The sequence below is a fragment of the Geotrypetes seraphini genome, chromosome 8, assembly GCF_902459505.1.
Source record: "Geotrypetes seraphini chromosome 8, aGeoSer1.1, whole genome shotgun sequence".
NCBI lineage: Eukaryota > Metazoa > Chordata > Amphibia > Gymnophiona > Dermophiidae > Geotrypetes > Geotrypetes seraphini.
In genome coordinates this window covers 99,502,627-100,656,059 of record NC_047091.1, presented here as the reverse complement: position 1 = coordinate 100,656,059, position 1,153,433 = coordinate 99,502,627, and the positions used below count along the sequence as shown (strand labels likewise).

At 43.0% G+C, this 1,153,433-nt stretch overlaps 7 protein-coding genes, 1 long non-coding RNA gene and 1 pseudogene across 16 annotated transcripts; 5 read left to right on the top strand and 4 right to left on the bottom strand.

Annotated features, from left to right (window-relative positions):
* The first annotated feature begins 73,653 nt into the window (after positions 1 to 73,653).
* On the top strand, positions 73,654 to 76,230 carry JUND (JunD proto-oncogene, AP-1 transcription factor subunit). Its single transcript, XM_033956893.1, has one exon. It carries the CDS (start codon positions 74,247 to 74,249, stop codon positions 75,177 to 75,179), a length of 933 nt encoding a protein of 310 aa, XP_033812784.1. The 5' UTR covers positions 73,654 to 74,246; the 3' UTR covers positions 75,180 to 76,230.
* A 19,320-nt stretch (positions 76,231 to 95,550) lies between these two features.
* LOC117365787 (putative protein TPRXL) lies at positions 95,551 to 168,505 on the top strand. 2 transcript variants are annotated; one of them, XM_033956613.1, is made up of 5 exons: positions 95,551 to 95,668; positions 128,701 to 129,255; positions 153,907 to 153,951; positions 159,477 to 159,631; positions 167,867 to 168,505. In XM_033956613.1, the coding sequence occupies exons 1-5, from the start codon at positions 95,602 to 95,604 to the stop codon at positions 167,912 to 167,914; spliced, it is 870 nt and encodes a 289-aa protein (XP_033812504.1). In that variant the 5' UTR covers positions 95,551 to 95,601; the 3' UTR covers positions 167,915 to 168,505. The 2 variants fall into 2 exon arrangements, with proteins under 2 accessions (XP_033812504.1, XP_033812505.1); XM_033956614.1 differs by lacking the exon at positions 153,907 to 153,951.
* A 65,215-nt stretch (positions 168,506 to 233,720) lies between these two features.
* PDE4C (phosphodiesterase 4C) lies at positions 233,721 to 941,612 on the top strand. Of its 3 annotated transcripts, XM_033954582.1 has the most exons (17): positions 233,721 to 233,835; positions 296,748 to 296,825; positions 455,784 to 456,010; positions 795,305 to 795,496; positions 803,447 to 803,483; positions 815,610 to 815,683; positions 816,419 to 816,468; positions 823,572 to 823,684; positions 853,079 to 853,172; positions 866,373 to 866,545; positions 887,700 to 887,798; positions 908,244 to 908,408; positions 911,863 to 911,962; positions 916,608 to 916,762; positions 937,678 to 937,800; positions 938,107 to 938,289; positions 938,600 to 941,612. In XM_033954582.1, the coding sequence occupies exons 2-17, from the start codon at positions 296,787 to 296,789 to the stop codon at positions 939,164 to 939,166; spliced, it is 2,391 nt and encodes a 796-aa protein (XP_033810473.1). In that variant the 5' UTR covers positions 233,721 to 233,835; positions 296,748 to 296,786; the 3' UTR covers positions 939,167 to 941,612. The 3 variants fall into 3 exon arrangements, with proteins under 3 accessions (XP_033810473.1, XP_033810475.1, XP_033810476.1); XM_033954584.1 differs by lacking the exons at positions 233,721 to 233,835; positions 296,748 to 296,825; positions 455,784 to 456,010 and adding an exon at positions 594,940 to 595,234 and having other exon boundaries at positions 938,600 to 941,610; XM_033954585.1 differs by lacking the exons at positions 233,721 to 233,835; positions 296,748 to 296,825; positions 455,784 to 456,010 and adding an exon at positions 727,627 to 728,340 and having other exon boundaries at positions 938,600 to 941,611.
* On the bottom strand, positions 489,178 to 490,322 carry LOC117364868 (eukaryotic translation initiation factor 4E type 2). The gene has a single exon (XM_033954586.1). It carries the CDS (start codon positions 490,298 to 490,300, stop codon positions 489,599 to 489,601), a length of 702 nt encoding a protein of 233 aa, XP_033810477.1. The 5' UTR covers positions 490,301 to 490,322; the 3' UTR covers positions 489,178 to 489,598.
* Positions 549,148 to 595,028, bottom strand: LOC117364869. 2 transcript variants are annotated; one of them, XR_004540327.1, is made up of 3 exons: positions 594,892 to 595,028; positions 583,487 to 583,614; positions 549,148 to 550,578 (listed from the first exon to the last, which is right to left on the bottom strand). It is a non-coding gene; the product is annotated as an uncharacterized LOC117364869 (long non-coding RNA). The 2 variants fall into 2 exon arrangements; XR_004540326.1 differs by lacking the exon at positions 549,148 to 550,578 and having other exon boundaries at positions 583,188 to 583,614.
* Positions 918,575 to 918,729, top strand: LOC117366261 (annotated as a pseudogene).
* Positions 941,613 to 970,014: 28,402 nt separating the features above from the next.
* Positions 970,015 to 1,038,831, top strand: RAB3A (RAB3A, member RAS oncogene family). Its single transcript, XM_033956941.1, has 5 exons — positions 970,015 to 970,364; positions 994,043 to 994,270; positions 1,012,904 to 1,013,022; positions 1,023,335 to 1,023,459; positions 1,036,868 to 1,038,831. Exons 2-5 carry the CDS (start codon positions 994,043 to 994,045, stop codon positions 1,037,056 to 1,037,058), a joined length of 663 nt encoding a protein of 220 aa, XP_033812832.1. The 5' UTR covers positions 970,015 to 970,364; the 3' UTR covers positions 1,037,059 to 1,038,831.
* A 23,405-nt stretch (positions 1,038,832 to 1,062,236) lies between these two features.
* On the bottom strand, positions 1,062,237 to 1,076,237 carry MPV17L2 (MPV17 mitochondrial inner membrane protein like 2). Of its 5 annotated transcripts, none has more exons than XM_033953784.1 (6): positions 1,075,879 to 1,076,237; positions 1,074,831 to 1,075,091; positions 1,071,895 to 1,072,056; positions 1,068,670 to 1,068,746; positions 1,064,923 to 1,065,066; positions 1,062,237 to 1,062,681 (listed from the first exon to the last, which is right to left on the bottom strand). In XM_033953784.1, exons 2-6 carry the CDS (start codon positions 1,075,015 to 1,075,017, stop codon positions 1,062,571 to 1,062,573), a joined length of 681 nt encoding a protein of 226 aa, XP_033809675.1. In that variant the 5' UTR covers positions 1,075,018 to 1,075,091; positions 1,075,879 to 1,076,237; the 3' UTR covers positions 1,062,237 to 1,062,570. The 5 variants fall into 5 exon arrangements, with proteins under 5 accessions (XP_033809675.1, XP_033809676.1, XP_033809677.1 ...); XM_033953785.1 differs by having other exon boundaries at positions 1,075,801 to 1,075,879; XM_033953786.1 differs by lacking the exon at positions 1,075,879 to 1,076,237 and adding an exon at positions 1,075,806 to 1,075,873.
* A 13,366-nt stretch (positions 1,076,238 to 1,089,603) lies between these two features.
* IFI30 (IFI30 lysosomal thiol reductase) lies at positions 1,089,604 to 1,139,557 on the bottom strand. The gene is made up of 7 exons (XM_033956926.1): positions 1,139,323 to 1,139,557; positions 1,116,185 to 1,116,364; positions 1,114,638 to 1,114,712; positions 1,111,566 to 1,111,661; positions 1,107,814 to 1,107,966; positions 1,102,398 to 1,102,466; positions 1,089,604 to 1,090,914 (listed from the first exon to the last, which is right to left on the bottom strand). The coding sequence occupies exons 1-7, from the start codon at positions 1,139,440 to 1,139,442 to the stop codon at positions 1,090,831 to 1,090,833; spliced, it is 777 nt and encodes a 258-aa protein (XP_033812817.1). The 5' UTR covers positions 1,139,443 to 1,139,557; the 3' UTR covers positions 1,089,604 to 1,090,830.
* Between the last annotated feature and the right edge of the window lie 13,876 nt (positions 1,139,558 to 1,153,433).

Here is a 1,153,433-nt window from a genome sequence, read left to right as displayed (position 1 = left end):
AGGGCTCCGTGGCTCAGCTGATCCTGGCACGGGGAATCCCAATTAGCTGTGCCACAGGAGTCCCCAAAACTGGCTCAGTTGATGGGGATTCCTTCTGCCGCAATCAGCTGATGGGAAGGTTATGAGTTTAGGGGGGATTTTTTGCTCCTTGGGTAGTGGGAGGGGGCCATGACCAATGGGGGAGTAAGGACGGATCATGCTTTAAATCCTCCAGTGGTCTTCTTGTCAGTTTGGGCATCTTTGTGGAACTTAGATGCAACTCAAACAGGTCTAACCACTTATAGCTATGCTGATGACATCACCATCCTCATACCTTTCGACCAACCAAAGCTCACAATGACAGACACACTACACCGAACACTAGTTACAGTTACGACTTGGATGGAAGATCACAAACTGAAACTCAACCCAGACAAAACTAAATTCATCCTCCTAGAAAATAACAAAGTCCCAACCACAACCAACTTAGAAATCAACTCTATCAACTGCCCTATGCAAACCACCCTAAAACTACTAGGTATGACTATTGACAGAGGCTGCACCATGCAACCACAAATAAACAAAACAATACAGAAATCTTTCGCAGTTATGAGAAACCTTAGACAAGTCCGAAAATTATTCGAAAGACCACAATTTCAGCTCCTAGTACAATCACTAATCCTTAGTATACTGGACTACTGCAACATCCTCTACCTCCTCTGCCCGGCAATAATGATTAAACAACTACAAACAATTCAAAATACAGCTCTGAGACTCGTCTACTCATTGAAGAAATATGACCATATCACTGAGGCATACATCGATTCACACTGGCTTCCAATCCAGGAAAGAATATAATTTAAATTCTACTGTATACTATTTAAAACTATAAACGGAGACAGCCCAATTTACCTAAACAACCGCCTTATCCAAACTACCTCTACCAGGCTTAGAAAAACACACACCCCATTCACATACCCCCCCAATCAAGGAAGTAAAACAGAAAAACTATACGACGGCCTACTAACCACTCAAGCAGCAAAACTAGATAACCAAATCTCCAACCTATTGATATCAACCCCAGACTACAAGATGTTCAGAAAGGAAATAAAAACTATACTCTTCTACCTAACCCCTGATCCCACCTAACCCTCTCTTGGAAACGACCTCTGATCTAACTTTGTAATGCTCCCTCCACAACTCTTTTTGTAATCTGCTTTGAACCGAAAGATAATGGCGGTATAGAAATCTGTAATATAATGTAATGTCTAACTGCTGGCATCTAAGTTCCCTCTAGGAAAGCATTGCTTATGGCTGGGGTACATCCAGGTTGAAGCCCGCCCGATTCCTGCCCATAACACACCTCCCAACACGTCCCTTTGCTCTCTGGTTTTCACAACAGCTTAGAAGTGCTGCTGCACATCCAGAAAGTTAGTGCCAACTTAGGCTGATTTTTGGACATTTTAAAGTTTTGATTATGAGCCCCCTAAGTTCTGTTTAGGATGTCTTGCAAAATGTTTATCGCTGCAAGACATCCATGTCTAACCCACTCTCAAGACTGCCCAATACCCACCCATTACATGCCTCTTCCACGTCCATCTTGTGCTCTAAACATATAGAGGTTGGAACACCTTGCTTTTTAATACAGAAAGACGGTTTTAATTATCGGCACTTGGACATCCTGGTGATTTAGGATGCTTTTTGGACGTCTATGTTTCTTGATTAAAGGCCCCTTGATGCATCCCATCGGCAGACAGAGCGTTAACAGTAAATTTGAGAAACTGGGATCATACTCCACATACCCTGGCTTAGGAATGAGGTTCATTAGTGTCATGATATATACAAAACTAACCCATTTGGTGACAATACCTCTCAATAATTCCTGTGCGTGAACTCTATAATGCACAGCTGAAACTGTTCCAGTTAACAAGGGAGACAAGGCACAGAAGCATTGAAAACTTGACCATCTCAGTCAATTGTTCTCATCCCACTGTTGCTGACCAACAGTAGTCACAGTTAATAAGCACATGCGGGGTGCATCTACAGCACATAATAGCTTAAATCAAATGTTGCATTGCACTGCACTTTTAAAATTATACAAAATCAGCTCATGTTTTTTTGATTTTGCAAGACATGCTCACGGTTAACCACTGTCTGACTATGCTAACTGATTACGTCTGTATTATAGTTTTGTTTTTTTTTCTTAAAAGACCCAGAGTAAGTAATGTAGAGGGTAGAAAATAGGGGAAAATCTCTGGATAGTTCCAAGTGAAGGTTCATGGCCTCATAGTCCAAAATAGGCCAGTTTCAATTGAGGTAGAAACCCAATGGAGTGGAAGAATGCTGCCGAACTACAAAAAAAGGTTTTATTTGCACACATTTGTATCATCCTTCAGACTACATTGACCTTCAAGGCAGTTTATAATCCAAAATTTAAAAAAGAAGACGAAGAGAAGTAATCAGAGAAAAGAAAATGAGAAGGGTGGGAGAGATTGCGAGCTAAAAAGAAGCTAGGGAGGGAAGGAAGCATTAAGAAGTGGCAGCATTCATCACCTCACTGTCCTATCAAAACATAAGTTTCTTCTGAGTTATACTCGAAGGACCCCATCTTACCACTTGTCACCAAACAGCGTGGTCTAGTGGTTAGAGCAATGGACTGAACATCAAGGAAATCAGGATTTACATTCAACTTCACTACTGACACTCTGTGTGACCTTAGTCAAGTCACTTTGACAGTCTTCTAGGAGTAATACTGAAATTCATGCAGCCCTTTTATTAAGCTGCGGCAAAACGTGGCCTTAGAACACTATTCCATGAGTTTTCACTATGCACCAATGTTCTATTTTTTGTACTAATGGCCATGTGCCAATGTTGTCAATAGTAAAATCATTCAAGATAAGTTTGCCTTTTGAATAACTTTCGAACAACTTCTGATTAATTATTGTATGTGGGTACACAGCTGCACAAAGATTTTTCAATATCAACTAAATATATTGAATATGCGATGATTGGGTGGTGAGGTGATAGTTTTGGGGTTCGCCCCTTATTTTCACCTCCATGTCTCTGAGCACTAGCTTCTCTATAAGTTGATATGATTTTCAAAAAATACTATTGAATATATGGGAGTGATTTTGCATCAGATTTGCTATAGTCTCTTTAATCACTCACAATATATCAAGTACTGAACTTGTGGTACCCCTGATCTACTTATTTGACTGAATGTTGTCAATAGTGCATGGTCATTAAATAAAATGTCTGAGTACTTACCGCCACCCATTGATCCTGCTGCCCGATCATGGGGGGGGGGGAATTTGAGGGGTGTCAGCAGGAGGGATTAGGGATCCCTCCCACCGAGGAACATTGTGGAAGGGTTCGGGGGATCGCAGCAGGAGGGATTGGGCATCTCTCCTGCCGTGATCATTGCGGAGGGTTCCACGATTCTCTAACCAGTGCTTATGACAGTTATCGAATCGTTACGACGGCTAGAGAATTGTGCTTTTAGGTGAAGGACTGGTCCCTCCCACGCCTAAAAGGTCTTGTTTTGGGCATTTGGGACTTGGGTGATTTTTTATTTATTTATTTTTTTTGAGAATAGGGCTTAAAGGTAGACCTATTGGCAGTCTGGGCGATTAAATTCCTGAACATACAGGTAGGCCATTCTCGAAACCCCCTCCCCCCCCCCCCCCCCCCCCACATTTTGGACATTTTTTTTTGAAAATGGACATTTCCCTGCTGCCTACTTTGGGTGCCTAGGGCCTTAGGCCAAAAAGGGACTTAGACGGTTTTTTTATTATGCCCCTCCACGTGTCCAAGGTGAATTACAACATTAAAACCAATCACATAGCAACAGATAAAACATATTTCAAGAGCATGGGGATGGGAGGGAGAGATGGAAAGATGCTGCACAGGAGGATGGGTTGGCAGGGTCATCGAGATTCTGCATGCTCAGGGCTCCCACTGATTCTGCATTATGGTAAGTTGTACAATTTCTATTATGATATAACTTAATAATAATAGAAATGTAATGTAATGAACCCCCCCCCCCCTTTACCGGTCCCTGGAAAAATTTACTTCTATAAAAGCAGTCCTTGGTGTCAAAAAGGTTGGGGACCACTGTACTATGTTACTATAGTATGTCACACTATGAAAGGTTATGACCTAAGACTATTTATTTCTTAGATACCTGACAATGTGATGTTATTTATATGATAGAGTGGAATTAATAGTATTTCTTGAAGGGTGTTAATCTTTTCTAAATCCTTTTCAGAGACCACAGTCTTTCAAAGACACTCTGGATACCTTGATTTATGTTTCTGGTTCTGCCCATGCAATCATGAGGAAGTTTTGTTGTGTCAGAATTTTCCTTAGCCCATCAGCTTCATTTGCTTGCTTGCTTTTCTGAGCTGCCATTAATCATTATCTGGACTTTTGCTACATTTTATCCCTTTGGTTTTGCCCAAACTCAGAAACTGAAATTGTCAAGACATGAGGAAGCCATCAGAAACTAGGTGCTGAATAGTCTGCTATCTAAACAGGTTTTCCAAAATTTCAAGTCCCTGTCCCCAGTTCTCCCTTGTTTGACAACCATCTGTCCCTGATTTTAGTTATGGGCAGAGGTGCTATAGTTTAATTTTGTCTTGCCCTGCCTACCTCCCTTCATGCGATCTTGCATTTCACTCTTGCCACCATTGTCAGCCCCTCTCCTCAAACCTCCCCTTGCACTGCTAGTTCCTTCCTTTCAATGTCAGTATCAGGAAATACAGTGCTGCGATGCAGCAGCTCTTCTCAACCACACTGTGGTTTCTGCTTGGTCAAGTTTCAAGTTTTATTAGGATTTTATATACCGCCTATCAAGGTTATCTAAGCGGTTTTTACAATCAGGTACTCAAGCATTTTCCCTAGCTGTCCCGGTGGGCTCACAATCTATCTAACGTACCTGGTCCCAGTGCAACAGGAGGTGTATGCCAATGGGGTGGAACCCAGCAGAGATGCACAGTGTGGTTGAGGAGAGCCATTGCATCACAGCACTGCACTTCTTAATGCTGCACTAGAGGGAAAGAGCCAAGAGCTGCTTAGGGAGATTTAAGGGATGGAGGTAAATAGAGGAAGAGAATTGGATGCATGTCCAGAAAGGGGAAGAGTGCAGTGCAAGTGTTGGACTGGGACCAGACGTGAAGATGTTTGGAGGCAAGAGAGAAAGAGATACAGATAGCTGGACTGGAAGGGGGGGGAGACAGAAAGGTAGAGATTGCTGAACTAGAAATGCAGAGGAGAGAGAAGTGAAAATTTTAATTTTTATGATGGAAATTGCAATGGGAAGGCTCCACCCTACCGCACCAAACCCTGATCAGATTTAGAAGCCAAAAATATGGTAACCTTATCATAGGAGAACAAAGGTGACATATTACTTCATGAAAGACAAGCAGGGGAGAAGCAGGCACACTTGTTGGTGAAGTCCTCAGACTGATCCTGTATGTCATAGCTCTCCCCTATTTATAGAAAACCTTTTGGATTACTGGTTGCCTACTGGAGTTCCCGTGTTCAGGTTTTCTGCTCCTCTTCCTTCACTTTTTTCTTCAACCACTTCTGGGCAGCGATTCACTCCTTCTCAGTGATTCACAAAAAAGAAAAAAAAAGCCAGTGCACCAAAGAGAAAAAAAAATATATAAACAAGAATAATAATAATAATAATAACTTTATTCTTCTATACCGCCACAATCTTGCGACTTCTAGGTGGTTTACAATCAAGAGTGCTGGACATTCAGCGAAATACAATAAGTAGATATTCAGAGGAAATACAGAGATCAGAGACCTCAGGAGGCAATCGTATAGAAATACAATTTGCTGAGTGAAAATGTAATATGTACATTTTAGTAGGTAATGTCCGACAGGACCTGTTGGGGATAAATAGCAACGTAAAGTTACGATAAGATGAAAGGATATAACAATAAGAAGAGAAAAAAAGGAATCAGACTGCCTTGCTCCATGACTTTCCTGGGACACACGGTGACACATGGTGACACATTCCATGCTCGCACCATTAATGGCTAGTCCCTCCTGGGGGAAGTGACCTAGAGAACCAGTGCTTCATCTGACCCTTCTGCACACACAAATGCATCTCCCTTCTGGTACTTGGTTTATCAAGTATGGGGGGCATGGCTTAAGGATTCTTAAGGAATATGGAAACTCCTTATTCCATTACAGCCATTCCATCCAAGCTGGAATACAAGTATAGCACAGTGCCTTGCAAAGGCTTCGAGATATCTCAATTGTCCCACTAGTCTTTGATTTTGGAATCTTCTTTAAAGAAAGCTCATCCATCTAAGCTTTACGCTGCAGTCCCTCCAGGCAGGGAGGCCGTACCATGGACAAGTTTGGCCGTAGATTATACCAGAATTCCATGATGGCTAACAGAATTCTCAATTATAACTACATTTTCATGGCTTATTTTAATCATTTCCTCAAATTGATGCCTAAATTCTACCCGGCTCTTGAGGAACAACGTCTCCCTGAATTTAAACAGATCATCAGAACTCTGTCTCAACTTCGACTCTTCATGCTGCAAGCCACATACGATGCTTTTGAGCTCTCTTCTAGAGTTTCTGCCTTTGCAGTAGCCATGCGCCGTCTCGCCTGGCTCCGCATTGTTGATATGGATCCCAATTTGCAGGACTGTCTAGCGAACTTGCCTTGCGAGAGGAATGAACTCTTTGATGATTTTATTGAAGCTGCTACAAAGCGCCTCTCTGAACATGAGCGCTCTTTTGCTTCCTTGATTCGGCCGAAGCCTAAGACTCCTCCTGCTCGCCCATACAAGCAACCACCACATCGTTATCCTCAAAAAACGACACCAGCTTTCTCCAGGCCTCCGCAGCAGAAGGCTCAGATTCCTGCTGCGACTAAACCTGCTCAGTCTTTTTGACATTCCCAGTCTGAGCATGCCAACCTCCCTGCGTCAGAATTCTCTTCTGCCCATAAGAGATCGTCTTCACCACTTTTATCACCAGTGGGAGATGATCACCTCAGATCTCTGGGTTCTCACCATCCTTCTGGAGGGATACTCACTTCACTTTCTTCAGGTGCCTTCAGATCGCCCTTCAAGAGAGTATACTTCCAATTCGTCGCAACTTCCCCTTCAGGAAGCTCAGGCTCATCTTCACCTTTGAGCTGTCGAGGAGGTTCCTCTGAACCAACGGGACATGGGTTTTTATTCCCGTTATTTTCTAGTTCCAAAGAAGACGGGGGATTTGTGACCCATTCTGGACCTCAGAGTCCTCAACAAATTTCTACTCAAAGAGAAGTTTCGGATGCTTTCTTTACCAACTCTGTATTCCCTGATGAATCAGGGAGATTGGCTGTGCTCTCTGGATCTCAAAGAGGCTTACACTCATATCCCGATTCATCCAGCCTCTCGCAAGTATTTAAGATTTTGGGTGGGGAATCTTCATCTACAATACAGAGTTCTTCCTTTGGGACTCACCTCATCCCCCAGAGTCTTCACCAAGTGTCTGGTGGTGGTTGTGGCTGCAGCCCTCCGTACCCAAGGTCTTCAAGTTTTTCCGTACCTGGATGACTGGCTCATCAAAGCCCCCTCTCAACAAGGGGTTATTGCAGCGACCCAACAGACTATTATGTTCCTCCAAAGTCTGGGGTTCGAAGTCAACTTTCCAAAATCCTAGTTGACCCTATCTCAGTCTCTCCAGTTCATTGGGGCCACTCTAGACACTGTCCAGCTCAGAGCATTTCTACCTCCACCAAGTCGAGATACCCTCATTCGCCTTTGCCATCAAGTGTCTCATCTCACTTCAATTTCAGCAAGACATATGATGGTTCTGCTCGGTCACATGGCTTCTACAGTTCACGTGACACCTTTTGCCAGACTTCACCTTCGCATACCTCAGTGGACCCTGGCATCTCAGTGGCAACAAGCTACCGACCTGCTTTCTCAACAAATTACAGTAACTCCTTTGATGAAGCAGTATCTCCACTGGTGGATGCTCTCTTCCAATCTTTCCAGAGGTTTGCTGTTCCACAATCTCCCTCATCAGAAGGTTCTCACAACAAACTCTTCAACCTAGGAGCCCAACTAAACGGTCTCTGTACCCAAGGTCATTGGTCTCCTGCGGACCGTCTATGTCACATCAATCTGTTGGAACTCAGAGCGATTTTCAATGCTATCAAAGCTTTTCAACACCTTCTTCACAACAACGTAGTCCTTGTCCGAACGGACAACCAAGTCGCTATATACTATGTCAACAAACTGGAAGGGACGGGATCTCACTCCCTTTGTCAAGAAGCTCTGAAGCTGAGGGATTGGGCAATCCATCACAACATCTTTCTCAGAGCTGTCTACATTCAAGGTCAGCACAACTGTCTGGCGGACAAGTTGAGTTGTCTTTTGCAACCACACGAATTGGCACTCAATTCCTCGCCTCTATGTCACGTGTTTGCTCGATGGGGGACTCCTCAAATAGACCTCTTTGCCTCTCCTCTCAACAACAAGCTGGGATCTCAAAGTTGTCCTGACTCAATTGATGAAGCCTCCATTTGAACCAATTGATAAGGCTCATCTCAAGTACCTGCTCGAAGAGTCAGTGAGTTACAAGCTTTGATTGCGGATCTACCTTTTATAGTTTTCCACCATGACAAGGTGGTCCTCCGTACTCATCCCAAATTCTTACCTAAAGTTGTTTCAGAATTTCACATCAATCAATCTATTGTTCTTCCAGTATTTTTTCCAAAGCCTCATTCTCACCCTGGAGAAGTGGCACTCCATACTTTGGACTGTAAGCGTGCCTTGGCTTTCTACTTGCAACGCACTCAACCTCACAGAAGAGCCCCACAACTTTTCATCTCCTTCGATCCAAATAAGTTTGGGCATCCTGTCTCGAAGCGAACCATATCCAATTGGATGGCTGCTTGCATCTCTTTCTGCTATGCTCAGGCTGGTCTCCCTCTGCAGGATCCGGTCACAGGCCAGAGAGTTCGAGCAATGGCGGCGTCTGTAGCTTTCCTCAGATCAACTCCTATTGAGGAAATCTGCAAGGCTGCCACTTTGTCCTCGGTTCATACTTTCACCTCTTATTACTATGTGGATACTTTTCCAGAAGGGATGGCCATTTTGGCCAGTCTGTTATACAAAATCTTTTCTCATAACTTGCCAACTCTCCCTCCATCCCACTATACTTAGCTTGGAGATCACCCACTGTTGAGAATATGCTGCCTGCTTGTCCTGGGATAAAGCACAGTTTCTTACCGTTACAGTTGTTATCTAGGGACAGCAGGCAGATATTCTCACAACCCACCCTCCTCCCCTGATTGGCTTCTTAGCTAGCTATCTGAACTGAGGTACCTCACAGGAGACGCGCGCCCTCACTCGGGTGGGAAGGCTCTTGCGCATGCGCAGTGCAGCACTCGTAAGCTCTTACAAAGATCTTCAAGCAAGTCTGCTTGCGAGGCTGTCTGCTATGGGGCTCCGTCGGTGACGTCACCCATTGTTGAGAATATCTGCCTGCTGTCCATGGATAACAACTGTTACGGTAAGTAACTGTGCTTTCCATTATGTTAAAGCTTACAATCCTGAAATAATGGAAAAGAATCAGTAAAAAGCACATTTTTACATATAGCTAAATACATTGTAGGGACATCCACCTGGCATCTACAAGTGAAAAAAATATATTATTGGAGATGCGCATCTGACGCCTATCTCATGTCTAAGTAATGTGGAGCGCGACGTGCTTCACGGATGTCTAAACCACGCCTAAAGTTAGGCGCAGTTTGCAGAATCGGGCCTCAGAATATAGCTGTAAAAGGGGAAGTATTACTAATAGGTAATTAATATGCCAGATGTTGATTAGGGTATCCCTACTGCAGAGTCTCACAGAAGTAGGGAGATCCTGGATTCTCTACAGTTGTTAATTGAACCCATGCAGGATGGGGCCATACTGAACTTAGTGCTTATGAATGGGGAAAGTATTTCTGATGTTATAGTGGATGATCATCTGGCATCTAGTGATCACTTGAATGGTGTGGTTTAATATTAAGACAGGTATGTTCATTCAAAAGTGAAGGTTCTAGACTTCAAAAAAATCTAATTTCAGATGGGGGATTATGTCAAGAAATTGTCTGAATTGGAATATCTGGAAGACGTAGGAAAGCAGTGGACAAAACTGAAAGGAGCTTTAAGGGCAACAAACCATTTTATAAGGAAAGTAAACAAAAGTAAGAGGAAAAGAAGGCCACTTTGGCTCTCAAAACATGTAGCTGAAAAGGTAAGGAAAAAGAGGTTAGCTTTCATAAATTACAAAAGATCGCAGAAAGAACAAGACAGGCAAAAATATCTGAAAAAGTTAAAAGAAGCTGGTCAGGAAAACAAAGATTGAACTGGAAGAAAAAATAGCTGACACAGCAAAACAGGGGTTAAAGACATTTTGTAGGTGTATTAGTGATAGGAGGAAGTACAAAAGTATAAATCTGAGACTCAAAGGTGAAGGGGAGGACTATGCAGAAGTTGATAAAGATAAGGCTGAATTGCTTAACAAATATTTCTGTTCTGTGTTCACAGCTGAAGGGCCGAGAGTGGGACTGCAGAAGACAAATTCAAATAGGAATGGAGGTGTGATAGATCCTAAATGATTTTCAGAGAACTGTGTTCATGAGGAGCTAGCTAAACATAAGGGGCTTGATAATCAGAGCGATTTAAGCAGGCCATAGATTAGCAGATAAATACTGATATTCAGTGGCACTAAGCTGGGCAAAACCACTGAATATTGGCTCTGACTGGTCCCCCCCAAAAAAGTGGGCCAGTCAGGGGCGGGCTATGGGGTAGTGCTGGGGAGAAGCCGGGGCTTATGTGGGCTCCAGCAATATTAATAAGATGAGTGGGTCAATTTAGGACAGTTCAAAAACTATCCAAACTTCACCTGCTCATTTTATGGGAACCTAGCTGAATGCCAGCCTGGGGACGCATACATAATTTTTCTTTCCATAAAAACCCACCCTATGCCCCCTCCCACACCCAACAATGCTTCCACTATCCCCATCCTCTGCCTACTTCAAAGTCCCCCCCCCACCACACTGCTTGCCCACTCTTTCTGGGGGACAGCAGGTGTCTTCAGGGGCAGGACCACAGCTCCCTTTCTCCTGCCTCATCACAGCAGCCTTTCAAAATGGCCACCATGACCTCTCACAGCAACTTGCAGTACTTCCTGTAAAAGGGGAGGGAGGGGGGTTGGAAAGACATTACTTCTGTGGGCTCTGCTGAATATTGGGGCCGGGCCCGCATAAGCTGCTGGTGGCCTGGCTTCCTACATTTATCCAGGGATATTCAGGGCATGGGCATGGCCTGGCATTGAAAATCACTGCATAATTTAGCTGACATCGACAACATGTAAAAACATGATGATTGCTGCTGACTGAATATTGGGGGGTGGAAGGTGGCAAAGCAATGGGGCCAAATGGTATACATCCAAGGGTATTGAAGGAACTTAGGGAAGTTCTGGCAGCTCTGCTGGCTGCCCTTTTCAATGCTTCTCTAGTGTTGGGAGTGGTACCAGAGGACTGGAGAAAGGCAAATGTGATCCCTCTTCACTAAAGGTCGGTAAGTCTGACTTCTGTGGTAAATAAATTAATGGAAACGCTTTTAAAACAAAGAATAGTGAAATTTCTGGAATCCAGTGGATTACAGGACTTAAAGCAACATGGATTCACTAGAGGTAGGTCTAGTCAAATCTGATCAATTTCATTGACTAGGTTACCAGAGGGTTGGATAGAGAGCAAGTGCCAGATGTGGTGTATTTAGGTTTTAGCAAAGCCTTTGAATGTTCCATGCAGGCGTCATGGGCCCCAAAATGACAGACTGGGTTAGGAACTAGTAGAAAGGGTAGTGGTAAACAAGGCTCGCTCTGAGGAAAGAGATCTTACTTGTAGTATGCTGAAGGATTCGATTCTTGGGCCTGTTGTTTTTAACATTTTTGTAAATGATATTGCTGAAGGGCTGTCAGGTAAGATTTGCCTCTTTGAAGATGATACCGAAATCTGCAATAGAGTTGAACCCCCTGATGGTGTAGATAACTTGAGGAATGTCCTGGCAAAACTTGAAGAATGGTCTGGAATTTGACAGCTAAAATTTAATGCTAAGAAATGCTGGGTAATGTATTTGTGCTGCAAAACCCCAAGGGAACAGTACAGCTTAGGGGGTGAAGAACTTTTGTGCACAAAAAAGAAGTGGGACATGGGTGTGATAGTAAGTAATGATCTTAAGGTGGCCAAACAGGTAGAAAAGGTGAAGGTGAAAGCTAGAAGGATGCTTGGGTGCATAGAGAGAGAGGAATAGCCAGTAGGAAATAAAGAGGTAATAATGCCCCTGTATAAGACTCTCATGAGACCTCATTTAGAATATTGTGAACAATTTTGGAGACCACAACTTCAAAAAGATGAAAACAGGGTGGAGTCGGTTCAGAGGAAGGCTACTTAAACGGTTGGTAGTTTTCATCATAAAGTGTATGAGGAGAGACTTAAAGATCTCAATATGTATACTTTGGAGGTAAGACGGGATAGGGGCGATATGATAGAGAAGTTTAAATACCTACATGGCATAACTGTGCATGAGGAGAGTCTCTGTCATTTGAAAGAAAGCCCTGGAATGAGAGGGCATAGGATGAAGGTGAAAGGAAATAGACTAAGAAGTAACCTAGAAAATACATTTTCACAGAGGTGGTGGAGATGAAAAATGTATCTGAATTCAAGGAAACTTGGGATAAATACATTGGATCTCTAAGGGAGAGGAATGGATAATAGATAGCATGGATAGGCAGACCAGATAGGTCATGTAGTCTTTATCTGTCTTCTTTTTTCTCTGTTTCTAGCCTGGGGAGATACATACAATGCGTAGCACCCTCCATCTCTATTCTCAGGATATATATCAGTAGTTAACTCCACACTTTACACTCTCTTCTTTGTTTTCTTAAGCTACCCAGGCTTCACTGCTCAATTCTGTTTCATTGCAATAAGCTATACAAACCCACCTCGTCATCAGCGTTTTAAAGATTTTCTACTTAAACTTTAAATATTCTCCACCACCTTTTATAGTGAAAAGCAGTGTTTAAATCAAACTTATTTTTAGGGTTTTTTGTCTGTCAGGCTGGGGGAATTTGTCCAACATGTTTCGCCCAAACAGAAGCGGCTTTATTACATACACAGCACTTCTTCCCCGTACACAGAGACAGCAGGGGTACAGACTTCCTGCAATAATAGCAAAAGGCTGACCCAGCCATCAGGCAACATGACAAAGGAAAGGCCCCACAAAGAGTAAGGATAAGGCCTAATCACACATGGAACACTCTTGCCTTATATCTCCACAGGGAGAAAACACTCTTGCTGTTGCCCCAGAATATAACATAGAAACATGATGGCAGATAAAGGCCAAATGGCCCATCTACCGTAGTCTGCCCATAAAAGCATCAATGCCCGTGCCTCTCCTTTTATAGTTTATTATTTATATTCTGCCTTTAAACAAGGTGGATTATAACCATGCATAATTAAAATTAATAACAATATAACAAACAGAGAAACATAGAAACATGATGGCAGATAAAGGCCAAATGACCCATCTAGTCTGCCCATCCGCAGTAACCATTATCTCTTTCTCTCTCCGAGAGATCCCACGTGCCTATTCCAGGCCCTTTTGAATTCAGGCACAGTCTCTGTCTCCACCATCTCTTCTGAGAGACCATTCCATGCATCTGCAAATCCTTTCTGTAAAAAAGTATTTCCTTAGATTACGCCTGAGCCTATCACCTCTTAACTTCATCATATGCCCTCTCATTGCAGAGTTCCCTTTCAAAGGAAAGAGACCTGACTCATGCGCATTTTAAACGTCTCTATCATATGTCCCCTCTCCCGCCTTTCCATACATACACAATTAAAATTAATAACAACAAAACAAGACAAAAAAGACATATCAGAAAACATCAAAGTTTCAGTCCATATAAAATATCAGCCTTGATACTTCATTTTAAAAAACAAATAAGGTTTTAACAATGTTTTAAACTTACATAGATCTTTCTGTTGCCTTATATACTGTATACTGGAAGCCTATTTCACTCCACAAGTCCCACATTTGCGAAAGTACTAGCTCTTATAGTCTCTAAATGTAATTTTTTTATGAGTAGGAATAACCAAATCACAATATGCAGCAGAACGCAATGGTCGAGAGGGCACAAAGGGTGTCACACAGTCCTGTAAGTATTTTGGTGATAAATGGTGTATACTTAAGTACAAGTCTTTGCGCCATAGTGGCATATCTACAAATAAAGTGATTTTTTGAACCATACACCCTTGGCTTAATACTTGACATCTTAACCTCATGACTCTTTTGTTGTGTGTTCTGCTCCCGTCGTTGAGGCCTGTTCTTGGCTTCCAAGTCAGTGAGTATACTTAAGAAAACCAACAGTAACAACTTGTACTTCACTCTATATTTCATAGTCAACCAATAGAATGATATAAAATATGAAGTGACATGTTCATACTTCCCAATTCCAAACAAAATTTGAATAACAGAATTTTGAACAACTTGTTACACACGCATCTCAGAAGATGTCATTCCCAGATACCCAATATTATAGTAGTCCAAACCAGCTAATATAACAGATTGGAGAATGTGTTTAAAATCATTGCCAGATTCTTTTCTACCTCAGACTGTGCCTGCAGTGAATATCTTTTTGCTTCTGCTGCACAAGTTCATGCAGAAAAATGTTTCCCTCTTGCAAGGCATGTAAACACCAGCATGCTTTGAGCTCACCCTCCATCCATTCCTCCACAGCTTGCAGAATCTTCACTGCCTTCCACCTTGTGAGGAGCACAGTGCCCCAGTCCCACCACTCCACAAACCCTTCTTGGGCCTGAATATGCCCCTTGTTCATTTGCTTTACTTATTTTTCTGGCCACCCTTCGCCCACCTTTTGCTGTCACTCTATTCAGGATCCCCAGAAGCTTGGTTTGATCCAGAAGAGGACACATGCCCAAGGACAGTCAATCAACAATAGCAGAGAACTTTCTGGGATAACTTCCTTAAAGAGGAGTCCATAAGCCATTACTGTATTAAGATGGATTTGAGGGAATCCACTGCTTATTCCTAGGATAAGCAGCATAAAATCTGTTTTACTGCTTGGAATCTTGCCAGGTACTTGTGACCTGTGTTGGCCACTGTTGGAAACAGGATACTGGGCTTGATGGGCCTTTGGTCAGTCCCAGTATGGCAACTCTTACGTTCTTAATGCTTTCATAATTTTACCCATGACGGCTCTTTTTGCTCTACATTAGAGCTAACTCTCAGGGTTAACCCCTCCAGATATATCCACAAATGCAAAGACCTGGAGAGAACCCTCAAGCTCAACCTTAGTTTTTGACAAACTGCAAGTGAGAGGAAGGCTCAACTACATGCTTCATACTAGCATTGAAATCTATCACCTCCAAGCGGTGGGTCCTGGATATCATCTCAGTGGGGTACCAACTGCAATTCACTCAATTCCACCAATCTCATCCTCCATGCCTTTTGAAAAACACCACACCTCCACAAACCCATTCTAACAGTGGAACTCAGCTTCCTAGTATGCAACGATGTTGTAGAGGCAGTCCCTGCTGCACCATCGCTCTTGAGGTTTTATTCCACTTTCTTCATCCTCCAAAAGACAAGAGGTCTCTGACCCATCCTTAATCTACGGATGCTCAACACCCATCTCAAACGGGGAAAACTTAGGATGATTTCCCTATCATTCTATCTCCCCTTGAATTCAGCAACTGGCTAGCCTGCCTCGACCTAGAGGTCTTCATTTGGCTCATGTATCCTTACTGAAAGTGTCTCAATTAAAATTAGCAACTTTGGAATGTACCTGTAAGAGGGCATTCTTTTTTTGTTGGACCAACCAAAAGGAATTCTTTACAATTAGATCTAAGGAAAGAATTCTTTGTTTCCCAGATTTAGGAAACTATTAAAAGCATGTTTTGTTAAACAAGCCAATAGAGTTTTACTGTCAGTTAGTTAGTTGTCTTTAGGCGATTTTGATTTTTTTTCTTGTTATTTTGCTGGTAATTTCGTGCCAAATCTCAGAATTTTTGATTTTTTCTTGGGGGGGGGGGGGGAAGAGGGGAGTTCCTTGCAATGAATTGTTTTTAAATTGATAGTTTTAATTATGGCTATTTTTCCTTTGGGTGGCTTTGGGTCCTATTTTATTTTTTAATTATTATTTTAAACATTGTAAACTGCTTATATTCCTTTTTAATTGAGAAAGTGGTAAAGAAAGTCAATAAACTTATATATGCACATACCCAGCCACCCAATCACTTGAATTTCCTTCATTTCAAGCATTTCAATAAACATTAACAGTTGAAGGTGCTGCCATTTGGCCTCTCGTAAACGCCAAAGATATTCACCAAGGGTCAGGTTCTATGTATGTCACCTAAAAAAATTGGCACCGACTAATGCAGCGTTAAGCTGATTCTGTAAAAGTTATACACACTGTATAGAATCGCGCTTAGCATCACCTAAGCGCCACTATGCATCTTAACAGTTAGATGCACCCTATTTATGCCGGGGTCTTCATGACCATAAATACTTGTGCCTAATTTGTGAGCACAATGGTGTCTACGTCATAAACAAGCACCTAACTTGAAAACATGCCCATCCCTAACCATGCCCACTTTTAACTACACGCTTTGCACAAGGTGCATGCCAAGTTGTGCTATGCATCTACCAAGTTGTGCGCCTAACTCTCAATTAACTCCAATTAACAGGTGTTAACTGCCCATCATCGGCACCGATTAAGTCTGTTATTTAATTAAGTTATGCACATACATCAGTTAAGTGTGCTAATGTGTGTGCATAACTTTAGATGCCATATATAGAATTTGGGGGCAAGCGTATAGGTGTAACATATCTTCGACAATAGGGCCACTTTGGTTTTCTCTACCTTAATAACTGGCTCTTATCAGTGCATTCCAAGCTTGGAACGGACTATCCAAGTTACCTTGCAAACTCTCCAGGGACTGGGATTCATCAACAATTACAGTAAATCCAACTTTACCCTAATGCAGTTGCTCACATTCATAGAAGCACACCTGGATGCAATCATAGCAAGAGCTTACCTGCCAACCACATTATCCTTGTCCCCTATGCACAATTGTACATAGAGTGGCACCTCAAACTGAATTGGAACTATTGGACTTAATCACTTAACAAGTTAATACCTATTCCTCCCCCTTCCCCCCCCCCTCCGATAAAGCAATCCCTTCTTTGATGACATCACTTATTCTCCGTTAGGGAATGATGTCCCTTCAAACCTGCACCTCTTCAACTCACCATCATTAGCAATGTCTCTATCATAGGCTGGGAAGTGCATCTCAAATTGATCCAGGGGCAGTGGTCTTGTCAAGAGAGCCATCTGCATATCAATCACCTCAAACTCAGAGCAGTTTTATGTACACTGCATGCCTTTCATCCATGGGTTTTCCAGAAACAGGTTTTCATTCAAACTGACAAACAAGTCACAATATTCTACATATAATAGGCTGGCTAGGGCTCAGTCTGCCTCTGCAGGGAGGCCTCATGCCTTTGGCACTTCACTCTGGCCGCACAGACAACCTTGCAGGCGATTTACCTGCTGAGCCAGTCCAACCAGATTACAGATTCTCTCATTTGCAACTTTAACCTCTATGAATGATCTTTAAATACCACACTGGTCTTCCAACTGTTCAACAGATGGGGAACCTCCCATAGAGATCTCATTTCAACTATGGGAAAAAACAAAATGAGCTCAGTTCTGCTCACTCTGCCCAAGGTGGGAGGAGCACCAGCATTGCCTTTGACACCTTCGCTATTTCTATGCATTTCTGCCAATTCCCTTCAACTCCAGAGTTCAACAGAAGAGCGGGCCACATGCAGCATTGAAGGAGGAATGTGAAGTGGTAAGAAAGACAAAGCCATCAAGAATTCTGGGAAACCTACTAGAATCATTCTTACACACCAGATCTTGTCACAGTTGTTTGCTGTAATCACCTATAACCTTACTGTGAGTGCACTAGCAGGTAATACTGCAGCAACACTGTATTTTATGAGGAGATGCTTGAAGCCTAACTGGATGTGGATCCTCAAGACAAGTTTGGAAAATCCTGCCCTACTCATCCTTCTGTGGCTTGTACTACCAGTCTGTCTCTAAGTATGTTTAAATTTGGTTTTCCATCCCCCCCACCCTATCCACCATGTGACAGTCGGCACATATGCTGTACTCTTCAGCCTGGTTTGGAGGTATGTCCTCACTAGTTCTAGGCCACTTGCCAAGCCACGGAGGTTAGAGGACACTTGGGAAGTTGGAATATGATTACTCTTCATGTAATCATTGTCTTACTGTTGCAGGCTGAGTAATGATCTGGTGTGGCCATTGGCCAGGATTTTTTTTTTTTTTTTTTTTAACTTTACAAATTACTTTTGTTTCTGATAAGATCTTTGGCATTAGAGAAGCTACATGATGAGGAAAAGGGTTGCATTAAACCGCAAGACAACGAGCTCTACATATGCAAAAAATTGCATGAGGCTGTTGTGGACAGTACAGAGGAAAGAATATATACAGAAACAGAATGCAGAATCAAAGGCTATTTCATAGCTCCCTGAAGCCATATCGTTCCTTGAGAGTCTGAGAGCATGTGTGTGCAGCCTCTTTCTCTTTCTGAAATATGTTAACATACAGGGGAATCCTTTTCAAGCAGTGTTTCTCAGCCCAGTCCTCAGAACACACTGACCCATTCAGATTATCAGGATACCCACAATGAATATGCGCGAGACAGATGTGTATACAGTGGAGATAGTGCATGCAAATTTATCTCATGCATATTCATTGTGGATAGCCTGAAAATCTGACTGGCTGGATGTCTCAAGGACTGGGTTGAGAACCTCTTGCTTAGTGTAAATTCTGGGCTTGCTCTATCCAGATTTTCTTTGGCCTCTGGAAGCTGAATAATGGAGGATATTAGGTTTTGACAAAGCCATGTCTAGTGTTCTTCTCCCATTATGGACATTATTCAGATGACAATTGCATAGATGTGTAAGATGATATATTTTTGCAAAGGGCAAGGATAATAGAATCTCAAAATGGTATCTGCTGTACTACTAAAGTATTGCGAGACTATCTATAGAGATTGTGACAGCCATTTTGAAACCAGAGCCTTGATGGGCAGCAGTGAGTAGACATTACTCCTACCCTTTGTCTATTGAGCCAGCAGGGATTGTATAGGTAGACCTGGAGGGGGGGGTGCAGGGGGAAAGGACCAGGAGGGATTAGGATCTTGTGGAGGGTCATACTTTTAGGGCTGGAGGGGCCAGAAGGATGGGAGGGTTCAATGGAGGATGGGAGGGGATCAGATTGTGTTGAAGGGGTTGGGAGCAGAGATCAATGCTCTTCCAGGGGGTGGGAGAGGGACAGCAATGCTCTTAGGAGGGTGGGAATTGAAATCAGGAGGACAGACCTGTCCAAATACTCTTATTTGGGTTCCTGAATGAACATTGGCTAGGAGCTGCATAAATCCCAGTGGCTTCCACCTATTCTGGTCAGCCGCAAATATTGAATGCTGGTGACTTGATATCATCCAGCATTGAATATTGGGATCTAAACTGACTGCCAACTAAGAATTAATTTTAATTTAGAAGCTTAATAGTTATGCTTATAAATATAGCCCTTTCTCTGTAGGGCAAACAAGGAGAAAAAGACCCTCCTGGGCACTGGCATAGTAAGGGGAGGGCAAGGGGGGGGCAGTCCGCCTCAGGTGCGGTCCTTGTAAAGGTCACTTGCAACCATCCTCCTCTCTACCCCTGCCGTGCGCATGTGCCCCTTCCCTTCCCTCATACCTCTTTAATTTTCCCTGCATGAGCAGCATTATGAACTTGCTGCCTGTGTCAGTGTCGCCTCTCTCTGATGTCACTTTCGGGGAGGAACGGGGAGTGGAGAAGAGGGCAGGGAAGGGGCACCACCACCCCGGTCGCCACTTACCCTCACTATGCCACTGCTCCCAGGTATAATGCAATCAACAACAAAAGTGAGGTAAAAACATCAATCCCAGGTATCCAGTTCAATGAAACATATATTGATGAAACAATTCTCACTTTTTTTGTTGCTTGCTACAAATATAGCAAGCCATTTTTTTGCCTAGATTTATGAATCTAGTGCTGAAAATCTGTGAAGCTCCTAACTTCTTTCCCCTGTCTTTAAACCACTCCTGTTGACATCTTTCTATGCCCCCTAAATGTAGGAGATCCAGGTTAATATTCAAAGGGCTCCTTTTGCAATGCCATGGTAGAGGCCAGTGAGGTAAATGCTTCGATGCTCATGGGAATTCTATGCGCATTGGAGCATTTACCTCGCTGGCCTGCAATAGAAACCTCTACCGCGGCTTTGTAAAAAACTGAAAATGATTTAACCAGGCAGAAACAGCTCCTGACTGGTTAAATTGCCTGTTCAGGGCTAGCCACTGATTTTTCACAGTACTTATCCGGTTATTGTGGCTGAAAATAACCGGTGAGCCCCAAACTGCAAACCAGCTATTTTGGGCATTTAAAACCAGTAGTGGTCAGCAAAATGATGAGTGCCTCTGGTTGAATATTAACCCCTTAGAGAAATTTTGGGACCAATATTAAGAAAATGCTGTGCTCCTAAATTTAAATTTATGCTCCTAAGTTAGCCTTCTAAATTTGTGCCAAACTTTTTGGTTGAAAATTCATCTTAATTTAGAAGCATAAAAGTTATGGGGCTCATAATCGAACAGAAATACATCTAAAACCCACCCAAGTTGGTACTTAGACGATCTAAAAGATAGATCGTCTAAGTGCCGATAATCAAAACAGGTTTTTAGATGTATCCAGAGACTGGTTTTTAGACATATCCAGAGACTTTTTAGTCCTCTGAATCCTGCTGTGCACCGAGCAGAAAGGGGCGTTCTTGGAGGAGTGGTTAGGGCGGGATATGGGCTGACCTAGACTTAGTCGTACTGCAGGGATACCCTAGGATGGTAGCATGGAATGTTGCTACTCCTTAGGTTTTGGCCAGGTACTAGGGATCTGGATTGGACACCATGAGAACGGGCTACTGGGATTGATGGACCATTGGTCTGACTCAGTAAGGCGATTCTTATGTTCTTATAATCAAAGGTTTGCTGAGATTACTTAGACCAGGGGTGTCCAACCTTTTGGCTTCCCTGGGCCGCATTAGATGAAAAAAATTTTTCTGGGGCTGCACAAACACTAACACTAGCTGATGAGCAAAAAAAGGGTTGAGCAGGTCCCAAATTTGCAATCATTAATATAGAAGATGTACATATATAATAATAAACCTTCATTAAATGTACACTGTGGAGAGGAACCCAAGAAAGCAGTAATACTTACCCTGACTGAGTGATCCTCCATGTGCACCGTTGACAGTGGGAGCAGCCACAGGCTTCCGCATCCCCACTCTGATAAGTAGGGATGCGCACTCCTGATTCTCTCATTCACTTCTATTACAGTTACGGTGAGCCTCTTCAGAGGTGAGCCTCATCAGAGCGGGAATGCTGAATCAGCTTTCAACAGCACACATGGAGGATAGTTCAGTCAGGGTAAATATTACTGCTTTTTTGGGCCTCCCATTTTGAGCTTAGGCTCCCTCAAAATGAACATCTCCCCTGCTGTAGCTAGTAGGGATCCCCAAGCCTCACCAACTGATGGCCACCTCCTACCCCTCCAACTTCCCAAGTTCTTCAGCTGGCAGCAATATTGCAAAGCTTCTTCCTTCCTGCCCCCTCCCCCCTTGGCTTTCATGCATTCATGAAAGCAGTGGCAGCTTGAGGATATTGCCATTGGCTGCAAAGCTTGGAGATTATGAGTTGCCAGACTGGAGGAAGATGTCTTCAGTTGGCAGGGCTTGGGAAATCCCCACTAGCTCAAGTATTTATAAATTGCACTCAGGCAGAGAGAAACTTTGGTGCCCATCCAGTCCCTCCCCCAAATCAGCTGTATATGACTATGCCACTGAATACAAAAATAATTGTGATGCACATATCCCAAAGCTAACATATTCCAGTTAATAAATTCAAAATAAAACAATTTTTTTCTACCTTGTCTGGATATTTTGTGTTTCCATCATCTTGGTCCCAGTTTCTCTTTCTGCTTTTTGTCTATCTTCAATTAATTCTGTCCAGTGTCTGCAGTCCATTTTTTCTCCTCTTCTCTTGTTCCATTTCCTTCTTATGCCTGTCTCCAACATATTGATTTTTCCCTTTCAGCTTTCTTAACTTTTTCTTTTCTTTTTTGCCTCTGTCCACTCAAATCTTGCCTTCTTTCTCACACTTCTTTTTAAATGTTCAGCTACCCCTCAATTCTCCATCTTCGCTCAGTCCCTAGCTCTCCCATTTCCCATCTCACTCCTTTCCCAGCCTCCTATTTCCTGCTTTCTACTCCCCATTACCACATTTCTACCACTGTACTTACTGCTCATCTTGTCATCCTCCTTTTGACCTCATCCACATGGCTCACCACTTTCAGAATCCCCTACCCTCTCTCCTCTGGTCAGGCTATAACTCCCTGGCCCTTTCTTTCCATCTCCTAGCATCTTCTTATCCCAGCTTTCTTTCCTCCTGCCCTTCCATCTCTGCTCCTCTATCCCCATGGTCCAACATTTTGCTCCTTTTCAGTTTTTCTTCTTCCCTCCCCCCTTGATGCTGAACAATGAAATTGAGGGGAAAAAAGAGAGATGCTGCATCTCTCTGCCTTCCATCCACAGGCCTAATATTTCTCCCTCCCTCCCTCCCTTCCATCCCCAGATCCTACTTCTCTCCCTTTCTCTTTCCAACTGCCCCCATCCCATCTCTCCCCCTGCCTGCCTGCCTCCCTTCCCCAGGACCACCATTTCTCCCTTTCTCTTCCCAACAGTTCTCCCTTCAAGTATCTCTTTCCCTCTTCCTCCACACCACCCCAGGTCCAACTTCTCTCCCTTCAGACCATTGTCCATCATCTCTCTCTGTCTCTGTTTCTGTCGTCCCCCCACGCCTAATCTAGCATTTCTTTTAATACCCTTCCCCTCTGTACTTAAAAAAAAAAAAAAAAAAAAAAAGGCCAGGAGGCTTCCTCGGTTCAGTATGTTCACCCCCTTCTCTCCACGCCTATGCTTCTCTACCTCACTCCTCTCCCACCATCATGTCCAATAATTCTCTCTCTCTTCCTCCCTCCTCTGTCTGCCCAACAGTTCTCCTCTTTCTTCATCTCCCCAAGTGCACCATCTCTTTCCCTCACTCCCTCCATTCTTCCATCTTATGGCTCATGCTCCCCTCCCTCTTTCCCTTCATTCTGTGTCCTAAGTTCATGCCCCCCCTTCTTTCCTTCATTTGTCCTGTTTGTGCTCCCTCCCTCTCAAGTCCCAACTCATCCTTCTCCCTCTCTCCATTCTGTGCCGCTGGTGTTTACCTTCTTGTCGACTCCCTCCTCCGTCTTGCTGCAGTGTTCGCTGAAAGCCATGGGCAGCGGCTCCTACGTGCCTTCCGCGGCTGACCTGAAAGCATTCCCTCTGATGTTGCAACGTCAGAGAGAAGGCTTCCAGATCAGCCGCGGGAGGCACATAGTAGCCGCTGCCTGCGGCTTTGATTGAACACTGCAGCAAGATGGAGGAGGGAGCTGGCAAGAATGTAAAAACCCGGAGGCGGCAGAGGAAAACGCCACATTGCCCTCGAGCGGAGCCACACAAAATACCTCACAGGGCCACATGCGGCCCATGGGCCGCGGGTTGGACACCCCTTGTTCACTGATCCCCCTCACACTGCCACAAAAATCAGAAGAAAAACATACATACCTGGCATAGGAAAGCCTAATAGAGCTGAACAGAGGTGGCTTAAGTAGTCTAGGGGGTTGGCTAGTGAATCATAGAGGAGGACCCAGGCCCATAAGCCACTCTAACCACTACATTCATGGTGAAAAATGTGAGCCCACCAAAATCTCCCAGAATCCCACTCTACTGCCATATAGATACCACTTGTAGCCATAAGGGCTATTGAGGTTGTAGATAGGTGGATATAGTGGTTTTTGGGGGACTCACCATGACCTATAAGGGAGTTCTGGCGAGAAGTTTATGTGGCACCCTTTTTGTGAAGTTCACTGCAGTGCCCCACTACTCTGTTGCCATGTCTGGGTGGCCAGTCCATCACTTTGCTGTCCCCTCCCACGTCCAAAAGGTCTTGTTCTGGACATTTCAGACTTGGACAAATTTTTGGTCGAGAGTGTGGTATAAAGATAGACATAGTGGTGGTCTGGGCGATCAAACGCCTGGAAATACAGATGGACAATTTTCAATAAAAGGTATACTTTAGACAAATTTTTTGAGAATGAACATTTTACCGCTGCCAACTTTGGGTGACTAGTGCCCTATGTCCAAATCGGACTTAGACGTATTTTTTGATTATGACCCTCCACACTTATAAGTTTAGGCCTGCCATCCATTTGCCTAGATATATTGAGCCTAGTTCTGGAAATCAGTGCTAAACTCATAACTTCATTTCTCTGCCCTAAATCCACCCACTGTTTATACTCCTAATTTAGCAGCATTTTAAGTAAAACTTTATGCACTCAGCCCTGGTAAATTTTCAGAGACCAATTTAGGAGCATAACTTTCCCCCCCCCCATATCCTTTAACAAAACCACTGTAGTAGCTGCTACACGGCAAACGCTCTGACGTCCATTAAATCCCTATGTGCGTCGGAGTGATTACCGCAGCAGCAGCCACTATTGCGGCTTTGTAAAGGGAGCTGAAAGTTAGAACAAGTGATTATATATAGGGTCAGCCTTGAGGAGGGGCAACAGAGGTGACTGCACAGTCCCCATGCTTCTAGGGGTCCTGCGCTTAGCTGAGTCAGTTTTGCAACAAGCATCTGACAAAAAGTTAAAGCTTCTTTTTCCCCTTCCATCTCCACTTTCCTCTCAATCTTCTCTCCCTCCTTTTCCCCCTTGGCGATACTCCCACTGCACCTCAGACCATATTTCTTCCAGAACATAATGTGAATATATTTAACTTAGTTATACATTTTGTTTAAAAAGTATAAGCTATTGCTTGCTTTCTTTTTTTTTTTTTTTAATTATTTATTGATTTCCAATTTGAATACAAAGTGCAATAAATTTTACATACAATTAATATCATTCGATCAAAGAATAATACAAGATTTATTCCCCCCCCCTCCCTCCCTCCAACCCTATTTGGATGTGTGTGCAAATCAAATGGGAAATAAAGGCATTATACAACTAATCAGAGTTAACAAAATTTGTTAATGGACCCCATGTTGTTTTAAATAGTTTATTATGACCCAATATTTCTGAATTCATTTTTTCATATCTATAAGATAGACATAAAGTTTCCCACCAAAAGGAAAAATTTAGCCTATCCCAGTTTTTCCAATTCTTAGTAATCATTTGCATGGCAATCCTGTCATAATTATAAGGAATCTGCTTTTATACCTGTCTAATGGATTTTTTTTTAGCATTCAACAATGGTCCCACGAATGACCACATCATAGGACAACAGAATCGATGTTTCCAATATCCTATTAATTTGTCCCCATATCGATTTCCAAAAATTGAGTATCAAGGGACAATAAAACAACAAATGATCCAGTGTCCCTACTTCAAGATGACAATGCCAGCATCTATTAGACTTTGAATTGTCCAACTTTTGCAAACGAACTGGGAACCAAAAATTCTATGTAACAAAAAGAATCAGGCTTGTCTCATAGATGCTGATGCTGTACATCTCATCCTCCAAGTCCAAATCCGTGGCTTTATTTCTAATACAATATAATTAGTAGGCGATACAATGTAAACTAGATGACAAATGTCTGTTCAGTGATTCTCTGATTTTGCTATTGTACTGCCTTTGGGGTACAAGGTATCCCCAGCTTGTAAATCATTAAGATTACAATAGTAATCAGCGATTAAAGAACTGAGATTAAATAAATAAATAAATAAATCCCAGAACACCTCATTTGAAGTCTGAAGTTCCGGGCAGGGGAGCTCCATCAAATTGGCCCACATAGGGCCCCTGAATTGCTAAGGCCAATTCTGCTAACATCACTGATACCCTTCAGAAACTGGGTCAGCTTGCATCTCTTTCAAGCAACTCCTGTTGCTGTTAAAGCAGGAGGGACTTGGCAGTGGAGTACCTATCCTGAGTCTTTCTAAAGCCTCTTTGATCCCAGAGTAACAGACATGCCATCCACGACTGGGAAATGATGGGAACTGCCTGGGCTCTGCAAGCAGCACTTGCTGAGGGAGCTGGGTTTGGAGCTGCTTCCACTGGAAAGATAAGACCATAATAGTTGCAATACCGGGACAGACCACAGGTCCATCAAGTCCAGTATCCTGTTTCCAACACTAGTTTACCCAAGTCACAAGTACCTGGCATGATCCCAAAGAGTAAAACATACTTTATGCTGCTTATCCTAGGAATAAGCAGCGGATTTCCCCCAAATCCACCTTAATAATGGCTTATGGGTTTCTTTCTTAGGAAGTTATCCTGGCAAGTTCTCTGCTAACTATGATTGACTGATGGAGTGAAGCAGAAAGGAAAGCCAGTAGGAGATTCCTATAGACTAGAGCAGTGATTCCCAACCCTGTCCTGGAGGACTACTAGGCCAATCAGGTTTTCAGAATAGCCCTAATGAATATGCATGGAGCAGATTTGCATGCCTCTCACTTCCATTATATGCAAATCTCTCTCATGCATATTCATTATGGCTAGCCTGAAAACCCGATTGGCCTGGTGGTCCTCCAGGACAAGGTTGGGAACCAGTGGACTAGAGTATCTATAGTTTCTGTATGCACCCAAGAAAGATATCTGGGTGTTATTTAGACAATACGATGAAACCTTTTTGTCCAATGTGCGGCAGTGGCCAAAAAAGCAAACAAGATGCTAGGAATTATTAAAAAGATGGTTAACAAGACTAAGAATGTTATAATGCCTCTGTATTACTCAATGGTGCGACCCTCCCCTGGAGTATTGCATTCATTTCTGGTCGCCTTATCTCAAGAAAGATACAGCGGAACTCAAAAAAGTTCAAAGAAGAGCAACCAAGTTGATAAAGGGAATGAAACTCCTCTTGTATGAGAAAAGACTAAAAAGGTTAATACTCTTCAACTTGGAAAAGAGACAGCTGCGAAGGAGATATGATTGAAGTCTACAAAATCCTGAGTGGTGTAGAATGGGTACAATTGGATTTTTTTTACTCTGTCAGAAATTACAAAGACTAGGAGACACTCGATGAAGTTACAGGGAAATACTTTTAAAACCAATAGGAGGAAATATTTTTTCACTCAGAGAATAGTTAAGCTCTGGAACACATTGCCAGAGGTTGTGGTAAGAGCGCTTAATACAGTTGGTTTTAAGAAAGGTTTGGACAATTTCTTGGAGGAAAAATCAGACACGGGGACATTTAGACAGACATGGGGGAAGCCACTGCTTGCTCTGGATCAATAGCATGAATGTTGCTTCTATTTGAGTTTTTGCCTAGTGACCTGGATTGGCCACCGTGAAGATGGGCTATTGGGCTAGATGGACCATTGGTTTGACACAGTAAGGCTAGTCTTATGTTCTTAACTGAGGCTATGTAGATGGGAAAATGAAGACAACACCTATACGCACACATGTAACAGAAACCAAAGCAGGACTGGATCAGTCTGTGTAGCAGACCTGGGGAAAGAGTTGCTCTTCATGCATTTACATAAATACATACTCGTATCTCTTATTTACCTTTTGATAGATACTTAATTCTCCATTGCTCCAGGTACATTAGACAGATTGTGAGCCCACCAGAGCAGATAGGGAAAATGCTTGAAGTACCTTTATGTAAATCGCTTTGAATGTGGTTGTAAAACTACGAAAAGGCAGTATACTACATCAACCACAACTCCAATTGCCCTGAGAAAAACTGGACTATATTTCTGATAAAGCTAGGACTAGCTTGGTCCATCCTAAGTGAAGCATCCCTGCCAATCATATCACTCATGTACAAATAAAAAATAATAAAAAACCCACAGGGTGGGTTTCTCTTACAGTATTTATTTATTTTTTAATTTATATACCGCATAAAACTATGCAATTAACACATTGGTTACACACATAATATACTGATCGCCCTTTAGTCGCATGGATATGTCCAAACAATATCAATAAAACATTCAACAATAAATCTGTAACACGTTAAAACCTAGATATTCGGCACTATATCTTACAGTAAGAATAAAAATGGCAGCATTTCATAGAAAAGCATTAACAAAGAGCTGCACAATAATAACCTCTCAAAAGCCTTCCAATCATGCATATGTAAAAAGGGATATTTTTATTTTTACAACAGTAAGGTCTTTAGAAGTTCATATACATGTATATTTGGGGATAGATATACTATCTAAAATGTGTCTGTGCATGTTTAATTAGTACACTGTCAGATGAAAGTCTTCAAATCTGGCTTTTTAAATAGGAACATTCTGATGTGGTTCCTTAATGAGAATCTGTTTCAACAGGCTTCCAAACAATTTGATTTTTATTCTTTACAAGATTTGCAAAGAAAAAAAACACTACAGGCAAAAATGTAGAAAAGGGAGACCGCAGCTGGTTAATGTTTTCTAAAAATTGTCACTTCTGGTTAAGTCGTTGGAAAATATGAGGTCTTGTAGTTGCACAGGCTTTGCAGTGTTAAATCTGGAGTCCAAACGGGGATCTCAATGCAAGCAGCTGAACAGACTGGTCCAGTTTTAAAAGAAATATATTCTGTGCTCTAGATCTGTTGCTGGAGATGTGATCTATTAATTGGGTGTTCTTCAATGCAAAAGAAATTGGGTGATGTGATACCCACCAGCGAACCTTCTCAGGAGTAGCCCCTGCTCTCTGAAATTTACTCCCAGAGGGGCTACATCTGTCTTGAGGCTACTTCTACTTCAGGAAGCAGGTGAAAGCCTAGATTTTCTCCCAAGCTTTTAATACATAGGGTGACTAACTGCATGCATTCTGCACCTGGACTAGCTTAGAACAGTTCCTTCTGTCTTGTTTAATTGTACAAACAACTTGCCTTGAGTTTAGTCTCTCATCTGTTTATCCCAACAGACTCTGTACCACCCATCTTGTCCCCATTTACATATCTGCACTCGGCCTCTCAGCTACATGATAAGCTGTATTGTAGAAAATCCCATATCTATGTTATTTGTGTGCTTATTAGGTGTTTCATAAGTATTATGCTAACATTGTATTATATCTCTGTTATTTGAGTTTCAGTGCTGACAAGAATGTATATTTTTGAAACTGTTTCATAGTAGTCCTAGTATTAAGTTTCAATTTGCTTTTTTCAAATTGACCTCATTTATTGTATTTATGTTTACATTTGGTAATTTTACTATTGTTATGCTGTTAACAAAATTTAAGTTTTATGTTGAATTGTACTTGCTGTATACCACCTTGGGGGGGAGGGGAATCTCTTCTTAAAGGCAGTTAATAAATCTCAATACATAAATAAATAAAGGTGTGGCCCCTGGAGACCTCATCGTCATTCTGGTTTTTATTTTTTCTGCTATGCTCTGCCTCTCTACCTAAGCTCACAACAGAAATGGGGAAATGGGTGGGAAGAAGAGCCACATGCTTGAAACACAAAGCATTTCTCTACAGACAATGTGGCCCTCTTTTACTGAGGTTTTTACCGCGGCCCTGGGTGCTAAACACTCCAATGCTCAGTGACGTAGTAAGAGTAGGAGGTGTCCGGGGCAGTGGCATCCCCCTCCACGCCCCTCGCGTCCTCCTCTCTGCGCCCCCATTCCTTCCATGCCCCCCCCCCTGCTCCTTCCCACCCTCCATTCCACACCCCGGTACCTCTTAATCTTGGCCAGTGTTAGTGGCTTCTGCAACATGCTCCTCGCACCAGCTTTTGATTTCCCTCTGATGTCCCTTCCTGGCCCTGTGACCCGGAAGTGATTCAGAGGGGAATAAGGCTGGCGTGAGCAAAAGGCAGAAGTTGCTCGTACTAGTGAAGATAATATAGAGGTTGGGGGGGCTGAGGGATGGCGTGAGTGTGGCATGGTATGGCAGAGTGGGATGGAGAGGTGCCAGCGCCCCCCCACCAACTTGGTGCCTGGGGTGATCCACACACCCCTGCACCCTCTTACTGCACCACTGCCAAGCAGCGTCATAGTATTTAGCACTTTGGGCCATGGTAGACACCTCTATCGTGGCTTAGTAAAAGGAGGGGGGAAGTGTATTTGTAAATGCCATCCTCTTTGAGGATACACCTGGTGAAAAGTTTGAAGACAGGCTGATGAGGTAGATGTCACTGACACACTAATCAGCAGTCAAAACCTCACATGAGAGCATATTTGGTAGCTCTCCTTCAGCTCATTTGGATTCAGAGTTGCCCCCACTTAAAAATTAGTCTGCACAAGTGAAATATTGGGTAATAAGTTCAAATCCCACCCTTCCACCAACGTTAGAAAATCCCTTTGTCTCCCTTCTTATATCTGGGTAGTAACAGCATTTGTTCTCTTCATTTTTATGCAGTTTAATTGCCAAAGATATGCTGCCAAGGCATCCAGAGGTGACCGCATGTGTGTTCAATAAATTCAGTAAGACAGAATTGTTGTGAATGAACAAGGACCAAAGCACAATGAGCATAAACCTTAGAAAATTTAGTTATGCAGCTTGGGAAGCAGGTACACAGCCATATTTCCTGAATTGTAAGCAGGGCCGGATTTATGTACTGTATAATGTGGCCCCAACACTGTAACATTTAAGAGACCTTCCTTGAGTACGTAGGACATACATTTTAGCTTTAGTAGTTTTCCATGCTAGTGAAGCATTAGGCCCCTTGTAATGTGAGGCTCTAATCTGTAGTTTGTCTAGTTTATATGTAAATCCAGCTCTGACTGTAAGAAAACCTACTTACAGCTGTGCTAAACATAAGGTACATAGCATATAAACTTGTCTAACTTTGTCTTGAATCCCTGGATGGTATTTTCCCCGTCATAGGGGAAAACACCCTCCAGGGATTCAAGACAAAGTTAGACAAGTTTATGCTGAATCAGAACGTATGCAGGTAGGGCTAGTCTCAGTTAGGGCGCTGGTCTTTGATCAGAGGGCTGCCGCGTGAATGGACTGCTGGGCATGATGGACCACCGGTCTGACCCAGCAGCAGCAATTCTTATGTTCTTATGTTCATATCTGAATGATTCCTAGTAATAACTTGAAAATATTTGCCATGAAGTGATTCCTCAGAAAGCTGGTGCATGGAGTTAAATGTTCCAAGGGGTGAGGGGGGGGGGTCCATCTTGTTCACACATATGGGTGGCTGAGGTTTGAAATACTTCATACCAGTTTTCTGTTTCCCTCTGGTACTGACAACATATTGAGCAAGATGCATAAAGTTCCGACAACATAGTAATAAATACCGTGTTGGGAGCGATTTTAATTTACCGGGTGATGCTCAGCACAATAGCTTGCAAATTATATGAATGCAATTTGTGCAGAGCAGCCCTAGTAAAAGGGGGAGGAACTGTGCCTGGCACCTGCTCAGAAGAGCAAATTGGTAAGCATAGCTCTTCCTCCTGTCAAGCGTGCTACAAAAATAACCCTCTGCTCATCTCCCCTTAGATCAGCTGAGTGGCACAAGAGCTGCAATCAGCTGAGCAGGCAGGGGAGAAGAGAAGAGTGGCGATATTACGTAGAGCTTGCCAAGACTCATCAAGCCTAATGGCTATTATTTGATGCTACTCATTCATGCTGGCACTAATGATACTGCGAAGTATCCCTCCAAATGTATCAAAAGTGACTTTGTGGCTCTGGGAGAGAAGGTGAAACACTCAGGTGTGCAGGTGGAGTTTAGGAGGTGAAGAACTTTTGTGCATGAAAGAAGAGTGGGACTTGGATATAATACTATGTGATGAGCTTAAGGTGGCCAAACAGGTTTAAAAGGTGATGGCGAAAGCTAGAAGGATGTTTGGGTGCATAGGGAGAAGAATGGCCAGTAGGAAAAAGGAGGTATTGATGCCCTTATATAAGACTCTGGTGAGAACTCATTTAGAATATTGTGTACAATTCTGGAGACCACACTTTCAAAAAGATATGCAGTGTTGCCCCGCAATTTCGCAATTCGTGGACTCAGTTATTCGTGGTATTTTCTGACTGCCTCTTCCGGTCAGAAAATACAGGGAATGAGTCTGTGAATCAGCCTTCTGCACAGCTGATTCCTCCACTTCTACCCCCCCTCGGAGCATACCGGGTATGATTTACTGCACCTGCTGGCGCTCCAGCTGCCCTCTCCTGGCATTTTTCAGACTCAAAAATGTATTTGCGGTTTTTCAAAATTTGCGGGTGTTCTGGGAACGGAACCCCTGCAAATTTCAGGGGAGTACTGTACCGTAAACAGGATGGTATCTGTCCAGAGGAAGGCTACTAATATGGTTGGTGGTCTACGTCATAAGGCTTATGGGGACAGACTTAAAGATCTCAATCTGTATACTTTGGAGGAAAGGCGGGAGAGGGGAGATATGATAGAGACATTGAAATACCTACGTGATGTAAATATGCATGAGTCGAGTCTCTTTCATGAGATCTATTAGCATACAATGAAAGCAGTGCATGCAAATAGACCTCATGTATATTCATTGGGGAAATCCTGAAAATCCGACTGGACTGCGGCCCTCGAGGACCGACATTGGACACCCCTGCCATAGCCCATCTTTTTTTGTTTGTTTTTCTTATGTTTTAGGGTAGCCACAATGAAGTTGCAGGTGATAAATTTGCACATATTGAGTCTCTATGCCAATTGATCTCATGCACATTCAATGGAGATATCTAGAAAACAGGTCACCAGGAAAAATTTGGGAAGTCCTGACCTCAGGTTCCACTTCACTTTAGATCAGCTGAATAGTCAGATCCAGTCCTGGTTTTGTTCCATGAGTTTTGAAGATCTTGAGAAAATCAGAATTACAATTATATGCACATCTTGGGAAAAACCAGGACTAAATTGTTCAGTTGAACTGGAGTGAAGTGGAAACTCTAGTTCAAGATTTCTAAAATTAACAAAATATCAGAAGTGATATCTTTAATAACAACGTATTCTTTACACACAGTTTCTCAACATAAGACTAACCCCACTGGACACTCTTCTGCTGGTACTTAAACCAGACCTCGTCTATTGCTTGTGAAGAATTTCAGTCACTCCACAAGCAAAGACAGATCCAATAAGCAGCAAGTAAAACTCAAACCAAAGCAAAACCATTAAAAATAGGATTTTTAAAATAGAAAATGAAACTAATACTTGGTGGATTTCCCCTTTGTGCTTACTATAAGCCTGTACCACACCTCAATTTACAATGGAAATCACTAACCTGCAGTATTTCTGTAACACAAATTGCTGACTCCTGTAGTAATGGACTAACGCTGCTTGAGAACCACCTTGCAATCAATGTAGTCAGTTAGCCCTGGAGCATCAGCCCACCAAGCCACAACCCAATGCATCCAGGCTATCTCTTAAAGGGGCATCACCTATTTTACAAGTCTGTGCAGGTGCCCCTATGAAGGCTCCCCCAATAGTGCCCCAATACCTCTTCTACAATGTGTGCCTCCTACCCTATAAGTTACCCTCCCAGGTTCATAACCACTTCCCTATGATTCACCCTCACCTGTACCTTAACACGTTGATAGTGGCCCAGGGAACAGGCAGAAGCAATTCTCCAGTGGTTCCTGCTCAATTGATGCTGGGATCCAAAATGGCCCTGGCAATCCCCAGTGGTAGTCTCATTGTTCTAAGGGTCATCTTTCCATATCCAAGTTTCCAAGTTTATTTGAAACTTGTTATACCACTAATCAGCTGAGCCATCTGATCAGTGTATACTCTGTATAAGATAATTTGAGGTGAAATATGGAAATAGAAGAAGAGAGCGAGGAAGGGAAAGAAGTGAGGGAAGGGGAATGATTTACTGAACTACAATAGTAGATAGGAGAGGTGGACAGTGAGACAGAAGGGAAAATTTTTTTAGTGTCCAACAGGTTTCTATAGGGGAAGTACTAACATATGGTTAGGTGAAAGCATCCGCAAAAAGATATGTTTTTAATTGTCAATGGAAGCCCTTGTATGGAAAGATGAGCCCTAACAAGAGTACCACAAGACTACTGTATGGAATGCTGGCACTATGTTGAATCCTGGTGCCAGCAGAGCAGAAGTGATTGGGGATTGCTCCTTTCCACTCCACAAACCACCATCAATTTGTTAAGGTTCTGGAAGGGGAAAGTCATGGGGGAAGCAGAAGTCTTTATGGACCTGGGGTTTGGTGGCACTGTTGAGGGGCAATAAGGGAGGGGGCTGCATATGGGACATACATAAGGTGATGCCCCTTTAAGAGATGACCTAGAAGTGTTGGGCCAGGCTTCGCAGCCTAATGCTTCCAAGTGGTAAAATAATCCCAGCTAAAAGCTGGGATTATTTTACTGTAATTTAAGGGCTCTAATGTGACTTGCGGTGAGCACCTGGGATTTACTGCAAGTTGCAATATGGAATTTACATATTAATGACCTGATTTACATGCATTTCATGTTTTGTTTCTCATTACTATGTAATCCATGGTGACAACGCGACTTAAAGCCCTGACACAACTTGATAACTTACTTCCATCCTCAGAAGCAAAGGAGTTAAAAAATTCAGAGCCACCAATCCAGGCCTTGATAACACCATCACAAGGGTCAAACATAGTTAATGGCATTAACCCAGGACAGAGGGAGTGAGACACCCAAACCCTTTATAATGAGAGCCGACGGAGGAGGGCTGCAGTCCGGCCATCGGACCAACGGTTGGCTCGGGGGCCCGTTCAAGCTGGACTTCAGTTTTGACTGTTTTGATTTTATTTTCACTTCTTTTTAGTTTATGATATATTTTTTTAATCTCACTTATTATTTTATCACTTGTTTTGTTTTATTTTATCATTCAAATTTCATTTAAATTTCCCCAGAATTCTATTGCTTCAACGGTTCTCCCTCTGCATCTATTCTTATCTCCCCTCTTTTTAACCTTTCAAATTCCTTTAGATCATTGTAATCTTATTAGTATGTTTATTTTCTTATTTTTCTCCTCTATCTCTATTTTCTTTCTTTATTACTCTTCTAATTGTCATTTTTCCTGGTACTTTAGTTAGATTGTGAGCCTTCGGGACAGTAAGGTAATTTCTAAGTACCTATCTTACTTATAATTTTAATGCACCAATATATTCTTTGTAACCCGTTCTGGGCTCTTTTGGGAGGATGGGCTAAAAAAATCGAATAAATAAATAAATAAATAAATAATAAATAAATAAATATAATTCATTAAAGAAAACCTAAAACTCTTCCCAAACTTCTCACCCTTAGGAAAAAAAAAAAAGCCACTGCCTTGCCATTATATTTTCCTTTAATAAACCAGGAAAGATTATTAATTACTGCTGTTTAAGTCCCCTTTTGGTAATGACGCACTTTCACTCCAGACTCACCGCTGCTTGGATTCATACTGGAAGGAGAGCCCCATTACTCACTCCTACAGCAACTAATAAATGAGGGCAGATGAAGACCTGTATGGTCCATCCAGTCTGCCCAGCAATTTGGCTGCAGCATAGCTTAATCATATGTTATGTGGAGTCAACTTACAAAACAGTGTGCCATTATAGCCATCCTTATACTATGTTTAATTACAGGGTGGGCTAGCCTCAGAGTCACATAGTTACAATATCTGCAAGCTACTGAACTCACTATATAATATAATATAATATAATTTTATTTTTTTTGTTCCTGGGTAATAAGTGTTCTTTCTTAATTGCCTATACCACAAAAGTACTGTATAGAAAATGGCTACCATTATCTTCAAACTTCGCTTTTGTGACCAGGAACTTGATATTTTGAAATTTTTTTTTTTTTTTGCAGAACATTCCAGATGATTCCAAGCTCAGTAAACTTAGGGGCTCTTTTGATGTCTAGTCTCAAGCAGTAGAACTTGTTGGATGAAAGCGCGAAAATCACAGATCAGAGGAAGCATCACCAAGCTTTTTCCACCTTCTTCACCCATCAAGATGGGCTCTGCTTCTGCCACAATGTGACCAGTTTGTCTGAGGCAATTGGAATCACTTGTAACCAGAAAGAGTGGCTTCTCTTCACTGAAAGCTCATCCAGGAGCATCAAAGCTGTGCTGCTCTATAATGGGAAGAAGTATCTATCTCTTCCACTGGCTCACTCAGTGCACTTCAAGAGCATTACAACAGTATCAGGACCTTACTAGGCACCTTGAAGTATGATGAGTACAGCTGGGAGGTCATTGGAAACTTCAAAATGGTGGCATTCTTAATGGTGGCATTCTCCAAGACAATTTTGCCAAGTTCCCCTGCTATCTCTGCCTTTGGGACAGCAGGGACACAATTGCACGCTACCAAAGGCATGACTGGACACAACGGACCAAATTCTTTGTGGGTAGAAATTACATCAAATGGGCCTAATGAAATAATTTGTCAGAGCTCAAGATAAGGAGTTGGCAGCCTTCAAGTACCTTCAAGACATCTTCCCTAATCTGTCTGAGGCAAAGATCAAAGATGGTGTCTTTGTTAGACCACAGATAAAAAAGATCCTAGAGTGCAAGGAACTTCCCCAAAAACTAACTAGGAAGGAGAAAGCAGCTTGGAACAGCTTTGTCGCAGTGGTTCAGAGCTTCCTGGGCAATTACAAGGCTGAAAACTACATTGAGTTGGTTGAGAATATCCTGCAGAATTACAGTAAAATGGGCTGTAAGATGTCTCTCAATATCTATGTCCTTGATGATCATCTTGAGACATTCAAAGAGAACCTAGGAGCATACTCAGAGGAGCAAGGTGAGTGCTTTCACCAGGATATACTGGACTTCGAACACTGCTACGAAGCATAATATAACGAGAACATTATGGGAGACTATATCTGGGGGCTGATTTGTGAAAGTGTCTTAAAATACAATCAGAAATCTCAAAAACCGACTTAAACTTCTAAATCTTGTTTGGTCATCTTTGTATAGCTTCAATATAAATACATGTTAATTGTGATTCATATGTTGCATTTTCACATTTTAAATAGGTAAATTGCAAAATGTAACTATTCTTGTCACAAAAGCAAAGTTTTATGGAAATATCAAAAGAGGTGCTGAGCGAGGATCTGCTAAGGGGAAGAAAAACTCGATTTTGGAATATCTTACCTGTTGGCATTTAATCTTGGAAAAAGGTAAACCTTGGGCTTCAGTAGGTTATTTCATTGTCCTTCTCTTTTAATTTTTCATTTCAGTATTCTGCTTTTTCAGCAAAGTCAGTTTAGGCAATAATGTAACCTTTAGAGTCTGTTAGGGTTTTATATAAAAAGTGTTTTAGCCTAGATTAGTATTTTAGGTTGCATTTCAGAGCATAAAATAAGATCAGATTAGGGCACAGATAGCAGTTGAGGAAAGCATCTGTTTAATTTCCTCCCATCCATCCCAAGGCTGATCTTTTGATTTATAGGCTCATCAGCAAATGTTTTTAATTCAGGTGCAAGTACTTCTGCAACCACAGTATGGATGGGAAACATTGTGTCACCAAAGTTGTTGCTCAGGTTACAGCTTCTGTGTATAATAGTCTGACAAGGGTTCTGAGTTCTTTTCCTCTTTGTTACACTATTTAACACAGAGGTGGTGCCTATTTAGACATAGACTTTGAGTCTTAGAGTCATTAGCAGTGGTTCATTACTTTGCACATAAATTATTGAGAATATTTATCAAGTAGTGGCGTTTTGTATTTGTTGTAATTGCATTTCTACTTTCTTGAGTGTACAAATGCTAGGGTTAAGTGACTTCCTCAGGGTCACAAGGAGCAGTGTGAGATTTCAACCCACAACCTCAGGATGTTAAGGCTGTATCTCTGACCACTACACCACACACTATCCCATGATGTGCAGCATGAGCATCCTCTAGGTTTTATTTCCAAACTGATAGTCCTTCTCTTTATACATAGGAAGGCTCCACATATTCTGGGGCAAACATGCTGGTCCTGATCTCCAGTTGGGGGAGTTAATGAAGACAAGGAAAAATCTTTACAACTAAAATGCCCCCTTTGAGTAAGATTTTTTCCCTTCTAACAGAATATACACAGTTCACAATAACAGCTTGTTTGATTTATTTAGCTCCTTGTTCCCTCTGCAAAATAATCATGCCTGGGTGAGAGAGGAACCTCTTGTTAGCCCCAGAGTTCCAGGGCCATCTCCTGTGAGGCACATCGTCACCATTGCAGGTGGGCAAGCCAGAACCAACATGTTTGTTTCCTTTCTAGACCTGAGCATGCCATCTCTTCACTGCACGTAGCTCTATCCAGCACAGTCAGATTGTTTCTTTTGTCTTTTTCTTTTTAATCTGTTAAATCAACAAGTTGCTTTGAAAACTGATCTTGACCCATGATTGCATCAGGGCGATATCACTTAAGAATTATCAGGTCCACCCTACTGAATATCTGGTTACAAAGTTCCAGCCTCTTATGTAAGAATCGGGTGTGAACAATTCCACTGCCAGACCTGCCTCTGTAAAGGCAGCACCTCTCCTATCACTACTATCCTCTCCCCCCCACACACATGCATGCATGACACACTGGGCTAGATTCACGAACCTGCCCAATCGGGCCCGATCCAGGCAGGTCCGATGAATTCAGGAAACTTCAATATGCAGATGCCGGCACGAATCGCAGGTCTGTGATCCAAACGCATGCGCAGACCATCTGTAGAAGGTCTGCGCATGCATCTAGACCCGTCCAGCCGCAACTTTTTTTTTTTTTTAACTTTACTGCACGCACCCTCCTGCTCTCCCTTTCCAAGCCCTGCTCTTGCTGCCCAGACTCTTCTGCTCTCTGCCGCCTTCCCATCAGTGCGAGCCTGCAGGTTTAAAGCGGGGCTGCACTGCGGCGTGCAGCCCCACTTTAAACCCGCGGTTTGCACTGCAGGGAAGGTAGCAGAGAGTCCCAATTTCTCTTCCTGCCTTCTCTTTCTTTCCTGCACCCTGAAACTTTTCAGTTATTGGAGCTCGCAGCAGAAAGCAGGGCTGGAAGATCAGGGCAGAGAGCACAGCAGGAACAGGAGCCGCACGTTTTTATTCCCCCGGTGCTGCAAACCTCTTCCTACAGATCGGGGCAGAGAGCAGGGCTGGAAGATCAGGGCGAGCAGGCAGGAGACAGATCGGGGCACAGCAGGACTTCTATGGAGCTGGAGAGCTGGAAAGACGTTTCCGACTGGTCTCTAGCAGTCGCTTCTTGGGTTGATCGGCCAGCCCAGTCGGTTTTAAATTTTTGGTTGATGAATCGCGTCGCTGTCCAATTTACATGCGTAATGCGTTTCTCCTCATTTGCATGCACGGATTCGAAGTGGATCACAGGAGATGTTAGTGAATAGTGCAGGAGGGAAATCTGGTTGCAAAGGGGTCGCAAACCGATCGGTACACGATCAGTTTGCTTTGTGAATCTAGCCCACAGTCCCCCTAATTTTATATATAGAACTCAAGTGCAAATTTGGGTGTGAACTCAAATGGTGCACACAATGTAATTGCTTAATGAGCCAATTAGCATTGATAATTGCTAACATCTAATTATTGATTGTTATCAATTATTAGCACTAATTGGTAATAATTGGAATTTACACATGCATCTTTATAGTCGCTATTCTATAAAGATGGGTGCATGGATAAGAAAAAGGGGCATGGCCATGGGAGGAGCATGGGCAGGCCAGGGTTCAGCTGGTGTAAATCCTCACCCAAATTTGGGCATGAATCTCAATGCTAAGTGCTGTTTTATAAACACCCAACTTTGAACACAGAATAGCACTTAGCATGCTTTATTGGGGGAGGAGGGTGGTACCCAAATTTAAGCACCATTTATATAACTGAGAACAAAATGCATAAAGCTCCAGCACCCTGCAAAAAAAATGCTGGGTTGGGAGTGATTTTAATTTATCAGAAGATACTCAGCTAGGGTTACCAGATTTTCTCTTAAAAAAAAAAAAAGAGGACATGTGATCCAGCCCCACCTCGTTCCACCCCTGGCCCTGCCCCATTCTTCCCTAGGCACGTCCTGTTCTGCCCCCAGCCTCATCCCCACACGGGGATTCTCCGAGCTCTGGGACGCATCTAGAGGGCCTCTGCACATGCATGTGATGTCCTCACTTCAACATCTGCGCATGCGCAGAGGCCCTCCAGACATGGCCCCGAGCTCGAAGCCTTCCAAAACCCAGATAAACTACTGGCAAATATTTTCCTACTTAAGACCATGAAACCAATAATGCTTCATGACATTCATTCCTACCAGAACACCTGGCTTTGGTCACACATGCAGAACAGAGATAAAACTTATGCAAACACAGGACCACAAACTAAAAGACCTAATATAGACAAACAAGACCCTAAGATGCCAGACTCTGCATGCAGTACAACACCAGAGAAATAGAAAGAAATACATTTCTTCCTGCAAAATATAGGCAGCAGATGTACATTCTGAAAACTGACACATTTCAATCACTAAACTGAAATAAAATCACTTTTCCTACCTTTGTTGTCTGGTGATTTTATTTTTCTACTCATCTTTTCCCAGTTTCTGGTTGCACTTCCTTCTGTCTGTGCTCATAACTCTGTTTCCAGGGCCTTCTTATCTGTTTGCTGTTTTTCTCTCCTTCATTTTCTGCCCTATGTCCATCTTTGACATTAAAATTAGCATTCAACTTTCTTCCATTTTTCTGCTTTCTTCCTCAAATGTATCCACTTTTCCAGGACTGCCCTTCCCCACCATCCATGTGTGCCATCTCTTCCCTCTTTCTTCTCCCCTATTCCCATCTATCCATAAACAGCATTTCTTCCATCTCTCTTCCCTTCCCCACCCCTCCCTGTGCACCATGTCCTGCCTCTTTCTCCCTTTCCCCTCTAACCCTGTATACTATCCCACTCCTTCTCCTATGGACTGACACCTGTCTTCCCCCTTTCCCCCTCCTATGGTCTGGGATCTTTATCCTCTCCTTCCCACGGTCTGGCAACTCTCTTTCCCTTCACCTCCCCCTGCCTTAGTCTGGAATCTCTCCTTTCTCCTTCCTTTCCCTGTCTGGCATTTTTCTATTCTTCACCCCCTTCACCATCCAGTGGTTTGATTTCTCTCTCTCCCCCTCATGGTATGCCATTTCTATCTGCTCCTTCCCTTCCCTTTTTCTCCTTAGAGGTCTGGTGGGAACAGGAAGCAGTAGCAGAGAGAAAGCTTCCGAGTCACCAGGTCGTGTTTACTTCATTCACGCTGCCAACGGCCTAGAGAGTTACAGTGGCGCCAGGTGAGCAAGCACCGGATCCTGTGAGGGGAGGGGAGGGAGGATTAAGAATTCCGGATAGGTGTGCAAGCTTCTACAGGGTTATTAGATGTCCGGATTCCCTGGACAAAAGTTGTAAAATTAAAAATCAGACTCCTGACACAGTCCTCAAAACGAGGACATGTCTGAGGAAACCCGGACATCTGGTATCCATATGCTTAGCACAATAGCATGCATATTATATTAATGCTATTTGTGCAGAGCAACCCTGGTAAAAGGGGGAGGAATTGTATCTTACATCCAGTGGTGTAGTAAGGGGGGGTGAAGGGGCAGTCTGCTCCGAGCGCCATCTTCCTCGGAGCGCCGGCACCCCTCCTCCTCTCCACCACCCCCCTTCCCACTCCTCTCCGTGCCATGTGCGCATCCCTTCCCTTCCCCTATACCTTTTTAACTTTGGCGCAGTCAAGCTGCCACCAACTTGCAGCCTGATTCAGCTTCGGCGCTTTCTCTGGTGTCACTTCCAGGACCCACGCCTAGGAAGTGAAGTCAGAGAGAGCACCGAAGCTGATGCAAGCAGTAAATTGGTGGCTGCTCATGCTAAAGTTAAAAAGGTACAGGGAAGGGGCACATAGGAGAGGGGGAGTGGCAGAGGGTGGAGGAGACGCACCACTGCCCCAGGCGCTGCTCGCCCTCGCTACGCCACTTCTTGCATCTGCTCAGAAGAGCAAATCAGTAGGCAAGGCTCCTCTCCCTGTCCCTTGCCTGCAAGCTCTTCTCTTCTCCCCTGCTTGCAATCATTTGAGTTGTTACCGAAACTATGATCAGCTGAGCTGGCAGGGGAGAAGAGAAAAGCTGTGATCAGCTGATCGCAGCTTGGTGCTAGCTCAGCTGATCATAGGCAGGGGAGAATCGGTTTTGAGGGGTTTTTTTTTAAACCTAAGAAATAGGTGCAGTTGTTGTGCGGGTGTTGTGTGCATGTGTGTCCCACACATAAACATGAGACATACTCTCACACAACACACACACAACAGCTAGAAAATTTTGCCCTGTAAAAAGGGGACATTCCTTTTTGAGCATCCACAAGGAGAGCTCATTCAAATACTAATGAGCTCCTTGTAATGCATTTGCATAGTGTTCTCAATGACTGGTAGAAGCCCTCAAGAACGGGCTACTGGGCTTGATGGACTATTGGTCTGACCCAGTAAGGCCATTCTTATGTTCTTAACATCGAAGGCTGTTTCCGTGCCACATAAGGCTGGTTTAAGGAGTCTTACCAGTACAGAAAACTTATGAGCATTTGGGGTCTGATTCTTTTATGATGAAAAAGAGCACATCATGCATTTTCTTGACAGTGATACTAGCCATACACTGCAGGTATGCATCTATATGAAACATATATCAGGGTGACTGATAGCCAACCCTGCTGAAAGTATTCTCTGGATTTTAAATTTGACAAACATGGCTATTTCGTGGAGTACTTATACTAATTACAGACCATGGAGGACTTACAGCTGCCTACGTGCTGCATTTTAAATTGCTTCAGTGGTTGAACTCGTTTTGGCTTGTAACTCATGCGGTGGCAGAATCTGTTAGACCCAGGACAAGCCATGCTTTACCTTTTTTGATGATGCAATGAAAAATACAGTCTGAGCACCACAGATCACATTTCTGGTGCAGGATCCAAACAAAGAAAAAAAATAAAGATGCAATTTATAGTTAGTGTTTTGGCCATAAGCAACAGGACAGTCACTGGAAGGCACCCCAAGCTCTCACTGACACAAGGACGCAAAAAGCTCTTTCCTCTTTGGATAACCCTACAACTTAATGTTTTCTGAAAAAAAAATGCAGTCTCAACTCTGTCCTGCAGACACACCTACTGAAGATGGCTATGCATGAAATCAATTTACTGTGCATACATCAATGAGTCAGTATATGTAAATCTATGTCATGCATAGTCATTATACACTATCTATTGGGATTTACATATACATATCATTAGCTTCAATATATATATATAAATATCTCCAAATACAAAAATCTAATATCACACTATCCTATTTCATTTATTATTATACATCAAAAAATTTATTATATAGCTTATCATTTACATCATATTCCACCCATACATTCATTAAACAGACAGAGCCCTTCAATTCATTCAGCCTAATTAAAATCTGTTGTTAAAGTGCATAGAAATGTTCACCCATATGTCCATAAATTAGCAGCAACTAAATTTGCAATTGATGTTTCTTACTGTAGATATTCTTTAATCGATTCAATTTTTCATTCCATAATGTCATAAATACTTGGATACCATGAACAATAATCATGCTCGACATGTTTCTGTGTTTCGCCACAAAGGCGTCTTCACTGGTTGCGGCTCCACTCCTTTTAAAACAAACATAAAATCCTCATTATATCCTTACTACTAATACACAATCATATAACAACAATAAATATTTTTTAATATTAGTAAATACCTGTTTGTTCATTATACCAGCTTATCTACAGGCAGCTAAAGCGGTTGAGATCTCCAAATCATGATCCCACAGCAGCAACCCCTGGTATACAGTAGGTGTGCATCAGGGGTTTCTGTTTTAAGGTTTTGTTTGGTTTAGTTACCAAATATATAATTGAGCTTTTCACTCTTGCAACCAATAGACATAAAAGAAACTCACATCTGAATTTTGTTTTTCCACCTTTTAGAGGATGTAAACTTAAAAAACATCATCAACATCTTTTTTTCATATCAGGCAGCGTTATGGGGTAAGGATTTAGAACAATTGCTTTTGCTTACTGATAATTATAGGGAATTTAGGAGAAATCTAAAAACATATTTATTTTTGAAGTATTTAGGCAGCTGATTCGTAAAAAGTTTATCATGCAATATTTAGATCATTTTAGTGTTTCTAATTATTGGCTTTTAATTTTTTTAGTACTACTCAACTTCTTCTTTTGTTGTATTTTTAACTATTGTAAACTGCATAGAACTTTACGGCCTTGCGGTATATAAATTGATGATTATTATTATTTATGTATGTTTTAAGAAGTGGAGCCACAACCAGTGAAGCTCCTGAAGACGCCTTTGTGGTGAAACATGGAAATGTGTCGAGCGTGATTATTGTTCATGGCATCCAAGTATTTATCATCATAATAAATAGCTTCAATATATTCAGTTTTATGAGTAAAAGCAATAATCAATCAATAATCAACTTAGCTCATGCCACACTCTGTTTATATTTAAATATTTTCAATATCACTTGTTACTTACAGGACTTTAAATAGATATTTATTCATCTTGTAACAGATCATTGTACAAATTCCTCAGGAAACTTCATATGGCCTCAGCGGCTACACTTAGGCGTCCTTTTTCATGTGACACTCGAGCCTATCAGTAGCCAGCCTCCTCACTGGCCTATAGAATAATTTTCTTGGCTTTGAATATAATTTAAATAAATATATAATTTAAAATAAATGGTGAGTCTTTGTTCCTTTTGAATTATAATTGTGTTTGAATCACATAGTATATGATCTTACAAACATAGAATTCTTTTGATATACTGAACACTGTGTTATAACATTGCAGGGGATCTCTCCTTGAAACAGCTCATGATGCGAAATGCTGAATTCACGTCGGAGCCCCATTCAGTGTATCTACATAAGATGAGATAAGTTTTTCATTAACTTTAAATTATATATTTATTTAAATTATATTCAAAGCTAAGAAAATTATTCTATAGACCAATGAGGAGGCTGGCTACTGATAGGCTCGAGTGTCACATGAAATAGGACGCCCGAGTGTAGCCTATGAAGTCTCCTGAGGAATTTTTACAATGATCTGTTATGAGATGAATAAATATCTATGAAAGTCCTGTAAGTAACAAGTGATATTGAAAATATTTAAATATAAACAGAGTGTGGCATGAGCTAAGTTGATTATCCAAGTATCTATGACATTATGGAATGAAAAATTGAATCGATTGAAGAATATCTACAATAAGAAACATCAATTGTAAATTTAGTTTCTGCTAATTTATGAACATATGGGTGAACATTTCTATGCACTTTAACAAGAGTTTTTAATTGGGCTGAATGAACTGGAGGGCTCCGTCTGTTTAATGAATGTATGGGTGGAATCTGATATAAATGATAAGCTATATAATAAATTTTTTGATGTATAATAATAAATGAAATAGGATATGCATATTCATTAGAGATAGCCTGAAAACCAGATTAAATATAGTAGGTGTGCTTCCAAGACAGGGTTCAGAACTAGTGAGTAGACTGACACAAAGCCCCGTGGCAACAGCCCCGAAGCCCTTTAAATCTCTATGGGCATTGGGGCCGTTACCGCACAGCAGCTGCTAGCACCACTTTGTAAAACAGGCCCTGAGTTTTGCTCCTTGTAATGAGGATTTTACTCCCAGGAAGGTATTCCTCATGCAATGTTAAAAACAGCTTCCATGAGTAGAAAGCATCTTACCTACATGAATTGCTTGTCTGGAACTTTCAGATATTCATATGTACTTATCTAGCAGAAATCTACCTGAGAATAAGCAGGTGCCAGCAATAGAGTTGACTTTTCATAATGATTGTTAGTGTAAACCCTAACAGAAATTACCCTTTCTGGGTCAATGAGTTTTCATAATATTGAGCACAAACAGATCTGGCACCTTTGGGTGCAAATGATTTCATGTACTTTGATCTCATAGGATATCTTTTTGGAAATCCATGTAAAACCTGCAGCTATAAAGCAGTAAGACCTTTGTTCCAATGCTGATAGTTTGAAAATTGCCACCTGCAGCAGCTGTCTAATTACTTTAAGATTGGCCGAGACTGAAAAGTGACATTTTGCTTCCAGAATTTCCTCTCCTTTTCTTCTGCCACTACTACACTCTTCTGGTCTTCACTTCTCTGATCAGTCATCCTGTGCTAATACATGCATAATCACACAATCTCCCAGATGTACTTATTAGTACTGAGCTTTGGTTAAAAAAATAAAAACCTTGATAGAGGGTCCTTCTAAATCAGTAGCATAGCCAGACCTTTGGGTGGGTCTTTCCAAACTAACCCTCACCACACACTTTATCCTGCATCTTGCCTTTTCTCCTTCTGCTCCTGGATCTGGTATTTGCTGCTACTGCTTCTACCACCTGCCCATGGCCCAATAGCAACCCCACAGTGCCCCTCAGCTTCTGGGCGGCGTACATCCACTACTTGTGCCAGCCCCGCAGGCTTCCCTCTGCCACTTCCAAAGAAACAACAGGAAGTGACATCAGTGAAGGTGAGGTGCAACAGAGGGAAGCCTGTGGGGCTAGTGCAAGCAGCAGAGGTATGCCCTTGCCCCCTCCTACAAAGGTGATAGGGTATACCAGGAAGGGGTACATTTAGAGAGAGTGAGGAGCTTCCATGCTGTGGGCCGGTAAGCAGGGCAAATGCTGGCTCCAAATATGGGAGAGAGGGAAGAAAGGCAGCCATTGTTGACTTGTCCTACATGAGCCTGTGTCCATCCAGGTCCACCCGTAGCTACATCTGAATCAAGATGTTGTAACAGATGATTGACTTCTACGATGGTCTGATATAAGTTGTCTACAGATGGAATGAAGACAAGTGCAGGTTCAATGTAGATATCAACGGAGGAAAAAGCCTCAGACAAGGGCCCTCCCACCTCCACAATGGTGGAGTAGCGGTGGTAAGGCGTTCACCTCATTGGCTCAAAAAACCTCCTAATATAACAAGAACTCTGCACTATTAAAAAATTCTTAAATGGAAATACTGAATGATAGATAAAAAAATATCTTATCACTACTTAGCTTTAAATGATCGGTACACCGACGGTGGCCAGCGTTTCACTTTACAGCTACCTCAGGGTATAACGTCTCCGATCAAAACTTAGAAACGGACGCAAAAGCGCCTCAGGCATCCAAAAAAAAAATGGATGACTGAGGCGTTTTTGCGTCCGTTTCTAAGTTTTGATCGGAGACGTTACATCCTGAGGTAGCTGTAAAGTGAAATGCTGGCCACCGTCGGTGTACCGATCATTTAAAGCTAAGTAGTGATAAGATATTTTTTTATCTATCATTCAGTATTTCCATTTAAGAATTTTTAATAGTGCAGAGTTCTTGTTATATTAGGAGGTTTTTTGAGCCAATGAGGTGAACCCCTTACCACCGCTACTCTACCATTGTGGAGGTGGGAGGGCCCTTGTCTGAGGCTTTTTCCTCCGTTGATATCTATATTGAACCTGCACTTGTCTTCATTCCATCAGTAGACAACTTATATCCGACCATTGTAGAAGTGTTTCTCCATTACAATTGTGTTTCTACTATATCTGTATTTTGTGGCTATGTAACAGATGATTGAATCATCCTGGAAAGAGGAAACCCAGAAAGCAGAGGGCATGAACTCTTGTTTTTTTCTCGCCGGTAATACCTCATAGTCTGTTAATCCCTTAAGCACTAGTCTTTGGTGGGAAGGTCATTTACATGCTGCTGATGCCAGTCTTTGTGGGCTGAGAATGCCTATGCTACAGTTAGGGTTGACCTTGTAACCTCAGATCATAAGGAAGAGTGAAGTTAGTTCTGGTTTTACAGTTCCCAATTTCAAAACTGGACCTACTGGAAAAATTTCTAGGATTGTCTGAAGCAGACTTTGAAACAACAAGCAAGTACTAAGGGTCACTTTCTATTCAAATTTTAGGTACCTTCCTTAATTAGTAAATTGGCTTCAATTATGAGCTTTAACATGAATTAATTGGGTGATAGATGCCTATCTTCTTAGGCACAATTCTATAAAAGATAGGCGTGTTTAGGGGTGGAGAGTGACTTAGGCATCGCTAGGCATGATTCTCTAAAAGACTTACAGTAGGTGCCTATAATGTAGGCCCTTATATAACACTGGCCTACATTACAGGTGCCTAAATTTTAAGTTAAGCGCTGCTAAGTACGATTCTCTAATGAATGCCTAAGAGTGACTGATATCTGATAGGTGCTATATTTATAGGCATCTACCTTTTTAGGCATCAATTACAGAATCTGGCCATGCCTGACCAGTTTCCTGGGCAAGTCCAGTAGTACTGAACACACACTGTAGATTCACCCAAGATTAAATATGAGGACCAAGATGGTGTCGAATACAGACATGCTGCACTGACCTCCCGCCCCCACAGAAGTTTGAATACTCACTGAAGTTTACCTTTGAGTTTTTCTTTTTTCTTGGTTGGTGTTTCACTATGGGGAAGCGGAAAGGAAGTTCCCAGCCAGGCCCTCTAGCTGCCGGGAACTCAAGGCATCTGATTCAGACAACCATTATTGGAGCAGTTGCACGCCACGTGATGGATGCATCGTTGGCTTTGGGAGGAACGCCAGACCAAACAGCAGACCTCAGTATCGATTGGGTTTCGCTGAGGCTGGATCAGGGGCAGGTTTCCCTCCAACCCGGAAGCAAGAGCATAGCAGGTAAGTAAACAAGTCAGTCCTCCCAAGAAAAAAGGACTTCTACTTTAGCAGGGGAAAAGTTGTTGGTGGAGGTTTGCCCTGCTGGAGCCCGGATATCGGCACCCTGCAAAGGAAGCTGAAGAAACTACCTCTTTTTTTTTGGGGGGGGGGGAGTAAGACCATCTATTTTGGAGAGATGATCGAGTCTGCCATAATCAACATGGACGCGCTGTGGAAAGCTATTGAAGTCTTGGATTCCAACCTGAAGAAATCAGTGACAATTTTGCAAAATGACTGTGGAGCTATTAATTCCTTGGTGAAGACTCAAGGTGAAACACTACGAGAACAGGGTGAGAGTATTAAAAAGCATAAAGAACAGCTTAATCAAATTAAGATTTTATAAGTGGAAATTATTAAAGAGAGGTCATATGTCCAGAAAAAGTTAGAATTTATTGAAAATAAGCAAAGGAGAAATAATTTGAGAATGTTAAATTTTCCAAAATCTCCGGTTGTATCAGCTGTTGAAATGGTGCGGAGATATATGAGAAAGATATTCATGATTCCAACAGAGAATTTACCACCTATTTTAAGAGCTGGAGGGGTTGGTGGTGAAACGAATCTAACAAATTTTCTGAAGAATTCCTTGGAAGCAATTACTGAAAGAACTACTCTTATAGTAACATTTGCCTTGGAATATGGTGGGGATTTAATACTTTGTAATTATTTCAGACATATTAATGAGCAATTTCTTGGTTCATCAATTCATTTGTTTCCTGATATATCTCAAGTGGCACAGAGAAGAAGGAAGGACTTTTTGGCTTATAGACCTAGGGACCAAGCTTTGGGAGCATCTGTTTTTTTGAGCCAAAACAATTGCTGGACTTTATTGTGGCTAAGGAAGGGGGTGGAATAATGATAAAAATAACTTCTCCCATTGCTTGATATGTACCGGCTGTTGACTTTGCTTATACAATGCTGTCTTCATAGTAATATGTAAAATTTATTTTTATGATTTTTCCTTTTCTTGGTCTCTATAAAATTGTGGACTCAATAATCAAAATTCTTGTTTGGTGACTTTGTTCACCATAAAAGATTATTGTGGTTTTCAAAGGAATCTGTATTCAAGTACTATATGCTTGTTTTTCAAGTTATTAAATTAATAAATAAAATAATTAAAAAGAGGTTAAATATGACACTTTGTCATAGCTGAATTCTGATTAGATTTCATTTTAACTTAATCGGAATGGCTCAGATTTTCTAACCTCAGAGTTTACAACAGACCTGCCAAGTGAGCCAGTGCCTACCTTATGGTCTTTCCTGGTTTCTGGAACTTGTCTTCCAGTGCAATATGTACTGCGGACTATTTTCACTTGAAACCAGCATTACAGCTAGCAAAATGCACCAAGTGGGAGTGTCAAAAAGCCACAATGGTCTACAGTGTCTTGCAGGAAGGGGATCAGTCTGACTATATATGTAACCTTGTAACTAGGCAGACAGGATGAGAGGGCAGGTCCTTTTTCTGCTGTTATCTGTTAATGTATTGATTCCACAGCCAGTCAGCTTTTCAGATTATCCACAGTGCATATACAAACTGGACAGCCAACATGTGCATAATGTTCTCATGTGCATTGATTATGGTTGTGGGGTCGAGATCAGGTTTGGGAATTTCAGACCTACTGGGTTTAACAATGAACAATATAATCTCATTTTCCCCCCATTTTCCCTTTATAAATCTGATGCCAGTACAGCTCAAAACCATGACTGGTTTACCTCAGTTCATTTTCAAATCAGAATAATGATGATTGCAGCAGCAGGAGTTAACACCCCAGAGTAAAAATTAGAATTTGGAGATATGAGGATAAATGATTTCCACCACTTGCTAGAAGGCAAAATGAAAAATATCTGAGAGTTAAAGACAGTCCCTGTGTGGGCAGGTATGGAAGGAATGCTTCTCCTAAGGAACACAACCGCAGACATTTGAATGTTATTTCAGGAAACATTTATGACAGGGCATTAAAATATAGAGGACATTACGAATCCAACCACTGTCTGCTGATCTGTTTTTCAGAAATTGTGTCCTCTCTTCTCTCCAGAATTAATCTTTTATGTGCAGCAAAGAAGACCAAAGAGAAGATGCTAAGTTTTTCTACCAATGAGATGAGATTAGTTAGTAGATTCTCCCTCTGTTCTTGAATATCCAAGCACCATCTTATGCCTCCAAGCCAGTTGTGCTTTCAGGATATCCACAGTGAATATGCACGAGGAAAATTTGAATTTATCTCATACGAGAGGGTCCAATCAACCAATTTCCTAAATTCTAAGTGTTATTTTGCCACTGTAGCTGAAAAGAGTGTAATCTTATTTTGTTAAGTGCCAATTTGCAGAAATTAAATTCTATGTTTTGACATTGTTTCAGATCATTGATTGAACCATATCCACGACATTCTCTTCTTGATTGGGCTGAGAACTCTTCAGCACCCCCTCGTATATATTCATTATGGTCAGTGGCGTACCAAGGGGAGGCCTGCCCTGGGTGCATGCCCCAAGGGGGTGCACAGCTGGCCACCCACCGAGGAAAGGCTTCCACTGCCGTTATCGGGAACAAGCCGGCCGAGTTCTCCCTTCTTTTCTTCCCTGCAGGGCTGACCAACTCTCGCCGTCTGACATCAATTCTGACATCGGAGAGGACGTTCTGGGCCAGCCAATTTGCTGCCTGGCTGGCCCGGAACATCCTCTCCAACTTTAGAATTGATGTCGGGCAGCAAAGAGTTGGTGGGCTCCGCGGGGAAGAGAAGCAGGGCGAACTCGGAGCTGGCCTGTTCCCAATGGCGGCAGTGGCAGCCTATTCCCCAGCGGCGGTGGCAGCATTTTCCCAATGGTGGTGGCATAGGGGAGGGGAGGGAGAAAGAAAGAATTGGGGGGGGGGGATCGGGATCCAGAAAGAAAGGGGGCAGGGTGAAACAAAAAAAAAAGAAAAAATGGGGCACGGAGAGAGAGAAAGACAAACAGAGAGAAAGAAAGAGGGCAAGGAGAGAGAAAGAAAGAAGGGTGCAGGGTGAAACAAAAAAAAGAAATGGGGCATGAAGAGAGAGAGAGAAAGACAGACATACAGAAAGAAAGGGGGCATGGAGAGAGAAAGAAAAAAGGGGCAGGATGAAAGAAAGAAAAAGTTGGGGGAGGGAATGAGGTCTGGAGGAGAGGAAGCATACAGGAGGCTGAAAAAGGGAAGAAATATTGGATGCACAGTCAGAAGAATAAAGTGCAACCAGAGATTGATGAAATTACCAAACAAAGGTAGGAAAAATGATTTTATTTTCAATTTAGTGATCAAAATGTGTCCGTTTTGAGAATTTATATATGCTGTCTATATTTTGCATTATGGCCCCCTTTTACTAAATTGCAATAGCGTTTTTTAGTGCAGGGAGCCTATGAGTGTTGAGAGCTATTGCGGTTTAGTAAAAAGGGAGGGGGTATATTTGTCTATTTTTGTATACTTGTTATTGAGGTGACATTGCATAAAGTCATCTGCATTGACCTCTTTGAAAACCCGCGGAATATAAATGATAATTAACATTTTCTCTGAATATAGTGTGCTTTGTGTTTTTAAAATTTTATTGTTGGTAAATCATTTTGACTTGGCCACGAAGGTAAGGGGGAGGGAGGCAGGGGAGCTGCTGAAAGACATCTAGTAATCCTTGCTGGCTTGACTATGTAAGGAATTATTTTTGTAAAATCATGTTTTGTTATGTGACTGGCATTATTTAGACTTTAATTTCTATGAATGAATAGAATGAAAATGATATAAAATTGCTTGCTTGTTTTTATGTGCGTGCGCTGAAGGAAAGTGGAGAGAGAGTGGGCTGAGGACGCTGAAGGGAAATGGGAAAGAGAGGGGGGGAGAAGACGCTGATTTATAAATTGAGAATTGTACAGAATATTGTTTATTTTTATACTTTAATATAATAAGTTCAATATAAAACAATTCAAGGCTTGTGTGGATGGAATCAGGTGGTTTGCGGGGATGGGGACCGAGCTTACGGGGATTAGTCCAATAAAATGGTATTTTCTTATTTCTCGTTATTTGTTTTATTTTTATTTGTTAATTTGTAAAGTGGTGATTGTTATGTATCAGTTTTTTCAAATTTACATCTACTGCACAGTATTAGAGGACATGTATTACTGTTTTTGTGATGTTGTAGTGTTGCATTGTATGCAGAGTCTGGTTTCTTGGCGGTTCAGTTTAACTTTTGTCTACATATTTCTATTTTTAGTTTGTGATTATTCCATATTGGGCAAGGGTGTATCTGTTTGTGTGTATGAAAGGGACATGGCTTTCTGATAGCATTGACTGTACAGGATCAATTAACTGTACAGGATCTGGCTTGTTTAGTTTTACAATGTATGTGTTGGTGTTCTAGTGCTCACTGCAGTGTTTAAGATGCTGCCTTTTCGTAGGTACACACTTGTGCGATATGTGGATTGTTACTAAAAATCATATTTTTCATATAGATGGGGGGTGTCAAAAAATGATAGGCCCTAGCCACTGATTATGGTTATTCCAAAAACCTAACTGGCTGGATGAATCCTATCTTCCAAACTGTAGCCACCATGCTCATTTAATTCAATTTCATTTACCACTTTCCATTCCAAGATTATTCAAAGTGGTTCACAATAAAAAGATCTAAAAACATCATAACAAAACAAACAAAATAAAATAAGTAATACATAAAAAGATGAATAAACAGCATTTAAAATCCAGAATAATACAAGAATAACCAACAGTATTATAAGAAACAGCAAAGAAGAAAAATAGTCAGTACAAACAGCTTATGAAATCTAAAATGTACAAGTTAATCACACCCAGCCTGAGCGGGGGCAAAAGAAGGTAAAGATGACTGCAGAAGAAAAATTAAACAAAAAAGATCTCAATCTACTTATAATGAAGGAAAAAAAGCCTCAGAGGTCCAGAGGTGAACAACATAAATAACACCACCCCATATATAGATTCAGTATCTTTCATAGGCACAAAAAATCCCCTCCATATACTACTACTGCCCATAGACCTGGCAACATTCCATGCTACTGATCCAGGGCAAGCAGTGGCTTCGCCTGTGTTGGTCTCAATAGCAGACTATGGACTTTTCATCCAGGAATTTCTCCAAACCTTTCTTAAACCTAGCTACACTAACTACTGTTACCATATCCACCAGAGCTTAACTATTCTTTGAATGAAAAAATATTTCCTCTTGTTTCAAAAGTATTTCCATGTAATTTCATTGAGTGTTCCCTGGTTTTAGTACTTTTTGAAAGGTGAAAAATTGATTCATTCTTACCTGTTCTACACCACTCAGGAATTTGTAGGCCTCAGTCATATCCCCCCTCAGCTGTCTCTTTTCCAAGCTTAAGAGCCCTAACCTCTTTAGCCTTCCCTCATATAAGAGGAGTGCCATTCCCTTTATTATTTTGGCCATTCTTCTTTGAACTTTTTCTAATTCTGTTATATCTTTTTGAGATATGGCAATCAGAACTGTGCTCAATATTCAAGGTGAGGTTGCACCATGAAGTGATAGAGGCATTATAATATTCTTGGTCTTATTTACTAATAATTCCTAGCATCCTGTTTGGGGTTTTTGGGTTGTTTTTTTTTTTTTTTTACTGCACCCGCACACTGGGCAGAAGATTTCACCATAGTGTCTACAATGACACCCAGATCTTTTTCTTGGGTGTTGACTCCTAGGTGGACCCTAGCATAAATCGACTATGATTTGGGTTATTCTTTCTAATGTGCATCATTTTTAATTTGTCCAGTCTTCCAATTTCTAAGGTCTTCCTGAAATTTTCACAGTCCTCATGTGTTTCACAACTTTGAATAGTTTTGTGTGATCTGCAAATTTACCCCCCCCCTCCCTTTTATTTACAAAACTGCGAAAGTGGTTTTTAGCGCAGGCCAGCACGCTGAATGCTCTGTGCTGCTCCCGATGCTCATAGAGTTCCTATGAGCGTCAGGATCAGTGCAGAGCATTCAGTGCGCCAGCCTATGCTATAAACCGTTTTTGCGGTTTTGTAAAAAAAGGGGGGGGATTAATTACCTCACTTGTTCCAATTTCCAGATCATTTATAAATATGTTAAATAGCACTGGCCCCAGTACAAATCTGTGTGGCACTCCATGCCATGTTTTCTAATGTGCGAAAGCAATAACACTGTTCCATGTGAACTAACAAGTTACATCTACACTAACACTTTGAGAATCCACCTAAAACTTAGGGCTCCTTTTACAAAGGCATGGTAGCGGTTTAACGCATGTAATACCATGCGCTAAACCACCGGTTACCGCTAGCCGCTACCACCTCCTCTTGAGCAGCCGGTAGTTTTTAGGCTAGTGCGGGGGTTAGCGCGTGATGAAAAGTCACACGTGCTGAAGCCGCTAACGCGGCTTCGTAAAAGGAGCCCTTAATCAGCAATTTTTTGAAAAAAGATGAACTTTGAAATGCAGCTCTCTAAGGCTTGGATCATGGTCTGGCGGTCCATGGGTTGATTTTAAAAAATAGATCTGTGTGGAAATGAGCAGCCCACAGAACATAAATAAATATACAGTATATATAAAATATTGTAACGAAGTGTAGTTTAAATCTCCGATTTACAAATTGCTGGTTTTATCCTGGCTGTCGTTACTGGAGAATGGCTGTCAGCTTGGGCTATAATCATGTGGGCTGTGGAAGACAACAGCTATTTAACTATAGTCAGATTCAATTGATTTTTCTCTTGATTGTATTCAGCACTTTCATATACAGCCCAGCTAGCAAGGAAAGAGACATTGTGTTGACTAGTGATATGATGAAGCTATGTAATTCACTTGAAGGACTGCCTCAGACCAAGTAGGTCCTGTTTCCAATAATGGCTAGTCCAGGTCAGAAGAACCTGGCAGAATCCCATTAGGGGTGTGCAGGCAAAAAGTTTCATTTAATTTCATTCATTAGTTTCTTGTCTTGTTTGCAGCCTTTTCCTTTTAGTTCTATTTTTAAAAGTTTTAATTTCAGTATACTTTTGTTTTGATTGCTGGCTGCCCAAACTATTGGGGGGGGGGGAGGGGGGATGCTTAGAGCAAACCACCCCAACCACCCTGATCACACTTTTGGCTCTTGCTAAATGCATTTATCACCTAAACCCTTCCAGTTTTCACTAGACCCCCTTTCTGACCCTCTTCAATCACTTCAAGTATCCAACATCACTCTCTTCCCCATTCCCAGCTGACAGGATCACTTCCCCTCCCCCAGAAAAGACATCTGCTCCTCCCCCCCCTCCTGATTTCAGCCCTAACTGTCAATGGAATCTTCTAGTGGGAACAGAAATGATAACCAGTAGTTCCTGATCATCAAAATACCGGGTTCAATATGGGACCCTTGACCCCCTAGGGATAATCTGGAAGTAATATCATTAGGAATCCAGCTGCCAAGTAAGGGGATATAAAATCCTCTTCCCACACACAAATGTCACTCAGCTGGTTTTATGACTAATTATTGCCTGAGCTGGGCATGCAAATAACTGGTATTACCCTCATTCTCTGCCCAACCAATGTGTTTAATCACTCTTATTACAGCTGGATAAACTGAGGTAAAGGCCCACACAAGATTCACCTCATAGACTTTTTAATCATGGTCACAGGATATGGGATTGAGGAGAGTGGATTTGTCACACAGAGGCATAGTTAAAGGTGTGTGTGTGTGGGGGGGGGGGGGCACAAGGGGAGAAGTCACTCCCCTAAATGGATTTTGAATAAAAAGAGCACCTGTGTAGATTTTAGAACTGTTACAGTTAATAAAACCTGGCAGCTATTTTACAAAAGTCTGCTCCTCCTGACATCAAAACCTGGCTACACCAATGGTGTCACACCCCTTGAGGAAAAAGTGCCTCCTCCTTCTTCTCACTGGCCTATAAGTTCCCACTTCCCACACCTTTACTGGAATGGGTTCAGTAAATAGTCTGACCAGTTCACCAAGGGATGCCTGAAGTCCAATAGCTCAATGCAAACCTGAATACATTTGGTCTACAAAGAGACAGAGGCAGAGAAAGGATTCAAACTTGCTGGCCTGCAAAGGTCTCTTGACACAAATACAGAGTTTCTGTATTTGTAAGTGCTTGGTCACACTTTAGCCACTGTTCTTCCAGTCTGCGGCCAGGACAACACCCATCTGCTGGCTCTCTGCCATTGCATCTGCTGGTTTTCAGTTCTGCTTTCACACAGCTTAACACTAAATGCCAGCCTGATCTCAGATGCTTGAAACATTTCACAGGTTGATGGGTCCTCGCTGAGATGTGCCTGGACTTGCCTCTCCTACCTAGAATTGCTACCTCACCCCATATCAGCCGAACAGTCATACTGAGTCCTGCATTTGCCACACTTCATAGATAGGTTTATAATTCTGATTCTGGCAAGAAATCGAATGGGAAAAATATCAAAACTACAAATCCATGTATGCAATGAGGCAAAACCAAAGCTGGATCAGCTTAAGAACATAAGAATAGCCTTACTGGGTCATACCAATGGTCCATCTAGCCCAGTAGCCCATCTTCATGGTGGCCAATCCAAGTCACTAGTACCTAGCAAAACCCAAGCAATAGCAACATTCCATACTACCGATCCAGGGCAAGCAGTGGCTTCTCCCATTTCTGTCTCAATAACAGTCTATGGACTTTTCCTCCAGGAAATTGTCTAAACCTTTCTTAAAACCACTCATCACAATCTCTAGCAACGCGTTCCAGAGCTTAACTATTCTCTGAAAAATATTTCTTCCTATTGGTTTTAAAAGTATTTCCCTGTAACTTTATCATGTCTTTGTAATTTCTGATGGAGTGAAAAATCGATCCACTTGTACCCATTCTACAACACTCAGGATTTTGTAGACTTCAATCATATCTCCCCTCAGCCATCTGTTTTTCAAGCTGAAGAGCTAACCCTTTTAGCCTTTCCTCATATGAGAGGAATTCCATCTCCTTTATCATCTTGATCACTCTTCTTTGAACCTTTTCTAGTTCTGCTATATCTTTCTTGAGATAAGGCAGCCAGAATTGAACACAATACCGAAGGTGAGATTGCACAATGGAGTAATTACAGTCAATATAACATTCTTAGTCTTGTTAGCCATCTCTTTTTTAATAATTCCTAGCATCTTGAATGCATTTTTGGCCACTACCACACATTGGGCGGAAGATTTCATCGTATTGTCTACAATAACACTCAGATCTTTTTCTTGGACCCAAACATCTGGTAACTATGATTTGGGATATTCTTTCCTATGTGCTTATTCAGATCTCTTAGGGTGTCATGGCCCCAGTTCATACTTTGAGCCATTAATCGGCAAAATGTTTTCAGTGACAAGATAAATAGCCAAACACCTGAAAATTCTGCTTGCCAAATTTTTTCTGCTGCTAAATATTTGAGACGGTTCAGGCAATCGAAGATATTTGAACTGAGCTTAAGTCAAACACTCCTATGTGCAAGGTCATGCGTGATCACACTGAAGATCATTCAGAGGTCTCTTTGAACTCTGCTCCCTCAGAATCTGTTCAGCTTTTAGTCTAATTTGTTTTGTATCCCTGAGGGGGAAAAAGCCCTTAATACAATCAGCAATTCAAAATCCTTGGCAGACCCTTTTCCCATTAATCTTATCTAGAATCCTGCTCTTAACCTCTCATCCTATATCAACACAATGGTGAACAGTATCAGGTCAAAAATCTTCCTAAATGGTCCAAGGCAAGGCAGACAGCAAAAGTTATCTGGATAACTGTTGAGCCCACTTAAACATGTGAAAGGAAATTGTATATTGGTTGTAGTGGCGTAGTAAGGGTGGGGGACGGTCCTCCCCGGGTACCGTCTTGGTGAGGGCACAGGCACCCGTCCTCCTCTCCGTCCCTCTGCTCCTTCCCCATCCCACCCCCAATGCCATACATGCGCGCCACTTCCCTTCCCCCGTACCTCTGTAACTTTCCTGGTGCAAGCAGCAACCCCAAGCTGCTGTTGCTGCAGTGTCAGCTCTTCCTCTGATGTCACTTCCTGGACCTGGACCTAGGAAGTGACATCAGATGAAGAGTCGAAGCTAGCGCAACAGCAGCTTGGGAGTTGCTGCTTGTGCCATGAATGTTACAGAGGTATGGGGAAGGGAAGTGGCATGAGGGGGCAGAAAAGGAGCGTGTGGAGGTGTGTGTGTGGGGGAAGCCCACCACTCCAGTCACCTCTCACCCTCACTGATTGGGTGCTCACATTTCTGCATTCAATGCACCTATAAATGCACAGAATACTAGCATGCATAAATGTGCATTTACCTGTACAAGTGTGGCATGGACATGCTATTCTGCAATGGTGTGTGTAAGTGGCATACCTCCAGAGTCTAGATATGGCACCCAAATTTGGGCACAATGCCAAGATGTGTGCACAAATTAATTGGTTAGCAAACTCTTAGCCATCAATAATTGGATGCCAACAACCGATTATTGTTGTTACTTGGCCGTATGTTGTTTATTTATTTTACAACTGCAACTCTTTGTGACTTTTGGCAAGACACTTAACTCTCCGTTACCCAGAGTCAAAAGGAGTTGCAGTGAGAAACATAAATGTTTAATGTTTAATAAGTTTTTATATACCGCTTCTCATAAAAACATCAAAGCAGTTAACAATAATTCATTTATTAGGAAAGGAACTACAAATCCTTGAGGAAAAAAAAAAGAGGGAGAGTTGGGGAACAGAAGGGAAGAAGGGAAAGGGAAGACCAAGCATAATCAGAGCGCCTGACCCACAAACTCAGCTCGCCAAGCTGAATGCTAAAGCAAAAAGATGAGTTTTTAGAAGCGTGCAAAATTTTGGATACAAATGATACCATAATATATAGCTTGGAAGAACATTCAAACATAGATATGATTTGAGTCAGCCTAATATCAATGAAGTTTGGACATGGGGATGGATTTGAAATCAGTCCCCTTAGAGCTGGGGTTATCCCTGAGTGCAAGTTTCAAAAACATTTCTGTGCACAGAACTGATACAATGGGGCTCATTTTCAAAGTCAGCATAAATTGGCACCAAAATGTATAAGTGCCAATTTTCGAAACTAATTTTTTTTTATGTATTGCAGGGCATTCACCCTCCAGAACATCTAAATATTAAGGGGGCATGTGAGAAGTGTGGTTTGGGCGGGATTTGGGTGGGCTTAACACTTGGATGTCTTGCAGGGATAATCCAAGCTTTTTCAAGACATCCAGGACATCATTTAGACTTTTGGAGTTAGACCTGTTTCAAAAGTGAATAAGGGTCAAAAAGGTACCCAAACTGTCCAGATGACCACTGGAGAGATGAACATACGGCTCCCCACACTCCCCCAGTGGTCACTGACTCCCTCTCACCCCACAAAGATGTAAATGAAACATACCTGTCTCTAGAACAGCAGTACCTAGTACAGAAAAGCCTAGGAGAGCATCACACAGGTGTCTTAAGTAGCCTGGTGGGTGGGCCAATGACCCGTAGACAGAAGGATCCAGGTCCATAAGCCACTCTAACCACACTACAATTATGGTGGAAAGGGTGAGCCCACCAAAACTCATCCAAAACCTACTGTACTGCCATGTAAGTGACATCTGCAGCCATAAGGGCTATTGGGGTCGTAGACAGGTGGGTATGGTAGGTTTTGGGGGAGTTTTGGAGGGCTCATCATACACTAAATGGGGGTTCTGGTGAAATATGTACCTGGCAATCTTTATGTGAAGTTCACAGCAGTGCCCCCTCAGGTGCCTCACTGTCATGTTGGGATGTCTGCATAGTCAGTCCATTAAGATGCTGGCTACCCACCTTGATTTCGATGTTTTGAACATGGATGTTTTTGTATTTGAAAATGGCTACAAAAGTTAGACATCCTAAGGACCAAGATGTCCAAATAGGTCATTTTCAAAATTAAATTTGGACAGTAAATATACATATTAATTGAAATGCAAGTGTTTAGATTCATATGGTCACCAGTACCACTAAATATTGGGCCTACTGTATTTGCAACCCCAATGGAGATAGCAGGAAGAAGTAGATAAATAGGATCTAGGATCACACAAGAAAATGTACACAGAATACAAAATTCATGCCTGAAAAGGAACCTGTGTGGTCTCAAATAACACCTGTACAACATTAGTCTTAATAAGAAGTTTCATGGCCTGCAAAAGACTATAATGTTTCCTTAGGAATTCTTTGTGCATCCTGTAATGTGTATATATATAATGTTACACCACCAATGTACTGCTGTCCAGACTATTCCAGGGAACATATTACATATAGGCTGTGCCATTGGTACATCTGTCAACATATCTCCCTCACATTTTAACATTTGTGAATATGTGTTTAATCAAAATAATTGTAAGCATACAGGACAAATGTGCCATGCTATGATGTCAGTACTGGAAAGAATCAAGATTTTGGTGTAGCCCTCTAGGCTTTTTTTTGTAGAGGGGAGAATCAATATGGGATTTGGTTTTTTGGCATCATTGGAAACAAGATTGCATTCTCTGTTCCTTGCCACAGGCCTATAGGCCATTGTTACAAATCTTCTGGATTGAAGAAGATGGGTGGGGAAGAACAGAAAAGCTAAAAGTATAGATCAGACTTACAAAACCAAAGGTTAATGAAAACAGCAACTGTTATCTTCTCAAAGGCAAAGTCTGGATTAATGACTGCCAGTGCACAGCAGTTCAACCATGATGTGGAGAGAGACTCATGTTAGCCTGGGAAAAATACTATCTTATTTAAAGAAAATCAGGAAAATAGTAGGGTAGAAATGGTACCTTTGGTGCACTAAGAAATGTTTGCTGCCTATGGAAGATTATAGGTTGTAATACACTAATGTCAGGTAATTTCAGCAAAGAACTCCTGATCCATTCAGTCACACCCAGTTGCTTCTATTGTATCTGTTCTGAGCGTGCATGAGTTCTCTCACAGTTTTGCCTGTTGACAGACTCTTCTAGTAGGTGATTCCAAGTATCAATTAATAAATCATTGGAAGGATATACAATCTGATATTGAACTAAGGTGAAAAGCAGGTTTAGTCCATATATTTCAGAATTGTAAGTGATTAGCGTGATAGAAGGTGTAAGTTGTTCATTGCCCTTTGAGTAGGGATACTTAAGATATTCTTTCACGGGATATTGAGCCCCCTTCCACTGAATGGAGAAACATGATCATCCCCATGTAACAAATGCTATGGCACAACACAAGAGATGGCTATTAGCACTCCACGACCTTCCTTCTATCAATGAAATGCTGTACCTTGAGTCTGATTGCTCTCTTGGATACTTTGTGCAATGGGGTAATAGATTAGACATGCAGGTCCCTTCCTGTTAAATTCAGGCATTTGATGGATCACAAATGTCTTCTCAATTATCTATTCAAGCAGTTTTCATAAAGTACATTGTTTTCTTGGGTGCTCATGGGTTTTGTAAACAAATCCCTATTTTAATGATTATGGGAGAATATTCTTTTCATCATACATACATGAGAAGTAGGAACGTGTAGGCCAAAAATTATCATTTCACTTAGTTTCCTGTTTTTTTATGAGATTTTTTTGTTTTGATTTTTTTTTTTTTTTTTTTTATATTTTGGACACAATATTGTCAATACTTTCCATAGCAGCAGCAAAGCTAAGGAATATGAGGTCTGTTCAAAAAGTTCTAGGACTGATTTTATAAAATTGTATTAAACAATTTTACAAGTTATTCTATTGGGTCTCCTTCAAAGTACTCCCCTTCCCTCCATATACACTTTTCCCAACATCGTTTCCACTTCTGAAAACAGTCATTAAATGTACCTTCAGGAATCACCAAAAGTTGCTGTATCGAATTTTGGGTTGCCCTCAATGGTGTCAAATCGCTTTCTGTTCAGTGTGGATTTAAGTTTAGGAAACAAGAAGTCAGCAGGTGCCAAGTCAGAAGAACAAGGTGGCTGGGGAAGAACTGTAATCAGTGGTGTACCAAGGGGGGGGGGGGGGCGGTCCACCCCAGACGCAAGCCATGAGGGGGGTGTTCCCGGCCTTGGAGTCATGGTCCGGGAACTTCCTTTCTCACGGCCTGGTCCCAAGACTCTGGGTAGTCCCCGTGGCCCAGCATGTTCCTAGCCTTTTCTCCTGTCCAATGGCCCTTTACCTTTTGTGAAGCTGAAAAAACTGCCAGCTTCAGCAGTAATTCAGCGACATCGCCCACGGCTCCCCTTCCTGCTTTCCGCGTCTGCCAATGACACAACTTCCTGTTTCCGCCCGGGTGGATTGCGGCAGAGGCAGACACGGAAAGCAGGAAGGGGAGCCGTGGGTGACGTAGCTGAATCACTGCCGAGGCCGGGAGTTTTTTCAGTTTCACGGAAGGTAAAGGGCCATCGGACAAGAGAGAAGGCTGGGAACATGCTGGGCCAAGGGGACTATCCAGAGCCTTGGCACCAGGCCATGAGAAGGGAAGTTCCCGGACCATGACTTCCAGGCCGGGAACACCCCCCTCATGGCTTGCACCTGGGGGAACATTACTAAAAATATTTTTTTTACATCGGGGGGGTGTCAAAAATGGTGGCAGGGGTGTCAAAAAACAATGGGCCCCGAGTGTCACATACCTAGGTACGCCACTGACTGTCATCGTGATTTGTGCAAAATTTGCAAATTTTGATGCATTCAAAACACCTTCCATGACTCCTGACATGTTCCCCATAGGCCACTTTCAACATTTCATAAGTTTCTATAGTGGTCTTACCCAATTTAAAATATAATTTCATGCTGTAGTGCTGCTTATTGAGGTCACACATGATGAAAAAGGTCCAGGCTCTTGTTCTGTCTCACCTAGATCAGTGGTCTCAAACTCAAACCCTTTGCAGGGCCACATGTTGGATTTGTAGGTACATGGAGGGCTGCAGAAAAAATAGTTATATAGTTTATAAATTTTTCCTTAATTGCTTCTGATAATTTCTGCTATACACAGTTGAAAGCAATGCAACATGCAGAAAGTGAAGTTTAGATAGTTTTTCACTTTCTGCATGTTGCACTGCTTTTAGCTGTGTATAGCTAAAATTATCAGAAGCAATTAAGGAACGATTTATAAACTATAAAGAGTTTTACCTCATGCAAATTTGTGATTTAGATTCTAATCTAAAGTATCAACTGCAAGAGACAAGATTTTGGTGTAGCCCTCTAGGCTTTTTTTTGTAGAGGGGAGAATCAATATCGAACTTATGCCTTAAATGTCCGGTGGTCACATCCGCAATCGTCTTCAACTCTCATCTCCTCCAGCACAGGACACAATTGCCATCTTACATCAAGCAGTCACCGGCAGAGAGGTGCCGAATTTCATGAGATTTCACGAAATTAGTACACATGCACAAGCTGCACTGCCTCCAATGGTTCTGGAACGTTGCCCGCCTCACTGCTGTAACCTCACGCAAGCGCTTTCCTGCGTCTCTATGCGATTGTCCTCTCCACTCCACCTCACAATCGCGTACAGATGCAGGAAAGCGCTTGCGTGGGGTTATAGCAGTGAGGTGGGCAACGTTCCAGAACTATGGTAACATACCGAGGGCCTCAAAATAGTACCTGGTTGGCCGCGAGTTTGAGACCACTGACCTAGACTATTGTAATAGTCTTTGTTCTTCTTTATTGGTTAAACTTCATTCTAAACTTCAGTTACTTCAAAATACGGTAGCTAAATTGTTTATTCAAAAAATTTTAAAAAAAGATTTGACAGTTACAACTCTGATTTAGCTTTTGGGCACAAGTCAACTTTATACTGGTCTGTCTGGTATATAAAATTTTTAAAGGAATATGCCCTGAATATTTGATTAGTATCTTTTCTTTTCTGAACAATTCTAGACCATCTAGGATTAATGAATTTTGCTTACTTTATTATCCCTCATTTGCTGGTGTTTGCTTTATGAAATTACTGGAAAATTCCGTCTGTTATCAGGCTATTCAACTTTGGTGCCCTTTACCAATTGAACTGGCGACATTGACTCCTTATTACTCCTTTTGAAAGCAATTCTGAAACATTTTTCACTATAATTCCTTGTTTCATTTATTTCCTCTGTTGCTGATTTATTTTTCAATTTGATTGTTATCTACTTTGAACCTTTATTGGGAGTTGAAGATAAAGACAACCCTCCCCCCAAAAAAAAAAATGTAGGAGAGTGCTGGTTGTTTGAGACTAAGGCCCTTTTTTACTAAGGTGCGCTAACCATTAGCGCGCACTAATCGCTAAAGCGTGCATGTTAGTCTATGGACGCGTTAGCAATTAGCGTGTGCTAATCAGTTAGCACACCTTAGTAAAACAGGGGGTTAGTCATTCACATTTCCCATGCCATTTCAAATGAATGCATATTCCTATAGGAATTACTTTTTTATGCCTCTGTAATGGACAGGAAAAACCCCTGCCTTTTCACAGGCCTTCTCATATATTTACGTAAACTCTCCTGAATCTGAATTTTGTTTCCTGGACAGGGTCCAGGATCTATCGAAACAGTTGCTATGGAAGTTAGTTTAGGGCACAAACATTAGTGGATCAGGCAAGAACAAACCTGTCAGACCTTTTTTGACTTAACAGCTGTTGCTGAAAGTTCACTGAACACGCACTTTAAGGCTCAAGAAAAACATATAACATATTTCCCCCACCTTTTAAAAAAAAACATACCTATTCTGCCTACAGGTGAAAGAGTTAGACATGCTAAATAACTGTAAGAGAAAAGTAAATGGCTGGTTTGGGGAGGCAGATTCCAGCTTAATAGTTAGCATAGTTGCACAAGATTCAGGGGAAGACCTGGGCTGGGCTACCCTCATGGCACCATAATTTCCAGTCAATACAAGGGAGCAGAGTTTCAGGTTTTGGTCCTCCAGGCCCTTCTACCATCTGGTCCTGAGCAGGCGAAGATCAAGAGTCTGCCTTCATGCTCTCCCCTTTGATCAATTTCCATTCTGACCTCAAAGCAGGTCAATATGGAGGCAATTTTTCAAATGTCTGCAGGTAGTTGCAAAGCCTGTAGATACTATTCCTCACAGACAGTATCAGTTCTCAAAAGGGACAGTAGATGAATATTTTTCCTTTGAAATTGGCTTAGGGAAAACAGTACCCATAGAAATTTGCACCTGTTCTTTCAGTGGGTATTTTTCTTCTACCAAATAATGTATTTAGGTTTGAAAATGAGAAACCATGTCCCTACACCTGCCCCGGGGAACACTTCCACAATGATGTACACACAAGTATATACATTGAAAAACATTTAGCTTTTGAGAGGGTGGGTACACCTGTGATAGGTTTTTTTTATATCTCCTCAGAACAAGAAAGTCCATCAGTTCTTCTCCAGATTGTGGAGAGGATCTACTCTATATATCGCCTTCAAGTCTGCTCTTAGCAAAGACTTTTCTACAAACACAAGCAGGACTGGGAAGTTGACCAAGGCAAGTTTGCTTTCCACTCCTTCAAGAATTATCTGTAAGGAGTCCAGTTAAACAGAGGAATTCTTGAATGCTGATCATGCATAGTGCAAACTCTTGCATCCCAAGATCAGAATCCCTCTCCCTTATGTCCTGGATGTAAGTGAGGGGCTAATGTAATAAACCATGCATGAGAACTCTGCAATGAATGTTTCAATCAGTCACTGAACTGAAAATCACTTTTCGTACCTTTGTTGTCTGGTGATTTTATTTTTCTACTCATCTTTTTCCACTCTCTGGTTGCACTTCCTTCTGTCTGTTCTCTTAACTCTGTTTTCAAGGCCTTCTTATCCATTTGCTGTTTTCTTTCCTTCACTTTCTGCCCTACATCCATTTTTGGCATTAACTTTTAATATTCAACTTTCTTCCATTTTTCTGTTTCCTCCTCAGATCTATCTACTTTCCCATGTCTTCCCTTCCCATCTATCCATGTATACTATCTCCTCCCTCTTCTCCCCTATTCCCATATATCCATAAACATCATTTCTTCCATCTCTCTTCCCTTCCCCACCCCTCCCATCCCTGTGCACCATGTCCTCCCTCTCTCTCTTCTTCCATCCCTATGAACCATCTCCTTCTTCTCATTCCCTCTCCCATGGTCTGACATCTATTTTCTCCTTTCCCCCTCCTATGGTCTGGGATCTTTATTCTCTCCTTCCCACAGTCTGGCATCTCTCTCCCCTACTTCCTTTCCCTCCTCCCCCCTTTGTGGTCTGGCATCTGTCCATCTTTCCCTTTCCCTCCCTCTGCTTTAGTCTGGAATCCCTCCCACTTCCCTTTCCCCGGTCTGACATCTTTCTCTTCTCCTCCCCCCCCCATCCAGTCATCTGACATCTCTCTCCTTCCTTTCCCCTCCCCCCTTCCTGTGATCTGGAATCTTTATTTGCCCTTTCCCTTCCCTGGAGGTCTGGCATCTTTCCTTCCCTTTTCACCCCATCCCCGTGGTCCAGCATCTCTCTTACCCGCCCCATGATTCCCCCACCCCCATCCGAGATCTGGTGGCTACTCACCAGGCTGTAACTCTTCAGGCTGCCAGCTGCGTGACTGAAGTAAACACGCTACCTTTGGTGACCTGGAAGCTTTCTTTCTGCTTCTGCTTTCCGCCTATGCAGGGACAGGAAACAGTAGCAGAGGAGGAGCTTCTGGGTCACTGAAGGCAGCATGTTTTGTTCAGACACGCTGCTGATGGCCCAAAGAATTACAGCAGTGCCGGGTGAGCAAACACCAGGTCTCATTGTTTTGGATGGGGGGGGGGAAGGACTCCAGATAGGTACGCAAGTTGCTATAGGGTTATTAGAAGTCTAGTTTCCCCGGACAAAAATAAAATAAAAAAGCTGCCTGGACTCCTGACAGAGTATTCAAAAAGAGAGCATATCTGGGGAAACCTGGACATCTGGTAAACCTAACCTTAACTACATTGTGTGCTAATTACAGGCTGATCAAATTTCGGTTTCAGTTTTTGCCTTGGCACCAAAATAAGCCTGAAATGCACATTCAGCCAAAAATGCCAATGCATTTTCAGTTGAAACTAAAACTTTCTGTGCTATGAACCATGGGTGATCGCCCCCATCCCTAGGGTTACTATATGGCTCCAGAAAAAAGAGGATGGATTGAGACATCCGGGTTTTACTTTCATTGCTTTCAATGGAAGTAAAACCCAGATGTCTCAATCTGTCCCCCCGAACTGAAGGAGCTGATACGTCCTCTATATCTGTGGTACAAAAGGGGGATGGTGCAAAGGGCGAGGGAACATTCCCCTCTATTCCCTCCCCCAAATCAGGAAGGATGAAAAGATTCAGGAATATAGGCTAAGGATGGGTTTCTGACTAGCTCCAAGTCATAAAGGGCCAGGTAATCCTGATTTTACTCCCTGGCATACATGAATGCACTTGCACCCCTGCATGATTCCAGAAATTGTAGTAATCCCCAACCAGAGATGACAGATTTCAAGGAGTAACCTAATTGGAGTTCCTGTACCATATGGCTCCAGAAAAAGGAGGATGGATTGAGACATCCAGATTTTACTTCCATTGCTTTCAGTGGAAGTAAAACCCGGATGTCTCAATCCGTCTTCCTTTTTCTGGAGCTATATGGTAGCCTTATGTTCATTTGACCTTGGAACAAATTAGGCATCCTAGGTCAGGATTTCCCAAAACTGGCTTAATGACCCTCACAGCTAATAAAGTTACATAAGGATATCCACAATGAATGTTCACTTCTGGTTTACCCTCCTGAAATAAATATGCCCAGGAGGGGAATGCCTTTTTTATTTTAAAGCTTCTATTAATATGTTTGTTACAATGGAGTGGGAAAAAAGGGAATTAAAGAAGTGGGATAAACACAGGATCCTTAAATAGCAAGAACAATGAAGCCAATCATGGGGCTCTTTTCCCTGGAAAAGCGGAGACTTAGAGGGGACATGATAGAGACTTAAAAGATCATGAAGGGCATAGAGAAAGTGGAGAGGGACAGATTCTTCAAACTTTCAGAAACTACGAGATGGCATACGGAAAATTTAAGAGGGGACAGATTCAGAACTAATGCTAGGAAGTTCTTCTTCACCCAAAGGGTGGTGGATGCCTGGAATGTGCTTCCAGAGAGTGTGATAGGACAAGGTACGGTATCGGGGTTCAAGAAGGGATTGGATGAATTCCTGAAGATAAAAGGGATAAAAGGGTATAGATAGAGGATCACGATACAGGTCCTGGACCTGATGGGCCGCCGCATGAGCAGACTGCTGGGCAAGATGGACCTCTGGTCTGACCCAGCAGAGGCACTGCTTATGTTCTTATAGGGTGCCTCAAGTCAAAACACTTTCAGGAAAAATAATAGTAGTAGTAAATGGAGAGTAACTGTCAAAGGGATATAGCCTGCAGTAGAGGAAAAGCCTAATGGTTAAATCAACAGGTGGGAAACTAGGGTTTATGTCCCATTGACATTTCTTGTGGCCTTGGCCAAATCACTTCACCCTTTAATGCCTGAGGAACAAACTCCCCTACCTGAATATAAATTAGGGTTACCACATGGCTCCAGAAAAAGGAGGATGGATTGAGACAGCTGGGTTTTACTTCCATTGAAAGCAATGTTTCAATCAGTGGCATAGCGAGGGTGAGAGGCACCTCTCCTGCCCCTCCACATGCTTCTTCCCCACCCCTTCTGCTGCACGTGCGCCGCTTCCCTTCCCCCATACTTCTGAAACGTTCCTGGTGGAAGCAGCAACCCTTAAGTTGCTGTCTTGCCAGCGATGGCTCTTCCTCCAACATCACTTCCTAGGCGCGAGTCCAGAAAGTGACGTCAAAGGAAGAGCCAATGCTGGCGCAACAGCAACTTGGGAGTTGCTGCTCGCGCCAGGAACGTTACAGAGGTACGAGGGAAGGGAAACGATGTGCAGAAGTGGGGTTGTGGAGAGGAGGATAGGTGCCTGTGCCCTCACCAAGACAGCACCCGGGAGGACCCCCCCCCCCAATCTTGCTAGTTATAATACCGCTCTACAGAGCCATGGTCAAACCGCACCTGGAATACTGCGTCCAGCATTGGTCTCCATACCTAAAGGATATAAAACTGCTAGAGAGGGTGCAGAGACGAGCAACGAAGCTAGTGAAAGGTATGGAGAACCTGGACTACGAGGAACGACTTAGGAGACTGGGGTTGTTCTCCCTTGAGAAGAGGAGACTGCGAGGAGATCTGATCGAGACTTTCAAAATACTGAAAGGATTCGACAAAATAGAGCAGGGAAAGCAGTTATTTACAATGTCCGATGTGACACGGACAAGAGGACATAAACTGAAGCTGAGGAGGGACAGGCCCAGGACAAATATCAGAAAGTTCTGTTTCACGCAGCGAGTGGTAGACACCTGGAATGCTCTCCCAGAGGAAGTAATTGCAGAATCCACCGTTCTAGGATTTAAAGGTAAACTAGATGCACATCTCCTTAAGAGTAAATATTAAGTCACCTCCTTCACATTAGTCTAAATCCGAAGTTGTTCTATCTAACTGATCAATGTATATAGCATTTCTTTAGGGCTTCAGACATGCCAATCGTTGTTCGCTGATACTCTCGCGATACAACCAAAATTTTTTATATATTTGGCTATGGCTGTGGCTTCTTCATTTGCCCATTAATTCTATAGATATTTTTTGTATTTATTTATTTTAAATATTTTTTAACTTTTTGTTCTTTTAAATATATAAAGTGCTTCTCATAAATACTTATAAAAAAGTTAACTTAGCTTTATAAATTCTCCTTAATAGGATCGGGTCGGGGCTTGTCACATCGACATGTTTCGCCTTAACGGCTTTTTCAAGATATCAACCCCTATAAAAATGAAAGAAGACATTACCACACATCCTATATTTGATATTTAATCTCCCTTAAGGGGATCATACAGTAAAAACCTAAGAAGATATGGAACAACTTGCAGAAGTGCCCATACTTGCCTCTTTGGACATTACATCACTCTATACCATGATCCCGCAACAAGCAGCGTTAGATATTATAAAAGAAGTGCTGGAGAAACGTATAGGGGAACCTAGAATAAAATCAGAATTTTTGATGGAATTAGCAAAACTGGTTATAACAGCAAATTATTTTTGGTTCGATGGAAGATATTATCATCAAATACAGGGTGTGGCGATGGGGGCAACGCTGGCCCCCTCGGTAGCCACCCTGTATTTAGCAAGTATGGAGGAAAATACTATTTATTTTATGTGGAATTTTGAAAAGGTGGGGATGTGGAGACGTTTTTTGGACGACGTATTTATCGTCTGGAGAGATTCTGAAGAAGCGCTATTAGGCTTTATAAGAGAACTGAATGCCTTGAATCAATATATAAAATTTACAGCAGATTATAGTCAAGGTAAAGTCAACTTCCTGGATCTTACAATAAGATTTGAACAGGGAAGGTTCATCACAACATTGTTCCGAAAACCTGTGGCGAGAAACACACTATTGAAATTTCACAGTCACCACCCGTATAAATTGAAGTACAACTTGCCGGTAGGGCAATTTCTCAGATTGCGCCGTCTATGCTCAGAAGATCAGGATTTCATATCCCAGTCTAGACAACTAGAAAAGCGAATAAAAATGAGAGGATACCCAAATAGAGCTATTCGAAAAGCGTTTTTGAGGGCAAAATACGCTAATCGGGAGTTACTACTACAACCGTCATCTACTACTAAGGATGAGGGGAAGAATCCTGAAGAAATTCATACTAGAATGACATGTGTTTTGCCTTTCTATGTGGAGTCGAAATATATAGTAGATAGTATGAGAAAGTACTGGCACATTTTACAAACAATCCCCAATGTTTTTGAGGAATTTCCCACTATCACTTACCAACGGGGGAAGAATATAGGAGAACATTTAGCAAGATATCGCTACAGTACAGAAGAGAGTGAAGTACAACCTATACAGGGACATCAGAAATGTCAGAAGTGCCAATGGTGCAGTTGCACAATTGAAGGAATTGACTGGCAGCCTCCTTATAGAGAAATTAATATTACAGCTAATACGACAACTACATGCAAAACTCATAATGTAGTTTATGTCATAATATGCCCCTGTAAGTTGATGTACGTGGGTAGAACAAGTCGCCAGATAAACATCAGATTAAATGAGCATAAATCTAGGATCATTAATAAAATAATGGAAGCTCCTCTAGTCGAACATTGGGAATCCCTGGGACATGAGAGCACGGACATACAATGGCGCATCATATCTCATATAAAAGAAGGGTGAGAGGGTGGAAACTATAAGCGCAGGCTAAATTGGTTAGAACAAAAATGGATCTTCAAATTAAACACGGTGATGCCGGGAGGTTTAAACCAAGAAATAGAGTGGACTTCGTTAATATAATGAGGCGTCCCCTGATTCGCTAGTTGAGAGATGAGGTCACCAAATAGGGGTGGTACTTAAATGGAGAAAAAAGACGCCGCGGCCATCTTTGATAGATCAAAAAGTAGCAGATATCGGGATGGTCTGATGATAAAAAACAAAGGGTGTGCATATGGTTAGTAGGTTTTTACTGTATGATCCCCTTAAGGGAGATTAAATATCAAATATAGGATGTGTGGTAATGTCTTCTTTCATTTTTATAGGGGTTGATATCTTGAAAAAGCCGTTAAGGCAAAACATGTCGATGTGACAAGCCCCGACCCGATCCTATTAAGGAGAATTTATAAAGCTAAGTTAACTTTTTTATAAGTATTTATGAGAAGCACTTTATATATTTAAAAGAACAAAAAGTTAAAAAATATTTAAAATAAATAAATACAAAAAATATCTATAGAATTAATGGGCAAATGAAGAAGCCACAGCCATAGCCAAATATATAAAAAATTTTGGTTGTATCGTGAGAGTATCAGCGAGCAACGATTGGCATGTCTGAAGCCCTAAAGAAATGCTATATACATTGGTCAGTTAGATAGAACATCTCCGTAGTGGCATAGAGTTATACGGGTAAGAGTAAATTAGATGCACATCTCCCTTGAAAAGCATACGGTGATATAGGGACTAAAACTAGGCCAGAGTACACCTGGTGGGGCCTCCGCGTGTGCGGATCACCGGACTTGATGGACACAGGGTCTGATCGGAGATGGCAATTCTTATGTTCTTATGTATGTTCTTATGTCCTCCTTTTTCTGGAGTTATATGGTAACTCTAAATGCACAGACAAATCCAATCTTACAGTTTATAGTTCTGATTTCCAATGATCTCCAGTCTGATTTTCAGGATATCCGCAAGAAATACGCATTAGATAGATTTGTATACACTACTACAAATAAATTGCACTAGTTTGGTAGCGATTGTCTTAAGAGAAAGTCCACAGGAAAAGAATCAGAACTACACGTCCCAGTGTGCAATGGGACACAACCAGCACTGGATCAATTTGCCCTGTTCACCTGGGGATGAGTGTTCTGTCTCAGAAATGCTCTATACTTCTGCTTTGGTGGAGGAGAAGGGAGCCAGACAGAGGCTGCGCTTAAAAAAAAAAAAAAAAGAGAGAGAGAGAGAGAGAGAAAGAAAAATAAAAGAACTTCAGGCACTCCCTGCAGCGCTAAAAATAACTAGTGACGCGCCATGAGCCGATGGTCCCTCGCGCGTGTATCAAAACACCACGTGACAAGCCTCCACCCCCCCCCTCCTCCTCCTCCTCCTCCTCCTCCGGCGATGACATCAACCCACAGTGCCTCGCGCTGTTTGCTAGTTTACCGACCCGCCGTTGCCTTAGCTACTGCGGTGCTGCTGGTGCTTGAGGGGACCAAGGAAAGAAGGAAGAAGTGGGTGGGAACTACCTCCCTCTCCGCCCCTTTTCCTTATGTAAAACGCGGACCGAACGTCATCCTTGGCCAATCGAAGAGGCGCGAGGTGACGTTATGGGGGAGCGGGATGGTAGAAAAAGGCGGGTCCGGGCCGGGGCGGCAGCCAGAAGGGCTTTGTGAGCGCGCAAGGAAGGGAGGACGGGAAGTAGCGGCCATTTGCCCGCCAAGGTGGGGAAAACTAGTCAGAGAGGAAGCTTTCTCTCCCTGCTCCGGCGTTTACTGACATCCGCCCCATTACAACAACAACAAAGCTTCAACGAAAAAAAAAAGAAGAAAACCTTCTGAAATATCGTTCGTGGAAAATATTTTATTTAAGGACATCCTTGCGAGCCAGGTCGTTCGAGGAAGAAAACAAAAGGAATTGTATTTACGGATTTTGCTTTCCTTGAAATATTTTGTGAGTGTGAAACAATTATCCTTGGACTTTTTAAAAAAGACTTTCTAAACAAAGAGTGAGTTGGAGCTGAATCTTTTGATTGGGAAGAGCACTGAGCCCTTGTTTCTTCATCTCTGACTTTGTGGCCAGACTGTCCCACTGACATTTGCCCTGTGGCATTCTATCTCTTTGGCATTTGGGGATCTTTCTTCTGGCAGTAACTACCATCTGGCACATTGCCTGCCTGCTGCTGGAGGCCTGGAGGCAGCAGTGGGTTTTTTTTTGCATGGTGAGGCCCAGGATAGGATGGAAACACCCTTCTACCATGATGATGTGTTGAACCTCTATTTGGGTCCGACGTCTACCAGCTCTGCATTAGGAAACCACAGTGAATCCCACGCGCACCTATTCAACAGCACCATGATGAAGAAAGAGCTGACTCTGAACCTCAGTGATCAAGTGGTGGCCACACTCAAGTCTCGGGGAGCTGATGGAGATGGGCTGCTGACTTCCCCTGATCTGGGGCTGCTGAAACTTGCATCACCTGAGTTGGAGCGTCTCATTATCCAGTCAAATGGTATGGTCACCACCACACCAACCAGTAGTCAGTTCCTTTACCCTAAGGGGCCCAATGAGGAGCAGGAGTTTGCTGAAGGCTTTGTCAAAGCCTTGGAGGACCTGCATAAGCAGAACCAGTTGACTGGAGCTGTCTGTCCACAGGACCTGAGCACTATGCCCTCAGTCACTTTGCAAGTGCCACCACCTCAGGATGCCCCCATTTATGCTAATCTCAGCAACTACTCCAGCGGTGTGCTGGGGGGCACCACAGTGAATTACAGCACAGACACAGTGCCTTACCCTCCTCCTCCACCAACCAGCATAGGTGGGCAGCCACCGCACCGCCTGCAGTCCCTGAAGGATGAGCCACAGATTGTGCCTGAGGTACCCAGCTTTGGAGATAGTCCTCCACTGTCACCCATTGATATGGACACACAGGAGCGTATTAAAGCTGAGAGAAAGAGGCTGAGGAATAGGATAGCAGCCTCCAAGTGTCGGAAGAGAAAGTTGGAGCGCATCTCCAGACTGGAAGAGAAGGTTAAGAGCCTGAAGAGCCAGAACACTGAGCTGGCATCCACAGCCAACCTGCTGAGGGAGCAGGTGGCACAGCTCAAGCAGAAAGTCATGAGCCATGTCAACAGTGGCTGCCAGCTCTTGCCACACCAAGTTCAGGCATATTGAAGAAGACTTTGCAAACATGTACGTTTGGAAAAGAAATCTGTTATGGTGATGAGCTTGCCCCTTCTATATCCCGTTCCTCCTTGAATGCAGCCTTTCTTTTTGTTCTTTTTTATGTTTTTAATTTGCATTAAAGATACTGAGAACCAAAGTTGTTTTCTGGCAAGAGATAAAAGCTGCTGTAGGTGGTTGTGGTGATTTTCTTTATTCCATCTTGCAGATCATGAGGAAAAACCCTGCTTTTAAAGAGGAAGTTGGGGGAGATTGTCTTCCCCCCCTTCTAGAGGACTTGATGGAAGACATGGTTTCAGGTAAAACTTCTGCTGATTTTTCTCAAAGAGAATGTTTTAAGGCAGAAAAGCAAAATAAGGGGAACGAAAAGGGGCAAGATGTCTCTTTAGTAGGTGGCAAAGCTCAAAACAGAGAGGACAAGTATGGTGAAGACCTACACAATGATGGAAAGCATTGAAGATGAATCCAATGCCTTAAGTATTACTCTTTACAGACTTATAATTATATTAACGAAGGACTTTTCCTCTCACCCATCCCCCAACCTGATTTTTACTCTAAAGCATATTTGAAAAGAGCATTTCAAAGTGTTGATAATGTTTGTATGTTGGGGAGGGGGGACAAACATGTATCTGACCTGTTAAAGAACTCTTTAAGTCTGCCGCATGTTTGTGACAAACTTGGTTAGACTACTGGTGTCCTACCAAGTGCATGAAATTCCGATTGTATACTGCCTTAAATGTTTACAAAGCTCTTAACAGACAAAAAACATTTGGAATTAAGAAGTGTTTTAATTAATACAGGCTTCGACGGTCATGTACTTGTGTCATGTTTGCACAACATGCGTGCGTTTCTTTTTGTAAAATAATGTAAATGTGATATTTTACAGAACTTCAAACTAAAGTTTTTGTTCTGAAGTGTTCTATTTGCTATATTTATGTTATACTGGGAGCAAATGATTTGAACTGTTTGTTATACTACACATTCCAGTATACTGTATAATACTAAAATGATCTTCTGTACAATAAAGTATTGTTACATGAAATATATTTTTCTGGTGGTTTTTCCCACAGGACCTTGGGAGCTAAGGAAATTACATAGTGCTAACATGCAGTTATTTGTGAGCTAAAAGATATTTAATAGTGGAGTGCCACCTAGTGCTATCAGAAGAATTTGTATTATTGCAAGATGGCGATTACAAGAATTTAGCTAGCACTCATTCTTGGAAGCTAGATCCTTTGTCTATGGAAGTATTTTCTTGTACTTTTGGAAATTAAATATAAGCAAGATTAACTAAAGTCCTATATGTCTGTGCCATGTAATAAGTCACTCTTACACTTACTACATGGAGTATCTATCAATGTGATGCTTTCATTACTGTGCAGCTGAGATTTCCCTAAAGCTGTAAGAATGTCTACCATATGAGCTATTGCTGATTGTTGAAGTGAAATAAAAGCAACAGCTTTATAAATATATATGCTTTTTTTTTCCTCCAGAGGAGTGAAGATATTGCAGACTAAAATTCTATCAATGTTATTAGTAAGAAATTGCCAGTGAGGAGGGTCTGGCTTATTTCTCCCTTTTCATGCAGAAACCACTTATTTGATATCTAAAGAAAGAGTATTCTGAAATTCTCATAGTGCAAGACTTAAGAAAAACAAAGCTGCTTGTTTCCTCGTGCAATTCAGAGCAGAGTGTAGATAAAACAAGATTTTTTTATATGACAAGAAGAATTTTTAAAAATTATTTTTAATATTTTCTTGAAATTTTTTAAAACGAACCTATCTGAAAGATATCATCATGAGTTTTAATCATAGCTTCTAATCACATTTCAGTTGGTGGAGATCAGTCCTTATGATAGTATACATAGAGACAGAAGAAAAAGACCATGCATGCTATCCAATATGCCCATCCAAAGTTCTACAATCCATTCCTCTCTCTTGCACCTTTTCTGTTATTGTCCCATACTTTTTAAAATGCAGATACAGTCGCACGCCATCAAACCCTTTCTTCTTTTTCTAGAAATGCAAAGACAAAGAAGATTGAGGATTTGGGGTTATGGAGTATATCTGGGCAAAAAGGAGTTATTTGGATATAAATCCAAAGGTATGGGAGAGGAATAGAAAGTGAAACAAAAAGTGAACAGAATGTATTCTGGCAATCATGAGGAACATATATTTAATTCCATTGGCTTTTGAGGTCTAGTAAAGAACCTATGGCTGCAGAGACCTTATTTGGGAGTATGACATTCCTGTACAAGAATTACTTGTATCCAAAACCTGCAACAAGGAAGTACAAGGGCTGGCTACCCATCATGAACATTGTTCCCCAGAAGTGAGCATTTGTGAACATGCAAAATGTTCAGGTCTGTAAGTATTCTTATACTGTTTTTTTAAGGACTGCCCTGGCTCTAACTTTTGAGTGGGCTTCTGAAATTATAACTTAAACTCTCATATTAGAATACAAATATAGAAGTCAAAATTCAAAAGCTTTGTCAGATATTGTCTTTATGAAATTCAAAACTCTGCCTTGTACTGGCAGACTGGATGAGCCATCATGTTCCTATTTTATTTATTATTTTAGATGTATTAACTGCTTTTCATGAAGAAATTCACCCAAAGTGGTTTACAATTCACTGAACAGTAATTGGGTACTCATAAACATTTTCCTTACCTGTCCCTGCAGGCTTTTGATCTAACTGTGGTACCTGGGGCAGTGGAGTATTAAGTGACTTGCCCAGAGTCACAAGGAGTAGGCTGGGATTGAAAGCGCAACCTCAGGGTTCTGAGGCAGTAGCTCTAACCATAGGCCACCTCTTCCACTCCTGACTAGATAAGTCTCTTGAATTCCAGATAACTTTAACCAGGTGGATGATACCAGTTTCATAGTTGTTATGTTATGGTATTATCATGTGTAATGCAGATAAAATAAAACAACAGATTACTCCTTTTACAATTTCACTTGTTTGAGAGATACTTTTGGCATTTAACTGTATATCTGATGTTAATTACGGTAATCTTCCTGTTTGCATTCATTTTCAAAAGTATTCAGGACAGCAGGTATATATTGGTAAAATACCCGCCTTTGAAGAGTTAAAGGTCAAACATTCCTATTCTGGAACATTAACTAATAGGTTACATAGGCACTAGCAACCACAGGAGATATAATTGTTCATGCTGAAAGTCTTTTGAGCTGAAGCAATGCTAATTATCTGATAATTCTCACTATCAACTGCATTTTCATTATTAAACACACAAAAAAGTTGTTTTTATCTTGTTTTACAAACTTCTATACTGCATTTACAGACCAAAGTTTCCTCAATGTACATTAGTTTACATTACAAAAATATAATATTCCTCAATAATTGAAAGACCAATTGTAATAAAAACGAAATATAATCACTGAACAAATATAACATTACCAACATATCTGCATACCTTCATAACCTTGGCTGCAATGGTGCGCCCGCATCTGGAGTACTGTGTCCAGTACTGGTCGCCGTACCTGAGGAAGGACATGGCAGTGCTTGAGGGAGTCCAGAGAAGAGCAACTAAGCTGATAAAGGGTATGGAGAACCTCTCATATACTGACAGACTGAAAAAGCTAGGGCTGTTCTTCCTGGAGAAGCGTAGACTTAGAGGAGACATGATAGAAACCTTCAAGATCCTGAAGGGCATAGAAAAGGTAGACAGATTTTTCAAATTATGGGGAACCACAAGTACAAGGGGGCACTCGGAGAAATTGAAAGGGGACAGGTTTAGGACAAACACTAGGAAGTTCTTTTTTACCCAGAGGGTGGTGGATACATGGAACGCGCTTCTGGAGGCTGTGATAGGCAGGAGCACGTTACAGAGCTTCAAAGAAGGTTTGGATAGGTTCCTAGAGGACAAAGGGATTGATGGGTACAGATAGAAGTAGAGGTAGGTTATAGGGATAGGAGTCAGGGACCACTGCTCAGGCAATAGACCTGATGGGCCGCCACGGGAGCAGACCGCTGGGCGAGATGGACCTCTGGTCTGACTCAGCGGAGGCAACTTCTTATGTTCTTACACTAGTCTACCACTCCATAGAGATTAATCATGTGGGAAAAATCAGGTTTTCCTGTCATTACAATCGCATTCATTTTTATGAATCAATAATATGCCCCAAACAGGAGTTCAATGTGATTTAAAGTAATTAAAAGAAACTGGTAATAAATAGGAATTACAGAAAATTACACATATAACATAAAAATCATAAAACTACACATGAAATCCTTAAATCAATTAAGTTTCTATTACGGTACATATCTTTCAAATAGATACATTTTAAAAGCTTTTTTAAAAATCTTGTAAGAAGGAATATCTCTCATTTACATAGGCATTTTGCTGCCAAATATAAGAAACTCACAGAATGTAATGTTTATTTCTAACTCTTTGAGGACTTAGGAATCTCGGTCTCATAATTTACCCACCAATCTTTGTTTATTATAATATGGAACATGCTGTAACTGGTTTACACTTGAACTTCTTTTGGCATATTATTCCACTATGCTGGTCTGGATTTTCTAGTCCTTTCACCACTGGAACTTAAATTTAAAAAAATATTCATTAGATCTAAGGGGCCATTTTAGAAGATAATTATTTTATTTTTTCAGCCAGATAAACTGGTTTCCCTTTTCTTAAAGCCCTAGTTGTCTACACAGTTATTTTGAATTTAATATGGGCTGAGACTAGCAACCAATGCAATGCTTTAAATTTAAGGGTGATTTCTTTTTGTGTGTAACCAGCCTAGAATTATCTTTGCAGTAGTATTTCAGACTACCACTTTTGCAGCATTCCAGATGGCATGTCAGCAGGGTGAGAGTCACTACCTTCAAAGTTTTTTGATCTGAAGAAGGATGCGGTCCTCAGAATAATCTCAGTTTTTATACTTTATATACTGTATTAGCAGCAAGAAAAAGTAGGTTTTGCTCTTAGCCCATGCTTCTGACAAACTGTGACTGACTTATTAATATTCATGATCTACCGTAATCACAAATAGTGCCTTGGTAGGTAGCAAGTCAAGGGCCTATTACCCACCAGGAATTGACTGTGGCAGATGCTTGCTATTACCTTAAATTGGGTCTACAAAAAATATTACAATATTGTTTTGATTCCCTTTAGCACAATCCACAAGCACCGCTGAGAGGGTGTGCAACACCAGCAGTGAGCCCGAAGTCAGAGGCAAAAGACCAGGGTTCCTCAACAAAACAGGGGTGTCCAAAGTCACACAAAATGGAACCAAGATTTGGAGCCAGGGGATAAAATTGTTCAATGCTTTATTAATGGTAATGAAATACATACTGGAGCCTAGACCCTACACGGGCCGTGTTTCGGTAAAAAATTGCCTTCCTCAGGGGTCATATGTTCGTGTGAAGATAAGGTCCTGCAAGAAATAAAGATGATTGTCAACGCCAAGCCGAGGAAAAAGTCATAGGAATTCTATCTTGTTCCAGGATGCCTTTGGACAATAACTGTTCTCTTAAGGACAAAACTCTTAAATTTTATTACTTTTTACCCTAACTTGTATTTTCCTTTTTTGTTTCACTTTTCTTTTACGATTGTAGTTCTTCCCCTTCTCTCCTATTGTTTCAAGTTGGTCCATTTGTCTAATTACATGTTTTATTAAGACACTTAGGTTTTAGCTAGTATCCATGATTTTTAATCTGTTTTAATGTAAATTTGTATTGTACACCGCTTAGAAATCTGATTAAGTGGTTTAAATTAAAAAAAAATAAACTTGAAACTATTACTGCGTCGCATTCTTGCCCGAAATGCAATCAGGCTCACGCATCTTTGAGTCACATGTTTTGGGCCTGCCCCGCAATCCAACAGTTTTGGAGACATCTTGGCCTATATACCACATCGCTTTGGGGAAGGCGATGGCTTCTGCAACCGAGGGCGTTATTTGGATTTTATAATATAGCCTCGCCCAAACCCAGGGGAATGTCAGCATTTATCTCCAGAGCCCTTTTGATGGGAAAAAAAGCCATCCTCACCAACTGGCTCTCCCGTGATCCCCCGTCATATGCACAGTGGAGATCCCTAATGATAGTGCACGCAACACTGGAGAGACGCATGGTGGGAGACTTGACTCTTGGCCCGGGTCGCAAATTTTGTCAGGTGTGGGAGCACTTCTGGCAGGACCTCACACCGCGTGCTCGCAGTAGACTTTTGAATCTTTAAGATTTTATTCCCACTCTCAGCTGTTGGACTGGCCATGGATTCTTGGGGAGGGGAGGGGGGGAAGGGAGGGGAACTGATTATATTGTTGAGAATGGTACTACTGTTTGTATTTGCTTCTTACTGCTGGAATAATAAAAATCATTTAAACATAAATAAACTTGAAACTTGATATCCCCTGGCTCCAAGTCTTGGTTCCATTTTGTGTGACTTTGATTCACTTTAAACATTAGTAGAATTCTTGAGATGCCAGGAATCATTGACCAGCAGAGGCGGTAGTATTGTGAGCAGTGACAGAATTCACATTCCCCCTCCTTTACTAATGGGTAGCGTGGGTTTTAGCGTCGGCAGCGGCGGTAACTGCTCCGACGCTCATAGAATTCCTATGAGTGTCGGAGCAGTTACCGCTGCTGCCGTCGCTAAAACCAATGCTACGCATTAGTAAAGGAGGGGAATTATGTGGTGTAGATCAGCGGTTCTTAAACATGTCCTGGAGGACCCCCCCCCCCCAGACAGGTTTAAGAACCGCTTATGTAAATAATGGGGTGGGGCAGCAAGGACAGGTGAACAGAGGTTATGTGGGATCTGTTGTGGGCAAAATAGGTGGGACGTACACTCTTGATCTTTTGATAATTAGTATGTTGCTATAATGTGCCTTATTTTCAAGATCCTCATAAATGGGGCAGTAGATTTCTGAAATCAGCTGATAACAAGGCAGGCATGCCATTCCTGTGAAGTTATGGTTTCTAAGAAGGATAAAGGCCACAGGAGTGACAATTTGAGTGGATGATAAAATATACCAGAACCTTAAGATACCAGGCAATAATGTATTAATTGGGTGGGTGTGTGTTGCTAGTTACAGAATTTGCTGAGAGACCCCTAGAGGTGAAATGAAATACAGCGTTAAAAATATCTCAAGATGAGGTCATTGATCTAAGACAGCTGGGAAGGAAGGAATGGCTTAATTCCCAAAATGGGAGCAAGGCAGAGAGACCTCAGATGTGGGATGATGCATTTCTAGTGACAGAACAAATAAAAAAAATCATGTGTGTGGAGGGGGGGGGGGAGGAGGGAAGGGTGGTGGTGACACGACAAGAAGTCTAACTGTAGCATGAATACTAAAAGACTAAACTGCCAGAGCTAATCAGAAGCCCTTGCTGTATAGATCATCATTTGTAAATTAACAATCACATGCAATAAAATGGGCCAGTCACAATATTTGCACGTGCCTCTGTAAGCTCTCTTTTGGCTGGTGATGGGTGGGATTTAAGAAACAAAAAATAAAACATCCAGCCCTTCTCCCTCCCATAAGGCATTTACAGAAGATCACAATCCAGAATGAAGAAAGACCCTTAAGGTCAAGCTTTGTGATAACAAAAAGCTTCCTGAGTACAGTAAAACCTTGGATTGCAAGTAACTTGGTTTGCAAGTGTTTTCAAGACAAGCAAAACATTTTATTAAATTTTAACTTGATATACAAGCAAAGTTTTGCAATACAAGTACATATAATATTTTGTATTAAAGTTTTTGGGTTGTGGAATGAATCGTCTGAGTTTCCATTATTTCCTATGGGGAAATTTGCTTTGATATACGAGTGCTTTGGCTTTCAAGCATACTTCTGGAATGAATTATGCTCGCAAACCAAGGTTTTACTGACTTATTTTTGGGTTAAATGTTAGGGCCCTGGGGTCTTGATTGTTCCTTGATTCTTTGGACATCTATGAACGTTTTCAAAGCTTAGCATCTCCCTGCCCACAGCTGTTTGATTTGGTCTATTTTCTTGCTTTACCACTCAGAATCATCTCATTGTCCCCTTTTTTTTACTGACCACTGTATCATCCACCATCCCTTCTGATTCTAATAAGGACTAGTCCAGGCTCTCTAGGTGGTGCCCCAAGGAAAATCAAGGTAGCAGAATTATCTCTGTAGCTAATGACCACCCTCTTAATTGGGCACCTTTGGATATGGGTTTTCCTTTTTTTTTTCTGAGTCACCTGATCTCACCACTAATGATGTCAAAAGTGGTTTGTGAGGTCAGTGCCAAAAACCTATCCAGGTGGTAGACCTGAGGAAAGCATCCAAACCACCCTTTTCTCCCTTACATTTTTCCTTCATTGCCTAACAAAATGCAACACAAATGGGACTTAATGAGTATTCACATTAGATCTGACCTGCCACGTTCTCCAACACTATAAGCATCTGGAATGTCAGGTAAGGCTATTTGTTATTTTCATATCCAAATGTGATGCTGCAGAGACACTCAAAAAGACTGCTGATTGTTTGGTGTGATAAAGAAGGAAAAGTAAGTGGGGGGTGGAGAATTTATCAATGTGAGCTACCATTAAGACATGTTATTTTACCACTAACATGCTATTTTAGCAATTTTCAAGTTTTATTTAAATTTGATTCAATTGCTTATTAAATTCCTAAGCGATAAACAAATTAATCAATACATTGCATTACAATAATTTTGCTGTCACTGCCCCTACTCTCTGGAATTCGCTGCCTAACTATTTGCACAACGAACCCAAAATTAAACAATTCAAAGCAAAATTAAAAACATTCTTGTTTCGGGATGCCTTTGGACAAAAACTGTCCTCTTAAGGACAAAAAACTTAAAATTATTACTTTTTACCTTAACCCACTGTGTTTTCCTTTTTGTTTCACTTTTCTTTTACGATTGTAGTTCTTCCCTTCTTTTCCTATTGTTTGAAGTTGGTCTATATGTCTTATTAAGTGTTTTAGATTTTATCTAGTATCCTGATTTTTAATATGTTTTAATGTAAATTTTAGATTGTACACCGCTTAGAAATCTGATTAAGCAGTTAAAAAATTTTTTTTAATAAACTTGAAACTTGAAGTTAAAAAAGGGAACAAATAATTTAAAACGAACAGGCATAAAAAAATATAACAAAATCTCAATATAATGATGAAACAAAAGGGAAGGAGGGAGAAATACATTTCTGATAGGATAAAAGAACATTTAAGAACATAAGAATTAGCCACTGCTGGGTCAGACCAGTGGTCCATCGTGCCAAGCAGTCCGCTCCCGCGGTGGCCTCCAGGTCAAAGACCAGTGCCCTGAGATCAGCCCTACCTGCTTACGTTCCGGTTCAACAGGAACCCATCCAACTTTGTCTTAAATTCCTGGAGGGTGTTTTCCCCTATAACAGCTCCGGAAGAGCGTTCCAGTTTTCCACCACTCTGGGTGAAGAAGAACTTCCTTACGTTTGTACGGAATCTATCCCCTTTCAACTTTAGATAGGGCCCTCTTGTTCTCCCTACCTTGTTTTAAGGCAAAAACAAAAGGGCAAGGGATAAAAGATGGATAGTTGTGAATAAGAAATGGAACGCCTCCCTTTATATATTATAAATTAAAGGCATCCTTAAATAAAAAACATTTCAATTTGCCTTTAAACTGGTCTAGAGTTTTTTCTTCTCTTAAGTCGGTCGATAAGGCATTCCATAATTGGGGTGTGGTAACGGAAAGATAGCAGGGCACTTTATGTTAATTATCTTTAATGAAGGGATAGATATTAAATGTTGGTCAGTAAATCTATGTGAACATAAGGGCCTATATGGAATTAGAAGTTTGTCTATAAATAATAGCGCTTTTGATATTAAAGTTTTAAAAGACAGTAAGATAATTTTATAGGTGATCCTGTACGCAACTGGGAGCCAGTGTGCTTTTACCAGGAGAAGCGTTACATGATTGAATTTGTTAGCATTTGAAACAATTTTTATGGCCGTGTTCTGTATAATTTGGAAATTGCAGTAATCGAGTTTAGAAATCACTAAAGAATGGATCAGTGTTTATTGATTTTGGTTCAAGAAATTTTGATACTGAACGAATCATGCGGAGTCTGTAAAAACAGGACTTGACCACAAAACTAATTTTATGCAATGAGGCCTAGTTACTAATAAATACAGTATTTGAACTTTTTACTACTGCGTCTTCCTAACTAATCTCTTTGTATTGGTTACCAATAGAATTTCGAATGAGATTTAAATTATTATTGTTGGTTGACCTGAGTTTGCAGCAGCAGGCACCTGATTACTTGCGGACTTTGTTCAAAAGTTTATAAGCCTTCATGGACATTGCACTCTGCTAGCACATATTGGCTTGTTGCACCTTCTTGGCAACAATTGCACTTACAGTCTTTAAGGAATGGTTCCTTTTGTTGTGCAGGTCCCTTGGAATGGTTCAGGCTTCTTGTAACTATTCAACATCAAAATTTGCATGTATTTAAGAAACTTCTAAAGCAGGATCTATTTTGCTTAATGACAGCAGCCTTCTGAGCTTCAGCATTTGGACTTCTTTATATTTTGCTGGCTTGTATATTGTGATTTGTTTGTCTTTCTAATTATTTATGGACAAAGGAAAAATATAAGTCATTGATGTCAGGGCTTGAAGACATCAGCCCTTTTCATTGTAATGAAGTTTCTTTCCCACTGTAATCACAACATTTTTGGAAGGTGACATTTCTGAGCTTCCATTTTCCAGGGTCTTTTTAGTGGAAAATGAGTCCTACGTCATCTTGTCTCCCTCTCAAGTATTAAAAAAGATGCATTAACGATTAGTAGAGGAATATCTAAATCCTGCAGACCAAATACTATCAAATTATTTGTGCATAAGCTGGGCTCAGCTCCTGGTCCTCTCACTGGTAGAAGCCGGAGGTACACTGGAAGAGGGAGAGAGTGTCAGTATTGACAGTGAACCACGATCCAGGTCCCTTCAGCCAGGGGTGGCTTGGATAGAAAAAAAAAGAGGGATTTGAATGTGGGTGAAAACTCCTGATGACCATAAATAAAGTCTCTTGATACCTTAATCTCAGGTCTTTCCCCTGATTCATCCTTGAAAAGGATTAGGTCCCAATTACTGCCCCACACTCTCTCTCTGTCATTAGCAAGACAGATGCATCTGGGGACAATATCTTTGAGACAAGAAAAAATCTCCCAAACATGTCCAGTTTATTGAATGTTCTGTAGCTCTTTTTATATCATTTTAGATGAGTCAATGTCGTCAGCATGTGACATAAATACAAACCATATATGGACACAGGTCACATGAAACTTTAAAGAAATAACAAGCATCTTTCTATCTAAAGGCCAAAGTTTAAAGGTGCTTTGGTCAGCAGAGCCTTTTTCTTTATCTAAAGCTTCTTGCAAATACAGCTATGAAAACAATTGAATTCACTTCACAACAAGATAAGAACACACATCTTCTCAAACATAAAATGGCCTTGCAGTATTTCAGAGAAGGAAAAACAAACAGGGTCTAGTTTTCTTACAGCTTCAAACACAGTTGAAAGAAAACTACACGTGTCCCTTCAATCCTCAACGGCAGCGAGTAGGACTAAGACAAATTCCAAATGGCCTTGAAGCCAGAGGTATAAGAGGAAGACTGACAAACTTCACTGGGTAATAGAAGAATTAAATGGCATACTAGGAATTTGTGCATAGGTCTGAAAGTATGTGCAAGCAGAGTTGATTTTTACAAAAATGAGTCACTATAAGTTGACTCTGCTGCATCAGGGTCATTATCTAGCAACATGAATGGATTTTCTGTAAAAGTCAATAGAGCTGTTTTCCTTAACTGACAGCCACTTTGTTTCCACATTTGCAGGGTGCAATCACATTGAGGCCAGGCACTGGAAGCTAGTAACGGTAACTTGGATGTTCTGGTGCCAAGCGCTATGCAAAACGAGGAAAATCTACAGATGAATGACTTATTAATGCCAAGAAATGGAAAAGTCAGGAGCAATAGTGAAATTCTAATCATGGACAGGGCAGCCAGCACCATACAGGCTGCCTGGAAAAAGTACAAGGTCAAGAAACAAATTAGCTCCCAAAATGATGTTACCCAAGAAACAGTCAACTGGAAAATTTACAAGAACAAACAGATATATGAATTAGAAGGCAAGGAGAACGTACAGATGTACCTTCGAAATCACAGTTATGCAGCCACAGTTATTCAATCTCACTACAGAGGTTATAGGGTGAGGAAATCTTTCCTAGTTACAAAGAAGAAAGCTAACAACTTCCGGAAAGCATCCAAGGGAACACAAACACCCAAAGTCTCCACGTTCTGGGAATCAGTTCAAGATCCAGGCGAACCTTTGTTACTTTTCATACCGTCATACCCTGCTGCAAGCTCTTCTGATCCTCGAATCCGTGGGCTGCAAAAGAGAGAAGAAAATGAGACAAAAAAACACCACAGTCTTGATGGAAGGGGGATAAACCCTATTTCTCAGCAATACCCACCCTGCCTAGACAGATTTTTACAAGAGCCTGTGAAGGAAGCATATTTGCTTAAGCCATTCAATCATTCGGCAGGCAAACTCTTCAATATGTATCCCATTGTTCCCAAAACACAATCCTCTGTAGCAGAAACCAAGGGCCAAAAGCTGACACCTGAGAAGTCTGTAGACATCCCTACACCTCCAACTAATCAAAGTAGTCAAAGAAAACACTTTGCACATAGTGACCATCCAAACCAGGAACAAGACAGAGCTTGGGAGACAAAACAAACTGGAGATGCTGATGGGAATTGGGAATACTCTGTGCAGGCTAAACCTTCCTCTTCCAGTAATGACCTTGTACTGATAGAATCAGTAAGTCTAGAATCACATAGGAAGCATATAGATTTCCTAAGTATACGCTCTCAAGTAATCAAAGGAGAGGAGAACACTAGGTCATACTGCAGAGGTATTTCTAGCAACACTATAGAGTTGATTAATAATAGAAATAGTAGACATAGCTTCCCTAATATAGAGCCAGTGGTATCGAAAACATCAGCCATAAATCTGTGGCACAGCCCAAGCCAAACAATGGATGAATATTCTGTTCTAGAGACACCTCCAAACAAATACACTGTAAAATATACAAGAAAAATTCACTCTAAGCCAGCTTCATATCAGTGGCTGTATGACAACCCAGACGTCATTCTTGAGTGGCATACTAGTCCAATGCAGATAGGAAATGAGGTACATAGTCAGAAAGTTGTGAGATCCATCTCTGCTTCCCTGGTCATCAAACCATCTGAAAGTAGAATTTTCAAGACAAGAAATCATTACCAGCAAGAGAACAGAGCTGCTGCCACCATCCAAGCAGCTTGGAGAGGGCATAGGGTAAGATTGGACTTGAAAAAGCAGCAACAGGCAGTTACCAAAGTCCAAGCTCTGTTTCGTGGCTACAGAACAAGAAAAGAGCTTACGGAGATTGGGGTGCTGGACACTGATTAGTGCAAAGCAACAAGAATGTGATGTGAGATCAAGGAGGGAACTATATGAGTTGGGGAAGTCTAGAAAATGCCTGGAGGGCTATATCTTCAGAAAAAGGACTCGGGCAGTTGAATACTCCCTAACATTTGAAACCCATGGGAACAGTCAAACAAGTCATTGAAAAAGTCATACTTTCCTGGAGACAGTCTTCAGGATGCATTGCCTCAATAAACTTTTAAAATAGCAGATTTCAATGACCAGTAAAGCCATCTTATCTCAGATGCCAGTCTTTCTCTGAAGGTTATGCAGTGGGAAAATAAGAAGAGCTGGTGACAAATATCAGCTTTCACAGTCAAGGTGTTAATTTAATTTATTTTAATTTAAATCAGGGTTTATAAACCGCTATGTACCTATTTAGATCTGGACAGGTGACAAACAATAAAGCAATAAAATGCAAATTATTATGTAATAATTTTTTGTTGTTCCTGGGTAATAAGTGTTCTTTCTTAATTGCTTATGATACAAAAATATAGACAATGGCTGTCATGCCCTTCAAACTTTGCTTTTGTGACCAGGACACTGATATTTTGAAATTATCTTTTTTGCACTAATTTTGACCATAGGCCTTAGTAAAAGGGACCCTTAGAGTAACTTGAAGAACTTTCTAGACCTTTCCATCAATATAAATAGCAGTACAGTATAACTATAGAGATCTTAAGCCCACCAGCTCAGTTCAGTTCCAGCTGCCTAAGTGGTAACATATCTGCATTGTTTTAGATGGAATATAGAAGCTGCAAACATCCGACAGATGCATTTTGCTATATATGCGGCCAATTTATCAAGACAAGAGGGAAAAAGAACTCCATAGAAGCATCTGCTAAGATGTGCGATGCCTACAATGCATATTTCAGCATGCCCTTTGGGGATCAATACAAACCTTGGGCAAATCACTTCACTTGCAAGCACTGCCCAAAAATTCTGGAAGGTAAGACAATTATGTTTCTCACTAGGATGGTGGAATTTTCTGCTATAAAATTTCTTAAAATGTTTAATTTCTAAAAATGTTTAAATTTTAAAATTTGTACTGTTATTTGAAAATATATCATATATGAAATATGTTGTGAAAATCTCATATGCATTAGTCATAGGTGAAATACATTTATTGCTTTCATTACCATCATTTCATTTTGTTCTTCTACAGGATGGTACAGAGGGGAAAAGACAGCCCTGAAGTTTGCTATCCCAAGAATTTAGCGGGTACTCAAGCAACTGCTACTTCTACATGGTGGATCCTTCCAAATGTTGAACTGCCAAGCATGCATCTGCAATTACATATCCGAACATTCCTTCATTCATCGCCCTGGTGCCACATTGCCCTGAGTTCCCCATACCCACTGCCCCAGAGAGAGAGAGCAGCTGTCTTCAGAAGAGATTAGCAAATTAGAGAGTGAGGAAGATGTTGTAGATCCAGTTTACAATATCAGTGGTGAAGCTGATGAGAGAAACTCATACTATCCAAACCAAAAAGACCTCAACGACTTGATCAGAGATCTTGGTCTCACCAAGTCCAATGCTGAACTTTTAACATCTAGGCTCAAGCAGTGGAACTTGTTGGATGAAAGTATGTAAGTCACAGATAAGAGGACATGTCACTAAGCTTTTTCTACCTTCCTCACCTTTCAAGATTGGCTCTGCTTCTGGCACAATATGACCAGTCTGTTTGAGGCAATTGGAATTACCTGTAACCTGAAATAGTGATGTCTCTTCATTGACAGCTCAACTAGAAGCATCAAAGCCAGCATGCTGCTCCATAACAGAAACAAATACAGATCTCCTCCACTGGCTCACTCAGTGCACCTCAAAGAAGATTACAACAGCATCAAGATCTTACTAGACACCTTGAAGTAAGTATGATGAGTACAGCTGAGAGGTCATCGGAGATTTCAAAATGGTGGCATTCCTAATCAGTGGCGTAGTAAAGGGAGGGGGGCAGAGGGCAGTCTGCCTCGGGTGCCATGTTTGTGGGGGCACCGACACCTCTCATCCTCTCTGCCCCCTGCCTCTTCCCATTCCTCCTCTTCACGTGCACGCTCTCTTCCCTTCCCCAAACCTCTAATTGAAGAAGCTCGCATCGGTCAACAACGTGGTCTTCATAACCCTGTCAGCTCTCCCACTGATGTCACTTCTGGGTATTGTGCATAGGAAGTGACATCAGAGGGAGAGCTGACAGGGTCGCGAGGAGCACATTGTTTACAGCCACAAGCAACAACATCAATTAGAGGTATAGGGGAGGGGAAGGGAAGGGGGCATGCACAACTGGAGAGATCGAGGGAAGAGGGGCGCAGAGATATAGGCGGAGGAGGAGTACCTCTCACCCTCACTACCCCACTGTTTTTAATGAGTCTCCAAGGTGGTTGTACCAAGTTTCCCTGCTATCTCTGCCTTTGGTACAATAGGGTCACAAAGGCACACTACCAAAGACAGGATTGGCCACAGTGGACCGATTCTCTGTGAGAAGAAATAATGTCAAACGGAACCACTGCACATCAAATTGGGCCTAATGAAATAATTTGTCAGAGTCCTAGATAAGGAGTCAGCAACCTTCAAGTACCTTTAAGACATCTTCCATAATCTGAGGCAAAACTCAAAGCTGGTATCTTCATCAGACCATAGATAAAGAAGATCCTAAAATGCAAGCAATTTCCCAAGAAGCTAACTAGGAAGGAGAATGGCTTAGAACAGCTTTGTCATAGTGGTTAGGGGCTTCCTGGGCAATCACAAGGCCAAAAACTACATGGAGTTGGTTGAGAATCTGCTGAAAAACTACAGTAAAGTGGGCTATAGGATGTATCAAAGTCCATGTCCTTGGTGCTCATCTTGAGACATTCAAGAAGAACATGGGAGCATAGAGGAACAAGGTGAGCATTTCCACCAGGATATACTGGATTTTGAATGTCACTACCAAGGACAGTATAATGAAAACATGATGGGAGACTACATCTAGGGGCTATTTGTGAAAGTGACGTACAATATGATCACAAATCTAAAAAAACTACTTATTTCTAAATCTTCTTTGGTCATCTTTATATAATTTGTTAATTGTGATTCATATGTTACTTTTCATGTTTTAAATAGGCAAATTGTAAAATTTGACTATCCTGGTCACAAAAGCAAAATTTTATGGAAATAACAAACATTTTCTATATTTTTTAGGTATGACCAATTAGGAAATTACACTTACTGCTCAAGAACAAAAATCATGTTATATATAATCAACAAGTATAAATCAAAATAAATACAGCAGAATAAAATTCAATTGCACACATAGCATTAAAATATTTACCATCTTTCTTTATACAATCTCCTAAAGACATAAACCTAGTTCCTACCTTCATGAGTCATGATTATAATCATTCTAATGAAATGTTCAGCTATGTTTTAAATTTTTTTCTGAACTGAAGAGTGTGGGACCAAAGTTTTCTGCATCCCAACCTGGATGTTGTAGAAACCCTAACAATATTTACAAAGATTCCGGTTGGCTCATGTGCCTAAGGCCTCTCCTATGGGCGGGGCCTGGGCCCCTCCCCGGTACATACCACAATGCACTGGGAAGGGGCAGGCCTGCCATTCAGAGGAAGGCGAGCTAGCCGGTCGGAAGGAGGATCCATCCGTCCAGCCATCTACTAAGGTTAGAGGGAGTCAGGAAGGTCTGGGGAAGAGGGTTCGGGGGGGGGGGTTGTCCAACAGAAGGGATTGGGCACCGTCCTGCCAGTAATCACGCGGGTGTTGGGGAGGAGGGTTTGTGTCTGGCAGGAGGGATTGGTCACCCTCATGCCGGGGAGGTTTGGGAGGATCGTGGCAGGAGAGATTAGGCACCTTTCTTGTCAGAGAAAGTTCGGGGGGATCAAGGCAGGAGAGATTAGGCATCTACAATTCATCCCTTCATCTATAAGGCATCCCTTCTTCTACAATTGCCTTTACTACCACTGATGAACATGGTTCAAATATAGACCTTGTTATATTAATCCACAGGTCACAGATTTTATATCTGACTCCCCCACCAATTGCATTGAATATTAGCGCGTAGCTGGTCTAGTGCTGTGTAAAAAGCCAGGAGCCATTTCTGGCCGATAAAATAGTGCTAAATTTCAGACAGACAGTATTTAGGTTCACTTCTGAGAGCAGAAGCATTCCTAATACTAATCTGGCTAAATCAGGAAAAATGATAAGCCACCAGGATATACCAATTAAAGAGTCATAGTGAACCGACCAGATGCTCCACGACATCAGGGACATCAGCCCAAGCTTGATCACCCCCTTTTCCTCTGACACTGCATTTATGGACAGGAGTAGCCTAATGGTTAGTGCAGTGGACTGAGACACAGGGGAACTGGATTCAATTCCCACTGCAGCTCGTTGTGACTCTGAGCAAGTCACTTGGGTGGGAAGTCATCAAAGGCAGGTTATTTTAAGAGGGGCATTCAATCATTTATCTACCTGAGTATGAAAGAAAGTAGCAAGCATGTTGAAACAAGTCTGCGCATATTGTGATATGTCTCAAGGTTACTCATTCACAGTTGTAGCTCAGTGTGAGCATTGGGAGTTGCTGCTCACACGAGGAACATGAAAGAGATACAGGGGAAGGGAAGTGGCACATGCGCGGCAGAAGGGGGTGGGAAAGGATCGTATGGAAGTGGGAGGGCGTGGAGGGGCGCCACCGCCCTGGGCACCTCTAATCCTCGCTATGCCACTGAGTGTGAGTTTAACATTCCAAGAGACAGGATGTCAGGAGAATCCTCGTGTGAATCAAGTAAGAAACTGCTAGATTTGGAGCACTGTTTAATGATAAAATTTCTCACAAAAGAAGGGGAAAAGCCAGTTTATGGCGAGTCTGCCTCATCATCCTACAAAGTAAAATTTTGGAGCAAGCAGTTTAAGTGGGGTAGAGAGTCCATTGAAAACGACCCTTAAACAGGTCAGCCTGTGGAAGCAATTTCCACAGAAATGTGCAAGAAAGTTTAGGATTTAATTTTGCTAGGCAGATGAAATAAGGTTTTTTTGAATAGCTGAAGAAATGGGCATCTTGGCAGATACAGTTTGGAAAATAATTCATGAAAAGTTGGGCATGTCCAAGGTTAGTGCAAGATGGTTTCAAGAATGCTGATGCCATGCCAGAAAGCCATGAGGCTCAAGTGCTGTCAGGAGAACTTGGATATGCTCCATGAAAACCAAGTGAATTTTTTTCAACGTTTGATGACTGGAGATGAGACTTTGGTCTATCACAGAGATCCTTAGTCCAAAATGGAGTCATTGCAGTGGAAGCACAAGTCACTCCCCACCTCAAAAAGTTCAAGACAGAAAAATCTGCAGGCAAAGTCATGGCAGCTGTCTTCTGGGATGATAAAGGACTTTTTTGTCTGGAGTTCATGCCACAAAAGACAATCATAACTGAGAAGAGTTACACCAACACAATGATTGCTTTATGGGAGTTAAGGAGGAAAAGACAAGGAAAACTCACAGCAGGCATGCTGCTTCTTCGTGACAACGTGCCAGTGCACATGTCACGACAATCGCAGGCTGCCATCAGAGAATGTGGGTTTCAGCAGCTGCATCATCCATCCTACAGTCCTGACCTGGTTCCTTTGGATTATTTTCTATCTCTCTGTGGACAGTGGTTTTCAAGTGATTAAGACATCAAGGAAGCTGTGGCATCCTGGTCTGAAGGTCAAACAGAAAAATTATTTTCAAAGGGATTAAAGTCATTGCAGAAAGAGTGGATGAAGTGTATGGAGCTAACAGGGGGACTATATTGAAAGATAAAACAAAATTTTTTTGAAAACTTTTCTTTCCTACTGAGGTAGATAAGTTATTGAACACCCCTTGTACCATAAGTTGTGCTATTTTAGATAAAATTGGTACTCTGTGACAATTTGTGGTAATATAACCCATTTTAACATTAGCACGCATTGATGAGTTCCCCCCATTAATCTTTAATTGCCCCAGGTACAAAAAGTACCTGTATATAACGGGGCCAATTTTCATACTCCAAGGAGACAGCCCAGCTACTTCCCATGGTTAGCAGTAAACCCAGAAATTCAATGCCACAGCCGTTTCTGGTAACTGGCATTAGATTTTCAGTAGCATAGAATACTGCTCCGACACTCATAGGAATTCTATGAGCATTGGAGCAGTGTCAGAGTATTTAGTGCTCTGGGGCACAATAGAAACCTCTACCATGGCTTAGTAAAATGGGGGATAGTTTGCAGGGTTTTATGTTACTTCACAGTATTTTGCAGAAGAAGGATTTTGTGTTACTGTTACTGATGTGACCCCAGAATTTGTAAAAAAAAAAAAAAAAAAAAGCTAAATAGATTCAAGAATGAATTAAAGTTTCTTGACTTGACAGTTAGGTTATTATGAATTTGCCTACTCTACAATCCCACATTGATAAATTGCATGCAACTCATCAGACCCAGATTTCTCACTGATAAAATGGAGATCAAAATTTCTTTGAAAAACGTTAATAACTCTGTTTATAAAGTGTAACAATTAAAGTAAATTCTATTTAAGAATATTTCATATTTGCATGTGACTTTGATCTTTTTTAACAATTAAATATTTATGAAGGATGGGTTGGGTTTTTTGTGGTTGTTCAGCTGTGAAGTTTACTGTTCAGTGTGTCTCACACATGAACATTGTCTGTCAGGTGTGTCACAACAAAAGAAAGATTGCGAACCATTGCACTAGAGAGAACCAACACAAGGTCTGGCTGGTCATCAGTGATTGTGAGCATTTCTTGGAGGAGTGATTTCTCCACTATTGGCCAGTAGGTGGCACTGTCCATCAAAATAAGGAAGGCTTGCTTCCACCTATCTACACATCCTCCTTCCTACAAGGATATGAAGAACTTTTTTTTTTTTTTTTTTTTGCAATGTTTGCTTAAGACTGTATTTAACTCTCCCTGAAAACCAGCTGTACTCATTTTTCATCATGGCTGTACAAAGGATTCATATCTGTCTGTTCCTGTTAAGCTACTGCTTATTAGCAATTTGCACAGGTAAGCTGCCTAGAGGGCAGACAGTTCATCTTCATTTGTAGTTAGGGTGAGGGGAAGGGAATGGGAGGAGGTACAGTTTGTTAGTGAGTAATATGGGAAATCAACTGAAAAGATGAAACTGTGCAGCTGTGATGGTAGGCTCCTGAATCATATTGCAAATAAATAGAACTTAATTTCTGTAATATGAAAATTATTCATTAAACCGGTATAATGAAACAAGCATATAAGAACATAAGAATTGCCGCTGGTGGGTCAGACCAGTGGTCCATCGTGCCCAGCAGTCCGCTCACGCGGCAGCCCTTAGGTCAAAGACCAGTGCCCTAACTGAGACTAGCCTTACCTGCGTACGTTCCGGTTCAGCAGGAACTTGTCTACCTTTGTCTTGAATCCTGGAGGGTGTTTTCCCCTATAATAGCCTCCAGAAGAGCGTTCCAGTTTTCTACCACTCTCTGGGTGAAGAAGAGCTCCTCTCGTTCTCTCTACTTTGGAGCGGGTGAACAACCTATCTTTATCTACTAAGTCTATTCCCTTCATTTTCTTGAATGTTTCAATCATGTCCCCTCTCAGTCTCCTCTTTTCAAGGGAGAAGAGGCCCAGTTTCTCTAATCTCTCACTGTATGACAACTCCTTCAGCCCTTTAACCATTTTAGTCATTCTTCAATGGACTCTTTCGAGTACTTCTTCTACAGTGACCAGTGTTGGACACAGTATTCCAGGTGGGGGCGTACCCAGTGGCGTACCTAGGGGGGGCGTGGGGGGCGGTCCGCCCCAGGTGAACGGGCCCAAGGGGGTGCACAGCTGGCCTGCCATTGCCCTCATCAGAAAGAAGCCGGCGCCAGTTCTCCCTCCCTCCGAATTCGCCCTGCTTCGTTTCCTGCGGGCCGACTAACTATAGCCGTCTGACGTTGGAGAGGACGTTCTGGGCCTGCTCGATCTCGCTGCTGCTGCTTTCCCGACGCCATCTGTGCAGTGTGCTGCTGGAACATGCTGACGGGACGCCGCTGCCATACAGTACCTAAGCAGCTGGCGTTAGGTTGATTTGGAGGCGGAGGGCTTCTTAGTTCCCAAATTGTTGACTTAGCCGGGTAATTAGAACATATAAGAACATAAGCAGTGCCTCCGCCGGGTCAGACCACAGGTCCATCCCGCCCAGCAGTCCGCTCCCACGGCGGCCCAAAACAGGTCAAGACCTGTCTGAATCATCAGAAGGGGCTCCCTTGCCACTTTGGTTTCCCATTTAAGTCCTGCCTTCCTATCGAAGTCCTAGCCCTCCGGTCTTGCACATGTACGACCAGGTTAGTTTATACTCATTACCTGATTTACTTCCTATACTTGTGTTACATCCCAGCTCCTCCCTCAGTATCCCACGATCCCTTTATCCCTCAGGAATCCATCCAATCCCTGTTTGAATCCTTGTACCGTATTCTGCCTGATCACTTCCTCCGGTAGCGCATTCCAAGTGTCCACGACCCTTTGGGTGAAAAAAAACTTCCTTGCATTTGTTTTGAACCTGTCTCCCTTCAGTTTCTCAGAATGTCCCCTCGTATTTGCTGTCCCCTTCAGTCTAAAGAATCTGTCCCTATCCACCTTCTCTATGCCCCTCATGATCTTGAAGGTCTCTATCATATCTCCCCTGAGCCTCCTTTTCTCCAGAGAGAAGAGCCCCAGCCTATCCAGCCTCTCGGCGTATGAGCAGTGTTCCAGCCCTCTTACCAATTTCGTTGCTCTCCTTTGGATTCTCTCAAGTACCGCCATGTCCTTCTTGAGGTGCGGCGACCAATACTGAACGCAGTATTCCAGATGTGGACGCACCATCGCTCGATACAATGGCATGATGACTTCCCGTGTTCTGGTTGCTATGCCCTTCTTTATGATGCCCAGCATCCTGTTGGCTTTTTTCGAGGCTGCTGCGCACTGTGCAGATGGCTTCAGTGATGCATCCACCAGCACACCCAAGTCTCTCTCGAGTCTGCTGTCTCCCAACAATACCCCCCCTAATTTGTAGCTGAACAACGGGTTCTTTTTCCCTATATGCATGACCTTGCATTTGTCATGACATGCTGAGCCATGACATGCTGACGATTCTGGGCCTTTTGGTTAGGTTTGAAAATCTACACAGCTTGGGAACAAGGGGGGGGCAAGGAGGGGTTGTCCTGCCATTTGACCACATCGGGGGAAACAGTTTAAAGTAAAGGAAAAAATACCCCCAGTTTTTTTTTGGGACATCTCGTGAGTGGCACCATGAGTACCACAGTTCTCTGTTACTCTTGGAGGATGCATTTCTTCCTTTTTTCAGTCTCGTTTTTCGGGGGTCCGTCAGTACTGGTCATTGCAGACACATGCAGGCAGATTGGTCTACAGAATCGGTATATTTTTTAGGGATTTCATTGAGTTTCCTGGTAGGGTACGTATTTACAGCTTGAATCATACCTTTGATTATGTGTATTGTATGGGATAGAGATAATGTGGGGCGTTACAAAACGTTTACCTGTAGGTCCTTTCCTGCTAAGTCTTCCAGACTTTCCAGAAATGAAACAGGCCTGTTGTGTCCTTTTTCTTACCTAGGCTTGGTATTCAAAACAGGGCATGGTTTCTATTGCATGTATTTCTGAATTAACTACAATATTGTGATTTTTTTTTACATATTCTTCTGGGTGGGGAATTTTTCAAACACAAAAGTTCTAGCATCCATTTAATTGCCAGAATTTTATAAACATTCTTATTTTTGAAAATACTTGACCCTTTTACTAATGTGTGATGTGCCCAGTGGCGTACCTAGGGGGGGCGTGGGGGGCAATCCGCCCCGGGTGCACGGGCCCAAGGGGGTGCACAGCTGGCCTGCCATTGCCGTCATCAGAAAGAAGCCGGCGCCAGTTCTCCCTCCCTCCGAATTCGCCCTGCTTCGTTTCCTGCGGGCCGACCAACTATAGCCGTCCGACGTCAATTCTGACGTCGTAGAGGACGTTCTGGGCCAGCCAATCACTGCCTGGCTGGCCCGGAATGTCCTCTCTAACGTTAGAATTGACATCGGACAGCCAGAGTTGGTCAGCCCACGGGAAACGAAGCAGGGTGAATACGGCGCCGACCTGTTTCCGATGGCCAGTGGCAGCCTTTCCCCGGCGGTGGTGGCAGCATGGTGGTGGCATGGGTGAGGGCAGGGAGAAAGAAAGAAAGGGGGAGGAAGACAGGGAGACAGAAGGGAAACAGAAAAAAAGAAAGGGGGCATCAAGAGAGAAAAAAGAAAGAAAGGGCAGGGAGAGAGGAAGAAAAAGTTAGGGGAGGGAATGAGGTCTGGAGGAGAGGAAGCATACAGGCTGAAAGAAGGGAAGAAAGATTGGATGCACAGTCAGAAGATGAAAGTGCAACCAGAGACTCATGAAATCACCAGACAAGGTAGGAAAAATGATTTTATTTTCAATTTAGTGATCAAAATGTGTCTGAATTTATATATGCTGTCTATATTTTGCACTATGGCCCCCTTTTACTAAACCACAATAGTGTTTTTTAGCGCAGGGAGCCTATGAGCGCTGGGCATTTAGTGCAGTTCCCTGCGCTAAAAACTGCTATTGTGGTTTAATAAAAAGGAAGGGGGTTATATTTGTCTATTTTTGTATGGTTGTTACTGAGGTGACAATGCATAGAGTCATCTGCCTTGACCTCTTTGAAAAAACCCCAGAATAGGAATGATAATTAACATTTTCTCAGCATATAGTGTGCTTTGTGTTTTTTAATTTTATTGTTGGTAGATCATTTTGACTTGGTCATTTTAAAGTAGCTCGCAAGCCCAAAAAGTTTGGGCACCCCTGAGCTAGAGCGTTGAAGCTGTGTATTTCTATTTTATCCCCCCTTTTACAAAACTGTGGAGCGTTTTTTAGCGCCAGCCGTGGTGGTAGCAGCTCTGATGCTCAGAATTCTATGAGCGTCAGAGCTGTTACCACTGTGGCTAAAATCCACACTACAGTTTTGTAAAAGGGGGAGGGGTTAGTTTGTGATGACATATTCCATACTAGGCGAAGGTGTTTTCTGTGTTCTGTGTGTTCGAAAGACATGGTTTTCTGTTAGGATTGACGGTGTAGGATTGATCTGTGCTGGTCTGGCTTGTTTAGTTTTACAATGGGTGTATTGATGTTGTACTGCTCACTAAATATGTAAGAAGCTTCCTTTTCCTAGGTACTCATGTGTGACGTGTGGCTTGTTACTAAAAATCATGTTTTTCGTACAGATGAGGGGGGGATGCCAAAAATGATGGGCCCCGGGTGTTACATATGCTAGGTATGCCACTGGGCGTACCATGGCCCAGTACAGCGGCATGACAACCTTCTCTGATCTGTTCGTGATCCCCTTCTTAATCATTCCTAGCATTCTGTTCGCCCTTTTCGCTGCCACCACACATTGCGTGGACGGCATCATCGACATGTTGACTAGTACTCCCAAGTCTCTTTCCTGGGAGGATCTCTCCAAGTACTGCACCGGACATCCTGTATTCGTGTATAAGATTTTTGCTACCGACATGCATCACCTTACACTTATCCACATTAAACCATGTCACGGCCCATTTCTCGAGCGTGTTTATGTCCCATTGAAGGTCTTCGCAATCTTTCTGCATCTTCACTACTCTGAATAACTTCGTATCATCTGCAAATTTTATCTCCTCGCTCATCGTATCAATTCCCAGGTCATTTATAAATATGTTGAAGAACACGGGTCTGAGCACCGAACCCTGTGGCACTCCACTGGTGACGCTTTTCCAATCCGAGTATTGTCCATTTACTCCCCACTCTCTGTTTCCAATCCGCCAAACAGTTTTTAATCCACGTATTTCACCCTAGATTCCATGTCTCGCAATTTTTTGAAGTAGTCGTTCATGCGGGACCTTGTCGAACGCCTTCTGAAAATCCAGATATACAATGTCGACCGGGTCACCCTTCTCTATCTGCCTGTTTACTCCCTCGAAGAAGTGCAGCAAGTGTGTCAAACAAGATCTTCCCTAGCTGAAACCATGCTGGCTGGTCCTCATCAGATCATGTCCGTCAAGAAACATAGAAACATAGAAAGACGACGGCAGAAAAGGGCCACAGCCCATCAAGTCTGCCCACTCTGTTGACCCACCCCTTTGAGTGCTAGTGACCTAGTTCCTTAACTTGACTCTCGTAGGGATCCCACATGGAAGTCCCATTTATTCTTAAAATCGAGCATGCTGGTGGCCTTGATCACCTGCACCGGAAGTTTGTTCCAGTGATCTACCACCCTTTCCGTGAAGAAATACTTCCTCGTATCACCACTAAATTTCCCCCCTCTGAGTTTGAGGGGGTGCCCCCTTGTGACCGAGGGTCCCTTGGGAAAGAATATATCGTTTTCCATCTCGACGCGACCAGTGACGTACTTAAATGTCTCAATCATGTCACCCCGTTCTCTGCGCTCCTCCAGGGTATAGAGCTGCAGTTTGTCCAGTCTTTCTTCGTATGAGAGACCGATTCAGCTCGAAGCACATCTTTCCGGTAATGTGGCCTCCAGAATTGCACACAGTATTCCAGATGAGGTCTCACCATGGTTCTGTAGAGTGGCATTATGACTTCAGGTTTGCAGCTGACAAAGCTTCGATTGATACATCCCATCATTTGCCTTGCCTTAGATGAGGCCTTCTCCACTTGTTTAGCAGCTTTCATGTCTGCACTGATGATTACCCCCAAGTCCCGTTCCTCTGAAGTCCTAGCTAGCGTTTCTCCATTCAAGGAGTATGTTCTGCATGGATTTCCGCTGCCGAGATGCATGACCTTACATTTTTTAGCGTTGAAGCCCAGCTGCCATGTCGAGGACCAGTTTTCCAACGTGATCAGATCCTGCGTCATACTGTCCTTGAGGTTGCTTTCACTTACTATGTTACACAGTTTGGCGGCGTCGGCAAACAGTGATACTTTACCCTGAAGCCCCCGGGTCAGGTCTCTTATGAATATGTTAAAAAGGGATGGTCCCAGGACTGAACCCTGCGGCACTCCGCTAGTCACCTCCGAAGTCTCAGAGAGGGTGCCGTTGACCACCACCCTCTGAAGTCTTCCACTCAGCCAATCATTGACCCATGCAGTTAGTTTCTCACCCAACCCCATCGATTTCATCTTGTTTAATAGTCTACGGTGTGGGACACTGTCAAAAGCTTTACTGAAATCCAAGTATACTATGTCCAGAGCCTCTCCTGAGTCTAGTTTTCCTGTCACCCAATCAAAGAAGCTTATAAGATTAGATTGGCATGACCTGCCTCTTGTGAATCCATGTTGACAGGGATCCCTTAGATTCCCTTCATCCAATATCGAGTCTAATTTACCTTTGAGTAGAGTTTCCATGAGTTTACACACTATTGAAGTGAGACTCACTGGTCTGTAGTTCACTGCCTCTGCTCTGCAACCCTTTTTGTGCAGAGGAATGACGTTTGCTGTTTTCCAGTCCAGGGGTACTCTCCCTGTACTTAGGGAGAGATTGAAGAGCATGGCTAACGGTTTCGCCAGTACATCGCCTAGTTCCCTGAGCACTCTTGGATGCAACTCGTCCGGTCCCATGGCTTTGTTCACCTTGAGTCCTGACAGTTCTCTGTAAACATCAGCTGGTGTGAACTCAAAATTCTGAAATGGGTCTTCCTTGCTTTGCATTGCTTCCAGCTGTGGCCCGTGTCCTGGTGCCTCGCAGGTAAAGACCGAGCAGAAGTAATCATTCAGTAGTTTGGCTTTTTCAGAATCTGTTTCCACATAATTCCCGTCTGGCGTTCTAAGGCGTACTATCCCGTTTGCGTTCTTTTTCCTGTCACTAATGTACCTGAAGAATGATTTGTCCCCTTTCTTGATGTTCTTCGCTAGAGTTTCTTCCATTCGAAGTTTGGCCTCCCTAACTGCCGTTTTGACCGCTGCAGACTTTGTCCTGTATTCAATGTTTGCTTCTTCTTCCCCGGTGCGTTTGTACGAGAGAAATGCTCTTTTCTTCTCCTTGACGAGGCGCGAGACCTTATCAGTGAACCATTGGGGTTTCTTTCTTCTTTGTTGTTTAGTTACTGATTTTATGTAGCGGATAGTTGCCTCATGAAGGGTCGATTTCAAGGTTGACCACATAACCTCCACATCATCCGTTCCTTCTTGAACCTGAAGCGTCTGATGGACGAAGTCTGCCATTTGTGCGAAGTCAGCACCCCGGAAGTTGAGTACCCTTGTTTTTGTTTGTGATCTAGGAAAGCCTTTCCTAAGGTTAAACCATACCATGTTATGGTCACTGGTGGCTAGCGGTTCTCCCACCGAGATCTCCGAGACACTTTCCCCGTTCGTAAGTACCAGGTCCAGGATGGCCTGGGCTCTAGTGGGCTCTAGTACCAATTGTTTGAGCCGTACTCCCCTTATGGACGTCAATATCCTCCTGCTATCACAAGTTGTCGCTGAGAGTGTGTTCCAGTCTACATCAGGCATGTTGAAGTCCCCCAATAGAACAACGTCCTCCCGTAAGGTGATATTTTCAATGTCATCAATTAAATCAGCGTCCTTGAGCTCCAATTGTCTTGGAGGTCTGTACACTACACCAAGGTACAGGCATTTTTCTCCGCCTCTGGCCAGGTTTACCCAGATGGATTCCCCAGTATACTTGACATCCGTGATCCTGGTTGTTTTGATGTTTTCTTTGAGGTAAAGTGCTACCCCACCTCCTAACTTACCCTCTCTGTCTTGCCGAATCAGGTTGTATCCTGGTATAGTCATATCCCACCCGTGAGAGTCTGTGAACCATGTTTCGGAAATCGCTACTATGTCTAGGTCTGCATTAACTATTTCTGTTTCCAGTTCTAGAAATTTGTTCCCCAGGCTGCGTGCGTTAACATACATAGCTCTCCACTCTTTTTGTTTATTTAGCTCATGTAGAGAGCAACCCATTTGAGTTAAAGTGTCCCCTAGCGATTCTTTTGCAGTAAGGGTACTTACCTTAGACTTAGAATCGGAGTTTTGGTTTGCCACATCAGGATTGTTACTTACTGCTCCGGTGTAAAAGTGGGTACCCACCCCCGACTTACCTAGTTTAAAGCCCTTTGAAGTAGGTGGGCTAGTCGGTGTCCAAAAACGTTCTTGCCTCTGTTGGTCAGGTGGAGTCCGTCTGGTCCCTGTAGTCCCTGTAGTGCCTCTCCGTGATTCAGGAATCCGAAGTTCATTTCCCGGCACCATCGCTGTAGCCACTCATTCGTCTTCAGGATACGTTCTTCCCTGTCCCTTCCTCTGCCCCTAACAGGAAGAATTGAAGAGAATACTACCTGTGCTCCTGTCTGCTTCAGCCTCTTTCCCAGAGCTCCGAAGTCACTGGCTATGTCCTCCAGGGTGTTCTTTGCAGTGTCATTCGTTCCGACGTGGATGAGCAGCATGGGGAAGTGGTCCTGGGGCCTGAGAAGTCTATCAAGACAGGTGGTCACATCTCGTATTCTGGCTCCAGGAAGACAGCAGACCTCCCTCGACTGCATATCCGGTCTGCATATTGGTCCCTCGGTGCCCCTCAACATGGAGTCCCCAATGGCTATGACTCTACGCTTCTTTTGGGTGTGTCGATCCATTGTTCCCAGGGATGGAGATATGTGTTGGACCTGGTCTTGCTCCTCGTCGGTAGTCTCCTCCTGCAAGACCTGGAATCTGTTCTTCAGGTTCAGATGTGGAGTCTATATGGAGCTGCCCTGGTGAGAGAAAGAGTAAGAAGGTGAAGAGATTGTAAATGGGGGGGGGGGGGGGTGGTCTCCTACGCTTACCTGTGGAGGAGGTCACCAACTGCCAGGAGTCAGTGTCTCCATCCATCTCCTGAACTCCAACAGTTGGTTTCTGTGGCGACGGCCCTGGTGTCACCATGGGAGATCCGTTACGGGCCTGTTCTGTGATTTGGGACAGTTCCTGCACTATCCCATCGATATAGGCCTCATCCTCTCTAATGCCTCTCAGACGTTTCACCTCCTCCCTGAGGCTCCTCAGTTCCTGCATGATGTCGTCACCTGGCTGGCAAACCTCCTCTGTCTGTGTGGAGGCCGAAATGTACTGCTGTGGGATGGTCTCGGTCTGCACGGAGACGTCCTTTCCTGGTGCTGTGTTCTCCTCCGTCTGTATGTAGATTGAGGTCATCTCCCGGATTACCTCGGTACATGGGATGCCGACCTTGCTTGTAGGTTTCACACTCCTTGTCTGCCCTGCCATAACAAAAAAGGGGAGAGTAAATGTGAGAGTATAAGAGATAGTATGAGAGATAGTATGAAATTATATGAGGTTAGGGCCTCTGAGGGGTAAGTTGAAAAGTTAGGTGTTAGAGAGATCTGAGCAGTAGGGTGTTTAGAATGAAGGATTTGCCCTATGGTGTCTTGTTTGGCTCTTCTTGAAGATCAGCGTAACATTCGCCACTTTCCAGTCTTCCCGATTTGATCGACAGATTGGCTATTAGTCAAAGCAGTTCAGCTATAGCCCCTTTCATTTCCTTAATTACCCTTAGGTGGATACCATCTGGTCCGGGGGATTTATCATTTTTAAGCCTATCAATCTGCCTGCTTACCTCTTCCAGACTGACCATCAACCCCGTCAGTTTCCCGTCTTCATTTTCTGCGTATAGCCAGTCAGCATCCGGTATGTTGCGTATATCCTCTTCGGTAAAAACAGACACAAAAAATGTGTTCAGTTTGTCGGTGATGGCTTTGTCCTCCTTTAGCACTTCCTTTATTCCATGGTCATCCAACTGCTTTCTTCGTGGGTCGTTTCCCCTTAATATATCGAAAGAACGGCTTGAAGTTTTTTGCCTCCTTGGCTATTTTTTCCTCGTAGTCTCTTTTGGCCCCTCTTATCGCCTTATGGCACCTGCTTTGATGTTGTTTGTGCTTTTTCCAGTTTTCATCCATTTTTGACCTTTTCCATTCCTTAAACAAAGTCTTCATGTCTCTGATCGCTTCCTTCACTGCTACAATGAGCCAAGCCGGTTCTTTGTTCTTTTTCCTCTTGGATCCCTTGTTTGCGCCTCGGTGACCGTGTCCATAAAAAGAGACCATGCTTGCTCTAGTGTTTTTACAGTGCTTATCCTCTTCTTAATCTTCTTCCCCACCATGAGTCTCATCTCTTCGTAATTATCTTATCGGAAGTTCAGTGCCATGGCCGTCGTTCTGGATCGATATTTCGCTCCTGTGTCCAGGATGAAGCGGATCATATTGTGATCACTGCTTCCCAGTGTCCCTTCTACCTCTACACCTTGTGCCGGTCCTCGTAGTCCATTTAGAATTAAGTCCAGAATTGAATTTCCTTGACAAATTGCCCCAGGAAGCAATTGTCTACAGCATCCAGGAACTTGGTCTCCCTACCACAGCCGGAGGTGCCTAGGTTCCAGTCTATCCCCGGATAATTAAAGTCGTCCATGATAACTGCGTTGCCTCCCTTGCAGTTGTATTTAATCTCATCTGTCATTTCTTCATCAGTTTCTTCGGACTGCCCCGGGGGTTGGTAGTAGATGCCGTTCTTCGTTTCCGTTCCATTTGTTCCTGGAATTTTGGTCCATAGAGACTCTACCTTGTTTTTTGTTTCCGGCGTGTTCTCTCTAGTAGACTCAATTCCCTCTTTGACGTATAGGGCAATACCCCCACCTTTTTGTCCTAATCTGTCTCTGCGGTATAGCTTGTATCCCGGTAGCACAGTGTCCCAGATGTTTTCCTCGTTCCACCATGTTACTATGATGCCAATCACGTCAAGGTTATCTTTTTGTGCCATAGCTTCCAATTCTCTCATCTTATTCCTTAGGTTCCTTGTGTTCGTGTACATACACTTAAGTTTGTGGCTTGTTACTTTCTTGCATTTCCTTCCCTCTTGTGTCCCTTTCAATCCATCAGCATTTCTGTCTTGCCTATGATCCAGTGAGTCTTCCCTGCATTCTTCCTGCACGGTATCCTCTGGGTATACCGGTTCCTGAACCATCGACTCTCAGTCGACTGTCGGATTTCCCCTTCTTCCTAGTTTAAAAACTTCTCAATTTCTCTCTTGATGTTACTTACAAATAGCCTCATTCCGTCCGCTGAGGTGGAACCCATCCTGCCTGAATAGCTTGCTCTTCCCCCAGAACGTCATCCAGTTGCGCACAAACTGGAATTCTTCCTCACACCAGCGCCTCATCCATGTGTTGACTGCATGCAGCTCCGTCTGCCTCTTCTCGTTGGCCCTGGGTACTGGCAGGATATCTGAGAATGCTACCCTCGGCGTTCAGCTTCCCAAAATATATTTTTCTAGGCGTTTGTGACTTGGATGAATTTTTGGTCAAAAAATGGGGTATAAAGATAGATGACTTAGAGGTCTGGGCGATCAGACGGCTGGACGTACAGTTGGACGATTTTCGGGGAAAAAAATATGTTGGATGTATTTTTTGAAAATGGACCTCTTCCCGTGTCTGACTTTGGGGGACTTGCGACTTAGGCCCAAAATGGACTTAGACGTTTCTTTTGATTATGCTCCTCCACGTCCGAAATATATTCATCTTTATAGAGCAGCACATTGAATCATTAAAGGAAGATATCAATTTTTACTAGATTCATAACCCCATTCCAATCTAAAAGGGGTATCCAAAGCTGCAAATGTCAAGCCCAAGATATGTATGATTTTCTGCAGAGTACCAGTGACTGTCCTCAACACATATAGGACCAGAACATGTTACAGGAATACAGTGGAAAAATGCAGGCTTTGCAAACCTGTATTTTTGGAGCTCTGAAAAGAAAGACACTGGTTCTGCCATTCCAGGTGTTTGCCCAAATTTGTACAGTTCATCTCAGACCCAGGGATTTCAATTCCCACTGTTTCTGACCAGGAGTAAAGGAATCATAGAAAATATTATGCTCATTAAAAAAAATTATACTTAACAAAAGTGGCAAAATCCCTTTAGTGTTTTGCTGGGACAATTTTTGTCTCTCCTAGAAGATACAGGTATTTCTTTGGGGTGTTGAAAAGCATTCTATTTCAAAATTTCTTGCCTACTTTTTGGCCCAGATTCTCTAAATTGCGCCATTGTTGGCGGCCGCTGATTGTGTGCCAATCACGTGTTGGTGCCATGTAGAGAATCACAACTCTGGTAAAGTTTGGCGCTGGAATTGTAGGCCAGGGTTTTCAAGGCCTACATTTCTAGCACCTACCTTTGAGATGCTTACTGGCACCTAACGCCAATTCTGGTGTTAGCATATAGTAGCGTTAGGCATCGATAGGTGGCCTTGCAATTGCTCTTATGTTGGCTTTTAAACCTACTGGCGCATACATTAAGTTGCCATTTATAGAATATGGGTCTTTCTGCTTTTCATTGCCTTGAATCCTAAAACCTGACCCTAACAGTTTTCAGATTTCTACGGTATGCCTCTGATTTTCTGCAAACAGCCCCTTCTTGAGCTCTCACATCAAGACTTATTTTTCCTAGAATCTCCTCTCTACTGAAAGATGACCCCATGGGATAAGAATCTAGTGGCACATGAGTTTTCCATGGATAAGGGAGCGAGAAGGATGTCTATGCCTTATGAATTGATGGAAGTACAATGTTGCTTCTCTTATAAACTAGAAAAAACAAAGAAGGCAACCAAGTCACATCAAGGTCTGCGTGGGGGAAGCCCACAGTGCCAAACTTGTCTCACAACTTATAAGCCAAATACAGTGTAACAAGTCAAAAGAGCATGACACACTGTATAGTGTTGTAGGGCGCTCTCAGTGTGAACCCTCCAGCCCTCCAGCCGTCCTCTCTGCTCGTGTTCTGTTGGAGGCCAGGTTCCTGAAGAAGGGCTCCTCCCGAAACCAGCGCGGTTGAACCTTTCCTCCTGGCGCGGTTTTTCCGTCGGTGTGACAGTTTTGGATAAGTATTGTTTACTTTTGGATATGTTCTTCACTTTTTGGCATGGTTTTTGATTTCGTTGTGATTTTGTGCGTGCTTTTTGAGGGGGTTCGGCTGGCAGGGTTTGTGTGGGGGTCGCTCAGGTTGCTTGCTTGTGTTGTGTTGAGTTTTATTTACTCACCTTGATTGTTGATTGCTTTGATTCTTGCACACACAGGACGCTCGATGATGGTATGTGGGTGGAGGTTTATTGCCTTGACCCAGAAGTGAAGTGTCGGAGCTGTGCTCCTATCACTGAGGGTTCACACTGAGAGCGCCCTACAACACTATACAGTGTGTCATGCTCTTTTGACTTGTTACACTGTATTTGGCTTATAAGTTGTGAGACAAGTTTGGCACTGTGGGCTTCCCCCACGCAGACCTTGATGTGACTTGGTTGCCTTCTTTGTTTTTTCTAGTTTAGGATTTGTTTGGCAAATCAGGAGTGTCTTGTTGTTGTTGCTTCTCTTATAAAGGCAAAGGAGGGCTTTAAGATGGAGAGAGTCATTTTAAAAAACGTTCTCAAAGTTAACAGATGAGAAGTGGGATAAGAGATATGAAGTGTGACATCCAGATTGACAACCTTATATCCTAACCCAGTGGGTCTCAACCCAGTACTTGGGACACACTGATCCAGTGGTGTACCTAGTATATTTTACACCCGCAGCCAATCATTTTTTAACAACTCCCTCCTCTATATAAAAAAAATATTTTTAGTAATAATCCACAAGTCACACAACAAGGTTGCACCTAGGAAAAAGCAGCATCTTAAACACTACAGTGAGCACTAGAACATCAATACACCCATTGTAAAACAAGCCAGATTAATACAGGTTGATCCTGCACATTCAATGCTAACAGAAAACCATGTCCTTTTCATACACACATACCCTTGCCATAAATAAGACACCTGAGAAACACACTTAAGAGATTGTTTACAGGTACAATATCAAGTGGGCAAGATTGAAATTAATACATGTACAGGATTTGAACAGCATTTCTGTCAAATGTTTGAGTGCTGCAGTGGAGGACTTCGGTGGTCATGCTTTGAAGACCACTGGCTTAGGTTCACCAAAGAGTAGGGTTATCAGACATCTGGGAAAACCCAGGCATGTCCTCTTTTTATAGGACTGCCGGGCTCCCGGATGAGCTTTCCAAATCCTGGCATTTGTCCAGGTTTTAGAAAGACTCTACAAGTTCTATCCACATCTGGAGGGACTCTGAGCACGCGAGGATGATGTCATAAGCATCCGCACATGCTCCAGGCTCTCCATATGGCCGTAGCTCATAGCAAAGAGAGGAAGCTTTCTGGGGGTGTGGCTGGAGGGTGGAATGGGGCAGGGATGGAGACAGAACCGGGCGGGGCTGGAGGTAGAACTGGGCGGAGTCATGTGTCCGGGGTTTTCCTTTTTTTAATATGGTAACCCTACCTAAGAGCAGTTATAGAATTGGCACTAACCATACCCCATTGTGGGGCCTACATCTTGGCTTCGTATTATGGAATCACACCCTAGTTTCTTGGTTACTTTTAGAGCCTGGGGTTGGATGGTTATATGTCATATGAAGGCCATGTTTTAAATAGGAGGTTTTCAGTCATGTTTAAGGTATATACTGGTTCCTTTTTCTATAACTTGTCCCACATCTAGCATCCAAAACTTCATATTTCTCACTGTAAGGTTGAATAGACAGTAGCTGTAGAAGCAAGATGTAGAAATACTAAGAGCAGGACAGTTTTTGAAGAGAATGACATGTCACAAAAGCCCTACCCCAGAAGATTTTACAAAGATTTTAAAAAATGACATAACGGCTGATGGGCCAGTAACCCTTTCCCTATCCCCTTCTGGATTAAATGTTGTTCACTCCCTTTTTGATGCTCATTTCACATAATAATTTGATCAGTAGGCTGAAGTGCTTTTTCAAATAGGTGTCTTCTGTTTTGATTGCGAGATTGGGAACTAAATGTCATTGAGAAAGCTATAAGTATTAACATTCTTTGAAGGTCACAATAATAAAAGTTCAAATATAGCCAGGGGCAAGAGAGCAGACAGAGGAAGAGTTTCCACAGGAACAGGTCTGGTGAGTTTTGTATGGCTTTCTATATTCATTATAAAGTGTGCACAGACTTTAAGGCCCCAGCTCAGTAAAAAAAAAAAAAAAAAAAATCACCAACATCTTTTGTCGTATCAGGCGGCAAGGATTTGGAACATTTGATCATGTCTTTCAATTCCTATTTGGAATTTAGGGCATACTTGTTTTCTAAATATTTGGGTAACTAATTTTCAACCTAACTGTATATCCTACTTTTTGTAAACCACATAGAACTTCATGATCCTGCGGTATATAAGTTGATTGTTATTAGTATTATTGCTGTGCCTTGTTACCAGACAAGGAACTGGAGATGCTGGAACTCTGTGGAAGGAAAAAAAAAGATATTGACTTGGCTTGTATTGCAGGGCATGGAAAATCCAGATTTGTCCCAGAGAGCTTTGGACATGTCCCAATTGTACTGAATAGGCATGCATGAAAGGTACCTGGATTTTATTTGCTGTGGAGCACAGGGATTGTTTGACATTAATGGTTGGGTTTTGGAAACAGACTTGCTACACTGCTCACTAAAATCCAAATCTACTACATCTGTAGCAGCACTTGGAAAAGAGACTTCAACGGATGAGCACAGCTTCCCATCCCATAGCCTGTTTTTCTGGCATTGCTGCCTGGATGTCTAGGGTTGTCAGATTTTACGTTCATAAAATCCGGACCCCCCCCCAGATCCGCCCCCCCAGGCCCGCCCATCCCTGCCCTGTTATACCCCAATCCTGCCCCTAATCCTACCCTAGCCACGCCCCCGCTGCTTGCTTTGGATGGGCAGGATGCCCTCTTGCTTGACACAATTTTGGGAGAAGCTTTTCAAAACCCAAAGTGCTGGGTTTTGAAAAGCTGTCCAGACCCCCAGATATGCCCTCACAAGGAGGACATGATGGTGACATCCAGATGTCTGGTAACCCTATGGATGTCCCACTGCCACCTGAAACAAAACATGTCCAAGACTGAGCTGCTCCTCTTTCTTCCTAAACCCTCCACTCCGCTCCCTCCATTCTCAGACTCTGTAAATAATACTGTTATTCTTGCCTCCTCTGCTTGTAACTCTGGAGTCGTCTTTGACTCTGACCTCTCATTTTCTATGCACATCCAACAGACTGCTAAAGCCTGTCGCTTCTATCTCTACATCACCAAAAGTTGCCCTTTCCTCTCTGAGCACACTACCTGGACCCTTGTCCACACCCTTGCAATCTCATATTGGTATTCTGCCCCCTTAGCCAGGATGCATTGAATGTGTATATTGAATGTGTGAATAAGGTTTATGACTTTAAGACAAGCTCCCAGAGTGCAATGCTATATACCTGGTGGGCTGACACCCCCCCCCCCCTTTCTTGCTTGTTTTCTCTTGTGTAATCTGTTTGCAGATTTCATTTTAGCTAGCACAGGAACATAGGAAAAGCATTATTCCCACCTAGTTTATACCTTTGAATTTGCTAGCCGAACTACAGCTTAATGAGAGACGTTGGAGCACAGTATTGCCATGTCACAAAGTATGTGATATACATTCCCAGCTTGCTCTAACTTTAGGAGGTGCTAGTTGAGTGTAGATTCTGTAGATGAAATCCTTAAGAACACCTGAACTGTAAGTTTATTTATTTCTGGATGTCAAATGTGTAGACTTTAGTAAAATAGTTTAAATCATGCCAAATGAATCTGATTGAATTCTTTGAGTAGGTGATCAGAGAATTGGATTGAAGATGTGTGCTAAAATTAATTTACATAGATTTCAGGAAACCCTTTGACATAGTTCCTTATAAGAGGATCTTCAATAAATCTGATGGGCTGAAGTTAGGACCCAAATTGGTGAGTTTGATTAGAAATTGGTTGTCGGACAAATGCCAGAGTGTAGTGGTTAATGGAATTTGCTCGGAGGAAGGAAAGGTAGTAGTGGAGTTCCTTATGGATTGATGCTGGGGCCGATTCTGTTCAATATGTTTGTGAGAAAATTGCTGAAGGGTTAGAACAGTGGCGTAGTATGGGGAGGCGAGGGGGGCGGTCCGCTCTGGGCACTATGTTGGTAGGGGTGTTGGCACCCCTCTTCCTCTTCCCACTCCTCCCCTCGCTACATAAGCGCTCCCCTTCCCTTCCCCCTTAGCGCTAGTTATTCACCGCCACGAGCAACAACTTCAACATGTTCCTCGTGACCCCATCAGCTCTCCCGCTGACATCACTTCTAGGTGTCACGCATAGGATGTGACATCAGAGGGAGAGTCAACGCGAGTTGCAAGAAGCATGTTGAACTTGTTACTTGCGGCGGTGAACATGGGGGAAGGGAAAGGGGGAAGAGGCACGGGGGAAGGGAAAGGGGGGAGGGAGCGGGGTGGTGATGAGGGAGGGGGAGGGGTGCTTTTGCCCCTCACTATACCACTAAGTTAGAAGGTAAGGTTTGCCTTTTTGTGGTTGATACCAAGATTTATAACAAGGTGGACACCCCGGAGAGAGTGGAAAACATGAACAAGGATCTGCAAAAATTAGAAGCATGGCCTAACATCTGGCAACTAAAATTCAATGCAAAGAAGTGCAGAGTGATGCATTTGGATAGTAGGAATCCAAGGGCACTGGAAGGCGAGAGGCTAATATGCATGGAAGGGGAGAGGGACCTTGGGGTGATAATGTCTGAATACCTAAAGGAAACAAAACAGTGTGATACGGCGGTGGCTGTAGTCAGAAAGATGCTGGGCTATAGAGAGAGAGGCATAATTAGCAGAAGAAACGAGGAATTAAAGCCCCTGTATAGGTTGTTGGTTAGGCCACACTTGGAGTATTGTATTCAGTTAGGGAGGCCCTATCTGGCAAAGGAAATAATAATAATAATAACAACAGTTTATATACTGCAGAACCGTGAAGTTCTATGCGGTTTACAAAGATTAAAAGAAGGTACAAATAGATTGAACTTAACATGGTGGAAGCTAGAGATTAACACAGGGCTGCCCAAGTCCGGTCCTCGAGATCTACTGGCAGGCCAGGTTTTCAGGATATCCACAATGCATATGCATGAGAGAGAGATTTGCATACCAAGAAGGCAATGCAGGCAAATCTCTCTCATGCATATGCATTGTGGATATCCTGAAAACTAGGCCTGCCAGTAGATCTCGAGGACCGGACTTGGGCAGCCCTGGATTAACAACTTAAGGGATCAGTTATTGAGGAGAAAGAGTTGTACGGGTCAGCTACCTAGATATTTCAGGAACAGATATGTTTTTAGGCGTTTCCTGAATTCCCCATAGGTAGTAGGCGTAAGCGTAAGCAATTGTTCTAGATCTTTACCCCATAATGCTGCCTGATTTGAGAGAAGGTGTTGATGGTGTCTTTTGAGTTTACATCCTCTAACTGGAGGGGAAACAAAGATCGAATGTGAACTTCTCTTATGTCTGTTGGCTGAGAAGGAGAAAAGGACAGTTATGTATTTAGGGGCCAGTCCATATTGTACTTTAAAGCAGAAACAGGCGAACTTAAACTTCACGCGTGCCTCCATTGATAGCCAATGCAGCTGTCGGTAGTAAGGTGTCACATGATCAAACTTCTTCAGCCCGAAAATCAGTCTGACCGCCGCATTATGCATTAATTATAATCGTCGCATGTTCTTTTGGGAAATTGCTAAATAGGCTATGTTGCAGTAGTCAAGTTGACTCAGTGTCAGGGAGACTTGAAGTGGTCCTGACTTGAAGTGGTCCTGATGAATATTAGGAGTTTGCGCCAAAAGACATATGAGAAGAGATTGGAAGACCTGAATATGTATACTCATGAGGAGGGAAAAGGGAGATATAATACAAACATTTAAATACTTGAAAGGTATTAATATAGAATCAAATCTTTTCCAGAGAAGGGAAAATGGTAAAACTAGAGACCATAAATTGAAGTTGCAGGGTGGTAATCTAGGGAGTAATGTTAGGACATTCTTATTCATGGAGAGGGTTGTGGATGCCTTCAAATGCTTTCCTGAGGGAGGTGTGAAGAGGAAAATAGTGATGGAATTCAAAAAAGCATGGGATGAACATAGAGGATCTATAATTAGAACATGAATGGTATAAATTGATGAACTAAGGCCAGTCCTGGGTAAGCTTGCACAGTCTGTGTCCTGTATACGGCAATTAGGTTTACAATGGGCTGGGAAGGGCTTCGGCAGGAACTACAGTAATTTGGAACATAAGGCTGATGCTGGGCAGACTCTACAGTCTGTATTAGAGAATGACACAGGGTCAAATTTTTCCCCGGCCCCACAGGAACTCATTTTCCCATCCCGTCCTGGTGAGTTCTTTTCCTGTCCCTGCCCCATTCCTGCAAGCTCCGTTCTCATCTGCACAAGCCTCAAACACTAAAATCATAAGAGTTCGAGGCTCGTGCAGTTAAGGCAGAGCTTACAGGAATTGGAAAGGGACAGCAACAAAACTCACAGGGACAGGAGGGGGAAATTGAGTTCCTGCGGGGACGGTGGAAAATTTGGCCCCATGTCATTCTCTAGTCTGTAACCCGCAAACAAAGAGATGGTTTGGATAGGCTGGAGCGAGCTTTGGCAGCATCTCTAATAGCTGGAACCTAAGGACAGAATTGGGCGGACTTTACAGTTAATGGCCCAGAATAACTATGAAAAAAGACAATTTAATGTAATGAATTTATAATGTGTGTAAGTATTGGGCAGACTGGATGGACCATTCAGGGGGCATGTGATGAAGGTCCTAAGTAGTACATTTAAAACAAACTGGAGAAAATATTTCTTCACACAACGTGTAATTAAACCCTGGAATTCGTTGCCATAGAATGTGATGAAATCAGTTAGCTTAAAAAAGGCTTGGATAATTTCCTAAAAGAGACGTCCTTAGGCCATTAATGAGATGGCTTGGGGAAATCCACTGTTTCTTCTTCTTTTTTTTTAAATTCTTTATTGATTTTTAATCAAAAACAGTGTCATACAAATGAAAGAACAAAAGATATTCCACACTTTATGCTTAGGATAAGCAGCATAAAATCTGCTTTATTACTTAGGATCTGCCGGCCAAAACACATACATGTCGAGTCATTGAAGCTAATAAAGAGCACTTGTGTTTGGACCTCTCCACTGTTTCCTTGTGTCCTGCATAACTACCATCAACTTTGAGCTATAATTTTTGTATTGGAATTTCAGCCCTGTTTCTTTATTGTTTCTATTTGAAAACTACTCAGTCTCCTGTTTCTTTGAGATTGTGGCTGTCAGGACCTAGTGTTTGGCTTTGACTGCAGTTGCTCTTTGGCACCCCTCAGAGCTGCTGCTAGGTGACTGCCTAGTCTTGTCTTGGACTGGCCCTGATGAGTTGCCAGCCCAAATGAGCTGGCACGAGCTCCATAACTCCTGCAGATTTTATATCTGTTTTATTATACAAGGATGAAAAGTTCTCTGCATACATACTGTACATATTATGTATGTTAACCTGTAACATGTTCTGAGCTCTCTGGGGAGAACAGAGAATGAATGAATTAAATAAATAACACCAAGAAGAGAATGACGTGGATATGGTTCAATCATGATCTGAAACAATGTCAAAACATAGAATTTTGTTTTTGCAAATTGGCACTTAACGATATAAGGTAACACTCTTTTCAGCCACAGTAGCAAAATAACGCTCAGAATTTAGGAAGCTGGTTGGTTGGGCTGAGAACTTTTCAGCACCCCCTCGTACTAGGTACTATTTCTCATTTCCATTGTGCTGAAACGCATATGCAGCTCTGTACATTTAACATGTAATAGACGGTCCCCTGCTCAGAAGAGCTCACAAACTAATTTGGACAGACAGGACATAAAGGCCCGGATTCTGTATAGGATGCCTGGCGATCATGCGGGTGGGTAGCCTTCCAGCAGGAGGGGTTGGGCACCCTCCTGGCGGCGATCGGGAAGGGGGCGATAAGTAAAGTGGCCGTGTCTACTTACAATGTAGGCCAGCATTTTGGTGGCCTAAATTGTAAGCATCTCTTGCTCTACTAGGCAGATGCATAGTGCCGCCTAGGTTCATCTAAGGCTACCGCCTAGCCTTACGCGAGCTTAGGCGTTCTTGCAGGCCTCCCTAGGCTCCCAGAGGCGCCTTTAATATAGGCGTCCCGATTGGCTGAATAGGACGCCTTTAGCTGCCTAAAATCGGGATGCACTTTGCAGAATCCAGGCCAAAATGTTCTAACCCTTAACAATTGTCCCAGTGGGCTTAATGTCAAAAACTGGTATGTGAGGTAATTTATTTACATTTGATATCTACTTATGGCTAAGCCCTTAGTGGATTGCAAATGATGTGTGGATCTATAGACTGATAGCCAACAAATAACATACTGTACATATCCAGATATTTCTAAAAGTTCTCTGGATAATATCTGGCTGCTTAAGTTGCTAATACAGTCCACAAGAGACAGAAAAACTCAACTCCACGCAAAGCAGAACAGAACAAAAAGCAAGTGGGGAAGGGACTGTGCACATCAACCTGTAGGGCAGGGTGTCAAACTCAATCACATAAGAGTCCAAAATTTAAAACATAGGCTAACTCGCGGGGCCAAATTTTGTGTTATGATACTTAGGGATCCTTTTATTAAGGCACGCTAACTGATTTGGTGCACGCTAAATGTGCACCTTAATAAAAGGACCCCTTAGTCGTAGTAGAAGTATAGGGTTATAACCTCTCCAACCCCACTCCGGCTCTGTCATGTAAACAAAATAAATAAAAAAGACTTTTCCTATTTCCTAAGACTTTTTTTATTTATGCGTTTCAAACTTACCCCCTCTTCTACGAAACTGTGATAGCAGTTTCAAGCGCAGAGAGCCACGCTGAATGACCCGCGCTGCTCCCAACGCTCATAGGAACTCTAATTTCACAAGCATTTCACTCGTTCCAGCAACCCAATAATAATATTGCAGAAAAAAGAACATACAAACAGTTTCTCAAATCCAAAGATCAAATTAAGTTACCATATAATCACCCTAAAATAGCAACAATTTAACTCTTTCTTAGACCTCAAAAAAGAAGTTTGAGGGAAACAAAAGTAAGAGATAAGAAGATCTCATCTTATGAAGATAATTAAATTATTAATGAAAAGTTATGGAGGGGCATAATCAAAAGAAACGTCTAAGACCGTTTTGGACCTAAGTTGCAAGTCACCCAAAGTCGGACACGGGAAAAGGTCCATTTTCGAAAAATACGTCCAACTTTTTTTTTTATCGTCCAGCTGTACGTCCAGCCGTCTGATCGCCCAGACCATTAAGTTGTCCATCTTTGTACCCCATTTTCATCCAAAAATTCATCCAAGTCACAAACGCCTAGAAAAATACCTTTTGGGAATGGGAGGGGCCAGGAAAGTGATGGACTGGACACCCAGACATGGCACCAGAGTAGTGGGGTACCTTACAGGTCACTTCTGTAAATTTCATAAAAGGGACCCACATAAACATGCCCCCCAATACACACCCAGAATCTACCACCTCAATTGCCCTTATGGTTGTAGGAACCTCTTATATGGCAGTACAAAAGGGTTAGGGTCTTTTTGGGGGGGTGCATATTTTACACCATGAATGCAGTGATTAGAGTGGCTTATGGGCCTGGGTCCTCTTTTCCATGGTTCACTAACCCACCCCCAAGACCACTTAAGCCACCTCTGTGCAGCTCTACTAGGCTTTCCTATGCCAGGCTACTAGGTGCTGATGTTCTAGAGGCAGATATGTAAAGTTGTTATTACGATTTTTATGGGAGTGGGGTCAGTGATCACTGGGGCAGTGTGTGGGGGTCTGTACTTGGTGTCTGCAGTGCTTATCTGGTCACTTTGGATACCTTCTTGTGACTTAGACCTGGTTTTAGATGGCCTAAGTCACAATGTCCACGTTCCGTCTAAGCAGTGTTGTAAAGCTTTCAGTTATACATGCAGTGTAACTAAGTCTAGGACAGCCCACGTCCTACCCAAATTCTGCCCTCGACACTCCTCCTGACACGCCCCCTTTTAGCTCTGGTCGTTCAGCAGCACTGTGAAGGCCTAGGTCGCTTTTAAATACGTCTAATACCCGGTTCGATTATCGGCACTTGGACGACTTGTCTTTTAGATCGTCCAAGTGCCGATTTAGGCCGGTTTTTAGATGTATTTCTGTTTCAATTATGAGCCCCCTAGCATGTATCCATAACCATCAGTACTTTTATTTATTAAATGCTGTCCTCAGCTATGAATTAAGTTCTTAGCATCCAAAAAAAAACTACGGAGTTGCTCAGGCACAAAAAAAACCATATTTAGTCCCAGCATATACGAGGGTAACTTAAAAGAAAAGTAGCTCCCAGGTTTTTAACTTCCTGCCTCATGCTCAGAAATAATTTCCTGCCATCTTGTGTTGTTTTAAACCCATCTAGAAAAATCCATATGGAAGTGGCAGGCATGCAAATCTGCTCTATGCCTATTCATTAGGGCTATCCTGAAAACCCGATTGGCCTGGTGGTCCTCCAGGACAGGGTTGGGAACCACTGGTCTAGAGCAGTGGTTCCCAACCCTGTCCTGGAGGAACACCAGGCCAATTGGGTTTTCAGGCTAGCCCTAATGAATATGCATGAAGCAAATTTGCATGCCTATCACTTCCATCATATGCAAATCTCTCTCATGCATATTCATGAGGGCTATCCTGAAAACCCGATTGGCCTGGTGGTCCTCCAGGACAGGGTTGGGAACCATTGGTCTAGAGTGCTCAGAACCAAAGACTGTACAATCAGTCTGAAAGAAGAAAGTCAAACTAAGATTTTATACTGCAGAGCTTCCATAGTGTAAAAAAACCTTTTTTTAAACATCAAGTTGAGTATGGAATGACAAATTCCGATCTAGATAAACTCCTAGAACTTTAATAACTGGACTGTTAGAATAATTAATTCCATTCAGTATTAAAGTATAAAAGTATAAAGTATTAATTTTATTAGTTGGACTTGGCCAAAAATTTTCTGTTTTGTCAGAATTTAATTTTAGTCTAAATTCTTTAGCCCACAGGTGTCAAATTCAAGGCCAGCTGGCCAAATCTGGCCCACCTGGTCGTGGCCCGCAGTCCGATGCCCCCAGTTTTACCTTGTGGCCGGCTCCCTCTTCCTCACAACCATAATGTGCACGGAGCCGTGTGCAGCGGCTCCTCGTGCGTCCCACACCTCATCCAGAAGCATTCCCTCTGACTTTGCGACATCAGAGGGAAGGCTTCCGGTTCAGGTGCAGGACGCACGAGGAGCCGCTACACGTGGCTCTGTGCACACTACGGCTGTGAGGAAGAGGGAGCCGGCCACAAGATGATACCAGGGGGCATTGGACTGCGGGCTGCATAAAACGACCAGATTGGAGCCGGCCAGAAGGTTAGACACCTGCCGAAGGAAGGCACAGCATGGAGGTAGGGAGAATGATTTTATTTTCGTTATGAATGGTGTCAATTTTGAGCATTTTAATCTGCTGTCTATCTTTTGCACTGCTCAGGAAGAAATACATTTGTTTCTTTTTCTCTGGGGGGTTGTACTGCATGCAGAATCTTGAATCTTAGGGTGTTTTTTTAAATATAAGGGTTATCTGTGTTCTGGTAGGAATGAATGTTGAGAAGCATACAGTGTGTTTTGTGTAGTTTAATTTTGTGGATAACCATTACCATTATGTGTTAATAAGATGATATTGTGTGTGTATAAATGAGAAATGAATAGAAAAAATGGTGTTATAATTAGTATTATTATGGGGGCGGAGTCTGGGGTAGAGCTTGGGCGGGGTCTGGCCCACGACTTAGCCTGTGTTTTGGATTTCAGCCCCTTAATGTGATTGAGTTTGATACCCCTGCTTTAGCCCATTGCTCAACCAGCATAATTATACGTAGATGATATAAAAAGTTGAGTATAAGAGACAATAGGAATTGCAGTAGTTATGTCATCTGCATAACCATATAGTTTCAAACTTAATCTCGACAGTTTATTATTCAAAGATACCAGATAAACATTAAAGAGTGAAGGAGAAATTGGAGAACCCTATGGGACTCTACAAATGTTACTCCATACATGAGAATATTGTTCTTTTTTATAAACCAGAGAAGTTCGATTTTTTTAAAAAAATCCTTCAAACCATTGCAAAACACAACCCGAAATTCTAGTTGAATCTAGACAGTTTGAGCAGAAGTCCATGATCAACAAGATCAAATGAACTGTTCAGATCAAACTATAGAACTAGTGCACTCTTACCTAAACTGAATAACTTATGAAGATAATCCACTAAGGAAGCTAAAACTGTTTCCGTACTATGGAGGGGATGGAAACCAGATTGAGAGCCATGCAAAATAGAAAATCATTCCAAATAATTCATCAATTCAGTATTAACTAAACCTTCCATCAATTTTACAAAAAAAAAAAAAAAAAAATTGGAATGTTTGCAATTGGTCTGTAGTTAGTAATGAGAGATAAGGGTTCCTTCTGATTTTTTGTTATTATTGACTTAATAATTACATTACAATGTACTTGTTAACCACATTACCAAAAGTTCTATGTGGTTTACAAAAAATTATTAACTATTACATAGAAAGAATGGATTAATTAGTCAAATATTTAAGGAAAGAAATAGGTTTTCAACGTTCTCCTGAAATGTTTGTAAGAATCAGTGAAAAGCAGCAATGAATGAAATTCCTTTTCATGAGAAGCTACCTGGAATGCTAGAACATGATTGAGGAATTTCTTACTTTTACAACCTTTTACGGGTGGGAAATTAAACAAAGTCTGTGTTTTTCTACTATTTGTATGTATGGCTATAATGAGGCTATCAGTCAGATAGATTAGGGCTGAGCCATAAAGAACCTTATAACAAAAACAGCCCAGCTTGAACAAAATCCGAGCCTCCATAGGCAACCAATGAAGTTCATAATAAAACATGATTGTATTTTTTCAATCCGTAACGTAAATCAGTCTAACTGCTGTATTTTGAATTAATGATAGTCTTGATAGCTCTTTCTTAGTGACTGATAAGAAAATGATATTACAGTAATCAAGGAGACTCAGTAAAAGTGATTGAACCAGTAGCTTAAAAGCAGAAAATTCAAAGTAAGGTCTAATTGTTCACAATCTCCATAAAGTAAAATAACTTTTACGTACAACGGCTTCTATCTGACTTTTCATCGTGAGATGTTGGTCTAAAACGATTCCTAATATTTTAATCGTAGGGTGAATTTTGTAAGATGTTGAATGAATTTTAATAGAAGGTTCATGAGTGATTTTACTAGGGGATGCTACAAAAAATTTTTGTTTTGTCAGAATTAAGCTTTAATTTAAATCGCTGCATCCAAAGATTCATCCTTTCTATTACAGTTTCAATTGTGGTAGCTCTTTTGGAAATTCCCCTTTATGTAATAAAGTAGTAATCCATCCAAAAAACTTCCTTTTTCAAACTAATAGGAGCTGATTTTATAATTGCTGGAGGAAAAGTATCTAATGAACAATATGATTTAGCATATTTTGTATAAAGTTTAAGGAACTGATTCTAATCTGGAATTTTAAAAAAAATTCCAGTTTAAATCAGCAGCGCTGTACAGAGTCACAAAGAAGAAGAAGATAGTCCCTGCTCATAAGAGCTTACAATCTAAACAGACAAGACAGACAAACAGGATGTCATGGATACAGCTAAGGGGAACAGTTAATCAGCTGGCTGGGTTGCTGGCTATATCAAAAAGGTGGTTTCTCAGTCTGCTTTAAAACAAGGTAAGGGGCTTGGAGGACTAACTTTGGTAAGTTATTCCAGGGATAGGGGGCAGCAAGATGAAAGGAACGAAGTCTGGAATTAGCAGTGTCCATGCCCCTCCCATATTTCCACCCAGGCGAATGCCCCCTAGCTTTTATGTACCATGCCACTTACAAGCACCCTTACAGATTAGCACTTAGGGCTCCTTTTACAAAGGTGCGCTAGCGTTTTTAGTGCAAGCACTGGATTAGCGCACGCTAGCCGAAAAACTACCGCCTGCTCAAGAGGAGGCGGTAGCAGCTAGCGCGCGGGGCATTTTAGCTCGTGCTATTCCACGCAGGGCCGCCATCAGGGCAGTACTACCGGTCCTGCATTCAGGGGCCTGGAGCTGACAGGGGGCCCGGGCTCCCCCAGGGTCCTAGGCAGTGTTCTAAGGCAGGGGCGCCAATAGCTCGCCAAGGCAAACTGAGTCGATCACCAGGACTCACTTTGCCTTGGTGATCTATTGGGCCGATCAGTCTTCCTCTCCCCGACGTCAATTCTGCAGTCGGAGAGGAAGTTCGGGCCAGCCAATCGCTGCCTGGCTGGGCGGAACTTCCTCTCCGACGGCAGAATGGATGTCGGGGAAAGGAATGCTGGTCGGCCCGAAGCAGGGAGAGCATGTGTCAGCGTCGGCTTTGGGGCCTGTTATCCATTGGTAGGTCCTGTTCCCCGATGGCAGCGGCAGTGGCAGTGGCTTGGGGAATGGCAGGGAGAAAGAAAGAAAGGGGGCAGGCAGGGAGACAGAAGGAAAGAAGAGAAACAGAAAAAAAGAAAGGGGGCATGAAGAGAGGAAGAAAAAGTTGGGGGAGGGAATGAGGTGCGGAGGAGAGGAAGCATACAGGCTGAAAGAAGGGAAGAAAGATTGGATGCACAGTCAGAAGAAGAAAGTGCAACCAGAGACTCATGAAATCACCAAAGGTAGGAAAAATGATTTTATTTTAAATTTAGCAAAGTAAAGACAGTATTACCACAGTTTTCAAAGGAATTTGCCCAAATAACTTAATAGTTAACTGGGTAAATTCCCAGAGATGAAAACTTCCCTTCACTTACTATGCACAGTTCTGAATTTATATCTGCTGTCTATATTTTACAATATGGTCCCCTTTTACTAAACCGCAATAGTGGTTTTTAGCGCAGGGAGCCTATGAGCGTCAAGAGCAGCGCTGGGCATTCAGCGCAGCTCCCTGCGCTAAAAACTGCTATTGTGGTTTAATAAAAAGGATGGGGGGTATATTTGTCTATTTTTGTATGGTTGTTACTGAGGTGACAATGCATAGAGTCATCTCCCTTGACCTCTTTGAAAAAAAACCCAGAATAGGAATGATAATTAACATTTTCTCAGCGTATAGTGTGCTTTGTGTTTTTTAATTTTATTGTTGGTAGACCATTTTGACTTGGTCATTTTAAAGTAGCTCACAAGCTCAAAAAGTTTGGGCACCTCTGAGCTAGAGCGTTGAAACTGTGTATTTCTATTTTATCCCCCCTTTTACAAAACTGTGGAGCGTTTTTTAGCGCCAGCCGTGGTGGTAGCAGCTCTGATGCTCAGAATTCTATGAGCGTCAGGGCTGTTACCACTGTGGCTAAAATCCACACTACAGTTTTCTAAAAGGGTGAAGGGTTAGTTTGTGATGATATATTCCATACTAGGCGAAGGTGTTTTCTGTGTTCTGTGTGTTCGAAAGACATGGTTTTCTGTTAGGATTGACGGTGTAGGATTGATCTGTGCTGGTCTGGCTTGTTTAGTTTTACAATGGGTGTATTGATGTACTGCTTACTGCAATATGTAAGATGCTGCCTTTTCCTAGATACTCATGTGTGACGAGTGGTTTGTTACTAAAAATCATGTTTTTTTTACAGATGGGGGGGGTGCCAAAAAATGATGGGTCCCGGGTGTTACATATGCTACGTACGCCACTGTATGTAAAGATACCAGAAAGCTGGCGTAGCAAAAACTTTAAGTAAATTGTTATTCTTATAAGTTTTGAGTATTTAACCCTTCCACAATCTCACGTTTCAAGTTTCAAGTTTATTGAGATTTTGATTTAAACGCAATATCAAATATTTTCAATGCGTATAACAAAAATAAATTTGGGGAAATAAATAAAACCATTTGAACAATAAACATACAAACATATCCATAGATGATTAAAATTACATAAGGAGTACAAGGATAAACTACATTTGTTTAAAAATGCGTTCTCCGCGCCTGCTCATAAATTTGTTGACTGGAAGGATCCAGCAATGTGGCCAGATGTCATTCAGGACAAAGACAGAGAACGAATTGTGCAATTTGGATTAATGATGGAAGATGATTTAAAGCAAATGGCACAGTCTATGAGTAAAGATCACCCAATGGACGTGAGACGATTTTAAGGGACTGGCTTAGGTGGAGCATTAGCAGAAAAGCATGTGTGTATTCGGCCCATGGAAGAAGGGGGGGGGGGGGGGGGGTGGAAGGGGTGCGTGGGGGGCCCAATAGGATTGCTCAGTAAGGGGCCCAGAAATTTCTGATGGCGGCCCTGATTCCACGTATTAAGGCCCTAACACACCTTCGTAAAAGGAGCCCTTAGTCACACTCCCCCGGATTCTGTAAACTTGCGTGCCCAAACTCCTGCGGACAAGGACAAATCTATTGCTCTGAATAAGGTCAACAATTGCATTGTGAAGATTGAGGAATATAGTTCTTCTTACAGATTTAAACTCAATAAAGACAAGAATAAATTACTCTGGTTGGATCACTTCAATAAATCCATACCAATAGAATTGGCAAAAACAAAAGATTTATCCTTGAAGGTTGAGCACACTTCAAAAATGTTGAGTGTTATTCTAGAATCTATACTGGGGCCTCTCCAGCACTATACAGAATATTTACTGTCTACTTTTGTTTCCTTCTAATCGGAGACAATCTAGGGCTAGAGACCCCTATCCAGTGGCGTAGTAAGGGGGCTGGGGAGGGGGGGTGGACTTCCCTGGGAGCTATCTTGGTGGGGGCACTGGCACCTCTCTGCCCCCGCACGCCATGCTTGCGCCCTCCCTTCTCCACCCTCCATGTACCTCTTTAAAAATCTTCACCAATGCGAGCAACTATTCTAGCTTGCTGCACATGCCAGCTTGGCTCCCTCTGAAATTACTTCCGGGTTGCGGGGGCTAGAAGTGACATCAGAGGGAATGCCAGCACAAGCAGCAATGTGGAGAAGCTACTCACGCAGGTGAAGATTTAGAGGTATGGGGTGGGAAGGGAGGGCTCAAGTGTGGTTGGTGGGTGGGCAGGTGAGGGGATGTGGAAGGAGTGGGGGGGGGGGAGCGGAGAGGAGGGCACAGGTGGAGCCACTATGTCAGGCGCCTCTTACCCTCGCTACACCACTGCCCCTTGCTAGTTTTTTTTGTTTGTTTGTTCTTTTTTTTAAATAGTTAAAACATTTTATTGAATTCTTATAACAAAATACAACTAAGGAAAACTATATAAAACATAAAATACATCCCCTTTCTAGTTTTATTTACATCCTTCTCAGGGATACGCTTTAAAAACTTTAGGCAAATCTTTCAGCCATCAAGCTGTTCATTATTGTCTATTTCCACTTGTTGAGTTATGGGAATCATCATCTTCCCCTCCCCTCCCTTTTACTAAGCCATGGTAGAGATTTCTACTGTGGCCCAGAGCGTTAAGTACTCCAACGCTTATAGAATTTCTATGAGCGTTCTATGGGCGTTGCACTCTGGGCCACAGTAGAAACCTCTACCACGGCTTAGTAAGGGGGGGGGGGATATGTCCTCTTTTGCAAAAATATGAAGACCTATTTATTTAGGAAATATTTTGAATAATTTCTTGTTTTCTTTTTTCTTTCTTAACCACTTTGAACTTTCATTTGTTGGAATCTATCAGTACAGAAGAATCTTAATAATAATAATAATAATAATTTATGCCTAGAGTGCAAAATTGCATGTACAAGCTGTAGACTAGGGGCTGTTGTGCATGCAACCTAATTTGATAATTGGCTGATATTTGGTGCTCACAGCCAATTATTGGCTTAAATTGCTGTTTATTGGCTCTTAACAGTAACCATGCCTGTAATTGCTATTCTAGAAGTTGCACAGGCTGCTTCCATTGCATGCAACTTTTGAAGAGGTATGGATGTGGGAGGGGTATGCTTAATAGTTAGACAAAAAGGATCTGCAACCCAAAGAGACTAGAATAGCCAATACTGTCCAATACAAAAATGAATAAAAATTAGCTAAGCAGTCCTTTACCCCTGAAGGAAGTATATGAAAAACTGACAACTGGTCACCTAAATGAATTGTCAAAATAAATAATAAATAATAACTCAGGTCAATAAAGGACATCAATATGAGCCTTAAATAGGTAACGTACGGTGTATGGGCCCAGGCTATTTCTCATAGGTGACTAGCACCAGAACCTCAGTCCAAATGAGAATTGCCTCATACATCATTAAGTCCTTTTAAAGTGACCAGAAGTGCTAAAGTGAGAAGTGCTAAAATAGGAAAAAACTTATTTTCAGGGGAAGAATTTTAATAAATAATTGAAAATAGAAAAACTCCCAAAAACATCACAATGTGAAAAAATGTGCTTGAAAGTGCTGAGTGCAAAAAATAAAAAACATCAAAAAACATCAAAAATGCTAAGACTGTGAACACTCCTATCAAGTATAAAAGTATATAAATAACATCAGAAATTCCATAAAAGCTCAAAGTTCATAACATCATGTAAAGTTCATAACATTGTGTAATAAACATAGCACCAAACAATCAAAAGCACCACAGAGTCCTAGCACCATATAATTAAAACGTCCAATAAGTTATAGCACCATATCATTATAGCACTATATAATTGTAGCACCTAGAGAAATGAGCACCATAAACTCAAACCGGCGCTTAATCAGTACTTAGCTGAATTTGAAATCGAAGAACACATGTCGTCTTGCCAGATGGGGTCACCACTCGACAGAGCCCTGTTTCAGATCCTTTGAGCTGTTATGGAATTTCTAATGTTATTTATATACTTTTTTACTTGATAGGAGTGTTCACAGTCTTAGCATTTTTGATGTTTTTTGATGTTTTTTCTTTTTTGCACTCAGCACTTTCAAGCACATTTTTCACATTGTGATGTTTTTGGGAGTTTTTCTATTTTCAATTATTTATTAAGATTCTTCCCCTGAAAATAAGTTTTTTCCTATTTTAACATTTCTCACTTTAGCACTTCTGGTCACTTTAAAAGGACTTAATGATGTTTGAGGCGATTCTCATTTGGACTGAGGTTCTGGTGCTAGTCACCTATGAGAAATAGCCTGGGCCTATACACCGTACGTTACCTATTTAAGGCTCATACTGATGTCCTTTATTGACTTGTGTTATTATTTATTATTTATTTTGACAATTCATTTAGGTGACCAGTTGTCAGTTTTTCATATACTTCCATCAGGGGTAAAGGACCGCTTAGCTAATTTTTATTCATTTTTATAATAGTTAGACACACAGGTTATAGAATATTAGAAATTAGGTCCCTAACTACTTACAACTAGGCATGAGCACTTACACCAGCCTTTGACAGGGTATAAGTGCTCACACCTAAATTGCAAACTTATACTAGTATTCCAAAACAGCAGTTCTGCCCAGAACTGTTGATTCAGAATTCACACTTAGCCCACATCATCTCAATGTTCCCTCTAAGCTTTTGAGGGAGCCTAAGAAAGTGGGAGGCCCACAAAAGCAGTAATATTTAGCCTGACGTCAGAGGGAATGCCAGCATGAGCAGCAGGCCGGAAAAGCTGCTCACGCAGGCAAAGATTTAGAGGTATAGGGTGGGAAGGGAGGGCACGGGTGTGGCTGGCAGGCGGGCAGGGACAGCACAGAAGGAGCGGAGGGGGAGCAGAGGGGGAGTGGAGAGGAGGGAGCGGGGGGATACCCCCTCCCCAGGCACCTCTAACCCTCGCAATGCCACTGCTTCCATATCATGTTTTCAATTGCCAATGACAGACAGTGCTGGCCTCTCCCTTGCTATTGAAAATGTGATATTGAAACAACACCCATTCACTGGCAGGAATGAAGGTGGAGGACTCTCATACAGCTCAGAGGGAACATTGATTCCAGCGCCTAAACTGTAGCTCTTTTTCTTGAATTTACCACTTTGCCATTACTTACATGCATAAGTCTACTGTACACTTACCCACAAAAGTGCTGGTATTCTGTACATTGACATACATATGTGGTGCGTTTATGAAGCTACCCATTTATAGAATGGACCTTTAAATGATGATGTAATATTATGGAATTGAGTTGCTACCCGCTACCAGAGATTGAAGGAACTCAACGGATGCAGGTTTTTATTTCTTTTATGAACTGTGTGGTTCTGCTTTCAGGTCCCTCACTATCAGCTTCCAATGAATCCAGTGTGACGAATGGGACTTCAAGTACTGGGGCTCCCCCAGAAACAACCCATCTGACTCCAGAGAAAACAACTTCCATAGCTTCCACTGAAAGTAGCACGCTATTAAATTACAACACCACAGGGACAACGAGAGAACCCCAAAGCAATACAACAAGAAACCAGACTAATACCAGTCCACATGTCTCACCGAGTCACGATGGGACCAACCCACCAGCCAGTCCTTCAACATCCAACCCTGGTGGGACAAACACCACAGCCCCCAGTCCTTCAGCATCCAACCCTGATGGGACAAACACCACAGCCCCCAGTCCTTCAGCATCCAACCCTGATGGGACAAACACCACAGCCCCCAGTCCTTCAGCATCCAACCCTGATGGGACAAACACCACAGCCTCCAGTCCTTCAGCATCCAACCCTGATGGGACAAACACCACAGCCCCCAGTCCTTCAGCATCCAACCCTGATGGGATAAACACCACAGCAGCGTCAATCACTTCAAGCAATGCAAAACCAACCATCAGCTCAGGTGAGACTAGATTTATTTAATTGAATTCAAAGTGTATAACTCACCTTTTCAATATGTGGCTTATTTATACTATGGCATAGAGGGATATCAACTGTATAAACCTGCAAAATTTCAACCTGAGGTATAAACTATTTACATCTTTACAAAAATGGGAAATATTTATTTTAAAAAAAAATACATTTTTCAAAAAAGCAAACTTAAAACATCTGTATCTCTGTAATTCATAGGAAATTGCAGATAATATTTACCTAGACCTTTCTACTGGCCTATAGTACACAAAAATTAAAGTTGCCTCAAATTTATCCCTTCAAATTTTTATAGCCTTTATCTTTATTATTTTTTAGTCCCTATTTTTGTATGTTTTAGTTCAGTGGGTAATATAGTGAAAATTCTGTGTAGAGAGAAACAGAGCTGCGTTATTGTAATAAGAATAAATTTATTTATATACTGCAATATCTCACGGTTTAGTGCAGTTTATAATAAGAACTGTAAAAACACAGCGAATTTACACCACAAAGCAGACACACAGGGAGACAGAGACAGAAAGAAAGGGGGGCAGGGAGAGAGATAGAAAACATAAAGTAAGAAAGAAAGAAACGCCTCAGCTACCCATTGTGTTAAAAGTCTACACATCTATTCTAGCACCCGTTAATGTAACGGGCTTAAATACTAATTATATATAAAATATAACATTAAGAAATTATTAAGGGCTCCTTTTATGAAAAGGCGCGTTAACGGTTTAACGCACGTAATACCGCGCGCTAAACTGCCGGCCACGCTAGCTGCTACCGCCTCCTCTTGAGCAGGCGGTAGTTTTTCGGCTAGCGCGGGGGTTGGCGCGTGATTAAAAATCACGCGCGTTAAAGCCGCTACCGCGGATTCGTAAAAGGAGCCCTAACTTATCTAGTTTATACATATTTATTAAACAGATAAGTTTTTAACGATATTCTAAAGGCCTGGTAAGAACTTAAGATCAAACCACTAAAACTTTTGTACCAAAGTCCTGCCTGAAAGGGTAGGGTTCTATTAAGAAATCTTTTATTAAGGGGAAAAAAATAAGGTATCCGTCAGAAAATATACAACCTTTTATTGAAGGGGAAAAAACAAGGTTGTGTTTCATGAAGAAAGTCTGTTTTCTACTAGTTCAAAATGATCTGAAAGGTAACTGAAAGACTATATAATGTGAATCTGAAAGACTATATAATGTAAATCTGAAGACTATATAATGTTTTATAACAAATACAGGCAAATTTAAAAATTATTCTTGTTTCTACCGGAAGTCAGTGCAACTTTCGATAGTATGGTATTACATGTTCTGATTTATTTTAGATTGAAAACATTAGCTGTGCAAGAGTTCTCTGTAAGAGATATCCTTGCCCCAATGAGCTTATATCTTATTATATAAAGCACAAATAAAGGGAGACGAGCAGTTACGTATAAACATAAGAATAGCCATACTGGGTCAGGCTGATAATCCATCTCGCCCAGCTTCCTGTTTCCAGCAGTGGCCAATCCAGGTCACAAATGCCTGACAGAAAACCAGATAGTGGCAACATTCCATGCTACCAACCCCAGGGCAAGCAATGGCTTTGGGCTCCTTTTACGAAGGTGCGCCAGCGTTTTTAGCGCATGCACCGGATTAGCACACGCTATAGCATACGCTAGCCGAAAAACTACCACCTGCTCAAGAGGAAGTGGTAGGGGCTAGCGCGTGTGGCATTTTAGCATGCGCTATTCCATGCGTTAAGGCCCTAACGCACCTTCGTAAAAGGAGCCCCTTGTCTGTCTCAATATTTTTTAGTGTGGTGGGGGAAGCACCGATGGCAGGAGGGAGTGGGCATCCACCCTGACATTTTTTTGGGTTCGGGGAGAAGGGAGGGGGCGCTTTGTCAGGGAGAAGCTTTTTTTTTTCATTTTTTCATTTTTTTTATTGGTCAGATATTTTGCATGTGTAATACACGCAAAATGTCAGTGCCATTGCAAAAAATAAAAAAAATTTTAAAAAAATGAAACCCCACCCCCCACAGGCAGTCGGGTTTTAGGATAGTAAAACCCAATTCAAAATAGCCAAGCAAATGCTAGTGAATCAATCGCTTGGCTATTTTGCATGGGGTTTTACTAATTTGCATGGGTTGGATCGGATCACATCAGACAATGGGGAAAAACACGTAGTAGGCCATTTAGTGAATTGCGTGGGTAGCACTGATTGTTGCTAAACCTTTCAAAACAGATTTAGCGACGATTGCTGATTTAAGTGAATTGGGGCCTTAGCCCTCTCCAGAGTCACTGCTTTCCAGCTGTGACCGATAGAGGGGTGGATTCTTCTGTAATCAGCATTACAGAACTTAAGACACCTGTGGCCACCACCTTAGATAAACACCTGAGCTTGCAGCTTACAAGAAAACAATGTAGAATGCAAATGAATTCGAGCCACCACCCTGGCTAAGCAAAACATAGGGAACTGTGGCCCATAAGTCAGAGAGGTTCACTGCTTGAAGACTGTAGAATAGATTCTTAAATGTGGAACCTGGAATGGAAGAGTACATAAAAACATAAGAAGTGCCATCCCCGGAACAGACCCTAGGTCCATCAAGTCCGGCGATCCGCACACGTGGAGGCTCCGCCAGGTGTACCCTGGCATAGTTTTAGTCGCCATATCACTCTGAGCTTCTCATAAGGAGAAGTGCATCTAGATTACTCTTAACCATGTCACTTTATGCCTCTCATAAGGAGATGTACATCTAACTTATCCTTAAATCCTACAACGGTGGATTCCGCAATTACCTCTTCAGGGAGAGCATTCCAGGTGTCCACCACTCGTTGCGTGAAGCAGAACTTCCTAATATTTGTTCTGAACTTGTCCCCCCTTAGCTTCAGTCCATGTCCTCTTGTCCGTGTCATATTGGACATTGTAAATAATGTTTTTTCCTGCTCTATTTTGTCGATTCCTTTCAGTATTTTGAAAGTCTCGATCATATCCCCTCGCAGTCTCCTCTTCTCAAGGGAGAACAATCCCAGTCTCTTAAGTCGTTCCTCGTATTCCAAGTTCTCCATGCCCTTTATTAGTAATTTGGTTAGACTAGTGGGCTAAAAACCATGGATCAAATCCTCAGGTGCAAAAGCAGATTTCAAGAACTCTGAGGATAGGAAGATAACCCCTGAATAACATTAAGAAATTACATTTTTCAGAGCCTTTCTGCAGGTGAAAACCATTTTACTTGTGTAAATTGGTCATCTGAACATTACCCTCCCTAAATGTATAAAGTGCAAGTCCTGATATTTAAAAAAATAATAATAATAATCTGACTTCTTAGATTAAGGCTCACAAGTTTGATTCCTAAATTTCAGCCAGGCTTAGAAACTGAAGTTTTCAGCTGAAAGTTCACTTTATTTAGGAGCTTAAAAGTTAGGAGGACAGCCATTCATTTGACTAGATCAGTGGTTCTTAAACTTGTCCTGGGGGACCCCCAGCCAGTCAGATTGTCAAGATATCCCTAATTAAGAATACCAGACGTCTGGATTTCCCTGGACATTCCCTCCTTTTGAGGACAACTCTGGGGGTCCAGATGGCTTTTCAAAACCCGGCATTTTGTCCGGGTTTTGAAAAGCTGTCAGGCAGGGAGGAAGTCCACACATGCGTGGCCTTCATGCGATCACGTCACGCCCACGCATGCATGGGCTAGGGCAGGCTTGGGGCAGGATTAGGATGGGGTGGGTATAACTAGGTGGACTTGGGGGGGGCGGGGCTAGAGGGGTCCGGATTTTCCAAAAGAAAAATCTGGCAACCCTATCTCTAATGAATATAGATGAGAGAGATTTGTATAAAATGGAGGTAGGAGCTATGCAAATCTGGCTCATGCATATTCATTAGAGATATCATGAAAACCCGTCTGTTTGGGGGTCCCCTAGGACTAGGGTTACCATTTTTGGACTGCAAAAATCAGAACAAAAGGCCCTACCCTGTTCCGCCTCTGGCCATGCCCCGTTTTGCCTCAGCCCTGCCAAGTTCCACCTTCTGCTCTGCCCCTTCCAAGCTGACGTAAAATCTGGTACCCCTACAGATCTGCCCTCCATGTGACATTGCAGAAAGTGGGGGTGTACAAATCAAGGGGGGGGGATTAGGGGGTTTGGAGTGGTAAAAAAGCATGGTCTAGTATGTTGTGGCTTCCACAGAAGTCCTAAGATGGGACATGAGTTCAAGATTCCCTGTGCCACTGCCCTTCTCCATGATTTTGAGAAAGTCAGGTTTTGGTTTTTTTTGCTCTCAGTAGAAAGCAAGACATTTGTCTTCATGTTGTTTTCCCAATCAAGACTTTATATAAATTTCAGGGGGTGGGGAGAGAAGAGTCCAGTTATATCAGATCATGCTATGAAGCTGGAATAAGGAGAGACACTCAGGAGAAATACTTTTACTGAAAGATGGAAATGGTTGGTGTACCCAACCAGGACAAAATTCAAGCAGTTTAGGACAAATAAACAAACAACAGAAAAAAGACAGACCAGTCGAGTAGAGGCAGACGGTGTGGGACTAGAATTACTACTAGGAAAGCTGTTGCTTACTCTTCTGGCCATAAGCGGGCACTATACTACTTATTCATAATTACATGAATAAAGATTAATAAAAACCAAAAATAAAATGTAAAACCTTTGTATCAGACTAGATTATTGGCACAGTAGATTCTCAGTTAATCAGTACCCATGGGGATTGATAGGTGCCGGATAAATGTGCTTGAAAATGGAAAATAAGAGTGATGATTGGACTAAGCACCAGATTGAAATTTATTTTGCTCAATCTCCAATTTCTCAAACTTATTTGTATATTTTTAATTTTATTCTTTTTATTTCTTTTATTGTTATCTTTTTTTAAAAATTTACTTGAATTGTACCTTTCCCTCACAATTTTTGGAATTTTGTTATCTCTTTTCTATTTTAATAATTGTTTAATTAGGTTCTTTAGCTAGATTGTGAGCCGGGACAGATCGAGAAGTTCTAAGTACCTGTATTTTATTGTAAATTGCTTAGATCTGTAATATGCTTAAGCAGTATATCAAATGTTAATAAAACATAAACATAAGATGATATCTTTTATTGGACTAGCCTAACACATTTTTTGATTAACTTTCAGAGGCCAAAACCTTCTATTTCAGGTCAGGAGAGTATATTGCTGTTGTGTATCCTCTCCTGACCTGAGGAAGGAAGTGTTGGCTTCTGAACGCTAGTCAATAATGTATTAAAATTAGTTCAATTTAAAGGCATCACCTTATTTTACATTTTATTTTAATTTATTAACCTTTATTAACATAGCTACCACATTACCTTATCCTAAATTAAAAATAAAATTCCTTTTTCTATTTTTGTTGTCTGGCCATTTACTTTTTCTGATTATGTTGGGCCAAGTCTCTAGTTTTGCTTTCCTTCATCTTTGCTTAACTGTCATGCCAGGTTTCCTGTCCATTTGTCATTTTTCTCCTTCTTTTCAGTTTCATCAATTTATTTTTGTGCCTCTGTCCAAATTTAATCCATTTTTACTATCCAGTGTTTAATTTCCCTTTTTTTACTTTTCATCATTCCCTCACCCTGGTTGTCCCCTATGCCCTTTCTTCTTATTCTCCAGTCTTTCATTAACTCTATTCTCTTTCCCTTTCCACCGACTATCTCCCCTCTTTCACTCACCATTCTTCCATCCAGAATTCACTGTATCCCAATCCTTCTATCCAGTGTCTCCCTCTTTTCTCACATCCTTCTATTCAGTATCTTCTCTATCCTTTTCCATTCAGCGTGTCTCCTTTCTCCTCATCCTTCCATCTAGCATCTTTTCTCTTCCAATTTTTTCACCAAGCATCATCCCTCTTTCTCTCCATACCCTTCCAGCCAATATTTTCCCTTTTTCCCATCCTTCCAGAATCTGCCATCTTGCCAACCTCGCTTCCATATTGTGTCTCTTCTCTCTCCCCATCCTTCTATCAATTTTCTCCCCTTTTTCTCTCTTCATCCTTCTAGCCAGGGTTTCCCCTCTTTTTCTCCCCTTTTCCATCCAGTGTCCACTATCCTTCTACCTATCATCTTCTCGCTACCCCTTTTCTATCCAGCATGTCTCCTCTTTCTCTCTCCATTCTTCCACTCATCTTCTCCCTCTTTACCCATCTTCCATCCAGCATCTCCCCTTTTCTGTCCATCATTTATCCTCCTTCCATTCAACAACTCCTGTCTCTCTCCCTCCCTCTTCCATCCATTGTCTTTTCTTTACCTTCCTGGATCTACCTTCAGTATCATCTGTACCCTGTGGTAGCTGCTGCTTCTTCCAAAGATGAGCAGCAGCAGTGGCAAAACAATAAGAAGCAGGAAGCAGGTGTAGGGCTGCAGTCTTCAGGCAAGTGCTGTTGGTTCTGCTGATCCCTATACCACTGTTCTTCAACCACCGGTCCACGGACCGATGTCGGTCCGCAGAAAATTTCTTCCTGTCCACACAGGGCCGGCAAGATCGAGTCGGCAGTTACATTTCCTGCCAACTGCTATTCCTCCCAGCCTCGGGTGATGAAGACAGGCTACCGACATCGGGGCCTTCCCTTTGTGAGTCTTGCCTGTTCGGAAACAGGAAGTTGAAACAAAATAGGCGGGACTCAGAGAGTGAAGGTCCCGACGTCGGCAGCCTGTCTTGATCGTCACCCCTGCCGAGTTGCTGAAGAGGGCCGCGGGGAAGGTGCAAGTGGAAAGGAGAGAGCTGCAAGTACAAGGGAGATGGTCAGCGTGTGTGAGCAAGATCCTGGGGAGCCTTCGACAGTGGCTGTCTCCCCTCCCAGCAGCTCTCCTACTTGCCAGGGCAGTAGTTCACCGACAACTTCCTCTTTCCTCAGAGGCGGCAATGGACCCAAGGCTGCCTAAGTAAATCACTGCTGCAGACAAGTACTGAGAGCTGCTTGAAGGGAAGGAAGCCATTGTAGGAGGCTGGGAAGCTGCTGGATAAAGGGAGAGCTGCTACTGGACCTGGAGGGAGGTAGAAGGAAAGATGCTGCTGGGAAGGGAGGATGGAAAGGGATGGGAAGAGAGTTAATGTTGGATAGGGGGAGGAGGGAAGGGAAAAGGAAAAAAGGAAGGAAACAGCTGGCAGGGAGATTACAGGAGGGGAAGGGGGTCAGGGTGGAATGGAGAGATCAGATGAGGAAAGGGGAGAGAGAGGAATGAGAAAGTAGAGAGAGACTGATGCTGGAAAGGGGGTCAGCAGAGAAATGAGAGAGGGATAAAGATGCTAGATCTGGTGTAGAATGATGTAAAAATGAGAGAGGAGGCACAGACTGGATGGACAGGGGAGAGGGGCATAGAAAGAAGTCAGATACATATGGAAGGGGGAGAGGGCAGACAGTGGATGGAACGGGCAGATGCTGGATTGAAGAGACATGGCAGATGCTGGAAGGAAAAGAGTGAAAAGAAGATGAAAACAAAAACCAGAGTCAATAAAAGGTAGAAAAAAATAATTTTATTTCTATTTTGTCATTAGAATATATCAGATTTGAAATATATATCCTGCTAGAGACATAACTGGGGACAGCAATATTCTGTTAGCATGATATTTCTGTGTAGCATTCTATAATAACTTGGCTCGTTCAGTTTTCTTGATAGTAGAGGGTATATATGTGAAGGGGAGGGGATACAGGGGTTTTGTTAGTCCGTGCTCTGTATATTTGTAATTATAAAATCACAATTGTTCAGAATATTGTTTCTTTTTATACTTTAATAAAATACATTCAACATAAAATCATAACTGTGGCTTGTGCAGATGGGATCAGATGGTTTGTGGGGACCGAGCTCGCGGAGACAAGGCGGAAATGGTTTTTTAAAATTTCAGTCTTAATAGTATGCCAGTCCACAAAATAATTATTTTATTTCTGCCGGTCCACAGGTGTAAAAAGGTTGAAGAACACTGCCCTATACCCCCTCTGATGTCAACTTCCCTTTCCAGCACATGGGACCAGCCAAACTGAAAACATGTGCCTGAAGACGGTGGTTCCAAATCCCTTTCTTTTAAGAATTTTTTTTTAGATACGTAGTTTCAAGTTTATTTAGGCTTGATGTACCACTTATCCATCCTAAGCGCTTTACAGAGTACAACGCTAAAAGATCTGACATACACAATTAAAATATAATACAAACAGTGAGGGAAACTTCACAGGATACAAAAGGGAGACGGGTAGGATAACATTGCTTCCTAAAATAGAAAAAAAAATCATTTGTGGCGGGAAAACCAAAAGAGTATGTGGTATCTGAAATCAAGCTCCAGCTCTATACCTTATGTAAACTTCTCTTAAACTTGTTCTACTGGATGGTATATAAAGTCAACAAGTCTTCAATGCTAAAAAATGTAAAGTGATGCACCTAGGGAAAAAAAATCCACACAGAACTTATACACTAAATGGTGAAACCTTGACCAGGACCATGGTGGAACGTGATCTAGGAGTTATCATCAGTGATGATATGAAGGCTGCCAATCAAGTGGAGAAGGCTTCGTCCAAGGCAAGACAAATGTTGGGCTGCATCCGTAGGGGTTTTGTCAGCAGAAAACCTGAAGTCATAATGCCGCTGTACAGATCCATGGTAAGACCTCATCTGGAGTATTGTGTTCAATTCTGGAGACCACACTACCGGAAAGATGTGCTGAGAATTGAGTCGGTTCAGCGAACGGCTACCAAGATGGTCTTGGGGCTCAGGGATCTCACGTATGAAGAAAGGCTAAAAAAACTGCGGATGTACTCACTGGAGGAACGAAGAGAGAGGGGAGACATGATTGAGACCTTTAAGTATATTACGGGACGTATAGAGGTGAAGGATGATATCTTCTGTCTTACAGGGCCCTCGGTCACCAGAGGGCACTCGCTGAAAGTCAAGGGAGGGAAATTTCATGGTGATGCCAGGAAATACTTCTTCACCGAAAGGGTGGTCGATCATTGGAACGAGCTACCTCAGCAAGTAATTGAGGCCAACAACGTGTCAGATTTTAAGAGAAAATGGGATATCCACGTGGGATCTCTAGGGGAGTAAAAGTCAGGGAGTGGGTCATTGGTATGGGCAGACTTGATGGGCCGCGGCCCTTTTCTGCCGTCAATTTCTATGTTTCTATGTTTCTAACAAGCTGCTGCTTGTTAACTGATGGCAGTTGCAGCCAGAGAGAGGTGGGGAAGATTATTAGGCACCTATGCTCTCACCATGACCATGGCTCAGCGGGAGAATTTCCCTCTTTTGCAGGAGTGTAGATGACCTGCCAAAGCGTGAGTCTCCCGCTGAATACCGGGACACTTGGCAGGTCTGCTTCCGGATCGTAGCAGAAGTTTTGGCCTTAGCAGGCACGTGTTTGATCTTACTGCTGGAAAAGAGAATGGTAAAACTTTGGCTCCCTCTTCTGGTCATTCGCTGGCTCTGATTATTGGTTTTTCTTTCCTTGAATACGATTTAATTGCTTATATTCCGCCTAGCTAAAAATGGTTCAATGCAAATTACAATCAAACACTGCAATAAGTATAAAAGAAAAGTGCAATTCCACATGCATACCTTAAAAGTTTACAAAAAAAAAGCTAAAACAATTTTTATCTAAAATTCATATAATTTGTCTCCTTAACGAAATGCGTTACAGCACTTTACCAACAGCACGTTTGAAATAACCATTCTTTTACCTATTTTCTACATGGTAAATAATTGTCTAGGTCACAAATGCAGTCCTGTTTGGTATTTCATTTCAGTGCTGTGGGTCTTTGAAAATAACCTTCTCAAAAGCAGTGTTAGAGTGAAACATTGTTGGGGACGGGACGGAACTGTAAGTTCCTGGAAGACACTGATCTTATAGCATAAGTAGTGGAGTCAAACCAGGACCGTCCTGTAGGCTGTGTGAGCAGGGTGGTTGTAGAGGGCGCAAGGGCAACAGAGCAGCAAAAATCACTACCTATTCAATTTTTACCCTGTGGTGGGCACGGTGCAGTGGGAATTGTGAGATACTAGATGGCATTTTGCACAGGGCACAACTCTAGACTGAGACACTTCTGAGTCTATCAAAAACAAACGAGACATGCAAAGAGCTAAGCCAGGATAATATACAGACTAGACATTATCATCTCATTTTACAAAGAATATAGATGTCGGAATAGCAACATCCAGGTCAGAACATCTCAAGTTGCACTAATATTTTAGAACACAATCTGCTGACACAGAAGAAATGGATGTTTTTGTGCTGAACGCATATGGCATAAACATCCAGTTTGCCAAAAAGAAAAGAAAAACACTGAAAATTTCAAAAGGCTGAAACCCAGCGCATGAACATTTATATCTTAGGCATTTTAGAAGTATTGTTGATGCTGTCACAGGGACTGGTATCCGTTACCAGTTTGGCTTTTTTTTGGGGGGGAGGGGGGATTAACTGGGGAATTTTCCCGAATCCTTTCAGTTTGCCAAAACCTAAATGTATCCTGAGGTTGATCTGTTAGGACAATCATGTATGTTGTATGTGGATAAGATGTTTGCAAGTTATTCTATGAATGTTTACTGCTTGGAAACTGGTTAGAAAATAGGCAGTATACAAATTTTTTTAAATAAATAAATATTTCCCTTGTGAAATGGCAAATAAACTTGTAATTTCTACACATGCCCTAGTTCCACCCAAAACACGCCTAGACAATGCCCCTTGCCATCTGCATGCACTTGGGTTTTTGATGTGCCTATCCCAGCTTTGTAAAATGGGAACTTAGATGATTATGTAATGTAATGTAATGTAATTTATTTCTTATATACCGCTACATCCGTTAGGTTCTAAGCGGTTTACAGAAAATATACATTAAGATTAGAAATAAGAAAGGTACTTGAAAAATTCCCTTACTGTCCCGAAGGCTCACAATCTAACTAAAGTACCTGGAGGGTAATAGAGAAGTGAAAAGTAGAGTTAGAGGAAAAATAAAAATAAAATAAACATTTTAACAAGACAGCAATGATCTAAATACTTTGGAAGGTAGAAAAGAGGAGAGAAAGGAATAGAAGCAGAAGGGGGAGCCGTTGAACAGTAGAATTCTGGAGAAATTTAAATGATAGAAATAGAACAAAACAAAGACAAAAGGCAAAACAATAGATAAGATTAAAGATAAATCATAAGCTGGAAAGAAAAATAAAATAAAACTTTGTCTTCAATCCACGGTTTCAGCGTCAGTGATGAAATGGAGCAAGTAAGTTTAGGAGGAGCTATATGCAGAATAAAATATTTAAGCAGCGGTTTTTGCACATCTCAAATACGAATAGTCCTTCTAAAGTGATTGCCAGCACTTTAAAAATAATATGGACAGAGATAGCGAGCCAATGTAGATGATTATGAAAAGATGTCCCATGCTCCCATCTTTTGCCACTACAAATCATTTTCATACCAGTTTCGTAAAGAAACATGTGAAAGACCTGTGCAGCAACCTTTGTGTACACACGGATTTTTACTTTAACAATCAAATTTCAGGCGGCTATGTGTGTATCACAACAGCCGAGATTTCAGAAGCAACACAATTCCAAAACAAGACAATTATAAAGTATTTCCATGTATGTATGGTATATATTTCTTAATGCAGAATCCCCCTCCTTTACAAACCCGGCACAGTGATATCACACACATGTGCGCATTCGTGTGATGTCATCATGCCACATCCATACATGCGCAGATGTTTGTGTGGGGCCAGAGTTGGGTGGAACATGGCAGGGCTGTGGGCAGAACAGGGTAATAATAATAATTATTTTATTTTTTGTGTAACGCCATACCCAGGGAGTTCTAGGCGGTTCACATCAGATTAATCGAATTACAAACAGTGCAGTCATTGAAGTTAACATATTAAATGCATACGATATGAGGAAAGGAAAAGGAGGAACTAACAGGCCAAATGTGTGGGGGGGGGGTACAACAATCTTAAAGGATCGAATAATGAGGAAAATAGTAGTAAAAAGATAGTAATAAAATACATTAAGAATTCAGTCTGTGGAATAATTGAATTTTGATCAGCTTTCTGAAGTCAAGATAAGAGGAGGCATCAAGCACAATTTGGGCGAGCTATGAATTTAGTTTAGCCGCCTGAAAAGAAAAGGTTTTATCAAAGAACCTTTTAAAGTGACATAATTTTAATGAGGGAAAGGCAAACAGATGTATTCTGCGGGAGCTCTTGTTGTTATGACTCAAGTTGAAGTGGGGGTAAAGATATCTCGGTGACATACCAAATACTGATTTGTAACAGATGCATGAGAAATTAAACATAACTCTGGATTCAAATGGTAGCCAGTGCAGTTTATGGTAGAAAGGGGTAACGTGTTCCCATTTGTTCAAGCCAAAGATGAGATGGACGGCCGTATTTTGAACCAGCCTCAGCTTCCTTATGGTTTTCTTAAAGGTGCCCAGATATATGATGTTACAATAATCCAGAATGCTGGATTGTACCAACAAGCGGAAGGAGGTGTCGTCAAAGTATTTTTTTATGGTGTGAAGTTTCCAGAGCACCGAGATACTTCTCTTAAACACTAGGTCAGAATGTTTCTCCAGGGTAAGGTGTTTGTCTAAAGTAACTCCTAGTATTTTTAAGGATTGTTCAATACAATAATCGGACCCACATCCTTTTTTTTAACCAAAAATCTGGTAGCCCGCTATATCAAGTTTCAAGTTTCAAGTTTATTTCACTTTTGATGAATCGCCTATTTCAAATTACTAGGCGATGTACATAATATAGTAAAGAAACTTTAACAAAATAACAATAAAATCTAATAATAACTAACATGAGAGATAGGTAAGGGGGTAAAGTTACAATGAGGGTATAGGAAAAAAGGGAAGAACAAAAGGTAGGGTAAAAATTTGCAAGGCATACTTCATAAATATTAATTAAAACAGAATAGAAGATTTTAGAAGCTTTAAAGGTCAAAAGCATCCCTAAACAAATAAGTTTTTAAAAAATTTTTAAATGATGAAACATCATGTTCCATTCTAATGTACTGGGGAAGGGAATTCCACCATTGTGGACCTGCAATAGTGAACATATCTGCTCTTCTCGTTCCAATGATTTTTAAAGAAGGCACAATTAATAAGTTTTGATCGGATGAACGCAGAGATCGTTGGGGTTTGTATGGAATCAATGATTTAGATATGAATTGCGGCTCGCTAAATGCTAGAGTTTTAAAGATTAAGAACATCTGTTTATAAAGAATCCTATGATGAATTGGTAACCAATGCGCGTCTATTAACAATGGGGATACGTGATCAAATTTTTTAGCGTTATAAATTAGTTTTATGGCCGTATTCTGGATATGATGTTTCGTTTCATACAATAGTTGATATTTCTCAGCACTTATTGAGTTATAATGTCTTGTCAGTTAATCAATGGAAGAGCTGAGGGGCATCATTGTTGGGCTGTGTTTAGGGCATCAGTTGGCCTTAATCCTTAACAATATTATACAGGATGCCCACGGAAGAACATAAGAATAGCCTTACTGGGTCAGACCAATGGTCTATCAAGTCCAGTAGCCCGTTCTCACGGTGGCCAATCCAGGTCACTAGTACCTGGCCAAAACCCAAGGTGTAGCAATATTCCATGTTACCAATACAGGGCAAGCAGTGGCTTCCCCCTTGTCTTTCTCAATAACACACTATGGACTTTTCCTCCAGGAACTTGTCCAAACCTTTCTTAAAACCATCTACGCTATCCATTCTTACCACATTCTCTGGCAACATGTTCCAGAGCTTAACTATTCTCTGAGTGAAAAAAAAATTCTTCCTATTGGTTTTAAAAGTATTTCTGTGTAACTTCATCAAATGTCCCCTAGTCTTTGTAATTTTTGACAGAGCAAAAAATCGATCCACTCCACCCATTCTACTCCACTCAGGATTTTGTAGACTTCAATCATATCTCCCCCTCAGCCGTCTCTTTTCCAAACTGAAAAGCCCTAACCGTTTTAGTCTTTCCTCATACGAGAGGAGTTCCATCTCCTTTACCATCTTGAACGCTCTTCTTTGAACCTTTTCTAGTGCCGCTATATCTTTCTTGAGATAAGGAGACCAGAATTGAACGCAATACTCCAAATGAGGTCGCACCATGGAGCGATACAGGGGCATTATGACATTCTTAACCTTGTTAACCATCCCTTTTTTAAATAATTCCCAGCACCCTTTTGCTTTTTTGGCCGCCACTGCACATTGGGCGGAAGGTTTCATCGTATTGTCTACAATGATACCAAGATCCTTTCTTGGGCGCTAACCTCCAAGGTGGACACTAGCATCCGGTAACTGTGATTCAGGTTATTCTTCCCAATGTGCATCAATTTGCATTTGTCCACATTAAATTTCATCTGCCACTTGGACGCCCAGTCTTCCATTTTCTTAAGGTCCGCCTGCAATTTTTCCACAATCCACATGCGTTTTAACACTCCTTGATTTTAAATGATTACAAAATCAAAACTTATTGGAATATTTTTATAAATAAGATGACAGCAAATACAAGTCCCAAAAAGCACGGTTAGCAAAAACTTGCACAATTGCTTGCACTTTCACCCTTATAAGCTGCAGTTGGTGCAGAAGTTACAACCTTTAGACCAGTGTTTTTCAATCTTTGTACTACTAGGACTAAAATTTAAAAACCCCGTTTTCGCCCCATCTCCGTGAGCTCGGTCACCTCAGTAACTATAGAAAAATAGACAAATATAGTACAAAATATAGACAGCAGATATAAATTCTCAAAACTGACACATTTTGATCACTAAATTGAAAATAAAATCATTTTTCCTACCTTTGCTGTCTGGTGATTTCATGAGTCTCTGGTTGCGTTTCCTTCTGTCTGTGTATCCTTTCTTTCATTTCTTTCTTTCTGCACTCAGGCCCAAGAATTGTCCCTTTCTATTCCCTCCCTCTTTTCTTCCTATGTCCTTAGTGCCCCCGGTGCCTCCTTCCCATGTCTTTAGTACCCCCAGTGCCTCCTTCCCATGTCTTTAGTGCCCCCAGTGCCTCCTTCCCATGTCCTTAGTGCCCCTTCCTGTCTTTAATGCCCCCAGTGCCTCCTTCCCAAATCTTTAGTGCCCCCAGTGCCTCCTTCCCATGTCCTTAGTGCCCCTTCCTGTCTTCAGTGCCCCCAGTGCCTCTTCATATCTCTTTAGTGCACCCAGTGCCTCCTTCCTATGTCCCTCTCACTGCCTTCCACACTTTGTCCCACCCCCACTCTCGAAGCCAGCCTGCCTGCCTGTCTACCTCTCTCCATCCCTCCCTGGCCAAAGCCAGCCTACTTGCCTGCCTACCTCCTTCCCTCCCTGCCCTGCAAAAAAAAAAAAAGCCTCCCTCCTTTCTTTCCCCTGCTCTTACCGCCCTGCTGCTGCTGCTAAAGCCAACAGGAAGTCTTTTTTCCGATGTCAATTCTGACGTCGGAGAGGACGTTCTGGGCCAGCCAGGCAGCGATTGGCCTCTCCGATGTCCTCTCCGATGTCAGAATTGACATCGGAAAGAAGACTTCCTGTCGGCTTTAGCAGCAGCTGCAGGGCGGTAAGAGAAGGGAACCCGGGGAAAGGAAGGAGGGAGGGACAGGAAATGATCGCCTGTCCCGTTGTCCCCAAGTGTGTGGGGACAACGGGACAGAAGGTCTGAAAATGGACCTATGGTCACTTTAATCTTGCCGGCCCTGCGCGGACCGGCAGAAATTTCCTGCGGACCGGCAGTTGAAAAACAGTGCTTTAGACAATGCAACACGAAAAAATGAACAGGTGTTCCTCAAGTGGCCCCCGAGATCACCGGACATTACTGTTTATGACTTTTTCCTTTGGGAGTATCACTGAAGCTATAAATGCGATCACGCCGAATATGCTTCGGAGAGTCTGGTCCAAGCTCGATTAGCACATCGATGTTTACCGAGTAACAGGTGGGGCGCACATTGAGTGTATGTAATCAACAGATACCACATGAAACTTTATGAGTTGATGAAACTGTAGCCTCAAAGATGGAAGAATACTCCAATAAATTTTGTTTTTGTAACCATTTAAAATCAAGGAGTGTTTTTTGGGCACTCTGTAAAATACAATATGGTACTTATAATCATCAATTACAGAAATACTGTTCATTGCGGATAGGGTTACTAGGTTTGTTGAAGGAAAAAAAAGAGAAAGACTCACTGCTGTAGATGTTCCAAGATGGCGGTGATTGGGTAACAGTGCTCACGACTGAATGCTGAGAAACTGAAAGTTTTACCTGTAGCTGCTCTTATGCATCATTCAAAACATCCAGGCAGATCCCTCTATGGCTAGGACGTCTTCCCCAGCGTAACGCTCCATTCGGGAGTTTGCTGTTCTCCCTGGGTCCTACGCTGGAATTGGAGGGTAGTCTGCTATTTCTTCGGCAGGTGGAGTAGCCGAAGAACTGGACCTTGAAACATCATTATCTCCTCCGAAGGCTGTTCCGCCACCGTGCCCTGCTCTATTTGCGGCTCTGCAGAGGGATCCTGGCGAAGTTGTTGTCACAGGAGAAACCCCGTTTCGAGGGGCAGATGCCATGGGAAATTCAAATGAGCAGTCAGCTGGGAGCTGTGGCTGAAACATCTTCCCAGCCATTGAGATCTAATGCGGTGACTTTAGAGAGTATATGGCAAGCTTTCCAAATGCTAAATACCACAGTGCATAAATCCTCAACCAAAGTCTCTAGTCTGGTAACCACCGTAGATGCTTTGGCCAAAAAGATGGAAGGCATACAAGAAGAGTTTTCAAAAGAAATGAAACAAGTGAAGGACAATGTGGAAAACCTCCAAACTCTGACAACGGGACTGGTAAAAGACAAAATCACATTAAATAGGAGAATTGAACAGATTGAAAAAAAAAAAAGAGGACAAGTGCCTTGTTCTGCACCCAGCCCCATTCTGCCCAAGCCCTGCTCCTACACAAGCCTCATCTCTTCTCCTTCCCTGAGACCAGGCCATGTCTGGAGGGCCTTCAAGCATGCGCAGATGTATTGCAATGATGTCATACGCATGCATACATGGGTATGACATCATCGCATTGCATACATGCATGCTTGGGGGCCCTCCAGATGCGGCCCCGAGCTTGGGGCCTTCCAAAACCCAGACAAACTACCAGGCTTTGAAAATCCATCTGGACACCTGGACAGTCCTCCAAAAAGAGGACATGTCCAGGTTTCCCTGGATGTCTGGTAACCCTAATTGCGGATAACAAATAAGAGAACCAGTCATTACTGGGATGTAACTATAAACAGTGTAGCAAGGAATAGGCTTCTAAAACTTTTTCAAATAAATATGTTTTTAGCTTTCTATGAAAACTCATATATTTGAAGTCTACCCTTAAGTCAACCACTACAATTTCCCAAACTCTAGCTGCCTGATAAAAGAATATTGAATTAAGAACTCACCTGGATTTGTTCTTACTTGCTGAAGGTACAGAAATTGATATCAAATCTCTGTGAATAGGAAAACAATAAGCGAGAACCCAATAAGAAGCACCAAAATCAAGGATTATTTGAAAAATGAAAGCATTTAACTTGGGAATCCTTCTACTAAGCTGTGGTAAGAAAAAAGTGGTCTCAGCACCGCTGTTCTCTTTAGCTGAGCAGGAATCCTCCAACTGCATCACTGCCAACAGAGGATGGTACTTTCGATTGCTATGTACAGGCAGGTTCCTTGCAGTCAATCAGAGCTTGCCTACCTCTCAACATTGAATATGTGATAGTGAAACAGCTCCCCCTACTGATTTTGGAGGACTCCCGCTCAGCTTAGAAGGAACTATGTTTGGGATGCCCTTTTGGAGGTCTTCTTACCCACAGACCAAGCCTGTAAAATAGGCGTTTTCCCGTTTGCTGATTATCTGGGTTTGCACTAATGTTGCCATTAGTGCATGACCATTTTAAAAAATTTCCACTTATGCACTTACCATCATCCATTAAAAGTATTGTGCTATATTTCCACCTTGACAGCTGCGTTTTGTAGATTTTGCTGATCTACATGTCCCTACAGTTAACGTAAAAAAACGCCCTATAACATAGATTCTTATATACCGCAGCTACCTCACGGTTCTGTGCAGTTCGCATACCAAGAGATACTAACCAATCATAGTATGATCACAGCAAATTAATCAAAATATTTGCCAAACAAGTATGTTTTAAACATCTTCTGAAGGCCAAATAAGAATAACGGGGGGTACAGAGGGTAGTTGGGGTGCCACACACTTAGGAAGACAGCACCGGGGCAGACTGCACCCCTTTACTACGCTACTGAAGGCAGCCATTAAGGTCACAATGGAAACATGAACATTTCTTCAGTGTTAAATGAATAATTTTTCCTGGAATAGGTTAAAATTTTTCCCCCCCAATCCTATCCATCAGAATGAATGGCCTTCTATCCCTGTGAGGAAGTGAATGGTAGAGTGATGAACACTTCTTTACTGAGGCTGCAGTTTAGCTGCCTGACAGCAGATGGCGCTAAACTATCAGACACAAAAAGATTGGTAGAGCCCTGTATGGAACTCTCAGAGGAATTCACTAATGTATAAATAAAATACAAATAATAATAAGATAAATAATAACGAGAGAATAATAAATGAGACAGAACAGATCCTGAGTCACAGGGACAGGGCTCAGTCAGGGAGGAGTTTAAATAGTGCAGTAGTTGAGAAGTCTCAAAGCAAGAGGCTTCCAAGAGGTAGGTCCTGATGAAAATTGGAGCTCATTTAAAGCTGAACCATAGTAACTGAAAAAAAATCAATGAAACTGGCAGCTTTATGTGGGAAGAAGATCAAGGTAGGAAAGTATCTGGAACTGTATGAAGAAGGTACTTGTTTGGTGTATGTCCAGAGGAGACTCAAGAAGGTGACACTAGTCATTGTATTGGGCTACGCTGGGAGCCAGCCCTGGGAAGAGAATGTTAACTGAACAATAAATGCTCTATTTAATTTCCCTTCGGTAAAAGGTTGTAAAAGCAAGAAATTCCTAAATCATTCTTTAGCATCTCAGGCAGCTTCTCATGAAAAAGATTTTCGATCATTGTTGCTCTCAGCTGTTTCTTACAGACATTTTAGAAAACAGCTAAAAACTTATCTTTTCTCCAAATACCTGACTAGCTGACTCATTCAAATATACACTTTTCCCTCTGTATTCGCGGTTTCGATTATTCACGGTTTATAGCTTGCTGGCTCCTCCCCACAAATTACGTCAGCTTGCGTAGAGAAATCACTGATTCCAAGTGTTTCCAGAGAAAATCGCTGATCCCCAGCACTTTCTTCACCGTGTTTTGCCTCTCCTTCAGGAAAAGGCCAGGTCTCCCACCATGTTATTCCCGGTTTCACCATATTCACGATGGTTTTTAATAGAAAACATGAAAAAGTTATTCGCGGATTTTCTGTATTTGCGGTTCTGTTAATCCCCTATCACAGCAATATGGAGGGAGTAGTGTACGATTATGTTTAATGTTTATAATCTTTTGTAAACCGCATATAACTTTTTGGTAACGTAGTTTATAAGTATAATGTTTGGTGTTTTTTTAAATTCTTTATTCATTTTCAAAATTACATTAAGTGTTAAATATAATCATACACATTAACAATAAATACATCACTTAAAAACATTAATTGGTACATTCCATAAATTTTTATCCCTTCCCCTTTCCCATCCCTCCCAATCTTATATTCCATTATCATATAAAATATGCAATAATAAAATATCCCCCTCCCCACCCCTTAAACTGATAAATATAAGGGAAACAATTTCATTTAATCCTTACAATATTTTGTTCATGGTTTCCACACATCCTGAAATTTCTTAAAATATCCCCGTTGTAATGCAATAAATCTTTCCATTTTATAGATATGGCATAAAGAGTTCCACCAAAAGTTATAATTTAATCTCCTCCAATCCTTCCAATTATATGTAATTTGCTGAATGGCAACACCAGTCATTATAAGTAATAATTTATTGTTGTTCGCAGAAATCTGACTTTTTGCTCTCATTTCCATACCAAATTGCACAGTATCATAGGATAATGCCACTGGGTTATCTAACAAATTATTAATTTGGTCCCAAATTGATTTCCAAAAATTCATAATAAATGGGCAATGAAACAGTAAATGATCTAAAGTTCCTGCTTCTAGATGGCAGTGCCAACGTCTATAAGTATAATGTTTGTTATGTTAGAAACATAGAAGATGACGGCAGAAAAGGGCTACAGCCCATCAAGTCTGCCCACTCTGCTTACCCAACCCCTGTCTATGCCCTAATGACCCAATTTTCTTATCTTGACCCTCGTAGGGATCCCACATGGGTATCCCATTTATTCTTAAAGTCTGGCACGCTGTCTGCCTTGATCACCTGCACTGGAAGCTTGTTCCAATGATCAACCACTCTCTCTGTTTGAAAACCCTACATGTACGGCTGTGTTTTCTGAAAGATTCAAGCCACACCTCCAGTCACATTACCACAAACCATGTGACCAAAATATTAAAAAAAATTTTTTCAGCTACAGAAACACGATCTTCTCTGAATGGAACTACCAGTCCACAAGGTATCTCTGTAGCTAAAGCATGTTAGGATATGTATTTCTTTTAAAAAGGTTTAATAATCCTACTACTACTCAAAACCCGCCTCTTCCAAGACCAGGATCCCAACGCCCCTTCTATCTAACATCCACTCTCCCCTCTACATCCTTCCCTCACCCCCCCCCTGGCAACTTTGATCAATTTGTTATTGAACCGCTCATAACCCCGCTCAACTGCTGTAAACCACTTGTAACCTTGTTTAATTGATGTGAACCGCCTAGAACTCTTCCGGGTATGGCGGGATACAAAAATAAAGTTATTATTATTATTATTATTATTATTCTGTTTTCCCAATGTTTATTACATCTAGGGTAACCAGACGTCTAGATTTGTTACTAGACGTCTTGATTTCCCCAGATATGTCCTCCTTTTGAGGACATGTTCAGGGATCCGGACGGCTTTTCAAAACCCGGCACTTTGTCTGGATTTTGAAAAGCTTCTGGCAACGAGCGATGTCGGGATGGCATTTGCGCATGCACAGATGCAATATGATATCATCGCGTTATACCAGCGCATGCATGAATGCTGTCCGACGTCACTCGTTGCGCATGTGGGTAGATGGGGGCGGGGCTGGGGGCAGGCCAGAACGTGGCATGGTCGGCTGGAACAGGGCAGGCCTGGGGGCAGGGTCATGGATCTAGATTTTCCATTTGGAAAATCTGGTAACCCTAATTATATCATCATGCCCAGTGGCATAGTAAGGGGGGAGGGGGTGGACTGCCCCCGGGCACTGTGTTGGTGGGGGGCGACAGCACCTCTCCACTGTGCCACACCACGCCACTCTCACACCATCCCTCCACCCGACCCCGTATCTCTGTAGATCTTCACTAGTGTGAGCAACTTCTCCTGCCTGTTGCTTGTTTCAGCCTGGTTCCCCTATGAATCACTTCCGGGTCACGGGGCCAGGAATTGACGTCAGAGGAAAATCCAACGCTGGCGTGAAGAGCATGCTGGTGAAGTCACTCGCACTGATGAAGATTTAAAGGTACGGGGTGGGGGAAGGGAGAGCGTGAGTGTGGAGTAGGGGGAGTGAAAGAGCGGAGGGGGGGGGGGGCCCGGGCACCTCTTACCCTTACTATGCCATTGATCATGCCTCCAGTGGGGTTGGGTGACTAGATGTTAATCCTCCATATTCAGCAAGTGTGAAATCGCAGCCAAAGAGACCATGCTCAGTTCACGATTTACATAGCTGCCAAGCCACCCATTCTAGGATGAAGACATTTAGGCCAGTCTGATTTTAAACTTACATCCCACAGCAGTGGAAAATTTGTAGTTCATGATTCTTCTCATTGCATTCAGTGCTGCAGGTCTCATAGCTACAGAATGACACGGAAACAGATACCTGCAGTTAACGGCGAGGCACAGACGGGAACAGAGTCCATGGGGTGGGGACAGACACAGAACCTGTGGGGATGGGGTGAGGACAGGATCTGAGCCCGCAGGGATGGGGTGAGTACATGGACAGAGCCCATGGGGAGACGGACAAACTTTGTACCCATATCATTCTCTACTGGGGAGGATCCCAAGGTTATGTGAGTGTCAGCAATATTCCAGACCATGCCAGCACCTGCAAAACTTGTTATTTATTTTTTAAAGAGCCCCTGAACCCCCACCCTATCCCTCCCCCCAGCCTGAAGCAAGATCCCCCCCCCCCCCAAGCTCTCCTCAAACCCTCAGGTATTCAGTAGGCTCCCTGGGCCTACCTGTATTCCTGGTGGCTCAGCTGGGTTATTGGGCGCAGGAGTGCAGTCTCTTTGTTCTTTGCCTCTTGTGGTACCTGTCCAAAATACCTTGAGGTGGCATCTCACGGTATCAAAAGAAGTATTCATATCTGGACCCCGGCTGAATATTGGCCGGACCTGAATAAACTCCGGATGCTCAGCCCACCTGAAATTAGCCCCCAATATTATGTTCTGGTGCCTACAAATTGGCTGACACTGAATATTGGGAGCTAATTTAGCTGACTGGCGGGGGCTGAATATCATGGAACATATATGCCTAGCATGTGAAAATGTCAAAAATATTATAGAATGCTTTAGCGCATCCTACATTAGGCTATTTTTCCTGTGTTAAACACACATTAGTGCTTAACGCAGATTAGTAAAAAGGCCCTGATAAGATCTATACAAGAAACCTTTAGGCCAAGTAAGAACTGTTACAGATAAACCTGTGTTGTTTAATATATATGTGACACCCCGTCCCCGAAGAATGCTTCAGCTACAGAACAGGAGACATAGGATTCTTCGGGGAGTCATTGAATATGTGTGTGTAGATAGAAAAACTATATGGGAGGAGATGAAGGCCCCTCCCTAATCAGAGGAGAGGGAATAGCATACAAAGGAAGGTGAGGAGTTACCATATGTCTGGATTTACCTGGACATGTTCTCTTTTTAGAGGACTATCCGGGTGTCCAGATGGATTTGGAAAACCCAGCAGTTTGTCCGGGTTTTGGAAGTCCGTGGCTCTTCCAGATCTCGGGGCTGTGTCTGGAGTAGAAAGTTACGTGTGAACAGAAATTTCGCCCGTCCCCACCCATCCCCATCAGTATACCGCCCACCCCCACTTGTCCCTGCCAGAATCCCCTCCGGCCCTATGAGGAATCTCCTCTGTCCCTGCCTGTCCCCCCATAAAAGTTACCTGTCCCCATAAAAAGCAGGAATTACTTCTGACAGTTTTGATTGGGTTTTTTTTTTTTTTTTAAGTCTTAGTTTATTTAAACCACAAAGTACGATATAAACAAATGACAGTGAACAGAAATAGGAAATGCATACATCACCGGAAAGAATTAGAATAGACATTAGGTCATGTGACTGTAGGGTCAACCATTTCTTCTTAAAAGAAATAAAAGAGTTGGATATTTTGGCAATATAAATCTCATATCTGTAAAGCAAACACCATATGGCATAGGTAACTTGTGAGAGGTCTTTCCAAGATCCACAAATGTTTTTTTAATGCAGCAATGAGTAAAGAATCAAACAATACAGCATCAAAATCATTTAAAGCAAAATTGAGAGGGGCACTTTTCAGGACAATGGTTGCATGAGAAAAATGTGCCAAAACTGAACTGGAAACCCCAAAACAAACTCACAAGTATTTCATTTTATACTAAACACAATTGGTGGCTTAACCATGAGAGGGGGCTGGGCCACTTTGTTTTTCCATCATCTTGGTCCCAGTTTCTGCTTTTGTCTATCTTCTGCTAATTCTCTTTCCAGGCCTCAGGAACCAGGTTCCATCCCCACAGGATTCCCATGAGCCTGGGGAGGGATCCCTGTGGGAGTCCCGTAGACCTGGGGGCATCTCTGCAGGAGTCCCGCAGGACCCGCAGGATTCCCACAATCCCCATTACCGTGCAGACCTCTAGTCTGGAGACCCTCTGAGCATGTGTAGATTTATGTGGGGGTGGGGCTGGAGCAAAATGAGGCACAGCTGGGGAGTCGAATAGGGGAGGCTGGGGTGGGGCCATGTGTCCTCTTGTTTATTTAAACAAATATGGTAACCCTAGTTTTCTGATTCTCTCGCCAGAGCCCTAGAACTGAGGGATATTCCTGAAAGTGCAGATATTTTTTGGAGGGACAGTCTGTGTGGGCTTGCTAGAAGAACAGACAGCAGAGTGTTTCACCTTGGTAGGAAGATAGCGGTTCTGGACTGTGAAGCAAGGGTGAGACCCAGAGTGGCCCACTGAGGGAACAAACTGGGACAAACTACTGGGTTTTGGAAATTCCCCATGTACCCGGACAGTCCTCTAAAAAGAAGACATGTCCGGGGGTTTTTTTTCGGACATCTAGTAACCCTACTCCAGCATCTTTAGTGGGAAGATAGGAAAGAACCTGGAATTGTATGCAGAAGGAACTTGTTTGGTCACGATGTATGTCCAGAAGGTACTCAAGGAGGTGACACTAGTCATTGTATTGGGCTTCGCTGGGAGCCAGCTCTGGTAAGAGAATGTTAAGCGTGATACATGTCAACTCAGAACAACAAATGCTTTCCTTTTGTTTGAAAATCTTGCCTGTATGGCTGTGTTTTCTGACAGATTCAAGCCACACTCCAAATCACATTACCACAAACCATGTGATGAAAATGTTTAAAATTTTTTTTCAGCTACAGAAACACAAACTTCGCTGAATGGAACTGCCAGTCCACAAGGTATCTCTGTTGCTAAAGCATCTTAGAATATGTATTTCTTAAAAATCCTTAAAAATTTCTTTAATAATCCTTCTGTTTTCCCAATGTTTATTACATCATCATGTCCCCAGTGGGGCTGGGCGATTGGATATTAATCCTCCATATTCAGCATCTGTGAAATTTAGGCCAAAGAGAGCATGCTCAGTTCACGATTCACAGAGCTGCCACACCACCCATTCTAGGAGGAAGACATTTAGGCCAGCCTGATCCAGGCTGATTTAGGCCAAACTTACATCCCACAGCAGTGGAAAATTTGTAGTTCATGATTCTACTGATTTCACTCAGTATTGCAGGAAGAGGCGCCGGGAATCCAGGATTGGCTTAAAATCTCCCACCTGGAGCTGGGTAATTTGTTGGTAGCTCTGGGTTAAGCTCTGAAGGCCTGGCAGCAGATTTCTGGCTTCTTAGACACTGGGGAAAATTTCAACCAGGAAACCCCCCTCCCCCCAAATTCTTAAAATGTTTTACTTTCTTGAGCTTACCTGTGCAGCTTTGGACAAGTGACTTTGGAACCCTTTTACTAAGCCAAGTTAGGCGCTAACATGTGCCTAGTTCAGCAAAATTGACCTAACATGTTATGCATTAGTTTAGCAACTCTGAAGTTGTGGGTTCAAACCCTGCACTGCTCCCTGTGACCCTGGGCAAGTCACTTAATCCTCCACTGCCCCAGGTACATTAGATAGACTGTGAGCCCACTGGGGCAGATAGGAAAAATACTTGAAGTACCTGTATGTAAACCGCTTTGACCCCCCCTTTTTTACTAATCAAATTAGCGCACCCTAAACACTAACGCATCCATTGACTGACATGCACGAGGGCCAGAGTGTGGTTATAATACTACAAAAAAGCGGTATACAAGTCCCTTTCCCTTTCCTAAACATACAGACTCCGATATTCAAAGCTATTTAACCGTCTAGAAATGGCCACTAACTGGTTAAATAGCGTTTACCCCCGATATTCAGCAAGATAGCTAGTTATCTCCACTGAATATTTGCAGTTAGCAGCTAAAAGTTAACCAGCTATATCGTGTGATAACCAGCAATATTCAGGGCGGATCAGCTAAGTGTAATGGCCAAATTGGACCGTGTAAATAATAATCTTATCTTTGGTCGCCATTAACATAACTAGCCAGCGCTGAATATTAACTTATAGGACTCCTTTTATTAAAGTGCGCTAGCGTTTTTAGCCCACACAGGAAATTACCGCGTGCTACGCTTCTAGAACTAACGCCAACTCAATGCTGGCGGTAAGGTCTAGTACGCACGGCAATGCAGCACGTGCTATTCCGCGCATTAAAGCCCTAGCACACCTTCATAAAAGGATAACTAGCTATCTTGCTGAATATCGGGGGTAAACGCCATAGTTTATTTAAACTTGCTATACCACATAGGATTAGCGCATAGATCTCAGCAGTGTATGGGCTAAAAAACAAAATAGGAATTGAAAAAGAATTAGAATGATGATAGGAGAGAAAAACATCCATTCCAACATAACCAAGGTCAAGAGCACGATACTAAGGTCAAAAACGGTAAAAACATAAGGAGGGGAAAAACAAAGTCAGGGGACAGTGGGATATAGAACAACAGTAACAACCTAATGGCAAACCTAAGTTTAGTAAGGATTAATTTTGAAAGCAGAACAGAACAACTAGGTTTGAAGTACAATCTTTAAGTTTTTAAAGGAGAGTTCACCACGGACATGAAGAAGGGTTTGGACAATTTCCTGGAGGAGAAGTCCATAGTCTGTTACTGAGAAAGACCTGGGGGAAGTCGCTGCTTGCCCTGGATTGGTAGCATGGAATATTGTTACTCCTTGGGGTTTGGCCAGGTACTAGTAACTTGGATTTGCCACCATGAGAATGGGCTACTGGGCTTGATGGACCTTTGGTCTGACCTTGTAAGGCTATTCTCCTAGGACAAGCAGGATGAGTCAGTCACATATGGGTGTTGTCCCAACAGCTCCCAATTTGCGGATAAGCTCTCCAATAGCTCAGAGGGAATTTTTTTTTTTTTTTCTCTGAGCACTTGCAGTGCCCGGGCCCCACTGGGCATGCCCAAGCCCTACCCATTTCCCTCTGCTTCCCCCTAATCCCCAGTCTTTAGTTTCTGCCCGTTCCCATCGGTCGGATTTTTCCACAGCTCTCCATCACCATTTTGTCTACAATCAGACTTTTTCTACTTACCATCTTGAAGATGCCAGAAACATCTAAGAAATGTCCGGGCTGCAGGAAAAGGATGAATACACTGGATCCTCCAATAGAATGGAGAGGCAATATAGAAAGTGTGCTCTCTGGTAGTGTTGAGTTGTGTTAATTTGGGGCTTGGTAAGACAAGGCGATGATCATTTACTGAACAGCAGAAATGGACAGGGGTATAAGGAATAGTAAGATTTGCTAAATATTCTGTTAAGCCTAGTCTGTGGGCCTTGAAGATGAGAGATAATAGTTTAAATATCACACACTGTTTCACCGGCAACCAGTGATGGAGTTGTAATAGTGGAGAAACAGGGTCGTACTTGCGGGTGGGACATAACAATCTAACGCAAATATTCTGAATTGATTGCAATTTCTTGAGGTGTGAGTGAGGGCAGCTTAAGTGCACAATAATTACAGTAATCCAGTTTGATTATTAATAAGAAAAGAACATATTGTGATCAAAGGAATGTGATCAAAGGATCAAAGGAATGTGATCAAAGGAATTGTGATCAAAGAAACATATTGTGATCAATAGGAATGGAACATATTGTGATCAAAGAAGCACCTAATCGAATGTAGCTAACAGAGAACTGTAATAGAGGCATGAAAGTGAGTAGTAGAGTAACCCCAAGATAACGGAAAGAGCTTACCAATGAGATTAGGTGTCTGAACAGATTAAGCAAAATAATGTGGGTGGTAAGGCCCCTGTAAACCAACAAACCACTATTTTTTTCTTTGTTCAGCACCAACTTGTGACTTAGCTGGTTAAGTTAGCACTGGCCAACCCTCCTACCCCCCAGATATTCACAAGAAACAGCCCGGCATTGAATAACCGAGCTCACCACCAATCACGGAACTCAGTCGGGCTGCCTCCTGCAATCTGAATATCAACACCACACTCTATTTTTCTTGTATTGTATGTGTGTGGGGGGGGGGGGGGGGGGGGTGTCAGGGGTGGAGAATTGGTGTGGATTGTGCTAATTAGGTAGTGCACTGGCATTACTGCTGCACTAACCGGCTAGTGCATACATAACATGGGAACCCCCTAATGCAGTGTCTCAAACTTTCTTAGCTCCAGCACAGTAAACGGAGCAAATATTTTCCGTGGCACATTATAACTGAACTTATAAAATTAAAAAGACACTACAGAGGCACATACATAAGCACAGACCCCCCCTCCCCAATATTCAGCACTATTTAAGCAGTCAGGAAGAGCTCCTGGCCAGTTAAATAGTGTTTAGCTAGCTAACACTAATATATATTTACGTTTCTTATATACCGCTTTTGTTCAGAAGGCGTCTGACAAGGTTCCTGCCGAGACGCGAGCCCCCGAACCCCCCCCCCGAATTCCTCAAAAACGGGCAGGAGGGAGCCCAACCCCTCCTGCCGGAAGGCGACCCTCACCCCCTCTCAAATATGGGCAGGAGGGATCCCAGGCACTCCTACCCACGGCGCACCCCTCGTGACCGCCCCCTGAACCCCCAATCCCCCCGAACAGCCCCCTAACCTCATGACCCCCCCCGACACCCCCGTGAACTTACATTAAGGTGGACAGACAGACGGACGGGTCCCAAGCCTGTCCACCCGGCAGGCCCGCCATCCTCTGGGCCTGATTAGGCCCCATGTGCCTAATGCCCTGCCCACAGGAGGGGCCTAAGGCAATTGGGCCAATTCCGGTTGGCCCAGGCGCCTAAGGTCCCTCCTATGGGTGGGGCTGTAGGCACCTGGCCCAATCAGGCTCTAGGCCCGCCATTCGGAAGATGGCGGGCCTGCCGGGTGGACGAGCTTGGGAACCATCTGTCCGGCCAACTTAACGTAAGTTCAGGGGGGGTGTCGGGGGTGGGGGTGTCGGGGGTGGGGGTGTCGGGGAGTTAGGGGGGCCATTTGTGGGGGGGCGATCAGGGCGCCTAGGTTCCTTCCTGCCCTTATTTGAAGGGGGGTGGGGGTCACATTCCAGTATGAGGGGTTGGGGTCCCTCCTGCCTGTATTGTCTTGGGGGATCAGGGGGGTGCGCCATGGGCAGGAGGGCCTGGGATCCCTCCTGCCCATATTTGAGTGATTCGGGGGGGGGGGGTTTGGGGGCTCGCGCCTCGGCAGGATGTGTTGGTATTCTTCCTGCCGGTATTGTCGGGGTTTCGGGGGGGAGGTGAATCGCGATCTCGGCAGGAAAGATTGGACATCTCTCCTGGCACGATCACGATTCCTCCCCCCCCCCCCCCCCGAACTGCCGCGATCATTTTTTTGGGGGGAGGGGGATTCTGTAACCAGTGTTGTTTTTGACAGACACTGGTTACAGAATCCAGCTTTTAGGCGAAGGACTGGCCCCTCCTTCGCCTAAAAGGTCTTGTTTTGGATGTTTGGAACACGGGCAATTTTTTGGTTGATAATGTGTTCTAAGGTTAGATGTAGTAGTGGTCTGGGCAATTAAACTGCTGAGCATAGAGGTAGGGCATTCTCAAAAAAAACCCTCATTTTGGCCTTTTTTTTTTTTAGAATGGACATTTTCCCTGCTGATACTTTCAGTGTTTAGGGCCTTAGGCCAAAAGGGGACTTAGATGGGGGGTTTTATGTCATGCCCCTCCACGTCTCATGATTTAGTCAGCTAGCCACAAATATTCAAGCGTTAGTCAGTTAAGTTGAGCAACTAAATTGGGTCGCATAAATAGCAGATCTATCTTTGGCTGCTATTATGTCTAATGCTGAATATTGACATAGCTTCTGGTTAAGTTAGCTCTAGCCAAACATCCCCCCCCCCCCCCCCGATATTCAATGTCTGTCACCAGAAATGGCCCGGCATTGAATATCTTGATCACTGTCGACCGGAAGGACTTAACCAGGCTGCCTCCCACAGTCTGAATATCAGTCCCAGTGATCTTCCTAAGCTGGGGTTCCCAAACCAGTCAATAAAGGCTGAGCGTACCATTTCTCTTGTGCATATTCATTGTGGATATTGTGAAAAACTGCCTAGCAGGGAACCACTGTCCTGATGGAAAAACAATTTTTAAAACGGGAAAAGCAGACATGGAGTGTAGTCAGGATGAACAGGAGTTGGCAGCTGGCTCGGTTCCTCTTTCTGGGCACTGATCCACTCCATGCTTTCACTCCCATTGCATGCAGAACTTTAAATTCCTGCAGTTCCTCCATGTAGTGGGTGTAAAAAGAGCTGGGCCAACATGTATAGGAAAATAGAAATTAAATCAGTTGGAAGTCCAGTAACAAAACTGGACACATTTTTGGTGACTTCCCTGTGATTTTGAATTCAGATTTGTATGTTTTTTTTTTCCTTATCTAGATCTTTCAGTGCCAAAGGACATGACTCAGAACCCGGGGCTGGTGGCTGTGCTCTGTATCTTTATCTCCATGCTGGTCATCATCATGGTGGTTGTGGTCATCAAGTTCTACAAGAGACGAGAGCCAGGGTTCCAGAAACTGGATGAAGTGCCTATGGTGCGTACCCAGTCTAGAAACATAGAAACATGTTGGCAGATAAAGGCCAAATGGCCCATCCGCAGTAACCATTATCTCTTCCTCTCTCTAAGACATCCCATATGCCTATCCCAGGCTTTTCTGAATTCAGACACAGTCTCTGTCTCCACCACCTCATCCGAGAGACTGTTCAACATATCTAACACTCCTTTCTGTATAAAAGTATTTCCTTAGATTACTCCTGAGTCCATCACCTCTTAACTTCATCCTATGCCCTCTCATTCCAGAACATCCTTTCAAACTAAAGAGACTCGACTCATGCACATTTACATCACATGGGTATTTAAATGTCTCTATCATATCTCTCCTCTTCCACCTTTCCTCCAAAGTATACAAATTGAGATCTTTAAGTCTGTCCTCATATGCCTTATGACAAAGACCACGCACCATTTTAGTAGCCTTCCTCTGGACCGACTCCATCCTTTTTATATCTCTTTGAAGGTGCAGCCTCCAGAATTGTACACAATATTCTAAATGAGGTCTCACCGGAGTCTTATACAGAGGCATCAATACCTCCTTTTTCCTACTGGCCATACCTCTTCCTAAGCACCTAAGCATCCTTCTAGCTTTCGCCGTCATCTTTTCAACCTGTTTGGCCACCTTAAGATCATCACATACAATCACACCCAAGTCCCGCTCTTCTGTCGTGCACATAAGTTCTTCATCCCCTAAACTGTACCGTTCCCTCTAGTTTTTGCAGCCCAAATGCATGACCTTGTATTTCTTAGCATGACATTTTAGCTGCCAAATTTCAGACCATTCTTCAAGCTTCGCCAGGTCTTCATATTATTCACCCCCATCAGGAGTGTCTACTCTATTGCAGATTTTGGTATCATCCGCAAAGAGGCAAATCTTATCCGACAGCCGTTCAGCAATATCGTTTATAAAAATGTTAAAAAAGACAAAAAAAGTATCCACCACTGCAATTGTACTGCATGCAATTGTCAGGGCGCTTTTGTCGGAGCACAATTGTCCTGCACTCATTTGACGGGTCACCCTTTCAAGTTTTTATCGTTTCTTGATATCCCACAAATCACATAGTAACTAAGCAGCTTACCATAAAATTGATATCATTTAACAAAAATAGTAAAAATAATAAAAATAAATAAAAATAAAAGCAATATACACTACAAAAAGGGGCAAGTAAAGAACTCCAATTAGTGCCTGTGATGGGGGTTCTGGAGGGGGAGAGGTGCGGATAGCAGGAGAGGCACCCACACAAAGGACATGCTTCGCGCCACCTAGTGGCACCCCCTGCACCCTCCTCACCGCTCCTCCCTCCTTGCTTTTTCCACACCCCCACACCATACTCGCACCCTCCCTTCCCACCCCCATACCATTTTAAATTTTTGCCAGTGTGAGCAGCTTCTCTGGCCTGCTGCTTGCGCTGGCTTTCCCCTCTGATGTCACTTCCTATCCCTGTGGCCCAGAAGTGATTTCAGAAGGAGCCAGGCCAGTGCGAGCAGCAAACTATAGTAGTTGCTCATTCTGGTGAAGATTTTCAAAGAGGTATGTGGGGGCAGGCAACGTGAGGGCATGGGGGGCAGAGGGGTGCCGGTGCCCCCACCAAGAAGGCGCCTGGGGCGGTCCACCCTATGACCCTTCTTACTACGCCATTGTACACACCTACCATGAATGTACACACCTTCATGTCACTGCATGTCTGGTTTACCCAGGGCGGGTTACAAAATTACTTACAAAATCGACAATACATACACAAACAATACAAGACACTATTAACAGCACAATGCAAAAATACAAACAATAAAATACTTAGGTGACCAATACTGTCATCATCTCTTCCTTATTAACAACACAGTCTCATACCCTGTATTTCATCTGGCAAAAGAGGATGCCGTTTAAGCAATCTTTTTTTTTTTTTTTTTTTTAATTTCTTTATTCATTTTAAAACTTTCAACAAGTAATTCATTATACAATCATATACACTATAATAATACTTATTAATCATACATTCACTGAAATCAAACTATAACTTCGCCCTCCCATCCTTCTTCCTTATCTATAATAATAAAACCCTAGAGCGTGCATGCGCTATTGAAAGATCTTAGTCCTGGTGGCGTGAGGTGTGTTTTTGTGCCAGTCCTCATGGCGCCTGCGCTAGCTGGAGGCGCATGTGCCAGCGACTCCTCCCTCACGCTGCCGCTCCTCTTCAAAGCGGCCTGCTGAGGTTCGCCAGCCGCTGTAGTGAACCTTGTAGGCCGCTCTCCACCTTCCCGACGGCGAGCAGTACTGGGGCAGGACGCCAGGCCTGCTGCACGACGATCTGCGCTGAGAGGACCAGCTCCAGTTGGAGGCATGGAGGGAGGGTAAGAATGGGAGGGGGGGTGGAAACGGAATGGGGCCACAGAGTAGGCAGGCATTGCACAACAGGGGACCAGGGGGAGAGGGAAAGGGGGCTGCTTTGGGGGGAAGGGGGCCATAGAGCATGCAGGCATGGTAGAGCAGGGGACCAGGGGATAGGGAAAGGGGGCTGCTTTGGGGGGAAGGGGGCCACAGAGCACGCAGGCATGGTAGAACAGGGGACCAGGGGAAAGGGAAAGGGGGCTGCTTTGGGGGAGGGGTGTGCTGGGGGCAGACAGCAATCATCGGGGGGGGGAACCGAAGGGGGCCACGGAGCATGCAGGCATGGCACAACAAGGGGAGAGGGAAAGGGGGCTGCTGGGGGGGAGAGGTGTGCTGGGGGGCACAAAACAATCATGCTTTGCTCTGAGAAGAGGGGGACACAGAAGGGGGCCACGGAGATACAGGCAGGCATGGTGCAACAGAGAAATGCAGGTAGGCAGGGGGCTAGGGAGAGACACAGACAGAACGAATGACAGACAGACAACATCCAAGGAGAGAGAGACAAAGAAAAAACCCCAGACAGACAGACATCTCTAGCACCCGTTAATGTAACGGATTTAAAGACTAGTAATCATATAATTTTATACATATAAAATCATCCCCCCTCCCCCCTTATACTTCAATAATCAAAAGGAGATAAATAAATTATTAATTACTCAATTATAATTATTCCTTACAATAATTTGTTAATGGCTCCCAGACCTCCATAAACTTTTTATAACTTCCTCGTTGGACAGCTATTATTTTCGCCATTTTAAAAATATGGTACAATGAATTCCACCAAAAACTATAACTTAATCTATCATAATTTTTCCAATTCCTCGTAATTTGCTGAATAGCAACTCCTGTCATTATGAGTAAAAACTGATTGTTTTTATTAGATATTTGACTTTTTTTTCTCATTGAATTTCCCAAATAATATCGCATCATATCTTTTAAAATTCAGTATGTTCTGTTGCCGACAAATGAACTCCGGGAGACTGTTCCATTCCCTGGGCCCTATACAATGGAATATACTATCCCTAGACATTGTTAATCTCAGCTCTTTTACAGATGGAATCTGCAGCTCTAATTGCTCTGCAGATCGAAGTGGACGAGACAGAACAGGCACGAGGGGGCATTCGGAGAAACTGAAGGGAGATAGGTTCAGAACAAATGCAAGGAAGTTTTTTTTTCACACAAAGGGTCGTGGACACTTGGAATGTGCTACCGGAGGAAGTGATCAGGCAGAGTACGGTACAAGGATTCAAACAGGGATTGGACGGATTCCTGAGGGATAGGGGGATCGTGGGATACTGAGAGAGGTGCTGGGATGTAACACAGGTATAGAAAGCTAACCAGGTAATAAGTATAGAAATCCAACCAGGTTGTGCATGTGCAAGACCGGAGGGTTAGGACTTCGATGGGAAGATAGGACTCAATGGGAAACCAAGGTGGCAAGGGGGCCCCTTCTGGTGACTCAGACAGGCCGTGACCTGTTCGGGCCGCCGCGGGAGCGGACTGCTGGGTGGGATGGACCTATGGTCTGACCCGGCGGAGGCACTGCTTATGTTCTTATGTTCTTATGTAACACGTGGCAGAATGCTCTCAACAAGATGCTTAGGAGCCAAGTTGTGCAAGCACATAGAAACGGTTAGTCATAGCTTAAAGCGAATCCTATCCATCAACTTCAACCAATACAAAGTCAAGTCACATATTGTCACGTGTTCCCGTCTGCCCGGCCTAAACAGAGTTCTGATCACTGAATTTTGGGCTTCCTGAAGTGCGCACAATGCCAAACTACAGTAACCAAGAACCGAAAAAACAGTGGTCTGCAAGACTATGTTAAACAAATGGGCTGACAAATAGGGTCTAAGTCCATTTACCATACGAAGTTGAAAGAACACCTTCTGTACTACTGCCTGCACCTGAGAACACCAAGATATTTCCCCTCCTACACTATCGGCACAGTTTCACCCAGTAAATCAAGAGCAACTGGAATATCAAAGCCTAACGACCTCCACATACACATCACCTTCGTTTTCTGGATGCTTAGCTTCTGCCTGTTGCGATCCATCCACTTCTTAATTACTGCTACAGCCGACTGCATTCGCAATGATGCTGCATTGAAATCTCTCTTCACTGGAAGAAAAAGAACTGGATATCGTCGGCGTAAAGTTGATCTAAAACATCGAGGCTCAACAGCAATTTGCAAAGAGGTGCAAGATACAGATTAAACAGTGCCGCATACAAAGCGGACCCTTGGGGAGCCCCTGTCTTGACCTCTCTACAACAAGACAGACTTCCCCCTACCAAAACCTCTTGCTGCCTCCCACTCAGAAAAGAGTCAAACCAAGTCAATACTGTCCCACGAATCCCACAACTCCTCAATCTAGTTTGCAATATTGCATGGTCAACAGTATTAAATGCCGCTGAGATATCCAAAAAAGCCACAAAAAACACTTTACCACAATCTAATCCACTCCTCATCTCATCAAGCATTGACACCGATAATGTCTCCGTACTATGATGTTTCCTAAATGCATATTGATGGTCATCAAGAATGTAGTGGCCTTCAAGTGCCGATCAAATTGCGAATATACCACTTGTTCCATTATTTTCGCGATCACAGGTAATGATGCTACTGAACGAAAATTGCTAACTTCTTTTTCTCCTACTTTTTTTTTTAATCCTTAATCAATGGTTTAATCATTGATATTTTCAGTGAATCAGGGATCACACCCTCTCCCAGCATTAGATTAATTATTTTGTGATTATTGGTACCACCTTGCCCGCAAGACTCTTTAACACAACCACAGAGCAGATATCTCCTGTGGATTGTGTAGGCCTACAGGAACCTAACGCCGCAGCCACATCTGATTCATCCACTCCCTCAAACACAATCCCACTCATCAACCACTCCATCATCTGTAAGTTTCCCCAAACCAACCTGTGGTAAGGTCTGAACAATTAGCGCAATTTGTACAAGAAAGAAGTTGTTAAATTCTTCCACTGAAAAAGTACAGGGGGGATTACCAATCTAAATAACTCATGTGGCTTATTCAACGCCCCCTCCATCCTCTGTTGGTAAAATTGCTTCTTTGTTGATTATACTAGGGCTCCAAATAGAGAATGACACGGTGACAAAATTCATCACCGTTCCCGTCCCCATGGATAACCACGGGAAACCATCTTCATGTCATTCTTTAAGGAGAGAGGGAAGAATCGGAGTATAATTGGGCACAACCACTGACCCGCAAGCTTTGCTTTGAAGAATGCTGGTGTAGAAGGACTGAGGTTGAAATAGACACTAGACAATGACATGGGATTATTTCCCGCGGTTATCCGTGGGGACGGGGACGGTGATGAATTTTGTCACCGTGTCATTCTCTAGCTCCAAACTCACGAGCCAGCGACAGGTACCGGACTTTCACCTTATCTGTTCTCATTCTACGCCATTTACGCTCCCACTTCTGTAGCTTCCCATACGCTGCTCTCTTATATCAGCTGACAACCATTTCATAATCTCCCCCCCCCTCTTTAACCAACATCTAGGGCACTTAAAAGAGATGGTTGCCAACCCCGCACGCTTCAACCGCACTGTCAAACGTCAACACTCCTGGTTGCGTTTCCCACTCCTTCCATAGTTTCATGCCGTCATACAGAGGCCTCACCTGTTTCACTGTCCCTACCTTGTGCCGCTTGTCAAAATTTAATTTTAGCCGTAATCCAATTAACACAAACGCATGATCAGTCCAAGGCTTGAACTGAAGATGAACAATCACATCCAAATGGCCTGCAGGAACAGACACTTGATCCAATACATTCCCCGCCACATGCATCGGCTCAGTTATGCATTTCCTGAACCCCAACTCATTCATTGCATCAAAAAAAAAACCCAAATCAGCACACCTCCCTCCTGCGCCCTGATGAAATCACCCCACACAACTGTCCTGGCCAAGTTCAACTGCTGTTCTAGCAGCACACGCAAGAGCCCTGAGCTATCCTGCAGCAACAGTCCCGAGGGGCAATAAACCAGAAAAAATGCAATTTCCCTTTTTTATACTACTAACACATCCATTCCCTCCACTGTACCCTGGTAGACTGCCTCCATTTCTAGCCATTTCTTGTGAAAAAGTATCACCCCGCCTCCCTTTCTAAACTCTCTACATGCCCAGATCCATGCATATAAATGAGGACGACAGTCATTCGCCACAATCACATCTTGAATTTTCCAACCCCGACTCCGTCACCCCAAACCCATCAAAGCCATAATGCTCAATCAAATCATTGACCAACCCAGCTTTTCCCTTCAACGACCAAACATTCGCCATTCCAATCCGTATCTCCACAACCTCATTCATGCCACACAACAGCACCTCAATCAGCGTTCTCCCCTCCAAAAAAAAAAAACGTCCCCTCCCTTATTCCTTCTCCCCCCCCAGATCCCCATAACAGCCCTGACAAGTTTTCCCAGGAATAGTGCACATCATCAGTATACAAAGCGACAGCAAAATCAGACTCTCACCTATTACATCCATTCCAGTTGAATTTTATAGCACGTCATTTATACACAAATTCATAAGAGGCTTTATAAAATTACCCCCTTCAGCAGCAAAAGCTGTGCATTTTTAATAGCAGCTGCATGCTGTACTTTGAAAGCCCACTGTTCAGTTGTATTTCTACTTCAGATGGCTCAATGTGATCTCTGCACGGTAGGGGTTCTGATGATAAGCAGCACAGCAGCACCTCTAGCATGCTCAAGTTCGCAATTGGGAGCAACTAAAGCAGGAGAATGTTTCATAAGCTTCAAGCACTATTAATGTTGTTACTATTTGGGTTTCTGCCTGGTACTTGTGACCTAGACTGGCCACTGTTGAAAGCAGAATACCGGGTTAAAAGGACTGTTGACCTGACCCAGTAAGGCTATTCTCTTATGTTCATGAAAATCAGAAAGAAGTGAGATATTAAAGAGAGGTCATCTTCCTGTTCAGTCTTTTAACAGAGAAAGCAAAAGAGGTGTCGTGAATACGAGGGGCCGCTGAAAAGTTCTCAGCCCAACCAATAAAGTTGGGGGCAGTCTCCATCGAGGGCTATACACCTAGTCCAGTGATTTTCCATTTGTTTTCATTCTGTCGGAAAAATACGGAATGAAAAAAGTGGAAAATTGCTGGACTAAGTGTATAGTCCTAGTGGAAACTGCCCCAACTTTGCTGGTTGGGCTGAGAACTTTTCAGCGGTCTCTTGTACCTAGAAAGGATAACTTCTTTTTCATTTAGTTTCATATCTTACCACCTACTAGCCAAAAAGCTGTCAAAGTGGTGTGCATTCAGGTACGGGAGGTATTTTTCTGTTCCTGGAGGGTTCACAATCTTTCTTTGGACCTGAGGCAACAGATTGTCCCGTGATTTGCCCCAGGTCTCAATGAGCTGCAGTGGGATTTCAGCTAGGTTCCCCTGGTTCTTAGTCTGCTGCTCTAATCTATAGGCTACTCCTGACCTCCATTTAATGTAATCCAGTGGAAAATGATTATGAAAATGCCTAAGGGCTCAATTCTTCAGTGCATCCCAAGTCTCTGAAATTAAACCTTGCCTGAGGATAAGAATACCTTGATTTTAGAGAAAACAAGAGAAATGTTTGTCGGCTTACCTCAAATTGATCATCACTTGTACTTTTGAAATTCGCTTCTCGTCTATTTGGTGCTGGCGCTGAGAACAGCCCGTGCCAACCCTACAAAGCTAGCCACCCTGCCGTTGCTGGTTGAGACAGATTCAGTATCACTGCTCTGTGTTGTCCTAGCTCAGCACTTACTTACTTATCTTTGAACAAATATATATATTTTTTTTCTTACAGAACGGCATGCACGAAGAGACTCCTTTTGCTCACTATCCTCCCAAATAAACACAAATTTCAAGATGGACCGGGGAGTTTGTAAGGGAGTAACTGACACTGAAGATCTTTTCCTGGTGTTTGAGCTGATTGCCCTATTTTTCTTCTCATTGCCCCTGTCCTGCTGTACATTTTAGTCAGAAAGAGGGAATTCTAGAGGGCTGGAGCACTGAGCCATAAGTCAGCAGAAGACCTGTGAAAAGAGTTCAAATCATCCTCCGATGATGGCTGCCACTTTACCTTTCTGTTCCTCACAAACCGCCCGATATTTAAAACCATTTAACCAGACAGGAATGGCTCCTGGCTGGTTAAATGGCACTTAACTGACCCATACTCAATCAAGAGAATCCACTGTTCAAAAATAGTAATATCAATTGATTCAAGCAATAATTTAATAATGTCATGACCCATTCCAAACAATAGGAGTCCAATTCTAATGAATCCTATACTTTCACTCAAAGTCTCTATATTTGTTTTAGCTCTGAGACTCGTCTATTCATTGAAAAAACATGATCACGTTACTGAGGCATTCATCAATTCTCATTGGCTTCCAATCCAGGAAAGAATACAATTTAAATTCTACTGTATACTATTTAAAACTATAAATGAAGACAGCCCAACCTACCTAAATGACCGCCTCATCCAAACCACCTCTACCAGGCATAGAAAAACACACATCCCATTCACTTACCCCCCAATCAAAGAAGTAAAACGGAAAAAACTATACAACGGACTACTGGCCACTCAGGCAGCGAAGAAAGACAACCAAGTCTCCAACCTATTGACAACAACCCCAGACTACAAGATGTTCAGAAAGGAAATAAAAACTATACTCTTCAAGAAATCCCTTAATAAAGCTTAATACCATGATAAAGCTTAACCCCCCCTCTTACCATCCCCTCCCTAACCCCAGATCCTACTTTTCCCTCTCTTGGAAACCTTCTCTGATCTAACGTTGTAACCCTTCTTTCATAATTCTTTTTGTAATCCGCTTTGAACCGAAAGGTAATGGCGGAATAGAAATATGTAATGTAATGTAATAGTATAGGATATACTTCAATAAATATTATTTTATTTTAGATTTCAATACACAACCTCATGTTTTTAAACATTTGAAGTGTTCAGTGCCATTCCAACTTCATGCCAGCCGCTGTTAGTTGTTACTGGGAACCATCATAACACTTCCAAGTCCCCCTACACAAACAGTGAGCATGACATATGACAAGGGCAATGCACTTATCTGCTTAATTGCAGGCACTATAGTACCCCATCCAAGCTTCTTGGATCTTATGTACATTTTCAGCAGCTCTGCAGATGGGCAAATTCATGAGAAGTACCCTGTGTTTGAACCCCTCTACCCAGACCTGAGTTTCACTGAAAGCGTCATCAGCGAAACTCAGATCTGGGTAGAGGGGCTGCATTGAGGTGGAAGAAGACATCTTTTTCCTTACAGGACCTACGGCGACAAGAGGGCATCCGCTAAAAATCAGGGGCGGGAGATTTCATGGTGACACTAGGAAGTACTTCTACACCGAAAGGGTGGTTGACCGTTGGAATGATCTTCCACTTCAGGTAGTTGAGGCCAATAACGTGACTGACTTTAAGAACAAATGGGATCAACATGTGGGTTCACTTCAAAGAAGAACTTAGGGGGGAGGGTTATTTGAGTGGGCAGACTTGTTGGGCCGAAGGCCCTTTTCTGCCGTCATATTCTATGTTTCTAGGGGTTCAAAGCAGCATGTTTATCACATAAGTTACACAGGGTGCTTCACACAAATTTGTCCATTTGCAGAGCCGCTGAAAAATTACATAAGATCTAAGAAGTTTGGCTGGGGTACTGTATTGCCTTTCAACTAAGCAGATAGTGCAGTGCCCTTGTCATGCTCACTGTTTGTGTGGGGGTAAGTGGACTTGGAAGTGTTATGATGGTCCCCAGTAACATCTAGCAGCGGCTCGCATGCAGTTGGAATGGTACTGAATACTTCAAATGTTTAAAACATGAGGTTGTGTATTGAAATCTAAAATAAAATAAAGTTTCTTGAAGTATATCCTATACTCTATAAAACAAATATAGAGACTTAATTGACCCAACCGACATATCGGTCTTTCATTCCCTTAATAGTCCCCTACCACCTTTTAGCTCCCTCTGTGTTTCTGTCATAACTAGATTGTAAGCTCTTCTGAGTAGGGACCATCTTTTGCAAGTACAATGTATTGTGCTATGTGCGCCTGGTAGCGCTATAGAAATAATATATTATTGTTATCCAGCAGTATTCAGCAGGGGAGAGACAGTTATCTCCTGCTGAATAGTGCCAGTTAACAGCTTAACAGGTAGCAGTTAATTTGTACAATATAACCGGCTATCCAGTGATGTCCAGCACATCAGTGGCTAAGTATGGCAGACGGAGTAGGCTGCCGAACTAGCTGTAATATAAGCTCGTATATTTTGCCAGTTTAAATCTAACTTGCCAGTGCTGAATATCAGCTTGGCTGGTTAAGTTTAAACCTGCCAAAAAACCACTTGGATATTCAATGCCAATCACCAGAAATGGCCCAGCATTGAATACCCAGGCTGACTCCTATGGGCTGAATATCGGTCCTAAAGTGACTAAATCCATGTCTTAAGAGTGATCCAGTTCTAGTTTTATTTCCATTGCCTGCCAGAAGATGTCGTTCTTGCCTTTCTTAAGGCTATAGGAATTAGAAAAAGTATAGAGAAGGGCGACAAAAAATGATAAAAGGGATGGGATGACTTCCTTATGAGGAAAGGCTAAAAGAGGGCTCTTCAGCTTGGAGAAGAGATGATTCAGGGGTGATATGATAGAGGTCTATAAAATAATGAGTGGAGTGGAAAGGGTAGATGTGAATCACTTGTTCACTCTTTCCAAAAGTAATAGGACTAGGGCAGGGGTGTCCAATAGGTCGATCGCGATCGACCGGTAGATCGCCAAGGCAAAGTGAGTTGATCGCGGAGCCCATCCCGGGCTCCGTGATAGACTCACTTTGTCTTGGCGATCTACCGGGCCGATCAGCCTTCTTTCCCCCGACGTCAATTCTGCCGTCGGAGAGGAAGTTCAGGCCAGCCAATCGCTGCCTGGCTGGGCCAGAACTTCCTCTCCGACGGCAGAATTGATGTCGGGGAGAGGAAAGCTGGTCGGCCCGAAGCAGTAAGAGCTTGGGGCAGCGGCGGCTTTTTGGCCGTGGCTTGGGGGAGGGCATGAAGAAAGAAAGAAAGGGGGCAGGCAGGGAGACAGAAGGAAAGAAGGGAAACAGAAAAAAAGAAAGGGGGCATGAAGAGAGAAAAAAAAGAAAAGGAAACAGGGAGAAAGAAAGGGCAGGGAGAGAGGAAGAAAAAGTTGGGGGAGGGAATGAGGTCTGGAGGAGAGGAAGCATTCAGGCTGAAAGCAGAGAAGAAAGATTGGATGCACAGTCAGAAGAGAAAAGTGCAACCAGAGACTCATGAAATCACCAAACAAAGGTAGGAAAAATGATTTTATTTTCAATTAATGAGCAAAATGTGTCTGAATTTATATCTGCTGTCTATATTTTGCACTATGGCCCTCTTTTACTAAACCACAATATCGGTTTTTAGCGCAGGGAGCCTATGAGCGTCGAGAGCAGCGCTGGGCATTCAGCGCAGCTCCCTGCGCTAAAAACTGCTATTGTGGTTTAGTAAAAAGGGAGGGGGTATACTTGTTTATTTTTGTATGGTTGTTACTGAGGTGATAGTGCATAGAGTCATCTGCTTTAACCTCTTTGAAAAACCCTGGAATACGAATGATAATTAACATTTTCTCTGCGAACGGTGTGCTTTGTGGGTTTTAAAAAAATTTTATTGTTGGTAGATCATTTTGACTTGGTCATTTTAAAAGTAGCTCGCAAGCCCAAAAAGTGTGGGCACCCCTGGACTAGGGGATGTGTGCAATGAAGCTACTAAGTAGTAGATTTAAAACAAACTAGAGAAAATATTTCTTCACACAACGTGTACTGTAAATTAAACTTTGGAATTTGTTTCCAGAGAATGTGGTGAAATCAGTTAGCTTAGCAGGGTTTAAAAAAAAGGTTTGGATAATTATATAAAAGAGAAGTCCATAGGCCATTATTGAGATGGCTTGGGGAAATCCACTGCTTATTCCTAGGATAAGCAGCATAGAATCTGTTTTACTACTTGGGATCTAGATAGGTACTTGGGACCTGGGTTGGCTACCATTGGAAACAGGATACAGGGCTTGATGGACCTTCGGTCTGTCCCAGTATGGTAATTCTTAGCTTGGGGTGGACATGGGGGAGGAGCGGCCTTTCCCAAATGTGGCAGGTGCTAATAATGAATTGGTCCCCCTGTCTCCACTGATTTTTTTAAAATCCTTTCCTTCTCCAGACAAACAGAACCCAAGCAGCATATTAATGCAAAACCAAAAAGAAAAATTATTTCAATAAACAAGGACTGTGAACTTTTATAAGGGTTATTCTAAAGTAACTTAAGCATAAATCTTTGTAAAACAAATTTGTGAAAGAGAGTCCTTAGTTGTCACAACTCCTACAACACAAGTTTTGAAAAAAGGAGTTATGGTTGACAATCAACCCACTAGGGTATTTCTTTTGAAAACATCCCCGGACCTCTCAATTGGCGTGATAAACCAAAATAGTGTTTGAGTGTTAAGTGAAACTCAAAATCACCAAGTTCAATCAAAAAGTTCACAGTCCTAAATTTTATCAATGAACATCAAAAGAGTCAACAATTGTGTCCACTATCCACTATGCTATCCAATTCATAGCAATATCCAATCATGTCCATAGCAGAAAAAAGTCTCATGATGAATTCAATACGGAGTCGAAAAACCTCCGAGCATGCCGTTCACAAGATCACGTTTGATTGCTCGACAGAGCTCTATTTCGGAGTAGAAGTCTGCACCGGAACGGGGATCCTCCTATGTTTAAGGGACTCCCATGGGGATCTCCCCGATCAACAGGACTCCCTTAGGGACCCCCCTGGGCCACGGGACTCCCACGTGGAAAGAAACGGGGTTCCACTTCCTGAGGCCTACCTAAATTCCGATGATGCAGCTGAAATTTTAGAGACCAGTCCAGTGCCGCAGTGGGAACAGCCATGCTGAGCAGTGAGCTCAGCACGTACACAGCTGAGAGCCTTGCTTGCTGATTGGTCGGCAAGGCTAGAGCGGGAAGAGGGTGTATTTAGTGAACCGCCCAACAGCCAGAAGGCCCCAATACTGGCGAGACTCGAAGAGACAAGGAATCAAGCGATTTTTTTCAGACCCAAGCCGAGGACGGAGCAGCAGTGAGTACAGCGGGTAGGAGATGGTTCTTCAGAGAGGTAGGAGGATTCGGCAGCCAGTGGGCAGGAGGAGGTGCTTCAGAGAGAAAGGAGGATTCAGCAGCCAGTGTGAGTAGCAGTGAGCACAGCAGGCAGGAGGTGCTTCATAAACGCTCCAGCACCGGCACTCAAGTAATTAACTTAAACACAAAAGAAACTGTGGAATTGATGATCCTGATGAAATCTTTTTACTGTGTTTATAATTAAAACTGTATAAGTAATTGCTGCTTTTTATGAGGACAGGCAACTTTTATGGGGAGGACGGGGGGGGGGACGGAGGGGATTCCTTGTGGGGACATAGGGGATTCTGGCGGGGACGGGTGAGATTTCTGTCCTCGCATAACTCTCTATTTCGGAGGTCTCCCCCCTCCTTTGAGAGCAAAACGTACTGCTCGTGTATAGTTGATTTCTAAATGAAGAGGATTATAAAATGAAAATGGTGCTTTGCATATTAATGCAGGCAATGAGTGTAAAACCAGGACAGTCTCAGCCTTCCCAAGCTAACACGGAGTCATCTGATAACATCTAAGTAATCAGAGAATTGTTCTGCATTACCAGTCCTCTTTGAAAGTTTATCTAGCCATCCAGGCACCAGGAGTATGCTACCAACACATTCACCCTAGAGGTGGCTACAGTAAAACCTTAGTTTGCGAGCATAATTCGTTCCAGAAGCATGCTTGTAATCCAAAGCACTCGTATTTCAAAGCAAATTTCCTCATAGGAAATAATGGAAACTCAGACGATTCGTTCCACAACCCAAAAACTTTAATTCAAAATACAGTAAAACCTTGATTTACGAGCATAATTCGTTCCGAAAACATGCTTCTAATCCAAAACCCGCGTATATCGAAGCGAATTTCCCCATAAGAAATAACGGAAACTCAGACGATTTGTTTCACAACCCCAAAACTTTAATACAAAATACGATACGTCCTCATATTGCAAGACCTCGCTCGTTTAGAACTACACTCCCGCAGCGTCAGAGAGAGAAGAACCTTCGGCTCAGTTGTGATTTGTGTATGCTGTATGTACTTGTATTGCAAGACATTGCTTGTATACCAAGTTATAATTTAATAAAATGTTGTGCTTGTCTGGAAAAACACTTGCAAACCAAGTTACTTGCAATCCAAGGTTTTACTATATATATTTCTGAGTGAAATGGTGTGGTGACTGTTAGTCCACTCTTCAAGGTAATATGTAGAAAAAAAACTAAAACATAAAGGAAAAATAATAATACCTTTTTCTATTGGACTAACTTACCTTCTCCTTTATAAAGCCGAACTAGTGTTTTTAGCGCCAACCGCCGCAGTAACAGCACCAACGCTCATAGAATTCCTATGAGCGTCCGAGTTGTTAAAAACGCTAGTGGTGCTTTGTAAAGGAGGGGGTTAATTTTATTTATTTATTTCTTCCATTTGTGCGTCGCACATACCTTTACAAGCTCTTGGCGCATTACAGAGGAAGGGGGTTGGAAGAGGGTAGGGAGGACAATGGAGGGCAGGAAGATACAGGAGGAGAAGAGGATACAAGTGATTAGGTGCCAAATAGATGAGTTTTCAGTTTCTTCCGGAATTTGTTGTGGTTAGGTTTTTTCCTGGTCATTTCAGTAAGGTCATTCCAAGTTTTTACGCCTATAAAGGCGAGCATGGAGTGAAAAACACGTTTGTATTGCAGATTTTTTGTGGGAGATTTAACATAGAAACATAGAAGATGACTGCAGAAAAGGGCTACAACCCATCAAGTCTGCCCACTCTGCTTACCCAACCCCTGTCTATGCCCTAATGACCCAATTTCCTTATCTTGACCCTCATAGGGATCCCACATGGGTATCCCATTTATTCTTAAAGTCTGGCACGCTGTCTGCCTCGATCACCTGCACTGGAAGCTTGTTCCAATGATCAACCACTCTCTCTGTGAAGAAATACTTTCTGGTGTCGCCATGAAATTTTCCGCCCCTGAGTTTGAGCGGGTACTCTCTTGTGGCCGAGGGTCCCTTGAGAAAGAAAATATCATCTTCCACTTCGACACGTCCCGTGAGGTACTTAAATGTTTCGATCATGTCTCCCTTCTCCCTACGTTCCTCGAGAGTGTAGAGCTGCAATTTGTTCAGTCTCTCTTCGTACGAGAGACCCTTGAGCCCTGAGATCATCCTGGTGGCCGTCCGCTGAACCGATTCAATTCTGCGCACATCTTTACTGTAATGTGGCCTCCAGAATTGCACACAGTACTCCAGATGAGGTCTCACCATGGCCCTGTACAACGGCATTATGACTTCAGGCTTTCGGCTGACGAAACTTTTGTTGATACAACCCAATATCTGCCTTGCCTTAGATGAAGCCTTCTCCACTTGATTGGCAGTTTTCATGTCTGCACTGATGATTACTCCTAAATCTCGTTCTGCTGAAGTCCTAGTTAAAGTTTCTCCGGTCAAGAAGTACGTCCTGCATGGATTTCCGCTTCCGAGGTGCATGACCTTACATTTCTTAGCATTGAAGCCTAGCTGCCAGGTTGGGGACCAACTTTCCAATGTAAGCAGGTCCTGTGCCATATAATTCTGTAAACTGCATTCACTTACTATATTACATAGTTTGGCGTCATCGGCGAATAGTGTTATTTTACCTTGAAGCCCTTGAGTCAGATCCCCTATGAATATGTTGAAAAGGAGTGGACCCAGGACCGAGCCCTGCGGCACTCCACTGGTCACCTCCGATGTTTTAGAGAGGGTACCATTAACCACCACCCTCTGAAGTCTGCCACTCAACCAATCATTGACCCATGCAGTTAGTGTCTCTCCTAACCCCATCGATTCCATCTTGCTTAGCAGCCTGCGGAGTGGTTTATGATTAGCTTTCGAAGGCAACCCCTTCTTCTGATCTAAGGAAGAAGGGGTTAGCTTCAAAAGCTAAGTTGATCCAATAAAAAAAGTTATTTTTAATTTCCTTTATGTTTTTGTTTTATTTCTTCATATATATTTCTGAAATGGAAACTCGTCATTGTTATGTAACTGCTATATGGGAAGCCAGTGTACACTTTCCAAGATTCAATTTCAACAGATTGTAATTATGGAAAATATTAGGGAATCTCAGTAATGTCTGTAAATTCCTGCAGTGAGAAGCCTCCCAGTCTCTACTTCTCAGTACAGCCATCTGTCTGCTATCAGAAAGGAGTCCTGCTGTGCTCAGTTCTGAGCTCCTTTCAAACTTTTTTCTTCTCTTCTCATATGAGAAACATTCATTTTATTCTTTACTAAGAAGTTCCAAATGACACAAACACACTGGGTCAAAGTGGGGAGGGATAGGAATAATTGGAAAGGTTTTAATAACAATAATTTTTATTCTTATATACTGCCAAAGCCATGGAAGTTCGAGGCAGTTTACAGCAAAAAGCGTTGGACAATCAGCGAAGAGGTTACAATTAAAGTCAACAGTACAATCTTACATAATAAAAGAATTGGAAAGCTATATAGTTCTTAGCAGAGCTGTATAGATTCTCAGTTTACAAATCGATTGAACAAACTCATGTTTACCAATTTTCTGAAAATGAAGTAGGAAGAGGAGAGCGTGATCAAGTTACTAAGCCAATGGTTCCATTTGCCTGCCTGGAAGGCAAGAGTTCTGTCCAGAAATCTTTTGTATTGGCAGGCTTTAATTGTCGGATAGGTGAACAGATGTAAAGAATGTTAATATAAACTGATTGCTGTCACTTTTTTTTCTTTCATTTTCTGTAACTTTGTCATGGTATTTCCCTCTCTCTTTTTTACATTTTATGCTTCTGCAATCACAACCCACTATTAAGGACTACAAACTGGCTCCCTCCAGAAACCTGCTCAAAATGCACTCTGAACCTGGCCACTAGGTGTCACCATAGTGCAATGATTAAAACTCCACCTGCTTTTCCAGAATATAGTAATACAGTACAGTAAATGATGGCAGGTGAAGACCTGCATGATCTATCCAATTTGCCCATCAAAGCAGCCAGAACTGCACCTTCTACTATGTGCAGGTTACACTCCTTCATGAATAAACACTGGCATCACAAACAGGATAGTTAACAATTCTATACAATGTAGTGGGGGGAGGGGGGTAGACTGCCCTGGGTGCCGTCTTGGTAGAGGCGCCGGTACCTCTCCGCGCCCATTCCTTCCCAACCCTCCTTCGCCATGCATGCTCCCTCATTCCTCTAGCTCTTTGCCAGCGCGAGCAGCAGCTCCAACCTGCTGCTCCTGCCAGCCTCAGCTCTCTCTCTGATGTCACTTCCTTGTCTCACAACCATGAAGTGATGTCAGAGGGAGAGCTGAGGCTGGCATAGGCAGCAGGTTGGAGATGCTCACACTGGGGAAGTTAAAGAGGTACTTGGAAAGGGAAGAGACACGTGCATGCAGCAGGGGTGTGGAGAAGAGTGCAGGGGGCACAGTGGCATAACGAGGGTGACAGGCACCCAGGGCAGTGGTGTCCCTCTTCCACCCTCATCTCCTTCTCCCACTCCTTCCCTGATCCCCCCTGCCACATGTGTGCCCCTCTTCCCTTCCCTTCTCCCATATCTGTTGTTTGCCACCATGAGCAACAAGAACTTCAATGTGCTCCTCGCGATGCCGTCATCTCTCCCACTGACATCACGTCCTATGCATGGCACTCAGAAGTGATGTCAGTGGGAGAGACGATGCAGTCATGAGGAACACATTAAAATTGTTGCTCATGGCAGTGAACAACTAGAGGTACGGGGAAAGGGAAGGAGGGTGCGTATGTGGTGAGGGGAGGAGTGGGAAGAGGCGTGGCAGAGAGGAGGAGGTGTACTGGCATCCCCAGCAACATGGTGCTCAGGTTGCGCCCCCCCCCTCTTACTCTGCCACTAGGGGGGCACTACTACCCCAGGTACCTTCCACTCCGCCACTGTCTCAATGTCAATCACAGAAAGACAGTCATATATGTTGCAATCTTGGAACAGTGGTTTTGTATGTCTTTTATCCACAACATAGTTATGTTCATTGTCAATACATGATTAAATTAACAACCCAACAATGTTGCATAAACACAGACAACCCAGCACTTAAACATTTGAACCCACAGCCTTCTTTTTTAAAATTTATTTTTATTACATTTTTCAAAACAATATTTTTAAAAAAAAACCACAGATAAGAACAATTCAGTGAACACATATTAAACATTACAACTGTCATTCTTCAATATGAGGCTATATATTCACATAGAATTCCCTATACCCTTCTTATATACCTTGCTCAACTTATTCCCTTCCCTCTAACCCACAGCCTTCATAACACAAACCAGGGATACACACCACTTGGCTACCAAACATCCAAGGCTGATGATAGCCTATGGTTGGCATCTCTTAGGGCTGGATTCAAAATCCTGTAGGCAAGACAGGAGGTGAGGACAGAAGTTCTTCTATGGAGAACAGGGGTTGGGATTATTCTATAGAGACTGTAAAATTGGAAAGAGGGGATTGGGCAAAGTGCTATAGTAAAGCTTCTTTGAAGTGGCACCAATGTGTGGTTTTACAGTAAATGGGTAGCAGGCTTCTCTTCAGCTTCAGTATTTGGCATGTTCAAAATTTGACATCCTAAGTCTCCAATATGTTATTTATGTCTTAAGTCAAGGCCTGGCTTCCTAAGCATCCTAGCTGTTCTAAGCGTTAGGAATCAGGTGTGAGATATGAACCCAGATCTCTCCCCTGGTAGCTTTTACTTTTTTTTAGATTGTATCTATTCATGTTCAGCTGGAAAAACAAGACACACTTTTTTAATGGGTTTCAAACTTTCCCAGCTGGCTGTTTTCCACTGTCAAAATCTGCTGTATTGTATAGTACAGGGGTCGGCAACCTTTATACTGTAAAGAGCCATTTTATCCAAAATGTTTGATCCAAGATTTACAAAGAGCTGCAAGGTGTAGTTTCTCTCCCCTCTAACCCCTCGCAGGTTTTCATCCCTCCCTCCCCTGTCCCTCCCCCAAATAATAACAATGGGAGTGGCCTAAGGCAGTGGTCCTAAATCCTGGGTTTTGGGATAGCCCTAATGAATATACATGAAAGAGATTCCCATGTAATGAAAATGATAGGAATGCAGATCTGCTCCATGCATATTCATTAGGGCTATCCCGAAAACCCAACTGGCTAGTGGTCCTCCAGCACAGGGTTGAGGACCACTGACTAGTGCTGCCCGATTCAGGAAAAAAATTTCGATTCAGCCTATTGAATTGATTTTTTGATTCGATTTAATTTTCCTGCCCAATTAGGTGTTTTTTTCCAAACATTCCGGTGAGTTTATTTTATAGCCTCTTCACCCCCTTTGCCCTCTCCTACCCAAACTGGTCCTGTGGTGAAAACAAAATAAACAAACAAAAAATACTTTTCCTCTCTCTGTTAAATCCTAGCTTACGTTCGCGGTCTAACACCAGCTCTGGAAGGATACACATTTGAAATCTGATATATTGTAATCACAAAACAGAAATAAAATTATTTTTCCTACCTTTTGTTGTCTGGTCATTTTTCAAATCTTTTTGGTCCCAGGCTCCGGTTGTCTTCTGATCAGGCTCTCCTTCTTTCTTCTTTCTCTGTACTAACCATCCATCTTCCATCTCTGTCCTCCCCTTCTGTTTCCCTTTCCTCCCCCGGAGGTCTGGCATCTTTCCTTTTTTTCATCTCCATCCCCCCACAGCTGCAGTGATGGACCCCACCATCCACAGATCCACCATCTCTCCTTTCATCCAGCATCTCTCTTCTGTGTCCCTGTCCCTAGTCTCCTCTCCAGTAGTGTCCCCCTTGTGTCCCTGTTCCTATGCTCCCTCCATGCCCAGCATCTTATCTCTGTTTCATGTCTCTCCCCATATCCAGCTTCTTCTTTCTCTCTTCCTTACCGCCTGTATCCCCTTCCCCAGGAACAGGCTTTCTCATACTATCTCTCCTGCCATCCTGCACCCTGCCCACCTACTTTGGAGCAGTATCTGTCCGTCTTGTACCCTTCCCCTTCTTGTCTTGCATTTCTCTCTCCCTCTCTCCATTAGTCCAGCACCTCTCCTCTGTTTTCATCCCCCTCTTTTGGGTTTAGTCTCTCTCTTCCCTTCACTTCACCCCAGGTCTGGCATCTCCCCTCCCCTCTCTTCCTCCTTCCTCCTCCTCCCTCTGCACAGGCCTGCCTCCCCGCCACGAAGGCACTCTTCCTCCTCCCTCTGCATAGGCCTGCCTCCCCACCGTGAAGGCATGCCCTCCCCCCACCGCCACAAAGGTCTGCTCCCCCCGCAAGCCTGCATTTCCCCCAGCTTCCCCGCTTTTACCTTAAGCTAATACGGCAGCCTGCAGGATTGCTGGTGCTATAGCGATTCCTGCAGCTGCCATCGTCCTCAGTGGCACATTTCCTCTGCCACGATCCTGATCCTGACCCTGACGTCAGAGGAGGGGGCAGGACCATAGCAGAGAGAACATGCCATTGAGGACGACGGCAGCTGCAGGGATCGATATAGCACCAGCGATCCTGCAGGCTGCCGTATTAGCTTAACGTAAGAGAGGGGAAGCTGGGGGAACATGCATGCCTCTCCGACTGACCCTTCCCTCTCAAGCAGGAGCGGCAGCGGATGGCCAGCAAGAGGCAGTGCTGCCGCTCCTGCTTTAGGAAGGCACAGGGGGAAGGGTCGGTCATCGAATCGGGAGGCCGATTTTTAAAAAAAATTAAATTGATTCACCTGATTCGAATCGGTGAATCAATTCGAATCATGAATAGGGCAGCTCTACCACTGACCTAAGGGACCTGGCCAACTGGAGTCCTAGGCCACTCCCAGTAAATCCCAGAATGCACTGGGAGAGATGTATAAGATTACGGTTGGCCCAGGTGCCTAAGGCCTCTCCTATGGGAGGGACCTTAAACACCTGGGCCAATCAGGGCCTTAGGCCCTTCCCCAGGAAGGGGAAGGCCCACATTCAGTGGAGGCATGCCTGCTGGCCGGAGGGAATAAACACTTAGGCCGCTTCTGAGACCAGGCATCCTATACAGAATCCAACCACCAATGTCCAGAGAATACCCCTGTATCCAAAATTCAAGTGGTTGCATTCCTGTTCAAAAGATATAGTCTTAACTGCTTTGTAATCCTCTGATGTTGGGTTGATGACAAAAAAAGCATCTTCTCCTGTTAGTTCTAACTGTCTTCGCAAGACTCAAGAACATGGAAAGTTTCTCTTTCAAATTCTTTCTCAACATCAGTCTGTGTTTCGCTAAACAGCATCTTCAGGAGTAGAGAACCACAAAGGAGATTCTCAGGAACAAACATAACCTTCCTGTTTTTTATACATTATAATATTCATTAGGAACATCCTAAAAACCTAACTGGGTGTGTCCCAAGGACTATGTTGAGAGCCACTGCTGTAATAAATATACATGAGAGAGATTTGCAAACAATAGAGGTATTAGACATGCAAATCACTCAACTCCTCATTTGGACCTTCTAGCTTGTTAACTCTCCGACGACACACTCAAAGGCACCTTGAATTGCCTGCTATGCTATATCACGCCAGGAAAATGGAACGCCTCAAAACTTGAACTCGAAGAATTCATCTTCCAGAATTCTCTAACCTCCACACATAATTTGCTCCTTGGAGACATAAATCTCCACCTCAAGGACCACACTTCCAATCAAGTAGAGGGTATACTCACATACCTCGACGCCCTGTTCTACCAGATTCTCAACCCTGAACCCACGCACGAAAAAGGTTACCAACTTGATATTGCTGCATTCACGTCTCATAACCTCCACACGCCAAATATCCACATCGCCAATGGCACCTGGCATCCCTCTCTCTGGTCAGACCATTACAAATATACTTTCACCATCAACTGGCCTCAAAATAACATAAAATCCGAGCCCCAAAAAACATCCTTCAAATCTAGACAGAAAATTGAACCTGCTACATTCTGGGATAAAGTGGACCCTGCAATCGACTCCAATGACCCTACAGATTTTGTAAACCACTGGCGTACCCTAAGTGAAACAACCTTGAATGAGTTAGCCCCAGAAAAATACAAATACAGAACCTGCAGACCCTCCGACAAATGGTTCGACTCTGAACTAGAGAATGACACGGTGGCGGTTTACCCGCGGCCACCGCATTTTAGCCGCGGGTCACCGCCGAAAACGGGGAAGAAAACTAGCAGTCGCTGCGGCGACGGGGACAAGGCCATTCACCACCCGCGGGGCGGTGAATGGGTCTTGTCCCCGCAGTGAGGCATGAAGGATCGCGCGGTCCCCGCAGCTCACACCCGCCTGCCCAATCGATTCTAGTGTTTAGCCAGCTCTCTCCCTTCTCCTCACCTTAGTTTGTAGATTTTCTTTTTCGGCGACCCGCACGCTATCAGAGAGCCGCGCACCAGCTGCTGCTCAGTTTCGATCTTCTGCTCTGACGCAACCGGAAACAGGAAGTTGCAGCAGAGCAGAAGATTGAACACTGAGCAGCCGCGCGTGTGCGGCTCTTTGGGAAAGCGTGCAGGTCGCTGAAAAAGAAAGCCTGCAAATTAAGGTGAGGAGAAGGGAGAGAGCTGGCTAAACACTAGGATCGATTGGGCAGGCGGGTGGGGGCTGCGAGGACCGTGCGATCGCTAGTGTTCCCGGCTCAGACTGTAAGGAGGGAGTGAAAGGGAAAAGGATTCTGGGCCAAGGTGATGAAAACGGAAAGAAAAACCCACAGCAGGAAAGAAAGGGAAGGACAGGCAGGTGAGCCAGATGCTAGAAGCAGGGGGGGGGAAGAAAGAGGGAAAAAAGCTAGATGGGGTTGAAAAGAAGAGACACACTGGTATGGAAGAGGAAGATAGGGGAAATCTGGACACAGGAAGGTAACAGAAAGAGGGGAAATTATGTGCATTGGGGCATAGGGACAGAGACAAAAAGGGGACATGCCATGTGGATGGAATATGGACACAGGGGGGGGCAATGGCAGATACATAGGGGAGATATTAGAAAAGTATATAAAATCGTACCCGTTTGAGGCTTTTATGTATGCAGCAGTGACGGTGACGGGGCGGTGAATGGGATGGCAGTGGCGGTGACGGGGCGGTGAAGAGGATGGTGAGACGGGGACGGGGCGGTGACGGGGATGGTGAGACGGGGACGGGGCGGTGACGGGGATGGTGAGACGGGGACGGGGCGGTGACGGGGATGGTGAGACGGGGACGGGGCGGTGACGGGGACCAATTTTTTCACCGTGTCATTCTCTACTCTGAACTTCTCCTACTAGAAAGGCATTGCAGACAACTTGAAAGAGCCTGGAGAAAAAAGAAACAAGATCAAACCAAAACTGCTTGGAGAAACCAAATTAAACAATATAACATCAAACTTAAGGAAAAACGTAAAGCATACTACTCTAAACTAATTGGCACCAATACCCCTGACACAAAAATACTTTTCAATCTATTAAAAAAACTTACGGATACTAACCCATTCCTAGCCACTCAAGGTAACAAACCACCAACAGCTTCCCAACTAGCAGACCACTTCAAACACAAGATCACCACAATTAGAACTACCTTCAACAACTCATCCACCAACCTCGACGAGATATTAATAACCCCCACAATGGAAGAAGCCATAATTGCAAACAGAACCTGGACCACCGTCCCAACTCTACAATGGTCTGACCTGAACAGACTCTACAAAATATATAGCCATACCTCATGCGACCTGAATAACTGCCCATCGTATCTGCTTACAAATGCCTCCCCTAAATTCAAAACCAGCCTCATGCAATGGATACAAACCACACTCAAGGAAGGTCAATTCCCACAAGAATTAGGTGAGATTATAATCACTCCTCTACTGAAAGATCAAAAAGGTGCTATAGACACTCCCACCAACTATAGACCCATCGCCTTGATCCCATTGTACGTCAAACTGATAGAAGGACTTGTGGCACAATACCTCACCAACTACCTAGAAGACCATAACCTACTTCATTCCTCTCAATCAGGATTCAGAACAAACCACAGCACAGAGACACTACTAGCAACACTGCTGGACATAGTCCGACAGTACCTCAGTAAAGGATGCAGGATCCTAATTATCCAACTTGATCTTTCCGCCGCTTTCGATCTAGTAGATCACACCATTCTACTCCAGATACTAGACGCTATAGGGATCTCTGGCAGGGTTTACAACTGGTTCCAAGGATTCCTCAAAACAAGAACTTATAGAGTTAAGCTAAAAGATACTAAATCAGACCCATGGTCAAACCCCTGCGGAGTGCCACAGGGGTCTCCACTACCACCCATCCTATTTAATCTATTCATATCCTCCCTCGGTACCACCTTAGACAACCTAAATGTAACATCTTTCAGCTATGCAGACGACATAACCATTCTCCTCCCCTATGACACCCAAGACCTCACCTCATCAGGACACCTGGAAATAATATTGGAGGAAGTAGAAAAATGGATGACTAACCACAAACTGAAGCTGAACTCGGACAAAACCAAATTCCTAATGCTAGAAACTGACAAAAATCCATCCACAACAGATCTGGAAATTAAAGCAACCAAATACCCAATACAGACCTCACTCAAAATCCTAGGAGTGTTGATAGACAGATGCTGCACAATGCAGACTCAAATCAACAAAACCACCCAAAAAGCATTTTTCACAATGCACAACCTAAGAAAAATAAGAAAATTCTTTGACAAAAAACAATATAGGATCATAGTTCAATCCCTTGTACTAGGACTTGTAGACTACTGCAATATCCTCTACCTACCATGCCCCACAAACATGATCAAACAACTACAGACCGTTCAGAACACAGCTCTCAGACTAATCTATTCTCTCTGAAAATTTGACCACATCACTAATGCCTTCCTAGACTCACATTGGCTACCGATTCGAGCTAGAATTCAATTCAAACTATACTTCTACTCTTCAAAGTAATTCACGGTACTACACCTTCCTATCTAAACAATCGCCTAAATTGTAACCTTCCACCCAGAACAAGAAGAACTCTGACCCCATTCTCCTACTCACCACTCAAAGGCACTCATCGCAAAAAGCTATATGATAACCTCCTAACAACGCAAGCAGCAAAACTTGAACCCTCCATCTCCAAACTGTTAACCACAACATCTGACCTTAAAGCATTCCGAAAAGAAATCAAAACACTTCTATTCAAAAAGTATATTCAATCAACTTAATCTCCCCCTCTTCCTATTCCCTCTATATTTTTTCCCATGTATAGCCCACATCTTCAACGTCCCAAAAAGTACCGGAAACCCAAGTAATCTACCAGAATCCTAATATCTCCTACCTGAAACCAGCTATCTACCAATGTAAGGAAGCCGGATATTTGTCTATGTAACGTAACCTGAAATTTTTTTCCAATGTAATGTAATCTGAAATATCTATGTAACGTAATCTGAAATTTTTCCAATGTAATGTAATCTGAATCCTCAATTTGTAACCTGTACCAGCAATTTTCCAATGTAATGCAACCTCCTGGAAATGTCCAGCTCTCTTCCAATGTAATCCGCTTTGAACCGCAAGGTACAAGCGGAATAGAAATCACTAATGTAATGTAATGTAATGTAAATCACTCTCAGGCATATTCATTATGGATAGCCTGAAAATCTGATCTGTTCATGACCCTTGAGTACTGGGAGTGAAGACCAAAGATCTGTGGTTCTCAACCAATGGCATAGCGGAAGTGAGCTGCAGTCAGGGCGGTAGTGCTACTCTCCCGCCCTCTTCCCCACCCCCACCCCCTGCTGCATGCACGCCCACCCCTTCCCCATACTTTTTTATCTTTGGTGCGAGCAGCTACAAACTTGCTGCTTGTATCGGTGTCGGTGCTCTCTCTGACCCCACTTCCTAGGCACAGGTCCTGGAAGTGATGTCAGAGAGCGTGCCAAGGCCAACACGAACAGGGAAGGGGTGCACGCGATAGGGGAAGGAGTGGGAAGGGGGGGTGGAGAACAGGAGGGGTGCCAGTGCCCTGAGGCGCCTAGGGTGGACCACCCTCCCGCACCGTCTTACTACTCCACTGTTCTCAACCCAGTCTTCAGTGCAAACACCCAACCAGCTGAGTTTTCAGAATATCCACAATGAATATGCATTAAGGAGATCTGCATACCAAGGAGACACTGCATGCAAATCTCTTTCATGCATATTTATTGTGGATATTATCTTGAAAGCCTGACTGGTTAGGTGTGCCCCAAGGACCAAAATTTTGCCCAAAATACTAATGACTTAACCAAAACTGATTGGCAATAACCCTGGCATCTGAGTAAGAAATACTTATTAATATGACTTCAGTACGGGCAAAACCGACCCTTTAATGCTTGATTTATTTAGCCCCGGGCAGGAAACTCATAGGTGACAAGCACCAGACTAAAAGTCTAAATAAGCCCTGCCCTGTACATCATTAGGGGCTCCTTTTACGAAGGTGCGCTAGGACCTTAATGCGCGGAATAGCGCGTGCTAAATTGCCGTGCATGCTAGCTGCTACCGCCTCCTTTTGAGCAGGCGGTAGATTTTCAGCTAGCGCACACTAATGCGGTGCGTGCGCTAAAAATGCTAGCGCACCTTCGTGAAAGGCGCCCTAAGTCTTAAGGATTTATTTCCCAATATAATTAAATATGATAACTGAATAGCAAAAAAATGTTGAGCTAAACAGACGCTCAGAGTGAATCCAAGGCGCCTCGAAGTCACTCCGCGCATCTGTTTAGCTTCTTTGATCCATATAAATTTGACCGCGGCATTCTGAATAATTCGCATTCTAAGGATGTTATTTTTAATGCCGGTGAGATAAATAATATTGCAGTAGTCCAAATGACTAATGTTTAATCATATTTACTGATATATTTTCATCATATTACATCAACATAAACATAATTAAGATATGGATTCCAAAGCAATAATACACTGTCAAAATCAAATAAACCAATTAAGGTGAATATCCATCTAGCCCACAACTTGAAGGAAGACAACTCTATAGTTCACACAACAACAGGAAATCAAAAAATAGGAGTGGAAGAGGGAAAACCTTTCCCCCTTTCACAAACTATATACATACATATAGCGCTACTCATATATGAATCCCCATTGAGAATAGCAAATAAACAAGTCAGGTTTCTTTCCCTTTATGAAATAATTCTAATTGAAATGGGTCCCAAAAATCATAATCTTTATCTTGAATATGTAATAAACATTTGCAGGGAAATTTTAAGAAAAATGTAGCACCAATTTCAAGAACCTTAGATCGTAAAGCCAAAAAAGCTTTCAGTCCAAATAACTTAAAACCAGAGATTGAACCAAAGACCTGAAAGCTGAGGATAGTGAGATTTCCAGAATCGAATGCACTGCAGGACCTGAGGCAGCATGGTTTTACACTAGGCAGGTCTTGTCAGACAAATCTGATTGATTTTTGACCGGGTGACCAAACAGTTGGATATGAGAGGGGCGCTAGATGTAGTGTACTTTGGCTTTAGCAAAGCTTTGTGACATGGTGCTGCATAGGCGATTGATAAATAAACCAAATGCATACAGTATGAACCCTAAAGTGACAAACTGGATCAAAAGTTAGTTAAGTTGAAGGAGACAAAGGGTAGTGATAAATGGAGTTTGCTTGGAGGAAAAGGATGTTGGTAATGGAGTCCCGCAGGGATCTGTCCTTGGGCCGGCTCTATTTAACATCTTTATGAGTAATATTGCGGAAGGACTGTCTAGCAAAGTTTGCCTTTTTGCAGATGATACCAAGCTCTGTAATAGGGTAGACACCCTGGAGGGTGTGGATAACATGATGCGGGAGCTGGTGAAGCTTGAGGAATGGTCTCGTAATTAGCAACTGAGATTTAATGCTAAAAAATGCAGGGTCATGCACTTAGGCAGCAAAAATCCAGAAGAACAGTAGTTCTTTGCTTGGAAGAAGAGAGGGACTTAGCGGTGATTGTGTTTGATGATTTCAGGGTGGCAAAATAGGTGGAAAACGTGACGGCTAAAACTAGGAAGATACTTGGGTGCAGAAGGAGAGGAATGGCCAGTAGGAAAAAGAAGGTGATAATTCTGTTGTATAAGTCTCTGTTGAGGCCCCATTTGGAATATTGTGTGCAATTTTGGAGACCCCCACCTTCAAAAATATATAAATAGGATGGAGTCAGTCCAGAAGGCTGCTACAAAATTGGTTAGTGGCCTTTGTCATAAATCTTATGGGGACAGACTTAGAACGTAATATGTATACTCTGGAAGAAAGACAAGAGAAAGGGGATATAATAGAAACGTTTAAATATCTCCATGGTGTTAATGTACAGGAGGTGAATCTTTTTCAGATGAAGGAAAACTCCAAAATGAGAGGGCAAAGGATGAAATTAAGAGGTGATAGGCTCAGGTGTAATGTAAAAAATCCAAAAAACTTCTTTACAGAAAGGGTGGTAGATGCGTGGAGGTGGAGGTGGTGGAGATGAAGACTGTATCTGAATTCAAGATAGCGTGGAATAGGCATGTGGGATCTCTTAGGGAGAGGAGGAAATAGTGGATAGGCAGACTGGATGGGCCATTTGGCCTTTATCTGCCATCATGTCCCTATGTGTATGGGAAATAGTTGGCCTGGATTTTTCAGTCAGCCCTTTTGTGAAAGCAGTTTCCCACAGTTTGATGGTCACAGTGTACTGGGAGAATTACCTTCCCAGTCCCTTCAGGGAGTGATGACAGGATCAGACGTCCCTTTTGTCAGGAGTGAGAGCAAAATTAAAATTGGCTCTTACACTGACCTTTTGTGAACAGAGCAACCTCCACTTGAATATATTTTTAGGGAAATTCCCCAGATAAGATATTTATTTTCCGTTCTCCTCTTAGAAATACTAGAAAATTTGATATTTGGGCTTTGCTAGGTTTTCACGTGAACTCAAGCATTCTGCATTAAGGAATTTTTTTCCCTGTGTTTCTCTTTTTAAGTTATCTCCTTTTACGGCTTTCAACACTTTCTCTCTTGTTCTCAGTCCTCTCATTCCTCCTACAAATTGTCGAGTTCCTGCACACCCTCAGTTGCCACACCAGGAAGCAAGATAGCTCTTTTGTAGGAGGCTGGGATGGCAGGCGCTCTGTAGTACCTGCCGCTTAGTGGGGGGTTCTGCCATTGCCCCCTTTCTGATAAGATTCAGACCCCCATCTCATGCTCTTGTGCTAAAGAGAGCAAGGTGCAGCGCCAAAGATTTCCAGTATCTTGGGTATCATCCTGTGTCGGTTTTTCTGTGTCATTAGAAGCAATCATTATATTTTGTGCATCGCAAAGCAATGTTAGGGCTTCAATTGGTGGGCTGATTTTAATATTAATGACCTCATTTTAATACTACTGAGGTTGTTTGCATAGCAGAGTCAGAGGCTGCAATGGATGCACGGAAAAGCACACAGTGAGTCATTGTGTACATCCATTGGCATAGTAAGGGGGTGCGGTCTAACCCTGGGCATGATCTTCCTAAGGGCACTGCACCCCTCCTCTTCTCTGCCCCCGTTCCTCTCCTTTCTGCACACGAGCGCCCCTTGCTTTCCCCTGTACTTTTTTAACTTCCCCGGCGCGAGGTTGCTTCCCATGTTAGCATTGGTGCTCTCTCTGATGTCACTTCCTGGACCCTTGCCTAGGAAGTGATGTCAAAGGGCGAGCCAGCACCGATGTGGGCATGCTGCTCAGGCCAAAGAAGTACAGGGAAAGGGAAGGGGGGACGTGTGTACGGCGGGGGTGGGAAAGAGGGCGGGGGAGGGGTGCCACTACTCTGGACGCCGCTCACTCTTACTACGACATCGTGTACATTGGTTGGTTACATTAGTGCAACGGCACTAAACCGGTTCAACCAGTTTAGCAACGATCGTTAGACCCACCGTGACTTTAGTACATCTGGACCTAGGAGGACTCAGATACTAGAGAGTTATGGCTAATAGAATTCACTTGGAGGAAGGAAAGGTGAGTAGTGGAGTACCTCAAGGATCGGTGCTGGAGCTGATTCTGTTCAATATATTAATTACAATTTCATGAAAATACTCCACAAGTTATAGAACCAATATATATCTAAAAAATACAATATGCTGTGTAATAGTAATAAATATTCATGAATATAAGTGAAGTGCTCAGTCACCAACCGATCCGTGCATAACGTACCGTTAAAAGTACAAGCGCCGGTTGGACAGCAGGGACCATCATAGCACTCACAGTCCCTAAACTTTCCTTATACAGTAATAATTGTCAAGAAGAAATGAAAAAAAACCACTTATCTTCAAATAAGCAAAAAGAAGGTAGCAAATGCTTTGTTCAAATCCAGTGCTCGTAACAGATATCCATCTCAATAAAGACTCCCCGAATTTGAAACTCCCATAGCCTCCCTTCGACTCGAGTTTCGCAAAAAGCGTCATCAGGAAGGGAGCATCAGCTACAGGCTGGAGGCATTCTACTATCCAAACTGGAGATCAGAGTTAGCAACATTGCCTCTTTGTGGCTGATACCAAGATTTGTTACAGAGTGGACTCCCTAGATCAGGGGTGTCAAAGTCCTTCCTCGAGGGCCGCAATCCAGTCGGGTTTTCAGGATTGCATGAGATCTATTAACATACAATGAAAGCAGTGCGTGCAAATAGATCTCGTGCATATTCATTGGGAAAATCCTGAAAACCCGACTGGATTGCAGCCCTCGAGGAGGGACTTTGACACCCCTGCCCTAGAGGGAGTGAAAAAACATGAAAAAGAATATGCAAAAGTTAGAACGGTCTGATGTTTGGTAAGTAAAATTCAACACATAGGCATGCAGGGAAATCCAAGGGAACTCTATGTGTTAGGAGGTGAGAAGCTGATATGCACAGACAAGGAGAGGGTCCTTGGGTAATAGTGTCTCAAGATCTGAAGGCAACAAAACAGTGTGACAAGGCAGTAGCTTTAACCAGAAGTATGCTATGCTGTATAGTAGAGTGACCAGGTTATCCATTCCAGAAGGGAGACTTTCTGGACAGTCCTGGTTTTAAAATTACCTCCCAAAACATGGTTCTATCCATTGAAATCAGTGCTGTAGGTCCCAAAATGCACCAGGATGAGGTTGACAGAAATCTAGGACTGTCCAATAAGTCTCCCTTCTGGAATTGGTAACCTGGTCACCCTACTGTATAGAGAGAGGCATAATCAGCAGAAGAAAGGAGGTGTTGAAGCCCCTGTACAAGTCATTGGAACCACAGATCTCTGGAATAACCTCACATCCCCGCTCAGAGTTTCAAGTTCCCTCCAATCCTTCCGCAAACACCTGAAAACTTGGCTCTTTTCAAAAATCTAACAATTCCCGCTTTTTGGTTCCCTGTCCCTCTTTATCTTCCTAGCTCCTTTCCTATAACTCTTCATTGTAGCTCCTTTTCAACCTAACCCTGTAAACCGTGCCGAGCTCTACGCTTGTGGAGATGGCGCGGTATACAAACCTAAGGTTTAGTTTAGTTTAGTTCAGTTTAGGACCCACTGGGAGTATTGTGTTCAGTTTTGGAGGCCATATCTGGCGAAGAATGTAAAAGACTTGGAAGCGGTCCAGAGGAAGGTGACGAAAATGGTGCAGAGCTTGCACCAAAAGGCCTAAGAGAAGAGACTGGAAGACCCGAATATGTATACTGTAGAGGAGAGGAGGGACAAGAGAGATATGATTCAGATGTTTAAATACTTGAAAGGTATTACGATAGAAACAATTTTTTCTAGAGAAGAGAAATAGTAAACCTAGAGGACATAAGTTCAGGTTGTGGGATGGTAGACTTACGAGTGAGGGGGGTATAGACCAAAATGGTGACAGAATTCAATAAACACAGGGGACCTCAAATTAGAAAAATGAATGGTATAAAAACCAAAACTTAAATGGTTGCATGTTTATTTGATGTGTTGACTGGTGCTTAGATGGTGACTCCAGCTTTGAAGAACTAAGACTGGTACTGGGCCCACTTTTTTGGTCTGTGTCCTGTATGTGGAATTTCAGTTTAAGATGGGCTGGAGAGAAATTCAATGGAAACTCCAGGAATTTGGAACATGAGGACAATGTCGGGTAGACTTGTATGGTCTATCTCCCAGAAATGCCAAAGAAAGACAATAATGAGTGTGACTGTTGAGCAGACTGGATGGACTATTCAGGATTTTTTTTATCTGCTGTCATTTACTGTGTTTACTATGTTATGTTGCTATAACTGGATTAGCCTGTCCAAGGTGACCTGGAAACACTCCCGTCCTCTGCAGCAGTATGCCTCCCTTGCCAGTCACTTGTTTTATACAATGTTATCTCTTCTGACCTGTTCTTACCACATCACACACATTTCCAAAGCTGTGTATATTTCACTTGAAGCCTATGGACTAACAGATGATGGGGATAAGTCAATAAATCTACTGGATTTATTATTTTGAAACAGAAATGCTGGCAGGAGCTGTTACTAACAGTCTCTCATCTCTGGCTGTTTTGTTTCATCTGCTAGAACCCCCCCCCCACACACACACACACTTTTTGCAGAAAAAGAGTCTGTAAAAGCTAGAGAGAGAGATTTCCATGAAAATTTCTGTCATGCATAGTCACTGTGGATATTCTGAGGTCCTGACTAGCTGCGGTTCCCTAGAACCACTTTGGGAAATCACTGCTCTGCATGAAAATTACAATGGGCCATTAGGCTCATTGTCCTCTTGTCTTCTTCAATGAATGGACAGCATTAAGGATACATGATACTTCTTGTATCTTCCAGCAGGAGATGCTACAGGAAACCAACCTATTGCTTTCTTTCTTCCCTGATTTCATTGCATGGTCTAGCAGTGCTTTTCAACCCAGTCCTTGGGAGTAGGGTTTCCAGACATCTGGATTTGCCCAGATATGTCCTCTTTTTAGAGGACTGTCCTGGTGTCCAGACAGTTTCCTGGACAGGAGGAAGTCTCTCTCTCTAGTCCAACCCCCACCCTAGAGTCGGGTCTGGCTCTCGTGAGTCTCCCCTATCCCTAGTACCTTCTCTGGTGCTGCCAATTTAAAAACTTTGGGCAACAGGCAGCTTTAGCGATGAGATCCCTCTGATGCCAGCCTGCCCTGAAAGCCTTTACTCTGCAGCATTTCCTGTTCCTCCGTAGGCAAACACTGTAGAGTGAAGACTTCCTGGACAGGCCTACAGCAGAAGGATCATGTCAATATTGCTGCATGCTGCCCGAAGTTTTTAAATTGTAGCACTGGAGCAGGTACTAGGGACAGGGGAGACTTGCGAGAGCCAGACTCAACTCCAGGGTGGCCTGGGTGGGGGGGCTGGGGAGAGAGAGAAAGAGGCTATGCTGGTGAGTGGGGGTAGGGCAGTTTAGGGGGAGACTAGCAGGAGTCAGGGGTGGGGTGGGGCAGGGCACTGTGTGTGGGACAGGAGGCGGGGTGGGGGTGGGGTCAAGAGTCCACTCTTTTGACTTAGTAAATATGGTAACCCTACTTGGGAAGTAAGCAGAACAGTGGAGAAGTCCAAAAACCACAAGTGTGCTTGTTTATTTCAAAACTCTGCTTTATTCAACGACTGAACACACTCATGTTTCAGCTTAGATAGCCTGCTTCAGGAGTCTTATTGTTAAAATATCACACTTCGCAGAGTGAGATACATCAGTGATTGGAACAGCATCACAACAGATTTTGCAAATTAGAACATCAATCAAAACAGTTGCAAAGTTTGCAGGTCCTACATTACTCGAAATAGAGTTTATTTTGATTGATGTTCTGATTTGCATGGGTCCAGGAAGTGATGTCAGAGGAAGAGCCAACGCTGGTGCGAGCAGCAGGCTGGGGTTGCTGCTCATGCCGCAATCGTTGAAGAGGCACAAGGGAAGGGAAAGGGTGCGTGCACGAGATAGTGGGGGTGGGATGAGGAAGGAGCAAGAGGGTGGAGAGGAGGACAGGTGCCGGTGCCCCCAACAGGACGGTGGCCAGGGCAGACTGCCCCACCCCCACTTACTACACCACTGCTTCTACTGTTTGAAAATCTCATGCCTAGTCATTGTAGAGATCCTGAAAATTGACTGGCTGGGTGTACCCTGAGGAATGAATTGAGAACTCCTACTATTGTCTTGGTGCCCACTTAGATGTTTTGATCACTTAAGTGGTGATTTCAAATGGAAGAGGCAGAAACTACAAATACCATAATGCTTTGGGGGGAGGGAAGGAATGTTATATGTACTGAAAAATCAGGACTGGTCAGACATATTGTTGGTATTGTTGGATGCAGGTCCATATATTGCAGGTGTTTAAGGGGACTTTTTTCAGCTGCAAGTACTGTCAAGTAGAGAATGACATGGGGACAAATTTTTCCCCGTCTCCGCGGGAACTCATTTTCCCGTCCCATCCCCTTGAGTTCTTTTCCTGTCCCTGACCCATTCCTGTAAGCTCTTCCCTAATCTGTAGAAGCCTCAAACACTTTAAAATCATAAGTGTTCGAGGCTTGTGAAGTTAAGGCAGAGCTTACAACAGGGGTAGGGAACTCCGGTCCTCGAGAGCCATATTCCAGTCGGATTTTCAGGATTTCCCCAATGAATATGCATTGAAAGCAATGCATGCAAATAGAGCTCATGCATATTCATTGGGGAAATCCTGAAAACCTGACTGGAATACGGCTCTCGAGGACCGGAGTTCCCTACCCCTGGCTTACAGGAATGAGGCAGGGGCAGCAACAAAACTCGTGGGGACGGGATGGGGAAATTGAATTCCTGCAGGGACAGGGACAAATTTTTCCCTGTGTCATTCTCTACTGTCAAGATTAAAATCTATGAAGGCTGTGTCCAATTTTCAGACAGTGGTGCAGAGTCTGGTGATTACAGAACCTGGATCTATACAATGGCATAATGACTTCAGGCTTACGGCTGACGAAACTCCTGCGTATGCAACCTATGATTTGCCTTGCCTTGGACGAAGCTTGCTCCACTTGATTGGCAGTCTTCATGTTCTCACTGACGATCACCCCTAAGTCTCGTTCTGCTTCAGTTCTTGTTAGGATCTCGCCATTAAGGGTGTAAGTCTTGCATGGATTATGGCTGCCCAGGTGCATGACTTTGCATTTTTTGACATTGAAGCTGACTTGCCAGGACGTAGACCAGCGCTCCAATAGGAGTAGGTCGTGCATCATATTGTCGGACATTGAATTTATGTCTGTTGTGCTTTTGCCCATTACATTGCTTAGTTTGGCGTCATCGGCGAATAATGTTATTTTACCTCGCAGCCCTTCTGCCAACATCTTTATAAGAGACTTGGCAGAAGGGCTGCGAGGTAAAATAACATTATTCGCCGATGACGCCAAACTAAGCAATGTAGTGGGCAAAAGCACAACAGACATAAATTCAATGTCCGACAACATGATGCACGACCTACTCCTACTGGAGCGCTGGTCTAGGTCCTGGCAAGTCAGCTTCAATGCCAAAAAATGCAAAGTCATGCACCTGGGCAGCCATAATCCATGCAAGACTTACACCCTTAATGGCGAGATCCTAACAAGAACTGAAGCAGAACGAGACTTAGGGGTGATCGTCAGTGAGAACATGAAGACTGCCAATCAAGTGGAGCAAGCTTCGTCCAAGGCAAGGCAAATCATAGGTTGCATACGCAGGAGTTTCGTCAGCCGTAAGCCTGAAGTCATTATGCCATTGTATAGATCCATGGTGAGGCCCCACCTGGAATACTGTGTGCAATTCTGGAGGCCGCATTACCGTAAGGATGTGCTGAGACTGGAGTCGGTCCAGAGAATGGCCACCCGGATGGTCTCGGGACTCAAGGACAGGGCCACCATCAGGGCAGTACTACCAGTCCTGCATTCAGGGGCCCGGAGCTGACAGGGGGCCCAGGCTCCCCCAGGGTCACAAGCATAGTCTCCTTTCCTTCTCCTTACCTGCCCTGCCGCAGCCGACCGGAAGTCTTCCCGATGTCAGCGCTGACATCAGAGGGAGGGCTTAAGCAAAGCCCTCCCTTCCTCAGACGTCAGCGCTGACATCGGAAAGACTTCCGGTCGGCTGCTTGCGGCAGGGCAGGTAGGGAAAAGGCAGTCGTGTACTGAAGGGGGGGGGCGGTCCGCCCTGGTGCAGCGATGGGGGGGGGTGTGCACAGCCGGTCAAGTCCCCTTAGCCTTGTGGCGCTTTCCCGGACTGACTGACAACAGGCCCGGCTGACAAACCTCCCTGCCCTGTAGCAGCGAATCTAAATTACGTTCTTACAGCAGTTTCAATACTCCAGCTGCTGTAAGAAGGTAATTTAGATTCGCGGCTACAGGGCATGGAGGTTTGTCCGGCCGGGCCTGTTCTGTTGTCGGTCGGGTGGGGAAGCGCCACAAAGGAAGGGGCAGGAAGGGAGAAAGGGAGGAAAGGTGGAGTGGAGAAGAAAAGACGCTTAAGGAAATGGGTAAAACTGAGGGGGGAGAAGGCTGCTGAAAGCACTGGGGAAGACAAAGGGGTGGAGAAGGACGCTGAAAGGACATGGGGAAGACAGAGGGGGGGGATAAGGACCCTGAAAGGACATGGGGAAGACAAAGTGGTGGAGAAGGACGCTGAAAGGACATGGGAAGATGGGGGGAGAAGGACGCTGAAAGGGCATGGGGAAGACGGGGGGAGAAGGACGCTGAAAGCACATGGGGAAGACAGAGGGGGGAGAAGGACCCTGAAAGGATATGGGGAAGACAAAGGGGTGGAGAAGGACGCTGAAAGCACATGGGGAAGACAGAGGGGGGAGAAGGACGCTGAAAGGACATGGGGAAGACAGGGGGAGAAGGACACTGAAAGCAAATGTGGAAGACAGAGGGGGGAGAAGGATGCTGACAGGACATGGGGAAGATGGGGGGGATAAGGACGCTGAAAGGAAATGGGGAAGAGAGAGTGGGGAGAAGACACTGGCAGGGAAGAAGACAGAGATGCCAGACTATGGGGGGAGCGGAGGGAAGAAGATGGGTGCCAGACCAATTTGGGAGGGGGGAGAAAGGGAGAGGCACAGTAACAGAGCAAATGGAAGATGCAGAAAGAAGAGAGTGGATGGAAGGAATTAAATGAGAACATGAGGAAAGCAGAAACCAGGCAACAAAAGTAGGAAAAAAATTCTTTTTTTTTTTTTTTTTTGCTTCAGGATAAAGTAGTATATTAGTTGTGTTGATAAAAATTTATAAACATTAGAGGCTCTTGTAGAAACCCGTTTACAAAGTATGTATTCTTCCCAATTAATATTTCCAAATTAATAAAGTCTTTTTGCTTATTTTTAAATGGGTTTCTACCAGAGCCTTTAATTCAGTAGCATAATTAAATGAAATAACTATTTCTGTAGTTTATAGGGAAGGGCAGGGACGGAAGGAATTCCTCGCGGGGACGGGTGAGGACGGAAGGGATTCCTCGCGGGGACGGGTGGGGACGGAGGGATTCCTCGTGGGGATGGGTGGGGACGGGTGGGGACAGGTGGGAGTCCTCACGGGGACGGGTGGGACTTTGGGGGGATGGGTGGGATTTCTGTCCCTGCGCAATTTAAACATGCACCTTTCTTCCTCCATCCCATGCACCTTTCTTCCTCCATCCCATAACACACACAGCCTGGTGGTGATGATTATCAGATTGATTCATCCTATATAATAAAGAGCTAGCCACGCATGCGCACTCCTATTTGCGTGTTCTGTGCGGTGTAGGTCTGTGGCCGCAGGTGTGCGCATGCGCGAGTCCCCAGCCTTGGCCGCGGCTTGAGGCGTATGCGCCAGTTAGCTGCATCGAGCGACAGGAGCGGCTCTGGCAGCGGATGGCGGTTGGAGGGCTCATGGTCCTGCCGTCGCTGCCGCTCCTGTTCACAGTGGCCTGCACGTCGCCGACTCACCCCCTCCCGCAACAACCGATACCACTCCTGTTCTTCTCCTCCCTCCAGTCACCGCTGCCATTCCTATTTAAAACGGCCTGCTGAGGTTCGCGGCCGGCTGTAGCGAACCTCGCAGGCCGCTCTCCATGTGGTAGCACGTTCCCTCTGACGCGATCGCGTCAGAGGGAACATGCTACTGAGGTGAACAGCGGCCTGCGAGGTTCGCTACAGCCGGCCGCGAACCTCAGCAGGCCGTTTTAAATAGGAATGGCAGCGGTGACTGGAGGGAGGGGAAGAGGAAAAAGAAGGGCCATGGAGCAGGCAGGAAAGGGGGCTGTTCTGGTGGGAGGGTTGTGCTGGGTGCAGATAGCGGAGAGTTGGGCCAACCTCTCCTTCCTCACCGACGCCAAAGAAGCTGCAGGCCCCGCTCCCTGTCGCACTCTGAGCAGTTACGATTGGCTGAAGGGTGTCGTGCTAATGCTGCAGGTACAGGGGGATGCTTTTGTTGGAGAGTTGTGCTGGGGGGTAGACAGCTTTGCTCGGGGGGGGGAGGCGGAAGACACAAGGGGGTCAGGGAGAGGGAAAGGGGGCTGCATTGGGGGAAGGGGTATGCTGGAAGCAGACAGCTTAGCTCTGGGGGGGGCAGGGGAATAACACAAGGACACAGACACAAAGAATGACACACAGGGAGTCATTGAGACAGACAGAAAGGAAGACATTCAGGCAGCGTCCAAGGAGAGACAGCCAGTGTCTAAGGAGAGAAAAACAAATAGACAGACAGACAGCTGCCAAGGGGAGAGAGAGAAAGAAAGAAAGACAGACACACACATCTATTCTAGCACCCGTTAATGTAACGGGCTTAAAGACTAGTGAATATATAATGATGTTATGAGTGTGCACCTCTTCCTTCCCATCCTCCTTAGCATGTCACATACAGCATGTTACATTACACAAAGTCTGTGTAATGTAACATGCTGTATGTGACATGCTGAGGAGGATGGGAAGGAAGAGGTGCACACTCATAACATCATTATATATACATTCATAGCTGCATGTTAATGATGTGCTCATATGCACTTATTTATCATCATAACATATACATCATCATTAACATGCAGCTGTGGATGTGTAAGGACAGGCTGAGGAGGATGGATGGGAAGGAAGGAAGGTGCACATATCAACATATCGTACATTTTTAACATGCATGATGCAGCTATAGGCAAGCTGAGGAGGATGGGATCATACAGATGTGTATGTTCAGATATGCGCTCAGATGTGTATGTTCAGATATGCGCTCAGATGTGTATGTTCAGATATGCGCTCAGATGTGTAGTTTTTTCTGAGATATTTATTAAGCTTACAGTATTTATAAAAACACATTTAATACTTGTTACAAAAAATATTGTGCAATTGTGATCTACTTCTGGCCTACAAAGGTCGAAAGAAATCCTATATCTTCCTTGTTCAGCCACTATGATAAAACAACTCCAGACCATACAAAACACCGCCCTCAGATTGATCTACTCACTCAAAAAATATGATCACATAACAACTGCCTTCTTAGACTCTCACTGGCTACCCATACAAGCACGAATCCAATTCAAATTCTACTGCCTGATATTCAAAGCATTACACGGCTCTTCCCCCTCCTATCTAAATAACCGCTTAAACCAAATCTCCACCTCAAGACACAGAAGAACCTCGAACCCTTTCGCCTTCCCCCCACTCAAAGGCACACAACGCAAGAAAATGTTTGACAACCTTCTGGCAACACAAGCAGCAAAAATCAACCATTCCATCTCTAATCTTATGACAATATCAGACAACTTCAAAACATTCAGAAAAGAAATCAAAACCCTGCTTTTCAAAAAATTCATCCAAATATCTTAACCCCTCCTCTTTTACCTCCAGAAGATTCACCTACCTTCAGATAACCTTCCCCCAAATTACCCACCTTAACACCTTCCAATTAAACAAATACCATAAATAGATTGTAACCTACCCTCTCTAACTGCATTCCATATGTATTTTTCATACAGTTCTTCACTGTCAGTTTAATTTCCATCCTATAAGTTCACATAGAATTTTTCTTTTTTTCAACCATCTTTATTTTCTCTTCTTTATTAATTTCCAGGTACTTTAGTTAGATTGTGAGCCTTCGGGACAGTAAGGGAATTTTTTAAGTACCTTCTTACTTCTCATTTATAATCTTAATGTATATTTTCTTCAAACCGCTTAGAACCTAAAGGATATAGCGGTATATAAGAAATAAATTACATTACATTAACTGAGATTTTACATTCAAAAGTGAATTATAGCTACTAGCACTATTATTTATTAGTTATTTATTATGCAGATGTTTGTTAGTTTGTTATTAGTTCAGTATTAGACATATGTTAGTTTAGAATAGATAGGTATAGATTAGTTTAGTTTAGGTTAGGTTAGGGCCCTGCTGAAAGAGTCTACCTTGACGTGGTTGCAGGCTTACAAATCTTTTGGTCAAAGAGTGCGGCGACAGAGAAAAGTATGTGTGTATTTGGCCCATGGAAGAAGGGGGGCTTGGGGGGGTGCGTGGGGGGCCCAATAGGATTGCTCAGTAAGGGGCCCAGAAATTTCTGATGGCGGCCCTGCTCAAGGATCTCCCGTACGAGGAACGGCTGGATAAGTTGCAGCTGTACTCACTCGAGGAACGCAGAGAGAGGAGTGACATGATCGAGACATTCAAGTATCTCACAGGCCACATCGAGGTGGAAGAAGATATCTTCTTTTTCAAAGATCCCGCGGCAACAAGGGGGCATCCGTGGAAAATCAGGAGCGGGAAACTGCACGGGGACACCAGGAAATTCTTTTTCACTGAAAGGGTGGTTAATCGCTGGAATAGTCTTCCACTTCAGGTAATTGAGGCCAGCAGCGTGCCTGATTTTAAGGCCAAATGGGATAGACACGTGGGATCTATTCACAGAGAAAGGTAGGGGAGGGTCATTGGGGTGAGCAGACTAGATGGGCCGTGGCCCTTATCTGCCGTCGATTTCTATGTTTCTATGTTTCATTGCTTTTAGGAATCGTAAAATACAGAGTGAAAGCTCTGCAAGTTGTGCAAAATACTGCAGCGCAATTGATTTCTGGGGTACCTAGATATGAGCATAGTTCGCCAATGTTAAAACAACACTTCCAGAGGGAGTGATAGGACAGGGTACGGTATTGGAGTTCAAGAAGGGATTGGACAATTTTCTGAAGAAAAAGGGGATAGAAGGGTATAGATAGAGGGCTACTACACAGGTCCTGGACCTGATTGGCTGCCGCATGAGCAGACTGCTGGGCATGATGGACCTCAGGTCTGACCCAGCAGAGGCACGGCTTATATTCTTATGTTCTTAACACTGGTTACTGATGGAGTTTAGGACCGAATATAAAGTCTTCTTTTTTTTTTTTTTAAATAAATCTTTATTCATTTCATATCTTAAAATCAAGTACAATAAATGATGTTTAACAATTGAACATTTAAAAACACTTGAATTCTTACATTTGATCGTATCATTCTAAAATATTATACCCCCCTCATTTTATATATATATATAATGATCTATTTTTCTCATTCATGTAGGTACCAACGATACTGCCAGAAGCACATCAGACAGCATCCCTAAAGACTTCGAGGCCCTGGGAAGGAAGCTAAAGCAGACAGGAGCACAGGTGGTCTTCTCATCAATCCTCCCGGTAAGAGACAAAGGCAGAGACAGGGAAGAGCGCATCCATAGGACCAACGAGTGGCTTCGCGAATGGTGTTTAGAGACGAACTTTGGATTCCTAGACCACGGAGCAGCGCTACAAGGACTACAGGGACCTGATGGACTTCACCTAACAAAGAGAGGCAAGAAAGTTTTTGGACATCGACTAGCACATCTACTTCGAAAGGCTTTAAACTAGGTAAGTTGGGGGAGGGTTCACACATACATACCAGAGCAGTAAGGATCCATCCTGATGAAGCAAGTAAAACCCACACTTCCGAGCCTAAGGTAAGTACCCATAGTATACACACTTCTGAGCCTAAGGCAAGTACACTAACGGGGATAGGCATATCATCACAAATTTGGAGAGCAATGTATGTTAATGCACACAGCTTGGGCAACAAAATCCTGGAACTAGAAACAGAAATAAGGAATGCAGACCTTGATATAGTAGCGATATCCGAGACCTGGTTCACAGACTCGCATGGGTGGGATATGGTTATACCAGGCTACAATCTACTTCGTCGGGACAGAGAGGGCAAATTAGGAGGGGGGGTAGCACTATACACTAAAGATAATATCAAAACTACCAGGATCACAGAGGTTAGATACACAGGGGAATCACTTTGGGTAAACCTGACCAGAGGGAACGAAAAATGCCTTTACCTCGGTGTGGTATACAGGCCTCCGAGACAAAAGGAAGACGAAGACAAAGAATTGATTGAGGACATAGAGAACATCACTTTGCGTGGTGACACAGTACTGTTAGGCGACTTCAACATGCCAGATGCAGACTGGAACACCCTCTCAGCAACTACGAGCGGTAGCAAGAGAATAATAACCTCCATTAAGGGTGCACAACTAAAACAAATGGTATTAGAGCCCACCAGGGAAAAAGCAATACTGGACCTGGTACTCACAAATGGAGACAGTGTCTCGGAAGTATCAGTGGGAGACACGCTGGGCTCCAGCGACCACAACATGGTATGGCTCAACCTCAGGAAAGGCTTCTCTAAATCAAACACAGCAACGAGGGTCCTCAACTTTAGGGAGGCAGATTTCGACCACATGAGAGAATTTGTCCATCAAAAGCTGCAAAACCATGCAGAAACTGACAACCCGGAAAATATGTGGTCAAACCTAAAATCCATCCTGAACGAAGCATCTAGCCGCTACGTAAAAACAGTAAGCAAACGCCGGAGAAACAAAAAACCACAATGGTTCAACAAGGAAATTTCTGACCTCATTAAAATGAAAAAAGAAACATTTATTACCTACAAACATCTTGGGAAAAGGGAGGCAAAAGAAGACTATCAGGCCAGATCTAAGGCTGTCAAAAAGGCAGTCAGGGAAGCCAAACTTCAAACAGAGGAAGATCTAGCACGGAACATTAAAAAAGGGGACAAATCCTTCTTCAGGTACATTAGCGACAGGAAGAGAAACAAAAATGGAATAGAACGCCTTAGGAAATCAGATGGAAACTATGCAGAATCTGATACTACCAAAGCAGAACTGCTAAACGAATACTTCTGCTCAGTATTCACCTGTGAAGCACCGGGAGATGGTCCGCAACTACAAATAAGAAACAGCCAAAATGACCTGTTTCGTGATTACGAGTTTACACCTAGTAATGTCTACCACGAACTTTCAAGACTCAAAGTAGACAAAGCTATGGGGCCAGACAATCTACACCCCAGGGTACTCAGAGAGCTGAGTGAAGTTCTGGCTGAACCACTATCCGTACTCTTCAATCTTTCCATGCGCACGGGAATAGTACCCCTAGACTGGAAAACAGCTAACGTAATTCCACTCCACAAAAAGGGCTGCAGAACGGAGACAGGAAATTACAGACCGGTGAGTCTTACATCCATAGTGTGCAAACTCATGGAAACACTAATCAAACAGGAACTTGACAAAATTCTAGATGAAGAAAATCTACGTGATCCACAGCAACACGGATTCACCAGGGGAAGGTCCTGCCAATCTAATCTGATTGACTTCTTTGATTGGGTGACCAGTCATCTGGATGCCGGTGAGTCCCTTGACGTGATATACTTGGACTTCAGCAAAGCTTTTGATAGCGTTCCACACCGCAGGCTGTTGAACAAACTAAAATCGATGGGATTAGGGGATACATTCACAACATGGGTAAGGGATTGGCTAGATGGTAGGCTTCAAAGGGTGATGGTAAACGGTATCCCCTCCAAAACGTCAGCAGTGATGAGTGGAGTACCTCAGGGCTCCGTCTTAGGGCCGATTCTATTCAATTTATTCATAGGAGATTTGACCCAAGGACTTAGAGGAAAAGTATCACTGTTTGCCGACGATGCCAAACTATGCAACATAGTTGGCAAAAGCAGTGTGCCTGACTTTATGACGCAGGACCTAAGACAGCTTGAACAGTGGTCATCAACTTGGCAGCTGGGCTTCAATGCTAAAAAATGTAAGGTAATGCACCTAGGCAAAAAAAATCCACACAGAACTTACACACTAAATGGTGAAACCTTGTCCAGGACCACGGTGGAACGTGATTTAGGAGTGATCATTAGCGACGATATGAAAGCTGCCAATCAAGTAGAGAAGGCATCGTCCAAGGCAAGACAAATGATGGGCTGTATCCGTAGGGGTTTTGTCAGCAGAAAACCTGAAGTCATAATGAAACATAGAAACATAGAAACATAGAAAACATAGAAACATAGAAAAAAGCGGCAGAAAAGGGCTACAGCCCACCAAGTCTGCCCATTCCAAGTATCCCCCCCCTGAATTTACTTCCTTAAAGATCCCACAAGAGTATCCCATTTATTCTTAAAATCCGTCACGCTGCTGGCCTTTACCACCTGGAGTGGTAGTCTGTTCCAATGATCCACCACTCTTTCGGTGAAGAAGTACTTCCTGGAGTCGCCGTGAAACTTCCCTCCCCTGATTTTCAGCGGATGTCCTCTGGTGGTCGAGGGACCCATGGGCCAGGAGATATCATCTTCTGGCTCGATGCGTCCCGTGATGTATTTATACGTTTCGATCATATCTCCCCGTTCTCTTCTTTCCTTGAGTGAGTACAGTCGCAACTTCTGTAGTCTTTCTTCATATGGGAGATCCTTGAGCCCCACGACCATCCTGGTGGCCGTTCGCTGAACCGACTCGATCCTTTGCACGTCCTTTCGGTAGTGTGGTCTCCAAAACTGAACACAGTACTCCAAGTGCGGCCTCACCATGGCTCTGTACAACGGCATCATAACTTCAGGTCTCCTGCTGACGAAACCTCTGCGGATACACCCCAATATTTGTCTTGCCTTGGAGGAAGCCTTCTCCACTTGATTGGCAACTTTCATGTCTTCACTAATGATCACTCCTAGATCACGTTCCTCCGTGGTCGTAACCAAGGTCTCGCCATTTAGTACATAAGCTCTACGCGGGTTTCTCTTGCCCAAGTGCATTATCTTGCATTTTTTAGCATTGAAGCCTAGCTGCCAAGTATTTGACCATTTTTCCAGCAGCAGTAGGTCGTGTGACATAGTATCAGGTAATGAGCTTTTGCCTACTATGTTGCAAAGTTTGGCGTCGTCGGCGAATAGTGATATCCTTCCTCTAAGTCCTTGTGTCATATCTCTTATGAATAAGTTGAATAGAATTGGGCCCAGGACCGATCCCTGCGGCACTCCACTGATCACGTCCGACGCTTCAGATGGGGTACCATTCACCACCACCTTCTGACGTCTGCCGTTCAGCCAATCCCCAATCCATGTAGTTAGAATGTCTCCTAATCCTATCGATTTTAGTTTGTTTAGTAATCTTCGATGAGGGACGCTATCAAATGCTTTACTGAAGTCCAAATATACTAAGTCTAGTGACTCTCCGGCGTCCAGTTGTCTAGTAACCCAGTCAAAAAAGCTAATCAGGTTAGATTGGCATGATCTACCCCTGGTGAATCCATGTTGGTGTGGATCACGTAGGTTTTCTTCGTCTAGGATTGTGTCAATATGCTGTTTGATCAGCGTTTCCATGAGTTTACACACTATAGACGTGAGACTCACTGGTCTGTAGTTTGCTGTCTCTGTCCTGCAACCCTTTTTGTGGAGTGGGATTACATTGGCGGTTTTCCAGTCCAAGGGGACCACTCCTGTGCTTAGGGAAAGATTGAAAAGAACCGATAATGGTTCTGCCAGGACTTCTCTTAACTCCCTGAGCATTCTGGGGTGTAGGTTATCCGGTCCCATTGCTTTGTTTACTTTGAGTCTTGATAGTTCGTTGTAGACGCTACTGGGCGTAAATTCGAAATCTTGAAACGGGTCTTTCCGGTTATCTCCCGTCTGAAGCTGAGGACCAGCTCCCGGTGCTTCACGAGTGAATACTGAACAGAAGTATTTGTTTAGTATTTCTGCCTTCTCAGAGTCTGATTCTGCAAATTTACCGTCCGATTGCTTCAAGCGTATTATGCCATCTTTGTTTCTTTTCCTGTCACTGATATAGCTGTAGAAAGATTTATCCCCTTTCTTCATTTTTCGTGCTAGCTCTTCCTCCATTCGGAGTTTGGCCTCTCTGACTGCTGTTTTGACAGTTTTGGATCTGTCAAGATAGTCCTCTTTTGCCCCCTCCCTGCCTAAATGTTTGTAGGCGATAAATGCGTCTTTTTTCTGTTTAACTAATTCTGAGATTTCCTTACTGAACCATTGGGGTCTTTTGTTTCTTCTACCTTTACTTACTGTCCTTATGTATCGGTCTGTTGCTTCGTGTAGTATGGACTTCAGGGACAACCACATATCCTCCACGTTGTTAGTTAGTCCTTGTTTATGTAGTTCCTGATGGACGAACTCTCCCATTTGATTAAAGTCTGTGCCTCTAAAGTTGAGAATCCTTGTTGCTGTGCTTGTTTTTGGGAATCCTTTTCTGAGGTTGAGCCATATCATATTATGGTCGCTGGAGGCCAGTGTTTCCCCAACCGAGACCTCAGTGACACTATCTCCGTTGGTGAGGACCAGGTCCAGCAACGCCTGGTCCCTGGTGGGTTCCAACACCAATTGCTTGAGGCGTGCACCCTTTATGGAGTTTAATATTTTTTTGCTGCTACCCGTGGTTGCAGAGAGTGTGTTCCAGTCTGCATCTGGCATGTTGAAGTCTCCTAGTATTACTGAGTCCCCGCGCAGCGTGATATTCTCTATGTCCTCAATTAATTCCATGTCTTTGTCCTCCTGTTGCCTGGGAGGTCTATATATCACACCAAGGTATAGGCATTTTTCATTCCCTCTGGCCAGATTCACCCAGAGGGATTCCCCAGTGTATCTAACATCCGTGATTTTGGTAGTTTTGATGTTTTCCTTAGTGTATAATGCTACTCCTCCTCCCAATTTACCCACTCGGTCGCATCGAAGTATGTTGTACCCTGGTATAATCATATCCCATCCATGCGATTCCGTGAACCAGGTTTCAGATATCGCTATCACGTCAAGATCGGCGTTTGCTATTTCAGTCTCTAATTCTAGAATCTTATTGCCCAAGCTGTGTGCATTAACATACATGGCCCTCCATATCTGTGAAGAGTTTTCCTTATTTGACAGTGTACAGATCCATGGTGAGACCTCATCTCGAGTATTGTGTTCAATTCTGGAGACCACACTACCGAAAAGATGTGTTGAGAATTGAGTCGGTTCAGCGAATGGCTACCAGAATGGTTTTGGGGCTCAGGGAACTCACGTACGTAGAAAGGTTAAAAAAACTGCGGATGTACTCACTGGAGGAGCGAAGAGAGAGAGGGGACATGATTGAGACCTTTAAGTATATTACTGGGCGTATAGAGGTGAAAGATGATATCTTCAATCTTATAGGGCCCTCAGTAACCAGAGGTCACTCGCTGAAAATCAGGGGAGGGAAATTTCAGGGTGATGCGAGGAAGTACTTCTTCACTGAAAGGGTGGTAGATCATTGGAACGAGCTGCCTCAGAGGGTGATTGAGGCCAGCAGCGTGTTAGATTTCAAGAGAAAATGGGATATTCATGTGGGATCTCTGGGAGAGTAGGAGTCAGGGGGTGGGTCATTGGTATGGGCAGACTCGATGGGCTGTAGCCCTTTTCTGCCGTCAATTTCTATGTTTCTATGTTTCTATGTTTCTATTTCTTTAATAATCAAATTTTCCCTCCCTCCACCCTCCCTCATATGTCATATATTATAATCAGGGAAGAATATTTTTAATCTTTGCAATAATCTATCAATGGCCTCCACACATCCTGAAATTTGCTATAATTTCCTTTTTTGAATATAAAGTCTTGACAATTGTGCATCAAACAATCTACAGCACAGCACCTTGGTATTTAACACACGCTCTGAGGAAGTACCTGCCAACGCGTTCTTTACAACAGCGATGCGATTGTCAGTTGGGAAGACTCATTATATTACATTACATTACATTAGTGATTTCTATTCCGCTTGTGCCTTGCTGTTCTAAGCGGATTACAAGTTAGAAGACTGGACATTTCCAGTAGCATTGCAGTACATATAATCAAGAATGCGTTAAGTTACAATTGTTGTTCTGGACTTTTCCAGGATAAATTGGTAGTAGATAGTAGATAGTGATAGGTTGTTTAGACGAATAGAGATAATATTGTCCAGATTCTGTTGTTTAGACGAGTAGAGATAATACTGTCCGGATTCGGGTGTTGCTGGTGCTGGTGTTTGGGTAGTCATGAGAGCATTTTCTAATACTTTTGTGAGGTTATGATGATGGGAAGTGTTTTTTGAAGAGATGAGTTTTGATTTCTTTTCGGAATGCTTTAATGTCTATTGATTTGGTCAGTAGATTGGTGATGGTAGTATCGATCTTTGCTGCCTGTGTCGCTAAAAGGCTGTCATATAGTTTCTTTCGTCGTGTTCCTTTGAGAGGGGGGTGAGTGAATAGGCTCTGGGTTCTCCTTAATCTGTGTGAGAGGTTACGGTGTAGTCTGTTGTTTAGGTAGCTGGGTGCTGTTCCATGTATTACTTTGTATAGTAGACAGTAGAATTTGAACTGGGATCTTGCTTTTATTGGTAGCCAGTGTGAGTCTAAGTATGCTTTGGTGATGTGGTCATATTTGCCTAGTGAGTAGATGATTCTGAGGGCTGTGTTCTGGACTGTCTGTAATTGTTTTATCATGTAATTTGGGCATGATAGGTATAGGCTGTTACAGTAATCTGTAATACTCAGTACTAGGGATTGTACTAATATCTTGTATTGATCTTTGTTGAAGAATTTTCTTATTTTTCTTAGGTTACGTATTGTGAAGAATGCTCTTTGGATGATTTTGTGGATTTGAGACTGCATTGTGCAGTTTCTGTCTAGTAGGATTCCCAGGATCTTGAGTGTGCTTTGCATTGGGTACTTGATTGTATTTACTTCTAGTTCTGTGAGAGATGGTTTTTTTTCCCTTTCCAGTAGTAGGAATTTAGTTTTTTCCGAGTAAAAGGACACAGGCAGCAGCAATTTCAGTTGCAGGTCCACGATTGTGGAACCAGTTGCCAGGTCATTTGAGATGATGCAGGGAGTTAAAATCTTTTTAAAAGAAATTGAAAACTTACCCCCTCCCCCTTTTACAAAAGCGTAGTGTGGTTTTTAGCGCCAGCTGTGGCGGTAACAGCTCCGAAGATCTTAGAATTCCTATGAGCGTAGAAGCTGTTACCACCGCAGCCAGCGCTAAAAACCGTGCTATGCTTTTGGAAAAAGGGAGGGGCGTTACTTATTTGTACAAGCTTTTTTCTAGAGCAAAATGTTATGGAATATTCCATTTGGATTGAAATGTCTTTGTGAGATTTTATATTTGAAATTTTAGAAGAGGGAATGATGTAGTAGAGTTTCTTGTTGCAGTTTGTTTTGTTGTGAAGATTGTGTGAAATAGTCTTGGTTTGTTTTATTGTAATCCACCCAGGTTGTAAGCAGAAAAATTTTTTTTTAAATAAAAATATAACCTCTGGGAACTGGGCTCTTTACTACCAATAGGCAGTGGAAATATGTGTTTGAACTCAGAGCCAAGCTGGGAACAGAAATATTGGCCATCCGCCAGATGTTAAAATTGCTGGGCCGGTACTAGATATTGGACTGTGATTTCCTGGGCCCAGAAGCATCACCACTAGCTGTTAATGGACCAGCAATATCTGTTTCTAAGACATCGCCATAAACTCAGCTTCTCATAAGAGCTTCTACACCAGCATAAAACAGAAGCAGGAAGCTATTAATTAAATAGATTAGCATAGCTGAAACTATATTGACAACATATCTAAACTATTTATAGCAAGCATATACTATATACCGTAACTCAACATTACCTCAGCATATCCTGAAGAAACAGAAAGGGTCAGGCACTTGGATTACACAAGAAAGTTTTTGGGATCACAGTGGATGGATGTTAATTGACCTTTGGGCTTCTAGGGAGGGCCAAGCGTGTAAGGTTAGTAGTGTTTTAAAGTGGTGATCTCTTCTAATGTAACAAATGTTGAGATATAAATTAATGTCTTTGGTCTGGTTCCCAGTATCCCTAAGACGCACAGTTATGTTTGGTACTAATTGTCACTGAAGTTGGCTGCATGGTAGAGGGAACCCCTAGTTAAAGGAATATAGAAGGAAAACCCCCTACCCCAAATCACCCTCTTTTCCAAAATGTGGTCTCTCCAGAGAAGGGCAATGTGAAGTGTGGGAGTTTGAAGATGGCGGTAATCTTACACTACTGGAGCCCATGTGGTACATGTTTTGTGGTAGGCATGCCTGGATTTTGTAGTACACCCAAGTGCGCTCAAAATATGCTCAGCATTTGATTATCATGACTTCAGTGGCTCCCTCTTGCCCCGATCCAGTCGGTGAATATTGGGGAGCCGCAGGGCAAGAGGGCTTGAGCTCCCTCTTGCCCCAATCGTAGTCAGCGTGGCCAGGAAGGCTTGGGCTCTTTCCTGGCCCGATCAGATCGGGGGAAGGGGTGGATCGCTGCAGGAGAGATGGGTCATCTCTCCTGCCGCTTTAGCAATCCCAAGTGCTGCGTTTGGCGGCACTTGGTGGTATCGCTATTGTGGCAGGGGAGATGAGGCATCTCTCCTGCCCCGACGGTTGTGGTGGGGGACGGGTAGGTTGCCGGGCCACTGAGCTGATCACGCCAGCAGCCATCAGCTCAGCGGCCCCTTTTTTAGCACTTATACCTATTTTGACTTGGTCTAAGTCAAAACGTATATGTGCCGACTAGGCAACCTGTCAAAACGTTTGGTTATATCTGCTGTACGCCTAGGTCTAGGTCGGCCCAACTCCCGCCCTTTCCCCTCCTCTAAAAACGCCTTTTTTCGCTCTATGTGTCTAGAGGCAAGGGAAAGGCCTAAGCTGGTTTTAGACACGTCTAAAACCAGCTTTGATTATGGGTTCTTGGACGATCAGGCTTTTTGATCGTCCAAGTACCCATTTAGGCCACTTTTTAGACATTTGGTTTTTTTTTAATTATGAGCCCCATACTGTATATATTCATAAGATAGCTGGTATTAACAAGTGGATTTTGTAGTAGGCATGTTGTGGTGCAGTGGTGTATGGTCAGGGCCTTCAGGGGATTCACCCCATCCCCTAAAGGCCCGGAGGACACTGCTCTGAATTTGATTGGCTAGGCAGGTAACAGGCAGAAGCTGTTCAGCCAATCAAATTCATATCAGTATTGTCAGGGCCTTTAGGGGGTTTGGAGAATCCCCAGACCAAGAATCCTGTTGTTTTGTATTTTTTTTTTTGGGGGGGGGGTTAAACTTTTTGTTTGATGCATTTTGACTGGTTGAGCAGGCTGCTTACTCAACAAATCAAACTGCATCAAGCAAAAAGTAAAACAAAAAAGCAGGGCTTTAGAGCTTGGGATTCACTGAATCCCCTCACCACATGCCACTGTTTGGGTGTAGCTTATGCTTAGTTTTGTCTTATTTTTTAGTCACAGAATGTTCAGGGTAGGTTTGTTATTCTAGCAGTGATAGAATGTCTGATTGACCAAAGTCTGCCTTTCTTTCTCTGTGTCACACAAGGGACATTTAAATGAAAGTGCAGCATGGAATATTTGTATGGCTAATTAAGCCTTTCCTCCTGTTCTGGATAATTTGTTACCATTGTTACCATTTAACAGGTTGCCAAGCTACCCAGTTCCAGGAGAACATTTTGGCCTTCCCAGTTTTAAACTTACATCCTAAAGAAGTGGTATTGGTAGTCCTGGGCTTTACCTTTGAAATCAAAACTGAAGGTGTCACAATACATCAAGATGAGGTTTTCAGAAATCCAGGACTAGTCTATAATCTCCCTCCTGCAACTGGGTAGTATGGCATCTCTGCTACCTCTGATTTTAACCATTGCTGCTGTTCCCCCACCCCTAGAGTTACCATATGACTCCAGAAAAAGGAGGACGGATTGAGATATCTGGGTTTTACTTCCATTGATAGCAATGGAAGTAAAACCCGGATGTCTCAATAGGTCCTCCTTTCTCTGGAGCCATAATCGTAACCCTACCCACCCACCCCACCTGTGCCAGTCTGCTTTTTATCAATCTCAGGTGTACTGGAGCAGAACTGTGTTGTACTCTCTGCCCTTAGATTATGATGGGTATTAATTAAAAATAAATAAATCATAGAGCTGCCAACTTACCCATTCCAGAAGGGAGATGTTTGACCAGTCCTGGTTTTAAATTTACACCCCAAAGCAGTGTGGTATTTGTAGTCCACAATTCTATCCATTGAAATCAGTGCTACGGGTTCTATAATACAGCAGGATGAGATTGGCAGAAATCCAGAACTGGCCAAAACATCTCCCTGCTGGAATGGGTACTATAGCAGCTCTGAAATCAGCTAGATCTGAACTGTAAATTGAATCATTTGTTAATTGACCATCCCATGACTCCCAGAGCCATAGTCATGGGAATGCTTTCTTTAATTGCATCCTGCCCTCTGCCTACTAAAGCCTAAAAATCTGACTAGCCACAGCAAGTCCCTGCATTCTCCAGGGGTTTAAAGGCTCTTTAACTAGTGGTCTGTTTCAGATTCTGCTGGAAACTGCCACATTCACTACATTTCCAGATGCTGACAAAATCCAAGTCTGGGAGTTAAGGCCAACCAATGACCATCATGTCATCAGGACAGGCTATGCCAGTCCTGGATTTTGCATCCACCTACCTTGCTCCTCAATCTCATTTGTGAACATGTAGTTCTGTGTTGGGGTAAAAACCAGGACTTTCTCAACCTGACAAAGATGCAGAGCTGCTACGTCACCCAGTTCCAAGATGGAAATTGTAGCTAGTCCTGGATTTCATGTAATCCTATAGTGTTTCTTTATGGAACCCCCTCCCCTCCAGCATTGGTTTCTATATAGATAGAATCAGGGACTACAGAAATCACATTGTTTTTGGAATGGCAGTTCTAGACCAGGGCTGGCCTATTGGAACTGGATAATTTGGCAGATCTACAAATGCCCAAACTTGCAAGAACTTTGTTCCAATAGAAACATAGAAACATAGAAATTGACGGCAGAAAAGGGCCATAGCCCATCGAGTCTGCCCATACCAATGACCCACTCCCTGACTTTTACTCCCCTATAGATCCCACGTGAATATCCCATTTTCTCTTAAAATCTGACATGCTGTTGGCCCCAATCACCTGCTGAGGCAGCTCGTTCCAGTGATCGACCACCCTTTCGGTGAAGAAGTACTTCCTAGCATCACCTTGAAATTTCCCTCCCCTGATTTTCAGCGAGTGTCCTCTGGTTACCGAGGGCCCTGTAAGACTAAAGATATCATCTTTCACCTCTATACGCCCCGTGATATACTTAAAGGTCTCAATCATGTCCCCACTCTCTCTTCGCTCCTCCAGTGAGTACATCCGCAGTTTTTTTAGCCTTTCTTCATACGTGAGATCCCTGAGCCCCAAGACCATCCTGGTAGCCATTCGCTGAACTGACTCAATTCTCAACACATCTTTCCGATAGTGTGGTCTCCAGAATTGAACACAATACTCGAGATGAGGTCTCACCATGGTTCTGTATAGTGGCATTATGACTTCAGGTTTTCTGCTGACAAAACCCCTACGGATGCAGCCCATCATTTGTCTTGCCCTGGACGAAGCCTTCTCCACCTGATTGGCAGCCTTCATATCATTGCTAATGATCACTCCTAAATCACGTTCCACCGTGGTCCTGGACAAGGTTTCACCATTTAGTGTGTAAATTCTATGTGGATTTTTTTTTGCCTAGGTGCATTACTTTACATTTTTTAGCATTGAAGCCTAGCTGCCAAGTTGATGACCACTGTTCCAGGTGCCATAGGTCCTGCGTCATAAAGTCCGGAACACTGCTTTTGCCTACTATGTTGCATAGTTTGGCGTCGTCGGCAAACAGTGATACTTTTCCTCTAAGCCCTTGGATCAAATCTCCTATGAATAAATTGAATAGAATCGGCCCCAAGACGGAGCCCTGAGGTACTCCACTCGTCACTGCTGATGTTTTGGAGGGGGTACCGTTTACCATCACCCTTTGAAGCCTACCATCTAGCCAATCCTTTACCCATGTAGTGAATGTATCCCCTAATCCCATCGATTTTAGTTTGTTCAACAGCCTGCGGTGTGGGACGCTATCAAAAGCCTTGCTGAAGTCCAAATATATCACATCCAGGGACTCCCCGGCATCCAGATGACTGGTCACCCAGTCAAAGAAGTCAATCAGATTAGATTGGCAAGACCTTCCCCTGGTAAATTCGTGTTGGTGTGGATCACGTAAATTTTCTTCATCTAGAATTTTGTCGAGTTTCTGTTTGATCAGTGTTTCCATGAGTTTGCACACTATGGATGTAAGACTCACTGGTCTGTAATTTTCTGTCTCTGTTCTGCAGCCCTTTTTGTGAAGTGGAATTACGTTAGCTCTTTTCCAGTCTAGGGGTACTTTTCCCGTGCGCATGGAAAGATTGAAGAGCACGGATAGTGGTTCAGCCAGAACTTCACTCAGCTCTCTGAGTACCCTGGGGTGTAGAATGTCAGGTCCCATGGCTTTGTCTACTTTGAGTCTTGAAAGTTCGTGGTAGACGCTACTGGGTGTAAACTCGTAATCATGAAACAGGTCATTTTGGCTGTCTCTTATCTGTAGTTGTGGACCAGCTCCCGGTGCTTCACAGGTGAATACTGAGCAGAAGTATTCGTTTAGCAGTTCTGCCTTGGTATTATTAGATTCTGCGTAGTTTCCGTCTGATTGTCTAAGGCGTACTATCCCATCTTTGTTTCTCTTCCTGTCGCTAATGTACCTGAAGAAGGTTTTGTCCCCTTTTTTAATATTCCGTGCTAGATCTTCCTCTGTTCGAAGTTTGGCTTCCCTGACTGCCTTTTTGACAGCCTTAGATCTGGCCAGATAGTCTTCTTTTGCCTCCCTTTTCCCAAGATGTTTGTAGGTGATAAATGCTTCTTTTTTCTTTTTAATGAGGTCCAAAATTTCCTTGCTGAACCATTGTGGTTTTTTGTTTCTCCGGCGTTTCCTTACTGTATTTATATAGCGGCTAGATGCTTCGTTCAGGATGGATTTTAGATTTGACCACATAGTTTCCGGATTGTCAGTTTCTGCATGCTTTTGCAGCTCCTGATGGACAAAGTCTCTCATGTGGTCGAAATCTGCGCCCCTAAAGTTGAGGACCCTCGTTGCTGTGATTGATTTAGAGAAGCCTTTCCTGAGGTTGAGCCATACCATGTTGTGGTCACTGGAAGCCAGCGTGTCTCCCACTGATACTTCCGAGACACTGTCTCCATTTGTGAGTACCAGGTCCAGTATTGCCTTTTCCCTGGTGGGCTCTAATACCATTTGTTTGAGTTGTGTACCCTTAATGGAGGTTAATATTCTTCTGCTACCACTCGTAGTCGCGGAGAGGGTGTTCCAGTCTGCATCTGGCATGTTGAAGTCCTCTAACAGTACTGTGTCACCACGCAAAGTGATGTTCTCTATGTCCTCCATCAATTCCTTGTCTTTGTCCTCCTGTTGTCTCGGAGGCCTATATACCACACCGAGGTAAAGGCATTTTTCATTCCCTCTGGCCAGGTTTACCCAAAGTGATTCCCCTGTGTATCTAACCTCTATGATCCTGGTAGTTTTGATATTATCCTTAGTGTATAGTGCTACCCCCCCTCCTAATTTGCCCTCTCTGTCCCGACGAAGTAGATTGTAGCCTAGTATAACCACATCCCACCCATGCGAGTCCGTGAACCAGGTCTCGGATATCGCTACTATGTCAAGGTCAGCATTCCTTATCTCTGTTTCTAGTTCCAGGATTTTGTTGCCCAAGCTGTGTGCATTAACATACATTGCTCTCCAAATTTGTGATGAGATGCCTATCCCCGTTAGTGTGACTCTTGTTTTTTTGTGTATACTATGGGCACTTACCTTAGGCTCAGAAGTGTGGGTTTTACTTGCTTCCCCAGGGCGGATCTTTGCTGCTCTGGTATGTATGTATGAACCCTCCCCCAACTTACCTAGTTTAAAGCCTTCCGAAGTAGGCGTGCTAGTCGATGTCCAAAAACTTTCTTGCCTCTCTTTGTTAGGTGTAGTCCGTCAGGTCCCTGTAGTCCTTGTAGCGCCTCTCCGTGGTCTAGGAATCCAAAGTTCATCTCTAAACACCATTCGCGAAGCCACTCATTGGTCCGATGGATACGCTCTCCCCTGTCTCTGCCTTTGTCTCTTACCGGGAGAATTGATGAGAAGACCACCTGTGCTCCTGTCTGCTTCAGCTTTCTTCCCAGGGCCTCGAAGTCTTCAGGGATGCTATCTGATGTGCTTCTGGCAGTATCGTTGGTACCTACATGAATGAGAAACATAGGGAAATGGTCAGTAGGTTTCAGAAGTTTGTCTATACTGGTGGTGATGTCCCGGATCCTGGCTCCAGGGAGACAGCAGACCTCCCTCGACTGCAAATCTGGTCTGCAAATTGGTCCTTCGGTGCCTCTTAGCATGGAGTCTCCGATGACCACCACTCTACGTTCATTCCGAGGGGGGGGGGGGTTGAGCATTGAGAACTGTAGCCAATGTTCTGTGTTCGGAATCCTCCTTAGCCCCCTCTGTTTCGGTACCTCCTCGACAGTACCTTCTTGAAGGACATGAAATCTGTTCTTCAGGGAAAGTTGTGGGGTTGGAGTAGAACTGCCCTGTTTGAGAGAAAAAGAAGAAGAAAGTGAGAATGGGGGGGGGGGGTTTCTTTGCTTGCCAGTAGAAGAGGTTACCAGCTGCCAGGGACCGGCATCTCCAATCATTTCCTGTATTCCGATCGTTGAATTTAGAGCTGTAGGTTTGGGAGTGCCAAGGATGGTCTTGTCGAGGCTTCGTTCTGTGTTATGAGACAGTTCCTGGATGGCATCGTCGATGAAGGCCTCATCCTCCCTGATGCACCTCAGGCGTTTCACCTCCTCCCTGAGGCTCCGCAGTTCCTGCATAATGTCCTCGTCTGCTTCTACCTGTCTCATCTCCTCTGTCTGCGTAGAGACCGAAGCATACTGTGGGAGGGGGATGGCCTCGGTCAGCACTGAGACATCTGTTCCCTGCTCAGTGGCACTCTCTGCCTTCTGTGTAGAGTCCTTGGCCATCCCCCGGGTCTCTCCAGACGCTGGAGTGTTGAACTTGATAGTAGTCTTGGCGCTCCTAGTTCTCCCTGCTATTTCAAAAAAGAGAAAGAAAGAAAAAAAAATAAAATAAAAAGGAATGTGAATCAAGAAAAGAGTATGTTTGCCTGAGTGCTTGCTTGCGTGTGATAAAGGAGAGTATCTGCTTTCGTGTGTGGGAGGAGAGGAGTGTTTCTGGCTAGAAGTGGTAGGGCTCTGTTTAGAGTAGGGAACTCCGGTCCTCGAGAGCTGTATTCCAGTCGGGTTTTCAGGATTTCCCCAATGAATATGCATGAGATCTATTTGCATGCACTGCTTTCAATGCATATTAATTGGGGAAATCCTGAAAACCCGACTGGAATACGGCTCTCGTGGACCGGAGTTCCCTACCCCTCCAATACGGCAATGCAATTTGGCTAGTAGCAGAACCCCCCCCTGAAAAACATTCATGAAAATAGCAGCAAGCAACACTGCTGCATCCCAGAGCACTCCAGTGCTTTCAAACAATCAGTGAATGGTTGTGACAAGATATACGAGACCGAGTATGCATGAGCACAGGCTGGGGAATGAAAATGTGAAAGAATCTGCATCAGTTCCATTTTTCAGGATTTGCTAGTAAGTAGTCTAGAGGTGTGCCTAGGTTGACAGATATCTGGGAGTGTCTGACAGGCCAAACATTTTCTGCCTCCCAGGTATGCTGTCAGTCCTGCCCCTCTGATATGCTACCTCACCTTTCATATACTGAAGCTACCTGTGCTGAAATTCTTAGACTGGCTAATTGAATTGAACAGTTAAGCTCTGGAACACATTGCCAGAAGTTGTGGTAAGAGCGGATAGCGTAGCTGGTTTTAAGAAAGGTTTGGGACAATTTCCTGGAGGAAAAGTCCATAGTCTGTTATTGAGACAGACATGGGGGGAAGCCACTACTTGTCCTGGATCAGTAGTATGGAATGTTGCTATTCTTTGGGTTTTTGCCAGGTACTAGTGACCTGGATTGGCTACTGGGCTAGATGGACCATTGGTCTGACCCAGTAAGACTATTCTTATGTTCTTAATTGTTCTCCACATCTGCTGATCTTGGCCAGCAGGAGGAGGAGAAGGTGGCTGCATCTAATTCTTGAATCAATCTTGAGCTATCATAAGAAACTGTGGTCTGCGCTTTTAACCTTCTATTCCTGTTGCCTTTTGGGAGAGGCAGGTAAACAACAGTGCTGAGATATGGTAAAATCTTAAATCTGTCACTGCCTATGGTTAACCTTGACATTTTTTGATCCGTGCAAGTAACACCTCCATGGGGGATGGAGTGGGGTATGTGGGAGAATGCTGGATTCAGAGATCAATGACGCACTTGAACCAATCCATGAAGCTACATTTGTAGGCTGCTTCTTTGGTTTGCAAGTATTTTGCCCTCCAGGACAGTGGCATGATGCCAGAAGAATGGCAAGCTACTAAAATCAGGCTAGTATAAAATGGGTCAAGAGGTGAAACATGCCACAGCTAATGAGATGGAAATTAGCAAGCCTGGAGGCCTCCAAACAGCAACTAAAATGAGTTATGTGTTAAAGAGCTAAGCAGTTCCCTTACCCAAAGTTCAGATCATGAACAGAGTAGTCACATAATGACTGAAAAGAGAACGACTCCCAGCCTGTTAAGACTGCCAGTCAAGCTCCGACATGTGGTAGGACAAAACCAAGTCAATAAATGGTTGTCTGTTATATAATCTGGTGTCAGCTCAGCAGGCTACAACTCCCGAGACCAGCTCCATCAGTGCAACAAGCTGGAGGTGGTGAGATGTCACCCAGAAGAACACAGACACCTAGGAAACCATGTGTTTGGGCAGCAGTCATGCTTGCATTGATAATGATGTAGCTTACTCCAAAGCTTGGAAGGAAGAGGAGCAAAGCATGATGTAAATGGGATCCTGTAAGCTCATTTATCCAAAATGAAGTTGGAAGACAACAAAATTGTCTTGGGTACGGACCTGTGTCCTATAGGTGGTCATACTCTTTGGCTAACTACTAGTGATTTGGACAGGAATAACATGGCAGATTAGATAGATCAGCTGGTGTTTTTTTGTGTCGTCTACTTTGTTGTTATAATGAAGCCTTGACGATTGACACTACTGTTCACAAGTTGACCCCTTTTTGTATGTACCACATGTATTTAGTACCTGTACACATATTTATAAACCTAGCAGGTTTTGGAACTCCATTTCAAGCCTGGTTGACTGTTCCTGGTTTGATTTTGACTTTTAACTTTAAAAGTCTAACTTGATACCACATGTCATAAGAACCCAAAACTCTGAAGTGGATTACAATATGAAACAACAGACTACATAATACAAAGGATAAAAGCAACTGATTAATGAAACCTCAATCCCACTATCTATATATATAAAATCGGAGGTATGTATGTGTGTATGTATGTATGTGCCGCGATCACGCAAAAATGGCTTGACCGATTTGAACGAAACTTGGTATGCAGATCCCTCACTACCTGGGGCGATATGTTCTGGGGGTCTCGCGGCCCACCTGCACACGTGGGCGGAGCTACAAAGAGAACATCAGATTTCACCCATTCATGTCAATGGAAATAATGTAAAAAGCTGCCATTCTCCCAGTAATTCAAAAACGGCTTGACCGCTTTGAACGAAACTTGGTATGCCGATCCCTCACTACCTGGGGTGATATGTTCTGGGGGTCTAGCGGCCCACCTGCACATGTGGGCAGAGCTACAAACAGAAAATCAGATTTCACCCATTCATGTCAATGGAAAAAATGTAAAAAGCTGCCTTTCTCACAGTAATTCCAACTACCTGGGTTGATATGTTCTGGGGGTCTCGCGGCCCACCAGCACACGTGGGCGGAGCTACAAACATAACATCAGATTTCACCCATTCATGTTAATGGAAAAAATGTAAAAAGCTGCCATTCTCACAGTAATTCCAACTACCTGGGGTGATATGTTCTGGGGGTCTCGCGGCCCACCTGCACACGTGGGCGGAGCTACAAACATAACATCAGATTTCACCCATTCATGTCAATGGAAAAAATGTAAAAAGCTGCCATTCTCACAGTAATTCAAAAACGGCTTGACCGATTTGAACGAAACTTAGTATGCAGATCCCTCACTACCTGGGGTGATATGTTCTGGGGGTCTCGCGGCCCACCTGCATATGTGGGCGGAGCTACAAACAGAAAATCAGATTTCTCCCATTCATGTCAATGGAAAAAATGTAAAAAGCTGCCTTTCTTACAGTAATTCCAACTACCTGGGGTGATATGTTCTGGGGGTCTCGCAGCCCACCTGCATACGTGGGCGGAGCTACAAACATAACATCAGATTTCACCCATTCATGTCAATGGAAAAAATGTAAAAAGCTGCCATTCTCACAGTAATTCAAAAACGGCTTGACCGATTTGAACGCAACTTGGTATGCAGATCTCTCACTACCTGGGGTGATATGTTCTGGGGGTCTCGCGGCCCACCTGCACACGTGGGTGGAGCTACAAAGAGAACATCAGATTTCACCCATTCATGTCAATGGAAAAAATGTAAAAAGCTGCCATTCTCACAGTAATTCAAAAACGGCTTGACCGATTTGAACGAAACTTGGTATGCAGATCCCTCACTACCTGGGGTGATATGTTCTGGGGGTCTCGTGGCCCACCTGCACATGTGTGCGGAGCTACAAACAGAAAATCAGATTTCTCCCATTCATGTCAATGGAAAAAATGTAAAAAGCTGCCTTTCTCACAGTAATTCCAACTACCTGGGGTGATATGTTCTGGGGGTCTCGCAGCTCACCTGCATACGTGGGCGGAGCTACAAACATAACATCAGATTTCACCCATTCAAGTCAATGGAAAAAATGTAAAAAGCTGCCATTCTCACAGTAATTCAAAAACGGCTTGACCGATTTGAACGAAACTTGGTATGCAGATCCCTCACTACCTGGGTTGATATGTTCTGGGGGTCTCGCAGCCCACCTGCACACGTGGGCGGAGCTACAAAGAGAACATCAGATTTCACCCATTCATGTCAATGGAAAAAATGTAAAAAGCTGCCATTCTCACAGTAATTCAAAAACGGCTTGACCGATTTGAACGCAACTTGGTATGCAGATCTCTCACTACCTGGGGTGATATGTTCTGGGGGTCTCGCGGCCCACCTGCACATGTGGGCGGAGCTACAAACAGAAAATCAGATTTCTCCCATTCATGTCAATGGAAAAAATGTAAAAAGCTGCCATTCTCACAGTAATTCCAACTACCTGGGTTGTTATGTTCTGGGGGTCTCGCGGCCCACCTGCACACGTGGGCGGAGCTACAAACAGAACATCAGATTTCACCCATTCATGTCAATGGAAAAAATGTAAAAAGCTGCCATTCTCTCAGTAATTCAAAAACGGCTTGACCGATTTGAACGCAACTTGGTATGCAGATCCCTCACTACCTGGGGTGATATGTTCTGGGGGTCTCGCTGCCCCCCTGCACACGTGGGCGGAGCTACAAACATAAAATCAGATTTCATCCTTCATGTCAATGGAAAGGATGTAAAAAGCTGCCACTCACCTTAATTCCAACTATAAAACACTTTCTATGACACTATAACCACTAGGGACATCGTTTCTATTCTACCACGGACACCATACATATAGAGTTTGTATGTTCTAACTGTGTTTGTAACTGTTTCCTTCATGCACCCCAGTTCATAATGTTATTACATTACATGAGTACTCACATATGCTGAACTAGGAACACAGGTTCCATTCTGAACCGGGAAACAACTGCATGGAGTTTCTTTTCAACCTGAGTTTCCACATATTGAGTTGTTTAAATCAATACTGGAACTTTTGGATGCCACTTATTCCAACAGATCTTCCTTTTCAGTTTAAGAGATTGCAAATTCCACTGAGACTTGCATTCTCTATCACAATCAACAAATCACAGGGACAGACTATTACATACTGTGGAGTGGATTTAAGATCCCCCTGTTTTTCCCATGGACAACTCTATGTTGCTTGCTCAAGGGTGGGTTCACCCAAGAATTTATATGTTCTTGCTCCTGGAGGTGAAACTAAAAATGTTGTTTATAATCAAGTTTTGTGTTAGTTGTATTGTATTCATTTTGTCAAATATTTCACATTATAATTTGAATATTGTACTTTTTATAAAGCTGTAAAAAAATAATTTCATTCACCACTTTAAAGTATCTTTATTTGAATCCATTTACAGTGTTATTGCTATAATTAAAAAACCCGTGCAACGCCGGGGCATCAGCTAGTGCATAATAATATGATTTAATGACAGGATTTGTCAACCATATTTTCATTCTATGGAACGTCCAAGGTGATAGTTAACTTATTGAAAAAAATATATATAAATAATGCAAAATAATAAAGTGAATCAATTAAGGAACAAAAACATGTTTGAATAAATAGACTGATCATTCTGGGGAAACCTCTGTGTGCACAAAGCTTTCAAAATGAGAAATTAGTTCATGTCCATGAGATGTGTAACTTCCAAGCAAGACCATTAGTAGGGGTGGATGAGCTTAACATCTACCAAAGGGTTTTATTGTTGATTGCTAAATTCTATACCACTACTAATGAGTGGAATGTCAATTTAGAGCGGTTTGCATAAGCTTCTGTAAAGGTGTTACAATACATGAGCTTCTGTGGAGGTGTTATAATACAGAGTTGCAAAGAGCTTCTGCGAGGTGTTGCAATACATGGGCTCTATACAGAGTTGCAGGGGCTTCTGTAGCGCCATTACAATACAGCATTATTAATACCAGCATAATTATGGCATAATCAATCAATCATCCTACTTATGTTACCGGCACATCGATCGTCCTACTTATATGTATATGTTCATACCAAATCAATCTTCCTACCTATCTTCACATCTAATATTAGGTTTACTATTGCAGCTTACACAATATTTACACACCTCCTAAGGAGTTTGGCCTATTCAACTAAATATAGTATGAGGGGGGGGGGGTTTACACATTTCCCATGGGTCGGTACTAGATTGTATCTGCTCTAGTGGCAATAGTGTGGCCAGTCACATCATCAGAACAGGGTCCTCCTCAGCCAACCAGATCATCAGTATAGTCCTTTTTGCAAGGCCAGCCATGATGTGGAAGAGAGGAATTCGTCCATTACTTCTCGGGGCTCTTTTTTTTGTGTAACAATTTTTATTGAAAGAATCAAATAATCAGTACAATAGGATAATACAAAAATACATTCAATACAATAAGAATTGCAATAAATTTCATACAAATTTAAATTATTCTTTCAAATTTAATTTCCATATGAATTAATTCAATCTTATCTACACCCCCCTTAATTCCATCCCCTACCCACTATCTTCCCCTAAATGAAATCCCTCACTCTGGATGAAAGTTGACAAAAATAAAGAATTAAAATAAATAACTGGAATGTAATTAGTAAACCTAATTTTCATAATAAATCATTGATAACCAAACTTCATATTTTTGGTGAAAGATTCTGAATACGAGTTTTTTTAGGCGAACCTCGAACCTCCCAACTCTCAAATAAAAATAAGCGATGTAATTGATTCCTCCAATGCCAAAAACTTGGAGATTCTTTCTGCAAACAAAATTGCATAGTACATTTATGCCCAATCATACAGGCTTTCTGAAATAAAAGACATTTTAGTTGGCCAAAAATCCCACAGTCTTGATTCCAAGTTTTCAAAAGAGGGTGTGGTAGATGGCAGATCTCTTGTTTGGGGGTACCTGGATAAAGGTGGATTTCATTCAATGTAACATGAGGTACAGCCAATAGTCCAAACAGTGCTGTCCTTAGCCTAATTAGTTTGTTCTGGTTCAAGAGTGGAAGAATATCTTAGTTCACAGCTTCACAAACTGTGAGTCGTGGACCCAAATGAGGTTTTGTTTTGAGAACCCTTTTGGGGTCTTGAGCCTGCACTTTCTGTGGCCGCAAGAATGGGGTCGATGCCACAAAAACAATCTGATAAGTGCTGTCTTGTTAGTGCTTAGAGAAGCAACTTGTGAACCAGAGATTTCAGGGTTTATATCCCACAATCTCCCACTGATATTCTTTATGCCTTTGAACAAATCATTCAGCCTCCATTGCACCAGGTACATTTAGATTATGGGAATCACTCATGCACCTTGAGCCTGGATTTAGAAAAGCTGTGTAATAATTCTATAGCTTATATGGAAATGCAGAGCCAGTTCTGCCTATCTGATGTGTACATGAAATCTTTTTTTTTTCAAGATGCCACAACTTCAAGTTCATGGATGCAATGGAGCAAAATCAGGACATCTCATCCCTTCCTTAATGACCTATCAGCCATCTGATAAGCCCAGCAGGACAATATAACAACTTAAATAGAAAAATGCCTCTCAGTCGCATACGTGCTTAAACCAGCACAAAATCATTTTTTCCGTCCTCCTTCCCTCTCCATAATCATAACTTCTCTTTCATCTGATAAACATTCTGACACACGGGAAAAAAAGAACACAACACTGCGGAAGTTTGATGAACCAAATTTTCTCCTAATTCAAGGTCAGATTTTGATCACAAAACGCCCTATCTTTCTTTTCCATCTGCTGAGAATGCCTCTGAAGGAAAGCAGGCGTCTTGGGTTGGGTGGGGGTAAGAGTGGAAGGCCTCCCACTACCCCTGCTTAGTATAGTTTAATTATGTGACTGAGAGATCTGTGGGCATCATTAGTAGTCAGTGACATCCAGGACTCTGAGGTTTTGCCAGAGACTCTCTTTGTCTCTGAGGCTTGTTTATCTGGCTTCTGCTAGCTCTCCAGATAATCTTGGGAGCTGCAGCTGGTTTTAGACTTCAGACAAACTTTCCTTGATGTTTGATGGGAATAGCTATTCCAGCAGGATGCCCCTTGACTGCTATCAATCCTTCCTCATGAAGGCTGAGGCTGCAGCTCTTTCAGTTCCAGGGTTCCCGTGGGGACAAGGAATGGCGGGATCTTGTGGAGAGCTGGAGTTGCTCAGTTGAATTGGATCAAGGAAAAAATAATGGGAGGGGAAATAATTGATATCTATATAACTTTTTATGCCCACTGGATTCCTGCTTCACTTTCTTTAAAGAATTTATCAGCCATAGGTGACCACATGACTGTTCATTGCCATTGGTTGATATATGGTAAGTTCTTTCTCCAATCAAAAAGAAATCAATTCACTGCACCAAGTATATTCTTGAGAGTAACAAACTGATCTGGTTTTCAGGATATCTCTAATAAATAAGTTAAAGATATTTGCATACAACTAAGGCACTGCATGTATATTCATCATGGATAACCTCAAACATTGCTGTATGTGCTACTTGTTACTGCCCCCACCTGGTTCTTGCATGCAGCTCTAAATTATAGTATGTGTATTTGTTAGTGTGCATTGAGCGTATTAGTGCTCATTAAAAAATGTAATGCATGCCAAATTGATTTAATGTACTTTAAGTTCTAATAATCATTTTTTAAAAATTGTTATAATGAATGTGTGAAATAAATAGAAAATCAGGAGGGAAAACCAAATCAAACTGAAAAACAAACCAAAAATGATTGCCCTGTGCAGTGGCATAGTAAGGAGGTGAGGGCCAGGGCGCCATCTTGGTGGGGACGCCGGCACCTCTTCTCTTCTCCGACCCCTTGCTGCACACGCCTTTCCTTCCTTCCGACAAAGGGACCTAAACAAACTGGAGGAGTGGGCAAGCAAATGGCAAATGCGCTTTAATATAGAGAAATGCAAGGTCATGCATTTAGGAAAAAACCCCCGATATTCAGCTACAAAATGGGGGGGTCAGTGCTAGGGGATAGTAATCTTGAAAAAGACTTGGGTGTGCTGGTAGATACTACAATGAAACCAACGGCACAATGTGCAGAGGCCTCCAAGAAAGCAAACAGAATGTTGGGTATTATTAAGAAGGGCATTACAACCAGGAAGAAGGAAGTCATCATGCCGCTGTATCATGCGATGGTTCGTCCGCATCTGGAGTACTGTGTCCAGTATTGGTCACCGTACCTCAAGAAGGACATGGCGATACTTGAAAGGGTCCAGAGAAGAGCGACGAAAATGATAACAGGTATGGAAAACCTTTCATACACAGACAGGTTGGGAAGGCTGGGGCTCTTCTCCCTTGAAAAGAGGAGACTCAGAGGAGACATGATAGAGACTTTCAAGATCATGAAGGGCATAGAGAGGGTGGAAAGGGACAGATTCTTCAGATTATTGGGAACCACAAGCACCAGGGGGCACTCAGAGAAGCTGAAAGGGGACAATTTTAGAACCAATGCTAGGAAGTTCTTCTTTACACAGAGGGTGGTGGACACCTGGAATGCGCTTCCGGAGGTTGTGATAGGACAGAGTACACTACGGGGGTTCAAGGAAGGATTGGATAAATTCCTGAGTGATAGGGGGATTGAAGGATACAGATAGAGGTAGAGATAGATTTTAGACAGAGTTTGGATAGAAGGATAAAAGGGATTAGAGAAGGATCACATTACAGGTCATGGGCCTGAAGGGCCGCCGCGGGTGCGGACTGCTGGGCACGATGGACCTTGTGTCTGACCCAGCGGAGGCAACTTCTTATGTTCTTATGACACCCCTGACATCAAGCTTTCCAATCTCCCTGACCCCGCCCACAAAATCCTGGTGGTCTAGTGGGCTGGGGGGTTTAGATCAAATCCCCCCAGATCAAAAACCCTCCATCCCCCAACACCGGCCCCCGTACCTTTCGTTGAAAATCAGGCAGGAGGGATATTCACTCCCTCCTGCCTTGAAGGGCCACCTCTTCATAATGGTGGCCCTTCCCCCTTCCAGTGCATCCTGGATAGTTGTACGGGTGGTGTCGTATACTATTTGGCGCAAGGAGGGAATAGAAAGAACATATTGTTGGATGGATCTAGGCGCTCTTGCTATAGTATAAGGAATCAAGAGTCTATCAATGAACACTGGTGAGTGATGTGATTGTACCTTGAATGTAAGGACACATCACAACCTTATACCATAATCTGAAAACTTTTATTTCTGTTCATCAAAAAGACATCTTGAATGTATTACAGAAGCTGTCATAGCAAGGACACAGGCATGAAACGTGTGCATATGAGATCCAGGCTGAGCTGGCTCAGCAGAGCATCTACAGTTAAACATTAACATCAGCAGAGACGGGAAAATGTCACAAGACATGTGGCAATGACTGATGACGGTGGTTAGGGCTCTTTAAAGTAACAGTGCTAACTTCATAATATCAGTTTATCTGTTTCTTTGCTTCTCCTAATACCAGGTAGGCATCCTCTGATACATGTAACATGAATACAGCACAGACAACTGAGTGGGCCTTCTTCAGGCACACATGCAGGTGATAGTGATACAGTATATGCAAAGTAGAATATATCATAGATGGCTGAACAGAAGATCTTCCATAGACGTTCACACAGGCATCACACTGATAACTACTCTTTGATAAGATAACTAATATCTGCATGATATCCATACTTACCTTTTCTTTTGCTTAGTTTGATTACGCCCTTCTTCTCCTTTTCTCCTCCTTCCCCTTCTCTCCCTCTATGCCCCAAGACACCCTTTCCCACTGTAGGTCGCCTTGAGCCTGTTTAGGTTTGCGCGATGCACAAATAATAGATTAGATTAGATAATAGTTATAAAGGTATATTATATATGTGGCTGCCTCTTAGAGAAAACACCTTCTCAAAAATGTTTTCTATTGTGCAAAATTTAGTAGAGGGATATTGATCCAAGCCTTCAGTGCAGGTATTGGCCACTTACTTTGTGGAGACGAAGGCTGTTTTATGTTCTCAAAGTACTTTAGGGTCTCCCTGATGGGGCATAATCCAGAGGCCTCCTTAGCTGTACTTTTGAGTTTAGGGGGCATTTAGTTTACCAGGTTTTTCCATCTGATAAGAGGGTTCAAGAGAAATGGTGGTCCTGTAGACCCATTTCCTCAGGCTTAGTTGTGCTCGCTGGGGCTTGGGCTTTTACCACTTATGTATAGGATGGTCTGTTGGAGTTGGCATTGGTTTCAAGATACAAGTTTATTTTTTATTTAATATCCCACCTAAGGGAAGAGCCTTTTAAGCAGTTTGCATCACATCTAGATAGTATCAAGAAAATTAGAAAAAGAATCTTGACAATTCCAGAAGAGAAAATGAAAGTGAAAGTGCTGGCTCAAGTCCTTCTTTGAGGGTTGTACTTTTTTGTTGTGCAAGATGGGACTGCCTGTTCTTCCCAGCAGTACCTCCTATCCGGGATTCCTCTGGGATCTTCTTTATCCTCCTGTTGTTTAACATTTTTTTGGCTCCCCTGATTTTGTTGATACAAAAGTTTGATGTGGGTATCTGTTATCTGTGTCATGAACCTTTATGAAATAATGTAATTCCTAGAAATGGCCAGGCTACAGTTACCATATTTTGAAAAAGAAAACCCCGCCCTGTTCCACCTCCAGCTCCACCCCATTCCACCTCCAGTACCATCCCATTATGCCCCCAGTCCCACCCCGTTACACCCCCCAGCCCTGTCCCTGTCAAGCCTTCTTTCTTCTTCAAGCATGTGTGGATGTGTGTGACGTCATCCGTGTATGTTCAGAGGCCCTTTAGATGTGGTCGGAACTGGTAGGGACTTTCTAAATCTTGGACAAATGCCGGGTTTTGGAAAGTTCATCCAGGAGCCTGGACAGTCCTCTAAAAAGAAGACATTATCTCGAGACTACGACGAGAGCTCAAGGCAGCCATTTGCTTTGAGCGATCTGCACGGGGCGGGAGCGTAGGAAGATCGCTCCTGTCCCGAAAGTCCGCTAGATCACCAGGGAAGGGTTCTGGGGCTGTATGAGGGCTTAAGTGCTAATGCACCTAACCTGAGAAAAAGAGGCTCACTGCAAAACACAGGCTGTAGCATGTAATATGTGGGCAGTGTGGCCACACAGGGTGCAAGATTGGAGGGGGCTCTAAAAATGTGTGCATTACCTTCCCTGCTTGGCTGCAACGCACGGATGCTGGGAAGAAGTGTGTGTGTGTGTGTGGGGGGGGGGGGGGTGTGGATCAGAACCAGTCCAAATATTATTCACGCTTTTTTAATATTCGCGGGCCGGCTCTGCCCCTAACCCTCATGGATACAGAGGAAGAAGTGTACATGAATTTATTCAGGTACTTGAGCATTTTTCCCAGTCTGTCTTGGAAGCTTCACAATCTATCTAATGTCACTAGGGCATTGAGGGAATTGGGTGACTTGCCCAGGGTTACAGGGAGCAGCATGGGTTTGAACCCACAGCCTCAGGGTGTTGAGGCTGTAGCTTTAACCACTGCGCCTCACATTAGCAAGGGCAATTTCCATAGAGTGCAAGGGGCAAAAGCTTGATTGGAGTTGGTCAAGAATAGTTAGGGATGACAGAAAGTCAAAGCAATGGCGGAGGGAGGGAGATTAGATGATAGTTGGAAGGGCAGCTAGGGTCCAGTGAAGGTTTTTGAGGAGTGTTGTAATTATAGCACGTTTGAAGCTATTAGAGAGATAAGGGACCTTTTTGGCAACTTCCTTCATCATTTTTTTTTGTGATCACAGTAGGGGTGGCTCAAGAGACTTGGGAGTAGAGGATGACATGGGGACAAATTTTTCCCAGTCCAGGCAGGAACTCATTTTCCCGTCCTGTCCCAGCGAGTTCTTTTCCTGTCCCTGCAAGCTCTAGCCTCTTCTGCACAAGTCTCAAACACCTTAACCGCACAAGCCTCGAACACTTGTGATTTTAAGGCAGAGCTTACAGGAATAGGGCAAGGACAAGGACAGCAACAAAACTCATGTGAACGGAACGGGGAAATTGAGTTCCAACAGGGCCAAACTTGTCCGCATGTCATTCTCTACTTGGGAGTAGTAATAGCAGCACAAGAGAAGCTGTGGCCTATTTTGAGCAAATATGTCATAGCTGCCTGGCTGTCCCAACACCACTTAAAAGTAAACAAACAAGACTGAGCTACTTATCCTCCCACCTAATCTTACTTCTCTTCTCCCCCCCACTCTCTGCCTCAGTGGATAATACTCTCATCTGCCCAGTCTTGTCAGCTCACAACCTCAGGATTCTCTTTGACTTTCTCTGCACAAATCCAACAGACCACCAATATTTGTCGTTTCTTTCTCTATAATATCTCCAAAATCCAACCCTTCCTCTCTGATCACACTACTAAAACCCATATTCACACCCTTATCACCTCTTACCTAGACTACTGCAACTTACCTCTCACAGGTCTTCCACTAAAGACTAAACCATTGCTCTCCCCTTCAATCCAGTCAAAATTCTGCTGCATTCTGCCAGTCACTTTGCTTACATAACACCTCTCCTCAAGTCACTTCATTGGCTCCACATCCATTTCCAAATATTTATTTATTTATTTTAGTATTTATATACCACTTATAATCTAAGTGGTTTAGATTCAGGTACTCCAGCCTTTTTCCCTATCTGTCCCTATGGACTCGTACTCTATCTCAGTGGTTCCCAACCCTGTCCTGGAGGAACACCAGGCCAATCGGGTTTTCAGGCTAGCCCTAATGAATATGCATGAAGCAAATTTGCATGCCTATCACTTCCATCATATGCAAATCTCTCTCATGCATATTCATTAGGGCTAGCCTGAAAACCCGATTGGCCTGGTGTTCCTCCAGGACAGGGTTGGGAATCACTGCTCTATCTAATGTACCTGGGGCAATGGAGGATTAAGTTACTTGCCCAGTATCACAAAGAACAGTGTGGGATTTGAACTCAGAACCTCAGGGTGCTAAGACTGTAGTTCTAACCCAGGGGTAGGGAACTCCGGTCCTTGAGAGCTGTATTCCAATCGGGTTTTCAGGATTTCCCCAATGAATATGCATGAGATCTATTTGCATGCACTGCTTCCAATCCATATTCATTGGGGAAATCCTGAAAACCCGACTGGAATACGGCTCTCGAGGACCAGAGTTCCCTACCCCTGCTCTAGCCACTGTATCACACACTCCCCTACAGTTCAAACTCTTCTTACTGACTTACAAATGCATTCAGTCTGTAGTCCCCCCCCCCCACACACACACACACTATCTCTCCTCACTTATCTTCCCTTATGCTGCCCCCCATGAACTCTGTTCATCGGGTAAGTCCCTCTTATTTGCATCCTTAGAAACATAGAAACATGAAGGCAGATAAAGGCCAAATGGTCCATCCAATCTGCCCATCCACAGTAACCATTATCTCTTTCTCTGTCCGAGAAATCCCATGTGCCTATCTCAGGCCCTTTTGAATTCAGACACAGTCTCTGTCTCCACCACCTCTTTCAGGAGACTGTTCCATGCATCTACCACCCTTTTTGCAAAAAAGTATTTCCTTAGATTACTCCAGAGCCTATCACCTCTTAACTGCATCCTATGCCCTCTCATTGACGTTTCCTTTCAAATGGACCTCGACTCTCCTCCACTGCCAACTCCAGACTCTGTCCCGTCTTTCTTGCCACGCCATATGCCTGAAACAGGCTGCCTGAATCAATACGTCATGCTCCATCTCTAGCAGCATTCAAATCCAAGCTAAAAGCCCACTTTTTTGAAATTGCTTTCAATTCTTAACTCCCAGTCACTGCTATCAGATACCTATACCCATTGCATCATTTCCTCTACCAGAATCTCCCCAACCCTGAGATGTCCTGTGTCTGTCCAAATTAGATCGTAAGCTCTTCTGAGCAGGGACCATCTATTGAATGTTAAATGTACAGTGCTATGATAATTAGTAGCATTATTCCACCATCTCAGAAACATCAAGCCACAAAGCCATGACCCACTGCTGCAGGGCTGTATCTTAAAGGGACTGGCCACAGTTGAACAAAGCTGTCCCCTGAACCCCCTCCCTAGCACAAGCCCCCATCTGCAGCCATTCTTCTAGTAGCTGTCCTCCTGGAGCACAATCCAATGCAAGACCCCCCCCCCCCCACTCAGAAATTCCTCTCACTTGGTAGTGACCTTTCCCAAAAGTGTCCTCTGAAGTCAGGGTCCCCCCCCCCCCTTCTTACTGAAACTAATGGCCACAGTTTGAAGGTTCCCCCACCCATAGCCTTCCCGGCCTACTTTTCAGTTTCCCCAGGGTGTAGTGGGCTATAGGCAAGAACACAAAGCCATTACAGTAAAACCTTGGATTGCAAGTAACTTGTTTTGCAAGTGTTTTGCAAGACAAGCAAAACATTTTATTAAATTTTAACTTGCTATATAAGCAATGTCTTGCAATATAAATACACACAGTATACACACGTCACAACTGAACCGATGGTTCTTCTCTCTCCGACACTGCGACTGTTCTAAATGAGCAAGGTCTTGCAACAGAAGTACGTATAGTATTTTGTATTAAAGTTTGGGGATTGTGGAACAGATCGTCTGAGTTTCCATTATTTTCTATGGGGAAATTTGCTTTGATATACGAGTGCTTTGGATTCCAAGCATGCTTCTGGAACGATTTATTATTGTAAACCAAGGTTTGGTATATAGAAATCTGACCCACAAGCAGTTGTAGTATGAGACTCTCGTTAAGGGTTAACCAGAGTATGCTTGCGTCTAGGACCAGAGGCGCAAAAGAATGAAGTTCTCGTACATTTACCCAGAAACAGGTAGTGGCCTAGGACTATGTTCTTGACACAGCTGTCAGGGGTAGGATGCCAGGGAGCATGCTTCCTGCCACATAGGGTTAAATTGGTTCCTTTTTTTTTTTTTTTAGACCAGAGGAAATTGACACACTTCTGGTGTTGCCTCTCCCTGAACATAGATGGGTTTTTAATTCTGGTGTCTCATACATCTCAGGGCTGGACACCCTTTTTGTGGGACTTGGAGCCCTGATATTTTTCATAGATATTCCATTCATGTCAGGCATCTTTCTATCTAATAAGGGACAGCTGCAAATGAGCAAACTGACACAAACAGTTTTCTTGTGCTAGAAAAAAAAAAAAAAAAGAAGAGGGAGAGGGGAAAGAAACATGTATGAAAAGTCTCCCAGGACAACCATTACACAAGATAATCCTGGGCAGGGAGAACTGGAAATTGGTCAAATCTTGCCGCTGTCCCCCTGCCTGACTTCCGTGCTTCACTTTAATTGTAGGTTTGTTTGTTTTACATAGTTACAAAATAGATTATTGAGTGTATGGTAGAATAATACTGGGGAATACATTTGTAAAACTGCAGGAATGCCCCTTGCACAGCCATGCCTCTCTTGGCCTCACTTTGCCGTGGACTGGCACGGACAGGGTTAAGAAAGGCACTTAGCCTCGCAGAAAGTCTGCAGTTCTCCTGGGCAAGCAAGAGTTAAGGAAGGCCAGGACTGAGGAAGTGTAACTGAATGTTAATAATGCAGCTTCCAGTGGTGGAGTTAGTGCTGTGCGACCCATGCATTCATGAGAGTGGCCATGGCCGGGCACAGCTAGGCACGACTCTTGCCCCCCCCCGAGCCCTACTGTGCAGAAGGGACAGGTCTTCCGCTGCTCCCCCCTCCCTGAGGTCTGCCGGTAAGTACCCTGCAGAAGCTGGGATATCTCATCTGTTAAAAACTAGAAAAGGAGAAGGGGGGGGGGGGGTATAATGGTGTCCATAGTGCTGAAAGTTTGCCCAGATGCGAGAAAAGTGCAGACTTGCATTCACCTGCCTCAGACTTGGGCAAAGGTACCTGGCTCAGAACTGCTGCGGGGAACCTCATTTGGGATGGAAAGAAGGGACAGCCCGATTCCACCTGGGGTCTGTGTCTATACACCAGCAGAGAGTTTCAAGTTTCTTTATTTTTGATATACCATCTATCAAGCCAGTGTAGAATAAAATGAGGGGAAATCAAAAGAAGCAAATTAAAAGAAATATCTTATCAAATGTTAAAAATACTGGACAAGTTCACATTGACGTACATGGAACAAAAAGGGAACTGGGGGAGGGAAAGTTTTTAAATACATCGAAGTGAAGTGATAAGGGTGGGGGGAGGTAAATGGAGACTGGAGAGATTGGGGACAGCCTCGATGGGTCTCATCTGCAGTTCTATCGTATCTTTCTAAGTCACGGTTTGCCGCCTGGAGAGAGAGAGAGAGGGAAAGTCTGTAGCTCTGCTCAGATGGTCGGAGTCCCTCACCTAGAAAGGGCAAACAGGCGCAGAAGTGTCCATGGCACGGTCGTGAACGCTCACCAGGGCACAGAGGAAACTGTCTGGAGTTTCTTTACTAGTCAAAGACAGCTTTCGCTGAAAGGTCTGGGATGGGAACAGACTGGACAAGATTTACTGAAATCTGTGGACGGGGCCCCCTGAGCATTTTCTTTACCATGAGAAAAAAATGCTTTTTCTCTTTCTCTCTCTCTCTCATTTTGTGGGAGAGAAATTTATATTTCCCGTTTCATAATGTCTTTTGAAAGGTCATTAAACGAGCTGTAGGTGATCTTCTTTCATTGGGCTAACTTCCTACATCTGTGGCTGACCTTTCAGCTTTCTCATGTCTTCATCAGATCAGGATAAGTTTTGTAAGCTAGTCATAGAGGTAGGAAGTAAGTTCAGTAAAAAGAAGCCTTTATTTCGACATATGTATGTGGTCTAACCTGGTAAACACAATACAGTACTTTGCTGGCTGAAATAATGAAATCCTAGACAAAAAATGTTTTATTTTTCCCCTTAATTAAAAATTACAGGTAACCTGTGGGTACAGGTCACTGTGGCTGAAGACTAATTCAGTCTCACCACCATCACAAACATATATATATATATATATATATATATATATATACACACACACACACACCCTATTTCAATTTCAAGAGCAAAAGGCATGGACTGGAACATCCCTTGAAGGCTTCCAAACAGAGCCAACCCCTCTCTAAAAAAAGATCATTTATAATACTTAAGGTGACCTTGAGTGTGGCCTCCAATACTTCCATCTCATTTGCCGATGATGTCAGTGAGTGCTGATATCAGGTCCACATTGCTGTCAGCAGCAGGAACAGGGTGAGGGACAGCACTTACTAAGCCTGAAAAAAATTTAGAGGGAAACTCAGTGAGTCATGCTCACAGGTTCCCCAGGAAGTGAAGTGAATACAGATGCCAAGTTACTCAGTTCCAGGCTGGATATTTTGGGACAGTCCTGGATTTCTGCCCACCCCATCCTGGTGCATTATGGGACTTCTAGCACTGGACAGGATCAAGCACTACAAATCCCACACTATTGTCGGATGGAAATTCAAAACCAGAAATACCCTAAAATCTCCAGCCATGACTTCTCTGATTGAGATTATTTAGGACTAAGCTGACAGGGTACTTGTGGGCACCTGCTTCATAGTTTTTAGGACATACTGTTGACAAGTGGGCACCTGCTTCATAGATTTTAGGTTATACTGACAAGTAGTGTGGTGTGATGGCTTGAAGTTGTCCATATTGAAAGTTGTCACGACAGCTCAAAGAGAGTACACTTCCCCCTCCCCATTTGCGGTTTTCACATTCGCGGTTTCACAAATTTGCGATTTTTTTTTGGGGGGGGGAACCCATATTTTATCATGCTCCTGCCTCTCTCCCGCCTTCCCCCCGGCATCCCGGTCTTACCTGGTGGTCTAGCAGGTTTTCAGGGCAGGAGCGATCTTCCTACGCTCCTGCCCCATGTAGATCGCCAATAGGAAATGGCTGCCTTGAGCTCCCACCGTGGTCTCGAGAGACTACGGGAAAACTACGCTTTCCTGTGTCTGCACTCGATTGTCCACCTCACAATCGCATACAGATGCAGGAAAGTGCTTTGCGTGAGGTTACAGCAGTGAGGCGGACAACGTTCCAGAATGTAAGGTAACCAATGGAAGCAGTACAGCTTGTGCGTGTGTCCGGTGCTGGAGGAGGTGAGAGCTGAAGGCGATTGCGGATGTGACCACCGGACACTTAAGACACACGTTTTCCATAAAGAATCATTCTTTATAATACCGAGGGCCTCAAATAGTACTTGGTGGGCCACGAGTTTGAAACCACTGGTGTAGTCTGAATAATTCCACTAGCCGGGATGCCCTGAAGCTGATATATAAACATAGAAACATAGAAACATAGAAATTGACGGCAGAAAAGGGCCATAGCCCATCGAGTCTGCCCATACCAATGATTCACTCCCTGATTCTTACTCTCCTAGAGATCCCACATGAATATCCCATTTTCTCTTGAAATCTAACACGCTGCTGGCCTCAATCACCCGCTGAGGCAGCTCGTTCCAATGATCGACCACCCTTTCGGTGAAGAAGTACTTCCTAGCATCACCCCGAAATTTCCCTCCCCTGATTTTTAGCGAGTGTCCTCTGGTTACCGAGGGCCCTGTAAGACTGAAGATATCATCTTTCACCTCTATACGCCCAGTAATATACTGGCCCTAAGCACGGGAAGTTTAACACACACCATGGCTTCTGGGCATAATTTTCTGCACTATTCTGGCTGAAGGGGGGCTGATACTCAGAATGTGGGAGGCAGCCCACATAAGTCCTATGGTCGTTGTTGATCCCAATACAATACAGTGTCTTTATATACTGCAATTTTCTGCAAGGAATCTATGCAATTTACAATAAGATTTAGCAGTGGCATAGGAAGGGGGGTGCGGTCTGCCCTAGGCATGGTTTTCCTAAGGGTGCGGCAACACACCTCTTCCTCTCTGCCCCCCCCCCCCCGCCCACTCACTGCCCCTCTCCTTGCTGCACATGCCCCTTGCCTTCCCCCATACCTTTTTGGCCTAGGAAGTGATGTCAAAGGGGGATACGGGGAAAGGGAAGGGGGCACGTGCATGATGGGAGAGGGGCCCCTCACCTTTACTATGCCACTGAGATTTAGATAAAGTTCTTGAGTTACATTGTTAGAAGGAGAGTTGGTTTTAGAAGGAAGGAGTGAATGATACGAACAAGGCTATAGAGAGAAGAGATATGTCTTTAGTTTCTTCTGGAATTCAAGATAGGTGGTGGGTTGTCTTAGGTGTGTTGGCAGTTTGTTCCAAATGAGAAGTCCATATCTTCTTCCGTCGCACTTGTTGAGGTGATGGGAAGGATAGCTTTTTGCGTTGCGACGTGTGTGAATTGAAGGAGTGTGGGATTTTAATATCAGAAGTTAGCCCCTCTGAGTTTTCTCTACAGATCACTTTGTGAACCCTGCAGGCTGTCTTGAACTCTCTTTTTCATCGGCAGTCAGTGCAGTTGTTCTTACAGTGGACTCGCCCTCTTGTATCAATTCCTCTTGAGGCTGTTTCCAGCGACTGGCATTGAATATCCAGTTTTACTTCTGTCTGTGGCAATTTAGCAGGTTAAGCCAATATTCAGCACTAACTGGCTAAGTTCACAGCGGTCAGATAGGCCTGCTTTTTATGTGGCCTATCTTGACCAATAAACTTAGCCAGTTTAATCCTGAATATTTGCAATTAACTAGCTAGCTGCTAATAGAGAAAACTAGCTGACTTGTGCTAAATGTTAGTGGTTAGCCGGCTATTTAACCAGCCAGGAGCCATTCCTGGTCAGCTAAATATCTCTGAATATTGGGGGAAAGGAGTTTAGTGCACCAGATACATTGAGAAAAATGCAGAGACTGTGCACTGCTCATTTAAATGCAATAGTAATGAAGGCATGAGCTATTAAAACCTTACATAACATAACATAAAATCCATTTCTAGACCACATCACTTTTAAGTTCTATGCAGTTTACAAAAGATTAGATAGGAATACATAATCAAAAATAATTAGGAGCCTAGAAGCCCAAGAACTTAGAAAATAAGTAAGTCTTCAACTGTCTCCTAAAATGCAAATATGAGACAGACGTCAATAGTAAAGGTTTAAACTTCTTATCCCAGATTGCAACCTGGTATGAAAGCATCCGATATCTTTTTAGTTTGCAACTTTTCGCTGATGGAAAAATCAGAAGAGCTTTAGAGCTTCGAGGTGGCAATTCCATAATCTATACACCCAGGGCCAGCTTAACCTCTGGTCCAAGGCAGTGGCACTAAAGGGCACCAGAAGCCCAGGGCCGTGATGTCACCAGCCCATATGTTAACCTACCAACACTTTCCTCCTCCTCCCTATTCTGATACTGCTGCCTATTCCCAGCAGGGTGTGGCCTTATGGGCCACCTGCCCCAGAGGCTAGGGGGTGGGGCATGGACTGGTGGCTGAACATCAGAGCACTTTAATCTCTCGAGTCGACCCTGTATACACCCTCAGTTTTCTGCACTTTACACTCAGAAAGGATTAAAATAATGGCACATACACACACTTGTGCTCATATTCCAACAGAAATGCAAAAATTCTGTTCGGCAAATACCTGCTTAACCAGAGCTGCCAATTTTTCTGGTTCCAGGAGGGAGACTTTTTGGCCACTCCTGATTTTTAACTCACATTGTAAGTCAGTATGCTATTTGTGAAATGGTATCACGAGTGGAGTATCTGACTTATTTATACCAAAATATTGGATTGGATTTATTATTTGATTTACTACTATTGGCATAAGTATTTAGCAGTATGCAATAAAAAATCTTATTAAAATACAATACAGTCCCTTCAAAAAAATCTATTAAAAAAACAATAAAACAATAGTTCAAATTAACAGAACCAAGTCAATCATTGCTAAATCCTATAGTCACAGTTTGCTTCCATAATATTGCTGAAATAATTCTGTTTTCAACAGCTTACAAAATGACAAATATGACAAACCATCAAAGAATTTGTCAAAGAATTCCATAACGCAGGACCTAGATAATATTCTTGATTACTAGGTGTGTGTGTGTGTGGGGGGGAAATAATTGCTTATTAATATCTGTAAGTTTATTGTGCTTTTTTTGTAATATTATATGTGCATGAATTATTTGCATACATAATTGTAGTTTGAAAATTTAATAAAGATTTAAAAAAAAAAAAAAAAAGGAAAAAGCTCTGCTTCTTAAGAGAGACAACTTTATGATACTTAAGCCTGGCAATGAAAACAGCTCTTTGCTAGAAGAGCGCAAGGATCTCTGTTGACTATGGGCTCCTTTTACTAAGGTGCGCTAGCTTTTTTAGCACATGCAGTAGATTAGCGCGTGCTAACCCCGCGCTACGCGGTGAGAACTAATGCCAGCTCAATGCTGGCCTTAGCGTCTAGCGCACGTGGTATTGTAGCGTGCGCTATTCCACACGTTAATGCCCTAACACAGCTTAGTAAAAGGAGCCCTATACCTTACCAACTTAATTGTCAAATACAATGAAGATTTCAAATGCCAAGCCTTGCATCCTACCAAAGTAAATTGTTCTAAGTACAGGCCTTTTATTATAGCTCTTCAATTCTTCTGGTTGTTATATTGTCTTTCTATCTTCAATCAAAGACCTCAGAAACACCACTCCTCTGTCCCATATATTCAGTATTTTTACGGAGAGACTTATGTGTTAAATCCTCATAGGTCAAGGTTGCAAATTCTAAAGCTATATTCTTACTATTCCCAACTGAAAAAAGTTGTTTGTATTTTATTTATTCTACTAGTCTTTAAGCCCGTTACATTAACGGGTGCTAGAATAGATGTGTCTGTCTGTCTTTCTTTCTGTCTCTCTTTCCTTGGCCACTGTCTGTCTGTCTGTCTTTCTGTCTCTCTCTCCCTCTCCTTGGCCGCTCTCTGTGTGTCTGTCTATCTTTCTGTCTCTTTCTCTCCTTGGCCACTGTCTGTGTGTCTTTCTGTCTCTTTCTATCTCTCTCTCTCCTTGGCTGCTGTCTGTGTGTCTTTTTGTCTTTTTCTCTCTCTCACTCCTTGGCCGTTGTCTGTGTGTCTTTATGTCTTTCTGTCTCTCTCTCTCCTTGGCCGCTGTCTGTGTGTCTTTCTGTCTCTTTCTCTCTTGTTGGCCACTGTCTGTGTGTCTTTCTGTCTCTCTCCTTGGCCACTGTCTGTGTGTCTTTCTGTCTCTTTCTCTCTCTCTCGGCTGCTGTCTGTCTTTCTCTTTCTCCCCTTGGCCACTGTCTTTGTGTCTTTCTGTCTCTTTCTTTCTTTCTCTCTCTCTCTCTTTCCTTAGCCACTGTCTGTGTGGCTGTCTTTTTCTGTCTCTTTCTCTCTCTTCTTGGCAGCTGTCTGTGTGGCTGTCTGTCTTTCTGTCTCTTTCCCTCCCTCTCCTCCCCTGCGGCAGCGCCACCAGCCTCCAGCACAAATACACAAATGCTCATCCTCGACTCGCCCAACAAACAAATTCAGAGGTAAAGGGGTGTTGGTTCGCCACCGAGCGGGCAGAGAGCGCGGCTCCTGCAAGCTGCAACGGTGCTCTGACCCAGATGGGAGAGTGGAGGCAGAGGAGAAGGCCGTGCGACCAGGGAGCGGCAGTGGTTGTGGTTTTCCCTCCCCTAGCTCCGTAGCTCAGTCGCTGCCGCCTCCTTCTCTCCCTGATGTCAGCCCCGAATGTGTGCACGTGCTGCATCCTTTAACTTTCTGCTGGCCACGAAGCTACAGATGTACAGAGCCACGAAAATTGAAGTGCGCATGCATGCTAAGAGAATTATTATAGTGGATATTGTTTATTCCTTATTCATATTCCTTATCTTAATAGTAGTTAGTCTACCAATATGCAGTAGCCGATGATGGCCAACGTTTCATGATCCACTGATCATTTCTTCAAGGCTCTGTTTTACGTCCTCAGTGTGAGGTCACTGTCCGCGTCGGCATCAGCGTTCTCTCTGATGTCACTTCCGGGATCCGTGCCGGGATCCGACATCGGTTCACCCTTTTGATGTCACTTCCAAGGCACGGATCCCGGGAGTGACATCAGAGAGAGTGCTGATGCCGACGCGGACAGCAACCTCGCACCAAGGACGTAAAACAGAACTCTGAAGAAATAATCAGTGGATCATGAAACGTTGGCCATCGTCAGCTACATATTAATTCTGTGAGGCAGCTGAATTAAAGCTAGCATCACGTTATAAAGTTTCACTCCATTTTAAAGCAAAGATAAGTAATGCCTGCTTGTTTTTGATTATGAATTTTTCGCTTAGAATTATTTTTAAGTTACATTGAGGGGTTGTTTTGCCTATGATAGACTATTGGAGGAGAGCTAATGAGCTATTTAAGCTCCACTTCATAGCTCCAGAGCAACATTTGTCCTGCAGCTTCTGAGGCATTTTCCGCCATTGTATGTGTACTTATGTAGTTCATTTAAGAAAAAGTATATATTTAAAGACTAAAAGGGGTTAAGCTTTTGAGCATTTATGCTCCCAGCGCATATTTAATACTGGAAGTTTAGCTATTTATTTATTTGGATATTTTTCTCCAGCTACTCTTCATTTTCGTTTTGTCATACAATAAAATCAACATACATACACAATAGTACACAACCCTTAAAATGCATGTAACATATAACGAATTGCAATACAATCTTAAATCTTCTCCACCCTAATAACTTGATACAGCAATGTCACAATTTTGTCTATAACATTCAATTATTCTTCTGGATATTTCATATGATAAAATAAATTCCGCTTCAATAGTTTTTAAAACATAAAAATATTTTCTTGCTTTCTGATATAAGATGGAAGTTTATTCCATTCCTTGGGGCCAGAACAGGAAATAATCCCTGATCGCACTGACTGTAGTCCAAGAAAGAGAGTATTGCAGTAGTCTAACCTAATTGATATGAATGCATGTGTCAACTTTGTAAGGCTTTTCTGTTCAAGGATCGGTTTTAGTTGATGCAACGTTCACAATTGGCAAAAACTTGTCTTTACAATGTAATTCATATGAGGACTAAAGCTCAAACTAGAGTCGCAGTGAACACCCAATATTGTTAATTCTGAACAAAACTGAATCTTTGAACCCTGGATCTCAGGAAAGACTCACATCACTGTTTCAATAGTTAAGAACCAAATTGTGCTCTATTAACCAATTGTTCAATTGATTTAATTTTCTATTTATATCACTCATAGCTCGATCATGATCTTCTCCTAAAAAGAAGAGTAACTGAATATCATTAGCGAAAAAAATGGAAAGTATCCTCCCAAGCATTGAGTAGCCTTGCCTGAGATGCAAGGTACAAATTAAAGAGTACAGGGGATAACTGCATAATCAAGTTGTGAAAAAAAATTGTATAGTCCATTTCTAGTGGCCCTGTAATTAGGGTTACCATATGGCTCCAGAAAATGGAGGACGAATTGAGACATCCTGATTTTATTCCATTGCTTTCATGGGGCACAGCATTTTTTAAAACGCACATATTAGGAAACTGTATTCTGAACTTCAACACACAACTCTAAAGTATGGCTTAGTACATCAGTCTTTCAGTGGTGTGTCTATGAAGAAAATGGTCAAGTACACCAGTAACATACCAAGGGTGGGAGTGGTCTGCAGCCAATAAGAGGGTGTATCAATATTCTCTCTATGCTGCATGGCCATAAGGCCATACACCTTTTTTTAAAAGTGCCACATGGTAAGGTCATCAGGACTTAAATGCAATAGTACCTCCCTCCTGCTGTCACCCTGTTGCTGCTGTTTCTGCTTCTCTAAATTAACAGCAGCAGCTGCAAAACAGGTGAAGCCATCACAGGGCCACACTCTTCATATGTGTGACTGCTGGTCTTGACCTCTCTGACATCACTTCCTCTTCCAGGGCAGAAGTAAACTATAAAGTTAGGTCCAGAAAATAGTGTAGACCTGGACTGTGATGTGATGGTTCTTTCCTAACGAAGGTTTAACATTGTATTGATTAAAGAGAAATATATTCTTTATAGTGTTCTCTAAGAGGTCTATATGGTCCTTCAGCCAACTTGTATGGTACCTACTTTCTCTAATGCCTTCTTGATTATTCAGCCTGGTAAACCTCCTTGTAGTGGTAGCCATGTTAAAATGCTGCACCTTGTGCCATCTTGCGTAAATTATATTTCACTAAGAGTTCCTTCACCTGCAACTGTGGGCATGCAGAGACTTGTGCAGATTACAAGATACTTTGGAAGGGAATCTGAGCACCAGACCAGGTTCATTTGTCTGAAAGAGCTCTTTTCTGCATCATCTGTGTTCCAGGTTACGGGACACAAATCACGATCCATCTTGGAAAAGGGGGGAGGGGCAGGGAAACAGTGCAAGAGGTGATACCCTCTGTTCAGCTTGCTGCATACTTACCCAAAACCTGGTCCTTTCTTCCAATTGTGGAAGACCTACTCTAAGAGGATGCATTCCTCACAGCAGGGCCTTCTAAAGATACTTAGTAATATGGGCATGAGTGTCTATGGTGATGGGTCTAAGATTGTCTTTATTGAATGGGTTTTATCTTTCCTATTAGGAAATGGAGTTCTTTTTTGTTTATTTTGTTTACTGTTTTTATTATATTCTTATTGTAAACTGCCTAGATCCGATGAAGAGTGGCAGAATATCAAGTTCTTTTAATAAACATAAACATGAATACTGTATCTCACTTTTTATGAAGAGACTGAAAATATAGTTTTATGAGAAGACTTTTAATCCTAAAAGGATTTGAGTTGGGCTGTCAGTATTGAGGTCAGACTGGAACCCTGCCTTGTTGAGTTGTGTGTGTAAATGGGTTGTTATAGATAGGGCAGCTATTTTTAGTATTTTAATCAAGTTTCAAGTTTATTAAAAATTTGATAAAACGCTAATCATAAATTCCCATGCATTTTAGACATGCTTTGAGCTTTGGGTGAGGCATTATATCAAATTTGATAAAGTAAATAAAGTAAGGAACAAGACTTCAGGAAAAAAATCTATTGTAAAGTAAATTTGTACTTAGCAGTATATGATAAACCTTAGTAATACGAGGGGCTGCTGAAAAGTTCTCAGCCCAACCAAGAAGAGAATGAAGTGGAGCCATGAAACCTACAAGTTATTCCACACTTTTGGTTTCATTTATAAAAAAAGTATGGAATAACTTGTAAGTTTCATGGTTCCACATCATTCTTGTCTTGGTTGAGCTGAGAACTTTTCAGCAGCCCCTCGTATAAATAGACCATACAAGGATTAGTTTGGTGGGAGAAAGGGAAAAGGTTTCATAAAAGTATCATTGACATATATAGATTCACCAAACAAAGAATACATTTTCAAAGGACCATATTACCACACCTAATTATCAAATGATAAAAGGATATCTAAATGATTTGGAAAGTTGCTAAGGTACAACTTACATTAGTTCAGTACAGGATTTACAGTCTATACAGAACTGTGTGAAATGCAGAAATTAATTTTTGAGTACCAAGGCTTTGCTTTAGAAAAGATCTACCGGTATTTTCTCTGTCTTGTAAGAGATTTCACAAAACCCTGGTCACAGGCCAGCCTCTTGTTGATCTATGCACAGGGCCACTGAGAGAAAATCCGGGCCCTGGTACAAAGATTTTTGAGATGATGTGTTTAAGGGTGGTACCCGAAATGAAATATAGAACATAGAAATTTACCGTATTGCTATTAAGAATTTTGTTAGCGGTTCTAAAGTTAGGACAATTTTGCTATTGTCTTTCGACTCTCTCAAAAACGTAGACAAAAAGGCACATAGGGCTCCTTTTACTAAGGTTTTAGTGTGTGCACTACAATGCCGCGCTAAACGCTAATGCCTCCATAGAGCTTGCGTTAGTATTTTTCATTTAGTGCGGGGCTTGCGTGCGCTAATCTTCAGCGTGCGCAAAAAACGCTAGCGCACCTTGGTAAAAGGAGCCCATAATATCAGTGGGTCCTTTATGCTACAAATACAGCATTTACAGGGAAATTTACTTGTGGAATTATTTCTTCTTCGCTGTCCTGTAAAGTCTTCTTTGCAGTCCACGATGAATCAGGGTGGCTCACGTCCCATTTTCTTCTTTCTCTCGGGATTCGGTGGGAAAGCACGGAGGAGTAATCCAAGCAATAAGTTTGAATCTAGGAATGAACACGTGAGAACACTCGTTGATAGTCACTTTCACAAGATTTTGTTTGCTGAATCTTGAATGCACCGTATTATGTCACTCAAAGTATTTTATCATTGTCACGGTCTTCTATTGCTTCGCGCTCACTCAATGCTTCGCAATCTTATACGCAAAAGTTCTCGTGCCATTCTGTGTCTTAGTTTGTAAGGACGACTCCTCTTGAGACAATGACACGTTTCGGTTTTTGTGATGTTTCTTGGGCTTTCTTGGGCCCCCTTGAGCTTCATAGGCCCTGGAGCGATGTGCACCGGCTGCACCCCCTCTTCTCTGGCCAGTCTATGCATTGTATTCTTCCTTCATGATCTACAGCACTGATGGTGCGGTGCGTGCTGTGAAGCCCCACACCCACAGTGTCCTTTCAAGCTTGCCTGGGATTGATATTGTATCTTTCGTTGGAACACACAAGAGAGTCTCAGATTTCACAGCTGTGCTGAGTGACAGTTCGGCCTCTGGCTCCTCCTCCCTAAAATCATATGCACCACTAGAAGTCGCTATGAGGGCAAGATTATAGACCGGTTCATTTTCTCCATACAGTCTGATTCCGTCCTAGTTTTATTTTTGCTCATGTCTGAATTTACAGTTTCTTTATTTTAAAAGAATCAGTTCTGCTAGGGCCAGTTCAACCATTGAATGACTGTGTTTTTTTGCACATGATGACCCCACTTTTCAGCCCCTACTGACTTATGCAAATGAGTCCCCACAATGAGATCTCCCTTTGCACCCCTTCAGCCTGCCCCCTGAGTACTGACATGCCAAATTCAGAAATGCATTGAAAACTCATTTTAAAAAAATCGATTTAGGGAACTGACTTTGGGGATTACGGGATGACAGAAACTTCCTTTGTTAAAGTGTGAGTGGATGATAGTCCTGTTGTGATTGTCTCTTTCCTATTTTAAATGAATTTACATTTCCTCCAATATGGTTTTGATTTATTTTAATATTGTAAACTAGTCTTTAAGCCCGTTATATTAACGGGTGCTAGAATAGATTTGTGTGTCTGTCTTTCTTTCTGTCTCTCTCTCCTTGGCCGCTGTATGTCTGTCTGTCTTTTTTTGCTGTCTGTCTCATTGGCCGCTAAATGTTTGTCTGTCTTTGTTTTGGTGTCTGTCTCTTTTAATCTTTCTCTGTAGCCCCTGTCTTTTTTTTCTGTTTGTCTCTCTCTCCTTGTCTAAAGTTGTTGTTTTTTTTCTTTAAATCTGTCTCTTTAAACCCCTGCTCTTCTGTGTGGATTTTTGACTATCACCCACTGTCTATCTCTTTGGCTGCTGTCTGTATTTCTTACTTTTGGTCTCTCTGTCTGTGTTTGTTTTGGTGTTTGTCTCTTTGGCTGCTGTATGTGAGGGGGGGGGAGGGTTCTGTGGCTCTCTCTCTTTGTCCACTGTTTTTTATTTGTTTGTTTCTTTCAGTCTTTCTCTATTGCTCCTTGTCTTTAAGGGTTGTTTTTTTTCCTGTGTGTCTCTCTCTCAGTGTGTGTATGGAGGTATCATATCTGTCACCTACCTTTTTTTGTGTAATAACGGAAGTTTCACAGAGTAAGTTGTTTGAATTATTTCCCCTCCATTTCCCTCCCCCCACACTACTTCCCTGTGCAGCAGCAGCATTTCCCCTACCCCCCTTTCCCTTCCCGCGGTCTGTCGGGCTCCCTTAGTCCCATTCCGCCCTCCCCTTCCCTTTCCACGGTCCCGACAAACCTGCGACTCCAGCAGCCTCTGCAGCACTGTATACACGTTGCTTCGGGGCCTTCTACTGCCCTGATTTGCTCTGCCGCGTCTCTGATGATGTCATCATGGACGTGTGAGAGTAAATCAGGGCAGTAGAAGGCCCCAAAGCAGCATGTGTATGGTGCTGCAGGCTGCTGAAGTTGGGACCGTGGGAAGGGAAGGGGGGGCGGGAAGGGCCTAAGTGAGCCGGTCGGATCACGGGAAGGAAGGAGAAACTGATTAGTCTGTACTGCCGACTTTGCTGTGCTGGAGCTGAAAGAGCCTGAAGCCGCAAGTGTGGGGCCATTTCTGCAGCCGTGAAGTGGAGAGGTGGCGAGTAGGGAGGCTTGTCTGGCGCGCATGCGCACTCCTACCACCACAGCCCGACAGAACAGGGATCAGGGAAGCACGCGGTGAGAATGCGCATGCGCGCTTAGCATTTTATTATTATAGATGCTTTAACCTGCTGCTAAATTAAAGGTAGGAAAAGTGATGGGGCCAGATGGTGTACATCCAGGGTGCTGAAGGAACTTAGGGAAGTTCTGGTGGCTCCGCTGACTGACCTTTTCCAATGTTTCTCTAGAGTCAGGAGTAGTACCAGAGGACTGGAGAAGAGCGGATGTGGTCCCTCTCCACAAAAATGGAAGTAAGGAAGAAGTAGGGAATTATAGGTCGGTAAGTTTGACTTCTGTGGTAAGCAAATTACTGGAAACGCTAAGAAATGTAAGGTCATGCATTTGGGCTCCAGAAATATGAGAAACTGGTACAGTTTAGGGACTGAAGAACATATGTGTACGACAGAAGACTTGGACTTGGGTATGATTCTATGAGAGGATCTTAAGGTGGCCAACCAGGTTGAAAAGGTGACAGTGAAAGCTAGAAGGATGCTAGGGTGCACAGAAAGAGGCATGGCCTCATTTAGAATATTGTGTGTAATTCTGGAGGCTGCACCTTCAAAAAGATATAAAAACAGAGAATGGTGAAGTTTCTGGAATCTGGTGGATTACAGAACCGGAGGCAACATGGATTCACTAGAGGTAGGTCTTGTCAGACAAATCTGATCAATTTCTTTGACTGGGTGACCAGAGCATTAGAGGGAGTGCACTAGATCTAGATTTTAGCAAAAAGCTGGTATAAGCGCTGGTCGCTTATCTGTTTATGTTTTAAATGTGTATGATTTATATTGTGTATGTTTAAGTTATGAACCTCTATGTAAAAAGCGGGTTAAAAATAAATGAAAACAAAAACAAACGAACAAAGCCTTTGACAGAGTTCCACACAGACATCTAATAAATAAACTGAGTTGCCTTGGGATGGGCCCCAAAGTGATGGGCTGGGTCAGGAACTGGTTGAGTGAAAGGTGACAGAGGGTAGTGGTCAATGGAGATTGCTCGGAGGAAAGGGATATTACCAATGGTATCCTTCAAGGTTCTGTTTTTGGGCATGTTCTTTTTAATATTTTTATGTGATATTGCTGAAGGGCTATTGCAGAGGTAGGGAACTCCAGTCCTCGAGAGCCAGTCGGGTTTTCAGGATTTCCCCAATGAATATGCATTGAAAGCAGTGCATGCAAATAGAACTCATGCATATTCACTGGGGAAATCCTGAAAACTTGACTGGAATACGGCTCTCGAGGACCAGAGTTCCCTACCCCTGGGCTATCGGGTCAGATTAGCCTCTTTGCAGATGATACCAAAATCTGCAATAGAGTAGACAACCCGGATGGTGTGAATAACATGAAGAAAGACCTAGTAAAGCTTGAAGAATGGTCTGAAATTTGGCAGCTAAAATTTAATGCTAAGAAATGTAAGGTCATGCATTTAGGCTGCAGAAATATGAGGGAGTGGTACAGTTTAGGGACTGAAGAACATATGTGCACGACAGAAGAGTTGGACTTGGGTATGATTCTATGTGATGATCTTAAGGTGGCCAAACTGGTTGAAAAGGGGACAGCGAAAGCTAGAAGGATGCTAGGGTGCACAGAAAGATGCATGGCCTCATTTAGAATATTGTGTGCAATTCTGGAGACTTCACCTTCAAAAAGATATAAAAAGGATGGTCCAGAGGAAGGCTACTAAAATGCTGCGTGGTCTTCATCATAAGGCGTATGGAGACAGACTTAAAGGTCTCCAATACGTATACTTTGGAGGAAAGGCAGGAGAGGAGAGATATGATAGAGACATTTAAGTACCTACGTGGCCTAAATGTGCATGAGTCGAGTCTCTTTCATTAGAAAGGAAGCTGTGAAATGAGAGGGCATAGGATGAAGTTAAGAGGTGATAGGCTCAGGAGTAATTTTTTACAGAAAGGGTGGTAGATGTGTGGAACAGTCTCCTTGAAGAGGTGGTGGAGACAAAGACTATGTCAATTCAAGAAAGCGTGAAATAGGTACATGGGATCTCGTAGAGAGAGGAAAAGATAATGGTTATGTGGATAGGCAGACTGGATGGGCCATTTGGCCTTTATCTGCCATCACATATCTATGTTAGAAAACAGCAGTATATTAAATTGTAAATAAACAACAAACGATAACAGTTCTCAACCTAGTCCTCTAGAAACAATGAAAGTAGTGCATGGAACGCTCTCATGCATATCTTAAAAACCCAACTGAATGGGTGAGTCCTGAAGACTGGGTTGAGAACCCGTAAGTTGAGGGAAGGAGGCAGGGCCGAATCCAAGATTTCACCTGTCTGCACCTAATATAATGGAGTCATTTAGTACCCCTTGATTTGGTTAAAATAATGGTGCCCCTGTAACATTAAGATTGGCCTTCACCCAAGCCAGCAATACCTAGATCAGATGCAGATGTAGGCAAACTTCACTCCTCAGGGGCATCAATCCATTTGGGTTTTCAGGCTACCTTCAATGACTCCATATAAGGGAGATGTGTTTGCCCACTCCTTCAGTTGTATGCAAATCTTTCTCGTACATAGTCTGTAGTAGTCCAAATAGACTAGTGTCTACAATGTATAGAGGTTGGCTATATGTGCAGATAGGAGGATTATTAAAAAGTATGAACTACTGTAGACCATTTAAATGCTAATGTTGAATGCTTTTCTGTTCAAAGTAGGCTCTAGGCAGAGTTAACAATGGGGATCCCACAAAGTTCTTTGCTGTCACCCCTGTTCTTCAGCATCTATCTGCCACTTTGGGGAGAAATTATCAGAAGCTTTGGATTGGGAGAGTATATCTGTGTGGATGATGGCACATTATTATTCCTCTGGGTATGGGGAGCAAGGGGGGGATAGGTAGGAGGTGTCAAAAAGTTCTCATCCCAACCAAGAAGATGTATAATGAGACCTCTAAATACAACAGAACATTTATGAGGGACTGCTGAAAAGTTAGCCCAACCAAGAAGAGAATGATGTGGAGCCATGAAACCTACAAGTTATTCCACACTTTTCTTGTCATTTTTTTTGTTTCATTTCATATCATTGAAACAAAAAGTGTCAAGAAAACTGTGGAATAACTTGTAGATTTCATGGCTCCACATCATTCTCTTCTTGGTTGGGCTAACTTTTCAGCAGTCCCTCATAAATGTTCTGTTGTATTTAGAGGTCTCATTGTACAAAGGTTTAGGGAGAATGAGCTCAAGATGCACTTTACTAAAGCAGATATTTTGAGGCTGAGGGAGAAGAGTGGGTGACTGATATTCCTATGTTGGAAATGGATGGGGTACAAGGAATTAGGCAAGAAATTTGCAGATTATCATGTCAGAGCAATTTGATACGGAAGATCAGCTGCAGACAGTAGTAAAGGCTTTCTCTCCCCAGTGGAGTAATGGAAGGTGTGGACAATCTTTTCCCGATAGTGGTAGGTTTCATTTTAAAGATCATTTGGTTTTCTTTGCATTTAGAATCACACAGGGCCCCAATTATGAGACTTTTAGAATGCATTTATATTAGGATGGGGGAGTGGGGCATCACACTTGTTTGTCTAGTGCTAATCCCGCCTTTCGTATTACTCATTTGTATTGGGTACCTGAGCTGTTCTGTCTATGCTTCAATATAGCTATGACTTTAAGCATTAAGGGGAAAGTAAGCCTAGGTATTTAGCAGAGAAGACAAAACAGATATATCCCAAACAGATGTTTGAGAACCAGGCAGGATTTATTACTGTTGATACCAAAAGCCAAGATAAAAGGGCCTAGGGTAAACAAATGGGTTTCCAGTGATTGCCTCTGTAGGGTGGAATAAATTACCTAAGGAAACGAATTGAAAACAGATTAGAAACATAATTCCGAAAGACAGTGAAAACCTAACTATTCCCAGTGAAGTAAGAATGGGAGAAAAAGTACTAAAGGATATTTTCTTGTAGGACTAGACTTTTATCGTAGGATTTAGTTTTGCATGTTTTATGGATTTTTATTATTTTTTGTGTTGGTTATGAAGGCCCTCTTTTACTAAGCCATGGTAGAGGTTTCTACCGCAGCTCGGGGCGCTAAATGTTCCAACGCTGTTCCAGACACCAAAAAGGAAGCCCAATGAGGCCTCAACGAAGAGGCAATCAAGGCACAACAAAGGAGGCGTGAGGATGAGATGTCAATAATTCAGCCATGGGTGTAAAGTTCAAAGTTCACTTTATTGATATTAGCACTGTGAGGACTCGAAGACTCGACACTGACAGTGCTTCGGCATCTGTGCCTTTGTCAAGAGTCTCAGTGGCCGGTAGTTCTTTCACAAATACTCGTGACCCTCAGCTTCGCTTTGGACATCAGATATTTTCCTGTTCCTTCTAAATTTGACCTGCATTGAATGCTCTATTTGTGTGATAGAACTACCAGCCATTGAGACTCTTGACAAAGGCACACATGCTGAAACACTGTCAGTGTCGAGTCTTCGAATCCTCGCAGTGCTGCTATCAATAAAGTGAACTTTGAACTTTACACCCGACGCTGTTCTGACACTCATAGGAATTCTACAGTATGAGCATCGGAGCATTTAGTGCTCTGGGCCATGGTTGAAATGGCTTAGTGAAAGGGGGAAGGGAAAGTTTGCTGTGGGGCAATCAAAGATTTTTTTTTTTTTGCAAAACCATTCTGAATTGATGGGAATGCCAATAACTGTGGTATGAAATTATAACCTCCTCTTTTACAAAACCACAATAGCATTTTTTAGTGCAGGTCAGCATGCTGAATGCTCTACACTGCTCCCGACATTCAAAGTTCCTATGAGCGTTTGGAGCAGCGCTGAACATTCAGCATGCCAGCCTGCGCTAAAAAACACTATTGTGGTTTTGTAAAAAAAGGGGGGGGGGGTAAGTAAAGATACGAGGGTCATTTCATAAATAATATTCACACTATTTTTTTTTAATTTACATGTTCTATTTTTTTTTTCAAGTATTTCTTTACAATCCTTCAATATAGTCTCCCTGCTTTGCAATGACCAAGTCCCAATGTCCGGGAAGCTTCATTATTCCATCCAAGACACCATTTTTGTTAAGCTGCCACATGGCTCGGATAACGGTAGAAGAAAGCTCTTCCAGAGATGCAAAATGATGTCCACGCATAGGTTGTATCAACTTTGGAAAAAGGTCGAAGTCTGGTGGACTCAAGTCTGGACTGTAGGGAACATGAGGTAACTCCTCCCAGCCGTATATGCGGAGCTGAAATCACAATCCAACGAGTGGAGAGCTCCATCTTCCCCACAACCAAAAAAAGTCAAACAAATTATGATCTTTGCTTATGATCATGAAGGCATCATTATCACAGACAAAGTTCCATGTGGAAGAAGTGTCAACAGCAGTGTATTATTGTGATTTTTTGCAAAAAATGCACAAAACCCAACCTCGGTTGCTCATGGCAGGGCCACTCATTCTTCACAACAACGCTCGCCCGCACATAGGGAATGTCATCATTGAAAAACTACGTGAATACGGCTGGGAAGTGTTACCTCATACTCCCTACAATCCAGACATGAGTCTACCAGACTTCAAACTTTTTCCAAAGTTGAAACAACCTATGTGTGGACATCACTTTGTATCTCTGGAAGAACGTTCTTCTGCTGTTATCCAAGCCATTTGGCAATTGAACAAAAATGGTGTCTTGGATGGAATAATGAAGCTTCCCGGACATTGGGACTTGGTCATTGCAAAGCAGGGAGACTATATTGAAAGACTGTAAAGAAATATTGAAGAAAAAAAATAAAACATGTAAATTAAAAAAAATTAGTGTGCATTATTTATGAAATGACCCTCGTAATTTAGGAAATAAAACCAAATGTGTGCAGCTCAGCGTTTACCAAACATTGTATTTATTTGCTTGAGTGCCAGGGTGATATTATTGTCTTACATTATTGTTATTACTGTTCCTGTAAAGTGTTTTTGGAATGTTTTTAAAAGAACGGAGCATAAATGGATTAGATGGATCAAATGAGGAATGGCACAGACTGCCCAGTAGTGGCTGTGTTCTTAGCTTCTCAAGTGGACTTTCAGGTCTTTAATCTGCTATCAATTTATGTTTTCTTTGTCTCGAATGGCTTTGAAAATCATTCTATTAAGCTATAAGGCACTGAGAGAGAGACAAGAGAGAGGAATTTCAAAAACTCTCTTAGTGTATGCCCTGGGGAAAGTGATGTGTGCATCAGGCATTTTTCTCCCTATAAAATATTTGCTCCTTTGGGCATTCTGGTCAATGAGAACCAGGGCTGGGACTTGGTACCATAGGTTTTTATTTACAACAACCCTGTAGATTTTCTATCTCATGGGGGTGGGGGCCCACATCAGGGCTCCCTCTCTAACCCTGAAATCACAGGCTCTGAATCTAAATCCTAACCCTACCAACATATTTGTCTGTTATTCCTTAAATAGTCCTCTAAAGCCTCTTCAGCCCCCTCTAATTCCCAACATGAGCACTATGTTCTGACTATGTTTGTAAGCTTTTCTGAGCAGGGAACATCTAGTGCAGAGGTGCCCACCCATTTTGGGCTTGCGAGCTTCTTTTACAATGACCCAAGTCAAAATGATCTACCAACAATAAAATTTAAAAAAACACAAAGCACAGTGTACGCAGAGTAAATGTTCTAATCTAATCTAATTTCCATCTTATATACCGGATCATTCCAGCAAGGACTCGAGCCGGTTAACAAAGTTTAAAAGAATATAATAGAAAACAATAATGAAGGTAATAGAAAATTTTTCAATAAATTAAATCAGTCCTCATTTAAGAATCTCTGAAAGAGATAAGTTTGCAGATTTTTCCTAAAAACTGATAAGAGATAATGACGCTCTGATAATCGAGGGAAGATCATTCCAAACTTTTACCAAGGAATAGGATAAGGAATGTGAGAATTTACCTAGGGTTTTAATCTCTTTAACAGAAGGAAAGAACAGTTTAAATGTATGTTTATTCCTGGTAGTGTGAAACTGAAGAGAGTTAAATGATAGAGGTAATAAAGGCGAAAAAATTCCATGTAAAATTTTTAAAATTACATTGGCACACTTAAATTGAATTCGCCAGTAAACAGGAAGCCAAGAAAGTAACCTCAACAATTTATATTCCAGGGGTTTTCAGAGAGGTCATGGCAGATGACTTTATGTAATGTCACCTCAGTAACAACTATACAAAAATAGACAAATATACCCCCTCCCTTTTTACTAAACCGCGATAGCAGTTTTGAGTGCAGGAAGCTGTGCTGAATGCCTTGCGCTGCTCTCGACGCTCATAGGCTCCCTGCGCTAAAAACCACTATTGCGGTTTAGTAAAAGGGGGCCATAGTGCAAAGTATAAACAGCAGATATAGGGCTCCATTTACGAAGCCGTGGTAGCAACTTTAGCGCACGCAACTTTTAATCACATGCTACCCCCCGCACTAGCCAAAAAACTACCACTTGCTCAAGAGGAAGCGGTAGCGGCTAGCACATCCGGTGGCTTAGTGCACGCTATTACACGCATTAAATTGCTACCACGACTTCATAAAAGGAGCCCCTAGTTTCTCAAAATGGGCACATTTTGATCATTAAAATGAAAATAAAATAATTTTTCCTATCTTTGTTGTCTGGTGATTTCATGAGTCTCTGGTTGCACTTTATTCTTCTGACTGTGCATCCAATATTTTTTCCCTTCTTTCAGCCTCCTGTATGCTTCCTCTCCTCCAGACCTCATTCCCTCCCCCAACTTTTTCTTCCTCTCTCCCTGCCCCCTCCCCTTTCTTTCTTTCTCCCTGCCCCCTTCTTTCTTTCTGTCTGTCTTCCGTTCTGTTTCCCTGCCCCCTTTCTTTCTATATGTCTGTCTTTCTTTCTGTCTCCATACCCCCTTTCTTTCTTTCTGTCTTTCTCTCTCCATTCCTCCTTTCTGTCTGTCTCCTTGTCTTTCTCTCTCTCTACGCCCCCTTTCTTTCTGTTTCCCCCTCTTTCTTTCTTTCTACCCCCTTTCTTTCTTTCTCCCTGCCCTCCCCCAAGCCACCGCCGCCACAATCAAAGAACAGGCCACCGCTGCTGTCATCGGGGAGCAGGCCGCCGCAGCGTTCTGAGCTCTCCCTGCTTCCACGCCATACAGAGGACGCAGAAGCGCCGGGACCAGCCTTCCCCACCCGATGTCAATTCTAACATCAGAGAGGAAGTTCTGGGCCAGCCAGGCAGCGATTGGCTGGCCCGGAAGTTCCTCTCTGATGTCAGAATTGACGTTGAGTGAGGAAGGTTGGTCGGCCCGGCACTTCAGCATCCTTATTACGGCGTTGGGAAGCAGGTAGAATGCGAAGGCAACGTGAATCTATCACGGAGCCCGGGATAGGCTCTGCAATCGACTCATGTTGCCTTCGCGACCTTTTGCACACCCCTGATCTAGTGCATGTACAATGTGCAGTGCTGCATGCTTCTGGTAGCACTATAGATGTAATAAATTGGTGGTGGTGTGGCCATCGTGTAATAATGACTCTGTATCTTTTCCCCAAGGGCCTGAGTGCTGCTTCCCCGGCCTCAAAATATTTTTCAATGAGTTATTTAAATAGTCAAATGTAATGTTTTGATTAAATGCTTATGATTACAGGCTACCTAATACTACTGTCTCTCATCAGTATGTCAGGCACAGCCTGTATCTGCCATCAGCTTTTATCCCTGTATCAGGTTTGAATTATCTGTCATCATGAGCATCAGATTGTATTAGGAAGATGTACAATACATTCTCCATGAACAAGCAGTCTAAGTCAGCCACACTTTGATGACGTCAACTAACATTCCCAATTTGGAATTGTTCTCCTAGAGCTCAGGTGAGACTTTTGGAAGCCTCATCTGAGCATATGCAGGTAGCCCTATATATATATACCTGTGCTGGCCCTTTTCTACTTCAGTTTAGTCTATCCGCCCTTCCCAATGGCCGGATTTTAAAAAAAACAAAAAACCGCACTCCATTTTCAATTAAAAAAAAAAAAAAAGGAAGACAGAAGAAGAATGGCAGAAAAGAAAGCCAAGAAAACTGCAGCAAAACCGGGATTTAAAAAGTGTCCGGACTGCAACAGAAAGATGAGCTCCACTGACTACCATGAGCTGTGTGTCCATTGCTTCGGGGAGGCTTACCTCATGGCCGCCTGCCCACAGTGCCTCAAGATGTCCCCGAGGGCCCGCAAAATCCAGCTGCACACACTAAAGAACCTGGGGGAGGACCAGTGCAAGAGAGACAAGAACCCCCCAATAGGGGGACCAGAAAATGCAGGCCGCAAAACAACATCTGCATATCCGATACTGGTAAGGCTCTCCCCAGGACCCCAACCCGCAGCCGCGGCAACTTCCACTAACCTGCTGCCTCAAAATGCCCAGCAAACACAAAGCAGACTTCTCCTAAAACTGACCAGCATTGTGAATGCGTCCCCGGCGGCTGCTCAGAGGACCGGGCCAACCACGGGTGCTGTAACAGTTGTGGCAGCGGCCAAGGGTCTCCTATCCCCTCCACCCGCCAGCCTAGGAGCTCCGACCCAGAGTGGAGCCAATTCAACAAAATGCCATGCTACCTGCAGCACGAACACAATGTCTGCCTCAACCTCAACCCAGGATGATGTCAATGTGACGGGATCCGCCCCCCTTAAAGGCACAGACACAAGAAACAGCAAAGCAGCCTACAGACAGTGCTTGTTCAAGCATGGCCTCAAACTCTGCCCACTTAAAGGGCCAGAATGCCATGCCTTAGAAGGAGCAGCACAACCGGACCTGCAAGGAGGGAAGAAGAAAGCGTTAGAGAACAACTTCCTCCTCCTCTTCGGCCTCACCAAGACGGCGAAGACGCAGATGATAGACAGATCATGGGGACAGAAGCAGTGGCAGACCTCGTCAATCACATGCATCCGTCGCAGCTCCCAATATCCAGCTGCACTAACCAACTCCTCCCCCATCCCCATTTATGTTCTGAAATGTTTCAATGGGAGCTCTTCCATGCTGACCATTGAAAGCAATGACAAAGGCAGTAGGGTAGAAGGTGGGGCGTGGGGATGAGTGAAGCTGGACCAGTGATCCTCAAGAAAGAATATGCAGTCCGTATGAAAGCACAAACAGAGCTTGATTTATGATTATTGCCTAATCACCGGCGCTAGCCCAGGCATGCCTAGGAGCCCTTCATGGAAGATGTCTGGAAGGATGCCAAATCACAGCAGGAATGTTTCCAAAGCCACCAGCTATTTGCTAATCTTTTCTTTTTTTTTTTCTAATTCTATAGTTAACATAAACGACCTTTCCAGGGCTCAAATGAAATATGTAAACAATCTGGTCAAGCCAAAAGCCTGGAACTACTGTGTTTCCCTGAAAATAAGACAGTGTCTTATATTAATTTTGGGTCCAAAAACGCACTAGGGCTTATTTTCGGGGATGTCTAATTTTTTTCATGTACAACAATCATCTCTCCCTTCTTCTCCTCTACCCTAATTCTTCCTCTTTTCTTCCCCCTCCCACCCCCCACCCCCGCATGTGCAGCATCATTCCTCCCCTCTCACCCATCCCCTTGTGCAGCAGAACCCCATCGACCCACCGTGAGACTGAAGGCCTCCTAAAGCAGCAGGGGTGGGGGGTTGCTGAATCGACAAGTCCTATTTTTTCAGCAAATCAGGCAGCACTAGTGTCAAGGATGGAGTCAGGGAATGTCAGGGACATTCGGGAGGGGGGCTTGGGGGTCGTTCTTAACTAGGGCTTATTTTTGTGGTAGGGCTTATTTTAGGAGCTTCTTTAAAAATCATGCTAGGGCTTATTTTGGGGATAGGTCTTATTTTTGGGGAAACAGGGTAGTAGCATATGATCCGATGTTAGCTTTACTCACCCCTCCCCTCCCTAACCCCACCCCCACAATAAAAAAATCATCTCAGTCCCGGTTTTGACCCCATTCAATGCAAACTCTTTTTATTTCTGGCTCTTCCTAACAAAAGTAGGAACTACATTTCCCAGCAAACAGTTGGGAATAAAGCAGGACCAGACCAGCTTGACCTATACAACATGGACTAGGTAGTGCAGGTCTCCCAACTTCACAGATATTTTACTTTGTCCTCTGGCCCAGTCCTTTCTTTACTTTTAACATGTGCAAATGTCAGGAGTTAAAAGGAGCAAGGTTTTGCCAGAGGCAAAATGCTTGCATTTACATTTTAACTACTGTATTTTCACAGAGAAGTTTGGTGTCAAGCTCTGCTTTTTTGGAAGGTCAGCATGCCAGGCCAGGGAAATCATACTTTCTCACACGGATTTTAAATGTTAGAAGAATTTCCAAATATATTTAGGTTAGGGCTACCATATGGCTCCAGAACAAGGAGGCTGGATTGAGACATTTCTCAACTAAACTTTTTAAGTTTTTAACATCTAATGTCTCTAATGCCATCCAACTCTTTTTATATATAAGTTAAGGCTTATTGACATAAACTTATCTTTGAGACGTTTTGTCCGTCGGCCAGGGGGAGTGTGTCCAACATGTTTCGCCACAAACAGCTTTTTCAAGGACTTCCCCTCACTTGCTCTCAAATACCTTTTGTAGCCACTTAATACAAACATTCACACCTACCTTTCTCTACCGCACACCACCGTCTGCCCCAGCGTTTCCGGACATTCAGCGGTTCCGGCACATACATTCGTACTACCACTCACCCATCACAAACTTCCCTTAGAATGTTAAAAACTTCCATTAGATGTTAAAAACACAAAAGTTTAGCTGAGAAATATGAAAGGCTGATTATGAGGTGGGTGGGTGAATCTCGATGCAATAAAAATTTTCAGCAGTGCCACTCAGTGCCCTGTAAGATGCTGCACTACTCTGTTGCCATGTCTGGGTGGCCAGTCCATCACTTTGCTGGCCCCTCCCACATCCAAAAGGTCTTGCTCTAGGAGTTTGGGACTTGGACAATTTTTTGGACGAGGATGTAGTCTAAAGATAGACGTACTAGCAGTCTAGATGATCCATCGACTGGACGTAGAAGTAGATGATTTTCGGGGAAAAAAAATTTGAATGTATTTTTTGAGAATGGACTTTAGACACTGCCTACTTTGGGTGACTAGCACCCTAGGCCCAAAATGGACCTAGACACAAAATGGACATAGGAACAAAATGGACTTAGACGTTTGTTTTGATTATGCCCCTCCATTGCGCATTGAGTGGCACTGCTGAAGCTTGAAAATGCTAAAAAACAAAACCAGAAAGACAGAAAACAGAAAGATATATTTTTTATATCCTGAGAATTAACATTTGTGATGAGTTGGGAACTGGCATTTACGAAGGGCTGCTGAAAAGTTCTCAGCCCAACCAGCAAAGTTGGGGCAGTTTCCATCGAGGGCTATACACTTAGTCCAGTGATCTTCCGCTTTTTTCATTCTTTTGGAAAAATACAGAATCCATAAAGTGGGAGTGTGTGGTGCAGTGGTTAGAGCTACAGCCTCGGCACCCTGAGGTTGTGGATTCAAATCCCACACTGCTCCTTGTGACCCTGGGCAAGTCACTTAATCCCACCATTGCCCCTGGTACATTAGATAGAGTGGGAGCCCACTGGGACAGTTAGAGAATAATGCTTGAGTACCTGAATAATTTGTAATCCACATAGAATTGTAGGATATGCAGAATATAAATTATTATTTAAAAAAAAAAATAAGACTAAAGTGTATAGCCCTTGACAGAGGCTGCCCCAGCTTTGTTGGTCAGTCTGAGAATTTTACAGCGGCCCCTCGTACACTAGATTTCTGCTGGCTTAAATGCTAGTAGCCAAATTTTAGGATGGGAATTGGTGCTATGCACTGTTCTATAAAGAACACTTACCCTGGAATTCCCTTTGTGTAGGGCTTATTGCCAACTTTTGAGTGCCATTCACTGAATCTGGCCCTTTATCTCCTGTTGTAAGCTCTTTAGGGCAGGAACTTAATGTATTCTGAATTCTAATAAAAATGTAAACCACCTTGAGCATCATTCGGAAAGAAAGACCGCTTTATAGAGCAATGGTCAGACCCCACTTGGAATACTGCGTCCAACATTGGTCTCCCAACCTAAAGAAGGATATAAAACTGCTGGACAGGGTGCAGAGACGAGCAACAAAGCTAGTAAAAGGTATGGAGAAACTGGAATACGAGGATTGACTTAAGAAACTGTGATTGTTCTCCCTTGAGAAAAGGAGACTGCGAGGGGATATGATCGAGACCTTCAATATACTGAAAGGAATCGACAAAATAGAGCAGAAAAATTTATTTACATTGTCCAGTTTGACACGGAATGAAGCTAAGGGGGGACAAGTTCAGGACAAATATCAGGAAGTTCTGCTTCACGCAGAGAGTGGTTGACACCTGGAATGCTCTCTCAGAGGAGGTTATTGCTGAATCGACCGTCCTAGGATTTAAAAGCAAACTAGATTCACAACTCCTTACGAGAGGCATAGAGGGATATGGGTGACTAAAAATTACGCCAGGTGTACACCTGGCAGGGCCTTCGCGTGTGTGGATCGCCAGACATGATGGACCGAAGGCGCTTCTTATGTTCTTAAGACTTCAAAAATGAATTACGAACAGTCTGGTTTTACCCTCGGTACATATGTAAAGATGTCACTTCAGAGACCAGTCAAGTCCTGTTATTTTGTACCATTTATCACTGACAGTATAGCGGAGGTACCTCTGTAAATCAGGAATCTTCATTTATTTACAGCCCAGCTCTCACAAAAGCTCATGCATACAAAGAGTTTAAAAGCAGGATTAGAAGTCATCTGGGTTTTCAATTATATATTCTGTAAAAATTAGCTCTGGTTGAGAGGAATTGGATAATCAGCACAACGCTTCTGTGCAATGCTTTCTAGGGTAGCAAGTAGGAAACTTATATTCTGCTCTTGCTTCTTAGATGGGTCTGGCCTGGGGGCAGGGTAGCATTAAGGCTGCCAACTCAGTCAGCTTTCTCCCAATAAAAATGGATCATTTTTCAAAAATGCCTTCAGCAATTTGGAAAGCTGTTTTTATTCCCACAAAAGAAAGGATTAACCAAGGCTCACAGTCTGAAGGCTTGATGTACTAAAGTATGCTACCATGTTAGCATGTGCTAATTCTGTTAACAGTGTTGGGGCCCATGCTCAAAGCTGTGCGCATATGGACCCATAATGCAACAGTAACACAAAAAAAATAGCACTGTGACACTTGAAGTAAATCATATTTAAATTATATGGACTGTTAAACCAGGCTATTAAAAAGAAAACTTGCAACTATTCAGGGGAGGTGGGGAAGGAACTTGCCTAACACATGTACACAAAGTAGGGTTACCCAATGTCCAGATTTCCCCAGGAGGACATGTCTGGGAAAATCCGGACGTCGGGTAACCCTACTTTGTGTACATGTGTTAGGCAAGTTCCTCCCCCACCTCGCCTGTTGAGGACATGTCCGGGGGTCTGACTGGCTTTTCAAAACCCGGCACTTTGTCCGGGTTTTGAAAAGTTGTGTCGGGCAGGGAGGAAGTCCGTGCATGCGAGGCCATCATGCAATGACATCACGCGAATGCATGTGTGCACATGACATCATCACATAGCGTCCGCACATGCCCAAGAGCAGGCAGCGGGGAGCAGGGCTAGGATGGGCTTGGTGGCAGGATTAGGGCAATGATGGGCAGAACTAGGCAGGCCTGGGGGCGTGGCTAGGGGGGTCCAGATTTTCCAAAAGGAAAATCTGGCAACCCTAACGCAAAGGGCCTGATTCTCAAAACGTGTGTCCTGATTGCAGGCAGCAGTAGGCATCCTACCAGCATCTGGCAGCCAATCGGGACACACGTCTTTAAAAAAAAGTGTTCAAGGTAGGATGCCTACATTGTAAGCCTCTGTAGTGCATCTACAGAGATGCATACCCATGTTTAAGCACGCCCAAGGCAGGGTGTGGGTGTGGTTTTGCCCAGAAATAGCCTTGGGCGGGCTTAAGCATTATTACACGTCTCCATAGACGTGAGGCAGACACCTTAAATGTACACCTGCAAAATGTTGGCCTGCATTTAAGATGCCTGTCTGGAAGTATAGACCCGATTCTGAATAGGACGCTGATGCATGACTGACATGTGATCGGCGGCCGTTGATATCAGCGGATTATACAGAATCAGGCCCATAGGTTTTGCAGTAAGCGCAGCTTTTGTGCGCATACCCAGACAAAAAAAATGGAAGTGTCAGCACACATCAGTGCTTATTCTTCAGCACCTAAATATGAGCCTCACAAATATTGCTAGCACATGGAATTTTTGCAAGGCTCATATTTATTCACAGAAGAAAAGGCATGGATGTATGCTTTTATTATCATTTTTGCTCAGACACACACATTTGTTTCTTCCCACCTGTCTTTAAAACTTGCAGGACCCTCCTTACACTTATTTTTTAAAAAAAGGCAAAACTGAAATCACAATGAGAAAAATTGGCAAGAAATCCTCTCCTCAAAGCCTTCTACACTGCCTCTGTCGCGGTGAAAATTTTTCAGCGCTATGGGCCAATATTTCTTTCTGTGCATTGCAGCACTTCCCTCTCAGAATTGCAAAGGAATATTTACAGGCCTCATTAACATCCATTTTAATACATTTCAATATAATTTGTGGCCATCTGTACCAGGCGTGTTACTATCCACGCTCAAGGCATTTGGTGCACAATAACATGCATGCACACCCAGCGTTAACCGCATGCTTACGTTCAAGGTAGCTTTGAGCATTGTATGTTTTTATGTATGCATGAGTTAGGTTTTGTGTTGTTTATAAAGTTTGTGGAGCAATTTTCGATAAATTTCTTGCAAAAACCGCTCTGAATTCATGGAAATGTCGATAACTGTGGTATAAAATTATAAGTAAAGATTATTTAAGAAATAAAACCAAATGTATATAAAATTAATAAATATAGATCCAACTTGCATAAAATAATAGATCACAGTAATAACTTTTAGAAAATTTGGCCATTAAGTTTGTATCTGCAATAGATGGTGAAGTGTCTTGGCCAAGGTCTCACAGATCTGAACACTGGCTATTCTAACCACTGGACTGCTCCTCCTTATTCAGGAGAAGACATCAATTTCAGACTTGAACCTCATGTTTTGTGAAGTGCCCACCAAGTGGACTGAATAAAAGCTAAAAAAATTAAGCGAATCAATACTAAAATACTACTACTACTTATCATTTCTATAGTGCTATCAGACGCACACAGTGCTATACATAGCAAGAGACGGTCCCTGCTCAAAAGAACTTAACAGTTTAATTGTGACAGACAAACAGGACAAAAAGGATGAATCTATACATGCTACTTGGTTAGGGCATTATAGAAGGAATGATGAAGCAGATAGGGTAGAGAACTATAGAGAGAATGACAGATACGGGTGCTTTACAAGTGGGTTGGAGTTAGGTCTTAAAGCAGCTTCGAAAAAGTGGGCTTTTAGCATGGATTTGAAACTACCAGAGGCGTTTTAGCACTTTCTTAAGGTCATGAAGCAAATAATTTTGAACCAATTCATATAGGGAGATATTTAACATTCTGTGACACCCACTGGGTGAAATATGAAGTGAAAGCCACATCAGGGGCTTTGCATATGTTGTGGAGCATTTAGCTGCTATATCTCCTCAGCACTATGTTAAGTGCTGAACCGCGTTTTGCCTTCCAGTCCTAGGTCAAGTTCACATCCCCTGTTTAGGGACCTCCCAAGAGTCCCAGAGGCTTAATAATTCCTACAGAGGTGCCCAGCTGACTGGGTAGGAATGCAGAGAGGGCAGAGGGAAGCACTACGCCTATCTTCACAGATAATGCTGCCCCAGGATGCAGTTTCCAAGCTCATGCCAGTAGGAAGGATAAGAGCAGAGGAGAGAATGTGTTAGAATCTGAAGCGGGAAAGGCTCCTTTAACAGATAAAACACTAGTTTAGTTTAAAGTAGGAAAGGACGGAGGGCTTCTCTCACCTTACATTTACTACTGGGCTGAAATAACAGACTGTGTGAAATTTGTGTGGATACCAGGAGGTGGGAGGATAACCAAATAAAAACTGCTCTTAAAACACTAATGAACAGTTCATGGCTCTTCTGGCCATTCTTATCAATATGAGAGGCACAGAGCTGGAGGAGGAGGCTGCAAACATCCAGGCTGGCCAAATATGACACTTCTGCCTCTCTTTCTAATGCATAGCCATGGTATTTCTTAGGATGATAAATAAGATCCTTTTGCAACTGTGCAACCCTGATGTATTCAATTAGGGTGGCACCAGCCAAAGTAGCATTCTTTGGAAATATGAAACAGACAGCGTGACTTAGTAAAGTGTTTTCCATTTTCTTTCCTGAAACAGAACTGAAAAGTCCATTTCTGGAAGGTAAAAGAGAGATTATGGGTCTGATGTCTGAATGGATTTTCCCTATTGTGTCTATGGGAAATATATTTAGGGCAGCGGCTTCCCAAGCCTGTCCTGTGGACTGCACAGCTAGTCAGGTTTTCAGGATAACCACAATGAATATTTAAGTGATCAATCAGACTCATGCATGACCAAAGGCTGCTAAGATTCCACATTTTCAGGGCGGATGGATCCAACCCCAGTTTTACCCTGCTGCTTATACAGAGTTGTATTCTTGTTTTTCTTAGGGTGTGCAATCAGGAAATCAGAATATGCAATGGTGTGAAATCAGGACTGGATTCACCTGTCCTGAAAAAATTTGGAGGTAGCTGGCAAACCTAAGGGCCCAATGCTGAAAAGCTTACTGTGCCAGTAAGATTGGTTGTAGCCAGTTTAGCTTTCAGCATTGGGCCCTTAGGTTTGCCAGCTACCTCCAAATTTTTTCAGGACAGGTGAATCCAGTCCTGATTTCACACCATTGCATATTCTGATTTCCTGATTGCACACCCTAAGAAAAACAAGAATACAACTCTGTATAAGCAGCAGGGTAAAACTGGGGTTGGATCCATCCGCCCTGAAAATGTGGAATCTTAGCAGCCTTTGGTCATGCATGAGTCTGATTGATCACTTAAATATTCATTGTGGTTATCCTGAAAACCTGACTAGCTGTGCAGTCCACAGGACAGGCTTGGGAAGCCGCTGCCCTATTTCAGCCTCTGATGCACAAAAGGTTTCTTGGTGGCTTTTACTGATCATGGTAGCAGCCACCAAGAATACTTTGCGAATCATTCCAAGGAGCTCATTAGTATTAAAATGAGCACTCCGCGTAATGCACAGCAATGAAGAGTGAAAAATTTTTCCAGCAGGTCTGGAGCTGTTGATAGCAAGGTAGAGAGAACGAGAGGGCACTCTTTAAAGTTAAAAGGGGATAGATTCCGTACAAACTTAAGGAAGTTCTTCTTCACCCAGAGAGTGGTAGAAAACTGGAACGCTCTTCCGGAGTCTGTCATAAGGGAAAACACCGTCCAGGGATTCAAGACAAGGTTGGACAAGTTCCTGCTGAACCAGAACGAACACAGGTAGGGCTGGTCTTTGACCTGGGGGCCGCCGCGTGAGCAGACTGCTGGGCGCAATGGACCACTGGTCTGACCCAGCAGCAACAATTCTTATGTTTTTATGGCCTAGAAACAGGACAGCAAAGGCCAAATGGCTCACCCAATCTGCCCATCCGCAGCATTCACTATCTCCTATTCTCCCTAAGAGATCCCATGTGCCTGCCCCATGCTGCTTTGAATTCAGACACAATTTTTGTCTCCACCACCTCTACTGGGAGACTATTCCAAGCATCTACCACCCTTTCTGTAAAGAAGTATTTCCTTAGATTACTCCTGAGTCCATCATCTCTTAAATTCATCCTCTGCCCTCTCATTCCAGAGTTTTTCTTCATTTGAAAAAGACTCGACTCCTGTAGATTAATGCCACAGAGATATTTAAACATTTCTATCATATCCCCTCTCTCCTATCTTTCTTCCAGAATATACATATTACAGTCTCTAAGTCTATCCCCATACAAGTTATGGCAAAGACCACTAACCAATTTTGTAGTAACCCCCTGGACTGACTCCATCTTATTTATATATTTTTGAAGGTGGGGTCTTAAGAATTGCACACAGTATTCTAAACGGGGCCTCACCAGAGACTTAAACAATGGCATTATCACCTCCTTTTCCTACCGGCCATTTCTCTCCTTATGCACCCAAGCATCTTTCTGGCTTTGACGATTGCTTTTTCTATATTTATTTATTTATTCAATTATTTATATACCATTTATAGCCTAAGGGGCTCATAATCGAAAGAGAAAAACATCCAAAAACCAGCCTAAGTCGGCACTTGGACGAACATTTCTCAAAAATGTCCAAGCGCCGAGAATAAAACCGGGTTTTGGACATATTTAAAAATGACCTAGGCCTTCATAGTGCCGCTCAACGTCCAAAGCTAAACGGGGCATTTCGAGAGGCGTGTCGAGGGTGGGAGTTGGGCGGGACGTGGGCTGGCTTAGACTTAGTCGTACAGCATGTATAACCGAAAGATTAACAACAGAGCCTAGACGGAACTTGGACGTTGTGACTTAGACCATGTAAAACATGGTCTAAGTCACAAAAACCCACCTAAACTCACCAGATAAGCACTGAAAACACATAACACAGACCCCCACACACTACCCCAGTGATCACCAACCCCCCCACCCCCATAAAAATTTTATTTACAACTTTAAATTTCAGCCTCCATACCATCATCACCTGGCCACCTGTCATAGGAAAGCCTAGTTGTCCAGCCCAGAGGCAGCTGAAGTCGTCTTGGGGGTGGGTTAGGGACCCATAGAGAGGAGGACCCATGCCCATAAGCCCCTGTAATCACTGCATTGATACTGAAACATGTGCACTGCCCTATACACCCCCAAAACCCTTTTTTACTGGCATATAAATGGCTCCTGCAGCCATAAGGGCTATTGGGGTGGTAGATAAGTGGGTCTAGGGGATTTTGGAGGTGGTTTGGGGGGCTCACCATCACTTATAAGGAAGTTGTAGTGAAGAGAAGCCATGGCACCCTTTTTGTGAAATTCACAGCAGTGCCCTGTAAGGTACCCCACTATTTAGGTGCTATGTCTGGGTGTGCAGTCCATCACTTTGCAGACCCCTCCCACGTCCAACAGGGCTTGTTCTAGGCGTTTTGGACTTGGACGGAAAGTTGGACGGAAATGTGGTTTAAAGATAGACGATTTAGTGGCTTGGACGATCAGATCAGCAGGACGTATAATTAGACGATTTTCGAAAGTAAAAAAATGTTTGACGTATCTTTCGAAAATGTGTCTTAGGCTCTTTTTAACTTTGGACGACTTGCGATATGGACGTAAACTGACTTAGACATCCCTTTCGATTATGCCTCTCCACGTGGTTTACATTCAGGTACTCGAGCATTTCCCTATCTGTCCCGGTGGGCTCACACTCTATCTAATATACCTGGGTCAATAAGTGACTTGGGCCAGGGTTACAAGGAGCACCATGGGATTTGAAGCCATAACCTCTGGGTGCTGAGGTTGTAGCTTTAACCACTGCGCCACTCTAGAAATCAAAATACTGTATAGTGAAAGTTAGTCAACTATAGGACAATCAAGCCTAGAAAAGAGAAGATTAAGAGGGGATATGATAGAGACTTACAAGATCATGAAGGGCATAGAGAGAGTAGAGAGGGACAGATTCTTCAAACTTTCAGAAAATAAAAAAACAAGAGGGCATTCGGAAAAGTTGAAAGGAGGCAAATTCAAAACTAATGCTAGGAAGTTCTTCTTTACACAACGTGTGGTGGACACCTGGAATACAATTCCAGAGGAAGTTATAGGGCAGAGTACAGTACTGGGGTTTAAGAAAGGTTTGGACAAATTCCTGCTGGGAAAGGGGATAGAGGGGTATAGATAGAAATTTACTGCACAGGTCCTGGACCTGTTGGGCCGCCGCGTGAGCGGACTGCTGGGCGCGATGGACCTCGGGTCTGACCCAGCGGAGGCATTTCTTATGTTCTTATGTTCTTATAAGCCATTGTGACATCACAAACGAGGTTGGCTTAGGCATTGGTGGAATGAGATTTTATGATATCACTATACCAGCTCTGGTTATCAGAGGCTGAAACTTTTCACACTATTTATTTATTCGATTTTCTATACTGTTCTCCCAGGGGATGAGCGAAAAGTTTACATGAATTTATTCAGGTACTCAAGTATTTCCCCTGTCTGCCCCGGTGGGCTCACAATCTATCTAATGTAGATGGGGCAATGGTGGGGGGGGGGAGGATTAAGTGACTTGTCCAGGGTCACAAGGAGCAGTGTGGGTTTGAGCCCACAACCTCAGGGTGCTGAAGCTGTAGCTTTAACCACTGCACCACTAATATTTATCTCAGCTTAGTAAAAGGAGATCTTAATATACTGTGACTTCTGGTAGGAGCAACCTACTTGAATTTAAAATTTTTTGCAAGGTTGGCCATAAGCACGGGACACACACGCACACAAAATAAACACAACAACCGCGTCCAAAATCACCATGGAACTCCCTCCCCCCCCCCCCCCTACAAAAAAAGACTTCCAAACTTCTGCCATAGCAAAAGAGGCTTCAGCTGCAACTAGAAGGTTTTTGTATTTTGCCCTTGCTGCTGCTTGCCTCTTGTTTGGAGCTCTAGTGATCACAGCCCTGCACTCTACTGCTGGACCTAGATCTTCTATGCAGGTGTCAGAAACATTCTTCCCCCTTTTACTGCTGATACTCAACATGAACAGTGTTGCATATTCGCATGCTGTTTGTGTGGAGCATCACACAAGAAATTAAAATTGCTTTGTAATCCGTGTTTTCCAGACAGTATTTGGACTTCAGTGCATATGCCCCTAAGTGTTCTCTCTTGTCAACAGGGGAAAAGGGGGGAGGAACTATAATCACCACAGTAAATACACATCCTCTCTCTTCCTCTTCTCCTCTTTAGAAGCTAGGAATTCTGTTGTAGAGGGAGATTTGCCTGCACAGGCTACATGCATATGCATGAGGGGATTTCCTGAAAGCAGTGTGACATCTGTGGATTACTGTTTTAGTCATCACCAGGTATCCTAGAATCATCAAAAGAGCTGCAAAATTATTTTTGCACTTCCAATATATCATGGGGGAAAGCAATTTGCTCTGTGAAATAGATTTATTAAGGGCTTCCACAGTTGGAAGCGGATCCACATTAACAAAATCTGAAAGCCAATGCACACTCAGATGAGAACGAGGTGCTAGAACCCTACTTACAAAGGAGCTGTCAGCTTTCTCTCCTCTTGACTGTTTTGGGTCCAGAACAATTCTCAACACAGTCTACAGAACACATCAAGCCAGTCAGGGTTTCAGGATACTCATGAATATACATGAGATAGATTTGCATATAGAGGAAGTAATGAATGCATATTATCTCATGCATGCTCATTATGGATATCCTGAAAACCTAACTGGTTTGGTGTGCTCCAAGGACTGGATTGAGAACCCATGCTTCAGAGTAAATATTTCAGAGTCTAGAGATGACAAGTTACCCCGTTTCTAGGCTGGAGACTTTTTGGTCAGTTCTGGTTTTAAATTTACATCTCAAAGCAGTGTGGGATTTGTAGTGCCTGATCATGCACACTAAAATCAGTGCTGCAAGTCCCATAATGTACCAGAATGGGGTAGTCAGAAATCCTAAAATCTCCAGCCTGGAACTGGGTAACAAGGCATTTCTGATGGACCAATGCTCAGAACTCTGATGCTAAATGGAAAAGGGCCAGGAAATACTATGAGAACAGCACAGGAAAATAACTTCTTAATGCTCAACACTAATAGTATGCAAATTATATGCACACTGTTAAACACTGAGCATTGGGAAGTTGGAGGAAAGGTGGGAGAAGAGAGATATGATAGAGACTTATAGGGTTGCAATATGGCTGCAGAAAAAGGAGAACAGATAGAGACATCTGGGTTTTACTTCCATTGAAAACAATGGAAGTAAAACCTGGATGTCTCAATCCGCCCTCCTTTTTCTGGAGCCATATTATAACCCTATAAATCAGGGATAGGGAACTCCAGTCCTCGAGAGCCATATTCCAGTCGGGTTTTCAGGATTTCCCCAATGAATATGCATTGAAATCAGTGCATGCAAATAGATCTCATGCATATTCATTGGGGAAATCCTGAAAAACCGACTGGAATACAGCTCTCGAGGACCGGAGTTCCCTACCCCTGCTATAAATCAGTGATTCCCAACCCTGTCCTGGAGGACCACTAGGCCAGTTGGGTTTTCAGAATAGCCCTGAATATGCATGGAGCAGATTTGCATGCCTGACACCTCCATTATATGCAGATCTCTCTCATGCAAATTCATTAGGGCTATCCTGAAAACCCGACTGGCCTGGTGGTCTTCCAGGACAGGGTTGGGAACCACTGCTATAAATACCTATGTGGCATAAATGCGCATGAGGCAAAGATCTTTCATTTGAAAGAAAGCTCCAGAATGAGAGGGCATAGGATGAAGTTAAGAGGTGATAGACTTAGGAGTAATCTAAGGAAATACTTTTTTACAGAAAGGGTGGGAGATGCATGGAATAGTCTCCTAGTAGAGGTGGTGGAGACCAAAGACTGTGTCTGAATTCAAAAAAGTGTGGTAAAGGCACATGGGTTCTCTTAGGGAGAATAGGAGATAGTGGATGCTGCAGATGGACAGGTTGGATGGGCCATATATGCCTGGTGCATGCACACTCCAGGAGTTGTATGTGCTAGGGGATGAGAAAAGCTGATATGAAAGGACTGGGAGAGGGACCTTGGAGCGATAGTGTCTGAGGATCTCAGGACTGCAAAACAATATGGCAAAAGCCAGAAGTATGCTGGGCTGCATGGAGAGATGAATCGCCAGCAGAGAAAGGGAAGTGTTGCTGCCCCTGTACAAGTCATTGGTGAGGTCCCACTTGGAATACTGCGTATAGTTCTGAAAGCTGTAAGGATGTAAGACTTGAAGTGATCCATTGGAAGGTGACAAAAATGATATCAGGATTGTACAAAGAGATGTACGAGAAGAGGCTCGAATACTTGAATATGTATGCCCTAGACTAGAGGAAAGATGGGATAGAGGAGATATGATATAGATCATGGGTGCCCACACTTTTTGGGCTTGCGAGATACTTTTAAAATGACCAAGTAAAAATTATCTACCAACAATAAAATTTAAGAAAAACTCAAAGCACACTGTACGCAGAGAAAATGTTAATTGTCATTTATATTCCGGGTTTTTTTTTCAGAGGTCAAGGCAAATGACTCTATACAATGTCACCTCAGTAATAACTATACAAAAATAGACAAATATACCCCCTCCCTTTTTACTAAACCGCGATAGTGTTTTTTAGTGCAGGGAGCTGCGCCGAATGCCCCGCACTGCTTTCAACGCTCATAGGCTCCCTGCGCTAAAAACTGCTATTGCGTTTAGTAAAAGGGGGCCATAATGCAAAGTATAGACAGCAGATATAAATTCTCAAAATGGACATATTTTGATCACTAAATTGAAAATAAATCATTTTTACTACCTTTGTTGTGTGATGATTTCATGAGTCTCTGGTTGCACTTTCTTCTTCTGACTGTGCATCTAATATTTCTTCCCTTCTTTCAGCCTCCTGTATGCTTCCTCTCCTCCAGACCGCATTTCCTCCCCCAAATTTTTCTTCCTCTCTCTCTGCCCCCTCCCCTTTCTTTTTTTTCTCCCTGCCCCTTCTTTCTTTCTGTCTCCCTGCCCCCCTTTCTTTCTGTCTCCCTGCCTGCCCCCTTTCATTCTTTGTCTTTCTTTCTTCCTGCCCTCCTCAAAACCACCGCTGCCACCATCGGGGAACAGGCCCTCAAGCCACCGCCACCGAGTTCTGAGCTCTCCCTGTTTCCTGACGACATAAACAGGATGCAGAAGGGTCGGGCCGAGCAGCCTTCTCCCCCCCTCCCCCCCAAAGTCCATTCTGACATTGAAGAGGAAGTTCTGGGCCAGCCAGGCAGTGATTGGCTGGCCCAGAACTTCCTCTCCAATGTCAGAATGGAAATTGTGGGAGAGGGGGAGGGGAAAAGCAGGTTGGCCCGGCGTTTCTGCATCCTGTTTACACCATTGGGAAGCAGGTAGAATGTGAAAGCAATGCGAGTCTATCACGGAGCCTGGGATGGGCTCTGCAGTCGAATCACATTGCCTTCGCGATCTACTGGTCAATCGAGATTGACCTTTTTGTCACCCCCGATATAGATGTTTAAGTACTTGAATGGTATTAATCTACAAACAAATCTTTTCCAGCGATGGAGAAGTGGTAAAACTGGAGGACATAATATGAGGCTGTGGGGTGGTAGACTTAGGAGTAACACCAGGAAATACTTTTTCATGGAGAGGTGGTGTAGGCAAAAATGCATGGGATAGACACAAAAGAGCCTTAAAAAGAAAGAAGATAATATCAACACAAAACTTGACAGATCAACAGCTATAATTTTGTTTATAGTGGTGCTTGGATGGCAGCCCTGGAAGTGGGGAAAGTGGGACCGATGCCAGACAGCCTTCTATTGTCTTTATCCCATATATGGCAAGATAGATCGAGATGGGCTGGCATTTGCTTTGACAGCGACTCCAGCAGTGGGGCAGTGTAGCCGATGCCGGGTGGACAACTACATTCTGTTCTCTTATATAGCAGGATGGATCAGGAGCAGGTATGCATATTTTATACTACATTCACTTCATTCGAGTATAAATATTGCCTATCTTGGGAGGAGGGGAAGACATTTTATAGTGGAACTTAGTAAGTCAAATGGATAATTACTGGCTTGTGGGCTCAACATTGCCTTGAGAATGAGTGTGACTGTTGAGCAGACTGGATGGACCACCGCCGTCATTTGCTATAGCTACGTGATGCTGGGTTCTGTGTTAGGAGTCACCACGTAGGAAAAGGATCTAGGTGTCATTGTTGATGATACGTTGAAACCCTCAGCTCAATGTGCAGCATCGGCTAAGAAACCAAATAGAACGTTAGGAAATTATCAGGAAAGGAATGGAAACCAAAGATGAAAATGTTATAATGCCCTTCTATCGCTCCATGGTACAGCCACAACTTGAATACTGGGTGCAGTTCCGATCACTGTATCTCAAAAAAGATATACCGGAATTAGAAAAGGTACAAAGAAGGGTGACACAAATAATAAAAGGGGTGGGATTGCTTTCCTATGAGGAAAGGCTAAAGTGGCTAGGGCTCTTCAGGTTGAAGAAGAGATGGCTTAGTGGTGATATGATAGAGGTCTATAATATATTAAGTTGAGTGGAAAGGGTAGATGTGAATTGCTTGTTCCCTCTTTCCAAAAATACTAGGACTAGGAGGGGCATACGATGAAGCTACTAAGTAGTAGATTTAAAACAAACTGGAAAATATATTTCTTCACACAACATGTAATTAAACTCTGGAATTTGTTGCCTGAGAATGTGGTGAAATCAGTTAGGAGGAGGAGTGTGTGGCGCAGTGGTTGGAACTACAGCCTCAGCACCCTGGGGTTGTGGGTTCAAACCCGTGCTGCTCCTTGTGACCCTGGGCAAGTCACTCAGTCCTCCATAGCCTCAGGTACGTTAGATAGATTGTGAGCCCACCGGGACAGGTAGGGAAACATACTTGAGTACCTGATTGTAAAACCGCTTAGATAATCTTGATAGGCGGTATATAAAAACCTAATAAACTTAGCTTTGTGGGGTTTGAAAAAGACTTGGATAATTTCCTAAAAGAGAAGTCCATAGGCCATTATTGAGATGGCTTGGGGAAATCCACTATTCCTAGGGCAAGCAGCATAAAATCTGTTTTACTACTTGGGATCTAGCTAGGTACTTGGAACCTGGGTTGGCTACTGTTGGAAACAGGATACTGGGCTTGTTGGACTTTTGGTCTGTCCCAGTATAGCAATTCTTATGTTATACAAGAGTTATGTGGTAACTTCTGCTCTTGTGCGCATGTGCCAGGCAAACCTGAAGGTAAACCATAGGTTGGTGCCTGTTTTCTGCACCTTTAAATATAAACTTTCTAAATTTTTTTCTCTACTTGAAAGGCTTATATTTAAGCTGGAAATGGGCGCCAATATGTGCTTTCCGTTTGGAGTTTGCTATGATTCGCACATATTCATCTCACTGCCTTTGCTAGCATTTAAAGACTTGCTTCTTCTACATTAAATAAAAAACCAGGAGATTTTTGTGCTGGACATCAAAGGGGTGTTTTTCCTTCAATTCCCATGTAAATGTAGGGTTAAAATGAGCGAGAGAATGTATGTATTTTTGGACCCAGATCATTTAAAGAATTTCTTAAAGGCAAAGCAACCTCCAGTTCCTATAGCTGTATCCACCCCCTCTGATTGTGATATTAATCTCGCGATATAAAAATGTTACCTAAATGGTCCAAAAAAGGAAAATTTCTGTTTTGAAATTATGTTGTTTTTTATCCTCCAAGATTTCTGTAATTTTGTCTCTTCTCTACTTATTTCTTTTTTCCTTAAATTGAGGTTAATATAGAGTTACACTTTTGTCTTATTGCCTTAACTAATTGCTATTGGAGTTTTTCTAGTGTTATCTATTTTCTTTATCAAGTGTGGATAATCCTTCAAACACCCTAATATCTGCTTGCATTAGGACATTTCAGCTTGCATTTTCAACTTGGTAAAAGCGACTTTGTTTTGTGCGCCGTTCTCTAAGCATGGGAGCGAATAGGAAATGACTACATTTGCACTAACCTTTGGTACACACATTGGGCTGGATTCTCTAATGTCGCTGATAAAGTCTGACGGGATGCTGTCATGGCCGTAAATGTAACGATTTCAAAAAGATAAGTCATTCTCGAAGAACCACGCATGCCAATGAGGTTCATGGAGGGTTGCCAAATTTTCATGAGATGAGATGTTGGTGATAGCAATTGGCACATGCGTACAATAGTCCACAGAAAGAGGTGTAAATGTGCGCATGGGCCAGAAAAAGCGATGCCTTAAGGCACATATATTGTAGGCGTGCCTTATTGGGGTGCCATATATGCAGATGTCATAGGCGCGTGTCACATGTGGCTGTAGCTTTTAGGCTGCTACGTCATTGTGTCAATCATAGGTGTGCCAGTGCTATTGGATGGAGGGGAAGGGAGGGGAGGTACAAGCATCAGCTTTCAACAAGCAGGCATAAGACACGCCTTTAATACACATGCTTTTGAGATTGTTTTTCCCCAAAACTATTATACTACTATAATTTAAGTGCATGTTGTTTTTTAAAAATTTTTTTATCATGGACTACAGTGTGAAACACACATGAGACACACTTTTCCGGTAATTTTGGGTTGGCAAAAACCAGTGCTGCGCTTGGAGAGTCACCTGCCGATAATAGAGAATTGCTTAGAATGCTCATTTAAATATTAAAGGCTAAGTAAGTGTTGAGAATCCATCCCGTTGACTCTCGTGCTACAGCCCTCTGAGCTGTCTGCACTGACTAAAAATGGTGCTATCTGGCGCTAATCACCTCTAGTGCAGGCATCAGCTTTTGAGCTTCTTCCTTTGAGAGTCACGGAAGCTGTGAAGAAGATATGGGTGGGTGTTTTAACATATGGATCTGGAATGGCCGAGTTGCACCCCTATAACCCAACTCTCCCCACCCTTTTCTTACCTTTAAACTGTGGCACAGTGGTAAGAGCTACAGCCTTAGCACCCCTGAAGTTGTGGGTTCAAATCCCACGCTCCTCCTTGTGACCCTGGGCAAGTCACTCAGTTCAATACTCCAAACACCCAGGGGCTATATTCACTTGTTCCCTAATTTAAAGTAATTAACGTTCAATGTACAGTAGTGTTATGCTGTCATAATGTATTCAGCTCAAAGGTACCTTTGAGCTGAATACATTATGATAGCATAACAATATATTGAAAGTTAATCCTTTTTAATTAGGGAACAAGTGCATATAGCCCCTGGGTGTTTAGAGTATTGGATTGTTGGTTTCCGTGGGATCAGTGGCGTACCAAGGGTGGACGAGGGGAGGGGGGTGGTCTGCCCTGGGTGCCAGCACTAGGGAGGTGCATAGCCATCCGGGTCCGGATCCAGAACGTCCTGCCCTACTGTTGAAAAAGACCTGCACCTCAGCGCGGCTGCTGGTGCACCCCCTCCGATGTACTTGCTCTGTAGTAGAGTCGGCAACCGCGCTGAGGTGCAAGAAGGTCCTGCGATGAGTATGTCTGATGGCTCTACTCCAGAAGAAGTAAGTTACGTCGGAGGGGGTGGACCCGGCAGACACAGGGAGTTGCGGCAAGTTCCCACGATGACTGCGTCTGCCGGGACCACCCCCTCCGACGTAGGCTCCGATTGTGAGCTTGCCAGGACAGAGAGGGAAAAGTGATTGAGTACCTGAATGTAAAACCACTTAGGCTATAAGTGGTATATAAATATAGTACTAAAAATAAAAAATAATTGACAAAATTAGACTTAAAGAATCTTAGCAGTAGTAACTACAATAATTAGGCAATAGACACTTCATTGATGGGAAAACCAGGCCACACCTTTGTTTATTGGGAAAATGCAATTGATAAACAATTCACAAGCAACACCTCCAAGCTACAAACATAGTGCAACGTGACAAATACTTAATTGTAGCACCCTGGCCCTGCCATGTGAGCTAGAACCTCGGGGTAGGCATGCACCTCTATGTAGGGTTATCAGACGTCTGGGACATGTCCTCTTTTTGAGGACTGGATTTCCAAAACCCAGCAGTTGGCCCAGGCTTTTGAAGTTCTGAGCTTGGAGGCCGCATCTGGAAGCCTTTGCGCACATGTGGCTGTCACCGTGATGATGTCATATGCACATGTGTGTGACATTATTGGGTCGACGTCCGCGCAAGCGCGAAGGCTTCCAAATGTGGCCTTTGTGCACGGGGAAGTTCGTGTGGGGGCTAGGGTTATGAGATGTCCAGATTTCACCGGACACGTTCTCCTTTCGAGGACATGTCTAGGGGTCTAGATGGCTTTTCAAAACCTGGCACTTTGTCCGGGTTTTGGAAAGCCTCCTCAAATCGCGTTGAACAGGGAGGAAGTTCGCGCATGCTCGGATTTCATGCGATGATGTCCTCTCTGTCTGACAAGAACAGTCAGCGGGGGCGGGTCTAAGGGTCCGGATTTTCCGATTGGATAATCTGGCAACCCTATCTAGGCCCCCTTTCTGGGTCACCTGACCCAAAGAAATCCATTCATCCAAGCTCACTTCCAAATAACTGCTCATCACTCGATGAGACTGGGGGTAGGCATGGACCAGCATGCCCCCTTTCTACATCACCTGACCTCAAATGGATCCGCTCACCTGAGCTCACATCCAAATAACTGCTCATTACCTGATGAGCCAAAAATCTTGTAGCTTAGGATTACCACAGCTGCAACAATCCATAGATCCAGCACCACCCTCCACACTAAACCCCAACACAAAAGTGGAGGCAGTTAGGAGGGAAAGTCACCTCTGAGACATAAAGAAGGACCCTGTGCCTTGGAGGCAAGGGTCTTTATACTCCCCACCCATAATTCCTTGCCTCTGCCTTGCTGCCTAATCATTTAAAAACCTACAGGCGGGAAGCTGAGTTTGACTCGCACTTACTCGCTGCCTCTTTACTTGCAGATAGGACTCCATGGGTGACTAACTTAGGACATCCAGCCCACTGTTTAGGTCACCCATCGAGACCAGCTCTTGGGCTCTTTAAAAGGAATGAATACACCTGAGAAGTGTGTGTGTGCACTGCTTTCCTGGGCCCTTTGTTAGCAAAAGATCTAAATGTCATAATTGCTCAAAAATGCTACATGTCTTTCCTGGTTTCTTTCTTTCAAAGAGAGCTGTGCTGACCTGCAAGGTTTCCCCAGAAATGTTACCCAAAGTCAAAGAAATACAGCGTTATTATACTTTACGGGAAGCAAAAGGATGAGAGTCACTTTTTCATCTGAGAGAAAACCATTTGTGCTGTAGCCTTTTTAAATTCGCCTGGCGTCTGTTTTATTGAATCCAATCAATGTAAACAGAACACTGTATATGTGCTCTCTCTGGGAACGGGGTCTGCCACAGTAACAGTCAAAAAGTCAGGGAGAGAAGCAGCAGGGACAGCAACCAGCTGAACTTAATCAGAAAGGAAAAGAAAGCTGTAGAACCACAAACCGGATTTAAAAAAAAAAAAAAAAAAGATGAATCCTGGGATTTTTCAGAGCCGCAGGGTGGCAGAATGTGGTTCCCAATTCAGGGAAACAAATTTCGATTCGATTCGATTTAGCCGATTGAATTGATTTTTTTCAATTCAATTTGATTCACTTCTCCTGCCCAATAGGGTGTTTTTTTCAAACGTCTTGGTGGGTTTATTTTGTAGCCTCTTCACCCACCCCAGCCCCCTTTGCCCTCTCCAGCCCTATGCCAGTACTGTAGTGTAAACAAAATAAACAAAAAAGACTTTCCCTTTCTCCGTTAGGTCTTAGCTCACGCTCGCTGTCTAACACCAGCTCTGGCAGGATACACATTTCAAATCTGACATAGTGTAATCACAAAATAGAAAATAAAATTATTTTTTCTACCTTTTGTTGTCTGGTCATTTTATTATTCAGATCATGTTGGTCCCAGGCTCTGGTTTCTGTTTGTCTTTGGTTAACTCGCTCACCAGGGTCTCCTGCCCATTTGACATTTTCTTTTTTTTCCGTGCTCACCATCCATCACCCATCTCTGTACCTTCCCTTCCACTGCCATATCCAACATTTCTGTTTCTTTCCCACTGTCTACCATCTCTCTCTTTCTCTCTCCCTGCCTTGTGCCCTGGGTCAAACCTCTCTATTCCCCTCCATGCAGCATCTTTCCCTTCCTTCCCTCCAATTTCATGTGCACCATTTCTTTCTACCCTTGCATCATCTCTCCCTGCCCTCTACCCCTATTTCCAAAATGTCTCCTTCTCTCTTTTCCATACGTCTCCCTCCCCTCCACCATATGCAGGATCTCTCTCTCTCACCCCTTTTTACCTCTGTTACATCTCTCCCTTCCTCTCCTCCATCCTATCTCCACCAATTCTTTCTCTCTCCTCTCCTTTCTCCCCCATGTACAGCAGCTTTCTATCTCTCCTATCCCTCTGTGCAGCAGCTTTCCTTCTTCCTATCCCCCTTTGCAGAAGCTTTTCATCTCTCCTTCCCATATCCCTGTGCAGCAGCTTTTCATCCCTCCTATTCCCCTGTGCAGCACTTCCCGACTGACCCCCCATCTCTCTTCGGGCCTCCTAAAGTAGCAGCAGTGGTGGTGGTGACCAGCTTGGCAGAGGCAGCGTGGTGAACAGGCTTCTTGTGGCCTGCTCGTCAGGGCTTCCCTCTGCCATGTCATCAGTGATATCATCAGTGACATGGCAGAGGGAAGGCCCCGGCGGGGCAGACCAGGAGAAGCCTGTTCACCACACTGCCTCTGCCAAGTCGGTCACTGCTACCACTGCTGCTACTTTAGGAGGCCTGGAGGCATGCCAGGAGTCAGGACTCACTGAATCGATGAGTCTGATTTTTTTAGAAAGTGAATCAATTCAAATCGATTCACCAAGGTGACTTAGTGAATCAATTGGAATCGGCAAATCAGGTTCAAACATGAGCTTTACCAGACCTCTTCGTGGCATAAGCTTCCCCTCACCTTTCTTTGTAGGTCAGGAACATAACAGGCAGCTTTTTCCCCTGTTGGGAGATATATACTGTATTTTTATTTGACACTTGAAAAAGAGAACATTGGATTTGTTTATGGTATTTGTGCTGTAGAACAGAATAGCAGATTATTCTACTGTATATCCAGTAGCAAAAGTGTATTTTTCATGATGCCTGTGCTGTATAATAGAACCATGAATTACTGTATCATAGCACTTTCGGGGTGCTTCCTATTGTGTTGATAATGTAGAGCAGAATCAAGGCTTATTGCACTGCAGGCACTAGGTTGCATTTTCCACAGCATCTGTGCTCTTTAAAATACAGTAGAACAGCAGCTTTCCTGTCAGACAGGAGACACCCAGCAGTTTGGATGCCCCATACCTTGCTTGTGATTTGACCTCGTGTCCCTGCTTTTCATAGATGAGGCTGGGAAGCATATGAAGAGCCCTTTCCATATAAGCAGCAGAGAAACCCTTCCTGGGTAGCTTTTCTTTTTTTTTTTTGCCATGGTGCAACAATGAACCAGCCACTGTGTAGCCTTTCCTAATGGAGCTCATCCATCACATCGTCTCCTCCCTAGACACCTATATGAGGCATACTGCTGGCATTTTTATGAGTTCCAAGGAGCTCATCAGCTAATGTTTAACTGGAATGAGGGCTGGTAGGGTGCTTGGAGTTTTCACGCTGCCTAGCCATTAACAATCTGAGAAAGATGGGAGAGAAGATTTCTGACACCCTGTACTTCCTGTACAAATGTCCCTGTATACAGCATACCGGAAGATTCTATAATGTTGTGTGCACATTTTCACACTTAGGGGTAATTTTACTAAGCTGGGGGGTAAACAGTAACATGCGCTTACCTTAGGTTAAAATGCTTTACCGTGGGGCATGCTCAGATGTTCCACAGAAATTTTGGCATTGGCGTTCACTACCCAAGTGCTAAAAACTAGATGTTATTTTATTTTTTTACCACTGGGGGTGGAGAGTAGGCGTGTGCTGCATTAATAAATTGGTGAAATTACAATGCTGTGCACTGAGGCCCAGATTTTCTATATGACGCCGATATCGGCAGCCACCTAAAAATCAGCCGCCAATCAGGTGTAAATCATGGGACGATGCTGTATAGTAAATCGCGTCTCTGGGAAAAATAGGCACCGGAAATGCAGGCCGGGTTTTTCCAGGCCTACCTTTCCGGTGCCTATCTTTGTCATGAATTGCACCTATGAAGGTTCTTTACATCACCTAACGCCACTTCTGGTGTTAACCACTCCCATAGTGGCATTAAACGCCATCAAGCTGGTACGTATTATTATCTTTGCTGTTTTTTGCCATTTTAAACAGCATTTGTCAATTAACTTAGAAGCCAGTAGGGCACCTACCAATGCCTATTTTTAGTCGCTATTTCTAGAATTTCCCCTTGACTGATTAGCACATGAGCCCTTACCGCTTACAAAGTAGTTGGCAGTAGGGGCCCCAAGTACCTAGTAGTAGAATACTACTACTATTACTATTAATTATTTCTATAGCGCTACCAGACGCACGCAGCGCTGCCCAGAGTCACGAAGAGTAAGAAAACAGTCCCTGCTCAAAAGAGCTTACAATCTAAACAGGCAAGACAGACAAACAGGATGTCATGGATACAGTTAAGGGGAACGGTTAATCAGCTGGCTGGGTTGGAGGGCAGAGGGGAGTACAGAACAATAAAGCCATTGTGGCATCACTGATGAGGTTGGCTCTTATTGGTGGAATGAGGTATTATGACATCACAGTCTCTGCTCTGCTTCCCAAAGACTGAAACTCTTCACGCTGCTACTACTATTACTATTAATTATTTCTATAGCGCTACCAGACGCACGCAGCGCTGCCCAGAGTCACGAAGAGTAAGAAAACAGTCCCTGCTCGAAAGAGCTTACAATCTAAACAGACAAGACAGACAAACAGGATGTCATGGATACAATTAAGGGGAATGGTTAATCAGCGAGCTGGGTTGGAGGGCAGAGGAGTAGGGTTAAGGATTGAAAGCTACAGTATATCAAAAAGTGGTTATATATATATTTATCCCTGCCTGTCTTATAAAAAAATAAGATATTTTCTGAGTTGTGGTCCTGTCATTTCTATTGTATACTGGCGCTACATGTCTCAAAATGCAAACGGAGTAGGTGAGTCTAAAGCTGGGGGCAGAAAGGGAAGCACTGTGGGTACTGGTACAGAGATCTTAGGAGTGTGGTAAGTAGTGGAAGCTTCTGATTTGAACATCTTTCCTCATCAATTTGTGGAAAAAAATCAATTTCTGACTCATTTGCCCTATTCCAGGGCTAATTAATGTTTGGGGCAGGGGTTCTAAACCCAGTCCTTGAGAGACACCAAGCCAGCCAGGTTTTCAGGATATCCACATTGAACATGCATGAGATAAATTTGCATGCACTATCCCAATTGAATGCAAATCCTGAAAACCTGACTGCTCGGTGTGTCCTGAGGAATGGATTGAGAACCACTAAGGTGATTGGTCACCTTAGACCACCTGGCTTCACATTTTAAGTGGACAGGGGAGCCAGTCCTGATTTTAACCTGTTGCATGCTGGCAGATATAGTTCCTACTCTTTTCAGAGCATTCAACAGGGAAATCAAAATCCTGAAAACCTGACTGGCTGGGTGCTCTGAGAACTGGTTTAAGAACCCCTGATCTAACTCCAGCATTCTGTTTTATCTGTCTATATGTTCCACTTCCGCTTACACCTTATGCTATCTATTCAAAGATTTTAGGAGTAAATATTCAGCTGGCACCAGTCGGCAATATCCCCAGATATTCAATGCTGGGAGATATCCGGGTACCAGCACTGAATGTCTGGGTGAACTTGACCAGCTAACACCTGTGCAGTTAAGTGCATTATTCAGCATCTAACCACATATAAATTTGAATGTGTTTTATGAGGTCCTATTTATACAGTTACCTTCTGCATTTAAGTACTGGATATTGACACAACCGCACAAGTGCCAACTCTGCCCCTGAACCACCCTATATATTAGCTGGTTTCCGCTTAAGGGCTCTGTATATTCAGTGGATCTAATTTTCCTGGTTATTTAAGTCACTTTGAATATCAATCCCTTAATGTGGATTGTGTCAGCATTGTAAGTAGCATACTATTACCGTACTGTTATTTGAACAATTTACTGCTGCAATTGCCTATATCTGGCTTATTTTTGCAGTACACTGCCTTGGATGAATTTCTTCAAAAATCTCAGCCAGACAGGTTTTTAGAATTCTGATTTCACTATTGAATGGCCTACGAAGAGCAGGAACTACTTCTGCCTGCATGCAATGGGGCAAAAACCAGGATTGGCTCCTCTGACCATTTCAAATGCAAAGCCAAGTGGTCACCTTAGACTAGGGTTATCATATTTTCTTCTGTGAAACCCAAGACACATGACCCTGCCCTGTCCCGCCTCCAGCCCCGCCCTGTTCCATCACAGCCCCACCCAGTTCTGCTTGCAGCCCTGCCCAATTCTGCCCCCAGCCCTGCCCTGTTCCGCTCCCAGCCTCACCCCATATAGCCTCCTCTCTTCCCCAATGAGTTCCAGCCATATCTAGAACATGCGCGGGTGTGTGTGATGTCATCTGTGCAAGCTCAGAGGCCCTCCAGATGTTGCCAGAGCTCGTTGGGGCTTTCTAAAACCCGGACAAATGCTGGGTTTTGGAAAGTCTGTCCAGGAGCTCGGACAGACCTCTAAAAAGAGGGCAGGTCCAGGTTTTCCTAGATATCTGGTAACCCTACCTTAGACCAGTGGTGGAGGAGTAGCCTAATGGTTTAGTGCTGTGGCCTGAAATTCTGAGTTGCTGAATTTGTTTCCCTCTGTAGCTTCTTGTGACTCTGGGCATACTGGCATAGTAAAGGGAGGGGCAGACCGCCCCAGGCACTGCCTTGGCGGCAGCAATGGTACCTCTCCTCTTTCCCCCAATACTTCTTCAAATTCTTGTCAGCTGCGAGCAACATCTCTTATCCGCTGCTCATGCCAGCCTCATCTCTCCCTCTGACATCACGTCCTTCTTGCAGGGACCAGGAAGTGATGTCAGAGGGAAGGATGAGACCGGTGCAAGCAGCAGGTAAGAGATGCCACTTGCAGCCGGCGAAGACTTGAGGTATAGGGTGGAGAGGGTCATGGGGAAGAGTGTATTGGGGGAGCGCACAGTGCAGCAATGCCAGGTGACTCTTCCCTAGGCGCAAGCTACCCTCGCTGCGCCTCTTTCCTGAGCAAGTCACAGGCAGGTGATATATTAAATCTCATCCCTTTTCATTAAATTGCTTTGAGTGCTAGTGCATGTTTAGCACAAGAAAAAGGCCTGCTGCAAGATGTGTTAAAAGTATTTTATGGTAGTTTGCCTCTTAGTGCGAGCTAATCACATGCTATTTTTTTTTTTTTTTAATTTTTTGAGAGGGGGTGTGACATAAGTGTGGAAGCATTATCCAGCTATTGCATTCTGGTTAGTGCACACTAACTGGATAACACAGGCAGGCCAGATTAATTCGTCAAGGGCCCCTAGGCACACAAGTACACTGGGCCCCCTGCCCCGCCCCACCCCACCATGCGCCCAGGCGGAAACAGGAAGCTGCGTCAGAGGGAAGCTTTGGGCAAGCAGCAGCGCTTGCACAATTACAGTTCCTGTTGCCTTTCTTACCCGCGTTGCTTGCTTGTCTTACTTTCCATCGATGGGGGATTCCTTCGATGGGGGAGGGCTGCGTTGCCGATTGGGGTAGGGCCTGCATTGCCGATCGGGGGGGGAGGGGGGGTGCGTTACCGATCGATGCTGGAGGGGCCCATCGCCCATCCATTGAAACTCAGGAGTGGAAGATTTCATAGTGACACCAGGAAGTATTTCTTCACCAAAAGAGTGGTCGACAATTGAAATAGCCTTCCAATTCAGGTAATTGAGGCCAGCAGCGTGTTGGATTTTAAGAGAAAATGGGATAGGCATGTGGGATCGCTTCAAGGAAGAAATTAGGGGATGGGTTAGTAGAGTGGGCAGACTTGGGCCGTGGCCCATTGCTGCCGTCATCTTCTATGTTTCTATGTTTGGAAAAAGCAATGTTGATGCCCTCCTTCATCGGGCCCCCCTGACCATATCGGGCCCTGGGCACGTGCCTACTTGGCCTATTGGTTAATCCTGCCCTGAACACAGGAGAACTTAGCACCTTCTAAATAGGAGACAATAAGGCCCGGATTCTGTAAGGCACCTCCGGGAGCCAAGGGAGGCCCACAAACCCGCCTAAGGCTAAGCAGTAGCCTTAGGCGAACCTAGGCTGGCCTACATTGTAAGTAGACGTGGCCGCTATACTTAATCGCAGCAAGGGATCTCCCTGCCGTGATTAGTAAAGTGGCCGCGGCTGCGGCCGCCAGTCTCCCCCCTTCCCCTAAACAAACGAGGCAGGAGGGATGCCCAATCCCTCCTGCTGAAAGACCCCCCCCACCTGCCTCCGATGATTGCCGGCAGGAGTGTTCCCAACCCCTCCTGCCGGTAGGCTCCCCCCCTCCCGACAATCGCCTGTGTCCTTTTTTTGCATGAATAATGCACTAATGCAAACATTAGCACATGAGCTACAAAAGAGAAAAAGAAAAAGCTTTAAAAATAGGCTACGGTACATCTGGGCTTAGCACATGAGACAGTCCCGCATTAGCATGTACTAAATCCAGATTTTGCTGCGGTTTATTAAAAAGGCCTCTAAATATGTAAATAAATTCTGAATCTTCATGCATCCCTTTTCAGGGTGATTTTGATGAAGTACAAACTCTATTGCTTAACAGAAAATAGCATTGTGTAGACCAGTGTTTCCTAACCCTCTCCTAGAGGCATTTTCAACCAGTCAGTCAGGTTTTCAAGCTTCCTATAATGAATAAGCATAGGAATTTTATCCATTTCTTATGAGGGTGAATAAAAAATGAAAACCAATTGTTAAATTACGCGATAACTGAAACTTAGCTAGCAAAATGCAACATATGTACTTGTACATTGTCTGATGGATAATTCATCAACGCACAGTGCAGCCCTCGGCCTTTAGTCATGTGGCAGCCATGAGGTCAGAAACATGGACGCTCCATTGCAAGATTGCACCATCGAAAAACAACGTGCAGTAGTGTGCTTTCTTTGGGCAGAGAGAGTGAAACCTGCAGAAATTCAGTGTTGGATATTTACTCAGTATGAACATAGCACCAGGAATCAACAAAAGGTTTATGAATGGGTAAAAAGGTTGAAAGCGGGAAGAACAGGTGTAACCAACGAAGGTCGTTCTGGTCACCCATCAACATTGCGCACAAAAGAGCACATTGACTGGGCGGATGCCTTGATTCGAGAAGACCAATGGATAACAGTGTCTCAATTGGCTGCACATTTGGATATCAGCTATGGATCTGCATTTGCTGTAATGCATGATGCCTTGGAATACAGAAAAGTCTGCGTACGATGAGTTCCCACACAACTTACTGATCTGCACAAGCAACAGTGTATGGAGGAATAGACCCAGTTCCTGAGCCGGTATGAAGAAGATCCAAGTATTCTGGAGAGAACTGTTACCAGCGATGTGACTTGGGTTCATCACTGAGACCTGGAGAGCAAAAGACAAAGCATAATAAAGTAAAGGAAGCGTTGCTCTCCTGGCTTCGGGAGCAGCCGAAAAACTTCTCTGCAGGAATACAGAAGCTAGCTGAATGATACAACAAATGTATCATCTTTCATGGGGACTATGTGGAAAAGTGGCCCAATTATATTCTGAATAAATAATTATTTAGTACTAATATATTTACGAAACAAAACAATCTTAATTGCTGTACGAAAACCAGCATAGCTAAGTATATACAAGTAGTCGTAGGCAGTGAATGCCATAGTTTAACTGCACAATAGGAGAATAACATGGCAATTTTTTTTTTTTTTTAAGATTTTACACCCTTATAAGATGGAAGAATTAGTTTTAATTGATTATGTGTTCCATGTCTAGGATGAAAAAAAAAATTGATAAGATGGTACATCTAACCCATGAAGGATCTTAAATATGCAGCTTAAATTTAATCCTAGCATCAACTGACAGCCAGTGAAAATGTATATACCAAGGTGTAACTCTCAATTTTTTTCAGTGAACAAATCAATTGAATAGCAGCATTTTGGACTGTTCATAATTTCTTCATCAGGCATTTAGAGCAACCCTAAAAAATGTTGTTGCAATAGTCTAGTTTGCAAACCAAAAGAAAAGGCAAGTCTGATGTCTAAACCAATAGAACCAATTTTATTAGATAAATCTTTTCCCAATTAGGATTCGGCATATGACCCTTCCTCAGGAGACACTGAAATTTGGTTAAGTAAGCAAGTGATGGAAGAGCAAATAATCAGCCAACCTGTAACATAAATAATGCTCAAATTACAATGTCTCAGTGAAGGACAGGTGCAAATTGTGAGATAAGATAAAAACTAGATTTAAAAAAAATCCTTCAAGTTCATGCCTGAGGTTGCCCGCCACCATAGTCTAGTTTTGTCAGGATCAATCCTGTACTATCAACTTGAACTGATCTTGATGAAAGTATTTTTGAATTCTTCTATATATTGGAGATATGTTGCAGGCAAATCTATCTTGTGTATAATCCTGAACTTATAACTGACTAGGTGTGCCTCCAGGAGGACCTATAAATATATTTAAAAGGGCAGGGGTTTTGGGCAGCATTTTTAATTTTTGAACATATGGTAATTTCTGGAGAACCTGTTCCCTCTGATTCTAGCAATCAATTTAAAAACTTTTTTTTTTTTTTTTTTGCAGTTTTGTAAAAAAAAATAAATTAGATGAACTTTTGTGAGATTCTTAATTCCATTTCATGATAAAAATAATTTTTGTGTTGCTGCAACCAGGCTTTTCAGGGCCTTCCTGCTTACAGCTGAGGAGTATCAAAATTCAGAGCCAGGAGAAGCCCTGAAATCACAATTAGATTTAGCCTGCAGGTCATGTAAAAGTCACTCCTGAAGTACAGGGTGCCCCAAAAGTCACTACTGTACACACTTTTAATAAATTCTTAAAAATTACACAAGAAACTGAGTTTATTCATATTCTTAGCATCAACAAAAGAGTCATTGCAGTTTTACTTGCTAGGCTTGCCATCACTTTCCATTGCCTCAAAGACTCTAGTACCAGCTTCCACTTCTCAAACCTTTAACTCTTGTGAAGCCTTGAAACACCAAACGCATCTTCTGAAGCGATCCTCATCCTAATGTTCTACCACTCCCCATTTACCTTCCTTTTTTATTAATTTTACTTCAATGTATTTAAAAAAACCTTTTCCTCCCCAACTTCCTTTTTGTTCCACATATGTCAATGTGAATCCGTCTACGGTAGTATTTTTAATATTTGATAAAATATTGCTTTTATTTACCTATTTTAATTGTTTTCTTCAATCTTTTTATATTATACACCATTTAGACACTTGTTTTGATAGACGGTATATCAAAAATAAAGAAACTTGAAACTAGTTGTATATTTCCACATGATTGCCTCCATTTTCGATAACTTTTAGCCACCTTTGGATGCTTACAAAAACTGCAAAGCCTAACTATTCTTTTGCAGATGGCATCAAGTCTCTCCGAATGACACCTAGAATGAAATAGAAAAAAAAAAAAAAGTGTGTACTAAATTTTGGGACACCCTGTATTTTATTGTAAAGTGAGGGGTTCCTGCTCCCTGGGAAAAACAAAATGAAATGAAGCTAATGCCTGGCAAATAGACAAGAGAAGATGAAAATGCCAGAAGATCGCCCTGGAAGGAATTTCATTAAAAAAAACCCCCCAAAGATAACCATGCAAGCCTTGTGACAGTATCTTTGAACACAGCAAACACAATTGTTTTAACAGAGTAAATATTCATTTGGTTTTAGCTCACACATTTTCACTGAGACGGATTAATATTGGCTATACAGACCAGTAGTGGTTAAACTGGTTGTCAAAGCTCCCCCCCCAGGTCAGGTTTTTAGCGTATGTGTGAACAATGAGCACAATCTATTCTATACAGTATCTGTATACTCTGGAGGGCATGCATGTAAATCTTTTTCATGGATATTCATTAAGGATAGTGTGAAAACGCAAAAGACAGAGGATACGGAGGAAAACTGGAAGACTCATTTGAGCACATTGATGAAAAACTGGGGCTACCTCTTCATGCCTGCAGCAGTGGTACACCAAGGGGGGGAGGACCGCCCCGGGTGCACGGCCCAAGGGGGTGCACAGCCGGCCACCTTCCCTATTCTGCCGCTGCTGATTTCCTTAACCAGCAGCAGCGTCAGTAAAAAGGGGTTTCCACGGTGAAGGGGCACATATATTCCTTGTAAGTTTTGTTTTTCCTGTCACAAAAAAAAAAAACAACTTACAAGGAATATATGTGCCCCTTCACACGGGTGCTCACTCCGGCAGTTCTTCAGCTCCTGGACAGCTCCCCTGCTCAAAGCCACGGGCATCGGCTCCTTGCGTGATCCATGGCTGCGTCGGAAGCATTCCCTCTGACGTCACAACGTCAGAGAGAAGGCTTCCGACGCAGCCACGGATCGGGTGAGGTGTAGATGCCCGCGACTTTCAGCAGGGGAACCGGCCAGAAGAAAACTGTTGTTGCTGCACAGGGAAAGGGGGGGGGGTGTCGAAATGTTGCTGCTGAACAGGGAAGGGGGGTGCGTAGAAATGTTACACAGGCAATGGGGGGGGGGGGGGGGTTGAAATGCTGCACAGGCAAGGGGGGAGAAATGCTGCTGCACAGGGAAGGGGGGAGAAAAATGCTGCTGCTGCTGCAGCACCCAATTGGGGAGAGAGAAGGAAAGAGGGAGAAGGAAGACAAGGGAAAGGAACCAGAGATGCCAAGACCATGGGAGGGAGGGAAAGGAAAAAAGGAAAGGAGATACCAGACCATGGAGGAGAAGGAAGAAATGCCATGGCATGGGGGAGGGAAGGGAAGGAGATAGAGATACCAGATCATGGTGTGGAATGGGAAGGAAGGAAAGGAGAAGAGAAAGAGAGAGATGCCAAAGTATAGGGGAGGGGGTGAAGCTGAAATGAATCATGTGCAAAGGAGAGAATGGACACAAGATATACAGTTTATTGAAGGGACATAGAAAGAGGGAAGATACCATATGGAAGAGAGAGAGGGTGGACAGTAGATGGAAGGGGCAGAGAGAGTGTGGGCAGTAGATGAAAGGGGTAGAGAAAGAGGGCAGAAGCTGGGTGGAAGGGGCAAAGAGAGGGCAGATGTTGCATGGAAGGGAGACAGGACAAACGCTGTATAGAAAGAAGAGAGCAAAGAGAAGATGATTAAAGCAGAAATGACAAAAGGTAGAAAGATTTTTTTGTTGCTTTACTTAGAATCAAGTAGTATTGTAACTGTATTGATAAAAGTTTATAAATAGGAAATGGAAATAAGGCAATTTTTTGGACTAAACCTCTTTCCTCAGGTCAGGACAGGATACCATAACAGCAGTACACTGTACTGTTCTGAAAGCTAATTGAAAAATGGATTAGTCCAATAAAATGGTATTTTCTTATTTCTCATTATTTGTTTTATATTTATTTGTGAATTTGTAAAGTGATGATTGTTATGTAGCAGTTTTTTCAAATTTACATCTACTGTCTTTATATTTTGCACAGTATTAGGGGACATGTGTCACTGTTTTTGTGGTATTGCACTGTATGCAGAGTCTGGTTTCTTGGTGGTTCAGTTTAACTTTTGTCTACATATTTCTATTTTAGTTTGTGATTATTCCATATTGGGCGAGGGTGTATCTCTGTTCTGTGTGTATGAAAAGGACATAGTTTTCAGTTGGCATTGACTGCAGGATCAATTGACTGTGCGGGATTTGACTTGTTTAGTTTTACAATGTTTATTGTCACAAACCCGAGCCCAATGCCGGCCTTGTGCCAGTTAAACCCCGGAGAAAACATCCCCTGAAACTAGTCCGGGCTAATCACTGTGTCCCTGATAGGCAGGAACAAGACCAGGAAGCACAGGCTGTGTTCAGACCCGCTTTAGAACACAGCCTGGTGAAAACTGGCAAGGCCCCTTTAAATCCTCCATTTTGTGAGAAGCTGGCTAAACAGGGAAGAAGGCAGCCTCAGCTGAAGGAAGTCCAGCCCCTGAGTAGGACTGGGCCTGGTACAGCAGCCTTGCAGCATTTGGAGAGCTGGCTGTCCAGGAGAAGGGGAGATATTGGAGAAGCTCTCAGGTGGAAGGAGCCTCCAATTCCTCCAGAGCCAAAGGATATTGAAATGCTGGACTCTGAACCAGAAAGAACAACCCTGGTAAACCCAGATTATGAAGCAATGGATTGCAGTGCTTTACCAGAGGTGGGATTGATTGAAGAAATGGATATTAATTAGTTTGAGTTGCTTTCTGAGTTTATATTTTTTTGAATGTTTCCATTTCTGCTGTACAAAAAGTATTTTCCTTGAGCATGCTAGCTAAAGGGATGTATGCTAGGGAAGGGTTTTACTTTGATGAGAAGTTTTTTTTTTCTCTTTTTGCCAAGATGGCTGCTGTGAAAAGAACTTCAGCAATTTCTTTTCATACAGTGTGAATATCCTGAAAGCTGGGGCAGGATTTGCCCAGCACCTTAGTGAATTGTTTGCAGGTTATTTTGCTTTTGATAACAAGGAGCCAATTTGACAAATCCATCAGCCTTCTGCCACTGCTTTTGAAAGGGCAGCGCTGCACATGGCAGTGTGACATAGTTTGTTTGTCAATTTACCAGTAAGACTCTGGGAGAGTCAAGGACTGTCGGAGACTCTGTTATACCTGGGACATTGATAAAAGAACTTTGGGAAAGTTATCCAGACCAGGCTGGTAATTACAATATTTTGTTTCATGATTATGACCAAGACCTTTTGAGTACATTTTCTTTTTATGCATTTTTGCTTGGACCTGTTCAGTTGAACAATAAATTTGATTTCTTTATTTCATTACTTACCTGTATGAGGTCATTCTGTTTTATTCACATAGGATAAGTTTATTCACAACAGGGACTTCCTCCCTCTTGGGGAAGCACGCTGGGGAGAATATTTTAAGCATGGGCCGGTTACCGCAAGCCTCGAGGGCCGGCCACGCTATAATATGTTGGTGTTCTAGTGCTCACTGCAATGTTTAAGATGCTGCCTTTTCCTAGATACACTCTTGTGCGATATGTGGATTATTACTAAAAATCATATTTTTCATATAGATGGGGGGGAGGGGGTGTCAAAAAAATGATGGGCCCCGGGTGTCACATATGCTAGATACGCCACTGGCCTACAGTAGGGCAAAATAAGGACTGTTCTGCAATTATTTATCTATTTATTTAAAAAAATTTCTATCCCACTTATCTACTAAGCGGGTAACAATTATTACATACATAAAATAAAACAAACTCCATACATTCATCAATACATATTAAAATCTGTTCCCTTTAAACATGCTATCTTCTAGTAGTCAAACTATTGTGACATCTGCTGATTTAAACGATCAGTTCTGAAATGGCCTTACAAATAAACATGATCCCAAGCACTGAAAAAAAAATTGCTGTATCTAAAGCAGGCGTGTCAAAGTCCCTCCTTGAGGGCTGCAATCCAGTCGGGTTTTCAGGATTTCCCCAATGAATATGCATGAGATCTATTAGCATACAATGAAAGCAGTGCATGCAAATAGATCTCATGCATATTCATTGAGGAAATCCTGAAAACCCGACTGGATTGCGGTCCTCTAGGAGGGACTTTGACACCCCTGATCTAAAGAGTCCTCTGTTTCAGGAGTCTCATTTTTTTTTTTTTTTAACTTTTTTATGCTGGAAATGAACGAGTATCTGTGCTACATTATAAAGACATAAACAGAATGGAGTCGGTTTGTCGTAACACATATGGGGACAGACTTAATGATCTCAGTATGTATACTTTGGAGGAAAGGCAAGAGAAGGAGATGTGTTAGAGACATTTAAATACTTACAGGGCATAAATGTATAGGAGGTGAGTCTCTTTCATTTGAATGGAAGCAGAATGAGGGGGCGTAGGATGAAGGGGAAAGGGGATATGCTTGGAAGTAACCTGAGAAAATACTTTTTCACAGAAAGGATAGTGAATTCATGGAGGTGGAGGTGGTGGAGATAAAAACTGTATCAGAATTCAAGAAAGCTTGGGACAACTAAGGGAAAGAAAGGCGTAGTAGATGGCATAGATCAGTGTCTCTCAAACTGTGTGCCACGGCACAGTGGTGTGCCCCGAAGAGATTCCAGGTATGCCAAGAGAGATTCCAGAATTTTACTTTATTTAAAAAAAAATTTCTTCATAAGTATACACTAGATTAGAATAGATGACATGTAAGTCACATAAGCAGGAGTCTGTCAATGTTAAGAGCGTCTGTGTGCGTAAGGATGCAACCACCCAGATAAACATCATTCTTTGACGTGATTGGTCCTTGAAAACTAACGGCAAGTAATTATATTTTTATTTTTATGCAGTAGTTATCCTCCTAACTCGAGCAACAAAGGCTTCGTCACCGCTTAGGTCTTCTTATCTTTGCGAACTTGGATTTACAGCTCTGAGAACGACTGAGAGGGTAGATGATGAAATGTTTGTTTGCGTGTCGGCTATCGAGCCACATTTTGAGTTAATTTGCACAAAAAAGAAGAAGCACATCCATCGCTTTGATTAGCAATTCTCTTCCATTTACTTTTGAAAATTTATTTTCTGATCAAGCACAATAAAATTCATGGGATAAACTTCAATTCTCACAGTTTTTCCAACTTTGGGTTTTTCTGGACAACCCTGCTATACTTACCCCACCCCCTTTTACATAACCGCAAAAGCGGTTTTTAGTGCTAACCAGTGCGCTGAATGCTCTTGCTGCTCCTGATGCTCATAGGAACTCTGTGAGCGTTGGAGTAGCACAGAACATTCAACGCGCCGGCTAGCGCTGAAAAAACGCTTATGTGGTTTTGTAAAACGGAGGGTTACTCTTGCTATTATTTAAAGCAGGATCATGCAGAGCAAATGTGACAGGATATGGTCAGCAAGGTTTTGGTAGCTAGCAAGAGTTGGGGGCCTTGGTGGGCCATTGGCAGCACCTGCCTTAGCTAAATAGTCAAGTAAATGCACAGATGCAGGTTGAGGGATTGGCTTTCCTGATATTTGTATGGAAATGGCTTCATTCTGTTGCCTCAGGAAGTTGTGTGCAGGTTATGCATAAACTGCTCTTTCAGTCCTTCTAATTTAAGAAGCAGGATACACTGGGGAGACGCGAAAGCAAGGGAAGGTTATAAGGTTTGAAACCTGTTTACTTCAGCTAATAAAATCTAAATTCCAGTACTAATTGGAAGGCCAGGTCTGGATGCTAGTGCCTCTGGGAGGGAGAGAGCTGACAGGTGAGGGGGATTGTTTGCCTTTAGCAGAACTAACAAGCAAGAAGCAATTTTTAAAAGGGAGATTTTCAGCACACATAGGCATACTGAGGGCAGGATTCTCAAAACTCGCCAGTAAAATCTGGCGAGTCGATGTAGTGGCTGTAGTGGGAGAGATTTGTCTTTTACGGGTGATTCTCAGCATAATGGCATGCAAATTATATGCACACTATTTATGCAGAGAATTGCCAATAAAGTGGGTGGAGTAGTTGTGCCTGACGTTTACTTGGAAGATTAATTGCTAGGTACAACTCCTCCCTCCTGTCAAGGCTGCTCTCCCTGCCCCTATCAACTAAGCCGCAGGTCTCCCCGAGTACGAGTCCAGAGCTTGCAGGAATGGGGCAGGGATAGGAAAAGAACTCACTGGGACGGGACAGGAAAATGAGTTCCCACGGGGATGGGGAAAAATTTGTCCCCGTGTCATTCTCTACTCTTCAGCATGGAGAAGAGACAGCTCAGGGGTGATATGATAGAGGTCTATAATATACTAAGTGGAGTAGAAAGGGTAGATGTGAATTGTTTGTTCCCTCTTTCCAAAAATACTAGGACTAGGGGATATATGATTAAGCTACTAAGTAGTAGATTTAAAACAAACCAGAGAAAATATTTATTCACACAACATGTAATTAAACTCTGGAATTTGTTGCTGGTGAAATCAGTTAGCTTAGCGGGATTTTAAAAAAGCTTGGATAATTTCCTAAAAGAGAAGTCCATAGGCCATTATTGAGATGGTTTGGGGAAATCCACTGCTTATTTCTATAAGCAGCATAAAATCTGTTTTACTACTTGGGATTTAGGTACTTGAGAAATGTTGGATATGGTAGTAGAGGGGTGGGAGAGGTACACCCTGGATCCCCCTCACTCTCTTTCTTTCTCCACTCCCTTTACAGCTAGGGAGGGAGTGAGAGAAAGAGAGATTGTGGACGGTGTGAGAGAGAGGGAGACATGTTGCATATGGGGGTGGATGAAAGATGAAGAAATGCTGTGCAGGAGGGGGAGGGGAAAAAGTGGGAGAATGATCCAGGATAGAAGGGAGTGAGGATGCTGTAAAATGGGAGGGTGGGAAGAGAAAAATGCTAGACCATGGTAGGAGGAACCAATGGACAGCAACCACTTGAAGAAGAATTTGCAGAAGACAGGAAAATGGAAAACTTGATGGAAAAATAAATCTCCAGGCAACAAAGGTAATAAAAGGAATTTTTTGACTGAAATAAGGTAGCTTTAGGAAATATACCGTATACAGCCTAAGGCTGCATTTTGATTTTATTTCTCCAGTGTTGAAGTACTTGCTGACCCTTGCTGTAGCTGGTGGGGATCCCCAAGTACCGCCTGCTGAAGACCTCCTCCAAAGGTGGACAAAACTCCCCTCCAAGCAGAGCAGTCACTGGCAGCATCCCTGAGCCACTGACATGCCAACTTATGTGACTCAGAGACGCTGCATCTGCCTGCCAAGCTTGGCAAAGGGGACCCTTGGCCTTCTTTTCAGTGAGCTGATGTGCAGCAGCGCCTAGGTTTCTCCACATTTGATTAGCTATGGTTCATCTCTACTCATTGGACCCCTGAGGAAGGTGTTTTACTGAAACACAGCTCGTGTTAGGTCCGTTCAATACAAATGTGGATAGTGTTTTAAGTTTTCTTGAAAAAATAAAACAAAGGTCTTGAACATTGTTTGTGTCCATGTTTCGGTTTTGTTTGGGGATCCCCAAGTACCGCCTGCTGAGGATCTCTTCCAAAGGTGGACAGAACTCCCCTCCACCAAGCATAACAGTCACTGGCAGCTTCCCTAAGCCACTGATGTGCCAGCATATGTGACTCAGAGATGCTGCTTCTGCCTGCCAAGCTTGGCAAAAGGGACCCTTGGCCGCCTTCAGAGGAAGTTCTTAGCTGACATAGCTTGAGGGTCCTCTTGAACTGGAGTATTTATATTTTATATTTACATTAGAGGCTCTGGCAGAGACCCATTTACAAAGTATGTATTCTTCCCAATTAATATTTCCAAATTTATAAAGTGTCTTTGTTTATTTGTAAATGGGTCTCTACCAGAGCCTTTAATTCAGAAGCATAAATAAATGAAATAACTACTTTTGAAGTTTATGGGGTCGGGCGAGGACAGATTTGATTCCAGCAGGGACTGGCAGGGACGAGTTTGAGTTCTATCCCCGTGCAACTCTCTTGGTCAGAAGCAACTGAAATTGTCTCTTCCCCACAGCACTTCCTTTTCCTGAGTAGCAAGATGTGTTATGCTTTGACCAGGAGAGTTTTATCCAGTGCATTTTTTTCTAGCAAAAAAAAGGTGTCAGTACTCAAATACCAGGATATTCTTCAGGAGTGGGTTGAACAGTATAGAAAATTGAAAAAAAAAAAAAAAAAATACATAAAGCACCTATTAGAATCTATAGGTGAAATGAAACTGCCACTGTACCTGCGTACTAAGAAGTATTGTTTGTTAAATTGCAGGGAAAAGAAGGATACTGAAGGTAAAAAAAGAACTCCAAGATGAGGCGGAGTCGGACCATGTCGTTTTTGACCATGGAGGTACTATAAATCTCAGCAGAAACATGCTGTGGTTTTGTCATCTGACATTGTTTTCAACCATGTTCAAATTATGTTATGGAAATTTTACAAAGTATCATCCAGGAATGAGAAATACTATACAATTTTAAGTAAAATAGTGTTGTTGCCCTTTTGGTCCACTTTTAAAGGTAATACATATAAATAAAACAAAGGAAATAAGGGGACACCTTTTTTATTGGACTAACTAAATGCCTTCTTCTTAAGATCAGAAATAAGCAAGTTTTGACAAATATTAGTATATATAAATAAAACCTAAAAGCCCATAGAGATATGGATGAGTGACAAAGCAGTATCATTTTGTGGTTTGTAATGCTATAGAAAACCAAGGTCCATATGCTCAAAACTTAGTGCGTTTAACGATCAATGCTAAATCAGATTAACCTCAAATAATTTCAGTAATTGATGCCCAAAATGGCTAATTGCAGTCCTTTACATGGTTTGTAGCAGCCTTCGATAACCAGTTTTAACCAGTTTAACGTAGAAGTATTTTAGCTATTGATGCCCAAAATGGCTAATCGCAATCTTTTCCGTGCATTGTAGCAGCCTCCGATAATCGTATGTAAATGGATTACAATGGGCTCATCAGTATTAAAATAAGCACAATGATTGATGCCCAGATGATGCACAAAATGAAGCGCTGGTTTTTAACACTCCGCAATCTCTGACAGGTCTGGAGGTGCTGGTAGTGTTAAAAAAGCGCAACTTAAAAAAAATAGGCACAGATATTTTGCAAGCATTACACATGCACAATATCTGTCCCTGTTAAAAATTTTAAAAAAAGTTGTGCTGGGACCCCCCCCCCACGACAGTCCCCCCTCCCCTATCCCTGAACGTAAAAAAAAATTGATTGGGCAGGGCAGTTGCCCACTCCCTTCTGCCTCAGCCACCGGGACCCATGCCCTGCCCTATGAAGATCAGCAAAAGGAATGCCCACTCCCTCCTACCATGACCGCCCTCTACCACCTCCCTGCCCTTCCTCCTTGCCCCACCTCTAAATACCTTATTCAAATGATGAGCAGAAGGGATGCCCATTTCCTCCTGCCAGCAGGCCTGCCTCTTCAAAATGGCAGGCATTCCTCTTCCTGATGCATCCTGGAATGCACTGGGAAGGGCTAAGATTCCGATTGGTTCAGTCACCTAAGGCTCCACCCTTAGGAGGGGCCTTAGGGACCTGGGACAATTAGGGTGTTAGGCCTCTTTACAGTGCATCCTGGGATGCACTGGAAAGGGCCTAAGTCTCTTATTGGTTCAGATACCTAAGGAGGTGCCTTAGGTGACTGAACCAATCAGAACCTTAGGTCTCTCCCAGTGCATCCCAGGATGCACCAGGAAGAGGAAGGCTGCCATGTTGAAGAGGCAGGCCTGCTGGCAGGAGGAAATGGGCATCCCTTCTGCTCGTCATCTGAATAAGATATGAGGGATGGATTGGGAGTGTGAGGGGGCAGGGTCCAAGTTTCCAAGTTTATTATAAGATTTGATTAATCGCTTACTCCAGATTCTAAGCGATGTACAGCTAAAAATTACAAAGTTAGGGTAAACATACATAACTAATAAAAATTAATATTAAACATGTTAAAATATCATAAAAGTACATAACATAAAATAACATAACTAAACATAAGCAACAAGCCTATTAACATATCTAATCAATGAAAGGTGAAGTTGTAGGGAAGAAATACAGTTCAATATAAAAGAAACACTGAAGGTAAAATAACATTGGGAATAGGCGAAGAGATTTAATATAAAAATGAAAAAATTCCAGGTGGCTGAGGCAGGAGGGAGTGGGCACAATCTTCTTGGGGGAGGGGTTCATCATGAAGGGAGGTCCCTAGCATGACTTTTTTTTTTTAATGAGCATAGAAGATGTGCATGTGTAATACACGTACATCTGTGCCCATTAAACAAAAAAAAAAAAATCCTACTCTTCCTACTCCAAACAGCTGAGTGGAAGGAAGCTGTTTTGAGGCTTCTCCTGCCGCTCAACTGTTTGAGCTGCCCCTGCTGGCTTTGTGTAGCTGTCAGTTGCTTTCTCCAGTGATTGATCAAATAGAATTGCAATGGACCTCCGCAAAACTCATTTACATGTGAAATTGTTTCAACATCAATTGCCTTTTTCAAACTGGCCAATTTACCGGCACCACAGGAATCCACAGGATTTTAACGGCAGTTTTAGAGCATTCAGCCCCAAGATCTTTGTTAAGTCCTGTCTGGCTGGTATCAAAATACAGTATTTTATCATTTTGATTTTAAAGGTCTTCCTGGATAAGAACATAAGAATTGCTGCTGCTGGGTCAGACCAGTGGTCCATCGTGCCCAGCAGTCTGCTCAAGCGGTGGCCCTCTGTTCAAAGACCAGCACCCTAACTAAGACCAGCCCTACTTGTGTACGTTTTGGTTCAGCAGGAACTTGTCTAACTTTGTCTTGAATCCTTGGAGGGTGTTTTCCCCTAAAACAGCCTCCAGAAGAGCGTTCCAGATTTCTACCACTCTGGGTGAAGAAGAACTTCCTTACATTTGTACAGAATCTATCCCCTTTTAACTATAGAGAGTGCCCTCTCGTTCTCCCTACCTTGGAGAGGGTGAACAACCTGCCCTTATCTACTTGAAATTTCCTTTTAGTATTCTCACCATAAAATAATTGATGCAGTGTTCTGATTTTCTGAAGAGTTGTCTAACAGAGGTGATATCCTGGCTGGCATTGCAGTGTTTAATATGATAAAATATTTTGACACCCACCAGACTGAATTTAACAAAGATCTTGGTTTTCTATCACATTACAAACTCATAAAATTATATTGCTTTGTCATCTCCTTATCATCCATCCATATCTCTCTGTCTCTCACCCACCCACCCTTCCTCTGTTTCTCACCTTGCCCACCCCTTCCTCTTCCTGTGAGACTGTCACTGGGATGCTTTTATGTTTCATTTGTTTATTTCTTATTTGAAGAAGGGCCACCTTTGAAAGCTCATCAAAAAATGCATGAAGTTAGTCCAATAAAAAAGGTATCACCTTATTTGTTTTGTTTTATTTTTATATATTACCTACATAATCTTATAAATAAGCTACCTGATCCTTGAACAAACTGTTTTTATTTCACACTAGTTTGAAGACCTAGGTTTTATTTGTGGATCAAATGTTTTTGCCCAGAGCTGGTTGGGGATGCTAGGAAAGCAGCCTTTGTCATGACCCATTGCTTAAAAGCATCACCTAGTGGCCAGACTTAAAGTCCATGTTAACCAGGTTCTAGCATGAGCCACAGTTTGTGGTCTTTGGCTGAGGATTGTTGGATTAAATCTGAGGAAAATAACCTGGGGAATTTGGATAAGAACATAAGAAGTTGCCTCCGCTGGGTCAGACCAGAGGTCTATCGCGCCCAGCAGTCCGCTTCCGCGGCAGCCCATCAGGTCCATGACCTGTAAGGTGATCCTTTGTCTAAAACCCTTCAGTCCCCTTTATCCTTCTATCTATACCCTTTCATAATCCTATCTCTACCTCTATCTGTATCCCTCAATCCCTGTATCCTTCAGGAATTTATCCAATCCTTCTTTGAAACCCCGTAATGTACTCTGTCCTATCACAACCTCCGGAAGCGCATTCCAGGTGCCCACCACCCTCTGAGTGAAAAAGAATTTCCTAGCATTGGATCTAAACCTGTCCCCTTTCAATTTCTCAGAGTGCCCCCTTGTTCTTGTGGTTCCCAATAGGCTGAAGAATCTGTCCCTCTACACCTTCTCTATGCCTTTCATGATCTTGTAGTCTAGAAATACTGTAGCTGTTTTCAATTAGAGCTGGAAGCCTAAAGGAGCAGGAGGAAATGTGACCATCTCTGGGAAAAAGTGACTAAAATCTCCAGAAACAAAAAATGAGGTTTTAGTGGATTCTGTTAGAGCAATATTTGTCCTACTGTTCCTTCTCTGAGCCCCCTTCTGCTCATTCCAGCCCTAGCATCAGCCCCCAGCTTCAGACCAATTGTCACCCCTCTATAATCTGCCATTTGCTATCCTCAACCTTGTATCAGCCCCCAGCCACATTCTCCTACCTCCTAAATTAGGGCCTTCTTCAAGTCTTTGACCTACTATCCCACCCACCCACTTTTTCAACTCCATTTGCCATCACCCGCCCGGCTTCCTTCTCAGTCCCCCCTTTCCCACCTCTAGTATCAGATGTCAGTGCTATCCCCACAGTCTCCTGTCTGCCCCGCACTTTATAACTCTTTGCAGAGTGATAAGACTCTTTTCTCAGCCACCACTTTGCCTGTCTGCAATTGGGTCTGGCTGCCGGCACTGCATGGTCCTTCAAGTCTAAGACTAACGACTGTACTGGAAGTCAAACGTAATCAAGGATAGGCAGAGTGGTGGCAGTGAAAAGAGACACTCCTGTCACTTTGCAGATTATTTAAAGTGCAGAGTAGGTAGGGGTGAACAAAAGCCAATTGTGTTGTGATTCAGGATTGGCACAACAGATAAATAGTGGCACAACAGATAAATAGTGCAGTATTTACCACATTTACGGTTGTCGCGCTGGCCCTGGGTTAACTCCTGGGCAAAAACATTCTATGCATCTCTGCACTTGCAAAATTGTGCATTAAAGCCTTGTGCCTTTTATTGCGTCAAACCCTTCAGGAACAGGAATATACCTAGTATGCTTGAATATAAGTCACCATGAGGCATGAGTTAAATCCAAATGTATGTATAGATCAGTGGTCTCAAACTCAAACCCTTTGCAGGGCCACATTTTGGATTTGTAGGTACTTGGAGGGCCTCAGAAAAAAAAACTTAATGTCTTATTAAAGAAATGACAATTTTGCATGAGATAAAACTCTTTATAGTTTATAAATCTTTCTTTTTGGCTAAGTCTTAATAATATTGCAATTTATAGCTAAAGAGACATGTTCAAGAAACTGTTTTATTTTACTTTTGTGATTATGATAAACATACCGAGGGCCTCAAAATAGTACCTGACGGGCCGCATGTGGCCTCCGGGCCATGAGTTTGAGACCACTGGTATAGATGAATGCCAGAAATGAGTTTCAGAAATACATGCCCTAAGGGACAGAGCTGCTGTCCATGCACAGGTCTGGGAAGTCAGGAAGTCCTGAAGTGACCTTGAGTGAGTCACTTAACCTCCCCCGTGCTCAGAATTTGGGAATACTATGCGCAGGGAGGTGGGGATGCTGTGGAAATTGATATTTGCATATAGAATGTGCATTGAATTTAACCACAAGTCCAGGATTTCAGCTTTCCACGGGACATCTGGATTTATTTGCATGTAAAAATAGAGTTGCCCCTTAGCTCATTATCACTGCTGGCCTCTTTCTCTGCTACTTTCATGAAGTACCCTTAAGATATTGAGTGGGTTGTATGAGAGAAATGCTTTAGCCAAACAGAACTGATCTGATTATAGTAATTTTTCAAACCCTTTGGTCTCTGGAATGTCACCATAGGGGGAAGTGGATAGAGAATGTATGACTTAATTAAAAACCTGAATTTTACTTGCCACTCTTATGAAATGTTCACTAGCTCCAAGACGCTGTGTCCAGCTCACAGGGACTTCTGACATGGTGCTTATGATGGGGAAAGAGAACTGAATTTTAAAATCCAATTTGACTGATGTATTTGGGCTAAGGGGCATGTTGACAGATGGATTTTTTTTTCAGATTTCTTTCATATTGTTGGTTAAGGCTCAGAAAATGATTCTGGGTGTTGCATCTGTGGTGTGTAGTTTTCCCTGGCAGCAGCATTCTGCCAATGAGAATTTTATTTTCCCTTGTTAAGTGAACGTAATTGGAGAGGAGGGAGGGGACCAGTGTAAAATCCTGCCACCAACACTTATGGTAGGGTTATTGTCTCACCTCTGCCATTTGGACTTACCGATCCAATCCTATCTTGCCTAGGGTTACCAGATGTCTGGATTTACCCAGAGGACTGTCCGGACGTCTTTCTAACCTGTATGGAGTTTGTCCGGGTTTTCAATTTGGGGATGTGTCTAGAGGTCCTCTAAGCATGTGTGGATGTGACACGATGATGTTATATGGATGCATCTGACATCATTACATCACATCCGTGCATGCTTAGATGCCCTCCCAGACACAGCCCATGAGCTTAAGAGGAGGTTTGTGTGGGGGCAGGACAGAATGGGGCAGGGCAGGGGCAGAACGGGGCGTTGCTGGGGGTCAGGGCCACGTGTCCGGGTTTTTACTTCATGAAATCTGGCAACCCTAGTTACCTCACCTCTCTGTTTACATGCAGGAATTTGTAGTTATGATTTTTCTTAAAGAAATCAGTGGACCAATAAAAACTACAAAACCCTGAATGCAATGGGATAAATTGTGGACTGGATCAGTGTATTGGGTTTACATGCCAACACTAATGCTCATACACACAAAATCTTTTGTTTTTTCTTGTTTGCAAACCTTCACTAGAACTTATCAAGTTTTGCATTTCTAAAATCCCTTTTTATTGCAAAAATATTTCTATCCTAGTTAGAGAGGGAACTTCATCCTGTGTATACTACTGGAGGGTTGGTCATGCTGGGCAAGTCCTCTGAGGCAGCTGAGTGTTAGATTCAAAGGGTTGTCCTAGACATTGTCATTGGAATTGTGAGGGCTGTGAGCAGTAGCGTAGCGAGAGTAGGAGGTGCCAGGGGCGGTGGTGCCTCCAATGCCTTTCTCTCCACTCCACCGCTGCTTCCCGCCCCCCACATTACCTCTTTAATTCTTTGCCAGTGTAAACAGCTTCTCCAGCCTGCTGCTCGTGCTGGTGTTGGCTTTCCCTCTGATGTCACGTCTTGGCCCCATGACCTGGAAGTGATTTTAGAGGGGAGTCAGGCCAGCACGAGCAGCAGACTGTAAAAGTTGCTCGCGCTGATGGAGATTTAAAGAGGTGGAGGAGGGGGTGGGGTGGGGAAGGGAGAGTGTGAGCATGGCATGGGGGGGTGGAGAGGTGCCAGCACCCACACCAAGACAGCGTCCAGGGTGGTCTACCCCCCTGCCCTTCCTTAATACCCCACTGGTTGTGAGTACTAAAGTGGTCTCTGGGACATCCTTTGAATCCTCAGCAGATTAAGAACATAAGAATCAGAACATAAGAATAGCCTTACTGGGTCAGACCAATGATCCATCAAGCCAAGTAGCCCATTCTCACAGTGGTCAATCAAGGTCCCTAATACCTGGCCAAAATAAAAAGGAATATGTGCTAGCCATACTTGGTATTTTAATCCATGACTTTTGGAAGATGGAAGTAGTGCCTTTAACCACTGAGCCACAGGCACTATTCTACTGCTATTTATCATTTCTGTAGCGCTGAAAGGCATACACAGCGCTGTTTCTAACTGGCCAATCCAGGTCAAAAAGACCTGGCAGAAACCCAAATAGTAGCAACATTCCATGCTACTGATCCCAGCGCAAAAGTGGCTCCTCTCATATTTATCTCAATAACAGACTATGGACTTTTCTCCCAGGAACTTGTTCAAATCTTATTTAAAAAGACACACTTAACTGCTGTTACCACATCCTCTAGCAAAGATGAATTCCAAAACTTAACTATTCTTTGAGTGAAAAATATTTCCCCCTATTTATTCTAAAGCTGTTTCCATGTAACTTCATTGAGTGTCCCTTAGTCTTCTACACCAGTTAGGATTTTGTAGGCCTCAATCATATCCCCCCTCAACTGTCTCTTTTCCAATCTTAAAAGCCCTAACCTCTTTAGACTTTACTCATTTGAGAGGAGTTCCATCCCCTTTATCATTTTGGTCACTCTTTAAACCTTTTCTAATCCAGCTATATCTTTTTTTAAGATACAGCAACAAGAACTGAATACAATACTCAAGGTGAGGTCGTACCATAGAGCATAAGCATCGGAACGGGAAAGACCATAGGGGCCATGGCCTTCCCCCAAATTGCCAACTACAAATACCTCTTGTGAGGCTGCAGAAGTGTACCTAGGCACAGTGGCGTACCTAGGGTATGTGGCACCCGGGGCCCATAATTTTTTGACACCCCCCCCATGTAAAAAAATATTTTTGTAATAACCATAAAACTGAATAAATGGTCATAATAGAAACAGGCAGTGAAAATTTTCTTTTATTGAATCTCATATATGTAACCATTATTCCAAACATACCATGACATAACATAAATTATGTCTGAATTGTCATGACATCAGAAGTACATATGGAGTAGTTGCAGGTGATGCTTGGGACAGTTCTGATTGTGTTAGTTCGGTTTTATGTGTTTTTGAATAGAAGGGTTTTTATTTCTTTTTGAAGGTTTTGTAGTTTGTGGTCGAGGTCAATAGGTTGTAGAGTTGGGGGTCGAGTGTTGCAGCTCGAATGGCTAGGAGGTTGTCGAACTGTTTTTTTCTTTTGACGTTTTTGGTTGGAGGGTGTGTGAATGGTGCGTGAGTTCTCCTATGTCTGGTTGAGGTGGATTTAATTATTTAGCTGAAGAAATTAGTTACCCCCCATTCCACACACATTAATTCTCTTCCATTTTTGTTTCCATTATAAAAAACACTGATAAGTTCTCAGAAAAAAAATACATTAAAATAAGAAGTGAAAACAAAGGCCCCTACAGATGAGAACATAACATAAGAATAGCCTAACTGGGTCAGACCAATGGTCCATCATGCCCAGTAACCCATTCTCATGGAAGCCAATCCAGGTCACTAGTACCTGGTCAAAACCCAAAAAGTAGCAACATTCCATGCTACCGATCCAGGGCAAGCAGATGTTTCCCCCATGTCTTAATAACAGACTATGGACTTTTCCTCCAGGAATTTGTCCAAACCTTTCTTAAAACTAGCTACGCTATCTGCTTTTACCATAACTTCTGGCCACTTCATTTTTAAGCTGAGATCTTTCCTTCCAAACAGAGACTTTGCTAGATGTCAAATACAGCACAAGATAACTTCACATGGACTTAGCTGTACAGGAAATGTGAATCTCCTCATACACCCACCATATAGTGCAAAAATGTGCAAAGGTCTGGTTTTTTCTTTCGATCACTACATAGACTAATGCCACACAAGCAGCGCTGTTACAAACATATTCTGTAGGTCAGTGCTAAGGTTAACAAAGTTTCCTTCCTTGGACCAGAGGGAGATACTGACAAACCACTGAAAGAGATCCCAAAACAACTACCCAGGAACAACACCCAAAGACCCACTCAGTGTGTGAACCAGTTGAGTGGAGTGGACTAACTGGGGGGTGGAAATGGGCCCGGAGTTTGCTCAGCAGAATTTCCCAGATCACCTCTTCCTCGCAACACATTGGCACACTGCCACCACCACCACTACTAGGAACACCTCACCGGGTAGGTCAGCAATGTTATAAACTTTATAAAACACATTATTATATTTTCTTATAAAGCACATATTTTAACTGAACTCTCTGACATCCTCAGCCTTGCCATTCACAAAAATAGAAGGAAGAAAAGTTCCCATTTCCTGCTGTCTCATGTCCCCGGCCTATACAATATTTTTCTTCTGCAGAGTGCAGACCCTTCAAAAATCTGACCAAATCCTCATTTCACTTGCATTATAAAGTACTGAGGATGCCATCTCTCCCCAATCCCAGGTCCTAAAGTCTAAGACAATAGTGCAAACTAGTGCTGCCAGATTCAGGAAAAAAAATTTCGATTCGATTCAGCCTATTGAATTGGTTTATCGATTCAATTTTCCTGCCGAATTGGGTGTTTTTTTCAAACATCCTGGTGGGTTTATTTTATAGCTTTTTCACCCCCCTTTGGCTTCTCCTAACCACACTGGCGCTGTGGTGTAAATAGAATAAAGAAACAAAAAGGACTTTTCCTCTCTCTGTTAAATCCTAGCTCACGTTTGCGGTCTAACACCAGCTCTGGCAGGATACACATTTCAAATCTGACATATTGTAAACAGAAAATAAAATTAGTTTTTCTACCTTTTTGTTGTCTGGTTATTTTTCAAATCTTGTTGGCCAAGGCTTTGGTTGTCTTCTGATAACTTGCTTGCCAGGGTCTCCTTCTTTCTTCTTTCTCCGTGCTAACCATCCATCTGCCATCTCTGTCCTCCCCTTCCGTTTCCCTTCCCTCCCCCGGATGTCTGGCATCTTTCCTTTTTTTGTCTCCCTCCACAGATCCACCTTTTCTTAACTACCCTTTCATCCAGCAGCTCTCCCTCCTTCCCCACCATCCCCAGGGTCCACCATCTCTCCCTTTCTTTTCCCAACTACCCTCCCAATCAGTATCTCTATCTCCCCCTCCACACCATCCCTTGTGTCCAACTTCTCTCCCTTTCTGTTCCTTCCCTCCCTAAAACCCATGTCCATCACCTCTCTCTCTCTCCTCTATTTTCAGACCCATTATTTCTTCCCACCCAAAGTCCGGCATATGCATGTCTCTTTGAACACCTCCCCCTTCCCTCCATGTACTTCTACACCAGGGCCCCCGTCCCCTGAAGGCCTGTCCTCCCCCTTAAAGGTCTGCATTCCACCCCTGAAGGCCTGCACCCCCCCCCTGAAGGCCTGCACCCCCCCGAAGGCCTGTCCCCTCCCTTGAAGGCCTGCCTGCCCCCCTGAAGGCCTGCACCCCCCCCGAAGGCCTGTCCCCTCCCTTGAAGGCCTGCCTGCCCCCCTGAAGGCCTGCACCCCCCCCGAAGGCCTACACCCCCCTCGTAGGCCTGTCCCCCCTTGAAGGCCTTTCCTCCCTTGAAGGCCTGCACCCCCCCAAAGGCCTGCACCCCCCCAAAGGCCTACATCCCCCTCGAAGGCCTGCACCCCCCGAAGACCTACACCCCCCTCGAAGGCCTGTCCCCCCCTTGAAGGTCTGCCTGCCTCTCCCCCCCTTGAAGGCCTGCCCCCCCCCCGAAGGTCTGCACCCCCCCCCGACGGCCTGTCATCCCCCCCCCCGAAGGCCTACCTGTCCCCTTTGAAGGCCTGTCCCCCCCTCCACAAGGTCTGCCTGCCCACCCCACCCTGAAGGCCTGCTGCCCCCCCCCCCACTACCTCGAAGGACCGCTCGGCCCCACCACCACCACAAAGCCCCCGGCCTCCCTGCTTCATTTCCCTGGGGAAACAGCCTGCAGCAAGATTGCGCGATGCCAGCGATCTTTGCTTGCTTCGGCTGTTTCCTCTGCCGTGGTCCCGCCCCTCCTCTGACATCAGAGGAGGGGCGGGACCGTGGCGGAGGAAACAGCCGAAGCAGGCAAAGATCGCTGGCATCGCGGCCTTGCTGCAGGCTGTTTCCAGACGCGACACCCGGAGCAGGGTGGGGAGAACCGGACTGGACCGGGAGCACCCCCTCAGGGCTTGGCACCCGGGGCGGACCACCCCCCTCGCCCCCCCCCCTTGGTACGCCACTGCCTAGGCATGATGCGGTACTCTCATGGGAGTGGCATCTTGCTACCAGCCAGCGTACCTGCTAGTCGGCTCTCTGCCACGTCCCTTCCCTGACATTTACTCCATCATCTGTCCCTCCATCCCGTATCTACCTCAAATTTCTTGTAAAAACACAGCACCGCCCTGCCGTTGGCCCCAGCATCTTCTTTCCATTGTGGGCTGTTCCGGTGGAAACAGGAAGTTGTCAGAGAGGGAGAGCCACAGTGGAGAGAAGGTGCCAGGGCCAACGGCAGGGTGGCACTGTGTTTTTACAAGAAATATGAGGTGGTGGCAGCTGGGGGGGGCAGGAAGATGTAGATGTCGGGGAAGGGATGCAGAAGAAATAGTCAACCAGCAGGTATACTGGCTGGTAGCAAGATGCTGCTTCCACCGGAGTACCGCCTAAAAATAAGGCCCCTCCTGAGACATTTTAGATATGGATGAGGGGTAGAAGGCAGAGAGTGAGTGGTATAGGACTTGGGGAAGGAAGTGGGGGAAGGGAAAGATGTTGGACTCAAATGAAGGAAGGAGAGAAAGATGTGAGACTCGGGAATTGAGACAATGAGGGGGACAATGAGAGATGGATTTGGAGAAACAGAGAGGGAGCAAGAGAGGGAGGGATGGACATGGAGGAAGGCAGAGGGGGTCAGGAAGAGACGGTACAATGGGTGAAAGGGAGAGAGGGAGAGATAGCAGAGGGGGAGAAAGGGAGAGCTGGATGTGGAGGGGGTAAAATTGGGAGACGGAAAGATGGATTTGGTGGAGAAGGCAAAGTGGGGAAAGAGAAAGAGATTCAAGGGAGGAGCAGAAGGGGAGGGAGAGATAGATGACTTAAGGAAAGCAGAGGAGGGAGAGGAGATATGGACAGGGAAAGGCAGATAGGATATGGACAGGGGCCGGAAGGGGGAGGAAGAAGAGATGTCAGACTTGGGAGGAGGGAGTGGAAGGGCAGAAAGATGCTGGTCATGTGGAAGGGAGAGAGAAAGAAAGAAAGAGAGGAAGGAAATGCTGGGCTATAAGGGTGGAGTAAGTGACAAGGAGGTGAAATCTAGAAATGGATTCATGTGGGAGAGTTGTCAAGGAGATAAGTGAGCAGAATAATTAGTATTCGATGGTAGAAATGTAGTAATGTGAAGCAGATGAAAGGGAATAGGAGGATGAGAAAAGTGAAAAGCTAGGGGATGAGAGAAGGAGATAAAAAGTTGATTAGATAAAAAGTGAAAAGGAATAAAGAAATGTTCTCTCTAAGCTGCGTGGCTGCACACCTTTTGGCAGCAAGCTGCGCAGGCAGCACACCAGTACCTCTGGCCATATCCTGCTGTTGCTGCCTGAGGCTTTGTGAAGAAAGAAGAGTGGCTGGAAAGAAGGAAGAGGAGGTCTACTTGCATGTCTTAGAGCGGCCAGAACACAGGTACACACCCTTGGGAGGGGGCATGAACTTGGGACACAGAAAGGAGGGAGGGAGAGGGACATGTTGTGACATGGGCGGGAGGTTGAAGGGTGCATTGAGACACAAAAGGAAGGGAGTGTGAACTTGGGACAAAGGAAAGAAGGAGGGAGGGGGCATGAACTGACCTTGGGACACAGAAGGGAGGGAGGGGGCATAAACTTGGGGACATAGGATGGAAGGAGGGAGTGAAGAAGGGAAAAAGATGATGAGGTGGGGAGGCAATAGAAAGGGAAAATTGTGGGAGTGTGTGGTGCAATGTTTAGAGCTACAGCCTTGGTACCCTGAGGTTGTGGGTTCAAATCCCGCATTGCTCCCATTGCCCCAGGTACATTAGATAGAGTGGGAGCCTGCTGGGACTGTTAGGGAACAATGCTTGAGTACCTAAATAATTTGTAATCCGCATAGAATTGTAGGATATGCATAATATAAATTATTTTTTTAAAAAATTGTTGAGAATGGGTGTGAGTGAGAGGGAAAGAGATAGTGTGCATGGGGAAAGGAAGAAAGAGGAGAATTGATGGGCATAGGGAGGGAGAGACTTGTTGGACAAGGTGGTGGGAGAGGAGTGAGGTAGAGAGAGATGAGAGGGAGACGTAGGATATGGTGGTGGAGAGGGAAAAGTGGGACAGATGGAAAAGGATGCAAGAGGGAGGAATGTTGGACATGGTGGTGGAGGGAACAGAGGAAGAGATGTTGCATGGTTCTGGAGAGGAGTGATAGAAGGAGAAATATTGGGCAGGGGGCTGGTGGGTAGGGGTGAAAGATGCTGAACACAGTCTGGGGATAAGAGAGGGAGAAATATTGAATGTGGCAGAAGTGGAGAGAAGCACCCTGGATCTCTCTCTCTTTCTTACTTTCCTCACTACCTTTGCAGCAAGGGAGGGAATGAGAGAGAGAGAGATGGTGGACAGTGAAAGAGAGGGAGACGTTGCACATGCGGGTGGAGGAGAGAGGAAGAAATGCTGTGCAGGGGAGGGGAAAAAGAGTGTGCTGTGTGCAGTTTAATTTTATGGTTACCATTATGTATTGTTAATATTATATTGCGTGTATATGAAAAATGAATGGAAGAAATGGCCTTTACAATTGGTACTATTATTACTGTGGCGAGGTCTGGGGTGGGGTCTAGGGCGGAGCTTTTGCTGTCCCCCAAACAAAAAAGCGTTCTGCTGCCTTTGCCATATAGTGTTACAGAGGTATTATAATATTCTTGGTGTTATTTACCATCCCTTTCCTAATAATTTCTAGCATCTTGTATGCTTTATTGGCTGCTGCCACACACTGGACAGAGGATTTCAGCGTAATATCTAAAATGACACCCAGATTTTTTTCTTGGGTGCTGATTCCTAAGGTAGACCCTAGCATTAGGTAACTATGATTTAGATTATTCTATCCAATGTGCATTCTTTTGCATTTGCCACATTAAATTTCATCTGCTATTCGGATACTCATCTTCCAATTTCCTAAGGTCTTCATGCAACTTTGAATAATTTTGTGTCATCTGCATATTTAATTACTTCACTTCTGCTTTCCAGATCATTTACCTGCATCAGATCTCTTCCTACTACCATTTCAGGAAAATGTTAAAGACTTATCTCTTCTCTTTGAAATTTTCATGATCATCGTTCAATTGTAATCTAAGAATCTTACTGTAATTGTACCAGAAAATTTAGGAATATTATTGTAAGCTATAATGAATCCTTGTTGAAATTTGTGGAATATATGAAATTGGGTGATATGATATGGTATGGTTATGCATATGTTAAAAAGCACTGGTCCAAGTACAGAATCCTGAGCCACGCCACTCTTTACCCTCATCCATTGAGAAAAATGTCTATTTAACTATACCGTTTGTTTTCTGTCCAATAACCAGTTCCTAATCCATAACAGAACATTGTCTTATATCTCATGACTTTTTAATTTTCTCAGGAGCCTCTTGTGAGGAACTTTATCAAAAGCTTTCTGCAAATCTAAATACACTATGTCAACTGGCTCACCTGCATTCACATGTTTATTCACACCTTCAAATAAATGAAGCAAATTGGTGAGGCAAGACTTCCCTTGGCTGAACCCATGCTGTCGCATTAAATCATGTTTGTCTATGTGCTATGTAATTTTATTCTTTATATGCGCTCCTGACCCAACAACTCCCTCCCTCTCTCCAGTCCCCAAAGCAGCAGCAGCAGCTGGTCCCAACAACACCCCCTCCCGGTCCTGACATCCCCCTCCCTTCCAGCCCTCAAAACAGCAGAGATGGTCCTGACGACCCTCCCCCCTCACTTAGCCAAGGCAGTAACAGCAGCTGGTGAGCAGAGGAAGCACTGTAAACAGGCTGCTTCCAGTCAGCCCCAACAGGGCCTTTCCTCTGCCATGTCACTTCTGATGTGGCAGAGGAAAAGCCCTGCTGGTACTGGCTGGAAGCAGCCTATCTATGGTGTGTCTCTGTTTACTGGCTGCTACTACTGATTCTGGTAAGGGAGGGAGTGTTGTCAGGACCGGCTGCTATAAGGACTGGAGGGAGGAAGATTTGTGGCTGGTGCTGATGCTTCAGAAGAGCCGCAGATAAGTAAGGGGGGCCAAACCCATGCTGAGGAAGGGAAGCTAGATCCGGGGTGGGGAGGGGGGTGGACCCAAAGTGTATATGGGGGTGAGGAAGAGACATGGATGCAGGGTGAAGAGCATGGGAGGGAAGATGGATGGATGCTGGAACCATAAGCGTGTGTGGAGAGGGTGAAGAGTGTGACCAGTCAGACTCTATGCCTGACGTGTTTCCAGCTAGAAACCCCAGTAGAGGCAGAGACAGGACTAGGAAAGCTGTTCCCAAGCCCCACAGAGCCCAGCAGTCTAGGTTCCAGGAGTTCACTAGGGAGGACTCCTATCTGACTATTTAGAAGCTGAGGACATGGAAACTCAGCCCAGTTCTGCTAGGTTTGCTCCCAAACCTGTGAATATTAGGTTTAGGCAAAATGCCCCTGTGAGAAAACCCTGATTTTACCGACCATCCACAGGGGGAGCCCAAGAGAGCCTCAGAACAGCACAGGCACACTGAGTACTTTCCCTTCAGAATTAGAGAGGACAAGGAAGGGAAAAGGTCCTCAGCAGCCAGCCAGTCAGTCCAGAGCAACTAAATAGCCTGGAACCCATGGAGTGAAGATTGTAGCTTTTTGCCAGGAAGCTGAGGCCATGCCTCAGGAGGAAGAAATGGACATTGTTGAGCAAGTATTTCCAGACCAGGAAGCTATGGAAATAGGAGTTGCCTGTAAGGCCCACTGAGCTCTAAAACTGTGTTTGTTTTGTGAGAAGTTTTCATAGCTCACTATTGCTCAGAACTGATCTGTTTGAATGCTATTTTGGTGTTTTTTTTTGTATGAACAATTACTAGGGCTTGTGTTGCAGCCTGCAACTTAGTGAGAAAGCGTTTTTTGTTTTGTTTTTTCTTTTTGCTTGCAGCATTGCTGAGGCCCAATGCAAAAAGCCCCAGGCGGGGGCAGGGCTCTTTAGCTGCAATGTTATAAAGGATTATGGCTGGTGCTTTCACAGTTTGTTTTGCTTGAGAAATGCTTTGTTTTGTTTTTTGAACTGCAGGGACTGAGAACTGTTTTAAGAGGGAGAAGTTTGTCAAGATCTCGGTTTGAATATTATTGAAGACAAACTTGGCAGTTCTCCTGCCCCAGCTCAGGAGCAGAGCTGAGGGCCTCCTGAACATTTACTTTTTTGCTTTGCTGTTTTGTGGAAGTAATGCAGTGAAGGTTTTGTTTTTTCACTATGTTAAGTGAGACTAACTCGCTCTAGAGTTAGGCCTAGGCCCAGGTGAGGCCTACCTGCAGGAAGCAGTGCCAAACTTGCTAAGGCACCGGGATTTTGTATATCCTGATTTGCTTGCAAGGATTTTTGCTTTGAGTTTTTCCTTGTTGTTCCTTGTTTGCCATTCTGATTTTGGTTTGTGGAATAAAGAACCCTAGATACAATTTGACTAATTACCTGGTTTCCTTTTGACTGTTTATTTGATATTTTGCCTATGGGGACTGTCTCCAGTTTGAGCAGCACGCCAGCGCAATTTACCTGTGGTCCACCTGGGGTGCTATTCGCCTAGTCCAGGGCCCGGTGGCCACAAGAGATAAAGGGGGACAGAAAGTGACCCAGACCAGAAAGGAGGGTGGGAAGGAAGGAAAAGATGCTGGACCTACAAGTGGAGGTGAGGGGATGATAAAGAGAGGAAGAGAGAGTAACACAGATCAGAAAGAGGAGGTGGGAAGGCAGACAAAACTACAGTTGGAGTGAGAGAAAGAACGGAGGAGGCTAGAACCTGAGAAGGAAAAGGCAGAAATGAATTTCAGGCCATAGAAAAGGGGAATTCATTGCTTTTATTTACTGTGTTTCAATATTAATATCAAGTCAATACAGAGTTTATGGTATGGTATGGGGTATAGTTTGTTAGGCCTATTTTTAATGGTAACTCTCAAGCAACCAGAAACTACATTTATCCGGCATCTACCTATTCCCATGGTTGATGGATAACTGAGAATCTATTGTATATCAATCCCTGTCCAAACCCTTTATTTCCTCGTATTCTAAAAACCACACCCACAATTTTCAGCATAATGTTTCGCTTCTGTCTGTGCCAGCTGGACAAGCTTTATATCAAAATGTTAACAATGACACATTTGTAAGGGGGAATCGACTCTTTTAACCAACTTTGAAATATATTGAGGATTATATCTATATCTATATCTGGTTACCAATCAAGCAGAGGATTCATTTTAAAGAATTATCTCTAGTGCATCAAACTTTGCACCGTATGATGCCATATTGGTTCAAGTGTCTCGGGAGATATATAGGCCTAGACCCAGTAAAGCCCTACTATCAGTTAAAAGCATGAAGCTAGTATGTCAATTATCTATGACCATAAATTATGTCAATTATCTATGACCATAAATTATATGTCTACAGGAATGAAAATGTTTATGATCGCTGGAATGTCTTTATGGAATAAGTTATCCGGTCAAATACGATTATGTGTGGAATATCCCACTTTTAAAAAACTGCTTAAGACTAAGCTATTTTTTAACGCATATATGACGTGATTTTTTTTTTCTCTGAAACTATCTTGCTTTCTCTTACTTAAGGAAGATGAGTAATTGTTGAAAATACTGTAAACTGTTTTTTTATGCACTCTCTGACGATTTTGAACTTTTATGCTCTAGTGTGTGGAGGAGATTGCGAGGGGATATGATTGAGACTTTTAAAATACTGAAAGGATTCGACAAAATAGAGCAAAAATCATCGTTGTTCACATTGTCAAATGTGAAACGGACAAGAGGTCATGGACTAAAGCTGAGGGGCAGCAGGCTCAGGACAAATGTCAGGAAGTTCTGTTTCACACAGCGGGTGGTGGACGCTTGGAATGCTCTCCCGGAGGAGGTGGTGACGAACACTACCATTCTGGGTTTCAAGCGTAAGTTGGATGTATACCTCCTTGAAAAACACATCGATGGATACGGGTGACCAGGGTCTCCATCTGGGAGCACCTGGCTTGGCCTCCACGTGTGCGGGTCGCCGGAATAAATGGACCTAGGGTCTGATCCGGCGAAGGCGTTTCTTATGTTCTTATTATCCTAGAAACTGCTGAGATTTTTGGCGGTATAAAAGCTATAGTTCTTGTTACATTTATCTTTAGCACCAAAAAAATGAAGGAAAAATCATAGATAAAATGGGTCCATGGTGTTGTGTGAAGAATGAAATTAGGCGCAATGAACTTTTTCTTCTGTCATATTTGATGAGGATGGTCAAACGGGGTTGGTAAGATGCAGTACTGCAAACAGACAAACTCTTCATTCCCTCAAGATTAGAGGCACAGAGAAAGGGTAAAAAAAAAAAAAAAAAGTGGTGACTGGAAACATACCATGGTGCTATCCATACTATGGACTATGGGGTAGGCTTGGTGGTATCAGGAGACTATAATTTTCCAGAAACCAAGCGGGTCAGGGCTGGTATATTAGTGATGGTTGAGTATTGTCCAGAACGGTCATGGGGACTTAGGACACCAGATGTCATAGCAACAACCTAATTAACATTGGCAATCGTTAAATACTCAGAACTTTCACCTTCAATTTCTAGCCCTTGAGCTCTGTCATAACCTGGAATATGAGAAGCTTATTGTTTATTGAAATCTTCTATACTTTAGCTAATTACATTACATTAAAATACATTTCTAGACCGCAATATCTTCCAGATCGATGCAGTTTACATCATCAAGAGACAGTACATCACAGTGAAATACAAGAGAAATATCATCTTCCTTACTTTCCTAAGAATTTTACAAAAAGAGACGTCTTTAATAGTTTTCGGAAATGCATATATAAAATCGAAGAAGCAAACAAAATATGCAGCTCTGAATCCCAACTAGCAACATAATATGCAATTATTCAATGTATTTATTTATTTTATTCAATTTTCTATACCGTTCTCCCAGGGGAGTGCAGAATGGTTTACATGCATTAATTCAGGTACTCGAGTAAGTTTTCCCTGTCTGTCCCGGCGGGCTCACAATCTATCTAATGTACCTGGGGCAATGGGGGGGGGGGGGGTTAAATGACTTGCCCAGGGTCACAAGGAGCAGCGTGGGTTTGAACCCACAACCTCGGGGTGTGGAGGCTGTAGCTTTAACCACTGCGCCACACTCTCCCCTGGGGGAGTTGATTCAGAGCGGTTTATATGAGCTGATTAATGGTGTTACAATACAGGCTGTAAAGATGTTACAATACAGAGTTTACGTTTCCTGGGATGGTTTTAATACAGACATTATTAAACCATAATCAATATGTTATTAAACCTTAATCAATACTTGTGCTTTTGTAAAGGTGGTACAATACAGAGTTAGCATTTTCTGAGTTGGATCTCAATACAGCCCCCTTAAACCATAATCAATCCTCTTTTTTTTTTTTATTTCCGCCTATATATATAATCAATCTACCTGCTTATACATACCTATATAAAATATATCAAGTTGTATGCTTATATGCATAGGAAAGTAGAAAACCAATGAGAAAGTGATTTTAAACATGAAGTGGGTTTGTACAAGTGACCAAGCTTCTGTGGCAGGCAGCTGGAATAAATCTTTAGCAGGGTAGACAGGAATAGCTGGGGCAGATTGCATGGGCTAGTTGGTCTTTATTTGCCATTAACTGTGGTGCTGTGTTCTGCCTTCTGCCCACCGACATGATTTTTCAGTCTGCTTGAGCGGCGGGAGGCCTTTCAGAGAATATAGAATGACTTCATGTGCATTAATACTCAAAACCCCGAGCCTTAAATAGAACAGAAGCAGTTGGAGTCCAGATTTACAGCTAGAATATGACAAAACATTTTCTATAGTTTTATTGTGCTTAGACACAGCAATAGAACCAGTGGGTTCCAGTTTGGAATGAATGTTGGTTAAACTAGTTAGTCCAGAGGTGAAAGGGGGTATTCTGTTCCTCCTTCACCTCTGATATTTTGGTTTTCTTCTTCTATCTGTGCCAGCTTGCTTTGCCAAAGATACATTAACGCCTAAGGTTCTGCCTGATTTTAAAAGACTATCTCTTTCCTGCCACCTAGTGTGTTCTTGCCAGCCCTTTTTATCCGATTCTTTAACCCTTGCTGCTTTGTTTAATGCTGGCCCCTGATTTGGGCAGATCTCCTGGCTGTGTGCTCCAATTAGCACCTGCCTGTCTTCTTTTGTACTTGGGGCCGGATTCTTTAAAGTCACCGTGTATTTAACGATGGCGCTAAACCATCATTACCTGCAAGTATTTTACCACCTGATTGTCAAAACGGCTTGCTGTGGTCTTTTTCCATGCTTTGTAGCAGCTTCAGATTGAACTATGCAAATGTAGTACAATGAGGTCATTAATATTAAAATGAGCATTCCGGGCAGTTCTCAAAAAGGAGCGCTCTCCATTTACGTGGAATCGGGGGCCAATATTTAACAGCAGGGTTTGAGCTATCATAGCTTTACTTTCCTGTAAGTGTTTGAGCACTAATTGGCTCAGGCACTGACAGGAAAATAAAGCATCTCAGACCTGCCACCACGAATGGCCCTTGATTTCTCCTAAAAAGAGCCCCAAACCAAGTCTGGTCATCTAGTGGTTCCCCCCACTAATGCCCCCTGCTGATGCCCCCCAACCCATGTGGAAGACTGGCAAGCTTCCCTACCCCAACAACCCACACCACACCAAGCCTGGTGATCTAGTGCCCCCCCATCATTACCCCCCACTGATGCCATTCGGAAGATCAGCAGGCTGTCCCCTCATAACTTCCCATCACACCAAGCCTGGTGGTCTAGTGGGCCATCCCCCTCTGACCAGCTGTGGTACCTTTTATAGAAGACTGGCAAGAGAGATGCTCCCTCCCTTCTGCCGGCAGACCTGCCTCTTCAAAATGGTGGGCCTTCCCCTTCCCGGAGCATCCTGGGATGCACTGGAGAGGAGCCTAAGAACCTGATTGGCCCAGATGCCTAAGGCCCCTCCCCCTAGCAGCATTTGGGCCAATCAGGGCGATAGGCCCCTTCCTGGTGCATCACAGAGTGCACCAGGAAGGGAAAGGCCCGCTATTTTGAAATGGGCCGCCTATAGGAGTGAATGAGCATATCTCCTGCCAGTCTTTTAAAAAAAGGTATGGGGGAGGGGGTTGGAGGGAGGATGACCCACTAGACCACCAGATGGTGTGGTGTGGGCTGTTGGGGGGGTAGTTTGCTATCAGGGGGGTCCCCAACTCTATGGCAGGAGGGAGTGGGCATCCCTCCTTCCAATATTTCAGGAAAAAAGGTATTCTAATGTTGGGAATGTGTGAGGGGTTCCAGCATCGGGGGTGAGGTTTTTTTGTTGTTTTTTTTATAGACGCAGCTCGTGTGTGTGTGTGTGTGTGTTGTGAACACATAACAGTTGCACCCATTAAAAATAAGCAGCCCCTGCTGTGCCTGCTTGCCGGTTCAGGCAGGGAGAGCAGGGACTGCTTTTAATTTGCAGGCAGGAGGAGGAGTAGGAACTGTGCTGGTGATTGCTCTTCTGAGCAAGCACCAGGCACAGTTCCTCCCCCCCCCCCCATTTACCGATGATTTTCTGCATACATAGCATGCATATAATCATGCTGAGAATCGCCCATAAAACAAAAATTGCTCGGAGCTTAAAGAACTGCGTCAGTTTAAAGAATTGCATCAGAGCTTAAAGAACTCTTAGTCGAGTAGCTGGGACTTCTCTTGGGCCCCTTTTTACCTCTCTACATTGCCATGGAATACTCAATGGCCTCATAAGCATGCATTTTAATGCAGCGTGCAGCCATGTATTCTGCATGGGTTAACACATGCACTCCATCTTTCCCTTCACTGTGTTGTTTGTTAAACCTGCGTACAACCCTTGATAATCATACAGTTGGACCCGTGGTAGCATACTGCATCAGCATGCTCGTTCTCCTCCCTCGTACCTCTTTAACATTAGCGGTGCGAGGCAAAAACCTCAACCTGCACCTAGGAAGTGACCTCGGAGGAAGAGCCGACACTGGTGCAAACAGCAGGTTGGGGTTGCTGCTTGCGCTGCGAACATTAAAGAGTTACGAGGAAGGGAAGGAAAGGGGTGCGGGGAAGGAGAAGGGGGCGGGGGAGGGGCGCAATCTCCCCAGGTGCCTCTCACCCTCGCTACGCCACTGAGTGGAGTGCATTACAGTAATAATAATAATAATTTTATTTCTTATATACCGCTGTACCATGAGGTTCTAAGCGGTTTACAGTAGAAACAGAAGAAATGCAATAAGTAAGATTAATTAAGATGAAGAAAGAGTACTTAGAGTTCCCTGACTGTCCCAAAGGCTCACATTCTTGCTAAAGTACTTGAGAAAAATAAATTAGTTAGGTTATAAACATAGAGTAGAAGAAGGTAGGAAAACAGTTCATAGGAAAATTAATTTCGAATACATTATACATTATATATTGTTCAAGGCGGAATACAAATTATAGGAATTACCAAAAGAATTGCGTAATAAAGATTATCTAGATAAATTACATAACAGTGATTCGTGTACATTACATGGTGTGGTAGAGGATTCAATTATGAGAATTACATATCAAGGGAATCAAGTGATAACAGAATATTATGGAGATTATCAGTATATACGGTTTACAGATTGGAAGTTACCTAATAATGACGTAAGAAATTTATTGGATAGTGTGGAAAATGTTTATATAGGAATCAGAGTATGTATGATAGGAAAGGTTCTAAGAATTGAATTAATGTGTTATTCTATCGAGGGAGAGCTTGTGCATAAAGGGAGGATATTAGTTGGTAATGACGTGTTTTCTGAATAGAAATGTTTTGATTTCTTTTCGAAACACTTTGATGTCTGTTGTATTGATCATTAGTTTGTATAGATCACAGTACTCTTCCCCCCCCAAAAAAAAAATAAAATTTGCAGAGGTTCTGTTTCGGGAACCCCCACAAATTTCAAAAAACCACAAATGCGGTTTTTCGCTTGTCAAAGGCAGGGGGTGGCAGGAGAGGGCAGCTGGAGCGCCGGCAGGTGAAGAAAATCACTCACGGTCTGCTTCGACCGCCTCTTCCCTTAGTAAAGTTGGGCTACACCAATTAGGAGCTGCTTTGACACATAGGTTCTGATTGGTGTAGCCCGACTTTACTACAGGAAGAGGCGGTCGGAGCAGACCGCGAATGAGTGAGTCCACGATTTGCGAACTGCGAATTCGCGGGGGAAACGCTGTATATGAAAACCTGGACATCAGTCATATCTATAGTAGGACCACGGATGTGGAATATATTGCCAGGAGTTGTACAATTGTGTGGTGATGAGATGAATTTTAAGATGTTAGACACCTTTCTGTTCAGGCTTTTTCTTAATTGGGTTGAATTTTTTAGAAATCAGATGAAGTCTGTAGTAAATCTATATAATAAAACTGTAGGCGGCGCATGCGCATTCTTATCGGCGTGCTTCCATGATCCGTAGGTCCGTGGCCGCCAACAGTGCAGCATGCCCCGCGCTTACTACGGCCCCACGCGCAGCTGAGAAATTTTACAACGCATTGCTCTCCTGCAATACCATTTCCAGTGTCCAAGGAGAGAAAAACAAATAAACATAGACAGACAGACAACGGTCAAGGGGAGAGAGAGAAAGAAAGAAAAACAGACACCCACATCTATTCTAGCACCCGTTAATCTAACGGGCTTAAACACTAGTGTTTTATATTCTGCCCACATTCCAAAACAGGAGTCATAATCAAGAGAACCTCAACAACTGAGGGATATATAATTCTCCACCTCCATTATAATTAATTCTTTTCTGCAAACAAATATGTTTTAAAAACTTTTCTAAAACACAGACAAGATAATATTTGTCTTAATTCTTGTGGTAACATATTCCAAATCTTGGCACCCTGATAAGAAAATGAATGATCATTGAAACCTTTCAAGTGAATATTTTTCAGAGATGGATAACCTATTTGCAAAGTTTGTGAAAAAAAAAAGTGAATTATATCTATAATCCTTGCCTTCTGTCCCTTTCAGTGCATAGGACTGTTCACCATTAGGTATAGCTATCTCATTAATTGGACTGTAGATTTGGGAGGAGACCAACTATAAAAGCAAACCACAGAAACGGGAAAATGCATTTTATTATTTTAGCATTTCATTACTCGCGTCTTCTTACATTCTCTGCTGGGAAAGGCCAGGATGCTCCTTGCAAACCAGAAAAACTTGGTGTCTCTTCGCATTGGAACCCTTATACTAAACTGCGGTAAGCGCTTGTGCGCACGTAACACACAATAAAAGGGCTTGCCGCAGGACATGCGCTGCCATCCTACAATAGAAACATGATGGCAGATGAAGGCCAAATGGCCCATCTAATCTGCCCATCTGCAGTAACCATTATCTCTCTCTCAGAGATCCCACGTGCCTATCCCAGGCCCTTTTGAATTCAGACACAGTCTCCGTCTCCACCACCTCTTCTGGGAGACTGTTCCACCATTTCTGTAAAAAAGTATTTCCTTAGATTACTCCGGAGTAGAGTTGCGCGGGGACAGAAATCTCACCCATCCCCACCCGTCCCCGTCGGGATCCTCTCCGTCCCCACCCATCCCCGCAAGGAATTATCTCCATCCCCGCCCGTCCCCATAAAAAGCAGCAATTACTTCTGACAGGATCAATTCCAGTTTCTTTTATGTTTGCGCTGCTGTTTTCCTTGTGGAATCTCTTTGGTGGAACCCTTTTTTTGTTTTCTGTTCAGGTAATTAACTTATAAACCCCCTCTTTTACAAAGGCTGACATGTCCATTATATTATATGGATGAACCCTGCTTCCAAAGCCTTCCATCCCCGTGAGAGTCCCGTGGGCCAGAGGGGGGACCCCGTGGGAGTCCCATGGGTTAGGGGGGATTCCTGCGGGACCCATACAATCCCCGTTCCCGTGCAGACCTCTACTTCGGAGCCTATCACCTCTTAACTTCATCCTATGCCCTCTCATTGCAGAGTTTCCTTTGCACATATACACTGTGCACTAATATAATTTTGCTTAATTTTGTCTAAGGGGCATGTCTGGAGGTGGAGAGTGGGAGTGACAATGCTAATCAGCTAGCTCATGTGGCATTGCCGCACGCTAATAGATTAACGTGGGATTAGTGCATAGGCCCTTTCTGCCTACAAAATAGATGGCGGTAAGGGCTCATGCACTAACTCTTTTTAATGGCCCTGCAGCAATGGCAAAATTAGCACATGGCCATTAATTAGGAAAATGGTGAAAATTGGCTTTTTTCCGGCCAAGGCACAAGTGGCCTTAGCGCGTGGGAACAACATGCATAAGCAATATGCTAAGGCCACTTTTGCTGTGTCTTTAGTAAAAGTATCCCATAGTGAGGGCTTGTTAGATAAGTGCTTCTCCATGCATTTAAACAGCCTGCTTTTTCAGCTCTCCAGTTCGTGTAATGAATCAGAGATGCCCAATCACGCATGCATTACTCCAAAACACTATCAAACTTCCAGATGGGAGCGTGCACGGAAGAGAAGGGGCACAACTATGAGCTCCTCTAATTTTCAATGTTCGAGCTGCTTTCGTGCCAGGATGGACTGAGTTCCTAGGTGACGCCCCCCCCCCCCCCCCGGCTATGAGCTCTCTAAATGATTTGTTAAATTTTGACGCACAGGGAAGCTGAGTGGTTTTGTATTCAGGCTGGGTCCCTGGAAGCACTAGGCCATGCGGAGTCAGAGGCTGGAGTCTTGAACCGAGGTGGCAAGTCTGCCTCTGAATGGCAATCTGATGATCTACCCAATAAATCCAGTTCCTTCTCCCTTTTGGCTTTGTTTGCACAGGTTCCATCTGAGGAGACAGGAATAAAAGCATGATATGAGAGACCTCTGATCTTGGAGGGGAGGGCTGGAAGTGTGTAGGGGATGCAGTGAGTAGGATTACATACAATGCTAACATTGTCTTCCTTAAGAATTAAGGATATATCTGTATCCTACTTGAAGAAGGGATCTACCTGTTCCCAAAAGCTGATGACCATTTAAGTGGATTTGGAATTTGTGTGTTTTGGTGGGGGTAGGGGTTAAAACTTGAGTTGATCCAATAAATTCCACAACTTGTCAAGAAGCCAGTTTCCTACTGGACTGTGCAACCTCTATACTCTGTTATGCCGACAAAGTGCAGTGTGTCCAGAGTCTTGCTGTTGCTTGTGCCAGTGTTGTAACTCAGAAGACTTTGCAGAATGATTGAGCTTTGCTTCTATTATCAGTGGGTTAATTTAATTAGATGATTCTCCCTCCAACATTTTTTAAGGCTGAGCAATTTCTTTTCCTTTGGGCATCTGGCTCAGTCAGAGCCAGGGTTGGGGTCGGGTACTGTTGGCCTGATATTCAGCACTATTTAGATGACCGGGAATAGCACCCAGCAATTTAAATAACACATAGCTGGCTATCCAATGATATTCAGCGGAGGTTACATCACACCGAATATTCCAGTCTTCAGGATTGGAGAAGAGCAAATGTGGTCCCTATTCAGAAAAGTGGTCTCAGAGATGAAGCGGGAAACTACAGGCCGGTAAGCCTCACCTCGGTTATTGGAAAAATAATGGAAGCGTTGCTGAAAGAAAGGATAGTGAAATTCCTAGAATCAAATGGGTTACAGGATCCGAGGCAGCTTTACTAAAGGTAAATCGTGCCAAACAAATCTAATTCAGTGTTTTGATTGGGGGACCAGAGAATTGGATTTAGGGCATATGCTAGATGTAATTTACTTATATTTCAACAAAGCCTTTGACACGGTTGCTAATAAAAGGCTCTTAAACAAACTTGACAGGCTGAAGTTAGGACCCAAAGTGGTGAACTGGATTAGAAACAGGTTAACAGACAGATCCCAGAGGATGGTGGATAATGGAATTCACTCAGAGGAAGGAAAGGTGAGTAGTGGAGTCCCTCAGGAATCAGTGGGCCTATCCTGTTTGATATGTTTGTGAGCAACATTGCCGAAGGAAAATTTTGCCTTTTTGCGGATGATACCAAGATTTGTAACTGGGTAGATACCAAGGAGGGAGTGGAAAACTTGAAAAGGGATCTGCAAAAGTTAGAGGAATGGTCTTAATATCTGGCAACTAAAATTCAATGCAAAGAAGTGCAGAGTAATGCATTTGGGGATTAGAGATCAGAAGGAGTCGTATATGCTGGGAAGGAGAGACTGATATGCACGGATGGGGTGAGGGACCTTGGGGTGATAGCGTCTGAAGAACTAAAGGTGAAGAAACAGTGTGACAAGGCTGTTGCCAGAAGGATGCTAGGCAGTATAGAGAGAACCGTGACCAGCAGAAGAAAGAAGGTGTTGATGCCCCTGTACAGGTCGATGGTGAGGCCCCACTTGGAGTATTGTATTCAGTTTTGGAGACCATATCAGGCAAAGGACATAAGAAAATTTGAAGCAGTCCAGAGGAAGGTGACAACGATGTTAGGAGGTTTGCGCCAGAAGACGCATGAGAAGAGACTTGAAGCCCTGAATATGTATACCCTAGAGCATTGGTTCCCAAACCTGTCCTGGAGGACCCCCAGGCCAATCAGGTTTTCAGGATAGCCCTAATGAATATGCATGGAGCAGATTTGCATACCTGGCAACTCCATTATATGCAGATCGCTCTCATGCATATTCATTAGGGTTATCCTGAAACCCGACTGGCTTGGGGGTCCTCCAGGACAGGTTTGGGAACCACTGCCCTAAAGGAAAGGAGGGACAGGGGAGATATAATTCAGACATTCAAATACTTGAAAATTTATTTTCCACAGAAAGGTAAGTGGTAAAACCAGAGGGCATAATTTGAGGTTAAGGGGTGGTAATGTTAGGAAATTCTTCTTTACGGAGAGGGTGGTTGATGCCTAGAATGCACTCCCTAGGGAGGTGGTGGGGAGGAAAATGATGACAGAGTTCAAAAAAGCATGGGATGAATACAGAGGATCTCAAATCAGAAAATAATGGGTATATATTGAAGGAGCTAAGGCCAGTACTGGGCAGATGTGCACCAGCTGTGTCCCGTATATGGACATTCAGTTGAGGATGGGCTGTGGAGGGCTTCGATGGCTGGGATGGTTAAGATGGACTGGAGTGAGCTATGACGGAGACTCCAGTAGATAGAACCTAAGCACACTACCAGGCAGGGCTCTGGGTTTCTGGCCCAGAAATATCTAAGAAAAAGGACCATCTAAATTAAATGATTAATGTATAGAGCATGTATGGTTAGGCAGACTGGATGCACCATCCGGGTCTTTATCTACCATCATTTACTATGTTACTATATGTTACACTGGTTAAGTTTGGCAGCCAAAGAAAACCGCCAAAAAGGGTGGTATATCTTTGGCCATGGAGACCTAGCAGGCTAGCTGCTGAAAACTTGCATAGTTAGCTATGAGCCTGCTGGCCAAAAATAGACCGGAAATTCAATGCCAATGGCCGGATGCAGCACCGTCATTGAATTTCCACTATCGCTGTGGATCATGGGAGATCACCAGCAATCTCCCACAGTTTGTATATGAGCCTCTGTGAGTCTTTATTTGCAACTATTTTATGAGTTTTCCTCTATTTTCAATCTAATCTGGCCATTTCATGAACAGTCCTTGCCCCATAACTGCTTCTGGAACCCTGCAAGCAAGGATTCTAAACCTAACCACTAGGTGTCGCTTTGCATGACTGGGATAAAGAGCTGCATGGGAACAGGGCTGATAGGGATCCTGTGAGGTTCCCCCTGGGTTTGTAGGAATCTCACAGGGATCCCCAGGGTTGTGGGGATCCCGCAGGAATGGAGGCACCTCTTGAGGGGCCTCTGCATATGTGTTACTCGCTCAACCAAGAAACACCTCCTTTTTCCTGCCTTCCAATCACACTTGCTTCTTCACAAAGCCATGTACAGTGTTTCCTGCATGCTGCCCACAGCTGACCCAGAAGCCTGCCCTCTGACATCGGAGGGAAGGCTTCCAGGTCTAGTAAGAACTGCTATCCGAGGCTTTGTGAAGAAGCAAGTATGGCTGGAAGGCAGAAAAGATGCCTACTTGGATGGCTCTTGTACACACCTGCAGGAGGGGGGCACAAACTTGAGCCACAGAAGGGAGGGAGGTAGCGAGCGAGTGCTTGTGTTGGGAGAGAGGGGGCATAAACATGGGATAAAGGAGGGAGTGCTTTGGGACATGAGAGGGGTTCGAAATTGGGACAAAGACTGGAAGGAAGGAAGGGAGGGGGGCACGAACTTGGGACATAGGATGGAGGGAGGGAATAGAAAGGGAGAATTGTTGGGCATGGGTGTATGAGTGAGAAGGAAAGAGATGGTGCACTTGGGGAAAAGAAGAGGAAAATTGTTGGGCATAGGGAGGAAAGAATTGTTGGACATGGTGGGAGAGGAGTGAGGTAGAGATGTATGGGGAAGAGAAAGATGAGAGGGAGAAATGTTGGAGATGGTGGTGGAGAGGGAACAGCGAGTCAAATTGAAAGGGATGCAAGAGAGAGGAATGCTGGATATGGTGGTGTAGAAAATGGAGGGAGAGATGCAGCATGGTGCTGGAGAGGAGAAGGAGAAATGTTGGGCATGGGGCTAGTGGGCAGGGGCAAAAGATGCTGCGCATGGTCCACGAGATGAGAGAGGGAGACATTTTGGATGTGGCAGTAGAGGGGGTAGGAGAGAAGCACCTTGGATCCTTCTCTCTCTCTCTCTCTCTCTTTTTCCCACTCCCTTTGTAACAAGGGAAGGAATGAGAGAAAGAGAGATGGTGGACAATGAGAGAGGGAGAGTCATGTTGCACATGGGGGTGGAGGAGAGAGGAAGAAATGCTGTGCAGGAGTGGGGAGGAGAAAATGAGTGAGAATGATCCAGGATAGAAGGGAGTGAGGATGCTATACAATATGAGGGTAGGAAGAGAAAAATGATGGACCATGGTAGGAGGAACCAATGGATAGTAACCGCTTGAAGAAGAATTTGCAGAAGACAGGAAAGCAGAAAAAAGAGAAACTGGAACCAATTTGATGGAAAAATAAATCTTTAAACAACAATGGTAAAAAAATTGAATTTATTGACCGAAATATGGTAGCTTTGGGAAATGTATATAGCAGATGTGTTTGTACTGTGTTCAACAGAAAAGGAAATGCATTTCTGGTTTTATTTCTCCAGTGCTGAAGTACTTGCTGACCCTAGCTGGTGGGGAGCCCCAACCACCACCAGCTGAGGACCTCCTCTAAAGGTGGCTGGAACTCCCTACTACCAAGCGTAACAGTCGCTGGCAGCATCCTTGAACCACCGAGGTGCCAGCATCTATGGCTTAGGGATGTTGTTGCTGCCTGCTGTTGCTTGGTAAAAGATTTTTTTGCCACCTTCAGAGGAAGTCTTCAGTTGACATAGCTTGAAGGTCCTCATCAGATGGATTATTTATATTTTATATTTACATTCGAGACTTTGACAGACCCATTTACAAAGTATGTATTCTTCTCAATTAATATTCCCAAATTAATAAAATGTCTTTGCTTATTTGTAAATTGATTTCTCCTAGAGCCTTTAATTCAGTAGCATAATTAAATGAAATAGCTACTGAAGTTTATGGGGATGGAAGAAATTACTTGCGGGGGTGGATTCAATTTTCAGCAGGGACAGATTTGATTTCTGTCCCTGAACAACTCTCTAGACTGGGACTCCCTTGGGGGACAAAAGCCCTGATTTGGCTGTAAAGATGCACTTTTGTTTCATATGCTCGTTTAAATTTATCATGCAGTAATTTTTAAGCACATGTCAGCCTATGAAGTAACATATGTTAAGTTTATTAGCACATGTTAAAAATTAGTTTTAAACATGTGAAACATATTGAACAATCTGTAAGAAAAATCATGAAAAAAGCCCGAACCAAAAATGTTTGCCCTGTATATATGCTTGTGTGCAGCACTGCTTCTGGGTAAGCCCCCCTCCCCCCCAACACTGTATTGACACAAGAATAAATCTACAGCAATTCCCCCTTCTGAACTAACATTAAGCAAATTAAATACAGGAAGAGTGCTTAGTCTGGAACCATAAATCAAACAACCCAGCTCTTTTTCTTGCCGGCTCCATAAGGAATGCAAGATTCAGGTTTGGAGTAAATGCTTGAATTTATTTGAAATAGCTCTTTACAATTTACAGAGTAACCAAGTGAAGCAAAATCCTCCTGTTTGGTGTAATCCTTATTAAGCATTGTGGATTATGTTATGTTCAAAAGCGTGTTACTTTCCCCATCTTTCTCCTAGGGTGGTCGCTTTGTAGATTGCTATGGTTTTTTTTGTTGTTTTTTTAAAACTTTTTTATTAATTTTCCATTCAAAAACAGTGCATTAAAATATACATACAATTGACTTCAAGACAATCGATCAAAGAAATACTACAAAACATTCCCCCCCACCCTAATTCAAGAATAAAAACAAAGTGGATACATATAGTAAAAATCAAACAGCGCTTTCATTTGGACCACCAGAAGCGCTAACAAATCGATTTTGGTCATACTGTCAGAAAAGAGAGATCACTGGACAAGGACATCATGTCTGGGAAGATCGAAGGAACCAGGCGAAGAGGGCTGGACACGTTGAAAACAGCCATGGGGATGATGCTGGAGGATCTTACTGGATTAGCACAAAACCAATTTATTTTTAGATCTGTAATTCATCAAATCACTAGGACTCGAAAATGAGTCAAAGGTGCCTAATTAACTAACACCCCCCCCCCCTTATTAAAGCACAGAGGGAGGATTTTAGTACCGGCTGGTGCGCTGAATGGTCTGCACTGCTCCGATGGTCATAGAGTTCTTATGAACGTCGGAGCAGCGCAGAGTATTCAGTGCTCCGGCCGGTGCTATAAACTCTACTGCACCTTTATAAAACTAACTAATTTTAAAAAGCGTGTTGCTTTCCCCATTTTTCTTAAGGTAGTCGTATTGTATTGTTTATTGGAAGCTTCTATGCCACTACTAATGACTGCGGAGTTAATTCTGAGTGGTTCACATGAGCTTCAGTAAAGGTGTTACAATACAGGAGTTTCTGTAGTGGTGTTACAATACATGACATTCGGTAATGGTGTTACAATACGCTAAATACAATGAGCTAAATATATGTGAATCTTATCTATTTATACCATCTATATACATATACTATTGTAGACTGCAAGGTTAAAAAGCATCTTTCTCCTAGGGTGGATGCAGTTGAAACAACCTACTTGAGGCTCTAGAGCAGGGGTGGTTTAGCCCAGGTTCTTGAGGGCTGCAAGCAACATGAAGTTTTCAGTATATATCCATTTTGTAGATTTTCATTTGATATATTTTTAAGTATTTACATAAGTTTTGGTTTCTGTTCAGTAGGACCCATTTTCTACATGGCTTGATAACCCTAAAAACCACACGGGTTTTTTTTTTTGTTGTCGTTTTTGCCCTTGACAATCAAGAGGTTGGAAGGACTTTCTCCAAATAGTACAGGACCCCATATTCAAATAAAAAGTTGAGTGCCTGAATTTGTACTCAATCTTCAACCACACTTATGAGCCTAAGGCCCTCCTTTACAAAGCCGCACTAGCGTTTTTAAGGCCGGCCGCTGCGGTAAGAACCCAAACGCTTACAGGAATTCTATGAGCGTCAGAGTTCTTATCACCACAGCCGGCGCTAAAAACGCTAGTGCGGCTTTGTAAAGGAGAGGGTAAGTTTCGGGCTGAAAATTCATCTTAATTTACAAGCTTTAAAGTTATGCTTATAAATATAGACCTGCCATTCATTTGCCTAGATTTATGAGCCTACTACTGAAAATTAGTGCTATGCTCAGAACCCTTTTCCCTGCCCCAAAGCCACCTGTTACTGCTCACTTTTTATGCTCTGAAATTTAGGAGTTTATTGGAATTTCATACAAAGTTATGCATTCAGCCCTTGTAAATTTTCAGAAAGAGCAAACTAGAAGCACAAATCCTTTGGCTATCAGGCCCACAGTTGTTATATTAATTCTTATATGCAAAATGCATCTGTAGAAGATAGATGCTCTATAAACTGAAATGTGCTGGAATTAGTACCTGTTTATTTTACTGTTGACATCTGTAGGCCTAGGAATTAAGGAAACCTCCCCACCCACCTAGTAGTCCGGTTGCACAATATGTACATGGTAAGACCCGTATATTAAAAGGTAACCAGTATAGAATGTGTCCGAAATCCAAAATGCATCCTAAGGACTATTAATAATCTCTCAGTGCTGCTTCTGCTATTAGTCACGTGCCTGTAGGTCTGGCTTTGTTCAGTCCCTGGGCAGATGACAGCAGGTCCTTCGTTACGACATTGCTTCCAGCGAGTCCTCCTGAATGACTTGCTGGCAATCTATAATGGTGTTTGGGCCACGTTGGAAACAGAGTTAATAAAAAGAAGAGATGCATGTCCAAACCTGTTTTTTTTTTTTTAATTGATCCATCTCAAAATATCAGAGGCAATAATGATGCCCCCCTGGTTCCTGTACACAAGATGTAGAGAGTAGGCTCATCAAAGCTGGATTGCCAAAGCTAGCAAGCTTAACGGATAGATGTGGTCCACTTTTGTAAGCTGTGTTCATAGCACTGTAGAGTACTGTGCTCATCAATATCCCTTAACTATCAGGGAAATGGTTGGTTATTTATTTATTCAGTTTTCTATACCGTTCAGGTACTCAATCATTTTTTCCCTGTCTGTCCTGTCGGGCACACAATCTAACTAACGTACCTGAGGCAATGAGGGGATTAAGTGACTTGCCCAGGGTCACAAGGAGCAGCGTGGGTTTGAACCCACGACCTCAGGGTGCCGAGGCTGTAGCTTTAACCACTGCACCACACACTTACAGCCAGGGCAGGATTAAAGCATAGGCATGGGCCTAGGGCCCAAATATTTAGGAGGGGCCCTCTCAAATCATAGTGCAGAATTTTGCCCTGGTATGTTAGCTGCTGCCACAGAGAAGAGAATTGGAGGGCGCAGAGCCATTGTTCACCACAGAGGTCTATCTGGTCTTCCTCACTCCCTGTTTACTGTCTTATAGTCAGCAGGGGGAGCCAGCGAGCAAGGCCTCTTATCTGCTGTTTCCTCCTCTGGCAGTTTTCCCTCTGTAGTCAGAATCATGCAAGGCTCCATTTGTGGGTGCTTTCAAATATATTTAACTTACAATGAGGGGACCCAATATACCTGTTTGCCTATGGCCCAACAAAGAGTTAATCCTGCCCTGAGTGCAGCCTGCCTTGCTGAGGACTTGAATAACGATACTTATATTGTAATTACTTGGACAGAATCCAGGTGAAATGATTATTTTACCCATCATCTATGATCTCACCTCACCCTTCCCCCCCCCCCCTCTGATGGCATGTTTGAACGATTCTATGAACCCTCTAGGCTTCTCTTCACAGAAGACAAGTCTGCAGCAATCTTGCTGATGTGATCCAGCAATGTTTCTGATGGTGACCATCTCAACTTTTAATTAGGAGTGCATTTGAAATGAGCATGTTTTGCCCCTCATTTGATTACCTAGAATTGCACTTCCTAGTAACTAAGCCACAACCTTTTTACACCTAGGGACCGGCAGAAATAAAAGAATTATTCTGTGGACTGGCATCGGTTCCTGGACTGGCGGTTGAAGAACACTGGGCTGTCGTGGGCCAGACCCCGCCCATCTCTACCCAATGTCCACCCCAGACCCCGCCCCATAATAGTATTAATTGCACCTTGCACATCCCGTGCCTCATCTGGGAGCCTTCCCTCGGCTTCCAGTTCAGGCGCAGGATGCCCGTAGAAGCCACTGCCTGTGGCTTTGTGCACTGAATCAGTGAGGAAGAGGGAGCTGGCTCGAAGATAACGCTGCATCGATCGCACCGTGGACCGGCGGTTGAAGAACACTATTTTGTGCCTGATGCATGTGCTGGCCCTGTGGACCAGCAGGAAATTTCTATGGACTGGCACTGGTCCATGGACCGGTGGTTGAAGAACACTGATCTAGGCGTTGCTGACATTGTAAGCGAAAATTTGCTCAGTTTTCCGAGATTCTATGACTGAAGCCTAAAATAGGTAAAAATGCTGACCTTACATGGTGAGGTAGTTGTGGAAGGTTCGTGTTTAGTGGTTCTTGAGTTCTTGTTGTCTCTGTGATATCCTGTCTGTTTTTTTATTGCAACCAGGCTCCACAGTGCACAACGTGGGGCTGGAAGTGAAAGCCATAGAGCAGGAGGGTGTATTATTGATGAAATGTCTACAAAAAAATGGGTTGTGAAAGCACTGCAACAGAGCTGTGCATGATTTTGCCCTGTTTTACTCTGAAATCATTATGAAAAAGACACACAATAGCCAGATGACTCTGCAATGGGAGTCTGCAAGAGGGCTGTGTTGATTAGTAGCCAGGTACACGGGCTGTGGGAGTAGCCACAAGTACAACTCTGTAGAGCAGGGGTGTCCAACCTTTTGGCTTTCCTGGGCCACATTGGACGAAAAAAAAAAATTTTCTGAAGCCACACAAATACTAACACTAGCTGATGAGCAAAAAAAAGGTTGAGCAGGTCCCAAATTTGCAATCTCTAATATAGAAGATGTAATAATAAACCTTCATTAAAGGAACACTATGGAGAGGAGCCCAAAAAAGCAGTAATACTTAATCCTGACTGAGTGATCCTCCATGTGCACCGCCGACAGTGGGAGCAGCCACTGGCTTCCGCATCCCCACTCTGATGGTTCTCCCATTCACTTCTATTACAGCTATGGTGAGCCTCTTCAGAGGTGAGCCTCATCAGGGCGGAGATGCTGAATCAGCTGTCAGCGGCGCACTTGGAGGATCGTCAGGGTAAATATTACTGTTTTTTTGGGCCTCCCATTTGAGCTTAGGCTCCCTAAAAATGAGCATCTCCCCTGCTGTAGCTTGTAGGGATCCCCAAACCTCACCAACTGACGGCCACCTCCTCCCCCTCTAACTTCCCAAGCTCTGCAGCTGGCAGTAATATTGCAGAGCTGCTGCCTTCCCTCCTCCCTGCCCCCTTTGACTTTCATGCATTCATGAAAGCAGTGTCATCTTGAGGATATTGCCATTGGTTGCAAAGCTTGGAGATTTTGGGTTGCCAAACTGGAGGAAGATGTCTTCAGTTGGCAGGGCTTGGGAATCCCCACTAGCTCAAGTACAGTATTTATAAATTGCACTTAGGTGGGGAGAAACTTTGGTGCCCATCCACTAATTTTGGGCTCCAGTCCCTCCCCCAATCAGCTGTATATAACTACGCCACTGAATACAAACATAATTGTGATGCACATATCCCAAAGCTAACATATTCCAGTTAATAAATTCAAAATAAAACCATTTTTTCTACCTTGTTGTCTGGATATTTTGTTTTTCCATCATCTTGGTCCCAGTTTCTCTTTCTGCTTTTTATCTATCTTCAACTAATTCTTTTTCCAGTGTTGGCTGTTCATTTTTTTTTCTCTTCTTCTCATGTTCCCATCTCCAACATATTGATTTTTCCTTTTCAGCTTTCTTAACTTTTTTGCCTCTGTTCACTCAAATCTTGCCTTCTTTCTCACCCTTCTTTTTAAATGTTCAGCTACCTCTCAATTCTCCATCTTCTCTCAGTCCCTAGCTCTCCCATTTCTCACCTTTCCCAGCCTCCTATTTCCTTCCATCTACTCCCCATTACCACATTTCTATCACTGTACTCGCTGCTCTCTCACTCATCTTGTCATCTCCCTTTTGACCTCATCCACATGGCTCACCACTTTCAGAATCCCCTCCCTCTCTCCACTGGTCAGGCTATAACTCCCTGTCCCTTTCTTTCCATCCCCTAGCATCATTTTATCCCAGCTATCTTCCCTCCTGCCCTTCTATGAGTCCATCTCTCCTCCTCTATCCCCATGGTCCAACATTTTGCTCCCTCTCTTTTCTGTTTCTTCTTCTTCCCGCCCCCCCCCCCCCTTCACGCTGAACAATGAAATGGAGGGAAATGCTGCATCTCTCTGCTTTCCATCCACAGGCCTAACATTTCTCCCTCCCTCCTTTCCATCCCCAGGTCCAACATTTCTCCCTTTCTCTTCCCAACAGTTCTCCCTTCAAGTATCTCTTTCCCTCTTCCTCCACACTACCCCAAGAACCACTTCTCTCCCTTCAGACCACTGTCCACCATCTCTCTCTGTCCTTTTTCTGGCCCATAAGCTCTCCCCCCCCCCCCCACGCCCAATCTGGCACTTCTTTAAATACCCTCCCCCTCTGTACAGTGCATTTGCCGTGGGAGAATCGCTACTATGGCTTTGTATAAGGCCCATAATACCTTAGTGTACAGAGCCTGCAATGCTTCTAATGCTGCCACTGAGAATATATGGAACAATAAAAATGCTACGCTTGCTCCCTTTTTCTTTTTATCAAAGGAAATCTGACCATGATCTGGTAGTAATTACAACAAACAAAAGTTCTGAAAACTTTTTTTTGTGTACAGAACACTTTGGGCACTAAGCCATTCTAGATAACATTCTTCTATGTTTATGTACTATAAATATTATTGTAAACCGAGTCAAGCACTTTTTCGTTGAAGACCCTGTCTATAAAATTAAGTTTTAGTTTAGTTTGAGGATAACTAAAAAAAAAATGAAAACTAAATAATGTTTTTAACCAAGGGCCAAAATTAAAGCTTGAATGAAATATATTGACTTTATGTCAAATTGACTGTTCTATAAAAACAAAATATGAGAATTTGCATAATGAATTACCAAGCCAAATGAAATAAACTTGATAATGAGAAAAACTGGGACTAAGGTGACGCGTGAAAACAAAATAACCCCTTCTCCCCTTTTATAAAAACGTAGCATGGCTTTTAGTGCCGACCATGGTGGTAACAGCTCGGATGCTCATAGAAATTCTATGAGCGTCGGAGCTGTTACTGCCATGACTGGCGCTAAAAGCCATGCTATGTTTTTATAAAAGGGGGGGAGGGGGGTTAAATGTCTTTAATTTTAATGCAATAAAACCATAAATGGAATATTTTTATAAAAATCATGCTCAGGAATCCACAAAATGTTAAATCCTCTGTGTAGCTTCTGGGAATACAGAATGAGAAAACAATTTACCACAAGATGCTGGAGATAAGGTGCTGTTCCATGGAGATGCATAAACAAACCCTCCATGAAAGATATGAGGATATTAATATGATAAAAAACCTCTGTCACAGTAATAAAAATATCTACTAATAGTGCAGTCTTGGGCTTTTGTTTTGAAGTTAAATTATTTTATAAGTAGTAATTAGTTTTTGAATTGTATCATGTGAATAGGTTACTATTTAATCAATTAGGACTTTGAATTGTAAAGATGATTAAATTCAGCTTTTAATGCTGCACAGTACATTTCACATTTCTGTATCATATAACAAGTAAAATGTGTATGGTGAGGGAAAAAGGTAGGGACAGGAGAAAGGAGGAAGAGGATGAGGAAAAGAACAAAAGGGGAAGGAAGGGAAGAAGGAGGAGGAAAGATGGAGAAGGGGGAAGGAAGATGGGGCAAAAGGAAAGGGAGGTGGAAAGTGGGGGAAGGGAGAAGTGGGTGAAGGGAAGGGAGAGGGGGAAAATAAAAAAAGAGGGTTAGGGAGAAAAAATGGAAGGAAGGAAGAGAAAAGGAAGGGGAAAGGGTAAAAATAGGTGAAAGGCAAAAAGAAGAAGAAAAAGTGTGTGTGTGGGGGGGGGGAGAAATGATGTGGAGAGAAGGATGGATAGCAGAAAGAGGGGGAAAGAAAGTTTGGGTCTGTTATAATCTTATATTTTTTTGTTTTGTACATAATAACTTGTTCATATGAAAATTGATATTAGTTGAATGTAATATAATTGTTAGGCATGGCAATTCTTTATATAAAATAATTTGTTAAACTATATACCTTTTAAACATACACATTGTTATTTGCAGACTCTAGATAGCACACATCACCACATGCACAAAGTAGTTTGCTTAAAGTTAGGCACCCACATCAGCATGCCTAGCCAATGTAGGTACCTAACTTAATTGATAGGCTTAATTGGTGCTGATAAATGTCCACATAAAAACTCATAATTGGTTTTAATTGGACTTAATCGAAAGTTAAGAACCTAACTCGAAAAACACGATTCTATAAAAAGTAGGCACCTAGTCTAAAGCGCGTATCTAAAAGTGGTCATAGTTAAGGGCAGATCACAGGTATGTTTATGAGTTAGGCATCCCTATGGCCCGGATTCTCTAACCAGCGCTATTGATGGCTGATCGCATGTCAATCACATGACGGCACCGGTTACAGAATTGCATCTCTGGCCAGAGTTTTCTGGTGCCTACCTTTGATGTGAATCACGCCTCTTTAGGCGCTTTAGGCCACCTAATGCCACTTCCAATGTTAGCCACACCCACAGTGGCATTAATTGGCCTAAAGTGCCTATGATTCCAGCACCAATATTTTAAGTGCCAGTATGCGCCTTGAAACTCAATTTAAAACATCATTTAAATGGCTTTTTTTTTTCTTTTTATTACTGAGCTTGGACGCCTACCAGTGAATTAAAAAACCAGTGCCGTTTAGAGAATACAGGCCTATGTGAATTACGTACCGCAAGCCATGATTCTGTAAATACCTACGTGGCATAAATGTACATGAGTCGAGTCTCCTTTCATTTGAAAGGAAGCTCTGGAATGAGAGGGCATAGGATGATGTTAAGAGGTTGATAGGCTCAAGAGTAATCTAAGAAAACACTTTTTTACAGAAAGGGTGGTAGATGTGTGGAACAGTCTCCCGGAAGAGGTGATGAAGACAGAGACTGTTTCTGAATTCAAGAAAGGGTGGGATAGGCACGTGGGATCTCTTAGAGAGAGTAAGAGATAATGGTTACTGCAGATGGGCAGATTAGATGGGCCATTTGGCCTTTATCTGCCATCAATAGATTTATCTCTTCAATAGATTTATTTCCTAGTCAAAATACTCCCTCCTTCTAAAACTATTACTCTTCATGCTGATTCTACGCTCCCTCACTAATTGCATTCTGTACTCTCTGTCTGTTCAGTGTCTTCCTCTCCATTTGTATTCTGTAATTCGCTGGCCATCCAGCCCCTTCACTGTAACATGTTAATACTATATTGTAATTCGCTGATTGTACAGCTCTCTTTACTGTGAACTGCCTAGAATCGTAAGATTATGGCGGTTTAGAAAAATAAAGTTATTATTATTATTATCATGTTTCTATGTTTCTGTAACCATAAAGCTCTATGACCTCACAATGCAGGTGTAACGAGCCTTAGCCTATAGGGAGAGGAGGAGATAGTGGATGCTGCAGATGGGCAGACAGGATGGGCCATTTGGCCTTTATCTGCCATCATGTTTCTATGACTTAACAGTGTTGATATATATGAATACTTATCTGATATTTTCTCGTTTTCCTTTTCTTTGAAGCCATTATTGATAGGATAAAGAGATCCAAAATGAGAGTGTTTATTGTAAACATTGTGTTTTGTGCAAATATAAATATTTAAAGTTAAAAACATTGTGTTAAAACTTCTGGCAAGGATGTCTAGTCTTGATAGACTCTCACCAGTATCACCCAAATTTCTAATCTCAGTTTATATTCAAATCAACCTTTTTTTTGTCCTCCTTTTTTGGGGGATAAAGGTCCCCTGGGTTTATACTTGGATCGGTTTATGTTGGAGTATATTTTCTTTGTGGTTGTAAACTTTTTTTATGCATTGACAGAGGCTGCACCATGCAACCACAAATTAACAAAACAATACAGAAATCTTTCGCAGTTATGAGAAACCTTAGACAAGTCCGAAAATTCTTCGAAAAAACACAATTTCAGCTCCTAGTACAATCTCTAATCCTAAGTATCCTAGACTATTGCAACATCCTCTACCTCCCCTGCCCTGCAATAATGATTAAACAACTACAGACAATTCAGAATACAGCTCTGAAACTCATCTACTCATTGAAAAAACATGATCACATTACTGAGGCATTCATCAATTCTCATTGGCTTCCAATCCAGGAAAGAATACAATTTAAATTCTACTGTATACTATTTAAAACTATAAATGAAGACAGCCCAACCTACCTAAATGACCGCCTTATCCAAACCACCTCTACCAGGCATAGAAAAACACACATCCCATTCACTTACCCCCCAATCAAAGAAGTAAAACGGAAAAAAACTATAGAACGGACTACTGGCCACTCAGGCAGCGAAGATAGACAACCAAGTCTCCAACCTATTGACAACAACCCCAGACTACAAGATGTTCAGAAAGGAAATAAATACTATACTCTTCAAGAAATCCCTTAATAAAGCTTAATACCATGATAAAGCTTAACCCCCCTCTTATCATCCCCTCCCTAACCCCAGATCCTACTTTTCCCTCTCTTGGAAACCTCTGATCTAACGTTGTAACCCTTCTTCCATAACTCTTTTTGTAATCCGCTTTGAACCGAAAGGTAATGGCGGAATAGAAATCTGTAATGTAATGTAATGTAATGTAATTAATGTTTTTTAATTAGTATAGTTTATTTTTTAAGTAGCTCTGATAATGCTAATATTATTCCATGTGGCATCTTAGATGTTACTTATGCAGTAAAAATCTGTTTTGCAATTATCATTTATAAGTTTGTTATACTGCAATTCATTAAACATGTTTTTTGATATATTTTTTAAAAAAATGTAACCCCCCTTTTTTTTTTTTTTTACAAAACTGTGAAAGCGGTTTTTAGCGCATGCCAGTGTGCTGAATTCTGAGCACTGCACCCAGACGGCTTTTCAAAACCCAACACTTTGTCCAGGTTTTGAAAAGCTTCCAGCTTGGGACTGCATCAGGGGGGCATCCTCACATGTGCGGATACAATGCAATGATGTCATCGCATCACAGCTGCACCTGTGCAGATGCTCTCCCGACGTGGCTCCGAGCATGAGAACAGGTTGAGGGGGCGGGGCAGAACAGGGCATGACTTGGGCGGAACAGGGCGGGGCCGGGTAGAACTGGGCGGACCTGGCGGGCAGGGCCATGGGTTTGGATTTTACAGAGTAAAATCTGGTAACCTTATATCACTGCAATGATCAGGATAAGTAAGTTGGGGGAGAGAGATATTGGAGTAATTTTAATAGAAGGCTCATGGCACCAGATCCCATCCTAGATCTACTGTAGAAGTACAGAGGAGCAGAGCCCCAAACCCTCACATATAAGGGATTTTGGGGGGGGAGCAGCATTTTATGACAATTAATTTGGGGTTTCTACTCTTTGCTTCATAATCCTCTGAACTATGGGCTCCTTTTACAAAGCCACACTAGCGGTTTAACGCACGTAATAGCGCGCGCTAAGCCGCCAGCCGTGCTAGCCGCTACCGCCTCCTCTTGAGCAGGCGGTAGTTTTTGGCCAGTGCGGGGGTTAGCGCGTGATGAAAAGTCATGCGTGTTAACCCTGCTAGCGCGCCTTTGTAAAAGGAGACCCATGTGTAACGCTATTTAGGATCTGTTCAGTCTGTGCCCCTCTGAAAGATGTGCCCTGTGTGCTTTGCCCTCCATCCTGCTCTGAAGGCTTTCCACAAGCAACGAGTTGGGCATGCAGAAGTCAAAACGTGATGGATTTCCACCACCCCACCCCACTATCTTTTTGGATGATTGAGGTGGTGCTTTATCTGTTTGTGTCTGTGCCTCAAGACTAAACAAACAGCTCGTCCTCAAGAGAAGACAGACTACAATTAAACATATTTTTCTAGCATGCTGTCGCAGGTTTAAAGGAACGTGAGAGCAATATATATATATTTCCAGACTACTAGATCCCATTTTTCCCTTGATGTGAAAGAATAAAAACACCCAGTTAAATTAGATTATTATATATTTTTATGTCTTCTGTTTTTTGGTTTGGTTTTTTTTTTAACTGTACATGTTTTATTTGTAGCTCCTCTTTCTACTTCCCTTACCAGAAAGGGGGGTGGGGTGGGGTGTTGAATCCTGCAGTATTCCTGCACAAGTGGATTATTCATCTATAGTCACTAGACAGCTTGCAGGTAGCATCATTTTACATAATGTTTTCAGTCCTTCCTCCCCTACCCTAGGACTGCCCCCAGGACTCCAAGTTCTATTCCTACAAGCTAGACCGTAGGACAGGGGTGCCCAAAAAGTCGATCGTGATCGACCAGTAGATCGCGAAGGCAACGTGAGTCGATCGCATTGCCTTCGCATTCTACTTGCCTGGCTGGCCCGGAACTTCCTCTCAGACTTCAGAAAAATCGGGGAGAGAAAATCTGGTCGGCCTGACGCTTCTGTGTGGGGAAGCAGGGAGAGCTTGCGGCAGCGGTGGTTTGGAGGCCTATTTCCCGATGGCGGCGGCAGTGGCTTGGGAGCAGGCAGGGAGACAGAAAGAAAGAAGGTAAAAAGAAAGAAAGAAAGGGGGGACAGGAAGACAGAAAGAAAGAGGGATAGGATAGAGAAAGACCGACAGAAAGAAAGGGGGGCAGGGAGAGAGGAAGAAAAAGTTGGTGGAGGGAATGAGGTCTGGAAGCATACAGCAGGCTGAAAGAAGGGAAGAAATATTGGATGCACAGTCAGAAGAAGAAAGTGCAACCAGAGACTCATGAAATCACCAGACAACAAAGGTAGTAAAAATGATTTATTTTCAATTTAGTGATCAAAATGTGTCCGTTTTGAGAATTTATATCTTCTGTCTATATTTTGCACTATGGCCCCCTTTACTAAACTGCAATAGAGGTTTTTAGCGCAGGGAGCCTATGAGCAGGGCATTCAGCGCAGCTCCCTGCTCTAAAAACCGCTATCGCGGTTTAGTAAAAAGGGAGGGGGTATATTTGTCTATTTTTGTGTAGTTGCTCCTGAGGTGACATTGCATAAAGTCATCTGCCCTGACCTCTTTGAAAACCTGTGGATATAAATGATAATTTACATTTTCTCTGCCTACATACAGTGTGCTTTGGTTTTTTTGTTTGTTTGTTTGTTTTTCATTTTATTGTTGGTAGATCATTTTGACTTGGTCATTTTAAAAGTAGCTCGCAAGCCCAAAAAGTGTGGACAACCCTGCCATAGGAGCTTGTCCCTTCTGCTTGTGTTTATTTTTCTTTAAACTCGGTCTCTTTGTTCGTGCTTGGGGACAGCTCTGACTGCGGGAGATCGCAGACTTTGTGGAAAGTCTTCTGTTTCAGGGGGTTGGCTGCCTGGCAGTGCACTCTCTGGACAGCCTGCACTTTTGGATCATGCCTTGGGAACCGTCCCTTGGGAGCTTGCTCAGCCCAGGTTTGTCCGCTAGTGGCTCTGTGGAGGCATGTCTGGGATTGGGGCTGGCTGCGTTCCTCCGCCAGGTCGTATCCTCAGAGGTGTCTGTTGGTGGAGGAGGTCTCCGGCCGTTGGTGTTGGGTAGTCTTTTAGGAACCCTGGATAGTCAAAGTCTGAAGTACTCCGTTGTTCCACAGAACAGTTTGAAAACAGCACATAGAGGGGTATGTCTACTAAAGTTTGCTTGCAAATGGGCTTAGCACATACTAACGTAGGACTTTCCTGCCTGGTAAGCCCACTTCTAGCACATCTAGGAAATTGAGCAATTTCTAGTATTTATTTTTCAGGTCATGCGCATAACCTGAAGAAAAGTTGATGAGGGAGCAGTTACCACCTCCTATTTAGGAGGTGCTAAAGGCGCCCATGTTATGGACGTGCTAACCAGTTAGCACGCGGTGATCAGAACGTACTAGCTGGATAGGTGTCCATGCCCATTCTCTGCCCCTGACATGCCCCCTTCAGAAAATAAATCCCCAAAAATAACTACCACATACTTAGTGTGCACAAACAGGTTACTTACTGCAAAATGCTTTAATGCGTTTTGTGGTAAGAATTTTCACGCACACATTAGGGTTGAACACTCTTCGGTCGATGTACCCTTTAGTTTGACACAGGTGTGCATATTCCTTCCCTCAGAAACTCAGGCATATCAGTTTAGGATGCTCAGCAGGAAGAGACACAGCAAAGTGCACCCTGGCAGGGTAGCAGACAGTGTGGTAGTGAGGGGAAGAGGGACGGACCGGCCTAGGCGCCATCTTGGTGGGGGCGCCGGCACCTCTCTGAACTCCCATGCCACACTCATGTCCTCCTTTACCTCTTTAAATCTTCGCCAGGGACTTCTGGTGACGTGACCAGCCAAGATGGAGGGCTATAGTGGGTGCTCTGACCTCGGATGGAGATTTGCCTCCTTTCATCCATGTGTTTGTGGTCTGAATGCAGTTAATTATATTTGCGGTGGAGAGGTGTGGTGCACAATTATGCCATCTGAAAAGAAGTTTGAGGATGGGCAACAGCAGGAGAAGGGCTTAGAAAGAAGTGGCCTGCGCCACAGGCATGGAGCCTCCAGCTTGTCCGTGCTTGGGTCGGAAGACGTGGTACAGGATTTGAATGCAGCAGTTGGCGAGGCTCAGAGAGACTTGAGAGATTGCCCGACTCGAGTGGAAGACTTGGGGAATAGGTTGAGGCAGCACAATGTTTGCATCAGGAGAGTTCCGGACAGGGATGACTATAAAGACACCACGCAGGTGGTATGGGAAATCTACCATTTTCTCTTTGCTACCGATGCGGATGATCAAGCTACTAACTTCACTCTTACAGGTGGATAGGTCACATAGGACCTTGGGTCCTCAAAAAGCTGAATATCCCAGGTACATAATAGCTTGTTTACATAACTTTACAGAGAAAGATAAGCTTATGTGGAAAGCTCGTGAACTGGGAGTCTCATAAGATTGAAATATTTCAAGACCTCTCTGTCATAACATTGCAAAGACGATGAGAATTCCACACCATATTAACTGTGCTAAAATAAAAAAAACATCAGATATCGTTGGCTGTTTCCATTCGGTCTCCTCATAACTATCAACGGGACCCATACTCGAGTGACCACTGTGGCAATGGCGAGAAATTTCCTTCACAAGGAGAGGGTGTTGGATAAAGAGGAGCTTGCAGCTAAGCAGTTGGAGAAGTATAGATGGCAATTGGCGCTGTTACGCTCTAAGAAACCGAGGATCGCAGCGCAGGGAACGGCATCCTCTACAGAACACATGGTTCCTTCGTCTGCTGCCTGAGGATGGCTGTGGAAAGTGGATATACATTTGGCTATATCTTCCTTGGGATTGGGGAGGTTGCTGTATTTATGTTGCAGGACATTTGAGAGTCTGAATGTGTGGAGATTCAGTGGTTTGGGGGGTATGATGGGAGGATGTGGATGGTGTACTGGATGAAAGTGAGGGGGCAGTACGATGGGACAAGTGGGGGTCTGGTGGAGTCACTCGAAGTCATGAAGGGAGTCCGGAGTGTTGGGAAGAGGGTTTTGGGGGGAGAGGGGGATAACAGCAGAAAAATTGTGTGTATGCAGCTGTGGTATAGTGGGGAGGGATATGCATGGTGGATTCAAGGGGATAACAGGGGTCACTAAATTGCACTTTGGTAGTTTTAATGTGAAAGGCCTTAATATGCCCCATAAGCGCCAATTACTCCTAAAGGAGATTAAAAGTTTGCATATCGATATGAGCTTTGTGCAGGAGACCCATTTTCTGAAATCTGGTGAGAAATTGATAAATAATATAATGTGCCACACTTTCACAAAGTATGATAATGATGTCATAAATAAGTGTAGGCAGTGCTGCTTCAGTTTGAAGGGGTGTATATTTCAAAAAATGGAGGATAAAGCCTCAGACAAATGCCCTCCCACCGCCACAATGGTGGATAAAGGTGGTTGGGTGGTCACCTCATTGGCAGAAAACCTCCATTGCACTCCCTATTGAATAAACTTTAAGCAGGGCTGTCTATGTAGTTGATAGATGAAAAAACTTTCAACTTATCTCTATTGATCGGTACACCGACGATGGCCAGCGTTTCACCAACTTGCTGCCTCAGGGTGTAACAAAATCCAATCAAACTAGGGCCAGAAAAGAGAATTACATCAGAAAACTGGACTTATGCATAACTTCAAACAAATCTAGAGAAGCCACTCTGACATACCTTTTAACCGGGACGTGGAAAACGTCTCCTCTGATCAAAAAAGATGATATTGGTAAAAAAGAGAAATTGATAAATTACAGAGATTATCCAACCCAGGCTTGGGCCTCTAACCAAAAGGAAAAAAATAAAGCAGGAGTTGGACTATTATTTACTAAACATTTGAAAGTCCTGCCTGAGCAGGAATGGAGAGATGAGAGAGAGTGTTGGATCATTTGGATAGGTAGGGTGAATGGGGAGCTTGTAATGCTTGTGAATCTTTACGTGCCCAATGGAATGCAAAGAAAATTTTTTGATAAGCTTTTGGCTTGTGTATTGACAGTGAAGATGGGACATCTGGTAGTGGGAGGGGATTTCAATCTGGTAGTACACCCAAGGTGAGATTCCATGGGGAAGAGTGGGGACAGATTTAAATATGATAGGAAAAGGTTGAGAAACTTTCTAGAAGTCCTTAATGTAGTGGATGGATGGCGGTCACACCATTGGCAAGATAGGGATTATACTTTCTATTCCCATATACACAATGTTTATACTCGCATGGATTTGGATAAGGATTGGGGGGGATGGATACCAAAATTGAAGACATTATATAGTCTGACCATGTTCCTATTTGAATGGAGGTGAGCTGGGGAGTTCCGCCAGGTGGGAGATCATTATTGGAAACTTAATGATAGTATATTAAATGATCCACAATAGTCAGGAGGGTACAACAGGCCATTAGGGAGTTCTTGGATAACAATAATGTGAATCAATTCTCCCCTGTCACAGTTTGGCAAAGCTTAAAGGTGGTACATTTGGGGTGAGTTCATCTTGATTGTCTCACACAAGAGAAAGACCAGACGATGTGAAGAATAGAATCTGCGGGATACCTTGCAGAGGTTGGTGGACAGGCATAAATGGGGTCAAAGGGGAGATCAGATTAGGCTCCGCATTCAGAAAATAAGGTCCGCATTGGAGAAGCTGGAGGATGGGATATTAAATTTAAATTGGACTGTCTTCGATTTTAAATATTTTGAGTCTGGTAATAGAGCTGGCAAGCTACTGGCCCACCGTCAAACTCCAGCAAACCCAATCCAATATTATGTCCAATAAGACTGCACAAAGTTTCATTTTGACTGACCAGCATTTTAGGAAATTCTATCGGGAATTGTATAACCCTGAGCATCAAGATTCAGACGCTGATATTGCTAGTTATTTATCGGATTTGAAATTGGAATCTCTATCTGTCGGCGGCTCAGGGGACGGATAGTGATATTACAGTGGAAGAGGTTCACCAGGTGATTCGTACTCTCAAGCCCAGCAAGTTCCCAGGGTCGGATGGGTTTACTGGATTGTTTTATAAAAATTTTCCTCTCTGGTAGCACTCTGTTGGTGAGGCTCTTTTAATAACATGCGGGATGGTGAGTGGATTTCTTTGAGGCTTGCGGGCATCATGGTTCTCCCAAAGCCAGGCAAAGATGCTACTCAGTGTGGTAGCTATAGACTTACAGTATATCTCTTCTGGGAATTGATACCAAGATATTGTCTCGGATATTGGCAAATAGTCTGTTAATTCAGATGCCTGTTCTTATACATCCTGATCAGGTGGGATTCATTGGAAGGAGACAAGTGGCAGATGGGATCAGAAAGATACTAAATTTGGTATGGCAGGCGAGGAGAACTGGGTCCCAATGGGTGGCAGTGGCGATGGATGCAGAAAAGGCTTTCAATCGTGTGGATTGGAAGTTTATGACTGCAGTTCTCTGCCATATGGGGATGGGTAATCACTTCATATCGTGGATTTTGGCACTTTATAATACCCCGATGGCATGTGTCAAAATTAATGAGGCCTACTTGATGCCGTTTGACCTTAAATGGGGAATGAGACAGAGTGTCCATTCTCACCATTGCTTTTTGCCTTGGTGATTGAGTCTTTAATGCATAAGATTCGGAGGTCCTCTAGGGTACAGGGGCTACCAAGCGCGGACGGGGAAAATAAACTATATCTGTTTGCTGATATCTTAGCAACTGTAGAGGGTACGGAAACATTGCTCCTAGCCTTTCAAGTACTTATGTCCAAATATGGCCTGTTATCGGGTTTTAAAGCTAATCTGTCCAAGACAGAGGTATGAAATATTTCGGTGCCTGATGAAGCCCCTCCGTTGTTAAAACAGAAGGTCCCTTTTCGGTGGGTGAAAGGACCGAGTCAATATTTGGGTATACAGTTGGGGGTGGATTGGACCTCTCTGTTTCATCTTATCTTCCATTGGCTTCCTCTATTTCTAGGAACTTGGATCGCTGGGATAGGCTTTACGTTTCCTGGTTGTGGAGAATGATCCTTCCTAAATGTATTTATTTATTTCAAGTATTGTCCATTGAAATTCCTAAGATGTAATGTAATGTAATGTAATTTATTTCTTATATACCGCTACATCCGTTAGGTTCTAAGCGGTTTACAGAAAATATACATTAAGATTAGAAATAAGAAAGGTACTTGAAAAATTCCCTTACTGTCCCGAAGGCTCACAATCTAACTAAAGTACCTGGAGGGTAATAGAGAAGTGAAAAGTAGAGTTAGAGGAAAAATAAAAATAAAATAAACATTTTAACAAGACAGCATTGATCTAAATACTTTGGAAGGTAGAAGAGAGGAGAGAAAAGAATAGAAGCATGATGAAGTGATGAAGTGGAGCAAGTAAGTTTAGGAGGAGCGATTGACGTTTCCAGAAAGGGCTTCTTCAGGGAAGAGATCTATTTTCAGAGATGGCATAGGAGTATTTTCAAGTTTATTTGGGAGGTAAACACTCTAGAGTGGCCCGCAATGCTATGTTTAAGTTTAAGGCAGAGGGGGAGGGGTGCTTGGGTATTCCTAATTTGGAAATGTATTATGTGGCCCAAATTCGGGCGATTGTTGTTTGGCATGCCCTCCCCCTTAAATTATGGATGTTGGTAGAGCAGAGGTTCCTGGAAGGCCCTAGAGAGATTCGTACATTACAATACCTTTCATTCCCCTTGGGGTGCTTTGTTTGGTAAGGTGGGCAATATGCCGGGTTTTGAAAAGCCATCCGGATCCCTGGACATGTCTGGAGAAATCCGGACATCTGGTAATTCTACTATTGCAGCTAAATACACTATTTTCACACCTCCTAAGGAGGTTGGCCATTCCAACTAAATATAATCTATTTACACGCATCCCTGTTACTGTTACTATGATGAGCCATGGTATGAGCAAGTCAATAGAATATTGGAAAATCCAGTGGCATTGACGTATGATATAGTGCTATTTGGCACGTTAATGAGGGCTAAAAGCCCAATAACTTCCCATACAACTTATTTTGAAGAACTGGAAAAGTTGGGACCGATTAAATTATAATTTCTGGTGGGAATCTTTATGCCACACTTTTAGACTGGAACGTATGATTGCCATACAATGGGACATTATAGAAAATTTAATGATGTTTGGCAACCATTGACAAAGTTCTGCAAGGAGTGATTATTTATTTTAGGCTTAGCCCTTTGAGTATACACATCAAAGGGGAGGGGGGGGGGTGAGGATATATCATTAATTTAAATTGGGAAAGGTTATTGAAGGGAATTTATGTATTTGTGTATTATTATTGAGTCATTGTGTGGGTGGGAGTGGTAAAAATAATCATGTAAGTTTGCAAGATGAATGTACTTTTCTTGAATAATTATATGTATATCTACTTGTTTATTGCACTGTTGGTTGTTGGAAAATCAATAAAGAATTTTTAAAAAAAGGGCAAGCTGAACTGTTCATAGTGCTTTCAGCCAGGTGTCTGTGACAGCATGCAATGCCCTAGAGAAGGTAAGCAGAGGATGAGGAAGGACATCACAGTGCCATCAAAATAATGCAGAGCTCAGAGGGAGCAGATGGAAGGATTTACCTCCCAGCGCATCTGGCAACTGAGTTATTGGTAAAGAAATGCCAAGGCAATCATGCTTTCCCCCCCCCCCCCAATAAGATATTATGTGCACAGAGTAGAAATGGAAGCTCAAGTTATAAGCTTGAGTTGTGGCAATGTACCTAACCTTGTGTGTACCCAGTTTAAGCTAGAAAGTTCTCAGTTGGAAATGCTTTGACTTTGCAGACCAATATGAACGCTCTCTTTACTATACTTTCAATTAGAAAATAAATTCTAGTTATGTACTACCAGTTTCTGCTAAAGAGGCTCTTACTAGCTCAGCTCCACTTAAATTATCTCAGGATAAGAGCAGCAGATTAACAGCAGCTTCTCAAGAGTTCCCTCCGGTAAGTCACTGTGAAATGCCTATCCCTTCGGATCTACTATTTTCTTTTAGGCCTTTTCAGGCAGCTGCTCACCGACCTGCCTGAGATTAATGAAAGCTACTTCAACACTTAAAATATCAAACAGGCCAAATCATGGTTGAGAGGGTACTTGGAAACCCCTTCTTTTTGTTCTTGAAAGAAGGGATGCTACTAGGTAGTGTCAGAATTAGGGACAGATCAGATGGCATGGCCATAAGCTTTTTAGGGGATGCCAACCATGGCATGGAAAGAACTAGCCATCCCTTTGGGGTTATAGGTTTTCCTGGACAGTTCGTAGGAACCCCCATTGGCTCCAATGTTCAGTGTAACCAAAAACATGCAAAGTAGTTCTTTTACCAAACATAAGCATGCTTTGTACAAAGTGGTTTTTATACAAAACATAAGCAGCTGTATATCATGAATATTCGGTGCCTTTTTCCTAAGAGCCACAATTTTGTTTGGTGTTTTAAGGAATTAGCTTTGAAGAGAACAGCTTTGGGAAAGTAAAGGTTAACCTCTTCCTCTTTAATATCCTCTATATCTGCTAGGGCCAGCATTGAAAACTATGGGTCAGCTGGTGATAAAATGTCAAAACTGTGCCAAATGTAATGAATTAATATGAACTGAGAGAGGCTACTACAGTATAATGCTCATCCTGGCCTCTGGGCATTTTGTAAGTTTGTGACTAGTGCCTCATTGGCACATAGGCCCTGATTCTATAAAGTCCACCTAAAGTTAGGCGCCAATATCAGCACAGATTCTATAAAACTTAAGCGCCCAGTACACTTAAGTACCCATCACACTTTTCGTCGCCTAAGCATGCTTTAGCGGTGTTCAGCATCCTAACATTAAGGCATCCCCAATTTATGCCAGCATTTTCTTCACCTAAAGTTAGGCGCCAATATCGGAACCTAACGGCACCTAATTCACAAAGAGGCATCTAACTCTAAAACACACTCATAATCCGCCCCTAATTATGCCCACTTTTTGTGTAGGCACTTTGGCCTAGGAGCCTACGTTTTATAGAATCGAGGGTTTCAAGTTAGGTGCCTACTTTTCAATTGTCCAATTAAAGTCAACTGAGATGTTAAGTGCCATTATCAGCACCGATTAAGCCCTATTGATCAATTAAGTTGGGCGCCGATATTGGCACCTAACTTTCGGTGAACTTTATAGAATCAGGGCCATATTGTATAATGGAAGTAGATGCCTACTTTCCTCTATAGAATAATAATATAAGCAGGTAGATAATGTGTGCACATGTGCTTAGGAGCAAGCACTGGCATAAAGGTAGAGAGAACGAGATGGCACTCTCTAAAGTTAAAAGGGGATAGATTCTGTACAAACATAAGGAAGTTCTTCTTCGCCCAGAGAGTGGTAGAAATCTGGAACGCTCTTCCGGAGGCTGTTGTAAGGGAAAACACTCGCCAGGGATTCAAGACAAAGTTAGACAAGTTCCTGCTGAACCAGAGTGTAAGCAGGTAAGGCTAGTCTCAGTTAGGGCACTGGCCTTTGATCTAAGAGCCACCGCGTGAGTGGACTGCTGGGCACAATGGACCACTGGTCTGACCCAGCAGCAGCAATTCTTATGTTCTTATGTGTACACCTACATTCTGGAAAAGCATACATAACCTATACAGTAGCGTTCTAAAGTTACGTGAATAACTATGTACTCCAACTATGTGTGCACCCATCTGCCAATTCTACGTTAATGAAGATGTGCATGTAGTTATAGAGTAGGGTTGGCTTTCCAGATTTCCACACTGAATATGTATGAGATCTCTTAACATGCAATGGAAACAGTGCATGTGAGAGTCCAAAATAGAGGCCTCATAAATCCACAGAAAATGTAGATACAAGGAAGAGCAGACACAAAGATGAGTGGATCCCAAGCAAATGTCTTCCAATTTTCTTGTATGCCAATTTTCTTCAGACTGATGTTTTGTTAAGCTATGACTTCTGGTTTTTATTGTAAACACAACAATGGAGTCGTGAGGATAAGGCGTCAAGTAATCAGTCATGGGTATGCTGTTCTGGAGTCACTTTATTGATAAAGTGACTCCAGAACAGTATATCCATGGCTGATTACTTGATATCTTATCCTCACGACTCCATTGTTAGAAACATAGAGTATGACGGCAGAAAAGGGCCGTCGGCCCAACACGTCTGCCCACTCAAAAGAACATTCCCTCTAAGCAATTCCCCTAAGTAAACCCACATGTTTATCCCATCGTTTCTTGAAGTCGGGCACGTTGCTGGCCTCAACTACCTGTTGTGTGTGCTTCCCTTGTCGTTGAGGCCTCCCTTTGGCTTCCTCTTTAGTGCCTTGTATTGTAAACAGCCATGAAGCCCACTGGGCCAACTGAGCAGTATATCAAATGTAATAAAGACTACTTATTGTTACTATATATGTCATGTTGTAAGCTGCATAGAATTGTTGGATATGCGAGCTATAAATATTTAAATTAATAAATAAAATAAAGACTAAGAGGGAAATTCTGTAAATGGCGCCTATTACAGAATCGTGCCTAACTAAAACTTAGGCGCCTGTAATGCAGGTCAGGATTTTAAAGGCCCACGTTATAGACACATAGGTCCTTTAGAGAATCACACTTAGTGGCGCCTATTTACATTAATTTATTTAGGTACTCAAGCATTTTTCCCTATGTCCTTCTCTGCCCCCAAACACGCCACTTTGGAGTTAGACACTGCTAGGCGCCTAAGAAGATAGACTCCTATCGCCCAATTAATTTTTATTTTTTTCGCACCTAAGAAGATAGACTCCTATCGCCCAATTAATTTTTATTTTTTTCAATTATGAGCTTGTTAAAAGGCGGTAGTGGCTAGCGCGCATGGCATTTTAGCGCACGCTATTTTGCGCATTAAGGCCCTGACGCACCTTTTGTAAAAGGAGCCCTTATTTTATTTTAAAAAATTTCCTTCATAAGTATACACTAGAATAAATGACATGTATGTCAAGTACACGAGAGTCTGTCAATGTTATGAGTGTCTGCTTGCGTAAGGATGCAACTGCCCAGACAAGCGGACATTCTTTGATGTGATTGCCCTCTGAAAACTAACGGCAAGTAATTTTTTATTCAGTATTTATCCTAACTTGAGCAACAAACCAATCAAGGCTTTGCTACCATTTGGATCTTCTTATCTTTGCGAACTTGGATTTTCAGCTCTGACATAAATTTAAGAAAAGAGAATAACTGCAGATGGTGGATGATGAAATGTGTTTGCTTGTCAACTATCAAGCCGCATTTCAAGTTAATTTGCACTCAAAAACAAGCACATCCATCGTATAGATTAGCAATTCTATCTACTTTAGTTTCACTGTTTTTACAATTACTTAGCTTAAAGAACTTTAAATAAATAACTCAAATTTAATTTTTTGTTGCTTTTGCAATTTTATAATTTCAGTTATAATGTGCTGTGAAAAATATTTGCTCCATTTAGTGTGCCAGATCTAAAAAAGTTTGAGAGACACTGTCTTAGCCCATGTCTGCTGCTGATAAGGTGCCTTATAATTGTAGTGACTATACAGTCAATTGTATGTTCAACAGTGCACTGCCATATCTGACACAGCTTTTCTTTTTTATTCACCAAAGGGACCACCTTTTGGGATTAGACATAATGAGTCGACCTCAACCAAAATTGATTTTCTGTTAGTTCAGTTCAAACTGACATCGTATAAAATGCCAAATGAGTTTGGCAGATGTGACAATCCTTGAGCAGCAGTGTGTTCTTTCTTCTTTATTTTAATTTAGGGCCTCTTCTATCAAACTGCGCTAGCAGTTTTTAGTGCAGAGAGCCGTGCTGAATGGCCTGCGCTGCTCCCGACTCTATAAGCATTGGGAGCAGCGCGGGCCATTCAACGCAGCTCACCGCTCTACAAACTGTTAGTGCAGTTTGATAGAAGAGGCCCTTAGTTTTTATTGGCTTCTCACTGGGATAATGCTTAATGAATAGGCACTGAATTTTGTTCTGGGCTTCCATTTTTTTTTTTTTTGTTTGTTTTTAAGTCATACAGAAGTAGAATATCCAGGGAAATTGTCAGGGCCAGTGCAAGGATATCTTGTACTCAAGGTGAACTGTCAACCTTGTGTCTTTTAACCTACCAGCAAGAGCTTAAGCAGACTTTTTAAATTTACAGGAAGCTCAGATTCTGAAGCCAGATGAGGAAGTATACTTAAGAGTGCGTAGCTTGCCTCTCAAGTGCAGAATCAGTGCAGCTGGCTGAACTCCTAAGGCCAGAAAAGGAAGAACATTTAAGAGTACGTTGGTTTCCTCCGAGGCACATGGAAATACATAGTTGACATCTTTAAATCCAGCATCAATCTGTTGTAAACAGACATCACATCATTTGCAGTCTACTCAGCTGTTGGGTTGGTATGTTTAGCCCCTTCCGTTGTGTTCTGTTTGATATAGAGCCTCTAGAGGGATTTATTAACTGAGATGTAATTTTGAGATTAGCCCAAAATCTGGAAGGTAGGGAAGATGACGGGAGAGAGGGGGAGACGGTTAGTTGATGGGTGTTGTCAGGAAAAACAGCTTTTTGTCTTCCTAAACATGGCTGTGCGTGCTTCCTTGGTTATTGGCTGTGTTCTGACTCTGGATGGCAGCTCAGCAATTTAATATTCTGCACTATCAAGACCGCCAAATTCATTATTTAGCACTTGGGAGAAAGCAACAGAGTAATTTTAAACTCCAAGCCAGGGGACTCCTCAGCTTTAATGTATCAGGCAGCCTGAAGATGCTTTGCAAAAAAAGAAGCTACAAGTACAGCAAATAAAATGTCAGCATTTTATACATACATGTAATCTAAAGAAACACAGGATATGCAGTACCAGCTTAATCTTCCTGTCTTATTTTTCTTGTGGAAAGAAATTTGTAGAATGAGAGATCATGATATGAAGCTTCTAAAGGTTAGAGGTAAATGTAATAGAAGGAAATATTATTTCCCAGTAAGGGTGATGATTCCATGGAAGGGCCTTCAAGTGAATACTGGAAGCAGGAACGGCATCTTAGCAGGAGGAGACTGGGGTAAGAGGGTGCTTGGTTAAAACCGAGATGAATAGGACTGGTGGGACTACAATAGACATAACATAAAACTCACTTCTATACCACAAATGCCGCTAAGTTGTATGCAGTTCACAAAAGATAAAAATGTACAGATGAATACAGCAACAAGTATCTTCTAAAAGATTCTATAAAGAGATGCGTTTTTAAAGCACGTCAAAACTGTTGGTACAAATTAGAAGATGTAAATATGTGATTGAAGTCCTTAATTCGTGAAGCTACTTGAAAAGACAGCAGACACTCCTGGATTTAAAAAAAAAAAATTTAGCGGTACATCGCTTTGCAGATGGAAACGAGAAAAGCACATGAGACTTCCTGGAATGTTTGGAATATAGGAAAATTAAGACAGATAAAGACCATAAGGCCTATCCAGTCTGCCTAACCATGCCAACTTCTATCTCATCCTCTCTCTTAGAGATCTAGTGTACTTGACCCATGCTCTCTTGAATTCAGATACACTTTTTGTCCATCAGGGTAAGGAGACAGAGTGGACCAGCAATCCCTCCATACCCTTCTGGAACATCACAGATTGCATCCTGCGCCACCGGACTAAGCCCATCGATGCTTGATGCCCTTCCAACATCAGACACCCAGATCCACATACCTTAAAGGGCTGGCATTCAGACAACCCTCCCTCTTCAACCAGAAAGGTGATCTCTCACTGGGTCCATCAGGGCAAGGAGGCAGAGTGGATCAGCAATCCCTCTTTACCCCTCTGGAACATCACAGCCTGCATCCTGCAATCGGGACCGTGCCACCAGCAGACTCCACCCACCTGATGCCTTCCCAACATCAGATGCCCAGATCCACACACCTTAAAGGGCTGGCGCTGAGGTGGGCCTTTCCTGCCAAAGGACCCTTTGTGTGGCCCTTTGTATGGCCCTTCCAAGATCCCAAAGAACAAGGACCATCTCGGTAAGACCTCCTTTTTTGCTCTCTCTATACTTAAAAGTTGTAATATTCAATTATTACATCCAACTGACAATGGAATGCATCCCAACAGATGGACTTAATGTGAACTATCACTGGTCCCAAATGTCATTTTTTCTTTTGCCACTCTAGTAATCTTTAAATTAACTATTTTTAATTTGATTGGCTAATTTTAGTATGCCAAGGAATATAGCAACCTATGAGATATTACACCTGGAAAAGTATCCCCAGATAAGCTACTCAAAACCTTATAAAGCCTAAAATACTTAGCTTTTATTCAGGAACTAGGGCAACTCGTAACTGTATATAGTGATTAATTCAATAAACGCTCGGCTTTGCTTCGCTCAACAGAGCGTCTCCATTTCACTATAATGAAAGCTTCCTCGGGAGATGATGGAGTATTAATGATAGCTGCATATGATCATCAGGCCAGTACTATCAGAAAAGAAAGACCTACTATTACGGAAAACAAACTGGCATCAGCAAAATGGAATCACAATAAATTATCGTATTACTATCCACCATTAAACAATACAGCAGAGAGGCCCTGACTGACTAGTGGCTAGGTTTAAAAAAACCCCAAAATAATTACTAAACATTTTATTAGAAGTTTCAAGTTTATTAATTTTTAATATACTGACCATCAACGGGTATCTAGCCAGTTTACAATAAAATGTTAAAATAAGGATAAAAGGTTATGCTTATAAAGGTAAAGTTTTATTAGAGAGAAGGGAAGTGTACATTAAGGACATGGACGGGACAAACTTGAGAGTGATGATTAAGAGGAAGGAGAGGGGTAAAGTTACATTATTAGAAAAAGAGAAGAGAAAAAAAATAAAAAAAGGGGGGGTTGAAAGGAAATGGAGGGAAAGGAATAAAACATTAGGGATGGGATCGCTTCTTGAGAGCAGTTGAAAGCATCTTGAAATAGGAAAGTTTTTAAGCTAATCTTAAATTTATCAATTAGGTTTTCATGGCGGAGTTGAGATGGTAAGGCATTCCATAGAGTTGGGGCTACTACTGAAAAATTTGATTTCCTGGTATAGAAAAAATCCTTAATAGAAGGAATGGACAGTAAGTTCTGGTCTGCTGATCTAAGCGTCCGTGTAGGGTGCAATGGGATGAGGAGCTTATCGAGGAAGGAAGGTTGATGGGAGAGTTTGATTTTAAAGGTCAACATGATGGTTTTGTAAGTAATATGGTGTGTGATGGGAAGCCAGTGCGCTTCTTTCAGGAGAGGAGTGACATGATCGTATTTCCCTAACTTGTATATAAGTTTTATTGCCGTGTTTTGGATTAACTGTAAATGTCGGAATTCTTTTTGGAGAATTCCGTTGTAAAGGGAATTGCAATAGTCAAGATGGGAGATAACTAAAGAGTGAACCAAGGTTATGATTGCATCCGTGTCAAGAATGGAAGTGAGGGAACGAATGAGGCGAAGCTTGTAAAAACAGGTTTGTACCACTGAGCTGATTTGGTCGTGAAATGTAAGGTCTTTATCTATAATTACTCCCAGTAATTTTATTCTTGTTTCTATTTTTACAGGGGAGGATTTGATGAAAATCTTTCCTATTATTGTTTCATTAGTTTTGGTTGGGAAGAGTAGACCACATGATTTATCGAGGTTAAGAGAAAGTCTATTTGTGTGAAGCCATTCACTTATTTTGTCTAGTTTATTGTTGATTTCTTGTATTTCTGAGGTATTTGAAGTATCAACGGGATGAAGTAGTTGAATATTGTCCATGTAAGTGAAGATTGTGAAACCGATTGACTGGGCTAAAGTAAGGAGAGGTGACATAAAGATGTTGAATAGCAAGGGAGATAGAATAGAACCCTGTGGAACACCGTAAGTTTGTGCTACAGGTGGGGAGGTTTCCTCCTTTGAGTGAACTTTGAAACTTTGAGTCGGCCAATGAGGAGAGAGTGGTCAACGGTATAAAATGCTGCGGACAGATCTAGAGAGATAAGAAGAACGTATTTCTGGTGATCAAGAAAATAGTATATAGTTGAGGTAAGACCTAGCAATGATAATTCGGTGGAGTAGGAGGAGCGAAAACCAGTTTAATGTGGATGGAGAGCATGAGTTTTGTTAATAAATTCAGCAAGTTGGTTATGAATGATTTTCTCTGTCAATTTTGAAATAAGAGGAAGATTGGCAATGGGACAGAAATTCGCTGGCAAGGTAGTCTAAGTTATGATTTTTTAATTTAGGAAATACAAGAGCTGATTTCCAAGCTTTAGGGACGAGACTGTTGGAGAGACTTTTAGATACCATTTCCAAGAGAAATGGTCCAAAAAAAGAGATTAATTTTTTTAGAAGGGAAGGGGGAATGCTCTCTGTAGGATTATTAGGCACGTTTAAAGATTTTAAGATTTGAGAAGATTAGCTAAAGAAGGGGGTTTAAAGTTAGAAAAAGTACTGAATGGTAGGTGGATAATATTGTCGGGGACATCTGGAAGTAGGGCAGGAATGGGAGGTCCTAGGTGAGATCTGATATCCTTGATTTTCTTATTGAAAAAGAATGCAAGTTCAGTAGCAGATGGCTGTGTAGATAGAGGTGGAGGTTTCTTATTGGAATAGGGAGATAGAGATTGAACTATGCTGAAAAGAGCTGAGGAGTTACGGGTTGTAGTGATGTATTTAGAATAATATTCTTTTTTGGCCTGTTGGAAAGCAGTTTTGTAATGAGCGTCTTTTTCCTTAAATAGGAGAAGAAAATTATTTGAACGAGTTTTGCGCCATTTATGTTCGATGGAGCGGAGTTGTTGGTGAAGAAGGATAAGTTTGTCGTTGTACCAGGGTTTCTTTTTAGATTCTAATTTTGGTGATTTTTCCTGAGGAGGAGCAAGAAGGTCCATTAAGGATTTTGTTGAAGTGTCCCAGAGGGAGAATTGTTCTTCAATTGGGAGGGTAGTGAAATCTTATAATTTCGGTTTGAAGGAGTTCTGAATGGCTGAGAGTGTTATTTTATTAATATTTCTGGAGATATAGGTATTCTGTTGAGAAGAAAATGATTGGGAAGGAGAATTTAATTGACAATTAATGAGAACGTGATCAGACCAGGGAAGAGAATGAATTTGAAAGTTTTGGAAGAGGTGACTGATGGAAATCGGACTAAAGATCATGTCAATGGTATTTCCAGCAGAATGGGTAGGCATGGAGAAAAGAGTGGTTAGAGATAGGTCAGAAATTAGAGTCAAGAATTCTGCTGTATTATGGTGATTAAGGAGATTAAAGTGTATTTTGAAATCTCCAAGAATAATGGAATTGGGATAGGAGTTGTTGAAGTCAGAAATAGTAGAAATAAGGGCAGTTAGAGAGGTTTTTGTAACTGGTGGGGGGAGATAAGTCAGCAGGAAATTAAAAGGTGAGGAGTTTGGGTTTTTTTATAGAAAATTGAAGAGTTTCAACCGGAGAGTTGGAGTAGGAAGTGAGAAAATCTGAATGAAAAGGAATAGTGGTATGATATATCACTGCTAGACCGCCTCCTTTTTTGTTTGAGCGAAGATGAAATTTCACTTTATAATTATTGGAGCAGGCTTGGGTCAGATAGGCCTCTTCCCCCTGAGTTAGCTAGATCTCAGTAATCCATAAAATGTGTTGGAGAATTAAATCATGGATTAAATGGTGTTTATTTTTAATGGAGCACACATTAACAAGGCCTATATTGATATTGAAGGAATATTGTGGTGATGAGAGACGAGGGGTGAAAACTGAGGTAGTAGGGATGGTAATATAACATCTAGGTCGGGTTTCTGTGGAGATGAAGAGGGGAGGTTCGAGAGAGGAGTCGGCGGCCCCATATAACCGGGATAGAAGCCATAGGTTTGAAGTTGTAGTGTAAAAACGGAGAGGGTACAAGAGTAGTAGGATATAAAGAGAATGGAGTTAAAAGGCCGTGGATAAGGAATACAGTTAAGAGCAATAATGAGAATTTACCTATGAATTTAGTAGAAATGATATCGGAGAAGTGAAAAATAGAAGCATGAAGCAGCTGCATGAAGGAGCGCATAAGGCGTGCGCCGCAAAGCAGGTGAATTTAAAGGCAACGCTACCGGAGGAGAATTGTGGGCGGAGTCATCTGCGTCACCGCTTCGCGGCGGCAGTCCCCTAAGGAGCAAGAGGGCCTGTTAAAATCAAAATAAAAGCACATTAAAGAAGAAACAAAAGACAGTACAAGTTGAAAAGTAATACAGATAGATTATACAGTCTTGAGTTAATAACAAAGAAACAGTATAAGGACAACCATACAGAAATTTCAATATTGACATACACGAAGATAAATATTTGAACCAAAAAAAAAAGTAAAATAGAAAAACTAACAAGGCAGGACGAGGTAATCAAATAGATAAAAATTAAGTAAAACCACAGAGAAGGCAGAGTCAAGCTGTTGGTGGTATACGATACTGTTGCAGAGTGCGAGTTAACCTAGCGTGCGCCGCAAAGCAGGTGAATTTAAAGGCAATGCTACCGGAGGAGAATTGTTGGCGGAGTTGTCGGCGCTGCTGCTTTGCGGCGGCAGTCCCCTTAGGGAACAAGAGGGCCAGAGTAATTTTGAAATGTTTTTAGAATAGAAACATAGAACATAAAAACATAGAAACATAGAAATATTCTTCTTTACGGAGAGGGAGGTTGATGCCTGGAATGCGCTCCTGAGGGAAATGGTGGAGAGGAAAATAGTGACAGAGTTCAAAAAAGCGTGGGATGAACAGAGAGGATATATAATTAGAAAATAAAGGTATATATTGCAGGAACTAAGGCCAGTACTGGGCAGACTTGCATGGTCTGTGTCCACATATGGCCATTTGGTTGAGGATGGGCTGGAGTGAACTTTGACTTAGACTTCAATAGATGGAACCTAAGCACAGTATCAGACAGAGTTTTGAGTTTCTGGCCTAGAAATAGCTAGGAAAAAAGATAATTTAAATAAAATCAGTAATTTAAAGAGTGGGTATGGTTGGGCAGACTGGATGGACCATTCCATCTGCCGTCATTTACTTAAACCTAATCAGATCTATATATAGGTCACAACTTCTCCCTTTCACTTTTAGACCTAGCTTTATTTGTAAAACATTTTCAATTACCCTCCTGGTGTTGTTTTTCCTTAAATGTTCTTCTACTTTCTTTAACAATTGTAGTTCACTCCTCTTTCCCTATGTATCACTAATTAATTGTGTACATTGATTGTATGTTTACCTGTATAAATTGTTTTATTTTGTCTCCCCCCCAAAAAAAAAAAACTTTTATTGTTATACGCATTAAAAATATTTGATATTGCATTTATCAAAATTTTAATAAACTTGAAAACTTGATGTTACTATTTAACCTCCAAACACGCACCATGGTACACCGAGAATCTAAAGGCAGATAAACAAACTTGTCACCATCTAGAAAGACAATGGCAAAAGAGTCACTCCCATGACCTCAAACTATTATGGAAGCCTGCTTTAAAAATATACATGCAATATGAAAAAGCTTATTTTGCATCAGAAATTGACATCAAGAAACTATTCCAATTAAAGTGTAATATCACCATACCCTCTAAGTCAGTTGTGGAGGGGCATTTTTGATAGGACGTCTAAGTCCGACTTAGAACTTCCAGAAATGAACATCCAAAAATCGAGTCTATAATCAAAAAGGTATCCAGGAAGAACAGGACGTTTTGAAAATCAAGTAGCTAAAAATCTTTAATATCACCGTATAAAACCCGTTCTACTGGATGTCCAAAAGTCCTGATTTAAATGATCCCTAAATAGTCCATGTTAGACAGCCTAGAATTTCAATTCATTTCAGTAATTGTGCTAGAAAACATCCCCAATGACATCAAAACATCACTGTGGTGGTAACAGGACATTCCTGATGTCCTGCACTTCTATATATAGCCTTGCACATGGAATGACGATTCTTTGTGGATAGTGAGGAGTATATGGTTGGAGAGGAGAGAGGTGTTAGAGAGGAGAGAAAATAAAAAAAGAGACAGAGTTAGAGTGACAGAGTGTAACAGTGACAGCTAAAGTGTGAGAGAGATAGAGACAGAGAAAGAGTGTGAGAGAGTGTGTGAGTGAGAGAATCTGTATGTGAAAGAGTGTGTGATGGGGAAAGCAGCAGTGGCACAGTAAAGGGGAGCATGGACCACCCTGGGCACTGTCTTCGCGAAAGGGGCCGGTGCCTCTCCTCCCCTCTGCCCACCCCAACCCTCCTCAGCATACCACCAGTCAATGGTGTGAGCAGCATGTTCCACTTTTGATGCTCCCGCTGGCTTTGACTGCCTTCTGAGGTCACTTCCTGGTTATGGAATAGGACATTACATCAGAAGGGTGCCAAGGTCAGTGTGAGCAGCAGGTGGAGGGTGCTGTTCATGCCATGGAACATTTGAAGAAGTACAAGGGGTAGGCAGGGGGTGAACAGTGTGGTGGGGAAGACTGAGATAGCGCATGGCATGGTGGAGAAGAGCGGGGGAGGGGGGCACATGAAGCAGGTACCACCCTCCCATGCTATGCCACTGGGAAGAAGGGAATCTAATTACTCCCTGAGGGAGATGAGGCTCTTTTGGAGCTGTGTCTCCATTACAGGAGGCACCTCTTTGAGTTCCATGAATGGAGGCCCCCCAGCAGTGTCACCCTGAGGGCCTGGAGGCTCATCAGGAGCATCCTCCAGAGGTGTCAACCAGTGGTCTCTACTATCTAAGCCCTAGACACAGGCAGCCTGTGCTCCTTAGAGCCTCAGAAGCTGTCATCACCTGACCCCATTCTCTACCAACTTGTGTCTTGCAGGTGCTTCGGGATACACAGGGATCTTGAGTCCTTGAGGCACCGGTATAGGTTGGTGCGTAGGGAGAACCCAGGCCTCATCCAGCATCTGAGACAGCACCTCAGAGCTCAGCATAAGTACCACACACACAGTAACCCTACAACCTCCCTGGTTCACTATCATGTCCTAGATGCAATGGCTCTACCTCTTCTTTGCACCTGCAACCCCCAGGACCTCAACCAATGAGATGACATGGGAAAGATCAGGGAGGGGGAAGACATATATTCACCAGTATCAATCAGTTTCAAAGAATACATTCTCACACACACTCATATGTATAGTTCATGCTGCAGCTGGGGGAAAAATACACACAATTACCACAAACACTAACAGTGGATATGGAACCCCCAAACCGTAGCACTGCAATACCTCAGCCCAAACCACTACACCACATAATCTGCTGACAGAAGGGGAAGGGATAAAGGACAGTACACTAACAGAAGGCACTCACTATATTCCTGGCCCCTCAAGCCAATAAGCCCTCATACCTCCCCAAATCACACTCATTGTATACATCACAGTCAGTTCCACAGGTTGTGATGCTGCCTTGCATGACATACCTGAAAGACCAAAACCAGCAAGTCAATACATATTCTCAACACAGGGCCTCCCCTAAAATCTCTCTCTCTCCCCCCCTACCCCACAGAACCCCACCTATATCCATATGTGCTCCTTCCCCTCCCCATGTCAAAGATTCTTTCTCAGTAAGGGGCTACATTGCCAATCCTAACACTCACTCTTTTATTAACAAGTATATTCTAGCATGTCTATATTCATTTTTATTTTCCTAAAATGTGGAAGCATTATTATTATATACTTCACAACAAAAATAATAAATAAAAATTGCTATTAATAAAGAGGGACAGGGAGAAGCACATTTTTCTCTACTCATGTTTCACTGACCTGGACTTGAGACTACAGAGCAGTTCACTGAAACAGCATAATGGCCAAAGAGAAAGAGCAGTTGCCATCAGGGACCATAGCCATGCAGCCAGCAGTATCATGTATGGAGCCTTGGAAAATGGTACAATATGATGACATCGTACACATGTGCTCATGCACGTGATGTCACTGCGTTGCATCCGCACATGTGCAGATGCCCTTCTGATATCCCGAGGCGGAAGCTTTTCAAAACCCAGACAAAGTGTCGGGTTTTGAAAAGCCATCTGGATGCCCGGACATGTCTGGGTAAATCTGGATGTCTGGTAACCCTAGTCTACCCTTTTGCAGATTTTGAGATCATCGGCAAATAGGCAAATCATACCATAAGAACATAAAAATTGTCACTGCTGGGTCAGACCAGTGGTCCATCGTGCCCAAGAGTTCACTCACACGGCGGCCCTTAGGTCAAAGACCAGTACCCTAACTGAGACTAGCCTTACCTGCGTACGTTCCGGTTCAGCAGGAACTTGTCTAACTTTGTCTTGAATCCCTGGAGAGTGTTTTCCCCTATAACAGCCTCCGGAAGAGCGTTCCAGTTTTTTTACCACTCTCTGGGTGAAGAAGAATGTTTGTACGGAATCTATCCCCTTTTAACTTTAGAGAATGTCCTCTCATTTTCTCTACCTTGGAGAGGGTGAACAACCTGTCTTTATCTACTAAGTCCATTCCCTTCATTATCTTGAATGTTTCAATCATGTCCCCTCTCAGTCTCCTCTCTTCAAGGGAGAAGAGGCCCAGTTTTTCTAATCTCTCACTGTAAGGCAACTCCTCCAGCCCTTTAACCATTTTAGTAGCTCTTCTCTGGACCCTTTCGAGTAGTACTGTGTCCTTCTTCATGTACGGCGACCAGTGCTGGACGCAGTATTCCAGGTGAGGGCGTACCATGGCCCGGTACAACGGCATGATAACCTTCTCTGATCTGTTTATGATCCCCTTCTTAATCATTCCCAGCATTCTGTTTGCCCTTTCACCTCCGCCGCGCATTGTGCGGACAGCTTCATCAACTTGTCAACCAGTACTCCCAAGTCTCTGGGAGGGTCTCTCCAAGTATTGCACCGAACATCCTGTATTCATGTATAAGATTTTTGTTATCGACATGCATCACCTTACACTTATCTACGTTAAACCTCATTTGCCATGTCATGGCCCATTTCTCAAGTGTGTTTATGTCATGTTGCAGGTCTTCGCAATCCTCCTGCGTCTTCACTACTCTGAATAACTTCAGCAAAATCAGTTACAAAATTGTTAAAAAGAACAGGCCCAAGAACCGAACCTTGCGGCACACCACTGGTAACATCCCTTTCCTCAAAGCGATCTCCATTTACCACTACCCTTTCTCACCTTCCACTTAAGCGTCACTTTGGGGCCCAAACTGAAAATACTCAGCTTATTTATTAGATGCCTGTATGGAACAGTGTCAAAGGCTTTACAAAAATCTAAATACACCATACCTAGCGCTCTCCCTCTATCCAGCTCTCTGGTCACCCAGTCAAAGAAATTGATCAAATTTGTCTGACAGGATCTGTCTCTAGTGAATCCACATTGCCTTGGGTTCTGTAATCCATTGAATTCCAGAAACATCACTATCCTCCGTTTTTTAAAAGTGTTTCCATTAATTTACTTACCACAGAATAGGCTTGGGAAGGAAAGGGAAATGAGCGGATGTGGGTACAACTGGTAGTCTTTATCTGCCATCCTATCCAGTTTGTATTTTTATACAAACATGTACCAATGAGGTGTTATGGTGTTGCAAATGACTTGCAAACTGTATTGGCCATTTACAGCTGTTCAAACCCCATGTGTATGCACCTTCTAAACGTGTTCTCGACTGCAGGGTAACAGGTTAGAAATAAGAATAACAAACTTGAATTAAACATTATAATCTATTAGCATATATTATTTCTTGATGAATGCCCTTGTGGAATGCAGAATGCCTGTCTCTCTCTTTTTTCAAATAAAGTTGAGGTAAGCTTGGAAACTGATTGCAGCTCAGCTTTTGTCAGAAATTGAGATTTGATATCAAATCAATATTTGCTCTCTGTTCTGGCTGAGAATGCTATGGAGGTAGTGTTTACAGGCCCTAGCTAAGGAAGGAGTTCCCCTGACCACTGTGCAATTGGTAGGGATTGTATTTTTATTTTTTCTTAGTTAATAAAGAAATTGAGCTATACATATCTTTATATTCTCAAGATTAAACATGCACCTGAAGGAGTTAAGATATTCTTACATAATATTTTCTCCTAAAGTATGTAATGAACCCCCTTCTTTCCAATTAAATAAGATCTCAGATATCAGGCATTAACATTTTGGTTTCCCTTGAAATACAGTTTGGATATCATGTATGTTTAAAAATACATGACATCTATATTTAATGCTGATGGTTTATGCAGCACCAGTGAGTGGAAGATGACAGGAATTTTTGATTAATGTGGATAAATTTGGATGCATAAAAACTACACAGGCTTCCAGAACAAATGTATTAATGTGGATTCCTCCATTAGTGTATGAGGGCTAAAGAAGTGGCAGGTATTTTTTGTTAAATTCCTCTCCTCAAGGAGATTTAACTGCATCCGATGGCAAACTGTGGTAGAGCCTTACCATGCTGCCTCTTGTAAAAATTTTCTTCATCTTTTTTTTTTTTATCACGTACTTTTCTAAGTTCTTTGGGGAAGGAACCTGCAGTGCATATGACTGTTTAGAAACACATACAAGTAAAAAGAAAACCAAACCTTGTTGATTTTTGATCAGGAAAGCTGAAATAATGTGACCCAGGCTTTGTGGTGTGCATATGTCTGGAACACAAGGCCTAATTTTACTGAATCAGCTACCATGATCCTGATAGGTTCTCGGTGGCCCAGACAATCTTGGTTCTCCCTTCTACTTCAGCTGACTGTCAAGGATCCAATTCCACTGCAGATCTTTCCATCTCTACTCACACAGAGTCACAGATCCATGTTACATCCCAATCTACAGTCTCTACACTTAACAGCTTGGTACCTTTTGGTATAACTTCAACAGATTTTCATCTCTCTGATCCTGTTCAAACTATTATTGCTGCATCTACCTAGCAATGCTATCAACAGAAATGGACATGTTTTACCTCCTGGTGTTCTCTTCATCACCAAAAACCTTCATCTTCTTCATTTCCTTCAGTTCTGGATTACTTTCTCCATCTTTTCACTTTTGACCTCAAAACCACTTTGGTCAGTGTCCACCTCAGTGCTATTAGTGCTTTCTATATTCCTGTTGATGATAAACCTCTGGCCACTCATCCTCTGGTTTCTAGGTTTATGAAAGGACTTTTCAACTCCAAACCTCTGCTGAAACCGCCTCCAGGTCTCTGGGATCTTAATGTAGTCCTTGCCAAGTTGATGAAGCCACTATTTGAGCCACTAGCATCTACTCAACTCATGTTCCTCACTTCGGCTCGTTGAGTCAGAAAACTTCCAGCATTGGTTTCCAACCCACCATATAAAGTGTTTCACCATGACAAGGTGGTTCCCCACACTCATCCTAAATTCCTTCCAAAAGTTGTCACAGAATTTCATCTGAATCAATCTATTGTGCTTCCAGTCTTCTTTCCAAAGTTTCATTCTCATCCAGGAGAAATAGCTCTTCATACATTGGACTGCAAACATGCCTTGGCATACTACCTTCAAAGGACTAAACCACACAGGACTTCACCTCAACTGTTCATGTCCTTTGATATCAACAAACTAGGCTGACCTGTCACCAAGAGAACTATTTCCACATGGCTAGCGGGCTGCATTTCTTTCTGCTATGCTCGGGCTGGGTTGCAACTTCAGGGATGTGTTATGGTATACAAAGTTTAAGTGATGACAGCCTCAATGGCTTTCTAATGATCCACTCCCATTGATGAAATTTGCAAAGCAGCCACTTGGTCCTTAATCCACACTTTCATATCTCACTACTCTCTAGAATCCTATTCCAGATGAGATGGTCATTTCGGCCAAGCAGTATTACAGTATCTATTTCTTTTTAATGGCCAGCTCTCCTTCCATCTCATTACAGTAAGCTAGGGAGTCCCATATGTGAGAATATGCTGCCTGCTTGTCCTAGGATAAAGCACAGTTGCTTACATTAATAGGAGTTATTTAGAGATAGCAGGCAGATATTCTCACATCCCACCCACCTCCTCTGGTTGACTTCTTAGCTTGCTTATGGAACTGAGGTACCACAAGCCCCCGTTGGGCAGGAAGGCACTCACGCATGTGCGGCGTGGGCAGTCTAAAAGCTTATGAACTCCTAAAGTGCTGGTGTACTTTTCACTGTCCTTGCCTGCTCTATGGATGAGGTCACTCACATGTGAGAATATCTGCCTGGTGTTTCTGGATAACACCTGTTACGGTAAGTAACTGTGCTTTATTGCTTAAGAACACTGCACAACAATTTTTTGGTTAAGTCTTGATTCCTGAAAAGTTTTTGGTGATTATGACAGGTACCAACTTGGTATGCTCAAATATGGTTTTGGTTTTACTGCATCACGTAAGAACTATGAGAAATAGACATTTTTATGTTTACTGACAATAAAATATATAGTCAAGTTTACGTTTCGCACAAGCGACTAAATGAAACAGAATTAAAAGTGTTTTGCTCCCGAGTTTCTTTTATATTCAGTGTCTGGTGCATCACGTTGTAGCATCCAACAATAGTCGGCAAGCATTGACGGATTCCAATTGCCCTGGTATCGTTTCTCCATCGTAGCTATGTCTTGATGAAACCTTTCACCGTGCTCGTCACTCACAGCACCGAGATTTGCGGGGAAGAAGTCCAAGTGTGAATGGAGGAAATGAATCTTGAGTGACATATTGCACTTCATTCTCTTGTATGCTTTGAGAAGTTTGTCTACCAGCTGAATGTAGTTTGGGGCTCTGTAATTGCCCAGAAAATTGTCAACAACGTCTTTCAAGGCTTTCCAGCCAATTTTTTCCGGCCCAACTAACAGATCTTCAAATCGCTTGTCACTCATAACATGTCTGATCTGGGGGCCAACAAAAATACCCTCTTTGATCTTGGCATCAGTTATTCTTGGGAACATCTGTCTTAAATAACGAAAACCTTCCCCTTCCTTGTTCATTGCTTTCACAAAATTCTTCATGAGTCCCAGTTTAATGTGAAGAGGAGGCAAAAATATCTTTGTCGGGTCAACAAGCGATTCATGTGCTACATTTTTCTGTCCTGGAACTAACTTTTTACGGAGTGGCCAGTTCTTTCTAGAATAGTGCGACTCTCTGTCTCGGCTGTCCCATTCGCAGATGAAACAGCAGTACTTTGTATAGCCAAGCTGCAGTCCTAGTAACAGAGCAACGACTTTGAGGTCTCCACAGATATTCCAGTTATACCTGGTATACTGGACATACTTTAGTAACATTTCCATATTCTCATATGTTTCTTTCATATGTGCTGCATAGCCAACAGGTACTGAAGGATAAACGTTGCCATTGTGCAACAGAACAGCTTTCAGGCTTAACATTGACGAATCAATGAAAAGACGCCACTCTTCCGGGTTGTGATCACAACCAAAGACCGAGAACAATCCTTCAATGTCACAACAGAAACAGAGACTGTCGACTTGTGCAAAAAATTTGGTTATATCATGATGCCGGTCTCGAAACACAGAAATTTTCGTACCTGGTGATAGCAAACACCATTCCTGCAGTCTCGAACCTAGCAGCTCAGCTTTTGCTTTTGACAGACCCAAATCTCTGACCAAATCGTTCAATTCGGACTGTGTTATCAGATGTGGATCGCCTGATGAGGATGGTTCAAAATCCGGGTCAATGTCACTGTTAGAACCCTGCACTGCAGTTTCTTCATCTGGTTCGTCTAAGGTCCAATCCTCTGGTGGTTTCGGAACTGGAAGACTGTCATCATGTGGCATGGGTCTCATTGCTGAAGGCAGATTAGGATATTCAATTGACTTCTTGTTTTTGGCAGAGAAACCAGACACATTAGTCAAACAGAAATAACAGTCCGTCACATGGTCTTTCTGTTCTCGCCATATCATCGGAACAGCAAATGGCATCGTCTTTCGAGTACCTCTGAGCCAGGCTCTCAGACTAACAGCACATGTCGCACAGCAAATGTGAGGCGCCCATTGCTTGTCTTGATCACCTATTTTGCAGCCAAAATACAAGGGCAGTCATCGAACGTCTCTGAGGCGTAAGTGTATATTCCCCACAGATATAGCAGAATGTGTCGCGGCTGTTACGACACCGACGAGACATATTGCCCGACACCAAAACGTCTATAGCATCAAGCTTACTTACTGTTATATTGCTACAGCTACTATACTACTATACTTTACTATACTGATACTATATACACACACGGACTATCTATATTAACCAAATGAGCAGGATCGGTGTATGGAAGCCACCATTATAGCATGGTGAGACAGCGCAAGCTCGTTCAGACCTGCCCAGACATGCCCAGGATGTCATCTTCCATAAAACAGCTTCCAAACTGGCTAGATTTTATGCATGGACATACCCAGGCGGCACAAACCGTTGTTGATAAGACACTTATGGGAGAAAAAATTGTTTGCATCCAAATATAAGAAAAAATCACGACAAAATTGAAGATTTCTCTGAAATGGTACGTGATGGGTAATTTTTGATGTAATATTCATGATCAGCACCCAAAATTCTATAAGAAACACCCAGCAGTGTTCAGGAAGCAAAAACTTTGTTGTGCAGTGGAATTATTGATGCATTGGAGAGCTACTGAACCTCTGCCACACATGCTGTTGTAAATCAATATGCAACTCCTTAGCACAGCTGGTTCTCTTCCCTTATCCTAGATGCTGTCTGCTATCTATGATCTCTGCTGACTGCCTTGGTAACTGGTACCCCACAGATGCTTTCAGTTAGTCATAAACCAGGAGACTCTGGTTTATGCTCTAATGTGTATATTTGAGGACAAGATGGGAAGATGATTGAGAGAGTGGTTATGAATTTCTTCCCCCACCTCCCATTTAAAAATTAAAAACTTTCTCTTTGAAAAATCAAACCAGTTCTGAGAAATATGCTCACCCCCCCCCCCCTCAGCCATATGAGCTTTCAGGATATCTCCGACTCCATGCAAATATGTCATGCATGTTCATAGGGGTCATTTTGAAAGCCCACCTGGCTGGGGGAGATGACACCAAAGACTGATTTGAGCATCACTGGTGTAATGTAGGCAAAAAGAAGCCACAGAGAAGAGACCCTCAAAGACTCTCCTGGTTTATGAGTAACTGACTAGCTCTACTGTATTCTCCTGGCCTTGGGTGATCAAGGCTGGTAGTAAAAGGTAGCTCATGGAGAAATAGGACTGGAAGGAATTACTCTAGAGATCATTTATGCCCGTCACTTGCCCCCTACCCACCCCAGCCCAACTCAACTCGCATTCCTTGTCCAGTTTCCCTCTAGGACAGATTTGTCCAAGTTCAGTCCTGAAGTTCCACAAATTGACCAGATTTTCAGGATACTCCTATTAAATATGTATAAGAGAGATTTGCATGCCCACTGCCTTGCCTGTATGCAAATCCCTCTCATACATATTCATTAGGGATGGTCTGAAAATCTGGCAAGTTTGTGGCCCTTGAGGGCTGAAGTTGAATATGTGCTCTTAGGCTGTCTTTACTCTCAGTCCTCAAAGGGAAAGTGAATGGGGACTTGTAGGGTTACCATATGGCTCCAGAAGAAGGAAGACAGATTGACTTGCCCAGGGTCATAGGGAGCAGAACAACCTCTGGGTGCAGGGACAGCAGCCCAACCAGTGAGCCACAGTCCTTCCTCCACCAACAGGTCAGATTTTGAGGATATTTAATGAAAGAAGTAACTAACTTGTTAATCACTCACACAAGGAGTGACACCAGCTGCATATACAGTATCACAGTGTCTCTCAAACATGCTCCCCCAGCTTGTATTTACTTCAGCTCTGTTCTCCCTTTCACAGTCCATATCTCTTCCCATAGCCTCTTTTCCTCAATTAAGCTATCGGTGCCTGTGCTACTCTTTCCTAGGGTTACCAGATGTCCAGAAAAACCCAGACATGTCCACATTTTAGAGGATTGTCCAGGTGCCGGGTCGGACTTTTAAAACCTCGGCTGTTTGTCCAAGTTTTGGAAAGCCCCGACGAGCTCTGGCCACATCTGGAGGAACTCTGAGCATGCACAGATGAGGTCACACACATCCGTGCTTGTTCCAGGCCCTCCAGACATGGTTGGAGCTCAATGGGGAAGATGAACAGAAGCTTTGTGAGGGTGGGGTTGGAGGCAGAATGGAGCAGGGCTGGTGCAGAATGGGGCAGGGCTGGAGGCAGAATTTGCTGGCTAAGGACTGTCTGACAAATGGTGTCTCCTAAGCCTGCCTCCTTTACAGCTTATTGGCTGGCTAGAAATGTCTGACCAGTAGGCTGCGGGGGGAGGTGGGACTAGTAGCATAGGAAATGCAGCCTTCCTTCCTGCTTTCCCGTGCAGTTGTACACAGGAAGATTTCACCTCTGATGTCTGGGCAGTGCTGTAACAAATATTGGGTGGTGTTCTAGCACCCACATTACCTACACTAATACCTTTCAAGTATTTGAATGTATGAATCATATTTCCCCTGCCCTCCTTTCCTCTAGGATATACATATTCAGGGCTTCCAGTCTCTCCTCATACGTCTTTTGGCGCAAACCTCCTACCATATTCGTCGCCCTCCTCTGGACCGCTTAAAGTCTTCTTATGTCCTTTGCCAGATATGGTCTCCAAAACTGAACACAATACTCCCAAGTGGGGCCTCACCAACGACCTATACAGGGGCATCAACACCTTCTTTCTTCTATACAGCCTAGTATCCTTCTGGCAACAGCCACTGCCTTGTCACACTGTTTCTTCACCTTTAGATCTTCAGACAATATCACCCCAAGGTCCCTCTCCCCATCCGTGCATATCAGCTTCTCACCTCCCAGCATATACAGCTCCTTCCGATTAGTAATCCCAAAATGCATTACTATGCACTTCTTTGCATTGAATTTTAGTTGCCAGATATTAGACCATTCCTCTAACTTTTGCAAATCATTTTTCAAGTTTTCAACTCCCTCCTTGGTGTCTATTCTGTTACAAATCTTGGTATCATCCGCAAAAAGGCAAACTTTTCCTTCTAACCCTTTGGCAATGTCGCTCACAAACATATTGAACAGGATCGGTGCCAGCACTGATCCCTGAGGAACTCCACTACTCACCTTTCCCTCCTCCGAGCAAATTCATTAGCCAACCATCCTCTGGCGTCTTGTCTGTCAACCAGTTTCTAATCCAGTTTACCACTTTGGGTCCTAACTTCATCCTGTCAAGTTTGTTCAAGAGCCTTCTATGAGGAACCGTATCAAAGGCTTTGCTGAAATCTAAGTAAATTACATTATATTACATTGATTCATGTACTTAACATTGGTTCTTGTACTTTACATGGTGTGGTAGAGGATTATAAATTATAGGATATCTGGATTTTTCCGAAAGAATTTCAGAGTAGAGAATCAAGTAATAACAGAGTACAGTGGAGAATATCAGTATATACTGGTTACAGAAGAAAAGTTACCGAACAATGAAGGAGGAAGTTTGTTGGTTACTGAAGGTAGATGCTTATTTAGGAATCAGAATATTTTTGGAAGGTAAGGTTCTAGGTGTTGACTAATGTGTTAGAGGGTGAGCTTGTGCGAAGGGGGAGGAGATTAGTTAGTGGTGATGTGTTTTTTAAATAGAAATGTTTTGATTTCTTTTCGAAACACCTTGATATCTGTTGTTTTGATCATCAGTTTGGTGATGGTGGAGTCAATTTTCGCTGCCTGTGTCGCTAGAAGGCTGTCGTATAGTTTCTTACGTCGGGTACTATTGTGAGGGGGGAAGGTGAATAGATTTTGAGTTCTCCTTGATCTGGGTGAGTGGTAGCGGTATAGGCGGTTGTTTAGGTAATAGGGGGCAGTACCATGGGTTACTTGAATTGAATTCTTGCTTTTATCGGAAGCCAGTGAGAGTCTACATAGGCGGGGGTGATGTGGTCAAATTTGCTGAGACAGTAGATGAGTCTGATGGCTGTGTTCTGAACGGTCTGTAGTTGTTTTATCATGTTGTTTGGGCATGATAGGTAGAGGCTGTTGCAGTAATCTAAGGTGCTAAGTGTGAGGGATTGTACAATGATCTTGTAATGTTCTTTGGTAAAGAATTTTCTTATTTTTCTTAGGTTTCGCATGGTGAAGAATGCTTTTTGTATGATTTTGTGTATTTGTGTCTGCATTGTGCAGCGTCTGTCTAATTGTATTCCTAGAATTTTGAGAGTGCTCTGTATAGGATATTTGATTGTGTTTACTTCCAGTTCTGTTAGTGATGGTTTTTGTTCCTTCTCTAGTAGTAGGAATTTGGTTTTCTCAAGTTTCAAGTTTCAAGTTTATTTATTCTTAATGAATCGCCTATTTTAAATCACTAAGCGATGTACAAAGCCTTAATACATACAGATTGAAACCTTAACACATGCAAATTAACTGTTATTGATAATATAAAATAAAATTTTCTTAAATATTAAACATACTTAATTACATACGTATATTAAAATGTTAGTTAGGGTATCGAGACATACTTGAATTGTGAGGATAAATAGGGAAGAAATTACAATAATTTCAGCTTATGGTTCATCATCCATTTTTCCACAGTTTTCAGTGTTGTTTTTAGGCGTCCTTTGGATATGGGGTCTTGGATGTCAAAGGGGAGGATGATGGTTATGTCATCTGCGTAGCTGAAAGAAGTTATATTTAGGGCGTCTAGGGCAGTGCCTAATGAAGCTATGAAGAGGTTGAATAGTATGGGCAATAGAGGGGATCCTTGTGGTGCTCCGCAGGGGTTTGTCCAAGGGTAGGATAAAAGATCTTTTGACTTAACTCTGTATGATCTTGTTTGAAGGAATCCTTGGAACCAGTTGTGAACTTTACCTGAAATTCCTATGGCATCTAGTATCTGGAGAAGTATGGGATGGTCTACTAAGTCAAATGCTGCTGAAAGATCGAGTTGGATGATTAGTAATTTATTTCCTTTGCTGAGGTGCTGTCGGGCGATATCTAGTAAAGATACTAGTAGAGTTTCTGTGCTGTGATTAGCTCTGAAACCAGATTGAGTTGGATGCAGAATATGGTGGTCTTCTAGGTAGTTGGATAGATATTGTGCTACTAGACCCTCTGTGAGTTTGATGTATAATGGGATAGAAGCGATTGGTCTATAATTTGTTGGGTTGTCTATTGGGCCTTTGGGGTCTTTTAGTATGGGGGTGATTATGATTTTGCCAAGTTCCGGAGGGAACTGTCCTTCCCTGAGGGTGGTTTGCAACCATAGCGTGAAACAAGCTATGAATTTAGTGGATGCTGCGGTTAGTAAGTAAGGAGGACAGTTGTTCAAATCACATGAGGATTTGCTGTATTTTTTGTACAGCCAATCCAGGTCTGACCATTGTGTCGTTGGGAAGGTGGTCCAGGTCCTATCTGCTGAGATGGCTTCATCTATTGTGGGTTTTATTAGTATCTCTTCTATGATGTTTTGTGAATTGTTGAATGTGGTTCTGATTGTGATGATTTTATTTTTGAAGTGGTCCGATAGTTGTGAAGCTGTCGGAGTCTGGGTTCCTTGGGTGGCGAGGAAAGGTTTGGTATCTGTGAGGTTTTTTACAATGCTGAAAAGTTTTTTGGAGTCTGGATTTTCGGTGCCAATGAGTTTGGAGTAGTAGTCTTTTCGTTTTTCCTTCAGTTTGATTTTGTATTGTTTGATTTGGGATCTCCATTCTGTTTTATTGTGGTCTTGTTTCTGTTTTTTCCATGTCCTTTCTAGTTGTCTGCATTGCCTTTTTAGGTGTAGGAGTTCGGCGTCAAACCATTTGTCTGATGGTCTGCATATTTTGTTTTTTGTTTTTAGTGGTGCTAGTTTGTTCAAAGTGGATTCACTAATGGAACGCCATGTGTTTATGAATTCCTTGGGGTTGTTTAAATTTATTGCTGGGTCTACTGTGTCCCAGAAGGTGGTAGGTTCGATTTTCTGTCTGGACTTGAAACTAGTTATGCTTGGAATAGGTTTGATGTTATTGTGCACCCAGTTGATGGTGAAGGTGTACTTGTAGTGGTCGGACCATAAGGTAGGATGCCATGAGCCATTGGTGATGTGGATGTTTTGTGTGTTGAGGTTGGGAGATGTGTAAGCGGCAATATCAAGTTGATGGCCCTTTTCATGCGTGGGTCCAGGATTGAGTATCTGGTAGGATAGGTTGTTGAGGAATGAAAGTATGTCCGCTACTTGTTTGGAGGTGTGGACTTCTAGGTGGAGATTAATGTCTCCTAGGATCAGGTTATGTGTGGAGGATAGGGAATTCTGGAAGATGAATTCTTCGAGTTCTTGTTTAGAGGTGTTCCATTTTCCTGGTGTGACATAGCATAGAAGGCAGTTGAGAGTTCCTATGAGAGAGTTGTCAGAGAGTTGGCAGGCTAGAAGGTCTAGGTGAGGGGTGGAGTGCTTGGTTAGGACTTTAATGTTGAGGTTGTTTTTTACAATGATTGCTAGACCTCCACCTCTTCTGTTTTCTCTAGCATATATCTAGCATATATCCTTGATCCAATTCTCCAGTCACCCAATCAAAAACTCAATCAGATTCATCTGGCACAATTTACCTTTAGTAAAACCATGTTGCCTCAAGATTCTGTAACCCATTTGATTCTAGGAATTTCATTATCCTTTCTTTCAGCAACACTTTCATTATTTTTCCAATAACCGAAGTGAGGCTTACCAGCCTGTAGTTTCCTGCTTCATCTCTTGTCTCCAAAGATTTGTTGAACAAATCTTTAATAGGACCCACCAGAACCTCTATGAGCTCCCTCAATATGCTGGAATGAATCCCGTCCGGTCCCATCACTTTGTCCACCTTCAATTTTCAAGTTGTTCATAAACACTTTTTTCTGTGAACGGCACGGTATCTACTGCATTTTCGTGTGTAATTTTGCCAGACAATCTCGGTCCTTCTCAGTTCATTAGCTGATCCATGCTCATCAGGAATATTAAGAACATAAGAATAGCCTTACTGGATCAAACCAAGGGTCCATCTAGCCCAGTATACTACTATTTATTATTTCTGTAGCGCTGAAAGGCATACGCAGCGCTGTACATTTTAACATACAATAGACAATCCCTGCTCAGAAGAGCTTACAATCTGATTTAGACAGGACATTTCAGGGTTGGGGAGATTATAGTGGGAGGCCAATCCAAGTTACAAGTACCTGACAAAAACCCAAATAGTGATCAAATCCCCTATTTTGACAGTTATGGTCAATAAATCTTTAAGTTCAGGAATATTGCCATGTCAAACTAAATGTGCTACACTGAAATCATTGTTGAAAGGAGAAAAATTGGATCCAGATGTATTGAGTAATTATTGTCCAGTTTCAGTTTTACCTTTCCTTGGAAAAGTGATTGAAAAAGTGGTATTGGATCAATTAGTTGAACATGTAGAAAATGTACAAGGACTGGATCCATTTCAGTATGGATTTTGAAAAGCACATAGTGTGGAGTCTGTTCAAGTTTCAAGTTTTATTACCATTTGATGAATCGCTTATACAAATTTTCTAAGTGATGTACAATTTAAAAAGCCACTAGATAGTGGTCTCACATACAATTGGACAAACTAAACACCATACAAACTAAATAAATCAATTAACATTTTAGCAATCATATTAGAGACAGACATGATTGAAGAAGGAAAGGAGGGAAAAGTTACAACTTCATTCTCTATTGGAAATTACATAAAAGGAAAAAAACAATAGGGAGGGAAGGGGTTAATGAGTTTGATATTCATAGCAAAATGTAAGGGGTCCAAGATAGGCCGTATTACACATCAAAAGCGTCTTGAAACAAAAAAGTTTTTAATAATTTTTTAAAAGATGAAAGATCTTTTTCATTTGTAATATAATTTGGCAGAGAATTCCACAATTTAGGAGCCATAACAGAAAACATTTCATTTCTTCTTGTGCCAACGATTTTCAAAGAGGGAATTGTTAGTAAGTTTGAAGAAGATGATCGTAGAGAGCATGGGGCATTGTATGGAATAATCATTCTTGACATAAATTGTAGTTCGTTAAAGATTAGTGCTTTAAATACTAAAAATAGAATCTTAAAATTAATTCGGTGGGAAATAGGAAGCCAGTGTGATTTAATCATTAGTGGTGTGACATGATCATATTTTTTCGCTTTATGAATAAGTTTTATTGCCGTATTTTGAATTATCTGAAGCCGTCTTTTTTCTTTCTGTGTTATATTGATTAGAAGAGAGTTACAGTAATCGATTTTAGATATGATCAAAGAATGGATTAATATATTGACAGATTTAGGATCTAGAAATGTAGAGATTGAACGAATAAGACATAATTTATGGAAACAAGATTTAACTATTTGACTGATGTGATTATGAAATGATAAGTCAACATCAACCACTACTCCGAGAATTTTCAGCATAGGTACAGACTCTAGAGGGGTATTATCTAGGATGAACGGTGATATTGGCGTTAAGTTTCCTTTCCAGGTAAAAAACATGGTTTTGGATTTTTGAATGTTTAATGCCAATTTATTACAACTTAACCAATCTTTTATCAATTCCAGTTTTTTATTGATGGCTTTTATTTCTTCATCATTTTCCGGGTTGAAAGGATGTAGGAGTTGAATATCATCTGCATAAGAGAAAGATGTAAAACCCAGTGATTGCGAAATAGTGAGAAGAGGAGATAGAAAAATGCTAAATAAAAGAGGTGAAAGAATAGACCCTTGTGGTATCCCATAGGTAGAAGAATAATATGAAGAATAGTCATCATTGAATCTGACTCTGGAGGAATGGTCTGATAGAAAAGAGGTTAACCATTTCAGAACTTGACCACCTATTCCAACCGATTCAATAAAAGTTTGTGGTCAATGGTATCGAACGCTGCAGATAAATCTAATGAAAAAAGGGCAACGGATTTATGATGGTCTAAGTAGTAATGGATATTTGTTAATATCAACTATCAATCAGATGAGAAAAAGTTTGGATAGGAATTATACTTTTTGTGTCTTTAGATGTTTCAGGAGCATTTGATTCTATTGATTTAAACTTGTTACTAAAATTAAAGAGATTGGGTTGAAAGGGAAAGTTCTCAAGTAGTTTTAATCTTAATGGATCGTACAATGCAAATTCTAAGTAAAGGTGAAATGGTGAAATGGTGAAAGTAGGGTGGAGTGTCCCTCAAGGGTCTGCCTTATCTGCTCTTCTTTTCAATGTGTACATGGCATCTATAAGTGAAATTTTTAGAAGATTGAATGTTGAATATCGACTTTAGTGCCTATGATATACAATTCTTTTTCCCTGTTTGTGGATGGGATGTAGAATTTGTAAAAAAAGAATATATGAATGTGGTTGGTGAATGAGTAAGAATAAGTTACTTTCAAATGTGGCCAAAACACAAGTTTACACAGTATGTTCGTAGGGGAAAAAAACAGGTTTGGCCTAAGGAAATGAAGATAGGAGATTTTGTTGTGGCTATAAAAAAAGAAATGTCTTTATTAGGAATTATGTTAGACTCCAATCTAACTATGAGTGCTCAAATAATACAAATGAAGAAACTGAAACCAATCCTTATCCTCCTCGAGACCGACTCGAACCTCTCGAACCTCGCTGAGAACATATCCGCATGTATAATGAACCTCCAATCCTGGGCCCAATCTGTACAAATGAAACTAAATGAGTCCAAAACAAAATTACTTTGGCTTGGCCCAATATTAGATAATTTACCCACCTCCATCCCACTGTCTTCCAGCCCCACTCTTCAGCTTGAGTTTTCAAGCAAAGTCCTGGGCATCATCATAGACTCTTCTCTTTCCTTCAATGACCACATCAACTCCTTGGTAAAAAAAAATGCTTCTTTAGCCTCCACATGCTGAGGAAAGTGAGATCCTGCTTTCATCAATCTCACTTCGCCGTCCTTGTTCAATTCACCATCCTCTCTAGACTGGATTATTGCAACTCCATCTTTATAAGCCTAACTAAGAAAAACCTACATAGACTTCAGCTAATTCAGAATGCCACGGCTAAGCTTATTTTTGCAAAAGGCAAATTCGACCATGTCTCTCCACTCCTGTCCAAGCTTCACTGGCTTCCAGTACCCTCCAAAGTCCTCTTCAAATGTGCCTGCTTAGCCTTCAAGATCCTTCACGGCATCCTCCCTCCCGTTATTCCACTCTTTTGGAATTCCTCAAACCCTAATTCCGCCAGATCCTCCCAAAAATTGAAACTATCTTTCCCTTCTACAAAAGGTATATCCCGCACAGGAAAACTAGGAACATCCCTCCCCTTTAGAACGACAGAACTCTGGAATAACCTCACATCCCCGCTCAGAAATTCCAACTCCCTCCAACTTTTCCGCAAACACCTGAAAATTTGGCTCTTCTCAAAAATCTAATACCTCCCGCTCTCTCGTACCCTGGCCCCTAGTTCTTTTCCTTTAACCCTTCATTGGAGTTCCTTTCTATCCTAACTCTGTAAACCGTGCCGAGCTCTATGCTTGCAGAGATGGCGCGGTATACAAACCTAAGGTTTAGTTTAGTTTAGAGTCTTGTACAATGTAAAGTGGATTACTATAACGCCTTATCCCCCTTCTACTAGACCATGGTAGAGATTTCTATAGGGGCGCTAAATGCTCTGATACTGCTCCGATGCTCGAAAGAATTCTTAGTGGCTTAGTAAGGGGGGGGTATATCTAGGAATGACAAAATGTAAAGTTAAAGTATTACAGTTAATTCGAAATGCAGCTGCTCGCGTTTAGTAGGTGGCATCCCTTCATGCAACATCAATCTTGAAGCAATTACATTGGTTGTCAGTGAAATGTAGGGTTCATTATAAGGTTTTAATGATAATTCATCAGACTTTGTATGGTCAGATGACAAGAGTATCTGACGAAAGCATTAGCTGTGTATATGCCAAAAAGATCATTAAGGTCAGAAACAGCAATGAAATTGTTGGTGGACTCGGTACTTTATATGTCAACAAGCCAGGCATCTTTCTCAATAGGAGGGCTAGATTGTGAAATGTATTACCAGGTCAAGTAAATTTGTGGAAGAATGTGGAACACTTTGGGCAACTGCTCAAGACTCATTTGTTCATGAAGGAGTTTTATTGCCAAGCTGTCATTTTTGTTCATGTAAATAGGTGGAGCATTTTAGATGACTGCTCAAGACTTATGAAGTTGGGAGGGATGTTGTGTTGCTGAGCTCCTATAAAAGGAGACGTTATATGTCAATGTGCAATGTTGTAACTGTTGTCTTTTTTGTGAATGAGTTATTTATATTTACTTGTAACCTGCCTATGTTAGGCAGATAAGAAATTTTAAAATAAATAAAAGAATACTCACCAAAGTCTCAAAATATCACCAAGTATCACCAGAAGCACAAACACATTCTGGGAGTCCAAAAGTCAAGATTCACCTGCACCTAGAGGCTTTTTATAATATCGGAGCCACTGTGACATCAGACGCTGATATTGGTGCCAATTTCCCGATATACTGTATATACAGCACTGATTGCTGCATGCACTTTGCAACATGAGTCCTAAAAGGAAACAAAATTTTCTCCCTGGGGAGATCAGGATCCTTGTTGCCCAAGTGGGAGCCAACTATGACGCCCTCTATGAAAGAGAAACTGATAGGATTGGGGCAGATGATCAGCTTGCTATCTGGTACAGGATCTGCAATGAGATGAATGCCATTCACCAGCAACACTGTGAGAGGGAGGCAGCAAGTCCAGAAGAAGGCTGAACAAGTAGCCATCTGGATGCCCTGGAACACCAAAACACCAGCTAGTGTAGGAGGCACTGATACTTTCCAGAGACGAACAGGTAAGACAATGTAACGTATACCCACACAACCATTACCTAATATCCCACTAGACATGTGGAGGGACTCCTGCCTGGCATAATACTTTCTCCCTCCCCATCTCTGATTTAAGAGCCACTCTGCTGATAACCCAGGCCTCAGGTATGTTGACATGTACGGTTCTAGGATCTGTGATGCTAACATGAACCACCATAGGTCATCCTTGCAAAAATGTTACACTGATCTAAAAGTTTTCTTCTTTACAGATGCTTTTGATTAGACCTTCTTCCACCCCCTTTTGGGAGACCAGACAAGCTCTGTAGATAATCCACGCTTCTGTTGTTCTTTTCTTCTTTCCTCTTGATGATTGCATTTTCTTCTTTAAGCTATCTCCAACCCCCTTCCCTCCCCTCCTTCTAGATTTCATATTCTGTAAACTACGTAGATGCAATAACAATAGGTAGTATATCAGGATATTAATAAACATGAGACTTGAAACTAGAAACAGTGTAGCTATGTAAACCATGTTCATGCTGCCTGACATGTCTGCACATACTGATGTTTCATTTTCTCCCTTCATGCAAATCATCATTGTACATCAGAGCCTCCAGCTGCTACCAGGGAAGGGGGGGGAGAGCAGCATGAAACATTTGAAGCAACCCTCCTCCTCCTCCTCCCACATCAACTGCTGCAGTAGCACTTGCAACACCAAACCCTCCTCCCCTACCAGAACATCATAATATTGGTGCAGCAGTGGAAGGGGAAGTGGTGGAGAAGGAAGAGGAGGAGGTGGATGTCGAGCTGGAGTACCTGGGGGAGGAAGAGGCGGTGAAAGGTGATGGGGATGTGCTGGGGGAACATAAAGCCCCGCCTCAACATCTTAGCCCCACTGAGCTGGAAGTCCAGTGACTGATGGATGTTGGAAACACCATCCACCAGGACCAGGTCCAGCTCAGTGCAGAGGTCACAGGGTTATAGGAAGAGGCATCATCTATGAGGATGGTTATGTATGATCTCGTTGGGGAGGCAAGAGAACATCTCTGGTCACTGAGCAAGCCACCATCCAGCGTGCTCACAAGAATATGCAGGCATCCTTGCCAACCTTCTCGCCCAACTCATTGCCTAGGGTCACTCCCCTGGGGATCCAAGAGCTCATCCCACCCCACAGCCTCCTCTAGCCAAGTCTCCACCAGCCAGGGATCCACCCAGAGCACATCTGGCACTGAGTCCCGAGGCCTGGAGAGGGGGAAGAGACTCCATTAAGTCACTCTGTAGTCTCTACCTCCCTCCCCAGGATTGTTGTGCTGCCATGGACCCTGTGACTGCCAGATTTTCTCCACATCTAGCACCATAGACTCTACCTCATGGCAGTCTCATTGCAGATCCATGTTCCAGGTAGCAACTTGGCCAGAAGACCAGTCCTATTCAGCTGCATAGCCTATAGTGGGCATCATAGTTGGAGGGAGGGAGGGGGAGGGAGAAGGGGGCAGGGTACCTTCATGTGAAGGAAACATGGAGGGGGGAAGAGGAGGGGAGGGTACCTTCATATAAAGGAAACATGGAGGGGGAGGGGGAAGGGGATGGGAAGGAGGAGGGGAGTGTACAAACCACTTTGGGGAGGGGGAGGGGAATGGTTGCAGTTTGGAGAGAGAGAGAGTGATGCAAGAGTAAAGCTGGGGAAGGGGAGGGGTAGAGGGAAGGAGGTACAGGTCTTCCCTTAAGACCCAGATTCCATTGTCAGCTGACATGTGCCACCATTCCCTCCACCCCCCCCCCCCCCACACACACACATACACATAACATTTTTAGTTGTGTGGAATATAATCATACAATGGAATCTGTGTGTTTGGGGGGACAGGGGGAGGGACTGGTGATACATGTTGGCTGACAATGGAATCTGGATTTTGGAGGGCAGCCTGTACCACCCTTCAAGACCCAGATTCCATCATCACTCCCTCTCCCCACACAGATTCCATTGTCTGATTATATTCCACACACCTGACAATAGTGTTGGGGGGGGGGAGTGGTAACACATTTCAGCTGACAATGAAATCTGGCTTTTGGAGGGTACCTCCCTCCAAGACCCAGATTCCATCATCAGTTAACATACATTGCCACTGCCTTCCCTTGCCTCCCCCCCAACACACAGATTCCACTGTCTGATTATATTCCACACAACTGAAAATGTTATGTGTGTGTGTGTGTGTGTGTGGGGGGGGGGGGTTGGAGGGAATGGTAGCACATGTCAGCTGACAATGGAATCTGGGTCTTAAGGGAAGACCTGTACCTCCTTCCCTCTACCCCTCCCCTTCTCCAGACAGCTTTACTCTCGCATCACTCTCTCTCTCCAAACTGCAACCATTCCCCTCCCCCTCCCCAAAGTGCTGTTCGTATACTCCCCTCCTCCTTCCCATCCCCTTCCCCCCTCCCCCTCCATGTTTCCTTCATTCCTGACAATGGAATCTGTGTGTTTGGGGGAGGGAGCAAGGAGGTAGGATGGAGGGAGCAGGGAGGGATGCCTGAATGGACTGTGATCATGGAATCTGTGTATTGCAGGGGCCTGTATATACTCTGGCATCTATGTTTTGGAGTTGCCTAAATGGACTTTGGAATCTATGGACTTTGGAGGGATTTAAGTAGAAACCACACACCGCACCTATTATAATAGGTGCCTCTTTTCTCTTAGGGCGCCTACAGGTTTCTAGATGCCCTTTTACAGAATTGCCTTTTATTTATTGACGCCCATTTGACCATACTTTTTAGGTTTAAAATTCAATTAATTTAGGCGCCCATATACATATGCTACCTACATTAATGGTGCCATTTAGCATGGTAGGCACCATTTATAGAATTTGCCAGTTAATTTGGGGGGTAAACAAATTATGAACTAGACTTTCTTCTTAGACCTAATGCATACTAACAGCTCTTGGAAATGCAAGGCAGATGGTTTGTGGCCCTCGGGATCAGACTTAAATATTTGTATTCCTGGCTTTGTTTTTTGGTAACTCCTAACTCCTTGGCATTATGCTGCAAGATTTTTATGATGCTGCCTGCCAGTTATGGAAAAATCTGGGTCCTCTGGCAGGGGAATGAACAATTCAGAATGGAGCTGCCAGGCTTCAGGTGGGCGGTTAGTGAATTCCCTCCAGTGATGGCCTTCATGCCCCCTCCTCTCTGATTATTCGTAGAGAGGAATACTAAACACACTGTAATATGTTGCCAGGAGGATCCCGCATACATATTTCTTTATAGAAAGGCAGAAATTGAAATTAGATTTACATACTTAAGAATACCTGATTCTATTTAATGTATTGGAGGACTGGAGAAGGGCAGATGTGGTCCCTCTACACAAAAGTGGAAGTAAGGAAGAAGTAGGGAATTACAGGCCGGTAAGTCTCACTGCTGTGGCAAGCAAATTAATGGAAATGCTTTTAAAACAGAGAATGGTCAAGTTTCTGGAATCTGGTGGATTACAGGACCATAGCAACATGGATTCACAAGAGGTAGGTCTTGTCAGACAAATCTGATCAATTTTTTTGACTGAGTGACCAGAAAATTGGATAGAGAATGTGTGCTAGATGTGGTGTATTTAGATTTTAGCAAAGCCCTTTGACAGTGTTCCACACAGATGTCTAATAAATAAACTGAGTGCCCTCGGGATGGGTCACAAAGTGACGGGCTAGGTCAAGAACTGATTGAGTGGAAGGCGACAGAGGGTAGTGATCAATGGAGATTGCTCTGAGGAAAGGGATGTTACCAGTGGTGTGCCTCAAGGTTCTGTTCTTGGGCCTGTTCTTTTTAACATTTTTATTAAGTGATATTGCTGAAGAGCTGTCATAGAAACATGATACCAAAATCTGCAATCAAGTAGGCACCCCGGATGGTGTGAATAACATGATGAAAGACCTAGAGAAGCATGAAGAATGGTCTGAAATTTGGCAGTTAAAATTTAATGCTAAGAAATGCAAGGTCATGCATTTGGGTTGCAAAAACCCAAAAGAACGGTACGGTTTAGGGGGTGAAGAACTTATGTGCACAACAGAAGTTTTGGGCTTGGATGTGATTGTATGTGATGATCTTAAGGTGGTCAAACAGGTTGAAAAGGTGACAGCAAAAACTAGAAGGATGCTAGGGGGCATAGCAAGAGGCATAGGCAGCAGAACGCTTTTTTCTTTGGGGGGGCCCAAAAGATCTGTCCCAGACCTGCCCAAACTCTGCTCCTACCTCCACCCCCATAATTAATAATACTAATTATAATGCAATTTCTTCTATCCATTTTTCTTATACACACAATATAATCTTATTAATACATAATGGTAATCACAAAATTGAAAAAAAAACACAGAGCACACTGTATGCAGAGAAAATGTTAATTATCATTTATATTCAGGGGGTTTTCAAAGATGTCAAGGCAGATGACTTTAAAATATATAATGTCACCTTAGTAACAAGTATAGACAAATAGATAAATATAAATTCTCAAAACTGACACATTTTGATCATTAAATTGAAAATAAAATCATTTTTCTTACCTTTGTTGTCTGGTGATTTCATGAGTCTCTGGTGATTTCATGAGTCTCTGGTTGCACTTCCTTCTGACTGTGCATCCAATATTTTTTTCTTTCTTTCTTATCCAATATTTCTTTCACAATCCAGCCCCATCCCCTTTAGAGTCAAGTCTCTTTTTCTTTTCCCTCTGCTTACCCTCCCCAGATCTAGTGTCAGTTCTCCTTTGTACCCATCACCACCTTTGTTCCAGGTCTCCCTCTCTTTCCTCTGTTATGATCTTCCATCTCTCTGTTCTTTCTCAGGGTCTCTCCCCCTCTGTGTGCACCTCTCATAGTCCAGCATCTGCCTCCTATCTTTCCCCTTTGGTCCAGGCCTCTCTCTCTCTTTCTTCTGTTTACACTCCCTCCCTCCTCTGTAATGATCTTCTGCTTACAGTGCCCCCCCCAGTCTTTCTCTGCCTCTATCTCTCTCCTTCCTTCCTTCCTCCCTCCTTCCTATGTCCCCCTCATTGCCTTCCAGCCTTTTCCCACTTACCTCCCCCGAAGCCGGCCTGCCTATCTGCCTCCCTACCATGCCGAAGCCTGGCCTACCTGCCACCAATTCTTCCTTCCCCCCAGTCCACCACCAAAGCCAGTTTGCTTCTTTCTCTCCCTGCCGCGTCAAAGCTTGGCCTACCCGCTGCTGATTCTTCCTTCCCCCGGTCCACCGTCGAAGCCAGTCTGCCTCCCTTTCCTGCCGTGCCGAAGCCTGGCCTACCCGCTGTCAATTCTTCCTCCCCCCTCATGGTCTGCCGCCACTTGCTGCCTGCTGCTGCAACAAATCCAAAAAGGGAAGAGCCAGGTGTGTGCAGCGGCGCCGACCTACAAACCTTCACCTTACGTCAATTCTGATGATGGAGAGAAGGTACGGGCCAGCCATTGGCTGGCCCAGACCTTCTCTCCAACATCAGAATTGATGTCGGGGGGAGGCTTGTGGGTTGGTGGCAATCATTGGCTGCATGTGCCTGGCCTTTCCTTTCCTGCAGTTGGAGCGGCGGCAGGTGGCGGTCAGCCCGCATACCTCCTGACCAACAGGACGGGCAATTTTTGGGGGAGCCAATGGCCCCTGTGCCCCTCCCCCCCCCCATTCAGACGCCTATGGGAAGAGGTATGGCCAGTAGGAAAAAGGAGGTATTGATGCCCCTGTATAAGGTGATGGTGAAAGTTAGAAGGATGCTAGGTTGCATAGGGAGAGGTAAGGCCAGTAGGAAAAAGGAGGTATTGATGCCGCTGTATAAGACTCTGGTGAGACCTAATTTAGAATATTGTGTACAATTCTGGAGGCCGCACCTTCAAAAAGATATAAAAAGGATGGAGTCAGTCCAGAGGAAGGCTACTAAAATGGTGTGTGCTCTTCGTCATAAGGTATATGGGGACAGACTTAAAGATCTCAGTCTGTATACTTTGGAGGAAAGACGGGAGAGGGGAGATATGATAAAGATGTTTAAATACCTATGTAATATAAATGTGCATGAGTCGAGTCTCTCATTTGAAAGGAAACTCTGCAATGAGAAGGCATAAAATGAAGTTAAGAGGTGATACGTTCTGGAGTAATCTGAGGAAATACTTTTTTATAGAAAGGGTACTAGATGCGAGGAACAGTCTCCCAGAAGAGGTGGTGGAAACAGAGAATGTGTCTGAATTGATAAAAAAGGGCCTAAATAAATATATAATTCATCAAAGCTTGAAAAGCCATCACAGTCTTTTGACTGGTGGTGTCCTCCATGAATTCATGTCCTGCTCAAGGACCTAAGAATTGTAGAAAAGTGTTTCTCAACTCAGTCCTGGAGTACCCCCTTGCCAGTCAGGTTTTCAGGATATCCACAATGAATACGCATGAAAGGAATTTGCATATAATGGAGGTATTGTATGCAAATCAAGTTTATGCATATTCATTGTGGATATCCTGAAAACCTGACTGGCAAGGGGGGTACTCCAGGACCGAGATGAGAAACAATGTTGTAGAATATATGTAGTTCCACATAAGGCTAATTTTTGGAACTGGTAATTTGGTAGTCCTTCCAGATTAAACAATTCTAAATTCCCAAAACATGTGTTCATATCACCATTGATTTCTTTTTTTTTTTTTTCCATTTCTTCCAGTTTCGCTTCTCTCTCCTTATACACCTCCCAGAGAACTCCGTTCTTCAGATAAGCCGCTTTTAGCTATACCCTTCACACAGTAGGATGGACAGGGAAGGAGTATGTGGAGGTGGGGGTGAAGAAGAGGGGCAGGGAGGGATGCCACTGTCCTGGGCTCCTCTCACCCTCTCTACGCCACTGTGTGCAGATACTTTCTTTGTTTCGATTGTAAGCTCTTTCAAGCAGGGACTGTCTTCTTTGTGACTCTGCACAGTACTGTATACGTCTGGGAGTGCTATAAAATAATTAATAGTAAAAACCGATTTTTTAAAAAAAATTTGTAGTAGTAGTCCTGTTTCTATAACTTGGGCAATGGAGAGTTAAGTGACCCAGTTCCCCAGGTTCCCACTATTAGAGAGAAAAGAGGATTTTGCACTAGAGAGTTGCGTGGGGACAGAAATCCCACCCATCCCTGTCAAATTCTCACCCGTCCCCACCCATCCCCGTGAGGAATCTCTCCATCCCCACCCGTCCCCGCAAGGAATCCCCTCCGTCCACACCCGTCCCCGCGAGGAATCCCTTCCGTCCCCGCCCGTCCCTATAAACTTCAGAAATAGTTATTTCATTTAATTATGCTACTGAATTAAAGGCTCTAGTAGAAATTCATTTACAAATAAGCAAAGAGACTTTATTAATTTGGAAATATTAATTGGGAAGAATACATACTTTGTAAACGGGTTTCTACCAGAGCCACTAATGCTTATAAATTTTTATCAACACAACTAATATACTACTTTATCCTGAAGAAAAAAAAAAAAAAAAGAAATAGAATTTTTTTCCTACTTTTGTTGCCTGGTTTCTGCTTTCCTCATGTTCTCATTCAGTTCCTTCCATCCACTAGCTCTCTTCTCTGCATCTTCCATTTGCTCTGTTACTGTGCCTCTCCCTTTCTCCCCCCTTCCAAATTGGTCTGGCACCCATCTTCTTCCCTCCGTTCCCCCCATAGTCTGGCATCTATGTCTTCTTCCCTGCCAGCGTCTTCTCCCCACTCTCTCTGCCCCATTTCCCTTAAGCAATTTCTCCCCACTCTCTCCCATTTCCCTTCAGCGTCTTCTCCCCACTCTCTCTTCCCCATTTCCTTTCAGCGTCCTTCTCCCCCCATCTTCCCCATGTCCTGTCAGTGTCCTTCTCCTCCCTCTGTCTTCCCCATGTGCTTTCAGTGTCCTTCTCTCCCCTCTGTCTTCCCCGTGTCCTTTCAGTGTCCTTCTCCACCCCTTTGTCTTCCCCATGTGCTTTCAGCGTCCTTCTCCCCCCTCTGTCTTCCCCAGTGCTTTCAGCATCCTTCTCCACCCTCAGTTTTACCCATTTCCCTTAAGTGTCTTTTCCTCTCCACTCCACCTTTCCTCCCTTTCTCCCTCCCTGCCCCTTACCTTCGTGGCGCTTCCCCGCCCGACCGACAACAGAACAGGCCCGGTCCGACAAACCTCCCTGCCCTGAATCCAGCTTCTGTAAGAAGGTAATTTAGATTCACGGCTACAGGGCATGGAGGTTTGTCAGACCGGGCCTGTTGTCGGTCGGTCGGTCGGGGGAAAGCGCCACGAAGGTAAGGGGATCTGGCCAGCTCTGCACCCCCCCTAAGGCTGCCCCAGGGCGGACCACCTCCCTCTCCTTGGTACGCCACTGCCTTGTATTTTTCCTACCTGCCCTGCCGCAGCACACAGCCGACCGGAGGGATGTCAATGCTGACGTCAGAGGGAGGGAGGGCTTTGCTTAAGCCCTCCCTCCAACATCAGCACTGACATCGTGAAAGACTTCCGGTCAGCTGTGAGCTGCGGCAGGGTAGGTAGGGAAAAGAAGACGAGCCTCGCGGCTCGAGTGCATCCAACCAGGGCTGCCATCAGAAATTTCTGGGCCCCTTACTGAGCAATCCTATTGGGCCCCCCCCCCACGCACCCCTTCCCCTCCCTTTTGTCCGGGGGGTGCTATCAGGAAATCGGCAGGGGACAAAAAAAAGTATGACAGCAGTGTTTATTGTTTATTGTTGTGCACAGCAGAAGCATAATACAGGAATTTGTGCTATGGTGGCCTAGGACCAATGTTTCCTCTAAGGATTGATGAGGTGTATGCAAAAAAAAATATGCATGAGCGACAAGTTACATACTCCACAAATTTATGAGGAGGCACGGAGGACGCATTTTTAAACAAATTTAGTTTATCCTTGTACTCCTTATGTATTTTTAATCATCTATGGATATGTTTGTATGTTTATTGTTCAAATGGTTTTATTTATTTCCCCAAACTTATTTTTGTTATACGCATTGAAAATATTTGATATTGCGTTTAAATCAAAATCTCAATAAACTTGAAACTTGAAACGAGTGCCCGTGAGATTGTGGGAGGGTTAAATACTCAAAACTTAGAAGAATAACAATTTACTTAAAGTTTTTGCTACACCAGCTTTCTGGTATCTTTACATACAGTGGCATACCTAGCATATGTAACACCCAGGGCCCATCATTTTTTGGCACCCCCCCCCCAATCTGTAAGAAAAACATGATTTTTAGTAACAAACCACACGTCACACATGAGTACCTAGGAAAAGGCAGCATCTTACATATTGCAGTGAGCAGTACATCAATACACCCATTGTAAAACTAAACAAGCCAGACCAGCACAGATCAATCCTACATCGTCAATCCTAACAGAAAACCATGTCTTTCAAACACACAGAACACAGAAAACACCTTCGCCTAGTATGGAATATGTCATCACAAATGAACCCCCCCCCCCCCTTTTACAAAACTGTAGTGTGGATTTTAGCCACGGTGGTAACAGCCCTGACGCTCATAGAATTCTGAGCATCAGAGCTGCTACCACCATGGCTGGCGCTAAAAAACGCTCCACAGTTTTGTAAAAGGGGGGATAAAATAGAAATACACAGTTTCAACGCTCTAGCTCAGAGATGCCCAAACTTTTTGGGCTTGCGAGCTACTTTAAAATGACCAAGTCAAAATGATCTACCAAAAATAAAATTAAAAAACAAAGCATACTATACGCTGAGAAAATGTTAATTATCATTCCTATTCTGGGTTTTTTCAAAGAGGTCAAGGCCGATGACTCTATGCATTGTCACCTCAGTAACAACCATACAAAAATAGACAAATATACCCCCCATCTTTTTTATTAAACCACAATAGCAGTTTTTAGTGCAGGGAACTGCGCTAAATGCCCAGCGCTGCTCTCGACGCTCATAGGCTCCCTGCACTAAAAAACACTATTGTGGTTTAGTAAAAGGGGGCCATAGTGCAAAATATAGACAGCATATATAAATTCAGACACATTTTGATCACTAAATTGAAAATAAAATCATTTTCCTACCTTTGTTTGGTAATTTCATCTGGTTGCACTTTATTCTTCTGACTGTGCATCCAATATTTCTTCACTTCTTTCAGCCTCCTGTATGCTTCCTCTCCTCCAGACCTCATTCCCTCCCCCAACTTTTTCTTTCTTTCACTATGTCTGTCTTTCTCTGATTCTGTGCCCCATTTTTTTGCTTTGTTTCTGGCTCCCTGTCCCCCCCCCCACACACACCTTCCTTCTTTCTTTCTTCCTTCCTGCCTCCCCCATGCCACCACTGCCGCAAAATAGGCTGCTGCCGCTATTGGGAACAGGCCGAAATCTCCCTGCTTCTCTTCTGCACGGGGCCAATCAACTCTCGCCGCCCAACGTCAATTCTAACGTCGGAAAGGACGTTCCGGGCAGCCAGGCAGCGATTGGCTAGCCAGAACGTCCTCTCGACGTCAGAATTGACGTCGGGCCGCCACTAGAGTTGGTCGGCCCAGCAGGGAAGAGAAGCAGGGAGATCAAAGACACGGTGCCGGCCGGCCTGATGGCAGCAGTGAGAAGGGAAGGGAAGCAGGTTGGGCACCACTGCTCTAGACGAGAACAGTTGACCGCCCCCCCCTTGGTACGCCACTGGAGCAGCAGCGTGTCTGGCCGGCTCATTCGTTCAAAGCCGCGGGTGGCGGCTCCTTGCGAGATCCGCGCCTGCGTCTGAAGCCTCTCTGATGTTGTGACATCAGAGAGGCTTCCGATGCAGGAGTGGATAGCGCAAGGAGCCGCCAACCCGCGGCTTTGAACGAACGAGCCGGCTGCTGCTCCAAAAGGAAGAGAATGATCGCCTCCAGACCACGGGCCACAAATAAAACCTGGAGAGCCACACGCGGGCCACGTGTTTGAGACTGCTGCCTTAGAGGGAACACTGCCTAGGACCCTGGGGGAGCCCGGGCCCCCTGTCACCTCCGGGCCCCTGAATGCAGGACTGGTAGTACTGCCCTGATGGCGGCCCTGCATCCAACCCTGCAGGAACCCTGCAACCCTAGGGGGCGTCCCCACAGGATTCCCATGACCCTAGGGGGTGTCCCCACGGGATCCCCGTGACCCGAAGGGGGAACCCGCGGGATCCCCGTTGTCTCCATTCCCGTGCAGCTCTCTATTTTGCATCCCAGATTAGGACTAATAAGCATTTTTGGAGATTCTGCCATAGGTATGCCAAATCTGGCTACTTCATTCGGTGAAACAAGCTGGATCTGACCCAAAGTCCATCAAGCTCTGTGACAGTTTCATCCAACAGGGCTTGATCCTTCTAGCTCCTACTGGTGTCCATTTGACCTGCTCTCAGGTATCAGGCAAATGTTCATCGGGAATACCTGTCTATGACTTTCACATATAAGGTCTCTCAGTTTAAGCTGGGCTGGTTGAGTTATATCAGCACACTTGGAAACTGCACAAGGAAGTCCCTGGGTACTTTATCCCCTGCTTGTTTGTTCCCTATCTATCCTCTTTATTTTTTATTTTTTTTTTTCAAATTACAGTGTGTTCTCATGTGTCAAAGAGCACTAATTTGATGCCAGAATAGTCTACTGCTCTGATTGAACTGGCAGAATAGATTGATACTAATTTTTTCACACCTGCTGTGTTGTGGGAGGAAAAAAATGTGATGTGGTTCATTTACATGTTGTCAAAATCTAAGGCTCTATGCTTTCCCTTTCAATATAATTGATGGGGGGGGGGGGAGAGAGTTTGTCTTCAAAGGCTGCTGTGCTTGGAGTTAGAGCAGACTCTTAAGGTATGAAGAGCAGTTATTGTGAGATTAGGCCAGAGCAATCACAGGCTACCGTGTTTCCCCGACAATAAGACCTACCCCGGAAATAAGCCTTAGTTAAGATCCCATCCTCCCATCCCTTTGTGCGCTGGAGCACCACTGACCCTCCCCCCGTGTTATATCTATCCCTCCCCCCATCCCTTTGTGCACCAAAACCCCTACTCCTGCACTCCAGAGATACTGTGTTTCCCAGAAAATAAGACAGGGTCTTATATTAATTTGTATTCCAAAAAAGCACAAAGGTTTATTTTCAGGGAAACACAGTTTCTACCCTTGATACTTGCATGTTATACCTATCCCTCCCATCCCTTTTTGCACTGGAACCCTACCGACCGCCTTACATACCTCCAAAGTCTCAAAACTGCTCTGAACGGGCTGCTTCCTGGCTTTGCCTGCCAGGGCCTTCCCTCTGCCGCATCACTGATCATCAGTGACACGGCAGGGGGAAGGCCGCGAAGCACCCTATTCATAGCGCAGCTACTGGTTTTGAGGCTTCGGAGGGAGGGATAGATATAACATGGTGGGAAAGTCAGTGGTGCTCCAGCGCACAAAGATATGGGAGGGAGGGATCTTAACTAGGGCTTATTTCCGGGATAGGTCTTAATAAGCCTCGTGACTGATGTAGGGGCCTGAGAACCACAGAAACGGGGTTCAATTCCTACTGCAGCTTCTTGTGGCTCTGGGCATGTCACTTAAGCTTTCATTGCCCCAGACACACAAAGTAAATACTTTTATTTAATATGTAAGCCACTTTGATTGTAAGTTGTAACCACAAAAAGGTGGTCTATCAAATCCCAGCCCCTTTACCTTTCTCCACTCAAAAATACTCTACCTTCTAGGAGTTTGTTCCAAACCATGAATAAGTTTTAGAAATGGCAGAAAAACTAAGGTTGGGTTTTACTAAACCGCAGAAGAACTTCTTACCACGGGTTGACAAAGTAAATGTTCCGAAGCTCATAGGAATTGAATGAGCGCTGCAGCATTCAGTATTTACCTCACCAGGTACCTAAAAAACTCAATCCTATTGAAAAAAATAGGCCCCTATCTCAAAGTGCCTATCCTAAAAGTAGGCTTGGTTAGGAACAGATCATGATGTGTTTTTGAGTTAGGCACCTCTTTGTGAATTAGATGCCATTAGGCTCTGATATAGGCACCTAATTTTAGGCAAAGAAAACCCTGGCGGACACCTAGATGTTAGGATATTGCGCACCCCCCTAAGCATGCTTAGGTGATGCTTAGCGTGATTCTAAAATGGGTGTCTAATAATTAGGGTGTGCTAAATATTAGCAGGTGCTAAATCATTTAGCGCACCTTATTAAAAGCACCCATTTATTTTTTTATAACCACTTCAATTTTAATTAGATTTTACAGTATATCGAATAAAGATGAACCTAGAACCTAAATCCAAGGGAATCAGACTGTAGAAGGTAACTTGTGACTGTCGATAAGTATCCTGCTGAATTTGAGAGGGAGAAAGACATTGCTCAGTGGCTTTTCATTCCCAAGATCCCCTACAGCTCACTAGGAGTGCTAATTGTCCACAGCCTTGGTATGGAGTGAGGCAGCAGTACCACTTATTACATGTGTACCCCTACCTCCCACCTCTCAGAGTTCAGATATAGGGTGACCATAGAAAGAAGCCATGACCTATGACCACTGAACAAGGACTCTCCCTACAGGTTTTGACAATGAACATAAGAATTGCCGCTGCTGGGTCAGACCATTGATCCATCCTGCCCAGCAGTTCACTCACGCGGTGGCCCCTAGGTCAAGACCAGTGCTCCAAATGAGTCCAGTCTCACCAGTTTAGCATGAACTTGTTCAACTTTGTCTTGAAACCCTGGAAGGTATTTTCCTCTATAACAGACTCCGGAAGAGCGTTCCAGTTTTCTACCACTCTCTGGGTGAAGAAGAATTTCCTTACGTTTGTACAGAATCTATTCCCTTTCAACTTTAGAGTGTCCTCTCATTCTCCCTACCTTGGAGAGGGTGAACAGTCTGTCTTTCTCTACTAAGTCTATTCCCTTCAGTACTTTGAATGTTTCGATCATGTCCCCTCGCAGTCTCCTCTTTTCAAGGGAGAAGAGGCCCAGCTTCTCCAATCTCTCATTGTATGGCAACTCCTCCATCTCCTTAGCCATTGTTGTCGCTCTTCTCTGGACCCTTTCGAGTAGTACCGTGTCCTTCTTCATGCACATGCAGGACAAATGAAGCCCCACCTCATGTGCTTCTGTTAGGAGAGAAAGGGGCCATCAAGGTATGAATGTCTCTATTCATTGTCAGAGTGTTTGGTGAGTTTAACAAATATATAGCGATGAATGTTCAATTTTTAAAGCTCACATTATGTTTGTGTCCAACTCCGAATCTGTACTTATTGGTGGGGAGGGTAAAAGTGAGATGAGGACTACCAATCATTTTAAATTAATAAAAGGAAAATAATGAAAGAAATTGTCACATTTAAAATAAAATAAAAAAAAAGCAGGGACTGACTTTTTGTTAATGGAGGATATTAAAGCGTGGGGCTGAAATGAAAGCGATTCATGTTTCCTTTAATTGAATGACTAAAAGTGACTGTCTGATGCTCCCAGTGGGAGACTTTCATCAAAGTGATTAACAGGTTTTTAAAAAACCACTTCCTGCAAGAAGCAGTTTGAAATCATTTTCATTCATTTCCACAAAAGAATTATGTGTTGAAGTGTAATTGCAAAAATGGCCAATATAAATGTTTCCAATATTTCTCTAGCATCATCACGGCTAATGTTTGTGTGGTTTCCTGGCCAGTTTTAGAAATGATTATCACAGAGAAAACTGCATTACCACCCAACAGGAATATTTTGCTGTCTGTCTTCATTACTGCCTGCTTAGGTTAAAGATAGGGAAGGGAATTGTATATAACAAAACCTTTCTCAGTGGGAAACATGCTGGTCTTGACCGTAGAGTCCCAAGGAAGAAAGCATGTAGGTGTAATGGCTGCAGTGGCGTACCTAGGGTATGTGGCACCCGGGGCCCATCATTTTTTGACACCCCCCCCCCCTATGTAAAAAAATATTTTTTGTAATGACCATGAAACAGAATAAATGGTCAGAATAGAAACAGGCAGTGAAAATTTTCTTATATTCCAAACATAACATAACATAAATTATGTCTGAATTGTCATGACATCAGAAGTACATATGGAGTAGTTGCAGGTGATGCTTGGGACAGTTCTGATTGTGTTAGTTCGGATTTATGTGTTTTTTGAATAGAAGGGTTTTTATTTCTTTTTGAAGGTTTTGCAGTCTGTGGTCGATGTCAATTGGTTGTAGAGTTGGGGGTCGAGTGTTGCAGCTCGAATGGCTAGGAGGTTGTCGAACAGTTTTTTTCTTTGACGTTTTTGGTTGGAGGGTGTGTGAATGGTGCGTGAGTTCTCCTATGTCTGTTTGAAGTGGATTGAATTATTTAGCTGAAGAAATTAGTTACTCCCTCATCCCACACACATTAATTCTCTTCCATTTTTGTTCCCATTATAAAAAACACTGATAAGTTCCCAGAAAAAAATACATTAAAATAAGAAGTGAAAACAAAGGCCCCTACAGATGAGAACATAACATAAGAATAGCCTAACTGGGTCAGACCAATGGTCCATCATGCCCAGTAGCCCATTCTCATGGTAGCCAATCCAGGACACTAATACCTGGTCAAAACCCAAAGAGTAGCAACATTCCATGCTACCGATCCAGGGCAAGCAGACACTTCCCCCATGTCTTAATAACAGATTATGGACTTTTCCTCCAGGAATTTGTCCAAATCTTTCTTAAAACCAGCTACACTATCTGCTTTTACCATAACTTCGGGCCACTTCATTTTTAAGTTTAGATCTTTCCTTTCAAACAGAGACCTTGCTAGATGTCAAATACAGCACAAGGTAACTTCACATGGACTTAGCTGTGCAGGAAATGTGAATCTCCTCATACACCCACCATATAGTGTAAAAATGTGCAAAGGTCTGTTTTTTTCTTTCGATCACAACATAGCCTAATGCCACACAAACATATTCTGTAGGTCAATGCTAAGGATAACAAAGTTTCCTTCCTTGGACCAGAAGGAGATACTGATAAACCACTGGAAGAGATCCCAAAACAACACCCAAAGACCCACTCAGTGTGTGAACCAGTTGAGTGGAGTGGACTAACTGGGGGGTGGAAATGGGCCCGGAGTTTGCTCAGCAGAATTTCCCAGACCACCTCTTCCTCTCAACACATTGACACGCTGCCACCATCACCACTAGGAACACCTCACTGGGTAGGCCAGCTATGCTATAAACTTTATAATCAAAAAATAGTGCACCTGGGTTCAAAAGCTAATCAATAAAGTGAATTAGTCACCAAATAAAGGTATATAGAAAACTAATCACTGGTTCCTCAGTTTGCCACACAATGATTGAGTATGGTAGCTGTCCTCATAGGAACTTTATAGCGTGTATAGTTTTCATTAATTTTTATACTTTTATACTTTTCCTTTTCCTTTTCTTACTTTAATATATTCAATAATTTATAACTCTGAACTTTTGTGGGGATCGAGCTAGACCCAGAGCCAGACCAAAGCTAAGTGACTGTTATCTTCGCCACTTTTGCTAAAAATGATAACATACTAAGCATAAGTATCTCAGAGTTATAAATTATTGAATATATTAAAGTAAGAAAAGGAAAAGGAAAAGTATAAAAGTATAAAAATTAATGAAAACTATACACGCTATAAAGTTCCTATGAGGACAGCTACCATACTCAATCATTGTGTGGCAAACTGAGGAACCAGTGATTAGTTTTCTATATACCTTTATTTGGTGACTAATTCACTTTATAAACTTTATAAAACACATTATTATATTTTCTTATAAAGCACATATTTTAACTGAACTCTCTGACATCCTCAGCCTTTCCATTCACAAAAATAGAAGGAAGAAAAGTTCCCATTTCCTGCTGTCTCATGTCCCCGGCCTATACAATATTTTTTTTCTGCAGACCCTTCAAAAGTCTGACCAAATCCTCGTTTCACTTGCATTATAAAGTACTGAGGATGCCATCTCTCCCCAATCCCAGGTCCTAAAGTCTAAGACAGAAGTGCAAACTAATGCTGCCAGATACAGGAAAAAAATTTTTAATTCGATTCAGCCCTATTGAATTGGTTTTTCAATTCGATTTTCCTGCCCAGTTGGGTGATTTTTTTCAAAACTCCTGGTGGGTTTTATAGCTTTTTCACCCCTTTTGGCTTCTCCTAACCACACTGGCGCTGTGGTGTAAATAAAATAAAGAAACAAAAAGGACTTTTCCTCTCTCTGTTAAATCCTAGCTCACGTTTGCAGTCCAACACCAGCTCTGTCAGGATACACATTTCAAATCTGACATATTATAATCACAAAACAGAAAATAAAATTAATTTTTCTACCTTTTGTTGTCTGGTTATATTTCAAATCTTGTTGGTCCAAGGCTCTGGTTTTCTTCTGATAACTTGCTTGCCAGGGTCTCCTTCTTTCTGCATGCTAACCATCCATCTGCCAACTCTGTCCTCCCTTTCCATTTCCCTTCCCTTCCCAGGAAGTCTGGTATCTTTCCTTTTTTTCATCTCCCTCCACAGATCCACCTTTTCTTAAATACCCTTTCATCCGGCATCTCTCCCTCCTTCCCCACCACCCCAGAGTCCACCATCTCTCCCTTTCTTTTCCTAATTACCCTCCTATCCAGTATCTCTATCCCTCCTCCACACCATCCCTTGTGTCCAATTTCTCTCCCTTTCTGTTCCTTCCCTCCCTAAATCCCATGGTCCATCATCTCTCTCCCTCTCCTCTATTTTCAGACCCATTATTTCTTCCCCCCCCAAAGTTTGGCATATGCACGTCTCTTTGAACACCCCCTTCCCTCCGTGTACTTCTAAATCATGGTCCCCCCCCAAAGGCCTGTCCCCCCCTTAAAGGTCTGCCTGTACCCCCTTGAAGGCCTGCACCCCCCTTGAAGGCCTGTCCCATCCCCTTGTAGGCCTGTCCCCCCCTTGAAGGCCTGCCTGCCTGTCCCCCCTTTGAAGGTCTGCACCCCCGAAGGCCTGCACCCCCCCGAAGGCCTGTCCCCCACTTGAAGGCCTGTCCCACCCCCTTGTAGCTTCTCCCCCCCCCTTGTAGGCCTGTCCCCCCTTGAAGGCCTGCCTGCCTGCCTTTCCCCCCCCTTGAAGGCATGTCCCCCCTTGAAGGCCTGCACCCCCCCGAAGGCCTGCACTCCCTTGAAGGTCTGCACCCCCCCTAAGGCCTGTCCCCCCCTTGAAGGCCTGTCCCACCCCCTTGTAGGCCTGTCCCCCCCTTGTAGGCCTGTCCCCTCTTGAAGGCCTGCCTGCCTTTCCCCCCCTTGAAGGCCTGTCTCCCCCTTGAAGGCCTGCACCCCCCCTTGAAGGCCTGCACCCCCCCCTTGAAGGCCTCCACTCCCTTGAAGGTCTGCACCCCCCGAAGGCCTGTCCCCCCCTTGAAGGCCTGTCCCCCCCTTGAAGGCCTGCCTGCCTTTCCCCCCTTGAAGGCCTGTCCCCCCCCCCTTGAAGGCCTGCACCCCCTTGAAGGTCTGCATCCCCCCAAAGGCCTACACCCCCCTGAAGGCCTGCACCCCCCCTGAAGGCCTGCCTGCCCCCCCTTGAAAGCCTGCCTGCCTGCCTGCCCGCCCCACCCTGAAGGCCTGATGCCCCGACCCACCCCGAAGGACCGCTCGCCCCCCCTGGCCTCCCCGCACCACCTATGAAGCAGCCGCAGCAGGATCGCGAAGTCAGCGTCAGCGATCCCTGCGCTGCTTCCTGCGCCACGGTCCCGCCCCTCCTCTGACGTCAGAGGAGGGGCGGGATCGCAGCGCAGGAAGCAGCGCCTAAGCAGCGCAGGGATCGCTGACGCTGACTTCGCGATCCTGCTTCAGGCTGCTTCACAGGTGGTGCAGGAAGGTCAGTGGGGCGAGCGGTCCTTCGGGGGTGGGGGGGGGGACTGAACGGCAAGGCCGGTAGCACCCCCTTAGGGCTGGCACCCGGGGCGCACCGCCCCCCCCCTTGGTACGCCACTGAATGGCTGCAGTTGGCAGTCAATAATGATAGGCCTCTGACATCTTATGCTAGTCTGACCAAGCTTGCTTGCTAAGCTTCCACAAAAGAATGACCACCTTGCTAATTTATATATTTAAATATTTTTATTGAACAGTGACAATAGCAGGTACAACAATAGCAGAAAACAAGGTTTACAATAGCAACCAGCTACCGCGGAGGACTGGACTCTTATGTCCTCCACAATCATATGATCAATACCCCTACCCCCCCAGAAAGAACCCCACCCACCCCCCTTCCCTCCCTCCCCCTCCAAGAGAAATAATATAACACCCAAATGGGGGTGGGATAGACAGCAAACAGGTATACTCGATTACATTTGGAGTCTATTCAAGATATGGCTACGACTCTCAGGGGACAACTCAGTCTGTAGTATGATTTTTTTTGGGGGGGGAGGGGTAGGGGTAGAGAAAGAATAAACAGGATGCTCGTATTTGTGGACAAAGCTATAGGGCCAGATGAGATACATGCCAGAATACTGAGGGAGCTCAAATAAATCTTGGTGGGACCTCTTAATAGATCTTTAGAGATGGGAGAGGTTCCGTGATTAGAAATAAGCAGATATGGTCCCTTTTCACAAAAGTGAGGAAAGGCAAGAAGTAGGAAACTACAGGCCAGTAAGCCTCATGTTGGTGGTGGGAAAAATAATAGAGCCGTTGCTGATAACAAACTTTCTAGAATCCAAAGGGTTGCAGGATCCAAAGCAACACGGCTTCACCAAAGGAAAATCCTGCCAAACGAATCTGATTGACTTCTTTGACTTTATCCAAAGAACTGGATAAAGGACACACGCTAGATGAAATCTACTTAGATTTCAGCAAAGCCTTTGATACGGTTCCTCAGAGAAGACTCATAAATAAGCTGAAAGTGGTGAACCGACAGGCAATAGGGGATGGTGGTAAGTGGAATTCACTCGGAAGAAAGGAAGGTGGGTATTGGAGTGCTTCAGGTCAGGACTGGGTCTATTTTGGTTAATATATCTATGAGAGATATTGCTGAAGGGTTAGAAGGAAAGGTTTGCCATTGCAGATGACATGAAGATCACCAGCAGAGTGGATACCCTGAAGAAGTAGGAAACTGTGACCAGGTATAGGCCAAGTAACAGCCCAGCCTAGAGTATAGCCACAGGTCAATCAGACCAAGTGGTTAGTCATAGAGCCCTGAAGAGTGAAAACTAGTATGCACCAGTATTGAATATATGAGTATTCTATGCCGGCCGGTGCTACTTATTCGGTGATATTCAGACCAATACCCAGAGAGGTAACCAAATAACCACACCCCACACACACACTTTTACTAAACCGCACTAACAGTTTTTAGCGCAGGGAACCACGCTGAATGTTCTGCGCAGCTCCCAAAGTTCATTGGGTTCCTATGAGCGTCAGGAGCAGTGCGCAGCGTGGCTCCCTGCACTAAAAATCGCTAGCTTGATTTAGTAAAAGGGGGGGAAGTTATGACAGCCTTTTTTCTGTCTAACTTTATCCAAGCAGTTACCCAGTTAGTGGTCTGAACTGCCACTAAAAAAAACAAACAAAACTGCAGTAGAATGTACAAGGTGCAGGAATTTATTCAATAAAAGTCATAAAAACATATATAGCATACATAAAATAAATGTAATAAATATATCCAAAAACTGGTCCTAGTATTCGTATGGACCAGACCCTTCTTTTTCAGGGGTCCTAGATGATGGTATATAGAATAACAAAAAAACAGATTGGAAAAACCAAACAAAGTTGAATGGAACAGGTGTAAAAATTCACCTGTTTAGGCACTGCACTGAGAAACACAAAGTGCTGAATGTGTTTCTCAGTGCAGCACCTAAATAGGAGAATTTTTACGCCTGTTCTGTTCGCCTTTGTTTTTTCCAATCTGTTTTTTTGATATTCTACATATCATCATCCCTCTCTGTAGGGATGCATTTGAGATTTAGATAAAAGGGAAGTTCTGGTAGCTCCGCTGACTGACCTTTTCAATGAGTCTCTAGAGTCAGGAGTGGTACCGGAGGACTGGAGAAGGGCAGATGTGGTCTCTCTCCACAAAAGTGGAAGTAAGGAAGAAGTAGGGAATTACAGGCTGGTAAGTCTGACTTCTGTGGTAAGCAAATGAATGGAAACACTTATAAAACAGAGAATGGTTAAGTTTCTGGAATCCTGTGGATTACAGGACTGGAGGCAACATGGATTCACAAGAGGTAGGTCTTGTCAGACAAATCTGATCAATTTCTTTGACTGGGTAACCAGTGAATTGGATAGAGGATGTGTGCTAGATGTGGTGTATTTAGATTTTAGCAAAGCCTTTGATACGGTTCCTCAGAGAAGACTCATAAATAAGCTGAAAGTGGTGAACCGACAGGCAATAGGGGATGGTGGTAAGTGGAATTCACTCGGAAGAAAGGAAGGTGGGTATTGGAGTGCTTCAGGTCAGGACTGGGTCTATTTTGGTTAATATATCTATGAGAGATATTGCTGAAGGGTTAGAAGGAAAGGTTTGCCATTGCAGATGACATGAAGATCACCAGCAGAGTGGATACCCTGAAGAAGTAGGAAACTGTGACCAGGTATAGGCCAAGTAACAGCCCAGCCTAGAGTATAGCCACAGGTCAATCAGACCAAGTGGTTAGTCATAGAGCCCTGAAGAGTGAAAACTAGTATGCACCAGTATTGAATATATGAGTATTCTATGCCGGCCGGTGCTACTTATTCGGTGATATTCAGACCAATACCCAGAGAGGTAACCAAATAACCACACCCCACACACACACTTTTACTAAACCGCACTAACAGTTTTTAGCGCAGGGAACCACGCTGAATGTTCTGCGCAGCTCCCAAAGTTCATTGGGTTCCTATGAGCGTCAGGAGCAGTGCGCAGCGTGGCTCCCTGCACTAAAAATCGCTAGCTTGATTTAGTAAAAGGGGGGGAAGTTATGACAGCCTTTTTTCTGTCTAACTTTATCCAAGCAGTTACCCAGTTAGTGGTCTGAACTGCCACTAAAAAAAACAAACAAAACTGCAGTAGAATGTACAAGGTGCAGGAATTTATTCAATAAAAGTCATAAAAACATATATAGCATACATAAAATAAATGTAATAAATATATCCAAAAACTGGTCCTAGTATTCGTATGGACCAGACCCTTCTTTTTCAGGGGTCCTAGATGATGGTATATAGAATAACAAAAAAACAGATTGGAAAAACCAAACAAAGTTGAATGGAACAGGTGTAAAAATTCACCTGTTTAGGCACTGCACTGAGAAACACAAAGTGCTGAATGTGTTTCTCAGTGCAGCACCTAAATAGGAGAATTTTTACGCCTGTTCTGTTCGCCTTTGTTTTTTCCAATCTGTTTTTTTGATATTCTACATATCATCATCCCTCTCTGTAGGGATGCATTTGAGATTTAGATAAAAGGGAAGTTCTGGTAGCTCCGCTGACTGACCTTTTCAATGAGTCTCTAGAGTCAGGAGTGGTACCGGAGGACTGGAGAAGGGCAGATGTGGTCTCTCTCCACAAAAGTGGAAGTAAGGAAGAAGTAGGGAATTACAGGCTGGTAAGTCTGACTTCTGTGGTAAGCAAATGAATGGAAACACTTATAAAACAGAGAATGGTTAAGTTTCTGGAATCCTGTGGATTACAGGACTGGAGGCAACATGGATTCACAAGAGGTAGGTCTTGTCAGACAAATCTGATCAATTTCTTTGACTGGGTAACCAGTGAATTGGATAGAGGATGTGTGCTAGATGTGGTGTATTTAGATTTTAGCAAAGCCTTTGACGTCTAATAAATAAACTGAGTGCCCTCGGGATGCGTCACAAAGTGATGGGCTGGGTCAGGAACTGGTTGAGTGGAAGGCAACAGAGGGTAGTGATCAATGGAGATCGCTCTGAGGAAAGGGATGTTACCAGTGGTGTGCCTCAAGGTTCTATTCTTGGGCCTGTTCTTTTTAACATTTTTATTGCTGAAGGGTTGTCAGGTAAGATTTGCCTCTTTGCGGATGATACCAAAATCTGCAGTAGAGTAGAAACGCCTGATGGTGTAAATAACATGAAGAAAGACCTGGCGAAGCTTGAAGAATGGTCTGAAATTTGGCAGCTAAAATTTAATGCTAAGAAATGCAAGGTCATGCATTTGGGCTGCAAAAACCAGAGGGAACAGTACAGTTTAGGGGGTGAAGAACTTATGTGGACAATGGAAGAGCAGAACTTGGGTGTGATTGTATGTGATGATCTTAAGATGGCCAAATAGGTTGAAAAGGTGATGGTGAAAGCTAGAAGGATGCTAGGTTGCATAGGGAGAGGTATGGCCAATAGGAAAAAGGAGGTATTGATGCCGCTGTATAAGACTCTGGTGAGACCTAATTTAGAATATTGTGCACAATTCTGGAGGCCGCACCTTCAAAAAGATATAAAAAGGATGGAGTCGGTCCAGAGGAAGGCTACTAAAATGGTGTGTGGTCTTCGTCATAAGGCATATGGGGACAGACTTAAAGATCTCAGTCTGTATACTTTGGAGGAAAGGCGGGAGAGGGGAGATATGATAGAGACGTTTAAATACCTATGTAATATAAATGTACATGAGTCGAGTCTCTCATTTGAAAGGAAACTGCAATGAGAAGGCATAGGATGAAGTTAAGAGGTGATATGCTCAGGAGTAATCTGAGGAAATACTTTTTTACAGAAAGGGTGCTAGATGCGAGGAACAGTCTCCTGGAAGAGGTGGTGGAAACAGAGACTGTGTCTGAATTCAAGAGGGCCTGGGATAGGCACGTGGGATCTCTCAGAGAGAGAAAGAGATAATGGTTACTGCAGATGGGCAGACAAGATGGGCAATTTGGCCCTTATCTGCCATCATGTTTCTGTGTTTTATATTGTTCTGTCTATTACCTCCTCATTTTATTTTGAGAATTGTAACCCGTCCCATTTCCCCTGTGTTTCACGACTTATGAATTGAATTTTTGCATCTATATGTCCTTTCCCCTGGTTTTAACTATTTCTTTTTTTGTTTTTAAAATTTTGTATGATGTAAACCACTTTGGTATTTAAAGTGGTTTATCAAGCAGTCAAAAAATTGGTGCTAGAGTTGTCAGCTGGAAAAGAGGACACTGATTTCTTGGATGCTGAGGCAGCACTGGGATAATTCTGGGCAGCGGATTTCTTTGGCTGGCAGGGATTGGGCACCCCCACCAGCCATTCAACGGGTATTTTGGATTGTGGAGAGAGCCTGAGCCCAAATTGGAAGGGGCCCAGGCCTCCAAGGCCTCCCTGTGGCTATACCACTGACACCTGGATAAGACCTGCTGAATATTGGTCCTTATGTGTTTATAAAGCCTCATTATCAAAGCATATAGTTTGTTGAAATTTGCGCTCGGGGAATTTAATATACTCAAGATCACACTAAGGGCTCCTTTTACAAAGGTGCGTTAGGGCTTTAATGTGCGGAATAGTGCGCGCTAAATTGCCACTCGCGCTAGCCGCTACAGCCTCCTCTTGAGCAGGTGGTAGTTTTTCGGGTAGCGCATGCTATAGCACGTGCTCATTTGGTGCATGCGCTAAAAACGCTAATGCACCTTTGTAAAAGGAGCCCTAAGTGGTGAAGGTTTCACTAGAGGTGGCTTGTGCTTTGTCCTGGATGACTTAAACAGGGCAATAAACTTTGGGGCTGGATATAAGATGCTGGTACGCATGATGGGAGTGAAGAGCAGTGTGGAAGGGAGTTTTCTCCCTCGGATCAAAAAGAATCGGCTGAAATCAAGGCTGTGGTTTAGCCCACATATTTGGTGGTTTCAAAATTTGGTGCCCAGTATGTAAGCTGTACAAGTGTACATAGATTGAGGCCAGATAAGCTTAGATGGATGCTAAAGGGCTCATTTTCAAAGCACTTAGATACACAAAGTACCATAGGTTTCTAAGGTACTTTGTGTTTCTAAGTGTTTTGAAAATGAGCCTCCAAGGCAGTAGATTTGAGGTTCTCCATTGGGGAGCTGCTTATGATAGGCTGTACTGTTTCATACGTGCCCTCTTGTTAACCTCTTACCAGGGCAGGATTAACCAATAGGCCAAGTAGGCACGTGCCTAGGGCCCGAAATGGTGAGGGCCCGCAGTGTTCCCTCTAAGCTGCGCTGGCGTGCGCTGGCGCACAAAATATTGCATCGCAGCGCACAAGTTTCACGTCACAGCGCACGGCGTACGGAGATGGCAGGGCGGCGAGAGGAGAATCGGGCGAGTTGGCGCTGGCGCCCGATATTTGTAGCGCACAGCGAAAAAAATTTTGCCCACAACACCCGCCCGCTTAGAGGGAGCACTGGTGAGGGGGGTCCGATGAAGGAGGACATCAACATTGTTTTTTCCAAACGGCGATGGGCCCCTCCAGCATCGATCGGCAACGTGGGCCCCACCCCGATCGGCAATGCGGAGCCCCCCCCCCATCGAAGGAAAGTAAGACAAGCAAGCAACACGGGTAAGAAAGGCAACAGGAACTGTAATTGTGCAAGCGGTGCTGCTTGCCCAAAGCTTCCCTCTGACGCAGCTTCCTGTTTCCGCCTGGGCGCATGGTGGGGTGGGGCGGGGCAGGGGGGCCCAGTGTACTTGTGTGCCTAGGGACCCTCGACGAATTAATCCTGCCCTGCCTCTGACCCTGATTTGTACCAGGAAGAAACAAGCTGACAGAAAGCAGGGGAAAGAACACAGGGTGATTTTTCTTCTATGGAGCATACCCATTATGTTAGTTTTACTGTCCTATTTTCCTGCAAGACCAAACTAATGTGATACATTGGGTATTAAAGACACTGGTCCCACTGTAGCAGTGATTATTCTGCACCTGAGATTTTACTCAGAAATGACAAGAGGTGCTTAATGGGCAGCAAATTTTAAAATGTAATGGAAAATTCATTTCTGGTGAATATGGGCATTATTCCCGGAGCTCGTAAGGGGGTCACGCTCACACTGGTCTAGAAAAGCAATAATCAAAGGTTGTTATACTGCTTGGGATCCCTCGTAAACCACCACAGCTCGAGGCTTATAGAAAAGTCAATATTTTGTTGCATCCTACCAGCACAACTCAGGATGTCAGCTAATTGTCCAATATCCCACTTACAGGGAACTGGAAGCATGGGAGTAGTTCAAAGTCTGACTTGTAACGAGCAGTTTTTAACCAAGTTCAAGTAACAAAGTAAATGATAGCAGATAAAAACTGAACAAAAACTTGGGAACAGAAAATATAGTGCCACGTGGGTGATACGTGGAACACTTACAAAAATACAAAAAACCACCCACTATTGCAAATATAAAACCTAATAACAGGTGTTAGTAGTGCTCAGAACCAGTTCATTGGTATAAAGATCACAAACAGGGTTGAACCCTGAAAAAATGTGCCATAAATTGCTTCAAGGAACGTTAAGGAAGTTAGGAAGGGAAGAACATGAGATCACGTTCTGTTTTTTTCAGGGTTTAACCTAGAGGTCTGCACGGGAACGGGGATCGCGGGAATCTCACGGGTCCCACGGGGGTACCGCAGGAATCCCCCCTAACCCACGGGACTCCCACGGGGACCCCCCCTCTGGCCCACGGGACTCCCACGGGGATGGAAGGCTTTGAAAGCAGGGTTAGTCCATATAATATAATGGACACGTCAGCCTTAGTAAAAGAGGGGGTTTATAAGTTAATTACCTGAACAGAAAACAATAAAAGGGTTCCACCAAAGAGATTCCACAAGGAAAACAGCAGCGCAAACACAAAAGAAACTGTGGAATTGATGATCCTGTCAGAAGTAATTGTTGCTTTTTATTGGGACGGGCGGGGATGGAGGTAATTCCTTACGGGCGGGGATGGGTGGGGACAGAGGATCCTGACAAGGACGGGTGGTTACGGAGAGGATCCTGGCGGGGACGGGTGGGGATGGAGAGGATCCTGGCGGGGACGGGTGGGGACGGAGAGGATCCTCACAGGGACAGGCAGGGATGGGTGGGATTTCTGTCCCCGTGCAACTCTCTAGTTCAACCCTGTTTGTGATCTTTATACCATTGAACTGGTTCTGAGCATTACTGACACCTGTTATTAGGTTTTATATTTGCAATAGTGAGTGTTTTTTTTGTAAGATAAAGACTGAAGTCTGATGTAATCTTTTTTTTACTTTATTTTTATTGCTGTTTAAAGATATATTACAAGAAAATCTTGCTTCAAGAAAGCAGAAGAAAACGATTATAAAAATAAGACAACTGTCTGCATGTTTTCCTTAGACCACAATAAATAGGGGGGGAGGGGCCAGAGAGTGAAGAGAAATACATAAAGGAATTGGCTTAACAGCTTTTGAGTCCCATTTATCCAAACATCTGTTCTATACTAACTAAACATTTCCAGTTACCAACTTCAAATCCAGAAAGACTCGCAACTGTTCTGGTGAGAAAAAAAACATATTTCAGTCCAAGCCAAAAGGAAAGAAGCACCCAAAGCCACTGTTTCAGTTCTCATTGCCAGAAACAATGTCTGGTGATGTCGGGGAAAATCCAAACTTTTTTTTACCATAAAATAAAGTTTGAGAATTACAGAACTATGATCTTAATATTGCATTTTACATCCTGCTCAAAAACAAATGATACTATTATTTTTTTATTTTTTTTTTATTTATTCAATTTTCTATACCGTTCTCCCAGGGGAGCTCAGAACGGTTTTACATGCATTTATTCAGGTACTCAAGCAGTATTAAAGTAGATCTCTCAGTTGTATCGGATAATGTGGTTTCAAGCAAATCAGTAATGTAATGGTAACAATAACAATAAAAGGGCACTCGAGGAAATTGAAGGGAGACAGATTCAGAACAAACGCTAGGAAGTTCTTCTTCACTCAGAGGGTGGTGGACACCTGGAACATGCTTCCAGAGAAGGTGGTAGAGCAGAGTACGATTTTGGGGTTCAAAAAGGGATTGGACGAATTCCTGAAGGAAAGTGGAATTGAGGGGTATGGTTAGAGGGATACTAGGAACAAACAAACCAAAACTGCAGATATGTACAACGATGTAGGCAAAATTTATTGTGACAACTAAAATATATTTAAAAACCTTTTTACCAAACAAGGGACCCAACATGGTCCGTGTTTCGGACAACCTTCAGCGAGATTTTTACGATTTTTAGTGACTCTCGGCGTGACACATCATCTGTTTGTTTTTACTGTATTTTTCAACATTGTTTGTGACATATGTTTTTTCCCTTTTCTACCATGGACCCCTGATGAAGGTTGTCCGAAACACGGACCGTGTTGGGTCCCTTGTTTGGTAAAAAGGTTTTTAAATATATTTTGGTTGTCACAATAAATTTTGCCTACATCGTTGTACATATCTGCAGTTTTGGTTTGTTTGTTCCTGGTTGGTTTTTTTCACTGCAGACAAGGTTGGACCCCCCTTTTTCCTAGAGGGATACTATGCAAAGCAAAATGTTGTATGTAAAAGATCACTAACAGGTCTTTGACCTGGAGGGCCGCCGCGGGAGCAGGCTGCTGGGCACGATGGACCTATGGTCTGACTCAGCAGAGGCGATGCTTATGTTCTTATGTTCCTTTGCGCTTAAATTCATTTCTTCTGCTTCTGGGATGTCTCCTATTGGTTTCCTTACAAGTAAATAATATATTCGATTCACTGGCAGGATATTTTCAGGAAAAAACCTCAATCAAATACTTTTTAAGCATTTCTATAGGAAACACTCCCAGTAATTTTGGACAGTTCAGAAAGCACATATTCAATCTACGATTATAATTTTCTAATTGTTCAACTTTCCTATTAAGCAAAATTTTATCTTTAACTCCAGATGCTAACATTTGAAGATCTTCCACACTTTCCTTAGCTTGTATAAGTTCAGAGGCAAATTGTTCTTTTGTACCATCTAGTTTTTCCCCCAAACTATCCACAGTACTCACAAGAGCTGCAATCACCTGGGAAGACTTGGCAATGATAACGTTTAGTTTCAAGAGAGTTTCCCAAATGCTCTCTACAGTCACCACCACTGGTCTCTTCAATTGAGAGGAAGCCTCCAGGCTTCCCAAATCTCCCTGCTCTTTCCCACTTCTCGTGGCTTCAGCCCCTTGAAATGGGGTCTCCCCTGCGAGAGTAACTGTGCAGGGTTCCTCCAACTGAGGCCCGACTGGAACAGGAAGCGCTGGGGGAACAGCTGCCGTAGGGGATAGAAACGCCTCCAAGTCCAGGTCTTCAGCAACTCTGCCTGCCGGAGACAACACTCCAGCTGAATGGCGACTCGCAGTGGCAGTGGCGAAATCCAAAATTGGACGCTGTGCAGGGGAAGAGGTCCTCACCGCAAAGGAGTCATAGCGGACATTACCCTTGCATTTCAGGTGAGGCATATCGGCAAAACAAGTAAAGTTGAATCCCTCTATTGATCTCCATTAGAGACGCTGACACCATACTGCCACCATCTTGGCTGATGTAATATTATTAAAAAATTTCTTCCAGGTTCGGGTAAGATTTAAGTATGGATTTTTCAAAATTGTTAGATGCATTTTTAAAAATCTAATAAGAAATCAAAAACACTCCTTTTTTAAAAAAAAAATTCTTTATTGATTTTCCACATATTTACAGCACAAAATATATATATAACAACATATGATATATCAATAAAAGCACATTCGTCTTACAAATATACATGAACATCCATTTTTTCCCCTCTCACCCACCCATTCTCTCAATGATTCAAATATGTAGTAATTTAATCTCACCCTGGATGTATATTCTCAAAGGACCCAATTAAGACAGAAGTATCCCCCTCTCCCTGGATGTGTGTGGAAACAAACAAAAACCAAAGATAACTACAGTGAAGTAACAAAAGATGTCAACGGACCCCAAACCAATTTAAACAAATTACTATGCCCCAATATGTCAGCATTCATTTTTTCATATCTATAGCTGGAGCATAGATTGGCCCACCAAAAAGGAAAATTTAGGCGCTCATTATTTTTCCAGTTTCAAGTTATCATCTGCATAGCTATCCCAGTCATAATTAAGAAAAGCTTGCATTTATATCGGTCCATGGGGGGGGGGGTTAATATGTAATAATGTACCACATATACACTTCCCCCTCCCCATTCACAGTTTCTGCACTCGCGATTTCACATAATCGTGATTTTTTTCTGGGGAGGGGGAAAATAAAAAAATATATATATTTTACCTCCCTGCTGCCTTCCCGGCCTTGCCTAGTGGTCTAGCGGGTTTTCGGGGCAGGAGCGATCTTCCTACGCTCCTGCCCCATGCAGATCGCCATGAGGAAATGGCTCTAGGGAGTTCCCGTCGTAGTCTCGAGAGACTACGGGTACTCACAGCAGCCATTTCCTCATGGTGATCTGCACGGGGCAGGAACGTAGGAAGATCGCTCCTGCCCCGAAATCCCTCTAGACCACCAGGTAAGGGCGGGAAGGCGGCAGGGAGGTGGAGGTGGGTCAGAGCCGGATAATCGCGGTTTTTCACCATTCGCGGTCCGGCTCTGTCCGTATCCCCAGCGAATAACGAGGGGGAAGTGTAACTACCTCATATGTCAAAGGAATTGTTGATTCCAGTATGAGATTAATCTATCCCCCATATTGACTTCCAGAAGTTGAGTATCAAAGGACAATAGAACAGATGATCCAGTGTCCCTATGTCCAGATGACAGTGCCAGCATCTATTAGATTTAGAACTGTCTAACTTGTGTAATAAGAAAAACCGGGTTTGTCTCATAGATGCTGACGCTGTACATCTCAATCAAAAACACTTCTAAAATGACCCCCAAAAGGTTTATTGAGACATCACTATTTTTTTTCCCAAGTTTGACTAAACTGTTTTGAAGGCAGTCATGTATCTCTGCACAGGAAGATCTCATCCTGAGCTCTGCATTTCAGTTTCTCTTTGCAATAATTGATAGTTCATGCTTGCTCAGCCTCATAGCTCACATGTTGTTAACAGCAGGAATTATGAGCAGCATGAAACGCAAGTCATTCTACATGTATTTTTTACCTTTCTTCTGTGATTAATTGCTACTAGAGACTTGGAAAGGTTTTAAATGAAGGCAGGGGACCAAACATATCAAGCTGGCAACATAGATTAAGTGGGTGTTAAACCTTTATGATCTGTATTTGCAGGCAGAAATGGACTTTGGTCATTTTGTGCAATCCAATCCAACCTTTAGGTTTTTATATCAGATCATCCCTGTGATAGGACTCAAATCGGTTTACAATAATTAATTATTCACATAAAACAAGATCATTACATAAGAACATATGAAACGCCCTCACCGGATCAGACACTAGGTCCATCTAGTCCGGCGACCCGCACATTCGGAGGCCAAGCTAGGTGCTCCCTGTTGGAGACCCTGATTTCCCGTATCCCTCGATGTGATTTGCAAGAAGGTATGCATCCAACTTGCGCTTGAATTCCAGAACGGTAGTCTCCGTCACAACCTCCTCCGGGAGAGCATTCCAAGCGTCCACCACTCTCTGTGCGAAACAGAACTTCCTGACATTTGTCCTGGACCTGCTGCCCCTCAGTTTCAGTCTATGACCTCTTGTCCGTGTCACATCAGAAAAAGTGAATAATGCTGTTTCTTGGTCTATTTTGTCAAATCCTTTTAATATTTTAAAAGTCTCTATCATATCCCCTCGCAGTCTCCTCTTTTCAAGGGTGAACAGTCCTAGTTTTCCGAGGCATTCTTTGTAGCTCAAATTCTCCATACCCTTGACTAGTTTTGTGGCTCGCCTCTGCACCTTCTCCAGCAGGGTTATATCTTTCTTAAGGTATGGAGACCAATGTTTGACACGGTTCATAGACAAAATCGCGAGAGACAACGGCGCGCAGACAACTGAGCGCAAGGTTGACGGCGTGCCAAAGAAAAGCACTATTTTAAAGGGTTCTGACGGGGGGGGTGTTGGTGGGGAACCCCCCTATTTTACTTAACAGACATCGCGCTGGCGTTGTGGGGGGGTTTGGGGGGTTGTAACCCCCCTCATTATACTTGAAACCAAACTTTTTGCCTGTTTTTTAGGGAAAAAGTTCAGTTTTAAGTATAATGGGGGGGGGGTTACAACCCTCCAAACCCCCCCCAACGCCAGCGCAATGTCTGTTAAGTAAAGTGGGGGGGTTCCCCCCCACACCCCCCGTCGGAGCCCTTTAAAATAGTGCTTTTCTTCGGCGCGCCGTCAACCTTGCGCTCAGTTGTCTGCGCGCCGTTGTCTCGCGCGATTTTGTCTATGAACCGTGCGATTTAGTCCCGTCACCGTTTGACACAATATTCCAAGTGTGGTCTGACCATTGCTCTATATAGCGGCATTATGACGTCCGCCGATCTACTCGTGATGCCCTTCTTTATCATGCCAAACATCCTGTTTGCTTTTTTTGCCGCCGCCGCACATAGAGCCGACGGCTTCAGGGTCCTGTCTATCAGTACCCCTAAGTCCCTTTCTTGTTCGCATTTGCCTAATGTTACACCTAACATTTTATATTCATGTTCTTTGTTTTTCCTACCCAGATGCATCACCTTGCATTTGTCTATGTTAAAATTCATCTGCCACTTTTCCGCCCACTTCTCCAGCTGGTTCAGATCCTTCCTGAGATCCTCGCAGTCCCTTTGATAACCAACTGCCCGACATAGTTTTGTGTCGTCTGCAAACTTGATTATATTGCTTGTTGTTTCCTTTTACAGGTCATTTATAAAAATATTGAACAATTAATTTACGATATACCAAAAAGGGCAACATTATTAGAATCTTCAATGTAAATTGGGAGAATCTATCAATGATTTGTGAAACAGCAGCGTTTTTAAGGATTTACAGAAATTATGAAGAAAGGGTAAGATTTTGTAAGCTGCCAAACTTCACTGTGGTTTGTGGTCTCAACTGACTTTTGAGGAACTTGCAAATGCAAAAGCTTTGTAATTTGGTTGATGGTTACCAGAGCACAAAACTCTAGAACAGGGGTAGGGAACTCCGGTCCTTGAGAGCCGTATTCCAGTCAGGTTTTCAGGATTTCCCCAATGAACATGCATTGAAAGCATTACATTACATTACTGATTTCTATTCCGCCTCAACCTTGCAGTTCTGGGCGGATTACAAAAGAGACAACTGGACATTTCCAGGATAATTACAGAGAGAATTCTGGTCATTTCCAGGAGAAGTTACAAGAATAATGGAGCTGTATATTTCAAGAGCTACAAGATGCTGTACAAATAGGAAATAGTGCAGATCCAGTATATATACCGTTAGGGAAGCAGTTGACATGCTTGAGGCTAAAGAGAAGGGAACTGGTGAAGGGGGAAGGAGGGGGGAGTTGTGTTGTGGGGTGTCCGGTTGGGGTTAAGCCATCTGTATAAATTTTTTGAATAAGTGGGTTTTGATTTCTTTGCGAAAATATTTGTAATCGTTTGTTGTTATCAGCAGGTTGGAGATAGTGTGGTCCAGTTTCGCTGCATGCGTCGCCAGCAGACTGTCAAATATCTTCTCGCGCTGGGTGCCTTTGAGTGGGGGGTAGGTAAAAGGGGTCTTAGTTCTTCTGTGCCTAGTGGTGGCGTTTTGGTACAGGCGGTTGTTTAGGTAATTGGGGGCTGTGCCATTTAAAGCAGTGCATGCAAATAGATCTCATGCCTATTCATTGGGGAAATCCTGAAAACCCGACTGGAATACGGCTCTCGAGGACCGGAGTTCCCTACCCCTGCTCTAGAACAATGTCTCTCAAACTGTGTGCCAAGGCACAGTGCAGTGCCCTGAAGAGATTCCAGAATTTTACTATATTTTTAAAAATTCCCTTTATAAATATAACACTTGAATAGATGACATGTAAGTCGGGTACACAAGAGTCTGTCAGTGTTGTGCATAAGTTACAACCGCTCAGACAAGTATCATTCTTTGAAGTGATTGGTCCTTGAAAACTAACGGCAAGTAATTTTACTTTTATTTTTTTAATGCAGTAGTTATCCTAACTTGAGCAACAAACCAATCAAGGCTTTGTTACCATTTGGATATTCTTATCTATGCGAACTTGGATTTTCAGCTCTAACAGAAGTTGAATGCTTTTGATTATAGAATTGTTATTTCACTGCGTAGACGCAGTTCTCTGTCTTTCAAACCGCACTGAGCTGTGAGGCTGTAGCAGTATATAAGATTACTGTTATGTTATGGTGGATGATGAAATGTGTGTTTGCTTGTCGACTATTGAGACGCATTTTGAGTTAATTTGCACTCAGAAAGAAGCACATCCATCGCGTTGATTAACAATTCAATCATATCTACTTTAGATTCACCGTCATTACAATTACCCGTACATAGCTTAAAGAACTTTAAATAAATAAGTCTCTAATTTTTTTATCGGTTTTGCAACTTTATAATTTCAATTATAATGTGTCGTGAAGAACATTTGCTCCGTTTAGTTGCCAGAGCTATAAAAGTTTGAGAAACACTGCTCTAGAAAATAATTTTCCCTTTATTTCGGCTTCAGTTTATGTGTGTGTTTCTGGAACCTGCCTAAATGGTGAGATAGAGCGGCATACAAGTTTGTAAATAAATAAATGGCATTTCCTTTTTATTATGTGAACATTTTGGTCTTAGAAATTGAAGGGGCAAGGGTGTATGTGTAACGTTTAGGTATTAGAGGTTTTCAATTTGCAGATTTTCCTGTTCTTGTAATATGGACGCTTATCACTGTAATAATTCTTCTTAAGCCTACCCTTCCTCTGTTCTCTCCTCATCCTCTCTCCCACTATTCTCTGTTTTCAGTCACACACAATGAAGTTGATTAATTCAACATAGAATTCCTGTCAGGCACTTTGGCATAGTTAGAGAGGAACATTTTTTTTTTCTTTTGTACGCACCGGAACAAATTAACCAGAACAATTGATCAGATAAAAAAGACAGAAAAATGTGGTGAAACTAATTTCCTTGCTGATCTCTTGGGATTGATATATCACTTAGACAGATTGTGACAGCTGGTGGGTAAATAAGGCTTCTGTTCCAGGCTGTTTCAGAATACAATAATTTTTAGATTGCAGTAGCACCGGCCATCCAGGCAGGAGACTAATGCCCTCTACACCCATATTTTACAGAAACATCTGTGCAACTACAATAGGGATGTATAGGTTGGAAAGTTCATTAGTACTGCCCAGACTTTGTGAAAGCAGAAGAAAAGAAGTGTTGATGCCCCTGTACAGGTTGTCGTTAAGGCTCCACTTGGAGTATTGTGTTCAGTTTTAGAAGACTTGAAATGGTGCAGAGAAAGGCGATGAAAATGGTAGGGGGTAAGAAGAGACTGGAAGCTGAATATGTATATTCTAGAGGAGAAGAGGGAGAGGGAAGATATAATACAGAGTTTAAATACGTTTGAAAGGTATTACTATAGAATCAAATCTTTTCCAGAGAAGGGAAATGGTAAAACTAGAGGGCATAAACTTAGGAGACTTAGGAGCAATGTTAGGAAATTCTTTTTCATGGAGAGGGTGGTTGATGTTTGGAACGCCCTCCTGAAGGAGGTGGTGGAATTCGACAAAGCATGGGATGAACATAGAGAATCACTAATTAGAAAATAAATGGTATACACTGACGAACTAAGGCTGATACTGGGCAGACTTACACAGACTGTGTCCCATAAGAATATGACAACTCAGCTTAGGATGGACTGGGGAGGGCTTTGACGAGAACTCCAGTAATTTAGAATCTGAGGATGGTGCTGGGTAGACTTTACGGTCTGTATCCCACAAACAATGAGATGGTTTGGATAGATTGGAGCGAATTCGACGGCATCTCCAATAGTTGGAGCCTAAGGACAGTACTGGGCAGACTTTATGGTTTACGAAGGGGTGCTGAAAAGTTATCAGCCCAACCAGGAAGAGAATGCCGTGGATATGGTTCAATCAATGATCTGAAACAATGTCAAAACATAGAGTTTCATTTCTGCAAATTGACACTTAACGAAATGACACTCTTTTCAGCTCCAGTGGCAAAATAACATTCAGAATTTAGGAAGTTGGTTGGTTGGGCTGAGAACTTTTCAGCACTCCCTCATATGGCCCAGAAATATCAAAGCAAAAAGACAATTTAATAAGTATTCTCCTCCTCTGGCCTTATATGACCTATGGGCCCGTGACGCCTCTACAGCTGCAGATAGTTATGAGTGGGAAGAGGTTTGGCTAACGTCATTCAAAGCTCTGAGATCCTCTAATATGTTACACTTTGTCCTTTTCCTTTACCATCGTGCATACTGGACACCACTAAAAGTGTCTAAAGTAGGATCATCTTATTCTAATAAATGTTGGTCGTGTGCGACTGCTGTAGGGACCCTAGACCACATGTTATATCACTGTACTCAGTTGTTACCCTTTTGGTCAGAGGTTTGGGCCACTATTTGTCAGATATTACACATAAAAGAGGATCTCACATTTGCCATTGTCATATATGGATCTAGTGCCCTACAATGTCATCAGTTAGATAAATATGAAACCCGATTACTTAAATGCCTAACTCTTATAGCATCCAAAACTATTTTATCAAACTGGAAAGACTTCTCAGCCTTACATCACAATACATGGTGGAACACGGTATGTTTAATGTCTAAATATGAACTTATAGCTGCGGACAAGACTAACTCATATTACTCATATCACAAGGTGTGGTCCCCTGTTTCAGACTATTGTAAATCCTTGTAAGCAAGCATATCGCAGTATTGTAGTCTTTCCTCCTGCTTATCTAATAACTAATACCCACAACTGGCGTGATGTGTAACCAATGTGACGATTATTTATACTTAGCCTCTATCTAACGTGTCTTTCCTTTTATTGCACGTTTTTGGCCAATTGAATGTATTACTGCAATGCACAGTTTGATGTTTTTTCTGGTTTTGTGTTATGTACTTTTTATAAAATTCAATAAACACATTTGAACTTAAAAAAAAAAAATATCCTGATTTTGTAATGGGCGAGCGGAGTGAAGAGTGGTATATGGCACATGTTCTGTGTAAAAAAAAAACCTAGAGCTGATAGGAGAAAATTGGTGCCATTTTTTGGAATCCGCAGGCCAAATATACCCAGAAACAGATCTAACATTTGAGGCACCAAAATGAGTGTTGGCCAATGTTTTTTTTAGCAGTAAGTTCACTTGAGGTTCCATTGAAAAATTGCTATCAATTGTTATGCCCCTAAGAAGTGTAGGGAGTGTGTGGCCTACAGCCTCAGAACCCTGAGGTTGTGAGTTCAAATCCTGTGCTGCTCTTGTGACCCCCTTGCCTCTAGTACATTAGATAGAGTATCAGCCCACCAGGACAGAAAGGGGAAAATGCTTAAGTAACTGAATGTAAATCACTTGGGCTACATGTGGTATATAAATACTAAAAATAAATAAATTAAAAAATTATCATACTAGGTCAGATCATTGAGCCTAACACCCTATCTTAGAGTAGGCAGTCGGCAGTCCAAGCCATTTGCAAGCAGTACCCAATTAATTTTAATGGAGCCATTCATACCCTGTTGCAGCTCCCATCACTAAGTAGTAATCTTCCCCAAGCCTTCCTAATTGAATTGAATAGACTTATCCTCCAGAATTTTGTCAAATCTGATTTATAGTCCACTAAACTGACCACTAGGCTACACCTCAGACTTGAATTATGTCAAACCTCATTGAAGGTACTCCAAAAACCAGGACAATTCTTTAGCTCTTGGGGCTGAAGTCAGTCATCACTACCGCACAAAAAGCCATGGCATTGCTAAGTCTGGAGCACCTACTCTAAGTATTTATGCATGTTACATTAATTTACATCATATGCAAATAAGTTGTAGTGTCATGATTGTTCAGGTAGCTCTTAGCGAGAGGATGTGAGGAAACACAGCCTCTGTAAGGGTGAGCGGTTCTCAGTGTGAGTCTTTTAAAAGTGCTTGTGCACCTCCATTTGTTTTCTGGGAGTGGGGGTTGGGGGTTGGGGGATGTGGATGTCACAGAAAGGGGTGTGTGACCATTTTTCAATGAAAAAAATGGTCAATATGGATTTCCAGACAACCTGCTGAAGGTTCCCAGGAGACTAATTTGTCTTGCTAATGTGTGTGCTTTCTGCTCTGTTTCTTCCATCAACGCTACACTCCTCTGAAGTTAATTAGCCTCTAAGTTTTTCCTGTTATTTTTGTTGTTAAAGAGATATCCCCCCTGATAGCTGTTAGGCTGACAGCAAAGTACCACTTTACTCTTTTTATAGGGCTCTAGCACTGTCAGATGCCAGGATAAACATTAGCCTATAATGTACTGCATCAATATTATATAAATCTTAAGTAAAAAATAACTTTATTGGATGTGCTCTGCAGCTGGGAAACACATACTGCTGTATAATGATTGTTGACTGTCAGCCTAGATAATTAAGATTTTCTTTATTTTAATGATGGTCTGCAATCTAAGACTTCCTTTAAACTAACTGTGGGTAAAATCCTTTTGTATGGAAGGCATATTTAATTTGGAGGTGATATTTTAGCCCAGTCTAGGATTACCATATGGCTCCAGAAAAAGGAGGGTGGATTGAGACATCCGGGTTTTACTTCCATTGCTTTCTAAAGTATAGTATTGTTTTTAATTTTATGACTATAGCTCCCTCCCTCCCGAAACTGACCCTCACGGCTTCTCTCCAATGTCAGGGCATCCCTCCCCCTGCCGGGGAGGGGGGGTGTCGGGGGTTTGCATGATGCTTGCAGGGGGAGAGACTGGACATCCCTCCCACTGCCAAGGGAGTATGTGTGTCAGGAGGGTTGCTTGAAGGCAGTGGGGGGAAGGCATAGGCATCCCTCCTGCTGATCTTTGATTTGGGGGGAATTTTTTAAATTTGTGGGTGTATTCTGTGCATGTGCTGAATGCTGTCACCAGCAATGAGAACATGCAAATTTGGCGACCCTCCACGACTCTCCATGAACCTCATTTGCATGCACATTTTGTAAGAATGACTTGCGTTTTTGAAATCGTTACAATAGCGGCCGTGATAGCAGCCCATCAGATTTTACTGTGAACATTAGAGAATCTACTCCCAAGTGTGATAAAAAGCCATAATGAAACAATGGTTTCTCATGACATGCGGTTGACTAAACTTTGAGAGAAAAAGAACAGTAGAGAATAAAACAGAGTCTACTAGAAAATCAGCAGCTATTAGAAAGTGTCCCATAATACAAAGGGGGAACTGGAGGACTCATTCTTAAAGATACAGTTGCAGTATCCTGATACAGGCAGAGCATAGGAGTCAGAATGGGATGGGGCTACAAATTCTTACGAGGCCTCCCCCAAAATTGGCACTGCCCCAGCCCCCTTCCCTCCCAACCCCTATCGTGTTTCTTCTGCCGCTGAGTGTCGAAGAGTAAGAGCACGCATGGCGCTGAGCAGCTTCTTGACTGGCTCCCATGAATTCTAACTATCTCGTAAGAATTTGCGGGAGCCAGTCAAGAAGCCGCTCAGCGCAGCCCACGCTCCTTCTCTTTGCTGCTCAGCAGCAGAAGAACCACAAACCCACACTGCCACGAGCTTATCCCCATGGTGAGCTGACTGGGAAGAATGTTCTGATCGTGTGGTACTCTCTGGAGCTGACAGCTGCCAGGTTTGGGTTGGATATGAGCCACCTGAAAAGCATTCCGAGCAAGTGCAAAGCTGAACTTTATGAGGCCCGGGTCCAGCATCTGTGAGCTCACCTGGACACCGAAATGTTGGCCTCGTGGGATGGTCTCATGATTTTAGGGTTTGCTTAAAGTGGGGCCATCCTCAGCGGGAAGGAGCATGTGCAGCGTGGGCAGAGCGGGCCGCCACCTTCCTCAGGAACCACCTGTGGAAAACTCCTGAGGAGCTGCTATGGGGGAAAGGGACATAGCGTGAAACAGAATATTGCTCCCATTGCGGGATTTCTGGCAGACTTATGTCTTCATTATACATGCTTTCTTAGATCTGTACAAGGCTTTGCTGGGTCAAACTTGGTTGGTATGGGCCACACAGCTGCAGGAGAAACGGAATGAGCTTTTCTGGTCTCATGAAGGTTTCGCTAATTTCTCGAGCAAAGCCAGTGATACTTCTGTGATCCTGTGCTTGAAGGATGACCAAGATGGTGCTGAGTCCAGTGCAAACTCTGTGGCAGCCTTCAAACTTCTCAACTGGATTGAGAAATGTGGTCAGTCTCTGGCAGCCTTCTATGAAAAGCTCCAGAAGCTCCCAATTTCACTGATGAAATGGCTCGATCATTAATAGCTTATCACCAGACCCTCAAGCAGGTGACCCAAAAGAGGAGAACACTGGTAAGCTGCTCAGGACCGTGCAGAGCATCTATTCACCCCATAAGGTTGTGATATTGGCTGATGGCAGTCAGAGAGGATTCCTGTATAAGAACCTGTTGTTTCTCTCCTCTCTGAAAAGGCAAGAGAGAAAGACCACTGCCTATGTGTACAAGAGATTTGCCTGCTCCCATCCCATTGAATCTCTAAAGGACCTCCAGAAGCTGTTGTGTATTACCCAGCAGACCTTTCAATTCATCTGCCTATGGGACATGTGAACATTTGGACCCTAGTGCAAACCCAGCTATCCAAAGACCTGTCCATACTGATGAACCACACAATAAATAATACCAGATGCAGAAAAAAATAAATAAATAAAGATGGATGTATGGCAGAAAGTGAAGGAAAGAAAAACAGCAAATGGATAAGGTGGCCCTGGATACACAGTTAAGAGCACAGACAGAAGGAAGAAGACTAGGACTGATGGTTTGAAAATCAAAATCACCATACAACAAAGGTAAAGGAAATGATTTTATTTCCAATTTAGTGACTGAATTGTCTCAGTTTTGAGAAATTACATTGGCTGTCCATATTTTGCACTGTTAAGGAAGAAATGCATTTGTTTCTATTTTTCTGGGGTTGTACTGCATGCAGAGTCTTGAATCTTAGGGTTTTGTTTGCATATATTAGTATTTTTAGTTTATGGTCCTGAATTTGCATAGGGTTTATCTGTGTTCTGGTAGGAATGAATGTTGAGAAGCTTACATACAGTGTGCTTTGTGTAGTTTAATTTTGTGATTAACCATTATGTATTGTTAATAAGATTATATTGTGTGTATATATGAAAAATGAATGGAAAAAATGGTATTACAATTAGTACTATTATGGGGGCAGGGTCTGGGGTGGAGATTGGGCAGGGTCTGGGGCGGAGCTTGCAGGCCCCCCCAAACAAAAAAGCGTTCCACTGCCTATTAGACAGAGCATATACAAACAGCCTTATATGGGGGCAGAATAACAGGCTTACATTTCCGAGTATGATTGGCAGAGGACAAGATCATTGTTTTCTTCAATAATTAGTAAAGTAAAGGATTTGGATTTGGAGGATCAGATGTACAGCATCAGCATCTATGAGACAAACGTGGTTCTTTTTGTTACATATAATTTTTTGGACCCCAGTTCGTTTGCAAAAGTTGGATAGTTCAAAGTCTAATAGATGCTGGCATTGTCACCTTGAAGTAGGGACACTGGATCATTTGTTGTTTTATTGTCCCTTGATACTCAGTTTTTGGAAATCAATATGGGGACAAATTAATATGATACTGGAAACATCGATTCCATTGTCCTACGATGTGGTCATATGTGGGACATTGTTGAAAGCTAAAAATCCATTAGACAGGTATAAAAGCAGACTTCTTATAATTATGGCAGGGGTTGTCATGCAAATGGTCACTAGGAATTGGAAAAACTGGGACAGGCTAAACTTTTCATTTTGGTGGGAAACTTTGGGTCAATGTTATAGATATGAAAAAATGAATTTGGAAATATTGGGACATAATAAAATATTTAAAGCAACATGGGGTCCATTAACGGAATTTGTTAAATCAGATTAATTGTTTAAGCCCTTGATTCCTACTTGACTCTCACACACACCCATGGAGGGGGAAAATATATATATTTTGTATTATTTTTTGATTGGATGTAAGTGCTGTTCAATATATTACTTGTTTGTAAAATTTGTGCACTTTGTACTCAAATTGAAAATCAATAAAGAATTACAAAAAAAAAAAAAATAACTAGTAAAGTAAGATAACTTGCAGGTATAGGGTTACCAAATTTCCTCATTAAAAAAGAGGAGACGTAACCCTGCTCTGTTCCACCCCAGCCCCATTTCACCCCCAACCCCACATGAACCTTGTCTCTTCTTCCCCGAGCTTTGGGTTGTGTCTGCAGGGTGTCCGAGCATGCACAGATTGTCACACACATGCGCGCATGCTTGTGATGTCATCACGCCATATCCGCCCATGCTTGGAGGCTCTCCAGACGTGGCCCCAAGCTCAGGGCCTTCCAAAACCTGGACAAACAGACGAGTTTTGGAAATCCATATGGGCATCCAGACAGTCCTCTAAAAAGAGGACATGTCTTGGTTTTCTTGGACATCTGGTAACCCTATGCAGGCAGCTAGGAAAGCCAAGAAATAGTATTACCGTACTCTTCTTTAATCACTATCTGTGATAATCCTTCTGAGGTTCTTTTCCATATTACATCATCTTTAATTAAATCTTATGTTTATGACAAATCCAGACCTAACCCTGTTCTCATGTCTAACTTCTTTATTAATAAAATCCAGGCTCTTACAGCCCATATTTTCTACCACTAATTTTCCCCCTTCGCACATCCCTGCTTCTACTATTTTTACAGCTTCACAGTTGTCTTCTGTGGAAAATATTTCATAATCTGTCTCTCTGAGGTTCTTTTGGATATCATTTAATCTTATATCTTCTAGGAGAAAGCTCTGGGTTCCTTGATGTCTTCCACTTCTTGATAGAACATTAATCTATGTATCTGTTTATTTCTCCGATTCTGGCCAGCCTTTGGATCACTGTTCTTGTAATATGTGCTGGTTATGCTCACCCTTTAGATCACATGTGTCAAACACAAGGCCTGCGGGCCGAATCCGGTCCGCCTGGCCTTTTTATGTGGCCCGCAGCAATGCTCCCAAGCTTCCCTTTCTCATAGCCCAGCATGTCCTCCCTTTTGTGCCAGTCTGACATCACCGTCACGCCGGAAAATCTGCCGGCTTCAGCAGCGATTTGGCGGTGTTGTCTGTGGCTCCCCCTCCTACCTTCCGTCCGACATGATCCACCCAGGCTGAAACAGTATGTTGCACGTCTTTGGAGACAGACCGCGGCAGGCAAAAAGCCACGTACAACACTGCCAAATCGCTGAGGCCGGCAGACTCCTCGACTTGGCGGCGACATAGGACTGGCGCCAGAGGGAAAGACACATCGGGCTGTGAGGAGAGAGGGACCGGCGCTGGAGGGAAAGGCAAGCTGGGCTGTGAAGAGAGAGGGATCGGCGCTGGAAGGAAAGGCAAGCTGGGCTGTGAAGAGAGAGGGATTGGCACTGGAAGGAAAGGCATGCTGGGCTGTGAAGAGCGAGATGAAGGGAGAGAGGTTGGACCTGGGGTAGTGTTAAGAAAGAGGGAAAAAGATACTTGAAGGGAGAACCATTGGGAAGAGAAAGGGAGAAATAGTGGACCTGGGGGGAGGGAGGCAGGCAGACAGGGGGAGAAATGGGATGGGGGCAGTTGGGAAGAGAAAGGGAGAGAAGTTGGATCTGGAGATGGAAAATTGATAGGTAGCTGAAAATTTAAAAAGGAGAAGGATGAGAGAAAGGGTGAGATTTGAGTGGACAGAGGCTGAAAAGAAAAAAGGAGAAAAGTTGAAAGAGAAAAATCAGTATGTTGGAGACAGGGACTGGAGCAAGAGAGAAGAGGAGAAAATAAAATGGACATCAGACACTGGAAAGAGAATTAGAAGATAGAGAAACTGGGACTGAAAGCAAAATGAACAGACAACAAAAGGTAGAAAAAAAAATTTTATTTTCTATTTTGTGATTACAATATGTCAGATATGAAATGTGTATCCTGCCAGAGCTGGTGTTAGACAGCAAGCATGAACCAGGACCTAAAAGAGAGGAAAAGTCTTTTTTATATATTTTGTAGCCGGCGTGGGGTTCTACAAAGACTAACCCCCTCCTGTGCTGGCACGCAACGTGGGTTTTGGCGGCGGCGGCGATTGATCGGATGCTCACAGAAGTCATGTGAGCGTTGGAGCAGCCGCCAGCACTGGGACCCATGCTGTGTGTAACAAAGGAGGGAGTAAGTATCTTAATATAAAATCCGGCCCGCAACTTAGCCTGTGTTTTAGATTTCGGCCCCTTATATGATTTGAGTTTGACACCCCTGCTTTCAATAATTCTGTTAACTGCATTGCACTATCAGGTGTATATGGTATTTAAATAAAATTTTATGTTATGTTATGTAGAGTTGTTGAAAGGCCCTGTCCTTTAACTTTCAGCTGGAAGCAAGCATCAGTGTATCCATTGCTCAAGAAATCAAATTTTGATACAGATGATCCTGTTAACGTCTAATTTCAAATCTCCCCTTCATTTCAGAGTCACGGAAAAATAATTTTGGTTCTGCTACAAAGATTTCTAATTAAAACAAACTCTCCTCATCTACAGCAGTTTGGGTTTCACCCACACAGTACTTAGACTCGTTTGCTGTTTGTTATGAAACTCAGCAATATTTGAAAGCAGCAAAATTAAGTATAGCCTTTTCTTTTCTTCTGATTTGTCAGCAGCCTTGACCTTGTTCAATACTACATGCCTGTTATCCAGATTATCATCTCTTGGAATAGATGGCCAGCTACAACAATTTCGTAAAGCCCTGAAAACTCTGCTGTTTACACAAAACTTAAATGGCTTAACTATAGTATCAAAGAACTGACGATAATCCAGCTTTTTTTTTTTTTCCTCTTTGCTCTCTTTCTTATGTACTCTAGTCTTAATTACATGTGAACCGAGTCGAGCTCCGTTGGGAGATGACCCGGTATATAAATTGAAAATTAGATTAGATTTACATCTTTTCTAAGTGGTCATTCCTTCCAGGTCAGTGACAATAATTTTCTGCTCCAGCTGCTTTAACCCTAGGGGTGTTGCAGGATTCCAGTCCTGTTCAACATATACATGAGTCCCCTGGCAACCCTAATTCAGTTCCATGGTCTCAGTCCCTATTTCTTTACTGATGACATATGGATCCTCTACTGTACTGACAGCAAATAACTTGATCCCTAGGCCATAGATGATACTGTACCAAACTATGTTTTTACCTGTCTTCCCTCTATATTTTTCCTCTGTATTACTTTACTATATTGAATTGTATTTCACAATCCCTTCTTACCTTATGTTCTCAAAATGATGTTTTAGTTTTTAACCCAATGTTATTATTTAAAGTATGTATTGTATTGTTTTTGCTCTTTTTTTTTTTATATATATGATGGATGTATTTTAAATTGTTCATTGCTTTGAAATATGATTAAGCGATTAATCAAGAGAATTATTAAACTTGAAACTTGAAACATCTCACTTCAGTTAATGACTGTCTTACGAAGATGTCTGCTTGGTTACTCTAGCAAATATCAAATCCTATGGCTGACCTGATCCTCTACTGTTCCTCAAGTCTCACCAATTCTTATGAGACAGATGATATCTCTGATATTACACCTTTAAGACTCTAGTGAGATCCCATTTAGAATATTGTATATAATTTATTTATTTATTGGGATTTATTAACTGTCTTTATGAAGAGATTCACCCAAGGTGATATAAGGCATGTATTATGCAACATAAAACTTACAATTTTGTTAACAGCATAATGTTAGTAAAAAGACCAAATCTATACATACATACATTGACTGAGGTAAGTTAAAATCAGTAAATTGAAACTTAATAATAGGACTGCCATGAAACAGTTTCAAAAATATACTTATTAACAGCAATGACATTCAAATGAAAGAAATATAATAAGAGGGTCTGCTGAAAAGTTCTCAGCCCAGCCAACAAAGCTGGGGCAGTCTCCATCGAGGGCTATACATTTAGTTCAGTGATTTTTCCACTTTTTGTCATTCTGTCGGAAAAATACTTAACAAAAAAGTAGAAAATTGCTGGACTAAGGGCTCCTTTTACTAAGCTGCGCTAGCAATTTTAGCGCGTGCTAAATTACCCCGCACGCTAGACGGTAACGCCAGCATTGAGCTGGCATTAGTTCTAGCTACGTAGCGCGGGTTTTATCACGCTAAAATTCTGCACGCGTTAAAAACGCTATCGCAGCTTAGTAAAAGGAGCCCTAAGTGTATGGCCCTCGATGGAGACTGCCCCAACTTTCTTGGTTGGACTGAGAACTTTTCAGCAGCCCCTTGTCCATACTAAAAGAGAGACATACCGATAATACATATGCAGCATCTTCTGGAGACTGCACCTTCAAAAAGATAGAAACGGGATGGAGTCGGTCAAGAGGACAGCTACTAAAATGGTTGTTGGTCTTCGTCATAAAGCATATGGGGACAGACTTAAAGATCTCACCGGCAAAGTGTGAGCCATTATTTAATACCCTACTCATCAGTACGTACGCTTCGCTTTTTACAGCAAAACCTCTTGGTGATTCCATTGATTAAGCAAATAGTATATTCATCCACTAGAGATCGTTCTTCCGCAGTCATTGGTCCTCAACTTTGGAACGCCATTCCAAATTACATTCGAACAGAACACAATTTTGGACGTTTTAAAACAGGGGTGTCCGACCTTTTGGCTTCCCTGGGCCGCATTGGCCAAAAAAAATGTTTGTGGGGCCGCACAAATGCGCCAACACTGCAGCAAGACAGAGGAGGGAGCCGGCAAGACGGTAAACACCCAAGGGCATCAGAGGAAAACATTGCATCGCCCTTGACCGGGGCCACACAAAATACTTCACGGGGCCGCAGGTTGGACACCCCTGTTTTAAAACATTTTACATTCTGTTTACAGATGCATTTGACCAATGATTTGCAAAATGAAATGAGACCCATTGGAGACCAGTCTTAAACAAGACGTGCAAAATTAGTTCTAAACCTTTAATCTCTTTATTGTCTTGCTTTTTTTATTGATATTGTAGTTCTATTTTCTTTTTTTTATTAGTTTTTTATGTAAACCTGCATAGATGTTCTTCCATTGCGGTTTATCAAGTGTTAAATAAACTTGGGAGCTGGGAATCATCATTTCAAAGCGGGTACTTTTGCGCCAGTTGGTATTTTCTAAAGAGGTAATTTAGAATGTATGTGGCTGTACTGCATGACTAAGGGCTCCTTTTACGAAGGTGCGCTAGCGTTTTTATCGCATGCACCGGATTAGCGCGCACTATAGTGCGTGCTAGCAGAAAATCTACCACCTGCTCAAAAGGAGGCGGTAGCGGATAGCGCACGCAGCAATTTAGCACGCACTATCTGCACGTTAAGCCCCTAACGCACCTTCGTAAAAGGAGCCCTAAATGACTAACCCCCAAACTCAATATAAAGGACTAAATATGGCACATGCAATATAATTGAATAATGAGCCATTAGTGGTGCTAATTGGAATTAATTAACAGCTATGCATGGAAATTTAGGCACTGGAGCTAAGCGCTAAAATTTATGCATGGTTCCAAAAAGGAGGTGTGGCCATGAGAAGGTCAGGGATAGGTCAGGGGCTTTGCTGCAATTTACGTGCAAGGTTATAGAATAAGGTGGCTCCATACCTAATTTAGGTGCAATTATTTATACCACATTTCAGCTGGTGTAAATGGACATGCCTAATCTTAAATGAAGTTCCCAGCACTATGTGCTATTCTAGAAACAGCTATTTTTGTAGGCGCTATTTATAGAATCTAGTTCAATGTGACTAAAATACCTCATAATGGGAGCGTATATTTCACTGCATAAAGTTCACGAGGTTGTGGGTTCAAATCCCATGCTGCTCCTTGAGACCCTGGACAAGTCACTTAATCCCCCATTGCCTAGGTACATTAGATAGTGTGAGCCCACCAGGACAGATAGGGAAAAATGTTTGAGAACCTGCATGTAAACCACTTAGACTATTAGTGGTAAAGGCAGTCCCCGTTTCACAAACATCTGACTTACGTCGGATTCATACTTACGAACAGAGGGTCCTGTTCTCACTTTGGTGTCCCAACGCACCCTCTCCCTTCTTCCCAAATCCCAATGGGCCCCTCTTCCTCCCTTCCAAGTTCCAAGGCGACCCTCTCTCTCCCTCCCTCCCTCCATTCTGTGCCCAAAGTGCGTGCCTCCCTCTGGTGGGTGTTTACCTTCTGGTCAGCTACCTCCTCCTTCCAGCTGCAGTCATTTCTCTGCACAAAGCAGCGGGCAGCGGCTCCTACTTGTGACCCATGGCTGAGCCAGAAGCCTTCCCTCTGAAGTCAGAGGAGCTTCATCTGTGCATTGTGTGGTGGCAGCGAAAAGGGCAAACAGAATGCTAGGAATGATAAAGAAGGGGGATCATGAACAGATCGGAGAAGGTTATCATTCCGCTGTACCAGGCCATGGTGCACCCTCACCTGGAGTTCTGCACCCAGCACTGGTCGCCATACATGAAGAAGGACACGGTACTTCTCGAAAGGGTCCAGAGAAGAGCGACTAAAATGGTTAAGGGGCTGGAGGAGTTGCTGTACAGTGAGAGATTGGAGAAACTCGGCCTCTTCTCCCTTGAAAAGAGGAGACTAAGAGGGGACATGATCGAGACATTCAAGATAATGGAGGGAATAGACTTAGTAGATAAAGACAGGTTGTTCACTCTCTCCAAGGAAGGAAGAACGAGAGGGTGCTCTCTAAAATTAAAAGGGGATAGATTCCATATAAACGTAAGGAAGGTCTTCTTCACCCAGAGAGTGGTAGAAAACTGGAACACTCTTCCAGAGTCTGTTATAGGGAAAAACACCCTCCAGGGATTCAAGACAAAGGGCTTCTTTTACGAAGCCACGTTAGCAGTTTAACGCACGTAATAGAACGCGCTAAACCACAGGATGCGCTAGCCGCTACCGCCTCCTCTTGAGCAGGCGGTAGTTTTTTGGCTAGCGTGGGGGTAGCACGTGATTAAAAGTCGTGCGCTAAAGCCGCTAACGCGGCTTTGTAAAAGGAGCCCAAAGTTGGACAAGTTCCTGCTAAACTGGAACGTACGCAGGTGAGGCTGGACTCATTAAGAGCACTGGTCTTTGACCTGAGGGCCGCAGCATGAGCGGACTGCTGGGCACGATGGACCACTGGTCTGAACCAGCAGCCACAATTCTTATGTACTTATGGGAGAACAAAGGACAAAAGGAAGGAGGGAGGGGGCATGAGCTTAGGACACAGAATGGGGGGAGGGGAGTATGAGCCATAGGATGGAAGAATGGAGGGAGTGTAGGAAGAGATGCTGAGGTGGGGGAGGGAATAGAAAGGGAGAATTGGGTGTCTGAGTGAGGGGGAAAGACAGATGGTGCACAAGGGAAGATGAAGAAAGAGGAGAATTGTTGGGCATAGGGAGGGAGAGAGAATTATTGGACATGGTGGTGGGAGAGGAGTGAGGTAGAGATGCATGGGGAAGAGAGAGATGACAGGGAATAATGTTAGATGTGGTGGTAATAGAGGGAACAGTGGGATGGATGGAAAGGAATGTAAGAGGGCACTCAAGGAGTTGGAGAAGGCGGGGAGAATACTAGGATCCGAGTTACATACAAATTCAACTTAAGAACAGTTTAAAAAAATGGAACCTGTTCTTAACCCAGGGACTGCCTGTATATAAATACTAAAAATAAATAAAATACTTTATTACCTTCACTAGGGTTTATTTTAGAAAACATTTCTGTGTGTAAAGCCTCATAAAACTGTATGGCCAAATAAGCAGGCTAACAAGATTGCGCAGAGGGGTTTTTGGGGCAGGGAACTGTTCAAGGTAGGACAAAGTTGTAGAGAACATACACATCTTTCTACCCTCTTCACAGCAGGTGGTGGTGCTGCTTCTGAGAACTTATTTGAAAGGCATGCAGACATCAATGTTGTCTTATTTTTTAAATAGGTACATTTTTGGCCATTCTGCATATGCTGCTTTTTAAAAATTACCCATAAATGTTGCTAAGACCTTTCTTGAGGTGATGGGATGGAACTGTCCCATTTAAGTGCATGCTGAGATATTTCTGTGACCAATCTCTGTGACTTTAATAATGGCTGACTCTCAAACATGGGTGAGTGTGAATTTGCATCTTCTTAAATTATATAGGCATGGGTGGTAAGTTTCATATCGAGCATCTGTCTCTATTAGGTGTTAGCAAAGGCCAGGCAGTGATCATATGTTCACAATCCATGCAGCTGAATCAATCTATGGAGGTGCAAGAAAGGCACGGTGCCCGACTTGCCACCTCTCATAATCTTTCATTTCTGTTCACAGCACATATATTAATAACCAAATTTTCCTTACTGAATCTTAACATCTTAATTTGATCTGGTGTCCCTGTATATTAAATTCACTCAATCATACTTTACTTCAGGGGCTTTCGCTCTAGATACATGGATAGGTCTAAAACCAGTTTCTGTGTTTCAGTTGTTCCATTGGTGTGCTGAAGATTTTTATCAAACTCCAGTCATTCTAGTTACAGAATCTGGAAAAAGGAAAAAAGTCTCTTTCCTATTTCTCTTTCATCTGTCCCGCTGCCGAGGGGGGAGGGAGTCTCAGGTGGGGAGGGGTTGTTTTACGGCAGCAATGGGATGGAATGGGCATCTCTCCCGCTGCCAGGGGGTGGCAGGGGACGTTGCTTGGTGGCAGGAGGGAGTGGATATCTCTCCCGCTGCCGGGGGGGGGGAGGGGTGTTGCTTGACTTCGCCAACGGGAGGGAGTGGGCATCCTTCCTGCTGATCTGTGATTTGGGGGATTTTTGTGCGTTTATTTTGCGCATGTGCCGATCGCTATCACCAGCGATGCAAATTTAACGAACCTTTGCTACTCTCCGCCAACCTCATTTGCATGTGCATTTTTTGGAGAATGACTCGCTTTTTTGAAATCACTATAATAACGACTCTTCGTTTTTTACCATGGAGTTTTAAGAATACAGCCCTTAATCTGTATTCCACAATCAACATGTCTGCTCTCTCTCTGACATCACTTCCTCTCTGACATGACTCTCTCTGACATGTCGGCTTCAACATGTCAACTCTATCTCTCTGACATCACTTCCTGTGTGGGGCACCTGGAAGCGACGTCAGCGGGAGCTGATGTAGTCGCAAGGACCACTGTTGATGTTGTTGCTCACGGCAGTGAATAACTAGCAGTATGGGGGAAGGGAAGGGGGCGCGTGGGCGGCAGAGGGAGGTGTGGAAAGAGGCGGGTGGGGTGGAGAGGAGGAGGGGTGCTGCAACTCCAACATGTTCCTTGGACCACAGCGGCTCTCTCTCTCTGTCACTTCTGGGTGCCACACATAGGAAATGACATCAGCGGGAGTCAACGCAGTCCTGAGGAGCGCGTTGAAGTTGTTACTCATGAAGATATGGAGGAAGGGAAGGGGGGGACACACGTGTGGCGGGGTGAGGAGTAGGAAGAGGTGGGGGTGGAGGGGTGCCGGCGCCCTCATCATGATGGTGCCCGGGGCCAACCGCCTTCCCTCTTACTATGCCACTGACCACACCCACTGCAATCTAATGAGCCTTCCCTTCAGAAAGTACAGCAGAATTTTTTTTAAAAGGTGTTCATTCTCTGTTTCCTGGATCTCTTCAGCATTACAGTACTTGACTGGAGGGTGCATGTGACCGGCCTTCGTAAAGCCCACACACAATGTATCAAGTGACATACGTGGGCAGAAACCTTTCAATATTTGTGTTAATGCTATGGAGCTATCAGCCCTGCTTACTTATATTTCTGTAATGGGATCTGATCTGGCACCATTCATTGTTTAATGTGCCACTTGCCAAGAATGTCAGATTTTTGGCTCCATTTGAAAAATAGGCATGCATGATTTTTTTAACTTCTAATCAATTCTATAGGATGTTTATGGAGGTGGGTTTTTTTTTTTTTTTTTGCTAAAGGTGGTGTTGGCTAGAGCCCAGTGCAGTGGTTAAAAATAAATCTGCCCAGATATGCAGAGTTTGAAGCATTAGGTCCAAAGCCTATACAATATTTATTGGCTTGATATCAGATGTTCTTGTAGCATACTAAATGTATTTTTGGATCGCCAAAGGAAAGACTCTTGTTTTCATCCTGTTAGTGTCAACTATAGTACTTGAATCCAAATTTTCTATTCTTTTATCACCACCCTTCCTACATACACACTCACAGCTGCAGTTTGTCAGAGGGTTTAAGTTCTGGGGGAAGGGGATGTCCAAAACCATCAACTATTTTAGATTGTTCGGAAGCTTTTCTGATTTCTGTATGGTGGTGCAATATCTGCACATTTGTCCAGTTGGCTGCATAAATGATTCCAAAATAGATTGTCAGTAGACGGATGGACTATGCCACTGAGTTGGCTACATACACAGTGAGGAATCCACCCTGTGATGTGTTATGGCAGAGTACAATGTGTGATTCCACTATTTTGCTGCCGCCCAACATAGAGCCCCCTCAGCCTAAGGCATCTGGTATTTCCAGGTGGTTTCCCATCCACATATTAGCCTGACCCTGCTTAGCATCCAATAATAAGAGTGGGCTTACTCAGGGCAGCCAGGCCATAGATTATAATAGGTAGTACCAGCCTGTAACAGAAGGCATGCCCTGGCTTTCCCTCTTCTTCTGTGAAGATTACACCCCTCTTTCTACAGCATACTCTTCCATTGACCCACTGGCATTTACACCATGTCTAGTTGAATTACAATCAGGTATGGTAGATGCCCAGGAAGGTTTACAACTTGTGCTTTTCTTGAGTGTTTTCCCCTTTTAGTGTTTTTGGAAGGCAGTCATGCATTTGAACAATCCAACATTCTCTCCAGGAGAAAAGCAATTCTTAACATCATATTTTTCTTCTAAACTTCAGTTGCAATTTTAACTCTAAACAGAGTAAATGAGCTTGTGAAGCCAAGAGCTCTTTCATCCAATGCAAAGATGGAGCTGGGAAATCTGTGTTACCTCAGTAAATAGGGGACAATGGCTAGACTAGATGGGCCTTGCTTTGTTTCTATGTATCAGATCCCCTCCACCACTATGACTAACGTGACCATTTATTTGTTTCATCAAAACGGGACATTGTCAACCCTACCCCCAATCCTGCCTTAGCCCCACCCCCCAATCCCGCCCCTAATTTCTTCCATTCATTTTTCATGTACACATAATATCTTATTAATTCATAATGGTAACCATAAAATTAAAAAACAAACAAACCACAAAGCACACTATACGCAGAGAAAATGTTAATTATCATTTATATTGGGGGGGTTTCAAAGATGTCAAGGCAGATAACTTTAAAATATACAATGTCACCTCAGTAACTATAGAAAAATAGACAAATATAGTGCAAAATATAGACAGCAGATATAAATTCTCAAAACTGACACATTTTGATCATGAAATTGAAAATAAAATCATTTTTCCTACCTTTGCTGTCTGGTGATTTCATGAGTCTCTGGTTGCGTTTCCTTCTGACTGTGCATCCTTTCTTTCAGTTCTTTATTTCTTTCTGCACTCAGGCCCAACAATTGTCCCTTTCTATTCCCTCCCTCCTTCCTTCCTATATCCTTAGTGCCCTCAGTGCCTCCTTCCCATGTCCTTAGTGCCTCCTTCCTATGTCCTTAGTTCCCCTTCCTATGTCCTTAGTGCCCTCAGTGCCTCCTTCCTATGTTCTTAGTGCCCCTTCCTATGTCCTTAGTGAACCCAGTGCCTCTTTCCCATGTCCTTAATGCCCCCAGTGCTTCCTTCCCATGTCCTTAATGCCCCTCCCTATGTCCCAGTGCCTCCTTCCTATGTCCTTAGTGCCCCCTTCCCATGTCCTTAATGCCCCTTCCTATGTCCTTAGTGCCCCCAGTGCTTCCTTCCCATGTCCTTAATGCCACTTCCTATGTCCCTGTGCCTCCTTCCCATGTCCTTAGTGCCCCCAGTGCCTCCTTTCTATGTCCTTAGTGCCCCTTCCTATGTCCTTAGTGCCCTCAGTGCCTCCTTCCTATGTCCTTAGTGCCCCTAGTGCCTCCTTCCCATGTCCCCCTCACTGCCTTCCAGTCTTTGTCCCACCACCCTCCCCTGAAGCCTATCTCCCTCCCTCCCTGCTGCACTAAAGCCAGCCTCCCTCCCTCCCTCCAGCACTGAAACATGCCCTCCCCGGACTGGCCCCCGCTGCTGCTACCTAACCACCAAAGCCTGTCCTACCACCGCTTCAAACTCCTCCCCCTCGATCCACCACCGCTGCCGCATGCTGCAACTAAAGAAAAAGAAGATCCAGGTGCTGGCCCACAAACCTTCTTCCTGACGTCAATTCTGATGTCAGAGAGGAAGTTCCAGGCCAGCCAGGCAGCGATTGACTTACCCGGAACTTCCTCTCCAACATCAGAATTGACGTCGGGAAGAAGGTTTGTGGGCCGGTGCCTGAACCTTGCTTTTCTTTAGTTGCGACTGGCGACAGCGACAGCGGACCGGGAGGGGGGGGGGTTTGAAGCAGCAGTAGGCCAGGCTTCGGTGGGTAGGTAGCAGCAGCGGGGGCGAGGAGGGGGAGGCAGGCTTTGGCTTCGGCGCTGGAGGGAGGGAAGGAGGCAGGCTGGCTGTGGTGCAGCAGGAAGGGAAAGGACATGGTCGTCTGTCCCGTTCTCCTCCCGCAAATCTTCGGGACGCTGTCCCTGAAAATGGGACATTTCGGCGTCCTGAAGCTGTGCGTGGGGACAACGGGACAGGGGATATAAAAACAGGATGGTCCCGTTCAAAACAGGACATATGGTCACCTTAACTATGACTCAACTTTGAGGGAACCCTGTGAATAGAAAGGAGTCCAGGAATCTAACCTAAAGTTCTCCTGCTTCTCTGTCTTTGGGTCACATGTTTTTTTTTCCACAAGACTTACCATGATTGTCTTCTGGAATGTTTCAGAAGTATTCCTGGGTATCTGCAGAGCAGGCCTCATAACTTGTAATCAATTTTTATTTTCTTTCACAGTGCCTTGTCTTCTCCAATTTAATCTGAAATCTATTTCCAGCCTGGGTTTTAATTGGTTCGGTTGACAAGAAAGTTGTAAACAGAGATAATTATGAGCCACCAAAATAACGAATCAACGGGCTTTAATATTTCATCGCTGTAAGCAGGGATGTGCTTTGTTTGAAGCTGCTTTTAATGTGCTTGTAATTTGCTCATCCTCTTCAAAGGCCTAGTGACATGTGCCCCGTTTTAATGAGTCTTTTTTTTAAAACTTTGACAGCTTTGAGTGCTCACAAGTCATTGTTTTGCCCTTGAGAAAAGTTCATTTTGGTGCATGGTTGCTGTATTGAGATGCCATGACCAGAGGGAAGCAGCACCACCTCTACTACCACTACATAATTGAGAATCTCTTTTGAGATTCGTGAGTGTGGATACATGTAGAACTGAAGGCCAAACCCCCACTTGTGAATGAGAAACATTCATGTTCTTCTGCCTCCTTGGTGTTATGGGCTGGAAGGGTTATCCAGCTACAGGACAGCAAGACGTATGGCTTTGAGGTCAGACACCAAGAATGGATCATAGCTATGGCTTCTATTCCTAAGCGTTTATAAATTGTAAATTTAGATTTTCATTGGCAGATAATTAGGGGTTCTTTAGAAGGTACAACAAAAAAAATCAGTGTTTATCAGAGTTTTCATGTCATGGCTACTATTGCTGGATACATTTTTCCAGTGGAATTCAAAATACTATTCATTCTCCCCCCAAAAAAAAAATTCAGCTAGCAGTTGTCAGCGTTTTCCCCGGGCCATGTGGCTAAATCTGGGTGGCCTGGCCCAGCAACATCAGCTGGGATCATATAAGAGTTATGCAGGTCCTGGATGAATATCGGGCCAGGGCCCACATAAATATTTTTCTCTTCTTATTAGAAAAATAAAAATTGTCCGTGCCCCCTCCTGCCCCTCCCCAACAATGTCTCCACCCACCCTCTCCCTCTGCCTCCATCTAAGACCCCTTTCTACCTGTCCGCCCCTTCCTAATGTGCAGGTAGGTCCCACTGGGCCTACCTGCAAGCCTGTTTGCAGATTCAGGTCTTCAGGTTTTCCCTTATTCCTGGCTAGCCATCTGATCCCCTACTCACCTCAAAGGAACCTTCGTTCTTCTCATCAACATGTGCCATCTTTCAGGCAGATATCCTTTGAAGATTCACAGGGATTCCATCTTTTCAGTAATGGCCCCTATTCTGTGGAATTTCCTTCCACTATATCTTAGGATTGAACAATCTTTGAAAAATTTTAAGTTTCAATTAAAGGCTCATTACTTTAAAATGGCATTTGATACTACTCTTTTATAATTTTCTTTTTTTTTTTTTTTGCTAATATGCTTTTTCTATTCCCCTCTACCTTTTGTTGTCTTCATTTTTGTTCTTCCCCATAACATATTCTAAATCTTTCCTTCCCTTTATAGCCAAATTGTGTTTGTTTTGTCATGGTGGATTTACCCTATTGTCTTTATTGTCTTTATTGATTTTATAATTTTTAACCTTTTCATTGTAAACCGCTTTGGCTTAACAATCTTGTTAATAATTGTGGTATATCAAATAAAGTATGAAGTACCAAGAGCTGCTGTGAGAGGTCACAGCAGCCATTTTGAAAAACCATTGTGAGAGGCTGAATATCACTGGATCCCACATAAGCCCCAGCTCCTCCCAAGCACTACCCTCCGTTGATACTTAATACTGACATATGGTGGCTACCAGGCAATGGACATTGGCAATTCCCTTCAGTCCTAATTCCTAAGTATTCTGCTTAACAGAGTAGTGACCAACTGGTCCAAACTGCATGCATTCATAAGACAACCACATTGTAGGAATGATTTGCTGTTCTCCATTGATAAGATTATGACTCACTTTCCATACTATTTTTTTTTTTAAATTCCGGATGGAAGGCAGATGTGACGCCTGGGCTGTGTATGAATTTCTATATCAGGAAAATTATAATAGTGTCTTTAAAAATATCTTTATCACACTTCTTGCTTGACTAAGAATAAATGTCGGTGGTGCGTATAGCATTTTTAACATCAGTGGCAGATAAATTCAGAGTTAGAAAAATAGAGCTCTCTGGCTTGTTAATTTGTAAGCTGCTCAGAACATGGCATTTTTGTCAGGTTGTCTTATTGAAAATTGAATCTTGGTTGAGGATGCTAATTCATGCGTTAGAGATGAGGAGGGTGCTATAATATATATTAAGCCAGTTTCATGGTGCTGGCAGAGGCCAGCATCGGATGTACACATTGGGAGTCTCTGTAGAATGCATACCTTATGGTTTCTTTTGTTGCTACTCCAACATATGACTTAAATCTAATCTCTCTATATCAATTCTGGTCTCCTTATCTCAAGAAAGATATAGTGGTGCTGGAAAAGGTTCAAAGAAGAGCGACCAAGATGGTAAAGGGGATGGAACTCCTCTCGTATGAAGAAAGACTAAAACGGTTAGGGCTCTTCAGCTTGGAAAAGAGACACTGAGGGGAGATGATTGAAGTCTACAAAATCCTGAGTGGAGTAGAATGGGTACAAGTGGATTGATTTTTCACTCCGTCAAAAATTACAAAGACTAGGGGCTCCTTTTACAAAGGTGTGCTGGCGGTTTAACGCGTGTAATACCGCGCGCTAAACTGCCGGCTGCGCTAGCCGCTACCGCCTCCTCTTGAGCAGGCGGTAGTTTTAGGCCAGCGCGGGGGTTAACGCGTGATGAAAAGTCACGCGCATTAAACCCGCTAGCACGGCTTGATAAAAGGAGCCCTAGGGGGACACTCAATGAAGTTACAGGGAAGTACTTTTTAAAACCAATTGTAGGAAAAAAATTTTCACTCAGAGAATAGTTAAGCTCTGGAACGCGTTGCCAGAGGATGTGCTAAGAGCGGATAGTGTAGCTGGTTTTAAGAAAGATTTGGACAAGTTCCTGAAGTCTGTTATTGAGAAAGACATGGGGGAAGCCACTGCTTGCCCTGGATCGGTAGCATGGAATATTGCTACACCTTGGGTTTTGGCCAGGTATTAGTGACCTGGAGTGGCCACTGTGAGAACGAGCTACTGGGCTTGATGGACCATTGGTCTGACCCAGTAAGTTTAGTCTTATGTTCTTATGTTCTAATGGTCTCCAACGTATGGTCTCAGGACCACATGCAGACAATTGGTTGAAATGCTCTTCAAATGTTTAATACCCAGGCTGAACGAGCAGGTCAATGTAGGTTACAAAATTAGTAGGATGTATAAGCTTGAAATCTTTTGATAGCCCTCTGAGCTTTCTCATATTCACACTTTACATGAAAAAGGTTGGAGACCACTGCTCTATACATTTAGGAGCTGATTCTATATAGGGTGCCTAAAGCTAGGCGCCTAACAAGTCGCCTAACTTTAAGCGTCCTTAATAGGCCCTTAACAATACCCTTAATAGGCTCAATAATTGCTAAAAAAAAATATATATATAATAATTAATTGGATCATAGGTGCCTATCCAATTCTAAAAAAAGATAGGTGCCTAATGCCTAATTGAGTGTTTCTGTGGGCGGAGCATGACTTATGCGCCTCTAACTGTGATTCTCCAAAAACATAGGTGCCTGACATGTAGGCCTTTAAAACCCTCGTCTATATTTCAGGCGCCTAAGTTTTTCATAGGCGCTGCTAGCTGCGATTCTGCAAATAGTGCCTAAGTGTGATTGAAACATGGCCAGCGGCATTTGTATAGGCGCCGGTCAGCCCCTTAGAGCCCTTTTTTGTAGGTATCAGGTTTCTGTACCACTGCTTGGAACCGCCTAAGTTTTGGATGTGTTCTTTGCTGACTGATGACATCACTAGACAATGACTATTCCATTACTATTTATTCATTTTGCATTATCATATTAAGGCTACACTGCATTATCATATTAAGGCTATTGTATTATAATATTAAGGCTATTGTATTATAATAATAATAACTTTATTTTTGTATACCACAATACCACGAGCAGTTCAGAGTGGTTTACAGAGGAAGAAGACTGTACACCAGTGGTTCTTAACCTGGGTTCGACCGAACCCCAGGGGTTCGGTGAGTCAGTCTCGCGGGTTCGGCGGAGGTCAAAACACACCTCTGACTCATATAGCGCTTCGGTCACGTTCAATCATCTATCAGTTATTCAGTGATTTTGATCAAGACTGATCGTGTACTCGGTTTCTTGATCTATCAATCTGTAACTAACGCCTTATATATATCAATCAATTCCTGATCAAAATTTGTGATTTAACTGATAGATGATTGAACGTGACCGAAGCGCTTATGATTCGTGATGATGTCTATAATTGGCTGCAGGTGATCACGCAACATCGCTTGGCCTATCTGTGCTGCAGGGGATTTGATGCGCACAGTAGTCGAATTGTAACTGTTGTGATGGTACGTCGTGTGATACCTATCTTAATATTTTAATCCCTTACTAACTATGTCGAGCAAAATACGAAAGTGGTCGGAACGTGATGGGAGTCAGCGTCCTAATTGCATTATTATTCGAAATATAGGAGAACTTTTTTGTTTTTAAAATTGATATTATTTTTTCCCTCACTGTATACCTATGTTTTGAATTTGTAAAAATCATATTTTATTTTTCCAATAAAGAAGGGTTCGGTGAACACACATATGAAACTGGTGGGGTTCAGTACCTCCAACAAGGTTAAGAACCACTGCAGTACACAGACAGCGATGTTACAGAGAAAAAGTTTCTAGTTATATTGGTAAGCCGGGAGTAGCAGGGTCTATCCGGAAGTGTTTCAGAGAAGTTACAAGGCAGGAAGGAGTCAGAGGAATTTGTCAAAGAGATAGGTTTTAATTGATTTCCTGAAGGATTGGTAGGAGGGTGAGTTGGAAATGAGGGTGGTTAGACATTTATTCCATTTGCCTGCTTGAAATGACAGTGATCTATCAAGGAATCTCTTGTAGATACAGCCTTTCGGGGAGGGGAAGGCAAACAGATAGGCATTACGTGTGCAAGTGGTACCTGGAAATTCAATGCAAGTGGTACCTGGAAATTCAAAGTGATGCGAGAGGGAGATTGGGGATAAACCGGTTATGGTTTTGAAGCAGAGGCAGGCAAACTTGAAGATGACTCTTGCCTAAGGTGACCATACGTCCCGTTTTCAATGGGACAGTCCCGTTTTCAGGGCGACCATCCCGTTGTTTCGACCCACCGCTTCGGAACACCAAAATGTCCCGTTTTCAGGGACAGCGTCTCGAAGCAGTGCGCGGGGACACCAGGACGGCTGATCACTTTCTCTCCTTGCCGTGCCGATTGAAACGCTGGGCCGCCGCTGCTTCTTGGCTTCTTCCCGACGTCAATTTTGACGTCGGAGAGGAAGTTCGGGGCCAGCCAGTCGCTGCCTGACTGGCCCAAACTTCCTTTTCGACGTCAAAATTGACATCGGGAAGAAGCCAAGAAGCAGTGGCGGCGGCCCAGCGTTTCAATCGGCGCAGCAGGGAGGCAGACTGGCAGGCAGCGGCAGTACACGGGCGGGCGGGGGGTTTGAATCCGTGGGGGGGTTGAATCTGCGGGTGGGGGGGGTGTTGAATCGCGGGGGGGTTGAATCTGCGGGTAGGGGGGTTGAATCAGGCACTGGAGAGATGAAAGGAAGTAGGCAGGCAGGCTGGCTTCGGGGGAGGGACAAAGACAAGAGAAGACATAGGAAGGAGGCACTGGGGGCACAATGGGCATGGGAAGGGGCACTGGGGGCACTAGGGACAAGGAAGGAGGCATGGGGGCACTAAGGACACAGGATAGGCACTATGGACTTGGGAAGGAGACATTGGGGGCACTATAGACATGGGAAGGAGACACTGGGGGCACTAGGGACACAGGACAGAGGCACTGGGGGTACTATGGACATGGGAAGGAGGCACTGGGGCACTAAGGACAGAGGCACTGGGGGCACTATGCACATGGGAAGGAGGCACTGGGGCACTAAGGACACAGGCACTGGGGGTACTATGGACACGGAAAGGAGGCACTGGGGCACTAAGGACACAGGACAGAGGCACTGGGGGGCACTATGGACATGGGAAGGAAGGAGGGAGGGAATAGAAAGGGACAATTGTTGGGCCTGAGTGCAGAAAGAAAGAAAGAAAGGATACACAGTAAGAAGGAAACACAACCAGAGACTCATGAAATCACCAGACAGCAAAGGTAGGAAAAATGATTTTATTTTCAATTTAGTGATCAAAACCTGTCAGTTTTGAGAATTTATATCTGCTGTCTATATTTTGCACTATATTTGTCTATTTTTCTATAGTTACTGAGGTGACATTGCATATTTTAAAGTCATTTGCCTTGACATTTTTGAAAACCCCAAATGATAATTAACATTTTCTCTGCGTATAGTGTGCTTTGTAGTTTTTTTTAAATTTTAAGGTTACCATTATAAATTAATATGAAGATATTATGTGTACATGAAAAATGAATGGAAGAAATATGGGGTGGGATTGGGGGCGGGGCTAGGGTGGGATTGGGGCGGGGCTAGGGCGGGATTGTGGGGCGGGACTGACAATTAATAGATGTCCCCTTTTGATGAAAAAAATAAATGGTCACGTTACTCTTGCCTCCATCGGCAGCCAGTGTAGTTTTCTGTAATACGGGCTTAAATGATCGGATTTTGTATTATGTGATTACCAGAGCTGGTGTTAAACATGCTGGGTCCCAGGGCAGAAGTTTAAGAGGGATCCCCAAAGCTCATCAGCTGGGTGTATCTTTCTCAACTTTAGGTAGACTTGGGAACCCCTGTAGCATAGAGGCCTCAGGGCAATTGCCCTTTTTGTACACCTGTAACATCATTACTTATTGAACAGTGAGGGGCAAATCTATAACTGGGCACATGTATTTATGCATCACTTGCATACGCAAAGGTACAGAATATCAGCATTTCTGCGGTTAAGTATAAATTTACAGGTCTAATTGGTGCGAATAAGGCTATTCTGTAAGGGCACACATAGGTATCATAGAAACAGAGAAAAAAGAAAGGAAGAAAATGACCATCTAGCCCAGGGGTGTCAAAGTCCCTCCTTGAGGGCCGCAATCCAGTCGGGTTTTCAGGATTTCCTCCAAAAATATGCATGAAATCTATTAGCATACAATGAAAGCAGTGCATGCAAATAGATCACATGCATATTCATTGGGAAAATCCTGAAAACCTGACTGGATTGCGGCCCTCGAGGAGGGATTTTGATACCCCTGATCTAGTCTGCCTAACCATGCCATCTCTATCCCTTCCTCTTCCTTAGAGTTCCAACATACTTATCCCAAGCTTCACTACCTCCACTAGGAGACTGTTCCAAGCCCATAGTTTTGTGTATCCTTACTGCACTTAGATGCCTGCAGTTATGCAATTTTTATGGCTGGTGTGATCGCGGACTCATAAATGTAAGGTGCACTGATACTGGGTTATACCATACCATATCATATTGTTTCTTATACCCCACAAATGTCAACTGGGAATCATTGTGGCTTACATAAGATTAATAAGATTAGCAACATAGACATTATGAATCATAGCAAGTCTTTAATGAAGCCAAATGATGAAGTTACGACTGTCTTATTTTGGTCACACCATCAGAAGAGAGAGATCACTGGAGAAGGACATCCTGTTTGGGAAGATCAAAGGAACTAGGCGAAGAGGGCAACCTGCAATCAGATGGCTGGACACGTTGAAAGCAACCATGGGGATGACGCTGGAGGACCTTTCCGGACTAGCACAAAACCAATTTCTTATTAGATCCACAATTTGTCAAGTCGCTAGGACTCGAACATGAGTCAATGGCACCTAACAACAGAAAACAGATGCATTTTTAGAAGATAGGAGGAGGTCTGAAGTAAGCAGGTTGGGAGGCAGTTCCAAATTTTGGGGCCTTGAAACTCAAAGGTGGATTCGAAGAGTGATTTCCTCTGAACTTGACATGGAGAGGAAAGAGAGAATTTATAGCACTGAGTCATTCTCGAGTTATAGAACGAGTGTGAAACTTGGATGGCTGAAGTAAGTTTAGTCGAGTTTTCTCCTTATATAGTCCTGTGAACCATACATGCAATTTTAAATTGAATTCTATACATGACTGGCAGCAAATGTAGTTCTATCAGCAGTGGACTGGCCCTCTCAAATCGTGCTTTAAGGAAAAATTATACCAATATTCTATAACAGAATCTGGGTGCCCAGATGCCGCACAAAACTAAAGGAGGCACCAACTTGCACAATTACTTCCTTACATTGAATACATTTGCATCTCTTTTTTTTAATTATTGGGTGTTATACTTCATGTGAGACAATTTGTGTACAGCTAGGGCTGGTTCTTGAGCTTACAGGCTGCCACAGTTTGCAGTATTTTTTTTAAAATGTTGTCCACAGTGGTCAAAAAATTCCATGCAATCTGTGCTGAGTATCTGGCTTGAAAGATTGGTGTCTGAATAGCAGCAATAGTCAAATAGCTATCCAGATCACTAACCAGCATGTTGCCAGAACCCAGCCATCAGTAATGATTTCCAGCAGCGCTGTCCAGATAGTGGCACTGAAAATTGCCAGTTAGTTCTGGCCACCGGCAACTAGAAACACCTTCTGGCTGAATAAGTGCTTCGGAATATTAACTCATTGATTTATAAATATTGGTTTTATAAAATAGGCTTAAAATAGAAATCATTTTGAACTTTTCACATAAGCATCTTAAAACATATAGGGGTCCTTTTACAAAGGTGCACTAGTGTTTTTAGCACACGCATCTGATTAGCGCATGCTAGCCGAAAAATTACTGCCTGCATATAAGGAGGCAGTAGCAGCTAGCGCGCGTGCTATTCCACGCGTTAAGGACCTAATGCACCTTTGTAAAAGGAGCCTTTAGTAAAAGGACCCCATAATCTATTTTTTGTACATAGGTAAATAGGGAGAGTTCCACAATGGCAGAATTGCTCCTGAAAAAGGCCTGCCCCTGGTTCTATCAAATCAGATCTCCATCATAAAAGCCAGGGATAACCAGTCTTACTAATTGAATCTATGGTCCGTTTGACCACAGAGTTCAAAGGAGGCTATTCACTAAGCTGAATTAGGATTTTTAACAATTTTTAATGTGTAGTACAGCATAGTGTTGTTTTAACCGTTAGTGCTCAGTAATTGTAGGGTTAAACACATAACCTGGAAATCTGTACTGAAGGCATGGAATGGACTGGGACTGCACTTTGCAGTTAACATGTTAATTGCTAAAACAGCCGATGAATATGATGCGGTTAATTATATGCAAAAACAAAAAACTGTGGATACAGATGTTCTGGAGATAATTTATTGTATACTGACATATAAAAACATGAAAATTCAATGAAAAAATTACAATGATAAAAAATACAGCGGTAAAAATCCAACCGGACCCTACACGGCCCGTGTTTTGGCAAACACGCCTTCCTCAGGAAGAAGTAATAATGAATATACCACTGTATATTTTATCATTGTACTTTTTTCATTGAATTTTCATGTTTTTATATGTCAGTATATAATAAATTATCTCCAGAACATCTGTATCCAGTTTTTTATTTTTGTTTTCATCGGAGGATTGTTTTCACTGTGTATCATTGGGTCTCCCCATTTTTCTTTGTTGTGGTTAATTATTTGTTCAGAGGTAACTTCATTCCTCATTAATGACTGTCCTTTACCCTGGATTAATGGTGTGACTGCCTTCTTCTACATGCCAGGAAAGTCCACAAAAGTTACCGCAGAGATTATGCAGGTATCCATGTTAACTACAAAACTTTAATGTAGCTTAGTAATTAGGTTCTTAAACTACCAAAGTATTTTAAAAACTCTCCTGTCTTAATCAGTAGCTGATGGAGGTTCCTTAATATAGGGGCAATACTGGTTCCCATCTTTTGCCTAGAAATTAGGTGCACCGCAACACCGGGGGGGGGGGGGCCACCTGTATGTTGGAAATAAGTTTTCTTTGGTAGGGAGGCTTAGGTAAATTCCATTGCAGCATCCTGAATAGGAAGTTACCCTGGTCTGTGTACATGGTTTGAAAATCTCTTTCTCTACAATGTTGGCATAGCCACTTGACCAAACAATGTTGGAAAAGCCTTATTGAATAATACAACTACTTGGACTTTCCTGGAACTATGACTCAAGACTTATCATGCATTCAGCAATAACTAGCTTAAGTTTATACTCTGGCTTTTTGCCATCCCTAAACAATATCACCTCTCTCTCTTCCTGGTTCAAGATATTGGCCCTCTCCCAATATGTAATCTCTAATAAACGTGTGTTAGGTCAGTAATTTCAGAACCTCACTACTCAGGAGCTCTTGAAACGTCATCTACATAAGCAGAAGCTTTTAAATTAACTTTTCAAATGATTCAGCTCAAGGGCTTCAAATAAGTTTTGGATGTATGAAGTACAAGCAGCTCATATAATTTCAAAATTGCTCCCTCCCCTCAACTATGACTAACTTGTTAACCTAGTATATTGCTGAACTCTGGTCATTTTTACTAGGAGATAGGTCAACCATTTAAGATGACAAATGGATAGCAGCCGGTAGATTTTGGCTCAAGACTAGGTGGAGAGCTGCTGCTGTCTCATGTAGGAGTCCCAAGTAAGGGTGGGCAGGAGAACTGGAAGTGAGTGAGGGAAAACAAGTAAACATTGAGTTCTCATTGGCGTGGGTGAGGAGGGGAAGTCTCCTTGAGTGGCATGAAAGCCTCCAACAGTTGGTTAGTTTGGTTAATGCCTAGCATGGGCTCTTACTGAGCAAAATTATTATTCTTGTTTGCCAGTTTAAACCTTGAAACTTGATTGTGACCACAGGTTCATCCACCGAGGATGTTTTGGGGCAGCCTCTGCCCTTCGAAACCTAATTGCTATGATGTTAGATGACAAGGGGATCTAAAACTGTTTTCCAAAAACAGTGTATGACAGGGAGGAGAGGAGCAGGAGGGTATTCTGACATTGATTTAGACCTTCTGTCTCTCTTCAAGGCACATCATACTCTTCTAGATTTGATCCTCTCTTTATCTGCCAGGGGTTGCTAGTGAGCCAAGGAATAGTTGAGAATTTCTCTGGGAACTGTTTGGAAAGATGTAAACTAAGGAGTCATATACAGAAGAAGAATGTTTTAGTGAGAATTCCTACCAGTAAGATATGAAAGGTTTTTTAAAAGATTCCTTTTTTTGGCAACTGTGTTGTCTTAATGGCGATGGAAGGGACGGTTAAGTCTTAGAACAGCAAATGACCTTAATTAACTTTCACATTTGTAGAGGCATGCATGGTTGGGCAACTGTCTAACCTGCCTGTGGAGTAATGGGACATACGAGCCAGCAGAGTCATTAACTTATCTGCTAAATATACTTATTTCTAAATTTGTCAGGATTAAGAAGCCTCCATGCTGCTCCAAGTCGGTCTTTCCCACAGTAGTGAATGCAATTAGCACTTGGTTTTTATTAAGAGTAAGATACATCAGAGATTGTACTGTAAGATTTTAGCAGCCCTTCCATTCCAGTTTTAGATGAAGAGAGATTTGAGAGTATTAGGGATCTCACAGGTATTCATGTAGTAGGGAAGATGTAATAGAGACATTTAAATACCTGAGTCCATCTGCCACACCCCTTCCCTTGTTCAAAAGTAGACTGGAAACCCACCTTTTTCAGATAGCCGCCAATTCGTAACCTTACTCTTCTCTACCCTCTGCTCACCACCCTAGCCAGTAGTTTAACCATCCCCTCTAATTGTAATCTCAACCCTGGCATCCTGTTTGTCTGTCTTGATTGTTTAGATTGTAAGCTCATGCGATCATGGACTGTCTTCTTTGTGACTCTGTACAGTGCTGCGTACATCTGGTAGTGTTCTAGACATAATTAATAGTAGTAGTAAATACCTCCAAGGTTTAAATTCACACGAGGAAGGACTCTTCCAATGGAAAGGAGACTCTGGAATTGAGGGGGGTCATAGGATGAAAATGAGTCTTTGTGGAAAATCTAGAGGATACGTAGAACAGCTCAGAGTAGAGGTGATGACAATGAGGACAGTATCTGAATTCAGGAAAGTATATGACCTGCACAGTGGTCTCAGAGAGGAAGGAATTATAGAGATCAGTAGCTGCTGTGGGTGAGCAGACTAATAGGGTATATCAGTAGCTTAGCTAGACAGCCAATTTTGGGCAGACCTATAACCAAAGGGAGCAGGTCTGCCCTGGAGGAGTGCAAAACTGTAAGTGTGCAATCGAGCCCTGCCTGCCCCCTACCTTTAGAGCTAAGGCTGCAGCAGGCGATAATTTGCCCTTCCTTGGAGGAGAGGGTGCTAGGCTTGCACGTACAGCACTGCTACGAATGGGACCCATGCTGGTACCACCAAAGGCTCACGCCTGAGCCAAAATTGGGTAGGCAAGGCCTACCTGTAGCTATGCCCCTAGGCTGTATGGTCTTTATCTGAGGTCATATTTTATGCTTAATGTCCAGCAGGTCAGTGCTATGCTGTTCTGCTCCACCATCAATGATCCTTTAGGATTTCATACTCTCTCTTTGGCCTTATTCAAATTCTGGCTGGAAGCCTACCTTTGTAAAGCGGCTTTTAACTCTTAACTCTTTATTCCCCTTTTTAATACTTAGAATACCTGCTTACTAGTCAATGTAATGTAAACCTCTTTGATATCTGCAGAGGATAAGCAATATATCAAATAAAAGATAACCATAACTAAACTAAACTAAACCTTGGGTTTATATACCGCACCATCTCCACGAATGCGGAGCTCGGCACGGTTTACAGGAAGAAGGATGAGAAAGGAACTACAGTGGAGAGATTAAAGAGTTAGGTGTAAAGGGGGAAGGTGAGAGGCCTAAGAGGGGGGAAGTGTTACAGTTTTGAGAATAGCCAGGTTTTTAGGTGTTTGCGGAAGAGTTGGAGGGAGCTTGAGGTTCGGAGAGGGGAGGTGAGGTTATTCCAGATCTCAGTGATTCTAAAGGGAAGGGATGACCCAAGTTTGCCTACATGGGAAATACCTTTTATGGAAGGGAAGGATAGTTTAAAAATTTGGGAGGATCTGGAGGAAGTAGGGGTTAGGGAGTTCCAGGATAGAGGGATAACCATGTGTTGTACTTTTAATAATTCCCTTAATAAATGAAACATTCTAATTTCTTATTTGTACTGTCTGCTTGTCTTGAATAGATTGTAATTTCAGTTGAGCAGGAGACTGTCTCTTATGTGTTTGTGTACAATGCTGTGTATGCCTAGTAGTAATAGTGGTGGTAGACCCAAATTATGAGTTATAGTGGAGGTTGTGAACAACATTAGAGACTCATTAAAATACAAATCATTGACTAATTGATGAAGGGTAGGCACACACAGGGTCAATTGCAGACTAATTGCTCAGAATCCAGTTTTCCAAACCACAGATTTAGACAGTGATTTTATTTAGGTAAATTGGCCTGGCTGAAAATTCCCACTTTGCATCTGGCTAGATGTTCGCATGGGCTTCCACAGTGTGAGCACTTTTAGCCAAGCTAGAAGGAGGTGTGATGATGAGGGGAGTGGGATGGTTCATGTACAGGGGAACATAGGTGTCAGTTCTGTGAGTGCTAAGGGTAGTCAAGCATCCCAAAACACATGTAGAGCAAATGCCTTCACTTTGTCCAAGGAGAACAATTTGTGACAGGTTTAGCACTCCAGTCATTTTGAAAAGTTGGCTTCTGTGCAAGGGAACGTGTGCTCGTTCACTCCTCCGCCCTCCCCTGGCCGCCTGCAGAAATGGCAGGTGTAAAGCTTGCAGGGTACCCGTAAGCTGGCCTAAAGCACACATTCATTTTCAAAGAAAAACTGTTTGAAGCATTTCTCTTTGGAAAATTACAGCAATTGCATGTGGTAAGAGTACTTGCAGAGTATTTACTAAATTACCCATTCTTTGTATTTAAAATACAGTTATGTGAAAACATATAGGAGTGTCCATTAAATTGTCCTGATGCAAACACCTAGGATGCTGCCATGAGCCCATTTGCTGCCGGAATGACCTGGAGGGGTAAGGGACTGGAGCTGAACGGCACAGAATGAAGAGTAGGAGAACTGCAAGGACAAAGAGGGAGCTTCAGGCACTTTATGTAAATTTGCCAGAATACTTTTCACATTTCACATTATGTATGCCTTTCTCTCTTTCTTTGTCTACCCACTTTTTCTTTTCTGTCACATTACATTTGCAGACAGACTATTTGCCACTCTAAACTATAATGTTAAGGGGCTTCTACAAAATTGCTTAGTGGTCTTTGGCATAAAGCCAGTGGCGAAGCGAGGGTGAGCAGCGCTCTTCTCCCGCCCTCTTCCTTTCCCCCCTGCCATGCGCGTGCGCCCCTTTTCCCATACCTTTTTATCTTCAGCACAAGCAGCCAACAACTTGCTGTCAGCTGTGGTGCTCTCTCTCTGATGTCACTTAATAGGCGCGGGTCCTGGAAGTGATGTCAGAGAAAGCACCAAAGCTGACGCAGGCAGCAAGTTGGTGGCTGCTCACGCCAAAGTTAAAAAGGTGGGGCGGGGGAAGGGACAGGGTTTCACACAGCAGGGGAAAGAGTGGGAAGGGGGCAGAGAGGAGGAGGGGTGCCAGCGCCCCGAGCAAGGCCACACCCGGGGCAGACCACTCCCCCCACACTCCCCTTACTCCACTACTGCATAAAGCGTATGTTTAAGGATGCTTTTAACTTATAAAATTCTTAAATTTTCTTTCCTGTTTTAATTAATATTTATGAAATGTGCCTTGGTAAACTTTTACCCTACCTTTTGTTCTTCCCTATTTTTTTTTTTTTTCTTTTCTACACCCTTTATTGTAACTTTACCCTCTTTCCCATCTTTCATGTTAGTTATTATTGAAATTTATTGTTATTATGTTATAGTTTCTTTATTATATTATGTACATCGCCTAGAAATTTGAAATAGGCGATTCATCAAAAGTGAAATAAACTTGAAACTTGAAACTTGAGACAGACTTAGAGAATTTAATATGTATACTCTGAAAGAAAGGCGGGAGAGAGGGGATATAACAGAGACATTTAAATATCTCTGTGGCATTAATGTACTTGAGGTAGGTCTTTTTCAAATGAAGAAAATCTCTGGCACGAGAGGACATAGGCTCAGGAGTAATCTAAGGAAATACTTTTTTACAGAAAGGGTGGTAGATGCATGGAATTGTCTTCCGGTAGAGGTGGTGGAGATAAAGTGTGCCTGAATTCAAGAAAGCGTTTCCCTCTCTCAGTGGTAAAAACAGAACCTTGAAGAGATTTAGTCATTCTTTTGCTTTTAAATTAACCGAATGCTGGAATGCTTTACCGTTTACATTAAGAAGTTTAGGTTCTTTTGTTCTATTCCAGAAAGTTCTGAAAACTTTTTTGTATGCCAAACATTTTGGAAATTAACTATTTCAGTCTACTTTTCCTTGCCAAGTTTATGTATTATGTATTACATTATTGTTAACCGAGTCGAGCTCCTCTTGGTTGATGACTCAGTCTATAAAACTAAGTTATAGTTTAGACAGGCATGTGAGATATTTTAGGGAGAGAAGGAGATAGTAGATGCTGCAGATAGGCAGACCGGATGGGCCATTTGGCCTTTATCTGCCATCATGTTTCTATATTATAAGATTCTTTAGGATTATTTAAAGAAAGATATTAGTGTACTTTTGTTTAAGAGAAATACCATAATGCAGTGTTTAAACCTGTTACGTTGCCTTCCTCTCTCCATATTTATGGGCGATACAAACAGATGCTATTCTGGCATTTGATTTATTTATTTATTTATTTTTTCGATTGCTCATGTTTCATATATAATCTACTGCTTATCTTTTTGCAGTGCTGGTAAATGAAGGAGGTGGCATAGGGGCACGCTGACCTGCATTACGTTAGCAGTGGTTGCCAAAACAAGTGCAATGCCTTTTCTGCCTGAAACTGTAACCGTAGTTCGCTGACAAGGCAAGACAAAATGAAGCGCTCATTGAAGTATTAGTTACCTATTAAACTGCAGTACCAGGCAACCTGGGAGCATTTCTTAATAATGTAATTGCCTTTGTAATATTATGCCCTGTAGTCTTCATTAAAATCAAAATAAGAAAATAAAAAGTCACTTGGCCCCACATGGCAGTCTTTGCGCAAGCAGGCTGTGTTAATCCTGAACTCACATCTTTAATTGGCAGGATTTAGAACAGCTCAAATGCATGAGCTTACTTTATGCCTTGATTAGAATATTTTAATTTACAGCTAGTCTCAATGGGAATGTTGTTTTAAATGGCACCATTTAATGTTTATTTGCTATCTTAGCTCAAGGTGTATGTTTTTCCTCCCAGATCTTTTTCATCCTCTGCTGTCATTCCGCTTTTGGTTAGAATACCTCAGGGCTCTGTCCTGGGACCTCTTTTTTTTTCTCTATCTACATTTCCTCCCTTGGTGCTCTAATCTCCTCCCGCAGCTTCCAGAACCATTCCTATGCTGACGATTTGCAAATTTACCTCTTTACACCCAAAATTTATATGGGAATCTGGGCCCAAGTCTCAGCCTGCCTCTCTGACATTGCTAACTGAATGTCTCACCTCCATCTAAAATTAAACATGGCCAACACTGAACTTTTTATCTTTCCTCCTAAATCCTGCCTCTCCCTTTCCTCCATTCTCTATTTCAGTGGATAACTCTCTCATCCTCCCTATCTCGTCGGCTTGCAACCTCTGACTCATCTTTGACTCATCTGTTTCCTTCTCTTTATATATCCAACAGACCGCCAAAACTTATCGCTTCTTTATATATAACGTCACTTTTGAGCACGCTGCCAAGACCATCCACAATCTCGTCACCTCTCACCTAGGTTACTGCAACTTGCTTCTTGCAGGTCTTCTGCTATACCATCTTTCTCCCCTTCAGTCTGTTCAGAATTCTGCCACACGCCTCCTACTCTGCCAGTGTCATTATGCTCACATTACCCCTCTCCTCAAGTCACTTCATTGGGTCCCCGTCCGCTATCGCATATAGTTAAAACTCTTCTTACTAACCTACAAGTGTATTCACTCTGCAACTCCTCAATATCTCCCTCTCTCATTTCTGCCCCAAGAACTCCGTTTGTCAAGCAAGCCTCTCTTATCTGTACCCTTCTCTTCTACTGCCAACTCTGTCCCTTCTGTCTTGCTGCGCCATATGCCTGAACAACTTGCCTGACTTAGTACATTGGGTTCTGTCTCTGGCGGTATTCAAATCCAGACTGAATGCCCACTTTTTCAAAGCTGCATTTAAATCCTAACCCTACCAACTTGTAAGCCACCATATTCATTTGTCACTTCCTCTGTAGTCCTCTACCCTCTCCGCCCAGGGCAGGATTAATTCATCGAGGGCCCCTAGGCACACAAGTACACTGTGTGCCTAGGGGCCCCCTGCCCCGCCCCACCCCCATGGGGGGCCGCATTGCTGATCGAGGGGAGGGGGCTTGTGTTGCCGATTTGGGGGGGCTCGCATTGCCAATCAGGGGGGGGCCCGTGTTGCCGATTGATGCTGGAGGGGCCCATCGCCGTTTGGAAAAACAATGTTAATGCCCTCCTTCATCGGGCCCTCCTGACCATTTAGGGCCCTAGGCACGTGCCTACTGGGCCTATTGGTTAATCCAGCCCTGTCTCCGCCTCTTCATCCCTTTGTATTTCCCTACAGGAGCCACATGTGGGGAGTGTGTGGTGTAGTGGTTAAAGCCATAGACTCAGCACCCTGAGGCTGTGGGTTCAAATCCTACTTCTCCTTGTGACTCTAGGCAAGTCACTTAAGGGCAAATTCTATAAGAAGCACCCAAAAGTTAGGTGCCGATATGGGCAATGTTCAGTGCGATTCAAGTAAAACTTGGTGCTGTTTAATGAATCACGCTGAGCAGTACCTATTTTGGAGGCACCCAATAAATAGGCCAGCTCTAGGCACAACTAAGTTAGGCACCTATGTGATTGTTTAAGCGCCTAACACGTATCCACGGCCATGCCTAATGTGCATAACGCCTATTTTTTTGAAGGCCGCCTAAATTTTTAGAGGCACCTTATTGCAAAATCGCTTTTTCTTGATAGGCGCCTAAGTTTTGATTATTGCTGATTAAAAAGCTTAATTGAGCTTGTTAATCAATTTAGATAGGCGCCTATCTAGTTGGGCACCTCCAAAATAGGTGCCTGACATTAGGCGCCAGATTCATCTAGGCCTTAATCTGGGCCTTAATCCCCCATTGCCCCATGTACATTAGATAGAGTGTGAGCCTGCCAGGACAGATAGGAAAAAATGCTTGAGTACCTGAATATACAGTACACCACTTAGGTTATAAGTGGTATATAAATACTAAAATTACGCAATTGATTCACCAGTTTTGTCCAGTGTGTCTGTCATCATGAGATTGTAAGCTCTTTCGAGCAGGGTCTGTCTTTTGCATGTTTAATGTACAACGCTGCGTGCTATAGAAATAATAAATTGTAGCAGTAGTATACTGTATACTCTCCTATCTTTGGAGAAGTTCAGGTACCATAAGTATTTTCCCTAACTGTCCCAGCGGGCTCACAATCTAACTATGCTACCTGAGGCATTGGAGGGATTAAGTGACTTGCTCAGGGTCACAAGGAGCAGAGCAGGGATGAAACTCAAAGCCTCAAGTGGTGAGTACCTGGTATATTACAGACTTGGGTGATCATTGCTACTGTTTTCTTCTGCTGCTCATAGCACCTGGTCTTAGCTGGTCAATCCCCATCCTGGTATGACTTGGCTTAGCAGGACCTGTGTTAGGCATGGGTACTCAGAATAATTGCCCTGGGCCCCCTAATCATAGGGAACTCCATGTCTGCCTGAAGTTTCGACCGTATCGGTACCGTACCATATCTACTGAATTGATACCGTACCGTATCAGTACTTTCTAAGATCTGACAGGGTTGAGTTCTCCCAGGACTATATTCTATGAGGGGGGGTGGAGAAGCCTGGGAATATAGGTTACTTTTTTGAACCTGGTTTAAATAAGAGCAGATGAAAGGGAGCTATCTTGGCTTGTCTCTTCCAAATATAATGCTTGCAACACTAAACATGAAAGAATAACCTTGAGACTTCTTGGCCTTTGTTTAAGATTCAAGTATATAACATGCGTTCTCAGAATTTTCAAACCAACAAAGGGCTTGGTGATGGGAGCCTCCATCAGAGTCTGCTGAGTGAGTAGGGATGGGGAGGGAAGATCTTCCTTGGAGTTGTTGAGTTTGGCCTTATGTCAACTAATATTGTCTTATTCATCTAAGTCTGGGAACCTTAACAGCTGTTGCCTTTGCTGACAAAAAAATATAGAAAAGTCACTCTATATTCCTTTAACAGTGAACTAGAGGCAAATGTCCATCAACTGCTGTTGAAACTAATGCTCAGAGACATGAAGGCAGATGTAACCGCCTCACCACCCAATCATCGCATTGTTCAATACAGTGTCAGAACTATAACAACGGTGAATGTTAAACTTGCGATTGCCTGATTGGCTATAAGCTCTATATCTTGAATAGATTACTTAAGATGGTAAAACTTAACTTCAGGTTAACTGGTTCCGACGTGCCACGTTTCTATACTGCTTCAGGGAACCGACATTGCACTGCTAAACCACCTCAAAATTTTGGGTAATGGAGTCTCATTACAATTCACTGCTTCCTCATATTGTAACGGCAGTGTTTATTCAAGAATTTGATATACTGCCATTTTTAGAAAACAGATAACTGTCAAAACAGAAGGATTAAACCTGCTAAAAATATAATCAAATTAATTTGTATTTGGTGGTCTATATAATTTTAGTATTGCATTTTCAGCATGCAGATGTTATGCGGTATCAACATTTTTTAAATGTGGTGTAAATGGACATCAAATTGACCACTATTTTTCAAGTTTCTGTTTTGATCAATAAAATGTATTTTGATTGAAAAAAAGTATCATGTTCCTTTAAAAAAAATTATATATATATAGTTATGTCCCAGTTCCAAAGCTGTTTGGGGGTGGGGGTAGGGTATACTAGGTCAGTGTTTCTCAACTCGGTCCTGGAGTACCCTCTTGCCAGTCAGGTTTTCAGGATATCCACAATGAATATGCATGAAAGAAATTTGCATATAATGGAGGCAGTGAATGCAAATTTCTGTCATGCATATTCATTGTGGAAATCCTAAAAACTTGACTGGCAAGGGGGTATTCCAGGACCGAGTTGATATCTTTGTTGGTATTGGAGCTGTTTTGGGTCTGCTGCAGATAGATGGTGCCAATCTGGCAATTTGTTGTGGCATTTTTACAGCTTGTGTTATAATGCTTTGTAATGTGTATATATTTTCTTATACCCATTTGCTTCTCATTTTACCACCCTACGAAACATCTCTCATATTCATCTGACCTAGAAGTAAGGGTGGCATAGTGGTTAGAACTATAGTCTCCATACCCTGAGGTTGTAGGTTCAAATCCCATGCTACTCCTTATGACCCTGGACAAGTCACTTAATCCTCCACTGCCCTAGGTCATGGGTAGGCAATTCCAGTCCTCGAGAGCCGGAGCCAGGTCAGGTTTTCAGGATATCCACAATGAATATGTATGAGATGGATTTGCATGCACTGCCTCCTTGAGTTGCAAATCTATCTCATGCATATTTATTGTGGATATCCTGAAAACCTGACCTGGCTCCGGCTCTTGAGGACCAGAATTGCCTACCCCTGCCCTAAGTACATTAGATAAACTGTGAGCCCAGCAGGACAGAGAGGGAAAATGCTTGAATACCTGAGTTGTAACCCATTCTGAGCTCCTTGGGTAGGACAGGTTAATAAATAAAATATCAGACTGCCACCCAGTTGAAATCCTCAGACAGTGCTCTTTTGTTTTTAAATGTTAGCTGGAATGATAATAAAATGCCCACCCATTTATTTATGTATTTGTTTTTTTTTCCTGTAGAGGTCAAGAGAACCTTTTGACCTTGGCACAACCAGTTTAATGCCTCCTCTAAGTGCCATCAAAAGGCGATTTTCGGGGACGCCACAACTCCCACCTCTGACACACCGGCAGACAACCACAAATGAGACTAGCAGAGCACTAGAGTCAGAACAAGGGTCCAGAGTCGTATTCACTATTGAAGAAGTTGGCCCAAGTGCATCTGATGAGTCGGACTCTGACTACATTAGGTAAGACCAGCTGTCTTGTTACATCATAATCTCTGAGTTCCCCTTCTAGGGGCCCACGTAGTTTCTGGTTCCAACTGATTGCTTCTGTTGTTGGGTATTCTCTTATTCTGCTTGCTCCATTGCTTAACATATCCTGGCTAGTCACTGTGGAAGCTAAGGAAAAAAACAGTCTTGTTGATACTCAGCCTTAAATTGAAGTCTCAAGTGCATGTAGTAGAGCAGGCCTGAGCAGTAAAGGAGCATGAGTAGGGTTACCAGATTTTACGATTGTAAAATCCGGACACGTGGCCCCGCCCCCAGGCCTGCCAAGTTTCACCCAGCCCAGCCCTGTTCTGCCCAAGTCATGCCCCTTTCTGCCCGAGCCCCGCCCCACGAACCTCTTCTCCTCAAACTTAGAGCCGTGTTTGGAGGGCCTCCGAGCATGAGTAGGTGTGATATGATGACATTGCACGCATATGTGCATGTGTGATGTAACCGGTACTTGTGCTTGAAAAAAAAAATCAACAAAACAAGGAGAAAAACTGCAGATATGATGTGCAAGGTATAAAAGTCTTATCTTTATTGGAAGAAATACAATGAAGCATTCCAGAAAAATGGTTCTCTTGTATGAGTGCACAGGACCCAACACAGTCTGTGTTTCGGAAACACTCCTTCCTCAGGGGTCCGAGATGTTATGGTACATAAGCACAGAGAGAACCTTATTTTAAAAAAACAAGTAATCCTTGAAAAAACGTAATACTTCTGTCCAGCTGCAACTCAATAGTCTTGCAGGTAGCGAATGTGAAAAAAGATCCCTGCAGTTTCCTTCCTCATAGAAACTAGCTTCTTCGTACCACAAGTCTGATTAAAACGCTGCATCTTCATCTTATGCAACGGAGCCTAAAAATTTTTTAGAATCCCCCAAATACTGTAGTATCCAAGGCAAAATATAAGAGGGTTGATTCATAAGTCATGGCAACTATGGTATTTTTTTTTTCTCTTAAAAATGCACCAACACTGGAAATCTTATGCGTTTGAAAATGTGTGACATGTACTTCTTAATGTTGTCACCAAATGAGGGATGAGTGCAGCGGTCTCTGGTAGGGGAGAAGCAAAAAACATACCATTTGAAATCATTGTTTTATTAACAAACGAGTAATAAATGACTTGCAATAATGTGCATTCACAGTGTGTCCCTCACGAACTGGATGATACACAAGACAACCTGAAGCCTACTTTGAAGGATGTTAACAGTTAAACAGTTTGTACTTGTACTGTGTTATTTATGTTATGTCACTGTATGCCACAATAAAATGATGATTTCAAATGTCATGTTTGCCTCTCCCCTAACAGAGACCGCTGCACACACTTCTCATCTGGTGACAACATTAAGAAGTACATGTCACACAGTTTTAAACATATATATTAGATTTCCATTGCTGGTGCATTTTTGAGGGAAAAAAAAAAGATAGTTGCCGTGACTTATGAATCAACTCTTGTATAATTATTTAAATACTGAAAGACCATATTTTACCTCCAAGCAAAATACGCTCTGCACACAGGGACCTTAGCTGAGTAGCTCCACTATCCCAGAATACCTTTCAATCTCTTGTGGTCCAGTCAGGGCACAAGCGATCCTCAGCCACTCTTGCCCATGTCAGCTCTAGTCTTCAAAAATGGCTGCTGTGATCTCTTGTGGCAGTCTGACAAGATTGACACTAGAGATTATGGCAGCAATTTCGAGGGTAGAGCCAACCTGGGAAGGAGTGACTAGGAATCTCTCCTGTTCTGACTACACCCTAAACTGCCAGGGATTGTAAAATAGGCCTAAGGGGGGAGCACCCACAGGTGAGCAGGGCTGGCAGATCCTGTTTGGAGGGGAGGGGGAGGAAGGGAGACAAACAGGACAAAGCACAAATTTTCGGCTTCTACCGAAAGCACACCATCTGTTTCTGCTGACACCAAAATTATGGCTGCAGTCTTTAGCCAAAACTAAAACCAGGCAGAAAAAGGAGTTGGGGCCAGTTTCGCACCGTAACCAAAACTGAAATTCGATCGGCCTCTACACCCCAGTATACTCAATGTGCTGTAAACCCTACCCTACCTCTAGTCTTCTTTCAGTAAGGTTCATTTATGCTTATCCTAAGTATTACCATGTATCAATGAACCCTTTTGACCAGCAATATATTAATGGAGATTCCTGAATGTTATAGTTGCGAATGTTTTAGGAGTTTTAGGAGATACATTTTGGGTTCAAATGCAGGAGAGAGCGCTTGTTGATGAGCAAAACTTGTGGGTAGGGAAGATATGTCTTTCACAATGTTGGACAAAGGCTACTCCTCCATCACTTGCAATCAAATATATATTTTTCTTGGGAATATAATTTATAATAGGACACCCTTGTATTCTATAATCACTAAAAAAGGTGTTTATACCAGCTTTGATCAAACTATAAAAAAAATATACAAATGAAAATAAAAATAAATATGTGAATTGAGTGTTCTCAGAACCTCCTCACTTCCCCTCCTGAGCTTTTACTGATATTTAATCTTAGGATTATACCTTGAAGTCTTATACCTTTTGTTTCACCATTTGATTTTTCTGCCCGGAGGAGTTTGGGGGAATTTTTTTCACTATCGGACTCTTGAAACTGGAGCGGAGTAAGATCGACAGTTTGACATCCTTTAATCACAGACAAAAAGATAAGTGATTTTTTTCCCTTATTTATGTACTATAAAGTATTTACCATGCTAAAGACCTGTCAGATTGCTCTGTTAGAAGAGGGATTCATGAGAACTGAGTGTTGCCATGAAGGTTTTCTGTTTCACTGGTCGCCTGTTTCAAGTGACCGAGAAGTGAAGAGGTTCTTTTTTTTAACTCTTTATTAATTTTCCATTCAAAACAGTGCATTAAAATATACATACAATTGACTTCAAGGCAGCACTTACAATTGATCAAAGAAATACTACAAAACATTTTCCCCTTCCTAATTCAAAACCAAAAACAAAGTGGATACATACAGTAAAAATCATAAACAGCACTTTCACTCGGTCAATGAATGCAAGAAAATATAATACCCCCCTCTCAAGATGTGTAAATCAAATAGGAAATAAGGGAATAATCCAGCTAATCAGTGTTAACAAAATTTGTCAATGGACCTCACGTTAATTTAAATAGCTTATTAGTGAGGAGGTTCTGAGCACACTCAATTCACTTATTGATTTAATTTGTATATTTTTTTATAGTTTGATCAAAGCTGGTATAAACACCTTTTTTAGTGATTACTCTTCCATCACACCAGCACTGGAGAAATTCTCTTCATTTTCTTATGCTGATGGAGGTCAGGAAGGCAAAATAATCACTTAAATGGAGAAAACAGATTTGGAGCACATGGAAGGTTTATGAACAAACTTTGGCACCTGGGATATTCTCGATGATTTGCAAATGTAATCCCTGTTCTGACCCTCAAATTTGAACACTTTGAGGGGAAGGCTGTATGGTAGGGGGAGAAATAGGGGTGGGGTAGGAGAAATTTGACTAGGGGGGTTACAATAATCCAAATCCCCTACATTACAAGGATTTTATATATAGGACTGTATTGGTTCAGTCCATTATTTTGTCAAGATTGGATTATTGCAACTCAATGTAGCTGGGTCTCTCAAAGGTCAGTCTGCAGAGACTTCAATTGATACAGAGCACTGCTGCCAAGCTCATTTTTGGTAAGAGTAAATTCGATCACGTAACCCCTTTGCTCAGGGCTTCCAGTGTACTTTAGAGTTCAATTTAAGTGCGTTTGTATTGCATTTAAAATGCTCTTTGGCATTTTTATTACTTTGGTACGTAGATCTCATCTCGCTAGGAGTTCAAATAAATTAAAACGTACATTTCCTTCCCTTAGGGCTAAAAATAGAACTTTCAAGAAATTCAGCCCCTCTTTCATTTTCAAACTAACTGAGCTCTGGAGTGAGTTACTGCTTTCACTTAGAAGCCTAGGCCCCTTCATTTTATTTTGGAAAGCTCTGAAAACTTTATTGTTTACTAAACACTTTGAACACTAAGAGCCTGTTTTACAAAGCCGCGCGGCAACAGCCCTGAAGCCCTTTAAATCTCTTATGGGCTTCGGGGGCCGTTACCCCGCTGCAGCCGCTAGCGTGTTTTTATAAAACAGGCCCTAAGCCATTCTAAATTACATTCTTCTTCTATATTTATGTACTATACTTACATTATTGTAAACCGAGTCGAGCACCTTTTTGGTTGAAGACCCGGTCTATAAAATTAAGTTTTAGTTTAGTTTTTGGAGGAGGAATGGAAGAGGGGAGGAGGAAGGAAATGGGTTATTGAGGGGGGGTATGAGTTTAAGAAGGAGGATATGGGGGGTATGTTGTCATACAATATGCCTTGTATATTGTGTTATTTAGGATATGTGATATAGGACTTGGGTAAGAGGGGGAGGGGAGACGGCGATATTTGAAGCACATTGTTTTCTTTTGTAGGTGTTACCGTATGTCATCTTTTGTAGACGTTATGCCAAAACTTTTGAACTGTTGAATTCCCTTCTTACTGGGTAGATCACTTTTTTATTGGGATTCAATAAAAATCGTTCAAACATAAATCCATTGTATGGTGATCCTTTGGGAAATAGCAGAGATATAGATCAGTTTAAAAAGATTTAAGGTGACATCTTTTAGTGGATTAATTTAATGCATTTCTTGACCAGCCTTTCTAATGTTCACATTCTCTTAGTTTAAAAGGAAAAAGAGAAGGAATGGCATTAATGCCCCTCTTCTGGCACTGTTCTTATCTCAACAAACTGGTGACAGCTGTCATGATCATGTTATGATGTTTTCCTTCAGACGCCATTAGCTGAAAGTGATGGGTTGAGCACAAGGCTAGCATTTTGAGTTGGCTGTCATGTCCCCGAGATCAGTTAAAATTCCTCCTTTGGATTTTACATGGCTACAGCTACTCAGAAACAGGTGCCTTTATTGGCATGACATTTAATTCATGTGTTGTCTTAATTTGCATAGGATGTTCATTGGAGGGATGTGGAGAAACTTTGGAGAGGGAGGGTACAGGAATATAAGAAAAACATAGGATATATTATTCGGATTTAATTGATAAAAACATTACAGACACAAAGGAACTGTTTAAAATTGTTACTGAACTAACTGATTTTACTTGCTATAAACAACTTTCTCAGGACGTTTCCCCCTTTCCTGATTCTTTGGCTTTATCTTTTAGTTCTAAAATAAGTACATTAAGAAGATCTGGTATCAATTTAACTACAGATAATGGAATTCTGTATAATAAAATGGAATATTGCTGTCCTGCTAATATAAACTGGTCAACTTTCAAGAAGCCGGTTTGGTCTCCCTTTAAGAAATTGTGTGTCCGATATGCTCACTCTTACTGTCCCTTAGACTTGTACATATGTCCTGCTACATTAATGCAGATGGCTTCTTCCAACTTTCTGACTGATCTTGCTATGATTCATAATGTCTATGTTGCTAAACTTATTAATCATATGGAAGCCGCAACAATTCCCAGTTGACATTTGCAGGGTATAGGAAACAATATGGTATGGTATTGATCTCTATTTATGGATACTAAACAATTTAGATCAGGGGATTTTGGCTGAAGATGCTGGTCATATTATAGTAACTCCTATAATTAAAAACAACAAAGAACCGATTACTTCAGTGGCCAATTATAGACCTATTGCATTAATACCCCTCTTTATAAAACTATTAGAAAGATTGGCCAACTCTCAATTGCAGGACTATTTGGACTATTTCACTTTGCTACATGATTCTCAATCTGGTTTCAGGCCTGTTTACAGCACTGAAACAGTTCTAGGTTCACTCTTAGAAAATATACAAGGGTTCTTCAAAATCTTTCCACACTTTCATATTTTCACGGCTCAACCAAAAACATTCCTTTCTGATGGCATTAAGAAGTTAGTAGGATGCTGGGGAAAATATATCGCAAAACAGAGTGACTATGTGGAAAACTGATGTAATTTGCTTTTGAGATATTTAATAAATAGTGTTTAAAAAATACAAGTGCGGACACTTTTTGAGGATCCCTCATATATGGCTTATTTAGCAAAGGACTAAAAGCGTTAGTCGTTCAACTAGATTTAAGCAGTGCATTTGCCCTCCCCCCTCATAAACTGTGCTAGATTAAAACTGGTATACTAGGAGCCTTGTTCACTAAGCATGTTTCCTATAGTAAAGATCCCTTTTGTATAGCTGCTTAGGTAGGTTATAAAGAGCTCAAAAGTTTATCCAGTCTGTTTCTGCCAGTCTTTCTCAGCACGTAACCAGCATCACCACAAGGCATATTCCTTCATCTTGTTTTTCATATTTCAGTTTAATTTGTACAGCACAGAGAAGACTAGTAAATCATATTAATTTTTGTATACATATAATCAATGCAGTGGGCTGAGAATCTGGAAAAGCCAGGGTTCAAATACTGCTTCTCCCACTGGCTCTTTGTGGCCTTGAGCTATCTACTTCACCAGGTTTGATTTACAAAACTGTAGCACAGCATTTAGCGTCGGCTGTGGCAGTAACAGCTCCTTACCGCCACAGCCAGTGCTAAAAATCACACTACGGTTTTGTAAAAGTCAGTGTTGATTTGGTAGATCATGAAATCTTACTTCGATGTTTGGATTCCTTTGGTCTATCTGGGAAAGTCTTACATTGGTTTGAGGTTTTTTGAGGTCACATAGCTATCGGGTAAAATTAGGTACTACATACTCCCTCGAAATATGCGGGGGTTCTGTTCCAGGGACACCCGTGAATCTCAAAAAACCGTGAATACAATTTTTCAGCTAATCGAAGGCAGGAGAGGGCAGCTGGGGCGCCGGCGGGTGCTTAAATTGTATTTACGAAGCCAGGTACATTTTCCGACCGCCTCTTCCTAGTATTAAAATCATGGTTATACCAATCAGGAGCTGCTTTGATATGCCAGATAGAAAGTCAAAGCAGCTCCTGATTGGTGTAACCATGACTTTAGTACTAGGAAGAGGCGGTCGGAAAATACTGCAAATTACTGAGTCCACGATTTGCGAACCGCAAATTTGTGGGAGGGTTTACTGTATTTTTTTCTAAAAGGAGTAATTCTTGTGGTGTTCCCCATAGCTCTCGTCTTTTACCATTACTTTTTAATGTTTATCTCTCTTCATTAGGCATTAAACTGAAAGGGTACTAACAAACTGAACCTGAAAATGGAGAAAACCAACTCTCTCTTTTACGAATGCATAGCATGGGTTTTCGCGCCAGCAGTGGTGGTAACTGCTCCGATGCTCATAGAATTCCTACGAGTGTTGGAGCAGTTACCAACGCTCAGGCACTAAAACCCGCACTATGCGTTCATAAAAGGAGAGAGGTTTTTTTATACCTTCCTTGGCTAAAGGTGGAGAAGAAAAATGTAATTTTATATGGTATTGAATACCGTCTATTGCCTACCATTAAAATTTTAGAAGTACATCTTGTCATATCATTGTCAATGTCATCTTAGGTAAATTTTGTGGTCAAGAAAGGTTTTACTATGTTATGGAAACTTAAATCAATCAGGTCGTATTTTAACGATTTTCCTTTACAATTTCCGTATTTTCACGCATATAACGCGCGCGTTATACACGATTTTACAAACCGTGCATAACCTTGCGCATTATACGCGTGAGCGCGTTTTACAACTTTTTTTTTTCAATCCGATCGGCATCCCCCCTGCGAACCGGCATCCTCCCCCCCTGCTCGCGTCACCCCCCCCTCCCCCGCGATCCTACATCCCCCCAGCACCAAACATCTCTTACCCGATTGGGCACCGGCACCAGCACCAATGCACAGGACGTGCCAGTGCCAGTGCCCGAAGATCCTCCCTCGTTGATTTGGGCTGGGCTGGGCTGGGTGGTGCGGTGCAGGAGAGATCCTCCTTCTTCCTGCGCCGGGCTGGACTAGGCTTTGAGCATTTGCGCATGCTCAAAGCCTTCTGGTCTCGCTCTCTATCTCGGAGAGAGCGAGACCAGAAGGCTTTGAGCATGCGCAAATGCTCAAAGCCTAGTCCAGCCCGGCGCAGGAAGAAGGAGGATCTCTCCTGCACCGCATTGCCCAGCCCAGCTCAGCCCAGCCCAGCCCAAACCAACGAGGGAGGATCTTCGGGCACTGGCACTGGCACGTCCTGTGCATTGGTGCTGGTGCCGGTGCCCAATCGGGTAAGAGATGTTTGGTGCTGGGGGGATGTAGGATCGCGGGGGAGGGGGGGGTGACTCGAGCAGGGGGGGAGGATGCCAGTTCGGAGTAGGCGGGAGGAGGTTTTAGCATGCGCGGTATATGCGTGTGCGCGCTATATTAAATTTTTTTTACATAAATTTGTGTTTCCCGCGCGCTATACCCGTGTGCGCGTTTTACACGGGTGCGCGTTAGCTACGTGAAAATACGGTATTAGTGCAATCTCTTGTACTTAGCATTTTAGATTATTGCAATGTTACATATTTAGCAGGTTCTCAAAACAATTTTCAAAGACTTCAAATTATACAAGAGTTGGCAATTAGCTTGCTTTTTAAATTGTCAAAATACGAACATAAAACACCTTACTATCTGGCTCCCAGTAGAAGGATGAGTACTTTTTAAATTTGGCTATATTTTTTTATAAAGTTTTAAATGGCTTACTTCCAGAATATGTAGTTGATGCATTTTTGTTTGCATCTTTCGAGCGTGAATCACAAAGTCCTTTTTTCTTTGCTTTTCCTTCAGTGAAAGATTGCTCACACAAAAGATACGTTGGCAGGCACCTTGCTTACCAAGCAGCTCTTTGGGACCCTGGATTTCATCCCCTGCTTGTAAATTCTACTTCTTATATGCACTTTAGAAGGTTGTTAATGATTGAATTGTTTCTATAATTTGAATACTATGTCATTTCACTGATAATGGACAGCTTTTTAGCTTTGTACATTGCTTTGAAATGAAAGGTACGGCGATTCATAAATACATTTTTGTTAATTTATGTTTCCTGGGTCTTCTACAAAATTCTTTTTGAGCATAGAGGCCCAAATACTGTAACCAAAGCCTAATGTTAGGCACCTATTTTGGAGGCACCCAACTAGATAGGTGCCTATCTAAACTGAACAACAAGCTCAATTAGGCTTTAAAATCAGCACTAATTGAAACTTTAGGCGCCTATCAAGAAAGAGCGTTTCTGTAACGAGGCGCCTCTAAAAATTTAGGCGGCTTTCAAAAAAATAGGCGCTATGCATGTTAGGCCTGAGCGTGGCTTCGTGGTAGGCGCCTTGTTACAGAATCGCTACGCTTAAGCGCTCGCATGGGCCCCTAACTTTTAGTTGTGCCTAGAGCTGGCCTATTTATTGGGCGCCTCCAAAATAGGTGCCGCTCAGCGTGATTCACTAAACAGCACCCAATTGTACTTGAATCGCACTGAATGGTGTCTAATTTGGCGCCTAACTTTTGAGCGCTTCTTATAGAATAGGGCTGCCCAAGTCCGGTCCTTGAGTTCTACTGGCAGGCCAGGTTTTCAGGATATCCACAATGAACATGCATGGGAGAGATTTGCATACCAAGAAGGCAGTGCAGGCAAATCTCTCTCATGCATATTCATTGTGGATATCCTGAAAACCTGGCCTGCCAGTCAATCTCAAGGACCGCACTTGGGCAGCCCTGTTATAGAATTTACCCTAGAATCTTTTGTAATATAGTTATGAGGATGTACAGGAGTGCACATGTATTTTATTTTATTTTTTTATATTGTTTTTATTTATTTTTTTCATTGTTAAGCTAAAAAAAAATACAATAACTAGGTTCAAGGAATATATTATTCATAACAAGACACCCTGTGTTTCTTCAGTATGTTGCTTGTTGACAAGAAAAATTCCCCCAATCCCAGTATTATCCCTTCAAAACTCACCTACCCACCCCCAATTCTCTCCTAAAACATGCACATGCATTTTCTGGTTCATACCATACCCAAAAAAGAATGGCTTCAAACAAGGAGTGTTACATTTGTAAGTGCTGGATTTTACAAAGCCACGAGTATGTGAGAGAGCCAACAAAGGAGTAAAGTGATTTTTTTTTTTTTTACATTTTTGAGGTGTGATGGACATGGAAATAAGCCCAATAGTTTCCTCAGTTGCTGGTAGAGATCCTGGGTCCAAATGAGCAAGTTGCTGACGTACCTTGTAAATGCTGATGGCAAAACTAATGGCCTCTTTTACAAAGCCATGCCAGCGGCTGCCGCGCGGCAACAGCCCCAAAGCCTTTTTAAATCTCTATGGGCTTTGGGGCCATTAGCGCAGCGCAGCCGCTAGTGCGGTTTTTTTAAAAGAGGCCATAAGACTAAGAATGTTATAATGCCTCTGTATCGCTCAATGATGCGACCTCACCTTGAGTATCGCTTTCAGTTATGGTCTCCTTATCTCAAAAAAGATATAGCGGCACTAGAAAAGGTTCAAACAAGAGCAACCAAGATGATAAAGGGGATGGAACTTCTCTTGCATGAGAAAGACTAAAGAGTTTCAGCTTGGAAAAGAGCTGAAGGGAGATATAATTGAAGTCTACAAAATCCTGACTTGGGCAGTGGATCGATTTTTTACTGCATCAAGATTTACAAAGACTAGTGGACCCTCGATGAAGTTACAAAGGTGAAGTTTTCAAACCAATAGGACAAAATATTTTTTCACTCAGAGAATAGTTAAGTTCTGGAAAGCATTGCCAGAAGTTGTGGTAAGAGTGATTAATGTAGCTAGTTTAAAAAAAAAAAAAAGGCTTGAACAAGTTCCTGGAGGAAAAGCCCATAGTCTACTGTTGAGACAGACAAGTCCCCCCCCCCCGCTTTTATACTTTTTTATTTCTTTTGCAATATTGTGTTTTGTCACAACGCAGTCTTGTCAGTTTCAAGTTTTAAGTTCCCTTAGCCTTTACCCTTAGTTTTTTGGCATCACGAATATTTAAAGAACATCCATATTTTACAGCCAACATTTGTTTTTAATATATCATTTGTCACCTTTGTGCTTATGAGAATTTTCTGTGCCCACGATGTCTGCATAAATAGCGGCTCCGTTTTAAATTTTAATTGTTTTTTTAATTCATCATTCATTATTTTCACCTTCGTTGCGTTAGTCCCTTGTTGCCCTTATTATCATTACTTTTTATTTTATTTTATTCTTTTATCTTTTCGTTTTTACTTGTATTTTATTTTTGCCCTCCTATTTCTTCTATTCAGTCATTAAACCCTTTTAGATTTCATTTTGTTTTATTACATATCATGTGCCTCTGTGCTCTATTTTCCTGTATATACTTCTATCACATACCATGGGCCTCTGTGCTCTCTCTCTCTATATATACATACATTTATACCCTTTTGATATTGTGCCCTAGTGTTGCCCTTACACTCCAGAACCCTTTGGATGTTCCATGTTTTAGTATTGACAAATATGTCTTCATTCCTGTTTCGTCTGAGTTTTTTAAATTTAGTTTTAATTTTACAGTTCTTGTTTTGCGGTTGTATCTGATACCTTATCTACCTGGGTATGTTGACATTTATACACATTCTTTTACTCTCTCTCTCTCTCTCTCTCTCTCTCTCTCTCTCTCTCTATATATATATATATATATATATATATTTATATATATATATAACTATTTTATTCTTTTCTCATTCTGATTTGCATATACATGTATTTTGGCATGTTTTATATTTATATATATATATGTATTTTTTTTTCCCTTCTTTTCTTCTTTCATTCTGATTTTGTATATACATGTATTTTGGCATGTTTTCCTTTCAGCACTTTAATCACAATTTTCTATCACGTTGATGGTTACCACAGAATTTTCTGCATGACACCACATATTATATCCAATATTTCATTTTCTGTGTCACTTTGGTTCAATATCACTTGTGATAGATCTCACATTCACACACACACTTTTCATATATATATATATATATATATATTCATATATCTCACTATTAAACAATTGAGTGGTGTCATTTTGATTTATTAGGACCCCTGATGAAGGCATGTTTACCTAAACACGGACCGTGTCGGGTCCTTTGGTTTGGTAAAAGGTGGTAATATTAACCACATTCATGATTTTGATTTAATAAATTTAGCTTTCATCTTTGTACATTTGTCTGCAGTTCTCTTTGTTTTGGCCTCAATAATACTTACACAGCAGTACGTTTACATTAAACATAATAGATATTTATTATGTCTGCGTCCATAGAATTTGGTCCACATTGATAACTATGCCTGAAAATAATAAAGAAATCTTCCAGGGAAACTAATCGAAAAATACTGCAGTGCAACAGCTATTGTTCACCATCTTCAGGGTGTTCATTTTAGGTACCTGAAGCAGATGGGACTTAAGTTCACACAAGCTGAATGCAAAAAAAAAAAAAAAAAATTAATTTATAAGGCATAAGGGGCATTTCAGGGGCAGTGAGTGGGCATGTCAGCATTGGTCAGTTAGCACACTGCATGCTAACTGATTAGCACATGATTTGTACGTGAGCCCTTACCGCCTATAAAATAGGTGTCAGTAACAAAAACATATTCGCCTATCCTAAAATTACTGGCTGCAAATACAAATCCTACTTTGACAAAACCTTCATGTTCCAAGCTAACCAACAACAATCCTGGCTGGGAAACTACATAAATAAAACCAGACAGACCTACAACGCATTCCGAAAATCTATCAAAACCACTCTGTTTGACAAATTCATCACCTAAACAGACCAATCCGCGCTCTCTACGCTTTTTCCCCCTACAAACCCGAAGCAATCTTCAGGCAATTCCTACCCCTCTCACTTTCCCTCCCCCTTTATCCCCCTCCCTCTTACACCCTCCCCTACAACCCTTTTCTTCTGTAACTTTCCCCTCATGCATTTGTAATTCGCTGAATGTCCAGCCTTCTTTCGATGTGAACCACCTAGAAGTTGTCTGACTATGGCGGTATAGAAAAATAAAGTTATTATTATTATAAGTGCTCATGCACTAATTCAGGGGTGTCCAACCTGTGTCCCAAGGGCCACATGCGGCCCCCGTGAAGTATTTTGTGCAGCCCTGGTCAAGGGCGATGCAGTGTTTTCCTCTGTTGCCCCCAGGTTTTTACTGTCTTGCCAGCTCCCTCCTCTGTCTTGCTGCAGCATTTGCGCGGCCCCAGAAACATTTTTTTCGGCCAATGCGGCTCAGGGAAGCCTAAAGGTTGGACACCCCTGCACTAATTTGTTTTAATGACTGCTCGCTGATAGCAGCATTAGCGTGTGGCTATTCATTTTAAAAAGGGGAAATTGGTCATTCTAGTGCTATGGTAGACAGTGACCTTGGCGCACTAAGGCCACTCCCCCCCCCTTTGTAAAAGGATTCCTAAATGCAAATCATGTCCCTATAGGAAGTGAAGATTCCACCTAGACTCATGTTAGTCGGAGACAGTAGGCAGTAGATGAAATTTGTATCATGAAGGCTGGGACAGGAGAATGTAAGGCACACATATATTTGAGTGAACAAATGCTCCTGTGAGCATGTCTATAGCTGAAGTGAAGGGCGTCAATGTGTACAGTATGACACTTTCACCCCTGGTATAATTCGAATGAGAATTTTTTCAAGCCCCACACTTTTCAAACACGTTTTATCACGTATCTCTTGGTGTTTTTACACACTCTATTAATGACCGTTTCTTAATAAATGAACCCACTTTTTTCCCCCTTTTGGTTAACAAAACATGAATAAAAATCAGAGACAGGCTATTAATCTTTCTTTCTACTCTGCATCCCTTCACCAGCATTACAGGGAAGAACAGTGGTATAGGAATTTTGCCCGGTTCCCATCTGACAGATGACCTAGTCAATATATTGAAGGATGCCATTCCTCAAGTCCCTGTGGCTGGCAGTTCACTCTTATCGATCAATTTAAAATTTGCCTTTCATTATGCAGAAGTGAAGCAGCCTTTACGCCTCTGCTGATTATTTCCGACTTCCTTCTTCTCCCCTAGGGGCGTACATTAATAAAATCTATGAAGGCTTACATACCTTTCGCCTCCTGACGTGGACGCCTATCCATTAATCATGCGAAACAAAATCACTGTGCAAAAGTGGGGGAAGAGGTCCAGTCAATGGGAGGCTCCCCAGTTTTAAGAAAATTAAACGCTGTCTTGCCAAGAGAGGGGCTGTCAGTGCTATGTCTTCCAGCACCAGATAGCTCCGGGGCATCTGGGACAAGCTGAAACAAGGTTAATTACTGTTATATTCATAGGAGCCAGCTCTGTGGGTGCTTGAGCACCCCTAGTATTGAACAAATTTCCTGTAGAGAGAGGTAATAACTTTTGGGTTTAGCACCTCCTAATAATTATGAAACATTTGATCCTATGGTTGTATTTATGGACTTGTGCCTTGCAAAGTCCTTGAATTCAGTGGGGATGGGAGGTAGGGAAAACCAGGACTAGTTTAGCGCCAGGTTATCAGGGTCAAGCAGACTTGTGGCTGCAGATGACCTTTTGGGGTACACTGATGGCCATGCTGTAGTACAGGATTAAGCATCTTCATTCTTTGAGAAGAATAGACTGGTTTGTTGGGGGGTTTTTTAGGCTACTTTCAGTGGATATCCAGTGAATGCATGTGGGTCCTTGGGTCTTTGAACCCACTTATGACTTAGCTTTTTTATTCATTAACATGAACAAAATGTACAAATGACACCTACTCGTACCATACATGTCGATGAAGATATTTTTGCTTTTTAAGACCCGCTTAGTAAACTCATAAGTAGGAGATTTTGAAATAATTAGTCAACTACCAATGCAGTCGCAGGCTGAGATGTGAAGACAACTAGCAATGGTTAGAGCAGGGGTGTCCAACCTTGGTCTTCGCCTAGTCAGGTGTTTCAGGATTTTCACAATTAATATGCATGAGATCTATTTGAATCTAGAGTTATTTTTAAATTTGCTTGCTTCTGCTACAAATCGGTAAATGGTTCCTCTCCAAGCTACATCAATCCTCATTTTAACCGGTACTACACAAACAAGAAATCCCGTAGAATTCAGCTGTTTGCCTTCCCCTCGCTAAAACTTTGTCACCTCAAAAGATTCCTAGACAAAACCTTCGCCTTCCAAGCAGCCAAGCTGAACTCATGGCTTGTCCAAATGATCCTCAAGGCCCCCACTTACCTCGGCTTCAGAAAATCACTTAAAACTTACCGTTTTAGTGAACATGACCCCTAAGGAACCTCATTCTTCTTTACTCTTCGCCCCCCCAATTCGCCCCTTGATCTTACCCTCCTCTACGATAGCTGCTCCTTTCCCGACCTCCCCCATTCCCCCTCCCTCCTCTATCAAGTTCGGTTAAATTTGTTATATAGCTGATAAATTGCTGCAAATCTGCTGTCAACGCGGATCCTAATCTAACTGATGTAAACCGCCTAGAACTCGTTGGGTATGGCGGTATATAAGAATAAATTATTATTATTATTTACATCAAGTTTATTAAAATTTGATTGGTCGCTTTACATAAAATTCTACGCGATTTACAATTAAAATGGGGGGAATCCAAGTAATTGTATAAAACATGATAAAAGACAAAGACTCCAATAGACAGACTGGAACAATAGGAAAAAGGGAGAACTACAATTTGTATAGGAAAGGAACATAAAAAGGGCAAAATGAATGGAGAGGGAAGAAAAAAAAAGGAATAATGTTTAGCATTACTGAGAGTGAGGCAATATTGAAAGTTCAGAGATATGTCAGAATTAGAATTCAAATGCATCTTTAAAAAGAAAACATTTAAGAGATCCTTTTATTTTGTCGAGACTTTTTTCCTCCCTTAAAAAAGCGGGCAGGGAGTTCCATGTAAGAGGGGTTGTTACAATGGAGGCAGTGCTTGCAAATAGATTTTATGCATATTCATTGGGGAAATCTTGAAAACCTGACTGAGTTTAAGCCCTCAAGGACAGAGGTTGGACCCCTCTGTCTTAGAGGGACCATTAGATATCCTGCTGGCAATGCTTAGAGCAGTGGCTCTCAACCAATGTGCCAGGACACATGGGGCCAGATTCTAGTAAAAGCGCTGTAAGTTAGGCAGTGGTATGCTCCCTACCACCGCCTAACTTAATTGTTTTAATTGGTGCGTTAATTGACCACATTGTTTAAAACCAATTAAAAAGTCATTAATAAATAAAGGCACCCGCAGGTGCCTACAAAATAGGATGCCATAATCGTTTCAAGAGAGGTGTCTAACGGTACCTAAGATCAAAGTGTAGGCATGGTTTACGTCAGAAATGACCTTAGGTGCCTTTAAGAGCCTCTATAGACGTGATTCTCATCCAAACATAGGCTCCGGTAATGTAGGCCTGCAAAACCCTGGCCTACATTACCGGCATCTATATTAGACATAAGCTGTGATTCTCTTAATGGCACCTGAGCATGATTGACAAGCAGCCAGTGCCATATTTGGAGATGCCGACCATTGTAAGCACCATTACTAGAAAAAGGCCCATGGTGTGTCTCCAAGAGGCGGAAGGTGTGTCACAAAAAAATATTGTATACACAGCAAGCCTATGCTTTCTTTACAACCACCAGTGTCTGCAAGCTGGGAAAACCAGTATTATTGAGTCAGATTCTTGAAATCCCCATAACGGGTCCCTATTTCTGCTTACCCCCCTCCCCCCCCATAATAACTGCTGCCTCCGGCCCCAACTGAAAATGTTGCAGGTCCGCTGTCCATAGTTTCTGTTTCTGAGTAGCATATGTGCAGGTTTTTGTGTTGCTTCACAGAATCTGGAAGTGGAGGCATTTTGTGTTGCTATTATTGAGGTACTTTACACTCAAAAAACCAAAATGAAAGAATGTGAAAACAATAACTCTTAAAGATTCTTCCAACATGAACTGGCTGAGCAGATATACCAAAAAAATGCAGACAAGCTACATTTAAAAACACTCTAAAAGAACAATATTGGAACAATGTTGGAAGAATCTTTAACAGCTATTACTGAGGTGACACTAGAATTTAATTATGTACCGGTATTTATTTTGTTGTATGACAAGTGAGAAATCTGGGACTGATGTGTTGCATACAGCTTTTGATATGGGATAGATAAATTCATTCTCAGCTTTGCTCAGCTGTGAATTTTAGTGTTCAGTGAATTTTGTCTGTCAGAAATGTTACAACAGAAGAAAAGTTGAGAACCACTGAAGTGACCAGGAGATATCACATTGTTGGTGTTCCTCAGGCAATGATGTCGCAGACAGGGTTCCATATTTGGCCAAATAAAAGCAGTTAATGCTTTTGATGACTTCATTACTGCTATATGATTTTCCACGTATGTAAAGTCTTATATCTGATCGCTCCAGACTGATCACTCAACCAGTTCAATAACAGGCATCTTTTGGAAGTTTACAAGGCTTATATCATTATATGATTTTATTTAGAATGCTCTCCTCCAAGTGACACAATATATAGGGCAAGAGTATTGTTCTTTTTCCTGTGATTGATCTCAAATTATAGGGTGTATTGTTCTAAAAATTACTGGGCTTTGGGGCATTCCCCGAAACAATGGAGCAAAGTACTTATACTGTGACATTTCAGACACACCTCTGACTGAGTAATGCCCGCTCAGCATTGTTTAGCCGGAGAATAGATTGTTCCATGCAAGACCTGCAGTTGCAGTGATCATTAGTGAGGACATGAAGGCTGCCAATCAAGTGGAGAAAGCTTCCTCCAGGGCAAAACAAATGATGGATTATATCCGTAGAGGTTTTGTCAGCAGGAGACCTGAAGTCATGATGCCGTTATACAGATCCATGGTGAGGCCTCACTTGGAGTACTGTGTTCAGTTCTGGAGACCACACTACCATAAGGACATGCAGAGGATCCAGTCGGTTCAGCGAATGGCCACCAGGATGGTCTTGGGGCTCAAAGATCTCACGTATGAAGAAAGACTAAAAAAATTGCGGCTGTACTCACTTGAGGAAAGAAGAGAACGTGGAAACATGATTGAAACGTATAAGTACATCACGGGACGTATCGAGTCGGAAGATGATATCTTCAGTCTCATGGGACCCTCGACCACCAGAGGGCATCCGCTGAAAATCAGGGGAGGGAAGTTTCGTGGCGACTCCAGAAAGTACTTCTTCACCGAAAGAGTGGTGGATCATTGGAACAGACTCCCACTTCAGGTGATTGAGGCCAGCAGCGTGACAGATTTTAAGAGAAAATGGGATACTCACGTGGGCTCTTTAAGGGAATGAATTCAGGGGGGCGGATACTTGGAATGGGCAGACTTGGTGGGCTATAACCCTTTTCTGCCGCCATTTTCTATATTTCTATGTTCTCCTTCATCCTATATGTACTTCTATTGCCCCTGAACAAAACATTCTCATCATAAGTCTTTCTGCAATACACTGGCAGAATCAAATGGATTTATGGGTATAAAATTAAAATCAGCATCTTGCACTTGGCTGGCTTGAAAACCAGGCCTTTTTATGCATCTTGAGAAACTGGCATTGTTGAAGGTTCTCAGCTGCCATTCCCTCACCCCCACCAGATATAGGTGATATTGTGCTAAAATAGTTTCTAGGTGTCTTCTACCTCGGTTTTCCCCTATCTGGAGTGGGGAAGGCATTTTCGGGTAAATTCTATAAAATACATCCAAAAATAGGCATCTACATCATAGGCGCCTAACTTAATTGATTAATAGTCTTAATCGGTGCTGATAATTGGCACTTAACAACTCATTATTGACATTAATTGAAGTCAACTGAATGTTAAACGCACAACTTCAATTTCAATTTATTATTTCTTTATCCAAGGCGGATTACAGGAAATATTATATTACATTACATTACATCACATTAGTGATTTCTATTCTGCCATTGCCTTGCGGTTCAAGGCGGCTTACAATCCAAACTAAAACAAAAATTACATTCAAAATACATATATAATAAAACATACATACAAACATACTCACAAAACAGAACCTGCTGTCTTTTGAAACCCTACATTACTGAGCAGCATATTTCATATTACAAAAAATATGTTGTTTTACCATTCACTTAAATTTTTGAAAGTTTGACAAATGCCTTAAGTACACAGGCAAACTATTCCACTCTCATGGTCTTGTACATGAAAACACACTGTTCCTTAGGGACTCATAATGCAAACTTTTCTGAGAAGGGATAACCAAGCTTCCCCATGTAGAAGATCTCAAGTCTCTATAAAGGTTAGGCACCTTGTCTAAAAGTGGGAATGGTTAGGGGTAGATTGTGGACTTTTTGATCTATGTGCATGATTATAGAATGTGGTCTGAGATGCATAGTAGCGTAGTAAAGGGGGGGCGGGCCCCCCTAAGCGTGGTCTTGCTCAGAGCACCAGCACCCCTCCTCCTCTCTGCTCCCCTTCCCACTCCTCCCCCTGCTGCACATGTGCCGCTTCTCTTATACTTTTTTAACTTCAGTACAAGCAGCCACCAACTTGGTGCCCACGTCAGCTTCAGCGCTCTCTCTGATGTCACTTCAGGAACCCTTGTCTAGGAAGTGACATCAGAGAGAGTGCCAAAGCCGACATGGACAGCAAATTGGTGGCAAGTGAGGCAAGCGAATGGTATGCAAAGGAACAAGCTCTTTAGGTATGACTCAACACTGACAGTTTTTCGGCAAAAGTGTTCATCGGGAGGCCAATCTATTAGAACAATATGATCATAAATTACAATAAAATGTATAAAACAATAATGTATAATGAATTTATAAAAAGTAATATGATGTAAAATACATGCATAATGAATTTATAAAAAGCAATATAACATAAAATACATATATAATGAAATGTTAAATCTAATCTAATACAGTATTTGGTTTTGTATACCGATTCATCCCTACAGGAGGGCTTGAATCGGTTAATAAAATGTTAATAAGATATACAAGGGTTAGCACTGAACTTTATCTTCTATAGTCATTGACTTAAAGAAGAGAAGTCAATAATAGATTTCTGAAATAAGTATGTCTTCAATACTTTATGGAAAGTTGGTAAATAAGGAAGAAGTCTGACCATAGAAGTAAGATCATTTCAAATTTTTGCGAACATGAATGAGAAGGATCGACAGAAATTGGCCATAATTTTTATTCTCTTAACGGAGGGAAAGCCAAGTTTAAATTTCTCAGAACTCTTGAAATAGGATTTTTTTGAGAATTAAAAGAGACAGGGACCAAGGGGATAAAAATCCCATACAGAATTTTAAATATAACAGTTGCACATTTAAACTGGATCCTCCAACAGACAGGAAGCCAGTGAAGGGATCTCAGAAAAGGTGTAACATGATCATATTTGGCCGCTGTATTCTGGATAAGTTGTAGTCTTTTCAAGTTGCATTTACTTAAACAAACATAAAGCGAATTGCCATAGTCTAATTGAGATAAGATAAAAGCCTGAACTAGTACTGTAAAGTATTGCTGAAAAAACAGATGACGTACTCTGCTAAGCATCTTAAGACTAAAAAAACATTTTTTTATTACATTATTAATTTGGGAGGAAAATAGAAGTGAATCTAAGATAAAGCCCAGAATTGTAGATGAGAATTCAATTTTCAATGAATCACCAGAGGCTAGCAACACTGAAACAGGCAACTGTTCTATTTTTGGCCCAAACCATAATAATTTTATTTTAGTGGTGTTTAATTTCATGCATACTGAATCCTGGATTCTTAGGATACAAGAATTAATAGCCGATGTCAAATTGTTCAAAAAATATATGACATGGACAAATATTTAAGAGTTCAAATACTAAAATATATAACCAGGAATCTTAAGACACTCGCCAACATATCCCCTTACAACGTACAAAACTGGAGATTAGAGCTATGAGTGTCAGAGCTTTTACCACAGTGGCCAGCGATAAAAAAAAACTCTAACGCAGCTTGATAAAAGGGGGTGGAGCCTTAATCCTCTATTACCCCTTGTACAAAATATAATATGTAAACCGCTTTGATTATTACCACAGAAAGGTAGTATATCAAATTCAGTCCCCTTTCCCAATTACTGTTGGTAAGGCTCATGGTGACTTTGGAGGGGCCTTGAGTGTTCTCAAGTTTTAAATACACCATACACTTCAGGACCCAGAAAGAAATCCTGTCCCTCTTTCCTCATTTCTTTTGGTTCTTGTGATAAGCTAAAATGTATTTTCCTAATTTTACCTTACTTACCCCCTCTTTTACTAAGGTGAGCTAACTGATTACTGCGCGCTAATCAAATTAGAACGCGCTAAATGCTGACGCCTCCATAGACTAAAATGCACGCATTAGCGTTTAGCACACGCTAATCAGTTAGTGCACCGATTGTAATTCGCTGCCTTTTAAGATTCTGCATACTGTAATTCTCTGACTTTCTGCATATTGTAACTCGCTGACTGTCCAGCTCTCTTCAATGTGAACCACCTAGAAGTCTCATGACTATGGCGGTATAGAAGAATAAAGTTAAAAGAGGGCCTTAGTATATGAAACCCACAAATTAGTTTTTTATTGAATTTTATTGTATTTTCTGCTTTATTCTTATCCAGGCTTGTCCCCCCTCCTTTCGTTCTTCCCTTCTATATAAAACTTTAAGCATTGTGGTTCTACCCCTTTTTTCCTTATGTGCCTGTCAGTCGCTGTCCTTTCAATGTTATGTAAGTTTTTTGCATCGAGTATTTTACTTGCATTAATGTATAGTTTTGTGAATGTTCTGTACCCTTATTTTAATTTGTATAGTGCTTAGAAGGTTCTTATAAGCGTTTTTATCAAATTTTAAATAAACTGTAAACTGTTTCCTTGTGGAGACTGATCGTTTCCTATCTCTGTTCCAGCAGCCTCATGTCATTTTCTCCATTACATTTGGTTTGCTTCAGCCTTTACACTGTCTTCATACTGTTTCACATATAGCAACTTTTATAAGGTGCTTTTAGGTCTTAAAATGTTATTACTGTGTCCATAATTTTCAAGAACAGACAAGCTGGTTTTACCGCAGAAAAGCCAGAAAAGCCTTCAGAGGTTTTGATTGGATTCTGCTTCTGTGTAGCCAGGACATGTGTGTTGGGGATGGTGAATTCTAAACCTTGAGCGCCACAGTCCAATCTGGTTTTCAAGGTAATTAGATCTATGTATATCCCACTTAGATTACTGCAACACACTACTAGTGGGCCTGCCTGCCAAATCTCTCTCCCACCTCCAAAGTGTGCAAAATGCTGCAATCTGCCTCCTGAAAAATCTAGGCATCTGTGACCACGTTACCCCTGCACTAGCATCCATGCACTGGCTGCCCGTTCAAAAACGCTTTGCCTTCAAAGCCCTGGTCCTCGCTTTTAAAAAAAACCTTCCACGAAATGACTCCGCACTATATGACAGCTAAACTGCAAATCTATTTCCGAAAGCGGCCACTGAGATCCCAAGGAGAGAAACGACTGACCTGGTCACTCCCTCAAGACCGAAACAGACCGCAAATGCTCCTATTCAAATTTTATACCCAAACTATGGCACATCATCCCCATTTGTTAGAACACTAGATGGCCTATGGAGCTTCAGGAAGGCCGTAAAATCCTTCCTCTTTAGAAACCCAGCGCCATAATGACATGCACCCAGAAACGCGATCCAGCATTCAAAAAGTAACTGTGCCACCTACTCTCATCCATTGTAAATTAAGTCATCTCTGTCCTGTCTCGACCTTATTGTGAATGTACCTTGTAACCCGTTCTGGGCTCCTTTGGCAGGACGAGCTAAATAAATGAGAAAATAAATAAAAAGTTTAATCAGATGCCCATAACTATCTTGTACTTCTTCAAAATAAGATCTCAATTGTGGTGAATGGACATTCACTGTTCCTATGCCAACAAATTGGGTCAAGAATTTATTAAAATATCTTGGGAATAATTGGAAATGTCTAATACTACCTCACAGCGGCACGATGGAGTCTTGCATGCAATTGTCTGCTCTCTATTGTCGGCATGGCTTTGTCCATTGCACTTTTGTCCCGTCACAAACATATAAGAGACAGTCCCTGCTTGACAGAGCTTACAATGTTTCCAAGACAAACAGGACAAATAAGGGATTCGAGAGTTTCATTTATTGTGGGAATGATTAAAACTGCTGTAAGAAGTGAAGATGTGTTTCTGCACTGCTCTTGGGCCCAGCATTGCACCATTTTCTAAATGCGGTCCAATTAAAATTATTTACCTGGATTTGAAGTCAAGTCAAGTCAAGTTTATTAGGATTTTATATACCGCCTATCAAGGTTATCTAAGCGGTTTTTACAATCAGGTACTCAAGCATTTTTCCCTCTCTGTCCCGGTGGGCTCACAATCTCTCTAACGTACCTGGGGCTATGGAGGATTAAGTGAACTAGAGGTCTGCACGGGAATGGGGATCACGGGTATCCCGCGGGTCCCGCGGGACTCCCACGGGGACCCCCCTCTAGCCAACGGGACTCCCACGGAGATGGAAGGCTTTGGAAGCAAGGTTCGTCCATATAATATAATGGACACGTCAGCCTTAGTAAAAGAGGGGGTTTATAAGTTAATTACCTGAACAGAAAACAAAAAGGGTTCCACCAAAGAGATTCCACAAGGAAAACAGCAGCACAAACACAAAAGAAACTGGAATTGATGATCCTGTCAGAAGTAATTGCTGCTTTTTATGGGGACAGGCGGGGATGGAGGTAATTCCTTGTGGGGATGGGTGGGGACGGAGAGGATCCTGACGGGGACAGGTGGGGACGGAGAGGATCCTGATGGGGATGGGTGGGGACGGAGAGGATCCTGGCAGGGACGGGCGCTGATGGGTGGGATTTCTGTCCCCGTGCAACTCTCTAATTTGAACTCACCGAGCAGCCCTCATCAAATTTATTTGTAAATTGGGTGGCGAGATGTTGGGAAAACAGCTAAAAAAGTGAAAGAAACCATCTGAGACTCGGCTGACAAAATGACAGATGTGCTACTTCTCTCGCACCTAGAATTCACTGAGGGTCAGTTAACCCAGCTCATGAATGCAGTGTCTTGCACATTGGAGCCCCAACTCAAAAAGCTGTTGAGATAGATGGCACATCTTTGAATCTCTTTTAGCAGACACAGCTCACAGACCCAGGGAGCTAGAGAGAGTTGGTTTTAGAGGATTCCTCCTATGCGATAACACCAGCTGTCATGGCACTGGCATCCAAGCTTACAGAGTAGGCCGCTAAGCTGGAAGAGAACCACTCTAGAGGGGGGAATTTACATTTTGTTGGCTTTCCAGAAAGCCTCCTTGAACAAATACTGGGGTCCCTCCTGGAGCAATGAGTGCATAAGGAACTTCCCTTGCCTGCCAGTATGGACCCTTTGTGCCTGGAGAGGGCATATGGGGTAGGCCGTCAAAATGGAGATTGTCAGCGATCCAGAATTATCACAGTAAAGGTTCATAACTGTCTTCATGAGCTTCTCCGGAGCTACCATCTACTCTACAACAGCATAATTTAACCTATGAAGGAAATCAGATCAAAGTATTTCAAGACTATTCATTTACCTGGCAGCGGTATCATCTGATTTGCACGACTTTATCTGAGAAGACATTCCATTTTCTTTGTCTTTACCCTGCAATTCTAAAAGTCTTTCCAGAAAGGAAATAGAAGACATTTGACTCAGTGGAAACGGTTCAAGCCTATATGCAACTAATGAACCTATAATCTGCCTTATTGGCAATGAATATTATTTTTCATAATGAGTTATACATTTGTTATAGAGAGGTTGCTTTAACCTCTGACATTTGCCATGGTGGGAATGTAGAATTCACATGTGCTCTTGTTATGCAGAGATGGGTGTGATACGGGGCCTATTGCGTCACTTGTAAATCTATATTCAGGTGCAGATTTGTTTTGGAATTTTGAACAAAGGAATAATAGATGGGTGGATATGAGGAGATGCACGGGGGTTGGGTTTGGGGTAGGTAGGATGGTTGGCAGCGTGTCCCGGCAGTTGCGGCCTAGCTGATTTGTATGCCGGCCGCCAGAACACAGAGGGGGAAATGCTGAATTCTTGCAACAATGCTCAGCATCATTGGGGAGGCTGTAGCATCTGCCGTGCATGCTCAGTGATGTCACCGCATATGCACGGCGGTGACATCATTTAGCTGCGCATGCGCAGAAGTCACAGGGTACCCGCTAGGTCTAGTCAGCCCGAAATAAAAGTTTAAAAGTACCAGAGCGTCGGGAGAACTGGTGGCTAGTCAAAAAGAGTGGAGAAAGACTCCAGAGAGCCTTTCTTGAAGATTCTGCACGGTGCAGGTGTTTTCAATCTTTAAACAGGCACATGCATGGATGGAAATTGGGCAGCATCGGTGGTGAGAGGTCAGGAGCGTCGGTGTCACCATGGTGACTTCTCCTGGCTGGGCTCTTGGCAATAGGCACGAGAAGGTGGCTGCAGAAGTTAAAGAGAAGAAAATTAAAGATTTTAAAAGAAAAAGAAGTCATCAAAGGTAAGGACTGGTGACTTTTAAAACTTCTTTTTAATTGCATTTTGGTTTAATTTTGGATTTGTACTTGCAGTTTTTGGAACTGCAACCTGCTGCTTTCTGCAACAGGTGTGTGTGCTTCTCGTGCAGAAATCAGCAGTGCTTACTAAAATTTGAAACTCTCAGTTTACCAGTTGGGTGGGTACGTTTGGAGAAGACAGCTGTGTGCTAAAGCTGTCTTAGATGTTAAAGGTGCAATTTGTTAAATTTGTGTGAGGAGTAATTTGGTGGTTAGTTAAACCAGGCTCCGCGGTGAGATTTGGCTCTAGCTGTATATCTGAGTGGTTTAAGTGCTTATTCACTTGCTTTTTACTGGCAAAGTACACTCTTTTGGTACTGTCTGAGTACACTTATCAGACATGGAGGAGCATTTTCAAAACATATATCTAAGTCTCCCACTGCCTCCCGCTGGACCACCAGGTATGTAGGTAGGCCCAGGGGGCCTTCGGGGAAGGGAAGGTTTGGCAGTGGGCTGGAGGGAGGGGACATGGATTAATGGGATTGGGAGCTAAGGAGGGGGATTTTAAAAATAAAAAACTTATGTGGGCCTGGCCTGAAATTCATCCAGGACCACAAAAGAGTTATGTTGCCCTGGCTGAATATTAGACCAGGCCCACATAAACTCTGGAATACCAGCCTGCCCAGAAAAATCCCAATATGGCCCAACAGTAAGGGCTCCTTTTACAAAGCCGCGCTAGGGCCTTAATGCGCAGAATAGCACGCGCTAGCCGCTACTGCTTCCTATAGAGCAGGCGGTAGATTTTTGGCTAGCGCACGCTAATCCGGTGCATGCGCTAAAACGCTTAGCACACCTTCGTAAAAGGAGCCCTAAATATCAGGGGATAATGTAGCTGGTGATTAAGAAAACACTGCCCACCACAGGCTGAACATCGGGGGTATTAGAATTGATTTATAAGACTAATTCTCTACCTTAAAATATATTTGTCTGACAGAGAGAAGCTTATTATATAAAGAGATTTTAGTCTGGGGACAGCCCTGCCTGTTTAAAACATATAAGTTAAAGAAATGAAACTTAGAACAGAATTAATTAAAAAATTATATAGAGCAGAATTAATTAAAAAATCAGGCTGGTAGCAGTTACAAATTAGGATCTTTGAACAAGGGAAAATGCCATTTTAAATATCTTACATATTTATTATTTTTAAAAAAAAAAAAAATTTTTATTATTTAAATTATTTTTTAAAAAATTTTTAAAACTTTTTTATTATTGTAAACCGACCAGATACTTGTGACAGTCGGTATATCAAATTACAAATAAACTTGAAACTTGATTGCTAACGCAGAATGATTAATTTAGCTGGGTTCAAAAGTTACTCACAATGATGCAGGCCTTTGCTGATAGAATCCTTCAGTTGCAGATGAGATCACAAGGCCGAGCTGGGCACATGGCCTGTCGATTGGCCAGCAGAGAGAGACACACATACATGGTTCCAGTGATGGTCTGAAGAGAAGAGAGAGCATGGGTGAATCTTCTTGTTTTAAGGATTTTGATGGATTGAAATCTGGTCCAATGTGGCAGGAACCCAGGAGCAATTGTCCAATCGCAAGGCAGGAACTTGGGGGAGAAGGGGGAGGGCTATGTATCCTCCCTGAGGTTGCCATTGTATCCAGTCACAGAACAGTATTTCAATTCCAACTTTTTCCTTTGTTTCTAGTTGCATGATGCCATCTGATTGAATTTTGTCTTATCTCAGACAGAGTGGCTTAAGTTCTAAATATTGTCCTTGCAGACTGGGGGTATTTCACACTGTTCTTAGTTGAATATGTTATGACAGAATACTAGCACACAGCCTGCTATCCATTGTTCTCCACTGATACACCTTCTATTATGGTGTACTAAAGGTTCTGTTTAGCATTGGTATCCTGCTGTCCACGGAGAACCTACGTAACAGGTTAGTAACTACACTTTCTGTTTAGCATTGGTATCCACCCTGGCTGTCTTCTGTCTTTCCTGAATAGAGACACTTAACACTTCTGGGCAGATGGCTGGAAACAATGCTGGCTCAAGTCTTTCAGAAACACATCTCATTTCAAGCCAAAATTTATACCCACTAAATCCCACGAAATTCAATCATATCTTGGTTCAGGCAATAAGTTTATAATTTAACTCCAGGAAAATTAATCATATTATATGCTATAGTGGGACAGTCCTTTTTCTTAAGATGTTCTAAATCAGGGGTGTCCAACCTTTTGGCTTCACTGGGCCGCACTGGCCGGAAAAAATGTTTCTGGGGCCGCACAAACGTGCAAACGCTCCAGTAAGACACTGGAGGGAGCTGGCAAGAAGGTAAACACCCAGGGGCAGCAAAGGAAAACACTGCATTGCCCTCGACCAGGGCCACACAAAATACTTCACTGGGCCGCATGCGGCCCTCGGGCCACAGGTTGGACACCCCTGTTCTAAATCATAATCAAATCATTAATGAAGCATCATTTTGAAACAGTCCCGGAATCACATATAGTAGATAGGTTCACTCATTGCAGTGGATCCCTGGTCTATCTACTGTACTGCAGCTTCATAAGGTGAAGTCCTAATTTTGGTCAAGGTAGATCGAAGGAACTAGGCGAAGAGGGTGACCTGCAATCAGATGGCTGGATACATTGAAAACAACCGTGGGGATGACACTAGAGGACCTTTCCACTCTAGCACAAACCGATTTCTTTTTAGATCTGCAATTCATCAAATCGCTAGGACTCGAGCACGAGTCAATGGCACCTAACAGACCTTTTCTCAGGGACTATAAGGCAAAAGGACTTAAAAAACATGTTAAGACAAAAGGAATCTTTATGGGGCGAATGGCAATTTAAAAAAAAATAAATAAATAAAATAGAATAATAATTTTTTCATTTTGGATTATTTCATCCACACTGTATTCCATTTGACTCTATGCTTTTTATCAGATAACGGGTATCTGTAGCTCTCCAAATTATGCAACTCCCAGAAGCAGAGGATTTTTAAAGCTATTTCTGAATGATGCCTCCCACGCACTGTGAGTCTAAACAGACAGAAGAATGGAAGCACTGTAACGAAATGGCATAAGTCCAGGAAGTGTGTGCGTGTAAACTCACATTTTGTTTGTAAATTTAATTTGCTTTTGTTTTGTTCTATTTGTTAAATAGTCTCCTAGCCTTTTTTGCTGTCGTAAAAGATGCTAATTATGGACAAAACAAAGATTTGCTTTCACTGCAGAGATTGTAAAGCACCCAGGGGCTTGATAGCAAAGGCTTCTACACTAGGGGCTAGATTCACTAAGCAAACCGATCGTGTACCGATCGGTTTGCGCTCACTTTGCGACTCCAGCTCTATTCACTAACCTTCCTCCAGACCCCATCCACACCCGATCCGATCTGCGCATGCAAATGAGTAAAAAGGCATGTAAATTTCTTACGGCATCGATTCATGAAACCATTTCGTCCAAACCGACTGGCCTTTCCGATCCCAAAAGTTTTGACTGCTAAGGACCAGTCGCTTTACATCCTCGCCGACTATTCCTGCCTAGCAACTGCCGCGTGCATGTTAAGAACCCCATTAAAAATATATATCTACCCTGCAAAAAATCTAAAATATAGCTAAACTTTAAATATATGTAAACTTTCATGTACATAAGCATTAGAAATATTTTTTTATTTTTTTTTGGAATGCGCATAGCGAGCGCGGGAATGAATCTCGGATTTGTAATGCGCATGGTGATTAACCCTGTGCTCTTCTTGCGCATTGTACATTTCATATATCTATGCCAAATTTTTTAAAAAAATCAAAAATAACTTTTAAGGGCCAGCTATCCTTCCCCCCTTCCTTCCAGCTAGATTGTCGCGTGCATCTGATGTCATGGGGTCGCCTTTGGTTGCTTCGTGCTTCACAGCAAAAAGAGCCACATAGCCTCCTGGGATTCGTAGGCTGTATATAACAGCGCATGATCCCAGCATATTCAACTGCTGTTAACTGTTGTGCCTTCTAGCAACTTAACTGTTCTTTTCTTGAGAGAAATGGACGGCGCTCGTCGGCTACGCAATCTGCTTCTTTTGGAACACGACTATGCCGAGGAAAGGTTGGTAAAAACTACAGTTCTTGTATTGCATTTTTTTTACAGCAACAATGCTTTACGGCAGGCGCATTCAGAACTCGCCAATGATGTCCGCGATTAAACCCCGCCTCATTTCTATGCAGTGAAGTCCTAAAGAGCTAGCGCATGCGTTATGTGTTTCAAAACCAACAAGGATACAGTGCGCGCACACGTCGATCGATGTTACAGTGAGACATGTGCGGAATGGGGATGTGTTTACGATTTGATCATTTGCATGAACAAGCTTTACTGAATCGATCAGCCAGAATGACTCAAAAAGGGATAGGACACGAATCGGAGCGATTTGTGGACTTTAGAGAATCTAGCCCTAGGTTCAGTCAATATAATATAACAGATGACAACAAAAAAAAGGACCTTTGAACTCATCCAGTCTGCCCACTTAATTATATCCATACTCTAAGGCTACAACCCAGCTGTCAGCCACAGTGTTACCACCTGCAAGATTTCTTCCTGCAGGCCTTTTTGTTTTCCTCTTGGTTCACCACCATTTTGGGTAGAAGAATCTACAGGGTCCCGAACACCCGCTCTTTCCATGATTAACCACAGAGTTTAATTTATTTATTTCTAACAATTTGTAATCCAGCAACTGGGGGAACCCCTTCCTTCCCTTGGCAAAATACAGAAATATGCATTGATATAATTCACAAATCAAGTATTAGTGTACGTTATGTAGTAGGTAGTATTGTGGATGTTGCCTGACCATTTGACCTTCTAGATGGTGTGCATAACCTCCCAGACATATCCAGCTACAATGTGTTGTAGGTAGTCCCCCCACTGATTCATGAAACTATGAAGGTTCCTGTATTGTAGAAAGGTACTACATTGTTTGTTGACACTATGTAAGTTCCCCTGTAACCCATCCTGAGCATTCCAGAGGACGGGATATAAATTGAAATAAATAAATAAATCTTATGGAAAGACTAGCCCCTTCTTCTATTAAACTGCACTAGGAGTTTTTAGCGCAGAAAGCCGTGCTGAATGGCCCTCGCAGCTCCCCGCGCTAGAAACTGCTAGCGCAGTTTAATAGAAGAGGCCCTAAGGGACATGGGGGTCCTTTGACTAAGGCATGTTACCCATTGTAACGCATGCTAAACGCTAACACATCCATTGTAGTCTATTGACTCGTTAGCGTTTAGCATGCGCGGTACAATGGCTAGAGTGCCTTAGTTAAAGGACCCCATGGTTTGGTGACCTACCTATTAAACCATGAGGAGCCTCATTTTACATAGAAGTAGAGATCGGAATTGAGATGTCCAGGTCTGGAAATGTCAGTTCTAGTAGTATTTCAGAAAAGGATTTGCCGGCACAGATTCTTTGCTAGAATATCTGCAGGGAGGGCATGTGCATCAGGAGCAGCCATTTCAGAAATATTCACGTTGGAAAAAAAAAAAAAAATTAATGGCGCAAATCTGGCTGCTTCCACACGAAGGTATCAGCACATAGACCTGGAAGTGGTGCCACTTCCACACGGAACTGGCCCATTTTACAAACCCGCACGTGTAAATGCCACAAAGTACTGAGGCCACAATTTTTAACCAGTTTATTTTGGAAGAGGGTTAAGGAGAATAACCCCCTCAATCATCCAAGTGAAGCCCCAGCCAAAGCAAACTTTTTTTTTTTTTTTAAAGCTACTCATACCTTTAAGCTGGTGTAAAACCAACAATAAGATTCCATTAGTAAAATGGAGGTTCTGTGTTTTAATTGTCATCCAGCCCAGATCATGCCTCCTTGAAATCTCTAGATAAGTAACAGCTTTCTTGAAATCAGTATTTACATGTCAGTTGATTCCAGAGGAAGTGATGATGTCAATGCAGTGAATACCTGTCCACTGTGGCCCAAGATTAACCATGCATTTCACATAACTCATCAAATGAAGTAATTGCTTTGTGCCAATATTTTATTAATTTAATTTGTAAATCATTTCAAGTCTGACAATAGAGGTGATAAATTAAAACAAACATACAACCGCCATCATCTGTACAAAATCTCTCCCTAATTCTCTGCCTGCTCTCATCCACCTTACCTATCACCCTTCCAGCCTTTCATATCTCAACTAGCAGCAATTAGTAGATACAGATATTATTTCTACATAACCACTCCCCCTCCTCTCACCCCCATCTCATTCATCCAAACTATCCGCTATTTCAACCTCTCCTGCTATTCTGTTCCTCCATTCCATCAACCCATAATGAACTGCTTCCTTCTGATCATCATTCTATCTCTATATAAGCCTGAACAAACAGACAAGATTTCTGAATTTCCTATAATCCAAACAATTCTGAGTATCTGAAGGCAACATGTGCCACCACTGAGAGAGGCCTATTTCTGATTCTCCAGCTGAATTTTAGTTGTTCTCAATACCACTAAGAGTCCCTTAATTTCACATTGAGCTTGTTTTGAATGAATGAGCTAGAGACAAAGATCTTAAGACCACCAAACTATTGGACCTCTTTTGAAGATCTAGAGCAGGGTTGCCCAAGTCCGGTCCGGTTTTCAGGATATCCACAATGAATATGCATGAGAGAGATTTGCCTGCACTGCCTTCTTGGTATGCAAATTTCTCTCAGAAAATCTGGCCTGCCAGTAGATCTCGAGGACCGGACTTGGGCAGCCCTGATCTAGAGATTCTATGCCATATTTCTTTGGTGAAACCAAAAAAAAAAAAAAATTAGAATGGTCTATATCTTAAGTGCCAGACTATAGTTACAGGGATCCCAAGCATTACATTGACACTCTGTGCCTAAATTATTGGTAACTGGTTTGTGAAGCTCAACTGTTATGATATTTTCACATATCATTGTTTCATCAGAATTGTTTTACTAATGGGTGAAAAATGATATAGGGCTTGCAATACAGCCCTACAAAGAAAGGTTTAAGACAATTACAGTGTACTTGCTTGAGGAAATAATAGACATGATAGAAAATTAATTATTTGGTGGGCATTGACAAAATATGAGAAGGTCATGTCTTCCACAGACAAGATAAGTAGGGGATAAAGGTCATCGCATCATGATGTTGCAGAAAGAAGAGCTAGAGAAAAATCCCTTTCCTGAAAGAGTAGTTGATTTTGGATCAGCATACCAGTATAGGTAGTCACAACCCAAACTATGATGTACTCTAAATGTGTCTGGTCCACACACAAGAGCACAAGGGTAAAAGGTTGGTGGATGACATCAGGTAGAAGAAGCGAAATGATGGGACATTTGGGGAGGCTGGTGGAGGAAGCAGGGCCGAGAGATTGGATAGGGATATGTTGAATGAAACTAGTGTTGGTTAGGGGCTGGGAAATTATGTGGTTATCTCACCAAAGTGATACAAAATGAGAAAAAGGGCCTCCATCTGGGCTCTGTCTGTCATTTACTGAGTGACCATATTACAAAGAAAGTGAACAATTTTGTCCAAACTGGGCTACCCTACCTTGCTTTCACCTTCCTTACTGAGAAAAATAATATATTGACAAAATATTTAATGGAAACCACATGATTATGTTCTTATTTTCATAAAGAAAGAAAGAAGGGTCTGTTGCCCTTGCTTGATGGTTTTCCTTATTTTTTTTTTTTTTTTTTTGTTTTTTTACAGAGAGACCTAATAATTTAATGGCAGAAATAAGTGAGCATGAACACGTGTCAGGGCTAAGAACTCGCCTATATACAAACCTGCTTGTTTTAACACTGATATGTCTTAGTACCAGCGCCTGGTGTATACACTCATCCACGCTATTCCCTGCGCAGTAACAAGAAAGTGCTGAAGGTGGTGGCTCCTCCGGGAAAGCTGCTTGCTGACTGACGAACAAAACATTACCTTCAATCCTCTTCTCTTAAAACCAAAAAGGCTTTCCAGTGATGCACACCGCCTCCTCCTGGTCAGGGATTAGTGTACCATGGGCTGCACTTCCCTCCAGTCCACCCGCAGGCAGGAGGGGGACATGGCTTATCAGTTTTAAACCGGACAAATGCAGAACAGAAAGAGAAGAAACACTTATTGCAAGTAGCATCAGCTTCATAAGGTCATCTTTGTATTTCGAAAGCTTGAATTGTCCTTGATGCTGTCTGTGTGCGTTTTGTATTCCATGATGGTGTTGGGAGGCAGGTTCAGCACTCGACGCAAAGTGTCCCGTATCCTGGCCGTTGTTGCCTGATCGCTCGCTGTTTTGTTCCATATTGAGATGATGTCTTCCTGAAAGCGCACTGAAACCACAGCACCACAGATCTCCTCTCCCACCATGAACTGTTCCCCAAGCATTGCCAGAATGAGGTTCTCCCAGCAGCGGGATGCAAGGCCCTTGCGCAGACGGATAATCCACTTCCCACCATTTTTATTTGCATCATCTTCCCACATAGGTTTGATCCCTTCTTTGAAGAGATGAAAGTCGCTGTGTCCTGTCAGGTCCCCGGGACGTACCATGTGACTGTAAAACCTCCAAAACTGCTCCACCGAAGCGAATGAGCCAATCTGTTTAATGTTCTGTTCGTAGCTTTGGGAGCAGGTGGGTCTCCCTGGGGTTCTCCTGGAGTACCAGAAAGAATAGTTATACTGCAATGGGTGTTCAGCTGGGCCCGGCACAATAGCCTTCCTCTTGCAGCCTTGGCTTTTGTCCTTCTCTGGTTTTTCCTTCTCACTGTCTTTCTGTGCGCTGTTCTCCTCGTTCTGTTCATGGTCTCCACTGTCATCATCCTTCAGAGCGTCAAATTTGTTGTTCATCCTCCCTCGACGCTCTCGGCCGCTTCCCCTTGATGGTTTTCCAATGGTAAACATCTTTAATGGAACTGGCACTTGGTATAGCTATGACAACAAGGAGCCAGGGCAGAATCTCTAATATGCATGCTACACCTCTAAGCATGAAGTATGGGGCTAGAAGTATGGGGCTACTTATTACAATGTTTCTTCCTACTCACCAGGATTCTGCACAAGCTATGATATATTTTAGTTGACCAACATAAGAAGAATCAAAAGGCTTGATGTGAATCAGGTTTTTGAGACCAACAGCCCTTCCGATTATCTTTATTGTCAGCTGAAAAAGAAACATGTGTCCTTTTTTTCCATAGCTCATGTGTAGCATTGCTTTTGTTGGCTGCTCCTTTGGGTATCCAATTTAGTCAAAACCAGGGCTGGGATATGGTGCCATGAGCCAGTCTTCATTTCCAATTAAGCAGAGGTTTATCCTTTTATTTTCGATTTGCTCCCATCTTATTTGCAAATCTGGCCACCACGTGTCATGATTACACATTGGCTATAATGCCTCTCTGCAAAACTTATGAGTGCCATTTCTGCAGTATCTTCAGTTGACCTCGGATGTGGACGACCTATAACAGGAAATGAATTCAAATCTTCACACCATAGCTACACAGTTCACTGAGCCACCAGGCTGGCCCACTGGCCCAACATTGCCTTTCAAAAAATTCTTTGGTTAGTCCAGAAGAAGGTATATTGGTCTGTGACCAATCCAGCTCGCTCCAGAGCCAGTGTGTCCACTAACAAAAACATGTTTAAAAAATTACAACAAAACAAAATCTTGTGATTGGCTGTTGTGGCTTTTACAATTTCCAAATACAGTCCCAATGGCTTCTAATGAATATGACGGATCTGAGATGCAAACAAAATTAGAAGTATCTGTACGTATAAACAGACATATAGACAGACGTACACATTAGAATAGAAACATAGAAATAGACGGCAGATAAGGGCCACGGCACACTCCAATGACCCTCCCTATCTATCTTTGCGGATAGATCCCACATGTCTGTCCCATCTGGCCTTAAAATCTGGCACGCTGCTGGCCTCAATAACCTGAAGTGGAAGAATGGTGATTTCAGAGAGCCACTGTACATAGAGATCTTAAGGGATCATGTTTGGGCAGACTGAAAATGTATATCCCTCCATATGTGACTCCCCAACCCCTATATGTCCTGTCTCTCTGTCCAAATTAGATTGTAAGCTCTTCTGAGCATGAACAATCTGTGCATTGTGTATTAATAGTAGTTGTATATGTATTTTTCCTATTATGAGAATACAAATATATTTAATCAAATATCCTTGACATTTTTGCAGTTTAGAAGCACATGTGGAATTTGAAAAGTGCTGGTTTCAGTTAAACTTTACAAGAGTAAGTTTTCTTAACACATTTATTTTTGTTTGTGCCCCAACTATCAAATAATACCAATAAAAGCAGTTTTGTGAGATAGGCAGCTATACTGACACTTATAGGTGGTGGTTGCACAATCACCTCTTCGACACATGAGTGCCAGAATTTGCAGACAGAAGTAGCTGCATGTGATACCTTTTCTTGTTTCCAGCTATGTCTGTGCAAAATATGCTGCTTCTGCTATGCCCAGTTGCAAATACACCTATATTTTTTTTTTGGGGGGGGGGGTAACAGATGTTTGACAAAAGGCTCCTCCGTAGCCAGTTCTTTTAGGGGGTCTTTTACTAAGGCACGCTAAATGCTAATGCCCATTTTATTCTATGGACGCGTTAGCAATTAGCATGTCGCTAAATCAGCTAGTGCGCCTTCGTCAAAGACCCCCATAGTAAAATAGCAGAGAAATTGTGCATGTAACCATTAGATGTTCCAATTAGAGAGTTGCATGGGGACAGAAATCCCACCCATTCCCGCCCGTCCCCACCAGGATCCTCTCCATCCCCACCCGTCCCCGTCGGGATCCTCTCTGTCCCCACCCATCCCCGCCGGGACCCTCTCTGTCCCCACCCATCCCCGCCAGGATCCTCTCCGTCCCCACCCGTCCCCGTCAGGATCCTCTCCGTCCCCACCCGTCCCCGTCAGGATCCTCTCCATCCCCACCCGTCCCCATCAGGAGCCTCTCTGTCCCCACCCATCCCCGTCAGGAGCCTCTCCATCCCCACCCGTCCCCGTCAGGATCCTCTCCGTCCCCACCCGTCCCCGTCAGGATCCTCTCCATCCCCACCCGTCCCCGTCAGGATCCTCTCCGTCCCCACCCGTCCCCGTCAGGATCCTCTCCGTCCCCACCCGCCCCCGTCAGGATCCTCTCCGTCCCCACCCGCCCCCGTCAGGAGCCTCTCCGTCCCCACCCGTCCCCGTCAGGAGCCTCTCCGTCCCCACCCGTCCCCGTCAGGAGCCTCTCCATCCCCACCCGTCCCCGTCATGATCCTCTCCGTCCCCACCCGTCCCCGTCAGGAGCCTCTCCGTCCCCACCCATCCTCGCAAGGAATTACCTCCATCCCTGCCCGTCCCCATAAAAAGCAGCAATTACTTCTGACAGAATCATCAATTCTACAGTTTCTTTTGTGTTTGCGCTGCCGTTTTCCTTGTGGAATCTCTTTGGTGGAACCCTTTTTTTGTTTTCTGTTCAGGTAATTAACTTATAAACCCCCTCTTTTACTAAGGCTGACGTGACCATTATATTATATGGACAAACCCTGCTTCCAAAGCCTTCCATGCCCATGGGAGTCCCTTGGGGGGGGGGGTCCCCGTGGGAGTCGCATGGGTTAGGGGGGATTCCCGTGAGACTCCCGCGATCCCCATTCCCGTGCAGACTTCTAGTTCCAATTCTGTGCAAAATGAGGCACACATACTGCTATGCTTCTTCCAATACACTTGTAGTTTGCACCATTTCTTTCTTATCTTATTTTATTGAAGGAATCAAATAAGTATACAATAATATAAACAATAAAATATTCATTATAATTATATTCACAATACTAATTTTCATATAAATAACTATCATTCCTCCAAAATATATATCCAGATTACCACCTCACACCTCTAAACCTTAACCGCATTCCCAATCCCCTTTTCCCCATCCCTCCTTCCCCTTCTCCCCCCTTTCCCTACCTCCCCAACTTATTTAGGTTCAAGCATTTTATTAAAGAAATAGAATAGAAATGCATATAAATAGTCCAAAAGTTATTTTGTACAAAAATAAACATTAACAATAATAAAATTCTAATACCATAACCAATTTCCCCACCTTGAATGAAAGTTGACAATCCCCCCCCCAAAAAAAAAACCCAAAAACTTTTGAACTCAACAATCTTAGCTTCAACGTAAATCATTGAGAATTAAACTTCTTGCGGGTGCTTTCTTCTGTTTTTCAACTTTTGCTGTTAGTTGATCTGAGGTCTTTTGGTGAATAGCTTGTGATGCAGGAACACATTTGCTTTTTATGCTCAGCATTCTTATTCTTTTAGTGGAGGGGCAATTACCATAAGCTGTTCCCAGCCTTCAGTTATCTGAGAACATTAGAGGTGCCTTTTTCTTGCCAATTGTTGAGGGAAGGTCTTAGGAAAAGCAACAGAAGCTGTAGGCACTGCCAGATTGCTTTTTTGGTTTGAATTTAAATCCACCTCTAGTTACAGTGTTTAGTTAATAAAATCGGTTCGCCTTTAAATCCAAGGCAGAAGCCTCTAACCCCCCTCCCCCTTCTCTGTCTCTCTTCTGTGCTGTACTATATAACGAGAATTCATCGCTGCAAAGACAGTGTGTTGGTAACGTTTGTGCCGGGAACCAGAGTCTATTTTCCAGTCTTTAATTACAAATCCAGCGGGGAAATTGGAAGTTCACATAGGTCCTCGTAGTAAATGGAATCTTAGTGGAGCTGGTATATACATACATTTTATTTGCTTTCTCTTACCAACTGGCAGCCGAGAAAAGAAAGGACTCCCTTCAGAAGTACAATGCATCGGATGGAGGTATTCATTATTTTTCTCTATTCTTTTTCCATAATGTAGCATAACTACTCTCCGAGAGAGTCTTGTAAGGATGATGTGTGACCATTTGCAATCCCAGCCCCCACCCCAACCTCTCCAATGAGGTCAAATAGCTCCATTACATTGTTATTTCATTTTCCTACCTTGTAAATCTTGCTGGAGTCTGATTTTATTGCCTTACCTAAAACTAAAAAAACTTTACCAATACAGTAAATGTTCCTGGTATTCTCTGGTGAATTGTTAGTGGTGTTCTCTCACAGGTAAATGTTGTTGAAAGAAAGGCAGGGTCAACGTATGCCGGTGCTCTAACAAACCTAAATTAGAGCTATTTTGTAGTTTGCAGAATTGCTTTTATCTTCTAACAGAAGGTACAATTTGCAATGCATATCTATCTTACTGCATTTTTATGCTCGTAGCTCTTTTTTTAACTCTCAGATATTTAAGGCTAGGTTCAGTAGCCATCTGTAGAGTGATAACATACCAATTTTTTGTTTGCTTGACATGATAAGGTTATTAGAAGAGGGCCATTAAAAAAAAATCACTTCCTTGATCTGGTATGACTGACCCTATCGTCGTCGTCTGGGTTTGTGGCTTTCGGAAGCCTGGCATAAATCTGGTCCCCTGGTTTACGGAATACTAACGGTCTGCTCTTCCAAGCTGTCAGTATTTAACACCGTTATCTCTCTTCCTGACAGCCTTCTCCTGCACAGTCAGATTGTTTTTCTGAGAAATCTGCGACCTCTCGAAGGCTTTGGCGGCTATAGCGAACCACATGGGAGGAGCAGCGCTTGGGCTAACTTCAGCACCTTCTGTCCGGACAGCTCCAATAGCGCTGAACTCCTGCTGTCCCCGGCACGGGATTCTCTTCCTCCTCTGCTCTCCGCCTACTCTCCGACTTCAGTGCCTTACTCTGCAGGGACTCTTTATTGAAAAGACATACTACTGTAGCAAAAGCTGGATTTCAGGAAAATAATCAGGTGGTTTTTTTTCTGGTTCTACTCATACAGTGGAATGCCCTAACCTCTTATCTGAAGTGTGCCACAGGAAGTGAAACTGAGCCAAGCACAAGGCTTATGGACTAAAGCTGGCTGCCTTTTTTTCTAATCTAGGTTTGACCTACAAGTGAATATAACAATCAAAACCATTATAAAAAAAACCCAGCAAACATGGATCTGGTAAGCACTGAAAATGTGAAATGTGCAGCTCTGAGCAGAGAAGGGGCTGGGACAGCCAAGCCTCCCAAGCATTTGTGGAGGCAACCCAGAACCCACATCAGGATAAAGCAGCGGTATCATTCGGACACTGAAAGGTATCTATATCGTAGGGCCACAGAGATCCACCGCCCTGGGCTCAAGAAACCCAGGATGTCCTGGCCCTCTTCTTTCCACAAACGGTAAGACATGAACTTGCATACTCGATGAAGGCAGCGAGAGGGGGGGGGGGGGAGGCGCTAGGGAGAGACCAGTGGGCCTATTCAGACTACCCTGTTAGTCTGGTCCACTCTTCTAAGGATATATCCCTGCTATAGACTCCTTATCTGTGTCACTGTTCTTGTTCTCGTTCATTATTGGTTCTCTTATCATCATGGGTAAATAAGCATTTAAGAGCCCATGATAATAAACAACTGACATATGTCCTTGGCTTTGGTGGACAGCGCCCAGCCATTAGCAGCTTGCCAGTACCAACTTAGATTGGTTTGTGCATAGTTGTAGCCTGCTGGTTCCAACTTAGCTACCCCATAGCTTGTAGAATTATACTATCTTGCATTCTTAATTTTCCATTTTGTTTTCCCTTTATCACCTCTGTGATCTGTGCATCTGTAAGGAATGAAGGGTGTTAAAGGAAGCGGTTTATTCAGATAGCATAGCTGGGCTTAGAAAAGTTCTTGGCGGAAAAAAAAATCATAATCTTCTGTTAAGGTGGACTTGGGGAAAACCATTGCTTATCTCTGGGGGTAAGCAGTATAGGATATAGCCACTTTTTGGGATCCTGTTTCCAAATCCTTGTGACAACGATTTGAAAACAGGAAACTGGGCTTGGCAGATCTTTAGTTTAACCCACTAGGGCAGTTCTTGTGTTAAGTGACGATTTTTTAAATATCCTGCAGTCTATTGCTTTAGGTCAGGGGTGTCCAATGTCGGTCCTCGAGGGCCGCAATCCAGTCGGGTTTTCAGGATTTCCCCAATGAATATGCATGAGATCTATTTGCATGCACTGCTTTCAAAGCATATTCATTGGGGAAATCCTGAAAACCCGACTGGATTGCGGCCCTCGAGGACCGACATTGGACACCCCTGCTTTAGGTGACTTCTATAGCTATTTCAGTCTCATAGTTTCCTCTACATTTAGGTATCAATTAGGCCTTCATTAAAGTACTCTGGGGCCATTATTCAGTGCTATTTAGCCAGACCAGGAATGACTCCTACCTAGCTAAATAGCACATACCAGCTATCTGCCGATAGTCAACACGAGATAGCCAGTTACTCCCGCTGAATATCCAGGTCAGCAGATACGTCGCATCACATAGCTGGTCATCACCAATATTCAGCAGCTTGCTGGCTAAGTCCAGTGGCCAGACAGAACTGCCTAAAAAGCAGGCGGGCTATGTCTCAGCTGGCCAAATCTAAAATAGAAATTCAATGCTGTCACCAGGTATGGCTCTGGCATTCAATTTCCAGTTTCACTGTTGACGGTGGGAGATAGCTGGCTATCTCCCATGGTCTGATCGGCCTGTATATTTTTTTCACGTTTCTCCCTGAACTTTCTTCCTTCCAATTTTATAACATGAGCTCCATCCTTTTAAGTACTTTTATATATATATATATATATATATTTTTTTTTTTTTTTTTTGAATGTTTACATTATTCCCCCCCCCCTTTTTTTTTTTCCTTTCCACCAGTTACTATATTTTAGAACAGGGGTGTCCAACCTTTTGGCTTCCCTGAGCCGCATTGGCCGAAAAAAATGTTTCTGGGGCCGCACAAAAGCGCAAACGCTGCAGCAAGACAGAGGAGGGAGCCGGCAAGACGGTAAACACCCGGGGGCAGCAGAGGAAAACACTGCATCGCCTTCGACGGGGGCAGCACACAATACTTCACAGGGCCGCAGGTTGGACACTCCTGTTTTAGAATATCTAAAACCTTTGCTTTGAAGGGTTTTAGTTAGTAGGATTATAATCAAAAACACTTCAGGTTGAAAGCATCTTTGGTAATTTAGGTTCCAATTAAAAGATCGATCCAGAATGCTGTGGTCCCTCATACATCCCTTCTGCTTATATTTAGGTTACAATATTGAAACCTTTTGATAATCTGTAGAGTACCTGTCCTAGTCTAGCTTTGGGTGGAACAGGAACAGAATTGTGTTGCCTATTCCAAGCTGTCGTTTCTTTGTTTTATTTAAGTTTGTGCAATATTTCCAAACCAGATAACGTGAAGTAAACTTCAGGACTGAGATTGTTCCTATATTTGTTTATTTATTTATTCATTTATTTATGTGTTTGTTCACAATTTGCTATGCCGCTATGACTGGCATGCAGGACTAAGGGCTCTTTTTACAAAGGTCCGCTAGTGTTTTTAACGCACGTACCAGATTAGCGCGCGCTAGCTGGAAATCTACCACCTGCTCAAAAGGAGGCGGTAGCGGCTAGCGCGCGCAGCAACTTAGCGCACGCATTAAGGCCCTAGCGCACCTTTGTAAAAGGAGCCCTAAGTGATTTGCTGACTAAAAAACTAAAAATAATAAGAACTCCATTGGTTGATAGGAAAGGAAACTCAGCCATACAAAGAAACTACCAATCATAACTTTAGGGAGACAGGGGATTGACAGGTGATAGTCCAAGGCCAGGATCAAGTAGAAAATGCACGCTCAAAAAGCCAGAACTTTAGATGAATCTTAAAATTTCAGAGAGATCCTTCAGAATGCACGTCAAGTGGCATTTCGTTCTAGAGAGCAGGAGCTATGAAGAAGGAAGCACTGTTTTGAGTGGTTTCTGATTGTGCCTGACATGGTCCCATTAAAACCATCCGATGGTCGGTCATTTAAGGACCTTAGAGCATGGGTAGGAGAAGAGGGGAGAGTCCAGTCAGAGAAGAAAGATAATCAGGGATATCCTGGTGAAAAGCCTTCAAAGCAAGTAGGAGAGCTTAGAATTGGATCCGAAAAGCTACTGGGATCTAGTGATGTTTTTAAATTAAGAGTATAACATGATCGCTGGTGTGTGAATGGGAGAGAAGGCAGACTGCTGTGTTTTGCAACATCTGGTGTTTCTTAATCATGAATTTTGCCGTACTGAGATATACTATATTACCGTACTTGATCCACGCTATCAGCAGAGATAAAATCAGTGAATGGAAAGAACTTGTGTTAAAGAAAGGCTGGACTGCACGATGTCCAGAATCATTACTTCTTGCTGTCCAGGTTTTTATTTCTCATATTCCCTCTTGCATTCTTCAGATCAGTTATTCTAAGAGGCACTTCCCAGTAGCTATTACAATTCTGCACTGTGGTTTCTAAACTGAAGGCAATTTGTCAGGCAGATATTAAATACATGATAGAATTGAGCTGGAAATGGAAGTGGGGAGGGGTTGAAGGTCTCTTTTAGGTTTATCTAATTATCTCCACTCCATATTTGGCAATAGATGAGGGTATCAGCTATGAATATGAAATCCTACAAGTTAACTTTTGTTAGCCAGGGGAATACCGTGGTAATTTTCCTATTACAGAGCTAATAATTTGCAATTAGAAAGTCTTATGAGGATGGCCTTTACAGGATTGCTGATCAAATTGATGTTACCAGGCTGTGGAAAGATTATCTCATGAGTCCAGCTTGCAAAGAAGATATAAACTTAAACAAAAGCTCCCACAGATTGAGTCTAAAAAAATACTATTTCCAAATAGATCAAAAAAATACAGTCACAATTGTACACTGGGTTGTTTCCTCAACCAACCTACAATTCTAATTAGCCCCAATTCTAATTAGATCAGATTGATTTTTGATGACGCCTACAATCCTTTTCCGTGAGTGCCTGTTGAAGAAATTTGTGGTTATATCATCATGTAACAGAGGATTCCCAAAAAACTAGTTATTTGTGCATCATAGTCACCCCATCTGCCCTTTGCATTTCACTGTTTTCATCTAATATGACAGAAGCTGGCTTCACACGAAAGAGCTCTCATTTGTCAGTATTTGAAATGGGAGAAGGAGGAAAGGAAAGGAGATCCTGAGAGTTAAACCAATCAAGGGATCAGCATTAAGAGGATCTGTTATGTTTTGGGCGGACTGTTGTTGTTTAAAGGAATAGATTCTCTGGGCGTTTTCTTTTTCTTTGTTGACTAAGCACTACAGATTATACTGTCTCCAAATATTTACTACGCTCTGGAAAAAAAGGTTTCCCATTAATATCTGGAAATTGCTTTGGTAGGCTCACTCTTTTCCTCTGCTGCTAAGAGGCCAGATAGCAAATCATCTTTATTTTCTTTGTTACTTCTTGTGAAATTCTAAGAGCATGAAGAACCTCTAAGCACAGTGATTTTACATTAATTTTAGGTGTCTTTGCAATATGGTGGTATAACCTTAGCATCTTCTTTTTGTTCTTTTTCTGGCACCTCATGTTTGTTCATTTATGCTGGAGTTTAGTATTTGTCCATTAGAACTCTACTCAAGAGGTCTCAATGCACCAAACCCTGCTATGAGTTGTAGAAGCTTGACCATTTGTGGAATTAAGCAATATTGATCAAGTACATTTTGATAATTCTGTTTTTAGTGTTTTGTGTGGGTACGGTTTGGGTTTTATTGTGGCAAATTACTCTTTTCATCTATCACAGGGGTAGGGAACTCCGGTCCTCGAGAGCCATGTTCCAGTCAGGTTTTCAGGATTTCCTCAATGAATACGCATGAGATCTATTTGCATGCACTGCTTTCAATGCATAGTCATTGGGGAAATCCTGAAAACCCAACTGGAATACGGCTCTCGAGGACCGGAGTTCCCTACCCCCAATCTATCAGGTCCTCACAAATTGAAGTGAACTGTTGGTTAAGTGTGCCATTACTGAGATGTCATTTGAATTTTAATCGCGTGATCATTTATTAATTTTGTTATGCTGTCATAATTGCACAAGCAAATCAAAGTGGTTTACATATTATTTGTAAAAACCCATAAAAAAGACCATCCAAACAATATAATAAAGCCATTATTATAATCTGATATGTAGGTGTTTTATTGCCCAAGAGGATTTGATGTTTTGCTCTCTATCAAAAAGGCCTTCTCGAGAGAGTAATGGAGAGATATCAGAAACTGGAAATATGTTGCTCATGCAAAATACTTGATTACTCCTCTCACTAGCTCATTTCCTTCGTCCTTGAGTAATCGTGGATGTGTGCCTTTTATGGGCTTCTCAGCCTATAGGTAGGCAGCATCTTCTGTGGCTATGAAAATCCACCTGCAATTGACCTTTTCTGTTAAAATGACTGCAACAGAAAACAGACATCTCAACAACTGTTGTATAACTAAGATTGGACTGTTTTTTTAAAAAAAAAGTTGCCAGAGCCTGCAAGAAAAAGCATTTTTTCCCCCATAATTGATAAGGCCAGGGCAATCTTTTCCTCACTTTTCTGTTGAACACAAGTATCAGTTGTAAGTTCTTGTCATTTTCTGTGGATGGAATAATTGTTTTAATTTGGTTCCCTTTCATTAATCAGATGTTCAAAGAGTTCATGAAGATGTGGACAGCAGTATTTCTAATATACTGGTATCATAAGAACATAATAATAGCCTTACTGGGTTAGACCAATGGTTCATCAAGCCCAGTAGCCCGTTTTCACAGTGGCCAATCCAAGTCACTAGTACCTGGCCAAAACCCAAGATGAAGCAATATTCCATGCTACCAATACAGGGCAAGCAGTGGCTTCCCTGGTGTCTTTCTCAATAACAGACTATGGACTTTTCCTCCAGGAACTTGTCCAAACCTTAATTATAATTTCCATTTCAACAGCCACCAGTGCCGGAGAAGACTTGATTTTTCCCTGCCATTGGAATCATCTTCTCAAACCCCTGAATCATGCAACTGGCTAAATATCTGTATATTTTAGGTTCACTGCTTTATCTCACAGTGCAAACCCCACCTCCCCCCCCCCCCCACACACACACACAAATTAAAAAAAAGAAAAGAAAAATCAAAAACTGTCTGGTCCAAGATTCTTTGTTTATCTCTCAAAGCTCAGAATATCTTCTAGTTAAATAAGTAAAGTTTGATTATTTGATGAAGAAACTATTATGCAATCTATGGGTTCAGGTGCCTGCTGTGCATTGCTTTTTTGGGGGAGACAGGCAGTTCTGGGTTTTATCTTTTGGAGTGGAGACTCCTTAACATATTGGGTCCAAAGTAATAACTGGAATCTATCCACCAGTCCATAATCTACCTATGAGAATGTCACATTGATCATTGATTTAACAATTTCCACCTTACTCATTTCTCTTCCCACATACATATAGGCCTTATGGGTACTATCTATTGATCTTTCTCATTTACTTCTGTCTCATCACTGACCTATCCTCACTTTTTTATCAGTAGTGATGCACATGGGAAAAACAATCCAAATTATAGTTTCCAGATGCTAGGGTCAATCTTAGGATTCAGCATCCAAGAAAAAGATCTAGGTGTCATCATAGACAATATGCTGAAATTTCCCACCCAATGTGGCGGGGGCCAAAAAAGCAAACAGGATTATAGGAATGATTAGGAAAGGGATGGAAAATAAGACCAAGAATATTATAATTCATCTATATCGCTCCATGGTGGGACCTCAACTTGAGTATTGCATTCTGGTTACCGTATCTCAAAAAATATATAGAGGGGCATTTTTGATATGATGTCTAAATCAGATTTTGAACATATGGGGAAAAATGTCCAGTAGAGAAAATGTAACCAAAACAACGGACTCAATAACACTTGGTTATAGAATGAAGCCCTCAGATACCTGTGCTGCAATATGTTTGTTGAAGCAGCTTAATACAGGTCAGCACTTTATCTTTCATTGGGCATTCATACCATTTTTTTAAATATTTTATCAATGCTTTTAAAACTCATTTCATTAAATGTTCAAGCAAAAATACATTCAGCGACACTTATCTTTTTTTGAAGAGTCGCTTGTCAGTTGAGCTAGAACTATCGGCCCGACGGGACCCGTTTCGCCAAATGTGGCTTCTTCTGGGATCAGTAAGTTCGAGCTGCAACAGTTAAGATATGATCAGTATAAATCATTGTGATGAGCTATGCTGTTAAAAGTACATAACCAAGCCTAAAAATTCATAACGGTACTCACCGCAAGCAGCGTGACCTGCCTTTGCAGATCAAAAAATGGCGTCGGCAAACACACAGTTGTGCGCATGCGTTTTATTTGAACCATTCAATGACGTCATGCGCTTTGATCTCATAAGTGGTGAGGTCATGTTTAAAGAGATAAATGATGTTACAATAATCAAGCATGCTTAAAATGGAAGCATGCTTAAAATGTCATCGATTGAGAGCTCAATCAATTCCATCTATAGTTCTTTAGGTGCCGTGGTGATATCAACTAGGTGAGACTGAAATGCTCATTTGAGTGTGATGTCATCATTCTCAAAGTCAGTAAATCTTTCATTGTATTCTCCAATTAATAGGTCTATAACAGCTGCATATTCTTCAAATGATTCACATATATCATTCTGCTCATCAATGACCTTTGCTAACGGAGGAAAACACTCTTCTGAAATTTCCTTTAGAACAGGGGTAGGGAACTCCGGTCCTCGAGAGCCGTATTCCAGTCGGGTTTTCAGGATTTCCCCAATGAATATGCATTGAAAGCAGTGCATGCAAATAGATATGCATATTCATTGGGGAAATCCTGAAAACCCGACTGGAATACGGCTCTTGAGGACCGGAGTTCCCTACCCCTGCTTTAGAAAATGAAGTATTTGCAAAAAAGCCAGCTTTTTTCAAAATGTTTAGATTTTTTGCCACATATTATATATAGACTTAGGCCTCCTTATACAAAACTGTGATAGCAGTTTCTAGTGTAGGGAGCCGCACTGAATGGCCCGCGCTGTTCCCGACATTCATTGAGTTCCTATGAGCGTCGGGATCAGCGCAGGCTATTCAGCATGGCTCCCCGCGCTAGAAACTACTATCGTAGTTTCTTAAAAGAGGGGGTTAGTGTTATCTTGCAAAGAAGTAATCAAGTCATTTTGATTTGACCTGACATCATACAGAAATGCAGCATTTCTATAGAAATGTTCTTTCAAAAATTCACATTGCTGATTCTGTTCTTCATAAAATTGAACTATCCATTCTCACAGAGATAAAAGTATGGCTAACACTGGTCCCTGCGATAGCCAGCACACTTTAGAATGATATGGCAAAATTCATAATGAATACCTCATCATTCAACTTTGAGCAGGGACTGTTTTCTTCTTCTTTGTGACTCTGTGCAGTGCTGCATGCATCTGGTAGCGCTATAGAAATAATTAATAGTAGTAGCATGTTATGAAACTGATGATGCCGTGTTGCATTTGCACAGATATAGTTAACAATACTTATAACTTGTTGCAAAGTGTCACTTAAAATAGTAGCTTTAGCACAGAAATTTTGCTGATGCAAGATACAATCAAAAGAAATGAGAGCATCTGGATTTGTTAATACATTTTTTTTTTTTTTTAAATCTATGCAATAAACCCTTCAGGGCAGATTCTATAATTGAACATCCCAATTGTAGGAAGCAATAGGGCCTGAATTCTGTAACCAGCACCCAAGTCAGTGGCCGCCTTAAAAGCAGCCACCAATTGCCTGTCAATCAGACCAGGGCGCTGGTTACAGAATTGCTCCAAGATAGGCGGCTAAATTGTAGGCTAGGGCTACATTTCAGCCACTTATTTATGCCGCTAGACCACAGCAGCCAATCGTGGCAGGGGGATTCTCCCCTCCCTCATCAACTGAGTGGCAGGGATTCCTCAAAGCCGCAATTCTGTAACTGGCGCCCAAGTTCTGGCCGCTGATTACAGATTTGCAGCTTTAGGGAATCCCTGCCGCTCAGCTGATAATGGAGGGGGAAATTCCCCCGCCGTGATCGGCTGAGAGCAGTTTTGGCAGGGAATCGACATAGCCGACATCAAATCAGCTGGCAGGAGAGATGCCCACTCCCTCCTGCCGGTGCTCCCACCCACGCTAACATCCCCAGCAGGAGGGATGTCCAATCCCTCCTGCCAGAACCACCCCACCCCACCCACCCCCACACCATAAAGTTACTGCCATCCCCACCAGACACCCCTAACCCAACCCCCTCCACCCCCCTGAATCTATATCTGCTCATCCCTCAGAGTCCCTGGAACCCCCCCCCCCCCACCTTATAATGTTGGCTGGCCGGAGGCATCCTTCCTGCCTCCAGCCAGCTGGCCTGCCATCGCATGAATGGTGGGCCTGCCCCTTCCCGGTGCAGCGTGGGATGCACCAGGGACGGGCCTTAGGCAATGATTGGCTGGAATCTTAGGCCCCTTTTGCAGTGCATTCAGGGGGGGCGGTAACCTTATAGTGTGGGGGAGGGTAGAGTGGTTCCAGCAGGAGGGATTGGGTATCCCTCCTGCTGGGGATATTCAGTGAGGCTGCCAGCAGAAGGGATTAGGGATCCCTCTTGCTGTGGATGTTTGGGGGGCTACCGGCAGGAGGGATTGGGCACCCCCAGACAGTGGCGTACCTAGGGTATGTGGCATCCGGGGCCCATCATTTTTTGACACCCCCCCCCATGTAAAAAAATATTTTTTGTAATGACCATGAAACGGAATAAATGGTCAGAATAGAAACAGGCAGTGAAAATTTTCTTATATTCCAAACACAACATAACATAAATTATGTCTGAATTGTCATGACATCAGAAGTACATATGGAGTAGTTGCAGGTGATGCTTGGGACAGTTCTGATTGTGTTAGTTCGGTTTTATGTGTTTTTTGAATAGAAGGGTTTTTATTTCTTTTTGAAGGTTTTGCAGTCTGTGGTCGATGTCAATTGGTTGTAGAGTTGGGGGTCGAGTGTTGCAGCTCGAATGGCTAGGAGGTTGTCGAACAGTTTTTTTCTTTTGACGTTTTTGGTTGGAGGGTGTGTGAATGGTGCGTGAGTTCTCCTATGTCTGTTTGAAGTGGATTGAATTATTTAGCTGAAGAAATTAGTTACCCCCTCATCCCACACACATTAATTCTCTTCCATTTTTGTTCCCATTATAAAAAAACACTGATAAGTTCCCAGAAAAAAAATACATTAAAATAAGAAGTGAAAACAAAGGCCCCTACAGATGAGAACATAACATAAGAATAGCCTAACTAGGTCAGACCAATGGTCCATCATGCCCAGTAGCCCGTTCTCATGGTAGCCAATCCAGGACACTAATACCTGGTCAAAACCCAAAGAGTAGCAACATTCCATGCTACCGATCCAGGGCAAGCAGACACTTCCCCCATGTCTTAATAACAGATTATGGACTTTTCCTCCAGGAATTTGTCCAAATCTTTCTTAAAACCAGCTACACTATCTGCTTTTACCATAACTTCTGGCCACTTCATTTTTAAGTTTAGATCTTTCCTTTCAAACAGAGACCTTGCTAGATGTCAAATACAGCACAAGGTAACTTCACATGGACTTAGCTGTGCAGGAAATGTGAATCTCCTCATACACCCACCATATAGTGCAAAAATGTGCAAAGGTCTGTTTTTTTCTTTCGATCACTACATAGCCTAATGCCACACAAGCAGCGCTGTTACAAACATATTCTGTAGGTCAATGCTAAGGATAACAAAGTTTCCTTCCTTGGACCAGAAGGAGATACTGATAAACCACTGGAAGAGATCCCAAAACAACACCCAAAGACCCACTCAGTGTGTGAACCAATTGAGTGGAGTGGACTAACTGGGGGGTGGAAATGGGCTCGGAGTTTGCTCAGCAGAATTTCCCAGACCACCTCTTTCTCTCAACACATTGACACGCTGCCACCACCACCACTAGGAACATCTCACTGGGTAGGCCAGCTATGCTATAAACTTTATAAAACACATTATTATATTTTCTTATAAAGCACATATTTTAACTGAACTCTCTGACATCCTCAGCCTTTCCATTCACAAAAATAGAAGGAAGAAAAGTTCCCATTTCTTGCTGTCTCATGTCCCCGGCCTATACAATATTTTTTTTCTGCAGACCCTTCAAAAGTCTGACCAAATCCTCGTTTCACTTGCATTATAAAGTACTGAGGATGCCATCTCTCCCCAATCCCAGGTCCTAAAGTCTAAGACAGTAGCGCAAACTAATGCTGCCAGATTCAGGGAAAAAAATTTCGATTCGATTCAGCCTATTGAATTGGTTTTTCAATTCGATTTTCCTGCCCAGTTGGGTGATTTTTTTCAAAACTCCTGATGGGTTTTATAGCTTTTTCACCCCCTTTGGCTTCTCCTAACCACACTGGCGCTGTGGTGTAAATAAAATAAAGAAACAAAAAGGACTTTTCCTCTCTCTGTTAAATCCTAGCTCACGTTTGCAGTCCAACACCAGCTCTGGCAGGATACACATTTCAAATCTGACATATTATAATCTCAAAACAGAAAATAAAATTAATTTTTCTACCTTTTGTTGTCTGGTTATATTTCAAATCTTGTTGGTCCAAGGCTCTGGTTTTCTTCTGATAACTTGCTTGCCAGGGTCTCCTTCTTTCTTCTTTCTGCATGCTAACCATCCATCTGCCAACTCTGTCCTCCCTTTCCATTTCCCTTCCCTCCCCAGGAAGTCTGGTATCTTTCCTTTTTTTCATCTCCCTCCACAGATCCACCTTTTCTTAACTACCCTTTCATCCGGCATCTCTCCCTCCTTCCCCACCACCCCAGAGTCCACCATCTCTCCCTTTCTTTTCCCAATTACCCTCCTATCCAGTATCTCTATCCCTCCTCCACACCATCCCTTGTGTCCAATTTCTCTCCCTTTCTGTTCCTTCCCTCCCTAAATCCCATCGTCCATCATCTCTCTCCCTCTCCTCTATTTTCAGACCCATTATTTCTTTCTCCCCCCCAAAGTTTGGCATATGCACGTCTCTTTGAACACCCCCTTCCCTCCGTGTACTTCTAAACCAGGGTACCCCCCAAAGGCCTGTCCCCCCTTAAAGGTCTGCCTGTCCCCCCTTAAAGGTCTGCCTGTCCCCCCTTGAAGGCCTGCACCCCCCTTGAAGGCCTGTCCCCCCCCTTGTAGGCCTGTTCCCCCCCTTGAAGGCCTGCCTGCCTGTCCCGCCCTTGAAGGCCTGTCCCCCCCTTGAAGGTCTGCACCCCCCCGAAGGCCTCTGACGTCAGAGGAGGGGCGGGACCGTGGCGCAGGAAGCAGCGCCCAAGCAGCTCAGGGATCGCTGACATCGCGATCCTGCTGCGGGCTGCTTCACAGGTGCTGCAGGAAGGTCAATGGGGCGAGCGGTCCTTCGGGGGTGGGGGTGGGGGGGAATGAACGGCAAGGCCAGGAGCACCCCCTCAGGGCTGGCACCTGGGGCGGACCGCCCCTCCCGCCCCCCCCTTGGTACGCCACTGCCCCCAGAACTTCCAAATCACTGAACTGGCAATACCCCCCTCCAGATACCCCCAACACTCCCCCAAGCCTCTAGACCAAGGATGTCAAACTCAATCACATTAAGGGGCCGAAATCCAAAACACAGGCTAAGTCGCAGGCCAGACCCCACCCAATCACTGCTCTAGACCCCGCCCCCATAATAATACTAATTATAACACCATTTTTTCCATTCATTTTTCATATATACACACACAATATCATCTTATTAACACAGAATGGTAATAGCTAACCACAAAATTAAACTACACAAATCACACTTTATGCTTCTCAACATTCATTCCTACCAGAACACAGATAACCCCTATGTAAATATGGGACCAAAAACTAAAAGTAATAATTTATTTTTTTTTAAAACACTCTAAGATTCAAGATTCTGCATGCAGTACAACCCCCAGAGAAAAAGAAACAAATGTATTTCTTCCTGAGCAGTGCAAAAGATAGACAGCAGATTAAAATGCTCAAAATTGACACATTTCAAACACTAATGAAAATAAAAACATTCTCCCTCCCTCCCTGCTGTGCCTCCCTCCAGCGGGTGTCTAACCTTCTGGCGCGCTCCAACCTGGCTGTTTTGTACGGCCCGCAGTCCAATGCCCCAAGTATTATCTTGTGGCCGGCTCCCTCCTTCTCACAGCCGTAGTGTGCATGGAGCTGCGTGCAACAGCTCCTCGTGCATCCTGCACCTGAACCGGAAGCCTTCTCTCTGACGTCGCAACATCAGAGAGAAAGCTTCTGGATGAGATGTGGGATGCATGAGGAGCTGCTGCACGCAACTCCGTACACACTACAGCTGTGAGGAGGAGGGAGCCGGCCACAAGGTAGCACTGGGGGCATCGGACCGCGGGCCGCATAAAATGACCAGGCGGGCCGGATTTGCCCCGTAAGCTTTGAGTTTGACACCTGTGCTCTAGACCCCCAACCCTGCACCCCTATGCCCCCCCAACCCCCATACCTTTGTAGGAGAAAGTCCATCCGGAGAAATTCTTACTCCCTCCAGTCAGCAAGTCTGCCTCTTTAAAATGGTATGCCTTCCCCTTCCCTGATTGGCTCAGGAGGGGCAATAGGCACCTGAGCCAATCAGGGCCTTAAGCTTCCTCCCCAGTGCATCCTGAGATGCAATGGGCATGACCTAAGACTCCGATTGGGCCAATTTGAGTCTTAGGCCATGCTCATTGCATCCCAGGATGTACTGGGAAAGAGGCCTGAAGCACTGATGGCCTAAGCCAGTGATCTCTAAGTCCCTCCCTTGAGGGCCGCAATCCAGTTGGGTTTTCAGGATTTCTCCAATGAATATGCATTAAAAGCAGTGTATGCACATAGATCTCATACATATTCATTGCAGAAATCTTGAAAACCTGACTAGATCGCGGCCCTCAAGGAGGGACTTTGAGACCCCTGGTCTAAGCCATCGCCTTTGGCCGATTGAAAGGGAGTCGGGTTCAAATTCCCAAACCCAGAGCAAAACACTGAAGTCCAAAGCTATGTACAACTTATTACTAAATATTATGCAATTTTCTAAAATAAGTCAAGATGTCCCCTGTGTGAGAAATATGCTATGATTGAGAAAAGACATCTAATGGTGGATGTAACCCACACAATGGTCTTAAATTCAAAAAATCTCTGAGCACTGAAGAAATTTTGTAATATTAATCAATCGCTTCAGTCTTATGAATGGTATTAAAAAAAACTTCACAGAGAACTTGCTCCGTATCTCAAAAAGGTCCAAACCACTGCCTGTGCACAGGAACATTAGAAAACCACTTATCTTCAGCTGGAGAATCAAACACTCAGTTCATAATCCCCAATTATTCACAAAATCTTCAGTTCTTTAAATCTTCAAACACTCCAGTAGTTCCAGAAGTTTCACTGCTCCAGCAGAATAATTTATAATCCCGAAAAGGATCCTCATTTCACCAGATCACATTTCAATATGGCAAGCCCTAAAAAGAACATGGGGGAGGAAGGTTGGACCTTGTTGAAATATGGAGCAAGTTCTCTGTGAAGTTTTTTTTAAAGCTGGTGATAAGATTGAAGGCAGCTAGAAGTTTCAGTATTTATGCTGCTACTTAAGTTTGAGGCTTTTTCCACATTTGTGACTGCTAAATACTCTGTAGGTTCCTTCCACTACCCTGGCATGGTAATAATTGAAATATAGCTGTGGCATTAGTTTTTGTTACCTTTTATATTGGGTGTGGAGAACTAATAATAATAATAATTTATTTTTTGTATACCAATTGCTGCTTGGCTGGCCCGAAACTTCCTTTCCGACGTCAGAATTGACATTGGGAAGAAGGCTTCTGGGTGGCAAGAAGAAGGTGCAGTGACAGCGGATGGATAGGGGTTTGAATCAGCACTGGAGGGAAGGAAGGAGGGAAGCTGGCAGGCAGCGGCAACTTTGGCGTGGCAGGGAGGCAGGCAGGCTGGCTTCGGGGAAGGGGTGGTACAAAGGCTGGAAGGCAGTGAGGAGGACATAGCAAGGAGGCACTGAGGACACTAAGGATATAGGAAGGGGCACTAAGGACATAGGAAGGAGGCACTGGGGGCACTAAGGACACAAGAAGGGACACTAAGGACATAGGAAGAAGGCACTGGGGGCACTAAGGACATGGGAAGGGAAAACTAAAGACACAGGAAGGGGCACTAAGGACATAGGAAGGAGGCACTGGGGGCACTAAGGACACAGGAAGGAAAAAGGGAGGGAATAGAAAGGGACAATTGTTGGGCTTGAGTGCAAAAAGAAAGAAATGAAAGAAAGGATGCACAGTCAGAAGGAAACGCAATCAGAGACTCATTAAATCACCAGACAGCAAAAGTAGGAAAAATGATTTTATTTTCAATTTAGTGATCAAAATGTGTCAGTTTTGAGAATTTATATCTGCTGTCTATATTTTGCACTATATTTGTCTATTTTTCTATAGTTACTGAGGTGACATTGCATATTTTAAAGTCATCTGCCTTGACATCTTTGAAAAGCCCCCAAATATAAATGATAATTAACATTTTCTCTGTGTATAGTGTGCTTTGTGGGTTTTGTTTAATTTTATGGTTACCATTATGAATTAATAAGATATTATGTGTACATGAAAAATGAATGGAAGAAATTGGGGGTGGGATTGGGGGGCTGGGCTAGGGCAGGACTGACAATTAATAGATGTCCCATTTTGATGAAAAAAAAAAAAATGGTCACGTTATGTATATGGGGAAAGGAAGAAAGAGGGAGAATTGTTGGACATGATAATGGTGGAGAGGAGGGAGGGAGAAATGTTACACTGGGAGGGAGGAGAGATGACGCAAAGAAGGGAGAGATGGAATGGAAAGGAGAGAGAGAGATGCCAGACCACAGAATGGAAGGGAAGGAGGGGAGGGAGAGATGCCAGTCCGCAGAAAGGAGAGGAGAAAGATGCCAGACCATGAGAGAGGAGAGAGATTCCAGGCTATGGGAAAGAGAGGAGAAAGATGCCAGACCATATGAGGGGGGAAGGGGGAAGACAGAGATGTTTGACCGTGGGAGAAGGATGAGATGGTACATAGGGATGGAGGGGAAGGGAAGACAGAGGGAGGAGATGGTGGTGCACAGTGATGGGTGCAACAGGGAAGAGATAAGAAGAAATGCTTATTATAGATAGATGGAAGTAGGAAAGAAGAGAGAGGGAGGAGATGGTACACATGGATAGATGGGAAGGGAAAGCATGGAAAAGTAGATTTTGAGAAGAAAGCAGAAAGATGGAAGAAAGTTGAATGTTAAAGGTTAATGCTAAAGACGGATGTATGGCAGAAAATGAAGGAGAGAAAAACAGCAAATGGATAAGGTGGCCCTGGATATACAGTTAAGAGCACAGACAGCAGGACGTGCAGCCAGAGACTGGGAAAGATGGTTTGAAAACCAAAATCACCAAACAGCAAAGGTAGGGGAAATTATTTTATTTTCAATTTAGTGACTGAATTGTGTCAGTTATGAGAAATTACATCTGCTGTCTATATTTTACACTGTTCAGGAAGAAATGCATTTGTTTCTATTTCTCTGGGGGTTGTACTACATGCAGAGTCTTGCATCATAGGGTTTTGTTTGTATATATTAATACTTTTAATTTGTGGTTCTGTATTTGCTTCGGGGTTATCTGTGTTCTGTATGTGTGACCAAGGCCAGGTGTTCTGGTAGGAATGAATGTTGAGAAACATACAGTGTGTTTAATTTTGTGGTTAAGCATTATGTATTGTTAATAAGATTATATTTTGTGTACAGTATATATGAAAAATGAATGGAAAAAATGGTATTACAATTAGTACTATTATGGGGGTGGGGTCTGGGGCAGAGATTAGGAGGGGTCTGGGGCGGAGCTTGTGAGGCCCCCAAAGAAAAAAGCATTCCACTGCCTATGCTTCAATGCATTCAAAATTCAGCTGCACGACTCATATTCCGTGACAGCCGCTATTCTCACATTTCCCCTCTCCTCAAGTCACTTCATTGGCTCCCCTTCCATTTCCAAATACAGTTTAAACTCCTCTTGCTGACTTACAAGTGCATTCACTCTGAAGCCCCCCCAATATCTCTTTACTTATCTCCCTCTATGCTCCCCCCCCCCGTGATCTCCATTCATCAGGCAAGCCCCTCTTTTCTGTACCCTTCTCTTCCACTGCCAACTCCAGATTCCGTACCTTATTTCTTGCGGCACCGTATGCCTGGAACAGGCGGCTTGAATCAATACGTCATGCCCCATCCCTAGCAGTATTCAAATCCATGCTAAAAGTCCACTTTTTGGAAACTGCTTTCAACTCTTAACTCCCATTCACTGCTGTCAGATACCCACTGTATCATTTCCTCTATCATAATCCCCCCCAACCCTGAAATGTTCTGTCTGAATTAGATTGTAAGCTCTTCTGAGCAGGGACTGTCTATTGTATGTTAAAATGTACAGCGCTGCGTAAGCCTTTCAGCGCTATAGAAATAATAAATAGTAGTGGTAGTAGTAACCCTATTTAGTATCATTTTCTGCTTAGTGGCTCACACCATTCATGTCAATAAGTTAGTGTAGCATCCTGGGCTTAGTCGCCAGGTACTCTCCTTTTACTTGGATTGATAGGATGGTCTTCAAAAATAATAAATTTAAGAGGACAGAGGAGATATGATACAGACGTTTAAATACTTGAATGGCATTAATATAGAACCAAATCACTTCCAGAGAAGAAAAAAAATGGTAAAACTAGAGGGCATAATTTGAGGTTACAGGGAGGAAGACTTAGGAGCAATTTTAGGAAATTCTTCTTCACGGAGAGGGTGGTAGATGCCTGGAATGCCCTCCCGAGGGAAGTGGTGGAGAGGAAAACGGTGATAGAATTCAAAAAAGTGTGGGATAATAATAGAAGATCTCTAATTAGAAAGCAAAGGATGCAAATTAAATAACTAAGGCCGGTATTGGACAGACCTGCACGGTCTGTGTTCCATATATGGTGATTTTGTTAGGATGGGCTGGGGTGGGCATCCATGTGAAATCCATTAATATGGAACAGGGGGATGTTACTGAGCAGACTTTATGGTACATGGCCTGCAAAGAATGGGATGGTTGGATAAGCTGGAGTGAGCTTGGACGGCAACTTCAGCATTTGGAACCTAGGACAATACCAGACTTTACAGTCTACGGCCCAGAAATATCAAAGAAGAGACAAGTTAATCTAATCATGTATTTTTAAATTATAACTTATGGGCAGACTGGATGGACTGTTCAGGTTTTTATCTGCCGTCATTTACTATATTACTACTATGTTACTATCTCCCTTTCACTGTCACAGTGTGTGAAAGGCCATGATATGATAAATCTAAAGAAAGTGCATAATTGTGCAGAGTTTTGTTTGGTGGTAGAGGCAGATGGTCTCTGTAGCACTCCCAACAGCAGACAGTAGCTAAATTTATATCCTGCTTTTCAGCCTGAAATAATAAAGCCCTTGGAGTTGGAAAGGAAATGTATCACACTATACGACCTGATCTTTAATATATTATTTTTCATTTCCATGCTGAGAAACAGAGTCTTTAGTCCTGATCAAATTCTACGGTACACTTTTTAAAAAATTTACATTTCTTATATACCGCTTCTGTTTGAAGTGGTTTACATTCAGGTACTCTAAGGCCCGGATTCTTCAACTAGCACCAATATTGGTGGCCACCTTAAAAGTGAACATTGATCACGTGTCAATCATGCATCAGCGCCGGTTTTGGAATTGCGCCGACATGAAAGATAGGTGCCAGAAATGTAGGCCAGGATTTTCTGGGCCTACATTTCTGGCGCTTATCTTCACAAGAATTGTGCCTACATAGGTGCTTTAGGCCACCTAACTCCACGTCTGGCATTGGCCACACCTACTTTGGCATTCAGCGACCTAAAACATCTACGTAGGTGCAATTCTGGTGCTGATTTTCTATGCGCCAGTATACGCCTCAAATCTCAGTTAAAAACGCTGTTTGGAAGGCTTTTTTAATGGAGGTATGGGCGCCTACCAACACCTAGAAAATTGATGCAGAATCCAGGCCTAAGTACTTTTCCTATCTCTCCTGGTGGGTGACGGGACTAAATCGCGCGAGACAACGGCGCGCCGACAACTGAGCGCAAGGTTGACGGCGCGCCAAAGAAAAGCACTATTTTAAAGAGCTCCGACGGGGGGTGTGGGGGGAACCTCCCCCCACTTTACTTAACAGACATTGCGCCGGCGTTGTGGGGGGTTTGGGGGGTTGTAACCCCCCACATTATACTTAAAACTGAACTTTTTCCCTAAAAAACAGGCAAAAAGTTCGGTTTCAAGTATAATGAGGGGGGTTACAACCCCCAAACCCCCCACAATGCCAGTGCGAAGTCTGTTAAGTAAAATAGGGGGGTTCCCCACCAACACCCCCCGTCGGAACCCTTTAAAATAGTGCTTTTCTTCGGCGCGCCGTCAACCTTGCGCTCAGTTGTCGGCGCGCCGTTGTCTCGTGCGATTTTGTCTATGAACCGTCCTGGTGAGCTCAAAATCTAACTAAAGTACTTGGTGCAAGGAGTGTTAGGTGACTTGCCCAGGGTTACAAGGAGTGGTGCAGGGATTGAGCCCACAACCTCAGGATACTGAATCAAGGGTTCTAACCACTAGGCCACTCCTAGGGTTGCCAGATTTTACGATTGTAAAATCTGGACACTCTAGACCCGCCCCCTCCAGGCCCACCCATTTCTGCCCCAGTCCCAACCTAGCTCCGCCCCCCCCTCCTCCTGCTGCCTAGTTTGGTCGGGCAGGAGGCAATCTGCGTATGTGCGGATTGCCTCTTGCCCGACACAATTGAGAAGAGGCTTTTCAAAACCTGGACAAAGTGCCGGGTATTGAAAAGCCATCCGGACCCCCGGACATGTCCGCAAAAAGAGGACGTCTGGGGAAATCTAGACATCTGGTAACCCTAGCCACTCCTCCATTCAACTCCACTATAGCCTTGAGTTTTGATGAAGAGGATGCAGCTGGTACAATGATTTACTTGGATTACAGTACATGCTCCTTCTATTGTAAATGCCCACATTTTTCCTGCATTTTGACCTGTGTCACCCAGTCGCAGTTGACACATCTTGTTCACCTTTTTTTTAACAGCACTTTATTAACTGCCCTTTTAAGACGTTTTGTATGTCTGTAGCATCTCACAGCTGAACAAGGATCTCAGTGTACTGTGCCCTTCTAATCCATACATTCACATCTGTACAAAGACACATTTGAGACATAGAAAGGATAATTCATCTATCATTAATCCCAGGCTCAAATACCTAATTTTAACCAGACCTTATGTGTAGGTCACAATCTCCCCTATCCTCTCTTTTAGGCTTAGCCATATTTTTAAAAAAAACATTCTTCATCACCTTCCTGATGTTGTTTTTTTCCCTAAATGAATTCTTATTTTCTTCAAAGATTGTAGTTCACCCCTTTTCCCTTTTGTATCGCTAATTACTTGTGTATATACATTGTATGTTTATTTGTATAAATTGTTTTACTTTTGTCTCCTAATTTTAACTTGTCGTACGCATTGACGTATTTGATAATCCGTGTACAACAAACTTTTAATAAACTTGAAACTTGAGGTAGAAACTACAGCTACCAAATGTGGTGCTTCAGGCATATATTTCCCCCCATAGGATGAAAGAAACTGTATGAGGAAATCACAGCTGGATGAGGCAGAGACTGAGCAATTTGTCTCAGGTCATAGGGATTATTGGGAGATCAGATTAGAACTCATATCCCAGGAGTTTCCTGGACCAAAGGTTCCCTAAGCCCATTGGATTTTTCAGGATATCCATAATGAATATGAATGTACTGCATCCATTGTATTCAAATCTATCTCATGAATATTCATTGTGGATATCCTGAAAAGCCAGGGAACATCTGCCCTAAACTTGCCAGTTACCTTTGCCTAGTACTTTCTGTTGCCTATCTCAGGTCATTGACCTTCTCCCTATTACCCTCATACCTGTCCCAAACATGTTTGCATTCTGTCATGGTTGGGTTCATTTCATCTCCTGCTGGTAGATGATTTCAGCCATCTGTTATCTTCTCATTAAGTTAAGGTTGTTCCTGCTGTCACATTTTAACCTTTATACTGCAAGACGCTGCAGGAATTTTGTAACTTTCCATGAAACCATAACAGAAATAAGCCAATTTGTTGGGGTGTTAGATGAATAGGTGAGTGTTAAAATCAACTCAAATCACTGCCTTATTAAAAAATTAAATGTTGCAAAATCTTGAAGACCCCTGTGGGGTGAACCCCAAGTGGTTGTTGATTTTGCTGCCACCTAAGACAATTAGGTGGGGGGGTCTTAAAGCTAGTTTAAGTGTACAGGCTTCCCTCCTGCCGTGGATAGTGTAGGGGGGTTGGGGGTTCAGTGCTGCTGCTGCTGCTCAGCTGATCGCAGCAGGGAGATTCCCTTGCTGCGATTAGCTCAACGGCAATGCAATTCTCTAAACAGCGTCTGTGACATGGGTGCCAGTTAGAGAATTGGGGTAGTCAGGTGGGGTTAGGCATCTGTCTGTTAGGACAGACATGATTCTATAAAGGATGCCCATGTGCGGTTCTCAAAAGCCGCTTAGGCGGATGCTGAGACAGAGCGTCCTATACAGAATCAGGCCCTAAGTGCGTGCATGAAAAAAATATGTGGATATTTTTCACCATATGGATGCTGATGGATTTTTAGAAACAAAATTCTCGCCAAGAACGCCTCTTTGAGCTCTGGATGCCAAGCAGCTTAGAAGTGCTGCTGACCATCCAGAAAGTTGGTTTTGATTATTGGCTATTGTCCTTGCTATTAGGACGTCCAAGTGCCGACTTAGATGGGTTTTTAGATGTTTCCAAGTTTTGATTATGTCCCTCTATGTATGTTAACCTGTTGTAACCCATTAACTATATATTATGTTTGTTAACCTGTAACCCGCTCTGTGTTTGCTGGGGAGAACGGGATAGAAAACAAATTAAAGAAAGACTGTCCTGTGTACACATTCGCTATACCTGCTGTTTGGTGTGCATAGTTTTGTCAAGGGAAATTTTTATTTATTTATATACCACTTATAGCCCAAGTGGTTTATATTCAGTTACTCAAGTATTTTTCCTTATCTGTCCTGGTGGGCTCACACTCTTATTACATTACATTACATTACATTAGTGATTTCTATTCCGCTTATACCTTGCGGTTCAAAGCGGATTACATAAGAAGAAGCTGGACATTTCCAGGAGGGTACGTGACATTTAGGGTAAGACATAGTTACAGAATGAGTATAGACTTGGTAACATTGGATGAGAGCAGTTATATTACATCTTATCTAATGTACCTGGGATTAAGTGACATGCTCAGAGTCACAAGAAGTGTGGGATTTGAACCCACAACCTCAAGGTGCTGAGGCTGTGGCTCTAACCACTGCACCACACACAGACTTTTGAAAAATTCCCAATATATGCTCATAAGTTCAAACCCTGCCTTACTCCCATCCCCGGAAACATCTCTACTCATGGTGGATAAAAGTGCCCACACAGACTGCAGCTGCTTAATTTACCACACACAGGGCAAGCAAGCCTGTTTCTAAAGATAAAATACCGCTTTTCTGTCACCCTCCTTCTATACGCATTTCATTTTCTGCTATCTGCATTTTCACCTTCGAATATCCACAGAATATGCAAAACTCTGATTTCAATGTTTGTATGATTCATTTTCTTTTGTTTTTGTTTTTTTTTTAAAGAGAACAAAGATGTTTGAGTGGTCTCTCATCTTTATCTGTATGACAATATTGATTGTTGGATATTTTTATAGCAGTTGCCTCTGTTTCTATTGGTCCAACACTTCTGTTTCTTTATCTGATTCTAATGGGCGGGGGGTCCACTTTGCAGTTCTCTTCAGATGTAGGGGGTGTGCCTTGGGCCCTACATATAGTAATGGGTGCTGACGCCGAAATGTCTGATTTACGTCATCATTCTGGTATGACTCATCCTGCTTCTGTACTACGAGAATCACTGTTTCTATGAGTTTTTGCCTGGGAAAAAGACAACAACTATGCATGACTTGAAAGTTGATCTGTTCAGAAACTGATAATACTTTTTCCCCCCTTTGACATTAAATTTATTCTTATGCTAATATTTCCTCCCTAGTTTCGTTCTCCTTTTGTTCTGAAGGATTGTTTTGCAGAGTTACAACACAAAGACTTGAAAAAGAGGGAAGTTCTCTCTTTTATAGTCATGCTGGTTTAACCCCCCCCCCCCCCTTTTACAAAAAAAAGTGGTTGTTGGCGCTGGCTGGTGCACTGAATGCTCTGCGCTGCTCCCAACACTCATAGAATTTCTATGAACGTTGGGCGCAGCGCAGAGCATTCAGCGTGCCAGCCTGCACTAAAAATCACTTCTGCAGTTTTATAAAATGGGGCGGTTAATCTGTTGTATACACAGCACTGGATGAGATGGGCTACATCAGGGGTGTCAAAGTCCCTCCTCGAGGGCCGTAATCCAGTCGGGTTTTCAGGATTTCCCCAATGAATATGCATTGAAAGCAGTGCATGCACATAGATCTCATGCATATTCATTGGGGAAATCCTGAAAACCCCACTGGATTCCGGCCCTCGAGGACCGACTTTGACACCTGTGGGCTACATGGTCACAATATCCTTGCCTCTCCCACCTTCTCAACAGCTTGCATTTGTATATAGAGGTGTATAACTGTCCCATAGTCACGCTGAGAATGGTTAGCTACAGTAGGAATTCTGGACTGACCCTGTGACTGTGTGCTCTGTCCACCAGAGGACAGCTGCGCTACAGAGATGCAGTGTTCTCTTCATGCATTCAATTTTCTATCCCGTTCTCCATGGGAACTCAGAACAGTTTACGTGAATTTATTCAGGTACTCAAGCATTTTTCCCTGTTTGTTCCAGCGGGCTCACAATCTATCTAATGTACCTGGGGCAATAGGGGGATCAGGCGACCCATCCAGGGTCACAAGGAGCAGTGTGGGCTTGAACCCACAACGTCAGGGTGCCGAGGCTGCAGCTCTAACCACTGTAGAAGAATGGAGGGAAAGCCTAGTGGTTAGAGCAGCTGCTTCAGCCCCCTGAGGTTGTGAGTTCAATTCCCACTGTAGCTCTTTGTGATTTTGGGTAAGTCATCTAATTCTTTATTGGGGCAAACCACTGCTTGCCCTGGATCAGTAGAATGGAATGTTTCTACTCTTTGGGTTTTGGACTGGTACTAGTGATCTGGATTGACCACCGTGAGAAAGGGCTACTGGGCTTGATGGGACCTTTGAGCTGACCCAGTAAGGCTATTCTTATGTTCTTATGTGCCCCATTCTCAGACATAGTATGATAGAAGATAGTATGGTAAACAGAGATGGCAAACATGGTAAAGAAAGCATGGTAAAAACACAATATGACAACACGTGGTATGGTAAGACATAGCATAGTAAGCATAGTATTACAAAGAATGGCTAATATAGTATGACACGATTTGACAAAAATGGTGAGGCAACGTGCATGAGAAAACAAAGCATGGAAGACATGAATTGGAAAACATGGCATGAGAGATCATAGCATGGGGACATAGTATGGCAAACAGTGTGGTAAATAAGGCATATACTATAGTGTGGTAGGGCAAGGATGGCGAACAGTATGACAGAGTTTGACAGAATATTGTATGACAAAACATGGCATGGTCAGACATAGGGTGAAGCTATAAAATGAAATATAGAAATAGCCCCATTACTTCCTAACAATCTTCTATAGCAATGTTTCTCAACCTTTTCAAGCCAAGTACCCCCTAAGCTTAACAAACACCAATCGAGTACCCCCGCCCAAGCTCTGCCCCAGACCCACCCAAACTCCACCCCTATAATAATAGTAATAATTGTAATGCCATTTCTTCTATTTATTTTTAGAAACAACCAATCTCAGCCAAGGTCTTAGTTTCTTATAAACTTCCATTTATTTTTAATATACAAACACTACTGTATAACCTTATTAACCATAAAGAATGGTAGCCACAAAATTAAACTACGTGTCAAAAACAGTTATGGTTCACTCCCGTAAAGTAAACTATCTGGCCTCTTGTCATTTTCGCAGAGAAAATAAAAGATAACTTGGGCGGTCATTGTAAGCAAATTCTATGACTGTAGGCCCACGTTTGTTCTTACAGTTTGGGAGACCTGGATTAAAGTCCACTAACGACAGAGGAAGTACCTGTATGTAATATAAATATGCAAACTACTTCAGCTGCAATGTAACACAAAGCTCTGTTTCTAATAGTACTAAGTCAATTATTATCGAACCCCAAACGGTCGCAAAACATCATATCCCCCTTACTTGTTTGAACTGCACTCGCTCCTCCTTCGGACCTCTGCCCCCAGCAACACTCCCGCAATGGATGGCTTAAGCAGCAACCCACATGCTACACATGGCTGACCCAGAAGTCTTCTCTCCGACGTCAACTCTGACGTCGGAGAGAAGGCTTCTGGGTCAGCCACTTAATGTGCAGCACCTGAATTGCTGAGTGCGCTGGCCGCCGCAAGGAGTGCTGCTGAAGACTGAAGGAACGAGTGCGGCTCCAAGAAGGTTGTCACGGGAGCGGCGGGCAGGTACATGAGATCCCAGGCAGTGAGGCAGCAGCAGTAGTGGCAGATGGACGGGCAGAAATTGGCGGCAAAGCCACATACCTCCAACAGGCAGCCCATGTACCCCCTAGGGCAGGGATCTCAAAGTTCCTCCTTGAGGGCCGCAATCCAGTCGGGTTTTCAGGATCTCCCCACTGAGTATGCATGAGATCTATGTGTATGCACTGCTTTCAATGCATATTCATTGTGGAAATCTTGAAATCCCGACTAGATTGCGGCCCTCAAGGAGGGACTTTGAGATCCCTGCCCTAGGGTATATGTACCGTGGGTTGAAAAACACTGTTCTAGAGCAAAAGGCAACAGTAAAATAGCCAATCATTGTCTGATCAATATCCTCCAGGGGGAAGCAACCCAGTAGTGTACCATGGGAATCCAGTGTTTGGTAGACAATATTTACATCACTGCCCCTCCCCCAACGTGCTATGTCATAAAAGCTTTATGCTTTTGTGTTTTGGCCTGTCAGCTCTTCCCTCCTCAAAATTGCACCTAAGGTCCAAGGCCCATGCCCCTCTTCCTCCTCCCCCTGTTGGTACACCAATGATGTGACCCCCTTCCTAGCCATCAGAAACAGAAGTGAGGAAAGATATTGAGGCAAGTTGGAGTTCTAAATGCCGCTTCAGGAAATCATTTGAGATGGAGCAGTGGAGTAGAGAATGACACGGGGAAAAAATCTGTCCCCGTCACCGCCCCGTCACCGGCCCACCATCCTCTGCACCGCCCCGTCACCGCCACTGCCATCCCATTCACCGCCCCGTCACCGTCACCGCCATCCCTTTCACCGCCCCGTCACCGCCACTGCCATCCCATTCACCGCCCCGTCACCGTCCCCACTGCATCCATATAAGCCTTAGTACTGTAATATTTAGCTTATTCCTTTCTTATAAATCAAAGTTCCTGCTGCTGAACTAGAGAAAGAGATGTTCAGCTGGCAGGGCTTTGTTTATAAATTTTTATCAACACAACTAATATACTATTTTATCCTAAAGCAAAAAATAAATAAATAAATATAATTTTTTTTTCTACCTTTGTTGTCTGGTTTCTGCTTTCCACATCTTCTCATTGAATTCCTTCCATCCACTGTGTGTCTTCTCTCTGCGTCTTCCATTTGCTGTTACTGTGCCTCTCCCTTAACCCCCCCCCCCAATTGGTCTAGCACCCATCTTCTTCCCTCCGTTCCCCCATAGTCTGGCATCTGTCTTCTTCCCATTCTGTCTTCCACATTTCCCTTCGGGGTCTGTTCCTCTCCACCCTCCTTCAATGTCTGTCCTATTCCTTTCCACCACCACCCTTCCCTCCCTCCTTTACCATCTGTTCCTTTCTACCACCTTTCAGCTTCTCTCGCGTGGCCTATCTATCTACCTTCCTCCCTCTTATTTTCATGGCACGTTACAATGTAATTTGTGCAAGCCACTGGAGCCTGCGAGCTCGGTCCCTGTCCCATCCCCACAAACCATCTCGCTTCTGTGCTCCTATTTTCCCCATTTCTAATATCTCCCATATGTATCTGCCATTGCCCCCCCCTGTGTCCATATACCATCCCCATGGCATGTCCCCTTTATGTCTCTGTCCCTATGCCCCATGCACATAATTTCCCCTCTTTCTGTTACCTTCCTGTGTCCAGATTTCCCCTATCTTCCTCTTCCATACCAGTGTGTCTCTTCTTTTCAACCCCATCTAGCTTTTTTCCCTCTTTCTTTCCCCCCCCTGCTTCTAGCATCTGGCTCACCTGCCAGTCCTTCCCTTTCTTTCCTGCTGTGGGTTTTTCTTTCCGACTTCATCCCCTTTCCCTTTCACTCCCTCCTTCCAATTTGAGCAGGGAACACTAGCGATCGCACGGTCCCCGCAGCTCACACCCGCCTGCCCAATCGATTCTAGTGTTTAGCCAGCTCTCTCCCTTCTCCTCACCTTAGTTTGTAGATTTTCTTTTTCGGTGACCCGCACGCTATCAGAGAGCCGCGCACTCGCGGCTGCTCAGTGTTCAATCTTCTGCTCTGCTGCAACTTCCTGTTTCCGGTTGCGTCAGAGCAGAAGATTGAACACTGAGCAGCCGCACGTGCGCGGCTCTCTGATAGCGTGCGGGTCGCCGAAAAAGAAAATCTACAAACTAAGGTGAGGAGAAGGGAGAGAGCTGGCTAAACACTAGAATCGATTGGGCAGGCGGGTGTGAGCTGCGGGGACCGCGCGATCCTTCATGCCTCACTGCGGGGACAAGACCCATTCACCGCCCCGCGGGCGGTGAATGGCCTTGTCCCCGTCGCCGCAGCGACTGCTAGTTTTCTTCCCCGTTTTCGGCGGGTGACCCGCGGCTAAAATGCGGTGGCCGCGGGTAAACCGCCACCATGTCATTCTCTACAGTGGAGTAGTAAGTAATCTTAGGATTGTTGGGGCCCTAGGTAAGAAGTTCATTTAATGCTTAGTTTTGATGTTTTATAAGCAAGTTGGACATTATTTATTTCCATTTTATGTTGCACTCTCAGTGAAACTGTACAAAATAATATTGTTGGGGGCATTACATAAATAGGTGAGTGTTAAAATGCATATACAGCCTTTTTCTTATTTAAAAAAAATGTATTGTAAAATCTTGGAGCCCCCTGTACTATCAGGCTCCAGTGGTTGTCCACTTTGCTGCTACCTAAGTCTACTGCGGGTGGGTGGGGGAATCCTTAAAGCCAAGTAAAGTGTACAGTGCAATATAATGTTGCTTTTTAATCAAACTTTGATGTTTCAGTGGGATTGCTCCTTAATAATGCAAAGCACATACGAGTATTTCAAAGGCGGCTATATAAGAATCCATGTACACAGAGGAAAACTAGTTAAAATGCGTCATCGGAAATGAGCCTCCCACGGAATTTCCCTGCGTGAAAAGAAATCTTGATATATTCTGACTTTAAATCTGTGCTGGGTAAATGTGTTGGGAGGAGGACTGATTAGTTTCCATGCTAGCTCGTTCTTCTGCTTAAAAATGCTTAGTGCATATGTGTATGTCCTGGTTTGTAGAGATTCATAAGGAAAGCTGTGGAAAAGATCTGGGCCCTTCAGTCTATGGCAGGGGTCTCAAAGTCCCTCCTTGAGGGCCGCAATCCAGTCGGGTTTTCAGGATTTCCACAATGAATATGCATGAGATCTATGTGCATGCACTGCTTTCAATGCATAATCATTGGGGAAATCCTAAAAACCCGACTGGATTGCAGCCCTCAAGGAGAGACTTTGAGATCCCTGGTCTATGGGGTGAAGGAGGTGAGAGATTTGGGAATGACACCTTCTCTGTGAACCTGAGAGCATTGTTGTCATGTGTGTTTTTAAGCAAATGTGTCTTTTGCAAAACCTGATGTGGTGGAAGCATTTGCACTCGGGTTTTATGTTATAATTTCCCCAAGGATGATGTATCTCTAGATGTACAACCTAAAACTAGTTACCCCAGCAGCATATAATATAATCAGGAAAATAGTATATAATACTGCTCATACTGGACAATACATATCTGTATTAGAGGCCCAACATACTTGAAGGGCTCTGGCCTCAGAATCGGAGCCTACGCACAGCAGTGAATCACAAACTGAGAAGATCCGCGTAGTTAATACAGCTCCTGCTCCAATCATTGGCCAGTAATTTAATCTTTTTTTTGAAAAAATGTTTTATAAAGCAATTTAATGAAGCTAAAACCCTTTCAACTTTAAAGGGGTATTATACATATGTAGTAGCCAGGATTTGAAAAAATGTGAGACCAAAAAGACTTATCTCAGAACTTGACTTGTCTTTATACCATATAGTGTCTAATTTGCCGACGTGGCCACGTTTCGCGGGAATTTTTATACTGAATGGAGACAGGAGACCAGTTCCAAGGGCGCGCAGCTGCATACCTCAGCCTAACACCCAGGGCAATGGGGCAATAAACATTGAAGACCTTTTACTGTATTTAGACGGCGGCAGCAATGAATGTGGGAATCAGACGGGAGAATCAACACAGCACCCGGCAGTGCCTCCAGAAGCCAGCGCAGCAGCAGCAGCAGCTCTTGGCCCTCAAACAAACAAGACGTGCAATGAGCCTGTGATTTTGAGTGTCCTGGTGGCCCTGACGCAGCGGATGATAAAAATTCCCGCGAAACGTGGCTGCGTCGGCAAATTAGACACTGGTGACTGAATATGGTATAAAGACAAGTCAAGTTCTGAGATAAGTCTTTTTGGTCTCACATTTTTTCAAATCCTGGCTACTACATATGTATAATACCCCTTTAAAGTTGAAAGGGTTTTAGCTTCATTAAATTGCTTTATAAAAAATTTTTTCCCAAAAAAGATTAAATTACTGGCCAATGATTGGAGCAGGAGCTGTATTAACTACGCGGATCTTCTCAGTTTGTGATTCACTGCTGTGCGTAGGCTCCGATTCTGAGGCCAGAGCCCTTCAAGTATGTTGGGCCTCTAATACAGATATGTATTGTCCAGTATGAGCAGTATTATATACTATTTTCCTGAGTATCTCTAGATGTAACATATCATTTTCTCCTACATATGTAATAATTACTTTTTACTTTGGTCGTGGTATTCTTTTTCTTTGAGTGGATCTAGCCTAAAGAATGTCACAGGGCCAAATTTTTCCCCATCCCTGTGGGAACTCATTTTCCTGTTCCATCCTGGCAAGTTCCTTTCCTGTCCCTGCCCCATTCCTGCAAACTCCATCCTCATCTACACAAGTCTCAAACATTTTAAAATCATAAGTGTTCGAGGTTTGTGTAGTTAAGGCAGAACTTACAGGAATGGGGCAGGGCCGAGACGGGAAAATTGAGTTCCTGCAGGGACAGGGAAAAATTTGTCCCCGTTTCATTCTCTAATCTAGCCTTTGGTAAAATAGGCCGGACTGACAGGGCTAGATTCAATAGAAAATTAGGCATTAGGATGATCCATGCTAAGCTAGTATTTTGTAAAGGGTGCTCTGTGCAGAACGTCCTTTATAGAAAACTAGCTTGGCACGCATTTTGCACCTAACTTTGAGCATGAGCATTTCCACCTTCCAGTGGCTGGTGTAAAAATTTGGCATTCAGCTGATGGCTCACCCTAGTTAGCTGCCATTGACTCATGCTCAAGTCCTAGTGACTTGATGAATTACAGGTCTAAAAAGAAATTGGTTTTCTGCTAGTTCAATAATGTCCTCCAGCTTCTTCTCCATGGTTGGTTTCAACATGTCTAGGTCACCCTCTTCGCCTGGTTCCTTTGATCTTCTTTGATGTCCTTCTCCAATGATCTTTCTCTTCTGATAGTACGACCAAAATAAGACTGTCGTAACTTCATCATTTGGGCTTCAAGTGACATAGCCAGTTTGATCTCTTCCAGAATTGATTTCTTAGTTCTTCTGGCAGGCAACACCAAAGCTCAAATGAGTCGGTCTTCTTTCTGTCATGTTTCCATAGTGTCCAGCTTTCACATCCGTCATTGACCACTGAGAAAATCAATGCAAGGACAAGTCTGATCTTGTTTAGAGTGTTATTTCCTTACTTTTGAATACTTTGTTGAAAGCCTTCATTGAAAAACAACTAATGGAGTATTTTTCCCTGCTAGTTTCTTCTTTGTTTACAAAAGAGCCCAGGAGATTGAAATCCTTTACAACTTCTTTCGCCTTCAAGCTCAAAATCTTCATCATTTTCCGTGTTCATGATCTTCATCTTGTTTAAGCGCAGTTCTAATCCTATGCTCTGACTTTCGGCTTTGACTTTTCTCTGTAGATACAGCATGTCTTCTTTGCTGCTGAACTCACTGTAAAATCTGGGAAATCCCCTGACCCACCTATGCCCCTCCATGGAGTTCCATGCAATGAAATTTAGGTATTCAAATTATAGAGCAGCGTGCAGGGCAGATCTGTGCACAACTCCTGATTAGTGGCAATTAATCCCCCTTTTATCAAGCTGCACTAGAGGTTTTTTTTAGCACAGGCCAATGAGGTAAGTGCTCTGACACTCATAGGAAATCTATGAGTGTTGGAGCATTTACCGTGCCAGCTCTCACTAAAAACTTCTAAAGAGGGGCCCTAAGTGTTTGTTAATTCCAATATTTCATTCATAGCACATAATTTACTGGCTAGTTTATGCATAGATCTGGGATCCCAAATTTGGGTGACTTATAGAGAATCCAGGGAACTCTGTGCCTAAGCTCAGATCATGTATGATACAAGCAGTGGAAGGTTTCCTGTGGTCAATGTGCCACAATGTTGTACTTGGATGTGCTGAATAGTATGTTGGTGGGTTTCAGGATTTTCTTTTTTTTTCCTTTTTGGTCTGGATTCTTTGCAATGAAAGAATTGTAGGGATCAGATTTAATCCCCCACCCCCTCCCTCTTTTTACTAAACCGCAATAGTGATTATTAGCACAGGGAGCCGTGCTGAATGCTGGCTCTGCACTGCTCCCAACACTCTATGAGCATTGGGAGCAGTACGGAGCATTCAGCGTGGCTCCCTACGCTAATAACTGCTATCGCGATTTAGTAAAAGGGGGGGTTAGTTATTTTATGAAAAATTCCAAGGAAAAACATTTTTCTCATTGGTTGCATCAGCATATCTGGGTAGTCAGAAATCCAAGCGTGGCCTCATACTCTTCCTGCTTGAATTCAGTTATTTGAATCTCTGCTTAAAGTGAAAAAGTGAGAATAGGTTTGGATCTTTTTCCAGCCAGAAGCAGTAGAGAACCAGATGGAAGATTAGTCCCTGCATTTCCAATGAAAGGACTTGCAGCTACAGTAAGAAAGACCAGGAAAGTCTAGGCATGCAAGATATAAGGGAGAATGATGATCTGACAAATAATTATTTAGGGGGGTTATCACTCTGCTCTGTAGAGGGATTCATTTTGTGGAGAAATACTTTTGTCAAGTCCATTTGAACCTACAGGGCTGATTCTGAAGCTTCAGGGTTGTAATCTTTTCCCCATGGGTCCACACTTGAATGGCATGCCTCAACTAGCTCTACACCAGTGGTCTCAAACTCAAACCCTTTGCGGGGCCACATTTTGGATTTGTAGGTACTTGGAGGGCCGCAGAAAAGATAGTTAATGTCTTATTAAAGAAATGACAATTTTGCATGAGGTAAAACTCTTGTTTATAAAACTTTCCCTTTAACAGTTAAAAGGAAAGATATATAAACTATAAAGAGTTTTACCTCATGCAAAATTGTTATTTCTTTAATAAGACATTAACTATTTTTTCTGCGGCCCTCCAAGTACTCTATTTTTTTCTGCAGCACTCACATTTAAAGTTCAATATCTTTTCTTTCTTAAAACTGGCACATTTCAATCACTAAATTGAAAATAAAATCATTTCCCTACCTTTGTTTGGTAATTTCATCAGTCTCTGGTTGCACTTTATTCTTCTGACTGTGCATCCAATACTTCTTCCCTTCTTTCAGCCTCCTGTATGCTTCCTCTCCTCCAGACCTCATTCCCTCCCCCAACTTTTTCTTTCTTTCTCTGTCTGTCTTTCTCTGATTCCGTGCCCCATTTTTTGCTTTGTTTCTGGTTCCCTGTCCCCCCTCCTTCTTTCTTCCTTCCTCCGTGCCCCATTTTTTGCTTTTTTTTCTGGCTCCCTGTCCCCACCCCACCTTCTTTCCTTCTTTCTTCCTTCCTTCCTTCCTGCCCTCCCCCATGCCACCACCGCCGCGGAATAGGCTGCTGCTGGTGCCGCTATCAGGAACAGGCCATCTCCCTGCTTCTCTTCTGCACCGGGCCGACCAACTCTCGCTGCCCGATGTCAATTCTAAAGTCGGAAAGGACGTTCCGGGCAGCCAGGCAGCGATTGGCTAGCCAGAATGTCCTCTCGACGTCAGAATTGACGTCGGGCCGCCAGAGTTGGTCGGCCCTGCAGGGAAGAGAACAGTGGACCGCCCCCCCCCCCCCTTGATACGCCAGTGGAGCAGCAGCGTGTCTGGCGGCTAGTTCGTTCAAAGCCGCGGGTGGCGGCTCCTTGCAAGATCCGCACCTGCGTCTGAAGCCTCTCTGATGTTGTGACATCAGAGAGGCTTCAGACGCAGGCGCGGATAGCGCAAGGAGCCGCCAACCCGCGGCTTTGAGCGAACGAGCCTGCTGCTGCTCCAAAAGAAAGAGAATGATGGCCTCCAGACCGCGGGCCGCAAATAAAACCAGGAGAGCCACATGCGGCCCATGGGCCGCGTGTTTGAGACCACTGCTCTACACCATGGTGTTGCTCTCAACATAGGTGCTATATGTAACTCAGTATATTCTGCCCACACATAGCAAGCTGCAGTGCCGAGCTTTTCACTGAAGCTGATTTTGGGAGGCCAACCTATTTTGAAACTGCCTGCCCCCATAGTGTAGCTTTCTTTTCCACTGAACTAACTTTATTTAATCTGCAGGCCACCTTTCCATGAAGATGCACAAACTGGTGAATAGGATAAAGAATACTAAATTGAGACAGCCATTAAAAACCTAGTAGAGTTAGAAACAAAGGGGTCAATGATTGTTGCAGTTGCCTGGGTCTTGCCACGTCTGGATAGCCATCATGCTGTGAGGTCTGCAATTTGTCTTTAGGAGCGGGAAATTTCATGGCGACACCAGGAAGTATTTCTTCACCGAAAGAGTGGTTGATCATTGGAATGAACTCCCAGTGCAGGTGATCGAGGCCAGCAACGTGCCAGATTTTAAGAATAAATGGGATGCACATGTGGGATCTCTAAGAGGGTAAATTTGGGGGAGGGTCATCAGAGTTGACAGACTTGATGGGCTATGGGATATCTAAGAGGGCAAAGTTAGGGGGGTGGGTCATTAGTGTGGGCTATGGGATATCTAAGAGGGCAAAGTTAGGAGGGTGGGTCATTATTATGGGCAGACTTGATGGGCTATGGCTCTTTTCTGTGTTTCTATAGTGGGTCCTAAAACCTAGGGCTAGGGCATGAAGTGACTGAGGCAGGAAAGTCCATTGGTCACAAATTTGAGGACCCACATTAAATAGATTGTGAGCCCACCGGGACAGACAGGGAAAAATGCTTGAGCACCAGAATAAATTCATGTAAAATCGTTCTGAGCTCCCCTGGGAGAACGGTATAAAAAATTGAATAAATAAATCTATAAAGACAAATTGCAGACCTCGCAGCTTGATGGCTGAAATGTTGGTTCTACCTACCCAGACATAGTGAGATTTAGACAACAGCAATAATCATGACGCCAGCTGTGGAAACCTGCACTGAATCGACATGGCTGGCTAAGTTTTTAGTAGCCAAAAATAGATTGGATATTCTATGCCCATCATTGGAAACAGTGCAGCATTAAATATCTGGGCTTGGCACCGACTGTGGGAGTCAGCCCGGCTAATTCCCATGGTCTAAATAACAGGCCTATGTGTCTGGGCTTTTTTCTGAAGCCTGAAGGCAGCCACTAGGTGCCACCCTTATACAAAGAGCACGACTCTTCCCCTGCAGACTGTGAACACTGATTCCATAAGAACATAAGAGTTGCCATACTGGGACAGGCCAAAGGTCCATCAAGCCCAGTATCCTGTTTCCAACAGTGGCCAACCCAGGTCCCAAGCACCTGGCAGAAACCCAAAGAGTAGCAACATTCCACAGCTGAGATTGAGATGTCATAATGCCTCATTCCACCAATGCCTAAGTGCCAACGTCATCAGTGATGTCACAATGGCTTAACTGTCCTATACTTGGCTCACATAACATAAGAGTTGCCATAATGCTTGATGGATGGACCTGGGAGAGCAAAAGAGCCAACATGAGCATCAAACCAGGAACCTTCCAGATAGTACACAGCACTTTCTGCTTTAGCCTTGCAAAGTCCACAATACCTTCCTCAAGTGGTTTTTTTTTCAACGTATCCCTCCCCTGTCCTAACCACCACCTTCAACTCCCCCCTCCCCCTTCAGATTTCAGCAGTTAGCTGCAAAATAATGTGTAAATAGATTAGACAGTTTGAAAGTGAACAAGACATGATCAATGAAATTAAGAAGACACAATTCAGAATTTGAAAATGAGTTTGGATTTACTACTCAAGTGTTTTGCCATTTTTTGACAGTCCAAGCAAGTGGTTACCATCTCTATTGCTTTTCTTCTTTTGAATTTAATTTCTCAATGTATCTGCTTTGTGAAGCTGCAGTTAATTCCAGTGGGTTTTAATGGAGAACAAAATCCCCTTTGCAGTAAGTAACACAGTTACTTCAGAGGGTAAATTGATTTAGATTAAGCCTTTCATGTCTGCCTCACAACTGAATTAGATTTTGAAAGAGACCATGTCATTGTGGTAAACAAAAGTACAAACTTGTACTGGGTGGGGAAAAGAGTACGGTGAAAACATCTAGCTATTTTTGTTGGTTTCCACAATTTTCTATGATTCTGTTCAAAATAGTTTCTTCACTTTGGGCTAGATTCACTAAGCAAACAGATCGTGTGCCGAGCCATGCATGCAAATGTGGGGAACGGCATGCAAAGTAGACAGGGACACGATTCACTAAAGAAATTTTGGACACCGACTGGGCTGGCCAATCAACACAAGAAGCGACTGCTGGGGATCAGTCGCTAACGTCCTTTCCGACTGTCCTCGGCCTGAAATCCCAGCCCTGCAGCCTATCTCTGCCGTTCTGTTCTTTGCCCCTTCCAGCCAAGCCCTGCTCCTGCCGCCCCAACTCTCCTGCTCTCTGCCACCCTTCCTCGCAGTGCGAGCCTGTGGTTTTAAAGCAGGGCTGCACTGCAGGGAAGGGCGACAGAGCGCAGGAGAGTCAATAATTGCCTGCTTTTAAAAATCCCCTGCTATAATGTAAAGTAAGGGGAAGAGGCTGTTGCCGCCGTGGATTGCCCTTCCCTGGGAGAGCAAGAGAGTCAAGGCCAGCACAGTAATTCATTAGGATGCTTTGCATACTGATTATTGTGCGTAAAAGAGCTTTTAGCAGGAAACGCACCGAAGCCCTGTTCCCCTTTAAGGTTTCAAGGTTTCAAGGTTTATTCAATATTTGATTAATCGCCTATCGTAACTACTAAGCGATTTACATTTACAGAAAATACATAATAAAAAATTAACAATAATATAATAAAATATTAAAATCAATTTAAAACAAACCAGACAAATCTGGACAGGAAACATTGGGAAAGAGGGGGAAGAAATACAATTTATAATAGGAAAGGAGGGGTAAATAAGGGTAAATACACAGAATGGATGGGAAAACAAAATAAATATATAGCTGACTGAAGTAAAAGGGAGTTGTACAGAGTAAATAGCAATTCAATTAAGGATTAAAAGCGTCTATAAAAAGAAAACTCTTAAGTTGGCTTTTGAATTTGTCGAGGTTTTTCTCCTCCCTTAAATAAAGTGGGAGAGAGTTCCATGTTTGTGGTGCTGTAACTGAGAAAATATACTGTCTTCTGGTATTTATGATTTTGAGAGAGGGAACAACTAATAAAAGTTGCTGATTGGATCGTAAGGTTTTTTGAGAAGTGTATGGAATTAGAACTTTATAAATGAATGATGGAGTTTTGGATGATAAAGATTTAAAGGTGAGTAAAGATAACTTGTATAAAATTCGATGTCCCACTGGGAGCCAATGTGCTTTTTGTAATAAAGGGGTTACATGGTCAAATTTTTTGGCCCCAGTAATTAATTTAATTGAAGTATTTTGTATGATCTGTAATCTTCTGACTTCTTTTTGGGCCATTCCTTTGAATAAAGCATTACAATAATCGATTTTTGCAATAATTAATGAATGAATTAATGTGTTTAAAGATTTTGCACAGAGAAATTTTGAAATAGAACGGATTTAAGGTGAGCGACGGAGGATGGTGATGTTTCCTTGTGGCAAAAGCCTGACAGGAACTGGTGCCTTCATGATTTGATTGAGCTGGAGCGAAAACGCATGCACAAACCATCTACGGGGAAAGCAGATAGCCTGCGCATGCGTCAGGATTGCACACTAGCGATCCGTGCGGTCGGAGGGGGATGTTCCGCCAATCGCCCTCATTTTAATTTTTTTGCTTCGTGAATTGATCGGGCCTGCACGGATCGGCCACGGATTGGGCACAGAGAGTCAGGTTAGTGAATCTAGCCCTTTGTCACTTTATCCATTTTTTTTTTCATTCCGTATTTTTCCAATGGAATGAAAACAGTGGAAAATCACTGGCCTAGCCCCCTCTTTCACTAATGCGTCCGTAGACTAACATGCATGCGTTATCTTTTAGTGCGCGCTGATCGGTTAGTGTACCTTAGTAAAAGAAGGCCTAAGTGCTGATGGAGACTGCCCCAACTTTGTTGGCTGGGCTGAGAACTTTTCAGCGGCCCCTCTTATTGTATTGGATAATAATTCATCTCAAATCATAGAAAACTTCAGATTGTTGTAGATGTTAATAGAATGTAATTTTGGGTTGTTATTTTACATATAGTTTTTTTTTTTTGTGACACTATAAAATTGGTATGCTTTGGTGGTTTCATGTTACCCTTTTCCTTTCTCTTTTTCTCAAATATATAAACAGCTTTCTCTTTTCAGAGTGGTCTGACTGTATTTCACTGGCTCTGCTTCTTTTGAGGTTTTTTTTGGCTTTTCAATCTGCTTAGATTTTTTCTTTTTTTTCCAGTTCGATTCATGTACTATTCATTGGCTCTCCTGTCACGCAGCTGTGGAGAAACATGGCTCCTATTATCCCCATGCAGCCTTATGAACTTTTAATCATGGTGTCCAATTCTTTAAAGTGAGTCACTCGGTGCAGAGTGTGCTGTGTGGTTTCTCTTCAGGCTGGTATTTTTGGTTTCTTTTTGGTTGGAGTCCAAGTGCAGGGTATGGAATATGAGCTCTTGACCCTGAGTGCTGTCTTTCAGACATGTTTTTAACCATACAGTACTGGACCTGGGGCCAGCAGCAGGTCTGTGGGGGGGAAGCGAGGGCAGGACCATCCTGAGCTCGAAACACCCACCGTGCAGTATACCCCTAGAGCTCCTATCCTGCCCACTGTGTCACAGCCAAGCAGGTAAGGTAATGGATAGGACACAGTTTTAGAGCCCTCGCCTTACTCGGGCCCTGAGCGGCCGCTACAGTCTTGTGGGGAGGAGGTAGGGTTACCAGACATCTGGATTTACCTGGACATGTCCTCTTTTCAGAGGTCTGTCCGGGCGTCTGGATGTCTTTTCAAAACCCGGCAAGACCGGGGCTGAGTCTGGCGTGCATCTATACATGTGCGGATGAGATGCGTTGATGTCACATGCATGCGAAGTCATCACGTCACATTTGCGCATGTGCAGATGCATTCCAGATCTGTCCCGAAGAGATAGGGTTGGGAGGCAGAACAGAGTGGGGCAGGGGGTGGATTGGGGTGGGCCTGAGGGCGGAACGGGGTGGGGCCACATGTCCTTTACCAGATGCAAAATCTGGTAACCCTAGGACAGGGATATCAAAGTCCCTCCTGGAGGGCCGCAATCCAGTCAGGTTTTCAGGATTTCCCCAATGAATATGCATGAGATCTATTTGCATGCACCGCTTTCATTGTATGCTAATAGATTTCATGCATATTCATTGGGGAAATCCTGAAAACCCGACTGGATTGCAGCCCTCCAGAAGGGACTTTGACACCTCTGATCTATAGGCTCTGTGTAGTGCAGTAGTTAAGATAGGTAAGGAAATTAAATAAGTTATTTCCACGATCGGTACACCAACGATGGTGTAGCCTGCCTGATCAAAAGCACGTCTCCTTACACCAGGGATCTCAAAGTCCCTCCTTTCATTGTATGCTAATAGATCTCATGCATATTCATTGGGGAAAACCCGACTGGATTGCGGCCCTCGAGAAGGGACTTTGACACCCCTGATCTATAGGCTTTGTGTGGTGCAGTAGTTAAGATAGGTAGGGAAATTAAATAACTTATTTCCATAATCGGTACACCAACGATGGTGTAGCCTGCCTGATCGAAAATGTGTCTCCTTACACAGTCTTGCTGTGCACTGAGGCAGCAGAATTGTGAAACGCTGGCCATCGTTGGTGTACCGATCATGGAGATAACTTATTTAATTTCCTTACCTATCTTAACTATTGCACCATACAGAGCCTATAGATATTTCAGAGGAGGTTTTTTATGCCAATGAGGCTTGTGCCTGCCCACCTTGAGCCACTTGTGTGGGGTAGGAGGGTTTGTTTCCGAGGCTTTTTCCTCCCTTGAATTTATTTTTGGCCGGTGTTTGTGTTTGTTTTCACCTTGCACTGCTCTTGTGAATGTGTTATATATTATTATTGGTGGCTTTTTTTAAATATATCCATGTTTGTCAGCCAGCCTGTCTCTAATGACATGGAGCTTCTTGGAGGAGGTGAAGGAAGGGGATGATGTTATAAAATCAGAACTGGCCTGAATTTCTCTTCAGAAGCTGGAGTTTCTGGGTTGTCCAGACAGAAACAGTGGCCTGGCCAAGTGACTGTCTTCACAATGAAAAATGACTTGCAGCCAGTAGTGTAGTAAGGGGGGGGTGCGGACCGCTCCGGGGGCCAGGTGGTGGGGGCACTGGCATTTCTCTGCCCCGTCCTACTACACCACACCACCCTTGCGCCATCCCTCCCTCCCAACCCGTACCTCCATATTATCTTCACTAGCGCGAGCAACTTCTGTCTTTTACTCGTACCAGCCTGGTTCCCCTCTGAATCACTTCTTGGTCACAGGCCAGGAAGTAACATCAGAGGGAAATCCAAACTGACCCGAGGAGCATGCTTGCAAAAGCCACTCGTGCTGGTGAAGATTAGATATTGGGGGGAAGGGAGTGCAAGTGTGGAATGGGGGGCAGGAAGGAGCAGAGGGGTGTGGGGGGGGGGGCGCCTCCTAGCCATACAACGCCACTGCATGCAGCTACTACAAGGAAAGATTGGTGGTTTGTAGTGACTAAACCCAAAATCAAGCATTTTACTGGATTTCTTTGTTACTTTTTTCAAAGATCAGAAATGGGATACACCCAAATTAAAATTATATACACATTTGATGCCTTTTTGATGGCAAGATTTCCCCAAAACAATGCATCTGTCTGTATTTATCTGAGGCTTACCAAGATGTAAAGTTGTTTTTTTTCTTTCTCTGGAAATATTCTTTATGAAATAGATTTTAGGGATTGGATACCAGAATGTGGTTTCTCAGTCATCTTTTTTTTTTTTTTAATATATTCTTTATTCATTTTAAAGATTACATTAAGTGTTAAAATATATGCATTCATATAAACAATCAATACATCACTTAGAAATAATCATTTACATATCTCACAAATTCTTATCCCCATCCCTATCCCAACCCACCCTCCCATATATTCCATTATCATATAAAACATGTAATATTAAAATCCCCCCTCCCTGCACCTTAAATTAACAATTAAAATATAAGGGAACCAATTTTGAATTAATCTTTACAATACTTCGTTAATGGTTTCCACATATCCTGAAACTTTTTAATATAACCCCGCTGTACTGCAATAAACCTTTCCATTTTATATATATGGCATAAAGAGTTCCACCAGAAGCTATAATTTAATCTCCTCCAATCCTTCCAATTAGATGTGATCTGCTGAATGGCAACTCCAGTCATTATAAGTAATAATTTGTTATTATTTGCAGAAATCTGACTTTTTGCTCTCATTTCCATACCAAATATCACAGTATCATAGGATAATGCCACCGGGTTATCTAATAAATTATTAATTTGGTCCCAAATTGATTTCCAAAAATTCATAATAAATGGGCAATAAAACAATAAATGATCTAAAGTTCCTGCTTCTAAATGACAATGCCAACATCTATTGGACAAAGAGCTATCTATTTTTTGTAATCTAACAGGGGTCCATAATGCTCTGTGCAACAGAAAAAACCAAGTTTGTCTCATAGATGCTGACACCGTACATTTCATCCTCCAAGACCAAATTCGTGGCCATTGAGATGCAGTAATTTCATGCTTAATCTCAATACTCCAAATATCTCTTAGACCAGTTTTTAAATTCTTTTTATTAAATCTACTTAATATTTTGTACCACTGGGCGGCCTGGTGACCCAAGAAGTCTGTCTGAAAACACATAAACTCCATACTATTATGATTATTAAGGTTTTTCCAATCAGGGAACCCCGCCTGAATGGCATGCTTCAGCTGCATCCATCTAAAGTTTTCTGAGTTTTTAAGACCAAATTTATGTTGCAACTGTGAAAACTCAAGCATAGTACCATTAGCAATAACATCATCCAATATTCGTATTCCTGCTATCATCCATTGCTTCCAGACTAGTCTCTCCCCGCCAATTTGGATCTTGGAGTTTACCCATATAGACTGTTTTGTAGATTTATAGATTGGAATAGTTGTTAGGTTGCTTACATATCGCAAAGTTTTCCATGTATCTACTAGTATACTATTATCTTTACTATAGCTAGGCATTTTGATACTGAGTACATGGCACAGACGCAAAGGAGACATGAGTTGCCATTCTAACCACAACCAGTCAGGGAGTTTTTCCATGAGTTCTGGGAGGACCCAATACATACCTTGGCGCAAAATATAGGCTTGATGATACCTATAAAAATTTGGAAAATTTACCCCTCCCTCCGAAATTGATCTTTGTAAGGATACCAAAGCCACTCTAGGAGTTTTACCCAGCCAAATAAATTTTAAAAGAATGCTATTTAATTTTTTATAAAATAATAATAATAATAATAACTTTATTCTTATATACCGCCAACAATCTTGCGACTTCTAGGCGGTTTACAACGAAGAGAAACTGTACAGACAGCGACTTACAGAGTATAGCTGAGAACATCTGATAGTAACAACAGTGATAATAATAGCAACAGTTTATATACTCACGGACCGTGAAGTTCCGTGTGATTTACAATGAATTAGAAAAATTCCATAAATTGAGTGGAGCATTCATAGTTAGAGATTAGAGGTTAACAGTTTTCAAGATCAGATCTGGGTGGGATTACGAAGGGGGCTATTGTCCTGAATCGTTACCTAGGTATTTCGAGAACAGGTATGTTTTTAGGTGTTTCCTAAATTCACCATAGTTGTTTGTGTGTGTAATTAGTTTTTCTAAGTCTTTGCCCCATAAGGCTGCTTGATACGATAGATGGTTGATGGTATCTCTTATATTTGCATCCTCTAGCCAGTGGGGAAACGAATTTCAGGTGTGTTCTTCTCTCATGTCTGTTGGTTGAGAATGAGAAGAGGTCTGTTATGTATTTAGGGGCTAGGCCAGATAGTACCTTGAAGCAGAGACATCCCAGCTTGAACTTCGTACGTGCCTCCATTGGCAGCCAGTGCAGGAGTCGGTAGGAAGGGGTTATGTGATCGGACTTCTGCAGCCCGAAAATCAACCTGACTGCTGCATTTTGTATCAGTTGAAGTCTCTGCATTTGCTTCCTGGAGATGGCCAGATGGGTAATGTTGCAATAGTCAAGGTGGCTTAGTATTAGGGATTGTACTAGAATTCTGAATGCTGAAGCGTCAAAGTATGCTCTAATGGACCTAAGTTTCCAGAGAGTAAAAAACCCTTTTCTGACTAGGTAGTCCACATGGTCTTTCATAGTTAGACCTTGGTCCAGTAATACCCCCAGAACCTTCATTGTTGGTTGAATGGGGTAGTTAAGATTGTTAATGTGTATTGATTTTGTCGTGGTATGTGGGTGTGGCGAGGCTATAAAGGACCCTTGAAAATATATCGGCAACATTCCCATCTGATAACAAACCACAGGTAAAATCATCATTTTAATAGTTTGGACTCTCCCCCACCATGAAAGGTGTAACAGATTCCATTGCTCACACTTTTCTCAGTCATCTTTAATACTTACGTCTTGTTTGCTCACCTCTCTATTTTTAATTCTCAATCCAATTTTCAAAGTTATGTTTTACTAACCAAACTTCTGTGTCTTCTCTTCTGTGATGACAGGAGTATCTTAACCAACTTGACATGAGTTTTTTGCTTGTTTGTTTTTTTAATGGATCTTGGTTTTCCATAAAAGACAGAGGCCCAGATTCTCAAAACTTTAATGCCGTCACTAAACTGTTTTCTGGCAGTTTAGCCTGCATGCATTTTAGCAGCGGATTATCAAAATGGCTTATCTCTGTTTTTAGCGAGGTTTCTAGCAGTCTCCGACACTGACAGGCAGATGGGTTCTTCAACATTGAAATGAGCACTCCAGTTGATTTTTTTTTTTTTTATATATATTCTTTATTCATTTTCAAGATTACATTAAGTGTTAAAATATATTCAATCACATAAACAATAAATACATCACTTAGAAATAATCATTAACACATCTCACAAATTCTTATCCCCATCCCTTCCCAACCCACCCTCCCATATATTCCATTATCATATAAAACATGTAATAATAAAATCCCCCCCTCCCTGCACCTTAAATTAACAAATAAATATAAGGGAACCAATTTTGAATTAATCTTTACAATACTTCGTTAATGGTTTCCACACATCCTGAAACTTTTTAAAATAACCCCGCTGTACTGCAATAAACCTTTCCATTTTATATATATGGCATAGAGAGTTCCACCAGAAGCTATAATTTAATCTCCTCCAATCCTTCCAATTAAATGTGATCTCCTGAATGGCAACTCGTCATTATAAGTAATAATTTATTGTTATTTGCAGAAATCTGACTTTTTGCTCTCATTTCCATACCAAATATCACAGTATCATAGGATAATGCCACCGGGTTATCTAATAAATTATTAATTTGGTCCCAAATTGATTTCCAAAAATTCATAATAAATGGGCAATGAAACAATAAATGATCTAAAGTTCCTGCTTCTAAATGACAATGCCAACATCTATTAGACAAAGAACTATCTATTTTTTGTAATCTAACAGGGGTCCATAACGCTCTGTGCAACAGAAAAAACCAAGTTTGTCTCATAGATGCTGACACCGTACATTTCATCCTCCAAGACCAAATTCGTGGCCATTGAGATGCAGTAATTTCATGCTTAATCTCAATACTCCAAATATCTCTTAGACCAGTTTTTAAATTCTTTTTATTAAATCTACTTAATATTTTGTACCACTGGGCGGCCTGGTGACCCAAGAAGTCTGTCTGAAAACACATAAACTCCATACTATTATGATTATTAAGGTTTTTCCAATCAGGGAACCCCGCCTGAATGGCATGCTTCAGCTGCATCCATCTAAAGTTTTCTGAGTTTTTAAGACCAAATTTATGTTGCAACTGTGAAAACTCAAGCATAGTACCATTAGCAATAACATCATCCAATATTCGTATTCCTGCTATCATCCATTGCTTCCAGACTAGTCTCTCCCCGCCAATTTGGATCTTGGAGTTTACCCATATAGACTGTTTTGTAGATTTATAAATTGGAATAGTTGTTAGGTTGCTTACATATCGCAAAGTTTTCCATGTATCTACTAGTATACTATTATCTTTACTATAGCTGGGCATTTTGATACTGAGTACATGGCACAGACGCAAAGGAGGCATGAGTTGCCATTCTAACCACAACCAGTCAGGGAGTTTTTCCATGAGTTCTGGGAGGACCCAATACATACCTTGGCACAAAATATAGGCTTGATGATACCTATAAAAATTTGGAAAATTTACCCCTCCCTCCGAAATTGATCTTTGTAAGGATACCAAAGCCACTCTAGGAGTTTTACCCAGCCAAATAAATTTTAAAAGAATGCTATTTAATTTTTTATAAAAGGACCCTTGAAAATATACCGGCAACATTCCCATCTGATAACAAACCACAGGTAAAATCATAATTTTAATAGTTTGGACTCTCCCCCACCATGAAAGGTGTAACGGATTCCATTGCTCACACATCTCCGTAACCTTCTGTAATAACGATTTTTCATTTATTTTCATTGTTTCATCCAATGTATTTTTAATCCAAATGCCTAAATACTTTATTCCCTCCTCTTTCCAAAGAAAGGGAAAAGAATCAAACAAACCTTTTGTACAATGAACATTGAGTGGAAGAATTTCAGATTTATTCCAATTTATCTTATATCCTGAAAATTTTCCAAAATTCTCAATAATTTCAAGTAAGCAAGGAACGGTTTTCTCAGGATTTCTCAAATAGAGCAATATATCATCCGCATAAGCCGAGATCTTATATTTCCTATCTTTATGAGGAATACCCTGTATCTCTTCTGTTTGCTGAATGGCTAATAACAAGGGTTCCAAAACAATATCAAAAAGCAAAGGAGATAAGGGACAACCTTGTCTAACCCCCCTTTGCAGCCTAAAATCTTCTGAGAAATTATTATTAATATATAATTTAGCAATAGGGGAGCTATACAATGCTTGAACCATTTGTATAAATCCCGAGCCAATACCAAACCATTCCATCGCTTGATACATAAAGGTCCATTCAACACGATCAAAAGCCTTTTCTGCATCAAGTGATACAGAAAAAACTGGATCTTTTAAGGCTTTGGACAAATTCAACATATGTAATGCAAGCCTAGTGTTGTTAGAAGAATGTCTTTGAGCAACAAAACCTGTTTGATGCATACCAATCATAAAAGGGAGAGCTTTAGCCAAACGTATAGCCAAAATCTTAGCTAAAATTTTCCCATCAACATTAATTAAAGAAATAGGCCTGTAATTTGAAACCAGTGTGGGATCTTTATTTGGCTTTGGCAAAACTATAGTTAATGATTCAGCCATGGTACCCATAATACAACCTTTAGTAAGTTGAGTCTGATATAAATTTAATAAATATGGTAACAGGGTAATTTGAAATGATTTATAAAACTCTACAGTATAATCATCTCCACCTGGAGCGGATCCAACTCTAAGGGATTTCAATGCTGCTTGCAATTCATTAACTAATATTGGCTTTTCTAAACTTTCTTTTATATGCTCAGGAATTTTCGGTCCCGTAATTAACTTTAAAAATTCCAAACCATCCTTTTCATTATCTAAATAAGGCTCAGAAGAATATAGGTTTTTGTAAAAGTTTAAAAATTGTCTTAAGATTGGTCCAATTTGAGAATAACTATTCCCCTTTTCATCTTTAATCATCACTATTTTTGTTTTTCGTTTTTTTACTTTTAGATAATTTGCCAATAATCTTCCCGCCTTATTTGAATTTCCATAATACAATGCCTGTTGAGAAAATATATCTTTTCTAATCAATTTTGAAGAAATCTCATATTTCCCTTTCACTTTCATGAGGTCTTGTAATATAGAATAATCCCATTTCTCAACTAATTTTGATTCTAATATCTTTATATCTTGTTCTAAACTATGAAATTGTTTTTTAATTTGTTTTTTAAGATATGCCGAAAAAGAAATAATTTGACCTCTCATGGTTGCCTTAAAAGCATCCCATAATGTTTCTATAGAGATATCCTTCGTATTATTAATTTGAAAATAATCATTTATTTTTAATTGTATTTCCTCAATAAAATTTGGTTCCATCAGCAATGCATTATCAAATCTCCATATAGGTCTCCTATCCTCTTGATCAATTACTTTAAGTTTAATCCACACCCCACCATGATCAGACAAAATAATTGGATCTATGGAGGCTTGTGGTACTTGTTGAACTAATGTATTTGACACAAATATATAATCAATTCTTGAAAAAGATTTATGAACATGGGAACAAAATGAAAATTCCCGATCATTAAAATGAAATATTCGCCATATATCCTTCAAATCACAATTTTGTACCAAATTATCTAATCCTAATGATTTCATAATTCTACTAGGTTTTTTGTCCATTATAGGATCTATAACAGCATTAAAATCCCCAGCCACAACTAAATTAGAAGTAGCCAGTGGTAATAACAATTGTTGTAGGTTTTTAAAGAATTCAATTTGATTGATATTAGGTGCGTAGACATTGAAAAGCGCCATTGTAGTATTTCCCAGTTTCATGTCCACATGTATCCACCTTCCTAAAGGATCACCAGATATAAATTTGAAGGTAGCATTACATCTTTTATTTACCAATATTGCAACACCTGCTTTCTTCTTTACAGCTGGGGCATAAAAGCAATGTTTTATCCAATTTTCTTTCAGTTTTTGAGACTCTAAAGCTGACAAGTGAGTCTCTTGAATGTAACAAATATCTATATTTTGTTGTTTTAAAAACAAAAGTGTTCTTTTCCTTTTTATTGGATGATTTAAACCATTAACGTTTAGTGAAAGAATTTTAAGCTCCATTAATCAAATTAATTCTTTCACATATGATATTCACCAAATACTTCAACATATAATTTTTCTGCTCAAATCTTAATTCCCTTAATTTACTATAAGGTGCAACCCTCCCTTCCCTTAATTCCTTAAAACTTATATTTCTAAAGCCCCAAAACCCCTTCCCTAGTCCCTCCCACAACCCTCCCTTTCTTATTATACAGTAACTTGAAGGCAAAAGATCAGACCAGCACCCATCCCCTCCAAAGCATTTTACTTCATTATTTCCCCCATATTATAAAAAATTGAACATTCCAAATAATTAAATCCCCTAATTTCCACTCTCTATATATCCCCAATCTATTACATAGATCTCTACCCATAAATCATACCAAAAAGAACTGTATAATTTAATATTTTATACTAATTGTTTCAAACTAAATGTCAAAGACTCTTATAATTTTCTGTAACAATTCCCTTACCAACATTTAATTCAGCTTTAACATGTAAATGCAATATAAATTTCATATACGTTAAAATTAATTAAATTAAAAATTCAATTAGTTCACTTACAAAATATTCAATTTAAAGATTTTCTAAATGAAACACTCCATTTATCTGGATCCCAGTTCCACCTTTTAATCCCCATGTGAAAGGCCATTCACTATTACAAATGACCTTCATCATTCAATACATAAAAATTAAAAGAAACACTGTAACAGAAAAAATAATACAAACTATTTATGTAAATGTAAACCAAATCCCACATGCCTTTGCACAGAACTGAAATGCCAAGCAAAGTAAAATCCACTATAATATAGAATAGCTGCAAAAGGGAGGAACCATTAAATAAAAGAATTCTGAAGAAATTTAAAATTATAGAAATAAAACCAAAATAAAACAAGTAAATAAAACACTGAATGAGATTAAAAATAACTCAAACATCCCAGTTTCCAATCTTAGATACATAGAATGGTTTGGTGTTTTTTTTTTTTGTTTTTTTTCCCCCCTTTTTTCCCATGAGGAAAAAAAATTCCCCAAAGAAAACATTTGAAGATGGTCATCAAAGATTTTTAATTCTAGAATCCAAAATGTGTTAAACTTAGATAAAATTAAATAATATACTAAATACTTATACTCTAAGCCAGGCACTACATTGATCTGTCCACTATCCCCGGAATTAGATGTGCTGGAGACAAGCAGAAGCGGCGAGAAGGGCTGCACCAACTCAAAACTGAAGCCGGGTAATGTGAGGAGAGGCGAAGTCATCCAAGGCCAGGGAACTAGCATAATGTTTTGCTTCTCCATTCTTTTGTAGAATTTTAATCATTTTTATTTGAAACTATTCCAGTCATTCCAAAACAGTTAACATATTAATGCCAGCTGCCATCTTTGAATTTAATAAAGTATATGGAAATAATTAAAATTCCTCTTTATATTCCCTCAAAAACAAACTTATCTTCTCAAGTTAAATTTATGTAAATAAAATTTTAAAACTCCAATTCCAATCCTTCAAAATCAGTTGATCTTAATTCATAGGAACTTCTAGAGATGACAAAAATTCTTTAAGTTTTCCAGGATCATCAAACTGATGAAATTTCCCCTTGTACGTTACTCTCATTGATGCAGGGTAATATAGTCCATATTTAGCACCTATTTCTCTCAGTGGTTGTCTTAGTTGTAAAAATTGCTTTCTAATTTGAACAGTTTCTGTAGCAAAATCCTGAAGGAAAAACAACTTAGAATCTTTATATGCAAGATTTTTAATTTCCTTTGCAGCTTGTATAATATCCAGTACCTGTTGGAATTTTAGTAGTCTGAATATTATAGTTCTTGGTTTTTCTCCGTTTTGATCTTTCCTCATTCCAACCCTATGTGCTTTTTCAATTTCCAGTGATCCTTTTATTTTTAATGGAAGAATTTTTGGTATTAACTCTTCTAGGAAAGAGATCATGTTTTTCCCTTCAATTCCCTCTTTTAGTCCAACAATTCTTAAATTCTGATTCCTAGATCTGTTCTCCATGTCAATCATTTTTTTATTCATATCCATTAACATTTTATGATCTTCTTTGTATTTCTGCTGAATGTTTTCAATTTTTTCCACTTTATTTTCAATCTTATCCATTCTGTTGTTCAAAAGATCAAATTTGCTGTTCATGAGATTCATCTCTTGTTTCACTTCCATTATATTTGTGTTAATTTTCCTCAATTCCTCCATAACTTCAATAAAATCCAATGCGTCCATAGGTAAGGGAACCTCACTGGAAGATTGTAAGTCTTCTTTCAGCCTTTTGGTTTTTCCTGTAGATTTTGAAGAAGCTTCTTGCAGCTTTTGTTTATTTGAAGCCATTCCCAGGAATTTAATTTTAAATTCAGAAGAAAATTAGTATTTAAGTTTAATTACAAACTGCCTTCAGGAGGAGCTCAGCAGTTAGCCAGCCATTCTCTCTGGCTTCAAGTTCCGGAATCTCACTCCAGTTGATTATTAAAAATCGTCGAGCCATTTTCTAAGGGAGGCGTCGGCTTGTGGCGACAAAAATCAGCGACTGGTCCAGGAGTGCCAGTACAATGTCAGCACTGTTTAAAAACCCCGACATGGCAGTGTTGGAGACTGCTAGAAAACCCGTTTTGAGAAGCAACCCCCCCACACACACACACACCCACCCAGCTGCAGGAGGGATGCCCACTCTCTCCCGCTGAATCACAACACCCCCCCCCCCGCCTCTGACCCTTCTTCCCTGTACCCTTAATTAGATGGCTGACTAGAGGGATGCCTACTCCCTCTGGCCAGCTGGCCCGCCTCTTCCAAAATGGGCCTTCCCCTCCCCGGTGCATCCTGGGAGGGGCCTGAGGCTCTGATTGGCCCAAGTTGTATAAGGACACCCACAAAAGAGTGTACACGCCAATAGAACTGGGACAAATAATTCTTCAATCACTAAACCTCACTGGCATAAAAAAACCTCCCCTGAAATATCTATAGGCTCTGTGCGATGCAGTAGTTAAGATAGTTCTCCATGACTCATAAATGTCCCACATCTTGTGGCATGGTAGGAGCACCTGATGGCGTATTGCAGTCAATTTACACATCAAATGTATATAGTCCAACTTCATGAGAAGATATTGTCGCTCTGGTATATTTATAGAGCGCCAATTCAGCGCCAGTGCTACCGGGACAGCAATCCCTTCTTCAAAAATTATGTATTGTTTAGAACGCAGCTGTCCGATTGATTTTTAACTTGAAGAAATTTGATCATGTTTCACCTTATTATCAAAAACTGCACTGACTTCCAGTAGAGCAGTGTCTCGCAAACTTTGTTAAGCCATGGCACACTACACATGGTGTCCGCGGCGCGAGGCATCCGGAAGTGGGCGGGCATTGTTGCGATGACATCACGAAGGCCCTCCAGACGGGCCCTGAGCAGCCAGTGGGGGGTGCCAGAAGGGAAGACACACGGAGAGAAGGAGAGGCACATCCTGTAGGGCAGGGGTAGGGAACTCCAGTCCTCGAGAGCCGTATTCCAGTCGGGTTTTCAGGATTTCCCCAATGAATATGCATGAGATCTATTTGCATGCACTGCTTTCAATGCATATTCATTGAGGAAATCCTGAAAACCCGACTGGAATACGGCTCTCAAGGACCAGAGTTCCCTACCCCTGCTGTAGGGAGTCAGCTGGCGCCAACACCTCTCCTCCTCCTCCCCGGTGTCTTGCAACACACCGGAAATCTCGGGCAGCATACAGTTTGCGATAGACTGCAGTAGAGAGCAGAGTCTTATTTAAGTTTGGATGATTTATTTATTTATTTAAGCATTTATATATCACTTCTAGTCTAAGTCAGTGCTTCCCAACCCTGTCCTGGAGGGACCACCAGCCAGTCGGATTTTTGGGATAACCCTAATGAATATGCATGAGAGAGATTTGCATATAATGGAGGTGACAGGCATGCAAATCTGCCCCTTGCATATTCATTAGGGCTATCCTGAAAGCCTGACTGGCTGCTGGTCCTCCAGGACAGGGTTGGGAACCACTGGTCTAAGTGGTTTATATTCAGGTACTCAAGCATTTTTCCCTATCTGTCCCAGCAGGCTCACACTCTATCTAATGTACCTGGGGCAATGGGGGATTAAGTGACTTGCCCAGGGTCACAAGGAGCAGTGTGGGATTTGAACCCACAACCTTAGGTCGCTGAGGCTGTGGCTGTAACCACTGCACCACAGATTACCAAGATAGTTGATGACTTGTTTTGTTTTTATTACGCAAGGGCATTCTTTGTGTAACTTATCAAGTTTTTTTTTAGCTTTCCTGCAATTAAAGTTTGCTCTCAAACAACATTCAGAAATCGACACCTATTGTACCAAGCTGCTCACTGGGATTCTGAATTTGGGCTGCTGATTAGACAGTCTATGACTTATATGCATTTTAGAAAACTTTTAAAAACGTACTCATTGAGTATTTGTAGATTATGCTGTTACTGTAATTGGTTTGTTATATAATTTGCTGTTATAGAAATAAATATTTGCAATATAGAAATAAATGATATGTTATGTTATGAATGGTTTATACAGAGATATTGTGGTATGTATGTTAATTGTAACATCTGCCATCAAATAACTCTGTCTATGGCAACACTCAGCTCTTCTATAAATTCCCTATTAAAAGCAATATAAAAAAGGAGAGTAGATGACTTGTACCACATCCTGTGAAAAGTTACTCACTTTGTTGAAGGGTGAGTGTTCCAGTAATGAGTCTACAGTGGCTTTGATGAATTATTCTTTCTTTAAATGCATTCTGCAATGCTCAAACTTTCTCAGCTGCATGCTGGCCTAATTTTCCCTAACGTATTTTGTTTTATCTTTTTTTGTAAATCTGTTCATTTCTCATTTAGAATAGAAACTGGACAGTGAAATTGCCTCTTCTCTTAGAGCATAAAACTGTCTGAAATTTGTCAGCAACTATGGAGCAATCTTGTAGTTCATTTTCTGTTACTGCAAATGAGGTTATAATACCATAAAGCATTATGGGAAAAAAATCCCACATGAGTTAAAAAAAAAAACCAACCCACAGCTGTTGAAAAGACGCCATAAGGTGTCCTTGTTATCTTGAACTGGTCTTCAACAGTGAAATTATAAGCTGACGTGCAGAAGTTGTCCAGTATTGCCAAGAATAACCACATTCCAGACACATGGATTCCACTTTTTAAAGGATTGTCCAGGTGCCCAGAGGAATTTCTAAAACCCGTCAGTTTGTCTTGGTTTTGGAAGTCCCTGAGCTCGGGGCCGTGTCTAGAGGCCCTCTGCACATGCACAGATGTCGATGCAATGACATCATAGGCACACGTGCATGATGCGCGTCGACATCCACACTTGTGCAGAGGCCTTCCAGATGTGGCCCCGAGCTCGGGGAAGGAGACCAGAGGTTCATGTGGGAGCAGGGCTGGGGCAGAAGGGGGTAGAGATGGAGGGGGAACTGAACGGGGCTAGGGGTGGAAGGGGGCAGGGCTAGGTGTCCTCTTTTTTTAAAGAGGAAATCTGGCAACCTTAACTGTGAGGTCTATTCAGCGGTTCAGGTTTGGCCTTAGGTCATGAAATGAAAAATCTACCTCCAATGCTCTGTAACCTTGAACAAGTCATTTTGTCTCTCCGGGCATCTGGGTTCTAGTAATAAACAAGGTGACTGGCTTCCCCACGCTACAGTTTTTATTTGGTAGATGTATATTCTACACTTCTTACAGGACGGAGTATCTAAAGGGTTGGCATACAATTCCCTCAAGGCATCTGCTTCTGCTGGACCCAATCAGAAAATGGCTCCAGTCTTGGCAGCCATTTGGATTGGAGCAGTGCACAGGGCAGGAACAAGTGGGGTCAGTTCCTACCCCTGAAGAGGCCACAAAACTACCACTAAAGTAGACCCAGCGAGGTCAGGCGCAGAAGAGCAATCACGGAGGGGGGGAGGTTCGGCAAGAATGCACTGATTTTGGATGCAGCTTGTAGTTTTTTATTGTTTGGTTTAGATATGAACAAAGAATACATTGTATCAAAGATGGTATATCATCGTAGAATTGCTGAGAATCTTCGACAGATGAGGGATCATGTTGAGCTAGTCCTGGTTTACATTGTGTGGATGGACTCACACTTCTTGTTTTTCTTTGGCGAAATTGGAATGACAAGTCCATGGAGACAACTGGATAAAACCAGAACTGGCAGCTTGTCTAAGTGACATAGAGCCCCTTAGTAAACCCTAGCCACCCCACCCATCTACGTTCCAAAATGTCCCACAATTAATAAATGAAAACTAGCCATACAATAGTTAGCAAATGAAATATCTAGATAAATTAAGGACAGGGAGACCTTGTTCCATCTATGTATAATTGAAAGTGCCATAGCCCCCTCTGTTTTTCTTGAGAAACTTGTTAGTGGACAGTGCTTTCTGTTGGCTTATAATAATATAAAATGTAGTTTCCTGGTCCTTTTGTTCCTGAAAACAAATTTTGCTTTCAGAATTTTGTCTTTGCAGCAAGAACACATGATTTGCTATATTTTTATGGCCTCTTACTTGAGGAGAATGTTTGCTGGGGAAATGACTAGGAAAGGAGAATTAGGGCCTGATTCTGGAAATGGCATCCTGATTGTAGGCAGTGGTAGGCATCCTTCCGCCATCTAATGGACCAATTGGGACAAATGTTGGGGTTTTTTAATCTGTGCGACAAAGGACACCTGCAATGTAAGCATCTGACTTGCACCTATGGAGGTATCTAGGCATGCCTACGGCATAGGCATGGTTTATGCTGAATGTGGCATTAGGTGTCCATAGGCATGCCTAGGCGCTTCTGTAGGACGGAGTCAACCGCCTTAAATGTAGGCCTGTAAAATGCTGGCCTACATTTAAGGTGTCTGTCCGAAAAATAGACACGGTGTCTACAGGTGATTGGCATGCATTAGGTGCCCATTTTGTAGGCGCCTACCACAGCAGGCGCTGTTTCCAGAATCAGGTCCTTTGTGCGGCAGCAAGAACTTCTGTTTTATTTATTCTAACAAAGCCAGGTAATCTCATGGTTTATTCTTGCAAACTGTTAAACCTTGTAAAAATATCAACCTGTTTAGTCATGGTATTTATTTTCTTTTAAAGGGCAGCAAACCAACAGGCCCAGGGGATTTGTCTCACCGGTATCTCATCGATTTGCAAATTTAATGCAGGCAACCTTTTGTAGAAACGCAGATTAGTGGATTTATCTCTCTCCCCTTCAGCCATCTGTTTATTCTATGCACATTTTGTTACCTCTTCTGATTTTTATGAAGCACAGCCTCTGGATTTTCTGTATCTTACTTCGTTTTACATATTCCACTTTTTGTTGGAGGTTCAGTCAAACCCATACCATAGCATGCATGTCAGTGTCCAGCAAAAGTCCTCAAAGACTTGGCCCAAAAGTCACACTAAAGTGTACCTAGGGGAGAGGAGATAAATCCAAGCATTAGTACTCATTATCTTTCAAATCGTATGTCATGGAAAGTATTACAGTTTCTCCCATAAGTGACAACTGATGTATTTGTGCAGGAATACATGTCACTTGTTTGTCATGTTGTTTAACATCTACAGCAGTGTATCGCAAACTGTGTGCCTCCTGAGATTTCAGCGGTGCCGCAAGATGCTGGAGAGGCACCGGCTGATTGCATACAGGCACATCCTGTAGGCCAGGGGTGCCCAAATGGTTGATCGCGATCGACCAGTAGATCACAAAGGCAACGTGAGCCGATCGCGTTGCCTTTGCGATCTTTTTCTCTCTGCTGCTTCTCCAAGCCAGGCCTGGCGCGTACAAGCGCCGGACTTACAAAACTTCACCTCTGACATCAATTCTCACATCAGAGAGGAAGTTCTGGGCCAGCCAATCGCGGCCTGGCTGGCATAGAACTTCCTCCCTGACATTAGAATTGACATCAGAAGTGAAGTCTTGTGGGCCTGGCGCTTGTACATGCTAGGTCTGGCTCGGGGAAGCAACAGGGAGAAATCGTGTTGGTTGCTTGGGGGTAGGGAAAGAATCAGGGAAGTGGAGAAATCGGCATGATGGCTTGGGGGGGGGCAGGGGCAGGGGGAGAGAGACAGAAAGAAAGAAATATTGGCTTTACAGAAGAAGGAAGTGCAACCAGAGACTCATGAAATCACCAGACAAAAAGGTAGGAAAAATGATTTTTTTCAATTTAATGATCAAAATGTGTCCATTTTGAGAAATTATATCTGCTGTTATTTTGCACCATGGCCCCCTTTTACTAAACCGCAATAGCAGTTTGTAGTGCAGGGAGCCTATGAGCATTGAGAGCAGCGCAGGGCATTCAGTGCAGCTTCCTGCGCTAAAAAACGCTATTGTGGTTTAGTAAAAGGGGAGGGGGTATATTTGTCTATTTTTGTATAGTTGTTACTGAGATGACATTGCATATTTTAAAGTCATCTGCCTTAACCTCTTGAAAAAACCCCAAATACAAATGATAATTAACATTTTCTCTGCATACAGTGTGCTTTGTGATTTTTAAAATTTTATTGTTGGTAGATCATTTTGACTTGGTCATTTTAAAAGTAGCTCGCAAGCCAAAAAGGTATGGGCACCCCTGCTGTAGGCAATCAGCTGGCGCAGCGCCTCTCCTCTCCACCCATCTTCCCTGCCGGCACCCCCACTGACAGCTCAGGGCCCATCTGGAGGGCCTTCATGCATGCGCAGATGTCGGCATGATGATGTCACACATGTCACATCATCGCATCGACATCCATGCATTTCCGGATGCCTCAAGCTGTGGCCACGATGTCTAGTGTGCCGCGGCTCAACAAAATTTGTGAGACACTGATCTACAGCATGGCAAATACTTTAATTTATTTGGCTGTGGGTATTCCTTTTTTTTGAAAATATGTTTATTAAAGGATCAGTGCATACGAGAAAATACAAATTGTGACCATACAAGAAAGACATCATATACAACAATCAAGGGTGCAGGTAAAAATAAAAACGTCAATACATCCACAACATATCCTCCCCCATGCAGATCCAATTTTTTAAATGAAACCCCCCCTCCAGCCCCTCCCCCCCACCCTCCCTGTGCACCCATGATCTCTAACCAGCCCTAAAAGGAACTCCAATAATCCAAATAGGTCTTAGATTTCCAGCTCACAGCCCCCCGACGGTGCTGCCGCTCCCACCCAGCCATCAGAGACATATTAGCCCGCCACTGTTGCACCGTTGGCCGCGTAGTACCAATCCAGTGGCGAAGAATTAGTTTCTTTGTGATTCCTAAGGCCACTAAAAGAAAGCGCCTTCCAGATTCGCTAACACCCGCTTCCACCAGGGAACCTGTGACACCCAACAACAACGTCTTATAAGACCAGTCTATAAATAATCCTATAACTTTCTCCAGCTCTTGAAGCACAAAAATCCACAGGGGCCCTACATATGAACACTCCAAAAAGTGATGTACCAAGGTGTCCCGACGGACCGGGCAACGGGGGCAGCAGTCATCAGGCCATAGCCCCATCTTTCGTCCCTTACATCTCGTTAAATAAGATTGGTGCAGAATCTGTAGATGTACTTCCCGCAAACTCACATTAGGGGAGGCAGAGGCACATTCCTGAAAACACAGAACTAATTCATCAGCAGTGACCTGCTCACCCAAAGCTGAGGTCCAATCCGTTGCCATGGCATCAAGAAATTTATCAGACCGCCGTTCCCTCCCCACTTTATACCACTCCGAGAGCGTGTTACATTCAGATGGGGCTGACAAAAACTGTTGATCCAAGGAAGTAAAGGTGGGCAAGCTGCCCTCCGGTGAGCGGAGCACCAAACAATAACTACGCATCTGCAAGTACGCAAACATAGACCCTGCTGTCCAACCCCAGCGGTCCCGGCATGCCAGAAAAGAGGGAACCGAGCCCGACCCCACTTCAGCAACCTGCCCCACAAAACGACACCCAGACGTCCGAACTGAGGCAAAAAAAGCATGTAACGAACCAGCAGGAAACTTAGGGTTACCCACCAATTCCGTAAAAGGCGAAGGACCTACCGCGCCCCCCAAGGAAGACCGCCACCAGCACCAGGCCATTCGTAAGGGACGAAGCATAGAAGGACAGGGTCCCGCCCCATGCCACATGAGGTTAAAAACTGACACCGGAGCTGACAAAATGTACCAGAATCCAACCGGGGCAAATCTGGCAACTCCCGTATGCAATTCATGTACCCATCTCAACAAAGCAGCAACATTATAGAGACGCAAATCGGGCAAGTTCACACCTCCGTGCTCGCGCCCCCTAATCAGTTTGTTATAGCCAATTTTCACCCGGCGGGAGCGCCATATAAAGGACGAAACGATCCCCCTATAGGCCTGCACATCTTTCTGTTTGATCCAAATAGGCACCATTTGTAGTGGATACAAGAGCTTCGGCAAGAGGACCATTTTAATAAGGGCAACGCGTCCCAGGAGCGAGAGGGGAAACTCCATCCATTTTTTACACAGAGCTTGGACTGCATCAAATTTATCAAGTACGTTCTTCCGATAGACCACCCCCGGATCTGCATGCAGATATATTCCCAGATATTTGAGCGTACCCTTAGACCATTGCAACGGAAAGGAAGGATCCTGCCAAAGAGTACACGGGGGGCGGACCGCCAGAGCCTCTGACTTATCAAAGTTAATTCGCAACCCGGAAAAGGCTCCAAATCTCTGTATAAGATCTATTAATCGAGGAACCCCCTCTGCAGCATCTCCCAGAAAGATGAGCATGTCATCCGCAAACAAATTAATTTTAAATTCCTGGGAACCCAACCAAATACCACGCAAGTCAGTGCTCTGACGGAGCTTAGCCGCAAGAGGCTCTAGAGCCAGGACAAAAAGCATCGGGGAGAGGGGACAGCCCTGGCGCGTCCCCCTCTCGAGTTCAAAAGAAGAGGTAAGCTCCCCATTAATCAGGATTTGGGGGCTGTGGGTATTCCTATTGAATAAGTTTCATTCCTACTGTTTAAGTGAAGAAGAAAGGTTATCTGTTGTGTGTGATTTCATGACATGCCTATTTACACAGGGAGGAGAAAAATGAAACTCACAGCAAGAATGTTGGATTACATGTAAAAATATGGGGGTGAAGACCATTTAACAGTTTGGACAAGAAGTGGATGATACCCTGTTTCCCCGAAAATAAGACCTATCCCGAAAATAAGCCCTAGCATGATTTTTAAAGATGCTCTTAATATAAGCCCTATCCCAAAAATAAGCCCTAGTTAAGATTGACTCCCGAAGCATCCCCCCCCCCCGAATGTCCCCCAATACTCCCTGACTCCATCCCTGACACTAGTGCTGCTTGATTTGCTGAAAAAATCAGATTCATCGACTCAGCAATCCCCACCCCTGCTGCTTTAGGAGGCCTCGAAGCAGAGGTATGTCAATCTCACGGTGGGAGGGTCCGTGGGTTCTGCTGCACAAGGGGATGGATAAGAGAGGAGGAAAGATGCTGCACGGGGGGAGGGAGAGAGACATGAAAGAGGAAGAATTGGGGTAGAGGAGAGGAAGGGAGAGATGATTGTTGTACATGAAAAAAATAAGACATACCCGAAAATAAGCCCTAGTGTGATTTTTGGACCCCCAAATTAATATAGGCCATTGTCTTATTTTCAGGGAAATACGGTATTCAAAACATGCATGCCGTCAGCTGCAGCACTGGCCATTTAATTGCTATTTTTAAAAAAATGTCTGCTAGTTCTATTGGATAAACTTGTCTGTTTTGTGCATAGACTGGCCAAATTTATCTGCCCAAAAATGGAGTATGGCTTGGGACAGATGAGGGTGGTAAAAAAGAGTCTTCTACTTGGTTAAATCGCTTGAAATCACCTAAACATTGATATTCAGCAGTATATAACTGGACAGTGCCACTGAATATCACCACAGACTGCCCCTGTATTGTCCGGTTAGTGCCAGGGTAGTCCATGGGCAGAGCATGGGAGCAGCTGGAACTTAAAGAATTAGCAGCTATTAGTCAGATCTCTAACCAGTTAAATAAAATACTAGCGGTAGCACAGCAAAAAAGCAAACACGTTCATCCCTTAAGAGACACTTCAACTTCTCTGGTCTTGTACATACATTTCCTGCATAGTGAAATTGGAATTCAAAGCTCAGTTTGTTTTCCTCATCAGCTATTCAACAGTTATTTGAATTCCATGGAATAAAACCATTATGCCAAAACCTTTAAAGAGCTCTAGATTGTTTAAGACAAGTCTAAGGTCAGGTTCTGCTTTATAAACTAAACTTGCCTTCTCCGGCTCTTGAGGAGACCAGTCAAATGTGTATATTAACTGCTTGCCTATTGAAATGAATGCTACTAAAAGCAAACAAATCTCATAAATTATGCCGTGTAGGCATCCGTTTTTGGTTCTTGGGGGCTAGAAATTGACTTCAGCTGTTAAAAGGAAAGCAGAGAAAGAGTCTGAGAGGTAGGTGAGCTTCCTGCAGGCTGCCATAATTCCACCTTATTGCCTGCAGTGAATGCCACAAGGATGTAAAAATTTCTTATGTGGTGCCTGCCTCCCAGAACGATTGCCCCCATGGTTTATGTCTTGCTAGTATTTGATGGGGAGATGTTTTTAATTTGGCTAAATACTCAGGAAAGCAAGTTCTGCCTTCCAGGCATCATTTCCTTCTTCCTACCAATGGATTCTAGGTGTTTTGTGTCCAGGAAAAACAGCGACAGTTTTGGTTGGGGATTCCTGCATTGGGCGTGACACCCTCCCTCTCATCCACGAGTCTGCTTTATCAGAGGTTTGTTATATTTGGATGATCTTCCAAAGCCTAATTTGTAGCATTTCAAGGAAACCTTAAGTTGGGAAATAGGATCTGTGCTGGGTAGACTTCTATGGGCTGGGCCCCAAAATTGGCAGGGAGAGATGGTGTTTAAGTATACCAGTGTTTACTCATGAAGAAGTGGAACCTGTACAGAGTGCCAGAATCAACTCTGACCACTGGATGGACCGTGCCGATCTTTATCTGCCAACATTTACTGTTTTGCTATGTTATATTAAGTCTAGTAGAGGTAAATTAACTGCCATTCATTTACCAGAGGCAAATGACTTCATAAACTAAACAGTTGCATCTGTTTTCTGTTCAGCACATGGCTGAAAGATCTGCATAAGATTTATCCTGGGAAAGAAAGTTTTCAAAGGAATTTGCCCCAGTAATAAGGAGTTGCCTGGCTACACATCCTTCCCCTCAGAGACTACAAATACCTGTGCTGGTTCGTCGGGCAGGGAAGACAGAGCATGCACAGGAGTTTCATTGCAAAATGCAACCAGAATTTTCAAAGGGAAAGTCTCTGCACATACTTGCACCTTGTAGCGGTTATGTATTGGCAGTCTCGTGTAAAGATATGTTTCTAAATGCTGCAGCTATTTACAAAAATCTGCTGTTCACTGCCTTTGAAAATTGGGGGGGAGGGGGGGAAGGGGGTTCTGCTAGGATTGGACATCTCACGGAATATATGACATTGGTTTCCCTTGGCCATGCAATCTAGGGGTGTCTCTCTCAACACCACTGTTATCAACAGTGGAGCCCTAGGCAGGGTTACCGTGTGTCCGGACGGCTTCCAGCTTGGGACCACATTGGGAGGGCATCTGCGCATGCACCAGTAAGATGTGGTGATGTCACAGGCATGCATGTGACATCATACCTGCACATGCGCAGATGCCCTCCCGAGGTTGAGGGGGGCGGGGCTGGGGAATGAGGCTGGGGCAGAACGGGTCATGACTTGGGCAGAACGGGGCAGGGCTGGGTGGAACTGAGCGGGCCTGGGAGTGGGGCTGTCGGTCTAGATTTTACAATAGTAAAATATGGTAACCCTAGCACTAGGTTCAGGTCAACCAAACAAGCCAATCCAGTCCAGCCAATCCAATCCAGTCCAGCCAAGCCAATCCAGTCTGCCACATTGCATATGGGGATTTATGGCTCTGATCCTTCCTCAGACAATCAGGACTAATACAACGGGCCAAAACAAGCACCAGATCAACCTTCTTGGTTAGGGTTACCTTATTTGTTTAAGTATAAAAAACATAGGACACATGGCCCTACCCTTCACCCCAGCCGCACTCTACCCCCAGCCACGGCCCGTTCTTCCCTAGCTCTGCCTCCACTCAAACCTCATTTCCTCTCCTTCTCTGAGCTCGGAGCCAAGTCTGGAGGGTCTCCGAACATGCGCAGATGCGACATGATGACATCACAATCATGGGCTTTCAAAACTGTCCATCCCGCTAAATTATGTTTGGCTGACTCCCTTTTTTTATGAATGTTTGCACTCATCTTGAAGGACAACTGAATTGAGCTCAGATGCTGGTCTACGGTAAGAAAAGAGAGGGAGAGTTGTCATCGTGAGAAAAGAACAGGGACTAATTGGGACTAAAAAATTCAGCAGCTGTTTAGGGAGAGACCAGCGACTTCATGGTGTTGTGAAGTACTCTAGACAAGGCCTCTCATTGAGTTTCTGTCATTTATGTTTTGTGTAGCAGATTTCCAAAGTGCAGAAAGCAGATGCCAGTCAAAGTAGTAATAGTAGGCAGTACATTTAGAGATTTTTATCCAATAGGAGTTTTAGAAGGGAAATATGAAATCCAGTTACAAGGGAAGAGTCAGGTTCTTCCTTCCCAAGAGGGTTCCAGAAAGTCCAGCTAAGAATGTAGAGGGACAGTGAGTGAGAGAACCTCCCCCTCTCCCCCAACACACACACACTTCCTCTGGGATCCACCAGAACTAGTTCTGTGTTTAAGGGACTAAGGGAAGAGCAAGGACAGTAATTATACAGGGGCTGATCGTCAGTGAGAACATGAAGACTGCCAATCAAGTGGAGCAAGCTTCATCCAAGGCAAGGCAAATCATAGGTTGCATACGCAGGAGTTTCGTCAGCCGTAAGCCTGAAGTCATTATGCCATTGTATAGATCCATAGTGAGGCCCCACCTGGAATACTGTGTGCAATTCTGGAGGCCGCATTACCGTAAGGATGTGCTGAGACTGGAGTCGGTCCAGAGAATGGCCACCCGGATGGTCTCGGGACTCAAGGATCTCCCTTACGAGGAACGGCTGGATAAGTTGCACTTACTCACTCGAGGAACAGAGAGAGGGGTGACATGATTGAGACATTCAAGTATCTCACGGGCCGCATCGAGGTGGAAGAAGATATCTTCTTTTTCAAGGGTCCCGCGGCAACAAGGGGGAATCCATGGAAAATCAGGGGCAGGAAACTGCACGGGGACACCAGGAAATTCTTTTTCACTGAAAGGGTGGTTGATCGCTGGAATAGTCTTCCACTTCAGGTTATTGAGGCCAGCAGCGTGCCTGATTTTAAGGCCAAATGGGATAGACACGTGGGATCTATTCACAGAGAAAGGTAGGGGAGGGTCAGATGGGCCGTGGCCCTTATCTGCCTTTTATTTCTATGTTTCTATGTCTGTGAATCATCTACCCCCTAGACGAAATCGAAGTAAAAAAGCACAAAGTATAACACAAGTCTCTGGATGTCCAGGAAAAATAATTCAATTAAAAGTCAAAATAAAAGCAACCTAAGGATTTATGTAGGTACGGAATTTGTCACTGATGGTACATACTCACAAAAGTGAGACTCAGACCCTACACGGTCCATGTTTCGGCGAGTAATCAGCCTTCCTCAGGGGTCCTTAAAATTGAATTAAAATGAAAATAGAACACAACAATAATGTGAAGAGTGGAGTGACTCGTGTAGTGATTCAAAAGAATGGAAAAGAAAAGAAATAAAAATAGAAGATATGCATGAATATTATAAACAAATAAAGGATAGGGTGCTATTTGGTGGTGGGCTTATGGAAAAGTGAAAAGTGAGAGCGATATTATATATGCTATGATTGTGTGCGACTGCAAAAAGTGTGTAAAGTGCTGTGGCGCTTTGATCGTAAACCCTTAAGGTTGCTTTTATTTTGACTTTTAATTGACTATTTGAATAAATTATTTTTCCTGGACATCCAAAGACTTGTGTTCTACTTTGTGCTTTCGTTCATGGGTTTAGGTGCATTCATTTAGGCCAAGAAAACCCTGGCATAAATAAGATGGGCATTGGATGCCTAGCAACACCTAAGTCCGCTTTAGGCTCCACTAAATGCAATTCTGTAAAGTGCGCCTAGCCTTTATAAAATCCCACTTAAACGCCACACTACTCAGCACCAAAGTTTTGTCTTATTATACTTTACTTATTTGTTGTTACCTTTTCGATTTACTAATGCAAGTGTTTTACTTGTATTGATTTACAAATTATAAATAATTTTTTTTTTTTTTAAAAAGACCAAAGTTTTAGGCACCATTTATAGAATCAGGACAAAAGTGTCTACCCCAAGATTTTAATAATAATAATAATAAACAGCTTATATACCGCAATACCGTGAAGTTCTATGCGGTTTACAAAAGATTAAGCAAAGGTACAAATTGACTGACTTCAAAAGGGGAAGAAGAAAGAGAAGTAATTAGACAGGAAATTCATTGCTGAGGACAAAAGTGATCAAAAGGACAGTAGGTCGCTATTGAGAGGAAAGAGATAAGTGGATCAGTTGTCAAGATGTTTTAGGAACAGGTGTGTTTTTAGACGTTTCCTAAATACCTCATAAGTAGAGGGCGAAAGTAATTAAGAACATAAGAACATAAGAAGTTGCCTCCGCTGAGGCAGACCAGAGGTCCATCTCGCCCAACGGTCCGCTCCCGCGGCGGCCCATCAGGCCCATTGCCTGAGCAATGGTCCCAGACTATCCCTATAACCTACCGCTACTCTTATCTGTACCCTTCAATTCCTTTATCCTCTAGGAATTGTTCTAGGTCTTTACCCCATGATGCTGCTTGGTGTGAGAGAAGGAATTCATGGTGTTTTTTCAGTTTGCAACCTCTCACTGGGGGGGAAACGAAGTTGGAATGTGAACTTCTCTTGTGTCTGTTGGTTGAGAAGGAGAAAAGGTCAGTAATGTATTTGGGGGCAAGTCCGTGTAATGCTTTAAAGCAGAAACAGGCAAATTTGAACTTTACGCGTGCCTTCATCGGCAGCCAATGTAGCTGCCGGTAGTAGGGTGTCACGTGGTCAAATTTTTTTAGTCCAAAGATTAGTCTGACTGCCGCATTCTGCAACAGTTGTAGGCGTCGCATATTTTTTTTTTAACACAGGCATTCAATCGCTTTGGGTCAGTGGTCTCAAACTTGCGGCCCGGGGGCCACATGCAGCCTGCCAGATACTATTTTGAGGCCCTCAGTATATAAAAGAAAACAGTTTGTTGATCTCTTTAGCTATAAATTACAATATTATTATTAAGACTTAGGGCTCCTTTTACTAAGGTGCGCTAGCGTTTTTAGCGCACGCACAAGATTAGCGTGTGCTAGCCAAAAAATTACCGCCTGCTTAAAAGGAGGCAATAGTGGCTAGCACGCGTGCTATTCCGCGTGTAAAAGGAGCCCTTAGCCAAAAGGAAAGATATATAAACTAGAGTTTTACCCCATGCAAAATTATCATTTCTTTAATAAGACATCAACTATTTTTTTTCTGAGGCCCTCCAAGTACCTCCAAATCCAAAATGTGACCCTTCAAAGGGTTTGAGTTTGAGACCACTGCTTTGGATGGTTCTTAACAGCCTTGTCAATCAGTCCCTATAGCAGGCTTCCTAAATGATCTGCAGCACTTCCTGGAGTGTGGTGATTGTTTGCAGCTGTGGGTGGAGCTTCTGATACGCCTTCAACATTGCTTTCTAGACAAAAGTCTGTCACTCTGATGTCATTAACAGTAAACAGTTAGCCCTTTTTTTTTTTTTTTTTTTTAAATAATGGTAGTTTTACAGTGCAAATATTTTTGAACCTGGAAAAATTGCTGGGTCTGTAACTTCGCTGTTTTTTAAAAATAATCTCATTCCACTCAGAACATAAATGTAGATAGTGAAAAGAATTAAGCTGAAAATTTTATGTTGAAATTTCAAACGGTTGCTGAGAAAACAGCAAACAACTCTAGGAGATTATGGTTTGTTTGTTTTTGTGTCACCCTGTGTAGATTCTTCTATGCTTAAGTCAATACTGTTACCTTAGGAGCCAATACAGAAAGCCTTGTGATAAAATCGCTGACCACCCAGCTTCTACGATAAGCTTTTTGTTAAAGGTTGGCTGCAAATTACTGCTATTTTAAAATTGCAGCAGAAATCCACAGCTCTTGAAAAATGTCATCCTACCTGTCAGTGTGTGAGCAGTGATTGGCTTATTCACTGAAAGGAAGGGTAACATTAAAAACAAAACCTTTCAGCATCTTTCCCTCCCTCTTATTCATTTAAACCAGGGGTAGGCAATTCCGGTCCTTGAGAGCTAGAGCCAGGTCAAGTTTTCAGGATATCCACAATAAATATGCATGAGACAGATTTGCATCTTAAGGAGGCAGTGCATGCAAATCCATCTCATACATATTCATGGTGGAGATCTTGAAAACCTGACCTGGCTCCGGCTCTCGAGGACCAGAATTGCCTACCCCTGATTTAAGCTAACAGAGATATGGAACAATATCCCCCTAAGATTAATAATAATAATAACTTTATTTTTCTATACCGCCATAATCAAACAACTTCTAGGCGGTTCACATTGAAAGAAGGCTGGACAATCAGCGAATTACAGAATGCATGAAGAGAAATGTTACATAAGAGATTGGAGTTACATGGGGAAGGAATATATGAGAGGTTGGAGTTACCTGAGAGATTTCATCAGGGATTGCATCGGGGAAATAATATCTGTTTAGGCAATAAATTTGTCGAATAGAGTGGTTTTAATTGATTTTCGGAATGCGTTATGGTGCTGTTTGGCTTCATTTATGCAGTTTCCCAGCCAGGATTACTGTCTGTTTGCTTGGTACATGAAGGTTCTGTCCAGGAAGGATTTGTATTTGCAGCCTGTGATCTTTGGGTATGCAAAGATGTTTTTGTTTCTGGTTGTTCGTGTGGGGTTGTGTAGAATGAAGTGTGTTTTCAGGTAGGAAGGTGCTAGACCCCAGACTTGTTTGAAACAGATACAAGCAAATTTGAACAGTATTCGCGCTTCCATTGGTAGCCAGTGTAATTTTTTGTAATAGGGGCTAAAGTGATTAAGCGAACCACAGAGTTCTGTACTAATCTCAATTTTTTTACTGTTTTTTTGTGGGATACCCAGGTAGACGATGTTGCAGTAGTCCAGGATAGATAGGATCAGCGACTGCACCAGTAACCTAAAGGATGCTGTACCAAAGTATTTTTTGATAGTCCTTAGCTTCCACAGCTTGTAAAAGTATTTCTTCATTAGTAAGTTTGTGTGGTCAGCCATGGTTAGGTGTGCAGGCAGATATTCTCACATGTGGATGAAGCCCTGGTACAGACAGGTTTAAAAGTGTACTGTCACTTTAAGAACATAAAGTTTGTGAACCGCCCGCACTATGCATGCGCGAATATCTTTCCGCCCAACGTAGGCGCGCGGCTCCTCAGTTTGATAAGCCAGCTAAGAAGCCAACCAGGGGAGGTGGGAGGATTGTGAGAATATCTGTCTGCTGTCCCCGGATAACACCTGTTATGGTAAGTAATTGTGCTTTATCCTAGGACAGTGGTAGGCAAACTCATTAGTCAAAAGAGCCAAAGATTAGCAGTACAACGATTAAGATTTCTTTTGAGAGCCAAATTTATTTTCAAGAACCATGTTATTAGGAGTTGGTTTAAACTAGCTACTAACATTAAATAAAACCAGATATCATAATAATAATCTTATTTATTGACAAAAAAATCATTTTCTACCTTTTGTTGTTTCTGCTTTAATCATCTTGTCTTCAATCACTTCTTTCTAGCAAGCATCTCTCCTCTCTCTGTCTTCCATGCAGAATCAGCCCCTTCCATGTCTGCCCTCTCTCTCTGCCCATGCCATCCACTGTCTGCCCTATCCCCGTTCCATATGGCATCTTCCTTCTTTCTTTGCTCCTTCCATAAACTATCTTGTGCCCCTTCTCTACTTTGTACATGATTCATTTCAGTTCTGCCACCTCTCCATTTTTCTCTGTCACCACCCCCTCCCCTATGCTCAGGCATCTCTCTCTACTCCTTCCCTTCCCACCCCACAGTCTGACATCTGTCTCCTTCCCTTCCCTGATTCCCTGGCATCTCTCTCCTTTCCTTTCATCTCTCCCTCCCCATATATGCTCTGACAGCTCCTCCTTCCTTTTCCCTTGATCTGGCTTTCTCCTTCCCTCCATGTCTTGGCATATCTCCCTCCCTCTCTTCCCCCATGCCCTGGCATCTCTTCCTCCCTCTCTTCCCTCCAAGCCCTGGTATCTCCTTTCATTCATTTCTTTCCCTCCAGTTTGGTGCAGCAATTCTCTCCCCCTCTGCTCCCTTTCCTCCTTCTGTCACCCCATCCCCGGTCAGCAGTGCTGCCCCTAAGCGGGTGCTCCGAGGCCTGGCGTCATGAACTTCTTCAGGCAGCAGCAGCATTCACAATCCGCTGCTGTTACCGGCCTCAGGCCCCCCCCCCCCTCTGCTGGGTCCCGCCTTCATGGAAACAGGAAGAAGGCAGGACTCAGCAGAGAGGAAGGCCCGAAGCCGGCAACAGCAGCCAACCATAAACACCGTTGCTGCCCAAAGAAGTTAAAGACGCCAGGCTTGGAGCACCCAGGGTAGACTGCTTCTCTCCCTGTAGCCAGGAACCCTCTGAAAAGGAACATTTCTCTCTCCCTCCCATGCGAACCCCGCCGACCCACCGTGAGACAACCGACAAAACTCCCTCCAGAACTCATCAGCAGCCGTAGCACTCCAAACAGGGTGCACCGCAGTTCGCAGCCCTCTGCAAAAGAGAACTAGGTTCACTTCAATCCTTTCATGAAAATTTAAAAACTTGGCTATTTTCAAAATTGTAAGTTTGTTCATTATTTCTTTTTAATTTATTGTGAACTGAGTTGAGCTTTATTATATGAAGATGACCCGGTCTATAAATTCAAGTTTTAGTTTAGTTTAGTCCCTCTATCCCTGAACCAAACCTCTAATCTTTTCTAGAGGCCTTCCTCCCTTCCTTACCCTCCCCCTCTCTCCACACTTAAAACTTTTCCTGATGACTCAATCCAAGCTGACACCCCCCCCCCCCCCCATCACCACCACCACCCTGCCACAGTTCAAAACATTCTCCTGTTGGTCTAGTAGCACCCTCATACCCCCTCCACCTTCCCCAGCCCACTCAAGTGCACTCAACATATCTTAACGAGAGGTAGGAACGATGCACACTTACTCCTGCCTCTGGTGCCCTCCCTTCCCATATATGGTAGAAAAGCCCCAACTGGTGCATCTCCAGGATTTACCATGCAGGGCACCATTTTTTTCAAAATGGTAGAGTCACAGGCAGGAGCAAGTGGTAAAGGTACAGCAAGTGGAAGTGTGCTACTAGACCCCAGGGATTTTTTTTAATTTAGGAGAGGGGGTTAGGTCAAGGGCATGGAAGCCAGTAGAGAAATGTTTTAAGTGTGGGTAGGGTGGTCAGGTCGGGAGAGGAAGGAGGGGCCACTAGACCACCAGGAGAATGTTTTGAACTGTGTCAGGGTGGTGGTGGGAGGGGGGGTGTCAGCTTGGATTGAGTCATCAGGAAGGAGGGGGCTGTGAGACCACCAGGGGGGTCTGATGCAGGTATCCGGGATAGGGTGATCAGATTGAGAAGGGTGGATGTCTACCAGCATTCCTTCTTTCCCCTCAACTAACTCTTCTACGCAGCCTCAGATCCTTATGTAATTTTTCCTGTGGTAATCGAGTAACCATTGCTTTTAATTTTACAAGCCAAGGGATAATAAATGTGCCATATTTGCATTCATTTCCATGCAGTATGTGGTCAGGGTTTCCTTGTGAGTTAATACCCATTCTGAAATCTTTTCTACATTGCAGGGTGTGTGCATACTTTTAAAATTGCATAGCACCTCCTATTGGCACAGATACATTTTTCAACTGAAAACCAAACAAACACAAATACAAATACAAATACAAATGTATTCACCTTTGCTCCAGTGCCTGTTCTAACTCAGACCCTGGGAGTTCCCCTCCCAAATTATGCAAAAGCTTGTGCATTGTTGCACTGTGTGCATAATTTTAGCCACATACAGGATGCACAGTTTTCAGCCAGCTTATACGGGCAAAAACTATTTTCCCCCATCTGTTCTTTAAAAGCCAGAGGTATGAACACTATGTAAGCTTGTTGGAAATGTCTGTTATTATATACGGTACCAATAAACAGATGTGACTTTATTGTGACCTGGCTGATTCCTCTTTTGGGCTTTGCAACTTTGAGGGGGTGCTTATCCTTATTTTGTATCCCCTCCCAACTTTCCTTCAGTCAATTCATCACAGTGATGCAATCCTTAGTTCTGAGAATATGAAGATAAAACTAAGCATCAATTAGAACGGAGCCAGACCTGATTTTTTGGTTAGGAATAATGTTAAGGTGGGTGGACACTGGGCAGTATGGATGTTGATACAACCTCCAGTTCTCTAGGTATTCAATTGGATCTCTGGATTAGACAAAAGATCACTTACAGGTCATGGACCTGATGGGCCGCCGCGGGAGTGGACCGCTGGGCTCGATGGACCCCTGGTCCGACCCAGCGGAGGCAAATTCTTATGTTCTTATGTTCTGCCATTATCGAGTAGGCCTGACTACAAATTGGAGAGGCCACAGCCCAGCCCTGGCTATGCCCCTAGTCTGCAGTACTAAATCAGGAAAGGAAACTGGGTAGAGGGTGTCTGAGTTTCTTAGTCTTTATCTGCCATCATTTATTACTCCGGCCCCATCTGTTTCTGAGAACTGGGGAGAAGGGAATATGAATATTTAAAGACAACTGCTTGGCTGACAGAACTGAAAGAAACAGCTACAAAAATGACCTCAAAGTTTGCCGCTGAATTTCCACGACTTTGGAGACATGGGCTCATCTCCTCTCCTCTCTGGAAATGGGAAAAATTAATATACTGCAAATCTGCTGACATTAAACTCTTTAATAAAATCAAGCTTGGGGGTCAAGCTTCTGCAGCCCTCTCACGTACCATGAGGAAGAAAACAAATAACTATCTTCTCATGTATGATTTTCTCCTCATTCCTGCCTGGGGGAGAGTGGCATTGGGTTAAGCAGGTGTGGGAGGAGATGGAAAAACAGACAGTGCCGTTAATAGTAATAGTCACTGAGACATGACAGTAGCTGTGGTGGTTTTATCTTGCAGAGTGAGTAAATGGGTGAGGAGAGGCAGAAGGTATGATAACAGTCCAAGCGCTCAAGGCTTGCATGTGTCGCTGGCAGAGACACCCTGAGAGAGAGAGCTGCTGCAATGCATTTAGAAAACTTGGGCCAGATTATGTCATCTAAAAATCAGCGCCGATAAAATCCGTGATTAGTGCTATTCTATAAACTGCACCTGGAGTCGGGTGCAATTTATAGAATACATGTAGTACACGTCCATGCGACTATAATTTAGATGCAGCCACATACGCCAGTGAAAACCTGACATAAATGTCTGTAGTTTATTTGTGTATGAATTGGGCATATTCTATATCAGTGTGCCTAACTTTTAGGAATGCCCATGACCCGCCCGTGCCCTTCCGCTGGCCACACCCCCTTTTGAGATCTGTGCACTTGAATATGCATGTACCGCTTTATAGAACCCGCATAGAAAGTCGTGTGTGTAAATTCTAATTAGTGCATATATTTGCTTGTTATATAGCAATTATCAGCGCTGACTGGCTTATTAGCTAATTAAGTTGGTGCACAAATTGGAATGTGCACAGATTTGCGTGCATGGCTTTAACCTAGTAACAGTAAATGACAGCATGACAGTACATGACAGTAAATGACATGGTCCATCCAGTCTGCCCAACAGTCTATTTTTTTTTAGTTTTCTTTGATATTTCTGCCCTAGAAGTCTGCCTGGCACTGTCATTAGGTTCCAACTACTGGAGTTGCTGTCTTAGCTCACTCCAGCCTTTCTAATGCATCCCAAATTATTGTAGTTCTCGACAAAGCCCTCCCTAGCCCATTCCAACCATATAGTCATATACGGTACACTTGATCATGCAAGTCTGCTCAGTTCCGGCCCTAGTTCTTCAATTTATACCTTCACTTTTTGATGAGAGATTCTGTGTGTTTGTCCCACACTTTTGGAATTCCTTCACAATTTTGCCCTCTACCACCTCCCTCGGGAGGGCATTCCAGGCATCTACCACCCTCTCCACTTTAGCTGCGGTATACAGAATCTACATAGTAAAATAGTAGATGACATCAGATTAAGACCTGAATGGTCCGCCCAGTCTGCCCAACTTTACTCTCTCTTTAAATTACTGATTTAATTTAAAATTTCCTTCTCAGCTATTTCTGGGCCAGAACCCAAAGCTCTGCCCAATACTGTGCTTAGGTTCCATCTACTGAACTCTCCATCAAAGCTCATTCTAGCCCATCTAAACCATCCCAGCTGTCGAAGCCCTCCCCAGCCCATCCTCAACCAAACGGCCATATATGGACTCAGATCGTGCAAATCTGGGGGATTGTATATGCTCAGCTGGAGTATGTTTGGCCACCATCTAGTGACTTGTGTGTACACTGACACGCTAAGCTGAATACACAACAGCTAAAGTTCTAACGAGGCTGGCTTGGTATAGGGTTACCATATGTCCGTGACAACCCGGACATTTCCTCTTTTTAGAGGACTGTCCGGGCGCCCAGAGGGATTTCCAAAACCCGGTAGTTTGTCCGAGATTTGGAAATCCTGAGCTCAGAGGCCGCGTCTGGAAGCCTTTGCACATGTGCAGCTGTCATTGTGATGACATCATATGCATGTACGCTTGCATGTGATATCATTGTGTCGACATCCGCGCATGCGTGAAGGCTTCCAAATGCGGCCTTCAAGCTCAGGGAGGTTCATGAAGGTGGGGGGGGGGAGGGGGGAGGGCGGAATGGGGCAGGACCAGGCATCTTTTTTCATAGAGGAAATCTGGCAACCCTAGCTTGGTGAAACTGCATTGCCATGGCAAGGACCTGGGTTCGATTCCCAGGCCAAATCTTATGCTCCCCAGACCAATTAGGGATGCTGTGGTGGGTAGGAAGAGAAAGCCATCTAGTGAACAGATTTAGAGGCCCTGTTAGCTGAGTTTCATAGGGATCATTTGTGGCCTCTAGTTGAGCACCATCACTTCAGTGGCTGGGCTAAACTGGGGAGGGGAGATTGAAACCTTGTCGACATGATTGGAGGCTCGGCATTCTGGTCAATAGAGATTAAATTTCAGTTTGAACTGGATGCTGAAAGGACTCCTTATGAATCCAGTAAAGAAGGGGAAGGGGAAACCTTTACTTTAGCTTCTGCTAGCGCAATATAATTTATAAATAAATAAATGCCCAGGTTGCCAGAGTTGGTGAGACTAAAATGTAGTAATGCTGTATACACTGGAAGATAAAATAACTTATAAAAATAAGCTCTTTTCTCTCCTGCCTTGTGGGCCTTTTCACTTCTATCTCCCAGCAGTGACTCCCAATGATTAAGCACAGTTGCAGTTGAATAGGTTTCTTTGTTGAACAACTGAAAGTATTTATAAGTTAAAATCTCCGGTCAGCACTGCTGCTTTCCCCTTCCTGCCATTTAATCACTGCAGAGTCACAGGATCTGCAGTTCTCATCTAAGCTATTCAGGGCTTAAATGGTAATTATTTTTCTCTTTCTTCTGGCAATCTTATACTTAATGATACTGAACGCTGGGGACTGAATTGCGCACTTGACCAAAATGACTTCTCATGCACCCTAGCCTTGGGTTTTGTGGAGGGTTTCAAATAAAGATAGAGTGCCTAGGGCATGAGCCAGAAACTCACAAATCCTTTGCGAAAAGGTTTCCCTTTTGTCACAGGAGCAATATGAATTTTATAGCAGGCCACAGAGGACTCTAGTGCAGAAGCTGAAAGTGTGGTATAATCGTAAGAAAATGCCCTTGGAAACAGTGGCATAGTAAGGGGGACCGGGGCGTTACATCCTGGGCACCGTTTTGGTGAGGGCGCAGGTGCCCGTCCTGTGCTAAACATTCTATAAAATGCATAAATGGGCCTCATTCTTTTAAATATTACAAGTTTCCAAGTTTTATCAAAATTTGATATAAACGCTTATTGGTTTGCTAAGTGATATACAATTTAAAAAAAAAAATGGGGATTAACAATCATAGACAAAATCAGACGTACGTTCTACTTACTACACCAGGGGTGCCCACACTTTTTTGACTCGCGAGCTACTTTTAAAATGACCAAGTCAAAATGATCTACCAACAATAGAATTTTTAAAAAACACAACGCACACTGTACGCATAGAATTGTTAATTATCATTCCTATTCCGGGGTTTTTTCAAAGAGGTCAAAGCAGATGACTCTATGCACTGTCACCTCAGTAACAACCATACAAAAATAGACAAAACCCACCCCCCTCCCTTTTTACTAAACCACAATAGCAGTTTTTAGCGCAGGGAGCTGCGCTGAATGCCCAGCGCTGCTCTCGACGCTCATAGGCTCCCTGTGCTAAAAACCACTATTGTGGTTTAGTAAAAGGGGACCATATTGTAAAATATAGACAGCAGATATAAATTCAGACACATTTTGATCACTAAATTTAAAATAAAATCATTTTTCCTACCTTGTCTGGTGATTTCATGAGTCTCTGGTTGCACTTTCTTCTTAAGACTGTGCATCCAATCTTTCTTTCAGCCTGTATGCTTCCTCTCCTCCAAACCTCATTCCCTCCCCTGACTTTTTCTTCCTCTCTCCCTGCCCTTTCTTTCTTTCTCTCTTCATGCCCCCTTTCTTTTTTTCCTATTTCTCTTCTTTCCTTCTGTCTCCCTGCCTGCCCCCTTTCTTTCTTTCTCCCTGCCCTTCCCCAAGCCACTGCCACTGCCGCTGCCATCGGGGAACAGGACCCAAACGCCACCAACGGATAACAGGCCCCAAAGCCGACGCCGCCCCATGTTCTCTCTGCTTCGGGCCGATCAATCTTCCTCTCCCCGACGTCAATTCTGCCGTCGGAGAGGAAGTTCCGCCCAGCCAGGCGGTGATTGGCTGGCCCAAACTTCCTCTCCGACGGCAGAATTTACGTCGGGGAGAGGAAGATTGATCGGTCCGATAGATTGCCAAGGCAAAGGGAGTCCTGGATGATCGACTCACTTTGCCTTGGCGAGCTACCGGTCGATCGCGATCGACCTGTTGGGCACCCCTGTACTACACCATTGGGATAGAGGGGTCAGGACCTACAATATAATATGGTACAGAAGAGCATATAAGGAAAAAACAAATTGGGAAGAGTATTAGTTGGAACCAGAAGTGTGGGACTAGAATAAGAGGTAGTCCTAAGCATAAAGAGAGAAGTTTCATACAGCGTTCATGTTCAATTTCTTAAAGTTCAAATGCGTCTTTAAAGGGAGAGCTTTTTAAAGGTCCTTTAAGAGCTCCTTTTACAAAGGTACGCTAGCGGTTTTAGCGTGCACTAAAATGCCCCGCGCGCTAGCCGCTACCGCCTCCTTTTAAGCAGGCGGTAACTTTTTGGCTAGCGTACACTATAGTGCACGCTAATCTTGTGCGTGTGCTAAAAACGCTAGCGCACCTTTGTAAAAGGAGCCCTAAATCTCTCCATAATTTTATCCTCCCCTAGATAAGCTGGAAAAGTGTTCCAGAGTTGTATTATGTCGCGTGTTGATCACTTTCAGTGATGGGACAGATAAAAGATGTTGTTCATTTGATCAAAGTGTTCCAGATGAGGAGTAATGATTGAGAAATTTATCTAGAAATGTAGGTGCTTTTGATGATCGAATTGTGAAGAATATTAGTGCTATTTTGTACATTATCCTATGATTTATTGGGAGCCAATGAGCATTCTTAAGAAGAGGTGTGACATGATCGTATTTTTTTGTTTGTAATGATTTTAATAGCGGTATTTTGAATAATTTAAAGCCTTCGTATTTCTTTTTGTGAGATGCCCTTAAATTTTGTTTTGCAGGTAAAAGTGTGTGCTGATGGCTCTTTGAATTAATAGAGCCATCTAGATATTGTTATGCTTTGACTTTAGCTGCATTTTGCTCCCCTCCCCCATCTGCTGCTATAGGCAAATATCTAGTCTTGTCCAATGGTTAGGCTAACCCTGAGCCTCAGACACATCATGGCATTTTATAAGCTGGCCAAACCGTGACCCTCTGGCCCGATGGCATGGAATTCCCCCAGTAGAAAGCACCATCCTACTCCAGAAAGATTTATGAAAACAGACTGACCTTGAGCAAGGTTGCTGACTCACACCCCTAGACCCTGGCAGAAAGAATCTTTAGAGCAACATTGAAATTGATGCTATCATCCCCAAAACCTAAGCTCTGCCTGCTGCTGGCTTTTACTGTGCATTGTGTGAAGCCTGAAAAATACGCTTGAAACCCTTTCTAAATGGCATTAATATGGTATTGTCCTTTTAAGCAAATAACACCTAATCTGGGCTTCTGCCAGGATTTCAGATTTCCATGACGACTAGCGACCCTAACAAAACTGTTTCAGCCTTTGGAGAAAGGTGCATAAGGCCTTTATCCAGGTGTCATGTGTTGTCAGCGTTTCTCCTCCGGGTTGAGGATACCAGCCACATTGCTGAACTGCAAGTGAATGATTGGAAAACTGAGCTGCAATGATAAGCCGTCTCCTACCCCATCAGATCTCTTAAGTGACAATTGCAGAAGTCACAAGCAGGGAGAATACAGCCTCAGCCAATCTATTGCCACCAAATAGCATTTCAGATGATAAAATAAAAAGGCGGCATTAGGTTTTAACTAGAAAGCCAAGCAGATGTTATCTGTGAGTTGTAAACCATGGTCACACAGAAGTGAGCAAAACTCATTTCTACAAAATGACTTGTAATAGATTGTTTGAATGTTTTCCCCAAGGAAGAGTTTTTCATGCTTTTACATAAATGACTCAGGTTAAGACGCCTGGGAAGACATTTTCTTAACCTTTGAAGAGATGGCTTTATAAAGGTTTCTCCACAAATAGAATTGTTGGATACTTGTAAAGTTGTTTATATAATCATGAAACTATATATACACATGAAAAGATTAACCCCACCGCCATCTTTTTACTAAGCTGTGGTAGAGGTGTCTACCGCGGCCCAGAGCGCTAAATAGAATTCCTGTGAGCATCAAAGCATGTAGCGCCCTGGGCCATGGTAGACACCTCTACAACAGTTTAGTAAAAGAGGACCTAAATGTTGAACCTACACAAAGTACCAGATACAACTCTGGCCACCTTGTTGGGCAGACTGGTCTTTATCTGCCGACACTATGGAGTAGATATTCAGCCAGCACTGGTCAGCAATACTAATTTGGGCTGTTCAGTTATGTGGATTCGGTTCCCATCTAAATATCAGTAGGGACCTGCATAAAAATGTGCTCTTTCACTGAACAAACCCACCCCAATAGCCCCCTTTCTTCCCTTCTTTTCCACAGCCCATAGTAGGCAGACTCCCCCCGCACCTCCTCCCCCCTCCCACACACTTAATGGAAACATAGAAACACGGCAGATAAAGGCCAAATGGCCCATCCAGTATGCCCATCTACAGCATCCACTATGCCCTCCTCTCCCTAAGATATCTCATGTGCCTGTTTCATGCTTTCTTGAATTCAGACACAGTTTTTATCTCCACCACCATTACTGGGAGACTATTCCACACATCTACCATTCTTATGGTAAAAAAAAGTATTTCCTTAGATTACTCCTGAGCTTACTACCTCTTAACCTCATTCTATGCCCTCTCACTCTGGAATTTCCTTTCAATTGAAAGGACCCTCTGCATCTGCCTTAGCTTCCTGGTGGTCTAGTGGGGGTGATAGGAGCAGGAGTGAGGCTTATGCAGCAGCCTCAAGAAAATGGCTGCCATATCCTCTCACAGCAGTTCCAATACCTTTTGCAGCAGCCATTTTAATGAGGCTGCTGCATGGGGCAGGAGGAAGTAGGCCTCTGTTCTGCCTCCATTACCTTCACTGGACAACCAGAACAATTTTTTTTTTTTTTTTTTTTTTTAATATTTACGAATTTTTAAATACAAACCAAGCAAATAACCACTGGTAAGGAGAAGTAATAAACTAGAATACTGCAGTAAATCAAATAAGAAAAAAAAAGTTGCAGAATAAATTCCACAATTTCTAGTATCACAGCTCTAAGTTAATTTTAAACTTCTTTAAAAATTTTTTAAACTAATAGTGAAGTGCTCAGATCTTATAACCAGTGATTTAGTGATGTCATTAAACTGAGGTTAACAAGGGGACCATCACTGCCTTCACTGTCCCCTTCCCATCCATATACATAACATTATCTGCTGCAATGTAAATGGTAGAAAGCTGCACTTATCTGAAAAGGATGGTATGATGAATGTCGTTAATCCTCAGTAGTGAACAAGTACCATGTGTCAGCCAAGGCTTCAGTTCCGTCCTGTCCTATTGAGCTAGTAACAGCGTCCCTCCCTGATGAAGAGCTGAAACTCGAGTCGGGGGGACAGGGATTATAGGAAGATTCGATTAGAAAACAACGTTTTAATTCACCAGCACCGTTACATGGCACTTGTTCACTACTGAGGACTAACGACATTCATCATACCATCCTTTTCAGATAAGTGCAGATTTCTACCATTTACATTACAGCAGATAATGTCGTTATGTATATGGATGGGCAGGGGACAGTGAAGGCAGTGATGGTCCCCTTGTTAACCTCAGTTTAGTGACATCACTAAATCACTGGTTATAAGGTCTGAGCACTTCACTATCAGTTTAAAAAATTTTAAAAGAAGTTTAAAATTAACTTAGAGCTGTGATACTAGAAATTGAAGATCTTCATCACAGGACATTAAGAGTTATTTCCCTATTAGTTTGATAATAATGGAATAAATTCCACAACATTGTGGAGGTGGTGTACAAGAAGAAAATTTAAGAGAAAAAGCTTCTATAACAAACGCTAATCAAAAAGCAGCACAGTAGCAATGGTACTGCAGATTTACTAAACACTTAGTGCTGCTTTTATCAAGCCGTGCTAGCGGGGTTAATGCGCGCGACGTTTCATCACGCGCTAACCCCCATGCTGGCCAAAAACTACTGCCTGCTCAAGAGGAGGCGGTAGCGGCTAGCACGGCCGGCGGTTTAATGCACGCTATTACATGCGTTAAACCGCTAGCGCAGCTTGATAAAAGGAGCCCTTAGGCCCAGATTCTCTAACTGGCGCTGTTGTCAGCAGCCACCTTAAAAGTGGCCACCATTCGTGTGTCAACCATGACATGGCGCTGGTTAGAGAATTGCGCCTCCGGAAAAGATAGGCGCCAGAAATGTAGGCCAGGGTTTTTCAGGCCTACATTTCTGACGCCTACCTTTGATATGAATAGCACCTCCAAAGGCATTTTACGCCACCTAATGCCACTTCCAGCATTGGCTGCTCCTTCAGTGGTGTTAAGCACCATAAAGTGCCCACGGAGGCACGAATCCAGAGCTGATTTTTTAGGTTCCTTGACAATCGGTGAAAAACGTTATTTAAACATTTTTCACTGCACTTGGGTGCAATGGCGTCCCTCCCCCACCCCTTCTGCTGCGCATGTGCTCCTTTCCCATACCTTTTTAACTTTGGTGCGGACAGCCACCAACTTACTGCCCATGTCGGCTTTGGTGCTCTCTCTGACATCACTTCCTAGGTGCAGGTCCCGGAAGTGACATCAGAGAGAACGCCGAAGCTGACTTGAGCAGCCAGTTAGTGGCGGCTCGCACTGCGCCATAGTTAAAAAGGTACAGGGAAGGAAAGGGATGTGCGCACATGGCAGGGGGAGGAGTGGGAAGGTGGGGTGGAGAGGAGGGGGGGTGGTGGCGTTCCAAGAAAGATGACGCCTGGAGCGGACCGTTCCTCTCACTCCCACCCCCCTTACTACGATTCTGCTTGGGTGCCTACCAGTGCCTAAAAAAATGGCGCTGTTTAAAGAATCCGGGCCTTAATGAAGTAGAACTTCTAACTGGTGAACTAGAGATTACATTCCTGTTAGCAATAAAAGATATGTCATACTTTATTACCAAAGACTACATTGGTTGCCAGTCGAGGCCAGAGTCAGATTTAAGTTTGGTTGTGTATACTATAAAGTCTTACATGGATTAGCACCTATTATCTTGTGGATCATTTTATATTCATTAATTCACAACGCCCAAGACGTAATTGTAATTTATTTGCTTTTCCATCGGTAAAGGGTCATTTATACAAGAGCTAGTTTCAACGACTCCTATCTTTTCAGGCAGCTTCTTGTGATAAAGAGTTTGTAAATCTATTAGTTATCTCTCTCTCTTACCAGCAGTTCAGGAAATTATTGACAACCTACTTAAGAATTTTTTGTAATTTCTAGATCATTTGTTTTTTATTGTCACTATTTCAATTTTCTTTTGTAAATCGCATAGAACTCCTAAGGTACTGAAGGTTATATATAAATTTTTATGTTATGTTATGTTATGTTAAAAAATACATATTTAACTGACTTTAACTTAACCACACACTTACATGCGTATTTAAGAAAAAAAAAAGAGTGCTCCAAACTGAAGTACTTCCTTCTTTTCAGTTTCTTTTACTATGAGTAGATACAGAAAAATCCTAATCAAAGTCCCCATAAATGGAATATCTTGCTTCTTGAAGCAAAGGCAAAGAAGCCAGTCTCTAGATCAGGGGTGCCCACACTTTTTTGACTTGTGAGCTACTTTTAAAATGACCAAGTCAAAATGATCTAACAACAATAAAATTTAAAAAAAACACAACGCACACTGTACGCATAGAATTGTTAATTATCATTCCTATTCCGGGGTTTTTTCAAAGAGGTCAAAGCAGATGACTCTATGCACTGTCACCTCAGTAACAACCATACAAAAATAGACAAATACCCATCCCCTCCCTTTTTACTAAACCACAATAGCAGTTTTTAGCACAGGGAGCTGCGCTGAATGCCCAGCGCTGCTCTCGACGCTAAAAACCACTATTGCGCTAAAAACCACTATTGCGGTTTAGTAAAAGGGGACCATATTGTAAAATATAGACAGCAGATATAAATTCAGACACATTTTGATCACTAAATTTAAAATAAAATCATTTTTCCTACCTTGTCTGATGATTTCATGAGTCTCTGGTTGCACTTTCTTCTTCTGACTGTGCATCCAATCTTTCTTTCAGCCTGTATGCTTCCTCTCCTCCACACCTCATTCCCTCCCCCAACTTTTTCTTCCTCTCTCCCTGACCTTTCTTTCTTTCTCTCTTCATGCCCCCTTTCTTTTTTTCTGTTTCTCTTCTTTCCTTCTGTCTCCCTGCCTGCCAAATTTCTTTCTTTCTCCCTGCCCTTCCCCAAGCCACTGCCACTGCCGCTGCCATCGGGGAACAGGACCCAAACCACCACCAATGGATAACAGGTCCCAAAGCCGACGCCGCCCCATGCTCTCCCTGCTTCGGGCCGACCAGCATTCCTCTCCCCGATGTCAATTCTGCCGTTGGAGAGGAAGTTCGGCCCAGCCAGGCAGCGATTGGCTGGCCCGAACTTCCTCTCCAACGGCAGAATTGACGTCGGGGAGAGGAAGACTGATCGGCCCGATAGATCGCCAAGGCAAAGTGAGTCCTGGTGATCGACTCACTTTGCCTTGGCGAGCTATTCGTCGATCGCGATCGACCTATTGGGCACCACTGCTCTAGAGCAATTATTACTACTAAAGTGGCCAGTACCATTGACTGAGCCTCAAATGCTTCCAAAATTTCTGATCTATTTAAAACATCCATTTCCAAGGTGGGACCCTCCTGATCTTTCACAGGTTCCTTTTTTAAAGAGGGCAAATAGTAGATTTGAGGTATATGTGGAAAGGTTTCTTGTGGGACTTGTAAAATCTCTGTTAAAATATCTCCTGAATATTTCTCAAGGAATTACTAAAGGCGCTTTGGGAAAATTTATAACTCGCAAGTTACAAAATCTAGCAGAGTTTTCTAAATTTTGAAAAAAATTTTATTCGAGTCCAGGCTGATATTCAGTGCTGGGACCCGCATAACTAAATGGGTCAATTACGATAGCTTTTCAGCTTATCTGCAGGCTCCTCCCCTTTCTGCCTCCACAGTGACAGAATTTGTCGCCATCCTCATCCCTGCAGATAACTGCAGGAAACCATCCCCATGTCATTCTTTAAGGAGAGAGGGAAGAATCCGAGTATGGGTGGGCACATCCACTGACCCTCAATCCTTGCATTGAAGAATGCTGCAGTAAAAGGACTGAGGTTGAGACAGACACTAAAGAATGACATGGGATGGTTTCCCGTGGTTATCCAAGGGGACGGTGACAAATTCTGTCACCATGTCATTCTCTATGACCAGTACCGCTTCTGACCTGCCCACTGTTTTTTTTTGTTAGGTGGCCCCAAGTGATTTAAGCAGGCAGGATCCTCTCCTGCCATTTAAATTGCTTTGAATATCAGCCAATGTGTTCAGGAGAGAGTAACAACGAATATACACACATACATAAAATATGGAATATACATAGAAAGAATGTAATATGGTATACTCATGTATTGTAACAGCATTACCAAAGCGCATATATTGTAATATCAATTACTTATATATTGTAACAGCATTATCGAAGCTCAGGTATTGTAACAACATCATTGAAGCTCATAATAGCACCTCAGGTATAGTAACACAATTACTGAAGCTCAGGTATCATAACACCATTATAAAAGCTTATGTAAACTGCTCTGAATTGACTATCCAGTCATTAATAGAGGTGTAGAAGCTTTCAATAAACAATAAACTATGTGCTTCTCCATAAACCATGCATAGGCGTTCCTAGGGGCAGAGTTACAATGTATGTACATACTCTATAAAATTGTACTCTATAAAAAGGCATATAAAAGATCAGATCAGAAGCGAAATATGTCCAAACAAACTTTATTTAATGTCACCAATGTCCAAACAGAATGTTTATGTTTATTTATTTATTAAAAATGTATAGCCTGCATGTCCTACAATTCTAGGCGGGTAACAATACAACATACATAATAAAATAACTTGCAAAAGACATACAGCCATTATCATATACCGCCATTTCCAGCACACGGATCATTGCAGTTTACATATAAAATTATAAAAAAAAGAGTAGGGAACTCCATAAAATTATATAGGAAAATGCGCACTTATACAGAGGTTAAAAAAAATGCCCAGCCCGACTGTTTCACCTATATAGGGGCTGCGTCAGGGGCAATTAGTAATCAAGTGGCTTTCAGTGGAAGGACTTGTGGTGTTCTGCTGCCACTCAGTGGAGGAACACTGTTTAATCAAGCTGGTGAAGCTGCTTTCAACACCACTTGGTAACTAATTGCCCTGACGCAGCCCCTTTAAGGGTGAAACACGGCCATGTTGGGCATTCTGTTTGTGAAACTCAAAACCCTAAATAGGAAAGAATGAAACAGCAGTAGAATGAAAAACTTATTCCTGAATAATATAGTATATTGAAAGATTACTGGGAATAGAATGAATGATTAAAAATTCAATTCAATTAATAAATTAATTTTTTGTGTGTGATGGGTCCTCGGTTTATGAGTTGTGAAAACTGAGGACCCATCACACAAAAAATTTAATTTATTAATTTAATTTTTAATCATTCATTCTATTCCCAGTAATCTCTCATTATACTTTATTATTCAGGGCATTCTGTTTGGATATCGGTAGTGGTAAATAAAGCTTGTTTGGACACATTTTTCTTCTGATCTGCTCTTTTGTGTACAGTTGTAGAGATTATTAGTTTGTACCACCAGATGTACCCGTAGATCCCATTTGTTCTCCTTTCTTTCTTTGAAAGGCTGTCTTTACAAGAGATTTTAGGATAAGACTCTTTCTTTTCAGGCTGGTAAAATGAATGATTGGTTACCCGATACAAACAGTCTTAAAAGAGTACTGTCACTTTAAAACTCCAAGGCTGCCTTACCACAGGTGCACAGGTGCCTTCCCATCCGATGTTGGCTTGCAGAACCATCAGTTCTGAGTTTTCCATAGAGCTAAGAAGTTGTTCTTAAAGCCTCTCTAAGCACGTCAAACTTGAGCGCTTTTTTTTTTTTTTGCCTTCCTGTTTATTTTTTCCTCTTTTTTTAAGTCATATTTTTTCTGTTTTCTTTCTTTTTTGCATGTAGTTAAAAAAATTTTTATTTCTGATCGATTTTTGGTTTGGGGCCTTCGGGCTTTTTTCAGCCTGTTTTCAGGCCAGGAGCATCAACTTTTTTCAATATACCATCTACTCAACCTCCCCGGACCATTGAATCCTTTGACCTCGTAGAAGAGGTTTTTCCTTCTATGTCCAAGGCTCCTAGTGGCTTCAAGTGGTGCACTTGATGTCATAGGACCATTTCAGGCAAGGATCCACACAACTGGTATGTCCAGTGCATCGGTCCTGATCATCAAGATATTTCTTGCACCTGCTCTCACTTGCACAAGAGGTTGCTTAAAGCCAAAATATTTAATGACGTGCAATAAAAAAAATTGTAGGAAGGCCCCTTGTCGATGTAGTATTAGTTTTGGGTTTAGGGCACCTTAAAATCCTAGCTTATACTGCATTAAGCCCAAAACTTAACACATTCTAGTAAAAAGACCCTTAGGTTAGGAGCATAACACATTTGAATATCAGGTCTATATGTTTTTCTTTGCATTGGTCTCAACATAATATATCTGTACATTGAAAAATTTGGTTAAGCTGTGTGAGCTCTTGAGTAGATGTTTTCAGCAATTCAATTTGGACATTCTCTATAATTGAGTTTAGAAGAATGATGCACCATTAACATGTCTTAATTAGCTGATTTGCATGCTTTTAGAAAAGCCAGCCCTGCTTTTGCCTATAAGTCCCTGCGGTGGCATAGTAAGGGGGGATGGAGGGGCAGACCGCCTCGGGTGCCATCTTGGTGGGGGCACTGGCACCTCTCCGCCCCCCCTCCCCCATGCCATGCTTGCGCCCTCCTTTCCCCTTCCCCCAGTACGCATTTTAAATCTTCACTAGCATGAGCAACTACTTCTAGCCTGCTGCTCACTCTGGCCTGGCTCCCTCTGAAATCACTTCCAGGTCGCAGGGCAGGAAGTGACATCAGAGAGAAAGCCAGTGCACGCAGCTTCTCACGCTCGCAAAGATTTTAAGAGTTACGGGAGTGGGAAGGGAGGGCACAAGTATGGTGCGGCAGGAGTGAGGGGTGGAGAGGAGGGTGTGGGGGGGTGGAGAGGAGGGTATGGGGGGTTGACACAGAAGGTACGGGGGGGGGGGGCAGAGAGGAGGGCGAATGAGGATGCCACCACCGCAGGCACCTCCTACCATTGCTATGCCACTGGGTCCATGGTGCACAGATATTTAAAGAAACAGAATATTCTAGGTGTGGTTTGGGCATGCCTCAAAATCATACATTTATTAATGAATTTCCCATCTGTTTCCAGTTGGATGTAGCTGTGTGCTGATTTTTCATTTGGGTCTGGGCTTGGGAGGAGAGTCTGAGGAAAGAATTCCTCAAAATTACAAAACTATGGGCTCCTATTACTAAGGTGCGCTAGTGTTTTTAGCGCACGCAGGAAATTATCGCTCGCTATGCTTCTAGAACTAACGCCAGCTCAATGTTGGCGTTAAGGTGTAGCGCGCGGGTCAATGTAGTGTGCACTATTCCGCGTGTTAAAGCCCTAGCACACTTTGGTAAAAGGAGCCCTTTGTGTTTTGGAGCATGGCTCTGCTTACGACTAGAATTTTAGAAAATCCGCCATTCACAGACATTTAAATTTGTAAAGGGTAAAGCGTTTGATATACCTTCTTTACGTGGTGCAGCCAAAGCAAAAGTATTAATAATATATAATATGCATCCAGTGGCGCCCCCTTCCCTTTCCCCGTACCTTTTTAACTTCTCTTGCGTGAGCAGCATGCCCACATTGGTGCCAGTTCGCCCTTTGATGTCACTTCCTAGGCGCAGGTCCCGGAAGTGACGTCAGAGAGAGAGTGCCTATGCTGATGCGGGCAGCAACCTCGCGCCAGGGAGGTAAAAAAGGTACAGGGGAAATCAAGGGGTGCTTGCACGTGGCAAACAGAGGAAAGGAATGGGGGGCGGAGAGGAGGAGGGGTTCTGCACCCTTAGGAAAGCCGTGCTTGGGGCGGACCGCCCCCTCCTCCTCGCCCCCCCCTTACTATGCCACTGTACATATCTCTTTCAGAAATGGAAAAAGCAATAGAACTAGAGGACATGAATTGAGGTTGCAGAGTGGTAGGCGTAGGAATAACACCAGAAAATACTTTTTTTGTTGTTGAAATCTTTATTGATTTTCAAACTTTGATAGTGCAGTACAATTGGTAAATCATAAATACTGCACTAATAACTATACAATCATTTACTCCCATCCTCATCTTAATTATTAATACAATAATACATATGATGTGATTTCAATATTATAATTAAATAATTTAACTCCTCAACGCACATTTCCCTCCCCCCACCCACCCACCTTCCCTGGATGTGTAAAGAAATCTAATGAAAAGGGAAGAAACATGACCCTTACTGTAATGCAACAAAAGTAGTCAATGGACTCCATACATCATTAAAGGACTTACTAGTCCCCAAACGTTCCACCATCATTCTTTCATACTTATATGTGGTACACACATTTACCCACCAAAAAGTGTAATTAATCCTGTCATGGTTCTTCCAATTATGTAATGATCAGGAAAAGGCGACTTTTATACTTGTCTAAAGTAGGCTTAACATGAAGTAACGTACCACAAATTACAGCCTCATAGGATAAGGGGATAGATGACCCAAGAATGAGATTTATTTGTCCCCAAATTGACTTCCAGAAACCAAGTATCAGTGGACAAAAATATAACAGATGATCCAAAGTCCCTATATTAATATGACAATGCCAGCATCTATTAGATTTATAATTGTCTATTTTTTGCAAACGAACTGGGGTCCAAAAAATCCTATGTAATAAAAATAACCATGTTTGTCTCATAGATGCTGACGCTGTACATTTCAACCTCCAAATCCAAATTCGTGGCCAACAAGACACAGAAATATACTGTTTTATCTTGATGCTCCAAATATCTCTAAGACTATTTTTTGGCTTCTTATTTAAAAATTCAAAAATCAATTTGTACCACTGGGCGGCCCGATACGCTACTAGATCTGTCTGGTAGCAGAGGATCTGCAAGCTGAAATAAGTTTTTAAGAAAATACTTTTTAACAGAGAGGGTAAGGGATACCTGGACTACCCTCTCGGGGGAGATGATAAAGACGAAAACAGTGTCAGAATTCAGAAGCATGTGGGATAAACACAGAAGAACCCTATATAGAAAGAGCATAAAATCAAAGCAAAATTAAATGATCTTCACGCTGTAAACAGGGAAAGAGGAGTGTAAACTGCAGGGAGCCGCAAATCCAGCTCTGGCTGCCTTGTTGAGCAGACCGGATGGACCATATCGGTCTCTATCAGCTGTTGTTTACTCTGTTACATATTTAAGGGCTCCTTTTACTAAGGTCCGCTAGCATTTCTAGCGCGCGCAAACCCCCACGCTATGCGGAAAAACTAACGCCAGCTTAATGCTGGCGTTAGCGTCTAGTGCGCACGCTAAAACCGCTATCGCAGCTTAGTAAGAGGTAGAAAGCCTTACATAAGAGGTGGAAAGCCCTGAATGGTTTTAAACATGGTTTTGTGTAAAGCTGCTGTTCTTACTGCAATCAGCAGGGAAGTCACAGCTGATTTTCCACATCCTTTCATGTAAAGACTTCTTGTTGAATCAGTCTTTTCTAGAATATATTGTGAACTCTGAACATCCCTTTCCAGACCTAGGTAACCAATATAAACCATTTGGGCTTCTATCTATACCTTCAGCAACTGTGGTTATTAGTTTTATTTATGTCTGGTGTTTTATAATTTTGGTGGTTTGTGCCAGGTACAAGTTATTGATTTTATTTTTTTGTGTTTGTCTAATTTAAGATATGTTTGTGATGGAATAAATGATCATTTATTATTAAGCAGTTTTTCTTTCTTTTTTTGATAATGCCATCTTTTTTTTTATTAAAGTACATGAGACCATCCTGGTTCAGGACAAATTGGATCAGTGCAATCCTTTATTACAACAACAGAAAAATATTCTGCACTTAGGCATTATTAGTTTTCTTGGCCTCGTAGGTCCCTTGTCGAATATTTTTGCAGTGTCAGGTTCTCCCTAACAGCTGTTGAGAAACTCTAAAGAGACCACTGAGTCCACAATATTGATGTACAATAACATCTTCGCATGGGTTTTTTACCTCTTTGTTCAGCAGAAGATATAAAAGTATCCATTCTGTCTTTTTATGTTCGACAGCTGGATGTGTCCAGCTGCAATGGCGAGCTCTTCGTTTAATGCTGATGATACAGTGTCTTGCTTCAGAAAAACCTGTTGAGATGGAGAAACCTTATTACAATTATCAATTATAGAAGTGCTCAGAAAGAGACTGGAAATGGTTCATAGCTCTTTTTCATCCTTTTTAGAAATACATATATGTTACAGTGGCGTATTGAGGGAAGTTGGTGCCCAGGGCAGAGGCGCCTGGCACCAAGACCTTTGCCCCCACCACCCCATAACTGGGCCCCCCTGCTCTTCCCTGCCACCCTGACATTGCCACCCTCCTCTGAAATTACTGCATCGTGCCCTTCCCTCGTACGTCTTTCCCATCTTTGCCAGTAATAAGCAGACTGGAATAACCACTGATGACACCAACTGAGGCTTCTTTCTGATGTCACATACCGGTCCCACACACAGGAAGTGACATCAAAGGAGGGATGAGGCCGGCATGAGCAGAACGTAGGACAGCCTGCTCACTGCTGGCGAAGTTGTACGGAGGTACAGGGGAACAATGTCATGGCAACAGGGATGAGTAGGGGGGGGTGAAGAGGTACTGGCGCCACCAAGCTAGCACCTGGGCCAGTCCACCCAATTGCCACGCGTGCTAGACGCTAACGCCAGCATTGAGATGGCATTAGTTCTAGCCGCGTAGCACGGGTTTAGTGCATGCTAAAATTCTGCACACGCAAAAAAAACGCTATCGCAACTTAGTAAAAGGAGCCCTTTGTGCCTTTCCAACACTCTATTTATCAGATTTGTTAGTGATGTACTGAATCTGATCCTTAACCCTTTCAGGACCAAGGGACATATTTGTCCCATAACTTTAAAATCCTATCAATTTTGATTGGGATAGTCTACAGTTCTAAATTTGATATGTACGGATTCCATATGATACTGCCTTTATGTAAACAAACTGGTTCCGACATTCATTCATTAGCGTCGTTGCCAGATTGACGAGAAGATTCACTTGCCACACTGTCCATAAGCCAGAAGTGTGATTTTTTTAAATAAAAATAATGATATTTCACCAAAAAAATCAATTTTTTGGCATCTGCAAGCCCTTTTTACCATAAAAATGTCGTCAAAACCACAAAAATTGGCCTACGATCCTTATGGTCCTGAAAGGGTTAAACAGTTGCAATAATTATGCCTATGTTTTATTAGTTTGATCTTAATGGTTCTATTTTGGATCATAACATTACACTTTCACCAAATATGGTCCAATAAATAGAAACTTCACTGGAATCTAACAATCACAAACCAATCCAACTTGGCCTGCACGAGTTGCTTTTTCCTCCTTTATTTGCATTTAAATTCTCAGAAAATGCAGCACAAGCCAGCCACCGTGGCGGCTCAATGCCTGCCCCAACAAAACCTCATGGGCATTTAAAAAAACCCTCCTTTTTGCCAAATTCAAAATGACTCTGTGGAATGCAAAGAATGATAGATCAGATAGTACAAAACTATTTATCTTGTGCAGAGGATCGGTATACCAACAACAGAATTTCTTTCCCAGCAACCATGAATGCAACTAGATCTTTTGAAGATCCAAATGATTTACAAGATTATTTGGGCCAACAAGGTTATTCTGTCACTAGTCTTTAGCCCGTTAAATTAACGGGTGCTAGAATAGATCTGTCTGTCTTTCTTTTTGTCTCTCTCTTTCCTCGGCTGTCCACCACCACCCGTCGTTGCCTACTCCCCCTGTCCAGCAGCAGCCCTTCTCCATTCATTTTACCTCCCCCCTGTCCAGCAGCACCCCTTCCCTGCTCCCCCTGTCCAGCAGTAAGCCTTCTCCCTTCCTTTTACTTCTCCCCTCTCCAGCAGCACCTCTTACCTGATCCCCCTGTCCAGCAGTAGGCCTTCTCCTTTCCCTGCTCCCCCCTATCCAGTATCCGGTAGCCCAGGCAGCCTCGGGGCTTTTGTTAGGCCAGCCCACCTCACATTATCGAAGTGGCCAGCCTAACAAATGCCCAGTGGCTGCTGCGTTTGCTTGTCCGGGGGTGAGAAGAGGCGTCCCAGCAGCGCAGGAGTCAAACCGCCTCTGCTGCTCAAATCTGTCCACACGCCACAAGCTGTCACGAGCCGCAAGCTGCCCCACGTGCTGCAAATCAAATACGGCCATGGAAGCAGACCACGGTGGCAGGGAACACGGCCTCCTAAGTGCGCATGCGCGCTTAGGGTTTTATTATAGAGGATTGAGGATGCACCAAATGGCTGATTTTTTTCATTCAATGCCTTTCCAACACTCTATATCAGGTTTGTTAGTGTTATACTGAATCTGGTCCTTAAACAGTTGCAATAATTATGCCTATGTTTTATTAGTTTGATCTTAATAGTTCTATCTATTTTGGAGACAGATGCCAGGTCTTTGTGTACTTTAAGAACATAAGAGATGCCACTGCTGGGTCAGACCAGTGGTCCATCGCACCCAGCAGTCCGCTCACGCGGCGGCCCTTTTGGTCAAAGACCAGTGCCCTGAGACTAGCCTTACCAGCGTACGTCCTTGTTCAGTAGGAACATGTCTAACTTTGTCTTGAATCCCTGGAGGGTGTTTTCCCCTATGATAGCCTCCGGGACAGCGTTCCAGTTTTCCACCACTCTCTGGGTGAAGAAGAACGTCCTTGCGTTCATACGGAATCTATCTCCTTTCAATTTTAGAGAGTGCCTCTCATTCTCCCTAACTTGGAGAGGGTGAGCAACCTGTCCTTATCTACTAAGTCTATCTCCTTCAGTATCTTGATGTTTTGATCATGTCCCCTCTCAATCTCCTCTGCTCGAGGGAGAAGAGGCCCAGTTTCTCTAATCTGTCACTGTACAGCAGCTCCTACAACCCCTTAACCATCTTAGTCATTCTTTTCTGGACCCTTTCGAGTAGTACTATGTCCTTCTTCATGTACGGCGACCAGCGCTGGACGCAGTATTCCAGGTGAGGGCGCACCATGGCTCAGTACAGCGGCATGATAACCCTTTCCGGTACAGCGGATAGATAATCCTTTATTATTGTCTTGCCTCAACCAGGCACATTCATTGTTGTCTATGTGCTTTGTTTATACATGCTTGTCAACATTATTAAGCTTCTTATACTACTTCCATTATTGCAGATATTTATCCTTGCTTGCTCCTGTTGAATCCTATTCATAATATTTATGTTAATAGCAATGTCTGGTATTTGCTTTCCAGACACTCAGATCCTATGGAGTGTTATAGATTGCTATGGTATTTTAAATGCTTGATTGGTCTGGAAGTAAGCTTCCAGAAACTTTCCTTTTAATATCCAATAATATCTTTGCCTCTTAAAATACTTTCTCTTAGGGCTCCTTTTACTAAGGTGCGCAAACCTTTTTAGCGCATGCAGGATTTTAGCGCACGCTAAACCCGTGCTACGCTTCTAGAACTAACCCCAGCTCAATGCTGGCGTTAAGGTCTAGCGCGCGGGGCAATTTAGTGCGTGCTATTCCATGCGTTAAGGCCCTAACGCACCTTTATAAAGGTCTGAACAATCCCTTTAAATATCAAAAGTTTGGGTCATATGTAACACATTTGTCCTCTGATATAATTTTTTCTTCAAAAGACACATGACTGAGAAATACAGTATATACAGGTACATTTACTTAAACACTTGAAATTCGCACTAGGTATTGTTTCACACTGTTGGTAAGAAAAATAAATCTGCCTTTTTCTAGAAATCTTCTCTTCCTTTAATTATATTATCCAGTTCTGCAGCTCAAACAGGTAGACGGTGCTACCTCACAATTAACATACATTCCTTTCAGATATCATTGTGGTAAGAGCGGATAATGTAGCTGGTTTTAAAAAAGGTTTGGACAAGTTCCTGGAGGAAAAGTTCATAAACTGCTGTTGAGACAGACATGGGAGAAGCCGCTGCTTGCCCTGGATCAGTGGCATGGAATGCTGCTACTATTTGGGCTTTTGCCATGTACATGTGACTTGGAGTGGCCTCCGTGAAGATGGGATACTGGGCTAGAGGGACCTTTGCTCAGACCCACTAAGGCTATTCTTAAGTTCTTATGCTCCAAACTGTGATGACCTTCTGTTTTTCCAGAACTTAGCTAATGTAATCAAGGATTTACCTCCCTCTCATTTATTACTAGGTGGTGATTTCTCCTGAAATGGATGGAAAATCTGGGCCTTTGTAATACCTGGAGACTATTTCACCCCTTTGCTACAGAGTATACTTTTCATTCCATTCCCGAATTGATTTTTTCTTAACTTCTAAAAATATAATACAAGGACCACTGGTTTGCTTGTTTTTTAAAATCTTTATTCATTTTTAAACTTATAATAAGTGTGATAACATATCCATACAAATAACCATTAATAATCAACAATGATACATATAATATTCTCTTATCCCCCCCTCCCCACCCTTATCTATCACATAATCAATACTTATACAACATGTAACAATAAAAATACCCTCCCTCCCACCCCATAATTTACAAGTTCACTGGTTTTAAAAAAATGGGAGCATATCATTGCTTTTTATTTGAAACTCCATTGGTTGCCGTTATAGAGTCGAGAATTCTGTTCAAATTTTCCTGTATTTGTTATAAATCAGTTTCAGGTTTGTTATCAGGTTATCTCATGTCTCATTTTTCTTTGAGTCATGCCAAAAAGACCACACGTAGAGTGCACTTGTTTTCATATCCCTCATTAAAATCCTGTCGTTATAAGAAGTTCCTTGAGAGAACCCTCTCATTTCAAGCCGCTAAACTGAATGTATGGCTTGGAAAAATTATGTTAGAGGTCTCTTCCTATCTTGATTTTAGAAAATTGTTAAAGATTCAACTCTTTGATAGGCTGGTATCTTAATTTCATCTGCTTCATTTTTTCAATCAAGTTCCTTATATTCAACTTGATGTATTTTATCTGTTGAGCAAAAAACAAAAGGAATTGACCCCAAAATATCCACAAAGAAGAAAATCCAGAGAAAACAAAAAAAACTCTGTGGAGTGACGATGTTCCTAAATGGACTTTATTTGAAAGTATCAAAGTTCCAAAGGTACACTAAAAACATCCACATAAAATAATTCCATCCACATAAAAGTAAATCATCCACATAAGAGCCTTAAAGGACCTAGTCCGCTAGGGATACAGGACCCAACATGGTCCGCGTTTCGACAAAAAGTCTTCTTCAGGGGTCCTATAAAGGTGTGTACGTGGGAAACAATTGTGTGGTGAACCGGAAGTGAGACACTGCTTGGGCATCTCTCCTGCTGCGGGTCGCGGCAGTTCGGGTAGAGGGGTGATCGCATCGCGGTAGGGGAGATGGCCAGTCTCTCCTGCCGCGATACATCACCCCCCTCCCGACAACATCGGGGCAAGAGGGAGCCCAAGCCCTTCTGCCCTGCGATCCCCAAACCCCCCCCCCCCACCTCCCTTAAGATTTAGACATACTGGAGACAAACAACCAGAAAGACTTCTGAAAAGAGGCATGTTTTGGGTGGGCTTAGGACTTCGATGTTCTGCAGGGATATTCAAACCTTTAACAAAATGTCTAGGGCTTTTTTTTTTAGACATTTGGAGCTAGACATGTTTTAAAAACAAATAAGGGTCAAAAGAGTGTCCAAACTGACCAGATGACTACTGGAGAGAATAAGGCTCCTCGGTGGCACCGACCCCCTCCCACCACCCAAAGATGTGAAAAAACAGTACATTCTAACCTGTATTACGAGGAGGTGCCAAAAAGTTTTCAGCCCAACCAAGAAGAGAACGATGTGGATATGGTTCAATCAATGATCTGAAACAATGTCAAAGCATAGAATTTTGTTTTTGCAAATTGGGCTGAGAACATTTCAGCACCCCTTCGTAATACAAACTAGAATGTTCACATCTTTGGGCGGTTAAAGAGAGGCAGTGACCATTGGGGGAGTAAGGGGGTCATGCCTTAATCCCTCCAGTGGTCATCTGGTCAGTTTGAGCACCTTTTTTTTTCTTTGAAAAGAGGTCTAGCTCCAAACGTCTAAAAAAAAGCCCAGGACATTTAGTTAAAGGTTTGGTTATGCCTGCAAAGAGTCCAAGTCCTAAGCCCGCCCAAAACACACACCCTTAAGATTTGGACACACTGCAGACAGAACAACCAGAAAGACATCTATCTAGAAAGTCTGCTTTGAGATGGGTTTTTAAAAAATTTTTATTTTATAATTTTTCATCCAAAAACAAATAACATAGTATAGCAGGATAAACAATCCCTTATACCCCAAGCAAGGTACAAGCTACAGTAAGAAATCATCAGCATTTTTTTTATATATATGTGTATCCAAAAAAGCAAAGCAAAACAAAAAAAAATTAAAATTAAAAAAAAAAAAATATATATATATATATTGTTATATTATATATATATATATATATTAAGGCTCCGAGTTGCCTTAGGTCCCAGTGATATTTGCTTTGACTTTGGAGAGGCCAGGGCCTGGGCTCTGCTGGTGAATGGAGGGAGCCATGTGACCTTGTATAGTCAGATCACACACAACAGATCTCTGGTATTTCTGCAGCCCAACCTCCTTGCACTGGTCCCTTCTGTTGTAAGTGGCCTGATTCCCAAAGAGTGACTTAGTAATAATAATGTTAATAGTAATACTATTAGTCTGTTATTAAGAAAGACATGGGGGAAGCCTCTGTTTGCCCTGGGTCGGTAGCATGAAATGTTGCTACTTTTTGGGTTTTTGCCAGGTACCGGTGACCTGGATTGGCCACCGTGAGACCGGGCTACTGGGCTTGATGGACCCAGTAAGACTCTTATGTTCTTATGGTCAATCTAGGATTTTGTACTTTCATCATAGTGCATGTTCCTTCTGTTTTCACTTTTGAAATCAGCAAGGCAGGTACCAAAAATACAGTATATAACATGTGGGAGGCGGAAGGGATGGTAAAGGTGCAAGATGTTAGTAAACCAGAATTGACCTAAAGGTTTCCTACAGAAACTGGGGCACTTGGCAACACAGTGTTGGAAGAACCTTGGTAATTAGTAAGACTGGGTGTGACTTTTTTAAAAGTCTTCATAAAAGCTCTCTTCTGGCTTTCCACCTACACATCCCCATGCTGAATTTAGCCTTGGCTGGGAAAGGCCATCAAAGGTCTGTTTATTTTAACCATCTTGTCTTCCTGTTTATCTTTTTCCCAACACTATACCAAACCTGGAGCCTGCATTTCGTTCTGGACAAATGTTACCAGGATGAAATAATATTTGTGGAAACAGCTCAGAATGAATAATGCTGGAAGGTCTCCGGAAGAATAGGCTTCCACAGCACCCCTGGTGAATCATGGGATTTTAGGTTCCAGTGCTCCAGACACTGCCTTAAAAAAAGCAAAGCAATTAAAAAAAAACAACACACAAAAACAACACACAAGGCAGTGCCTCTAACCTTTTATTTGGCCTCACCTTCTGTTAGTAATTATCTCATACTGAAGGTGTCGGCTGTCACTTCAACTCAGTCCTCAAGTCAGACAGAACAGGCTGATCCAGTCCTGGGTTTGTCCTGATGCATACTTGAGTTGTAGTTAATGAGCAATTTGCTAAGAAAAAGCAGAACTACATCTCCAGACCCACAGTGAGGTTAAATCTGTGTCTTGATCTGCTATTCTGAAAAATGGGGGTCATTACACCAATCCTCCTTCGAAATCTTAAAGCTACTTTTTGCAACCTGACCAGATCAGAAAAGATGTGGCTTTAGCTTGGCAACAAAGACAAGGAACTGGGTAAAACGAGGATCCCACAGACCCCACGCGGACCTCTACTGCACAGCCTTAAAAAGAAAGTGGCCATGGCATGGGGTCCGCAGGGATCCTCGTTTTAACTCCCGCAGACCTCACAGATCCTGCTCACTCCTGAGGTGGGCAGAGTTTTAAGGGCATGCAGTTAAGATCCGCAAGGTCCCGTGGGGTCCGCATTTTACCCAGTCACCAAAGCCAATATTCCAAAAAAATCTTGCTCCCTAACTTCAGGGATGGCATAACTATTGGGAAAATTGGGTAGTTTCTAAGAGGAGCAGCTGTAGTCAAAACAAAATAGATCTTGGGTAGAGTTACTATATTTCCTCTTAAAAAAAAAAAAAAGGACACCTGCCCTGTTCTGCCCCTAGCTCTGCCCCACCCCGCTCAGCTCTGCCTTCACATGAACCGCATATCTCCTTCCTCGAGCTCAGGGCTGTATCTGGATGTCTGCAGAGGATATTCAGATATGGCCTTCCAAAATCTGGACAAACTGCTGGGTTTTGGAAATCCCTCCAGTCCTCTAAAAAGAGGACATGTTCGGTTTTTCCCGGACGTCTGGTAACCTTAATCCGGGGGGGGGGGGGGGGGGGGAGCGGCGAGATGATATTTAAAGCAATTTAAATGGACAGAAAGAGCTCCTGGCCAGTTAAATTGCTTGTTTGGGGATATCAGCTGATATTTAGTGGCATTTAACCAGTTAGTTCCACCCTAACTCTCGCCACTGAACTCACAGTGGCTATTTTGGGGGTGGTCTGGGATGAAGTTGGCATTTATGTGGTTTTACAGCACTTAACCACCTACGTTTAGTAGTTAAGTCGAACCGCCTAAAAGTCAGTCCCATTTTTATGTGGTGTTGCTTAGGTGGTTAAGTGCTGAATATTGCACTTAGCCGTATAAGAGATAGCCAGCGGCATAACCCAGATATTTGATGCTGGTGCCTGGACATGGCTCAGCATTCAATATATGGGAATATCATCACTGGCTGAGTATCGACTCCTTGATAACTGGACAACTCAAAGAACTATCAGCATGTACTTTCACCTGCAGAGGGTGGATAATTTCCAAATAGCTTATAGAAATTGCCCTTTTGTGTGTACATATAAACAGAATTTAATATTTAAAAGTGTGAATCCCATTTATGCATTTCTCAGGATTGTACTGGGATGGGTTAGGTTGGAATATAAAATAATCATGATGGTTGAGTTTTTTTTTTTTTTTTTAAATCCCTTGGAGGACGTAGAGACATGAAAATAATTTGAGGAGGGGGGGGATGACACAGCTGAAGTTTTGCAGCTAGTCATCCAATACCCTTGTACTGCCTCTGCCTAACTTAGAAACCTTCCTAAAAATATCTCTCTCTTCTCTTCTCTCCCACCCCCACCCACACAAGTGATAACCTAAATTTAGGATGCTATAAAAGTAGGTAGTGCCAAATCAGGTGAAGTAAGTTCTGCACCTACAGCACAGATTCTGATTTCCAAGTAAGTAAGTTCTGATTTCCAGCACAGAGCACTTGCATGCAGATGGCTGAATAGGTGCGCTAGCGTTTTTAGCGTGTGCGCTGGATTTGCATGCGCTAGCCGAAAAACTGCTGCCTGCTAAAAAGGAGGCAGTAGTGGCTAGCGCATGCGGCATTTTAGCGTGCGCTAAAACCGTTAGCACACCCAGGGCAGGATTAATTCGTCGAGGGCCCCTAGGCACACAAGTACACTGAGCCCCCCTGCCCCGTCCCACCCCACCATGCACCCAGGCGGAAACAGGAATCTGCATCAGAGGGAAGCTTTGGGCAAGCAGCACCGCTTACAAAATTACAGTTCCCGTTACCTTTCTTACCCGTATTGCTTGCTTGTCTTACTTTCCATCGATGGGGGGGGGGGGGGTGTGCGTTGCCGATTGGGGGGGCCCGTGTTTCCGATCAATGCTGGAGGGGCCCATCGCCATTTGGAAAATACAATGTTGATGCTCTCCTTCATCGGGCCCCCCTGACCATTTTGGGCCCTAGGCACGTGCCTACTGGGCCTATTGGTTAATCCTGCCCTGAGCACACCTTTGCAAAAGGAGCCCATAAACCTCTGAATTATTCTCAGCCACAAACTAGTCGCTCAGCTTTTTTGGAACAACTATTTCGACACTCCTTTTTCTCCTGGTCCGAGTGCTTCTTTGCGACAGGATCTTTAAGTGTCCATCTACATCACACTTTTCATCAGATTTATTCCCCAAAATCATACTACGACACTAGTGGAAGGTTCGTTTTGGAGAGGAACTGGGGCATTTATCTGTGGAAATTTGCACATCCAGGAGGTCAACAATTAAGTGCCAATTTTTTTTTTTTTTTTTTGGAGTGTAAAAAGATAAAGGCCAGATAGTAGATGTATGCTAGACTACAGCAACAATAGTTATTTGGAGCAACAGAACTTCAGGAAGCGTCTGTGAAAGTACATGCAGGAGGAATCTGAGACAGGGCAACCATTTGTCTTCTACAATGTAAAAGCTTTTAATCCCAAACAGTAACTCAAAACAGAATTCAGCTAAGCAAGTTTTCTGAATTGTATCCAAGTCGTGATGCGTTGCCATTACAAATCCCAACATGTCCTGTGTTGTTTTTACCTTAAGTTTAGATACTCTTGTTTCCTCAACAAGCAGCTAGCTGTTTCTCAGTATTACCCCTCCCCCCAGGACTCCATTCTTTTTGTCTTTGCTCTTTTTTTTTTTCTTTTTTCTTTTCTTGTCTATTCCTGATTAGTTTTCCCAATTAGAAATAATTTCAAGTTAAACTTTTTCCCGGAGTCTTTTTCTTTGTCAGTATTGGTTCTAAGCTTGAATAGTGGAGTCCTGATGACAATCAGGAAGGCAGCACCCTTTCACTGAGCTGAGGAGGAGCCTGCAACAGTATCAAACGCCCCCAATACCCGAACAGAGGAATTGCAGAATTCAAATTAAAAAAAAAATGTCTAAGTAGCTAACTAAATTATATTAAAAAAAATAAATAAATAAAGAGAAAGAGACCTTTACACTTAGCCTAGGTAAATCCCATGTGCCGCTTCTTTTCTAGGCTTAAAGGTGATATAATACGTCAAGTTTGTGTTGGCAAGAAAGAGGAAAGGGGAGGAGAGGCAAACGTCTGTTTCGTTCATAACTAGGCATCTTGAGAAAGTATGAGAAGGCTGTTAGCAGGCACAGCACCCGGGAGCCTTTTCTTTTTTCACGTTAACTTAGGAAGGGGGGGGGGGAGAAGTTTTGCTGGCGCCAACACAGAACAGCCCGGCACATCACCCGAGAAACTTCCTCCTCTCTGATAAGTAAACTCTGGGACCAGCTCCAGATGAGTTTGAGAACATGCCCTGTGGAATGAGAGAAGTGAGCCCTGAGGGGAAACGGCAGCGTTGTTTTGCAAGAGATCCCGTCCTCTGTACGTAACCACATGCGGGACTATTTTGTGAGGGTTGGGGACGATTCCGCTGCATTTGCCCCCCCCTGGGTGGCAACACTTTTCCACGTAAGACACTCAGGGGAGTGTAAGTGCAGTGCAGGAGTGAACACGTCTGCCCTGAAGAAAAACAAACCCCCGAAGAGGCCAAGACTTTAGCTCACCTGGACTGGGGTTGGCGGATTTCCACAGCTTGGATACCGATTCGCCGGGAGCAGGGTTTAGTGCAGGCCAAGTGAAGGGGAAAATGCTGCCTGCTGGGGACAAGGCAGGGGAGGAAAGAAGTCCCTCTCCCAAGATGTTGACCTCTACACCGGCAGCGTCTCAGGTGGCTTCAGTTCCTCCGCCCAGAAGCTCGTTACGGATTTCTCCCTCGACGTCTCCCAGGAGTTCACCCCGAAACTCGCCCCAGAGCTCCCCGAGACACTCGCCCCTGTTTTTCAGGACGCTCTTGCTGAGTCGTAACAACCGAATGCAGAGACGGTTCACCGTAGCTCATCCCCCATGGTAAGAGCCAGAGGTGAAGGATATTTATTATTTGTTGTTGTTTTTTTTTTTGGGGTGGGGGGGTTGGGGGAAGGAGTAGGCTTGTCAGTGAGCAAGAACTGTCATTGGGGGTAGGGGAGGTGTGCTGCTGACTCTGGGACATATAGCTCCTTTTCTAAATCTGAAGTAGTGGAAATTGATTGTTTTGGTACATAGGTTATAGGGCATGCCAAAGATTGAAGACTGGGGGGTCCTGAACCCCCAGCCGGCAGTGACAGCCCAGGACAGGTTTTTGAAGAGCTCTGAAATAGGGGAAACACCTCAGACAAACCACTTAGTGGACTTGAATTGAGAAGAAAAAAAGGAATATTTAGCAATTCTATAACACTTGCAGTGCTGTTCTGGTGCCTCCCCCAAAGAGCTTACAGTCCAAATAGTAACTGAGGCAAAAGAAAATAAAACCACTTCTTCATGTCACAGAGGTGTTAATGGGAGAAGTGGGCTTTGCATTATTCTTTTATGGATTGTTATTTTTTTGATGCTCTGTTTCTATTTTGATAGATGGCACTCTGTCATTTATTCAGACATTCTTTTGTTTGTTATTCTTGTTTCTATCACTGGAAAGGTGGGAGATGACTTGACTTTTATCCCTACCCCCAGCACAGTGCTCCAACAACTTGCTTTTCCTTTTTAAGTTCATGAGCTCACTGCAGCTCATTGGCCTATCTTGTGGCTTCCACAGCAACCCAACAGACTAGCTTGACTTGTATTACCTGCATTGCCTTGGACACGTGTTAGGTGTAGGGTTAGTGGGGAAAGCTGAGTTTCATTGGTAGGTTTCCTGTATTGAGCGTGACGTTGAGTTGAACTCTGCTCTGTTAGCCATTCTGGTCCTAGAGGAAAATGGATTTTCTGTTACTACTACTATTTATCTATAGCACTGCCAGATGTATGCAGGGCTGTACATTAAACATGTAAGAGACAACCCCTGCTCAATAGAGCTTACAATCTAATCAAAACAGACAAATGGGACAAATAGGGATTAGGGAATTTCTTACAGAGGGAATGATAAAACAGACATTGGTAAGTGTTAGAAGTTAAAAGCAGGTTTGAAAAAGTACGGTAGGCTTTATTTCAGGCTGTGATTTATATTGTAGTGGCCCAACTTTTATCCAGTGTTGAGCTGTGTAAACCTTTGAGATCTTCTTTAGGAGACATCTTTGTTGGTCCCTGGAATGATGGCGGAAGCAGAAATCAATCTGGTCTCAAAAGCACATGAGCAACACCATTGGAAATCTGGTCTAATAAAAGCCCCCAACCGATCAGGTCAAAAAGATTTTTTTTAGATTAAGACAATTAAGAGCCATAAGATCAGTTTTAAGCTAGGCTAGCTTTAGGATTGTTGTACAAGCTGTTTTGCTTCCATGCTTGGATTATTGCAACTCTCATTGTGGTTTAACAGAGAAGATTACAGTTGCTCCAAAATACAGCGGCCAGATTAATCTTTCAAGTAAATCAATATGAAAGGGCTAGTCCACTCTTGAAGCAACTGCATTGGTTACCATTGAAAAAGAGAATCCAATTTAAGATCACTTGTATGGTCCATAAGGCTCTATATGGATTAGGCTCTAGTGGGTTAATTTTCGATATAAATATTTTGAGGTCTTTAATAATTCAAGATCAATGCAGCGCTTTAAATTTTCCCTGCATGTTCACCCTAAACAATTACATGAATCAACGTTTGAATATTAAGGACCCAAAGTTTGGCATAGTCTACCATTATGGTTGTATCAAATTGAATCGTATTATCAGTTCAGGAAAATGTTGAAGACGCATCTTTTTATCTATGGAGCGTTCTTAAATATTTGTTAAAAATTGTCGATCCTGATTCGAGGGTATTTATATTGTAATACAACAATGAACTCAAAAAGACTAAGGGCGGTAGTTTTTTGGCTAGCGCACGTTAATCCAGTGCGTGCGCTAAAAACGCTAGCACACCTTTTGTAAAAGGAGCCCTAAATGGTTATCACACCTGAATTTGCAACTGTTAACCCCAAACCCCCTAATCACTAAACATGAACACTATACAAACTTACGGAATATTTCTACTTCTGTCTAAACAACTTGGCGCTTCCTGGCCTTGCAACACACAAACTGACGTTAACATTACTAATGTCATCAGATGTACAATGCTATACTCTTTAAGTAGTTGTACGAGAGATACACTACTATACTCTCTAATTCGCTGTATGAAAAACTTCTCTTGATTGTATTTACAGTTTCTTTACTGTAAACCGCTATACTCTCTAATTCGCTGTATGTAAAACTTCTCTTGATTGTATTTACAGTTTAGTTTATTGTAAACCGCCTAGAAGTCGCAAGATTATAGGCGGGATATAAGAATAAAGTTATTAAATAAAAATATCAAAAAGCCAAAAAGAACTGCAGACAATTTTTAACTTTTTAACTTAATTGTTATTTAGACAAACAGGAATTGTCTAAATAACAATTAAGTTAAAAAGTTAAAAATTGTCTGCAGTTCTTTTTTATTTCAGTCTGTGGTTTTTGAGAGCGTTTTTGGTGACGGGTGTGCCGCGGACAAGAGGACATAGACTGAAGCTGAGGGGGGACAGGTCCAGGACGAATATCAGGAAGTTCTGTTTCACGCAGCGAGTGGTGGACACCTGGAATGCTCTCCCAGAGGAAGTAATTGCAGAATCCACCGTTCTAGGATTTAGGGGTAAACTAGATGCACATCTCCTTAAGAGTGGCACAGAGTGATATGGGTAAGGGTAAATTAGATGCACATCTCCCTTGAGAACATATAGTGATATGGGGACTAAAACTATGCCAGGGTACACCTCTGCGTGTGCGGATCACCGGCTTGATGGACCCAGGGTCTGATCCGGAGATGGCAATTCTTATGTTCTTGTCCTGTACAGGAATTCATTCCAATGTGAGGCTGGATGCTGTTTGAAAAGGATAGTGCTGCAATTCTCTTCCTCTTGAGAAAGCTGGAAGTGAAACACTTATGGTCAAACAACTACCGGAGGCTGCATACTGTGTTGAGGAAGTCTGTGATATCTGATACTATGAACTGCATCGAGTGTTTGTATTACTGAATATGGATTGTTGAACTGATGAACTTGGACAGTGGTTTTTTTAGAAGTGGAAGTTTTTGGGATGTTAAATTTTTTGTTTTCACTTATGTTTTTGTTTGGGAGCACTGAGCACTTTAAAATCTGCAGCTGAGCCCAGGATGAGACGACAATTCTAGAGAAAATAAAGTACAGTACTCCTTTACTTTTCCATTTTTATGGATTGACTGGTTTATCAAAGGAGCATTTTGGTGATTTATTATGTGATGAATTGGTATCCTGTGCTTATATGTTTAATATATTGTATATTGACTGTGTGTATTTATATGAAAAATATTTAGGATTAAAGAATATTTAAGATTAGCAATTTTTTTTTAGTAGAAGTATTTATATTGTAAACCACATTGAATCCTTGTTGAAATTTTGCAGGGTATAAGAAATTTATATAGTATTGTAAGGTGTTGGCAGAAGTGAATAAACAGAAGTTAAATGCCTGACACTGAATTAGCCATGCTAAAGGACCAATCATGGATACAACTTCAGCATCTAAATAGAGCAGAGGTGTCAAAGTCCCTCCTCGAGGGCCATAATCCGGTTGGGTTTTCAGGATTTCCCCAATGAATATGCATGAGATCTATTAGCATACAATGAAAACAGTGCATGCAAATAGATCTTATGCATATTCATTGGGGAAATCCTGAAATCCCGACTGGATTGTGGCCCTCGAGGAGGGACTTTGACACCCCTACTCTGGACCATCAGAGGTATACTGAAAGTATACTGCTCAACACAACTTAGTGCATGAGCTTTAATTCTTCATCAGTCCGAGTTTTTTCAACCCCTCGCAGGTCTCTCCACCTCTCATCCCTCTCTTCCCCCTCTTCCCCCAACCCATAGCCAAGGCTCTTTCCCATCTCCCTTCCAACCCACAATTACCCCTCCCCCCAAGGGCCTACCTAGGTACCAGGTCCAGCGGGTGGGAGGGGGGGGATCTTTGGGGCAGGAGCATGGCCTTTTCATAGCAGCTCAATCCTATAATGCCCCCGCCCCCCTCCACTCTGCCATGTATAGGAAGGGCCTCCCCAGATCCTACCGAGGTACCTGGTGGTCCAGTTGAGCCTTTAAGGCAGGAGCGTGAGCCTTTCGCTCCTTCCTTTTCAGAGTTGCCTTCTAAAATGGCAGCCATGACCTTTCGGAAACTCGCTGGACTAAGTCTGTAGCCCTCAATGGAGACTGCCCCAACTATGTTGGATGGGCTGAGATCACTGACATTATTTCCCCTGGTGGAAAAGGAAGTACTTGGGTCTCTTCTCTGCTGCTTAGTATTACATTGCATTCACAGGGAACCAGAGACACAGTTGTGGCTATCAGCCTGAGCTTACTAAACCCAGGAGTCGGGACAAATCTCACATCAACCAACCAGAAAAACACCCATAGTCCCAAAAAGGAGAGACTGAAACCAGATAAATCCAGAACCCGCCCAACAATGAGCCTAAATGGAACTCTGGGGAAGGAATCATTCTTAAACTGGTTGTTTTATTTTTTTCACTTACTTCGCTTTTGTCATTTTCTAGAAGATAGAGCCCGGTCCCAAAACCAGAACCCAGGAAGCATTCATCTTAAAGGAAGGCTGCAGGCAGTAGAAAAAAGAAAGACTTAAGCATGCTAGGGAAACATTCACCCCACCCTGCTCTGGGAGCAGAACCTATAAAAAGGAAGCCTGAGACTGGGAGGCAGAGCTTGAAATGGTGGGAGGAAGCTTGCCGCTTGTGCTGAGGGTTGACAGCGTTAGAGAAGGCTCAGCCTGGGAGAAAGCTAGGCTCTGATTATGATTAGCTGTGGAGAGAGGGCGGGCAAGGTCCATCATTGGTGGGATACTGAACACATGGTCTGCAGCATTAACCCATTGTTTTACTAATGCTTGTCCTTGAGACTGACCAGAACCTCACCAACCTCCACGAAAACATTACAGCTTGCATAATGAGACTCCATGCCTGGTCCCTCTCGGTACAGATGAAACTAAACGAATCTAAAACAAAACTACTCTGGCTCGGCCCAAAATTCGAACACCTGCCCACACTTTTCACACTACCCACAGGCGATACACTACAGCTCGAGTTCTCATGCAAGGTCCTTGGTATCACTATCGATTCCTCTCTCTCCCTCAATGACCACCTCAACTCCTTGGCAAAATCATGCTTTTTCAGCCTTCACATGCTGAGGAAAGCTAGATCCTACTTCAGCCAACAACACTTTGCCATCCTTGTCCAATCCATCATCCTCTCCAAACTAGATTACTGCAACGCCATCTACTTAAATCTATCAAAAAAAAGTATTACTGCAGCCAAACTGATCTTCTCAAAACGCAAGTCTGACCATGCCTCCCTACTCCTTGCCAAACTTCATTGGCTCCCAATAATCTCCAGAATCCATTTCAAATGTTCCTGCCTGGCTTTCAAGATCATTCACGGAATCCTGCCTCCTCTTATCCCACTGTCTTTCAACTCCTCCAGTCCCGACTCCTCCAGAATTGCCCAAAGGCTTAAACTAGCCTTCCCCTCTCCACGCGGCATCCACTATTCAGGCAAACTGGGAAAATCCCTTCTCTTCAAAATCACAGGTCTTTGGAATGACCTCACCACCCCGCTGCGGAACCTGAGCTCCCTTCAGTTATTCTGCAAACAACTGAAAACCTGGCTTTTCAGCAAATTGTAGTTCTATCCTTCCCCCCTTTTTCTCCCCCCTTCTACATATAAGTTCATGTAATCCTTTTTCTTCTTCTCTACCCACTATTTTAAGTTCTTGTAAACCGTGTCGAGCTCCATTCTTTTGGAGATGATGCAGTATATAAACTTAAGGATTAGATTAGTATGGATTTTAGTGGCGGTAACTGTTTGACGCTCATAGGAATTCTATGAGTGTCAGAGCAGTTACCGCCGCTGCTGGCGCTAAAACCCACGCTGCGCGTTAGTAGAAGAAGGGGTAAGTGTTGACTTGCTGAATGCTGAGTCATGATGCAGCCCAAATTACAGCACAAAAATCTAAAACCAGCCCATAAAACCACAATCAGCAGCTACTGAAAATTTCCCGCAACCAGCGTTCTAAAGCGGCACAATTGGGTGAGAAAACTGCGGACCAGGCAACAGTGCATCTACCCATACTTCCTCTCTTAGCTTCTGACCAATAGCTCTGTTTTTAATCTTTTTTTAAAAAAATTGTAATTTTCTTCCACATTTCCCTTTTGTTTTATTCCTCCTTCCCACCTTAGTATGTCTGTCCTTGTATTGTCTGCCCTTGTAATGATTTTGCCCATTATTTTTTTTTTTAATTTTAATTATACAACGCTTTGAAATATATTGTAAAGCGTCTTATCAAATTTTAAATAAACTATAACTATAAACTCTCCCATCTGTTTGTACTTCCTTCCTCGGCTTTTGACCAGTAGAAGAACTCTCCCAGATGCTTGTGCATCCTCTAACAGCTTTTAACCAATAAGAGTTCCCCCAGCTACTTATGCTTCCTCCCATAGTCTCTGACCAATAGAAGAGCTGCTTGTGCTCCCGCCTATAGCTTCTGACCAATAGGAGAATTCTACCCGTTCTGGGCTCCTTTGGGAGGATGGGCTAAAAAAAATGAATAAATAAATAAATACTTCTGTTCTCCTCAACCTATGGCTCACTTAACTGCTTAGTCACTGACAGCTAGAAAGTAGGCCAGCCTGTATAAATGCACCAGTATCATCATTTACCAGTATCTCATAAGTTCACAAATTAGTAGTTACATTCACTCTAGTTTAGAAATACTAAGGGACCTATTTATTAAACCACAATAGAACTTAGTAACACAGGCATTAACTTCAAGCTCCAAAAACAGTTCCTGAATGTGTTATTAGTTGACGTACAGTGGAATTGCAGGGAATGTATCTTCTTGTTAAGGTCTGTTAACTGATAACATGGAACTGTCATCTATTCCTCCAGAGGTGCCTTTGGTGTTTGCAGCTGCACCATTAATGCATGCTAATTCCTACTGCCCTCTGCTTGCAATATGGCTGATTACTAAAGGATAATTTTTGTGCTTAGTCATTGGGTAGGAGGGGGGCTAAATTACAACTCAGAGATTTTGGTATATTTCTGAAAAGTTCTCAATAGCCCCTGAGATTGCCCATGTTGGTGAGAGGGTGCCAGGTGTGCAACAGGGTGAAGATATCAGGGCACTGACAACAGCGATCATAACATAGAAACATGATGGCAGATAAAGGCCAAATGGCCCATCTAGTCTGTCCATCTGCAGTAACCATATCTCTTTCTCTCTCTGAGCGATCCCACATGCCTATCCCACACCTTCTTGAATTCAGACACAGTCTCTATCTTTACCACTTCTTCTGGGAAACTGTTCCTCACATTTACCACCCTTTCTGTAAAAAAGTATTTCCTTAGATTACTCTGGAGCCTATCATCTCTTGCTTCCTTTCATTTGAAAGAAACTTGATTCATGCGCATTTATGCCATGTAGGTATTTAAACATCTCTATTACATCTCCCCGCTCCCGCCTTTCCTCTATAAATATACAGTACATATTGAGATCTTTAAGTCTGTCCCCATATGCCTTAATACGAAGACCACATACCATTTTAGTAGCCTTCCTCTGGATTGACTTCATCCTTTTTATATTTTTTTGAAGATGTGGTCTCCAGAATTGTGCACAATATTCTAAATGAGGTCTCACCAACGTCTTATACAGGGACATCAATACCTCCTTTTTCCTACTAACCATACCTCCTCCTATGCACCCAAACATCCTTCTAGCTTTCGCCATCACCTTTTCAATCTGTTTGGCCACCTTAAGATCAACACATAACAATCACACCCAAGTTCTACTCTTCTGTCGTGCACATAAGGTCTTCACCCCCTAAACTCTACCGTTCATTTGGGGGTTTTGCAGCCCAAATGCATGACCTTGCATTTTTTAGCATTAAGATTTAGCTGCCAAATTTCAGACCATTCTTCAAGCTTCGCTAGGTCTTTCTTCATGTTATCCACACCATCCGGGGTGCCTACTCTATTGCAGATTTTGGTATCGCCCGCAAAGAGGCAAATCTTACTCGACAGCCCTTCATCAATATCACTTATAAAAATGTTAAACAGGCACGCTGGTAGCATCCCTTTCCTCAGAGCGATCTCCATTGACCACTACCCTCTGTCATCTTCCACTCAACCAGTTCCTGACTCAGCCTGCCACTTTGGCGCCCATCCCAAGAGCACTCAGTTTATTTATTAGACATCTGTGTGGTACATTGTCAAAGGCTTTGCTAAAATCTAAATATACCACATCTAATGCACTCCCTCTACCCAATTTTCTGGTTACCCAAAGAAATTTATTAGATTGATTAGATAAGACCTACCTCTAGTAACCATATTGCCTCTGATCCTGTAATCCACATGATCGGTTTGAATATAATCCCTGGAATAGGTTTGCACAGGAAATCCAATACAACAGCACTTAACAAACCCCCCCCCCCAAAAAAAAAAAAAAAAAAAAGAAAAGAAAAAGGAGGCTATGATAACATAAGGATAATGGTAAAAAAGAAACTTAAAGGAGCAGCTGCAAAGGTCAAAAATATTCATCAGGCATGGATGCTTTTCAAAAATACCATCCTACATATATTCCATGTATTAAAAAAGGAGGAAGGAAGACCAAATGGCAGCCGGCATGGTTAAGAAGTGAGGTGAAGGAAGCTATTAGGGCTAAAAGAGAATCCTTCAGAAAGTGGAATAAGGATCCAACTGAAAATAATTGTAAACAGCACAAGGAATGTCAAGTCAAATACAAGACGCTAATAAGAAAGGCGAAGAGAGACCTTGAAAAGAAGATTGTGCTGGAAGCAAAAACACAGTAAAACTTCTTTAGGTATATTAAAAGCAAGAAGCCAGGAATTAAATCAGTTGGGCCGCTAGATGACTGAGGGATTAAAGGGGTTCTTGGAGAAGACAAGGTCATAGCGGAGAGATTAAATGAATTATTTGCCTCGATCTTCACTAAGGAAGATGTGGGAGTGTTATCTGTGCCAGAAATTGTATTCAATTCTGATTAATCAGAGTAACTCAGATAAATCTCTGTAACACTGGATGATGTAATGGGTTAATTTGAGAAATTAAACAATAGCAAATTGCCGGACCGGATGGTATACATCCCAGAATGTTGATAGAATTTTAAAACAAACTTGCAGACCTTTTTGTTTTGTTTTCTGCTTGGCAGTTTCCTTCTGCTTCTTTTGGGTTTCTAGGTCATGAGGCTTTATATTTACAGCTACCTAGAGATGGGGAGAAGGGCTTCCCCTAGTTCTTTTGTTTCTCCCGCCTTATTTGTCCCAGCCATTGCTGCGACAGCTTTACTCCAGGGTGGCATACATATACTGCTGCTCCCTCCTGATGCTGGCTAACATGGATCCTCAGCCTGGCCACTCGGGTCCCAGTGTTGCCACTGAGTAATGGCTGAGGCCCATGGAGAAAAATCTGGGTCTAGGAATTTTCACAACAGCTACCATTGAGTCAGTACATACTTCTAGCCATATTTGTTGTGCAAATTTTTGAAATACAGTAAGGGAAAGGGTTCTCCATCCATCCTTTCTTCTCTCCCCTGATTGTTTTTAATTGGAAAAAAAAAATCACATCCTATGAGATTTTGAAACAGGATGTGGTGTTGAAAATATTATTTTCCATAATTTACAGCCTGATATAAGGGATGGGAGTGATATGTGTTTAGTGCTGGGGCCATGGTGCAGACTACATCTGCTCCCCAGCTTTTCCGTTTCACAGGCTTGAAAATGTTTATGTTTTTGGGATCTAGCACAGAAGCTAAGGAAGTGGACCTCAGTAGGGTCATGTGTCCTGAAGTTTTCCTGCAGTGATATCTCTCAGCTTTGGCAAAGAGGCCATAAGCAACTGCCCTATCTCTAAAACCAATCCTGATCAAGTTATACCAAGCTAAGACAGATTTGATGCTTCTAAAATGCTTTCTATGGATGACAGGACTGAAATAAAAACTGATCCTAGCTACGGTTAGCAGATGAGACGAGCTGGTCAGTGCTCAGAGACTACTGCACATATATTTTCTCTGAGCAAAGTCCGACGTAATGAGTCAGGCAGTTTGTTCCAGGCAGTGGTCTAGTAAGAGAGGGTCAAGGAGGCGGCCGCCCCAGGAACCATCTTTCTCGGGGTACCGGCACCCCTCCTCCTCTCTGCCCCTCCTGCCCATTCCTTCCCCTGCTGTATGCACCGCTTCCCTCCCCCCGTACCTTTTTAACATCAGTGCGAGCAGCCACCAACTAACTGCCCGCGTTGGCTTCAGCACCCTCTCTGACGTCACTTCCAGGACTCACACCTAGGAAGTGATGTCAGTGAGAGCGCCGCAGCAGATGCGGGCAATAAGTTGGCTGCTTGCGCTGAAGTTAAAAAGGTACAGGGAAGGGGCGCGCAGGGCAGAGAGAGGAGGTGCGCTACTGCCCCAGGTGCCACTCGCTCTCACTACGCCTCTCAATGGTTTAGGTCCTAGATATATTTTATGTACAAATTGTACATTTTTAAATAAAGCCTGCATCTTGAACATCACCATCTCCACAGAGTTTTCTTTTCCGATTTACTTTAGCACAGTTTTGGAACAACCCTAGGCTAGAGAATGATATGGGAACAAAGTTTGTCCCCCGTCCCTGCGAGCTCCTTCACCGTCCCATCCCCATCCCCATGAGCTCCACCCCGACCTTATCTACATGAGCTCTGTCCTGTCCCCACGAGCTCCATCCCCAGCATTCATACAAGCTTCAAACAGGTATGATTCTGTTTATTTGTCTTAATGTATAAAAGGGAACAACTGCCCAGACCCAACAGCAGCACCAACGCTGGCAAAAAAATGGCCTCCTTTAATTTCAAAGAATGAATCCCTAGGACCCACTTTGTCTTTTACTTGCCTGCTTTTTCCCTTTCCCCCCCCCCCAGCCACATTGGGTAGGGGGGAAAGAGGAAAATCAGGCAAGCAGAAAACAAAGTGGGTCCTAGGGTTGGTTGATTGTTTTTTTAATTCAAAAAAGAGGTATTTTAAAATTAAAGTGTGCCTGCTTCTTCCTCTACTCCCAACCCAACATGGCTAGGGGTAGGGCTATAAGCAGGCAAGCAGAAAACAAAGTGGGCGCTAAGGGGTTTTTTGTTTTTTTTTTAAATTAAAAAAAAGAATAAAACTTAAAGTGTGTAGCGGAGGTTCATCTCTGTCTATTTGCTTGCCACCACCGCTGCCCACTCACTCTGGCTCCGGATGCTGCTCCCTGCCTGCCCCTGCATTTGCATACTCACTCTCAGGCCTGCTTCCACAGCTCGCCATCTCGCTTCACCCCAGCTCCTGCTGTCTGGCTTGTGTGTCATTCTCGCCGCAGCCCACCCACTCACTCCAGACTAGTCCGGCTCTTTCTTCTCACCACTGCCGCCACAAACCCTACAAAATGGCTTGTTGCCATGGAGTTTTAAATGTGTGTGGCGGCGGTGGCCATTGGGTCCCTGAAGACAAGTAGAAGATCAGTTCACTGTAGTCCTCTCTTACAGGAGGACCTGTTGAGTTTTATTCCCTCATCTGTGGTGAGGCATCCTAAAAGTTTCCCATTGCTGTGAATTTACCACAGCTCCCCGTTCCCGTGTCATTCTCTACCCTAGGCCTCCTTCAGTGCAGACTTGGCTCTGTCATCTTCGCTGTATCTGTACTATGGGCAAACTGTGGAATTGAAGGTCCTAGGGAAGTGGGAAAGGCTGTATGACCCTCTTAGCTCTGAGTTCTTGATGTACTGTAATTAGATATATATTGTACTGTATCCTGCTTTATTAGATTGGGGGAGGGGTGGGAAAAGGGAACTTTTTTATGTGGGGAAAAAAACTTGAATTTTGTTTGTCATTTCTTATGGCAATTTATGATTTTGTCTTTCTAGACTTGTGTGCATTTTTGTCAGTTATTTAGATTTCTATCCGGTTCTCCTGGGAGCTCAGAACAGGGATTTTTTTTATTATTATTTTTTTATTTATAGCCTTTTAAATTTAATCAAGCACACATAATTTGAAAAAGATCGGAAACAAACAAAAAAAAAGAAATCATCTAATTATACAATCAAATGTAATGAAAACATTAACTAATATTTAGTCCACAATTACTGAGATCAAGAAAGGAAATTTTCACAATTGGAAATACAGTGGTGCCTCGCATAACGAACGCCTCGCACAGCGAACGCTGCGCACAACGAACTTCATGTCTTGCTTCCTACAACGAACTTCGTTTCACACAACGAAGTCGCCCGAGCTGCATCCTTCCGCGCAGGCACTGCGCTTAACTGCCCTCTCTCCGCCTGGCTCCCTGTGCAGTGGCGGACCGTCGGCTCGCAGGGGCCCGGCGCCTACTGCTGATGCGTTGGGGGGGGCGGAGCTACTCTCGCCGCTTCCCCGATGCTAGAAAAAAAAAAAAAAATGAACAGTTAAGTCCCAGTTTTTGCCGCTGAGACTCTGCCCTCTCTCACTGTAAAATTAGACTCTACTTAGTCTGTCTTTAAATTTAAAAAATGTGTGTTGTTTTAAAAAACAATTATGTTTTTAGATGTATCTAAATAAAAATAATAACAAATTTATCTTTTTTTATGTCATCTTAGCATATTTTATGCTACAGAACGAATTATTTTTTTTAACATGTATTGTTATGGGAAAACGCGTTTCACATAACGAACTTTTCGCATAACAAACTTGCTCCTGGAACCAATTAAGTTCGTTGTGTGAGGCACCACTGTACAATTCTATACTAGAGTAATGGCAATAGGTAAACCAAGCTACAGCCGGATGGTAGGTCATTTATCATTGGACTAAGATTCCAACCTTTCTCTTGGTCCAATAAAATCTAAAAGCTGTTTGGGCTCAAAGAAAAGAAAATTCTTACTCTGATAGGTAATATAACATTTTGCTGGAAATTTAACCAAAAAAGTAGCCCCAAGAGCTAGGACTCTTGGCCTCAAGGCCAAGAATTCCTTCCTTCGCTTCTGGGTTTTCTGAGTCAAATCTGGAAAAATTCTAACATTAGAGGCCAAAAACTTATCATTAATATGTCGGAAATACAAACGAAGAATATATTCCCTATCACTTTCCAAAGCCAATGTCAGCAACAAAGTAGTTCTGTCGGTTATCACCTCTAGGGAGCTTTCTAGAAATGAAGACAAATTCATGTCCAAATTTTCTTTCTTTCGGATCTTCAACAGCAGTAGATTCCCCTTGAGGTTTCTTTATAGTCAGATAGTAATCCCTCACAATTGAAGGTAAATTTTCCAATGGAATGGCAAGAACCTCTTGAAAATATTTTCTCGCCATCTCAACAGGTGAAATTACGGGACACTTAGGAAAATTCAAAAATCTTAAATTGTTCTTTCTCAAAGAATTTTCAAAGTTCTCCAATTTACGGGAAATAAATGATCTTTCTTTAACCATTTCTGTTTGTACAGTTTTAATGTCCTTTAAATTTTCTTCTTGTTTCTCTAATTTTTTAGTTAAATCAGACAGACACACTCCTTGCTGTTCTATTTTAGAGTAAATAGTCCCATAATCAGTTTTAATAGCCGAAAGATTCAACTTAAGGTTGGCGTCCATGATAGATATGGCCTGCCAGAGCGCCTCCATATCTACTTTCTGCGGTCTTTTTAATTCCCCAAAACAGATGGCATTCCCTCCTAGAGCACCTCTCACCTCTCCTTCCATGGTGCTGGGACATAACTGACATATTCCACCTGCACCTTCCTCCTGAGTCTCCCATGCTGGCGCCCCTCCTTCATTGGAACACAGCCCTTCCTCTTCGGACAGCTGAACTCCTGTGTCTCCCTGCACCTGAGCACTTCTGGGTTGGGGAGGGACCGACCTCTGCTCCGGGCTCAGAATCGCCCGTGCAGCTCCTGCGCCGAGCTCCCCCGATGAATCCGGGCTCGACCCTGAGGTAGGAAGGGTTCCTTCAACTGGATGGGAAAAAGCACTCGTTATCGAGGTTTGAACCAGACGCTGTGAGATCCCAAACACCAGAGGGTTAGGGCGAGAGATCCCTTTCCTCTTCCCCATTCCGTCGGGAGAACGGGTTACAATTGACATTCACAGTAAAGTTACAGGACAAAAAAAATATATGCAAACAAAGAAGAGGCAGGTGACTGGATGTAGAGAGAGAAGGGGAGGAGGGTTTTGGATTTGTTTTGGATTTGTGAGTCGTCAGCATAGCGGTGATACTGGAAGCCATGGGAGAAGATTAGAGCACCAAGGGAAGAATTATAGAGGCCCAGGACAGAGCCCTGACATACATCGACCGATAGCAGAATTGCGGTGCTGGAGGATCCTCTAGAGCAGGCATGTCCAGGCCGTCGCTGCTGATCCTTTGCCTGTCTTTTTTTTCCCTGCCTGCGGGAATCTTGCTTGAGGGTGTATTGGGGGCAATTGTTTGTGTGCCAATAATTTGTGGGTACCCCAGGGAGCCGCTGCCCGTGCCCCGCAATGATACGCCACAGGCTCAGCGTCATACCTGGTCTCCTGCCTCTCAGAATCAGCCATTCCTGCCCCCACCCCAACACCCCTTAAGAGTGTGTTATATACTGGGCGATATCCAGTCGCCCGGGCTTTACCTGAATATACTTACCGTATTAGTTGTCATGTGCTGGTCATTGGTTGCTTTATAGTTCACTTTCATTAAACATTTTCAGGCAGACATAACACAGTATCAAGAACTTGGTGATTTTGGCAGGCTTTTCCAATTTTGTTCGAACTTGCCTATGCCTTTCCTTCAAATTGGTTCAAACCACTGTGACTTTTGCATGCCTCTGCAATTTTATTTTGCCTATCCTTTGCGTTGTTTCTACACTGCAACTTTATTTCGCCTTGCCTTTGTGTTGATTCTACACTGTGTGCAAAATTTATTAAATTGCATGTGGTGATATTTGAACTTGTTTGGCAGTATTTCATTTTATCTGGTTTGCTGGACAGGTGTTGAGGGTTTTTTAAAATGATTATTTGGTGGTATTTGATTATTGGTGCCAGTATGATGAATTCTTATTTTTACTTTTAGAACTGCATGTGTCCTTGTATTGCACATCATCCAGAGGTCTTCAGTTCCTCTTTAATACTTTGGGACAGTGACAGTTTTGGACCATATTCAATCAGTCTTTATACTAACTTAGCAGATTTGGCCTTCTTACATCCAGCCACCCCATTATAACAAAGATGAGTTCCAAAGAAGAGCAAAACCTACCACTTTCAGGGTCCACTATAAATGCGCCTGTTTAACTTTCAAAATCCTATATGGTATCCTCCCTCCCTTTATCCCTCTTTCTTGGAATTCCTCAAACCCTAATACCACCAGATCCTCCCAGAAATTAAAACTATCCTTCCCCTCGCTAAAAGGCATTTCCCACACAGGAAAGCTAGGGACCTCCCTCCACTTCAAAATCACTGAGCTCTGGAACAACCTTACCTCCCCTCTTCGGAACTTGAGCTCTCTCCAAGTTTTCCGCAAACATCTGAAAACCTGGCTTTTCTCAAAAAATGTAAGTCTCCCTCCAATTTAGGAATCAAGGAAACTCTTATATCTTGCCATCCCAAGTCCTGTAAATTTTCTTCCCACTTCTACCTCTAACCCTCTGTTGTAGTTCCTTCCTATTTCTCCTACTGTAAACCACGTCGAGCTCTATGAACGTGGAGATGATGCGGTATACAAACCTAAGGATTAGATTAGATTAGATGAATGGGAAATAGACTACTTCTTCATCATGGTGAAAGACAAATGTTGTCTAATTTGTAACGCCCCAGTATCCTTGCCCAAAAAGGGTAATCTGGAATGTCATTATAAGGCTCTGCATAACAATAAGTTTGATGCTGATTTTCCACCCAAAAGTGAAATTCGTTAACTGAAGCTCAAAACTTAAATTGATGGCGAAGCCAAGATCACATTCGGTCATCGCAACCATAGCATCCTTCAAGGTTAGCAACCTGATTGCAAAGAAATGCAAATCTTTTACTGGAGGGGAATTTGTAAAAGAATGTTTTCTTGAAGCAGCTGACAATCTTTTTGAAGGATTTAAAAATAAGAAAGATATCATAGCTGCTATCCAAGATGTACAGTTGTCAAGAAACACCGTTGTGCGGCGAATAGAAAAGATGTGTGGAGACACAACTGAACAATTATTGAAGGATGTTTCAAATTGTGTTGCTTTCTCACTCCAACTGGATGAGTCTACAGACATAAGAGACATAGCCTAGTTACTAGTCTTTATCCAGATGGTTTTTGAAGACTTCAGTGTTAAAGAACTATTTGGAATGATTCCTTTAAAAGGGAGAACTACCGGTCGGGAAATATTCAGTTCTTTCCATTCTTTTGTGACAAAGTGTAATCTTCCATTGCATATTGTTTCCATCACTACTGATGGAGCAAGAGCAATGACAGGTGAGGTTAAGGGTTTCAAAGCCCTCTGTAGGCAGCATGTCGACTTCCCAGATTTCCTTTCTTACCACTGGCAAGCAAGAGACTCAATACAAAGACTGTAATGGATATCGCTTTCAAAATTGTAAATTCAGTTCGTGGAAGATCACTTCAAAGATGGCTTTTCAATCTTACTCTTGATGAAGGGGCAGCGGAAATCATTTTGCACACTGATGTAAGATGGCTAAGTAGGCACAAATTTCTGCAAAGACTTTGTGATTTGCTGAATGAAATAAGAAGTTTTTTTTAAGGAGAGGGGAGATGACCAAGCAGAGTTGGAAGATGAGGAATGGTTATGTGATCTGGCATTTCTCACTGACTTTACAGGTGAACTAAGTGATATGAACCTTGAACTACAAGGTAAAAACAGATGCATTGGCGAGAGGAGTACAGTTTCATCCTACAAGAGCAAATTTGAGCTAATGATGACTGACCTTGCAAACACTTTTTATTTTTTTCCTAATACGCAGAACCATCTGGGATAATATCCAAATTTTGTTTTTCAGAACAAGAAGTATTGACAGAAATCTGTTCTGTTATCCAGGAATTTTAAAATACTGTAGATTGTGTGACTTCCCAAAAATTGGAACAGTTATGGAGTACTAGATGTGGACATTAAAGAAACTGCATCTACTATCAGTAAAAATTACTCATTGAACAAGCCATCTCTTGAAAATGAAATATTAAGCCTTAAAAATGACATTTTTCTCAAGACTTGTGATGAGCAAGAATTGTTTTGGAAGCTAGTAGTGCTGCCTGATTCAGGAAAAAATATTTTGATTCGATTCAGCCTAGCCTATTGAATCGATTTTTCAATTCAATTTTCCTGACCAATTGGATGGTGTATGTTTTGTTTTGGGGGGGTTTTTTTGTTGTTTTTTTTCAAACATCCTGGTGGGTTTATTTTATAGCCTCTTCACCCCCTTTGCCCTCTCCTACCCACGCTGGCACTGTGGTGTAAACAAAAAATACTTTTCCTTTCTCTTTTAAATCCTAGCTCACATTTGTGGTCTAACACCAGCTCTGGCAGGATACACATTTCAAATATGACATATTGTAATCTCAAAACAGAAAGTAAAATTATTTTTTCTACCTTTTGTTGTCTGGTCATTATTCAAATCATGTTGGTTCCACGCTCTGGTTGTCTTCTGATAATGCGATTGCCAGGGTCTCCTTTCTCCATGCTAACCATCCATCTTCCATCTCTGTCCTCCACTTCTGTTTTCCTTCCCTCCCCTGGAAGTTTGGCATCTTTCCTTTTTTGTCTCCATCCCCGCAGCTGCAGCGATGGACCCTACCATCCCCAGATCCACCATCTCCTTTTCTTAACTACCCTTTCATCCTGCACTCTCCCTCCTTCCCCACCACCCCAGGGTTCACCATCTCTCCCATTCACTTCTCAACTACCCTCCTATCCAGTATCTATACCCCACTCTGCTCCATCCCTTGTGTCCAACTTCTCTCCCTTTCTGTTCCTTCCCTCCCTAAATCCATCTCTCTCCCTCTCCTGTTTTTAGATCCATTATGTCTTCCATCCTTCCCCCATATCCCCCATCCTCCATCTCTCCTCTCCATGAGCTCCCCCAAGTCCTTTTCCCCTCTCCATAATCTTCCCCTAGTCCATCCCCCCCCTCTGCCATCCATCTTCTCCCCTCCACCCTAGTGTAGAAACAGCTTGAGACCTATCAAATTATCCAGTTCCAGGGTGGATCCTTCAGACCAATCTGGGATTTTTAGCAGCCTCATGCAGTTTTGGTTTTTTACTTTAATTATCAAAATCTTGAGGATGGTTCAACTGAAGACTCCCAACCCCAAGGACCCCAAGCCCTTTGCTTAGGCCTGACTGGAGCTGGAGGGAGGAGCAGCTCCTGCATGTTGTAGCCAACAGAAAAAGAGATGAGAACAAAGCACACTGAAAATCAGCATCAGCAGCCTAGATGGCCTCTGTTTTACTGGCACCAAATCAGCGCTGCGTCTGGTTGAAAACCGTGCGGTCGGTCTGGGCTACGATAAAACTGGCGGCTGCAGGTCAGAACCAGGGGGAGGGACAGTCACGTTTACTTTCTGTGTCTGGGATCGCGCACACAGGGGAAACAATGCACGCTAGCGAGAGAAAGCGCTGAATAAGGATGGGACCTTTCATTATTACTATTTTAAACTTACTACTACTTTTTAGTGCTCCCTTTGCCGAAGTCCTTGCTTCTGATGTAATTTACGGTTTTGCAAAACCGGAAATTACATTAGATGGACGGATTCCAGCGGCAGAGGGAAAGCCCCGGGCAGCACTAGAAGCTAGTGCCTAGAGACAAATTTCCCAACTTGAGAAGATGCAATGAAGCTATACACTCCTGTTTTGGTTCATCTTATTTGTGTGAATCTGCGTTTTCCCATCTGAAAATGACAGAGAGTATACAACGTTCCAACGTGATGAATGAACATCTCCAGGATTCCCTGAGACTGGCCCTCACGCAATATTCACCCAACTTCAAAATGCTGGTGGATGACTTGCAGGCTCAGATGTCTCACTAATGAGCAAGAGCAAAATATTAAAGATTGTGCAAGATAAGCCTGGATCAATTCTCGACTTAAATTTAACAAAAATTTCTCAATAAAAGTTAAATAAAGTTAAGACAGTTAAAGTTATTACTCAATAAAACTTTAAGAAAAAATGTACTTTCCATTTCCCCTCGCAGTTCTTACTGGATCTTCGTCTTTCCGTTTTTATTTTTGCTTAATTTGCTTAACAGTTGATCACAACCAAGTAAATGACAGAAGGTTCATTAAAAATGTGTGTGTGGGGGGGGTGGATCCTTCAAGTTTATTGGGTTAAAATTTAATTTGAAACTTAATTTTCATGGTGGTAGATCATCGGCACTTTTGGCTGGAAAAAGTAGATCACGACCTGTTCGAAGTTGGACATGCGTACTCTAGAGCTTATGCTAAAAGTGTAATGAGAAAAATAGATAAGAAAACCATGAGATAACAGAGCCCTGAAACCCAAGTGAGGACAGCATATCGATGAGTAGGTGGTGATTTACAGTGTCAAAAGCTGCAGATGATCAAGGAGGATAAAGACTGAATAGATGCCTTTGATTGTGGTCAGGAACAGGTCACTGGATACTCCAGCAAGGGCAGTTCCATTGAATGAAGAGGGCAAAAAGCCCGATTGAAGTGGGTCAAGGATAAGTCAAGATGAAAGAAAGTCAAGACAATGGCGGTGAACAGCACGTTCAAGTAGCTTGGATAAGAAGGAGAGGAGGGAGATGGGTTTATAATTGGAGGGACACGTAGAGTCCAGAAAGGATTTTTTGAGGAGCAGTGTAACCAGGATACAGTCACCAATGGCATCGTGTTCAGCTGCTCTCCTTATAGGATATCCATAGGGATCATGGAAACAGGAGACGGATGGGGAAGGATAACCATTTACAGGCTGTATTGGACAAATTCTATCTAGGTCACCAAAAGTTAGGTGCCTATAAGCTGGGCACATTAACAGCAGTTATACGCCAAACTTTTGGTATGACCACTTATGCCATGTTCGTGGTACCTAAATGCTGCAGTTGGGAGCTTAAATTTGACTATTCTATAAAGTGAACGCAAGAATACACAGAACACTCCTGACGTTCCCTTGTCCATGCCCCTCCCACGTTAAAGCTCCATTTGCATTAGCACATAAGAGAAGTTAGGCATGCTGACTACAGAATAAGGGCATAAGTCTGTTATTCGTGAAACAGCAAATTAGTACCTGTTAATATCAGTATATATCACCAATTATTTGCAAATTTATTGCCAATTAGTTAATTATGGTATATGCATAATTGATCCTGTTCTATAACTGTGTGCCCAATTGTGTGCCTTGCTTTGTGTGCCATTTATAGAATTTGATGGTATATTTTCAGCAATGGGGACTCAGTCACTGCTTCCATGTTTGGCTTGACTGGTATTGTTGGCATGCTTTCATCAGTAAAGGACAGGCATTCATTGCATCTTACTTGGTTATTCCCTTCCTCTATCCCCTTCTAGGTACAGTAAATCTAGCATTTTACTTTTAAAGGTCAAAACAATACAATTCCTCACCTCCTTTGTTTAAAAAATCTTCAGTCAGGTTTGCTAAACTCTTTCTACCCCAACCCCCAAGTCCTTGAAAGAGTTGCTTGACAACCTTTCATTACATCAAGGTGTTTGTATGTATTAACGCATTCTTTGTGCAGTGTGGGTGAGACCCAACCAAGATTAGAAAAAGATTTTGAACTGTTCCTATGTGTGGTTTTTCCCCTTGTTGCTGCTATTTCAAACCCACTTTTCATGTTAAACTTGGCTGTGCAATGTTAAGAAATTACTGGTTTATTCCACAGGTGTCAAAGTCTGTCCTCGAGGGCCGCAATCCAGTCGGGTTTTTAGGATTTCCCCAATGAATATGCATGAGATCTATTAGCATAAAAACCCGACTGGATTGCGGCCCTCGAGGAGGGACTTTGACACCCCTGGTCTATTCGGTATGAGGTTGACTACTTAAAATGTACTTAACACTGTAGCGTGAATACTAGCTGATGAACACCTCAAACAGATGTTATTATGAATGAGGAAAAGACCTCAAGATTATTTCTACTATGCCTTAGTGCTAGCACAACATATTAGGGCTCGAGTTCTTATCATGGGTCAAAGACCTCATGTATATGCTTCATTACTCCCCCCCTCCAACTGTTACTAAACTGCAATAGCGGTTATTAGCACAGGAAGCCGTGCTGAATGCTCCACGCTGCTCCTGACACTCATAGTTATTCTATGAGCATTGGAGCCAATACTGCCATGGTCAGCAATAAAAAAGCCTAACTCGGCTTCATAAAAGGGGGCCTAAGTTAGTTAAGAAGTTAAGAGTTAAGAAGATTGGAGAAACATCATTACCCTGAATACCTGAATGTTGGGTTCCCCGCTCTCTCCAAGTCTATAAAAGCTAAAACCAAAATTTTATAGTTTGGGAATTATGACACTATTCCATCTCGAGAATTAGTATTACCTTCAAGTGAGGTTTTACAAATTGAAAAAGAATTTAAAGTTCTGGGGTCTATCTTGACTATGACTTGGCTTTAATGTGATAAAGAAGGTGGGTTTTTTTGTTCCCAAGCTGAGGCAATTAAGGGCAATTAGATCATTGTTGTCAAAAGGTAGTTTTAGACTTATTGTTCAGTCTATTTTGTTGCCACAACTTGACTATTGCAATTCCTGATATGGTTCAATAACAGCAAAGCTGCTTGGACAGTTGTAACTTTAGCAGAACACAGCTGCTAGATTGTTTTTTTTTTCTATCTCTCTCTCTCTCTGGGTAACTTTGAACGTGCTTCCCCTTTGTTGGCCAAGCAGCATTGGCTTCTGTTCTCAAAAAGAGTGGATTTTAAAGAATTGCGTGCTTGATTTATAAAGCCTTCTTTGGACCTTTTTTACCAGAAGGTTTTCCAATTTGACGGTAATAAAATATATATTTAATATCTTCAAGAACTGTGCGAAAGTTAGGGCTCCTTTTACAAAGCTGCGCTAGTGGGGTTAACACGCGTGACTTTTCATCACGCGCTAACCCCCGTGCTGGCCAAAAACTACCACCTGCTGAAGAGGAGGCGGTAGCGGCTAGCGCATCTGGCAATTTAGCGCGCGTTATTACGTGCGTTAAACCGCTAGCATGCCTTTATAAAAGGAGCCCTTAAAGCTGGGTGTCTTGCTGGCTAAAAATATTAGATTTAAAAATCATCTGGAGAAAAAAGTTACTTTTATGAGTGCTAAAGTTTGGTATAGTCTCCCGTTGCAAATTAGGCTCTTACCATCATACTTATAGTTTTGCAAGGCTTTAAAATCTTATTTTTATCCTGATATTAAACAAAATTTATAGTCCTTTCTTATTATTCGTGGTAGTATGGTTCCCAGAAAAGTCTGCAAACCATGAAATCGCGCATAATGAAATGTTGCACCTATGGGAAAATAGAGGTTAGGTTTCACATGCACATTTTGTGCCTCAAAACCGTGTAAAGAGAATAATGGATCCTATAGGGAAAATAGGGTTAGGTTCCTGCATGGGAAAGCATTTGACTAAAACCATAGTACAACATTTTAGAATGTAGCAAACATGGACCAGCATAATAATAAAAAAAAAAAATTCTAAGTCTGTTTTGGGCATAGGGCCTAATTCACCCTCCAATCCTGGGCTCTCACCGTTCAAATGAAACTCAATGAGACCAAAACAAAACTCCTTTGGCTAGGCCCAAAATTAGATCAGCTGCCCACCCTCATCCCACTATCCTCAGGCACCAACCTGCCGCTTGAACACTCAAGCAAAGTTCTGGGAATCATCTTGGACTCTACACTGTCCTTCAACGATCACCTCAACTCCTTAGTAAAAAAATGCTTTTTCAACCTTCACATGCTAAGAAAAGTCAGATCCTGCTTCCACCAACAACACTTCGCTATCCTCGTTCAATCCATTATTCTTTCTAGACTGGATTACTGCAACTCCATCTACCTAAGCCTAACAAAGAAAAGTCTTCTCAGACTCCAGCGGATTCAGAATACCGCGGCTAAATTAATTTTCGCAAAAAGCAAATTTGACCACGTCTCCCCGCTTCTATCTAAGCTTCACTGGCTCCCAGTTTTCCTCAGGGTCCACTACAAATGCGCCTGCCTAACCTTCAAGTCATTACACGGTATCCTTCCTCCCCTGTTTCCACTATCCTGGCTCTCCGCAAATCCCAACTCCACCAGATCCTCTCAGAAATTCATACTATCATTCCCCTCTTTAAAAGGCATTTCCCATACAGGTAAACTTGGAACATCCCTCCTCTTCAAGATCACCGAGCTGTGGAACAGCTTATCCGCCCCTCTCCGGAGCGCAACCTCCCTCCAACACTTCAGAAAACATTTGAAAACTTGGCTTTTCTCCAAAATGTAACCACTCCCTCCCTCTCCTCTACACTTAATCCCTTCTCTCTCCCCTTATTGCCTAGCTCTTCTTCTTCCCATTGTAACTCCTTTCTTTTGTAATTCCTGTAAACCGTGTCGAGCTCTACTTCTGTGGAGATGATGCGGTATACAAACTTAAGGTTTAGTTTAGTTTAGTTTAGTAATGTCGGCAGCATCTAAAGTCCTTTCTCGGAAAAATACATCCAAAATGTTGGGGTTTTTTTTTTTTTTTCGAGAATCGTCTAATTATACATCCAGCCATTTGATCGTCCAGACCACCAAGTCGTCTATCTTTATTCCGCACTCTTGTCCAAAAAATCATCCAAGTCCGAAATGCCTAGAACAAGTCCTTTTGGACTTGGGAGGGGTCAGCAAAGTGATGGACTGGCCACACAGACATGGCAACAGAGTAGTGGGGCACCTTACAGGGCATTGCTGTGAACTTCACAAAAAAGTGTCTTCTATCCTGCCAATACCTTTCAATTCTAGGCGGTTTACAGCAAGAGTTGGCTTGGGCATTTCCAGGGAGAATACATGGTTAATAGATGTAGTATGCGTCGGGGTCTGTGGAGGGTTGATCAGATTTAGTTAGATCATTTGACAAATTTCTTGAATAGAAAAGTTATAAATTCTTTCCTGAATGTTTTGTAGTTGGGCGTCATAGTCAGCAGATTGGAGAGGTGGTGGTCTAGTTTCTCTGCTCTGGTGGCTAATAGTCTGTCGTATATTTTATGCTTTATATACCTTTGATTGGGGAGTGGGTAAAGTGTGCATGAGTTCTCCTTGGTCTGGATGTGTTTTTCCTGATTAGGCTTTGAATAGGCTTTGATTTCCTGATTTAGGGCTTTGAATAGGGTGCAGTAGAATTTTTATTGTATGCGTGCTTGTACTGGGAGCCAGTGTGAATCTCAGAAAGCGGTGGTAATGTGATCATATTTTTTCAGTGAGTAAATCACATCTCACCACAACTCCCTTGCAGGTCATGGTGAGCCCCCCAAAACCTACTATACACACCTGTCTATCACCCCAATAGCCCCTATGGCTGCAGGTGCCACCTATATGGCAGTACAGTAGGGTTTGGGGGGCTCATATTTTTCACCATGAATGCAGTGGTTAGAGTGGCTTATGAGCCTGGGTCCTTCTCTCTATGATTCATTAGCCCACCCCTACCCCCCAGACTACTTAAGCTACCTCTGTGACGCTCTACTAGGCTTTCCTATGCCAGGTGCTGATGTTCTAGAGGCAGGTATGTACGTTTTATTCCGATTTTTATGTCAGTGGGGAAGGAGGGGGTCAGAGATCACTGGGAGAGTGTGTGTGGGTCTGTACAGTTGTTATCTGGTCACTTTGGATATCTTCTGGGCACTTATACCTGTTTTTAGAACGCCTAAGTCACAACGTATAAGTTCCATCTAAGCAGTTTCGTCAAACTATCGATTATCACTGCAGAATGATTAAGTTTGGTCAGCTCACATCCCGCCCACCTACTGCCCTAACCACTCCTCAAAAAACGCCCCTTTTCGCTCTGAATGCACAGCGGCATTCAAGAGGCCTAAGATGCCTCTAGATACATCTAAAAACCCATCTGGATTATTGGCACTTGGACAACCTGTCTTTTAGGTCGTCCAAGTGCCATAAGAACATAAGAACTGCCATCTCCGGATCAGACCCATGGTCCATCAAGTCCGGCGATCCGCACACGCGGAGGCCCAGTCAGGTATACACCTGATGTAGTTTTAGTCACCCATATCCCTCTATGCCTCTCATAAGGAGATGTGCATCTAATTTGCCTTTGAATCCCAGCACAGTGGATTCCTTGATAACCTCCTTTGGGAGAGCATTCCAGGCGTCTACCACTCGCTGCGTAAAACAGAACTTCCTGACATTTGTCCTGGACTTGTCCCCCCTTAGCTTCAAACCATGTCCTCTTGTCCGTGTCGTGTTGGACAATGTAAATAATTTATTTTCCTGCTCTATTTTATCGATGCCTTTCAGCATTTTGAACGTCTCGATCATGTCCCCTCGCAGCCTTCTCTTCTCAAGGGAGAACAGTCCTAGTTTCTTGAGTCGTTCCTCATATTCCAAGTTCTCCATACCTCTTATTAACTTCGTTGCTCGTCTCTGCACCCTCTCTAACAGTTTTATATCCTTCTTTAGGTTGGGAGACCAATGTTGGACACAGTATTCCAAGTGTGGTCTGACCATTGCTCTATAAAGCGGTATTATGACTTTCTCCGATCTACTCGTGATTCCTTTCTTTATCATGCCTAACATTCTGTTTGCTTTCTTTGCCGCTGCCGCGCATTGTGCCGACGGCTTCAGGGTCCTATCTATCAGTACACCCAGGTCCTTTTCTTGTTCGCTCTTACCCAGAGTTGCGCCTGACATTCTATACTCGTATTCCTTATTCTTACTACCTAAATGCATTACTTTGCATTTCTCCACGTTGAACTTCATCTGCCATTGATCTGCCCATTTCTCTAACTGATACAAGTCGCTCTGGAGTTCCTCGCTATCCTCCTGCGATCTGATTGCCCGGCATAGCTTTGTGTCGTCTGCAAACTTAATGATCTCACTGGATATTCCGTCTTCCAGGTCATTGATATAAATATTAAATAGGATCGGCCCAAGCACGGAGCCCTGGGGGACACCACTAGTCACTTTCTCCCAGTCTGAGAACTTTCCATTTATGCCTACTCTCTGCTTTCTGTTTTCCAACCATTTGCCTATCCACCTTTGTATATCTCCCTCTATTCCATGGCTTTGTAGTTTCCTGAGAAGCCTTTCATGTGGAACTTTGTCGAATGCTTTCTGGAAGTCCAAATATATTATGTCCACCGGCATTCCACTATCAATTTGCTTGTTCACGGTCTCGAAAAATTGAAGTAAATTCGTCAAACATGATTTCCCTTTCCTGAACCCATGTTGACTGGGTTTCATCAAGTCGTGTGTATCTAGGTGCCGGACTATGCTATCCTTGATCAGTGCTTCAACCATCTTTCCAGGGACGGACGTAAGACTCACAGGTCTGTAGTTGCCCGGTTCCCCTCTCGATCCTTTTTTGAAAATTGGCGTGACATTCGCTATCTTCCAGTCTTCTGGTATCTGTCCAGTTCTGATTGTCAGATTGGCAAGTTTCTGCAATAGCTCTCCGATTTCAACCTTCAATTCCTTTAAAACTCTCGGGTGAATTCCATCCGGTCCAGGGGATTTGTCACTTTTAAGTTTGTCGATCTGGTAGTATATCTGGTCCAACTCCACTTCAACTGTGGTGAGGCTGTCTTCTATTACTCCACTAAACACTTTCACTGCTTCTGGTATTTTAGCGGTATCCTCCTCCGTAAAGACGGACGCAAAGAAGGAATTTAGTTTGTCAGCAATTTGTTTATCTTCCTTGATGTACCCTTTCCTTCCCTGGTCGTCCAGGGGTCCCACCGCCTCTTTTGCGGGTTTTTTCCCTTTCACGTATCTAAAGAAGGGTTTGAAGTTTTTGGCTTCTTGCGCTATTTTTTCCTCATAGTCCTTTTTGGCATCCCTCACCGCCTTGTGACATTTCTTTTGATCATCTTTATGTATTTTCCATGCTTCGGTTGTTTTCATGTGTTTCCATTTTTTGAAAGAGTCCTTCTTTTCTTTTATGGCTACCCTCACCTGTCTGGTAAGCCATGCCGGTTCTCCCTTACCTTTTGTTCTCCCCTCTTTGGAGATCCTTGGAATGTGGAGATTTTGTGCTTCTGAGATAGTATTTTTCAGTAGGGACCATGCCTGGTCTACCGTTTCAAGTTTGTCCACCTTTTTCTTGAGTCGTTGTTTCACCATGGCTCTCATGCGATCGTATTTGCCCTTTTTAAAATTAAAGGTTTTGGTTAAGGTTTTGGCACGTTTTCTATTCCCGATGTCAAGCTTAAAGTTGATCACATTGTGATCGCTCGTCCCCAGCGGTACCGTAACTTCTACTTCTTTTGTCGGTCCCGTGAGGCCATTTAGTACCAAGTCCAGGGTGGCGTTGTCTCTTGTCGGCTCCTTTACCAATTGTTCCAGGAAGCAATCCCCTAGCACCTCCAAGAACTTGGCCTCCTTGCCGCAGTTGGAGGTTCCTAGTTTCCAGTCTATCCTCGGGAAATTGAAGTCTCCCAATATTATTATATTGCCCGTTTTGCTTTCTTGTTTGATTTCCTCTATCATTTCTGAGTCAGTTTCCTCCGCCTGTCCTGGGGGACGATAATAAAGGCCAATTTTCGTGTCTGCGCTGTTTTGGCCAGGAATCTTGACCCAGAGGGACTCTAGCTTCTCTTTTGTTTCCGTTGTAGCCACTTCAACAGATTTTATTCCTTCCTGAACATATAGGGCAATACCTCCACCCTTCTGCCCTACTCGATCTCTTCTATATAGTTTGTATCCCTGCAGTACAGTGTCCCATTTGTTTTCTTCATTCCACCATGTTTCTGTTATGCCAATGATATCCATGTTCTCATGTCTTGCTATCGTCTCTAGTTCTCCCATTTTGTTTCCTAGACTTCTAGCATTTGTATACATGCATTTAAGTTCCCTTCGTGTTACCTTTTTGGACTTTCTACTCTTGGTTGTCCTTACAGTTTCCTTTACGGTATCCTTTACTGCTCCTGTGTTATCTCCCATGTTTGTTGTGTGGTCATCCCCTCCTGTGTCTGGGTTGTCCTTTCCTGCTTGTTCTCCTTTGTTGGCTGTGAGGTTGACCTCTCTTGTGTATGAGTAGTAGTCCTTTGTTCCTACGTCAGGGCATCCTGTTGTCCGTACCATCGACCGGTCGTCGACTGTCGGCTTTCCCCTGTCCTTCAGTTTAAAGCCTTCTCTATTGCTTTCTTCATGTTGCCTGCCAAAACTCTTGCTCCTTCCTTGTTGAGGTGTAGTCCATCCCTTCTGTAGTACTTGCTTTTTCCCCAGAACGCCGTCCAGTTTCGCACGAAGTCGAAGCCCTCGTCTTCGCACCATCGTCTCATCCAGGCGTTGATCACTTGCAATTCCCCTTGTCTCTTTCCATCTGCTCTTGGTACAGGGAGGATTTCAGAGAAGGCCACCTTCACCTCCCTGATCTTCAGTTGTCTTCCGAGTGAGCGGAGCTGGCCCTTCATCTCTTCCCTGTCATACTTCCGCCCGCTCACATCATTTGTTCCCACGTGGATAAGCACAGCGGTGTCCACTCCCCTTGCGCCATCTATGATCCTGGAGATCCTGTTGGTCACATCCTTTACTCTTGCTCCAGGCAGACAGGTGACGACTCTGTCCTCTCTTCCTCCTGCGGTGTGGCTGTCCACGTGTCGTATGATGGAGTCGCCTACGATGATCCCCATCTTCTTTATTCGGGAGTTCCTTGGGGGGCGTAGGTCCACGTCCTTGGAGTAGGGCCAGTCATCTTCCTCCAATGCTACTCTTGAAATTGTTTCCTGTTCTTTGAGCGGGGGGACATCTTCCTGTGCTCTCATTTTTCCTCCTGGTGTGCGGTTGTCTCCTACCTCGTCTTCGTTTTCTTCTGTGTTTGCATGGGTGTCTTCTCTATTCACATGGGTTTCCTGAGTACAGTTTTCCAGCCCTGGGATCTCTACGTGGTGCTGATGGGCTTCCTCTATGAACATTTCTAGATCCTTGACCTCGTCGTTTGGGTTGTACTCCACTAGAATCTTCTCCTGTACTCGGATTCTGTCTTCTAGTTCCATCACTGTTCCCTCCAATAGTCTTACCTGACATTTCAAGCTATCCATCTCCATGCATCGATCGCAAATGTATGCCTGGATCCCCGAAGGGAGGTAGTCATACATATTGCAGTCGATACAGAAGACAGGAAAGCTCATCTTCTGACTTCCTTGGGCTTCCATTTCGTGCTTTACTCGTGGGTTGTCTGAGTGATTTGATGTGACCTACTTCTGCTCTTTTTCCTATTGATCCTACCTCCCCCTTACCTTCTGACTTCCTGACTGCAGGCTTCCTATTTGAGTGAGTCTGTTTGTGTTACAGTGCCTGTGCCTTTGTGTGCTTGTGTCCCTTGCCTGCTGCTTCCTTGTGTTGCTTGTCTTGTTGTCTCTCTCGTGTGTGCTGTCTCTGCTCTACCTCACCTTGATTGTATGTGCAGGTTGGTTTCTTTTTGTGTCTGTCTCTTTCTTATCTTCTGTGTCTGTCGGTTCCTTACCGGTCTGTTCTCCTCTGGTGTTCTTGAGAGTGTAGCGCTCGTCCCTTGCAAGGCCCTTCGCGAAGGCGCTCTCGCTAAGGCGAGCGCCTTTACCGCTCGCCTTCGCCGAGCGCCGAACGGCTGGGCGCCGTTGGCTCCTCCCCTTTTCAAGGGGGGGTCCGGCGCTGCCTCTGACGTGTAGGGGGTGGGCGGAGCGTACTCTCGCCGCTTCCCCGAGTCTTCGGCTCTCCTTCGGCTCTCCTTCCTCCTGCTGTTCGGCACCAGCGTCTGTGTGCCGCGTTGGCTCCTCCCCTTTTCAAGGGGGGGTCCGGCGCTGCCTCTGACGTGTAGGGGGTGGGCGGAGCGTACTCTCGCCGCTTCCCCGAGTCTTCGGCTCTCCTTCGGCTCTCCTTCCTCCTGCTGTTCGGCACCAGCGTCTGTGTGCCGCGTTGGCTCCTCCCCTTTTCAAGGGGGGGTCCGGCGCTGCCTCTGACGTGTAGGGGGTGGGCGGAGCGTACTCTCGCCGCTTCCCCGAGTCTTCGGCTCTCCTTCGGCTCTCCTTCCTCCTGCTGTTCGGCACCAGCGTCTGTGTGCCGCGTTGGCTCCTCCCCTTTTCAAGGGGGGGTCCGGCGCTGCCTCTGACGTGTAGGGGGTGGGCGGAGCGTACTCTCGCCGCTTCCCCGAGTCTTCGGCTCTCCTTCGGCTCTCCTTCCTCCTGCTGTTCGGCACCAGCGTCTGTGTGCCGCGTTGGCTCCTCCCCTTTTCCGATTTAGGCAGGGTTTTAGATGTATTTTCATTTTGGTTATGAACCTAATATTTTTTATATTTGCAGTATTGCTTATAGAAGTAACATTCTTAAACAAAATAATTGCACAGAACAGTGCTAGAAAATAAATAAATATATGGTAATGCACAACAGCAATAAGAAATTAATCTGCTCATTAACCAATACAATGCACCATGTTTTCTCACTATTAGAAGTACAGTAATACTGTTAAAAAAATTGCATACATCAGTATTGAAAAATAGATACGAAGCCACGCTGGGACATGCTGTTGGGATTTCTAAAAGGGGCCATTAGTGTGCTCACCACTAGGACAAAACGGTTCAGGATGCTACCGCACAGACTAAGAAATGGACATATATAAAGAGATGGTACATTACCATTATGAAAACATTGCTTGACAAATACTAGCTTTACACAAATGCAAGTGTACAGTACTGTACTATATCACTCAAGGTGTATCACTCAGCCTGATCAGTCTCTCTAGTGTATGAGTCGAGGCTGACAGGTCGGCTTCTGATACATTGACCTCTGGAGAGGGACAGGCATTAAGTTCCAGAATGACAGTACTGTATCTGTAGACAATGGAGATGTTGGTTCTGGTAGGTCGACTTCAGCCTGATCAATCTCTGGTGCATGAGTCAAGACTGGCAAGTCGACTTTTGTCACATTAACCTCTGGTGCGCGAGTCTCGTGACTTGTTTACTGAAAAAACTGGGTCGGCCTTGTCTGCTTGACTTTCTTCCTCAAGTCCTTAAGTGTCTCAGCGTATGGGCAAATGCAGAGCTTGGCAGACACTTGAATTTTAGACTGCGCTCCAGCATGGGATCACATTCCTCCTTATCACTTAAAGAATGACACGGGGAAAAATTTGTCCCCGTCCCCGCAACCACTATCCCTGCCCCATCCCCGTGACCACTGTCCCCGCAGCATCCATACAAGCCTCAGTACTGCAATATTTAGCTTATTCCTTCCTTATAAATCAAAGTTCTGTCTGCTGAACTAGAGAAAGAGATGTTCAGCTGGCAGTGCTTTGTTTATAAATTTTTATCAACACAACTAATATACTACTTTATCCTAAAGCAAAAAAAATAAAAAAGAAATATAATTTTTTTTTTCTATTTTTGTTGTCTGGTTTCTGCTTTTCTCATCTTCTCATTCAATTCCTTCCATCCACTGTCTGCCTTCTCTCTGCGTCTTCCATTTGCTCTGTTACTGTGCCCTTCCATCTCTCCCTCAACCCCCCCACCCCCAATTGGTCAGGCACCCATCTTCTTCCTTCCGCTCCCCCATAGTCTGGCATTTCTGTCTTCTTCCCTTCCAGCGTCTTCTCCCCACTCTCTGTTCCCCATTTCCCTTCCAGCATCTTCTCCCCATTTCCCTTCAGCATTTGTTCCTCTCCACCCCCTTCAGCATCTGTACCTTTCCACCGCCCATTCAGCACCTCTCGTGCGGTCCGAGCATCTCCCTCCCTCTTACCTTCTGGTGTGTTTTACTTTACAGTGTTCAAGCCGCCGGAGCCTGCGTGAAATTATGTGTGTCTGCCGGTGGAAGCTTCTCCTCTGACACAACTTCCGGTTGCATCAGAGGAGAAGTTTCCGCCCGCAGACAAACGTAACTTCACGCAGGCTCCGGTGGCTTGAACACTGTAAAGTAAAATGCACCAGAAGGTAAGAGGGAGGGAGTTAGATAGATGCGGCCGGTAGGTAGGAAGGAAGTAAGGTGGGAGGGAGGGGGGCCGCGTGCAATCGGTGACCACGCGCGTTACCTCCCTTAACTATGGAGACAAGGCAGTGGAAGGCCTTGTCCCCGTACCCGCAGGCTCCACGAGGCAGTGAATGGCCTTGTCCCCGTACCTGTATTGAACACTTTTTTCTCCCCACCGATTTGGCATGTTACCCACAGCTAGCCGGAGGTAAAAGCCGCCGTGTCATTCTCTGATGTCAATGAACAGTTTTCCCAGGTTTGATGCGCATCCTGACATGCAGTTCAGGTTCTTTCCTTTAAATGTGCAAGGATTTTGAGCTCTGTAGACCATAAGAGGCTTGCATTTGAAATAACCCTCGGCAATAGCACACAGTAGCAGGGTGGTGCAAACTTTAAATGCCTTGAATCCTGGGGCTTTTCCTACCATTTTCATTATATATGTCCATTTCTCAGTCTGCTTGTATAACAAGCCAGTCTCATTCACATTGAATGCCTCCTCTGGCACATACCCCTTTTCTTCAATTACATTTAGCAAGTATGTTTTAAATTCCTCAGCAATTTCGTTGTCAGCTGAACTTGCCTCCCCGAAAAGGCTTTAATTTTTTAGCACATACCGCTTTTTAAAACGCGCTAGCCAAGGGGCAGGAAAATGTGAAAACCTTTTCAGAAAAGGGTTTCACATTTTCTTGCCCCTTGGTGACGTGTTTGTAAATGTCTCTGGCTTTCATCCTGATAACTATGCTGTCCACTGTGACTTATTTATTTTTTATTTTTTTCTCATTCACCATTTGCATTATTCACAAATTTAGCCACTTCTCCATTGACTGTTCATGAATCAAAGTTTTTAAGTTTATTTAAAATTTCATATACTGCCCAATCAAGCTTTCTAGGCGGTGTACAAAAACGCCAAAACAATGCGCCAATTAAAATACAATTTAAACAAAAAACAAACCAGGGGAAAATAATTTTTTTTTAAAAAAGACCTTGACAAATGGGAACAAAAGGAAAGAAAGGTTAGAACTAGTTGATGTTTTGGAACTTTCCAGTATAGTTTCATGAACAAACCGACGAATATCTTCCTCTTTTTGCTGGATGGATCGGATTGTGGATTCACTCACATTGAAATCACAGCAGAAACAGACTTGCCAGAATGAAGGCTGTCTAAAACACATATTTTGTCTTTCAGACACACGATATGCTTTTTTTCTTTTTAGAGCTATACCTGAAGATGCTTGTAACTCACTTTGTTATGCTTGGTGGCCGTTTCTGGAAACAAAGCCAAAACCAGAAGTGAAAGAGAAAGGAAGCAAAGCTTTTTTTCTAAGGTCCGAGGTCCATGAATACACGAGCATATGGCCTGTATAGCGAATAGCAGTCACAATGCATGCAACCGTGGATAAGTGAAATCACGAATTGGGAACGCACGAATAACAAGAACGGATTGTATTGTGCTAATAGGTTCAAGTGTCTCCCATCAACAGTATGGAAATAGTGAAGGGCCGGAGTTTTCAGGGGTCAATTTTCAAACCATTTTCACCAGGACACAAAGTGGGTGCATGCTTTTTCTTCAGTAGTGATCATAGATGTGGAATATATTAAGACCTTTTATTTGCACCAAATAGTGAGGCAGATGCTGAACTGCCACTAGTGGAAACAAGAGATTAGTTCCAAGAAACAAAGGAGTCCAGGATGGTTCTTCCAGGAGTTTATTTGTAAAAATGCACCTGACATGACCATATTTCACCTAGTGAGACACAACAAATGTACTCAAAGTCATCAAATATAGAAATTGTATAAGATGCACTAAACAGGATCAGTAAGACTGCGTGGGTCTGCTCCGATCCGATTTTTGGCTGATTCTAAAAGAGCTATTGATGTATGCGGAGGTTTGTCATAATCCCCATCTCTCCCGTCCAATTGATCACTGTGAGAGCAACTCATACATGCGTAGAGCTGGCAGGGGAAGTCCGAATAGCTGAGAGGCAGGGGAAGCATCCTGCCACTCAGCTGTTTGGGGCAGGAAACCTTTTTTTTTTTTTTTTTAAATGGGCACAGATGCTATGTGTGTGTTACACACACACAATATCTGCCCCATTTAAAGAAAAGAAAAAAGCACACACCCCTACCGATGATGGTCTTCCGTGGCATCCCTCTGACAAACTGGCATCAGGGACTGACCTCACCCCACCCCTACCCCCTGTGGCAGCAAAAATTATCGGGTGGGATATGCAATCCCTCCTTCCTTGCCAATCCCCCCCCCCCGGCAAGAGAAAAAAATCGGCAGGAGGAATGTCTCCCCCACACCAGGTACTACCCCCAAAACCATCCCCTTCCCTCCCCCTTCCCTTGGGAGGAGCTCAAGGCACCTGAGCCAATCAGGGCCTTAGGCCCCTCCCTGTACATCACATGATGCGGCGGGGCCAAAGGCCTGCATTGCTGACGGCGGCCGATGGAGGAGCAGGAAGGACTGAGCACCCCTCCTGCTTCCGACTTAGAGGTACAGGGGGGTGCAACCCAACCGCAGGAGAGAGTTGGCCTGATGGCAGGAGGGAGTGGGCATCCCTCCTGCCATATTCGCATGGGGAGGAGGTTGTCGGAGGCAGCGAGCAGTCCTCCTGCCATTTTTTGGGTTCGGGAAGGGAGGGGGTGCTTTGTGGGGGGAGGGCTATTTTTTTTTTTTTATTGGCAGATAATTTGTGTGTGTAATACATGCAAAATATCAGTGCCATTAAAAAAAAAAGCCAAAAACAGGTACATCTGTCAGTAACACAGTTACCGACAAGGTCTACAGCAGTTGGGTTTTAGGATCCCAATGCAAAATAGCAAATGTTAGTGAATCAATTGCTTGGCTATTTTGCATGGGGTTTTACAAATTTGCATGGCTGGATCGGAAAATGGGCGATCGAGGGAGAAAACACGCAGTGGGCTGTTTTGTGAATCAGTTTGGTTAGTAGCGATCATCACTAAACTTGTGAAAACAGATTTAGCAACGATTGCTGAAGTTAATTTAGTCTTTTCATACAGAGAGGCTAAATGGTCTTTTTCCCTGCCGTGAAGCTGTGGCCATTGTTTCTCTTTTGTTGTCTCTGTTTTGGAAATGGACTTGTACCTGAGCCATGTGTCCCTCCCAATCTCCCAACTAGTTAAAAAGGACTTTTCAGGCATGAAAGGATGCTGGACAGGGAAATTTCATAGGTTAATAATGGGGGGTGACACTTTTCAAGTCCAAACAGGGTGAAGGTACGTGGTGACTTAGATGACCAGGGGTTGAATGGTGATAGCTAAAAATAACAGGTATGTTTGGGAATTTGGCTGCTGTAAAGTTGGGACACCATATTGTCTAGTACGGTCTTCTGTGTCTCTTGCATACGTGTCGGGGACTCTCATAGCTGTGTGGGAGACTTCAGGACCAATCTGCTAAAGCTTGTCTCCTATTCTGTGTCAATGACTGAAAAATTAAGTATAAGAGGCTCTTGGAAACATTTTTGCCTACCTCGTATGGCTTTATATGAGGCAGAGAGACTCGTACCGTGACTGCAGAATGCAGAGGCTAAAAATCCCAGAGACTCCTGCATAGTGCAAAGGTTTAAAGCACAGGTGTCAAACTCAAGGCTTGCGGGCCAAATATGGCCCACCTGGTCGTTTTATGTGGTATGCGGTCTGATACCCCCAGTTTTACCTTGTGGCCGGCTCCCTCTTCCTCACAGCCGTAATGTGCAACGGATCCGCATGCAGCGGCTTCTCGTGCATCCCATACCTCATCCAGAAGCATTCCCTCTGACGTTACGATGTCGGAGAGAAGACTTCCGGTTCAGATGTACACGGCTCCATGCACACTACGGCTGTAAGGAGGAGGGAGCCGGCCCAAGATGACACTGGGGAGCATCGGACCGCAGGCCGCATAAAACAGCCAGAAGGTTAGACACCCGCCGGAGGGAGGCACAGCATGGAGGGAGGGAGACGACAAAGGTAGGGAGAATGGCTTTATTTTCAAGTTTGAATTGTGTCAGTTTTGAGCATTTTAATCTCCTGTCTCTTTTGCATTGCTCAGGAAGAAATGCATTTCTTTCTTTTTCTCTGGGAGTTCTACCACATGTAAAATCTTGAATCTTAGGGTGTTTTTAAAAAATATATTTAGTTCTTGGTCCCGTATTTGCATAGGGGTTATCCGTGTTCTGGTAGGAATGAATGTTGAGAAGCATACAGTGTTTTTTGTGTAGTTTAATTATGTGGCTAACCATTACCATTATGTGTTAATAAGATGATATTGTGTGTGTACATATGAAAAATGAATGGGAAAAAATGGTGTTATAATTAGTATTATTATGAGGGCAGGGTCTGGGGTGGAGATTGGGTGGGGTCTGGCCCGTGACTTAGCCTGTGTTTTGGATTTTGGCCCCTTAATGTGATTGAGTTTGACACCCCTGGTTTAAAGCCTCAGAGGCTGCAGTAAAAAACAAGAAATTTAAAATATCTAATTATTGTGGGGGACAAAATGTCCCCACATTAGTCCTATCCGGAGAATTTAAATCTTGCTTCCTGCCTCTACATCTGAAATTGTATTGTGAATTGGAATCATCTGATACCTTCAGAAAAGTCAGTTTTTGGTAGTGTTCAGAATATACATACTGGCTGTTCAGTGTGTACAGTCTTACACTGTCCAGGCTGGACACTTGAGTTTTCTTGGCAGACTCTTGTAAACAGCAGTTCCTTTTAAAATGTCTGAAATAGTTCAATCCTTCATGGAAAGCAGGGTCTGGAGAAATGATGAAGCATTCAAGATTTTTGCACTGGAATCCACTAAGCCCCTTTTTATGAGATCTGAGTGTGGAGTTTGTGTGTTTGTTTTATAAAGATTCCCCCCCTTCTTGTCTCCAGAAAATTTTTAATTCTCTTTTGTGCTTCTGCAGCCTCACTTTCAAGATGGTGAACATGTTGGAAGGGCGTAGGGGGGAAAATGGAGCGGCTATGCAATTCTGACACATTCCAACAGGGTCCTGGCTCTGAAGCATGACCTCAAATCATGAAACGGTCCCCTCAGTAATCAGGTCTGAGCTTTTAGCACAGACATGACTTGACTTATAAAATGAAAAACAAAAGATCCTGTACACCCGTTAATACACAGAACAATAGCATAAGAAAAGCAGAACTGGGCCAGGCCACAAGTCCCTGACACTCAGGATTCTGTCTCTGACAGCAGCTAATAGTAGTGTGAAAAAATAGGTATATACAGTAATGCTGCTCGATTCACTGATTTACTTCAGTGAATCAATCTGAATTGATTCATTGTCTGAGAAAATCTGACTCACCGATTTAGTGACAGGAAGGGACATCAGCAAGGGTGAGATGTGACAGAGGAAAGCCTGTGAGGGCTGGTGCAGCAGTGAAGATGAATCGCAGCAGCTGCTGGGACACCTCTGAGGTACACTGTGAACGGATGAGGGAGTAGATGCTGGTCTATGTGGGGGAAAGTTAGGGTTACCAGATGTCCGGAAAAACCCAGACATGTCCTCCTTTTTAGAGGACTGTCTGGGTGCCCGGCCTGACTTTCCAAAACCCAGTAGTTTGTCCAGGTTTTGGAAAGCCTGACCTCCCGGCCATATTTGGCCTCTGAGCATGCACGGATGACATCACCTGTATCTGCACATGCTTGGAGACCCTCCAGATATAACTCGGAGGTTGGAAAACAAAGATGAGGCTTTGCAGGGGGCGGGTCTAGAGGTGGAAAAGGGTGGGACTAGAGATAGAATGGGGTGTGGCCATGTGTCCGGGTTTCTCCAGCCAAAAATCTGGTAACCTTAGGGAAAGGGGGTAGATGCTAAGCAGCTGGAGGAGGCGAGGAAGAGAGGGGAGTGAGGCACTACCACTGGTGAGTCTGTACCCACCCAGGCCCACCTATAGCCATGCCACTGTACTAAATATTATATAGAAAGACCTTAATTATGTATCAACCCTATAAATATAAACAAATGAGAAGAAGGGAAAATAGTTGATCGTATATAATCAATTCATCAATTCTAATATCATTCACAACTTCAAATAAAGGCCAAAATGGTATCTAATGTAACAAATCAAAATTATTTATTAAGGGTATCATAAATATCCAAAAATAGAGTCTTGGTTCTTATTGAGTATTAAGAAAGAAATGTGGTGGATATATCATAAATTATACAGACTTCAATCTTGAGAACCTCTTATGATACATTTATTTTGGTAGGGGGCGGTGGACATAGATGATTATAATACTATACAAGACAGGAATCTGGAATGGTATATATCATAAGAGGTTCTCAAGATTGAAGCCTGTATAATTTATATGTCCACCACATTTCTTTCTGAATACTCAATAAGGACCAAAACTCTATTTTTGGATATTTATGATACCCTTAATAAATAATTTTGATTTAGATTTGTTATATTAGATGCCATTTGGGCCTTTATTTGAAGTTGTGAATGATATTAGAATTGATGAATTGATTATATACGATCAACTATCTTCCCTTCTTCTCATTTGTTGACTATACTAAATATTGGCAGATGTTTAATGTAAGCAAGTGCAAAGTGATGCATGGGGGAAAGAGGAACCTGAACTATAGCTATGTGATGCTGGGTTCTGTGTTAGGAGTCACTGCCCAGGAAAAGGATCTAGGTGTCATTGTTGAGGATACGTTGAAACCCTCAGCTTAATGTGCGGCGGCTGCTAAGAAAGCAAATAAAATGTTAGGAATTATCAGGAAAGGAATGGAAAATGTTATGATTCCCTTGTATCACTTTATGGTACAGCCACACCTCGAATACTGTGTGCAGTTCTGGTCACCGTATCTCAAAAAAAGATATAGCAGAAATAGAAAAGGTACAGATAAGGGCGACAAAAATGATAAAAGGGATGGGACAACTTCCCTATGAGGAAAGGCTAAAGCGGCTAAGGCTCTTCAGTTTGGAGAAGAGAAGGCTCAGGGGTGAAATGATAGAGGTCTATAAAATAATGAGTGGAGAGGAAAGGTTAGATGTGACTCGCTTGTTCATTCTTCCAAAAATACTAGGACTAGGGGACATGCGATGAAACTACTAAGCAGTAGATTTAAAACCGGAGAAAATATTTCTTCACGTAACGTGTTATTAAATTTTGGAATTCATTGCCAGAGAATGTGGTGAAATTAGTTAGCTTAGTGGGATTTAAAAATGGCTTGGATAATTTCCTAAAAGAGAAATCCACAGGCCACCGTTGAGATGGCTTGGAGAATCTACTGCTTATTCCTAGGATAAGCAGCATAGAATCTGTTTTGCTACTTGGGATCTAGCTAGGTACTTGGGACCTTGATAGGCCACTGTTGGAAACAGGATACTAGACTTGATAGACCTTTGGTCTGTCCCGATATGGCAATTCTTATGTTTTATTATTCTTAGATGACCACAAATTATCTCATCAGAGATAGTTAACTAGACCTGTACCAAATAACATATTTTACTATTCAGCCAAATGCAAATAATGAAAAATTTGGATAAATATGAATACCAAATACAAATAATAAAAGAAGCAACATGAAATCGGAAATCATGTGTTTATTTCAGTAGGATTTAACACACTAGAGCCCTGGATTATTTGTATTCAAATTGAAATCACTATTCAATCAAATACAAATATTCATTACATCCCTGTTGGTTAAAAATTAATTTGCACAGCTGATTCAAAGACCAGACCAGTTGTGGCCCTCAAAGACTTGAGTAAAGAACGTTGCATTAGAATATTAGAACAAGAGAGAGAGCTGGAGCTTAGGAGTTATGTTATCCACCTTCCCTGAACCTAAATCATCTCAAACAGATACTCTTATCTTTCAATGAAAGAGATTACACCCTTCTCACAAGGGAACTTCTTCCCATGCTTGGCAGCTCTCATGGACTCAGACGCTTTAAAGGGTTTTTACCATCATTTATTTTATTTATTTATTTAGAAAAATGTATATACCGTTTAAAACTAAATGGTTTACAAAGTTTACAGATACAATATTTAAAATGAGCACATATTAAAAACAAACGAATAGTTAAAAATAAAAAAATAAACATAAAAACAATCTTCAAGATATGGATAAAAAGATCATGGTTTATTCATCAACCATGTCAGAAATATCTTAAAAAAGGCATCAGCAAATAGCTGCGTCTTTTAGTAATTTTCTAAAGCTACCCTTTTCACAGCAATTTCATATCTGCCCCCACCAAAGAGTTCTATAACTTAACTCCTGCGCAGAAGAAAATCATTTTGCTAGTCTCAACAAGTCTTGGGTTCAAAGACGTCTTCAGTAGTGCTAAATTCTCAGAACGCAAAGATCTTTTTAGTATATAACTGAGTATATTGCTTTTAAGCAATTCTGGAATATTACCATACATAAGTTGATGGCAAATCATCACAACTTTATACTGGACTCTGAAGGCGACTGGAAGCCAATGCAATTTTTTAAGATATGGTGAGATATGGTCATATTTGGACAAACCCATTATGAGACGTTTCGCTGCGTTTTGTATAACCTGCAATGCTCTGCATCTTGCCTTTGTTATCCCAAGGTACAGGGCATTACAGTAATCAAGCCTCGATAAAATCATAGCTTGAAGAATAGTTTGGAAATCATAAAGTGCAAGCATTGGTTTCAGATGGTATAACAAATGCATTTGGGCAAAACATGCCTGAATGGTCTTTGTTACTTGCAGCTTCATTGTTAGGGCAGAATCAATTCTTACACCTAAAATAGTCAAAGGAATCGTGCACCACAAGAACCTCATCGATAACTTTAATCTCTGTAGGCCACTGATGGTCTGGCTTTCCTACGAACATTAGTTCAGTTTTATCTACATTTAATTTCAGACTTTGATTTGCCATCCACTCAGGGCAGGATTAACCAATAGGCCAAGTAGGCACGTGCCTAGGGCCCGAAATGGTCAGGGGGGCCTGATGAAGGAGGGCATCAAGATTGTTTTTTCCAAAAGGTGATGGGCCCCTACAGCATCGATCGGCAATGCGCCCCCCCCCCCCAATCGGCAATGCGGGCCCACCCTGATTGGCAACACGGCCCCCCCCAATCGACGGAAAGTAAGACAAGCAAGTAACGCGGGTAAGAAAGGCAAAGGGAATTGTAATTGTGCAAGCAGTGCTGCTTGCCCAAAGCTTCCCTCTGACTCAGCTTCCTGTTTCTGCCTGGGCGCGGGGCGGGGCAGGGGGCCCTGTGTACTTGGGTGCCTAGGGGCCCTTGACGAATTAATCTTGCCCTGCATCCACTGCTCAATTTTACACATGTATACAGGCAATAATTGTTCAACATTATTATCCCCATCCCCTATTGGGAAGAAAAAAATATCATCTGTGTATTTCAAATATTCAACTCCTAGGGACTTGAATAAGTTTCCTATAGCAGCCATATAGATGTTAAACAAAAGTGCAGAGAAGAGCATGCCTGTGGCACTCCAGCCCTAGCTGAATATGCTCCTGAAATCTTAGATCCATTCCTTATTTGAAAGGAACGTCCTAACAAATAAGTTCTAAGCCAATTGAAAACAGCATTATTCATAGCAAGGTTATGCAATCTACCCAAAAGGTTGTGCAAATCAACCGGATCAAATGCTCCAGATATATCTAAAGACACAAGACAAAATGTCTTATGTTGATCCATCCCTAAATGCAGGGTATCAAAGAGATCAAAAGCAATTATACACTATGATTCTTCCGGAAACCAAAATGATTGGAATCAAAGATAGGAAAAATACTTTGTACATCTGGTCCTCAAATGAGAACTTTCTTTTCAAGAATATTTCCTCTTTAATGTCGAAGCCCAAACATGAATCATACCTGAATTGTTTAAAAGTAAGATGTCAAATTATTCACCATCTAGGTCTTTACGTTCTGAGAACTCAGCGTTCTTAAAAACAAATGCCAATCCAAAACATGCTGAGACCAGTAAAATGGCCTTTTGCTTTGCCGGGGGGGAGGGGGTGTCAAACTGTGGAACTCACTTGCCGGTCAATTACAAAAATGTTATGACAAGGGTAATTTCAGAAAACTACTAAAAACACAGTTAGGTGTTAATGCATTTTTCTAGGAACTGATCTTTGCAATTGTTCTTTTGATGGGCATTTCACGTGATTTTCTGATGATTGTATGTTAATATTTGTTTGATTTTATTTGTCTTATTGAATTATATATGTAATCATATGCAAACCGTTTAGGTTTAAATGGTATATAAATTTTTTAAATAAATAAAATGACCTGGCTTTGAATATCTAGGAACAGTGGTATAGCGAGGGTAAGAGGCGTACCCCCCTTCCATTTCCCCGTACCTCTAGTTGCTCACCACCGTGAGTAACAACTTCAGCATGCTCCTCGCAATCCCGGTGGCTCTCCTTCTGATGTCTCTTCTTATGCGCAGCACACAGAAATGACGTTGGTGGGAGAGCTGGTGTGGTCGTTGTTGCTTGCGATGGTGAACAACTAGAGGAACGGGGAAGGGAGGGGGTGCGCAAGTGGCGAGGGGAGGAGGGGGCAGAGAGGAGGAGGGGTGCCAGCACCCCCACCAACATGGTGCTTGGGGCAGACCAACCCCCCTCACCTCCCCTAACTACGCCACTGTCTAGGAATAACACTGGTGTCATTTGGCAAAATGCTCACCATCACCAGCTGAATATTTACCTCCTTATCTCAAAAGGCTAAGAGAGTATGTCTCAATCCTGAAGAGTTTAGATTTCGGAGGAGCAAATGGGAGATGTGAAAATGGGGGGTAAAGTGCAGACACCATTGGATGAAAGGCCAAATATGGGATATCAAGTTGTAGGGGCTTGAGTTGGATAGTTGTAGGTAGAGGAGCAGGTCTATCTTTCTCCACCTAAGACCAAATAATAATTGGAGTAATTTTGGAAAGAAGGCTCTTACATTTAGATGCTAGATGTGCAACTAACTAATTTGAATACCAACCTAATACATGCCTATGTGTTTAGTCATACATAGCACATATCTTTGATAATATTGATTACTGCAATTCTTTATTCAAAGGAATTGCGCTATATGAAATTAAACGTCTACAAATTATACAAAATACAGCTATAAAATTAATAACTAAGTCTAAAAAATTTGATCATGTAACACCTCTCCTCAAAAAGGCGCATTGGCTCCCTGTTATTCATAGAATCACTTATAAGTTATGCATAATTATTTTTAAAACTCTAAACAATAAGACCCCTGCATTTTTATTTAGGTTACTTATTCCATATTCTACAAAGAGAATTCTAAGATCTAGTGAACAAAATCTGCTATCTATCCCTTCATTAAAAATTATTAATACAAGGAGACAATTTATTTTTTCATGTACAGCACCACAGACTTGGAACGCCCTCCCTATTTTTTTACGGGAGGAGAAAGAGTTTGGAAAATTTAAAACTGAATTAAAAACCTTCCTTTTTAAAGATGCATTTTCAATATAATTTTATTACTGGAGTATTATATTTTACTTTTGTTATACCTGTGTTACCTATTTCCCTTTTGTATTTTCCCTCAATGTTTCTTCTTTACTTTATGAATTGTATTTCATCCCTCCTTACCCTATGTTTAGTAATGTTAAAATTAGGAGCAATTTACCGCTATTTAAGTATTTGTATGTATTGTATTGTTTTCTAATAATTGTAAATTTTATAGTGTACATCGCTTAGAATGTTTGATTAAGCGATTAATCAAGTCACCTAATAAACTTGAAACTTGACTTGATATGTAGGTGAAGGTTGGGCATACAGATAGAAAGACTATGGACGGGACACAAAGTTGCATGGATAAATTATAGAATACTTTGTTATATGCATATCTCTGGTTCATAGACATACACACTTACCACTGGAGTCTTTAAATGGCGCATACATTTCCAAGTGGAAAATTGCACATGATCCTGAAATGCACACGTAACCATTAATTGCTGACAATGTGGATTTGCACCTACATCTTATCATGCTCTGTTCTGTAAAGATCTGCATGCAAAATCCTTTAGCATTCAATTCAAAAGGAGGCATGGCCATGGGAGGGGTGTGGATGGATGTTCACTAAAAATGTTCGTAGTATTACTGAATACCGGAATCCGCAACCAGCTTATCCGCACCAGGAATCACACCATGTTTTGTATGGTATAAAACCTTGCACCCAAAACCTGGTACAGTTTAGAGGGTGAAAAACTTTTGTGCACGAAAGAGGAGCAGGACTTGGGTGGCCAAACATGTTGAAAAGGCGACAGCGAAAACTAAAAGGATGCTTGGGTAGATAGGGAGAGGTAGGGTCGGTAGGAAAAAGGAATTATTGATGCCTCATTTAGAATATTATGTACAATTCTGGAGACCACACCTTCAAAAAGATAGAATCAGGATGGAGTCAGTTAAGAGGAAGGCTACTAAAATGGTCAGTGGTCTTCATCATAAGGTATATGGGGGCAGACAAAGATCTCAAAATGTATACTTTGGAGGAAAGGCAGAAAATATGATAGAGACGTTTAAATTCTTACATGCCATAAATGCGCATGAGGCAATTCTCTTTCATTTGAAAAGAAGCTCTGGAACATGAGGGCATAGGATGAAGTTAAGAGGTGATAGGCTCAGGAGTAATCTAAGGCAGTGGTGTAGCAAGTGTGAGAAGTGCCTGGGCTGTGGTGCCCCTCCCCCACCCTCTTCTCTGCCCCTCCCCCAACCTCCACATGCTTCTTTCCCACCCCTGCATGGGTCCAGGAAGCGACATCAGAGGAAGAGCCAACACTGGCACGACAGCAAGTTGGGGGATGCTGCTCACGCCAGGAATGTTTGATACGGGTGAAGGGAAGGAGTGCGCATATGCAGCAGGGGGGGTAGCGTGGAAGAAATGGGGGGACAGAGGAGGATGGGTGCCTGTGCCCTCACCAAGATGGCGCCCAGGGCAGATTGTCCCCCATCCCTCCCCACCCCCTTACTTTGCCCCTGATTTAAGGAAATACATTGTTACAGAAAGGGTGGTAGATGCATGAAATAGTCTCCTTGTAGAGGTGGTGGAGACAAAGACTGAATTCAAGAAAACTGGAACAGGCACGTGGGATCTCTTACGGAGAGGGGGAGATAGTGATAGTGCAGTGGTTCTCAACCCTGTCCTAGGGGACCCCCAGCCAGTCAGGTTTCCAAGATATCCCTAATGAATATGCATGAGAGAGATTTGCATATAATGGAGGAACAGGCATGCAAATATGTCTTATGCATATTCATTAGGGATATCTTGAAAACCCGACTGGCTGGGGGGGTCTCCTAGGACAGGGTTGAGAACCACTGTGATAGTGAATGCTGCGGATGGACAGACTGGATAGGCCATTTGGTCTTTATCTGCCATCGTGTTTCTATAATCAGTATACAACTTGGAGCATCATTTATAGAATAGTACTATGTGCAGACTATTTTTGGATCCCAAACTTGGCTGCCATTTACTGAATCTAATCCTTAGAATTCTATTGCTGGTGGTGTAAGTGCTTACTCCTACGTCACATGTACACATATCATTTGTTACGGCCAGTAATCTATAAAGGAAAGTTGGCACCTATTTTCCTTTAATAGAGTAGGCACCTATCAGATGCCCAGAAATAGAACTGCCCTCATTGAGACAGGTTTTTCTGTTTAACTCTAGTGGATGGAAACTTAACATTTTCTCCATTCACCTTTTGGAAGATCTCCTTTCCTACCAGCACACCACACACAGCAGCCCAATTTTCTGAAAGCTTGTTCTGTGCCAATGATAACATGTGAATGTTTCTGCATCTCGGTCTCAGGCGAGCACTGAGCACAGAAAAATAAAACATTGGCTCGAGATTTAGCTATTTTCAGTTTTCCAAAGTTATAACTGCACAAAATCTGTTTGTTTACAAAGAACTAATGGAATAGGAACACGAATACCTAATTATGTCATCCGGCTAGGCAGGTGCCTGAATCCCCGTGAGCCTGTTTTATCAACAAAGCTGAAAGACAATCCGTTATGGTGTTGGGCATTTCTTTGTTGCACTGTGTGATTCTCTGTCAGTGAGTCACCTTACTTGATCCAATTAGAGTTGCAGTTTTTATAAAAGAGAGTTTGGATTTTTATTTTAGACCAGGGTTGTCCAACTTGCGACCCAAGGGCCGCATGCAGCCCCGTGAAGTATTTTGTGCAGCCCCAGTCGAGGGCAATGCAGTGTTTTCCTCTGCTACCCCCGGTGTTTACTGTTTTGGCGGCTCCCTCCTCTGCCCTGCTGCAGCGTTTGCACGGCCCCAGAAACTTTTATTTCGGCCAAAGCAGCCCAGGGAAGCCAAAAGGTTGGACACCCCAGTTTTAGACGGTAAAAAGGGTGAGGTGAGAGGGTGTGTTAGGTACAGAGTGGAAGAGAACATTTGAGCTGGCAACATTTTCTACAGTGCTAATCCATACTAATCCTTCATTCTGCCAAGGCCTATTGATTTTTTTTAATTCACATTTTATCTAAAGGGTTAGATCATAATTTACAAGTCTGGCCACTTTTCAGTAGACTAATGAGATCTGTCTGGGTTTCCAAGTTTTCAGGGCAGCAAGGTCTGCAATGTTGCAGCTGCTGCTTTTAAAGAACTGCTGTGATAGACTGGAATATTTTTTATGGATGCGGACATAGTATTATTGTTCACTTTAGCAATTGCTTCAGATTAAAAGACAAAGCAAACAAACTTTCTACCTGTTCCACTCACCCCACTGATGCGTGCTTCTTTCAGCTGAATAAGATTCTTCGAAACTCCACATTCATCTGACTGCCCCCACCCCCACCCCCACCCCAACTCAAACATCTCCTTCCTGAGACTGAGAAGAAAACACTACAAATTTTATTTTCTCTGCACCTAAGTCCTTTCTCAGGGGCTGAAAATCTGGGGAACAGTGAAAGCTGCTTTAGACTAAGGAGTGACATACTTCTTCAGTAAATCGAAAAGAAATCCCAGGCTCAGCTGAGCCAAGGGCAAGGACATAGAGAAGGAACAAATTCAGGCCAGGATTCTCAAAAACACACGTTAAAATGCAACAGTCTGCTAACACAGCCGTTTTGATACCAAATCTAAAAACCCGAGACATTCTTAAAAAATTGCGCATGCAAAAGAGATTGGCGGACAACAGTGAAGATTTGCTAAATTTGCATGTGCCCATCACTGATGATAGCAATGGGCACATGCACAGATAAAACGCTGTCAACGCTGTCAAAAATCAAAAACACAACAGTGGGAGAGATGTCCACTCTCTCCTGCTGCACTAAACTACCTGCCATGACTGCTCCCCCACTTAGTAGTGACTCCTATCTCCACCCCCCCTCCCCCTTACCTCAAAATTGATGACCCGGAGGGATGTGGATACCCTCCTCCCAGCTTCTGTGCCCATCTTGGGATGCACCAGGCAGGGGCCTGAGGCTCTGATTGGTCCAAATTGTTTAAGGTCCCTCCCATGGGTCCATGGGAGGGGCCTTAAACAACTTGGAACCAATCAGAGCCTAAGGCCCCTCCCCGGACACATCAAGAAGGGCCCTAAGGCTCTAATTGGCCCAGATGTCTAAGGCCCCCCTCCTATGTGGTGTCTGGGCCAATTAGAGCCTTAAGACCCTTCCTGCTGCATCCAGGGAGGGGCCTGAGGCTATGATTGGCCCAGATTGTATAAAGTCCCTCCCATGTGACGGGCCTTAAACAACTTGGACCGATCAGAGCATCAGGCCCTTCCCTGGTGCATCCCAAGATGCATCGGGGAGGGGAAGGCCCATTTTAGATGACGTATCAGCTGGGAGGAGGGTGTTCACGTCCCTCCGGGTCATCAATTTTGAGGTAAGGGGGAGGAGGACAGCAGAGACAGGGGTCACTACTAAGTGGAGGAGCGGTCGGTTGCAGTGGATAGTTTACTACAGCAGGAGATAGTGGACAAGACCATGAAGCAGTCAGCACAGTGCGCAGCGGCCGCTAAGAAAGCGAATAGAATGCTATGTATAATCAAGAAGGGTATTACAACCAGAACGAAGGAAGTTATCCTCCCGTTGTATCGGGCGATGGTGCACCCGCATCTGGAGTACTGCATCCAATATTGGTAACCGTACCTAAAGAAGGATATGGCGATACTCGAGAGGGTTCAGAAGAGAGCAACACGTTTGATAAAAAGTATGGAAAACCTTTCATATGCTGGAAGATTGGAGAAACTGGGGCTCTTTTCCCTGGAGAAACGGAGACTTAGAGGAGATATGATAGAGACTTACAAAATCATGAAGGGCATAGAGAAAGTGGAGAGGGACAGATTCTTCAAGCTTTTGAAAACTACAAGAACGAGAGGGCATTCGGAAAAATTAAAAGGGGACAGATTCAGAACCAATGCTAGAAGTTCTTCACCCAACGGGTGGTGGACACCTGGAATGCGCTTCCAGATGGCGTGATAGGACAGGGTACGGTCTTTCTGCATGGTATCCTCTGGGTATACCGGTTCCCGAACCATCGACTCTCGGTCTACTGTCGGCTTTCCCCTTCTTCTTAGTTTAAAAACTTCTCAATTTCTCTCTTGATGTTGCCTGCAAGTAGCCTCGTTCCGTCTTCGCTGAGGTGGAGTCCATCCTTCCTGAAAAGCTTGCTCTTCCCCCAGAATGTCGTCCAGTTGCGCACAAAGTGGAATCCTTCTTCCTCACACCAGCACCGCATCCACGTGTTGACTGCTTGCAGCTCCATCTGCCTCTTTTCGTTGGCCCTGGGTACCGGCAGGATCTCCGAGAATGCTACCCTCTGCGTTCTGGTCTTCAGTTTCCTTCCTAGCATCCTATGAGAAAATCAGGGGGAAGGGGGGGGGGTCTCAGGATTGCTGCTTTAGTGGTTTCTGGGGCTAGCTATAGGGTCCCCCACCTCTAAAGACTCCTTCCCTGAATTTTATGTACTATACAGCTTTCCCAGGCTGTTTTTTGTCACCAGAGTGGTGGCCATCTTGGATTTCCCAATTTTGATTATAAAGCTTCTGTTTGCCTCAAAATCCCTCAATATTACTTTAAATCAATTATAATGGACTCTTTGGATTTTTCTACCCCTATATCTTGCCAGGTTTGTGCTGGATGTTCATCTGAGGAGCATCCATGTGCCACTTGCCACTGCACATATGAGGGGGGGTGGGGGCCTTGGGCTTAGCCCCCTCTGGTACCTCTAGACTGGGGAATCCCAAGGGGCTCATTCTTCAGGGAGAAAATTCCTCCCAGAGCCCTTGGAGAGTGATTTGGCAAAACGCAGATGTGTGGACACCGCAGAGCCCAAGAGACAACAAGGTGAGTCCCTGAAGGGGTCCTCTGGGCTTTCTGCTCAGGGCATTACCACTGATTTTGTGAGCCTTATGTAGAAAACTTACATAACTTGTCAGGGTCCTCCTGAGCACTCTGAAGGCATGCCTGTGGCTGTGCAAGGGGGTTTACCCTCCCAAAATGCACATCCCCCAGGGGGTTTCTGATCAGGAACCAGAGGACCAGTCAGATAAGGACTGGGGGGACAAAGTCCATGCCTTTACTGGGGGGACAGAATCCATGCCTTTACTCGTTGGAGATTCGTGGTCTCAGGCAGAGGCCATTAAGAGGCAGTGGTGGCCCTTGACCAAGAGGGAGGACCGACGGTATGCTGCCTTCCTGGAGATTATTATGGATTCGCTGCAGACCTTGGCTACACAGTGCTCTATTATGAGCGGCTCTAAGAATCAAATTACATTTTTCCCTCACATCCTGACATTATTATCTTAGTCATGGAGCACTGGGAGACCCCAGAAGGCTCCTTATGGGTTGCTGGATTGAAGTCAAAGCTCTGTCCCATGGATCTGGATATCAGCAGCTATTTGTTCAGCCTAAACTGGATTTGATGGTAGCGCAGGACCTTCTTATGTCTCCTATTGTAGTGGTTGTCTTTGGTACAAACTGAAGAGATGCAGTACAGCTCACTGAGGAAGGAGATGGGGCTGCAGAAATTGTAGATGATTCCTTCTGCAGAGCTCGCAGTTGACTCATATGTCCTGTTACCAGAAAGAAGATTGTCGAGGTAAGAATCTAATCTTCCCATACATATATAATAGAGCCTAGGTTGTTGTGTGCACATCTAACTTTAGGCATGAGCACTTATGCTATGTCAAAGGCTGGTGCACCCATTATGATGTCATTTTCATGACGAGACATATAAGATAAATGTGTCCTTTCACCCATGATTGCACCTAAAGTATAGTATTCTATAATTTACACATGCAACTGCAGGCCACACCTCTGACCCATTCACGGGCATGCTTCCTTTGTAGTTGCACACTAACATTTTAGGCACAAAGGGCTAAATTCTATAAACGGCACCTAAGCACACTTACATTTTAGGCACCACTTGGCACAGTTGTCAATCAACAGTTAGGCTTCCTTTATAGAATCACGCTTAGCAGCACCTAGGCGTGCTAAGGCATTGCTAGGCATCCTAGAGGTATGCACCAGTAAATTAGTCGAGGTTTTAGTTGGCCTAATTTACCAGCTTGGACACCTAGCAAACCCTAAGTCAACCATACCTATTCTCCACCCCTAACCACACCTACTTTTCAGATAGGTGCCATTAGGAATTGGAGGGTGCCTTGACTTAGGCATTGCTAGACATCCTAAGAGTTCCGCATGGAGCTGTTAATTGGTGATTTATTTTATTTTATTTTTTGATTGGCTGAAAACTAGCATGGTCAATTACCATGCCAATTGAAAAAAGATTGGGCACAGATTCCAAAGTTAGGCTTCACTAGGCGTCCTTGATTAAGACACCTAGCGGTGCCTAATGTAGGCCTCCTATACAGAATCTGGCTCATAGTTTATAGAATAACACAGTTACCGTATATATTTGAATATAAGACAAGATTTTTGGGCCAGGGAGCAGCACGGGACCGGGCAGAAGCGAAAGAGCTTGTTCCTACCTGGTACAATGCTGGGATGTGAGAACTCAGGCAGCCATTCAGGGAGAGAGGGGTTGAGTGTGGAAAGCTCCCTCCTTCCCGATACACCACTGGACCACCATGGATTCAAAAAGTCAAAAAAGGTACGTGGGAGGACAGGGATCCCTCCTGTCCCGGCCTACCACTGGACCACCAGGTTGTACAGCAGGCTTAAGTGGAGGCCTGCAGGACATCAAGAGAGAGGGGACAGGGAGTTGAGCCGGGCAGGGAAGCAGGGGGTTTGGTGCAGAGCCTGACAGGTAGAGAGGGGGTCAGGGTGGAGAGTCCGGCAGGGAGGGGGGACAGGGTGGAGAGCCTGGCAGGGGATGGAGGGGAGTGGCAGGGGATGGAGGGGAGTGGCAGGGCTCAGAAATATTACTCCCCCTCCCCAGTCTTATATTCTAGTCAACCTTTTTTCCTCCTTTTTGAGGGGAAAAAGGTACCTCGTCTTATACTCGGATCGACCTATATTCAAGTATATATGTTACTTACATAACTACAAATGAGTGCCAGCAAGCACCAATTAAAGTCATTTAAGGGCTATTATTGGTACTTAAGGCCAACTGATGCTTAGTGTAACAATTATTAGGTGTGCAACTGGCATAATTCTTTAACATGCATGCACAAATTTGCACACTAATCGGATATTTGGGCACGCAACTATAGAATCCAGAGGACAGTGTATTCCCTTAATTCTATAAATGGCGCTTTGAGTTGCGTGTGCATATTTGAGTACGTGCCAAATTTTCATGTGCAGCTTAATTGAATAACAAGCTAATTTTTGCTGATAATTGGCTTCTTAACAATTATCAGCATTAATTGGTTTGAATTTAAATTTATGCACATAAATTTAGGTGCGCGATCCATGCCTAAAATTTATGTCTGGCATCAAAAAGGGGGCACAAAAATGGAAAGCTTCTAAGCAGATCTGAGACATTCCTCCAAACTAAAGTTAGGCACAGCTCCAGGGCATTAGAATAACACTTAGGCGGTTTTATCAGTGCTGATTTTATAGGCATAATATGTAGAATTCAGTCCATAATGTACATCTATACAGCAATAGCGTGCTTCAGTATGTGTGGGTATATAAAACAGGATACCGTGCTAGGTGTGTGTGTGTGTTTTTGTATGCATTTGTGTACGTGTGTGTTTATGCATATGTCTGTGTGTTTATGCATGTGTGTTTTCATATGCATGTGTGTACGTGTGTGTTTATTTTTATATGCATGTGTGTGTGTTTAACTCTCCAATACTTTACCCAACCTCCAAAATATCCAGCGTTCCCCTCCGTAGAATTACAAATTGTTAAACATACTCTCATATATTTTAAATGTAACAAAATATGGCCTCAGGTACACCTCCTCCACCCTTAGTAGTAGTGTTCAATATCGGTGGGAATACCAGTGTTTTTATTCCTCATTTTTGCAATTATTTAAGTAAACTTTTTTTTAACTTTTTTATCCACCGTGCTCTTTTTAGAAGTTTCCTTGAGAATGACTTCATTGTTATTTTTTTCGTTGACTGTCCAGCTCTTCTTGTTGTAAACCGCCTCGAACTACTATGGCTTTGGCGGTACATAAAAATAAAATTATTATTATTATTATTCTATTTAAAAATGTTCAAATAAGTTATATACTTAGCTTATCATGCTACTGGGTTACATGATCCGACATGTGTGTGTTGTATGGAGGACTGAGTTCCAGCAGATGTACTCATTTGTTGCAGCTTGGCCGGAAAGCTGGAGTCTTCACAGATGGATTCTTTTTATCTGCCAAACTAAGACTAGTCCTGAGATGTTTATGTGAGTTTGAGACTATGTAGTCCTTTCTTCAATCTCATGTGCGTGCGGTATATTACTTGTGTGCGTACTGGAGAAAATGCTGGTCATCTGACTGTGAGGCAGAAGACTGTTGCAAGCCACAAATTTGAATTTTTTTCAGTTGTAGGGGAAGAGAGGGCTCCTTTTAAAACTTTAGCAAAGCAGCTTCCTGTGCAGAATTAGCTCAGCTGTGGCTGGTTAAGCCTCATACCTTGTGCTGGTTGATTTTTCGCTCTTTGACAAATGCTGGCCATCCTAACAGTTTAAAAGCAGCAAGAAAGGGCATACTGCTGTGAGAACCAAGATGCAGGCGATCTCTGATCTAAATGCAACGTATATAAATCATTATCTTTATCCGTATGTGTAGCGAGGTGGCAGCGTTCAGCCAGATTGCCCGGGTTTTGAAAAGCTTCCAGTTTGGGACCGCGTTGGGAGGCCAGTAGCGCATGCGCAGATACAATGCAGTGACGTCACATGCATAGAAACATAGAGTATGACGGCAGAAAAGGGCTGACGGCCCACCAAGTCTGCCCACTCAAGAACCCTCCCTCCCTTGAGAATCCATCTTTTTAAGCATAACACTGTAGCGACCCCGCCTGTTTGTCCCATCGTCTCTTGAAGTCGAGCACGCTACTGGCCTCGACCACCTGGCGTGGAAGACCATTCACCCTTTCGGTGAAGAAGTATTTCCTGGTGTCACCATGAAATATTCCCCCTTTAGGTTTTAGCGGGTGCCCTCTTGTCGCCGTGGCACCCTTTAGAAAAAAGATTTCTTCCTCCACTTCAATGTGGCCCGTGATGTATTTGAATGTTTCTATCACGTCCCCCCTTTCTCTGCGCTCTTCGAGAGAATGTAAGCGCAGTCTGCTCAGACGTTCTTCATATGGGAGATCTGCGTCACATCTGTGCAGATGCCCTCCCAACGCAGCTTCGAGCTTGAGAAAAGGTTGGTGGAGTGAAGCTGGTGTGACTTGGGTAGAACAGGGTGGAATGGGGCAGGGCCATGGGTCTGGATTTTATCATCATAAATTCTGGTAACCCTACCTATGGGCATCTTAGCATTTTGCACACACTAAATCGATGAGCAACCCTTGATGAATTACACCCAAAGCATGAAAATGGACACACTGGATTATAGAATTGAGGATTATAGTGTGACTAAATGATGCATTTCCCTTTCCTTTATTGCAAACTCAAGCATGACTTTGGAGACTGAGAGTGCTTGAAAAGACATGGCAAAGTATGTCTTGTTAGGATGACAAGGTGTGTAAGAGCAAAGGCTCCAATTATTAAAAATGTATGTAAGGGATATATAAGATAAAGATGAGAGAGAGCAGTAAAGAAAAAGGAAAGAAAAATGAAAGAGAGAAGAGAGGAGAAGAAAAGGATAACAGGAGTGTCTAAGAAGATGTCTTTATCTCTCATCTTTATCTTATATATCCCTTACATACATTTTTAATAATTGGAGCCTTTGCTCTTATACAGTTAAACATAGATTTATATATTTTATATACAGAAAGCTTTATTTTGTTTCTATGTACTTTAAATGATTCTTGTATCCTTTAAAATACTTAATAAAAATTATTGAACAGGAACAAATGCTCAGAGATTTGGAGCCCTTCCCTTCCTTCAGTACTCACCACCCAATCCATGTTGGGACCCTCTGAGACCTTTTGAGATAGGTTGTTGTTTGGGTTATTTTTCAAGAAAAAAAAGAATCAAACTATTCATATATTATAAGCAAGAAATTTATTAAGAAAATCATAAAAAACTATCGTACATATATGCGGTGATTGGGTGGTGAGTCGTCAAAAGGGATTTTATCCCCAGAAGGGCTCAGTCTCTGAGCATATGTTAAATACTGAAAATAGGCAAAAAAAAAAAAAAAAGGATGACAAGGTGTGTATGAGGTGTATTTGTATGTGTGTCTTTTTATATGTGCACTAGTCTTATAGCCCGTTACATTAACGGGTGCTAGAATATATGTCTGTCTGTCTTTCTTTCTGTCTCTCTCTTTCCTCGGCTGTCCACCACCACCCCTTCACTGCTCCCCCTGTCCAATAGCAGCTCTTCTCCCTTCGTTTTACCTCCCCCATGTCCAGCAGCACCCCTTCCCTGCTCCCCCTGTTCAGCATAGGCCGTTTCCCTTTCTTTTATCCCACCGTCCAGCAGCACCTCTGCTCTGCTCCTCTGTCCAGTAGCAGCCCTTCTCCCTTCGTTTTACCTCCCCCCTGTCCAGCAGCACCCCTTCCCTGCTCCCCCTGTTCAGCAGTAGGTCTTCTCCCTTTCTTTTACCCCCCTGTCCAGCAGCACCTGTTCCCTTCCAGCAGTAGGCCTCCTTTCCTGTTACATCCCCCCCTGTCCAGCAGCACCCCTTACCTGCTCCCCCTGTCCAGCATCTGACTTCGCCACAGCTCAGCTGCCTGCACATGCCGACAGCCGCCGCGCGCCTCAATCCAACAGCTGCCTCAAATCGCCCTGGTACTGGCCCGCTCCCGGCATCACTGCCACCACCGCCATCCATGCTGGGCAGGAAGGTGGGCTCCATGAGAGGCCCGCAGGGCCAAAGCCGGTCAGCGTGACTGGTGCTTGGGAGGAGGAGTCCTGGTGTCTTCTAGCAGGGCCAAAGCCGGTCAGCGTGACTGGTGCTTGGGAGGAGGAGTCCTGGTGTCTTCTAGCGCGCATGCGCACTCTTGCCGGCCACGGACCTACAGATCAGGTAAGAGTGCGCATGCTCACTTAGGGCTTTATTTTTTCAGGCCACAAAAATCCGGACACAATGCCCTGCCCTGTTCTGTTCCAGTCCCATTCCACTCCAGCCCCTCCTAGTTCAGCCTCCAGTTCTGTCCCTCGAAACCTCCTCTCTTTTTCCCCAACAAGCTTTGGCTGCGTCTGGAGGACCTGGAGTATGCACGGAGGTGTGTGATGTCATCCGTGCATGCTCAGATGGCCTCCAGATGCGACTGGAGCTCTTCGGAGCTTTCCAAAACCCGGACAAACTGCCAGGTTTTAGAAAGTCCATCCAGGGCCCCAGACAGTCTTCTAAAAAGAAGACATGTTTGGGTTTCCCCAGACGTCTGGTACTACTGCTTATCAATTATATAGCGCTGAAAGGCGTACGCAGCACTATAACCCCATATGCATGTGTCTTGTTTGTTTGGCTCCTTTTGTATGTGCTTGTGCCTATGTGCATGCTTTTCTGTGTGTGTGTGTGTGTGTGTGTGCCTTTTCTGTCATTATGTATCTTATTGTTTTAAAATCGGATATTCCCTTAACATATGAAGCCATAATTTGTGGTACTATGTTACACGTTAACCCTCCCCTTGATAAATATAAAAGCCGTCTTTTCCTGGTTTTGACTGGAATAGCTGTTCAATTGATCACAAAAAATTTGAAAAGCCATGATAGATTAAACTACACATTTTGGTGGACAAATGTATGTAATATATACAAATATGAGAGAATGAATGCAGAATGTTTGGGGTCAAGTGTTTCATTTAACAAAGTATGGAGTCCGTTGGCTTTATTTGTTGCTTCACATTAATGGTTTATGTATTTTTCTTTAAGTTTGTCCTTACACATCCGGGATGGAGGGGTGGGGGAGGGAGAGGTAATTGAGAAATTGATATTAATTCTTCATATCAAGGTAATAAATAAAGTTGTCTTGTATTGTTAATAATTGATAGAAGGGTGGGTGGGTAAAGCTATGGTTCTATATACTAATTGTATAAAATGTAATCTCTGTAATATTTTCTGTATTCATTCAAATGTACTACACTGTTGTTTATAAAATAATAAAATTTTTACATTATGTATCTTATGTACCTTTGTGTATGGAAAACCAAGAGGTGGAAGGCTAGAGCTACTCCAATAAGTTCTGTTGTTTGAATGAAATGCATCTTTAGAAGAAGAAAAAAAACCCTCCTCTCCCTGCTGCATCTCAAAACTCTGGTTCCCATCTTTTGTTGTGTCATTCAGCGGGGTGACGTCCATTGCTCTGTGGCACCCTGGAATTTTCTATTTTAAAATTGCCATCAGGCCTCTTTCTGCAGCTCTCTCCCTCCCTTTGGCTGGACCCCAACATGCCTGAAAGCAGCTGCCGTTCAAACATTGTATCAACTTGACTTGACTTGTTTACACACTGTGTAAAAATATCTTTTAATAGGGTTGTATTGGTTTGTTTGTTTTTTAACTAGACTAGCTTTGGATATCATTTTTCTTTGAGGGAAAAAAGTTCAGACTTTGTTTAAATTGTAGAGGGAACCAGAATGGTATCCTGACCTGAGGAAGGAGGGTTTGGCCTTCCAAAGCTAGTAAAAATAAAATTAAATTAAAAAATCCAATAAAAGTTATCACCTTGTTTATCCAATTTTTTTTTTCTTTTTAATGTGCATCCTCAGGATAGCCCCCCCCCCCCACCCCGAAAAAAAAAAAATTCTACCTAAATCATGGTATTTTTCTATGAACTATGGCCTCCTTTTACGAAACTGCGATAGCAGTTTCTAACTTGGGGAGCCACGCTAAATGGTCCGCGCTGCTCCCGATGCTCATTGAGTTTCTATGAGCGTCGGGTGCAGTGCGGGCCATTCAGCACGGCTTCCCGTGCTAGAAACTGCTATCGCAGTTTCGTAAAGGAGGGGGTATATCAAAAAGTTCTGAAATATAAGTTTTTTTGGGGGGTTAGTGGCAGGGTAAGTCCCAACAGCACCCCCCCTCAACTTTTTGTTAGCCAAAAATATATCCAGTTTTGAGCCCTCAGAAATATCATACCAGGAAATCTTAGACTTTTTTCCTATTTGCATTTTGATTCTTTTGTCTTCCTCCCGTCTTGTTGTTCCCTTGAGCTGTCGAGCAAATCTTGATCTCTGCATAGAGAGAGGGTTGAGTGATCTGATTTGCTGGAGGGGTGGGTTGTGGGGTTGTTTTTTCTTTTTTGCTCCAGTTATGGGGTGGAGAAATGAAGGATTAGGCCATTGAGCTTACTCTGACTTTATTAGCTGGGGGCTGAGGGTGGGAAGACTTCACAATTAAAAATCCCAGGCTGCTGTGTGTTGCCAGAAAGGCAGGAGCACACAGAGTGCTTTATGCACTGGCAAAGGGAAAGTAACAAAAAAATTTAAATGAAAGCCAGCAAGTGTAAAAAAAAAACCCCTGAAAAAGTTGTGAAGTGACTCTTAATTGATAGCTTTCTGGAATGTGGATGAAGGGTATAAAGAGAAGCCCCTCATCTGCCTCTCCCCTCCCCCAAGAGCTCTGAAGCATGTGGGCAGAATGTAAAACCCAGCCCCTGGGATACCCGCCTCTGCCTAGGTTTCAATCAACAGCAACAGCACAGAGTACTTTTGGAAAAAAAGACTTTCTCCAAATTTGTCCCAACAGCAAGGGGCACAGATGAGCCCAATCTAACATGGTAGGTGCACTGGCGAACCTGTACCTGTCTCCTCATGCCTTAACCAAGGCATCCTAACAAGGGGGAAAGGCTCATGCCCACTTCTACAAAGGACCCTGCCACTGGACAAGGCAGTGAGGAGGATGCACCCTGAGAACTCTTTCCTTAGTCCTCTGCACATCATGCAGACTCCCAGCATTTGGGGCAAAATGTCATTCAGAAACTACCCAATTCGGAGGCACTCCTGCATCTGGTAGGTCCCTGACATTTCTTGGTATTTCCTTAAGTACTGGCTGGTGTTTGTAGAGTTAGCATGGCACAACCTCGCTATGGTATTCCACTTCGAGGATTTTACCGGTAGCCCTTCTGCTCGTGTGTGTTTTCTGAAGTTTTCCCACTGATGAGATGCTTTAGGAATGTGTCTGCATGAAGGATACTCTGGAATCCTGGATTTAGGGACTTGTCTTTATTGCCGTTTGTAAAACCTTGTTATCCTCTAGTGAAGTAAACCAGCCTGTTCCACTGAGAAATCAGTGGGTGGTACTAGGTTATTTAATGGGGGCATATAGGCTTTTTCAAGCGAAGGCAGAGATGGTAGCTGCTTGTTAGGTGTTCCCTATTTCACCCCTCATCCACCCTCACCCCTACCCATCCTGGTCTCTGGCACTGTAGAGTTCAATTCAACATTTTTACTTTGACTCAAAAAGCAGTTCATACTGGCCTCTCTAACTACTTGGCTAAATTAACCAGTCCTTACACACCATAGGCTTATCCTGCCAAGTCCAAAACAGGCTGATATGAAGGTACCCAAAAGAGTGCCATTTACTTTATGCAGTGCAATTTTCTTGCAAAAAGGGTGCCGGTACTCAAATACCAGGCCATTCTTCAGGAGTTGGGTGATCACTAAGGAAGCTACCCCACAATAGCCAGGCCCTCTGCAAACAGCCACAGAATCCATGAAAAAGCAGCGCTGAGTGTGCAGTGTCTGAGCTCTTTTATTAATACTTGGGAACTATGGGTTATTTTTATCAGGCAATGGTACCCCCTAGTGGTGTAAGGGGGGTGGGGTAGGCCACCCTAGGCGCAGTGTTGGTGGGGGCTCCAGCACCCTAACTTTCCGCTCCCCCCTCCCGCCACATATGTGTGCCCCTTGCTCGCATCTGTGTTGGCTCTCTGATGTCACTTCCGAGTCCAATCCACCAATGAAAACAAAAACTGTGGATACAGATGTTCTGAAGATAATTTATTAAACACTGACATATAAAACCATGAAAATTCAATTTAAAAAAGTACAATGATAAAAAATACTGTGGGTCCAGTTGGATTTTTATCACATATGCTAGGTACGCCACTGCTTATGTGACTATTACTTTTCTTATAAACAAGTGTATCGCCGATTGACTGCTATAGGATGTGCCTCTCGCAGCAAGAGGCACATCCTGTAGTCAGCCAGCGCCTCTCCTTCTCGCCAATGCTTTTCCACTTTCAGTGCCTCACCCCACTGGTGTAGTGATTAGCAGGTTCAGGGCCCTGTCTGGTGGGCCTCCTCGTGTGTGCAGACGTCGAAGTGATGATGTCACACATGACTGTCTCTTTAGATAATTTGATTTTGCTTTTTTTCTCATTTGCATTATTCTCCCACCAGATTAGAGCTTAATTCCTCTTTTGCTTACGCTGCCATTACAATTTGGAATAATCTACCTGATATCAATTACTTAAGGTTTTGTAAAAATTTGAAAACTTTTTTATATGGTGTTATGATGATATTTTAATTATTGGTTGCTTTTGTGTTTTCCCATAGATTTTACGGCCTCTTTGAATGTAAATCCCCTTGAATGTTTTTGGTATAGTGCGAGAAATACATTGTGGATTAGATTAGTTTAGGTGTTGGTCCCCCTAATTCTATAACGTGCAGGAACGCCCCAGATCCACCTATTGCCCTTCCATGGCTGCACCCCCTTTTTGGAGCCACAAGTAAAATTTACGCACAGATCTCTGCACCTAAAATTTTGTGCAGAAATTTTAATTAATGCCAATTCATGCCGATAATTGATGATTCCTCAAAAAATCGCTCCGAGTTTGATTCTTTTATTACAACTCTTCAATTCTTCTGTTTTTGTATGTGTTTATATCATCTTATCTTGACTCCAACCAAAGACCTCAGAAACACCACTCCTCCGTCTCAGATATTAGGTTTGTTTTACGGGGAGACTTATGTATTAAATGCTCATAGGTCAAAGTTGAAAGTTCTATGGACGAGTCTTAACTATTCTCAACCAAATTTTTTGTTATTTACTTTATATTTTTATTGAAATATTATTTATTTCATGTTACTTATCTTGTAGTAGTTAATCTTTACTCTAGTCTATGTAGATAGATTAGGTGGCTGGACCCGACATGTTTCGCTATGGCTTTGTCAAGGATCCGTCCACAACTGTTGTCATCTGATTATCGTAAACGTTCTTTGCAAGATCTATTGATGATTAGCACCCAATTGTCAGTGCTAATTGGCTTGTTCTGTTCAATTGTGCGTGCAAATAGGGTGCAAGCCCAAATTTTCACATGCAGTTTTTAACACTGTATACAGAATTTGGGGAACAATGTCTAACCAGACAAAAACAACAGGTGCTGATAGCTACCTGAACTTGAAGAACCTATACATTTTTACAAGAATCAGTGTAGGAGGCAGCCCTGAGGTGACCATCCCTATTGAGTTTAATTATGAAACTCATGAGGAGGAAGGGCTTAGACAGTGGCGTAGTGAGGAAGGATGGGGGGGAGCGCAGACCGCCCCAGCGCCATCTTGGTGAGGGCGCTGGCACCCCTCCTCTTCTTCGCTCCCACCCCCGGCTGCATCTGCGCACCCTTACCCTACCCTGTACCTCTTTTTAACTTCCCTGGCATGAGCAACATCACCAACCCGCTGCCCACGTTGGCTCTACGTCTGACATTTCTAGGTTCCCCGACTACGGAGAGCTGACGCTGGCATGGGCAGCAAGTTGGTGATGCTGCTCGTACCCAGGAAGTTAAAAGAGGTACGGGGTAGGAAAAGGGTGACTGCATGCAGCAAAAGGGGGGCGGGGTAGAGAAGTGGGCAAGGGAGGGGCACCATCGCCCCAGGCACCTCTCCCCCTTGCTATGCCATTAGGCCTAGAGAGCCTAAAAATGAATTAAAGGTTTGCCTAGGACACCTAATAATCTTCTACTGGCCCCATCTATTTTTGAGGCTTCCACCGAGTCCCACTCATAGCCCAGTTTAGCCACAACTACGACTTCCACTGTCCTCTAGCTTGCATAGGTCAGGTGGCTGTGCCTGCTCTAAGCCAGCTGAGTTCCTACCCCTGCCTCCTTTCATCTCGCACTCTGCATTCCTGCCTTTTTGGCACACACTGTTTGCAAAGTTCGCAAGTTACAAGCCTGAATAATGCCTGCTAAAAGGCCATCTCTCGTTGTCGCTGCCAAATGTACGCTGATGAACGCAGTCAGTCCCCAACCATGTGACTTTGGACAATTTTAGAATATTTTCTTTCTAATATTTCAAATAGCTGTTCATGTGTTAGAGCAGATCTTAGGCTCTTATTTGGCAGCTACTGCTTTTGTGGTTTTCTCCAGTTTTGGTTGGCAGAAGGTGTTATGTATACTGTCACTTAGCTTCTCTCGCCGCCCCCTCCCTTGTCTCCCTGAAGTTTACAGTCCCAGCCTCCAGTTGAGTAATAATGGAAACCCAGAGATGCACCACTGTGCCATGAAATGTCATTAAAACCAGGAGCAGATTAAAGGGTAATGGATTTGATATACCTTTTTTCCATGGTACAGCTAAAGCAGTTTTCATACGCACTATGACCCAGTTTCACTAAAGGATAAGGAGTCAATCACTATTGGTTGATTTTAAAACAGTGATTGATTCACTATCAAGTTTGCATGCAAATGATTTGCACAGAGGTGCAAGCCATTTGCATGCAAACTCCGACTCAAAAGCAATTGAGTCGGGGCAGAGCCTTGACAGTAGTGACAGGAGAAGCAGCCTCCTGTCACTGCTGTTAAGGCTTCTGCTGACTTAAATTTTTTTTTTTTTTTTTAATTGGGTAGATATTTTGCGTGTTTTACACACGAAAATAGCCTGATTTTTTTTTAAAAAAAAATATTTTAAGGCCCACCCCTCCGCCGATGACCGACATCGCTTCCAAATTATGGCAGGAGGGTTCCCTCTCCCTTTTGCCATTGGTCTCACTCCCGACTTCCCCCATCCCCAAACAAATGGCAGGAGAGATACCGACTCCCTCCTACCACCCACTGGACACCCCCTCCCCGTACCTGTAACAGAGCAGGAGAGGTGTTCATTCCCTCCTGCTCCAATGCCTCCCGTGACGCGTCTGAGGCCTTAGGCCCTGCCCCAGTGTATCATGTGATGCATGGGGAGGGGCCTAAGGTCCTGATTGGCTGAGACGCCTCAATGGCTCAGGCACCTCAAGCTTCTCTCTTGGGAGGGGCCTGAGCTACCTGAGCTAATCAGGGACTTCTTTAGAGAGCTGCCTAAGGAAGTCCCTGATTGGGTCAGGTGCCTCAGGCCTCTCCCAAGGGAGGCGCCTGAGCCAATCAGGGCCTTAGGCCCATCCCTGTGCATCACATGATGCACCGGGGCGGGGCCTAAAGCCTCAGACGTGTCGCGGGAGGCATTGGAGCAGGAGGGAATGAGCACTCCCTCCTGCTCCATTACAGGTACGGGGAGGGGGAATGGGGATTGGGAAGGGATAGGGGGCGTCCGATGGGTAGCAGGAGGGAGTCGGCATCCCTCCTGCTGTTTGTTTTGGATGGGAGAAGTTGGGAGTGGGAACCCTGCTGCCATAATTTTGAAGTGATGGGGGGGCAGGCATCGGCGCGGGTTAAAACCACAGGATCGCAATGCACTTTTTGCAGAATATATAAAAAAAGAAAAATTCCTTTTTTATATAGTCTGCTAGAAGTGCATTGCGAGCCCGTGGTTTTAAAGTGCAGAAGAGGGCACGAGAGTCGATAAGGAAGTGAAGCGACTGGTCCTCAGCAATCACTTAACTTCTGATCGGTAAGCCCAGTCAGTGTTCCTTCTTCTGTTTAGTGAATCGAGGGCTCTCTACTTAAGCATGCCAGGTCCCCTAATTTGCATGTGCGGATCAGATCGGAGATTGATCGCACAGCTATTTAGTGAATCAGGTCGGGGAACAATAACGTCGGGGAAACGATCGCAGAACCATCGGTACACAATCGGTAAGTTTTGTGAAACTAGCCCTATGTAGGTACTTTCTCTGTCCCTAGTAGGCTCAGTCTGTTTTGTACCTGGAGCAATGGAGGGTCAAGTGACTTCCCAGGGTTACAAGTAGCTACAGTGGGAATCAAATCTTGTTTCCCGGGTTCTTGTTCCACTGCATATTAGCTTGGGATATGAAAAAAGTTGCTCTAAAAAGCAGATAAACACTGAAACAAAATTTTCAAACTCTTAATGTGACAAGGGAAACCAGAACATTTTTTTCATCTGTCAAAACGCCTGACCCTTTTCCCGAAGTTTAGAGGGGGAGGGGGAGGCCCCTGAGAAAACATTCCTAAACTAAACTTAGAAGTGGGATTTGTGTTTTCACTGGGGATTAACACTGATTTGTAAAAACAAATACAGAGTAAACTCTCTTAGGAGTATGGGAAGAATTTTAAGACTCCTTTTAACCAGGTTTGAGCATTGCCTTCCTGCTAGGGTCTCTCTAGGTATCCTGGGGGTTTCAGACTTGCACAGGTTTGGCTGTATAACACTTCCTTCCATCTCCCTCCTCACCCGTCCAGGCCTAACTTGGGCAGTTCACAGTGAGGAATGTAGGTGATAATACCTGGCTTCCTTTCCCTCATTCCATGACAACTACACTCCATGAATAGACTTCCACAAGGGAGAATAGTTAACAGTGGAGAGAACAGGAGAGATGGGAGATGTAAATGCATAAGAGAACCTGTTTTTTGATAGTGAACCGGAAAAAGAGCATCCATCCATTCACATCAACTAGTATGTACTCTGGGGTAGTGGTTTTGATACAAAAATAGAATTTCAGCAAATTAGCTCCCTCTGGTTTATAAAAGTAGATTAAAAAATAAAACAGAGCTGGATAATTTAGACCCAGATATTCAGCATTGGGCCCAATCTAAGTGAACTAGCACTGAATATCTAGGTGTTTGGTAGAGTCTGGAAGTTTTGCAGGTAAGTCCGATATGCTGTGTCCTACCTGCATAGCTAATTGGGCAAAGATTGAATTGCTGTTTAAGCAGCCCCATTTGCCTGGTTAGCTATATGGACACCAGTACTAAATGCGGAAATACAAAGCAAGGCAAGGCCACTGGACTGAATAAACTCTCGTTGTGATACTCCAGTGACTACTGCCTTTTCTGCTGCTTCTCCATGTGAGGCTAGTTTATCCATATAACTAGACTTACCATATTTTGTTAAGCTAAAACCCGGACACGTGACCTCAGCCCCGCCCCGTCCTGTTGCACCCCAGGCCCCGCTCCACCCAAGTCACGCCCTGTTGCACTCCATCCCTGCCTCCCCCCAAAACCTCTTCTCTCTCCTCAAGCTCGGAACTGCTGGCCAAGCACGTGCAGATGTGATGCAATGATGTCACACCCGCACATGCTCAGAGGCCCTCCAGACATAGCACCTGGCCTCCACCTCCCCACCCCCACTCTCCCCCACTACCGCTTCCGCTCGCCCTTTCCCTTCCCTCATACCTCTTTAATGTTTGCGAGGCAAGCAGAAATTCCAACCCACTGCTCGCACCAGCATTGGCGCTTCCTCTGACATCACTTCCTGGAACCGCACCTAGGAAGTGACATCAGAGGAAGAACAGATGCTGGCATGACCATCAGGTCGGGATTGCTGCTCGCACCATGAACATTAAAAAGGTAAGGGGGAAGGGAAAGGGCGCACGTGCGTGGCAGGAGGGGGCAGGGAAGGAGCAGATTGGGGGGGCAGTGAGGGGCTCCTCTCACCCTTGCTGTACCACTGGCGACAAATTTTATATTTCTCCTTCATTAGTGTGGGCACTTCTGCAAAACATTTATGGACCGGCTAGTAATGTTAAAGGAATCAAGCAGCTTCATTTGTTTGTACAGGCTTTGCAGAAATTTTATCAGTCCTATTCCAGACACTTTTACTGCATTCCTGCACTATTTGTGGTGGCTCATTTGTCTCTAGGGTAAAAGCCACACTGACGTGATTATGCCTCATGTCAGCTGGCTCAGAAGTAAACTACTGATTTGAATCTCATGTGCCTGATTTAATAAAAGAACTTGGCAAGAACCACTGGTGACCTGAATCTAGGAGGCTGCTGGTCTCCATCCAGTACCCAGAGCCCATCTGAAGCAATCTGGCACAGACTTGCATCGTACGCAGGCAGTCTGTGGCCCAAAGATTGTGACTTATGTGGTCAGGGAGAGTAACTTGTTCTGAGAGGCTGTCCTTAGCTTCAAAGATTCAAATAGTGTACAAGAAGCTGAAGATGCAGAAAAGCCACAAGAAGCTAGTCTTTTTACATTCTAGAACAAGAGGTCAGAACAGAGGATCCTTCAGAGTGGGAAGCAAAGGGATACAGCAGTTAGTACACATGTAAATGCTGACATTCTAGTAAATAGCATTAGTCTGGCTACACGCTATTCTGTAACTATTCATGTACTTTGCAGGTAGGCATCCATATGGATGAAGTCTGGGTGGAACATGGGCAGGTTGCACACTTAGGGCCAGATTCTATAAATGGCACCTTGGTTAGGCACAGCTAGGCACCTAATTGTGGATGCCTAGCGACACCTAAATCCATTCGTAACTTAATTTTTTTTGTAATTGGAAAAATGGCGTGGTAATTGATCACTAGTGCTGCCTGATTCAATGATTCACTTCAGTGAATTGAGTTGAATCTGTTCCAAAAAAATTGGACTTGCCAATTCAGCGACCAACACCCCCTACCCACACCACCCTGGTAAGACCTGACATACCTCTGAGGCCTCCTGAAGCAGTAGCTGAACGGGCTGCTTCATGGACCTGCCTCACCAGGGCCTTCCCTTTACCACATCATTGATGATGTCATCAATGACATGACAAAGGGAAGCCCTAGCAGGGCAGGCCATGAAGCAACCTGTTTGGAATGCTGGCACTGCTGCAGCTTTAGAAGGCCTCTGAGGTATGTCAGTTCTCACCGTGGGAGGATCGGTGGGGTGCTGCTACTGCACAGGGGGGATGGAAAGCTGTTGCACAGGGGGATGGGAGGGAAACGAGGAAAGCTGCTGCTCAGGGGAATGGGAGGGGAGGAAAGAGGAAGGGAGAGATGAAACAAAGAGGTAGAAAGGGGCAAGAAGGTGAAATCCTGCATATGTTAGAGGGGAAGGAGAAATGCATGGAGAAGAGAGAGGGAGAAATATTGGACATTGGGTGGAGGGCAGGGAGAGATGGTGCATAGGGAGAGATCCAACAACCAAAGTAACACTTTGTTCAACATTTGGCGTTCCTTATCCACTAAACATGATTCCTCCACATCCCCCTCTTCTCCATCTGCTAACGATCTAGCAAAATTCTTCAATCAGAAAGTGACTACCTTACGATGCTCCTTCCCCCCTACACCTGCCTACAACTCTCTGGTGCTCACTACCTCCAACCCTAATCTAACCGAGACCAATCACATCCCAGCCGATAGATTCTGGACCGCCTTCGAGCTCGTTTCTGATTCCCAGGTCTCTAAACTCTGCCTCAAGTTAAAATCCTGCGCCTGTATTTTGGATCCTTTCCCCTCCTACTTATACGAGAACATTCCAGCACAGGCCATCTCATCTCTTACCAAACTTCTAAATTCCGCCCTGCTCTCAGGCCTATTTACTACAGAAATGGGACACATTTCCCTATCCCCTCTTTTGAAAAAAGCTGATCTGGACCCCTCCACTCCTTCCAGCTATCGCCCAATAGCTAACATCCCTCTCCTGACCAAAATGCTGGAGTCCATCATAGCCACCCAACTCTCATCCTATCTTGAGAGATTCTCCATTCTCCTACCCTACCAACATGGATTCAGACCCAACTACAGCACTGAATCCCTCTTAGCCTCCTTAATTTCAAAAGTCCAACAACTCCACTCACGCAATAAGTTTGCTGTTCTTCTTCAATTTGACCTCTCCGCAGCTTTCGACATTGTCCACCATGACATACTAATCCTCCAACTTTCTGAAATTGGCATAAGTTCCACAGTCCTAGACTGGTTCTCAAAATTCTTACGTTCCCGCTCCTACCTCGTTAGCACGAATGGTACCTCATCCTCCCCTTGGAAACCGATCTGCGGAGTCCCTCAGGGTTCACCTCTATCCCCGATTCTTTTCAATGTTTATATGTCCTCCCTGAAACTCCTCCAACTATCCACCTCTGAAACACTTTACACCTACGCCGATGACATCCTTATACTTCTAGAGACCGACTCTAACCTCACCAACCTCTCTGATAACATCTCATCTTGTATAAAAAATCTCCAATCCTGGGCCCTTACCGTTCAAATGAAGCTAAATGAGACCAAAACAAAACTACTTTGGCTCGGCCCGAAACTGGATCAGCTACCCTCCCACATCCCACTTCCCTCTGGCACTAACTTGCAGCTTGAGCACTCTAGCAAAGTTCTGGGAATCATCATCGACTCTACACTGTCCTTTAACGACCACATCAACTCCCTAGTAAAAAAATGCTTTTTCAATCTTCATATGCTAAGAAAAGTCAGATCCTGCTTCCACCAACAACACTTCGCTGTCCTAGTCCAATCCATCATCTTATCCAGACTTGATTACTGCAACTCCATCTACCTAAGCCTAACAAAGAAAAGTCTCCTCAGACTCCAACGGATTCAAAATACCGCGGCTAAACTAATCTTCACAAAGGGCAAATTCGACCATGTCTCCCCGCTTCTGTCTAAACTTCACTGGCTCCCAGTCACCCTCAGGGTTCGCTACAAGTGCGCCTGTCTCACCTTCAAATCTCTTCACGGCATCCTTCCTCCCCTCTTTCCACTATCCTGGCTCTCGAGTACCCACTCCACCAGATCCACTCAGAAATTTAAACTATCCTTCCCATCTCTAAATGGCATTTCCCATGCAGGAAAACTTGGAACATCCCTCCTCTTCAGGATCACCGAGCTGTGGAACAGCTTCTCCGCCCATCTTCGGAGTTCGACCTCCCTCCAACACTTCAGAAAACATCTGAAAACCTGGCTCTTCTCCAAAATGTAACCACCCCCCCATCCCCCATTATTCAAAGCCCTCTTTCCCTCCTATCTAACAGCCCTTCCCATTGTAGTTCCTTTCTCTTTTTTAATTCCTGTAAACCGTGTCGAGCTCCACTCCGTGGAGATGACGCGGTATATAAACCTAAGGTTTAGTTTAGTTTAGTTTAGGAGAGGAAGGGAGAGTTGCTGCATGGAGGGGAATAGAAAGGGTTGACCCAGGACACAAGGCAGGGTGAGAGAGAGAGGTAGATGGTGGGAAAGAAACAAATGTTGGAGATGGCAGTGTAAGGTAGAAAAATATAATTTTATTTTCTATTTTGTGATTACAATATGTCAGATTTGAAATGTGTCTTCTGCCAAAGCTAGTGTTAGATAGCAATTGTGAGCTAAGACCTAACAGAGAGAGGAAAAGTCTTTTTTGTTTATTTTGTTAACATCACGGTGCTGGCATGGGATTGAAGAGGATAAAAGGGGGAGGGGGTGGATGGAAAGACTACAAAATAAACCCACCAAGACATTTGAAAAAAAATGCCCAATTGGGCAGGAAAATTAGAATTGAAAAAAAAGTTCCCTGAATCAGGCAGCACTATTGACCATGACAATAAAAACCCATTTTAATTGATAGAGTTTAAGCAGCTATCCGCATGGTGCCTAGCAACACCAAAGTCGAGGCACCCTCCGCCACCTAAAGGTGCCTTCCTGAAAAGTAGGCGTGGTTAGGGGCAGAAAATAGGTGTGGTAAATTTAGGCATTGCTAGGCATCCATCCAGTCTGCCCATCTCCAGTAACCATTATCTCTTCCTCTCTCTGAGATCCCATGTGTCTATCTTACGCTTTCTTGAATTCAGATACAGTCTTTGTCTCCACCACGTCTACCGGGAGCCTATTCCACGCATCTACCACCCTATCTGTAAAAAAAAGTATTTCCTTACTTTATTCCTAAGCCTATTACCTCTTAACTTCATCCTATACCCTCTCATTCCAGAGCTTCGTTTCAAATAAAGGAGACTCGACTCATTCCAGAGCCTAATATACTGTTGCCTCCATTAAGATGCCTAGCGATGTCTAAGTCCACATAGGTACCACTAGATATGATTCTATAAAGGTTGATGACAACCGCATGGACTGGTGCCTAAAAGACATGGTTAGGTGCCATTTATAAAATCAGGCCTTTGGCACATAGGACTCAATCTATATAATAAAACCGTAGGCGGCGCATGCGCATTCTTATCGGCGTGCTTCCATGATCCGTATGTCCGTGGCCGCCAAGAGTGCAGCATGCCCCGCGCTTACTACGGCCCCGCGCGCAGCTGAGTTCGGCACGGCGGTTTCCCAAGATAGGGGAAGTCGAACAACTCACTCCGAACAAGCAGATGAGTTCGGCTCGGCGGTTTCCCCAAATAGGGGAAGTCGAAAAAAACACTCCCGCTCTCCTCGGCACGGCGGTTTCCCCAGATAGGGGAAGCCGAACAGCTCACTCCCGCCTCATGGTCCTCATGATCGCGTCAGAGGGAACATGCTACTGAGTTGGAGAGCGGCCTGCGAGGTTCGTTACAGCCGGCCACGAACCTCAGCAGGCCGCTTTGAACAGGAGCGGTTGCGGGAAGGGGGGGGGAGTTTTAACAGGATTAGAATTTTAACAGGAGGAGTCGCCGAAAAAAACCTTCAGCAGCAGCAGGCCAGCACGCGGGAAGGGAAGGGGGAGGGGCCGAACGGAGCAGGGCAGCTCATGGTAAGAGAAGGGAATGGGGGGTGGGAGAAAATGCTTCTACTACTCAGCAGGGACCTGGAGGGGAAGGGAAATACCGCTGCTGCTTATGCAAAGGAAAGTGGGGGGGGGGGAAGAGAAGGGAATGGGGGGTGGGTGGGGGGAAATGCTGCTACTACTTCACAGGGATCTGGAGGGGAAGGAAAATATCACTGCTGCTTCTGCAAAGGAAAGTGGGGTGGGCGGGGGGAGACACAGAAAGAAATACAGACAGACAAAGGAGGCTAGGGAGAGAGACAGACAGAAATAAAGACAGACAGGGGACCAAAGAGAGACAGAAAGAAAGATAGACAGACAAAGGGTGCCAGGGAGAGAGAGAGAAAAATTGCAGGAGGGAGAGAGACAGAAAGGAAGGAAGAAAGAGACAGGAGCAGGGAGAGAGACTTAAATAAATAAAGAAAGACAGCCAGCCATATATTCTAGCACCCGTTAATGTAACGGGCTTAAACACTAGTTCTATATATTGCACCTAAAAAAAAATCAGCGCTGGTTAAAAAAAATGCATAAGCGCTATTCTGTAAAGGGAATGGGGACTTGTATACTGCCTTTTTGTTGCTTTGGCATTTTAAAGCTGACATTCAAAGCGTTGGGGCATTGAAGGATTAAGGGACTTGCCCAGTGTCACAAGGAGCAGCAGCAGGATTTGATCTCACAACTTCTGAGTGCAGAGGCAGCAGCTCAACTAGCCCTTCCTCCATATGGCATCTAAAGCGAGACGTCAAAAACTAAATACAAACAGGTTGAATACTGAGGGAGGAGCTGGGATGTAACACAAGTATAGAAAGCTAATCAAGTAATGAGTATAGAAACCAAACCAGGTCGTGCATGTGCAAGACCGGAAGGTTAGGACTTCGATAGGAAGACAGGATTTAAATGAGAAACCAAGGTGGCAAGGGAGCCTCTTCTGGTGATACAGACAGGTCGTGACCAGTCTGGGCCGCCGCGGGAGCGGACTGCCGGGCAGGATGGACCTATGGTCTGACCCGGCGGAGGCACTGCTTATGTTCTTATGTTCTTATGAATACCAAAAATATTCCAACACGCCAAAAGGTGTTCAAATATCCCCAGAACTGTATCACCCCCTTGTTAAGAGAATACAAGAAATGGAGAAAAAGACCTCAGGATTCCCAGGATTTAGCAACATCTGGAACGCTATGTCAACTTCAAAGGCAATACGTCCTTGGTCAAAAAACTCAATAGACTTTATTAAATTCTCTTAATTTCAATTATAGTCGCTTGGCCTTTATAATATATTCTCAACAAGTTGCTTCAAAAATATCATAAAGCATCAATCCAGCCAAAAAGAAAAAAATCAAATACTTATCTGTGAGTGTACTTTCCGTTCCACTAGTTTTTTGACCTATTGCCTATTACAGCCTTTGAAGCTGACAATAGCGTTCCAGGTGTTGCTAAATCCTGTTAATCCTGAGGTCTTTTTCTCCATTTCTTGAATTCTCTTAACAAGTGGGTGATACAGTTCTGGGGATATTTGAATACCTTTTGGTATAATGCAATATCTAAAGTGAGGCATCATTTATAGACTAGCGTTTACTCTCAGAGCATGATCTAACGTTAGGCATGACCATTTGCACCAATGAAAATGTATTTTATTTAGTTATTTTAGTTATTTATTTACTGCCTATTAATTGTCTAAGCAGTCAGGTGCTCAGTCATTTGTCCCTATCTGTCCTGGTGGGCTCACAATCTACAGTATCAAACTTAGCTGAGGCAATGGGGAATTCAAGGAGCAGTGCGGGGCTTGAACCCACAACCTCAGGATGCTGAGGCTGTAGGATATACATGGATATAATTTATGCATATAATTTTGAGCAAATCCTCCAAACCACCCATGACCCTCCCATTTCTGTACCCCTTTTTTGACACCGCATGTAAATTGTAGGCACGGATTGTGGGCCTAAGTTTATGTACCTAATTTTAAAATAGAACCAATTAACGCTAAGAGTTTAATGGTTAATACCAGCTGGATTGGGGTAGAAGAAATGCATAATAGGGATATGAGAGTTTCATTTTTTTTGGTTGGAAAAAGCATGGCCTTCGACTTACTAACATCATGAGAGAGTAGATGTCTGGAAAGCCAATTACTAACGGGGTTAGTTTTTGGTTAATTTCCTGAATTTCCAATGGATTGTATGAATGAACTGGATGAATAAGTTGGATATCCGCACACGCGAAAACTATGAAGCCAACAGATTGTGCGATGGTCAGAAGAGGAGCAAGAAAAAGGTTGAACAGCATAGGCAATAGAATGGAACCTTGGGGGACACCCGAATATGGTGAAGACGTAGTATCGCCTTTCGGAAAAATATGAATTAAACTATTTCCGAGCAGTCCCTAAGAGTCCTAGAGATTCGAGACGGTTAAAGAGAATTGAATGGTCGATCATGTCAAACGCTGCAGTTAAGTCTAATGAAATCAGACGGGCTGATTTTCTTTGATCTAGTAGTAGTGACTAATCCTAGAAGAGAGAGCTCTTTGGAATGATGTGGCCTGAAACCAGTTTGATTAGGGTGCATGGCATTAGTTTGCTCCAAAAATGGTGTCAGTTGATTGAAGACAATCTTTTCAGTTAGTTTTGCAAAAAATGGGATATTAGCTATTGGCCAGTAATTGGAGCAGTCGTCAGGGTTAGCTGAGAGTTGTGACAATTGTTTTTTTGTTGACTGCCATCAGCGTTATATGCAGAAATTCAATGCTAGGCCATGTCTGGGCTCCGGAATTGAATTTCCCAGTATATGGAGCTGCAAAAACCGCAGTTAAAGCAAATCAACACATCCTGATGGCCACTCAAGCTCAAAGAATCATCAGTGTGAATTGTTACCTGTAGTAAGGGTAGATAGTTTTCAAATAACCTATTTGCCTGGGTAAATGTCTTTTGGAAATTGTCCTTGTTATTTGTGTGTGTTTTAATATTTAATGTTTAATATAGTTGTAAAGAGTTTTAATCTCTTGGGTTCCTTCGTAAACAAGGAAGCAACTAATAGTAAAGAATTATGCCATAGAATGGCACGTGGTTGCTCTATAATGATGGCTCTTGACAAAGTATTTAAAGACAAGGAAATAACACTCAAAATGAAGATCAGGCTTGTCCAATCACACATAAACCACCATATTTGTTTGTCATTCCCTCTGTAGTCCTCTACCCTCTCCATCCCCTTGTATTCCCTACATGAGCAGCATATATTGATTCACCATTTTTGTCCAGTATGTCTTTCATAAGTAGATTAAACTCTTTCAAACAGGGACCGTCTCTTGGGGGTTTAATGTATAGTGCCTTGTGTGTCTGGTAGCATTATAGAAATAATAATAACTAGTAGTAGTAAGATTGATTCATTTGAACTTTGGTGCTGGAGAAGGATTTTATGCATGCTTTTATGCAAGAACTAATAAATTGATTTTAGGAGAGATCAAACTGACTATGTCACTTAAAGCCTGCACGATGAAGTTACAACTATCTTATTTTGGTCACATTATTAGAAGGGAGTAATCATTAGAGAAAGACATCATGTTTGGGAAGATTGAAAGAAACAGGTGAAGAGGACATCCTGCCACTAGATGGCTGGATACATTGAAGACGATTATGGGGATGATGCTGGATTCTTTACAAGGAGAACTGTTCCAGCAGTTGGTAATGGAACCCACATGGGATGGGGGTCATACTGGACTTAGTACTTACAGGGAACAGGGAAAGTGTTTCTGATGTTACAGTGGGTGATCATTTGGCATCCAGTGATCACTGCATGGTACGGTTTAATATTAAGAAGGGTATAGAGAGGGCTCATTCAAAAGCAAAGGTTCTAGACTTTTTAAAAACTAACTTTGTTCAGATGGGGGTTTATGTCAAGGAATTATTGTCTGCATGGAACGTCTGGAAGGAGTGGAAATGCAGTGGGCAAAACTGAAAGGAGCGATTGTAAGAGCGACAAACCTTTTTGTGAGGCAAGTAAGTAAAAGTAAGAGGAAAAGAAAGCTACTTTAGTTATCAAAAGTAGTAGCTGAGAAGATAAGGAATAAGAGGTTAGTTTTCATAAACTACAAAAGATCGCAGAAAGAGAAAGACAGGCAAAAATATCTGGAAAAGTTAAGAGGTTGGTCGTGTAGTCAGGAAAGCAAAGATGAAAATGGAAGAAAAAATAGCTGACATGGTAAAACAGGGAGACAAGACATTTTTTAGATATATTAGTGATAGGAAGAACTGCAAAGTGGCATTGTGAGACTCAATGGTGAAGAGGAGGAATATGTAGAAGCTGATAAAGAAAAGGCCGAATTGCTTAACAAATATTTCTGTTCTCTGTTCACGGCTGAAGTGCCAGGAGCGGGACCACAGAAGACAAATGTGAATAGAGATGGAGGAGTAATAGACCCTGATCGATTTTCAGAGGGTTGTGTTCGTGAGGAGCTAGCTAAAATAAAGTTAGACAAAGCGATGGGGTTGGATGGTGTACATCTAGGGTGGTGAAGGAACTTAGGGAAGTTCTGGTGGCTCCGCTGACTGACCTTTTCAACGAGTCTCTAGAGTCGGGAATGATACCAGAGGACTGAAGAAGGACGGATGTGGTCCCTCTCCACAAAAGTGTAAGTAAGGAAGAAGTAGGGAATTACAGGCTGGTAAGTCTGACTTCTGTGGTAAGCAAATTAATGGAAACACTTTTAAAACAGAGAATGGTCAAGTTTCTGGAATCCTGTAGATTACAGGACCGGAGGCAACATGGATTCACTAGAGGTAGGTCTTGTCAGACAAATCTGATCAATTTCTGTGACTGGGTGACCAGAGAATTGGATAGAGGATGTGTGCTAAATGTGATGTATTTAGATTTTAGCAAAGCCTTTGACAGTGTTCCACACAGACATCTAATAAATAAACTGAGTGCCCTTGGGATGGGTCTCAAAGTGACAGACTGGGTCAGGAACTGGTTGAGTGGAAGGCGACAGAGGGTAGTGATCAATGGAGATCGCTCTGTGGAAAGGGATGTTACCAGTGGTGTGCCTCAAGGTTCTGTTCTTGGGCCTGTTCTTTTTAACATTTTTATAAATGATATTGCTGAAGGGTTGTCGGGTAAGATTTGCCTCTTTGCAGATGATACCAAAATCTGCAATAGAGTAGACACGCCGGATGGTGTGAATAACATGAAGAAAGACCTGGTAAAACTTGAAGAATGGTCTGAAATTTGGCAGCTAAAATTTGATGCTAATAAATGCAAGGTCAAGCATTTGAGCTGCAAAAACCCGAGGGAGTGGTACGGTTTAGGGGGTAAATAACTTATGTACATGACAGACAGAAGAGCGGGACTTGGGTGTGACTGTATGTGATAATCTTAATGTGGCCAAACAAGTTGAAAAGGTGATGGCGAAAGCTAGAAGGATGCTAGGTTGCATAGGGAGAGGTATACCAGTAGGAAAAAGGAGGTATTGATGCCACTGCCACTGTATAAGACTTTGCTGAGACCTCATTTAGAATATTGTGTATTAGTGCTGCCCGATTCAGGAAAAAAAATTTCGATTTGATTCAGCCTATTGAATCGATTTTTCGATTCGATTCGATTTTCCTACCCAATTGGGTGGATTTTTCCAAACATCCTGGTGGGTTTATTTTATAGCCTCTTCACCCTCTTTGCCCTCTCCTACCCACACTTGTCCTGTGGTGTAAACAAAATAAACAAACAAAAAAGACTTTTCCTCTCTCTATTAAATCCTAGCTCATGTTTGCAGTCCAACACCAGTTCTGGAAGGATTCACATTTCAAATCTGACATATTGTAATCACAAAACAGAAAATAAAATTATTTTTCCTACCTTTTGTTGTCTGGTCATTTTTCAAATCTTGTTGGTCCCATGTTGGTCTGGTTGTCTTCTGATCAGGCTCTCCTTCTTTCTTCTTTCTCCGTGCTAACCATCCATCTTCCATCTCTGTCCTTCCCTTCTGTTTCCCTTTCCTCTCCCGGAGATCTGGCATCTTTCCTTTTTTTCATTTCCATTGCCCCGCAGCTGCAGCGATGGACCCCCACCATCCACAGATCCACCATCTCTCCTTTTCTCATCTACTCTTTTATCCAGCATCTCTCTTCTGTGACCCTGTTCCTATGCTCCCTCCATGCCCAGCATTTTATCTCTCCCCATATCCAGCTTCTTCTTTCTCTCTTCCTTACCTCCTGTATCCCTTTCCCCAGGTATAGGCTTTCTCCTACTATCGTTCCTGCCATCCTGCACCTTGCCCACCTACTTTGGAGCAGTATCTGTCCCTCTTGTACCCTTCCCCTTGTGGTCTTGCATTTCTTTCTCCCTCTCTCCATTAGTCCAGCACCTCTCCTCTGCTTTCCTCCCCCTCTTTTTGGTCTCTCTCTTCCCTTCACTTCACCCTAGGTCTGGCATCTCCCCTCCCCTCTCTTACTCCTCCTCCCTCTGCACAGGCCTGCCTCCCCACCGCCAAAGGGGTGATGGGTCTTAAGCGCGCGAGACAGACGCGTGCCGACAAACGAGCACGACAATTCAGCACAAGACTTCAGCGCACCGCAGAAAAACCTTCTTTTAAAGGGCTCCGACTGGGGATGTTGGTGGGGAACCCCCCACTCTACTTAATAGGGATTGTGCTGCCTTGTTGGGGGGGTGTAACCCCCCACATTATACTGAAAACTTAACTTTTTCCCTAAAAAATAGAGAAAAAGTTAAGTTTCCAATATAATGTGGGGTTACAACCCCCCAAAACCTCCCCAACGCCAGCACGATCACTATTAAGTAAAGTGGGGGGGGGGTTCCCCACCAACACCCACCAACACCCACCGTCGGAGCCCTTTAAAAGGAGGTTTTTCTGTGGCACACTGAAGTCTTGCGCTGAATTGTTGGCCCACGTCTGTCTCGCGCGCTTAAGACTATGAACTGCCAAAGGAACTCTTCCTCCTCCTCCCTCTGCACAGGCCTGCTTTCCTGCTCTGAAGGCCTGCTCCCCCCCAGGAAGGCACTTTCTGTCCTCCTTCCCGTTGAGAAGGCCTGCTTCCCCCCCCCCCCCCCCCGCCCCGAAGGCACATTTTCTTCTCCCCACCAGGAACGAACGCTGCTCCCCCCTGCCGCGGGCACATTTTTTCCTCCCCTCCCCCTGCCGGGAACCAACGCTGCTCCTCCTGCAAGCCTGCACCTTCCCCACCTCTTTACCGCTAATAGGGCAGCTTGCAGGCTCACTGGTCTTATAGCGATCCCTGCAGCTGCCCGTGGTTCTCAGCGGTACGTTCTTCCTGCTCTGTCCTGCCCCTGCTCTGACGTCAGGGGCAGGATCGTGGCAGAGATAACATGCCGCTGAGGACACAGGCAGCTGCAGGGATCGCTATAACACCAGCGAGCTTGCAAGCTGCCCTATTAGTATAAATGAGGTAAGAGCGGGGAAGCTGGGGGAGGTAAGAGCGGGGAGGCAAGAGCAGGCAAGCTGGGGGAGGCCTTTCTGACCGACCCTCTCCCCTCAAGCAGGAGCAGAAGCGGATGGCCAGCAAGAGGCAGCGCTGCAGCTCCTGCTTTAGGAAGGCACAGGGGAAGGGTCAACCATTGAATCGATTTTTTTTTTTAATTGAATCGATTCACCTGATTCGAATCGGTGAATCCATTTGAATCGTGAATCGGGCAGCACTATTGTGTATAATTCTGGAGACCGCACCTTCAAAAAGATATAAAAAGGATGGAGTTGGTCCAGAGGAAAGCTACTTAAATGGTATGTGGTTTTCATCATAAGGTGTATGCGGACAGACTTAAAGATCTCAATCTGTATACTTTGGAGGAAATGCGGGAGAGGGGAGATATGATAGAGACGCTTAAATACCTACATAATATAAATGTGCACGAGTCGAGTCATCTCTTTCATTTGAATGGAAACTCTGGAATGAGAGGGCATAGGATGAAGTTAAGAGGCAATAGTCTCCGGAGTGATCTAAGGAAATACTTTTTTATAGAAAGGGTGGTAGATTTACCATTATGTTTCTGTGATCTACTAGATGGTATGTTTCTGTGATCTACTAGAATAGGACTCTTTGTTTACCAGCGAATGTGACATATACAGTCCTGTGCTAGCACCATCTTCCTCCTCCCAGAACAACATCAGAGCTGTCAAAGCTCAGACATGACCATGATGTCAGGTGACAGTCCTGTTAGTCACAAGACCTGAGTGAGGCGACTCTAGAAGGCGGTCCCATTGTCAATTCACTGTTCTCTTAGGAAAGGGTTGCGGACAAGGGACTCACTTTTGCTTTCAGGATACGAGCAATTTTTCTGTTGGTCTTGTGGTCCTGTGCAAAGAAAGGCCTAACAGGACTGCTTCCTGGAGAGAGTGGTGCAGATCTTTTAAAGAAGTCTCAAAGACACAGTAGGATATGGAAAATAACATGAATGCAGGGCAAAGCTTTACTGGGGCTCCGCTTTGGAGTCCTGCACACAAGCCACATTCCCTTATAAGGCCACTGCAGGGCCGAAGTTGAAACCCGGGCCTAAGACGCCTTTGGGTAACTGGCTCAGGAATGTTATTGTCTTGAAAAAGGCTAGACACATTTGTGCGTCATTTTCAGATGATCCCCCACATACAGTGTCAGTAATGGAAAACGCCCAAAGGGGTGAGGGAGGTGGGAACTTAAGCAGTATGTTTTTGAGAGACAAAAACCCTTTAGTGCTGCGCAGTCCTTGAGATGACTATACAAGTGCTCACTCTGTGGGAATGCCATAAGGCCCCCTTTGCAGGTAGAATCAAATATCTGGTTTTAATTGCCAGTCCACCCTGCCCCAAAGCATCGATCTAGCCTCTCCTTCTCCTGGCTGGTTCATTCCAGTATGAACAATCAAGTCTCTGAAATTATTGTTCTGGGTACGCTGTTTCCATAAATCCACAGGCAATCTCCAGTCTCTTCTGGATAACATTTTCTTAAGAGATTTATCTGCTTCAGAAAGCCCTATGACTGGGAGAGAGGGAATCAACTTTTTTTATTTTTTTTAATCATAACAAATGATCTGTCTATGAAGTGATGTACTGTTTGATAGATTCATTTCCTAAACAGAAGTTACAATAATTCTAATTACAATAATTCTAATTACAATAATTCTACTCTGACTATACTTAAGAAATATGTTGTTCTTTTGCTATTTGTATTTTGTATTTCGCTGATTGTCCAGCTCTCTTCAGTGTAAACCACCTAGAAATTGTCTGATTGTGGCGGTACAGAAGAATAAAGTTATGTTATACCATGATCTTAGAGGCTTGGATTTGGATTCTGATCCTGAAAGAATCTGGCGTCTTCTATGTCCAAAGTTCTGTCAATTGATAAGAGGCACAGCAAGCAAATGGCATTTTCATGAAAGCTTGGCCCCTCATCTTAAGAGTAATGAGGTAGAGGATCATTATAAGAACATAAGAATTGCCACTGCTGGGTCAGACCAGTGGTCCATCGTGCCCAGCAGTCCGCTCATGTAGCGGCCCGTAGGTCAAAGACCAGTGCCCTATTAAAAAAAAAATGCATGTAGGTAAGAGGCACTGAAATTTCTGGAAGAGAGATGTAATGTTGATAGCCGACCACATGGGGGGAGCAAAATATTAAGTTTGCAGAGAAATTTCTCCTAGACTGAGTTTTAGGAAGATCCATGGAGTGAAGGCTTAGTACTAAAAGTGTCTTATTTCATAATTCTGCACTAAAATAAAACAAAATCTCCTCCACTTCTCCCCCCACCCCCCCAAAAAAAAATTAAAATAAGCCATATTAATACAAGGTTCACAGTCAAAGTGGGTAAATTATTCCTGTTTAATTGCTGCATATTGCATTCTGAGAGTTGTAGTCCCATTTCCCACACTGTTGTCCTTGTGTGTTTGCTGGGAAACTTTTCCCAGGATTTTTGAGTGCTGGTTGTATTTACATTCAAATAGGGTAAATTTTCACTTAATGGTAGCCAGGCCACAAATGGTCTTGCTTTGTGGAAACCAGGGCTGTTGTGAGCTACATGTTGGCGGTGTCCACATAGGGTGCAAGGGAGGCATGTTCTCCAAAATAGTCTCCTGTACATTGCCTTCTCTGCTTGGTTGTTAAGCAGTGTGTGGGATAGGAGCTCTAAAGGGGGGTGTCAGACATAGGATTGCCAGACATCCGGGAAACCCAGACATGTCCTCTTTTAGCTCCCGAATGGACTTTCTAAAACCTAGCATTTGTCCAGGTTTTGGAAAGCCCCCATGGAGCTCTGGTCGCATCTGGAGGTACTCTGAGCATGCACGGATGACGTCGCACACATCTACGCATGCTCCACGCCCTCCAGATGCGGCCGGAGCTCCTCGGGGGAAAAGAGGAGGCTTTGTGGGGCAGGGCTGGAGGTGGAACTGGTGGGATCATGTGTCTGGGGTTTTGCAACCGGAAATCTGGTAACCCTAGAGGGTGTTTCCAATTCAGGACAATCCTGCTAATTCCCCTCCTCACCTCACTCCAGTATGGGATTTGGCTTTGTTGTCTCTATATTCTCAGCTACATTATCTATTCATAGAAACATAGAAGATGACGGCAGAAAAGGGCTACAGCCCATCAAGTCTGCCCACTCTGCTTACCCACCCCCTGTCTATGCCCTAATGACCCAATTTCCTTATCTTGACCATCGTAGGGATCCCACATGGGTATCCCATTTATTCTTAAAGTCTGGCACGCTGTCTGCCTCGATCACCTGCACTGGAAGCTTGTTCCAATGATCAACCACTCTCTCTGTGAAGAAATACTTTCTGGTGTCGCCATGAAATTTTCCGCCCCTGAGTTTGAGCGGGTGCCCTCTTGTGGCCGAGGGTCCCTTGAGAAAGAAAATATCATCTTCCACTTCAACACGTCCCGTGAGGTACTTAAATGTTTCTATCATGTCTCCCCTCTCCCTACGTTCCTCGAGAGTGTAGAGCTACAATTTGTTCAGTCTCTCTTCGTACGAGAGACCCTTGAGCCCCGAGATCATCCTGGTGGCCGTCCGCTGAACCAATTCAATTCTGCGCACATCTTTACTGTAATGTGGCCTCCAGAATTGCACACAGTACTCCAGATGAGGTCTCATCATGGCCCTGTACAACGGCATTATGACTTCAGGCTTTCGGCTGACGAAACTTCTATTGATACAACCCAATATCTGCCTTGCCTTAGATGAAGCCTTCTCCACTTGATTGGCAGTTTTCATGTCTGCACTGATGATTACTCCTAAATCTCGTTCTGCTGAAGTCCTAGTTAAAGTTTCTCCGTTCAAGAAGTACGTCCTGCATGGATTTCCGCTTCCGAGGTGCATGACCTTACATTTCTTAGCATTGAAGCCTAGCTGCCAGGTTGAGGACCAACTTTCCAATGTAAGCAGGTCCTGAGCCATATAATTCTGTAAACTGCATTCACTTACTATATTACATAGTTTGGCGTCATCAGCGAATAGTGTTATTTTACCTTGAAGCCCTTGAGTCAGATCCCCTATGAATATGTTGAAAAGGAGTGGACCCAGGACCGAGTCCTGCGGCACTCCACTGGTCACCTCCGATATTCCAGCACTCCTGAGCAAACCTCACGAAGATCCTGCACTGTTCAGGCGCTGCCCTTGGAAGAATGGTCTAGTGGTTAGGGCTGCAGCCTCGGCACCCTGAGGTGACAGGTTCAAGCCCAGCGCTGCTCCTTGGGATCCTGGGCAAGTCATTTAACACTCCATTGCCCCAGGTGCATTAGATTATGAGCCCACTAGGACAGATAGGGAGAAAGACTTGGATTCCTGAATGTAAACCACTTTTAGGCTATTAGCAGTGTATAAATGCTGAAATAAATAAACATGGGGTGTGTGGTTTGTCTCTCACCTCAAGCACAAGTTTCAAGGTCTCATTGAGGATCTCCATTTTGCCACTATCTTGACCTATCAGCTTGGGTGCAAAGATGATTTATGCTGTTCTAGGTGGACCATATCTCTGGGGGAACTCTTCCAAATCTCTTGGAAACTCCTCAGCAGTTGTGATGCTTGGGCAGATGCTGATGGCAAACTTTTCAGATGCACCTACTGGGTATCAGTAGCATTTCTCAGAAATCTTGGTGGAACACATTATATCATGGTATAACCCATAAAAAAATAAGAAGATTACAAATAATACAAAATACAGCAATAAAAATTATTACTAATTCAAAAAAATATGACCACGTCACACCACTTCTACAAATAGCACACTGGTTACCAATTACATATAGAATAACTTTTAAAATTGTATTATTAACATTTAAAATTCAACAATCTAATGCTCCAATATTCTTGGATTGTCTCTTGATACCATATTCTCCATTCAGGGCAATTAGGATCAACAGAACAGCATTTATTGACCATCCCTTCTCTAAAAGTAATAGGGACTAGGAGATCTACTATTTTTTCGGTTATAGCACCCCAGCTCTGGAACAATTTACCAATTTACTTACGCAATGAATCCTTTTTAGAAAAATTTAAAAGTTCTTTAAAAAGTTTCTTGCATAAGGATACGTTTGAGATATAGATAGTATAACTTATCAATCATTAAATCTCATGATCTAAAACTTAAATTTTAATTATATCTACGCAAAGGTCGCAAACTTCTCTTCTTTCTTTTCTATGTTTATCTTTGCTCTTATATCTTTTCTTGTTACCCACCAGATGTGTTTTCCCTAAATGTTTCTTCACTTTCTTTAAAGATTGTAGTTCATCCCCCTCACCTTCTGTACCAGTTATTATTTTGTCCGTATATACTATGTATTTAATTGTATAAAACAGTTTTGTCCCCTATTTTTAAAATGTTATATGCATTGAAGTATTTGACATTGCGTGTACAACAAACTTTAATAAACTTGAAACTTGAACTTGAAAACAAAATGTGAGATCTCATAACAAACTGAAACCATTAGGTGGCATGATAGTTCTTGTGTTTTTACAACATTGTGACACCATAGAGAGGAATACCCTCTGTGAGTTAATACTTCGTATGTTGCATTGATTACAATTTTTAAAAAACAAAACCTGCTTTTGTTTCACTCTAATTTCTCCTTGGAGTAACTGGATAAACATTTCTGGGAAGGGCCAGGCCTGTATCTGCTACATTGGTCTTGGAGCAAAATGACTAGTGGGTCTGTTCTGCAGTGCTAACATAGCAAAATATATTTTACAACCCCAAGCATGAGTCTCGCCTTCTCCAGTTCTCATGCAAAGTTTAAATAGCCCCGATGGTCTGATGCTTGGTGTTTTTGGTATATATATATATATTTTTTTTTTGCTCTTGCCAAAGTGCACAGCCTCCCTTTCCTGCATAAGACTTGATTATTCCCTCTCGGAAGTGAGCACAATGCATCCTCTGATCCTAGGGGAGAGAGCTGCAGACTGCTCTTGTGCTTTGTCTGCAAGGATGCTGTTAGACTCTGCCCCTTCCTTCAGCTGTGTTGCCAAGACTGCATGGGCCAAGAGAGGGAGATACAGCAGGGTTCCAGGCCATTGCTAAGTTAGATGTCATTGTAATGTTTGCTATTGGGGAAGAGGGGGGAAGGAAGAAGAGGCATAAATGAAACTGTATTGTAGTGTTTGCCAGAACCTCCAGGTTTCTGACCCCCCCCCCCCCCTCCCCTCCTCTCTAACCGGTCTTCCCTTCTGGCTAGTGAGTGAGAACACTGGATTTTAATTTAGCATTAAAAATATCAGAACATTTTTGGGTCACCCCTTCCCTGTCAGTCTTGTGGAGCTATCCTGAAAAAGTGCTTTTCCCAGTTTTGTGGAAAACAGGATGAGAGAGAGGGTTAGATAACTGGGGAGTTATCTGGCAATGAGAAGAGACTGGGCCAGTGCAGAGATTGTGTAGGATGCGACTATTCTGTTGCAGAGGGTGAAGAAATGCGTGTGAATCAGAATATAGGAGCAGATTGGCGTGGATGTGCTTCCTTTCCTTCTGTGTGTGTGTGTAGGGGTCATCTTGGCTTGGAACCACTGTGCATTTTTTCTTTTAGATTTCATAGCCCATGGATTAGAATCTGCAATGCATCCCTCCCCTAAGCTAGTGAACTATGGTATTTTATGAAGGAGAGAGGTAAATGCAGGTTATACACTCTGATTCCTGCACCACTTGGGTCAGGGTCCAATGAGGGATTTCACTGTTCAAGGATAGGGCTTAGTAAAAAAAAAAAAATATATATATATATATATATATTTTTTTTTAACTGAGCCCATGACAGGAATTGCTGCAACTGGATCAAATATTGATCAAAAGCTCTCAAAAAAAGGCTACAGGATAAGACATGGCAGTAACATACCCACAGGTGGGCCTGGGCCCACCCACTAAAGGCTCAGGAGCTCACCCAAAGTTGTAACACCATTGTTATGGCTGGCAGGGATCTCCAAGTTCCATCAGCTGAAGAGGATCTCCGGCGGTCAGAACAGGTCAATTCCTTACTTCAAGGTTATTAGGTATTTATATACCGCCTATCAAGATTTATCTATGCGGTTTTACAATCAGGTACAATTAGCAGCCAGCAGCACTGTCCACATGCTGCTGTTTTGCCAGCCTCTCCCCTCCCACACCTGCTTTACTTTCACGGTGGCAATACATGGAGAGTGCTGCTGGCTACTACAAGTAAGGAAATGACCTACTCTGGCTGCCAGAGAACCTCTTCAGCTGGCAGGGCTTGGGGATCCCCACCAGCTCTGGTATTTATTATTTTTGGGGGATCACTGGTTCAGGGTCGGGGGTGGAGAGCATTGGGGGAGAGCTTGACTTGTGTTCTCATCCATTTTGGGTTCAGGCCCACCCAAAATAGCATGTCTGACTGTGCTACAGGGACAGGACCATGGTGCATGAAAGGATATAGAGCTTGGTCAAAATTATCTGACAAGGTTTTTTGAGTCTATAGACCTCCTACATGTTCTTTAAAATCTAAAAACAAAATCCATTTGAATATGCTTTCTATCAGGGATTGTCAGTTTGCAAATGCTAGAGCTCAGACTGACAGGTTTAGGCCCTAAAGAGTGGACTAAACTCCCATTGGTCCTAAGAGAGAAAAAATATTTCAGGTTTTTGTGTTTTTTCTGCATTTTAGCCTAGGAAAAGGATATAGCAAAGTGGTTTTCAACAAACTATTTGAAAAAGAAAAATGAGAAATATAATACTTAAATTAAAAAAAAAAGAGAGAGAGAGGAGAATTATTCTGCTGTTTTCTGCGATTCCTCTAGGTCACAACCTTACGCTTTCTCCTCAGGCAAGGATGGACAGGTGTGCTTTTAAAACCACTTGAAAACTAACACAATTTGATTCCCTTAAATGGTGTGGGTGTAAGTTCCAGTCCAAAGAATCATGGGATGAAAAAGCAGTACATTTTGTCATGTCCAGATGGTAGGTAGACGGAGGTGGAACGGTCAGTTGATTAATATAGAGAAATGATGGGGCATGAGTAAGTGGAGTTTCAGTCAGGCTGAAGCACTTTGTATATTATGAAACATATCGTGAAGGCTGTCAATGGCCATTGGAATTTAAGTGCAAGCCTGATATGGTTTGATCTAATTGTACCTGTAAATAAGCTAGTAGTCACATCTTGCAGAAATCAAAATCTTTGGATAAATGGCTGGTTCAGCTTCTTGTCAAAGGAGGTACAATAATCTGTACAATTTAAGCTAGAACGAAAACCAATGTTCTCAAATCTTCCCGGACAAAAAGAGGTTTTATTGAATGTTTTTTTTCTGAGCACAGAAAAACAGGATTTAAGAACTGCTGCTGTTTGAGGTTCCAGTTTTAATAAAGAACCAATTTTACACCTAAGAACTGAACTAAAAATGTGGCTGTTCACTTTTTATCGGACATTGAGTCATAATATTGTAAGATTTGGAATATATTGGGATGCTATCTCGATTGGGTAATTGGAGCTAATTTATATGTTCTAGTTGTCTTTATTTTTGACCAGAGACAATTTACAATTACAGTGGTACCTTGGATTACGAGCATAATCCGTTCCAGGACCATGCTCGTAATCCAAAATGCTCGTTTATCAAAGCGAGTTTCCCCATAGGAAATAATGGAAACTCGCTTTGATACGTTACCACCCCACCCCCGATAACCGGAATCGCTCCCCCCTCCCGCTCGCAAAGGCCCCCTCGCTCCAACCAGCACCCACCCCACACCGCGCAAACCGCCCCCCCCCCCCGCCAGTACAACTTAAATTTACCCACCTCCCCGTCTAGCACCGGCACGCAGGCACAGCTAGTGTGCCTAGAAGATCTTCTGGCTTCGGTTCATAGACAAAGCGCGCCTTTGTCCCGGCGCGCTTATGACCTGACACCTCCGGCTTCTGCCTGCCTTGAGCATGCATCTGCGCATGCTCAAGGACTTCTATTCTCCCTCTCGCCGAGAATCGAGAGGGAGAATAGAAGTCCTTGAGCATGCGCAGATGCACGCTCAAGGCAGGCAGAAGCCGGAGGTGTTAGGACAAAGGCGCGCTTTGTCTATGAACCGAAGCCGGAAGATCTTCTAGGCACACGAGCTGTGCCTGCGTGCCGGTGCTGGTGCTAGACGGGGAGGTGGGTAAATTTAAGTTGTACTGGCAGGGGGGCCGGTTCGCGCGGTGGGGGGGGGGGGTGCCGGATTGAGCGAGCGGGCCTTTGCGAGCTGGGGGGAAGCGAGCCGGTTATCGGGGGGGGGGGGGTGTGCTCGCAAATCGAGTCAACATTCGGTTTGCGAGTCAAAAGTTTGCTGAGTGTTTTGCTCGTCTTGCAAAACACTCGCAAACAGGGTTACTCGCAAACCGAGGTTTGACTGTAGTTTTAATTGCTAGCAAGGTATATCCACCTTCGCATACAGTTCAAGCTCCTATTGCTGACCTACAAGTGTGTTCATTCTGCTGCCCCTCAATAGCTCTCCTCGCTTCTCTCTCTCCTCGCTTCTCTCTCCTTATACACCTCCCAGAGAACTCCATTCCTCAGATAAGTCACTTAGCGTTACCCTTCTCCACTGCCAATTCCTGACTTCGTTCCTTTCATCTAGCTGCCCCCTATGCCTGGAATAAATTACCTGAGTTTCTTCGCCAAGCCCCTTCCCTTACTTTGTTTAAAAGCAGACTGCCCCCCCCCCCTTTCTGATATAGCCTTCATTTCATAACCTTATTTCCCACTGCCTACCAACCCTGCCAGCAGGTCTGTCAATTCCTCATTCATCCCCTTCAGACAGTATTTTTTATATCATTTTTATATGCTTTTTATATGAGTATATTTTTCTTTCATAATAAATAGTGATAAGAACAATATTAAAGGTGACTTAGCTTATTTCTGTGAGTATATAAGTCATACTGGTTTGAAGTTTTTTTTCTCCGATGTTATACATAGAACACTCCCCTCTGCCAACGCGTTTCGCCAGTCTTCTGAGGAGAAATTATGAGATATATTTTGAGATATATTTTGAAAACCAATCATTTGAATGAAACAAAAAGCTAAGCTTAAAAAGAAAACTACGGCACATACCTGATGCATAAAATGTACCTAGTTTGCGTATCAGCGGCATCGAAAAGATGGCCGCGGCATTATTTTCTCACTGAAATAGAGGTTATTTCTGACGTCAAGAGTGACGTTAGTAATTGAGGTCAACTTGAGCAAGCCAGTCAGCTGTTTCATTTAACCCTATTGGAGCCATGGAGTTTAACATAAACATCCATCTGAGTTCTTTTAAATTAAGGTTCTTTTCTATATTACCTCCCTCCCACCCTGCTATGATACAGTCCAACACTCGCCACTTAAGATCTTTTAAAGTGTGATTGCACAGTTTCCAATGATGAACCAAAGGAGACGTTTCATTTCGAGTATGAACCCTGGACTTATGTTCCGTCAACCTTACTTTTATAGGCCTTGAAGTCCGACCAACATAAAGTTTGGGGCACGGGCACTGGATGCAATAGATAACCTGACTGGAGTTACAGTTGGTTGAAAACCTAGAATGATACATCTCCCCTGTAATAGGGTGAACCCACGATTCTCCCGGGATCGTGAACGGGCACCATTGGCACCGACCACATGGGAGATGACAACCCTCAATCCTGGGTGTCGGGTTTCTGATGATGCTGTGATTCACATATTCCCCTATGTTTTTTTGTCTCTTGTAAGAGCAGATCGGATGATTTTTCAACAGAGGATTAGCTAATTGAACAACGTGCCAGTGTTTTTTAATAATATGAGAAATCTTAGAAGCCAAAGTAGAGTATTGTTGGATGAAAGCAATGTTCACTTCAGGGCAAGCCATTCCATTCGTCATATCAGAAATGGGCAGATCACTCTTCTCTTGAAGCAGCCATTCACGATGGGCATACTTTGCCCGAGTGTAGGCTCTTTTGACCACATCATGAGGGTAACCGCGTTGGTAAAAGCGTTTCTTCATGATTTTGGCTTGTATGCGAAATTCTTCTATAGAGTGGCAAATCCTTCGTAACCGTAAAAATTGGCTAATAGGCAAGCTTCTCCGCAGTCCAATGGGGTGGAAGCTGTGAAACCGAAGCAAGCTGTTGCGGTCAGTATTTTTTCGATGGAGGGTAGTAATTAATTTCCCTTGATCTTTGATGATTCGAAGATCTAAAAAAGCAAGCTCATGGAGGTCATGGGTAACTGTAAATTGAATGTTGACATCTAATACATTGAGGTCCTCCACGAACTTATGAAAATTAGTTACAGACGATGACCAGATGCAAAAGATATCATCCAGATATCGTTTCCAAACCACCACATGTTTGAACAGTGGCATGCAATAGATTTTCTCTTCCTCCATACGAGCCATGAAGAGGGTAGCTAAAGAAGGAGCCAAAGAGGCCCCCATAGCAATGCCGTGTCGTTGTAGATAGAACTCCTCATGGAACCAAAAGTAGCTCTTTGTCAAAACTAAGGTTGCCATTTCCATTAGAATATCAGTGGATAGGTGCGGACGTATAGTCTGACAGTTGAATATTTCATTAAGCAGCGTGAGGGCTTGGTCAGTCGGAATCATCGTATATAAGGCCGTGACATCAAACGAAGCCAACAGCCATTGATTTTGTACATCTTGGATTTCAGTAAGTATTCTCAACATGTGAGTAGTGTCTTTAATATACGATTTGACTTTCTGTATTTCTGGTTGAAGAAAAATATCTAAAAACTTTGACAAAGGCTCCAGGGGAGAATTTTTCATCGATACTATGGGTCGACCTGGGGGGTTTGTCAAATTTTTATGTATTTTCGGAAGAAAGTACAGCTTAGGGGTAACATACCATTTCGGATTTAGAAAATTAGCTTCTCTTAAAGTGAGCATCTTAGCTTTATATGCCTTGGATATTAACTTGGATATAGATTGTTTAAGTTCCACGACTGGATCCTCTTCAAGTTTTTCATAGAATTGAGTTTGATTTAATTGACGTTGAGCTTCACCAATATAGTTTTCTCTGGAGCAAATGACTACAGCTCCCCCCTTATCAGCTCTTGTAATGATAAGGGAGGTATCCTTTTTTAATTCCTGAAGCGCCTTCCATTCATTCCGGGATAAGTTGTAATCCGTGGATAATCGTTTATGTTGTTGTTCAAGTACATCCACATCCATCAAAATAAGGTCTCTGAAGGTCATTAAATGGGGGTGGAGCGGCATAGCAGGGCACCATCCCGATTTTCTAGCTATGAGAGTGCCGTCATCAATCGGGGGGTGTTCAAGGAAAAACATTTTCAAATGAAGCTTACGCAGAAGACTGTAGATAGATAACCGAGTCTCAAAGGCATCGTAAGAAGTACTGGGGACAAACCCCAAGCCCAAGTCCAATAGTGCTTCCTGATTGCGGGACAGGGGCTTGGTCATTAGATTCACTACGGAGGGTTGGTTCGGTATTGTGAACGGGTTTGAGGACCCGACACATACCCCTGTTGTTGATGTTGTTGTTGAAAGCCGACCCTTCTTGTTCCTCGGGATTTCTGTCTGCCTCGTGGGCCTCGTTGTGGAAAAACCTGTTGTCCACTGTTGATGTTAGGACGAGTGCCACTATGGCCACTGGAAGAACTCGAATCTGTTGAAGAATGGTCATCGTCAAAAGCTTGTCTAGGGGGTACATAGGTTCCTTTAAATACCCAAAAGTATACTTGATTATTTGTATAGTCTTTTTCGTCCCTTCTATATTTCTTTAATTTAGTTAGCTTAAGAGATTCTTTGTAGTTATCCATTTTATGTTTAAGCTCATTTTCAAGTTTGTTGAAGTCATCATCAGATCCACTTGCTTGTTTTATTTGAGATGTGAGCTCCTCAATATTCTGTTTTAATTCCTGCTCAAGCATGGTAATATGTTCAATAATTAAGAGCATGAGGTCCATGCTGCATTTGTTCAAAATAGCACACCATTTGTCCTTGAATTGTTGATTTTGCGCAAATAGTGTGGGGCCCTTTTGAATGCGTAATCCCCGAGGGATCATGCCTGTAGTAACATATTGGGCCAATGTGTTAGCATGTAATTCAGCTCTTATTAATTTCATTTGTTGATTTTCCAAGTCATACCAAGAAGGCAGTCCTGTAGCACTCGTGCTACCAGCACCCATAGTATCGATGAAAAATTCTCCCCTGGAGCCTTTGTCAAAGTTTTTAGATATTTTTCTTCAACCAGAAATACAGAAAGTCAAATCGTATATTAAAGACACTACTCACATGTTGAGAATACTTACTGAAATCCAAGATGTACAAAATCAATGGCTGTTGGCTTCGTTTGATGTCACGGCCTTATATACGATGATTCCGACTGACCAAGCCCTCACGCTGCTTAATGAAATATTCAACTGTCAGACTATACGTCCGCACCTATCCACTGATATTCTAATGGAAATGGCAACCTTAGTTTTGACAAAGAGCTACTTTTGGTTCCATGAGGAGTTCTATCTACAACGACACGGCATTGCTATGGGGGCCTCTTTGGCTCCTTCTTTAGCTACCCTCTTCATGGCTCGTATGGAGGAAGAGAAAATCTATTGCATGCCACTGTTCAAACATGTGGTGGTTTGGAAACGATATCTGGATGATATCTTTTGCATCTGGTCATCGTCTGTAACTAATTTTCATAAGTTCGTGGAGGACCTCAATGTATTAGATGTCAACATTCAATTTACAGTTACCCATGACCTCCATGAGCTTGCTTTTTTAGATCTTCGAATCATCAAAGATCAAGGGAAATTAATTACTACCCTCCATCGAAAAAATACTGACCGCAACAGCTTGCTTCGGTTTCACAGCTTCCACCCCATTGGACTGCGGAGAAGCTTGCCTATTAGCCAATTTTTACGGTTACGAAGGATTTGCCACTCTATAGAAGAATTTCGCATACAAGCCAAAATCATGAAGAAACGCTTTTACCAACGCGGTTACCCTCATGATGTGGTCAAAAGAGCCTACACTCGGGCAAAGTATGCCCATCGTGAATGGCTGCTTCAAGAGAAGAGTGATCTGCCCATTTCTGATATGACGAATGGAATGGCTTGCCCTGAAGTGAACATTGCTTTCATCCAACAATACTCTACTTTGGCTTCTAAGATTTCTCATATTATTAAAAAACACTGGCACGTTGTTCAATTAGCTAATCCTCTGTTGAAAAATCATCCGATCTGCTCTTACAAGAGACAAAAAAACATAGGGGAATATGTGAATCACAGCATCATCAGAAACCCGACACCCAGGATTGAGGGTTGTCATCTCCCATGTGGTCGGTGCCAATGGTGCCCGTTCACGATCCCGGGAGAATCGTGGGTTCACCCTATTACAGGGGAGAAGTATCATTCTAGGTTTTCAACCAACTGTAACTCCAGTCAGGTTATCTATTGCATCCAATGCCCGTGCCCCAAACTTTATGTTGGTCGGACTTCAAGGCCTATAAAAGTAAGGTTGACGGAACATAAGTCCAGGGTTCATACTCGAAATGAAACGTCTCCTTTGGTTCATCATTGGAAACTGTGCAATCACACTTTAAAAGATCTTAAGTGGCGAGTGTTGGTCTGTATCATAGCAGGGTGGGAGGGAGGTAATATAGAAAAGAACCTTAATTTAAAAGAACTCAGATGGATGTTTATGTTAAACTCCATGGCTCCAATAGGGTTAAATGAAACAGCTGACTGGCTTGCTCAAGTTGACCTCAATTACTAACGTCACTCTTGACGTCAGAAATAACCTCTATTTCAGTGAGAAAATAATGCCGCGGCCATCTTTTCGATGCCGCTGATACGCAAACTAGGTACATTTTATGCATCAGGTATGTGCCGTAGTTTTCTTTTTAAGCTTAGCTTTTTGTTTCATTCAAATGATTGGTTTTCAAAATATATCTCAAAATATATCTCATAATTTCTCCTCAGAACCCCATGCCTTGAGAAAGACTGGCGAAACGCGTTGGCAGAGGGGAGTGTTCTATGTATAACATCGGAGAAAAAAAACTTCAAACCAGTATGACTTATATACTCACAGAAATAAGCTAAGTCACCGTTAATATTGTTCTTATCACTATTTATTATGAAAGAAAAATATACTCATATAAAAAGCATATAAAAATGATATAAAAAATACTGTCTGAAGGGGATGAATGAGGAATTGACAGACCTGCTGATATGGTCAATCTGACACCCCGCAGTCAATAGAATCCACCTCACTGGATTTTGGTTAGAGTGTATTGTGAATTGGTCTTTGTCTACTTATTGATCTTGAAGAATGGCTACCAACCCTGCCAGCAGATTAACCGTTCTTCCTAACTGTATCCACAAAATCCTGTTTGTTTGTCCATCTTGTCTGTTTAGATTGTTGTAAGCTCTTTCGAGCAGGGACTGTCTCTTTTTGTGACTCTGTACAGTAATAGTAGTGGTGTGAAGAGTTTCAGTCTTTGGGAAGCAAATCTGAGTTTGTGATGTCATAATGTCTCGTTCCACCAACCTCATCAGTGATGTCACTATGGCGTAATTGTCCTGTATTTCCCTTTGCCCTCCAATCCAGCAAGCAGATTACCCGTTCTCCTTAACTGTATCCACAACATCCTGTTTGTTTGTCTGTCTTGTCTGTTTAGATCAGGGATCTCAAAGTTCCTCCTTGAGGGCTGCAATCCAGTTGGGTTTTCAGAATTACCCCAATGAATATGCATTGAAAGCAGTGCATGCACATAGATCTCATACATATTCATTGGGGAAATCCTGAAAACCCAACTGGATTGCGGCACTCAAGGAGGGACTTTGAGACCCCTGGTTTAGATTGTATGCTCTTTCGAGCAGGGACTGGCTTCTATGTGACTCTGTACAGTGCTGTGTACGTCTGGTAGCCGCTATAGAAATAATTAATAGTAGTAGTAGTGTTTCAGTTTACGAGTGGGTGCTGAAAAGTTCTCAGCCCAACCAGGAAGAGAATGACATGGATATGGTTCAATCAATGATCTGAAACAATGTCAAAACATAGAATTTTGTTTCTGCAAATTGGTTCTTAGAATAAGAACACTCTTTTCAGCTCCAGGGGCAAAATAACACTCAGAATTTAGGAAGTTGGTTGAGCTGAGAACTTTTCAGCACCCCCTCGTATTGTAAATTGATGAATCCTATTGTCCTGTTATTACCTCAGTCGAGCGTTACAGTCTTGGGGTACAGTACTGTAGTGCTATACAAATGATTAGTAGTAATAGTAGTTATTAGCTTTGAATCTGGTTGAATGAAGCAGGCCTTAAATGACTTTTTTAAAATTTTTGAATTTTTCATATTTGGGAGGTTATTTTTAAAATATTTTCCACAAACAAACTGCAAACGTATAAAACTGCACCGACAAGATAGCACACAGGTAGAAGCGTGCTGTGTAAATGCCAATGCTAGGCAGAGCTGGAATGGAGTGCTAAAAATTGGGAGTGAAATTGAGTGCACAAGGGCCATTTACATGCATAGCTAAATTAGCATTAAATACCAATAAGTGGTATAAGATCATAAGAATTGCCGCTGCTGGGTCAGATCAGTGGTCCATCGCGCCCAGCAGTCCCACTCACGCGGCGGCCCCCAGGTCAAAGACCAGTGCTCTAAAATGAGTCCAGCCTCACCTGTGTACGTCCCAGTTTAGCAGGAACTTGTCCAGCTTAGTCTTGAAACCCTCATCAAACACTTTTACTGTAGCAGCTGGCGATTTATTTTAAAAAAAACCCTAATGCGGCTTGATAAGGGGAGCCTAAATGACTTAAGCCCCTATTCTATGAACTTTAGATCTTAATTTCTGTGGTAGGCATGGATATGTGAGGGGCCTGAATGGGTCAGGGGCATGCCGATCAATTAGGTGTTATGTCATAGAATATCGTTATGTATGTGCATAACTGCCAGAATTTGTGTGTGAATATTTACATTGCCATTGCGTAAGTGTTTGCACTTAGATTTAGGCATCAAAATGAAGACTTATGCTATGTACAGGCAGTCCCCAGGTTAAGAACTAGTTTCATTTTTAAAGCTGTTCTTAAGTCGGATTTGTATGTAACTCAGAACTTGTAGATGTTAAGATTCTTGCTGCTTACCTCTGCTCCCAGCTGACAAAAGGGCCAATTGTCCCTACCAGTGTTCCCTCTAAGGTACAGCATGCACAACCACACACTGTTCTTAATGTGGCCATGCACCGTTTCTGAATCTGCTACAGGAGAAGTGTAGGAGTCTATGCCCCACTGGAAATACTACTCAGTGAAATCAAATGAAGACGCAAAAGCGTTCTTAAGTACGAGTCATACTTAAGTCGGGCGTCTGTAACTTGGGGACTGCCTGTATTCTATAATCTCAAAAAATAGAGTAGTAATAAAAAAAATTGATGTCTTGAGCAGTGCAAGATATTTGAATATTTTTCTGTGTATATTTATAAATTTTTCATTTCTTGCATGTTGAATGCAACCTTTTATCTTTCTTTTTTTGGGGCGTTTTGTTTTGAATATATTTTTGTACTAGTATCTTGCATTTAGACGTTACTTTTAAAAATAATTTTTTATGCAATGATTATAAATATAGGAATGTGACATTTCGGCACTCTTTTGTGACTCTCTGCCATTTCAAATATGCTTGACGAAGTCCCCTCTTAGGCCTAAATTCTCTAAATGGCGCTGGAAGGCGTCCAAGCTCAGTGAAAAACACTGTTTAAACAATGTTGTTTACTGATTTTTAAGGCGCCTAAAAACTTGGCGCCGGAATCGTGTTTCTGTAGGTGCTTTATGGCGCCTAACACCACTGTAGGCGTCTAACGATGGATGTGACATTTGGCACCGTAAAACATCTATGGAGGCGCGATTCACTTCAAAGGTAGGCACTGGAAATGTAGGCCTAGAAAACCCTGGCCTACGTTTCTGTCGCCTACCTTTGCCAGAAGCGCGAATCTCTAACTCTAGCGCCTTTGCATGATTGACACACAATCGGTGGCTGTTTTAAAGGCGGCTACTGACAATGGCACCAGTTAAAGCAGTGTGTCTCAAACTTTCTCGAGCTGGGGCACACTAAAGGTAGTGGCCACGGCTTGAGGCACCCAGAAGTGTGTGGACATCACCATAATGACATCACGCATATGCGTGACATCATTACGTTGACGTCCGCGCATGTGCAGAGGCCTTCCAGATGGGCCCTGAGATGCCAATAGGGGGTGCCAGCAGGGAAGAGGACCAGAGAGGAGAGGCACTGGTGCTAGTTGATGGCCTACAGCAGTGTTTCTCAACTACTTCAAGCTAAGTACCCCCTAAGTCTAACAAATATCAACTGAGTACCCCAACCACAGACCTCCCTAGGCCTGTCCATGCTCTGCCCCAGATCCCATTCCATTTACTAATTGTAATGCAATTTTGTCCATTCATTTTTCTTTTTTTTAAATTACTTTATTTATTTTATTTGTTACAATTCAATAAAAAATATTCATGAATATCAACAGCATTTCATTCAGCATATAAAATGCATTAAATAAGTAAAAAGAAATTTGGTCATCAATGATCTAGTCTACATTATAATGGTTGCCAGTTCCCAGTCTAGGAAATTAAATCAATTCATTTATACATTACTATCATTGACAGGCATAATTTGTGGCTTACTTTTACTATCAAACCAACAAGCTCAATGGTATTCTCAAGACTCTATTTGACCAATAACACAATAGAACATATACAGAGTCTAATTTAACTAAGTACTGCTTTATTTGACTTCTAGACCTCAGTAGTGCCACCTGTATGCCATTAGATTTTTGGGTCATACAGCATTACGGCACCCATGGCCGTCATTGATCTCAATAAATATGTAGTATAAATATTTTTAAATATTATTATTTTAGGTAATTAAATAATTAGAAATACTCATCTTCATCTACGCGGGTGGGGGTCAGGCACTCCGACATAGATCTATGTTTCGCCCCAAAGGGCTTTATCAAGGAAATCCCCCTTAAATCAAGCGGGGGATTTCCTTGATAAAGCCCTTTGGGGCGAAACATAGATCTATGTCGGAGTGCCTGACCCCCACCCGCGTAGATGAAGATGAGTATTTCTAATTATTTAATTACCTAAAATAATAATATTTAAAAATATTTACACTACATATTTATTGAGATCAATGACGACCATGGGTGCCGTAATGCTGTATGACCCAAAAGTCTAATGGCATACAGGTGAGGTCTAGAAACTGAGGTCTAGAAGTCAAATAAAGCAGTACTTAGTTAAATTAGACTCTATATATGTTCTATTGTGTTACTTTTGCTATGTCATACAACATCCTCCTAAACTAAAAAAATAAAAACTTAAACTTTCAACAAAGGTTTATCCTTAATAAAATCCTCCAACTGGGCTGGGTCAAAAAACACATATTTGTTACTTCCATACGAGATGAGGCACTTGCATGGAAATTTTTTAAAAGAAGGTGGCTCCAATCGCCAAAACCTTCGGCTTTAGCAGTAGGAAGTGCCTCCTTTTAAACTGAGTCTGTCTAGAGACATCAGGAAAAATTGTTACCCGTTGGCCACAAAACAGGTCATGCTTTTTCACAAAGTATAGCTTCAGAATAGCCTGTTTCTCTAACTCTGTCTTGAAGGCCACCAAAAGTGTTGCCTGTTTATCTATCATGTCTTTAGAAGATTCAAGAAACTGTGATACATTCAAACTATCAGGTGAAACTATTTTATCCAGTTCACCTTCTTCTACTATTTCCTTAGCAACTCTTGGAATGTAATAGAGGTTATCCGGCTCAAAGGTTTCCACATTAGAATACTGCAATATCTTCCTCAAACACATTCTCAAGAGTTCTAATGGAGAAAGATAATGCGTGATAGGAAAATTTAAAAAGCGAAGGTTAACTCTTAATGAATTCTCCAGTTTCTCTATTTTAGCATGGATCATCATACTATCTTTAATGTTAGAAGTAGCATTAGCCTCTGAAGTACTTACAGCTTGATCTAATTTTTCTAACTTATTAGCTGTTTCTCCCAATTTACCTTCATGTTCATTAATTTTTACAGTAATATCAGATGAAAATTGACATAAGTTCAAAACTGTTTTCTGTAATGAAGACTCAATTCTATTAACACTTAGCCATACATCATTTAGAGTGATAACTTTATCTTTAGGGAGAACATTAGAGTCTGGCTCCATTGCCATCTGCACAGGAGTCAGGCCCTTTGCTCCCAATAAAGATTGTCCTGAAACCTCCAGTCCAGAAAGCATAGATAATTGTGGAGATGAGACTGCTCCCTCCTGTAATGGGTGAGTCTCTACTTTCCCAATATGTTGTGATGGTTGAGGAGGTGGTGACGGTTCCCATGAGGATAATGAGGCAGCTTGTATATCTAAAGTTACCTCCACGTATGGTAAAACGGGAGCCAAAAGATGACAATCCATCGGGCCTGTCGTTAAGGTAGATGAAATAACTTTGGCCTTCCTTTTACCCATAGTGTTAGGGTTAGATAGTAACCCACTCCTTGCTCCTCTTGGGCTCCGAAGGGGCGTGTCCTGACCCTTTGGCCATGCCCCTTTGGACTCATGATCCAAGGCTCACGACCATGGACCTCGTCCATTCATTTTCATATATATATAGAGGTGCCACAAGGCGAGGGGGATCAAACAGAGGCTCAAGGGATGATAGCCCAGGAGTGGGCCGGTAGGGCTAGAAAACCCAGAGGAATAGCGGGGAAGTGGGGTGGCGGGGATGTGGAGAAGCTGAAAGCTAAGAGGGTAAAGGCTGAGGGCAAAGCAGAAGCACAGAGAACAGAAAAAATGCCCGAAATCCAAGAGCAAGTGGCCCAGGTAAATGCAAAGGTGGAAGAAAAACGACGGAACCTGAGGTGCTTATATGCAAACGCAAGAAGCCTCAAGGCCAAGATGGGTGAACTAGAAGTCGTGGCCAAGGGGGAGGACCTGGATATAATTGGAATTGCAGAAACCTGGTGGACAGAGGAAAATCAATGGGACGTGGTGCTGCCGGGGTACAAGCTTTACAGGAGGGACAGGACCCACAAGAAGGGAGGAGGCATAGCACTATATATAAAGGACTCTATCCACTCGGTCGGGATAGATATGGCAACAAAGGCAGAGGGGCTGGAATCACTATGGATCAAATTACCCGGAAATAAGGGTGCAGGCATAAAACTGGGGTTGTACTATCGACCACCTGGTGCGCCAGAGGGAGTCGGACACGACTTGGAAGCAGAATTGAGACAGGAATGCAGGACTGGAAGTGTAACAGTGATGGGGGACTTCAACTACCCGGGAATAGACTGGAGTACTGGTCACTCCAACTGCACTAGGGAGACAGGATTTGTAGAAACTGTGAAGGACTGCTTCATGGAGCAACTAGTCAAAGAACCGACGCGAGGGGGTACTACTCTTGACCTCATCCTAAACGGATTAGGGGGGCCTGCTAGAGGGATAGAAGTGGGAGGACCACTAGGCAATAGTGATCACAACACGATCAGATTCACATTAGAAAGAGAGACACCCATAGTAAGGAGGACCGCAACAACTGCACTGAATTTCAAGAAAGGGAACTATGTTGCTATGAGGGAAATGGTGGGGAGGAAGCTCAGAAACATCTTTAGGATGGAGACTGTGGGAAGCGCCTGGACCCTATTCAGGGACACCCTGCAGGAAGCACAGAGAATGTACGTCCCCAGTTTCAGGAAAGGCTGCAAGAACAAGCGATCAAAGGACCCAGTTTGGATGTCAACAGAAGTAAAGAGGGCGATAAAGGACAAAAAGGTATCCTTCCGGAGATGGAAAAAGGACCCAACGGAGGAAAATCACCAGACGCACAGGAAATGCCAAAAGGAATGCCACCGGGAGGTTAGAAAAGCAAAGGGGGAATACGAAGAGGGGCTGGCCAGAGAGGCGAAAAACTTCAAGGCATTCTTCAGTTACGTTAAGGGAAAGCGACCAGCGAGAGAGGAGGTGGGGCCGTTGGACGATGGGGATAGGAAGGGAGTGATTAAGGAGGATAAAGAGGTAGCTGAGAGGTTGAACACGTTCTTCTCGTCGGTTTTCACGAGTGAAGACACATCTAATATACCGGACTCAGAGGAGCTCATGAGTGGGGAACAGGCTGAAAAATTGGATCACATAGAGGTAAGTAAGGAGGATGTCCTCAAACAGATAGACAGGCTAAAATGCGGCAAATCGCCGGGCCCGGACGGGATCCACCCAAGGGTTCTGAAGGAACTAAGACAAGAAATAGCAGGCACAATCCAGCATGTTTGCAACCTATCCTTGAAAACTGGTGAGGTACCAGAGGACTGGAAATTGGCGAATGTCACACCTATCTTCAAGAAGGGATCGAGGGGTGACCCCGGGAACTACAGGCCGGTGAGCCTGACTTCAATTATAGGGAAGATGGTGGAAGCTATGATCAAGGACGGCATTTGCGAGCACATCGAGAAAAATGACCTATTGAGAACAAGCCAGCACGGATTCTGTAAGGGAAGGTCGTGCCTTACGAACCTTCTGTACTTCTTTGAGGGAATAAGCAGTCGGGTGGACAATGGGGAACCCATAGACATCATTTACCTCGATTTTCAAAAGGCTTTCGACAAGGTGCCACATGAAAGGCTGCTTAAGAAGCTGTGGAACCACGGGGTGGGAGGGGATGTGCACAGATGGATCAAGCACTGGTTGTCGGGCAGACTGCAGAGGGTCGGAGTAAAAGGTCAATATTCTGACTGGCGGGGAGTCACGAGTGGTGTACCACAGGGGTCGGTGCTGGGGCCATTACTCTTTAACATATTTATCAATGACCTGGAAAAGGAGGCAAAGTGCGAGGTTATAAAATTTGCAGACGATACCAAACTGTGCGGCAGAGTTAGGACCAGGGAGGAGTGTGAGGACTTACAAAGAGACCTGGACAAGCTGGAAGACTGGGCAAACAAATGGCAAATGCGCTTTAACGTGGACAAATGCAAGGTCATGCATATAGGGAAAAAGAACCCGTTGTTCAACTACAAATTGGGGGGGGTATTGTTGGGAGACAGCAGACTTGAGAGAGACTTGGGTGTGCTGGTGGATGCATCACTGAAGCCATCTGCACAGTGCGCAGCAGCCTCGAAAAAAGCCAACAGGATGCTTGGCATCATAAAGAAGGGCATAACAACCAGAACAAGGGAAGTCATCATGCCATTGTATCGGGCGATGGTGCGTCCGCATCTGGAATACTGCGTTCAGTATTGGTCGCCGCACCTCAAGAAGGACATGGCGGTACTTGAGAGAGTCCAAAGGAGAGCAACGAAAATGGTAAAAGGGCTGGAACACTGCCCATACGCCGAGAGGTTGGATAGGCTGGGGCTCTTCTCTCTGGAAAAGAGGAGGCTCAGGGGAGATATGATAGAGACCTTCAAGATCATGAGGGGCATAGAGAGGGTGGATAGGGACAGATTCTTCAGACTGAAGGGGACAACAGGTACGAGGGGGCATTCGGAGAAACTGAAGGGAGATAGGTTCAGAACAAACGCAAGGAAGTTTTTTTTCACCCAAAGGGTCGTGGACACTTGGAATGCGCTACCGGAGGAAGTGATCAGGCAGAATACGGTACAGGGATTCAAACAGGGATTGGACGGATTCCTGAAGGATAAAGGGATCATGGGATACTGAGGGAGGAGCTGGGATGTAACACAAGTATAGAAAACTAACCAGGTAATGAGTATAGAAACCAAACCAGGTCGTGCATGTGCAAGACCGGAGGGTTAGGACCTCGATAGGAAGACAGGACTTAAATGAGAAACCAAGGTGGCAAGGGAGCCCCTTCTGGTGATACAGACAGGTCGTGACCTGTTTGGGCCGCCGCGGGAGCGGACTGCTGGGCGGGATGGACCTGTGGTCTGACCTGGCAGAGGCACTGCTTATGTTCTTATGTTCTTATATACACACAATATACACAGCAGATACAAATTCTCAAAACTGACACATTTCAACCACTATATTGAAAATAAAATCATTTTACCTCCTGGCAATCCTCTGTAGGCTGCTGTAATTAGCTTTAAAGGTGGGACCGAGAGGCCAGGGAAGAGAGAAAGGGGAAACATGCAGGCCTTCGGTGAATCGGGCAACACTGGTGCTGTACCACGTAGGGAAGTCAGCTGACAGGCACCTCTCTTCCTCCTCAGTGTGTCACAGCACACTTGTAATCTCAGGAGGCAACAGTTTGAGATACACTGGGTTAGAGAGTCCGGTCTAAGTGCCTAGATTTTTGTCACTTGAGTTTAAGGCCTTTAACTAAACTGAGCCCCATATGTGTATTTTATATAAGATGCATTCATACAAATAGGGGCAATCCTATAAGGAACTTTCTAGATTTAGGCAGCAAGTATATATATAATGCCAGTATCCTAGAGCCTGATATTCTGCCAGTAGTGATCGGTGTTTTGCTGACCACCATTGGCATTAAACAATGTAGTCCTTTTAGTAAAGTGCAGTAGCTGATTTAGTGCGCTCTAAAAATTAGCGCTAATAGGATATAATGGACGCATTAGCACACATTAACGTTTAGCACACGCTAATTTTTAGTGCACGCTAAAACAGCTAGCACGCCTATATTTATAATCATTGCACAAAAAAAAATTATTTTTAAAGTTACTTCTAAAAATGCAAGATACTAGTACAACTTCACTGGTTGCCTGTAAGATATCGAATCCTTTTTAAAATCCTTGTGTTGGTGTTTAAAGTTATTCATCAAAACATTCCTTGGTATTTAACACAAGTTATGACACTCTACCGGCCTTTAAGAGCTTTAAGGTCAGAAGGAGTGTTAACGATTGTCATTAAACGAGTTCTCGCAGGTACATTATGAAAACACAAGGAGTGTCATTATGGAATAAATTGAGAGGACCAGTAAGAGCACTTTTGAAGCTTTAAAAGTTTAAGAAAGTATTGAAAACTACTCTGTGGAGGCGTTTGAATGAATAGTGGTAGTTCATGAGGATATTGTCATTACTTTATGTAGAGATGTTTTAAAAGAATGTATCTGTTTTATGGAAGACATTATTGCATGTTACTAGTATGTATGTCTTAATATTGTGGTTGTATATAGGTATAGGTGTATATAGGCCAAGGTATAAGTAGGTAAAAAAAATTTTAAATAAATAAACCCAGAAATTCCATGCCAGGCCATTCCCAGGCACTAGTATTGAATTTCCAGAACCAGCTAACACATAGCCAGTTAAATGCAATGTTCAACATTTAGGGCCCCTTTTATTAAGCTGTGCTAGAGGTTTTTAGGCACGGGGCCAGCGAGGTAAGTATTCTGACAATCATAGAAATTCTATGAGCATCGGAGCATTTATCGTGCCGGCTCGTACTAAAAACCTCTAGCACAGATTGATAAAAGGGGCCCCTAACCAGCTATGGGCTACAGTAGTGTTTCTTGACTCAGTCCTGGAGTTACACCCCCCCCCCCCGCCCTGGCCAGTCAGGTTTTCAGGATATCCACAATGAATAAGCATAAATGTGATTTGCATACACTTCCTCCATTGTATGCAAATTTCTTTCATGCATATTCATTGTGGATAATCCTGAAAACCTGACTGGCCAGGGGGCACTCCATGACCAAGTTGAGAAACGCTGGGTTACAGCATAAAAATAGGACTGACTTTTATGTGGTTCTATTTATGCAGTTAACCCAGCACTTAACTGTCCAAATGCTGACTCCACCCCTGGAACACCTTCCAAACAGCTGGTTTTCAGTTCATCATTAGCCAGTTATTTTTAGCTGCATTAACTGGTTAAGTACCACTGAAAATGAGCAGTTAGCCTCAAACAGGCGATTTAACTGTCCAGGAGCTGTTTCTAGCACATACACACATACAGTGCTTTCTCATTATCTGCATGTTCTGTATTCATGGGTACATTTATTCATGTAAAATAAAGTGTAACCTATTTTTGCTATTCACGGACATTTTTGCTTATTCATGGCCATGCCCTATGTGTTCCCATGAGGATGGAGATATTCACAGACTTGTGCATGAGTATAGTTACACCAAAAAGATTGTAGGAGAGTGTGGTACAGTGGTTAGAGCTACAGCCTCAACACCCTGAGGTTGTGGGTTCAAACCCCACACTGCTCCTTGTGACCCCTGGGCAAGTCACCTTGCAGAGGCCATATAGGTATGTGTTTCTTTTGGAAAATAGTTATAAAAGAGGCACTTTTTTATTTTTCATATAGACACCTTGTTATAAAATTATCCCCTTTGTGTCTTGGATAAGAGAAGATAACAGTCACGGCAGCTAAAAGATAAGTGCTGCTATGTTTTTTCAAGCAAGCCTTAGGGGGGGTTTTCTCACCTATGATAGAATGCTGAAAGGGAGCTAATCAACAATTTAAGCTCTCCTTTCTAGTTTCAAAGCTACGTCAGTTTTGCAACATCTGAGGCGTTTTCCCCATTGTGTTGTACTGGCTTGAAGTTAGCTTGTAGCTATATGTTTAAGAGGGATGAAGGTATTGAGCATGTTTCACCAGTGTGTATTTAAACTGGAAACTTTGTTTTGTTTTGTTTGACATTGGATAAATATGATCCATACATCTGTTCCATCAAATTGAATGCTAAATTCTAAGTAATGGGCATGAACAAAATTAACTGGATGACTTTTCTGTAGGGAGTAGAAGATCAGTCTTGCCGATATTCAGTGTTATATAATCAACCTGAAACGGCACTGACTGGTTAAGCAGCACTTGGCTGGTTAAGTATATTTTTGAAACTGTTTCATGGTAATCCTATTAAGTTTCAGTTTGCTGATTTTGAGTTTACCTCACTCATTGTATTTGTTTTACATTTGATCTTTTTACTACTGTTGTGCTATTAACAAAGTTGTTCACCACCTTGGGTGAATCTCTTTATAAAGGCAGTTAATAAATCCAAATATTCAGCACAAGATAACTGGATATCTCTGATGAATATTCGTGGTTAGCAACTAAAATTTAACCAGCTGTATTGTACAATAAACAGCAGTTCTCAGCACCGACTGGCCAACTAGCCAGCACTGAATATTGGATTTGCCAGTTAAGTTTAAGCCAGCCAAAATCAAATAGATGTTCAATGCAATCACCAGAGATGGCCTGGCATTGAATATCTGTGGTCAGCACCAACCACAGGAGATAGCCAGCCTGCTTCCCACAGTCTGAATCGGCCAGTGTCCGTCTCTTGGGTTTGATCACAATCTAGTATGTTAAGTCCCTTTAACTTAGACCTTTATGGCATAAATTGCTGATCTGTTGTTAGTGATCTGCATTCTGTAACCTGTTGCTAAAATTGTCTGTAGTACCTGAAGATTGGAGAGTGGCCGATGTTATATCAATTTTTAAAAAGGGTTCCAGGGGAGATCCGGGGAATTACCTCGCTGCCGGGCAAAATAATGGAAACAAATGCAAGAAAAGATAACCTTGACATCATCTGCATCACAAAAACAAGGTGGAACGAGGAAAACATCTGGGACACTGCTATACCGCAGAGATAGAGTAGGTAAAAAAGGTGGGGTTATTGCCCTATATGTCAAAGAGGGAATTGAGTCTACCAGAGAGAACACGCCAGAAATGAAAAATAAGGTAGAGTCTCTATGGGTCAAAATTCCAGGAACAAATGGAACGGAAATGAAGATCAGCATCTACTAACAACCCCCAGGGCAGTCCGAAGAAATTGATGGAAAAATGATGGATGACATTAAACGCAACTGCAAGGGAGGCAACGCAGTTATCATGGGTGACTTCAATTATCTAGGGATAGACTGGAACCTAGGCACCTCCGGCTGCATTAGGGAGACCAAGTTCATGGATGCTGTAGGCGATTGCTTCCTGGAACAACTTGTCAAGGAAAATACGAGAGGAAATGGAATTCTGGACTTAATTCTAAATGGACTACGAGGACCAGCGCAAAGTATAGAAGTAGAAGGGACGCTGGGAAGCAATGATCACAATATGATCCACTTCAGCCTGGCCACAGGGGCAAAACATCGATCCAGAACGACGGCCACGGCACTGAACTTCTGAAAAGGGAATTACGAAGGGATGAGACTCATGGCGGGGAAGAAAATTAAGAAGAGGATATTTATTTATTTATTCAATTTTTTATACCGTTCTCCCAGGGGAGCTCAGAATGGTTTACATTAATTTATTCAGATACTCAAGCATTTTTCCCTGTCTGTCCCGGCGGGCTCACAATCTATCTAATGTACCTGGGGCAATGGAGGGATTAAGTGACTTGCTCAAGGTCACAAGGAGCAGCGTGGGTTTGAACCCACAAACCCAGGGTGCTGAGGCTGTAGCTTTAACCACTGCGCCACACACTGTAAAAATGCTAGAGCAAGCATGGTCCCTTTTTAAGGACACAGTCACCGAGGCGCAAAATCCATATATACCACGTATCAACAAGGGATCCAAGAGGAAAAAGAACAAGGAACAGGCGTGGCTCACTGTAGCGGTGAAGGAAGTAATCAGACACAAGAAGACTTCATTTAAGGAATGGAAAAGGTCAAAAATGGACGATAACTGGAAAAATCACAAACATCAAAGCAGGTGTTATAAGGCGGTAAGAGGGGCCAAAAGAGATTACGTGGAAAAAATAGCCAAGGAAGCAAAAATCTTCAAGCCGTTCTTTCGATATATTAAGGGAAAACGACCCACGAAGGAAGTGGTGGGGCCATTGGATGACCATGGAATAAAGGGAGTGCTAAAGGAGGACAAAGCCATCGCCGACAAACTGAACACATTTTTTGCGTCTGTATTTACCGAAGAGGATATACACAACATACCAACAGGCTATACGCAGGAAACGAAGATGGGAAACTGACAGGGTTGATGGTCAGTCTAGAAGAGGTATGCAGGCAGATTGATAGGCTTAAAAATGATAAATCCCCGGGACCGGATGGCATCCATCCGAGGGTAATCAAGGAACTGAAAGGGGCTATAGCTGAACTGCTTCAACTAATAGCCAATCTGTCGATCAAATCAGGAAGGATTCTGGAAGACTGGAAAGTGGCGAATGTTATGCCGATCTTCAAGAAAGGTTTGAGACGAAATCCGGGAAACTACAGACCGGTAAATCTGACCTCAGTACCGTGAAAGATGGTAGAGGCGCTGATAAAGGACCACATCATTGATCACCTTGACAGACACAATCAGTTGAGGACCAGCCAACATGGCTTCAGCAAAGTAAGATTTTGCTTGACGAACTTGCTGCACTTCTTCGAGGGAGTAAACAGGCAGAAAGACAAGGGTGACCCGGTCGACATTGTATATCTGGATTTTCAGAAGGCGTTCGACAAGTTTCCACATGAACGACTACTTCAAAAACTTGCGAGCCATGAAATCGAGAGTGAAATACTCACGTGGATTAAAAACTGGCTGGTGGATAGGAAACAGAGAGTGGGGGTAAATGAACAATACTCGGACTGGAAAAGCGTCACGCTGCAGTGCCGCAGGGTTCGGTGCATGGACTCGTGCTCTTCAATATATTTATAAACGACCTGGAAATTGGTACGACGAGTGAGGTGATTAAATTTGCAGACGATACAAAGTTATTCAGAATAGTGAAGACACAGGAGGATTGCGAAAACCTGCAATGGGACATAAACATGCTTGAGAAATGGGCCGCAACATGGCAAATGAGGTTTAACATGGATAAGTTGTAAGGTGATGCATGTTGGTAACAAAAATCTTATACAAGAATACATGATGTCCGGTGCAGTACTTAGAGAGACCCCCCCCCCCCAGGAAAGAGACTTGGGAGTACTGGTTGACAAGTCAATGAAGCTATCCACGCAATGCGTGGCAGCGATGAATAGGGCGAAAAGAATGCTAGGAATGATTAAGAAGGGGATCACGAACAGATCAGAGAAGGTTATCATGCCGCTATACAGGGCCATGGTACGCCCTCACCTGGAATACTGCATCCAGCACTGGTTGCCGTACATGAAGAAGGACACAGTACTACTCGAAAGGGTCCAGAGAAGAGCGACGGAAATGGTTAAGGGACTTGGAGGAGTTGTACAGTGAGAGATTAGAGAAACTGAGCCTCTTCTCCCTTGAAAAGAGGAGACTGAGAGGTGACATGATCGAAATATTCAAGATAATGAAGGGAATAGACTTAGTAGATAAAGACAGGTTGTTCATCCTCTCCAAGGTAGAGAGAACGAGAGGGCACTCTCTAAAGTTAGAAGGGGATAGATTCCATTCAAACATAAGGAATTTCTTCTTCACCCAGAAAGTGGTAGAAAACTGGAACACTCTTCTGGAGGCTGTTATAGAGGAAACACTCTCCAGGGATTCAAGACAAAGTTAGACAAGTTCCTGCTGAACCAGAACATACACAGGTAAGGCTAGTCTCAGTTAGGGCTAAGGGCTGCCGTTTGACCTAAGGGCTGCCGCATGAGCGGACTGTTGGGCACGATGGACCACTAGTATGTTCTTATAAAAAAATAAAATTGTGGAACATGCAGACAAACATGATTAAATGAGACAGAGTCAGCATGGGTTCAGCCAAGGGAGGTCTTGCCTCACCAATTTGCTTGACTTATTTGAAGGTGTGAATAAACATGTGGATAAAGGCGACCAGGTTGATGTACTATTATATCTGGATTTCCAGAAAACGTTTGACAGAGCTCCTAATAAGAGGCTCTTGACAAAATTAAAGAGTCATGGGATAGGAGATAATGTTGAATTGTGCATTAAGAACACTGCACAACAATTTTTTGGTTAAGTCTTGATTCCTGAAAAGTTTTTGGTGATTATGACAGGTACCAACTTGGTATGCTCAAATATGGTTTTGGTTTTACTGCATCACGTAAGAACTATGAGAAATAGACATTTTTATGTTTACTGACAATAAAATATATAGTCAAGTTTACGTTTCGCACAAGCGACTAAATGAAACAGAATTAAAAGTGTTTTGCTCCCGAGTTTCTTTTATATTCAGTGTCTGGTGCATCACGTTGTAGCATCCAACAATAGTCGGCAAGCATTGACGGATTCCAATTGCCCTGGTATCGTTTCTCCATCGTAGCTATGTCTTGATGAAACCTTTCACCGTGCTCGTCACTCACAGCACCGAGATTTGCGGGGAAGAAGTCCAAGTGTGAATGGAGGAAATGAATCTTGAGTGACATATTGCACTTCATTCTCTTGTATGCTTTGAGAAGTTTGTCTACCAGCTGAATGTAGTTTGGGGCTCTGTAATTGCCCAGAAAATTGTCAACAACGTCTTTCAAGGCTTTCCAGCCAATTTTTTCCGGCCCAACTAACAGATCTTCAAATCGCTTGTCACTCATAACATGTCTGATCTGGGGGCCAACAAAAATACCCTCTTTGATCTTGGCATCAGTTATTCTTGGGAACATCTGTCTTAAATAACGAAAACCTTCCCCTTCCTTGTTCATTGCTTTCACAAAATTCTTCATGAGTCCCAGTTTAATGTGAAGAGGAGGCAAAAATATCTTTGTCGGGTCAACAAGCGATTCATGTGCTACATTTTTCTGTCCTGGAACTAACTTTTTACGGAGTGGCCAGTTCTTTCTAGAATAGTGCGACTCTCTGTCTCGGCTGTCCCATTCGCAGATGAAACAGCAGTACTTTGTATAGCCAAGCTGCAGTCCTAGTAACAGAGCAACGACTTTGAGGTCTCCACAGATATTCCAGTTATACCTGGTATACTGGACATACTTTAGTAACATTTCCATATTCTCATATGTTTCTTTCATATGTGCTGCATAGCCAACAGGTACTGAAGGATAAACGTTGCCATTGTGCAACAGAACAGCTTTCAGGCTTAACATTGACGAATCAATGAAAAGACGCCACTCTTCCGGGTTGTGATCACAACCAAAGACCGAGAACAATCCTTCAATGTCACAACAGAAACAGAGACTGTCGACTTGTGCAAAAAATTTGGTTATATCATGATGCCGGTCTCGAAACACAGAAATTTTCGTACCTGGTGATAGCAAACACCATTCCTGCAGTCTCGAACCTAGCAGCTCAGCTTTTGCTTTTGACAGACCCAAATCTCTGACCAAATCGTTCAATTCGGACTGTGTTATCAGATGTGGATCGCCTGATGAGGATGGTTCAAAATCCGGGTCAATGTCACTGTTAGAACCCTGCACTGCAGTTTCTTCATCTGGTTCGTCTAAGGTCCAATCCTCTGGTGGTTTCGGAACTGGAAGACTGTCATCATGTGGCATGGGTCTCATTGCTGAAGGCAGATTAGGATATTCAATTGACTTCTTGTTTTTGGCAGAGAAACCAGACACATTAGTCAAACAGAAATAACAGTCCGTCACATGGTCTTTCTGTTCTCGCCATATCATCGGAACAGCAAATGGCATCGTCTTTCGAGTACCTCTGAGCCAGGCTCTCAGACTAACAGCACATGTCGCACAGCAAATGTGAGGCGCCCATTGCTTGTCTTGATCACCTATTTTGCAGCCAAAATACAGATGATAGGCTTTCTTTACAAGGGCAGTCATCGAACGTCTCTGAGGCGTAAGTGTATATTCCCCACAGATATAGCAGAATGTGTCGCGGCTGTTACGACACCGACGAGACATATTGCCCGACACCAAAACGTCTATAGCATCAAGCTTACTTACTGTTATATTGCTACAGCTACTATACTACTATACTTTACTATACTGATACTATATACACACACGGACTATCTATATTAACCAAATGAGCAGGATCGGTGTATGGAAGCCACCATTATAGCATGGTGAGACAGCACAAGCTCGTTCAGACCTGCCCAGACATGCCCAGGATGTCATCTTCCATAAAACAGCTTCCAACCTGGCTAGATTTTATGCATGGACATACCCAGGCGGCACAAACCGTTGTTGATAAGACACTTATGGGAGAAAAAATTGTTTGCATCCAAATATAAGAAAAAATCACGACAAAATTGAAGATTTCTCTGAAATGGTACGTGATGGGTAATTTTTGATGTAATATTCATGATCAGCACCCAAAATTCTATAAGAAACACCCAGCAGTGTTCAGGAAGCAAAAACTTTGTTGTGCAGTGGAATTAGTTATCAGACAGAAAACAAAGGGTAGGGTTAAAAGGCCATTTTTCTCAATAAAGGAGGATAAATAGTGGTGTGCCGCAGGGATCTAAACTGGAACCACTGCTATTTAACTTATTTATAAATTATCTGGAGATTGGAACTACAGGTGAGGTGATTAAATTTACAGATGACACTAAACTGTTCAAAGTTGTTAAAATGCATGTGGACTGTGAAAAACTGCAGGAAGACCTTAGGAAATTGGAAGACTAGGCATCCAAATGGCAGATGAAATTTAATGTGGACAAATGCAAAGTGATGCACATTGGGAAGAATAATCCAAATCATAGTTACAAGTTTCAAGTTTATTCATGGCTTGATATACCGACCATCACATGTATCTGGGCGGTTTACAATATTAAAAATTAGAAAGGTCTAATAAAATTTTTGATTTAGGTGAGATGAAATAAAAAGAGGGTAAACCTAAAACTATGACAAATTAAGACTGATTAGAAACGAGAGGTTTTAGAGGATAGGGAAGTTTTAATTACAATAATAAATAAAAATAAAAGGAAGGGTTGTGGGATGGGGAGTAACGAAAGGGAAACGGGGATGTCGCTTCTTAAAAACTTTTTTTTTTCTTCACTTATTGGTAGGCATCTTTAAAAAGAAATGTTTTGAGATTTGTGCTAAGGGCCATCTTGGGGGTCAGTCCTCAAGAAAAAGGTCTGGGTGTCATCGTGGACAGTACATTGAAATTTTCCACCCACTGTGCGGCGGCAGCCAAGAAAGCAAACAAAATGCTAGGAATTATTAGAAAGGGATGGTAAACAAGACTAAGGGCTCCTTTTATGACGCCGCGTTAACAGCTTTATCGCACATGAGTTTTTAGTGCGTGCTAACCCCCATGCTAGCTGAAAAACTACCACCTGCTCAAGAGGAGGCGGTAGCGGCTAGCATGGCTGGCAAATTAGCGCACGCTATTACGCACATTAAACCGCTTACACAGCTTCGTAAAAGGAGCCCTAAGAATGTTATAATGCCTCTGTATTGCGTTCAGTTCTGGTCTCCTTATCTTAAAAAAGATATAGCGGCACTAGAAAAGGTTCAAAGAAGAGAGATGGAATTCCTCTTATACAGTATAATCTCGTTATAATGGACTCGCTTATAATGGAACCTCTTCTAAAGCTGATGAGGTTCGCTGACCCCAGCCGAGCGCCTTTATATACATGCAGAAAATCATCGCCTATAGTGGACTCACATATAACAGACTTTCGAATATAACAGACAACTAATTTGGTTCCCAGAGCTGCTTTTAGCTTTTATTCGGCTATAACGGACATGCAGGCTCCACCTATAAGGTGCGTGGCGTGCCGATGATATAGTATCAAAATGCAGTCCAGAAGAAAACGACAGATTATTTTTCTTTCCAGTACAGTATGACATAATGCTTTAGAACATCTTTTAGTGTTCTGGTTTTGCAATCATTTCGTGCCATATCAATGTTTTGCTGAGTTTTGTTCTTGATGTTGCTGATATGGTTGTGTAGTGAGTGTTGTTAATTGATTGTACGTTGTTTCAAGTTGACCTAAATAAAGTTTTTAAAAAATACAACTCTGGATATAACGGACCGTTTTTCCAGGTCCCTTGAAGTCCATTACAACGAGATTATACTGTATAAGGAAAAACTAAAGAGGTTAGGGCTCTTCAGCTTGAAAAAGAGACTGCTGAGGGGGGAGATATGATTGAAGTCTACAAAATCCTGAGTAGTGTAGAACAGGTACAAGTGGATCAATATATTTTTTTTTTTAATTGCATCAAGATTTACAAAGACTAGGGTATACTCAATGAAGTTACAGAGTAATACTTTAAAACCAATAGGAGAAAATATGTTTTCACTCAGAATAGTTAAGCTCTGGAATGTGTTGTCAAAGAATATGGTAAGAGTTGTAAATGTAGCTGGTTTTAAAGGACAAATTCTTGGAGAAAAAGTCTATAGTCTGCTGTTGAGACAGACATAGGAGAAGCCACTGCTTGCTCTGGATTGGTGGCATGGACTGCTGCTACTATTTGGTTTTTTGCCAGGTACTTGTAACTTGGATTGGCCTCCGTGAAGATGGGATACTTGGCTAGATGAGCCATTGGTCTGGCTCAGTAAGGATAACTTATGTTCTTAATTTGACTTCTGACTAGGAATCCCACATTTCACACTTTCTGGTTCCTGAGAGCACTGGAATCTATGTACAGTGGTACCTTGGATTACGAGCATAATCCATTCTAGGAGCATGCTTGTAATCCAAAATGCTCATTTATCAAAGCGAGTTTCCCCATAGGAAATAATGGAAACTCGCTTTGATACGTTTCTCCCCCCCCCCCACGAGAACCGGCATTGCTCCCCCCAAAGGCCCCCCTGCGATCCAGCACCCTCCCCCCCCCGCGATTGGGCACCCTCTCCCCGCTGCTGCCGTTTTCACCATGAACTCGCAGGCCTTGAGCATGCACAGATGCTCAAGGCCCAGCAAGAAGAGGAGGACGATCTTCGGGCACTGGCACCAACGCACAGGACATGCCAGTGCCGGTGCCCAGATGACAGTAAGCAGCGGCGGGGGGGGGTACCCAATCGCGGGGGGAGGGTGCCGGATCGCGGGGGGGAGGGGGGGCGCTCGTAAATCAAGTCATGTTTGGTTTCCGAGGCGCCGATTTTGTGAATGTTTTGCTCGTCTTGCAAAACACTCGCAAACCGGTGCACTCGTAAACCGAGGTACCACTGTATTTCCTTCCTCATTCTCTCCCCTCAGTCTGTCAAGACTTTCAATTTACAAGGGTGTTCAATAATATATCTACCTGAATATGAAAGAAACTAGCAAGCATGTTGAAACAAGTCTGTGTTACGACATGTCTCAAGGTTACTCATGCACAGTTGCGGCTTAGTGTGAGTCTAACATTCCAAGAGACAGGATGTCAGGAGAGTCCTTTGCGAATCAAGTAAGAAACTGCTAGATTTGGAGTACCGTTCAGTGATAAAAATTTCTCACAAAAGAAGGGAAAAAGCCAAAAGAGAACCATGAATGCTTGACTGCAGTTTATGGTGAGTCTGCCCCATCCTACAAAGTAAAATTTTGGAACAAGCAATTTAAATGGAGTAGAGTCGACTGAAGATGACCCTCACACTAGACAGCCTGTGAAAGCAACTTTTACAGAAATGAGCAAGAAAGTCAAGGATTTAATTTTCTCAGACAAATTAAGGTTTCTCAAATATATGAAGAAATGGGCATCTCGGCAGGTACAGTTTGAAAAATAATTTATGAAAAGTTGGGCCTGTCCAAGGTTAGTGCAAGATGGGTTCCAAGAATGCTGATGCCATGCCAGAAGGCCACAAGGCTCCAGTGCTGTCAGGAGAACTTGGAGATGCTCCATGAAGACCAAGTGAATTTTTTTCATCATTTGGTGACTGGAGATGAGACTTTGGTCTATCATAGAGATCCTGAGTCCAAAATGGAGTCAATGCAGTGGAATCACAAGTCATCCTCCACCCCAAAAAAGTTCAAGACAGAAAAATCTGCAGGCAAAGGCATGGCAACTGTCTTCTGGGATAATGAAGTACTTTTGCTTCTCAAGCTCATGCCACACAAGACAACCATAACTGGGGAGAGTTATGCCAATATAATGATTGCTTTGCGGGAGTCAATCAAGGAGAAAAAATGAGGAAAACTCAGAGCAGGCATGCTGCTTCTTCACAGCAATGCGTCAGTGCACATGTCATGACAATTGCAGGCTGCCATCCAAGAATGTGATCTGGCTCCCTGGGATTATTTCCTGTTCTGAGTTTTGAAGAAATCTCTCCTTGGACAGGGGTTTTCAAGTGATGAAGGCGTCAAGGAAGCTGTGACGTCCTGGTTTGAAGGTCAAACAGAAGAATTCTTATCAAAGGGGCTAAAGTTATTGCAGGAAAAATGGATGAAGTGTATGGAGCTATCAGGGGACTATACTGAGAAATAAAACAAATATTTTTTTGAAAACTACCCTTGTATATTCCTCTGAATTCTAAAGCTGGTGATAGAGATGTTTCCTTAGCTGACCTAATATGACTGAACTAGACAAATGCTGTATACCCCATTTCCACATTTTCCCAGAAAGAGCATCGGCTGGCGGTGGGAAGCAAGCATAGTTCTAGAAAAACAGTGCCACGTTTGGAAATTCCTCATACATCTTTTGACCAGAGTTACTAGGTTTACAGCCAGCAATCCAGATAGTTAATATTTAGCAGAAACAAATGTCCAGAGCTGACAGGGGCCAGGAACTTCGGAAGGGGGGGGGGAGGGGTTGTTCTTGGTATATAAGGAATGTTCCGTCAAAAGCCAGATTCCACTGCTGCTGTAAAATGGAGGGACGAATCAGGGTGGTATATTCATCAAGAATAAACAAGGGTCTTGGAGAGGGATTGAGCTCTTTACTGTTGGAGACAAACATCACTTATCTTGTCTCGGAAAGGCACAGAATGCTGCTGCCGTGCAGACCTCTCACCCTTGATTAATGATTCTGCCTGCCACTGGTATGAACTGAGTTGGAGTCGGCAGGAATTTTTCCAATCCAATGACTTTGTGAAGCAGTTGGATCACCCACCTTTGCTTTCTGACAGTACCCTTTCTGAGGGCACTATGCCAGAGTTGTAATCAATTTTGAGATGAGCAAGAGTGGCAGATACTCAGGGGGCCTGAATTCCTGCAAAACTGCCCGCAGTTTCCTTTTTTATGGGGCGTATAATTGCCCCCTCCTTCACCCAAGTTGGCATCAGCCTCAAGTAATGCACTGTCATTAATTCCAGTGCTGATTCATCTGTATCTTTGTAAAGATCAAATAACCTGGGGAACAGGTTGTCCACATATTGGCTGCCTTCGATATTAACTCCAAGAATAGAATACCAGAGCGGCTGGCAAAAATACTTTCCAAATCATGAAGGATGTAGGACTCTTTCCAGACATTGAAACCTTTTTACTGAAACAATATAAGATGCAATGTATCCATGTAGATTTTGCATTCTGTAGGCACCTGCTTGGTCTGGAAAACTCAAATCATACCATCAGCTCTGGAGAATACAGTATTATTTATTTATATATTCAATTTTCTATACCATCCTCCCAGGGGAGCTCAAAACAGTTTATGTGAATTTATTCAGGTACTGAAGCATTTTTCCCTGTCTGTCCCGGCAGGCTCACAATCTATCTAAAGAACCTGGGCCAATGGAGGTATTAAGGGCTAGATTCACTAACCTGCCTCTCCGTGCCCAATCCGTGGCAGGCCGACCAATTCACCAAGGCTCAGCATGCAAATGGGGGTGATCGGAGGAACGCCCCCCCCCCCCACCGACCACACGGATCGCTAGTGAGCGATCCTGAAGCATGCGCAGATCATGTGTAGATAGTCTGCACATGCTTACGGAGCTGCAAGCTGCTTTTTTTTCCGGTTTGTTTGTTTTTTTACTACTACTTCGCGAGCCTGTGGTTTTAACCTGCTTTAAGCCTGCGGGTTAAAACCATGGGCTTGCACTGCGGGGGAAGGGCAGGAGAGTCGGGGAGGTAAGCGGGGTGCAGGACGGCGAGAGGAGAGTCAGGGCTGAAAAGGGCAGGAGAAGTCAGGCTGAAAAGGTGCAGGACAGGCCGAGGAGAGTCGGGGCTGAAAAGGGCAAAAGTCAGCAGAGAGCAGGAAAGCTCGTGAGCGACTGGTCCCCACCAGTTGCTTCTTTTTTGATCGGCCTGCCTTGTTGGTGTTCCTTGAAAAGTTTAGTGAATTGCATCCTTCCTACTTTGCATGCCGTTTTCCCTGATTTGCACGTGCAGATCGGAATCGGATCGGCCACGAGGTTAGTAAATCGGGTCAGGGCTGCAAAGGGGTCGCAAACCGATCGGTACACAATCGGTTTGCTTAGTGAATCTAGCCCTAAATGACTTGCCCAGGATTACAAGGAGCAGTGTGGGTTTGAACCCATAAACTCAGGGTACCGAGGCAGTAGCTTTAACCACTGCGCCACACTAAAACTCATCATAGCTCACAAGTAATCTAATCTGAGATTAAGAATGTCCTCTTTTAAAAATTTTTGTTTACACCCTGGACAAGATTTTTTAAATGTCGACAGGTGTGCTTTTTCATGCTACATGAGGGAAGCCAGGACTAATATTCTTTCTGCCATGAGAACCTTTTTGAAGAATTTCAGTGGGGAAACCGCCTCCGTTTCTTACAGTCACTGACTTTTCATGTAATTGGCTTCTCAGTTTGATGCGCGTTGGTCTCTGGTTTATTTCATCATTCTGAAAGAAATTTTCCATTCTTATCTGATTCCAGATTTGGGTTGGATGATGGACTGAGATTGCATGGTGCATGGCCTTTGATTTCATTTATGATTTGTTAGAAGAGGCCTCTCTGTCCCGAGACTGTTTGCTGACTTCATTTTTTTTGTGTGTTTTGTTTTTTTTAACATTTTCTTGAATGGCCAGATTAGTTTTACTTTTACCCCCATCAAATTGATAGAGAAATTTACTGCATGATATAAAAAAAAAAGTTCCCAAATTAGGCTTTTAAATATGTGCCCTATTTTCAGCTAAACTTAGGAACCTGAGGAGCCCATTTACTAAGCTGCGCTAAAAAGTGACCAGTGCTATCCCCAGAATAGGTCTTTCCTTCGCGCTGAGGCCACTTTTAGAGTGGCAGTAAAAGGGCCCCATTTTCCCGATTAATGGCCACGTGCTAATTTCCCCATTAGTATGTGAGAACTTACCGACAACTATTTTCTAGGTGATAAGGGCTCACTTGCTAATCCTGCATTAATCAGGTAGCTTGCAGCAATGAAACTCTGCTAACTGATTAGCGCAGAATGTACCTACTCTCTGCCCCCAGACATAACCCCAGTGCTAAAAATAAAAGCTATTATTTATTTAAAAAATTTCTAATACGCTTAAACCTAAGCGATTTACATAAAACCAAACATAATCAGCATGTAACCAACACATAGGTAAATAGAGAACTACATCTAAAGCATTTACAATCAGACTCGTAATTCATTCAAGAGAATGCCTCCACAAACAAAGTTATTTTCAGCAGTTTCTTAAATTTTTGAAGGTCAGAAAGCAGCTTCAACTGTGCTGTCAACTTATCTGCTATTATAAAACCCTTAACGTGCATGCACACTTCAAACTCCGTGCATCCGTGATCCGTGTCTCCGTGCCGCTGCATGCGCAGTAGGAGCCTGTAGTGATTTGCGACATGTGCGGCGGTATCCCCAGTGGTGGTGGTGGTTTCCCCAGCTGAAAAAGGAGCCAGCTGAATAAGGAGCCTGTGGCGGTTTCCCTATCACTACAAGGAGCCTGCGGCGGGTCCTGGCAGAGCTGCTTCACAAAACACGGGAGATTTATTAGATAAGAGCAGGGAAGGGGTGCTGCTGGACAAGGAGGGAAGTAAAAGTAAGGGAGAAGGGCTACTCCTGGACAGGTGGAGCAGGGAATGGATGCTGCTGGACAGGGAGAGAGACAGAAAGAAAGAAAGACAGAAAGGGGGCCAGGGAGAGAGACAGAAAGAAAGACAGACAGGCGGGGGCAGGAAGAAAGACAGAAAGAAAAAAAGACAGGGGGAGAGAGACAGAAAGAAAGAAAGAAAAAAAGACAGACAGACAGGGGGCAGGGAGAGAGACAGAAAGACGTAGAGAAAGAAAGAAATGCCTAAGTCTACACATCTATTCTAGCACCCGTTAATGTAACGGGCTAAAATGTTACTCCCTAATAATGCGCCTGCAACTGATATTATAGATGCTCTCATATTAGCATAATGTACTTTTGTTAATTAATCTGTTGATAATAGAAACATTCCCTCTGATCTTAATAATCTAGGAGGTTGGTAAAGTTTCAATTGTGTCAAATGCCATGGGATGTTATAGTAAATAACTTCAATAGTCAGAACCAAGACCTTGAAGACAATGCAAAATTTAATAGGCAACTAATGAAGTTTACTCAAACTTGGTATAACATGTTCAAACCCGCTTCTGGAGCCTATCAAACATGCGACCGCATTTTGAATAACTTGCAAAGCTGTGTGCCATGATGACAAAATGCCTAAATAAAGCGCATTACAGTAATCTAATATTTGAATTGCTATAGTTTGAACCACCACACGACAATCATAACCTTACAGCATAGGCTAATCCACTCAATAATCATATTTGGGGGAAAAAATGTAGATTTTACCACTGTCAACACCTGATCTTTCATAGTTAATGTCGCATCCAATCAGACACCCCAAAGTACTCCTTGATTCTGTAAAAAGTGCACCATAGAAAGTACACCCTAATCCCCAAACTACTGCTTGATGCCTGAGCACAGTCTGTTAGGGCTTACTGCATCTTAGTAAAAGGGCTCCAAAGTTTTCAACTGAGAATTCATCTTAATTTAATAGCATGGCATTTATGCCTGCTGTTCATTTGACTAAATTTATAAACTTAATTATGACTCTAATGCTGAAAATCTGTGCTTAGCTTCTAATTCTCCCCCCATCAATCCACCCCTGTTGCCACCCACTTTTTTTACTCCTAAATTTAGGAGTTTAGTCAAATTTTAATTAACTCCCTCTTTTACTAAGCCGCAGTATAGGTTTCTACCACGGCCCAGAGTGCTAAATGCTCCAATGCTCATTTTGAAAAAGGCCAGATTAGAAACACAACTCTCGAGCAAAATTATACTACCTCACCGTATGTGCTCTCCCACTTGATTTGCATGCACCCAAATCCAAACTACACAAGATCTTGTCTTCCTGCTACATGTACCTTCACAAAAAGTGCCTTAAAATTGTCCTTTGCATTGAATGTTTGTGCCCTATGCAACAAATGTATTGTATCTCTAGCTGCTATTCTTATCGTCTGCCTTGCTACTGTGCTCATCCCCCTCAGTCCTACACGCAGTACAGAGGAATTATCTCGCTGATGTCGTTCATCCTTTCAGTCGGTTGTTCTGTATATCTGCTATGTGCGAATTTATAATTTTGTTTCTATCCTTCCACTATGCATGTAAAATTGTAACCCGTTCTGGGCTGCTCTGGGAGGACGGACTAAAAAAAAATTGACTAAATAAATAAATAAAGCAGCATAAGTGGCCTTAATGCAGACCTTATGCAGGTTTTTCCCACGTGATAAGGCCCACTTTTGTCACAGTCAGAAATGACTGATTTTCACATTTTCAGACTTAATGGTCAGGTGCTCATTATGCCATTAGTGCACAGCCATTAAAAAATCTAACCACGAGCCCCTACCATCACCTATTTTGTAGGCAGTAAGTGCCCCCTCACTACTCAATTAGTGGACAGCAAAGCCTCACACGTGAACTGATTAGCGATGTCACACACCCAACACACCCCCTTCCAAGAAAAATTATTTGTTAATGCCTTCATGTGCTAATGCTATTTGCTGCTGAACAGCCTTACCGTCCTGTCAGTGTTTTTATGGGATTTTGTCTTTCCATCTTGTTGGATGAATTTGAAAAAAGGTTTTAATAATGATACTGTTAGTTAATGTTTTATTGTGTTTGTTCTGTCGAAACACGTTTTAGTATTTTTAATATGTATGCATGTAATTTTGTAAGCCGCATAGTTTTTATGCGGTATATAAATTTCTAAATAAATAGCGTGCAGTATGCATGTACAAATTGCCCATTTCACCATGGGACATTAGCGCACATCCTGCGGTAGGTAAGTCTTTTTAACTTAAAGTAAGCGCGCGCTGGTACTTATTGCAATTTGGTAAAAGGACCCCAAAACAAGGAGCATAAAATTTCTTCCTCTTTTTTTGTTCCTTAAGAAAATGTTTGATCAGTGGTCAGTTAAGGATGCGAAAGCTGGATACTAATGAAACAAGCCAGAAAGAAGATTGACTTATTTGAGCTTTGGTGCTGGAGAAGGATTGTAGACGGGTCATGGACCTCCAAAAGAACTAACAAATCGATTCTGGAAGAGATCAAACTGGCAATGTCACTCGAAGCCCAAATGATGAAGTTATGACTGTCTGTCTTATTTTGGTCACACGATCGGAAGAAAGAGAAGGACATCATGTTTGGGAAGATTGAAAGACCCTGGCGTAGAAAGCGACCTAAAACCAGATGGCTGAACATATTTGAAAGCAACCATGGGGATGATGCTGGAGGACCTTTCCAGACAAGCACAAAATCTATTTCTTTTTAGATCCCGCAATTCATCAAGTCGCTAATACCGGAGTATGAGTTGATAGCACCTAACAACAAGAAAATTAAGTGCCTATTACTACTACTATTATTAATCATTTCTTTAGCACAGGGGTAGGGAACTCCGGTCCTCGAGAGCCGTATTCCAGTCAGGTTTTCAGGATTTCCCCAATGAATATGCATGAGATCTATTTGCATGCACTGCTTTCAATGCATATTCATTGGGGAAATCCTGAAAACCTGACTGGAATACGGCTCTCGAGGACTGGAGTTCCCTACCCCTGCTGTAGCATTACTAGGCATTTGCAGCGCTGTACACATTATATGCAGGTACTATCTCTGTCCCTAGTGGGCTCACAATCTAAGTTTTGTACCTGGAGCAATGAAATACCAAATGACCTGCCCATGGTCACAAGGAGGCTACCGGGGGAGGGGGGAGGGTATGGGGTGTGGAGATTCTTGGCCGGGTTTTCCAAGAACCCTGCACATTCTCCCAATCAGTAGACATAAATCACATTAGAAGGTGCAACAAAAGTTTCAAGGCTTAGGAAAGTCAAATATATACTACAGAAATTTCCCTGTTGGGTGGGCTGCTTATCTACCAGGCCCGGGTAGTGGGGCTTGCAAGTAAGCCTGATTGGAGACAGCTGGTTCTTCGTGGACAGCTAAGTTTTTCTCTTTTCCTTGCTTAAGTTGCAATATTTCTGACTGTGCTTCTGGACTGCAATCTTTTTTTCATACAATGTTTGTATGTGAGATTTTGGGGGGCTGCTACTGTGCCTCATTTTTTCACCACTGTTTTTGATATAGTGAAGACACATAAGTGGATGGTTTTTTTTTTAGCCATATGAAGCTTAACTGAGGATTTTTCTCCACTTTTTTTCTGTGTCTCCTTTTTTTTCATACTGTGGGTATATGTGTGATGTGTGGGTGGCCTTGCAGTGTCCCATAAGACCCTTGAATGTTCTATTTAAGGCGCATTTTGAGGTAAATGGTGATTGTGTCCCTATCCCTAGTTAGTTTGAAGTAGTGATCCTTAAGGGACCCCATAAACTGGTTGCCAACTTCCTGACAGCATTGAGTGCATCCTAACTGTATATAATCTGGACAAAAAGAACCCCTGAAACTGTTACAACCTCCCCCATAATTCCAATATAATCTAACAAACTTAATAATAATACAAGATTAACCAGATCAAACACACTGGAAAGGTCAAACCTTAAGATCAAAATTCTATTCCCCCTTGATACTTGAGATCTTATATTATCTGTCATTGTTCCGAAGACTGTCACGATAATGGAGTTCCCGGGGAGGAGTATAGGGAAAGGGAGGAGAGATACTGAGGAGCTACAGTGTGAATGCACTTGTAGGTCAATAAGAGAGTTTGAACTGTATGCGGAGACAGATAGGAAGCCAATGAAGCAAATTGAAGAGGGGAGGAGGGGTGATATGAGCTTAGTGACTCTGGCAGAATATAAGTTGTGCAGCAGCATTTTGAATGGATTGAAGGAGAGAGAGATGGTTTAATGGGAGACCAGTGAGAAGCAAGATTGCAGTAGTGTAGGCAAGAGGTAATAAGGGTGTGGATAAGAGTTTTGGTGGTGTGCTCAGAGAGGAAGGTTTGGATTTTGGCAATATTATGGAGAAAAAATTGGCAGGTTTTTGCGGTTTGGTGGATTTGTGCAGAGAAGGAGAGAGGAGTCAAAAATGACCCCAAGGTTGAGAGCTGACGAGACAAGAAGGATGATAGTGTTATCCACTGAGACAGAGAATATGGGGAGAGAAAAGGTAGGTTTAGGTAGAAGGATGAGTAGCTCAGTCTTAGCCATGTTCAGTTTTATGTGGTGGCTGGACATCCAGGCAGCAATGTCAGACAAGCAGGTTGAGACCTGAGCTTGAATTCCTGCAGAGATTTCTGTTGCAAAGAGGTAGATTTTGGGTTATCAGCATAGGTATTGAAAAACATGGGAGGAGATCAAAGCACCAAGGGAATGGGTATAGATGGAGAAAAGAAGAGGTCCCAAGACCAGAACCCTGTGGAACCCTGACTGATGGTGGGACAGCAGTGAAGGAGGATCTACCATTGCACACATTAAAGGTGTGATGTGAGAGATAAGAGAACCAAGAATGAACAGGGCCCTGTAATCCAAGTGAGGACAGCGTATCAAGGGCAAGACAGGATCAGGACAGAACAGACGTATTTGGATTTGTCCAGGAAGAGGTCTTTGGAGCTTTAGCAAGGCCTGTTTCCATGGAGTGCAAGGGCAAAAATCTGATTGGAGTGGGTCAAGAATAGCTGTGGTGAACAGAACATTCAAGTAGCTTAGATAAGAAGGGGAGGAAGTTGATGGGGGAATAGTTGAGGAGCAGGCAGGGTCCAGTGAAGGTTTTTTGAGGAGAGGCATAACTATGGCATGTTTGAAGACAGCAGGAATGGTTGTTGTGGAAAGCGATAAATTGAGGATATTACAGATAAGAGAGAGCAGTCGGCCATTGGTAATTTATGTGTTTAGCTAACTTATTTTTAAAATGTTTAGTTTGGTTTGTTTGGTTTTTTTTCACAATATGTCCAATTCTTTGTTGTTGAAAACCTCAAATATGAGATGCCACCAGTTTTGTTTAAAATGCCCCTCCTAGAACCTTCTACTCCTATATGCTCCCCTTCCCTCTGCTCTCTTTCCCATAGATGTATAAGAACTGTATATTTCATTAAGACTGAAAGCGCATAAGCTCCATTATGCTTGAGATAAATTTGCATGCCTTTCCTCCATTCTAAAAAAACTACTACAGTGGCCACTTGTCGTATTAGTATTAATCCAGCCTTACAAATATCAATGAAACCACAGTTACATAAATGGTCTGGATATTATGCTGTTAGTTCTACCGTATGCAATATTAGAAAGGACGCCTCAGCCCCACCACTCCACCGCAAAAAGAAGTTTAAATCGCGGGAAGCATAGTGTGGTGCTTCATCATTGGCTGTCTTTTCCGATTTTAGTGTTATTACTTTGTTTTTATGTTTTTTTCAAATTTTCTACAAGTACTTCGTTATTCTGTTGCATTTGTTAATAGTAATCCAAAATTTGAATGATACTTATCTCAGCCAAACCTGGGGAGCCAGACCCGACATGTTTCGCACATAAATCGTGCTTTCTCAAGGGTCTCCCTGGAAAATATAGAAACGGAGCCGTAACATACAATTGTGAGCAGCCCCCTCCCTACTCAAAAGTTGCAACATTAAAAACCAGTGTAATATGCTCCAGCTTACCGAGGTCGCCGCCGTCATCCGACTCCAAAAGTTTAATGAGCAAAAGATGGCGCCGGCGTCCTCGGACCTCAATTTAAATACTACTTACCCCCATTTTAGTTCCCGCTCCCCTGCAGCTCATTGGCCAAACTCGAGAATCTATTCACATCAGAGAACTCCACTCAATCATGCTGTTTAACCCGCGGGGTTCCACTGTATCCATCTTAAAAATGTATCTTTGCTCCTCCTCATTAAGTTGTCTCAGATCTCCCTCCCCCCTCAACACCAGTGGTCTTGTAAATAATCCGCCATCTCAATTCTTCCACAGAATGTTTATACTTAGTCCAGTGTTCCACTAAGGGAGCCTGGGCTACCCCATTTATTATGCGGGACTTGTGTTCATTGAGGCGTAACTTAATCTTACGGTTCGTACGACCGATGTATATAAGGTCGCAGGGGCAAATTATTGCATATACAACCCCCTGTGAGTTGCAATCAGTATCCATTCTGGATCTTAAAATTAGATCTCTCCCTGGAACCGGCCAGTTGTCACCCTGGATGGTGAGTGGACACCACTGGCATTTTCCACAGCTACCGTGGTGTCCACCCGTCATTCTCTGTCTCGTCCCATATCTTTGGAAATTACAACGTTGCCCCAGTGATCTCCCCCGAGAATAAGCAACTAAAGGAAAGTGTTCCAAAGATTTATGACTCCGAACAATATACCAATATTTCCTGAGCATGCCTACCAGGGCTGAAGTCGCCCTGGAAAAAGGCAACACACAAGTCAATTGGCCATAGTCATCCTGGGGAGTGTCTCTCGGTTCTTGCAAAAGAAGATTCCTCTGTGCAAATTTTCCCCTTATATACGCCTGTCTAATTGAACCTTCAGGATAACCCCTAGACCTCAATCTATCCCCCAATTTTTTAGCTTCCACTTTATATTGGGTAACCGAGGAACAAATCCTGCGAATCCGCAAGAATTGTCCAATGGGTAAATTGTACCTGAGTTTATAAGAGTGAAAACTGTTGTAATGCAGTGTGGTATTTCTAGTCACTGGCTTTCTGTAAAGTGATGTAGAAATGGAACCCTCCTGAACCTGGACAGAAATATCTAAAAAATCTATCATAGTTTGATGGCATACCATGGTAAATTTAATATTAGTGTCAACAGAATTCAGATATTGATAAAACACTTCCAATTCTTGTCTCGTGTTGTCCCAGATGAAAAAAATATCATCCAGAAATCTGCCCCAGAATAAAATATTGGGGTGCCATACAGACGGGTAAACCCAGGCTTCCTCAAATTTTTCCATATACAGGGCAGCGACAAGGATAAAGCACCACACTATGCTTCCCGCGATTTAAACTTCTTTTTGCGGTGGAGTGGTGGGGCTGAGGCGTCCTTTCTAATATTGCATACGGTAGAACTAACAGCATAATATCCAGACCATTTATGTAACTGTGGTTTCCTCCATTCTATGCATGCTCATTGGTTTCCTGAACTGGCTGGATGTGTCCTTGAACCTGACAGGCTAGATGTGTCTCAAGGCCTGGGTTGAGAACCCCTAAATTGGACTGAGTGCTTTAGTATGCTTTAAAAAAAAATACAAAGCAATTCTCTGATTGGCTGAGAAATAGAAACTCAGTTTATTTTCCTGTTAATGTAAAATAATTACAAAATAATCCTATATTCTATCCTATTGTACAGACTCTGTGGGAAATGTACAGACTGGTGCCTGCAGTGAGTAATTCACTCATCTCTATTCTGTAGCAGGGACATAGTAGAACACACTGAGCAGTACCAGTGATAGCATAAAGAGCTCATATTCCGCTGTACAGATACCATGAAAAACACGCTGTCCAGTCTTACAATGAAGTAATCATCTGTCACTGGGTAACAGATTGGCTGTGTGTGGTTACTATTTTTAGCTCTCAGATATTGGTTTTAGACTGCAATCGATTGGGCTTTACAACCCTTAATTAGGTAGATGGCAGTTAAAGAGCTGAGTTATCTCTGAGCCATATAGAAGGGCTCGTCACCTTTGGCACTGTGGATCCGGAATTGGATCTGATATTAGACTCCCACCCCAGCACACTCCAGTAAGCTTCAAAGTAGAGAATAACAAGGGGAAAAAATTGTCCCCGTCTCCTTGGGATCTCAGTATCCTCAGTCCATCCTTGCGAGTTCTGTCCCTGTCCCTGCCCCATTCCTGCAAGCTCTGCCTTAACCGCACAAGCCTTGAGCACTTATGATTTCAAAGTGTGTGAGGCTTGTGTAGATGAGGACAGAGCTTGCAGGAATGGGACAGGGACAGAACGGGAATAAAGAGATCCGACGGGGACGGGGGAAATTTGTCCCCCTGTCTTTCTCTACCAGAGCTGTGCTGAGAATACTGAGGAATTGCACTGTGGTTTCCAAAATTTGAGTGATTGGAAAAGGGGAGGAAAAATAATCCTTAATGACATCAAGCAGTGTTATAGCCTTTGCACACCTTAACGTACATTAAGAAAATTAGCACTTGCTAAATGCCAAAAGCACATAGGTATAGAATGGACTTTTATCATGTAGCGCATGCTCACTAAAGCCATAACCTTGATGAATTCCCTCCCTAGTGGGAAATAAATTCCACTCAATTAGCTGCTACAGACTGAGCAGGAGGGAGGGGCTACTTATAGGCACTTCTTTATCTTCTGAGGTGGATCCCACCACCCTGCTCTATGGGCCCTTATGTGGGGAACCTTAATTTGAATTTCCTTATTTGATGCTTCCTACAGCTTCTGGGTGAATCTGTGCCCTTGTGTTGCTCTTCAGAGTTGGAGAGGCCCTGAAAACGTACTGCTGCTAGGGATAGTGGAGGGAATGAGTGATAGTGTGGTGCTCTCTTTTCCCTTCCCTCACCCTCCTTCCTAGGAGTGTTTGTAACACAAAAAGCTGACATTTCATATTACTTTAGGACACACAAGTTAAAAGGCTCAAGCAGCAGAGAAATGACTAGGTAGTGCTGGCCAAAAAAGGTTTTTCCATCAGGTTATTTGTTTTCTTTAAGCTACCCTCTACTCCATCCACTCCCCTCCTTCCCCCACCCCATGGGACATTCCAAGGTATTTACATTACTGGACTCTACTGGGGCTCTTCCAGAGCTGCTAAGAGGGCCAACCTCCTAAGTGAGGGTTTTAGGGCCGCTCATAACTCTACCCAGTCCCACACAACTCTTCCCAGCCCTGCCTGCAAATTCACTCAACCCCATCCACATCAGCACCAGCAATAGCTTCTCCTTCCAGCAGCAGCAGAAGAGGCCAGCTAAATAGCACATAACCTCCTAAACACTAATATTCAGCGCAAGATAGCCGCTGAATATTAGCAGCTAATGGATAGCCGGCTTTATCTTGCGACTTAGCCGGCTATCCATGAAATTGAGATGCTGGTTGGCAAAGTCGAGCAGCAAAATCGGGTCGTTTAAATAGCTGGTCTCTTTGGCTGCTATAAACGTAGCCGGACAACACTGGAATATCAACATGGCTGGCTTAAGATTTTAGCAGCCAAAAATAGACTGGATTTTCAGTGCTGATCTCTGAGAATAGCCCAGCATTGAATAGCCAGGCTCAGCATCAACCGCAGAAGTCAGCCTGGCTAACTGCTGTGGTCTGAATATCAAGCCCATTGTTCCCTTATAGGAAAGCAATGTAATAGAAAGTAAAGGCCGTGCACTGTCTTTACTGTCCAGGGTCGACCCACAGCTCAATGATCTGATACCCAATATTAACTATTGTATTGCCAAATTTCAGTCCTGGGCGACGATGGCCCAGATGAAATTAAATGCTGCCAAACTAAGCTTTTATGGCTTGTGATCTTAGATTGAGGAGAATCTTTGAAAATTGAGTTTTCCTCATTGATATTGGGTATTGCCATCAATTCATCACTTACATTCAAGGAACAATTAAGTTCGCTTGTAAAAAAGTGTTTTTTCAGCCTCCATGTTCTGAGAAGAGTGAGAGCACTCTTTCATCGGCAACACTTCTCAGTATTGGTTCAATCAATGTCAAGGTTGGATTATTGTAACTCGATGTACAGTTCTCCCTGCGTATCCATGGGGGTTAGGGGCAGAGCCGGCCTGCAAATATTAAAAAACTGCGAATAATATTCAGGCCAGTTCTGCCCCTAACCTCCGCTTCCCCCCAGCTATTTTAAGCCCTGTAAGCCCCTCCCCCCCCTTAAGCCTTACCTGGTGGTCTAGCGGGTTTTCAAGGCAGGAGCGATCTTCCTACACTTCTGCCCCGTGCAGATCGCTCATAGGAAATGGCTGCCTTGAGCTCCTGTCCTAAATAAGTTGGGTTTCAATAAGGCCATAACTTTTTACCAGCTTCAAGTTAAAATATACCTGAAGGTAGGATAGGGTTAGATAGTTACAGGCTTATGCCTATATGTAATGCTGATGTTCAAAAGCATCTGGAACTTCCTGCTTCATTTTGTTGTCTGTAGATATTGTTGCAACGTGTTTTATTGGAAATTAATAAAGTAAATACCTGAGGTATAACTTGAGCAACCTGTTCTTAACTGATCCCATCCTCTTCCAAAGTCACTCTCAGAACTTTAAGAGAAGACAAGTGATGTAGCATTGTATCACTTGCTTTCATCTGAATATACAGGCTCTACCAATTTGCATCCCCAAAACATAATGCTGTTGATTTAATGGCATTCCATACTAATCTCCTCAAGGTATACCAACATCCTACACTATTCATACAACCAAGGGTCAATATCCTGTGGTGGTAAGTGGATTTGCAAGTTGCTCACAGCTGTGGGCTGAGTTAACCCCAGATATTCAATGCTGGGGCATGTCTGGCCTCCGGCATTGAATATCCAACTTAGTGTGGCAACCTAGAAGCTTAACTGTATGCCAGCCAATATTCAGACCAGTGTGCAGTTAGTCTGGTGGATAAAGTTAAGGTTTTATCCTCTCACTTAACTAGTTTTCTTCACCCACAGTCAGCCCCTGGACCACCCCTAATCTAACTGGTTAGTGCTTTGACAGTCAGGGGAATATTCAGTGGCTCCCGTTAAGTGCTGCTGCATATGTGGGAATGACCAGCTCAGCTGGGTTTAACCGAGGAGCCTCCCATGCCCAGTCGAACCCTTTTGAATATCGGCTCTTATATCTTGTCATGGAACACCAACTGCATCAATAGGTAGAAGTAACTGAAAGTCAAGCTCATAGGCATAAAGCAAAAAAAAAAAAAATCAAAATTCCTAACCCATTTCCAAGTGGAAGACCCCCTGGTGTTATTCCTAGTGAGCAGGTCAAGAACCAGGACTGGATTTAAATAATTTGATTGAACTATTAGAGAATTTGATGGTGAAAGTTACAGAAAGAGCAACTTTATTAGTCTCATTTATGTTTGAGCAAGATCTTAATTCTGTCCTCCAGGTATATTTTCGTCACTCTCAAGAATTATTTTTGTGGACAGAAAGTCTGGGTTCCCCCAGACTTTTCAAGAGTAACACATGAAAGATGGAAATCATTTTTAGCTTTAAAGACAGCAAACCAGAGAATTAGGAGCTACTTTATTACTTAGCTATCCTTGCAAATGTTTCGTTTATTATTTGGGTGTCAAATATGTATGTATGTGTGTGTGGGGGGGGGGGAGGGGGGTTAACTCCAGAGCAGCTGAAAACCTTCCTGGATGTGAAGATAGTTGAAACAACTTCCACTTAGTTTTGTTTACATTTTTATTTCAAATTGTCAGGAAGCTTTGATCATGTTAATTCTTTCCTTGAAATTTATTTGATTTGCCTACTCCTAGCATTTATAGATGGGTAAGTAAGAGTTTGAATGATGTTTCTGAAATCCAGTGGATCCATGGATTCACTACAGGCAAGTCTTGTGAGACAAATCTTTGACTGGGTGACCAGAGAATTGGATAGAGGGAGAGCACTAGATGTGGTGTATTTAGATTTTAGCAAAGCTTTTGACACTGTTCCACACGCACATCTAATAAATAAGCTGAGTGCGCTCGGTTTGGACCCAAAAGTGACAGACTAGGTTAGGAACTGGTTAAGTGGAAGACAACTCTGTGCAGCGCTGCGTGCGTCTGGTAGCATTATAGAAATAATTAATAGTAATAGTAGACAGAGGGTAGTGGTAAATGTAGATCGTTTTGAGAAAAGGGATGTTACCAATAGTGTATCGCAAGGAGGGGCGAGGGAATCCCCAATCAAAGTTATATCCTATCAGAGAGAGGTTAGCTGTCATCTTGCTGTAGGGACAGCCAGATGCAAACTCACGGATTAAGCATATGGCCTGAAAGATGCTCTGTGAGTGTTTTTTAAAGAGCCAGCATTGGCAGGAATAATTCAGCCTCGGTAGTAAAAGCAGAACCTTTAAGAGACTTAGTTATTCTTTTGCTTTTAAATTAACCGAATTCTGGAATGCTTTACTGCAGGGATGTCCAACCTGCGGCCCAAGGGCCGCATACGGCCCCGTAAAGTATTTTGTGCAGCCCTGGTCGAGGGCGATGCAGTGTTTTCCTCTTCTGCCCCCGAGTGTTTACCGTCTTGCCGACTCCCTCCTGTGTCTTGCTGCAGCGTTTGCACATTTGTGCGGCCCCAGAAACATTTTTTTCGACTGATGCGGCCCAGTGAAGCCAAAAGGTTGGATACCCCTGCTTTACTGCTTACATTACAAAGTTTAGGTTCTTTTGCTTTATTCCGGAAAGTTCTGAAAACTTTTTTGTTTGCTAAACATTTTGGAAATGAACTATTTTAGTCTACTTTTTCTTGACAAATTTATGTATTATGTTTTACATTATTGTAAACTGAGTCGAGCTCCTCTTGGTTGATGACTCGGTCTATAAAACTAAGTTTTAGTTTAAAATTATCTCGGGTTTGCATTTGTCTTTCCCTGCACTTTTCTATATGGAGTAATAAAACATATTGTGATCTCTGCAGTTACTGAATGCCGAATGCCTCTTTCCTCTCCATGCAAGGAACAGCACTAATCCTCCTACCTTCCCTCTGACTTTGGATACACCCTGGGGAAATGTGCCCAACATGGCATTCACCAGCCTTTTAACAATACAATCAAGAAGGCAAGTGTTCCATTTAAAATGTCTCTTACCTCAGCATCACAATGGACTAGCTCCAGGACAGAGGACCTGGGATTTTCCATATACAGAGTAAGGCTGTCTATTTATGGCATGTCATCTCTATAGACAGAGCATGCTGTGCTGTACAGGATAATTCTATCGGACTGGAGGAGGGAGGAAGAGAGAGGTGAAGAAAGTTTAAAAACTGAGCAAGAGAGTATATCTCCACAAGACAGAAATGAACACTCTCCCCTCCCTAATTACCAGGGCGCCAGCCAGTGTGTGTGTGTCTGCAGCTGAAGTGCCAGGTGCTATATATCTCCAGATGTTCATCTGTTGATAGAACTTGGGAAAATTTCTAGCTTGTTGCTGAGACCCTATCCCAGAGAGCTTACAGTTTTTAATTTCAGCACAAAGTATCAAGTATTTTACTGACAGTGGCGACTTAAGAGGGATCCACAGCTGACTCCTCAAGCACCTAGCTCTGATCTGCAGTCCCTGTACCAAACTGCTCACCAGTATTGCCACAGAAGGTTTGAGGGAGGGTACAAATAGGTCAGAATTTATAAGGTTTGCTGCTGTTGCTTTTGGCTTTGCTCCCCGGTAGTCTGTTGTTTTTATTCTGTGTGGCTGTGATGGCTTTTGGAGTGCACAGTGGGCTTTTGTCCCAGGCTGCTGTGGCTTTCTTCTTCACCTTGGGTGGGCTGCTGTTGCCTCCTTGTGGATGCTAACTGGAATGAAAGAGCTTCTCCCTCTGTGTTTAAGAAGACTTTCAAGGCTTGAATCTGAAGAGAGCGATTCTTTAAATAATTATTTTCTCTTTGAGAAAGCATATGAATCTTGGATCACAAGGAGTTAAAAAGAAAAATAACGTTCTGTGGGTTTGGGGGTGAGAAATATATTTGCAGGGAACGGAATATGATTTCTGGCTCCACCCTCTACAGTGCAGTGACATCAGCAGCCAGATTGGCAGAAGGACTTGGGCTTGGCCAGTGTCTTCTGGTGAATGGGAACTTTCAGTCTTTTTTGGTGTTTGATTTTGGCTGTCAGAGAGGGCAGAAGGAAGCCCCAGCTGCCTGCAGGAACTTTTTCTATGCTGCATTAAAGAAATCAGGCAAAATACAGAAAGGAAGAGAGGAAGCAGAACCGGAGGATATAACAGATCATGCGAGGTAATGCAGAAAGCCTAAATGTCTTATATCCCCAGCCCTCACTAAGACTTGGAGGGCACAAGATGAAAGACTAAAAGCAACCTCCTCGAACTCTTCCTAATTCTGCTACCAGCCACTGCAAGGCAAAAGAATGTCGTCTTAAGGAAAATTCTTTACTGAAAGAAGAGAATCTGAAGCCAGGAGAAGGTGGGAAGATGTGAAATGAGAAACAGTTCCTAGGAAGTTTGTTGGGGGGTAGGAAAGGACACATTTATCACCCACCATGTGGTGTGTCGTACTTACCAAATACTTCAGGGAATGGGACCTATGCTCTCCGTACCTCCATACATACATTATACGTATTTCCAAAAGGAAGAGGATTTTTGTGCAGAATTACTTTATTTTTTTGGGTGGTATTATGTATATTTTGCATTTTTTCATACCAAAAAAGATGATTGGGGGTGTCTGAAAATTTGAACATTACAAGCACCAGAGGAAAGATGAGTTTACCTGGTGGCTTCCTGACGCTACAGGTGTGCAACGGGAATGTGTATGGGTCTCCACGAGCCATCAACCGGCCAATTGACATCGTGCAGAAGCACAGACGGTAAATTTGCAGTGGGGAAGGTGGTTAAAAGCAGACTACTACTAGATGATTTTACAAAAGGTCATCTAATTTAATAGTTTATAGTTTAATATATGCATATAAGTTATGCCAGTTTTAAAAGGGAAACCATATATATGTTTGCTTTGAAAATGATCCTATGAAAAGTACCTGCACACATTTGCGTTGGTTTAGTATACAAAAATTTCCCATCTTATATCATACACATGTGCCATATGTTTTATAAAGGGTTCATGTAAGCAGATGTTCCTCTTCTGCCTCACCCCATGCCCAGAAATACCTTCACTCAGTTTGGGTGAACTTATGCGCTTACAGGCTGTAGGGGCATATGTTTACACGACACATTGGAAGGACAGTTTTCTGAAAGACTGTTTCTGTACCTTAACGCCTCTTAAAATTAGCCCTTAAGTGTGCAGTGAGAAAGGAGGTGCCCAGATGGTAAATATGCAGTGTGAGAGTGGGATTCTGGGGAGGGACATGACACTGACATGGTGCAGAAGCGGAGATGGAGAGTGTATGGGGACCCTGGGGAGGATGTTAGCCACATGGTGCAGAAACAGATGGTAAATGTGCACTGGGAGTGAGAGGGTGGTGTGGGGGGATGGTGATATTGGCATGGTGAAGACAGATGGTAAATATACATTGGAGAGGTGGGAGTAGATGGGGAGCCTGGAGAAGATGATTTCCACTTTGAGTATAGCTGGAAAAGAAGGGGGTATATAGGAGGGTGGTGATATTTTCTCATTTTTTTGTGGGGCATGATGGGCATGCCAGGAGTAGTTCTTCAGGATAGGAGGAGGGGAGCAAGAGGCTGCTGCTTCCTTTTTAAGATGTCATAACTTTGTATTCCACTGGCAGGAAGTTCATGGGTATTAGCCTTCCTGGAACTGGGGATTTAGAATTAAAGTAGGTTTTTTTTCAGCAAGATTACAAGTGGGTGGACGAGCAGCAGATGATTTTTATTTATTACAGTAACCTCAGGCATTAGAGCTGTTAATGTTTTGTAATTTTGTACGCCTTTGTGAGTGAAACGGTGTGGTGGCTATGTTAGTCCACTTCAAGCTAATACATAGAAATAAAATTTCAAGGTAATGCATAGAAATAAAACAAAAACATAAAGAAAATAAAGTAATTCCTTTTTTATAGGACTAACTTACCCCCCTCCCCCTTTTTATGAAGCTGCATTAGGCTTTTTTTTTATCGCCGACCGTACTGGCTCATAGAATTCCTATGAGCATCAGAGCTAATATCACTGCGACCAGCGATTAAAAGCACCTAACGCGGCTTCATAAAAAGGGGTCTGAATGCATTGATTAAGCATTTTGTCAAACCGATATTTGGTTAAATACTGGGACCAGTGGTATAGTGAGGGTGAGAGGCTCCTGGGGCGGTGGCGCCCCTCCTCTGCCCACCCCGCTCCTTCTGCACCCCACCTGCTGCCTGTGCGCACCCCTTCCCAACCCCATACCTCTATCTCTTTGCTGGCGCAAGCAGCAACTCCATCCTGCTGCTCACATCAGCGTCGTCTCTCCCTCTGACGTCACTCCCCAGGCATGGGACCCGGAAGTGACATCCGAGGGAGAGCCGATGCTGGCGCGAGCAGCAGGTTGGAGTTGCTGCTCGCGCCAATGAAGAGATAAGAGGTAGGGTTGAGGGGGAAGTGAAGGTGCACACATGGTGGGGAAGGAGCGGGGGGGGGGGGGCAGAGAGGAGGAGGGGTGCCGGCATGCCCACCAAGACAGCGCCCAGAGTGGCCTGCCCCCCCCCCTTTACTACGCCACTGGCTGGGACTGTCTTTGGGGGGAAGGAGGGGATTACACAAGAGTGTTTTTTCCATGTCAACCAGCTTCTAAAATTGTGATTCTCTATTTTGGTTTTCAGTCTGACCCTGGTGAAAAATATGCATGAGATGATGATGCATTTGCATCCACTGGGTTTTTGAAACTTTGCCCCAGCCTGTACTCGTGCCTTTTGGGACCAGTTTCTAGATTTCAGCCAGGCCTTTATATCCAGCTCAGCCAGGCCTGCTCTGATTTTTTTTGGACCTTGTTGGCTGTCTACACCTTGATTCACCTTGAGGCCAATGCTCAAAGCTACCGCCAGCATTGACATGCTGCTAATTCCAAATTTACACACCTGTTATTGTATGCTGAATGGTCACAGGGCTCGAGCACTACTGTTAACATGAATAGTAAAGGTGACCACAAATTGCATTGAAATCTATTTAAATGGATTTTAACAAGGTCAGTAAATATTCCTTCACAATGCACAGATGGGAAGAGGTGCAATGCATAGAAAGAAATGACCGCCTATAACGCTGAAAATGTTTTCACCAGGTCAGGTCCAGCTGGAAGGTTTTTAAGGAGAAGATTTATTGTCAATGTTTCACACTGAATTGCTGATTTTGTTTTCATATACAAGTGGGAGGAAGCTCCTGCAAGGTAGGGAGAACGAGAGGGCACTCTCTAAAGTTGAAAGGGGATAGATTCTGTACAAACGTAAGGAAGTTCTTCTTCACCCAGAGAGTGGTAGAAAGCTGGAACGCTCTTCCGGAGGCTGTTATAGGGGAAAACACCCTCCAGGGATTCAAGACAAAGTTAGACAAGTTCCTGCTGAACAAGAACGTGCGCTGGTAGGGCTAGTCTTGGTTAGGGTGCTGGTCTTTGACCAGAGGGTCGCCGCATGAGCGGACTGCTGGGCATGATGGACCACTGGTCTGACCCAGCAGCGGCAATTCTTAGGTTCTTATGTAAAGGCACACGGGAAGGAACAAACATGAGCGAGTGTCAGAGCAAAACCCACATGAGCCTCGCAAAAATCCCATGTGCTAGTGATATTTCTGAGGCTCATATTTAGACACTGAAGAAAAAGCGCCAATGTGTGCTGACGCTTCTGTTTTTTGCCTGGGCATGCGCACACGAGCTACGCTTGCTGCATATGTCAAGACACGTTCCTCCCTCCGCTTCCTGTTTAATGGTGTGAATCAACAGCACATAAAATATAAATATAATTTGTTTCACGTGTCACAGATTTAGTTTTTTGCATTACTGTTGCATTGTGGGCCCATCTGTGCATCATGGCTTTGATCACTGGCCTCTCTTATTAAGTCCTCAGTAAACAAACCAGATTAAGTCGTCCTGAAGACTGGGCTGAAAACCAGCATTCTAAGTCCAGCAGAGCGCCCTCCCCCACCTCAGACTTTCTCCAGTACTTAGCTTCTTTATAATCTATCTCAAGTGAGGAGGAAAACTTCAGTTGCAATGCTTAGAAGCAGCTCTTAATGTAAGCTCCACTGAACAGGGACTTTTCTTTGTGTGGTATAAATCTATTTGAGCTATAGAAAGGATTAATAGCAGCAGCTAAGAACATAAGAATTTGCCGCTGCTGGGTCAGACCAGTGGTCCATCGTGCCCAGCAGTCTACTCCCGCAGTGACCCCCAGGTCAAAGACTAGCCCTACCTGCTTACGTACTGGTTCAACAGGAACCCATCCGACTTTGTCTTAAATCCCTGGAGGGTGTTTTCCCCTATAACAGCCTCCGGAAGAGCGTTCCAGTTTTCCACCACTCTCTGGGTGAAGAAGAACTTCCTCACATTTGTACGGAATCTATCCCCTTTCAACGTTATAGGCAGTCATTTCTTTCTATGCATTGCACCTCTCTACCTTGGAGAGAGTGAACAACCTGTCTTTATCTACTAAGTCTATTCCCTTCAGTATCTTGAATGTTTCTATCATGTCCCCTCTCAGTCTTCTCTTTTCAAGGGAGAAGAGGCCCAGTTTCTCTAATCTCTCACTGTACGGCAACTCCTCCAGCCCCTTTACCATTTTACTCGCTCTTCTCTGGACCCCTTTCAAGTAGTACCGTGTCCTCCTTCATGTATGGTGACCAGTGCTGGACGCAGTACTCCAGATGAGGGTGCACCGTGGCCCGGTACAGCAGCATGACAACCCTCCCCAACCTGTTTATGATCCCCTTTTTAATCATTCCCAGCATTCTGTTTGCCTTTTTTGCTGCCGCCGCACATTGCACAGACGGCTTCATTGTCTTGTCGACCAGTACTCCCAAGTCTCTTTCCTGGGGGGTTTCTCCAAGTACCGCCCCGTTCATCCTGTATTCGTGCATATAATAAGGAGTGATGGGCCTCCCTTGCATATGCTTAGTTTCACAAAAACCAAGCATGGTCAGGGTGGAATGCTGGTATGGAGGCAGCAGCCCAGGAAATATGGCAGGCTACGGTGGAGGAAGACTTCAATTGGCAAGGCTTCGGGAGCCCTGTCAGCTGAAGCAGAAGACAGTGCTTCAATTTTGGAAGAATCTGAACCCAAATTGAGGGGGCCCAGGCCCCCAAGCACTACACCACTGGTCTGCAGTATTGCAAGTTGTAAGGAAAGTGGATAGGGAAGGGATTGAGGCAGGCTTTATCTTGTATTTAGTCTATGGGCCTGATATTCAAAAGGGTTTAACCAGGCAGGAAAGGCTGGCTACTAATATTCACGGCACTTAACCAGGCAGTGCTGCTGAATATCAGTACTAATCATCCATTTTAAAACTGATGAATGGAGAGGCAGTCCAGAGGAAGAGTCAGGGAAGAGCCAGGAATTATGCGGGTGCTGGTAATATTCAGTGCCATTGCCCGCATAACTAAACAGCCAGATTTTGCTCTTTTCTTTCACCACTCAGCCATGTAGCTGCCAGTAGAGAATGACATGGAGGCAAATTTTTCCCTGTCCCTGCGGGAACTCATTTTCCCGTCCCATCCTGGAAAGTTCTTTTCCTGCCCCTGCCCCATTCCTGCATGCTCTATCCTCATCTGCACAAGCCTCAAACACTTTAAAATCATAAGTGTTTGAGACTTGTGTGGTTAAGGCAGAGCTTACAGGAATGGGGCAAGGATAGGGAGGGGGAAAAATGTGTCCCCATGTCATTCTCTAGCTGCCAGCATTGATATTGGCTGACACCTACAGCCAGTTCACAGGTCCAATCCCATCTTTCTGAACACTCCCCTTTTATTCTGAAACCCTTCCTTAGCTCACGATCTAACTCTCTTCTGTATATGGAAAGCTGCACCTTATCTCTCACATTGCACCTCTATTGTGTGCAGTGGTGGATCCTCCTTCACTGCTATCCTGCTATCAGTTGGGATTTCACAGGGCTCCGTCTTGGCACCTCTTCTTTTCTCCATCTATACCCATTCCCTTGGTGCTTTGATCTCCTCTCATGGCTTTCAATATCACCTCTATGCCGACAACTCCTGAATCTACCTCTCTGCATCAGGAATCTCTGCAGGACTCCAAGCCCGGGTCTCAGCCGGCTTACCTGACATTGCTGCCTGGATGTCCAACCACCACTTAAAACTGAACATGGCCAAGATTGAGCTACTTATCCTTCCACCCAAACCTACCTCTCCTCCCCTCCATACTATCATCTTCCCTATCTCGTCAGCCTGCAACCTTGGGGTTATCTTTGACTCCTCCCTCTCCTCTGCACAAATCCGCCAAACCACCAAAACCTGCCACTTCTTTCTCCATAATATTGTTAAAAATCTGAGCCTTCCTCTCTGAGCACACCACCAAAACCCTTACCCACACCCTTATCACCTCTCGCCTAGACTACTGCAACCTGCTTCTCCCTGGTCTCCCATTAAACCATCTTTTTCCCCTTTCAATCCATTCAAAATGCTGCTGCATAACTTATATTATGCTCACATCGCCCCCCCCCCCCCAAAGTCACTTGATTGGCTCCCTCTCCGTCTCCACATACAATTCAAAACTCCTCTTATTGATCTACAAGTGCTTTCACTCTGTAGCTCCTCAATATCTCTTCTCCCTTATTTTTCCTTCAACTCCTCCATGGGAACAATGATCATCAGACAAGTCTCTTTTTGTCTGTGCTCTGTTCCTCCACTGCTAAATCCAGGACATCCCTTCTCTCTTGCTGCGTCATAAGCCTGGCTGATTCAATCCTAATTCAATCCCCAAGTGCATAGAGGGATGTTTGCTTCTAATTAGTTTACTGAGCTTCCCATATAAAGCTGGAACTACAGACAATTTGCATGGGATGGTGCAAAACCATAGCGAGGATCCTTGGCCTCTTTGGCTGGTCAGGGGTGAAGTGGCTTATACCACCCTCCTTGATTAATGCTAAGCAGTGTGCAGTGTAGAGGAATAGCCTAGTGCTGTGTACTCTGGTCACTAATTTTAAGTCAGGGACATTTTGGATCCAATGAGCTGAGGGAGAGCCACCAAATATCTACCTTTGCAAGGTCATGACATTGCTGATTAGTGTGTCAGTGACATCCACCCCACCAGACCACTTTCAAACTATTTATTCGGTATATACTTTTGGAGGTGGACATTTCCAAATACATTCTCTCCATCTATTGAGAAATGCCTTGTCCCTCAAGTATGTGGCTCTTTCTCCCATCCACTTCTCCCGTTCTGTCATGAACCTATTAGAGAGGCAGAGAGTATCATAAAACACAAAAATGAAGATGAGGGACTGCCTCAGAGGTCTCCAAGGGTAGCCATTGGCTCCGAGGCCTTACAATGAAGAACACAGGCCTAGTGGTTACAACACCAGACTGTCAACCATGTTGAAAACCTGCTTCTGCTCCTTGTGATCTTGGGCAAGTCATTTAACTCTCTATTGCTTCAGGTATAAACTCCCCCCCCCCCTTTATTTTTTTTTACTAAGCTGTGGTAGAGGTTTCTACAAGAGGCTGGAACACTAAATACTCTAACCTGCTCCCACACTCATAGAATTCCTACTAGCATTGGCGCATTTAGCACCCTGGGCCATGGTAGAAAACTCTACCATGGCTTAATAAAAGAGGGTCTTAGATTCAACCCTTGGGGACAGAAATAGCTAGTATACCTGAATGTAATGCATCTGAGCCACTACTGAAAAAAGGTGTGAGGTAATTTTTTTTTTTAATGCTGTCAAGCCTATCTCAGGGTAGTTTCAGCTTCTTTTGAAACATACTGGAAGCACTACAAACAGCCAAAAGAAATGTATGCGTATATTGATTTATTTACTGCTTTTTTTAAAGAAATTCAACCGACAGTGCACAGCAAGAACAAGTCAATTATAAGCAGTAGACAATTACAGCAATAAAAAAAATATTCAAATATCAATTCTGTTCATAATATGGCATAGAACGCAACTTATAATGTCAATACAATGTGCAATGAAACATCTTAATAGACAGCCCGGGATGTAAGCGAAAGTGGAACATATGGACAGATAAACTAGGGTAACAGGAGTTAGCAAATAAGGTAATTAATTTAAAGAAAATTGTATGTGAAATTAGAAGGGATATTACCTTATATATCTGAATTTATTTCATTTTGATCTACTATTGAAAAAGGCATGAACTAAATCCAATCCAGTCTACAATAATAAAAAAAACAAAGAGCTGTAGAATTAAAATTATACAGAAAATTGATTAACAGACTATTACAAAGGGAAGGTCCCAGAGAAAAGCCATGATTTAAGAGGCATAGATTACCACATATCTGGACCAGAATATAAAAATGTGTTGTGCCTTGTTTAAACACCAATTTCATGTCCTCTGTCCATATAAGTTGTGCCAATTATGACAAACATATTGATTTGGAACATAACTCTTGAATAACTGAGCATATTCATGGCTGTTGTGTAAACATATTGAAAGTGACTCGAGCAGACCGACAATGTCTTTTGAGATGTTCATCGTGTGTTTATGCACATCTATACTGTACCTTTTCAAACTCTCCAAAGTCTGTTTTGAGGAGCCTAGGGAGAGCAGCTGGCTGAACCCAAAGCTCAAGAAATGGGTTTCCTCCTTTGTTTTTCAGTCATTGTTCTCTCAGAACCTCATCCAGGCACCATTGGTATCTTCATAGTTTATTTCTTGATATACCACTTTTAAATACAAAGCAGTTTACAATATTGCAAATATTAAAAAAAAGTATGTTAAAATATAAAAATGGGGAAAAACAGACAACATGAACATTACAGACAACAATCATGCTACATTAGGGAAGTGAGGAGGATACATTGCATGAAATTAAAAAGCAAAGGAGATGGAAAGAACGAAAGGGAGAAGGGAGTCTTCAATATATAGCCAAATATCTGAGTCTCATGAACTGAAAGTCCCAGGGATGAATCTCATAGGCATCCTTAAAGAGAAAGGTTTTAAGGCTAGATTTAAAGTTGTTGAGAATAGTTTCTTGTCTTAGGGTCCAAAGGTAGGGAGTTCCATAGTGTGCAGGTGACTACTGAGAAGATAGTTTTGCCGGTTGTATCGTAGAACAACTAACGGACGGAAGGAACTGCAAGAAGATATTGTTGAGTAGAGCGTAATGATCGTCGAGATTCGTAGGGAATCAGCAATCTATCTATAAATGAAGGGAGGTGACTAGATTGTATTTTGAAAGTGAGAAGAAGAGTTTTGAAGGTAATCCTGTGGGAAATGAGTAACCAGTGAGCTTTTTTTCAGAAGAGGAATGACATCGAATTTCATGGCATTAAAGATAATTTTTGTGGCAATTGGCAATTTGCAGTCTTCTAATCTCTTTTTGACTAATGCCCTGATAAAGAGAATTACAATAGTCTAGCTTCATGTGGGGGCAGTGGAAGGAGTCGAAAAATACACTCCAAAGTCCGGAAGTCATTCTGCTGCAAAGCGTAAACAGAGTTGAGTCAAAGTTCTCAGCCATAGCCTTTTGTCACCGGCAAACTCTTAAAAAACAAACTGAAAGAGGCAGCTCAAGCCGTCATTCCTCATCCTTAATTTAACCAGCAGACAAGTGGCTGACTGCTGACCCTTAGGCATCACACGCTTGCTATATGGTCTCTGGACTCATAAAAATGTGCCGCTGCCTTTATTTTTGATTTTGTGAATTAAGCAACACCGTTTAGGAAAGAAAGAAATCATTGCCGAAGAGATGTATTTAAAGATTTTAAAAGCAGTCCCTGCCTCCCACCATTATAGGGAGGGAGGAGAACTCCACTGTGTTGATCATCATTAAATCCTTATCCAGGTTTTAACTGAAAATAAATTGCCTGTCAAAAAGAGAGAGAGTTGAGTCCCCCTAACCACCGGTCTCTTTATCTTTTGTTTTCCTTTTCATGTAAGGACTGGTGTGTGTTGGTCAGTAGGCTGATCTTGTGCTTGAACCACAATATTGAACTTGCCCTTTGATAGGGAGACCCAGATATTCCTGCTGGGTCCCTTACAGGTGCCCTCGTATGACCTGAAGCCCCTGCCTCCAAGCGCTCTCCTTTTGTATCCTATTGATAGCAGGGTCATGGACTTCTGCCTAAATCAGCCTCCTTCTTTCCTTCCTTTCCAGCAGCAAGCAGGCAGAGTTGAGCAGCACTTCTGAGAACTTCAAGAATTTTCCAAGTATGTGTGTTTGGGGGGGGAGTTCAAGTGATTTGACCCTTATCAACTCAGCTCCCCAGTGCTTCAGAGTCCCATTTATTGCTAGCAGCTTCCTGTAAAAGATTTTTTGGTGTCTTTCCCAGACACGTTTTCTCTATGACTTTATGCAAAACATCACAGCACTATTGAAATAAAATTTGGAAAAGGATAGGAGGAGGCAAATATCACACACTGCCTAGAGAGGATTTTAATGTTGGAAGAAGCTGGATGTCTTGGTCCATAGGAGCACAAACAAACCATAGCAAGGTGCTAAAGGCTCTTGTGTGGTTCACAAGTCATGTTGGCAGCCGTGTTTGAAACTGGGGGCAGAAAGGATTGCAGATGACCTCCTCATCTGGAGTAGGTTCCTAGAGTGTTTGATGTCATCCATGACATCACAGGAAACATGGCCCAGCTGAATCAGCTGGTCTGTGGTTGTTCCCAGGGCTTCAACATAATAAATTGTGGTGGGAGGAGGTCAGATTTAATAAAAATGGAAAATAAATTATGACTTTACTCAACAGAGAAACATTTTAACAAATGAATTGTATTATAATTTGCTATGTGCACATCCTGAAAACAGTTTCCAGGCACACAGTTTGTGTTGCAGCCTTAAATTTCCTGAAGCATCCCTGTCTACCCATAATTTGTAATTCCGCCTACACCAAATCCTAGTTTGAGGAGAGTGTGGTGTAGTGGTTAGAGTTACAGCCTCAGTACCCTGAGGTTGAGGGTTCAAACCCTGTGCTGCTCCTTGTGACGCTGGTCAAATCACTTAATCCTCTGGCCCCAGATATATTAGATAGATTGTGAGCCCACCAGGACAGATAGGAGGAAAATGCTTGAAGTACCTGTATGTAAATCACTTGAGTGTGGTTGTAAAATTACAAAAAAGGTGATATACAAGTTCCAATCCCTTCCCTATTACGTAATACAAGAACTAGCAACAGGACTGAGATGTGCATAGCCTTCAAATTATGAGTAATTAGTAATTACTTACTTAAATAAGATAGTCTTAATTCTTTTACAAAAGAGGACATAGTTTGTCATGAAAATTACCTGATCAGGTAAAGTATTCCAAAATATAGTTGCTTGATATGAATATGTAGAAAACATTCTTTTAGATTTTAAACCCTTACAAGATGGAAAAGCTAACACCTAGAGTAGAACCATGACATGAATAATTTTATATATCAAACAGCACAGGCTGAAGAAAATCTCCTGACCTCTATGAGTAACCAGTAAAGCTGAACATAATAAGGAGCAATCTTATCTATAATCACCCCTCCCTAATTTTTAGGGGGAAAATGTTAACTTGAATATAAACCGATGGTTTATATTCATGTACCAGGGCAGGAGTGATCCCTCCCTTCCCTGAGGTGACTTGTGTGCCGGCTCTGCAGCCAATCCTCCCATCCCTCCACCCCTCCCCTCCCTTCCTGGTCCTGTTCAAACTGGATTACCACCGCAGGACTACCTTACTACCATGGTGGTACAGGGAGCTGGAGTGATCGATCCCTTCTTCCCTTGTGACCCTTGTGTCCATTCTGCACCCAGCTTTCTCTCCTCCTGATTCCACCACAGGCCTACCTTACTGCCCTGTCAAAAGATTGCCACAGGAATTCATAGCAGCCATTTTTTTTTTTTATTACTACAGAGTTTGCATGAACAGGAGCATAGAAGGATCACTCATGTCCCAGCTCATCGCAGGACTACCAGGGCAGTAAGGTGGGCCTGCGGTAGGACTGGGGAGGAAAAGGGGTGGACTAGACAAAGGATCAATTGCTCACTTGCTCCAGCTCCCTGCACCACTGGGCTACCAGGGCAGTAAGGTGAGCCTAAGGGGAAGCCCACGGTTGGTCTGGGAGGGGGCAACTGGATGGAGCTCAAATATAAACAGAGACACCCCCCCACCCCACCCCCATTTTTTGATCTTTTTTTTTTTTTTTTTTGCTCCAAAATCTCGGTTTATATTCAAGTATATGGTAATTTCTTTGAAGAACAAATCAGACGAATTGCTGTATTATGTACAGTTTGTAACTTTTTTTTAAGATCCTTGGAAAACCCTAGATCAGTGTTCTTCAATGCAAGGCCTGGGGGCCAGTGGTGACCTCTGGAATGGCCCCTATGGTCATTCTGATTTTTTTCCCCCAGTACTCTTTGCTTCTCTATCCAAGCTTAGATCATAAAGGGGGAAGTGGATGGAAGAGATACATGCTTGATGGACATTTCTCAATAGAAGAAGAGAATGAATTTGGAAACACCCAATAAAAAGATGGCAGGCAAGCTGGAAGTGATGGGCATGCCCTAGCGGCTCCCCTTCATCTCATAAGAATGCCAAGTGGCCCCCAATATAAAAATTAGTGAAGACCGTTGCCCTAGATAGACTATATTGCAGTAATCCAGTTTGAACAGAATTAGAGTCTATACTACCAGTCTAGATTTATCCTGGGTTAAATATTTTTGAATACGTCAGAGACTATGCATCAACCAAAAACGGTGCTTAAGGATGTCTTGTGTGTGTATCTTTGAAGTGTTGCATAAATCTCATAGCACTGTAGAAATGAATAGCCATGGGCTCCTTTTGAGGCATAATGTTAGATGATGTCAGCTGATTTTTAGAAACCAGAGTTGACCCCATTTTTATGTATTTCATTGGGAACCATGAGCAAGATTATGACACTCTCCTTATGTTAACATCTGGCTCCAAATTATCCATTATAATAAACAGACTGTCATAAGGGTAGGGAAGAGGAATGACCATATCATGTTTCCTCCAGATTATTCTACTGGCTTTGTTCCTGTTAAGTGTTTTCCAGCTGCAGTTCTCAGTTAAGTAGTTAAAAAAAATGTCTAGAGCAGGGATCTCAAAGTCCTTCCTTGAGGGCCGCAATCCAGTCGGGTTTTCAGGATTTCCTCAATGAATATACATTGAAAGCAGTGCATCCACATAGATCTCATGCATATTCATTAGGGAAATCTTGAAAACCCGACTGGATTGCGACCCTCAAGGAGGGACTTTGAGACCCCTGGTCTAGAGGGATTAAAGAGACGCCCTCTGCTCCCATTTCAAAGAACAAAGAAGAAAAAGCAAAACTTTGCTTTAAAATGCTTCTCTTACAATTACAACTGTTCTTGCACAGTGCTCTGACATGGGGATGTCATTATCTTAAATTGTGTCTTCTGCTTTGCAAAATGTTACACTATATCCTGTTCTAATCAGGAGCAGAACCTGGGATCTACAAACATGTCCAAGTCATTGAGGTGACCAAGATTAACTGGCTCTCTGAAGAAACGCGCAGATGTATTTGTGAGGAAAATGGAATCTTCTGGTGGGTTTATGTGATTTGAACAGAGACAGAGGTGGCTCAAACCGCTTCTTCCCTCTGTTGATGTGCTATAAATTCCAAATGGCACACCCTGCAGGATCTGGTTCTTTCAAAGCATTCTGAAATGTGAGAGAAAATGGGAATGGTGTCAGAAATGGTGTCACACACACACACGAGAATGGTGTTGAGATAGAACCACCTATATGTAACATGGCTAGCTTAGCCAAGGAAGCTGATTTTATTTATTTATTTATTCGATTTTTTAGCCTGTCCTCCCAAAAGAGCCCAGAACGGGTTACAATGAATATATTGATGCATTAAAATTATAAGTAAGATAGGTACTTAGAAATTCCCTTACTGTCCCGAAGGCTCACAATCTAACTAAAGTACCAGCAAAAATGACCATTAGAAGAGTAATAAAGAAAGAAAATAGAGATAGAGGAGAAAAATAAGAAAATAAACATACTAATAAGATTACAATGATCTAAAGGAATTTGAAAGGTTAAAAAGAGGGGAGATAAGAATAGATGCAGAGGGAGAACCGTTGAAGCAATAGAATTCTGGGGAAATTTAAATGAAATTTGAATGATAAAATAAAACAAAATAAGTGGTAAAACAATAAGTGAGATTAAAAAATATATCATAAACTAAAAAGAAATGAAAATAATATCAAAACAGTCAAAACTGAAGTCCAGCTTGAACAGGCCCCCGAGCCAACTGTTGGTCCGATGGCCGGACTGCAGCCCTCCTCCGTCGGCTCTCCCCTGCTGGAATGGGGAGGAGTGAAGACAGTGTCGGGTGCCCCACTGGAACGGGCCCCCGAGCCGACCGTTGGCCCTATGGCCGGACTGCAGCCCTCCTCCGTCGGCTCTCCCCTGCTGGAATGGGGAGGAGCGAAGACAGTGTCGGGTGCCCCACTGGAACGGGCCCCCGAGCCGACCGTTGGCCCTATGGCCGGACTGCAGCCCTCCTCCGTCGGCTCTCCCCTGCTGGAATGGGGAGGAGTGAAGACAGTGTCGGGTGCCCCGCTGGAACGGGCCCCCGAGCCCCCCGTTGGTCCGATGGCCGGACTGCAGCCCTCCTCCTTCGGCTCTCCCCTGCTGGAATGGTGTTAGATGGTGTTACAGGGTTTGGTTTTGGTCTTTTACTTTTCCCATCTGTAGCAAATACAGTATCCAATGTAAGTTGTTTTCTTGAAGCCATCTGAAATCACTTTAGTTAAACTGAAGGGATTAAATAGTTATAAAATCTTTAGTGAGAATGTCCAGGGAGAGGAGCTCTGCACTCAAACTGCCATCCTCCTCGCCTCCAAGTTCCAAGTGATTGAGCCTCCTTTTACCCCCCAACAAGAGAAGCTCGCATCTGAATTTTGTTTCCCCACTGATTAGAGCAGGGGTGCCCAACACGTCGATCGCGATCGACCAGTAGCTCAGGAAGGCAACGCGAGTCGATCGCGGAGCCCATCCCGGGCTCCGTGATAGACTCGTGTTGCTGTCCTGATCTACCGGGCCGATCAGCCTTCCTCTCCAGTGTTCTCTCTAGGGCCTTTTAGCTGGGCGGTCCGCCCAGCTGTCATCTGCTGCTGCCGCCGCTGCTGAACATAAAAAAACCCAAAAAAAACCGGCTTGGAGATTTCAGCCCGTAGCGAACTTATGCTCCGTGGCTCTAACGTGTGCGTGCCGGCTTCCCTTCTCTTCCCTCCGAAACCGGAAGTTATGTCCGGGGGGGGAGAGAAGGGAAGCCGGCACGCACATGTTGAGAGCCCTGAAGCAAGCGTTCGCTAAGGGCTAATGCGGGAGACAGGTTAGTGAAGCATTTGTTCTTCTTCCTGCCGGGTCCTGCCTACTTTCTGTTTCCGCGAAGGCAGGACCCAGCAGCATTTCCCCCAATAGGTTGATCATGATCTTGGGCTGATCAGCCTTCCTCTTCCCGACGGTAGAATTGACGTCGGGGAGAGGAATGCTGGTTGGCCGAAGCAGGGAGAGCTTGGGGCCTGTTATTGGTGGCGTTTGAGTCCTGGTCCCCGATGGCAATGACAGTGGCAATGGCTTGGGGGAGGGCAGGGAGAAAGAAAGAAAAAGGGCAGGCAGGGAGACAGAAGGAAAGAAGAGAAACAGAAAAAAAAGAAAGGGAGGCAGAGAGAAAGAAAGGGCAGGGAGAGAGGAAGGAAAAGTTGGGGGAGGGAACGAGGTCTGGAGGAGAGGAAGCATACAGGCTAAAAGAAGGGAAGAAAGATTGGATGCACAGTCAGAAGAAGAAAGTGCAACCAGAGACTCATGAAATCACCAGACAAGGTAGGAAAAATGATTTTATTTTAAATTTAGTGATCAAAATGTGTCTGAATTTATATCTGCTGTCTATATTTTACACTAAGGTCCCCTTTTACTAAATCGCAATAGAGTTTTTTAGCGCAGGGAGCCTATGAGCGTCGAGAGCAGCGCTGGGCATTCAGTGCAGCTCCCTGCGCTCTAAAAACTGCTATCGTGGTTTAGTAAAAAGGGAGGGGGTATTTTTGTATGGTTTTTGTATTTTTGTATGTTACTGAGGTGATAGTGCATAGAGTCGTCTGCTTTGACCTCTTTGAAAAACCCTGGAATAGGAATTTTAATTAACATTTTCTATGCGTACAGTGTGCGTTGTGTTTTTTTTAAATTTTATTGTTGGTAGATCATTTTGACTTGGTCATTTTAAAAGTAGCTCGCAAGCCCAAAAAGTGTGGGCACCCCTGGATTAGAGGATGTAAATTTAAAAGTCATCATCAACATCTTTTCTCACATCAAGCAGCATTATGGGGTAAAGATCTGAAACAACTGGTTATGCCTACTACTTATGGGGAATTTAGGAAACACCTAAAAACATATCTGTTCTTGACTTATTTAGGTAACTGACCTATACAATCTTAGTCCACAACAACTGATCTTCAGAACTGTTAATCACTAACCCTTAACTTTGTTAATTCTCCTCAATCTGTAACATCTTTTAATCATTGTAAACCACATAGAACTTCACGGGTCCTGCGGTATGTAAACTGTTGTTGTTGTTATTATTATATATGGGAGGGGGTTTGTCCTGGATCTAAAGTACTGGTAAATATACTGTATTTACCAGTACTTTAAATCCAGAACAAAAAAATTAAAGCCTATTATTATTAGTTCGAATTGGACTTGATGAAAGGGATGTGACCAAAGGGTACTAAAGTAGCCCAGTTAAGGATTCAATGAGTACCTTTGTCATTGTTCAATTATTGGGGGGGGGAGGAAGATCCCTAAAATGTGGCAGGGGAATAGAAAGTAGATCCTCTGTATATGTCAAGTTAGGATGCCAAATTGTAACCCTTCTTAACTGTATATTATGTATGCTAACCTGTAACCCGTTCTGAGCTCACTGGGGAGAACGGGATAATAAATGATAGGTCTTCAGATAATATATCTGTTCCCTTGCATGGGCATTTTCAAAACACTAAAACATCCAAAAAAGGCATAAATTGACACTTGGATGTTTTTCTCACCAAAACGTCCAAGAGCCGATTTTTGAAGCTGACTTTCTGAACATCTAGCTAGGCTTCTTAGCTGCTCTGTGTCCAAAGTTTGAAGGGACATGTTAGAAGCGTGATTTGGACGGACTTTGGGCAGGCATAGCACTTGGACTTCTTATGGTAATAATCAAACATTTCCCAAGATGTCCAGTTCAGAACTTAGATGTCAAGGCTAGACCTGTTTTAAAAGCATCTAAGTGCCAAAAAGATACCCAAGCTGACTAGATGACCACTGGAGGGATTAAGTAATAACTTCCCCACATTCTCCCAGTAGTCACTGATCCCCTTCCACCCCACAAATACATGAATGAAACGGTACATACCTGTCTCTAGAACAGCAGGACCTGGTATGGGAAATCCTAGCAGAGCAGCACACAAGTGTCTTAAGTATCCTGGTGGGTTGGCCAGTGAACTATAGAGAGGAAGACTCAGGCCCATAAGCCACTTTAACCACTACATTTATGGTGGAAAGTGTGAGCCCACCAGAACCCTCCAAATCCCTACTATACTGCCATATATGTGCCACCTGCAGCCATAAGGGTTATTGGGGCGGTAGATAGGTGGCCATAGTACGTTTTGGAGGGATCAGCATAAATTATGGGGGTTATGGTGAGTTGTACATCTGGCATCCTTTATGTGAAGTTCACATCAGTGCCCTCTAAGGTGCCCCAATATTCTGTTGGCATATCTATGTGGCTACTTCATTACAATGCTGGACCTTCTCATGTCCAAATGATCTGGACCTGGATGTTTTCAACTTGGACATTTTTGCAGTCAAAAATGGCAAAAAAAAGTTGGCATCCTAAGGTTGGACGTCCTGTCAGCCAAGACATCCAAATCCTCTCCGACTATCCTGCCAGCCCTGCAGCCCTGAAATAAACCTTTTCTCTCTGCCTCCCCGACTCTGGGCTCTCCTGCTCTCTGCCACGACCCAAGGTAAAACTGCACTGGAAACTGGAGTGAGACAGGGAGGCAGGCAGCCAGTACACTTGACAATTTCAGTAGCTTGTAAAATTTCCCTCCAGAAGTCCAGGCTTCCTCAGAGCTGGGATGCATCAAGGTCTATTACTGTCTTGCCGGGCACAGAACAGCTGCTGGAAGCCTCAGTGGTACAATTCCCATCCTGTCTGGCACCGATCAGACCCTCCTCTTGCCGCCCCAACTCACTGCCCTGCTCTCACCCTGCATCTCTCCTGCCACCCCAAATCTCTCCTGCTGCCCCAAATCTCCTCATCTCGGCACCTCAAATCTCCTGCCCTTCCCAGCACTACGAGCCCCATCTGGAGGGCCTCTGCACATATGTGTGATGATGTCATGCATATGTGTGATGTCATCACAGCAACATTTGCACACTTCTGGGTGCCTCAAGCCGTGGCCACTACCTTTTAGTGTGCCCCAGCTCAAGAAAGTTTGAGAGATACTGTTCTATATCAGCCCTGCATAACATATGGCCCTGGGCCACATGCAGCCCAAAACGGCTCTCACTGCGGCCCGGCTCTCACTCTACTCTCCTGTTCCTGCTCTTCCCTCCTAGTCTCATCTTTAAAAGTATCACTGCCGCTTTCGAGGACCAACAAGTTAATTATGGCAGCCTGCAGAGTGAACCTAGCAGGCTGCCGTCAGTCTCCATGCACATTCCCTCTGTCGCGGTCCCGCCCCTCTGATGTCAGGGGCAGGACCGCGCCAGAGGAAACATGCTTCGGAGGCTAATGGCTATAGCTAATATACAGTAATAGTGATTCCTTTACCAAAATAACTTGGAGCAGATTTAACTATGCAGAAGATGTTGTATATACTCAAATATAAGCTGAGATTTTGGGATCTCAGCTTATATTTTGGTCAGTGCCCACCCACCCCCCCTCCCAGACTTGTTGCAGGACTCCGTTGGGCCTGTCGTATGACCTGATGGGATGGACCAGGACAGGAGGAGATCCTTTTCATCTCCTGTCTCGACCAACTCTGACAAATTTTTTTTTACCTCCTTCCCGTCCCTCAACAACCTATTTAAATCCCTAGTGGTGCAGTAGTGTAGAGGGCAGGAGCAAGCTTTTGGGCTCCTGCTAGGCACTGAGCGACTCACTGAATGGCTACCGCGAGTTCTCATGGGACTCTTGAGAGCGCGTGGCAACCATTCAAAGAGTACAAAAAGCTCGCTCAAGGCCAGTACACCGCTGGACCACCAGTGATTAAAAAAGGTGCACAGGTGAGACAAGAGGGAGATTTTAAAAAATTGTCAGAGTTGGCTGGAACAGGAGATGGGAGGGACCCCTCTTGTCCCAGCCCAAAAGGACATATGGCAGGCCTGTTGGAGGCTTGCAGGACATTCGGAGAGAGGGGGAACAGGGTATAGGGAAAGGAGGTGGTACAGGGTGCAGAGCCTGACAGGGAGGGAGGAGGGATAGGATACTGGGCATGGAAGTGGGACAGAATATAAGGGAGGGAGGGGGGCTGGGTGCAGAGCCTGACAGGGGAGGGAGTGAGGGAGGGGGCAAGGCACAGGAATATTAACTCCCCCCCCAGTTTATATTCAAGTCAACCTTTTTTCTTCCTTTTTTTGGGGGGGGGAAGGGTACGTCGTCTTATTCTTGGATCAACTTATATTTGAGTATATACGGTATATTAAATCTGAGTCCCATTCTTGAAAACCATAGCAAAACCATTCAAAATTGAAATATAACTTCTCATTTTAGGCTTATTATTGTACTATCTCTTCATTCTGTTGATGATTTCTTATACCCTAATCTGCCTTGAATCAGTTGAAATAAGGTGAAATATAAGTCACAGAATAGAAAAGAACAAAGATGAAACTGTAAGCTCAGTGGAGAAAATACCTGCTGATCTGATGCAAAAATGCCTTAAGAAAATATTTCTTTACAAAAAAGATAGTGGATGAATGAATGAAAAGGCCTCTCAGTGGAATTCATGGAGACAAGGATTGTATTTGAATTTAGGAAAATATAGGCCAAGCACAGAGGATCTCAAAGGAAAAAAGGATATTACTTTAGAGATTAGAGCAGGAGTGCCCAATAGGTTGATCGCAATCGACCGGTAGATCGCCAAGGCAAAGTGAGTCGATCGCATAGGCTCACTTTGCCTTGGCGATCTACTGGGCCGATCAGTCTTCCCCTCCCCAACGTCAATTCTGCCGTCAGAGAGGAAGTCAGGGCCAGCCAATTGCTGCCTGGATGGGCCGGAACTTCCTCTCCAACGGCAGAATTGACGTCGGGGAGAGGAATGCTGGTCGGCCCGACGCAGGAAAGCAGGAAGAGCTTGGAGCGGTGGCTTGGGGGCCTGTTCCCCGATGGCGGCGGCAGTAGCTTGAGGAAGGGCAGGGAGAAAGAAAGAAAGGGGGCAGGCAGGGAGACAGAAGGAAAGAAGGGAAACTGAAAGAAAGGGGGCATGAAGAGAGAAAAAAAGAAAGGGAGGCAGGGAGAAAGAAAGGGCAGGGAGAGAGGAAGAAAAAGTTGGGGGAGGGAATGAGGTCTGGAGGAGAGGAAGCATACAGGCTGAAAGAAGGGAAGAAAGATTGGATGCACAGTCAGAAGAAAGTCCAACCAGAGACTAACGGAATCACCAGACAACAAAGGTAGGAAAATGATTTTATTTTCAATTTAGTGATCAAAATGTGTCTGAATTTATATCTGCTGTCTATATTTTGCACTATGGCCCCCTTTTACTAAACCGCAATAGCGGTTTTTAGCGCAGGGAGCCTATGAGCTTGGAGAGCAGAGCTGGGCATTTAGCGCAACTCCCTGCGCTAAAAACTGCTATTGTGGTTTAGTAAAAAGGGAGGTGGGGTATATTTGTCTATTTTTGTATGGTTGTTACTGAGGTGACAGTGCATAGAGTCATCTGCCATGACCTCTTTGAAAAACCCCCGGAATAGGAATGATAATTAACATTTTCTCTGTGTACAGTGTGCTTTATGTTTTTTTTAAATTTTATTGTTGGTAGATCATTTTGATTTGGTCATTTTAAAAGTAGCTCGCAAGCCCAAAAAGTATGGGCACCTCTGGATTAGAAGATAGAATGGATAGGTTGACCAGATAGGCCCTATGTTTATTTAGTGTAACTGTTACAATGGCATTTCTTATCCAGGGGCCATTCACTAAAGTTCTTTCTAGAGCTGTGCAATTTTGGGTTATAAATCTGATCAACATGAAATGATTGACTTCCTAGCTCTTCCAACCTTTCTAATCCTGTGAACACTACCTCAGCAGCACAATTTAGGGCTCCTTTTACAAAGGTGCGCTAGCGGACTTAGCGCGCACTAAAATGCCAGGCGCGCTAGCCACTACCACCTCCTTTCAAGCAGGCAGTAATTTTTCAGCTAGTGCACGCTATAGCGCATGCTAATCTTGTGCGTGCGCTAAAAATGCTAGCGCACCTTTGTAAAAGGAGCCCTTACTGTTGTGGCTTCTCCACAGAAGAATTTGCATATTTAGGGCCAAATTCTGCAAAGTGCGCCTACATTTGGGCATAGTTTGCACGTTCTCGTATGGTGCACTTTGCAAATTTGCGCTTAAGAACGCTGAGCAGTGCTCAGCGTCAGGTGGATGTCCACCCTTTTAGACATCCTTTACAGAATTGGGGTTTTTTTAGGTGAGATTTAGACGTTCAACCAATGTCCTTAATGTTATAATTCTGACGTTATTAGAATGGCAAATTTATGCTATTTTTTTATTATAATTGTAAAATGTTGGCACCATACTATTAAAAAGAAATCTGTTTAATGTTTTCTGTCACAGGTACTGAGTTGGATTCGAACTAGGAGTATCAGTGTACAAGGCTGTAGCTTTAACCAGTGTACTACAGTTGAAGCTAACAAGCTGCATAACAATTGTAAAACTAGGTCTTATAGGCATGCATTGTAAGGAAGTATACTTTTGAGCAAGGTTTGGACTTCAGATAGACGTGAGGTTAATAGATATGAGTTATGTGGATGGGATTTAGGCGGGCTTTGGATGTTTCCAATGCGGTCTTGTAAATAGGATTTAGGGTTTTTATTTTTACTCTATTTAGCTCAAAATACATTTAATAAGCCACCACATAAACAGGTGACAGGTCAAAAGCGCGCGCCGAGACAACTGAGCGCAAGGCAGAAGCCCGCGCCGAAGAAAAACACTGTTTTAAGGGGCTCCGACGGGGGGGTGTGGGGGGGAACCCCCCACTTTACTGAATACAGATCATGCCGGCGATGGGGGGCTTTGGGGGGTTGTAACCCCCCACATTATACTGAAAACTTCACTTTTTCCCTAAAAAACAGGGGAAAAGTTAAGTTTCCAGTATAATGAGGGGGGTTACAAAGCCCCCCACAACGCCGGCGCGATCTGTATTCAGTAAAGTGGGGGGGGTTCCCCACTAACACCCCCTGTCGGAGCCCCTTAAAACATTGTTTTTCTTCGGCGCGGGCTTCCGCCTTGCGCTCAAATGTCTCAGCGCGCACTTTTGACTATGAACCCATAAACAAGGCACATCAATCCAAATACAGTGGAACTTTGGTTTATAAGCATAATTCATAAGCACGGGGGGGGGGAGCGATGCCGGTTATTGGGGGGTGGAGCAGCGCCTCTGGCCTCGGCAGGGGGGGTGCCGGTTCGCGCGGGGGGGGCCTATGTGAGCGGGGAGAGGGAAACGATGCTGGTTATAGGGGGTGCTCGCAAATCGAGTCAACACTCAGTTTGCGAGACAAGATTTGCGAGAATGTTTTGCTCGTCTTGCAAAACACTCGCAAACCAGGTTACTTGCAAACCGAGGTTTGACTGTGTATTGCATGCCTAACCTACTAGTTTTCTGGCCAAACAACAATGTTATCTGCTAATTAGAGCACATGAAAAACACAGCTTTAGGTTTCTTGCTGAAAAGCAACCTTTTTTTCTCACTAAACAGTGCTCCAATAAGCTCATTCTTCACAGAGATGCAACCACATGACATAAATATATATACTGAACAGATAACTTCATTTGCAAAAGGGTAAAAACAGAAAAACAGATACAGACCTTAGCATGGCTTCTAATTCATTGCAAATGGAGGTGTGCAGCTGCACAATGGTGACCTCATTGTGAGATCATCAAGGTGCACCTGCAAGATAGAATGCCACAATTAAAATAGGTCCAAAAAAATCAAATGGCCAAACTATATTCGTTTATGTTATATCCAGCCCTGTCTTCAGAAATCCATATACAGTTATAAGTTTTTTTGAGAAATCACACAGCGGTGGAGTGGTGGGGCTGAGGCGTCCTTGAAGAAACAGTGTGGGGTATATTTATACCCAAACATATTTTCATCCAGATCTTTATAACTGTATATGGACAATTAAAATAGGAACATGTGCTGGGGCGAGTTGTTTGGGATTTGAACCCACAACCTCTGGAAGATGAGCACAGGGCTTTTATCCATTGAACCACAGCTGCTTCTTTTTAGTCAGGGGGTTCCTACCATGAGAGCTTAGAATATCCTAGCCATGTGATGGTACTGTAGCATATCACTAAGTAATGATATCACAGGGCAGTCAGAGACACCTGACTTGAAGCTGCTGTGACTCAATGGGTAAAAGCCACATCGAAGCCTCTCCAACGCCACGCCAATTCCTATATGGTTAGGCACAGTTTTTCTAGAAGGGCGCCTACTGAACTGTGGATGTGTCTCGAACATAAGAACATAAGAAGTTGCCCCCGCTGAGTCAGACCAGAGGTCCATCTTGCTCAGCGGTCTGCTCCTGCGGCGGCCCATCAGGCCTAGTGCCTGAACAGTGGTCCCTGATTAATTTTGTAACTTACCTCTAATCCCATCCCTATAATCTACCTTTACTCTTATCTGTACCCCTCAATCCCTTTGTCTTCCAAGTACCTATCCAAAGCTTCTTTGAACCCCTGTAGCGTGCTCCTGTTTATCACATCCTCTGGTAGCGCGTTCCATGTATCCACCACCCTCTGTGTGAAAAAGAACTTCCTGGCATTTGTTCTAAACCTCTCCCCTTTCAATTTCTCTGAGTGCCCCTTGTACTTATTGATCCCCTTAATTTGAAAAATCTGTCCCTGTCTATTTTTTCTATGCCCTTCATGATCTTGAAGGTTTCTATCATGTCTCCTCTAAGTCTCCGCTTTTCCAGGGAGAAAAGCCCTAGCTTTTTCAGTCTGTCAGTATATGAGAGGTCCTCCATGCCCTTTATTAGCTTAGTTGCTCTTCTCTGGACCCTCTCAAGTACCTCCATGTCCTTCTTGAGGTACGGTGACCATAACTGAACACAGTACTCCAGGTGCGGGCGCACCATAGCACGATACAGTGGCAGGATGACTTCCTTTGTCCTGGTCGTGATACCCTTCTTAATGATACCCAACATTCTGTTTGCTTTCCTTGAGGCCGTGGCACACTGCGCCGACGCCTTCAATGTTGTGTCTACCATCACTCCCAGGTCTCTTTCAAGGTCGCTCACCCCTAGCGCTGATCCCCCCATTTTGTAAGTGAACATCGGGTTTTTTTCCCCTATATGCATTACCTTGCATTTCCCTATGTTGAAACTCATTTGCCACTTTTTGGCCCATTTTTCCAGTGTTGTCAGATCTTTTTGGAGATCTTCGCAGTCCTCCATGTTATTGACCTTGCGATATAGTTTGGTGTCATCCGCAAATTTAATAACCTCACATTTTGTTCCTGCTTCCAGGTCGTTAATGAATATATTGAATAGAAGCGGTCCCAGCACCGACCCCTGTGAAACTCACGTCCACATCCTCAGAAAGCCCATCTGCCAATTATTGCTTGTTAAGACCCTTAAATCACTAATTAACCACTTAGTTTGGACGCCTAACTCCCACTTAACTTTAGGCGGAACCTAGGCACCAGTAGGTGCCCTTTATAGAATCAGGCCCTTACTGTTTGTTTCTTCTGTTAGTTAGTCTATCCTCCCAAAAATGCCTAGAACAGATTACAAAGTTACATTCATAATAAAGTTAGACATAAAACATAAAATGACAACATAGCTAATATAAAACTAAATAAAAATGTAACTTGCCACAGATTCAGTATACAACTAGTAACATGTTGTTGATTACAGCTGTATGGCTTTTATCAGACCAGTGTGAGAATTTGAGAACATTCAAAATGATGATGGGCTCTGACATCAAAAGAGAGTTTCAGATGCATGTGTAGTGTTCCATTTTTCCAGGAAATTTTCTTGCTTTGGACCATTAACTGATGTTGATGTACATGTTCAAGACCAGTAGATCCTATCTTTGAAAAATGGCCTCATATGCACATACAGTATACCCCCGCAAATTTGCGGTTCGCAGACTCAGTCATTCTTCCGCGAAGAGGCGGTCAGAAAATACAGCGAATGACTGACCAATGGAAAAGCAACTTTCATTTTGAAGATATGTTATGGCTCTGCCAAAATAAAGTCATGGGAAAATTCACAAACCTCACTCTTCTGCCTCTGATCATCACACGTAGAGCTACTGAGGAACTCCAGGGAAAGACATGGCAGTTGATCGTCCACCGCCATAATAGCAGAAGCAGTAAAGTTCTCGACAAAACTGCCGATTCAGAGATTGCGGCCACACTGGCAATCAGGGTCTCCCCAAGTGAAATCTGCCTGCTGCCATCCAGAGACCAAGTCTACTACTGACTAAGCGTTCCCTGAGCTGGTCCTCAAACACTCCAATTTAAAGGGCTCCCCACTGAATCAACACTGGCAGGAGCAAATGCGGCACTTTTAAAGCCATTCATGGTCAGCACTCATTGCAGCAGAAAGGTACTTTTGTTGTTGTTGTTTATCTTTTATTTATTTTTTTTTCCAGCACCTGCCGCCACCCCTGCAGCCATCTCCCACCTCTGATCTGCTCCTAAACCGCACACAATATTCATGGTTTTTCGAAGTTCCTGGAACGGAACCCCCGCAGATTTCAAGGGAGTACTGTATACTGTACATTATTCTTCTAGGGAATGTTCTTACTTTGGGCCATTACCTAATATCACAGTGTGCTAAAACTTCATGTTTTTAGCAGGCAACCAAAATCATTCAGGGACTACAGAGAGCCTGAGAAAGTTAAAGATGTACCCTGTAGATGACACGAGAGAGATGATACAAACATTCAGATATCTATGGGAAGGAAGTATTTTTCCATGAACTGCAAGGCTCAGGAACAAGGGGTCATCAAGTGAAGCAGAAAGGAGTCAGAGGGAATGTGAAACAATACTGTTTTATAGAGAGGGTAAAGAAAGCATGGAACAAATTTCCAAGGAAGCAGACAAAAGCCAAAACAGTGGCAAAATTCACACAGACAGATGTAGAAAGGAAGGCAGATTGTATAACATAGAAACTCAAAAACAAAAGAATTGCACAAGTCTGTTTAATATGCCAGCCTGCAAACTATGCTAGCATATATCACAGGACCCCCCCCCCACACACACACACACACACACAGAGGAAATTAATTAAACACAAGTGGATATACCCATGCTTCTCCTCTAATGTAGTATATATTACTCATGCAGGCAATGTGAAGTGTGCTATGTTGGGGAGACAGGCAAGATGTTAAAGACAAGAATTAATTCACATAGACACCACATCAGATGCTACAAAGCAAAAAGTTGGGCAAAACTGAAATCATCTCTGATGGATGACTGTGAGATAAAGGAACTTAAATAGGAAAGTGTATATAAATATCTAAGAGTGGGAGACTGAATATTTATCAAGCAGAAATTACTGAGAGGACAAATCAGTAAAGAATATTATAGGAGACTAAAACTGATATTGAAGAATGCATTAGCATCATGCAAAAAGATACAGGCTGTTAATTAACTGGCACTTCCTGCATTCTTATTTAGCTTTGGTATTGTGGACTGGCCTCTTAAAGACCTTGAAAAACTAGATGTGCAAAAAAAAACTCCTCCATGCTCATGAGGTCATTTATAAGAATCAGTGTTTACCTAAACTATACATTCCTAGATCTGAAGGAGGAATGGATCTCATTGAAACCATTTTCCTGGATGTCTAGCAAGACATTTCATTCGCTGTTCATCCAGAGTTCAAGGGGGCATGTTATGGGCTTGCCAAACTTGGACGTCTTGTAGGGATAATCAAACCTTTCCCCAGACATCCTGGATGGAGCTTAGCTGTTTTGGACTAGACCTCTTTTGGAATCATCTAAGGTACCCAAACTGACCAGATGACCACTGCAAGGATCAAATTATGACCCTATCCCACACTCCCCCAGAAATCACTGACCCTCTTCCCACCCACCCCAAAATCTGAATAAAATGGTACATACATGTGTCTGGAATATCAGCATCTGGTATGGGAAATCCTAGTAGATCATCACAAAAGTGTTTTAAGTAGCCAGGTGGACGGGCTAGTAAACCATAGACACTCATAAGGCATGAGTGCCCATAAGGTACTCTAATCGCAGCATCTGTAGTGTTAAGTATGAACCCATCAAAACCCAACCACTTAGCAATAAGGGCTATTGGGATGGTAGATAGGTGGGTATAATATGTTTTGGGTGAGTTTTGGAGGGCTCACCATAAATTATAAGGGGTATATGGTGAGATGTATATCTAGCACCCTTTATGTGAAGTTCACAGTAGTGCCCTCCAAAGGTGCCCCATTGCTCTGTTGGCATGCCTATGTGGCCAGTCCATTAGAATGGTGGCCCTTCCCATGTCTAAATGGTGCTGATTTGGATGTTTCTAACTTGGACATTTTTGTGGTTGAAAATGGCAAATAAAGTTAGACATCCTGGCAGTCTAGATATTTTGGCGATCAAGATATCCAAATAGGTGATTTTTTTAAAAAAATTATTTCGATGTTCTGTTCGCAAATGGATGTTTCTGTGCTTCTGAATTTGGATGTTTAGTGAGAAACGTCCAAGTCAGACTTAGACATCCTTTTCAAAAATGGTCCTCCACACCTATCAAGCTACTGTCATAGACCACCAGTCTTACCTAATGTCATCATTTGATCCCAGTAACAAAAGGTATTGAAACATGAAAGAAAACTTCCAGAATCCAGTTCCATTGTTAAACCTGGACAAGCATTCTGACAAGTAAAAGAAATAGCTGAAAATTCATTGGTACCAAAAGAGAAGGAAAAAGCAGAACTTGTGAAGGAAGAGAAAAGAAAAACTCTTCAAGGAATTGGATCAGTAGGGGAGAAGCAACAAGTGGCAAATGCATAAGTATAACAAGAAATACAAAATGTTACTCCAGGAACCATTCGTGGATCAACATCAGATGCATGAATGGTTAAGGAAAGGTGAACTGAAACCTAAGGATGAGTGACTGATAATTGTAGTCCAAGACATGATTTATAGCAAGCATTGAAAAAGCTGGTCAACAGACATCTGTAGATTCTGTAAGAAAGAGCTAGAAACAGTCATTCATCTTATGGCTGGCTACAAAGCGCTGATGGTAGAAAATTTTATACAAAAAGACACAGTAAGGTAGTGTGTCTCATTCATTAGAAATTTTGTAAGCATTACAACATCAGTGTACTGGAAAAACATTGGGGTCGTGACTCTAAGAGAATTGTGGAAAACAAGAACATCTCCATCTTGATTGATAAAAAGCTGAATGTCAGATATAGTGGTAAAAGAGAAGAAACACCAGAACAGCGTTGATTTATAGAGGTGTTAGTCCCAAGTGATTACTCAGTGAATCATATGGAGAGAGGGAAGGTCCTCAAGTATCAGGAAATGCATTCTGAAACTAAGAAAAATGTGGCATAAAGAGACAGAAATATTTCCCACTGTTTTGGGTGCCACAGGCTTGATCAAAAAGAACTTCAATGAGCATCTGGATAAGTAGCCTATATAGTACATGTTACATCTTACGAACCCCAGAAAAAAGCTCTCTTTGGCACAAAGCAAGTTCTACGGCCTGCGTTAGCAGTAAATTTAAGAATTCATAAAAAAAAGAAGTCTGTTAATTATCAATAACAATCTACAATAAACTCACAAAATTTTAAATAGTGAAAATTTAATATACTTATATTTATAAAATAATTAATATACTACAATCATTGTTGCTACAAATAAATATGTACACCCAATATCTAAAGAACACCCCTGTTCCCAAATGTAATAAATTTAAGAGACCGAGGGCCGGATGCACTAAAATCGCCGTTAAAAATCGTGTGGGTCACTGTGGTGCCGGTAAATGTTCTGATTTGGAAATGGCGATCGATGTTGAAATAATTTTGCATGCAAATGAGTTTTGCAGAGATCCATCATAATCCCATCAAATCAGTCATCAGAGAAAGCAGCTAACAATGCACAGAGCCAGCGGGGGAAGCCCCAAACAGCTGAGTGGCAGGAGAAGCCTTGAAGCAGCCTACTGCTGCTCAGCTGTTTGGGGCAGGAAAAGTAGTTTGGGGTTGGTTGGTTGGTTTGTTTTTTTAAAAAATATTTTTATTTAGAAATCGCACAATACAAAAAACACAACATTCGGAAACACAGCCCAATTGGAAAAACAAATGATAAGAAAGTCTACCGTATAGTTCTTCGCGTAGACCATAAGGACTCAAAAAACATACCTAAATCTCCCCCTCCCTCTCCCAACCACTCCCAGCACTCCAGTGTCAAAAGTTCAGGAGAGCACTTCGGGCTCTATGGGATAAGTTGTCCCAAAAAGGCACCCAAATAGCCCGAAATCTCCTCCAATGGCCAGGCCCACCATGTTTAACATCCAAATATTCATATTTTAACAAAAGAAACACCTCATTTCTCCGCATGGTAACAGTAGGTACTTCAGCCTGTCTCCACAGTAAAAGAATACATTTCCTAGCCAACAGGGAAGCTTTTTTTTTCTTCTTCTTTTCCATTTATTTTATTTTTAACGACTTGACAGGAAATTAAATAATCTCATAAGAAAAATTAATCAATAATTATACATAACCAGTACCATGATTACAGTCCACAAGTGAGAAGAGAAAAATCAGTCACTTCCAAGGGAAGTTGGATTTTAAGGAAAAAGAAAAACAATTGAAAGAAATACAGAGGACTGTTGGATAATTCTATTATACAGCCTGAATGGTGGTTTCCATAGATGCTTCTGGCTTTCTTATTGCTGCTTTACCCTCCAAAAAGAATTGCAACTGTTCAGGTTCATAGAAGATATATCTATTAGCTTGGTATGTAATGCAGCATTTACAGGGGAAACGTAATTGAAAGGTTGCTTCCAGGTTTAATATTGATTGACGATAAGTCAGAAATTTTTTATGCCTGACGTGTCCACGTAGAAACATCAGGAAAAATTGCGATTTTGCCTCCATGAAATTCAACATTATCAATCCTATAGAACAGATGAAGAATAGCTTCTTTATCTTGTAGAAAAACAAAAGTTACTAGTAAAGTAGCTCTGGCCGTAATCTCAATCTGTGATGATTCCAAGATACCAGTGAGATCCAAGTCTGGTTGTTCTTCCATCATATCTTTATCTTTCAACACATTTAAGTAGTATAATTTTTGTAAGGGTGGTATATTATTGTCTGGATATTTTAACACTGAAGTAAAAAATAATTGAAATAAATCCTAGATAATAAACTTTTGTCCTTTAATTGCAAATTAGAGGCAACTTTAAACTCTGTAACTGAAATTCTCAACCTTATCCATTCTAGAAGCCTGTTGAAATTTCTGTTCAAAATCTTTGAATTGAATTGAAGTATTTTATACCGTGTATATAAAGTGGGTGCATACCTTGTGTAAATTTTCAATAGCACTCCAGATAGCATCCATGTCCACCACCAATGGTTTAATCAGTGGAGCTGGGAGAGAAATCACTGAAATTGCTGAAGAAATCTGGTCTGAGGATTGAATGAAAGAGCCTTCCTTCCCTGCCACACTTTGAACATTGAGCTCTCCACTCGCTAATGCCAGCTGCTGAGGAGTCGGGAAGTTGAGATCTCCATCCGGGGTCAAGGGTGAAACCTGCAGCATCGATGGAGACATCAGCTCCGGGGCTTCCTGAACCGCTGTAGGGGTCCCTGACATCGTCCCGGGACATAGGTGAGCTCCAGGCCCAACGGGGGCTAAGCAAAACATCGCCCTCTAAAACCGAGGTCTGCCCACCTTGGTCTACAGAGCCAGCCATTCCAACAGGGACAGCAAAGGTCATTGTCACTGTCTGTCACATCAACGAGGTAGAAGAGGAGGCAGGAAGATCACTCCTCTGCCTACGCCTGCGCTTCAGCATCTCAGTAAGTAAGAAAATCCCAATAGAAATCTTCTTTATAAGAATTTTGCCAAGGATTGCAGGAGCCACCAAAGACGCGTCAAAAAAACAGGGAAGCTTTTTGCAACAATTGAGATTGACCCCAAAACAGTCCCAAAGAAGAAAATTGTGAAAAAAGCAAAACATCCGCTTGCAGAGGAATTCTACGCCATAATATCATCTGCAGATAGAGACAGATAAAGGACCAAAAGGTTTGCAGTTGATCACAAGACCAGAACATATGGAACAAACCAGCTGGTGTAGACGGGCACTTTGGGCAACATGCATGAGAAGCAAATCCTGCCATGTATGCCTTATAAGGGGAAATATAGAGCAGTAATAAAAACTTGTAATGTTGTTCTTGCAAAACAATAGAGCGAGTCAATTGCGGAAGATGTTTCATTAGAAGACGCAAACCATCACCAGTTATCTGTTCTGAAGTGGCAAGATCTTGATTCCACACAATCACCACAGCATCATGTTCCCAGGGCACACTAAAACTGCCCAAACTAAGAAAGGCTGATCCTGGGTTGTCGAGATAGTGTCAAAGTTTCCCAGACCATATCCGCCATGTCTTCATTTAATGTGTTTGAGTCCTGAGAGTGAAAACCAATCTTTGGCCAGCAAAGCACCTCGAGCTTGAAGATCCTGAAAAGAAAGAGGAAGTCCATGCTCATTCACCACATCCCGCAGATAGCATAAGTCCTGGTCAGCCCATCGGAGCAAGTAAAACTTGGATGTGTCCGGATCCAAATCATGATTCCCCCATAAGGGTAGTAAAATGGTGGATGTAAAAATCAAATGTATACATTTACACTACCATTGCCAACACTGTCTCATAGATTTCAACAGAGGATGGGATCGAGTAGGGAAGATCCGATGAGGTCTTTTTGCATGAAGATTGGAACAACAGCTGATGGCACCAATGCACTTGTTATACTAAGTCATTGGTGTTTAATACTGAGTATTCTATATTACATTACATTATATTACATTACAAGATTTCTATTCTGCCAGTACCTTGCGGTTCAAGGCGGATTACAAAAGAATTATAAACGGTGGGTTACAATGGAAGATCATTTGTCATTTCTAGGGAAGTTAAGAGTGAGTCAGGTAGTTTCAGTGTGGCGGGAAGAGAGAAGGAGGAAGGACGGTATATGTGATGTTAGGACTGTTTCAGGAATTTCTTGAAGAGAATAGTTTTTATTTGTTTTTTGACCATCTTGTAGTCTGGGGTAGTTATCAGTAGATTGGAGATCTGGTTATCTAGTTTTGCTGCTTGAGTGGCTAGGCCATCGTATAGTTTTTTCCGTTTTACTTCTTTGATCAAGGGGTGTGTGAATGGGGTGTGTGTTTTTCTATGTCTGACTGAGGTGGTTTGGATGAGGCAGTTGTTCAGGTAGGTTGGGCTGTCTCCATTTAAGGTTTTAAATAACAAACAGTAGAATTTAAATAGTATTCTTTCTTGGATTGGTAGCCAGTGTGAGTTGATGTATGCTTCTGTAATATGGTCGTGTTTCTTTAATGAGTAGATGAGTCTCAGAGCTGTATTTTGGATTGTTTGTAGTTGTTTGGTCATAGTAGCAGGGCAGGGGAGGTAGAGGATGTTGCAGTAATCTAGTAGATCTATGATTAGGGATTGTACTATAAGTTGGAATTGTGTTTTTTCGAAGAATTTCCATAACTGCGAAGGATTGCTGTATTTTATTTATTTGCGGTTGCATGGTTCAGCATCTGTCTATAGTCATTCCTAGTAGTTTTATGGTGGTTTGGATGGGATAGTTGATTGAGTTGATTTCTATATTGGTTATGGTTGGGACTTTGTCATTTTCGAGGAAAAGGAATTTAGTTTTATCTGGGTTGAGTTTCAGTTTGTGATCTTTCATCCAGGACGCTACGATTTCTAGTGTTCGGTGTAATGTGTTTGTCATGGCGGTCTTTGGCTGATCAAAAGGTATGAGAATGGTAATGTCATCTGCATAACTATAGGTGGTTATGCCTAGATTATCCAGGTATGTTCTAAGAAAGACAGTGTATAGGTTGAAGAGAGTAGGGCATAGTGGAGATCCTTGTGGTATGCCGCAGGGGTTGGACCAAGGTTCAGATTTTTCTTTATCTGATTTTACTCTGTATGTTCTGGATTTTAGGAAGCCTTCAAACCAAGAGTATACTTTATCTGGATTACCTATTGCGGATGTTATGGTCTACTAGGTCAAATGCTGCGGTCAGGTCCAGTTGTATGAGAAGCATTTTTTTTTCCTGTGCTAAGGTGTTGTCTGGCTGTGTCAATAAGGGAGCCTAGTAATGTCTCTGTGCTGAAGTTGGTTCTGAAGACAGATTGCGTGGGGTGAAGTATGTTATGGTCTTCCAGATAGTTGATGCGGAGTTTGGCTACTAGTCCTTCTGTTAGTTTGACATATAGGGTTATTGAGGCAATGGGTCTGTAGATGGATGGTTGGTCTGTTGGTCCTTTTGGATCTTTTTGGATTGGGGTGGTGATTTCGCCGAGGTCAGTTGGGAAAAGTCCGTCTATGAGCATGGTTTGTATCCATTGCAGAAGTAGAGAACGGAATTTTGTGCTGGAGGTTGTAAGGAGATATAATGGGCAGTGGTTGAGGTCACAGGATGCGTGGCTGTACTTTTTGTAGAGTTTATTGAGTTCGGACCATTGTATGTTGGGGAATTGAGACCATGTTCTGTCTGTTGCAGTTGATTCTTTTTCTGTGGGATGAATTGAGTTTGTTTAGGTGGGATGGGGTACAATTGAGGGTGGCTCTGGCATTTGTAATTTTGTTCTTGAAGTGTTCTGCTAAGAGGGTGGCTGAGGTGGGTGGGGTATTGTTAGTGGTCATGTAGGGTTTGGTGTTTGTTAGATCTTTTAATATTTGGAATAGTTTTTTGGTATCTTGGGTTTCTGTGCCTATTAGATTGATGTAGTGTGTTTTTCTCTTGTCCTTTAGTAGTAATTTGTATTGTTTGTTAATTTTTTTCCAGGCGGTTTTCGTGTGATCTAGATTACTACTAAAGGAAAGCAGCAGCAATGGTGAGGCGGTGAGGGCCCCTCACCGCCTCACCGCTGCAATGGTGAGGCGGTGAGGGCCCCTCACCTCCTCACCGCTGCTGCTTTTCCATATGCATCTGAAGCTGATGGCATAAGTTCTCCCCGCTTCCATCATCTGCCCCCTTCTCTCTCTCTCTCCACCCCAGCAATTCCATCAGTTATCCTGCCACCCTCAGTGAATTGCCTGGGGTAGAGGGAGGGAGGGAGAGAAGAGGGCAGATGATGGAAATGGGAAGAACTTGTGCCGTCAGCATCTGGCGCATGTGGAAAAGCAGCAGCGGTGAGGGGCTAAAGTTATCTTCCTCTCATTCATGTCCTTGCCACCCCTGTCCCTTGGTCAGTCCCACAATTTCCAGCATATCCCCTCCCTCCATTCTTGTAGCCCAGCATCTCCTCTCCTGACAACTCCCTATCCTTTTTCCTTCACTATCTTACTATCCCATCTCTATTCCCTTCTGTCCCTCTCCCCATGATCAATCATCTCACCACCTCTCTCTTTCCTCCCCCTCGGTCAAAGATTGTTTCTACTCTCTTTCCTGTTGTTCTCTCTCCCCTGTCACCCTATGATCTAGCACCTCTCCTGCTCTTGTCCAACATTTCCCCTTCTCTCCATCCCTCTCATCTCCTGCTCCAACATAATGTATTTCTACTGTCCTTCCATCTTCCCCACCCCAGGCCTGTGACTTCTACTCATTTACTGCTTTCTCCTGCCTTTGACGAAGCCCCCTCCCCCTCGCAGTGATAGGCAACACCAGGACCCCCCCTTAATCGGTGAAACAGACCCCCCCTCTCGATCAGCAAAACAGGGCCCCCGACCCCCCCCCCCTCGATCAGCAAAACAGGGCCGGCGACTGCTTTCTCCCGCCCCTGCCGAAGCCTGTAAATAACTACATGTCACGGGGCTCTAACAGTGCAGCTTCCTTCCTCCTCCCTCATGACGTAACTTCCCATTTGGTTGATGGAGGAGGAGGGAAGCCGGTAGCATAACGCGCACTGTTAGAGCCTCGCGGTGTGTGTTAAAGTTATTTACAGTCTTTGGCAGCGGCGGGAGAAAGCAGTTACCGGCCCTGTTTTGCCGATCGAGGGAGGTGGAGGGGGCCCTGTTTCGCCAATCGAGGGGGGGGACCGGTGTTGCCGATCGCTGGGGGGGAGGGGGCAGGCTGTCGCCGTTTGAATTTTTTTTTTTTTTGAGTGGTCTCCTTCAGTGGGCCCCCCTAATCATTTTGGGCCCTAGGCACATGCCTACTTGGCCTAGTGGTTAATCCGGCCCTGCCCACTGGCAAGGAGAGCTGCGCAAGAGTCATTCGTAGTTTCTTATTGTTCCAAATAACTTTGTGCAAGACTTTATGATAGAGACCAAGAGATCTCTATTGGTCACATACATAGGAGAAGTTTACATTTCATAAATCCATTTGGGAAACAAAACCATTTTAAACAATGCAATTCTACCCCTCAAAGTCAAAGGAAATTTGGTCCAAACTGCCAATAAATCCTGTGAGTTTCCCAACAATACAGTAAAGTTTTCCGCATAAACTTTCCTCAGGTCACTAGTAATATAAACCTCCAAATGCTTAAGTCTGTGCACCACTTTCCTCAGAGGAAATGGGGAAAACCAATCCTCATAATCACACCCACAAATAGGCAAGGCCTCAGATTTTTTTTAAATTTAATTCAAAGCCTGACACCGCTCCATGGATATTCACCAATTGCAAAACCCTCTGAAGAGACCGTCAATGTTGGGTCAACAGCAATATAACATTTTCAGCAAATGCCAAACAACGGTCCTCATCCTGTCCCACCAGGACACCCAAAATGGAGTCGTCCTCCCTTATCCGCTGCAACAAGGGTTCCAATGACAATATGAAAAATAAAGACGAAAGGGAGCACCCCTGATGGGTACCCCTCTCCACCTGAAAACTCAGAGACAATGCTCCATTCACCAACACCACTGCATTTGGATTTTTTTTTTTTTTAATGGGCACATGTACAACATCTGTGTCCATTAAAGAAAACATCGTACCAGGAATCCCCCTTCCCCACACACCCCAAACTGAAAAAAAATCAGCAGGATGGAAGCCCACTCCCTCCTGTCTCAGCTACCTGGTTCTCCTACATCCTGCCCCCCACCTTTAAATTGAAGATCAGCAGGAGGGATGCCCACGCCCTCCTGCCACTGGGCCCCCCATGAACCATTGATAACCCTGTGAATCTCCAATCCACCTGTAAACCCCTGACCCCGTACATCTAAACTGAAGATCGGAAGAAAAGAAGCCCACTCCCTCCTGCGGGCTGGCCCACCTCTTCAAAATTGGGGTCCTTCACCTTGCCAGTACATCCTATGAAAGAAGCCCTAGGACATCTCTCTTGCCGATCTTCAATTTAAAGGTGGGGTGTCTGGGGTGGTGGGGGGGAGGGCCCTGTGGCCAAGGGAGGAATGAACAGGCTTCCCTCCTGCCAATTTTATTTTTTCAAGTTGGAGGGGGGGGGGTAACAACCAATTATTGATGTTAACTGGCACTCATTAAAATTTGCACATTCATCTGGATGTGTATTGTTCAATAAGCCACAGCACCTAAATCTCATGGCACATATCTCAAACGGGAGCATAGCCATAGATTGTCAGGGACATTCTGAAAAGTTACATACAGCATTAAAGAATACTACCTGACTTGGGGAAAAATAACATTTGCCTCAGGCTTCAGCAGGTATACATCCAGTCCCAAAAATCAGGTGTAAAATTTGCACCAAATGATATTCTGTATAAGACATTCACCATTGAATTTTTTTCAGCTCCTAAGTTTTGGCACCATATATTGAATTGTCTCCTATCTGTTTGTATCTAAGATAATGGAGGGTTAGGTGACTTGTTGCCTAAGATCACAAATAGCTACAGTGGAATTTGAACTGTGGTTCCCTGGTTCTCAGCACTTTCCTTAGGCTTTTCTGTGGCCTGGCAGTTTTCTTCTGTTTCTTTGGTCTTCCAGATAAGTCAGAACATTCTCTTATGGGCTATGGCAGGGGTCCTCAACCACTGGATAACAGATAAGTATCGGGCCGTAGGCTGTGCCAAACGGGGCCACACAGAAATTTTTATTTTATTTACATTAAGGCAGTCCCCAAGTTCTGGCTATCAACTGCACTTCTCTTCATAAAGCAGCTCCTACACACTGCCCGCGGCTGACCGGAAGCCTTCCCTCTAAGCTTCCAGTTGAGCCGCGTGTAGGAACTCTGACTATGGCTTTGTGAAGATAAGTGCAGCTGGGAAGAGGGAGCTGGCCAGAGCAGGTAAACACCCGTGAGAGGGAGGCATAAACTTGGGACACAGAATAGAGGGAGCATGAACGGGACAAAGGATAGAAGAATGAATGGAGTGAGGGAAAAAGATGCTGAGGTGAGAGAGGGAATAGAAAGGGAGAACTGTTGGGCTTGGGTATCATGTCGACATTCGCACATGCACAGAGGCCCTCCAGATGTGACCCTGAGCTCAGGGATGGAGACACTAGGTTTGTGTGGGGGTAGGACTGGGGCGGGGCCAGGTGTCCTCTTTTTTTTTAAAGAGGAAAACTATTAATCCTAAGCAATGGGCCTCTGTCAGATGGTCTGAACAGGCACCACTACTGCTTTATTTTAATAAAATCTCCTCCTGCAGCCCCACCCTCCTCTTCAGTTACTCAGGGAAGCTCTGCTCTGACTAATTCTTCAATTCCACAATCCCTTAGAGGACAGCCCTTTATAAAGGACAATATTATTCATAGCTGTCGGGGGCAGAGAGGATAGATTCCAGGGACAGTAAAAGACTTGACACCTGCTAGCTGGTACAGAGCACACTAATGCTGGGTCCAGAGGTCTCTTTCTTTCATATCGAGGATAGTCACAATGGTGGTCAGGCTTGGATGGGAGAGGGTTAACTTGGTGAGAGGGGACCCTCAGATATTGAAAAATGAAGGTTCATGGCACCACAGTCCAGCAAAGAATATTTGTGAAGGAATCTCAAAAGAGCAGGAGGAAACTATCATGTTGCCCTTCAACCCCCTCTCGCCCCTCAAAATTAATGTCAATAGAGGGGTTAGTTCATTCAACAGAATGGCAGTTCCCCTATCCATCACCCCACCCCCAATCCCTAAATACAGACACGTCCTGCCTTCATGAATCAGGAGAAAACTCCATACTTAATAACATGCTGCATCGATTTATTTCATTCCTGTGCATGTACTGTGGTTTATCTTCTTACATGCATAAGAGGAGCGAAGCTATAATGATCCCCTCACTGGCCAATTAGCTGTCCACTAGGAAGCAGAATGTTGGTATCAGCCAATTGGATTTAATATCCACAGTATCAACTGCCAGTTGTGGGTTTCCTCGTGGCTGGGACCTAAAATCAGTGGCTTTTGGAGAGGGAGGGAGAGCCACAGGCCAGGGCCAGTGGTGACAGTGGTGGCCATGGGACAGCAGTCGTCTTTAGTGCGTTGGGTTGAGAGGTTAATGGACCAGCAGGAAATGGAGCCTTTGTCCATACAAGATCAGAAAGAACTGTGGGAATGGACGCGGCGTCGGAGAACTAAGGTCAAGCATGAGACCAGGTGAGGTGCCAGTCGGGAAGGATTATCTCCTGAGCATGCTTGCTGCGATGGGGAGAGAAGTGTTTTTTTAATGGATGTGGTGGATTTAGTGTTGTTCTGTTTTAAACTGATTATCAGAAGCTGTTGTTATTTTCAGGTAACAGGACTCTGCCTCCAGAATTTCATCCCCTTCCCCTTTTTTTTCAAAATTATTTTTCTTTCGTGTAACATTGGGCTATCACACTTCAGGAGGCAGTATTTATTTATTTATTTATTTATTTAGATTTATATCCCGTCCTCCCAGTAGCTCAGAACGGTCTACAAGTAAACATACACAATGGAAGTAATTAGACAAATAAGATGTACAATAGGTTTAGATGCTTGGACATACAAGACCGTGCAGTATTTATCAGAGTACAAACAATTTTTCAGAGTACAGACAATTTATCAGAGTACAGACTAAGAGAGGACTATACTGAAATTTAGGGAGAAGTTAAACAGGGGAGAGAAGAGAGAGGTGGGGTTTAAGGGGGGGTGTAGACTGAGGGAGACCTTTAGTTGAAGAGGAGGGTCTTTACCATTTTACGGAATGTCAATAAAGAGTTCTGTTGCCTGAGTTGGGGGGGGAGTTGATTTCAGAGATGTGGGATGAAGTGGCTGTAGGATCGTTTGTGGGCAGTTTCTGAGAGGAGAGACCTTCCAGGGGGAATGCATAGGCGTATTTCCGATTTTGAGCGGAGGGTGCGAGTGGGGGTGTAGATGGGAAGCTTGGATTTTATGTAGGAGGGGGTGGTGGCATAAATTCTCTTGTGGGCTACTGCTAGGGCCTTGAAAGCACAGCGCTGGCTAATTGGGAGCCAGTGTTCAGCGTGGAGTGCTGGGGAGACGGGATCATGGTAGTTGAGGTTGTGTAGGAGGCGGATAGCTGCATTTTGGACACGTTGGAGGCGTTTGAGATTATTTTTGGTTAGTCCATTAAATAGGGAGTTACAGTAATCCATTCTGGAGAGGACATATGCGTAGAGGAGTTGGGCAAGGTCAGGTGTGGAGATGTAGGGTTTGATCCTTTTCAGTTGGCGGAGGTAGTAGAAGGAGGTGGAGATTACTTGGGATATGTGGGCAGATAGGGATAGGTGTCCATCTAAGGTTACTCCTAGGCTGCGTACCTGATCTGTTGCCGTTAGTAGAGTGGAGTCCCATGCTAGGGTAGGACGTGTGAATTTGGTGCTTTTTTTCCTGATCCATAAGAGTTCTGTTTTAGAGGCGTTTAGTTGAAGTTTGTTGTTTGACATCCAAGTTTTTATATCAGAGAGGCAATGTTGGAGGTTAGTAATTTGGGACGATCGGTTCTCGCCTACTGGGAGGAGCAGCTGGATGTCATCTGCATAAGAGTGGATTTTAATGCTATATTTCTGCGCTATATCAATGACAGGCCTGATGTAGAGGTTGAATAGGAGGGGGGATAGAAGGGCGCCTTGAGGAACACCATATTTGATAGGCTTGGGGCGAGATTTGTGTGTTCCTAGTAGGACAGTCTGGGTCCTTTGATGGAGGAAGGAGGTGATCCATTGGAGGGCTGTGTCCTTGATTCCGAGGTCATAGAGTCTGGATGTGAGGAGGTGGTGGTCGACTGTGTCAAAGGCAGCGCTGAGGTCAAGTAGGACTAGTAGGGCATCACTGCTTTTGTCGAGTATTGACTCTGGATTCAGTTCCTGGACCCGACTCCTATTCTTGCTCATCCTCCTGGGAGTGAAGGTGCTGCAGGGATTGCGCTTACAGCCTCCTTTCATTGAATATCCTTTTGAAGGGAGCTGACCAATGCAACCTATGAGAGAGGCCTTAGGCGCCTGGGACAATCATTGACCCCTTCCCGGTTACACCAGGAGGTTCGTGGGGCAGGAGGAAGTGGGCATTCCTCTTTCTGTTTTCCAATTTAAAGGTGGGGTGTTTTCAAGGGGAGGCCCCAGCAGCAGGAAGGCGTGGGCATCCCTCTTGCGATCTTCAATTTAAAAATGGGGGGTGTCTAGGGTGGGTGGGGTGGCCCAGTCAGGCGTGAGTGGGCTTCCTCCTGCCAATGTTTTTTTTCTTTAAGTTCGGGGGGATAACAACCAATTATTGATGTTAACTGGCACTCATTAAAATTTGCATGTGCATCTGGATGTGTACTGTTCTATAAGCCAAAGCACCTAAATCCCATGGCACATATCTCAAATGGGGGTATGGCCATAGTTTGTCATGGACATTCTGAAAAGTTATACACAGCATTACAGAATACTGCCTGACTTGGGCAATAGCATTTGCCCCAGACTTCAGCAGGTATAAATCCAGGTCCAAAAGTTAGGTGTAAAATCTGCACTAAATGCTACTTTATATAAGACATTCACCCTTGATAGAATAGCACTTGGTGCTGAATTTTTTTCAGCTCCTAAGTTTTGGCACCATATATTGAATTGTCTGCAATCTGTTTGTAGCTAAGATAATGGAGGGTTAGGTGACTTGTTGTCTAAGATCACAAAGAGCTACAGTGGAATTTGAACTGAGTTTCCCCTGGTTCTCAGCACATTGGCTGCTCCTCTATTCCGTAGGCTTTTCTGTGGCCTGGCAGCTTTCTTCTGTTTCTTTGGTCATCCAGATCAGTCAGAACATTCTCTTATGGGCTATGGCAGGGGTCCTCAACAACCGTGTCACGGAAAGTATCAGGCCATAGGCTGTGCCAAACCGAACCACACAGAAATTTTAATTTTATTTACATTGTAGGCAGTCCCTGAGTTCTGGCCAGCTCCCTCCTCCCATCTGCACTTCTATTCACAAAGCAGCTCCTAAACACTGCCTGCGGCTGACCGGAAGCCTTCCCTCTAGGCTTCCAGGTGAGCCGCGTGTAGGAACCCCGACCATGGCTTTGTGAAGATAAGTGCGGCTGGGAAGAAGGAGCTGGCCAGAGCAGGTAAACACCTGTGAGATGGGAGCATGAACTTGGGACAAAGGTTAGAAAAATGGGGGGAGTGAGGGAAAAAGATACTGTGGTGAGGGAGGGAATAGAAAGGGAGAATTGTTGGGCTTTAGTGTCAAGTCGACATTTGTGCATGCACAGAGGCCGTTCAGATTTGGCCCTGAGCTCAGGGAAGGAGACACGAGGTTTGTGTGAGAGTGGAACTGGGGCGGGGCCAGGGGTCTTTTTTTTTTTTAAAGAGGAAAACTAGTAACCCTAAGCAGTGGGCCTCTGACAGATGGTCTGAGCAGGCACCACCACTGCTTTATTTTAATAAAATCTCCTCTGCTCTGACTAATTCTTCCTCAATTCCACCCCACCCTAGAGGACAGCCCTTTATAAAGGACAATATTCATAGCTGCTGGGGGCAGAGAGGATAGATTCCAGGGAAAGTAGAAGACTTGACACCTGCTTGCTGGTACAGAGCACACTTGTGCTGGTCTCCAGAGGGAACATTGGTCTCTTTCTTTCATATTGAGGATACTCAAAGTGATGGCCAGGCTTGGATGGGAGAGGGTTAACTTGGAGCGAGGCGAGCCTCAGGGATTAAAAAATGAAGGTTCATGGCACTACAGTCCAGCAAAGAATATTTCTGATTGAGAAGGAATCCCAAAAGAGCAGGAGGAAGCTATCATGTTGCCTTCTCAACACCCTCTCACCCCTCAAAATTAATGGCAATAGAGGGGTTAGTTCGTTCAACAGAATGGCAGTTCCCCTATCTGTCACTGGTCACCCCTGAATACAGACACATCCTGCCCACATAAATCAGGAGAAACTCCACACTTAATAACATGCTGCATCGATTCATTTCATTCCTGTGCATGTACATGCATAAGAGGAGGAGCAAAGATATAATGATCCTGACACCGGCCAATCAGCTGCCCACTAGGAAGCAGAATGTTATCATCAGCCAATTGGATTTGATCCCACACAAGTATCAACTGCCAGTTGTGGATTTCCTCATAGCTGGGACCTAAAGTTAATGGCTATTGGGGAGGGAAGGAGAGCCACAGGCCGGGGCCATTTTTGGCAGTGGTGGCCATGGGACAGCATTCGTCTATAATCCATTGGTTTAGGAACATACTGGAGCAGCAAAGATTAGAGCCCTTATCCATGAAAGATCAGAAAGAACTGTGGCAATGGACGCGGCGCCAGAGAGCCAGGTTGAAGCGTTTTACCAGGTGAGGTACCAGACGGGAACTGTTATCTCCTGAGCATGCTTGCTGCGATGGGGGCAGGAGAAGGGAAGAGAAGCTTTTTTTAATGGATGTGGTGGATTTAGTTTTGTTCTGTTTTAAACTGATTATCAAAAGCTGTTGTTATTTTCAGGTAACAGGACTCTGCCTCGAGAATTTCATCCCCTTTCCCTTTCTGGTTTTTTTTCCCAAAATTATTTTTCTTTCATGCAACATTGGGCTATCACACTTCAGGAGGCAGTACTGAGTGGGAGACTCTGGATTCTTGCTTATCCTCCTGGGAGTGAGGGTGCTGCAGGGACTGCGCTTACAGCCTCCTTTCCCCCAGATTCGGCCAAATTAGGAGAAAAATAAGGAGTTTCAAGTATTTATTAAAATTTGATAAATCGCCTATCCAATTTCTAAGCGATGTACAAAGTATAAAAGAGTTTTAACAAGCTACATAAAAAACTCACAATGTACATGATCTGAGGGGAAAGGGGGGAAGAAATACATTTTATGATAGGACAGGAAGACACATAAGGATAAAATAATCTCCCCCCCTTAAAAAATATTCATACAGTCACCCTTGTGGTATAGTTCTTTGCCATGGAACACTACTGTCTCTGGTGCTTTCTCCAAATGCAGGAAAGGACAAGGGAAAAAAAAAAAAAAATTCAGATTAGCCTTTCTATTCCCATATCTGGTTGAGCCCACAGGTTTGTGTGCAGTATAGCAGAGAGGTGGCTCAGTTTAGTGCAGTGGTCTCAAACCGGCGGCCCGTGAGCCACATGCAGCCCCCCCCCCCCTCCCCCAGGTACTATTTTGCGGCCCACAGTCTGGCAGGCTCCCTTGCTGAAGTCATACTTCAGTTCAAGTGCGGCGGTGACTCCTCACACCTGTGTCGGAAGCCTTTCTGACAGCTGGCTCTCTTGCCGAAGTCATTTTTCAGTTCATGACATCAGAGAGAAGGCTTCCGCTGCAGGCGCGGCTCGCACAAGGAGTTACTGCCGCTGCCCGTGACTTTGAACTGAAAAATGACTTCGGCAAGGGAGCCAGCCAGAAACGAGGAAGAGAAATGCTGCTGCTGTGCAAAGAAGGCAGTGGGGAAGGAAATGCTGCTGCTGCTGCTGCACAGGGAAGTTGGGGGGGGAGGGAAATGCTGCTGCTGCACAGAGAAGGGGGGAGGGAAAGGGGAAGAAATATGCTGCTGCTACTACACCCAATTGGGGGGAGAGAGGGAAGGAGGGAGAAAGAAGACAAGGGAAAGGAGAGGAATGAGAGATGCCAAGTCCATGGGAGGGAGGGAAAGAAAAGAAGAAATGGAGGTACCAGACCATGGATGGGGAGGGAGAGATGCTAGACCAGGGGAAAGGAAGGAGGGAAGGAGAGAAAGGAAGATGTCAGATCATGGAAATAGGGAGGGAAAGAGAGAGATAGGAAGTGAAGGGAAGACATGGAAAAGTAGATTTTGAGAAAGCAGAAAAATGTAAAAATTGAATGTGAAGTTAATGCCAAAGATGGATGCAAGGCAGAAAGTGAAGACGGAGAGAAAAATAGTCTATCGACAAAAAGGCCCTGGAAACAAGGCTGGACTAAAGGGTAGGCCCAGGAGGCACGTGCCTAGGGCCCGGAATTATCAGGGGGTCCCAGGGCCGGTGTTAGGTGGGAGCAAACAGGACAGCTGCCCTGGGCCTAACAGATCCAGGGGGCCTCACAGTCCGAACTTCTTTATTAAATTCCTAAATTTTCCTTTTCAGAGAGGCCCCGCCATGGCAGCTTTTCTCATAAGCTGCCGGCAGCTGTCCCAAAGCTTTCCCTCTGTGGTGATCTGCTCTGTGAGAAACTGGAAGTTGCGGCAGAGGAAAAACTTCAGGGCAGCCGCCGGCTGCTTGTGAGAGCAGCTTCCGTGTCAGGGCCGCTCTGAAAAGGAAAATTTTGGCTGAAGGTGAGAAGCGATATCTTGCCTTGCCTCCTCCCCTGTATTGTCCAGCTTTCCCTCCCCTGCTGGCCGAAACGTCTCATCTTTCCCCCAAGAAATTCAGCAGTTTTCCTTCCTCCCTTCTTGACTGTATTGGCAGGCAGGGCCGGTGTTAGGGGGGAGCAAGGAGAGCAGCTGCCCAGGGCCCATGCTTCTGTTTTGGGCTGCAATGGTCATCTGCTTTCTCCCTGCTTCCCTGACGTGGCGGGCCCACAAGCCTATGCTTTCATCATGCTAGATTATTTATTAAATTCTCTTAAGGCTCCTTTTACAAAGCCACAATAGCCGGTGTGGTAAAGCGTCAGAGCATTTACCTCGTCGGCCCACAGTAGAAATCTCTACCGTGACTTTGTAAAAGCCAGCATTAGTTACTGCAGAGAGAATATGACATTGGAAGCTCAGAATGTGTTTGGGCAGAGGTGGGAGAGAAGGATGCCTTATTTATCTTGTCATCAGTAACAGCACTAATCAGATGTGTCTTTTTCAGTGAAATAACACTGCTACCTATTATTTTTTTGAATAGTCTGCCTGGTATTTGAAAGCATTTATCTAGCTAACAGTTGACTGCAGTTAATCAATATTTCTCAGCAGCATTATCTGGATAATGCTGCTGAAAATCATTAGCGCCCACATTCCACTGGTCTGGTCTGGGCATGGAACCACAAAATATCCGGATGATGATGATATTGAGTGCCAGTATCAAGGTAGGAGTCCAACTAACATAGGACAGTGAAAAGCTGTTCTGAATTACTGGCTGCTTGTGCTCCTCAGTGCTATCCAGTAGTGACCTTTGCCAAGGATATTAGATTGAGTGGGATATAAATCTGGAAAATAGATAAATAAATGGAGGAATGGGTATAGCAGTACCTTGGTTCGCAATCTGAACCCAGCTAGTTAAGTACAGGCAGTTTCCGGGTTAAGAACGAGTTACGTTTTTAAAGCCGTTCTTAAGTCGGGTTTGTATGTAACTCAGAACATTTAGACTTAAGATTCTTACTGCTTACCTTTGCTCCCAGCTGACAAAAAGGCCAACTGTTCCTACCATTGTTCCCTCTAAGGTACAGCATACCCAACCACACACTGTTCTTAATGTGGCCATGCATCATTCCTGAATCTGCTAAAGGAGAAGTGTAGGAGATGCCGCTGGAAATACTGCTCAGTGAAATCAAATGAAGCCGTGACTGCATTCTTAAGTACGAGTCGTACATAAGTTGCTATTGGGTAGGGGGATATTGATGACTGTTGGATAAATGTTGCATTCCCCCATAGCCTGCCCTCACTCCTCTCATAGCAAAATACCATCAGACAGTGAAAAAAAACCTTGGAGAATCCTTCCTGACAATCATGTGAAAATATTCCAGATAGGCAGTCAGGCCTCACTACTTAAATTGGTAGTAGAGAGACACCAAGTTCCCTTACCATGGTTTTTTAACTTTCTCCTGTTTTCTTCTTTGAGAGGCCAAGTGGGAGAGTAGGCTTTTTTGTCTTTTACTAAATTTACCACTTTTTGCACCTAAATTTAGGATGCCTAGACAGTGCACTTAAGTTCACAAATTGAATGGTGGTACAACAATGATGAATTATATGTCTGATCCTGGGCCATTTTGCGGCTGCAACTTGAATGCAGATTGCCTCTGCATTCTCTGGATAGTGCCAGGGCAGAGCATGGGCATTCCCAGAACTTATCCTGATAGGGGCAATATTCAGTCCATCCTAAGTTATACATATAAGTTATGTGGATCGCAGACTGAATATAGCCACTATCTGGATAAGGTCCAGAGCTGATTGTCTTATCCAGGTAGTGGCAATATTCAATGGAGTGGAGGAGATGGCTTAGTGGCTAAAACTGCTGCCTCAGCAACCTGAGGTTGTGTGTTCAATTCTTGTGACTCTGGGCGAATCACTTAACACTCCATTGCCCAAGGTACCACGGTTAGATTGTGAGCCTGCCAGGACAGATACTACTCTACTACTTATTTATATAGTGCTGAAAGGCGTATGCAGCGCTGTACATGTTGACATTATAGACAGTCCCTGCTCAGAAGAGCTTATAATCTAACTTGGACAGATAGACATGACATATACGATTGGGGATGCAGAACCCAAGGTGAAAGGAGTTAGGAATTGAAAGCACTCTCAAAGAAACTTGATCTGCGGCAGCCGGTTAGCAGCAGAGCAGGAGTTTGGAAAGCTTGCTTCTGCCCGCTGCAGCTCCACTGGGGATCGGCAGAGGTATGAGGATAGGGCATGGAGGGGGGCAGAGTCTGGTGGTGGTGGCAGCCTGCAAAATTCTGGGAGGGGACTTTGGCTCAGATATAAACCAGGACCCCCATTTTTTTTGCCCCCAAATCCCAATTTATATTTGAGTATATACAGTAGTCTTTTGAAAACTTAAAATTGTAGCTACCTCAGCCGTATTTTTCTTTTTGTTTGGTTATCCTGCATCTACTGGGGGAGGGGGGGAAAGGACGGGGGGAGGGGAGAGTATTTCTTTTGGTATTAGATTACTGTTGTTAAAAGTTCCTCTTTTTGGGTACACTACCTACCTGAGGGTTTTGTGAGAGGAGCCTTGTTCTGAGCCTCAGATCTCCTGCAGTGGACTAATTGCCTTGGATTTTCCTTTCGTTTGTTGGACTAATGCCGGGTTCATTGTCGACATTAGAAGAGACAGACTACTGACGTTACCGGGTCCGTCTTCTCCAATTTAAAAGGATGCCGCAGCTGCGGTAATTTGGGAGCAATGCCTACCTGAGGGTTTTGTGAGAGGAGAACATAAGGATTGCCACTGCTGGGTCAGACCAGTGGTCCATCATGCCCAGCAGTCCGCTCCTGTGGTGGCCCCTAGGTCAAAGACCAGCACCCTAACCGAGACCAGCCCTACCTGCGTACTTCCAGTTCCGCAGGAACTTGTCTAACTATGTCTTGAATCCCTGGAGGGTGGTTTCCCCTACGACAGCCTCCGGAAGAGCGTTCCAGTTTCCCACCACTCTCTGGGTGAAAAAGAACTTCCTTATGTTTGTACGGAATCTATCCTCTTTTAACTTTAGAGAGTGCCCTCTCGTTCTCTCTACCTTAGAGAGGGTGAACAACTTGTCTTTATCTACTAAGACAATTCCCTTCATTATCTTGAAGGCTTCAATCATGTCCCCTCTCAGTCTCCTCTTTTCAAGGGAGAAGAGGCCCAGTTTCTCTAATCTCTCACTGTACGGCAACTCCTCCATCCCCTTAACCATTTTAGTCGCTCTTCTCTGGACCCTTTCAAATAGTACTGTGTCTTTCTTCAAGTACGGCGACCAGTGCTGGACGCAGTATTCCAGGTGAGGTCGTACTATAGCCCGGTACAGCGGCATGATAACCTTCTCTGATCTGTTCGTGATCCTCTTCTTAATCATTCCTAGCATTCTGTTTGCCCTTTTTGCCACCACCTTGTTTTGAGCTTTGGATCTCCTGCAGTGGACTAATTGCCTTGGATTTTCTTTTCTTTTGTTGGAATGGCTCACTTATAATAAACTTGCTCTCAACATTTCAGAAACAAAGGTCCTACTTTTTCCTTCAAAACAAGGAGTACAATTATCTTCTCCCTTCCTGATAGATGATATAACAATTGATTCAGTGACTTCACTTAAAATACTAGGAGTAATCATAGATGATAAGTTTACTTATCATGAACATGTCAATAACATTGTTAAATGCTGCTTCTATCGTCTTCGTTTAATTCGCTCAATGACAAAATATTTAGAACCGCAATCCTTAAATATTCTAATGCACTCTCTTGTTATATCAAGACTTGACTACTGCAATTCTCTTCTACATAATATTACTCAAAAAGAATAAAAACGCTTACAAATTGTTCAGAACATAGCAATTAAAATAATTCATAAAGGTAAAAAATACGACCACGTAACACCTCTTCTAATCAAATCACACTGGCTGCCCATAAATAACCGAATAACTTACAAAATAGCTCTACTGATTTTTAAAACATTACATACTAATGAACCACAATTTATAGATCGTCTATTAATCCCCCATTCTTCAAATCGCTCTTTACGATCCGAATCCCAAGAATTATTAATGGTTCCCTCTTTAAAAATAGTAGGGACAAAATGCCACGATATTTTCTCCGTAGTAGCTCCTCTTACTTGGAATACTCTTCCTCTATATATCAGAAATAATAAAAATTTAAATCAATTTAAAACTAATTTAAAATCATTTCTTTTTAAACTCTCTTTCGATCTCTAAATTCACTTCATTGCCAATTTCTATTTTAGAACTTTTAATCCCTTCCTAATGTTTCCTTCCTCCCCTCTCAGACCACTCTCTCTCCCTTTTAGGGAAACAATATTTTTGTAACTTTTAGCCCTCATGGTCATTCCATATGTGTCATAGTATGTTTATATTGTTTTGTGTGTCAAATTCCCTTTTTGCTAAAGTAGTATTAAGAAATTGTTAATTTTACCCTTTTAATGTTCAATATTATATAATTTAACAATGTTTGTAATATTTTGTTAATCGCTTAGTTTGTAATAAGCGATACATCAAATAAAATTAAACTTGAAACTTGAAACTTGACTGGTGCTGGATTCATTGCCGGCATTAGAAGACACAGATTGCTCACGTCACCGGGTCCGTCTCCAATTTAAAAGGACGCCACAATCGCGACGCACAGCTGCAGGGCATGGCCTTGGAAGCCCCTTAGAGCTGAGAGGAGCATTAACATCTAGAACTTGGGGATCCTTTTATCAAGCTGTGGTAGGGGTTTAACGCGCGTTAGTTATTTAGCCGGCCATGCAGGTTAGTGCATGATGAAATGTCCGATGCGCTAACTCCGCTAGCGCGGCTTGATAAAAGGACCCCTTGGTTTGGTTTAAATAGAGGTAAGATCTGTAATGGTAATGGGAAAAAGGAAAATTAAGCCAAAAAATTAAACGCCAGCAATGATGGTTCTGATGGACAAACATTTGAAGTCTGTTGATAAAACCCCAGAAGTAGCTGTTAATATAGATTTTTCTTTATCCGGATCCTCTTTAAGTCCTTTTGATTGGACTCCTCTCCCTCCACCAATATCGAGTGGGCAACAGACCCCCACTGGTTCATCTGAGATGGATGGCACCTCTTTTTTAGCCCACTAAATTGATATATATCTCAATACCTAAGTCTCTTGTTTTTCCTAGTGTAATAGAGGATCCATCCATCTCAGAGGTAACACACAATATTACACTGAAAGATTTGTGGTTGGTGGTTTCTAGGGTGGAAGGGTTATTAAGGTCAACAGTTAAACAGACATCAGATTTTTCTCAAGGGTTGTCCAGAAATTGAAAATGTAGATACTAATTTGGGATCCTTGGATAAGAGGTTAAATATTGTTGAACCTCAGATTGTTACCTTGCAGCATGTCTCTACCTCTGCGGTTAAAGACTCTTGTGCAATACATTTGAAATTGGAAATAAAGGAAAATCTATACAGGTAAAAAAATCTCCACTTGTCAATTTCCCAGTAACCCATTTGTTATCCCCTCAGATATTGATGAGAAAAATTTTTAAGGAAATACTGGAATTGCCCAATGCGGATAAATTTCCTGTTTTGAATTAATATGTTCCACAGAAAAAGAAGCTTGAATCTAATCAGGGAGTGAATCAACTGGTATCAACAGAAATAGATTTAACGGGTTTTGTGGAGGATAGTCAAGATTTGACTATCAGGAGTTGACAGTAGAGGAGAAGGGTACAGACAAGAGAGACTTACCCAGGGCAGGGTTTAGAGAGAGAGGAGAGACATTGAGGAGCCGCAGAGTGAGTATACTTGTAGGGTCAGTAAGAGGAGTTTGTACTGTATGCAGATCTTAGAGATCCACTGTATGAGGCATCATCATCGACTCCTCTCTTTCCTTCAATGACCACCTCAACTCCTTGGTAAAATCATGCTTCTTTTGCCTCCACATACTGAGGAAAGTGAGATCCTGCTTTCGCCAACAACATTTTGCCGTCCTTGTTCAATCTATCATCCTCTCCAGACTAGACTATTGTAATGCCATCTACCTAAGTCTAACTAAAAAAAGTCTTCAAAGACTTCAGCTAATTCAGAACACTGCGGCCAAGTTGATCTTTGCAAAACGCAAATTTGATCATGTTTCCCCACTTCTGGCCAAACTTCACTGGCTCCCAGTAATGTCCAGGGTTCATTTCAAATGCACCTGCCTAGCTTTTAAGATCCTACACGGCATCCTCCCTCCCCTAATTCCACTATCTTGGAACTCCTCAAGTCCTGACACCACCAGACCCACACAAAAACTCAAACTATCCTTCCCCTCGCTAAAAGGTATCCTCTATGCAGGCAAATTGGGAAAATCTCTCTTCTTCAGAATCACAAGGCTTTGGAATAATCTCACTGCCCCACTATGGAACTTGGGCTCCTTCCAACATTTCGTAAGCACCTGAAAACTAGGCTTTTCACAAAAATGTAATGCTCTCTTCCCCCCTGTACTCAACCTCCAACCCCATTATGCTATTCCTTTATATTAAGCTCTTGTAAACCGTGCCAAGCTCTACAATTGTGGAGAGGATGCGGTATATAAACTTAAGGTTTAGTTTAGATCCCCTATATTTTTCTATTCTCTTCTGCCCTCTAAAAATCAATATTTTCCCTAGAAACAATTAGGTATGAACCCTGACCTTGGCCAGAGGGTAATGTTGTATAATGACTGATAGACCCTGGCTTACAGGCTGCAATCATTTATTGTGTGCAACCCACCAGTCCTTGCAATAAAGCAGAGGTTTTGGCACATGTTGGCTGAAAGGTAAACTATAACACAAGCATATTTCTAACAAGGCCTAGCACTGAATCTATGGCAGATTTTTAATTTGTAGTCCTGTGTTATCCTTAATGGTGAGTGGAGTTGGGGGTCACTGTTCAGGTCTTTTGTGCTGGGAAAGGAATGTCTTTCCTACTCTAGTCCTATACCCCTCTTCCTGGTCCTAATCCTCATACCTTTGTCCCACTGTTCTTAGCATCTTTCATGGTTCTATTTTCTACAGAAAGTAATGGGGGGGGGGAGTTTGTTCTCTTCTTCATTTGTGTGGGTGGTGGGGAGGGGTCAGTATAATGAAAGTGGGCCATTCACAATGGATGGTTAAGTGTTTGGAGTGTTCTAGTTGACTGTATCATAAGAACATAAGAATAGCCTTACTGGGTCAGACCAATGGTCCATCAAGCCCAGAAGCCCGTTCTCACGGTGGCCAATCCAGATCACTAGTACCTGGCCAAAACCCAAGGAGTAGCAATATTCCATGCTACCGATCCAGGACAAGCAGTGACTTCCCTCATGTCTTTCTTAATAACAGACTATGGACTTTTCCTCCAGGAACTTAAACAAACCTTTCTTATAACCAGCTATGCTATCCACTCTTAACACAACCTCTGGCAATGTGTTCCAGAGCTTAACTATTCTCTGAGTGAAAAAAATTTCATCCTGTTGGTTTTAAAAGTATTTCCCTGTAACTTTATCAGAGAGAGCTATCTGAGAGTGGACCTGAGGAAGAAGGTGACTATAGTCTGTCATGCACTGTAGTCAGACTGTTGAGGCATTTCTTTACAATCATTTTTTGAGAAACCGTTGGAGAGACATTAGCTGAGTCAACAGTATGCAGGACGAGAGTAGCTGGGAGGTTTTATAACAAGAGGCAACTAGGGACTTCCCAGTGGGAAACTGAAATTAAAGTAGGATAAAACCAGGACTAGCTGACCTAAAGCTAGCTGGAAAATATTTTGTTCCATTCATTAAGGGGGTTAATTTAATAAAAGGATGATGTAAACGTGTGCAAGTATTCTAATACATATGTATTTTATAAATTAGACACATACATCACAACTCCATTCAAACTACTGCCTGGAAATGCCTATGTACAATCTTGGCAGTATGCTTATAGTGTTGTACACATATGTTCAACGTACATTTTGGTAAGTGCCATTTTAAGGTATAAAACATGAATTTCACATGTGTAAAATTGCCACCAGATCTGCACAGGCAGTCATCAACTCTTTGCCCAAGCTGTATCCCCAGAACAGCCTGTTCTTTAACAGGGCTTAGGCCTAGATTCACTAAACCTCCAAACCGTTTGCGATCCATTTTCGTTTGCATGCCGGCCAACCAATTCAGTAAAGGTCTGCATGCAAATGGGGACGATTGTTAAAACGCCTCCCTACCCACTGCCAGAGTAATCCCTGGTCATGCGCACACCCTGACAGTAGTGACAGGAGAAGCAGCCTCCTGTCACTGCTGTCAAGGTTCAGCCCAGCCCCGATCTCTCTTGCCTGCTCCAAGACTCTTTCTGCTCTCTGCCGCCGTTCCCTGCAGTGCAAGCCCATGGTTTTAAAGCGGTCAACGGCGGCAGAGAGCAGGAGAGTCTGGCAAGCAGGCAAGAGAGATCAGACACCGGCTCTTCCCGACACCCCCCCGCAGGCCCCGTTCTCTCCTGCCTGCCCAGATCTCTCTTGCCTGCTCCCGGATTCTCCTGCTCTCTGCCGCCATTCCCCGCAGTGCAAGCCCATGGTTTTAAAGTGAGCCTGCACTGCGGGGAATGGCGGCAGAGAGCAGCAAAGTCCGGCGAGCAGGCCAGAGAGATCGGGCACCGGCCCGACACACCAGCTCTGCTCGACATCAGCCCTCGCCCACCCCCTGGCATGGCCCACGCCCCCCCCCAAAGAAAAAAGCAGGAGGGATGCCAATTCCCTCCTGCCATCAGTGGTTTTTTTTTTTAAACTGCTGTATACAGCACGGCGCATGCCCCACCCCCACCCCTCCCAACCAGCATGGCCCTCGCCCTCTCCCCCGCTGACCGGCACAGCCCACCCCCGGCAGTAAAAAGTTGGGAGCAGGAAGGGTGCTCAGTCCCTTCTGCTCCTAGGCTTTCCATCCCCCAGCCCACCCCTGGTCGGTTCAGGCCCTGCCCACCCACCCCTTTGAAATAGTTGGGAGCAGGAAGGGTGCCTGGTCCCTCCTCCTTGTGATAAGGAGCTCCATCTTTGGGAGCAGGAGGGGTGCCCGGACCCTCCTGCTCCTATGACGCTCTTCAGGAGCAGGAGTAAAGTCTTCCTGCTCCTGCTCCCCAGGGCAACTGCTGCGCAATAGCGGCCTTAGGCCCCACCCTGGCACATCATCTGATGCACGGGGAGGGGCCTAAGGCACTGATTGGCTGAGGTGCCTCTGGCTCCTCCTTGGGAGGAGCCTGGGAGGAGCCCGGTACACGATCAGTTTGCTTAGTGAATCTAGCCCTTAGTCAGATCTGGACTGTAGCTGTCCTCTTTCCCTGAGAGGAAGCCCCAGCTCTGATCTGGCTCCCTTCTTTTATAGGTCTATAAACTCCTCCTCTCTGTCCTGGTTGCCAAGGAGACAAATCCACCCTGTGTCTTAATTGGAGCTAATTGTGCTCTTTTATGCTCCTCCACTGTCAGACTCGGTACCCTGCCTTTTGCAGTTAAGGTTTCCTGCTCTATTTTATCTTTCTGCTCAGGGATTATTTTTCTATTTGAAGTTTCCACCCTTGTCTATTCCTGGGCTTTTCTCAGATATTGTGGTAAGAGAATGTGAACTCCGTCACAATGTGGAAAAAGTTTTATGGAAAAAAACAGTCTAAATACAGATGTGCTCTTTATTCTATTGCTCTGTTCTAAGTCAGTGTTATTTCTCTACCCTGAATCCTTTTCATACTATAATGAAGGGCCACAGGGTATTTTTGAGATTAGATATGGGGAGTTTTTATTCCTCCATCAAGATTTGCCCTCCGTTGATGGGTGTCTTAATGTCTACTACATGTTTCTCCAGTAATATGCATGCCCCCCACCCAAAAAAAAACTGGTGTGATCAATTTCCAGAGCAGGGGCGGTCCTACCTTCATTTGCAGCCCAAAGGACATCGCTGGTGGCAGCCAATCGCAGATGCTCCCCTGCTGCCGGCACCGGCATCTTCTCACTACTGCGGCCCACCCTCTCTGACATAATTTCTGTTTCATCAGAGGCAGGCAGTAGAGAATAGATGCCAGTGGCAGGTAGCATATGAGACTGGCTGCCGCCATCAACGTCCTTTAGGCAACAAATGAAGGAAGATTGTGGGATAAGATATAAAAGAGCCGGGGCAGAGAGCGCACAAGGAGACATAGAGGGAGAGATAGACTGGGGAGGGGGGCAGGAAGGAGGGAGAAATGTCACACTCAAGGGAAGGGGGCGAGGAGAGAGAGAAAGTGTTCAGAAGGCAGAAAGTGTTGGACTCATGAGGAGAGAGATGTTGGATGTGGAGGGCAGAATGGAGGGAAGAAGAAATGTCACACTCAGAAGAAGGGGAAAGGGCAGAGAGTGAAAATTAGACTCATGGAGGAAGAGGGAGAGATGTTGGTTGGGGGAGGGAATGAGGACTGGAGGAAGAGAGAAAGAAATGTTAGACTGGTGAAAGGAATGGAGGGGGAAATGTTGGATTGGAAGGGGGCAAAGGAGGAAGAGAGGGGAGATGTTATACTGCAGGGAGAAGAAAGGAGGAAGAGAGTGAGAAATGTTATACTGGTAGGGAGGAGAGATGACTCATGGAAGGGAGAGAGATCAGATTCCAGAGAAAAGTGATGGAAGGAGGGGGAGAGAGATGTCAGATTACTGGAAGGGGAAAGAGAGATATGCAAGCCCATAGGAGGCAGGAAGGGGGAAGACAGCTATGTCAGACCATGGAAGAGGGAGAGAGAGGGAGGACATGGTACACAGGGATGGAGGAGAAGGGAAGGGAAATGGAGGAGGTGGTGCATAGAGATGGGTGTGGAAGGGAAGAGAGATAGAAGAAATGCTTCTTATGGATAGATGACAATGGGAGGAGATTGGAAGGAAAGACATGAAAAAGTAGATAGATTTTGAGAAGCAGAAAAATGGAAGAAAATTGAATATTAAAAGTTAATGCCAAGATGGATGTAGGGCAGAAAGTGAAGAAGGAGCAAAAAACAGCAAATGGATAAGAAGGCCCTGGAAACACAGTTAAGAGCACAGACAGAAGGAAGTGCAACCAGAGACTGGGAAAAGATGATTAGAAAAATAAAATCACCAGACAATAAAGGTAGGGAAAATTATTTTCTTTTCAATTTAGTGATTGAAATGTGTCAATTTTGAGAATTCATATCTGCTGTCTATATTTTGCACTATTCAGGAAGAAATTTCTTTCTTTCTATTTCTCTGGTGTTGTACTGCATGTAGAGTCTGGCATCTTAGGATTTCATTTGTGTATATTAGTACTTTTAGGGGGTCTTTTACTAAGGCGCGCTAGCTGATTTAACGTGTGCTAAATGCTAACGCGTCCATAGAATATAATGGACGCGTTAGCATTTAGCATGCGCTAATATTTAGCACGCGCTAAATCGGCTAACACGCCTTAGTAAAAGACCCCCTTAGTTTGTGGTCCTATATTTGCATAGGGGTTATCTGTGTTCTGCATATGTAACCAAGACCTGATGTTCTGGTAGGAATGAATGTTGAGAAGCAGTGAGGTCCCTTTACTAAGACGTGATAGCTGTTTTAGCGCACACTAAATGCTAATGCGTCCATAGACTATAATGGGCGTGTTAGTATTTAGTGCACGCTAAAACGGCTAGCACACCTTAGTAAAAGAACCCCAGTATGACTTGTGTAGTTTAATTTTCTGGTTAACCATTATATATTGTTAATAAGATTATATTGTACTAGTGTTAAAGCACGCTACATTAACGGGTCCTAAAAAGCAGCCCCCTTTCCCTCTCCCCCTCCAGTTCCTCCCTTACTGTCTCTCTGTGGCCCCCCTTTTGTCTTCCCCCCAAAGCTGTGTGACTCCCAGCACACCCCTCCCCAGTTCGTCCCTGACTGTGTCTCCATGGCCCCCTTCCGTCTTCCCCCCCAAGCAAAGCTGTCTGCCTCCCAGCACACCCCTCCCCCAAAGCAGCCCCCTTTCCCTCTCCCTCTCCAGTTCGTCCCTGCCTGTGTCTCCGTGGCCCCCCCTTCTTTCTTCCCCCCCCAAGCAAAGCTGTCTGCCTCGCAGCACACCCCTCCCCCAAAGCTGCCCCCATATCGGGTCCTGTTCTCACCATTTAAAGAAAATCAATGGCTTGTCCCAGTAAGTGGAACTTCATTTTCTACAGAACTACCTGTCGTCAAATGGTACCTGAAAGAAATATATTTCAACCCTCTGCTCCCTTAGTCCCTTGCCGCCCCCTTCCCGCGGTCCCGACAAATGTCCTTACTCCAGCAGGGGCCGCAGCACTGTAAATACGCTGCTTCACGGCCTTCTACTGGCCTGATTTGCTCTGCCGTGTTGGGCAGAGCAAATCAGGGCAGTAGCAGGCCGCAAAGCAGCGTGTTTAGAGTGCTGCGGCCCTTGCTGGAGTAAGGACGTTTGTTGGGGCGGGAAGAGAAGAGCGGCGGCAAGGGACTAAGGGAGCCGAAGGGAGGGTCACATGGGAGGCTGAATGGGGGTTCGGGTGTGCCGGGGAGAGGAGCGAAGAAGACGCCAACGACCAGCCAGAGAGATTCGCGCGCATGCGCACTCCTACTTGAGGTGCCCTATATCTCACGCAAAACGGACACACGCAGTGGGAGTGCACATGTGCGGCTTACCGTTTTATTATATTAGATGTATATATAGTGATACCTTGGAATCCGAACTTAATCCGTTCCAGAACCCCGTTCGAGTTCCAAGACAATTTTTCCCATTGCAAATAATAGAAACTGGATTAATCCGTTCCTGGGTCCCCCAAACTTAAATTTTAACAGGAAATACACTGGATTTTAAGGTAAAATATTAACAAATATTCCAAAGCAGCATTCAGATTCTGGGGCACAAGCACACACATACAATGTGCAGGGCGTTCGGATTCCAAGACAAAATTTAATTCCAAAAATAGTTTGGATTCCAAGTCGTTCGAGTTCTGGAGTGTTCGGATTCCGAGGTACTACTGTATTAAAAATGATTGGAAAAATTGCATTACAGTTAGTACTATTATTATGGGGTGGGGTCGTGCGGAGCTTGGGCAGGGTCTGGGGTAGAGCTTTTGCCCCACTCCACCCCAACAAAAAAGCGTTTCGCTACCTATGATATGTGTACCTTGTGAAACCATCCCCTTATCCTATGTTAAAGAAAGATATAGAATCTGCTTATGATAAATTGTTAGATAACAATGTTCACAGCATCAGAAGAAACCAGCATCTTGGTAGCATGTATAATAAATTTGAAAAAGCTTCCCATGTAGAACAAAGCACAAACCATCATTTACATCATTGCTAGCTCGCTATAGTAATTTAATTTACACATTCATTAACTCATTCAGGAATAATCATACTTTAGCACAGGGGTGTCCAACCTTTTGGCTTCCCTGGGCCACACTGGCTGAAAAAAATGTTTCTGGGGCCGCACAAACACGCAAACGCTGCAGCAAGACAGAGTAGGGAGCCGGTAAGATGGTAAACACCCAGGGGCAGCAGAGGATAACACTGCATTGCCCTCGACCGGGGCCGCACAAAATACTTCACGGGGCCGCAGTTTGGACACCCTTGCTTTAGCACTTTCAGCTCACAATTGTAGTATTATACAAGTCCATACTTTACAAAAACCTATATGCAGACACCTGAAATACAAGGGATAAATACAACTGCAGTATTATACAAGTCCATACATAAGAAACCTATATACAGCCATCTAAAATACATGTGATAAATCCTTATTTGAGCTTTAAAAAAATATGCTACATTAGAACTCTGAGCTCACACAGATTCTAAACATCCCAAGGTTTAGGAAAGGGTGCAAAAAAAATCAAACTAGAAACCCAGCATGGATAACTACTGCAGTTAAAAAGGCGATAAGCAACAAGAAATCATCCTTCAAGAAATGGAAAAAGGAACCAACAAAGGAAAACCAGGAAGAGCACAAAAGACACCAGAAAGAATGCCATCAAGAGGTCAAGAAAGCAAAGAGAGAATATGAGGAAAGACTGGCAGGAGAAGCAAGAAACTTCAAACCCTTCTTCAGGTATGTGAAAGGGAAACAACCAGCCAGAGAGGAAGTGGGTCCACTGGACGACGGAGACAGGAAAGGAGCGATAAAGGAGGAAAAAGAGATAGCTGACAGGTTAAACAAATTCTTCTCGTCAGTCTTCACCAGAGAGGACACATCCAATATCCCAGAACCTGAGGTGATTATAAGCGGAGAACATGACGAAAGGCTGGTACAACTAGAGGTAAGCAAAGAGGATGTCCTCAGGCAGATAGACAGACTAAAGAGTGACAAATCACCAGGCCCGGACGGCATCCACCCAAGGGTACTAAAAGAACTGAGAAACGAAATAGCAGAGACACTTCGCCAAATATGTAACCTCTCCCTAAAAACTGGGGAGATCCCAGAGGACTGGAAAATAGCAAATGTCACGCCCATTTTTAAAAAGGGATCAAGGGGTGACCCGGGAAACTACAGGCCTGTGAGCTTGACCTCGGTTCCGGGAAAGATGATGGAAGCAATGGTAAAGGACACAATCTGCGAACACATAGAAAACAATGGACAACTGAAGGCTAGCCAGCATGGCTTCTGCAAGGGAAGGTCATGCCTCACGAACTTGCTGTACTTCTTTGAGGGAATAAACAGCCAGATGGATAAGGGGGAATCCATAGACATCATTTACCTTGACTTCCAAAAAGCCTTCGACAAGGTACCTCACGAACGGCTACTTAAAAAGCTGTGGAACCACGGGGTGCAAGGGGATATCTACCGATGGATCAAGCACTGGTTGGCAGGCAGGAAACAGAGGGTTGGAGTAAAGGGCCAATACTCAGACTGGCAATGGGTCACGAGCGGAGTTCCACAGGGGTCGGTGCTGGGACCTCTACTGTTCAATATATTTATTAACGATCTGGAGACGGGGACAAAATGTGAGGTTATCAAATTTGCTGATGACACCAAACTCTGCAGCAGGGTTAGAAACACGGAAGACTGTGAAGACCTGCAAAGGGACCTAACGAGACTGGAAGACTGGGCAAAAAAGTGGCAAATGAGTTGTAACGTAGAGAAATGCAAGGTCATGCATGTAGGGAAAAAGAACCCGATGTTCAGCTACAAAATGGGGGGAACACTGCTAGGGGTGAGTAACCTTGAGAGTGACCTGGGGGTGATGGTCGACACATCACTGAAACCATCGGCGCAGTGTGCGACAGTCTCAAAGAAAGCAAATAGAATGCTGGGCATCATCAAAAAAGGTATCACAACCAGGACGAAAGAAGTCATCATGCCGCTGTATCGCGCAATGGTGCGCCCGCACCTGGAGTACTGTGTTCAATACTGGTCGCCGTACCTCAAGAAGGACATGGCGGTACTAGAGGGAGTGCAGAGGAGGGCGACTAAACTGATAAAAGGTATGGAAAATTTTTCATACACTGACAGGTTAAAAATGCTGGGGCTGTTCTCCCTGGAGAAAAGGAGACTTAGAGGGGACATGATAGAAACCTTCAAAATCCTAAAGGGCATAGAGAAAGTGAATAAGGACAGATTCTTCAAACTGAGGGGAGCCACAAACACTAGGGGTCACTCGGAGAAATTAAAGGGGGACAGGTTTAGAACAAATGCTAGGAAGTTCTTTTTTACCCAGAGGGTGGTGGACACATGGAACCCGCTTCCGGAGGATGTGATAGGCCAGAAATCTGTACAGGGGTTCAAGGAGGGTTTGGATAGGTTCCTGGAGGAAAAGGGGATAGAGGGGTACAGATAGAACTTGAGGTAGGTTATAGAAGTGGTCAGAAACCACTTCACAGGTCGCGGACCTGATGGGCCGCCGCAGGAGCGGACCGCTGGGCGAGATGGACCTCTGGTCTGACCCAGTGGAGGCAACTTCTTATGTTCTTAAACTCAGAAGAATTAGAGCTCAAGAGAGAAGATTCTTTAAGGACTATGCCAGCTGGAGCATTACCCAAATATATTGCATGTGATGAAGGACATTAAAAAAATTATCAGGTTCTCTTAAATATCTACTTTTCTCTAAGGCTTGTTTCAGTAGTATTTTAACTCTAAACATTCAGAGAGCCCTCCATAGGTTGGAGAAATATTGCAGAGTTGGCCTTTCCATCACTGTGGCCTTTATCTGAGTCATGCAGGGACAGAGCTGGAGGGGAAAGTGGCTTTCCTAAGTTATGGGCAGAGACAGCTGGAGCCATAAATCCTGCATATGAAGCACCACTGATGTTGCCCAATGTAAGTGCGCTCCGTGATATCAGAAGTCATATTAAGATTAATAAAAAAGTACCATCATGTGATTTTACTATGTAACTATATAGCAGAAAAATAGAGGAGCTTTGGCAGTGTAGACTGGAATAACTGGGCAGACTGGTCTTTATCATGCTGGTTTTAAAGCTGTAGCCTAACAACCTATAGGATGTCACTCTTTATCTGAGTTTTAGCATTTTATCTGAAGGAGGAAGGTCTGCTATCCGTTGCTACTTATGGCGCTGTTTTAAAAATATAATACTGCAAATGACTCCACTTGTGTAAAGCCGAAAGTCTACTTAAATGGAAGAAAAGCCTCAGGTTTTATCGGCGGAGCCTTTCAAGCTCAAACCACCACCACCACATCATTGGCAAAAACTTCCACAGAGTGACAGTCCTCTATTGAGGTTTAAAAATGGTTGAGGACTCTGTGTCACTCCGTGGAAGTTTTTGCCAATGATGTGGTGGTTTGAGCTTGAAAGGCTCTGCCGATAAAACCTGAGGCTTTTCTTCCATTTAAGTAGACTCTCGGCTTTACACAAGTGGAGTCATTTGCAGTATTATATTTATATTTTCCCACTTCACCTATTTGTAGTACTTTAGTTGTTTTAAAAAGGCATTTATTTATACCCAGTCAAATGTCTGGAATCTGCAGGACTGTTAGGTTAGAATCCAACACTATGTACCCTGAAAAGAAAATCATCTTTTAATTATTCAGGGTTTGAATTGCAGCATGGATATTTATAATTAATTTATTTGGAACTTTCTATACTTTCTAACACCCCCCCCCCCCAAAAAAAAAATAAAAAAAAAAATTAATAAATAAATAAAAACCAACTTATCTTAGAAAGAATAAAACTACAGAGGAGCTTAGGAACCTTTTCAATTACAAAGGAAACATGGACATGCATGGCTAGCAAAAAAGGAAAGAGTAGATTCAGACATTTCCATTTGAATATAAAACCTAGTTGTGCTTTTATTAGGGACTGGCAGCATTTTAACAATTTCTTGTAGGCTCTTAGCTGTGGTTAAGATTCTGCAGAATGACCTGACACAGCCCTCACAGAAGGGATGAATTTACCTCACAGAAGGGATGAATTTACCTCACAGAAGGGATGAATACTGTATATCACCATACAGGAAAGCTATTCTGTACTAGGGGTGAACTCCATTGAGCAAGAATTACAGAAAAGTCTTACTAGGAGCTCACATATCCTTCACACTGGAGTACACCATATTATTATTTTATTTAGGTAGGCCCTCAATTTAAGATCCATTAAACATCAGAACTGCATCTACTACTTATCATTTCTATAGCACTGCTGGACGTACGCAGCGCTGTACATTCTTAAAACATTCAAGAAAAAGTCCCTGCTCAGTAGATCTTATAATCTAATCAAACAGGACAAGTAGGGGGTTAGAGAGTTTCTCAGGCATGGGTACTTTACAAGTGAATAGAGGTTAGGCATTCAAAGCAACCTTGAAAATGTGGGCTTTTAGCCTGGATTTAAATACTTCCAAGGACCGAGCTTGACATACTAACTCAGAGCTGGATACATAAAAACGGTCGTTAAGACTGTGCAGGTCACTTGGCATGACGATTTGTAAGTCGATTTCAAAATGGCAATCAATGTTCAAATGGCTTCCCATGCAACTGAGTTTTGCGGAGGTCTGCCGTAATACCAACCGATCGATCATTCAGAAAGTGACTCTCACACATGCGAAGAGCTGGCAGGGGAAGCCCGAACAGCTGAGCAACAGGGGAAGCCCCAAAGCAGCCCTCTACCACTCAGCTCTTCGGGGCTTTTATTCTTTGTTTTTAATGGCACAGATGTTGTTCATGTGTTACACACACAATATCTGTCCCCATTTAAAAAAAAAAACCAACATGCTGCCCTCCCACCAATGACGGATGGTCCCCCCCCCAAAAAAAAAAAAAAAATTGTGACAGGAGGGATGCCCACTCCTTTTTGCCACCGGGTAGACCACTGCGGAACCAACTCCTGATGCCATGAAACCCCCATGCTGCACACCCCCCCCTTTGAAAAAAAAATTGGTAGGAGGGATGCTCTACCCCCCCTCCACAGAGCTGAACCCCCATGCCAGGACCTCCTCCCCTTTCCCACTTTCTGTATTTTGAAAAATCAGCTGGAGGAATGCCCACTCTCTCCTGCCTCTGAGTGGCTCCCCCCTCCCACACTGAAATAACCCCCTTCCCCATACTTAGAAAAAAATCAAGAGGAGGGATGCCCACTCCCTCCTGCCTCAGCCCTCTGGCTTCACCCACACCACCCAACTCTCCACCCCGTGCCTCTTATCTGAAGAAGACTACAGGAGGAATGTCCAGTCCCTCCTGCCTGCAAAACTACCTCTCCAAAATGGTGGGCCTTTCCCTTCCCAGTGCATCCTGGAATGCACAGGGAGGGGCCTAAGGCCCTGATTGGCTCAAATGCCTAAGGCCCTAGACCTGATGTTTTTTTCAGGTCAGTATTAGTCGTTGCTAAATATAGTGCATGTCTTTACCATGTTAGGCTATCAATCAGAAGGCTCATTTTAATATTGATGACCTCATTCATGGAAAACCATGCGGTGAGATATTTGGAACATCGGGTTAGAAAATTAGGTCGTTGCTAAACCAGTAGCGACAATCTTTAAGACAATTAGTCAATTTTGTGCATCCGGCCCCCAGACAAATGCCCTCCTAATTATGTTAGGCAAAGCGCCACAATCATACTTGATCATGTATCCCTGACAATCACAGTTGCCTTAAACCTTCTTGCATGAGTTGTCAGCTTCTAGGGGAGAGGGGAAGAGTATTTCTGATTACACAAGTTTAAACAAGTGTGGGAAGTTTTCACTATGGAACTGATCATGATAGCAGAATGTTCTGAAAGAGAGGGATCATTTCTTAAAGATACAGGCCGAAGGCACAATCCATACATTTGCTTTTTTTGAGAGATTCCCAAACTATTTGAACCAAATGCCCAATAGATCTAAGATATCCACTGAATATGTGTGTGCAAATCTTTATCAATTGAGAACATTTAGCCCAAGACCTAATGAGTTTTGGTGTCTTATGACAGTTTGTTGGTTGAACAGAAGAATGATACCGTATGCTCTTGTGCATGAGACAGCCTTTGCATGCATTATAAAACGTTAATCTGTTAATGACGTTTTCTCAGTTTTACCCTCTTCAAATTTAAATTCAATAACAAAAAATATAATTGTATAATAACTCAATAATCATTAATAACATAAAAGAATTCTTCCAGAAGACTTTAGGCTTAAATAGTTCATTTAAAGTCTGATCTAATGACCTACTCTTGTGTCTTTTTGTAGTATATTTGTAAATAGGGCCAATGGGAGTCCAATAAATTTTATTTATAAAAATGTAAATACCACCTGTATTGGACATTCTGCTATTCAAGGCAGCTTAAAAGGAATATTACAGAAAATCAAGTTCCCCTTTTGCAAGCAAAGCAATTTCGTATTATCATTTTTCTACCTTTAGATATCCATTTTGTGTAACTTGGACTTCCTGGCATTTCCATTTTCTTGCCTATTCACATCTGGCAACCTTTTAATTACCCCCACCCCAGCACTTACCCATTTCCAGCATACACTAGAAAGCATAATAACTGGCTCTTGTCTTGTCTCCAGTTTTGCTTCACCTAACCAGATTCAGGGATGCTTTCCTCTGTCGGCTTCAGGCAGTAGCATACAGGTGCTTTCTGTATAACGAATCTTCACTTGTGAGAGCGTCAAAGTATCTTAATTGGTCGTAAAGAAGAGTGATTCCAGTCTTCTGTTATGCTTTTAACTGTGGTATCTCATTTCTATAAATGTGCCATTTGTATTACTCACTTTCACTGAAGACCATTTCATCAACGTGCAATTTGTGTAGCATAGAAGGAATAAACAGGGCTAGAAGAGTTAACTTGTTTTTCTTTCTGATGCTCTCTTATTAAGTCTATGGACTAAAAAAGAAGGTGTTCATATCTGTATGAAAACTTGGCATTTCCGAGTGCTCAGTCCAACAGCTTAAATTACTGCAGGGAATTTATACTCCCTAACACTAGGCAGAGTAGTTCCCAGTGGTAAAAGAACAGATTCCCAAGCCTGATGGTGATGTACTATTCTAATTTCATTTCTTCATATAGTAATGCTGAGTTCTAGTGCCATATTGATTCTGGGGAAAGCTGGACCCTTTTACAGACCGTTCTTTTAAGTTGATTTTGCATAAGAATTATATAAAGATGCTGAACATGGGTGTTAGAGAGCACACGGGTCACTATGCTACATACAGTAGTTTCCATACTTTTCTGGAATAAGATGTGTCTAATGTGTTTTCTTCTTAATGGCTAGATCCCCTTTATTTTAAAATTTCAGTTCACATTGCAGCTGAAACAAGATGAATGATACACAGTTGGTTTAGGTTTGCACTAGAGGTCTGCACGGGAACGGGGATCGCAGGAATCCCCACCTAATCCACGGGACTCCCACGGGGACCCCCCTCTAGCCAACGGGACTCCCACGGGGATGGAAGACTTTGGAAGCAGGGTTCGCCATATAATATAATGGACACGTCAGCCTTAGTAAAAGAGGGGGTTTATAAATTAATTACCTGAACAGAAAACAAAAAAAGGGTTCCACCAAAGAGATTCCACAAGGAAAACAGCAGCGCAAACACAAAAGAAACTGTGGAATTGATGATCATGTCAGAAGTAATTGCTGCTTTTTATGGGGACAGGCATGGATGGAGGTAATTCCTTGCGGGAATGGGTGGGGACGGAGAGGATCCTGGCAGGGATGGGTGGGATTTCTGTCCCCGCACAACTCTCTAGTTTGCACGCCAGGCAAGAACAGGAAAATACAAGTGAATAATAATTAAAAAGTTAAAAAGATCCTCTTTGACATCAAAAGAATTTAAGTCTGTCCAAAGTGGTAGAAAAAGCTAAATGAAACTGCTCGCCACAGGTTTTAATGGTATGAAAGGCAGAAAATAGTGATATGGAAGGAGTGAAACAAAGCATGAGGGCTCACATATTATAGAAAAATAAAATAGGTAAATCTGTTCAGCAAAAGAAATTTGCAGATTTAACAAGGTAATTTTATAACAGGTTACATATGTGTGAAGGTCACAAAAGCACCTATTTTATAAAGCTATACAGGCACCTATGGATTTTCATAAAAGACTAGGGTAGCGTGGCAGAAATTACAACTAGATTGAAGCTGCAGGCATAGATATTAGCGCATGCAGTATCAACCTTATTCTGTAAACAGCGCCCTAATTGAGGCCACCTAGCAACACCTAGGTTTGGGATCCACTCCGAACTTAATTTTCTTAATTGGCATGGTAATTGGCCACGCCGGTTTTCAATCGATTAAAAAAAAAAATTAATCAAATTAAGAGTTCAGCACCAAATTCTTAGGATACCTAGCGACGCCTAAGTGGAGGCACCATCCAATGCCTCGGAGTGCCTTACAACACCTATGGGCAGAGAATAGGTGTGGTTGACGGGCGTTTGTTAAGCATCTGACATAGGCGCCACCAAATTAGGCGAGTGAAAAGCTGGCCTAATGGAGCAGCATCTGTGTCTAGAACGCCTAGCAATGCTTAAGTGTGCTTAGGCACCACTAGGCGTGATTCTATAAACAGCAACATTTTTTTTTTTTTTTATTGACAACAATGCCGAGTAGCACCATTTATAGAATCTGTCCCTATGTTCCTATTTTATAAAATACATGCATAAATTGTGACTCAGACCATGCTCTGCCCAAACTCCATTACAGGTTCCTGAAACACTATCCTACATCTCTCCCTGCTGCTTCTTGTGACCTTGAGCAAATCACTTAACCTTTCATTACTTCAGATAGAAGCTTAGACTGTGAGCCCTCGAGGGCTCGCCTCAAGTTTGGATTCAGAAAGGTGGGTTATCAAATCTAAAATTCAAATCTCTGATCGTCATACAAAAACCCCATGATCTTGGCTACAGGGCATTTGAAGGTAATAATAATCTAGTATTGGTTTATTGAGGCACATAGACCAGAAATCTACTTACCTGCAAAATGCTCAAAATGGATCCTGTGGCTTGGAAGCTATTTTGAGCTGCTATTCAGTTAGGAAAAATAATCATCCTTTCGGCAAATGTTTTGAGGTGAGAGGTGATGGAAGGAAGGCAATGTATTGTTGAGTTATATAGAGAAGATCTGTTCCTCAGGGCAGAACTAGAATTTATAGGTTAAAATATTTACTGTCTAGGATTGACTATCCCAGTATGTATAGGAGGCTCTGACTGTGCAAATAATATCAAGGAGAACTACCCTTCATCCATGCTGCCTCAGATGAATATCCTTGCAAAGGTGATCATACATAAACCATTTCCCTGGCTTTATTTTGGGAAAAGAAGGTAGTGTGAACTTTTAATACCTCCTTGTCTAATCTCCTCTTTATCCTCTCTTTCCTAGCTTTGATGTCGAAAATGGCATCTCAGTGGGTAGAAGTCCCTTGGACCCTCAGGCAAGCCCTGGCTCGGCACTCATTCTACAAGGAACGTTCCCCCACAGCCAGCGGAGGGAATCATTCCTCTATCGCTCAGATAGCGATTATGAACTGTCGCCAAAAGCCATGTCCCGGAACTCTTCGACCGGCAGCGACCTGTGAGTAACATCTCTTCCTCTCAGTGATATGGCACTTTAGTTGCACTCCCAAGTTTTCCATCTGGAATGAAATTTGGCACGGTTCAGGTGAGCAAAACTTGGTTCTGGGAAAATTCAGGTTTCGCTTTCACTTTGGATTCATGTTCCTCCTCCTCCTGAGTTGGAGTACTGCTGGCAGCAAGGAGCCCATGGGGTGGTTATCTGTGGAATGCAAGGTTGACAAGAGAAGCATTGGGGTTCATCAGGGATCTAGTCCCCTAATTCCATAATTCCCTTTTATTATCTTAGTTAAAGCTAGGGTAGGAGCATGTCTAGTAAAGGCTACAGATAGAGTGATTGACTACCTGGCTCCAAGTCAAAAGGAAGAAGGAGTTCAGTTTGGTTTTTCAAATTTCATTTGAGAGATTTTCAGTGGAATAACTTCCAAAATATGATGAGAAAGGAATTTAAAAAACCTAGGATTGGCCCTTGTGTTTCTTGTAACCTAGAGCCAGATCACTAATAGGATATTTTATAGCAGGGTGATTGGATTATGCAGCATGGATGATTCTAAGTATAATTATATATTACTACTACTAATAATAATTTCTGTAGTGCTATTAGACTTACGCAGCACTGTACATCAAAACATAGAAGAGGAAGTTCTTGCTCAAAAGAGCTTACAGTCTAGTCAAAACAGGCAAACTGGAAGAAGGTGCATCAATACACAGGGGCTAATACTACAAACGAGTGTCCTGATTGTAGGCAGTGGTAGGTATCCTACCACCATCTGGCAGGCAATTGGGATGTACGTTTTTTGAAAAAAGTCTCCCGAGAAAGGACACCAACACTGTAGACCTAGGGAGACGTGTAGGGACACTTAAGCTCGCCCAAAGCGGGGCATGGGCATGGTTTTGTCCAGAAGTGGCCTTGGGTGAGTTTCTGTCCTACATGTCTCCCTAGAGCAGGAGTAGGGAACTCCGGCCCTCGAGAGCTGTTTTCCAGTCGGGTTTTCAGGATTTCCCCAATGAATATGCATTGAAAGCAGTGCATGCAAATAGATCTCATGCATATTCATTGGGAAAATCCTGAAAACCCGACTGGAATACAGCTCTCGAGGACCGGAGTTCCCTACCCCTGCCCTAGAGCCACAACAAATGCCTGACATGTTAACCTGCAAAATGCTGGCCTACGTTTCATGGAAAAGTAGAAGTGGCCAACTGAGCTGATCACAGCATGGTAATCCTGGATCAGCTGAGCCAACAGGACTCCCCAAAGCTGCGGCTTTGGGGCTTCCTGACTGCTCAGCTGATCAGGAGGAAATACCCCTGCTGCTATCAGCTGAGCCGGCTGTAGCAAAGGACCCCCCTGACAGCCCACTCCTGGAATCAGCAGGAGAGATGCCCACTCCCTTTTCTCTAACACCCTCAATCCACTGACAGCCCACCACCAAAATCGTCTGAAGGGATGCCCACTCCCTCCTACCACGAGGCCCCTTTGATTCCCCCCACACCTCAACACCCCTGACACCCCCAACAACTCCCCTCCATACTTTTTGAAGAAAACCGGCAAGAGGGAGGAACCTAAGGGCCTAAGGCCCTGATTGGCTCAGACACCTAAGGCCCCTCCTATAGGAAGGGCCTTAGGCACCTGGGCCAATCAGGGCCTTAGACTTCCTTTCTGGTGTATCCCAGGATGCACCGGGAAAGGGAAGGCCTGCTATTTTTGAAGAGATGGGCCTGCCAGCAGGAGGGCATCTCTCTTGATAGTTATCTTTTAAAGGTACAGTGGGGTTCAGAGGTATTAGGTGGGGTGTCAAGGAGGGATTGGGGGTGTTTATGGGGGTGGGGGATTGAGGGGGCCTGGCAGCAGGAGGGAGTGGGCATCTCTCCTGCCAATCACAGATGTTGGGGGGGTGGGTATTTGGAGGGTCCTCTGCCGCAGCCAGCTCAGCTGATCGCAGTAGGAGGTATTTTCCCTCCAATCAGCTGAGCCAGCAGAAATCCCAGAAGTTGCGGTTTTCAGGAGTCCTACTAGCTCAGCTAATTGGGGATTCCCATGCCGCAATCAGCTGATGGCAGGGAATCCCTCAGCAAATATAGGTGGCTAAGCCACCTAGCTTTGTGATCAGGCAGGTGCGATTCTCTAACTGGCACTGGTTGACATGGGCGCCAGTTAGAGAATCGAGAGAGGGTAAGGCATCTCTCCTTTCAGGTAGACACGATCCTGTATAGGATGCTGGTATGTGATTCTCAGCTGCTTTGTAGGTGGCTACTGAGACCGGCGTCCTATACAGAATCAGGCCCACAGTGTTCAGGTGGAGGAATTAACAAAGGGAATGATAAAACAGATATTGGTGCTTAGAAGATGGGTTGGAGTTTGGAATTGAAAACATCTTCAAAGAAGTGGGCTTTGAGTCTAGATTTGAATACTTCCAGAGTCAGAGCTTTACATACCGAGTCAGACAGTTTGTTTCAGGTATGCGATGCAGCAAAGTAGAAGGGACCGAGTCTGGAGTTGGTCGTAGTGGAGAGACTTATCCAATGAGCGGAAAGCCTGGAGGGAGAATGGAAGAGATACAGAGGAGCTGCAGAGTGAATACACTTGTAGGTCAGTAAGAGGAATTTGAGCTGTTTGCAGAAACAGATAGGGAGCCAATAAAGTAACTTGAGGAGAAGGGTAATGTGGACAAAGTGACATTGGTGAAATAAGAGGCGTGCAGCAGAGTTCTGAACATATTGAAGGGGAGAGAAATGGTTTAGCAGAAGGCCAGTGAAAGGCAGGTTACAGTAGTCTAGGTGAGAGGTGATGAGTGTATGGATGAGGGTCTTGGCAGTGTGCTCAGAAAGGAAGGGTCTGATTTTTACGATATTGTAAAGAAATGATGGGTTTTGGCAGTCTATTGGATATGTGAAGAGAAGGAGAGAGATGAGTCAGATTACCCAAGGTTGCAAGCCAATGAGACATGGAGGATGAAAGTGTTGTTCACTGAAATAGAGAACAGGGTAAGAGCTGAGAGAGGTTTAGGTTTAGCTCATGTATTGTACCAACATTACTAAAGTTAATGTTCATATTGTATATATTGTATTTACAGTGGTACATGAAAGGAATTCAAGTGTATGTTTTATGAGATCGTTTTAAATTTCTATGTTACACTTGTGGATGTATGAAAATGAATAAAAAACTTTAAAACGAAAAAAAATGTTCATATTTCCATCAAAGCTGCTCATGTAAACTGCTCTGAATTGACTTCATAGTCATTCGCATTCTAGAAGCTTTAAATAAACAATAGGGGGCTCAGTCGGATGATGGGATGTATCAATAGAAGCTTCGTCAGCTGTAAACCTGAAGTCATAATGCCACTGTACAGAACCATGGTGAGACCTCATCTGGAGTATTGTGTGCAATTCTGGAGGCCACATTACCGTAAAGATGTACTTCGAGCTGAGTCGGTCCAGCGAATGGCCACTAGGATGGTCTCCGGACTCAAGGGTCTCTCATATGAGGAAAGACTGGGCAAGTTGCAGCTCTACTCTCTAGAGGAGCGCAGGGAGAGCGGTGACATGATTGAGACATTTAAGTGCGTCACAGGTCGTGTCGAGGTGGAAAATGACATATTCTTTCCTAAGGGACCTTCAGTCACAAGGGGGCACCCGCTCAAACTCAGAGGAGGGAGATTTGGTGGTGACACTAGGAAGTATTTCTTTACAGAAAGGGTGGTGGATCACTGGAACAAACTCCGGTGCAGGTGATTAAGGCCACTAGCGTGCTCAACTTTAAGAATAAATGGGACATCCACGTGGGATCTTTACGTGGGTCGAGCAGCACTCTGACTTAATGGGGTGGGACAGTGGAGTGGGCAGACTTGATGGGCTATAGCCCTTTTCTGCCGTCATCTTTCTATGTTTCTATGTTTAATTTTAGATGGTGGCAAGACATCCAGATAGCAATGTCAGACAAGCAGGTTGAAACCTGGGACTGAATGTCTGTCGAGATTTCAGAAGTAAAGAGATAGATCTGAGAGTCGTCAGCATAGAGGTGATATTGAAAGCCATAGGAGGAGATTAGAGCACCAAGGAAAAAAGTGTAGATGGAAGAAAGATGTGGTCTCAGGACAGAGCCCTGAGATACACCGACCAACAGTGGGATGGCAATGGAGGAGGGTCCACCACAGCATATATTAAAGGTGTGATGGGAAAGATAGGAAAAAAACCATGCGATAATATGGTCCTGAAATCCAAGCGAGGACAGCGTATCGATGAGTAGGTGGTGATTTACCATGTCAAAACCTACAGATAGATCAAGAAGGATGAGGACGGATATACAGGGGGCGTGTCAAGATGGCGGACTGACTTGCTGCAGGCATTCTGAGGAGGAAACCTGTTGTATTTCTTCATGGTTTTTCTTATTTTGAAAATGCCTCATACTAAAAGAAAAGGCACTGTGAAAGTAGATCCACTGTTACCAGTTTCACAGATGCAATCACCTCTTCAACAGTCCCTCGACCACTTTGCAGTTAGAATTTCAAGGTTATCACCACGTGGGTGCCCAGCTGTTGAAACAGAGGAAGGAGATTCTGCTCTCTTTGGGCTTGATACATTGTTATCTCCCTTGGCTGTTCAACATCCACCATGTCCAGCATTGATATGGGATCTGACGGTTATCTCATCCGAGGCAGAAGGTGCTGAGGTCAATACTGCGAGTGATGGAGTCAGATCCATTGAATTGAGTAATGATTTGGATGAATGAGGGCTAAAAGAAGCTGTTGACTCTCCCACTGTGGTAACTCTGGATATAATAGGGGAGGCGATTCAAGATTTGAATGATACGGGATCTAAATCAATTAGAAAAACTGTACTTTTAGTAAGTAGAGTTGATTTATTAGCACAATCTTTGGAATCCTCTAAACAAGAGCAGGTGAAAGCTTCTGAAGAGTTTATAGGAGAGATAAGAGAACTTAAAGAATCTACATCAGCTCTTATGAAGGACAATATGGTGTTACATCAGAAAGCTGAGCATATAGAGAACTATAATAGAAGATCAAACTTGAGAGTTCTGAATTTTTCTAGATCTGAGGGAATAACCCCTGTGGATTTCTTTAAAAAATATTTTGTAGAAGTTTTGAATTTTCCTCCTCCAATATTCCTCCATTAAATTAGGTGTATTATTTGCCTGTTTCCTTTAAGATGTTCAGGGACTCCATCAGTAACAGGAATTCAGATTCAGTTGAAAGGAAATATATTGCATGATTTGTCAGCATTATTAGAGGAATCGATTTCTGAAGTCTCTGATAGAGCCACACTTCTTGTATCATTTGGCTTTAAAAGTGATCTTAATTTTGTTCTCAAACAGTTTTTCCAGAATTCACAAATGTTTTGTGGACAAAAGATCTGGATTTATCTGGATATAATTAAAACTATGCAAGATAATAGGAAGCTGTTCTTAGCTTTGAGAGAGGATACTAAAGCCCTTGGAGCCTCTTTTCTTCTAGCATACCCAGGTAAATATATTATAAAATATATGGGGCTGAAATATATATTTTTTGAACCCCAACATCTAAAAACCTTCCTGGAAATGAATAAGATCACTGGAGTTAATATACCATCTAAAGTTTGATATTGTTTGTATAACTTCGAAATTCAGACTTTTGTCTTTTCCTTGAAAATTTATTTTCTGAGTTCTCCTTAATGAATAACCCCCTTTATTGTGGGCTAATAAGGAGTAATATTATTTCTATTTTTCTTACTTGTTAAGAAATTGAATGTTTCCTGAATTTATTCTCTCCATGTTTCATAATCATAAGAACATAAGAATTGTCGCTGCTGGGTCAGACCAGTGGTCCATCATACCCAGCAGTCCGCTCCCGCAGTGGCCCTTAGTTCAAAGACCAGTGCCCTAACTGAGACTAGCCTTACCTGCGTACGTTCTGGTTCAGCAGGAACTTGTCTAACTTTGTCTTGAATCCCTGGAGGGTGTTTTCCCCTATAACAGCCTCTGGAAGAGCGTTCCAGTTTTCTACCACTCTCTGGGTAAAGAAGAACTTCCTTACGTTTGTACGGAATCTATCCCCTTTTAACTTTAGAGAGTGCCCTCTCGTTCTCTCCACCTTGGAGAGGGTAAACAACCTGTCTTTATCTACCAAGTCTGTTCTCTTCATTATCTTGAATGTTTCGATCATGTCCCCTCTCAGTCTCCTCTTTTCAAGGGAGAAGAGGCCCAGTTTCTCTAATCTCTCACTGTACGGCAACTCCTCCATCCCCTTAAGCATTTTAGTTGCTCTTCTCTGGACCCTTTCGAGTAGTATCGTGTCCTCCTTCATGTACGGTGACCAGTGCTGGACGCAGTATTCCAGGTGGGGGCGTGCCATGGACCGGTACAGCGGCATGATAACCTTCTCCAATCTGTTCGTGATCCCCTTCTTAATCATTCCTAGCATTCTGTTCGCCCTTTATGCAGCCGCCGCATATTGCATTGACGGCTTCATTGACTTGTTGACCAGTACTCCCAAGTCTCTTTCCTGGGGGGTCTCTCCAAGTGCCGCACCAGACATCCTGTATTTGTGTATAAGATTTTTGTTACTGACATGCATCACCTTACACTTATCCACGTTAAACCTCATTTGCCATGTCGCGGCCCATTTCTCAAGCGTGTTTATGTCCCGTTGTAGGTCTTCGCAATCCTCCTGCATCTTCACTACTCTGAATAACTTTGTATCATCCGCAAATTTAATCACCTCGCTCGTTGTACCTATTTCCAGGTCGTTTATAAATATGTTGAAGAGCATGTAGCTTGTAAAACATGTATATTCATAAATAAATAAATAAAAAAGAAGGATGAGGGCGGAGTAGAGGCCTTCGGATTTGGTAGGACAAGTCATTGGAGACTTTTTTAAGGGCAGCTTCTATAGAATGAAGAGGGTAAAAGCCTGATTGAAGCGAGTGAAGGAGTAAGCAGCACATTCAAGTAGCTTGGATAAGAAGAGGAGGAGGGAGACAGGACAATAGTTGGAAGGGTAGGAAGGGTCCAGCGAGGGTTTTTTTGAGGAGTGGTGTAACAAAGATATGTTTAAAGGCGTCACACAGTTGCGGTGGAGAATGATAGCTTGAGAAAATATTAGATGGAGAGGATGATAGTAGGAGAGGAAGTATAGTAAGTAGATGGATGAGGATGGGATCAAAAGAACAAGTGGTGAGTTGGGAGGATAAGGTGGCGATTTGCGAGGAATCAGCGGGATATAAAATTGCATATAACAACAAATAAGGCAGGAATGCCTATTTTATGCCTATGTGTCTTTATAAAACACTAGCACAAATCCTCAGAAATTGCACCTAGACTGGTGGACGCTGACTTTTAAATGTTAGCATACTGTAAATACATAAATTGTGGAGGAGAGTGAGGCGCAGTGGTGAGAGCTACAGCCTCAGCACCCTGATGTTATGGGTTGAAACCCTGCGCTGCTCCGAGCTTGCTGACTCTGGGCAAGTCACTTAATGCTCCACTGCCCCAGGTACATTAGATAGATTGTGAACCCATCGGGACAGATAAGGAAAATGCTTTAAGTACCTGTATGTAAAACAACTTTTAATGTGGTTATATAACTATAAAAAGGTGGTATACAAGTCCCAATCCACCCAAACTCTACTCCTGATACTTCCTACTATACAAGTATATGCTGGCTTGCACCACATGTTCATGACCTAATTTTTAAAAAAATCTTCTATAGATGATAAAAAGTTCATAAAATTACTAATTTTTGCTAAGGAAGGCCTCTAAAGGAAAGAAAATCAAAACAAGCCAACCTTCCTTGCCCCCTCCAAAGAAATGCATTTAAAATGGCAAGCTTTGTGAGTAAATGTTCATTTATTAACTTGTTTCAGCATCAAAGTAGTTCATACAGCAGAAACCTCTTCCCCTATTTTATCTCTGTGGAGTGCCTTTTTGGGCTAATTTGTCCTCCTTTTGTTTCTGCAGACATGGAGAAGACATGATCGTGACTCCGTTTGCACAAGTAGGTTGCACATTGTATTTATGTATAGAATAGGAATTACATGGAATGAAATTTCCCAGTGTTGATGTATGGAAGCCCCCTTCCCTTCTCCACAGAGATGCAGAATGGTACAGCACATTGCACGACTCAGACTCATAGTTTTCTAGATTCTGAATGGACAAAGAGGTGATCTGAAAACTCTCAAATGACACGGTGGCTCATTCATGGTTACAAGGCCTTTCACCTCCAAGCCACTGATTTAGATTTGACAACTGCTGAAATAGTGGTCAAAGCTGCCATCTTAAAATCATTTGGAAATGGTTAAAGAACTCTGACGGGGTGTGCGTAGGGGACCCCCCCCCCCCACACTGTAATGCAAAGTGTTCGCACTGCTGTTGGGGGGGGGAGAATTGGGGGGTTGGAACCCTCCATTATAGAGAAAACGGAACTTTTTCTGATTTTTTTTTCAGGAAAAGTTCCGTTTTCTCTATAATGTGGGGGGTTTCACCCCCCCACACCCCCTCCAACGGCAATGTGAACACTATGCATTAAAGTGGGGGGGGTTCCCCACACACACACACCCCGTCGGAGCTCTTTAAAAATAAGTTTTTCGGCAGCGCGCTTCTTTCTTAAGCCAAATTGTCGGCACTGGATTGTCGGCACACTGGTGTCTGGCGCGCGATTATCCCATCACCGGAACTGAGGACCCTGCCTTATGTAGGGGCTTGACACTCATCTGTAGCTACCAAGCATTTTCACTCATTTTCAGCCCTTTACCCAGCATGTAAGCAATTCCCACAAGAATTTGGTTTGCATTAAGAGATTTAAAGTATTAACCATTTGAATAGTTAAACAGTAAATAGTGTTACTATTTCACAACAGAGTACCTAAGCTGTGAATTCATATAGGTATATACATTGCCTTTATCAAAAAGGTGCAATATGAGCATCCATGTAGAGGCTAACTGAATTTCAGTTTCGGATTTGGCACCCAAACCAACCAAAAATCTGGATTCAGGTTTCAGTTGAAAATACTTGTATATTTTGGGCTAAAATCAAAACTCTCTCCCCCACCCCCTCTAATCACTCTCTACTAGTGCTGCCCGATTCAGGAAAAAAATTTTTGATTCGATTCAGCCTATTGAATTGGTTTTTTGATTCAATTTGATTTTCCTGCTCAATTGGGTGGTTTGTTTGTTTTTTGGGGGGGGGGTTTCCAAACATCCTGTTGGGTTTATTTTATAGCCTCTTCACCCCCTTTGCCTTCTCCTAACCACACTGGCGCTGTAGTGTAAACAAAAATAAACAAGCAAAAAAGACTTTTCGTCTTTCTGTTAAATCCTAGCTCACGTTTGTGGTCTAACACCAGTTCTGGCAAGATACATGTTTCAAATCTGACATATTGTAATCACAAAACAGAAAATAGAATTAGTTTTTCTATCTTTTGTTGTCTGGTCATTATTCAAATCTTGTTGGTTGTCTTCTGATAACTTGCTTGCCAGGGTCTCCTTCTTTTTTCTTTCTCCGTGCTAACCATCCAACTGCCATCTCTGTCCTCCCCTTCCGTTTCCCTTCCATCCCCAGGAGGTCTGGCATCTTTCCTTTTTTTTGTCTCCCTCCACAGATCCACCTTTTCTTAACTACCCTTTCATCCAGCATCTCTCCCTCCTTCCCCACCTCCCCAGGGTCCACCATCTCTCCCTTTCTTTTCCCAACTACCCTCCTATCCAGTATCTCTATCCCCCCTCCACACCATCCCTTGTGTCCAATTTCTCTCCCTTTCTGTTCCTTCCCTCCCTAAATCCTATTATCCATCATCTCTCTCCCTCTCCTCTATTTTCAGACCCATTATTTCTTCCTCCCCAAAGTCCTGCATATGCATGTATCTTTGAACCCCCCCTTCCCTCCCTCCCTCCGTGTACTTCTACACTAGGGCCCCCTCCCCTGAAGGTCTATCTCCCCCCCTGAAGGCTGCACCCCACCCCTAAAGGCCTGTGCCACCATCCCTGAAGACCTGTTTCCCCCTTGAAGGTTTGTCCCCCCCTTAAAGGCCTGTCCCCCCCCTTAAAGGTCAATAAAGCAATTTAAAGCAAACCTCAAAACTTTTTTATTCAAGGATGCTTTCGGATAAAACTGTCCTTTTCAGGACTAAACTAATGCCAGTCTCTCTCCGTATCTATTGTTTTTACCCTTAATGTGTGCTTTATTTAAACATTGTAGTTATTTCCTCTTTCCCATTTGTGTGTAGTTAACTTACTTGTTCTTTGTCAACGTCTACTAAATTAACACTGTCTTATTTTTAATATTTTAATTCCAAAATGTTTTGTTACTTTTAAAGACTCCTTATTTTTATTATTGCTGTACACCGCCTAGAAATTTGAATAAGCGGTATAACAAATATTTTAATAAATTTGAAACTTGAAACTTAAACTTGCATCTCACCCCTGAATGCCTGCCTGCCTGTTCCCCCATGAAGGTCTGCCTGCCTGTCCCACCCCCCACCCCGAAGGACTCCTCCCCCCCCTCCCTCCCCGGGAAGGCCTGCGTGTTCCCCATGGCTTCCCCGCACCATTTACCTTCGAGGAGCAGCCTTCAGACAAGATCGCGGTGCTAGCGATCTTTGTACTGCTTCGGAGCTGTTTCCTCTGCTGCGGTCCCGCCCCTCCTCTGATGTCAGAGGCAGGATCGTGGCGAAGGAATCAGGTCAGAAGCACTACAAAGATCGCTAGCACCGCGATCTTGTCTGCAGGCTGCTCCTCAAAGGTAAGTGGTGCGGGGAGGCCAGGGAGGGAAGTGGAAGGCTTGGGGGGGAGCCAGACACCAGGGGGGGAACCGTACACCAGGAGGGAAAGCTGACAGCAGCACTTCCCGACTGACCCTCCCCCCTCGCCCTCTAAAGCAGGTGCTCCTGCTTTAGGGGGGCGGGTCAGCCGAATCGGGAAGCCAGTTTTTTATGTTGTTGTTTTTTTTAATCGATTCGAGATCAATTCACTCAAAGTATATCGGTGAACTGATTCGAATCGTGAATCAGGCAGCACTACTCTCTGCCACTGCAACCCCCAGAAGGGGTGGGTCCTCTCGGACTGGCTGGCCATTTCAACCCAAACCCCTTTACTTTCCCATCATACCAAAGGCCTTCCACAGGCCTTCCTTTAAACTGCCTGGTGATCTAATGGCTTCTTCTGGGCAAGAGTGAATCCCAGTCACTTTTGTCCCTGCAGGTTCCTCAGCCAAAATGGCTGCCTGCGAGAGTGCCACAGGTGGGTTCCCTGTAGCCTGGAATCAGTCTTAGCCTTCCTTTGCTACTAGAATCAGCCTTGCCTTCCCTACTCCCCCACTCCTCTCTGTAGCACAGCATCAGCTTAGCCCTAACTTTTTTTACCCTCTCCCATAGCATCTCCCGCACCATGGTATCAGCACCTCCCAACAGAAACATTCCAGCATAAAACATTTTAAAAACAATTAAAACCATCCTGATCAGTCCAGGATGCCAGCACTGTTCAGGGTTGCGTGATGCTCTGGAAGAGATCATTTGGTTTCAGTAGCCTTTTTATGGCCTCGACCCGCTCCTGAGCCTTGTTCTCCACTACTGCTTCCAGCCCCTGCCTCACTGGCTCCTCATCCCCACTGTCAGAGTCCGAACTGCTACTGCTGCCGTAACCAGTGAAGTAACCTAGAGCAGGGGTGGCCACGCTTTTTTGGCTTGCGAGCTACTTTTAAAATGGCCAAGTCAAAATGATCTACAACACTGTTCTTCAACCGCCGGTCCGTGGACAGGTGCCAGTCCACAGGAAATTTCTGCCGGTCCGCACAGGGCCGGCAAGATCGAGATATTTCAGCTGGTCTGCACTGGGCCGGAGAGATCATGGGGAGCCTCCGACAGTAGCTTTCTCCCCTCTCTGCAGCTCTCCTTACTTACCAGCACAGTGATTCACAAAGGCAGCATTGGGGCTTTTGCTGAGTCGCAGCCGCCTCTGATGATGCAACTTCCTCTTTCCTCAGAGGCGGCACGACCCAACAAAGGACTTCCTGAATCGCTGCGCTGGCAAGTAAGGAGAGCTGCTGGGAGGGTAGAAAGCCACTGTTGGAGGCTGGGAAGCTGCTGGGCAAGGGAAAAAAAGGGATAGCTGCTACTGGACCTGGAGAGGGAGAAGGAGAGATGCTGCTGGGAGGAGGAGGAGTAAAAGGAGTCTGGGAAGCTGCTGGGCAAGGGGGAAAATGGGACAGTTGCTATTAGACTTGGAGGGAAGGATAAGGAGAGATGCTGCTGGGAGGGGAGGATGGAAAGGAGTCTGGGAAGCTGCTGGGCAAGGGAAAAAAAGGGACAGCTGCTAGTGGACCTGGAGGGAAGGATAAGGAGAGATGCTGCTGGGAGGGGATGAGGGAAATGAGTCTGGGAAGCTGCTGGGCAAGGGGAAAAATGGGACAGCTGCTACTAGACCTGGAGGGAAGGATAAGGAGAGATGCTGCTGGGAGGGGAGGAGGGAAAGGAGTCTGGGAAGCTGCTGGGCAAGGGAAAAAAAGGGACAGCTGCTACTAGACCTGGAGGGAAGGATAAGGAGAGATGCTGCTGGGAGGAGAGGAGGGAAAGGAGTCTGGGAAGCTGCTGGGCAAGGGGAAAAATGGGACAGCTGCTACTAGACCTGGAGGGAAGGATAAGGAGAGATGCTGCTTGGAGGGGAGGAGGGAAAGGAGTCTGGGAAGCTGCTGGGCAAGGGAAAAAAAGGGACAGCTGCTATTGGACCTGGAGGGAAGGATAAGGAGAGATGCTGCTGGGAGGGGAGGAGGGAAAGGAGTCTGGGAAGCTGCTGGGCAAGGGAAAAAAAGGGACAGCTGCTAGTGGACCTGGAGGGAAGGATAAGGAGAGATGCTGCTGGGAGGGGAGGAGGGAAAGGAGCCTGGGAAGCTGCTGGGCAAGGGAAAAAAAGGGACAGCTGCTATTGGACCTGGAGGGAAGGATAAGGAGAGATGCTGCTGGGAGGGGAGGAGGGAAAGGAGTCTGGGAAGCTGCTGGGCAAGGGGAAAATGGGACAGCTGCTATTAGACCTGGAGGGAAGGATAAGGAGAGATGCTGCTGGGAGGGGAGGAGGGAAAGGAGTCTGGGAAGCTGCTGGGCAAGGGGAAAAATGGGACAGCTGCTACTAGACCTGGAGGGAAGGATAAGGAGAGATGCTGCTGGGAGGGGAGGAGGGAAAGGAGTCTGGGAAGCTGCTGGGCAAGGGGAAAAATGGGACAGCTGCTACTAGACCTGGAGGGAAGGATAAGGAGAGATACTGCTGGGAGGGGAGGAGGGAAAGGAGTCTGGGAAGCTGCTGGGCAAGGGAAAAAAAGGGACAGCTGCTAGTGGACCTGGAGGGAAGGATAAGGAGAGATGCTGCTTGGAGGGGAGGATGGAAAGGAGTCTGGGAAGCTGCTGGGCAAGGGAAAAAAAGGGACAGCTGCTATTGGACCTGGAGGGAAGGATAAGGAGAGATGCTGCTGGGAAGGGAGGAGGGAAAGGAGTCTGGGAAGCTGCTTGGCAAGGGAAAAAAAGGGACAGCTGCTAGTGGACCTGGAGGGAAGGATAAGGAGAGATGCTGCAGAGAGGGGAGGAGGGAAAGGAGTCTGGGAAGCTGCTGGGCAAGGGGAAAAATGGGACAGCTGCTATTAGACCTGGAGGGAAGGATAAGGAGAGATGCTGCTGGGAGGGGAGGAGGGAAAGGAGTCTGGGAAGCTGCTGGGCAAGGGAAAAAAAGGGACAGCTGCTATTGGACCTGGAGGGAAGGATAAGGAAAGATGCTGCTGGGAGGGGAGGAGGGAAAGGAGTCTGGGAAGCTGCTGGGCAAGGGAAAAAAGGGACAGCTGCTATTGGACCTGGAGGGAAGGATAAGGAGAGATGCTGCTGGGAGGGGAGGAGGGAAAGGAGTCTGGGAAGCTGCTGGGCAAGGGGAAAAATGGGACAGCTGCTATTAGACCTGGAGGGAAGGATAAGGAGAGATGCTGCTGGGAGGGGAGGAGGGAAAGGAGTCTGGGAAGCTGCTGGGCAAGGGGAAAAAATGGGACAGCTGCTATTAGACCTGGAGGGAAAGATAAGGAGAGATGCTGATGGGAGGGGAGGAGGGAAAGGAGCCTGGGAAGCTGCTGGGCAAGGGAAAAAAAGGGACAGCTGCTATTGGACCTGGAGGGAAGGATAAGGAGAGATGCTGCTGGGAGGGGAGGAGGGAAAGGAGTCTGGGAAGCTGCTGGGCAAGGGGAAAATGGGACAGCTGCTATTAGACCTGGAGGGAAGGATAAGGAGAGATGCTGCTGGGAGGGGAGGAGGGAAAGGAGTCTGGGAAGCTGCTGGGCAAGGGGAAAAATGGGACAGTTGCTATTAGACTTGGAGGGAAGGATAAGGAGAGATGCTGCTGGGAGGGGAGGATGGAAAGGAGTCTGGGAAGCTGCTGGGCAAGGGAAAAAAAGGGACACTGCTATTGGACCTGGAGGGAAGGATAAGGAGAGATGCTGCTGGGAGGGGAGGAGGGAAAGGAATCTGGGAAGCTGCTGGGCAAGGGGAAAATGGGACAACTGCTATTAGACCTGGAGGGAAGGATAAGGAGAGATGCTGATGGGAAGGGAGAAGGGAAAGGAGGCTGGGAAGCTGCTGGGCAAGGGAAAAATGGGACAGCTGCTATTAAACCTGGAGGGAAGGATAAGGAGAGATGCTGCTGGGAGGGGAGGAGGGAAAGGAGTCTGGGAAGCTGCTGGACAAGGGAAAAAAAGGGACAGCTGCTACTGGACCTGGAGGGAAGGAGAAGGAGAGATGCTGCTGGTTGGGGAGGAAGGGAAGAGACTTATTGCTGGACAGGAGGAAGAGGGAAGGGAGAAGGAAAAAAGGAAGGAAAAAGCTGGCAGGGAGATTAGAGGAGGGTAAGGGGAAAGACAGGCATGAGAAAGTAGAGAGATTGATGATGGGAAGGGGTCAGCAGAGAGGGACAACGATGCTAGATCTGGTGTAGGAGAGATAAAAATGAAGAGAGCAGAGAAGCTAGAATGAATCATGTAAAAATGAGAGAGGGGGCACATACTGGATGGAAAGGGGAGAGGGGCATAGAAAGAAGACAGATACCATATGGAAGGGGGAGAGGGCAGACAGTGGATGGAAGGGACAGATGCTGGATTGAAGAGACAGAGAGGGCAGACGCTGGAAGGAAGAGAGTGAAAAGAAGATGAAAGCAGAAACCAGAGACAACAAAAGGTAGAAAAAAATCATTTTATTTCTATTTTGTGATTAGAATATATCAGATTTGAAATATATATCCTGCTAGAGCTGGTGTTAGACATAACTGGGGACTGCAAAGCCCAGGCAGTGCTTCTTTAGCTTCTAGCTGGCTTAGGGTGCTCTCTGGCCAGGGGGCAGTTGCCCTAGTTGCACTCCCCTAACACTATTCCTGTCATGTGTGACTGCAGTATTCTGTTAGCATGATATTTCTGTGTAGCATTCTGTAATAATTTGGCTTGTTCAATTTTCTTGATAGTAGAGGGGATATATGTGATGGGGAGGGGAGACAGGGGTTTTGTTGAGCCTTGTTCTGTATTATTTGTATTTATAAAATGTCAATTATACAGAATATTGTTTCTTTTTATACTTTAATAAAATATATTCAATATAAAATCATAACTGAGGCTTGTGCGGATGGGATCAGATGATTTGCGGGGACCGAGCTTGCGGAAATGGGGCAGAAACTGGGTTTTTTAATTTTAGGCCTAGTAGTTTGCCAGTCCACAAAATAATTCTTTTATTTCTGCCGGTCCATGGGTGTAAAAAGGTTGAAAAACACTGATCTACAATAATAAAAAAAATTTTAAATTTTAAAACACAAAGCACACTGTACGCACAGAAAATGTTTAATTATTATTTATATTTGGGGGGTTTTCAAAGAGGTCAAGATAGATGACTTTAAAATATGCAATGTCACCTCAGTAACAATTATAGAAAAATAGACAAATATAGTGCAAAATATAGGCAGCAGATATAAATTCTCAAAACAGCCACATTTTAATCACTAAATTGAAAATAAAATCATTTTTCCTACCTTTGTTGTCTGGTGATTTCATGAGTCTCTGGTTGCACTTCCTTCTGACTGTTCATCCAATCTTTCTTTCTTCCTCCTGCATGCTTCCTCTCCTCCAGACCTCATTTCATTCCCTAATCAACATCTCTCTCTGTCCCTCCATGAGTCCAACTTTTTCTTCCTCTCTCCCTGCCCCCTCCCCTTTCTTTCAGTCTTTCTTTATAGCTCCCTGCCCTCATTTCTATCTTTCTTTATCTCTCCCCCGCCGCCACTGATTTCTCCAAGCCACCGCTGTCGATTTCTCCCTGCTTCCCTGATGCGGCAGGTCCCACAAGCCTACCCCACCAACAATTCTGACGTCGGAGAGGAAGTTCCAGGCCAGCCAATTGCTGCCTGGCTGGCCCGGAACTTCCTCTCCGACGTCAGAATTGATTTCAGGGGATGGGGACAGCATATGGGCCCGCCACATCAGGGAAGTAGGGAGAAAGCAGATGACTACCGTGGCCCAAAACAGAAAGCAAGGGGGCCCCTTGAAGCCGTGGGGCCCGGGACAGCTTCCCTCTTTGCTGCCCCCTAATGTCAGCCCTGACCCCATTACCTTACTTTCACTACTTAGGGGTGATTCTAGATTCACAATTGAAATTTTCAGAACACATACCATTGATAATTAGACTGGGGTTTAGAGCCTATGGTGGCTAGCTATAATTCATAAGGTACTAAGTAAGGAAGTCCTTCACACTCTTTATTATGCATTAGTAACATCTCATCTTGATTATTTTAACATTATTTAGGCAGGCTTACCTAAATCATCTTTGAAATGATTATAATCTTTACAGAATACTGCAGCCCATTTTTTTATGTAGAGCTAAATGCTATGATTCAGTAACTCTTACATTGGCTACCAATACAATACCGCATTAAATTTAAGATTTTTCTATTACAAGGGGCCGCTGAGAAGTTCTCAGGTCAACCAAGAAACATAGAAACATGATGGCAGATAAAGGCCAAATGGCCCATCTAGTCTGCCAATCTGCAGTCACCATTATCTCATTTTCTCTCTGAGAGATCCCACATGCCTAACCCAGGCCCTTTTGAATTTTTCAGACACAGTCTCTGTTTCCACCACCTCTTCCAGGAAACTGTTCCATGTATCTACCACCCTTTCTGTAAAAAAGTATTTCCTCAGATTACTCCGAAGCCTATCACCTCTTAACTTCATCCTATGCCCTCTCATTGCAGAGTTTCCTTTCAAATGAAAGAGATTCGACTCATGCACATTTATATTGTGTAGGTATTTAAATGTCTCTATCATATCTCCCCTCTCCCGCCTTTCCTCCAAAGTATACAGATTGAGATCTTTAAGTCTGAACACATACGCCTTATCACAAAGACCACACACCATTTTAGTAGCCTTCCTCTGGACTGACTCCATCCTTTTTATATCTTTCTGAAGGTGCAGCCTCCAGAATTGTACACAATATTCTAAATGAGGTCTCACCAGAGTCTTATACAGAGGCATCAATACCTCCTTTATCCTACTGGCCATACCTCTCCCTATGCAACCTAGCATCCTTCTAGCTGTCACCGTCACCTTTTCAACCTGTTTGGCCACCTTAAGATCATCACATACAATCACACCCAAGTTCTTCTATTTCGTCGTGCACATAAGTTCTTCACCCCCTAAACTGTACCGTTCCCTCTGGTTTTTACAGCCCAAATGCATGACCTTGCATTTCTTAGCATTAAATTTTAGCTGCCAAATTTCAGACCATTCTTCAAGCTTCGCCTGGTCTTTCTTCATATTCACACCATCCGGCGTGTCTATTCTATTGCAGATTTTGGTATCATTTGCAAAGAGGCAAATCTTACACTTCAGCAATATCATTTATAAAAATGTTAAAAAGAACAGGCCCAAGAACAGAAGCTTGAGGCACATGACTGGTAACATCCCTTTCCTCAGAGCGATCTCCATTGATCACTACCCTCTGTCGCCTTCCACTCAACCAGTTCCTGACCCAGCCTGTCACTTTGGGACCCATCCCAAGGGCATTCAGTTTATTTATCAGACGTTTGTGTGGAACACTGTCAAAGGCTTTGCTAAAATCTAAATACACCATTTCTAGCGCACATCCTCCATCCAATTCTCTGGTCACCCAGATTTGTCTGACAAGACCTACCTCTAATGAATCCGTGTTGCCTCCGGTCCTGTAATCCACAGGATTCCAGAAACTTGACCATTCTCTGTTTTAAAAGCATTTCCATTAATTTGCTTACCACAAAAGTCAGACTTGCCAGCCTGTAATTCCCTACTTCTTCCACTTTTGTGTAGAGGGACCACATCCACCCTTCTTCAGTCCTCCGGTACCACTCCCGACTCTAGAGACTCATTGAAAAGGTCAGTCAGCAGAACTACCGGAACTTCCCTAAGTTCCTTCAGCACCCTCAGAAGAGAATGATGTGGAGCCATGAAACTTACAAGTTATTCCACACTTTTCTTGACACTTTTCATTTCAATGAAATGAAATGTAAGTTTCATAGCTCCATATCATTCTCTTCTTGATTGGGCTGAGAACTTTTCAGCAGCCCCATGTAACTTTTTGGCACTGTGGGAGGGCACCCCAGATTACTTTGCACATTGTACAATTCCTTGCTTCCCTTCCAGAGAGCTTCGATCATTAAATGATCATAAAATAGTTCTCCCTTTGCCAGCCCAGGTATTTTGGGAAACGACATGTACGGTAATTCAGCGTTCTATTTTCTAGCACCTATTGCTTGGAATGTCTTGCCTTCTCCCCTACGTCTAGAGACTTCTTTGAAGCAGTTTAAATTAATTTAAAAATGTATTTATTTTCATTAGCTTTTAGTTTGTATTAGATAGTGTTTAAAGCTTTTGTTAGACAATTTCATACTGTTCCGGCTCTACCTAGCCTCTGCCGCCAGAAATGCCTATGCTTACACCATGTAAAGCATGCACTGTGCTTTGGCTGTTCACATTTCTATGCCTGTCTACATCAGGGAGAATTTTATAAGCATTTATATGTGTTTTTCAACACAGGGAGATCAGTGATTTCCGCAGAAATAGCCTCTTATAAAACTGGCTGGACTATATACTTCCATACTTGTGTGCATACTGGGCCAGCAAGGAACACAGATTTTATATTTTTAATTTTATATTTACATGTATTTTGAAGCAGGTGATCAGGTGCATACATGGGGATTGGAAATGATTTTTGGAGGGATTTGTGTAGGAAGCTGGACTTCCTACCTTGTGTTTGGCTTAATGGTCATTTTGTATTTTATGCATAATTTGTAAATTTTTTCAGTTATACCACACTTGGAACATCTGCACGAACGAGTGTGTGAACAAGTTGAAATAAATAAATGGTGTTCCTACACACACTTGCTAAGCATGCCTTTTTTTTTCTCATGGATAAAAGTTTCAGAGTTGGTTCTTTTTACCTGCACTGCAAGAAGAGCAGGGAACATATATATACAGGTAATTGTCCACCCATGTAAAATGTTTTGAAATTTGTCCTCTTAAATTTTGATATTTATTGGCAAAATCCAGAGTCCTGCTCAAGTTGGTCCATGACTGTGAGGCTTTCCAGACTAGGGTAAGCTGAGTCAATATCGGCCAGCCTCAGTAATGCTCAGCCTCTTTAGGAGTGGAACGGGGGAAACACCAGGTGTTCTCCTCACAGCTACATTAAAAAATGTAGCTTTACATTTTCTTTACATTAGCTTTACACATCCACCTCAAGTTTGGCAGTGGGTACCACTATTATATGGTGATAGATACTTCCTCCTTTCACCCTCCGCACCATTCCCATCCTCAGCTTGTCCAAGAAGCAGAAGCTAGACTCAAGAATCAATTGTTGACAGATGTTTTGAGAGAAAATGTATCCACAAAAGCCTAATCTGTATACAGTTTATTTTTTAATATGGTACTTTTGTAGCCTGCATATCGGTGAATCCCAGACTTTAAATGAACAGTTAACCTTCCCAAAGGATGTCATGTTTGTCCAGCTTGAAGCCTTGTCCAACATACTTTTGAGACCCAGGCATGCCCTTCTGCCACTGACATGGAGCTTACCACTTTTTCTCTCACACAACAGGTGTTGGCGAGTCTGCGCACAGTCAGGAGTAATTTTGCCATGCTAACGCATCTACAGGACCGCGTATCCGGCAAGTAAGTGCATATCTGGTGATCATTTTTTAATATCTTCATGGATAACTTAATTCCTAGGTCTGAGTGACTACATGAAGGCTTTTTTTTTTAGAGGTCTTTTTATTAGAAACTTAAGACAACTTTACAATGAAAAGGCAATACACATCAAACCTAAAAAGCAAAATATACACTATGGAAAAGGAATTGTTTCTCAAATATAAAGGCCCAAATGCAAACCTCCAATTTTTAGAAGATTTACATAAACCCCACACTTGTGCTTCAAACCCTCCCTTCCCAAAAAATCCCCTCCCTCCTCCCATGCAGCATAATCTTCTACTCTGCAATTTCATCACTTTACTCCTCCTTTTACAAAGCCATGCTAACGATTGCCATGCGGCAACAGCACCAAAGCCCATTAATTCCCAATGGACTTCAGTGTGATAATTAGCTTTGTAAAAAGGGGTCTTTATGATCTGTTCATACTCTCTGTATATTAGGAATCCTCTCAATTTACTTGAGATTCATTGTACTAGAGGCAGTTAAATAAGAGCTTCTGAAATGCTTTAAATACCAACATCTGTCTTGGAATGAAAGTCAAATACAAATTAAAAAGCAATAATTTAATCATTACATTTGGTTTAGGTACATTGCAAAAATAGTGAAACATTTTCTGCTTTTAATCTAAAAAGACCTTGAAAGCCAAGAAAAAGTGGAGACAGAATTATTTTTGACGTCTTTTCATCCATGTTTTACCAGGAGATCCTCCATCATTAACCCCCCTGCCATATCTAAATCTGTCTGCTCAGGTAAGTCTGTGCCATTTATAACTATTACTGGAGGAGTTTATGCTTTTATTTCATTTTGTAATCATGTATACCAATGTTGATCAATCTTTTTGTGGTTGTGGCCCCATGATGACCAAATAAAAGTGTGTGATTACCTCTCCCCCTAAGGTGCAGAATAATAATGAACTTATGGAGAAGCCCTCCCAGGTTGTGACCTCAAACATGGGTTTGGTAATGCCATTTGCTGACCCATAGTTTGGAAAGCTCTGTATATTCTGCCTTCTCTAGCTTAAAAACACCCCTTTTTTTTTAAACATAGATGACTCTGTTTATATTTTTCTCTTGCCAACGCTGACAGTTATGCTCTTTTGGCCTTATCAAATTGTTTTCTCGTCTAAATGATAAATTATAAGTTGCAGAAAAGCCCAAGTTCCACCACAGACTGGAGTAAGGGTTACCTGAGATCTCTGGAGCAGGATGGGGGTACTAGTGGTGACCCTAGGGTTTCCCAATCAGTTCCCCATTCCACTCACAAAAGGTGAAAATCAGCTGCCCCTAATGGCAGCAGAGAATTCCTGCTTTACACTCCTTCAAGAGCTGGACTCCATGTCAGATCTTTGCTTCTTCCTTTTTGGCCTGCAGCTGGACAGATCCGCTAGCATGGATACAAAATGGTCTATTGTCAGTCATTCCATTAATAAAAATCTTAGCTTGTTTCACCAGCAGCGTTCCAGAGCTCTTGGGGAATTGCTGGGGCATCCTACTGGTCCGCTTGCTGGTCTTTCTCTTTCCTTTCCCCCCACGTGCTTCCTCTGACCCTCATCCAAGCTAGAAATTACAAGGGGCCGCTGAAAAGTTCTCAGTCCAACCAACAAACTTGGAGTAGTAATCCAGCAATTTTCCACTTTTTTTGTTCCCTATTTTTCTGACAGAATAAAAAGTGTGGAAAATAACTGGACTAAGTTTATAGCCCATGGTAGAGACAGCCCCAACTTTGTTGGTTGGGCTGACAACTTTTCAGCGGCACCTCATAAAAACAATATTGAAGGAGGTGGAATTTGGGGGTGGAGGATGGAGTTGTGTGGCAGCTTTCTCCCGTGACACACTTCCCCAGCTTGGAGTTATAGCATCATGAACCTTCATTCACAGCTACCTGGGTTATTTTCCCCTAAATCCCCTAGAACTGGAATTCCTGCTTCATGTTTACTATCATGTTTGAATTTGATGTATAAGACTGTGTTTTGAACTGTGCAGTTTGTAAGTTATTCAGTTGTGCTGCACTCGGAGCACTTTGCATCACCCAGCCATTTAGTAGCAACATTCAGTAGGGGGCCAAAGAGAGGGCATCCTGAATCCCACTGCTATATTTATAGTAACATAGTAAATGACGGCAGATAAAGTCCTGAACGGTCCATCCAGTCTGCCCAACAGTCACTCTCATTATTAATTCATGATTAAATTATCTTTCTTTGACATTTCTGGGACATAGACTGTTGAAGTCTGCCTGTAACTGTCCTTAAGTTCTAACTACTAGATTTGCCATTGAAGCCCTCTCCAAGCCATCCTGTCATTTTTGGGACACAGACTGTAAAGGTCTGTCCGGCACTGTCTTCATGCTCCAAATTACTGGAATTTCTGTCAATGCCCTCCACAACCCATCCAACACCGAATCGCCATATTCGGGGCACAGACTGTGTAAGTCTGCCCAGTACCAACCTCAGTTCTTCAGTTTATACTATTCATTTTCTATTTAGAAATTCTTTGTGTTTATCCCATGCTTTTTTAAAATTCCTTCACCGTTTTCCTTTTCACCATCTCCCTCAAGACATTCCAGACATCAACCACTCTCTCCGTAAAAAAGAATTTCCTGACATTACTCCTCAGCTTACCACACCACAACCTCTAGTTTTAAAATTTTTCCTTCTCTGGAAAAGATTTGTTTTTATATTAATACCTGTCAAGTATTTAAACATCTGTATCATATGTCCCCTGTCCATTCTCTCCACTAGAGTATATACTCCTCCTTCCATATTTGCAGGGATTAGGGGCAAAGCCGGCCCGCGAATAAGAAAAATTTGCAAATATCTTTAGGGCCAACTCTGACCCACCCTCGCCTCCCAGACCTCTCCACTAGAGCTGCCCGATTTGCCGATTCACCGATTCACTTCAGTAAACCAATTTGTTTTCCGAAAAATAGGAACCCCCCTCCCCAGTGAGACCTGACTTACCTCCAAGCCTCCTAAAGCAGCAGCAGCAGTAATGATGTTGGCCTGCTGGCAGAGGCAGCGCCCTGAATAGGCTGCTTGTGGCCTGCCCCACCAGGGCCTTCTGTCTGCGTGTCATTGATGACATCACTGATGATGCGGCAGACGGAAGCCCTGGTTGGGCAAGCTGTGTGCTGCCTGTTTGCAGTGCTGCCTCTGCCGGCAGGCCACCACCACTGCTGCTAATGCTTTGGGAGGCCGAAGGTATGTCAGGTCTCACAATGGGAAGGTTGGTTGAGAGGTGCTGCACAGGGGGATAGGAGAGATGGAAGCTGCTGCACAGGGAAATGAGAGGGAGGGATGGAAAGCTGCTGCACATGGGAGAGAGAGATAGTAGACAATGGGAAAGAAACAGAAAAGTTGGATATGGCAGTGGAAGGAAAGGTCTCAGAAAAACAGGAGATGATTACTTCCCAAGACTTGGAAAGTGACAAACAAACAGCGGAGGAAGACTCTGGTATTCAATGTCTTATTAATATACACTTCTCCCTCCGTATTTACGGTTTCCGTATCTGCGGTTTCGCTTATTCATGATTTTTCGGCTGCTGATGCCGCCCCCCCCCCAAAAAAAAAAACATCTTCACTAAAGTTTTTCCTTTTACTGTACAGTACTGATAAAAAAAGTTTATCACTTACCATTACTGTAACTCAGAAAATCGCCCTCATTTGAATTTTTGGGTGTTGTGAATTGGTCGGGTCTGCTGGGATCGGCCACAGATCGGGCACAGAAATGAGGTAAATGAATCTAGCCCAAAATGTTTGACTTTTACTCTTTCAGTACATCTTTTTGATTGAAATGTAACTTTTTGTTTCACACTAATTTTCACCAGACCTTCATGTTAATTTTTTTGGGAAAGGGTGTGAATTCTCTTTCTGTTATTTCTAGACCAATAAATGTAAGTGTTTAAATGTCCCTATGCTGATTCTGTTGTGGGCCACGATATTCTGGGCAGTGAAGGTAATGAATATTGGAAATAGCGCCATCTAGTGCTAGCTGAAGCTTCTGGTTTCAATTTTTACTGTAATTAATTTAATAGTAGCGTTCTGAATTAACTGAAGCTTTTGGAGTTCTTTGTGTGATAAGCAATGATACAGAAAATTGCAATAATCTAAATGTGTAATGACCAGAAAGTGGATTAAAATGTTAAATGCTTTAGGTTCTAGCAAAGCTTTAATCAATTGTAATAAGTTGAACTACGGTAGATATCTAAAAATGATATGAGAGACTTTCATCAAATATAAACCTGAAGATTAGTGGAGATTTTTGGAATGGCAATATTCTCAAGAAGAAAAGGAGTGGCTAATTGTTGATGGCTTGAGTTTGCGAAAATGAATATTTTTGAATTTGAGGGATTGAGGAATAATCTGTTGTCTTTAAGCCTTGAAGTTATATAGGTGAGAGATTGATATTTTGGTAACTCCGCTGTCAGCTGTTAGTTATTCTTGTGTCAATGGTATTCATTGGTTGTCCTCATTGGTAATTCAACTATCAGGTCAGGGGTAGGGAACTCCGGTCCTCGAGAGCCGTATTCCAGTCAGGTTTTCAGGATTTCTTCAATAAATATGCATGAGATCTATTTGCATGCACTGCTTTCAATGCATATTCATTGGGGAAATCCTGAAAACCTGACTGGAATACGGCTCTCGAGGACCGGAGTTCCCTACCCCTGTATCAGGCGTTAGTTGGACTTGTGCCAGTTGTTTTCATTAATTTTCCTCATCAGTAACTCTGCTTTCAGTCTTGTTAGTTGTGCTTGTGTCAGTATTATTCATTGGCTGTGTTCACTGGTAACCCTGTTCTCAAGCATTTAGTTGTGCCTGTGTCAGTGGTATTCATTGGCTGCCCTTGTGGGCTGCAGACAGTTCAGTGTGAGATAAGATTTGCATGTACACCATTTCCATTGAATGCACTTCTGTTTCATGCATATTCATTAGGGGTATCCTGAAAAAATGTACTGTTTTTAGTTCTTATGGACTGGAAGTGTATACTATTAGCCTATGTTAAGAAGTACTCGCAGTCCTGGCTGGCACGGGAATCAGGAGCCAGGTTCAGGAATCAGCTTGAGTGGTCATTTCACAGGAATCAAAGATGTTTACCAAAAAAATCAATGAATTTTGTTTTCATATTGGCATCTATTCTGCATCCTCCCTCCCTTTCATACCTCTCTCTGCCTTCTTACTCTTAATTCTTAATACAGTTCTGACAGTAGAAAATGTCTTAAGGTATCCTTAAGGTTTTAAGGTAGAGGTGCTAACTGGCTCCATGTCCTAAGATACAGACTGATCCAAACCTAGTTCTTATTTCTGTTTTAACTGTAGTTCTATAATTTCAGAGTTTCAGTAAAAAAAAGTAGGAAGGTTGGGGGAGTGTCAGGAGGTTGGGGAGACTGGCGGCAAGAGAGAATAGGCACCTTCATGGCCCGCCAATCCAAAATGATCCAAAATAATGGGCCTTCCCTCCTTGGTGCATTATGTGATGCACAGGGAGGGGCCTAAGACCATGATTGGCTCAGCCGTCTAAGGCCCCTCCACTTGGGCCTTAGACATCTCCATTGAGCCTTAAGCATCTGAGCCAGTCATGGCTTTGGGCCCCTCCCCGTGCCTCACATGAAGCACCGAGGAGGGAAGGCCTGACAATTTGGATCGGCGGGCCTTGAAGGTGGAGGGATTGTACTTCCCACCTGTGTTCAATGGAAAAGGTACCAAGGGGGGCTGTTCAAGGGTCCATATGGTGGCAAGAGGGAATGGACATCCCTACTGCCCTTTTTTTTTTAGGGAGGGGGAAAGGGGAAGAGTAGGGGATGGTTGAGGGTAACCTCTATTGGCAGGAGGGAGTGGGCATCGCTCCTGCTAATTTTCTTTTGCACTGCACTGGGGGAGAGGGGGGAGTCGCCATGGCATGAGGGAGCGGGCATCCCTTCTGCCATTTTTTCTCATGTGGGGGATGGGGTCAGCATGGCAGAAGGAAGTGGGCATTCCCCCTGCTGTTTTCACTGTCGCTGGTGGGTGTCGGTTCCCAGTGCTGGTTCCCAGTGCTGGATCATCAATAAAGATAGGACCGGGTTAATCTGTTCCATATGACACGGAGCCAGGAGGCATCCTTATGTTATCCTCCCCTAGGTGGGGTTACTTGATTTTTTCATTAAAAAAGAGGACACATGGCCCCGCCCCATTCCACACTCAGCCCCTCCCCCCCCTGAGTCCAGGCCACATCTGGAGGTCCTCCAAGCAGCCCTCCAGACATGGCCCTAAGCTTGGAGCCTTCCAAACCCTGGACAAACTGCTGGGCTTTGGAAATCCATCTGTGCACCCGGACCTGTCTGGATTTTCCAAGACATCTGGTAACCCTACCTATAGGTGTCAGAGGCTATGTATCGGTTTTACTTTCACACTATTCTTGTGATTCTAAGACTTTAAGATAACTCTTAAGTATTGCTTCTGGGAGATCCTTTGCTTGCTTAATTAGTTGTTTAAAACATAGTTGCCAACTTGCCCAGTTTTAGGAGGGATATTTATGCCAGCCCTGGATTTTAATAGCCCTATTCTAATGCATTATGGGTCCTGCAGCACTAATTTCAGTGGGTAGAGTCATGCACTACAAATCCCACACTGCACTGGGGATATAAGTTCAAAAGCAGAAGTGGTGAGAAAGTCTTTCTCCTGTTATGGGTAGCTTGGCAGCTCTGTTAAGATTACTCTTTTTTTTCAATCAGCTACTTACTGCACCATGTAACTGAATCAGAAAGCTCAGGATGTGTATTTAGCCTCAGCTAGTGACACATACAAGAGTAGCCAAGTGCAGAAAGGCAGGATTTATAAAGCAATATGGGCTGTTGCCATAGCAACCCTCAATTAGCTTAGTTAGCTCTTTTTTTTTTTTTTTGGGGGGGGGGTGATGAGGAGAGAATGAGAGGTGGTGATACACCCCTCTGCAGAGAGAAATACTCTGTGCCAGTCCCTGACTGGTTTCATAAGGGATCTGGGCCAGGATTTAGGGCTTTTTAGGGTTTTTTTTTTCATTGAAAATGGTATTGGAAAGATGCCCCCCACCCCCATAAGTATTTCCAGCAATACACAGGGCATGCATTTGGAATTTTTGGACTTTTACACTACCTCTGCTCTTACTCTGATACCAGTACAAGACTTTAAGACAAAATCTTTTATAGCCTCAGATGCAGAGCCTACTGTTTCTTAATGAGATTTCCTTGAGGTTTGATAAGGCTGGGGGTGGAGGGATATGAAGAAAAAATTCAAATAAAAATCAGTTCAAAAAGATTTTCCTATTCACATTGGCTGATCCCTGGTTTCCTACGCTAGGGGCTCGCAACCCACGTTACCATGGCAACACAACAATGGCCATCCCTTCCACACAATATTTACTCCATCTGCTTCATGGCATCTCGGAGCGCTTCATGCTCGCCTCCTATCCCATTGCATTCTTTTTTTTTTTTTTTGTTAATCCTTTTCTGTATTCAGGTTTTAATTTTAAAGGGTTGAGCGGTAGAAGATTTTTTGATTTTACTCAAAATAAGAAAGCAAAATATCCTTGCAGCAGCCTCTTCTAGATTCAACCTGCTGCCTGGAAAGCCTTTCTGGCTGAGGAAAGAGCCATTGAGAGGAGGGGGAAAAGCCCACTTTCTCCATCCCCCCTTTGAAAATACACTCTCTTTGATTTTCTACCTGCGTGGGGAGGGCTCCTCACACCATGCCGGCTAGCTGGTGCAAATGCTAGAAGCCGGAAGCCCAAGGCAGAGAGTGCACCCCTATGGACATGATACTGGAAGCCCAGAGAGTGCCAGCAAGGCCGGAGCCCTGGTATTCAGCTACAGCCCACCTCAATGCCTGCTTCTCTCTCCCCAGAGGATGCCTTTCACAAGCTGGCCGTCGAGACTATGGAAGAGCTGGATTGGTGCTTGGACCAGCTGGAGACTCTGCAGACCCGGCATTCAGTCAGTGAGATGGCCTCTAATAAGGTAAGAGGGCCAGCATTACAATGCTAGTGCTCACACCAAGCTACACACTATGGTAAGGGCCCAACACAACTTGAAACAGGAGGTCAGCACGTAGGTTACACTCCAACTCATGAGCAGAAATAAGCTTGACATTATAATCTAGGTTTACAAAATGACTCCAAGGACATTCTACCATCTAATGGAAGGGTGCCATTTCCATCCACCACTATGATAACTGCTAATAACTATCGCTTAAAGTAAAATAAAGCAGAACCCTCCCTACTGACTGACTGTTTTGAAGTTGGTGGGTTTGTGACTCTCTGTGGGCCTGTTGAGTACAGCAATCCCGGTCAGACAGAAAAGTTTTTAGTTGGACACTAAAGGAGAGGTTATGAGGGGATGGCTGAACATTTTGAGTGACTGATGTTTCCCAAAAAAATAGAACAGAAGAAAGTGAAGCCCCCAAAAAACAAAGTTGAGGAATCTTGGTTCTACCCAGTTTTCCTTCAGTGTAATTGTTTGAAGACTTCCAAACTGGAGTCTAATGCAGATGGATCTTTGCTCCATTTCAGCAAATTGTGTGTGATTGTCTTTTCACATCAGCCTTGCAAACATCAACCTTGCACTATAAAAAAAATTCTGGCAATGCACAAATTCTCTCAGCAGGTGTTTGCAAGGTCTCTCACCACTGACTTCAGTGATGAGATTCCTAGATAATAGAAAGGTTGAGTGGACTGCTTCTATCTGTTATAACCTTGCAGCCTAAAAATCATGTCTGTCTGCCTTAGCCCAGGGAGGATCTGGGATAACACTAACCCCCTTTTCTATTAAACTGCGCTAGCAGTTTTTAGTGCAGAGAGCTGCGCTGAATGGCCCGTGTTGCTCCCGACGCTCATAGGAACTCTATGAGCGTCAGGAGCAACGCGGGCCATTCAGCGCGGCTCACCATGCTAAAAAACTGCTTTTGCAGTTTAATAGAAGAGGGGGTAACAGAACTACCATGCTCTCTCCTCTCTTCTGATTGAAAAGGCCCAACTTGCCCATCCAGTCTGCCCAGTTATTTTTGTCCAGACTGTCTTAAATAGAGAGTGATATCTTATAACTTTTGTCATTCTCCTTAGCTGTTCATCATCATCACAGAGCTAGTGCGGTCATATTGGGTACCCTAGGTAAAACTTTGTCCTTGCACCACTTTCAATTAACTTAAAGGCCCGTAAATTCCTCCCCTCAAGATATTAATAATTACGTGCTGTACACTGCCTAGAGTGAATCTCTTCATAAAGGCAGTTAGTAAAGCCCAACAAGCAAATAAATAGACAAAATTAAATAATTATGATTAACTCAATACCACCACCCCTAAAATAATCCTGTTAAAGCACATAAAACTGTAAAAGCATGCACAGTTGATTTTTTGAGTGTATGTAGCTGTCCGGACCTATCATTTTGCTTTCACTGCACCTGCTCTTTGCCATCTGCCAGGAACTTCCACCCTAGGCAGCCACCTAGTCTGCATAATGGTTAAACCGGTCCTGACCATCCTGAGTAGATGAACATACAGGAGTAAGCTTGAGAGCTTAGGAGGGAAAAAAGATGATTGAGACCTGGCAGAGCACACATCTTTGGCTTGGTGAAAATGAATGGGAGACGTTTATGCACTGAAACTGAGGGACTGATGCATAAACTTGTGCAGACATTGGTGCAGGAATAATGTGACGTCTGTATACAATTTTATGGCTGTACGATGCAAGGAAGTGTTTCATGCAGAAGATAACTGCACAAATCCACACATAGGACAATGGCATACAACATATTAAAATTAATGTTAATGAAGGAGTTGATGTTCAGCTGACAGTGCTCAGCATTTTGCTGGCCACCACTGATGTTATACCTGGAAATTCAATGCCAGGCGATATCCAGGCTCTGACATTGAATTTCTTGGTTTACAGAGACAGCAAAACCGTAACCAGTTAAATGTGATGTTCAGCATTTAACTGACTGTGGTAAACTGCATAAAGATAGGTCTGACTTATATGCAATTAACTTAGCTGGTTAAGTGCTAAATATTGTCACTTAACCAGCCAAGTGCTGACTTGCCTCAGAACACCCCCCAAAAAAACTGGTTTTGAGTTGGACACTAACTGAACATTTTCAGTCGCACTTGCTGGTTGAGTACCATTGAATATGACCAGTTAGCCCCAAACAAGCAACTCAACAAGTCAGGAGCCAGAAAATGACCTATTAAATCACTTTGAATATCAATCCCGAAGCTGTTAGATTTTCGGCCCTGCATGGGAGATTTTTAGGCTGAGTACAAGGCTGGAGCTTAAATGCTATGTCCAAGGATGTATAGAAGATTCAAGCTCTGGCAATACTGTCTGTGAGGATTTTTTTTTATATATATACTTTATTTTTAATTTACAAATAAACAAAATTGTCTTCCCATGTCAGCAAAACATGTGGAGGGGCATAAGTCTGTTTACATCCATCTCGCAAGTCGTCCAAAGTGAAAAAAACAGCTTAAGACACATTTTCGAAAAATACATCCAACTTTTTTTCCGTTTCGAAAATCATCTAATTATACGTCATAGAAACATAGAAGATGACGGCAGATAAGGGCCATAGCCCATCAGTTCTGCCCACTCTACTGACTCACCCCCAAGTCTACTATCCTAGGGATCCTACTCCTGGTGACAGGTTCCCTTGGCTTAACCCTCTAAGGGATCCCACATGGGCATCCCATTTGCTCTTAAATTCTTGCACGCTGTTTGCCTCGATCACCTGCACCGGGAGCTCATTCCAAGGATCAACCACTCTCTCGGTGAAGAAATATTTCCTGGTGTCGTCATGAAATTTCCCGCCCCTGAGTTTGAGCGGATGCCACTCTTGTGGCTGAGAGTCCTTTAAGAAAGTGAATATCTTCTTCCATCTCGATACAGCCGGTAATATACTTAAACGTCTCGATCATGTCTCCTCTCTCCCTACGTTCCTCAAGTGAGTACAGCCGCAAATTTTTCAGCCTTTCCTCGTACGATAGATCCTTGAGCCCCGAGACCATCCTGGTGACCATCCGTTGCACCGACTCTACTCTCAGCACATCTTTTTGGTAGTGTGGCCTCCAGAATTGCACACAGTATTCCAAATGAGGTCTCACCATGGTTCTCTATAATGGCATTATGACTTCAGGCTTCCGGCTGACGAAACTCCAGCGGATGCAACCTAACAACTGTCTTGCCTTAGATGAAGCCTTCTCCACATGATCAGCAGTTTTCATGTCTGCGCTGATGATCACTCCCAAGTCTCATTCTGTTGAAGTTCTAGCTAAGGTCTCACCATTCAAGGTGTAAGTTCTGCACGGATTTCTGCTGCCGAGGTGCATGATCTTGCATTTCTTAGCATTGAAGCCCAGCTGCCAGGTCGAGGACCAAAGCTCCAACAAATGTAGGTCCTGTGTCATACTATCAGGTGAATTGCCGTCTCTCACTATATTGCATAGTTTGGCGTCGTCAGCGAATAACGTTATCTTACCTTGAAGCCCCTGAGTTAGGTCCCCTATGAATATGTTGAAAAGGAGCAGGCCCAAGACTGAGCCCTGCGGTACTCCACTGGTCACCTCTGATGTTTTAGAGAGGGTACCGTTAACTACCACCCTCTGAAGTCTGCCACTCAGCCAGTCATTGACCCATGTAGTTAGTGTTTCTCCCAGCCCCATTGATTTCATCTTGCTCAACAGCCTGCGATGCGGGACACTATCGAAAGCTTTGCTGAAGTCTAGGTATACGACGTCCACGGAATCTCCCAAGTCTAGCTGTTTTGTTACCCAGTCAAAGAAGCTGATGAGATTGGATTGGCAGGACCTACCCTTGGTGAATCCGTGTTAGAAACATAGAAAGATGACGGCAGAAAAGGGCTATAGCCTATCAAGTCTGCCCACTCTACTGTCCCACCCCATTAAGTCAGAGTGCTGCTCGACCCACGTAGAGATCCCACGTGGATGTCCCTTTTATTCTTAAAGTCGAGCACGCTAGTGGCCTTGATCACCTGCACCGGTAGTTTGTTCCAGTGATCCACCACCCTTTCTGTAAAGAAATACTTCCTGGTGTCACCACCAAATCTCCCTTCTCTGAGTTTGAGCGGGTGCCCTCTTGTGACTGAAGGTCCCTTAGGAAAGAATATGTTGTTATCCACCTCGACACGACCTGTGACGTACTTAAATGTCTCAATCATGTCACTCCTCTCCCTGCGCTCCTCTAGAGAGTAGAGCTGCAACTTGCCCAGTCTTTCCTCGTATGAGAGACCCTTGAGTTCGGAGACCATCCTAGTGGCCATTCGCTGGACTGACTCAGCTCGAAGTACATCTTTACGGTAATGTGGCCTCCAGAATTGCACACAGTACTCCAGATGAGGTCTCACCATAGTTCTGTACAGTGGCATTATGACTTCAGGTTTACGGCTGACGAAGCTTCTATTGATACATCCCATCATCCGCCTTGCCTTGGATGAGGCCTTCTCTACTTGTTTGGCAGTCTTCATGTCTGCACTGATGATTACTCCCAAGTCCCGTTCTTCTGAGGTCGTAGCTAGTGTTTCTCCATTCAAGGTGTATGTTCTGCATGGATTTCTGCTACCTTACACTTCTTTGCGTTGAAGCCCAGCTGCCATGTTGAGGACCAGTTTTCCAACTTGATCAGATCCTGCGCTATACCATCCGTGAGATCGCTTTTACCTACTATATTACACAGTTTGGTGTCGTCGGCAAACAGCGCTACTTTTCCCTGAAGCCCTCGGGTCAAGTCCCTTATGAATATGTTAAAAAGGGATGGTCCCAGGGCTGAGCCCTGCGGCACTCCACTAGTCACCTCCGATGTCTTAGAGAGGGTGCCATTGACCACCACCCTCTGAAGTCTTCCACTCAGCCAATCATTGACCCATGCCGTTAGTTTCTCACCTAACTCCATCGATTTCATCTTGTTTAATAGTCTACTGTGTGGGACACTGTCAAACGCTTTACTGAAATCCAAGTACACTATGTCCAGAGACTCTCCCGAATCTAGCTTTCCTGTCACCCAGTCAAAGAAGCTGATAAGATTGGATTAGCATGACCTGCCCCTAGTGAATCCATGTTGACAGGGATCCCTCAGATTCCCCTCATCCAATATCGTGTCTAATTTCCCTTTAAGTAGAGTTTCCATGAGTTTACACACTATTGATGTGAGACTTACTGGTCTGTAATTCGCAGCCTCCGCTCTGCAACCCTTTTTGTGCAGAGGAACAACATTGGCAGTTTTCCAGTCCAGGGGGACTCTCCCCGTACTTAGGGAGAGATTGAAGAGTATGGCTAACGGTTCCGCCAAAACATCGCATAGCTCTCTGAGCACTCTTGGGTGCAGATTGTCAGGTCCCATGGCTTTGTTCACCTTGAGTCTTGACAGTTCTTTGTAAACATCAGCTGGTGTGAACTCAAACTTCTGAAATGGGTCATCCATGCTTTGCTTTGCATCCAGCCGAGGACCGTGCCCTGGTGCCTCGCAGGTAAAGACTGAACAGAAGTAATCATTCAGTAGTTTGGCTTTATCGGAGTCAGTTTCCACATAATTCCCGTCTGGCATTCTAAGGCGTACTATCCCGTTTGTGTTCTTTTTCCTGTCGCTAATGTATCTGAAGAAGGATTTGTCCCCTTTCTTGATGTTCTTCGCTAGAGTTTCTTCCATACGAAGTTTGGCCTCCCTGACTGCTGTTTTGACCGCTGCATACTTTGTCTTGTATTCAACGTTTGCTTCTTTTTCCCCCATGCATTTGTATGATAGAAATGCTCTTTTCTTCTCCTTGACGAGGTATGATATCTCATCTGTGAACCATTGGGGTTTCCTTTTTCTTTGTTGTTTGGTTACCGATTTTATGTAGCGGATAGTTGCCTCATGAAGGATCGATTTCAAGGTTGACCACATAGCTTCCACATTATCAGTTACTTCTTGAACCTGCAGCATCTGGTAGACGAAATCTCCCATGCGTGCGAAGTCAGTGCCCCTGAAATTGAGTACCCTTGTTTTTGTTTGTGATCTAGGGAAGCCTTTCTTAAGGTTAAACCATACCATGTTATGGTCACTGGTGGCTAGCGTCTCTCCCACCGAGACGTCCGAGACGCTTTCCCCATTCGTAAGTACCAGGTCCAGGATGGCCTGGGCCCTAGTGGGCTCTAGTACCATTTGTTTGAGCCGCACTCCCTTCATGGACGTTAATATCCTCCTGCTGATAGTGTGTTCCAGTCTACATCAGGCATGTTGAAGTCTCCTAATAGAACAGCCTCCCCCCGTAAGGTGATATTCTCAATGTCTTCAATTAATTCTGCGTCCTTTTCCTCCGATTGTCTCGGAGGTCTGTATACCACACCAAGGTACAGGCATTTTTCTCCACCTCTGGCCAAGTTTACCCAGATGGATTCCTCAGTATACTTGACATCTGTGTTGACTGGGATCCCGTAGATTCTCCTCATCCAAGATTGCATCTAATTTACATTTGATTAGTGTTTCCCTGAGTTTGCATACTATTGATGTGAGACTCACCGGTCTGTAGTTTGCAGCCTCTGCCCTGCAACCCTTTTTGTGCAGTGGAACGACGTTAGCTGTTTTCCAGTCTATGGGGACTCTCCCCGAACTTAGGAAGAGATTGAAGAGTCCTGATAGCGTTCTGCCAGGACATCACGCAGCTCACTGAGCACCCTGGGGTGTAGATTGTCCGGTCCCATGGCTTTGTTCACCTTGAGTCTTACCAGTTCGTAGTAGACGTCGCCAGGTGTGAACTCGAAATTCTGAAACGGGTCTTCCACGCTGGGCCTTGCCTGCAACTGCGGACCGTGCCCCAGTGCCTCGCAGGTGAAGACCGAGCAGAAGTATTCATTCAGTAGTTCTGGTTTATCGGAATCTGATTCTGCGCAGTTCCCATCTGGTTTTCTAAGGCATACTATCCCGTCTGTGTTCTTTTTCCTATCACTAATATACCTGAAGAAGGATTTGTCCCCTTTCTTAATGTTCTTTGCCAGAATCTCTTCCACTCAAAGTTTGGCCTCCCTGACTGCCGTTTTGACCGCTGCAGACCTCGCCCTATGTTCTAGTTTAGCTTCCCTAGTCTCCGTTCGTTTGTAGGAAATAAATGCTTTTTTCTTCTCCTTGACGAGGTGCGAGATTTCTGCGGAGTACCATTGGGGTTTGTTGTTTCTCCGCCGTTTGTGTACTGATTTAATGTAGAGGCTTGTCGCTTCATGCAAGGTAGATTTCAGGGATGACCACATAGCTTCCACATCATCGGTCGTAGCTTGGTTCTGCAGTGTTCGGTGGACGAAATCTCCCATGCGTTTGAAGTCAGTGTCTCGGAAGTTGAGTACTTTTGTTTTCGTGTTTGATCTAGGGAAACCTTTCCTGAGGTAGAACCACACCATGTTGTGGTCGCTGGAGGCTAGCTTATCTCCTACCGAGACCTTCGAGACGCTATCCCCGTTGGTGAGTACCAGGTCCAAGATCGCCTGGGCCCTAGTGGATTCCAATACCATTTGTTTGAGTCGTGCTCCCTTTATGAATGTTAACAGTCTCCTGCTGCCGCTGGTTGTTGCTGAGTATGAGTTCCAATCTGCGTCAGGCATGTTGAAGTCCCCTAGCAGAACAGCGTCTCCCCGTAGAGTGATATTCTCTATGTCTTCAATTAATTCGGAGACTTTGTCTTCCAGTTGTCTTGGAGGTCTATATACTACACCAAGATACGTCCTGCTGATCTGATCGTCCAAGCTGCTAAATCGTCCATCTTTATACCACATTTTCGTCCAACTTTTCATCCAAGTCAAAAACGCCGGGAACAAGCCCTGTTGGATATGGGAGGGGTCTGCAAAGTGATGGACTGCACACCCAGACATGGCACCTAAATAGTGGGGTACCTTACAGGGCACTGCTGTGAACTTCACAAAAAGGGTGCCATGTCTTCTCCTCCCTACAGCTCCCTTATAGGTTACGGTGAGCCCCCCAAACCACCTCCAGAATCCCCTAGACCCACTTACCTACCACCCCAATAGCTCTTATGGCTGCAGGAGCCACTTATATGCCAGTACAAAAGGGTTTTGGGGGTGTATAGGGGAGTGCACATGTTTAAGTATCAATGCAGTGATTACAGGGTCTTATGGACATGGGTCCTCCTCTCTCTGAGTCCCTAACCCACCCCCAAGACGACTTAAGCTGCCTCTATGCTGGACGACTAGGCTTTCCTATGCCAGGCAACCAGGTGATGATGGTCTGGAGGCTGAATTTTAAAGATGTGATTAATATTTTTATGGGGGTGGGAGGGATCGGTGATCACTGGGATAGTGTGTGGGGGTCTGTGTTATATGTTTTCAGTGCTTATCTGGTGACTTTAGGTGGGTTTTTGTGACTTAGACCATGTTTTACATGTTTTACATGGTCTAAGTCAGTGGTCCCCAATCCTGTCCTGGAGGACCACCAGGCCAATCGGGTTTTCAGGCTAGCCCTAATGAATATGCATGAGAAAGATTTGCATATAATGGAAGTGACAGGCATACAAATCTGCTTCATGTATATTCATTAGGGCTAGCCTAAAAACCCGATTGGCCTGGTGGTCCTCCAGGACAGGGTTGTGGACCACTGGTCTAAGTCACAACGTCCAAGTTCCGTCGATTGTGGGCTGTATAACTTTCGGTTATAAATGCTGTACGACTAAGTCTAAGCTGGCCTACGTCCCGCCCAACTCCCGCCCTAGACATCCTCCCGAAACGCCTCGTTTAGTTTTGGTCATTCAGCGGCACTATGAAGGCCTAGGTTGTTTAGAAATACGTCCAAAACTCGTTTTTAGTATTGGCACTTGGACGTTTTTGAGAAATGTTCGTCCAAGTGCCGACTTAGGCCAGTTTTTGGACGTATTTCTCTTTCGATTATGAGCCCCATATTGTGTATCTACAGTAAAACAAAATTCCCTACCTCCACCCCCAACAACCCACCTTCCTAACAGGACCATCTCCGATGTCCATCAGAGTTGAGGATAACAAGACAAGATCAAGAAGCTTATCAAGTCCTTTGGAAGGACTGGATTATTGCAGGCATTCGAACTCTGAATGATGTTATTTCAGATGGTAAACTGCTTGACTTTTCACAACTGCAACACAGATTTGGTCTTAATAAATCACAAAGTTTTGACGAGATTTGACTCCTTGCTCACATTGTTGTTCCAAATAAGATAGTATCATATGTTAAGGCTACCGGATTTTCCAACATCCTATTTATTTGAGGCCAAATTGATTTCCAAAATAATAAAATAAATGGACAATAGAATAAAAGATGATCTAATGTCCCAGCTTCAAGATGACAATGCCAACATCTATTAGACTTAGATCATATGTTAAGGCTACCGGATTTTCCAACATCCTATTTATTTGAGGCCAAATTGATTTCCAAAATAATAAAATAAATGGACAATAGAATAAAAGATGATCTAATGTCCCAGCTTCAAGATGACAATGCCAACATCTATTATCTATTTTTTGTAAACGAATAGGGGTCTAAAAAGCTCTATGCAAAAGAAAAAAACATGTTTGTCTCATAGATGCTGACACTGTACATCTTAACCTCCAAGACCAAAGTCATGGCCATTGAGATGCATTAATTTGATGCTTAATCTCAATGCTCCAAATGTCTCTGAGACCATTTTTTGGTTTTTTATTTACAAATCCAGATATTAATTTATACCACTGTGCGGCCCTATGAACCATAGAATCCATCTGAAAGCATAAGAATTCCAGACTATGATAATTATTAAGATTTTTCCATTCAGGGAAACTTTCTTTTATTTATTTTGACTAGAGTAGCAATACAGCAAATTACTTACAATTGGTTAAATTATAACTTTTGGTGGAATTCTGTATGTCAAATATACAAAATGGAACGTACAATAGCAACACAAAAAGGATATTTTGGTAAATTTCAGAAGATATGGGGACCATTAACAGATTTTTGTAATGAATGATAAACTTTTCCCAAGATAAGATATTTGGTTAGAGGGAAAATATGGTGGGGTTTTATTTTTAGTATTTCATAATATACGATTATATCAATAGTTTCATTGTAATGGTACTTGTATGTAATATAGGGACGGGAGGGGAGGATTTTCTATTTAATAAGAATAGTTTAAATATTAGGTTTATTACATAATATTCAAAATATTATAGAATATTAATTTATAATGAAATGTTATACTTAAAGTGTTATATGAGAATTAATCAAGTGTGTATTTATAAGTTCATATGAGTTTATCTGCTACACTTTTTGTAATGTGAAAAAAGAAATAAAGAATTTAAAACAAATCACAAAGTTTTAAGTGGTTGCAGTTGAAGCAGGCTATTCAGATGGGGTTCCCTGAATGGAAAAATTTAGATACTCAATATAGTCTGGAGTTCCTGTGCTTCCAAGAAGACTTCCTAGGACATCAAGCCGCATTGTGGTATAAATTATTATCTGGATACTTGAATAAAAAACCAAAGTGTGGTCTAAGAGACATTTGGAGCATTGAGATTAAGCATCAGATTTCTGCATCTCAATGGCCACGAATTTGGTCTTGGAGGATGAGATGTACGGTGTCAGCATCTATGAGACAAACTTGGTTCTTTTTGTTGCATAGAGTGTTTTGGACCCCTGTTAGATTACAAAAGTTGGATAGTTCCAAGTCTAATAAATGCTGGCATTGTAATCTGGAACCAGGGACATTAGACCATCTACTTTATTATTGTCCCTTCATTAAGTCATTTTGGGATTCAATTTGGACTCAAGTAAATTCTTTATTGGAAAACCATGTTGCGCTCTCATATGATACTGTTTTATTTGGAATGGCTATGAGAAAAAAGTCAAATTTCATCACATAACAACAAACTTTTATTAGTTATGACAGGGGTAGCTATTCAACATATTACCATATTGGAAAAATCATAAGAATCTTAGTTATACATTCTGGTGGAATTCGTTGTGCCATATTTTTAAGATGGAAAGAGCAATAGCAGTACAAAAAGGAACATATAATAACTTTACAAAGATATGGGGGCCATTGGAAAAATATTGTGATGAATAGACATTGTTCCTTTTCTTTCTTCGTTTTATCTAGCACACTCAAGGGGGGAGGGTGGATTTGGGATGTAATTAAATATGAGATGTTATAATATTGTTGTATAATATTGCATATTCTACTTTAATTGAGCATGGGATGAAGGGGGGGAGGGTGGGAATTTTACATTATTATAGTTCATATGTTAGATAATTACAGTGCTATATTGAAATTATTTTTATCATAAATTTTTATGCACTTATTGTTTGATTTGAAAATGAATAAAGATTTAAAAAAAAGAAGAAGCTTATCAAGGAATTGGCAGGCTACTATCCAGCCATTTAATATACAGGTCCCAAACTTTAAAGAATTACCAAATAATACTGTGAACTTGGACTTCAAATATACATGGGTAATTTTTGGCAGTATCTGAGCAGAGACAGAAATGTCCAGTTGCTTCCATGCTGAAGCAAGTAGTGCCGTATTTTCACGCATATAACGCGCATACGTGTATAACACGCATACGTGTATAACGCGCGGGAACAATGCATTTATGTAAAAAAAATTCGATATAACACGCACATGCGTATACCGCGCATGCTGCTAAAACCTCCTCCCGCCACCCCCGCTTACTCCCTCTTTTGGCCCTGCGAACCGGCATCCTCCCCCCCCCCCCCCCCGCTCGCGTCACCCCCCTCCCCCCACGATCCTACATCCCCCCCAGCACCGCAAAGACATCGCTTACCCCGATTGGGCAACGGCATCAGCACCAATGCACAGGACGTGCCAGTGCCCGAAGATCCTCCCTCGCCTGGGCTGGGCTGGGCTGTGCAAGGGAGATCCTCCCTCTTCCCTGTGCTGGGCTGGACTGGGCTTTGAGCATTTGCACATGCTCAAAGCCTTCTGGTCTCGCTCTCTCCGAGATTCTGAATCTGAGAATCTCGGAGAGAGCGAGACCAGAAGGCTTTGAGCATGCGCAAATGCTCAAAGCCCAGTCCAGCCCAGCACAGGGAAGAGGGAGGATCTCCCTCGCACTGCCCAGCCCAGCTCAGGCGAGGGAGGATCTTCGGGCACTGGCACGTCATGTGCATTGGTACTGGTGCCGGTGCCCAATCGGGGTAAGCGATGTCTTTGCGGTGCTGGGGGGGGGATGTAGGATCGCGGGGGAGGGGGGTGACGCGAGCGGGGGGGAGGATGCTGGTTCGCAGGGGGGATGCTGGATCGCAATGAAAAAAAAAATTGTATAACGCGCTCACAAATATAAAGCGCATGGTTATGCTCGGTTTGTAAAATCGTGTATAACGCGCGCGCTATATGCGTGAAAATACGGTAATTGACTGGCCGTATAGATATGAGGCACTGGTTTCTTCTGTCGAGCCAGCAAGCCTGGAGGTCCAACATTCAGCAAGCAAGAGGTTGTACTTTTCACCAGCTGTGTTCCTGTAATAGCCTTGTATTTGGGCCCAATAAACTTGAACTTCCTAACAAGACCACCAAATATGAAGAAAGGAGTGCTGAACCCTCACAGTGCCTCCAACAAAGATCACTACCAGACCCATAGATAGATTTGAGATGTACAGGGTATAATACCATTGGTAAAACATTTTATATCTATTTTCTACCAGGTTACTAGCTATAGAAATCTGCAATAGATTCCTAAAAATTTGGACCCATTCTTTAGTTTCATAATGCACTCTTAAAGCATCTGCCGATTTAGTAATATACTTAACAGGGTGAGGAACTTTCAACAATAATGCTCAATAGAATTTATTTATTAATTTATTTATTCATTCATTCAATTTTCTATACTGTTATCCCAGGGGAGCTCAGAACAGTTTACATGAATTTATTCAGGTACTCAGGCATTTTTCTCTGTCTGTCCCTGTGGGCTCACAAATCTATCTAATGTACCGCTCCTGAACAGTCATAGCTCTCCCCTCTCTCTCTCTTTCACACTTATTACAAAAAAAAAAAATATCATCATTTATCTCCATATATTTTTTCACCCATCTAAAAAAACAAACAATCAAAGAACCACCAACTCTTTTGCAGCCTAAAAAAGAAAGAAGGGATACTTCTTCAAGCATCAGAACATCTCTACTTAAAAAAGAACAAAAACAGAAACCAACAAAATAGACACACACAGGAAGATTACAGCCTCTGCAGGACAACTTCAGACTTTACACAGTATAACATAACATAACATAATTTTTATTTATATACCGCAAAAGCCTTTCAGTTCTATGCGGTTTAGAAAAGAGATGGGCTGACCATTGTCAGTGAGCTACAATAGAGAGAATATTGGCATCAATGAGTTAACAATAGTTTCATTAGGACCATTCAGTTCCCCACCCGCCAGAAATGAAAGCAGCACAGTGCACAACACGACTCCATAGTGCTGGTGCAATGTCTTCCCCACATCTGCTAGCCACTGCATCACTGGAGGGATGATAATAGAAAAAGATGTTTAATAATGCATTACTCAAGAAAAGCACATTAAAAAATTTATTGCATACTAAACCTCATTCCCAAAGGTTAAGAAAATAAGAAGAGAAACCCTATTCACAGTGGCTGTGGCTCAGAGCAAATGGATATGTTTGACGCACAATCTTGATATCATTGCGACATCATCAATATGCACCTAGATGGCAGATTGTCACTAAAAAAAATAGGAATATGTACTGGGGTGCCTGACCATCCTGGGGATTTGAACCCACAACTATGGGAAGATAAAAGAAGTGCCTTTAACCACTGAACCACATCAAATGCCTTTCAGGTCATGGCTTCCTACCATATGAGATGATTCCTTAGGAGACTAAACAGCACATATTTGTGAGTCTCCTGATACTACATCACCCCAACACCTTCAGGCAATCTCAAACCACAACATAAATGTTCAGAAAGAGCCTTGGTGGTTTCAAATCCACTGCAAACCCTCCTGGTACTTTCACAGCTTCTTTTTAGTCTCAGAAGAGAAGACTTTGGCATTTACATTTGCACTCTGTTGTTTCCAGGGTCCAAAGGGAAATTCATTTTTACACTCAGATGGCTATGATCTCCTAAGGAATCATCTCACATGGCAGGAAGCCCTGGCCTGAAAGGCAGCTGATGTGGCTCTGTGGTTAAAGGCATTTCTTCCATCTTCCCAAGGTTGTGGGTTCAAATCCCCAAGATGGTCAGGTACCACAGTACATAATTTCTATATTTTTAGTGACAGTCTGCCATCTAGGTGCATACTGATGATGTCAAGATTGTGCGTCAAACATGTCCACTTGCTCTGAGCCACAGCCACTGTGAGTAAGGTTTCTCTTCTTATTTCACTAACATAACATATTCTAATTGGTTGGTAAAAAATATGTCTGAGGTGAAATATGTATCCTTCTACAGCTGGTATTAGACATGGCTGGCCCAGAAATTTTGAGGACTTCCCCAATGATCACTACCAAGGCTACACCTTGCTCAGCTTATAGTAGATTTGTTTAGGGCTGCCAAATGGCTCCATAAAAAAAAGGGAACAGAATGAGATATCCAGGATTTACTACCATTGAAAGCACTGGGATTGACACAGATATTTGGTTTTACCTCCATTGAAAGCAATAGAAGTAAAACCCAGTTGTCTCAATCTGTCCTGTTTTCTGGAGCCATATGGTAACCCCAAAGCTTGCTGAACTCTCTGGCCAGGATTCCAAGGGTAGGGACACCAGACATCCAGATTTACCCGGACATGCACTCTTTTTAGAGGACATGTCCGGGCATCCGGACGGCTTTTCAAAACCCGGCACTTTGTCCGGTTTTTGAAAAGCTTCCAGATCAGGAGCCACGTCAGGAGGGCATCTGCGCAGATGCAATGCAGTGACTATGCATGCATGCATGTGACATCATCATGTCACGCATGCACAGATGCCCTCTCAACACGGCTCCTGAGCAAGAGAACAGGTTGAGGGGGGCGGGGCTGGGGCAGAATGGGGCGTGACTTGGGTGGAACTGGGTGGGCTTGGGGGCATAGCCATGGGTCCAGATTTTACGTGAGTAAACTGGTAACGCTATCTAAGGGTAATGGTGCTAGCTGGACCTCCTAACACCATGTTTTATCTATATTTTACACACTAGTGTATGGTGAACTGAATGGGGAAATGTCCTGTCTGTACTCTGTACAAGTATGTTGGGGGCTCTAGAGTGTGCCGTCAAGCTGGTCTGCAGCTACTGTAATTTACACTGTGACCATCATTGAAACAGTTGCCATGGTTCAAAGCTGTGCAGGGTGTTAACCAAACTCAGTAGATATGCTGTCACACATACAATTGTGCAGTATGATCAAACAGCAAAAACATAACATCAGAGACAACAGTCCATCGATGGCAGAAAGGATTTGCGAGGAAGGCCAAATCTTCAATGCACATTAATGTTTCCTTTAACATTTGGCTTCCTCAAACAGCCTTTCTGTGATTGGTGGAGCGACACGTCTTACCTACTGTATCTACTCGAATATAAACCGAGATTTTGGGGCCAGAAATGGGGGTCCTGGTTTATATTCGGGCTAGCACCCACCTAATCCCCTCTCAGACTTATTGCAATGCCTGACAGGGAGGGGGCTAGGTGAGGAGCCAGACAGAGGAGGGCGGGAAGGGGGCTGGGTGCAGTGCCTGGCAGGGAGGGGGCTAGGTACAGAGCCTGACAGGGCCACAATGAGCAGCATGGATTTGAACCCACAACCTTAGGGGGCTGAGACTGTATCTTTAACCACTGTGCCACACTTTCCCCACATAGTAGCTGGCATAGAAGTGCATATGAGGTGGAGAAGGGTCTATAAATGGGGATAATGAGCAGCCCAAGATTTAAGGAGGGAGGGCAGGTAGCAGAGCACATTTTTATTTTATGTTGGGAGAGTTTGTTGTAATATGTTCCCATTACAGACCAATTGTTGAGAGATAATGAAACATATTGGTGGCAATAAACAGCCTCCAGAACTGGCACCTGGGTACATGGCACCTAGTCGCATACATGTTTATCTGCTTTATCAGGGATAGAGAGAGAGAAAGTGAGTGAGAGTAAGCAGGTGAGCAGTGGCTCAGTGTTAGAGCTGCTACCTCAACACTCTGAGGTTGTAAGATCAAATCCCAGTACTGCTCCATGGCCAAGTGTTTATATAAAGGAAATCTGTGAGCTACTTTTTACATGTGACAAGAAGGTGTTTTTAACATTATTATTGGTAGCAGGATAGCTACACTGACAACACGAGGGAAGGAGGCATGCCTGTTATATCTATGTCAAACAAGTCTACCAATGAAGCTGTCCTCTCCTATAACTCCATTCTCTAATCTTCTATCGATACCCTTGCCCCTTCCATTTCCCATCCTGTAAGACGTGGCAAACACCAGCCCTAGTTGACCCCCAAAATCAGTTACCTGCGCTCCTGTGCCCGACCTGCTGAACTTTTTTGGCTTAAATCCCGCATGCTTGCTGACTTCGTTCATTTCAAATTGATGCTGACATCCTTCCAATCTACCCTCTTGTTTGCTAAACAGGACTACTACAACCATTTAACTAACTCTTAGTGTCAACCCTCGCTGTCTCTTTGCCACGCTCAACTTTACTCAAGGTGTCCATGCCTCCTATCCCCTCTTCAATCTCCCTCCAGAAAATGGCACAGTTCTTCCACGACAAAATTCACAAGATCCACCTTGAATTCTCAACAATGTCACCTCCCCCGCCACCCCCCTCCAACTGTCCACTCTGTCAACCTCTGTTCAACAACCCTTTCTTCCTTTTCTGAAGTTACGAAAGAGGAAACTGCTCACCTTCACTCCTCCTCCAAACCCACCACCTGTTCCTCTGATATGATTCCTACCCACCTACTTGGATCCATTGCTCCCGCTGTAATCCCTCCCATCTGTCACATCCTCAACCTTTTGCTCTCCACTGCTACAGTTCCTGATGTCTTCAAGCATGTTGTAGTTACACCCCTCCTTAAAAAGCCCTCGCTAGACCCTACATCCTCCTCCAACTACCGCTCTATCTCCCTCTTCCTCTTCCTATCTAAACTGCTCAAACGTGCTGTTCACCACTGTTGCCTGGACTTCCTTTCTGCTTGGACCCGTGTTCTTCAACATCTTTATAAACGATCTGGACATAGGTACGATGAGTGAGGTGATTAAATTTGCAGACGATACGAAGTTATTCAGAGTAGTGAAGATGCAGGGGTATTGCGAAGATCTGCAACGTGACATAATCAGGCTCGAGGAATGGGCATCGACATGGCAGATGAGGTTCAACATGGATAAGTGTAAAGTGATGCATGTCGGTAACAAAAATCTCATGCACGAATACAGGATGTCCGGGGCGGTACTTGGAGAGACCTCCCAGGAAAGGGACTTGGGAGTTCTGATCGACAAGTCGATGAAGCCATCCATGCAAAGTGTGGCGGCAGTGAAAAGGGCGAACAGAATGCTAGGAATGATAAAGAAGGGGATCATGAATAGATCAGAGAAGGTTATCATGCCGCTGTACCGGGCCGTGGTGCACCCTCACCTGGAGTACTGCGTACAGTACTGGTCACCATACATGAAGAAGGACACGGTACTACTTGAAAGGATCCAGAGAAGAGCGACTAAGATGGTTAAGGGGTTGGAGGAACTGCCATACAGTGAAAGATTAGAGAAACTGGGCCTGTTCTCCCTCGAACAGAGGAGATTGAGAGGGGACATGATCGAAACATTCAAGGTACTGAAGGGGATAGACTTAGTAGATAAGGACAGGTTGTTCACCCTCTTCAAGGTAGGGAGAATGAGAGGGCATTCTCTAAAGTTGAAAGGGGATAGATTCCGTACAAACATAAGGAAGTTCTTCTTCACCCAGAGAGTGGTAGAAAACTGGAACGCTCTTCCGGAGTCTGTCATAGGGGAAAACACCCTCCAGGAATTCAAGACAAAATTAGACAAGTTCCTGCTGAACAAGAACGTGCGCTGGTAGAGCTAGTCTCAGTTAAGGCGCTGGTCTTTGACCAGAGGGTCGCCGCGTGAGCGGACTGTTGGACATGATGGACCGTTGGTCTGACCCATCAGTGGCAATTCTTATGTACTTATGTTCTCATAATATTCTTGACCCACTTCAATCGGGCTTTCACCCTCTCCACTGTACAAAGTCTCTAACGACCTGTTCCTGGCTAAATCCAATGGACTGTACTCAATCCTCATTCTTCTCGATCTGTCTGCTGCCTTTGACACTGTTGATCACCATCTCCTTCTCGACATGTCCTCGCTGGGATTTCAGGGTTCTACTCTCTCCTAGTTTTCTTCCTATCTCTCTCATCATACCTTCAGCGTATGTTACGGTGGATCCTCCGCCACCGTCATCCCACTGTCTATTGGCATACCCCAAGGCTTTGTCCTGGGCCCTCTCCTCTTTTCCATATATACCTGCTCACTTGGTACACTGATCTCCTCTCATGGTTTTCAATATCACCTCTATGCTGACGACTCCCAGATCTATCTCTCCACACAAGATATCTCTACAGGCGTTCAGGCCCGAATTTCAGCCTGCCTGTCCAACATTGCTGCTTGCATGTCTCACTGCCATCTAAAACTGAATATGGCTACAAATGAACTCCTTATCTTTCCGTCTAAACTCGCCTCCCTCCTCTCGCCAGTCTCTATTTCTGTGGATAACACTATCCTCCTTCCTGTCTCGTCGACTCGCAACCTTGGGGTGATCTTTGACGCCTCTCTCTCCTTCTCTGCTCAGATACAACAAACCGCCAAATCCTGTCGCTTCTCTCTCTATAATATTACCAAAATCCATCCTCTTCTCTCTGAACATACTACCAAAACCCTTGTCCACACTCTCATCACCTCGTGCTTAGACTACTGTAACGTACTTCTCTTGGGCCTCCCGCATACCCCTCTCTCGCCTCTTCAATCCATTCAAAATTCTGCTGCACGACTTGTATTCCATGAGAGCCGCTATTCTCGCATTACCCCTCTCCTCACTTCATTGGCTCCCCATCCATTTCCGAATACATTTTAAACCACTATTACTGACTTACAAGTGCATTCATTCTGAATCCCCCAATATCTCTCTTTACTTATCTCCGCCCCGTGATCTCCATTCATCAGGCAAGCCCCTCTTATCTATACCCTTCTCTTCCATTGCCAACTCCAGACGCTATCCCTTCTTTCTTGCAGCACTGTTTGCCTGGAACAGGCTCCTTCCCTAGAGGCATTCAAATCCAAGCTAAAAGTCCACTTTTTTGCAACTGCTTTCAACTCTTAACTCCCACTCACTGCTGTCAGATAACTATATCCACTGTATCATTTCCTGTACCATAATCTCCCCAACCCTGAAATGTCCTGTATAAATTAGTAAGCTCTTCTGAGCAGGGACTGTCTATTGTATGTTAAAATGTACAGCGCTGCGTACGTCTTTCAGCGCTATAGAAATAATAAATAGTAGTAGTAGTATCTCTGGGTGAGTTTCTACCAGGCCCTTCTGTACTATAAGTACATTCTTTTCTGGCCTGGGAGGACATCTCCAATTCCCCCCACTATCAAACATTCAGGAAGTTAACTAAAACCTACCTTTTTGACAAATTCCTCTGATTTATCCTCCCTCCTCTTCTGACCTCTCCCCCCTAGACCCTTACCCTAGACCCTTACCGCCTCATGTAACACTGCCATCTATAACGCCGCTGTATCGAGCTTATAGCAAATGTAACTACTCCGAACATATAACCTAGCTGCCAAAATAACTTCACCGTATATTTATTGTCTAGAATGTAAAGGTAACTTGACCGAATATGTATCGTCTAAAATTATAAATGTAACATTAACGAAATTGTAACTTCACTGTAAATATACAGTCTCTTCATCTGTTAACCGCATAGAACTTCCATGGTAATGCGGTATACAAGAATAAAGTTATTATTATTATTATTAAAATAGTGTTGCTCCTTGGGGAGGAAGAGCTTGGCCAGCAGCTTGGAGTCCTCCATAAATTTGGCTGCCTCCTGCACACCATTTAACTGCATACAATTTTAATGTAAACAGCATAAAATTGCAGTTCTTTTAAAAAAAAAAAAAAATCTTTATTCATTTTTGCAACTTACAACAAGTGTATTAATAAATGACATTTGAAATTGAATATAACACTTGAATTTCCATCATATTAAACGTTAATAATAAATGATAATATTTAATCCCTCCCTCCCATCCCTACCATATCCTATACATTCACATAAATCCTATAAAATTTTCTTTCCTTTGGAACTAAACAGTTAATAAAAATTCAGAACCCCCCCTCCCACCCACTCCCTTATTTGCATTGTACTTATAATGGACAAATGGTATCTATTCATTACGGTAATTTGTCAATGGCCCCCAGATCTCTTTAAATTTATTATAATTCCCTTTTTGTATGGTTATTGTTCTTTCCATTTTATAGATGTGACATAGTGAATTCCACCAAAAACTGTAATTGAGCCTATTCCAATTTTTCCAGTTACTTGTGATATGTTGTATGATGACCCCTGTCATAATCAATAAAAGCCTGTTATTTTTAGTTGAAATTTGGCTCTTTGATCTCATTGACATACCAAATAGAACTGTATCATAAGATAATGCCACAGATTTTCCAATAAACAATTTATTTGGCCCCATAATGATTTCCAAAAGGCCAAGATAAATGGACAATAGAATAATAAATGATCTAGAGTCCCTGCTTCGAGATGACAATGCCAGCATCTATTAGACTTAGAGCTATCTAACTTTTGTAATCTAACTGGGGTCCAAAATGTTCTATGTAAAAGAAAAAAGTTTGTCTCATGGATTAGAACCCTTGTTATTAGCTATTCAGCAAGTGAAGGAGATATAGGGTATTCCTTATTCAGATCGGGAATATAAGGTCTCTGCATACGCAGATGATATACTGCTTCATTTGAGAAATCCAGAAACAACATTACATGCTTACTTGAATTGATAGAGAAATTTGGAAAATTTTCAGGATATAAGATAAACTGGAGTAAATCAGAAGTTCTTCCACTAAATGTACACTGTACCTAAAGACTTGTTTGATTCATTCCCCTTTCTATGGAAGGAGGACAGAATAAAATATTTAGGTATTAAGATAAAAAATACGCAGGAAGACACAATGAAAGAGAATGGAAAAATTTTATTACAGAAGGTAACAGAAATGTGCGAGCAATGGAATCCTTTACATCTTTCTTGGTGGGGGAGAGTACAAACTATCAAAATGATGATATTGCCTGTAGTTTGTTATCAAATGGGTATGATACCAATTTTTTTTCAGGGGTCTTTTTATAAAAAATTAAATCGTATTCTTACAAAATTTATTTGGCTTGGTAAAATTCCTAGAATCGCTTTAGTATCTTTATAAAATCGCTGTTCTAATGACATCATGATGCTAAAATGCAATTATGTCATAGACGCCATCAGGATGTCTATACAGCACCTAAACAGTGATTCTCCAAAGCACACCTAAACAACAATACTGCAAAGCATGTACAAAAAACCACCCAATTCTATAAAGAACACCTAACAATATAGGCGAACTTAGATTCGCTGAGTGTCTTTATAATTTCCATTTTGTACCGCTATTGATCTTTCCATTTTGTATATGTGACATACCGAATTCCACCAAAATTTAAAATTAAGCCTACTATGGTCTTTCCAGTCCTTTTGTCATGATTAATGCCATTTTTCTAATATATCTATATTTAATATGTAAGATAAGGGTGGGGTGGGGGGAGGATTTATATTATATGAAAAATAACATACTAGAGGGATTTCAAGGTGGGAGAGGGAGGGTTATATTTGCAATTATAAGATATAACGTTAAGATGTACAAGTGATTAAATATATGTTATTGTATTGCAATTTTTGTACACTTGATGAAAGTTTTAAAATCAATAAAGAATTTAAAAAAAAAAAAAAGATTCGCTGAGTGTCAATGAGTGTGATTCTCTATTGTATATCTAAGCATAATAGAATCGCGCTGAGCACTGTAGTGCTGGACGCCTAAACAATACCTAACATTTAGGCGTCATTTATAGAATTTGCCCCGTTGTCCTTTTATATACAGGAGGATCAGTTTTCAACTATAATGCATTCTATACAAACAGAAGTATTCTGAAATACATCTTGGAAGCTAAAGTTAATTTATTGATTAGTTTCATTAAGGTTTGTTGTACACGCAATGTCTAATACTTCAATGCGTAGAACATTTTAAAATAGGGGACAAAACAGGATAGTTTTATACAATTAAAAATAAAATATATACGTATTAAATAACTGGTACAAAAGGTGAGGGAGATGAACTACAATCTTTAAAGAAAGAGAAGTAAAATGTTATTTACTATAATGTGATAATGACAATAGTTATTCAAGGTGGTTTACAATTTTATAAAATTAGACATCCTTAAATTCAATAGAAATAAATCATCAAGCTAAAAACCCTTTTCTACCTAGTAGTTAGGATGCTGGGTAAGATTAATGCTGCTGCCTGTCCCACAATATTACCTTGATTTTATTATAACACACACCACTCCGCATCATAGAACACCAAAGAAAAGTCCAGTTTACAGAGGTCCTTAATTATGTGTGAAAGGTGCAATTATTATTTTTTCTTACTAAAAGCTGCATGAGAAATTAGGTGTTGTTCAATTTGTGAATGATTTAATAAGTCATTAATCCCTCCCCCCCTTTTTTTTTTTTTTTTTTACAAAACCGCGGAAGCATTTTTTAGCATGTTTTTATAAAACCGCTGGTTTGCTGAATGCGCTGTACTTTCTCTGTGGATTTTGGTTTCTGTTCTGTACTGCTCCCAACATTCATAGGAACTGAGTGTCGAGAGCAGCGCTGTATATTCAGCGCACCTGCTGGCACTAAAAACCACTTTTGCGGTTTTGTTAAAAGGGGGTAAATAATTAAATCATTTACACATTTACATTTATTAGTTGCTCACATATACATATTTCCATAGGACCCCTGAAGAAGGCAATTTTAGCCAAAACACAGACCGTGTTGGGTCCGCATCATTCATAGACTTCATGTGCATTGCTTGAATAGTTTTTATTTGCTGGATTCAAGAAAAGTTTACATCAAGAACATCTGCTCCACAGTGTCATTTTCATTTTGGCGTATGATCATATCACAGAGAGATCTCTGCATCTATTTGCTGTGATCAACTCTTGTGAAAAACACAACCAGGATAAAATCATTTCTGATTTACTTTCACAAATACAGGTCAACCAGTTAAGTGCTAGTGCAGTAGTTGCTGAAGAGCTCTGTCAGAAGTTGAAAGGCTCTGTCTTTTCTTTTTATGTAATACCAGCACAGCAGTGATTTAGTGCATTGCACCATTATAACAAGGCAGTGATCTCAGCTGTGAAAGATTTCCTTTCCTTTACAGAGAAATTGGTTATAGAAGGGGGAGAAAACTGATGGGGTGGGGATAAAGAGATGTGTAAGCGGAAGGAGATGATGGTGGATTATGTAGGTAGGCTGGAAGGAGGGTATGAGGGGGAGAGAATTCCCCCTCCTCCTCTCTCCAATGTTTATTGTCTGACTTTATTGCTGATGACACATTAGAGCAGGAGTGTCCAACCTCTGCCCTTGCTAGGTTGGGTTTTCAGGATTCCCCAAATGAATATGCATGAGACCTATTTGCATACAGTGGAAGCAGTGCATGCAAATAGATCTCATGCTAATTCATTGGGGAAATCCTGAAAACTCAACTAGATTGCTGCCATCAAGGATCAACATTGGACAACCCTGCATTACAGAAATTTCCTTTGATTAATTTTGGGTTAGTTAATTAATGTAAGGATTTCCCCTTGGGATAGATGGTTGGATATTAGCCATATGAGCCCTCTGCACTCTTCCATGTTATAATGGGTTTCTCCCCTTCCCACCCCCATCCCCCAGTATAGACTGGGATCTCTAACTTTTCATTTATCACAAATCAAAAAGGAGAAACAAACTCCGCATAGTAGAACAGAAGAAAAAAAGAGCATAGTTCACCAAACACTTAGAGGTCCTTTTACTAAGTCGCGCTAGCTGTTTTTGCGCACACTAAACGCTAATGCGTGCTAAAGCGTCCATTATATCCTATGGACGCATTCACATACGTTAGCATGTAGCATGCTTAGCGTGCGCTAAATCGGCTACCTCACCTTAGTAAAAGGACTAGTTAGTTTAAATGTGACAAATAGATAAACCAATATTTATTAAAAGTCCTGATATATGAAAAACCAAAGAATGGCCTTAGAGACATTTGGAGCATTGAGATTAAGCATCAGATTTTTGCATCTCAATGGCCACGAATTTGGTCTTGGAGAATGCGATGTACAGTGTGTCTGCATCTATGAGACAAACTTAGTTCTTTTTGTTACATAGAGCATTTTGGACCCCAGTTATATTATAAAGGTTGGATAGCTCTAAGTCTAATAGATGCTGGCATTGTAATCTAGAAGTAGGGACTCTGGATCACTTAACAGTCTATTGTCCTTGCATCTTGGCCTTTTGGTAATCAATTTGGTCTCAAATTAATTGTTTATTTGAGAACCATGTAGCTCTATCATATGATACAATTTTATTCGGTACCTCAATGAGAATAAAAAGCCAAATTTCATCAAGCAATAATAAACTTTTATTGATAATGACAGGAGTTGCCATTCAACATATCACCAGGAATTTGAAAAATTACACTAGACTTAATTACACCTTCTGGTGGAATTCGTTGTGCCATATATACAAAATGGAAAGAATAATTGCATTACAAAAAGGGAATTATAATAATTTTAAAAAGGTTTGGGGGCCATTGATAATTTATTGTAATGATTAGACTCCATTTTACACTGAAAGTACATTTATAATTATGGGGAGGAGGGGTGGTATATAGATATATTAAAGATTTTATCAATATGAATGTAATGTTTTTATGATTTTTTTTTCCATTACATTATTTGTGGGTAGGGTGGGGGATGGAGGGAATAAATTTATGTATTTAAGATGATAATAGAAGTTTAAGTGATATTGTACAAGTTCAAATGATGTAATATTGTGTATTTGATGTAAGATGAAAAACTGAATAAAGAATTTAGGAATGGTGGGAGGGAAGGGTTTAAATTATATATATTACCATTATATAATGATAGAATTTCAAATTATGTTTTCAGTGTCAATTGTTTAATATTTATGCACTTGTTGTAAGATGAAAAATGAATAAAGATTTATTTAAAAAAAAAAAAAAGTCCTGATAATACAACCAATTTTTTTTTATTAGTTTACTGTCAGGACTTTTAATAAATATTGTATCACATTTAAACTGAGCATTTGATCTGTGTTTGGTCATCTCTATCTTTTTGAATTCTTTCAGTTATCATGCTTGACCACTGTGGTATGCCTATTTAAATCAATGAGACTAGCAATAGAGTAAAATAAATAATCAAAACAGCTCATATTAGTGCAAACTTAGCCAATATTTATTTATCAGCTTTATACCAAGCTAAACAGTAGGAATGTGTAATTGTTTCATGTCATACTGACAAAATAAGTCAGATACGTCCCTTCTTTGAAAGAGAAACCTACCAACTCCTAATCCAATCACTAGTATTATCTCAGCTAGACTATTGCAACATACTCCATGTAGGCTGCAGAGTAGACAAGCACAAAAAAATACAAACTCTACAGAACGCAGCAGCCAGGCAAATATTCTCAGCAACAAGATATGAGAAAATAACACCTCTATACCTCAAACTACATTGGCTCTCCATCGAAGCAAGATGCCTCTTTAAACTATGTACAATTATCTTCCTGATCCTCCATGGTGAATCCTCTGAATACTTAACAAAATTAGTAGAACTTCTACCAAACAAGAACTACAATTTGATGAGCATCCACCTAAGACTAAGGTCTAGATTCACTAACCTGGCCGAGTCAGTCCGCTCAGTGTCCGATCCGACGCAGGCCAACTGATTCACAATGGGCCTGTATTCAAATGAGGGCAATCGGAGGACTGACCTCATAGATCATTCTCCAGTGATCAAGACGTATGCGCAGACCATCTACTTTACCTGTAGAAGGTCTGCGCATGCGTTTGATGTCTGTTTTTTTAAAAAAAAAAAAAATTATTTTTTACTTGCAAGCCCGTGGTTTTAACCCACGGGTTAAAACCACGTGCTCGAGTCAGGGTAGGAGAATCGGAGCACAGATCGGGGCAAGAGTGTTGGGGCAGAGCTCGGTGCAGACAGCAGAGTTGGAAGATCGGGGCAGAAGAGTCGGGGCAGAGAGCAGAGCTGGAAGATCGGGACAGGAGATTCGGAGCAGAGATTGGGGCAGGAGAGGTGGGGCAGACAGCAGGGCTGGAAGATCGGGGCAGGAGAGTTGGGGCAGAGCTCAGGTCAGAGAGCAGGGCTAGAAGATCGGGGCAGGAGAGTCAGGGCAGATTGGGGCAGAAAGCAGGGCGGCAATGGAGCAGGAGAGTCAGCAGGGACGTGTGCGACTGGCCCCCAGCAGCCGCATCTTCTGTTGATTGGCCAGCCCAGTTGGTGTCCCAGATTTGTGTAGTGAATCGCGTCCCTGTCTACTTTGCATGTCGATTCCCTTCATTTGCATGCATGGATCGGAATCGGATCGGCACAGAGGTTAGTGAATCGGGTTGGAGGAAAATCGGGTCGCAAAGGGGTCGCACACCAATCGGTACACAATCGGTTTGCTTAGTGAATCTAGCCCTATTATTCCCTAACCCCAGAGGCATTAAATACAGCATAATACACTCAATAACCTTTTCATACCTAGCAGCAAAATGGTGGAACTCTCAGCTCAATTCAGAACCTCTCCCTCTTATAAAATCTTCTGTAAAAACCTGAAAACTTACTTATTCATGAATTACCTAATGCTAGTAAATTGACTCCTAGATTAAAAAGAACCTATATCCTCAGGATAGACATACCACCCAATGAACCCTCAATATAATTCCTTGCTAACTCATACAATATATCCAGTTCCCCACGTAAGATTGTAACCCTTATGCCTGCACTGGATGTAATAATGTACACTTCCCCCTCCGTAGTCCCGGTTTCCGTATCTACAGTTTTGATTATTAGTGATTTTCTGCCAAAAAAATCATTTTCATTTTTTGGGCTATTATAAGCCCTATGAGCCCCCCTTAAGCCTTACCTGATGGTCTAGCGGGTTTTCGGGCAGGAGCGATGTTCCCACGCTCCTGCCCCATGCAGTTCGCTCACAGGAAATGGGTGCCTTGATCTCGTCGTCTCTCGAGACTACTACAGAAGCTCAAGGTAGCCATTTCCTGTGAGCGATTTGCACGGGGCAGGAGCGTGGAAAGATCGCTTCTGCCCGAAAACCCGCTAGACCACCAGGTAAGGCTTAAGGGAGGGCTTAAAATAGCCGGGGGGAAGCAGGGGTTAGGGAAAGAATCAGCCTGAATATTATTTGCGGTTTTTTAATATTCACGGGCCGGCTTTGCCCCTAACCACCGTGGATACGGAGGGAGAAGTGTAACTCCCTAGATATGACCAGTTGCTGCTTTCTGTAAATTGTATAGAACTCCTCATGGGGAATATTAGCAATCCACAAATACATCCCCTTCCACTTTATTTATTTGTCATACAGAAAAGACATATCAAAGCAAACCTTGTTTTCATCTGGGTCCTGGAAGCACAGGGAGCTAGACAGCAATTTTCAAAGCTGTGCATTTTGATACCATCTGCAGGGACTTTTGTCCCATAGACTTTGCACCAGTTCTCAGTGAGGAGTATGTGTGTATGTATGTTCCCTTTGAAATTACCCAGGAAAAGTACCAACAGACTATTTGCAGCCTGCTTTTTTGTGAGTACTTTTCCCAAGATAAATATTGCACTTTGGAGGTCATTTTGTAATAGGACACCTATGTGAGACATGCAAAAAGATGCCTATTTTCTAAAGCCAATGTAGACTTTATAACATAGGTACCTAGAACCTGCCTCAATAGTGTGTAAATGCCCACACACAAGTTTACACCTGCTCTGAAGATGATGTAAAGGTGTGTATGTACTTTACTTGTTTACCTACTTATTTTATAAAATATGTATGCACAGTTTGACGTTGCCTCCATTGTATCCAAACTATTACTCTGGGAACACCTATGTGCAGATTGTTTCAGTGTGTCTAATTTTTATGAACCTATGTGGACTGTGCAGGTCTGTAAAGCAGGTTTTATACATTGAACAGGCTTTATAAAATCACCCCCAAAATGCTACTGAATGTGCAAAACTGCATGCATTATTAACACCCCCCCCCCTTTCCTGGCTGAAAATGCCACCACAAAATGCAGATAAAGTAAACGCATGTATTTTTACCCGCATACAGGGTGAACAGTTTTCAAATAGCCCTTCTACCAATGGAGGTAGCCGTTTATATAAGTTAATAGCTTTTCTTTTTTTTCAATTCTTTATTCATTTTTGAAACACTTACAATAAGTGTAACAGCATATATAATATTTTAAACTCAGATACAACACTTAATATTCTGTTAAAATCCATATCAGAATTTATCCCCCCTCCCCCAATCAATAATATTCTTAAAATTCAAGAAAACCTACCATAACCCCCATTCCTATATACCTTACTTTAATAATCAAACCAAAATACCCTTCCCCCTCCCCCCACCTTGGACATGCAAATTTAAGGGGGAAAATAATATTCAATCATTACAATATTTTGTTAATAATGGCTCCCAAATCTCCTGAAATTTTCTAAAATTCCCCCGCTGTATGGCTATTCTCCTTTCTATTTTATAAATGTGACATAAAGAGTTCCACCAGAAACTGTAATTCTGTCTCTCACAGTTTTTCCAATTACTCGTAATCTGTTGTATGTCAACCCCTGTCATAATAAGTAAAAGCCTGTTATTATTAGATGATATTTGACTTTTGGCCCTCATTGACATGCCAAACAGTATAGTATCATACGATAATGCCACTGGATTTTCCAATAAACAATTTATTTGACCCCATATTGATTTCCAAAAAGCAAGTATCAATGGACAATAGAATAACAAATGATCTAATGTCCCAGCTTTGAGATAACAGTGCCAGCATCTATTAGACTTAGCTTTTCAAAATTTTCATCTCCATGACTTCCCCCAAGGTTGTGCACTTGGAGGGAGGAGAGGAGGCCCTGGATTACATCTCATTCTCCAATCACTAATGGATTCCTGCTTTAGTAAGTGTTCATAGAAGGACTTAGATAAAGGTTCTCTGCTCTATCCACAGAACCTTGAAAAGCAATTATTATAACTAAGATTTTGTTTCCTGTTGCAGTTCAAAAGGATGCTGAATAGAGAATTGACCCATTTATCAGAAACCAGTCGCTCTGGGAACCAGGTGTCCGAGTATATAGCAAACACTTTCCTAGGTGAGTAGCTGTTGTGACACTCTTTGCACATCATAGACATTTCATATAGCAAACTTATGGAGAAAAAGTAATTATTCTTCAAGAAAGGTATCAACTAATCTCCGAAGACAAGCATGATATTCTCACAAATGGGTGATATCATCCGATAGAACCCAGTGCAGACACTGCCAAATGTATTGTTTCTTTAAGTCTTTGGGGCAGTGCCCCCACTGCATGTGTACAGGTGCTTTCCCACCCGACTTCAAAGTGCAGGACTATCAGTCTCAAGTTTTCCGCAGAGCTGAGAGGCTGCACTCTTCAGTCTCTCCTTAGCATATCAAACGTTTGTTAATTTTTGTGCCTTCCCAGTATATATTTTCCTTCTTTTCTTCATAAATTTTAGTTTAATCATATAATTACATTTCTCCTCAAATTTCATTCATTTTTTACTACTTTTTAATTTTGGGCTTTTGGGACCCTTGAGCCTTTTCCCATGCCTATGAGGCATTGATGTTTCCTGGTTTGAATCTACTTGAGTTCCCTGGACCATTTGACTTTGTCCGCTGTTTTTCCTTCCATGCCCATGAAGGTGCTGAGTGACTTTAAGAAGTGTGCTAGCAAAAGATGTTTCACCAAGAAAACACCCAACTTTTTCCAGTGACGAAAACTAGGATTGTCCAGCCTGGGCACAAAAAGAGGATTGCCCATCAGGGGCAACAAATTACTCGCCCATGGATTCCCCCCAGATGCCGCACCAGGCCCTCCCATGCCTCCCTCATAGCAGCCAAAAGCACAGTGCCGCGGAACTCCCGAGGCAAAGCCTCATGCGACAGATGAAGCAAAGCAAGAAGAGAGTATGGGACATACAGGGCAGCTTCAAAAGAAGTAAGGGTATATTGAGATTCCCCAAACAACCAATCCTTAAGGTGGCGCAAAAGACAAGCTAAATTGTATAACCCAAAATCTGAAACGCCGCAACACCCCTGCTGCCACCCACCCACCAGGAAATCATATCACAACCTAGGTTTCCGCCCCTTCCAACAAAACCTGGACAGTACTCAATTTAAAGCCCGCAAGTCTTTCTTGAGCCCTTGATTTTATTGTACAACTATCTTGAAATATTTGATAAGGCGGTAAAACAAATTTTTAATAAACTTGGAAACTTGGATTTTCTGTTATTTTAATACTTAATATACTGCTAAAAACTGAAGTGCTATAGCAGTTTACAAGTCTAAAAACAGCTCATTATAACAAGTTACAAACTTAATAATATCTCATTGTACAACAATTATTATTATACTAATTATACCATCACATCCATAGAACCCACTCCAATATAATAATCATCTAATTGCAACCCTCATTTGCAACCCTCATTAACAAATCCACTCATTAACTATATAAAAGACTTCAATAAATAGCTGTTACCCATTGCATTCTGACTCTCCTTACCATCCATGTTATAGTGCTCATTACACAATATAAAAGTTTTCAGTAAAAAGCCACATTTTCAATAGCTTTCGAAAACCCAAATAACTTTCCATTGATTGGAATTCAATCAGGAATGCCTCTCAGATGTTCCTTGAAGAGGTGACAACTTTTTTTGGAGATAAAGTTGAAGAGGCTGTGGATAAAATTAAAAAGCATGCAGATATTATTACAACTGTGTCAAAATCAAAACAGTCTTCTTCCACATCTAGTAGAAGATATTCAGGTCCTTCTAGACCACTGGTCTCAAACTCATGGCCTGGGTCAGACTCATGGCGGTCCACCAGGTACTATTTTGCAGCCCACAGTCTGTACTAGTGCTATCTGTAATAGTGCTGCTCGCTCTTTGCAGCATTCTCCGGCTTCCCCCCTGGCCTCCCTCTTACCTTCAGATAATTAGCACAGCCTGCAGAGAGGATTGCCGGTGCTGTAGCGATCCTTGCAGGCTGCCGTTGTCCTCAGCAGCACGTTCCCTCTGCCGCGATCCTGATCCTGACCATGACATCAGAGGGAACGTGCTGCAGAGGCCGATGGCAGCCTGCAAGGAACGCTACAACACCTCTCTGCAATCCTCTCTGCAGGCTGCGGTAATTATCTTCAAGCTGGAGGACGCTGCAAAGAAGGGGGGAACATGCAGGCCTTTGGGGGGGGAGGTAAGATTTATAAACTATAAAGACTTTTACCTCATGCAAAATTGTCATTTCTTTAATAAGACATTAACTATTTTTTCTGCGGCCCTCCAAGTACCTACAAATCCAAAATGTGGCCCTGCAAAGGGTTTGAGTTTGAGACCACTGTTCTAGATATTCCTATTACTACAAAACAAAACATAGATGCAACCAACTTTCTGCCTCTGCTTCTAGATCCTCTAACCAGCAATGTCCTCAAGCAAAGCAGCAACAGGCTTAAAAGTCACAATCTCAGGTTCAGTCAAAGCAACAACGATTTTTTTTACTCCTTTTTAGAGAGCATAGTCAACATCATTCTGATTCTACTGGCCAATCTTCTGGTCGGGGAGGAGGGGAGGGGAAACACTTGTTAATTTTCACCAACATTGGTCCCTGATAACCACAGATCAATGGTCATTTGATCTATCTCACAGGGCCACACCCTAAAATGGATCAGCAGACCCCCAGACTGCCCACCAAAAGAGTCTCATTCAAACTTCCAGCAGAAACCTCTCCTTCATCAAGAACTCTCAGCCTCAAAGATTTAAAGAAACAGTACACTTGGCCATGTCCGCACCAGGTTCTGTTGGATAACGGCACTGTTTGTGAGAATATATGCTTGCTATCCTCAGAGAACACCTGCTACAGGTAAGTAACTTCATTTTCTTGATCCTGTGCAGTATTCTGCTTCTTTTGTGGTATTTATCTGACTTTGTAATATGGCCGTAGAAGCTGGTGGATCAGAGCTTCCATATCACAAACCGATGGGGCTGTTCGGGGTGGAATCAGGGAAGAATTAGCAAGTATATGGTTCAAGCGATATTCAGTGCTGGTGCCCACATAGCTAAGTGACCAAATAGGACCATACAAAAGGCTGTGCTAACTTTGATCGCTTATGCAGATGCTGGGACTGAATATTGGCTGGTATCTGTGTAATTTCTGGGTAGCAGCCAGAATATTCATCTGTTTCCCCCAGAAAAGTCTTCCAACTTATCCCCTCCCCCTTCAGAAGCCTACTATGAATCCACTAGATATTCAGCTTTCTGTTTTATAGCTCCAATTCCTCAGGCTATCTGAAGCATTCAAATGGGGGTCAGCACTCAAGAAAAAGATCAGGGTGTCATCTTGGACAATATATTGAAACCTTCTGCCCATTGTGTGGCAGCAGCCAAGAAAGCAAACAAAATGCTAGGAATTATTAGAAAAGGGATGGTAAACAAAGATTAAGAATGTTATAATGCCTCTCTACAACCTCACTTTAAGTATTGCATTCAGTTCTGGTCTCCATATCTCAAAAAAGATATAGCGGCACTAGAAAAGGTTCAAGGAGCGACCAAATTGATAAAAGGGATGGAACTCCTCTCGTATGAGGAAAGACTAAAGAGGTTATGGTTTTTCAGCTTGGAAAAGAGACAGCTGAGGTGAGATATGATTGAAGTCTACAAAATCCTGAGTGGTGGAGAATGGGTACAAGTGGACTGATTTTATACTGCCTCAAGATTTACAAAGACTAGGGGACACTCGATGAAGTTACAGAGTAATACTTTTTTTTTTCCAAATCTTTATTCATTTTAACATATACATCAAGTGTACATTAAAATATGAACACAACATATTACATTATCACTTGATAATTCCATAACAATATATAACTAAAAGATTTATATCCCACCCCCATCTCATAACTACACATGAATAATATATGAGTAATACTTTTAAAACTAATAGGAGGAAATATTTTTTTTACTCTGGAATGCGTTGCCAGAGGATGTGGTAAGAGCGGTTAATGTAGCTGATTTTAAAAAAGGTCTGAATAAGTTCCTGGAGGAAAAGTTCATAAACTGCTGTTGAGATAGACATGGGAGAAGCCATTGCTTGCCCTGGATCAGTGGCATGGAATGCTGCTACTATTTGATTTTTAACCAGGGATTTGTGATTTGGATTGGCCTCCGTGAAGACGGGATACTGGGCTAGAGGGACTATTGGTCTGATCCAGTAAGGCTATTCTTATGTTCTTATTGGTTAAGCCCTTGACAGAGATGTTTAATAGTATATAGGCAGGGGGAGGAATTGCCATATTCCTGGCACTTGGCAGACGTCACCCTGATTCATAAATCGGGGAAAGATCCTACTACTACTACTACTACTATTTATAATAATAATAACAGTTTATATACCGCAGGACCGTGAAGTTCTGTGCGGTTTACAATGATTAGAAATGTTACAGATTTGAATGGAATAAACAAAGTACTGACTTAGTGATTGATAGTTCACTTATATAGTGCTGAAAGGAATACTTTGTGCTGTACATTTTGACATTTAATAGATGGTCCCTACTCAGAAGAGCTTACAGTCTAACTTGGACAGACATGACATATAGAGTTAAGGATGCAGAACCAAAGGTGAGAGGAATTAGGAGTTGAAAGCAGTCTCGAAGAGATGGACTTATATCATTAAATCCCCTTTTCACAGCAGACACTAGCTGTGGTAAGTGATCCCATAGTATTTTTTTTTTAAATGGATGCATGCTGATGCTAACATTAGTGCACGGCCAAGAAAACTATAGAAAGATGCCAAATATATACCCATGCTAAAAATGAGCATAATGTGTGAAAAAGACTTACGTAAGGATATGCTAAACTCATTTATTAGCTCAGCACACAATGTGGTTCCTCCCGTTCTATATCCCTTTCTGCCAGATTCTGTAAGGGTTGCCCAAGCTGGGCACATAAGTTTGGGCACAGATCGCAGAGCCATGCATAAACTAATTAGTTAATTAGATGCTAACAGTCAATAATTGGTGTTAGCAAGCACTTAATTGGCAGTAATTAGGAGTCACATGCAGATTGGCCCTATTCTATAATGTGCACATCTAAATTTCATAGCGTGCAATTCCAAATAGGGAGGAGCATGAAGGATTTCCAGAATTTAGGCAGGGTGTTATGGAATACCAACGAGCATGTACATAAATGATTGTGCCCAAAGTTAGATGCAAAATGCATGCAAAGCTGTAAAGATCATTCCATGCAGAGCGCTCTTTAAGAACATAAGAATAGCCTTACTGGGTCAGACCAATGGTCCATCAAGCCCAGTAGCCTGTTCGCACGGTGGCCAATCCAGGTCACTAATACCTGGCCAAAACCAAGGAGTAGCAATATTCCATGCTATCGATCCAGGGCACGCAGTGGCAGAATACTAACTTAGAGTGGACTATCCCACTTATTGAATTCCATTCTTTACATTACATTGGTGTCTTCTATCCCGCCAATTCCTTTCAGTTCTAGGCGGTTTATTCTTTGAATAAAAGTTCAACCCAAAGCAGTAAAGGATCAGATATATCACCAGAAATGCAACAATACATTCTCTATTCAAGTGAGCTGTAATTTTTTTGTTCAAAATCAGTTGCACTGTTGGCCCCGCTATCAACTGCAGTCCTTGGACTTTTATTATTTATTTATTTCTAAAATTTCTAGACCACCTAAAACTAAGCGGTTAACAATTGAAAAAAACATTCTTAATAATTCATAAACAATAGATTTACAAAATGCATTCAGATTGCATTGTAATTACACGGTAATTTCATCCTCCTAAAATAATGTCGAGAGCTCAATGAATTTAAATTTTACACATTAGCCATCCCATTAAATAAAGTGCAATAACCACAACTTAGCATTCTTATTAAATATGTCTACCAAATAGTTTTTTAAAAAAGCCTCCATAAACAGTTGTGTCTTCAGGATGTCACTGAGAGAGATTGAATGCCCATATTTTCAATTTCATGCAGATCTCTCTCATGCATATTCATTAGGGATATCCTGAAAACCTGGTACATCGGTGGCCCTTGATGACACAGGGTAAATACCCTTTGTATACGTGCTTTTGAATATCAATCTTCAGTTCAGGATGTTGTGTTACACTTTTATAATGCTTTCTTTGAATAAAAGTTCAACCCAAAGCAATAAAGGATCAAATATATCGCCAGAATTGTAAAGTAGCACATGAATAAAATGCAACAATACATGAAGAATGTAGAAAACATCAATGAAAGGTTTTCCACTTTCAATGTATCCCACTGAGCTCTTGAAAACAATGCTAGATTTTTCTGGTTTGGGAAAGTAGCCTTTTAATTGGGGAATATGAAACAATTCCCACTGCATAGCATTTCATCTGTTCCTAATTTTACTATGACTTTGAGCCGAGGCAGGGTAGAGAAAGCAGGTACAGAGATCTTTGTTTATATTTATTTAAGATTTGATATACCACTTCTGCATTTTACTGACCTAAGTGGTTTACAAAGTATCAAACTAAAATGAAATTAGGTACTTGAGGAAAAACTAGCCTATCTGTCCCAAAGGCTTACAATCTAGCTAAAGTACCTGATAAACTAAAAATATGTAATAACAACATATAATATATTTCCAAGATCAAAAATCAAAGAAATAAAAAATCAAAAGAATGAAAGAAGATAAAAAATAAAATCAAACAAATTTAAGAGATAGAAAAGTATCTGAAGTGGCCTGATAGCAAACAGTCATATTTTAGTTCAGGTCTTTTTTTTTTTTTTTTAATTCTTTATTCATTTTCAATATTTTCAATAAGTGCAATACAAATTAAATACATTTTATATTTAAGACATCACTTAATACAACTCCCGGCACAACACACTTCACAGATCAGCCACTGGCAGAGCTTGAGAGCATCAAAGAAATTAACATTTCTAAAACATATTCACTAAAACTGTTATATGGAATAAATAAATCCAAATCCAAATCAGTACAAATTAAGGCAGATTGCGTTCCCAATTCCATTATTCAATTCGGGAGAGCCATTTGAAAAAAATGTGCTTTTAGATGTCTCTTAAAATTTTGAAATGATTCTTCCTTCCTTAACTCTACTGGTAAATTGTTCTACAATATTGGAACCAATTAGAAAAATGCACCATTTCTGGTTGAGGCAAGGTGAGCCTTTGAGATATGGGGAACAGCTACTCTATTGTCATTTAAAGATCTCAACGAGCAACTAGGTATGTAAAATAACACTATATTAGAGAGATATAATGGCTGTAACTCAAATAATGCCCTCTGTGCCAGCATCAGGATTTTTAATTTAATTCTAAATTCCATTGGTAACCAATGGAATTTCAAATATAATGGAGTTACATGATCATAGATGTGTGCATGACCTAACAGCCGAATTGCCGCATTTTGTACTCTTTGTAAACGTTTCAGTTGCCCAACTGTTATTCCCGCATATACCAAGTTGCCTTAATCCAACTTAGATAGAACAAAAGCATGGATTAAAGTATGTAACGATTTATCATCCAGGAAATCTCGAATAGCTCTAAGTTGTCTTAATGTCCCAAATCCTTTCACAACTGTATATGAAACCCACTTCTCAAAATTCAAATGACAGTCGATTATAATCTGATGGTTTAGTGAAAGATCTAGTTATGGTGGTACCTTGTCACCGGAAATACAACACGCTACGGTTTTTGACATATTCAATACTAGTCCATGTTCCCCCAACCATTCTTCTATCCTATCCAAACCATCCAAAAAGAGGGCTCATATCCAATGGTGAAGGGGATAAATCATATACCAACAAAATAGCATCTGCATAGAAATATGTACTGATTCCTAATTCCTGAATTCATCTTGCAAGAAAACTTAAAAATATATTAAACAGAATAGGTGAAAGAGCTGAGCCTTGTGGTACCCCACAGTCCAATAATCTATCACTGGATGTTGATCAATCCATAACTACTCTAAAAGTACGATCCCAGAGAAAGGCTGCAAACCAATCCCAAACCACTCCTATTAAACCTATCTTAATCAATATTTGATTAAATATGAATGGAATGAGTGGATGGGAAGGAAATAAACTTATGTATCTGAATATATTAAGAAAATTCAAGTGATGTATTTAATCTTAAATGTTTTATTAATTGTACACTTGATGTAAGCTTTAAAAATGAATAAAGAATTTAAAAAAAACAAAAAAAAAAACAAAACTATCTCATGGAACAATCTCAATAGAAGTTCATGGTCAACTAGATCAAATGCTGAGCTCAGATCTAAAGATTTTACCATAGCGAAGTTCCTTTGATACAAGATAGTGAACTTCACCAAGGAAACCTGCTAAAACTGTCTCAGTACTGTGTATAGTTCAAAATCCTACCTGTCTTGGATTTAGAACCTTTGTTGACTCAATATAAGAGACCAATTGCTCTAAAACTATCTGCTCTGTCAGTTTTGCTAAAAAGCAAAGATTTGAAACTGGCCTAAAACTAGCTGGATTAAATATATCTAGATCTTTGTTCTTCAAAATATGTTTAATAACTGCCTTTTTCCAGCATACCTTACCTCAGTTCCTCCCCGGCCTATTCCCTATTATTATCGGTAATGAACACATCATACCAACAGCACCCAATAATCAAATAAGATTGTTCACTGAATTAAACGTATCTTTTTCTTTTTTCCTATAACAATGATCAAAATCTGAAGTTAATCCCCTATCGCCCACCCTAAGGAGCATGACCTCCTTTTAAATGCTCCCAATCAGAGGCTTATGTTAAGCGGCCAAGTGACAGCTTTGAATTTCATAGCTGTGTTGAACCAGCTGATAGAATCCCCAGGAAGAGCAGCAGTTAGGAGAGATGAAAGAAAACACAGTTCTCTCAGAACCTGGTGTGCTTTTTCTCAAGTGACTGCTTCAGCTAATAGCCAATGTGTCGATCAAATCCGGAAAGATTCCGGAGGACTGGAAGGTGGGGAATGTTACGCCGATCTTCAAAAAAGGTTTGAGGGGAGACCCGGGAAACTACAGACCGGTGAGTCTGACCTCGGTACCAGGAAAGATGGTGGAGGCGCAGATCGTGTTTGACGAACTTGCTGCATTTTTTGAAGGAGTAAACAGACAGATAGACAAGGGCAACCCGGTCAACGTATATCTGGATTTTCAGAAGGCGTTTGATAAGGTTCCGCATGAATGACTCGGAAAATTGTGAGCCATGGAATCGAGGGTGAAATACTCACGTGGATTAAAAACTGGCTGGAGCATAGGAAACAGAGAGTGGGGGAAATGGACAATATTCAGACTGGAAGAGCATCACCAGTGGGGTGCTGTAGGGCTCAGTGCTTGGACCTGTGCTCTTCAACATCTTTATAAACGATCTGGACATAGGTATGACAAGTGAGGTGATTAAATTTGCGGACGAAACAAAGTTGTTCAGAATAGTGAAGATTCAGGGGGATTGTGAAGATCTGCAACGTGACATAATCAGGCTCAAGGAATGGGCATCGACATGGCAGATGAGGTTCAACGTAGATAAGTGTAAAGTGATGCATGTTGGTAACAAAAATTCATGCACGAATACAGGATGTCTGGGGTGGTACTTGGAGAGACCTCCCAGGAAAGAGACTTGGGAATTCTGAACGACAAGTCGATGAAGCCGTCCATGCAATGTGTGGCGGCGGCGAAAAGGCAAATAGAATGCTAGGAATGATAAAGAAGGGGATCACGAACAGATCGGAGAAGGTTATCATGCCACTGTATCGGGCCATGGTGCACCCTCACCTGGAGTACTGCGTCCAGCACTGGTTGCTGTACATGAAGAAGGACACGGCACTACTCAAAAGGGTCCAGTGAAGAGCGACTAAGATGGTTAAGGGGCTGGAGGAGTTGCCATACAGTAAAAGATTAGAGAAACTCGGCCTCTTCTCCCTCGAACAGAGGAGATTGAGAGGGGACATGATTGAAACATTCAAGGTACTGAAGGGAATAGACTTGGTAGAAAAGGACAGGTTGTTCACTCTCTCCAAGGTAGGGAGAACGAGAGGGCACTCTCTAAAATTGAAAGGGGATAGATTCAGTACGAACGTAAGGAAGTTCTTCTTCATCCAGAGAGTGGTAGAAAACTGGAATGCTCTTCCGGAGTCTGTCATGGGGGAAAGCACCCTCCAGGGATTCAAGACCAAGTTTGACAAGTTCCTGCTGAAACGGAATGTATGCAGGTAGGGCTAGTTTCAGGGCGCTGGTCTTTGACCAGAAGACCACCGTGTGAGCACGATGGACCACTGGTCTGACCCATCAGCGGCAATTCTTATGTTCTTATGACTATGTGTACCTAACCTAGAATGACACAGACTACCATGGAATTAGAGTTTGAAATTATTTCCTGTTGTAAGAATTTCCATGGTAAAATAGACAGCTGGATGGTTGAAATGAGGAATTTTTAATTAATTTTGTTAGCTTTTTGGAAAAAAAAATCATGATTTCAATAGCTCTTTAATATATGTGTCCTGTTAGGCATTAATTTTCAAGTGGATGTATATAAAAAGTGTGTATATATGTATACACACACAAACACATTTCTTTTTCACAAACCAATAGGGGAATCGAAATAAAAAATCACATGGCAGGCATTTGGTCTTTGAAATATCAATTTAAGGAAAGGACCAACATTCCTGAGCACATTGTCTCTGGTTGCTATGGCAGTGGAAATATTATTAGACTCAACTTGCGTCAGTTCTCTGTTTTAAATAATATTATAGGGGGTTTTAGTCTTTAGGCAAAGGGAGGATGCAAGGCGGAGGTGAAAAAATACATGCTTCTGCTGTGTACTGGATATGCACAGGAAACATAATGAATCAACAGGCTTTTGTAACAGGAGAAAGTTGGAATTTTAATATTAAATGGATGCTTGGGGCTGGCTGTCAAAACTCATATTTTTGAGGTGGGGGAGGGGAGTAAGAGAGATTTATTTTCCTTGATGAAGATGTGATTAGAGAGAAATCAAAATGGAGGGGTGGGCTTCTTCCCCTTTATTTCTTTCAGTAAGCCATAGTGCCTTGCTCATTAAGATCTCCTGATATTTCCAGAGTTGCATTTGGAGTTGAGGTTGAAGAGTTGGTAATTTAGCTGGTGTTTTCAAGTAACATAAATGGATTGTTTAGTTTCTTTCAAAAAGTTTGTAAGTCCTTACAAAGTTGGAGGTGAATATAGGTTGTGGGTCCCAAGAGAAAAGGGGTGGATATTCCAAAGGTTGCTAAGTTCCTGGAAGATCAGGAAGAGTCTACTGCAGATTGAAGGATCCCCAAAAAGCTGGAGGAGAGAAGGATAGAGAATATTTCTGCAGAAAACAAGTAAACACCTACAACTCTAGCAAAATCTATACTGCAAGCAGGACCAGATTTATGTAATAGCTACACAAGCTGCAGCATAGGGTCTCACATTGCAAGGGCCCTCACGCTGCACTCCAAAATAAAAAAAAATTTTAAAAGCATTTCTAAATAATGAAAATTACAAGAATCACAATTTTTCTTTTCATCATTGACTACTATTGGTTGTATTATTATTAAAAATAAAATTAACATCATACAGGGGGACCTCGTAAATGTTACAGCTTAAGGGCCACAATATGCATAAATCCAGCTCTGATTGCAGGATCGTAAAATGCCAGTAATTCAGTGGACTGTAGCAAGCTCCTGAGTGTTAGCTAAATTCTGACCTCAGATATTCTAAACTGATGTAAAAATGCCCCTTCCATGAATCCTGTTGATTTTTTGCTATCTAGTAAACAATCCCCCCTTTTTGCAAAACCACAATAGCAGTGTTTTAGCGCAGGCTGACATTCTGAATGCTCTGTGCTGCTCCCAACACTCATAGAGTTCCTATGAGCGTAGGTAGCAGCACAGAGCATTCAGTGCGCTGGCCAGCACTAAAAAACACTTTCACAGTTTTGTAAAAGTGGAGGGAGGGGGGAAGCAGATTTCTCCAGCTTTTCAGAAATGTTTATGGTGCACCATAGTAAGTAAGTCCCAGCATAGAATGTTCTTAGAGCTTCATGTAACCTTTCATTTCCTCTTACTTCAAGTAAACTAGGATCAAGATATTAACAAATTAACAGCATATTCAAAACTAAGAAACTGTGCAGATCTTTTCACTAATATGAAAAAAATGGTTGGCTATTTCTCGATCCTCTATTTTATCTGCATTTTTAAAATTATTTTTTTAGTTAGAACTCCAAAAAGCATTTAAAAAAAAACAACTAGCAGTCCATAATGGTTTCTTCCATGGACAAGCATGCACAGTAGTCAACAATGTTATAAAGGTTTTCCCCACTCAAACTTTTTCCACCAACCCTTGTTCCCCTAAGTGCTCTTTGCCTGCATTTTTTAGACCTGCTTTATCAAGCTGCGATTAAAAAAAACCTTACATAGCTTGATAAAAGGGGGTGACATATCGGAAGGTCTTTCTTCCTTCCCCCTCTTCCCTTCAATTCCCACCTCTCTCAAAGTGTCTGCAGGATACGTGTCATTGGGCTGAGCCTTCTGGCATGGCCAGTAAGTACAGTTGCATTTCCATGTCAAAGCAGATGAAGCTTCAGTATAAACAGGTGGACATATTTAAACAGGATCTGTAAAAAGTTTCTTCTTTGTTTTAATTAATTGTGATGGACTGTGGCATGTTACTGATCCAGAAAAAGACTCAGTGAACCTCGCACAGTTTCTGCCACATTCAAATTCGTGGTGCTTTTTGAATAATTTATTTGTAGTTAAAAATGACATAAGTCCAAATAAAAAACATAAATTGAAACATAAAGAAGGGAAGGGCGCTAGCAAAAATTATTATTTTTGCACTAGCACTTTATATATTATTAAGATTATCATTAGTTGTGCACAAGTGAGGTCCATGATGGTGCACAGCGTGACGTAAGAAAGAGTCCCACTCCATTACGTTAAGCCAGGAGCACTGGTTTCCAGCACACCATAGCTTTGACTGTCGCACTGAGACCTCACTATTATATATTATACATATTTATTGAATTACGTTATTCCCCTCAAGGGTTGTGGGCATTTGGTTGTAGTGCTATCTACCTTTCTTGGGTTATATTTGGGGATTGTGTTAATAGTGAATATTTCTCTAAGCATTAATAAAAAATTAAGAATTCTGATAGAGAGTGATGGGCATTTCTGAAGGATTTATTTTACGGTAGCTGAATGATAAATGGTCTGCAGAATCTTTTCCCCATTTCATTGATTTTTTTTTTGCCCTGTCTCTCCAGATAAACAACATGAAGTGGAAATTCCAGCCCCCACATTAAAGGAGAAAGAGAAGAAGAAGCGCCCCATGTCCAAAATCAGTGGGGTAAAAAAACTTATGCACAGCTCCAGTTTGACAAACAGCAGCATCCCTCGTTTTGGCGTTAAAACAGAGCATGAGGCACTTCTAGCAAAGGTAAGCAGACAGCACATAGTTGTTCTGATGGCAAGAATTAGGTGAAGATAGCAGGGGAAATGATCGTTGTGCATCCTGACTAGGATTGCAAGCAGTCTTTATCATTTGGGCAGGCTGCGTTAGTCTGGATTTTACTCCACTTCATCTAGTCAGTAAGGGTGCATGTTTACTAAAATGTGGTAAGTTTCTGCATTTACCGCACCTTAATGGCAGTGTTAGGGATGAAGACAACCATGCATGTTACTCTTGCCACTCTCATGTGTGGCTGATTGTGTCCTGCTTATCCTTGGAGATTGTGTTTATAATGTGGCAACCTTATCAGATTACCCCTGGGAGTTGATTTAATTTTGCAGGTTATGATCGTTCATTCACTTCAGTCTGTCCTAGTCCAAATATTTCCTAAGCACTGAGGGCAAGATTCTCAAGACTTTAACACCGTCGCTAAACTGTTTTCCGGTGGTTTAGCCTGCATGCATTTTTTTAGCGGCAGATTATCAAAATGGATTATCTCTGTCTTTAGCAAGGTTTCTAGCAGTCTCCAACAATGATATGCAAATGTGCTCTTCAACATTGAAATGAGCCCTCCGGTGGATTCTTAAAAATTGCTGAGGCATTTTCGATGAGCGGTGCCAGGTTTTGGTGACAAAAAGCAGCGACTGGTTTAGGGGTAGTGTTACAGTGCCAGCACTTGTGTTTTGACTGTGGCTAATGAAAAAAAATGTGTATCTATATATTTAGTGGAGAATATTAAAATCACGCTTCTTTTGAGTTTTGGGGAGAGACAGGCATGTTTTATGTGCACTTGTTAAAAGCTGACATTGCTTCTTGAGCGCGTGTATGATACCCTTGTCTTGGTGTTTCTGGCTGTGGGTCAAGTTTCAAGTTTCAAGTTTTATTACTTTTGATATACCAACCATCAAGTTAATATCTGGCTGGTTAACAATATGTTTAAAAGAAAGAGAAGTTATACAAAACTGAAAAAAAAGAGGCATTGTGTATCTACATATAACATCACAAGACGAACTAGATAGTGAGGGTAAAAGGAAAGGGAGGGTAAAGTTACATATTTGAGAAGAAATTGGAGATAGTAGGGTGAGGATAAAACATGATGGAGAGGGGCGCTTTAAAGAAAGCGGTTATTATTAGATTTTTTGTTTTTGGTAATTAGGGAAGATGTCTCTAGTTTAATGAGAAGGCATCGCGAAATAAAAACGTTTTTAAGTCTGTTTTAAATTTGTCAAGTCGTGATTCGTCACGGAGTTGCTGTGGCAGGGAGTTCCAAAGAGTAGGGGCAGTTACGGCGAAATTTACTTTACGTGTGTTGTAGAAGTCTTTGATGGTGGGGATAAATAGAAGTTGTTGATCAGTTGATCTTAGAGCGCGTGAGGAGCTGTAGGGAATGAGAAGTTTGTCAAGAAATAACGGCAAATGGAAGAGCTTTATTTTGAAAGATAGTAAGATAATTTTATAGGTGATGCGGTGAGAAATAGGGAGCCAGTGTGCTTCTTTTAGAAGAGGGGTAACGTGGTCGAATCTGCCTACTTTATGGATAAGTTTTATTGCTGTATTTTGTATTAGTTGTAGACGACGAATTTCTTTTTGGGGGAGGCCATTTAAGAGAGAGTTACAGTAATCAAGATGAGAAATTACTAATGAATGTATCAGAATAGTGATTGAATTAGTTTCAAGAATGGAAGAAAGAGAACGGATGATGCGTAATTTATAAAAACAGACTTTAACCACTGAACTTATGTGATCATGAAAGGTGAGATCTCTGTCAATGATGACCCCTAGAAGTTTTATCTTTGAGTCCATTTGGATCGGTGTAGATTTAATAGAAATGTCGTCCAGTAAAAATTCAGTGGATTTGATAGGGAGTAGCAGACTTCGAGATTTGTCCAGATTGAGGGAAAGCTTGTTTGTATACAACCAGTCGTGTATTGTGTTTAGTTTGTTATTAATGTCTTTGATATCTGAAATGTTTGAAGTATTGATTGGGTGAAGAAGTTGTATGTCATCGGCATAAGCAAAAATGGTAAAACCGATGGATTGAGCCAATGTGAGAAGAGGAGATAAGAAAATATTAAATAGAAGAGGGGATAGTATAGAACCTTGAGGGACACCATAGGAGTTAGTTGTGGGTGCGGAAGAGTTATTATTTATATGTACTATTTTGGAACGTTCATTGAAGAAGGATGTAAACCATAAGAGCGCTGATCCTGAAATACCGCATTCTTTAAGTCTGTTGATCAGAAGTGAGTGATCGATGGTGTCAAAGGCAGCTGCTAAATCTAAAGAAATAAGAACCACGGATTTTTGATGATCATGAAAATATTGTATTGAGGAAATTAGACCTAATAGAGATAGTTCTGTAGAATGGGATGAGCGAAATCCTGTTTGACAAGGGTGTAGAGCATGGGTTTTTTCAATAAATTCAGAGAGTTGGGAATGTATGATTTTTTCAGTTAATTTAGAGATTGTGAGTAGATTAGCAATAGGACGGTAATTTTTGGGTAATGACGGATCTAAATTGTGTTGTTTGAGTTTGGGAAAAATAAGGGCTGTTTTCCATGCTATTGGAACGGTATGATCAGAAAAGGATTTGGAAATCATTGCTGATATGAATGGGCCAAAGACCGAAAAGAATTTTTTGAGAATAGAGGGTGGGAAACTTTCCATAGAATTGTTGGGTGTGTTTAGAGATTGTAAAGTAAGATGAAGATTTTTTAGAGATGGAATTTTGAAATTTGAGAGGGTACTGAAGGAAAGTTGAGTGGAGTCATTGGAGGTTTGAGAAGGGGAATCAAGAGGTAAGGGTCCAAGATTAGATCTAATATTTTTAATTTTATTGTCAAAGAACTGTGAAAGATCATCAGCATTTGGTTGGATGGAGGGAGGTAGGATTTTTTTCTTGGAATATTTAGAAAGTGATTGGGCTATATTAAAGAGATTTGAAGAGTTACGGGTAGATGTGATCAATTTTGAATAATATTCTTTTTTTGTTTGTTGTATAGTTTTTTTTGTACTGAAAAGCTTTTTCTTTGTATGTAATGAACAAATTAGAAAGTCGAGATGTGCGCCATTTGTTTTCAATAGAACGAAGTTGTCTACGTAGTAAGGCGAGATTTTGGTTGAACCAAGGTTGTTGTTTTTTATGATTTTGTTTAGAATTATGGTGTATTTCAACTTGGGGTGCCAGGGAATCTAATAAAGATTTGGTGGAGGTTTCCCAGACTGAGAATTGTTCTGTAATAGAAAGAGTAGAAAAGTCTTCAATATTTAAATCAAAGGAGGCTTGAATTGAGGATTGAGTTATATCAGTGGTTTTACGAGTATAGTAATTATTTTGTGGTTTTGTGTGATTGATTAGTGCTGGGAAATCTTGGAGCCAAGTAATCAGGGTGTGATCAGACCATGGCATTGTATAGAATTTGAAGTTTTGAAGGAGATGTTTATTCGTTGTGGGACAAAGAACCATATCTAGAGTGTTTCCTGCATGATGGGTAGGCATTGAGAAGAGGGGAGATAATGATAGGTCGGAGATCAGTGTTAGAAATTCAGAAGTATTAGGATGATTAGGAGAGTTAAAATGGATGTTAAAGTCTCCTAATATTATGGAATCAGGGTGAGCAATATTAAAGTCTGATATGGTAGAGATGAGAGAAGAAAGAATTGTTTTTGTTATTGGAGGGGGGAGGTAGATAAGAAGGAAATTAAAGAAAAGAGAGTATTTTATAGTGAATTGAAGGATTTCTATGTTAGAGTAAGTAGTTTGTTTGGAGAAATTTGGATGGAGGGAAATGGAATTGTGATAAATGACTGCTAAGCCGCCTCCTTTTTTATTTTGACGGGGTTGGAAAATTACCTTGTAGTTGAGCGGGCATGCTTGGGTTAAGTAAGCCTCCTCTCCTTCCGTTAACCAGATTTCGGTAAGACATAGAATTTGTAAGTGGTGTTGAATAATGGTGTCATGGATTAGATGGTGTTTACTTTTTATAGAACGTACATTTATCAGTCCTATTTGAAGTTTAGTTAGAGTATTATGAGTAATGGAATAATGAATATCAGGATTGGTAGTAATAGAAATATAATGTCTTGCTTTAGTTTCTTTTAGTGAGGTAGAGAGATTTTTCCTTGAAGGTCTATGGCTCCATATGATGGGAATAGAGGCCATTGGTTTGGAAGTGTATGTTTGTAGAATGGAAGAATTATTTTTAAATGTAGTGTGAGGTAAAGAAAGAGAGGATATAAAACAGTAGGAAAATGGTAGGAATTTGGGAGAGAAAGTGAAATTATGATATGTTGTAATGCTTAAAATAATAAGAAAAACAGAAAGTATTGCAGGAAGAAGCTGCATGAAGGAGCGCATAAAGGAGCAGGACCTGCTCCTTAGGTGCGCTCCTTTGGCGCGCGCCATAGGCGCGCGCCTTTGCGGCGTGCGCCGCAAAGCAGTCAAATATATAGAATTAAAATGAGGAAAATCTGAAGTCAAGCAGAGTCAAGCAGAGTGATGCAATTCAGCATGCGTGAGCAGCAATAGGGAACTATGAAATGTGGCGTGCGCCGCAAAGCAGTCAAATATATAGTAGACTCTACCGGTGGGGGTATGTGGGCGGAGTCGCCGGCGCCGCCGCAAAGCGGCGGCGTTCCTGATGGAAGGTAAGAGAGCCTGTTGAAATCAGAAGAGGTAGACATTAAAGATTAGTGAAAGGTTAAGAAAGGTAGAAAAGAGTGAGTAAACTAATATTATATGAAGTACAATCATAAAACTTACAGGGAAGAGGAAATTTAGAGACAGACTAGATTTAGAGACAGACTAAAACAGGGAAAAGAAAGTCATTTAAGGCAACTGTATTTAAAATAATACTTAACTGTTAAATAATAAGAAGGCTAGTTTAAGTTAAAACAATTAAAAGTTGTTAAAAGTGATTTAGTAATAAAACATCCTGAAAATAGAATTAAAATGAGGAAAATCTGAAGTCAAGCAGAGTCAAGCAGAGTGATGCAATTCAGCATGCGTGAGCAGCAATAGGGAACTATGAAATGTTACATTAAAAACAAATTACAAGATTTACTTGCATTATAGTAGTTTTTTTGAGAGAAAGGCATGTTTTATGCGCGATTGATAAAAGTCGACATTGTTTCTCAAATTTCAATTTATTTGATATACCGCAAATACAGCCACAGTTAGTCTAAGCAGTTTACAATAATAATATATTAAAAACAAAAATTAAAAAGTCATAACAAGGGAGGCAATAAACAAAAACAAAAATACAAACAAAAATGGGTACAAAGGGGATAAAGAAAGGGAAGGTTACAATAAAAACAAAAAATTTGGGGAAGGAGTGCAACAAAATGGAAGGAAAGTTAGTAGAGAATGACACGGGGAGCGATCCCCGCAGCGAACCGCTGCGTGGCTGCGGTTTGGCTGCGGGTTATGGTGACCTCATTAGCAAATCGCCGCAGACGCGGGGACAAATCCTTTCACCGCCCGCAAAAACGGTGAATAGATTTGTCCCCGCAGGCCAATGTCCCCCCTTCTAGGAACCGCTATTTACCTGTGTTTCACCGTGTTCGTGACCGGGTGTTAGATGTCTCCGCCATGTTGTCTGTCTCCTCCAACTTTCGATCCAACTCGCACGTTGCCGCATTTACTCTCGATCCAACTTGCATTTGTCAGATCAACCCTTCCTGCCAATAGAACCCGCCCCCCCCCCCAACGATCGCGGCAGGAGGATATCCAACCCCTCCTGCCAGCTCCCCAACAGCCCCCCTATGATCACTGATAGGAGGGTGCCCAACCCCTCCTGCCGGCCCCCCCAACGGCCCCCTATATCGCCAATAGGAGGGTGCCCAACCCCTCCTGCCAGACCCTCCCTCAACAAACCCCGCCATCCCGAAACACCACCTTTAGTCTTACTTTCCAAGTTGGACCGGACAGCTCCTCGCTCGTCTGGCCAGCAGGCCTGCCTCCGTCCAAATGAGGCGGGCCCGCCCCTCCCCTCCCCTGCCTAACCCACAGGATCCTAGGGCCTGATTGGCCCAAGCACCTAAGGCCCCTCCTATAGCGGGAGTGGCTTTAGGTGCCTAGACCAATCAGGCCCTAGGATCCTGTGGGTTGGGCAGGGTAGGGGCGGGCCCGCCTCATTTGGACGGAGGCAGGCCTGCTGGCCAGACGAGCGAGGAGCCGTCCGGTCCAACTTGGAAAGTAAGACTAAGGGGGTTCCGGGGTGGGAGGGTTCGTTGGGGGGGGGTCCAGCAGGAGGGGTTGGGTACCCTTCTGCTGCGATTGTCGGGAGGGCCGTTGGGGGGGGTCTACATGAATACACAGTCTAGTACCCGAACTCGCAATCTGGGCAACTGCCTGCTGCCGTCGCGTATGCTGGGACTCCTGCCTTCGTGTATCTGCCGGATACGCGAAGGCAGAAGTCCCGGCATACGCGACGGCAGCAGGCAGTTGCAAATCAGCTGACGCTGGCGCAATCTTGCACACTGGGAAAGAAGAGAATCTCCGGCGTCAGCTGACTAGCAACCCCCCATCGTATGGGACACCTGCCTTCGCATATCTGCCGGATACACGAAGACAGGAGTCCCAGCAAAAGATGCAGCTGCAGGAAGTTGCTAGTCAGCTGACGCTGATGCCGGAGCTTCTCTTCCTGCCCAGTGTACACCAGGTACTGCTGGACAAGGGGAGGAGGGGAAGAAGGAAGGGAGAAAGGATACTGTTGGACAGGAGGGAAGGGGTACTGCTGGACAATGGGAACAGGGAAGGGAGAAGGGGTACTGCTGGACAAGGGGGAAGTAAAAGGAAGGGAGAAGAGGTACTGCTGAACCTGGCAGAAAAGGAGGGAAAGGAAAGGTGCTACACACTGGAGGGGAAGGTGAGATGGTGCATGGGGAGAGAGCATGTTGGGTTGTGGGGTGCGAAGGAGGGATACCACTGAGGGAAGAGGCAAGGACAGAGAGAGAAAGTGTGCAGAAGGCAGAAAGTGTTGGACTCATGGAGAGGGCAAGATGGATGGGGAGGACAGAAAGGAGGGAAGGAGAAATGTTACACTGGGGAAGGGGGAGAGCGCAGAGAGTGAAAAGTTGGACTCATGGAGGGAGAGAGAGAGATGCTTGGTTGAGGGAAGTAGGATCAGAGGAGAAGCATACAGGAGGGGTTGGGTGCCCTCCTGTCGTGATCGCTGGGGGGAGGAGAGACTTGCAGCCGTAGCCGCGGTCACTATGCTAATCACGGCAGGGAGATCTTTGCCACGATTAGGTACAGCGGCCGCGTCTACTTACCATGTAGGCTAACATTGTAAGCATTAAAAGTACATGTCGTGTTTGTTTTTGTATAGTTATTAACTAATATTTAACTAAGTTTTAAAGTTTTAAAGAATGTTTCCTTTATACGTAAATAAAGAAAAGTATATAAAATCGTACCCGTTTGAGGCTTTTATGTATGCAGCGGTGACGGTGACGGGGCAGTGAATGGGGTTGCAGTGGCGGTGACGGGGCGGTGAATGGGGTGGCAGTGGCGGTGACGGGGCGGTGAAGGGAATGGCGGTGACGGGGCGGTGCAGAGGATGGTGAGACGGGGACGGGGCGGTGACGGGGACCAATTTTTTCACCATGTCATTCTCTAGAAGTTAGCTCATTCCTTTTGGGATTGTTGGACTATACAAGTTTTTTGGAAGTCTATCGTTCATTACTTCCGAGGCTTATTTTTGAGACCAATTGTGAGTACCGTGGAGCAGTTGGTCCTTGATCTACCTGGGGCTTTTTGTGGCCTTCCTAAGGGGAGTCCCTTCTAGTGTCATAAGGTGTGTCTTCTTGCTCACAAATGTATTTTGCAATCCTGGACTGTTTCTGAGCCTCCCTCTTTTTGGACCTGGAGAACTCTGGTGCATACTTTGGCCATGTGAGAGGCCCAAGAGGCGGTTGGTCGCCTTCGTCGCCAACGTCATTTTATGCTTGTGTGGGGAGTCTATTTGGATTTCTTATCTCCAAGAGGTTGCAGTCTCCTTTTGAATCCTCTTGCTTAACCTTGTTGAGGTTCATCGCGCTCACTCCCGGGATCGGTCACTGCAGGCACTTTCTTTTTTTTTTTTTCCTTTTGTTTTGTTGATTTGTTTGTTTGTTTGTTGGGGGGAGGGATTTCCTATTGTGACTGCCAAGGGCCACCAGAGCACAGGCCTTTGGCGTATTGGAGTTTTGTTGATTGACTTCTGTTTGCTTAATGGGACAAGAGAGGGGGGATTTTGTACGGGTGGTTATTGCTGCTTGGGTGGAGTTTGGGGCATGGGGGTGGGGGGGCGGAGGATTTCCACTCTTGTTCCACCAAAACAACGCGATAACTTTTGTATTGTTGGAAGATCTTTCCTTTGACTTTGCTGTCTTTGTTGTTTGTTGTTTTGTATTCATAATAAAACAGATTTGAACATAAAAGGGAAGGGAAATCACAGTGAAATTCTGCCCAAACAATTAACAATATAAGCTGTCTTTGTTGTTTGTTGTTTTGTATTCATAATAAAACAGATTTGAACATAAAAGGGAAGGGAAGTCACAGTGAAATTCTGCCCAAACAATTAACAATATAAGCTAAGAAGTCAAGAAGAAAGGGTGATCCTTAGCATGAATAAAGTAAGGAAAAAGGTCAGGAGCGGAAAGCCAAAGGAAAATAGTATGACTTCAATTGTGCCTTAAAAGTCACAAAAGATTTTTTGATGCGGAGGTAGTAGGGTAAGGAATTCCATTCATCCAATAGCTTACGGCTTATATGGCACCATTGATGCAAGCATGCTGGGATTTGTCCTGCGATCCAGAATTCGAACGCCCATAGTTTAGAAGTGTTTCTGAGCTGCGCATGTTTTATAAAATATGGATGGTGGTTCATATCGTCACACATATGACATAAGCATATTCTATGCTCAAACAATGTTGAATTGCTTTCCTGGGCCATGCGCACATTCACACCTCTTTCCTTGTATATTCTGTGAATGCGCCGGTCACTAGCATCAGTGACTCAACACATGTAAATTTAGCGAATCTTTGCTGCTGTCTGCTGACATCATCTGCATGCGCGATTTTTGGAGTATGTCTCGCTTTTTTTAATTCACTAGGGGGGGCTGGCTTGGACACATAACAGGATGGTCGGGTAAAGAAATAGCTTCGTGAAGACAGGCTATTTTTGTAGAAAATAAGCTACAAATACTAGTTTTTCAAAGTTTAAAAGTGTCAAATCCAACTTATGATAGCATCGGGCAAGCAAAACAAAAACGATTCGGCTGGAGCAGGAACTGAGTTGGGCAGTGTCAAGAGATCAAAACCGGAGCCAGCAACTCCATCAAAAGTTCCATTGCCAATGGATGAAAAAGAAAGCAATGATATTATAACTGAGCTTCGACAAATCAAAGCAATTGTTTCAGATAATGCTAAACAGCTATAAGTGATCATAGATGAAGTTGATTGCCTCACAAAGAGAATGGATGTGGTTGATATCAAACTAAATCAGCTGGAGAAACAGGCAGATGGAATGGATACAGAAATACTGCAATGTAAGATAGATCGGAAGGAAATGGAGTCTTTAAAGAGGGATCTTGAAGACTGTCTCAACCGTGAAAGGAGGAACAATTTAAGAATTATTGGGCTACCGGAAGGGGTAGAAAAAAAATGACCCAATATCTTTTCTTCAAAAGTTCCTGCCAAAAATACTGCCGATTAAAGCAAAAGTCCCATTGGAGATTGAGAGAGCACACAGGATCAAATAAACAGAAAGGCCCTAGGACATTAATTTTCAAACTGCTACGGTACCAGCATGTAATAGAAATCTGTCAATTAGCAAAAGAAAACAAAAATCTTAAATGTCAGGACTCCAGGATCCATATAGTGCCTGACTTCGCTAAGGCTACTGCATTTAAAAGGAAGCAGTTACTCGATCTAAGTCCACAGCTCAGGTCTTTGGGTGCTAAATTTGGTTTAATGTACCCTGCAGTAATGCGGGCCACACATGCAAACAAAACATTAAATTTTGAAGACCCAAGAAAGCTACAAGAATATTTGGAGCAATGTGAACAGCCTATGTCTACCTAATAAAAAACTAAACTACCTAATAAAAAACTAAACTTAATACACTACATTTACGCAGACGACATATCCATTCTAATCCCCTTAAACAACATCACAAAAGAAATTGTAGACAACCTCTCAAACATAATGACCAAAATCGATAAATGGACCACCAATTTCAAACTGAAACTAAACGCAGAGAAAACAAAAGTCTTTTTGGCGAGTCCTAACGACAAAATTACGAGAACATCGATAAAAATAAACAATCACGAATACCCAATATCCAAAAACATAAAAACACTCAGTATCACCCTAGACACACACCTAACTATGACTGACCACACAAACTCACTAGTGAAAAAATGTTTTTTCACGCTATGGAAACTAAGGACCATAAAAAAATACTTCGACCCAACATCATTCAGGTTGCTGGTACAGGCGCTGATCCTATCCATTCTTGACTACTGCAACATCATCTACCTGGGTATCCCACAAAAAACACTAAAAAAACTGAGACTAATACAAAACACCGCCGTGCGCCTAATTTTCGGACTAAGAAAAAAAGACCACATCAGTCCCTACTATAAAAAGCTGCATTGGCTACCAATAGAAGCGCGAATATTATTCAAATTTGCCTGCACCTGTTTCAGACAAGCCTGGGGACTAGCACCTTCTTACCTACAATCTCACTTCACCCTACACAACCCCACTCGAACAACCAGAAACAAAAACATCTTTGCATACCCAAAGATTACAGGCTGCAGGTACAAATCATTCCTGGACAGAACCTTTAAGTTCCAAGCGAACAGACAGCAAGTTTGGCTGAAAAACTACATAAACGAACCCAATCTGACATATAGTGCATTCCGAAAATCGATTAAAACCGCCCTGTTCGCCAAATTCATTGACTAAAACTGTCCCCTCACTCACTAGGACTTCCTCCCTGTAAACGCCTTTTTCTTCCTCTCAAGAAGCTCCTCTCATGTATTCAGGTATTCTCTACCCATATAACCCCAATCAACATGTAAGTACTAAAGTATTCAGGTACTCACTAACCATAGAACTCCAATTAATACGTAAGTTTCCCTCTTAGATTATTGTTTGTATTTAGACCCATTGTATGGTATTGTACTTAGACTCATTGTATTGTATGTATTGTATTTAGACTCATTGTAATGTATTGTATTTAGACTCATTGTAATGTATTGTATTGTATTGTATTGTATTTAGACTCATGGTACGGTATTGTAAGTTGACTTATTGTACTGTATTAAGACCTTTTGTTATTCGCTGAATGTCCAGCCTTCTTACAATGTAAACCGCCTAGAAGTCGCCTGACTATGGCGGTATAGAAAAATAAAGTTATTATTATTATTATTATAATGATTTTCATTTAAGCTTCTATTTTATTTATTTTAATTTGTAATTATAACTATTTTGTTAAATATTCTTTTTACATTTTACATTGTGACTGAAATGTGGGAACAACATAGAGAAAAGGAAAAGAGGTAATGGTAATGGATTGGTTGCTTCAGTTGAGATTTGACAGTATTTGAATCCGGGCACGAGCGAACTTTAGCAGATGCAGAGATGATTCGGTTAAGTGCGGTTGGCAGGCTTAACAAAAGATCTTCGTGAAGCAACACAACATACATCTTTCTTTCAATATATTATAAATTAAACTGATCTTCGAAAATGGAGACTTTGATATGATAATTTGCTATGAAGTGGAGATTTCACCATGTTATGTTATGTGCCAAGCTCTTTGAGTTTTGAATGGAAAAGTTGTTTTACTTCCTTATGGCCTTGGATTGGCTTAGAATATATGTAAACACTGGCTGGTGACCTGATTTGCCAAATTTTCTCAATGGCGGATTGATTAAAGGTGTGTCCGGGTGCAATATTCTGGTCTGGGGTCTTAGCCTGACTTCTATCCAGAGAATGAAGAATCGTCTTTGAAGTGTTGTGGGTTTCCTACAGCTCGGAGCGCTCTATACGGTGAAGTTGGGATTAATTACAAGTGATTATCAGAACTTCTACTATGTATTGTGATTCCGGTTTGGGATAAGAAGAGAAGAATATTGAAAGACTCAGACTCGGATAAAAGAATTTAATCTTTAATAGGGATCTCTTCAGCATCGAGGAACTGTATTTAATGAATTTAATGGCAGTCACCGCGCCTGAGATTATCTTAGCTGAGTGCATCGCGAGCAGTCTTTGGAATGTTGGTTTTCGATTAAAAGAGCTGCCAGCTGCTCGCGCTCGCTTCCCGCTCGTCTCAGATGACCATCGGATTTTGAGATCTCATGCGCTGTCATGGTCTTCTAACCCCTGCTGCTCCTGGTTGCCGGCTTTGCCTGCGCTGATTCGGATATGATAGACTTAACGGAGGACAACTTCGAAGAGATTACGAGGCAGCACAGCCTCTTGCTGATAGAATTTATCACGTCCTGGTATGGACACTGCAAGTATGAATCTGCAGCCAAAAGACTGAAAGGAACAGTACCACTTGCAAAGGTTGACTGTATAGTAAATTCAAACATATATAACAAATACGGAGTCAGTGGCTATTCCACTTTGAGATCAACTTAGTCCAGGATTCTGATGTGGTTCTGGTTGATACCATATTTACTTTGGGTTTATATATCAGATTTTTCACATTTACTGAGATTGGTTTTTCACTTATATGGTTTATGTTTGGGTCTATGTAGATGTGGACAGTCTTGATATAAATTTTTATTCTATTTAATTTACACTGATCTTTTTCACGCGCATCTTCAAATTATTAATTTATAGATAGAAGGGTTAGACTAGATTACATAGTCCTTTTAAGTTAAGGGTTTTCTTAGGTAAAGTAATGAAGGGTTTGAAAAATCATTAAATGGAAAGAGTTTAATATGAATCTTATAACGCTAAGAATATAAAATAATACCTAAGATTCATGTTAATTTTAAAGAAAATATTTAATTTATTTATTTAAAGAAAATAGATATAATTCAATATTAGTTCATAAAGAAAAGTAAAGTTTTTAATAAATTTTATATAGAAATTTTAATTTTTGCTGGAATGAGCTATTTATTTATCTCATTGATGAGGTTATTAATATCAATTGTTTATTTTTAAGGAGGGGTTTGAATGTTGAATTACTTTAGATTGCTTATGAATCAAAGTTAATACTGGTTAGCTTATTATATTTAGCTAAATCAATGTATTAAGATAGCTTGTAAGGAGGGAGTTTCTTGTACTTGATCTCAAATTTACATTTCCAAGCTTTCACTATTAAATTGGTAGGGACGGGATGGGATGGGAGGAGGGTATCGGGAGTTGGGTTTGAAGGGGAAGTGGGATTATATTTTAGATTTTAATTTGGGGGAAATGATTATTTATTAAACTCTATTTATAAATTGCCTTATTGGATGATAATTTTAAGTTTCAAATATAAAAGGTATAATGGATTTTAACATTTTTTCATTAAATGTTAATGGTCTCAACCATTTGATAAAAAGGGAAAAAAAACATTATTAAACTAAACTAAACCTTGGGTTTATATACCGCACCATCTCCACGAATGCGGAGCTCAGCACGGTTTACAGGAAGAAGGATGAGAGAGGAACTACAGTTGAGAGATTAAAGAGTTAGGTGTAAAGGGGGAAGATGAGAGGCCTAAGAGGGGGGAAGTGTTACAGTTTTGAGAATAGCCAGGTTTTTAGGTGTTTGCGGAAGAGTTGGAGGGAGCTTGAGGTTCGGAGAGGGGAGGTGAGGTTATTCCAGATCTCAGTGATTCTAAAGGGGAGGGATGACCCAAGTTTGCCTACATGGGGAAATACCTTTTATGGAAGGGAAGGATAGTTTAAAAATTTGGGAGGATCTGGAGGAAGTAGGGGTTGGGGAGTTCCAGGATAGAGGGATAACGGCAGGAAGGATGCCATGTAGGATCTTGTAGGCCAGACACGCACATTTGAAGTGGATCCTGGGGATTACTGGGAGCCAATGGAGCTTAGACAGGAATGGTGAGACGTGATCAAATTTGCTTTTCACGAAAACAAGCTTAGCTGCGGCGTTCTGAATCCGCTGAAGTCTGTGGAGGCTTTTCTTGGTTAGGCTGAGGTAGATAGAATTGCAGTAATCCAATCTGGAGAGGATGATGGATTGTACTAGGACTGCAAAGTGTTTTTGGTGAAAATAGGGTCTGACTTTCCTTAGCATGTGAAGGCTGAAGAAGCATTTCTTCACCAGGGATTGGAGATGTTCGTTGAAGGATAGAGAAGAGTCTAAGGTGACACCCAGAACTTTGCTTGAGAACTCGAGCTGTAATGGGGGGCCGGAGGACAATGGGATGGAGGAAGGTAGATGGTCTAATTTTGGGCCGAGCCAAAGGAGTTTTGTTTTGGACTCGTTTAGTTTCATATGCATTGTGAATGCCCAGGATTGGAGGTTCTTTATGCATGAGGATATGTTCGTGGAGAGGTTAGTGAGGTTCGAGTTGGTCTCAAGGAGGACGAGGATGTCATCAGCGTAAGTGTAAAGAGTTTCAAGGGGGGATAGTTGGAGTAGTTTCAGGGAGGACATGTAAATGTTAAAGAGGATTGGGGAGAGGGGTGAGCCTTGTGGGACACCACAAGTCGGGGTCCAGGGGGAGGATGAGGTGCCGCTCATGTTAACCATGTAAGAGCGGGAGCGCAAGAATTTGGAGAACCAATCAAGAACTATGGAGCTAATGCCTATCTCGGAGAGTTGGAAAATTAGAATGTCGTGGTGGACAACGTCAAAAGCTGCGGAGAGGTCGAATTGTAGAAGGACAGCAAACTTGTTACGAGAATGCAGTTGCTGAACCTTAGAGATTAGAGAGGCCAATAGGGATTCAGTGCAGAAGTTGGGTATGAAGCCATATTGGTAAGGTAAGAGGATGGAGAATCTTTCTAAGTAGGAAGAGAGCTGGGTAGATATGATAGACTCGAGCAGTTTGGTGAGGAGAGGGATATTTGCTATTGGACGGTAGTTGGATGATATGGAGGGGTCTAGGTCAGCTTTTTTCAGTAAAGGGGTCAATGCGATGTGTCCCATTTCAGTGGAGAATAGGCCTGATAATAGGGCAGAATTTATGAGTTTGGTAAGAGATGTGATGGCCTGTGCAGGGATTTTCTCAAATAGGTAGGAGGGAAATGGGTCCAGGATGCAGTTGCATGATTTTAACTTGAGGCAGAGTTTAAGGGTCTGAGAATCAGATATGAGCTCGAAGACAGTCCATGATCTGTTGGCAGGGATGGGGTTGAGAGCAGCTAGGGTGGGGTTGGGTTCGGGGGGCACCAGAGAATTGTAGGAGATTGCGGGCGGGAAGGAGTGCCTTAAGGTAGAGATCTTATCATTGAAGAATTTTGCTAGGACCTCGGCTGAAGGAGATGAGGGAAGAAGGGTGGAGTCATTTTTAGTGGTTAGGGAGCGCCAAATGTTGAACAATGTGCCATTCTGGTTTTTGGATTTGGAGATCTTGTCTCCATAGAAGTTCTTCCTTGCTTTTTTTAATATTGAGTTGTAGAGTTTGATATTGACTCTCCAGGCCTGTCTGTCAGATGAGGATTTGGATTTTTTCCATTTTCGCTCTAAGGCTCGACATTTTTGTTTCAGGTCTCTATGGAGTGGAAGGTACCAAGGGGCTTTATGGGGATAGGTGATGGATTTAGTGGTTTGGGGGGCGAGGGAGTGGTAGGTGGACTTGGAAAGGGCGATCCAGTTGTGCCAATTGTTTTCAGAGTCTGCAAGCTTGGGAATGGAGGGGAGGAGGTTGAGGAATTTGGTCCAGAACAGATCGCTCGAAATTTTTTTCCGGAAGGTAATAGAATTGGGGGATCGGGGTGGGGATCCGAGATGAGACATGAAGATGGGGAGGCAAAAGGCCCCTAGGAGATGGTCTGACCACGGGATGTGTTCCCAACGGGTGTCTTCGGCAGACGTTTTATAAGCGGTGAGGTCGAGGAACTGGATGAGGTCTAGGGTGTGCCCTTTTTCATGGGTAGGAGCGGATGTGGGGGGGAGAAACCTAGGGAGATGAGAAAGTCATTGAATTCTATCGTGTCCTTGCTGGTGGAGTCGTCAAGGTGGAGATTAATGTCTCCGATGATTAGTAATCTTTGGAATTTGAGAAAGGCATTAGTTATGGTCTCGAAGACAAGGTTAGAGGAATTGGACCAAGGGATAGGTGGACGGTATAGTAACAGGATGCCCAGTGGGTGAGGACAGAGCTCATCATTGATTGAGGCTAGCATATATTCTAATGAAGCGTGGGAGCCTCTCTCGAGGAGCTGGACATCAAAGAAGGATTTGTAGAGGAGTGCCAGGCCACCTCCTTTGCAGTTGATTCTGGGTGAAAAGAGGCCTTGGTAGCCATGGGTGCAGAGTTCGTTTTGTGTGAAGAGGTCGTCTTTTGAGATCCATGATTCTGTGATGCACAGGAATCCAGGATCGAGGTCCTCAAGGAGGTCCTTCAGAATTTGAATTTTATTGCATGCGGATCTGGCGTTGCAGTAAAGGGTCGGGACAGGGGTGAGAGAGTTAGAGGCATGGCAGGGGAGGTTAGCATGGGGGACAGGCTTTAGAGAGGTGGGATTGACTTTGCGGGGGGTTTTTCTGGTGGGGTGATTCCTGGGGCGCGTCAGGGTGGGGATTCTGGTGCCAGGGCCAGAATTGTGACTATTTGAGGAGTCGAGCAGGTTGGGAGAAGGGAGGGTTCAGGCAGAGGGAGGTGTTGAGAGATGAGCAGAGCAGGAGTATAAGGACCCAAAGGGGTGGCTTCATGGTTTTTTTGTTTGTTTGTTTGTTTGTTTTGGTCAGAAAAGGGCCTTAGCAATGAGCAGAGACTAGTAACTGGACAAAATTCCAGCGGAGGGGCTTAGCGATGGCTAATTGGGTAAGAGCCTTTATAATGCAATCAAGTAAACTGTACAGATCACGATGGAATTTGAACATGGGAGACTTAAGCCAGGCAGGCAGAGTGGAGGCAGCGGACTGTTCAGCAGGGGCTGTAGGGGGCGGAGTTGGTTTTAAAACAACAAAATGCAGATGTTTGTTATATCCAAGAGACTCATTTGTCGGATGTAAAATCTAAAAAAAACTAGAGGAAGGTTGGGTTAAGCAATGTGTTTTTTTCACCTGCTGTTGGTAAAAAGGCTGGTGTTGCTATTTTAGTAAACAAGAAATGCACTGCTTTGTTAATCTAAGGGCTGCAGATCCTTTAGGAAGATGGGTACATGTGGAAATGAACATGGGAAATACTACAATGGTGCTTTTTAATATATATGCCACTAATTCGAATTAAAATGAATTTTTCAAGACTTTACAACAACTGATACTACCACTGGCTGCCTCTAATTTAGTGGTGGCTGGGGATTTTAATGCTGTTATGGATCCTTTGATGGATAAAAAAACCTAGTAAAATTATGAAATCATTAGGATTGGATAATTTTGTAAACTCTTGTGACTTGAAAGATATATGGCAAATATTTCATTTTGATGGACGGGAATTTTCTTTCTGCTCCCATGTTCACAAATCATTTTCAAGAATAGATTACATTTTTATTTCAAACCAATTAGTACAACAGATAACATAAGCCAACTATTTTGTCTGATCATGGAAGGGTGTGGGTAGAATTCAAAATTGTTGATCAGGATAAAAGTAGACCTGTATGGAGATTTGATAATACACTACTTGCAGATCCAAAATTTTGTGAAGATTTTCAATTAAAAATGAATGATTATTTCCAACTGAATGCCACAGAAGGAATCTCTATGGAAACCTTATGGGATGCTTTTAAAGCAACCATGAGAGGACAAATTATTTCTTTTTCGGCATATCTTAGGAAACAGGTCAAAAGACAATTTTCCAATTTGGAGCAAGAAATTAAGCTTTTTGAGTCAAAACTGATTGATAAATGGGAGTATTCTACGTTGCTGGCTCTTTTAAAAGCTAAATGTAAATATAACGTGATTTCTTTTAAATTGGTAAGGAATGATTTATTTTCTCAACAAGTTTTGTATTATGGAAATTCAAATAAGGCGGGAAGACTATTGGCAAATCATCTTAAAGCAAAAAAAAGAAAGTCAAAAATAATTGCCATTATAGATGAGAAAGGTGATACTTATAATCAAGTTGAACCTATTTTAAAACAATTTTTAAAATTTTATAAAGCTCTTTATTCTTCTGAGCTTTATTTAGATAAAGAAAGAGATGGTTTAGAGTTTTTAAATTATTAGAGGGATCTAAAATTCCTGAACATATAAAAGGAAGTCTTGAAGAGCCTATATCACTAAAAGAATTACAAACAGCGTTGAAGTCCCTTAGAGTTGGATCCGCTCCAGGTGGTGATGGTTTCACGGTAGAGTTTTATAAATCATTTCAAAATACCCTATTACCATATTTGTTAAATTTATATCAGGCTCAACTAAATAAAGATTGTATTGTAGGCACTATGGCAGAGTCTTTAACTATAGTTTTGCCAAAGACAAATAAAGATCCTACATTGGTTTCAAATTACAGGCCTATTTCTTTAATTAATGTAGATTGGAACTTTTGGCTAAACTTTTGGCTTTATGCTTAGCTAAGGCTCTCCCTTATATTATTGGTATGCACCAAACCGGATTTGTTGCTCAGAGACATTCTTCTAATAACACGAGATTGGCTTTTCAAATGTTATATTTAACAAAAGCCATGAACGATCCGGCCTTTTCTGTTTCTTTAGATGCAGAGAAGGCCTTTGATCGGGTGGAATGGACCTTCATGTATCAAGCTATGGAGTGGTTTGGTATAGAGACAGGTTTCATACAAATGATTCAATCCTTGTATAACTCCCTGACTGCTAGATTATATATTAATAATAATTTCTCGGAAAGCTTTAGCTTGCAGAGGGGGGTTAGACAGGGATGTCCCTTGTCTCCTTTGCTTTTTGATATTGTATTAGAACCCTTGTTGTTAGCTATTCAACAGGCAAAGGAGATACAGGATATTCCTTATTCAGAACGGGAATATAAGGTCTCTGCTTATGCAGATGATATACTGCTTCATTTGAGAAACCCTGAAACAACCATTCCATGCTTGCTCGAATTAATAGAGAAATTTGGAAAGTTTTCTGAGTATAAGATAAATTGGAATAAATCTGAAGTTCTTCCACTTAATATACATTATACAAAAGGTTTGTTTGACTCATTTTCCTTTATTTGGAAGGAAGATGGAATAAAATATTTAGGAATTTGGATAAAAAATACAATGGAAGAAACACTGAAAGTGAATGAAAAATCTTTATTACAGAAGGTTATAGAAATGTGTGATCAATGGAATCCTTTACATTTATCTTGGTGGGGGAGAGTCCAAATGATTAAAATGATGATACTGCCTGTGGTTTGTTACCAAATGGGTATGATACCAGTTTTTATAAAAAGTTAAATAGTATTCTCACAAAATTTGTTTGGCTTTGTAAAATTGCTAGAATTGCTTTAGTGTCTTTGCAAAAGCCAAATAGGGAAGGGGGGTAAATTTTCCCAATTTTTATACGTATCATCAAGCCTATATTATGCGCCAAGGTATGTATTGGGTCCTCCCAGAGCCCATTGAAAATATTCCAGACTGGTTTTGGTTGGAATGGCGACTCATTTTTCCTCTGAGATTAAACCTTGTTCTTAGTATCAAAATGCCTAGGATATATAAAGAAAATAGAGTGTTAGTTGATACATGGAAAACTTTAAGGTTTGTGAATAATTTAACACCTATTCCTATACATAAATCAACAAATCAAACTATATGGCTTAACTCCAAGATTCAAATAGGCGGATTTAAGGTCATCTGGAAGTATTGGGTAATGGCAGGTATAAGAATTCTGGACGATGTTATATCTAATGGTAAACTGCTTGATTTTTCACAGCTGCAATATAAATTTGGTCTTAATAAATCACAAAGTTATAGATGGTTTCAACTGAAGCAGGCCATTCAGGCAGGGTTCCCTGAATTGAAAAATCTTAATAACCATTATAGTTTAGAGTTCTTGTGCTTTCAGGTGGACTTCCTGGGATACCAGGCCACACTGGTATACATTAATATCTGAATTTATGAATAAAAAACCAAAAACTGGTCTCAGGGATATTTGGAGCATTGAGATAAGGCATCAAATTACTGCAACTCAATGGCCACGAATTTGGTCTTGGAGGATGAGTTGTACAATGTCAGCATCTATGAGACAAACTTTGTTTTTTTCTGTTGCACCGAACTTTCTGGACCCCTGTTCGTTTACAAAAGTTAGATAGCTGTAAGTCAAATATATGTTGGCATTGTCATCTTGAAGCAGGGACTTTAGATCATTTATTATTCTATTGTCCATTCATTTTTGGTTTTTGGAAGTCAATTTGGGGTCAAATAAATTGTTTGTTAGAAAATCCTGTGGCTTTATCCTATGATGCTATACTATTTGGAATGTCAATGAGGAAGAAAAGTCAAATTTCTGCAAAGAATAATAAGCTATTACTTATTATGACAGGAGTCGCCATTCAGCAGATTACATTTAATTGGAAAAACTGGAATAGATTAAATTACAGTTTTTAGTGGAATTCACTGTGTCATATGTATAAGATGGAAAGAACATTTGCCTTGCAGAAAGGAAATTTTAATAAATTTCAGGAGGTTTGGAGACCATTAATAGAATTTTGTAAGGAGTAAAATATCATTTTTCCCTAATTGGTATATTTGTACAGAGAGAGGTAGTGGGAGGGACTTTAATTATATATTGATGGGTTGGATTAATAGAAAATATTATATATATATGTAATCACAAGTAATAACAGGGTTGGGAAGGAGGGTTTTATTTTTACTAATGAAATTGATAATGATAGATATTCAAGTGATATTGTATAAGTTCAAATGTTATTTTCTGACACACTTATTATAAGATGAAAAAATGAATAAAGAACTTTAAAAAAAAAAATTCACTAGCAAAACGGCTGCGTTAGCAGACCATCACTTTTTAACACAGTTTTCTGAGAATCTTTACTTGAATCTATTGAAGGACTCCTGCATAACATGTCTCTCTGTTAATAACCAATTGTTATCTGTGGTCACCTCTAGGAATTGGAAAATATCAACAAATGGGGCCCCAACATGTTTAAAATAGCAGAGTATTCTTCCAAACGGCCACTGACTGTCACCATGTACACTATCTTCCAGGTAAGTAAACCCTCCTACACTTTCTGTCTGGTAGAGGCTAGTAGCTTTCTCACCTGCAGCCATTTAGGCATGCAAAAGCCAATTTTCAGTTGGCACATACTATGCTAGTGAGCCTATTTAAAATCCACAGTCCAGGAGTCTTCCTGTGGCACCTAGAAGAGTACAACCTGGGACTCCCAGGCTGGGAGTATACAGAGACTCCAAAATCCACCCATACTGCCCAGGTTCCCTTCCCACTGCACTACACTTCCATGAACCTTAACATGTTCTCAGGTTTTAGTCTCAGTTCCTCACCACCACAGATCTCTGCTTCTGACACTCGCTTAAGGTCCACAAGATCGCCTTTGAATTCACTACACAGTCACATTCTTATCCCCTACCCACCATCCACTCTCCTGAACTTTAAACTCACAACACCCCTTCAACCTTCACCTAAACAACTCAGGAAGCTCCCCTGGCCTGGTCCCACCCTCTTGACCCTCCTTCAACAGCCACTGACTTTTCTTCCTTCTCTGAAATCACAGAAGAAGAAACTGCACAACTACTGTCTTCAGCCAAGCCTACTACATGCCCCTCAGACCCTATTTCCTTTACTGGACCCCATCTCACATACTGTTATCCCTCCCATCTTTAGGTAAAAATATATTATTCACCGTTTAGGACCTCAGCGGTGCAAGCTGTGAGAGCAGTTCATTCACAGGATTATTTGCACTAAAGTCTTCATCGGTCTTGTTTTATATATATAGTTTTAAATATTTTTAAATCTTTAAATTAGTTTTCAATTTATAGAAAAGATAGAAAGGTACTCATCTTTTAGAAAAGCATAGCAGGGGCTCTTCACCAATATAGGCTATGTTTCGCCCAGGGGGCTTTATCAAGGTATTTTCCCCTGACAAAAAAGAAAGAGAGTCACCATAAAATATCTGAGTCATATCACTTTCACCTCGAATTTATAGCTAACCCATACAGACAAATCTTAAAGCCTATACCAGTAGCCAAAAAACAATTTTGTAGAAAGAATCAAAGAAATTTTTTACATATACCTTTGTTATGCCAGTTCCATGTATACTGCCGATAGTGTTTAAAGCAGAAAACATGGCGGCGGCGTTTTTTTATCACGATGGGTCAACGTGATGATCTCATACTAACGTGCCCAATCAGAATCACAGGACAGCAGAGGGGAATTTTAAACTAATGTCATCCACTCCACCTCAGAATTCAGACCATTAGGTTTAACCGTATTTAAAGAAAAAATCAATTGTTGTTCTTTAAAGTTTAAACGCTCTACATGGTTCCCACCCTCCCACCCTAACTCAATACATTCAACTATTCTCCATCTTAAATCTGTTATTTTATGCCTCATGACCTGCCAGTGTTGAACCAGCGGCGCTTCCAGACTTCCGGTGTTAATTTTAGATTTATGTTCAGTCAGTCTCACCATAATTTTTCTACTAGTTCTTCCGATGTAGACAAGGTCACAAGGACATATAATCGCATATATGATATGAGTACTGTTACATGAGGTATTTTTCTTTAATTTAAAAGTCCTTTTTGTACCTGGGTATGTCCATTCAGGACCCACAATTCGAAGCAGATCATATATATCCAGCACCAATATTTCAAAATGTTAAACTATGGAAACGCTATTTGGACGACATACTGATCTTTTGGGGTGGATCATATGTAGATTTGGAATATTTTCTCACATGGATGAATACCCTGGATCCGCATCTGACCTTTACTATGACAGCTCATCCTAATAAGATCGCATATCTTGATGTAATGATTTTTAAAGATCAATCTATTCAAACAACTCTGTATAGGAAGGAAGTTGAACGGAACAATTTCTTGCATTTCTCGAGCTACCACCCATACTTTCTGAAATATAATATACCAGTGAGTCAGTTTTTACGAATCAAACGGATTTGCTCTGATAAAAACGAGTTTGAAATACAGTCAGAAATAATGACTCAGAGATTTTGGGAGAGACAATATCCGAAAAAATCCATTAGGAAAGCATATCTTCGTGCTAAGTATGCTAATAGATCTTTGCTGATTCAAGAAAGTATAAACAATAAAAACAACGAGATTGATGAGAATATGTTCTGTGTGCTCCCCTATACCGATTTAAGTAGTAGATTTTTCCAAAGTATCAAGTCTCATTGGCCTGTGTTAGAGCTGCACCCATGTTTTCAACTATATCCGACTGTTTCTTTTAAGAGAGGTTGAACCATTGGAGAACTTTTATCCGTTCAAAAATTTGAGGAAAAAGTTGTTGAGGAACAAAGGTTCATGCAAGAAATCTGTGGACAATGTCAGTGGTGCTCACAAGCAATTGTGGGTCCTGAATGGACATACCCAGGTACAAAAAGGACTTTTAAATTAAAGAAAAATATCTCATGTAACAGTACTCATGTCATATATGCGATTATATGTCCTTGTGACCTTGTCTACATCGGAAGAACTAGTAGAAAAATTATGGTGAGACTGACTGAACATAAATCTAAAATTAACACCGGAAGTCTGGAAGCGCCGCTGGTTCAACACTGGCAGGTCATGAGGCATAAAATAACAGATTTAAGATGGAAAATAGTTGAATGTATTGAGTTAGGGTGGGAGGGCGGGAACCATGTAGAGCGTTTAAACTTTAAAGAACAACAATTGATTTTTTCTTTAAATACGGTTAAACCTAATGGTCTGAATTCTGAGGTGGAATGGATGACATTAGTTTAAAATTCCCCTCTGCTGTCCTGTGATTCTGATTGGGCACGTTAGTATGAGATCATCACGTTGACCCATCGTGATAAAAAAACGCCGCCGCCATGTTTTCTGCTTTAAACACTATCGGCAGTATACATGGAACTGGCATAACAAAGGTATATGTAAAAAATTTCTTTGATTCTTTCTACAAAATTGTTTTTTGGCTACTGGTATAGGCTTTAAGATTTGTCTGTATGGGTTAGCTATAAATTCGAGGTGAAAGTGATATGACTCAGATATTTTATGGTGACTCTCTTTCTTTTTTGTCAAGGGAAAATACCTTGATAAAGCCCCCTGGGCGAAACATAGCCTATGTTGGTGAAGAGCCCCTGCTATGCTTTTCTAAAAGATGAGTACCTTTCTATCTTTTCTATAAATTGAAAACTAATTTAAAGATTTAAAAATATTTAAAACTATATATATAAAACAAGACCGATGAAGACTTTAGTGCAAATAATCCTGTGAATGAACTGCTCTCACAGCTTGCACCGCTGAGGTCCTAAACGGTGAATAATATATTTTTACCTAAGGGTGTGTATATGATACCTACTTGAATTTAACCTTAGAAAAGAAAAATATTTTCTATTGCCTTATCTTCTTGTATCCCTCCCATCTGCCATATTCTTAACCTATCCATTTCCACTACAACTGTCCCCACTGCCTTCAAACATGCATTGCTTAAGCCGCTTCTCAAAAAAACCCTCACTGGACCCCACCTGTCCATCCAACTTCCGTTCCTATCCAAGCTACTCGAGCGTTCTGTTCTCCATCACTGCCTGGACTTCCTTTCAACTCAACAGATTCTTGATCCTCTACAACACATGTGTCAAACACAAGGCCCACAGGCCGAACCTGGCCTGCCTGGCCGTTTTAAATGGCCCACGGTCACTGTACCGCAGCATAGGAACAGTGTTAGTGGGGAGCAAACAGTGCAACTGCCCTGGGCCCCAAGGCTCTGGGGGGCCCCTAGTGAGTCGGCATGTCCACCCCCTTTTTACCTGTGTCAGTCTGAAGTCTTCCTCTCCTGGTCTTGCAGACACATCCATTTTTGTTGCAGGGGGCTGCCGTCCCTGACATCAATTCTCAACTGCTACTTGCGGCCCCTCTCTGTGTTTTCCTTTTGCCACAGTTCATCCAGGTGGAAACAGGAAGTTGTGTCATTGGGGACTGACTGCAGCAGAAGGAAAGCACAGAAAGGGGCCGCATGTGGCAGTTGAGAATTGCTGCTGAGGCTGGTGGTCCCCTGCAACAAAAATGGATGTGTCTGCAAGACTGAAGGTGAGGACGATGTCAGACTGGCATGGATAGAAAGGGGAAGAAATGCCAGGCCAGGAAGCCCCCTGAACCAGCTTCTTAAGTAGAATGGGGGAGGCTGGGGTGGGAAAGAGGGGAAGGGGAAGAACTTATGACGCCAGAAATAACACCAGAAACAGAAGGGAGAGAGAGAAACATAGTGGACAACGGTGCAGAGCAGGGATGGAAGGGAGAAGGGGAGAGGGAGATATAATAGACTGCAAGGACAGGAGAGGAGATGAGAGAGAGAGGAGACCACAGGAAGGGGGGGGAGGGAAGAAGGGAAATGGACCACAGGAAGGGAGAGAGAAAGAGGGAAGGGAAGAAGGTGAGAGATATGCCAGACTGCGGGAAGAAGAGAGTGATCCCAGATCAGGGGAAGGGGGAATGGAAGATGTCAGACCACAAGAACGGGGAGAAAAGTAGGAGAGAAAGATGCCAGACCACAGTAGGGGGAAGGAGGGAAAGGAAGGAACGAAGGGATAGAGATGCCAAACTGTGGGAAGGAGAGGAAAAATATGCCAGACCATAGGAAGGGGGAAAACAGAGATGTCGGAACACAGGAGGGGGCGAGAGAGGGAGGAAATGGTGCACAGGGATTGGAGGAGTGGGGAAGGGAAAAGAGAGGGAGGAAATGCTGTTTAGGATTGATGGGAATAGGGGAAAAGGATGGAGAACATGGTGCACATTTATAGAGAGGAGCAGAAGACATGGAAAAATAGATTGAGAAAGAAGCAGAAAATGTAAGAAAGTTGAATGTTAAAGGTTAATGCCAAAGATGGATGTAGGGCAGAAAGTGAAGGAGAGAAAATCAGCAAATGCATAAGAAGATCTTAGAAACAGAGTTAGGAGCACAGACAAAAAAAAGAAATGTAGCCAGAGACTGGGAAAATATGATTTAAAAATAAAATCACCAGACAATAAAGGTAGGAAAATTATTTTATTTTCAATTCAGTGTTTGAAATATGTTAGTTTTGCAAATTTACATCTGCTGTCTATATTTTGCACTGTTCAGGAAGAAATTCATTTGTTTCTATTTCTCTGGTGTTGTACTGCATGCACTAGATGTGGTGTATTTAGATTTAGATTTTAGCAAAGTCTTTGACAGTGTTCCACACAGATGGCTAATAAATAAACTGAGTCCCCTCAGGATGGGCCCCAAAGTGACAGACTGAGTTAGAAACTGGTTGAGAGGAAAATGACAGGGGGTAGTGGTCAATGGAGATCGCTTTGAGGAACATGAGAACGTAAGAAGAGCCATACTGGGTCAGACCAATGATCCATCTAACCCAGAATCCTTCTAAGACTAAGTATCTTAATAAAAAATTTGGCCCGCAACTTAGCCCCTTATGTGATTGAGTTTGACACCCCTGCTCTGCAATCTTGCTTTCTCCCCAATACTCCACAGAGACTGCCCTCACCAAAGTCTGCAATGACTTGTTCATGGCCAAATGTAAGGGCCTTTACTCAATCCTCATCCTTCTTGACCTGTCTGCTGCCTTTGATACTGTTAAATCACAGCTTACTCCTTGATAAAGCTGTCCTCGCTTGGATTCTGTGAATTTGTCCTCTCCTGCTTTGCCTCCTACCTCTCCCATCGCATTTTAGGTATGTGTTGATGGGTCCCTTCTGCTGCTACCGCGCTAGCGGTTGGCATACCCCAGGGTTCTGTCTTAGGACCTCTTCTCTTCTCTCTTTACACCTCTTCCCTCGGTGCCCTGATCTTCTCCCATGGCTTCCAGTATCATCTATATGCTGATGACTCCCAGATCTACTTCTCTATACCACAAATTTCACCTAGTCTCTGCCTGTTTGGCTAACATTGCTGCCTGGATGTCCTGCCATCATCTGAAGCTAAACATGTCCAAGACTAAGCCGCTCCTCTTTCCTCCTAAACCCTCTTCTCTTCCTCCTCCATTCTCCATCTCAGTAAATAATATTGTCATCGTTCCAATCTCCTCTGCTCGCAACCTTGGAGTCATCTTTGATTCTGACCTCTCATTTTCTACGCACATCCAACAAACTGCTAAAGCCTATCGCTTCTATCTCTACAGCATCACCAAAATTCGCCCCTTCCTCTCTGAGCACACTACAAACACCCTTATCCACACTCTTTATAATCTGACGCTTAGATTATTGCAGTCGACTTCTAACTAGTCTCCTGCAGTCTGGTCTGTCTGTCTGGTAGCGCTATAGAAATAATTAATAGTAGTAGTAGTGTTCTCGTCTCAATTCTTATTGGGTTTCAGTGAGTCCAGAACAGAATATATTTGAAATTTGTCTTAAATGTAATGGATATTACTTTTACAAAATATGGCAATAAGGTTATTTTTCACTGTGTAAAAGGATTTTTGTTCCTGGTTAGTAAGTGTAATTTACTAATTACTCATGCCTAAAAAGTACAGAAAATGTCTGTTATTTCCATAAAACTTTGCTTTTGTGGCCAGGATATTCAAACTTTGCTAATTTAAAATGTGAAAACACCAAATTTTAATCTTTTCATTCTTATAAAGTCATAAAAAGCAACATATGAATCACAATTAACATGTATTTTTATTGAAGTTATACAAAGATGACACAGAAAATTTAGAAGTGAGTAGTTTTTTGAGATTTTTCATTATATTGTAAGTCACTTTATTGAATCAGCCCCCAGATGTAGTCTCCCATCATGTTCTCAATATATTGTCCTTGATAGTGGCATTTGAAGTCCAGTATATCCTGGTGGAAGCGCTCAGCTTGCTGCTCAGAATATACTCCCATGTTCTCCCTGAATGTCTTAAGATGAGCATCCAGGACATAAACTTTGAGAGACATCCTACAGCCCATTTTACTGTAATTCTTCACTAGATTCTCAACCAGCTCCATGTAGTTTTCAGCCTTGTGATTGTCCAGGAAGTGACAAATCCACTTTCTCCTTCCTAGTTAGCTTCTTGTGAAATTCCTTGCAGTTCATGATCTTCTTTATCTGTGGTCCAACGAAGACACTAGCTTTGACCTTTGCCTCAGACAGATTAGGGAAGATGTCTTGAAGATATTTGAAGGCTGCTGACTCCTTAAGTAGAGCTCTGACAAATTTTCATTAGGCCCAATCTGATGTGCAGTGGTGGCATCAGCACCTTCCAGAGGCCCACCAGTGGTTCCCATTTGATGTTGTCTCTCCCCACAGAGAACACAGTCCACTGTGGCCAGTCTTGTCTTTAGTAGTACACCTTTGTGTACTTCTGCTGTCCCAAAGGCAGAGATAGCATGGAAACTTGGTAAAACTGCCTTGGAGACCCATTAGGAATACCACCATTTTGAAGTCTCCGATGACCTCCCAGCCATACTCATCATACTTCAAGGCACCTAGTAAGGTCTTGATGCTGTTGTAATCCTGTGCAATGAGTGAGCCAGTGGAAGAGACGGGTTCTTGTTCTCATTATGAAACAACACAGCTTTAATGTTGCTAGATGAGCTGTCAATGAAGAAACGCCACTCTTTTGAGTTATAGGCGATACCAATTGCTTCAAACAGACTGGTCACATTGTAGCAAAAGCAAAGCCCATCTTAATGGAAAAAGCTTCAAAAACATTTTTTTGGACTTGGTGAGACCAAGATCTCTGATCAAGTCATTGAGGTCTTTTTGGTTTGGATAATATGGGTTTCTTTCATCAGCTACACCACTGATATTGTAAACTGAATCTAAAACATCTCCTTCACTCTCTGATTTGCTGCTCTCTTCTGAAAACAGATGCAATCTCTTTGAGGGAGTGGGTATGGAGAGCTCAGGGCAATATGGCATGGGGCGATGGATGAAGGAATGTCTGGATATGTGATTGCAGATGCAAGCTTTCCAGTGTGACATTTAGAAGGTTCCAACATGCAGAAGTAGCAGTTGCTGGAGTGGTCAGTAGGTTCCCGCTAAATTCTTGGGATAGCAAATAGAGAATGACACGGGGACCGTTTACTGCGGGAAACCATGGGTCACCACAGTAAATCCACAGGAATGGAGACATTTGCAACTGGTTTACCATAGGAATAGGGACAAGACCTTTCACCGCCGCGTGGGAATGGGGACAAGACCTTTTACCGCCCTGTGGGAGTGGTGAAAAGTCTTACTCCTGTGGTAAAAAAAAAAAATTGCACCCGTGTCAGACTCGACATCTCCTCTTGCGCCTATTTTACCTTCAGGAGCCAGCCATGCCACGATGAAGACAGAAGGAACCTATAACCAAAGCCTGAGCCCAATGTGATTTGAAGAATAAAATTACAAGACAACAAAAAGAAAAAAAATAAATGTATTTTATATTTTGCGATTAGAATATTTCAGATTTGAAATATGTATCCTGCTAGAGCTGGTATTAGACATAACTGGGGACCACAAAGTCCAGGCTGTGCTTCTTTAGCTTCCAGCTGGCTTAGGGCTCTCTCTCTGACCAGGGGGTAGTTGCCCTAGTTGCATTCCCCTAACATTATTCTTGCCATGTGTGACTAAAGTATTCCGTTAGCTTGATTTTTCTATGTAGCATTCTGTAGTAATTTGGTTTGTTCAATTTTCACAATAGTGAAGGGGATAGTTGTGAAAGGGAGGGGAGATGGGTTTTGTTGAACGTTGCTCTCTTTTATTTGTACTTATAAAATGACAATTGTTAGAGGAGAAGCTTCTGCCCACACAAACGTGACTGCAGGGCAGCACAGGCAGGCTTCGCCGGCATGAGTTTCTTTTCTAAAGCGCCATGAAGGTAAGGGGGAGGGAGGGAGATAGATTTGGCTGGAGGGAGGGAGATAGATTTGGCTGGAGGGAGGGAGGGACTGAATAATCTGAATAGGCAGAGTTTTCCATAGTTTAGCCACTTGATAAGCCCAGGTTGAATTATAAAGCACAGTTACTTACCGTAACAGGTGTTATCCAGGGACAGCAGGCAGATATTCTTGACTGATGGGTGACGGCACCGACGGAGCCCCGGTACGGACAATTTTAGAGTGATTGCACTCTAAGAACTTGGAAAGTTCTAGTAGGCCGCACCGCGCACGCGCGAGTGCCTTCCCGCCCGACAGAGGCGCGCGGTCCCCAGTTAGGATAAGCCAGCTAAGAAGCCAACCCGGGGAGTTGGGTGGGACGCAAGAATATCTGCCTGCTGTCCCTGGATAACACCTGTTACGGTAAGTAACTGTGCTTTATCCCAGGACAAGCAGGCAGCATATTCTTGACTGATGGGTGACCTCCAAGCTAACAAAAAGAGGGATGGAGGGAAGGTTGGCCATTAGGAAAACAAATTTTGCAAAACAGATTGGCCGAAGTGTCCATCCCGTCTGGAGAATGCATCCAGACAATAGTGAGATGTAAAAGTATGAACTGAGGACCAAGTAGCAGCCTTGCAGATTTCCTCAATAGGAGTGGAACGGAGGAAAGCTACAGATGCTGCCATAGCTCGAACTCTATGGGCCGTGACAGAACCTTCCAGTGTCAGTCCGGTCTGAGCATAACAGAATGAAATGCACGCTGCAAGCCAATTGGACAATGTACGTTTAGAAACAGGACGTCCCAATTTATTCGGATCAAAGGACAGAAAAAGTTGGGGAGATGATCTGTGGGGCTTAGTACGGTCTAAATAGTAAGCTAGAGCTCGCTTACAGTCCAAAGTATGCAGAGCCTGTTCTCCAGAATGAGAGTGAGGTTTCGGAAAGAAGACAGGCAGAACAATGGATTGGTTGAGATGGAATTCAGAGACAACCTTAGGGAGAAACTTTGGATGTGTACGCAGAACCACCTTGTCATGATGAAAGACAGTAAAAGGTGGATCTGCAACTAGTGCATGTAGCTCACTGACCCTCCTGGCAGAGGTAAGAGCAATAAGGAAAAGTACTTTCCAAGTGAGAAACTTGAAAGGAGCGGTAGCCAAAGGTTCAAATGGAGGCTTCATTAAGGCGGAAAGAACCACATTGAGATCCCAGATTACAGGAGGGGCTTTAAGAGGTGGTTTCACATTGAAAAGACCCCGCATGAATCTGGACACCAAGGGATGAGCTGAGAGGAGTTTTCCATGAACTGGCTCATGAAAAGCAGCAATAGCACTGAGGTGGACTCTGATGGAAGTAGACTTGAGGCCAGAGTCAGACAAAGAAAGGAGATAATCCAACAACGTCTCCACTGCGAGGGAAGTGGGATCAAAATGATGAAGAAGACACCAGGAAGAAAATCGAGTCCACTTCTGATGGTAACATTGCAGAGTGGCCGGTTTCCTGGATGCATCCAGAATGGAGCGAACGGGCTGAGACAAAAGAGTATCATGAGAAGTCAGCCCGAGAGATACCAAGCTGTCAGGTGCAGAGACTGGAGGTTGGGATGTAGAAGGGTCTCCTGATGTTGCGTAAGCAGAGAAGGAAACAGTGGAAGAAGAAAGGGTTCCCTGGAACTGAGTTGAAGTAGAAGGGAGAACCAATGTTGCCTGGGCCACCGTGGAGCAATCAGAATCATGGTGGCTCGTTCCCTCTTGAGCTTGAACAAGGTTCTTAACATGAGAGGCAGAGGAGGGAAAGCGTACAGGAACAGATTGGACCAATCGAGGAGAAATGCATCCACTGCCAGATGGTGAGGAGAGTAGAGTCTGGAGCAGAATAGGGGCAGCTGGTGTTTGTGAGGAGCTGCAAAGAGGTCTATCTGAGGAGTGCCCCACTGAGCGAAGATGGACTGCAGAGTTAAAGGATCGAGTGTCCACTCGTGAGGCTGGAGAATTCTGCTGAGTTTGTCCGCTAAGGAATTCTGTTCTCCCTGAATGTAGATAGCTTTCAGGAATAGATGGTGATCTGTGGCCCAAGTCCAGATCTTTTGGGCTTCCTGGCACAAGAGGCGAGAGCCTGTCCCACCCTGTTTGTTGATGTAGTACATCGCAACTTGATTGTCTGTGCACAGCAGGAGGACTTGAGGAAAGAGAAGATGTTGGAAGGCCTTGAGGGCATAAAACATCGCTCTGAGTTCCAGGAAATTGATGTGATGCTTCATTTCCTGAGCTGTCCAAAGTCCTTGAGTTTGGAACTTGTTCAAATGAGCTCCCCAGGCGTAAGGGGAGGCATCGGTGGTGATGATAAGTTGATGAGGAGGTAGATGGAAGAGAAGACCTCTGGAGAGATTTGAGGATATCAACCACCATTGTAGAGACTGACGAAGAGATGATGTCACAGATATGTGACGTGAGCAAGAATCCATCGCTTGGGACCACTGGGTAGCTAGGGTCCATTGAGGAGTGCGTAGGTGAAGACGTGCGAAGGGTGTGACATGAACTGTGGAGGCCATGTGACCCAAGAGTATCATCATTTGCTTGGCAGAGATGGAACGTTGTGGAAGCACCTGCTGACATAGAGATTGAAGCATTTGAAGACGGTTGGATGGCAGGAACGCTCTCATGAGGACTGTGTCCAAGACGGCTCCGATGAATTGAAGTCTCTGAGTGGGGATGAGATGAGATTTGGGTAGATTGATCTCGAACCCCAGAAGTTGAAGAAACAGGATGGTTTGGTTGGTGGCCAGGAGAACAGTCTGAGATGAATTGGCCTTGATTAACCAGTCGTCCAGGTAAGGAAAGACCTGAAGGTGGTGAGAGCGTAGAAAGGCAGCCACCACAATCAGACATTTGGTGAACACTCTTGGAGAGGAGGTAAGACCGAAGGGTAGCACCTTGTATTGGTAATGACAATGATTGATCATGAAGCGTAGGTACTGTCTGGAGGCCAGATTGACCGGTATATGAGTGTATGCTTCTTTGAGATCGAGGGAACATAGCCAGTCGCCTTGATTGAGAAGAGGGTAAAGAGTGGCCAGAGAAAGCATTCTAAATTTCTCTTTGACCAAGCATTTGTTGAGATCGCGAAGATCTAGGATGGGTCTGAGATCTCCTGTCTTTTTGGGAACTAGAAAATAACGGGAGTAGAATCCTTGCCCCTTTTGATCTAGAGGAACTTCCTCTATGGCGTTCAGAAGGAGGAGGGATTGAACCTCTTGAAGAAGGAGGGAAGACTGAGGAGTGTTCAAAGCAGGCTCTTTTGGTAGACCTTGGGCAGGAAGAGTCTGAAAGTTAAGAGAGTAGCCGTGGCGGATGATGTTGAGGACCCACTGGTCTGAGGTGATGGTTTCCCAACGGCTTATGAAATGAGTAAGGCGTCCTCCTATAGGCAGCGGAAGATGGGCAGATGGAGGGATACTGGCTATGTCCTGGAGAACCAAGTCAAAAGGGTTGTGAAGGTTTTTGTGGAGGAGGAGGCTTCACCTGTTGTTGCTGCTGTGCAGGTCTAGTGTTTTGCCTTTGTTGTTGCCTCTGACGCCTGGGTTGTTGAGCTGCCGGTGGCAAAGGACGAGCCACAAATCGACGCTGGTAGGCCGATTGCTGACGAAAAGGCCTGGTAGGTGGGGTCTTCTTTTTTGTTTTGAGGAGAGTATCCCACCTAGTTTCATGAGCCGAAAGCTTTTGAGTAGTGGAGTCCATGGATTCTCCAAACAGCTCATCCGGCAAGGTGCATTAGCCAGTCGATCCTGATGATTGACATCAAGTTCTGACACTCTGAGCCTGCCAGTCGGCGCATGGCCACCGACATAGCTGTGGCCCGAGAGGTTAGCTCAAAGGTGTCATAGATCGACCTGACCATGAACTTTCGAAGTTGTAAGAGCGATGAAGAAGTTTGGCGAAAGGCAGATTTTTTACGGTCAGGGAGGTACTTCTCAAAAGCAGTCAGATTTTGTATGAGATGCTTGAGATAGAATGAGAAGTGGAAAGCGTAATTCCCTGACCTGTTGGCTAACATCGCATTCTGGTACAACCTCTTGCCAAATTTGTCCATGGCTTTACCTTCTCTGCCAGGAGGGACTGAGGCGTATACACTAGCTCCCGTGGATTTCTTTAGAGTGGATTCCACTAATAGAGACTCATGTGGGAGCTGTGGTTTGTCAAACCCAGGAATCAGGATGACTTTATATAAGGAGTCTAACTTGCGGGGGGCTCCAGGGATGGTCAAAGGTGTCTCTAAATTCTTGTAAAACGTCTCTCTCAAGATGTCATGGAGAGGTAATTTGAGATATTCCCTTGGAGGTTGGTCAAAATCCAGTGCATCAAGAAAAGCTTTGGATTTCTTTGACTCAGCCTCCAAGGGAATAGAGAGAGAGTCACACATCTCTTTTAAAAAAGATGAGAAAGAGGTTACATCTGGTTTAGAGGATGGGTCTAAAGCAGAAGGATCCTCATCACCAGATGAACATTCCCCTTCAGAGAGAAGAGGGTCCTCTGAGTCACCCCACAGATCAGGATCCCGAACCTGAAAACTGCGGTCTGGAGATTCCGGTGTGGAGGGTTCCAGGTGTCGGGATTTGCGTGCCGACTTACCTGACCTCATAGACACGGTATCGGGAGACGTTAAGGGCTGCATCGGTGCCGAAGTCTGAACAGCCTGGTGTTGAGCTCTCGGTTCCGGTGCGAGGACTGGCATGGAGACCGAGGAAGCAGAATGTACCGGTACCGACAAAGTGGATGCCGAAAGAAGGGGCTGCTCCACTGTCGGTACCGGTGGCTCAGACCGGACCGGGACCGAAGGCTTGGTGCCAAAAGTGCAGGAAGGAGTTGTTGCAACTGTTCCTTAAGCTGCACCTGCAGGACAGCGGCGATCCGTTCGTCCAGCGAAGGCACCGGTACCGCCTTTTTCTTCTGCGGTACCTGCGGTGCTGCTCTACGCACCGAGGATGAGGAACCCGAGGTCGAGGGGCTCACCTCTATTGGGGCGGAGCGCTTCCGTGGGCACCTCGAGGTCGGCAGGACTGGGCTCGCTGCTACTGAGACCGGAGGACGCTCCAACGGGGAAGGCTTCTTAGCCGGCTTACCTGAGGGATGCGACGCCGACGCGGTATTGTGCGGTGTCGACGAGGTGGGTGCCGACTGAGACGGGGCCGATGTCGGTGCCGGTGCCGCAGAGTCAGACATCTCGGCACCAAACAATAATTGCTGCTGGATCTGCCGATTTTTCAGAGTTCTCTTTTTTAAAGTCGCACAGCGGGTGCAGGTAGACGCTCGATGGTCAGGACCAAGACACTGTAGACACCAGTTGTGCGGGTCAGTGAGTGAAATTGGTCATGCACACCGCTGGCACTTCTTAAACCCGGGTTGAGGGGGCATGAAGGTAAAAACGGCTTCTGCCAAATCGAAGGCCGAGGCCTCGATGGTGGCAACAGGTCCCGCCGGGGCGAAATTGAAAGAAGTGAAAAAAAACCCCAAAGTTTTTTTTTTTTTTTTTTTTTAAAGAAAAGAAAATAAAAGAAAATGAAGGAAACAATATTTCCTTAAGGGTTTACGCGAGCGGGAAGGCGATATGAAAAAAGTCTTCAACAGCCGTTGAAAGAAACGCGTCTTCTTAGCTCCGCGGAAACTAAGAAACTGGGGACCGCGCGCCTCTGTTGGGCGGGAAGGCACTCGCGCGTGCGCGGTGCGGCCTACTAGAACTTTCCAAGTTCTTAGAGTGCAATCACTCTAAAATTGTCCGTACCGGGGCTCCGTCAGTGCCGTCACCCATCAGTCAAGAATATGCTGCCTGCTTGTCCTGGGATAAACTCTGGTATATATATATATATTTTTTTTTTGTTTAAATCTTTTATTAATTTTTCAAAGGTAACAAAAATGCAGTATAGTATTTACACAAACAGCATTATTCATATATGCATTTATAATCAATCAAAATCCCCATAGCATGATAACCCTCCCCTACCCCACCCAACCAATATCTTACAAAAGAATAAAACCATGACATAAATATCTCTCTCCCATCCTCCCTCCCCCTGGGTGTGTGTGCAATATACCAACAGGATCAAAGGAGGGAAAAAACCCCCAAAACCAATTACCACACATCCATATATATTTTTAATTTCAGGAAAACGAAAAGGATGTTTTTGCCTTAAATTAAAAGCTGTTTCAGTAGAGAACTTAAAAAGTTATGGTATATAATCTAGATCAGGGGAACCCACGCTTTTTTGGCTTGCGAGCTACTTTTAAAATGAACAAGTCAAAATGATCTACCAACAATAAAAATACTAAACATATACCCCCTCTTTTACTACAGTGCGCTTGCCACTAAGTGCTAATGTGCCCATTATATTCTTTTTTTTTCCAACTCTTTATTATTTTCAAAACTTCAATAAGTGTAACAGTAAATACATTTTATACTCAAATATCACACTTAATATTCTATTAATATCCATTTCAGAATTAATCCCCCTCCCCCCTAAACAATCACAATGTCCAACACATAAAATATCTATAATAAACCCCATATTAATATACCAAAATTCATTATCATGCCAGACCCCCCCCTCTTCTCCCCTCCCGGATGTGCATGCTTAAAGAGGAAAACAATAATTAAACATTACAATAATTTGCTAATGGCTCCCAAGTCTCCTGAAATTTCTTGAAATTCCCTTTCTGAATGGCTAATGTTCTTTCCATTTTATACATATGACACAAGGAATTCCACCAAAAACTATAGTTAAGCCTCTTCCAATCCTTTCAATTGCTCGTAATGTATTATATGGCGACTCCTGTCATTATTAGTAAAAGCCTGTTGTTTTTAGATGATATTTTGCTTTTAGCCCTCATTGTTATACCAAATAACACAGTATCATAGGACAATGTCACTGGATTTTCCAACAAACAATTTATTTGGTCCCATATTGATTTCCAAAAAGCCAAAATATATGGACAATAGAACAATAAATGTTCTAAAATCACTACTTATATTATATTCTATGGACGCGTTAGCATTTAGCGTGCACTAAATCAGCTAGTGCGCCTTAGTAAAAGACCCCCCCCAATATTTATTTATATATATTAACCGAGTGCACCTACTCTGTCCTCCAGACCTCGTTCCATTCCCCAACCAACATCTTTCTCCGTCCTTCCAGCTTTTCTTCCTTTCTCCTCCACCCCGATTGGCAACATGTCTCCCTCCTCTGTTCTGATCTTGCATCTCTCTGTTCTTCCTCAGGGTCTCTCCCCCTCTGAATAAGTGATTCATCAAATTTCTAAGAAACTTGAAACTCTGTCTGCACCTCACCTAGTCCAACATCTGCCCTCCTCTTCTGCCTCCCCCTTGTTTCAGGTTTCTCCCTCTATCTTCTTCTGCTAACATTTTGAGTCCTCCCACCCTTTGGTCCAGGTCTTTGTCTCTCTTACTCTCTTTGTCTTCCCCCTCCCCAGGGCCTGGCATCTCTCTCTCCTTTGTTCAGAGTGTTTCCCCTGTCTAACCCCTCTAGTAGTCTAGGATCTGCCTTATCTTCCCCCTCCCTTTTGGTTTAAGGCTGCTTTCCCATCCCTCCTCAAGGTCCTTTTGTCTCTTCCCCTCCCCCCACCCCAATCCAGCATCTCTAAGGCAATCCCCCTCCCGCCGGGGTCCTCACGACGGGCACAATTTTACCCTGACATGCGGGGCCTTACCTCCGCTTCTTCCCTGCACACAGTGACAGGTCAATTTAATTTAATTTAATTCTTATATACCGCTAATAACCGTGAGGTTTCTAAGCGGTTTACAAAAATGATGCATTAAAAGATACAATAAATAAAAATAAATAAGATAGGTACTTGGAAATTCCCTAACTGTCCCAAAGGCTCACAATCTAACTAAAGTACCTGAAGAAACAATTTATGAAAAATAAAAATAAAAATATAAAGACAGAGGTAGAGATAGAGATAGAAATGAATATTCCAACAAGATGGCGGCCAGTTAGGTCATCTTCTGTGCTGTCTCCCTTGTCCTGCTTTTGTTTTTGTTTTATTTTGCCTTTGTTGATTTTTCTTTTAAATTTATTTTTTGTTGGTTTTTTGTTCTGTCTCTACTGTTTTCATTTGGGAATTCCAGTCTCGTTGGTGTTTGCTTCTTTTGAGCTCACCTACCAATTTCCAGTTTGACAGTTGCTCCGATCTGGCAGCTGAGGGAGCCGTTGCCTTATGCCTGAATGGTTCTATGGTGGCGTTTAAGAGTTGAAGAATTGGGTCCTGTTTCTTTTCGTGGTGGATGGGAGAGTTCTGGCTTTCACCTCCATTCTTCCCTCTGGGCCTACCACATTTGAAAGTTAATTACGGCAACCTGCAGAGCAAACATAGCAGGCTGCTGTTGGCTTCTGTAGCTTGTTCCCTCTGCCGCAGTCTCGCACCTCCTCTGACATCAGGGCCGGGACCGCGGCAGAGGGAACATGCTACAAAGGTTGACAGCAGCCTGCTATGTTCACTCTGCAGGCTGTTGTAATTACAGTACTTTAAAGGTGAGAAAGTGACTGGGGGAATGCTAAGGAGAACACTGGCTCTGCGATCTACCGGCGTTGCCATTGCGATCGACCGGTAGATCACAATCGACATTTTGGGCACCCCTGATCTAGAGCAGGGGTGTCAAAGTCCCTCCTCAAGGGCCGCAATCCAGTTGGGATTTCCCCAATGAATATGCATGAGATCTATTAGCATACAATGAAAGCAGTGCATGCAAATAGATCTCATGCTTATTCATTGAGGAAATCCTGAAAACCCGACTGGATTGCGGCCCTCGAGGAGGGACTTTGACATCCCTGATCTAGAGTGTCCCCATAACGAGTTTTAAACAATACAAATTTCATCCAATATTCTTAATAATAGTACGTGATCTACTAAGTCGTAAGCACTGGATAGGGCAAATTGAAATAACAATACTCTGTAACCCTTAGAAATACTAGTTCTTAAAATGTCTAACATGGATCCTAGAGTGTTTTTTTGTTCTGTGACCCTTACGGAAACCAGACTGTGGAATGTAAAATATTTAATTTTTCTAAATAGAAATCTAGTGGGATGTTGACTAGGCTTCTAATATTTTAACTAGCAATGATCTATAATTGGATACCTGGCCAAAGTTTGGGTGATTTTATATACTATATGTTGCAAATATTTTCAGAATAGCCACTTTTGTTGGTTGTTTCCATCATTTTAGTTACATATTTATTTATTTACTTACTACAGAAGGTCTTTTTTTCCCAATTCTTTATTGATTTCAATACTTACAATAAGTGTAACAATAAATATAACATTTTATACTCAAATATTACACTTAATATTCTTGTAATAACCATTTCAGAATTGAATCCCCCTCCCCCCTTATCAATTACCATGTCCATACATAAAATATCTATTATCAGCCCATATCAATTATTCAAAATTTATTAACCTTTCATCCCTCCCACCTCCCCCCTCCCGGATGTGCATATATAAAGGGGAAAACACTATTTAAACGTCACAATATTTTGCTAATGGCTCCCAAATCTCCTGAAACCTCTTAAAATTCCCTTTCTGAATGGCCAATGTCCTTTTCATTTTATACATATGACACAATGAGTTCCACCAAAAACTATAATTAAGCCTTTTCCAATTCTTCCAATTGCTTGTAATTTGTTGTATGGCGACTCCTGTCATTATTAACAAAAGCCTGTTATTCTTAGATGATATTTGGCTTTTAGCCCTCATAATCATGCCAAATAATATAGTATCATAAGACAATGCCACTGGATTTTCCAACAAACAATTAATTTGGCCCCATATTGGTTTCCAAAATGCCATAATAAAAGGACAGTAGAACAATAAATGATCTAAAGTCCCTGCTTTGAGATGACAATGCCAACATCTATTTGACTTAGAGTTATCCATCTTTTGTAAATGAACCGAGGTCCAGAATGCTCTATGTAACAGAAAAAAACATGTTTATCTCATAGATGCCGACATTGTACATCTCATCCTCCAAGTCCAAATTCGTGGCCATTGAGACGCAGAAATTTGGTGCTTAATCTCAATACTTCAGATGTCCCTAAGACCAGTTTGGTTTTTTATTTGCAAATTCAGCTAACAATTTATACCATTGTGCGGCCTGGTGTCCCAAGAAGTCCATCTGAAAACATATGAATTCCAAGGTATACTAATTATTTACATTTTTCCATTCAGGGAACTCCACCTGAATAACCTGCTTCAGTTGCAGCCATCTAAAACTTCGTGAATTGTTAAGTCCAAATTTATGCTGCAACTGTGAAAAATCAAGCAACTTATCATTATTTATAACAGCATCTAAAATACGTATTCCTGCTATCATCCAATGTTTCCAGATGACCTTAAATCCGCCAATTTGAATCTTGGAGTTAAGCCATATAGTCTGATTTGTTATTTTTGTAATGGGATAGGTGTTAAATTGTTGATATATCGTAAGGTTTTCCATGTATCCATTAAAATTCTGTTCTGTTTATATAATCTAGGACTTTTGATACTGAGAACATGACATAGTCGCAGAGGGAACATGAGTCACTATTCCAACCACAGCGAATCTGGGAGATTTTCAATGAGCTCTGGGAGGACCCAATACATACCTTGGCGTAAAATATAGGCTTGATGATACCTATAAAAATTGGGAAATTTTACCCCTCCCTCCGCAATTGGCTTTTGTAGAGATACTAACGAAATTCTAGCAATTTTACCCAGCCAAATAAATTTTGAAAGAATACTGTTTAACTTTTTATAATAGGACCCCTTAAAAAAAAATGGTAACATACCCATTTGATAACAAACCACAGGCAAAATCATCATTTTAATAGATTGGACTCTCCCCACCAAGAAAGATGTAAAGGATTCCATTGCTCACATATTTCTGTTACCTTCTGTAATAAAAAAATTTTCATTCACTTTCATTGTTTCATCCAACGTGTTTTTTATCAAAATGCCTAAATATTTTATTCCTTCCTCTTTCCATAGAAAGGGGAATGTATCAAATAAACCTTTTGTGCAATGGACATTAATTGGAAGAACTTCTGATTTACTCCAATTTATCTTATAACCTGAAAATTTACCAAATTTCTCTTTTAATTCAAATAAGCATGGAATGGTTGTTTCAGGATTCCTCAAATGAAGCAGTATATCATCCGCATAAGCAGAGACCTTATATTACCGATCTGAATAAGGAATACCCTGTATCTCCTTCACCTGCTGAATAGCTAACAACAAGGGTTCTAATACAATATCAAAAAGCAAAGGAGATAAGGGACTTACTACAGAAGGTCTATGGAGATTTGTGTATTTATGGTTCCAACATTACGTAATGTTGCAGCTCGCTAGGGGTAGTACTGACAGTCATGTGGCCCTCTATGTATGTGCTTTTCCTGATCTAGAATATACTTCTGTTAGCATGGAATGAATATCTTGAATACTAGACTTTGTTCTCATGATATCATTTCTTTGTCATCTTCCACCTATCTACTTTATAAGGTCACTGAAAAGACCACATGCTTGTTACTGCTGTAATCTGTAGACTTGTGAAGAAGGTCCACCTGATTATGGCATGCCCAGCACACACTTTGATTTCATTGAACTGTCTGTTCCCTTTAAATGCTAGGAACGGGACCTTTTGAAAACATTCCAGATCCCCGTGGACACTTTTATTACATACATGATGACCCTGGAGGACCACTACCACCCAGATGTGCCTTACCACAACAACATGCATGCTGCTGATGTGGTCCAGTCAACTCATGTACTACTGTCCTCACCAGCTCTAGAGGTGAGAAATACACTAAAGTAGGGAGGGGGGAAGACCTTCCTGGGACCACCCTAATTACCAGCTATCCTAAGTTGACCTGTTCAGCTTGGAAGAGCTTTTTCATAACTCTAGTTCCTAAGGCATTCTGGGCTTTTGGAAGATCAATTAATAAACATTGTTTTCAAACTACTTAATAACAAAATGAAGCCAGAGTATAAAGGGAATTAAAAATTCTCTGAGTACAAGCAGGATAGAATAGCCTTATATTGGTTTTAAATTCTTTATTCATTTTTACATTTTAAAAATTATATTAAAAATTGAACTAAGGCCAGTACTGGGCACACAAGTGGAATGAACACAGAGGATCTAGAATCAGTAAGTAATATTAAAAATTGAACTAAGGCCAGTACTGGGCAAACTTGCACGGTCTGTGTCTGTATATGGCCGTTTGGTGGAGGATGGGCTGGGGAGGGCTTCAATTGCTGGGAGGGTGTAGATGGGCTGGAGTAGGTTTAACAGAGATTTCGGCAGTTGGAACCCAAGCACAGTACCGGGTAGAGCTTTGGATTCTTGCCCAGAAATAGCTAAGAAGAAAAATTTTAAAAAATTTAAATTGAATCAGGTTGGGCAGACTGGATGGACCATTTGGGTCTTTATCAGCCATCATCTACTATGTATTTTACAAGTGCTTCAGAAAATAACAATTGAACTTATGCTATATCACTTGATTATCTGTCATTATTAAATTAAATTACCGTATTTGCCGGCGTATAAGACGACTTTTCAGTACCTTAAAATCCTCCCCAAAGTCGGGGGTCGTCTTATACACCGGGTACTGTTTAGAGAGCTGCACGGGGACGCCCCTAGGGTCGCGGGGATCCCGTGGGGACGCCCCCTAGGGTCGCGGGGATCCCATGGGGACGCCTCCGAGGGTCGCGGGGCTCCTGCGGGGCTGGATGCTCAGTCTTCTGGATGTACGCGGCTCTTCTTCTCCCTACCTTCTCTGCTTGCAGCACAGAGCCGAACGGAAGTCTTCCCGATGTCAGCGCTGACGTCGGGAAGACTTCCGTTCGGCTCTGTGCTGCAGGCAGGGCAGATAAGGAGAAGGAGAATAGCCTCGCGGTTCGAGTGGCTACCAAGGGAGAGGGGCGGCCGCCCCGCCCCGGTTGCAGCACAGCCGGCCAGGTTCCCTTACTTTTGTGGCACTTCCCCGAACGACATATAACAGCCCGGGTCCGACAATCCTCCCTGCCCTGTAGCCGCGAATCTAAATTACCTTCTTACAGCAGCAGTAATTTAGATTCGCGGCTACAGGGCAGGGAGGATTGTCGGACCCGGGCTGTTATCGGTCGGTCGGGGAAGTGCCACAAAAGTAAGGGGACCTGGCCGGCTGTGCTGCACCCGGGGCGGTAGAGAAGGTGTGCGGAAGAAGGGGTAGTCAGAAGGTAATTTAGATTCGCGGTTAAGGGCAGGGAGGTTTGTCGGACCCGGGCTGTTATCGGTCGGTCGGGGAAGTGCCACAAAAGTAAGGGGACCTGGCCGGCTGTGCTGCACCCGGGGCGGTAGAGAAGGTGTGCGGAAGAAGGGGTAGTCTTATACGGCGAGTATATAACAAAACTCTATATTTTAACTAAAAGTTGGGGGGTCGTCTTATACGCCGGCAAATACGGTAGTAATATTAAAACCCTCCCTCCCAACCCTACTATTACATACATGAGTACATATATCATAGATATATTATCATTCCTAGTAATCCAAACCTTTAATATAAGAGGAAAAATTCCTTCCCCCCTCCCCCCACCCCATACTTTGCAATTGTACCAATAAGGGAAAAATGATATTTACTCATTTCAATATTCTATTAATGGTCTCCAAACCTCCTGAAATTTATTAAAATTTCCTTTCTGCATGGCTAATGTTCTTTCCATCTTATATATATGACATGGAGAATTCCACCAGAAACTGTAGTTAAGTCTACTCCAGTTTTTCCAATTAAATGTAATCTGTTGAATAGCGACTAAATAGCCTTATATTGGAATGGCATCACCCAAATCGAAGTTTATATGTGGTTGATGTCATCCAATGGATTGAGAATGTTACACTGCATATGTGAGTGTTTTCCTGCCTAGAAAAGAAAGAAGCAAAAGAGTAGAAGTCTGACTCAATGTAAAGTTTAATCTAATCAAATCTTATTTTTATCCAATGTAAAGTTTAATCAGATCAAGTTCTTGACACAGAGCTGTGTTTTGGCAGATACCCGCCTGCATCAGGAGTCACAGATTCTCATATAATTTAAAAATTAAATGATCCCACTAAAAACAGGAAAGCCAATTTGAAAATTTCTCACTGTGCTTCACAAAGAAGCATCATTTTGAGAGGTATGCAGGGGGGCATTGAAGCAGTAAGGAAGAGTATGGGGCGCACATGCGGCAATGCTGGGTGCCACCGCCCCAGATGCTTCCCTCCCTCACTACACCACTGCTTGTGCCCACCCGCTTTTGGCTCAGACCAGACCAAAATTGGGTGTTTGGCTACGCCCCTGTGTCAAACAATTCAGAATTGTTGCCATTAAAGCTGAGGAGCAGCTGTTTTCAGGATTTGCCAGCCACCATTTTAGCTTTGTGAAATTTATCCTGAAATCTTTCTGTTCTTATCTTGATTTTTTCAGTATAGTCTAAAGCAAGGGTACACTGAAAACAGATCAGGTTTTCAAGATAGACATTGCTACATAGAAATATGATGGCAGATAAGTCTGCCCATCCACAGTAACTATTATCTCTTCCACTCTCTAAGAGATCCCACATGCCTATCCCAGGCTTTCTTGAATTCAGACATAGAAACAAGATATCCCTAATGAATATTTATTAGAGAGATCTGCATGCATACTACTTTCATTGTATGTAACTATTTAATACATATTCGTTAGATATATCCTGAAAACCTGGCCTCTCTGCAACCCTCAAGAACCGAAACTGTGCACCCTCGTCTACAGACTTATAAAAAGACAAAGTTATTATTAATATTGACAGGGGTAGCCATGCAACAAATTACTCAAAATTGGAAAGATTATACTAAGTTAAATTATACATTTTGGTGGAATTCAGTTTGCCACATATATAAGATGGAAAAGATGATAGCGTTACAATAAGGAAATTTTCATCATTTTCATGTTAAAAGATCAGAAGTCTATCAAGTCTAGCCACAAGTACAGGATAATCCAAGAGGAAATTTCAGGGCATCTGTAATGATAAAATCATTCCTATTGTTTTTACCACCTGGATGAACTCTTGCTTCTAGATTTAAGTTACCTTTCTCATGATACATTTCTTTTTGTCAAGTTTTCTTTTGGTGTTTGGTGCAGTAGTCATGGCTGCTTTTGGTAAAATGTTTCACAATCTCATCACCTTTCGAACAGTCCTCTTAATGCTATGAAACCTTTTTGCCTGTTACTATCCCCTCCCCTTTTGTTTTTCAGGCCGTTTTCACAGATCTGGAGATTATGGCGGCAATTTATGCGAGTGCCATCCATGACGTCGATCATCCCGGAGTCTCAAACCAGTTTCTGATCAACACAAGTAAGAATGTAATTAGAGAATCACACGTGGACAAATTATCCCCCGTCCCCGCGGGAATTCATTTTCCCGACCCGTCCCCGTGAGTTCCTTTCCTGTCTCTGCCCTATTCCTGCAAGCTCTATCCTCATCTGCACAAGCCTCAAACACTTTAAAATCATATGTGTTCGAGGCTTGTGCAGTTAAGGCAGAGCTTACAAGAATGGAGCAGGGACAGTGACAAAACTCGCGGGGATGGGGAAATTGAGTTCCTGCGGGGACGGAAACAAATTTGTCCCCGTATTATTCTTTATCCGCTATATAATGGATATATGAATTTCCTCCATGTGTTTTCATCCAAGTGGTACATTAATACACTTACAGTGCGTTTTTATTAACCACATGTTCTGTACTCACAAATTTGCTTATTCGCACAAAATAAAATGTAACGCATGTTTGCTATTCACAAGCATTTTCACTTATTCACGGTCATGCAGAGTGTGTTCCCATGAGGATGATGATATTCGTAGAGTTGTGCATGAGTATAGTTATACCAAGAGATTGTTTTTACAGTTAAAAAAAATAGTGTGTATAAAATACATTTTTAAAATGCAGAATATAATAAGCTGTTCTTTAGAAGAAGGGTACACAAAATGATAACTTTATGGTGTTAGGCAGCAAAAATGTACAATAAACAAGGTTGCACAGGAACCTAACCCCCTTTTTCCCATAGGATCAATGTTTGCATTTTTGATATTTATGGGGTTTTCTAGGAACCTAACCCCACCAAATAGCAAGAATGCACTAGAGAGCTGCACGGGAACGGGGACGACGGGAATCCCGCGGGACCCGCGGGCATCCCGCGGGTTCCCCCTTTGGGTCACGGGGATCCCGTGGGGACGCCCCTAGGGTCGCGGGGATCCCGTGGGGTCGCCCCCTAGGGTTGCGGGGATCCCGTGGGGACGCCTCCGAGGGTCGCGGGGTTCCTGCGGGGCTGGATGTACTCAGTCGCGCGGCTCTTCTCCCTACCTTCTCTGCTTGCAGCACAGAGCCGAACGGAAGTCTTCCCGACGTCAGCGCTGACGTAGGCGGGGAGGGAGGGCTTAAACAAAGCCCTCCCTCCCTCCGACGTCAGCGCTGACGTCGGGAAGACTTCCGTTTGGCTCTGTGCTGCAGGCAGTGCAGGTAAGGAGGAGAGTAGCCTCGCGGTTCGAGTGGCTACCAAGGGAGGGGGTGGTCCGCCCCGCCACACCCCGCCCCGGTTGCAGCACAGCCGGCCAGGTCCCCTTACTTTTGTGGCACTTCCCCGACCGACCGACAACAGCCCCGGTCCGACAATCCTCCCTGCCCTTTAGCCGCGAATCTAAATTATCTTCTTACAGCAGCTGTAATAAGGTAATTTAGATTCGCAGTTAAGGGCAGGGAGGTTTGTCGGACCGGGGCTGTTGTCAGTCAGTCGGGGAAGTGCCACAAAAGTAAGGGGACCTGGCCGGCTGTGCTGCACCCGGGGCGGTAGAGAAGGAGTGGGGAGAAGGACGCTGAAAGGCCATGGGGAAGACGGGAGGAGGGGGGGAAGGACTCTGAAAGCACTTGAAGACAGAGGAGGGAGAAGGACGCTGAAAGCACATGGGGAATACAAAGGGGTGGAGAAGGACGCTGAAAGGACATGGGGAAGACGGGGGGGGGATGGAGAAGGACGCTGAAAGGCCATGGGGAAGACAGAGAGGGAGAAGGACGCTGAAAGGATATGGGGAAGCAGAGGGGGGAGAAGGACACTGAAAGCACATGTGGAAGACAGAGGGGGGAGAAGGACACTGACAGGACATGGGGAAGATGGGGGGAGAAGGACGCTGAAAGGAAATGGGGAAGAGAGAGTAGGGAGAAGACGCTGGCAGGGAAGAAGACAGATGCCAGACTATGGGGGGGAGCGGAGAGAAGAAGATGGGTGCCAGACCAATTTGGAAGGGGGAAGAAAGGGAGAGGCACAGTAACAGAGCAAATGGAAGATGCAGAAGGAAGAGAGACAGTGGATGGAAGGAATTGAATGAGAACATGAGGAAAGCAGAAACCAGGCAACAAAGGTAGGAAAATAATTATATTTCTTTTTTTTTATTTTTTTTTAAATATCTTTATTCGTTTTTACATTATGCAAACAAGTGTACAATAATTCAAGTCATACTATACATTCTTCACTTGAAACTCTACATTCATTTTATACCATAAACTATCTCCCCTCCCTCCCTTTCCATATATTACCCCTCATAATGTCATAAAACCCACCCATCCCTCCTCCCCCCTACATATATTTAATGGGGATAAATATAATTATTTATTTATTATAATACTCAATTAATGGTCTCCACACCTCTTTAAATTTCTTATAATAACCTCTCTTGATTGCCAATGTTTTTTCCATTTCATACACCTGACAAACCGAACTCCACCAGAAACAATAATTCAATCCTCTATAGTCTTTCCAGTTATGTGTTATATGTTGGATGGCAACTCCTGTTAAAATCATTAACAGTTTGTTATTATTTGATGAAATTTGACTTTTGGCCCTCATAGACATTCCAAACAAAACTGTGTCATATGATAGGGCCACAGGATTCTCTAACATACAATTTATTTGACCCCAGATCAATTTCCAAAAATTATTAATAAAAGGACAATAAAATAATAAATGATCTAGAGTTCCAGCCTCAAGATGACAATGCCAACATCTATTAGACTTAGAGCAATCCAATTTTTGTAAGCGAACAGGGGTCCAGAGTGCTCTATGCAACAGGAAAAACCATGTTTGCCTCATAGACGCAGACATTGTACATCTTATCCTCCAAGACCAAATACGTGGCCATTGAGATGCATTAATTTGATGCTTAATCTCAATGCTCCAAATATCTCTAAGTACAGTGCTTGGTTTTTTATTTAAATATCCAGATAATGTTTTATACCACTGTGCGGCCTGGTGACCCATAAAATCTGCCTGGAAGCATAAGAATTCTAGAGTAAAATGAGTATTTAAAGACTTCCATTCAGGGAACCCTGCCTGAATAGCCTGCTTCAATTGCAACCACTTATAACTTTGTTTTTTATTAAGTCCAAATTTATGTTGCAATTGTGAAAACTCCAGCAGCTTACCATCATTAATAACATCATCTAAAGTACGTATTCCTGCTTCAATCCAATCCTTCCAGACAATCATAAAACCGCCTATTTGTATCTTGGAGTTCAGCCATATATTTTGACAAGTAGATTTTTGAATAGTAATAGGAGTTAAGTTGTTTACATACTTTAATGTTGTCCATGTGTCCATTAATATCCTATTGGTTTTCCTTATTTTTTTATTTTGCTTCAGGATAAAGTAGTATATTAGTTGTGTTGATAAAAATTTATAAACATTAGAGGCTCTGGTAGAAACCCATTTGCAAAGTATGTATTCTTCCCAATTAATATTTTCAAATTAATAAAGTCTTTTTGCTTATTTGTAAATGGGTTTCTACCAGAGCCTTTAATTCAGTAGCATAATTAAATGAAATAACTATTTCTGAAGTTTATATGGACGGGCGGGGACGGAGGGGATTCCTCGCGGGGACGGGTGGGGACGGAGGGGATTCCTCGCGGGGACGGGTGGGGACGGAGGGATTCCTCACGGGGACAGGTGGGGACGGGTGGGACTTTGGCGGGGACGGGTGGGATTTCTGTCCCCGCGCAACTCTCTAGAATGCACTGTAGGGGGGTGAGGGGATTGGAAGATAAGATGTAGCGAAATTGAAATTTTGAAGGAATATGATAGTTTTAATGATTGTATAGAAAGATGGGAGGGGGGAGGGTTTTTAATTAATTTACATATTAAGAATATAATGTATGATATTCAAGTGTTATATGATAGTATTTCATGTTGTTCTTTTTGTGCACTTGATGTAAGTTTGAAAAAGAATAGAGAAATAAAAAAAAAAAAAAGAATGCACTGTAATAATTTAGTATGTCAGGCAAAGGCATGCAGCCATTTCTGGGATGGTTGGTCTAACAGCACCAAATAATTGTAGCTATTTGGTTCTTCTATTCCTGGTTGCATCTGTGGAAAATCCTACACTCAGATGCACATCAAATTGTACATTATTTCTTGCAATTATGAAGTTAATACAGATTTACTAAGTAGCACATTCCACAGTGTAAATTCAATGTGAAACTGTTATGTGGTAGGATTTTTTTTTTTAATTCATCCCACCTCCCTTCTAGCCTTCTTAGTTCAATGTCTGTCCATTGGCTGAGAGGCACAAACAGCAATATGATTTGAAACCTGGCAGAGGTGCATTCCTGAGCCTACCAGGAAGTACTGCTGTTGTCCAGTGCAGACAAGAGAAGATCTTTATAGTATGGGAGAGCCCAAACATAGCAACTTATTACCTCTACCCCTCAGCTCCCTACTTGCTGCTACTGTGTGAAAATCTGGTAAGGTCAAGATTCCTGTAACCCACCCAGTTGTGCTGTCTATAACTTAATGGCTGTTACTCCCTCTCTCCCAAGGGCTGTGACTTTGTAAGAAAGACACTAAAGTTAATGTGTGTTCTTCCTGGGGGTTGATGAGTTGAGATAAGAACATTGCCTAGACCTAAAGGACAACAGCTTATGTTCATGCCAACCTTGTCTGTGTTCTTCTTTCCAGACTCTGAGTTGGCTTTGATGTATAATGATGTGTCAGTTTTAGAAAATCATCACCTAGCAGTTGGCTTCAAGCTTCTTCAGGAAGAGAACTGTGACATCTTCCAGAATGTGACCAAGAAGCAACGACAGTCTCTCAGGAAGATGATCATTGACATGGTGGGTAACAGGGCACTCCAGCCTTTTGGCTATCCTGGAAAGCAGGATGCAAAAGAGCTGAATATATAACTGAGAGCCAGACACATCAAGGAGCCTGGGGGAGGTCTACTGCCACCCAGACTGGCCTTATACCCATTGGCAATAGAAATAAATAAGGGAAGAACATTGCATGTTTTGTTTTGGAGGATTTTTTTTTAGGTGGAGTGGATACTTCAAGGGGTTGTTGTAAAGTTGCCTTTTAACTTTAGGTCACCAGTTCTAATCATAACTAAAAGACATCACCAGTTAAAATGTGTGTAATGACCTATGTAAAATGAACATCGTCACTGACAAAATCTGTCACCACAAAGTAAGACCGTTGTTGACAGTTTTAGAAGATAGAGCCAAAAAGTTGCTTAAGAAGTTTTTCCTCCTCATCTTGTTAGACCAGTCCAGACTATTGTGTCTCAAAGAGGAAGTTTTGCCTCCATTCTCATCTTCCTTCAAAGGTTGCTCAAGAAAGGCTTAGTTCTGAATTCTCTGAAGCGAAGGTGGTCACTATTTCTTGTTTCGGGGTTCAGATCTACAGACAACTCCAGATCAGCTGCCACAGATAAGAATTCTGGAGCCAGAATACCTTGGGTAGTGCACAAAAGGCAGCATGGAATGTTGATACTATTTTGGTTTCTGCCAGGTACTTGTGACCTGAATTGATCACTTTTGGAAACAGGGTATAGGGCTAGATAGACCATTGGTCTGACACAGTATGGATATTCTTAAGGTGGGGCTGTAAAGTACCTAGGCCTGGATTTAGGCATGAGCAACTACCTAGGGTGCCACAAGTTGAGTGCTGTATCTAGGCCAAAAATTTCACCTTCCCCCAGTTCTTTTAGGCTGTCCACTGGTACCACTTCAAAGAAGCACCACTAGGTCATTCTAGCCAGTACCCAGGGCAGTATTAATTCTTAGAGGGCTTCTAGGCACACAAGTACACTGGGCCCCTGCCCCACCCATACTCCATTCCTACCCTCCCCCGTTTATCTGTTTTCTTATTTACTACTATATTTTCTCTTGTATTTCTTTTTTTATTTTATTTTAAAATTCAAAACAAAGATTAGCATACCAGTGCCAGTGTACAGTTTTTCTTCTATGCAACCCCACAAACATCTCTGAACAAATCCCCTTTCCTTACCTTCCCTTCCCACCTACTTACCCAGGACTTTAACTCTGAACCCTTCCCATACATACATAAAAGTGTTCAAATGCATTGTAAAGCAGTAATACTATCCGAAACATAAGTCTATATTAATAACCAAGTTTGCAACGCCTCTCGACTGCTTTACTCTATGTCGACCAACTGTAACCCATAAGTAAATATAAACAACCAAATCTGTAACTCCTCTAGTACGTTCTACTCCATATAAGTTAACTTGTAACAAAGCAAGTCAAGCGGTTCACAGAATCCAATGTGGAACAAAAGAAGATCGGCACAAAATAAGGAGATTCTTTTTTTTTAAAATTCTTTATTCATTTTTGCATGTTACAACAAGTGTAGCAGATAAACTCATATGAACTTAAAAATACACACTTGATTAACTTTCATATAATACATCAATTATAACATTTCATTACAAATTAATATTCTATAATATTTTGAATATTATGTAATAAACCTAATATTTAAATTATTCTTATTAAATAGAAAATCCTCCCCTCCCATCCCTTCCATCACAATATTACATACAAGTATCATTGCAATGAAACTATTGATATAATCATATATTATGAAATAACAAAAATAAAACCCACCCATTTCCCCTCTAATCAAATATCATCGCTTCTCGGCCTTTTGGCTAAGATCAAGTGTAGTATCTGTTCTTATCAGTTTAAAATAAGGAGATTCAAATCAGGTTTATTTAAGGTGCTTCCAAGAAACATGCCTGATGCATTTTGCCAAACAAGGCTAGTCAATGCTAACAGAAAACCATGTCTTCCATACACACAGAACAACCCTTGCCCAGTATGAATTAAGTAATCACAAACTAAATCCTTCCCCCCCCTTTTTTTTTTTTTTTTTTTTTTTTACAAAAGCACAGAAGAGGTTTTTAGCCCTAGCTGGCGTGCTGAATGTTCTGTGCTGCTCTGATGCTCATAGGAACTCTATGACCATTGGAGCAGCGCAGAGCATTTAGCATGCTGGCCAGTGCTACAGTTTAAGGGGGGTAAAGAGCTTATGTGCACAACAGAAGAGCTGGACTTGGGTGTGATTGTATGTTCTGATCTTAAGGTGGTCAAACAGGTTGAAAAGGTGACGGCAAAAACTAGAAGGATGCTAGGGTGCATAGGAAGAGGTATGGCCAGTAGGAAAAAGGAATTATCCCAGGACAAGCAGGCAGCCTATTTTCACATATGGGTGACGTCATCCACGGAGCCCGGATGCGGACAGCCTCGCAAGCATACTTGCTTGTAGAAAACTTCAGAAGTTTTGAGTCAGCCGCATCACACATGCACAAGTGCCTTCCCGCCCAGCACAGGGTGAGTCTCCTCAGTTCTGTTTTCCGTGAAGCCAAGAAGTCTATACTTTGACGCTGTACGTTGAACTTCGTTCGCTTCGTACCTTATCTCACCGCAGTTTGTGTTCTTTTTTTCGTCGACTGACTGGCAGGGCAGGCCACTCGGCCGCAGCCTGCGAGCTTCGACTCGCGGCGGCTATCTTCCCTCCTATGTCCCGGCCAGTAATGGGCTTCAAGAAGTTTAGACAGTGCCAGCGTGCGATTTCTCTCACAGACCCACACCACTGGTGCCTCAAGTGCCTTGGGCCTGACCATAGTCATAAGTCGTGTGAGCACTGTGCTACTCTTCAACCTCGAGCCCTTAAATGTCGTCGGGTTTTAGTGGAAAAACTCTTCAGGATGGACTCTTCAGTTACACCTTCGACCTCGAGTGCTGCCTCAGTCCCACCTTGAGTCTCATTAGACCTTCCTCGTTTGAACCTTCTTTGGTCTCGAGTACACCTGCTTTATCTTCCCCTGAGTTTCCCTCGGGTCAGATACCTAAGCAGAAAATTCCAGTGGTGGTCCTCAAGCTCTCCAAGACCTCCAAGTCGAAGCACATCTCCACTGCCACCTTGGAGCCTTCAGCCTCAGCAAGTGGTCCGGTTTCAGATGTGGATCCACATTTGTAGGCTTCTCTCCAGACCATGTTAGAGCAGCAATTTGTTCAATTACTGAGCAAATATGGTTCTGCCTTGACTCTGCCTCCTGTAATCCAGCCTGGGCATTCAGCATTCTCCCGCAAGGTTGAGTCCCTGCTTGTGCCTCGAGCTGAAGCTTCACACTCTATGCAAGGAGCCGAGTCTTTGCAAGTGTCTGGTCTGGCATCTACACACTCTATGCAAGGTGTAGATTCTTTGCAAGTGTCTCGATAGGAATCCTCACACTCCATAGAAGGAGCAGAGTCTTTAGGAGTGCTTTGAGATTCCTTGATCCAAACCACTGAGTTTCGCTCTACAGCTTCTAGCCCTATTCATTCACCAGCAGCATTGCCTGTTTCCATACATAGGGCGAAGTCTCCCCAATCCTACTCGAGACCTGCTTCCAGACACCACTCTCGTCGTCGATTGAAGCCCTCATCGAGGCATCCGTCAAGGCGCAGGTCTTCTTCCAAAGAGCAGCCTTCCTTGTCTATGCCTCATTCCAGACCTTCCAGCTTGAGGCCTCCAACTCCTCAATCGAGGTCACCGCTTCCAGACCCTGAGGAATCAGCTGTTTCTATTGCCTCCTCGAGGTCTCCATATTCTTTAGATTGCCACTATTCCAGAGAGGCTTCACCTTGGTTCTCCACTTGAGACGCCTCGAAGTCATCGAGCCCCTCTCGAGGCAGGGCCTTGGCATATCAGCTGTCTTTCTCTTCCTTCCTTCATCAGATGGCTAATGACCTGGAAATTAAATTAGATGCTGGTTCTAAATACTCTAAGGAGTATCTAGAGGAAATGCATCTGCCTCAACCTCCTGCAGAGTCACTTAAGCTCCCTCTTAACCGGCTTTTGTCTCAAACTTTCAAACGATGTCTGGAGGCTCCTTATGCTATATCTGTTGTACCAGGTAAGTTGGATTAAAGGTATAGAACTCTACATTGCAAAGGGTTTGAAAATTCACAGTTATCTCACCAATCCCTCTTTGTGGAGTCCTCGTTGAAAAGAACCCATCCTTCCAGGGTCTATGCTGCAGTCCCTCCTGGAACAGAGGGTAAGACCATGGATAAGTTTGAACGTTGTCTTTATCAAAATGCTATGATGTTCTCCAAAGTCCTCAACTACAATTTTGTCTTCATTACTTATCTCAAGTTCCTCATTGATATTCTTCCAGGTTTTCTGAAGATCAACATAGGCATTTCGAGTTCCAAGAAGTCACTGCTACTCTGTCACAACTCAGATTACATCTTCTCCAGTCATCTTATGATGCCTTTGAACTGTCTGCTAGGGCCACCGCTTTCTCTGTAGTGATACGCCGCTTGGCCCGGCTTCACACCACTGACATGGACCCTAAGCTTAAGGACCGTCTGGCTAACATTCCTTGTGAGGGCAATGACCTCTTTGATGAATCCATAGAGGCTGCCACTAAGAAATTGTCTGAACATGAAAAATCATTTGCTTCTATTGTCAGACCAAAGCCAAAGCCAGCTCCTGCAAAATCTTCACACCCTCCTCCAGTTTTCCAGAGGCGTTATACTCCAAGGCCAGTTCCTTACACTCAAGCACCACCCAAGAAACCACAGCAGCAGAAGCAACAGAAACCTCAGCCTTCTGCTGCACCTAAGGCTGCGCAACCTTTTTGACTGCTTAACACAAAGCATAACCTCCATCGTTCTGCCTGTGTCCTCCCTTCCCCCCATAGGCAGTTATCTCCATCATTTTTACCATCGATGGAAGACCATTACATCTGGCCTCTGGGTGCTGTCAATAATCAGGGAAGGATACTCTTTTCATTTCACTCAGGTTCCACCAGAGTTTCCTCCAAGAGAGTATCCTTTCAATCCATCTCAGACCGCCCTTCTTCAGGAAGCTCAGGCTCTGCTTCATCTCCGTGCCATCGAAAAAGTTCCTCTGGAACAGCAGAGCAGGGGGTTTTACTCCTGTTACTTTCTAGTTCCGAAGAAGATGGGCGATCTGCGACCCATTTTGGATCTCAGGGCTCAACAAATTTTTAGCCAAATAAAAATTTTGCATGGTGTCCCTGGCGTCCCTTTACCCCCTTCTACATCAGAATGATTGGTTATGTTCTCTAGTAGAGAATGACACGGGGACCGTTTACCATGGTAAACCGTGGGTCACCGCAGTAAATCCGCAGCAACTGATTTACCGCAGGAATGGGGACAAGACCTTTCATCGCCCCATAGGAATGGGGACAAGACCTTTTACTGCCCCGTGGGAGCGGTGAAAAGTCTTACTCCTGTGGTAAAAAAAATTGCGCCCGTGTCAGACTCGGCATCTTCTCCCCAGCAACTCTTGCACCTATTTTACCTTCAGAAGCCAGCCATGCCACATTGAAGACAGAAGAAACCTAAATCCAAAGCCTGAGACCAATGTGATTTGAAGAATAAAATTACCAGACAACAAAAAGAAAAAAAATAAATTTATTTTATATTTTGTGATTAGAATATTTCAGATTTGAAATATGTATCCTGCTAGAGCTGGTATTAGACATAAATCAGAACCGCAAAGCCCAGGCTGTGCTTCCAACTGGCTTAGGGCTCTCTCTTTGACCAGGGGGCAGTTGGGGCAGTTGCCCTAGTTGCACTCCCCTAACATTATTCTTGCCATGTGTGACTAAAGTATTCTGTTAGCTTGATTTTTCTATGTAGCATTCTGTAGTAATTTGGTTTGTTCAGTTTTCACAATAGTGAAGGGGATATTTGTCAAAGGGAGGGGAGATGGGTTTTGTTGAACCTTGCTCTCTCTTATTTGTGTTTATAAAATTACAATTGTCAGAGGAGAAGCTTCTGCCTACATACATGCGACTGCAGGGCGGCACAGGCAGGCTTCGCCAGCATCGGTTTCTTTTCTAAAGCGCCGCGAAGGTAAGGGGAAGGAAGGGAGATAGATTTGGCCGGAGGGACGGAAAAGGAGCTGCGCACCTTCCCTCCGTTAAGTTTCTTTACGCCGCGAAGGTAAGGGGGAGGGAGGGAGATTCTTAAGCCACTGAAGGACGGTGAGGTGGCAAGAGAGAAGGGTAGATGCTGCGGGGATGGGGCGGTGAAGGGGACGGCGGGTTCGGGGAAGGGGTGGTGAAGGGGACGGCATGGACTTGGCGGTGAAGGGGACGGTGGTCCAGTGACAGGGTAGTGATGGGGACAGATTTTTTCCCTGTGTCATTCTCTATTCTCTAGATGTCAAGGAGGCTTATGCTCACATCCCCATTCATCTGACCTCCCATCAGTACCTCAGATTTCAGGTGGGGAATCTGCATTACCAATACAGAGTGCTACCCTTTGGCCTAGCTTCATCTCCCAAAGTGTTCACCAAGTGCCTGGTGGTAGTAGCAGCTGCTCTAAGGAACCATGGTCTTCAGGTGTTTCCCTACCTAGATGACTGGCTCATCAAAGATTCAACATCTCAGGGGGTTATTGAAGTGACCCAACGGACTACGCGGTTCCTATAAAGCTTGGGATTTGAAATCAACTTCTCCAAATCCCAACTTCAGCCCTCTCAGAATCTACAGTTCATCAGAGCTATTCTGGACACTATCCAATTCAGAGCATTCCTTCCTCAACAATGTCTGGATGCTCTATTCAACTCTGTCATGCAGTGTCTTCCCGCTCTTCAATCTCAGCGAGACACATGATGGTCCTCCTAGGTCACATGGCCTCCACAGTGCAAGTGACTCCTTTTGCCATACTTCTCCTCAGAATTCCTCAGTGGACCCTGGCATCTCAGTGGACGCAGGCTTGCGAACCACTCTCTCGACACATTACAGTCACTCCTGCGTTGAGACAGTCTCTCTGCTGGTGGATGCTCTCTTCCAATCTCTCCAGAAGCTTGCTGTTTCAAATGCCCCCTCATCAGAAGGTCCTCACAACGGATTCCTCAACCTACGCTTGGGGGGCTCATCTCGATGGTCTCCGTACTCAAGGCCACTGGACCAGCACAGATCATCAGTGTCACATCAATCTGTTGGAACTCAGAGTGATCTTCAATGCTCTCAAAGCTTTTCAACATCTTCTTCATGACCAGGTAGTCCTCATTCAGATGGACAACCAAGTTGCCATGTACTATGTCAACAAACAGGGAGGAATGAGATCTCTCTCTCTTTGTCAAGAAGCTCTGAAGGTTTGAGACTGGTCAATCCTCCACAACATCTTCCTGAAAGATGTCTACATCCAAGGGGCGAAAAACTATTTGGCGGACAAATTGAGTCGTCTTCTGCAACCTCACGAATGGACACTCGATTCCTCACCTCTTCATCACATTTTTTCACAGTGGGGAACTCCCCAGATAGATCTCTTTGCATCTCCCCACAACCACAAACTGCCTCATTTCTGCTCCAGGATATATTCTCCTCATCGCCTCAAGGCAGATACTTTTCTACTGGAATGGACAAATCTCTTCCTGTATGCATTCCCTCCATTCCCTCTCATTCTCAAGACTCTTGTCAAGTTGAAGAACGATCATGCCACCATATTAGTGTACCTTACCATAAAATAAAAATATTGGTATTTACCGTACTTCTTCTCTAAGTTTCTTTAAAACTTAAAAATTCTTAAACCACATAAGAAATACTTCAATTTAATCATATATGTTAATCTCATATAAGTATCTAATTGTATTCTGTTATATGCCTTATGCATTATATAATATTTCTCTATTTACCCCATGTATCTCTGAACATTCTCTAGTACATCCTAAAAGAATATATTAAACCTTTCAATTTCATTTAATATATATCACAAAATCTTAATTCCTTTTCTAGGCATTCACACCATTCACATTATCCACTCACACTTAATATTACATTCTTTATTAATTCATATCCCATATGTAATAACTTAATAATTACATTTTCATTTTTTTCTGTTTAAGTTTTTTATTGAATTTTTTTTCCATTTAACAACAAGTGTCATAAATTTTCATACAATTATCTTAACAATACACTTGATATTTTTATAATATATTATATATATAACATTTCTTGTCTTATTTTTCTTATGGTTTTATATATCATATAATTGTAATTATTTTTCTTATAAAGTTATACAATATATATATTGTAATGATTTTATCAATTATTATTTAAATATGAACCTTTTCCCCCTCCCTTTATTACGTTATTTTCATGTAAGAATATCATCTATTATAATATTTTATTTATAATGTATGATAAAGAGAATAATTCCCTCCCCTTAACCCCTCCCCCCCTCCTTCTTTATACTATTTTCTTATCATGGGAAAATGAAATTCAAATATTGCAATATTCTGTTAATGGTCCCCAAATCTTCTTGAACTTATTCATATATCCTTTTTGTGTTGCAAATGCATGTTCCATCTTATATATATGGCAAACTGAGTTCCACCAGAAATTATAGTTCAATCTGTCCCAATTTTTCCAATTATGTGTAATTTGCTGTACTGCTATTCCAGTCATTATAAATAAAAGTTTGTTGTTATTTGATGAGATTTGACTATGGGCTCTCATTGTAGTTCCAAATAGAATTGTATCATATGTCAAGGCTACTGGATTTTCTAACATCCTATTTATTTGGGGCCAAATTGATTTCCAAAATGTTAATATGAATGGACAATAGAATAAAAGATGATCTAATGTCCCTGCTTCTAGATGACAATGCCAGCATCTATTAGACTTAGAGCTATCAATTCTATGTAAACGTGTAGGGGTCCATAGAGCTCTATGTAAAATAAAAAACCAAGTTTGTCTCATAGATGCTGACATTGTACATCTTATCCTCCAAGACCAAAGTCGTGGCCATTGAGATGCATTAATTTGATGCTTAATCTCAATGCTCCAAATATCTCTAAGACCATTTTTTTTTTTATGTATAAATCCAGATATTAATTTATACCACATTGCGGCCTGGTGTCCCATGGAATCTATCTGAAAACATAAGAATTCCATACTATGATAATTATTAAGATTTTTCCATTCAGAGAACCCTGTCTGAATGGCCTGCTTCAATTGCAACCATCTGAAATATTGTGATTTATTTAAACCAAATTTATTTTGCAATTGTGAAAACTCAAGCAGTTTACCTTTATTTATTACATCTTCTAAAATACGAATTCCAGCCATCATCCAATGTTTCCAGATAATTTTAAAACCGCCAACTTTGATCTTTGGGTTAAGCCATATTGTTTGAGTCGTTGATTTAGTTATTGGAATAGGAGTTAGATTACTTATATATCTTATAGTTTTCCAAGTATCCATTAATATTTTATGATCTTTATATAACCTTGGCATTTGAATACTTATCACATGACTCAGACGTAAAGGAAACATTAATCTCCATTCTAACCAGAACCAATCTGGTATATGTTCAATGGGTTCTGGGAGGATCCAATACATACCATGACGCATAATATAGGCTTGATGGTACCTATAAAAATTTGGAAAATTTACCCCTCCCTCCTCAATTGGTCTTTGTAAAGATACTAGAGCAATTCTGGGGTTTTTTCCAAGCCAAATAAATTTTGTTAATATTTTATCCAATTTTTTGTAAAAAGACCCCTGGAAAAAAATTGGTATCATACCCATTTGATAACAAACTATTGGTAAAATCATCATTTTTACAGTTTGCACTCTCCCCCACCAAGATATGCACAAAGGATTCCATTGCTCACACATTTCTGACACTTTTTATAATAAATTTTTTTCATTGATTATCATAGTTTCTTCTATAGTTTTTGTAATCCAAATTCCTAAGTATTTTAATCCTTCCTCTTTCCAAATAAAAGAAAATGAGTCAAATAAACTTTTTGTACAATGTACGTTGAGTGGAAGTACTTCTGATTTATTCCAGTTTATTTTATATCCTGAAAATTTTCCAAATCTTTCAATCAGTTCGAGTAGCTTTGGAATGGTTGTTTCCGGATTTCTCAAATAAAGTAATATATCATCCGCATATGCTGATAATTTATATTCTCTATCTCTATCTCCTTTATCTGTTCTATAGCTAATAACAAGGGTTCTAAAACGATATCAAAAAGCAAAGGAGATAGTGGGCATCCTTGTCTAACCCCTCTTTGTAGAATAAATTTTTCTGAAAAATCATTATTAATATATAATCTAGCAACAGGGGAGTTATACAATGCCTTTATTATTTGTATAAAACCGGATCCTATACCAAACCATTCCATTGTCTGAAACATGAAGGACCATTCCACTCTATCAAAAGCTTTTTCCGCATCTAATGAAATAGAGAATGCTGGGTCATTGATGGATTTTGTCAAATATAACATGTGATGTGCCAATCTAGTATTATGAGACGAATGTCTTTGAGCAACAAAACCTGTTTGATGCATATCAATAATGAAAGGGAGAGCTTTAGCCAATCTTAATGCTATTGCCTTAGTTAAAATTTTTCCATCCACATTTATTAAAGAAATAGGTCTATAGTTTGATACCAAAGTAGGATCTTTATTTGGCTTAGGTAAAACTATAGTTATTGATTCAGCCATAGTACCTGTAATACAACCTTTATTTAGTTGTTTCTGATATAATTTTAATAAATAGGGCATTATGATGTTTTGGAATGATTTATAAAACTCTACTGTATAACCATCTCCACCTGGAGCGGATCCAACTCTGAGGGACTTCAATGCTGTACCTAACTCTTTTAAGGATATTGGTTCTTCTAAACTTCGTTTTATATGTTCAGGAATCTTTGGTCCATTTATTAACTTTAAAAATTCTATACCATCTTTTTCCTTTTCTGAATAGGGCTCGGAAGAATACAAATCTTTATAGAATTTTAAAAATTGTTTTATTATGGGATTAGTTTGAGATAACATTTCTTTATTTTCATTTTGAATTGCAATTATTTTTGTTTTTTTTCCTTTTTGCTTTGAGATAATTTGCAAGCAATCTTCCCGCCTTATTCGAATTTCCAAATAAATCTTTTCTAATGATTTTTGAAGAAATTTCATTATATTTACCTTTAGCTTTTAACAATTCTTGTTGTGTCAAATAATCCCATTTTTCAATTAATTTTGATTCTAGAGACTTTATTAATTTTTCTAATTCTATAAATTGTTGTTTTTCTTTTTTTATTTTCATTGCTGAATAAGAAATAATTTGTCCTCTAATATATGCTTTAAATGCATCCCATAAAGTCTCTATGGAAATTTCTTCTGTATCATTAATTTGAAAATATTCTTCTATTTTTTTTATAAGATTTGTACAAAAGTCATTATCTGCAAGCAATGTATTATTCAATTTCCATATAGGTCTGTTTATATTTTGATCTATTATTTTAATTTCAATCCACACTCCACCATGATCAGATAATACAATTGGATCAATGACAGCCTGTGTGACTTGATGTACTAATTGATTAGAAACAAAAATATAATCTATTCTAGAAAAAGAATTATGGACTTGTGAACAAAACGAAAATTCCCGACCATCAAAATGAAGTATACGCCAAATATCCTTTAAATCACAAGATTGCACCAAATTGTCAAGACCTAATGATTTTATAAATCTTCTCGGGCTTTTATCTATCAATGGATCCATCACAGCATTGAAATCTCCTGCCACTATTAAATTTGAAGTAGCCAGTGGAAGAATCAACTGTTGCAGAGTTTTAAAAAATTCATTTTGATTTGAATTAGGGGCATATATATTGAAAAGCGTCATGGTGGTATTTCCCATGTCCATTTCTATATATATCCATCTTCCTAAAGGATCAGCTGCCTTAAACTTAAATGAAGCGGAACATTTTTTATTTATTAATATTGCAACTCCAGCTTTTTTTCCTATTGCTGCAGAAAAGTAACATTGCTTGACCCAATCACCTTTTAGCTTTATGGATTCATTATTTGATAAATGGGTCTCTTGTATGCAGCATATATCAGCGTTTTGCCTTTTCAAAAATAATAATGCTTATATATTATATATTAAAATCTTCATATGTTAAATACTCAGAGAGTAAATCCTATTTTATAATCTCTATATTGACCATAAAATCCCTGTATCCTATATAATCAATATCTACTTTTGTATCCAAAAACTCCATATATGGCTTTTAATACTCTATTACATATTATCCCAGGACAAGCAGGCAGCATATTCTTGACTGATGGGTGACGGCACCGACGGAGCCCCGGTACGGACACTTTTAGAGTGATTGCACTCTAAGAACTTGGAAAGTTCTAGAGACCGCACCGCGCATGCGCGAGTGCCTTCCCGCCCGACCCCGACGCGCGGTCCCTCAGTTTCTTAGTTTCCGCGGAGCTAAGAAGTCGCATTTTCAACGGCTGTTGAAAGTTTTTTTCATTCGCCTTCCCGCTCGCGTAAACTTTTTCGGGTTTTTTCTGCCCTTCCTTTTTCTTTCTTTTGTAAAAAAAAAAAAAAAAAAAAACTCTTATTTTTGTCGAGTTTTCTTGATTTGCCCCGGCGGGGCCTACTGCCATCATCGAGGCCTCGGCCTTCGATTTGGCAGAAGCCGTTTTTCCGTTCATGCCCCCCCAGCCCGGGTTCAAGAAGTGCCAGCGGTGTGTACGGCCTATTTCCCTTACAGACCCACACAACTGGTGCCTTCAGTGTCTGGGTCCGGAACATCAGGCCGCCACCTGCACCCGCTGTGCCACTTTGAAAAAGCGGACTCTCAAAAATCGAGAAATACAACAGAGACTGCTTTTCGGCACCGACATGTCCGACCCCGTGTCTTCGGCACCGGTCTCGGTACCTGTTTCATCGGCACCCACCTCATCGACGCCACGCGATACCGCGTCGGCATCGCAGCATGCAGGTAAGCCGGCTAAGAAGCCTTCCCCGCTGGAACGTCCTCCGGTCTCCATTGCAGAGAGTCCAGTCCTGCCGACCGTGAGGCGCCAGCGGAAGCGCTCCGCCCCTATTGAGGTGAGTCCCTCGACATCGGGCTCCTCATCTCCGGGGCGTAGAGCGGCACCGCAGGTACCGCAGAAGAAAAAAGCGGTACCGGTGCCCTCCCTCGATGATCGCATTGCGGCCATCTTACAGGTGCAGCTGAGGGACCAGCTCAAACAACTCCTTCCAGCTCTCCTGACACCGAGCCCTCCGGTGTCGGTCCCCACTGAGCAACCGGTACTGATTGTGGAACAATCTGTATTGTCTCCATCCACTCCTTCGGTACCGGTACACTCGGCCTCATCGGTATCGATGCCTGTCCTCGCACCGGAGCCCAGGTCTCATCACCAATCGGTACAGACTTCGGCTCCGGTTCAACCGATAACATCACCCGGTACCGCGTCGATGAGGTCGGGTAAGTCGGTGCGTAAGTCCCGACACCTGGAACCGTCCACCCCGGAGTCTCGGGACCGTGGTCCCCATATTCGAGACCCTGATCTGTGGGGCGATTCTGAAGAACCTTTTCTGTCAGAAGGGGAGTGTTCGTCAGAGGAAGACGAGCCTGTTCTTCAGGACACTTCCTCCAAGCCTGATTCCACCTCTTTCTCTTCCTTTTTAAGAGATATGTGTGACTCTCTTTCCATTCCTTTGGAGGCTGAGTCTAAAAAGTCCAAAGCTTTTCTAGACGCTCTTGATTTTGACCAGCCTCCAAAGGAATTCTTGAAACTCCCTTTACATGACATCCTGAGGGAGACCTTTTACAAGAATTTGGAGACTCCTCTTACTGTCCCGGGAGCTCCCCGCAAATTGGATTCCCTATATAAGGTGATCCCTATTCCTGGGTTCGATAAACCACAGCTCCCTCATGAGTCTCTCCTTGTAGAATCCACCCTCAAGAAGTCCTTAGGAGCTAGTGTCTATGCCTCTGTTCCTCCTGGCAGAGAGGGAAAAGCCATGGACAAATTTGGTAAGCGACTTTACCAAAATGCGATGCTTGCTAATCGTTCTGGTAACTATGCTTTTCATTTTTCTTTTTATTTAAAGCATCTCCTTACCACCATGGCTTCCTTTGAGCAGTACCTTCCTGTGGGGAATCGTGAGGCTTTCCATCAATGCTCTTCATCTCTTTTCCAGCTCAGAAAATTCATGGTAAGGTCTATATATGACACTTTTGAGCTTACCTCAAGAGCAACAGCCATGTCTGTAGCCATGCGCTGTTTGGCTTGGCTCAGAGTCTCCGAGCTTGATGTTAATCATCAAGACCGGTTGGCTAATGCCCCATGTTTAGGGGATGAGCTGTTCGGAGAATCTATGGACACAACGACCCAGAAGCTCTCGGCTCATGAAACCCGCTGGGATACCCTTCTTAAGACCAAGAAGAAACCCCCACCTCCACGGCCATTCAGACAGCAGTCGGCCTATCAGCGGCGTTTTGTGGCTCGCCCCTTGCAGCCTACCACTCAGCAACCTAGGAGGCAGCGTCAACAACAGCGGCAAACGCCTAGACCTCAGCAGCAACAGCCAGCCAAGCAGCCTCCTCAACAAAAATCGACTCAGCCCTTTTGACTTGATCCTCGAGGGCATAGCCAGCGTTCCAACATCTCCTCTCCTCCCTCAACCGATAGGAGGACGACTCTCTTTCTTTCTCAGCCGGTGGGAAGTTATCACTTCGGACCAGTGGGTCCTCAACATCATCCGCCACGGCTACTCTCTCAACTTTCACACCCTTCCGGGCCAAAGTCTACCAAAAGAGTCTGCTTTGCACACTCCTCAATCTGCCCTCCTTCGTCAGGAGGTTCAATCCCTCCTACTTCTGAACGCCATAGAGGAAGTTCCTCTAGATCAAAGGGGGCAGGGATTCTACTCCTGTTATTTTCTAGTTCCCAAAAAGACAGGAGACCTCAGACCAATTCTAGATCTGCGAGACCTCAACAAATGCTTGGTCAAAGAAAAATTCAAGATGCTGTCTCTAGCTACACTTTATCCTCTCGATCTCAAAGAGGCCTACACTCACATTCCAATCAATCCGGCCTCCAGACAGTACCTTCGCTTCATGATCAATCACTGTCACTACCAATACAGAGTGCTCCCCTTCGGTCTTGCCTCCTCTCCAAGAGTGTTCACAAAATGTCTGGTCGTGGTAGCAGTGTTTCTGCGCTCCCACCACCTTCAGGTTTTTCCCTACCTGGACGACTGGTTAATCAAGGCCATTTCATCTCAAACTGTTCTTCTGGCCACCAACCAGACCATCTTTTTTCTACAACTTCTAGGGTTCGAAATCAATATACCCAAGTCTCACCTTCTTCCTACACAGAGACTTCAATTCATTGGAGCGGTGCTGGACACTGTCCAGATGAGAGCCTTCTTACCGGACAACCGTCTTCACAACCTCCAATCGCTCTGTCAGCAGGTGCTGCCCCAGCACTCCATTTCTGCAAAGCAGATGATGATTCTCTTGGGTCACATGGCCTCCACAGTTCATGTCACACCCCTGGCACGTCTTCACCTGCGCACTCCTCAATGGACCCTGGCTCTCCAGTGGTCTCAAGCGACAGACTCTTGCTCACGACACATATCTGTGACATCATCTCTTCGTCAGTCTCTGCAATGGTGGTTGACATCCTCAAATCTCTCCAGGGGCCTTCTGTTCCATCTGCCTCCTCATCAACTGGTCATCACCACCGACGCCTCCCCTTATGCATGGGGAGCCCATCTGAACGAGTTCCAAACTCAAGGCATTTGGACCCCTCAGGAAAAGAAGCATCACATCAATTTCCTAGAACTCAGGGCAATGTTCTATGCCCTCAAGGCCTTCCAACATCTTCTATTTCCTCAAGTCCTTCTACTCTGCACAGACAACCAGGTAGCCATGTACTACATCAACAAACAGGGTGGGACAGGCTCTCGCCTCTTATGCCAGGAAGCTCAGAGAATCTGGTCTTGGGCAACCACTCGCAGCTTATTCCTGAAGGCGATTTATATTCAAGGAGAACAGAATTTCTTAGCGGACAAGCTCAGCAGAGTTCTCCAACCCCACGAATGGACTCTCGACCCATCGACCCTACAGTCCATCTTTGCCCAATGGGGCACTCCTCAGGTGGACCTCTTTGCAGCTCCTCACAATCATCAGTTGCCCCAATTCTGCTCCAGACTTTACTCTCCTCACCGTCTGGCGGCGGATGCTTTTCTTCTGGATTGGTCCAATCTGTTCCTCTATGCTTTCCCTCCGCTTCCACTCATGCTTCGGACCTTGTTCAAACTAAAGAGGGAACGGGCCACCATGATCCTGATTGCTCCACGGTGGCCCAGACAGCATTGGTTCTCCCTTCTACTTCAACTCAGTTCCAGGGATCCATTTCTACTTCCACTGTTTCCCTCTCTGCTTACACAGGATCAGGAAACCCTCCTCCATCCCAACCTGCAGTCCCTACACCTGACAGCTTGGTATCTCTCGGGCTGACTTCAACTGATCTTATCCTATCTCAGCCTGTTCGCTCCATTTTGGACGCCTCCAGGAAACCAGCCACTCTACAATGTTACCATCAGAAGTGGACGAGGTTTTCTTCTTGGTGTCTCCTTCATCATCATGATCCCAAGTCTCTTGCAGTGGAAACTCTATTGGATTATCTGCTTTCTCTGTCGAATTCTGGTCTCAAGTCTACTTCCATCAGAGTCCATCTCAGTGCCATTACGGCCTTTCATGAGCCGGTCCAGGGGAAACTCCTTTCAGCTCATCCCCTGGTCTCCAGATTCATGCGAGGTCTTTTCAATGTGAAACCACCTCTCAAAGCACCTCCTGTGATCTGGGATCTGAACGTGGTTCTCTCCACCTTGATGAAGCCTCCATTTGAACCCTTGGCTTCTGCCTCTTTCAAATTTCTCACTTGGAAGGTACTTTTTCTTATTGCTCTCACCTCTGCCAGGAGGGTCAGTGAGCTCCATGCACTAGTTTCTGACCCACCTTTCACAGTCTTCCATCACGACAAGGTGGTTCTGCGTACACATCCAAAGTTTCTCCCTAAGGTTGTCTCTGAGTTCCATATCAACCAATCTATTGTATTGCCTGTTTTTTTTCCTAAACCTCACTCCCATTCCAGAGAACAGGCTCTTCATACTTTGGACTGTAAGCGGGCTTTAGCTTACTATTTAGACCGTACTAAGCCCCACAGATCATCTCCCCAACTTTTTCTGTCCTTTGATCCGAATAAATTGGGACGTCCTGTTTCTAAGCGTACGCTATCTAATTGGCTTGCTGCGTGCATTTCTTTCTGCTATGCTCAGTCCGGACTGACACTGGAAGGTTCGGTCACGGCCCATAGAGTTAGAGCTATGGCAGCATCTGTAGCTTTCCTCCGTTCCACGCCTATTGAGGAAATCTGCAAAGCTGCTACGTGGTCCTCAGTCCATACTTTTACATCTCATTATTGTCTGGATGCTTTCTCCAGACGGGATGGACACTTCGGCCAATCTGTTTTGCAAAATTTGTTTTCCTAATGGCCAACCTTCCCTCCATCCCTCTTTTTGTTAGCTTAGAGGTCACCCATCAGTCAAGAATATGCTGCCTGCTTGTCCTGGGATAAAGCACAGTTACTTACCGTAACAGGTGTTATCCAGGGACAGCAGACAGATATTCTTGCGTCCCACCCACCTCCCCGGGTTGGCTTCTTAGCTGGCTTATCTTAACTGAGGGACCGCGCGTCGGGGTCGGGCGGGAAGGCACTCGCGCATGCGCGGTGCGGTCTCTAGAACTTTCCAAGTTCTTAGAGTGCAATCACTCTAAAAGTGTCCGTACCGGGGCTCCGTCGGTGCCGTCACCCATCAGTCAAGAATATCTGCCTGCTGTCCCTGGATAACACCTGTTACGGTAAGTAACTGTGCTTTATTGTCCCGCCAAAAATAATCTGTCCAATTTTCTTCCAAAAGCCGTCTTCCATGTTAATTCTCTTCTTTTCTTCTAACTTCTGTTTTTCATTGTTGATTTCATTTAAACATATGACAACTTTCAAAGAGCAGGTCGTATCATACAGACTCACACTCTTTCTAAATTTCAGTTTGCCATATTCATCAAACCTACTCAACAACATTTAGAGTCTTCCCCCCCCCCCCCATTTCCTTTCTTCATTAAGAGCTGTATATATGTTTGTGCTCTTTGCTTAAAAGCGCCCTGGGGTTACATTCTAACTTACTTTACTATGGTAACATATGTTGTTGTGCAGAGTTACGAAATCGCACTGATTTCAGTCTGAACTGTACAGTGTGCAATTCTACAGTTTTATTTATGGCATTAATGAAAGGCAAGTTCTATAACACCAGCTGTATTCTTTTTGTTTAATCCTTTTCTTGTTTAAACATTAACAGAAGCCAAATTTCAATAATAAGAGCAAATGAGGCCACTAATATATTAATATAGGTAGCAGTAGGTCCACATCCAGATGATAAAGACATCAGACAGCACTCCAAAACCAGTTGCTGCATGAAAGTGGTTGTCATCGACAAAAGCTCATTTTCATTTTATATCTCAGCTTCACTCATTGTAGTACACAGCGCTCCCTTCTCTTCAGGCAAAACCAGGTTATTGCAATCCTTAGAATGTCCAGTTTAGTTTTTTTATTAAAGTCATTTGAACTATTAACTGACTTTCTGAATATTATAACAAATCTTTTCTTCTCTCTTCAGCATCATTAAAAAAAATAAAATATCAGTATTCTTAAAAGAAAATATGTTCAACAGATAACATATATCCTCTTCTTTACATTTCCTTTTATGTGTTCATTGGCACTTCATATTTTTCTATAAATTCTTTTAATTTACTTGCCTCTTCAAAACTATAAGTTTTATTTTCATACGTAACTTTAAAAAAAATTCTTTATTCATTTTACATCTTACAACAAGTGTATCATAAAATAACATTTGAACTTATACAATATCACTTAATTCTCTATCAATTTAACTTAAATTATAATATTTAAACCCTCCCTCCCAACCCTACTAATTCATATGTAGTACATATATCATATAATATATTATATATTCTGTCCTATTAATCTAATCATTTAATATCAAATCAGAAATCCCATCCCCATACTTTGCAATTATACCTATTAGAGAAAAATGATAATCCAATAATTACTCATTACAATATTCTATTAATGGCCTCCAAACCTCCTGAAAGTTATTAAAATTACCTTTCTGCAAGGCTAACATTCTTTCCATCTTGTACATATGACATAATAAATTCCACCAAAAACTATAATTTAATCTATTCTAAGTTTTCCAATTAAATGTAATCTGCTGAATGACAGCTCCTGTCATAATAAGTAATAGCTTATTCTTTGCAGAAATTTGACTTTTCTTCCTCATTGACATTCCAAATAATATAGTATCATAGGATAGAGCCACATGATTTTCCAACAAACTATTTATTTGAGAAACCCTGAAACAACCATTCCATGCTTCCTTGAATAGAGAAATTTGGAAATTTCTCCGGATATAAGATTAATAGGAATAAATCTGAAGTTCTTCCACTCAATGTACATTGTACAAAAGGTTTGTTTGACTCATTTTCCTTTATATGGAAGGAAGATGGAATAAAATACTTAGGAATTTGGATAAAAAATACACTGGAAGACACAATGAAAGTGGGGAAGAATCCAAACAATTAAAATGATGATACTGCCTGTGGTTTGTTACCAAATGGGTATGATACCAGTTTTTTTTCAGGGGTCCTTTTATAAAAAGTTAAATAATAATAATAACAGCTTATATACCGCAATACCGTGAAGTTCTATGCGGTTTACAAAGATTAAGCAAAGGTACAAATTGATTGACTTTAAGAGGGGAGGAAGAAAGAGGGTTAATAGGACAGGAAATCCATTTTTGAGGAGAGAGTGATCAATAGAACAAGTTAATCGCTATAGAGGGGAGAGAGAAGAGAGGATCAGTTGTCTAGATACTTTAGGAACAGGTGTGTTTTCAGATGTTTCCTAAATTCCTCATAAGTAGTGGGTGAAAGCAATTGTATTCTCACAAAATTTGTTTGGCTTGGTAAAATTCCTAGAATTGCTTTAGTGTCTTTGCAAAAGTCAATTAGGAAAGGGGGGTAAATTTTCCCAATTTTTATAGGTATCACCAAGCCTATATTTTGCGCCAAGGCCATTGAAAATATTCCAGACTGGTTGTGGTTGGAATGGCGACTTATTTTTCCTGTGAGATTAAACCATGTTCTTAGTATCAAAATGCTTAGGATATATAAAGAAAATAGAGTGTTAGTTGATACATGGAAAACTTTAAGGTTTGTGAATAATTTAACACCTGTTTCTATACATAAATCAACAAATCAAACTATATGGCTTAACTCCAAGATTCAAATAGGTGGATTTAAGGTCATCTGGAAGTATTATAAGAACTTTGGTCGATGTTATTTCTAATGGTAAACTGCTTGATTTTTCACAGTTGCAACATAAATTTGGCTTAATAAATCACAAAGTTATAGATGGTTACAACTGAAGCAGGCCATTCAGGCAGGGTTCCCTGAATTGAAAAATCTTAATAATCAATATAGTCTAGAGTTCTTGTGTTTTCAGGTGGACTTCCTGGGACACCAGGCCGCACAGTGGTATAAATTGATATCTGGATTTATGAATAAAAAACCAAAAACTGGTCTTAGAGACATTTGGAGCATTGAGATTAAGCATCAAATTACTGCATCTCTTTCCTGCTGACAGTTAGACCTTGTTGAGAATGAAATTCTTGAAGATATTGTGACAATTCTCGTGATACAATATGCCTGTTTGCCACATATCTTGAAATGGTAAGAACTACAGGTAAGAACTTCCTTTATTGCCATGAGCTTTAATCATGGGCCTTCTCGCCTCTCAGGTGCTAGCCACAGACATGTCCAAACATATGAGCCTCCTGGCTGACTTGAAGACCATGGTGGAGACAAAGAAAGTGACAAGTTTAGGTGTTCTACTGCTGGACAATTACTCTGATCGCATCCAGGTGAGGAAGAGACATGAAGAATCTTTAAAAGAAAATTTGTTGTCCTAGTGTCAATTGCCTTGGACTTTTAACACTGATGATTGCTTTGATTAAAATTAGGACACCTGCACAACTTCCTTCAGAAATCATATTACCATAAAAATTCTCTCTGGGTGAAAAACCCGGATTTCTTTTTATAGAACAGTTTTACTGAGGTTTTCTAAGAGTATAATCAAATGATTCTTTCAATAAAAATTGTTATACATAAAGGTATTGAGAAAAAAAGAAAAACCTCTCTGTGTACTAACACTGAGTTTTCTGTGGCAGGTTTTACAGAATATAGTGCATTGTTCTGATCTGAGCAACCCCACCAAGCCCCTAGAGCTTTATCGACAGTGGACCGATCGCATTGTGGTGGAGTTCTTCCAGCAGGGGGATCGAGAGCGCGAGAAGGGAATAGAGATCAGTCCTATGTGTGATAGGCAGAACGCATCTGTTGAGAAGTCACAGGTCTGTGTGTGTGTCTGTGTGTGAGATGGGGAGGCGGGCTGAGCTCTAGCAAATATGTATTGTATAAACGTGTTTTACTTTAACGTCTGAGGTCCAAAGTCATCTCATTCTGTCCCCTCGCATTCTGGGGGATCTGTAAATCATAGCCATGCACTCTCTGGAATTGTGCTTTTAATATAAAGATGGCTTTGTGTTATAGAATTAAAATGATGAAGACTGAAAGTTTCCCAGTTTTCCTCTGCATATATATATATATATGTTTGTGACCGTGGTGCTGCAGAGTATGATTCACTTGTTCCTTTCTTTCCAGGTGGGCTTCATTGATTATATTGTACATCCATTGTGGGAGACTTGGGCAGACCTGGTGCACCCAGATGCACAAGAGATCCTGGACGCTCTGGAAGACAACCGTGAGTGGTACCAAAGTATGCTCCCACAGAGCCCATCCCCACAGCCAGAAGCAACCGATGCAAATAGAGGCGCTAACTCTGAAAAGTTCCAGTTTGAATTGACCCTGGAGGAGGAGGAGGGAGAGGCAGAGAAGAAGGCTGCAAGCCCCACAAAGAGAGATAAAGCTGAGGCACCTACTGTTTCGAGGAGTGACAAAGGTCCTGACCAACACTTGTCCCCTGACACCAATAGGAGTGTTTCAGAAAGGCGGTTAAGTCACAAGGTTGGAGTTCAGGGCAGCCTGTCTAATGTCAAAACGGGCAAGCAAATTAGAGGAAGCAAAACTTCCATGGAGCGGACGCTGCCTCAAACAGATTTAAATAGCCAGAGCACAGAGAGAGACCCAGCCCACCCAAAACATGAAGCAATGAAAACATACTACATTGACAAAGATGGCAACATCACATATTCAATATCTAACACGTAGCACCAGCCACCATGGATTTCTCTCTCTTAACCACACACTTGGCTGATTGCTTTAGAATATTTAAAAAAAAACAAAAACAAACAGAATGAAGAAAAACAGAGACTTTATGTATTTTAAACCACAAACTTTGCTATGGAATGTTCCGTTTCATAAGGCTATAGCATATTGGAGAATCTGCTATCATTGACTGATCTCACCCCAGCCCATCCTGCTGGAATTAGCATGCCACTAATAAAAGAAAAAAAAAACCCAGACAACTCAGTGATTTCCCCTTTTATAGGAAACCTTTGGCTGCAGGAAATGTTATAAGGAGGGCTCCTTAAGAGAAGTGCTGCAGAGGTGAATGCTCTATAGAGCACCCACCCTGGCACTTGTAACAGCAAGGGTTATTATAAAGGGGTTTTGGAATCTACAGTTCCTTTTCTGAATGCAAGAAGATTTTGTATTTAGGGACAAAATAGGCAAGGTTTTTATCATTCTGCTGAAGTTAGTTTTGGTTTGGATATTTTTAGTGAAGGGAGGGAAATTCCTCTCTGCTCCACTCACCTCCCCCTTCAACCAACACAAGACTGTAATGTATAAGGAAATGGAAAGTGAAGACTGGGGTTTGGGCTGGAGTGGGAGATGGTAATCCGAGGATAGGAAGAAGGCAGGGAAGTTGTGAGAAAATGTCTTCTGACAGCCAAGGCAGAAAGGAAGATATTGACGAGGGTAACATTACTGCTCTATTGATGGGCTCTCTGTGGAGTTTTTAAGGCTGTTAATATATAGAGAGAGATTTTTGTTTTAATACACTTGTTGGAGGTAGGGGTAGAAGTGGACACTTTATTTTCAGCAAGCTACCCAGAAAATGGACTGCCAGCCTTTCTCTGAAGACCACTATAGAGCTTAGGAGACCATTACGAGAACAGAGGGACCTGTGACCTAATTATCCGTGGGAAGGATGCAGAGTCTGCCTTGCAAATGTGCCTGAAAGGATTAAATTAACTGGGTTTCCACAAAACAAATCTCCTTGCCCCTCCACACTCAACAAGAACACCATTTTCCCTCACCCTACATAGCACTATTGGGACATGGTCAATGATATCCAGCCAGTTCTAGTGAACCGTTCTAGGGTAGGAGTGGGTTCATTGAAGTGTGTTCTTTTTTAAAAGATGTTGATTGAATTCACTACATAAACTTGCAACTGCCAAATATGTAAAGTATTGGGGGAAAAAAAGAAGCAAACACTGAGAGAAGGCAATTTTTATGTAAACCTCAGGGTGTGTGAGACACTCCGCATGGGTGCCAGTGGGCACAGATTTACATGTAGCAGTAAATTTGAGGGTATCCTTACTTTTCACAGCTGAAGCTCTGCATAGGAGGTGGTCTTGGGCCCCTGGATGCTCCCAGAACCAGGGTAGAATGCATGATGGCCAACATCACTGTATCAGTTGGTATGCTTTTCATTTAAAACAAAATGCACCAGAATATACTTACAAACTGCAGCACAACCCTTTTGGAACTTTCTTCACAATGTAAATTGATTTCAAATTTACTATAGAAAAATGAACAGTAGTTAGTTATTGTCAAATAGGGTTATCAGGAAAATGGCATGAAGTTTGTGCTATTTCTTAGGAAATCTGAGGGTGCAAATCTTAAGGATTTTGCTCACTTATAAGATGAGGATTTTTTTTTAATTGCTTGTCTTCATATATGAGTTGCATAGTTTAAGCACTGTGCCCAAGCTCTGGTTAACACACAAAGGTGCTTATTTTAGAAACCTTACTTGTGTTTAGGCATCCATAAACCAGCATTTAGAGGTTCATATTACATGAATGTCTACATTTCTAATTTGGCAAAGCTGGGATATGAACATCTAAAACTGAAGAACATCCATAGGGCAAGGAGGCATGATCTGGGTTTGTTTTGGGCAGGACTAGGGTTGGCCCCAAAGATAAGACATTCTTTTTCCATTTCAGGAGAATGACAAGAATGTGCTCCTATTAAGCAGTGCTGCGTTGGAGAGATTAGTGGAGGTCACCTTTTTAATCTGCCAGTGGTTGATGTCTCCTGGTCCTCCCAAAAAAAACAAAAAGTGAAACTCGCAAGAGATACCAGGCTCTGATAGCTGCAGGAGATATAAAATTTTTGTTTGTTAATGGCTCCCATGATCATCTAGGTTCCAGCACATAAATATTCATGTTCCCATTTCATGATGTAGACATTCATGTTCCTTTTTACCCCATTGAAAGTTTAGATTAGGGATACCATATTTTTCTCCAGGAAACACCAGATACATGACCCTGCCCCAGTCCGCCTCCAGTCCTGCCCCCAGTTATGCCACATTCTGCATCCAGCCATGCCCCCACAAAGCCTCCTCTCTTCTTCCAGATGAGCTCCAGTTGCGTCTGGAGGGCCTGGAGCATGTGCAGATGTGTGTGACGTCATCCACACATGCTGAGGCCCTCCAGATGCAGCCAGAGCTCGTCGGGGCTTTCCAAAACCTGGACAAATGCCAGGTTTTGGAAAGTCCATCCAGGAGCTCGGACAGTCCTCTAAAAAGAGGACATGTCCAGGTTTTCCCAGACATCTAGTAACCTTAGTTCAGATGTTCTGTTTTCTAAAATGGATGCTCATACCATGAGTAGCCGGTGATAAACATCCATTTTTCCATGTATTTTAGAACAGTGTCTGTCAGCAGTACCAGTTTTAGGATCCTAGAAGAACTTGGGACCTCAACTCCCATATATACAGCCTTTCTAAATGTCGCCCCACATCAACTTTCTAGGATTAGAGAGATAGACAGATCTAGTACAAAGGCCTCACATTTTTGTGTGCATGTGTTTTTAAATAAGTAAACCTTGTCACACCCAAATTTATTCTGAAGCAGTCATCAGACACTGAGGGTCTGACTAATTTGGTGTCTCTTACTGGTCTTGTTATGCATGATTTTCAGATGAACACAAAAAGCAGATGCAGTGCTCAACTAAGATAATCCATTCTTTTCCTGCCAGAATGAGTGACCCTGTATGTTTCTAGCTTTGCTGATGATTAGGAAAAGGGATTGGAACTTGTATACAGCCTTTTTGTAGCTTTTCAATCATACTCAAAGTGGTTTACATACAGGTACTTCAAGTATTTTCCCTATCTGTCCTGGTAGGCTCACAATTTAATGTACCTGGGGCAACAGAGGATTAAGTGACTTGCTCAGGGTCACAAGGAGCAGTGCGGGGTTTGATTACTTGTTATGCAGATTCTCTAAAGCTGTTCCTTAATTCCCGTACTCGAGTGGCTTTCTATAAGCATGTTTGCTGAATAATAGGTCAGCTTGGAAATGCCATAACTGAGGTTACAGTAAGAAGTTGTGTGGTGAGGAACATGCCCTAAATATATTCTTCTTTCCAGATTAGATTAGCATAACTGATGCCAGATTTGGTTAAGGAGCAGTCGACATGACCTCAGTCTAGTTGCTTTTATAGACACTGCCGTGATTTCTGCTGAAATGTGTCATTGGTGATGCATTAGTGACACCTGGTGGCCACATTACTGCAGGCTTTACAGTCAATTTGATCTTTTGAAATATCCTTTTTAAAGGAGCAATACTGCAAGGTCAGATTTGCTCGGTTTCTACAGTACTGGAAAGTTTGATTATAAAATCCAAAGTTGTATTTCCATATAGCCACCCACAATCACTAATGTTGTATAAACTGGAATACAACTGTGTTGGTTATGGATATATGTTACTGATTCAAGCTTACTGATTGGCTGAGGGGTAGTGGAAGACATGTAATTACACCTTCTAAATTGTAACCTTTCTCTGCAGGCCATTTTTTGACTTTTTTTTCTATTTTGTTTAGACACACACACAATTTCCTATCCTAGGTTTTCTTTCCTCAAATACCCAAAGGAACAGAGCAAGCTTGTCAGAAGTGAAACAAAAACAGTGTTCTGTGACACTCATCAGTGAAATTATATATCTAATGAAGGAGAGCCTTTCCAAACAATTAAATAATTGCACTTCAATTGCTGCTGATTTAAGATTTTAATCATAGGTGTTCTCCATGTGTCCTATTATTGAATTCCAGTAGCAACCTGTGTGGCTTTAAAAAAAGGTGCTATGATATTTACAACCAGATGTACTCAAAATGCAGTAAAGCTTGTTTGTAATAACAGCTGAATTACATTTGTTTATTAGCTTTTTGGAGATTTGGGGGAAGGGCTTTCCTTCATTTTGAGTATATGTACATACACAGTATATTTCAGGCTCATAATCAAACATCCAGACGTCCAAAAAACTGCCTAAATCGTCACTTGGATGTCCTAATAACTTGGATGTTCAAGTGCTGATAATCAAAACCAACCTTCTGGATGTACAGCAGGACTTCCAAGCTGCTGTGCATCCAGAGCTTAAAGGGGCATGTTAGGAGGAGTGTACTGGAAGGCATTTGGGTGGATTCTGGATATAAAGATAGACGTCCTGGTGGTCTGGGTGTCGCAATGGCCTGGATGTCCAGATAGAGGATTTAAAAAAAATAAATAAATTTCTAGATGTAGAGTGATTTGCCTTTTGAAAATAGGCATTTTCTTACTGCCAACTTTGGGCGTCTAGTGCCATATGTCCAAATTGGACTAGACGTATGTTTTACACATACACCTCTATAGGTATACACATACATACAAACTCCCTCAGATTCTATATATGGCAGCTTAAGTTGTGCACGTAGACTGTGCAGTGCTGATTTGCATGCAGAACTTAATTGATTAAGCCTTCTATAGCTTTTTTTTTTTTTAAACCATTTTGTGTGCATATGTATATATACACACACTCGCACATATACGTATACATATATGCACACACATATAATTTTAGTGAAGAGCATTTCTCACAAAACACTGTTTTCGTTTCACTTTTGACAGGTTTTCTTTAGACATAGCTCTTTCTAATCCTAGTTTTAATGTGCTGCATGCATGGACTTGTAGTTCTGATTTTCTTGTATGCTGAGTAAAATCAGAACTGGATCAGTCTAGCCCAGGGGTAGGCAATTCCAGTCCTCGAGAGCCGGAGCCAGGTCAGGTTTTCAGAATATCCACAATGAATATGTATGAGATGGATTTGCATGCACTGCCTCCTTGAGATGCAAATCTATCTCATGCATATTGTGGATATCCTGAAAACCTGACCCTGCTCTGGCTCTCGAGGACCGGAATTGCCTACCCCTGGTCTACCCAAGGTTGAAGGGAGGAAGAAAGAAAAATCAGCTGTGGTTTATGACTGCATACATTGAGAGGCCTTTCAGGCATGTCAGTGTTATGCAGTCACCTTCATGTGGGTTCCAATTGGGGAAACCTGATGGTTCCAGGTCATCAGGGACCGGCTGAGCCGGTCCTGATTTTACATTTATTGCAATCAATAGATGTGAAACCAGAACTGTCTCAGCCTATCCCTATTGACCTGGAACCCTCTGCCAAAAAGCTCCAATGGGTAAAAACATGGGTCTTCTGCTGCTGCCAGTAAGCTGTTCTGCTTTCTGTTTTTACCACATCAGATGGATTATTTTTACCACAGAAAGTGAAATTTCAAAAGAAAGATTAAATCTTTCTTACATCCTTTGTAGTATAGCTTTCCTGGGCATATATAATCCTACAGTCCCTCTTGAGTTTCTTCTCTGAAGAGGGTCACCAGATGACCCAGGTCCTATGGGAGAGACTGAGCAAAGCCTGATTTTGTCCATTTTCTGCATCTTTTAACTTGAGGTTACAGTCTTTGTACGAGCATAGGAACGCTACAAGTCCCTATATGCAGTGGAGCGAAATCCTGATGCCATCATACACACACATGGATTATTGTACATCTTCTAAAATGCCATTGCACTACATAACCATAGCATTTGTGCATGTAAAACACTCATTTTTTTAAGTGGTAAGAAGAATATTTTGTGAGCCAAATGGTTGGCCTGGGAGCATCCCTTCAGCATGAGTGATATGAAGTAATCAGATAAATCCAAAAACATGTGAGAATTAGGGATACCTCATAATTACCCTATTTATTCTGAATATAGGTTCACTTTATTTTAAAGATTTTGTAGTTCGCTTTCCAAATAATATATTTCACAGGATGCCACAAGTGTTTTGTTTTTCATGGTTTTCATTGTAGCAGCTGCTCTTACTGTGGCTGGCACTTGACTTGCAACTTACCCCTCTTCTGCTCAGATGGCCAGTGTTCTGTCATCATGGGTATGTCCTACTTTCTTGCAGATAATACAGAAAAGGAAAAAAATTGTTCTTTTTTAAATAAAAAGATATCTTTTTTTGCAAGGTGATTTATGTAAGAGACATTCCTGATGTATTTGCTCATAATGTTTCAAGGTTCCTAAAAAAATAGTTAAATACAAATGTATAGTTTATGAAAACTTGCTTTACCACATAGGACTAACTCATAGATTTCAGCGGTGTGCAGACTAAAAAAACAAAAAAACAACCTACTTGAAAAAAACTACAATAATAATAGGACAGAATACACACATTCCAGACAAACAAAGGAGGTAACTGAATATCACTGAGGAGTAGACAAAGGAGATAGAGGGGGAGGGTAGAGACAGCAATGACAGTTTGAACCAGGCAAACCTAAAGTGGTCCCGGGTTAATTTTGTATACAGTGTTAAAAAGCCAGGTTTTTAATGCAAATTTATAGATGTATTTGTCTTAAAGAAATAATTGCTGTCTGTATTATATTTGGAAAAGTCAGAGGTTCAAGCATGTGTCCTGAACACAGAAGGTTTTTGCTAGAACTATTTCTATCTCATTTTAAATACCTGATTCTGCAAACGTGAGTCCTAATGGTAGGTGGTGGTAGGCATCCTAACTCCATCTCTCAGCCAATTAAGAAAAAAAAAAGGGGGGGGAAGGATGCCCACATTGTAGGCATGTATCGCATGCTTATGGAGTGGCCTTGGGTGTGGTTCAGCGTCCCTTTGCATCTCCTTAGGTATCTGATCTGCGATACAGACTCAGTTCTCTTTAGGACTCCGATGTGTGATTGACACATGATCATTGGTTGCCTCTTAGGTGTCCGCTGAAATCGGCGTCCTAAAGAGAATCAGACCCTAGAGCCGTATGTATAGTGTTATTTTCTGAAATCTTTTAAGACAGTGCTTCTTAAACCTAATAGGTCCCCATTTTAACATTCACGATCACAGATGATGAAAAAAATAGCAGGCCTCTCTCCCTTCCCTCTTCTTATCCAAAGCATGAAGGCAGCAGTCAGTTCAGGGACCACCTGTAGTGTCAATGTGATTTCACAAACACCAGTAATATGCACAGGTTTCCAGTCTAGCAGGAAACTCACACAGAAGGAAGGGGCTGGGCCTGTGAATATTCACCGACTCAGCCCTATGCTGATTGTAGCTAGTTGACATAAATCACAATTATAAAAGAACATAATAAAACAAACAGTCCTAAAAACATATCTGCAAAATAGCAGCAAAAGCTTAAATAAAAAAGATCCTGAATAATTCTTCAGTTAAACCAGAGAAAATTATTGATTAGAAAAAGGCATCTACAAATAATTGTGTCTTTAGCAATTTTCACGACAATTTTGTATTTGGCCCACAAAGGAGTTGCATTTTTTAATTTTATTTTTATTCAACACTTTTTGCAATAAACAACAAGTCAACATACTTGCATAAAGAATTTAGAAATAATATTCATCAAGTGTAAATATATCCTAGATATAATATCAAAAAACTGAAGATTACTTATTATTTAGTCCACCACTAGGATCCAAGAAAAAGGAAATATAACTATTTACATTGACCCCCAGACAGGCGGTATGTTACACTGTGGGTGATACAATAGATCCAATAGTGACTTCCCCTCCTTCTCTAGATCTAATAAATTCAGATAGTTGTTTTGGCTCAAAAAATAGGAAATTCTTTCCTTCTAAAAAAATACAGCATTTTGCTGGAAATTTTAAAACAAAAGAAGCACCTAGGGCCAAAACCCTAGGCCTATAACTAAGAAAATCCTTCTTTTCTGTGTTTCTCTAGACACGTCGGGAAACATGGATATTTGAGCCGAAAAACTTATCATTCATGTGGCTAAAATATGCTCGTAGGATTAAATCCCTATCAAACTCTAAGGCAAAAGTCATGAGAGTAGTTCTTTCAGTTATGACATCAAGTGAGTCTTCTAGAAAATTTGTAATATTTAAGTCACTCTGATGTACTTGACTTTTTCCTCCCGGAGTGGAGGCAAGCTGTTTTTTCTCAACTTTCATAGATCGATATTGTGCTCTAGTTATTGGAGGAAGGCTTTCTTCTGGAATTAATAAAATCTTCAAATATTTCCACACCATCATTAGCGAAGCAATTACAGGTGACTTTGGAAAATTAAGAAACCTTAAATTATTCCTTCACTGCTTATTTTCTATGAATTCCATTTTTCTCTGTAAAGCAGATCTTTCCTTAAGTATCTCTGTCTCCACACTTTTTATTTGATTAATCTGTTCCTCATGTTTTTTTATGGACTCACTTTGCTCTTCTAACTTATTCCCATAAACTTTGACCTGAGAGCTAATAGTTACAAAGTCTGCACGATCCACAATCATAGCCTTCTTGAGGTTAGAGTCAATAATGACTATTGCCCTCCACAGGTCATCTAAATTGACTTTGGCAGGTTGATCTAAATCCCCAAACTGGAAGTCTAAAGAAGGAATGTTATCACCAACTCCAGCAGTGGGGGACATTGATGGTAGATTGTCTTCCACTTCTCCTCTGGGGCTACGCAGTTGTCTACCTTCCTGGGAGAGCTGGGTTGCCGCTTCCACTGCCGCTATTCCTCCCTCAGGTTGGGGTGGAGGCTGACTCTGTATCAGGCTCAAAGAAGCCCGATCCGAACTGAGGGTTGCCGATGAGCTCGGCAGTCCTCCTGAGGTTTGGGGCGTCCCCTGAGACTGACGCGCTACTCCAGCATCGTCTGGATGAGTCTCGAGCCTCTAGCCGCTGGAGGTCCCAGCCAAGAGGATCCTTTCCTCTTGCCCTTGAAACAAGCTAGGCAAAGCAAATTCCTAAATAGCGAGAGCTCACTCGCCGAGGGAATTCTTTGAAGATTGAATTTTTCATTCAGAATCCTGGGATTTGTTTTGGATTCCTCTCTCTCTTTGACTAACCAAATTAATAACATATCTAAAAAGTGCTTTTTTAGTTTACGGATGCTAAGGAGGGTTTGTCGTTTTTTTCATCAACATCATTTTGCTATACTGGTCCAGGCTATAATATTAGCCTATTTGGACTATGCTAACTCCCTTTACATCAGTTTAAGTAAATGTAACCTGAAGAGATTGCAGCTTATTCAGAATACAGCTGCCAAATTGATTTTTGGTAAAAACAAATACGATTATGTCACTCCACTGCTGAAGGCACTGCAATTGGCTTCCAATGTATTAGAAGATTCAGTTTAAATGTGCTAATGTTGTTTTTAAGAGTTTGTATGGGATTTTTTTCCCCATTGTTTCCCCTTTCTTTTAATTCTTATCATCTCCAGTCCCAACTGCAGGGATCTCAAAGTCCCTCCTTGATGGCCGCAATCCAGTTGGGTTTTCAGGATTTCCCCAATGAATATGCATTGAAAGCAGTGCATGCACATAGATCTCTTGCATATTCATTGGGGAAATCCTGAAATCCCGACTGGATTGCGGCCCTCAAGGAGGGACTGTGAGATCCCTGTAAGGCTTTCACACTCTTTGGCATTTACTATGGTAAAAGTTTGGAATGATCTTCCTTCAGATATTAGAACTGTCTCTTCGCTAACTTGCTTTAGAAAAACTTTGAAAACGTATTTGTTTAAGAAATTTCTAACTGATAACTGAAAGATGATGTATCTATTAAGAATTTCCTACTTGATGACTGAATATTAACATCTACTGACTTTTTCCCATCTTAATATTGTTTATTAATGTATCCTTAAGTTACAGTTTGTTAACAGGTTCAAGTCCCCCCAGGGGAATGACCCAGTATATAAAGCTTCACACTCCCGTCTTGGGAGTTCCATATTTTAACTCCTGCACAACAGAGAGTCATTTTACCAGTCTCCACCAACCTCAGGTTAGCATTTGTTTCCAGTAAAGCTAAATTCTCAGAACGTAATGGGTTCTGGCTTTCCAAAAAAAATTGGGGGTTACACCTGGGTGGCTCAGGTTCCTCTTCAATAAACCCTTAAGGGATTAGTTTTTTCATGTGCATTGGTCCTTTCCCTTGGCAGGATGGGGGGTAATCTTGCGTGCCAAAATCTGCTGCTCCACAGACAAGTTTGACTAGGAGTTGCCTGAATCAATGCTGCTTTGGTGTTTATTTACCAGTTGTGGTTTACCAGGAAAAAAAATGCTGCTCAGGAAAGGCTTTTTTTTTTTTTTTAACTCCTTTGGTTTTCTTTGTCAGATTAATCTCAGGGCAGGTTCACTGTGATAACACTGTAGGCTAAAAACACTTTTCCATTTGAGGGCACAAAGGTTGGCTACCACAGCAGTGGAAAAATGCTGACAAAATGAGCAGAAAGCTGTGGTTTTCTTTTCTCTCAGTGTCAAAGGACTGTTGAATGAGCAACACTCTGGTTCCTCTGGCTGCCAGAGACAATCTTCCTCGGTTGTCTCCCACTCTACTGGTAGCAATGGATTCTTCTCTTACAGGTGGGTTGCAGAACTTAGGGTTTGCTCAAAATTTCTCATCTAAATTTATACTTTTATTGGCCAGAGCCTTTTGTATGGACAGATTTACCTTCAACTTCTTTTGCTGTACATAAGGTCACGCTTCTCCTAATATAGCTGTTAAACGGCCCAGATTGGAAAGGGTAGAAGATCAGGAAGATAGGCTTGCTGTAGTTGGAGGCGGTGCTAAATTTAGATTTGGCATAATAGTAGTAGTTTGGGCTACAGTGAGATATCCTCTCTGATGGGATGAAGTTCCACCAGGAGCTACTTTAATTTCTTAGGGTTTGTCCTCTCTTAAGGTTTTAATGAATAAACCCAGTTTAGCAGCATCATTACAAAAAAGTATTGGGGGAGGGGAGGACAACTAATATTGCTTTGACTTGCCTCTTCCAAAACATTTTTGCATATCACACCCCTCCCTCACCTTTAAATTAGTTATAAAAATATTAACCCCTTCTTCTACGAAACTACGCTAGCAGTTTCTAGCGCAGAGAGCCACGCTAAATGGCCCGCTCTGCTCCCGACGCTCATAGAGTTCCTATGAGTGTCGGGAGTAGCGCAGGACATTCAGCGTGGCTCTCCACACTAGAAACTTCTGATGCAGTTTCGTAGAAGAGGGGGTAAAAGAGGTCCCAAAGGCCTTAGAAACCCCTTTATTCAGTTTCACCCACACAGAGAACAAGTATTATTTGATACTATTATTTAATGAATTCTTCCATATAGGAGTGAAGTCTAAAGACTATAAAGCAGAGGTGGGCAACCACAGTCCTCAAGAGTCACAATCCAGTAGGGCTTTCAAGACTTTCACAATGAATATGTATGAGATTGATTTGCATGTACTGCTTCCACTGTACACATATCTCATGCATACCCATTGTGGAAATCTTGAAAACACGACTGGGACATCGGAACGGGGGAGGGGGGCCACAGGGGCCATGGCCTCCCCCAAAATTGCCTTTTACTATACTAGTATTATAACAGGGTCTGACGGGGGATCCTGTGGGGAAAGAAGCACTTCTTGTGAGGCTGGGAGCAGCATCAGCACTCTCTGCTGCATCCCTTCACCGACATATACTCCTTCCCCCTCCCCCGCTGCTTGTCTACCTTTAATTTCTTGTAAAAGCGCAGTGCCACCCTGCCACCAACCACAGCGTCTTCTCTCCACTGCGGCCAGCCCTAGCAGAAACAGGAAGTTATCAGAGAGGGTGGGTTGCAGTGGAGAGAAGATGCCAGGGCTGCACTGCGCTTTTACAAGGAATTAAAGGTAGACATGCGGCGGGAGAGGGAGGGTGGAGAAGTAGATGTTGGTGAAGGGACAAAGCAGAGATTGCCGGCCAGCAGGCACACTGGCCAGTAGCAAGGTGCCTTTTCTACCGGAGTGCCCTAGAAATAAGGCCCCACCCGAGACATTTCAGATTTAGGGGAGGAGTAGAATACTAATAGAGAAGGAACATATAGGTCTTGACGGGGGAGAGATGTAAGGAATAGAGAAAGGGAGGGAGGGAAAGATGTCAGATTTGTGAGGGACAGGGAGAGATGGACTTGTGGATGATAGAAGGAAGAGATGGCAGAAAGGGGACAATGAGAGATGGATTTGGAGGAGGAAAGAGGGAGAGGGACATGGGAGGAAAAGAGAGAAATGGATGTAGAAGGGGCAAAATGGGGAGAGGGAGAGATTTGGGGGAGAGGGAGAGATGGGTAACTCAGGGAAAGCAGAGAAAGGAAAGGCAGAGGGGATATGGACAGGGCTGGGAGGGGTGAGAGATGTCAGACTTGGGAGGAGGGAGTGGAAGGGCAGAAAGGAGAGATGGACTTGAAGGGAGAGAGAAAGGAAGGAAGGAAATGCTGGGTTACAAGGGTAGAGTAGTAAGCAACAAGGAGGGGAGATGCTAGAAATGGTGAGAGTTATCAAAGAGATGAGTGAGTAGAATAATGAGTATACAAGGGTAGAAATGTAAAGGGAAACAGATAAAAGGGAATAGGAGGATGAGAAATGTGAAAGGGGATGAGAGAAGGAGATCATGTTTGTTTAAATTGTAAGCTCTTTCAAGCAGGGACTGTCTTCTTTGTGACTCTTTACAGCGCTGCGTATGTCTGGTAGCGCTATATAATTAATAGTAATAGTAGAGATAGAAAGTTGTTTAGATGAAAAGGTATAAAACAATGCTCACTCTAAGCTGCATGACCGCACACCTTTTGGCAGTAGGCTATGCAGGCAGCACACCATACTGGGGCCATATTCTGCCTGTGGCTTTGTGAAGAAAGAAGTGCAGCTGGAAAGGAGGAGGAGGAGACCTACTTGGATGTTTTAGAGCCAGCCAGAACACAGGTACACATTCTTGGGAGGGGGCATGAACTTGGGACACAGAAGGAAGGGAGGGAGAGAGGCCTGTTGGGACATGGGAGCAGGGATGCATTGAGACACAGAAAGAAGGAAAGAAGGGAGTATGAACTTGGGACAAAGGAAGAAGGGATGGGCATGAGTTTGGGACACAGAAGGGAGAAGGAACGTGTTGAGACACAGAAGGGAGAGAGGGGACACAAACTTGGGACAAAGGCTGAAAGGAGGGAGGGCACTAACTTGGTACACAAGGTACATAGGATGAGAGGGGGGAAGACGCTGAGGTGGGGGAAGGAATAGAAAGGGAGAATTATTGAGCATGGGTGTGAGTCAGAAGGAAAGAGATAGTGTACATGGGGAAAGGAAGAATTGTTGGGCATAGGAAGGAAGAGAATTGTTGGACGTGGTGGGAGAGCGATGAGAGGGAGAAATGTTGAATGTGGTGGTGGAGAGGGAACAGTAGGACAGATGGAAAGGGATGCAAGAGGGAAGAATGTTGGATATGGTAGTGGAGGGAATGGAGGAAGAGATGTGCAATGGAGCTGGAGAGGTGATAGAAGGGGAAATGTTGGGCATGGGGCTGGTGGGTAGTGGCAAACAGTCCGGAGGATAAGAGGGAGAAATTTTGGATGTGGCAGTAGAGAGGGTGGGAGAGATGCACCTTGGATCCCTCCTCTCTTTCTTTCCCCACTCCCTTTGCACCAAGGGAGGGAATAAGAGAGAGAGAGAGAAATATTGCACATGCGGTGGAGGAGAGAGGAAGAAATGCTGTTAGGGGGGTGGGGTGTAAAAAGTGTGCTTTGTCTAGTTTAATTTTGTGTTTACCATTGTGTATTATTAATAAGCTTATATTGTGTGGATATGAAAAATGAATGGAAGAAATGGCATTTACAATTATTACTATTTTTATGGGGCTGGGGCAGAGTCTAGAGCAGAGCTTGAATCACAAACAGATCTGAGAAGGTTATCATGCTGCTGTAACGGCCCATGGTACACCCTCATTTGGAATACTATGTTTAGCACTGGTTGCCATACATGAAAAAGGACACGGTACTACTCGAAAGGGTCCAGAGAACAGTGACTAAAATGGTTAAAGAGCTGGATGAGTTGCCGTACAATGAGAGATTAGAGAAACTGGGCCTCTTCTCCCTTAAAAAGAGGAGACTGAGAGGGGACATGATAGAAACATTCAAGATAATGAAGGGAATAGATTTAGGAGATAGAGACAGGTTGTTCACCCTCTCCAAGGTAGAGAGAACAAGAGGGCACTCTCTAAAGTTAAAAGGGAATCGATTCCGTACAAGCGTGAGGAAGTTCTTCACCCAGAAAGTGGTGGAAAACTGGAACGCTCTTCAGGAGGCTATTATAGGGGGAAACACCCTCCAGGGATTCAAGATAAAGTTAGACAAGTTCCTGCTGAACCAGAACATACGCAGGTAAAGCTAGTCTCAGGACACTGATCTTTGACCAAAGAGCCGCCGCGTGAGCGGACTGCTGGGCATGATGGACCACTGGTCTGACCCAGCAGCGGCAATTCTTATGTTCTTATGTTATCTGCATAAGCCTCAAACACTTTAAAATCACAAGTGTTCAAGGCTTTGTACAGTTATGGCATTGCTTACAGGGATGGGATGGGAAAATTGAGTTCCTGCGGGGATGGGGACAAATTTGTCACTGTGTCATTCTCTTCTGCCTATGCTCTCGAGGACTATGGTTGCTCACACCTAATGGAAAAGATAGGACAGAATCTCAGTATAAAGTCATCACTTCCAGTTCTCTAATACAGTGGTTCCCAACCCTGTCCTGGAGGAACACCAGGCCAATTGGGTTTTCAGGCTAGCCCTAATAAATATGCATGAAGCAAATTTGCATGCCTATCACTTCCATCATATGCAAATCTCTCTCATGCATATTCATTAGGGCTAGCCTGAAAACCCGATTGGCCTGGTGTTCCTCCAGGACAGGGTTGGGAATCACTGCTCTAATACATTACACATTCCCCAGTAATAAAGCTAGGAAATTTATACTTCAGTATACAAAAAAAAAAAAAAAATTAAAACTATAGTATCATTTTGGGGGGGACACATCTTTCACTTTGTGAAGAAGCACAAAACCCTGCAATAAAGACACCATATAGCAAACACCAAAACAGAACTAACTCCTACGATTCCAACTGCAACAACCCTACCTGTGAAAACGTAGCAACGCAAATATTGTATCAGTCCTCCTAGTACATCAACTTACCTCCTACTGGAGAAGCCCTACACAGAAACTACACACTAGCTGAATTTTTCTCCTCAGTCACACATACAAAACATTGCAATACCCTAATCGAAAACAGAATAAAGGATTACAAATTAGAAACAAACATGGAGACAAAAACTGAAATAGAAACTCTACAAAAAAAAAACTAGACTGGGAAGTGCAGTATAGAAAAAAAAATGAAATGTACTTCATCCTGTACTATGTAAATATACAAAAAATATATTTGCATAAATCCCAAGTTGATGGTCCCAAAAATGGAATATAATGTTTTTCTTTTCTACCTATGTTGTCATCTTATTTCTCTGTTCTCCATTTTTGTTGTCAGTCTTCTAAGTGCTTTTTCAGGTCTCCTTTCCATTTCTTCTCCTTCCATTCCTCCTCTACATGTCTCTGACATAGATGTTCCCTTTTTATCTTCATTTCTACCTTCTCTCACCTTCCTCAAACACTTGACCCTTTCCTTTGTATCACAACAAAGAAAAATGGGGAGACCCAATGATCCACAGTGAAAACAATCCACCGATGAAAACAAAAACTGTGGATACAGATGTTCTGGTGATAATTTATTAAATGCTGGCATATAAAACCATGAAAATTCAATTAAAAAAGTACAATGATAAAAAATACTGTGATAAAAATCCAACTGGACCCTACATGGTCTGTGTTTCGGTGAGCACGCCTTCCTCAGGGGTCCAATGGTTTGCAACCTCGCATATAAAGAATTGGACTGAAAACAGTCTATTGTTTTTAAACATGTGAGCAAAGAATACCGCAGACAAGCTGAAGTAGCAAAAAAATACATTTTTTACCCCGCAATGGCAAGAGATCAGTGACCATCGGATCCCCTCCCAGGGCTTGCACAAGCCAACACTTGCAATGTGCTAAATAATACACTAGATCGGATAGAAGGGGGCAGTGCCCTCAGAGGACTATGTAGTAACGCAAACACATCATAAGGAGCAAAAAACTCACGTTCCATCGGAAGAGGGGTGTAGCTGCTGGTCATATTCACCCAGTCTTCCATATGGCGAAGCAAACACACAATTATAGACCCGCACATCTGGTAATCCTAATCCCCCCCATGCCAATTCCACAGCAACTGAGACACCTGCAATTTCAGTTTCTTGGCTGCCCAACAGAAACGAGTAACCCCTTTGTAAAAAATGCGTAAATCTTTCTTCAGCAAGCATAATGGCAGAATCTGCAAAACATACAACCATTTGGGAAAGATAAACATCTTAACTAAACAAATGCGCCCCATCGGAGAAAGGGGCAATGCCCTCCAGGTATCCAGCAAGAGCTCTGTCTGTTGCTGAAGCTTATCTACATTAAGACGATACAAACGGGAAACCTGCATAGTCATCAAAGTCCCCAAGTATACAAACTGCCCTGTGCCCATGTCAACGGAAACCCATTCCCCCATAGAGCACCTTAATAAAAGGATCCTTTGGATTTTCAGCTCTGACAGCAATTAAATTGAAAAAAAGAGAATTGCAGTTGGTGGATGATGAAATGCGTGTTTGCTTGTTTTTCTATTATGCCGCATTTTTAGTTAATTTGCACTCAAAAACATGCACATCCATCACATTGATTAGCAATTCTATTCTATCTACTTTAGTTTCACCATTGTTATAATTACCCATACATAGCTTAAAGAACATTAAATAAATAACTCTCCAATTTAAATTTTTGTTGGTTTTGCAATTTTATAATTTCAGTTATAATATGCCACAAAAACATTTGCTCCGTTTAGTGTACCAGAGCTAAAAAATGTTTGAGACACTGAGGTAGAAACATAGAAATATAGAAAATGACGGCAGAAAAGGGCCATAGCCCACCAAGTCTGCCCACTTCAAGTATCCGCCCCCCTGAATTCACTCCCTTAGCGATCCCACGTGAATATCCCATTTTCTCTTAAAATCTGTCACGCTGCTGGCCTCAATCACCTGCAGTGGGAGTCTGTTCCAATGATCCACTTCCTGGAGTCGCTATGAAACTTCCCTCCCCTGATTTTCAGCGGATGCCCTCTGGTGGTCGAGGGTCCCATGAGACAGAAGATATCATCTTCCGACTCGATACATCCCGTGATGTACTTAAACGTTTCAATCATGTCTCCCCTCTCTCTTCGTTCCTCCAGTGAGTAAAGCTACAATTTTTTCAGTCTTTCTTCATACGTAGGTAGAGCATTCCAAAGAGTTGGTGCCAAGCAATAGAATGCTGAGTGCCTGGTAATTGTCTTTGCTCTTCTGCTTTATTATGATAAACTAGTGTTTTAGCCCGTTACATTCGTTACAGTAAGGGGTGCTAGAATAGCCCCACCTATACCCCGACTCTGACCCCACCCATACCCCGCATCTACCATGCCCAGACTCTGCCTCCCACTGATCCCAGTCCTACCACCTCACCTTTCACCATTTCCTTAGTCCTCTGTACCCTTTTGGCCTTCATCGATCCTCCACAGCATTTATCACCCTTTCAGTCCCAGCTCCATTCCTATCTATCCTTCCTTCCATTGCCTCCAATGCCATTCTTCCTGCCCTATATTCCACCTCCACTCAGCTTCTCATCCTTTTTTTGCCATTTCTCTTGTACCCCACCCCAGGACCAATTTCTCTGTCGTCTCTCCCCTGCCTCTTCCCACAGTACTGCAACTGTCCCCCTCCCTATTCCAACATCTGCCACTTTAACCATCTTTACCCAACTGCACCCCAACACCAGAGCCTGCACCAATTCAAACCCCACCCCACAATGGTATCCTCAGACCACTGTCTCCAGCTCCTGACTCCCCCACCTACCTCCTCCCCGGCCACTGCACTGAATCTTTGGGCAAGCTTGCAGCAGCTTACCCCCAAAACTGCAAAGAAGCCTTGAATATTCCTAAATACAGTAGACTTTCAGTTATCTGGCATCCATGGGGATTGGTAGATACTGGATAACTGTTGTTTTTGGTTGCTTGAGAGTTACTATAAAAATAGTTTTGTCTCCCTTCCCACCTCAATCTCTTCCTCTTCCCACCCTCATTTCTGGTCTAGGTTACTTTATCTCCCCCACTTCTAAAACCTCCCCCTCCACACTTATAGGTCTAACATCCATCCATCTCTCCTCCCCAGCCCTTCACCCTGATGGACCCTCCACACACACACACACACACACACCTGGTCCACTGCCCCCACAGGTCTGCCCTCCCTCCCTCCGCGTGGGTCTGGCCTCCTGGACCCCATTACTTACCCGAGGCGGCAGCAGCGGTCCTGACCTACCAACCCCTCCTCCCTCCCTCTGTGCCCAAAGCAGCAGTGGCAGCACTATAAACAGGCTGTTCGCAGCCAGCCCCAACAGAGCCTTTCCTCTCGTAGGAGATAGCTGCGACTGAAGGGCTGGGAGCTCAGGAACTGCTCCAGCTGTGCCGAACATCCATCCTCCTCCCCAACAGCTTGTGTGTTTAACCCCTCCCCCCCCCCCCCCATTTTCTCAACCCTATCTTGTCTAAGCTCTTGGCTCGGGGGAAAAGTGGGTGATTTTGTCTTCCTCCAGCCTCTGGGGGTAACGTGCAGGCTGGACTGAATTGTGAGCAGCATGGTTGTGTGCGTGGGTGCCGAGGTGCCCCCTCCTCCTCAGAGAAATCAGCCTACTGCGCATGTGGAGGTACGGAAGCAAGGAGGCACGCTAAGGGTTTTATTATTATGGATACTGACTGGCCAGGTTCTAAAGTGTTGCTATCACAGCTCGGTAGTTCTTTCAGTGTTGTGCCCAAACATCTGGACTGGGACTCAAGGAAAGAATATTAGCACCTAACAATTAATTTACCTTTTAGGTCCAAAAGGAAGGGGAACAGCCTTGTTTCTGGGGAGGACTTCGATGGCTGGGATGGTTTAGATCAGGGGTCTCAAAGTCCCTCTTTGAGGGCCACAATCCAGTTGGGTTTTCAGGATTTCCCCAATGAATTTGCATGAGATCTTTGTGCATATTCATTGGGGAAATCCTGAAAACCCGACTGGATTGCGGCCCTCAAGGAGGGACTTTGAAATCCCTGGTTTAGATGGACTGGAGTGAGCTTTGACGGAGACTTCAGTAGATGGAACCTAAGCACAGTACCAGGCAGAGCTCTGGGTTTCTGGCCCAGAAATATCTAGGAAAAAGGACAATTTAAATTAAATTAGTAATTTAAACAGAGGATACGGTTGGGCAGACTGGATGGACCATTTGGGGCTTTATCTGCCATCACTTACTATGTCACTACTATCTACTGACCACCACTGTTTTAAGACATAGGTTTCTTGTAGAAGTAAATTAATCTGTGTTGGCTGTGATACGTTTGAATGTAGTAATGATGATATCATAGTACGTGAGGTTTGAATACCATGCAGGTGCCACAAGTTTCAAGTTTTATTAGGATTTTATATACCGCCTATCAAGGTTATCTAAGCGGTTTTACAATCAGGTACTCAAGCATTTTCTCTATCTGTCCCGGTGGGCTCACAATCTATCTAACGCACCTGGGGCTATGGAGGATTAAGTGACTTGCCCAGGATCACAAGAAGCAGCGTGGGGTTTGAACCCACAACCCCAGGGTGCTGAGGCTGTAGCTTCAGCCACTGCGCAACAGATACAGATCTTTGTGGCCTCTAGCTCAAGTTATACCATGCTTATCATACTATGTCCACCATGCCACAATCTCTCATACCATGTTTGCCGCTCAGTATTTATTTATTTATTTAAAAAATTTATAAACCACTTAAGATCTAAGCGGTGCACATAAAAACATACGGTGCATAATATTGAAATTGACTGATAAAAACATACATAATATTGAAACAGACAAAATGTCCCAAAAATAAACAAAATCTGAAGTTGATATTACTATATCAAATTACAACTCCTACCATATTAAACATCTCTCAGTCCTGAGTCGATGACCTCCTTTTAAACATCACATGAAGGCATTTTAGCTGTTTCTTGAACCACATACGATCTTTACTGTACCATGTCTGCCGTACCTTGCACGCTTGCCTTACCATTTTTGCCCAAGTCGTGTCTCACTTTGTCAGCCATGCTTCTAATACGATGTCTGCTGTGCTATGTTCTGTCATTCTACGCCCACCGTGCTATGTCTCACCGTACTATGGGCTCCTTTTACTATGCCGCGTTAGGGAATTAACGCGCAGAATAGTGCACGCTAGACGCTAGCATTGAGCTGGCGTTGGTTCTAGCCGCGTAGCGCGGGTTTAGCGCATGCTAAAATGCGTGCGCTAAAAGTGCGAACGCAGCTTAGTAAAAGGAGCCCTATGTTTTGCCATGCTTTGTTAACTAGCTTGCCATCTCTATCAAACAATGGTTATTTTGCCATTTTCTACCATACAATGTCTGAGAGGATGGTGCAGGGGTTTTATCTACAGCCTTGAAACCCTGTAGTAGTGGGTTCAAGTCCACGTTGTCCCCTGTGACCCTGACTGAGCTACCTGGTCCCTCATTGCACCAGATACATTAGAAAGATTGTGAGCCCACTGGGACAGATACAGAAAAGTGTTGAATACCTGAATAAATACATATAAACCGTTCTGAGCTTCCTTAGAACGATATAGAAAATTGAAAATAAAGAGATACAGTGAAGACGAAGATACCACTTATATTATGAAGGGGAAGCACAATAGCCACTGAGAAGCTCAATCACAGGAGACAGTGGGACACTGAATGACAAGTAAGTGTGAGAAACTGGAGCATAAATGGTACCAAGAAACGAGAGTGTATCTGCATTAAGAAGCTGGAGTGCAGCCGGCCCTGAGGAAACCAAAGTACATTAAAACCTTGGTTTGCAAGTGCTTTTCAAGACAAGCAAAACATTTTATTAACACAAGCAATGTTTTGCAATACAAGTACATACAGTATACACACATCACAACTGAGCCAATGGTTCTTCTCTCTGACACTGCGGGAGTGTAGTGATTGTTCTAAATGAGTGAGGTCTTGCAATACAAGTACATATAGTATTTTGTATTAAAGTTTTTGGGTTGTGGAACGAATCGTCTGAGTTTCCATTATTTCCTATGGGGAAATTTGCTTTGATAGAAACATAGAAAGATGACGGCAGATAAGGGCCATATAGCCCATCAAGTCTGCCCACACTATTTACCCACCCCCTTAAGTCTTCTGACCCCTTAAGTATAATTGTAATTATACTGTCACTCTACTGACCCGCTCATTCAAGTCCTAGTGACCCTATCCCTTGGCATGACCCCGTAGGGATCCCACATGGGTATCCCACTTGTTCTTGAAGTCTGGGATGCTGCGTGCCTCGACCACCTGCACTGGAAGCTTGTTCCAATGCTCGATCACTCTCTCCGTGAAGAAGTACTTCCTTGCATCTCCACGAAACTTCCCTCCCCTGAGTTTGAGCGGATGTCCTCTTGTGGTCGAGGGTCCCCTGAGAAGGAAGATATCCTCTTCCACCTCGACCCGTCCCGTGATGTACTTAAATATACGAGTGCTTTGGATTTCAAGCATGCTTCTGGAACAAATTATGCTCACAAACCAAGGTTTTACTGCATAGCTATAAGGACAAGAGAAAGCACAGCTATCACAGAAAATCTGAAGTACAGCTGCCTGCATGAGGAGAAAGCACAGCTCAGACTGCAAAAGCAAAGCAGAACTGATCCTGAAAAAGTCCAGGAGATTAAGTGAGGATAAAATTGTTTGATCCTGCGAGAATCAGACTCTCTGATTCAGTGAGGTAAAGCCCAGGTAATTCTTTTCCAAACGGATCTAGTATGTTCTCTTTGGTCCATTATCCCCCAGCTATTTATTTTTAATTTTTCACTCAATTCTTTTTAATTTTTATTATATTGTAAACCGTTTAGTTATATATTGATAGATGGTATATCAAAGGACAAATAAACTTGGAAACTTAGAATAAAAGAAATGGTTATTAGACATGGAATAAGAGTAGAAGGTGAAACTGCCAGAGCAGATAACCTACAAGATCTGCAGAGTGAGTTACATAAGAGGAAAGGAAGCTATAGCCCTTTGGACATTTAACCTGGAAACAATAAAGATTGACTTAATTTGGATGCAGATCCCAGATCTGCATGCAAACTAATTAGTTAATGAATCATTAACAATCAGTTACTGATGTTATTTGGCATTAATTAGGATTTATACGCAGATCTGCCTATGTGCTATTTTTCACTCCATGCTCACCTTTCTAGGCGTAAAAACTTGGAATGACCTTACTGAAATGACCAGGACAGAACCTAACTACACCATATTCCGGAAGAAACTGAAAACTCATCTATTTGACACTTAATCACCTATATCCTCTCTTCCCCCCTCCCCCCTCTCCCTAACCCCTCTTACCCTCCTCTTCTCTTCCCCCCACCCCTCCTCCTTCCTCACCCCCCTCTTTAAGTCGCCTTGAGCCTACCTAGGTATGAGCAACGCAAAAATAGAAGATTAGATTCGATTCTATAATACTGCGTGCCTAAATTGTCTCATACCCAACTCAAAAAAGGGGGCATGACTAGAGGAGGGGCATGGGCAGATCAGAGGTGTTCTGAAATTTTGGGCCTAGGGGAAGCCACTGCTTGCCGTGGATTAGTAGCATGGAACATTGCTATACCTTGGGTTTTGGCCAGGTACTAGTGACCTGGATTGGCCACCGAGAGAACGGGCTACTGGGCTTGATGGACCATTGGTCTGACCCAGTAAAGCTATTCTTATGTTCTTAGTATTATAGAATAGGGTCATTTATGTGTCTTACTAGCATTGGTTGCGTACCAGTTTTTTACATCAGGTTCTTTTTGTCAGTCATAATTATTTATTTTACCTTTTCTTTGGTAAATCAAAATTTTAAAGTGAATACAAAATTAATACATGCATGCAGTTATGCCTCTTAAAACAATTCAAAAACATATTTCTTAAAAAAAATTTTAAAAAAACCCCGAGTCAGAGAGAAAGTCAGCATGCCAAAGTCATAAACCAGACTTCTGCCTGGTAATTTTATAGAGCTTTTCTGCACTGTTCCCAATATGAAAAAAACTGATTCTCAAAGGGAATTTACAGTATTATCCTATTGCTATGGGAAATGTTGCCTGATTTCCTCTTTAAAAAAACAGAACACACCTAGCCTCGCCCATTCCACCCCCAGTCCCACCCCCCACACGAACCTCCTCGAGCTCAGGGCCGCATCTGGTGGGTGTGGACATCGACACCAGGAGAAAGACAGAGAACGCATGAAGACATCTCTCCACACAAAGAGCCGAAAACAATTTCAAGTGTATCGCAGGAAGAAAAAGATTGGCCCTACACCATGGACGTGGACTTACGACCCCCAAGGAACCCCCGAATAAAGAAGATGGGGATCATCGTAGGAGACTCCATTATACGTCATGTGGACAGCCACACTGCAGGAGGGAGAGAGGATAGAATCATTACCTGCCAGCCTGGAGCAAGAGTGAACAATGTGGCCAACAGGATCTCCAGGATCACAGACAGCGCAGGGGGAGAGGACACTGCTGTGTTTATCCACGTGGGAACAAACGATGTGAGCGGACAGAAGTATGACAGAGAAGAGATGAAGGTCCAGCTCCGCTCACTAGGAAGAAAATTGAAGATCAGGGAGGTGAAGGTGGCTCTCTCCGAGATCCTCCCGGTACCAAGAGCGGATGGAAAGAGACAAGGGGAATTGCATGCAAATCCATCTCTTACATATTCATTGTGGATATCCTGAAAACCTGACCTGACCTGACCTGACCTGACCTGAAAACGAGGACCGGAATTGCCTACCCTGGTCCAGACGTCCCAATACCAGCGATTGGACCAGTAACTTAAATGCATTGATATCAAAATAAGCTCAGACAGTCTGCAATTTCCATAAAATGTGGTAAGCCTTGGGAACTACCATATCGACTTGTTTCTGCATAGTCAAATTCTGATTCAAAGTAACGCCCAATATTTTTAACCGAAGAACAAACAGGATGTTGCACAGACTTTGTAGTAATAGAATCTTCATATGAATTCTGACGGAGCGAAGCAAAAAAGAATTTTGTTTTTTCTGAATTTAGTTTTAATCTGAATTCCAACATCCAACCCTCCATTAATTGAATTACTTCAGCAATGATGTGAGTAACGTTGGAGAGTAAAGAAGGGCATAGAATTATAACTGTGATGTCAGCATAACTAAAAAGTTTCACTCCCAATTTTTTTAGTAAATAATATGGTAAGTATGCTCTATGAAGTCTTTACCTAGATCAGGGGTGTCAAAGTCCCTCCTCGAGGGCCGCAATCCAGTCGGGTTTTCAAGATTCCCCCAATGAATATGCATGAGATCTATTAGCATACAATGAAAGCAGTGCTTGCAAATAGATCTCACGCATATTCATTGGGGAAAACCCGACTGGATTGCGGCCCTCGAGGAGGGACTTTGACACCCCTGACTTAGATGAAGCTTATTACTAATAATAAAACCCTAAGCGCGCATGCGCACTCCTACCTGCATGATCCGTAGCTCTGTGGCCGGCAGAGAAATGTTAAAGCATTTGGCGCATGCGCGTTTGGAGTGTGCGCTCATGACGGTTTGCTACAAGTGCACGCGTGGCGGTTTACTGTATCCAGCAGCGGTTACTGTGTGCCAGTTGCCCTTTAGGTAGGTGAGAGAAGAGGCACTATAAACAGACAGGCAGTGGGCAGGGACATTGACAGACAGACAGAAATAGAGGAGGGCTTTGAAGAGGAGGGCAGACGCAAATGAAGAGCAGCAGTGGCGGGAGCGGTTTGTGCCGGTGGGCCAGAAGAGACCAGGAAGCCGGGATGGAGGGAGGGTAGGAACGGCGATTTAGGAGCAGGTATTAGGGAGCAGGGAAGAGGTGCTGCTGGACAGGGGGGAGGTAAAACAAAGGGAGAAGGGCTGCTGTTGGACAGGGGGGAGGTTAAAGGAAGGGAGAAGGGCTACTGCTGGACAGGGGGAGCAGGCAAGGAAAGAGAGAGACAGAAAGAAAGAAATACAGACAGACAGCGGCCAAGGAGAGAGAGAGAGAAAGAAAGACACACACATCTATTCTAGCACCCGTTAATGTAACGGGCTTAAAGACTAGTCTTTCTATAATGTTTAAACCCTTTCTTCATATCTCTAGGTTTCAGATATAGTTGATGTAGAGATCTATTTATTTATATCTCATCTTGTACCTCAATGTCCCTTATACCGGTATTTTACATGCATATCTAGACTTACATTTTTTGCTACACTTCCACTATTATTGAGCTGACAGGAGCTCTTTCAATGGTAAACTTTCCATGTACAAGAATGCCATCCTCCATGCAGAACTTGGCAGTCATTTGTAAAGCCTCCAGAGACTAGGTGTGGCACCATACACACAAAGTCACAGAAAGCGTCACAACAAGGTCAGTGCCTGAACTGGCACAAAAGATTAAACTCCCCTTACAGTCACATGCTCCCCTTACAACAGTGATTCTCATTCGTCTCTTGGTGGCACGCCAAGCCAGTTTGGATTTCAACGGATAGCTATTGTATGCAAATCTACCATAGAATAGTCATTGTGGTAAGCCTGAAAACCTGAGTAGGACTTATAGAAGATCGAAAAGCGCTGCCATAGAAAAAAAGAATTAAAGCAGAGCCATGTGAGGACCTGTTCATTGTGTGCCTGCTCTGTGAAGTGGAAGGCTCCTGTTTGGAAAGATGTCAACCCATTAAGTTCATTTAAACCAACTCCCTAAGATGCAATTAAGAAGTCAAAAACTTCCTAAATGGAGGGCAACCTAAGAAAAGCAATGTTGCATAGAACCAGAAAAAGAACAATACTGGCAGCACTTGAATAAGGAGGGAACAGCTGTGGTACAAGATTTCTGCACTACAGCAACAGGAGTTGCCATAGCAGCATGGCAGATAGGCTGCAACTAAAGTGCCATTAAAATACCAGCTGCGGATCTAGAAATGCTGGTAGGAAACAAGAAAGGGACAGTTGGGGGGGGGGAGGTTCCTAATGTAAGGTGGCAGATAACCAAGTTTCAAGTTTATTTAAAATTTGATATACCACCTTATCAATAGTTTCAAGGTGGTTATACAATAAAATCATTATAATTCATGGAGTCAAAGAATAGTGTGGACAACCTTTTGCCCAATGTTTACTCTGTGCTCAGAGTGATGGCATCCAATATTACTACTATTAATTATTTCTATAGTGCTACCAGATGTACGCAGTGCTGTACAGAGTCACAAAGGAAAAAAACAGTCCCTGCTCGAAAGAGCTTACAATCTAAACAGGCAAGACAGACAAACAGGATGTCATGGATACAGTTATGGGGAACGGTTAATCAGCTGGCTGGGTTGGAGGGCAGAGGGGAATACAGGATAATCAAGCCATTGTGACATCACTGATTATGTTGGCTCTTATTGGTGGAATGAGGTATTATGACATCACAATCTCTGCTCTGCTTCCCAAAGACTGAAACTCTTCACGCTGCTACTACTACTACTACTACTATGAATTATTTCTATAGCACTACCAATCGCATGCAGCACTGCACAGAGTCACAAAGAGTAAGAAAACAGTCCCTGCTCGAAAGAGCTTACAATCTAAATAGCCAAGACAGACAAACAGGATGTCATGGATACAGTTAAGGGGAACGGTTAATCAGCAGGCTGGGTTGGAGGGCAGAGGAGTAGGGTTAAGGATAGAAAGTTATATCAAAAAGGTGGGTTTTCAGTCTGCTTTTAAACAAAGGAAGAGAAGGGGTTTGACGGACAAACTCGGGCAATTCATTCCAGGCATAGGGGGCAGCTAGATGAAAGGAACGAAGTCTGGAATTGGCAGTGGAGGAGAAGGGTACAGCTAAGAGCAGCTTATCTGAGGAACAGAGTTCTCTGGGAGGTGTATAAGGAGAGAGGAGAGGAGAGATATTGAGGGGCAGCAGAATAAACACACTTATAGGTCAGCAATAGGAGCTTGAACTGTATGTGATATCTAGGTCTGAAAAATATCATTCTTATGTCTCAGGAAACTTGGTTCCCAACCCTGTCCTAGAGGACCGCCAGGCCAGTCGGGTTTTCAGGATAGCCCTAATAAATATGCATGAGAGAGATCTGCATATAATTGAAGTGCCAGGCATGCAAATCTGCTCCATGCATATTCAATAGGGCTATCCTGAAAACCTGACTGGCCTGGGGATCCTCCAGGACAGGGTTGGGAACCACTGGTTTATAACATTTGACTTGCTAAGCCGTAAGATCAAGATTTAAGTTCTGGTCCTTCCCCGTCTCCAGCCATGAGAAGGAATTTGGCACGGAAGTGAAATACTGACAGTAAATTATAACCTGCCTGGTATGTAGGCTACTATTGGACTTGAATATCTAGTAATTAAAACAGTAGATCTTATATATTTTCAAGATGTTGCATAACATATGGAGATAGCAAGGAAACAAATGAAGACGGGAAAAACAATCAAGGTCCATAATTTTTTATTCTGTGGACAGACTCGGTAGTTATAGTCTATTAAAATTTGCTATACTGCCTCCAATGCCAAGCAGATCCGAGCAGTTTACAATTCTAAGGCAAGATTAAAATTTGATTTGATTTTAATACTTAATATACCGCTAAAAGTGAAGTGAAGTGCTATAGCAGTTTACAATTCTAAAAACAGCTCATTATAACAAGTTACATACTTAATAACATCTCATTATGCAACAATTATTATACTAATTATACCATCACATCCATAGAACCCACCCCGATATAATAATCTTCTAATTGCAACACTCATTATCAAATCCACTTATTAAGTACATAAAAGACCTCAATAAATAGCTGTTGCCCATAGCATGCTGACCTCTCCATAGTGTTCATTCCACAATACAAAAGTTATCAGTAAAAAGCCATGTTTTCAATAGCTTATGAAAACCCAACTTTCCATCAATTGCAATTCCATTGGCAGCTTATTCCACAAGTTAGGTCCAGCATAACAGAATGCTCTTTTCTGTGTTCCAGTCAATCTCACTTAATCCAATGATGGTAATTGAAGCAAGTTCTTCTGAGATGAACGCAGAGCATATGTTGGAGCATATTTACTTAATTTATCTGACAAATACTCTGGGACATTCCACTTCAAAGTTTCAAACAACAAATTTCTTAGACAGGCAAGATATGGCAATCATCGAGATGCACACCTAGAAAGGAGAAAGCTAAGAAGGTGGGGGAACTAGAGATTAGAGAGAAATAGGGGAATAAGGTGGGGCTTTAGTGGAAAGAAAAGGAGGGCAGATGGACAATTGGAGGCAAAAAGAGCATCTTAGGGTCAGGAAAACGCTTCCTGGAAAAGCACATTTAAACTTTTTTAAAGATAATTCTGCCCAAATTGAAAGAGGAAGAGAGTTCCTGAAAAAGGGTGACATAAAGAAAAAAGTGCAGTGTCTGGTAGTTTCAAGCTCGGAGAATCTGGGGCTTGGAAGAACCAAGCAATAGTCATTGATAGAATGACGTGATAGGATGAGAACCCTAATTGAAGGCTTTGAAAATAAGCATGAGAAGTTTAAAAATAAGAAGTTGCTTCATAAGAAGCCGATGATACTTTTGCAGAAAGGGAGACATATGGTCTGATCTGTGCAAGTGAGTTAGAAGTTGAATTGCAGTATTTTGTAGTGACATTAAGCATTTTTAATTTTTTGGGATGCAACCCAGGTAGACTATGTTGCAATAATGTAACCTGGTAATGAGTCGAGATAAAATGAGAGAATGAAAATTATTGTGGTCAAAATAACTTCTAACATATCTCAGCTGATGGGGGAACAGAGGGCAGACCACCCCAGGTGTCATCTTAGCAAGGATGCCAACGACGCAGACTTTGGCCGACATATGAGGTATATAACTGCTGGTTTGAATGAAGACTGCTGGACGCAGGGTGCACTCCCTCTGACCTCAAATGCTGCTGCAGTATGCATCTGGCCTCTCGAAGAAGATCTGCAGTCATTAGAAGGCAGCGCAAGATCTCCCAGACACGTGTATGATGACCCTGCAATGTCCCACCCCCTAAGACACAGATATCCTATTTCTGAATGCTGCAGTCATCAGTGCATATCACCACTGCAGCAGTAACGTATAAGGGAAGACCGCTCCCTCCCTCTGGTGTCATCTTCCCTTACCACACCATTGCTTCTGATGATCACCATTACCACTGCATCTATGATCTAGTGCAGGGATCTCAAAGTCCCTCCTTGAGGGCCGCAATCCTGTCGGGTTTTCAGGATTTCCCCAATGAATATGCATGAGATCTATGTGCATGCACTGTTTTCAATGCATATTAATTGGGGAAATCCTGAAAACCCGACTGGATTGCGGCCCTCAAGGAGAGACTTTGAGATCCCTGATCTAGTAGTAGCAGCAGGTAAGGGGCTGGATATGCTGTAGGAATGCATCATGGCAGTAGCATAGTAAGGGAGGGACAGCAGGGGTGGAACAATCGCCCGTTCCAGGTGCCATTTTCTCTTGCTACGTAAGAACAGCCTTGTTGGGTCACACCAATATTCATCTATTCCAGTAGCTTGGCCAATCCAGGTCACCTGTACCTGGCAAAAACCCAACTAGCAACATTCCATGCTACTGATCCAGGGGAAGCAGTGGTTTCCCCCATGTCTGTCTCAATAACAGACCATGGACTTTTCCTTCAGGAAACTGTCCAAACCTTTCTTAAAACCAGCTCTGTTAGCCGCTCTTACCACAACCTCTGGTAACATGTTCCAGAACTTAACTATTCTCTGAATGAAAAAAATATCCTCCTATTGGTTTTAACTGTTATTTCCCTGTAACTTCATTGAGTGTCCCCTATGCCACTGAACAGACTGTACAAGAAATTTTTGATAAGCCACCTACTAATGACAATATGATGACAAAAGTTCTGAGGTTGAACATTAGAAATACTCTCTTAATATACATAACAGAGTCTTCAAAACTTCGTAGTCATTTTTCTCAGAATTTCAATTTTTTTGACATTGATCATTCTTCCCTCTTCAGTCTTCAAAAGAGGCTACTTTTCCCTTGAAAGACCAATAATGAATGCATTCTACAGCTCATTTTTTTCAACTCTTCAAATAATTTTAACAAAAAGGAAGGTCAGAAAATCTTATGGGAGCAGAAAGCAAAGTGCTAATCAGGTTGGCAGGGACCCTAGTCTGTTATGGAAAAATTAATAATTTGAAATCCGCATTGTAGGATATGCGGAATATAAATTTTAAAGAAATGATGGCCAAACTAGCCAGTTCCATCACTGGAAGAAATTAGAACAGTGTTGGTTTCCTGACAACTTCCAAATGCAATGTGGAACTGCAGCCCTGTGACTACAACACCACAAACACTGATCTGAGATGCAAATACAAAACCAAAAGCGTGCAAGAAGTCTCCCTTATATACTCTGAGTAAAGTGGAAAAGGAAAAGCCTGTTTCCTGCAGCTTAAGTAGCAGCCAAGTTCTATCTAGCCCCAAGCAATATCGGGACTTGTAGTCCCCTGCCTTTTAAGATAAAACCAACTACAATTCCCAGTTTGCAATGGGGCGGAGTGAGCATCACAGCGGTCGGTATTTACGTGCCGACACCCCTCAACACCCACCTACCTTTCCTCAACTTCGGCGACGATTGGGGAAAGAGGACAGAGATGCAAACTACTAGGTTATTTAAATTCGATTATTTTTTTTTAAATTAACTAAAGGGAGTGGGGCACGAGCTGACAGGCACGGCTTCCTGCGCCGGGCCCCGCCCTCGGTGTCCGTCAAGCGCGGTCCGCCGAAACCCCGCCTTGCGCTCTGCAGCCGTCAATCAGAGTGACGCCAGCGCGGGTTCTGCAGGTGCGCGAGCGCCGCTGTTGCTGCATTGATGCAATAGGAGCCGAGAAAAGGAAAAATTAATACATCTCCGAGGTAAGACATGCTATGTTATTTGTTGCTTTGTAACCTGCTGTTTAATACGTAAAACATACACCCTTGATATGTTATCTGTCTCCCAAAAGATAATATTTTCCTCATTCTCTTTTGCGGTGCTGAATGATGTTGATTTGTTCTAGCATCCCTTTTTAAAGTGGGGTAACCTTCATTTGACATATGAAGATGCAGAATAACAAGGGAGGCTGTAATGGAGCTGGTTGTCTGGAAGAAAGGGCTGGCATATGGATGGCAGCATTGTACAAGACGGATTAATGCTGGGGCTTGTTTAAAGCAGGGCGTTAGATGCACTAGTTATTGGACATGGCCCAGGGATCCGTCTGTGCAGGAAGGAAGAAAAAGCGTCGCTCCAATGATCAGCATCCATTTGTTCATCCTGGGAGGTAGCCAGCCAGAAAGAGAAGGAAAAAAAAATCCCGCTACTCTTTTCCCCCTCGCTAGTAACAAAATGAATAAATAAAAATAAGCCAGGAACAAACCAGATAAAAATAAAAGTATTACGCCTTGTTAGTAATGGGATTTTCTTTTGCCATCTTAAGAACATAACTGCCATACAGGGATATACCAAAGGTCCATCAAGCACAGTATTCTGTTTCCAAGTAGCCAACCCAGGTCACAAGTAACTGGCAAGATCCCAAAGAATAAAACAGATTTTATGTTGCTTGTCCCAGAAATAAGCAGTGGTTTTCCCCAAGGCCATAATAATGGATTATGGACTTTTCTTTTAGGAAGTGCTCCAACCCTTTTTTTAAACCCTGCTAAGCTGTTGTCACCACATTCTCTGGCAAGGCATTCCAGAATTTAATTATATGTTGAGTGAAGAAATGTTTTTGCCAGTTTATTTTAATTATACTACTTAGTAGCTTTATTGCTTGCCCCCTAGTCCTATTACTGTTGAAAAGAATAAACAAACAATTCACATCTACCCATTCTACTCCACTCAATATTTAATAGATCTTTATCTTATCTCCATTCAGCTGTCTTTTCTCTAGGCTGAAGAGCCCTAGCCACTTTAGCCTTTCCTCATAAGGAAGTCACCCTATCCCATTTATCATTTTTGAAGCCCTTCTCTTTACCTTTTCTAATTCAAATTCAACTACCGGTATATGTATTTTGAGATGCAGTGACCAGAATTGCACAGAGTATACAAGATGCAATCTCATCATGGAGCAATACAAAGGCATTATAACATTCTCATCTTTGTTTTCCATTCGTTTCCTGATAATTCCAAACATTCTATTTGCTTTCTCAGCTACTGCCACACACTGAGCTCAGGTTTTTCAGTGTATCCTCAACGATGACACCTAGATCCTTTTCCTGGGTGATGACTCCTAACATGGAACCCTGCATAACGTAGGTACAGTTGGGATTCCGCTTTCCCATATGCATCATATTGCACTTGCTCACATTAAAAGTCATCTGCCATTTTGATGCCCAGTCTCGCAAGGTCTTCCTCTTGCAATTTATCAACTTTGTGTCAACAGGACATTTTATTATCTCACTAGTTATTCCCATCTCTAGATCTTTCATAAATATGTTAAAAAAAACCAAAACCCCAGCAGTCTCAGCACAGATCCTTGGGAACCCCACTATCTAATGAACAAATAACTCGCACAGCTAAGATCCAATCGAACATATAAACCAAAAGCTGTGAAAACCAGCTATAGGAAGACAATGGGTGTTCAGGAGGAAAAGCCTCAGAGCCCCGTTAGGGAGGTTTTTATGCCTATGAGGTTATTTGCCCTTTCCAGTTAGAAGAGGGCTTCCTCCCTAAAGGGGCTCTGAGGCTTTTCCTCCTGAACACCTATGGCCATGCTATAGCTGATTTTCACTAAAAAGATTTTTCACAGCTTTTTCTTTATATGTTTGATTGAACCCACTATCTACCCTTCTCCATTGAGAATATTGACCATACTCTCTGTTTTCTTTCAAACAGTTCTTAATCCACCCTAGGACACTACCTTCTTTTCCATGACTTTCTAATTTCCTCAGAAATCTTTCATGAGGTATTTTGTCAAATGTCTTTTGAAAATCCAGATACACAATATCAACTGGCTCACATTTATCCACATGTTTATTCACCTCTTCAAAGACATGTAGTAGATTGGTGAGGCACTAAATCCATGCTTTATGTATATATCATCTAATTTTGTTCTTTATAATAGCCTTTACCATTTTGCCCAGCACTGATGTCAGACTCACCGGTCTATAATTTCCCAGGTCACCTCTAGAACCCTTTTTGACAATTGGAGTCATGTTGGCATTCCGGTACCATGCTGAATTTTAAAGATAAATTACTAATTACTAACAATAGCTCTGCAAGTTAATTTTTAAATTCTATAAAACCAGACAGACCTACAACGCATTCCGAAAATCAATCAAAACCACACTGTTTGACAAATTCATCACCTAAACAGACCGACCTTCTCTCACCACGCTTTTCCCTCTACAAACCTGAAGCAATCTCTCAGGCAACCCCTCTCACTTCCCTCCCCTTATAACCCCTCTTACTTTTCCTCCCCTTCCTCCCCTTTTCTTCTGTAACATTCCCCCTCATGCATTTGTAATTCGCTGAATGTCCAGCCTTCTTTCGATGTGAACCACCTAGAAGTCGTCTGACTATGGCGGTATAGAAAAATAAAGTTATTATCATTATTATTATTATTATTAAATACCATCTGGCCCAGGCAATTTGCTTCTTTTCGGTTTGGCAAATTGTCCCTTTACATTTTCCAGTGTTACAGAGATTTATTTCAGTTTCTCTGACTCATCAGCATTGAATACCATTTCTGGCACCTGTATCTCCCCCACATCTTTCTCCGTAAAGACTGAAGCAAAGAATTAATTTAATCCCTCCACTATGGCCTTGTCTTCCCTGAGTACCCTTTTTACCCCTTGGTCACCTAGCTTTTTCAACTGATTCTTTTCTCGGCTTCTCGCTTCTAATATACTTTAAAAAAGGTTTTAGTATGTGTTTTTGCCTCCAATGCAAACTTATTTTCAAGGTCTCTCTTTGCCTTCCTTATCAGCACCTTGCATTTGACTTGCCATTCCTTATACTGTTTGCTATTATTTTCAGTTGGTTCCTTCTTCCACTTTCTGAAGGATTTTCTTTTAGGTCTAATAGCTTCCTTCACCTCACTCGTTAACCATACCAGCTGCTGTTTGGTCTTCCTTCCTCAATACATAGAATATATTTGGTCTGGGCTTCTAGGATGGGATTTTTGAATAGCATTCTTGCCTGATGTAAATATTTGACACTTACAGCTGCTCCTATAAGCCAGTCTTTGATTGGCTATCCACCCTTATAACCTTGCCGCAATCATAAGAGCCAGTAATAAAGAATTAAACATTATTCTGCTCTTCCCCTGAAGCAGTGTTTCTTCGTGAAATTGGAATCCTATCTGGTGTGGAGTCCCCAGCAAGCTAAGTACTTTTCCAGATATCATTTTGACTGTGTGACATAGATTAGCATTAATTTCTTAATTTGTTTGTATGTATTTGTGGATTTTTCTCCAAATCAAAGATTGGATTTGTTACAATTGAATCCCAAAAAGCTTTCGCTGCTGTGCAGAGATTTTGAGCACACGCACTACCCAGTGATTGGACATACTTACAGCAATTTTCAAGATTGTTATACATGGACAATTATACAGTGGCATTTACGTATGGTGGGTGTGAATGTGATGCTTGTTAGTTGGTAGATTTTTTTCAGCCAGTGATTGAGAGTGAGTCGTCCCTTGTTCATACATTGAAAGGGATTGATCTTTTACCAAACTGGGGATTTTTTCTTCACCAAGTGTAACAGGTTAATATGAATGGCTTTCTATAATGGATATTGAATGGTTTTGATTTGATATACTGTATATCCATTTCTTGCATGTATGTGATAATTGAAATCACTCATTATTATTGTGTTATCCAGTTTGTTGGCTCACTAATTTCTGAGAACATTTCAGCATCTGTCTGTTCATCCTAACCAGGCAGATGGTAATACACTTTTATCACTATCTTTTTCCCTTTTACACATGGAATTTCTACCCACAGGGATTCCAAGGTGTGTTTTGGTTCCTGTAGGATATTTTGTCTATTCAGTTTAAGGTTGTCCTTAACGTATAATGCTACACCTCCACCAATTCGGTGTACCCTGTCACTGCTATATAATTTGTACCTTGGAATTAGTGTCCCATTGGTTGTCTTTCTTCCACCAGGTCTCAGATTTTTATTATATCTGTCCTTTCACTTCAATATATTCTAAGTCTGCAGTAAAAAAATGCCTATTTTCAAAAGGCAAGCCACCATAAATCTAAAAATAATTTTTTTTTTTTTTTTTAATCCTCTATCTGGACATCCAGGCCATTGGGATACCCAGACCACCAGGATGTCTATCTATACTACATTTTCAACCAAAATTTTGTCCAAGTCCCAAATGCCCAGAACAAGATCATTTTGGATATGGGAGGAGTTAGTCCTGTAATGGACTGGCCACCTAGACAGGGCAACAGAGCAGTGGGGCACCTTAGAGGGCATTGCTTTGAACTTCACTTAAAGGGTGCCAGATGAAACATCTCACCAGAACTCCCGTTCCCCACCTGTCTACACTCCAATAGCCCTTATGGCTTCAGGTGGCACCTATATGGCAGTAGAGTAGGGTTTTGCTGGGCTTACATATTCCACCATAAATGTAGTGGTTAGAATGGCTTATGGGCTTTTCTACTCCTCTCTATGGTTCACTAGCCCAGGCTACTTAAGACACCTGTGTGCAGCTCTACTAGGCTTTCTTATACCAGGTGCTGATGTTCTGGAGACAGGTATTCTGATAAGAACATAAGAATTGCCGCTGCTGGGTCAGACCAGTGGTCCATCATGCCCAGCAGTCCGCTCACACGGCGGCCCTCTGGTCAAAGACCAGCACCCTAAATGAGATTAGCCCTACCAGCGCCCGTTCTTGTTCAGCAGGAACTTGTCTAACTTTATCTTGAATCCCAGGAGGGTGTTTTTCTGATCTTTGTGGGAGTGAGGGGGTCTATGAGCACTAGGGGGGGGGTGTGGGACTGTCTTACCTTGTTTCATGCAGTAGTCATCTGATCAGTTTGGGTACCTTTGTGGCACTTAAACCCTTCTAAAACAGGTCTAGTTTCAAACATATAAGTTCCATCCAGGATGTCTTGCAAAATGTTTGATTATCACTGCAAGACGTGTCTAACCCACCCTTGAGACTGCCCAAAGCCCGCCATAACACACCTCTACCATGCCCATTTTGTGCTCTGACCATACAGAGGCTGGAACTCCTTGTTAGACATACAGAAAGACAGTTTCTTGTATAGTTTCCCTTTATTCTGGAAACTGGTGGGAAGTAGTCATCCCCTACTGCCAGGGGCTGTAGGAACTTCAATTAACAGAAATTCAACTCCTCCAACTGTGCTTATCTCCTTGAGCATGCTCCCTGGACACCAGTTTTGTATTTCTACAAGTCAAGCTATAGGAGCTCTTCTCTTCTGCTCATGTTTCTTTTCTTAAATTTAGTGTATTTTTTTTACTTTTTTTTTGCGGGTTTGCCCTTGTGCTGTGGAAATACCTTGCGGGGATATCCTTACGGCGGGAGATCACAGACTTTGGTGTAAAGTCTGCCTCTGGGGGGTTACCTTCCACTGCAGTAAGTCTCCCGGACAGCCTGCACATCAAATCGGGGCTTCATGATCGGGAGCTAGTTCGCCCCAGGTTCGTCCGCTAAATGGTGGAGCGCAGGCTGCGCGGTTCCATGGAGGCATGCCCAGGATCAGGACCAGACTGCGTACCTTACCTGTGTAATCCGGAGCTGTTGGAAGTCACTGACTGGGGTGACTGGGCAGGTGAGGCAGTCAGAAGGCTTGAAATCCAGTTTTCCAGCTTCCTGAGGCTTGAGATCTCCCTGCATGCTATATTCGGTTTGCCTGCTATTTCTCCCTCACAGCTCAGAGCACAGTGAGTAGCTGTTTGCCTACCTGGTTTAGCGATTTGAGGGGGGCTCTAAAAAGGAGTTTCTGGGTGTTTTCCCTGCATGCTCTAACCCTCCCACCCTCCACCCACCTCTAAAATTGCAAAATCACTGTTTTCCAGGGTTCTCTGTATTTTCCCCGGGCTATTTTAGGGCAAAATCGGCACCCATGGTGGCCATCTTGGATTTTTTTCTAAACTTTTTAAAAGTATATTTTTTGTACTTAGAAGCTTCATTTTTGTTCCAAGCTTCTCAAATGGCCTCTTCAGGACATGATGGCATGAATTCATGCCTTGTTTGCGGCGGATGGCTGTCGGATTTGCAGCCGTGTTCCATGTGCGCTGCGGCCTGTGAGGTGTGCACAGATTCGGTGCCTTCCACCTCTGAAGAGGTCCTTCTTGGATCTACTGCTGAATGCGCCACGAAAATCGCGTCCGGAAACCCTCAGAATTGTTATGGTGGTGTTTCGGTGAAACGCAAGCGCAGTTCCGGTGAAAAGTCTCATAAATATTCTAAGCACTCTAAATCTGAGGCGCAGAGAGGGGAATTTTTCCTCCCAGAATTTGTGAATATGATGGATCGGGCATTCTTGGTTTAAAAAGTCTATGCCTGTGGGTTCCCCCTCAGAAACCAACACAACCTGCTGGTTCTTCTCCTCTGCTGTATACTAGTCTGTCCCTGTGCTCTCAGTCAGAGACCTGGGAAAGGAGACGGACGATGCCTGCCATTGAGTCAGTATCTCTTTCCATCCCCCTACCTTCTCAGGGCGCCTCGGGGGCATCTGCTGATGTGGCTTCGTGATCAGGATTTGTGTGGTTTTTCTCTTCCACTGGACACTAGTCTGTCCCTGTGCTCTCAGTCAGAGACCCGGAAATGGAGATGGACAATGCCTGCCATTGAATTGATATCTCTATCCATCCCCCTACCTTCTCAGGGCGCCTCAGGGGCATCCGCTGATGTGGCTTCGTGATCAGGATTTGTGTGGCTCTCGAGGTCTAGCGGACGATCCCTCCATTCCCAGATTCTTCAAGCTTAATCATCTTGATTTCATTTCAGAATCCCTATGGAAACTGAACCTGCAGTCGGATCAGACTGCCCAGGCAGCATGTTCCTTGATGAGTGATCAAAGACCACACTCTGCCTCCTTTTCCTGATAATCCGGATCTGGTCTGGATTCTTTCAGAGCTTTGCTTCTCCGAAGGTGGATTTGGCTGTGGCTCAGGTCACCAAACGTACCTCTCTCCCCTCTGATGGTGGAGTGGTCCTGAAAGATGTTCAGGACAGGTGGGTAGACTTTATTCTTAAACGCATTTTTGATTCTGCGGCGGCCGGGGTCAGTGTGACCATGGCCACTTAATTTGTCGCATGAGCATCCCATTCCAAACTTCAAGTTTATTAAAAAATTTGATTAATCGCTTATTCAAAATTCTAAGCGATGTACAAAAAGTAAAATTACAAATTTCTGAGGGAGAAAAAACAAACAAATATGACTAACCCAGTGGTCTTAAACTTGCGGCCCGCCAGGTACTATTTTGAGGCCCTTGGTATGTTTATCATAATCACAAAAGTAAAATAAAAGTTTCTTGATCATATGTCGCTATAGCTATAAATGACAATATTATTATTAAGACTTAGCCAAAAGGAAAGATTTATAAACTATAAAGAGTTTTACCTCATGCAAAATTGTAATTTTTTTTTAATAAGACATTAACTTTTTTTTTTTTCTGAGGCACTCCAAGGACCTACAAATCCAAAATTTGGCCCTGCAGAGGGTTTGAGTTTGAGACCACTAGACTAGCCTGACAGAACATACTAAATAGAGGGAAAAAAATGGGGAAAGAAATACAAATTGTTGATAGTAAATAAGACAAATAAGGAAACAGGATCCTGATGTTGTGGTCCTCCGTGACCTGGAATTTTTTTGATTTCCAGAGTAGATTATCTGGCGGATGCCCTATAATGACATGATGAAGGTTTTCACCAAGCTGGGCGCTTATTCAGTGTCCACCATAATGCTGTGGATATGACAGTGATCCTTGGATTCCTCCTCTAAGGCCACTCCTGTTCAGCCAAGGTCTGGATGACCTCATGGTGAGTGTTCAGGACCATAAACCTAAGGTTTTGCCGGGTAACAGCCCTCGCCCCTCTAGGAGTTCGAGGCGTCCTAATTTTCATCCCTTCCGGCGCCCACATCAGTATGCTGGACCTCCAGCCATGGGGCAAAGTCTTGATTCTTCTTATAAGGCCACGTTTTGGAGGCCTGAAACAAACATCCCCCTGTTCCCCAAATAAGCAGTTCTGACGCCAGGCCTCTCGCCTCTCTCGGAGGGCGCCGGTTGAGCTTTCTGGCGGAGTCAGAGATGGGTCCTGCGCAACAGCCTCAGGTTGAAATTTTACTGACCTTTGTTCTGGATTCTCCTACGGGGCGTTCCGAAAAGGCACTCAGGGTATAGGCCATGGTTCGCCGGCTACTGGTTCTTGCGACCATCAAGCCCATTCCACAGGACAACTTGGGCTTGGGGAGATTCTCCATATACTTTGTTGTTCCAAAGAAAGGCTCCAGCAATTGGAGACTGATTCTAGACCTCAAGACGTTCAACGCAGCACTGAAGGTACCGCATTTCAGACTGGAGTCCGTGCAGTCCGTCATTGTGGCAGTGGCACCGGCACCGGGGGAGTTCCTGGCCTCCCTGGATCTCACAGAGGCATATCTTCAATCCCCATCTTTCTGGGTCACAGGAGATTTCTACGGTTCCATGTTCTGGGTCAACACTTTCAGTTTCCACTCTTCTGTTCGGCCTGGCGGCGGCACCCAGCACCTCTACCAAAATAATGGTGGTAGTAGCAGCTCACCTGCTCTCTCAGGGTATTCTGGTCCATCCCTATATCGACAACTGGCTGATCAGAGCTCCCTCTTTGGTGAAGGGAACCCGGCGGTCCAACAAGTGGTGCAATAAATGCAAAGTCTGGGATGAGTGATCAATTTGAAAAAGAGCCAACTCAAACATACACAGTCAGTGTGATCACAGCCACTTCATTTGTCGCATGGGCATGCCATTCCAAGCTTCACCATGATCCTGATCTGGGAGTCCGGTTCCACACGTCTCGGAACAAAGTGCTTCTCCCACTGTCTCGAAGAGAGAAGATTCAACATGCCGTTCGAATCATGTTAGCCGTCCGACTCCAACAACCTGGCAATATCTCCAGGTTCTGGGGCTCCTAGTGGCATCAATCAATGTGGTGCCATGGGCCAAGGCTAGCCTCCGTCCCCTTCAGGAGTCGTCGTTGTCCTGATGGAACCCATAACAGGATTCGTTACATGCTCTGCTTCCTGGACGGCGGCGATGCGCAGCAGCATGGCCAAGTCCTCTGACTCGATCCAAGGGCATACCACTTCGGACTGGGTGATTCTCTCCACAGACACGAGTCTCTCCTTTGAATTGCCTAGGACCATACATCTGGAACAGCCTGCCTACATATTTGTGGCAACTGACCACATACTCTCATTTCAGGAAAAAGCTAAAGACATATCTTTTTCCCTTATAATTACTAAACACTGTTCAAAGACTTCATCCCCATCCCATCTACATTACTTCAAACCTGAGCTATACAAGTTAGATTCACTTATCTCAAATCCTCTTGCTGTGAGTTGCATCAATTCCATGTTGAAATTTGCAGGATACAAGAAGTTGTATTGTATAAGGTAGATACATAGAAGAGAAAGTCCCTGTTATCTACAGTAGTTGACAGATGGACATTGAGAATGGATGAACGCTGGCTCCTGAAATATAGCATATGTATTAGAACACGATGGCAGATTACAAATTCTTCTTCAGATTCCGCTGTAGCACACCATCTGTTAATGGGTGAATGTGAGGGAGGAGAGAGAGTGAGAGAGAGAATGCTAGTTGGTGTTTCTAGGACGAAGGGAGTCCCAGTCAGATTTCTTTTGGATTTCCGCACATCAGGCTGTACTGAATTCAATTTGCATCGTGACATAATGTTGGTACTTGCTACATGGATTTTATTTGGGGAGGGGAGTGGCTGGAGTTGGGTATGAATAAGGGGTGAGTTTGCAAAGATTTTTGGGTTGCTCGGAGACATATTAGTTCATAAGATTTTGTGCGATATTTTTCACTCGTGCGCCTTTTCATCCATGTTACACAGAATGTAAGATCTTTGCAGTTAATGGAATTAGAGGGAGTCTGGGCTTGTCCTATACCCAATAGCCTTGTTTCAACAAATTCTGTAAATGAAAAAATAATTGAAGCATTGGATTGGTAGACATAAAATGAAATAAGCCTTTTTAACTTACCAATAAAAAAAATGGAAGTTTGATTTTTGCATCAAAAACTAATTTATATCCTGCAGGAGACTTTGGTTTGTTGAAATCTAGTGGTATTGGACAAGTAATTTGTTATTTTTTTCCCATAAAATTATAAAAAAAAGCATTTCTGTAGCTTTCTCTATTATGGTTATAGTTTAATAATGTCTGTATTGAAACTATCCCAGGAAACGCAAACTCTGTATTGTAACACCTTTACAGAAGTTCATGTAGTGTAACACCATTACAAAGCTCATATAAACCACTCTGAATTGACTCCCCCAGTCATTAGCAGCGGTATAGAATCTTTCAATAAACAATAAATTGTAGTCATTTTCTAAATGCATCTCAACTGCGATGCAGCCCTTCCCTTGCTTCGCTTACATTCATTTGTATTCTCTTTCTCCTTCTCTTGCTCTCTGCTGGGGATATCAATCCCGGTCCTCCTAATCAGCCCTCGCCGTACTGCAATGTAACCAATCTTATTTCTGTTCCTCTCCTTCCCCCTTCTTCTCTGCCTTTCTCATGCGCCCTGTGGATTGCCCATTCTGTCTCCAACAAACTTACTTTCATCCATGACTTCTTTGTCTCTCGAACTTTCCACCTGCTAGCACTAACTGAAACCTGGATCTGCCCCAAAGACTGCATCAACTGCCACAGCTGTCATGGAGACTACCTTTTCTGCATCAGCTATCATGGAGACTACCTTTTCTCACATACACCTTGCCCAGTTAGATGTCAATCCCTTCTTTTGCCTCAATCTCACTGCACTCTGTCCTTTGAAGTCCACTCTATCCATTTATTCACTCCTCTACCTCTCCAAGTAACAGTTATTTACTGACCCTCTGATAAGTCCCTCTCTTCCTTCCTTACTGAGTTTGACTCCTGGCTGTCCTTTCTTGAACTTTCATCTCCTTCCCTCATCCTTGGTGACTTCAACATCCATGCTGCTGACCCCTCTGATTCCTACACGTCCAGGTTTTTTGCCATAACATCCTCATACAATCCCCAGCTATGCTCCACCACCCCTACGCACCAGATTGGCCACTGCCTTGACCTTGTCTTCTCCTCCAACTGCTCTACCACCAAATTCTGCAGCTCAATTATTCTCCTCTTTGACCATCATTTGTTAACCTTCACAACTCACACCCTCCCCCCTCAAACCTGACTAATCACTACTATACTTTTAGGAACCTTCAAGTTATTGACACCCTCTTCACCACTGTTTTATCCCTCCTTTCAACTATTATTTTTATTTATTTATTTTAAAAATTTATATATCGTTTAAAACTAAACGGTTTACATACATAATATTTAAAATGAGCACATAGTAAACAGACGAATAGTTGAGAACATATAATAAAATAAGCATAAAAACAATCTTCAAGAGATACCATAATGTGGGTAGAAAGATCATGGTTAGTTCATCAACTTTGTCAGAAATACCTGAAAAAAGGCTTCAACGAATAGCTGCGTCTTTAGTAATTTTATGAATCTACCCTTTTCACAGCAATTTCATATCTGCCCCACCAAAGAGTTCCATAACTTAACTCCTATGCAACAGAAAGTCATTTTGCTAGTCTCAACAAGTCTTGGGTTCAAAGATGTCTTCAGTAGTGCTAAGTTCTCAGAACGTAAAGATCTTTTTGGTATATAACTTGAGTATAGAGGCGGGAATCAAGTGTGAGGTCATTAAATTTGCAGATGACACCAAACTATGCAGCAGGGCTCAAACCAGGGAAGACTGCGAAGATCTTCAAAAGGGTCTAACACAGCTGGAAAAGTGGGCCGAAAAATGGCAGATGAGCTTCAACGTGGGGAAATGCAAGGTCATGCACGTGGGGAAAAAGAACCCGATGTTCACATACAAAATGGGGGGAACAGCACTAGGGGTCAGCAACCTGGAGAGAGACCTGGGAGTGATGGTAGATGAAACACTGAAGGCATCAGCACAATGCGCCACGGCCTCAAGGAAAGCAAACAGAATGTTGGGTATCATTAAGAAGGGTATTACAACCAGGACGAAAGAAGTCATCATGCCGCTATATCGTGCAATGGTGCGGCCGCACCTGGAGTACTGCGTCCAGTACTGGTCGCCGTACCTCAAGAAAGACATGGCGGTACTTGAGGGAGTACAAAGAAGAGCAACTAGACTGATAAAGGGAATGGAAAAACTTCCATATACCGAAAGATTGAAGCAGTTGGGACTTTTCTCCCTGGAGAAGCGAAGACTTAGAGGAGACATGATAGAAACCTTCAAGATCCTGAAGGGCATAGAAAAAGTAGACAGGGACAGATTTTTCAAATTAAGGGGCGCCACAAGTACAAGGGGGCACTCGGAGAAATTGAAAGGGGACAGGTTTAGAACAAATGCTAGGAAGTTCTTTTTCACTCAGAGGGTGGTGGATACGTGGAACGCGCTTCCAGAGGCTGTTGTAGACAAGAAAACATTAAATGGTTTCAAAGAAGGTTTGGATAGATTCCTAGAAGAAAAAGGGATTGAGGGGTATAGATAGGTATAGACCATTGCTCAGGCAATGGGCCTGATGGGCCACCGCGGGAGCGGACCGCTGAGCAGGATGGACCTAGGGTCTGCCTCAGCGGAGGCAACTTCTTATGTTCTTATGTTCTTATATTACTTTTAAGCAATTCTGGAATGTTCCCATACATAAGTTGATGGCAAATCATCACAACTTTATACTAGATTCTGAAGGCGACTGGAAGCCAATGCAATTTTTTCAGATATGGTGAAATATGGTCATATTTGAACAAACCCATTATGAGATGTGCCGCTGTGTTTTGTATAACTTGCAATGCTCTGCATCTTGCCTTTATTATCCCAAGGTACAGGGCATTACAGTAATCAAGCCTCAATAAAATCATAGCTTGAAGAACAGTTTGGAAATCATAAGGTGCAAGCATTGGTTTCTATCGGTATAACAAATGCATTTAGGCAAAACATGCCTGAATGGTCTTTGTCACTTGCAGCTTCATTGTCAATAAAGCTGTCCTCTCCTATCTATAACACCATTCTTTCCTCTGCTCTAGATATCCTCACTCCTCCCATTTCACGTCCTGTAAAGCGCACTAAACCCCAGCCCTGGCTGGCCCCTAACTCCGCTACCTGCATTCCTGTGCCCAATCTGTTGAACGTCTTTGGCTTAAATCCCACACACATTCTGACTTCATACACTTCAAATTCCTTCTGACATCCTTTCAGTCTGTCCTCTCGCTTGCCAAACAAAAATGCTACACCCATTTAACTAATTCTCTTAGCTCTAACTCTCACCGTCTCTTTGCCACACTGAGCTCTCTACTCATAGTGCCCCCACCTCCAATCCCCCCCTTTATTCTCCCCAGAGACGATGGCAGTGTTCTTCTACGATAAGATTCACCTTGAATTCTCTACCAGGTCACCTCCCTGCTCCCTTAAAGCTGTCCACTCTGCCAACCTCCTTTCAATCCCTCTCACCTTTTCATCCTTTTCTGAACATATAACATAACATAACATAACTTTATTCTTCTATATCGCCATAATCAAATGACTTCTTGGCGGTTTCCAAGGAAGAAGACTGGACAATCAGTGAATTACAAATAGTTAAAATACAAGAAGTTTCTTAAATATACACTATCAGATTATCATGACTACAATATCCACATTTTAAGAAATAAATTTATCAAACATTCCTTTGCAAAGCAGCAGATGAATCCAGAGACCAGTGGGATATAGCTCACATCGACCAGCAGGTGGAGATAGAGAACTGATTTCCAGTTGGCTTTATAGCCTGGTGATCCTCCTGTTGAATCAGTTTTGCTCTATCTCCCAGCGGTGGTGGAGCTCTATCTTAGCTCCTGGAATCTAACGAGTGCCTGGTGGATTGGTGATCTTCTAGTCTCCTCTGTTGAGCCTTTGGCTCTTCAGCTTGGATAGGGGTGCCTGGCTGATTGGTGCCGGCTTTAGGAGTTACACCTGGGCCCTCCCAGGTCCCTGCTCCACCCTCCCCTCCGAGTGATTGAGGGTTTTTGCCTGCTCTCAGCGTTTGTTTCTTCATTCCAGTTTAAAAAAAAAAAAAAAAAAAAAAAAAAAAGAGAAACGCTTCTGCCTGTGCTGAGCTGTGCCCTGGTTAGGTAGCTTTGGATTAATTACCAGCTTTTTCCTGACTGAAGGGGGCGGGCTGAGAGCGTGGTGAGTACTGAACTTCATTTGTATTTCTTTTGTTGGTGCCGCCTCGAGTGCCGGTCCGGTCGGGAGGGGGGCGTGGTGATGGCGGAAGAGGCTCGTCAGCGGTGTTCACGCTGTGGGAAGCGTCGAACACCGGCGGGCTTGTGCTCAGCGGGGTGCTTAGACGCATCAGCTGAGGATTATGTTTTGCAGGCAGGCGAGGGAGCCAGTTCTCGCGTCCGGGAAGCGCGCTCGGCGTCCCCGCCCCTTGCGGTCGGCTCGGCCTCACGGCGTGGTATTGCCACGGCCGAAGGGGGGTCGGCGGAGGGGGGGGAGTCGGAAGTGCGGGAGGGCGCAGGGGCTCTGCTCTCCGGCGCCGAACAGGGGGGAGCTTCAGCGGGTGGACTTGGCTCGTTCACCCCAGAGTTTGTGATGTTAATGCATAAGGCTTTCATGCTGCAGTGCAGTCAGCCTGCTCCTCCGGTCTCGGTGAGTTTGCCGGTGCCTGCTGTGCCCCCACCTGTTCCTTTGAAAGTGGATGCGGGGGAGACGGCGAAGGGGGATGGTTCTCCGGTGAAATCGCCGATATTTAAAAAACGCAGGCTTGCGTCCGCGGACGAGCCTATGGTTGTTTCCCCTTTTTCCCTTCCTGAGTTGTTGGAGGAAGGTGAGGTAGAGGAGTGGGAAGAGGAGGATCCCCAGTGTAGGGAAGTGGATGACCCTTCCGCGCTCCGTCTTTTCCATCGGGAAGAACTTTCCTCCTTAATTTCAAAAGCTTTACTGAGTTTAAATATTTCTCAGGTGGATTCGAAAGTTTTAGGTAACCCTCTTATGGCAGGTACCCGTAGACCACCGAAGGCCTTTCCGGTGCATGAAGCCATGCAGGAGCTGATTTCGGCTCAATGGGATACGCCGGATGCCGGGTTACGGGTAGCTAAGGCCATGCGGCTTTTGTATCCGGTTGACCCGTACAAACTTGAGAAATTTAAATTGCCTAAGGTGGATGCTCTGGTAGCCGCGGTTACCAAACGGACGACCTTGCCTGTAGAGGGGGGGGTTACATTAAAGGATGCCCAAGATAGGAAGGTTGAATCTTCGCTGAAGTTATCTTTTGAGGTTGCTGCAGTAACTTTGCAGGCCGCAGTCTGCAGCTCGTATGCGGCAAGAGCCTGTCTGCAGTGGTCTCAAGGGATGGCGGATAATTTGATGGAGTCCGGGGGTGCTGTTCCTTCGGAACTGGTTGATTTGGAATCGGGTTTGGCTTATCTAGCGGATTCCTTGTATGATATTATTCGCGCTTCGGCGAAACAAATGTCACTGTCTGTGGTCTCTCGCAGGTCTTTATGGCTGCGACATTGGGCGGCAGATGCGGCGTCTAAGCTTCGTCTTGTGAAACTCCCTTTTAAAGGGGGTTTATTGTTTGGGGAAGAGTTAGAGAGATTGGTAAAGGATTTTGGAGATACCAAAACCCAGCGGTTACCGGAAGATAGGCCTAGGCCCCCTTTGAAGTCCTCGTCATCCAGACCTCGTTTCAGGGAGGTGAGGAGGTATAGGTCTGGGAAACCGTTCTTTGGTTCCGCGTATGGTGCCTTTTCTTCGGCTAGACCTAAGGGGCGTCAGAGAGGTTCCTTTCGTACGGCGAAACCCGCTTCCGGTCAGCCAGCTCGTACCCCGGCAAGTCGCGCCCCGCAATGACGGGGTCTTGGCCCCCTCTGCTTTTCCACTAGGGGGACGCCTGTCGGCGTTTTGGGCGGAGTGGGCCAAGATCACGTCGGATCGTTGGGTGTTAGATATTATTCAAGAAGGGTACAAATTAGAATTCGCCGCTCCCGTCGCCGATTCTTTCTTGGTATCCCCGTGCAATGGAGCGGCCAAGGGAGAGTCGGTCCGCTTAACTCTTCAAATTCTCCTGGATCTAGGGGCGGTAGTACCGGTACCGCCGGAGGAGGTAGGCCGCGGTATTTATTCCCTTTATTTTGTTGTTCCAAAAAAGGGGGGTTCCTTCAGGCCAGTGTTGGATCTAAAAGCAGTCAACCAATTTCTCAGTGTTCGCCATTTCAGGATGGAAACGGTTCGCTCAGTGATTGCGGCCGTACGGCCAGGAGAGTTTCTCACGTCCCTCGATCTCAAAGAGGCGTACCTCCATATTCCAATCTGGCCTCCGCATCAGAAGTTTCTGAGGTTTGCGATCCTCGGCCAGCATTATCAATTTCGGGCTATGCCCTTTGGCCTGGCAACGGCTCCCCGCACCTTTTCGAAGGTGATGGTGGTGGTGGCTGCCTTTTTACGCAAAGAAGGGATTCGGGTTCACCCGTACTTAGACGACTGGTTAATCCGCGCGTCGTCCAGGCAAGAGAGTGTGGAGGTCACTCAACGGGTAATCTCGCTCCTTCAGTCGCTAGGGTGGATCGTCAACTTTCCCAAGAGTTCTCTGTCCCCTTCTCAGTCTTTGGTGCACCTGGGGGTCAGATTCGAAACTGGCCTAGGAATGGTGTTTCTTCCCCGGGAAAGGGGAGAGAAATTACAGTCTCAAATTCGAGGGCTTCTCGGGTCGCCCAATCCTCGGGTTTGGGATTATGTTCAGGTTCTAGGCTCGATGGTGGCGACTCTGGAAGTGGTTCCCTGGGCTCGGTTCCATATGAGGCCCCTGCAGATGTCGCTTCTTTCTCGGTGGTCCCCGGCTTCTCTAGACTATTGTCGCCGGCTCCGTTGGAGTCCGCGGGTGGCTCGCGGCATGCACTGGTGGCTGGCCGAGGTCCATCTGTTCCGGGGCATGCCGCTAGCGACGCCGGATTGGGTCGTGATAACGACAGATGCCAGTCTCCGAGGATGGGGGGCTCAGTGCCGGCAAGCTTCCGTGCAGGGAGTGTGGTCCTCGGGAGAGGCACACTGTTCCATCAATCTGTTGGAACTGAGAGCGATAAGGCTTGCGCTACGAGAGTTTCAGGCCATGATTCGGGGCCAGCCGATCAGGATCTTTTCGGACAGTGTCACGGCGGTGTCATATATCAATCGTCAAGGGGGAACTCGGAGTCCTCGACTGGCCGAAGAGGCGATGCTGCTGTTTCAGTGGGCGGAAAGGCATGTTCCGCTTCTTTCAGCAGCACACATTGCGGGTCGCGAAAACATTCAAGCGGACTTTCTCAGCAGGAATCGTCTCGATCCCGGCGAATGGGAGTTGTCTCCAAGGGCGTTCGAGCTGCTGGTCCTTCGGTGGGGGCTGCCAGACATGGATCTCATGGCCTCATCCCGCAACACAAAGCGGCCTCGGTTCTTCAGCAGACGGAAAGAGAAGGGCTCGGAGGGGGTGGACGCTTTAGCTCTCCCGTGGCCTCCGAATGCCCTTCTGTATGTATTCCCCCCTTGGCCGATGATCGGTCGAGTCTTACAACGCATCGCTCTCTTTCAGGGCAGAGTGATCCTAGTGGCTCCAGATTGGCCGCGTCGGTCTTGGTACGCGGATCTGATGCAACTCGCGACAGGCGATCGGTTGAAATTCCAGGTGACTCCGGACTTGCTGACCCAGGGTCCAATCTCCATGGACAATCCGGCCCACTTTGGTCTTACGGCCTGGCTATTGAACGGTCGCGGTTGACTAAAAAGGGCTATTCGGATCAGGTTATTGCAACTCTTCTTAGAGCGAAGAAGATGTCTACGTCTACCTCTTATGCTAGAGTTTGGAAAGTTTTTGAGAATTGGTGCGGGAAGCAGAGTATTGCGCCCTTCCAGGCGTCTATAGCGGCTATTCTGTCTTTTCTACAGGAAGGCGTTTCTAAAGGGTTAGCCTATAACTCGATTAAGGTTCAGGTGGCGGCCATTGCATGTTATAGAGGCCGGGTGTCGCGCTCGTCAGTAGCATCTCATCCGGATGTGGTGCGATTCCTTAAGGGGGTTCACCATATCCGTCCGCCGGTACGGCGCACCTGTCCAGCTTGGAGTTTGAAGCTGGTACTCACTAGGATGCAGGCGGCGCCGTTTGAGCCGCTGTCAGCGGCGACGCTAAAAGATATTACATTAAAGACTGTATTTTTGGTAGCGATGGCGTCTGCAAGACGTGTGTCGGAGCTGCAGGCGCTGTCTTGCAGGGAGCCTTTTTTGCGCATTTCGGATGCTGGGGTGGCGGTGCGGACGGTGCCGTCCTTTCTTCCAAAAGTGGTTTCTTCGTTTCATGTGAACCAGAATTTATTCCTCCCGGCCTTTCGGAAGGAGGATTGGGGGGCGCGTTTCCCGTTATTGCGGTTACTGGATGTACGCCGTATGATTCTTCATTATTTAGGGGTGACTAATGACTTTCGCCGCTCGGATCATCTCTTCGTGGTATTTGCAGGTGCAAACAAGGGTATGGCGGCGTCAAAAGCTTCGATAGCTCGTTGGGTAAAAGAGGCTATTGCGTCGGCTTATCTCTTGGCAGGGAAGGTTGTTCCGGAACATCTTCGTGCCCATTCCACTCGGGCATTGGCAACATCGTGGGCAGAGTCCGGGGGTATGTCTTTGGAGGAAATTTGCCGGGCGGCTACATGGTCGTCGGGAAACACCTTTTCTAAGCATTATCGGCTGGACGTGGCAGCCTGTGCGGAGGCAAGTTTTGGCGCTTCGGTGATTGCAGAGGCGACTTTGACTTCCCACCCAGTTTGAATTTGCTTTGCTACATCCCACTGGTCTCTGGATTCATCTGCTGCTTTGCAAAGGAATGTAAAATTATGTCCTACCTGTTAATTTTCTTTCCTTTAGAAGCAGCAGATGAATCCAGAGCCCCACCCCGATGGTCTCTCTCTCTCTCTCTCTCTCTCTCTCTCTCGATCTCTTTCGCTTGTTCTTTGGAATTCTGAGTTCGGTTAGGAGATTGTTGGTGATTATTATTATTATTATTATTATTAGTTCTTACGTTTCTAATTACAAAATTTTTCACTGGAATGAAGTTTTTTCCGTTGGTTTGAGGCTCATGCTCCTTTACGGGGATGCTGGGGCAATATGCATAACTGATTCAACAGGAGGATCACCAGGCTATAAAGCCAACTGGAAATCAGTTCTCTATCTCCACCTGCTGGTCGATGTGAGCTATATCCCACTGGTCTCTGGATTCATCTGCTGCTTCTAAAGGAAAGAAAATTAACAGGTAGGACATAATTTTACAATGCTGACTTAATTTGTTTTCGAAATACACCATAAGACAGCATAGCTCCACTAATTAAATTTTCTGAAATCACAAGAGGAATCTGCACATCTTTTCTCCTCCTCCAAACCCACTATCTGCTCCTCTGATCCAATTCCCACCCACCCACTGTCATCCCTCCTGTCTGTCACATCCTCAGCCTATCCCTCTCCACTGAAACTGTTCCCAGTGTCTTCAAACATGCCGTAGTTACACCTCCTTATCAAAAAACCCTCATTAGACCTCGCATGCCCTTCCAGCTATTGCCCCATCTCCCTCCTCCCATTCTTATCCAAGCTACTAGAATGTGCTGTTCACTGCCGTTGCCTGGACTTCCTTTCATCTCAAGCTATTCTTGGCTCATTTCAATCAGTTTCAAGTTTATTATGGTTTTATATACCGCTTTAATACCAAAGTGTTTTCCCAATATAAAATCATTTTAAACACTCCATAGAAACTGCCTTTGCTAAAGTCTCTAATGACCTGTTCCTGGTCAGATCCAGTGGCCTCTACTCTATCCTCATCCTTTTCGATCTATCTACTGCCTTCAATACTGTTGATCACCACATACAGTACTCCCCCGATATTTGCGGGGTCCCGCGAATATTGAAAAACTGTATTCAGAGGGCAGCTGGAGAGGCAGGAGAGGGCAGTTGGAGCGCCGGCAAGTGAAGGAAATCACTTGTGGTATGCTCCAACTACCTCTTCCTGTACTAAAGTTGGGCTACACCAAACAGGAGCTGCTTTGACATGTAGCTCCTGATTGGTGTAGTCCGACTTTAGTACAGGAAGAAGTGGTCTGAGAATACTGTGAATGATTGAAACCGCAAATTTGTGAGGGAACACTGTACTTCTCAATACACTATCCTCACTGGGATTCCAAGGTTCTGTTCTCTTCCATCGCACTTTAAGTATATTCAGTGGGGGATCCTCCTCCACTGCTATCCTGCTCTCATTTGTTGTATCTGAAGGCTGTCTTAGGACCTCTCCTTTTCTCCATATATACCCTCCCTCGGTGCACTGATTTCCTCCCATGGTTTTCAGTATCATCTCTATGCTGATGATTCCCAGATCTACATCTCTACATCAGATATCTCTGCAGGAATCCAGGCCCGAGTATTGGCTTGCCTGTCCAACATTGCCGCCTGGATGTATGCCATTTAAAACTGAATATGACTAAGACTGAGCTCCTTATCTTTCTGCCTATACCCACTTCCCCCCTCCCCCACATTCTCTATCTCTGTGGACAGTACTCTTCTCCTCCCTGTCTCATCAGCTTGTAACCTTGGGGTCATCTTTAACTTTCTCTCCTCCTCCGCTGAGATCCAGCAAGCTGCTAAAGGTTGTCACTTCTTCCTCTATAATATTACCAAAATCCAATCTCTCTCCTTTCTGAACACTCTTCTAAAACTCTTATCCACACTCTTATCACCTCTCTCTCAGGTCTTCCACTCAACCATCTTTCTCCCCTTCAGTCTGTGCAAAATTCTGCCCCATGGCTTATATTCCTTGAGAGTCGCCATTGGACATGTCCCTCCTATCTGTACCCGTCTCCTCCATTGCCTACTCAAGACTTTCTATGCATGGAACAAACTGCCTGAGTCTACATCAGGTGCCGTCTCTAGCAGTATTCAAATCCAAGCTAAAAGTCCACTTTTTTGGTGCTGCTTTCAACTCCTGACTCCCACTCAACATAAAATTATCAAGGTAAGTACCTATTCTTCCGCTATTGCATAAGAATACCCCCGCCAATCAGGTCTCGCCATGACTGTTATTCAAGCCAGGCTGGAAGACTTGAATAGCTGGGCTAAAAAAATTGCTAGAATGGAATTTCTCTCCCAACATAACTGGGCTAGAGACTCTGTTCTGTGAATTCAAATAACAGCCATGTAAAAGCCAAATAAAAGCCATGTAATAAGCAAATAAATTTATAAATGCTTCCTTCACATGCCTGGCGAGAGCCAATACATACCATCAAAATTTCAGTGCTCTGCAAAGGGAGAAAGCAAGGACAAACAGATTTCTACCCTATGTGGCATCATTTGTAATAATTATCATGCTTTAGAATACAGTGGCACAGTTGATCACATGACTTCCTTTCCAAGAATGCCTTACGTCAATGTTACATTTAAATCCTTAATTTTAATGTTGTCCATTCTAATGTTAGGTTTTTAAACCCAGCAGGTGGCAGTGTTTCATTTTTGATCACTGACCTTTTCAGACACCAATCATGTCAGTAAAAGGCCTGCATCCTGCAGACACATCCTAACTTCTGTTTGACCTTCCAATTAGCATTATATGTTCTAATTTATAAGGAATAGATTCTCTCTGTAAAAACCCCAAGTTTCGTGCTCCTCTGAGAACCTTATCTTTAATTTCCATGGATGTATACGAACAATGGTTCATAAATTTGCCCTTGCCTTAAGAGTCACAAAGTCAAACTTCTGAACTTCCTTAGCATAGCTAGAGTGCAGATCCAGCAATTTAAACGTCAATCTTTAATTACAATGCCTCAGACTTTTTCACTGAAGCACATTTTAATTCCCTAAACTTTAATATATTCACTTTTGATTCATTCATAACTTCAGTTTTCATATCATCTGTAACACCTACCACACCTGTAAATTTCCGGAAATCTTCAACACTGTGAGGTAAGCTAAAGAAGGTCGTACAAGATTATGTAGCACTATAAATTTGTATTATTTTGAGCCATTCTAAAATGTGCTAAAGGGATTGGGACTTGTATACCACCTTTTTGTAGTTTTACAACCACATTCAAAGTGGTTTACATACAGATACCTCAAGCATTTTCCCTGTTGTTCTGGTGGGCTCACAATCTATGTAATGTACCTGTGGCAGTGGAGGATTAAGTGACTTTCTCAGGATCATAAGGAGCAGTGTGGGGTTTGAGTCCACAATGTCAGGGTGCTGAGGCTGTAGCTCTAACCAAAAAGATTCCCTCATAGCCTACTATGGAACTATCCAAATGATGTTACCAATCTATTGTGACCACTATACCCTTCATTAATGCTAGCTGAAATACAGACACAAGGTGTGTTACCCTATCTAGCAACCTGGTGCTTTTGAAGAGTGACCCTACCAAACCCACCTCTAACTATTAATTTCTGGTTAAACTTCTAAGACAGTGGTTCCCAACCCTGCCATGCAAAGATCTCTTAGAACAGTGTTTCCCAACCCTGTCCTGGAGGACCACCAGCCAGTCAGGTTTTCAGGATAGCCCTAATAAATATGCATGGAGCAGATTTGCATGCCTCTCACCTCCATTATATGCAAATCTCTCTCATGCATATTCATTAGGGTTATCCCCAAAACCTGACTGGCTGGTGGTCCTCCAGGACAGGGCTGGGAAACACTGTTCTAAGAGATCTTTGCATGGCAATTTTGTGATTGCCTAGCAGTGACCAAAACCTGAACATTAATATTAGATGGCCCAGAACAGGCTTCTGGTCTTGCCACAGCTTATGCAAATCGAGTTTTTAATCATATCTGAATTCCAATCTTGATTGTTTTACTGGTGAACTGCCAGTTGAATCTCTTCAGTATGTTATTGTAGGGCTCACATAGAATATTTTGCAGTCATTACCTTGTTTCTGTAGTTTGCAGGCAGGCAGATCAGGTGCCGTTGGTACCCTCATTGCATGCATGAAGTTGTAATTCTGGTTTCCAAAAGAAAGAACATACCTACCATGGGGCCGAAACCAGAACTGCAGTCCCCTTGGAGCTGACCTGAGCAGGTTAGGATTTCTAGGTGGGATTGTCCTGCTGATGTGAATAGAATGCAGAAGGAAGCAAGCTAGCTCACCTGTAGCTCCAGATTTGACCTCTGTATTAGTTAAGGAACCTGCAAGCTTATCTTCACTGGATGACCTAGATGTGGTAAGACCCAGGACAGCTGATCATTATCTACCACTACAAAGCTTATTCTAAGCCAAAGACTTGTATGTGATCGTCTGTGTAATTTTTGTGCACAGCCCTCCCCATTTCAAACACACAGCTCATGCTGTTCTGTCCCCTTTTTCAGATGGCGTCAGCAACAGATTCCCGCTATGGACAGAAGGAATCCGCCGACCAAAACTTTGACTATATGTTCAAAATCTTAATCATTGGGAACAGCAGCGTGGGGAAAACCTCCTTTCTCTTCCGGTATGCCGATGACTCCTTTACACCCGCTTTTGTCAGTACAGTTGGCATAGATTTCAAGGTCAAAACTATCTACAGAAATGACAAAAGGATCAAGTTACAGATCTGGGTAAGTACTTATGATCTTTTGATTTAGCAAGCATTCACATTCATGTCCAATCAGTCTTCATGGTTCAGTCCATGTGTCATGCTTCCGTACATTGGAGGGTTTTCTGAGTCTTTCTAAGCTCCAAGTTGAAAGAAGACAACCTGGTCGGTTTACATCTTAACATCTAAATGTGTAAGATAGATGTTGATGAAGAGAAGGTAGCCTAAGAAAGAACAATTACTTGAAAAATATGCAAAGTACAATTAGCTTGTTTTTCTAAACCCAAAGGATCTTGTCACTGCTCCCTATTCTTTCCCACGCTAACTATTCTAACGCTCTGTATGTTAGATTACCTCAAAATCATCTTTACTCTCTGCAGTTGGTTCAAAGCATTGCTGTCAGATTTATTGAATCTGAGCCATATGATGTACGTCCTGCCTTTCAGGGCCTTCATTGGCGTTCTTGTAATGGCCCAAAACTTAGGGACAGATGCACAAAACTTTGGCACTGTAGAGGAACAGTGCCAGAGAAACACTGGTCTGTATTTAGCGATCAATGATCAACACTACCAGCATGCAGGTTATATGCACACTGTTAGTATTGAGCATTGGTTGGTAAAGGGGTCCAAGTCTAACTGGCACATGCCCACAAGAACTGTGCAGAAAGCACAGCTCTTGTGCATATGTCCAGTCTGGACCCCTCCCAACAAAAGATTCCCCAGTGGTCCATTGGATCCCCGTACCCTCTTCAGATCTGAAATTCCCCAGTGGTCTAGTGAATCCCCCGATTTCCCCCTGCCCCTCCCTATCGTCTGACCTTGAAAATTTCCCAGTGGTCCAGTGGACTCCTTGACCGGACCCCCAGCCCTCCCTTCCTGACCTTGAGAAATTGTCCAGTGGACCCCTCTACCCCCTACCCCCCCACCAAGCTAACCCGTGCCGGGTTCCCTAGCAAACACATTGCCCTGGTGGCCTAGTGAAATACCTCCCTCATACCTTTAGTTGGAGGCAAGAGGAAAGCCACCTCCTGCTTCTCCTAGGCCTTCCCTCGTCAAAATGGCAGCACCCAGTGCTGCACGGTGCATTCTGGGATGCACTGGAAGGGGCCTAGTTACCATCTAAGGAGTTTTTTTCCTTATATAGTAACTAGGCTTCTCCCATTGCATCCAAGGATGTGCCAAGCAGGGCTGGGCACCGCCATTATGATGAGGGCAGGCCAGGAGAGGCAGAAGGGTAAGTTCGGCAATCTGAAATTAAACAGGCAGTGACCAATATTCAGACCAGTTCCCGGTTAGCTTGATGAATAAAGTTAGGATCATCTTTTTGCTATCCTAACTTTATCCACTTACTTAACCAGTTAGTGGACTGAATATCACTGCTAACTGGTTAAGTGCTGGTTCTGCCTCTGCAATATACATCTCCTGCCTGGTTAAACCCTTTTGAATAAAAGGCCCTGCGTTGATTTTCAATTGTATTTTCTATCTCTTTAATTTTATCTGATTATAATGATGGTTTTATTTTCACTTTATTTTTTTTTTTTTTAACGCTTTTACACTTATAGTACATTTATATACTCGAATATAAACTGAATTAACCTTTTTCCCCTAAAAGGAAGAAAAAACATTGACTCGAATATAAACTTGGGAGTTTTCTATTCAGCCCTGCCAGGCTATGTACCCAGCCCCCTCCCTTACTCCCTCCCCTGCCCTACCAGGCTCTGCTCCCAGCCTCCCCCGCCTTCCCTTCCCTGCCAGGCTCTGCACCCTGTGTCCTTCCTTCCCTGCCAGACTCTGCACCCAGCCATCTCCCTCACACCCTCCCCTGCTAGGCTCTGCACTCTGTCCCCCCTCCCTCCCGATGCCTTGCAGACTTCCACCGGGCCTGCCATAAGACCTGGTGGTCCAGTGGTGGGCTGAGACAAGAGGAATCCCTCTCGCCTCCTGTCCCAGCTGACTCTTAACAATTCTCACCTCCTTCCCACCTCCTCAAAATGGTACCGTAAAATCACTGGTGGTCCAGCAGTGAACTGGGGCAGGAGACAACAGGAGGTTGCCGCAAGAACTCGCTGTGCAGTGATAATTCTCTCCATTTGTTCCTTATCCCAGCGATCTACACCATTTCTTAACTACAATTGAGATATATGGGACTTTTTTTTTAATTGTAATTATAGCTCTAATCTTATCAGACAATGCAAATGAAGCCATGGAGTCGAATATGATTAAGAATGTGACCACCTTTCTCTGTGAGTTTCCACAGTGAGTATCAGAAGGGATTAGGGAGGTATGGGAATGGCAGTGCCTTCCCTAACCAATAAGCAGCATTTCTAGCCCACTCAAGCTTTGTTTTCTAACTCTCTGTTGCCTTTATAGTGACTCATTTCTTGTAAACCTGTTTTTCACACTGATCAGTCATTCGTTGCTGTTTGTAAGAACAGCTCCTTCGCCTGCTAGCAGTGTAGAATTTCTCTTGGAAATTAGCAATGTGCCATGGAAATTCAAAATAATAAGATTCACAGTTTCAGGCTGTCTTTTGCAGGTACACAGAGCATCACTAGATTGCATTTAAATTTTAATTTGTTCAAAAGGAGGGGTGAATAGTGTATACATAGGAAACTTTTCAGAATTGTTTTGTGGCTGTGGCGGCAGCTTATGAATCGGCGGCATTTTAGAAACTCAGGTTTTCTTTTTGTTTGTTTGTTTGTTTATAGGGATATTATGCTGAAAGAAGCCTAGGTTGTTATAACACCTCTAAAGAGGTCACTAGTATATTATGTCTAATTCCAGAGGCCACATCTCCAAAATGATATAGAGCAGTGGTTCCCAACCCTGTTCTGGAGGACCACCAGGCCAGTCCGATTTTCAGGATAGCCCTAATGAATATGCATGAGAGAGATCTGCATATAATGGAGGTGCCAGGCGTGCAAATCTGCTTCATGCATATTCATTAGAGCTATCCTGAAAACCCGACTGGCCTGATGGTCCTCCAGGACAGGGTTGGGAACCACTGATATAGAGCACAGTTCTTCAACCGCCGGTCCGCGGACCGGTGCCGGTCCGCAGGAAATTTTTGCCGGTCCGCGCAGGGCCGGCAAGATTGACTCACTTCAACTTCCTGCCGGTCCGCGCAGGACCGGCAAGATCAACATGTGAAGCGTGCGCTGGGCCGGAGAGATCTTGGGGAGCCTCCGACAGTGGCTTTCTCCCCTCTCTGCAGCTCTCCTTTACTTCCCAGCGCAGCGATTCACGAAGGCAGCCTCGGGGCTTTTGCTGAGTCGCGGCTGCTTCTGATGATGCATCTTCCTCTTTCCTCAGAGGCGGCGCGACCCAACAAAGGATCCGAGGCTGCCTTCGTGAATCGCTGCACTGGGAAGTAAGAAGAGCTGCTGGGAGGGGAGAAAACCACTAAACAGTGTTCCCTCTAAGGTGAGCGCATGAGCGATCGCTCACTATTTTCAGTGGCGTCGCTCATGCTTCTTCTGGTGTAGCTCACTCGAGCGGAGGTGAGAGGAAGCGGCGGCGGTGGCGGTCTGCCCTGATCGCCTAAGATGCAGCAGCGGCGGCTCCTTTCATGATCCCCGCAATCAGTGGCGTATTAAGTGGGGGGCGGTCCGTCCCTTGTTCTCATTGGTGTAACGCCGGCCCTGCAGCTCCGGACTTCCCCACACCTGCCCCCCCTTCAGATCGCTATTATTTTAAATGTTATAGCGGCGGCGCTGTATCCATCAGTGGAGACGTCTAACCTCGGCCTGCCCCGGAACTCTTACTGCAACAGTGACTTCCTGTTCCTGCCTAGACGGGCGGCTGCTGCAGTAAGAGTTCCGGGGCAGGCCGAGGTTAGACGTCTCCACTGATGGATACAGCGCCGCCGCTATAACATTTAAAATAATAGCGATCCGGGGGGGGGGGGAGTCCGGAGCTGCAGGGCCGGCGTTAGAGGGAGTAAGAGCTGATGGTGCCGCAGGGTCCCGCGGGGGGAGGGAGGAAGGAAAAAGAGGAACCGAAGCATGGCAATTTTGGGAGAGCAGGTGTGGGGAAGTCCAGAGCTGCAGGGGGGAGTGTTGCGGTACCCAGCTGGAGGGAGAAGGAAGATGAGGGAGGGAATGAAAGGAGATGCCAGGGCTTGGAGGGAAGGAGGAAGGTATGTCAGACTAAGGGAAAAGGAAGGGGGAGATGTGAGAGCATGGAGGGGGAGCGAAAGATGGAAGAAAAGGAAAGGAGATAGATGCCAGAGAATCAGGGAAGGGAAGATACCAGACTATGGGGTGCAAAGGAAAGAAAGGAGAAGAGAGAGATGCCAGAGCATAGGGGATGGGGTGGTGACAGAGAAAAAAATGGAGAGGTGGCAGAGCTGGCTGGCTTTGGGGGTGGGCAAAATCTGGAAGACAGTGGGGGGACATAAGAAGGAGGCACTGGGGGCACAAAGGACACAGGAAGGAGGCACTGGGGGCACTATGGACACGGGAAGGAGGCACTGGGGGCACTAAGGACATGGGAAGGAAGGAGGGAGGGAATAGAATGGGACAATTGTTGGGCCTGAGTGCAGAAAGAAAGAAAGGATACACAGTCAATTAATAGATGTCCCCTTTTGATGAAAAAAAGAAATGGTCACGTTACCACTGACTTACGTTCTCTTCAGCAGAGTCAGCATCCGCACTGAGGTGCAAGAAGGTCCCGCGATGACTCGTCTGCTGGCTCTGCTCTGGAAGAAGTAAGTTACGTCGGAGGGGGTGGACTCGGCAGACGCAGTCATTGCGGGACATTGCCGCAACTCCCTGCGTCTGCCGGGTCCACCCCCTCCAATGTAACTTACTTCTTCCAGAGCAGAGCCAGCAGACAAGTTATCGCGGGCCCTTCCAGCATGCAGCTGCTGAGTCCGCTCTAGAGCAAGTACGTCGGAGTGGGGTGGATTGGCAGCAGGCAGCTACAATTATCGCGGGACCTTGCTGCATGAAGGGAGAGAAAGGAGCAGGACTGCTGGAATGGAAGAGTGGTGGAGGGAAAGAAAAGGGGCAGGGTGGTATGGAAGGTTGGTGCTGATGGAATTGATGTACAGAGAAAGGGGAGAGACATAAGGGGGAAGGATATTGGAGGGAAAGAAAGGGGGAAGATGCTGATTGAAGAGGGGTGGATGGAGGGAGAAAGGGCAGACATTGGATAGTAGTGGGGAGCCTATGCTGGATGGAAGTGCAGATGGGAGAGATAAGGGAGCAAATGCCAGAAGGAAATGGGAGGAGAGAAAGAGGGGAGCAGATGCTGGATGGAAGTGGACAGAGAGAGGAGAAGGTACTAGATGGAAGGGTTGGAGAAAGAGGGTACATGATGGAAGGAGGGGATAAATAAAAGGAGGGCACATGATGGGGAGAAAAGGATTGAGTTAGGGAAACACTGGAGGGGTGAGGGAAAGAGGTGGCAAGCTTTAGGTAGACAGTAAAAAAGGACATTGATGAGAGGGTAGTAAGAACATAATCTAGACATGCAGAAAATAAATTGAAAAGGGAAATGAGGGAAAAAAGGGATTGCAGAGGAGAGGTGTGGGAGAGGGAAGGAGAGGAGAGAGATGCCAGACCAATGGGGGTGAAAGGAGAGATGAAAGGGGGTGGCATACAGTTTCTGGAAGGGGCATAGAAGGAGAGAAGATGCCATATAGGGGAAGAGAGACGGCAGACAGTGGATGGAAGGAAGAGAGTTACAAGAAGATGAGGAAAGCAGAAACCACAGAAGACAAAGGTAGAAAAAAAATTTCTATTTATTTATTGCTTTAGGAGACATGTGTCACTGTTTCTGTGAAGCATTGTATGCAGAGTCCAGCTTCTTGCTGGTTCAATTTAACCTTTGTCTATGCATTTTTATTTTATCCCCCCTTTTACAAAACTGAAGCGTTTTTTAGCACCAGCTGTGGTGGTAGCAGCTCTGATGCTCAGAATTCTATGAGCATCAGAGCTGTTACCTCCGTAGCTAAAATCCACACTACAGTTTTGTAAAAGAGGGAGGGGTTAGTTTGTGATTACATATTCCATAATAGGCGAAGGTGTGTTCTGTGTTCTGTGTGTTCAAAAGACATAGTTTTCTGTTAGGATTGACGGTGTAGGATTGATCTGTGCTGGTCTGGCTTGTTTAGTTTTACAATGGGTGTATTGATGTACTGTTCACTGCAATATGTAAGATGCTGCCTTTTCTTAGATACTCATGTGTGACGTGTGGCTTGTTACTAAAAATCATGTTTTTCGGACAGATGGGGGGGTGCCAAAAAATGATGGGCCCCGGGTGTTACATATGCTAGGTACGCCACTGCATTATGTAAAGATACCAGAAAGCTGGCGAAGCAAAAACTTTAAGTAAATTGTTATTCTTCTAAGTTTTGAGTATTTAACCCTCCCACAATCTCATGGGCACTCGTTTCAAGTTTCAAGTTTATTGAGATTTTGATTTAAATGCAATGTCAAATATTTTCAATGTGTATAACAAAAATAAATTTTGGGAAATAAATAAAACCATTTGAACAATAAACATACAAACATATCCATAGATGATTAAAAATACATAAGGAGTACAAGGATAAACTACCGTATTTTCACGCAAATAACGCGCACCCGTATAAAACGCGCACACGGGTATAGCGCGCAGAAATCACGATGATATGTACAAAAACTTTGGTATACCACGCTCACGGGTATACCGCGCATGCTGCCCGACGCTCCTTTCGCCCGCCCTGACTTTCCGTGCGCTGTCCCGACTCTCCGTTCACCCCCCCTGACTTCCGTGCACTGTCCCCCCTTGAAGGTCTGTCCCCATCCTGAAAGCCTGATGCCCCCCCCCGACGTCCAATACATCCCTCCCCCCCCCGAAGGACCGCCGACTCCCCAACAATATCGGGCCAGGAGGGAGCCCAAATCCTCCTGGCCACGGCGACCCCCTAACCCCACCCCGCACTACATTACGGGCAGGAGGGATCCCAGGCCCTCCTGCCCTCGACGCAAACCCCCCTCCCCCCAACGACCGCCCCCCCCAAGAACCTCCGACCGCCCCCCCGCCGACCCGCGCCCCCCCTGGCGACCCCCACGACCCCCCCACCCTCCTTCCCCGTACCTTTGGTAGTTGGGCCAGAAGGGAGCCCAAACCCTCCTGGCCACGGCGACCCCCTAACCCCACCCCGCACTACATTACGGGCAGGAGGGATCCCAGGCCCTCCTGCCCTCGACGCAAACCCCCCTCCCCCCCAACGACCGCCCCCCCCAAGAACCTCCGACCGCCCCCCCAGCCGACCCGCGACCCCCCTGGCGACCCCCACGATCCATCCTAAAGCTCCGCCTACTGGTGGGGCCTAAGGCGCGTGGGCCAATCAGAATAGGCCCTGGAGCCTTAGGTCCCACCTGGGGGCGCGGCCTGAGGCACATGGTCGGGTTGGGCATGGTTTGCGTCGAGGGCATGAGGGCCTGGGATCCCTCCTGCCCGTAATGTAGTGCGGGGTGGGGTTAGGGGGTCGCCGTGGCCAGGAGGGTTTGGGCTCCCTTCTGGCCCGATATTGTCGGGAAGTCGGCGGTCCTTCGGGGTGGGGGTGCGAGTGGTCCTGCCGGGGGGGGGGATGTATCGGACGTCGGGGAGTCGGCCGGGCAAGAGGGCTTGGGCTCCCTCTTGCTCCGATCGTGGATGCGGGTGCGGGTGGGAGCGCGTGCGAGCGGTCGTTCGGGGTGGGGGTGCGAGCGGTCCTGCTGGGGGGGTGAATCGGGCATCGGGCGGGGTGGGAACTATGTTTTAAAACTTTTGTATACTGCGCTCACGCATATAACGCGCGAGGGGTATGCGCGGTAGGTAAAAACGCGTATAACGCGCGCGTTATATGCGTGAAAATACGGTACATTTGTTTAAAAATGCGTCCTCCGTGCCTGCTCATAAATTTGTGGAATATGTAACTTGTCGCTCATGCATATTTTTTTTTGCACACACCTCATCAATCCTTAGAGGGAACATTGGTCTGGGAAGCTGCTGGGCAGGGGGAAAAAGGGGACAGCTGCTAGGAGAGGGAGAAGGAGAGATGCTGCTGGGAGGAGAGGAGGGAAATGAATCTGGGAAGCTGCTGGGCAAGGGAAAAAAAGGGACAGCTGCTACTGGAGAGGGAGAAGGAGAAATGCTTCTGGGAGGGGAGGAGGGAAAGGAATCTGGGAAGCTGCTGGGCAAGGAAAAAAAGGGACAGATGCTACTGGAGAGGGAGAAGGAGAGATGCTTCTGGGAGGGGAGGAGGGAAAGGAATCTGGGAAGCTGCTGGGCAAGGAAAAAAAGGGACAGCTGCTACTGGAGAGGGAGAAGGAGAGATGCTGCTGGAAGGGGAGGGAAGAGAATTACTGCTGGACAGGAGGAGGAGGGAAGGGAGAGTGAAAAAAGGAAGGAAACAGCTGGCAGATAGATTAGAGGAGGGGAAGGGGAGACACAGGCATGAGAAAGTAGAGAGATTGATAATAGGAAGGGGTCAGCAGAAAAATAAGCAGAGAGGGACAACGATGATAGATCTGGTGTAGGAGAGATAAAAATGAAGAGAGCAGTGTTAACTGGAATGAATCATGTAAAAAGGAGAGAGGGGGCACAAGCTGGATGGAAAGGGGAGAGGGGCATAGAAAGAAGACAGATACCATATGGAAGGGGGAGAGGACAGACAGTGGATGGAAGGGGCAGATGCTGGATTGAAGAGACAGAGAGGGCAGACGCTGGAAGGAAGAGAGTGAAAAGAAGATTGAAAGCAGAAACTAGAGACGACAAAAGGTAGAAAAAAATAATTTTATTTCTATTTTGTGATTAGAATATATCAGATTTGAAATATATATCCTGCTAGAGCTGGTGTTAGACATAACTGGGGACTGCAAAGCCCAGGCAGTGCTTCTTTAGCTTCCAGCTGGCTTAGGGCGCTCTCTGACCAGGGGGCAGTTGCCCTAGTTGCACTCCCCTAAAACTATTCCTGTCATGTGTGACTGCAGTATTCTGTTAGCATGATATTTCTGTGTAGCATTCTGTAATAATTTGGCTTGTTCAGTTTTCTTGATAGTAGAGGGGATATATGTGAAGGGGAGGGGAGACAGGGGTTTTGTTGATCCTGCTCTGAATTATTTGTATTTGTAAAATGACAATTGTACAGAATATTGTTTCTTTTTATACTTTAATAAAATACATTCAATATAAAATCATAACTGAGGCTTGTGTGGATGGGATCAGATGATTTGTGGGGACCGACTCGCGGAGATGGGGCGCAAACGGGGTTTTTAAATTTTAGTCCTAGTAGTTTGCCGGTCCACAAAATAATTCTTTTTTTTCTGCCGGTCCACGGGTGTAAAAAGGTTGAAGAACACTGATATAGAGAATATATGACAACCTAAAGCAGAGAAATCAGAATGATGCAAAACTTGACCACTGAGTTCCGATACACAGAAACTTTCCACAGTATTAAGACTTCTTAAAGCAATTTACTGTCATGGAAAGCTTTCCTATCGATGCACAAAAGCATTCTCTGAAACCTATGCAAATGTATCGCAAAGAGCTAATTAGTATTTAAATGAGTTCTCCTTACAGTGCACAAAAGGGAACACCTCCCTAACACCAAATAATCATTTCCAAAATTTTCCTGCAGCTCTGGAGCTGCCAGTAGCTGTTGTGCGCGCCTAAACAATACACGTACGACAGCTGCACCCTTTAAAAACAAAAAAATCCCATAGCAGAGCCAGCAACCCCTGCTATCCATGCTGACTCATCTGATTGTGGGAGGGGAATCCCTGATCAGCTAAGCCAGCAGGACTGCCGGCTCAGCTGATCAGGGATTCTCACAATCAGATGAGCCTGGAGAGCAGGGACTGCCTGATTCCTCCCTCCCACCGATTCCCTCCTAGCCCTAGTCTGACCTTAGTTCCAGGGAAAATGGTGGAAGCGCTGATAAAAGACAGCATCGATGAGCATTTTGAAAGAAATAAACTTCTAAAAACAAGCCAACACGGCTTCTGCAAGGGGAGATCGTGCCTAATGAACTTTCTGCACTTCTTCGAAGGAATTAACAAACGGATGGACAAAGGGGACCCCATAGACATCGTATATTTAGATTTCCAAAAAGCCTTTGACAAGGTACCCCATGAACGCCTACTTCGGAAACTGAAGAACTATGGGGTGGAAAGAGACGTAAATAGATGGATCAGGAATTGGTTGGCGGGTAGGAAGCAGAGGGTAGGAGTAAAGGGCCACTACTCAGACTGGAGGAGGGTCACAAGTGGTGTTCCGCAGGGGTCGGTGCTCGGACCGCTGCTATTCAATATATTTATAAATGATATAGAAACAGGGACGAAGTGCAAAATAATAAAATTTGCAGATGACACCAAACTATTTAGTGGTGCTCGGACTAAAGAGGACTGCGAAGAATTACAAAGGGACCTGAACAAACTAGGGGAGTGGGCGACGAGATGGCAGACGAAGTTCAATGTAGAGAAATGTAAAGTATTTCATGTAGGAAGCAGAAACCCGAGGTACAGATATACAATGGGAGGAATATTATTGAGTGAGAGTACCCAAGAAAGAGACTTGGGGGTAATTGTGGACAAAACAATGAAGCCGACGGCACAGTGCGCAGTGGCCGCTAAGAGAGTGAATAGAGTGCTAGGTATAATCAAGAAGGGTATTACAACCAGAACGAAAGAAGTTATCCTGCCGTTGTATCGGGCGATGGTGCGTCTGCATCTGGAGTACTGCGTCCAATACTGGTGGCCGTACCTTAAGAAGGTTATGGCGATACTCGAGAGGGTTCAGAGGAGAGTGACACGCTTGATAAAGGGTATGGAGAACCTTTCATACTCTGAGAGACTGGAGAAACTGGGGCTCTTTTCCCTGGAGAAGAGGAGAATTAGAGGGGATATGATAGAGACTTTCAAGATCATGAAAGGCATAGAGAAAGTAGAGAGGGACAGATTCTTCAAACTTTCAAAAACTACAAGAACAAGAGGGTATTCTGAAAAATTAAAAGGGGACAGATTCAGAACCAATGCTAGGAAGTTCTTCTTCACCCAACGGGTGGTGGACACCTGGAATGTGCTTCTAGAGGGCGTGATAGGACAGAGTACGGTATTAGGGTTTAAGAAGGGATTGGACAATTTCTGAAGGAAAAGGGGATAGAGGGGTATAGATAGAAGACTACTATACAGGTCCTGGACCTGTTGGGCCGCCGCGCAAGCGGACTGCTGGGCACGATGGACCTCTGGTATGACCCAACAGAGGCACTTCTTATGTTATGTTCAAACAGTCCCCCATCCCTTCTCCCACCGAGCTTCCCCCCTAAAAATAAAACTGGTTGTCTAGTAGGCTGCGTCGGATCAGACCTCATAAACTCAAGGGCCCTCCTCCCGGTCCCCCGACACCCCCGTAACTTTCTTTTGAGAAGATCAACAGGAGGGATGACTACTTCCTCCTGCCTCAAGGCCCGCCTCTTCAAAATGGTGGCCCTGCCCCTTCCTGGTGCATCCTGAGTGCACTGGGAAGGGTCTAAATACTGTTTAAGGACCGATTGGCAACTTTGGGGAGTCCTGCTAATTCAGCTGATCAGGCATTCCCCTGCCGTGATTAGCTGAATCGGCAGCAGCAGTAGCAGGAGAAAAAGGAGTGCTTTTTTATGGGGGGAGGACCTTTGCCCAGTGATTTTCTCTTCTGAGCAAGCGCCAGCCACAGTTCCTCCCCTTTATACTAGGGCTGCTTCACATGAATAGCATGCATATAATTTGCATGGTATTTGTGCTGTGCATCACTCAAAAACAAAAAAAATCACTTTTACAGTGATGCAGAGCTTTGGGCATTGGCCCCAAAGTAGTCCCAAGATATGAGACTTAAGACCTCATTAATTTGTATAGAGGCTGCCTGGCTCTGCTCCAGCCCTTTTCAGATTTGCACTGCATCATCCACAGGATATGGGCAAGTTATTTTAACTTCCATTGCTCCAGGTACAAAATGTATTTATTTATTGGGATTTATTAACTGCCTTTTCATGAAGAGATTTACCCAAAGTGGTTTACAATACACTGAATTGCAATCAAGTACTCTTAGGTATTTCTTTTCCTGGCAGGCATACAATCAAACTGTGGTACCTGGGTCAATGGCAAATTAAATGACTTGCCCAGAGTCACAAGGAGCAGGCTAGGATTGAACTCAGCCTCAGGGTGCTGAGGCAGCAGCTCTAACCACTAGACAACTCTGATTGTAATCACAGAAAGGCGGTATATCCAATCCCATTCCCTTTCCCCTTCTCCTTCACCTTATATATGAAACCCACACAATTCAAACTGCAAGATGGTTAGAGCTGCATTAGGAAGCAATTAGAAGGCCCTGCACAAAGATGATGGTTTAAAAAAAATGGTTCTATATCCACTCCGGACGAGGGAATGGTGTCTTTTATGTGTCTTTTAGTCATAAAATCCCCAGCCATCTAGTCCTGGTCCTGAAAATTATACGTATAAACAGAAAGGGCCTGTGTTCTTATAGTCCGCCTCTTTGAAGAGCAACCTTCCCTCCTCCCTCTAGTCTTCCCTGACTATCGTACTAATCCCCAAACTTGTTAGCATATAACTTTTAGAATAATATTGACCTCTTTAACACAAACTCCTTTACTGGTAGTCACCAAAATCTGTCCTAATCTGTCCTCTGAATCCTGTGCAATTTATCTATTACTGGTGGTATACCTCATATTAGAGTGAATGCTACAGATTCTGGCTTCTGATTGATTTTAAAACCAAAATACTTGCTAATCTCTATTATTTAAATTTTGGGCCAAATGTATTACATTTTAGCTCAGATTCTATATGTGGTGCCCAAAGTTGACTGCTGAAACTTGGGCACCTGTAATATTATATATTTAGGTGCTTACAAGAAAATTCTTAAAAAAACTGAGTGATTCAGAATACTGCTGTTCGCCTCATTTTTGGTTTAAAAAAAATGGGAGCATATTACTCCTTTTTATTTGAAACGCCAGTGGTTATCGATAGAGTCTAGAATTTTGTTTAAATTTTCTTGTATTTGTTAAAAATCAGTTTCTGGATTGTCACCAGGTTACCTTGCGCCTCATTTTTCCTTGAGTCACGCTAATAAGATCACATGCAGAGTACACTTGTTTATTTATCCTTCCATAAAATCCTGTCGTTATAAGAAGTTCTTCGAGAGAACCCCCTCATTTCATGCCGCTAAACTGAATTCATGGCTTGGAAAAATCATTCTAGAGGTCTCTTCCTATTTTGATTTTAGAAAATTGTTAAAGACAACTTTTTGATAGGTTGGTATCTTAACGCACTGCTATTTTTCAACAAGTCTTTTTAGTTCTATTTGATATATTTTTATCTGTATTACATGCATCAACTTTGCTGGTTAGGTTAGATTTTTAACTGCATTCTTTTTTAAACTGTTAATTAGTTTAGATTCAGCTGCCTGTTAAGCTGGTATTTTATCAGCATTCTCTTATTTTTTTATGCATTTTATCCGCATTACATTGTAAATGCATTCCACTCATTATTGCTAAGAATCTCTTATTCCAATTTGTTGTACTTCATCTGTATTTTATGTACTTGCCCAGTTTGTTGTGAACCGCCTAGAACTTTTTTTGGTATGGCAGTATATAAGAATAAAATTATTATTATTAATAGCTTCATGAGCCATTATTAATAGCTTAACGAGCCATCCTATATAATAAAACGCTAGCCGCGCATGCGCACTCAGACCTGCGTGATCTGTAATCCCTGATCCATGATCTGTAGGTCCGTGGCCAGAGTGCGTATGCGGCGGCTAGACAAAGCGGGAGAAACAGACTCGAGCGCTGTGGCCGACTTAGGATGGGAGGATGCGCTGCAGCAAAGTGCTGCACAGGTACTGGAGGAGGAGAGACATATCGCTTCTGCACATACCGATACAAACCTCCCTCCAGCGTTGGCAGCCGCAGCACGTTAAACAGGCTGCGTCGCGACTTTCTCCTGCAGTTGAGTCCCTCTGCTGCGTCACTAATGATGTCATCAATGACGCGACAGAGAGACTCAACGGCAGAAGAAAGCCGCGAACCAGCCTGTTTAGCGTGCTGCGGCTGCCATCGCTGGAGGGAGGTTTGTTATTAAAGTAATCTCACCGGGAGAGTTGCAGAGTCAGCGGGAGTTGGGCTGGGAGGGGAGAGAAGCGTCTGCCTCGGGTGCTTCAGGCAGCAGCAGCGTTTACAATTCGCTGCTGTTGCGGCTTCAGGCCTTCCTCTCCGGCCGGTCCTGCCTACTTCCTGTTTTCATGAACACAGGACCCGCCAGAGAGGAATACCTGAAGCCAGCAACAGCAATGAATTGTGAATGCTGCTGTTGCCCGATGAAGTAGTTGAAGGAGGAAAGTGAGCAGAGGGGGAGAGAATGGCTTGGAGGGAATAGCAGATGGCAGGGCATGGAGGGAAGGAGGAAGGTATGCCAGACCAAGGCAAAAGGAAGGAGGAGATGGAGAGAGAGGCCATATGGGACAGAGAAAGAGGGGGCGGACACTGGATGGAAAGAGAACAGAGGGCAGTGAATGGAAGGGGCAACATAGAGGGTGAACAGTATTCTAGCACCCGTTAATGTAACGGGCTTAATGACTAGTTAAACAATAATTGGGGTCAACAACTAATTACTGATAATTGGCTACATATCTGGTTGCATGCTGTTCTATAATGCAGGGCGCCTAACCTCCATAGCATTCAGCCCAAAAGGAGGCATGGTTATGGGCAGGGCAGTGGCATGTTATTCATTTATTTTAATCCAATTTTCTATACCGTTCTCCCAGGGGAGCTCAGAACAATTTACAGAAATTTATTCAGGTACTCAAGCATTTTTCCCTGTCTGTCCCGGCGGGCTCACAATCTATCTAATGTACTTGGGGCAATGGGGGCATTTAGTGACTTGCCCAGGGTCACAAGGAGCAGTGTGGGCTTGAACCCACACCCTCAGGGTTCTGAGGCTGTAGCTTTAACCACTGCGCCACACACTCCTCACTATGGATGTTCTGAAAAACTGTGTACATTCATATGGAGTAATGGGGCTCAGCATGCCCAACTTGGACATCAGCACTTATACCAGATTTCAGCAGGTGTAAGTAGCAACCAGAGTTAGGCTCAAGGTCTGCACTTAAGCACTATTCTATGAAGGTTGTGCGACCACCAATCACGTGGCAACCATGCAATGGCACTGTTTAGAGAATCACAATTCCGGCATAGGTAGATGCCGGAAATTTAGGCCAGGGTTTTCAAGGCCTACATTTCTGACGCCTACCTTTGACGTGAATCACACCACCATAGGCACTTTATGGTACCTAACCACCACTTTCAGCGTTGGCCGTGCTTACACTGGTGTTAAACGCCTATAGAGACGTGAGGCCGATGCCTTGAATATCAGTTTAAGACGTCATTTAAATGGCATTTTTCACTTAGCTTGGGTGCCTAAAAAACAGCACCATTTATAGAATATGGACCTTAGTTCCAGTCTTTTGCTTCACCCAGTTTTGATCACCATTTATAGAATCCGACACTTTGTTTCGGTGGGGGGGGAGGAAGCTTATTACGTATGGGCCTCAATAAAAGATGTATACTCTTTTTGCATTGCAGTCAGTGGCGTAGCGAGGGTGGCGCCCCTCCTTTGCCCTCTTCTCTACTCTCATCCCACTTCTTCTCTACCCCCCTGCCATGCGCATTCACCCCTTCCCTACCCTGTATTGTTTTAACTTCCCCAGCATGAGCAGCAACACCAACACGCTTCCCATGTCGCATCTTCCTCTGATGTCACGTCCTAGGCACAGGACCCGGAAGTGACATCAGAGGGAGAGCCGACGCTGGTGCAAGCAGCAGGTTTGAATTGCAGCAAAGAGATAGAGGTACAGTTGGGGGGGGGGAAGTGAAGGCACGCACGCAGTGGGGGGAGGAGTAGGAAGGAGCAGGGGGGCAGAGAGGAGGAGGGGTGCTGATGCTCTCACCAAGACGGCGCCCAAAGAGGACCGCCCCCCCCCCTTACTACGCCACTGTTAGCAGTAGTCATGCTGCTCCAGGTGAAGAAAAACAGGTAAATAAATTCCTGGTTGTTGTACTTGTGACATGGGGGAGGGGTTTGGAGAGTCTGCTATTTTAGTGGGCTCTATGGATGGGGGCAATACAGGGGGTTGAGACATATTATGTTAAGTTTTTCGATCTTGATTGTTGCGCTTGACCTTGTTATTGTCACAGCTGTGAGACGTTTCTGGTTTCAAATTTTTGTACTTTCTATACTTTGAAAAATTTCAATAAATATTTAAAAAATTTTAAAAATCTATCATCATAAAACCCTAAGTGAGCATGTGCACTTCACACTCTGTGATGCCTGCGTCTGTGATCCGCAACTCCGTGGCTTCGCGTGCGCAGTAGAAGGAGTCAGCGGTGGTTTCTTCTGCGTATGCGGAGGCACCTTAAGCAAGGACGCACAGAAGCGACTCACCCCTCCCGCCCTCACTCCATCTAACACAGCGGTCTCAAACTTGCAGCCCCCCAGGTACTGTTCTGTGCGCGCAGTCTGGCCAGCTCTCTTACAGTCCCTTGCCAAAGTTATTTTTAAGTTCAAAGCCACTACGGCGGCTCCTCTCACGAGCCGCACCTGTGTCAGAAGCCTCTCTGACATCACATCAGAGAGAAAGCTTCCGATGCAGGCGTGGATCATGAGAGGAGCCGCCGTGGCAGCTTTAAACTCAAAAATAACTTCAGCAAGAGACTGTAAAGGAACTGGCCAGTAACAAACAGAAATGCTGCTGCACAGGGAAGGAAAGGGGGGAAATGCTGCTGCTGCACAGGGAAGTGGAAGGGAAGGGAAATACCGCTGCTGCTGCTGCTGCTAAACAGAGAAATGGAAGGGGAGGGAATGCTGCTGCAGCAGAAGGAAATGCTGCTGCATGGGGAATTGGAGGGGAAGGTAATGCTGCTGCTGCACAGGGAAGTGGGTGGGGAGAGGGAAAGGGGGCCAAGAAGCGAACTTGCTTTGCTGGGGGCAGGGAGCAATCTTGGTTTGCTTGGGGGGAAGACAGAAGGGGGCCACGGAGAAAGACAAAGAAAGGCAGGCAGGGGGCCACGGAGAGAGACAAAAAGACAGGCAGGCAGTGCACGAGAACAAAAGACAGTGGGCAGGGAGAGAGACAGAAAGAAAGACAGACAGACAGGGGGCCAGAGAGAGAGCCAGACAGAAAGCAAGAAAGAAAGACAGACAGACAGGGGGCCAGGGAGACAGACAGAAAGCAAGAAAGACAGACAGACAGGGGGTCAGGGAGAGAGACAGACAGAAAGAAAGCAAGAAAGACCAGACAGGAGGCCAGGGAGAGAGACAGACAGACAAAGGGGGCCAGGGACAGAGACAGACAGACAGGGGGCAGGGAGAGAGACAGAAAGAAAGACAGACAGCGGGAGGGAGAGAAAGAGAGAAAGATAGCGGGAGGGAGAGAGAAAGAAAGGAAGAAAGAGACAGGGGTAGGGAGAGAGACAGAAAGACAGACAAAGGGGGCCAGGGAGAAAGACAGACAGCGGGAGGGAGAGAGACAGAAAAGAATGAAGACAGACAGATATATTCTAGCTCTCGTTAATGTTACGGGCTTAACCACTAGTGTGTATGTGTGTGTGTATGTGTATATATATATATATTATTATAATAATAATAACTTTATTCTTCTATACCGCCATAGTCGTGAGACTTCTAGGCGGTTCACACTAAAGAGAGCTGGACAGTCAGCGAGTTACAATAGGGAATACAGTATATAGAAATTTACAAAAAAAAAAAAAAGCATATAGAATCTTACATATAGCATACAGAGTCTTACAAAGGCAGTGAAATACAGCATATAGAGTCTTACAAAAGGCAGTGAAATACAGCAAACATAATCTTAAATAGCAGCAAAAATTTAATGTTTAATGTTAGACATTTCAGACTTAAAAGCAGGAGTGGACATATGTAGTGTTAGGTATATATACTTTTTTTTTATGTGATGATTTTGTTGAATAATCTGTGATACCTTTTATATTGACCCAATCTGCATCCTTTCTAGGGAGGGCTTGTGCTGTGGATGAGTTTCTTGTTTTTAGACAGATCTCTTGTGCATCACAACCTTTGGGATAATTTAAGTTTGCCTTTTCAAGGCTGCAACAGTTTTCATATTTGTATGATAGTTTCTTGAGCAGTAATCCATTTTTGCCACCTTGTAGGGCAAGCAATGTTTCTGCCCCCCCCCTCTCCAAGGTCTGCAACAAGGTGATATGAACTTTTATCTATACTGTGAGATTGTATTGTATCAGGTGCTGTACCACGCCAATATCAGAGGGACACTCTCCCACACATTGATGCCCACATAGACTGCATCATAGACTAGGTCCATGGAAAAAGAACAAGAGCTCCCCATGAATGTTATTATCCTCCATTGCCTTGTACTCATCCTGTCACTTGTCCCACTAAATTATTTTTAGTTTATCCCCACAAAATATTTCTACAGTTAACTAAAATCCGTTAGCCCTGCTGCTCAGTGAGGCAAGCTGCATTCAAATCTTAATTAGCACCGATAGGAAGAGGGGTTGAATTTGGCAGCCCTCGCTAGCTGTTGATTTGCCAGGATTCCTTTGTCATGCCTTCTGTTGAATCCCATGCTTGCTTTTACAGGACACAGCAGGTCAGGAGAGGTATAGAACCATCACCACTGCCTACTATCGGGGAGCAATGGGTTTCATCCTGATGTATGACATCACAAATGAAGAATCTTTCAATGCCGTGCAGGACTGGTAAAGAACTTGCTATTTAAATTTTAAACCTTTGACAGGATGTGGAACCAATTAGGGTCTGGCAGCTTCCCAAGAAGTGAGAAGAGGGTATATTGAATATTATTCTTATCCAGTTACAACTGGGTAGGCTGAATTACAGACAAGTAAAGTGACTTGATAAAGACCATAAAAAGTTGCATTTAACATCCTGGATTGCTTGGGCTCATGAACAAGGTCTACCATCTTGGTCAAGAGTGTGGACTTCACAGACCCTTTCCTAATGGATGCGAGTCACCCTCTTTCTGCTTTGCATCCTCCACCTTAGCTGCAGCATTTTTTGTTGTCATCAAGATGATAGTTCTTGCTTTTCTATTTTTAATTGCAGTCAGTGGAGAAGAGAAAATAATACCATAGCTTGTCTTGTAGCTATTGTAACTTTGGGTTCTCATGTTCTTCAGGATATCGTCAGCCAAAGTGAAAGTAAATTAGTTATGCACACTAGCCAGACACACTAGATCATGTCTAGGCACTGAGCAGAGTCCACCTGTATCTCTCTTGGCTATTCTTCAGTTGACTAGGAACTGAATTCTAGAACATTCTATAAGTAGTATGTCTGGGAGAGCTGTGTCCTTTCTCTTAACGCCTAAGGTTGTTTGATCTTACATTAGCCTGGGTCTAGTAGAAGTAAAAATGTCCAATAAGCATAAAGCACACCTTCATTGCCTCGTCTACTGATAGTGTATTTCTAAAACACAGAAACCATCTTGGTTTTACTCATTCTTTTTGCATGAATGTAGAAAGTATGTTGGGAATTCCAGTATAGAATATAGTCTATGTATGGAAATTCATCCAGTGTACCTTTTTATATCATTCATATTTCTGATTTTTATGGTTATTTTGATGTTTTGATTGTTCAATTACAGTATATTGTTTGCAAAACAAGAAAATTTAAGTAGATTCAAAAACACATACAGAAAAATGACAAAAAAGATAAATACAGTGGAACCTTGGTTTATGAGCATAGTTCCAGAAGCATGCTCGTAAACCAAATTACTCATATAACAAAGCGAGTTTCCCCCTAGGAAGTAAAGGAAACTCGCTTGATTGGTTCCACCTCCCATCCCCCCCGGCCACTGGTGCGCTTCCACATCCCCCCCCCCCCCGTGAACCGGCATCGCCCCTCCCCCCCAACTGCAAACACGAACTGGCATCAACCCCCCTCGTGAACCAGCATCCCCCGCTCAAACTGAAGGCTTACCCCCAATGTGGTACCGGCACGCAGCACCAACCCAAAGGAGAATCTCGGAGAGAGGCGGGAGTCAGAAGGCCTTGAGCATGCACAGATGCTCAAGGCCCAGTCCGGGAAGAGGCAGGATCTTCGTGCACTGGCACCTCCTGTGGGTTGGTGCTTGAGCATGGATAATGAGACACCAGCGCATTCATAAAGCTGCAGTTGCCAATTAAGCTGCTAACTTTCACTCAAGGTGTGCAAAATAACAAAAACATGGAAATGACGCATAACGCAAGGTTTACCAAAATAATTATTTATTGCTTTTATTTTTTCATCATTGACCTCAAAAGGCTAGTTGCGTTAGTGGGAGGTCGTTATAGTTGCCAAAATGCTGGCCTTCTAATAACGATTTCAACCCGATACTTCGAAGCTCCCCAATATATACCTTCAGTCCAGTTTGACATCATTGGCCGTCAGCCAATCAACTAACGGAGGCTGTACTTAAATTTGGACAAAGAAAATTCCTTTACATGTTTAAAAGTTTCAGAAATCATATTTATTTGTTTACATTCATCCTTGAATATACATTAATATTTTATAACATATCCAATATTCTTTTTGTCCTTTTAAAAAAAGTATATTAAGAGAACCTGCATTTGTTACAAAGTGCTGAGAAATTCTCGGTTCTCCCTAGGAGGGGCTGTTTCCCCCTCTCCCTGAAACCTGACAGCTTCATGTTACACTTACACAGTCCTAAGTGTGGGCTTCCGATGCCCCCCTTCCTATGCTGGAAACTGACTCTAATTATTCCCAGATGTTACCTCAGGATATTTCCTTATATAAAACATTTCACTTTAAGTACAAATTCTTTCATCCATCCATTCATTCGTTCTTTCGCGGCCCCTTCCATACATTCATAGCTTCACACATTATATGTCATTCATATTTAATGCATGTTATATCTCAGTTTGGGATACGTAATCTAATATGCTCTTCCTAACCAACCTAAGGCACATCTGGTATCAATTAGACCACGAGGGAAGCTCTAGGCGGGCAAAAACCTGAACAAAGACTAAGGATATAGGCTGAACACAAAATGGAGTAAAGCCAAGCAGAAGACACAGAAAAACAGAGATGAAGTTCATGTATATCCTGATTTCCTCTATGATCTAGCTTAATAGCAAAGTACATAAGAAGAATATTATTATGCTTTTCCTTAATATTAATCTGTAGTGTGTTTTTCTGGCCTTGGCTACATCCATATTCAGATTTTTATTCACCAATTTTTCGTACGCTTCTATTGGGTATGGCCTTAACTAACACATATGCTTGTATCTAACTAGAGTTACCCAGAATCATACAAAAAGCAGACATTTTTGTAGAAAAACTCCACAAAATACTGCACTATCATGTCCTGACGTCCATTCCATTACCGTCCCATAGACATCTCCCCCTACTGGCCATAAGCCACTAGTCCTCATGCTGTGTGCCGGTGCCACATTGGGGGTAAGCCTTCAGTTTGGGCGGGAGGGGGATGCCGGTTCGCGCCGGCGGGGCGATGCTGGGTCACGGGCGGGGAGACTTGCAAATCAAGTCAGTGCTCGGTTTGCGAGCCACGATTTGCGAAAGTTTTTGCTTGTCTTGCAAAACACTCGCAAACCACAGTACTCGTAAACCGAGGTTTGACTGTATAAATATAAATGTGTGCATCGAAAAAAATAGTCCATACACAGTCCACATCTAAAACAGTAAAATCCAAATGTTTCGGAACCTCCCCTTAACTTCCTCGACACAGATCATGTTTCAGCTGTTCTTTTTCAAGAGGAAGAATCCAATGCAGGAGGGGAAAAAAAGCACCACCTACTACCAAGCACGGTGTGGTTCCTGCTGTGCTTGGTAGTTGGTGGCTTTCTTCTCCCTCCTGCTTTGGATTCTTCTTCTTGAAACAGAACACGATCTGTGTCGAGGAAGTTAAGGGGAGCTTTCAGAAACATTTGGCTTTTACTGTTTTGGATGTGGACTGTGTATGGACTATTTTTTTGGATGCAGTTTTGTTTTTGATTTTGGTTTTTGGCTTGATTTTCACTGAAGATTTTGGGGACTGGGGAACACAAGATTTTGTTTGCCAGATAAGACAAAATACCATGGCACATTTACTATTGTCTTCCTGATCAGGAGAGAACATCAGAGAAAACAGCTGAGATAAGTATTTTTCTTACCTTTTCACTCTGTTTATTCGTATTGGAAGTAGGGAGGGCATGTGCTATGATGTAAATGTTTAACATCTTTTTAGCTTGTCTATTGCATTTTTGATGTTGATTTCACTGAGCACACATTTGTATTTATCTTTTTTATCATTTTTCTGTATGTGTTTTTGAATCTACTTAAATTCTCTTTTTTTGCGATTATATTGTTTTGAGAATTGAGTTATATATTTAGTCTTTAAGAAAATTTTTTTGTTTTTTCAATTATAATGTTTAACATGTTTGTTATACTTTCAGAGCAGAACAGATTTGTAGTTTGGGGAGTCTCCCCATACCCCTCCTTATGTGTTCCTATATAGGGCTATTTCCTGCTTTGGTACAAACTGAAAGGAGCAGCAGAGCCCTCTGGAAAAGGAGGACTTGAAAACCTGGAATGAATTCCTTCTGCAAATCTCACGAACATGGGGAGAATACCCTACTGTCCAGAATGACACACCTATCTACTGTCACTAAAGTCTTTAGTGACTTGTTCGTAGCCAGATCTAAGGGCCTTTACTGTATCCTTATCCTTATCCTTCTTGACCTGTCTGCTGCCTTTGATACTGTAAATTCTTATCAGTTTACTCCTTGATATGCTGTCCTCGTTTGGATTCTATGAATCTGTCCTCTCCTGGTTTGCCTCCTACCTTTCCCAATTCACCTTTAGTGTATATGTTGGTGAGTTCTCTTCTGCTGCTAACCCGCTAGTGATTGGTGTACCCCAAGGTTCTGTCTTAGATCCTCTTCTCTCTCTATACCTCTTCCCTCGTTGCCTTGATCTCCTCCCAAGGCTTCCAGTATCACCTGTATGCTGATGACTCCCCTCTCTACCTTTCTACACCTGAAATGTCACCTAAAGTCCAAGAAAAAGTCTCTGCTTGTTTGGCTGGCATTGCTGCCTGGATGTCCTGCCGTCATCTGAAACTAAATATATCCAAGACTGAGCTTCTACTCTTTCCTCCTAAACCTTCTTCTCCTCCTCCTCCTCCTCCTCTCTCCATCTCTGTAAATAATACTGTCATTGTTCCAGTCTCCTCTGCGCATAACCTTGGAGTGGTCTTCGATTCTGACCTCTCATTTTCTACATATATCCAACAAGCTGCTAAGACCTGTTGCTTCTATCTCTCTTCAGGATCACCAAAATTTGCCCCTTCCTCTCTGAGCACACTACCTGGCCCCTTGTTCAAGCTCTCGTAACCTCACACTTAGATTACTGCAATCTATTTCTAACTGGTATGCCTCAGTGTCACCTCTCCCCTGTGCAAAACTCTGCTGCACAACTCATCTTCTACCAACCTCGCTACGCTCATGTCACCCCTCTCCTTAAGTCACTTCACTGGCTCCCTATCTGCCATCACATTCAGTTCAATATCTTATTGCTGACCTTCAAGTGTGTTCATTTTGCTGCCCCTCAATAGCTCTCTTCGCTTCTCTCTCCTTATACACCTCCCAGAGAACGACATTCCTCAGATAAGTTACTAAGCGTTACCCTTCTCCTCCACTGCCATTTCCAGACTTCGTTCCTTTCATCTAGCTGCCCCCTATGCCTGGAATAAATTAACCGAGTTTGTCCGTCAAGCCCCAAGGGGATGGAACTCCTCTCGTATGAGGAAAATACTAAAACAGTTAAGGCTCTTCAGCTTGGAAAAGAGACGGCTGAGGGGATATATGATAGAAGTCTACAAAATCCTGAGTGGAGTAGAATGGGTACAAGTGGATCGATTTTTCACTCCATCAAAAATTACAAAGACTAGGGGGACACTCGAAGTTACAGGGAAATACTTTTAAAACCAGTTGGAGGAAATTTTTTTTTTCACTCGGAGAATAGTTAAGCTCTGGAACGCGTTGCCAGAGGATGTGGTAAGAGCGGATAGCGTAGCTGGTTTTAAGGTTTGGACAAGTTCCTGGAGAAAAAGCCCATAGTCTGTTATTGAGAAAGACACGGCCCTGTATTGGTAGCATGGAATATTGCTACACCTTAGGTTTTGGCCAAGTACTAGTGACCTGGATTGGCCACCTTGAGAACGGGCTACTGGGCTTGATGGACCATTGGTCTGACCCAGTAAGGCTATTCTTATGTTCTCTTGTTTTTAAAGCAGACTGGAAACCCACCTTTTTGATATAGCTTTCAATCCTTAACTCTACTCCTTTGCCCTCCAACCCAGCCCGCTGATCAACCTTTCCCCTTAACTGTATCCATGACATCCTGTTTGTTTGTCTTGCCTGTTTAGATTGTAAGCTGTTTCGAGCAGGGACTGTTTTCTTACTCTTTGTGACTCTGGGCAGCGCTGCGTGCGTCTGGTAGCGCTATAGAAATAATTAATAGTAGTAGTAGAAAAGATATTAGCAAAGTAAGAACCTGAGGGGGGGAGGCGTTGCTGTCTCCAATTTCTCAAAATGCATTTGCGTGCCAAAAGAAACAACCGCTCAAACAAGAGGTTAGTAGCACTTCTCGTGCCCAAGGAGAGAAAGTTAGAAAGCAATAGAAAATCAAGTTGTCCAGGCAACTGCTTATGCAAACGTCTAGAAAGATAAGCCACCACAGTTGGCCAGAAGCACTGAATAGGCGCAAGGACCCAAAACATATGATAAAGGGTGGCTGGTATGCAGTGGCACTTAAGGCAATGCGCGGTCAGAGCTCTACCTGGCCGAAATGCGCGCTCAGGAGCCACGTACAACCTTAGCAAAAACTTATACTTATATACTTATATTGTAATTCCTGTAAGTCTGAAGATTTGGTAAGGTTGCGAGAGTTCTTCAACAGTTTCTGCATTTTTCCTTTCATTTTTAACCTTCTCCTTGTAATCACTATCTTCCCCTCCCCCAGCCTCTCTCACATTGTTCCACTATTCCCAGCATCTTCTCCCTCCATCCTTTTATAGGTCAGCATCTGCTCCCTCTTTCTCCCCCCCTCCTCCTCCAGTAGTCTTATATCTCCCTGATCCTTTCACTCCCCCTCCCCCACCCCCAGTATCTTCCTGTTCTTTATCTCTTCCCACCTGCCCTCTTCCCTCACGATCTGAAATGTATCCTTCTTCCATTGTCCAGCATCTCTATTTCCATATCTTCTGCCCCTGGATTTCCAGCATTTCCTCCTTCCTGTGCATCTTTCTCTCTTTGTCCCCTCTACTGCCATATCCAACACCCCTCCCTCTCTTTTCCCTCCTCCCTTGCATCCTATGTCCAACATCTCTCCTCCTGCTCTCATTCAGGATCTCTCCTATTCCTTCTACTGCCATACCCAACATTTCTACCGCTGTTGCCCATCTTCCTCCCAAGCAGCATCTCTCCCTCTCTTGTCCCTCCCTGTGTCAACAATCCATTCCTCCCTCCTTTGGTACACTTTTCCCTTACCACCCCTACTCTAGATCCCCCATCCCATTTCATCTTACCTTACTAGCTTTTCCAAAGGTTCAAGCCCACTCAGCAACAGTGCCCACCTGACAGCCGGCACAGTCGGGGGAAGGGCTGTGGTCTTTCATCTCCCCTCCCTTAGCAAGCTTTTTTTTTTTTCAAAAGAACAGTGGCAGCAATTCCTATTCGCTGTAGTGTTTGATTCTGAAGCCTTCTGTCTGCAACGTCCCATCTCTCTTTTATACAGCTTCCTATTTCCATCTGGGCGGACGTGGCAGACAGAAGGCTTCAAGGTCAGCCGTGGCAGTGAACAGAAATTGCTGCCACTGCTCTTTTGAAGAAAGAGCGCTCGGGAGGGGAGAGGGAGTTGATAGACTGCAGACCTTCCCCCCACCGGCTGTCAGGTGAGCACTGTTGCTGGGAGGGCCTCAGGCCAAATTGGGTGTTCAGGCCCACCTGTAGCTATGCCACTGGGAGGAAGGGGGTATCTTCTTTTTTTTAAAAAATGTACATTTTAAACATATTTTAAGACAGCCCTTTTGAGGAATTTGCAGAATCTTAAAAAGAAGTACATGCTTCTGTGCGCCAATCCAAAATTTGTAGAAATAACAAAGCAGAAGGAAAGCGAGGAACTCCAAAATGACTTGTGTCAGTTAGAAAAATGGGCGGAGAAATGGCAGATGAAGTTTAATGTGGAAAAGTGCAAAATAATGCATTTAGGCGGAAAGAACAAGGAACACGAATATAGAATATCAGGTGCGACTCTGGGTAAAAGCAAACAGGAAAAGGACCTGGGTGTACTGATAGATAGGATACTGAAACCGTCAGCACAATGTGCGGTGGCGGCAATGAAAGCGAATAGAATGTTAGGCAAGATAAAGAAGGGAATCGCGAGTAGAGCGAAGAAAGTTATAATGCTGCTATATAGAGCAATGGTCAGACCACATTTGGAATACTGTGTCCAACATTGGTCTCCCATCCTAAGGAAGGGATATAAAACTGCTGGAGAGGGTGTAAATACGAACAACGAAGCTAGTAAAAGGTATGGAGAACTTGGAATACAAGGAACGACTTAAGAGACTGGGATTGTTCTCCATTGAGAAAAGGAGACTGCGAGGGGATATGATCGAGCCCTTTAAAATAATAAAAGGAATCGACAAAATAGAGCAGGGAAAACAATTATTTACAATATCCAATGTGACACGGACAAGAGGACATGGACTGAAGCTAAGGGGGGACAAGTCCAGGACAAATATCAGGAAGTTCTGCTTCACGCAACGAGTGGTGGACACCTGGAATGCTCTCCCAGAGGAGGTTATTGCGGAATCCACCGTTCTAGGATTTAACAAACTAAATGCACATCTCTTTATGAGAGGCATAGAGGGGTATGGGTGACTTAATTTAAGCCAGGTGTACACCTGGCAGGGCCTCCGCGTGTGCAGATCGCCGGACTTGATGGACCAAAGTCTGATCCGGAGATGGCAGTTCTTATGTTGCCAATTTTTCCTGAGGCAAGCACCCCTTTTATTGTACAATATATATTTGCCATTTCAGTAGCAGATTAAAGAACTTCCAGGATTTGACACGTATGGATTAAGACATTATTCCTAAGCTTTTTTTTTTTTTTTCAATAGAAGCAATTGCCATTAGTGGCCTTTACAATTTCTCATTGTGTTGTCTGTTACTAGGCAGCTCTGCTGGCACTGTACCAGTTCTCTGTCTTCTGGGAAAGATGCCAAAGGCTGTAATAGAGCAGATCCGAAATGGCTGCATTCTGCAAGAGGCACTCAAGGAGTGGATGCCAGCTTTTTCAAAATTGCTTAAGAGGAGAGTGCTGTATAGGCTGCTGGCACACGCTAGAGACCAAACAAACGCTGCCAGACAAGAATAGAGATTCACACTCGCACCTTTTAATAAGCTACCAGGATGTGGCAGCTCTATTAACAGACTGCACTTGGACACACAGGAGAGAATTCTGTAAAAGTCAGCTAAAATTAGGCGCTGGGGTGATGGATGCTAAACGCAAATTCTATATCAGTAATTATGTGCATAATTACTGTTACAGAATACTAGTGTAAGTCAACATTTAGATGTTAACCTATAAGCACGACTCCGTACGCCTTTTCAAAGGCTGGTGTAAATGCTCCTTCCTAAATGCAGTCAGTAACTGACCATATTCAGGGGCTTGGCGTGCCCATGTCCCTCCCACATCCACACTCCTCTCACAAGTTACATTATAGAAAAGCACGCATAATTGCACATTAGGGTCAGTTATCACTATTGGTTGTTAGTGTTAATTTCCACCTAATTAGCTAAGTAACTTGCACAATTTTGCACACTAACCCCCGCCCCAAATTCTGTAGTTGGTACCTGAGGTTGGCATGCACATCAGTGCTTGTAGCTGATGTGAGTGCACAACTTAATTGATTAATTGGCACCAGTAATTGGCAAGTAACACCTCATAACTGATGCTAATTGACACTAAAAGGTATGCATAAACTCAGGAAGCATTCTATAAAACGTATGAGCCATGAATTTGAAAAGGGGTGGATAATAACATGAACATAAGAATTGCCATACTGGGACAGACCGAAGATCCATCAAGCCTAGTACCCTGTTTCCTTTTTTTTTTTTTTTTTTTTTCAAATTTCTTTATTGATATATAACACAGAATACACAACTATCGCAATAATTGTTACAACAAAAAGAAAAATACAAACATCTGCAGATCCAAACAGCAAGAAGTGTATTCACATAATAGCAATAAACAAATAGAATGCCCCCCCTCACCTCCCAAAATCTCTCAAGGGTCAGAAACAGAGAAAAAAAAGGGAACCCTAAACATCAGCCTTCCAGTACCCCGTTTCCAACAATGGCCAACCCATGTCCCAAGTACCTAGCTAGATCCCAAGTAGTAAAACAGATTTTATTCTACTTATCCTAGGAAGAAGCAGTGGATTTTTCCAAGCCATCTCAATAATAGCCTATGGACTTCTCTTTTAGGAAATTATCCAAGCCTTTTTTAAACCCCGCTAAGCTAACTGATTTCACCATATTCACTAAACAAAGGCTTTCCTCTGATCTTATGCTCTGAAATGCAATCTAAAATACTAATCTAGTAGATTGGTGAGGCAAGATTTCCCTTAACTAAATCCATGTTGGCTTTGTCTCATTAATCCATGCTTACGTATAGTTTCTGTAATTTTGTTCTTTATAATAGCCTCTACCATTTTGCCCGGCACCAGTGTCACTGGTCTAATATTTCCCAGATCACCTCTTGAACCATTTTTTTAAAAACTGGCATTACATTGGCCATCCTCCAGTCCTCAATTACCATGCTGGATTTTAAAGATAAAGATCAGATGATGTCACCCATAAGTAGATCTTGCTTGTCCATAGAGAATAGTCTATATAGTACAGTCTTACTGTATCTAGGTATGTTTGTCAATCACATTCAATGTAATTACATTTTTTTATTATCTTTGTTTAATCCAATTATATGAAGGTCAACCCAGATCAAGACATACTCATGGGACAATGCACAGGTACTGCTGGTTGGGAACAAGTGTGACATGGAAGATGAGAGAGTTGTGTCATCCGAGAGGGGGAGGCAACTTGCAGACCACCTTGGTAAGTCAATCCAAAAGGTGAAAACACTCAGGTTATAAATTCCATTGATTACACATTAAGCAGCTGCCATGTTACTGCATTATATGAAAACCCTACCAAAATGTTCCCTCTAAACTACATGGGAATCTGGCATCTGTCAACAGTCTGGCAGGGTCTGCTGGACTCCAACAGGCTCTTTTTGCCCCATTCAACTAAAACAATAAAACTGCAACAGTATGCCCAGTGGCAAGCATGGAAGTGGTAAATGTTTATGCTACAGATTTGTTATAGTGGCCTATGATGCTTATTTTAGAAGGTCTGTTTGCATTATGGATGTCCATAAGCCAGCACTTAAGACATTGATCATGCATAGACTTCTGAGTTCTGATTTTACAGAGCTGGGATATGGATGTCTATAAAACTGAATAACCTGTGAATGGCAAGGGAGTGTGGTCTGGGCAGGCTCAAAAAGGAGAATCGTTCTTACTTGCTCATTTATTTTCCTTTAGTCTTACCAGACCAGTCAAGTCCAGAACTTATGGTTTGTGCCTGTCAGCCAGCAGATGAAGAGGGAGACTAATGACTTGTGGGTTCTGCCCATATAAGGATACTGTGTAGCCTGAGGTTGTCAGCATTTCAAATAGCAAAGCAGTGATTGAAAGGATACTTCCCCTGTTTTCTGAAATTAATGTAAGCAAATATTGAAAAAACTTAAATAGCTAAACTTTGAACAACAACACAAAACTTTAATAAGAACAATAAATTGAGGATAATCAGAAACTAGTTCCTAAAATCAATAGAAAACACCTGAAGATATACATTGAGACTGGGAGGGATTCTGGACCGGTCTACGAGCACTAAAGGAAGGAAAATGAACAGGTAAACATAAATTCTCCTTCCTTAGAGTCCTTACCAGATCAATCCAGAACTTGTGAGATATAGTAAAGCAATCCTGCTCTAAGAACTTGCATCATAAAGCAACCAAATCAAGCCCAAGATGACTAATTTGCTACTCTACAAATGTCAAAGGGCAATACTTACCTGTGACCCTAAAACACCTTCTGTGGATACTGGAAGTTGCTTCCCTATGTAGACTGAAAAAAATCATTTCTTTAAGCCAGCAAGCTAAAGTAGCTTTAGAGGCCACCTTTCCTTTCTTTGGTCCACCAAAGAGCAATAACAATTGCTAATTTTTAAGCGAAGGCCATTTTGGGTCCAAAGGGGCTGAAGGAGAGTCAACAAATTTGTTCCTAGTTTGGGCCATGACACCAATAACACTTCTTGACATTTATTCCTACCAGAACACCTGGCCTTGATCACATGTGCAGAACATAGATAAACCCTATGCAAATACTGGACCACAACCTAAAAGTCCTAATATACATAAACGAAACCCTAAGATGCCAGACTCTGTATGTAGTACAACACCAAAGAAATAGAAACAAATGCATTTCTTCCTGAACAGTGCAAAATATAGACAGCAGATGTAAATTCTCAAAACCGACATACAGTGGTGCCTCGCATAACGGACGCCTCGTACAGCGAACGCTGCGCATAACGAACTTTTTGTCTTGCTCCCTATAACGAACTTCGTTTCACACAACGAAGTCGCCCGAGGGGCCCGGGGGGGGCGGAACTACTCTCGCCGCTTCCTAATGTGAGCCGGGAACAGCAGCACCCTCACCTTACCTCGGATGCCGAGTTTTCCGGCTTTCTTTTTCGGCCAGCCACACGCTTTCAGGGAGCAGCACATGCCCGCGCATGCTCTGTTGTTCAATCTTCTCCTCTGACGCAACCGGAAACCGGAAGTTGCAGGAGAGAGAACATTGATCAACTCCAGCAGCTGCGCGTGCACAGCTTTTTGAGATCGTGCGGCTGGGTGAGGGAGAAGGCTGGCAGGCTCTGCATGTGAGGTGAGGTGGAGGGAGGGAAATGTAGGGCTGCAGAACGAATTATTTTGTTTTACAGGTATTCTTATGGGACAACAGGGCTGCAGAACGAATTATTTTGTTTTACAGGTATTCTTATGGGAAAACGCGTTTCACACAACGAACGTTTCACATAACAAACTTGCTCCTGGAACGGATTAAGTTCGTTGTGTGAGGCACCACTGTATTTCAATCACTAAATTGAAAATTTCCTACCTTTGTTGTCAGGTGAGTTTTATATTTTGAATCATCTTTTCCCAACCTCTGGTTGTACTTCCTTCTGTCTGTGCCCTTAACTCTATTTCCAGGGCATTCTTATCGATTTGCTGTTTTTCTCTCCTTCACTTTTTGCCCTACATCCATCTTTGATATTCACTTATAGTAATACACTTTCAGTGTTTACTCACAAATTCAAGCCAACACGTTTTTTATATAAGAACCTCAGAACACCACTCCAGGCTCCATACAGTCATACCCTTAAGCTTAACGTGTAGGTTCATCACAGGTTCAGAATATATTTTCTTTAACTATCCAATTTTATAATTTAATTTTTAAGTGTAAAGTGCAAAGTATAAATAATTCTCATTTTCTTAAAGGTTATAAGTACTTAAAATTCTATAAAGTACTTAGCTTTCCAATGTGGTCTTAACTATCGGGATATTCATGCCGCCAACATGTTTCACCAAAGCTTTTTCAAGGCGCTATCCCAAGTTTACTTAACCTGCCAGCTTAAGAGACCACTTTCTTCTCATGCAAAGATCAAGGATTAGTTCGAGCTAAAGTATAAAGCATGCCGGATTGAGGACTCTCTACATCCATCTTTAGCATTAGCTCTTAATATTCAACTTTCTTCAATTTTTCTGCTTCCTTCGCAAATCTATCTATTGTTCCATGTTTTCCCTTCCCATCTATCCACATGCACCATCTCTTCCCTCTCTCTGTTCTTCCCCTTCCTCCATCCATGTGTATCAACTCCTCCCTCTTTCTTCCCTAGTCACATCTTTTATTAAACAGCATTTTTTCCATCTCTCTTCCCTTCTACACCCCTTCCATCCCTGTGCACCATCTCCTCCCTCTCTCTCCCCTTCTGGTTGTCTGACATCTTTCTCCTCTCCTTCCCACAGTCAGTCATCACACTCCCCTTTGTAGTCTGGCTTCTTTCTGTCCTTCTCTTTCCCCTCCTCCCTACTTCTCTCTCTTCTTTCCCTTCCCTAGCCTGGCATCTCTCTCCTTCCCTCCCCCTCCAGTAGTCTGACATCTCTCTTCTTCCCTTTTCTCCCTTCCTGTGGCCTGCTTTCTCTCTCCTCTCCTTCTATTCCCTGGTCTGGCATCTCTCTCTCCTTCTTTCCCCCTCCAGTAGTCTGACATCTCTTGTCAGCGCCGTGATCCCCACAGCAACACAAATAACCTAGGGTCATAGTTCCTATGCTGGCGTGCTAAGAGAGAGAGAAAGAATGTCGCACACACAGGCAAGGATCAATTGCAATAATCACGAAAGCTTTTTGAAGGCAGAGCCTGGTCAATTTAAAGGCAACTGAATTCTCAGGTATGTCTCCAAGAATTCCTGTCAGCCTCATGCCTTTTGTTAGGATTCAGATCATTGTCATTAATCAGGCCATTTTAATGTCGTCAAAACCCATTACCATACAGAAAAAACCCCCAAACATAAGCAGCAGAACTAGATAAAATCAGATGTGATGACATTGTTCCATAAAAGTCATCGCTAGTGCATTGCATAATACATAATACAGCATATTTGATTCTATTTACCCATCACCCATTCTGCATCTAAAGCCCATTCTGTTTCTAAAGGCCCCTGTTCCCTTTCTACATTGCCTAATAACCTTTGTTTTCTTTAGCCTCAAGGTTTCTGGAGATGTCCGAAATGTTCATTTCATATGTTTCATTTCATATGTTCATATGCAGTTTACATGCTTCTTACCAGGGCACAGAGCAATGAAACTGTAAACAATTTAATCAACACAGCATGTCATTCTTAGAGACAATCAAGGCTATAAGCATAATATTCCCAAGGATATGATTCTGTAGCAAAACTCTCATATATACATATATATATTTTCTGAGAGGGCCCCAATACTCACCTAATCCCTATTAAACCCATCACGCTCTCCTTCCCTTTTCCCTTTCTTGTGATCTGATATCTCTGTCCTCTCCTTCCCTTCCTTCTTCTTCCCTTCTCCCTACCCTAGTCTGGTAGGGAGAAGGGAAGAAGGGGGTCCCGATTTTTCTGCCTCTGCTGCTGGGGATCCCGAGCTTGCTGTTTCTGCCAGGTAGGCCCAACCTTGCAGAGTTTGTGGGACCAAGGAATGGATTAATCCAGTTTCTATTCTTTTCAATGGGAAAAATTGTCTTGGAACTCGAACATTTTGGAACTCGAACAGGGTTCTAAAATGGATTAAGTTTGGATTCCAAGGTACCACTGTACTTACTTTCTTCTCTGATCATACTCAGTATTTGGTTTGTATTCATGATAGCTGAGGCAGCTTTGTAAATTGAATTTGAATTCTAAAGGGAAGCACTGAAGCAAAGCTGGTGCAACAGTAATCTGTTCTAACCATATTTCTCTCTATCACAAAAAAAGCAGAATATAGACAACCTCTCCAATGAGAAATCTGTATTTGCATGCGTTTATAAGAAGGTTGGTTGCGGCAGCAATGATAGCAGCAGCAAGACAGTTCTCCGGGGGTGGGCAGCAGCGGCGGCAACAGCAGAGAGGAAACAGTAATACAACGTTTCTCCGACATCATCTTCGGCCTGACTTCACTTCCAGTGGATCGCACTGGAAGTGCTGTCAGCCAGACCCGTTAATCCTGTTAAAAAAATTCTGTTGTCATTAAACAATTAACACATTAATCATATTAACATGTTAACGTGTTCAACCCTACCTAAACCATTAGTGACTTCAAGATGGTGTACATCTGAGGGTGCTGAAGGAACTTAGAGAAGTCCTGTGGCTCCACTGACTGACCTTTTCAATGCTTCCCTAAAGTCGGGAGTGGTACCGGAGGACTGGAGAAGGGCGGATGTGGTCCTTCTACACAAAAGCAGAAGTAAGAAAGAAGTAGGGAATTACAGGCCAGTAAGTCTGACTTCTGTGGTAAGCAAATTCATGGAAACGCTTTTAAAACAGAGAATGATAAAATTTCTGTAATCCAATGGATTACAGGACCAGAGGCAACATGGATTCACTAGAGGTAGGTCTTGTCAAACAAATCTGATCAATTTCTTTGACTGGGTGACCTGAGAATTGGATAGAGGGAGTGCGCTAGATGTGGTATATTTAGATTTTAGCAAACCCTTTTGAGTGCTCTTGGGATGAGCCCCAAAGTGACGGGCTGGTTCAGGACTTGATTAAGTGGAAGACGACAGAGGTCAGTGGTCAATGGAGATCGCTCTGAGGAAAGGAATGTTACCTATGGGGTGCCTCAAGGTTCTGTTCTTAGGCCTCTTCTTTTTAACATTTTATAAGCGATATTACTGAAGGGCTGTTGGGTAAGATTTGCCTCTTTGCGGATGATACCAAAATCTGCAATAGAGTAGACACACCCCGGATGTTGTGAATAACATGAAGAAAGACCTAGCAAAGCTTGAAGAATGGTCTGAAATTTGGCAGCTAAAATTTAATGCTAAGAAATACAAGGTCTTGAATTTGGGCTTCAAAAATCCAAAGGAATGGTATAGTTTAGGGGGTGAAGAACTTATGTGCATGACAGAAGAGTGGGGCTTGAGTGTGATTGTATGTGTTGATCTTAAGGTGATGGCGAAAGCTAGAAGGATGCTAGGATGCATAGGAAGAGGTATGGCCAGTAGGAAAAAGGAGGTATTGATGCCCCTGTATAAGACTCTGGTGAGACCTTATTTAGAATATTATATACAATTCTGGAGACTGCACCTTCAAAAAGATATAAAAAGGATGGAGTCAGTCTAGAGGAAGACTACTAAAATGGTGCGTGGTCTTTGTCATAAGACGTATGGAGACAGAAGTATAGATCTCAATATGTATACTTTAGAGCAGGGGTGTCAAATGTCAGCCCTTGAGGACCGCAATCCAGTCGGGTTTTCAGGATTTCCCCAATGAATATGCATGAGATCTATTTGCATGCACTGCTTTCATTGTATTCTAATAGATCTCATGTATATTCATTGGGGAAATCCTGAAAACCTGACTGGATTGCGGCCCTCAAGGGCCGACATTTGACACTCCTGCTTTAGAGGAAAGGCGGGAGAGTGGATATATGATAGACATTTAAATATCTACGTAGTGTAAATGCGCATGAGTCGAGTCTCTTTCATTTGGAAGGAGAGGGCATAGGATGAAGTTAAGAGGTGATAGGCTCAGGAGTAATCTAAGGAAATACTTTTTTACAGAAACGGTGGTAGATGCATAGAACAGTCTCCCGGAAGAGATGGTGGAGACAGAAACTGTGTGAATTCAAGAAGGCATGTGGAATCTCTTAGAGAGAGGAAGAGATAATGGTTACTGTGGCTGGGCAGACTGGATGGACCATTTGGCCTTTATCTGCCATCATGTTGCTATCTAAAAAGAACCCTCTGACATCCAATCAATGAAGTGCCTTAAAATCTTCTCTATAATCTTCTCTATGGAAGGAAGGTAAAAAAAAGCACTTGATTCATATGAAAGGAAAAGGGATCTCTGCATGATAGTCTGCAGTTCAGAAATTCTGCATGCAGAAGAAACTGCAAATGCAATAGTGTCTTATGAGAAAGAGATATTAAAAGACCTTACTCTTAAGAAGCTCAAAATAAGGAAATCCTAGAATTTAAGAGTTAAGTTTGTTCCAATTAGGACAGACTGTGTATATGGAAAACTTGGGCTCCCCTTCAAAGGAATCAAACTACATCCAGAGCATTGCTTATGATGTCTCCTTAGGTCCTCTAAAAACAGGATAATGATGCTTCCTCTACTTCAAAGAATCAAGAGCTAAAATGTTAGCTATGTAGGCAGGAAAAGGAGACAGAATGCTTGATCAAAGCACTTTGATTCAAATGCTCTCCAAGTCCTAGCATACACTTTTTGAAAGTGGAGAACTTTCTAGACCAAGGTAAAGTTGCAGTGACTTCTGAAGAATAATTTTTACTTCTGAAATGCAGATCAGGACACAAAAGGCAACAGATCTTCTTTATGGACTGGAAATCTGAAGAAGTCCCCTCATTTGAGGAAGTAGAAGTGGTTGATCTTGAGGCAAATGAGATCTGCAACCCAAGGTGTCCTGGGGCATGCCGAAGCTACTAGAATGACTGAACCAGGATGACAACTGATTCTTTGAAGCAGAGGCATACCTAGGGTGTGTGAAACCTGGGACTGATTATTTTTAACACCACCCCTAATACAAAAATATTTTTAGTAATTTTATTTAGTTTTATATTCCGTCCTCCCCAGAGAGCTCAGAACGAGTTACAGTATAATATTCACAGTGTTACAATATATTACATAGGGTTACAACTTATCCAACCCCACACAGGCACTGAGGAGTAAACAAAATAAACAAAAAAGAGTTTTCCTCTCTCTTTTAGGTCCCAGCTCACGCTTGCTGTCTAACACCAGCTCTGGCAGGATACACATTTCAAATCTGACATATTGTAATCACAAAATAGAAAATAAAATTATTTTTTCTATCTTTTGTTGTCTGGTCATTTTATTATTCAAATCATGTTGGTCCCAGGCTCTGGTCCCAGGCTCTGGTTTCTGTCTGTCTTCTGTTAACTCGCTTGCCAGAGTCTCCTGCCCATTTGATGTTTTCTTCTCTCTATATGCTCACCTTCCATCTTTGGACCTTCCATCCACTGCCATAACCAACATTTCTTTCTCACTGTCTACCATCTCTCTTCCTGCCTTGTGCCCTGGGTCAAACTTCTCTATTCTCCTCCATACAGCATCTCTCCCTTCATCCCCTCCATTATCATATGCAACATTTTTTCTCTCTCCCTATGCATCATCTTTCCCTCCCCTCCACCATATGTAGCATTTCTTCCTCTCACCACTTTTACTTCTTTGTTGCACTCCCTTCCTCTCCTTCACCCTATGTCCAACAATTCTTCCTCTCTTCTCTCTGTCCCCGGTGCAGTAGCTTTCCATCCCTCCCTCCCCTCTTCCTGTGCAGCACCTCCAGACCAGACCGACCCCCACTGTGAGAATTTTTGCAGCCTGCTCCACTAGGGCTTCTCTCTGCTGTGACCCCGGTGGGCCACAAGTAGCCTGTTCAGAGTATTCTCTTCTTGTTGGCAGCCCTAATTCACTGCTCTGCTGGCCTCGGGCCTTCCTCCTGCTTCCGTGAAGGCAGGACCTGGCAGAGAGGAAGACCCGACATGGACAGAGCAGTGAAGATCCCAGACCATAACGCCAACCCTTGGAGCATCGTGCTTCTGTGAAAGCAGGACCCGGCAGAGAGGAAGGCCCAACATGGAAGATCCCAGACCATAACGCCAACCCCGGGAGCATCCCTTCTGCTGCAATAAAGCATCAGCTTGGCATTGACTCTTGTTGCCATAAGATCCTTGACTTACCCTAGCATTTCATTAGAAGAAACACTTCAGGAGACAATTCCCACTCTCCTGGATCTAAGGTCTATCTGCTGATAAAATCTGTCTGGGTGTTTTGAACTGTGACAATATATGCTGCTGAAAGATTCAGAAAGTTGATCTCCCCTAAGACAGCAACAGGCCTGCTTTCTTCACCACAGCCACACTTCAGATTCCTTCTTGTTTGTTTATATATACCCACTGCCATTGCTTTGTTGGAGAACACTCAAACTACCCTGTTCTTCACAATCTGATAAAAGGGATTGGAGCACTAAAATACTAGTGCTGGCTGATTCAGAGACATTTTTTTTTTATTCGATTCAGCCTATTGAATTGATTTTTTCAATTCAATTCACTTTTCCTGGCCAGTCGAGCATTTGTTTTCAAATGTCCTGGCAGGTTTATTTTGTAGTCTTTCCACCCACCCTACCCCCATTTGCCCTTTCCAACCCCACGCTGGCGCTGTGGTGTAAACAAAATAAAAAATACTTTTCCTTCTCTCTTAGATCCTAGGTCATGCTCACTGTCTTAACACCAGCTCTGGAAGGGTACACATTTCAAATCTGACATATTGTAATCACAAAATAGAAAATAAAATTATTTTTTCTACCATCCACTGCCATATCTAATATTTGTTTCTTTCTCATTGTCTACCATCTCTCTCTCTCTCTCTCTCTCTCCCCCTACCCCCCTGCCTTGTGCCCTCGGTCAAACCTCTATTCCCCTCCAAGCATCTCTTCTTTCCTCCCTCCATTATCATGTGCAACATTTCTTTCACTCTCCCTGCCCTCCACCCTTTGTACAACATTTCTCCCTCTCTCTTCTCCATGCATGTCTCCCTCCCCACCACCATATGAAGGATTTCTCCCTCTCAACCTTTTCTACCTATTTGTTTCATTTCTTCCTTCCTCTCCTCCACCCCAACAATTCTTCCTCTCTTTTCTCCTCCATGTGCAGCATCTTTCCTTCTCTCCCATCATCCCCTGTGCAGCAGCACCCCACCGATCCCTCCCCCACCATGAAACCTGAAATTCCTCCGAGGCCTCCTAAAATAGCAGTGGCAACGGCACCCTGAACGGGCTGCTTCCCTCTGCCACATCACCGATGATGTCATCAGTGACACGACAGAGGGAAGGCCCCAGTGGGGAAGGCCACAAAGCAGCCCATTCAGAGTGCCACCACTGCTGCTGTTTTAGGAGGCCTCGAAGGAATGTCAGGTCTCACCATGGTGGGGGGTCACTGAATTGGCAAGTCCGATTTTCTCGGACAACGAATCAATTCACTAAAGTGAATCAGTGATTCGGACAGTACTACTAAATGCCCTGCTCTGAGTTCCAAACAATTAGTTGACCATATGCCTTGCACCATTTGGTTGTTGCAGTGTGCTCTCCAGCCAAACAGACTCTCTCATCCATGGTGACTACAAGCTAGTTGAAATATAGGAGGGTAGTCCCAAAGCTGATAAAAGTTAGGACTTCATGTTGAACCTTGCTGGCGTCATCCACAGAAGATGGATTTAGTGCTCCTGCGTCAGTGGCAATCAACGAGTTGGAAGCAAAGTCTGCAGAAATCTCATGTCAGCACAATCCCTCAGAACGACACCTATGGATGCTGCCAATAAACCAGGGATATGCATAATCCCATGCTCAGGGAACTGTCAGACAAAAAAGAAGCAGCCTGGGACTGAAGCTTTAGCGTTCTTTTCTTTGGGGGGAAAAAACCCATGCCTTGTCTGGTATCAAACTTTGTTCCCAGATATTCCAGAATCTGAGAAGGAAGTAGATTGCCCTTGGAAAAAGTGATTATTCAACCTAATGAGTAGGAGTTGCAGAACTTTGGCTATTATTCATTATCCTGAAATCAAATCAACTATTTGTCCAAGTAAGGATGAATTCTGATCCAAAGAAAAACGCTACCACCATCATGAGCTTAGGTCCTAGGTATAGTTGCTAGATCAAAGAGCATTGCTTGAAACTGATAACAGCATCTTGTATTTTAAATCTCAAGAATCTTTGATGCTATGACCAAATTGGAATATGCAGCTAATCTGCTGTGAGATCTAATAATGAGCAGCACAATCACAGACTTTGGTTTCCATTCTGAAATGCCTGACTTTTTAAAACTCAATTTACTGCTCTAAAATCATCGCTTCTTTTCTTTCAGAACAATAAAATAGACTCGATACCTTCCAGTTCCTCACTTTCTGGGAGGCACTTGGACAGCCATTCTGAGGTCTAGAAGATTTTGAACGGTTGTCTGGATCACTGTTCTTTTGGCAGGGGCCCAACAGGGTGAAATGAGAACAGATTCTGTCAGCATTCAGGGAAAACTCCCGTTTGTAACTGTATCTTATAACATCTAAGACCTTTTAGGAAACAGACTCTGAACAGTGGTTCTTTTGATTAAAAAGTAAACACTGCTCAGAGAAATTTCTTTGCTGTATTCTTAATTGTTTCTATAGAAGAAAGAGAAGGGAGCAGAAATTCTCAGACTCCTTTAAGATGTCCCCAGACTCCAACTTTAAAGAAAAAAAGAGCACTCATTCCCTCAACTGGTTACCAGGTCTCCAGTTGGGACCAGGAAGTTCACTCTGAGACTGAAGACAGATATAACACTGATGGTCTCAGGCTATACAGTACCCTTCTATGCACAGAGTCCGTAAGTCTCTGTCTCCATCAGGTGGCTGATGGGCAAAACCCACAAGTTCTGGACTAAGGAATAGACGCTTATTCCTTATTTTAGAAAGGGAATGAACCTATATGTCCAAAAAGATGTATGTTAGGAATTAGATCTGCTACCTGGGACTCCCAGGTTTCAGAAAGGGGCTTCTGTTGAGCAATGCTGCACTGGAACAATTAGGATAAGTCATCTCCTTCACCCCTACAATGAAATAGGCAAGAAATACTGGGATCTGTGACAGCTCTGGAAGAAATAAGATATCTGTGTTTCTATAATACCCACTGGTAAACTTCCTCATGGCACTGCTGAGAGCAAAAAGTCATTTTAACACGGAGGAAAAAACCTCAGGAAAAAAAGAGCCAAAAATCAGCTCAACGTCACTTGATCTGTGGGAAGCAATAACAACGCACACTTTCTGCCCTAAAGAAGTGGTCGTTGTACCACGAAATGCGGGTCCACGTAGGGCAGTGGTCTCAAACTCGTGGCCCGGGGACAACATGCGGCCCGCCAGGTACTATTTTGAGGCCCTTGGTATGTTTATCATATTCACAAAAGCAAATAAAATAATTTCTTGATCATATGTCTCATTAGCTATAAATTACAATATTATTATTAAGACTTAGCTAAAAGGAAAGATTTATGAACTATAAATAATTTTACCTCATGCAAAATTGTCATTTCTTTAATAAGACATTAACTATTTTTTCTGAGGCCCTCCAAGTACCTACAAATCCAAAATGTGGCCCTGCAAAGGGTTTGAGTTTGAGACCACTGACGTAGGGGGTGTTATTTTGAGAGGTGCTTGCATGGTTGCATTGCCCCTTTTTTTCTCTAACAGCGTTCTAGAGATTTTATAAGCCAGTGATGTGTGTAGAGTTGAGCTGATATTTGGCTCTCTTTTTTTCCCTGAGGCTTTTTCCTCTGTGTTAAAATGACTTTTTGCTCTCAGCAGCACCATGAGGAAGTTTACCAGTGGAGCTGATTGGTCAAATTTTCAGTTTTGTACCTCCGCTCCTTTTTTTTTTTTTTTTCTTTCTTGATTTGTTTCCATAATACCCAACATAACTTAATTTTCCAGTATATAAATGTCACTTTTGCTATTTTAAACAGATATTCATATGCTTCCACAGAAATGTTGCCCTCTTGATAGACATCTGTTTATCATGCTGCAAGTCACTAACACATGAATGTCTGGTTTACTATTATGGGCATTATCAAAATTTCAACTGTCCAAAGAAAACTGCCTAAGTTGCCAACTTTCAAAGCCGACTTTCTGGACATCTAGCGGGACTTCTAAGCCGCTTGGTGTTTAGCATTTTAGCAGGCGTGTTGGGAGGAGAGTTTTGGGTGGGCTTTGGACATGCCTAACTTGGACATTTTACTTGCCATAATAGAACCTTTGTTGGACCAGAGAAATGAGAGTGAGGCATTGTTCAAATGCCACTGTTCTGAGCTCCCTTGGGAGAATGGTATAGAAAATTGAATAAATAAAGAAAAGGATAAGGAAATCCTATTTTACTAAGAAAACAGTGGCTACCAAGTACTAGCCAAGGCTGGAGAAGATAGTGATGCTAAAAGCAAGGAACTAACCCAATGCCAATATGTTGTAAAAGTGGACTCTATTTTCTTTTAATGGAGAGAATAAACGGTGGGTTTATGGTCCCTATTTCTAAAAAAGCTGGCATTAATTTCACTACTAACAGAGTTGTCAGCACAAACTATCATCATTAAAAAAAAGTTCATTTTCAAAATTCTAGTTTCCTTACTAAACATTAAGGACCTGATTCTCAAAACAGCGTCCCAATTTTAGGCGGTGATAGGCATCATACCGCCGTCTAACAGACCAATCGAAAATTGATGTGGCATACAGAGGCATTTAGGCTTGCCTATGGATGCCTAAGGCCACTTCCAACATAAGCCATACCTATGCCGGAAGTGGCCTTAGGCATCAGTAGGCGTGCCTAGGTGCTTCCATAGGCACGAGTCAGATGCCTTAAACACTGGGCTACATTTAAGGCCTCTGTACAATTGACATGATTCTGGACACATGTCTACCAGTGCTTGACACACAGTAGGTGCTCAATTTGCAGATGCTTATTGCAACAGACAGACTTCCAGAATCAGGCCCTAAAAGCATTGGTGGTTCTTTTTTTATTGTTGGGGGGAGGGAAGTGGTATATTCAGGAAAGAACTCTGACCTAAAATAAATCAGCTGTACCTTTCTGACTGGCTAATACTTTCTTTGCCCCATCCCCACTTAGGTTTTGAATTTTTTGAAGCCAGCGCCAAGGACAATATTAATGTGAAGCAGACTTTTGAGCGACTTGTGGATGTCATCTGTGAAAAGATGTCAGAAAGCCTGGACACCGCAGACCCAGCTGTCACAGGAGTTAAACAAGGACCCCAGTTGACTGATCAACAAGCTCCACCCCATCAGGATTGCGCCTGCTGAAGCCCCCTCACTCCCCAGTATCTTCCAGGCCAGTCAAGTAGATCTAGATTTACCCAACATTGTCCCCCCACCCTTCCACCCCTCCCCACCCCATTTAGCTGGTTCTGTAACCTGTAGTTAAAGTCAGCTGTAGTGAGTGAGACCACATCTAGCATTAGAGGACTTAAAATGTTTATAAAAACTGTGAGAGTCACTCATTCTGAAGAGAACACTACAAAAATAGCCCCCCCCCCTTTCCCAGTAGCCTACCTTGTTGTTAAGTAGGAGAAAGTGTGTATTTGAAAGGATTTTTTTTTAATTATTGTTGTGACCTGCAAAACTTTACTGCCGAATGCATCTTATTTATTTAGTATTTAAATAGATTATACAATAAATCTCTTAGCACAGGGGGAGAAAACTTAAACATGCTCTTAAGAGCATCTCGTGAAATCTTAACTTTGTAAACAGGGTTCAATGTGTTAATTTTAAAATTCAGACTGAATTACTTAGCAGTGCTAGGTTAAATCTTCTGTCTGTAGCAAGCTTCTCTTAAGCACTTTTGAAGTTGGGTATTGCCTCTGTGCTCCTGCTCATATGTGCAGGCCTACCAGCATGGAATGTGTATTCCCCCTTCTCTCTGGTTCCAAGACCAGTTCACAGAACAAAATATTGCAATGATGGACAAAATCTGCTTTAGTCAACTTAGGAGCAGGGACTTAGTACAATTAGTACTTTAACTCTGTGCTATTTGGTTCTCATTTCAAGACGCTCAAAAAAAAAAAAAGGAAGGTTTTCAACAAAGCTCATTTAGAAACAGAGGCTAATTTTACAATATGTTAGCTTATGTGTGAAGGCCAAGTAAACACCTGTTTCTAGCCTATTTTATAAAGACATTTAGGCGCTCAGGAGTAGGTGTAAATGTTCATTTATAAATCGTAGCTGTGCCCACATGAGTTCTGCCTCTGAATACGTCTGCACGTAGGTTGTGCAAAAATACACCCCACCTTATCTCCGCACATACTTTTACATGGGTAATCCCTGTGATGATTTTTATAAAAGTTATTTTAGGTGCTTAGGAAGACCTTTATACACAAATAATCCTATATAAAATCACCCCTCTTCCCAAATTAAAAGCTTAGCTAGGTCCATCATGGTGATTTTTCAAACTGTGTTTGAAAAGTGCAGTAGCTGTAATGCATAAAGTATTACTCAGAAGAATGGAAAATAATTTACCAGTTTCACAGCCAAGGACCAGCGATTCAAGTACAAGCTGCCCCTTTCACCCAACACTGTCCGTGCCACATGCAGTGTGATTAGATTATGTTGGACTGTAAAGGGAAATTAAACCCACAAAACTCACCAATTCTTAGCGAAAAGCAAAGGCCAGTGGGGTTCAAACCAGTCTTCAGATCCCCTAGGGGAGGGAAGGGATATCTGTAAGGACTGTGTTAGAGATATTGACATACATATATAATTCTCATGCATCTGCTTTAGAGAGAGCCTGAAAACACAATCAGCTATGTGAATCACAAGGACTAGCTTGAGAAGTTGAAGGGTGTTACAAGTGAAAGGGTATGACTGGTGCGCATAGGCCATAGATCTTGTATGCGGCAAGGGGTGTTAAGGCATACGCTCTTTGCTGTGCAGTATCATATTCCCGTAAGCAGAATGCTGTGGTACTTAGGTTTCCGTGATCTGTTATTATACTACATGTCCAACAACGTGAATGCTTAATCCTCCAAGTTTCACTGTATAAATAATCTTACCTTCCCTTTTTGCTGCTGTCTTCCTTCTTGTACATGGACCTGTAAATATGAGTAACACATGCTGTGTTGTGACTGTACCATGTTTCTTTTATCAATGTGGTGTTAAACTGGTTGTGAGTTATTGATCAGAGGAACACAAGCCAGGTCAGTGAGTCCTGTAGCAGCACTGTCTCTGCACTTCTGGGTAGGTTGGTTTAGCTCAGTGTCCTGCAAATGTTTTAAAGCTGTGGCACACTAAACTCGGGGCTGGAGGGCGTTTGGAAAGGCGCGGACGTCAACACAGTGACGTCGTCGTGTGCATGTGTGATGTCATCACGTCGACGTCCACGCATGCGCAGAGGACTTGCAATTACTACGCCAGCGAGGGGGGCTAGAGGAGGAGCGGCACGTCCTGCAAGCAGTCAGCTAGCGCCTCTCCTCCTCGCCGGCATCTCGCAGCACACAGTTTGCGGTATACCGGTTTAGCTCCTTCAATGAGGCACAGCTAATTAAAAGAAGATGGACTAGTTTTTTCTGCACACCATATTTTGAATTAGAGCAACTAATGTTTGAAAGCCAGACCTGTCGATCATGTTTCTCGAGATTTTTACCCCCACTCCCTATACACTTCAGTGATGTAAAGGGGGCAAGACTATTTCCAGGATCCCACTACCTCAGATACAGTACTAACATGAGAGGCCATCCCACCTACACATGTGACTGTTTGATGTTTTCTTGAAGAGAGATTACCACAATCGACTGCCCTATCTAATGAGATAAGCAGTACCCTAAGCACAGGAATGAAAGAGATTCACCAGACCCCTCCTAAAATGATTTGATAGACTACAGAAGTGTCTCTCAAACTGTGTGCCCCAAAGAGATTCCAGGTGTGCCATAAGAGATTCCAGAATTTTATTTTTAAAAATTCCCTTCATAAGTATATATCAGAATAGATGACATGTATGTCACGTATGCAAGAGTCTGTCAATGTTTTGATCTTCTGTGTGTGTAAGGAAACAGTTGCCCAGACAAGCATCGTTCTTTGATGTGATTGGTCCTTGAAAACTAACGGCAAGTAATTTTAGATTTATTTTTTATACAGTAGTTAGCCTAACTTGAGCAACAAAATAATCAAGGCTTTGTTACCATTTAGATCTTCTTAACTTTGCGAACTTGGATTTACAGCTCAGACAGAAATTAAATTTAAAAAAGAGAACGACTGCAGATAGTGGATGATAAAATGCGTGTTTGCTTGTCAACTATCGAGCCTTGTTTTGAGTTCATTTGTACTCAAAAATAAGCACATCCATCGTATTGATTATCAATTCTATTCAACCTACTTTAGCTTCACCGTTGTTACAATTACCCAGAAATAACTTAAAACAACTTTAAATAAATAACTCTCAGATTTAATTTTTTGTTGGTTTTGCAATTTTATAATTTCAGTTATAATGTGCCGTGAAAAATATTTGCTCAGTTTAGTGTGCCGGAGCTAAACAAAGTTTGAGAGACACTGGACCACAGCTTAACATAAAATGAATGAAAAAGCTCAAACTTTCTCTTTAATCATGAGGTTGGGAGGGACGGACGGACGAGAACAGACCTCTGTACTCAATCTGCTACAGACCTTACACCCAGTGCTGTTTCTTTTGTGCAGATGAATCCTCAAAGCAGACACTTCCCTCTCCTATTTCATCAAAGCAGTGTGTTTTCATTTACAGACACCCAACAAAAATATTGATACCTCTTATTTTTGTGAAGTTTACTGATAGATATATATATATATATAATTTAAAAAATATATACATAAATGGGAATACATTATATGCTGTTCTGTTAAACAAGTGTCAAACATCAAACATACAAATTTCCTTAAAAAAACGTGACTGTGTTAAAGATATGTTGTGCAAATAAATTCTGTGCTTATCAGATTTATCACAAGTCTTGTCTGGAGCATAATCTGCTTTAATGAATTTCAGTCTGGGCCAACCTAGCGCCTTAGTAGCAGAGTACATTAAAACCTTGGATTGCAAGTAACTTGGTTTGCAAGTGTGTTGCAAGACAAGCAAAACATTTTATTAAATTTTAACTTGATATACAAGCAATGTCTTGCAATACAAGTACATACAGTATACACACATTACAACTGAGCTGATGGTTCTTCTCTCTCTGACGCTGCGGGAGTGTAGTGATTGTTCTAAATGAGTGAGGTCTTGCAATACGAGTACATATAGTATTTTGTATTAAAGGTTTTGGGTTGTGGAACGAATCGTCTGAGTTTCCATTATTTCCTATGGGGAAATTCGCTTTGATATACGAGTGCTTTGGATTACAAGCATGCTTCTGGAACGAATTATGCTCGCAAGCCAAAGTTTTACTGCATAACTATATTCATAATTGACTTCTCTTAATCATCAATTGAAATGAGACTCAACTCAAAACATAAAAAATATATTAACTAATGAGTTAGGCCTCCTTTTATGAAACTGCGATAGCAGTTTCTAGCGTGGGGAGCCGCGCTGAATGGCCTGCACTGCTCCCGACGCTCATTGAGTTCCTATGAGCGTCGGGAGCAGTGTGGGCCGTTCAGCGCAGCTCCCTGCGCTAGAAGCTGCTATCGCAGTTTCATAAAAGAGGGGGTTAGTCTTAAAAGGTGGGTATATCATAGTGTATCTGTTACTCAGATCATAGGATCTCTTATAACATACTGTTAATTCAGATCCCCATCCTGGGATCACAGCTCTAATCATATATACCCCACCTTCTATCACTAGTTTCAAAAATCTAAACTAATATAAATCACAAATTGCATTCAACGTTTTCTCAAAGTGATAATAGTTTCAAAAAGTGTAATCTTCAGAAAACCACAAATATATCCAAAGTTGACAACACTTATCTTAGATGGACTGAACCACTTCCAGTGCTGGCAGAGCTTTAAAAACTCCTGACGCTCGCCATCGTTCAAGCATTTCAATCCAAAAGATCTTCTTCAAAGGGAACATCCTCCATTGTTGCCACACTACAACAAAATGTACATAAAACTCACTAGCTTCTTATCAACTTACTAATATCTTACTACATGTTATAAGAGATCCTATGATCTGAGTAACAGATACACTATGATATATCCCACCTTTTAAAACTATTTATTTTTCTATACTGTTCTCCCAGGAGAGCTCAGAGTTGCACTGGTGATAGCAATTGGCCCGTGTGCAAAATAGTTCACGGAAAGAGGTGTAAACGTGTGCATGTGCTTGGAACAGCTATGCCGTAGGCACGTATATTGTGGCCATGTCTTATTGGAGCTCAATATATGCACACGTCATAGGCGTGGTTCACATGCGGCTTCCCAAGCGTGCTTTTAAGATTTTTTTTTTCCTCTGAAACTATTCTACTACTATAGTTTATGTGTATGATGGTTTGTTTTGTTTTATAAAAATTTTTATCATGAGCCACAACCAGAAACACACGTCTGAGATATGCTTTTCACAGTACAGCACCCCTGGATCAGCCAGTAATTTTTAATAATCAAAAACTGTCGCCGCTCTCAAATCCAGGCTGACTCAGTGGCACTGCCATATAAAAAGGTCCCCGATTCAACTTCAGAGCAAAAGAGTGGAGGGGGACACTGGTGGCCATTACTTAAGGGCAGTATTTAGGATCCAGATTCAGAACCCTTGACTGCCGGGTTCTGTATGGTGCCTGTCTCTAGTCCTGAGCCATCATTGCAATGACTGAACTAGGTATATTGGAAGATATAACCAAGGGGTAGTATCCTTGGATAACTGCAATAGTGTCCTCCTCCACCCTGATCCTCCACTTGAGTCCCAAGGAGAGTTTGGGTGGGGGGCAGCAAGACCAAGGCTCAGTTGCACCTGCTCATCAAAAGGATGCCACCTGATCACCTACTGCACTGGTCTCCAACGTTTTTCTTATAAAGGGCTGCAGAGTGAATATGAGAGAGCTCTGGGATCCACCAAACGATTTCAACCTTACACATACAGGCAGTCCCAGGTTAAGAATGAGTTCTGTTTTAAAAACTGTTCTTAAGTTAAATTTGTTTGTAACTCAGACAACGTGAGAATCTGTGTGTTATATATGTTCTGTACAGTATAGTTTATAGAAACATTAAAGAAACAGTCCTCAAAATAAATACTGTACTGTAGTTTAAATAGAAAGAAAAGATAGGAGGTTTACACTTACGCACTTGTTTTAACTGTTCCATCTTCAAGACAAATAGTATATGATACTGTGCATAAAACTATATTCTCCATAACAGCACCCACACTCTGGAATGCTCTTCCATCCTACTTGTGACATGAAACATCATTAACAAAATTTAAATCCAGGCTTAAAACTATTTTATTTAGTGATGCTTATGACTTGACATATTAAGACATCCCAAAATCTAAATAGTTCACAGTACCTTAATTGTAGATCATTGATCAACTTATGAATCTTCCTTACTCTCTTATCCTCATGCAATTTCTCTTTACTCTCATTCCTATGAAGACAATGTAGTTCTTTCCCAGTTCCTCATATTATTTTCCTTTGTGTCGTGGGTTTTCATGTATTTATTGTATAATTTTCTCTTTTCTGTAATCTTTTTACACCATTTTTTAAATTGTATACCGCTCAATTTTATAATGAGCTATATATCAAAATTTAAATAAATTTGGAAACTTGATAAACTTCTCTTCACAAAGTGTCTGACCCGGAAGCCTTCCCTCTGAGCACAGAGTAGTGAAAACTTTTCTTTTCCTTCTCAAAGTCTGATCCTAGTATTCTTCCCACCTTCCTACCTCCTTGAGGCCCCTTTTGCATCCTTTTCCATCCATCCCACTGTTCCCTCTCCACCACATCCAGCATTTCTCCTTTTTATCTGTCTTCCCCATGCATCTCTACCTCACTCCTCTTCCACCTCCATGTCCAATTCTCACTCCCTCTCTGTGTGCAACAAGTCTTCTCTTTCATTTCCCCATGTGCACCCTCTCTTTCTCACTCACTCAGACACTCAAGCCCAACAATTCCCATTCTATTCCCTCCATCTCAGCAACTCTTTTCCCCATGCCTCCATTCTTCCATCCTATATTCCAAGTTCATGTTCCCCATCCGCCATTCTGTATCAAGTAGGCAAAATTGAAATTAACACATCTGTAGGATTTGAAGAGCATTTCAGCCAGTTGTTTGAAGGCCACACTGGAGGACTTCAGGGGCTGCGCATTAGAGACCACTGACCTGCTGGTATGTCAGAACCTAGAGGCTGTTCTCAAGCAAACTGGTACCCAGAAATGAGATTGCTAGGTCAAAAAAGCAATGCCTGAATTAATTACATTCTTCTTTCAAAGCAGTCTTAATACTTATAGCTTCTTGAGCCCCATAACTTGGTTTCTGATTTACTGAAATTCACTTGAAAAACAATTTATTGATTACAGAAGAAAATCGGTACAGTTTATAAGACAAGGACAATGACATGCAGCATAATTGTATACAATGTGTGTACCTTACATACATACGGCCTCTTTTACAAAGCCACGCAGCAACAGCCCCAAAGCCCTTTAAATCTCTATGGGCTTCGGGGCTGTTACCGCAGGGCAGCTGCTAGCGCGGCTTTGTAAAAGAGCAAAAAGAGTTTGGAGCAGGGTCTCCTTTCTTCTGAAAAGAGCTGAATTTGATGACCTTCACACAAGCTAGGAATACAAGCATTTCAAAAATTAAAAACAACATTGCAACTGAGCACTTCAATAGGTGGTCTGTAATTTAATAAAACCTTCCATATGCCATCAAATCATCTGTAATCACTTCAAGTTTCAAGTTTATTATGGATTTGATTAGTCGCTTATTCAAAATTCTAAGCGATGTACAAAGGAGTAAAATAATGAATTACAATTATCAAGGGGAAACAAACCAGATAAATACGACTGACTTGTCAAAACATATGGTACAAAAGGAAAAAAAAGGGAAAGAAATACAAGTTAATGATAGTAAGTAAGACAAGTAAGGGAAAAAACAATAGGAAGGGGGAAAACGGTGAGCTTCAAAGAAATTAAGAACTAAGGTTCAGTTGATGCACCTAATCTGATTTTCTAGTTGGTATACCTAACCTAATTTACTAGTTGTCAAATGCATCTTTAAAAAGAAAGCATTTTAACTTGCTCTTAAATCTATCTAAATTATGTTCTTCCTGTACATGAATTGGGAGTAAATTCCATGTTTGGGGTGCTGTGACGGAGAAAATAAATTGCCGTCGTGTATTTATGGTTTTAAGTGAGGGAACTATTAAAAGATGTTGGTCAGTAGACCTGAGTAATCTTGTTGATGTATGGGGAATCAATAGTCTGTGAATAAAGGCGGGAGTTTTATAGAGAAGAGATTTGAAAGTCAATAGACTTAATTTATATGTTATGCGGTGTGCAACTGGAAGCCAATGCACTTCCTTAAGTAGAGGTGTTACATGGTCAAATTTTTTAGCTTTCCTTATGAGTTTAATTGAAGCATTTTGAACGATCTGTAAACGTCAGATTTCTTTTTGGGCAATTCCTTTAAATAGTGCATTGCAATAGTCAATTTTTGAAATCACCAGGGAATGAATTAGTGTACTAAGTGACTTAGGGTATAAGAATTTAGAAACTGAACGAATTTGACATAGTCTAAAGAAGGTAGATCTAACAATACTACTAATATGTTCATGATAGGTAAGTTTGCAATCAAAAATAACCCCAAGGATCTTAATACTACTGATCGACTGCAGGATGGAACCTTTAATAGAAACTGGAAACATGAGCTTATGACCTTCTTTCCAGGGGAAGAGCATAACATTTGATTTGTTAACATTAAGAGCTAGTCTATTTGTCTCGAGCCATTGGTGAATCAGTTCAAGTTTCTTATTGATTGCTGTTATTTCAAGGGGATTATTGGAGTCTAGTGGGTGTAGCAGTTGAATATCATCTGCGTAAGCAAAAACATTAAAGCCAATGGATTGGCATAGAGTTATCAATGGTGCAAGAAAAATATTAAATAACAGGGGAGAGAGGATAGACCCTTGAGGAATGCCGTATGTAGCTGAGAATTGCGCCGAAATACTATTGTTAAAGGACACAATCGAAGATCGATTAGTGAAATAGGATCTAAACTAGGAAAGAACCTAATCTGTGATACCAATGGTCTGTAGTCTTTCTAAAAGAAGATTATGATCGATTGTGTCGAAAGCTGCTGAGAAGTCAATGGATATTAGAAGAACAGATTTGTGATGGTCCAAGTAGTAGAGTATGGAGGTGGACATGCCAATTAAGGAGTGTTCCATAGAATGATGCTGCCTGAAGTCTGTTTGATTTGGATATAAAATATTGGTTTTCTCTATGAACTCAGAATTATAAAGGGTGAAGTTAACATGGTCATCACAGCTTAAGAAAGGACAAAGTACATTATGGTCCCAGTTTGCGCAAGCATAATGAGAAATAACAGAAGCAAGGGTATGACAGAATTCCATCTAGAAACAAGACAAAATATAGATTTGCAGAATATTGTCCTGACACAGTGTAGATCTTGCAGTAGAAAATTGGATTTATAATAACATCCACATTTGCTTTCTCTGACCTTACCTCCAATTTGGACCCCTGAAGAAGACATGTTTGTTGAAACACGGACTGTTCTGGGTCCTTTTTATGCATATGTGGATTTTTAAACTAAACTAAACCTTAAGTTTGTATACCGCATCATCTCCACAGAAGTAGAGCTCGGCACGATTTACAGGACTTGATATAGAAAGGAACTCCAAAGAAAAGTAGAAGAACTTGGTACAGAGAAGTTTAGAGAGACTTAGTATATCAAAGAGGGAGTGGTCGTTAAATTTTAGAGAAAAGCAATGTTTTAAAATGTTTTCGGAAGAGATGGAGGGAAGTCAGATTCCGAAGCGGGATATAAAGCTGTTCCAGAGTTCGGTGATCCTGAAGAAGAGGGATGTCCCTAATTTTCTTGCATGGGATATGTCTTTTAAAGAGGGGAAGTATAGTTTGAATTTTTGAGTAGATCTGGTGGTGTTGGGATTTGAGGAGTTCCAAAATAGTGGAAAAAGGGGAGGAAGGATGCCATGTAGAGACTTGAAGGTTAGGCAGGTGCATTTGTAGTGAACCCTAAGGATTACTGGGAGCCAGTGAAGCATAGGCAGAAGCAGGGAGACGTGGTCGAATTTGCTTTTTGCAAAGATTAGTTTAGCTGCGGTGTTCTGAATCCGCTGGAGTCTATGAAGGCTTTTCTTTGTTAGGCTTAGGTAGATGGAGTTACAGTAAGCCAGTCTGGAAAGAATGATGGATTGAACGAGGACAGCAAAGTGTTGTTGATGGAAGCAGGATCTCACTTTCCTTAACATGTGAAGATTGAAAAAGCATTTTTTTTTTACTAGGGAGTTAAGGTGGTCGTTAAAGGACAGTGTAGAATCAATGATGATGCCCAGAACTTTGCTTGAGTGTTTTTATTAGATTTGGAATTGCATTGGATTTATATTGATTGAACAAAGACATACATCATGAATATCCCGGCCACAGTCTTTTGCTTTTCTCCTATTCTGTAGAATTGATGGACTTCTCTTCTGTTGTTGAATATTGTTCAATGCCAGAAACTAGACTCTCTCCGTTAACCTTTGGTGCTTACAGTGTTAGAAGGATCTAATATATGAATGCACTTTTTCAGTTCTTTCTGCTTTTTCAGTTCAGGCACATAACTTTTTTTTTTAGGGGGTGGGAGGAAGCAGATCTCTCCACTTGATGAATATGTGTTTCTGCAATTCCCAAGATGCCAAAGGGCTCAGCTGCTTAAAAGGACAAAGGGAAACAGTCTGTTGTGATCCAGAAAATGAAATAATATTCTTTCTTCCAGGAAAAAGCAACATTTACAAAGTAGATTTATAAAAAAAAAATCAATCATGTAGGGGTTTCACAGATGAGGTAAAGAAAACTGCACAGCCACTAAGGTAAATATGTATTTTTAAAAAATATATATTTAATTCATTTATGCAAGTCCACTCCTTTTGCACACAGGGGCCCAGTGTCCAACAGAATGAAATACTTTAATTCTTTTGCCTTAACAGATATAAAATATTAATCACTCATCCAGCACATTAAATAATAAAAGCTACGTGACTTACATTTCTAACTACAGAAAGTACGAGAGATTGTGCTTGCTGAGTTAATCCACTTGGACATGTGGAAACAAAGTGTACTTGCTTACCTGTAACAGGGGTTCTCCAAAGCAGGAAAATACTATGGTGTGGAAAAATGTGTCCAGGATTTACTTTGCTTAACCATGGATTCATGCACAATGGAGTGGTGAGGTAGTTGGGAGAGGTCATGGTCCAGGGTATGTGCCATTATATTTTAGTTCCAGGTGCCACCCAGAAGAAAGCTGCAGCTAAGTGAATCTTTTATGAATGACAACACTCCAAGTACGCCTGCATGTTCCATTCTTGTCTGCAGAGAAAGATCAATTAATAAACAAGCCAAAGGTGAGACCTCTATTAGGCTAACTTAATATATCTGACACGAGCCTTCAAAGGTTAACCTTTCTTCATCAGGTCTGTGATGCAAATGTGGTGATTTGTTTGTTGACCCTTATTTCATTTTCTTCAGCTAGCTGTTCTGACCCCATCAGCCTGGTCATTTTACTCCTGGTGAAATCATCCCCACAAGATACCCAGAATTCTGTACAGGCATGAGCAGCAGCAGTGGCTCTGTTCACTTTTTTCCCCTCCAGTTCTAAGCTCGGCTGCAAGAGGAAGAAGTGAAGCACTTAACAGAGGGTTACATCCTTCTTCTGTGCTGGCATTGACCCAAACTGTTTATGTGAACTGTGATCCCCTGGTTCACATAAACAGTCGGGTCTAAGTCAGCACAGGAGGAGGAAGTGACCTATTGTGCAGTGGGTCACTTCCTCGTTTCCACAGGAGTTTAGCATGGGAGGGGAAGAAAAGGTGAGCAGAGATACTGCTGTGGCTGAAAATGAGAAGGGACCAGAAAAAAGGTGAGTGTGCAATGGGGGATTGGGGATAAAGGAGTGAATCGTGCTGGAGACGTGGAGATTGGGAGCAGAATAAAGGGGCGGGTGTGCCATGAGGGGGGTTGGGGGCAGACAAAAGAAGCAAGTGTGCCATGGGAATGGGAGTAGCAAGCTGAAGGCTTGCCATGGGGGATGGGGAGGGGAAGAGATACAGTGATAGCTGGGGAAGTGAGAAAGAATGAGAGCTTGGGGTATTGCCTACGAGAGGCTTTAGAGCCAGACAGAATTATGGGTTGTTGGGATTTACAGGGAGACAGAACTGCAGTTGGAGTGAGAGCAAAATGGAGGAAGGGATTTCAGGCCTTATGATGGGGGAATTCTATGCAAAACACTACAATATTGAATTTTAAAATATTGTGCTCAGAATGCAGCCAGGAATATAGATTAGATACATTAAAAGTTGTCGCTCTGAGTGGTTCGCTGTTAGCTGATTCATTGAGCATTTTTAAACCAGTGACTGATGTATGACGGACTTTCCATGTAAATTAGTTTTGCAGAGGTTGACTGTAATCTCACCCCACTAGTCGCTGAAAAAGCGACTTTCACACATGCACAAAGCCATCAGAGGAAGCCCAAACAGCTGGGAGGCAGGGGAAGCCCTGAAGCAGCCTTTTGCCTCAGCTGTTTGGGGCAGGAAACCTTTTTTTTCTTCTCCAGATCAGTACAGCCTCATTGATGGGTAATAGCTCACTTTGACCAGCAGGTGGAGACAGACCAAACTTTGGTTGTAGTATTAATAGCTGTAGCTCCCTCTAGCAAACCAGTCTTTGCTCAATCTCTCAGCAGGTGAAGGTGAGCTGTGCCAGTCTCCCCTTACTTAGGCCTATTAGAATTTGTGTAGCACTCTTTGTCCCCATTCTTGTGCCGCACTGAGCACTGTTTGGGGGTCCGCCCAACCGCAGGAGTGTCACTCTCGACGGATAATGATTTTGAATCCCTCCCCCCCCTTTCCTCTACCTCCCCATATTTTTGTAGAGGTGCCTCAGCTGTAAGCCTCACCCCTGATACCAGCAAGGTTTACAGCTGAAGCACCTCTACAAAAATATGGGGAGGTAGAGGAAAGGGGGCTTAGAGAGCCAGTGGAGTCTTTTCTGACAGAAAAAAAAAATCCTGAGGCAGTGCCAGTTTGAACTGATCCTTCAGTGCTTTGTAATTGATTTTTCTTTGTTAACCGGCACTTTTCTTACAGCTAGGTTGCATATTGCACAATGAGCACTTTTAAAGTGCTCATTGTGCTCCAGATGCAAGGCGGCCATGAGTTCCTCATGCGCCGGCAGCTGACAGCAGAGAAGCCCAGGTTTCCCTTGCCGCCCACACAGGGCTTCCCCTAGCCACAGAAAGTCAGGGAAATAAGGTTTCCCTTATTGCTGCTGCCGGCTTGCCTGCTTTAACAGCTGGTGCGATTCAGGCCTTTCAGCCGCTACAGGGGGTTCTGTTTTTGGCAATCTCAGCTCCATTTTGGCAGGAAGCACATCCATCTTGTCTGTAGCCTCAGGTGATCTTCCCCCCTGTATTGGAGAGACAGGGGCAGGTTTCTGCTGGGTCTCCTGCTGTGGCAGGGAGTCCCATTGGGCCACCAGGGGTTTTTCCCTCTGATTTTGTTTTTGCATTAAGGCTTATTTTCAGGTGGCCGGGGATCCTGCTTTCGCCTCAGAGGGGATTTTTTTCCTCGATGGTCACTCCGGTTCGGCCCCCTCAGCGCCAGTTGCATCCCCGTCTCCTCCTCTCTCGTCCAAGCATCCGCGGGTGTTTTGGGATGATGATTTTGCATATGAGGAGCAATTTTCTTTTGATGAGGACCTGGAACTTATGGGAGACCTCTAGGATCCTCACGGGGGGACAGATGCTGTTAGTGGCAGCTTTGTGGTTCCATCAGCTGGCGAGGATGCATCCGTGGTGCGCATTTTTCAGTGGGAAGAGCTCCAGTTTATTATTCGGGTCTCCTCGGTGTTGCGTTTTGAGGAAGATGCAAAGAAGCCTCTCGCATTTGCAAAACCGGAAGTTACATCAGAAGCAAGGACTCCGTAGCAGAGAGAAAGTCCGAACGGGTCTCTGGTGCAGATCAGGGCAGCAAGGCTCTCTCCTTCCTGGCAGCAAGGCTCTGTCCTTCCTGGCAGCAAGGCTCTGTCCTCTCCTCCCTGGCCAGTCAAAAGCGGTGGTAGTAAGGGAGCCAACAAATCAGTAAGTCCGATTTTTTTCAATAACAAACCGATTTGAATTGGGCAGCACTAGTTCCTGGTGGCCATTAGTTCTGTGAGATGAGTTTCTGAGTTGCAGGCTTTCTCTTGTAGGCCTCCCTTTCTGGAGTTTTCTAGGGAGTGAGTTGTGCTGCGGCCTATTCCTTCTTTTCTACCAAAAGCAGTCTCGCTTCTTCATGTCAAACCAGTCCGTGGTCCTCCCAGTCTTGGGTAGTCAGGAGGGTTCCTCGGAACAGAAGCAGTTGTGCAAGTTGGATGGCTGTAGGGTCCTTCACTCTTATGTTCAGTGGACCCATGAGTTCTGGAAGTTGGATCATCTTTTTGTCCTCTTTGCGGGTCCTTGTAAGGGAGACGGCGCTTCCAAGGCTACCATTGTGCACTGGATCAAGGAGACTATTGCTTCCACGTATCTTCTTCAGTCAAAGCCTGTTCCGGAGTTTCTTAAGGCTCATTCCACTCAGGGTCAAGAAGCTTCTTGGGCTGTCTTCTCTGGTACCTCCAGTGGATATCTGTAATGCCATGGTTTGGTCTTCTCTGCATTCCTTTGTGCAGCACTACTGTGTGGACATTCAGGCGCATCAGGATGCAGTGTTCAGTGAGCATGTTCTGGTGGCAGCCCTCCAGGGGTCCCACCCATGATGGGTACTGCTTTGGTATGTCCCATCATTGAGGCTGTATGTCCAGAGAGGTGATAAAGGTAATTCTAGAGAGGTGGTAAAGGAGAAATTAGGTTCTTAGCTGCTAATTTTCTTTTAGACTCTCCAGACCGATACAGCACCCCACCCTATCTATCTGTTCTTCTGGTTTTTTCGTGTAAAGATTTTGCTTTTTCTGCAAGTTCTAGTATTTTTCTAGGGCCAGAGAGATCAAAGAAAAGCGGCTATGGATCACCTGGCGAGCTGCAGGAGCTTGTTCTATGCACTTTCCAACAGTATTCCTTTATGTTTAGTTAATTACTCCTGTTCGGAGTGTTATTACTGTTAAATATTAGCACTTCTTAGTTGTGCTTGGCTATTCAGCAGTCTGGTTTGCTAGAAGGAGCTACGGCTATTAATATTACAACCAAAGTTTGGTCTCTGTCTCCACCTGCTGGCCAAAGTGAGCTATTACCCACCAGTGAGACTGTACCAGTCTGCAGAGGCTAAAAGAAAGAAAATGAGCAGGCAAGAACCTAATTTCTCCTTTTCTTTTAATGGGCAAAGATGTTTTGCATAGTGTTAACCACGCACAATATCTGTCCCCCATAAAAAAATAAAAGTCATGCTAGTCCCCCCTCCAGACCACAGCTGCCATACCTATCCCCCAACATCCATGGGTCCCCGATACCATCCAGTCACCCCTATGACAGCAATGCATCCAGACAGAAGGGATTCCCACTTCCTCCTGCCTCAGCCTGTTTGTGCATTCGAGCCACCTGAACTCCTCCCCCTGACACTCTTCCCCCAACACCTCCTATCCTACCTGAAGATCCTCCCCCCCCCAAAAAAAAAAAAAAAAAAGCCCTGGTGGGCTCAGCTCAGAACCCCCCAGCCCCTCCTCCATACCTCATTGTATAAGCTGCACAAGGGATGCCCATGCCCTCTTGCCAGCAAACCAGCCTTTTTAAAATGGTGGGCCTTCCCCTTCCCAGTGCATCAGGAAAGGGCCTAAGGCCCTGATTGGCCTGGATAATACCTTAAGCCCCCTCCCTACCCAGCGGAGGGCCTTGTGGAGAATGTGTATGAGACCAGGAGAATGAGCAACTAGGAGAGCTCACAGAGAGAGACTGAAGGACTAGAAGGCATCCTCACAGAAACCAGGAGAGACTGAACAGCTGGGAAGGGTCTAGAAGGAATAGCCAGAGGGCCCAGTAGAGCTTGGAGTCCAGGAGGTGCTCAAGCTTGACAATCAGCAGAGAGACCAGTAAAGAGTGTCCAGGACCCATTGGGACTCAAAAGGCCAGGGAACAAAGGACCAGCAGTGGTCCCACAAGTAGCTGGAGGAGTCTGAGATACTATGGTGATTGGCAGGTGACCAGAATCTGCCAGAAGACCCAATAGGAAGCAGCCTGTAGACCCTGAGAACACTGGCCAAAGGTGACTGGTGAGTGACCAGTGGAGGGGCCAGTGGTGACTAGCAGTAAGACCAGTAAATGGAACCAGAAGCTGCCTGAAGACCCGGAGGGCCAATGAGGGTCAAAGAAGACCCAGAGACAACCAGGAAGGTCCTGGAGGGATCTAATTAACAGAATGTGAGTGTTTTTCTTGTTTCAGCAGAGCATAGTGGAAGACTACAAGTGCCTGGGGATAGAGAAGTGACAGGTAATGGCCACCCAGCCCAATTACGGCTAGTCACAAAAGGCCTTCCATGCCCATTCTCCACCCATAACTCACCATGTACCGTGCGCTAGAAAATGACATGAAGACAAAGTTTGTCCTCATCCCCACAAACTCAAACTTCATCACCACAAACTCAAACTTCATCACCCTGTTCCTGCAACAATACAAAAAGCGTTCTCAAAAATGATAGAAGTAGTGTGGTGGATTTTGCAGGAACAGGGTAGGAATGGGGTTTAAAGCTTGCATGGACAGGATGGGATTGTGATAACTACAAAAGTTCCCTAACATTTTGTGCTAGCAGTTACCTGCAGTAAGCCATACTTTAAATGTGTATCTCACCCAGATATGTACCCAAACTCAGTGCATATCATAGTCTCCTCACAACTAACAGTAAATCCCCTGCTCCTCAGAAGTACCAGCTGGGCTCAAGATTTTTCATTGCCCTAGGCTTTATGCACTGTCTCTTCACTGAAGCTATAAACTTTATTACTCAATTTTTGTAATATTCTTAAATTATTTATCTAACACCCTTTAGGGGATATTGTATTTTAATAAAAAGTACTTAGCTTGTATTGTGGTCTTCCATGAGGTACATAGGAGCCAACATGTTTCACCCGAACTAGGTTTTATCAAAGCTTATCATCCCTTATTAGAACTTAACTCCGTCATACCGGACCACTGACGTAATGAAGTTCTAATAAGGGATGATAAGGTAATCTCGAAGTGCCCATATCGATAAAGGAATTGTAAATAGCATTGAAGTCCCTTAGAGTTGGATTCGCTCCAGGTGGTGATGGTTTCACGGTGGAATTTTATAAATCATTTCAAATTACCCTATTACCTTATTTGTTAAATCTATATCAGGCTCAACTAACTAAAGGTTGCATATTAGGTACTATGGCAGAATCCTTAACTATTGTTTTGCTGAAGCCAAATAAAGATCCTATGTTGTTTTCAAGTTACAGGCCTCTTTCTTTGATTAATGTAGATGGTAAACTTTTGGCTGTTATTGGCTTTACGCTTAGCTAAGGCTCTCCCTTATATCATCAGAATGCACCAAATGGGGCTTGTTGCTCAAAGACATTCTTCTAATAACACTAAATTGGCGTTACATGTTAAATCTATCAAAAGTTATGGATGATCCGGCTTCTCTGTATCTTTGGATGCAGAGAAGGCCTTTGATCGTGGAGAATGGACCTTCATGTATCCAGTGTTGGATTGATTTGGTATTGGTTCTGGATTTATTCAAATGATTCAAACCTTGTATAGCTCCCCCTCTGCCAGATTGTATATTAATAATACTTTTTCAGAGCGTTTTTGTTTGGGGAGGGGAGTTAGGCAAGGATGTCCGTTATCTCCTCTGCTGTTTAATATTGTTTTGGAACCCTTGTTATTGGCGATTCAACAGGCAGAGGAGATTCAGGGTATTCCTTATGCATGTCAGGAATATAAAGTCTCTGCTTATGCAGATGATATTTTGCTTCATTTGAGGAATCCGGAAACAACCATTCCACATTTACTTGAGCTGATTGAAAGATTTGGGAAATTTCAGGATATAAGATAAATTAGAGTAAATCAGAGGTCCTTCCTTTAAACGTTCACTGTTCCAAGGGATTATTTGTTAAATTCTCTTTCTTGTGGAAGGAAGGAGGTATTAAATATTTAGGTATTTGGATCCAGAAAAACGTTGGAAGAAACGAACAGGTAAATGAAAAATCCATATTGCTAAAGGTCACAGAGATGTGTGAGCATTGGAACCCACTGCATTTGTCTTGGTGGGTGAGAGTTCAGACTGTAAAAATGATTATTCTGCCTGTAGTTTGCTACTAAATGGGTATGATACCGGTTTACTTTCAGGGGTCTTTTTATAAAAAATTGAATAGTATTCTTACTAAATTTATTTGGCTGGGTAAAAATGCTAGAATTGCTATGGTAACTTTACAAAAGCCTATAGCGGAGGGTGGGGTAAATTTTCCCAATTTTTATAGATACCATCAGGCCTATATTATTCGTCAGGGAATATATTGGATCCTCCCCGAGCTCATGGAGCATCTGCCAGACTGGCTACACCTGGAATGGAAAATTATGTCCCCCAATGCAACTTTCTCATGTATTAAGTATCAGATTACCTAGCTATGCTAGGGACAACATAATTTTATTGGATATATGGAAAACAATTAAATTTATTGATAAACTAACAGATGTTCCTATATTGAAATCTACTTTACAGTCCTTATGCTTAAACTCCAAGATTCAAGTGGGCAGTGCTGGGATCGCTTGGAAGAAATGGATGCAGGCAGGTATTCGGACATTGGATGATGTTATATCCAATAAGAATCTGCTGGAATTTTCACGGCTGCAACAATCATTTGGCATTTTAAAATCTCAACAGTATAGGTGGTTGCAGTTGAAGCAGGCCATTCAGAGTGGGTTCCTTGAATGGAAAAATTTTAAAAATTATTATAGCTTGCAGATCCATTGCTACCAGACAGATTTAGTAGGACAGCAGGCTGCCCAGTGGTATAAATTAATTTTTGAATAAAAAAACCTAAAAATAGTCTCAGAGATATTTGGAGCATCGAGATTAAACAGTATATTTCTGTATCTCGTTGGCCACGAATTTGGACTTGGAGGTTGAAATGTACAGCGTCAGCATCTATGAGGCAAACGTGATTATTTTTATTACATAGGATTTTTTGTACCCCAGTTCATTTGCAAAAATTAGATAGTTCCAAATCTAATAGATACTGGCACTGTCATAGAGACTTTAGATCATCTGTTATTTTTTGTCCACTGATATTTAGTTTCTGGAAGTCAATTTGGGGACAAATAAATATTGTTGTAGAATCAGATATTCCCTTAACATAGTACCACAAATTATGGCTTCATATGTTACACTTTAAACCTCCCCTTGATAAATATAAAAGCCATCTTTTTCTGGTTTTGACTGGAATAGCTGTTCAATTGATCATGAAAAATTGGAAAAGCCATGATAGATTAAACTACACATTTTGGTGGACAAATGTATGTAATACATACAAATATGAGAGAATGAATGCAGAATGTTTGGGGTCAAGTGTTTCATTTAACAAAGTATGGAGTCCATTGGCTTTATTTGCTGCTTCACATTAATGGTTTATGTATTCTTTAAGTTTTTCCTTACACATCCGGGGTGGGGAAGGGAGAGGTAACTGAGAAACTGATATTAACTCAACATATCAATGTAATAAATAAAGTTGTCTTGTATTATTAATAATTGATAGATGGGTGGGTGGGTAAAGTTATGGTTCTATATACTAATTTTATAAAATGGTGTAATCTCTGTAATATTTTTCTGTATTCAATCAAATGTACTACACTGTTGTAGTTTTTAAAATAATAAAATTTTTACAAAAAAAAAAAGGGATGATAAGCTTTGATAAAACCTAGTTTGGTTGAAACATGTTGGCTCCTATGTCCCTCATGGAATACCACATTACAGCTAAGTACTTTTTATAAAAATACAATATTCCCTAAAGGGTGTTACATAAATAATTTTAGAATATTACAAAAACTGAGTAATAAAGTTTATAGCTTCAGTAAGGAGACAATGCATAAAGCCTAGGGAAATGAAAATCTTGAGCCCAGGTGGTACTTCTGAGCAGCTGGGGATTCACTGTTGGTTGTAAGGAGTCTATGATATGCACTAAGTTTAGGTACATATCTGGGCTCACCCAGATATACCTTTGATAATCCTCACAAGAACATTATTTCAATAAAGAGAGTGCTGTAAAGTAAATTAAAAACACCTTAAATGTGTGACATAATTTAGTAAAAGGGTCCCCATGTTTCTCTACGCCCTTTCCCATCCTTGCTCATCTCTTGTACTCCCTCCTCAGCAGCCTATGTTAAAATGATGAATCAGTTTCCATTTCACAAGTTCTTTCAGGATATTAACACAGATTACAAACACTGTTCTCCCTTAAAAATGCAACTGTTAAAGTCACATACAATCTGAATCAGATCATTCCACTTAATGGACACTACTTAGTATTAGTAATACTAATATTAGAAATGCCTAGCATAATGGAACTGTGTGTTCTGTTGAATTTAACACTTTTCTAACAACAGGGTTCAAAGAGCCAAGATATAACAGGATGCTATAGACTAGAGCAGTGATTCCCAACCCTGTCCTGGAGGAACACCAGGCCAATCGGGTTTTCAGGCTAGCCCTAATGAATATGCATGAGAGAGATTTGCATATGATGGAAGTGATAGGCATGCAAATTTGCTTCATGCGTATTCATTAGGGCTAGCCTGAAAACCCAATTGGCCTGGTGTTCCTCCAGGACATGGTTGGGAACCACTGGACTAGAGAATGATACAGGGATAAAATTTTCCCCATCCTGACGGGAACTCATTTTTCCATCCCAGCGAGTTCTTTTCCTGTCCCTGCCCCATTCCTGCAAGTTCTGTCCTCATTTGCCCAAGCCTCAAACACTTTAAAATCCTAAGTGTTCGAGGCTTGTGCAGTTAAGGCACAGCTTACAGGCAGGGACAGCAATAAAACTTGCTGGGATGAGATGGGGAAATTGAGTTCCTGCGAGGATGGGGAAAAATTTGTCCCCGTGTCATTCTCTACTACAAACAGATGCAGAAATCACGTTTAGGAACTACTCAAGAAACTGGGACTGTTCTCCCTTGAGAAGAGGAGGCTGCGAGGGGACATGATCGAGACGTTCAAAATACTGAAAGGCATTGATAAAATAGAGCAAGAAAATAAATTATTTACATTGTCCAACGCGACACAGACAAGAGGACATGGTTTGAAGCTAAGGGGGGACAAGTCCAGGACAAATGTCCGGAAGTTCTGCTTCACGCAGCGAGTGGTAGACGCCTGGAATGCTCTCCCAAAGGAGGTTATTGAGGAATCCACTGTGCTAGGATTCAAAGGCAAATTAGATGCACATCTCCTTACGAGAGGCATAGAGGGATATGGGTGACTAAAACTACATCAGGTGTATACCTGACTGGGCCTCCGCGTGTGCGGATCGCCGGACTCGATGGATCCGGAGAAGGCAGTTCTTATGTTTTGTCTTCATCATTAAAGATTTATAGTTACAAAAACTTCTCTTTTGTTCAGCGTATTTTTGTATGGACCTTCGGATAGCAATCAGGCAAACCAAGCCAGTTGCTTGAACTCTGTATCAGTCCAACCTTTATTCATGTTTTTTTTACTTATTAATATAAAATGCAAGAGACCTAAGAACATAAGAAGTTGCCTCTGCTGGGGCAGACCAGAGGTCTATCCTGCCCAGCGGTCCGCTCCCACGGCGGCCCATCAGGCCCACTGCCTGAACAGTGGTCTCTGACTAATTTTGTAATTTACCTCTAATCCTGTCCCTATAACCTTACCTCTACTCCTATCTGTACCCCTCAATCCCTCACATGACTTATCTTATAGTGAAGTACTACTACTTTCTCATCTATAGGAGTACTTCACTATAAGATAAGTCATGTGAGGTCTCTTGCATTTTATATTAATAAGTAAAAAAAACATGAATAAAATATAAATAAAACATGAATAAAGGTTGGACTGATACAGAGTTCAAGCAACTGGCTTGGTTTGCCTGATTGCTATCCGAAGGTCCATACAAAAATACGCTGAACAAAAGAGAAGTTTTTGTAACTATAAATCTTTAATGATGAAGACAAAATAAGAAGTAAACGTGATTTCTGCGTCAGCCTGTGATAGTTTGAGGTATATGTCTAAACAACTTCTATGCTACATGATTTGATTGACGTTACAGCATTGATATTCGTATGTTTGTATTCTCTACTACAGACACACCTGCAGATAGGTTTTTATCACAGAACAATTGGTCTACACAAGAGGAAAAAGCCATCTTTCACAATCACCTTCCCTTTCAGCAGAATTAGTTATGCAACAAACTTAAAATGCTTCTTAAAAATCTACAACAGGATATCCACAATGAATATACAGTATATGAGATGGATGTGAATGCACTGCCTCCCTGAGATGCAAATCTATCTCATGTATATTTGTTGTGGATATCCTGAAAACCTGATCTGCCTGTGGCTCTTGAGGACCGGAATTGCCTACCCCTGATCTATGCTATGCTTATATATATGACTGTCGTGCAATGCTCATCAAGCTGTGTCACACTGTGCCATGTTATAGTTTACCAGGATTTATTATTCATGTAAACTTGTAACCCGTTCTGAGCTCTCCTGGAAAATCGGGATATAAAAACAAATAAATAAATAAATTAATTAATTAATAATAAAATAAATTCATGGAGAAGAGAAAAATGTTGGACATAGGGTGGAGGGCAGGGAGAGATGGTGTATGGGGAAAGAGAAAGAAATGTTGCATATGATAATGGAGGGGAGGAAGGGAGAGATGCTGCATGAACATAAGAACATAAGAAGTTGCCTCCTCTGAGGCAGACCAGAGGTCCATCTCGCCCAGCGGTCAGCTCCCGCGGCGGCCCATCAGGCCCATTGCCTGAGCAGTGGTCCCAGACTATCCCTATAACCTACCTCTACTCCTATCTGTACCCCTCAATTCCTTTATCCTCTAGGAATCTATCCAAACCTTCTTTGAAGCCTTGTAATGTGCTCCGGCCTATCACAGCCTCCGGAAGCGCGTTCCATGTATCCACCACCCTCTGGGTGAAAAAGAACTTTCTGGCATTTGTTCTAAACCTGTCCCCTTTTAATTTCTCCGACTGCCCCCTTGTACTTGTGGTTCCCCATAATCTGAAAAATCTGTCCCTGTCTACCTTTTCTATACCCTTCAGGATCTTGAAGGTTTCTATCATGTCTCCTCTAAGTCTCCGCTTTTCCAGGGAGAAAAGCCCCAGCTTTTTCAGTCTGTCAGTATATGAGAGGTTTTCCATACCCCTTATCAGTTTCGTTGCTCTTCTCTGGACTCCCTCAAGTACCACCATGTCCTTCTTGAGGTACGGCGACCAGTACTGGACATAGTATTTCAGATGCGGGCGCATCATTGCACGATACAGCGACAGGATGACCTCCTTCGTCCTGGTAGCTCATTTGCCACTTTTTGGCCCATTCTTCTAGTGTCGTTAGGTCCCTTTGCAGATCTTCGCAGTCGTCCATGGTTTCTACCCTGCGGTAGAGTTTGGTGTCATCCGCAAATTTAATAACTTCGCAATTTGTTCCCGCCTCCAGGTCATTAATAAATATATTGAACAGGAGTGGTCCCAGCACTGACCCCTGCGGAACTCCGCTCGTGACCCATTGCCAGTCTGAGTAATGGCCCTTTACTCCAACCCTCTGTTTCCTGCCTGCCAGCCAGTTTTTGATCCATCGGTGGACCTCCCCTTGCACCCCGTGTTTCCACAGCTTTTTAAGCAGTCTTTCGTGCGGTACCTTGTCGAAGGCTTTTTGAAAGTCAAGGTAAATGATGTCAATGGATTCCCCTTTATCCACCTGGCTGTTTACCCCCTCAAAGAAGTACAATAAGTTTGTGAGGCATGACCTACCCTTGCAGAAGCCGTGCTGACTCGACTTTAGCTGTCCATTGTTTTCTATGTGTTCACAGATGCTGTCCTTAATCAGTGCTTCCATCATCTTTCCAGGGACCGAGGTCAAGCTCACCGGCCTGTAGTTTCCCGGGTCCCCCCTTGAAACCTTCTTGAAGATGGGCGTGACATTTGCAATTTTCCAGTCCTCCAGGATCTCTCCAGTTTTTAAGGATAGGTTACATATTTGGCGAAGTGGCTCTGCTATTTCGTTCCTTAGTTCCTTGAGTACCCTTGGGTGCATGCCGTCCGGACCTGGCGATTTGTCGCTCTTTAGTCTGTCTATCTGCCTGAGGACATCCTCTTGACTTACCACTAGTTGGACCAGCTTTTCATCCCGATCCCCATTTACGATGTCCTCTAGTTCCGGAATATTGGATGTGTCCTCCCTCGTGAAGACTGACGTGAAGAACTTATTTAACCTGTCAGCTATCTCTTTTTCCTCCTTTACCACTCCCTTTTTGTCTCCATCATCCAATGGCCCCACTTCCTCCCTTGCCGGTTGCTTCCCCTTCACATATCTGAAGAACGATTTGAAGTTTGTTGCTTCCCCTGCCAGTCTCTCCTCATATTCTCTTTTAGCTTTCCTCACCACACGGTGACACTCCTTTTGGTGTTCTTTGTGCTCCTTTTGGTTGTCCTTTGTTTGGTCCTTTTTCCATTTTTTGAACGATGCTTTAAAGTAGTCTCCCAGGTTGTCTTGTGTGACATCCAGTTTGTGAGGGACACACTGGGAATGCACAATATTACTATTCATTTCTGCAGTACCACCTGCATCGTGCAGTATGGAAGAAACATCACAGCGCCGTAATCCTACATGATGTTTTGAAGGATGTTAACAGTTAAACGTACCCTCAAGATGATTGTGTGCTTGGTGTAATCACTGCTTTCACATCTCATCTGGTGGCAATGTTAAATAGTACATGTCACACACTTTCAAATGTACATATTAGAGTCCCAGTGTTGGTGCACTTTTGAGAGAAAAAAAATAGTTGCCATGACTTGTGAATTAACCTTCATATAAGGCCATTTTGCCATCATTTCTGAACTTAGCTCTAGGAGGCATAGCAACATAGTTTATAAGATTTCTACAAACACTCAACCATCTTACTCTGGAAGAGAGAGACAGGTAGCAGTTGTTCACATAAAAGGTGATCAAGGTGAAAATGTCCATCATGACTCACAGCAACTTACTCAAGGATAAAGGAAGACACACCAAGAAAACTGAGACAGGACAAAACAGTAAATGCAGCTTTAAGTTATTCTACAGTGATAGGCAAAGGTCAGTTATTTAGACCTTTGTTCACGCCTCACAGCATACTCATGTTCATGGTCCTCTAGGTCTAAGGTCATTTATTGAAAAAAAGTTTGAACCACATATGAGAGGGGCAGATATGTCCCCCAAAGAAAACCACTGACAAAAAGTCAGGTATACTTTAGCCTTAGGTCTCCTGCCTTAATTCAGTGATTAAGTGTTTTGGCAACTCAAATCAGTTAGGGTCCAGGAACTGATATGAAAGAGAAATTTCTATATAAAAACATGGAAAAGTTTAAAAAAAAAAAATTCCAATATCACAAAAAAGTGCTCAAAGTATCGCTGCTTTCCTGTAGTCTCTGAACATATCCATGCTTTTAAGTTTTTGGTACTTTACATGAATTTTAAAATAAGTCACTAGAATTTATCATCCAGTTTTTTAGGTAAGGATGGTTGGATGTTGGCATGATGATCAACAGAAATACCACTTCTGGACTCTGTATCAAGGTCATCTGTCACCTCATCCACCTGTAAACAAAAGAAGAATTTGTAAATAACTTGGGGGGGGGGATTAGGATCTACAAAGACAAACAATACAAATCTGCTGAACATTAGAAACAGTGAAATCATACACTGTGGGTCTTCAGGAGTTCTCGCCATTGGGTCATTAACTTCTGTCATTTTGTAGTTTATATTAAAGAGCATATGGCTTATCCAGCTTTCTCTACTATTATTAAGATCTTCTCTGCTTGTCTCATATGTTCTTGAACTTGATGCAATCATCATCTCTACCAGGAGGCCTTTCCATACATATTTCCTTAGGGGATAAACTCAGGAGTAATCTTTCACCTTCATCCTAAGCCTCTTTGTTCCAAAGTGTTCTTTCAATTGTAAGAGGCCCACCTCCTGTGCATTTGTGCCATGATCTTTCTTCCAAAAAGTTTATAAATGGAAATCCTTAATTCTGAGGTGAACCCACATTCTTTATGATGAAAACTAGGGCTGTACTGAAGATTTAAATTTGATTCGATCCTAAATAGTGCCACGACTTGAAAGCGGTTGATAAATATAGTGAAAGAAGAATGGGGGATTTAATTTTGATCTAGATAGTGGAGAATTGTAATAATTCACCCCAAGAAGGGCAGTTATGGTGTTATGTGTATGCCTAAAATCTGTCTGATGATGAGGGTAAAAAGCTTTGGTTTTGTCCAGAAAGTTAAGTTAAGTTGCAGGACTTGGTGTTTGGCAATTTTAGATATAAATGGCAATTAAGATTTAGGTCAGTAACTAGTGAGTAAGGAGGGACCTAGTTTTTTGACCTTTTGTTTATGGAAAACGCTTGCAGTTTTTCAGGTTGTTGGAAAGAGGCCATTGTTCAAGCTGTTACAGACCATGGAATGTAATAGCATTAAGAAGGATGTTTTTGAACTTCTTGATATAGAAACATGAGGTAGAGAAAGGCCAAATGGCCCATCTAGTCTGCCCATCCACAGTAACCATTATCTACTTCTCTCTCCGAGAGATCCCATGTGCCTATCCCAGGCCATTATTTATTTATTTTTTTTGTAAATTCTTTATTCCTTTTTAAAACATATACAATAAGTGAAATACAGAGTAAATTATTCATTTTACAATACAGACATCCCAGGCCATCTTGAATTCAGACACAGTCTCTTTCCACCACTGCTTCCAGGAGACTGTTCCACACATCTACCACCCTTTCAGATTACTCTAGAGCACAAGAGTCTCACCTACCAACTTAAACTTTTCCTATTATAAATATTTCTGAATTCTAAGTTTCTATAATATGCAAAAGCAGGATTTTGATTTTGTCTATTTTTAGCCAATAAATTTACCTGTGGTTCAAAAGTTAGATTACCATCAAAAGTTATTCCAAGTATTATTTTTTAAAGATTCAAATTTACAAAAGTTATTCCAAGTATTATTTTTTAAAGATTCAAATTTAAATACTGTATTATCAGTTTCAATTGAATTAGCCTGAACTAAATACCCCCTAGCTCCTATTAATAAAATTTTTGTTTTATCTTTATTTAGTTTTAAGCAGGTAATAGTGGAGAAGGAGTTGAGGAATGGCCTAGTGATCAGAGCAGCAGTCTCAACTCCCTGAGACTCTGAATTCAATTCCCACTGCAGTTCCTTGGGACTCTGCTCCAGGTAAAAAATAAGTACCTGTTTAAAATATGTAAATCACTTTGATTGTAACCATATAGAAAAGGCAGTTCCATCCCCTTTACTCTTAATAAACATCCATTGCTCAATCAGGGAAATACATAAGCTAATCTAAAGCTCGTATATTGGTATTAAGATGAAAATATCATCTGCATATATGAAAATTTTAAATCCCTTTTGCTTCCAGCTCAGCACCTATTGAAAACATCAGAATATTAAATAAGATGGGAACCAGAAGGGAACCCTTTGGAACCCCATGTGTAGCCATCCTGATTTTATATGATCTGTTCTTAGGAAATGTACCAAAAAAGGATTGATTTCACAGATTTAATTTTTTTCCTGTTCTTAAGAAAGCCATCAAACCATCTGTCATCAAAGAATATACAGACACTGAGATCTTACCATCATTAAGGGAATTCAAAGAGCGCTAAGCGCATTCTAACCGCTAACGACACCCATAGGAATATAATGGTTGTCTTTAGTGGTTACTGCGCACTAACAGGCTTAGCTGGGCCCATTCTTGTGAATATTGATAATTTTGGACCTCCAAATCCGATTATGAGGAATTCTCAAACTTATCTGTGAAGCACACACCCTGTGCTTGAGGTAAGAGAGGTAGGTATCCCAGCCCACAGTAACAAGATTCACATATACCACACGATAGTTGGGTGCAAGGAAGTAGAAGTTAATCATCTGGGCAACTGGCCATACACAACAATCTGCCTGGAAACAAAGAGGAAACAATCATAGGATACTAGTGTTTCTACAGTGTTCAAAATCCATTAAATACAGTATTACTGAGCTCGCAAAAATATTTGTTTTTAAAGAAAGAAAATTAGCAGAATGAAATAAGAGAAGGCATACTAAGGCCCAGATTCCATATATGGCGCCTGAAGTTAGGTGCCTAGATCAACTATTAATAGCCTTAATCAGCACAAATAAGAAGCTTGATTGGCTTCTTAATTAGTTTAAATTAAAATTAAGTGGTAGGTGCCAAACTCAATATGTGCCTACCCAAGGAATATATAGAAACATAGAAAGTGGGTGTGGGTAAGGGCAGATCTTGGAAGGTTTCCATGTAGGCACCTAAAATGAACTTATGCACCAGTATTTAGGCCAAGAAAACCCTGGCCTAAGTCCATTTTAGGCACCACTAGCCAAGATTCTATAAACAGCACCTAACCAAATATTGAGAGGCACACAGTGCCTAATCTTAGATGTCATGTATAGAATCAGGGTTAAATGTTGATGCAAGAATTATAGTAGGACCAAAACTTGCCATGTCTCCCCTATACGTATTTCAGGGCCTGAACCAGTTGTCCAACGGACAATGAAATTTAAAAATACTTTGATATTTAAATGTTGTCATCAATTTGGCCTGAAGTAATGAAGAGAAAGCCTTGTGGTTACAGCAGAGGACTGACAACAAGGGAAGCCCATTTCAGATTCCACTGTGGCTCTTTGAGGCCTTGGGCCTCGGGTACGAAATTAGGATTCTAAGAGCTGCAGGACAGGGAAATACTCATCTTGAGCTACTACTGAAAAGAGCATAGGCAAAATCCAAAATAATCATCATCATCACTCCCCATTTAGTGGTTAGGTATGTTCTATCTAGTCATGTATTAAAACAATTGTGTCTTCATGAAGTGCCCTTAGTGCCTTGGACCAAAATGCCACTAACTGGGAGCCAGCTTTTAGCTATATGGCTTCATTTATAAGGAATTCACTTCTATGTTGTCTTAGCACAAAGAGATAAAATAGAAAACATACTGGCAAATTCTTTATGGCCTGCCTAAAGTTAGGCGCCTACATTGGTACACCTAGCGGATGTAGGCACCTACAACTGATAGACTTAATCAATACCAAGAAATGGCACTTAACACCTTATAACTGGTTTTAACTGGACTTAATTGAAAGATAAGCACCTAACTCGAAAAACAAGATTCTATTTTAAAAAAAACAAAAAACACAAAAAAAACAGGCGCCTGCCTACAAATGGGCATGGTTAGGGGGCAGATCATAGGTGTGTTTTCAAGTTAAACGCCTCTTTGTGAATTAGGTATGGGTTTGCGTGCAGCATTTTCACTTTTTTTGCACATAAGAAGAACATAAGAAGTTGCCTCCGCTGAGGCAGACCAGAGGTCCATCTCGCCCAGCGGTCCGCTCTTGCGGCGGTCCATCAGGCCCACTGCCTGAACAGTTGGCTCTGTCTAATTTTACAACTTACCTCTAATCCTATCCCTCTAACCTTACCTCTACTCTTATCTGTACCCCTCAATCCCTTTGTCCTCCAGGTACCTGTCCAGACCCTCCTTGAAGCCCTGTAGCATGCTTCTGCCTATCACATCCAGACCCTCCTTGAAGCCCATCAGAAGTAAATGTACTGTCAAGCTCTATTAGTTACTGTAATGTCATACCAAACTCATAACAGCATCACCATCCCATGCTGTATGAGGTCTTGTCCTGTCAAATCCTATTAAGTATCGCCATGCTTTTTGACTATCATCATTCCCCTATGTATTGTCCTATCATGCCATGATCTAAAACGTACTGTCATACTCAACATTACTATGCCCTATTATGCAAACTTGTAACCCGTACTGAGCTCTTCTGGGCGGATGGGATATAAATCCAAATAAATAAATAAATATTTAGGCAAAGAAAGCCCTGGTATAAATTGGGTGTGCCTAAGCTAGGACGCCTTATCCCGCTTAGGCGGCGCTAAGCGCAATTCTATAGTTTCAAGTTTCAAGTTTTATTAGGTTTTTATATACCGCCTATCAAGGTTATCTAAGCAGTTTAACAATCAGGTACTCAAGCATTTTCCCTATCTGTCCCGGTGGGTTCACAATCTATCTAACGTACCTGGGGCTATGGAGGACTAAGTGACTTGCCCAGGGTCACAAGGAGCAGCGCAGGGTTTGAACCCACAACCCGAGTGCTGAGGCTGTAGATCCAACCACTGCGCCACACACTCCTGCGCCTAACTTTTATAGAATAATGCTTAGTGATGAACTAGTCACTGCCAAATTTTTAAGCAGGCTACTCGTAGAATGGCGCCCACAGCATTTCAAGAAGGCTTTTGCGACTGGTTAGTTAAGAGGAGATGTTTAAGAATTCATCATGGAATATTTATGATGCCTTTATCCCTTCATTTTGTATAATTTTGTTGTATTGTGTCATTTAAAATTGATGAGATTTTGTTAGGCAGAACATCAAGAATGAAAATACAAAAGAGTTGGGTTTTCAGCTGGAATAGTCATTGAGTTAAATAACTGCACCAGTGCTATCCGTTTAAGTTTAGGCCTGCTATATAGATCGAATTATCTGTTTAAGCTGAATATTGCTGCTAAATGGATAATTCATACTACCTTTGCTCCTCCCTTATTTCAGCACATTGCCTACAGTTTTTGGAGCTCTACAGATGGGGTAGTTGTACCCACCCAGCAGCCAAAGCATAACTTCCTTTAAAAACTAAGCTGAAAATGTTTTCTTATGTTGAGAAACATGTCAAGACTTGATAAAAAGTTTTCACTGATTATTCTGAACTCCAAGGCACTGGTCAGGAGAGGGTCAAACAAAAAACTTTATGCTAAAATTTCAAGGAATATTTATGCAATCAAGTGGACACCCTCCCTTTTCCTGGCTACCCAGTAAGGTGTTTGTTATTTTTTTGGTGGGGGGGAGAAGAAAGCTATCTAAGTGAGCTGCCAGCTCCATTGGAGGTCTTCACTTTGTACAATCAGAAGATGTCTACATTACTCCATCTGCTACAATTGTGACTTACTGACATCAGCACTACTTGTTCAACAGTGAGACCAGTCAAAGGTAAGCTGGCTCACAATTCACTCAGGCCTGGAATTATCACCACCCAACCAGAGGCACCTCCCACAACCTCTTTGAATGTTGAGCGTTTAAAGTGGAACCCTCCTAACCTATATCCCGTGATCTGAGCGAAACAAGCAGAGCAAATACAGCAATAACTACTACTTTCATAAGAATTCTGGTTAGCATATACTGTATATTAGTGGGAAACAAGCAGTTGCTGGCTTTCTGCTCTTGCTCTGCTTCTTCTAGTTGGTTTTAAAAATCATTTCCCTTTGTTTAGGCCGCTTGAATTTAGAAATTAACCCAAGGGAACTTTTAAGGGAGGGAAGAAGAGCATCTTTTCCACACCTTTGCACCTCAACTCTGTGTTGTGGATTTATAAAGTTCAGAGAATCTTCACCTGGGGGCCAAAGGAAAGAGATGAACACATTTAACAGCAGCCCTTCTTATTTTGTAGCCTTTTTTTCCCCCTCCTTGAAAACATTTTAAATTCCTTACCCTATAAAATTCCCAGAACTTGCCCTTGAATTCCTTCCAGCTCTCATCCACAGTATGTCCTTCCATTGATCCCATACCTAAGTATAAAACAAAATTAAATATTTAAAAAGTATACGAACTACAATAATTAAAATGGAACACTGCTGGATTTTAAATAGCTGTACCCTATTACTTTTCATACAAGACTGTGTGTCTGAGGCTTTCAAGGATAAGCAATCCAAATTGTTTATTAAAACAGAAGACAGACATGTACTACCGCTACTATTAACCATTTCTATAGCGCTATTAGGCGCATGCAGCACTGTACACATTCTATGCAGGTACTATCTCTGTCCCTAGCAGGCTCACATTCTAAATTTTGTACCTGGGACAATGGACTTATGGTAATCACTAAAGCAAAAAGTAAAGACAGAAAGTGAGGTAAATAGGAAAACTCCACAGCAGAAATCAACCTCACTCATCAGGGTTGTAGAAAAAGATGGTAGCAAAACGTGCTAACTCTGTATATTACTATATTACTTTAAATTCAACTGTTAATAAAATAATAAAGAATCAACAGCGTATAAATCTTCTACTTATCCTTTATTGCAGTATCATTTACTTGCCCCGACGAGACCCGTTTCGCCCAAACAGGCTTTCTCAAGGGTTCAAACAAGGAGCACTTATTTCGGCATCCTCTTTGCTTAGGGGCTGGAGCTTCGGCAAAGAGGATGCCGAAATAAGTGCTCCTTGTTTGAACCCTTGAGAAAGCCTGTTTGGACGAAACGGGTCTCTTCGGGACATGCAAATGATGGGGCAAGTAAATGATACTGCAATAAAGGATAAGTAGAAGATTTACACGCTGTTGATTCTTTTTTATTTTATTAACAGTTGAATTTAAAGTAATATAGTAAAATACAGAGTTAGCATGTTTTGCTACCATCTTTTTCTACAACCCTGATGAGTGAGGTTGATTTCTTCAATGGACTTATGGTCACATCACTCCGAGTATGCATACTCTCATCTGACCTCAAAATAAAGACGTGCACATTTGAAAGCTGTTGGTATTGAATATTTCCAATGCAAAAAGAACAAGAGTTCTGACTAATGGGTACTTTCCGTTTACTTGCAAGGCCTGCAGAAGGCATCATCTACATTTTTCAACTCTGCCTCCTTGTGTCACTGGGTACTGCCCCATCTCCTCAGTGATACTGAAGGATCTTCAAGATCGCAGGGTGGGCTTGGTCCTCAAAAGGCAGTTTGAGGTTTTAGCTATGGGAATAGAAGCAGCAGCTGAAGCTTCTTTTGTAGTATAAGCCTGCAATTAGATGTTGTGCAAGGCTCCATCTACAGAGGAGAGTGCATACCCCCAGGTGTTTCTGTTATGGGTGAACTATGTTGCAGATGCTCTATCTGATGTGTTTAGGATCATGAGAAAAGGATCTGCTTATTATATCTCTGTCCAAAGAATGCTCTGGATCAGAGAATGGACAGGAGATTGTGCTTCAAAAGCTACTCTGAGCCGGCTCCTTTTTAAAGGACCAATGTTTTTTGGTGGATAAATAACTGCTGAAATTCAGGAGTCACGGGATACAGCTTTATCATTGTATTAAATCCCATTAAGCAGCCCTCCGGGGCCTCCCAAAGCTTTGTAATTAGGGCAGTAAGATCCAGATGAGATGGAAAAAATTATGTCTGACCCTGGAAAGCACTCATAATTGAGCACTGTGCTGAAGCAGCCTGCGGAGACTCCAAGTTTAACTCCCGCAGCGACACTGGGATAAGCTCCAGCAATGCTGTTGCTTTAAATCAGTGTATGGCAAACTGTGTGCCTCCTGAGATTTCTGGTGTGCCGCGGTACACTGGGGAAGAGGAGAGGTGCCGGCGCAAAATGATTGTCTTCAGGACGTGCGTCTCATGAAGAGAGGCACATCCTGCAAGCAATCTCCCGACGCTGGCACCTCTTCTCTCTGCTGGCCCTTCTCTCCAGCGGGGGTCTTTCTCTCAGCGCAAGATCTGTTTGAAGGGCCTTTGAGCATGCGCTGATGGCGGCGTGCTGACATTACGCATGCGCATGACATCATCACACCAACGCCAGCGCACTTCCAGGTGTCTCAAGCCGGGGACACTAGGTTTAGTGTGCCCCAGCTCACAAAAGTTTGCGAGACACTGCTTTAAATAGACGGCTTAGTGTCAGATCTTCCCCTTGCTCAAGAGGGACTACCGTCTCCTAGACTCCAGTCTCCACTTTTGACCCTGAATCCCCCAGAAGGGATGATTCACTGTGGGACAGTAAAGGCATAGAATCCTCTAACTCCTGATCAGGCATTTCAGCATTTCAAAGTGTACTTTGAGAGGACATGTCCCCTTGAGTAGTCAGCATTACCCCATGGAAAACCCCTGACAATTTAAGTAAGCTTGCCACAAAAAAACGACAAACTCTGGGGTAAATCCCTGACTAGGGATCCCTTGGTCACCTTTTTAGCTTTTACTTTACCGTTTCTTGGGCTCCACAGCATCCATGCACCTGCGCGTCACCCGGGCTCTATCCCAAGGCTCCATAGGGGGTCTTTTACCCAGAAAATGGGCAGTCGGTGCTCCCTCAGCCTTAAGGATGCCAGATGGAGCTAAGCCCAAGGCTCCTAATCTCACATGCCACTGTTCAGTCAGCCATCCATCGCAAATCTGGCACTACGTTAGATAGATTGTGAGCCCACCGGGACAGAGAAGTAAAACTGCTTGAGTACCTGAATAAATGCATGTAAACCATTCTGAGCTCCCCTGGGACAGGAGGCGGGAGGGATCCCTCCTGTCCCAGCCCACCGCTGGACCACCGGGGATTTTAAAGGTATGGGGGGAGGCGGGAGAGTGGGTAAAAGTTTTTTGAGTCTGCTGGAACAGGAGATGGGAGGAATCCCTCCTGTCCCAGCCAACTGCTGGACCACCAGTTCTTACAATAGGCCTGGCAGAGGCCTACAAGGCATTGGGAGAGGACCATGAACATGAGTATGCTGTGAGGCGTGTCTTTCTCAATTTAAAATTTTCAAAAATTTCTAATCTCTTGAAAGCAAGTTCAAAGTAACCATATTCTCACACCAGCCTGCATTTTCAAAAGAACCTCTGCAAAGAGGTTTTTTAGGCTTTTTTAAAGTTAGCTTCTAGCCTGTAATTAGTGCAAAAATGCCCCTTTTACTACTTGCGATTTTTTATTGCAAAACAAGATCACTAAATTTTATAAAATCTTACCCAGAAAATACCAGGCCCCCAAGGCTGGGGAACATATAATCTGATCAATAAATACTTTCTTCATAACAGTTTTAATCCCTTTTCCAGGAAATAATCCATCCAACCAAAGGTACCAAAAATGCATAAATGGACCCATTGAGCAACCGATAGCAAACATTCTCCCTAGGAGAAAAAAACATGATTTAAAGAGAGTCAAGGCATAATTACATTCTACTTTACCATTTGAATTAAAGAGTTATCTCTGTCATAGTACTTACTGTATAAACTCAAATATAAGTTAATTCGAATATAAGTCGAGACCTCCAATCCCTCCCCCCAAAAAAGTAGGAAAAACAGTTGACTCAAATATAAGTCAGGCTTAATATTCAAGTGCCCTGCCAGAATCTGTACCCAGTGACCCCTCCTTCCCGTCAGGCAGTGCACCCAGCCCCATCCCTGCCAAGCACTGCACACAGCCCCCCTCCCTCCTTCCCAGGCTCTCCACCTCCCTGCCCATCATACCTCCTCTCCTGCTGGAATCCCTGGTGGTTCAAAGGTGTAGCGGGCAGGAACAAGCATTCCTCACTCCAGTCCCGTAGCTAACCCGAAAATTCATGGGAGCAATTCAGGAAGCCACTTAACACTGAGCAGCAGTGCCAAAGCGCGCTCCTACTCAGCGGCTGAAGCCGGAACTCATGGCAGCAACTGACCGGGTTAGCAGCGGGGCAGGAACACAGAAAGCTCACTCCTGCCCGCTACACCTCTGGACCATCAGGGATTCCAGCGGCAGAAGAGGTACGATGGACAGGGAAGGGAGGGGGGGACAGGGTTCAGAGCCTGGCAGCCTGGCGGAGGCCTGCAATAAGTCTGGGAGGAGGGGGGTGGGTGGGCGCTGGCCCGAATATAAACTGGGACCCCCATTTTTGGGTCAATTTTTGGGCCCATAAATCCTGGTTTATATTCAAGTATACAGTAATTATGCAGAAAATACAATATGTAGATATGTACTATCTGTGTTAGTGCATAGTACTTTACTATATACTGTCATCAATTGCTTTTCATAGCCCATGCCCATTAGGCCAATCAGCATGTGAATTAGCATGCACTATCATGCCAACACAGTAACAGTTACTGCACACTAATTCATGTGCACTTTAAGACAAGAGCCTATAAATGACTTTCTGACAATCACTTTATATAGGGCGAGCATCTTTAAGCACATAAGTTATCTACTACTTACCGTAAACCTGTAAAAAATAAAGGAGCTGACATTTAACTTAGGTTGTTAGCATCGATGCCAACCATGTAAGCTTTGGGGGCAGATGGTGGCCCAGCTCAAAAGTTACATGCAGCACAGCAAAATTCATCCATTCTGCATACCTTCTACCAATATGTTCCACTATTTGGTGTTGAACTGACACTAAATACTGTATATGAATAAAATAAAGTGCTGCCACTGGCTCTTTACTTCAGCCACTAGCTGTGAAAAAATCAGGTTAAATGCCTAAAAACAAACAATTTAAGCTCTCTCTCTCTCATGTTTATGGTGCAAGGCGCATACTTAAATGAATTCCAGCTTAGCTATGGGTACTTAAAAGTTTGTAATGTGTCATAAAAGGGAAGTATTATGTTAAGCATGACAATAATTAATGTAAATTATTTGATTGTGGCCCCTTCAATTAAACATATTCTCTGAAGCAATTTTTAAAAATTACACTATTCCAGTGAGTGATGAAAATCACTGGAGTGCTATATTTTACACACTAATGCCAAGCTTGTGTACCTTGTAACTGTGTTGGAAGGAATAAGTAATCCTTCATTTTACAGGTGTCTGTTTTTCTCATGTCAAGCCATCAATGGGGGTGGGGGTACGGGTGACTGTACACGTTTCTTAGGGGATGACAATTTTAGTGCCATGACAAAAACTGAGACCTAGATTCACTAAGCTTACCGATCCTGTAACGATGGACGCAAAACCAGTTTTACGATTGTTCGTGTTTCCCGACCCAATTCACTAAACTGCTGTCCAATGACTCTCCGATCCAATCCACCCATGCAAATTAGTAAAACTCCATGCAAAATAGCCAAGCGATTGATTCACTAACAATTGCTTGGCTATTTTGAATCAGGTTTTACTATCCTAAAACACAACTGCTGCAGACCTGTCAGTAACTGTGTTACCACATCAGTGTCTTAATTTATTAATGGTTGCATTCAGAATGAGGACTTGAAATAACATCTAAGTTATAAGAGGTCTCTTTACTGAGAATCATGCATATTTATGATACTTCAACCTCTATAGATTTTGGGGATGAGTCCTATTTTCAAATTAGGGTATTGTTTATATGTCTAGAACAGTGGGCTGATAAAAATTAAAGTATTCAACCGTTAATAAATTAAGACACTGATGTGCAAAAGAAAATTGTTGAATAAAGATATCATAAATTATCCTTTATATCCCCTATTCCGTTGTTTGCAGATATTCAGTTGTGGGTTGGATAATCTATAAATTGATCCGTGTGTGCAGTTTGAGAAACTGTGTTACCGACAGGTCTACTGGAGCGATTGAGTTGGGGAGTTTGCATGCAAATGATATGCATGCAAAATAGATAGTGAATCAATTGCTGTTTCAAAATTGGCCAGAGAATCGGCCAACAGTGATTGAATCGCTATCTTTAGTGAATCTGGGCCTTAGCCTCTTCTTACTAGATGAAAAACATTTTAGAACTTGAATAAGCATCAGAATTCTTTCTACAATCTAGGTAAAATAGCTGTCCCCCCCCATCATGATACTGTTCAGAAGTTAATAATAGGGTCTAACAAATCACTAAGTTTATAACCTACATCAGAGTAAATAACATGACAATATCTAGAATGACACCTGCGTTCTTACATTTTAAAAGACCTGAAGGCCTTTACCAGCTACGCAAAAGTAAAAACATGCTAAATATTTTTACCTGTTCGGGTCAAATTGCGTTTGCTTCCAGGATTTTTCCTGATTTCCCTGGTTTGCTGAAACGTGTCACCGGTAGCAAGGAGGGCGCCACAGGTTAGAGTGTTAGTGACCAGCAGAAACCTGCCTTTAAAAAAGGGCTTCCAGTACACAGAGAGACGGTTCATGAGTATTCTACCCTGGGGAAGCATCTTTCTTACAACTGAAATGGCCTGGGACACAAAAACACATTGACCAGCAGAAACTAGCAAAAGCAGCTGATTACCTGCAGAACAAGTGAAAAGGGAAAATATTAGGTCAACAATTTTACAGCAAGAGCCCAAATTGCTAGTGATAAGCCTGTGGCAATACTAGTGTGCAGCAACAAAGTAAGATCTGGAAGATCATTATGAAGAGAACACATGCACAGGGCTGCCCAATCCATTTACACAGTCAAAACAAAAAGTAACTAATACTGTGAGTTTGTCTTTACAATCAAAACATTAAAAACACTAGCCTATTCCTTAAGATAGAGGACTTGATTTTTCCCTATTTCCCTTTGCAGGTTGTTAAACCTGCTAAAAAAAAAAAAAGTCACTTCGGTTCGGAGAATCGCCTCCTGGTAGAACCCCAGCCCGTCACAGTCCACGCGGAGTGGGAACAGAGCCACCAGGTGTCGCCGTTGCACGAGGGCAAGGAATCCCGGGATGGCATCCGGCTCCAACTCCAGCTGGGAATGGGGGGAGGGCTTGAGGAAACAGAAATGAATAAAAATAGCAGAAAAAAACGCATTATTCCAAAATTTTGAGACGGAGCTCGTTTTTTTATTTTTCAAGAGGGAAGGAGTGTCGGTCACCGCATAGAAGAACGATCCTGAAAGCCATTCTGGAAATGTATCGGCTTAATCTCATAAAGGGAGAGCCGGTCATATTACAGGACTGGGTTAGCTCCTGGAAACGTATCACTTTCACCCTGGTCCAATGAAATAGACGTGCCTTACATTATTATTACTAGCATGTTTATCATTCATTTCCGTTCAGTCTGAGGCTCTACAGTCGAAGCCCATCTCTTACCTGCTCACAGCGCTGCCCACTTCCTTGTTCATATTTCCGGCCAGCGACCGGCTCCGGGCTCACGTGCCAGCCTTCTTCCCCTCCACCGCACCTCCTCTTCCGGAAATGACTTCAGGCAGCAACCTGACGTTAAGAGAGTACCAGTTTTTTTTTGCCAGGTCCGCGGTTTCTCGTTTTTATCGTTCTGGCAGAGCGCTGTGAATTCTAAGCCTCGTTCTGTTGCTCCAATAACTTTTGTCAGGGTATTCCAGGCCTCACTCTGGCTGTTTATCTACTTCCTGCTGGTAGGTGATCACTTCCCCTTGACAACCTGATGACTGCAGGCAGCCACCCATTCAGAAACGGCTTTTGGAAGTAAGAAAACAAAAGGGTAAGAATAAACTGATTGATCTGTTACTAGCTGTTCTGCTTTCCATCCTATATCCCTAGTATCTGTTCTTTTGTTCCCTTCTGTTTGCAAAATTGGGGAAGTAGACTGGTATATAAAAACCTCCTAACTAAGGTTACCAGATTTCCTATTAAAAAAGGCCCTGCCCTGCCCTTCTGCCCCCCCCAGCCCCTCCCCACATGAACCTCATGTTTCCTTCCCCGAACTCCAGGCCGCATCTAGAGAGTCTCCGCAAATGCATGGATATGATCACATCACACTTATGCACGCATGCATGTGATGTCATCACATCAACATGCACAGAGGCCCTCAAACATGGCCAAATTACCAACAAATATCTTCCTACTTGGGGCCATGACACCGATAACGCTTCACGACATTCATACCTACCAGAACACCTGGCCTTAGTCACATGTGCAGAACACAGATAAACCCTATGCAAATACAGGACCACAAACTTGAGAATGACACGGGAACAAATTTTTCCCCATCCCCACGGGAACTCATTTTCCCATCCCATCCCCATGAGTTCTTTTCCTGCCCTTGCCCCTGCCCCATTCCTGCAAGCTCCGTCCTCACGTGCACAAGCCTCAAACATTTTAAAATCATAAGCGCTCAAGGCTTGTGTGGTTAAGGCAGAGCTTGCAGGAATGGGACAGGGACAGCAACAGCGACAAAACTTGCGGGGACGGGGACAGATTTGTCCCCGTGTCATTCTCTACCAAAAACTAAAAGTCCTAATATACACAAATGAAACTTTAAGATGCCAGGCTCTGCGTGCAGTACAACACCAGAGAATCAAAGAAATATGTTTCTTCCTGAACAGTGCTAAATATAGACAGCAGATGTAAATTCTGAAAACTGACACATTTACATCACTAAATTTAAAATAAAATCACTTTTCCCACTTTTGTTGGCTGGTGATTTTATTTTTCTGTTCATCTTTTCCCAGTCTGTGCTCTTAGCTGTTTCCAGGGCCTTCCTATCCATTTGCTGTTTTTCTCTTCTTCATTTTCTGCCTCACACCCATCTTTGGCATTAACTTTTAACATTCAACTTTCTTCTATTTTTCTGCTTTGTCCTCAAATCTATCTACATTTCCACGTCGTCCCTTCCCATTTATCCATAAACAGCATTTCTTCCATTTTCTTACCTTTTCCACTTCTCCCATCCCTATGCATCATCTCCTCCCTTGCTCTCCCCTTCTCCTTCCCCACCCCACCCATCCCATTCCTGTGCACTATGTCATCCCTGTCTTTTCCCTTCCCCTCCATCCCTGTATACCATCTCCTCCCTCTCTTATGGTCTTTTTTTATTTAAATCTTTATTGATTTTCAAACTTTGATAATGCAATACAATTGGTAAATCATAAGTACTGCATAGAACGCACTAATAACTATACAATTATTACATTAAACAATCATTTACTCCCATCCTTATCTCATTAATACAATAATACATATGATGTGATTTCAAAATAATTAAATAATTTAACTCCTCAGTGTACATTTTCCTCCCCCCACCCACCCTGGATGTGTAAAGAATCTAATGAAAAGGGAAGAAACATGACCCTTACTGTAATGCAACAAAAGTAGTCAATGGACTCCATACATCATTAAAGGACTTACTAGTCCCCAAACGTTCTACTATCATTCTTTCATACTTATATGTGGTACACACATACACACATTTACCCACCAAAAAGTATAATTAATCCTGTCATGGTTTCTCTTATGGTCTTGACATCTATCTATTCCCTTTCCCCCTCCTATGATCTGGGATCTTTTCTCTTCTCCTTCCCACAGTCTGGCATCTCTCTCCCCTCCTTCCTTTCCCTTCTCCCCTCTTTGTGGTCTGGCATCTCTCTGGGTTTCCCTTCCCCTCCCCCTGCCTTTGCCAGGAATCCTTCTCTCCTCCTTTCTTTCCTGGTCTGAATCTCGCTCTTCTTCCTCCCCATCCAGTGGTCTGACATCTCTCTCCTTCCTTTCTCCTCCTCCCATGGTCTGGTATCTCTATCTGCCCCTTCTTTTCCCTGCAGGTCTAGGGCATCTTTCCTTCCCATCGCCGTAGTCCAACATCTTTCTTACCATTCCCCCCCCCCCACCTCCAGGATCTGGTGCTTGCTTATTTGACGCTGCTGTAAACTTATCGTGCCATTGGCAGCCTGAGTGAACTAAACACACTGCTTTTGGTGACCCAGCTTTTCCTCTGCAAAGAGAAAGCTTCCGGGTCACTGATGGCAGCTGTTTAATTCATTCACGCTGCTGATGCGAGGAACCAGGGAGGGTGGGGGAAGCAATCACAGGGTTTTACCGCATTGCATCTAGCAGCTCATGATTTCAGCATCTCCCAGAATGCAATGTATTCAAGTTAAGTGTCACGCTATGTGCAAACCTAATGAATCTCACTCCTTGACCAGGCAAGCATAGGATCCCATTGGGGGGGGAGGGAGGGATGAGGACTCTGGATAGGTGCGTGGTGGTGGTTGGGAGAAGAAGGAGGACATCAGATAGGTGCGCGAGTGTAGGATTACTAGATGTTCAATTTTCCTGGACAAAAGTTCTAAAATTTAAAAACTGCCTGATGCCCAACAGAGTCCTCAAAAAGAGGACACCTTCGGGAAAATCTGGACGTTTGGTAACCCTACTCCTAACCTCAGGCAGGAGCAAGGTGTGGGGTGATGTTAAATGCAGATTGTTTCCAGGTAGGAATGCTGTTTATAACACAGGGGCTCACTTTTAAGACATTTACAAATATCTGGGCTTTGGTATTGGTGTGGATGAAAAATGGTTTCAGCATTTGGTTTTTGTTGCCCATTTTATGTCAATTATAAAAATACGAGGGCAAATCAAAAATTAAAGGCAATTGTTTAATTACGCGATAACTGGAACAGAGCTAATGAAATGCAACATATGTACTCGTACATTGCCTGTTGGATAGATCGTCCACACACAGTGCAGCGCTCGGCCTCTGGTCCTGTGACAGCCACGAGGTTAGAAACATGGATACTTCATTGCAAAATTGCACCATCGAAGAGTACCTCGCAGTAGTTCGCTATCTTTGGGTAGAGGGAGTGAAACCTGTGGAAATTCACTGTTGAATATTTACTCAGTATGACATAGCACCATGAATCAACGAAAGGTTTATGAGTGAAAAGGTTTAAAGTGGAAAGAACAGATGTAACTGATGAAGGTCGTTCTGGTCACCCATCACCATCATGCATCTAAGAGCACATTGATAGGGCGGATGCCTTGATTAGAGAAGACTGACAGAACCTAGCCATAATTAACCATTCCCCTTAAATGTATCCATTGCATCCTGTTTGTTTAGATTGTAAGCTTATTCGAGCAGAGACTGTCTTCTTCGTGATTCTGTACAGCGCTGCATACATCTGTAGTACTATAGAAATAATTAGTAGTAGTAGATAATGGTGTCTCAATTGGCTGCAAATTTGGATATCAGCTATGGTTATGCATTTCCCATAATACATGACTTGGGAAACAGGAAAGTCTGTGCATGATGGGTTCCCAAACAGCAACAGCATGTGGAAGTTGCAACCCAGTTCCTGAGACGGTATGAAGATCTGTGTATTCTGCAGAGAATTGTCACTGGTGACAAGATATGGGTGCATCACTTCAACCCAGAGAGCAAAAGAGAAAGCATGCTGAAGTGAAACTTATATTGTAAAATCTTGCACTGTGACTATGGCAGATCCAACCTGTAAACATCTCTGTGTGTCAATTAGGATAAAATTTGTACTTGAAAACCTGTACTGTATGGATAACTATGGCAAATTGTAATGGTAAATTGTATATTTTGTATATTAGTATTAACCCTAGTGTGTATTAAGTTAGAATAATAACTTGTAAACTTCTATTGAGATTATGGCAAATCCAGTGCAAATCGTAACCTGTTAACTGTATTCTATGCATGTTTAACCTGTAACCTGTTCTGAGCTCTTTGGGAACAATGGGATAGAAAACAAATTAAATAAATCAAGGAAATGATGCTCACCTGGCTTTGGGAGCAGCTGAAAAATTACTTCTCTGCAGGAATGCAAAAGCTTAAGTGATATAACAAATGTGTAATCTTGCATGGGGGCTATGTGGAAAAGTGATAAATTCAGTTGCTCACAGTTACTTCTAATAATAATAATAACAGTTTATATACCGCAATACCGTTAAGTTCTATGCGGTTTACAATAGATTAAGCAAGGTACAAATTAATTGAATTTAAGTGGGGGGAAGAGGAGAGTTAATAGGACTGGAAATGCGTTGTTGAGGAGAAAGAGATTAATAGGATAGAGGAATCACTATGGAGGAGAGAGATGAGTGGGTCAGTTGTCTAGATACTTTAGGAACAGTCAAATGTATTTTGCCTTTACTTTTTGATTTACCCTTCTTTGTATATCTATCCCAGAGTGCTTTCAAATGCATTTTGTTTTAATGCGACAACCTTTTCTCACCTTAACACAGTTGTTAATATATAGGTCTCCCTTCATCTTCACAGGGGATCCCTATCCCTGCATCTCCCTCACAAATATCATAAAACTTTTAGGGCCTCTAAATCTCACCTCCTTTCCAGACCTCTCCCACCACATCGTACCTTTATAGCCCTGTTGGTTTAGCGGTAAAGCGGGGCAGGAGCGATCTTCTTATAATCCTGCCCTGTGAAGAGCCATGATCAAAAAATGGCTGCTACAAGTTCCCACGGCATCTTTCAGAATGTTGGGACCAGCCTTTGACAGAGCGTGAGCAAAACATGCTCCATGTCAGGCTATCTGGCCCAGCAGGGACTGTCTTCTTCGTGATTCTGTACAGCGCTGCATATATCTGGTAGCGCTATAGAAATAATTAGTAGTAGTAGATAATGGTGTCTCAATTGGCAGCAAATTTGGATGGGAAGGTGGTAGGGTGAGGAAGGGATAGATAATTACATGACTGTTAAAATTTCTTGCTACATGTTTACATATGTTTAAAATATATTTGTGTTACATTTCTTTGTAAAATGTTAAAACTTAATAAAGATTGAACTAAAATAATAAGAGAGACACTGTTTCAAGCTAGGTACCGTTTTGGATATGGGTTCTTGTGAAAGCTTTTTTTCAGAAATGGGTGTTTTATGAACATTTAAACAATATTTGAAGCCTATGAAGAGTTAGGTGAATCATGGGCAGAGTGTCTCATGTGAAACCACAGTCCACTTAGGCACTCTAACTTAAAAATACAGAAGCATACACTTTACTGGCTAAATCAAACTATATCATGCTTCTTTGTAGCTTATTTTAATACATGGGGGGAAATCTTAGAATGCCACCTGAATACTAAAATGCGATACAATACAGTGTGGCAGCATTTGTCACTGGCTCACCCAATCGTGTGAAATCTAACTTAGTTTACCTTTTTTTAAAAAAAAAAAATTATAACCTTTTATTTTATAAATATTTCTATTACTTTCCTAATTCTATTCTTAATTTTTTCATAATCCACCTATCCAATAAATAGCAATAGAATTTTACTAGATATTTGGGAAACTTAAAAATTTGTAGATAATTTAACACCTATTCCAATATATAAATCCACGTGTCAGACTCTTTGGCTGAACTCCAAGATTCAAATTGGCGGGTTTAAGGTCATCTGGAAGCATTGGCTGAAAAAAATGTTTCTGGGGGTCGCACAAATGGGCAAACACTGCAGCAAGACAGAGGAGGGAGCCGGCAAGACGGTAAACACCCGGGGGCAGCAGAGGAAAACACTGCATCGCCCTCGACCAGAGCCACACAAAATACTTCACGGAGCTGCAGGTTGGACACCCCTGCATTAGATGAAGGCAGGTATCCGTACTTTGGAGGATGTAATATTAGATGGTAAGATGCTTGACTTTTCATGATTGTAACCCAAATTTGGCCTTAATAAATCACAAAATTATAGATGGTTGCAGTTGAAGCTGGCCATTCAGGAAAGGTTCCCTGAGTGGAAAAATTTGAAAGATCAAAACAGCTTGCCTTGTCCTATTGAGCGGCCGGCAGTTTAGCATGTGTTAAACCGCTAACGTGGCTTCATTAAAGGAGCCCTAAATATTGTAAGGATTGATTTATTTATATAAATGAAGAAAACATACACATCCGGGGAGGGGGGTATGTTTTGGCACTGATTAAGAGGTATGGATAGGTTGTTTACAGGTATTTTTATGAGTTGTTGTTCAATTGGAAAAATGGGTGGGTGAAAATAAGTCTTCTCATTATTTCTATTAAGTTTATTGTGCTGTAATGTTAATATTTTATGTAAATGCATCATCTCTTGTGCACAGTTGTAGTTTTTAAAAATGAATAAAGAATTAAAAAAAAAGAGTTCATAGCAAATTCATATCAATTCATGTCCAATATTCTTCAAGGATAACTTATTCTCCATAAATTTCATTTATAATGCAATCATTTTCAAATTGATTTCCTTATTTTTTTCTTATTTGTTTCATTCCCCTAGAGATCAAGCACTTAACTTGTTTGTTCAATGTCGCAGTTACACTAAGCCCCACCAATGCGTTTCGTATCTTCATCAGGACGAGGAAGTGCTTTAACAACTACATTTCATTCTCTCACTCGAGTAACACCCAGTGATTGACTCGAGTAACACCCAGTGATTGACTCGAGTAACACCCAGTGATCGCATTTTAGTATATAGGTGGCGTTCTGAGATTCCCCACGTGTGTTAAAATAAGCTACAAAGAAGCATGATATAGTTTGATTTAAATCAAAATAACAAAATGATAAACTTCCAGTGAATGTGAATAATCCCGATATGGGGTGTCAGATATGACCAATTAAAGCAAGATACTTCAACGGTCTGTCAGTTCTTCATTCATCCCCAATGGTTATAGCATCGTGATATATTTATATTTTTTTAAAACTTTTCTTTATACTTTTTATACGTTTTTCAATGCATCTATCTTGGAAATAAATTAAGTATTAAGAACTTATCTTCGTTCAATTGTGGGTGATGATTATAGTCATATTGTGTTCCAGCGTTCAAATCAACGCTCCCTTCTGCCAACGCATTTCGCTGATCTTTATTAAGGCTGGGGGCACTGCATAGTTATGAATTCCTAGTTGTGCTGTCAAGCGGCATCAAAAAGATCAAAAAGTTTGATTTAGCCAGTAAAGTGCATGCTTCTGTGTTTTCAAGTGAAACTAGTCACCACTGACGCTTCTAAAGATTATATCCTACCTGCCCTCAGCAAACCTGCCCTTCTTTCTCTCACACAAATTCTACCTGTCCTCAGCCACTTTACCTTTCTCTCAGATAGCTTATTGATTTTGCTGTCTCGTGAGATCAGGATTTACAAGATCAGCAAGCTCTTCTTGCACCTCAACAAATATCAGTTACTGCAAAATGTCTGAGAGAGAGGGAGAGAAAGGCAGAGTGACCTAGGGCAGGTGGAATGGGTGTATGAGAGAGAAACAGAAGGGCTGAGGGCAGGTGGGATGCGTGTGTGTGAGAAGGGCTGAGGGTAGGTGGGTTGGGTATGTGCGAGAGGGTGAGAGAGAAGGGCAGAGTGGCTGAGGGTAGTGGGATGGAGGTGTGTGAGATAGAGAGATGAGGGCAGAGTGGTTGAAGGCAGGTGGGATGGGGGGGTATGTGTGTGTATGAATGAGAGACAGAGAAGGGCAGGTGGGATGTGTGTGAGAGAACTTGCCCATTGTGACCAATCAGATTTCATATTCCCAGAGAAAAGATGAAACTGTATTGGTCAATAATAGTGACTTTTGTGGAGATAATTTTCTCCTTTTCTTATAAATAGGCCCTAAGTATCTACCTTTGTTGTCTGACTACTTTCTTTTTCCATTCACTTTGGTAGCAGTGTAGGGTGTCTTGTCCATTTGACATATGTTCTCTCTCCATGTTCACCTTCCATATTCCCTCTGCATTCATTTTTATTTCTTTATCCGTTTTACATAAATTTACAAGATATACTCTTGATACAGTAATACAGAAATAAATTTTGTAGAACATTAGAAATTACATACAAATGAAAATATTCTTCCTTAGACCACTAATACAGGAAGGAGGAGTGTTGCTACAACAATTAAGGAGAAATTTAAGAAACTTTTTATCTCAAAAGAAAATACATAGATAACACTGTTTAACCGTACCTATACATTTAATCAGTCAGACACCACTCAAGCAATTTTCTTCAAATTCCCTCTGCATTCTTATCTATTCTGTCTAGCATTTACCCTCTATGTCCTTGACCCTTTGTCCCCCTGTATTCAGAATTGCCCCCTCGCCATCCAGTATTCCCCTTGTGTGTGGTAGGGAGGATGGGTTCAAACCAGTGATATAACTAGGTGTAAGAGAAAAGAAGTTTCTTTCTCTTGGAAGAAATCCCAGAATGGGAAAATTACTCCACAATCTGAGGCTTGTTCCTGTTTAACTAATTAATAATTAGAGAAAATCATCTGCAGGTCATTTTGACTTCTATCAATGGTCTTTTATTTTATATTTAACTCTTAGTAATTGAACATGTTCATATCCTACTATTAAAGCCTGCAACCTAGAAAGAAAGGTCCCAAAACAGAAAAAAAAGAGCTAAAACAAAATCAGTCTTTTTTTTTTAAAGGCTGGCTATATTGAGGAGATAGTGACCCAACCGAACCCAGAGGAAATTCTAACGGATCGCGACACGGACCTGAGACCAGAGAGACAACCAAGGAAGGGGAAGTCTGCAATTGTAGTGGGAGACTCAATCCTGAGAGAAGTGGACAGTCACATAGCAGGAGGGAGAGAGGACCGACTAGTGACATGTCTCCCGGGGGCGAGAACGAAGGACGTCATTGACAGAATAGAGAGAATCCTGGACGGAGCTGAAACAGAGGAGACAGCGGTGATAATCCACGTTGGAACCAACGACATCAGCAGGAGGAGCTACAACAGGACTACACTAACTGAGCAGTTCAGGATCCTGGGGAGGAAACTGAAGCTGAGGACAAGGAGGATAGCCTTCTCGGAGATCCTGCCAGTACCGAGGGCAGATGCTAAGAGACAGACCGAGCTGCAAGCAGTAAACGGTTGGCTGAGGAGATGGTGCGAAGAGGAGGGTTTCCAATTTGTACGGAACTGGACAACTTTCTGGGGGAAGAACAAGCTCTACAGGAGGGACGGACTGCACCTGAGCACGGTTGGGACGAGGTTGCTGGCACGCAACGTCCAGAGCAGCATAGACTTGGCTTTAAACTGAGGAGAAGGGGAAAGCCGACAGTCGACCTGACCTCGACACATCGGACCAAAGTATCAAACAAGGATACTGAACCAGAAATTTGTAAAAGAGGGCTCGGGACTGAGAGGGAACTTTTGGGAAAAGGATACATGGATGCAATGCAGGGAGCCAATGCACAAACGAACCTAGCAAGCAGAATTAAGAGAGAGCAACAGGAGCCAGAGGGTCATCCAAACATGGGGGAGCAGGCTGAGGACAACATATACACACCGCAAGATGGGGATGAACACAACAAAGCTCCGGGGCTGGCAACCCATGAGGAGGTTGGCAGGGGAGCCAAACCACGAGGAAAACCAGCGGAAAAGGCAAACAACCAGGACTTAAATTGCCTATACACTAATGCTAGGAGCCTAAGAGCCAAAATGGGAGAACTAGAAGTCATAGCCAATACAAAGGACCTGGACATAATAGGAGTCACAGAAACGTGGTGGACTGACGACAACAAATGGGATGTGGCCATACCAGGGTACAAACTCTACAGGAGGGACAGGACACACAAGAAAGGTGGAGGAATAGCGCTTTATATAAAGGACTCCATACCTTCAACCAGGATAGAAACAACAGTAAGGGCGGACGACTTGGAATCACTATGGATTAAGCTACCTGGAGGAGCTGGAGCAGACATAAAATTGGGCCTGTACTATCGCCCACCTGGACAAACGGAAGCACTCGACCAGGACCTGGAGGCTGAGCTGAGGCAGATATGCAAAAGCGGAAGCGTGATGGTGATGGGAGACTTCAACTACCCTGGGATAGACTGGAGTATTGGACACTCAAACTGCACAAGGGAGACCAAATTCCTGGAAACCACGAGGGACTGTTTCATGGAACAACTGGTCACGGAACCAACACGGGGGGATGCAACTCTCGACCTAATCCTCAATGGGCCCTTAGGGGGACCTGCAAAGGAGGTGGCGGTGCTAGAACCCCTAGGAAGGAAACAGCGATCACAACATGATCCAGTGCAAGCTGGAAATTGGACCATCAAAGGTGAAAAGATCCACAGCGACAGCACTCAACTTCAAAAAAGGGAATTATGATGGCATGAGGAAACTGGTGGGAAAGAAACTCAATGGTAGCGAAAGGAAGATGGAGTCTGTAGAAAAAGCCTGGTCCCTACACAAGGGCACGGTGCAAGAGGCACAGAACCTGTACATCCCCAGATTCAGGAAGGGGTGCAAAAAAAACCGAACAAAAAACCCAGCGTGGATAACAACTGCAGTGAAAAAGGCGATAAGTGACAAGAAAACATCGTTCAAAAAATGGAAAAAGGACCAAACAAAGGACAACCAAATGGAACACAAAGAACACCAAAGGAAGTGTCACCGTGTGGTTAAAAAAGCTAAAAGGGAATATGAGGAGAGACTGGCGGGGGAAGCAACAAACTTCAAATCGTTCTTCAGATATGTGAAGGGGAAGCAACCGGCAAGGGAAGAAGTGGGGCCATTGGATGATGGAGACAAAAAAGGAGTGGTAAAAGAGGAAAAAGAGATAGCAGACAGGTTAAATAAGTTCTTCACGTCAGTCTTCACGAGGGAGGATACATCCAATATTCCGGAACCGGAGGACATCGTAAATGGGGATCGGGATGAAAAGCTGGTCCAACTAGAGGTAAGCCAAGAGGATGTCCTCAGGCAGATAGACAGACTAAAGAGCGACAAATCGCCAGGTCCGGACGGCATTCACCCAAGGGTACTAAAGGAACTAAGGAACGTAATAGCAGAGCCACTTCGCCAAATATGTAACCTATCCTTAAAGACTGGAGAGATCCCAGAGGATTGGAAAATTGCAAATGTCACGCCCATCTTCAAGAAGGGTTCAAGGGGGGACCCAGGGAACTACAGGCCGGTGAGCTTGACCTCGGTCCCGGGAAAAATGATGGAAGCACTGATTAAGGACAGTATCTGTGAACACATAGAAAACAATGGACAGCTAAAGACGAGCCAGCACGGCTTCTGCAAGGGTAGGTCATGCCTCACAAACTTATTGTACTTCTTTGAGGGAGTAAATAGACAGGTGGATAAAGGAGAATCCATTGACATCATTTACCTTGACTTTCAAAAAGCCTTTGACAAGGTACCGCACGAAAGATTGCTTAAAAAACTGTGGAGACACGGGGTGCAAGGGGAGGTCCACCGATGGATCAAAAACTGGCTGGCAGACAGGAAACAGAGGGTTGGAGTGAAGGGCCATTACTCAGACTGGCATGGGGTCACGAGCGGAGTTCCGCAGGGGTCGGTGCTGGGACCGCTCCTGTTCAATATATTTATTAATGACCTGGAGGCGGGAACAAATTGCGAAGTTATTAAATTTGCGGATGACACCAAACTCTACCGCAGGGTTGAAACCATGGAAGACTGCGAAGATCTGCAAAGGGACCTAACGACGCTAGAAGAATGGGCCAAAAAATGGCAAATGAACTTTAATGTAGGGAAATGCAAGGTCATGCATGTAGGGAAAAAGAACCCGATGTTCAGATACAAAATGGGAGGATCACTGCTAGGGGTAAGTAACCTTGAAAGAGACCTGGGAGTGATGGTGGACACGTCTTTAAAGGCGTCGGCACAGTGCGCCACAGCCTCAAGAAAAGCAAACAAAATGTTGGGTATCATTAAGAAGGGTATCACAACCAGGACAAAGGAGGTCATCCTGCCACTGTATCGTGCAATGGTGCGACCGCATCTGGAGTACTGTGTCCAATATTGGTCGCCGTACCTCAAAAAGGACATGGCGGTACTTGAGGGAGTCCAGAGAAGAGCAACTAAACTGATAAGAGGTATGGAAAACCTCTCATATACTGACAGACTGAAAAAGCTGGGGCTGTTCTCCCTGGAAAAGCGGAGACTTAGAGGAGACATGATAGAAACCTTCAAGATCCTGAAGGGTATAGAAAAAGTAGACAGGGACAGATTTTTCAGATTACGGGGAACCACAAGTACAAGGGGGCACTCGGAAAAATTAAAAGGAGACAGGTTTAAAACAAATGCCAGAAAGTTCTTTTTCACCCAGAGGGTGGTGGACACATGGAACGCGCTCCCGGAGGCTGTGATAGGCCGGAGCACGTTACAAGGCTTCAAAGAAGGTTTGGATAGGTTCCTAGAGGATAAAGGAATTGAAGGGTACAGATAAGAGTAGCGGTAGGTTATAGGGATAGTCTGGGACCATTGCTCAGGCAATGTGCCTGATGGGCCGCCGCGGGAGCGGACCGCTGGGCGAGATGGACCTCTGGTCTGCCTCAGCGGAGGCAACTTCTTATGTTCTTATGTTCTTATTTCCCAGAATTACTAATTAATACAGTCATGACCTTTAAATTCATTTCCCTATTACTAAAACAACCAAAATTAAAATTTCCCTGCTCCATGTATTATATTTGATTTTAGTAATAATACAGGAAGGTTTGTTGTTCAGCATAGCATCATACTTTTTGCTCTCTGAATTATAAGACATACAAGTGTCATAGGGCTAGTCAAGTTTTCTTAGGTTCCTGTCAGAAAACTAGAATCCTCTGTAGGTCCCTGGTTTTGGTATTGTACCTGTTTACAAGCAAGAAATATGGCCAGTAGCTTTTTGTTCTTGTAGAACCATCAGTGTGAATTGTTACCTGCAAGAAGGTTAGTTTTCAGATAACCCATTTGCCTGGGTAAATGTCTTTTGGAAATTGCAGTGTGTGTGTTTAAGACGCTTGGTCGCTCTATAATGAATGCTCTTGCTAATCTATTTAAAGGCATGGAAATGGCACTCAAAACGAAGATCAAACTTGTCCACGCCCTTATTTTCTCGGTGGTTAATTATGGATGTGAAAGTTGAACACTGTGGTCACAAGATAAAAACCACCATATTTGTCATTCCCTCTGTAGTCCTCTATCCTCTCCACAATTTCATCCTTTTGTATTTCCCTACATGAGCAGCATATATTGATTCACCATTTTTGTCCAGTGTTTCTTTCATAATTAGATTGTAAGCTCTTTTGAGCAGGGACCATCTCTTGTGTGTTTAATGTACAGTACCACATATGTCTAATAGCACTATAGAAATAATAGTAGTAATCACATAACATAGGGAAGTGGGATGGGAACAAAGCTGACTGAATTTAATGTGACTTGTCCAAGGTCATAACAACAGTCAAGGGCAAGACAAGGTAATTCAACCTCAGAAAGTGCCATAGTCTTGGCTCTGAGCTATAATCAATTTACTTTCCAAAATTAAAATAAAATATCTATACATTTAGAGATAAATATTCAAAGCAATTTAACAATCTCTTATTCTAGTCAGTTAAATTGCTTGGTCAGGGCTAACCACAGTAATTTTCAGCGGCACTTAACCAGTTAGCACCTAAAGCAAAACTGGCTGTTTTGGAGACAGGGCAGAATCAGCACTTGGCTGTTTAAGTACCAATATTCAGCAAATATGTACAATGTGTGTCTTGGCCAAGGTTTTTCAGATGCCTGGGGCCTAGTGCAAATTAGAAGGCCCCAGAGTCCTAAAACTCAGATTTAAAAAAAATAAATAAATTAAAGGCATATTTTCAAAGCACTTAACCTTACAAATTTATGCAAGTTTAATAGACTCTTATTGAGTTACAGACATTCATATTCACACAAAAATAGCAATGTGAATAAATTTCACCTAGCCAAATTAATTTCTTATTCAGTTTACAAAATATATTTTTTAAAACCTGTTTTATCTTTTTGGAGAAGCCTCTTCTATGCGAGACCCAGGCTAACTGTTCCTCCCCTCTGACAAGCCCTGATCTTAGTTCATGTGTACCCAATATTTTTTTTCCAGCTGCCTTCTGCTGGCAATTCTCAGACATTAGGTACTCCCCATATCCCCTTGGTATTATGGGAATCACATTGTCACCTCATTTAGGTTAACCTGGACACAATTGATCTGGTCTTTGGTGTTTTTTTCCCACGACACAAAGTTCTTACATATTGTAGGAAAAGCAGATTCATGTCTCCAGGCACACAATGGGGCAAAAGCAGAACTGGTCAGCAGCTATTTTGCCCTGTACACCAGTGGTTCCCAACCCTGTCCTGGAGGACCACCAGGCCAATCGGGTTTTCAGGCTAGCCCTAATGAATATGCATGGAGCAGATCTGCATGCCTATCACGTCCATTATATGCAAATCTCTCTCATGCATATTCATTAGGGCTAGCCTGAAAACCCGATTGACCTGGTGGTCCTCCAGGACAGGGTTGGGAACTACTGCTGTACACTACTTTGGGAAGTCTCTATCAATGGATAAGAAAAGGACCTCAGGCTTCTGGAAGAATGCCTTCTAGAAAGGTTAATGCCAGCACAGGCTTCTTGTTGTTTTAGGAAATGAATTCCTTTCAGTGTTTCCACACTTACAAGCCTCTGGCTTTATTCCCTGCAAGAAAGAAAATAAATCGTAAAAAGAAGTAGACACTGACTGGCAAGTGTCACCTAATCCCTCCATCCTGTTTTGATACTCCACACTAGTGCTGCCCGATTCACGATTCGAATCGGTTCACTGATTCGAATCAGATGAATCGATTCAAATTGGTTCGTTTTTGTAAAAAACCAGACTTACCGATTCATCCCGATTAAAGTTCATTCTTTTTTCACTGCCGGCCGCCGGACTCGTTCCCATCTAATGTAACTTTGCAAAACCGGAAGTTACATCAGAAGAAACGAAAGGACGTGGGAGCGTCGAAGGGGAGCGAGCAGACCTCGTGCAGCGGACCAGTCGGAAGCAAAGGGTATTTTTTGGCTGTTTCCGCATTTCTCCTCTCTTCCCTGCGATTCCACATCCAGTCGAGTAAGTAACTGAACCAGCAGGGGGTGCTCAGAATCGGCAGGGGGGGCTGAGAATCGGCAGGGGGTGCTCAGAATCGGCAGGGGGGGAAAGAGAATTGGCAAGGGGTACTCAGAATCGGCAGGGGGGCTGAGAATCGGCAGGGGATGCTCAGAATCGGCAGGGGATGCTCAGAATCGGCAGGGGGGGCTCAGAATTGGCAGGGGGGCTCAGAAATGGCAGGGGGGCTCAGAATCGGCAGGGGGGCTCAGAAACAGCAGGGGGGCTTAGAATCGGCATGGGGTGCTCAGAATTGGCAGGGAGTGCTCAGAATCGGCAGGGGGGCTGGTGAGTCTTGGAGGCTGGTGATGGAAACTGAAATAGGCAGGAGGGATGGAATCTCAGAATCGGCAGGGGGGCTGGGGATGGAAGCTGGGAATTTTTGATATGATATTGCCTTGGTTAAATAAAATGCTTAAACGTAAAAAGCTGTGTCATTAACAGTGAATCGAATCGAATCGAAAAATCGATTTAACAGGGTGAATCGAATTGAATCGAATTGAAATATTTTTCTCTGAATCGGGCAGCACTACTCCATACCCTACCTGAGCTCTGGTTAACAGTTTGGATGGCCTTGTCCCTGTACCTTCGGTGAGCACTTTCTTTTTCTAATCTAATCTTTGGTTTATATAAGGGTCATCTCCCAGTGGAGCTCGACTCGGTTCACATATAATTAAGACTAGAGTACAAAGCAGAAAACATAAGAGAAGGAAGAACTAATTAAAAACTAAAGTACATAAGAAAAGATAATAGAATTTCGTTGAGGCTGTAGTTAAACCATTTAAAAATTGCGAGAACAACAAAGTTTTCAGGAATTTACAAAATAATTGCAGCTGGCCTAAAAGCCTAATGGAGTCAGGAAGTTCATTCCAGATCTCTACAAACTTTAAAACACCATTTCAGCGGGTTACCCATAGCTACCGGCGGCTAGCCATGGGTAACAACCACCATGTCATTCTCTAGTCTCAGGTGCTGGTCTCTGTTTTCTTTTGTCTTCTCTTAAATCACTTGCCTGGGTCTCCTGACCATGCTCACCAACCATCTTCTATCTCTATTCCCCATGTTCAGCATCTCCCTTCTCTATGCCTCTTATACGTCCTTTTCTAGTATTTCCCCTGTGCCCATCTCCCTGCCTTCATTGTCTCACCATTTGATGATCCCCCTCCTCCTGTGTACAGTATCAGTTCCTGTGTCATTCTCTAGTACCAATGTCAGTTTTATCATTCCCTCTGTCAGAAATTCCCCTATCCCTATTTGTCCTGTTTGTTTTGATTAGACTGTAATCTATTAAGCAGGGATGTCTCTTACATGTTTAATGTACATCACTGCGTACATCTGGCAGTGCTATAGAAATAATAAATAGTAATATTTTATTAAATGGAACCTATTTACTAATAACATGTAAAATGTGATGAGATACAACAAAGTAGCATATTTTAGTCCATCTAGCCTTAGACTGTAAGCTCTCTAGAAATAGGGAAACATTTGTTATACCTACTCATCTTAAACTCTATATCCACAAATTATTTAAAACAAAACAAAATGGAATCCAACAACCCTAAATTTGGCTTGAAGATTTTTTTTTCAGATTCTGCACAACAGTGACCATGTTCTAACCCAGGGGTAGACAATTCCAGTCCTCAAGAGCCAGAGCCAGGTCAGGTTTTCAGGATATCCACAATGAATATGTATGAGATGGATTTGCATGCACTGCCTCCTTGAGATGCAAATCTATCTCATGCATATTTATTGTGGATATCCTGAAAACCTGACCTGGCACTGGCTCTCGAGGACCAGAAATGCCTACCCCTGCCTAACCTGTTGAGGGCTTCTTATGCTGCACTATAGGTAGATTAGATCCCGGTCTAAGATAAAACCTATATAAGCATTGGCCAAGTATTTGTAATAGAAACTAAATCTACCTGCTGCAATCCTACTTTGTAAATGTGTACTTACTGAAGTGACATGTTATGTATGTAAAAATTTTGTAACAGCAACATTGATTGTAACCTGCCTTGAACTCCACTGTGCGAGCATTTGACTATATAAGAACATAAGAACTGCCATCTCCGGATCAGACCTTAGGTCCATCAAGTCCAGCGATCCGCCCATGTGGAGGCCCAGCCAGGTGTAACCTGGCGAATCCTTAGTCACCCGTATCCTTCTATGCATCTTGCGAGGAGATGTGCATCTAACTTGCCCTTAAATCCTAGAACGGTGGGTTCTACAGCAACTTCCACTGGGAGAGTGTTCCAGGTGTCCACCACTCGCTGTGTGAAGCAGAACTTCCTGGCATTTGTCCAGGGCTTGTCCCCCCTCAGCTTCAGTCCATGACCTCTTGTTCTAGTCACATTTGACATCATAAATAACTTTTTTTCCTGCTCTATTTTGTTAATTCCTTTTAGTATTTTGAAAGTCTCAATCAGATCCCCTCAGTCTCCTCTTCTCAAGGGAGAACAGTCCCAGTTTTCTAAGTCATTCTTTGTAGCTCAAGTTCTCCATACCTTTTACTAGCTTCATTGCTCGCCTCTGCACCCTCTCCAGCAGTTTTATATCCTTCTTTAGATAGGGAGACCATTGTTGGACAGAATATTCCAAGTGTGGTCTGACCATTGCTCTATAGAGCGGCATTATAACCTCCTCTGATCTACTCGTGATTCCCTTCTTTATCATGCCCAACATCCTGTTTGCTTTCTTTGCCGCTGCCGCGCATTGCAGCAACGGTTTCAGGGTCATATCAATCAGTACACCCAGGTCCTTTTCTTGTTCGCTCTTACCCAATGTTACACCTGACATTCTATACTCATGCTCCTTGTTCTTTCTGCCCAAATGCATTACTTTGCATTTTTCCACATTAAACTTCATCTGCCATTTCTCTGCCCATCTCACTAACTGGCTCAAGTCTCTCTGGAGTTCTTCGCTGTCCTTTTGTGATCTGATCGCCCGACATAACTTAGTGTCGTCTGCAAACTTGATGATTTCACTGGACGTTCCTTCTTCTAAGTCGTTCATGAAAATATTAAATAAAATGGGCCCAAGAACCTGGGGCACACCGCTAGTTACTTTCTCCCAGTCTGAGAGCTTCCCATTTATGCCCACCCTCTGCATTCTGTTTTCCAGCCATTTACCTATCTACCTTAGTATGTCTCCCTCTATTCCATGGCTTTGTAATTTCCTGAGAAGCCTTTCGTGTGGAACTTTGTCAAACGCTTTCTAGAAGTCCAAGTATATTATATCCACCGGTTCTCTGCTATCAATTTGTTTGTTCACTGTCTCAAAGAATTGAAGTAAATTCGTCAAACATGGCTTCCCTTTCCTGAAGCCATGTTGACTGGCTCTCATCAGGTCATGAGTATCCAAGTGCCAGACTATGCTAACTTTAATCAGTGCTTCAACCATCTTTCCAGGGACAGATGTAAGACTCGCAGGTCTATAGTTGCCCGGTTCTCCTCGTGATCCTTTTTTGAAAATTGGGGTGATGTTCGCTATCTTCCAGTCGTCCGGTATCTGTCCGGTTTTAATTGACAGGTTAGCAAGGTTTTGCAGTAGTTCTCAGATTTCTACCTTTAGTTCCTTTAATACTCTCGGGTGAATTTCATCTGGTCCAGGGGATTTGTCACTTTTGAGTTTGTTGATCTGGTAGTATATCTGGTCCAAATCCACTTCTACTGTGGTAAGGCTGTCCTCTATTTCTCCCTTGAACACTTTCACTGTTTCAGGTATTGATGCAATGTCCTCTTTTGTAAAGACAGACGCAAAGAAGGAATTTAGTCTGTCTGCAATTTGTTTGTCTTCTTTGATGTACCCTTTTCTTCCTTGGTCATCTAGCTGACCCACTGCCTCTTTTGCAGGATTTTCCCTTTTACGTATCTAAAAAAGGGCTTGAGGTTTTTGGCCTCTTGCGCTATTTTCTTCTCATAGATCTTTTTGGCATCCCTCTCCGCCTTGTGACATTTCTTCTGATCGTCTATATGGCTGTTCCAAGCTTCGGTTGTTTTCTCGCGTTTCCATTTTTTAAAGGAGTTTTTTTTTTCTCTTAAGGCATCCTTCACCTCTTTAGTAAGCCATGCTGGTTCTCCTTTGCTTTTATTTTTCCGTCCTTTGGATATCTTTGGAATGTAGAGATTTTGTGCTTCCGTGATAGTATTTTTATCCCAGGACAAGCAGGCAGCATATTCTTAACGCATGGGTGACGTCACCGACGGAGCCCCGGTACGGACACTTTTAACTAGAAAGTTCTAGTTGGCCGCGCATGCGCGAGTGCCTTCCCGCCTGACGGAGGAGTGCGTGGTCCCCAGTTTCTTCGTTTCCGCGGAGCGAAGAAGACGCATGTGTTTTCAACGGCTGTTGAAAAACAAATTTTTGCCTTCCCGCTCGCATATTTTCTAATTTTTTTTCTATTTTCTCCTTCGGATTATCTTTATTTTACTTTAAAAAAAAAAAAAAGTCGAGTTTTCCTTATTTTTTCAACCCGACCCCGGCGGGGCCTGTTGCCACCATACAAGCCTCCGGTTTCGATTTTGCGGAGGCCGTCTTTCCCTTCATGCCCCCTCAACCGGGCTTTAAGAAGTGCCAGCGGTGTGCACGCCCGATCTCTCTCACCGACCCACACAACTGGTGCCTACAGTGCCTGGGTCCGGAGCATCGGGCTGACACCTGCACCCGCTGTGCTACTCTTAAAAAGTGCACATTGAAAAATAGGCAGATCCAACAGAATATTCTTTTCGGCACCGGATCTGCCATGGAATCTGCCGCGACATCGACGGCACCCCAAAAGTCGGCACCGACTACTTCGACGCCACCGGATCCTTCTTCGGTGTCACTGGCCCCAGGTAAGCCGGCTAAGAAGCCTTCCACTTCCCTTGAGCGCCCTCCTGCCACGGTTGCGACACCGGCAACCCCGGCACTGCATCGACTCCGCAAACTCTCCGCTCCGATATCGGTGAGTGCCTCGTCATCGGCCTCCTCATCGCCGGAGCGTAGAGCGGCACCTATGGTACCGAAAAAGAAAAAAGCGGTACCGGTGCCTCCTCTGGACGACATCAGCTGCAGCAACAACTCCAACAACTCTTGCCGGCGTTGCTGGCACCGCACCTTCCGGTACCGGACCGGTCCGAGCCTCGCACCGTCCCATCGGTGTCGACCCCCTCGGTACCGCTCAACACTTCCATGCCGGTCCTCTCGGCTGAACCACATCTCTCCCAACCTGCGGTACAGACCCGCTCCGATACCGATCCTTCTCGGTACCACGAACGACACCGGTCTTCCTCTCCCGGTACCACCTCTATTCGCTCCGGCAAGTCTCTCTCTAAGACCCGCCATGCCGAGCCCTCCACACCGATGTCCCGCCGTGCGCACCCCGACATCAGGGACCCAGATTTATGGGAAGATTCCCCACACGGTACCGAGGAAGACGCTTCATCGACGGACGAGGAACCCTCGGTGGCCGATACCGTTTCAAAACCTGAACAGTCCTCGTTCACCAAATTCCTAAGGGAGATGTCAGCTGCTCTTTCTATTCCCTTAGAGTCCGACTCTAAAAAGTCACAGGCCTTTCTCGATGCCCTAGACTTTGAGCAACCTCCCAAAGAATTCCTCAAGTTACCCGTACATGACATCCTACGGGAAACTTTTTATAAGAACTGGGAGAACCCCCTCACTGTCCCTGGGGCCCCTCGCAAATTGGATAGCTTGTACCGGGTCATTCCCATCCCAGGGTTTGACAAGCCGCAATTGCCCCATGAATCTCTCCTGGTGGAGTCCACCTTAAAGAAAACTCAGGGCTCCAGTGTCTATGCCTCCACCCCTCCTGGCAGAGAGGGAAAAACTATGGATAAGTTTGGCAAGCGCCTTTTCCAGAATGCAATGCTGGCCAACAGGGCAAATAATTACTCCTTTCACTTCTCCTTCTACATGAAGTATCTGGTACAACAACTCTCCTTACAAAAATACATTCCTGAATGTAAGGTCCCTCTTTTTCATCAACAAATTTCCAGTCTGCTCCAACTCCGGAAATTCATGGGGCGCTCTATTTATGACTCATTTGAGCTGACCTCTCGAGCATCTGCCATGGCTGTTGCCATGCGGCATCTGGCATGGCTGAGAGTTTCTGACCTCGACATTAACCACCAAGACCGCCTGGCTAACGCACCTTGCATTGGTGATGAACTCTTCGGGGAGTCCCTGGACTCAACAACCCAGAAACTCTCAGCTCACGAGACCAGGTGGGATACTCTGGTAAAACCTAAAAAGAAGACTCCACCTGCTCGCGCCTACAGACAGCAGTCTTCCTACCAACGCAGGTTCTCGGCCAGACCTCTCAACCAGCCTCAACAGCAGCCACGCCGACCTCGGCAACAGCATCAAACTCAGGCTCGCTCTCAGTCTCACTAACCTGCCAAGCCTCTACCTCCGTCAAAACCATCTCAGCCCTTTTGACTCTTTTCTCCAGGGCATAGCCAGTCTCCCACCTTCATTGCCTCTTCCTCAGCCTATCGGAGGTCGCCTCCAACTCTTCCTCAGCCATTGGGAGGTCATCACATCAGACCAATGGGTCCTCAACATCATTCGCCACGGCTACTCTCTCAACTTCCAGACTCTTCCACCAGACAATCCTCCCATAGAGTCTGCTTCTCACTCCTCCCAATCCCTCCTCCTTCTCAATGCCATCGAAGAGGTCCCCTCAGACCAAAGGGGTCAGGGATTCTACTCCCGCTACTTCCTGGTTCCCAAGAAGACAGGAGACCTCCGTCCCATCCTCGATCTCAAGTGTCTGGTCAAGGAAAAGTTCAGAATGCTCTCCCTTGCCACGCTTTACCCTCTTCTCTCTCAACACGACTGGCTATGTTCCCTAGACCTCAAAGAGGCCTACACTCACATCCCAAGCAATCCGACTTCACGTCGCTATCTACGGTTTCAGATACAGCACCATCATTATCAGTACAAAGTGCTACCCTTTGGCCTCGCATCATCACCCAGGGTGTTCACCAAGTGCCTTATTGTGGTGGCGGCCTTACTCAGATCTCATGACCTCCAGGTGTTCCCCTACTTGGACGATTGGTTGGTGAAAGCACCTACGTCTCCGCTTGTGCTACAAGCCACTCAACACACCATCTCGTTCCTCCATCTCCTGGGGTTCGAGATCAACTACCCCAAGTCGCACCTGCTTCCCACACAGCGACTTCAGTTCATTGGTGCAGTTCTCGACACCACTCTGATGAGGGCGTTCCTCCCCTCCGACCGTCAACGGACCCTGCTCAACCTCTGTCGTCAGGTGCTCCTTCATCATGTCATCTCAGCTCGGCAGATGATGGTCCTCCTGGGCCACATGGCCTCGACGGTCCATGTGCTTCCTCTGGCGCGACTCCACCTCAGGACACCTCAGTGGACTCTAGCCAACCAATGGTCACAGACTACGGATCCTCTTTCTCATCCCATCTCTGTGACATCGTCTCTTCAGCAATCTCTTCAATGGTGGTTGAACTCCTCCAATCTTTCCAGGGGTTTACTCTTTCATCTACCCCCTCACTCCATGATCATAACCACAGATGCCTCCCCCTATGCATGGGGAGCTCACCTGGGAGATCTTCGCACCCAGGGACTCTGGACCCCTCAGGAACGTCAACATCACATCAATTTCCTGGAACTCAGGGCCATGTTCTATGCCCTCAAGGCCTTCCAGCACCTTCTCTACCCTCAGGTTCTTCTCCTGTGCACAGACAACCAAGTCGCCATGTACTACATAAACAAGCAAGGCGGCACCGGATCTCCCCTCCTCTGTCAGGAGGCCATCCGCATCTGGACCTGGGCCACGACCCGCAGTCTCTTCCTCAAGGCGGTCTATATCCAGGGCGAACAGAACTCCCTGGCCGACAATCTCAGTCGCATCCTTCAACCTCACGAGTGGACTCTGGATCCTCCCACACTCCGCTCCATCTTCGCTCGATGGGGCACTCCTCAGGTGGACCTTTTTGCAGCTCCTCACAACCATCAGCTGCCCCAGTTCTGTTCCAGACTCTTCTCTCCTCATCGTCTGGCCCCGGATGCCTTCCTGATCAACTGGACGGATCGGTTCCTCTATGCCTTTCCTCCACTGCCTCTGATGTTGCGGACGTTATTCAAACTCCGCAGGGACAGAGCCACCATGATTCTCATCGCCCCTCGGTGGCCTCGCCAACACTGGTTCTCCCTCCTGCTCCAGCTCAGCTCCAAAGAGCCCATTCCTCTTCCTGTGTTTCCTACTCTACTTACACAGCAGCATCAGTCTCTACTGCATCCCAATCTGTCTTCGCTCCACCTGACAGCTTGGTTTCTCTCAGGCTGACCTCTCCAGACAATCTGTCTCAGCCTGTCCGTCGTATTTTGGATGCCTCCAGGAAACTGACCACCCTCCAGTGTTACCATCAGAAGTGGACCCGGTTCTCCTCTTGGTGTCTACTGCATCACCACGATCCCACCTCATTGGCGATGGAAGCTGTTCTGGACTATTTACTCTCTCTATCAGACGCTGGCCTCAAGTCTATCTCAATCAGAGTCCACCTCAGTGCCATCACTGCGTTTCATGAGCCTATCCTCGGAAAACCTCACAGCTCATCCACTGGTTTCCCGGTTCATGAGAGGCCTCTTCAATGTCAAACCACCGCTGAAGCCTCCTCCAGTCGTCTGGGACCTGAATGTGGTTTTATCCGCCCTCATGAAACCTCCTTTTCAGCCTCTTGCCTCAAATTCACTCAAATTTCTTACGTGGAAGGTGCTTTTCCTCATTGCCATCACCTCTGCCAGGAGGGTTAGTGAGCTACATGCACTGGTTGCCGACCCACCTTTCACTGTTTTTCACCATGACAAGGTGGTTCTGCGTACCCATCCTAGATTTCTCCCCAAGGTGGTATCGGACTTCCACCTCAACCAGTCCATTGTATTGCCTGTCTTTTTCCCTAAGCCCCATTCTCATCCTGGGGAACAGGCGTTACACACACTAGACTGTAAGCGTGCCCTTGCATACTACCTTGACCGTACCAGGGCTCACCGCTCGTCCCCTCAGCTCTTTCTGTCCTTCGACCCTAACCGTCTAGGTCGTCCTGTCTCTAAACGGACGCTTTCCAACTGGCTTGCTGCCTGCATTGCGTTCTGTTATGCTCGGGCCGGTCTCTCACTGGAAGGTGCTGTCATGGCCCACAGGGTCAGAGCTATGGCTGCTTCTGTGGCTTTCCTCCGCTCCACGCCCATCGAGGAGATCTGCAAGGCTGCCACTTGGTCCTCAGTTCACACGTTCACTACTCACTATTGTCTGGATGCCTTCTCCAGACGGGATGGACACTTCGGCCAATCTGTGTTACAAAATTTATTTTCCTAATGGCCAACCATCCCTCCTCCCTCTCTGTTAGCTTGAAGGTCACCCATGCGTTAAGAATATGCTGCCTGCTTGTCCTGGGATAAAGCACAGTTACTTACCATAACAGGTGTTATCCAGGGACAGCAGGCAGATATTCTTACGTCCCACCCACCTCCCCGGGTTGGCTTCTTAGCTGGCTTATCTTAACTGGGGACCACGCACTCCTCCGTCGGGCGGGAAGGCACTCGCGCATGCGCAGTGCGGCCAACTAGAACTTTCTAGTTAAAAGTGTCCGTACCGGGGCTCTGTCGGTGACGTCACCCATGCGTTAAGAATATCTGCCTGCTGTCCCTGGATAACACCTGTTACGGTAAGTAACTGTGTTTTCAGTAGGGACCATGCCTGATCTACCATTTTAATTTTGTCTACCCTTTTCTTGAGCCGCTTTTTTACCATTGCTCTCATGCTGTCATATCTTCCTTTAAGGGTCGTGATTAGCTATAAGACTACATAAAAATAATAAAGGCTTGGAGGTAGGCTTCAAAGGGTGGTGGTGAACGGCACACCCTCTGAAATGACGGAGGTGATCAGTGGAGTGCCACAGGGCTCGGTCTTGGGCCCAATCCTATTCAACATCTTTATAAGGGACTTGGCAGAAGGGCTTCGGGGTAAAATAACATTATTCGCCGATGACGCCAAACTAAGTAATGTAGTGGGCAAATGTACAATAGATGATGTTTCAATGCCTGACAACATGATGCACGACCTACTCCTACTGGAGCGCTGGTCTAGGTCCTGGCAACTCAGCTTCAATGCCAAAAAATGCAAAGTTATGCACCTGGGCAGCCAAAATCCATGTAAGACTTACACCCTAAATGGCGAGATCCTAACAAGAACTGAAGCAGAACGTGATCTAGGGGTGATCGTCAGTGAGGACATGAAGGCTGCCAATCAAGTGGAGCAAGCTTCATCCAAAGCAAGACAAGTCATAGGTTGCATATGCAGGGGTTTCGTCAGCCGAAAGCCGGAAGTCATTATGCCATTGTATAGATCCATGGTGAGGCCCCATCTGGAATACTGTGTGCAATTCTGGAGGCCGCATTATCGCAAGGATGTGCTGAGACTGGAGTCGGTTCAGAGAATGGCCACCCGGATGGTCTCAGGACTCAAGGATCTCCCATACGAGGAACGGCTAAACAAATTGCAGCTATACTCACTCGAGGAGCGCAGAGAGAGGGGGGACATGATCGAGACGTTCAAGTATCTCTCGGGCTGCATAGAGACCGGAGGAAGATATCTTCCTTTTCAAGGGTCCCACGACAACAAGAGGGCATCCGTGGAAAATTAGGGGAGGGAAACTACGAGCTGACACCAGGAAATTCTTTTTCACAGAAAGGGTGGTTGATCGCTGGAATAGTCTTCCACTGCATGTGATCGAGGCCAGCAGCGTGCCTGATTTTAAGGCCAAATGGGATCGTCACATGGGATCTATTCACAGGGCGAAGGTAGGGGAGGGATCTATTCACAGGGCGAAGGTAGGGGAGGGACATTAGGGTGGGCAGACTAGATGGGCCTTGGCCCTTATCTGCCATCTATTTCTATGTTTCTATGTCAATATGAGCTCTACAGAGCAGAAAATGGGGTTGGAAGGTATGAGAAACAGCTAATCTGCCTTCAGTAGTCAAAAGACAGAATCTCCACTTACAGTGTACATCTTGCAAACGAGGCCATATAGATTATCCAGGGCTTCTGTCTGGAGCTCTTCAGTGTGTTTCTGAACGGAACAGTAGGAGAAAAATCAAAGAATTAGGTACAAGCAAAATTAGCATTGACTTAGCTACTCTTATGACAATACTGAAGAGATGTACGTTTCTAGAAGGTTCATCATTCTAGCAGGATCACAACTTCTACAATGTTAATACTTCAGACACATATGCAATCACTTTGGGTTGGAAAACACAACTACTGTAAGACACTTTCCACAAAGTACTATTTACCGATGGTATTTTTGTCTATTGTTATCATTAACATAGAAGTTTGTGACACGATGGCAGAATATTTTTACATGCAGATGATAAACTTGAAGATAGAGATACATCATTTAATTAAATTGCAGATTTATACAGCTGGTTATCTGATGCCTTTACTAAAATATAAACATAAGAATAACCTTACTAGGTCAGACCAATGGTCCATCAAGCCCAGTAGCCTGTTCTCATGGTGGCCAATCCAGGTCACTAGTACCTGGCCAAAACCCAAGGAGTAGCAATATTCCATACTACTGATCCAGGGCAAGCAGTAGCTTCCCCCGTATCTTTCTCAATAACAGACTATGGACTTTTCCTCCAGGAATTTGTGCAAACCTTTCTTAAAACCAGCTATGCTATCCACTCTTACCACAACCTCTGGCATTCCATAGCTTAACTATTCTCTAAATGAAAAAAATTTCTTCCTATTGGTTTTAAAAGTATTTCCCTGTAACTTCAATGAGTGTCCCCTAGTCTTTGTAATTTTTGACGGAGTGAAAAATCGATCCACTTGGACCCGTTCTAATCCACTCAGGATTTTGTAGACTTCAATCATATCTCCCTTCAGCCATCTCTTTTCCAAGCTGAAGAGCCCTATCCATTTTAGTCTTTCCTCATGCATGTGTTGAGCTGAGGGCCACTCCCTGAAAGAAAAAGCCAGGCATGGGGCAAACAATCTTAAGCACCTGCTGCCACCCCCCCTGCAATGTGATGCAACCTCTCTGCTTACACGAGACAGTAGTTTGACTGGTATCCCGCAGTGTCGCCTCTCCCCCTTGCAATCTGTGCAAAACTCTGCTGTACGGCTCATCTTCTACCAACCTCGCTATGCTCATGTCACCCCTCTCCTTATGTCACTTCACTGGCTCCCTATCTGCTATCGCATTCAGTTCAAGATCTTATTGGTCTCCGTACCTTAAGAAGGATATGGCGTTACTCGAGAGGGTTCAGAGGAGAGCGACACGTTTGATAAAAGGGATGGAAAACCTCTCATACGCTGAGAGATTGGAGAAACTGGGTCTCTTTTCCCTGGAGAAGAGGAGACTTAGAGGGGATATGATAGAGACTTATAAGATCATGAAGGGCATAAAGAGAGTAGAGAGGGACAGATTCTTCAAACTTTCGAAAAATAAAAGAACAAGAGGACACTTGGAAAAGTTGAAAGGGGACAGATTCAAAACGAATGCTAGGAAGTTCTTCTTTACCCAACGAGTGGTGGACACCTGGAATGCGCTTCCAGAGGGCGTAATAGGGCAGGGTACAGTACAGGGGTTTAAGAAAGGATTGGATAATTTCCTGCTGGAAAAGGGGATAGAGGGGTATAAATAGAGGATTACTGCACAGATCCTGGACCTGTTGGGCCGCCGCTTGAGCGGACTGCTGGGCATGATGGACCTCAGGTCTGACCCAGCGGAGGCATTGCTTATGTTCTTATGTTCTTATTGCTGATCTACAAGTGATCTGATCTGCTGCCCCTCAATTTCTCTTCTCGCTTCTCTCTCCTTTTACACCTCATCAGATAAGTCACTCTTAGCTTTATGCTTCTCCTCCACTGCCAATTCCAGACTTTGTTCTTTTCGTGTAGCTACCCCCTTGCCTGGAATAAATTACCCGAGTTTGTCCGTCAAGCCCCTTCCCTTGTTTAAAAGCAGACTGAAAACCCACCTTTTTGATATAGCCTTCATCCCACCCAGCTGATTATCCGTTCCCCTTAATTGTATCCATGATTGTAAGCTCTTTCGAGCAGGGACTGTTTTCTTCTTCTTTGTGACTCTGCAGTGCTGTGTGTGTCTGGTAATTCTATAGAAATAATTAACAGTAGTAGTAGTAAATTAGGTTCAAGACAAAGTTCACCACCTGACAGTAGCTGTAGCTTACTGCTTGCTCATCTGCTCCTGTGTGTGGCAATCTAGGTGGGGATGTGCATATCCTCCGACAACTTTTAGAAGGGGAAACCTCCTATACCTTCAAATTATTTTGAAACTACCACCCTCCTCTGCTCGCTATGTTAGAAGGAAGGTTCTTTTTGAGACCACCTTCAAATTTTAGGAGCCCAGAATCTGGAACAACCTCCCGGGCAATCTTCGACAAACACCCACATACTTCCAATTCCAGAAAGCACTGAAAACTCACCTTTTTTCTTCAGTGCATTGACCCATTCTCATGCAGTCCCTGCATTATATCTTCCATGCAATTTCTATACAATATCTATGTCCCTGTAACAATTCAAATATTGTGAAGCCGCAATGATTCCTAGCTGACAGTTGGTGTGGTATGGTATTTCCAGAAAGGTGTAATCCTCCTGCCTACAGGAACCCACATTTTAGATCTAGCCTTGGTGTCATATTGATGCTTTATAAACAGACAAATGTTTATGTTTATTAAAATTGTATATGCCACCTAGCTCTATTGATCTGCCCCAACCTTGTTTACTTCCATTTATAGCAAAGAGGGTTGTCCAAACTGGGGAATAGGCTAGAAATAGGAGATGGCATAGGATTCCCTAGTCCTCAGTCTTAACCTGGCCACTGCAGTAATGAACTTTACCCCTCTCCTAAAGTCACTTCATTGGCTTCCTATTCATTTCTGAATACAATTCAAACTCCTCTTACTTACCTACAAATACACTCATTCAGCTGCCCTTCACTATCTCTTTTCACTTATCCCCCCCCCCCTCATGAGCTCCGCTCAGCTGGTAAGTCCCTCCTTTCTCTGCTCTTCTCTTTGGCTGCCAACTCCAGATTCCGTCCCATCTGCCTTGCTGCGCCGTATGCTTGGAAAAAGCTGCCTGAATCCCTACAGCAGGCTCAGTCTCTGGCAGTGTTCAAGGCCCAGTTAAAATCCCACCTCTTTGAGAGTACTTTCAACTCCTCTCACCTTACGTTCTGGATCCCCAACCCTATATGTCATGTCTGTCTGTCCAAATTTGATTGTAAGCTCTTCCAAGCAGGGACTGTCTATAAATGTCAAAATTTACAGTGCTTTGTACACCTTTCAGTGCTATATAAGTAGTAGTACCAACAGATGCAGACCACAGCATCATCCGATGCCCTGTTGTCCCAGTGAGCAAGGCTTGAGGTTTAATACTCAAGCTCAGGTCCCCATCCAATGGATCCACTCCATTCTGACACAGTCACTTTTTTAAAAAAATCTTAAATCTCTTTATTGAAAGAACTCAAGGTTATACAAACAGCCAATCTCAACAAAATCAGTACAATACCACTCCGACCCCCCCCCCCTTTCCCCCAACAGGCAGTGCTATAGTCCATGCAAACAGTACCACAAGGAGGAATCCAGAGCTGAGTATACCTCGGCCGAGATTATTAGCTCTCAATGGCTCATAAATGTCCCACACCTTGTGATATGGTATGGGCGCCAGATGGCGTAACGCAGTTTACACATAAGATGTATATAGTCCAACTTGAGGTATCTTCGGAGAGCGCCAATTCTTTGCCAGCTTAACCTGAGCTATAGTGAATATAAATACTGCTAAATGATGTTCCTGAGCATTATAGCCTGGGATAGCAGCATTAAGAAGGCAACAGTCCATCATGGGGCAATGTTTATGTGTAATACTGACCAACAATTGTCTCACTATGTGCTGGTATTGCTTTATAAGGGGACACTCCTACCATACATGAAGGAAATCTCCCAGCTGGCCACACAATCACCAACAGAGACCGTGAGAGGTACCATAATAATAATAATAATAATTTATTTTTTTATATACCGCCAAAGCCATGATAGTTCGAGGCGGTTTACGCTGTGGGGTAAAATACCAATGATAATCCATTTTAAATCAAGTGGGAGGACAATGGTAAGGTAAAAAGACTTCTATATATTGGAGTTCAATCTGTGTCCTAACCCCCATCTTCCCAATTCCTTGCCCCACTGCTCTCTATAGGGATCTGCAGGGGCCTCTCACAAAAGCAAAGCTTAATATAAGCAGCCCCCCCCCCAAGCCTAACTCCCGTCCCAACGCTGTCTACAGAGCTGTCTCTCCCCTAAACTAAGATCCCAATAAGCTTTCTGCTGTAGAAACGTATGTAATTGAGCATAGGTAAAAGCATCTTTCCCTGAAAGATCATACTCTTCCTGTAAAAGTTCAAAAGGTACTATACCCAAGTCCTGCTCCATTTGACCCAGGGTGGTTATCCCTGCTCCCACCCATTGAAATCAAATGGGCTTGTCGTCCCCCCTCCCCCCCCCCCCCCCCAAGGCCAAAACCAGGTGCTAAACTAATTGGTGTTCGGGCAAAATAAACCTGCTCCAGGAACATCTGCTTCCGAAGAGTGTTACCAGGTATTAAGGATCACTTGTAAGAAGGGATTAGCTGAGGATAACCTAGCCTTCAATTCTGCTATAGGTGCCCAGGGAAGTCTCCATAAGGAAATGTCCCAAAGAAACGCTTGCTCAATGTGCATCCAGGGCCGGTCAGCATAAGTGATCCAGGCTGCAATTTCCTGCAACAATGCTGCTTTATAGTAGAGATAGAAGAACAAACTCCCCTTTCTGTTTAGTCCGATACAAAATAGCTTTTTTCACCCTAGGAGGCTTTCTGCACCAGATATAAGCAAATACTTTGCGGGTCAGAGTGCAAAATCAGGGATTGCAATCAGTAGGGCCATGAACAAATAAAGCAATTTAGGTAAAAGCATCATTTTTACCACAGCGATGTGTCCCAACCACCCCAAGGTCAAACCCTCCCATGTGTCCAATTCCATGAAAAGCTGCCTCATGAGACTAGGATAGTTGGCCTTGTATAAATGAGAATGATAGATCCCCCAGGTACTTGATCAATTGAGTCACCCACTTAAACGGGAACTGGGACTGCAAGACCGGGACATCGGCAGCGTCCACATTAATATTAAGGATCTCTGATTTAACCATACACAGTCACTTTTTCAGCTGAATAAGAGTGCAGTAAATTCCCCAACCACAGATTGTGCTGAAGACTTCCTCTTTTAAACTTTGAAAGGCTACAGAAACCTCATACTTCTGCATCAGCCACTGTTTCTTCAAGGACAAAAGAGGAAGTGGAATTATTAAGAAAAAGGCACAAGAAAGCAAATATCCAAGTGAGTTTCATCTTACCCCATTGATGACAATCCAAGGGACATACTGATGTTTGGGTTGGAGGCCTTCTGTGAGAAGGGCATTTTGATGCATAAGCTGGTTCCCAAGGTCCCCTTTTACACAGGACATGACTTTCTCCATGGTAAGATCAGGAGCATAGATCTGAAGGCACTGCACAGAGCCAGAAGAGAGTACATAAAACATAACTATTTTTACTATAAGTTTAGTTACAGATTGAGAATGTGTCCTCACCATCTACCACCGATAACAGCAGCATACAGTGGGCCCTCCTTTTTTCTTCTATTTAGCATGTTACAATATGGCGTGCTGACTGAATACCTAGCTTTTAAGGTGACCAGATAGCTCCATGTCATCAGGGACAGACTGAGCTGGTTCTTATTTTACTCTCCTCCCAATTACATTTATCTTAAATAATAAAATGCTAGCCGCGCATGCGCATTTGCGCTGCGTGTTCCCTGATCCCTTTTCTGTTGCGCTGTGCTGGCGAGAGTGCGCACGCGCGCTTAATACGTCACCAGGATCCACTCCACAAGCCGGGACCGCAGACAGCCGCCTATCGCCTCCACAAGTCCTTACTGGAGGATCGCCAAGAGAGCTCCCAGAGAATGCTGCGGCAGTGGGGGGAGGGGGGGTCAGAGGAGAGGGACCGGCACCGAGGGAGAAGGCATCGCCGCCGAGTGACCCCGAGGGCAGAGGCAGCCCCGCGCGCACGGTGGACCGAGCGCGAGGACGGCCGCACACGCAAACTGACAAAATGGCTCGTGCTGCGGCCCCGCCACACGCCCTCAGCCCCCGAGGCGCAGCAGCCCTTCACTGACTGGCGGTGACCTGGGAAGGGGTGGGGGAGGAGGAGGAGGTAGAAGCTCGCGTGCAACCGTCCCCCCACCTCATCCCCACCCCTGGATTCAGTTCCGTTTCTCCTAGCGGCTCGCCGGCATGCGGACCTCGGTTTCCCCGCCCCTCCCCCCCGGAGGGACCCGATGGACTGAGGGAAAAGGAGACGGAGTGAAGCGGTGGCAGCGGTCGCGGGAGCTGCGAAAACTTTCTTAAAGGGACAGTAACGCTCCTCTCTGGACAGATGCTAAAGGCCAGACCGCAGGAAGGGAAGGAGGGGCCAAAGGCCAGACTGCGGGAAGAGAAGGGGGTGGGGGGAAATGCTGCTGCTGCTGCTGCACAGGGGGCAGGGAAACATACACAAAGACAGACAAAGAAAGGGGGCCAGGGAGAGAGAGAGACAGAAAGAAAGACAGACAGACATATATTCTAGCACCTGTTAATGTAACGGACTAAAAGACTAGTAGATTCATAATTTCTACTATTCTTAAAGAGCTAACTGGCTGCTTTACTTGCTTGCCCTTCAGATGGGATCTGAAATATTTTTAATTTTTAAAATATTTAGTGTATTATCCAACCAGTGCTTCTTCTGGGCCTTATTAATTGTGGTTTCTACCTGATGCTCCTCACTAGAACAAAAGACATACTCTACAGTTCAATACTAGAGCCACCCAGGCAGAGAAGTCTAGCCAAGACATTTTAAATTTTTTACATGCATAGACCTTTATAAATCAAGAGGGGATGGGACTTGATATGCCGCCTTTCTGTGGTTACAATCAAAGTGGTTTACTGTACATATTATATTTATGGAGGGTCACAAGAAGCTACAGTGGGAGACGAGCTCAGCTCCCCAGGTAATCAGGCTGCTACACTAACCACTAGGCTACTCCTCTACTCCAGTGTTTTTCAACCTTTTTTGGGCAAAGGCACACTTGTTTCATGAAAAAAATCACGAGGCACACCACCATTAGAAAATGTTAAAAAATTTAACTCTGTGCCTATATTGACTATATATAAAGTAATTCCCTTGAATAGGAATCAAATAAACACAAAGAAAGTATTTTATAATTACTTTATTATGAAATATTAAGTAAACAGAATAGTGAAAAATTATAAAATACTTTATTCAGTGCGAAACCTGGGCCTGTTTGGCTGAACACAAAGCTGATATTCTGGCTGGAATCGAAGAAAGACACACACGTAGCTCTTCGTCAACAGCTCTCAGTCTCTCTCTGTATTTGGTTTTTATAGCATACAAAAATAGACAAATATACCCTCCATCCTTTTTATTAAACCACAATAGCAGTTTTTAGCGCAGGGAGCTGCGCTGAATGCCCAGCGCTGCTCTTGACGCTCATAGGCTCCCTGCGCTAAAAACCACTATTGCGGTTTAGTAAAAGGTGACCATATTGTAAAATATAGACAGCAGATATAAATTCAGAACTGTGCATAGTAAGTGAAGGGAAGTTTTCATCTCTGGGAATTTAGCCAGTTAACTATTAAGTTATTTGGGCAAATTCCTTTGAAAACTGTGGTAATACTGCCTCCACTTTGCTAAATTTAAAATAAAATCATTTTTCCTACCTTGTCTGGTGATTTCTGGTTGCACTTTCTTCTTCTGACTGTGCATCCAATCTTTCTTCCCTTCTATCCGCCTGTATGCTTTCTCTCCTCCACACCTCATTCCCTCCCCCAACTTTTTCTTCCTCTCTCCCTGACCTTTCTTTCTTTTTTTCTGTTTCTCTTCTTTCCTTCTGTTTCCCTGCCTGCCCCCTTTCTTTCTTTCTCCCTGCCGTTCCCCAAGCCACTGCCGCTGCCATCGGGGAACAGGACCCACCAATGGATAACAGGCCCCAAAGCCGACGCCGACGCATGCTCTCCCTGACATCAATTCTGCAATCGGAGAGGAAGTTCCGCCCAGCCAGGCAGCGATTGGCTGGCCCGAACTTCCTCTCCGACTGCAGAATTAACGTCGGGGAGAAGAAGACTTATCGGCTCGATAGATTAGATCGCCAAGACAAAGTGAGTCCTGGGTGATCGACTCACTTTGCCTTGGCGAGCTACTGGCGCCCCTGCCTCGGGCCCCCTGTGAGCTCCGGGCCCCTGAATGCAGGACTGGTAGTACTGCCCTGATGGCGGCCCTGCGGCACACCAGGCAACACTGCTCTACTCAATTGCAAGATTTAAAAACAAACCAAAAACACACACAAAATAATTTAGGGCCTGAGCTATATCCAGGCACCAGCATTGAATATCGGAGCATATGGCACCAGATCAATATCACATTTTACTTCCCTTTTACAAAACTGTAGTGTGGTTTTTAGTGCCAGCTGTGATGGTAACAGCTCTGACACTCATATGAGCGTCAGAGCTGTTACTGCTGCAGCCGGCACTAAAAACCTATGCTATGGTTTTGTAAAGAGGGGTTAATCAGCTAAGTTTCAGCTAAAGTGAACCACATAAAGGTAGAACTGTGTTTTATGTAGGTACTTCAGCCGGTTAAGTGCCCTCAGAGCACCCACAAAATAGCTGGTTTCAGCTTAGGCATTAACTGGGCATTTTCAGCAGCACTATCTGGTTAAGTACCATTAAATAAGCTCAGTTAGCCTTGAACAAGCAATTTAAATGGACCTGCTGAGGAAAACAGAATTTTCAAATAACTGAGGATGGTCCTAATGAAAAGCGCATGCTTGCTATTCAAATAAACTTATGAACCAATAAGGGCAAAATGAAAGAAACATGGGAACAAGACAAAAGATGAGGCAACCTAGCCAAGAAACCTGTTAAAAGTCACTGGTTTCACTACATTTCTTCTTTAGAGTCTCCTCCCAGTGGTTTGATATGCCACTGTAACTGATAAATTCTCTTTGCTTAGCATTTCTACTCTCCATAGAATCTGGATTGCCTCTACTTACAGATTCTGTTGCATTTGTCACAAAGTGAGATGATTCGATGCAGAAAATCACCGGGAAAGAGTCTTCAATGTTACCCAGATAGTGCATCACACAGGTCTATAGGGAAAAAAACATAGAAACATAGAGAATGACGGCAGAAAAGGGCCGACGGCCCAACAAGTCTGCCCACTCAAGAACCCTCCCTCCTTTGAGAATCCATCTTTTAAGTATAACTCTGTAGCAACCCCGCCTGTTTGTCCCATCATCTCTTGAAGTCAAGCAGGTTACTGGCCTCGACTACCTGGTGTGGAAGACCATTCCATCGATCAATCACCCTTTCGGTGAAGAAGTATTTCCTGGTCACCATGAAATCTTCCCCCCTTAAGTTTTAGCGGATGCCCTCTTGTCGCCGTGGGACCCGTAAGAAAAAAGATTTCTTCCTCCACCTCAATGTGGCCCATGATATATTTGAATGTTTCTATCATGTCCCCCCTTTCTCTGTGCTCTTCGAGAGAATATAAGTGCAGTCTGCTCAGACGTTATTCATATGGGAGATCTTTAAGTCCCGAGACCATCCTAGTGGCCATTCTCTGGATCAACTCCATTCTCTTCACATCCTTTTGATAGTGTGGCCTCCAAAACTGGACACAGTACTCCAGGTGAGGTCTCACCATGGATCTATATAACGGCAGTATGACTTCAGGCTTTCGGCTGATAAAACTCCTTCTGATGCAACCCAGCATTTGTCTAGCCTTGGCTGAAGCTTTCTCCACCTGATTGGCAGCTTTCATATCTTCCCGGATGATTACTCCCAAGTCCCTTTCTGCAACAGTTCTTGTTAAGTTCTCACCGTTCAAGGTGTATGTTCTGCATGGATTTCCACTACCAAGATGCAGAACAGACACCATGAAGGATGCTCTTTTATGTAATGTGTAAATCATTTTGGTTTATTATATAAACTTGTATATTCCCTCCCTATACCAAAGGCAAACTCTACACTTTGTACATTGTCCAACAGAGCTCTGGGGGGAAAAATAGCCAAACACAGCATAATAAGTCCTGGGGACAAATGATATTGAGCCTCAGAAACTTTGGTTTGGTTTTTTTAAAAATTACAGTACACTTTAATTAGGGGCTCAGCTGCTATTACACAAAAGGGAACCCTCATGTCTATTCAGAAGGCACAGGTTAGCCTATGCAAATTTGGATTATTCCACTACTACACAATCTGCTGGGAAAGAAGGGTCACCAGAATACTTTTTATAATGTGACACCTGATTGGCTAGGTGCCTTCACTCTGCTGGATGGCTGCAGTTCAAATCGAGAGACTCCCCTGGTGGTTCAGTGGCTGCCATAATTTCCCAGTTTAAAGCTCTTCTTACCTGAATCTTTGACTTTAAATTAAGATGCCCTTTTCAATCAGGCTTAAAATATTAAATATATATATATATCTTGTGTATAAGTTTTGAAAAATTAATAAATAAATCAATTTTTTTTTTTAATGGATGTGGCACTCTGGGCTGACTTCTACAACAGCCACCGAAAGTTAGCAGTAGCCGCCCTACTGCTGCCTAGCTTAATTGGTTTAATTGGGTTTAAGTGGTGTGATAATTGGTCACGTCATGAAAACCTCATAAAAAAAAATTAATAAATAGTTGCCACTACGCAGCTTCTGGGACCAGCACTTAGGTCTCTGGCAGCTAGCGGTGCATAGTGACACCAAAACCCAGAACTGAGCATGGTTAGGGGCGGTGCTGAATTTCAGTGTCACTATGCGCTGTTGGCTGTGATTCAGGAAGAATCCTGGGTGCTGGAAGTGTAGGCCTGAAAAACCTGGCCTACATTTACAGCACCTAAGATCCTTGGGAGCCTCAATTCTGGAAGCAGCAGCAGGCACCGCTTACAGAATCAGGGCTTCTTTGTCCTTGGGGCAGGCTATAAACACTCTTAACAATAAAAATTATTTCTTCCACATATCAGGGCTTCCCAAAGACCTTCATATGCTGTGCCTGCATTTGCCTGTTGTCCCTCTAGAACAGTGGTCTCAAACTCGCATCCTGGGGGCCACATGTGGCCCGCCAGGTACTATTTTCAGGCCCTCAGTATGTGTATCATAATCACAAAAGTAAAATAAAACAGTTTCTTGATCATATGTCTCTTTAGCTATAAATTACAATATTATTATTAAGACTTAGCCAAAAGGAAAGATTTATAGACTATAAAGTGTTTTACCTCATGCAAAATTGTCATTTCTTTAATAACACATTAACTATTTTATTTCTGAGGCCCTTCAAGAACCTACAAATCCAAAATGTGGCCCTGTAAAGGGTTTGAGTTTGAGACCACTGCTCCAGAACATAACAGAAAGAGAAGAAATACTTTCTTAGCACTAGTCAAGCTCCATATTTCAAATTACATTCAGAGGATTGGGCTGGTCACTAGCCAGCTCCATGCCCTCTGGAAAGGCTGAAGCAGGCCCTGGTTTTACACCTCATTGCATCTAGCAGCTCGTGGTTTCAGCATCTCCCAGAATGCAATGTATTCAAGTGAAGTGTCATGCTATGTTGAAACCTAATGAATCTCACTCCTTGGCCAGGATACATGGAATATGATCTCTGTTTCTCAAATTTCCTGCTAATATCATGGTACTTGAAACTGTGCCTAAAAAAAAAGCTTCTTTCTGTAGTTAAGATGTTATTATCAAGGTGTACTTGTAAATTCATTTTAAATCAATCCTCTGGTACCCAATATAATGGGAAATATTTCTGTTTCTTGCCACCAACGTATTTTGATCCCAGAGGAGAGAACTGAATGTCTTTGTTTGTAATGAGAGAGAATTCCAGAACAGATCAGCTTGTCCAGACAAGATAGAGATAGTTTATAACCTCTCCCTGCTACCTAGGACTGTGTATCCACACATGGGGGGAAATTCATCATGCAGAGTTTGGGCCTTAATGTGCACCAAATGCTAAGAAGCCCATTGGGCTTCATAACATTTAGTGCACATTAATTACCTTAATGCACATTAAAGCCTGCCCTGACTTTGCTACATCTCTTGACATAATTTTCACCACAGTTTAAAATATAACTCACCTCTATCATGTTCAGCAAACATTCATCAGGTCCATGCTGGCATGTGAACTCCCATTTACCACTGATATTTCTTTCCTGCCAGAAAAAAATCCAGATATCACTGCACAAAATATACCATTGTTCTGCCCTCTGCTTCCACCAGCGCTTGGAGCAATGAAGAGATGTGTGTGAGAAAGAGCATGCATTAAAGAAAAAGAGAAAACAACAGTTTGGATAGCTCAGCAAACTAAGAGCAACAAACAAAGCCAATCCAGTTTTCAAATGGAAATTTTTGGTCACTCCTGGGTTGGGGTCTTGTTTTGTTTTTTTTAATTATTGTTTTTAAACATAGCCCAGTGCATTGAATTTGAAGTCATTGAAAGTCAACTACTACAAGTACCACAATACAACAGAAATGGTGGGAGAGGGGAGTGTCAGAAAGCCAGGATTGGCCTGCGGTCTTCCCTCCAAGGATTTGGTTACAGTTAAAATGACCTAATGGTTCCAGTTCATGAAAGAACAGTGAATTCTTTTCGATTTCCCCCTGGTGTTGGCTGGCTCTTTTTGCACAAGGCAGGGTTGGTAGCTAAGAAAATTATCTTTGGGAAGTGGGTTTCGGAGCGTGCTCCTTATTGGGCTTGGCGCAACCGTCTGCATGCTATGATGTTACTTGAGAGGGGTCGGGTATGTCATTCCTTGCGACAATCTAAGCTTTTTATGCAGGTCTGGGGTCTTGATATATACTCCTTGCCTCATAGAACCTGTAGTATGATCATTTATACCCTGCCTGTTTAATTTGCCTTGAGCGGTGAAGAGTTGGTGGTCTTGGGGTGGCCTTTCACTGGCCTGGTCTGTCCTTATTTTATGTGTTTTTTGGGTTTTTTCTTTTTTTTTTTTAACTCTTTTGTGTGTGTGTGTGTGTGTGTGTGTAGGGGGGGGGGCAGGCCCTATACATTGTCTCTTGGGATTCATCAGAGTCCAGGGCCCTGAGTGTCCAGCTTTTGCTTTGGTCTTTTTTCAGGCCTCTTTCCTCCTGCCTGAAACATTTTTCTTCTGTCATTTCTTGTGCTTGGTTCTTCTGACAGTTAGATATTTATTGGTATATTCTGGTTTATCTTGTTATGAAGGTTGGGGTGTAGGGAAGTGGTTTGGTGGGAGGGGGTGGGGCTGGGATTTTGGGATTGGGGGTTACATGATGTATAGTTCCTGAACGACTGTTATTTTCTGGACCGTGTTCATTACCTCAAATTAAGAACAGTGAATCTCTCCTGGGTCTTCAGTTCTCCATTCCAGCTCTGGGAGTTTCTCAAACTGGACACCCCATTCCCACAAAAAAACAAAACAAAAACAACAACCAAAAAACAACTCAACATTTGGAAATGGGAACAGGTTAGGATTACCATATGGCTCCAAAAAAGGAGGACGAATTGAGATAATTCATCCTCCTTTTCCTGGAGCCATATGGTAACCCTAGAGCTGGTAAACCGGGATTGGCTTGCCTGTTTCCTTCTGATCCGCAGCCATGCATGCAGCCCATTTTATGAATGGCAGCAAATGGAACACCCTACCTCTGCATTTCCATAAGGGACCAGAGTGATGTTCAGAATGTCATTCAACAGTATCCAGACGGGGAAGAGGTGGGCTACTAGGAAGTTGCGGCAGCCCCCACAGAGACTTTCATAGAACAGCCAGAGGTTTACGGGTTGCTTAGCATTGCTGCTCTGGAATTCCACACACTGCTGCTCCACCTACAAGTAACAAGGATAATAGAGAGAGATGCAGGATCTTCTTAAGAGAACACAATCATATGTTCTATAATATGTGTATATTTTGATTGGAAATAAGATGAAGGGTGGGGGTTAAACATATCACTAGATTTATATGTAGTAGATATCAAAGTGTTATTGTGTAATAACTTGTTGAAATATATTATTTTGTGCACTTATTGTCAAATTTGAAAATGAATAAAGAATTATTAAAAAAAAAAAAGATAACACAATCACACTTTTAATCAGTAAAAACAAACAAACCTGGTGCCCAATAGCTTTTGTAAGAGACACAGATTAAGTTTATAATCCAGCTCCAGATTTTCAGGATATGCTGATCCAGGCCTAGTTTTACTCCATTGCCTAAATGGACTTGTCTTGCTTTTTCTTAGTGGATACAATAGGACAAAACCTGTTTCAGGAGAACACCAGCTGTCAGGCTTTTTAGGATGTCAACTCTGAATATTCATGAAATAGATTTACAATATACTGTATACTATGCTAATTTCTCTCATGCATTTTCAAAGTGAGTATCCTGAAAACCTGACAAACCACTGCTCATTCTGAAATAGGTTTAAGAACCATAGCAATAGGGTTCCATATTGGCATCTAATAAATAAACCAATTGTCCTTGGTATCGGCCCCAAAGTGACAGACTGGGTCAGGAACTGGTTAAGTGGAAGACAACAGAAGGTAGTAGTCAATGGAGATCACACTGAGGAAAGGGATGTTACCAGTGGTGTGCCTCAAACTTCAGTTCTTGGGCCTGTTCTTTTTAACATTTTTGTAAGCGATATTGCTGAAGTGCTATCTGGTAAGATTTGCCTCTTTGTGGATACCACCAAAATCTGCAATAGGGTAGACATCCCTGATGGTGTGGAGAACATGAGGAAGGACCTAGTGAAGCTTGAAGAATGTCCCAAGTTTGACAGCTAAGATTTAATGCTAAGAAATGCAAGGTCATGCATTTGGACTGCAAAAACCCAAGAGAACAGTACAGTTTAGGGGTGAAGAACTTTTGTGCATGAAAGAGGAATGGGATTTGGGTGTAATAGTATGTGATGATCTTATATGGCCAAACAGGTTGAAAAGGCAATGGCAAAAGCTAGAAGGTTGCTTGGGTGCATGGAGAGAGGAATGGCCAATAGAAAAAAGGAGGTAATCATGCCCTTGTATAAAACGCTGGTGAGACCTCATTTAGAATATTGTGTACAATTCTGGAGACCATAACTTTAAAAAGATATAAACAGGATGGAATCAGTCCAGAGGAACGCTATTAAAATGGTTGGTGATCTTCATCTAAGGCATATGAGGAAAGACTTAAAGATCTCAACTAGACAATGACAGGGTGACAAAATTCATTGCCATTCCTGTCCTCACAGATAACCGCAGGAAAAAAATCCTGTCATTCTTCAGTGTCTATCTCAACTTCAGTCCTTCTACATCAGCAATCTTCAATGCAAGGCTTGAGGGTCAGTGGCTTGCTCATTCATACTCTGATTCTTATGTGAGCCAAGTATAGGATAATGAACCCATTGTGACATCACTGTTGAGGTTGGCTCTTACGCATTGGTGGAATGAGGCATTATGACATCACAATATCTGCTCTGGATACCAGAGACTGTCATTCTTTAGTGTCTATCGCAACCTCAGTCCTTCTACATCAGCATTCTTTTAATGCAAGGCTTGAGGGTCAGTGGTTGTACCCATTCATACTCTGATTCTACCCTCTCTCCTTAAAGAATGACATGGAGTTAGTTTCCCGCAGTTATCTGCTAGTCAGCCCTAAAGTGTGTACAAAAGAGAGAGGGGTCAAGGGGATTCTCCTCAGCACAACACAATTCTGCTCAATAAAGACATTGTGAAATATAAATACACGTAACTCATTGTAACGCAAAACGAGGTGGTAACTAACATGCCTCCTACTTGTGTGCAACCTGCATCAACAGTTCTAAAATTTATCACTTATAATTGTTATTCTAAAGGAACACTAAATCTCTTCTCCCTGACTGTGCTAGACAGTAGAGGTAAACAAGACATCTGACCGTATAGGCATATCTTAGACAGAAAGCAGGCTAACCGACTAACAGGGTGGGTGTCAAGACTGATATTCCTATCTACTAGTAAGAAGATTACCAAGGTAAGTACCTAATCTTCCCTTGTAGTGCAATAGAAACATCAGCCTTGACCAATGGGACATACCAGAGCAATCCCTTGATCTTAGGGAGGGACAGGTAAACCTGCTGCCAGTACAGTAGAACCAAACTCAGAATTCACTCTATAAAATGTGGTAAAAATATGAAGGCTGGGCCACTTGGCTGCCCTACAAATTTCTTCAGCTGAGACTGATCTTACCTTTCCCAGGATGACACAATCCCCCTTGTGGAATGTGCTTTCGTGGCCATGGGAGATTGTTTTCCACTCCTGATATAAGCTGAAGGAATCGCCATCTGAACATATGTAGAAATGGTTGCCTTTGACACTGGCCTACCTTTTCGTGCAACCCCCAGGAGCATGAAGAAATGATTGGAAAGTCAAACTCATTTGTTACTTTCAAGTGCTGAAGGAGAACTCTCTGACAGAATCTTGTGCTCCTTCCTTGCTCCAGAGTGTGAAAAGGCCAGGAGTTGCACTTCCTGGTGTACGTAAAAACTCAAAACTTCAGTGAAAAAGAAGGAACTGTTCTTAGCAAAACACCAGCATCTGAGATTCTGAGAAAAGGCTCCCTGCAGGACAGGCTGTAACTCAAGACACCCTTCTGGCTGAGGCCATTGTGACTATAAACATGGTTTTGACTGTCAAGTCTATCAGACATACCTCTTTCAGAGGTTCATATAGAACTCTACCTAGCACTCACAGTGCCAAATTAAGGTTCCATTTCGGAAAAGGCAAAGGCTCCCTTTATAAATCTGGGCACATCTGGATGTGAAGCCAATGTTCGTTTACTTGAATGTCCCCTGAAGCAGGAGAGATCTGCAATCTGCACTTTGAGCGAACCCACTGCAAGGCCTTTTTTGAGACCTTCCTGAAAAAAAACTAGCCCTAATGGAATTGGAGCCTTGGTTGGGGTTCACATGTCTCTGACCGTAACAGGTCTGGAAACATTCCCAGGCCTTCACACAAGCTGCTACAGTAGACTGCTTCTTCACTCTCGTCAGAGTGGCTATGACCATGTCAGAATAGTCTTTGTGTGCTAACTCCGCATACTTCAGAGACATGCTGTAAGACCACAGCAGTCTGAATCCTCTAGGACCACAAGGCCTTGAGAGAGAAGGCACGGATGACAAGGGAGTATTAAACCCTTGCTCTTCTGAAGGTGCATCAGATCTGCGTACCATAGCTGCCTTGGCCAATCCTGCGCAACCAGAATCACCCAACCTGGGTGGGTTCTTATTCTTTGGAGGACTCTTCCTATCATTGGCCATGGAGAAACACATGACTTCTGCCCGAGGCCAAGGCTGAACCAGAGCATCCAGACCTTTGCTTAAAGGCTTGTGTCTTTGACTGAAGAACCAAGCTGCCTTCCTGTTGCTGGCTGATGCCTTAAGATCAAACATGGGCCTCCCCCCCAAACACTTTACTATGTTGTCGAAGACCTCCTGAGATAGAGACCATTCATTGGAATCCAGTGTCTGTTGACTCAGAAAGTCCGCTTGTACATTGTCCACACCTGCTACTTAGGCTGCTGAGAGAGCTAATAGATGGGTCTCTGGCCATCAAAACAGTAGTTGAGCTTCCAATCTCAATGGCGCACTCCTGGTGTCTCCCTGTTGATTAACAGGCTACCACTGTGGCTTTGTCTGAGAAAACCTGGACCGCCTTGCCTTTCAGGACACTCTCCAGGGCTCTAAGGGCTAAGCATATCACGCGCAACTCTAAGCAATTTATGGATCAACTCCTCTGCGAGGGTGACCATTTGCCTTGTAGCGGGCACCCTTCATCGTGGGCTCCCCAGTTATACAGGCTAACATCTGTCGTCAAGATCACCTATGTGAGAATACGCAGAGGTACACCCCAGGACAGGGACAGTGGCTTCAACCACTACCTTCAAGCTATGCAATGCTGTGGATGTCTAAGGCAGAGGGAGATCCAGGGCATCTGTCTGCAAGACCACTGGGAGAGCAACGCCTCCTGGAGAGGATGCAAATATGCTCTTATCCAAGGTACCACCTCTATTGTCGTCACCATGGAACCCAGTAGCTGAAGATAATGCTATACTGTCAGAGCTAGCATGACCTGCATCTCCAAAATCTACTACCTTAGCTTCACTCTGCATATTTCTGGCAGGAACATTCTGTTTTGCCTTGTGTTGAACAGGACCCAAGGACTGCATCAGGTCCAGGTGACTCTTCCTGAAGTTTATCACTCAGATTAGCTCCTGTAGGAGTGGTCTACCACTATGAGCCCCTCAGCATGTGACAGCACTCTTATCAGCCAATCTAAGTAAGGATGCACCTGTATCCCTGCTTTGCGGAGGTGCGCTCCTACCATGATTATTACCTTGGTAAAGGTAAGTGGTGCTGTCACCAACAGGAGAGCAGGGAATTGAAAGTGCTGCTTCAGAATGTGGAATCTCAAGAATTGCTTGTGGGCCAGGAAAATGGGAATATGAAGATAAGACTCCATTAGATCTAATGAGTTAAGAAATTCTCTCCAGTGCCAGCAAAGCAATGACCGACTAGACCATTTCCATGCGGAAACAGTGAATTTTGAGAACTACATTTGACAGGCCTGAAGTCCAGGATCAGTCTCCAGTCCTGAGAGTCTCTTGGGCACAATAAAGTAAACTGAGTATTTGCCCAAGTCCAATTCTTTGTTTGGTACGGCTTCTATGGCACCAAGATCTATGAGCCTTGTTACTGTCACTGGCCGCTTTGTTCAGCTTTCCCACTGGCAAATTCACAAAGAGGTCCAGGAGGGGCCAAAAGAACTCTAGGTTGTACCCCTCTCAAATGATTTGTAGTACACAACGGTCTGAGGAAATCCACGTCCAAGCCTCCCTAGTACTCCACCAGCCTCCCCTCCCCCCCACCCACACACATATGGGAGGCTACTGGTCTGGTGTCATTACTTTTTTGGAGCAGAACTGGGGCAGGATCTGGACTCTTAGGGGGGGGGGACACACCTGGCACTCTGAATCTCTGTCTTGAGCCTTGAAAAGCATTCTGACTGGCGGGTGCCCCCGAGAACTGACAAAAGCACCTTCAGCCATGAAAACTTCATATCCTTTTTCAGGTATATTAGCGACAGAAACAGAAACACAGGCGGGATAGTACTCCTTAGGAAACCAGACGGGAACTATATAGAAGCGGACTTGGAAAAGGCTAAACTTTTAAACGAATACTTCTGTTCGGTCTTCACCCGCGAAGAGCCGGGATCTGGCCCTCTGCTACAGACAAGGGATAGTTCAGTAGACCCATTTAGTAGCTTCGAGTTTACGCCAGGCAGTGTCTACTGTGAGCTGTCTAAACTCAAGGTTAACAAAGCGATGGGGCCAGACAACCTACACCCCAGGGTGCTCAGGGAGTTAAGTGATGTCTTAGCGGAACCACTATCCGCGCTCTTCAATCTCTCCCTTAGTACGGGTATAGTCCCGTTGGACTGGAAAACGGCTAACGTCATTCCACTCCACAAAAAAGGTTGCAGAATGGAGGCTGCAAACTATAGACCGGTGAGTCTCACATCAATAGTGAGCAAGCTGATGGAAACTCTAATCAAACGTCAATTGGATACGATCCTGAACGAGGAGAATCTACGGGATCCCGTCAACATGGATTTACTAAGGGGAGATCCTGCCAATCCAACCTGATCAGCTTCTTTGACTGGGTGACGAGGAAGCTGGATGTTGGGGAGCCCCTGGACATCGTATACTTAGACTTCAGCAAAGCTTTCGATAGCGTACCACATCCCAGGCTGTTGAGCAAAATGAGTTCTATAGGATTGGGTGACACTTTGACAAAATGGGTTGAGAACTGGCTTGGAGGCAGGCGTCAGCGGGTGGTGGTGAACCCTCTGAAATGACGGAGGTGATCAGTGGAGTGCCGCAGGGCTCGGTCTTGGGCCCGATCCTGTTCAATATCTTTATAAGAGACTTGGCAGAAGGGCTTCGAGGTAAAATAACGTTATTCGCAGATGACACCAAACTATGCAATGTAGTAGAAAGGAGTGCAACGGTCAAAAACTCAATGTCCGACAATATGAAGCACGACCTACTCCTATTGGAGCGCTGGTCTAGGATCTGGCAACTAGGTTTCAATGCCAAAAAATGCAAAGTCATGCACCTTGGCAGCCAAAATCCATGCAAAACTTACACCCTTAATGGCGAGATCCTAGCAAGGACTGAAGCAGAACGGGACTTAGGGGTGATCATCAGTGAAGACATGAAGACTGCCAATCAAGTGGAACAGGCTTCATCTAAGGCTAGACAAATCATAGGGTGTATACGTAGGGGTTTCGTCAATCACAAGCCTGAAGTCATTATGCCATTGTATAGATCCATGGTGAGACCCCATCTGGAATACTGTGTACAATTCTGGAGGCCTCATTACCGCAAAGATGTGCTGAGACTGGAGTCGATCCAGCGAATGGCCACCCGGATGGTCTCAGGACTCAAGGACCTTCCGTACGAGGAACGGCTGGATAAGTTGCGGCTATACTCTCTCGAGGAACGCAGAGAGAGGGGAGACATGATCGAGACGTTCAAATATCTCACGGGCTGTATCGAGGTGGAAGAAGATATCTTCTTTTTCAAAGGTCCCACGGCTACAAGAGGGCATCCATGGAAACTCAGGGGAGGGAAGCTGCACGGTGACACCAGAAAGTACTTTTTCACCGAGAGAGTGGTGGATCGCTGGAATGGTCTTCCACTTCAGGTGATTGAGGCCAGCAGCGTGCCCAATTTTAAGACAAAATGGGATCGTCACGTGGGTTCTCTTCACAGAGAAAGGTAGGGGAGGGTCATTGAGGTGGGCAGACTAGATGGGCCGTGGCCCTTATCTGCCGTCTATTTCTATGTTTCTATGGCTATGAAACTGAAACTCCTGCCCATTGCCTGATCCAGAGCATTCTGCGGGCAGAGATGGCATATGCCAAAACCTTGCTCAAGACTCTAGAGAGGTCATAAAGAGCAATCTTCCTAAGCTCCTGCCCCATGCAGATCGCCAATAGGAAATGACTGCCGTGAATTCCCGTAGTCTCTCGAGACTACAACGGGAGCTCACGGCAGCCATTTCCTATTGGCAATCTACACGGGCAGGAGCGTAGAAAGATCACCCCTGCCCCGAAAGCCTGCTAGACCAACAGGTAAGGCCGGGATGCCGGGAGGAAGGCTGGAGAAAGGCGGGAACGTGGTAAACTATGGGGTTCCCCCCCCAAAAAAAATTGCAAATATATGAAACTGCGAGTGTGGAAACCACGAATGGGGAGGGGGAAGTGTAGCAGCACTAGAAAAGGATCAAAGAAGAGTGACCAAGTTGATAAAGAGGATGGAACTCCTCTCGCATGAGGAAAGACTACAAAGGTTAGGGCTCTTCAGCTTAGAAAAGAGACAGCTGAGGGGAGATATGATTGAAGTCTACAAAATCCTGAGTGAAGTAGAACGGGTATAAGTGGATCAATTTTTCACTCCATCAAAAATTGCAAAGACTAGGGGACACGTGAAGTTACAGGGAAATACTTTTAAAACCAATAGGAGGAAATATTTTTTTACTCAGAAAATAGTTAAGCTCTGGAACGCGTTGCCAGAGGTTGTGGTAAGAGCGGATAGCGTAGCTGGTTTTAAGAAAGGTTTGGACAATTTCCTGGAGGAAAGTCCTTAGTCTGTTATTGAGAAAGACATGGGGCAAGCCACTGCTTGCCCTGGATCGGTAGCATGGAATGTTGCTACTCTTTGGGTTTTTGCCAGGTACCTGGATTGGCCACCGTGAGAATGGGCTACTGGGCTTGATGGACCATTGGTCTGACCCAATAAGGCTATTCTTATGTTCTTATGTAACATTCAAAAGATGGTCCCTTCCCAAAAGAGCTTACAATCTAATTTAGACAGACAGACAGGACATATTTGGAATGGAGAGATTTTGGTCGAAGGAATGATACAATGGATATAGTCATCAACATAGAGGCGATATTGAAAACCATGGGAGGAGATCAGTTTACAAAGAAAGCGGGTATATATGGAGAAGAGAAGAGGACCCAAGACAGAGCCTTGAAGTACACCGATAGACAGTGGGATGGCAGCAGAGAAGGATCCACCGTAACATACACAAAGTATGATGGGAGAGATAGGAAGAGAACAGAACCCTAGAATCCCAGCGAGGATAGCATGTTGAGGAGCAGTTGATCAACAGTATTGAAGGCAAAAGACAGATTGAGAAGAAAGAGGATAGAGTAGAGGCTATTGGATTTGGCCAGGAACAGGTCATTAGAAACTTTAGTAAGGGCAGTTTCCATAGAATGGAGGGGACGAAAGCCCGATTGAAGTGATGTGGGGGTACTTTTTGTAGAGAATTGAGTGTGGCAAAGAGACAGCGAGGGTTGGCACTAAGAGTTAGTTAAATGGTTGTAGTATTCTTGTTTGACAAGCGACAGGGTAGATTGGAAGGAACATCAGCATGAATTTGAAATGGATGAAGTTGGCATGTGTGTGGGATTTAAGCCACAGATATTCAGTAGCTCAAGCAAAGGTAACGGATGCTGGGGGTCAACCAGGGCTGGGGTTTGGCACGCCTTTCAGGACATGAAATGGGAGGGGCAAGGTAGAGAGCGTGTAAGGGTCAATAGCCTGAAGGTTCCTAAATGTATGGGTAGTGATCGGACGGGTGATGAGTTGTGAAGGTTAGTAGCTGATGGTCAGAGATGGGAAGAGTTAAGGTGCAGAATTCGCTGTTAGAGGAGAGGACAAGGTTTAACGTGAGAAACCTGGATGTATAGGAGTCAGAGGGAGCATCAGCATGGACATTGAAGTTGCCAAGCATAAGGTAGGAAGATGAGGGTTCAGGAAAGGAGAGCCAGGAGTCAGTCAGTGAGGAAGGAGGAAAAGGACTTATCAGGGGGTCGGTAAATGACTGCTACTCAAGAGACAGAGGAGCGAATAGACAAATTGAGTGAACTTCAAAGGAAGGAGAACAGTGAGACTGAGGCAGAAAGGATTGATATTTACAAGATGGTGAGAGTAAGAGTCCAAAACCACCTCCATGACCATCTGGGGGAGGTGTGTGTGAGAAAAGGTACCCTCTATGACACAGAGTCTTCAGGGCAGATCCAGGATTCAGTTAGTGCATTCCAGAGATAAAAATGTCATGGATGAAAGTAAGTTTGTTGGAGAAGGAGAAGGCTTTCCACAGGATGCATGAGAAGGGCAGAGAGGAACAGAAATAAGATTGGTTAGATTGTGGTATGATCCCCATGAGTAGGCTGAGGGTTGATTGGGAAGACTGGGATTAGGATTGATGTCCCAAGCAGAGCGCAAGAGAAGGAGTAGCAGAATACAAGTGAGTGTGGGAGATGCATGGAGGCTATGCCATGGTTGAGATGCATATAGGTAAAATGTGGATATCTGAAAGAGAGGGATAAAGTATAGTAGCTGTAGGGGACCAGAGAAAGGGTGAGGTGAAGTTGAAAAGTGAGTGGTGTGTTGGTAGCGGGTTAAGGGTTTGGGATGGTGAAAGGGGATGGAGAAGATCAGTAGTAGCAAAATAAATTGGTAAACAGGGGTCATTGGGGAGAGGAGGGAGGGTGATGAATGCTTGGAATGGCCTCCCGGTGATAAAAAGTGTATCTGAATTCAAAAAAGTTTGGGACATTGGATCTCTAAGGAAGAGAAAGGAATAGTAGATGGCATGTATAGGCAGATTAGACAGACCATATGGTCTTTAACTGCCTTCATTTTTCAATACAGTAGAGTAAACCAGCCCAGACTACCCAGTTCTAAGAAAATGGGAGTCAGCTGGTAAACCCTAAAACAGCTACATAGAAACAAGATGGCAGATAAAGGCCAAATGGCCCATCTAGTCTGCCCATCCGCAGTAATCATTATCTCTTTCTCTCTGAGAGATCCCATGTGTCTATCCCACGCTTTCTTGAATTCAGACACAGTCTCTGTCTCCACCCTTTTTCCAGGAGACTGTTCCACGCATCTACCACCCTTTCAGTAAAAAAGTATTTCTTTTGATTACTCTAGAGCCTATCACCTCTTAACTTTATCCTATGCCCTCTCATTCCAGACTTCTTTCGATTGAAAGAGACTCAACTCATGCACATTTACGCCACGTAGGTATTTAAATGTCTCTATCATATCTCCCCTCTCCCGCCTTTCCTCTAAAGCAGAGGTGCCCAAATGGTCGATCGCGATTAACCAGTTGATCGCATTGCCTTTGCAATTTTTTTCTCCCTGCTGTTTCCCCAAGCCAGGCCTCGTGCGTACAAAACTAGACTCACAAGACTTCACCTCTGACGTCGGAGCTGCCTGGCTGGCCTGGAACTTCCTCCCCGACGTTAGAATTGACGTGGGAGGTGAAACCTTATGGGCCCGGCACTTGTATGCGCCAGGCCTGGATCAGGGGAAGCAGCAGGGAGAAATCACATTGGTGGCTTGGAGGTGGGGGTAGGGAAAGAATCGGGGATGTTGAGAAATCGGCACAATGGCTTGGGGGGGGGGCAGGGGGGGAGAGAAAGAAAGGCAGAAAGAAAGAGGGGGCAGGGGAGAGAGAAAGAAAGGCAGGCAGGCAGGGGTAGAGAGAAAGAAAGGCAGAAAGAAAAAGGGGGGCAAGGGAGAGAGAAAGAAAGACAGGCAGGCAGGGGGAGAAAGAAAGAAAGGCAGAAAGAAAGAGGGGGCAAGGAAGAGAGAAAGAAAGACAGGCAGGCAGGGGGAGAGAGAAAGAAAGACAGAAATAAATAAATATTGGCTTTCAGAAGAAGGAACTGCAACTAGAGATTCATGAAATCACCAGACAAAAAGGTAGGAAAAATTATTTTATTTTAAATTTAGTGATCAAAATGTGTCCGAATTTATATCTACTGTCTATATTTTGCACTTTGGCCTCCTTTTACTAAACCGCATTAATGGTTTTTAGCGCAGGGAGCCTATGAGCATCGAAAGAAGCGCAGGGCATTCAGCGCAGCTTCCTGTGCTAAAAAAACGCTATCGTGGTTTAGTAAAAGGGGAGGGGGTATATTTGTCTATTTTTGTATAGTTGTTACTGAGGTGTATAGTTGTTACTGTCTTGACCTCTGAGAAAACCCCCGAATACAAATGATAATTAATATTTTCTCTGCGTACAGTGTGCTTTTTTGTTTTTTAAAATTTTATTGTTGGTAGATCATTTTGACTTGGTCATTTTTTTAAAAGTAGTTCACAAGCCAAAAAAGTGTGGGCACCCCTGCTCTAAAGTATACATATTGAGATCTTTAAGTCTCACTAAACGCCTTATGATGAAGACCACACACTATTTTAGTAGCCTTCCTCTGGACCAACTCCATCCATTTTATATCTTTTTGAAGATGCGGTCTCCAGAATTGTACACAATATTTTAAATGAGGTCTCACCAGAGTCTTATACAGGGGCATCAATAACTCCTTTTTCCTACTGGCCATACCTTTTCCTATGCACTGTACCATCCGTCTAGCTTTCACCATCACCTTTTCAACCTGTTTGGCCACCTTAAGATCATCACACACAATCACACCCAAGTCCCGCTCTTCTGTCATGCACAAAAGTTCTTCATCCCCTAAACCAATGATCTCAAACTCAGACCCTATGCAGGGCCACATTTTGGATTTGAAGGTACTTGGAGGGCCTCAGAAAAAAAGAGTTAATGTTTTATTAAAGAAATGAATATATGTTAAATACGTATTGTAGAATGTAGTTAATAGCAGGGAAACATTCAGGCCATATATAAAAAAGGTGCTGACATAACATAAACTGTATGAAAAATCATAATAAAACGGAGAAAAATAAACCTCAATTGTGGGAGGTTGGGACTACACAAGTACCCAGCCCTCAACACATCATCACGGGTTTATAAAAAAACTACGCATACATATAAATAAATAGATAAATCACTCATTTCCATTCATACAGAGTTGTGCTTTTTTAAAAAAATATAGTGACAGCTGTGAACACGAAATTCCATGTGTTATTTGTGTCAAACACTGAAGACCAGAATCCCAAACTTAACTAAATTAATAGCGAGGGCCACAGCTCAGTTTCACTTATGTAAGTAGTTTTTGGAGGCATGGAGCACAAAATCTTAATTAAGGAAGGAATACACTCATCTGAAGGTGTGAAATTTCAAAAGAGGCTTTCAACTCCTAATCCCGACAGAAAAGGCTTTCTGTTTCGCCTAGAAAGGGCTACTTCAGGGGATATATGCCATCTTCAAATGTCTCCTTGCTTCTTACAATCCAATGGTAGTGAAGCCGGCTCCTCTCAAAATGGTGCTGGGACTGTGAGACGCGCCCGCCTCGAATAAAAACAAAACGAACCGGGCGTCATGATGTCATCACAAAACGTGATGCGTGATAGGCTAAACAACGGCATATAACAAAACCACTAAATGATCATAAATTGACAAGTTCAGTGATAATATTCAATTTCAGAAAAAAGGTTGCCATTCGTGTACTGTATTTAGACCCAACGGTGCCAAAGTCTGTAATCTTTTGATCCACTGTTGCTCCTTCTGCCACAACACTCTTCTGATATCTCCTCTTCTCTGGGTGAAAGGGTTAAATCATATTTACAAGACACTACTCAATTTTTAAAAATGCTCAATGAGTTGGAACCTGAAATGCCTATAAATTATATATTGGCTACCTTTGATGTGTGTTCGTTATACACAAGTATTCCGCAAGAAGAAGCTCTTTCAGTACTTGAAGCCCTATGGAATTCTCAATCATCCCATGATAATACTCACACAAACTTTTTAAAGAACTTATGTGCAATAGCGTTGAAAAACAATTATTTCATTTTTAATGGTGATTTTTTTAAACAACTTTCAGGGATAGCGATGGGTGCTTCATTTGCGCCCACAATAGCCAATCTTTATATGTCATGGTTTGAAGAATCTTTTATTTACACATTGCCGGAGTTTCAACATATTTTTAAATGGTGGCGATTCATTGACGATATTTTCATCATCTGGACAGGCACAGTGCAACAACTCTTAGAATTCAATGAATTAATAAATCAATGCCATCAATCCATCAAATTTACCGTGTCATACAGTAAGGAAAGTATTAGTTTTTTAGATGTTCTCATTCAGAAGAAAGATTGCAAGTTCGAGACCTCTATCCATCGTAAAAAAAACAGACAGAAACACTTTATTGAAATATGATAGTATGCATCCGGTTCATTTGAAAACTAGCATTCCTTTTGCTCAGTTTCTTAGATACCGACGCATTTGTAACACCAAAGAAAAGTTTGTACAAGAAGCAAAAATATTAGAACAAAGACTGTTGTCAAGAGATTACCCAGAGACTATAGTGAAGAAAGCCAAAAAACGAGCTTTACACAATCCTAGGGAAATGTTGTTAGACTATAAGAAATCTCAATCAGAAGAAACAATAATCCCATGTGTAATTAAACAAACTCGTATGTCACCGCAAATAATTAAGAAATATAAAAGACATCTTCCACAACTGAAAACTCTCCCTTGCTTTGAAAATAAGCGATTTATTTTTTCCCAGTCAAGAAATAAGAATCTGAGTGACCTGTTATGTCATACTTCTAAAGAAAAATTTATAGATGAAGATTTAAACATCATATATGGACACAGGCCATGTGGCCACTGCTCAAATTGCAACATAATGGCTACTGTTTCTAATTTTATTAATCCTACTGATGGTAAGAACTATGTTTTACATCACCTGTCTTCATGTCAATCTATAAATATTGTTTATGCAATTCAATGTCCATGCGACCTATTATATATAGGTCAAACTTCATGGACTTTAACTGTAAGAATAACTGAACATAAAAGTTGTTTTAACACCCGTAAATTAACAGCTCCCATAGTTGCTCATTGCATCCAATTTGGTCATAAATTTGAAAACTTGAAATGTTGGGTAATTGAGAAATTGCCTTTCACCCAGAGAAGAGGAGATATCAGAAGAGTGTTGTGGCAGAAGGAGCAACAGTGGATCAATAGATTACAGACTTTGGCACCGTTGGGTCTAAATACAGTACACGAATGGCAACCTTTTTTCTGAAATTGAATATTATCACTGAACTTGTCAATTTATGATCATTTAGTGGTTTTGTTATATGCCGTTGTTTAGCCTATCACGCATCACGTTTTGTGATGACATCATGACGCCCGGTTCGTTTTGTTTTTATTCGAGCCGGGCGCGTCTCACAGTCCCAGCACCATTTTGAGAGGAGCCGGCTTCACTACCATTGGATTGTAAGAAGCAAGGAGACATTTGAAGATGGCATATATCCCCTGAAGTAGCCCTTTCTAGGCGAAACAGAAAGCCTTTTCTGTCGGGATTAGGAGTTGAAAGCCTCTTTTGAAATTTCACACCTTCAGATGAGTGTATTCCTTCCTTAATTAAGATTTTGTGCTCCATGCCTCCAAAAACTACTTACATAAGTGAAACTGAGCTGTGGCCCTCGCTATTAATTTAGTTAAGTTTGGGATTCTGGTCTTCAGTGTTTGACACAAATAACACATGGAATTTCGTGTTCACAGCTGTCACTATATTTTTAAAAAAAAGCACGACTCTGTATGAATGGAAATGAGTGATTTATCTACTTATTTATATGTATGCGGAGTTTTTTTATAAACCCGTGATGATGTGTTGAGGGCTGGGTACTTGTGTAGTCCCAACCTCCCACAATTGAGGTTTATTTTTCTCCGTTTTATTATGATTTTTCATACAGTTTATGTTATGTCAGCACCTTTTGTATATATGGCCTGAATGTTTCCCTGCTATTAACTACATTCTACAATACGTATTTAACATATATTTATTAATTATTACGATTGTACCTCAGAAAATTGCTAGTTATTAAAGAAATGACAATTTTGCATGAGGTAAAACTCTTTATAGTTTATAAATCTTTTCTTTTGGCTAAGTCTTAATAATAATATTGTCATTTATAGCTAGAGAGACATATGATCAAGAAACTTTTATTTTACTTTTGTGATTAAGATAAACATACTGAGGGCCTCAAAATAGTAGCTGGCGGGCCGCATGTGGCCCCCGCGCCTCGAGTTTGAAACCACTGCCCTAAACTGTACCGTTCCTTTGGGTTTTTGCAGCCCAAATGCATGACCTTGCATGTCTTAGCATTAAATTTTAGCTGCCAAATTTCAGACCATTCTTCAAGCTTTGCTGGAGGGCAGCGAAGCAGAGCTGGTTCTGCAGAACTGGTGAGAATCGCAGGGACTTTCCAGTTTCACTTCTGCTTTTGTAATGACACCAGCTTTAATTAAAGGTTCATTTCTTTAATTGTACTTTTTTTAAAATGACAACACAAAAATTTAGAAGATTGGATCCGGCTATTCCTTATGACGTGGAACTTGCTGTCAGCCCCACATTGGGGAGGGAGAGAGACTTGCCATAAATACGATACTGAGATCTCCAGAAGCCACTTATTCTTACTCCAGTCCACACACATGTTTATGCTTCAGTGCCTCCGGCCTGGAAACACTTCCCCAGCTTTTCCCAACACATCATTTTGTGCACCACTAAAGCTGAAAATGGATGTCCACAAAAAACAAACAAACAAACCTATAAATGCCACTCCCAGAGGAGTAGCCTTGTTAGTTTGGAGTAGCCACAAGAAATCCCACACACAAATGTTTGCACAAAACTAATTCATCTGGAGAAATTGTGCCCGAGAGAAACTAATGGTGCTTATGTCCTCTGAGTAATTTCTGTTAATCAATTCCAGGGTTTGGGGCATAATTGTAGCAGTATATTATTTCTTTTCTTTTATTTCAGGAGTCCACCTTCACTTTTTCATTTGTTTCTGTGGTTTATCTCCTGCTGCAGTACACAAACGCATTCACTTTGGCATTTCCTGCACCAAGGATGTTAATCTCTGCTAAAAAGTTTTGCATTATTGCTACCATCATCATTAACCCTAATGCATAAGCTATAGATGGGCGCTTTTATATAGTAACATGGTAAATTACATTACATTACAGATTTCTATTCCGCCATTACCTTTCGGTTCAAAGCGGATTACAAAAAGAGTTGTAGAGGGAGGATTACAAAGTTAGATCAGAGGTCATTTCCAAGGGATCAGGGGTTAGGGAGAGGGTGGTAAGAGGGAAGTATTCGTGGTCTTAAGCTTTATTCAGGGATTTCTTGAAGAGTAAAGACCTGAATGGTCTGCCCTATAATCACAATTTCATAATTAAATTAAAATGCCTTTTTTTCTTTGTTAGTTCTGAGCCATAGATCTTAGAAGTCTACCTGGTACTGACCTTAGTTTCAACGACTGGAGTTGCCATTGAAGCTCACTCCAGCCTATCCAAACCATCTCCTTGAAAGTTAGGCCAGTGGTTCCCAACCCTGTCCTGGAAGACCACCAGGCCAATCGGGTTTTCAGGCTAGCCCTAATGAATATGCAAGAGAGAGATGCATATGCAAATCTCTCTCTTGCATATTTATTAGGGCTATCCTGAAAACCCGATTGGCCTGGTGGTCCTCCAGGACATGGTTGGGAACCACCGAGTTAGGCTATTCATATTCTAAATAGAGTTCCTCTGTATTCATCCCATGCTTTTGTGAATTCCATCACAGTTTTCCTCTCCACCACTTCCCTCGGGAGGGCCTGCCAGGCATCTACCACCCTCTCCGTGAAAAAGAATTTCCTAACATTACTTTTTAAGGGCTCCTTTTACGAAGGTGCACTAGCATTTTTGGCGCACACACAAGATTAGCGCACGCTATAGTGTGCGCTAGCCGAAAAACTACCGCCTGCTTAAAAGGAGGCGGTAGCAGCTAGCGCGCGCTGAAACCGCTAGCGCACCTGTGTAAAAGGAGCCCTAAGTCTACCACCCCTCCACCTCCATATCTATATTTCCCCTTATCATACTTCCTCTGTAATGTCACCTTGCTGAGATTTGGTATAGATTTTACCTGATAGGGTCACCATGTGATGGTTCTCAGACCTACTCAGGGATACACAGCCATGCAGCAGCTTTCCTGCAGAATTTTATGAAGCCTATTTTTTTGGATCACATCCATGTATTTACCCACCCTCTTTTACAAAATCATAGTGCAGTTTTTAGTGCTGGCTGCGCTGGTAACAGACACTCATAGGAATTCTTTCATCGTCGGAGCTGTTACCGCTGCAGTCAGTGCTAAAATCCACACTATGATTTTTTTTTAAAGGGGGGCTAGTGTTGAATCCCTTTCAATTATGCCCCCTATCCTAGTGTTTTGTGTGTCAGTCTATTTTACATTTTAAAACAGGGACTCTCTATTATTACTAGTAAATGTCTATGAAGCAGTACACCTGGTGGCCCTGCATGAAAAATTACAGGTAAATAACAAAACTTACGAATTGCAGATACCTTGCAGTCCTGTGCAATTTACAAGATTAAATCAGCACATTAACTGTTGAATATGCAATCAATTAAAACCATACAATAATCATTTTCCAAATTTACTAAACAAGTTTTAATTAATCTTCTAAAATAAGAACATAAGTACTGCCATCTCCGGATCAGACCTTCAGTCCATCAAGTCCGGCGATCCGCACACGCGGAGGCCCAGCCAGGTGTACACCTGGTGTAATTATAGTAAAAAAAAAAAAATGCATGTATGAGAATGATAGTGAAATTAACGGTCAAATTAAAGACTCCTATTTGGCTTCTTGGTAGGAAAAATATGGGAATGGGGTTTTTATACACCGCTTGGACAAGGTGTATTAAGCGGTTCACAACTGGTTACATTCCTTTTATTCTTGCATTCTTTTACTGATGGAAAAGCAAAATATGGTAAAGAAAATGAAGGCTGAGCATATAAGTAATAAGGAACTAAACCAAATATGATCTTATAACAAACACATCCCAATTTGAATACCCTGTGAGGGTCCATTTAGACTTAACATCTGCAAAATATCAAATCAAAAATTGACAACCTCTTTTACATAGCCGTGCTAGTGGCTGCCGCGCGGCAACAGCCCCGAAGCCCTTTAAATCTCTATGGGCTTCGGGGCTGTTAGCGCAGTGCAGGCGCTAACGTGGCTTTGTAAAAGAGGCCGTTAGTTTGATGTTCCACCTATTTTTCCTTGTTTGGTTGGTGGCACTTTAAGGAGTAACTGATTTAATATATAGTAAGACAGTAAATGAAAGACCTGCTGGTCCATCCAGTCTGCCCAACAGTCACAAGGTGGCAAGTCAAATGTGCGCGAAACAGTCCACTTTAGCTAGGGCTGGGTCAAGTATTTTAGATGCCCTTGCTGGTCCATCCAGTCTGCCCAACAGTCACAAGGTGGCAAGTCAAATGTGCGCGAAACAGTCCACTTTAGCTAGGGCTGGGTCAAATATTTTAGATGCCCTAAGTGAACTTTCAGCCCTGCAACCCCCTCAATTATTACATAAATATATTGGCTCCTTCCTCCTTGTCCCCCCCTCCTCGGGGGGGGATATTGTTCACAAAACTCAAGAATTAATCATTACTCCTAAAATGATCCTGTGATTTATAAAAACACACATAAAGGACCGAGTAAAACGAGGATCCTGTGGACCCCACAGACCTTGTGGATCTCTACCGCAACGGCCTTAAAAAGAAAGTGGCCAATGCATAGGGCCCACAGGTATCCTTGTTTTAACTTGTTTACAATTCATGGATCCCACTCGTCCATCTCCAGCAGGATCCGTGAGGTCCATAGGAGTTAAATTGAGGATCCGTAAAGTGAGCAAGATCTGTGAGGTCCATAAGTGTTAAAAAAAAATTAGGATCCCTTGGTATCCCACATCACCGCTGTTTTCTTTTTAGTTCCGTGTGTTTTAACTTCTATCCTTGCTGGTCTTTTCAGTTTGTGGTTGGGATTGCTGGTGCTGAATACTGCATGAATTTCCTGCTGTCTCTTCCTAGCTGTCCCTTTTGTTGGCCCAGCTTTTCTGCACTCCAGTGCCCCAAATGCCTTCTACCTGGGAGCCCCACAGATCTAAAGTGCACAGCCTTAAAAAGAAAGTGGCCTTGGTGTGGGGTCCAAAGGGATGCTCATTTTAATTCCCATGGATCCCACTCACCCCCCTAGACTCTAGGGGTGGTAAATCTAGGGCCTAGAGCAGGGGTGTCCAACCTTTTGACTTCACTGGGCTGCATTGGCCGAAAAAAATGTTTCTGGGGCTGCACAAACTTTCAAACGCTGCTGCAAGACAGAGGAGGGAGCCGGCAAGACGGTAAACACCCGGGGGGCAGCAGAGGAAAACACTGCATCGCCCTCGACCGGGGCCGCACAAAATACTTCACGGGGCCGCATGCGTCCCTCGGGCCACAGGTTGGACACCCCTGGCCTAGAGGTAAGCAGAGTTTTAAGGATGTGTGGCAGAGATTGGTGGGGTCTGTAGGATCCTCATTTTACCCAGTCCCCACACATAAAAGATCAATTGTATACTACACTAGCTGATGCCCCGGCGTTGCACGGGTATTTAATTATAGCAATAACACTGTCAATGGATTCAAATAAAGATACTTTATAGTGGTGAATGAAATTATTTTTTTACAGCTTAATAAAAAGTACAATATTCAAATTATAATGTGAAATATTTGACAAAATGAATACAATACAACTAACGCAAAACGTGATTATAAACAACAATTTTAGTTTCACCTCCTGGAGCAAGAACATATAAATTATTGGGTGAACCCACCCTTGAGCAAGCAACATAGAGTTGTGGGCCGCGAGACCCCCAGAACATATCACCCCAGGTAGTGAGGGATCTGCATACCAAGTTTCGTTCAAATCGGGCAAGCCGTTTTTGCGTTGGCAGCTTTTTACATTTTTTCCATTGACATGAATGGGTGAAATCTGATTATCTGTTTGTAGCTCCGCCCACGTGTGCAGGTGGGCCGCGAGACCCCCAGAACATATCATCCCAGGTAGTGAGGGATCTGCATACCAAGTTTCGTTCAAATCGGGCAAGCCGTTTTTGCGTTGGCAGCTTTTTACATTTTTTCCATTGACATGAATGGGTGAAATCTGATTATCTGTTTGTAGCTCCGCCCACGTGTGCAGGTGGGCCGCGAGACCCCCAGAACATATCATCCCAGGTAGTGAGGGATCTGCATACCAAGTTTCGTTCAAATCGGGCAAGCCGTTTTTGCGTTGGCAGCTTTTTACATTTTTTCCATTGACATGAATGGGTGAAATCTGATTATCTGTTTGTAGCTCCGCCCACGTGTGCAGGTGGGCCGTGAGACCCCCAGAACATATCATCCCAGGTAGTGAGGGATCTGCATACCAAGTTTCGTTCAAATCGGGCAAGCCGTTTTTGCGTTGGCAGCTTTTTACATTTTTTCCATTGACATGAATGGGTGAAATCTGATTATCTGTTTGTAGCTCCGCCCACGTGTGCAGGTGGGCCGCGAGACCCACAGAACATATCACCCCAGGTAGTGAGGGATCTGCATACCAAGTTTTGTTCAAATCGGTCAAGCCGTTTTTGAATTACTGTGAGAATGGCAGCTTTTTACATTTTTTCCATTGACATGAATGGGTGAAATCTGATTTTATGTTTGTAGCTCCACCCATGTGTGCAGGTGGGCCGCGAGACCCCCAGAACATATCACCCCAGGTAGTGAGGGATCTGCATACCAAGTTTCGTTCAAATCGGGCAAGCCGTTTTTGCGTTGGCAGCTTTTTACATTTTTTCCATTGACATGAATGGGTGAAATCTGATTTTCTGTTTGTAGCTCCGCCCACGTGTGCAGGTGGGCCGCGAGACCCACAGAACATATCACCCCAGGTAGTGAGGGATCTGCATACCAAGTTTCGTTCAAATCGGGCAAGCCGTTTTTGCGTTGGCAGCTTTTTACATTTTTTCCATTGACATGAATGGGTGAAATCTGATGTTCTGTTTGTAGCTCCGCCCACGTGTGCAGGTGGGCCGCGAGACCCACAGAACATATCACCCCCAGGTAGTGAGGGATCTGTATACCAAGTTTTGTTCAAATCGGTCAAGCCGTTTTTGAATTACTGTGAGAATGGCAGCTTTTTACATTTTTTCCATTGACATGAAAGGGTGAAATCTGATTTTATGTTTGTAGCTCCGCCCATGTGTGCAGGTGGGCCGCGAGACCCCCAGAACATATCACCCCAGGTAGTGAGGGATCTGCATACCAAGTTTCGTTCAAATCGGGCAAGCCGTTTTTGCGTTGGCAGCTTTTTACATTTTTTCCATTGACATGAATGGGTGAAATCTGATTTTCTGTTTGTAGCTCCGCCCACGTGTGCAGGTGGGCCGCGAGACCCACAGAACATATCACCCCAGGTAGTGAGGGATCTGCATACCAAGTTTCGTTCAAATCGGGCAAGCCGTTTTTGCGTTGGCAGCTTTTTACATTTTTTCCATTGACATGAATGGGTGAAATCTGATGTTCTGTTTGTAGCTACGCCCACGTGTGCAGGTGGGCCGCGAGACCCACAGAACATATCACCCCAGGTAGTGAGGGATCTGTATACCAAGTTTTGTTCAAATCGGTCAAGCCGTTTTTGAATTACTGTGAGAATGGCAGCTTTTTACATTTTTTCCATTGACATGAAAGGGTGAAATCTGATTTTATGTTTGTAGCTCCGCCCATGTGTGCAGGTGGGCCGCGAGACCCCCAGAACATATCACCCCAGGTAGTGAGGGATCTGCATACCAAGTTTCGTTCAAATCGGGCAAGCCGTTTTTGCGTTGGCAGCTTTTTACATTTTTTCCATTGACATGAAAGGGTGAAATCTGATTTTATGTTTGTAGCTCCGCCCATGTGTGCAGGTGGGCCGCAAGACCCCCAGAACATATCACCCCAGGTAGTGAGGGATCTGCATACCAAGTTTCGTTCAAATCGGGCAAGCCGTTTTTGCGTTGGCAGCTTTTTACATTTTTTCCATTGACATGAATGGGTGAAATCTGATTTTCTGTTTGTAGCTCCGCCCTTGTGTGCAGGTGGGCCGCGAGACCCCCAGAACATATCATCCCAGGTAGTGAGGGATCTGCATACCAAGTTTCGTTCAAATCAGTCAAGCCGTTTTTGCGTGATCACGGCACATACACACCTCCGATTTTATATATATAGATTTATCCAGCATCTATCAATCCCTATGGGTTCCGGTTAACTGAGACTATTGTATTTTGCTTTGACTACAGTTGCTCCTTGCTGCTCCCCCCAAAACTGTCACCCTCTAGCCGGCCTAATAATTAAGCCAGCTCCAACTTCATCAGATATAAGAAGACTGCCAGACCCAGTGACACAATGCATGCACATAATGGGATAAAATCCGAAGCAGAGTAGCAGAAATACAACCCAGTCAAAGTCATACATGGGCATAGACACAGACGAGTCACGCCTACGGGGTCTGGGTAAAACCAGGATTTGTAGGATCTCCAGGATCCTTATTGACTTGTATTTGTTCCACGCCTATGTTCCTTCCTCTTTGGAGCTCCCATCCCTGGTGAACAGATTGAAAACATCAGGACAGTGCCCCTAAAAGTTTCTCAGTGCTCAATATGAGCCCTGAGCCCTGTTTTTACTAATCCACGATTACTCCTAAAAAGGAAAAAAAAAAAACCCACACCATCTTAGTTTCCCAAACTTGTAGGACGGAAACTGAAAAGCAGGAAAAGAAATCCTGTCCCTGTGGAAACTAGGGAAGGAACGAGGCAGAGGATTTCTCCAATTTTGAAAGGATGAGCGTCCCTTGACCCTTGTGGAGATTTTTAGCCCTTTCAACCGAAAAGCCCCCCTTCCACTGACAGGGGACTTTTCCTTACCTGGCATTCAGCTGCTATTTCCCTGGAGCTGCACCACTGTTCCGGGGGGTATTTACAGGCCAACCGAGAGGCATCACAGAGGGCAACAAGCAACCCCAGGAGGAGTAGAAAAACCCTCATAGTGTTTGTTGAGAATCAAGGCAGCAAATCTGAAAGCGAAAAAAGGAAGAGGACAAAAAAGACAGCCAGTTCCTTGCTCTGGCACGCCTTCTTTCCTACCATATAATTCAAGCCTGCTCTTGCCCCACCTCCCTGCTCGTCTTAAGTTACAGGGACCAGAAGCACAGTCACCTTTAACAATTAACAAAAGTCAAGCAACAGTCACACCTCCCCCCCCCCCAACACACACACACCTCCTTAAAACAAACCAAGCAACAATTTCCTGTTTTCTGAAGGTCTGTTGCTAGCCCATGTGTAATCATACAGAAAGACAACAGGTGCTGTCTTGATGTCAGATGCTGTATGAATCCACTCCCCATGCACTTGGCCAATAACTCAGGGCTAGATGCACTAAAAACGGTCGTTATGACTGTGCAGGTCGCTGTTTTCGGCTGATTTCTAAATAGCGATTGCTGTTCAAACGGCTGCCCATGCAAATTAGTTTTGCAGAGGGTAGTTGTAATCCCATCCAATTGCTCAAAACCAGCTCTCACACATGAGCAGAGCCAGAAGCCCGAACAGCTGAGCAGTAGGGGAAGCCCCAAAGCAGCCTCCAGACTCAGCTGTTGGAGTTTTTGTGTTTTAATGGCACAGACAACACCCCCTCCCCACGACCCCCATAACCAAAATAGAGGCAGGAGGGATGCACACTCCTTCCTGCCGCCGCAACCCCACCCGCCACAGGACCTCCCTCCCCACACTTCAATAAAAATGGCAGTAGAGATGCCAACTCTCTCCTGCCAGGACCCCCCAAACACTCCCAGGGGAAGGGCCTTAAGCATATCAAAGGCAGCAGATAGATCACAAAGGATGAGGCTAGAGTAGAGGTCTTTGGATCTCGCCAGGAACAGGTCATTGGAAACTTTAGACAGGGCGGTTTCTGTGGAATGCAGCGGCGAAAAACTTGAGCTTGGGATGAGAACAGCACCCTCAAGTATCTTGGATAAGAAGAGAGAGAAGGCCATAGTTGAAAGGGCACATAGGGTCTGGTGAAGGATTTTTGATTAAGGATGTGACGAGTTTGAAGGCATCAAGGTCAGTTGCAATGGAGAACATAGGTTGAGGATATGACTTATAGGAGGCACAGATTCAAAACGAATGCTAGGAAGTTCTTCTTTACCCAACGTGTGGTGGACACCTGGAATGCACTTCCAGAGGACGTCTGACCCAGCGGAGGCATTGCTTATGTTCACACCACTGGTAACATCTTTTTCTACTTCTACTATTTATCACTTCTATAGTGTTGAAAGGCATATGCAGTGCTGTACATTTTGACATTTAATAGACTGTCCCTGCTCAAAAGAGCTTACAGTCTAACTTGGACAGATAAACATGACACATAGGGCTGGGTATGCAGAACCCAAGGTGAGAGGAGCTAGGAATTGAAAGTGATTCTGGATTGAGAGAGGGTAGGGACACAAGCCATGCTGGACACTCCAGAGGATGACACAAATCTTTATTTCCAACTATTATTCACTCCACTTGACATGCAGGGCAGTTTACAAACCTGAAAAGAACTACAAACTGATAGGAAAGAATCACAGTCACATAAAACCAAAATCAATAAGAGTTAAACCAATGGGGTGATGCTGGACATGGGAGCTTAGGGAAACGGGGACAATCCTGAATAAGTGGGGCTCAACCAGTTTCTGACCCAGTCCATCACTTTGGGGCCCGTCCCGAGGGTACTCAGTTTATTAGATGCCTGTGTGGAACACTTATCAAAGGCTTTGCTAAAATCTAAATTCTCTATCCAATTTTCTGGTTACCCAGTCAAAGAAATTGTTGAGATTTGTCTGACAAAACCTGCCTCTAATGAATCCATGTGCCTCGGGTCCTGTAATCTACTGGATTCCATAAACATCACTATTCTCTGTTTTAATAGCATTTCCATTAATCTACTTACCACAGAAGTCAGATTTACTGGCCTGTAGTTCCCTATTTCTTCCTTATTTCCACTTTTGTGGAGGATACATCTGTCCTTTTTCTCCAGTCCTCAGGTACAACTCCTGATTCTAGAGAAGCATTGAAAAGGTCAACCAGGAGAGCTGCCAGAACTGCCATCAACATTGCCTGCAAATATTTCTTGGTGTCATTCATCGGGACCACATTACCAATGAGGATGTCCTTATAAGCAGTGGGGTACCAAGGGGGGAGCTGGGAGGATGCGGTCCGCCCCGGGTGCACGCTTCAAAGGGGTGCACAGCCGGCCGGGTCCAGAACCTCCTGCACTGCTCAAAATGGCACCTCAGCGTGGCTGCCGTACTTATTCCAGAGCAGAGTCAGCAGCCGTGCTGAAGTGCAGGAAGGTCCCGCAATGACTACTTATGTTGCCTCTGCTCCAGAAGAAGTAAGTGATGTCAGAGGGGAGGGGGGGAGGTGGACCGGCAGCCGCAGTCATCGAGGGACCTTGCCACAACTCCCTGCATCTGCTGGCCCAACCCCCCTCTGATATCACTTACCTCTTCTGGAGCAGAGGCAGCAGAAGTAGTCATCGCAGGACCTTGCTGATTTGGATGGAGAGAGAATGGAGCATAGCAGGGTGGTGGAAGGAGAAAAAGGGGGTCAGGGTGGTATGGAAGGGTGGTGAAGGGAGAGAAAGGGGGTCAGGGTGATAAGGATGGGGGTGGAGGGTGAGAAAGGGGGTCAGGGTGGTATGAAGCATGTTGAAGGGTGAGAAAGGGGGGTCAGGGTGGTAAGGAAGGGGCTGGGTGAGAAAGGGGGTCAGGGTAGTATGGAAGCATGGTGAAGGGTGAAAAAGGGGGGTCAGGGTGGTAAGGAAAGGGCAGGAGGGTGAGAAAGGGGGTAAGGGGTAAGGGTGGTTTGGAAGCATTATGAAGGGTGAGAAAGGGGGGTCAGGGTGGTATGGAAGTATAGTGGAGGGAGAGAAAGGGGACAGATGCTGATGAAAGGGGGGGAAGGGAGAGGAGAGAGTGAAATGCCAGACCATGAGGGTGTGGGAGAGGAGAGAGATGCCAGACCATTGGAGGAGGGAAGGGAAGAAGATGGATGCCAGACCAATGGGGGATGAAAGGCGAGATGGAAGGGGGAGGCATAAAGTTTCTGGAAGGGGAATAGGAGAGAAGATGCCATATAGAAGGGTCAGAGAGAGGGTAAAGAATGGATGAAAGGAAGAGAGTGACAAGAAAATGAGGAAAGCAAAAACCAGAAAAGACAAGGAAGAAAAAAAATTATATTATTTATTTATTTTTTGCTTTAGGGGAGATGCATCGCTGTTTCTGTGGTGTTGCATTTTATGCAGAGTACAGCTTCTTGGTGCTTCAGTTTAACCTTTGTCTACGTATTTTTATTCTATCTCCCCATTTACAAAACTGTAGAGTGTTTTTTAGCATTGGCTGTTACCACCATGGCTAAAAACCACACTACAGTTTTGTAAAAGGGAGAGGGGTTAGTTTGTGATTACATACTAGGCGAAGGTGTTTTCTGTGTTCTGTGTGTTAGAAAAGACATGGTTTTCTGTTAGGATTGATCTGTACTAGTTGGCTTGTTTAGTTTTACAATGGATTTATTGATGTACTGCTCACTGCAGTATGTAAGATGCTGCCTTTTCCTAGGTACACTCTTGTGTGACGTGTGGATTGTTAGTAAAAATCATGTTTTTCATACAGATGGGGGGGGGGGGGGATAAAAAATGATGGGCCCTGGGTGTCACATATGCTAGGTACGATAGAGTAAACACTTTCAACACTGAATGTGAAGATGTCCAGAAATGTAAGACAGGAACAGCATAGACCTAACTCAATCGAAAAGAATGAAGGAAAAAGCCTCAGAAAGGCCCTCCCACCTCACCAAAACGGCTCAAAGAAGTGGTCGAGCGTTCACCTCACTGGCAAAAAATCTTCATTATGTGATAAAGTCTTATGCTGTGCTCATGTCTCACTATCAGGATCATTCAAATTGAGTGTCACCTTGTGGGAACCATCTCAGGAGCAAGAGGCAGTTTGGAGTCCTGTTCTGGAAGGTATGTTCTCTGTAAGCTATGCTATGCGGATTTTAATTCATTTGGGACACATCAGAAAGAGACTTTTATTCATTTACATTCTTTTCTTTTGTGCTCCTAGAAACCTGATTGGTCGGGATACACCCTGAGGCAGCATAAATTCGTGAAATACTAGCCACCGTTAGTGTACCGATCAGTGAAGAGAAGTGGAATATTTCCTCTATTATTTAATTTTCATTGGCACTTTACAGCACAGCATAAGACTTTATCACATAATGAAGGTTTTTTGCCAGTGAGGTGAACGCTCGACCACCTCTTTGAGCCGTTTTGGTGATGTGGGAGGGCCCTTTCTGAGGCTTTTTCCTTCATTCTTTTGGATTGGGTTAGGTCTATGCTGTTCCTGTCTTACATTTCTGGACATCTTCACATTCAGTGTTGAAAGTGTTTACTCTATCATACATTGGTTTTTCATCACATCTGGGTTACCAGTGGTTATCTACATATGCTAGGTACACCACTGCTTAGAAGTATCTCTGAGTGAAGGGGTTGGCGAGCTGGACATATTCCAAGGATACATAATTATTAATATCCCAAAATTGCAATGTAATAAGATACCAACAGGCAAGAAGAGCGAGGGAGACCTGATGTAGCACATTTACAGAAATGGTCAGTATCTTAGTACCAATTGAAATGCTGCAATACACTAATGCCCTTCTCTGTCTCTGTCCCATTCCTGCAAGCTCTGTCCTCATCTGCACAAGCCTTAAACACTTTAAAATCATAAGCGTTTGAGGGTTGTGCAGTTAAGGCAGAGCTTGCAGGAATGAAGCAGGGTCAGGGATGGGGAAATTGAGCTCCTGTGGGACAGGGACACATTTGTCCCCATGTCATTCTCTACCCAGGAGGCCCTAAATCTAAGAAACAAATACCTGGGGTGGTGGGAGAAGGGCAGGGGAAAGACTTCCATTACATGTGTTGTACAAAGTTATCCCAATGACCCAAAAGTCCTGCATTCTGTTCAACCATGGTCAAGCCAGATGATCTGAACTCATTCGGTAGATCCTAATGGAGGAGATCCATTCCATGTTGGTCATTCCAGAAATAGTGGTGATCCCCAATCTACTGATAATATCCTTTTAGGAACCATTTTACTGATATCCTTTTAGGAACCATTTTAATAACGCCAACTATACATAGAAACAGCAAATGAACATAGGGCTTATCCAGTCTATCCACAATACTATCCCTTCCTCTCCCCTAGAGATTCTACATGCTTGTCCCATGCTCTGTTGAATCAAAACAGTCCTCATTTCCACCACACTTTCCATAAAGTAACATCTAGAGTACTCCTTATTCTATCTACTTTTGTCTCCATCTTCTTCCAATTGATAAAGGTCTTCCACATGTGCTTTTATGACAAGACATTTAAATACATCTGTAGTATATCTCCCTTTCCTGCCTTTCTTTTGAAGTATATCAAAGCCAAAAGGAGAAAAATCCACAATGTCCAAGTATATTACTATATGAGCAAAAATTGTGGATCCAAAAGAACCAATCTTATCAATTTTCTTTTGTTAAATGACTAATTTTTTTTTCCTCCTTTTGAAAATAAAGTCAGAGACTTCAGTGGGTACGGTTCATAGTCATTAGTGCGCAAGACAAATGCGCAGGACTTTATAGTGCAAGACAATAGCGTGCAGGACTTTATAGCACAAGACAATAGCGCACAAGTCATTATAGCGCTAGTCATAGCGCAAGACAATAGCGTGCAGGATTTTATAGCGCAAGGTAAATGATAAAAATGCACTTACACAACTGCAGTTACGTATGACAATGACGTTCCTTACATCCTTACGTGAACATCTTGCGCGTGATTGTGTCGTTAAAATTTCCTGTGCATGTTGTAGTTTGCTGTGTGTTGTCTTGCACTCAATTGCCTTGCGCTGAGTTGTTTTGCGCTCAAGTGTCATTTCACGCAATTGTCTTGCGCTCAGTTGTCTTTATGCAATTGTCCACACGCTTTTATCTTGCGCGCATTTGACTTTCCACCCGCTGTGTGATGTACTGTTTATCCACAGTGCAGACATCCAAAGCTTCCATTTCAATCATTAGTCAAAACACTCCAAAATAATTTCAGCTCCACTTTTATCTTACAAAAAGACCCAATAATGTGATCATGTGAATTTATAATATTCAACAGTTATATATCATGCAGCTCAAAAATAAATCCACAGCACTTGTCTTCAGTGCTATCCCAACGGAGCACCTCCATTTCACCAATGGCTTCCTCAGAGAAAATTAAAATGATGATTAGGATACAAGTATTCAAGAAGACATGAGTGCATTGTTCTGTAACAAAACAAAATACAGCCATAATTAGTGTGGCGATACCTCACAGCATGGTCAAACGTAACAGCAGTACAATCTTTGGATCTCGCAAACCAGGATATCATGGCTTTAATATTCATTGTGATTTACTACAAAACCCACACAAAACAGCTGTGTATTAAAAATGCCGGTTCACTTGGACCAATCAAACATCAATTGCGTGTGAGACAGCAGATTGCACCAAAATTCAAATGAAAAATAAAAGAATAGACAACTGGATATTCATAGTTAACCCAATAGGTTCCTCCAAATTCAGCTGTTCAATCCACCACTGTTCCCAGTGAATTAACTTATCACGATTACAACTTCATTGATGAGCAGGAATATATTCAATGGCTAGATGCTGAAACCAAATGAGGTCCTGTTCGAAGCCTAGGATATCCTATATAATAAAACTCTAAGCGTGCATGCGCACTTAGAGTTTTGTGATTCCTGGCTCCATGAGGTGTGCCTCTGTGCCGAATTCGATTTTTGAACACGGAGGCAGACCAGAACACGGAGCAACTCCCCCCTCGCCGGAGGGGGTCGGCCCCTGCCCCCGCGCAGAACTGGTGAGCTGAAGGTGTTCCAGGCAGCGGCCAACCTCTCCTTCCTCACTGATGCCAAAAAGAAGCCTCGCCGCACCTCCATGGCACCTGCCCCAGTCCCGCTATCGCTCTCCCTCTCGCGCTCCCAGCACTCACTCCACATAGCTGAGAGGAACGGCTGGAGGGCGGCGGTTCTGGAAACTGCGGGAGCAGGAGAGGGAAGAGGAAGAAAAGAGATCCACAAACCCATCTTCCTCCTCTTCGGACTCAAAAGTAGAGAAACAGGTGAAGAAGCAGCAGTTCAAGAGGGAGAAGAGAGCGACACTCTTCAGCGGAGGTGTTATTGTCAACTGCAGACTGGGTTTTCCGCCGACAATAATTTTTGTCCAGGTGGTAGGAAACGGGCCAAGTGTGGACATGATGGAGGGAAGGAGGGAGCAGGTTTCAGTGGATACGGCATGCAGACATGCGCTGGCCACAGTGGCGCCATGACTGCAAGGTTCCTAAGGGAAAAAAAAAGGGGGAGTTGATAGTGGCAAACATGAATGCAGTGGATTTGAGGTGGGGGGGGGTACATATATAGCAATTGGTGAAAATCGTGAATAGAATAGATATTTTAAAAAGGGTGAAAGGATTGTATTTGGGTATTTTAGCTCAGCAGTTTGTTCATGTCGGAAGGGAACAGCACTGATGCTTATTTTGTTGATTGTGAACTAGATTCTGGATGCTGTTACTCCTGGACGGGGGGGAGCAGGGAAGGGGTGCTACTGGACACTGGACTTCAGGAAGGATGGAGGGGTAGAAGAAAGAAATATGGCCTTGGGGAAGGACAAAGGGGACCTGAAAGGAAAATATGGCAAAAGGGGTGAAACAGGGTCAGAAGAGAGAGATGGTAGAGGGTGTGAGAGAGGGAAAGGGCGTGATGAGGGTCAAAAAGGTACAGAGGACTAAGGAAATGATGAAAGGTGAGGTGATGGGACTGGGATCAGTGGAAGGCACGGTCCAGCCATGGTACAGGTGGGGCATGTGTGGCTTCAGGGTATAGATGGGGCTATTCTAGCACCCATTACTGTAACAAATGTAATGGACTTAAACACTAGTTAGATATAACTGGGATGTTATGAAAACCCATCCAGTGAAAACCCAGATAGATGCTGTTGAACTAAAAGTTATTTTACTTTATGGAGACTACGAACAATTAGACCCTATTTTGAATTTTCAGCCGTTAAATTATTGGTCCAGTCATTACTGTTGAGTCTCCTTGACTATTGCAATATTGCTTATTTATCAATTACTAAGAAGGAATTATTGAGATTATCATTGATACAGAACACAGCAGTTAGATTGATTTACTGATTGAAGAAATATGATCATGTTATGTTATTTTATTGCGAATTGCTTTGGTTGCCTGGGGAAGCTCGGATATTATTCAAGCTGTGCTGTTTTTGTTACAAGGTTTTATATGGTGCAGCCCCTACTTATCTGGCTAATAGTTTTTCCATAGCTACAAATGTAGTAGAAAAACTCATGCTCTGTTTAATTTCCCTTCTGTAAAAGGTTGTAAAAGCAAGGAATTCCTAAATCACTCTTTAGCATCTCAGGCAGCTTCTCATGAAAAAAAATTTCGATCATTGTTGCTCACAGCTGTTTCTTACAGACATTTTAGAAAACAGCTAAAAACCTATCTTTTCTCCAAATACCTGACTAGCTGACTCATTCAAATATATGATTATGTTTAATGTTTATAATATTTTGTAAACCGCATAGAACTTTTTGGTAACGCGGTCTATAAGTATAATGTTATGTTATTGCTTTTTCTAGATCTAGCAACCCAAAAGAACCTTTAAGTCCTGCAGTGTTCAAGTTTATCAGTTTATTGTTTTCTTGATATCCTACTAAGTTACTTACAATGAAATTGGTATCAATAAAATTTAAATTATAAAATATTAATAAAATAACATACAACACACATTTTCTAGCAGCTAGTGATTTTTAACAATGGGCCATTTTAAGTGTGGTAATTGTGCCATGTGTGCCTTGACATTGGAAATCCAGTTGTAAGACTGAATATGTGGTGTATGTTTTGAAGTGTGAGCAGTAGTGGCTCGTGGCCAGTAGGGGGTGATGTCTATGATACGGTAATGGAATGGACGTCAGGACATGATAGGGCAGTATTTTATGGATTTTTCTATAAAAGAGCCTGTTTTTCGTATGATTCTGGGTAACTCTAGTTAGATACAAGCATATGTGTTAGTTAAGACCACACCCAATAGAAGCGTACGAAAAATTGGTGAATAAAAATCTGAATATGGATGTAGACCAGGGCCAGAAAAACACACTACAGATTAATATTGAGGAAAAGCATAATCATATTATTTTCATGTACTTTGCTATTAAGCTAGATCATGGAGGAAATCAGGATATACATGGACTCCATTTTGTTTTCTATTTTTCTGTATCTTCTGCTTGGTTTTTACTCCATTTTGTGTTCAGCCTTTGTTCAGGTTTCCCGCTTCTAGCATCGTGGTTCTAATTGATACCAGATGTGCCTTAGGCTGGTTAGGAGGAGCATATTAGATTACGTATCCCAACCTGAGATACATATAATATGTGAAACTATGAATGAAATACATAGTATGAATGAAATTATGAATGAATGGAGGGGTCCCTGAATGTGTGATATGTGTATGGATGTGTATTGAACAAAAGAATTGGTTTTGAAAAAACATATTATATATATTTGCAACCTAAAGAAATTTAAAGGAAGCCTGAGCACAACATCTGGAAATAATTAGTCAGGGACTGCTGTTCTAGTCTCCAGCATAGGAAAGCTTCTGTGTATCAATGAAATTTGAAGCTGTCAGCTCAGGGAGAGGGGGAAACAGCCCCTCCTCCTTTTTCTCAAAGGCTGACAGGGAGGCTGACAATATCTCAGCACTTAAATGCAGGTTCTCTTAATATACCTTTTTGAAAAGGACAAAAAAGAATATTGGATATGTAATAAAATGTTAATGTATATTCAGAAATTAATGTAAACAAAACAAATATGATTTCTGAAACTTTTAAACATATAAAGGAATTTTCTTTGTCTGAATTTAAAGACCACCTCTGTTTTTGCTCTGTTTTTGGTTGGCCTACGGCCAATGATGTCACACTGAACTAAAGGTATATAATGGGGAGCTTCGAAGTATTGAGTTGAGTTCGTTATTAGAAGGCCAGCATTTTGGCAACTATAATGACCTCCTGCTAACGCAACTGGTCTTTTGAGTTCTATGATGGAAAAATAAAAGCAATAAATAAAATTATATTTTGGTGAAACTTGCGTTATGCGTTCATTTTCCATATTGTTGTTATTTTGCACATCTTGAGTGAAAGCTAGCAGCTTAATTGGCAACTGCAGCTTTATGAGTGCGCTGGCGTCCAATGCCCATGCTCAAGTGTCTGTCCCTGCAATCAACTTTAAGTTAGGGAAACTATTAGAAATTTGCAAATCTGAATGATTGAACAATACGTCCTGAAACTGGGAGCTCCTCTAGTTTCACTTTGTCTTGTTTTCCATGATCTCACTCAGTTTCAGCGTCTGGCCATTGAATATATTCCTGTTCATTGATGAGGTAGCAATTGTGATAAGTTAATTCAACAGGAACCGTGGTGGATTCATCAGCTGAATTCAGAGGAACCTATTGGGTTAAATATGAATATCTAAGGGTCTACATTTTTGCAATTTTTCATTTGAATTTTGGTGCAATCTGTTGTCTCACATTATTGATGATGTTGTCATTTTTGATTGGTCCCTATGGACCAGCATCTTTTTAACAAGCAGCCATTTTGTGCAGGTTTTGTAGCAGAGCACAACAAATACTGAAGCTATGATATCCTGGTTTACAAGTTGCAAAGGTTGGATTGCTGTTATGTTTGACCATGCTGTGAGGTAAGGTATCTCCACACTAATTATGGCTGTATTTTGTTTTGTTAAAGAACAATGCACTCGTCTTGAATACATACACCCTAATCAGCCATTTAATTTCCCCTGAGGAAGATGCTACATTGGAATAGCATTGAAGATAAGTGTTGTGGATTTATTTTCGAAGAGAACACATATATAACTAGGTTGAATATTATAAATTCACATAACATTATTGTGACTTTTGGCAAAAGTGGAGTTGAAATGAGTGTTTTGACCAATGAATGCAGTGGGGATGTTGGATGTCAGCAGTGGATAAACAGTAAACATGACCATATCTGCTAAGGTCTTTTTCCTCCTTTTGACAATTATTTTCAATCACTTAATCTAGTCACTTTTTAAGGTTGTTTTTGGTGGTTGTTGGGTTTTTTTAAACATTTGGTAATTTTGGATCCACACTTTTTGCTTGTTTTCAAGTCTGTCCCCATATGCAGACCATTTTAATGACTGCCCTCTTTATCAACTCCATCCTAGTTGTCTTTTTGAAGAAGCCGCAAGTCATAACATGGGATTAGAACTGAACATAAACAAGATGAAAATCACAAACATGGAAAATGATGAAGATTTTGAGCTTGAAGGCAATAGAAGTTGTAAAGGATTTTCATCTCCTGTGCTCTTTGTAAACAAAGAAGCAATTAGCAGGGAGGAAATACATCGCTGAATAGAACTTGTTCGCTCTTCAATGAAGACTCTTGACAAAGTTTTCAAAGGCAAGGAGGTAACACTCCAAATGAAGATCAGACTTGTCCACACTCATTTTCTGTGTGGTCAGTTACGGATGCGAAAGCTGGACACTATGTTCAGATCATTGAAAAGAAAGTATGAGGAGAGACTTGCCAAGGAGGCACGAAATTTTAAACCATTCTTTCGATATGTGAAAGGAAAACAACCGGCAAGGGAGGAAGTGTGACCCTTGGATGAGGGAGGCAGAAAAGGAGTGGTAAAGGAGAAAAAGGAGGTAGCAGACAGATTAAAACGTTCTTCTCGTCAGTCTTCACAAAAGAGGACAGAACCAACGTGCCAGAACCGGAAAAAACCTTCGAGAGGGATCAAGAGGAAAAATTATTATCAATAGAGGTGAGCCTCGATGACGTACTCAAACACATAGACTAAAAACTGACAAATCGCCAGGACCAGATGGAATCCACCCGAGAATACTGAAGGAGCTCAGAGACGAAATAGCGGAGTTACTACAGAAGATTTGCAACCTATCCTTGAAAACAGGGGTAGTCCCGGAGGACTGGAGGATAGCGAATGTTACACCTATCTTCAAAAAGGGATCCAGAGGCGACCTGGGGAACTACAGACTGGTGAGCTTGACCTCAGTTCTGGGGAAGATAGCTGAATCATTAATCAAAGACAGCATCAATGAGCATATAGAAAGAAATAATCTGATGAGAACCAGCCAGCATGGTTTCTGTAAAGGAAGATCCTGCCAAACGAACCTATTGCACTTCTTCGAGGGGATAAACAAACAATTGGACAAAGGTGACCCCATAGACATCATATATCTGGACTTTCAAAAAGCCTTCGACAAGGTACCCCATGAGCGCCTACTAAGGAAACTGTGGAACCACGGGGTGGAAGGGGAAGTGCACAGATGGATCTGTAATTGGCTGGCGGACAGGAAGCAGAGGGTAGGAGTAAAAGGACACTACTCTGACTGGGAAGCAGTCATAAGCGGGGACCACTGCTGTTCAATATATTCATTAATGACCTGGAAGTGGGGATGAAGTGCGAAGTTATAAAATTTGCGGACGACACAAAACTCTCCAGTAGGGTTAGAACTGTTGAAGAATGTAAAGAACTACAAAGGGACTTGAACAAACTGAGTGAATGGGCAAATAAATGGCAAATGTGCTTCAATGTAGAGAAATGCAAAGTCTTGTACAACTACAAGATGGGGAGGATGGTATTGGGGAAGAGCAACCTAGAAAGGGACTTGGGGGTCTTAGTGGACCAATCAATGAAGTCGGGAGCACAATGCGCAGCAGCCTCCAAGAAGGCGAACAGAATGTTGGGCATTATTAAAAAAGGAATCACTACCAGAACCAAATAAGTTATCCTGCCGCTATATCGGGCGATGGTACGCCCGCATCTGGAATACTGCGTTCAATACTGGTTGCCGTACCTTAAGAAGGATATGGCGACACTCGAGAGGGTCCAGAGAAGAGCAACAAAAATGATAAAGGGCATGGAAGACCTTTCATATGCTGAGAGGCTGGAGAAACTGGGGCTCTTTTCCCTGGAGAAACGGAGACTTAGAGGGGACATGATAGAAACTTACAAGATCATAAAGGGTATAGAGAAGGTAGAGAGGGGCAGATTCTTCAGACTGGCGGTGGAAACAAAAACAAGAGGGCACTCAAGAAAATTGAAGGGAGACAGATTCAGAACAAATGCTAGGAAGTTCTTCTTCACTCAGAGGGTGGTAGATACCTGGAATGTGCTTCCGGAGGAGGTGGCAGAGCAGAGTACGATTTTGGGTTTCAAAAAGGGGTTGGACAAGTTCCTGAAGAAAAAGAGGATTGAGGGGTATAGTTAGAGGGGTACTATACAGGATAAAATGTCTTAAGTAAAGGATCACTTACAGGTCACAGACCTGGGGGGCTGCCGCGGGTGCGGACTGCTGGGCACGATGGACCTATGGCCTGACTCGGCAGAGGCGATGCTTATGTTCTTATGTTAAGATTGACTCATTTGAGCTTTGGTGCTGGAGAAGGATTTTAGGTGTGCTGTGGACTGCCAGAAGAACTAACAAATCAATTCTGGAAGAGATCAAACTGGCAATGTCACTTGAAGCCCAAATGATGAAGTTAAGACTGTCTTATTATGGTCACACCATCAGAAGAAAGAGAAGGACATCCTGTTTGGGAAGATTGAAGGAACCAGGTGAAGAAGGTGACCTGCAATCAGATGACTGGACATGTTGAAAAAAAACTATAGGGACGATGCTGGAGGACCTTTCCGGACTAGCACAAAACTGATTTCTTTTTAGATCCACAATTCATCAAGTCACTAGGACTTGAGCACGAGTCAATGGCACCTAACAACAGTCTACAACTACTACTAGTGCTGTATAGAGTCACAAAGACAGTCTCCAGACTTGTAC

Coding starts and splice junctions, on each gene's coding strand:
- JUND (XM_033956893.1), top strand. CDS start 74,247: ATGGAAACACCCTTCTACCATGATGATGTGTTGAACCTCTATTTGGGT.
- LOC117365787 (XM_033956613.1), top strand. CDS start 95,602: ATGGCTGTACAAAGGATTCATATCTGTCTGTTCCTGTTAAGCTACTGC. Junction 95,669..128,700: donor CTTATTAGCAATTTGCACAG/GTAAGCTGCCTA, acceptor TTCTGCTTTCAG/GTCCCTCACTATCAGCTTCC. Junction 153,952..159,476: donor TGGAACTGCCAGTCCACAAG/GTATCTCTGTTG, acceptor TTCCTTATCTAG/ATCTTTCAGTGCCAAAGGAC.
- PDE4C (XM_033954582.1), top strand. CDS start 296,787: ATGAGGCGGAGTCGGACCATGTCGTTTTTGACCATGGAG. Junction 911,963..916,607: donor CCAGTTTCTGATCAACACAA/GTAAGAATGTAA, acceptor TCTTCTTTCCAG/ACTCTGAGTTGGCTTTGATG. Junction 938,290..938,599: donor CATCTGTTGAGAAGTCACAG/GTCTGTGTGTGT, acceptor CTTTCTTTCCAG/GTGGGCTTCATTGATTATAT.
- LOC117364868 (XM_033954586.1), bottom strand. CDS start 490,300: ATGAACAACAAATTTGACGCTCTGAAGGATGATGACAGTGGAGACCAT.
- RAB3A (XM_033956941.1), top strand. CDS start 994,043: ATGGCGTCAGCAACAGATTCCCGCTATGGACAGAAGGAATCCGCCGAC. Junction 994,271..1,012,903: donor GGATCAAGTTACAGATCTGG/GTAAGTACTTAT, acceptor TTGCTTTTACAG/GACACAGCAGGTCAGGAGAG. Junction 1,023,460..1,036,867: donor GCAACTTGCAGACCACCTTG/GTAAGTCAATCC, acceptor ATCCCCACTTAG/GTTTTGAATTTTTTGAAGCC.
- MPV17L2 (XM_033953782.1), bottom strand. CDS start 1,075,734: ATGACCGGCTCTCCCTTTATGAGATTAAGCCGATACATTTCCAGAATG. Junction 1,068,747..1,071,894: donor GGGGGCCTGGTATTTTCTGG/GTAAGATTTTAT, acceptor TTTTATACTTAG/GTATGGGATCAATGGAAGGA. Junction 1,065,067..1,068,669: donor AGTTCTGGGAATTTTATAGG/GTAAGGAATTTA, acceptor CTTTGTTTCCAG/GCAGATTGTTGTGTATGGCC.
- IFI30 (XM_033956926.1), bottom strand. CDS start 1,139,442: ATGAGGGTTTTTCTACTCCTCCTGGGGTTGCTTGTTGCCCTCTGTGAT. Junction 1,114,713..1,116,184: donor TCCCTTATGGAAATGCAGAG/GTAGGGTGTTCC, acceptor TTTTTCTGGCAG/GAAAGAAATATCAGTGGTAA. Junction 1,107,967..1,111,565: donor TGACAAATGCAACAGAATCT/GTAAGTAGAGGC, acceptor GGCTCTGTGCAG/TGCCTTCAGATCTATGCTCC.